The following is a 1,126,091-nucleotide window of genomic DNA, read 5'->3' on the forward strand; positions in this document are numbered from 1 at the left end:
ACAAGGTGATGAGGGATTTTTATAGCCAGCTATAAATATGTTCAGTAGTTGCCCATTATCATATTTCAGGCACAGCGGAAAAACTGCCGGAAGGCACAGATAACGTCAACCCGACAACAAGGCTGATTGTCACAAACCTAATAGCGATGATGGGATGTCAGGAGTCGGGCCAACATTGCGCGGAGGTCCCTCAGCGCCCCCTGGTGGGTAAGAGCAGGAAGAACGTGAGCATTTTCTGTACATAGATGATAAAGTATAGCAATAGACACTGCTGAAAGGGAATTTCAAACGTCTTTACCCTTCTTCAGATTTGTCCATAATCTTGGTTGCTTGGCTCACGTGATTTTTATTAATTAAGCTTAATTGCTTAACTTTAATTGCGAAAATACGTACACACAAGTGAGCACCTGCAAAATGGCGCTGCAGTCCAGTTTAATGGGTGGAATTTGAGTAAATAATTGGGGGGAAAAAAGACTCATGAGAGACCAAATACTTTCCGCCCGCATTTATTCCTCACCATGCAAGTAAGAAATAAAAAAGCAAATTCTGCAGTCGTCTTTGATTGACGCCAATCAGCACAAATATATGAGCTAGCAAGACGCCAAAATGACACGTTGGTGTAAAAAGTGCAAAGAGCAGCCAGTCACTTTGCAAATAAAGACTTTTCAATACTTATCAGACTCTTTTCCTTTTCTTATTAAGACATTTTGGACGACTTGCTGCTGTCCGTCTGCTGTTGTGCAAAACAGAAAGTTACTGTTGTAACTGGCAACAGTCCAATGCTGCCCCCGTGTGGACAAAAAGCAGCACAACAACCCCACTACTTCATTTTCATGCACTTCTTTAATATATCAGTTTCTCATATTCACAACAAATACATTAAGCTCTTTCTCCTTATGATACAGCCTTAAATAGTTTTTTTCTTGTACACGCAACCATTTTTGAAAATGTCTTTGGACATTTTAAAGTTTGTTACATGTGTAGATCTCTCCATGCTTTCCTAGCAAATTGACAAGATTTTTTATGTACATTATTTACAGATGGAGAAGAGGGGAATGAACAAAACAAGCAAACAGTTTTAAAGACATGATAGTTCTGCTGGACAAAATTAGGCGGTGTTTTTTTTAAAGGTGCAGGCAGCAAAGACAAAAGGAGGAACATTAAAAAAAAAGTACACCGACTTAGACAATGGAGGTCACTTTTAGGCAATTTATAGGCGCGCTTATCCCTAAATTAACATTATAGTGTGACTTTATGGAGTAGATTTAAGTGGTGGGGGGTGACAGAAAAAGATATCAAATGACACAGAAGCCCACTTTTCAGTCAGTGCTTTTGAAATGGGATTAAAAGAAAAATAATACATAAGTCAAGCCATAATAATAAAATTGCAGTCATGAAACAATAATGGAAATGTAGTTGACACTTTTATAATGTTTAAAGAGGATTGGTAACAAGTGACAAAGCATAAAAATAAAAAGCATGTACCTTCTGATTTTTGTTGTTTTGTGCATTTAAAAACAATAATAATACACAACTTAGCGATACATGCTTTTCATTTGAAGCCAAGTCAAATGGTTCCATTTTTGCTCTTTAATAAATGTAAAATAATTTTCGTTTCTTGCACTTGAAATTTATAGCGTGAATTTCCGTTTTAACGAATCCCCAAAAACCAGGATAAAGATCATAATTGAAACGTTCCAAATAATTATAATAATTGAAACGTTTGGCAATAACAGTTTTCAACAGAGCTGTGCAGTTTGCTTTGTCACCCCCCGTCACTTCCAAAGTTAACGTAAAACATGGACGACTATATCAGACATAAATAACTATTGTAAAAGGAGCTGCCAGGAAGTGAAAAGCAAAGCATAATCTTTCATGACCGCTTACGATGGCAACTCTACGCTTCAAATCCCAAAACAACTAAAATGGTGAGCTCAGCTCTCTTCACTTTGGGAGTGGAGACATATTCCGAACAAATAAAAAAGCAGACTGACGGCAAAATCTAAGCATCGGGTCCTGCAGATGCCAAACTCGTGAGGCCACCGACTTCGGATGTGCTTTGCCAAATTGGGACAAAAATAATGTCAATAATAACACAAAAAAAGGCAAGTCGCTCATTTGCTTCAAATCATTTCTACAAAGTGCAATGTCTAGAAGTCACAGACTTGGCAAGAAAGCTTAAAAAAAAATCCGAAAATTAGCTTGTAAAACATAAACAAATAAATACTGCTGGTCTGTACAGAAAAAAAAAAAAAATTAACAAAACTGCACATTCTGGAATGAACTCATTAGATTCATCTGAGCGTTTCATTGAGTGACACCGCAACCCGTTTAGTCAGGCTGCTTTAAGAAATGGGATTAAAGCCACGTAACGCACTAAAAAAAAAGGAACAGAAACAATGACATGCACAAAATGTGCTCAACTTCAGTACCCCCCCACCCCAAAAAAAACCTCTTCCCAAAATCTTAAGATACTCAAACAACTTCCTCGTAAACTGTTCAGTGCTTTAAAATGGAATGTAGATCCCACTTCTATCACTTGCCCCCCCCCCACAAAAAAAGTAGTCATTCCATGGGCACCAAATTTTTTTTGTTGCTTCTATCACCAAAAAGAGATGTGTTGCTTTTATGGCCCAAAAAAGTTTCGTAGCTTTCATTGCCTCCCCGAAAACATCGCTTTTGTTGGCCCCCAAAAAGTTTTGTTGTTTCTAAGGCAAAAAAAGTCTTCTACTGTCCTATCGCAAAAAAAAAATGTGTTGTCTTTAATCTTTTTACGAATAAAAATATTAAAATTCATGCTTCTGTCGCCAAAATTTGTTGCTTTTATTTAATTTTTTTTGCCATGTCAACTGTCAAATACATTTTGTTGTTTCTATCATCAATAGATGTATTATCGTTTCTATCGTCCCCAAAAATCTTTATAGCAAAATAAAGAGCTTTTATCACCCACAAAAACTCGGCAAAAAAAAGCTAATTTTGGTTGCTAACGTCTCATTAAACCTTTGTACCTGCCAAAACAGTCTTCATTTTTTTTTTTTGGGACAAGGGTAAGGTCAGGAATAGGGCGAAGGCAAAAAGCAACAAGCTTGCTGCTGGACGGAAAGTTTTCTCCAAAAAACCCAAACCTCTAGCTAGCGCTAGTTAAAGTCGTAGCATGACAAACTTTGAGCTATATATAGAAAAAGTAGCTTTCAAGTCACGGTTGGGGAAGAAGTCCTCCCGCTTCTCAGCTCATCTCAGCGAGCCCGGCAGAGGGCCGCCCCCTGCAGGCCGCCTTCCAAAGTGCAGCCGGAGCTGCTCGGCCTTTTCCTCGCCGTGTCGCATCCCGTCGCCATTTTCTTAGGCGGGCTAGTCCACCTGGGAAGTTTGCCCCGCCTCCAAATGGTTTTGGTATGGATATATCCGTGCTTGGTTTTCTTTTACGATTTTTTTGTGGTGTATTTTTCTTAAATTGGATTTTTTTTTTGCCCCCCCAATTCAATTTGCTGTCGCTTTGGCTGGTTGCCCAACGGACAGCTTTGAAGCTGGAAGGAATCTCATCATTTGTAGAGGAAGAAAACGGCACATTCGTTTAAGACTACATTTCAGTTTTGTTTTTTTTCCAGTGATGAATTAATCCACGGCAAGGACGGAAGGACTTTGGAGCAGTGACGAGGGAAGGGCTGGTGAGATGCACAGCACTTACTTGAATGCTGAAAACTCCCCTGATGAGAAAATAAATAAATAAATATAAATAAATGCTGAAATAGCAGGAGCAAAATTTTAATTGGGTTAAGAGAAATCCAAGACTTATGGGACCTACCATAGCCGCCCGCTTGGATAGGAGTTTTGGGCGAGGCGCAGGCGTATAAGCTGAAGTCCTCCGTCTGAAAGCCGGCGCGGTTTAACGAAGGCTCCGAGGCGCTGCGGTGGATTTTGGGTAACGAGCGAGCTAGCAGCTCGATGGACGCCAAGATCTGAAAACATTCCAAATTGTCCTGTCACGAATAAGTGGTTCTTAACTCATAATACTACTATAAAATAATAATATGAGTAGTAACCTGAGGGAAGAGGGGTCGCTCCTCTCTCTTCTTCTTCAAGCAGTCGGCCATTAGCCTCTTCATAGCCTTCGGGCAGTTGCTCCGCACCTTGCTGAGGTCGGGGGACAGGTAACCTCGGCCAACCATGAATATGATCTGCGCATGATTAGCGGAACACAGTTATGACATCTTTTTTTTTTTTTTTAAAGTCTTTCGAATGACATCATCTTACCTGATCTCTGTTGTTGATGTTGGAGTAGGGCAGCGCTCCTGACATGAGTTCATACAGCACAATCCCAAAGGCGTAGACGTCAGACTGGAAGCTGTAAGGATTCTTGTCCTGCAGTCGGATCACTTCCGGAGCCTTTAGGGGGCGCACAAGAGTGTTACTTCAAACGACTCGGTTGTCCGTTTGAAAGAACTCACCATCCACAGAATGGAGCCGGACAGCTGCTCAAACTGGTGGGAGCCGCTCCAGCGGGACTTGACTGTGGCCAGGCCAAAGTCGCCAATCTTCACTGTCAGATCCTCATGGAGGAAAATATCTGCGCAAGATGCGGTTAAGGAAAACCGTCACGCTGCACGTGTCATTAGATTTAGATGCCTGTTTTATTGCCGCTTCAAATCCAAGATACTGTTGCTCTTCAGATCGCGGTGGATGATGGACTTGGCGTGCAGGTAACTAAGGAAGCAAAAAAAAAAATTACAAGTCTATTGATGCAGTCAATTGTTGAATTTTGGGGTGTGCTCACTCCATCCCCTGAGCGGTCTGCCTGGCGATGTCGATGAGCTTGATCATTTCAAACTTGGTCTCGATGATGTGCAGGTGATGGTAGAGGCTGGAGCCTTCGCACCACTGCGTCACGATGGCCAGCTGAGGCTTGGTGGTGTAGCCCATGAACAGCAAGATGTTGACGTGACGCGTTTTCCTGGAACGATGAAGAATGTCGGCCATGTTCTAAGCGGGGGGGACGCTGATGAGTTTGAGGTTACCTGAGGACGCCCACTTCGTTCTTGAAGGCCTGAAGCTGCTGAGGTGTCGGAGCGGTCACGTTCAACATCTTCACCGCCACATCCCCTTAAAGGACATTTGAGTCATTTTTTTAAATTAATCGATTTTTTTTTTTTAATAGTTGGTGAGCAAGATAAGCAGAGCTGCAATCGTCCTACCATGCCACTTTCCTTTGAAGACAGTTCCAAAGGAGCCGGAGCCTATCCTCTGCCCGAGCGTGATCTGCCCCTCTGGGATTTCCCAGTCGTCACTGGAGTCCCGCCTCCCCAGCGTTTTCTGTCGAACACAACACCCGTGAGATTCTATCGATGAAGACGGGACGTCCCCGTTATCGACGGGACCCACCATCTTGTTACGGTCCTCGGACGAGGACGACGACTTGCGCTCCCTCTGCGGGCACGGCGACTTCTGGGGCACCTTGACGTTGGTCAGGGAGCCGGGGAGCGAGGCTGGCGGTGTGGCCGACAATCCGGTGGTTGACCCTGAAGGGTGGGAAGGGGGAGGGGGGGAGAAAAGAGGGAAAGACAGGTAGGTGGAAAGGTAACTAATTCCGAACGGGAGTTGGAATCTAGTATTTGTCGACATGCAGGGGAAAGGTGAGGGGGGGGCGCTTGATTGGATGGCGTTAGAGTCAAGCCCCCCTTTGGCGCCATCTGGTGGCACCTTGGTGTCAAGGAGGTATGTTGAGGTGAGATGAGGAGTTTCATTTCAGTATTTCCCGCCATGTTGTGATGCGGCAACTTAACCTCCACACTTTCGGAGTGCTTAACTTAAAGCCGATTTTAAAAGAAACTAGTTGAAATGACAATACAGTTTTAATAAATCTGGCTCGGTTAACTACTGACGGTTTGAGGAACAGTGGTGGTGAAAGATGGGGGGGGGGGTCACACAGCGAATGAGACGGACCTGGTGTTTGCGAATGCGGGGAGGCGGTGGTGGTGAAAGCAGGATGAAGGGGAAGGGGGGCACGAGAACACACAGAAGGGCCTGACTACCTCGGAACACGGGCTCGGGCTCAAAATCAAACACTATGTCATTGGGGTAGGAGTATAGGAGGGGGCTTGAGGTCCGTGTTCGGTGCTTCCTCAAGCAGCGGGCAGGGTGGGTCGGGGGGGCTGCAGGGCAAAGAGAGACAGACAGACCATCACTGCTATTCACTCACCCTGCCCCTCGCCACTCAAGCTAAGCGTGCCCACCGAACTCCAAAGCATATCACATCAAGCTTCGGTTGGGCCTTGATTAACATTTATTCGCGCGTGTATTTTTTTTTTTTTTTTAATTTAAAGAAATTAATTCAAATTTAAAAATATTGTGAATTACATTAAGGGACTCCTGTAACACATAAATCATTATTGTTTTAAAATTACTTTTAATTTTTTTCATTAATAGTAAATAATTTTATGTAAAAACACATCAGATCTTGTTTATAAACATCAACAAAAAGGTTTTTAATTTTTAAATTAATTGAAAACGTTAGTTCCAGCAACGAGGAAAAAAAAAAAAAAGCAAATGACGACTAACATGAATTACACTGTCATGTCAGGTTGTAGGAAAACGAGCACCGAATCTAAAGTTTCTAGGGTCTTCACATGCACGTATATACAAACACACACACACTCACACACACACACACACACACACACACACACAGAAGACCAGAGTGCACGCAGACACGCGGGATGGTGGGAAAAAAAAGAACAAAAATGGAGGCAGGATCCTTACCTCCATCAGACCTCACTAGTCCCTGATCTCGGATGAGGTCCTGAAAAAAGAAAAAAAAAACTTCATTATATTATTACCATTATTATGGCGGACTCTTACGCAACTGTAAAAAGTGCAAAGCGTGAAACCGAATTCATCACTCACATCAATGTTGACGGCCTCGATGGTGTTGATATGAACGTTGGGAGCTGAGGACGAGCGATCCCGCTGGCCGAACTGGTTGCGGTGCTCCTCCTCGCTGGGCCGGAAACTCGGCGGGATGGGGATGGACTTGGACGGGGACAAGGCGGCGTGGCACATGGACCTGTTGATGGGCCCGTTAGTAGGCTTGTCAGAAAGGTCAGAGTGCAAAGGAGGCTCACCCGGTGGAGTCGGACGGAGGGAGCGACGGACAGACTTCGGAGACGGGGGTGGTCCCTTCTGAGGAGACCTCCTCTTGGGTAAAAGGGTGATGCTCGAAGAACTTGGACACCAGCAGCAAACTGCGCGGCACAGAATTGCGTCATCATCAGCACGCAGCCTTGAACGTGACGGGCTACTTCTCACGTGGCACTTACTCGAGCTGGTCGTAGTTGACGCACATGAGGGGGACCTCGGTGCTGCAGCGCTGGTGGAACTTATAACCGCACGTCTGACAGCGGAAGCCCTGGAAAAGAAGCTTCCGGCAGAAGTCGCAGAAGGCCAGCGTGAAGAAGGTCTTCCTCACCTGGAGACGACAAACACGTTCCAATAAGCCACATTTTGCATTTTTGATATAACTTTTGACATATACTTACAAAGTTGTGCGTGGTGAGCGGCACATTCTCCAAGACTTCCACGTGCAACTGTTCTCCCGTGAGCCAGGAAATATCCGTATCCCAACCGATAGGCTTCTTCTCTCTGATAGAAAATAAAATCAAAAATCAAAATCAGCACAGTTCTTTTCTTTCCTAATTTTAGTGCGTTTGTATCACACTCACCCGTCTTGTATCCTGTAGACGCCGCAGCACTCCGGGATGAGTCCTCGCATCATGAGGGCCTTCTTGAGCGAGTCTCGCACGGTCATCCCACAGCGGGCGGGGACCTGAAACATCTCACCGTTAGTTTTGTTTCCTTACATGTACCATATTTTCCGGACTATAAGGCGTACCTAAAAACCTAAAATTTACTCAAAAGCCGACAGTGTGCCTTATAATCAGGTGCGCCTTATATATGGACCAAATTCCTAAATTTAAACTGGCCCGAAGCATTGTGTCATGAAATCAATCATAAGTGGCCTGCTGAAGACTATGAATCAAAAAGACTATGGATCATTATTTTGTGATTATAAAGTAATTTGTTGCGTCTGAAGTTGAAATAGAAAAGATAAAATGGAGAATGATTTGATTTGGATTAAAAATCTGACATGATGCATTAATGGTGCGCCTTATAGTTCGGTGCGCTTTACATAAGGACAAAGTTTTAAAATGGGGCATTCATTGAAGGTGCGCCTTATTGTCCGGAAAATACAGTACTGTGATGGCTCCATTTGAAATAAATAAATTGAACATAATGGCTATAAATAATGTAGGTCTCTGTCGGGGGCGTGGCCTAATGAGTGACAGGACCTAAGTCATTATTTTGAGAACGTACCACTGTTCGCTGTTTATTGGGCAGGAAGACCCGGACGATGGGCTTCTGCGGCGAGCGCGGGTTGCTGCGGCTGGCATCGATGGGTTTCTGGAGGACGGCCAGAGTGTTGGGCGCCGAGGGGAAAGCCTGAGCGCCTCCCCCGCCGCATCCCGTCTTGACCTCCACAAGCGCCGGCGTGGGACTCGGCGAGCAGAAGTCGGTGCCGTTACCGGTGGCCTCCAGAAGCTGCTGCTCCCTCTGCTGCAGGGCGTCCAGCTTGCTGGTGTACTCCTCATAGGCCTATTGCGTTGGGGGCGGAGTCTTAAATGATCGAGCTTCCATGCCGTGAAAGCAAATCACTCTCACCTCAAGATATATGGAGGGAGGATTATGTTCTCCTCCAAACTTATCCAGAAGAGCCTCTAAGTGTTCTTGTGTCAACTTGATCATCTGTTTGATGTTCCAGATCTGTTTTCGAGAAAGAAAAAAAACTTGATTCATTAAATTCTATTCAGTTTTGCCGACTTTGAAATTAGATCCTCTGTCTGGCGTGCGTCACTTTTATGAATAAAAAGCTTCTCACTGACCGACGGTAATCAGATATCAAAACCGATATCCATTCATGAGAATGACATCACTCATCTCTCCAGTCATTCACTCGAGAGAATATGACATCATGCAAGCTCATCAGTTTTCAGGCTTCCCTTTTGCCTGAATGAATTAGACCTATTTATAAGACTGAAGTAGCAGCGTACATTATTCCAGCTTCGGGAACTTCACTCCATTCCCCTTCTACAAGTTTGTACAGAATGCAAAAAGCAAAAACTCAGCGAGTAATTGAAAGGTTTGTATTTGCCTAAAGTTGCCACAAGGTGGCAGTAAAGCACTTTTCACTTTCAGGTCTAACTAAATGAAGCTCCTCCTGTTACTCTAACAAAGTTGCTTGGCACCAGAAGCAATTATTTTGGCTTGAGCTGTGTTGGACAATAATTTACTTTATATAAATTTATTTTTGTTCAAATAGCTAAACAATTTGTCTCAGCAATGCTAACTTCAACCAACACAAAGCCTTAAGTCCTCATTAAGAAACGGGGCCAGAATTTATGTAATTCAATACTGTGCATACAAATCTAAATACAGACAGCAAGTGTTAGCACATGACAATGTTTCACACTTAAAAAGGGCTGAAGGGTGAACGATGACTCAATGGGATGTTGAAAAGACGGCTATTTCCTGATATTGCTCTTATCCTCCCGACTTTCAGGAACTGTATCAGACGATGGCTATTTCCATCGCTAGGCCGTTTAAAGGAAACCTCAAAGATGAACAAACTTAAAAAAACCAATGGAGTTAAAATGTGTGTCAAACTTTGCCAATTCTGGTTATGTAGACATTTAGCTTGGCTTTTATTCTCCAATATAGGATTTTACTACTTTCAGGAGTTTAAATGATGCAGGTCCGCATGGATGTAGCTCAGATTTCAATATGAACAACTGAATAAATGTCATTAAAGGGAACAGGTAAGCAGAGCTGCACTGTGCTTCATTGGGTGTGCTGATAACTACTGGAAATAAAATATATTTAGCTGTGAATGAATGAAAACTAGGCGAATTGATGTGCAGAGGCCTGCATGGTCAAGTGTGTGCATGTTTTTTTTTTTTTTTGTACAAAAGTAACCTGTGCAGCTGCATAATACGTCAACACGACTCGAGCTAGCATCCACCATCAACCCCGAGTGGGTCTCTCCACCGCGTCCACGCAGCGGTGCACCCCTCTGGCAAAAGCGCCGCTAATTGCCCGTCTTTGTTGTGTCAACAGCGGCGTGCATTGCGTTGCGTGCCGTGGCGGCGCTGCAGTGAGAGCCGACGGAATAAACCGAGCAAGGCCCCGAGTAAACACCGACCCCTCGAATAAAAGCTCCCCGTCCAGCTGCTGCACGTTCCCGCCTAGCGGGAACCGAGGACCTAGAGATCCCCACCCGTTATACGGTTCTAGTCGTTGCCCGTTGTACCGCATCCCCCGCCGTCCGCGGAGGAGCCGGTGTCTCCTGAACATTTCCATCCAATTAGCCCCGCACGGAGCCCCGTTCCCCGTGCCCACTTTGCTCCCTCCCACCCCCTCCGCCGCCACCATCGCACCGCTGCCGTAAAGCGCCTACCTCCTCGTCTTGCGGACCTTCGGGGATCCCCGCCGGGCTTGAGGGCTCCAGCGCGGCGCCAAGCTCCTCGAGGCCCTGCTCCCCGCCCGGTTGCCGCTCTGAGGTGTCTCCGTTAAAGACGGGCGGTGGGGACTCGGCGCTGCTCAACGCCGCCATTTTAAAGTGTGAGAAAGTGAGTGGAAAATAAGAGAGACAAGCGCAGTGGCGTCGCTGCGGACCTAGGGGGCGACAAAAACAAACTTGAGCAGGCTGCAAAGCATCAGACGCACGAAACAGGCACACACGCACAACATCCACAAAGAAATGCAATATCTGTTTATTATTGTTTACTGATTTTTTTCCCCTCTGGTCATTTCTTTTTTACAAAAAAAAATACAATAAACTGAACATATACTTTTAACACAAGCGTACACACAAACAAGACACACATTACCAATACAGAGAATAAGGACTGAAAGAAATGGACAGATGGAATAGTATTTTTTTTGTCTCTCTTTAATACTTCCTAAAGTGAGCAACATTGCATCTGCAGTCAACAAAAATCTTTTCATACATCAAATTTAAATGACACAAACATAATCCAGAATTCTTGACACATCCCAAAAGAATCGTTCAAGTTGTGAACATTGCAAAGAATGTTTTGGCCGATCGATCGTTAAAGTCTCTCAATTGTCCCGGTTTTGAAGTGATGCAGCTCACTTCTTCTTGGTTGCTCTCTTCCCTTCTCCTTTCTTTGGCGGGCCTTTTCCTCTCAGCTTCCTCAAGCGACGCATCTCCTCCTTGAAATCCTCGTGCTCATCCCTGCGAACAAATATTAAAGATCAATCAAACATGCTAATTTAAAGACAGTCCAGGATGTACAAAATCATTGAAAAAAAACTTAGCTCTTGGCACGTGCCAAAAATTACCTGAAGAGTCCCATGAACCTGAGCTTCTGGGTCATGGAATAGTAGATCTTGTGCTGCGGGTACCAGTCGAACACTTCCTTCCGCTTGGCCATGGGAGGTTCCTGGAAAAGTCGCACCACCTTCATCGACTTGGAGTCCGTCGTACGTACGACATTCCCGAAGATTTGAGCGCTCAGCCTGGCCATGCGGAGTGCATAGTTGGACATGGTGGCCATAGCTGCTTAATAAGGAGGAGGAAAAGGAAATGTGTATTTTATGAGATTCATAACAGATGATAATAAAATAACAATAATAATGACAATACATTTTCATTGCATTGCAAATTTCATAAAAATATTATGCAATGTACCGATACTATTATCTTAATCTATTTTTTCATTTGATACGTCTTGGATGAAAACATTGGCGAGGTGGTCATATGCACACGCAAAATCAAGTTTATCGTCATTCTTACCTTAATCTCAAGGCCGTGTTGAAAAAAAACAACAGTGATTTAGGCTTGTAGCCGCAAATAAAGCATCATAAGAAACCTGGAAATTTCATTTTATGTAGCAAACAGGACAAAAATGTGTTGCAATTGTGTGTAACCTTCACGGAACGAGCGACGCTTCCGTATTCCGTCTGATTCTGAGCAGTGATTGGATAGTAGCTTTTACTTCCGGGTACATCATAAATTAGTTTTTTTGCATTTATGACTCCTCTAATGTTTGTTTTAATTTACATGGATACGTTATTTAATACAAAAAGGAAAGAATAATACGTTATAAGTAAAAGTGCATATACTAATATGGTAAGGAACATTTGATTAGATTTTGTGTCAAAAGGAAGTCCGTCACTTAACTTTCGACTGCATACATAATATGGGCGGACAAAAATATACAAAGTCTGTTTAAGTTTAAGCGTATAAAATGTTTGCTGGCCTCAAAGTGGTATTTTTCATTTTTTAAAGCGCGTGGATTTTGAGTCCGCTCAAAAGCATAACTGAAATGTGAATCTCATTTTGACCGCTAGAGGTCACTAAAAGACAAGCAGAAAACATCTTCAGGTAACCCGGAGCCTGTAGAGGCAAAAAACTCCCACTAATAAAAAATATTTAGTGTTATCATAATTTAGTGGACATTTTTTTCAATATGGGAATAAGCATTAGTAGTACCAATTGCGTTTTTCTAATAATCAAAGGGATACTGCAGTGTTGTTTTCGGCCACCAGGATGCAGCACAACATCAGGTGACATAAGTTAATGTGTGCATTAAAAATATATTTGTCTATCCATTACTTATATATTAAGGAATGATAATCACTTTATTAATGTTTAAGACGGATCTGAAAAGATCTGCAACTCATAAATTGATACAACTATGAGTATTTATTTATGTTCAAAGTAAATAAACAGCATGTAAGGGCTAATAAAGTATTTAGTGGTCTGTGGTATTTTTAAATGGTCGGTCCGAGCCCTGTGCAAGTAGTTAGCCAACATGCTCGTGTAGACAGATGGGCGTTGATTGGTCGGCCAGGCGGGCGTACGGGTCCGCTCTGGAGCATCTGCCGTCATCAGACGTGCTTGGGGGGGAGGACGCTTTGCTGACTCAACGGGCTGATCCCTCCACATTTCCACGGACCTATGCCCCCCCTCCCCCCGCCGCTACTCGGCCACATCAGGTCTGAGCATTTGCATTCTTCTGCACCCTTTGTCCTTAATGGGTGTTAATGACGTTTTCTAATGGTGTGAATGGTATGTTGCCGAGACAGATGCATGCTGCAGATCCTGCTGCTGCTGCTCAGATGAGATAAGCGTCTTCTTCGTGCTGCAGGAGAAAAAGGACGCAAGAGCGGAGGGTTGGAGAAGACACCGGATTTAAAGGATTATTAATTTTTGATTTTTTTTTTTTTTTGGCTGCTGCATCCCCCCGCCTTCTCATTTAAAAAAAAAAAATCGTGGATTCCGATCTTCAGAGGTGATGTGAGCCGGACCCAAGCGAGACGAGGGTGGAATCCGCAGAGGAGCTGTCCAACGGTCGTGGTGCTGATGCGGCTGTGAGGCGAGCATGGCTGCCGGGAAGTTGCTGCTCTACGCCGGGCTCGCTCTGTCTCTATGCGCCCTGGGCATGCTGGCAGTGGCGATGTGCTCCGACCACTGGTACGAGACCGACGCAAGGCGCTACAAGGAGCGCTGCCAGAGCTTCTCGAGCCGCCGCAAGGACCCGGGCTTCATCTACATCCCCAACAACAGCCTGCCTCTGCGGGCCGGTCGGAGCGCCGCGACCCGCTGGGAGGAGAAGCTGCTCCTGGCCCGTAACCGGCGGCAGCTGTTCGCCATGAGCGCCGCGGACGAGTGCAACAGGCAGTACAACTCCACCAACATGGGGCTGTGGAGGAAATGCCACCGGCTGGGGTTCGACCAGGGAATCGAAGATCTCATCCGGAAAGGTAGAAATCCCAATTGAAAGTTGCACTAATGCCGGGCTGTGTGGCCCTGTGGCAACGTGCTGACATTAATTAATGAAGGGGCGAATCAATTACCCCTGCATGCGTGCCTGATTGTTTATTTCGCTCTTTCCCAATCTTTATTGAGTGAAGCAGTGGCGGTCCGAACTTAAAAGGCGCCCTCGCCTTTCACCACCAAATAAAAACACAAATGAAAAACACAGGCATAGACATGATATTTTCCATTAAATTGTAAAAATGATAAATTCAGCCACAGCAAAAAATAATAAAGATCAATAAATATATGTAGAGGCTATGAATGCAATTGTTTACTGTCACTCCCTCAGAAATTTACAGCCATGATAAGCAAAAATAGAATTACAATGTTATGTGTCCAAAACGACCACATAGGATTGTTATAAAGTTAGCTCAATGCTAACAAACAGTGTAAAACACCATAGACAGGCTAACACTATACATTACTGGCATAGATAGTTGAACAGCTTAGTTGATAATCACCGGTTTATTCAACCAAAGGGTATATTTATTGTCTCACCATTATACAGCCTGTTTGTTGGCATGCTATTTATTTATTTTTTGCCCCCCAGCTGTCCTCCATAGCTCAAGTTGTAGTTTAAATGCTGCTCGCCCGACCTTTCAACTGCAAATAATGACATAATCACGTCAGGGTGCCTGCCAGCTCCACCACTCAGCGTTGCTGTACAAAAGCGTGGAAATGGCAGCACTTTTCTTAATGGGTCTCAATTGCTATTTTCTGGTGCAGACAATTCCACCATTAGGACATCCATGACTTGAATGCTACTCAACTTCCCGAAGGATATATATTACAAATTTCTCAAAACAGTATCATGCCACCTCATAAAAGTCCAAGGATTAAGAATTATAGCAGGTGGTTCTCAAAATATGGAGTGTGGACCACCGAGGGTCCATGAAATTATGTCAGATCGTACATACAGCAATGACATCATCACTTTGAATGTTAAGTTAAACCATTTTCCTAAAAACACACGAAAAAGTGTGTAGTAGGAAGCAGTAGTAATAATTGTCAAATATGTTGAATTTTTACGCAATTTTTTTGCAACTTTTGCAATATTTAGATGTTTTTTTTCCAAAGTTTTTCTTAACTTTACAGTGAGCAATGTTTGAATTTTAATAACAACCTTTTGATACCACTCCAAATCAAAACCTTGGCAGAGGTCCGTGCTATTCCGAATGAATCTAGTGCAGTCTGTGTTTGAAGGAATGCTAGTGAATCACGATGAGTCGCATTGATTATTCATTTACGATTCCTGTCGGTGAAGATGTTGGATTTTTTTTGGACCCTTTCCTAAAGCCGAGCCAAAACAAATGTCGAAATCTCCCTGCGGTTGCTAATGCTACAGAGGCAGCCTGTGTGTGTTGTTAAGAGGACAGGAAGCAGCTCTGTGGTTTTTTTTTCCTGCTAGATGTTGCTGGAATAAATCCAAGCGTGAAAAGAGCGCGGAGAGTCTGAATTGCGCTGCAGCTGTGCCTTTATGCCAGCACGCCTGGCTGGCCTCCGCCGCCCGCCATCTGCAGTAATGGCCAGTCAGAGTGTAAACGCAGAGATCACATGAATGCTTCTATACACCGGCGACATCAGCTTCAGAAAAAAATTGGGATAATTTGTGACAATAACTTTATTCGGAAGGGTCAACGGGCCTGAACACCTTATGTGCAGTGATGATGTAGGGCTAGCTAGCTATCGCTAAACTAGCTAGCGGTGGCATGCTAATTTTAATTAGCTAACACTCATACCTTGCTGATGTGGTATGTTGTCATTTGCACTTTAGTTTTAAGCCTGAAATGATCCTACATTTGGATTTTATGAGGCATAGTGTTAATTTTTAAGAAAATTAAAGTGTGCTTTATGGTCCGAAAAATACGGTTACCTTCCAGACACTTGTATTCGATTTCAATTTCTCGTCCCACGCTAATGAGTCACGCCCTATTTAGTTGATATCGTCACATTTTACACAATTCCATCTGCTAGCTGTCAGGTATGAATCATAACCCGGTTGCGCTTATCACATCGCTGCGTGCCAATCAATTCCGATTCGCCTCATTCTTTAACTATGTTGACGATTGGCGCGCCCATCCATTTGCCTCAACGCCTCATCTGTTTGTCTCCGGGCCGGATCGACGGCATCCATTTGTCTCCGCGCGTCTGCGGCGTCTAGGCCCGGACCTTCCGGATGCGTCGTTATGTAGATTTATGGAAGCGGCGGCGAGAGGCGGACGGTAATGGGTCAACATAAAACACTAAAACCTTGCCTTTTTTTTTTTTTTTTACAAGAGTTTTCGCAGGTCGCATTAAGAACGTAATGGCGTGTGCTGGAATGGATGGATCGAGGGTTAGCCGACATATTTCCAAAGCGGATGACCGCCGCGATTTTCCCGTCAACGACCAAATATGGGCTGATCTCAAAGAATGATGAATTGAGGCCATTACGGCAAGACGAAGTGACAACGTTCTTGCTGCGCACACAAACTGTTGCGAGTCATGGAAAGCTGCCACTTCAGAAATGAAAACATAGACGTTTGTTCTGGCTCCTGTCGGAATGACTGAGGCCTTTAAAAAAATCAAACATTCAGACACTAACCAGAATAAATTCCCATGCTGCACTAGGCCAGAATTCACCACGCCCCAAAATGTATTCCCAAAAGCCGTATTCAAATCATTGCCGCATGATTTGGATGCAAACCGTCGCTCGGCTCTTCTGACGTCAAACGTTTATTTACACGGCAGACGGTTTGTTGCCACCAGGAGTTCTCTCGTCTTCAATAATTTAGGTACACGCGCGAACACCCCCGCGCTCGTTAGCGGTCCCGCTGCGTGCCGGCGACACGCCGAGCCCGGGCCAGGCCGCCTGCCGGCTGCTTCTGCTCGACGTGTCGTCGGATGAATGAAACGCTAAGAGTCACGCAGAGAGCAACGTATATCCGTACTTTGGCCGTTATTTTTGGCATTTATGACATCAAAGTAATGTTATCAAACATGGTTTACAGGGGAGATACTTTTATGACACCCATCCGTTACCATGGCAACCCTGGATTCCATCGATAGACTCTAATAATTATATGTACTTGTCTCGAGGATAAATTAGTCACTTGTCTGGATTTTCTTACAGAGTTGATTGCAATAGAAGAACTGGAAATGTTCATTATAACGGCCTGTCAATCAAAGGTGTGTTCATATTTCTCAGGGTCAGTTAGATAACACACATAAAGTGGGAAAAAAATAATCTGGGGAATGTTCAGCTGATTTTTAGCAAATTGGCAAATTCAAAATATCAAAATTTTGTTGTATTGGGTTTTAATTGAATTTTCCTCCGATGACATCATAGACGGGTTTATGGAAAAAGCGAGCACTTTGTTTTCCATTCGTCGCACGGCGCGGACCCGCAGAAAAAAAAACGATTTGTCCGTCGTTAATAATGAATGATGTTCTCTCTCTTGACAAAACAAAGTGCTTTTTAGATGAGGCGCAGATTGATGCTGATGATTCGTTGCGGGTTCTCCTTTGAGGAGGGATGGAAAAAAGTCCAAAGATTGCTTTTTTTTTTTTTCATGACGTCTCCATGGCGACTGAAGTGTCATCAACTGCCAATTGGCGCCAGGACCCTCTTTTTCATTAAGACTCTCATCCGGACATTAAGCGGGACTTAGCATGTGACTCAAGTGGCGACAGCGTCTTCCCAAGGGTGCCGCTGGCCTCTTACTTACTTGATTGACTTGCAACACGTCCGGCGAACGTCCCGCCTCTCGCTCAATGTCAGCTGGGATTGGCGCCGGACAAATGTGACCCTGCGGAATATATATGATGTCGATAATGAATAAATGGAGTCGGGCTGATGTGTACAAGGTCAGACGGGATTTGTGGACTGAACCTTAACCAGAGCGTTGATTCTAGATTTGGGTGGTGAATGGCATAAAAATTTGGCAACGCTCCTGATATCAAACCTAAGGCCCGAGGGCCAGATACGGCCCACCACCTCATCTTATGTGGCCCGCAAAACAAATTGTTGACTTCATATGTCAATACTGGAATTACAAATTGTCTTTTAAAATATAGACATATTGCCATTCATCTTTTTAAAATATTTGAGCAGTCTTTACTAATCTGTGATTTTAAATCTAGTTTGTTATGTAGCCTATACTTTATATAGCATGAGGCATTTATTTGGGTTGACAGCCATTATGGCCCATCGAGGGAAGCCATGATGCGGCCGGCGACAAAAACGAGTTTGACACCTGAACGATTTGAGATCCAATTTGGGATCCAATTAGATTGGATGCTGCCAGCAAAGCTCACATTTAGCCACCTTCAATTCTGTGCTCGAAGCTTATTGTAGTTCAGGTCATGAATTAAAAAAAAGCTGCTTACATGCAATAATAATAGTAAGCTTCATCGGGGTCATGTGGGAGGGGGGCTTGATGAAACGTTCCCCGATACGAGCGCGCACGATACGGCCGGTCAGGTCCAAAACACACTGCGGAGGCTTGCCTGCTGGATGGAAAAACATGTTTGATTTTACATCAGTGGACATTTCCATTCTCTCTCTCTGTCTCTCGCTTTCTGGCTGCACGTCTTTCCTCTGGCCCCGTTTAATCAAAGGCTTATCAAGTCAAGAGAGCTCCGTGGGCCTCCTACAAGAGCCCGCATCAATCAGATCCTTATTCTGCCTGTCCAAAGACTTGGAGAGGAAGGAGAGCAGATGAAGGGGTCGCTCTGTGGCTCCAGCTGCCTCCCCCCTTCGTCACAAGAAAGGCCTTTTTAATGGCTCAGGACTGCGGGACAATGCAGGAATTCTGTCCAGTTGGGAGAAAAAAAAAAAAAAAAAAGCAATGCTTCTTTTGTGCGCAGAGCAGACCGCCGAGATGTCCCAGAACTTTCTGGAGCACGGGTACTAATTGTGAGCAGGAAGATAAGCCTTCATGGCCTTGTCTCTGTTGCCATGGCAACCTTCTGTGATTAGGTGACATAGCCAAAATGGATCGTCTCGGCCGTACCTCCCTCATTTCCGTTTAAATTCTTAACTTGCACCGAGTTCATAATTACAGAACGCCGAATGATGGGGAGACCGAGGTGGGATGATGAGTGCGTAGGATCTAATTTAACCGGACTACAAAGGAAGGCTGCAGATGGCTGAGGTGTCGGAATTGCTCGAATTCCATCAAACGCAGGCAATGAGTTGCGCAATTGAAACGACGTTGCGCTCTAATGATATCGTTTTGATGAATGGCATTGAGGACACCTGAGGTCAAGGAACGCGTTCACTATTTAGCAGTACGAGCAGCAAATATATTAATACGCATTAGCTTTGGCAGTTTTATGACAATTATCGGTTCGTAGGAGAACATTGAGTCGGCCGGGTTAAAAGGTAAACTTCACGGAATAACACATCGTTCCTTTCCCGCGGGAAATAAATGCGTTAGGAAATGCAAGGAAGAGCAAAATGACCTCTGGCAAAGCACACTGGTCAAACCGAAAGTGAATCACTTTTAACTTTTTTTTAAAGCCCATTTTTTGAAGTACCTCTAGAGCAAAAAAGTGTTCAAATATATTTGTAAATTTTTAGCCGATTTCTTTAAAAAAATATTTTCATCGTATGCAAAATAGTACATTTTAGTAAACTGGTGATTTCTTCTTTGTATTCATATAATTTTAGTTAAAAAAAAGCAAATCATAAAAAAAGTCAAACTTATTAATTGAGGAATCAAATTCAGGAAAAAAAATCATTTACACAAGAAAAATATTTTTCCGATAAGCTTAACGTTCCTATAAATAGCCATATGTACGAGTGCCGCTTTTACGCTGGAAGTAATTCAATTTCAAGGGGTAGTGACTTTGAAATTTCACCCAAAATATGCCCATTACGTCGGCTCATTGGCTCACAGTCCCTTCGTGAGCTTAATTCACCTCTTCACCATGTTCTATTTTTGTCTATAACGAGAGTGCGCTCAACCGGAGGAAAACGGCGCACTAATTAGGCTATAATTTTTAATCATAAGTAATTTGATGATAGCATGACGCAAACATGTTACCAAGACGCCTGGGAACCGAAAAGCATCTTCACATCGTTTGCTGCTGCCTTTCTGTCTTTCCACAATCAGGACTTTTTTTTTTGGCCTCTTTACTGTCACGATTTATGTGACAATTTATTAAGGAAGTTGGATCATAAAGTTTTCCGGGGAGATTCGGCTTTACGATCTTTTGATGGTTGCAGATGCCCGTTGCCTTGCAGGGGTGAGGTGTGTCGGATAAAAGCAGGTGCACGACGCCCGGGGAAGAATTATTTCCCTCTGAGTACGGTGGTCAAAAAGGGTGCCATTTTGACAAAGCGCAAAAAGATTTAATTGATGACAAAAATGTCGTTTAAGTCCTTCATCCCCAAAATTTTAGATCCTTGCACTGATTTGGGTTACTGACATTTTGTTTGAAGTGCTGATACACGAGTTTAAGAGATTTGGAGGTGTTTAAAGAATTATGTTCACAGTTGGAGCTGTCTGATGACTTAAGGAAACCCGAACACCGAAGAACAGAAAATAGAATTGAGTTTTTTCTGTCTTTGTCGCATAAATGACCCGGCAACGACCTCGAGATCAACACCGAGTGACGATTGCGCAACTGCATTTTATCGTTAAGTGTATTCGCGGTGTTTATTTACTTGGCGGTGCCGCTGACAGGCTGTCTGTCACAACCTCTATCGTCGACCTTTTGATGGCAGACTCACGGGAGCGTCCTCGACTGTGCCCTCATCTTAACTCCGAGACAGGTTGCTGACGGAAGACCGTGACCCGCCCGTGAACTTTCGCAACCGTTGATCGGCATCGGTAATCATCAAACGTACTTGGGATGGTTTGCACGACGCTACCTTGACTTCTAAGTTTAGACCAAGTCAGGATTCCCTTTTGAAACCAGAGAGAAAACACAGTGACTTTTTCCGCCATATTGGAATTACGCTGATTAATCGGCTGATTATCGGAAAGAATCCATTTTATCCTCGGGAAAAACAAAAGCGGTGTCCTAGATACGCCGTAAAAGGGTGTGTGAAATTATGCTGGCATCTTAATGTGCACTCTGAGATTTCTTTATTCACAGGTCTACTGATGCACTCGCAAAATGAAATGCGGCCTCGCAACTCCGCAAATAACTTTTACTATCGGGCTCTGTAGAGACACCTCAGCTCCAGCCGATCGTAGCATATTTCCGTCATAAACTAACAATCCGCCACTATGAATGCGGAGAGAATATTTCTCATCCCACGTTTGTTCCAGTGGGGGTTGGTCTTGCGCCAAGTGGTGTCGGTGTCTTGGCGTCAGGTTGGCTCGAGGGTCTTGTTACAAACACCTCAATACCCCGCGGCCATCACGGCGGCGGCTTCCTCCCGCTGCTGTGAAAACCGAAAATGCCATCTGACCCCGTCCTTCCCGCTTCACAATATTTCATAAATTGACTGCCTAAAGTTCGATTGAAAGTTCCAGACCTGATTTAATTCTCCTTTGGGTTTTTAAAACGGGTTGAGGATTTCATTTCCGAAAGTCCTGCTTCCCCTCATTACCTCGACTAACCTGCGCTGCCATTTGGTCAGCTCCGTTCTGCCTTTCCGCTCCACTAATTGAATTCCGAAACAGGATCTGGCCAGACGAAAATAATCAGGGTGAATTATCGCACCCGAATTCAACTCCGCTCGAAATGTAAATGTTATTTTGAATTTCGGACTTATCCCATTTTTTTTTCTATAATGTTCCGTAAATCTTGTTCCTGAATTCACCCCCCGCTATAGATAGACTGCACACTCCACTGCCAATTTAATCCCCCCCAGAAGGCTTAGCTAGACCCCGGTTAATTCTTGTGCGACACAAAAATGCACCACTGGAGATGGAGTGGCCACTGGCCAGTTTTCGAGATGGAGCTCAAGTCGCAGAGTTTAATCACAATTTCTAGACTTTAATTTGCCAGAAAATCAAAGAATTGGGGGCTCGAGGTTGTTCCCTGATACACGCATGAGAAGGTTTTCTCAATCAGTGTGCGGGGGGGCTTAAAATACATTTAGGCTTGTCGTACTTTTTCTTTTTAGTGTTTTTGAGCACACGCAGGCTTGTATCAGTTTTTCTCTCAAGTGATTAGTCACTTGGTATTACCTGATTTGCTCGTCACGTCGGTAATTAGAGCGGCTGACATTCACAGCCAGTCTCTACCTCGCCTTTTTTTTTTTTTTTTTGGCAGTTCCCTGCACACTAGGTGCGTGGATGGGAATTTCAAACGGCAGGCGTGGAGGGAAGCACAAAAGAGCAGCTGCAGCTCTTTGACGTCACGCGCCCGAGTGTAGCCAGGTGGCTCCGTTTGGGCTTCGGTATCACAAATGGGGATCGATAACTCAAGCTTGTCTGGCATGAGGCCCTGGGGGCGGAGTTTGACGATGGCTACTTCCTGGTATTGACGCTGGCGGATGTTGTTCGATTTCAGTCTGTTATTGTCTTAGAGATGGACGGTAATTCTTATGGAAATAATTTCGGATTAAATTCTGTGTCTACACTCATACCTGCCAAATTAATATATCGTTTACATTTAAAAAAAAATAGCATGACTACAAAGCGGCCCGCGAATAAAACGAGTTTGACCCCCTTGCCCTAACTGCACTTTACCACCGATATATTTCCACATGCATTTTTTTTTGGCGAACAAACAAGGTGATAAATGAAGATTGCAAGATCCAGCAAAGGAGCAAGAGACTATATATCACAATCTCTCTCTCTCCTTCATCGCACGCCCCGAAGGAATTGTACAGATGGAGGCACGGTAACTAGGTTATTGCCGCTGTTAATTAAATGCACTCAGTGTGTGTGTGTGTTTTGAGCCCAAACCTTGGGGAAAGAAAGTTAAGTGATAGAAGTGTGAATGAGTAAAAAAAATGGAAGATGCTATACATTGTCAGGATTGTGACGGAAGACCCTGAATTTATCCTCAACTGCCCCTTCCTTGATGAGTATATTTCCATATATTCTGTGCGAAAGGCACCGTTATTGCCATGGCAACAGCTGCCAACCTTACCAAAGCGTAACATCAGCATTATCACGCACAACTGCTGGTGCAGATGCAAATATACACAGAATGCATTTCAAGTCATCTGAGGACATTTGCCAGGTGATTGCAATCCATGGCAGTGATCCGGCGGAGTTGCTCTTTAGCCGTCAGAGTGATGTGGCTAATTGAATAGCGTCCGTCGGTCTGGGTGGCCGCGGGGAACGAGAGACTGTCTGGAGCTTTGAGATGACACGCCGGCTTATTTGTCATGAAATTCAATGAAAAGGCATGACAGCACTTGTTAGAAATGGGCTGATCTCGACCAGACGCACTGACTATTTGCCCAGCTTTTCTATTGTGCACGTGACCATAACTATTTATTTATTTATTTGCTTATTTTTTTTATATATGATTTATTTATATATATATATATATATATATATTTTTTTTTAATTTAAGTTTAATTAAGTTTTATTTGTATTTATTTATTTATTTATTTATTGTTATTTTTTTATTTATTTTGTTATTTATTTATTTATTGTTTAGAATGTTGCGTCATACCCTCATTAACTATTGTCGAATATGGTTGAATGTTGTTGGGCCGTAGCGCCAAGACCATTTTTCCGATTGGCCTAAAATTTGGGATTTACTGTCGTCCCTTCACTATCAACAATTCCACCGAGTTTCGTGAAAATCGAAATATGTTAGGTGATTTGGCATGGAAGCAATTTTGTCCATTATTCAATTTTACAATGGTGGTTTTGCACAAGGTATGTAAAGCTGCACTACACACTTTTGTTACCTTCAAAAAAATGCTTTTATTCATTCTTCCACACTTTAGGCTCCTTTTCTGGTGTATTTCTCAATCCTTGAGGAATTTCGACCAAAGCAAAGTCACTGACAATATTAAGACACCAGGGAACTATATCGTCTTCTTTCAAATCTTCTTCCATACGCATCAAACTGTGTTCACAAGTTAAACGGGGAAATGTGCAGACAAGAGAGGAATTAATGGAACACGACGCACAAGGACGGGGGGGGGGGGGGGGAGTGCCGAGCGCAGCCGGCAGCGACACGCAAGGGGGAATGTTGCCATCATTATTCTAATATCATGCTAATTTTATACGTCCATCTGATTCGGCGGTACGCTCGAAATGCAGAATCAGATGAGACGAAGGACGACGAGTTCTGGAAGTAAGCAAAAGGCGTCCGGATCTAATGCAAAGAGTGATAACGACACAGATTGGGTTTTCTCGGGGACAACATTTGGGCTGACGAATTGTCTTTTTCCCTTTGCTTCCCTCACAGAATGCTGATCCCCCCCCCCCCTGCCGAAGGGCACAATAATTGGACTTGGCCATTGAGGCTTGAAAATCAATTCCATCAATATGTGAAATAGCCCTCCCGTCGTTTCGCTGAGGTGGAGAATATCCACCGTCCTGTCGTTACTGCTCGCTATTATGCTGTCTGAATGGAAGCCCATACAACAAGCTCAATTATAGCCTTTCAAGGAAGTTTAGAAATGCGCATAATATGCCACAATAATGATAATAGTAGACCGGAATTGAAATTCAGACAATGCGTTCTGGCAATTTGGAATGGATTCTTTCCATTATTTCCCTGAAGTCAAACCATCATCATTATAAAACTCATGAAGTGTTTCAAGTTTGGAGAAGTTTTGTTTTTTCTGCTTTGTATTGTGAGTTAAAATTTTTATTATCATCCAGCTTCACTAAAGTTAAACACAAAGAAGAGCTACCGTATTTTCCGGACTATAAGGCGCACCGGACTATAAGGCGCACCATTAATGCATCGTGTCAGATTTTTAATCCAAATCAAATCATTCTCCATTTTATCTTTTTTATTTCAACTTCAGACGCAACAAATTACTTTATAATCACAAAATAATGATCCATAGTCATTTTGATTCATGAGTCATAGTCTTCAGCGGGCCACTTATGATTGATTTCATGACACAATGCTTCGGGCCAGTTTAAATTTAGGAATTTGGTCCATATATAAGGCGCACCGGACTATAAGGCACACTGTCGGCTTTTGAGAAAATTTTAGGTCTTTAGGTGCGCCTTATAGTCCAGGAAATACGGTACACACAGATTCATGAAATTCAAAATGACATCACGAGTTAGCATATCAGAAGGTAATGCTAACGATGCAGCTCTGCTTACCTTTTACTAACAAACAATTCTAATTATGAGTTTGACTGTACTGTATACCTAAAAAAAAAAAACACGGCATTCACGTAATTAAGAAGTGGCAGGTGGAAGGAAGCCATGTCGGCATTAGCGCTGGTGTGCAGGGTTACAGCCCCTCCAGATGCTCCCATTTAATTGTCCGGTACGCTAAGACTCATTCAAAGAGAACGGGATCCGATTAAGGAGACAGATTAAACTGGCCTTGACCCACTCTGTCATCCACAGCCTCGCGTGGAGGTAACACACCCAGCGAGGGTCCAAAAGGAACCCGAGGCAGTCTTGCATGTAGGCCAACATGTCGTATGATGTTAGCTCACGCCAGCTGTCGACATACAAAATTCAGGTCTGGGGGACACGTGGAAGCAGGTCTCACGCAATTTATTTGATTGCAAAAATGATCAAAAAACCATCTGCTGCCTCGTTTTTCGACAGTGCTGTGGGTTGTGCTTCTATCCCTCATTATGAATCAAGCCACGACTTGGGTTAAGCAAGCTATGAGACTGGCGTGTGTGACTTGACCACCAGGGGGCAATACGACGCAAACAGGCAGACGCAAACGAAGAAGAGTTACACAACTACAAGTAAATTTGCAACTTTTTAAAATCTTACTCTTAAAAAATATAATATAATATGGATAATAATTTATAATAAAATATATAAAAATATATACAATAAATAATATATATAAAAATATATAAATGTCATATAAAAATGCAGTCAAAATATAATATAATATGGATAATAATTTATAATAAAATATATAAAAATATATACAATAAATAATATATATAAAAATATATAAATGTCATATAAAAATGCAGTCATAAATAATGCACACAAAATATTTTGAGATGCTATTACAACAACAAAAATGCCTTTAATAGACTTTGCACATTGTGGACATTTATATCTGTTTCATGGTTGCCCAAACCGTAAAGGTTAGCCCTACCTGAGGGCTAGTGTTGACATTTCCTCTCCAAAGCTTCTGATATTCCAATAAAAAAAAAATCCAGTTGGACACAGCACCTGGCTGGATTTGTCTCCATGAATTATCTTTACCGCCGGATTATTTTTCGTGAAATTCTGCTCGGAAGAAATTCACATCATGTGTCCGATCTGTCAGATTCCTGCTAATTATTTCTGCCGGACACATGGCCTTCTGCAAAGTCGCCAGCATCTCTACTCCTCCAAATTTAATGAAACATGCTGTGTTTAATGAGTAATTTGCCTTCCCGAAAGCAGGAGACTTGCTGTCAGTTTGTAGTGATTACATGCTAAGAATAATAATTAAGGAGCTTGGATGAGAACAAAATAGTGGACAGAAAAAAAATATATTGAAAGGAACTTGTTTTGAAAGGAAGATTATTGCATAAAACCTAAAAAAAAAAAACTGGAATCAAAAGCAAGTGACATAATCATAGACTGAAGTAAAAAAGCTGATGTCAGCAATATTTATGTTTTTTTTATGACTAAGTTCTGCTGTTTCGGGAGCTCCCAAATGGCTTGTTTAAAAAAATATGAGGAAAGATTGCCAGCATTACGGTGCCATTTTTTTTTTTTTTTTTTAAGTTGTCTTCATCCTCTCAAATGATTGTGTGCTCAAGGCATTACTCGCTTATTTGGTCGATGAACACGCTTCGAAGATAAATTTACTTTCCAGGGGTTTAAACTGAGATGAAGAGGAAACGCTTTTAATTGGTGGAGACCAAAGAAGCAGGTCTGACATCACAGTGTGAAATAGAATTAACCCGGCAGAATAGTCACGACACCACGCTGTGATGGATATGTCTACCTTCTAATAAGATCATTTTAACACTTGCCAACTGCCAACACGTTTCGAATTAAGAATATTTTTTAAGCAAACACAACCATTAAGTATTGATATAATTAAACAGTGGAAATAATTTTTGCCGATTTTTTTTTTGCTTCAAAACAAAGCGACATTGCGCTGCTCCTTCTGTTGTGAACAACTCGGCCACTAGGGGGCAGTCTAACAAAGACACACAAAGAAGAGTTTCGCAACTGACTCAGTTAATTGAAGTTCGAGTTATATTATTGTTATATTGTCGATCTACATGTGTTGCGAACCGTTTGTGTTCGAATATCCCGCTATCATCTCCGAGCATTTATTTATGGAGGCCAATGTTTGTGCTTTGGGATTATAGCGAGTGGAATATTTTAAGTCATGGATCACTCGAGATTTTCCGCTATTCATGTGGGAGAGGGGCCAAGTCCCTGCCGCATGGGAGATGACAGTAGTTGGAAAAAATATGGCAGTAATATCTTACTTCAGATATCTGGAGTCATATTTAATCAGGTTCAGGGCCTCCAAAAGACATATGCTTCTAAAAATTGCTTGGCCAACTGGATTTGCGCTATTCCCTGGATGCTCACTCGAGTCACAGTACACACACACACATAAACACACAGACAGAATGTGTTAGGTTGTTTGTAAGGCTACATTAAAAGACAGCTGCTATTAGCGACTCCAGGGTGGTCCACTTTCACCCCCACCACTTTTCTCCTCCCTTCAACCGGCTAAGCCTCGGCGACGCCAAGCACCCCCCCACATCTGCCCATCCTTGGAGCAGGACGGACAGCATCCCCGGCTCGAGCTTTTCCATGCTAATCCCGCGGGCCTGGCTACAGGGTGGGCGGGGCGAGTGAGCATTGAAGTGGGTCACACCAAAATGAGGCCATGCCGAGCTTGAACTGTAGCAGCAGCGGAGGCGGCGGTGGCGGCGGCGAGCTCCCATCTGCCACGAGCGGCGATGACAAACGGAGCTGGCCTCGTGTTGCCGTTGGGCGAGGCGCTAACCCTCGAATCCATTAATATGCTTCTTTTGGAATGCTCATAAAATTTGAATAGATGTTCAACAACCCGACTAAGTGTTACTGGATCTGCGTTTCTTGACTTTTTTTTGGGCGCAGCTGTCAAAAGGTGTTCCGACACCTGCTCCACCAAATTTAGCAAGGAAAAATGACACCTCGGAGACACACTAGTCACTCGTAGTGACTACTGAAATGTCAGACATTTTGAAAAAGATCCGTATTGAATAGGGATTTTATTTGTCGTTATCTTTTTTTGGGCAGTTATGGTCAATGTTAATTCCAGAACCAAAAATTGTTCTCATAGGGAATTTTTTTTTGAAATAGCAGTGGAGGCCAGTGCGTATTGTTCCCCTCTGCACCCTTTCCACTCCTCCAGAACAGTCAGTCCACTTACGAGAATGGAAATTGTGTCTGTCTCCGAAATGTTTGCAGAAGGGCTGAAGGGCAATTTAGCTAAAATGACTGAGTTGGAAATCCATTTCAGGAGAGCGGAAGCAATATGCAGCCGCTGTCGTGACAGTGCTTCTCCGTGAAGGGGTGTAATCTTGTGTAATGTAACGTGTCTACTGGCTACAAAATGCCCCCCCCCCCCCAAAAAAAAAGACCAAATAAGCTAAAAAAAGATTAAGCTGCTGCCGTGTCCAGTAGCAATGGAGGTGAATGTCGTACTCCTAGGGAGAGACGGAAATGAAAACGTGAACGGTAAAGGCGGTGATTTACACGGCAGGATATTGAACGGATCGGGATTACATCGTTGCTGTTTCTCGTCCATTTTGGTAGAATGACAATTTTTCAAGATATGAGCCCCTCACTCTATCACTAAGGACTGGATGTCCCTGCAAATTGCCTGATCAATATGAAAATTACTTATCTGATTTCTACTCCCCAGTAATTTGCTGGTCACATATTGTATTGATAAAACCTCTTGTTAAGTCGTACGTGTTACTTGACACTCGTTAAGGGAGGGGCGGAGGGTTTTGTTGTCCCTCGAGGGAGAGAAAACCGTGATGTCACACATGGTTGGACTCGACTGGAGTGTTTTATTTAAAAAGTGGAAAGCGTCATGGGAAAAAGAAGTTTGTCACGGCTTGTCCATGAGGAACCGAAGATGCTCGGTTAATTACCGTGCTTTTTATGCCGTGCGGGTGGGATAGCAAAAAGATTTACTCGGCGCTCCGTTTGGTGTCTTGAGATGAATGTCACGGAGAATACCCAAGTGATAGAGAAATCTCCGGTCCATCTTTCAGTTTTATGCTTAGTCATCCATCATAGTGGAACGGAGAGGCTGAAGATATTTCGGGATTGTCTCTGCCATCTTGGATTCAGTGTTGCCCAAGCAACGTTGATGTCGGTTTTATTATACTGCATTATCACTTCTAATGGGATCCTTCATGTATGTATCTACAAACGGGTTCATTGGTTATTGGAGAGCTGCAAACGGTTGGGCTTTATTGGCCCATTTCAAATCCCTCCAGCACTTTGTGGTTTCCACAGCAAAATCCATTTGAGCTCCCTAACACTGCAGGCCTCTGACTTCCTAAGCTCGTCTGTCTTTTTTTTTTGTTTTTTTCTTTCCGCAACGTGACATCAGCCCAGTCGACCAAAGCTGCCTGGATCACACGGAGTCAGAGAAAATAAAATGGTTCAAACACTAGGTAGAGAAGACGGTTCCGAGGTAGCGGATGACGCGGAGTTGAAGTTGATTAATTGATTTTTTTTTTTTTTACACTGTGGACCGGTTTTGATTTTGCTCACCTTTTGTTCCTGTAGCAGATTTAGATGCATATTAATTTAAGTTATAGTATTTTATTGTATTTTATTTTATTGTATTTTATTTATTTGTTTATTTTAGGGTAGAATGGGAGCTGACTGTGGTGTTGACAGCCATGAAAGGCTAATTATCATTATCAGATATTGCGATCTTTTTGGTGTGTGCATGACTGCAGGGTGGGTTGGGCTAGATGGGGGGGGGGGGGGGGCACTGATATTCTCATGATCTCTGTTTGCGCAGTTCAAATCTCCCCGGACTCAGATAATATAGCGTTCAATAAGCTTGGCGACTTGGACCAGAGATAATTAGAGTGGACATGCTGTAATGGTGTCCACAGAAAAGTAGCAGCCATTAAATTAGAATCTGGGAATAAACATTTATTTTGGATGAGAAAGTTAATGGTGTCCAAGTTGTAAATGGACTCTTGCAAGTGGCTGCTTCTCCTGCGTGTCATCAATGGAGCTTATGCAACCGATGAGTCAGCGAAGGCGCCTATACGCGAATCCGTCCGTCTTCCCGCTTTTCGCATTGGGAATTGAGCCTATATTTCAACTCACTCTTTTTCCTTTGCAGGTTCTATTGGGAGATGCTCCTTCATCAAGTACCACTACTCCTCGGGCACAATACCCAAAAACCTCTCGTATAACATCACCAAGACAATAAGGCAGGATGAGTGGCACTCCCTCCGTAAGTATCTTCCTGTTTTTGTTCTAAAATTGTGAAAACGGGTCTGGAGAGTCCCATTGCATAAAATTGATATTGGTGATATTTTGGGTCCAGCTAGTCCTGAGGGAACCCGGTTCTTTTAGCTTTAATACCGTATTTTCCACACTATAAGGCGCACCTAAAAACCTCCCATTTTCTCAGTGCGCCTTAAATATGGACTAACTTATTAAAGTAAGCTTTACGTGTTTATTTTGTGTGTTGTGTGATGTTAACGTTTGAGCAACGTTGAGTTATTGATATATTGTTTTCACTATTTCGAGTGTTACTATATTGTGATTGGATTAACGTTTGAGCAACATTGAGTTATTTATTCTATGCGCCTTATAATCCAGTGCGCCTTATATATGGACCAAATCTTAAAATGGGCCATTCATTGAAGGTGCGCCTTATAATCCGGTGCGCCTTATAGTGCGGAAAATACGGTACACTAATGGCGACTATCAAAAAACTGTATAATGGCAGTTGAACTATCTCATAGATGCTAAAAAGACGGCGTCCACAGCCTTGGAGCCTTTTTGTGCAGCTTCTTATGTATTTCCCAATCATATGTAATATAAAATATAAAAAATACAAACCGTGCTCTAAATTGGTGCGAAAAATGAAAGACAGACAGCTGGGTCCGCCGAGGATGGCAACAAAGAGAAGTTGCTATTCTCATGCTCCGGCACCTGACAGCAAGTGACTAGTCAGACGGCAACAGTGACAGTATGAGGTCAACGCGTGTTTCCACTTGGCCTGTCGACCGGCGAGATATACACAAAAGGCCCCTGAAGGAATCAGCTGAGCATGTCAGGTGTCCTCAGAAAACTGGACTTGTACAGTATATCCCTCTGACCCAGTGCTGATATAATCCAACAAGCCCCGCCCCCTGCTGCTTTACAGGCTGATGGAATCAAAGTAATGTGATTGGGGATCACGCTGGATCAAAACGTTTGAAATGTTTACTAATTCCACAAATGAAATTTATAACGCTAACACAGTACAGATTTGATGTTTTGGAAATATGATAAATGGAAAAAGTCTCTTGGTAGGTCCTCGGTTTTGAACAAACCATCTTTTCATCTCCAGTGAAGGACACAAAGAGTCTCCTGGATTGAAGTTCAGCTGCCGATTTAAATGGAAGCAGTCACCTTACTTAATATATTTTTTTATTTTATGATGTGGCTTTTTATCCACGCGCGATCTTTTCATCTCTGCTATATCTTGGCCGGCTTCCAAAAGCAGATAACTCATATTTGCGACAAGAAGGTCACCTCTGTGCAGTCTGGAGATGTTTAATGTCCTTATTACTGCGTCGACCCACGCAGGATATCAAGGCGAGATAACTCTCCCGCTCTTGAACCGATGGTCCGTCTCTCCGGCGTGAAAGCCACAAATGTAAATAGCAAAAGGCCGAGTAAACAAATCTCCGTCCGATGACGAAGCGCTTGCGCTCGTGACTCGAATGACCCGTTGAGATTTATCGTTGAATCGATTTGGAGTCGACGCGGGGCAAATACAAGTCACGGTCAACTGTATTTATTCAAGTCGAATGTCAATAAAATCTGTGTCAAATTCTGGTCAGTCATTAACCACGTTTTGTAAAATGTCAGTTAATAGTTATTGATTCTGAGAATTTTCGTAAATTACGGTCAGACTTTGAAGCCTTCTTTGGTCAGCAGATAAATAGTTTTGTTGTTGAACTCCAGAGATGGCGTGGATCAAATCCGCCCACGCCACCCAGCCTTGTATGGATTAAGTAAGAATGACAACCTGCTCAGGCTTTTCATGAAGTGTGTGAAATTGAACTCGGGCACGCCCGACACACATTTACAGAAACAGTGGGGGGGGGTGACGACGAGGCCGCCGGCGTCGCTAGGAGATGAACATGATACTCATTTGCTTCTGTCAGTCAACAAAGAAATAAATAAAGAGTTTGGACGCGCCGCTAAATCAGGAACTAAATTTTTTTTTTCGATTACCGCAGAACATCAAAGAAACAGACACGATTGTCTGTCGCGTATGCATTTTTCCAACGCCGCATCTTAGGGATTTGGTGACTTCAAAAGAAACGTTAAAGCTCACTCCGGAACCGACGACGTATAATCCCAAAAAGGTTGCGATGGAATAGGCTGTGGCCACACCCACTCGATTTCCCTGGTGTGAAGCTGACAGGGGTTTAACTCATTGAACGGCATCGATTCTTTGTAGCTCAGGTTCTCGGCTTTCATGCCGTCAAGCTGATAAAACCCGAAGCTTTTCATTGATCGCGGGTGCTTAGTGTCTGCTTTGCGAAGGCTTTACGTGCTCTTTCACCGGCGAAACCACTTCAAGGCTACATTGCTAGCAGCTAGCATTAGCATTCAAGGATTTAAACATTTAGTCATTGTGTGAAGCTACTTTAGAAATCTAACAGGCTCCAACAAATATATCACTCTACCCAAAGACTTAAAAGCGATATTGCTAGTAGCTAGCATTAGCATTCAAGGATTAAAACATTTAGTCATTGTGTGAAGCTACTTTAGAAATCTAACAGGCTCCAACAAATATATCGCTCTACCTAAAGACTTAAAAGCGATATTGCTAGTAGCTAGCCATTAGCATTCAAGGATTTTAAACATTTAGTCATTGTGTGAAACTACTTTTGAAATTTAACAGGCGCCAACGAAAATATCGTTATACCCAAAGACTTAAAAGCGATATTGCTAGTAGCTAGCCATTAGCATTCAAGGATTTTAAACATTTAGTCATTGTGTGAAGCTACTTTTGAAATCTACCCGGCTCCAACAAAAATATTGTTCTACCCACAGGAGACTTCAAAGTGACATTGCCGGTAGCTAGCCATTAGCGTTGGAGGATTTTAAACATTTAGTCAAGCTAGTTTCGAAATCTAACAGGCTCCAACGAAAATATCGTTCTACCCAAAGGAGACTTCAAAGTGACATCGCTAGTAGCTAGCCATTAGCATTGGAGGATTTTAAACATTTAGCCATTTTGCGAAGCTACTTTTGAAATCGAACAGGCTGCAACGAAAATATCGTTCTACCCAAAGGAGTACCCACCGACTCGAGAGTATTTACATAACCATATAACAGCTTGACTTACGTCTCAACTTCACTAATGACTCACTGAGTCAGCAAAGGCCGCCGACTGTGGGTTTTCCTACGCATATCCGTGGCATGATACCACTCCATCCTACATATCTTGATATATTTTCAATGACTGCTCCGTCAGTTTTACGACCTAAAAGCTACATATTGCTTGGAAGTACTTGCAGTATATCTTTAATATATATTAAAGTAGATGTATTTATTTTTTTTGCACATTGACACTGCGGCACACTCAGGTTCAAATTACCCCGCGGCAGACTAAAAATTCATTTGGTGCTTGTATACAAACAATTAGAAAGTACATTTTTTACAATATGTCCTCTTTAAGACTGGAGAAATAATTAGAGATGTGCGCTAAGGTGCCCTGAAAGCATATTAAATGTGATATCTGGCATATTATGCTCTTGCTAAACTCCTTTCTAGAACCATAATAAGGCCATAGAGGGAAATTTGCCAGTTATGTTTGTATTTATTGCTGTTTTTTTCACTTGACTATATATCAATTGAAACAAGCCAAATCACGATTAGCTTATCAGCTCATAGCGTGCGATGCCAACAGTGAAATATTATTTTTAGACATGATGAAAGACAGTGCAACACACATGCACATGCAATCACCCGCGCAGTTCTGGAATCTTACCACTTAATAATATCTGATATGTATCTAAGTTTAGCATCTGACACCAGATCTGCCATCAAAGCAATTATGCTAACCAGCAGGCAAATATCCATCCAATAATGAAAACTGTTTCTGTAATTAGACATGGAGGAAGGATTTTTTTTGATTGAGCTTTGTCACTCACATAAATGCAGAATCCGAATTATATTTTATGTCAAATCCAAAAATGTGACAAGGGTCAAGAGTGGGTCACATCAACATACATTGATTTCCTGTAAGATCTTCGGATCATTTGCATGTGTAAAATTAGAACCCTGCTGTGCAATTGCTTTCCTGTTCCCTTCCGCCTCATCGCAGATGGGACGAGTCAAATTTACCCTACGGTTGAGTAGCTTCGTAATCCATTGATTCCATCAAAAATAACGATCTCCTTAAAGCAAATTGATGCCGAACCAGGATGGTAGCGTATGTTCAGCTCAGCCGTGATGAGACTTGCCAGGTTAGCTCACCGTGTTCACTATCGTGCCAACCTGACTCATTGTGCCGGCTCATGTCGTGTGATGAGATGCGCTTGAGCGTGAGCATCGGGACGCCCTTGGCTGAAAACGCGACACTGCCAGGTCAGGCAACTCTCCAGTGATACTCTCAAACCGACACGGAGAATCGAGCACATACTGTATTTGTTTTTAATTTTCCTGAGGATTTGGTCAACAAAATCTGGTTCGGACCAGTGGATAGAAAAATTGAGTTGGTGGTGGGTAGTATGCAAAGTTTCCTTGTCGCTGGCGGCAATCGGAGATTACGACGTCGTTAAAAAGCTAGACGGGGAGTTGGGAGAATTCATATTCATGGCGACAAAAATCACAGTTGAGAAAATGTGCACCGATGTGTGTGTACATATTGCTCCTGTGGCCTAAAGCAGGTGGATCGCGGCCCTCTAGTGGTACGTGGCGGTATTGCAGATGGTCCGGAAAATCGGAAATGGGAAATAATTGTAGCATTTTTAAAAATAAAATTGATTTATTATTTAGACTTGATTTTTTTTACAACCCCAAAAATGGGACACTAAATTTTAACGTTATACCCAAAAGTTTAGCTCCGAACATAAACTATCAAACCGTTTCTAATTTTATAGTTGCACAGAACAGCAAATTTGGAAGCGGTATAAAGTGCATGATTTTATGGAACATCCCAAAAAGTGGGACAATTAATACACACCTAAAAGTTTGGCTCCTAGCAACTCGTGTTCTTGCCATTTTATCGACGACATGAATTTTGAAGATTTTTTTAAAATTTAACACTACCTACAGGCGATCATTTTAATAACCTAGTTGAGGAAGTCCATTTGAGGTGATATGGGATACAAAAAACATTTTAAAAAAATGCCATATTTGAGGAGGCACGTTTCAAATCACTGTTCTCCTAATCTCGTCTATATTTATCCATGTCGATAATCCTTTTTTTTTGCATATGAGCCTACTGAAAATAGGGCTTCACCCCCCCCATTCCAATCCCCATTTCCATTCTTCGTGGGAGAGCCGGAAAAGAAATTGTGCCATGTCTCATGTGCGCTCAGTTGAGAGTCTGTGAGTCACAGTAGCCCCTGGATCCAGCTTCGGGTTTAACGGGATTTGTCGGCAAAAGCCATTCTTACTCGAGCTCACGTGCTTGAAAAGGTGGGAAGATCTAAAATGGTGAAGTCACTTTTGTGCTGCACTTCGGCACCGAAGTAAATTTTGTTCGTCAGGACTAAAGTATCTTGTATCTATGTCTATTCATTTGCCCCCTAGTGGCCAAGACGTGCATACCAGAAGAAGGCCTTTTGAATTCAAGCGTGAAATGATTGATTCGACTTTCTGATTCTATTATGCAGTATGTAAATGACTGACATCACTTCCTCTTTGAGCCTCTCTACGATGCGTCACTCGAGAAAGTCCCCGCAGCAGCATGTTAGTCAGACGTCGGAAACGAGGTTGCACAATTCGAGGCTTAGCGAGATAAACATTGGTTAATTATTGCGCTGAAACAGACAAAGGGAATTCGTAAGTATATGTTCTATAAATAATGCACTGTATATTGTACCTACGTATTTTTCCAGGGCCAACGATACATTTTTTCATATCTTTAATTTCACCTGAAGCTACACTCTACGACCACACATCTAAACATCTCAACTGGTTCTGAACCGTCTTTTGATAGGACCAAAAGCAAACAAAACATCCCGCGACTTCTAAGCTTTCAAAACTAACACCGCTTGACAACTGATTACGCAAATAGCGCCCTGTCCAATTACCCTTGCAAAGATTAACAGTTCATTTACATTTGGAAAGTCGATCATTGCGATCAATCTATCCTCTCTGAGCTCTAGTGCATACACAGAGACTTCATTTCAATCTGCAGTTTGGCCTGTTTGTCACAATGCGTCACTCGCTAATACACTGAAGACAGATTTATTGATAGCGTCGCTATCTGGAAATGCGTAACGTAATTCCCGCCTTTTCTGTTTCACGGTTGCCAAGAAGAAAGACTTGGAAGACCTTGGAGCGGCAGTGACTGCGAAGGCTACAATGGAGGAATGTAAAAAGTTACTTGTAATATACGTTATTGTGACCTGGCTCAAATTGAGACACCTCAAATTATTTTCAAAGACACAATAGATAGAGTAGCTAGCTAGTTTGCGATACATGTGATAAAGTAGATACAATAGCTAGCTAGCTAGCGATGGATGTGATAAAGTAGATGCAAACCTAGCTAGCTAGATAAAGTAGCTATAATAGCTAGCGAGATAGTTTAATCTCAGGTCGTCTGTAAGATTAAAATATATTTTGCAATATTCTACAAAACTAGCATTATGTTTTACTCATTAGTACTTCAGTTCTTCTTATTATGATTATGAAATCATTGTCGATCATGTCAGCGTTAGAAGTAGCCTGGACTGAATTAGTGGGGGCGACTGTAGTGCGGCAGTAGCAAATAGCTGGCGGATTTTTTCGGAAAAGGCGAGCAACATGAAAATAAAAACTAAAAAAGCTGAAGGGAAACATCGCAGCCTTGAAGTGACATTTGTGTATGATTCATATTCACTATCTGTCTGAGTCATAGCAAAAAGAGACACTTTTATGGAGTAAGTCTGTTCCTTTCCAAAAGATATTTTCTTGCACGAAATATGCCCAGTTTGGAAGATTTTTCACGACTTATTTTTTGAGCAATAAAGACATTTACTGTTTATTGCATGATTATATCGTACGCATTTTATTCTGCACTGGGTGTTTCTGTCAAACTGTTAATCCGGTTAGTAACATCACAGAGCTTCTGTGTCCACCAGCTGAGAAATCCTCCAGTTATTTTGGGCTGACTGAGGGGAAAAAAGGGGGAGACAGAGAGCTTAAGTTGACTTCGATCAACTGCCACACAGGATTTCACAGTGGACTAAGATTCCTCATGCTTACTGTGATTATTTTACCCGAGGAACCCTCATGACCTCAACCTGACTGAGAACCCGGCGCTTGCTCTTCAATTAAATCTGAAATTTATTTTGGAGTGATTTCCGTTAAGAACATAGTCCAGGAACCAATTAAACTCAAGGTACCGCAATTCTCTAGATTGACAGGTGGGCACAAGATGTTCCAATACCTCCGCTGTCACATTTCTATTTTAAGCTCCATTATTTTGCCGCTGTAATTAAGGATGATTAAAATGAGTCTACACCGGGGCTGATAAGAGACGGACGGCGGTGTGTGCGTGGGTGCACAGATGGACGCGTCACACGAGCCGGTCCCCAGCGGATACATAATCTCGACGCTGGAGAGACAATGTGTCCGGCTGTGGCGACGCGTGGAGTCAGGCTTTGTCAAGTCAACTTCCCGTCTCTTATCTTCTCCCCGCACTCGTGCGGCAGCGCCACTCTGCAGCCTTCAGACGCCAAGGTCAAAGCCAACCCTCCCGCCTTCAACTTGCTTCACTCTCGATGTTCGCCCCATGAGAATAATCCTCAGACGCCCAGGCAGACAACTTGTCTGCAGACAACAAGCGTTTTTTTCTATTTTGACGTCGCCAACTCAGAAGGCTTCTTATTTATATTCATGTCCTTGTTTAGGTTTAGGTTGTTTAGGTTTTGTTTAGGTTCCTTCACACTATTATTGCCAAGGACATCTCAATCAGAATGTTTTTAGATAACCCAAGAAAGTTTGAATTTCAGAGCAACAACTTATGGACAGATTTGACAGACAGCAGAATTCATCGTCCAGGTCCTGAAGGAGCAAAGCAGTTCCAGACGGTCGTTCGACTGAAAGCATGAAAATGATTTTTACAGCTCAACTGGGTTCCGTTGGTGTGTATTTGCCAGAGGATTGTGAAATTTCTCCTAAAAATCTTACAACATATTTGAGCTATATCACCTGCTAGCAACAACGCTAACAATCAGTCACAGCTCCATCACCAGGCTCATAACAAAAAATGACAAGTTACTGTCTCCACTTACAAGACGTTCCGCAGACACCCACCAAAATGATTTAAAAAAAAATATTCTCAGGAAGTCTGTTGAATCGTTTTCAAATGGAAACCATCCAATGAATGTCAATCACGTTTCTTCTTTTTACCGCGACTCTCCCTCCCTCTGCTTTCTGAAAAGACGACAACTTGCTCTCTTGGTAGATTTCAGAAGCAGTTGCGGCTTGACTTTGAGCTTAAATCCTCCTGACACAGAGTCTCGGATAAAACGCCGTGACTGTGGGAGGTTGGAAGCATAAATGGGGGGGGGGGGGGGAGCAGATGATATCAGCCAGCCTTGCAAATAGGTGAGATTGCGTTCTGTAATGCGTGTTTAGCGTGCATACTGTTACACAGCAATGAAATAGACTTTATGTAAATTTCTTTTTGAGGTAGAATATGAATATATTAGTGAGAATTAGCATGCGACTGAGCCCCTACCGACCCCTTCTTCTATGCATTCCAAATTACCCCGTGTGTAGAAGCGATTTGGCTAAGTGCTTATTTAGCCGTATTTGCGACGTTAAACGGAGATAACGAAAAGTGAATAAATCGTGTTCAAAGCGTCGCAGGTATGACAACGGTTAACATTCGTCACTTCGGAATGGACTTTTTTTTTTGGGCCCTGTGTCTCTTCAATTCAACACTCGCAATTTAAGGAGTCATTACTTTGACTTTTATCCCTCATGCGTCCAGCTGCCGTTTCTCGTCTCACTCCTGTTAGCGCCGTGATAAGATCACGGAAATATTCTTGTCGTCTTTCAACGAGCGGATGGCCGAGTGCAGCAGAGATGGAAGCACTTAAGCCTCGAATGGACCGACATCACTTCTATTCTGAGTAGTTCTTCGGTTTGCAGACTTCATTTAAGGTTCAAGACCATTTGGTTTATTTTCTCCCGAGAATGCCAAGACCAATTTCTCATTTGGTGTTTTACAAATCTTCCGAAAGCTCTTTTACGATCAAAAATGCTTTTACGTGCAAACCTTTCCTCAAAGATCAGAAGCTTTTCGAATCGCAAAAACGAGCAAACCTACTGCAAGTAGTGAACATCACACCCAAGCTAAAGATGACAAGTGAGAGTTTGAACATGTCGAGGCGGGGATTATAACGGAATTATATAAAGCTGCGCGGCTCTCGGCTTTGGTGAAGTGAGGGGAGTTCTGAACTAAGAGAAGATGAGCTACTTGACCATGCGAGAGTACTTTTCAAACGACGTGAGCAGCAACATGCTGGCTCAACAGACTGTGAAGAAACAACAGATGGTTGGAAAGATGACTTTTTTTTTTTTTGGGGTGTAACTGCTGCACGTAAATCAAACAGAGACTGGTTGAAGATACTAATGTAGGGGTTCGAGATGTTTTGTAGACACCATTTGACATATTTGCGAAAATTATGCGCAGTAACTACCGTATTTTCCGGACTATAAGGCGCACCGGACGATAAGGCGCACCATTAATGCATTATGTCAGATTTGTAATCCAAATCAAATCATTCTCCATTTTATCTTTTTTATTTCAACTTCAGATGCAACAAATTACTTTATAATCACAAAATAATGATCCAAAGTCTTTTTGATTCATGATTCATAGTCTTCAGCGGCACACTTATGATTGATTTCATGACACAATCCTTCGGGCCAGTTTAAATTTAGGAATTTGGTCCATATATAAGGCGCACCGGACTATAAGTCGCACTGTCGGCTTTTGAGAACATTTTAGGTTTTTCGGTGCGCCTTATTGTCCGGAAAATACGGTAAACTAAAACTCAGCAGCAGTTGCTCCGTGTGTAGGGACAACAGCACTTTGGGCAAAAAACACATGCAGCACAGATGGGGTCTAGACTAAAATCTGTGGTACGACTCTGAGGGCTACTACCAGTGGGAATGGATACTCCAAAGGGAGCCATCCAGCTGCTATAACATAAGGCTACACACTAATTCAAACTATTAGCACTATTAGCGCTACCTTGGTGTGACCAAGGTCGGTAACATTAGCTTGGAAATACTTGGGAGTCTGGAACCCGGGCACTTCATATCCCATGCATAAAGCATCTCGAGCTGCAGTTATTAGTGGCTAAGAGCTTTGAGTATCTCTCAGCTCCAGCACTCCCTTTCACGGCCTTCCCTTAGCTAATGCTTCCTGTTCTGCTTTTGAATCAGTCAAACAGCTTTTGGGAGAGGGGAGAGGAAGGAGGGGCGGTGGGTTTGGGTGGCTGGCATGCACCAGCGTCGCTCGCTCAGCAACTTGGCGTCAGCCCTGGAAAGATTAAGAAAATCCTCTCTCTCGCCCCCCCCCTCCAGAATAATAAATAAATAAATGCCACCATTAAGACAGAGCCAATGCTAAGCAATGTTGTAATAATGCTGCGCAGTGACTGGCTGTCAGAGCTTCTGCAGTTTGCATGTCCTCACTAAGCCGTACAGCAATTTCCAAAGAGCAGTAAACTGTGTGTTAGCAGAGAAATATGTCATCCTCCTTGGCAGGGAAGGGAAACTTCCAGAGGCTCCATATTGGGCAATTTTTCTTTTGCATTTGCAAGCAGGGACATGAATTAATCTTGCCGAGACGGCTGATTTTTATCCTCTTTGATTGTAGTCATTAACCTTCATTCATCATATTCATTCCCCCTGCTAATGCAATTTCTTTACAGCGGGTGAAATGATTATTTTTTTTTTTTTAGAACTTCATGATGATAAGATCCCGTAATGTTGCGAAGAATATTCATCATATGCAGTGTTTGCTGTGGAGGGCGATGGTGTTGGTCCATCTGGTGTAGCAACGGTTTCCAGGATCTAAATGGACGGGGGGGGGATTGTCAAGAATGCTTAGATTTGAGCAAATGTTTGGAATTCAAACATTCCCCAGATTGTGTCTAAAAATTACCGACTATTCTAGCACATGGGCAAAAAAATGGAATTGAACAAGTCCTTGCGTAACACTTAACGAAGTTGGCTCGAAATGACTGCAGCGGCATATATTATGTCACCGAACATATGACATTACTAAGTACCACATGACACGTGATTAATGCCATTTAATGATCTAAAAGCTTTTTTATGGACTGCTTTATGTGCTATTTAACAAGACTGGACGTTTGAACGTGTAGCCTTGGTTACACAACGTTCCTGTCTCGAAATCAATGAAGCAGAATGACTTCATTTACAAGCCATCCAGTTTCCATCAATGTTGAGTACATCCCTCCTAGATAGTGAGGACTGACAGCAGCTAGATCAAACCCAGACCTCCGGTTGGGCCCGGAGAACCCGGGTGTCACCTCGCCTCTTGTCTAAGCATCAACACTGACTGACAGTTCTGCGGGATTTCTAATAACAGCCTTCCCGTGTCATTCTTGGAAAACTCCGACAGGGATTGGTCAGCTAGGCCGAGTCCTCGATTCAACCTTTGGAGCGGGTTCATGCTGGTGCTGACATGCAATCATCCATATGGTCGTTTTGACCCAAGGGCCAATTTACGAATGGGCAAATCGCGCGACTGTTTGCGGATGTCGACAGCATCGCCTCATCCGCCATCACGCCCGCCATCTCCCTCGCCCCCCTGCTATCTTCTGTAATTTGATTTTCCCACTCTATTGTTTTGTCCCCGGTGGCAGTCGACATGGGTAATGAAATTAAGCTCTACCCCCCCCCCACCCCTAAGGAGTTGCGGATGCTGTGACAAGGCATCCGCAAACGATACCGATTTCTTTCCCCCTTCGACACCTTTGCCGGCTAACGCTCTCGACCGACTTGTACGTCGAGCGTTGAGAAGCGAGACTTAGCCTTTGGGCTCAATAGAACTAATGAAAAAAAAACCTGGAAGATCATAACAGATCCAGGACCATAACAGTAGAGACCAGACATCTTTAAGGTGTGTCAGAAAAGTTCCAAGACTAGAATCCCCAAAGATTTTTTTTTTTTCCTGGAGTTGATGTCATCTTTATCTTCAGGATAATGTTCCTTGGAGGCGGTCTCATGCTCCACCAAGTACTCTTGTTAGAGCTTTGTGGAGGATTTGGCCACTGGGGGAAGTTAACGAACGTGAATTGTGCTTCCACAACAGTTATTTTGTCACTTTTTAAGAGGGCGCCAGTTGTTGCCAAAATCGACGAGTCATTGGCTTCGATGATACGCACGGGAACGAAAACGAGCGCGGACCTCTGCCAAGGTATAAAAACCTCGCGGTCTGCATAACAACACAAACTCGGCAGTTTTGAATAAATACTCATATTGTTACAAGTATAAAAGTGTATTAATTAACAGGAGTGATGTAAAAGCCAAGTGGCAGGTTTTGAGAGGAGTTATGGATAAGCTAAAAATATTCATGCCTGCAATGAGAGCAAATAAATTCCTCTCGACACATTTTTTTTTCTTTCCCTAATAAGGACCAAAATGAAATAATGGATTCCCGCACGAGTGAATGAGAGCAGCTCTACAACTCAGCGGCTTATTGTAGAATTTTGGCAGTTTTATCTAGTACTCCTTTTGTTTTAACAGATGGCTTGCTCAGTCAGTCGTCTACAACAGTCGGACATGTTCCTTTTTTTTTATATCTAATTAAGAAAATAATACCGGCACAGCACAGATTCATTTTTTTTTAAGAATAATATTTTGTAATCTGTAATTAAATGGAAAAGCAGCAGCGGCAGGTTGAACAATGGAAGCTATTACGCAGCGGAAAAAATGACGGCGGTCTGTTGTACGCTGATATCGTAAACAATTCATATAGCGAATGTTTATCGGATTTTAAAATGTGAGACGACCTTCCGTTTCAGTCTTTCTTCACATCTTTCGCACTCGTGGAAACTCGGCTTTTACTATATATAACATTTGTTTCCATGGTTATCTACCGAATTAAACCTGACTGCAATGGCGCGTCAGAGCAGATGTGAGACGGCGGTTGGGGGAAAAGATTAGATTTTTCTTTTTGATTTTGTGTATGTCCTCAAAAAAAGGCAAGGCCTAATGTAGCGCGAATAAATGAGTCATCCCGTGTGCTCATTTGTCAGACTGACAGTGGCGAAGTCGCGGGGGCTCCGAGTCACAGTATGCGGCGCGTTAGGATGTTTGCTGAAGAGTTCATGCTACAATTACGCGTTCATATGATAGATTTGAAGTTTATTTTGAGTTTTTGTGGCGGACAAATATATCCATGCAAATTAGAACCAATTGAATCCAAGTCTTACGCTCCTACCCTCACCTATGGTCACGAGCTATGGGTCGTGACCGAAAGAACGAGATACCGGATACAAGCGGCCGAAATGAGTTTTCTCCGCAGGATGTCCGGGCTCTCCCTTAAAGATAGGGTGAGAAGCTCGGTCATCCGGGAGAGACTCGGAGTAGAGTCGCTACTCCTCCACGTTGAGAGGAGTCAGATGAGGTGGCTCGGGCATCTCATCAGGATGCCTCCTGGACGCCTCCCCGGGGAGGTGTTTCGGGTAGGAGACCCCGGGGAGGACCCAGGACACGCTGGAGAGACTATGTCTCTCAACTGGCCTGGGAACGCCTTGGGATCCTGCGGGATGAGCAGGATGAAGTGGCTGGGGAGAGGGAAGTCTGGGAGTCCCTCCTAAAGCTGCTGCCCCTGCGACCCGACCCCGGATAAGGGGAAGAAGATGGATGGATGGATGGATGGATGGATGGATGGATGGATGGATGGATGGATGGATGGATGGATGGATGGATGGATGGATGGATGGATGGGCGGATGAATCCAACCGTCATTAATCACGATCAAAGTGCGTATTATTAGGGGGCGTCCATTTTGAAATCAAAACAATGTCATATCAGGTGTCATATTTCCTAATTTCAGGTTATTTGCATTATCTTAAGGGCCTAATTCGAATCAGTTCTAAATAGTCGGCATCTTCAAATACGGCCTTGTATTTCGTTCTAGTTTGCCACTGCTCAGTAAATACGTTCCAACAATTTCTGTACTCGTTTTGTGAATCAACGAGAAACCGTGCAAGCATCTGACGCATCTCGAGCAAAGAAAAAAAAAGTTAACTAAATGAAAGCAGCGAGCGTGAACACCATCTCAGCGGGGAACGGTGAACTGGAAACGGAACGGTTATTCAGCGTGACTCACCTTATCTTCGCATTGTGCTGCGGGTTTACCTTGCAACTCTCGCACGATTCTGTCTATCTGCTTTTGCTTTATGTTTCTCGTCTGGTCTTTGCTTCAACACAGAATATTGAAGAAATGCCTTACTTCAGGCCTCCTTAGAATTCCTGAGCTGCTCTCGAGTCTGCGAAATGGACACCCCAAGGGGAACGAGAAAGTAGAATGCAACATATTTGTGCTCGCTAGCTCAAGGGTCGGTAAAATACCGCATATTTTCAGAATTTCATTCTCGCCGGGAGACGTCGAAAACGCTCTCAAAGGTCTTAATTACTTTCCGAGCGCTTGGTCCCGAGACAAGTGGGTGGCATTGATTGTGAGCGGTAACAATCGACCTGATTGCCATCACACCATGTTCTGAAAAACTTGAAATGTGCAATTTCACAACAATATATATAACTCGGGGTTTTATTCCTGCAAGGCTAGGAAATTCTAATATATTGCTTTCCCGTCCAATCAGAAGTGCTCCACCTCAGCGAAAATTAAGCTGGCACTAATCGTGTTTACCCACACGTTGCGTCCACTACTGGATTTCTTTCTCGGTGACTGACAACTCAGCCGGTGGTCCTGTCATTCTGTCCTTTTCCCCGATTTGCAATTCGGCGACTCGTCACGTCAGCAAAAGTGCTGACACGGGCGCCGGGAGACTTGTATCCCTTTTTAATCCCCGGCGTTTCATCGGCTCTGTTTATACCTGCAGCCACTCACGGGAAGATTTGCCATGGACATCACGTTCGTTGCCGCATAATGTTGCCGTCAAAGTTTTCTCACTTGCCCCTGCCTTCGGTCAAACGACATGTAAGGTTTTAATCACAAAAGGTCCGATCGGACTTTTTCGCCACCCAGAAGTAAAGGTCGCTCGGAATTGCGTGTAAATGTGATTCGGGAAGGGTTTGCTGAGTCAGCACGTTGTCAGACAGCTTCTGCCATGCTTATCTGCAGGTTCAGAGGTCACCATGGTTACAGGATATGAGTGACAGCATCTCTTGACCTAATGCAGTGGTTCTCCAAAAGTACTTAAATGCTAATGTATTGAACTTTAATTTTGCATAGCACTGAAACATCGTTGGCACAACAAACTCTTTGTCCTGACTCGCATCGAAGAAACAGCAAACGACAATTGATGTGCTGTATCGGCGCTTTTGTTCCGACCTGACAAAGAACACAAGGCTTTTCCTTTTTGCTGCCGCTTGTCAGCGAACATGCTGAGTATGATGTATTGTTCTCATCTCTGAACTACTTTTTGGGGGGGGCCGGCGTTTCTTTCCAAACTGGCAGCTTTATTGACATTTTGAAAATGAACAATCACGCAGCTCGTGGTTTGTTTTTTGAAGCTTTTGTGTCGACGGATTTGCAAACCTCACAAAAAGCGCAATGTGAAATAGATGTAAACAAATACATGAATTGCAATATGACCTTTATGGAGCTGCCAAGAAACGCTCTCAACATTATTTCATTTTATATTATATTATTTTATTTTATTTTATTATATTTTATACGAATTTGACCCAGAGGTAGCATATACAAGCTGAACAAAAAGGGCTCGAGTATTGACCCTTGAGGGATCCCCCATGTCATAACATTATTTTTTATTTTATATGATTTTATTTTATTTGATATATGAAGAATTTGACCCAGTGGTAGCATATTCAAGCTGAACAAAAAGGGCTCGAGGGTTGACCCTTGAGGGATCCCACATGTTATACACAGGGAATTATGAGCCGTGCTTTCTTGCCCAGCGTCAACACAGCATCTCTCGCTAATGAGCACCACGGCGAGAGAAAATAGATATACGGACCGTTATCTGCTGCCGCTTTTCCTTTCCCATTACTTTTCACAGCACCATGTCAATACGCAACTTCAAGTCGGTCTCACGCGGCTAATCCATCGCTGGTGGGAAGGCAGATTTTCCTCTTTTCATGCTCGCTGCAGGGTGCCATCATTTAACACATCACGCTTCTTTTACACTCTTTCCCAAGAGGCTGCTTACGCAATTATTGTCAGCGTCGGTTCTTCTTCTTCAATTGCTATACGTTTACCCCGAACCCCCTCCGCTGCTTTGTATAATGTTTCCCTTTACCGGCACGATGCGGAACTTTTCATTTTGATAAATGTCTGGCGTATGGGGACAGTTAAGGTTGCCAAATATCTTTTTTTTTTATATTTACACCAGCTGAGACGTAATATTGGTCGTCGGAGTGCGAGGGTACATAAAGTGCACGGGGGCTACGGGGTCATGAACATGGTGTAGTACACCCGGTGGAGGCGTGTCTTCCCGTGTTCTTCATTTATGCTCTCAGGGCAAATGTTTTGACCTTTTTCAGCCTTTCCTCCGACAACAACAACCCTTCCCCACCCACACACACCTCCTGGCAGACTTGCTCACCCGTGACATTCTAATCTACTTGAAGAAGGAGGGGGTAGGACGCTCCGAGCATTTTTTTTCCCTCTTCTTCGACTTCGTAGTTCAAGCCCTGTTATTACCCCCCTGGTGCGCACGCTGCTGTCCTTGTTCTTTTTTTTTGCCCTCGCCGTGTCATCGCCGCAATATGGACTACTTTTATAAACATGCTGGTGGAATGAATATTGAAGTCGTAAACTGACGACCCCTGACCTCAATCTGTAAATAAATTGCCAGGGGGTGGGATGTCAAATTAAGATCACATTCACGCAAGAAGTTGTTTGGTCTTCAAATTAATTCACCGGGGACTCAATACATGCATCAGTGCTGCTGTTTTGGTTAGCAAAAGAGTTGATAATGGGGTTTAAATCGCGTCCTATTTTTATTTACCCGACGAGTAAATGAAGAAAGTATTTTCTGTTCTTGAATTGACAATTAGAATAATTTGACACATCAAAAAGTCGGTGGGCCGTGCCTGCCTGCGCAGTTTAAGCCGATTTCCCGACTAGATTCTCCAAACTCTGAGCTCTTAATCCCTAAACTTCAGCCTCAAGCATCTTTCTCATCTTGATTTGTTTGACGGTTGATAATCTTCGATCACGCGTTACTTTCACCAACATAAATAAACACATTTCCAACCCAAAATGTTGAAATGAAAAACATACCTGGCTTTAACCGGACTCTCCGTCCGTGTGTGTGCTTAGATTTACGTCGAATGACGGCAGGGTTCATGGGAATGGCGGTGGCCATCATCTTGTTCGGTTGGATCATCGGCGTGCTGGGTTGCTGCTGGGACCGAGGACTCATGCAGTATGTGGCCGGCCTGCTGTTCCTGATGGGAGGTAAGTCAGACTTTTTAGGTCAAAAATGGTTTTTAAAAAATGCATTTTCAATATCCGTGATGTATAAAACAAATAAGGGCTCATCATGTATACATCCAACAGTTTACCACCAGGGAGCAAACGGGCTTTATTGGCGATTTTAATTGTGATTTAGGTCAATGAACGAGAACACACTTAGAAGTGCCGGAGAGCCCGGCGAGGATTAATGCGCTGCCCGACGGTCGTATATTGAACAGGCAATTAGAAGGCACAAGACAAGGCTAGGCCAGACCGCAGAGGCAGAATCCCAAAGAGGCGGCCCAGCCGTAAGGTAATGTAGCGTTCCAAATGAGGCCCAATTTAGAACCGGCTGCCTTGAATAAAAAGGCCAAAATAAAACGTTGTTGTGGCGTCTTAGTAATTAGGCTGCGCGTAACATATGAAAGATGATGGAGTGCTTTGAGAAAGATTTGTTTCATCACATTTTAGAGTTTTTACGATTTAGTTAGAGATGAGTGAATACCGATGTTGACCAGCCTTATTTTGGGGTATCGGTATTTGCAATGGCCGCCCTCTTGTGGCCGTCTTACAATCAGGAAGTAGAGAAATAGGAATTTACCATTCATTTTATGCAATTTTAAATTTCGTGTTCTGAATATAAAGATGGCTGATGTTTAGTCCAGGGGCGGCTCTATTCTAATTGGATACAGGGCCTGGCCACCCCAGTATTTTGAAAATCTATTTGTCGTATCACATTTTATGATAGAACATTTTTTTTAAATTAACTGTAATATATATAAACAAAATACTCATTTTGTTAAAAGGTTTCAAAGCGACCTTTGCATTCTTCGATTTTTCTGTTTGTAGCCTTGGGGATTTTTTTTTTTTTTTTTTTAAAAAGCTGCACGGTTGGTAACTTGGCACAGTATGAGTCAGGTTTGCTAGTGGCAGGCTTGGCTGTTCACATCATGCCCCATTTGTTTTTTTATTTTTGGCAGGTACCTTCTGCATCATCTCCCTGTGCACCTGCGTCGCCGGTATCAACTTTGAGCTCTCGCGCTACCCGCGCTACCTGTACGGCCTGCCCGACGACATCGGCCACGGCTACGGCTGGTCCATGTTCTGCGCGTGGGGAGGTCTGGGCCTCACCCTCATCGCCGGATTCTTCTGCACGCTGGCGCCCTCCGTGCAGCCCATACCGAGATCCACCTGCCCTAAATCCCGACAGGAGAACGGCACCGTGTGCTAAACGCTTCCCCCCCCCTCGACGCAGAAAAAAATAACCATTTGTCCATCCATCGACTGATCGCCGCTCTCTCCTGGTTACTGTTTGTTTGGGTTTTTTTTATTTCTGTGTTTAAAAAATGGGTGTTTGAAGATCTGCCATATTGAGAAAAAAAATCAAGATGAAAAAAAAATGACAGAAATATTATCACAAAATACCAAGTTGTGCGTGTTTAATTGTTGTGGAGCTGCTACCGCGTCTGAAAAGGACTTAAAGAAGAAGTTCCCTGAACTGTGACTATGGAGGGAATCCAATTCCCCAAAATTCAAACAAAGCGATGACTTGGACGTTTCTTCTGGGTTTGGCCTTTTGGGATCTTTTGGGACCTGATGGAATAAACAAACGAGTGGTACTCAAACTGCCGAAGTTACCTTGGGATTTATGGACCTACGCCGTTGTATCATACTGTACAGAATATGCCAGGTGACAACCAGGACGTGTCATTCCATCATCCCCCTTTAGGTGCATACGACGATAGCTACCATTTTTTACATCGATTTCCTTTTTAACAAAGCCGTGAACAAACTGAGAAAATGTGAGTTTTGTTCCCATTCTAGTCATTCGAAGTAAATGTACGTATGAAGTGTGTTTGTGTGTGTGTGATTGGGGAGGGAGTGGTGTCAAAATGATCATCAAAACAAAATGGTGTTTGGATGATGGAGAGATGCAGTATCCTGTTTAACTGATTCACGCCACGACTAAAATGTTGAGTGGAATGGTGGGAAAATTTAATTTTAAGACCTGGCGGGAAAAGTGGGAATGTCAAAAAGCACAAAAAAAAAGAAGCAAAAAAACCCCACAAAGGCCCTCGAAAATATTTGGAACCACGCGTACGCGGTTAGCATTTTAACATTAGCATTTTGGTGAAGTTATTTCGTATAACACACAAGGACATTGTACAAAAAGTGTGCCTGTCCATTTTTGAAGTATTTTTGAGACTGTTAACAAAAAACAACGCACATTGCCCTTTCAACTTCATCAGACAAAAGTCACATTTTCACAAAGCCCCGTTTAGCGGTTAGCATCCTTTAGCACGTTTTAAAAGGGCAAAAATGTCGGTCTGTTTTTTCTTGCTGTTTACTTTCAACATCATTACAATCAATCGTAAACATTTTAACGACAAAAGCAACCCTGATTAGTGTGCCACAAAAAAACGGTGAAAAAATTATCGCATTAGCCAAGACATGAACTTCCTTATTGTCAATATTGATCATATTTGGCCACACTGATTAAAACAAGTCAATATGGTTCAGTTAAGCTGGAATTTCTTATAAATCACTATGTTGGAATATTCTCAACTTTCATGCGGGATGGGGGGGGGGGGGGCGTGATTTCTTGGATCTGCGCCTGAGGCAACTGAGCATGAAATTACTTTAACCCCGAGTCGGACATCAAGGGCTCAGGCCGTTTCAAATTTTCATCGACGGTGAAAAGGGGATGGCAGTCAATAGATAAAAAAATAAATACATACATAAATAATGGTACAAGAAAAGATAAAATAAAGCACAAATTTAAGGGCCTTACAAATGCATCGTATTTACATTTATGTCACCTGTGCAGGAAAAACGTACGTAAATCAAAACTGGTCAAATGCAGACCTTGCCAAAGATAAAATCTTCACACACACATTTCGAATTGATTGAGTCATTTTTGAGAAGCACATAGTCAGTTTGTTACACAATAGAAGGCCCTGAATTTTTTTTTGTTTTTTGGACAGTGATACTGCAACTCCCATTCTGGACTGAATCAAACATGATCTATCAATCTTTAACATCAGTAACGTGTCTGTTGAGTGAACATAAAAATAAGATTTGGGCGAAAAAAAAAAAAAAAAGAGAGAAAATGTTCAACTGTGGAATGTAAAATCACAACAGAATAAATCTCATCGGTGTGTTTACTAATACTGTCGTCTGTCATCCATTTTGGTGAAAGATCAATCTGCCAAATGTAATTTCATATCCTGATTTGATTCAAAGTCATTAGCAAGCATAGCATGCCGGGGCCACAGGAGGAGGAACTTAATTCTCTCTCCTGACGCCGTCTGCAGCCTCCGCTGTAAGATCTCGACAAGTTAATTGGCTCACGCCGAAACCATTTGGGGACCGTCCTTTCAAATGCATTCGTAGGAAGTAACAGAACAGGAAATATGAATCTCCTGTGAGCTTGTTCGGCCATATGGCTCAAAAACAGCTACGTCAGTGAGCACACAAGCTAAACAAAATGTTTATTTCGGTATTGATATGATTAAATTCTTTATATTTGGAGCGGGAGAAGTAAAATCAAGCCGTTATGCTACACCCACAAGTTTCAAGACATGGCGGAGGAAGACATCCCACACTTCCTTCCAACCACCGACTACATATGAAGAATACGATTGAACAATATCCGATTCCGAACTGCTAAAATTAAATTTTTGCAAGCGCTGCATTATCCTCACATATGCTTCTGGTGTTACGCAAGACACAGTTTGGAAAGAGTTTCAGCTCGGATTCAGTTTTAATAAATAAAAAATACAATGGTTTGTTGACCAATGGCGAGACGGACTCGAAGACCCACACCACCAAATGAATCGGTTGTCTAGCTGTAATCATTATGCGCCGGGCCTAATGAGGTTCCGGCGAGAAGCCGGGCCTCACGAGGACCACAGCTTTTCCTGTTACCATGGCTCTATGAATAATAAATACCAATTGACAGCATGATTGCTGGTTGACTCACTAATCTCCACGGTCGTCAGTTCCCTATAAAAGGGCGAAGGAAAAATTGCGAGGACTGTTTTGAAATGTCATGATTGGAATCAGAGAGCCCGGCCTCGCTAGATTGCCGCTTGGAATATAAGCGAGCTTCTGAAGTGGCAAATTAAACATGACCAGAATTTTAGGATTATTACATCATCTATCGGATTCCTATCACGAAAAATATTATCTTTTTGTTCATTTCTCCACGTCACCCCCGGGGGATCATTGTCACGTTCTCCGGATGATAAGATGGAGTTGGGCTGGCTGGGAAGGGTGAGTGGGGGCTCGTATCAAGATGGAGTGGCCGCTAGACTGAGCTAGATTAAATTAGCAGCAAGTTGTGCTGAGTCGGAGAGAAAATGTAGAACTATAAATTGCATTCCAACCGCTCCTCATTGATATTAATGGTATACAAGTCTTAGAATGGTCTGAGCTAAGTTGGATCTTAGACATTCTTTTGGGTTGAAAGTGATTCTGCTGAATTCTGGACGATTTTTTTCCTAATATACAGTTTGTTGTTGTATTTATTGGCATAATTCCCTAAATTACAACCCGACGGAATTGCCATGAATGTTTTGGAGGAAAGCTAGAGTGAATATTTGCTGCCACCATGTGGTCAATAGACGAGAGAGCGAGAGAGAGCGAGAGAGAGACTTTGTTTAGATCGGTAAAAATGTCCAATAAAATCATGTCAGTGAAAACATTTAATAAAGATTTTAATGGAAGAAAAAAAGACTCAGTCATTGGACAAGGTTAACAATCATTTACAAATCATCAATTGTACAGTGGATTTATTTTGCAAAATTAAAAACAAGTCTCATCAAAATATTGTGAGGAGACGTTAAGATTTTTACACAATGGTGGTTATTTATTAAACGAACCCATTTTAGGACTCGTTAGTGAGTAATGTTGCTGTATCAGCAATATCCTGAGCAACATGTTTCATAATTACAGATTTGTCTGCCATCTGCAGCATGGATTTAAGACTCGCCCAAAACACTTGCTGCTTCCTCTCATCCTTAGGCCACTCGAGATACGTCTGCTGCCGGAGCAAACTTCTCAGTCTCAAGAACTTTTTCGGCAGACAATCTGTGGGAATGGGTTCTAACAAGATAAAAACCAAAGAATCCTCTTGGATGTTGATGGCTCGGTGTTGGGCAAAGAAGAGCTCGTAGTTACACCATTCGCTCTGGACGAAATGTTTCGAGAGGACGAAGAGTGTTTTGTAGCTGTACTCGACGCAGTTGATGATGTTGTCGATGATCCAATCGCCCGGTACGAAATCACGTTCGTGAATGCACAACGAAAACCCGGCATTCTCCAAGGACGGAACCAGGTCACCGTTCACAAAGTCGCCATCTCGGTGACTGTAGGAGATGAAGGCGTGGTATGCGAATGACACCTTTTTCAGCAAGTGCGATTGTTTCTTGCCTCTTCTCTTCACCCGAATCCACACCCATAACATTTTTGTGTACCAAACCCCATCGAGTTTATAGAAAAGCAGGCCCAAAGTTGTTGCTACAAAGAATAAGACGGAGAAAGCAACTGTCATTTGGAGCCACGTTTCGCAGGCAATCGCGGTGGTTTTGTACTCGGAAAGAGGAAGTCCTTTCGACTTTACCGGCGTGCTGCAGAGGTAATCCAAAGGCCAGTCCAAGAGGCAGGATTTGTTTAATTTTGTGAGGAACCAGTGTAGGTCACAAGAGCATATGAAGGGATTCTTGCCAGCTTTGAGGATCTGAAGTTTGGGAAGACCCTCTAAGACTTGCTGGGAAAGAGTTGTGATTGCGTTCTGGTCTATGTAGAGACTGATGAGATTTGGGGCGTAGAGTTCGTCCGGGAGGACTTGAATACTGTTGGAACTGAGCTGGAGGTGTGTCAGCTTTGGAAACTTAGACAGGACTTCTTGCGTGATGGCGGTGATTGCCGTTTTGGACAGGTAAATCCGCTCAAAATTTGGTGACAAGTTCTCGAAAACACTATTGCCCAGATTGTTATTTCCGAGATTGATTTCAATCAAGTGAGCGGGCCAGTCGCAACTTGCGTCCAAGTCGATGGAGTTGAAACTCAAATCCAGGGACTCCAGCTGTTTCATTTGGTGCGTCTGTCTCGAGATAAAGGACAAACTGGCAAACCGGTTTTTGCTCATCAACAGATGCTTGAGGCTCGGGAAGACCGAAGTGTAAGAACACGAAGGCCACCAGAAGCCGAAATCTGACAGGAGGTTGTCGGACAGGTCCAGAGTCTCCAGCACAGGCAGGTTGGAGATGATTTTACAGGGTAAAATGTTCATACCGCTTCCGGAAAACCTGACGTATTGCAAATTTACCGCATCCTCAAAGCTCATGTTAAATACGGGATATCTGTATTGATAATGTGTCACCGTATCAAAAATAATAGCACGGAGACGAATGGTATGATTGGCGGGGTGAAAGTGAAACTGGAACCCATCTGGTTTATCTTCACTGTACGTCAAGTTGACAAAAGAGAATTTCTCGATAGAAGACAGCAAAAGGGTCTTTATGAAGATCTCCAGAAACGAGCTGTTGATCCAAGTGCTTTCCACGCTGACGTTCCGTACGTACGGCATGGCTCGCAGGTTCAGGAAGGGGTCGCTGGTGACGTTGCAGTCGTCGGAAAAGGCGGTGACGAATCTCAAGGCGCTCACCCGTGATGTATTCAAATCCACTAGAAGGTTGTTGACTATATTGAAGTGTTTGCAGAAGTTAACGTGGAGGGATAATTTCTTCAGAGATAACATCGCGAGGGTGCCTGATTCGTACACTTGCCAGGGTACTCCCGCACCCAAAAACAAATGTTGCAAGGAGATGTTAGTCACAGGTTTGAAGTCATTTAAATGCACTGACACAGCATTTTTGCTTCCTAATAACAGCTCTTGCAGATTTGTTAGGTTCTGGAAACACTCCGGCAGTTGATAGCTTTCGTAGAGATTCTCCGTCAAATCCAAAAATGTCAGGCGGGGTAGTAAAATGGCGGGAATGACTTTGAATTCGTTGAAGGATATGTTGAGAATTTGGAGCGCAGGAATGCGTTGAAACACACCGGGAGAAATATTCCGGAGGTTGCAAAAAGTTGCCTGCAGGCAACACAGCAGAGGCAGTTGAGGGAAAGACTCGGTGGTGATGCTTTGGAGAGGGTTGTGAGAAATGTTCAAGTATTCCGTAGTGTTGGGTAGAAATGGAGGGAAGGATGTCAGATTTTTATAGGAGAGGTCCGCCACTCTTTTTCTCGAAGTAACGCACGTTTTGAACAGGTCTGTCCCTGCTGCCACGGAGACCAGGGAAGTAACCAACAGCACCACAACCACAGTCCTGAAAAACCACAAATCATTTTTCGAGGGTTTTATTTTTTGGTATCAGCCGCAAAATATCAGGAAAAGATGCCTGAATGATATCGTCTTACCCTTGGGACGACATAGCTTCGGGAGAACGGTAACCGTCAACGAGTCGAGTCGATGTGTTTCAATCTCTGCTCGTGCGGGCACTTCACCGCATTCTTTCTTCCTCTTTCGTTTATTATCATGGCATTTTTTTTAATTTCTGCTTTTTTGCTTCACTCGCAACAGCGCTAATGAAGGGTTTTGTAATTATGGATAACCCAGGGACGGTCGGCCTAGCGTAGGTTAGCATAGCATTTGCCCTTGTCACATTCAATAAAGAGGTTTAAAATCCATATGTGGGTACCCCTCTTTAGCTTTAGCATCAGTGCTAACAGCGCTGTTAACACTTTTGCTTGCACAAACTGACATGGCTAAGATGGCTACATGTTTTTGTCATGTCATAATATTAAAGTTTTGGAGTGGTTGGATTCAATAAGTTTCATTTCGGCAATGTTTTGGTCATGCTGAGGAAGAGAAGCTAAACAAAAACCACATGGACACAAAAACACAAATGTAACTAAGGAACAGCTAAGTTACGGGCACTCTGATATTGTGTACTAAAACTTTTTTTATTGTCAGTATTTGACATACTGAAAATTTTCTCAAACTGATACGACCACAATGTCATATTTGCGGCTGTTCAATTTGGTCACTGTTGACTTAAAACGGAACCAAGATGAAAATGGAAGTAAGGCCACATTCGTGCATTTCCAGAATTCTCAAATTTAAAGACATTAAGCTGTTGAAAAGAGAAGTGAAATTTGATTTGTAAATGAGGCAATTCACAGAAGCATAAAAGAGGATTTTCTTTTGTTTTTTGCACGCCAACTATATCCTCCCTAACTGTTTCTATTGTTGTTGAAATTATTTGTATAATTTTACAACAAAGGTGTTAATGTATGATCAGCAGCAAGTCAGAAGACATTTTAAAACCGAATCAATCTGTCAAATATGTATGCTTTATTTGTTTGAAATGCTTTAATTTTAGCAAACTTGTCATTCCTCAATCAGCTATAAACAGACAAAAAAAATCACAGTTGTGTCGTTTTCCTTATGAGAATGTTTGTTGTGCATTATAATGACATAAAAGTATAATTTTAGAATATTTCTTTTCATTTCTTTCATTGTTGCAATGACTTAAACTGTCCGACACGCGGCGCGAGACTTTCGCCTTTCGGCAAACTCCGACACGAGCCGAAGATTGCCGAAGAAGGCCGAACGAGAAGCGGCGCTGTCCGGAACATCCGGCAGCTTAAACATAAACAGCAATGGCGGAAGCAGCTGCATCGTCCACAGCGGCCCCAGCGATACCAGGAGGTTGGACCAAACACGTAACCTGCAGGTAAGATCTGAAGTACTACTCTTTGAATATCGACGAGGGAGCCATTGCGGGGCATTCCGCCTGAAAATCGGAACATTCCGCCGAGTGCCGACCGGTTGTCAAAGGCGGTTTAACGACGCGAGCGCGCTGCTGTTGTTGCCTTGCTACGCGTTAGCTGAGCTTGACAACGGCTGTTTTTGTTCGATTTGTCTTGGTCCTCCTGGCGACGACGTCGTTTTAAAGACACGGCTCTGACGACACAAAGCCCCGAGACGCGGTGGCGTCACGTATAACGGCCTTGTTTAGAGTTGAACTGATGCATATGTAAAGAACTCCCCATTTGTAAATCCGATCATTTTGGATTAATCAACGCCAAAAAGCAAGTGGTGGTTTGTCACCTTGAATAATGGTTGGATTGGAGTAAATACATAGTGGCAGAGCGGCCAAGCTTTCTATTCTAACGACGAGTGATGAACTATTAATGGCACTTTCTATTTGCAGGTATTTTTTGCACGGCTTATGCAAAGAAGGCGACAACTGCCGATATTCGCACGATCTGACCAACAGCAAGCCGGCCGGCGCCATGCTTTGCAAGTTCTACCAGAAGGGAAACTGTGCATTTGGGGACCGGTGCAGGTGAGTGCTTGGCTGTTATAAAATGGAAAAACATCAGAGCCCCGGGGTGAGTCGGGTTCTGCCGTCAGGCGATCCGAGGTGACTACACCCCCCCACTCCCCGAAAGTGACAGTGCTGGCGAGGAGTTTCAAGGACACTTGACACCTTCAACATGTCCAGTCCATGGCAGCGCAGCTGTCTTCCTGCATATGATATAATAATATGCTTTGAAGTTGCCTTCAAGTGTCAAACTGTTTGGCTTGGTGTTAATTCCACCATTTTCCCTTTTTTGTCCGAAAAACATCGTACATATCGCCGCTCGATAACACGCGTGGACTTCAAATGCGGGCTGTCTGCTTTTGAGAGGCAGATTACGCTCTCGCTTTTGAGTGTGCCCCAGACGGTGTCTGGCTCCAAGGGGAGCATCCCCATAGTTACAGAGGCAGCTTCTGGCAAAAGACCCCCCCCATCCCACCCCTCCCCTTGAAGACACTCGTCAAGATTATGATGCATTTAAGTCACATTCCTCCATCCTTGCAATGTGGGGGGGATTCCATTGGTTAAGAAAAGGCGGCCAACATGGGGGTTGCTTATGGCGCGTTTCCCCATTGTGATAGACTCAATGAACCCCCCCCCCAACCCCATTTTTTGAAGGGGGGCAGACAGAGTGCACTGCATCCTGCATAGCAATTGCATAACGCTCTCTTTCTGCTGTTGCTGGGTTCCCCAGGTTCACTCATCTGCAGTGGCCTCCTTATTTATGCAGACACCCCCTCCTCCTCCTTCCCAGCCCCCACCGTCGCGTCCTCATATCACACTGGAGTGGCTTTCTGGGAACAGACTGGTTAACACTGAGTGGACCAGGGGCCCTTTTTTTTTTTTTTTTTTATTCTTCAAATTGCCCAACGTGTTGGCTGCTATGGCATGTTAAGTCATGTTGACATTGACACGGGGTGTCAGTGTCGGAGCTTTTGAGTCCAGTAACTCGATTCTTGTGTATTAAAAAATGTTCCGGAACAGAAAATTGTTGTGGCCGTCAACAGCCAAGTGTTTCTATTTATGAAAATGCGTGTTATGCAATGACGGAAGTCAAAAAATGCAGGCTCTCCGCTTACCTGTTCTTACAAGTTGCCCCGAACGCACAGTCAATTATTGTTCAAGGACGAGTCAGTTATTTTATTTTTTTTTCTGGACTAATAGCACATTGTTTTGTAAATATTAGCAGCACAAACTTGCTTCGGGAAAGGGAGCCCTGTCACGTTGTGGCTTGACGGTAAACTAAAACAACCTGTCGGGCGACACTGCTGTGCATTTTTTCCAAATAAATATTTGTATTGCTTTGCCGCAAGTTATTATATTTGTGCGGTATAACGGGTATCTGCAGTTTGGGATTCTTTGCCATGTTCAACCCCTAATCCCTAACCCATCCCCCAGTTGTATCAACATTAAACCATAGAGAAGCTTTTGTGGAGTACTCTGCCTGCCGCGAGGCTTAAAAAAAAAAAAAGCAACAATTAAACGATTGCTACTTTGTTTTTCAAAACAGTGATGGCCAATGTCCGTTTATCTATCAAGGTTATCCAAATCTGAGCAGCTGAAACTAAAGAGGTGTTTTGTTCAAGCTTTATCTCCAAGGACAGATTTGCGGAGCCAGACATACACAGAATGAGTCTGGGAACTTGTTTTAATTTCCCAAAAACCTGTGCATGAATATTGATGGGAAAAATATTTTTGTCTTTGCTACTTTTTAATGTTGCAATTAGAGATGGAAAGTTGCTGCAATTTAATATCAGGCTTGGATCATTTTTGGAAGCTGAATGCGATTACAAACTTTCTTTTTTTTTTCTGTGTCCATCTGTTTACCAAGCTTAGAATGTTAAAAGCCTGTCCGTTCTGGGGGTGGGGAGGTGGGGGGGGGGGGTGTAGAATGTAGTGACAATCACTCTGCATGCTTTAATTCCAATGTATGAAAAACCCCTCCAGTGTCTAATATCAATCTGCTTGACTAGGTTTGAACATCTCAGTCCATCACAAGACGAGCTGTCGACGCCTGAGCCGTTGCCTTCCACCTCCCGAGCCAGCCAGCCCGATTTGGAGCTCAGTGGGCCGACACCCGGCCTAGGGGCACAAGATTGGGTCAACGCGGCCGAGTTTGTACCAGGGCAGCCATATTGTGGACGTGGTGAGTGATTCATTGTGTGACGTTGACCTCCTTTTGACTTTCGATTCAAGGACTTGGCTGATAAGATGCCGTTGCTATTCTCGTCATGTTGGGAACGGCGTTTATCTCGTTTAAAACAACAGATGGTATGTCGGGCCAACCAATGAAATGTTGGAGACCAGCCGGCTGGATAGTGCTGTCTTAACCAGAATACAGAACGGCAGTTTAAGTCTATCTCCCAAGTATTGTAGCGATAGAATCGATTTCAACAAGGGCAGCTATTAAATATTTTGATTGAATTAAGTAATTGATTGATTTTGCATCATTGAGCAACAAAATATGCACGTTCCAGCTCTGTTAAAATTAATCTATAGTTGTCAATGGCAGTGAATGTGTTAAAAAGTTAAAAAAATATATATATATGAAAATTTTAAGTGGGCGTTTTCCCTTCCAGCCGAGTCGGCCAACACGCGGAGCTCTGTCCCCCTCATCGAGGAGTTTGACAGCGACGCGGCGGGCGACAACAAAGAGCTGAGGAAGCAGCTGTGCCCGTACGCCGCCGTCGGCGAATGCCGTTACGGCCTCAACTGCGTCTACCTCCACGGCGACGTCTGCGACATGTGCGGCCTGCAGGTGCTCCACCCCACCGACAACAACCAGCGCTCAGACCACATCAAGGTAACAAATAATTAACCGGGGAATTGAGGGCCTGGCCGACGGTGCGTCATTTTTTTTTTTTCTCTTCTCGAAGGCGTGCATCGAGGCCCACGAGAAAGACATGGAGATCTCGTTCGCCATCCAACGCAGCAAGGACATGATGTGCGGCGTGTGCATGGAGGTGGTGTTTGAGAAAACCAACCCGAGCGAGCGCCGCTTCGGCATCCTCTCCAACTGCAGCCACTGCTACTGTCTAAAGTGCATCCGTAGGTGGCGAAGCGCCCGGCAGTTCGAGAGCAGAATCATCAAGTGAGTCATGCTCAGGCAGCCAAGGACAAGCTGTTGCATTTCAGCTTTGCGGACGGAGATGCGAAAAGACTAATACATTTTAAATTAGAAAAATATTCCATGGATTCAAAATAATTTCTGTAATTTCTATTAGAAGTGATTATAGTGCATTACATTTTAAAATAAGAGGAGATGAATTTGATAATCGATTAAGTTTGACATGATAATTTCACGTCACGGTTGAATTATTCTATGTTGTGTTTCTCATGTCCCTAACTTCCTTTCCTCTACAGATCTTGCCCGGAATGTCGAATCACATCCAACTTTGTCATCCCAAGCGAATTCTGGGTAGAGGATAAGGAGGAAAAGAAGAAACTCATCCAAACGTACAAGGAAGGCATGGGGTACGTGGATAGCTACTCTCTTTACAGGAGATCAAAAAAATTACGACAAGCGTGGCTGCATATTAAACCAAATCGGAACGAGGACTGGGCGTGGGATCGAGGGCTCCGTCGTCCGCTTCTCACTGTCAAGGCGACTCCGTGGGCTGGATCGCATTTTTTTTTTCTTCAACTAAATATGGGAAATGCCAAAGCGGAACATCCCTTTTGTGAATCGTGTATTTGTATACTACCAAAAAAAAAAAACATAGTATCCCCCCCCCCCCCCCTTTAAGCGATTTTAAATATGAATCCTTCCGTCTCTTCATTGTGCTCCCCAGGGGTAAACCGTGTCGATACTTCGACGAGGGCCGCGGAACGTGTCCTTTCGGCTCCAACTGCTTCTACAAACACGCTTTTCCTGACGGGCGTCTGGAGGAGGCTCAGCCTCCGCGGCGGCAGACCGGGTCCAACAGCAGAAACCGGGTACAACGTCTTATCATATTGGTCAAAAACGGTACTGCGGAAAGAGATGAGCGGTAGAGGACATAGGCGGTAATAATTCACCTAGCCTGTAGCACCATCTGCTGGTCAGGTTTACAAAAAAAAAAAAAATCCAGTGCAGAACTCGCTATTTGGGACCCAGACGAAATAAAACATAAAGGATTCTGGGTTTGCGACGCTACCGACATAAAAGCAAATTACCTTAGGCAAGGTATATTGAAATATGAATATTTTGTTTTGTCAAAAGAGTCCAATTAAAAACGGCAGGCAAGCGCAAAAAATATTGTATGTGGTATATTACATAACTGAGCCGCCTTTGTTTCGTCAGACTTCACGACACACGCGCCTCTGGGACATCCTGGACGAGCGAGAAAGTAGCGACTTGTTCGACAACGACGACGAGGAGATGGTCACGTTCGAGCTGAGCGAGATGCTCCTCATGTTGCTCGCCGCCGGCACCGACGACGAAGTGACCGACTCCGAGGACGAGTGGGACTTGTTTCACGAGGAATTGGATGATTTTTACGAAATTTACCTATAGCTGCACACCCCGATCCCCCGCCTTCCCCTACATACTCGCATATCGCCCACTCCCAAATATATATATATACACAAACACACACAAATATATATATTTAACCCTAGAATGAACTGTCTCGTGCGAGTGATGGACTGTAGCTCCGCCCCCTTTCTCCCAAACTTCTTGTATTGTGGCAGTGCCTTTAAGCAGGCCATTAATAAATGAACCTAAAAAGGAAAAAAAAAAGTGCATTTGTGCTATTAAAAAAAATTCCAAGTCCCTGTGACTAAAATTATCGGAATCTCAAGTTTCATTTGTGGCCGCTGGTTTCGCACGTTCGCCTACCCGTGTTTGTACATAGTCTGCCACTCGATGGACTTGTATTCCGATTGCGACGGCTATGTTAGATTTGACCCCTTTCACCTTTATTGAAGCTGTTAATAGCTTAAATATCGTGCTAACTATTAATCATAGCCACGTTCCTGGTGCATTCAGTATTTTACTGGCCCACCATGACTTTGTTTTGTTCCATCAACGATCAATAGGCGTGTCCGATCACAATGCTTAAAAGCCCTTCCCGATTCATTTGCACCTTAAGTCACCGAGCAGCTCACAAGCGATATGAACTTTCAAATCCCCCGACCCCACCAGACCCTTTCATTTCATTAAGTGCAATATTCTACTATCTACTGACTTTAAATGTTTGGGAAAAAATCCAGGCTACAAAGTACATCGGGGGGGATGGGATGGGAATAGGGGCCACACGTCGGCTTTATTGGCCGTATTTTTATTCTACACGTTTGAACTGTACTCGTGAAATGTTTCTCTGCTCCCCCCCCCCCACGAAAACTGGTTTCAACCTGTCCAACTCTGTTGGAGTGCAGATGTTTATACTGAAATGTGTGTTTTCTATGTTCCACGGCCATCCATCTTAACTTGAAATTAAAAGTTTATCAATACGTGCTGTGGGAGTCTCGTTTTTGTTCGGTTAGAATGTGGATGGTTGCTAATATGTGCATTGCAATTGGCTGGTAGTCACTCAAGTACACGAAAAGATTATTTCAAGTTATATTTCAAGTTGCATATTGAACAATTTTGGGATTTTTTATCACAACTATAATCTTTTATATGGAATATTTTGTTTTTTTTATTTTAAAATGTGCATATTGATATGGTTTCTAATTGAATTCATTTTTAATTTTCAAATTTACTATTTTTACATTGCTGAAATAAATTAACAGTTGTCTATTATTTATTAGGTGTTTTTACATATATTAACAAATTTAATTTTTCGGGGTATTTTCAGATATTTTAAGATTTAATTTCATCTCTATATTTTGCATATTTTATTAAGTTATTACAAATTATGATTTAAATAATGCAACCCCATTAAAATGATATATTGTTAGCTGTAGTCCATTCCACAAAATCCATGCCTTTCTTTCTAAGCAACTCTTGCCTCCACCTTAAAAAAACCAAAACAAAAAAAAAAAAACATCAAGGAGGAAGAAAACGGGGGAAAGCTGATGCGACCTCTGTCATACAATGATCGCAGAAATTCCCAAAGACAATTCCAAGGCATTCCAATCCGTCGCGACTTTGGGCTCAGATTCCCCCGTCTCCTCTTCGCCCTCCCCGGAAGCCGGCCGGCTGCTGAGCAGGAGGCGGGACACGCGCACGACCGGCGGCGGCGGCAGCAGCAGCGGCGGCGGCTGCATCCATCCGGAGGAGAGCGGTGGCAGCATCCGGCCGCTGGTGTCCGGCGGCCGCATCATGACATCGGCGGACTTCGCTCACGCCGGCGCTCCTCTGCTGGCCTCCCGTTCTACGCGGAGCCTCCTCTACAAAATCCTATGCTTCCTCCTCCTCATCTTCCAGGGTGGGGTGCTGGACTTCTACCTCATCGCATTCACCGACCTGTACTGGTGCTCGTGGATTGCCACGGACCTGGTGGTGGTCTCCGGCTGGGTGATTTTTTTTGTCAAGAACGCGCGCGGCAAGCGGGAGCGAGCCTGCGGCTTTCACCAGAAGGGCTCCGCGCACGGCGGCTGCAACCTGGGCGAGTTCACCTACGCTTACTTAGCGTGGCTCGTGCACGTCATTGCATGTACCCCCAAGGTGACGCTTATCCTGGAGACCTCCATCCTGGACCTGGTCGCTACTAAGGTGCCGTGCGGGCTCACGGGATTCAAGATCGTCACCCTGCTTTCAGCACCGCTGCTCTTCTGCCTCATCAACGCCATCATCGAGGATCTTAACGGGGCCACCCGGCACCACTCCCAGAGCTGCTTCACCTCCACCTGCTTGGATCTCATCGACAGCTTCTCCCTGGTGGAGGCGCTGCTCCGGAGCGAGATCCCCACACCGTACCTCAAGTATACAGTCATTTCGGCATACTTTGTGGCGCTGTCCGCTCCCGTCTTATGGTTGTGCGAGCTGACCGCGTCGGAGCTCCGGTTCCGATGGTTGTGGGCTCGCTTCTTCTCGGCGGGCCTGCTGGTTAACGCGCCGCTGCTTGTGGTCCGCTGCTTCCAGGTGTACGTCTACGGGGGCCCCGTATCGATATTTATGCTTAAGAACGTCTTTTTCCTGGCGTGCAAGGTGCTCGAGCTGGCCGAGCAGTGCGTGGCCGTGCGCGGCATCCGCCGGAGGCTGTCCGGGGGGAGCCACCACCAGGCCCACTTCTCGCACGGCGTGTCCGAGAATGACATGTGTCCGCACGGATACGTCAACACGCTGGCAGTCGCACAGTCCTAATCACCTGGATGTACAAACTTGCCTCCAAAATGTCATAACTACGAAGCCAATTAAGTCCAGACATTTATGGACATGTATTTAAATTGTCCATTAATTTATTAAATCCTCCCAAATATTATGAAATCAATCAGAGTATTTATTCGATAAAGCATTAAATAGGGTTACAATTCAGTTCATGAATGGACCATGAAATGGACTTTTCAAATATATTTTCACATTATTCCACATTTTAACGATCGATTTAACTGACTGTAAAGAAAACTATCACAAAAAAAAAAAAAATGCTGCCACAAAAATAAGAAATGAAGTGGGGGATAATTTCATTCAATGAATAATAGCACATGAGGATAACAATACTCAACATTTAAAATAGATCCTGGGCTACTTTTGTTACTTTCAAAACAAGATTTACACAAGCCTTTGTAATTTCTACAGTGAAACACACACATGTGCTTTATCACCAAACAAGACCCTCATGGCCTTTAGCTAACAACAGTGCTTTATTACTTTTTTCGTAGTATCGGACCAACGTTTAGAATGAGTTCACAACCAGCTCAATCACATTTTTTGTTGTTGTCAGAATTAATGGAAAATAACACAATATTTAATTGTATGACTTTATAATGTATGTAACTGGATATCCTCAATGGCAAGTATGTCTGTATCTTAAATAAGGTCGGGCTTTCTTATTTTGTTAATGTTCCGTGTAAGAATTGTATTATTACAATCGAATGCAACATGTCTTTGTGGGTTGTAAAGTGCAATTTGAAGTCCGTCCACCCCGTCCCATGCACATTTGGTGTCTTCTATGATGTCTGAGAGAATTTGCTCAATGAAAAGTCATCAAAATGTGTCCTAGCTAGTTCGCTATACAGTCCGCTAATTTAGCCATTTCACGTCAACCATTGTGACCGTTGATGTTAGCTAGTTTGATGTACATGTAGCTAAAGACAGCAAAATAGTTTAGCTAGCAGTAGCTGGATGAGTCTATTCAAGGACACGAGTTATCAGAACTGGGCAACAAATAACGAAGGATTTAGAATGTGAAAAACAGAATGTTCGGGTTGTGGCAATTTCGCGGGTTGGGATTTTAGGTGGGTTAAAATAGATTTTTTGTTCCTCCCCAACCTGCTCGGAAAACAGTCGAGGCCGAAAATGGTTAAAGCTGTTCTCCATGCAAGTGCCTGCACTTTTCCAAAAATAAGGTGGTTTGAAGATTTGTCCAGAATGTATTGGTAACAAAATGGTTAAATCGGTGTGGGACTAATCAGCCAATTCACGCTGCTTTTACTTTGCTAAGCTAGGCTAACATGCACAAAATTCATGTCGCATTGTTGTAGACAATCTTTTTTTTTTTGCTTGTACATTATTACGCTTGAGTCACTTTATTGAATGGCACAAACATTATTTTTTAGTCTCGCTCCATTGCACGGCCCTTCCTTCGTGAGGTCAAAATATATAGAGAGTATTCACACAATGGTACCTTGATTTCGGATTGAGGTATTATCGTTTGCGATCGACAGTAAATATATGCGCAGTAGTCCGCATTTAGTGCCTCTTAGCTTTGCATTCTGCACGATTGATTTGCTCCCCAAGCAGGCTGTGCCTTAGTTTATGTGCAATGTCCTGCTATCATTTTTCCCCCGATAGTGCTTAATCTCATTAGGGGGCGCCGGTGAGTTGGTTTGATCCTGGACTGGCTAGTCAAGCCCAGCGCCTTGAAACAACATGAATTAGTTTGAGTTAAAAAAAAAAAATCATGGAAGGCGGTGTTGTCTATGTGAGCTCACAGATGGAGGCAGATAGCTGTTGCCATGGGAACCAGTGCTGCCAGACCCCTTTAGCTATTTGATATCGCGTTGGCAAATGTGTGACTGACAATTGTTGTCTAGCTTGATGATGTTGTGAACCGCAGACTTCCTGTTTATCACCTAATGTATCCCCCGAAGTAGGTCACAAGACCTGACTCATAAGATTCATTTCAAACTGTGGGAAAGGCGAATCAAGCTTTATTACTCTTGCGTCACATATTCGCTCTACAACGGCTTCCCATTGGTTGCATATCATATCACACCAAAGTGTTTCTAACTGTATATTTCCGATGGCTTTCCACGATTTTTGTCATGCTAAAAAAAAAAATAAAAAAAAAAATGGCACATTGTAATTTAATGTATCCTGCATGAGCCAGCTGGCTTCCATTCAAACTACCAAAGGACACTTAAATGGACTTCAGTCTTGCTCACGGACTCAAATTGAACAATTCCAAACATCGGAAGTCGACGTTTTATATTTTACTGACTTTTTTTTTCCTCTTTCTTCCAACACGTTTACAGGGAATCTTTGCTGTTGTTTACAGATACTAGTACTACCTACACGTGGTTAAGTCATGTGCTGTATATCTGTACCACTATATCCCCAATCTACTGGATGTACTGTAGGTGTTAAAAACAAGAGTGTTGTGTGGTCAAGATCAAATAAATCATCTTTTATTGCAAAACAACCAATGACTTCTTTGAAGATCATGATTACAGATTAGAATAGTAGAAAACACAATAATTGTTTTACAATTTCGATTTTAACCATTTGACAAAAAAACTCCGTTCCAAATGGCACTCTGGCAAATTACCAAGTAGGTTTTTATCAAAGTTAGATCCATGGAATTGGTCCAAAATGTACGACTTCTCGTTGAATTTTGTCTACAGGTCATTGGGGAAGTGATGTATAGGTGTGGAATTTGTCTATGGACTAAACTCAGAGCTATCCAGATTTTGCTAAGACACTTCCTCTTGTAGCCTTTTCAGGTTTTGCTAAAACACTTCCTCTTGTAGCCTTGCCAGAGTTGCCAATGGATCCGCCCTGTAATACACTTTGGTATCCACTGTTGAACCTTCTCCAGGAAAAAAAGGTTACAAATTCATTGGACCAAAAAAAAAGAAAACCTGTGACACCACGTCTCAAAGCCTCTCGGGTCCAAAGTATCCCGAATTTGCAGGTGGAGCCACCCTAACCCAACCAGAAGCAAGATGGATAGGCTGGAGGTCACTCTCAATTTTTCTCCAGATGAAACCGTGAGCTATCCAGAGTTTGCAGACACCGTTCCTCCTGTAGCCTTGCAAAATGGTTGCTCCATAAAGAGAGGTCAAAGTGGGGAAGACATTTTGGAAATGAAGCCACTTTTCATACGCCCTCTCAAAACAGAACCAGGAGGTAAAGAGAAACCCTTGTCAGACCAGGTGGAAATCATCCACATTTCTCTACACCCCAAACTCTGAGCTATCAAGAGTTTGCAGAAAGAGTTCCTCCTGGAGCCTTGCCAGAGCCACCAGTGCATCCTCCTTGTAGGGAGTTCCTAGCGGGGAAGGTATTTTCGAGATATAGCCTTGATCAGATCCACTGTTGGAACCCTTTGCACTGGGCTCGGCCTCGTGCATTTCCACAGGTTGGCTGATTTGGTTCTGAGGTGGGTTATTCATGCTTGGAAGAGGTAAGCCTTGCGAGTTTGATCCCTGGGAGTTCAGGACTGAGGAGCCGCTGAGCCATTCTTCCTCATCCTCCTCTGGAATCTGACTTATGTGCCTCCCCTCAGCAGATGGACCGTGCATTCCAGATGAAACTGGATCACTGACAAAAACAGATCGGACAGGACTGTTTGGAGGACACAGCTGAGGCGGGACTGACTTTTGCCGGTGACTGTACACGGGGTTCACGAGTGGTACAAGTTCGGCCACTGATGAGCACTGGCTCTCGGGGTTCAGTTCAGGGGTTAAGACTTGAACGCTGCTTCCGTTCTCTCTTATGTCCGCTTCACACGAATAGACGGGAAGTCCGTCTTTGATGAGAGGAAGACACTCTAGAACCGGCGAACCCACCTGGGGGTCAACAAGAGGACCCGACTCAATCAGAAGGTCTTCCTCACTATACACGCACTCCTTCTCGAACCAGTCCGGATTTTCTATCTGGTACGCCTGGAAGGTTTTGATAGCGTTCTTCAGAGCTTGACCTGAGGGACAGTTGAAGTATTCATCCTTACCGATGCCCTCGATATGTTTGACCTGACCAGGCTGGTACTTCTCAATGTCCAGCAGGCCGAAGTAAAGCTCCTCAAAGTGCTTCATCAGCGTGTACTTCACGGAAATGTCAAAAACCGACGGCACGTCCCGCTCGCTGCTGACGTCGCTGAAGTAAGCCACCATGTACTTGCCGTGCTTGCGCGCTTGCTGCATGTCGGGCAGGAAGAGGTTGAGAAAGGGGGTGAGCATGTCATCCGTCGGCGACAGGAGGTCTTCCTTCAGTATTACGCGGCGGTGACCGCACATGGCTCGCCACTTGGCCTGAACCCCTCGCGAGCAGAGCACCAAGACCTTGTCGGTGGGATTCGTCAGCTGTCGCCGTTGCCACTCCAGCCAGCAGACGCGTCCCACCATCCCCACTGACGTAGTGTCGAGCATGTCTACCAACACCTCGGCGCCACATTTTATCCGCAGAAAGGCACAGAGCTTCAACACTATGTCCCTGTAGAGGCGGTGGTCTTGGGAGTAGATCACCAGAACTTTGGGGGCTTGTTGAATTTGCTGATGCTGTTTCGGTTTCTCGTCCCCCACCGCGACCGAGCCATCGCCGGGTTTGCCTGAAGGTATTAAAAACGAACGTGACTTTTGAACGGACGCAAAGGGGGGAATGGGGTTTGTGGGACTAACCTGGCTTCCTGCACAGGATGAACATAAAAATGGCAAAAATCCCCGCACAAAGGAGAACCACGCTCACAATGACAGGTGTGTATTGAGGAGCGTCTGGAGGATCAGTGGGCTTGGCTGTTAAGAGTCAAATTACAATTCTTTTATTAGGAGCCCTTCTGTTGATTGGGGAATGAAATAAATGAATTGAACCTATCTTGGTACATTACGATTGAAGTAGGACGGAGTTTAGTGAGGATCACCTATGCACGACGTTTGATTTTTTCCTTTCATTTTGGTCATACTCCAACAAACGTGAGAAGAACGCAATGAGGAGAAAATTCGCCGGAAATTAGACAGGACCAACGTTTCTCCAAATTTCCTTGAGACATGAAAAATTTTTGACGAATGTCTGGCGACCGTTTTAGACCTTGGACAAAACGTGGACGTGCATTCGCAAGAGTTGCAAATGTTCGCCCCCTTCAGGATAGGGGCTTTACTGGTCACATGGACTTCTTTTTACATTTACATGGCAGTTAAGAATTTCTGAAACTCACCTGCAGATTTCAAGGAAACCACATTTAAGATGTTAAGGCCACCCAAAAAACCACTTTGGGGTCATTCGTTCCTTGTGACCAATAAGAGTAGGTGATGTGGGATTTTGATTGCGGATTTTGTGTATCAGATAAGTATGAAATAAATCTAATAATACAAGCCACCATAATCCGTCAGACATTTTGGGAGCTATTTCGACACAATTGGACAGACAGAAAAATGTGATTCATAAATCCCAAAACACTTGGATTCATTCTTTTTTTTTTTCTTTCTCAAATTTGTTGTCAAAACAAGTTCTAAGTATTGCTGCAGTGGTTTGTGATCCTTTTAAATATCTCTCGACAGCATTTGACGGCAATGTTTGTGTTGTGTATTCTATTAAAAATATCGAATAAAAATCTGCCTTACCTGAACAAATGGTCAGAGTTTTCTTATGACGGGTGCAGTCTCCACCGCATTTTTGGAACATTGGTTTTATCTGAAAAGAAGATAAGAAGTCATTGACTTGTATACTTAGTCACGATGTCATCAAATAAGAACAATGGAGACGTTATCTTTACCGAGATGTCAAATTGGCAGCAGGATCTTGGCCATTTACTGAGGCCGAAGGTCACGTTCAGACGTGTGTGGTTGACCTGGAGGAACGTCATGCACATAACATTGGCCGTCACAAAGCAGGGAGGACCGAAAACCAAAAGACTTGAAAATGATTTGTGCCTTTTATCTGATCGGCATAAGCTATCATTAGCGGCAAAAACATATTCTAGAAAATAGGACATACGAGCTTACTGTTTGAAAATCTGAGTTCGAAATCTAGGCTACATGGCACAGGATGCTGTAATGAGCACCCACCTGAATATTCTAGGTCAATTTTCTCAGAAGGAAATTTGTCTGAGAGAGAGTGCTGCAAGAAATGCTGTTACAAAAAAAACACCACTGAGCTTACCTTGTGTACATGGTCGATATGTTGCACGGAGGCACAGTTCACAATGATCATGTAGTCTTGGCACAGCGGGTCAGGACTGAAGCTGACCGTCAGTGCCCGTCTTTGTTTGGCTGTCAGAGCCAGGCTGATGTTGGACTGCCAAAGACTTCCTATAATACAGTAAAAAAAAAAAGAAATAAACACCTTATTAGCTAAGGGTACACCCACTGTTTGACAAAAATAACAGTGAGTCACTCACCTCTCTCGATGCAAAACTGGGTCATGATCATCCCTGAGTCTTGACAATCTGATTCAAAACAGAATCAGAGTCAATTCAAAAGGGACAGAACATGTTATGTCAAAAATGTTAGACACAGCTTACAGTCATTATAAAACATGTTTTCCATTATGTTAGAACTCACCAGGGACGACAATATTCTTGCTGACGTCATAGTCGCTGTGGCCCAATTCTGGTTTGGGGATGTTGAAGACAGAAACTCGATACATGTGTCCCGGGTCCAACACCAGCATATTTGCCGAGAAGGACCACTAAAAAAAAAACATTGTGTTCAGAAAATAAACCTTGACAAATTGAAGACTTGTAATCACTCCAGAATATTTATTTATAGCTATTGATAACAGTTACAATATTTTTAAACAATTTATTTGAAAAGCCCACCATGTCGTCATGTGGATTCCTCATTGGGAGTTTGCCTTCAAATGAATATCTCACACAGAGTTGCTGATTGGTGGCCATCACCATGACGTGAAGCTCAGTAGCTTTCAAATAACTGATGCTGCCTGTAGAAAAACACAGCAGTCAACCTTTTCAGCACATTCGATTAAATTTGGATTGTTATATCTGTAGAGTTTTTTAGTGAAGAGAATTCGGAAAATGAAGAAAAGCATTCATTCGGACTTACCCTCATCCTTTATGGTCCAGTTAGCGAGCAGGACAGGCTGAAGATGTCCTGCCTCATCCTGAATTGTTGTTATAGACACCCGCAACCCCTGTGGACCACTTGGAGTGTACTTTTTCACTTTCAGCCATCCGCTATCGATGGGGCAGTTACCTGCGTGAACATGTAACTTTGAATGTTTTCATTCTGAAACTGCATTCAAAGTAATTTTCACAATATTTTTTTACTTACTGAAACTGACTGCGCACTTCAGGCCCTAGGTTAAAAGAAATAAAAACAAGAAACTGTTAGATATGTGTTGTGGCAAGAGTGACATTACTGTACTATTTGTTTGATATTTTATTCCTGTTAGGCAACCTTTCAGCTAATTTTAAAAGAAAACTTTTGTCAGTACAACACGCGAGGGGCCCCCCGTTACTGGGGTCAAAATAACTAGCTACGCCCCTGGTGTCGCTATTACTTGCGAGTACTTTTGTCATATTTTGACGTCAATGTTAACGATATTATCAATTAGCTGCTAAATTTCAGCGTTATATCCATAAAATGCGGATTAACATGAAACTAGAAGGGAACAAAAAGTACTTTTGTACAAAACTTACCTGTTGAGAGCAGTTCAATTGCGGGGACTTCAAAATCCTCAACGCGGACGACAGCGACACGCACAGTAACGCCAAGACACCCCCATAAAGCCTCATTTTCCAAATAATATTACCGTCACCTAAGGGAATATCTAAACTTTGCCATTAGAGGAAATGTTAGCCTCACAAAAGAAGCGTTTATCAAGCGAAAGTAACTTTTGATTAATGAAAAAAACTTCCGGCTTTGTGGTAAAATGTAACCAGCTTGCTGTTGATTATGATGCCTTCACGTAAGCTGGGAATTTACAGACATAGAATAAGGTAGACGTTCCCGTGTAATATAATAGTTTTATGGTTTTAAGAAGTCAATAATGATAATCTTTCTGTTGATACATGGTATATAAAAGGGCAAACATATTCTCACAGTGGTGGTCCATTTATATTTATGAACAAAAAATATTAATAGCTTTTCTGATAATAAATTGATAATTAGGCATTAATTATTGTGGGACAAATTTTCCATAAAATAATATTTATGGCATGGTCAGTTCATTTGTTTCACGACTCCAATTATTTTCTTAATTTGACTCACTAATACTTTTAAAATCTATTTTAATGGTTTGTAATAAAATTATTACGACATGAAGACCGATGGTGCATGATAACGGATTATGCAGCAGAGGGCGCTTTAACATTATTCTCAGTCATGTCTGTGTTCTCTCCATTTTTTTTTTGTGTAGGACCAGACTTTAACATGACATACATTATCAATAAATTGTACTTCCATCCATCAAAGCTCTTGGCCTCATTCTGTCTTCCATCCCATGATAATATAGAAGAATGAGTTTTTAGAAATAATCTATATAATAAATAAATGTTTCTCCTCTTTTGTTCAAATGGACCAAGATGCAGGGAAATTATTTGGTCTCCAAACCTCTGCTATTTTAAGGATTGAAGCCTAGGACGGTTACATAACTGTTATCTTAACATGTTTTTCAATTGAAATAACATTTAATACAAGGCACTGGAGACATGTTATCGGATTGTTTGAGTAGGCTCCTGTATAAATAAACTTGCTTCCCTGTTGGTTCAGGTTTGGATCCAAAAACCTTAGATGGTAATGCACTGTACAGAACATCTTGTTTACATTGTGCAGAACATTTTTCTATTCTCAATTTAAGAATACTTTTTTTTTTTTTTTGCAAAACACCAGTTGCATGGGTTCATGTTCAAGGTCAAACAAGTTAACTCAATCAAGCTGCTTCCCGGAAAATCCCCTTGGGGCATGAACCAATGAAATTTTAAGATAAAGGCTAAGTAGATCTTGCTGCAGCTTGAGCCTGACTAGAAACGACAAATACGAAGATGCTCCAGCCGATCATTTGTATGAAAACAAGGCAGACTGTAATAATGGCTAAAATTAATATGTGAGGGTTTCATCCCACCTGAGGACCACATGCAATGGCTGCCGCTAACAGCTGGGCCCGCCGATCACATTGAGATAACAGCGCCTTTCATAGGCTAGGTGTCCCGAGAGGCCCCCGAACAGTGTTTCTTTCTCTTTCCCGTCTTATTACCGTGGAGACACCTGTGCAGGAAAGGCATGAGAGGAATGTAGATTCTAATGGAGATATGTTCTGAATGGATGGCAGAAGGTCCACTTGTTTACAGTAACACAAATGTAGTTGTCAAATATCAGGAGGGAAGTAAGAAAGTAGAAAAAAAATGGTTAAGTAGATTTTATAGGTGTTCATATTTTATACACAAGTATTTTCCGCCTCATACTGATTTCCTCCTCTTGCCGAAAACGTTGTTGATGAGTTTGGCGACGGATTTGGAACCGCTCGGGCGTCTTCTGCGCTCCTTGGCTTTGCCGCTAGCACCCTGAACCACCTTGGAGAAGATGAGCGCCACTTCCTGGTAGTGCTCGGCCGCTGATAGCTCGTGGAATTGACAGCGGAATTCGGTCGCCAAGCGTTGGCCTTCTTCGTGGTGTACTTCTCGCATGTGGCAGAGGTCGTGTTTGTTGCCCACCAAAAATATGAGCGATTCGGCATCCCTAATTGGATACAATAAATATGTCCGCTAATTAGTTTTCCAGAATATTTTTATGAGATATACCTTTTGTTGGATCCGGAGCGATGCTCTCTGATGAACTTCACTACGCTTCTGGCGGCAAGAAAGGATGAGCGGTCACTAATGTCGTAGACCACGATGAAACCGTCGGCCCAGTGAATCTGGTCGCTAAGACTTAATTTACCCTGAAAGGACTGAAAAAGACATGATTTAGTCTTTGCAGAATTTTTTTTTTTTTTTTAATAACAATGTTCTGACCTGGGAGGATGGTTCGAACAGCTCCAGATTCATCTGCCTTCCATCCAGAGTCAGACGCTTTCGGTATCTGCATTCTGTCCAAAGAAAACGAAGTTAGCAGTTGTCACACTGTGGTCGTATTACGACTCCCTCTAGTGGTATACAAAAGAATCACAGGTCGATTACAGTTCAGTTGTATTTAACTTTAAAAAAAAAAAAAAAAATTGTGGACATTTCAATCCAAATTAATTTAGAAAGATGTGGTCCAGAAATCAGATTTTTTTTTTTAATTACCTGAAGATGATGCATATTCTCCAATGAATCGTTTGGTGAAGAAGCGGACGATGAGGGCTGAAAAAGAAAAGTTACTTCATTTTTGGGGGTTGTCAGTCCATTTGTATGCTCATAAATGTCAACTATTTTCCTCACATTAGAATCCTAAGAGTTTTTTTTCATATGAGTTATGACATCCTTGACTTGAAATCCTCTTACCTGATTTTCCAACTCCTTCACTCCCAAGCACCGCAATCTTGATGTCGCTCATGTTCTCCTCAAATAAAGCTCCAGGAATGAAAAGCATGCATGAGGAAATGAGGGATGGAAAACAAGAGGAGTTGAAGCCCGCTCGAGAGATGAGTGGACTGGACAAGGAGAGCACCGGGGGAGACGTTGGGTGGGTAGAGGAGAAAGAGAGGCGGGGCAAAGGGGGGATTCAGCTGAGCTGCTAATGGAGGGGCGGGGTCATTTGTGGTCGTTCATTTTTTAAAAACAACAGAAATCAATGCTGATATAAATAATTTAAAACCTATAGTGGAGACCATGGTTCAATTTCATCCCTGCTCACTCCACTGTTATTTATTTTCCTCCCCCTATCACCTGTTGCTAGGCAGAATTTAAATTTTAAAATCACATGCTATTTTTTATAGTAGTGCAAATGTAGTCAGGAAATGTGGCTTTACTATCAACAAATTAACTTTCAGTATACCCACTTAATAAATTAATTTGTTTTTTTTAGTTTTGTAGGCAGCTTCTATGTATCTGTACATATTAAACTAGATCTATATCCGTGGTTTTGTTTCCCTCTAGCGGACATATTTGATTACTGCAGTGTCAAAAGGGCAACAACGTCTGTTATTGGAGTTTTATTAGCAAATGATTTTCATTACTAGATGTGATTTGTAATCGTCATAACAATCGTAATCGTATTAGGATCACGACGATATGAATCAATTCATCTTAAAATCTCCCAAATTATATCAGTCATTTTCTGAATCAAACAGAAACGCATATTTGCTGATAAACGAATCGAATAGAATGCACACTTATATATATAAAATCATAAAAGGATAATATAAACACAACTGGCTTTGGGTGTAAATGTGACAATATCACACACACACAATGGAATGCAATTGACCCCATTGCTTCCTTTTAAAATCAAGTGTTAGCGTTGTAGTGAGTGACAAAAAGCAGCAACGTTAATATCACATTTTTGGTATATAGGCAGTAATAAAATAGTCTGTATTGCACAAGAAAAGGAAAAGTTGTGATGAGTCAAATAATGAAAAGAGGCCTTAGAGTGAGTATGGAAGTCTGAAGTGAAACTCTCAGACCGTCACCGGTGTTGTCACATCGGATTTTTTCTGCATTTAGAAAGAAATCTCTCAGAGGAGAACGCAGCTTGACGTGGACACTGAGCTGTTGGATGCAAAAAAAATAAAATAATAATAATACTTAAATGGAGCAACAAAAACAGTATTGAGTCATGCTGATGGCTTGCTTGGTTGAAACTATGAAAGAATGAACGGACCTTTGCTCTGCAGTGGACTGTTTCATCCGTTTGGGGGCGCTGCTCTCCCACTCAACGGCCGGTTTTGGAGCAAGCTCACCAGGCTCGTTGCTCACCTGCATAAACGGGTAGAAATCTCAGGTCCGGTCCTAAATAATTTCACAACTAAGTACATAAAATAATTTATATTTCATAGATTAATTGTTGTGTACAAGCTAGTAGCACAAAACTGCGTTAGCACAAAACAGGATGGTGCTACTATTTTATTTTTTCTGACTGTTTATTTACCACATTCCTCTTCCTATTGGCATTGCCGCTTCGTAAATTGCGTCCCTCAGCGGCCGAGCCGAGAGGTTCCTGGTTCAAATCCTCTCGCTGAAGGACAACCGTCGACTTGGATTGCAGCTTCCTGCAAATACAGTTTGTTGATTTTTATTTATTATTATTTTTTTAATGCAAACAAAATATGGAACAGGAGAGCGACCCGATGAGCGGGAAAGGGCTTATAGCTGCAAATAAAAAGGTAAGTAAGGGTTCAATGGTGTTTAGCATCCAGCACATCCCCGGCGGTCGGGCCTTAGCAGAGCTCATCCTTCATTTAGTGCCACCGGGCATTGATTTAGTCACTAATTAAGTCCCCTGTCTACTAGTTGCGGTGTGAAAAGTGTGTATTTATTAAAAAAAAAAAAAAATAGTGGTTGGATAATAAAGATGACTGTGAATGGGTAATTTTGTGATTAAAAATAATAGAGTGTGAAAAAAAAAATGTCAGTCAAGCATTGTGAAGTCTTCCGGAAATCAATAATTTAGCCATGTGTGGAAACGCACACACACCCGAAGGACCTGGTGTGAGCGCCGCTGACCTCTGCTCCTCTCGGCCTGTCCTCTTACTTGGTCCTACGCTACGGCTAATTACGCTCCCCGGAGTTTAGAACCTGTAGACCGGCTCGTCCAGCGGGTGGTCCGCTGACAGCCTCCCCTTGACACCCTCCTTGACAACAGGATAAACTAATTAGCCGGTAGGGTTGGGGGGCGGGGACCCCCTTCTTATAGTATATCTGGCCTTTGCTTGTTCCGGGGACCTTCCACCGGTGACGACGGGCCAGGTCAGTCCTAGTCTGAGATTTGACAAGTTCTGGGTGATACACCTCCTGCATGCTTGAAACATCTTTAAAAAAAATTTTTTTAAATTGTTTGAACATAAAAGTAATTCAATTAATTTATTTTCAGTTTGAAAATATTTCATAATGCAATAAAAAAATACTATTTTGATTTATCCGAGTTTAAAATAGGCTTTGCAAGTGCGATAATCAAAATTTAAAATATTTTTTAGTCTTTTTTTTTTTTTTTAATTCTGAATGAAGCTCAAACATAAACACAAGTTTACTTACCTAACTGCTGAGGACAAGCTTTGGTACCAATCATTAAAATCCTCCACGTTGTTTGATATGAGCAGGAGTTTGGCTTTGGGAAAAGTCAGCTGGAGGAGAAAACAGAACAACAAATGTTAATTTTTACTCCATCGTATACCATAAATAACAAAAACTGATGTATAGTCAACGATCATGATTTTTTCATAGCTTCATGCACTTTTCCTGAAACCTCTTTAGAGCTGTAATACCCAAATTCGAACAGTAGGAGGCAGGCCATCACAGTAAATATCTCCCCTTGTATGCTGACCATATAGTAAAACTCCATCCCAGTTCAATTATTTATCATTATTTAATATTGAGTTGATCAATGTATTGCTAAAAACAAGCACGAGAGCCAAACAAACCTTCAAGACTTTAAGCGCAAACCTTTTTCGAAAGGCTTCAAAATTAGCCCTTTGCTATATTAAATGACCTTTTACATTTAAGCTGTGGAATTTTCAGACGTAGGAACTAGTTTGTTTGGTAGTGAGATATTGATCGGGAAGGAACTTAGAAGCTCAGACGACATTTTTTTTCTATCCCTCTTATTATACATTAAATAGATAAAAAAAATAGCTCCATTCGTCAAACGTATTATCTAATTAAAGAGGCTGAATTGAGTGGTACGTGAGATGAGGCACTCGATTCACGCATAAGTAGCTTGCGCTTCTTTTCGCTGTGGCGTAATTAGGGATTTGTCAGGAAATCTGACCCTCTTAGGTAGAAATTACTTTGTATAATAAGGACGACAGAGCGCGGGCGCACATAATTTCGCTTGATTATTTATACATCAAAGTGAATCTGTCGGGGATGTGGGAAAATATTCCAGCGGCGCGGAGAGAAAAAGGAAGTTGAATGAGAAGGGGGGGGGAGGGTGAGCCAAAACAAACAACCCTGATGGAGAAAAAAAAAATACAATAAATTTTAATAAAAGTGTTTTTTTTTTGGTTTTTTTTAAGGGGGGCTCACAAACTTTGCATATAGATTGCCATGGCATTTACAGCTGTCAAATTTAATTTAGCTTTAATTCTTCATGGCACAGGATGAGGAAGGCCCCGGAGTGCTGACAGACCTTTTTTTTCTTTTTTTTTCTTGAGCTCAGGTAGTAGCCGGGATCAATAATGTGTCCTTATGAGAAATTACGGGTAATGCTATTGAGTATGCATTCGGGCCTCGGCGGGATAAGAGGCTAATGAAATGCCATTTCTGCCATTAGATAACGCGCGGGGCCGGCTGGCGGAAGGCGGCGACAAGGCTTGAGGAAGATGTATTTACTGGAGGGCCCGGAAGAGATGGATCTGGCCCCTAATCTGATCCAACAACTGAGAGATTATCTCGCAAGGCGACTGCCATCACTGCATTGCTTGGCTGTTGATGCACGCCGATGAATGCACGCGCTAATTTTTATTTATTTAACAATTTGGAAGGCGAAATGAATTTGTTTTTTTCAAATTAAAATGTTTCACCTGACTGGATAAGTCCTGATCAATAAAAAAGTTGTTTTTAAGTTAGCCACTTTTTGTGGAAATGTAGGTCGAAATCAGACACACAAATGCTTCTCCTCATTCTATGATTTAATTTTGAAAATAATTGTCTCCACTAAAATATGATTAATTCTCAAAACAGAAAACTTTAACCTGAATTTTTTTTTTTTTTTATTGTCTTGAAAATATTCAATTTAAATTTTTGGGGGGAAATTGGTTTTTTGAAAATAGTCAATTTAAATCTTTTTCTACTTCAAAAATATTTTTTCTCCCCAAAATAAAGAATTTTAAATAATTTTCTTGAAAATTTTCAATTCAAATTTTTGGGGGGGAAATTATTTTCTTGAAAATAGTCAATTAAATCTTTTTCTACTTCAAAAATAATCTTTCTTTCCAAAATAAAGAATTTTAAATTATTTTCTTGAAAATATTCCATTTAAATCTTTTTTTATTCAATTATTTTCTTGAAAATATTCCATTTAAATCTTTTTCTACTTCAAAAATATTTTTTCTCCCAAAAATAAAGAATTTTAAATTATTTTCTTGAAAATATTCCATTTAAATCTTTTTTTTATTTAATTATTTTCTTGAAAATATTCCATTTAAATCTTTTTCCACTTGAAAAATATTTTTTCTCCCCAAAATAAAGAACTCAACTTTAATTTTTGTTTTTTTTTGTTGTTTAAATTACTCTCCACTTGACTTTTTTGCCCTACTGCATGCTTGGCTCCACTGCGAATCCACATGAAAAAGAATTGAATACCGCAAGTTGCGCAATCAAAGCACGGCCAGGCTGCTTATGTATCAGAGCGCCGCACATTAGCAGCAGAACATAAAGTGCTCCCCGAGACAGCGTATCAGCCGAAATGAATATTGATACGGCGGCAGCATTGGCAGTAAACACTTGCCGCATAAACGCTTTGGTTGCTTGCTCAATGACGCGCGACTCGTTCCGTTGAATGTTTCATGACAGCGACTACATCATTTAGACGTAATTTGTCAGCCGGCAGCTGCACTGAGACCTGCGAGACGGATCAGACCAAAGCGGGAGGAACATTAAAAGTTGAACTTTTTGGGGGAGGGGGGGCTAAATGAGGAGGAAGTGAGTGACACTCAAAACGTCTGGCGAACTTCACGTCACGCCGCGACTGTCAAGGACTAAGAATCAAACACGCGACGTGCGTCAAAAACGGAATAACGTCAATAAGCAGATGTCTCGGCACCTGCTGCAACATGCTTACTCTTATATATGTACGATTCCATACAGACTGGTGAATAAAAAGCGAAGTGTGGGGAGTCTCTGTAAAGTTCATTAAATGAATTAATTGGGTGGTTATATGCGTAAGGTTCAATTGCCTTATGTGTCGGAATCATTTTGACATCGAAACTCACGCTTAGCAGGCCTCCTTTCCCCGTGTTGTCGCCGAAAATCTTTTTCACGACGCACTCTTCCAGCGGATACGCTTGCTGCCCGACAAACTTCTCACTGTCGGTGGGATGCAGGTAGCTACAGCGCTTAGCCTGCAGAAGAATGTCGGAAAACAGGAAAAACATCCTGGGTTTGACCCCTGATCCTTTGGAGGGGACCACGTTCAGCCAGCCTTCACGGATGTACCACCTTCCTGTAGAAGAAGAAATTGTTTTTCTTTATAAACTGTGATGTAATTAATGTTCTGCATGAAATGGCAACTAAATTAATTAGTCATGTAGGTCAAGCTGATGTGAAAAAAACAAAAGAGGCTGACATGAAATGTAAAGACGGCCACAGCGGGAGGTACAAGCCGATAAATGTATAGCTCCTGCTCGGCTCTTTGATTGGCAGCGCCGTGACCGCCGCTAATAAGCAACAACCTGACATTTGGATAGATAAAGATGAACATTCAAACATAGGTCCGGGGTATTTTTTTTTTGTAATTACCCCGCCTGTGATTACGACTAGGCCCGAGACTTGCCTTTCGGGCTCACCGTAGACATTTTCCGCTCGGGATGAGGTTGTTGAGATGAAGTGCAAAGGGTCAAATTGCTTTTAAAATGCCATGGGTGTCACATGGAAAAATAGTCTGGAGATAGTGGATTCTCCGTTGCCCCAACTGTTTAAAAGTATCCAACTAAATGTTACAAATGATTGAAAAAAAAAGCATGAATGAATTGAAACAAAGTATTCAACTTAATTTATGACCATAATGGTATAATTGCCAAGTTCCACATCAGTGATTTGAAAATGACTGTCGGCAGGTGCCATTTCTTCCGTAAAGTTTTTGTAATAAATCAAGTGGAGGCGTCGTAATGTAATAGCGGAACATGCCTTCGCTTCTAATTCACGCTCGAGCGGCAAAGTATGTTTGCTGAAGCGTCGGAAAGCCGCCGCTGTCCAGCGTACTGAAACGGATGCACTTCAAAGACGTCAAGTTAAATTCCGTGTATTCAAATCAACGCCGGAACATACTGTTATTTTTTTTAAATCAGCTTTATCTTGACAGAAAATGTTGACAAGGTTCTGAGAAGTTAGCAACACTGTCAAGAAGAAGAATCCAGGTACTTCTCAGACTCCCTGCCAGCATCTGACCATCCGCGGGGGCTTTGAGGCAGCAGGTTCAAAAAGCAGGAGGTGCCGAGCACTCCTCTCCACGTAAAGGTTTTTTTTTCAATGTTCCTTGTCAAAGAGCACCTCGGCTCCCACTACAAAGTCTTTTGGGCAAGGCCGTGGTGGGGGGGCTGAGGGAAGGTGGGTCAGGAAATAAAAGGTTAGATCTACAAAGGGGTCCTGTTCCTCTGTACTGTAGAGATGTGACAGAATGAGGACAGGTCAGATTTGGCTTTAACAGGGCATATATTTACCTAAGTAGGGTTAACACGTTCTTAAAAAAAAAAGTTCCCTACTACTTTTGAAGAAAATGACACTATGCTTATTTCTCCATGCGGTTACTTCGATTAAATTATCGGAATACGATTTCAAACTGAATTTTGACAGTGAATTTTAATACAACCAGTGTAAGTTGTAAGACCAGGTCAAAGGTCACCAGAGATAAAAATGTGAAATATCTTAAATTGAAGGGACCTGGAGGCAGACATAAATCAAGAGTCACCACGGGAAACGGGCTGTTTTTCTGCTTTATCGATGTCCCATTGATTCGGGGTATCTCACAGTGGCTAGCCCCGCCCCCATCTCAAATCACATCCCTACTTAATATGTTTGAGGGGCCTGAGATGGCGATGCTGGTGCGATGGGAAGCAAAATGGGTCGGGGTGAGGCCGCGTCTGCTCTGAAGTCGGCCTGGTGGGACTGGGTGGGTTTATTGCGAGGGGTCTGAGAACTTGAATGAAAGGAGCTTTTGAAACTTCCCACATCGGCATTAGAGAAATGCCGCTTCTATTGCACGCTTGCACACACAAAAAAAAAAAAAAAACACTCCGGCAATATCCAAGAAAACAAACTCACCCGCACACACACGTGGCTCGGCGCATACATGTATTACCCATATCGAGAAAACACACTTTGGCTGCCTTTTTTATCAGCGAGTCCACAAGATGAGACTGGGCTCTAATTGGTCCCGGGGGATATTGGCAGGCCGAGCGAACGCAACAAGGAGGCCGGAGTCCCCCCCCGGGACTAACAACAGGAGGCGGGAAAAGAAAAAGCCACCGCTCCACAAGTAGAGAGGGAACCACAACGGAAGAGAGGAAATAATTAAGCAAAAAAGGAAAAACACTCAAACCACATTGGAGAAAGTTGCCCTGATTATCGGCTATAAAAAGATCTACCTACTGTACACAATTCATCTTTATTTAGTGAATTTCCCTTTTTTTCCATATCTCCACTTGCATCTACTCTTAAGTCCCGCAGGACACGGCAATAGATGCGGAGAGGGGTGGTTTGAGGTGCCGCTCCAACCAGATGAAAAGAATAAGTGATCAGAGGCTCTCTAACCTGCAGCCAACACCTTCGTATTTCGCCCCTTCAGCAGTTTCCGCACTCGGCACAGCTGCAGGTGGTTCTCGTGGCGCCGGGTATTGTTCTGGATACGTTGGTGCAGCTTATCCACCGCAGACACCACCCCTGTGGCAAAAAAAACCCACATTATACGGGTGGATGACTTTACCGTATTTTTCGGACTATAAGGTGCACTTAAAATCCTTTATGTCAAAAACGAGGATGTCCAATTGAAGTTGGATAAAGTTTGACTTATTTACTGGATTGGCTTGTTACCCTTAATGTGGAGTAATGCTCCAGATAACCCGGTTCTTCATATAACCCGGTTTTCCGTATAACCCGGTTCTCCGTATAACCCGGTGCTCCATTTGAGAGTGTTGACTGAAGATCAGGCAGATCTGCGAATCTGAGACTGATAATCGGGGTTTTGCTAATTGGGCCCAATCGTTAGCATGTGTTTACGCTGCTTTACCTGTTTGATTTCTACAAATTAAATTCCTCCATGTATCAATTATTGCAAGAAACTTTTTGCAACAAACCTTAGCACCGGAAAAAAAATGAAAAAAGGACAAAGCCATGAAGATTACTGCAACGCATCCCCGATAATAGCTGTAAACATTCCCAGCTACATCATTAACACATTCGATGTCACGACGCGTGGATGAATCGTTAATTTCAAGCGCAACATTTCAACTTTGGTTTCCGAGGAATGAAAATCGAGATGAACACGAGCCTCTCGGCGACGTGTCTCTACTAAAATAATCGCCGCCTAATTAGCTCGCTTAACTCCACAACAATTACAATGTAAACCAAACAAGGCATCCGTGTAGACTTTTCCCCCTTTGTTATGCGTGCTCGGAATATTCTTACTGCCTCGGAAAAACAACAACTTCTAATTACCGCCTTCTTGACATGAGATCTGGCCGAGGCATTAATAATACATCTCGCCTATTAGACATGCTGAAGAATTCTTACAATTCTTGGACACTGTTTTTCCACTTATTTACTATTTAGACTCTTTGACAATGAAACAAAAGCCGGAAGAACTTTTACGACAAAGTCTCAGCATCATTTATCGGGTCGTACGTTGTTTTTGTGCTTGAGTTGTGTTGTACTGTAAGCAGGCAAAAAAAAAAAAAAACTCCCAAAGTGCCGCAATTATAACAATTAAATCGAGCGAGAATGCAAAGCAAGGCAGAAAACAGAAGCTTCAGGGGGAAAACGACACGGAGCAACACGAGAGAAAACAACAACAACAACAAAGTTTTTTCCCACTGTACCCGCATGAGCTCGTTTCCTTAATCAGATACGTGATTTGTCAGAAATATCTTTTCAAAATAATTCCCTTTGCAATACAATTGGGGCTGACGACGGAAAAGGCAAAAAAACACCCAACCCCCATCAAAAAAAAAAAAAAGAGTTTAAAAACAGATCGCTAATGAGAAGAGGAAGAGACGATGGTGGAGCACTTTCAGATATGTACCTTCATCTTAGAGTCACGGGCTGTTTTAATTTGTAAGCAAAGGCAGCACATCAGCAATGAGATTTTAATTGATAGCCATAAATAATTCCTTGTGTATATTCGCACTTCAGTCGACTTCGCTGTTTATTTGACGACCGAAATGAGTCATTATCGGGATTTGTGTTGATGTCGGAGGACTTTATTTATTAATATCGCGCTAGCTTAATAGCCTCTGATCCACTCCCAATTAATTATGTCAAAATCCACATCAAACCAGAACTTGCACTCGCTTTTACTTGGCTTTCATTTCTCCGCTGGCCGAAGCGCCGCTGCGACAATAACGGCAAATGGGGAATGAAAGGGAATGCTAACGCGGTCTTTGTTCGCCAAATTAAACTAATGAGGGCTTTCTTTCGGAATGACTGTCTGGTGACTGACTTTTTACAATGAAAAGTTTCCACTGAGTTTTTCTTTGTTTGACTGACGCTGGAACCAAAGTAGAGGTTGAGTCATTTAAAATTCGACAAAAATATTGGAAAGTTGTTTTGAAAAAACTACCAGGCGGATTTTTTATGCAAGTTGCATCGTGCATTCTGTCCATCGGTTTTGATGACCTGGATCAACACAAACATCTACTGAATCCTGAAATTACACGAAAACATGTCGGCGCGTCAACCACTTGAGGGGCAAGATGGAAAGTGCGGTATTCATCGGTTAACAATATAAAAAAAAAAATTTTGACCTTGACACGCAGTAGGGGGGGAAAAAAAGGATTACTGAGACGGGAGCACAATTGCGAAAGGCACTTACGTGAAAGCTGTTGGAACTCAGGGTTATCTGGAATCGTATTTGCAGTCATCTCTTGCAGTAAACGTTTATACCTAAGAAAACAGAAATTCCTTAAATAAATATAGAGATAATCTGTTATGTGGTAATGAAAAACAAAACATTTGAAAAAATTATCCGTTTAAAATTGACCGATTATATTCCTTTATTTCCCCATTGAAACGATTTAACCTTGGAAGACACTGATTGATTTTTTTTTTTTTTTTTTACACTGCCTGACTCTGTTGTGCCGTCTTTGTGTAGTCTGGCTGCCGAGACATGTTGGTGCCACTGGGTGAGGTAAAAAAAAAAAAAAACACCTGCTTAACACACCGTCAATTTGTTGCAATAAATTGATCGTGAGCAAAAAAAAAAAAAATCATTTTCTTGGGTCTTAGCGGCGAGCTATCACGCTGTGGGTGGAGGAGCGCATTGTGCATGTACTCAGTTCCTGATTAAAAATGAAATGAATGCCTAACAAGCTCTAATTAAGCCGACATCAATTAAGGGACACTTAAAAAGAAGAAAAAAAAACAGTTCCTTCTCTCCTTGTATCGTCTTGTAGTAACAAATGCATTACAGACATTATTAGCAATGGGTGCCCTCGTTTTTTCTTTTTTCCCTTCCAAGGAGTTGAGATGAAATTCTAATTACAGCGGCAGTGTAACAAAAGAACCACTCTAATGAGCATTATTATAGCTGATTTCAAATAATGTAAATGACACTCACTTATTAAGCTGCCCTGTCCCACTCATTAGCACCACAGCAAAGATAATGAGACAATAAGAGATTCCCAACAGCTTGTATATTTTCTACGGAAAGTAAGAGCTGGTGGTTTGATGCACCTACCGCCAGGAAAAACACGTTACAATTAATTTCCGAGATGTTCCAATTTGTAAACAAGAGCATCCGAACAACGCATACCTGATCTGGATTGTGTACCGTATTTTTTACAGTATAAGGCGCACTTGAAATCTTTGAATTTTCTCAAAAATAAACAGAGAGGCTTAAATATTGACGTTGGATTTAAATTGAATCATTTGACTGATTTGTTTACCTTAATATCAGTTATACGCCTTATAACCTGATTCGCCTATATTTCAAAAAATAGATTTGTTCATTGAGATTGCACCCATTGGTCCCTACATACGGGAATTTTCCAAAACAGGACTATTTTTTGAGACTGGGCATTATAACCCGGTGCGCCTTATCGTCCGAAAAATACGGTAACATAAAATATGGTAATTTTCAGCTCCCGGGCGTCAATGGCAGCTGACAGGAGCCAGATGATAAAATTCAACTTGAGACAATCCCCATCCATGATGCTTTGTGTTGATAGCAACACTAATTATCTGATCGTACCAAGCCTCAATCATCTTGAACTTTTCCTGCCATATTTTTTTTATTGGTTATAAATGGACCTACCTCAATAAAGCAATTGGTTTCATTGCCAGCCTTGCTTCAATACTGACAATGAAGCACAGGGTCAGACGGACAATATATAACAAATTACTAAGAGGGGGGGGGATAACAGCAATGTACCTGCAGACCACGTCTTTCAGAAAACATTTCAAAAGAAATTAATCAAAAGTTCGTCCTTGTCTGGAGTAGCCTTACAGTGCCAGGCTGTAGCGGATGACAGAATAAATGCCCGAGCACACAAAAGCAGCTAATTTGAAAGCCCACCTTGTCAAATGAAAGATGAATTCAAGTACGGCAGCCATGTACAACGCCCAACTCGGTGCTTCACAATGGTGAGCAGGAATGACAATGACCCAAAAGACCTTTGGGTTTTGTATGTCTTTTTTCCACAGAAGATCCTCTGAAGCAAGCTAGGTCAAAGCCTTGTTACGCTAAATTGCACTTGGTTTAGAGCACACGTAATCCAAGGCCTGCTGCCATCTTTATAAGAGCTAAAACTCCATTATTGACATAGCCGGGGTACGGGCGGAGAGGGGTTGTCGCAATCAACTTGAGACCCCCATCACTGTCATAATGGTGAACTCAGCGGTAGAAGCGACAGATGACTACTCCAAGTCGGGCTCTTGTGAAGCGCCACTTAATAAAGGCAATTATTTTAGTCGTCCCCCTAGCAGCAACATAAGTAGCCGCACCCGGGGGCTTCGCTCGCCATCCGTCATTCTTAAACGGCGATACGGGACAACAATTTTCTTGTCGTTCCCAACCGAGGTAAGTTGCTAGTCGGGTATGAGGGGGGATGATTATCTCTACGCCGCTTAAAATCATCACAAAATTAGACATATCCCTCAAGTCTCAAGGGTTTTTCGGAGAGTGACAGATGAATCGATGGTAATGACGGGAAGTGGACAAGGAAACCCCGGGCAACACGAGGTTGCACTGGAGACTGATTAGATGTCAGAGTCATGGATAATTGTATATCATAAGGACCATGACATCCAGATTTTTTTTTTTCCCCAGTATTTCATAAAACACAAACACTGTAAGGAGATTCAAATAACCAACCTAACCCTAACCCTAACCCAAACCCAATAAAACAAACTCTCATGTCAAACTCACCGGCAAGTTAGTTGGATGTAACATGTCAAAGGTTTGATTGTACGTCGGCAATGACGACGAGCGTGGAAGATACGTAATTAGGATGCAAACAAGCGGCTTGATCAACCAGTGTCACGAAACGCGACACGTTGGAAAGCACGTTTCAGATGATTTCTTTTCTTGTTCCGCTAATTAACAAGTGAGATCAGGACCGCATGAAATTACAGCGAACACAAAAGCGGTACTTAACAAACCAGATTTTGACAGTTTCCGGACGGATAGCGAGCGAGACGTGGGCACTACATCAAATAATAATAATTATATCTGTCAGCCAGACGATAGATTGTGTAATGAACGCGGCAAAAGACTCGTGAAAGGAAAACAATCAAACGGCAACTCGTGCGTGAAATCCGTGACATGTTAAGGAAGCGGCGGAATGCGACCTGAACACATTTCATTAGTTGGTAGGGAACAGATTTAAAAAAAAAAAAAATAAACAAAGACTGTGATGTTTGGAAGCATTTTGCAATGTTTGCTGTAAAAATAATATGTTAGGGATGTAGTGTTTATTCCCGGTGTATTGGGGAATAAATACCTTTGAGAAAGCACTGATGTATTTCAAATAATGTAAAAATATTTTTTTTTTTTTGCTAGTGTAAGCACAGAGGGGGAATAGGGAGGGGCTGTTGTTCCGATTTATAATAATAGTTACAATTACTGCTTATTATGCAAGTATCATTTCAGGATATTTTTTGACACCATCTGCTTTTTATCCTTTGTGGATCTTGCTTATTGTTGGGGGTTAACAGAACGGCATAATTCGGAGAGATTTATAGAATAAAACTTTTTGTTAAAGGGATTAGTTAAAAGTTTTTGTAAAATTTAAAAGGATCTTAAGAGTGCCTTATAGTTCGGTAAAAATAAAAGCAAAAATAAATAAATAAATAATAAATATAAATAAATACATTATATAAAGTGTAAAAAATATAAAATAATTAATATAGTGATTTAATTATAAAATAAATAAATAAAGTAAAAAATATGGTACTGTGACTGAATGACCACAAACGGATAATATACATAAATACGAATAATATAAATAAATACAATATATAAAGTATAAAAATATAAAATAATTAATATAGTAATTTGATTATTAAATGAAAGAAAGAAAGAAAGAAAGAAAGAAAGAAAGAAAGAAAGAAAGAAAGAAAGAAAGAAAGAAAGAAAGAAAGAAAGAAATTCAGTACTGTGACTGAATGAATGACCAAAAACACTGAGAATTTACTCAGCGGTCGGAAAACTCACTGATCAATCCGCTCGATAGGAAGTTGAAGCAAGTCCTCCAGCTTGCGTTTATTGAACTCTGGCCGACCTTCCTGAAGTTTCTTAAACCGTCTGAAGGCCTTGTTTTTCTTCAGCTGCATCTGGATCGACAAAGGGACACAATTTATCCTAAAAAAATAAAATAAATTAGACACAGCTGCAGCAAAGTGGAACCATCGCTTCCAAGGCTGCTCACTATTTGATATTGCATAACTTTTTATTCGGCTTTCCTTGAACCAAACTAGGGACACAGTAGCACATCATCTTTTCATAAAAAAAAAAAAAATCCTCCAAACAAGACATGACACGTCAAATTTGTCGTACAAACCATCTTTTGACAAGATGACTGAAAGAAACATGCACCACATATCACTTATGACAATACGTAAAGAAATTTTTATTTTCTTCCCACAAAGTCGTATTTACATTCAGCTTGCACATCCGATGATGGACATAACAATGACGACCCCTGAAAACTCATGTCATAGTCCCGCTAACAAACTGGAGAATCCCCCCATTCTTGTTACTCATTATGTCTGGGCTGCGGGGCCTGGAGAAGGTGTTGGGTTGTGGGGTGCCGGTGATGTCATTAAATATGCATCTGCACATCATGTCAGCATGAGTATGTGTCAACATTTGGGTGACATGATGCCCTAAACTTGTCACTCATGTCAAGTCATGACAATAAACCTGCCTTGGTGAGTGTAGCTAAAACTGTGATGGGAAATTGGCGTATGCTAGCAATAGCTTCGGAATAAGCAGCCGCACTTACCCAAAGCTCTTTTTGGGCGTCGTAAATGTTGTCCACGAAGATGTTGTAGTGATGCAGTTGAGTGCAAAACTCTTCAAAGCCCCTTGCAAAGTAGCCGTTTTCCAGGTGTACTAGCAAAGATCTGCAAAACACAAATATTGAAGGGTTAGCGTTAGCTCCTAAATATACAATATCAAAATGTAATCATCCCGTTTGGGCGCAAACAAATTGCCAAACACATATTGTAGTGTATTTTTAAATCTTGCTTCAAAAACATCTCCAGCGCTAATGCTAAAGTCAATGTAAAGTCCTATTGACGCGCTAACGAGGAATTAGCATAGACCAGGGGTGTCAAACTCTTTTTTTTTCACGGGCCGTATTGTAGTCATAGCTTCTTTCGGAGGGCCATTATGACTGTCAACCCAAATAAATGTATGAGCACCTCGTATTATATACAGTAAAAGCTACAAAACGAAGTGGCAAATAACTGGTTTTCAAATCAAGTAAAGACTGGTCAAATATTTAAAAAATATATATATTAATAAAAGTGAAGACAATTTGCAATTCTTGTAATGACACACAAATTTGACGCACAATTTGTCTTCGCGAGCCACATAAAATGATGTGGTGGGCCCTATCTGGCCCCCGGGCCTTGAGTTTGACACCTGTGCCCGTTCACAATTGTCCAGTCGCGTCGCTCGGTATTCGGCGGACCTTGGGTGAGCTGGAGCCTCACCCATCTAACTTTTCGAGATTCTAATTAACAATCCATCGGAATATCTTTGCAACCCTACCAAAATTCACGCCGCATATATTTGGTGTGTCAAACACCTCTGACACATTAATTTCCAAGCACTTCCTCCGGCGCACATTTAGCCTGCAGTCAGATCGCTTTGGACTTTGAGTTAGCGCCTGGGAATACACCGCCGTTCCATATCGGTGTGATCTCAAATGAGGCGCGATGGCATCTGAAGTATCGTTTCATGGCAAAAACGTTTCGAGCAACTGCGGAGGTTGAGCAAAGTTTAGGACTGTTCCTCACGCTCTGTAGTGTCGTTTGTAGACCTCGGTGTATTTACCAGGACCAGGTAGGTCTTACCTTCAGGGCACCCTGGGCCACTTTGTAGTGAGAACATGGCTGCTGAACTCTGGAGCAAAACAAGTGAATCAAGGCAAAACAGTCGTCAGCCTGTCAGGCACATTATAGCAACACGGACGCAATTGGTTGGGGGTGTTGACACTGGTGAAGGAGCTTGTTATCCAAACTTAGAGGAAGTACCACACACACACATCCATACACACATTCCCACTCTCTAATGATGTTCCCAGAGACTTCTGTTCGCGCACGCTGGAAGGAGGCAGTTGAAGTTGATTTAAATAGATTTTAATGAAGTTGCACGTCTAGGTAGCCTCTGTTCATAATCAGGAGATGCAGGAGAAGCCGAGAGAGTTCTAACGAGGGCAAAGGGCGGGAAATGTAGTGTTTCCGACCCCCCCCCCCCCCATCCCGCTTACTGCCATAGGCTATTATGATAAATATGAAATTAAAGATTACCTTTTCTTTTACTTTTTTTTTACAGCAATTAAATTATCCGGCCATTAGCGGCAGGGCGGGATTAGTATTCGGCACATGTCGAGTTAATCTGCATTAATTCCAAGCAGTTGCGACATCTGGGCTGGGTATGACCTCAACGGCAATTCCCAGCGAGTCGCCTTCATCTGGGGGTGGCATGAATATCAATTGTTCGGGCGCCATTAACATGACTAATAAATAAACATTAAGTCAATTCGCTGTTATAGCACAAACAATAGCGTGGAATTTTGTTGATCACAGCACGGGTCTTGTCTTATCTACCTTTCATGTTCTACCTATTATTATCATCATGACACCCCCCCCCCCCCCCCCCCCTCCACCAGCCTCCCATTTTTAAATCCACTGTGGCTATTCTTCATACCTGATCCGCTGACAGGCCTTTCAAGTCTTATTCCTGTTTTGGCATGTTCGAAGCTAGGGATAATTGGATGGCTGCCTTTGCTGCCGCTTCTCAATAAACAGTCTGCGGCAGAAATGAATGGCACGGCATATCAATATATATTCACATGTCTCCTTTTTTTTAATGTAGCTTTTAAGAAAAAAAAAAAATGGTGGAATTTATTAACTCTATCCACTGCACTCTGCGGGCAAGTAAACAAACACAGGGACATCAGATGAATATACATATACACTTTGCACTTGGGTGGAATTCAAATCTAACAATGACTACTCCATGGGAGCGTGTGTGTGTGTGTGTGTGTGTGGGGAGGGCATAATCATGTTTAGCAACAAGCCTCAGGGCGTTTGCACGCTTGGACACTTGAACTGTGCCGGACTCGGGTCGACTGGATTAGTTCTAAAGATCTGCTATGCCGTTAAAGGGGGTGTAACAGATTTGTGTTTTCTGACAATTTGCATTTTGTGTGGAAAGTTGGTGACAGGAACATGAGTGAAGGAACATTTTTTTTTTTATTTATTGTAATTTGCCCACAGATATTTATCATATTTATTCTTGCTAAATTATATTATAGTGACCTTTATTTACTTAAATTTTATACTGATGCCACTTTGAGATCTGACGCGAGCTAGCATTGTGCTAATTGCAAACAGGTAGCGTACTCATAATGTTTTAATCGAATTAATACTTCCAGGTATCGTGTTTAATGCTTTTATTGTGAAATTTAATTTCACAAAATTTATTTAATGGTTTTTAATGCTTTTTTTTAATGATGCATGGAAAGACTGCTAATTCTTTTGTGCGGTTATGAAAAGTTTGAGATCGTTCGATAGCCTTTGATAATCTAGAAACTTGTGACTCATCATTTCACCAAATAAACATATTGTATACCACGCACTTGGAATATTCATCACGTATGAATCCAAATGACTTTACCGGACAATTATTGCGCTGCAAAAAGTCAGAGTGGGGGAAGATAATTTGGGAAAATCTAATCTATCATTTAGCGCTGATAAATCTGTCTAATGCACTGTCTCTCAATGGAATGTTTTTAAATGGAGTACTTACTACTTGCCGTTGCTTTTAAACCACTAATTCAATAAGCGGGGCCCATAATGAAGATGTATGGGAAGTGGAGAACCATTTATCCCGTACGTCACAGTGTGTAATTCATACTTCAGTCTTCATTGTAGCACATGCCTTACGCTACCCTATTTTTTTTTCCCCTCCCCATTTCGACCTGGCAGACAAATAGATGAGCACTAGAATTAATTAATGGAAAATTGGTTCGATTGTGTGGAATTGATTGTTGGTGAATGGCGTCTTAAAGGAATGTGGCGTGCATTATTTGGCTGAAGACAGCAGAGGCACTGTTGATTCATTTTCAACTAGATTGCATTGTGCAGGAGGATAATGTGATTTAAAAATGAAGAGAAATAAATCAGTCGATTTAAAAAAAAATAATAAAATTGATTGTAATATAAATTTAAATGTATTTCTTTTTTTCCTAATTAAAGAAAATTACGCCATATTTTTATTGCACTTTAAAGTGTATGAATATTTTTTTTTTAATTTCTTCAAAGCTTCAATTACAACTCATTTTTTCCCATTATATCGATCATTTCCATTTTACGCTTTATCTTCTCAAATTATAACAATGTCCTCAAGGGGGTGTCGGCTTGAACATTTCTACCCTTACAGAGTATCGACTACGACTAATGGTGAAGATAAGGCCGATACTTTAATAAACCTGGAGTTTATCATGAGTGCATTTCTACACAGGGGAGCAACTGCTTTCCCAATCACTTTACACAGTCTCTCCTTGCCCTTAAAGCGCTGATATTCGTAAATTATGCAAAGGGATACTTACTGGTTTACTGAGTGAATGGCTTTAATTGAACTGAAGATGCTTTCTCTAATGTCCTGCCTCAGGGTTCCTTTGGCCTTCAAAATCTCCACAAAGTACTGAAAAAAAAATAAGGAACTCAGGAGTGATTGGTGAAACTTTTCACGAGTTGTTTTGTTTACGTTAGTGAAACGACAAAAAAAAAGGCATTATAGTCAGTAGGCGGATATGAATGAAGGTTGTTACGAGTATCGAAAAATGCCGTCCGACTAAAGTGGCAGCTGCGTTGGTCTCAAGTCATTTGCGGTGGAAATGGGATTAGCAAACTGAACGAGCACAAGGCTTAAAATGACTCCTAATTGGAGTATACGGGCGGAGGGAGAGTAATTGAGTAGAAATTAGGCAACACTGGTGGGTGGTAAAGTCTGTTGTCCCCGCAGGAAGTGAAGGTACAATGACTGCTACCTTCAGCGTGTTGCTTTTCACTATGCAGTAACCTTTATGTACTGTATGACGCTGAATGGAAATGACTCCCAAGGTTTTACACCGTTTGTGGAAAATAAATAAAATCTTGCTAAGGTGAAGACACCTCTTAAGAACTGACTCGAGAATTAAAAAAAATAAAGTGAATAAAATGATTTCATACTTCAATGCCTAGTGATATTAAGTTTCTTCTAGGGTGTGCATCTTGGCCAACAGGGGGCAGTGTAATACAGTCAAGTAAAATACACAAAGAAGAGTTTCACAACTAAGTGACTAAAATTACTGTGGTAATATTATGGGGGTTTTTTGTCCGTGTGTCGCTACACTGTTCAAATCAAAGCAACATTGATGCTAGTTTTGCTTTGTGTGTTAGCATTAAGCTAGCAGAGCTTTCGAAAGTTATATTTACAACTCAAACTGGATCAAAAATAAGGAGCTTGAAAAAAAAGTTTAATAATCTTTTGTGAGTCGAGGCAGTGCTGTATTTTTTCTTATTTTTTAAAATATTTAACATACAGTGGTGACTAATTCCAGCTGTTGGCAGTACCGCTGCTCCGACAGCACCAATTCTCTGGCGACCCGGCTCCGTTTCCTCTCCCATCGGTCCCTCTGCTGCTGGATGATGTTGCCAAAGAGGGCATCAGGTGGACTTGGACAGAAACTCATGGTCGTGGCGTCAAGGATTATCCTGGGCACGTACAAAAGGAGATTTATATACTGCTGCATATCCTTACACACATTTTCAAGTGGTAAATATATGAAGACGAATGAACAATACACATTTTTTAAATGGCCGTGTAATGTGCTGATTTAATGACATGCTTATCTGCACAGAAACACAATGTATAATCACAGCATCTGTTGTCAGGGAAAAAAACAATAATCAATAGAGAATATTGACATCGTTTCTTCAATGCTCATTTTCCACACTAGTATCAATACCACTTTTATCTCTTTCATGACACTTGACCGATAGTTTTCAAACATGTAAACAGAGCTACTTTTATTGGACACACTTTGCTAAGATGTTTGAATAATCATTTATGTGTAAAATGTGTTAATTTGGGCCGTATTTCTCCAATATTACAGTTTGCATTTTGTATGAGTAGATCAAAACAAACAAAGCATGACAGCACAAAAAAAACCGTTTTTTTGTAGATTGCGGGTATAGTTTAGGATTAAGAGATTTATCATGCCTCCCGAATGTTAAAACATATACATAAAATCATTATTAATTTGTATTATAAGTTATTTTACCTGGGTTAACGTCTCTACTTTAAATCCAGGCGCTCTTTTCGGGTTTGAGTTCCCTGTTCCGGTTTTGATGACGCAGCGCAATCTGATTGGTTCAGGGATGATTCCAACCTTTCAAAATCTGTAGCCCCGCCTCGTTACAGCTGGTCCTCGTTTTACGAGACATATCCAAGTTACGAACGGCGTCTTCACGCGTCACAATATAAATACGTACCTTGATCGTGTTATTCATTTTAATATAGACTATAGTTATGACTTTTACTAGTTCTTTAGCAAAGGTTAATAACATAAGCACGTTTATACGTATGTACACATTCATAGTTGCCATAGTAACAGCGTCCTGCTGAATGTCGTAACTCGAGTGCAGCGACTATAGAGCAAAGTGATTAAATTAAAATTAAAACTTTTGTGTTTAAAAAAAGCTGTTTTAAAAAAAAAATCAAACCATTCATGTATAATTAAAAAAAAATATTAGCTTATGAATGTCCATGGGCCAAAATATAACAAAATAATGTCCAAAATAGCTTAAAAAACTTGTTGCTCAAATGTTCCGTGCCATACAATACTGATTATTGTATGATTCACCTTTTCCCCACGATCCCAGCAACCCGATGAACACAGATCTTGTTACACAGACACAAGAAATTTGTCCTGAAGTTTAAACACTGTTGGGCTGGGTGGGAATATAAAAACAAGTTCAGCCAATAAAATATGAATGAAAAAAAATGTTTTTGAAAAGCTTGAGAGTGACTCACTGATTCACTTGAGCACAGCATTCATACATAAATATACAACAATAGACACATTTTAAAAATTAATTCTGGAAAATGAACATTATGGATTGAATTGGTCTTTGTATGCTTTGCAGACATCCTCTGCAATGTACAGTATATATTTTTTGTAATATGCCAATTATCCGGCAACAAGTTACAAGATATACAGTCCACAGCACTGCCGCTCGAGAAAGAAAACAGTGCTCAGCAGTTTGCGGCTCATTACGAGATAAAAGTGATGCCCTCGGTAATCGGGTCGTGACGCAGAAGGCTAAAGTGTGAAATCCGTGCAAGACGGAGTACTTTCAAGTGTGGAGTGGAGAAAAAAAATTGGATGCAATTGCAGGCGCCTTTCCCAGGCTGCTTGTTCTTCACATCACCTGCAGGTTCACAGTGCAGCGAAAACACTGACATCTAGTGTTAGTAGAAACCAAGGCCGGAACGTGCTAGTGTGATTTGTGTTGATCATATTTAAACAGGTCAACACATCAGTATCCATTGTAATGAATGTCAATCAAACAGTTATGATGGCAAGATTTAATAAACTATCACCAGTGTCTGTCTCTGTACTTTTTTTAAATTAATTTCTCAAGATGTATTAGAAATAAATAGCAGCCGTGTGCTGACTTGAGTTTGAATGTTATTTATTCATTCTGAACACACTACAACCACTACAAGAGGGTGTGCACACTTATGCAACCACCTCCCGCTCCCTTTTGAATAGATTTTTTTTTTAAATTGAGCTGTCCGGGTTAAGAGTCACAGTCATGAAGAAAGCATTTTTAAATATACAAAGATCTGGCATTTGTACAGGGGTGTGTAGACTTTTTATATTTGTCATTTCTCCTTATGGCAAACATCTAAAGAGGAAAAAGTGAAAGTACAACTTACAAACAGACATAAAATGGATCTTTAACAAGCGGAAAATCATAATGCGTGATAGCACTCTTTTTCTTTATTGTTTTCAATTTTATTGTGCTTTCCAGCACATGCGGTATTATAATAATTGGCCCCAAAACAGACCAGTGCAAATTAGGCCTCTCTTTTTTTTTCTTTTTTTACCCTAAGGCGATTGAGACACTAACAGCGCAGGAGACCACAGACAAAGGGTCCTTTTTCTTACACGGATGGAGTAAGTGTCAATAATCTACACAAGTGGAAGAAATCTCCTAAGGTTTTGGAGCCCTTCGGTGTTTTATTCATGCCAGAGGGATGATAATTGACCTCTGCACTTTGCGAAACAACACACACACACATAAAAACTTCAGGAGATGAAAGAATAAGATGTTTTGTAATTCAACTTTTTGAGCCCCCCCACACCGACCCTCAGCCAATCCGATACTATTGGATTCTGGGTCATGAATTATTCAAGGTAGGGGAGGGGGGGGGCTACCTTAGCATTAGAAGATGTTATATGAAAAAAGGTTGCCAGAGTGAAAGCAATCAAATGAGTTGCTTCTAAAAGAGAGAGAAAAAAAGTCACATTAAAATAAATAAGTGAATACAACTCTTGAATTTACCCCTGAATGACGGCACTTGTAGTGAATAAAAACTCTCAAGTGTTTATTGACACGAAATCCCCATTATCTACCTTCCGCCGAACGTTTTGTGTACGTTTGAGTGCTTCAGCTCGAGCACCTCACTTAATGTTGTAATTAAAAATGTTTTTGTCAAATGACGAGTGTTGATACTTGAAGCGAGCTCTCCGGGCAAACGCAGAAGGACATAATTGTATCAGTTAAGTTGAAGTGGAAAGAATTGTGAATGTCATGAAATTGGTAAAAATATCTGCCACCTGTATGAAAAGTCTTCAGAGGAAAAGTAGAGTGCTAATGCAAAACTTTTAAAGAAAGTCTTGAAAAAGTGAAATCAATTAATTGTGCAATTCAGAATTTAGCAGATTATTTTCTTGTAATATTGCAACTATAGTTTTGTACGATTATGATTTTTTTCAGAATATTTTACATGTTTTTTTTATACAAGTATGACACCAAAAAATCATTATATGAAAAAATTTACTCCATTTTTTTTCTTCTGAAAATGCCGAATGTTTTTGAATTTTTCCTAATATTGTAATCTAATAATATTTGGAGTTTATTCTTAAATACATATTTGTCTTGTAATATTTTTTAGATTTCTTCACATTTTTTTATATTTAAAACAAAACCTTTGTTTTACCCTCATAAGATTTCAACTTCTAAAAATTATACAGGTCAAGTTACACCGTCATACAATTGTGATTTTATTTTTGTAATATTATAACTTTTCTTATGTAAGGTTACAATTTTGTTTCACTTTCTTTCATAATCCTTTTACTTTGGATTTTAATGCATAATAATTAGCCAACTTTATTATTATGTGATTATAACTTTTTGATGTTGTTGTTGTTGTAATATTATATGTCATCCAACATCCTGTAACAGATTGCGGTCAAGTCTTTTAAGTTTTAAGACACACACTTGTTGTTCTAATTGCTCTAAAGCAGTTTCGTATAATTGCCTATTGTCCTTTAGGCCTCCAGACTTGCTTAAAACTCTCAGTTAGCCTTTCCAATCGGGCCCTCCGCACCCCTTCTGCCGCATTGCGTTTTATAGAGGTGAACTCATTAAAGTGAAATGACCATTTGGCCTTGGGAGGGAAGAAAATAAGCAAATGGAAACAAACAGCTGCAGAGAATTGAGTGACACTCGAGTGGTGAAGGACCATCAAAGGGCCACGTGTTTGGAGAACACCACGCTTTTCATGGATAATGATCAACTGTCACGGCCGCAATTACCGAAAGCACTGGATGGTGACGTTTTTTTTATTTTTAATTGGATTTATTTATATATTTATTTATTTTATGTGTGTCGATGAGGTCTGCATCTAATTGATGGCCAGGGACACTTAGCTGTCGCTAAGGCATCAAACTCCAAAATGAGCTCGAATTAAATTGCCGGGCAGTTAGCATGCTGGACAACGATCTTACGAGTTGGGGCTTTTTTTTTTTTTTTTTTTTAAATGTGTGTGTGATTCTAACTAGCAAAACAAGCAAAGTCATTAAATGCCAAGTTTGAAACTTCCAAGTTAAATACAACTGAACTGTATTTAAGCAGTGAGCCTTTCACGTAGCATAAATATTTTCCCTAAACGTAATCATGCTAATAATTCTTCGTAACACCAAACCAGACCTTACACATCATCACTTTTAACGTCTGGCACAGATGGATTTAATTTTGAAAGTGTTACCTACAGCGGAGTGTTATTTACTAATGACCAACTATGTGTGTTTAATGACTTGGGAGTGTAAATATTTTGGTCTTCTCACCTAAATGTCAACCTCCTCTCTATATATATATATATATTTCTTTTTTTTTTTACATTGAAATTACACTGACCTTGAGGTTTGATTGCTGAAGAGGAATGAACACAAGTCCCCGTATTCATCGCCACCTTATTTTTAGTGCTCTTTTTATCTCATTATAATTGGCTTATTCTCCAGAGGTATTTCTTCTTTTATTATTATTTTCAAAGACGATTCCTTTTATTTTACTCTTTTTTTTTTTCACAAAGGCTGTTCTATCTTATTTCCTTCCAAACACATTGTTAGCGCCGCTCTTGATATAGTGTACCTATTATAGTTCTCGGCCATTCGGCTCTCATCAGATGAATCTAACAACGGGCTATTTGATGCTTCAGGGGAGGATTTATTTATTTATTTTAGTTTTATGATATTCAGAACGGCCATGCGAAGGCCTTCGGGATTTATCCTGCATGCCTACAAACAGCTGGAAGCCCGCAGGTCATCTGACCCTGGCTCTATCTCGGTTTTAATAATTACACAAGACAGCTAATAATGAATATTTAAAGAGTTTGCCAAACACGAGGTGTAGATTAGATGAGGCCAGTCGGATTGAGCTATATATGTCAAACATGAATGACTTTATCAGCTAACAAGTGTGTTATGATTTGATATCCGATCACATAGGTTAATTAATCTACGTTCCTCGTTGTTGTAAATTTATGTTTCTTTCACCTTTTTTTAAACTGCTAAAGTTGAATGTTGCTCGAATTAAAAGAAAAAGTATTTTACGACACGTTAGACTAGTAATACAGGTTTTGTCTATGGGTCTAAAATGTAAATATTTTGGAGTCATCTATTATTTGTTTTAACCAAAATTGCAAAACTCAAAAATCTATTACAAAATATTTATTATTATTATCATTACTGTGAAAACTGTTTTCTTTCTAGCTTCCCTTTCCTAACCTTTAACCACATTATGTTGAGCAATAAACTCGCCACATCAAGTGCGAAGAAATCCAAAGTGTGAGAAGTTGTCAGGTCAGCACTGTCTACTTGTTTTGCATCATGAACTTGCTCTTCCTTCTCCTAATGATTTCTCAAAGAGCCCAAATACATTTCCCCAAACCTAACCCCCCCTCCACGAACGGGCACGGTGCCTTTTAAACTCAGCAGAAAATCTATTTACCCGCAAATTAAATCCGTGAACCAGCATAGCCCAGCAAACCCAGAAACTGGGCAATTACTTGGAAAGCGCAAGGTAGGGGAATAAAATCTGGAGAAGGAGGGGTGCGTCCAAAAGTTTGGGGTGGGAGATACTCCAGGGGCGGTTCGAGGAAGGGATGCGCTTGACATGTTACAAGAAAAGGGCGGGATGCACTTCCTCTGTTAAAGTGAATCAAAAGTACAGGGGGGAAATAATACTCGAAATGGAAGGGGGTGGAAAGCCTTGCGGGTTTGTTACATCATGGAAGTTGCGTGTGTGTATGCTTGAAATATTGAGCGAGCGTATCCAGGTAGGCAGAATGGGTCGCTATCCTGGGGGAATTCCTTTGTTGCCTTTGTTTGGAGTGAAAAAATGAAAAATACCATATATGCAGCATGCCACCTATTTTCAAGGAGGTCTCCGACGATCCAGATGTGCAAATGTAGATCCCGATGCGCCTCGGCTTCAGAGGAAGCGTCACCAACATGGAGTCGACAACGGGATACCGGTCGCTGAGGGATTGACAGAACCTGTTGTACTAGATGGTTAAAAGAGAAGGGCGCAGTTTTGATAATGTTGCTTTCGGTGTGTGTATGTGTGAATCTCATGGTGACACTAAAACATCACTTTTTTATTTTATTATTTTTATAAAAATATAAATTAATCACATTTGAGACACTGACAAGTTTTAGTTAAGTGATAAAAAGTTTTAGTTCCAATTTTGGGCAGACAATTATTTTACTTTCTGATTCACTAGTGTAACGCCCATGGTGTAACGCCCATATCCAAGATGGCCGCGCCCGTGACCCCGTTTGGCCCCTCCCATTTCCAAGATGTCGGCGCCCCTGAAACTCTGCTTCACCTGCAATAAACATGAATTAATCACATTTGAGACATTGAGAACTTTTAGTTAAGTGATAAAAAGTTTTAGTTCCAATTTTGGGCAGTCTATTATTGTACTTTCTAATTCGCTAATGTAACGCCCATTTCCAAGATGGTCGCGCGCGTGAACCCATTAGGCCCCTCCCGTTTCCAAGATGGCGGCGCCCGCGAAAATTGCCTCACCGGCAAAACATCGCCGAAAGGGAAGTTTAGAGATTAATAGACGACTCAAACTGTAAGTACTGTCTACATGATGGCTTAAATGAATGTTAGTTATCATCTTTATTGAAAAAATGATAGATTTGACAAACGTTTGGAGTAAAAATCATTGCCAAACAAATCACCAAAATATCTCTAGGATAGTTCTAAAACTTTAAATTACACTCACACAGGCGCCAAAATGGAGCTAGCTTGCTTCATTACTATTATCTATTACTAATAAATAGCATTTTTACACATATTGTCGATTCAGCAATGCAATTTAACAAAATAGTCTGATCTTATCCTTAACAAAAGATTGTCATTAGCTAGCTTATGTGAAAATACATTTGTGAAAATTCAGAAACAAATACTATTACGACATCTTGTCAAATTAGAAATGCAACTTTTGGGCTTCAGAATGTTTTAAGGAGCGACGTGGATCCGGTCACAAGACTTTGTTTGACCCAATTGCAATCGAAACGGAGCAATGAGGTAATATGATTGTTTGCCTTTTTCACTAACACTTCCAATTCAATCACTTTATTATTATTTATTTTTGATTATTATTAGCATGACAGTGTATTGCGTGATATTTAAATATCTATATTTTCTGTGAATTCACCTTGACTATATCATTTCTATTTGCAGAGCAAAACAAGTACAAGAAAATACTAAAAGGATCCTAATGGCTTTCGTGTTGATCTGACATGTCTTCATTCACTCCTCAGAGCAGCAAAAGGAAAGCACGGTAAATGCCTCACCCGCCTGAATTCGGTCCCACTTGCTGCTTTTGAATGGACTGAAATTGCATATCTGCTAACCTAACTGCCCCCCATTCAGACGGCTTTTGACTGTAATAAATTGCCTCCTGAATTGCGGCTTCATAAATGCCTCTTAAATGGAGATCAGACGTGAGTCTGATGATGTTTTAATTGTAACTTGCAGAATGTATTAGCAGTGACCTACAGCTTTTTGTGGCAGCTTCCATTCAATATGTATGTGCATCCAGACACCTTTGGGTTTAGAAAGGTTAATTAACCTCTGGTGGTGGACCTTTCGTCTGCACTTAACTTGGTCTATGTCCTGATAGTACCATTAACCCGTGCCCTAGCCTCTTAACCCCCCTCTATCATTACCCACATAAAACCCATTAAAACTTCCCATTGATTTTCTTTTCACCATATATCTTCGATATTTTTCTGTACGTTAAAAAAAAAAAAAAAAAATCAACATATATTAACCGGGAGAAAATGATTTAAATTCCGACTTCGTGTTCTCTTTAACTTTCCAACGGTAGAATATTGAACTGGTATGAATTCTGATATATGACATCGCCATCCTCTCTGTGTTGATCCCGCCCCTCTTTTGTTTATATGTCCTTGAACGCATCACATTCAATGCTGGAAATTGCCTGGAGTGGCGCTAAGTGCTGTATTCACGCGGTCGCTTACTGATTGTTTGCTGCGTCGCCATGGCAACATTGTTGCCTTTGAGCATTCCCGTTGATTTTCTGGCTTAAATTTAACATTTGACAATTTGAAGAAAATACTTTTCCCCAAAATGATGTTGAAAATTATATAAAAATAATGAACAGCTATACAATTTTTTTCTTACAATATATTAATTAACATATGGATTTTTTTTTTCAGAAAAATCTCCCAATTAAAATCCTGGCAGAGATGGAAGGGAAGATATGAAAATGAAAGATGTCCATGTGATGGTTGTGGGCTGGTGAATGACTTGAGGAGAAGAGGCTAATTATTTTGAAGGGTATTAAGTCATCAGATTTACTTTTATCTTGATTGCATTGTGGAAGTCGTGCATAATTAATGGGGTAGAGCTTATTAGCAAAAGATGATTAGGCAAATTACACAGGTGTCGGGTGCATTTTTCATGATGAATTTTGCCAGGACAATTCTGGATTTCCCATCTGTTCTGCTCCTATCACAATGTCACTCCAGGGGAAATTAATACGACGCGATAAAAACAAACTCTTTTCCAAAATTAGTTTTAAATTAAACCTGCGCCTCCGCAGTCGAACATAAGACATTCGGTGTTACTGCTTGTCATTAAAAGAAAGAAAAAAAATCACAAATAATTTGAATTGAATCCATTTTTTCCAGGCTCAAACCATGAAAAAGAAGCTAACCATTTGAAGTATCTCCATCCATTGGTTTTGTGATGAAGTGCTGCAACCATAAATGAAAATACCAATCTGTCCTTGTGAGGTCCTTTGCAGTTCATCGAGACACACGTAAGTAGATAATAATTAATAATTGTTTGGAAAATGTTATTTTGATGCTAGTTATTAGCCATCATGCTATTTACGTTAGCTTTCAATAGCATCTGTATATTTTTCATGCAATATCTTGAAGCATTGATCTATCTATCTATCTATCTATCTATCTATCTATCTATCTATCTATCTATCTATCTATCTATCTATCTATCTATCTATCTATCTATCTATCTATCTATCTATCTATCTATCTATCTATCTATCTATCTATCTCTCTATCTATCTATCTATCTTCAAAAATGTTTTAAGAGCCAAGTGTTTTGGACTTGGCAGCCCAAAATTACTCAAAAACCATTTGAATATCTTTGACACTTCAAAAAATGTTGTTGTTGTTGTTGACCAGTGTCTGTCTACATGTGTTGCTCCACCATGTGGGTTCAAATATCCACAATATAACACAAACACTCACTATTTGCTAGCCAATATATGGCGTTTTGCATTCTATGTTAGCATTAAGCTAAACAAACTTGCTAACTAAAGCTGCTAAGTTTCATCGAGTCACCCGTATTTCAAGGAACTATTGAATCGGTATGATAAAGATGCCCGATGTTTGTTTGAACATTTTCCCTTCAAATATTTGGTTGAAGTCCAAACAAGTTTGTGATCAAATAAACATCAGCACCACATTTTAAGTCTTACTCGTTCACTTTCTTTAAAATCCATTACTCCACCTTTAATTATGACTGACCTTTAAATGTTCCAAAAAAAGCACAGTTTTATTCACTGCCGCTGTTTATAACACTCAAGCCTTTTTAGTTCTTTTCTTTCTTTCTATTCAGCGCCATAAATGATGCTGTAACCTTCATTTTAAGCGATTCGTCTCTCGGAAAAAAGCAGCCTTAAAAGCCGCCATAAAAAAAAAAATTAATAATTGCTCTGACAAAGGTTTTCCACAACCCCTAATTATACATTGGCACATTCTGAGCTTTTTGCTATTGTCACAGACATCATTCTGACGCAATTGAGACATTTAGCGGCGCACTTCCACTTGAAGGATTACAACTGGAACCCGCCGCAATCATTGTGCTAATCAAAACCATGCAGTAATCACAGCCGCCGCGGGAAAGTGAGAAAGATTCAATCAGACCTAATTTAAAACTCTGAATGCATTTGTTTGCGGGGCGAGTCATAATTATTGGTTTCATTCGCAGTGAGCAAACCTCATCAAGCGCTTTTATCGTTTCGGGGGGTGGTGGGGGGGTGAAAAAGAACATCTTTACCGCTCAGCGCGACCGCCGTGTTTTCTCTTGGTGTGGTCCTGCATTTATTGGGGCTCCCTGCGGAGTACTTCAAGGACCCCCCTCAGATCATTAGGCTCTGTGGCGGCTGGGTTTTCACCTCTCGCACCTGTGAACCCTCCTTATAAATTCTTTCCTCGCACCCTCCAACAAGCTAATCAGTCATGCTGTTTGAAACAGACTCCTCTCAGTCTTGTTTTTTTTTTTTTTGGGTGAATTTTGGGACAGCCTGATAAAAGAACATGAATTTAATATGTGGTTTGGCAATTAAAACAATAAAGGAAATAATATGATGAAATCAAATCAGCAGTTTGGCAGATGGTGAACAAATCTTCCCCAAAAAATATTTATTGCCACTCCAAGTTTATTGTCAAACTAAAAAAATAACACACGGAATTACATGGGTGTTTAAAACAAACCACATAGCTTTAGCTTTATGCTAACAAACAATACAAAACTCAATAGGTCCGCTTATGAATAGCATCAGTGTTATGCTTTTCGAAAAAAAAAACTAATATTCAAACACAAACAGTAGAGCAAAGCCCTATTCTTTATCCTCTGCAAAGAATGACTGACAATCTCGTTACACTGCCCCCTTGTGGCCAAGTTGTGCACACCAGAAGCAGCAGCACAATGCCTATTAAACGGAAGCAAAAATAGGGAATTAAATGTCAGAAGTGTATGTATTTTGTGCCTGTGGCTAAAAAGCAAAGCGTGGAGAGTCTCTGTCAAGTTTAGTTCTTGAACATCAGCCGGTTTTCTCTTCCAAGGAGTTGGTTCTACTGCATGTGTGAGGGTCAATAGCTTGAGTATGCGCCAGGCGGTAAAACTTCCAGCATCTAACTCCGATTGCAAGTTCGCTGCAGTTCGAGTGTGCAGATTAGATTTCATTAGGATCATCAGGCATCTAGAAGGGGAAGATGACAAACTCTCAGGACTGTTTTTTTTCAAGGGGGGGACTGTCAGGTGTCTCCTTACAACCCCCCCCGTCTATTTTTTTTTTTTCTCAGAGTCACATCCGATAATGTAGCAGGGTAGATGATAATGAGCAGGGTGACAAATAGAGAGAAGTTTGAAGGATGGCTGAGTGGACAGACGTGTGACCTGGAGAGGAGAAATTGGATTTGGCTCCTGTCTCTTGGCACTTGGCAGAAGGGTGGCGACAAGCTCGGTAAACTACCTCCTCACATACACCCGCATACACATATGGCCACCTCCCCTCCATGCCATTTCCATTTCATTTCCACAAAGCATGAAATTAAAGCTATTTATAACCGGCTTGATAATTACATTATACTTATTCCATCACGATTAGGTTTCTGGTTTTTATGATACAATGTCACAGTTTTAATTAAAGCGTCTCTGCTTCACTTCATTCGCCCTCTCACAACTTAGCTTAGCTCGGACCACCTGATGACATACTTTTACCACCGCCAGCTGATTGACAGCCGCCGAACCAGCCGCGATTACACTTGTAATCGGTGTAATTTGACGTCCACATACTGCCGTTTGATTGCGGGGGCGAGGCGAGGCCTTCAGGCTCGGCGTGTGATGAAGTTTGTCGTAGCATGTCACCTTTAGGATGTCTCACTTTAACGGCTAATTACATTACCCGAGCCGCACTGGTTGAAAGTGTTGGATGTCACCTTGGAGGAAGGGATGATGGAATAATGGAGTCCCCGAGGGTGGAGTAAAAAGAAGATCTCACTTTAGAGGGAATGATGCAGGGGCCACTTGGACATTTTTCAACATTGAAAATAAAAGCTAGAAAAGCTACTTTAAAATGTGTATATATACATATGCCGTATTTTCCGGACTATAAGGCGCACCGACTATAAGGTGCACCTTCAATGAATGGCCCATTTTAAAATGTTGTCCTTATATAGGCGCACCGGACTATAAGGCGCACCATTAATGCATCATGTCAGATTTTTAATCCAAATCAAATCATTCTCCATTTTATCTTTTTTATTTCCACTTCAGACGCAACAAATTACTTTGTAATCACAAAATAATGATCCATAGTCTTTTTGATTCATGATTCATAATCTTCAGCGGGCCACTTATGATTGATTTCATGACACAATGCTTCAGGCCAGTTTAAATTTAGGAATTTGGGCCATATGTAAGGCGCACCCGACTATAAGGCGCACTGTTGGCTTTTGAGAAAAGTTTAGGTTTTTAGGTGCGCCTTATAGTCCAGAAAATACGGTACGTAAAGAATGGCGATAAGGATCACAATCATATCTCAAGACACTATTGTGTATGAAAACATTTTAATTACATATCATAAAATATCAGTGTTAAAACTGCAAAATGTTATATTTTTTTCAGGCCGCCAAAAAATGGCTAGCAGGCCACAAATGGCCCCTGCACCATATTTTGGCCCGAACCATACTTTCACTAAGACCAAGTCTAAAATTGAAAAAAAATATTGAAGAAGCTCAACAATAACTCGGCTCTAAATAAAAAACTTTTCTTGATTAAGGTGTGCACTCCCGTCTTGACGGATTTTGATGCATTTTGATTCCGATCTTTGTTTGTGCACTGGTCCTTCTTCCTTTTCAACACGTCCACTTTGTGTTAAGGCGCCACGTCTTGGCTGGAGGGCTGCTGGTAAAAAATAAAACAAACAAACAAAAAAAAAGAGCCCTAGGAATGCTTCGCCGATGGCGTTGGCTCAAGGCGCGAGACCACCCCGGATGCTCATTCATGTTTCATTGTGAAGTGTAAATGTGTCCCACTCGAGTGAATTTTGGAAAATAGTGCACACCAGTAATTAATACCTTGTGGATATTCGCCCTGCCCGTCCCCCTTATTTTTTTTATTTTTTTCCCCGCTGTTGATTGACTAAATCATGCAAAACACTCCTAATTATAAGACTCCCCACAGGATGATTTGTGTCTCGGAGCCGACTGCAAATGTCATGCATGAGTGTTTGCTGCGCCAGTATTGACTGTGCCGGAGACAGATGGGATTGAACTTTGTATGCAGCTCCTTATCCAAATGAGCCGCCTGCCGGGCCACCTAAAATGTTGTCGGGAGACATTTATCACCGCGCTGATATTGGCCTTTCAATAAAACTCATGTAATGGCCAGTTAGTGTGCCCCCCTTTTTCCTGTAATTGATATAATAGAGAATATGATTTGACTTCAATGCCGAAGTGTCGCTCTGTCACTTTTATTATTGTTGTCAATGGATCGCTTTGGTTATTTTTTCCGAGCTTGTTCCAGTGAACGATTAAATGCAGCCATCATAATAAGATAAAAATAATAAAAACAAATACATAAAAATACTGTTGTCAACGGGGTGTCCAAACTATGGTCAAGGGGGACATTTGTGGCCCGACATTCAATATTTGCCAGCCCTTTCCAATAATAATGTTTTTAAAGTCACAGGAAAAATGTCAAAATTAATTTACCCAATTTTGATGAGACAAATTCCTACTTCTCGAAGAAAATGAAATAATCACTGCACAAGTGGGGTTCAGTTGTTTTTAACTTTTACGCTCAATTTACAACTCGAGTTGATTTGACGACTAAATCTTTTTAGTACGGCATATAATAAGGTATATTTCGGTATCTTTGGCAAATGAGCTGACTCGCTGTTATTTAAACAGCACTGACGCCGCTTTGATCTAATTCTGACTTCACTTGCACCGAATTAAACATCGAATCATTAACATAAACTATTTGTTGTCTTTGTTATCGTTTGCTTTTCGCTACGTGCGCATTATATGCAAATAAGTGGCATAAATTATAAGTGCGAACACCAAACAATAAATAAATGTAGATTAGAAGGATTTGTGGAGTTTGCGTACCATAAATAACGTAGCGTAGATATTTTCAGGTGTAAACATGCTGGATACAAATTAACTATTAGTGATAGGAGAAAAATATTTCGGAAACATCCGGCAATTGCTCGTGATTCGGATCGCAAATTCGATTTATCGATTATCAACCACTAATCGATCGGCATTTAAAGATTATGTTCTGCTTTAAGTTTGCATTTCCGCTCCGATACTCGGGTGGAAATTTATTATTGTTTGCTTTAAAAATATGCCGCTCACATCTTCCACTGAGCGGGGAGCAAACTGAAGAGTAAATGTAAAGTGTAAATAGTACACATGGCCTTTAAAAATCAATGTTAAGGTGAGAGTGCTGGCGCTCCTTAAGGCCAGGACAGTAAAGGTTGCGCACCTCTCGGTTGGCAGGGCGCTGTTGGTTCTGACAGTCCCTCAAAGCACCGCTCCCCCAGTGGCGAAGCAAAACACCACCAAAGGTTTTCGCAAAGCGCTACGTCTGACCTTTTCCCGTCCACTCGTTATGTGCCTACGTTTGTGTGTATTTGTGCGGATTGATGACGTTGATTGTTGGCCGCGGGGTCACGAGTACAAGTTTTAAGAGTCAGTGTCGCTCCGAGGTGAGGCTTTGTTGCCGATGTTTTATTGTGTTGACACTGGGGGGTTAATTATCAACAACAGTTGCCTGACCTTCTTGCACGTCTCAAAAATGAAATGTTGGGGCGTTTGCAAAAACAACCTCGACGGGAGCGCAGTCCGTAAATCATGTCTCATTGCCGGCAGCTGCTATGCAACAAACTTTTTGCACCGGGATTGTTTTTGAACTTCTAGTTTCAAGGTGGCTGAAGGCAAGGCTAGCAAACCCCAACCTTGACTTCATCAGATCACAACATATTTTTCCCACATGTGTCTGGAAGATTTTCTGATGAAACCAAGGCTGTAAAAAATGAACAGTTCGGGAAGGCCAGAGAAATTGGAAATCGGGTGAATCTTGTCAAGAATATGACATCTTTAAATAGTTAATTTGTTTTTGTAGAGTTTGACTCTAGATTAAAGTGACAAAAAACATACCGGACATTTAGGTATAGTACCATATTTTCCGGACTATAAGGCCCATTTTAAAACTTTCCTTATATAAGGCGCACCATTAATGCATCATGTCAGATTTTTTAACCAAATCAAATCATTCTCCATCTTTATCTTTTTTTATTTCAACTTCAGATGCACCAAATTACTTTATAATCACAAAATAATGATCCATAGTCTTTTTGATTCATGATTCATAGTCTTCAACGGGCCACTTATGATTGATTTCATGACACAATGCTTCGGGCCAGTTTAAATTTAGGAATTTGGTCAATTATATAAGGCGCACCGGACTATAAGGCGGCTTTTGAGAAAATTTTAAGTTTTTAGGTGCGCCTTATAGTCCGGAAAATACGTAACGTTCAAAATTCAAATTCAAGAGAAAGTCTCTAAAACTTTGAAAAAGTTAAAGAATTTGAAGATAAGTGCTTAGGAAATAGATAAATGACACAAGGAGTTTCTGTTTCAAGCTCTCATAAAAATCTGACCACAGCACCAAAGTGCCATATGAGACAATCCGTGTTCAAACGTTCTCAGTTTTCCCAGCGCTCCAGAAATCCAAATCCAGCTATGGATTTAGTGTTTACTGAAATGAGACTCTTACAAGATATTAGAATATATGAGCAGACCCTTTGTCATTTTAAGGATTCCCACAAGGGGAGGTGGTCAATAGGTAGTCATTGTCCGGAGCTATACATTGAGAACATGCAATATTGACTCTGCCGGAAGAACTGTGGAGACATGAATATAATGAGAAATCAAAGCGCTCTGAGGCATTTATCGTCTTTGACACGGAGTTCAGCATAATCCTAAAATCAATAATTCCGAAGGATTGACTTTTACTCTCTAATGATATAGCTTTGACCACACCGGATTCCAATTGTTTAAATATTTATTGCGTTGTCGAATAACTGTCTTTGTTCGGACCTATTCGAACATCCGCACCTATGGACAATTTAACCTAACCTGCATTTTTTTTCCCTGCAACTTTTGATACAGAAGTGTGCAAAACAAAAGTGACAATTTTATCATGAGCATATTGTTCGACGCCCCCGATCAATCAACCAAATTGTCTGTGGTCGTAGCAATTCATCGTCTCTGACGTGGCGATAAAATTAATCAAATCCCATTAGCTTGATGCTAACATATAATGCAATTCCCAATAGACTGGCTATCAGAAATTAGCATAGATGTTGTGTTATTTTATTCTCTTAGCAGAACCACTCCTTTTACGATGCTAACACACAATAGCTAGGCTAACGATACAAAAGGACTATAATAAGATAATTATAATAATTATAAAATGATTTTAATTCAAGTCAGGGTTTACCCATAAAAAAATCCAATTGGAGGACAGACTAAAGAAGGTCACAAGGCCATCAGGGTACGTTCATAGAGCAGCTCGTATTGATAGTATGGGGAATATGATCACCTTTAGTCTGTTCATTTAGGCAATAGAAGGAGGGTCAATACAGGGATACAGAGGGTTGTGTAAGGGATCCTGACATCTCTTAGCGTCTCCCCTCTGTATCCCCCATGCAGTCTGCCGCTCTAATCGGTGAGGCAGCGACAGCCATCCTGTCTTACTGCCGCTTTGGCTGCCACTCCAGCGCCTATCGACGGGTGTTCAGGGCGGCCGAGCCAGCACTTCTTCTCCAAGCGCTGGAGTCAGGCCGTCTGTCCGGTTTTTTAATCCAAAAAAGACGAGGGGTTCGATAACCAAAAATGGATCGGGTACAGACGTCGTCAGACGCAGAAGTTATCGACCCCGAGTCTCTTGAGAATATCGAACCAGCTAATTTTGTAGAGGGTACTTATTGAAATGTTTTTATTTGATAAACAGTATATTTTTTATTTTATATTATATATTTATATTTTTACATTTATATTTTTATATTTTATTTATATTGTACAGCCTTGATCGTGACCATGTCTGTATCGCAAAGCATCTTTCCCTATTGAAATCAATACAAATGCCATGATCCGTTCCAGCGTACTCCTTAAAATTGTAAATTATTATAGTAATAAAAAAAAAATCTTATAGTATTGGAAGGCAGTATAATGCATAAATAAATATGTTCTAGACAAAGATTTTGATGAAACACAGAAGGTACTAAATACTAAAGATGCAATAATAGTAGTCATATTTTTTCTTATACAAAAAAAATCCAGTCCAGTCAACAAGAAATGATTAATTTGTGGTAACCAGGCTTGAAATCATTACCATCACAACTTTGCAGGTGCCACGGAAACCGGACTATTGTCACACCCTTTTTGCACACACTCACACATCCGCCGTCACTTTAAACATGACTGCACTAAAGCTGAGGTAATGAGTCCCAATTTGACTCAATTAGGCACTGTTTGTGTTGATGGTTATTGAGTGTGTGAGCGTGCACGAGTCGGCGTGCGTGTCGTCGGTCTCGCTTGGCCGTCCCTCAGGGACTCCCCCGAGGCCACAGTGTGGATAATTAGAGTTCATGCGAGAGGGTTAACCCACCTCAGTGGGCACGGGAGAGCAAGACAGCTCTGCTGCTGCACCTTTAGCTTTTGATGTCTGGCCGGCTATCTACCTGAATGTCAACCAATTGGGACAGTGCAAGGACTTGACATTATGTCTGCGGGTTATCATTATGGCTCTTTTTTTTTTCTTCACCTGATCGATCGGCTCTGGTTTGCCGTGGCGCTTGTGGGGCTAACTGTCACTGCTAGTTAGGGATTGACCAGTGGGTATCATTAACAACGAGAGCGCCTGCTCGGGGGAGCCTTTGTTGTGTGTAGCGAAGAAGCCGTGCCTTTCTCTTTTAGCCTCCTGGACTTAGTTGACCTTTCACTTAGGGAGCAGCTGGAGCCGAGAGATATTTAATTGAATGGAGTCTTCAGATGTATTTTGGAGAGCGAGAGACGAAGAGATACGGGCTAGCTCAAGTCTCAGCAAGACGCGGGGGGAGAGTTTGCTTGACCTTCAAAGCCTAATTGATAGGCTTTTCATAGGCCTTGTTTGAGATGTGCGTGGTCCCTGTTGTTCCGTAGACCCTTACAACTCTTGCACAAAGTACAAAGTCAACCACAGGTAGGAAGCCCCCAGTGGCCCGCCGCAATCAATAGCAGCCGGCTCGGCTAACGAGAGGTTCAGTCACTCTCCGGCTTTCGCAGGCCCCATTAGCAGGCGGCGCCCGGCCTAATTCGGCAGCTCTGACTCATTAGAGCGGAGAAATACAGGGGGAATGGCAACATTAGGAAATAGCCTGAAGAAGGACCGGGGCAAGCCCAAATTAGGAAGTAACACGGCGTGTCTACTGCAAGATTGCATCACTCGGTGGAGAACTACCTTGACTTTCAATTTAGATGTACTGTAATCCCTTTTCCAACGTTGAGGTTACATTCCCGCGAAAGAAACACCCTAAGTAAATACGCAATGGTACTGATCCGTCGGTGTTTACGAACAATCATATCAATAATAATCTCCGAAGATGTACATTATAAATTGAATTTTCACTTTCTGTGGGTGTAAAAAGCAGGATTAGATGATGAAACCAAGATGTACGATACGACGATACTTCTTAATTTTGTTCTTCTTCTTTTAAATTTACAACATCTCAAATTTGTATGCTGCCATCTAGTGGTTGGCGGTGGAAGCACTACTAATATAAACAAGTTAGACTAAAATATTTTTTAATGCACAAAAGAATAAAATGAATGAATTGGATTTAAGCATTTCCCTTTATTGTCAGAGTTCTGCCAAAATATTCGGGTTTTTTTTCTGTGACTTTTGGTGACAAACAAATGCAAATAAACAGAAAAGCACTTTCTCTCAGCGGACGTAACAAACTCATGTCAAAGCAAAAGCCACTTTCCAGCGCTTCATTCTCTGTCTCTACTTCCCGGCCTCTCCTTTTGCCGTTTATTTTCCCTCGCTCAACTGTGACAAAACATCAGGACAAGCAACACAAGAATACGCAAGGGATGAACGAAAATGTAATTTCCTTCACGGCACCAAACTGCGACGTTTAAAAAAAAATGTTGAAAAGGGTGACGGGGGAAGATTCAGACAGGCCTTATTGTCTTTGAAAAGTAATTTAATTAGAGCTTTACACACACACACAACACACACACACACGAGCCAAGAGGGACACAACTTTCCAGCTTTGGACGTGCAGCAGATTTCCAAAGGATCATGTACAGAGATCAACCGATAAGAAGCTAATTTTGTGTACTTATGGGAGCAAACGATCTCCGAGCTCCCCTCTTTTCTCCGCCTCCCCCGGAATTCCTCCAGCCGGGAGGATGAAAGCGGCGAGCGGAACCCAGATCTGAGGCTGTTTCGGCCATTAATACTGATCTCCAAAATTAAAGATTTATACCACTTGATAGAGCTCCCTCGCAACGACACGCACACAAGCGCTAATGTCGAAAGATGGGGAGGGCTGGCTTTCCCCTTGAAGGCTTTCTTTAAAGTGTTTGAATGGGAACGAGGGTTTGGTGGGAAAAACACAATCATGAAGAACCACTTTTCGGCTAATTGGAATCTCTTGAATGCGTTAACAGTGAATGATGTTTAATTTGGGGGAAACGAGTGATCTTACCAACGTTGATGGGGAATTAAAAAGAGATGGGCAGAACTCAGTCAGCCCCTAGAAAAAACGCTTCATTGTCTAGTTTAGTGCTTTTCAAGCTATTTATACTGAGGACCATCTAAAAAAATACGTAGCTCTTCAAGTATCAGCGTATTAGCATAAAGTAGCGGTCGGGCTAATTCCCAAGTCGGTTTAATTCCGAGTACGCGGCGCCGTATTGTTTTTTTTTTTTATAAAATTACTTTTCCACATTTGTCATTTTGAAAGCCCGACCAGATGTTGAGCTACTAATGAACAGGTTTCTTCAATCAATGAGAAAATTTGAAAGACAAACGTGATTACCATCTGCCATTAAGAATCATTTGTGCCTTACCCAATGAGGTTTGACTCGTTCGGGGTCGGTCACATTATCAGTCTTATCAGTTTCCCTCCGAGCATATTGAGTCGTTAGAAAATCAAGTTCATTTTTTAAAAGCTCATCCAAAGCATGCAGCTTCATGAGATGGAGAAGTTGATGGGTTCAAACGCAGAGCGAGTGAGATTTAGAGGCTAAGTAGTCACCTATGGCAAGTCTGACTCTGCTACTGCCAAATGCTGAAATTGGAAGGAATCACACTGAGCTTCTCCGTCTGCCAGAACACATTTATAATGTTAATTATGCACGATTTCTTTTCCCTTTTCTTTTTTCAAGACGGTTCATGGAATGTTTCCAGGGGAATTAAGGTTAAGTACATGGGAGCGTATCAAAAAATTCAATATGCTCGTCTTCCTTCACTACTATGTTCAGTAAAATTCCGTTTTTGTGAGAAAAAGTAATACAGTGAAAATGGACGATAACACTCTATTGAAGGCAGACCCTGTTGAAGTGATGAAAGGAGTGAGTGACAACTATGGAATCACAAAAGAATAATTAAACACCTCCAGTTTAGTGTATTTTTTATCCCTATAGAGAAATTAATCAACTCAGGATGAAATAATCAGTTTTATTTATAGAGAACTTTAAACCCAACTGTAAAAAATCAAATATATCAAAACAATTTAAAACACTTAAAAAAATAAGGGGCTCTAAACTCGCGCTGTGTGGAACGCCAAGGAATAAAACTGTTTTAAAACTAGATGACGCATCTGCTTTTCGATACTGCTAACAATTACTAAATCAAACATAAGTTGTATCGCTATAAGTTTGGTCATTTTGTTATTATTTCCACTTCATGAACACACGCCGTTAACTTTGAGGCACTTGTGTGCCCGCAGATGGAGCAGCAGCAGAATTTCCTCTCACATGACCTAATTAGAGATCACACCAGGACCGTAAGATGAATGGTTTATTCATTATCCAGAGGTACATTTAATGGGCCAAACTCATTTAAGCACTCATGATCAAACTTGGCAACGGCTCTTATTACCCCACTGTTTTGATCCTTTTGAAGGACATAAGTGTGAGTCGAGTGAAATCCAACAAAGTGGCAGAAATGGCCTTTGATTAAACATTGAAAAGATCGCCTTTCACTTAGAACACTGCCGTCTCTGTTCTGATTCTATGGGGTCCCTCGAGTCCCCTCGCACTGTTGTCCAGTTGGAAACCTCTCCCAAGGGTGGACGTCACCTTTAGTTTTTTTCCCCCGAATCTAATCACAGATTACTTCAAAAGGACATCAACAGAATTGATATTTATCTTTTTTTTTTTTTTTAGCATGGTGGCCATTGGGTTTAGTGTTAAACTTTAGCTGAATCTAAATAAAAGTATGAACGTCTCATATTGTATATATATTATAGGCTACACAACAAACTGATGAATAATTCGTTTTCAAAACAGAGACTAATAAAAACGGTTCAAATATTTAAAAATGAAATAGTAAAATTAAATATTTAAAACTAAAAATTATTTTAAAAAAAATAATGGTCATAAAAATTGCTAACGTTATCTCTATTTTTTAAAAGTGAAAATTAGAAAGTTGGAATTGACATATGAATTTGATGCACAATTTGTCTTTGCTGGCCACCGAAAATGATATGGCGGGTCGTATCTGGCCCCCAGGCCTTGACTTTGACACCAATGGCAGTAGATGAGTGTTTAATTTATTTCAAATCAGGCATTTGGAAAATAATAGGCTGAGTGATGTGGTTAGTAATTGTTAAATCACAGCCGCAAATTCACACTGGTCTTTTGACTTAATTGATAATTGCACGGAAACCTCAAAACCTCCAGTTTAACACGAGCCATTAAAAAAAAGTTCTATTCTGTATTATATGTGATGTAAGTCTGCTGTTCAGTTCCCCTTCAGACACCTTTTGTCTCCCACACAGTTTTAATGACTTGGCAAAGAAACTTTGTGGCTGCAAACAACAACTCTTCAAAATAATAAATCACAAGATTTCCGCTCACGATAATTGACATTTGACAACATCATTTGCATAATGATTCAAAACAGCCTCCAGGGAGATGTTTAAGAGGGGGGAAACATTATGGGTGCGCTAATTAGTCATCGCCAGTTCCCCAGCATTGTTGCCGTCGTTAGTCGTGGTGAACTAACTTGATCAGACAACCATAGCTTTATGACAGTAGTCATCACTATTCAATCATAATTATCGCTGCTTTTCCTGGGTGGCTGAAATTACCGGGTAATAATGTGCCTGACAAAAGTTTGCGGTGAAGTTATATTCGGAATGTATGGCCTAATTATGCGGCATACCGACAAGCATGTTTCAAAGACGTCAATGACAACCCAATTAGAAGTTAACCGCACTTAGTCAATACAACAGATGGGAATATTTGGATCTGGATTTGGTAATGCACATTTGGATTTTTGTATACCGTATTTTCCGGATTATAATGCGCACCTAAAAACCTAAAATTTTCTCAAAAGCCGCCTTAGAGTCCGGTGCGCCTTAAATATGGACCAAATTCCTAAATTTAAACTGGCCCAAAGCATTGTGTCATGAAATCAATCATAAGTGGCCCGCTGAAGACTATGAATCATGAATCGAAAAGACTATGGATCATTATTTTGTGATTATAAAGTAATTTGTTGCGTCTGAAGTTGAAATAAAAAAGATAAAATGGAGAATGATTTGGATTAAAAATCTGACATGATGCATTAATGCATTATAGTCTGGTGCGCCTTATATAAGGACAAACTTTTAAAATGGGCCATTCATTGAAGGTGCGCCTTATAGTCCGGTGCGCCTTATCGTCCGGAAAATACGGTAGTCAACATTTTGCGTGTCTGGGCAAAATACAAAATAGTGCAAATGTTAGTTGAAGTTACAATAGTTTGATACCAACACAGTCACTCACCTAGCTCACAATTAAATCTCATTTGAAGCATTGTTGGAGCACATTTTAGATCACCGGCCTCATTCCAAACAATACGAGGGTACTCGTATTTGCGTATGGCATTTAGCTACAGGAGCCTCTTTGTTGGAGGCGAGTGGCGCCGATGAAAACATTCAACCTAATTGGCCCTGACATCTCTATTTCACCTCATATTTGTGTTTATTGTTATTTTCTCTCAACCGGGAGCATCGGCGTCTTGATGCTACGAGGGCCTCCATTATGGGTTTGTTTTGTTGGTTTGTGTGCGTGTTGACTGGAGAGGTACTCGGAACACCCGGCAATCTTTATGTCAACAAAATGAAAAGGTTAAAATAAGTAAAAGGGTTCAACTCTTCATGGATGCTTTGATGAATGTTTTGAGGGGGTGGTCCTATCCTATAGAAGTGACTACTGTATTTTCCGCACTATAAGGCGCACCTAAAAATTTGATTTGGGGAATATATATCTTTTTCAATCCTGAATGGCTTTAGTTACCGATTTTATGAATCAGTATACGATCAATTGAGACCAAGTTTCTTTTATGTTGAGTGACCAGACATACCCACCTTCTAGTAATTGTTATTTACCTGTTCCAGTAACCCATAACCTATATTACATTCCCCTCCTCTTGCTTTTCTATTTGTTATGATTGTGATTTTGTCTCCATTCCATATCTGATTGCCTCCTTCCTTCCCTATAATTTCACACTGAATATTGGAGCACCAATGTACCATTTGCGCCCCATTTGGTTCCTCCCCGTTGCTCTAAATGAGAAGAGAAATTATTTGAGGAACCTATTGAGAGAGACCTCCAAACATGAATGCGCTGGGCTATTTATACTTGAGCAAAATGTGAAGGCCAAGTTATTTGTTGGGGTTAAGGAAACATTACCATTGGAAAGAGCAACTGCCAGAGAAGCTGTGAAATAATTTCCTGTCAAGGGCATAAAACGCTTCTCAATTGAGGTAAACATTTCGAGTTTCAAAAGCAATTTATTTTCTAACAACTGCTGAAAGCAGACAACATATCTTATGTTCCCTTCCCTTGAATTTTCATTTTGTGTCCCCCCCGCCTCACCCCCTCCCACCTCCTTCCTTTCTCACCTTCCCCCGTGTTTCACAAGTTAGCGGGGTCTGGAGAATGGCGGTGTTAAATTGCTTGGTTTCTGAGTGGATTTGGATTAGGGTCAATGCAATGAGTTATTTGGGGGGGAAATGCCTTCATGGCTTTCCACTGATTTTTCTTTCCTCGTTTTTCATATCAATAATGACTACGGGGTGAAATGTTGTCTGGAACGGCGTGTTTATAACCACAGTCTCCTCTTGTGTTATTGGCCATCATATATGTGACCATACTGCCATTTATTTTATGACTAATTGGATTCTTATCACAGCATCCAGTGAATTGTTAGAACTCTCAGTGGGGAGCTTGGGTTCGCTCTCCGCATGACATAAAAACATGTATGTTGTTGAAGAAAAACAAGGCATGGTTAGAAAAAAAAATCTGTCAGAAATCTGTTGGCAAATGACAAATAACCAGGGTCATTTGTAGCAAGTGACAAGTCACATTTATTTATATAACCTTTAATCGGGAAATGTCTCAAGGGGCTTCACAGGCCCACAGATCACAAATAATAATAATAAAAAAAAACATCTCAAGGTCTAGACGCCCTGGTGTAGGGAAAAACTCAGAAAGCCTATTCGAGGTTTTACGAGAATCAGTCTGTATCTTTTGGGTCTGGCCTTGTCGTGGCGAGGGACCTTCCAATGATCCGGAGATCGTTACCATTCCTGGTAGGGTCACTTTTGGCAGGCCGGAGAAACCTTTATTGTTATGTAACCCATCATGGTCATGGACCCAAGCATACCCTGACCAAAAAATAAAAATCAGTCACCAGAAGATAATCACACTGGTTAATGTCTTTGAAGCATAATTGTGATCATCTTTTTCAGTGTCCCAAACCTCGCACCCCGTTTGAGGTACATGGAACCCATCATGGTCATGCATACCCTGACCAAAAAATAAAAATCATCAGTCACCAGAAGATAATCACTCTAGATAATCTCTTTGAAATATAATTGTGATCATCTTTTTCATTGTCCCAAAACTCGCACCTCGTTTGAGGTACATGGAACCCATCATGGTCATGCATACCCTGACCAAAAAATAAAAATCATCAGTCACCAGAAGATAATCACTCTAGATAATTTCTTTGAAGGATAATTGTGATCATCTTTTTCATTGTCCCAAAACTCGCACCCCGTTTGAGGTACATGGGACCCATCATGGTCATGCATACCCTGACCAAAAAATTAAAAATCATCAGTCACCAGAAGATAATCACTCTGGATAATCTCTTTGAAGCATAATTGTGATCATCTTTTTCATTGTCCCAAAACTCGCACCCCGTTTGAGGTACATGGAACCCATCATGGTCATGCATACCCTGACCAAAAAATAAAAATCATCAGTCACCAGAAGATAATCACTCGATATAATCTCTTTGAAGCATAATTGTGATCATCTTTTTCATTGTCCCAAAACTCGAGGTACATCTCCCTCAAGCTATTCATATTTATGTTCGGATCTGTTTATTTTTCTCGGCGATGCTATATGGCTTGGATAGAGGTCAAATCTTTCCCCATTTCACCACCTCACAGTTGCTTTAAAATCCTACTTTAACACATTAGACTTCCCATTTCACCCGGATAATTGCACAATTATTCTGCTTCACTCCCCTAAAAAATCCATTCGCTGGTAATTGGTGTGTTGGGCAGGGAAGTGGGGTGGGGTGACGCTACCCAGAATCCTCTGCGATAAGGGTCCGGGGGAACAAATGCAGATAAGTCAAGCAGAAAATTTTTTTGAATCTCGCCACTTTGCGAGCATTTTAATAGGCTTCATCAGACTCCTGGCTCGTAGCTTCGCCACTAACCTGTTATCAATACGGAAAAACGTCCGTTTTTTCAATGTCGGGATGACGAGACGGTAGCTAACAGGTGCTCAGCCCGAGGTGAACGGTGGAAATGAACCCATTATTGGTTCCTCATAGAGCCGTTACATACCGCATTGTTGCGGCTCGTGACACGGCGTTGTGCGGGTAAAACGCCGGCGCTCAATTATTAGCTGCGAGAGACGCATGAGGACAAAGAGGCTTCCACTGAGCCTATGAAATAACCTTGATAAAAGTAATTGAATTTTTATTGTGATAAGATTAACCGGTGGTAATTGCGAGCGGTTGGAGTCTCGACGCGGTACAAAAGAAACATACTGTACAACACTTTGGACATTTTCTGACTGTTGGATGTAGAGAGAGGGTTTCAAAAAAAAAAAAAAAAACAAGTGATGGAATCAAGTCTGAAATCAAGATCTCTTCAGCCAGTCGCTATGCATGTCCTGATTACCATACACGCTCGTACGGTCCTTTTTAAATGTGCTGAGATGGGCTTTAAACAAGATTCAACACTTGAAACCCCAGCAGACTTAATTAAGGGTGGGATCTTCTCACACATGCAGAGATGAGCAAAAGGAGAAAGGGAGAGAAGATTGGATGGGGGGGGGGAAGAAATCCGGAGATAGCAATACGGAGATGGGGATGTTTTCGTACACAGGCCCGAAAGTACGAGGGAGTTCGATTCCTGTCGATGAGCAAGCGGCACATTGTTTACCCAGACTACCATCATTTCTGCACTGTAAGGAGCACTTAAAAACCTCCAATTTTCTCAAAAGCCGCCTTATAATCCAGTGCGCCTTATACATGGACCAATATAGATTCGTGGATGAGGACTAATTTATTAAAGTTTATTTTGTGTGTTGCGTGATATTAACATTTGACCAACGTTGAGTTATTGATATATTGTTATTGTTTTCACTATTTTGAGTGTTACTATATTGTGATTGCATTAACGTTTGAGCAGTTATTTATTCTATGCGCCTTATAAGCCGGTGCGCCTTATAGTGCGGAAAATACGGTAATCAATTTTATTTCTTCTGAAGGTTGGGTCTTCTGTTAGAGAGCCAGACACAAACTCCCAGTTAGTTCTACAAACTGCCTGAACTATCAAACAATGCACTGCTAAGGTGCTGGTGGTGCTGGGGGGGTGGGGGGTTGTACCCACACCGCATGTTTAAGCGGCCCTGTCTCATTTCCATACAGCTTTAACATGTTTCCAAAAGATATGCATAATTACAGGGTTTGTACATAATTGCCCGAACACATTGCCGAGAAAAAGCCAGGATTCTTTTTTTTTTATTGCATTGGCTGCTGGAAAAACAGACAGTTCTCCGGGTCTGAACAATTAAAACAATGCGGCTTTCTTGGAAAGGAGTTTCGCTCTCATTATCGTTGTTTCTTCCCACCTGTCAGAGCGTTTACCAAGGCCTCGGAACCTTGGAATTGAAACATATTCATATTTTGTTTGTGTTTGCCCTTCCCTGCACTCTCGCCGAAACACATCAGGTTTAGGCAAAAAGGGAATGTAAATAAGATGCGGTCTGCGGCTGTTTTTCTTTCTCCGACGCTGCGAAACGAAGCTCGCGAGGCGTCTTAAGGAATCAAAGGAAGTCGCAATGGAGGGAGTTTGACTGTGCCAAGACTCTCCTCACAGGTGCGCGTATTCATTCGCCCTGATAACAGCAGAAATAATTCAAGTTGGGAACTTAAAACAGAACTACTTATGAAGGGCTCCCTTTTATTGAAGCCACGTTTCGTCTAATCCCGTTCTCGACTATCTTTCAAGCGTTGACATGACACATATGGGCACGGTAGCAGGTATGCCTGTGCTTCAGTAAAATGTCATGTTGTTGAGTGTTGTTTTTCAGAGTGCTCCAGCTCACTAATAACCTCGGCATCGTGTATCTGTGAGCGTTGCTCCTGCCCTAATGGGCAAAAAGCCTTCATCCTTTCAATCTCTGTCACGGTAGAGAAGTGGCTATTACCCAAATGCTGGTAAATGCCGGGCTGGTAAAAGCCTTTCGTTCTTTTGAAAGCACTTCCTTGGTGGTTTTACAGGCCACCTCGTTCTCCGCCACATCCGTCAGATCATCATCACGTCAGCTAGTGCGGCAATCGGCGATCTCGTTGGGGAGATTGACGGCTTTCTAAATGGTCACTCGGAGAGACCAGCAGCGTGCTTGCAATTTCCTGGATGTCTTTCACTACAGTTTTGTTTTTTTGTTTTTTTTACCAAACATTACCAGACATTGTTGTTTTTTATGGCCATTTAATAAAAAAAGAAAAATCTCAGTCTTAATTCACTGGAGGTTCAATTTTATTGACTATAGGGATAGGACAGGACAGGACAGGACAGGACAGGACAGTACAGGATAGGATAGGATAGGATAGGATAGGATAGGACAGGATAGGATAGGATAGGATAGGATGGGTGAGGATAGGATAGGACAGGATAAGATGGGACGGGACGGGACGGGATAGGACAGGATAGGACAGGACAGGATAGAACAGGATAGGACAGGATAAGACAGGATAAGACAGGATAAGACAGGATAGGACAGGACAGGATGGGACAGGATAGGACAGGACAAGACAGGATAGGATAGGACAGGATAGGACGGGACAAGACGGGACGGGATAGGACAGGATAGGACAGGATAGGACAGGATAAGACAGGATAAGACAGGATAAGACAGGATAGGACAGGACAGGACAGGATAGGACAGGATAGGACAAGACAGGATAGGATAGGACAGGACAGGACAGGACAGGACAGGACAGGACAGGACAGGACAGGACAGGACAGGATAGGATAGGATAGGATAGGATAGGATAGGATAGGATAGGATAGGATAGGATAGGATAGGATAGGACAGGATAGGATAGGATCGGATCGGTCATTTCATATAGCAATCGTAGAACAAACTTGATGTGGACCTCTTTCACAAGGATTTGTGATTGTAAATATTATCCAGGTTTATCATTAGGGATAGTCAGGCAATATTATTTGGATAGAGTGAAACTTCACAAACTAATCAGGGAAACAAATGGCAGTGAACTAAATTGAACTGTTACACTTATTAGAAACGTAGCCTAGCTTGTTTGTCCTTCGTTTAACAAAAAAAAAGTTGTCTCGTTGTACCGCCGCCAGTTCCTCTGTAGATGTTTGATGATACTTTATTTTTAATTATTTTTCAGGCCACAGTTATTTCTCTTTGAGGGTTTACACTGGGATTAATTTTTCTGAAATGTCACGGTCAAAGTGTGCGCGGCCCAAATTGGTCTCTACTGACAATTGGCAGACAGTGATTGCGCTTGGCTGCGATGATGTATCGATGCGGCGGAAAAGACTTCTTCATCCCAGAACAATATACACCACTCGCGGGACAGGAGGGGGGCCGGAAAAAAAAAATACACCCCTTTACAAGATAAAATTACTTTTTCCTCCAGGAAGTCAGAAAAATGATCGGAATAATACACCATTCACGGTGTCAGACAGCGGGAAGTGAAGGAAGGCGGGCATGTTTTATATGCATTCTCATACTTGTATACCCCCGCTGCTGACCAGTGCAGAAAACCCAGGTATCCCAATGTTTAAAAAATAACACCATTATTGGTGCCTATTGAATCGGGTTGCAAGCAATGCAACTTGTAACAGATAAGGACCTGATGGAATCTGTCTTTGCTCTATCTGAGCCAAAATGGTCTCCGTATGAGTCAAATGGAGGCGCCGCATTGACAATTTAAATCGAACAGCGCTTTGCAGGCAATTCACCCTGTAATCTACATGCCTCTCTCACCAGCTGGCCCCGGCTAGATTGCATTTTATACACAAAAGGCGGCCCTCTTCCTTATAAGACATGTATTCACTCCCAATCTAATAAGGTGCAGAGATTTACAAGTGCATCTACAACAACCACCGAAAAAACGGCCCTAAATAAAGTTACATCATTTTGAGATTCATTTTAAAGTAGGTTTTTCCCCCATTCAATGGAAACTTTTTAATCCTTCACCGACTTCATTTCAATATATCACTTATTAGTATGACCAATTACACTGCCGGGCATGTTTTGCCTTGCAACATTAATAGATGGTTACTTTGCACTGCACAGATTTTTTTTTTCGAATGGAGCAGGTAACAAATCTAATATCCCCCGCCTGGTTGTATGTCAATATGCCCCCCGACAGTTATAAATCACTTTCACCTACAGCATGCTACATTAAACATATACAATAAATGTACAAGCAATCCGCCCTTAACACGTAATTTGTTTTTCTGGGATTGCCGCGGGGATAACACCAACTTCTGACCTCTGCAGCCTCGAGATGGTCCCTCAGTAGCCTCTCTTTCATGAATCTTTTAGACCAGGAGAGGCTGCGGTTCAAAGTTTTCTGTGAACCCGAGAAATAATAAGCTCCCTGATTAGTGTGTTTAAAAATACCCCTGGCCGAAAAAGGCTCCGGGTTGACTTTTGAGTACTCGCCGACCATTTACATGCTGGGAGGCTGCCGATGAGGACCTTCTATCGCTGGAGGCGATGAACACATTGCGCTAGACGCAATCTGCTGATGGATTGAATGTAAAAAAAAAAAAATCCTGACACCTCAGACCTCTCTGGGCACTTATTTAGGGCCGTCTGATTTTAAAGAGTCGGAAAGATGTTGCGCATCGATACCGGCTGGCATTCACAATGCTTCCATTTTCAGATATTGCATGATCCAATTAAGATCTTGGGAAGTTTCCCCTCCACATACGAGACGGAGAACAGCTGAAGTCAGTTCAAGATAGATTTCATCAGTGTTCATGAAGTCGAACTACTTAATGAAATATGCGGCGTGCCGTTCGGTCATATATTTCGGGCACGTTTATTCAAAAACAAAAACTGGTTCTTCTGGTTTGCAAGTGCCAGAATTCATCCAATTATTTTCCACACTGCCTATCCAGGAAAGGGAGATATCTCAAGGCTTTGCTAACTCTAAATTGGGTTGTTAGCTTTTTCAACGTTGCTGGATGACGGTAAAAGGTAAACAAAAAGACGTGCAACATCCCTTTCCTCGATATGACTCAAGTTTTGAGACTCCTCTGCTTCTATAAATGAACTTGAAATGACTTGATTCAAGATTTTATGAGGGAATATGTCTCAGTATGTTTTATGTATTCCGCATATTTATTCCGTTTCCTGTTAACTGAATTATAGTTCAGGAGAGTTTTTGTTTGAGAAAAACTGGCTTTTTACCATCTGTGACATTGTTCCCATGTAGCTATGAGCAGATGCTGCTGTAAATTTTTTAGCAGCCCAGGACTCAGCTGATCTTCTATCCCTGTACATGAAACATGGATGGGACTCCAAACACGTGAAAACAATATTCAGTAGGAAAACAGAAGATCTACTTATATTATCTTTGCACACCTGTCAGAGCAAACTTACAAACTACGATGTTGGATTAGCAAAATCTGTAATATTTACCGTAATTTCCGCACTATAAGGCGCACCTAGAAATCTCCAATTTTCTCAAAAGCCGACAGTGCGCCTTATAATCAGATGCGCCTTATATATGGACCAATAATGAGCTGCTACAGCAGGCGTGTCCAAAGTGCGGCCTGCGGGCCAAATGTGTATATCTTATATATAGACAAAGTTTTAAAATGGGCCATTCATTGAAGGTGTGCCTTATAATCTGGTGCGCCTTATATATGGACAAAGTTTAAAATGGGGCATTAATTGAAGGTGCGCCTTATAGTCCGGTGAGCCTTATAGTGCGGAAAATAGGATAATTATAGATTGAAAATGAATGGCAGGTTTGTGGTTTAGCATTTGCTAATTTGGGTATTTCCTTTTTTTTTATTGGGGGTGTTATATCCTCCATCGTTGGCAGTATTGTTGGATTTCTCAAAATTTAAACAGACAATGTTACAAAATTAACATTGTTTACCCTTTTGGGTTGTTTGTAATCAGAACTACTAAATTTGCCTACCGCTAGCAAGGCAGGCTAACGAATAGCATCGACAGTTGTAAGTCAACTAAATATTCTCATGCTTTTTTTGCTCACAAAAAAAAAAACTGAAACAGAATAACGACGTATTCTCTCCAAATGGAGAAAGGTGATAAAAGACGGGCGTGGTCACGGCACAGATAAACTCCCCTGTACTCTGCTGCCTGTTTACAAAAAGGAGTCTTGTTATTGTTTGGCTGATTGAGCTCTGCAAATGAATACAAATCAGGCATTCATACGGTATTTGGAGCTTGGCTGGCAATCATTAAAAACGCCGCATATCACCTGGCGCCGAAGCAGCCAGACTCGCGACGTCTCCAGTCAATCCGTCTTTTTATGTGTCATTTGAAAGTCGCATTAAAGCTGTAAACTGGGACTTTCTGGGGGGACCCTGCTGTTTGGCTTTGACCTCTCATTTTTCAACCCACCCTGTGCATCTTCAATCCGGGACAGATTAATGGGAGGAGAATTTGGACGGGCTCCCTGAAAGGGGAACGACAGCCATCTATTCGGTTGTTAGGGATTCTGTCACGGGAGGAGATATTCAGCGGGAGCTGTTTGTAGCCGCCGTACAGACAAACTTCTCTCGCTCTCTCACTCGCACACCTCCCTTATATCCTCTTATTTTATATTTAACTTCAACCTGTCAATTAAAGAGTGAGAGGGCAACTAAGAAAAAAAAAAAAGAAGAGGCGCCAGAGAAGGAGACAGCAAGAGGCACCAAACTAATTAGGCAACTGTGTAATTTTAATTAGCTGTTTTGATAATTAAACTAATTAGTTCCCCTGTGTTTCCACAACGTGCAGCCGACTGCAGATTTCTATTTATTTATTTATTTCTATCAAGGCTTCAGAGGCTCCACTCTGTTGGTTAATTAGTCACTTTTGCATCAGAAAGCTTTATTGATAGCCTTAATTTGCAGTTGAAATGAGAAATCTGCTGTCAATAATTCGGATAATTGCCCGCCGTTTGATTGCCGAGAACAAAAAAGTAAAAGCGGCCCCCGGCTCGACACATCCGGAAATCCCTAAGGGCGGCTTCCCTGAAAGCTACCGTGATCTACATATCGGCAAATATGCTCCCCGCTGCCCGCTTCTCCGTCTTGACCTCTCTAACCAGAGGAGAATCCCGGTAAATAAAACCGGGATTGACCTGCCACGCCCGAATCACATCGCCCTTCCCTCCTACAAAGCACCACCCACAGGCTTGGGCCTGTGATTCTCCGCTTAAGTGTCCTGCCTGCGTGATAATTGGAAAAGAAGGAAGAGGGTGGGGGGGTGGGGGGGGATTGAGGGAAAGTTACTGCTTGCTTTGTAGCTAATTAGTGTCCTTGGAATTAAATGAGCAGCTCGTTGTGCACCTCCAGCTCCTCGCAGCCCTGTGTTTGTGAATTGAATAATTGATTCTCTTCCACTAATCAGAGAGCAACATAATGAGCCAGTTTAATTAAATGGGGATCTAACCTGGCGAACACTGGGAAAATATTTGCTCGTTTACGGTTAATCAGGAATAACACGTGCGGGGGGAGGGCTTGGGGTACATCGGGTTGTGTGTGGGGGGCGGGGTCTTGGAGAAAAGTAGTGACATCTAGCCGGTAAGAATTTGCTAAGATATTTTATGAATGCTAATGCTAATTCACTTTAGCTTGTCTATAGGGTTTTGTGTTATATGTTAGCAATATGCTAACAGGTGGGTTGTCGGTTTTAGGTAAGATGTGCGTAAATCATAAACATAAACATCTATGCTAATGCTAATGTGTGCTAATCTTTGTTAACCCGTTTTGCATGATGTTAGCATTAAGCTAGGCTACATTTGTTAGTGTATGGCAGGGGTCACCAACACGGTGCCCGCGGGCACCAGGTAGCCCGCGAGGACCGCATGAGTCGCCCGCAGGACTGTTCTAAAATTAGCTCAAATAGCGGCACTTGTCAGTGAGCTGCATCTATTTATTTTACGGTCAAACCTCGGTTTCTGAACGTCCCGGTTCTCGAACAAGTCGGAATTTGAATAAAAAATTCGAGATTTTTTTGCTTCGGTTGTTGAACAAAATTCAGAGGTCGAACCTCACTAGATGAGCCGGGAGGACCCGAGAAAACCCGACCGCGCGGCCCGGATGCCGACTGAATCTGTGGTTATGGTATTTTCGTTACTTTGTGGATTGTATTAACCCCTAATCATGCCTCCAAAGAAAGCAAGTGGGAGCAGTAAAGCCATCCTAAAACACAAAGACGCTCTTAAAGCAATGCGACACTGAGCGCCCGGCGCGCTGCGGTTGCGCGATCGGACCAAATAAAGCTCCCCGCGCACTGAGGTCCACTTAAATTTTGGAAAGTACATCAGGACTTTAAGAATATTTTCTAAATTTCAGCGACGGCTCTGTCACAATAATGCGACCAGCGCGGTGCAGTTGCGCGGTCGGCGACGCGCTACGGTTGCGCGTTCGGCGGTGCGCTGCAGTTGCGCGATCGGGCAAAAATGCGCAAATGAAAAAAATGTTAAAAAAAAAAAAAAAAAAGAAAGGGGGGGTTTCTTTTAATCTTGGAACGGACTAAATTTTTTTCTATTGTTTGTAATGGGAAAAATAGATTTGGAATTCGACCGATTTGCTTCTCGAACCGTCTTCTGGAACAGATTGTGGTCGAAAACCGAGATTTGACTGTATTTTTGCTATTCTTGTTAAAATCACACTTACATGAGAACTGGAAATAACAATGATAAAACAAAGTGATAGCTAAATTGAGCAAATTGGCTATTTCAGAAGTGTGTGTCAAACTGGTAGCCCTTTGCCTTAATCAGTACCCAGGAAGTAGCTCTCGGTTTAAGAAAGGTTGGTGACCCCTGGTGTATGGTTTGCATTGGAGTTCATTTCTAGGTTGTTTTGAGATCTATTGGTATGTAAGTAGCAGTTTTTTGAAGGTTTCTAATCACCGTAACATCTATGCTAATTCGCAAAGGCAAATTCAGACAACACAGATTCAGGAAAATCCCTATGAAGTGATACCACCGAAACTAGCGTATGGCTGGACTTGAACAGACTGGAGTAAATCTTGTGTTGATGTCGATTCATAGACCCGGGGGAGTGAGCATTTTGTTTTGGGCCGTTAAACATCTACATCATTACACAAACAGCGTTATGATGAAATATGAAAACTAGATCAATTTAAATGCAAAAGTTTGGATGTAGTATAGTTTTTACGATTTGATGTATTCATCTCATGCTGAAATATATCTACACTACATTTTGGCAGACTTCCTGCCATTTTAATTAGTTCATTTTTCTTGTGTATTCGCTTATCGTTAGAGACGGAACATATGTTGGCTTTATTAGATTCCTTAAATCAAATCAAGTAAATTGCCTTCTGTAAAAAAAAATTGTCTGGAATTTAGGGTAAAATTTCACTCGGCACAAAGTCATAAAATAAACTCAGTATAAAAATAAAATATCAGTTCGTGGTCAACTTGAATGAGTATCGCCTGACAGACATGTTGACTCGGCATGCAGATGGCTCCAGCAGACTTGACCTTTCCTTATCACTCCGTACCCCTATCCCGAACTCCTGTTGGTGTAGCCAGTGGGTATTGAGCAGCTGATAACAAAGATGGGGCCCCCACAGCTTTGACCCCTGAAGTCAAACGCAGCTCTGGGTGGATTGAACCTGAGGTGAGGAGATGCTTGCTCCTGTTGGGGCAGCAAAGTGGATTTGATGAGTGCATCAGGATACATTAACACACATACAAGGTCATTCTGTGCTTCCTAGAACTTCAGGATCATGAAATGTTTGTGAAAGGCCAATTGCCTTTTGGCTTTTTCATGATTGGAATAGGACAGCGAGATTTAGGATCACAGGAACGGTGTTGGTCCTTATTATTCGTCTGTGTTGAGGAACATAGTGAGAAATATTTTCCATGTATGTTTTCCAAGGATGGAAGAAAAAACAAAAAATTCTCTGGGTGCTACTGCCATGTTTATCTCAATTCGCAAATGGGCAATGGAATCTTTTGAGGAGCTTACACAGAATCATAAGGGTGGGGAAAAAAAACAGCTTTTGCCGGTGAAGAGAAAAAAACAAAAAAAAATACGTAGCATTGAAATTCTGCACTAGAGGAAAGATGTAGAAAGCTTTGAACCAGTTACCTGTCAGTCTTTTTTATCCTGTGTGAGATGAGGGCTTCCTCCATGTTGTCTTTCCCCTGAGTCTGGGCCAACTCCATGCACGGGTTGGGGAAAGTTTGTGTCTCTTGACTTTGAAAGGGGATAGAGAGGCAGCTCGGTACACAGCAGTGTAAAGTGAACAAAGATTTCTCAGAATGGCGCCATCTTGGATTTTGGAATAATTACCCATGTGTTGAACCAAGGACCCCGGTTCGTTCGATTCCATTTTCCGCAGCGGCCTACTGAGGCAGCAAACTAGTTGGGCCTGAATTTATTGTGCCCTCTGCTGGTTCCTGCCAAGTAATAGCGAACAGCGATTTGATCAAGCCCATCCCTAATTTGTCAAGTGCATAAACAAAGAATCTGTACAGCCTCGACTGATTTCCCATGGTCCACTGTTCCAAAATATCCTCCAACAGGTCTGAGGGCCAGTCGGTGAGTGATTGTCACCGTTAGAGCCCTAATGACCCGCTAGACTAGTCTTATTGTTATCGCCCCTATGTAACACTGCAGCTGTCCAAACAGTGGATGTTCACTAGCAGTCCCGACTCCCTCCATTTGTCTCAACCCCTCTAAATCACTCCCCTCTGAAACATCCATAACACTGAAACACAACAGAGGGCCCAGACTGGCGCTCTGATTGTTGCTGCACCACCGCCAGTCGAGCTAGAGTGAGAAAGTCGAGGGCTAGCCAACAGAATAACAGGCAACAGCACATAACGAGCCTCATCCCGTACCTTCATTAGAGAGGAGGAGTCCCTAACCCCGAGGGGAGTGGGGCTATTCCCACAGCGACCATTGCACTTTTTAACAAGCCCCCGTTCCAGACACAGCCCACCGGAGATTAGTCCAGTGCACCTGATTTGTCGAGTCCAGCCTCCCAGCACGTTTTAGTTTAAAGAGGAACCCGCCCTAGATTATGGTGGACCCGTGGGAGCTGCTGGAGCCTCCTCTGACACTGACTACTTGTGTTTGCAAACAAGGCCAGAGTCTCGGCAGTAAACAAGGTATTAGGAGGTAAAGAGCAGCAGGCTCTTACGGAACACATCGCTCAAAATCATGAAATGATTTTAACTGCTGCCCCAGCTAGAAGACAACAAACATTTGCAGCAGTTAGTTAAAACCAAAATGTTATGACAAACACGCAGAAGAGCACAGAGACTGCGGTTTGCAGGATTCTTGGCAAAAGAACAAATCCCTTTGTTCGTAAAATGGATTCAATAAGACAAAAACAATATAAGGGCGCTCTGCCAAAGACAAATCATAACAATGTAAACGGACCACGAGTGGAAGACCGGGAATGCAAATATCCTCGATCTAGAGTCAAAATGGTGGTAGAATGTGAAACTGTACCAATTGCATCTAGGTGGGGGGGCCAAAGAAACACATTTTTGATATTGGTTTATTTAGTTGACTATCATCATCTTCAGTACGCCTTGACTCTTTGGGAAAACCTGACCGGGTCCAGTTGGTAGACTTTGGATATTCCCTCAAATCAATGTAGAGACAGTAAAAATAAATTCGGACATACAGTGATCCCTCGCTACTTTGCGTTTCGTTTATCGCGGCTTCACTACATCGCGGATTGTTTTTCCAAATTAAAAAAAAAACATTTAAAAGTCAAAATAAAACTTCTAAATTGAGAAAACATGTGTCTAACCTTTAGGACAATGTAGTGTTGCTCCAAATGTTCGTTTACATTCCTTTAGAAGTCCGTTTTCACGTGTTAGCACGATCGCGAATTAGCATCTTTCCGCTAACTCGTTAGCCTGCCCAGTACTTCTTGGCGGTGACCGTACTTCGCGGATTTCACTTTTTTGGAACCAATTATCGGCGATAAACGAGGGATTACTGTACACCTAAACCGAATTGTATGTCCATGTCCCATCACTCGAGTAGTTTTTAGCTAATTCAGCTAACAAACGGATATGAAAACAATCCCCGCCGCCTTTGCGCTTGCATGTTTTGCAGGGGTAATAACTGCCTCTCCAGATAACAAATCACCTTTATTACCACGTGTTACCGGATCACTTCATTAAGACGCTTAGATGCCCATTAATGTCACTTTATTTATTTCATCCCGGTACACGCGGCCCCGACCGCAGGCTTTCGTAAGTGAAACAACATTATCATCATGACAGTGTGCTGCAATCCATTTACCAGAGGGCTCTCTGTAATAGCTCTCCAGGTACGTTCATATTCGCAACAACTGCTTCCCCCCCTGAACAGAAGGAGGAGATGCGCACGGTAATCACTCTGTTTTTGCAGAGAAAACGGCGTTATTATTCAAACTTCACTGTGAATAATTGAGCAAGTGAATGTGCTGGGAAGGGCCCTGAAATGAGACAGTAATTCTGTACGTGTGTGCGTACCTTCTTAGCATTCGCCTGCTGCCTCCCCTTTGAGGAGCAGCCATTACTAATCGCTAAGAAATTTCCTCCCTTTCCTACCTGCGGGGCCTGTCAGGTCATAAATGAAAAGGAATTAAGTAGAAATCCATACGTTTCCGAGACTACCTCCATCCAACCCCCCCCACCTCCCGCAACCCTGACGCCGTATATCATTAGAGGAGCAAATTAAACATTAGCGCTTCGGCTGCCGCTAGTTTGGGCTAATTGCTAATCAGCAGTAAAAGTTGCCTGGCACGGAATATTGCTTACCATAAGCTAAAGGTAATTTGCTTCTCAAGGAGAGCTAGACCCGTTCGTCTGTTGTTGTCCAGAGCCCATGCCTAATTACTGCCGGAGGGTGATGACAGTCACTCAATGAAGATTAAGACGGAGGCGAAAAAATGGAAATGTGCCATAATGCTGGCATGAACTCGAAGAGCTTCTGTCTACTTTTTCTTTAATTCTCACTCGCTCTCTTTTTTTGCCTCGCAATGCTCCGAGCGATGCATTTCGGGAGGAGAAATCTAAAACGTGATGCTACAGATGCTTTCTGGAAATGATAGTGAACTTTTGTAACACTCCCACGTTGTTAAAATACATCTGTTAAAATACACAAACGCGTTAAAAGAATTTCTTAAATCCCCCCAAAAATTATATAGCATAATTTATCATATTTTCTCACTCACTTTAATTATTATTTCCAATTGACATTACTGTAAAACTGACACAAACATCAGAGCATTTTTAGCTTAAAGCTAACTTGAAACACCTTTGATAGCTTAAAGCTAATTTGAAACACCTTTGATGCGCTAGCGGACATTAGCAGTTAGCATAGATGTTAAAAACAACTGGTACTCTTGTAGAGTTTCAGGTTAATAATAGTCACGATTATATTCAGTCACCACAACACAAGGATGAGGGTAATTACCAGAGCTAGCAGTTAGCTTAGCATCTGTATTTCTGTCTTTCGTAGGAGTACAAATATTGCAACCAAGCCAACTCAATTGCCGGAGTTATTATTGCCTCTATCAAACAGTTTTGGAGAGCGGTAAGGATAATCTGTATGGTTATGGGGCATTTAGGTAAAGAACTGATTTCCATTTTTTGCTGTAAGCATAACGGAGACTCTCGTCACATGACACAAGCAAACATCCGCCGGCAAGGCATAGCAGAGATTCAATTTGAGAATCCATTACGAAAATGATCTGCCACGGCAAAAATATAGGACTCAAAACAGACACTTCCAACTCCAAACTCGATCCATCTTGATTTGTTTTCTGCATTCTGGAACGGATCCATGTTCAGAGACTCGTGAGTCAGTTGGCCGCCGCTTCCCTTGTTTCCCCCAAGCAGATGCAATGGGACACGTTTAGATTGGCCATTGGAAATACCAACTCGGAGTTGTTGAAGTCCAAGTTATGATGGATTGGGCCATTAAACTGGAAGCATTGTTGGGGGAGATAAGGAGCAGCTGCGTTGGCAGATGAAGAACAAGTGACAAGGAGAAGGGGGGAAAAATATGTGTTGGATAGGTTATGAATTGCGGCAGTCTTGAGAAAGTGAGGATGTTAGTAAGAGGAAAGAAAAAATGAACCAAATGAAAAGGATACAGAGTTACTGTTTCCAAATATATCCTTTGAAAGCATTGTCCATGAACTCAGACAGTTATGTCACACTCGGTTTTACCTGAATAGCTAGCATAAATATTACCTTCCCCGTAAATCGTCATACTTACTGAGAAATGTCATGTCTGCTTCTCGAGAACACTTCAGAGAAGGCGCTATATTATAGCGCGCCTTAATAATATTGACCCACCCAAATACCAAGGAGATTAGAAGGTCAACATCAGTCTCTTAAAATGATGGCGAGGCTGGGCATCAGACGCAAATCATTCTCGGAGCCGACAACATCAAATCATTCTCTGAAATAAGCGCCGTGAATGTATTCGCCGTTGTTTTTGTAGTTGTGGCGCTTTCTTGAAATATAACCAACAACCCTGACTTTGGGGATTCAACTGACTCCAGCTCCAAACCGTTATGTACAGTAGCTAGCTACGAAATAGTCGGTTCCAAAAAAGGATACGTATCCGTGGTGTGAAAGGCAGCCCGGTTGGATACCGCAACTCACCAATCGATACATCGTTATAGATCATAATCATGTGAAGGGTATAATCGCCTAAAACCTATCAATTATATAGCGAAAGATAGCCAGGGTCTCCAAATCCTGGCCTGCAGCCCTCTTCCTCCTTGGATTAGGATCTGAGATTGGGTCAGGATCATAGGGGCTGCGCCCGGGCTGACCAGATATCAGATTAATGACCACTCCAGGGGCACACATCTCAGCCAGTCGTTAGAGGGAGAGAGAGCAGCCAGTTACTGAAAAATAAATAATACATCATTTGGTCTGGGAGCTGACATAATTATCGCCTAAGACGCCGGCCCCGGCTCTGTGGATAGTACATGAAATATCTCAGACAGAATGATGTCAGTCTGTTTGGATAGCGCGAAGGGGGAAAAGACAGATTGCTCGTTTGCATGTTGCAATCATGCTAGCAACATAAAAGATACAAAGAAGCTGAATTGGTGAGGAAACAGGTGATTGATCTACCGCATTCATCTTGAAAAACTTCTGATGTTTTTGGGATCGAAGGAGGTTCAAATAATCCGGTTGTTTTTATCCGTTGCGGGTCCGACGATCAGGATAAACACGATGGTAACGTTTAGGAAATTTCTTCTAGTTCTAGATTCAAATCTAAGTTTTCTCGGGCTAACTCCAAAAACACATTGAAGGCTCTCAACAGGGTCTCTTCTTCTGAAAAACAAGACGACAAAACAACTTTGTGTATTTCGATCTATAATAATAAAAAAAAAACGATTCTGCTCCAGAACCGAGTCTTGAACCTGGACGGAACTGCGCCGCAGTATGCTGCCGATCATAGAGATTGCACATTTTCCCTGCCCTGCGAGGCCAAGCTGGTAAGCCACTGGCATCCCCCCCTGCTCAAACACCTTGTTGCCAACAGCAAGGCAATTAAAGTCACAGGAAGTCATTTCACATGCGTGTGTCTGCAGCCCAAATCTCCAATCAGGAACCTGCCTGTGAGGTGAGGCTCTCTTTGCTTCCCACGACTGCCATATGTGGAGCCCTCCTGCCTCCAGCTCCTCTCCAATCACCAAAAAAAAAAAAAAAAAAACACCCTGATGGTTATGAAAAATCCAACTACAGAAACAAATATGTATATTTTCAATTTATCTCACCTCCCATACCTGTCTACCCCCCCCTACAAGGGTTGGCATCTCTCCTGGCCGCCCCTCCAACTCGGTATTTAAATTCAGAATTCCTAAGCGGATTTTCTCAATTTAGCTATACTTTTAATCTTTGGCGAAATGAGTGATGACTTCTTTCAATAAAAAAAAAAAGGGGGGGGGGGGGAAACTGACAGGCTTACAGCGCACACCGGCGGATTAGTTTCCCGTGGAGATGAGGTTTTCCTTTGTGCTGCCGTGTGTCTGTTTGATGGGGTTTAACAGGAAGCGTCGGTGCTGAAATTGGATGCAGCGGGGATGGTGGGTAGATGGCCCGGGTTCGATACAGACCCCCCGCGCCGCAACTTTGCCCCGTTCCTTTGCTTTCGTTTTTTTTTTCACCCCTCCTTCCGCAACCGAGCCTTTAAAGACTCGTAAAATGATGGACGGGATATACAAACGGAAATATTACCGGCACCGACGCAGGAATGAATACGCGCTCCCTCGTCAACATTAAAGCCCACCTGCTGCTTCGTCCGCATTTTGTTATTTTGTCTGTTTACATGGTGGTGAGTGTTCAAATAATCGGTTTTGTGGCACGGCGGTTTGTAAGGTCAGAATCTGCCGATCTCAGATCCACAAAATAAAACAGCAAAAAAATGGTTGCCGGGTTTCCCCGTGAATAGTGGCAGTCGATCGGATCCATAATTGGTTATCGTTTTGTTTTTGTTTTTTTTAAAAACTTGCAGATTGGGTAAAGCCTAATTACCACTGCACTCATATATGGAAAAATTAAGAAATTAAGAAAATTAAATTAAGAAATTAATACCACTGTACTTTTATGAACAGTCGGAACATTTTGTTGGATAATTCTTTTACGTACCACTAGAGGGAGCCCATGTACCCCCAGTGAGAATCGCTGGTTTATGGAACTGACTTTAGTAGATAGACTGGATGTTTTTTTCGGGTTTTACGAAATTTACTACTTCTATTATTCCAAAACTACATTTTACACAAGATCTGTACTCGTGTGAGTACATTTCCCACCGCTGGCAACTATAAATAGCCCTACTTGAAGTAGCGAAAGCTAATAGGTTGGCGATCCAAATCCACTTTCGCTTCTTGGAAAAACCTAACGATGTCACACTTCTAACTGTGAGAATACTCGGAATGATGACGGTACTTAAAACGACGAATAGCAAGCCGTTTGCCACGAAAAGGTCAATGTCATGACAGATGGGCTCAGCTTGACTGGGCTCAGACAGTCTGAGACACTTGGCTTGATGGGACCCTGGTGCCTGGGGTTCCCCCAAAATACTCAAAGACTGGGTATCTATAGCCCGCCATTATTCCTCCCTATAACTCCTTAATCCAGTATAGAGGATTTAAGCTTCTTTGTTTGCTCATTTGACTGTGTGGGTGCCATATCCCAAAGCTGGGCATAGGATTAGTCAAGTATTGTGTCAGTGGCTTGTGATGATGCTTGCTTGGGAGTTTTGGGTGATGGTGGTGGGGGGGGGTACTGGTTGATTAAACATAGGGAAAAAAAACATTTATGGAGGCTCCCGTTGGGACACTAAAGCTCCGCGAATGCATGGGACACTTCGATAATCTGTTGACTCATTTTTTTTTTTTTTGCTTCGACATAACCTTGCGAGAGAAACATTTTAAGGAAGCTCATAGTGTAAAGAGCCATTCTCATCATTTTCTTTCTTACATAGAAATTGGGGCTGAGAAGCGTGACAAATCACTGGATGGGTTCTTCCCTGCCTGCACCTTTTTCCCGATGAGGTCGGGCGAGCAGTTGGGATGACGGTGGGCGGGTTTTTTGGCATTCCTTTTGGCGCTCGGCACTTGACCTACTTTTTAATTAATTGGGATGCAAAAAGCTGTTTAGCCTGTAATGGAAACCAGAATGGCATTTGGTAAAAACGGCAAGAGATAGAAGGGATGAATTCCAATTCATTGAGCCCCATGAGGCATCACGCTTATTGTGATAAGCTAGAAGAGCATGCAAAACACCTTTCGGAGAAATGTTTACAAGCGGTAAAGCTTTCAAAGCTTACAAGCGTGCAGTTTCCGAAGCGGGGTTAAAAAAAAAAAAACGTTTACTTTCCCTCGTGATCAAAGTCAGCGAAAGCCTGATTCTCGGATGTGTCTGAAAGATTACCCTGAGCGAAGGATGAGTCGTACCAGACAAGCAAACTGCTAGCCTCGTTTTTTCAATTTTTTTACGCGATTTACTTTGCAGATTTTTTTTTTTTTATGTTGACAAGCTTCATTTAGACAATATTTATGCTTTGACACCATCTTCTGAAAGCCAAGGAACCGTGGCGAAGTGACTTGAGGAGCTACTTTTAGACACAAGTAGTGCTTTGGCACCATTTTGCAGCATTTTTGTGCCGAGGGAATACCGTATTTTCCGGTCTGGAATTTGGTCCATATATAAAGCGCACTGGACTATAAGGCACACTGTTGGCTTTTGAGAAAATTTGAGGTTTTTAGGTGCGCCTTATAGTCCGGAAAATACGGTATGTTGAAGTTATTTGAAAAGCTTCCTTTAGACAAAAGTAGCGCATTACCGCTGCCATTTTAGCCGTATTTAAAATGTGCCAAATCTCGAGTGCTGTACTTGACAAAAGCTTGTCACAGACATATCATCAAGGCACCCGGAAACTTTGTGGCGGGAAAAAAAACCCAACCCTCATACGTCTCCTTTAATCCAAGTAGAGCAGGTGAGACAGGGTCCAGAAAGAAATAGAACAGAGAAGCAGATTATTAGAGGCAATTAGAGACTCTCATTTCCCAAGTCTACCTGACATCAGAGAGAATAATTCAGGTCCCTGCTTTTTTATTCTTTATCTGATTATTATTACCATTCTGACCTCTCAGGGTTCCCGCCATAATGTGTTTGGGCAATTAGCCTTGTTATGTCAACGCTCCTTGGAAGTTTGAGTGCATATTGTGCGCCACCATTTCTAATTATCATGTGGATATACTGTGCATGTATTATATACATCCACCGGCCACAATATTAGGTACACCTGATACGATCCACTGAGTCACATAAAGAAAATTAGATTTCAGAATTAAATACAATTTTATTTCAGTTTTACACAATTCAATGCCATGGATGGATATAGACGTGGAAAATAAAATTTCAACTGGGCTGGCGGTGAATGAGTTAATACCGATACAAAACGAACCAATCGCCGAAGGCTATTAAATTCCATTAGTCATCGTGAAGGTGTCCCTAATGAAGTGTCCACTTTAACGACTTAACCGCGGCCTCGCTTCTTCCGTCTCCCGCTTCCTTTCCACCCCGGCGCTCCCGTTGACTCTCTCTCTCTCTCTCTCTCTCTCTCTCTCATTTGCTATTTGAAGCAACTATTAGTGTTTTAACACCACAGGAAAGCGGCTTCATTGAAATGCAATGAAAACTGCGCCGAGAAGGCAAAGTTAACTAATGGGCTCAAATTTTCAAACGAATGCAAGATTAAAGTCAATTGAATCTCCCATTGGGTTTTGACTGAAACCCTTTGAAAAGAAGCCCCACAGTGGGTTTCAGAAATGAAAAATAGGGCTTGTTCTAAAATATTAATAACATTTTATACCCTCATTATAGCGAGCAATAACATTTGTTCAGAAACCATCTTTACCTTAAGGTGCCACACACGTCTTTGTTTATTTTTTTTTGGGAGTGAACCAGTTCAAATTTGATCCTTAGCCACCTTCCGCGACGCTTATTTCATTTTGAATCGTTTTTTTTCCCGGCGAGCCGTGATCCCGTTAAAATGAATGAGAGACGTCGCCTGACAATATCATCGCGTGTTGGCTGCCAAGAAAAAGGAGGGGGGGGGAAAAAAACATGTCAGGGAGTGGAAGGGTAGAATAACCAACAGAGGGATGCGAGTTGAGGGAAGAAAGACGGAAAACAAGGTGTTGTCTGATTTGAAACCTTAGAGAGAGAACCGGCGAGATTTCCTCAGAGGGCGTTTTTGCTTCTCTTTCCTGCACTATTATTTAAGAAGCACACACAGCAGATCCTGCGTCAACTCTGATGGCCTACTTTTTCAACTTTATATACCATGAATTAAATATATTGTACAACACGGGCCTACATTCGGATAAACGAAACCCGTACGAGCAACACGGGAGGAAACCGGGACTCTCATTCTTCGACAATGGATTCTTTGGCGTTTACCGACACGCATCTCTCCCGGGCGTCTTCGGAGGATTTCAAAAATGTGTCAAAAGAAAAATCGGAGCCGCGAGACAAAGAGCGCCGGGGCAGCAGGAGTGACGGGGAGGAGGATCTGAAAAGTCTCGCTTTGCATGTAATGGGCTAGAAGTCATTAAAAACATCACTGCCGGCCTAATTAAGACGGGACATCTGGTCTTTCCTCACAGAATGGATTGCGGCAGAGTACAAATAACTCCTCGATGACAAGTTGAGAGGTGTCATACATCTCAGTGATCGTCAATCAACTGGGGAGCGGCTTCATCATTAATGAGCAAATGCTTTGTTTTTGTCGTTTAAAGAAAACAGATTAGGAATATAAACCAAAAAAAAAAAGTGATTTATTTTTCTATATCTGTTTTCCAAATATCCTCTTTTATGTAGCTGCCAATTAGCGGGAATAAACTTTACACTGTCTTTGATGATTGCAGTTTTTTTGCACAGAGCAAAAAAATAAATAAATTGGCTTGAGGTTTTTTTTGCAGCACTAATATTTTCCATCACTGATTTGCCTCCAGCTGTCATGACATATTATCTAGTTGAAAAGAGCCAACTGGACTCTGCTTGGTTGTCAGGCAACAGAACTCAAATATTTTCCCCAAATTAATATTTTTGATTAAAAAAAAAATAGCACTGTATTGTGTAAAAATATTTATGAGCATCAGTTTATTCCTTTTTTTTGCGGTTCAACCCAAAAAAATTGAATTCGTCATATTGTCAGTGGAGCCTTGAATTCCGCTTGCAGTTTTGAAACGAGTTACCGTAATTTTCGGACTATAAGCCGCACCGGACTATATGCTGCACCAGCTAAAACCCGTGATTCCGGGTTCAGAATTTCCGAAAAAAAAAAGCCTCGGCTTATAGTCCGAAGTTTACGGTAATAACTTTATTTGGAATGGAGTTGCGCACACACACAAAAAAAATTTCATGCTAAGCTCGCTCGCCTCTGCAGCACTTCTGGGCTATTTCAGGATACCAGTGAGCAACAATGTTGGGCTAAGTTGTAAAAACAGCAAGGTGGTTGAACTTTAAGTGTAACATTTTTCCAGCTAGCAGATAAATAAAACGTCAAAACGCCAAAATCCAACCCATCAACCTTGCGTCCATTTCCATATACATCTCAGTTGTTCCATTACGCATCATGTGCTGTTTTCCCGCAAACACAATTGACTGGAAAACATTTTTTAAAACCATAGACACTGAAAGAGCCAATGCATGAAAATAATTGGAGCCCAAGGGGTAATATTTGTTCTCCTGAAATAATAATTATTCCTATGGTCTTTGTGTGCCAACACTGAACCACAGAGGGAGAGCAAAATCCACCATTACGTTTTCATCAATAAGCGTTTGAGGAGGTCTTTGGAGGCAGCTGTATTTCATGCGTGTCAACAGTCCGACCGTTTACACGGCCAACGCATCTCCAGCCGCGTTGCTCATTTACCTTCTGACTTTATGATGGAGCACATAATAATTCCCTTTAGTTTTATTTTTTTTGACCACCAGGGGGGGATTTGAATTCTTTTTAACACTGGTTAAAAATAGCTACAAATATATATGACTCAAGAATACTGACGGGGGAATGGATGCTACTTGTCGTTATTGATTTAGAAAATATTTCGGTGCTATAGTTTTTTTTTTTTTTTGGGCGGTGGGGTCGAACTAAATCAATCAAGTCTGCCTGTTGGACTGAAATATATTATTTTTATATATATTTATATATTATATTTTTTTTCTTGAGCGTCAACCTGTTTTTTAATGGGTAACAGCTATTCCAAATGTATCCCTATTTTTGCCCAGATAAATTTGAGACGGAAAAAATTATTTGAGCGTCATTTATACGCAGGTTTTAGCTTTTTCGATTGAAATTCAGAGACCCAAAAATGACCGTTTTGTGGTTGCTTTTCAATTTTTTTATTTATTTTTTTATTGATAAACATTGAAGCAATATTTTAGAGTCTTACCACACATTTGTACAATCTGGTAACCGGTATCTTTCAACCAAGTCCCTTAAATCGTATGTTTCACCTCGCCACTTTCTGATAAGGCCCAAAAGAGCCACAATGGTGTGTAAGGCTTATCACATAAACTCTTTCAAATCAATACCACTTCTTTTTTTTTTTTTCCCAAGCCAAGTACATCAAAGAAGCCCTTAGCAGGTTGAAAATAAGGCAATTTCTATGTAAATGGCTAATAAAGCAGAACTTTAACTAATGCATACACTTCCCCATTATTGACATGTGATAGTCCAAAATCGTTTAGTTCCTTGATCGCCGTCGTCTTATCTTCACGAGGATTTGCTTATCCTTCTCTTATAATAAATGTTTCCTGCAATATTAAGCAATTCTCTCAGGAGGTAAATATCTGCTATGCAGTTGATTATTTAGCCTAGGTAGGCTAATTTTCCTCATACTCACTGGGCCAAAGCGAAGCGGCCACGTTATATTAACTGCGAGCAAAATATCAATTTCAAATTGAACTTTGGATGCATTATTGATTGACCCGTGATATTGTTCCCTCGAGAGTAAAGTGCCAATGGGTTATTGTTTAATATGAATGATAATGCTGAGGCTGTATCTGGAAATAAGGTCCGGGTGTCCTAGCCTGGCCTCTGGAATAAGATGTGATTGCCTCAATTGATACAGTGGGATTGTCACGGAGGCAATACTGGCGGGAAGCTAAGGTTCCTTCATTATTAGATCGGCACACATAATATTTGTGGAATCAGAAGTCTGCAAAGAAGAGTCCTGAAACTAAAGACAGCCAAAGCTCCAGAAATACCGTATTGGCCCGAATATAAGACAACCCTGATTATAAGACGCCCCCCCTCTTTTTCAAGACTTAAGTTTGAAAAAAAACTTTTTGAACACCAAATTAATTTATTAACAGAAAATAATTGCAGTGCATCTGAAACAAATGATTATAACAATTTAATCAAAAGCATGTTATTTTTTCTCATTCAAATCATGCAAAAACTATCACATCTTAATATTGGAACATTTAAATATGTAAACTAAAGTGCAATCACATTTGTAAATGAATAGCTTCTGGTTTTTGAAATGTAAATAAACCTACTGTTTCTTCATTTTCTGTTATCCCTTCTCTTATTTTCTTCTCTTTTCTTTCTTACTGCTATTTTTCATTTTTCTTCTTCGTGCTACCGCTATTTTTATTTTTATTCTTTGTGACAGGGGTTCGCTTTGGCCTGGGGAGTTAAGTTCAGCATTAGTTTTAAAGATATCTGGCGCCATCTAGCGTTGTGTATGGGCATAATGTCTAGACCACGAATGTAACTCTTATTTCAATGCGAAAAACACCGTCTTATATTCAGGCCAATACGGTAGATCTCAATCAATCTTGGCAAACTGATTTTTATGTATTTCTAAAAAGACGGGTTGGATCGTGCTTAGCTGTATTTTGGAATATATTTTGTATTTTAAATGATTGGACACTTCGAGAGACTCGTTCGTTGGCCTTGTGCATTCACACCGCAAATGAATAGCGCTAACCCAAGTCACAAATTTCCCGTAATAGACTCCATATGATGTTTGTTAGCAAGGTTGAGATTTTTCTGTTAATGACACTTCATTGCTTGCTGCAAGACTGGAAAGTTTCCCTGGATCGAGACTCCGTGGTTAAGTTTAGGGCTGCCAACACATGCTACCGCACGCTGTTTGCTCATTAGCACCGGTCAGCTTAACTCTACTACCTCCAGGCTAGGTCGACTTCTCCGATGACGAGGCAAATTACAAATAATACAAAATAAACACCGATGAAGCGGGAAAAGACGTCAACTGGACCAAAACAAACCAGCACCTTGAAGCTATTAAACTAGAACTGCTATGCTACTCCAGATTTATGCAAATTATAAAAACTGATGATTGACTGCTAATATACCGAATATGAAAAGTTGTATTATTAGTTTCCAACCCACCCCAAAAAAAAAAGACAGATCTTGCCAGAATTTCCATCAACTTGTGTGATTCAACCCGACCAGGGGCTGTTTGGGTTTGATCCAGTTGTCTGTCACAAGCTCTGGCTGCTGATAAGTACATCTAGTTGTAGGGCATTGATTAATTCATGGTGTTGCTTTTAAATATGCACAATGTAGTAATCCGCCGAGACAAGCGTCGGGTCTCCAGAGGAATAGATGAGGCGACACGCTGCCAAAGGAAACAGACCTAGAGTGGTTAATTATTAAATAAGTCAAAAAATAATCAGCAACATATGCGAATAGATGGACGGAGATAGTGAATTAAATCAGCACGCTGGAATGATGGACGGGTAGACCTACCAATGATTGCATAAACATTTTTGGGTCATTCACTCAAAATAAACAATATTGTATGACACAAAATATGTATTTTCCCGTCTCGGGAAACTTTATTTTTCTCTACTGGTACTCTTCATTTGAATGACAGGACTGACTGTAAGTTTTCAGCACGGAATTAGCCAATATAGCATTTATGCTAATCGCTTGTTGACACGAAGCACAAAACAGTGATTCGAAAAAGTCAACACATTGGATTTATTCATACACTATGATTCAAACTTAGTGGAGTGGATAACGACGCAAAACAATAACTAAACCCAAACTGTGTAATTAAATGCAGTAAGTGAAAGGCACCGCTATTGGAATCCTTTGGTGCAGATTGTCCGGCATATCCTTATTACTGGGAAATTGCAATATTGACCAAATGTCAACCGAAGAGCTATGCGATGATTGAATAAAAGAGGATGCATAATCGAAGCTCGGGATTCTGGCACGGCTTGTGAACAAGTCCGGGAAATTCTCAAAATGATTAGCACACGTGGCTAACCGCTCGCGTATCAATTTCAACTATTATTGGGTGATTTAGAGATAGATATTTGGTCATCATCTTTGGGACATAATAATCAGATAGATTAGCAATCGTGGATTTTTTACAATTTGGGGATATTATAAAACAAGTTGATATTGAAGCTGTTGTTCAGTATCAACATATTGTCGGTGTAAATTGAGATAGTCGTAGTAGCCCAGGAAAGGATGGAATTCTCCTTTTAAATTGTGCCCCCCATCTGTTTCCACAAAGACCCCCAGAGCAAGCAGCGGTATCACACACTGTTTGATGAGCGCTATACTTGCCTAATGGACCTGCACGAGCTCATTTGTTTGAAGCAATTATTTCCGAGGCAACTTTGTCAGTGAAGTTTCCTCGCAGATTACTTGCACCGTGCCTTACAGAGTGACTGAAAGGCATCAGGACATTTCTTTTGAAGAGGTCTAATGAAGAAAGGAAAAAGACGAGGGGAAGCCATCTGTTGATTTTGTGCAGAGGTCGTAGAGCGGGATGCGGTTAGTAACCCAAACGGTTGAGAAATGAGTCAGCAGAAAGATTCTCTTCGGTGTTTGAAATCAAATGTTTTATAAAAGCCACCCCCCAAAAACGGCATCAGAATCATCACGTCTGCCACAAGAGCATCATTACGGATGACCTAGGGCGGTTTAAGACGTCATGACATGGGGCTCATCACTCAGATTCAACACATCCTGCTGTTTTCACATCCATTAGAGTCCAATTATCCCGGTGTCTCATAGCCTTCTCCACGATGCCGTCACAGTTAGGATGAGGACACATGCAGGAAGGAAAAAGAAAGAAGCAGTTTGTGTTGGATGGGGAATGAATCAGAAGCTCCGCCCACATCCAGGCGGTAAAATCTTTTGCTCATTTGTCTGGTTTAGAAATAAGGCTGGTTCTTCCGCGTTACCTTGGTGAGTTAGTGGTTAGCACGTCTGCCAGATTTTAAATACGCTTTATAATCGGAAAAATACGCTAGCACACATAGCTAAACGCTAATTAGCTGCATCGCTGGCAGTATCGGACATTAAGGGAAATGAATTACAGCAAATGAGTCAAACTTTGTTGTCGATTTCTGAGAAAATTCCAGATTTTAAATGCGCTTTGTTATAATCCAAAAAATTCGCTAGCATACCTGCTATGGTCGCTAACTGCTAATTAGCTGCATCGCCGGCAGTATCGGACATTAAGAGATATAAACAATTACAGCAAATGAGTCAATATTTATTGTCGATGTTTGAGAAAATTCCATATTTTTAAGTGTGCTTTATAATCCGAAAAATACGCTAGCATACCTACCTATGGTCGCTAACCGCTAATTAGCTGCATCGCTGGCAGTACAAGACATTAAGGGAAATAAACGACAACAGCAAATGAGTCAAACTTTGTCGAATTCTGAGAAAATTTCAGATTTTAAATGCTCTTTATAATCCCAAAAATATGATAGCATACCTGCTATGGTCGCTAACCGCTAATTAGCTGCATTGCCGGAAATAAACAACGACAGCAAACGTGTCAATATTTATTGTCGACGTTTGAGAAAATTCCATATTTTAAGTGTGCCTTATAATCGGTAATATAAGCTAGCATACCAGCTAAGTCCGCTAACCGCTAATTAGCTGCATCACCGGTAGTACCGCCAAAATAAATCCTCATCCCAAGACAAAGCGTTGTCGTGAGTTGACAAGCGCCACCTGACATGTAAGGGACATTAAATAGCGCATTTTCTCCTTTCATCGCTATTTTGGATTTCCGAACCTTGGCGGATTTCCATCGCTCATCCTTCCCCCCACAACTGATCAGAAGAACCTATTTGAAAACAGCCCTTAGCCTAGCTTAAAGGAGTCTAAGACGAGACAGAAGTGAAAGGGATGGGGGTGGGATCTCAAAATGGCTCCAGAAGATGACAGCACCAATGTGTTGCCAAGCCTGGATCTCCACGCTTGATCCTTTGTGATTCCCTTTTTTTTTTTTTTCCGGCAGCATATCAATCCCTTGGATGGATAAGAGTTCTTCCTGTTTCTCTCCTGTCTCCATTAGCTCCCTGGCGGATCTGCCTGATGTGAAGTGACTCCAGCTCTAATCTCTCGCTAAGTTTGTGTGTTGTACAACTTGGCACGGTTTAACTCAACTTCCCACACTTTTTTTTTCTTTTGGGTGCTAAGAAGCGCACCGCCCCTTTTTTTTTTTCTTTTTCTCGAGTGTAGCAGCGATGCAATATAGCGGCCTAACACACACCACGGCTCACACACTCAATAATGCAGTCAAAAGTGTCTTATTCCGACTCAATCCAGAAGGGAAATCATTCTTGAACCGTTTCCTTTCATAAGTACCGTTCGGGGCTTAGCTCCGCTGTGTTTATCCCAGCCCACAAATCACTTTACCGAATGGTCAGAGAACAAAATAAATGATGGCTGAGGTTTTCCCCAGATGGCGTTAGCGGTTATCAATACGATTAGATTGCCCCCCCCAAAAAAAGAAAAAAAAAAAAGATGTAATTTTGTGCCCGGCCGTGCATAAAATCCACTGGCAGCTTTTCTTGAGTAATGTTTATCCTCCTTTTCTCATAACAACCGGAATAAGTCCACTTGACATGAAGAGCAGCATCTAATACCTCAGCTCGGAGTGATTGTGAAAAGAAGCGAGGTGACTCGCCTGCTGCGGAATTTTCACTTTATAACAAGCTCGCCCTCGCGCAATGTATTCCGAGGCGCTTGTTACCGCCCGAGATGGCATCTCAAACGACATACACCATGTAATGGAACGTGATCCGGGTTTTTCGTCCGGGGTCCCTGCAAGGTTGATGATCACATGGGGATTAACGCCACCCTCAAAAAAAAAAAAAAAAACTCTGACAGAGCAGTCAATTAAAACCGGACGGACTCGTTAAAAAATAAAAAAACCAAAAAGAACACTGAAAAAGATGTAAAAAAGAGTTTTTTGTACATCAACCACGTCAGGCGTCGTTATGTCTGAGTTGACAACCCCCTCCTCCTCCCCTCCCCATCCCTGAGGGGCTTCGAACCCCAAAGGAGGTTCATCTACATCCCTAATTTACAGTTTGACGGATTCCCATCCAAAAATCTTTCACGTCTGTACATGAGAAGCCGTAAAATGTTTCGGGGGCGCAATGACACTTCTTAAATCGATTTTATCACGCGTTTCCTCGTGACTGCTGCTTTGTGTAATTTTAGATTTGGATGTTTGTCACTTTAGTTTTTTTGCAGGATGACTAAAAATAATTCAAAAGTGGAATAGAATTTGATTTGGGGTTAATCCAGAGTCACTTTAATTGGTAGGCAGGGCTGGATTGGCCATCTGGCATACAGGGCAGATGCCCGATTGGCTAATTCCCAGTTGTGTGTGTCGCCACATGACTCGATCACAATTGTTTTATTTCACTTCTGTTTTCTTAAAAAAAAATCTCTTACTATATAACACAGTTGGAGATCAGAAAAGTGCAAAAAGTTTCAAAGATTATTTCATAAATATCCTTCTAGTGCATCTTCTCAGGAGCTAACGCTGTTAGCATACATTACTTCCTCCACTTTACTTAACATTTAAAAAAAATATGTATGAATGACGTGAACATATTTGCAAAACATAAAAAAATCCAATTATACACTCAGTTATGTTTTAATTATTTGTATAATTAAAAGAATTAAAAGCCAATTTTAATGACTACTTCGTCCACCAATCAATTTCTCCTCAACTCTACTGATTTATTTTTTTAAAATCCATCTTACTTTTTTATCATTTGCCAGATACCAAACAACAGGTGCTTTCGGAAAGAAGAGTGACAGAGCCTGCAGCCTTGTGAAATGAAGTGATTAGCCATCTTAATTAGCTGTCGTCTTTGGCCCTGGCCTTCTCTGCATGATGGAAAGTTGTGCTTGGAGGATCAATATGGAGTAAAACAACAGCCACCCACAAGGCTCCTCTTAATCAACCATTGCTTGTGCTTGAAAGCTTGGAAAAAACTATTTCGGGGGCGGGACGTATAGAGAGGTCAAAGTGCACTCTAAAATTTTTTCTATCGATATTTCCTTTCTTTGTATTTACGCCTTTTGTCCTCACATCTACGCTCCTGCTTTGAGTTTGTTTTCCGTGATGACCTTTGTCTCTTTTGTCACAGTGTCTTACAGGACGGAACGGCAAATGATTATGGAAAAGACGATCCGGGAAGCAATATCCCATCTTCAGCCAGAGGAGAACAGTTCTCATAGGTATTAAATTGACTATTCATTCATGTGTGTGTCGTGGTGGCAAAGCGCAAATCCAATATAAATGTCCCGTTTCCAGCCGGCACACTTTGACTGTCAACTGACTGCAATCAGGGATTGTCGGCGAAGAGATTAAAAGATATTTTCCTCTTCAGGCGGAGTAAATTGGTTTTGGATTAAGGTTGATTGATTGCTGCTGAGGTATACGGCAGTCTGTTTGAGATGTTCGGTTTTGGGAAACACACAAGTCATTTCAGCCAGAGCTACTCAAGGAAATCGTAGCGGATGGAATCGATAGATATTATGTAGCAGTTACCAGCACGCCGCTGTTCAAGGTTATTATCATTAAAGGCTGGAGAGAAAAAATATTCAAAGGAAAATTTCAGAGATTATTTGAAACATATAAACACTTTTTTTTTTAATATTGGAAAAAGCCTAAATATTGATGAAAATGTTAAAATTCAAATAAAAAAATTATGGCGCTTTGTGTTGCTCCTTATGTTGTTTATGTGTTTCTCGGCCACCAGGGGGCAGCATGAAAAAGACAGTCACAGTGATACAAGTTGGTTTTTGCGGAGGATAAAGAATATATTCCTGTAAGTATTATGTTGTCTGTTTGTGTTCAAGTATTTTAAAGGGGCGGAGCTTAAAAAATGGTTTATATTTTTTGTTCAGTATATAAAGTAAAAACTTTAGCTACTATTAGCTCTTTGCTTATTTTTTTTTTTAACACACTCTGGATGAATCTTGCACATCGTAAAAATCTCTTGACATTCCATTCGATTTGAGCCGATGGATTTAATTGAAATAACACATCTCACGTAAGAATTTAAAGTGCCGTTTCAATCATCTTCCAGCCTCTGGATTTTATTTGCCGTTCCGAGTCAAACGGATGAATGAAACGGCCTAGAACGCCAGCGCTGACTGATGTTCTCCTGTTTTACATTCCGACTAAATGAAGAGACGTTTGAATGAAGTAATCTTCCACTAACTCTCCGAGGAGTAATAAGAAGGGTCAGTACTCTTTGGCCGGCGACTCTCTTTGGATTTGCGCAGTTCCCTCCTGACCTATTACTGAAGGAAGGTGATTCTCTGGATTCTCTGAAACTTCTGTCTAAAGACAAAATTGGCCTGCGAGGGGAGGGGCGGGGGGGGGTTGTCATTAAAATTACGGATCCCTTGACCCTCACTTCAAGGTCGTAGCAATTATTTAGCGTGTCTTTAAGGGGAGTCTTTTCTGGTCGTTAGCGGAAGACAGTCCCTTGGCTTATCTCCCGAGGGAATTGTGGGTCGCGTGTGTGCCGGTCTGAAGGACCAGGATCCGACCCTTAAGATCCTAAATGACCTAAAAAGACTCACGAGTGTGGAAAATGATTGTGGAAAGGAATATGAGAAGTATTTGATCGTAACTTAGAAGTTGAATACAAACTGCACTGGATTAATTGAGTGATTCTTCTGTGTACCACAAGAGGGCGCTCATGAAGCACAAGCGGTTTGTTTATCTCCTTTATAGACAAAGATAACCATCAAGAAACAATTACATGATATTATTCGAAGGGCATGTCTGGATTGGGCAGTGTGTTCGCCTCACATACCCAAAGTTCCGGGTTTGAATCCCTATGTGGATAATTTTAGTTTTTTTTTTTCAACATTTGAGTGCAGTGCTGTCAATTTAACCACTCACCCAACATACTAATGTGAGGAATCCCTTTGCCATTATCACTCAAAAACTTCATCACACCAAATCAACGTAATAGAAAGTGCCCTCATTTTTTTTTTTTTCTTCAAAAGTGCAACCGGATGACATGAGCATCTCCCTCGTGATTTCTTGTCTTAGCGTAGCGGCTAATTAGACGGGCGGTAGGAGTGGCACTGATTGGCATTACAAAAAAAAGCTGCGCGATCACTTTTTAGTTTTTTTTTTTTACTCTTTCGTGCGGCACCCAGATTCTCCTCTCAAAGTTGCCATCAGAGGAATTATTTAAGATAAAAGACATTATGGAAGTCTCCCTTGACAGATATTATCATTACAACCCTTTATGGGAAGGGAAGTTTTTTTTTTTTTTTTTTTTTTACTTCCTGTGTCACTCACACTGACTCCCACCGGGCAGGGGAGACAAGGGGGGGGGGGTGAGTGAGCACCGTCAGCTGGAGTTAGTCTGGCTTCACTACAAAAGGTTAGCACATCTGACTGTCAATAGTAAAGTCTTGTGGGTGGGTGGGAGGAGACATTGGAGGTGAGATGGGAGGGGGGGGGGTTCGGTTGGGGTGGAGGAGTTAGGGGGGGCGCGCTTTGAGAGAAAGAGATACTTTGATATTTCGGAATGTAAGGAGGGTGAATGTGGAGAACTGGAGGTTGGGGATCTAATTACCGGGCCATAATTGGGGGCTGGGGAATAGGGTTGCCGTCCTCTCAACTCGCTGCAGATCAATTATGTTAAGAGAACATCTGTAAGTAGAGCTTAATGAGGTCCATTAGAGCAACATGCGCTGCCTTCCCTAACGGTGCTTGTCAGCTTCTTGCATGAGCTGGAGTGTGCTGCTGACTGGGGACCTGGCGGAGGAGCTTAAATAGGAGAGCGCCGGCTTCACTTCGAGAGAAACCAGACGGTGGAAGAGATCGGAGTGAGGAGTTTTTTTTTTTTTCTTCTTCTTCTTCTCCCTGCTCAACGGAGAACTCGAGGACGCGCGCAGCCGATTGGAAGTGACAAAGTTGGACGGTGACGAGATTCGTTTTGATTTTGGACGCCGCTGTTTTCACTTCAAGGTACGCGATTAAGTCCTCGTGTGGGTTTTGTGAGTTGAACTCACGCCTTTTAGGGGGGGCGGGGGGATTTGTGCGTAAAAGGCGCACGACCGCGCGGAGAGAAATATCCAAAAGCGCGTCGTCTTTTCCCGACTGGTTCATTTTGAAACTCGCGTTTTTAGCTGCGCGTAAAATGCACGTAAACTCACCAGTTTTAAAAATTTAAAATAGTCACGCATTTCCCGAGTAAAACCTTCATCCATCTTCCGATGGGGAATAATTTGCCGAACGCGTTGAGTGAAAGGCGGGTGGGAGGGCAGCGGCTCCGCGGCAAATTGCATGATTACCAAGATAGGCCGCCTTGAAATAATTCAATCCATGACAAAACCTAATTACGGCCAGGTAATACCCCTGTCAGCTTTAATGCATCTCATCACTCATAATGGCGCACGGAGAGCGTTTTATGACCCATCTCATTATCGCCGCGTTTTGAGGCTCAAAATCCGAGTGCCATTCTGTCTCCACGTCTGGCACAATTTTCAAGACTTGGAATATGTATTAAGTTATTCTAGTGGTTTCAAAGTGAGGCTTTAAATAAAATCATGGGGAAAAATGTGTCAATGAAAACTGCCTGGATGTCTTATCAAAAGTCGACAGGATGTAAATCTCACCATGTTCAATTATAGCGAAAGCAATTTTTTGTGACACGTTTGAAGCTTAGTGAAGTTGCCAGGACGCTTAATCGAGCGTTTAAATGGGGAGGGGGGGGGGCGTTAAAGAACGTGGCAGGGTGCTCAATCGAATGCCGAAATGTATGAAAATTGCGTTTTTCTGCATCCATTTAGTTTCTCGTAACTTTGAAACCACACGTGGGGTGGAGTTGAGAAAAGGTGGGGGCTTTTGTTAAGTGATGCACATGGCCACACAAACCTCACGCACTTTGCAAAATTGCGCGGACCAGCGAGCACCTGTAACCCGACTCTGGTGCTCATGTGGGGGAATTAAGTGAAATTGCGTGGAATCAACTTGTTGGGAAAAGGTGAGTGACTTTGCGGGGGGGATTGCACGGACCGCCACGCGTGCGTCGTCGCGCGTTTTGCGCACGCAAGACGCTCCGTGGCCAGTAGGATCAGTGGCTGCGCCGCGGAGGAGAAGCATCCTTTGTCGCGCTGTCACTCGCCTTTCTCTCTCTCTCTCCACCTCTCTCTCTCTCTCCTCCCTCTCTCTCTCTCTTACACACACAGCTCCACACTCTGGTGGCAAAAACCTGCGCGCAAACACCGCGCTCGACGACCTTTGCGTTACTCCCGCGTTTTGCTGGCCGGAACCGCTTTTTTTTTTTTTTGGTGTTTTTCCCTCTCTTCTCATCGGCTGGATTGCCTCCCGTTCGTCTCTGCGTGCGTGTGTGTGTGTGTTGTGCGTGTGTGTGTGTGTATGCAACAAAGCCAGCTGCTCGACTGGACCGGGTTGCATGCTGCTGAAGCGGCTCAACAAATGCAGAAAAGGGAGAAAAGTTTCGGTAAGAAGGCTTTTTGTGGCTTCGGTGTCTGATTTGCGAATATTCCTCGTTTTCTCCTAAATAACCTCCCCGTGAGGCGTTAACGCGAGATTCGTTATCGCTCGGCTGCTATGGCAACGGTAATTAAAGTGATCGGGTGAAATGTCAGCAAATAGTGGGAGGTTTAGGTAAAGGGGGGGGGGGGGGTCGTCTCCTCCGACGTCCTCCATCCGGTGATGATGCATGTGACCGCGGGGGACGCGCAACCCCGCTATATGGAGGATACGAGCCAGCAAGCAAATAAAACAGATATCATTAAAGCTCCGAGCAGCTGTGATCCCCCACCATCCCTCTCCCCCCCCTTTATGGGAAAATGACGCTTTTGTTCAGGCACCCCCTCACCCTCCTCTTCCACCGGCAATCGGAAGAGGCAAGTGGCCGAATTCCTGCCATGCTTCTCCCCTTCTCCTTGATTGCGGAGTCGGGGAGGGGAAGGAGGGAGGGTGGGTTCGAAACCGGCTCCCCCTTTTTCTTCCTCTGGCTTTGGTAATGAGCAGCGGGGACTTTGTAGTGTTAACGAGGCTGCGGGACGGATCAGTGCGGCTGAACAGGAGCGGCCGAGAGGAACCAGGGGGCGAGCGAGCCCGCGCGCTCTCTAAATCCAGCCAATTAACAAATCAACAGCCGCAACTCGCTGGAACAAATGAGCTGAGCTCGCCGGCGCAACGCAGCCCCGGTTTGAGAGAGAACCACCCACAACAGTTTGAAAAACAGACTTTGTGCATGGTACTGAAGGGAAAAGCTGTAGGAGAAATTCATACATGTTGCCTGTCACTTTATTTAGAGCGATAGAACGCACATGTTGGAAATGTAAACAAAGTGGAACTTAGGCAAGTTTGAGCAGAATAGATCAAGTGGCCTTCCTTATTATGGCAAAAAAAACATTTGCTCTTAATGGAATATTTTGTAATTGCGTGTTGCTAGGGGGATTAGAAATTTAGAAGTTGGAATAGGATTACATTCAAGCGGCCTAATCTTTGAGGATACTGCAAATACACCTTTGTGCAAGAAACAGGAAAAAAAATGCAGAAGTTGGACTATAAATGTTGTTCAAACTTAATCCTTAACACTTTAGGTGCATGTTGGAAAGTTATTAACTCCTTCTCTAAATGCACTTTAAACTCAAATTGATCAAAACTTAAAAAAAACAGCGAGCATAATATTTTAAGTAGTAATTTTTGTAGCAATACTTTTGATTAGTTAAGCTGTTGCATTCAATGAAATCAATTTTCATATCTTTCATGACTTCTATTTTTCGAGTCAACTTGAAAACCAATAAAATGCCGACTTAGTTTTAATCTAACCGTACTTGATGTTAGTCAGAAATTGTAAACTGAAAGCATCATCAAAAGAATAACTCTCATTTTGTGATTTTGGCCCAAAAAAAAACCACTGCCCCCCGCCCAAAAAAAAAAAAAATTGCATGATTTGAAACTAAACTGAGCACTACTGCGTGTGGTGAATGTTGGACAAAGGGGAGCGGGGGTACGCCTCTCCTCAGGGAATAGTGGGAGAATACTAATTCTAGCCCGATGCCCCCCCTCCCTCCCTCACCCTTCCCCACCTCTTCTTTAAGTCCCCCAATGGACCAACAAAGGCTCTCCCCAGTCAGCTCAGACCAAACAATACAGACGGGCTGCAAAGCTTCTCATCTGTAGCCACGCCCCTTTAAATACGGAGGAGGTCAGCACATTTAAAAACAGTAGAGGAAAAAAAAGTGTCCAAAAAGTGTTCTTTGTGGCTGTGTGGGCTGTTTGTTGAGACCCCCCCCCTCCTCCGTGCCCCCTCCCACTGCTAAATATGGTCAACACGTTTTACAGGAAAACACCGATAAAATGTTACAAATTTTAAAGTTAAACCAATAAAAATCTTAATATTGACACAGCAGGATTTATAAACGCCATCTTCCAGATAAACATGGTTTTAACATTTCATTTTAGCTGCGTCGGCAATTTCTCTCGCATACAAGCAACAAAAAATTACTTTTCGATCCATGTGATTCCGTTGCTTTTTTTTTTTTTATATATAAATTTAGAAAGATGATGCACATTCCAATTTCCACATCTTTTCAAAGCGATGGAATTGTTTATTACTGGGGACGATGATCTTCGCAACAGCGTTGACGATTTTTGCTTTGGCCTTCACCAGGAAAGAAAAACACCAAGTTTAAAAAAATAATTTTGTCGTTTGTTAAGACTTGATTGAAGGGTGTGATAAATTCCCTCTGCATCTAAGAAACCACAGCGCCTAAGAAAAAACAACCAATCAGACACTGAATGGTTAACTCGTCTCTGATTGGTTGGTTTTCTCGGGCGCACTTTACATTAGAAATTGAAGATTTTATTCTATTTTATTTATTTTTATTATTTATTTTGTCACGCATACCCGTCAAGCCAAAACATTTGACGAAACCTGAACCCAACTTTGATTTTTCGTCTAAATCTTTCTTTGGTTTTGTCGCAGGTATACAAATGCTTTCCGTCCAGCCGGACACGAAGCCAAAAGGCTGTGCCGGCTGCAACCGGAAGATCAAGGACCGCTACCTCCTGAAGGCCCTCGATAAGTACTGGCACGAAGACTGTCTCAAGTGCGCCTGCTGCGACTGCAGGCTGGGCGAGGTGGGCTCCACGCTCTACACCAAAGCCAACCTCATCCTCTGCCGGAGAGATTACCTACGGTAAGAGACGTTAAACAAACACCTCCGCGTTTTTCTATTCAAATCTCACATTTTAGAGGTCAGGTTGGATGTGTCCGGATTACAAAGACGTTTTTAACACGGCTGGGAAATGGTTTTATTTGCTTTGGATCCGCCGGATGAGTCACACCTCAAAAAGTACTTCCAACATCAATGTATAAATGGTTGTAGGCGGAGCTAATAGTTTTCTGCGTAAAATTTGTTAAGTCTTCCCTTGTGGAGGTGAAATTAACCCGAAACTTTGATCACCTTACCTTAACCATAACCCTAAACCATTTAAGGTAATGTTTTTATATGTACGCAACAAGAGGTGCTAGCCACCAGCTAGCTTGCGAGCTAACGACATCAAATTCTCAAGTATTGAAAATAATAACATATTTCCTCGTCAGCCAATTTCCGGCCTTTTCCAAAATGTGTTTCGTCTCTCAAGCTCCAACATGTTATTCTTTCATCTTCAAGGTGACTGAATTGATTCAGTTCCCGCCATCACGATACCGGCGGCTAATGAGCGGGCACATCTAGCAAACGGCAGCGCTCGCCATCTGATCTGCGAAACCACACAAAAGTCAGACTCCATCACCAGGGCAATCAATGGCGACGATATTACACAAAAAAAAAAAAAATCTCCGCTATTTTACACTTTCCATCACTTGCCGAGGACATTACATTGACTCGGCCTAACCTTGCCTTAAAATTGAATGATTTACGTTATCAGGACTTGCGACAGATTCATGACCCCCACCACCATAACCCGCTCTTGTAAAAAAAAAAAAAAAAAAAGCTCTTTCTGTATATTATTTGGACTTGTGTTTATCTCGCTTGTGTCAGCCCGGGGTTAGAAGCAAGGAGAAAAAAATCATGATTTCAGACTCTGTCCATTTTTTATATTCTGACACGGGGGTGCTCCTGTTCTGTTTAGCAGCTTGGTATGTTATTAAGCCTGACATAACAAGGGTTAATAGAATCCTACAGGGGTCTAAAACCAGCAGAGAAGTAATAATCCCCCCCCGTAAAATGAAAAGAAATAAACAGTGGGAATAATAGTTAAGGATCCAGCAGTTCCCCCCGGTGCGATTGAATACAGCGGCACGGCGAGAAATGTAAAGAAAATTACAGGTATTATCTCCTAGAGCTTGATTTGTATTTTGCTCCCTATGAATATGGAGAACGCCGTGTCCATAAACGATCCCTTCGCAGGCTTTTCCGTCGGTGATTCCGGGTAATAGCGCCACTTTGTTTATGCTGATGCGCTATTTTCGACCAGGCAGGGCGCTAACAGCTAACGCGAGCATCCAAAGTGCCACAGAGGCCGGGGAAGGGAATGCAAAAAAAAAAAACTGTCGGGCATCACTTAATGGAAAACTGTAAATTCCAAGCATCCATTTTAAAAACAGCACCGGCTTTATTTATTTATCTATGTATTCATTCATTTTTTTTTTCTTTCCTCCCCCGACTTCCAATTTTCCTCTACAGTGGTTTTACTAAGATTGCAAGCAAATGCGCACACCAGTCAACACAGCTGGATTTATTCAAGTTTTTAGAAAGCTGAGTGATAACCAAATGTAGAGCATGGTTTCGAGGAATATTATTTTTATGCCTCTCCTTCAAAAAAAAATGGCTTTTTTTATATCTTACATCAAGCTTATTACGCATTTGTATGTCGGCGTCAGGCGTGACTGTGACATCACGTCAACCTTTATCGCCGCCGAGTGACAGGCAGTGAAGAGAAAAAAAAAAAAAAGCTTAGCCTGTCTCAAAGCCATCTATTCTCCTCGGAAATCTCATTTAGATACATTCGCGCTCGTGAACATGTGTCATCGCTTTAATAAGAAAAGGGATATTCCGTCGGTTGCGTTGTGTGATTACTCACAAACGTCGTTTTCCGAGTGTGCGTTTGAATTAGCGTCCAAGGCCGCGTTCTGGGATCAAAGCGGGAAATCTCGCCGCGGATTGGATAGGAAAAGTCGACACACCCTTTCACAAAACGCATGTTCAATGGGAGGGTTTAAAGTGCCCCTGATTCGTCTCGAATAAAGTTCAGATGTTCTGGTAGGCTTTTTCTGACATGTGCTGACTCACAATTAACAAGCATGTGATTGGTTAATTTTGAGTACAGCCACAACCTCGGTTATAAGGGTGTGCACACTTGTGCAACCGCATTTTTTCAACTGTTTATTATTTTTATTATTCAGATTTATGGGGGGAAATTTTTACATTAGTTATCTGGGTCTCTTTTTTTTGTAGTCCAACATTGAAATAGAAAAGATAGTGGTTTGATGTTCAAATTTTAAATTCATTCAAATTAACTTTTCAAGTGAACCTTTTATTCCAGCCCATAATCTATTACTTTTGTTTCCCCACAAAAGAAAACCTGAAAGAGAGAAAGAATGAAAGAAAGATATTTCAGAGGCTGTTGGTGATGATTTCCCGATTTACAGAGACTCTCCACACTTTGCTTTTTATTTACTGTATTGGTGGTGGCCAGCTTTGTATCGCTCCATATTTGTTGAGAAAGGTCATGTGATACAATCTGGCATTTTTGATTGGCCACGTAGCAGAACTTAAGTGTCATAAGTTGCGTGAAATAACTTTTTCCGTCATTTGTATATTCTTTCTGCCCTTTTTTTTTAGAGGCGGGGCTAACAAAGGTAGCCATCTGTGTCTTGACAAATGTGGCTCTGCGAAAGGTCACGATGCCCGCTGTGCCCATGAATGCCACCAGTATTACTTACTGCCATATTTAGATAAAACCAGCATTCCGCGTAATCAATTAGGATGTCAAGCTGCGCAAATTCCCGCCGCCCAAAAAAAAAAACAACTGACGAGACACATCCTTTCCCGGGAAACCTAAAATATTTTCTTTGCACTCGGAAAGAAAAGGCAGCCTTCAATTTGTCGAGCGCTTTGAACACGTTAGCGGTAGAATTTTTTGTCAGGGAGGCTTCATTGAGGCTCCAGATTGAATTCTATCTGGGCTGCTTGTTATTACAATGGAGCACTCAGCATGCACAAAAGGCTTCGCCTGCTCGAGCTTTTAATGGGCGACTCGGAGGTGGAGAATGCAGCACTCAGTCTGTCAGTCTCGGCACTTCAGCATCTTTAGCCTTCATCTTTTTTTTTTTGATTCCACCCCTCCCGTTCGGCACGCTCGCCCTTCATCAGAAGTCTCGGCCCTCTTGGCCGTCTTTGATGCGGCTAATCAGACTCTCCATCGCTTTAGCAAGACCGTCCATGATACCTGATTCTAATTACATGCAAGGAGGGGGAAACTTTATTTGATGTCTTTTGTGTGCATCGCAGCTTGGCTACCTTTCAAGAACCTCCCCCTACTTCGTCCTGTTCTTTCTCCGCACCCCCCCTGGAGACACCACCCCCCCCCTCCTCACGTATGAGGCTAGACATACATGCAGCGGCCTCAGCGCTACAAGGTGAACTATTCCCCGGCACGTGTTATTATTAATAACTGCCAGAGAGAGGGGTCACCGAAGACAACTCCTTGAAAAAGAACCCCGGGCCAGGCAACTAGGCCGCAGCTGGGTGTGTTGTAAAACAATACACCCCCCCCCCCTCCCCTCCCCTTTCTCGTCCCCCTGAGGAGACGCGCTGCTTAAAGTAAGAATAATGCATAGGGGAGCGCCAGGAAAGCTGTGCAGCCTCACTTTTGGGCCTGTGAAAAATGAAGATGTCACCACCTGGTGCTTTTAAACAAACCTTTCGGCAAACTTTCGGAAGTCTTTTTCTATTTGCGTTGTACTTCTCAGATGTTACTAAACACGGGGGAACATCTAGTCCAGAAGCTTTCATTTTATCGACATTAAAAAAGATATTTTTCTCATTATATTCCGATAATATTATTACTTAGACCTCATTAAAAGTGTAATGTCATGTAAACGATATAAACCTCATTATACTTTAATTTTGAGCGCCACCTTTGCATCATATGAGGAATTACAACAAATTGAAAACTTAAAAAGTAACTTAAAAGTAATAAGTAACTTATTACTCTACACAGATGTTAATATTGCAAAGTATTACTTTCAAATGGAAATAATATATTTGGGAAGTAGCTTGTTACTAATTAATTTAATCTAATTAATTGTAACTAGTCGCTAATTTTTGTATTATAATAACACTATTAGAGTAACACTATAATAACCTCGGTAAAGATTGACAAGTCGCAAAAAAAAATTGATGGCAACGATGGCAACATTCAAATGTGTTCAGAGCCAGTGGAAGCGGCACACATAAAAATGAAAGCAATGTTAATCACAGTCACATTATGGGATATCTCTTGTTAGCGCAATTCATGAGGGTTTATAACCATTTTAGCGGCGCCGCATAATTAGCTCGTCTCTTTGAGATTACACTGGAAATAATTAAGGTTGTGAAAGCATGGCCGAACTGTAAATAGTAGAATGAGAATGGCTGCTTCCACGCTGACGGCCCCGATTCGTTTCCGGTTGGATTAAATAAGAATTTTCAAGTCACGGCACACAAATACGGGAAGATATTATCGGTAATAGACGTCCATTGTTGCGATATGATAACTTTTTATTGGAGTTCCTGCGGCATTTTGTAAGGTCACTCAAGGTTTTCTGATATCTGCATGTTAAGATTAAGGACAGAATGCAGTAAAAAGGCAATTACAGCTATTAGCTTAATGTCTTAACAGCTGAGTGTAAAAGGCCTAAAAGCACTCCCCTGTTTATGTTTGGGATTTGAAGGCACCCGAGATGCTGCTGCGTGATTCCTCCCACACATCTTGAGAGGAGAATCTGGCAGTGTGGGCTGTTAAAGTGAGAGGAGCGATCTGAAAGATTGTCGAAGGGAAAAAAAAAAGTCGTGTGTAGTTTATCGGAATAATGCAGTGAAGTGAAGCCTACCTTATAATCAAATGTTGTAAGGACGGAAGTAGGGGTGTCTGCTACACACTGCTAACACAAAATTTAGCGTTAGACTAACACATAAAACAAAATCGAATCGAACATTTTGTTCCTAAACACCAAAATGTTCAACCAAACCAGTAGTGTTGTCAAACAAGAGCCCTTTAGCGCAATGCTAACGTAAAATGTAAAACTAATGGCTAATAGCAGTTAGCATAGTGCTACCTTAACTATAAACCTTCTATTCTGTACATAAACACCAAAATGTTTAATCAAACCAACAGTTTTGTCGAACAAGAGCCCACTAGCGTAATGCTAACGTAAAATGTGAAACACTGTAGATGGGTAATGGCAGTTAGCATAGATGCTACTGTAACTAAACCTTCTGAGAACAAGAAGTAGCATTCTCTTCTTCCCAATTCTGGTTTGACTGTACAATTATATAAAAATTTGCCGTCTCGAGAGTATTTTTGACTATTTTTAAAGCCATTATAGGAAGTATTGAGGTAGCAGTGTATAGATTTGCGAGACAATGACCTTCAGTTTTACTATTCGAGTGATAGTCGCGACCAGCTGCACGTCGTACCAGCTGCAAGAAATGTTAATTTGGTAGCTACTTTGCTGACTAGCATCGTGACCCGCTTATTTGTCAGAACATTGAGTAATGACATAGAGGTCAACCACCAGGGCTCTATTTTAAGCTTTGACTGTCAGCTTGGGACTCTTGTTTCAAAAAATGTTAGACATTTTCAATTATTTTTATTTCAAAGTGAAGGAATAACAATTTTACTGCTGATGAATATCGAAAAATTTTCACCTGTATGGCTCAGGGTTTCCCCCTACAGTTGCGGAGTGTAATTACATTCACTTCAATGGTCAGTTCAGTCAGCCAGCAATGAATCCATGTTCTAAACACCAACTCTCCTGTGGAGTAAAGTTGGTTGGCTACTATTTTCCCTTCCGATCCTCCTGTTGCGTATTAGACAGTGAGATGATTACTCACCGGTGAATAGACGGCTCACTCTAGCCGAACACGGTGTTTACTGTAATGGTCCGCTTGTGCCGCCTGCGCCGTTATGTGTTGTTATTGTTGCTCTATTGATTTCCCACCGTCACGTATTCTTGGTAGACTTATATAATTCTCCGAGGTTTTTTTTTTTCTCCGTTCGCATCTTTAGGTCGGGCTTTTTTTTTTTTCGCAGCGATGACACCGACTCAACATCAATCAGAACTGATCAATATTATTTTTTAGGTTAACAGGGCAGACATGGGTATCATGAGTCAGGTTCTGATTAAACAATTAAGCCAGTGAGAGCAACTCCAGGGCAGCGATAAAACAGTTATAAAGTCCGTTAAAGTTTTTATATTGGCCGATTTAAATAGTAATCATTATTTAAGGATTGTTTTTATTGAGTTTATTCCAAGCGTCCGTTAAATCTGCTTCATGTAAGATGACCGCTTTTATCGGAGCGGCCATTTTGGAAATAAGGACGGCCATCATGGAAAATATAGTCCTCAATTAACCCTACATTCATTTCTATAAACGTGGGAGGAAGACAAAGCACCAAGAGAAAACCCACACAAGATCCGACTCGACCCTCCGCAAGCTAACCGCCGCGCTCCCTTCAGTGCGATATATTTTTGATTAAATACAATCCCCAGTTATATTTGTGTTATTCCTTCTCCCCAAATTGCCATGATTAAAGTCGGCTCATATAGAAGTAGTTGTTTAAATTTGGACAGAAGTGTGCCAAATGAACATATCTAAAAAAAAAAATTTTAAAAAACGGCACCCTCAGGGTTTCTCGCTACACAGCCGCAGCTCTGTTTCATCAGCGGGCTTATCTAATTCTCTGTCCCAAACACATCAACCAGGGTAATGAAAAATTCATTGAGTCAGTTACTTTGTGCAATTGAACACATCCATCATCTTGTGTTACTTTGTAATATAGTAAATCATGCGGCCGTCCCAATCACGAACCCCCTCTGACCGAGCAGACCTCCCCGTAATGAATATTGACTCCCATTGTGTTAAATTCATTCAAGCAAATCAAGTTTTTAAACACTCAAAGCTCGCCATGTCCCACTTTGCTCTTTCAAGGTTTTTCATTAAACACGGGAGAAGTTGATTACCTGATAAGTGAATTTGAACTTTCCTCCGCCGCGGCAACCCGCCGACGATTTCTCCGCCCGTGCCGACCGCGACCATGTGATATCCTCTCTCCTTCCAGATTAACCTTTCTGGCCCTAATAAATGGTCTATATTCACATCAAAGGGATGAGAAGATGGCGGAGGGACTTGTGGGAAAGGGGGGGAACCATTGAAAGAACCAGCTCGCCTTCTCATTGAACGGTAATCTTCGCTGTCCACTCCAAAATTATGCCCCCCTTTGTCTTTTTAATTAAACTCAAGTGCAGTTTGGCGGCTATTTGACCTCTAGTGACCCCTCTTTACTGGCAGTGCCGCAGGTCATTTCCATGCATATATTAATATCCCGTTTCCTCTTGGGTAAGGCTTTACAGATTAAGTAGAGTTTTAGGTCCATTTCCCTTTTTTTTTTTTTTTTTTTTTGTTACACAGCAAATCATTTGATAAGGAGGGAAAAATGATGTTTAACTGCATTTTTTTTTTGAAACCCTGTTTAGAGGTCCAAAGCAAACTGAACTGTACCGTTTGTTGGAAATCGGGCTCACGTCTGCAATCAAGCTTTGCCGTGTACGCGGCGCCACCACATATTTGGCTCCTCCATCTGTTTTGCTAGCATGTGAGAGGATGATAACAGGCTTTGTGTTTACCTCTCACGGCGCTGCAGCATTCCCTCCCACCTCCATCCCTGCAAGTTTTGGCATACGCCGTTTTTGTTTTGTTACACGGTCGTGCGTTTTGGAACCATCGGTAAAAACCCGATGCCTCCCTTGTGTATAGACTTTCGGAAGTGTAGATCCCGGATCAGGATTTTAATCGCGCTAATATCGGCTAATATTGATCAATCGGGTATTTCCATAAAACGACGATATGCTTTCATACCCAAATGACAGATCCTTTTTTTTTTTGGCCTGTCCATTGTGACAGCCGTGTCGATGTCAGAGGTGATGTTCCACATTAGGAAGGTCACATGAACTCGTCGTCTCGTATTGTTAGCGGAAGTGTGCGAGCAGGAGTCAAGCCCCATTATGGAAGTGTGGGAGCTGGGTGGAACCTGATCCGCGAGTCAGTCACTTCAGGTTTGCCGGCAATTAGTGTGGTAATGTGCGTCGACACAGTAATGTGTGTGTGTGTGGATGTGGTAAGGCCTTGTGTGCCGCCCCCGGTTAATGAGGCCTTTATGGAGATGAAGTAGGGGTGTGGGTAGGGAAAGACACCGAGACGCGGCGATGGTTGCCCGTTGCAGCTGTTAAAACAGAGCGGGGGTGAAAGCGAGGAGACGGACGCAGAGCTGTGGAAAACAGCAAATTGCTGATTGGTCGGTGTCAGCCCCACTTACAGGCGTTATTTGAATGGTTTAGGCAGGGCTGGGAGACCTGTGCTGAACCCCTGAGCGACTTCTCAATTAGTGGGCGGCCTAGCGGAACTGCCAGACACTATTGTGCATCCCCCCCAATGCCTAACCGTCATCCCGCTACAACCTTCCAAGCCGTATGTTTGCCAGATCGAGAGATCGGTGAGTTATTGTACGTAGACTTGTTGGGTAGACACGCTTTATCGGATTGGTTTTGTTTTTCATCGCGGCGTCTTTGAGGACGCAATATGATGTTTTTTGATGTTCCCCCTTTTCTTCCACGATAACGGCACTCTCCGGATTGGAGTCGCGTGAGGCTTTGTAAAAACCCTGAATATCGTAGATAACACACTCCACAATGGGGAAGTCCGCTTTGCTTAACCGAGTCGAGCCCGGTCCCCGTTGCCGTGCTCCGCTTGTGTGAAATGAGATGTAAATGTGGCAATTTGAACAGTCTGATTTATTCATGAGGATGCCAAAAAGAAAGACAAGAATGCTAATGCTACACACTGCTTTGCCCTTGGCTAGGCCGCATTGACAAACAAGTCACTCAACAAAGGAATTAACAACTTCATTAGGTCACCTGACAACATCCGACCCTCGATAGAAGACCTATCTGATACCCCAGATGTTGCCGAATATTTATCGAGTTGATACAACACTGTCAACACCATCCGGTTTTAATCGGGAATTGTTTGCCCAAGCAAACATGATGCTGGAAATCACTCAAGTGGAAGTAATTCAAAGGCTGATTGGTGTTCAGAGATTATTGGGGTTCTTTTTAAGGGGGGGGTCATGCCTACAGTTTGTATGAGGGTTGTATTCAGGAAGAACACGCCAGAGTGGCTGCATTGATTGCACCCTATGTCAGTTTCCTCGGGTACTTTTAATCTGCGAAATGGTAAATAGGCAATCAGAAGGATGCACAGCAGTGTTCAAATGTCGGTCCTGTGATTTCTCTGCCACCCCCAGAGAAGACTTGATCAATGGGTGGGACAGACAGGACTTGTAATTCCCAGAGAGCTTTCCAAACCATCCTACCGGGTCAACACTTCTGGTGTTTGGTATCTCGCGCCCCAAAGTCAATTGCGAACCCTTTCTGGAATTTCTTTGGTAGACCCACGAAAAACTGCTCAGAAGATTGACACGGCTAACGTTGTATTAGCTCGAAGCTAACACATTTTTATTGTTGTAAAAGCAAACATGGTGAATTAGCTGTTATGCTGCATGCAAATAGAATAAGTTGTTCAAGGTCTTCAGTTTTTTTCTTGAATTCTCTTCCATATGCTCAGCAAAAGAAATGCACAAGCAAGTCATTGTCAAGCAATTCACACAAAAGCACAATTTGCCCTTCACTTCTCTGAAAGGACAAGCACTTATCCCAACGCAAACAATTAAAAGCCCGTCTACCTCAGTCCTCTCGAGAGACCCCCCCCACTCCCGGCCTTTAACGGTTTCACATATTCCGGCCAAACCTTCGAGGCTTTGTATGGTCTCATTAATTTAATTGGCATTGCAGCACGTCCATTCATTAGCAATATCGCCTTTGTTTCGCACCTTGCCTGGCTTTCACACATTGTTGCCTTATCGGAACACTAAATAATAAGCCGATTGGAAAGGTGATTTGGGTCACTTCAATTTTTTGACATTAAGAGTCACTCAAGCATATCTGTCAATGTCATCAAGTGATGACTTTAACGTTCTACTTAGTCGGATTTTTTTTTTTGGGCTTTATTTACAACAATACTTCAAAAAGAAAAAACAACCTCAAATAGGGACAATTGCATGAACATCGTAAAAACAAGCTGACCTTTTCTACAGCCCGTACTTGGATACCTCCCCCTTGAGAGTTGCTGATGGGATGATTACGAAATTGAATGAACGTTAAGAGATTGCTATGGACAGCTATGACAATCCAGTTGAAGGGAGCAGCGGGAATATTTATTCTGATGCGCGTTCACATTTCAACAAGGCGTCAATCAACCGAGATTCAGCCGAGGAGATTTTTTTTTTAAGCGCCATAACAGAGACTTGTTTATCCACTCAAATAATATTCCATTCTGTTTATATTCATCGTAAGATAAATGAAAATCTAATCCCCTATTTCTGACTCACACTTTTAATGAGATGCTTTCTAAATGTTCAACTCCGGCAAAGTACTTTTTAAATGTTGTAGCTTTACAACTTGGCTACCATTAACCCCGCCCCCTACATCGCCACTCACTTCACACGCCAAGCAATTACCTCGCCAATAATGCACCGAGCTCACAAATGTGCCAATGTGAATTTCCTGTAATTACTCCGAGCTTTTCACGTGTAATCTGAAAGTGCCGAAGGGGTCAAACCGGGCGCCGGTGATTGTGTCTGAAGGAGGGTCACACACACACACACACATTGGAGGGTCTGTTTTCACCCTGGTTTAATTGTCCCCGATGAGAGAGGGTTACATTTAGTTTAGCAGAGGTCAAGAATAGCTCTTTTGTTTGGATTCCAAAAAGCATGGAAGAAATGGCGTCTGATGGAATAAAATGACAGGCTCTCAACGGAAATATAATTTAGGGTGCGTGTGAAGTGCAGGCGTAATTAATTTGAGAGAAAAGCTCTTAGGGAACTTTTTGTTGCAAGCAATTTCTCACTCAACCAATTGTGGCTTTACAGCTAAAAATTTCAAATCAGTAATATGAACTCTTTGCATCGATGCTGTTTTTCCTCTTCAAAACTCTTTTGGTCACCTTTTGTGTTTGTGTGGGCTCCGCCGCTGATATTTCCAATTGGACTAAAATCCTTACTTGTTCAGTCCCTTGGATGCATTATTCTTTTGGATCATCCCCTCCAGTGGAGATTAGTTAAATTAGCTGTGAAGAGCAATGACTCATGGGACTGTGCATGTTTGGTGCAGATAATTGCGAGGCTTGTGTGTGCCACTATCTGGCACCCGGCGTGGTATAGCAGGTGGGCTGGCGCCGGGGAGAGTGCCTATCGAACGACACATCTGGTTGGAATCTTTCATTTAGTCGTCCTCAAAATGGACCTGGGAGGAGGCTCTGCCAAAAAAACAGCTTTGCCGTTTGATTTGAGCTTGAGTTGTTTCCCTGTTGATGAGAGAGGATTTGCAAAACAATACAGCTCAAAGTAAAACAATCACATAACTTTGCTTTAAACACACGAATGGTTATATTATTTTATTTTAACTTCTAGAACAAAAGGTGGTTCGTTTTAAATAGATTCATGTTGCTACTTGCGTCATCCTAGCTACCGGTAAGCTAGTTTGTCTCTCAAGTTCAAAAACTCTCTTTAGTTTGTTGCTAGCATAGCGTAAAATAGCTAACAGCCAAGGTGTTAGCCAGTCAAATATTTCCGTTGCTAGGGTGGTTTGTTTTAAATACATTAATGTTGCTACCAGCCTCGTCCTAGCTAGTTTGTCTCTCAAGTTCAAAAACTCTTCTTAATGTGTTGCTAGCATAGCGTAAAATAGCTAACACCCAATGTGTTAGCCAGTCAAATATTTCCGTTGTTGGACGGACTGATATGCTAGCATTAGCTAGCTAAATATTCCTGCTCAAATGTAGCTCGTACGTTGCTTTCACATTTGGGCACTCCCCACGTACATAACAAAGATATTCGGAAACGGGACGTGCCAGATCTGGCGTTTATTTCCACCAGACCGATTCACTGTTCTGAATACTTGCTGAAAGTAACAAAGAACATGACCTTGCACGTACGGCTTATCTTCTGAAAGTTGCTTAATGTAGAAAAGCAGATGTTGTTAAACCTCTCGGCAGAGGTTATACGAGAGCTAATTAGGTGGCGCTCTGCGGCGTCTCGCTGAGCTGACAGTTACTGGGAGAACGTTGCGTTGTATACTCCCGGAAAGCGGGCCATAATTCATCATTAGGATATCAGAGTCCAGGTGCAGATGAGAACTGATAGAGGCTGGCAGCCAGGCAAGTCGGGGCACTCGAGGAAGAAAATCTTATCCCACGGACAATTCCCAGGTCATGGCCACGGTAATTGAAATAATTTTGCCCCCGAAACGTTGTTTAATCACTGACAATCACACAGGCTGGGGGTATTAAATTGAAGAACGCAAGAGCCTGATTACATCTGCCACTTTTAACTGTCTCCCCCTCCCCCTTTCCTACCCGCCCGGTTGTAACTTTCTTTACTTTGCGGTTTTATGATAAAACCGGGGCAGCGTTGCATGGTGCCATTGGAATTCATTCGACAAACTCCCCCCGTAAGTAAATTCGTTGTTACGGACAGGCGGCATCAGCAAATGGACTGAGCGCAATCCCATTAAAAAAAAAAAAAAAAAAGCCCATGTTGAGATGCAACAAATCATTTGTCTGTTATTAACCCTGAGCCTGTAATTATGCAGATTACCATAGATTTTCCTTGGGTGCCTGGAAGTGAGATCCCGGGGTTGTTCTCGGCGTGGCAGGCGGACGAGAGAATGGCCATGCATTACTGAACTTGCCACATTCATCATGTTGACTGATGGCACGGAGAGTCGGTCCCCGGGTCCCAGTGGTTAATGTAGTGGGTAATTAACTGTCATTTGCCTAGTAATAGGCCGATGATCAATGGTTTGTGAGGAAACAAATTCTAATCCGGCAGCTGATGAATGCAGGCCGAGGCTGGGGCAATTCAAGTGGTGGGAGGAACGGGAAAGATGGAGATCAGGACGAACGGTGTGGCTGGAATTTTAAATGGCTACCTCATAATAATAAGTGGTCGGGTTTATTTTTTTACAAAATCATAATTAGTTTTAAATTTAATTCTTTTAGTTGTCGTAAATTTCCGTGACTTTTTTCGCAAATTTTGAACCCGGAATCACGAGTTTTAGTTGGTGCGCCTTATAGTCCAGTGCGGCTTATAGTCCAAAAAAATGACGGTACTTTTCGTTACCTCTCCTATGTTTGTCCGGGATACCTTTGCATAAAAATGGAGACTTCAGTCTTTTCACCTTGGCGGAGGTCTTTCCATCTAGTTATGTGTCAAGTCCAATGGATAAATATATTCCGTTCAAAGGTACGTCATTTACAAAACCGCGGTAATGAGCAGGGAACCTGTTCTACGTTTGACACATTTAGTTCGCCAAAGCCGAAACAATCCATTTGGCATGACACCACTTGTGCATTCGCAAACTCCGATCGGGTTTTGGGGTCCACTGGGCTAAAGCCTTGTGGAATAATTTAATTGGTATCTATTTTTTTTTTTTCCAGTCTCTCTCTACTCATCAAATAGGTACCACTGAGCCGTACCGGGCTCTAATACACAGTGAACGCCTTCTGACCGACAATACAAGGTATTGAGCACTGACTGCATCAATACCCTTTCAAATTCAGATTTGCGCAAGGCATGAATTTTAATTTTCGGGCTGTATCTTCCCGACCCCTTTAAATATACATGCTGTCTTGTCAGCCGTGGATATTAAGTGTATGTCAAGCCTGCTGTTTTACATTGTTATCCCGCAGCCCTGGAGACATAACAGGCAGCTGTTAGAATAAGAGAGAAGGCCACGAGAAAGTCCGTATTTATTTATTACCAATTATAATACGGAGCTAAACGTATTGAATGGCAGGCTTCGGGTCGCGGGGTACGCAAAGGCCTCTAAGCCGTCATCGTCTGATTGCGTGTGAGCCTTTGAATTCATTACAAGCAAAACCACGCTTAATTTGCCGTCTCCCCTGAGAGCCATTAGCGTCCGTGACATCAAACTGGCAGAGCGGCCAAAGACGAGTGGCAGGTACGCTCCATCCATCTTCCCCTCCCCACAGGGCGCGGCGGGCCTCCCCCCCTCAACTACCCCCCCCAACCACCCCACGTCCCGCCGCTTTGAAGTGCCACACCGGAGCTGCCATCGCCGTCCTAAAGATGGTCATCATGATTTCATATTGCCTCAGATTGTTGGAAGGAAGGAGGGGAAAAATATTTTTTTTGATTCGAGAAGCAAATGTATGTGTTGTCCCCGCAAGCGAATACACGCCGGAAGGCGACGTTGAATCATTTAACGCGGTGGTTAATGTAGCACATAGGTACCAAATGAATTATGCAGCAAACAAGTGGATGAGAAGCAGCCAGGAGGTCTGTTTAGGAACCTGGGGGGTCTTTGGGCTTCTCATTTTCTTTTCAATAATTTTTTTTTTTTTTTCAAGAAGCACATCCATCACAGACGCAAGAAAAATGCTGCTCCCAGGCTGGAAAACATTATCAAAGATTTAATTTCTCCGCTAGCAGAGTCGAAGCTTAGAAGGATGGCTTAAAAAAAAAAAAAATGGTGTCCTCTTGGAAACAAATTAGAACTTTAATCCATACCTCTTTTTTGTCTGAGTTTTTCCCCAAAGGAAATATGGCAATAGAAATAATAAGTTTCAGGGTCAAACTGTTGCCACGCTAAAACTTTCAGTTCATATTTGAAAATTCTTAGTGTGTAAAAATAAACACGTTATATGCTGAAATTTAATTGACTTCATCTATTATGAGAAAGAATCAAACTTTTTGAAGTGCGATATATTTATTTATAGGAACGATTAGTTTTTATACATTTACCGTATTTTTCGGCTTATATAAGGCACTTTGATAATCCTTGAATCGTCTCGAAAATCGAATCGCCTAAGGTTATGTTACATAATATTCAATCTACTTTTTAAGAATAAAACCTCCATTCTCTTTTTGCACTTTGACCCGTGTTGGTTGTTATTTTTCCAAGTGGTAATTGGTGTAAAAAGGACCACTTGACCTAGCGGCACCGTCAATTGAGGAACAGTCAGATGCGTTGGCGTTTCAGACACTTCAAACATATTACGTAATAATCATCACTAAGCAATGTTCGAATCGTTTTCTACCAATCTGACCTCCGAATAAAGTTTCCTCCGTGTTTTGTAAGGATTTAACTTCAATGAGGACGGATCCCGGCGGAAAGTAGGAGTCTTTTGTTATTGATTGCCTCGGTAGACACAACGGGGAATAGCAACAGGGCACAAGGACGTCTATCGAGAATCTTTGAGAGCAAAGCGCTGTGACAGACTTTTTAAACAGAAACGGGCCAGACGAATTTCAGGACAGACGCCCCGCAAAAATGAAACGGTGAAACAGAACACCGTTTTGATTCAATCCGACAGGCAGAAAGCTTATAACATCACTTTTTTACCCGAATACCTTCCATCATTTATAATCTGGGGAGCCTTGAGAGCACGCTATCTGAAAATGATTCGGGTTAGTGGAAGACAAGGACGTTCACCCCTGCAGAGTAAGCGGCGTCTCGCTGTGATTCTGTCGTACGGCGTAATACAGAGTGCCGCTGTTAGGCTCCAGCACACGTGCTCATTATCTCCCACTAAATCTATCATATCTAGCTCTTTCTTGTTTTTTTTTTTTTAGATCAATTACCGTTCTTTGTAAGGAGAGAAGTCATCATTTCATCCATTTCATCCCAGCGCCTTTTGGCGATACGCAGGGGGAAAAAAAAAAAGATAACAGAGACATATCTAAATTTAGAGGGCTCAAAGGAGAAGGCATAATTTTTTTAATTAAGTCAGTAATAATCCACAGAAGAGACTTTCTTTGTTTTCACCAAGCTTACCACGTTGGAAGCAATATCCTTCATTGTCTCAAGGTGTGTTGACAGTGGCCCTTAATTCTGGAGGTATTCATGAGGGCGCAATCTATCTGCTTCCTGTGCCTCTGGGAAACATACTTTCTGAAGGTTAATAAACAACCCTGCATATCCCAAGCCCCGAGATCATTTATCAGATTGCGATCTCTTACAGACTCAGAGAGTGGCATGCCGTTTTATCATTTTAACAACGATGGCTAAAAGTGCCCCAAGAAGTCTGCTTAATAGGTTATTTTGTTATATGATTTCGTTATCAGATTCCTTTCTCCCTTGTATCCCCGGTCTAGGTCGCTGTGTAGTAACAGCCCTGAATCCCTAATGAATACTCCTATTAAAGTCCCTGGAGCAGGCAGAGAAATAATAGGGTCCTCCCTGGGCAGTGGTGGAAGCCATGTCCCATCTATTTCAATGGCCCAAGCTGTGGCCCTGCATTTTTTTTTTTTTTTTATGCTTTGACCAAGACCAAGAGCTTTTTTATCCAATACCTATACTCGTCAATATCAGCAGGTCAGGTTGTTAAACTCTGGGTCAAACTTTACAAAGAAAATCAGGTTTTCAAAATAGGTGTGTTTAGCTTAACGCTAGCAGACAATTGAAAATATCATAGATAGGCTAACGATTAGCATCAGCGTGTTGGTGTTCTAATGATCGAAGATGATACAAACTTGAACTAACTTGAAACGACAAACTATCCGAAAAGATTCTCAAAGTCCACGTTTATACCGTGACCCTGCGTAGATTTGATGGAAAATTCAGTTCCCGCTCGGATGACGACCCTGAACAAAATAAGTGAGATAGAAAATGGATATAATAAAACTTTAATATATACAGCGTAGTCTATAAATGCAAAAGGTGTTCTCTTGCTTTTTTTTTTCTTCAACATTTTGATCAGTCTATAAAAATTCCCAGTCTGCCTGGAAAGTGCAGGACTCCCAAAGTTGCAGTTTTACCGACGCTAATATTAGCTGTTCGATGTGGCGCAGGTTGTTTGGCGTGACGGGGAACTGCGCAGCCTGCAGCAAGCTAATTCCAGCCTTTGAGATGGTCATGAGAGCCAAAGAGAACGTCTACCACCTGGACTGCTTCGCGTGCCAGCTCTGCAATCAGAGGTGAGTGATTGAACTGCGCTGAACTGGCGTCTCTCCGCCGCTACCTGCATCCGGCCAAATAGCTGCTAGGGGAAGAACGATTGAGTTGTACTAACCCCGCTGATAGTTGAACATCCAGAGATTTATCACTCTAACAAGTGACCGGAGAGATACCCCAGACGGACATAGAGATGATGATCTTGTACTACGACTGCGGAGTTTCAGGCTAGACAAAACTAGTGGGGCCCCTCTGTACTTATTCTTCCATCAGTTTTCATTACGGGAAGTCTACTCAAATCCTGAACCTGGCCAGAGGTGACTGCTTGAACCACAATTGTGACTTTACAAAGACAACAATGCAGACTTAATTTTTAGAAAACTGCAACTCAAGGAAACAACAATGACGTATCTCATCGAGAATATAAAATGTCAATTAAAAAATTCTACATATCAGATTTTTTGTTTTAGTTATAGACAACAATGACTTATCTAATTAGAAAATCCTCGTGATGAACGAGATCCACCTGGCATGTCCAGTATGAGAAAGCTGATTGGTGGAGCCATATGGGGGCGGGGCATACCACAGGTGAAACTGATGAAGGGGAAACAGACCTAAATTTTATGGGTCTTTTTTTTGCCTTGGTTTGGTTTAGGTTTTTTGGGGGAGACTATAGAGGCGAAGAAATAGCCTAGCTCTAATGCTAACACTAGTATATTTTGGTTAATTGATTCAGCTCCACAAAGAAGTCGAAATATTCAAAGAAATCATTTGCAGTATCAATTTTCTCGATAGTGTCAGCCATCTTTATTTGTCAAGCAAGACCCGATTGATCCCAATACTGTGGACTTGGGGTATACATTACATTTTCTCCCGTACACCGTGCCCACATATTGTAATTCAACGCGACAAAAGGTAAGCTATCTCTTCTGCGGTAGGTGACCGCCAGTGAGTTTGCATTTGCGAAGGTTACACCAAGCACAATCAGACACAAAGGACATTAGTCTCTACGTCGCCGCCGTCCGCGCTAGCCAGACACCATCGTGCATACTAAACGACAAGAGACCTGGTTACGCACAATTAGCACTTGGTTATTGTCTTGCCACTTCAGCCGGCTGCACCAGACAGCCTTTGCTAATAGAAGAAGTCAGCTAATCTTCATCAGCTAGACCCAGGCAGGCCAACTCTGCTCTCGCGCATTAAAACCCACTTAAGCGCGGGCAAATCTTTCTTTTTACATTACGGCGGCTGATGGACTGTTGAATAAAATTGACGTTTGTGTGTTTCGCACGGTCCAGCGCGGCCTTGCAGGCGCCATTTAGATGCCCATCACAATTTTTGCCGGAGTCTGGCCACGGTTTATGGTGTGGCACTAGATTTAATTGAAGCTGTTCGTCAGCTTTGACTTTTTGTTTTCCAGTTTGTTACTAGCTGCAGATCTATACTATAATGGACAAAAAAAAATATTCCATCACTTAGAGATAATGGCTTTTTAACAGCACTTTGAGAATTTGAGTTCCATTTGTTTGGATTGCTTATTTTGAATAAGTAATATGAACATGTCCTTTGTTTGTTTTTGTTTATTCCAGAAAATAATTAAGACCTTGACATGGGGTTAGTTTTTGAAGGTTTCTGAATTCAATTGATCAAAAATCTGCATCTCACAAATTGAATCTTACCATGTTCTTGTCTTTGTTGTTTGCGTTGCCTTAGAATGCCTTTGTAGCGAGTAACACGTTTCGGTAAGGTAAAATGCTCAACATTTATCGTGTGATTAATAGATTGACTTTCAGCAAATTGCTCTTAGCTCTCTCGGGATCTCGCTTTTCCTGAATAGTTTATCCGCCTTGTTTCGGAATGTCTGAAAATGGGCTCCTGCGCTTTGTCTGGCATACCGATCCTGCTACTCGCCTTGTTCACTGGCACCATCTCTGTCCCCTCTCATTTCCCGGCCTCAAACAAACACGAAAGACCGGCCCCCCCTCCTCGCCTCCCCTCCCATTGACGCGCTCCCCCGACAGGCCCTTCAATAAAGCAATCTAATCCATCTCGCAAATGGCCCAGAGATTTCTCTGTGGAACGTCGTCAGAAAATGTGAAATCTGATAAACAGAGCAGGCGATCGGCGGGTCGGCAGGGGTCAGGCGGTGTAATTATCCGTCGCTCCTCCAGGTCAGCCGCCGCGTAAATTGGCGTTTGAAGGTTGAATTGCTACAATCACGAAGGAACGTCCAGCCCACTCCCACCATAGTTTCCCATATATCAACCCGTGTCTTCCATTCCTTTGTGGGTGCATTCAAACTCCTCGGAACTCGGAAGCCGGTGATTATTCTGATTCCATCACTGTAGGACTCTAATGGTCATTGCCATGCTCTGCTATTAAAGGCCTTGGTTAAGTGATAGGCCAATTAGTGCACGGGAGCGAGTGACCATGACCTTTGTTCTTTGTCACCATCACTGTCAAATTGACAGCCATCTATGTATTGCCATGAGGGCAAAGCAATGAAGAGTGTGATAAATAGGAAAGCCTCAGTGGTTATCTTACTTGTGCATCTGCCAGATTTTTTTTTTTCCCACTCCAAGCATGACTTTGAAATGTTATCAAGCAAAGGGGAGTAACTACCCCCCTCGTCCGTGGTCCGTCAGTGAAAATATAGGATCTTACATCAGCCCCGATTCCTGGTGTCTGCACCCAATGCGGCCTCACTCCTTTAAAGCAAACATAAATCTACCGTGGTGACCTTCCCAATTGCCAGGGCCTGTTATTCTCCCTACCTGAGCGGCAGCCAGGAAGCCGAAGCCGAAAGGAACGGGCGACCGCTTCCGAAAAAGAGGTGTTGGGAATCGGGAAGGAGATATGAGCCTCCATCCAGCAAGCAGTTAGCCACAGATCAGCCGTGGGGGACAGCTAATCGATGAGGCTGTCGTCCAGCCTCATCATCTAGCCAGTGCTGGCCCAATTTCCCCCTGATGAGCTGGAGGCCACAGTCTGGGGAGGCTGGAGGAAGGTTAGAGCAGAGAGGAGCAGGATGGGTGACAGTGCAGGCGAAGGTCAGTGCTGATAAGGGGCCGGGGTGGGGGGGTCTCCATACTTGAGCCTTGGAAGGAGAGACTGACGCCAATTGGGTTCAGCGCGGCAAAGCTCAGCCACGGGTGCCTTGTGTGTCATGAGTCAGGCTTGTTAGACAGGGGCCTAATAGGCAATAAGGGACATAGTTGTCACTTTGTGTATGATTGGTGTCGAGAACTCGGAGACTGTGCGGGGTAGGCGCATTCCGGCTTCCACATCCTGATCTAGAAAATGATCACGACACATGAAAATATACAAAGGAGGACATTCCGAACTCATTTACAGATACGGTTCGATTTTTTTGCAGAATTTTCTTCGATCGTTAACTTTTTCCCAAGTCTGCTCTGGTTTTTAGATTCGGCAGTTTTGATTGAACCGTAGACCTGTTGATCATACAAATGATTAGCTAGCATAAACACCGAACAATCTTTTCTATACTTACCATTGTCTGCCTTTCTCAGAAGATCAGGTCGGGAAAAAATCCCACACCCCGCACCGCGGGATTATCAGTCGAGATATTTCCGAGGCATCCGACAATTGGGCCTTCGGGAAAACATACCCAGCTCGATTACCGCTATGTCCGTACCCTCCGAAAGTGATAGAACCACGCTACACAGTACAGATGACTAATGACCCTAAACCCAGTGCAAAAACAAATCCCCCCCCAATTGTCCTTGTGTTGTCGGAACCCCGGTCGTATTCATAAGGCCGAGTATTTGCCAACACTAACTACATGTGGCGCGGCTCACTTTTTCTCCCGTTTCCTCATTTGAGTGGAAAGCGACTACTCTAGTTAACACGTGCCTCCGGGGCATATAGCTGGCATCGCAATGCATCTTTTAAGTGTGCGCCTGTGGAAGCCATTTTTTTTCCCCCCCTTCTCTCCCCCCCCTTACAACAAGAGGTCTCTAAAGACTCATTAGTCACACTCACCTCTCGGTAAAGAAAAGGAAGAAAGGGAGAGATGAAGAAAGAGTCAGACGACGATGACTGCATGCACAGTAAGCAGCTATATGACCATAATACGAATAGAATTGTATTAATGATGTCAAGGGACTCTCATTATGGTTAGCGAATAATTCTTTAAGTATTTTATAATTTTTTAATTAGATTTTAAATAACTTGATCTTTGTCATAAATCTTGTTCAGCTTAGTATAACACTGAAAGTTCTTATAGTTGCCGTTAGCAACACTAATTGGCCGTTATTTTAAGTTGCAGAAACAGCAAGCTACTTTTCAAACCTGACCTAATAGAACCGCAGGAGTAAAAAAAAAAAAATGTCGGCTATTGTTTGTTCCAGGAACTGGAAATAGTCGGGGGCGACAAAACGTCCTTTATTAGACACGCCTGTGATGGGCCCCGGTGTAATATCCTCATCAAAATTGCCGCACAGATGTCACATATGCTGTTGACATTTCACCGAGCAGAAACAATTTGTCTGTGTGAAATAGGAGGAGAGGAAACGAGCACGGGAAGGTGAAAAGGGGGAGAAACAATTTGACTGGAGGAGAGAAGGAGTGCAAAAAAAAAAAAAAACAGGTTGACATGAGGTCATTATAAGAGTGGACACAGTGTAAGCAGAAAAATAATAGAGTTTAGAGGCGGTTATTTTCAAGTAGCAATATGTAGAAATTTGACCTACGGAGGGAAATAAATTGTTTGTTCTTACTGCTTTGGTGTACATTTGTTTGGTTTAACATTTATGATTGTTAGCCTCAATCTTTTAAAGATTCAGTCCGCTGATGTACGTGGAGGTCCAAAATACTGCCGCTCACCTCTTAACTGGAACACGTAAGAGGGAGCTGATCATTCTATTTGTTCTCAAATGGTTTGGTCCTACCTTGCGTCTCTAAAACTGTTACTTAGGCTAATAATGAAAATACAAAATGTGTCGTCATTGCCACTGAAACCCAATTTTACCTTCTTGACTGCCCCTAATGGTCTATAAGGGTGATTTCAAGTGATCTCTGAGCACAAAGCTTCAGCGAATGTTTTCCTAAGTAATTATAATCCCTTCCTCGGAGCATGCCTTTTGCCTTCTTCCCCCAAAACACATTGGTCTCACCTTTTTACGGTTTATCTGTTAATTGGTCCCAAACGGATGTAACAAATCATGCTCTCAATCTGCCCTCCGGCGCTGGATAAACACAACGAACACGTCAGGTACAGAAGCTAGCGCGTAGCTTCCAGCTATGAATTTTGTATTCTTAGTATCCGTTGAAAGTCAAACAAGAGAAACAGTCAACCCCCCCGCCCCCCAACCCGCGTACCCTCTGGTAAACACTGGCACCGGTGTTCGCCGACCTTGTCCAACCTAAAGGGAGATAAGCGACCCTCAGGACAATTCGGTGAGAGTTGCCTCTCGTCCGACGTAATCTCCACTTGGCACTGTGTTGAAATGTAAAAAAAATAACCGTGGACTCCCCCTTGTGAGGATTTGGCTTCCGGGAATGATTGTAAGGGACTAAAGAAACGCCTGTTTTCCCCAAGTTGCTAAAATTTTGCAGCTAAAGGGGTTTGGCACATCGCTAGCTCCCAAAGACAAGCTAGCGCCGCTAGCTTACCGCTCGATACTTTTCTGCCTTCTCACCGCTCTTCTCCACTCTCGCAGGTTTTGCGTGGGAGACAAGTTCTTCCTGAAGAACAACATGATCCTGTGCCAGACGGACTACGAAGAAGGCCTGATGAAAGAAGGCTACGCCCCCCAAGTCCGCTGACCCCCGTAAGAGCGGGGCGGGGGGCGAGGCCAAAAACAGGAGGAAGACACAGGAAATGGAAAAAAGACTGATGGAAAGCTTGCAATCATACAACAAATAGCACTATGGCTTCCTGTCCGGCTCCTGCTCGCCCCCTCCCCCCCACGTGTACATAACGAAGACACATCCGGAATCGAAAGGTACTCGACTGTACAGAATAGCCATAGAGATCGCGACATAGCGGTCAGGCAGCGACCCCAAAAGCGGACTCTTAAGTAAAATTTTTGTTTGTGACTGACAAGTGCTGCCTCAGAAGAACCCAAAGCAAGTTGTTGGACAGATCTTTACATGTGTCAACTTTTATGACAAGGACTGCGCGGTCCAACTACTTGAATTGAAAACACGCAGAGGTATTGTCAATCAGTGTATCTTTGGGATAAACACCTTTTTATTGGATGTTGTTAAGTGTAAACAGAGAAGATTCAGAAAAAAAAATAATTTAATACTTGCGTGGGTGTGTGTGGGGTGCGTGTGTAAATCGCTTGTCATTTTTGAAGGAATTTTTCTCATGCAATCTCAGTTTGGTCTGTGGAGTCAACATCAGGTTGATGTCATATTTTTCAATGTTTATTCTTTTTACTGACGGTACGATTGATTTTTGTGCATAAGGATTTGGCGTTGCTGTTGTAATTATCGTTTTTATAAAATTGGATAAATAGCAGAAATTTGATGTCTGGGTTGAACCGGACAACAGTTAAATATGGATGATCGTTAATGGAACAGTCCATTTTCCAGAATCGAAATAGCACAAAGCAATTTGATAATAACAAAAAGAAAAAATCGAGACTACATTTTCAAGGCAAGGTATATTCCATATCAACAAATCGCCCGAGACTTTTGCACAATAGTTTGAATTTAACAGCCAATAATAATAATGATGATGAATGGGACGAGCCATTATGGACTAGAGTAGCGCTTTGGCGCTACCGAGCCTCATACTTGGAAAATCACTGGACCAGATTTGTCTTGAGGGTTTTCTTTATTTCAATTGGAAATGTATTTATTGAACTTGAAGCTGGCGATACGCTCATGGAGGCTGGTTGTTGTTGTAGCAGTTGTACAGGTGACCTTGAAACGTTTGGTTAACGTTCAGACGATTATTTATTCAAGCAGTTCTCGTCCGGAATTTGGTTTCGCTTCAACGCGCTGATTTTCGAACGCCATCGGATGCGCGACTCCGCTCGCCAATCGCGGCCTCGTCATCTTGACCTCCTCGTCCACGAGTTAACCGTCCGCTCAGCGTTCTTTCTTCACTTCAAAAATGTCCTCTATAAAATGAAGGTGTACATAAAAAAAACAAAAAGAATATTTCCTTTTGCTTGCCTATTGTACAATTTTTTCTTTTTAATGTGTCATCCAGCATGAGATGTTTATTTTTAGGACAACGCTTGTAAATACTGTAATTGTAATAATTTTAAGCACAAATGTAATACAGTTTTATTGTGTTACACTGAGTTTGGTGTCTGGTTTTTTCTCCCCGTGTCATTTCGTAGGGGGCAAAATGAGCATTAGTTCAAGCGGTTGACGGGAGAAATTTATATCTGAAGATAGGTTTACATTTTCAAAGCCATTTCGAAGGCCATGTGTTTGCTGGAGCTGCTAAGGTTAAGTATCTAGCCCAAGGGCACAGCATTAGATGCAAACCAGCCATCGGGCAAGAAAAAAAAAAGTCAGTTTTCTCTGTCTATTACCCTAACCAACGGAGCATGTTGCAGCTTATGATATATGACTGATTTGAAGTGCAATAATTTCCTTAGTTTGTTGTCTCTGATGCTTGGGGGGGGGTGGCGAAGAAAAAAAAATCCATTTCAGCCTTGCTCAGATGGAAGGAACCCCAATGAAATCTCAAAGTGAATTTGAGGCCTTGTGATTGGTTAATTCTAAACATCTCCAGTTCTAAAAGGGTGTGTACACTTTTGCAACTATATTATTTTGTATTCCCTATCAAAATATTTATTTTTTCAATTGTGTTGACCAGGTTATAGGTCACATTAGTATCTATTTTTTAAAGTATCACAAAGTCACATCTCCAGTTCTAAAAGGGTGTGTACACTTTTGCAACTATATTATTTTGTATTCCCTTTTAAAATATTTCTTTTTCCAATTGCGTTGACCAGGTTATAGGTCACATTAGTAGATATTTTTTAAAGTATCACAAACTGAAGAAAACTATTTGCAGTTGTAAAAAACAAAGTAAAATATTTTCTATTTTGGTCTCATTGTTTTTTCAAGCGTGAAACAGAACGCTTCATTTCTACTTTGCCGTCAGCAGCCTTCAAGATGGAATCGAGTGATCTCCTCGTGCGTGGGGGGTTATTTCTACTAATTACCTGGATTTCAATTTGGAATCATCTGGAATGTTGAGGTAAAACATTTGGATTAAAGTTATTGCGCCAATTAGCAAGGTGCTTCTAAAGTGCCCTGTGTAGTTTTGGTGAAAGCGATGCTTCCATCACATTGCCGAGGATAATATCCAGCCCAATTAAGCTAATTGAATTTCCTTATCCAGAGACACGAGGAAAAAAGAAAGAACGTCTTTGATTAGGCTCAAGCTGTTGAAAGTCCTTTAGTAGATGAAAACACTCGAGTCGATGGGAGATTACAGCCGAGCGAAATTAAAAGAAAGTGTGGCAACCGCAGGGAAGATTCGTGCTAATGGCAGACATGTGTCATGTGTTATTTTGCCTCGGCTGTTCCGGAGTCAGATGTTAGTTTCCTCCTCGTGGCCTAGCGCTGATAGCCTAGCGTCATTAGCGTCGTGTTGTCTTTTGTGACAGCGGTGATACATCGCAACGTGACGGCTATTAGCGCAAATAACAGATGTGCATTTTGAATACCGTGTTGTTTTTGCTTCACCGATTGATTTCAAAATAAGATAGAACCTTGAGAAAAGTAAAGAATGTTTAAAGAACCGCGCCACGTCGCTCACAGCCAAAGTGAGTTGCTTAAGCACAAAGAAAAACCGAAATTCTCCCACGTCCAAATCGACAGTCATTAAGAGCGTTTAGAAAAAGTATTAGCTGCCAGGCTGTGTATCGTTAGCGTCTTCATCCCTGTGTTAATGCTGACCCTGGAGTTAGCGCTGCTCTCCGTTGCCAAACGGCTCCAGGGGCAAAAATAATGATCTTTACAGACATGCCAATGCTATCTGGACCAGATAACGCTGCTTTAATGACTCCTTATCCTTTGGCCCTCTCAAGGAGATGGCCGCCCTGGCAAATAAATTCCAGTTGTTGGGTCATTAGCTCTTTATTGCGGTGATAATGGATTTTGTATTTTTGGGTCTGATTTGAGTGTAAGACCCGAGCGAATTTGACTCTTTGAACAATTAGTTCCCAGGAAGAGTGCAACAGCATTATAATGATTTGTTCTGAGTTGAAATAAAAATAGAAATGTCTACCACAAGCTTGTTTTGATTTCATGCTATCGCTAATAATTTAGCTTTCTCAAGCTAGCCAGATTATTAAACCGTCTCGAACTATATACATACAAAAAAGCGGCATTAAATCCAAAGTTTTCCCGCAGAAGATAAAGAATATACAGTAATCGTGGATAATTGGTTCCAAAAACTACCCACGATAAGTGAAATCCGCGAAGTCACCAACAAGAAGTACTGGGCAGGCTAACGAGTTAGCGGAAAGATGCTAATTCGCGATCGTGCCAACACGCGACTTCTAAAGGAATGTAAACGAACATTTGGAGCAATACTACATTATCCTAAAGGTTAGACACGTGTCCTCAATTTAGAAGTTTTATTTTGACTTTTAAATGTTTTATTTAATTTGGAAAAAAAAATCCGCGATGTAGTGAAGCCGCGATAAACGAAACGCCAAGTAGCGAGGGATCACTGTATATCTGTATATGCTCAATTTCTTAATATCTTGGGCCATTTGTATCTCTCGGGGCCATTTTAGTACTAAGTCCACGTGCTGGTTGCACTTTCATCATTAACCCACTGCTTTCATTTTAAGGTAATCCTCTGTGATATTTGCATTTGTTCTATTGTTTAAACCTTTCATAATCATGCAAATACCCATGCAATAACATTGGGGATTAGTGAAGGTTAGGGCAATTAAAACCTTTAATATGGAGTCACAACCTTAGCCGGCAGAGTATTGACAATCGGGATGGAAAGAACGTCAGCGAGACACGCAATTAGCACCTCATTGATCGCATTAATGTCCCGTCGCAAATCTGACCCCGTCAAGTGATCTGCCGCATGGCCATCGGGATTCATTGCAGCGTTTAGGTCTGTGAACTCGGTTCTTTTGAAGTGGTTGGATAACTTCTACCAGATGCCCGTTTAAGACCTTCGTCTAGGAGGTCAACCGTGCAAGGAAAATCACAGCAGAGTCACCTGACCAGTAAAAGTGATTTAAAGTCTTAAAAAGAATCCAGTGCTTATGTGGTTTACTGGTCACGAATACAATTAATTAAATTGGTGAATCATGTGTTGAATCAGATGTTGAATCATCATCGACAGATTTATGGAGGCTTTTGGAGACACTGACTGACCCGGTCTGCAAATGAACGGTGATGAATGGTCATCTGGTTCTGTCTCAAGGGAATTGTAAACCTTTCAATTACCCGTATTTTTTTAAATTTATAGCCTAACAAAACTTATGCTCTGAAGGCGTGAATCTGCTGAGTCCCCCAAAATCAGATGGTTTCGAAGAACTATAAACTTGAGGTTGCTTCACACAACTCATCAGGGGATCTTGAGAGCACCTGGGTTCATCTCACACACTTGATGACAATGCGGAGGCTATAAAAGGGTTAAGTCAAGTCAAGTCAAGTTTATTTATATAGCCCTAAATCACAAACAAGTCTCAAAGGGCTTCACATATCCATAAAAATGGTTCATGTTCCTTTCAGTTCCTTGTTTGTCTTCAGAGAGTCAACACCATCATTTGGCTCTCTAAATTTGTTCGTGTTTTTACTGAACTTTTGCGCCATTGTCATAAGTGACTTATTTCAAAGACTCACTTGTTCATTCCGATATTAATTATATTGAAAAATGGGTTTAGTGATCTGAATCAAACTTCTAGCCGGGGTCATGCTGTTTTGGAAATGAAGAACGGGTGGGAGTCATTTTTTTTTCCCTCCAGTTAGTAATGAAGAGCTGTGTAATTTTGTTGGTTTTCCTCCTGGTTCCACGAACGCTGTGTAGATCTCACCCGGCTTTCCTTCATAGGCTGTTGATGGCGACCCTGCGTGTTTATGAAGCGCTGTTTCCGTATGACCTAATCTCAAACAAATTGGAAAGATGATTGTTATCTGCGGGTGGTATAGGAGCCGCCTTATTCTTCAACAACAACCTTCAGAAAACCTTTCAGGATGAAAAAGGCAGTGGAGGTTTCAGTGTAGATTATTGAAAAGGCAATTTTCCCACCCAGCTCGTTTGGTTAGATGCAATGAAACGTCTTATTTTCTTGCGGGGAAAATGGTGGAGGAAACTCAAAAGGCATTTTTTTTCTCCCTTTGCTCCACCTATCTCTCGAGAGGATGAGTATAATCAAACAGGGCAGATGGAGGATCTGAAGAACTTGCAGAAAATGCAATCGGGCAAACTTTTCCTCTCTAATTTTAATCTCACATATTGACAACTTTAGTCGTATCAGCAAATAAACGTCGTGACCGAAAATAGGGAAAAATTCATCCTCACCGAAACACGTTCTGAATATAACGCTCCTCTATGATCCGCTGATCCGTATGAACCTAGAACAATTATCAAGCTTGCAGAACACAAGGTCACGGTCTCTCTCCCAATCAACTCCCATGTAACATCACACAACAGCCATAACTCTCGTCATTAACTCGCCGCGCACGTCTCACCCTGCCAACTGCGGCCCCTGCAAGCCCTCGCTACTGACTTACGGTTATTAAGGAGGCTGTAGACTAAGGTGACGCTAACAACAACAGTGAGCTCCACAAATGTGCAGACCATGCTGTAATTGCGAACTGGAAGAGCACAGGGGTTGGCTTGATAAGGACGCCGGGCCTCCATCCTAATGGGTACTCTGGAGACTCTCAGGCAGGAGCGCCTGCTGCCAATCCCGGCACTGACCAACTGACAACACGGGGGGGGGTCTTGATGGGGCCGCGGCCTCGCTGTAATTACTGTTCACCATCCCGTTCCGGAACCTGACACTGCTAATTCTTTGCCAAACTATAGCCTTAAAGGCCAAGGAGTATCTTCTGAAAGTCATGAATATAACAAAACCCTGTCGGGGGGGAGGGGTATTAGGAGGAACACCAGAAACCACATTTGAGAATTTCTGATTAGCTCCCTGACAAGTTTCATGTCCCCATGTTTGTGTGTTTGTTTGCCGAGATATCTGCATCTGTAAAGTCACAAAAGACTTTCTTTTGGCCGCCTCCGCCGCTGAACCCTTGACCGCACTAGCACAATTTAAAAGAAGGCGCCCACGTAGAAATTTTGCCGTGGTGTAACTCACTCTGGATTGAAAGTGTGGGCAGAGCGGGAGGGGAACAATATACTGTATGAGTTCTCGCAAGCACAAGAGAGCGAGACGCTGGAGATGGGGAAGACTGCCGTGTTTGTATTTGTCTTTGAAGACGGAACGGAGCGGTTGAGCGGGGAGGGTCTCCGGGGAGCAGCTAGGCTAAAGCCATCGCCAGAGGCTCTACCCCAGGGCCTCCCAGCCGCATGAAGCACTACTGAGGCATCGGGACTTACCTGGGACCTGCCTGCAGGGACAACAAAGAAACCAAAACAGCCAGTATGAATAATACATTTTTGCACTGGGAGATACTGCTTAACAATCACCCCAATGCTACAGGGAGAGAGTTTCAACTTTAATTAATACGTTACACAGAACTGCGGGGAAGCGTTGGCGTTACTGACCACACCGTGTTCAATGCAATCGGGAAGACTTTCCTGGGTATAAATCCAGATTGTCCAGCTCAGTGACTTTAGTAAATGCAGATATTTGATGCGTGAGTGCTGGTAATTGTCTATCCGGGTGTTTCGGGCTTCGACCAGTCCTAGCTTAAAAAGTTCTGTTTTGCTTAAGCAAACATATCTGGCATAGTCGGCTACATTACTGTATTTTCCGGACTATAAGGCGCACCGGACTATAAGGCGCACCTTCAATGAATGGCCCATTTTAAAACTTTGTCCTTTTATAAGGCGCACCGGACTATAAGGCGCACCATTAATGCATCATGTCAGAGTTTTAATCCAAATCATTCTCCATTTTATCTTTTTTAGTTCAACTTCAGACGCAACTAATTACTTTATAATCACAAAATAATGATCCATAGTCTTTTTGATTTATGATTCATAGTCTTCACTTATGATTGATTTCATGACACAATGCTTCGGGCCAGTTTAAATTTAGGAATTTGGTTTATATATAAGGCGCACCGGACTATAAGGCGCACTGTCGGCCTTTGAGAACATTTTAGGTTTTTAGGTGCGCCTTATAGTCCGAAAAATACGGTAATTACAAATGATAATAAAAAAATGAATTGAAACATCTGCTAGTTTTCACCAAGAATTAAAGCCAGCTCTTGTTGGGAACGGTTTTATGTTCCTACAACGATTTATCCTTTTAGACAGCAGCCACACTGCAACCCTTAAAATATCCCAATGAAAGAGACTAGTCCGAGTCTTATTAGGGTCGGCGTAAAAAGCTATTCCTTGGATTTAATCTCCAATGGAGAGAAGAAACAAGAGGCTGTAGATAAAAGTTAGGAATGGTAATGATGCCAAAGAATGATTTCTGCTGAGGGAATTGGATATAGTGCCACAGGGAAGAGATGGAGAAGAAAAACCGCAGGGAAGGCGGAGGCATCCACATCAGCATTTCATGCAGGTGCACCCAAACTCACAAAAAAAGATTATCATAATGTAGAGGCAAAGGTGGGCTCATTGCCCTCATTTCTTGTCTGTCCCATTCACCCAAATATTCCTGATACCTTCCAAGTGAAAAAGGTCTGACTATATAATTTAATAATTCTGGTGGGGAGTGATGAAAATAGCTCCAATATGATTTGATAACATGCTGAAGGATCGAGAATGTCCAAATTTGACCAGTTAACTTTTTATTAGTGATCTTGAGCATCTGACAGTTCCCACCAGAGAGGAACTTTGCAGTGCTGGAGAAATCTTTGTGTATTTTCCTCTTTTTAAAACTCAACAGGGGGGATCCATTTTAAAAACGAAACGGAATCTTCTTCTTTTGGAACTTTCCCGACTCTCTTTGTATGCTAGCAGACATCACTGACTCTTCATTTATCCTTCAGTGTGCAAACAAGTGACCACCTGCCGCAATTTATTTCACCCGCAAATATGTTTCCATCATCACGCTCAAAGAGTGCACAGCCCGTGTAGTAGCTATTATCCTTGCTCTATTCAATTATTGATTTTGTGAGTTCCGCGGGGGTGAAAGCCGGCGCCCGGGCCAAATAAATGTGTTTGCGCCGTCACAGACTTCTTCTGTATCTTCACCACCCGCTCGCATCACAATTTTGCCGGCGGGGTCGACGGTTTCCCCAGGTGCACAATCGCAGTCCCGCCCTCGCAGCGGCATCATTGACATCTCCACGGCGCATGAGGGATGTTGCCTTGACGGATTCCTCCCCTCATCCGCCCCAATCTGATATGTCAGAGGGTTGGCAACACCGCTAACACACTGACATCATTCTGCACTCGGTCTTCGCTCACCACCGGGGGAGCAGATTTGTCTGAGCCTATTCAGCCTAGAGTCATTTTGAAATGATCACACGTAAACTGCTATCATAATATATTACGTCATCGGTGCAATGAGACGCGCCCCGAACTGTCATTATGTCATCAGTTAAATCCTAGAAGTCAAGTTTTCAGCCAGAGTTGTCTTCAGTTTTCTTGAAAAGGAATATCAAATCTATAAATCTACCAAAACACAAATTACCAAATTTACTCGTTGGACAGATAACTTCCAACGTACGGCTTACTCCAGCCAAACAAAAATCCCTTTTGGCGATCGAAATGATTTCATGCACTGCTGCTTCAAAGATGGAGACGGTTATAAATTCCACAAGCTGCCTTCATATTAACAAAACGTGTCCAAATATCTTTTCAGGCAGTTTTATCTTTTCACGCCACAATTCCCAGTAAAGATGATATCATCTATATTATTTTCATCGGAATAACTTTGGAAAGGATGTATAGTACAAGCGTGAATGTTTCTGACACAGCTCAAAGTACGCTGAATAGGTTTCGGCTCACAATCCAGGGTGAGCTCTGCAAAAGCACAGCTTAGTTTTCATGCTTGAAGTGTTCTAATACTCGGATCACCATTCTACTGCCTCGTGCTTTTGTTAATACATAAAAGCCGGGCCGGTTTCCAACAGCACTCGGCTTTAGCTAGCCGTTAGCATAAGCCATGCAAAGTGAGCCGAGGGAATACCGAGGTTGAAGGAATGTTGTCTCCTTGCTCTTAATAATATATTCGAAAATACTGCCGTCAAATAACTATTAGACAAAACCATTTTGGTTTCGAACGGGGAATATTTTTGAAGGGTAAACACTTCTTCCACCCTGAAGCAATTTTGGACCTGTCAGATGATAAGCTTGCTTTTATTTCGCTAATAAAAAAAAAACTGTCAGATTTATCTATTATTAACATGGCTACTTATAATGGCCACATTTGTTCCTCAACTAAAATGGGTCCAGATGATTAGCAGTTAATTAGCCACCCTCCAGGTTATTGATTATTCTCCCGCAGAACTCATTAACTCCGAAACGTGTGTCTGAAAGGAATGGTTGGAGTTTACATAATGCTGCCTATTGATGCTTATTTTACTGGATTTTTGAGCCGGTCATAAATTGCATGTGGTGCTTCAATTACTTTGTTTGGATGGAATTCAAGACACCATTAAAGAAAAGGTCAAGGTTTTCTTGCAGGTATTTAAAAAATATAATTAGGATTTTTTTTTTTTTATATAGTTTGACTTTTCACCTGATTTTTTTGAGGACAGTTTTAAAAAAAATGGTTGATCTAATGTTAGCATGACCCGAGTAACCGCTACTCTGACGTTCCCGGATATTGCGCAATCACTCTCCCGCCGTAATCATCACCATCATGTCAATTTGTCCGAGCCACTTCGGGGACCAGAGGGTGAAATATGGCGAATGAGCCTCACTGAAGAGGGCTAGTGAGGAGGGGGGGGGGGTACCTGACAAGCATAAATTATGTTAATAGATTTTAATAAAAATCGCTTTACTCCAAAGGTTTCAGTACTTTGAAATGTCAAGATGATCTAGTGGTCGTACCTGGAGAGAATTCGGAAGCTTAAGTTAGAGCACTAAAATATTAAAAGAAGAAATTGTGATCCCCCTCCTCCCCTATGAGGAATGGCGGGCTCTTGATGAAAAATGGAGAACGCACAAGTGTCTCTCCCAGGTGGAGTTTTCTACATTTATTAATTGATCTGACGACGGAATCTAGTCCTCCATTATGGCTGGCTATAATGAAGAAGATATGGCGTACATTCGGGAATATTTTAATGAACAAACGCCAATATCATTTTTTGTCAATTCCGCTCGGTAATTTACAATTAGGCTGTCCTTGTTATCTAAAATAAAAATTGTAATTAAGTAAGAAATTGGGCTTTTGTGTTAGCGATGGTGATTAGTAATGACAGTCTATTCACGGGAAGAATTATCAGAAAATTATTCTCATGAAAGGGAGAAAACACGGACATTCCGCGTGACCTCTGCTACCACCACCACCACGGCGAGACTGTAAATTATCCACGCCGCCTTGTTAATTGAACAGCGCCATTGTTAGCAAGCAGAGCTGCCGACCGATCGGCTTTTCTTCCGCTTCCTCGGACTTAAAAGGACGACGAAAAGACGGCACAAACGGTGAACTGGAAAAATACTTGGAAAGAGAGTTGCGTGGAGGGGGGGGGTCAGGAAACGGAGTGGAAACCGAAGACCTAGCTTTTCAATTATTGCACTCAAGAGGTTAAATCAATAAAATTTAAATTGCTTATGGTAATCACCTGCACTCCAATCACTGGGATCAGCATAAGCAATCTGCTGACCCCAGCCATGCTCAGCCACTGATTGAAACATATGAAGACGAGTCAGCTGGCCGCAACGGTCGGCGGAGATTAAACCGTGTATGTATATTTGTTGGTGTGACCTACCCCCGGCCTTTTGATATTTCTTATTAAGAGAGTTGGGACTTTTTAAAATGCAAATGCTAGGCTGAGCAATTTTGAGAGGGCTGGGATGTGGCGCTTGGAAATACACAGCAATGAGGTCAAGCACTTAAGGTTAAGGGAGGTTAGACAATTAAAGTGGATTAGGTGTTTGGTTTTTTTCACAACTTTGACGAGAGCTGATTGATTTTTATTTCTTGGTAAAAGTTAAAAAAGAGTTTGGAGTCAACGCCCACTTGAAAAAAAAAACAATCCTTTATGTTGTGTTTGTTACATTTGTCAGTATGACCTCGGTAAAATTATTTAACAAGGATTTTGACGGACTTGTAAACAATATTTTATACAAAATAGGCCTTTTGTGTATGAAGAAAAAGGAACTCAAGAGTTCCCAACTATTTTTGTACAAGTATTCAATTTATGACAAAATAGCCACTTCAAACTATTCTATGGATGTTAAAGTTTAAATATTCTTTTGATAACTGTGTATTGACAGGATTCAATATACAACAATTTTATAACGGAAAGTCAACAAGAAGTGAAATGCTGACAGTCTTTCCGTTGTATAGCCACTGTAGAAAAGTTGCAAAATGCAGACATGCAGGTCGGAGACAACGTGTCAGGTTCGTGGGCTCAATTGTTCTCCAGATGTAAATATACAACGCCTCTATTCATAGAATTTAGAAGTGGAGATGGAATGGCGGCTTTTCAAACTCGTTCATATGCATTCACTGGCAGGGTCGAGGGAAAAGTTAGGAGGTGATGCATAAGGAGGAAACGGTTATGTGGTCGTCGGTTTGAATAAAAACTGCAGCGGAAAAAAAATAAAATTGCTGTCTGGCACAATGCAAGCTGTACAATGCTTTCCCTTAAGGGTTGGTCAATTTTAAATACATTATGAATAAATAAATAAAAATACTCTTGTAACTTCAGACTTCCCTGTTGAAATACTTATTTTTTATCTTTTGTTATTATTATTATTATTATTATTTGTTTATCATTATTATCATTATTATTATTATCATTATCATTATTATTATTATTATTATTTTTCCACTCTTTGCAGAGGATAAAGAATATATACCTGCCTCAAACTCTATCTTAAACCACCACAGATGCTATTCATTAGCCTGACTATGGAGTTTCTCATTGTGTGTTAGCATTAAGCTAACAGGAGATAAGGCTAAGCTAAGAGACGAATCAAAATACATTCTTTAGAGTAAATAATTGACTACCAGACTATCTCTGTGAAACTTTTTGTGGCCTCAAAATGCCCGCCCAATGGCAACCGATTGATTCCCAATCCCATAATTCGTCCCATGCTATCTTCTCGTTGCATTTCCGGGACCTTAAGGTGCGGCTGTAAGATATAAATATCTACTTCATCTCTGTGTGGAGCGTTACTTTGAAGTTCTATCTAATTAAGCAGCGACGCGGGTTAAAAAAGCTAAACAAAAAAGATCCTGAGCGCCGCGCATGACAGTTCATGAAGCGCAGACACAAAAGAACGAGAACAGACATTGTGATGTGACGCCTTGGAATGCACGCGGCGTGTAATCAGGCTGTCATACATGAAATATAGAATTTATGACACGCATAATATCAAAAACTGGATGTGTGCTTGGGAAAAGTCTGCCTAATTAATTTTGAATTCATGTCTTGGTGTAAATGTTCCTCCCAAGCTGTACACAAAGTTTTGAGTTCCTGACGCATGTTAAACAACACATAAATATATGTTATATAACCTCAAAGGTTGACCACAATCCACTTATAAGTCATCTGGTTTTTTTCCCAAGAGGAAATAATAGTAATAAAAATAGTGTTGCTTTATTTTAGATCATAAAATTAGACTCAATTAAATAGTGTGAAGAATTCAACATAAATTAATTAATTGTATTGTGTGCCATGTTAGTTAGTTTGTGCTGCATAAATTACAAAAAAAATGATTTTTAGCACACAAATGAGTCTTTTTGTGCACAAAAAAAATGGATGCACATAAATTAGCTAATAAGTTGTGTTCGTGCACAAATTAGTAGTTTGTGCATAGTTTTGTCATGTTTGGGGCGCCATACATACACAATTTGCAGGAGGACTCCGCATTCGTGGGCGTGGCCACAATCGTTAGTTAAAAATGGTGTTGGGGTTATTACTACCCAACCCCTCTTGCTCTTCTCCCAAGCAGTGAAATGCTTGGCTTCTCTGAGGAATGAGACCCTGAAGGGCCAAGGGTCTCGAACAAATGAGCTCTCACGTATATATATATATTTTTTAACTCTACTTATACAGAAACAGGACATAATGCAGACAAGCAGCAGCCCAAAGCAGCCTTCATGGTAATTTCATCTCACTATTTGCAGTGCCCACCCATGGGTTTCACTGTTCTGGATTGACGCCAGTCACCTTCATGTGCGGCGAGGAGCATTCATCATATCAGCGGCTGACACACTGTATCATAACAAGTATGCCTTTTTTTTTTTTTTTTAGGGAGGGGTTGTTTGGTTGTATTGGGAATGTGGCTAAAAACAGTGTTCCTGTTCCTGCATGTCAATTAAGCAGTGTTAAATGTGTGACATTCAGCAGGGTGTTTTTCTTTTTTTGTTTTTTTTTCTCACTGGTGTTTGAAATGAAAGAAAAGCAGCGTTGTGGGGGTATGCGGAGGAATGTTCGCAGCAAAGCTAATGAAGTTAATTGCTTGAGCGGAGGCACTTTTATGAGCTGCACCTGGTCCATAAATGATTCCTAATGAGGAAGCAAACCGGTTGACTTTTGAAATGCTTCCCTCTAGTGGCAAGGAAAAATACTTTTAAATCAACAGACCATTTTTGTTGTAGTATATACTATATGTATATGTGTATATAAGTCTAAATATGTAAGTATACATGGTGCTAGTGTGAGTCACCTTCGAGACCTTAAATTGATAAATGACGATATATAAAAATAGTTCTCGCAACCTAATGGGAGTCTGTCTAAGTGGTTCATCATCATCTCCAGAGGATGAGTAATGTCCTCGAAAGTGACCATCCAACACCAAGTTTGGCAGAATTATGTTTAATTTTAGCAATTTGTTTTTAAACAACTTAAGAAAATAAAAAAGGTTTAGCATGCTAGTCAACAAATCACACCTGAATAACATTTCTTCCACTGCTTTTAATATTCTCCCGACTGACTTTTTTGCTTTATAAGTAGCATTAAAGTACAATCGATAGCTCCCAGGCCCCTCCTGCAGTTATAAAGTGTAATTTATTTTTAAGACACAGCGGTAAATACAGATCAACTGTGGTAAAATGTGCATTACAAAACTCAATAATCGTTTTTTTTTGGTGACTGAATTTAATATTCCTTCTATACAAACCATGAGGAAAAAATTAAATGCAAGGTGTTTTTTTTTTGGTTCCTCACACAGGCATGTAAAAAAAAAAAATCTGTCCAAAGATCAGATCGACATGATTATCTGGAAGCCTTCCACCAGTTGTGGAATGTCCCTTCATTGCTTTTGATCAAAGTAAGAACATTACGTAAGACTCGAGGTTGGACCGTATTGAAAATATCAACCTGAGTTACACGATTAATCTTTGCAGATAAGTTGGTACCCTAGTTAAACCAATACCAAAGATCTTGAATGCTCTCAAGGCTGAGCAGCATTTTTGAATGCCACCAAATTAAAAACTCGTTTTCATACCTGTTCTACCAGTTGAACAGAAATGATAATGCATTTGAAGATGTTTACTTTTCCATTCTTTTGAAGTCTCAATCTTATTTGGAAACTGGAATCTATCTTCAGAGATAGGAAAACTGACTGAGGACATTGTAAGCCATTGATACGGTGGTGGCCAAGCCCACGAGAAAGGACAGACCTCTGCAGGGTTGAGGAAAAGCCCCGACGTAGGAGATAGTGTGGAAGATCCGAGAACCGGTAAAGATGCGGAAGTGAAGTATAGCTGCTGAGAGTTGCGGTCCGCTCAGGGCGTAGATAAAACCGATGAGTACGAAGGGAACGACATTCTCCAAGTCGTTCAGGTGACACCTGGTTAACCAAAACACACATTGAAGTAAGGAACAACATTGTCGGAATACGATGTGGTGAATTGAAAAACCACAATGTTCAACCAAATTATATTCAAAAAGGTCTGCTAGCTTAATTAGCATCAATGCTGTGCTAATTCCAAACATGTTTAGCTAACCAGCTAACCAGCAGTTGTTGTTTGTGGACTCAATATTATTAAATACATTTGCCAAATAAAATTGCAGACTCAGCAGAATTTGACTCACCTACGAACACGCTCAACATCTGGGTGGGTTCTAAGCAGCTTCTTTCTCTCTTCTGCAGATTTATGAGCCACATCTTCCTCAGAAGAAAAAGACTAAAAACATCAACATAAGCGTTAAAATTATGCTTTGATAGTCGAGTTGAACTCGTGTTGACCTACCCCTCTTCTAACGCGGTAAAAAGTAGTCAAAGGTGCCATAAGCATCATCTTTAGGATAACGATAAGTGCGTAGGTGCTGAAAGCCTTGAACACCTCATCTTGCATTAGATCCAACATGGTGGCCACTTTGCAGCCGTTAGAGAAAGACGACCGACTGCAAAAGACGACTTGAAAAAAGGAAATGTGATGAGAGAGAGCGAGAGATAAGACTGGAATGTGTTACATAACACAAGTCAACCCTTAACCCAGTCCCTCTGTGGGTGGAGCTAGCTAACATTTAAAAAAAATAATGAATGTGAGCCAGATGAATAACGATTCCGTGGCTTTTGTTGATTGCGTAAGAAGGGGAAAGAGTTGTGGCAGCTTCACTGTTAATTTTCAAAAACATGCTAAACATTTTATTGTTTGTCAGGTTATAAATTAGCTTGACACAATTGTAAGCTAGCAATAACGATTCTGCGGCTTTTGTTGATTGCGTAAGAAGGGGGAAGAGTTGTGGCAGCTTCACTGTTAATTTTCAAAAACATGCTAAAGATTTTATTGTTTGTCAGGTCATAAATTAGCTTGACACAATCGCAAGCTAGCAAACCAAGTGTCAGGGAATCGAATTCTCATGAACCAAAAGTGTTATTTTCTCCACGTCTGCGTTTAGTGCCGCCTTCATCTTTCCTTCCGTCAACCCTCGCTCTCCAGACTACGGCTAGACCCGAGCTACACGCTAGTCACAATCACTTTTGTCTCAAAGTCTTGTCATTTCGCTTTAATCAAGCTAGTGTCATGACGCCGTGTTTGGGAGCCAGGTGCTTGAAACGCCACCGTGCTTGAACAAAGAGCTATGCCTTGCCAGCGTGAGACGCTTTGAAAATGGCGTGCAAAACACCTGCCAGTCACATCCCGGCAAGCACTTTGTCGGAGCCAGTTTGGGAGGGGAACCGTCGAGTGTTGTAGGACGGCACGAGCGAGCGTCAGCTGCCAAATAGAAACACAATGTTGCTAGTTTGTCAAGATGGCCTAAGGCGTGTTTTCCATGATTTTGACATGCTGATACATGTGCAAGCGTGAGACTAATAACAGGTGACACGTAAGCCATCAATGTTAGTTATTTGGCGCCTGACGTTTTCCCCGTGCTCTTTGCTTTGAACAGAAGGGGGGCTTGTGTTTGCGCAAAACAGATTAAGGCCCGCTGTGTCGGCCATTTTTTTTTTTTTGGGAGTGCTCGTCATTCATGCTAGCTCACAGGGTAGCGTATATGCTTTGTTTTGTTTTTAAAATTGTGGTGAAGCATGAACAAGGAAGTAGTCGATTTACAGATAGTCGATGGAAGCTAGCTTAAATTTTAGCTAGGCAGCTACTGTACATAAATATTTCTAGTACTGGTAACAGTAATGTTGTTTTTGTTGTTTTTCTATGTTTACATTGATTTAAAAATAATAATAATAATTAAAATTTTAATTTATTAGTTTTATCAGTCAATGGAAGCTAGCTTAAATTTTAGCTAGGCAGCTAAAATTATAGCTTTATATTTATTATATAAATATTATATATATATTATATATTATAGCTTTATATAAGCTACATATTTACATTGATTTTAAAATATATATTTTAATTTAATTTTTAATTTATTAGTCTCATCAGTCGATGGAAGCCAGCTTAAATTTTAGCTAGGCAGTGACTGTACATAAATATTTCTGGTACTGGTAACAGTTATTTTTGTTTCCTGTGTTTACATTGATTTTAAAAAATATATATTTAAATTTCATTTTGAATTGATTAGTTTTTACAATTTTCTAAAATTATGGATCATAATGATAATCATACTAAAGCTATATATATTGTTGTAATTTATTAGTACCTTGAATGAAATAGCAATAATGAATAGTGGGGAAAAAAGTACGGTTTATTTGAAGTGAGAAACTACTTAAAATACAAGAATTCTTTTTCTGCCCCGAATTCTTTTTTTCGGGTGGCTTCTTTCTTCCGAGATGACTGATCAACGCATCACCGGGCCCCAAGAAGACTTGGCGGCAAAATATTCTTCTTCTTCTTGTATTTCTTATTTATTTGCGCGCTTTGGCATGGAGCGGTCGTCCTTCCTTTTGTGCAGCGGATTCGTCGAGAAAACTAATGTCCCGTGATTTCCCACAAGGAGTGGTAATGGCTAAAAGCTGCATTGATTCCTTGCCAGCCCTGCCAGTAATTGGGATGCGAGCTGCGCTGTGTTCCCATTGATTTCTCATGGTCGCCAGGTTATGCCGCTGGTGTAGGACAACAATGACTAAATAACAGCCTGGCCAATGATCTTAATGCCACAAGCCAAGCAAAGTTATTGATTTCATTACAGAATGCCTCCTAGGTTCTAGGCACATACATTTTTTTATTGATCACAACTGGTGTCCACATTACTTTCAGGACTGTCACATGCAGCCGCCAATCAATGAAAGGCGAATTCTGCAACGGCATACTGTGTTGGGCGGGCAATAAATTTGGCGGCATATAATCAGGATTTGGAAGGTGACCCCCGACTGATCGAATTGATAAGTGCAAGCGTTTTCCCTGCAACCTGTGGGTTAAACCATAAATATTGTGTGATTAACTTGTCCAATTGGGTTTCATTTGACCCCATTCACACAGTGGTGGCCCAAGGGCGGCAAGAAAATAAGAAATCAGATTAGCAGCCAAGCAGGCTCTGATAAGACTGAACTGATGATAGGCTTTTTTATTTTGTCATTTTACCTCAACCACAAAATAGAGAAATCATATTAACTGGATGGATGGACTGACAGCTTGGTAATGGTTAAAGCCACAATACGGTTGATTTTGGTCAGTTTTTTTTTTTCTTTTGTTGGAACCTTATGAATGGACACTGATAGATCAAATGTGATCAATAAAAATAGGTGTGGTGTATTGTAAACTGAGATTACAATAGTCAGCCTCCTCGTTCCACTTGTAACTCCTCAACAGCTCGTCTACTTAAGTATGCTCCTCCACGGGTTGGCACGGCTGTACTTAACATGATCGATACGTCTTTATTGACAGGCTGTGCGCCGCAGTCCTTTAAGGTAGCTGTAATCAAACGTCTTCTTTAGAAAAGCGACTTTCTTCAAAAGGCCTTAATTATAGAGCGATTTTCTTTTTGTCTCCAAGGTTGGACAGCAAGCTGTTGCCAAGCAAATAATGTGAATGTGTTCCAGTTACTCTCTTGGAGTTTGTACATTTCGGGAATGAAGATTGTTTCATGTACTGTATTTTCCGGACTATAAGGCGCACCATTAATGCATCATGTCAGATTCTTAATCCAAATCATTCTCCATTTTATCTTTTTTATTTCAACTTCAGACGCAACAAATTACTTTATAATCACAAAATAATGAGCCATAGTCTTTTTGATTCATGATTCATAGTCTTCAGCGGGCCACTTATGATTGATTTCATGACACAATGCTTCGGGCCAGTTTAAATTTAGGAATTTGGTCCATATATAAGGCGCATCAGACTATAAGGCGCACTGTCGGCTTTAGGGAAAATTTTAGGTTTTTAAGTGCGCCTTATAGTCCGGAAAATACGGTACATGGAAAATGCAGGCATGGTATACCGCAGGGGTCCGTGCTAGAACCTGGACTGTTTAGTCTTTCCATGCTACGCTTAGGCAATATTATTTAAAAAGTCTCAAATTATTTTTAGAAACAACCAGTCAGTTATTAAATCTTCAAAAAAAATTTTGACTGATATTTATATTGGTTTAACTTTAGATTCTACGAATAATTTATTGAGAATAAATCTCCAGAAGTAAATCCGATGTTGCTTTTTAGTAGCGCTGACAACAGTGTACCACATAGTTCTGTTTTAGGCCCACTTAAATTTACAAATAATCTTATTTGTAAAATCCAGGCGATCTATATTTCACCGGCCGCATTCCACCATTTTAACATTGCATCATTATATCAGAAAATATCGATGCTATTCCAGATTATGACATTCGCCAGCGGTCTTAATAGATCCTGGCATGCTTTTTAAAATAACCGTCCAGCATTTGCAACCATTTACAAGCTTCAGCTCCAATCATTTATGATTGACAGTATCTTAATCTCAGAAGATGAGTACTATAACACACATCCAGTCGCTGGGTATATTTATAATGGTTTATCCCTATTGGTGGTAGGCTGCCCCAGCGCTTGGGGTACTAAACCTACACAACTTTCCCCTCCGAATGTATCTTAATGAAGAAGCTCATTAAGGATCAGCAGTTGCATTGCGCTCTTAATGAGAGTCACACAGCTGCTCATTAGATGCAGGCCTTTAGGCTTTGTCTTTTGCGAAAGTGGTCCCCCCCCCGCCCCCGGACCCTCATTACGTCCACCTTTTTAGTAAGCCATTGTTGAGGTGGGTGATCAAACTAGTTAGCACATCTGGTAGCATATAAAAACCTTGTCATTTGGTTGTTAAAGGCTGTTGTAACATAGAGAACGGTTGTAAAAGCCACAAGGTCCGAACATGATTAAAGACCAAAGAGAACACAATGATGCTATTTATCGACTCAGCGAAATGACATTTTGATATTTATTCATGGAGACCGCACTTCTTTGTCTTGCCAAAAATATATGAGCATATGGCGCATTCATACATATAGCAAAACCAAGTCTTTGCTAGCTAGCTAGCTAGCTAAACTACAGTATTTTCCCCACTATAAGGCGCTGCTAAATTTCTCAAAAGCCGACAGTGCGCTTTATAATCCAGTGCGCCATATATATGGACCAATATGGATTCGTGGATGAGGACTAATTTATTAAAGTAAGCTTTACGTGTTTATTTTGTGTGTTGTGTGATATTAACGTTTGAGCAATGTTGAGTTATTGATATATTATTGTTTTCACTATTTCGAGTGTTACTATATTGTGATTGCATTAACGTTTGAGCAACGTTGAATTATTTATTCAATTCGCCTTATAATCCGGTGCGCCTTATAGTGCGGAAAATACGGTAGCTAAATCTCCCAAACACGTCTGATTGGACAAAAGTGTTACTTTTTTAAAAGTATCTTCAGCTCAAAAACTACGCTGACCTTAGTAAATGTAGAGATAAGTCGGAACAGTTGGATATTAAAAAACTTTATTCACTTAATTGAATGAAATTGGTTAATTCTGAGCACAGTCTATAATAGTGGAAACTTTTGAAATGATTTATCATTGTCCTCACACGTACACATATAAGGACTTTTGCCCTCATTTTTCTTCGGCGTACGAAGCAAACGGAGCAATTACCTAATTGTGGAAGAGTTTTCGCCATGCTCGTTACCTCAACTGAGTTTGGCAGACTAAAAAGCAAAGCACTCTGGGTGATCCAGCCAGGCAAGGATCTCGCACAGCGGGAGGGGCCGCAGCGCCTCATTATGGCGCTATTTTAACAAAGCACTTTCTCTCTCGCCTCTGCAGAGTTGCATGCAACCACCGCTCAATATCCCATGCCTTTCCTTTCAGCCCTCACAAAGAGATATAAATCTTTCCGGGCAGGATAATTACCAAGATAATTTTATCCATAATGATACTTGTCAGTCAGGGGTGGTGATGAAATTGAAAAAAAAAATTTCTCTGTGAAGTTTCTAGCCCCAGATTTATCCTGAGATTTATGCTGGTGGAAAGAAGAAAAGACTAAGTGAAGTCTGAGAAACTTTTAGGTGTATAATGGGCTAACTCCATAAATCCCCGTTGTGTGAGGAGAGTGTACATTTCCCACCTGGCTTCAGGTGGGGCTCGTCTCAATTTGAAATAAAGGTTGCGATGAATGATTGATCAGTGCTGACATTATCCTGAACGGACTTTTTTTTTTCCCAAAATGTGTCAACTATTCAGTTTGTTTTGTAGATGGTATAAGCTCCGCCTTTTTGCATGGTCTGTGTATATACATATATATTAGTGAAGTGACCAAAATCGGATCTGAATATTTATTTTGATTTAATGGAATCGGATAACATTTCAAAACGTACCGTCCTATCTTACCCTGTTTTTTTTTTCGTTTTTTTTTAGACGCACAACACAAATATTTATTATTATTACTATTCAGTCCTGTATTAATATTATTGAACAATATCCAGATTTAAAAAATTACAGCAAAACCGTCCCGGCATGTGCCACCCCGAAATCTACGATTATCTACAGTAACATAAAAAAAAAAAAAAAAAAGTGCTGATGTCGGCACTTCTGTCATTCAACTTGACATTTAATTTGCTGTTCACACACATGCCTGTAAATACGTAGACAAGTTTTGCGGGCACATCTCAGCAATCCAGGACAGGCCTCTTTACAAAATAACGCACTTGATCATCGTGTGGTGCGGAAGAGAAAGCTGACGCCCTTGGGTTGGGGAAACTGCACACTTTGATCTCATTTTGAAATTCTTCCAACTTGTCTTGGGGTTTTTTATTATTATATATATATATATTTAAAAAAGGGATAGTTAAATTATTTCTGAGTTGCTGTTATGTGGCAAAGGTAAAGGCCTCCCGTGGATAAGAGGAGATAAAAGCTTTAAAAAAAGAAGGGAAAAAAACACAAAAGACATCACTGGCTGGGTGTTATAATATTTAGCATAAGCTGTGGCAAACATTTCTTCAAGGAATACACATCTTGTGCTTTCTTTTAAAAAATTAACGTGGTGGAAGCGGGACCGTGTTACCCCGTTGTATCACTCAACAAAGGCAACGGAACAATCACTTATGTCAAAGTTTGACAATGACAGAATTAGAGCAGGATTTTTCACAGCCCCCCCCCCACGGGGAACCTCGGCGCTCGCAACTCGGAAAAGTTTACTTTTCCTTGTCATTTGAAATTACGCTCATTTGCATTTTTGCGGAGGAACCGAGGCCCGGGTGCAAAAAAAATAAAACAACGATGCCAACTGAGAGGGACGTGAAGAGACGCGGCGTGCTTTTGAAATGGAACCTCGGAGTACTTGAACGGGATGAGATGATGTGGTGATCACCCCTGCAGGGCTTCAACAAATATGGAATTCAGGAGATTGAACAACTTCGCCATTAATATGATTTTCTGTCTCCCTCTGTTCCACTACTGAGAGAATGATTCCGAGCATTTGATCGTGTCCCAAATTCATTCATAGTACAGTGGGTATTAAAAAAATAAAAATAAAAGTCTACACACCCCTGTTGGCAGGTTTTAAATATACAGTATATTTTTGTAAAAATATATTTTTTTTTGAGTTAATTAAATTTATTACAAAGGAAACACTGAAATGTTTTGGAAGCATAAATACAGATTGATTTATAAAAAGTCTACACACCCCTCAGAATGCTTGGCAGGTTTTAAATATACAGTATTTTTGTAATTTTTTTGCCTTAATTAAATTTATTACAAAGTGAAGACTGAAATGTTTTGGAAGCATAAATACAGATTTATTTTTAAAAAGTCTACACACCCCTGTCAGAATGCTTGGCAGGTTTTAAATATACAGTATATTTTCGTCATTGTTTTTTGGCGTTAATTAACTTTCTTACAAAGTGAAGACTGAAATGTTTAGGAAACATAAATACAGATTTATTTTTAAAAATTAATTTAATTTTTGGGAGTTTTGTGTTTTTTGTAGATGGGGCCATACCTGATAAGACTCTTGACGTGAACTAGGGGGAAAAAAACCCTCACATTTTGAGTCCATGTAAAAACTGAAACAAATTCACCATTGTTCTCTCACAACACTCGTCTTGCATCTAAAAAAGAACTAAAATCCCACTACAGCATCTTGAGCTCCACAACTTCCTTCAATGCGTCAGTGAGAGAAGGAACATTTGGAAAGGCGAAGAAGGGAAATGAAAGGAAAATCAATGAGGGCGGATTTTCGTTTGAGCGGGCCAGTGTGAAAAATCCAGCCGAGCGTTTCACATGCCGCCGAGCCTGACGTTGACCTCCATACGGCGCGCAGATCAATGGACAGGACGGAGGCCACCGGGGTATTGATTGATTAATCAAAGCTAATGTTCTTTTGATCAGTGCGCTGCCGCCCTATAAACTGGTGTAGGCGAAGTAAAACAACGTGTTTTATTTACGCATTCATGCTATGTGATGTGCGATGATGCTAGCTTCACAAACTGACCATCTTATGAGAGGAACTTGCATTGAGAGTTTAATGTGATGGTTGAAATCCGTAAAATATAAGTGTGGCTAAACAAAAGAATTAAATTTAGCAATGTGTTCCAAACCTGTTGGATTAGTTACATTAGCATTTTTACATACCGTATTTTCCGCACTATAAGGCGCACCTAAAAACCTCCAATTTTCTCAAAAGCTGACAGTGCGCCTTATAATCAGGTGCGCCTTATATAAGGACCAATATTGAGCCACTACAGCAGGTGTGTCCAAAGTCCGGCCCGCGGGCCAAATGTATATCTTATATATGGACAAAGTTTTAAAATGGGCCATTCATTGAAGGTGCGCCTTATAATCCAATGCACCTTATATATGGACAAAGTTTTAAAATGGGCCATTCATTGAAGGTGCGCCTTATAGTCCAGTGCGCCTTATAGTGCGGAAAATACGGTAGTACAAAAAAGTGAATTGGCAAAAATAAATGAATGAAACAGTACTAAAAACAGTACATTAGTAATCTCAGCTAATGATTATTTATTTTTATCAGATATACGACACGTATAGTTCCACAAACTGTGGCGTTAGCTATTAGCATGATAGTGCTAACTAGCCAAAATCAGCACTGACAAAAGAAAATAAATCAAACTTGATTTATTGTTTCATTACAATGTTTAGTGGGCGCTTTGTGACAAGCAAAAGTTACCAATAATAATAAAATTTGTAAGGATAAAAAAATATATAATTGAAAAGTTTGGTTCAGTAGTGTTTACAAGATGGCTCGATCAACGCCGTTCTACTTTGCAAGCCCAACTCGTTTCATTTTTAATGATCTCAAGTGCAGAGATTTTCCTCCTCTTCCCACCTCAGTTTACTCTCCCAAACTTGACGCTCTTGAAATCGCTTCTCGTAATTTCGAAGGTGAGCGCTTCTCTCTTCTCCGTTTGAAAGGCCCCTCGCTCCCTCGCCGCCCTTGGGTTTCTTCAATGTCAGCGCTCACTTCAAACGCCTCCGAATGAGCTCTGAGGACTCCGTTGAGATTTCCCATTGCAAACAATTATTCTGTCCGTGCTGCTCCGACAGAGATTTCTCTAGATTTATATTACGAGGCCATGAGTCAAATTTCCGTGTCTCTACGGTATCATGCGCTTCACAGAGGTTCTCCTGTTGACCCGACACTTGAGGTGAATGTAGATGGTTCTCTAAAGAGATATCTACAAGCTAGTTAGGAGTGAGATTGGAAACCTCTACAGCTGAGTGGCCATATCAAGTTACATACTGTTCATTTGGCCACCAGGGGAGTATAAAACAGATATTCATATTAGCATATTAATCGGTTTAGCTGAGGATAAAGAATATATGCCTGCGAGTATTGTCTGTCTACAAGTGTTGCTGCACTGATTGAGTTTAAATATCGAAATGGTATAAGACAGCAACATCAATGCTAGTTTATTTAGCTCGTCTATAGTGTTTTGCATTGTGTGTTAGCATTAAGCTAACAAACAGTTGTTTGTTTTTAATAGAAGAGGGCACTAAAATTATTTTTGTTAACCATATTTAATCAACTAAAATGCTCAACTGAAAAGGAAGTTTTTGGGGAAAATTTCCAAATAATTGAAAAACAAAATTATAAATATTATGTCCCCCAAAAATATTGTAAAATTCAAACAAATCACATCTATTTTTCCCTCAACACGATACAAAGTTTATCATCACCACAGAACTTTTTAACTTAGTATTCCTGGTCCAGCCCTCTTCCTGTTCTTCCTCTGGAGGTCCTACAACCCCTCTGGCCTAGGCACCCGGTTTCTTTCAAGGTGTGTGGCTATATCATCCAAAATAGATAAGAAAGCCTCTGTTGCCACAGGAAAGCATTGTGAAGCCTCCGCCCCCGAGCAGTGGATCTCTGCAAAGGCCTCCCCCGAACAAGCTCCAGTCCACAAGTGGAACTTTAAAAGAAGCTGGAGTTGCAACATTCCCCCCCCAACCTCACCTCGCCGCGGTAACCACCCACGCTGAGGAGACACACAAGCTGCAGCCATGTCCTGGAGGGAAAACGAATCTGAGTAAACATGGCTGAATAAATAAATGCGTCAACTGTTTCTTATTCTCGGATTTTGACATTCTGGCTGGAGGACTCAGGTGAAGTTTTCAACGAGAGTCCTCCAGACTTTTTTGTTTGAATGCTAAGGTGAAGTCAATGTTGGAAATTTTATTGTCATTTCAATGAAGCAAGTTCTCAGAATTGAATATCAATACAATTTATATTTATATTAATTTTATTAAGATTATAAAGCCGTTGTTATAATGCATAATTTGAACATTAAATGAAGGCAAAAAATAAATAATAAATGGTGATTAAACCCAAATATTTTTTTAAAAAAATGAAAAAAAAATATTTAAACGTTAAATGAAAAGAAAATTACATGAAAATTGAACCCAAGTATTTTTTTTAAAAAAAGAAAAAAAAAATACTTTTAAAAGTTAAAGACAACTGAATTGCACTGATTCAAAATTGTGATTCTCTAACCAAAAATGAAATGCGCCCGATTGATTAATAACCAAAACCTAATTAGAAAGTCACCCGCCGGATTGCGTCACGAGAGCGTAACGGTTTCATCGGAATCGATGCTGATCAACTTTTCTAATTGCGGACGAGCCTCAGACAGGTGAGGCCGGCCGGCCGGCCGCATCGGTTTGATCTCTCAAACATGTATTCCATCTCTTGTACTGCCACGAGGGAGCATCCAACCAAGGTCAACGCTCAAAGGCAGCGAGCGGCGCACCATGGGAAATGAGCGCGTGCCAGCCTCCCACTTTTGCGGGATCAGCGCGGCATCAGAAGGATCGGACTGACACTAGTGAAGTCCCCCGGTATCACCTATCACAACTTGTTTCTGCCACAGAGGAAACCAAAGACCCGTTTTAATTGTATCATTAATATCATTGCAGTGGAGCGCCAATTATTCTCGCTTTGAATTTTACCTGCGCCAACCTTCAATCGGCTTCCGTGCGGATGTTTGAGTACGAACAGGCTAGAAGTCATGGAGAGTTTATTTTTGTGATCAAAGCAACATGCAACAAATGACCTTCAACTGGGAAAATGTGTTTGTACAGTAGAGTACTTGATTTATGTCCTGAGATGATTTCATTAAATAACTAAAAAAAAAAATCAATGACAAAAAGTGATACTGTTTAATGAATAACAGGAAAAATCAGTGAACATAAATTTCACTGTTTAAGTTAAAATTTTGCATTTTTTTTACCAATGTGTTTTCTTACTTACAATAAATTTATTTCATGTGCTAAATATGTAAACAATATAAGGTTAAAAATAAATCAAATAGCTCATTAAAAACTTAACGCTAAAATAAAACAAAAAATGATGCTAAACACTGAACACATTTTTTAATTTCATTCTTTGTATTTAGAATTATCTTTTATTTTTTTATCAAATTAATTGTATTGTTTTTATTTCTGAAATATTTATATTATATATTATATTATTAAATAATATTAGGTTTAAAAAACACTGTATAAAATATGAAAAAATAAAATAGAGTAGTTCATTGTTTATGCTTAATCCTACATATATGTATTAAATTTAGTATAAACTGCAAATGTATTTTTAATTAATCTTCCCTGCATTTTTCAACTAATCTCAACATATTTTCTTTTATTTCCAATTCTTCAAACCTCATTCACACAGCCACCAGAGCTATTTTTTTCCCTTTAAAACATGTACATTCATTCCTCATCCAGCGCAAACAGCATGACAAATCCAAAGTGCCGTTCATAATGGATAGTGGGGCCATTACTGACGGCGTGGGCTGCTCGGCCATTTTTTCTTCATCATAAACTACATGTGGGACGCCGGGGCCGGGGAAAGTGTCGTTTTTCACCGCCGCTGCGGGCTAAAGAAACACTGATGAATTAAACAAGGGGAAAACAATCAATCTGAGCAAGACTATTTGTCAGGCGTGAGGGACTTGATCACCGCTGGCCTGCCGGGTGTTCATCCAAACCGACCTCTTGGTGGGTGGTTGCTGGGGGCGGGGCGGGGGGTGCGATGCAAACAAAAACAAAACACTGTGTTCCCATTCTACAATTTGATTGGCTGAACCCTTCCAACGCTTTTATACTTTATCAGCAAGCACTTCTAATTCTTAACGGCAGATTAGAACAACAGCAACAGAGAAACTGATCGGACAAATATTCTTATAATTTGTAATTACCTATAGCTGCCACCAGATGGCAGCACTGCGTTTTTTACTATTAGACAAGGCAAATAAATGAAGCTCCTCACTCTTATTTCAACATAGTTCCACACACACTCAACAAAACAAATTGAACCCAATGAAGTGAAACAGCGTGGCTGTTTTGTGTGTGTGTGTAACCATGTGTGTGATAGGGATCTGAGTAGATGGCCTAGGGAATCAATCAAGCAGGTTCCAGCCTCCATCTTATCAAGTGGCAGCGTGCTGACCGATGGTTCAGATTTGAGATGATCTACATGCCTTTATGTAAGTGCGGCTAATCCATCAAGAAGCCGGCCATACGAGCTCACTCCATCATCGCCGCCGAGTCCGCACCTCACACAATGTTTTTTTTTTCCGTGTATCTGTAGTGGGATGAGGGTGGAGGAAACCAAAAGGGAAAACAATTTAAAAGTTGTCCGGTCGCATCATTTATTTCCACCAGAGATGGCATCATTCAGACTCGATAAATCACAGCGCAAGTTCGACCCGGACACGAATGAGGATAAGCGGTGTAAAAAAAAAACAACACTTGAAGCCACTCTAACGTTATTCACAGTTGAAAAAAAATACAATTGGTTTGAATGGTAAACATTTTTAGATAATGTTTGACAATTAAATTCAATTTTTTCAATGGCCTCATTCCCAGCCTTGTGCAGAAGCCAAACTGCTCCCTGGAGTTCATCCTCCCTCCATCAAATACTGAATTCTTTTTTCTCTCGCAAATACGTAATTAATTCACTCATTTACGCTTTCTTTCCTTCAAGGTCAAGTCTTTTGATATCTTCATTAAACAAAAATAACAGAGAAAGTTTTTTTAGGGTCTTCAAATGATTCCTCAGTTTTGTGAGCTGTTCAATCAAGATCTTTTAAACTCACTTAACCCCCGGCGATTAATCCCCCCCACACACACATCCTTGAGTTGTCTCTCTAATGAAATTAAGAACAAGCCTCCATAATAGATTCGGTGCACGTCACAGTTGAAGGTTGGAACACTTGACGAATAACGGAAGACTCGTGCAAGCAACTTCAGTTCATGAACGGTTACAAATAAAAAAAAATATTGATAAATTCAGTCAAACATAGAAGAAAAGGAAATTTGCATTACAAATCATTATTAATGGCGCTGTAGTATATAAAGCACTAGCGGTGCTAGAGGGGGGGCCAAGGGGTTACTGAACCCCCATATTAGATTATATATAGAATATTTGGGGTTTGTAAAGATTTTTTTTTTTTTTGCAGCCCCCTGAGATATCCTTGACTGGTAGAAAAGGAGATTGTCAGGCTTGTGTGGTGAACTTGAGGTCCTTGTTGGTCTTTTGGAGCATCTCCAGAGCTTCAGGCCATGGGAAGCTCATGGTAGGCAGCATATTGTCCGGTCACGTGATGATAAATCTGCACAAGTAATTATGATTATATTTCTAATCATTTTTTTCTCAGTTCATTTGTAGTCATTTATGTCTCCCCCACCTGTCTCTCAATGTCAGCCAAGAGGCTGCTGGCTCCCAAACGGAAGAGGTGAGGAGTAAGCCAGTCGTTGCCTAGCTCCTCTTTGATCAGCAGAAGCCACACCAAAGACTCCTTGGCTGTCCGGATGCCCCCCGCTGGCTTGAAGCCCACCTGAGGGCCCACAAGAGAAGCGCAGTTTGATTAAACCGTTGTATGAAATGTTTTCCCTCTTGGGCTCCCCCTAGAGTTCACAGCAACTATTGCACTTAAATATAACTACTGCGGTGGATTTAAAATAAATTGATTGTGCATTTTTTAATCAATTAATTCAGTGATGCTTTCGCATACCACTAGAGGGAGCCAGATTACCACTAGTGATACTCCGACCGCCCTGAAAATAAATTTGGGTTAATTTTAATTAATCGCATTTCTACTTAATACCTAATACAGGGTTTTACTAAAATATTATTTCCAGTATCTGGATATAAAAAAAAAAATCAAAAATTGACCATTTACCTTATGACCCGTACGCAGGAAGTAATCACGTATGGCCCTCACCATCACTATGGCGACAGGGTAAGTGGCGTTGACGGATTCCTTTCCCGTGGATGTTTTGATGAAGTCAGAACCTAGTGGGATTGAAGCGCAAGTCAAATTTATTCAGCAGCTCTTTGCTTGGTTTCATGAGGCTCTTTTACGTTCATATCAACATTTGTGTGTGTTTTTTTTTTGTGCGCGTTCGCTTCGCTTGAGTTCAATATGGTACGTTCGTCAAACGCGCATGCGCATGAGGTGAAATTCCTCAAAGCAGGCGGGACAAACTCATTCGAGTAAACAATTAGTGTTAATTTCGCTCTCCAAATGGCAGGGAAACTAAAATATGAAGATGAACACAGGACGTTTTTTAACAGAGTGGGAAAGTTTTTTTTTTTTTTTTTAATTGAACGTAATGGCAAGCCATTCTACCTGACATGTCAGACGTCATTAGTGCATTTTAAATCTTCAAGTCTTCAGCGCCACTTCAGCTAACATCGATAAGGACTTTCCAAAATGGACTGAATTTCGTACGCGTAAGTTGGACACTTTGAAAAGTCAGGCAGAAAATCAGGTTTAATTTTTCCCCCAAAAAATTACGAAGCACTCAGAGACTGTCACGCTTACATCGTATCAACAAACTGGCTTGGAACTTTGCAACGGAATACAAGCCGGATTTGAAGAGGATTGTTCAAGTCAAGGAATGCCAGAAGTCGGACTAAACAACATGCATAGTAAGTGAAAAAACGCTTTTGTAAATTATTATGTTTTTGTTTGTGGATTTTGTTGAACTGAGAGTTTGTGGACTTGACTTGACTTGACTTGACTTGACTTGACTTGACTTGACTTGCTTGAGACAGTGTGCTTTTAGTCTCTGACTGGTTGGCCATCCCGACTGTATGGGGAAGAATAAATTCTTTATTTGTTTTATTTTGAGTACTCTTCCCATTTGGGGACTTTGCATTTAAATCCCAACTGTTGGACACATTACGGGAAGGTGCAAAGCGGACTTTTGGATCCCGTGGTCAGACAAGAACAGATGTTGCTGCTGATGGCTAACAGAGGGCAGCTGTACGCTCATCAATAAAATCCTTCATTTTTCCTTCCTTCACAGCCAATTATCAGCTTTCCCGATAAAAATAGAAGATGAAATGACATTCTTTTAATAGATGAGCCACAAACTATAGAGTGATAATCAGCCCTTCTGTCTCCCCGGTGTATAATGACTGTTCATTACGGAACAGAACAAGATGAACATTTTCCAGTTCATTAAAACCTGCGCTATGTATTTTTCCCCAGTCAGGTCTTTTTTTTTTTTTTTTTTTTTTAGCATTTCTCCCCCTTCTCGTCGTCAAATAATCCTTAAGATTCGTCACGGGGTGTCTTAATTACCAGATAATGGATAACGGTTATTAAATACGGGTGGCGGTAATGAAGCTCCATTCATTTGTGTGCGGAGGGGAAGGAGGGGGGCACACTGGTGGAGGAAAATAGCCTGCGTCGGAGATTAATAGGTGAAATTATCATTCAATTTCAGGAATCTCATCGGCGATTCAGAGGAACAAGCGGAGATTAAGAAGGGAGAGTGGTGACAAAAACCGATGCGTTTTAATAATGATCTCGATTCACGATTCGGTTCCGTAATCGGCTTAAGATGTGACGTCTGACAGGCATTTGAGTGAGTGGGTTTTGGCCGTCATCGAGACATTTGGCTGATAGATATGAAAAAGCATTGGGCGATTATGGAAAAAAATAATCGTGATTTTTTTGTGTAATTGAAATCACGATTAATAAACACGATTACTCTCATTTCAAAACGGAGTGATTCAACTACCAAAACTCAACTTTAAATATAATGTTAAGCAAGCACAAATATTTTGGATTAGGGAATCAGTTTTAAAAGTATCGGTACTTGGTATCGGTATCAGTGACTACTCAAAAATTGACTGCTGTTTGAAATCCCTGAAGCGCTTTGAAACTGACCGGCCATCATGGCGACCAAACTGGCCTTGTAGACGTTGGTGAAGGTGCCCAGTTCGCCGATAGCCAGGATGGTCTTCATGTGAGCGTCGCCGCAGGCCTCTCGGAACTGAACGATCTCATCGTACATCGCTGTGGAAGTCACAATCGCTGTTATATTTATTTGTTTTTTACATTTATTTATTTTACATTATTTATCTCTACCTTCCCACTGTCCAGTGAGAGCGAGCGTCCTGTTGATGACGATGTCAATCTCAGTGGCGCCGTCCGCTACGGCCATACGAACTTCCATAATACGTGTCTCCAGTGGAGTCTGACCTGCCGGGAAACCGGTCGCCACTGGAAGAAAGGACATTTTGATTCAATAACACAGTTTTATTCACACATTTCTATACGGGTTTTTAACGGACTCACCCGACGCAACCGGGAGATTGGAGTTGGCGGCTTTTAGCGATTTGACCGCATCGGCCACGCGTGACGGGTACACGCACACTGCACCGGTTGTTACCCCTTTGGACACGTAATACAGAAACATTAGAGAATTACTTTAACTGGTCTTTGGCGCCCCCTGCGGTCTGCAAAGAGAACTGCTGGATGGGAACTTTTAAGAAACAGCATGACTACTTATTATATAACCCATTCAGAAAAAAACAAAGTTGGATTTAGCCAAAACATACCTTTGTCATGCATGTCAATTTCCTTGAGAAGCTCATATTGGACGGGCTGGGTGGCCTTCATGCACAGTCGGTGGACGTTGGACGGCGTATCGTCTCCGGCCAGAGTCGTCAGGTCAATACACGTGATGGCCTTCAGCAACCAGGCAGCCTTTAAAAGAGCATAAATGTATTACAATTTTTTTTTAATTTTAAGTTTTGCACCAAGTAGCAATACCTGCCACTGTTTCTTGGGGAGCTTCAGTCCTTGGATGTATTGAGCTCTCCGAAGTACAGCTTGTGTGTTCACTCTCACTTTGGAGACCCACTCCAGATCTGAAGTACAATGGGACAGAAAAAAAAGATGAAAATTAATCATATCTGATTTGGTAGGGTTTATTTTTTATTATTAAACCACAATTTTATGTATTATTACACCAGTAGGACGGGGTCATTTTTCTTTAAGATCATTAAGTTTGTGTAGTATCAAGTACTTTTTTTTTTTAGATTTTTTCCATGCAGCTACTTTGCAAATAAATTTGAAAAAAATCTAATTAATACAATGTAAGTGCATAGATGAATTGCATGCTGTACATTGAATTAAGTATGAAATAAAAAAACATGAAGGAACTATGTCTATTTCCAAAATGAATGAGTGAGGCGTGCAGAGTGATCATGAGACGTTAATTACATGTTTATGATGGCTTTCAGCCAACATTTTTTAACAACGAAGCAATAAAAAGTCCGTTTTATTGTCCCGCACCGGTTTGTACAAGTCCGTCCCTTCATTTTGCAGGTCGTTTACCTCTCAAGTGTTACTGATTAAGCAAAGAGAACAGAAAACGATCTGAAAAGCGCAAGTTTCGAATGTCGATCGGGCATTTTTGAAGCCAGGAACTATGCATTAAGTTGTCACTTACCAAGTTGCGTGCCCGGGTTTCTAGCAGACATAATGACAAACTATATTTTTAAATGCAAATATTTTTGTTGCTTTCCACCGATTCTGTCAGTGTTCACTTCCTGGATCCAGAGTGTACCGGAAGTGGAATCCCTATACAGTAAAATATACTTACGATGCGATTTGAAATTCTAATTGAAGCTTTTTGTTCGCGCTACACTAAACATAAATGTTTAACATATACATATAAAACTCAAAATTTAACAATGACATGCCAGATTAAACTTGGAGTAACTTGTAGTTGAACAGACACAGGAAGTGAAAACCTTTCGAAATAAAACAGTAATCTCAATTTACAAATTTACTTGTACTGCTCCAGTTTTGCCGCGAGAGCGCGCTGTTGAATACAGAATTAATACACTACTTTGCTTTCTAACACTTCTGCTATTGAACAGCAAAAGAAGTGCAGAAAAAGGAATGAATGAAAGAAAAAAAATGGATTCCAAGTATTTGAATGAAGGAAAATGAGTGGCAATGTTCCGGGCTGACTCAACTGCAATGGAAGTGATGGCATGTTGACTCACATAAAACTCAAACTCATAGAAATAAAATATTTTATGATGAGGAAAAAGAGTTTTATTGCAACTTCGTTCCATGTCACGTTGCCAGGTAATATTTAAAAAAGCAAACCTGGATAAAATGCTAACATGCTAGGCTCTAAAACTTGCTAATATAAAACCAGGAATTTTTCCACCAGGATTAACCACTAATCGTGCAAGTTAAAAAAAAAAAAAGTCAACAGACCTTAGTAAAAAATAATTGTGGTTAGTGTGTATTCCCAAACAAGCATTTGTGGTCATTTCCTTGTGGTAAAAAACAGTCTTGTGGTTCACCATATTTACGAAACCAAAACGGGATGTCCATTAATCACTAAATAGGGAAAATACTTTTTCAATGTTATTATTTAAAAAAATTATGATAAATAATTTACATGCTCTCAACAGGGTTAAAGTCTACCATGACTGGTCGTCACATTTTGTACATGATCACAAAAAAATCACACCCAGTTTGCCATACATTTTTTTATTATTGTGCTGAATAAAATGTAGTGAATATCTAAAGACTTTTAGCAAGCGAGTAAAAACTGTAATCCAAGAAAGGAAGTGGATAAAGAAAACAAACAAAACAGGTTAGATACTTTAGTTAGATACTGTCGAAGAAAGGAAAATAAAACAGCGGAGAGCATGGAAAAATCCAACCACGTGCCTCCCAGCTTCTACTACATAATAAAAGTTACAAGTTCAGTTGAGGTGAATCGAAAAACAGTCGTAGAAAATGTATCCCGGCAAAAAATAAACATTTCAAGATGTTCACCCAAAATGCTCTCTGGATGTCAAAACAGTATTTAGATTTGAGATTGAGGTAAAAATAGGCCCTTTGAGAGGTAGTAATGTGTATCTGATTGTACTAGAATACAAAGGTTATGACGAGTAACTTTTTTTTTTAAGACTCCCAGAGCTGAAAGTTCATCCACAGTGTAGTAAGGCAGCTTTAACATTAAAAACATTTGCTGCAAGAATAAACTGTTACTAATGAAGGTGGATTGAAAAAAATTCATGTCGCTTCTCGAAGGCTCTACCTCTAGCCTCGGGTGAAAATTTTAAGAACGCAACATCTTCTTTCAAAGTAAAAACCAATCCCCGTATACATCTGGTTTAACCATATAAGAGAAGAAAAAAAAATCACATTTGCGTACACGAGAACTCCTAATCAAGTATACCATCTATTTAAAAACAAGAAAACATGAATACAATATACAATAGTCAAATCTGAAAAGCCACTTGAGGGTGAGAAACGTACTGAGATTAGACAAAAAAAAAACTTCTGCAGTCCTGATAATACGTTGTAGATTATTAACATTGCTCATACTGAACGTAAACAGACATGACCAAAACTGGAGGTAGTGACGTGATTAGTCCGTTGTTAGCTGATACTTTGAGGTACAGTTCATTCATACTGTAGGTAGTACAATCAGGAAAACAAAAAAAAAACCAGCCCCACTCATTTAAAAACAAAACAAAAAAAACATTCAAGTTAACTATTGTCCATCCCAGTTTGAGGAAAATATGTTGCATTGTCGTGTATAGATAGAAAGTAAGATTAAAGTATATTAAAAGGGATACATAGCTGCTTTTGTGTATTAAGTATATAAAAACACACCACTGAGATTTTTTTTTCAAGAATCGCTAATAGCAAAGTAAATTTAGCAGAATTCGCCCATTCATGGATTTAAAAAAAAAAAAACTATTAGTTATTGACAACGCCATGTCGAACGCATTCACTGCTTTCTACGTCAGATCCGTTTCAACTAGGTTGGCAGTGAATGGGTGAGTATAAAAGTATTGCTTTGGCGCCATTTGTTGGCATCTCGTTATTAAGGAAATATGGCGAAGTGAGTTAAGGAGTTACATTTAGACAAAAGTAATGCTTTGCCGCTGTCATGTGGCAATTCCAAATCAATTAATGTATTTTTCAGACAATAAGGCACACTTGTAATACTCGATGGATCTCAAATTTTGTTTTCCTGGATTGGTTTTGTTTCCCTGAACGTGCCGTCATGCGCCTTATAATCCGAAAAATATGGTACTTGTACAGCACCACCCAAGAAAATCCTTTAATGTGTTCAAAACAAATAGAATTGCATTCAGCTGTATATGCAGTACATATATTTTAGAAATATTAAAAAAAAAAATCCCCACCAAGTTTCAGGATATGAGTTAAAAGACGACAGAACAACCTCGAGTTTACGTTATAACGGGCGCAAACTTGACTTGAGCTTCTTCTCCGTTAGCACCTCATCACTAGAAAATGCTAGAAGACGTCAACAAGCATGACCTCGTTTTCAATATACAGTATCATAAAATTCCGTGACATAAACGGACATTTCAAGAGCGGCTTGTGCTGAGTCGGAGGTAGTTTTGACAAAAAAAAAATAAAAACGTTGAGAAGGCGCCGCATATCAGTGACCCACTAAGGTCTGATTGAGCAGCAGATTTATTTCAAGGCCTCCTCTGCGTGTTACAGTGTGAGATGAGATGTCCGATGCCATGCTGCCACAAAAAAAAAAAAAAAAAAATCCAGGTATCGCGTGTGTTCTGAGGTAATGCGTTTTTGTTCTTTCATGAGGTTGTTTCGTGAGATTTTAAAGCTACGTTGCGCAGACGCAAACAACTTAAGCTATTCACGACTAAACGATACTGTACAGCAGTCGGATGCAAACAAGTTTGGTTTGTGGCGTAAATGACTGAACCGGAAGTTTGCGATTCCACCAAGAACAGGGTAACTAAAGCAAAATACTGAGGTTGCGGAAATAAACCGGGGTAATGTGACCTCAAGTCAAAATTAAAGCTTTAAAATATAAATTTGGGGCATTGGAATGTTCATTCTAATTATTAAAAATTATTAATATTTTAAAACCATTATTTTAGATTGAAGAAAAAATGTAGGACTGTCAAACTTATGCCCAATTTTTTTTTTCACTAATTCATCCTCACATGGTTATTTTATTTACAAAATTTCAAGCAATCACAAGTGGTTGAATTTATTTCCTTTATACCAATAAATTTAATAACACAATTTTCTAATTTCCTGAAAGATTATAATATCGGAGATGTGAGGATTACATCCAACAGAAATGGTATATTATTTTATGATATAGTAAGATTTTTATTTGTCAGATTAAAATTAACAACACCTTATGCTATTGGGTTTAGGGTTCAAATAGGTGTCAAAGGTCAACATGATTGATAATAAAACTACCCCCTGAGGAAAGTGTCCCCCTGTCCTTGATGGTAATCATTTTAGGTCAAGTTGTAGGTTGCTCTAATATTTGTATAATTCGGAGAAGAAAACCTGCAGTTTCAGTTTCAGAGATGGTTAAGAGCGAGGACATCTCCAACTGCGCCAAAGGGTGTGTCTGCATGTTGTGGAAATTGGAAGAGAAATATCTTTTGCCTGCTTGGTGACAGGTCTCTGCAGCCAACATCCAGTGACAAAGGAAAAATACTGGATATGGACTTTAAAAAAAAAAAAAATAGTAAAATAACATGTGGAAAAGGTTAAAAAAAAATAAGTGGTCAAGGTAGTCTTTTCCCTTTGAAAGACCTGACAGCTGAATGAGGTAGAGGTTTCATGGTATGGAAGCTTAATCTTCCTCCTCTTCCTCCTCCTCCTCGTCTTCTTCCTCCTCTTCTTCTTCTTCCTGCAAAGGAACGAGATCAATTGTGTCAATTCAAGGTTTTCCTCAAAATATCCATGGGCGGCTTTACAGGGTGGCCAGAGGTGGCAGCTGCCACCTTTACCAAATACTTGGTAATGAATCAATAAATATTAAATTCAAAATGTCAAAAGCATACCATAGTGGGAATAACACATCGACTCAGATGAGGTGAATTTCATTTTCCACATTTCGTTTTATAAAGTGAAGCTAACCGGTATAATTTAAAATTTTTGACTTTTCCCAGGCCACAGGAGTGAAACCCATTGAGCGTTTTTCTGAAACGTGCAGCCCTGCTTTCATTCATTAATGCTTGCAGACGGCGCGGCCTTGAAGAGCCTGCTAAATGCTACCATGTGTGACGAGGGGCAAACGAGAACAAGGGAGGGGAAAGTGGGGGGGCGGTACTACAGAAGAACCTTTAATCATATTGGCCTGCCATCCACAAACTTGACAATATTGCATGCAGGCAAGTTAAAAGTGAGAAGTGAATTGTGATCCGTTAGCTCGTCTATGGTGTTTTGCATTGTTAGTTAGCATTAAGCTAATGAGACTGTCATAAAGCATAGTTACATGTTTTGAGGCACCACACACTTACTTCAATACAAATTCCGATCCTTTACTGTAGTTGTGTATTTCCGTGACAGAGACTCTCCACGCTTCGCTTTTAGGGGGTATCGTAAAGATTTCTCAGGAGAAAAATGGAAACGAATCTACTTCGATAGTAATACTTGTACGTCTAAACATCCCACCCCTGACAGAGTTAAGTTAGCTTCTGGATTTGGATGCAACAACTTTACCCCACCCTGCACGCCGGAATGAAATGGTTTTGAGGTTTTGCGCTAGCCGGGCGTTGTTTGGGCTGAGATAAAGCAGCCTATCAAAGTGGGTGAGCTAAGCTAAACGACATTTTTATGGTTTGCAGCTCCCCGGGCCTCACAGCACCTCCCAACTACTTCAGGGCCTGTTCCCACAGAGCCACAAATCAGAGGTGAGTTATGCAAAAGTGGCCTGTACCAGCAAACACGGGGAGGTTGGTAGATTCCTGGACAGTGAGGGCATGCCGGGGTGGGGGTCCTTGTGTCATGTTTCACTCACTCTACTTCCATTCTCCCTCTAATGAATGTACTCGCAAGGGGAGCAAGGCATTACTCACAATTATTTGTTACGCCTACAAGTGTGGAAGGGAAGGAGAGAATGTTTTGCTTTAGGAATCAAAACTAATCCAGCCAACAAAACATAAATCATCCTAAATAAAGTCAAGTCAGTGTTAATATAAAAAGCTTTATAGCATAGTATGATAATGCTATCATGCTAATGCTACTAATATAATAAGCTTTATCGCATAGTTTGATAATGCTATCATGCTAATGCTACTAGTATAATAAGCTTTATAGCATAGTATGATAATGCTATCTTGCTAATACTAGTAATGAATGCTAATAATGCTAATGCTAACGAGTCCACATACATCATAATCGGGATTTCTTACCTGAGCAGGTTTTTTCTGGACGACTTGCTGTGGCTGCAAGAAAAAAAAAAGAAGTGTTAAAATTTCTTAATAGCATTCTAGCCATTGGCAAAACCAGAATGTAAAACTGAAAGTTGTACGTCAACAACACTGCTAAAAAATGGCTGCCAAAAAGTGGTTCAACCAAGTAATAGTGTCTGGGTGTCATGTTTCAACTGTGTTATAGTTCACATGAAATCTGGACAAAATTCTGAATGGATTCGTGTTGTCCCATCACAAAAACTTCAACAGGAGGTATTGTTGATTTATATCCGCCGTTGGCCAAAGTAAACTAAAAGTAATATAAACTGACCGATAATAAAAAGCCAACTGTTTTACAGGGCTAGCTTGCGTTTTATGACTGAAGGCAAAAAGCCAAAGGAAGTGGCTACCCACCACAGGGGCATTATAAGCTCCAAGGGAATGTTGGTGGATGACATCCGCGATATAGAATGCAGCTGCTCTTCACACCTCATAGACATTGAGACCTAAGCAAATTGGGACTGGCTGAATCTCTTATTCGGATTGACAGCGGTAAGCTCGATATATAATGTGTATGGATGGAACATTCCTCGGAAGTAATACGGTATAGTCTGTCACTTAAGTACAAGTCATAAAGATAACTTTGGAAAGAGGAGAGGAACAGATCCAAGTTCGGAATCTTACGTCTATGTCCAGGACAAACCAAGGTTCTAGAAAGAGAGGCAAGAGAGAAGAGAATCTTAAGTAGTTAATCTCAAGACAATGTCCAGGACAATCAGAAGTTCTAAAAAGGAGATAAAGAAGAGAAACTTAAGTCCTCGATCTCAAGACGTCCAGGTCACACAAAAGTTCTAGAAAGAAGTTCAGGAGAGAACATTAAGTTCTCAATGTCAATATCCAGGACATACCAATGTTCCAGAAAGAGATTTAAGGACAAAGAAGAGTTGATCTCAAGATCATGTCCGAGACAAACCAAAATTCCAAGAAATAAATTCAGGAGCCGAAGAAGAGAAACCTTGATCTCGAGACAACGTCCAGGACAAACAAAAGTTCTAAAAAGATATTCAGGGACAAAGAACAGAAACCTAAGTCCTCAATCTCAAGTCCTCTAGGACTCACCTCAGTATCATGAAATGTAAAATGAAACAAAATGATCTTGCCAATCATGACGGTGAATGGTTTCTTACTCAACTCTAGTTTTTGTTGAACTTTTCTATCCAGTTTCCAGGAACTGCAAATAGGCTGATGTAGTGTGAGGGATGTCCTAAGCCTTTCTAAATCTTCACAGGAAGTAGCATTAAAGCAAATGAACAGCTGAGCAGCCTGGCCGAGAACATGGAGTATCCTGTGCTTGTAATCCAGGCCAGCTGGAGTACCAGTGAGCCCCCCCTACCCCAAGATCACTTTTAGCAGCTGGTGGGTTTTGGACCAAGTCTATGCCAACACCAGATGCGAAACATAAGTAAGGTGCAAAAAAACAAAACGGTTCCAAGTTGGAAGACTTATCACCTACTGTTTCAATGCCTAAAAATAATTCAGCGTGTACAAAATGACAACTGGTCATTAAAAAAAAATCAACTCCCTGCTTTCTCTCTCCCAGTGCCCTCGCTAAGACCCCTTCGTTCCCTTTGCCCCCGCCCGACCCCCGAAAAAAAAAAAAAATCACCGCATTGTCTTTCACTTACTGTGGCGGCTTTTTGATGTCGCCCAACTCTGACACTATGAATCACTTGTAGGCCCCAGCAGCTGCTGGCTCGTACAAGTGATTCTGGAGACAGCTTGAGGCGTAGCACGAGGGCAGCCCATTCAAAGGAATGTTGGGTAAGAATGACTCAAAAGGGGAGTGCGGTTGGGACCCCTTTCTCGACTGAAACACAATCCCCCTCCCCGTCTGCTGCTCGAAGAATGCGAGCTCTCCTCGTGGGCTTCTCACCCACCCAGAAGTCCCAGCCGATCAAAGGGAAAAAGCTTTCACTCCCCAGAAAGTACATTGCACAGGCCGCCATTCATAAGAGACTCAGCTTGCTCCCCCCTTTTGTGTCGAAATGTTTTAGCCTCTACTTGACTCGCTAAGAAATGTACACGCACACACATATGGACATATCCAAGAACATTTATAGATAACGCATCCAATCAGATTTGAGCTTGTCTGTGTTGCCATGTCAATTAAATCTGCCTGGAATCAATCGGGTTACATTAGCAATTAGTCTTTAAACCAATCAAATTTCACATTTGTCCTCAGGGGGGGGGGGAGTGAGCCAATCCCCGATGAGGTCATTTTTCCGTCCTCTGATTGGTGGATCAGATCACAAGTTGTTTCAGCCAAGCCCAACTAGCAAAACATCTGTAGCATTCAGTCAAATTGTTTTTTGAGAAAACTGAATAAACTCCGCTTCCATATTTCGGTCCTAAACAAAATCGAACTAGAACTGCTTTGCTCATAAACAACCTGCAGACCGCATTCCCGCGCCGCTGTCCTTGCACAGGTTTTCATTCTCCCTTAAGGTAGAAGCTGCTGTTTGCTCTAGTTAACCGTTACTGAGCCTGCTAACCTTTGCACCTCCTTTGAAGCCGGCTGGATAATTGGAGCGACGAGGTTCAACCTCCGCAAACACACAACGGGCTTGCACGCTTGAAACGGCTGTAATGGGATACGCATCAGACCGAGCGCTATGTCGTGTAGGAGGCTGTTAAAATCTGGAATGCTTGACATTTAAATAGTTAAACTTTAACAACTGTGCCTAATAGAGCACTTTGCCTAGGTGAACATTTTACTTATATGGCAGGCTTAGGAATAAACAGTCCGTCTGGACATAGAGCAGATGAAATTCCGACCACAGCAAAAATTTTGTTGAATAAAAATATTTTTGTATTTAACAAAAACATGTACAGGTTTTATCTTTGTCCACTTGGGGTCACTACACGATCTGTAACGATCCAGTGAGTGACGTGGGCGCCATCGAATCGGCGTGTATTATTCGATTAATCGTTTCAACCCAAAACAAAGCAAGCTCTGTCCTTATCACTTGCAAATTGTATTTCCCTTTATTGTCGCCCCAAGTGTTTTAAGACCCAAACTCAAAAAAGTTGACCTGTGTCCTGGAAAGGAGTTGGGTTGGACCATATCTAAACCAGATGTAAGCCGAAAAGATAACGTTATCAGCAGCTTCCTCATTGACCAAACAAGAATATTTTAGTAAACATTGGCAATGTAAACCTCAGGTAGTCCCAGGTAAGCGCACAGCTGCAGTTCAAACAGATATTTGCCGGATTTACCACGGTCACGCAAACACGTCACGTTAACGTTAGTCGTATGAATTATAAGTACCGTATGTTTTGGTAACGATTGAACGTGCTTTGACGCCACCCACTGTCCCGACAGCCAGCGGGGGCCCCCAGTTATGAATTACACCTATCAGGGTCCGGCGATTAGGGGGAATTTGCCGAAGGGCCCTTTGTAGAGCAGAAAACTGTCTGTCGTTGTAAGGAATGTGGAAAATTCCTCACAGACAAGCAGCCTTTTGTTTGGAAGGTTTTTTTTGTGTGGGGGGGGTTGCTGTGGAAGGAAAGAAAGGCACAGACAAATTGGACTGGCTTCATTTAGGAGCCTCTGCTGTTTGATGTGAAATCTGTTCCGAGAGTATCCTGGATAAGATTTTTTTTTTACAGTAGTATATATTTTTGGGTTGGGAAACAAAATTCCACTAGTTTGTTGCACGTGTTATGAATTAACCTGTCTTGACTGAAACGGTTCATTTCCTGCCTCGTAATAGCTGCAGCGAAAATACACTAATGGCAAGAAAGTCTGTAAGGAATTTGAAGAAAACAGTGGCATTGTAAGGAGGGAGGGGGGGGGGTCTTTGGGGGGGGCATGCAGGACACCCCGGGACAGCTGCGGAGCTTCCTGTGTAAAACAAACAGTTGGCGAGCTAGGTGCCGTCTCTCTGCAAATGCACTACTTTGTGTTTATTTGTAGATTGTGTTAAACAAGGATCATTACACGAGTGAATATTTGTAGCTAATCTAAATAGTGAGGAGTCGTTGCAAATTGGTTTGGGAGATACCATGTGGATCATGGCCCCAAATTCCCCCGAGGGGAATTCCAGAGAGTTCAAACAATGTGCCAGGTTTGCAGTTGCCTACATTTCCTTAACCCACAGTGCAAAAGGAATAAGAATTCAACAATTAGCATATAAATGAAATTATTAGAGTTATCCAGAGTCAAGGAAAAGAGGTGGAAAACCGCTAATGTCCTCCGAGACCTCCTAATGCCGGGGACAAAGGTCTAGTGGCTGGAATTCAGCTCTCTGCAGCCAAAACTTGAGGAAGGTGGGGGGTTGGAGAATGTAGGGAATGAGGCAAGGTCTCTGACCACCTACTCCCCCCCCCACACACACACTCCTTTCAGTATGTGTGATCTCTGGGGTCTCTCTTTCTCGCCCTCTTACAGATACCCTGAGGGAACTAGTGTGGCCTCGCACCCATCTAAATATAACTCCCATTCATGGATTAGAGTGATATAATATATCCATAAACACGGGATTAAAGACAAACCAGAGATTCTTTCTCTAAATATAATTAATGACTGGAAATCGTGAATTGCATTCTCTGTTGCTAACCAAAACAGCAGCACTCCTACAGGTGAGGTATTATGGATTCAACTGTGGATCGTTAATTATTTTACATTTTGGCAGCTTGGGGAAATGCGGTAAACTGAACTAATTGTACTTTTCCCTTATACATAAAAAAATGCATAACGTACACGGAGACTGAATGAAGTCTTTTTAAATCGTTTCTGTGCGATGACTACTACCTCTGTAAAATGGTCATATAGAGTCTCAGTATACATTTGCAAAGACAGTACCTTCAGTTTGCTAGCTATGTCTCATTTAAAAGTAAAATCCTCTCAAGAATTGACATACTGTGCAGTCGAGACCGGCCCACTGACACACAACGTTGACGTGGAAGGAAACATTCCAGGTCGGCATGCACAAGCAATCCCTGTGCTAGCTTGCTAAAAAAAAAAAAAAAAAAGTAGACAGGGGGATGCTAGCATGTCCGGGATTTAGTATTGTGCACCAGAGTCAGAAAACCTCATGCCATTGTCGGATATGACTTGACTTAAGGCGGCTAGACTTACATGAAGCTAGCTTACATGAAATTCATCAATGAGAACCGTTACATTTCCCGCCAAGAAATGTAGACCCTTGTAAATCAGTTTCTAGAAGTTGGAGTCTATCCGAGCTGATTTAGAAGTGGGCTCCAGACTATTTCAGAAAGATTCTGGTTGAGGATCAACTGGGACTTGATAATTCGCCAGATGCGTGATAGTCAGCTTACGCTAACAAAGGTATCCATCCAATTTAGGATTGGAGGCAATATGGATTCTATCCCAGGTGAACAACCTACCAAGTGATATCCATCCATCCAGTGATTTTGTCTAGAACTTATTCAGGGTTGCATGTAAGCCGGAGCTTTTCCCAACTGACTTATCAGTCAGCTATGTAAGGCCTTACATTGCCAATGACCCAAGGAGGTATTAGTCACACCATATTTTTAGCATGATTCACTCCAAAAACAAGGCCTGACTCTTACGGTGGCCAGAAGAACGTTTAAAATAGTCCCGACTTAATTCTGACTCACTCCGGATCCAGCGCATATTTTGCCAAGAAACCACAAAGTTGATAGACAATAGAACAAGTCTGGAAAGGCTCTCCAAAGCCGCTGGTCAAATGCCAGGAAGTGCTGCTCATCACCTCGGCCTTCCTACTCGCTTCTCCAAACGCTTGGCACCGGTGTCTGACCCAAAGCCAAGAGCAGCAAAGCCATGCACTTTGGGAGTTTTGCACCCTCTCCTCTTCACACTCCATCAACCCCCCCCCCCCACCCCCCCCCCCCCCCCTCTCTCACACACACGCTCGCGCCAAAGCACTTGCGCTTCCTCTCCCATTCAACCGGTCATTTCCGCAGGGTTGCATGTGGGGCGTATTAGTCTCACAGTAGCCTCCATTGAGAGTCTGCGTGGCCATAGAAAAAAAAAAAAAAAAGGAGATGGGTACGAGCATGAGTAAGAACGTGTCCTGGGTGTGAGTAACTTCAGATGTGACTTCGGAGAATTTAATACAAAGAAGCAGCTGTGTATGGAAGGAAGCGGGATGCGGTGGAAAGGAAAGTCAGAAGAGTGATGAAGAGAAACCTTACGGCGCATGTCCGACTTGGCATGACTCGGTTGTACTCGCAGAAAAAAAAAAAACATTAGGCTGGAGGTCACGGTCCTCGGAAGAAAACGTCTGACTCATTTCCCATGTTGGAGTATGAGTCAAGGCATGATCATCCTCCAACTTTCATGTTTGTTATTGTTAGTGTAGTGAAAGTAGTCAATGGTGCCAAAGAATTAGTAAGTGAAGACAAATTTAAGGCAAATGTGTTTACTAACTACTCCGAGAAACTTCCAGAGAGATTTGGCGACATGGGCATTTTTTTTGGGGGGGGGGCACATAGCCCTCCATCAACTTTGACTAACAGAGGAAGCAGAAGCTTCCTCGGGCAATCGAACACCTGCACACAGAGGCAATAAAGAGAGGGAACGGAAAAGGAAATCGGAACTAAAACGGTTGGAGTTGAAATATGCCAAAAGTCAAATAACAATCTAGAACTCCTCTCAATACCCCCCGGAAAATTTGAGAGATTTAGTGCCAGTCTAGTTACAATGAACTCATCTTGGGGCATACCAAATAGATTTCCCAAGAACTGAAGACAAGACCAGGCAAGCACTTGTATGCAACTTATTATTTCATGACCCCACGTCACTTGTTGCATTGCATCGAAGCAAGACGTTCTCGAGTAACAACTCTCGGGAATGAATTCAGGGACCATTGTTGAATGAACAAGAAGTATCGTGGACTGATCCGTCAACCAGACTCTTTGGGTGACCCCGTCTGACTCAAACCCAGGAAATTCAGAAATTGGAGAAGATTGATATCTAGTCACAGGCACCGTTTTGATTGTGGTTATCTAAAGAGCAGACTGGAGTTGATGTCAAGGCCGGAGCGTAGGCGTTGAAGCGGAGGTGCGTGTACCTGGGACATGCAGGCACCAGCAGACACAAGTACCCGAAAAAAAAAAACAAAAAAAAAACACTGCGGCAAACTTCAACCGGTTGTTATCAGTTCAGTCCAACGGTTCAGTGGCGGCCTTGCAGCTGTGTTGAGAAACTGATTTGCTGGAGTCGTGGTTTGGTAATAAACTTCCTCATCTAAACATTTTTACTCGACGCCGAGAAAATATATGTGGAATCTCGTGAACATGCAAACAGTCCATCCCCGCACACCCTTCCTGGTGGCACCTCTGACTCCATTTCCTTGCGCTATCAATCACGCCTGTCACTTGGGTGCTGATAAACACTGAGGCCTTCAAGCTGTCAGAGGTATTATTTCAGTTTTCCTGTGGTCAGACTGGAAGGTAAACATTTTCTTTGACTGATAACAGCAACATTTAGTAGGGGGATGGGAATCTCCTTGAATGTTGAAGTATTGAGGTGACATAATCCCATTTAATGACGCTACAAGTCAAGTTGTGTTTAAAAAAACGAGGCAAACCTACTTGGGGGGGATTACGTTGGGTAAAAAAAGGCTTTTCAATGACGGGAAGTGAGTGTGTAGTCATAAAATCACTTGAAACTTTATCATCTATCCTCAACTTCACACTGCGCGACATGCTAGCACGTCATGCTAGCAGGTGTCTACATTTTCATTTGGTTTTCGTTAGAACCAATCCAATCCATAACCCCAAACTATATCATCTATCGTCAACTTCACACTGCGCGACATGCTAGCACATCATGCTAGCAGGGGTCTACGTTTTCATTTGGTTTTCATTAGAACCAATCCAATCCATAACTCCAAACTATATCCATCCTTAACTTCACAATGCATGACATGCTAGCACATCATGCTAGCAGGTGTCTACGGTTTCATTTGGTTTTCGTTAGAACCAATCCAATCCATAACCTCAAACTATAGCATTTTTCCTCAACTTCACATTGCGCGACATGCTAGCACGTCATGCTAGCAGGTGTCTACGTTTTCATTTGCTTTTCGTTAGAACCAATCCATAACCCCAAACTATATCTATCCTTAACTTCACAATGCGCGACATGCTAGCATGTCATGCTAGCAGGTCTCTACGTTTTCATTATACATGATCCACGCTTAGTAGTACCAAACAGCAACGTGAACTGAAATATAATAAAATGACTTACCCATTTCCTGGGTCGCCCCCTGCGTCTTTTCTCCCCAGTTGCCTCGGCTTTCTGCGTACACATACGGAAATAATGTAGTCTTTTGTATAACGAGGTCCCATTACAACGATTGAGCTACTTGTAGTCCAAGGTCTACCTGCTACATATTTAATGTGGACATTTGAAGGTCAAAGGGAAAGACAATCTGCTGTTTAATTAATTAGCAGTGTGTTTTATATGGCTGAGCAGAAACACAGCAAAAGATATTAACTCATTTGCTGCCATTGATGATTATTGACGTCTATTTTAACTTTAATTTAATTTAATTGGGAATATTTATCTGTCATGCGTGTAGATACAATTCAGGTGTTGGAACTCACCTTCTGTGCTGCCTTCGAAGGGCCCTTGTTCTTACTTCCTTTGGGGCGGCCCCTCGGTCGCTTTGGGACGGGCTCTCCGCTCGGCTCCTGGAGGGAAAAAGTGGGGGTATGACATTGGTGTGGAGAACAGGAAACAAAAGCGGGGAGCCCCTCCCAACCACCGCACCCCAACCCCCGGCCGCACACTATCCCCACCTCAACTCGCACACCACACACTGGGCAACCCTTCTTGTGTGGGTCCCTTTTCAAGCATGCGCTCATTTGCTGGTGGTGGTCCCCCATTTGGTCGCTGCTTTATGGGTCAAGAGCAATGCAGACAAAGGTTGCGAGCGTGTGTAACAATTGCGTGCATGTGTGGGCTGGCACTGGGAGGTGTTTTATTCCCTCTTATTCTGCGTTGTTACTTAATGACTTGCATCTTGTACATTTTGTATACAGTATACTGCATATCCTAAATTAACTTTTCATGGTTCTTGTTAAAATGACAAAATTGCAAATTGAAAAACGTCTTATTTAAAACTACAATTTATTGTATATGTTACATAACCATGCAAGACCACTTTATGGTTTTCTCTCCGAAGGAAAATATTATGACAGAAATGTTTTAACATACTTGGCCAGTAATTATAATTCAAATAATCATTTTAATTGCATTTACGGTTTGAAATAATGTTGGAAAAAGTGACTCAATGGTGAACTGTACTGTATACACATGCACATGTTCATAAATGTCCCACTTGTCATGGTGTCTGGGACTCCAGTCATGGATGTCTCTAATTAAAATTCCCAGACTGGAAATAGCTACATTCCTTTTTTTTCTTTCTTTTTCTTATATAAACATGTCAGATAGGTGAAAGAGTCTTGTTACACACTACAATCATTTACAATTGTTTTGGGGACTTAGAATGAATTAATGAGGATTAGTTTGAATGAAAAATGTATTTTTGTTGCGTTTGCAATGATAGAAGTGAGGTTATACTGACTTTTTGGAGTTTTCGCGGTCTTCCCGGTCTCCTCTTTTGGGGCTCCGCGGCCCCTGAGGGCTCCTGGGAGCTCTCGCCGGGCTCGTCCCCACGTCCACTCATGGCTCCCGGTGGCTACTCCGTTAAAAAAAAAAAAAAAAAAAAAATTAAAACAATAATTCTGTAGATTTTTGTATCCAGATGAGCCGGTTAAAATTATAAGGGGAGGGGGGAGCCTGGAAGTGAGCACCAGGGGGGTGGGGGGAGCACAGCGTGACACCCGAGTCCACAACGCCGGTCGAGAACCGACTCAGCTCCGCTTACAAGGCACCGCGGCACCGGGGTAGCCCGAGGAGCAGCGGCGAGGCGTGACAGCTCGGAACGGAGCGTCTGAGAGGCATACTAACCGCATCCACGGTCCACTCGAAAAAAGCGCTCAATGAGGATGAGGTTTAAAAAAAAAAAAAAAAAAATAGGAGGGGGGGGGAAGGACGAAATCACCTCTACCGTGGGTGGACGCGCAGGGCAGAAGGGAAGGAGGAGTTGAAAATGAGAAGGGGAGGGGCGGTTCTGGAGTGGGTCCAGAAAAAACACGCAAAACGGATTCCTGGCGATGGGCCAGATGTGGTAGACTGCGTTTATGAATTAAATTCACATTTTCACACGTTTCAATGGAATTTGACTACTGGACAGTCATTGAGAGGAAAGTTCATTTCTTCAATGGCGGTCGGATGCTATCAGCTCGGAATGGATCATTTAGTTACGCTCCGGATGTTTTACCCTCCTGGGTGGGAAGTAATAAAGTAAAAAAATACTTATGAGGTGTAGACGTGCCATGACTAGCGAGATTAATTCATCATCAGTCATAAGAAACTCAAAGCGCGCATCATTACTTCATCCATTTACATCATCCTTTATTGTGCATGTTTTGACCACCAGGGGGCAATGTAATACAGGCGCCTATATAATTTCACAAATAATTTCGTAACATGTAAACGTATTCGTTTATATATTTGTTTATAATATATAACTTTGCGTTTTTATTTTGGCTGGGTGTTTGTGTTCAAAATTTTATTTTTTAAAAGGTTATAACTAGCAAAAGATGTATGCCAGTTTTCATTGTGTTTTATCATTTATTAGGAATTTTTCAAATTTTAGAAAGGAGGCATTAAAATTTTAGATGTTGCCTCATCAGATTCAAAATTTTATACAATTTTCCTGGTTTCACTATCAGAATGTAGAGTTAAGTAATTTTGAATTGTATTTTTATTGAAGCTGAACACAATTTCACTAACAAAATGCAAGATGTCCATTTTGTGGAAAGGCCACTGGCCACTTTGAAGCTCTCCGCCTTGAACGCGCAAGCAGATCAATTACGTACCCAGGAACAAGAGAAACAAAGAATAAAGTGTCTTATGTGCACGACCTTTCCCACGATCCCACCATCTCCTCCAAATGCTTTTACAACCTGGCCGGTGCGAGTAAAAGTAGTGAAATGATCAGCCAGAGTGAGCTTAACGGAGCCACGACGTTATCAAAATATTTGGTGGTGTAACTACTCGCTCCCATGCAGACAATGACTCCACTGAGAGAGCAGGGTTCATTTGTGGCGAGTATTCATTCATAAAAACAGCCCCCCCAAAAAGAAGGGGGTTTCTGTGCAAGGCCCGCCTCTGCAGACTGAGTGGCGTCGGCATCAAACCAATACAATCAATGGGCCGCGGAGCTCCTTCAGCAACCTTCAGGGTGGTTTTTGTGCATGGCGCACATGTGCAGCCTGACCCCTTGTTGAAGCGCAATTAAACGAGAACGTAAAGATGTTATTGCGCTTTGCGAGCACTCGTGTCATCTCAGACTTTCCACCTTTCCAACCTGGAATGCTGCCCGAGCTAAATAAATACATCCGAAAGAGTCTGAGTGATGTGACGCTCACCCAGCCAAGCCAGTCAAGCATCTGCTGCGAAAGTCTGTTTTTTTCGTGTTGTACGCAGTTGGTGGGAAGTACTTCAATAGATTTTTTCAGGTGTAGTTTACTTTTCTGAAAACTTTTACTCCAAAACAAATACGGTATCTCAAATCATCTTTCCCCGTTGAGATGAATAGAAATGCCATTAATCTGTTCCAGTCCCACAAGAACAAATTTTAAAAAATTAATGTCTTCATAAAAAAAGATGGAATTTAAAGAGTTAAACAATTTGAATTAATTTCATTCATTCAATAAGCATTGTGGTGTGATCACTTTAGCCACTAGGAGGCAGTATAACACCGCTGCACATAATATACAAAGAAGAGTTTAATTAATTTAGTCACTCGGTGACATTAGTCATTCTTTGCAGACGATAAATAATATATGCTTGTAAATATTGTTATTGTCTATCTACGTGTGCATTGTTGATGCTAGTTTTGTTAGCCCGTCTATGGTGTTGTCAATTGTATGTTAGCAATACGCTAACTCTCTAAGTGAAAGTCATTTTGCTCCATTTCCTGGAAACAAGTCACGGCTGTCATCAACACATGGTGTGTGTGTGTTTAAATGTTTTGCTGCATTTTGTTGGCTACAAGGAAATGGTGGCCAACTTTTTACCCTTTAATTTTGGTATAACGCATCCGAGTGCAACTTAAGCATGATGGACAGCGTGGTTTTTGGCGCATAGCGTTTTGCATCCACTGCTAATAGCAACTGTGACTTCAACATGCACATTCTTGGCCGTGCTTTTGGCAAGGCAAGAAAAGGACCTATTCACAGCTCGGGAACAGATGAGAGTTTGACCGCCGCGCCACCCAAAGTCCATTTTAACAGTCTCGCCTCCAGACATGTCCCTCCCGGGCTCTCTCAAAGCAGCGGCACATATGTCATGCATTTACGGCGCACAGTGCTGAGAGGCCATCTGCCAAACACTTAGGATTGTTTAAGAATTCCTATTTCTATCTGCTCTCCGATTACAAGCGTTTTCGGAAAAGATTTCCGGGGGGCATTGCGCCCCCGCGTTTATTTCTTTTCAAGTCAATGAAACGGAGGAGACGGTTTCTTTCGGCTCCCGCTTTTTTACGCTTTCAAGGACAACATCTCCATGTGGAGGACGACGTCTGTGTTCTTCCCCACTGTCAGGGATGGAATGAACACATTAAATATAGACGCCGGGAGATAAAGTAAGCCATCCAGATGTCAGGCGGTCGGATAGGGTGTGCGTTGCATGTGGGATTAACCCAGAATAGCATATGGAGTGTTGAGTACAATTGCAAATACAGTATGTCAAAAAACATATGGATTATATATTGAGCAGCAGGGCCGGGGCTAGGTGGTAGCCAGGGGTGGCCATACCCACCCCCTTGGCCACCACCATGCCAAAAGGAACATTTCGATACTTTTTTTTTTTATTTCGATGAGATTCATCATGTCTTCGTAATGCTATACCGTATTTTCCGCACTATAAGGCGCACCGGTTTATAAGACGCACCTTCAATGAATGGCCCATTTTAAAACTTTTTCCATATATAAGGCACACCGGATTATAAGGCGCACCATTAATGAATGGCCCATTTTAAAACTTTGTCCATATATAAGATATATACATTCGACCCGCGGGCCGGACTTTGGACACACCTGCTGTAGTGGCTCAATATTGGTCCATATATAAGGCGCACCTGATTATAAGGCGCACCGTCGGCTTTTGAGGAAATTGGAGGTTTTTAGGTGCGCCTTATAGTGCGGGAAATACTGTAAACAGATTATTTTTTTTAGACAATATATATATATTTTTTTTATACAGTTGCCATTCCTGCTATTCCTCTGTCACCTTATGGGATAATTTTTGGGGCTTGTAAAAAAAAAAAAAATGGGAGTGGTTCGACAGACCCCCTGAGATGCCCATCAACTAAAACAGATTAGACTATCACATTAAAAACGCCACAAAACGATGGTGAACAAACCAAACAGTCAAGTTGCTGCATTCCTTGCCTTCCACCGTCAAAACTATTTTCTCCTCGTACATGGCGGGGCACTGCAGTGTGTTACATTCCACAAAAACACAGGATCCATGAAGATTAGGGACACTGGAATGTGGAAAAAAAGCAATAAAAAAAACCTGAGGAGGAAGCTTTGAAGATTTAGAGGCCTGTCCTGTCAGACGATTCGGTGATATGCTCCAACAAGCTTGAGAAGTTAAATGTTTTTAAAGGACATGAATTTGGAGGTGTGCCTATTAAACAGTCCTGGAATCAGACTACTCATTCCTAATTTAATGTGCAGCAATTTTTTTACATGGCTTAAAATCCCATTAAAACAAATGAGTGACTTTAACAGCAGTGCAGAACCTAAAGTGTGTTTTCTGTCACAAAGTGTCAGGCGCACATCCTGTGGATGAGGCACTTAGGAAGTTGATAGAGATTTTTTTTTTTGTAAGCACTGTAGATGAACTCCAATGGATTTGTGGAATCCAGACACCACGCCCCCCAGAGGTCAGAGGTCACTTTGCAACATTTAAGTACGTCTCAGGAGGACTCTGTCAGCGTGCATGTGGTAAACACCCAAATTCCTTTTTCCTAACTACTTATATTGCCATTAATTTTTTGTTCATTAAAAACTATAAACAAAAAGTATTTGAAAAAATATTTCTGTTAACATGTACGAAACCGCTTAAGCAAGTCTCACTTTCTGTAAAGCAAACAGTGACCTCTACTGGTCTTAGAACATGTTCACGTGATTTACCTCCTAACAACCGAAATTCAAAATTACTGTGATATGTTGTTTTACTTCACTAAAAATAAAAAATAAAACACAAAACATGAGTTATTGAATGGAAACTGGAATCCCAGTCACTTTAAAGTTGTCTGTTTAGGTGCCTGTTTTGTTCACATGTTCCAGGCCTGTCTGAGCGGGCGGATGTTTAAATTTTCCCTAATCCACATTTAAAGTGTGCAAGCCATTGCGATGACATCACCCCCCACTTGGTTCCAGCACACACAGACCTCCACGATGCTATTAATAGATCGTTACAGTCCACTTACATCAGGGTAATGTCATGTTGCTATGAACCTGAATAAAGCCACGGATCATAATTTTTTTTTGCCTTTGCAGTCTACTTGCATCAGTGAAAAATTTGGTGCAGCGTAAATACTGCAAATCAATACTTTTATTTAACTGATTTAAAAAAACAGGACTGTATTCAAACTCTCCACACACGGTTGCCTAGTTGGAAAATGTCTTACGTATTGTTTTGTGGAAAATTTGCCCCTCTTGAATGATTTACATGTTTTGATTCCCGCGCAAATAAACATTGCAGTTGGCAAGAGGAAGCCGAATTTCTCCAGTCAGGTACGAGCAATTCAGTCTATTTCCTCAAACCACTCGGAATCCACAGTAGCAGTAAACCGCAAAAAAGGCCTGTGAGGTTTTCCTCGACGGCCAAGTGTTTTTCCAAGAGGAGAAACATTTCCAACAAGGCCGAGACATTCCTGCCATGCTTTGCGTGAAACACGGGCCCGGTGTGTCGTAAATCAACATTCGGCGGAGAGATCTTTTGAGTTTCTCTCAGCGAATTGTTCACAACAACCTGTGGATTTGTTGTGTGAACGTCAAACTCAAGGCTCGGGGGCTAGTTGGGGTCCGCCAAGATATTTTTTTTTTCCCAGCTCTGCTTGCCAACATCACAGAAAATAGGTGTGATTGGTGGCTACAACTATGATGTCATTTTTATCAATGGCAACAAAATGGCCGCCCCCTGCGATTGATAACAGCTGCTGCTTCATATTCCATAAATGCAATATTATTCAAAATGCAGTTTTTGGAGAATAAATAAAGTTGGATTATTCGGGTTTTTTTTATCTTCAAGGGGGGAAAAAGACATTTTTCTATTATGATACATTTATATGAGTCATAATGGCCCCTTTGGGGGAAGCTATGACTGCCATGCGGCCTGCCATGAAAATGAGTTGGACACTCCCGCTGCAGCCTTTGCACTGGAAAAATACATTTTGCTGTCAACTTGACCCTCATAAAAAAAAAAAAAAATCTCTTTTTAGGCCTGTAAGCACATTGCTTTAGTCATTCAACAGGAATTTACAACTTGTGGACGTTTTTTTTATACAGTCAAACTATTAAAGATAAAATAGTCTGTTTCTTATTTCATTTTTATTTTCCTTCCCGAAGCAGTTGGACAATGCCTGTAAATATTTAAAGAATGTGATTTTTCCTTGGTAGCTCTGCAGTTCAAGCGGGAGCGAGTCGGTTCCGGAAAGCCAGAGGGATACCAGGCCGGAGCGAGTGGATTCAACTAAGACCAAAAAATACAAATGAATGAAAACAATTCGTCATAGCATTGTCTTAGAATTAAAAAGAAGGGATTTGCCGCCATTTTGTGACTCTATAGGCAACTTAATGAGTATCGACAATAGCTATGGTTCACTGCATATCAAATACCTGTTTGTCGTTGATAGAAAAACAATTATGTATGTCCTCGCCATCCGAGGAAGAGCAAGAGTCGAACATCTCGTTTCGAGTGTTTGACAACTTCTGGGCGAGGTATTCCTTATACATGGCAGCCACAGTCGCTACTGAAAATGGAGGATTTTCTTCACCGATTCTAAGAATGATCACATAAGAGGAGACAGTCAAAAGCTTTTTGCTAATTTTTCCCTCAATATAATCCTTGAATTTAAATCAGATAGGCCGTTTGACTTTGAAGACTTTTTGTTGCACTTACAACAACTGACCGATAGAGGTCAGTGCAGCTCACGATAATCAACTACCTGGAAGTGAATCACTCACCTGCAAAAAGCTTCACCAGGGTTTATCCACAGCGTGAAATCGAGGGGAAGTCGCAAGTCACAAAACTTCAGACCACTCTCATGACAAGCACGAAGGAGTTCCGGATCGTTACAATTGTATTGGTTAACTCGTATGCACCTAAGGAGACGTCAATTACTATTTGGTTGAACTTAATTGGATGTTATTGGAGTACCTGTACGCTTCTCCTTTGCTCGGGTTTTCGGGGTACCAGTGGCCCTCAAATTTCTTCTGCAAGGCAAAGCTCAAGCGCTGGATAAAGAGTTCCGTTTTTTGGAATGCCACCTCCTTGGAAACAAGCGTCTTCATTAATGGAAATATAGCATCGGTTATTTCTTGCTCCATATTTTGAAATGTGCCCAATGGATCGGGGCTTGGAAATATGCTTCCATTTTGTCGGGGTTTTTTTCTCCCGCGCCTATTGCCCCTAGCCAGTGTAAAATATTGAAAATGAAATTATGAGCATGTGGACTAGAACTAATGTGGAAGAGTTACAAGTTAAAAGTTGGCCTTTATGATGCCAGAAATGCATCATAAAGATCAAGTGTTCAACATTAAAGGTAAGTCTGCAGATTTGAGTCGTTTTGAATTCTCTGGCTCACTTTTCATGTCCTTTAGTCTCAAAACTTCTCGTGTTGCTCCACAAGAAGGTTGTAAAAAATATTTTTTTTCAGTCTTCCATGATTATATTTTATTTTTGTCAACTTGCATGCCAACAAAAAACAACAGCATCCTTGACAGAGGTACATGTACAGCCTCGGTGAGATGTATTTGACCTTTGACCCTGGTGAACTTAGGAATTGCTTTGTGTGTGTTGTATAATAAAATTTGCAGTAGCCTTTGTTGCAAATATTCCGGGGGTTTGTCAAATTTTAATTCATGCCTGGCCAATTTTTTTTTCTATTACAAACATATCTCCTTAAGCTACTCCTTTACAATTGTAAGTAAAAAATAAAAAAGTAAATTCATAAACATAACAGGTATTCAGTATTCAGTTCCTTTCTTAAGAAACTTCAAGAATCGCTTCAAAAATTAAATTTATCCGAATTTTTCTATATTGCATCATTCACAATGTTTCTTCACTGAACAGCAGAAACACATCTCCTTTTAATTTCTTATGTCTTTCAACTTCAGAAAATTTTAGCAAAAGTGGGTCCATATAATAAGTCATATTACTAATGCGTATCGGTCATTTTTTTTTTCAAAAATCATATTGTGAGTAGACTGCCAACAGGACAAATTGGGAAAAAATTAAGAAATAATTAATTATATGCAAGACTCTTATTTAAAAGGTACCTCGACTGATTTAATATCACTATTGTTTTAGAAGTGTTACCTTTTCTGTATCTCATAGCAGAGGAATTTCTTTAAAAAAAATCAAATTTATACTATGCTCTGCCTATTTATTTTAATATTGTTTTTAATATTACAATAATTTACACAAATAAAATGTAGTTATCAAATTAAATAAAAGGAGAAAAAGTCATATTATTTTGTGCTGTTTTATTCATCAATTCATCACTTCAAGCTGTGCCAAAAAATAATTTTCATTATGAAGAAATACAAAATAGTGTCCAAATCAAGCACAATCCACTTGCTCTGCCTCTGCTGCAGAACTTTAATCACGCCTTAAAATCATCAAACGTCATCAAAGGTGCACTCAAAATAGACTCTAGTGTATTAAAAAATAAGCAGTTGTCTGTGAAAACAGGACAGCAACCATCTTTGAGTACATTTTCCTATTAGTGAACATGAGTTTAATAGTTTTGGTCAGTATTATTTTAACGTATAATTTTTGTGCGTGTTGCTTTAGCTCAAAATTGCAAATTGATTCAACTATAATAAGTCTATGCAATCACTGACTCAATCACACACTATATAGGATTCTTGCCGGGTTCTTAAAGTTCTGTCCTTCCCTCAGATATCGAGTCTGCAGCGGCACCTGTGGGGGCGGAGCCAGAGGCCCCCTCCGCATCTTTGGACTGGAAAGCCAGCGAGGCCGAGTTGATGCAGTAACGTTTCCCGGTGGGCTTTGGACCGTCATCGAACAGGTGGCCGAGATGGGCTCCGCACTGCATTAGAATGAAGAGCTACTTAACTGATTTAGGAAATATTATTTGTATACACAATGCTGATTCAAAACCATAGAATAAAAATACGTTTTGGAACCTAGGTCTAGTAAATGCATTGAAAACAGCAGGGGCTCAGATATTGAACCCTGTGGAACACCATATGAGAGTGGGACAGGGGAAGAGGCAATTTAGTGTGGTTAAAAGTAAACCAAATGCTAAAGTTGGGTTATTCACACAAAACTATTTTAATCTATTGTTTTGAGATTAATCTAGCCACAAAGTGGAAAACCCTTGGCATCTCATGGGTAGTATAAAGTGCCGTTACTGTACCTTGCCACAGGTAGTCTCCACTCTGTGCATCCCATAGGAGAAATCATCTGACACCTCGATGGAATCCTGTTTCACAAGGTCAAAGAAGGAAGGCCAACCTGCATGTATGTCATGAGTGAGAAAGTCATGTTGTGGTGATATATTCAGTTTGTGGTTACATTTTTGTACGTTCAGGTTGCTCTTACCTGATCCTGAGTCAAATTTGGCTTTTGAACTGAAAAAAAAAAAATTCGCATGACAAAACATTTCTAGGCTATAAATACAAAACAAGTAACATTAGTATGGTCTTACCTGAACAATGGTGCCCCGCAGACTACACACATGTAGGTTCCATCTTCCTTGTGGTCCGTGAATTCTCCTGTGAAGGCACTGTGCAGAAAACTTGTATAAGAGGCAGAGGTGGAAAAGGTAAACATAGTACTTGACTCAATGGTACCTGCACCAAAAAAATAAAATTTCTCCATCAGTATTGGTTCCTGCCCATGCTCCGAAACAGCAACACAGATACCAGACTAACAGGTGTATCAGTGCAAAAATAAAAATATTTCATTATTACTTATAAAGAATAATTTTTATAATTGATCATTTAAAAAAATGAACAAAAGTGTTCTCGTACTGAGAAGGGGGGTGGAGTTTGATGTTCGATGGCTAGCTTGCGTCGGCTTTTATGCTAACAAAACATAACAGTAACAACTAATGGGGAAAAAAAATTCTGATTAAATGACCAATTGTGAAAAAAATAAAAACGGAAGCTGGTTAAACTTGAGTATACATACATAAGAAATGTATTGAAAAATATTGCTATAATATAGTTTGTTTCCTTTACCACAGTTGCTTCAAGAATCAACAACAATAATCGGCCTTAATTTCAGGGCCCGCACCTTTCTGTTCCTCGTTCCTGGGTCACGTGATACTGCATGGGCGTGAGACGTTTCTTCATCTCCTCCTGAGAGAAGGTCACCGGCCATGTCTTCTTGGTTCGAGCAGCTCCTACGGAAATCGTTGCAGTCGGCGATTAAGGTGTCGAGATGATTCTTTTCACTAAAACTGTTATTTTTCTGCTCATACGATCTGAAGCTTTATTTGTGTAATTATTTTTAAAAAAATCCCTTGAAAATCAAACCCACTCAATGCGTGCAAGCTGCAAGGAAGCAAAGCAGTGAACCATTTGGTTTGTATTGTTAGCGCCCAGATTCTACGCGTGAGACAACGAACAACACAAACAGCCATGAAACTAAAGCGTTAGCATACATCAGTGTTGATTTTTTTCATTTGAAAATGCTTTTTTTTAAAGTAAATTATCGACTCGTTCTTGGAGTAACCATGATTCATTACCACGACAATCAAATATGGTGTTTGTTGCTGTTTTATGGCTAGCATCTGCGCTAATAGCACTGCTCAGCTAACGATTTCTCAATCATTATTGTTTTTTTGTTTGTTGAATGGATTAATGTTTCTTAGAATTTGAGTGTATTTGAACCTCATGTGTTTTTCTTCTCTGCACCACAACCTAGTTGATCGACTCAACAGCGCCTCTGCTGGTTGCAGCCGAGCATTGCACGTCATTTTGCCTCAATTGCTTCAAAACGCCACAAATCAACAATCTAAACCACCACACAATTGACAAAAAACGATTGATTGATAATTAGGCCATACTTAATTTCTATCCCAACTATTCTTTATTTAAAAATTAATCCAAGTACCATTATCCCCAGTTTGTGACCTTGACCTTTAATACTTGAAAACTAAACAAACACTGTGCAAGATTTGGGAACCTCACTGGGACAAATTTAAGCCTCTTTACTTGAATTTAAGTTTGATCAGATCGACATGGAAACTCCCAAACATAATTTATTTTCCCAGGGAGGTTTGATCAAAATTAAGAAAACCAGTGAAAGCAGCACATTATTGTGAACACACACACACAGACTGGTACTGTTAAGACATGCTGGCACAACAGCCAAATGTTAAGGCTTTTTTTTTTTTTTTTTAGAGAGGCAGAGCACAGCAGGCACATGGCACCCAGTCAGTGGACCTGAGGGAAGACTGCAGGACCTCAGAGTCACAGGCTGACTCTTGCTTATTAGATGGAGAAGATTGAAGCCTGACATGGCTGCTGAAGAGATACTCCAACCACCACTAGAATCAAAACACCCTCCTCAGCAGAGCTTACAACAAGGCCTGGGCTGGATGAAGAGGAGCAGACACAAGGAGAGATAACACGTAAAAGGTCACGATAACTGAGCGGGGTTGTCGGGGGGGTCCCGGTTCATGCAACACATAGAAAGCGATGGTTACGACTCGGAACGAACACCTAGAAAGGAAGTAAATTGTTAGCGGACGATGGCTGGATATCTGAGATTTAAAAGAAGGAAAATGGTGAGATGACAAATGAGTTTAGGTTACAAACAAACACTGCGCAGACTCTCTTGAGTAATAAAAAGCCTTTTGTTGAGACAAAATGGCGGCAGACAAAGGCTTCGTTTACATAAACAACAAGAATCACAAGTTGAGTGTAGATATTACGTTAATAGTACAATAAAACGGTTTCTTATATTTTGTTAAGTTATGGTACCTTCTTTATGTTTTGGAACAAATGTTTTCGTCAAATTTAAAGGCTTTCGCTTCAGTTCCATCTTAGTGCAAATGAGAATGTGAATGGGTGGATAGGTGGAAAATGGCGTTTGGAAATTGGACCAACGTCATGGAATGGGGTCGGACTTCCGTGTACTACTAAAGCGCAGGAAAATTTACTCTACCTAGCAGAATGGCCGACACCGCAGGGTGGCAGACTGAGCTGCTGCCTTGCCCTGTGAGATGGGGCAAGGCCAGGAAGAGCCCACGTCTGAGCAAGGCGGCCATGAGATAGTCACACTAAAGAAAGACAAGAGAGTAGGCTGGATTATTTTAAAATATTTGGACTACTCTGACTAATTTTTGGGGGTATTAATTTGAAAAGAGCCCAACTCGAGGCGAGGACGACTTTAATATTAATAGCTCGGCACATGCTAAATGAATAGAGAGGTGTAGTGTTACACGTAAACCATCCGAGAAGCATTGTTGTTTTTTGGAAACTAAGCTATGTGAATATATGTTTACAGTATTTTTATGGGGCAGTGGAGAAGCTGTCGAGTTGTCACATTTGTTCAGGTGCCAAACATGCTCCTGCAGGACTTTATTAAAGCATTTATTAATGTCAGACCGGCACTGAATATTTTTTAATATCTGCATGGAAAATTAACAGTATGTATACTGTTCTATAAATGTAGTGGTAAAATTATAAAAACAGCTGGAGTCATCGAGAAGTCGCCATGTTGAAACGCAGAGACTTTAGTGTGTATCGGTTCAACTTCGTCCCCAAAAGCCCACCACGTCAATAATAACTTTCATATTGTCAAATGAAAAAACATTGAATCCCATTTATGTTGTACAGTAAAGAAAAGCAATCGCGCGACTCTGCGTTTATGACATTGTTATTAACGTACCTGCAGCCCCTTTTGCAGCCTGAAATGCAAAGTCATCATTTTGGAAAAGCAGTATCGGTACTGTTAACTGAACATCAGAATTATTACGTCATTAAAATATGGAGACATACCAGTAGGGAGTAATAGCAGGAATGAGAGGTAAAGAAAAAAGCGGCTGCGACAACCAAGTGACAGTCTGCCGGGGACTGGGTGAAACATGAGCCGGAGATGGGACAGACACAACCGGACAAGCTTGGTAACAAGTCCCGCGACACTTTCAGCTATGCAACAGCGCAGCTTCGGTTGCAGGACGTGTCCATTTATGGTCCCGACGTATCTGTTTTTGTTTAGAAGCTTTATTTAAAATCAGGATGTGCACAATATTTGTCAACGGAAAATAAACGTGAATATATTTGATAATAAATAGTATTTGTTTAATTTTAATGATTTGGCTTACCTGTTTAGAAAGTTTATTCGACGTGAACAATAATATAAAATATTAATATGAGTTAAAATGTATACAAAAGCTTTAAACAAAATGAATGCACTAAACAGGATAATCCTTAAAGAAAAATACAATATAATCTATCGAGCGGACTCAGTAATTAGAATTTTTCAATAAAGCTTCGTGTAAAAAAAAAAAGTTTATTTACTAAATTCGATGACGTCATCACTACGCGTCCGAGCTCCAAATCAGTCCTCAGTTTATAATCTGCCGTTTTCAGGACAACAGACATCTGGATTATATTAACGATGAGCTGTGAAAAATATCCGAGATCTTCGATTGAAGATGACTTCAACTATGGCACTAATGTCGCTACAGCCAGCGTTCAGATACGTATGGGTATGTGAAGTTACACAATTGGCGAAAATTAGCCGCTAGCTAGCGGAAATGTATGCGGAATCACCTGACAGTGTAGCTATCGGGAATATATTCCTCCAGAATATCCATATTGTTACCTCAATTGCATGGATAGTCTTTGTATTTGATTAGTTTCACTTTAAAGTCTATTTTAGCGCTGCAATTTTGCCATTCAGGTTTTGTGGGTGGGAACAAGCTATTGGAAATCATCTATTGTGTTGCTAATTGAAACTTTTTCCAGATTTCCTGCGGAAGGTGTACACCCTCCTAAGCTTGCAGATCATTCTGACAACGGGCACATCTGCCCTTTTTATGTTCTCTCAAACCATCAAGGACTTTGTTCATGCCAGGTGAGCACCTCAAATTGGACCACTAGGTAGCTGTAATACCTATTACGAGACTCCATCATTGCACAACAGCGCTGGAGACATTTTATGAACAGGACTTTGGTTTTACCTGTTCTCTTCCGCAGCCCTGCTGTTGTTTTGGTTTCCGCTTTGGGATCTTTGGTCCTGCTACTGGCCTTGGCTGTTTACAGACACAAGCATCCAGTCAACCTCTACCTGCTGTTTGTATTTGTAAGTGATAGGTTCTTCTGTATCTCCAGAGTTCTGAGTGCTTTTATTGACCCGTGTGTTGTTTGCAGACTTTGCTGGAGGCCATCTCAGTGGCCACTGCTTGTAAGTAGAACTGAATACAGTGGTAATGACACATTAATATTATAAACTCGTAAGCCTTTGGACTGTTGTGATAACGGCGCCGCTCTTTTTATACAGTGACCTTCTACGAATACTCTACCGTGCTCCAAGCCTTGTTCCTGACCTGTGCCGTGTTCGCTGGACTGACTGCTTACACCTTTCAATCCAAGAGAGATTTCACAAAACTGGGAGCAGGGTAAGTTGGCTCGAAAAAGGGAAGAAACGCACGTTGAGATTTGCAGTGTATTTGATTTGCTCTGTGTTGCAGCCTTTTTTCTTGTTTGTGGATCCTCCTGATTGCAAGCGTTATGAGGGTGAGTGGGTCGACTTGCATGGCGTCAATGTCGTAGGACCCCCTTTCTCAAAACTGACAGTTTTTTTTGGTCTGCCTCGGTGTTCTTTACAGGTGTTTTTTAACAGCGACAGCACAGAGCTGCTGTTCGCCGGAACCGGGGCGTTCATCTTCTGCGGTTTCATCATCTACGACACCCACCTGCTGATGAAGCAGCTCTCCCCCGAGGAGCATATCTTGGCCTCCATCAATCTCTACCTGGACATCGTCAACCTCTTCCTTCACATTTTGCGTATCCTAGACTCGATGAAGAAGCACTGAAAAATAGTCGGTGGCTATTTTAAAAGCTTGAATTCAATCTCGCGTCGGATTGTGTTTGGGATCTGACAACATGGCCGCCCTTGGTTTTAACATTGTGGGCAGCTGTACTGGCAATTTATTCTTTTGCTTTCGCTTTACACTCAAATCTGGTGGGTAAATTGTTATAAATTGAAAATTTCTTCTGAAGGGATCAGATTACTGTTATCCTGTTATGTGCTGTAATACAAGAAATGGAATGTCTTTGTATGTCTGTTTTGAATATGCATTTAATATAATTGCTCTAAGAACACTTTAAAATGTACTCTGTATATGTGCAATATTTAACATGTAATATTAGTGCAGGTTGGATCCAATTCCATTGTGCACTTGCACTATTAACAATGTTATTCATATTAATTATGGACATTATGTGGGTTTAATGGCAGTTCTTGTGTTCTGGCTTTGTTGAAATTTAATTTCTCTCACTATGGGGCAAATAAAAGATTCTCCAATGTCAAACCAAACAAATACTAAGTTGTCGTCTTTTGCGTGATCATAAGTGTATGTGCAATTTCAGAGTACAACTGAGGCATATTTTGAGATATTTGTTTTCACTGAAAAAATATTGTCAAGAATTAGCATTTTAAATAGTGGAGAATATCTCTTCATTGAAAAATAGCTTCAATTTATATTATTCCAGAAGATGCCTTTCCAAGATTTTTAAGTTTGGCTTGATGGATAGTTTTGTTTTCATTTACAATATTGTCGTAAACATACATCATGTGAATACAGAAAATTGAGGACATGTACTTAAACGTTATTCTTTTCAAATAACTATTTACCAGGTCATAAATGAACAAAGAAATACTGAAAGCAGTAGTTTAATTGATGAAAGAGAGTACAAATCTTTTAATCATTTTATTTCCTCTCCCCAGAGATGTAATAACTTCAAACGTCTGCCAAAGTTTTGGGTCTAATCCAATTAGATCACAGCAGCCTGTCACTTTACTACGTCACTTCCGCCCTAAAGTCCTTTGCTTGAGTTGGACTAAGATGGCGTCAACGCAGTTAACGGACGAGGAGCTTTACTCTGAATTGAAGCGCCTCGGTTTCACTCCGGGTCCGGTTACCGAAAGCACTCGGCCGGTGTATTTGAAGAAGCTCAAGAAGCTTCGCGAGGAGCACCAACGAGGAGTTCGAGTCGCCAAAACCCGCAGCGGCGCGGCCGTCAACAGCAGTGGCGGCAACACGGCGGGAGACAGGCCAGCCAGCCATAACGTCACGCACCTGAGCTCCAGCAGGAGACCGGGCCGGAAGTCCACCGTTCTCGGCTTCAGCTCGGACGAGTCTGACGTCGAAGCTCCGTTAATAAGGAAGGCTCTCAACCACGGCGGGGCGCCGCGGAGGAGCCCCGCTTTAAAAATAAAGCTCGATAAAGAGAAAAGTCGACATGGCGCGGGGAATCCACTGAACAGCAACAATTCTACGTTGGCTCCGGGGGGTAACCGACGGATCTCCTCGTGCTGGGGACCCGGCGTTAAAACGACTACCGAAGCGGATGGAGTGAATTACGATGAATCTGAGGACGAATTTGAAAGGGGCCTGGAGAAGTCCTCGCGCTCTTTAAATGGCAGTAGGGCGTCACACTTGCATACAAGTAAGCTAGCTGCTGGGAATTACTCCGACTCCGACGAAGAGGCGGCGGAAGAGGGTTGGGGCCTTGGTGGAGACCCACAGCGGGGTAGTCTGGAGCCCAGACGGGGCCACGCGAAGGCGCCGAGCCCACCCGGGAGTCTAAACATGGTGAGCAGACGGAAGGAGGGGGCTGAGAGCGACGACGCGATGAGAAGCTATCCGAGGAAGACCATCTACGTGTCGCTTAACGACAACCACAGAGGAGAAGCGGAGAACAACCACGCCGACCGCCAGGACGTCAGTCGCTTCAGCATCGGGCTGAGACCGCGATTTTCCAAGTACAGCAGCCTGGCCAATACCTACAGCGGCAACCACTCCAACCACACCACCCCCAACCACTCATACAGCCAGCCCCAGAAGGAAAAGCTTTCTTCTGCACCGGTGGATGAGCTTTTCCAGCAGTTCAAAAGGGAAGAGGTGGCCACCTCCAGCGGGTTCAGTGCCCACTACCTGTCCATGTTTCTCCTCACGGCTGCATGCCTCTTCTTCCTTGCCCTGGGCTTCATGTACCTCAGGATGAGGGGCACAGGATCATCAGAGGTGGATGGAGTCAGTAAGTAAAAATTCCCGCACTCCTGCAACTTTAAAATCGAGTGCCGCTGATAGAAAACAAAGACCACAGAAAATCATTACAAGCCAAACAGGCATTATAATAAGAGCAAGTTCCATTGCACCACAAAGTAAACAAACCCATATCTGTTGATGATGTGCGACATGTGAGTAACTCAAACACATATCACCTACAAGATTTATCTCCGTCTCAAAGCAAATTTATATCCTGATTTCTAGTTCCAGATGGTTAAACGGCCGCAATAAGGCGGCCGATGACTCACTTATTTAATGGCGTCCTCCAAAATACTCTGAAGAAAAAGCTAATTTCCTGAAACCGGTTGATTTTGTGGTCTCGCTTTAAGAATTATTATGAATGTATTCCTTCTTTTGTCGCAGTTAAGAGTCATCCTTTTGGCATCGAGTTCGACCAGACGCATGTAAGTACACTTTTTTTTTTTTGCAATATTTAAAACTGAGATTAGATTGTTTTCTATGTGAATTCTTCTCTTCAACAGAACAAGACCGTTAGGGACCTCATCTTGAACCTGCTACTAGATCTCCATGATCATCTGGCGCACATCGCTGGTGGGTATCAATGTTTAGCTTTCCAAAGCTGCTGCTAGTATTTGGTTTGATCACTGTAACATAGTGTTGTTTTTTTTTTAATCAAGAACCTCCTTGTGATCAACATGCATAAAGTCCCAAATGATTTTGTTTTTATCATACTGCGGTATTGCCAACGTTTGTAAGTTTCACATGGTGTCCCGCAGGGGTCCGTGCTCGATCCCTGTGCTCTTCAATCTATACCTGCTTCCTTTTGCTAGTATAATTTCAGAGGAAGTTGTCACAAAGCACTCATATTTTTTTACAGGCCAACATGACTGTGGAGATCAGCAATATCCCAACAGAAGTCTTTCCATAGAAGAAGCCTCTGCTTATTTGACGGTATAGTCATTAATGAATGTGGCCACTTTTCACAATGATTGAAATTTGTCGTGTCGTCTCGTGGTGAGATTCATAATTGTCAATCGCCAGACTCAAAATGCGACGTTTGAGGACTTAGTCTACACGTCGCTTGAATGGATCATCAAGACAGGCCAAGACGTTGGGATAAGGTAATGGAATGGAATTTATATTTGCACATTGATTATGGCTTCATCGGTATTGACTCTGCGCGTGCAATTTGTAGGCTGTCCGGTAAGGTCGCCGATGAAACGATGACCGACGTGTCCGAGGTCGCTTGGCTGGAATCCACGCATCCAAGGATGTCCTTCACGTGCCGCTTCCGCCGAGCTTTCCTCACCGTCATCAGCAGAGTTTTCCTCCTGGCAGCCGGTAAGACGTCAACTTTTTTCCGTAGCCTCGCCATCCATGTTCGCCTGGTGATGTCATTATAATTTAAGAGGAATTCCCCCCCCCCCCCCACACCCGAAGTGGAATGCCCGTCATGTTTCAACCTGCATGTCTGTACGCAGCGGTCGGCGGCGTGTGGGGCCTGGTGTGCTACGTTAAGTATCGCTGGAGGAGAGAGGAGGAGGAAACCAGACAGATGTATCACATGGTGGAGAGGATCATCGGTAAGAAGGAAGGACTGTGCATCATCAAAGTTCCTCAACAAATAAATAACCTTGACTGTGTGTGTTTATTGTCGTTCAGATGTTCTAAAGAGCCATAATGACGCTTGTCAAGAGAATCAAGATCTTCAGCCGTACCTGCCTATACCCCACGTCAGAGACTCCTTGGTTCAACCTCAGGACCGGTCAGTGGGGGTGGGGGGTTGGGGTGGTTTAAAAAAAATGTCAACGGGACTTGTTGTATTAGCAATGTTAGCATGAGCAACATAAGCAGCACATACGCTTGTCCCGATGAACAAGTGAGAAACACTTGTGTTGCCTTGTAGGAAGAAAATGCAGAGAATCTGGGAGCGCGCCGAGAAATTTCTGTCGGCCAACGAATCCAGAATTCGAACGGAGCGCGTGAGAATCGGGGGATCCGACTTTCTTGTTTGGAGGTGGATCCAGCCGTCTCTCAGCTGCGACAAGACCTCCAAAGTTTGGCAGGGAGAAGGTAAAGGCACTGAACAAGCGTCACGGCTCTCGTGATTCATCCCCATTGGGTGTCAAACTTTTTTGTTTTTGAATTCTCAGCTTTCACTCTCGACTGGCGGAATTCGCCACCAAACAGCCTGACGCCGTGTTTGAAGATCCGGAACATGTTTGACCCGGTCATGTGAGTGCCTCGCTCTGCCGACGTCGGTGGCGAGCGCTTCACAAATGCTTTTGTTTCCAGGGAGGTCGGGGAGAACTGGGATCTCGCCATCCACGAGGCCATCCTGGAGAAGTGCAGCGACAACAGCGGCATCGTCCACATCGCGGTGGACAAGAAGTGTCGAGAGGTATTCACACGCCGCCGCCGCCGCCACGTCCCCGACGTCGGTGATTTCACAGCCACTCTTCTCAACAGGGCTGCGTCTACGTGAAGTGCCTCTCCGCCGAGCACTCAGGGAAAGCCTTCAAGGCGCTTCATGGCTCTTGGTTTAATGGTAGGTGACACCAGCGGGTGAAAAAAAAAAAAAGTCCAGCGGTGACGGCCGGTACTTTTGCTCCGACAGGTAAGCTGGTGACGGTGAAGTACCTGCGCTTGGACCGCTACCACCAACGCTTCCCGCAGTCAAAGGCCTGCAACACACCCCTGAAGGCCTCCAGCCTCCACGCAAATGCCACGAACACTACGGCCAGCTCGCCCACGCGCGGCGCGGCCAACTCCTCAGGCTTCTCGTGAGAAGTTTTTCCCTCTGTCGGTCCTTTCGAACAGGGACCACGTAATGTTTTTGTTTTTTTTACATTTCTATATGACTTATTTTCCCAGAGTCTTTTCCAGTGTTGGTTTTCTACAAATGTCGGTATCGGAACTCTCCCGGATGTAACTATTTTCGTTTGTTTAAATGCGTGCGCAAGGACTCCAATCGCGCGTCTCTTCCACAGTCGGCGGAGTCGAGCGCGCCTCGTAGAGAATATACCGTACGGCCGCCGCATGCATGGGCCTCCGTGTCGGAACCCAGATTCCCTCCCGTTTTTTTTTTTTGTGACGAATGAGCAGATGACGAGGACATGCTGTAAATACATGGGAATGACGGCACAAGCTTTATGAAATAACCTGCATTAAGAGCAAAACACAAGCCTCTGCGCCCCCCCCGCCCCCCTCAACCCCTTTTTTTAATCGTTGATGCAGCTGTTTATTGTTACTGTTTATTCCTTCTTTCCCCTGATGCCCTCCATCTTAACTTGCAGTGCTCCTGACATCACCGAATCAGGGGAGTGTCGTCTTGTACATTTGCCCCGAAGCTTTCTTCAGTTGTAATCCAATATTATATGTTACGAGTGTTTTATTTACCTCTGTCAAGTCTGGCCCTTTTTCCCCCCCCCCGATGATTTTTTTTTTTTTTTTTTTTAACGTCTATCTCGCCCCTTTTAAAATGATGCCACCGTGACCTTTGGAGCACTCTAAATACATTGATAGTTTGTTACTTGTAATATTCCAAGCTCTATTAAGAGACATAACTGCTTTTTTTTTTTTTATACAGCACCTCTTTATCAACACTAAGATGCACCTAAATCAAGTTTCTAAATGCAGTGAGTTGAAAGTCGCATTCAGTATTTGCAGTGTACAGTTGTATGAATGATGCACATTGACAGATGTTCACAACCTGGTGCAAAACAGTTAGCAGCAAACATCCCAACCGTGCCTTAAATGTGTGTTACCTTTTTTTTTTTTTTTTTTTTTGAAAGATGGGCACTGCATCGCTGTGGGGAAATGTTGAAACTGGTTTAAGGGGGTAAGGAAAGCTGGCCCTAGATGTAGTTTTGGTAGATTTCTGAGATTTGGTATTTTGTAGCAGTTTTGTCTGATTTATTAAACCAAATGCTCCTCTATTTATTTTTTTTAAATCAGCCATGGTGATGTACTATTTGATGTCACTAGAACTGTTACATAATGTGTTAGCTTGTTTTTTTTTTTTCTTTCCATTAAGGATTGACCTTACATCCGCTGCCAGACAATTGTCAGGATGTGTAAAACAATAAAGATCACTTTCAGTAAAAAGGTAATTGTTTTTTTATTTAATTTTTGAGGGGGGGGGGGTGGGGGGGCAAATATAACTAGTGGGATTTTCAGATTTGGCAGGTGGGGGCACAAATATCTCTACCCAAACATGCAATCCAGCAGATTTGTAGCATTATACTTTTTATCAATTATTTTAATTGAGTTTTGATGATTGACCACTAGGGGTCAGTGTTTAGTATTTTTAGGAAAAAAAAGACCATGTACACAGTAAGGCATTTTTTTATGTATACGTACATAAAAATCTGCACGAATTTTATTTCTCGGAGCCATTACTGCATAATTTAAATACATATTTACTTTATATCTTTTAATCCGTGTAAATTAGGAAAAGATTAGCAAATAGAATTCCACCGAGCCCGTCACAATTGTCTTTTCTTTTTTAAATGGCGAATGTGTTAAACTGAAACCAGCCTGCTGAATTGTTGACGTCGCATTTGTTAAACCAGAAAATTCACATTTGCAGGGTGCAATTAAAAGGAAACAAACACACACACACCCGCAGTGGGCGGGCTCAAACACAGTATTTCAACTGCGCAGTTTGTGCCATTCTTACTTTCGATATCATTGCTTGCTTCGAGTGTAAGCTGCACATTTCTCGAGTTACATTTGCGACAAAAATCCGATCCATGGTCACTTCAGACATGAAGATCGCTGCAATCTTCGGCTTTCTTACAGCTGTCTACGTGGTGGACTCCAAGTTCCGTAAGTATATGATTCAATACACTTAATATTAATATAATAATACTTAATACTACTTAATAACATATACATAATTTGGCGAAATCGTTTTTCCCCTTAAATCAATAACCATAAATAAGGCTGATTCTTCTGTAAGAAATATTACAAAAAATATCGAGCACAAATTAGTGCCTGCTCCCGACGAAGTTAAGTTTCGTTTTCTCGGAAATCACCCACCAAAGTGGCTCCACCCTCATTTGAAAACAACAATAGGATACTTCGGACTCCTTACTAGGCCACAGTAGGCTAATAAAATAAGATAAGGCTAATAAAATAAGATAGAATAAAGATATTTTGCCACAACTGCTTGTTCATAGCTAAGGAATTACGTTTTCACAGTGGATATCAAAAGTCTGCACACCCCTGTTCAAAAGAATAGACTAGAACATGTCGGAAAAAGCGTACTAGAACATTTGAACTTTCATTTGAGATAAATTAAAAACACTTTGGGAATGTCGTTAGTTAATTCCGATTCTCAAGTGACTTTCTTCTTCTCTGACAGAGGCCCCGACTGTACAAGTATACAGTCACTTGCCAGCAAAGTTCGGAGAGCCGAACATGCTCATCTGCCACGTGAGCCAGTTCCATCCCCCGGACATCACCATCCAGTTGTTCAAGAATGGAGAGGAGCTCAAAAAAGCCAATGAGACCGACTTGAGCTTCGGAAAGAATTGGCATTTCCATCTCACCAAGCATGCTGAGTTCATGCCGATGAGGGATGACAAATATTTCTGCAGAGTCACTCATGCCTCAAGTCCTCCCCGCAATATTGACTGGGGTGAGTAAAATTGATCACAATGGAAAGTCCAAAGTCGAACGCTGCTACATTTTGCAAATTATTATAAACAGTTGTCCAAGAAATTGTTCTCATCCATATTTATTTTAAAGTATCAGCGTTACAATATCAAAGTAAATATTCACCATGACGTCACAAAAAATTTAACAAGAATCTTTTTTTTTTTTATCAAATGTGTATCAAAATAATTTTTAAGTGTATTTTCTGTTTTTTGTAGCCATATTTCATGTAAAATTATATTATCATAGTTATAGATTATATTTTACATTTTCTATCAATGCTATTTGATGCAAATTTGGATGCCCTTGTTGGAATAATACAATGTTTTGTTTTGTTTTCTTACAGAAGCCAATATGTGAGGATGCAAGGGCCATCGATGTCGTTCCATCACAATTCGGCCAGAATTATAAAAGTTGCCACTACTCACCCTTTTTCTGCATTTAATGTGACGCTACACTTCGGCTTCAACTAGCGATATTTTCAGAGTATTTCGAGATCGACTTTCTCAGTCATGTTCTTATCCTATTCCTAAACTCACAATTCAAGGGCAATAATCACATTAAGGAAAAAAATGACCATAATTAACCTCTTTGGTCAATGCACTATAATCCATTCCACAATGATGTGTGTTGGATGATCAATGACAATGATTATATAATTAATTGTAAATGTAAGGATCCATTCATTTCCTGTACCGCCTTTGGTCGCGGGTGCACTGTAGCCTATTCCAATGATGATTTTGTCAAATAAAAATAAAAAGACATCTGGTGTTACCTTTCCGTGTTTATAAATATTGAACAATATACAAACTTTGATACTTTAATGTTTTAATATATAACATTATTCGATGGATTGATACATAAATTCTAAAAAATATATACATAAGGCAAACGCCAAAACAAGTCAATCAAGTTATTCCAAACGGAATAAAAGAATCTGGAGTAACCGAACACCAGAAAATAAGGAGTGTCGTGTCACTACTTCCGCGTATTTATGGCTCTGGTTTCGTTAATTGCACCGAGGCATGCCAACTTGGGGGTGGAGTTTGGTTTTTGTTTTCAAACCCCCCTCGCACCGCCCGCGCGGCACAGGCGTGTATCTTATGAAGCGCTCTTTGCACCGTGCCGAATAATCTGTGCTATGTCGACAGTTGATCGCGGAGTCCAAATCCGCACTTTACTTTCGTTTACTGGTTTATTTAAAATAACCAACGAAGTCATTTTAAAATTATGAATACACACGGTTTTGCAATCGTATTTGGTGTTTTGTGCCTCTTGAAGTCTACGGCGACCAAACAATGTAAGTATAGTTTGGTATTATTTCTAAATATCCATAAGAGATTTTATTGTGGAGGACGAAACAAGCGTTTAAATTATTACTGAACTACAAATTTAAAGTTGATAGTTTCAATAGTTTTTCCTGTTAATAATTTTGAATGCATCATTGTAAGCTTATTAATAGTTATGGAGTTATTATTTTTAGTATTTTTTACTTTCTTTTCTTGTATTTCTTTAAATGTTCGAAATAAATAAACAAACAAACAAGTTCACATTGTCTCATCTTGTAATTAATTTTATTTAGCTGATTTTGTGTACGGAATACTCATAATGAACTCGGCGTGCACTTTGACCTCCAGTGTTCAATATTTCAGTCCTTTTTTGCACAAGCAGCTGAATGCCTCAATACTTTTCTGGGTGTGTCTGTGTCACCCTTCTAAAGGCTGAGTACAGAAATAGAGAGACCGGAAGAGTCACAGATAGATGAACCGATTTTTTGTGTTTATTATTTTTTTTGCAGCACCACCGATTGTTCAAGTGTACAGCCGGACGACAGGAGTGGTAAACAAACCCAACACCCTCGTCTGCTACGTTAGCAACTTCCATCCACCTATGATCACAGTGGACCTGCTGAAAAATGACGTTATGATCAAAAATGCCAATCAGACCGAGATGATCTTTGAGTTGGACTGGGACTACTACATGACCAAATATGTGTCCTTCATCCCCCAAAAGGGAGACAAGTACACCTGCCAGGTGACCCACATGGGGTTAACCAGGACATATTTTTGGGGTATGTTTGCATTTTCATGAATATAATGCACCATGAGGTATTTATTTATTAGTATGGAGTCGAATTATTAATCATTTTAGCTATGGTGAGATATCAGATCAGATTCAGCCAAAATCATGTGACTTGATTTTATGATTCGTGGTGGAATAAAAACGGTGATTATAAATCCCGGGCGAAACAGATTAGAAGCTCAAAGTCTCTGTTTACAGTCTGGTTATCTTTCTTTCTAGAACTGGATATGTAACATTCTACTGGTCCTGTGGTTTAGGTATGTACCGCCTATCCTCTCAACATTATTTAAGAATAATTATGAGCACAAATACTTTTTTTTTAATCTGTTCTCATTAAGTTTTTAACTCCTTGTTTGCCACAGGTCTGCCATAGGAGTGTCTTGAGCTGGAAAGTTGTTTACAAATACGAGTCTTCATTTTGAAGGGGAACAATGACTTCTGGCAGCGGTGAATTAAACTCTCAAAAAAAAAAAAAAAAAAAAAAAAAAGACAGGTTCCTCGACCGGTTTGAAACGATGGAATACGGAAGTGATCACGTGAAAGTAATTAATCAACTTGGCCAGTAGAGGGCAGAAGACACTATTAAAACCCAGAAAATAAGCTTGGACAAGTGAATGTTTACTGAACTACCATCATTTGCGAAATTATATAACAACAAAACGACAATAGTAGAAGAATATGGAATGCTTTTGAATTGCTGGGACTTGGCTTGGTTTCTCGTCTTGTTTAATGGTGTCAAAATTCTTACAGCATTGGAACTTTACATACTTTTTTTTCCAGCATTGTAATAAATTCAATGTTTTTCTTAATACGTGTCTTTCCTGATGATATGCTGCTGTATCAAAAGTGAATTTTTGCCTATGATTTACAGTTTATAAAGGTGATTCTTTATATTCTATTAATTTTATTTTACTCATTGTTTTTTCACTGTGCAGTGGAATTTTATTAAAATTATGATACAAAAAATGTTGGAATGAGAGTCGATCTTGCCGAAAAGAAATTGTGAATTGTTGCCATTTTTTGATTATAATTTTAAACCCAGTTTATTTTTGTGGGAAACTTTTCCTCTCCTAATAGGGGATGTGACGTCACTCATTGTTTACCACGGAAGCCCGGAGGGCGGCTTTACCGGAAATTTTACAAAACGTACCCGGAGAATGACTCCACCACTAAGGGGGAGTTTCCACACTTTCACCATACGCGAAAGTTCAGTCTTTGACACTTGTGGCTGTTCTCAGACGGTTTAAAATGGACCCAAACACGTTTCTCTACAATGTTCCTCCGTTCCTCATAGAAAGGTTTTGTGAGATTATGGACACCGGATGTAATCGCTACGGATGGCGCGAACTTGGTGAGTTTTAATTGATTTATCATTTTAGCATTCAAATTGAAATTTGGTGGTCTTCAAATTTATACTGAAATACAAATACAAATACTTCAAATTTGATGGTTGATGTTGTAATTAATTAGTTGTTATTGTAATTGTTGCACTTTGAGAAGCAGGTGAATTATACTGGTTCAAGGATAGACCCTTGTGGGACACCATGATGAGATTGTCCGCGGGTTTTAATTGTTATTTTATTGACATAGTCGATGTCTTTTAGATTTTTTTTTTTAATTTCGAAGTAATTAATGTATTTAATTTCGTGCCAGCCGCCCGTATCCTCCCGAGCTTCACAGAGGTCCGCAAGTACGAGCGCATGGAGGAAGGTGGTCGCAGTCCCACTAAGGAGCTTCTGTGGTCCTGGGCTCAGCGAAACGCGCAAGTGCAGGACTTGCTGAAAGTCCTGCAGGACATGGGCCACTCTAGGGCCATAAAACAATTTCAGGACCACTTTTATGAAGTCAATGATGTTGCATCCCAGCCGCCTCCACCTAGATTACACTTCAATCAAATAATATGCACACATGGTAAGCACGTTAAAATATTTATGTTTTTTTCATGGCGATCAAGTTTGAGAATGATTGACTTGAAATTGGAATATCTGAATCAGTGTTTTCTCCAGAAGAACCTCAGCCACAAATCAGTTTGAGGAAAATCTTAGAGGCAACTCGAGATTTTAACCACGAAATGAGAATTTCGGAAGGCTGCTTCGCCGATATTTACTTGGCACGGATGGGAGGCAGAACATTCGCCGTGAAGCTTTTCAAAAAGGTAACGACATCTTGTTATGATTGTCTCATTTGAAGTAATTTTTTTTTCAACATTACTTAACTATCTTCATCATCCTCTGCAGGTCAATAACATATCCTGGAAGAATCTGTGGGACATTTTCCAAAAAGATATGGAACTCCATCAGTTGTACGTATTATCGATCAAACCAATTTAATCGACGTTGCGGAGATTACGAACACTTGTTGTGTCGCAGGCGGAGACATCCAAACATTCTCGAGTTGTCGGGCTGCTTTTCTGACGAAACACGCTACTGTCTGGTTTCCCCTTACATGCCGAAGGGATCGCTCTTCCACAGACTCCATCGTCGGGTAGATTAAGATTATTTCTATTTTTCCCGAAAAGTTTGTACGAATTTTCTGATGCTCAACAGAACGGTGGATTACCTTTGTCCTGGCAAGAACGTTTCACCATCATAAATAAAATCGCCAAGGCTTTACATTATCTCCACGAGTCCCAACCATGCGCAGTCATCTGTGGGAATCTTTCCAGGTAATGATTGGTTTTGAATTACTTAATATCATACTTGATATAAACAAATTTCCATGATTTCTGCAGTTCTAATATACTCCTGGATGACGACACGCAACCCAAGCTGTCCGATTTCTACCTGGCCCAACTCCGTCCTCATTCGGTCAATCGTAATCATACCATCACCCTGGATGCAGGTTCCCACGGCAACCCGGAGTACCTCCCCGAGGAGTACCTCCGAAATGGCAAACTCTCAACCAGTTTGGATATTTTCAGCTTCGGAATGGTGATGTCACTAATTAACTTTCTCGTTGAATAATAACTCGGCCAAGTTAAAATAGATTTTTGACTTTTATAGGAATCAAAATGGTGAACTCTTTTCCAGTTTTACCCAGTTAATGTATCACTTCCTTTTTTTTTCCGTATCAACACAACACAATGACACGTTAACATGGTCTACTAAATTGCCAGATTTAGACTTCCTCTTTTAGTTTAATTTTAAGTGTGAAGTGTAAAAAGGAACAGTCTGAAACGAGAGGAAATGAAACAATATAGTTGTTATACAATTGGCACATTTTTAAAAGTACCAGTAAAGATGCAGAATGTTGGTACGTCCCTATCGATATTATTTTTCTATTGTCAAAACGTTCATCAATAGTACCTCACATTTCAGCAATGTATACCCTTAGGTCGTCATGGAAACGATGACAGGACGTAAAGTCGTAGAGGAGCTGCCAAAACGTGCGCAGCTGGTGAGTGACGTCTATGGCAGAAAGAGGAACATTGTGGTTTTACACTTCCTATCGCCTGCACAGCCCAATGCTCTAGAATCTAGATTTTTTTTTTTGCACAAAGAGGGGCCCTTTAATTTTTGTAGCACTAAAAATCCTAGAAATATTTTCAGGCGCCCTCTAGTGCTACTTAAAGCATTAAATATTAAAATTGTGCAGAATGTTACAGTGGGTTGATTTTTTTTTTTTCAAGCAGTTTTTTAAGTCCAATTTCAATGTTTTAATTTAATTGAATTAATGAATTTAATTAAATTAAAAATCAAAATATTGAATTAATACATTTAAATTCCATTAAAAAAACAATATTTACTATAAGTACAGTTATGTAAGTGATGTTTTTTTCAAGCAGTTTTTTAAGTCCAATTTTTTTATTGAATTGAATTAATGAATTTAAATTAAATTAAAAAATCAAATTTATATTGAATTAATACATTTAAATTCCATTAAAAAACATTATTTACTATAAGTACAGTTATGTAAGTGATATTGACGTCTATTTTCTACAGCGGGATTTGCTCACCGAAGTGGAGGACAGCGGCAGCATAGACTCTTGTCTGCAGTTTTTGGATACGTCAGCCGGTCAATGGCCAACGTCTTTGGCGCGTAGTCTTCTGGATCTTTCTTTGCGATGTGTCTCGAGTCAACATCACTGCAGACCCAGCATGGAGAACGTAAGCTCTGAATATTCAATTAGTAAGAATTTCTCATCAGGGGCCATAAAATTTGTTTTACAATAGTATGGAATTGACTTTTCGGATTGTTTTGATTTAACACTTTAGGTCTTGAGTCAGCTGCTGCCACCTCCCAGCTTATCCTCTTTGGACCACCCTCACAGCCTGGATGATGGCGCCGCTATTCACATCCAGCACAGCCCGTCACCTAGCATCCCTGTGGAACACGACGAACAGCGCAGCCTCCCTGGTTCTCCGGCGCAGGCACAACCCTGCGAATGCAGCCAATCAGAGGTGACATATATAAATGTGACTGAGACTGTGGAAACCAAAGGAGAAGGAAACCCGTCGTACAAAAGCTGGCCGGTACAGTGCAGCTGCCAAGCTGAGACTGGAGGTCTTTCCTGTGAGGACTGCAGGGCTAATGGTTTTAGCAACACTAGCCAGGAGTTGGCTGAGTAATTGGACATTTTTTATTTTTTATGATTTATGTTGAGTCCTTAACCTTTCTGTCATACACATATACACATTATAGATTTATTTAAGCTATTTTTGTTGTAGTATTTATTTTTATGTTCCTCGTATCTTCAAATAGGGGCTTTGGTTATTCACTGATATGTGAACAAATAAATGAGTGCCTTCTGCTGAGCAAATACCAGCCAATGTTTGAGATAAGGAGATATGGTGGCCAGCCCCTTTTCATAAAATTTCTTGGAAATGTGTTATATTTTGGATATGCAAAATGTACGTTTATGTAATACTCATTAACACTATGTATAAAACCAAAGCTGATATAGTATGACTACATTATGTCATGATATTGGAATATTTTATAGTTTAAAATTATTGTGATAATAAAAAAATATATTTGTCAGTTGTCTGTCCAGGTTGATAAAAATAATTGCGATTGACCAGTAATATGGAGTATAGAATATGGAATATAGCCGGGCTCCCCCAAAAAGTGAATTAACAAGCACCGAACTGTTAATAAATTAAATCGCATAAATTCCGATTTTTACACTGAACCTTAACGCTACATCCGTTGTTATAGGAACCATAATGTGCTGCTTTTCAAAATAAATCCATTAAATCCCGCAGTGAAGAATAGGAGCTTATATACACAAAATACATGCAATATAAATCAAAATATTACAAATGGGATAATTTGTTTGTGGAAAACGTGCTTTCACAACGACGAACCCATCGTTTCCTCTTGGTCCTCACGTGGTTTTATGAAAGACCTTCAAGGGAATCTTTTATTCTGAAAGGTTGCCTTGCGGAAAAAGAGTTGTTGATTAGGTAGTAAAGCTAGTTTTTGGTCAACACAGCTGTGGCCTCGTTGTCTTGCACTACCAGCTGGGCGTAGGTTGTATTTAGTCATTTTTGCATTTTTTGCACGACTCTTTATCTTTAACTGAACCTTGGTGTGACAAGAGGTTCCAAAATGGTCTTGTCAACGTCCCAGCAAGTCGCCCTGGCGTTCACGGCGGTGCTGTTCACATTTGTCGTCCTGCCAAAGATGTTCGGCGTTGGCACCGGGGCGAAGGAGTCGAGGCTCGACCCTCGTTACTCCAGAAAAGGTGACGTAAGCTATTATAAATATATAAAAATATTTCCTATTTTTTTGTATTCTTCATCTATTATAGTTTATAAATGTATTCCTTCTGTTATCATTTTAATTCCATATCACCCAGCATCATTCCAATATCTTTCAATGTCATTCAATATCAATATCACATTTTTCCCAACATATTGCATATTTTCACCAATAAAAACTGCCCACGTTATTTCAGTCATAACATACTGTTGGTTTTCATGCAAACATGATACAAACTAAACTTTCCATTGTCCCTGTGCTGGTCGTCCAATATTCATGACAGGAGGTCCTGGCCCGGGTACACTTCGAGTTCCAGCCTCCGACAAGGTCCCCCCCAACTCGCATCAGTCGGCCGAGAGCATGCTGCAGATGAAGAAGCTGATGGAGCAGGAGCTGAAGGGCGACAAATTCAAATCCAACAACAACAGCAAAGGCTACGTCTTCACGCTCATGCCCTTGTATGCCATCGGAGTCGGAGTATTCGCGGCATACAAGTTTTTGAAGGTAGGACCGAATTCGGAAGAATAAACCACTAGAATGGTTTAATAGGGCCTGACCGATTAATCGATTAAAATCGGCTGATTCAAACGTTTTCTTATAATAATCACAATCAATTATTCGTATATGTTCTTGATTTTGCCGGTTGTCCATTTAAGGGAGTTCTGACTCCTCTCAATCGAAAATACAATTTTCCTGGTGACATGTTTTCGTGCAACCGTGCACGGCCACAGAATTTTCCGCAACGCTGGTGGATTGCCGCCTTTCCAAATTTTCCTGAGCATGATATTTTGCTGTCAGCAAGAAGTGGAGACGGAGGACAGTATTTCCCAAGTGATCAAAACTTTTTGGGTGAGAGTCTCCGTTTTTATGTTTTGAGAAAAATAATTCTCTGTTTTATAATTCAACAAATAAAACAAAGTAGCGTGAAACTGTCAAATGTTCTGACAGTCATTTGAAATAATTCTATTCATTATTATTTTTAATTAATTTTCTAATTAATCGCTTATCGGAATTTTTTTATGCTAAATATCAGAATTTAGAAAATTCATATTGGTCGGCTCCTATTGTTTAATACTCCAAGCTTCCTCTCATTTTGTATTTGAGTATACAACCACTCTTGTGGAAATACAATATGAATTTTTATTTTTCCATTTGCAGATTAAGTCTTCAGATGATCAAGCACAAAAGGATACATTTGCAAAAGGGGCCAAAAAATCGGCCGAGGCAGGTGTGTTTTTTTTTCCATACATTGGATTTCTATTTGAATACCACAATATTTGTTTCCGACAAGTCATCGAAACGTGTTTGTTTTTCCGCCCACAGAGAACCAGTTGAACGAACTGGAACAAAGGCTGGCCCAAACCGAAAGGATGCTCAATTCTATTCTCACCCAACTTGACCCGCTCACAAACTGGTGAGTGCTTTGAATTTGGCTATTCATAGGTTTGACCCGCTTAGAACGGTAATTAACAATCTAACATGTACACAATCATGACCCCATGTTACATCGTGAAATCGGTCAACACAAACCAACTCCATTTGTTTCCTCTCTTCCGCCATCAGTACAAAATCTGTGGCCCAGGAGCAAAAGAACGAGATCATGACCCAACTCCAAACCATCCGCTACCTGATGAAAAAGAGAGGAATGGACTGCCCGCCTTTGAATGGTGCGTTCAAATGCCGCGTGGAGGAAAGAAAAAAGAAATTTCAACTGGTTGTTTTCATTTTCTGATAACTAAATGTCTGAAAGCAAACAGTTTTAAAAAGAAAAAAATATTAATTGTACAGTGCTTCAAAGTTAATTTTAAAAATGTATATTTTTATCTAGACTTTGTTAATATTAACGGAACTTTTTAAAAAAAATAACTATTTCACCTCAGGTTGTCATATTACAATGATAGGAACTAAAGGTTAAGTTTAGTTATTTTAAATTAAATTACAACGCATGATAGAATTCATACTACACAAAACAAATCAATTATTTTTAAAGTGGTGTGCATGCGCCCTCTAGCGGCAGTAAAAAATCACTACATTTCAGTTTTACCATTTGTGTGTTTTTAATGCGATACAGTTTTATTATATTTAACTTTCAACCACAAAACATTTACCGATAATATTTCAGAAGTGTTTGTTTAATTTTGATATAATTCCTAGAATGAACTTGAGTGAACGAAATGCAGTTTCTTATTTCCCCCCGAAATATTTCTCCCTTTCAGAGGCCTGCTTCGAGCAGAGCCTGGACAACCTCATCGAAACATTGGGCGCTGGCGAGACTCCTCCGGCCAACGCCGATAAAACCTCTGAAAAGCCACAAGACGTAGCCGAAGGCGGCGGCGTGAAGAAACCAAACTCGGAGGAGGAAGAGGTTGAAAGGAAAGATGATGATGACATGGAGGAAACGGAGGAGGCTGAAAAAGAGGAGGAGGAGGAGGAGGAGGAGGAGGAGGAGGAGGAAGGATACGAGGAGTTTGATTTCATGCCTTCGCATGACAACACAAAGTGCGAGGAAAGCGGTAAAGTGCAACAGCCGTGCGGCCTCAGGCGCCGCAATCTTCCCGAATGAACTTCTTGCAGGAAATAACGTCCTCGATGTAATTATCGTATTTATTATATGAATATTATTCACAAAAAATCGTCCAAAAAAACTTTCAATCACGAAGAACAGGGCTTCAGTAGTTGTTGCTGATATCATGTAAGTGCAGTCAGCAGCTGTTATTAAATGTGAAAATTGTTCAAAGCAAAAAAAACAAAAAAAAATTCGATGTGCCTTTTTAAAGAATTATATGGACTCAAAAAAAGAAATCCTAATCATATTGGTCCAGCTGCTCATCGTTTTTTTATTATAGACAATTTGTTTTACCACAGTGTCTTAAGAGCGACTTTTGAACGGAAGGGGGCGCCCAAGAGCTGGACGGAAAACAGAAAAACATGTGACTCATTTCGAAAGTAGATTTATATCACTGCATGTTTTTGTGATTTCCTTGCCTGCAAAATGTGACAGCATGCTATCAATGTTTTTATACATCCACTAGCTATATTTTCCCAAATCGACTTTGAAAAACTATTTTAATAATTATGACAATTTTTAGTTGGCCCTTAGCTGCATTTTAATGAAAACACAAATGTTCCTGGTATGTCATGTTTGGAGCCATTATTTATTTTTGACTTACCCTCCCCAATATCCATATATTGTGTGTCGTGGAAAAAATAAATTTCTTGTCGTGCTGCATTGACAAAAATTAGTGTATTTTTAGATTCCACAGGAAATTATTTGACCTTGCTGACATTGTTGCTAATACAGCATTGTTGATTTAATATTAATCCCCAGTGTGTCAAAATATATTTTACATAAAAAGTTGTACCAAAATAAGAGTTCCTATAGATTTAAAATTTACATTTGAAAGAAATGCAGATGTATTCTTATATAATTTGATAACTTATTTTGAACGCATGGAAATATTGCGTAAAATATTACCAATATTACCCGGAACACCTTTTCGATCATTTTGTACAGTCAGGATGACAGTTCTCATTATGTCCTGTAGAGGGTGCTGCAGTATCACAATAACAACGCATCGAGGGCAGTCGGCGAAAGACACGTTTAACCCTCACGTTGTATGTTTTTTTTTTTTATTATTTGCCCTCTCAGTTTAACTTGATAACCTTATTCAATACGCCAAGGGAATTGTGAAATATTTATCTGAGCGAGCACGCGTCATATCCTAGCATACTTCTGAAATGTGACCTAATTAGAGAAGTTCTGCTGGGTGAACTAAACCAACCGCCTTAATCATGACTCCTAATTAGATATACGGCGTTTATTAATGACTTCCTCTCATTGCGGCATAGAAACAAAGTTGTGGGATTGGTCACAAATTAGCTTCTCAATTAAGGAAGGCAACATTTAATCAGCTCAGTCTTCGTCCAGTGGGATTTGGGCCTAATTCCTTCCGAGGGTCTGCACTTGGTATATTGTGCTAGGTGATTTTGGAATGGAGGTAAAAAGCATTAACAGTTCATTGCACCAGATCATGAAATGATTCTTCCACCTGAGTGAATTTTTTTGGCTGTTCGCCCCCGAGATGTTTTAAAAGTCAGCAGGGTTGTGTTGTCGGAACTTTGAAAGTGAGGCAGAAGGATCACTCTTACTCAAATCTAAATCTTGGAGACAGTCTGGATAGGTTTAGTTCACAGGGTGAAGCATTCCCCCATCTCTGTCTGACAGGCCTTCTTGCTCTCTAGTTCCCTGACGTAAATATGTTTTAACAGGATGAATAAGCATGTGCTTGAGATGGAGTGAAATGTTTTTTTTATATGGCTGAGCAGAGAATCGTATTCAAAAATATCCTAAAGAACTTTCAAGGGATGCAGAGGGCAAATTCATTTTAAATTTTCAACTTATTTCATTTTTATTATACATATATATATATATATATGTATATATGTATGTATAATAAAAATGAAATAAGTCGAGTCATTACAAATTATATATATATATATATATAATTTGTAATGACTCGACTTATTTCATTTTTGCTTGTGTAACTTGAAACTCAGACTTGAGACTTGCCTGCCTCTGGCACCGATCGTGTCTATAGCTCACTTAGTGGAAAAACCGTATCGGCCGAGAACCTTGTCTTTCCGACCAAATGTTGTTACCCTGCAATCTTTGATAACGATCAGCTACTCGGCCGCTCTATTTTTAGAGCCAAGCTATCGCAACCGGTGTGGGAAAAAGACTCAAGTCTGGATTCTATTTTAAACAACATTACATTTGCACCCAAGGGGAATTATGATTCCAAGTACTGTAATTGACTGTAATCTTTTTTTTTTTTTTTACGGAGAGGTCACCTTGAATACATGCTATTTACCGCTTCCTGTAAGCATGAGAGCAGAAAGGGAGTATACGTATCTTGGCCTGCAAATTTCATCCTCCCTGATAAATGATCTCATTAGTAAATCACCGAACAGTCCAATTTTCCACCATCACCAAAAAGATCTGCTTGAAATGGAAGTGGGTGGTAACCCGTCACGGAAAATGAGTAATATAACTGGAATGTACGTGTCCCCCCCCCCCCCCCCCCCACCCCCTCAAAGATCTGTTGGCCTAAAATGCAGCAATTCCAAAACTATCTGAAAAGTCATCCCAGGTCAAATTTTCTGGTTAAACATAGTTGTGGAATATATCTCTCCATTTTGTGGACTTGAGGTATTTTTCCATAGACCTTTCTTTTATAGCTTGACCTTTCAAAGCAATTTTCTGTCTGGATTGTTTGATAGCGCCAACGCACTTGGTTGTGACAACAATCCATTGGACCACTCATTGTTTTGCCCTATCGGGATTTCCTGTAGACCCAAAAACCTTACAGCGTTTTTTTAAAATTATATTATGTAACTGTTTTGAATACAGTGTCCCCGCCAATCTCAAACCAAAATCTTCATTTATTCAATTCCGTCCAGATGTAATCACAAGAAGTAATGAGTAATTAGGTTACTCGGAGGTTGCTGTTTCACCAAGCGGCTGCATTGTACATTAGGGAATAATGATGCGTGTAATTAAAGGCGAGCCTCCTGCTTTGTCTTCGTTGATTGAGTTGTGCTCAAACTTAGTTAAGATTTCACTAGCTCGTCCTTGTGCAGTAGAAATTGTGCTAGAAATATTTTTAGGTTCATTGCAACAGGATATTATTATTTAGTAAATATTGATTAAAATACATTGACCTCTCGAGTTTTGGAGGTGCTTGGATTTACTTTTGGGGCGCTTCAGTACCCCCCCCCCCAAAAAAAATGGGCTAGACACGCCCATGGTGACACATAAATCATTGGCGTTGGTAGGAGAAATTTGCGCCCCCTTGTGGATACATAAGACGAATGTTGAGAAAGTATGACATCGTTGAAGATGTTGGAAAGTCGTGTTTACAGGGGTGTGTAGACTTTTTATACAGTGTAATTTGAATTTCATGGCTGTAATTTACTATGATTTGAGTTAATATTGAATTACAATAGAAATGTTATTCGGTCTGGATTACATTTGATTTTAAAATTGAGATAAATGTATACAAAGCATACAATCTAATTAGATGCTGATTTATCAAAAACGTTTAGTTTAAAATATAAGTTTTTAATGCTTAAATCGTCCTCCAATTGCAGAATGACCCCCCCGGAAAAAAATCAATTTTTTTTTTCCTTCTCCTTCACTGTGCATCCAAAAAATTCAACAGGAGAAGCGCTAACGGATGACTCATCTTTAAGAACGGATAGAGAACTAAAAATGCCAGGATTACATATTTAGATGTGCGTTCAAATTTTTTAGAAGGGGGGAGCGAGCGTGACGCGCGTCTTTGCGTCTTGGAGGAGGGCAGGGGCGGATGAGAATGAAGAGGAGGAGGAGGAGACGCGCGTAAACGCTACCGTCGTCCTGACTCAGTCCGTGCCACAACAATGGGCACCTTTGCATTTTTCCTAACTCAACACTCTCAAGGGCGTCAAGCGGATGAGCCCGGCAACCCAAACGGACCTTTTTGACCGCCCAGCATCAGGACCGTGGACCCTCGGGTGCGTGCGCACCGACTCGCTCAACTTCCACCCGCTTCTCCATCGAGTCATGTCTGATCCCGAGCGATGGGCAAGTTTGACGACAACGAGAGGATAATCCTCAACGTCGGGGGCACCAGGCACGAAACGTACAAAAGCACCCTGAAAACCCTACCGGGGACGCGCCTGGCCCTGCTCGCCTCCGACTCGGACATCGGCTCGGTGTTGGATCAGCTGCAACAAGTCCCCGGCTTCATCGAGTACAACGCGCGGACCAACGAGTACTTCTTCGACCGCCACCCGGGTGTCTTCGCCTACGTGCTCAACTACTACCGCACCGGGAAGCTCCACTGCCCGGCGGATGTTTGCGGACCGCTGTTCGAGGAGGAGCTCTCCTTTTGGGGCATCGACGAGACGGACGTGGAGCCGTGCTGCTGGATGACGTACCGGCAGCACCGCGACGCCGAGGAGGCGCTGGACGTGTTTGAGCTCAACGTGGACACCGGGGAGCAGGACGACGACGACGTGGGCAAGAGGCTCGGCATCGAGGACGTGGCGGCCGACGGGAGTGGCGGAAGCCTGTGGAGAAAGTGGCAGCCGGTGGTTTGGAACCTCTTCGAGGACCCTTACTCCTCCAGGGCTGCCAGGGTATGGACGCGCAGAGAACAGTGCTTCTTAAACTTTTTGACACCTCCCAAAAAATATTTGTGTTTATAATAACCACCATCAAAGTCTAGTAGAATAGTAGGACTAAGTGTTCACAAATCACGTGATGGTTAAAGTCCTAAAAAGTTTATATTACATTAGTGTAAGCCACTGTAATATTATGCTTAGTGCAACAAAATGAATTTTAAATTAGAAATTTTGTTCAAACATCAACCCATGCTTATGCTAGTTAATGTTTGGCTCATTAAAATTCATGTATAAATGAAAATGCGATGTTAAAAAATAATGGCAATTAAATCCTAAAGATTTCCCCAAAATGCTGATAAACATTCAATATGCGGAAAATGTGTGTGAGTAAAAAATTAAATATATAATTTTATTTTTGAATTTAAAAAATGGAAAAATCAGGGAAAAAAAACCGTGATTAACGTTGGCAGCAGAGAACCTACCTGCAGTGAACAAGATTGTGTTTGCTCTAATCTATTTTGTGAATCTGATCAATCGCCAATTTTGCATAAAATGCAAATGATCTATCGATTCCAATCCAACCGATTAGATCTGTAGAACTTCAAGCTCTCATAGCCTCCCCTAACCTGTTTTGCAGCTTTGGTCATGTGTCATTAAAACGTCTGAGTGTGAAGTTGTGACGTTCATTTCAGTCGACAGCGGAGGGTGATATTTATCAACGTGACGGCTCTCTGAGATCAATAAAAATTGACGAATGATTAAATTAAATTCTTATTCTACAAGCACACTATTAATCAGACCTCACATAAATGCACTACTGATCACAAGCAAACAAATTCTACTTTTCTACCCGAGACCGCCATTGAGATCATTTTACGATTTTGACGATGTGCCTGATTGTTGGTAAAGCAATTGTGTTAGCCATATGCCGCTAATATTTACACAAAAATTACAACCCGGACAAAAGGTGACCAGCCTCCTCTAGATATTGAGTGTTGCTAAGATACCTCTCCAGTTGGCTGTAATCGGAGCTGCGTACATTTACTTTTGGTTAAGTAATTAACTAACCTTTCTAATTCTGATTTTATACAGACACATAAGTTGCGATGACAGATGCGTTTGTGTCTCAAGGCGAGGCCGAAACCCAAAAGTACACGACTGTCCCTTTAATGAACTTGCTCGCAAGCGCCGGTGCCAGCAATCGTGTTTCCGTGGGCTCCCCACGCTGTTTCTATTGTTGTAGCCGTCCTGCTCGCGCTTCCCTCTCACACACAGCCTCTCCGATCTTCATGCAATCGCCTTCAAACTGACTACAGACTTCTGAAATCAGTAAAGTTGAAAATAGAGTTGTAATAATATGAAAATAAAGTTATTTTAGGAGGATGATTACAAGAATAAATTTGTAATATTGTACAAATTATATATATATACACACACACACATCAGTAAGGTGTGTTAATGTGTTTGTCCCTCTCATATTTCTTTAGCTGTGACGGGAACAAACTTGTGACGGTAACAAACTAAGACAAATAAACGCCACCGATATCATTTTCCATATCTGCTCGGAGGTGGGGATTTTACTGCCTGTCCCGTAGTCCCCCCCCCCCCCTCTGTGTCTTTAGCCTCATATGCCTCACCCTCACCCACGCACCCCCCCCTATGTCCGCTTCCCATCCCCGTCCGTTTATGATCTCATCCGAGACCGACGCTTGCTTTCTTCCACTTAAGAGGTTAAAGAAAATCCAACCCGTCTGGGTGCCGCCTGCCGCACGCCTGAAGAAACCAAAGCCGGGCTGCACGCTCAGCCTCCGAGTTGTCATGGCAACGTCATCACGGCGGCCTGTTTTCATTCAGAGCCGTCTGCTCTGTGAAACGGATTGATTTCAGAAACCTGCTCGACCATGAACGCCCTTATTGCTCGGTTACCCCTGACGTGCCAACTTGTTAGTTGACGCTTTGGAAATGATGCGCGTTGGCGCGTGACGCAAACCTTAGCTAAACTAAACAAAACTCAAGTAAATTGAAGTAAGGTCCTTCCGCGAAGAAGTCGAAAACAACAGTCTCTGTTTATTAACCCGACAAGAAAGGCCAAACGCATCAACGGACGCATCAGTTAAAGTAGCGCACATCCTGACCAAGCACAAAAAGCGATAGCAGGGTCAATACACAGCTGGGAATCATTCTTCTGGCGCCATAAAATTAGGACCGGTTGACATATCCGTGTGAGTCAGCTTTTTCTGACATGAATATCTTTTAATCGGAGTTCTGAACTAGACTGACAGATGAGCATTTCACCGATTCCATCTGAGTGATACACTCTTACTCACAGCTGAAACTGGAAGTGTTGATGTGTGAAAACGATCAAGATGAAGCATGTCTTGAACTCGTTCGAAATTTTAAATACAAGAATGAGGATACGAGTCCATTTTTTTTTCTGTCCAGTGAACCTGAGCTATTTAGAAACTAGCAAAACAAAGAGGCTCATAAAGCATCAACACCATGCAGCTAGCATGTTCATAATCCTGAAACTAATGTACATAGACGATTGTATTCAGTTGTTTAATTATTCAAAACAAATAACGATCCTCACCAGAGGCTCATCAATAGTATTAAGTAGCACATTTTTTAAAACATGTGATAGATGCAAAACAAGCATACTCACTTGCGCTATATAAGTTAGCAATGCTAACAAATTGCCAGCACCATTTAAGTCAAGTCAAGTCAAGTCAATTTATATAGCCCTAAATCACAAGCTGTCTCAAAAGGCTTCACATATACAAAACAAGTTGACAATTTTTCTCAAAGCATCCCCTGATCTTAAGCTTAGCTTAAGTAGCTACACTGTTTGGAAGCTTTCGGCCATTTTGAAAACCATGTCCAATCCCGTCACACATCCTCCGAGGCGGGAACAGACGCCGAGACCTCTCTACAGCAGCGGGCCCTGACGGCCAGCTAGGCCAAGCTAGCTGTCCTAGCGTAGGCGGTTATTGCACACCGCTGGGAACGTCGCCAGCCGCTGTCAGTCACGTTAATCCGCTCCGCCAATCATGGTGGCACGCCCATGCTGTTAACTGTAACAGCTGAGCAGCGGGCACGGCTGGATAAGGACTCGGCACACTGACGCTAGCGTTGTGCTATGAGTCATTGTTGATGATACTGTAATGTTTGCTTCCTCGCATTTTGATATCTGTGATTCTATTTATATGAACAAAAAAATGGACGCAGAATTCCAGGAAAACAAATTCGGATATTTCACTGACTGTATCAGGCATCTGTTTACATCCAGAAAATATTAGAGAGAGGCTTGTTGGATAGTTAATCAAAGCGACCCGTTCACTACACATGAATGGAATCGTTCCTTTGCAGTTGCCGGCTATATACGGCGTCCCTTCGAGGCTTTCGTCTGTCGTCTCTCCTCATGCTCCTCAAATGCAAAACTTGCTCACTCACTTGCAAAGGAACTTTTAAATTATTTGGCATCACAAGTCATGCGCCAGATTTGGCAGCAAGCAAGATTTATTTATTCATTCACGTGGATCGTTTGTCTCAAAGTAGCAACGTTTGGCGCTGACTCCATTGTGGTCATTTTAAAATCACGAGAAATATTTTTGGAATCAGTCAAGATTTAATTCCAGTTTTGACATATAGGGGGCACTCAACACATCTTTTTATTGGTTCCAAAAACCACCCGCGATAAGTGAAATCCGCAGAGTACGGTCACCAACAAGAAGTACTAGACAGGCTAACGAGTTAGCGGAAAGATGCTAATTCGCGATCGTGCTAACACGCGAAAACGGACTTCTAAAGGAATGTAAACGAATATTTGGAGCAATACTACATTGTCCTAAACGTTAGACACATGTTTCCTCAATTTAGAAGTTTTATTTTGACTTTTAAATTGTTTTTTAATTTGGAAAAAAAATCCGCGATGTAGTGAAGCCGCGATAAACGAAACGCGAAGTAGCGAGGGATCACTGTATTGCATTATGAATGACAAAAAATAATTTTTACTATAATTATAATTTGTCCATGGAAATTTCCGTTGGCATTTTCAGATATACAGTCGATGTGCTTTTAGTTCTATCATGCATTTATAAACGCTCGGACCACCAGCAGAGGCGGTGAAGCGACACCTCTGTGTTGAAATTCATATGAGCTATCAGCCATATGTTGAGGTGAATAATTCATACGTATTGGATTTTTTTCCGAAAGACGGAATGTTTCTCAAGGACATTCAGATGGACTGAAAGTTTTCATTTTTTCCGCACCATTTTACACAACCCGGAGGCTCGCTCCTTTCAAGGGATAATGGAAATTCTCACTGTCAGGCTCATATGCGTTTCTTGAGACTCGCATACCGCAAACATATCGTAGAAATGGAAAATTGCCTGAAACTGTTTTTTCTTTATGTAGTAGAGAAAAATATTTACATTTGAAAGTCAAGTACTGCTTCTCGCTCCACACAATTTGATAATAATAATGGAAATTCTCGCAGCAGACTTTAGTCCATCTAAAGTTTTTATTTTTTTTACGATTCAGTGATAGCCAACCAGGCAGAAGCAACCCTATTAGTAATTCTCTACTGAATTCAGACTTGCGGTGACCCTAATGACCCTCGAGACCTGCTCATCAGACTCCCAGGCAGAGGATGATGTTCATGCCTGACTCCGCTCGCTCTCTAACAAGGAGTGTCAAAGTATTACTACCGAGAGCAGAATGTCGAATGAAATTTCACTCTTACGAGTCCATTTTAATCGTCTGGCATCGAAATAGCTTCATGTCATTGAGCTCTAGTCACAGTGACATCCTAGAAGGCCTGTGGCTGAAACTCCAGGATCAAGGATGGATTTTTAGCTACAGTGAGCATAAATGTGTAATCCTTCCAAAGTCAAATTACTTGCTTCCAAATCGGTCCCGGTTCAGTATCTGGGTGAAAGTGATATCGTAGGACACGCAATGACTCGGCAGTTTTGGGGTTTCCTTCGCTTCCTGTGATTTGTCATCGTCACCTTTGATACAAATAGGTTTTCGGATATGTTCAGGTCTTGCTAGTATGCTGTGAATGCATGTTATTTGTTTTTACCGCTGTTAGCAATAGCTAATGTAGCCATTTTATCTAACACTGCTAGGATAGCTTAATTGTGCTAAAGCTAGCTTTCTCTCGGTTTAGAAAAAAACAACAGCATTTGTTTTCTGTATTTTGTACTACATTTCTTGATCTTTCGGAGTTGAATCCTATTTTTTTTTCCGAACAAGTTCCTACGTTTATGCTAGCCCATCATACCGCCATTCTGCGTCACTCCACTATTTATGCAGAACGTGTTACTTGGTAGTTGAGTCAATTTAACGATATCACATTTAAATACCGTACCATCTCTGATCACACTCGAAACACCAACACTCAAATATAATCCTCTCATCGTACGCTGGCAATTATGTTTTTGATCCGCTTCAAACCGCAACTCTTGTTCCATTAGAACCGTCTTCCAAAGACGGAAATGGCGAATCGGGATCATCGTAAGTGGTCAGTGGTGAGCAACCTAATTTGTGGCAAGGAAGAGCTTTTCGTGTATGGTAAATGAACAACATATAAGGATTTAAAAAAAAAAAACATACCTAACTCTATGCATTTGGAAATTAAGATAACCTTTTCCGTCGCTATAGTTATCACGACAATCGTTTCAGCCCGTTTTGATCTTCGTCGGCCGGACGGCGGGAGGTTAGCGATAGTGGCGCTGCCCTGCCTTGACGCCATCTGGGCAAGCTTTTGCTCTCCCACTCCCGCCGTCACACCGCAATGCTAATGCACTTCCTGTGTACGTATTGATCGCGGGATGACGTTGACAAAAATATACCGTACATGCTTAGCTACCACAAAAAGGTGTCTCTGTCCTGCTCAGGGCCAGTGGAAATGTTATTACGAGCCACTGTATACTAGCCGCGGGGGCTAATTCGCTACCGCTAATGTTCCTTCAACCTCTCTGATTCATGAAGTTCTTTATCGGTTGTGATGAATTAGGTTACGCAAGTGACTGTAAGAGACCAGCGCTGAAGCATCGAAAACCTTTCTACTTAATGTGGAAATGACGTGTGGTCGCAGTAGTGATTTTTACAATACCTTAAGTCACAAGATTATTTCCGTGACCAAATTTTATTCGGATATTAAATCAAGTCGTCTTAATCTGGGACATTTTAATTGTCCGTTCTTCCAAGTCGGAACTGTCCTCCTATTTTTGGCTTTACTCAGTCAAAATGATTGGTTTGTCTGTGTGCGAGGGACCTCAATTCACCCAAACAATAACTGTTGTTGTTTTTTTTCGAGGGGAGATGTTTGATGAAATGACTGGATATTTTCGAGAGGTCTATTTTTCATCTTTAGTGTAAAGTAGCGCAACGGGAAAGGGTAGGATGAGTCACATTACTCAATACGGAAAGAAGACCGACTTCTGCAGCTGCGCTTCTGGTCATCATCAATCTGATAAAAAAAAAACTTTGCTCTATTTTTGTTTTTTTTTCTACACTAGTAGTGGGAGTTCTATGGACAAATTAAATCTCATTGGCTTAAGGTTTCCTCAAGTGGCTTAATCGTGATAATTCTTTCCAACTAGTCTGTAACCATTCATGTTTAATGACGGAGAATACTGGCGGCAATGACAAGAAGGACTTGTAAAACTGTCATGTTAGGAATGGAAGACGCCCGAACAAGGCAAGAGTGATTAGACCCTGAGAAAAGGTCGACTTTTACGAGTTAGATAGAATAGAGGTAATTATTTTCTGAGTCATCCAGACGGACCAATTACAATTTCCAAATTTAGTTGAGTCTTAGTCTCAGTTGCAGATCATGTCTTCTTCAGGATTTAGGGTAAACCAAAAAAAACGTCATTCAATCCGATCACCGATCTATTATTGATTTACGTCTAGGGACGATCCATCGGGAGAAGTTTGGAGCTGTCGCAAAGACGGACAAAGTCACAGAGCAAAGATGATTACACATCAATTTTTATGCGGATGGGACACCCAGTGCTTCGTAATGTTCCAATAATGTATGCAGCTGGGCCAAGGCAGATACATTTGTCTGAGCCCGAGTCGCTTGGGATATCTCCCGTCTCTGTGTTAATAATTACTCAGTGAGGATGCTAATGGATTACGTTTTGGTGGAGAGAGTGTTTGGATTCAGACATTTAGGCGGGGCAGCTTTCATCTCTTAATACGTAGACATTAATCCCAAACGTTATTTACCTCGGTATCCTTGGTTTCTTAAGTTTCTGTGTTATCCTGGGAACCAAAATTTTTCCATGATCTCGGAGACCACCAAAAAAGGACATAACCACCAGATCTTTATTTTTTAAAACTGGTACTATTCTAAGTACGGGTTCCGTGGGAGCCATTGAGGCGGCACCTGTTGAGCCAGACGAGACGATCAATCAGAAATGGGCTGGGTCAAAAAAAAAACAGACTCACTAGGGATAATAAACTCAAATCTGGCCAAGTCTCTTGGCTTCCCCTCGACTGTGCCTCACTGACTTGGCCTACATTCAGGTTTTTTTGTTCCCATCAGAAGGATATTCTTAGACGGCTCTTTCAGGGTTATTCTTTAAAGGGGGCGGGGGGGAATCAAACAATCACAATTATAGGAAGGTCGAGCTTTCCCTAATTTTTGGTTTCCTTTGAAGGAAATACGTACTTGCAACATATTGGCAAATTACATCGAGAGACGTATTTGTATATAATTTTGTATGTTAATCCAGAAACCAACCTACTCGTGTTAATTGCACTACTTTGCTCACATGGCTTTTCTTTTTTTTTTTATCCCCGCCTTCCTCCAGAGAGGTGCTGCGTTTGATACAAAAAGGTTTATTTTTAGAACGTTTATGAATCGAGTTAAAGTGTAAAATGGCTGCAGCGGGAGGTCAGACTGATCATTTGTCAACAGGAGGAACTAACTGAACCTCAAGGCACAAACAGCCTTGAGATATCACGTCATCCGAACATTAAAATAAAATAATAAATAATCTATTCTAGTATAGTGCATATAAAGTGTTTTTTGTCCCCCCCGGAGTATGGGAAGCCTCTGGCAACGTACGTCCTCCTTTTTATTCAAAAACTTTTCAGTTTAATCCAGTTTACACCCATTTTGTTGCTTTTAAAATCCGCAATGTGCAATTCTTACAATTTATAACCACAATATGGCAAATGATGATTGCAAACAATTTATATCCTTGAGTTTACAAGCCGCCTCCCACTTTCTCTGTCTGTCTGACCATGGATGGCAGTGACCTTGAGTTGAGAGAATTTGGAAATCACAAACCCAGTGGAGAGTCTAGGGAGGGATTAGTGTTTGTTTTCCTTGGCATGCTTTCATGGCAGAAGGTGACACCCAGACACAATGGTGAGCCAAAATCTAAAAAAAAAAACGCTCTGAGAACCGTCCCCCCCCCCCCCCCCATTGAACTCATTTGTGCTTGTCCACAAATGTCTTCTCATATCCTCAAACGTGTTACAGTTCTCGCCTTTGGCAATTCATTTCATGCGAACCTCAATCTCGTCACTCTATCTATTGTCGCCTTGCTTATATCTTTGTCACCTTCAGGGGAAACAATGCAATGTTTTCATCATAGCTGTCTTCATTTCTTCACCTCTCCATCTTGGGAATCTTACCAGCGAATATTTTTTTTCCCCCATAGACTAAAAATTGTTGAGACTTCCAGTGCAGAATAACTGTTTAAAAAAAAAAATCTGTATTAACTCAGAGTAAAATAATACCTTGTTTATTTCGCCACAGGGTTCGCAGAGTTATTTTTAGTTTTATTATACGTCTCGAGTTCATGTAGGAAAGTGTTTTGTGTAATAATCATTGCTACGGGGCTGCGTTCTGTTTGTGTGCTCCTCTTCTAAGTCGGTTCTATTTTGCCAGGGCTCCGCTCGCTTCCTCCAGGGTAATTGGCCTTAACTCGATGCGAAACGCCAGATAAGTTCAGCCATAATGCCCGGTGTTGATAAATATCCGCTGGTGGGCTGCTCCAGTATACTCGTGAGGTTCAAATGTTAGCATGTGTGCTAAAAACTGGTATGTGGATGATGGAAGGAATTTTTTGAATTCAAAATGTTAGGCCCACTGTGTACATTAAAAGTGTTTCAAGATATGAACTGTAAGATAAAACAATAATGAGATGGGCGCCATTATACTGCCCCCTTGTGGCCAAGGCATACACAAGCACAATGTCGATTGAGTTGAAGCAAAATTTCTAAATATATATATATATTTTTTTTTTACGTTGTGTTTGATTACAGGTAAAGAAAAAAAATGGAATAACTGCCCTCGTATGACTCGTCTTTTTAAATACTTAAACATTAAAAATGCGTAACTTTTCACTGGTTGCATAGCGCTGCTACTCTGCCAGTCTGTTTGATAGTAATGGGAGCCGCTTCATGAATCATTAAAGACATTTTTCTTCCAGAACAGAGTGCAATTTGGATTAATGGACGCGGGCGATGAGAGCTTTTCCATTTTATCTGTATTATTTAAAGAGCAATAGTCGGACAATGGACGGTCAGAATCCGAGCGAGCCACAATGAGCGGCAACATTCATTATCGTCACTCGATTGTCTCGCTCTTTTCTTTCACCATGTCTGTAATCTGCTTTTGTCTTCCATTTTTCATGCCTCTCTTTTTTTTTTCTTTTTTTTTTTGAGCATGGCCAGCTCCCTTCCTTGCGCTCGGTTGCCTCTCTACTGCTGTCTCCTTGTTTCCGAGGCTTTTTATCTAATCAGCTTTCAGACAGAAATGCAATTATTGCACTAATGGTAAGTTTGATTCCAGAGAGCGTTTTGGCACTTTGTCATTGCATATTTGAATAAATGTGACTTTTCTCAGGGGTTTTGATCCAAAAGTAGAACCATCATGCTAAAACTACTGTTGTCTGTCAACAGTTCTGGTTAATTGATCAGGACAATAGACAAAATATCAGTTTAATTGGGTACCAAAATAAAATATTTTTTTTTATTAAATGTAAATTTTGATCCCCCAATGTTTTGTGGCCTTAAAACACCCCAGAATGTGAATAATTTATGTTAGCCAGTTGTTCCGCACCGGCTGTAAATTTACAAATGTGAAAAGCAGTCGCGGCTTTTGTTTCACTCCAACTCTGCAGGTGGCAGTAATGAGTAAGGTTGAAAAAAGTTCCCGATTTTTTTTGGGTTGGAAACCTTTAAAACACAAAATCGAAAGTTGTTTTTTAACTCTTTGAGTGCCGTTGACGTGAAATACTATAATGGGAATTTTAACGAGGAGTGCCAGCTACGTCAATTGCCGTCAACAAAAATTTTTTAGCCATTTTTTTGTTTTGTTTTGATTGGTATATGAACACATACAAAACATCTGAATGAATTTTCTCAATTTTGACATCATGGTGGCAAGTTTTTGCTCACATGTTGCTTTGTCAAGACACATCAAAATTCAGCTCAGCTTGAGCTCGATCGGTACGGGCTTTGTCGGATCATCTTCTGTCTTTTGTCACAACGCTCCGCAACCGCCGCTTTCCCCATTCCTCATCGTCATAGCAACAGAAGATGTCCCTACCTCATCTCTCGGCAAAGATGTTGAATAACGCTGAGCTGCTGCCATGCACTATGTCAGTGAATGGAGCAGACCAAAGTAAAAGATCTGCTATTTATTTATTTTTTTATGCAATATTTCCACATAGCATTGAGTTTTGCAGGTTTATATTTTTCTTTCTATGCTCCTTAGTCACCCAAAAACTAAGAACTATGTTAAAATCAGTTGAGGAGTTTCATTTAGACCTGTCGCTCTTTGCCGCCATCTTGTGGCATCTAATTCCGAATTTCACATATGATGGATGGGCAAGGCACTCAAGAGACTTGGGGAAAGTGTGTGTGTGCGTCCTTGAGCGTGGTCACACAATAAGGGTGATGTATCACGCTTGTGCTCGCCTTGTTTCACTTAGTACTTTCATTTCCACTCTGCGTGTAATTGCACGTTTTCCTTTTTAATGACAATAATATATTCATGTATTCAGGAAATCATGGGAGGGCTGAGCAAATGCCTGCCAACTAGGCTTTTAATCATGACAGAGAAAGACGTCCACAGACATCTCATTTCGACACACAAAGGTAAATAGCACACGTCGTTTGCTACGCCGAAGAGAAAAAAATTCTGAGTAGAAACTAAAATTAGCTTTAAAACGTCAAACCGCAGTTGTAACTTAAAAAATAGATTAGGGATGGAAAAGAATACATGTTAGTTTTATTGTTCCATCATCAAGTATCTGTCACGTCAAGGATTATAACAGATGCCGTATATGGTGTTTTGCGTTGTTTGCTAGCATTAAGCTAACTAAACGGACTCAACAGTTGTTATATGACTTGATTTAGATTCAGTTAGATGGCAGCTTTTTAATAAGTGACAAATTAATCTACATGGACTTTTTCTTATCCGTCATAGTAAATTTTACTCATTTCTTCTGATCCTGTTGTCAAAAGCGGCAACCGCTTCACGACATACCGACTCAGACATGCTGCCGGCTATTAAAATATCAAGACGAGGTCTAATGAGGCCGCACGTCTACCATCCAGGCCACGTCTTTCTGATCCCTCCCCTGTTTCAGATTATCCCGTCAGACTTTCAGATGTGTCCTCGCCTTGAAATGTGATTAATGTCAACTTTAGTCTCCCGGGATTTGGGCGCTGGGATTTAAACACATCAAATTAAACGGTTGTGTCTTTTATTGAAAATTGGGCCCGTCAGTAGGAAACTCCATCACAACTTTTTAGTGAAGACTTGGACTGGATGGGGAAGTATTACTTTCAAATCCCAAATGTAGCATTTAGAAGAAAGGAAAGATGTTTTAATGTCAAGATCAAGGCAGTTAAAAATTCTTTCATTCCTTCCACTGGCATCGTACAATATCTTAATTAGCCATCTAAAAGCTAATCTAAATTATTCTTAAAACATCTGACACAGAGCATTTTACTGTGTTAGCTTCACTGAAAATTTTGGGGTTAGCGTTAGCCACCGCAGCGCTAACCCTTAACCAGCCGCCTTCATGGCATCGACACATTTGTTGCGCATGTCGCGGAACTCTCGTATAAACATCAACCCACGCTGTCATGAATCAACGGCACGTGTCAGCTATAGGCAAGCTGCTGAAATATTAACAAGAGACGTGAACACATAAAAGAGCGCGAGTGAGACCGAGTTATATTTAGTATCGCAGTCTCCCCGGGACTGTCAAGACATTATTTTTATCTGACTTGGAGGCTGTAACGTAGCATTTATTTAGTCTCAATGGATGAATACTGTACTTTCGTTGACGCTTTGTCATATCTATTCCTTATATTCTTGTTTAATTCAACAGTGGGAATTCTGCATTATTTATGTCAACAAAGCACACAAGTTTTGTATTGCAAAGATTTGCTAGCTTAATGCTAACACACCGACGTAGCTCATAGATGAGCTAATGAATTAGCATTGATACTGTGGTGTAAGCGACGCACATTTTAACACAAATGGCTTAGCAATATGTAAACTGACAATATGTTTTGAGTTCCGAGTGTGGTCACGTAGCAATTTAAACTCATAACTCAAAGCACCACTGTATTATTACCTCCAGTCTTCAAAATTGGCCTTTCCATTGACCCTGTGTGACAGTGACAAGTCGACAAAAGCTTTTACCCCCACTTAAAACATCAGATTAAAACGAAAATGAATTAGTCAAATGAGCAGAGACATTTTTGATAGGCTATTTTTTTTAAGCTGTGGAAAACAATTGGCTGCCAAAAGCAATATGGGTTTAGCAGCGTTCCCCTAGCGAGCTGGCTGTCATGTCACGGCACGGCTGTATAATGAGGTGTGTGTGTTTGTGTGTGTTTGTGTGTTTGTGGGAGCGACAGCAGGAGACAATGATGGGAGACAACAAGGGGATCAGCAAATCCTTTTGTCCTGTGCAGTGGCTTCGAAATGTTTTCTTTGCTTCTGTTTTTTTTTTTTTGCTGCCGCTCGCCTATTGATGTCACTTCATTGTCATTCTCGTTAATGGGCAAACATTACACTGCGATGGATTCACGTTACAATCGAGGGCGAGAATATGGCAGCTCGGAGATGGAAATACAGTCGAGGCTTTTTTGTTCTGGTTGTAGCCCTTGCCCTCGGTCGTCATGGTAACGGAAGCCAGACTTGGCATTGGTGCAGAAGGAAGTTGGGGTGGGGTGGGCAAAGCTGCTCCTCAAAATTGACTCTTCTAAGTCTTAAAGTATAGGAGGAACTCTTTTGCTAACAAAAACAGCAGCACCCATTGATATAAACAGAATATAAGAAATAGCACAAAACTGTTCCCATACTGCATCGTCCAATTCACCATCTTGAGCTGTACAAAAAAAAAAAAAAAGATGAAGGTGGTGTTACCATGGCGGCAGCTGATCAAGGGAAGACGTGTGCCGCATGGTGTTTGATGAAAGGAAAATTTCCTCTGTTGGATATTCTGGGACCTTTTTCTCCCGGGCTTTATTTTCAGCTTGCTTTTGTTTCAATACAACCTTATATTATCCAGGCTGGTCTCTATAGAATGAGAAAAGATGGAAGTCAATTACGTGGTAGTTAAATTATGCAACAATGAGCTTTAATGAGCCATTCAGTGAAATGCACAACATAATATTGGTTTAACTGGTGTTTAATTTTAGAACCAGATTAAGAAAAAAAAAATAGACATCATGCCTTTTTCTCAGCGTGAGTCGTTCCCTCCTCCAGACCTGCCGCGATTACACAGCATGCCAAAGCGGATTTAATAGATTAATAGATGTAATTTAACACATTCATTTTTCCATTCATTAATTACAGAAAATATGAGATTTTTTTAAAAAAAAATTCAGAGGCAGCTTGTTTGACACTCATTTGCTGGCTCCCACGTCACTCACCAGGTCAGGCCTTTTAAAGTCAGAAACAAATATGAGGGTGGTGGGTGTTAGCCAAAATATTTTTTTTAATTTAAATTAAAATATAATTCCTTGATTAGGAAGCGAATCCTTCTACTCGTGTACAGCTGATTGACTGAATTCATTTATCAAAAGAAGTCTCCTCTCTATCAAGTCAAGAGTGACCTCAATATCTCTATTTATGTTGCGTTATTTTTATCTTTCTTCAACTTTAATCTGCAGAGTACACACGTTTAGCAGTCCGTCCTCAATGTGACTCCCGGCGAGTGTGACGGTTAAGAGCACCATGAATAAACAAAAGGACATATCAGTCACTCCCCCCCTCCCCCGTCAACTGCATCTAAAAGGGTCAAATAAATGAAAGCGATGTTGATTTGACTGTCACTTTTGGGGTAGACAATACGTAATATAATTAAGTGCTTTGTTGTGTCTTTGACGTTGATTTAGTGGCTAAGAAAAACTTAGCAGTGCATTTGAATATGACATTGACTTTGTTTACGGCAGTAAGATAACTTCTGATAAAACATTTTCATTATGATATTTACACCATCAATCATATTCTTGGCATTTGTATAAAAAAAGGAATTTCTATTCTGATCCTAGAGCGCCAAAATATTTTTATACCCAAATAAGCTACGTGACAATCATGGTGAAGAGTTTTATTTTGTATAAATAGATATTAAATATATTTATACATTTATAAATATAAATTTGATACGTATAAATATGTTTCTAGATTTATTTATTTATATATTTATTTAATAAATATTACATATTTTTTACAATATAAATATTTTATAAATATATTTTTCACGTTAGTTCCATACACTATTTCTTGAATATATTCTTAGATGAGTTTGAACGAGTTAATTTTTGGGCTCTCGTGTCTTACTCCCGGACCATACTTCCTGAGAATCACCCATTTGAAGACCCTCCTGGATAATAACAACGATGACTCACGATCGTGTGCTAAAAGTAGCAACCGAACAGGTGCTCCTTGCTGCCAACAGGAGAATTGGACATTTCCAAAAATGAGGAAAAATCCATACCCTGATTTTAACCCCGATAAAATGTTTACATGCACTTTACTTGAAAAAGTATAACAATGTTTCATCTGTATAAAAAGCCAAGCTGTATTGTCTGCAGTCTATGAATTAGTCATAGGCTTTTTGTGGTTGGTTGTATGAATATAATAATTCTCTCTAAAAGCCACGCAAACTTGTATTTTCGCTCACATGGGCTGGAAATGTTTTTTCCGCCGACTAGTCTCTCTTTGTCTATAAGAGTATTTCGTTAGCTAAAAGTTAAATTGTGTTTACCCTGAGAGCTTTCTTGTTACTTCCCAAGCGCATAATGACTCCCAGCGTCGTTGCTATTTATAATCTCACTTGATGGTGTTGGAAATTGCCAACGATGGTGCTTCAAAACAAAATCATACGTATTCCCGTAGCTCATGTCAACACGTAGCGTGGAGAAAAGTGCCTGTTTGTTTCACTTGCTAATAGATTGTATCCCTCTCTGGAGGCAATTTAAATTGAAGCAAGTTAATTAAACTTGTCTGGGTTTACTCTCTAGCTCAAGAGTTAATGATTTATCTTGATTTTTCTAAGGAGGCTTAGCCACTCTATCGGGTCAAATAAACTGAGCCTTGTGTGTTTCTCTTCTCTCCAGTTTATTGCCTTTGCATCTTTGTTCTTCATCCTGGTTTCCATCACTACCTTTTGCTTGGAGACCCATGAGGCGTTCCATACCGTCATCAACAAGACGGAGGCGATGCGGAACAGCAGCCTGCCCGATCTGGGACCTCAGTACGAGATAGAGACTGACCCCGCGCTCATATATGTGGAAGGAGTTTGCGTCATCTGGTTCACCATCGAATTTCTGGTACGGGTGACCTTCTGCCCGGTCAAGTTGGAATTTGTTAAGAGTCTGCTCAATATCATCGACTTTGTGGCTATATTGCCTTTTTACTTGGAAGTAGGCCTGAGCGGCCTTTCCTCAAAAGCTGCCAAGGATGTGTTGGGATTCCTCAGGGTGGTGCGTTTTGTTCGTATCCTGCGTATCTTCAAGCTCACCCGTCACTTTGTAGGACTTCGAGTTCTGGGTCATACGCTACGAGCTAGCACCAATGAATTCCTGCTGCTTATCATCTTCCTGGCATTGGGAGTGTTAATATTTGCCACGATGATTTATTACGCCGAACGCATTGGCGCGAAGCCCAATGATCCGACGGCGAGCCTCCACACCAAGTTCAAGAACATTCCCATCGGCTTCTGGTGGGCCGTGGTGACCATGACCACTCTGGGATATGGCGACATGTATCCAAAGACCTGGTCCGGCATGGTCGTGGGCGCATTGTGCGCTTTGGCGGGAGTGCTTACGATAGCCATGCCCGTGCCTGTTATCGTCAATAACTTTGGGATGTACTACTCCCTGGCCATGGCCAAGCAGAAGCTCCCAAAGAAGCGGAAGAAACATATTCCTCAGGCAGTACAGGGAGGATCCCCGACTTACTGCAAAACTGATCTCACCACCACCTGCAACAGCACTCAAGGCGACCTGTGCCACGTCAAAGGCGGCCGGGTACTTGAACGCAACCGCTCAGGTAAACCCAACTTCTCTCGTCGAAATGAACGGAGTCATAAACCGGTACAACAATTCTAGCGTTAACGTTGGAGTGTGTATGACATGGTCATTACCGCTCGCAGTTTTATCGGCGGACTGTAGCGGTGGCAGCGACCTGACCATGTCTCCAGAGGAGAGGGTCCCCATGCGAAGGTCGAGTACTCGGGAACAGGACCGCCGAAGTGGGGGGACATGTTTTCTACTTGCTGCTAGCGATTACAACTGTCCTGCAGATGGGAGCCTAAGAAAAACAGGTATGCATTATATATACTGCATTTTTATTTTGACCTGACTACAATCGTGTCTGGTATCCTTCATTTTTTTACCAAGTAAAGAGTAATTAGTTGCAAGGAATTTCAATAATTACTACTCGGCAAGTATCGAGAGGTTTGCTATGCCAATGCAATCCAAGATAGCTTTAAAAGCCATCTGTTGGAATTACCTATATGAATATTTAAAGCCCACCATTAGGGTGATATGAGGAGACGTTGCTGTAAGGGTAGTTATTAAACTTGTTACAAATTCACTGATGAAAATTGATGACTTGGGTCCATGGGCCAGTAGTTAAAAGACCGTTTGCTCAGAGAGGGGTTAGTTTCATACTGAAATCAGTGTAGTCGAGCAATAATTTTATCGTAGTTTAGCAAGGGAGATAAAAACGAAACTGTTAGCTTGTTTGGGTACTACAGTATTTATTTTCAGTGGGCGATTGAAAATCAAAAAGCAAGAAAATTAATTCAGTATTTTATTTGAATTATTATTTTGCTAATGTGAGTTTGGTAACATTATGTTTGCTAACATCAGCTAGCTGACACGTTTTTTTAGGCTTTGGTAACATTAATAAGATTATTTTTGCTAACCTTTGCTAGCTTATACTGTTTTTTTAGGCTAATGTGAGTTTGGTAACGTTAGTAAGATTATGTTTGCTAACACTAGCTAGCTGACACTCATTAGTTTGGTAAGATTATGTTTGCTAACATGAGTTAGCTGCCACGGTCAGTCATTCAAGACCATAAAAAAAAAAAAATCTGTGACCCCAAGAAAGTATTGATTAACTTTATTGTGGTTTATTGTGATTGTTCGGGGAAATAATCTGTGCATGCTCTCACCATACACAATGTTATAGCTGCTCTGTTTCACTCCTGTCTCCTGTCTTGCCATGGTTCACTCGGCCTGGACTTGGATGCCTGCCTGCCTGCCTGTGTGTGTTCATGTCCCGCACCACCACCACCACCACCACCCTCACTTCTTTGTCACGCCCCATCCGAAGGCTACGAGAAATCTCGAAGCTTAAACAACATAGCGGGCATGGCTGGTAGCGCCCTGAGGTTGTCTCCCGTCACCTCACCCTACGGATCACCCTGCCCGCTTCGGCGTTCCCGATCCCCTATTCCCTCCATCCTGTGAGACGTCCGGCGTCACAGCACTTTTTTTTGCATTACCCGCTCCATATCCAATCACAAAGTGAACTATATTAGATATCGCGGCTAGACCTGTAGCAAAAACTGATCAGCCTGAGTGTGCTTGGCTATCATCCTCCTGTGTCACTTGAAGTTTCCCTTTTTTTTTAGTTTCATATTGTCATATTGCAATAAAAACTGACTGATGGCTTTCGTAGTAGCAGCCATAACATTTAATAAAAGACATGTTTATAATCAGGGATATTAGATGTCGCTCTATTTCCATACCCAGAGGGAAAAGATGTGCTTCCATTGAGAAAAAAAAAAAAAAGACAGCTGTTGCTTCATTTTATTTTCATTTAATTCAGTTTTTTTTCTCTTAGCGTTTGTCACACACATTTGTCGACTTCTTCACTTGCTCATGTTTTTGCATGGACTCCACTCTGTAAATCATGGTCGTCTGCAAGCCATGTTACCAGAGGAGACCTCATCAAGCACACTGTGAAAATATCATATATATGCCGCCATGTGGAAAAGGAAGTACCGGACACCGGCTTTTAATTTGGTTTTAAGTATCGGGACCGGAGTGTAGTACTTAGCTTCAAGCTGCAGAGGCGCTGTTGAGTCAGCCTCAATAAATTCCAGAACAACTTGACATCAGAAATTTTATGATTCTGCTCATATTGGCATTAAATACAATTGGTAAAATATTACCGAGACAATTTTCATAACTTTTTAGAATTTCCAGTCCTGAAAAATCAAGAAAGACAGTTTGTCCTTCCTTTTCCACATGACTGCACATATATGGACATATGTTTCTGGTTGTTCACTCGTAGATAACTGCAAAGAGATGGTGTTTACTGGTTTCACACAAGCAGAGAGTGGCGTTCTATCTTAATGGCTTTGGGAAAAGCAGCGCCTTGGCAGAAAGGTAACCCTCTGCATGGGTCTGCGGGTTCGATGCAAAAACCCCCTCAACAGTTCTACCCCGATGTTTTTTTGGTTGTATGCACTTAAAGATGGAGGTTGTTCAATAACTTTTATTTGAATTTCAACTTTATAATCAATCCTCAGTGTGCTCCAACAGGTGTAGGCTTACAAACTTGGACCTCACCCATTCCTCCATCCAGTAGCAAAGGGTTGCCTAGCAACTGGCTTGCAGATGATGCTTTTTTGCACATAGATTGGCCAACATAAAATCAACAAAAATGAGCACTCTTTTAAATACAAAAATCCTTCTTTTGAGTAAATTATTGATCACTTCCATCTAAAACACAACAATAGTAATACACCATGTTTCATTCTTGTGCATGCATTTAAAAAAAAAAAATACAACCTGCATGACAAGATTTCTGATGCAGACAGGTTGAAAATTTTGGTTTTATGACCCCCCCTCCCCGGGGTGAGACTGTATAACAATCTGAGGACCTATTTCAGTGGGACGACCCCATTTGGAGGCATTCCAGCCACTCCTACAGGACAATAAAGGAGGAAGTCGACGTAAAAACCACTAGGAGACGGCTTCCCGCTCGGCACACGGAGGAGGAGCTTCCGTCGAGAATTCAGGAGGACTATGACAAAGCATTTAATCCTGAGCCAAAGCCAACAGGACACCTGCTCCCATAGACTTGTGTAAATAAGTCACCCATGGCATTTGGTTGCTAAGTTGCACCGTCAAGACACTCAAATCTCGCTATGGTACCCCCCCCCCTTCCCCTCCCTCTTCCCTTGCAATAAGTGTATTAGTTGAGGCACTTTGTGTTCTAAAATGGAGTGTTTTCATATTACCAACATCCAGTATATTCAGTATCGAGAGACAACTGTGCTAAGTCATCTCTGCTTTTTGGTCAATTTCAAGTCGGTTAAAACGCTCTGCTGTGTGTTTATGTACGTGCGTATCCTATTGAGAACATTTTTGAAAGGTCATTTCGGTGGACTTTTGATGTCGTCACTTTTGGGATTAGCACAGAAATGGATGAGTTGTAAGACCCCCACCACCCCCCCGCCCCCATCGTGATGCAAGCGCCATTGTAGAAGTCTCCAGCTGTGCATTGAACATGCAATGACCCTGCGTTAGTGCTGCAAATGAACCAAATGATTTTGACCAGATGACTCCTCATGACTCAGTGGTGGCTAAAATCAGTTGATTCTTCCAAATGTATCCAATGAGGAGGGGGTGGGGGGGTTCTAGATCTGGAGTAAATGTGTAGCAGAAATTTACCAATCTTAAAAAAAAATAAATAAATAAGTGGGACTTCTAGAATGGTTGCACAGTAGCAACTCCTTGAACCTAAACAATCAGAGTTTTGTAATAAAAAGGTGTATTAGGGCCACACTGAAAAGGAATTATGAGAATAAAATTTATATTGCAATTATTTTCTATATTTTTTTTAATTCATAAAAAAATTTAATCCTAAGAAATTACTCCATTGGACTTGTTTGGAATCGCCTGTAATTTCCTTATAAATGTGCCGGACTAGATCGCGGGTGTCAAACCCGAGGCCCGGGGGCTCAGATCGGGCCCACCGTATAATTTTCTGTGCCCCGCAAAAGTAAATTATGTACAAGTTTCCTGCTAAAATACCAAAAATTGCAAATGATCTTCTTTAAGATATTAGAAGTACTTTTTATTACCTTTCCCCCTTTGTTTGAATAAATGGAAGAAAACTACAGAACAAAAATGAGTTTGACATCCCTGGCGGAGTCCAAGAGTGGCCCTAATGCTCCTTGTTAGATTTGCAATAATCTGAGAACTCGAAAACGCCAATCCACACTGTGATTATAGTAGAAAATCGAGACGAATGATGAAGAGGACTGTCAGGTGGCCCACAATCCTCCTTGTGCTGCTTTACTCTTGAATTTGACAAAGGAATATCGTTCTTTGCGTATTTTTAGGATGTTGTAACTTGAAGAAAAAAAAAAAAACGGTTTATTTTTCTGAATCCAGAATCTGTATTTTTGTGTCTTACTGTTTGTTCATGGACCTATCCTGTGAAAGTCATGGTAGTCCAACGCTGTGCTTCATTCTCCACTGTGTCTTCAAACGTGTCGAGCTTTTTGATCCGAGTTCACGTTTTATATGTTTTATCGTGAGGACAAATTCTAGTTTCGAGTCTGTATTCGTGGAGCCTTCGTTGGCATTCTGAAGTGCATGCTGAAAAAAGAAAAAAAAAAAAGAACCGTTGTGTCAAAGGTTTAAAAAAATTGACATTGTATATCATGTTGAAAAGTGAAAACTATGTGAAAGATTCACATAAACTATTTATCTTTTAATGAGTGGCTTCGGTTTCTCGTTTTAATTCTCAATACGATGTGTGATGTTCGTGGAATTGTGAATTATGAAAATGTGGGCATGCTCTGACACAAATTGTTTTTTTTTATTATTTGTCAACATGGTACAGGTGAGTGTTCAATCATTTAAGTGGAGTGATTTTCATTTAATTTTATTATCATTATTATTTGATTAATTATTTGTATTATTTAATTTTATTTATTTAATATATTCCCCACAGTCCATTATTTTCCTTCGTATGTCAAAATGTATTTTTTATCCAATCAGGTAAAAATCTCTTTGTTGCTATGTCAATCTAATTTGCCCACAAAGACAATCACTGCCTTGTCTTTTTAGATATGGAAACCCAGACATTGAATTTATTTATTTATTTATTTATTTATTTATTTATTTATTTATTTATTTATTTGGGTATGTTTAATCAACAGATTTGCACACTTGGCCATTTTGCTCCTTGCCCGTTCGTGCTCACCTCTTCACTTTTCAACTCACGTCTCACATTAAGCACCGTTTGGGGCACTGGATCTCTGAGGCATTCTTTACTCGGGTTACCATGGAAACAGCCACAGACGTGCCACGGAGATGTAAACAGTCGGAGCTGGGAGTGTGTTTTATTCAAGGAAAAAGAACCCTCTGCATCCTACGTCCACCCACAACTAACTACCATGCCCGGTAAGGGGGCAGGAGGAGTTTCTTAAAACGAAACAAAAGAGCAGAAAACTCAAAATTTGAATTTTATAATAGCAAATGGGAAAAAGTCATTTTAATTTTCTCGAATATGTTCATTTGGAAGACGACCTTTATAAAAAACAAAACACACACAATATTAAATCATCATTCAGAATTAATTCCGTGTGTATAGTGACACCTCATTACATCTTTAAACTGCTTTGATAAAAACACAGCAGTGATGCCAAACCTTTGTCTTTCCTGGAGCAAAACAAGATGTGTCATACCACGACGTGACATTTAAATCCCGTTAAGTGCCGTGTAATGAGGCCGCCGTAGAGCGGAGAGTGACTCAGGTGCCGGTAAAGTGGAGGCTCCATTTATTGCCTTTATTCCGCACGTGTACTTAAAAAGCCACGGCAACACTCTAAATTACTCACACGGAGCACCTCACTGTCAACCGCGAGGGTATTATTTGGTGGGATAAGCTAGGGGACTCTGGAAATGACGGTATTAATTGAGCGGGGTTAACTAAAATTATCTTCAGGAAGTAGAAAACAAAACGGTATGAGCTGTAAAGACGCAGCGGGATGTTATGTGTGTGCCTGAACAGAAAGCTTGCCCGCTCTTCAGCTGCCCATTACAACACTTTACGCCCTCTGAGCACGTGGGATACTTATGTGTACTCCGTTTATATTTAGAATTTCTTTAGTCACAGGAAGCGGGGTGTCAAACTAATTTTTGTCACAGGCCAAATCGTTTCACAGTTAAAAATGCACAAAAATGTGTTGTTTATATCTTAAACAGGGTTGTAATTATTAAAGTAACTTGTAATCTAACTTACCGTATTTTCCGGACTATAAGGCGCACCTTCAATGAATGGCCCATTTTAAAACTTTGTCCTTATATAAGGCGCACCGGACTATAAGGCGCACCATTAATGCATCATGTCAGATTTTTAATCCAAATCATTCTCCATTTTATCTTTTTTATTTCAAATTCAGACGCAACAAAGTACTTTATAATCACAAAATAATGATCCATAGTCTTTTTGATTCAGGTTTCATAGTCTTCAGCGGGCCACTTATGATTGATTTCATGACACAATGCTTCGGGCCAGTTTAAATTTAGGAATTTGGTCCATATATAAGACCTATAAGGCGTACTGTCAGCTTTTGAGAACATTTTAGGTTTTTAGGTGCGCCTTACAGTTCGGAAAATACGGTAGTTACTTTTAATATTGAGTAATTAGTAACTAAGTGACTTTTTAAAACATGTAATCGGTACAGTAACTAAGCTCACTTTGGCAACACTACTAACAATGCCGCATGCTAACAAGGCTGCATGCTAACAAGGCCGCATTCTAACAAGGCCACATTCTAACAACGCCGCATGCTAACATGACGATATAAAGAGCGCACACTGAGTTGACGGGCGGGAAAAACACGATTAAATATTTAGTTCAGACGCTCCAATTGATCAGCAGAAGTCTCTTTTGCGGCTCATCTGCCTCCATGTCACCGAGTGGTGAGAGATCATAGACTGGTTGCACCCAACAGCGTCTTAATGAGCCAGTCAAGCAAAGGTAAGCCTGTGCGTAACGTTGCATCAGGCGTCGCGAGCGAGCGACACTCGTGTTAGCGTGCTAAATTTAGCTTGGCGGATTTGCCGTGTTGCAGAGGTATGAAAGCTTTTCATCAGTTGGCACCGAGAAGTGTTTGCACAGCTAGAGGTGGATGAAAAACTCTGTTCACTGTTAAAGAAAGCAATAATGTTTTTTTTAGGGTTATAATAGTCCAATTAAAAGTCATAACATTGCCACTTTGATTGATGATTGAGTTCATTTGGAATATAAAATTGTCTCCTGGAGGCATGGGGGATGAATTTGTCACTTGAGATGAGTCCTTCTTGTTTATGGAAGGAGATAATTGTCGAAACGACAATATCTGTTTTCTTGTTTTGTAAAAAAAATATCCCCCAAGTTCATTTTTATGCCCAATTTAATTCAGACTGTGTTGAGTTTAACAGCTCGGCAGTTGCTACGCAACATAAAATTCTCTTCTCAAATCCAGTGATGATAAAATGTTTGCTTGACCTTTGAGTTCATTTTGAATTATGACTTGGAGTAATCATAAAGCAGTTGATGTTTTATTTTATTTATTTAACAGCATTTCAAATTCTAATCTGGATTGCTTTCCAGTCTCATTCCATCTGTATTTGCCCCGCCCCTTCCTTGTGTCTCCACCAATCAGCTACTTCCTTATTCTGTCCAGGTGTGCTTGTCTTCTGTTTGTCTTTGTCCAGAGCTCCTTGTTTTTGCAGTTTCTCCATTTTGGATTTGCAATCACCCTGGCTCACCAATGCTTGATTTTTTTGTGGCTCAACCTCCAACATACCAACTATGGAAATAATCTTCAATGTCTCCAATCAAAGGTAAATCAATTGTTTTTTTTAAACTCAAAACATGCATGCAAACATGGACAGTGATTTTTTTCCCCACACAGCACATTTTGAAAATCGCTGGTTTTGGTGTTGCACCCACTAATTAATTCTAGCTCACTGTTGATTCAAGAGAGGGCTCCAATTGAAGGAAAAGTGAATTACTGCTTTCAACAACCAGGCAAGATTGCTCCAGTCAATCACAGGGCAGTCGGTGACAACTGTTAAAAATTAAGCTGGGTCGTAAATTACCGATTGAATTTAAAAAAAAAAAGGCCCTGGGCTGGATTTTATCAAGAGTTCTGCTGATTGTCAGTCTGTTCAGTACCTCCACTTCAATCAGCATGTTGAAATTCTCAAGTGCAACCATTTTACAAAGCGGAAATATTGCCAATCGCAAAACCCAGATGCCCTACAAGTGCACCGTACCAGTGGAACAACTTATTCACAACCTAATTTTCAGTGAACGACTGCAATTTATCAATTGCTTGTCCACTGTTCACAGGACGTTAGCATGTTATGCTAGCCAGCCTAGCTACTTGATGTTAGCGATATTAGCTGTCTTTTGTCATTGTATGAACAGATTAAAAAGAATGTCGGAAGTGAACAGGAGCACAGCTCCTAACCCTAAGCACAGCAAGAGCAAGCCTAACCCTAAGCCTTAGCACAGCAAAAGCGAGAGCAAGCCTAACACAAACCCTAACCCTAAGCACAGCAAGAGCAAGCCTAACCCTAAGCCTTAGCACAGCAAAAGCGAGAGCAAGCCTAACACAAACCCTAACCCTAACCCTAAGCACAGCAAGAGCAAGCCTAACCCTAAGCCTTAGCACAGCAAAAGCGAGAGCAAGCCTAACATAAACCCTAACCCTAACCCTAAGCACAGCAAGAGCAAGCCTAACCCTAAGCCTTAGCACAGCAAAAGCGAGAGCAAGCCTAACACAAACTCTAACCCTAACCCTAAGCACAGCAAGAGCAAGCCTAACCCTAAGCCTTAGCGCAGCAAAAGCGAGAGCAAGCCTAACACAAACCCTAACCCTAAGCACAGTAAGAGCAAGCCTAACCCTAAGCCTTAGCACAGCAAAAGCGAGAGCAAGCCTAACATAAACCCTAACCCTAAGCACAGCAAGAGCAAGCCTAACCCTAAGCCTGAGCACAGCAAAAGCGAGAGCAAGCCTAACACAAACCCTAACCCTAACCCTAAGCACAGCAAGAGCAAGCCTAACCCTAAGCCTTAGCACAGCAAAAGCGAGAGCAAGCCTAACACAAACCCTAACCCTAACCCTAAGCACAGAAGAGCAAGCCTAACCCTAAGCCTTAGCACAGCAAAAGCGAGAGCAAGCCAAACACAAACCCTAACCCTAACCCTAAGCACAGCAAGAGCAAGCCTAACCCTAAGCCTTAGCACAGCAAAAGCGAGAGCAAGAAAGGCTGCAGGGACGTGAAGGAAATAATCTATAAAATGAAAAGAATTGACTGTTTATTTGAACAGGGACAACATACATTGAATTTTCCCCCCCTATTGAATACATAACCAATGTCAATTTTGGATTCACCCTCAAGATAATCACGATTAATTTCCTGTCAACATTCTACCTTGACACCTAAATTGTGTTCTTGATATCCACTCAAATTACAAGAAATTATTAAAATGATTTTTCCCATTTTAATGTGTGAATAGAAACTCGCATGCCCTTCAGTAAGACTGATCTCGCAAAGTAATTTTTCTCATTAAACTCCTTTCAACCGCCCAGTTAGGATTAATAAATCTCATCGCTCTATTAATCCTCATGTAATTAAACAGGATTTCCGTCATTCTGCTTGGTGAAATATTTATCACCTGTGCTGCTAGCAAACGTGTATTAACCAATGTCTTAACATTTAGGCAATACTATTAAAAATTTGAAAACTAATCACAGAATCTTAAAATGGAGTGACGCCATCATAAGATTCATATGCTCCCTCTAATACTCCAATTTGAAAAGCATTTAGAAATCTACAGAAGGCGCCAAATGTTTATTTTAATAGCAACACGGGTCGAGCTGGAAAGTCGAATTTTTCTTCACTGTTATTTCCGAGCGGCGAAAGTATGTCAGCAGCCCCTTGGATGTTAAGAATGCCTCTCCGCGAGATTGCCGGTGTTTATCTGCTCAGACGGACTGGTGCCTGGAGGCGCTGCGGGCCTCTTTGTTTCATTAGCATCATTTGATTACCAGCGTCTGAATGTATCACTGGCATCACATTCGCAGCTGAAGGCGCCGTCTGTGTTTGAGTGGGATGATAGTGGAAGGAATGTGACTCAGAGCCAAAGACTCGGGCGTACGGCTCATCCTCACGCCTATATCGGAATGGGGGAGGGGCAACTTATTAGTTTAGCTAATTCCAAAACGGTTAAAACCAAAAGGATCATCAAACATCAACACTACGCACCTAGCATGTGCACAATTGGGAAGTCATGCTACGTAAATAACGAATCAGTCGTTAAATTAGTCAGTATAAGCAAAGAGGCTCGTTAATGCTATTAGCTAGCATGCTAGTCTTAATGAACTCAGCTTTTAACAATATTAAAAAAGCAGTCTATTCATAACTCCGGGAAGAATTACGTCACATTTTATATCTTTGCAAACCAGGCTGCCTGGTGTGATTAAGTCCGGATGATGTAAACATGTTTTTTTTTTAAAGTACAAGGCAAACAAACACAGAATCAGGCATCCGATAAAAGTGTCAGGAGTTGCTTGGCAACAGGCGCAGAGGTGAAGTGCAGAGCAAAAACATTACAAAAACAGAAAACTTTGCCAGATAATTATGAACAATTCTTATCAACTAATGATTTTCTTTGAAGTACAGTTCAGTTATATTTAACTTTGAATCCATTCAGGGGCACAGTCAGCCATTTCTGATTCAAATTTACTGTGAGGAATTATAACGCGAACGTTAACGCTTGATGTTAAAAAGGCGCTCTATTCTTTATCTGGCTGCCATGGCGACTGTGGCGCATTCAAGTCGTCAACCTTTAGTTGAAGGTGCTCGATATTTTGTTCAACCACGAAAGGCCGGCCTTGGTGGGTTCGACTGAAAAGATTTGAGCTGCAGAAAACGTATTCTTTTCAATATTAGCGGGCCAATGAAAGCAAGTCATTTAAGTCCCTCCCTTTGCCAAGGCAAGCTTTTATCAAGTCTGACAATTCGCAGTCAGAGATGAGATGACATCAAACAAACGAGCATCGTCAAATCGGCGGCAAATTTTTAACCTGACCCCATCAGTCAGCGACATCAATTCTCATTAGTCGTCGTCGGAAAAGCATTCGCAAGATTGATGACCTCATTTGTCATTTTCACAAATTCCATTCTGCTTGGCACATCAGAATCAAAAGTTTTTGATATCCAAATCTTTATTTAAATAGTGCGACACATGATCCTGTTGTTTTCCGATTTCCACGCACTGTATCAGTTTCATGAAAGTGTCCCAGTCGCCCACTCCACAAAATAATATTTTTTTTTTCCCCCCTCCGCTATCTTTTTTGTATTACTGTGTAATGAGGACTCATTCTTTCCAGTCGTTTGCTTTCATTCAAATGGTTTGTTGGGCCTTTCCCTCCATTTGCCCTTCAAACACCATTCATCCTTGCGGCGCCATGGCAACAAGGAACACTCACGACAAAGCAGCGACCGATATGAAAAAGGTTTTGTGAGATAGAATTGAAGGAAATTTGAAGCGTTTTTGATTCAAACGTGTGACTTCAATCAGGTCGCTTTATTATTTTTGTATACGTCATACAGATCAAAATTGACTCTAACTTTATATAAAGCGCAACTCATTTGATCAATTAAATTGTAATTGTAAACTGGTGAGTAAAAATGACAAAGTGAAATTAGAATTGCCCGCCACATCTCAAATTCAAAAACACAAACCCAGCTTAGACTGAATCTACAGTTAGAAACCCATAAATACTCTTAAAAAAGACTTTTTTAAAGTAAAAAAACATTTTGTTTTTATGTTATTGTAAATTTCCCCCCCCAAAATTCTTAAACATCAGTTTTAAAAATGCACTTGAAAACTAAATATCGACTAAAATGGTTATCAATTTTGTGTTAAGCGGGATTGTCAACTGCTGAATTTAACTTTAACTAATCTAAATGAGTAACTTAATGTAATCAGGACAGGAGACGTAAGCTATTATTTCCGGAGTGATTCTACTGACACCTGGCGGTAATAACAGCACACTGCAATAAAAGATGATTTATTTTCATCAGCAGCGATCAAACAAACCACCAAACATTCTGGAAAACAAACTAACAACGGACTAATCCTTGGAAATATTATCCTAATTTCTGATTTATTTTCATTTTAACAGCGGGAACAAAATGACGAAGATGAACATCTGGTTGAAAAAGAGTTTCATCATGATGACAAGCTTGATGATGGTGAGTTCCTTTTTTTTATTTTATAGTAATATATTAATAGAATTAGAAAAATGAATTAAATAATGATTCAATTAAAATGTATAGCGCACAAAATCGTTCAGTTGATGTTAAGTAGTACAGACATTAGTTTTGTAACATAACGTCTGTGATTCTTTGTCATACCGCCAGAGGGAGCCCGCATAGCACTTACTGCAGCGAAACGTCACAACTGTCAAACTATTTTTCTTAAACATGTCTGTATGGAATCGATAGGAAAGTTTATTCTTTCCTTCATATCTTTCTTTCTCTCTTTTTCTTTTTTCTTTTCTTTGTTGTCTCTCTCTCGTGGTTGGTGGCACACAGCTTCCATGTTGTGCAACTTGGCCTTCTGACAGTTTAACTGTCATCGGGCTGGTTTTTCATCTGCGCCACGAATGCTGTGGCAAATGTTTTGACACTTTAAGAGCCTCGGCAGGCACCCGCGACAATCATAACCTGTCATGTTTACCCCATCCACTTCCTCTTTCTATCCACGCTGACCTGGAGGATAATGTAAACGTTTGGAGCTTTAATACGTGACAGAAAATAGCAAGAGCCGTCTTTGTGATGGTTTGGGGAGAGGAGAAGGAAGGGGGGGCAAGCTCGCCAAGCATGTGGATATCTGGCCCCGGTTGTTTATGTAAACGTGACGTGTGAAGGAGTAAACGCAAGGTGACGTGTTGCACAGATGGTTTTCTGCTCTCAGCGTGACCCCCAGAGGTCGGCCCAGTTGAAGCTTGGAAACATGCTGGGCCTTTTTTTTTTCTTTCTCAGAAACTTTTCTTTGTGTGTCTTTGGCATGTGGAGAAATTGACAATAAAGCTGACTTTGACTTTGACTTTGACTTTGAAACAACTCACAATGTTTGAGGAATAGCCCTCAGGATTCGTTCATTTATTTTCACGTAATTCAGGAGTGGACAAGAGTTGTGTGAAAATGAACTGCAACAAATTAGCACAAGGAGCTGCTGTAGGTCACAGCTCACACTTTGACACTCACACAAATGGATTTCAGTCTTGTTTGAAGAGTCACAAAAGCAACAAAATATTAGCAAGCGGGGTCAATGATCTGTTAAAACGCTCATTTACTCTTTTTCTCTGCTTTTTGGTCAGAAACTGGTGTGTGTCCTCCTCCTTAGCTCCACCAGTGTCCAGCTATTATGTGTTTTGGGGAGGAGGGGTGTCTGGAATGGATTCATGGAATTTCCTAAATATTATTCTCGGTGATTATCGGAAGCTTATCTTGACAGCCTGCTTCCTTTTTGAGGGATGAAAGTGTAAGCAGGAATAAAATGCTCAGTTTTAGATTGTTTTTTGCAGTGCTAATCAAATGGCTAGTGTGTGTGTCGTCTGCGGGGGTGGGGGGGGGATTCTTGTCACACAAGAAGACAATGTGTGCTTTATTATGGCTGAGAGGGAACCAAGTTGCACCATGGCTTTTTTGTCCGTTCATCAGCATGTTTTTATTCCTCCTTTTAGTCTTAAAGGCACCCTGCCAAAATAATTGAAGAATTGCTTCTAAGCATTCCATAGCACGGGACACATCTGGATGAAGGCGCTGGGGAAGGAGTTTCCCCTCCTTACATTGAGAAAAAAAAAGTGCGATGGATGAACAATGTGCACATCTGTTGAGCTTTCTTCCCGAAAATCCTTGGTTTCGCCCCCTCCATCCCCACCCCCAAGTTCAGTCCCCAATGCAGTCCTAATCCCGCCCCCCCAGTTTCCTCTCCTCACTAGCAGAACAGTTCAGAAGGAGGGGGGGGGCGCGTGTAGGATTTTTTTTTTTTTTTTTTTTTGCCTTTTTGTTTTGCACATTTGTAAGCGTCACTGTTGAGAAGACGTCGTTACTCTTCTTTTTTGTTTGTTTTAACACTACAGGAGGATTGCAGGAGACAAAATGGGGAAAGTGAACATCTGGTTGAAAAGGAGTTTCATTATTGTCACAATTCTGATGGCGGTGAGTGTTTGTTTTTCTCCAATGCATATGTTTCCACTTCATTTCCAGTTTCATTATGTAGCATGATATTGAGGCTCGCCTGACAGATTTTCAGAAAAAGACAATCTATCTGTAACAAAGTCATATCGAAACTTGTAACGTGTCACGTCGTGTGCTGTCACTGATCATTTTTTTAATTATTTTTTTCATCGCAGACTGTCGGCGCGCTCATGTTGGCCGGGACCCTTTTCAGCCACGGGCACTACCATCAGGATGAGCAGGTAACGCCCCCTAACTGCCAAATCTGGTTTATCTCTCCGGGAATGTCGTGCGTCACATAAAGACGAAAAGCAGACAAAGTACTTAAATTTATTACTTTAAAAGCTTCATTGGAGGTCACGTGGATCAAAAGCTATCTATGGAAGGGACAGCGGTTTGCTAGCTTTGGTGATTTCTCTTATTTAAATTGTTTGGTGTCCCGCAAGGGTCAATGTTCAGCCCTTCATCATTTGTTATGTGCGTCATTTGTGAGGTGGAACAGAATGGTGCAGCAAAACATGTAGACAGACAATATAAATATAAAGGATACAGTATGGCGGATACTTGTGATCATAATAATGACGACTTTAACAAATCCACAGTTTGAGGATATGCTCGTGGGCATCAACACCATGTACGTTTTGTCCATCACTACTCTGATACTGCCCATCATCGGCATATATGGTGCATGCAAAGAGAAGAGATGGGGGCTCATTGTGGTGGGTGAACACACACACACACAAACGCACACTTACACACATGAGAACAGAGTTGGCAAAAAAACTCGTATTTAAAAAGCAGAATGATTCTAAAAGTGGGGTATGAAAACCACGAGTGGTGTCAGCGGCTCCCTCTAGTGGACAGGTGTCAAACTCAAGGCCCAGGGGCCAGATACGGCATCATTTGATGTGGCCCGCGAAGATAAATTGTGCATCAAATTCGTATGTCGTTACTAGAATTGCAAATTGTCTTCACTTTTGAATATTTGGCCAGTTTTTATTCGTCTGATTTGAAAACGAGTTATTTGTCAGTTTGTTTTGTAGCTTTTACTGTATATAATATGAGGTTCTCTTACATTTATTTGGGTTGACAGTCATAATGGGCCTCCGGAAGAAGCTATGACTACAATGCGGCCCGCGAAAAAAATGAGTTTGACACCACTGCTCTAGTGGTACCACTAAATTTAATCCATTGTAGAGTTCAGTTGTATTTTCTTTTCGGAACTCGGACAAGGTGGAAGGAATTATGAAAAGGAAAAAAAATACATAAAAAAAAGCTGGCATTTGAACAGGGGTGTGTAGACTTTTTATATCTCCTGTGTTTCCCTTCCGACTTTTGTGTTGTGCATCTCAGTTCACAGTTTTAAAGATCCTGGGCAGCCTGTTTCTGCTTTACATAACCATCCATGTGCTGATCGTGCACCCCATGGTAATTCCCAGACATGTTTTCTTCACGTTCTTGTCAACTCTGATGAATGACACCACAACTAATCCATGCGTGTGCTCTCATTTGCAGGTCATCAAGATCGTGTCTAAATTATACCTAGGCATGCAACCGATTAGCAACGCCACTGAGATCGATATGAAAATCCTGCAGAAGACCCAAATAGAAGTGGGTGACAACAGCTGGCGTAAATACAAAATGGAGGACTTCTTGTTCTTATGTTTACTTTCTAGATGGAATGCTGTGGAGTGGAGCAGGGCTACACGGAGTGGGGCTATAACATCTCCGAATCCTGCCTGTGCAATAACATCTGGGCCGATTGCGTGAGTATACAAAAAATAACACCGTGTTGCAAAACCCCATTTAATTTCTGCTCTCCATTTACTAATATTTAACCCCGCTTTGCTAATCTGTTACCGCAGTTTACTCACTTGTACCCTCAGTTTGCTTCTAAAAAGCAACAATTATTCCAAAAAAATGCTTCAAGATGTTTATTGACATTCCCAGTTGGGGTTTATTGTTAAATTAAAGATCAAACAAACAGTTACACTTTCTATTAAATCGCAATTTAGCTAGCTATCTTAATGCTAACATATACAAAACTAAGAAAAGCGGCATCGATAGCACTGAGTTCAATGTATTTACTGAATAATACTGCCCTCTTGTGGCCAAGGACTGCACAGCAGAATACGTTCCAACTGTAAAAGTCGTTTCTTTCTTTTTAGGTTTTTTTTTCGATTTATTTCGAACACATCCAAAACAAAAAAGAGATTAAAAAAAACACTTTAAAATTCCATATATAAGTCCATACAATAAACCAACAAACTGAGAAAAAAAAAAAATATATATATACATAAATAAATAACTCAATAAAGAATGCTCGAAAAGGAGTCGGAGGTAGCATAGCTTTTTTAGTTATGTAAATCCAAGTTTTTTTGTGTGACAGGTTGCGGTCCCCAAGAACAGCAGCCTGTTCCAGCTCGCAGAGGACAGGCTGGTCATGATTTATAAAGAGGTACAGGAAACTTTTATTGAACGCTCACTAATGTTTATATAATATTATAATGTGTGTGTGTGTTGCAGCCATGTCTACCAATTCTGATTTCACATATAAACTTGGCCATGAGCGTCGTGGTGGGCCTTTCAATGGGCCTGACTTCACTTTGGGTATGGACCTTCTGGATGTTTGACAATTCCGAGCAAGGACTTTAAATGGTCTTGTATCTCCCCAGACGTTGTCGTGCGTGCTGAGTATCGCCATCTTGTGTCAGCTAAGAGAAAAAAAGGACACGCTGGTGGTGGCGTATAGTCGAGAGGCCAAAACGGGTAACTACGCCGTCCTCGCCGAGCCGGCGGAGCTCACCTGATGGTCTGGACGCACCTCAAAAGTCACGTGTGTGAAATCAGTGCTTAACCTAACCAAACTTTGATTAGTGAATGTTGTCTCGTGTGCAATTGAATGCAATTATGGGATTTCTCGAAGGAATTCCGTGAGGATGTTTTTGCTGTGATGTTTCTACAATTGTTTGTTTTAAAATTGAATTGTGCAATAAACTGATTGCAATTTTTTTTGCCCCTGTTGGTAAAAGGAGTTCTTTTGTATGAAGGTTTTATCTGTTTATAGCTTTATTAACTAAGAACTAACAACCTAAAGCAACAATTCTTACATTTTATTTCCTCTATTTACAATCAAATATATTACATAACTGATGCCATTACATATTCATTGGACACAGTTTTGAAAAAAAAATGCATGAAGTACACACATTTTGCCCTTCAAATAAAATGGATGAAATAAATAATAATAAAAAAAAGCTTTACGACCCCATAAATGTGCTTTGATACAAACTGAGGTTTCCAGTGTATACAATGTATGTACATTCTCTGTCATTTCTGTTTTAATGCCATTCAAACCTGTCTGATTAAATAACAAACACTGTGCTCCATACATAAAGAAGTCGGTTACATACATTTCTATGATATATTAATATCTGCCTTTCCAGGTTTGTGTGGAAATGTTATTCCCCCCAGTGCATGCTGGGATAGTATGCTGGTTAACACCCACTAAGATAATCATACAGATCATAATTGTATTGGCTAAATGTTTATAGGCAAAATGCATGTGGGTTACATGTCTTGTTTACATGCATTTGAAGTAATATTCAAATGATGGCCTGATTATTAATGGTATACAGCATATTGTGTTGTACATGTGCAAATTCAAGTGGTTCGCCGCGCGATGACTAGAAGGCACCGGGGACGTATCGATTGGAATGGAGCAGGGCCATGAACTCCTGTTTGCGCTTCATCTGCACCATCAGCTTTAGACTCATCACCAGCAGAACCGCCTTTTGAAATAAAAATGTGCATGTTATTGCTTGGATAAGGGAGCAAAGTGATTGAGGTAAAAAAAAAAAAGAGACCTACCCAGAAAACCCCACTTCCAAATTTAATCCCCATGGCCAATGAAAATGCTCGCTTCAATGCCGAGACATAGATTGGAAGGCAAGCCTGTAGATTTGACACAGTCATGAATATACATTAAAACATATCTCTAAAAACGCATGGACATTCCTTATTTATTTATTCTTTTTTTTTTTTACCTTATGTAGTGTACCTAATGAAGTGTCCGAGTGACATCATAGATCAAGCAGCCAATCAGGAGGTGGGGGTGAGGGCGGGTGGGGCACTTTTGACTTTCAGTTAAGCTTTGACCATGATTTTTCCCTAATGAAGTGGCCTGTTATTAGGTACACTTGAAATTGGTGGTGTACCTAATGAAGAGTCCGAGTGACGTCACAGATCAACCAGCCAATCAGGAGGTGGGGGTGAGGGCGGGTGGGGCACTTTTCACTGAAACCAGTGTTGTCGAACTCCAGTCCTCGGGGGGCCGCGTTCCAATATGTTTTCCAAGTGACCCTCGTTAAACACACCTGCGTGAAAAGTTGAGGGCATTTTCATGCGCTCCACGAGCCCAACTTTTCACGCAGGTGCACTTAACGAGGGAATGTTTTTTTTTTTTTTATGGCGACTGTGTTTTGTTCTTGTACAAGATGAACATACAGTATAAAATAAGTGCAGCTGGAAACCACAAATAAATACATGCTGTCCTGATTGATGATAAGACTTAGAGGAAAGTGTTTTCATGAACATATTTTAACAAACTTGCCGGGGGTGTCGGACTCCAGTCCTCGGTGGGCCGCGTTCCAATATGTTTTCTAAGTGACCCTCGTTAAGCGCACCTGCGTGAAAACTTTTAGCTCATTTCATGTTCTGCAGGAGCTAAAAGTTTTCACACAGGTGCACTTAACGAGGGAATGTTTTTTTTTATGGTGACTGTGTTTTGTTCTTGTTCAAGATGAACATACAGTATAATATAAGTGCAGCTGGAAACCATATATAAATAAATACATGCTGTCCTGATTGATGATAAGACTTGAAGGAAAGTGTTTTCATGAACATATTTGAGTAAATTTGCCAGGGGTGTCAAACTCCAGTCCCCGGGGGCCACGTTCCAATATGGTTTCCAAGTTACCCTCGTTAAACACACCTGCGTGAAAAGTTGAGGGCATTTTCATGTGCTGCAGGAGCCAAACTTTACACACAGGTGCACTTAACGAGGGAAAACATGTTGGAATGCAGCCCCGAGGACCAGTGCCCTACATATATATATCACAGATATCACACACATGGCGATCTGTGACTGAATAATTAATATCTGGGGAAAGGCATTCTTTCATTTTCAATTCTTTCATTCTTTCACGGTTTCAAAGTAGGGTTAGGGTTTAAAGCCATAGTTGGGGCTTCAAACATGGGTTTAAAGCAATGGTTAGGGTTTCAAAGTATGGTTTCAAACTAGGGTTAGGGTTTCAAAGTAGGGTTTCATACCAGAGTCAGGGTTTCAAAGTAGGGTTTAAAGCTGGGGTTAGGCTTTCAAACTTGGGTTTAAAGCTAGGGTTAGGGTTTCAAACTAGGGTTTGAAACAAGGGTCAGGGCTTCAAATTAGGGTTTCATACTAGAGTCAGGGTTTAAAAGTAAGGTTTAAAGATAGGGTTAGGGTTTCAAAGTAGGGTTTCATACTAGAGTTAGGGTTCCAAACTAGGGTTTAAAGCTAGGGTTAGGGTTTTTAAGTAGGGTTTCATACCAGAGTTAGGGTTTCAAAATAGGGTTTAAAGCTGGGGTTAGGCTTTCAAACTTGGTTTAAAGCTAGGGTTAGGGTTTCAAACTAGGGTTTCAAACTAGGGTTAGGGTTTCAAAGTAGGGTTTAAAGGTGGGGTTAGGCTTTCAAACTTGGGTTTAAAGCTAGGGTTAGGGTTTCAAAGTAGGGTTTCATACAAGAGTTAAGGTTTCAAAGTAGGGTTTAAAGATAGGGTTAGGGTTTCAAAGTATGGTTTTATGCAAGAGTTAGTGTTTCAAAGTACGGTTTAAAGATAGGGTTAGGGCTTCAAAGTAGGGTTTCATACTAGAGTTAGGGTTCCAAACAAGGCTTTAAAGCTAGGGTTAGGGTTTCAAAGAAGGGTTTCATACCAGAGTTAGGGATTCAAAGTAGGGTTTAAAGCTGGGGTTAGGCTTTCAAACTTGGGTTTAAAGCTAGGGTTAGGGTTTCAAACTAGGGTTTCAAACTAGGGTTAGGGTTTCAAAGTAGGGTTTCATACAAGAGTTAAGGTTTCAAAGTAGGGTTTAAAACTAGAGTCAGGGCTTCAAATTAGGGTTTCATACTGGAGTTTGGGTTTCAAAGTAGTGTTTACAGATAGGGTTAGGGTTTCAAAGTATGGTTTCATGCAAGAGTTAGTGTTTCAAAGTACGGTTCAAAGATAGGGTTAGGGCTTCAAAGTAGGGTTTCATACTAGAGTTACGGTTCCAAACAAGGGTTTAAAGCTAGGGTTAGGGTTTCAAAGTAGGGTTTCATACCAGAGTTAGTGTTTCAAAGTAGGGTTTAAAGCTGGGGTTAGGCTTTCAAAGTAGGGTTTAAAGCTAGGGTTAGGGTTTCAAACTTGGGTTTCAAACTAGGGTTAGGGTTTCAAAGTAGGGTTTCATACAAGAGTTAAGGTTTCAAAGTAGGGTTTAAATCTAGGGTCAGGGCTTCAAATTAGGGTTTCATACTGGAGTTTGGGTTTCAAAGTAGTGTTTAAAGATAGGGTTAGGGTTTCAAAGTATGGTTTCATGCAAAAGTTAGTGTTTCAAAGTACGGTTTAAAGATAGGGTTAGGGCTTCAAAGTAGGGTTTCATACTAGAGTTAGGGTTCCAAACAAGGGTTTAAAGCTCGGGTTAGGGTTTCAAAGAAGGGTTTCATACCAGAGTTAGGGATTCAAAGTAGGGTTTAAAGCTGGGGTTAGGCTTTCAAACTTGGGTTTAAAGCTAGGGTTAGGGTTTCAAGCTAGGGTTTCAAACTAGGGTTAGGGTTTCAAAGTACGGTTTCATACAAGAGTTAAGGTTTCAAAGTAGGGTTTAAAACTAGGGTCAGGGCTTCAAATTAGGGTTTCATACTAGAGTTAGGGTTTCAGAGTAGGGTTTAAAAATCGGGTTAGGGTTTCAAAGTATGGTTTCATACAAGAGTTAGGGTTTCAAAATACGGTTTAAAGATAGGGTTAGGGCTTCAAAGTAGGGTTTCATACTAGAGTTAGGGTTCCAAACAAGGGTTTAAAGCTCGGGTTAGGGTTTCAAAGAAGGGTTTCATACCAGAGTTAGGGTTTCATAATAGGGTTTAAAGCTAGGGTTAGGCTTTCAAACTTGGGTTTAAAGCTAGGGTTAGGGTTTCAAACTTGGGTTTCAAATTAGGGTTAGGGTTTCAAACTTGGGTTTCAAACTAGGGTTAGGGTTTCAAAGTAGGGTTTCATACAAGAGTTAAAGTTTCAAAGTAGGGTTTAAAACTAGGGTCAGGGCTTCAAATTAGGGTTTCATACTGGAGTTTGGGTTTCAAAGTAGTGTTTAAAGATAGGGTTAGGGTTTCAAAGTATGGTTTTATGCAAGAGTTAGTGTTTCAAAGTACGGTTTAAAGATAGGGTTAGGGCTTCAAAGTAGGGTTTCATACTAGAGTTTGGGTTCCAAACAAGGGTTTAAAGCTAGGGTTAGGGTTTCAAAGTAGGGTTTCATACCAGAGTTAGGGTCTCAAAGTAGGGTTTAAAGCTGGGGTTAGGCTTTCAAACTTGGGTTTAAAGCTAGGGTTAGGGTTTCAAACTAGGGTTTCAAACTAGGGTTAGGGTTTCAAAGAAGGGTTTCATACAAGAGTTAAGGTTTCTAAGTAGGGTTTAAAACTAGGGTCAGGGCTTCAAATTAGGGTTTCATACTAGAGTTAGGGTTTCAAAGTAGGGTTTAAAGCTCGGGTTAGGGTTTCAAAGTATGGTTTCATACAAGAGTTAGGGTTTCAAAGTACGGTTTAAAGATAGGGTTAGGGCTTCAAAGTAGGGTTTCATACTAGAGTTAGGGTTCCAAACTAGGGTTTAAAGCTAGGGTTAGGGTTTCAAAGTAGGGTTTCATACCAGAGTTAGGGTTTCAAAGTAGGGTTTAAAGCTGGGGTTAGGCTTTCAAACTTGGGTTTAAAGCGAGGGTTAGGGTTTCAAACTTGGGTTTCAAACTAGGGTTAGGGTTTCAAAGTAGGGTTTCATAGAAGAGTTAAGATTTCAAAGTAGGGTTCAAAACTAGGGTCAGGGCTTCAAATTAGGGTTTCACACTACAGTTAGGGTTTCAAAGAAGGGTTTAAAGATAGGGTTAGGGTTTCAAAGTATGGTTTCATACAAGAGTTAGGGTTTCAAAGTACGGTTTAAAGATAGGGTCAGGGCTTCAAAGTAGTGTTTCATACTAGAGTTAGGCTTCCAAACTAGGGTTTAAAGTTAGGGTTAGGGTTTCAAAGTAGGGTTTCATACCAGAGTTAGGGTTTCAAAGTAGGGTTTAAAGCTGGGGTTAGGCTTTCAAACTTGGGTTTAAAGCTAGGGTTAGGGTTTCAAACTTGGGTTTCAAACTAGGGTTAGGGTTTCAAAGTAGGGTTTCATAGAAGAGTTAAGATTTCAAAGTAGGGTTTAAAACTAGGGTCAGGGCTTCAAATTAGGGTTTCAAACTAGGGTTAGGGTTTCAAAGTAGGGTTTCATACAAGAGTTAAGATTTCAAAGTAGGGTTTAAAACTAGGGTCAGGGCTTTAAATTTGGGTTTCATACTGGAGTTTGGGTTTCAAAGTAGTGTTTAAAGATCGGGTTAGGGTTTCAAAGTATGGTTTCATGCAAGAGTTAGTGTTTCAAAGTACGGTTTAAAATTAGGGTTAGGGCTTCAAAGTAGGGTTTCATACTAGAGTTAGGGTTCCAAACAAGGGTTTAAAGCTAGGGTTAGGGTTTCAAAGAAGGGTTTCATACCAGAGTTAGGGTTTCAAAGTAGGGTTTAAAGCTCGGGTTAGGCTTTCAAACTTGGGTTTAAAGCTAGGGTTAGGGTTTCAAACTAGGGTTTCAAACTAGGGTTAGGGTTTCAAAGTAGGGTTTCATACAAGAGTTAAGGTTTCAAAGTAGGGTTTAAAACTAGGGTCGGGGCTTCAAATTAGGGTTTCATACTGGAGTTTGGGTTTCAAAGTAGTGTTTAAAGATAGGGTTAGGGTTTCAAAGTATGGTTTCATGCAAGAGTTAGTGTTTCAAAGTACGGTTTAAAGATAGGGTTAGGGCTTCAAAGTAGGGTTTCATACTAGAGTTAGGGTTCTAAACAAGGGTTCAAAGCTAGGGTTAGGGTTTCAAAGTAGGGTTTCATACCAGAGTTAGGGTTTCAAAGTAGGGTTTAAAGCTGGGGTTAGGCTTTCAAACTTGGGTTTAAAGCTAGGGTTAGGGTTTCAAACTAGGGTTTCAAACTAGGGTTAGGGTTTCAAAGTAGGGTTTCATACAAGAGTTAAGGTTTCAAAGTAGGGTTTAAAACTAGGGTCAGGGCTTCAAATTACGGTTTCATACTAGAGTTAGGGCTTCAAAGCAGGGTTTAAAGCTCGGGTTAGGGTTTCAAAGTATGGTTTCATACAAGAGTTAGGGTTTCAAAGTACGGTTTAAAGATAGGGTTAGGGCTTCAAAGTTGGGTTTCATACTAGAGATAGGGTTCCAAACAAGGGTTTAAAGCTAGGGTTAGGGTTTCAAAGTAGGATTTCATACCAGAGTTAGGGTTTCAAAGTAGGGTCTAAAGCTGGGGTTAGGCTTTCAAACTTGGGTTTAAAGCTAGGGTTAGGGTTTCAAACTAGGGTTTCAAACTAGGGTTTCAAACTAGGGTTAGGGTTTCAAAGTAGGGTTTCATACAAGAGTTAAGGTTTCAAAGTAGGGTTTAAAGCTCGGGTTAGGGTTTCAAAGTAGGGTTTCATACTCGTGCTAGGGTTTCAAACTAGGCTTTAAAGCTAGGGTTAGGGTTTCAAAGTAGGGTTTCATACTAGTGTTAGGGTTTCAAAGTAGGGTTTCAAGCTAGGGTTAGGGTTTTAAAGTAGGGTTTCATACTAGACTACTACTATACTAGCCTCCCGTCATGGACATCACCACACATCACTGCTACAGCATACTGCCTTGAATAGTGGAGTGGTAAGTGCACTGGACCCAGTGATGTGAGTTCAAATATTAAAGGGATCTCAAAATTTTTATCCTGGAAAAAATTGCAACATAGTTGCATGGTGCTACCCAATAGAATCATTTTGGCATTAAAGTACGGTTTAAATCTAGGGTTAGGGTTTCAAGGCAGGATTTTATATTAGAGTTAGGGTTCTCCTGCACTTCCTGATTGGCTGGTCTATCTGTGACGTCACTCTGACACCTCATTAGGTACACTACCACTTTCAGGTGTACCTAATAACAGGCCACTACATTAGGGAAAAATCACGGTCAACAGTTAACTGAAAAATGCCACACCAGGCTGTTTGATTTGTGACGTCACTCATGGACACACAACACAATACATAAATATATGTATACTTTTGTTTTTTTTACCTCTTGATAGACATATTGGTTCTTTGGAGCCCCTAGAGTTGCGCTGCCTCGCAGTCGTATCTGTTAAGCAAAAAAACAAAAAATTATAACAATCCTCTCAAAAACCGACAGAGGACGCTGTTACGCAACCAAAGAAAAACAGGAACTGAAAGTTTTTTTTCTTCAATTGATTACATACTTGGTGTTTTCAATTCTAAATTATGATAGAATTGTAAAATATTCAGATGACTATCAACTAACTGACTTACTGTGTATTCTTCATAAGGCCACCTTAACATTTGCTAAATATATATATATTTTAAAGAAGTTGTAAAATATTTACTGTGTTGAAGACATTAAAAAGTATGTCATTTTCTTGAGTTAGATTAGATGATCAGATTATTTTATTGTTGTCGGCTGTATTTGATTCAATCTTTAAAAATACCTTGATCATTTATTCTTGGAAAAATTTTTTTTTTTAAATCTATAAAATAATCACCTCATCCTTTGATGACATAATTTCAATTTTATTTTATTTACAGCCCTGCAAACTATTCAATATGTAGTGTACTGTATCTTAAAGTGATACTCACGCATTTTCCTGGCGACTGACAATGACAGGAAGCAGGGATGGCTGTGCCCCAGTCTTTGTAGCCTTCAATGACCCCACAGCATTTAAACTAGTGAGCACACACATACACACACAATACGATCAATCTATTAATAGAAATGGAAATCTACTGCATTATTAATAAATGGGCTTACATGTGCTTGAATACTATGAAGTAAGGTCCTGTTGACTTTGCTGGTGGTACTCAGAGGCATCATGGACAGCAACTTGGACTCCTCTCTCGCTACCCCTTTCTAAAAAGAGCCTCTTAAGGTCGATTGAAAACAAAACAGTGCGTGCATAGTCTACCTCGTAAATGTCCTGGTAGCTTAACGCTGTTTTGACGATGATCGTTTGACTGGCTGCTGCCATCCCGGCTGCAAACTGGAAATGTCACACAATTGGAATAAAAAGTCTACACACCCGTTTGATGATGTTATACAGAATATTTGAATTACCAGAATCAAACACCACCTCCTCCCTGTGCAGGCTCCGAATACGCCGAGCACGGACAGCAGCAGGCAGGCAATCTCCAGGATGTATAAAATCACCACGGACACGTTGGACACCAGCTTAGAAGACAAAAAATGTCGAGATTTATATACGTACTCGGGTATCACGAATACTAGCGACATCAACAAATTGAAAATGATATAAAAACGTGAGTTGAGTGGTGGTTAATCAACGCTGTAAAAATGGGGAGGGTGGGGTGAAAGGTCAGGGTCACATGTACAGGGTGTGATGATAATTTATTGTCTCGCTCAAGGACATCCCAGCGGAAAAGAGATGCTCGCCACAACGGTAACACTTTAGGAGTCCCACCTGACCCGCTTGCAGGAGGTCCCGGTGGCCCACCGCCGTCATGATCAGCATGAAGAAGCACAGAGCCTTGGAGGAGGTAAACGACATGGTCTGCTTGGTTCAGGGTTATTTTTTTTTAAAGGCTTCAATAATTCATCCAGTCAACAACATTCTATTCATCAGTTATTCAAATCAATTTAGAGACTTTAATGAACCGAACATAAGTGTTTTTTTTTTTTTATTATATCACAAAACTGTTTTCATTTTTCAGTGATTCTCAAAGTGAGGGCTCCCTCTATTGGTAAGTGGTAGATCACTGCCTCTGGTAACTTCAGCAGCATTAAACTTTTTCTCCATGCATCTGCATTTAAGATTTGGAAAATATTTTTTTTTAACTTGTGTTATTTAGGTAAATTTTTATTTATTAGTTCACAATATATTTCAACGTTTTAATATATAACATGTTCAGGTTTCAAATAAATGGTTTCAAAGCTGTATTGTTTTAATCTACAATTTCAAATGCCTAATTTTGGCCAACCCTGCATGGGCCAAAACAATAAAACTTTCTGAAATTATGTATAAATATGTATTATATCAATTCTCACTTTGAAATATCAAACACGATTGGATGTCGTTTTGGCCTCCACAACATTCACCTTAAAAAACGTGCATTCTGATGGATGGCTTCCACGTGACGTCATCTGCCATTTATTCAAGTCGAAACCGCAAATGTCAAAAATCCCCTCAAAATTATAGCAGGACTATGCACAAGGCCTCTTTTTTTTTCTTCTTTTTTTTTTAGCACAAGTTGCCTCAATTCAACCGGGCGGCGATGCACCTACCATGTTGACAGCGCAGGCGAATATGAACGGCCTCTTCAGGCTCGTTTTATCCGCCACCACGACCACCGCGTTCCGCTGCATGTCACCGCCGCAGACCCCCAGCTTTGACAACGCCCTGAAAGCACACGGGAGAAGGAGAACGGGAAAAGAGGCGTGCTGGTGATGTTTAGAACGTAACGGCATCCGAAAGCGTGCGGGGACGTCACTGGGGCGATGCGCTGGATGTTGCTGCGTTCAGGGACACTAGTAATTCTTAGAATCGTTGGGATTACGTTACATGTGACGTAACCGAGACGTGCAGTGCCAGTCATAACTTGAATTTGAATTATAAGAAGAAAAAACGGCAACGGTAATCATTAGGCACCAAACAGATTTTACAAAAGCAAATTTTGTATTGCATTAAAAAAATGAATGCTAAGCTAATATTATAATTTAGGCATTTTTTTCCCTATAATAATAATAATTATTTCAGGATTGTTCTTTTTCTCTTAGTACTATTGGCAATAATGCAATACTTTATTGCTCATAGTGTTTAAAACCTGGAGCAATTCAAATAAGGTGAACTTCATTTCCCACAATGCAGCATTCTTAAAGAGACAGGACACTGTTTTATCTAGAACAGGTAGGGTGGGATTCTATTGTTTCTACAGGTGTGAGGTAGAGAGCTAGAGAGAAGGGGGAGGAACTGAAGTCGTTACGAGAGGACTGATGGTACTAAAACGGCCAGAAAGGACAAGACAAAAGGAAGAACAGGTTGATAAGACAGAAAAAGGACTTTTTTTTGTGTGTGTTGTTTCTGAATGTAAAGAGAATTCAGTCGAGTGGATCATCTTTCGAAGATCGTGGAACTGAGGGATGTGTTTTCACTGCAGTTGCCCTTGAAGAGGGTCACCGCCTGAGGGCAGAGATACTCCAAAACAAAGGATAGCTAGCTTGGAAATTCCAAGGAAAATGTCAAGAACTTTTTAACCTTTAAACAAAACTATCTAACAAAGAGTCTTCAGGAACTGGTCGGACGGGATTAATGTGGACACATTCGTTCCAATTTACCCTGCGGTGAGACATATTTGCTTGTGCAAATTGATTTTGCCCAAAACATCACCCGGCATCCCCACGGCCTAAAAAGTGGGCCAGACACCCCCACCGACCCTTCTAAACATCCTCCAGGATGCAAACTCCAGGGCTGGAACATGACGACTCCTTCGATTATTTATTCAAGATCATCCTAATCGGGGACTCCAATGTAGGGAAAACCTGCGTGGTCCAGAACTTCAAGTCAGGAGTTTTTTCGGAGAAGCAACAGAACACCATTGGAGTGGATTTTACTGTACGTACTTTGGATATTGAAGGCAAGAAAGTTAAGGTCAGTAACATATTGATTTGCTGTTACCAGCTTTCAGGGAGGTTTGATATCTAATCCATTGAAGACAAAGTCTGACAAAAAGTCCAAGCATGTGACAGTTGATACAAAACATAAGGAAGCACTCAAATTACTTCCTTGTTTTTGCAGTTATGTTTTTTGTGGAATCATCTGATTACAACGCTAACATGCCTGAACTCAAACTGGTCTCTAAAAAGACTATTAATGTCATCAAGCGTAAGTTTTCTGGGTTTTAATTACAAAGGGAGCTTTTAGTATCCAAAACAAGTCCGTCCGGTCTCTGGAAACGAGAACCGGTTCACCAGGTTCCTCTGCGTGACGTCTTGGCGAAAGAACCACTGACAAGTAGATAAGCTGCATAATGATTGGTTCTGCCAAAGTCGATATCGTGTTAAAATCATGGCAGTAAGCCAGAATTACGACAAAGTTTAAAATGACTTGGGCAATTATGTCATTTGGCTGTTTGTTTGCTTTGGCTTGCTAGCAAACATTTTGTAGCATTGGCATTCAATTCAACTCACTACACAACAAGCATCAGTTTGGCATAGTAAACAAACAAAAAAACACGTTTGATGCTACATAACGTCTGCTAGCTTTATGCTAGCACATAATAAGGACCATAAACAAGCTAACAAATAGCATCTATTTATATAGTGTCCAGCTAGCTAACTATGAATCTTTGTGTAAATGTCACAGGGCCCTCAGGTGACTTCACAAAAACTTGTTCCCCTTTCTTTTTTGTACTTGCTACAGTAAACAAGTGCGGATGAGCGTTGCTATGACACCTGTTGCCATACTAACATAACTAGTCACATGCTACCACGTGTGTTTTTGATAAACATTAATGCTACCAAGCTATATTAATTAACCTTGCAATCTTTTAAAATAGAATACTTCAGTACAGGAATCAGTTTTACTACTTATGTAGGTATTGAACGTGAGTATTTTACCAATTAATACCTTCTTTAATAGATGCAAGTGTGGGACACAGCAGGACAGGAACGTTTCCGGACCATCACTCAGAGCTACTACCGTAGCGCTCACGGCGCCATGATCACCTATGACATCACGCGGCGTGGCACCTTTGAGTCGGTGAGCGACTGGATACAGGAAGTGGAGCTTTACGGGGCGGCCAACGTGGTGTTGGTACTTATCGGTGAGTGTACGCTTTGCCATCGGTATATGAATGGTTGTTGTTTGAATGTCTGTCTTTAACTCAGGTAACAAAAGTGACTTGGAGGAGGAGCGTGAGGTTCTGTTCGAGGAGGCCTGCTGCCTGGCAAATGAAAGGGGCGCACTTGCTGCTTTGGAAACATCTGCTAAGGTAAAATAAATAAATAAAGTCAATCTGCTGGTGCTGACATAAGTGTGGCTTTCCAAATCAGGAGGGTCAGAATGTGGAGGAGAGCTTCATAATGATGGCGAAGGAGCTCCTCGCTCGTAACGGCATGCAGGTTCACCAGGACGAGCTGGAAAGCTTCAGCAGACCCCGACTTCTCCTCAGGACTAATTCTCGTCCAGTGAACGGCACAGTGGGCGCTTTCACATCTGCAGACAAAAAGTCGTGTTGTTGAGGATGACACACGTGACAATGAATGAGGAACCAATCAAGAGACATTACCTAATTTTGCATTTTCTTAAGATCAGAAGTTTTCATGGAATGATGTCGTTCTCAGTGTTGGACGCTTTTCCCTGTTTGAGAACAGGTGACAGTGGACATAAAATGGCTCACAAAATGAAAGTTAATTTTTCTGTTGTGATCATAACGATACTTTGAATTGTATTAAATGTGAAACAAAATGTCTGCCGTGAAACTCATTGTAATGAAAGTTAATATTAGCCTAAATTAAATAATGACGTTTAACAAAAAAATATATTATTAAGCTTAGGTACCGCGCTGTTCTAAAATGTGAAACAGTGACACCAAGCGGAGAGTCTAAGAACTTCACCACAATCTCATTGGCGTTGTAATTTGGTTAACCGCCTTTCCGCGAGGTGGCGCTATATGATCGTGTTGACAAAGTTTACCTTGGAAAAAAAAAAGAGCAGTTTTGTCTATTGACAAAAAAATCCCAGAAAAAAAGACATTTTTATTTTCAATGGTCATATCCAAAGTACCATTCATTCATTCACCAGCAGTACAAAAAGAAAAGTAATTTTGAAATGAAGCACCTTTAGTTCGTCGTTTTGAGCAGCTGGGGGCGGTGTTTGGAAATACAACCCGGTTGGGGAAAAAATTCCGCATAAACTAAAAATGACTAAGCACAGCAATATGACAACTAAGAATTCAGATGTCCCTTAAAAGACTTCGCCTACTTATTTACATGAATTGCAAAAACAAAAACATACCCTTGTCTCCTTTCCAAACATGAAATCACTGAGTCATAATTCTTCAGCCTGATCCCCGACTAAATCCTCCTGCACACAAACCATAAACCCAGAATCCGGATTAACTCAACCGGATGATCTCAAACTTTTTCACCCTCCGATCTTTCAGAGGCCTCAGCCGGAACCCTTCCTCGACCTCGCCCACCAACTCCTGCGCCTCATTCTCCGTCCCCCCTTGTCCCCCATTGACCCCCCCTGTCTGTACATCCTTGGGACACTCCCCGTTGTAGGTCTTGACGTAGTCGGCCACCCGCCAGCCCCGGAACTCCTCCGGCTCGGCGCAGATGAGTCCCGTGTGGGCGACGCCGGGGTGAAGCTTGAGCCAGTAGATCAAGTAGTGGATGTTGTAGTCGCAGATCCACGGGTTGTTGCCAAGAGACAGCTTACGCAAGAAGTAGAGGTCCTCCAGGACGCCATACTGGAAGTAGTGAAGGCTGTTGTTGGAAAGATCCAGCTCACGAAGGTAAAGCAGCCCTGCAAACGCACCTGGCAGGAGAATAAATGACTTGGTAAAACAGTTTGGCCCATACAGACTTCTTCCGCTAACAATCCTGGATGAATTTAGCTCCGCCCCCAAGCTTATCACTTTAACAACTTGATGTAAGGGTTTGCAGGTAGAAGCATGAAGTTGATACTTGATGCGCTTCTTTTTAGGGACTGTGCCAATTTTTTTCTGATTTTTTTTCTAATGGAGATGAAGTGGCGTTTACTGTACTTGTTTTTATCAAATAGAGCTTTGGCGCCATCCTGTGGTATCTTAGGAAAGTTTAAAAAGAGCAAAAAAATGGAAATTTTTTTGGCATCGTTATCAAATATCAAATAGAGGTTTGGCGCCGTCTTGTGGTATCTTAGGAAAGTTTAAAAAGAGCAAAAAAAAAATGGAAATAATTTTTTGGGCACCGTTATCAAATATCAAATAGAGCTTTGGTGCCAACTTGTGATATCTTAGGAAAGTTTAGAAAGAGTAAAAAATATGTAACACATTTTTTTTGCGCTGTTATTAAATATCAAATAGAGCTTTGGCGCCATCTTGTGGTATCTTAGGAAAGTTTAGAAAGAGTAAAAAATGTGTAATTTTTTTACGCTGTTATCAAATATCAAATAGAGCTTTGGCGCCATCTTGCGGTATCTTAGGTAAGTTTAGAAAGAGCAAAAAAAAAAGTACTTTTTTTTTAAACAGTTGGGCACCATGTCCCCTGCCGTCCCTCACAGGAAATGAACGCGAGTGTCTCGTACGCTGACGAGAAATAAGCGAGCTAATGGTATAAGACATTTCCGAGCGTTTCCTTTGCCCTCGAGCTTCGCTTTGATCGCAACGACGAAGGGGAGGCATGCAGGAAGAAGGGGGTAACCATAGTTTTAAAAACAATTGGACATATAAAGAAAGAATGGAAGAGGATGAGGGAGACATCCTATTTTATCTCTGGCTTGCTTGACCGTGACCTTCCAAAACTGTCTCGGGCATTTCCCTGAATACTTAAATAGAATCTCAAGACGTCGTTGGATTATTTAAAGGAAATATCTTGTTTCACCTCATGTCGACAGTATCTATGAACTTTCAAAATGACTCCTTAAAGGGGATATATGATATGACTTTTTAATTTTTTTTTTAATTCAAACAAATTTTCTCAAAGGATCCAATTATGCTTGAATGAAAATGTAACTCGTACCTGTGTCTATTTGATTCAGGCTGGTGCTGCTGAGGTTGAGCATCTTGAGGTCTTTGGAATGCAGGAACTGCTTGGGCCTGAGATGTTTGATGTTGTTGCCGGATAGATCCATTTTCACGATGTCGGAAGGCAGGTCGGTTGGGACGTTGCTCATACCTGTCAGGAAAAAAATGGAGTCGTCATCACATCACTTATCGCAGTAATTTGGCCGTAAATCGTGGATGATTTTTGTGTTTTGGTGTTATGGCGAGATCGACAGGTGATATTATTTTGACCAAAAAAATGCAGCAGAAATCCTCATGTACATATGTCAAAAATTCTCCGGACCTTACCACTAACAATCCAGGCTAAACTAAACCGTGCATACAAAATAATTTTAGCTGAGCTGTATTTGTCAACATACAGTGGTACATTCAATTTTAAAATTTCATTTCTTCAAAACGCTTGGAACTCAAAACAATTCAAATCCTTTCTATTTAAATCTAAAAAAATGCTATTAATCACTCTAGCCACCCAGAAAACCATCATAAGAAACACTTCTGATGTGCGACCACAAGGGGGCGTTATACAACACACACGACAGCAATATAAGGCTTTCCTCACAGAGGATAAAGAATATATGCAGTTGAAAATTGATAAATCGTCTATCTACATGTGTTGCGGCACCATTTTTGTTCAAATATCCTTCGCTAGTTTGTTGTTATGAACACTTGAGCGTGTTTCACATCGACTTCTTTGCATCTGTTTTGTTCATCTTGTCTTAGAAATTCGCAAGTTCCCACAGGTCACTTCGGAGTCAACGGGAGCCCCCAAAGCTCTGATTTGTCCAAGTCTAGCTATTTTCAAGATGTTGCGTAGGTTGTGAGCAACATTTTCCCTTTTTTTTTTTTATTTCTTTCAACAACAAACATAAGTGTCTGAATGCGTTTCCAAGGTGCACATTTGCACATTTGCCGTTCTGATTGGCTTTTAATGCACGAACCAGGTGAATCCCACACGCCGGCCATCATGGCGGGAATATTCTACCCCTGTTGTAATGTTTGTTGTCAAGACTTTTTTTTTTTTTCAAACGGAACCAGAAGTCTGGCCCGCTTTCAGTTGTCAGATCCAAAAAAATATTTTCATAAGCTGGCCTCTTCGGTGTTTTGCGGCATCAAATTAAACATGGCTGATTGTCTTAGTCGTAAACCAGTTGCAGGTGAGCGGATGTAATCATATTCGTATGCATTCTACGTTTCATCTTTGCCGTCGCGTCGTTTCCTGCACGGACGTTGTAATTTAGTCGCCGACGGTTTTTACAGTGCAGATGTTGCGGGTTTTATAGGCGCATTTAGCCGACCCAGATGTTCTAAGCTGTTATCATGTTTGCCGTAAAAGTTAAACGTGAATACGGAAAAACATCTCCAAGATTCGGAGAAGACTTTTAAGGTAACATTTTCATGCTCCTCCACGGACTTGCAATCGAAAAGGGAATCCCACTTTTTTCCTCCCCAAGTTTGTGTCTGTAGCTTTTTTGGAGTTTATTTGCAGAAGACAGCTGGAAAGTGTTTGGCACATCTCATTGCGAAATGACTCTGGGACTGGCTGTGTGTCATTCGGACCAAACACACAAATTCTCTCTATCCAAGAAGCTGTGGTCGAGGAAAGATATAATTTCCTACGTTGGATACTTTGAAAATAGATTGACGATAAAAGTTTTGCTTTTAAAATTGATCACGACGATATGTCAACTCGAAATTTCAAGTCAGCGAATTTATCTGTCTTTGAATTTTCTAGTTCAAGTCAGGATAGCAATTTTCACAGAGCCAAAATGTGAAACCCCAGCATTTGAAGGGAAGCCAAATAATCGTTGATTTATTTCAACTGGCTGACATTAATCCACGTAGCATGATTTCCATAAGTTATTATTGCACATGGTTTATATTGTTTAGACTACGCGATGTTTTTTTTTGGGCATGTTGGATTCAGGCCCAACTTTTGGGAAATTATAGTTTTTTCAGCCGAGGTATTTTGCTTTTAGCGTTAAAGTCAGCAGGAAACCCGAAGCGCCTGCAGTCAAACATTTGTTTCATAACTTTGGCACACGGTCCAGTACTGAACAGGACCTCCTGCAGGAAATGTCTCATTACCTGGCAGAAAGTGCCGACTCAGCAGAATCCTGTATTTTGATGTTTTGAGTCATAGCGTGAATTAAAAAGTTGCTTTTAAGCATTTGTTGTCTCTGCACTCATCTGTCTCAGTTCGGAGAATGACGTGGCGCCTGAAATTCGCTGTGGTTCACCTCAGAAAAGCAGCTCTCAGACCACAGGGGCGGCGCCATTTAGACACAAAGAAGGAAAATGTGGACGGAGAGAAATAAAAAAAAAAAAGTCTTCAGTTTAATTTCTCCAGTCTTGTTTCCAAATTGTTCCTGTCTAAATTTAATGTAGGCTTGGTTCTCATGCCTGCTATTTTCTTTGGACCAGTACTACTTATCACAAAAGCCAAATTTAACTTGAACGTGTCAATATTCCTCTAAGAGATTAACAGTCTTGTTGTTTAACCCGTTCACTACCATTGACGGATATGGACGTCAAGGTTTCATTTTTATAAATAGTTTATATTTGTTGTTTTGGATCAATTAGCTCCAATCATCTTGCGCGGATTGCTTCGGGTCGTACGAAAAAGTCAAGGTAAGCTAGTTAGCATGATCCAGTTTTACGAGAGCTTAACAGATGAAACCAATCCATATGTTTATTCTACTCAAGCACACTATTGCGCAACATTTTAAATAGCAAAACTCAGGTTGCATCGTAAACCGGATGAAGTGGAACGGCTGGGAATCAATGTCAGGAGTCAGATAGAGACCCCATTCAACAGTCCCAGTGTAGAACTACTCGGAAAATATGCTAAACGTTCTCCCTCGACCATTTGCCCGACACAGATGGGCTTTGTGGGATTCTGACTCAGTGAAAGATGATTCGAAAGATTTTTTTTTGTATCTGAATCAGGCTCAAAGACTGAAAGAATCTTTGTTGAGGTCGTGGGAGCTAACTGTGCATTGTTTGGAAGCTTGAAGATGAGATGAGAAAGCAATATTGAGGGATAATCGGGGTCGTTGAATCTAATTCAGGTGTGATCATCTTCTTTGGGGACAAACAAGATTGAAAATTGGAAACAGAACCAGATGACAACTGGACCTCCTTCGATCTTTGAGTCTCTTCAGTCTTTGGTCGCCCATTCCGATAGCCAAGCCACATTTAAATACAAAACTTGATGATGTCAGCTATTTTCTGTCCTCTGATTCGTTGATCATTGCCAATTGGCAGCTCGATTCGAATCACCACCGTGATTATTTTGGGTCGCTCTTTGACCATGCTCACCTTTATAGCTGCAGTCCAGCAGAGGTTTGGGAAACATGTAGGTATGGCACATGGATGTAGCCATTGGTTTTTTGATCGGTGGCTTTAGTTGAGTCTCATCCACCTGGTTGTCACCTGCACACAACGAGTCCACGTTCAGCTTCCTCAGCTTCTGGCCCCTCAGCGAAAGAGGTTCCGCGCACTTGGCGTAATTGCCCAGGTTGCGGTTACTAGGCACCTGCAGCGTCCTAAGTAGACTATCCAATGGGCAGTGACAGCTCCAGGGGTTGTCGTAGAGACGGAGGTAGGTAAGGCGGGGCATGGGGAGGAGGACCTCCTCGGAGGCTGTTTTCAAGCTGTTATGTTGCAGTAGCAGCGTCCTGAGTTTGGAAAGTCCATTAAACGCTCGGTCTTCCACCATGGAAATGTCATTTTGTTGAAGGTCCAGGCTCTTGAGTTGACTGAACTGGGAGAACATGTTGTCCCTCAGAACCTAAACAACGAGATGTGGGAGTTGTTGTCATTTAAAAAAGTACTGACAATCACTCCTGGGAATGATAACAATCCCAGAGTTTCATTAATGCAGAGTTAGAGGTTTGTTTTGTAATTAGCAAAAACGTAAACAAGTCTGGGTTTACTCTTCTGACATTTTAACAGCAACCGTTAAGCTAAAATAAATTGATAATATTCTCTAAACTGTCGAAACAGAAAAACGAGGTTGAATGAACCAGATTTCCGTTTGATCCCAGTGTCCCCCCCCACTGTGATGGTGCACAGATGTTCATGGCGTCAACAAACTGGCTGTAATTTATTTGGGTCATGGTGAGAGGTCAGATCCACCAACTGGATGGAAATGAATCCAGAGAGCTTAATTGGAGACATAAAAGACAGTCTGGACAAGCTGTGGCTTGGACTGCAGCAGGTGTTACGTGTCTTATATCCCGAGAGCTGCTTGTACTTGCCTGGATTTTATTCCTGGCCAGTAGCAGGTGGTGGATATCTTTGGGCCAGTCTTGCATCACGGTGGTCAACTGTCTATCTTGGCAATCCAGGTACTTCTCTCCCGCTTCTATGTACTCCTTGCATTCCTGAGTTTGGCGCCTCACGACGCCAGCCCTTCCTTTACCCCGAATCCACTCGTCGGTTCCTGTTTCCATGGCGCTGGACCTTGGGCCTCTGCGGGGCTCGGAGGACCGGAGGAGCAGCAAGAGGCACAGTACGGCCAGAAGATGCATAATGCCGAAGGACGGTAGTCAGGTCGAAAAAAGGCGTGATGGGTTTTTCACAGCTAGAAAAACAAACAGGAAGTGGATTTAGATTAGCATATATTCAATTCCAAAATTGGATTACGCATAAGTAAGAGTCGAAACCTCTTCCAATCATCACACAGACACAAGTCTCCCCAATGAGTCAGTTCCAACTGTACCAAACCGCAACCCTCCCCTTGATGGTCTCGGTGTGTCTTGCACATTGGAACAAGCCCGTCACCGCAGAATGATACTTTTGCGTGAATAATCAACCGGCAACGGACAGAAACAGCTGCGAACGTATATGCAGATTCATTTTCTTCATCCCGCCGAGTCCTCGTATCCAACCACGACAACCTTATCCTGCCTTAGAACTGACTGCACGTTGTCCAGGTTAAATTTACACCTTTTATCTGCACTAAACAATAATCCTACTAATCCCCCGATGTTTGTTAGTCACTCTCTCCATTTGTCACCCAGCGTATCATCTTTCCCAGCAGTTGAAACATTATCGCTCTTTAAAACTTCCGTTTATAGCCCGGTCAAGCTTTTTTTTTTCCAAGCCGTCGGAAGCGGCTCAGGTCATTTTGCCATTCACAGCTGTTAAGCAGCAACTCATCTGCGATGCAATACATTCCCCAGTAAATCCAATGTGGTTCGCCTCATACCCACAGCAGCCTGAATTAGTCATCGCAAGCTACCATTATTGTCCCAACCATGTCGCTTATAAAACTTCTGTGCGTCAATATTTTTGCACAGAGCTGTGGTCGGGTCCATTTCCAGGGATGTGGCTTAAAATCTCCAGACTTATTGTCTGCCAGTAAAAAAAAAAAAGACATTTTTACACGACACAAGGTGATTTTTGTCCAAAATCTGGCTTCTCTATGGGCACCACTCGCCAGTTATGTAACATGTTTACTATTCCATGCTAATCTTTTCTGCCAAGTACCAAACTGGATTCCCGCCAGGAGACTTAATCCTTCTTCTCCCTTTCTTTCCTAATTCCATATTAGGCTGTCAATACAACATGTCAGCATGTTTCAGGGTGTTTGTGTTAACTGCTTATATTAGGTGCGAATTAAACCGACATTTATTTTTAGGTTTTTTTTTGTGGCAATCATTTCCAGTCTGGGGGAAAAGCATGCCAGCTCGGGGAAGACAGCCAACATATACTCTTTAACGACGGGGAGGATGGTCATGATTGCTAAACCATTGTTTCTGAAAATGGAAGAATTCAATTGGTCATAAATTGTATTTATGGATTTTCCCAAAGCAATACAATTTACAGATGTGTCTTGAAAATAAAAGTTACAGAACAGATGTGTGGCCATTTATAGATGTGTAGCTTTGGACACTTGAATTCATATACAACTGGTTATTTAAGGAAAAGGGGTCCATAGACTTTGGCTAGGTCATTTGACGTCAACCGACCGAAGAACAGACCACCTACAGGAGGAAAAACTGGATCAGGGAAACACAGATGGATGGATCTTACATCTATCCTCAAGTCTGACTTCAACCAGTCCAGAGTCCTTCGACAGAACGTCTGCGAGGATCTTGGCATTCATATGACAGAACTAAAAATTGGCACCGACTGAAAAGCTTTTGAACGCATCGCCACTTCCGAAAAAAACTTCAAACATGGATCTCCGCAGGGAAACCCTTTTCTGACACAAGGGCCACTTTGTTGCACAAAGAAAGAAAGTAGAACCAGAAGGACAGAGAGAACAAGGACCCCATTTTTTTTCTCAAAGCAAAGGGACGGTATGCTTGGATTAATCACGACAAATAACCAAATGGGTTTTTGATCTCTGCCTGAAGCTCAAAATCCAATAAGAGGGAATTCAAGACCTTACAGTAGAGTCTGTATGCCGACTCGGCGAGCGTTAGAAAAGATCCCTAAGTGCTTAATTGAAGACAGATTTGTTTGTTTCTACAAGGCGCGACAGAAAACCTGTTTTTGAAATTGAGTTTCTGAAACTTCCAATTTTTTTCTTCCGACTCCCCAAGAGAACAAACTGTTCCATGTTTTTCCTTTGTGTTGGGATTTTCAATGTATAGTACATTGCTGGTTTCAGCGTCACCCCCTCAACACCTCCCACAAAACCCCCTCCCGCGTCTTGGCCCTGACGCAGATCCACTAAAAACCCTTCTGACATCTGGATTTTGTCTTTGGTGGGAAATCGGTACGGTCGGCGTTCATTCAAGTCGTTCATCAATGACTCAGCTCGTCGTCATGGGTACTCGGAAAGTGATGAAAAGCCGACACCTGGCCCGACCTTGATACTCTTCATAGTCTGCGTTTTAAGAAAACCTTAGACTGTCTCCATTGGGGTCCTCTGTAATGTAGCTGTGAGAAACTTGGAAGTCTATGAGCCTAACTAATCAGCACATGCAAGTTAAGCCTTTTCCCTCCCCTTCCCTTCTCTAAAATTCCAAGCTGAAACCACATGTGGCTGGAATTTTACTCACACGGGGGGCATGTCTCCTCTTGCCCCCCCTCCGTCTGTCGATTTGCATTAAGCTGCATGTCAAGAACAGCTGAGCCCAAATTCCTCTTTAAAATGTATATACAAGATTCAGTCATTAAACGGCCATAATTACCCAGACTACTTTAAAAACATTAACCCCGCCTGCTCAGGAATAAGCCATCCTTATCTGGACCGGTGGCTCGTCACAAGGGACAGACTAGTAAATCATGGAAGTTCCTTGGGGCCACCATGAAATGTTTTCTTCTTCCCCCCACAGAAGAGATCTTGGCCTTGTCGGAAGAGGACATGCATCAGCAAAACTGTATTTTTGGCAAATCGGGTCAGTCATCAAAAAGGACTGTTCACATTTGAATCCATTGTCTTATAGAATTTTATGCAAAAAGTATGAATGAGTGTTGTAGCCAGCCCCACACACACACACACTCGAGTCAATTCTTGAGGGATTGTAATCACAAACATGTGGCAGGATGTATATCAGACGGAAACGGAATGCAACGGTGTCATGACAATCCTACCTGACCAGGGAGCGAATCTGGCTGGGGTCGCTCAATTAGGACCTGCAGATCACCGGTGTGTCCCGCGTCCCCGGCTCCTAATCCTGACATGAGCGCGGCGTCCAAGCCAAGAACGTCTGCCTCTCAACTTAAAGCAGGGAGTGAAGAACAACTGGCTGCTCCTCCACTCTCTCTCTCTCTCTCGCTCTCTCTCTCTCTCGGGAGGGAAGATGCAAGCTAATTGTGGGGACCGTGTGTTTGGTTTAATGTTACATGTCACACTCGCAGAAAAGGGTCTGCACTGGTTTCAACAGTTTTGTTGTTGAATTTACTCGATACATTTTAAGTAGTCTATTTAAAAAAGGACCTGGATCCAAATGATTTTATTTCTAACCCTAACCCTAACCTTAACCCTAACCCAAACACCCGTCCTTTGTGGATTTAAATCTGTGATGTAATCCAAGTCGACAACAATGTAAATATTTTTTTGCGTTCCAGATCGGCGGAGAGGAAGAGCGTATTGCTCTCCATCAAATCAAACTCACTTGTCGGGTGATACAAAGCAGCTCCCACGTGGTTTAATCGGGCGGGCTATTTGATAATAATGGACCTGTGTCACTTGTTATTCTTCTTCTCTCCAGTGGATCAACAGTGGGTGAAACGGCACCATATTAGGATGGCTATTATGCTCGCTCTGAAATGGATTGTTTATTGCCAAACTCTTCCATTGGCTCCAGGGCACTTAGAACGGCACAGGTTGAAGTAAATAGGAGCATTGGGGAGGACCTACGCTACCAACCGTTAAAGTGTGTGTGGAAATTTGGAGCAGTGGCGGGATAAACAGTAGCTTGTGCGTGGTCGCATCACATGACGCAATAGAATAATTAAAGGCTAAATTTTATTGAGCAAAGATGGATTTTACTTTCATTCGCTGCCAGTCGAGTTAAAATAGAACTTTGACGTCTATAGGCGTCAATGGTAGTGAATTAGTTAAAAAAATAAATCCTCCAAAAAAGATTAGCAAACAAAAGTGGATCAAAGAGGCAACAAAAAGTGAACTTTGTAGCCCCGAAATTTGTGGAATTTATCAAAATATTATAGAAAGCTACAAAAGGGAGGTAATGGACTAGAAAGATGGATTTTACTTTCATTCACTGCCAGTTGAGTTAAAATAGAACGTTGACGTCTATAGGCGTCAATGGTAGTGAATGAGTTAAAAAAAAAAATCCTCAAAAAAGTCATTTCTTACAAGATTAGCAAACAAAAGTGGATCAAAGAAGCAACATGAACTTTGTAGCCCTGATATTTGTGGAATGTATTAAAATATTATAGAAAGCTGCAAAAGGGAGGTAATGGACTTATCCAACAAAATGTCGCAATGATTCATTGCAATCATGCTATTTGTAGCAAGTTTGGCAGCGATGTAAACACAAAACACACCCGGCCTCTAATTAGCTTCAAGCTTCCTTGCCTCCTTACTCATCTGTATGTTGTCATTGATGTTAGCAATACTTTCCTTTATCTCGTATAGAAGCAAAAAAGAGAAGTCCTAATTAAATAAAAACACATTTAATCATTTTCACAAGATGTCATGCTGCTGCCTTTTCCTTTCCGGGATCTTTTTTGTCTGTCTTTTGTTGTCTCTCAGTTCTTTTGTTCCTCTACTGTACCTGGCCGCCGTCCATCCCATAATGGAAAAAAACACATCCGTGCAGATGCTACAATTTAGGTCGACTAAACGATTCCATATCGGTATTCTACGACTTCCCTTTTTTTATATCGTCCTATCCGCCCGTAAAAAGACAAGTCAGCATGAATCACCATTGAGATCAAGGATGGTGTGTTTTCGTAGACGTTTCAATCTTCCTCACATAGATTATCATGGTGTTGTGATTCAAAATTGTCTGGAATGCATCTAAGGACAGCCAACGGAAAGATGAGCGAAGTTTTTAAAATATGTCGACAACACCTCTCAAGTTATCCTTGAATTATCATCAGTTAATTACATCACTTTGGGTGTTAGCGTCTTGCTAACCTTGCTAGCATGCCAAATGGCCTGACGCAAATAACCTCCTGCTTTGCAGATTTTGGATGAGCACGGAGGGAGGGCAGCTCGGGGTCACCAAGACCGGATATTTCCGCCTTCCCAAACAAACTCTGGTGTCTATTTTATATGATTGAGATGTTTTCGATCTTTTTTCACCCCCCAGGCGAAAATAACTGTGTTTAAAAACGGTTTCATTTTCAAACACAGACAGGATTAAGTCATTTTAAAATCTTAAATTACGGCTTTTTCTTCCCACGACGTCTTTTGTCAGGTCGTGACAGACCGTAAGAATCGATTTAGCAATACCATGTCGCCATACTATCGGATCATATTCCCGCATGCTCTAGCGTGATGATGACATTCCTTCTTGGTGGTAACTAGTTCACAGAATTCTGCCGGGGGGGGGGATTAGGGTTAGGGGGGAGGCAAATTTTTCAAACTATGTTGTTGGGTAGCGCATATAGACTGGACACAAAAACACTCCCAGCTGGACGAGTAATTATTTACATATGTATCTGTCTTTTATCAAAGTTACAAAAGAATCTGCGGTTTTTTTCCAGACAATGTTTTCGCATAGCAGCATTGAACAACTTGGATGGGATTCAAGTTATTTATTAGATTGTGTTTGATATATGGGTATGAATTGATTGACAATTAATCGTGTCTGTGATCGAGTCAAATCGGTTACTCGGTATGCATTTCTGCAAGACATTACCTAATACTGCTGACTATGAGGGGGTCATAGGTCATTCAAGATAATACCCCCCCGAAGCTACATAGCGTCATTGACCGATCACTCATCCTTTGCTCCTTCAAAATTAAAAACATATGTTCGGGCTTGTCGGCATACTCATTAGCTGTCTGTTTTTTGGAACCGCTAAGTTACCCGCCGCTTCCATCCGTGTGGTCAAGTTGCGGTTGTGCCCGTGTTCTACAGTACCGTCATTACTTCGACACGCTGTACGGGGAAAGTGCTTATTAGATGGTCATAAAAAAAAAAAAAAGTTATATGGTTTATGGTTCAGTAAGGTAGCGGTTATGCTAGCAGCTAGCGAATACGGATTTGGTAAGCTTAGGTGAACGTTACAGAATTCTAGCTCCGCCCCTTTCGGTACCGTTCAATACCAATTTGTTGTTTTTGGTGCACGGGGAAAGTGCTTATGAGATGGTCATAAAAAAAAAAAAAAAGTGAAGTTATATGGTTCAGTATGGTTGCGGTTATGCTAGCAGCTAGCGAATACGGATTTGGTAAGCTTAGGCGGACATAACAGAATTCTAGCTCCGCCCCTTTTGGTACCGTTCAATACCAATTTGTTGTTTTTGGTGCACAAATAGGAGTCAATATTTTTTTTATGCCGTTACGGTTCACTTTTTCGACTTTAATTTGCTATTATAGACATCCATCACCCTCTCTGTCATTATGCCGTTGGATCCGAAGACTGCTCCTTCCATATACTCCTCAGAAAGGTTTCCAGCGTTTTTTTTTTTTTTTTTATTCTCACCACAGACTGAAAAATGAAAAATGGGAATATCATGCAAGGAAATGGAAAACTGTGTTCTTCGAGATGCCACCGCCATCACGGAAAATTACATGTCTGTCTCTCTCGCTGTGGTTTGAGTGAAATAGAAAATGAAAGGAAAGAAACCAGTTTGGTGGACACAGGTTTTTTGGATTGGGATATATTTTGGCAGTTGATTTGATTTTTCAAATATGTTGATGTTTTTTAATGATCATAACCCCAAATGGGTGGATGAATTTGGCAGTGGTTGGGATATAAAGGGAGCACTGGAGCACTCCATAATAAACATACCTATACACACACGAAGCAAAAATCTATGAAAATGAAAGTGAACAGCTGAAATTAATTGCTCCCATCCAGCTCGCTATTTTTTTCTTTTTTCTTTACTGTAGCTTCAGTGAAAACGAGAAAGTGCTGCTATTCTCCCTTGACAGTTGTTTGGTGTCCTCCGATGGATACCCGCCGAAAAGGTCACGTCTGGATTCAATTTACTTGCCACAAATTCCGCCACTTGCCCACTTATTTGAACCTTCAGCAAAACGTTTTTGTTTTTTTAAAAACTTAAATGCATCGCTTTGTAGCGAGTATTTACTTAGCTGCTTTTTTAGCAGTGAAGGTTTACAAGTTCAGGATCTGTCTAACAAAGATGGTGAGTCAGCGGGTGCCAGTAAGCTGGGGGGGGGGGGGGGGGGCATTTACCGTGAGGGTCATTAAGTGATCCTAAGTGTGTAGTCTTTGGTACAGACATTTAAAACTAAGCCTGTTTTGTTTCCAGGTGTTGCCACTGTTGCAACACCCCCCTCAAAAAAAAAACAGTCCAAAACAAACTCTGACGTGATTTAATTTAGTTGTGTTATTGCAGTTTTAAATCTAAGCGTAATGAAACAATGACAGCTGTTGGCCAACCCTTTTGACCAATGTCTTTTTTTTTTTATATAACTTTTCTCGTTGCCGAACAACAAAATAGGTCAGAGGAGGATTGCACGTCGTCATGGCAACGCTAAAAACATGAAGTCAATTTTATTTGCATCACGCCGGTTCAGGACAGAAGTTATTTCGAGGCGCTTAACACATTTAGCGGGGCAAGAACCAACCACCCAGATGGAAAGATGGACAGAGACAGACAGAATTAAATTATTTGAACGAATTAATGGTGTTCCAATTCATTTCAATGGGAAAGGATGATTTGAGGTGTTTTTTTTTAATTTATTTAAGGGCGTGGTCATTAAATAAATGAAACCCTTACCTCAAGATTTATTTGTTTATCAGCGAGCGACAGGAAATTCCGATTTTTAAGTTGCGAAACCGTTACGTAAATTTACGGCTTCAACCGCAATCCATTGTATTCTCCGAATTTTAGTCATGATCAAAACACTTTGATGACTAAAAGACTTTTTAACAGCACATCTTTTTGGCAACAGAGCTGTATCGAAATTTCTCAACCCTCAATAGGTAATGAAGTGTGTACTCTTCATTTCAACCCCTTTTTAGCTTTTACTCTTCCTTGTGAATAAAGTCGGATGTGTCAAGGACAGAGCAATTACTTTTTAAAAGTGTGCAAATGATTCTGTTGAAAGCCACCATAAAAGCTGCTGTCTGGCTTTTTTAAAGGCACTTCAAACATCTGTTTATGAAGTGTCTCCAGACACTCAAGGACAAAATGAGAGAAAGTGTTCACAGTATATGTAGTATGGAAAAACACCAATAAATATGATTAAAAATAGCAGAACATGCATAAAAACAGGGAATCTTAGTTGTAATTGTTGTGACCCCGCCCCTAGTGCTCATAAAAACCATGTCAAAACACTTCTGGCCAATTTCTGACACACACACTACATCATCGGTATCAATGCCACTGTCACACTGATGGCGTTTTCACATTTTTCGAAGGTGCTGGAAACCGCTGACGCTGCACTATTAGCCTCCAATTCAAACATCGACTTTTTTGCAGCTGTGTTAGGAAGAAGCCATGCAAAATCCCTATAGAGGGAAAATAAAAGCTGCCAACATTACTACTGAACATACTCAGTAATCCCACTCTTCAGTCATGCTTAGCAAAAGCTCCTCTTGCGTCATTTTCATCTGTTGTCCATTATGGAGCATCAGTGATAAACTGGTGTTGGAAAAAAATCTGGTGACTTTTATCCGGGTTTTGTGAGTGGAGCAGGGCGGCCAAATGAAGTTTGGATTGGTTTATTGAAGGGAGGTGGATGAGTAAAGACACAAGAGGGACAGACTCACGGACAGCAGACAGGAAACAGAAGTCCACCCGGAACAGATTCGGACCGGGGGGGATATGGACGAGCAGGAAGACTAGACGACGAGAGCAACAGTATACACTAACAGGAAGAAACACACGGGCAGGGTTTAAATACATGAGGGAGCAGGTGACAGTCATTACGGTAATGAAGGGGCGTGGCTAAGGGAAATTGCCGGCCGAGCGTCCTCTGGCACGGATGATGGGGAAGTGTGTTTATAATAATAAAATGGGTTTATGTAACAAAACATGGGGGAGGGTAAATAAAAAATATATGATGAACCCCAGAACTCGACTTGTCTGTATTGTTGGGCAGAATTGTTGATGAATTTAAATATCTGTCGATTTAATGAGTGTCGGTACAAATAAATATAAAGTTGCGTTGTAAAATGTCCTCATTAGTGTCATAGGCAAGTTGATGCCGATTCCTTATGATTTACTGTGTAGCTCATATTTAAAAATATGAAACATATAAAAGTACATACAAGGAAAAAATGTTTTTTTAGTCATAAACGGGGATAAATAGTCATTTAAAACGGCTGCTTAGTTTTCCAAACAATGTTACGCTCAATTGTAATAAATTACTATATTCTGGCCCCTGCTGGACAATTCAGGAAACAAATGTATTTATCTATTTATTATTTAGTAAGTTATATGTATAGCCGAGGGGATGATAAAGCGAGCAATTGCTTGGGAAACGGTTTCTTTATAATTGAAATTGTAAATTTGATACTTTTTACGGTGTTGTTAAGGGCGTACCGCCTCGTTGCTATGACAACGAAAGTTCCCAGCACGCACTGAGTGAAAACCGTGATTAGATTCTGTTTTCCAAACATTTCCAGTGTTTTGACAGTTGCGTTTAAGGGTTATTTTTGTTTTGTGTATTTGCGTACGGCTTGTTGAAGGTTAACAAGGTAGGTCAACTTCGTTGAACTTCGTTTAAAACACTTTACAACGACGCTGCAAGCTTAGCTTGAGCTAATAATGCAAGTCGTCTTAAGTGACGTCAGAACGGAAAAGTTTGGTTTGTCGTTTTGCAAGAAAAATCAATTGTAAACTTTTTTCTTAATTAATTGAAGCAAAAGGTTGAAAACTGAAAATAGAAACAAATCCACTGGACACAACAGAAGGACCATAAAAAAATAATATTTAATATATAATTTTTAATATGTATATGATAACATGTTTATAATTATCTGTGGCTGAATATTACTCCAGGAAACGGATTTTTGGGGTTCAAATATCTATAAATTGATTTTTATTCATAAACGCTATAATTTAATTTTGTCCAAGCTTACAGAAATGCAGAATAAAGTTGAGGAGGAGGAGGACGCCCCTCTTGTTGCCATAGCAACTGATGCTTCACTTTTAGAGACGCCTTCTGCTCGGTCTACTTTTCAACTTCTGGATCAGGTATGAATTTAAAACATGATATATATTATCAGCCTTTATTCACGTGTGTCGGTGCCGTTCATTTTTTTATTTCAAAAAGTCACAACACACAGTATAGCCATTGAAATGGAAGTTTATTATTTTTTTTAAATATCAAAAGTGCATATCCTTTGGGATGACAATGACTATGAATGATAGAAAATATATTGTACACATACGCAAAGCTTCACACACTCATTATAGTACGAATGGCCACAACAATGTCTTCTTCATTGCTGAAATATTAACATCATCATTATTATCAGACCTTACTTTTTGTATGACTCCCGGACATTATAAAGTCTATCAAATTTCACAAAATAAAAATAAATACTGTACACGTCCTTAATTCTGCATTCTGCTCATTCACAGTGTGTTAGAAGGAATAAAATGATGCAATACAGTGATCTGGCGTTAGGTGGCAGTATTGTACAAGTAGTGAGACTTTTCTTTTTTTTTTTACTTTTTCTGCACTCCAGTAATTATGATCTGAAAAACAATATGGTTATGTTTCTTCCTGCTGAGTCCTACTTATTTCAACCATGTCAAGTACAATGCAGGAATCATTAATTAAACAAATATGCTTTATATTGTATCAGATGATGGAATATGGGCAGAGTGACTTTAATTAAAAAATCAAGGGAGGCTATTACTTGTATACTGCTGCCCGTCACCGCTTCGACCCTCTCAAAAAAAACGAGACTTTTTCCAGTTCTGGTATAACTCACTTGAATGGCTGTTGTTAATTATGAAAGCGTTTGGAGTGGAGAAAATGATAGCTCATTAGTTTTACTACCTCTGTGCATTGAGCCGAGTCTAAGCTGGTTTAATAGAAAGATGCAGCAGGACAGGAAGTGGATTATTGACAGAGAACCGGTGGAAAAAATGGTAACACCCCGTTTAATATGATGGCCCCTGCAGGAGGCTAGCTTTTACACAGCTCGTGCGATATTTCTATTAGTCGGTCATTGTTCACAGTCCATTTTCCTTTATTGTCATTTTAATTCAACATTTAGAAGGCTATATACGCCACAGTGGAGAACTAAAAGGACTGATGTTTTTGTTTGGTCTAGGGATGCACCGGTAGCATTTTTTTTTTTCCAAACGGAGTACAAATGCTAAATTACACTTGTGTACTTACGGTATTAATATCGGTGCATCTCGTTTTTGGACTGTGGCCAACTGTTCTACGATCGTGATTGTTGTGTATCGTATTTTCTGGACTATAAGTTGCACTTTAATTTACTCTTAAAATCGATAGTATGGAGTGAAATTCAATTTGAATAAAATTTCTTTCGATTTCTTGCGATGTAAAAATATCCAAAAAGTGGACCTGTTCATTGAGACTGCGCCTTATAGTCTGAAAAATACGGTAATGTATAACGTGAGTCTACAGTCTGTCCAACTTCTGTCTGTCCATATTTACTCATATTCCTTCACCGGCTCCTCTTACGGAGCGTAATGCTTAGGCCGTATCATCATCTTGACCGTCTTGAAGGCCTGCCTGTAGTTGGTCGGGTAGTACTCCGTCGACATGTTATGCCAAGTCCCCCAGAAGATCCCGTTCCTGACCCCCTTGTACCTCTTGTGGTAGTACTTGCCGTTGAGGTTGGCTGACATGCAGGCGTCAAACCACCAGCCGGAGCTATAGTAGGCGCCGCAATTTCCCGACGGGTACATGTCGTTATCTCGATCCGGGGTGGAGAAGAACTTTTGATCGTGGTTGAAGTGCTTGTTGAAGGTGATGGCGTTCCCGGCTGTCCCACTGTAACGACACGTCGGTGTTTTATCACCTTGCACTTTTATTTTTATTGTCTTGATTTTGCGCTACCTGTATCCACTGATGGACAGTCGGTATCGGAGGAAATCGTTGGCTACGTAGAACTGGTCATACTTGGCGTACTCCCGTACACCCTCGAAATCCTCCAGCTCGATCCGTAGCGTCATGTCTTTAGCTTTTGTCAGAAGATGGATGTGGTCATTGCCTAGCCAGAACTCGCCTCTACGATAAAGGGCAAAAGAGATAACGATAAATTATGTCAAGTTGTTCACGAGAGGACACTGTTAGTCATACTGAATTTACTTTACGACCGCAAAGGGGACAAGTTGCAAGGGGAGAGTCCGGTGACGGTAAACGAAGGACAAGACGGAACATAATTCTACCTGAGGTTCCCGAAGCCCTTCTTGTATTCATTCCAGGTCCGGTTGAAGCTGACAGAACCGTCGAGTCGCTGCTGGATAACCGTCCAGCCGCCGCCAAAAGACTCCATGTCACAATAGGCTTCGAAGGTTCCATTGCGGGGGTCGGGGGTGATACGATAGACCCCGTTCTTCCGTGTCTCCAGCACATTGTAGTCGGAACAGTCTCGAGGAGCTAAAATGACTGTGAAAGTGAATCGAAGCGAGGTTATTTGCGAGGGGAATGTGACTGGATGATATTCAATCTTTCCTCTCAGTTTTTTTTTTCCAGCCCTGCCAAGAGTACCGTAATAGAAATGGCCCCGGAGGCTGAAGAAAGTAATTCAATTTTTAATCATAATGAAAGTTTTCAGCGCTGAATTAAATCCTAAGGCACTGTATTTCAACGCAAAACGGTTCGCCAACTCCCCCCCCCGACTTTATAAAAAATGTCCTAGCATCTCAACCTGACCCAGAAGCAGAACCCCGACCAAAAAGAATGTCACGGACCAAGGCGACATTTAGGGAGATAAAAACCATTGACCTACACCCCAGGAAATCCAAATCTTTTCAAAACACATAAACCTGCCTCATTCCATCTTTGAACACTTGTTCCCCTGTGGTTGCTCTGCATGCTGGGCGAAAAGACTGCTCAGACTTGTCAAAAAATGTGGGAAAGTGTGTCACTGGATTAAAGTGGTTCGTCCCATGGGGCCTCCATCTTGCTGACTGGAGCAGACTGCATGTGGACTCTTTTTGATACATTTTCTGTAGATTAGGGAGGCGGAGCTGAGACGTAATGGGGTATCCAGTAGTGTTTTCGCAAAGTGGAAGGAAAAATATGCACCCCCCTACTATGGTACGGCCCGGTACCATTACTCCAAACAGACACTTATCTTGCCTGAGTGAGGAAGACACATTGCGCAATGCGCTGGTCAAGTTTTCCAAACCCTAAGCTTGAGTTCTTTTGGATGCCCCTCTCGCCAGCCTTTTTGTTTTACAAGATTCTCAGCACGCCGTTTAGATTCCTTAATGGCTTTCCGGCTCGCTTGACAAGTCACGTGACTGACAGTTACCGCGTGAATTATCGTCGCATCCCGTTTTGACTGCGGTGAGATAAGTGACTAGCAACAAAATGCAACATGACAGCCGGCCGTCGTGTACGATCAGTCCTTCATCCGGAATACAAATGTGTTTCCTCTTGACTTTCCGATGGACCTTTTTTTTTTTTTTTTTTATAACCCAAGTAAAATTCAAGTACCTTGCTGGAACATGCATTGAATTCACCGTGCCAGTTCTCACTGTTTGAGTGAGTTAATGTTGCTGAACATGAACATTAATTCCTGTCACTTCACCTCAAGGCCCTTAATTCATCCCGGTGGGAGTGGAAAAAGGAAGATTACCGCTAGTGGCAGGGACTGGCAAAATAAGTTGGGGATAAATACATCCCCAGAAGTTGCCTTTTGCCTCGTACTGCATGACTGATGCTCTGAGATGACTTTTTAAAGCCCATTCAAAGTGCTGCGGCAGTGCGCTCGCTCGCTAAGTCCTCCCGCACGTGATCCATTTAAAAATTTGTTGGTGCAATTCTCCTCTGAGCTTTACTGCTTCTGCACATTTTAAATAGCACATCCAAACATTTCCACGCTGCAGCCGCTTCTTAAGTAAATCGAGCCTTGCAGATTTTTTTTTTTCACCCCCCCCTCCAAGCACTTTTGACTTTTGTTTATCTCCGCGAATTCATTTAACATCTGGGACGAATCGTGAGAAACAAGTGGAATGGTGTGACACGTCGAAAAAAGATTCCGTCATTAGATTGTCGCTCGTCTCTAAGGCAACAGATGTTTCTTTTTTCTGCATTTGGATTCGCTTCAGATAGTCCGAGCACGACTCGTGTCAGAACCATTAGTCGCTTCTTGAGGCAAATATTGCAAGAAGGCAAAGATGAACGTCCCCCCCATCCCAACTCACCAACCACCCGTGTCTAATGTCAGAAAAGCCGCCTACATTGCTCCTTGTGTTGTTGGCGAGAGATAATGAGAAGGAGTTGTTTCACGCAGGACTGAGCACACAAGAGCATGACCTCCAAAACGGGCGAGGCAGACAGGAAAGAAGGATTAGATGGTGAATGAGGAAAAAAAGAAATCTTAAGTCAAGAGGAAATAAAAAAACTTAAAGAGCAGAAATTGAATAAATGATGGAGGACACGTCCGGGTTAAACATTCGGCGTCAAAGTGGAGTTTCAAAGGAGGAAAAAAAAGCAAGTTGAATGCTGTGATTCGCTTCACAACATAATCTTCTTAGAAATAAGCTCAAACATTCTCCCACACAAAAAAAAAAAAAATCTGAATATAGCTTCACATTCTCTTTCACCCGTGTACAAAAAAAAAAATGGAGTGCTTTTTTGCTAGCATGTTTGTTTTTCAAGTCCTTGTTTCTCCCTCTCCCCATTTTTGGAGAACATAAAAAAAAAATGTGATGGAATTTCAGGGCACTTAAGCGCCGCCGTCTTACATAAGAAGTCAATTGTAAGTATTTCTCATGAGGACATCCTGAAACTATTCACTCCCCTTTTTCAAGGTGACCACCAAGACTTTGTTGTTTTTCTAGAGATTATTATTAGCTACTTATTTAACGTCATTTGGCAGGAATTCGGCCCGGGAGAACCGTACGAACTATTGAACCCATTTTCAAAATGGACGCTTTGAGGATTGGTGATGTCACACGACAAGTCAGGGGAAAAAAAAATGCTTACATTGTGGCGTGTTTTGTACGGCACACTGCGCCGTGCAGGTGGTGCTCAGTTTGTTGACCACCCCGGTGATGTTTTCCACTCGTCTGTCCACCATGGATTGTACGTTGTCCATGTTGAGGAGGTTGAGGCCTTCCATGCGACCTTGCAGGGCGGAGATTTGGTTCCTGGCGTTGCGAAGGCTCACTGACATCCTGTTCAGCTTCACCTGGATGAACGCGGTGATTCGAAAGCTTTAGTGACTCAGCTTGTGCGCTCGGTCGAGCGGCCGATTGGAATTTTCGAGAATAGAGATCGTGTGGTTGTTGGATGGTGGCCAAAAATGGATGTGTGGAGGTGAAAAGCTTAGCAGGCAAAACAAAAATTTACCGTCATTCAGATTTAAGCTGTCATTATTGAATATTTTTTAGAATCGATTATTTAATCGATTAATCGAATAACCGGATATAATTTGATTTGCGCAAAGCAAAAATTTACCGTCATTCAGATTTAAGATGTCATTATTGAATATTTGTAGAATCGATTGTTTAATCGATCAATCAAATAATCGTGAACAATTTGATTTGCGTTGGTCTATCAATTTTTTTTTCCAGATTGCTTTTTTTTCAGCAATTACTTTTATTTGGTATTATTTAGTGATTAATAAAACAAATGATAGTAAAGTTAAGCAGCATCACACAAGAAGAATTGATGGCCATTGTTTTCCAAAGTAAAAGCAGATGTTTGCAAATCTTATTTGGATTCAACACAAAGGATAAATCAGTTTCCTTTCATGAATGATGAAAGAAATCTGAGAATGATTCATTTGCAGCACCTACAATTCGAAAATATGAACAATCATTTGGTACAAACAGCTCTTAACGATTACTATGAAAAAAATGATGATTAATTTGATAATCAATTTTGTCGATTAAACGAATGATTTTCACCTCTCTCATTCAGATGCATATTTCTAACACTGTTTATAGAACATGGAATGTTCCCTCATGCTGTCATGATGCCAGATGAGAACTTCTTACCTAATCAACATTCCGCTCATTCCAATTGGCAGATTATATTTAGCAAGGGTTATTTCATTTGAGGATATCTCCATCAATAATTAAAATTAAAATAAAATATGCCTCTTACCTGCATCTCCTGCATATTGCTCGGACCAGGTGTGATTTTCCCAAAATGATGTCCCAGTCCAGCACCTTCCACGTTACCTCCGGACACCATCCCATTGTCCCTTTCTTCTTGACTGGACCCGCTTTGAACATCCTGTCTACTTGGGTCCACATCTTTCGTCTGTCCCTGGTCTGCCTGCTGGTGCCCGTAGACTCCGCTCCCTCGAGAACCACTGCACTCCTGGCAGCTGCTCTTCAGCTTGTTCACCACCTCCTTGAGGTTCTGCAGCTCCTTCATGGTCTTCTCGAGTAATCTGAACTGCTTGGGGAGCTGGATGGTGAGAGGAGGTAGGGTCACCTGGTAGGGGCACTCTTCACCTTCTTCCCCGGAACCCCCGCATTGGCCTGAAGGTCTCAGCTTGATGGCACAGGAGGTGGCAGAGTCTCCTCTCGAGTCCCACTTCTGGTGCGAACTACCGGGGAAGTCCACCACCGCATGGCAGGTGGCCGTGAGCAGGAGAACGGTCCAAACTAGGAGAGTCCTCATTTTTGTTGAGTCGCGAAAAAAAAGTGATCTGGAAAAAAAGTCAAGATCGGTTTGAGTGTGTGTGAGTGCAACCTGCAAGGATGAGAGAGTGCAGGGGAACTGGCGCTGCTTGCGATGCTGTGTCATTAATATGAGGACGGGCGAGCGAGGGAGGGAGGGAGGGAGGGAGGGAGGGAGGGAGGGAGGGAGGGAAGGAGGGAGGAGAGAGGAAGGGAGGGTTCCGACTTGAAGAGGATGGGAGGGGCAGCGCTATTACGTAATGGCGTTTGACATATTGGTAGCATTGCGAAAACTTGAGCCGTGCCGCAACATCTTTTTTTTTTTTTTTTTTTTAAAAAGCAAATTGTATGTCCTTGGGCTGCCGCCATCGTTTGGTGACACTCGGAAGTCAGCCCGTCTCCCCGAGGATGAAAACAACTTTACTTACTTAAGGGCGATGCATTTTTTTTTTCTACTGACTTGACCCTTTTTGTGAGGCAGCATAAAAGAGCATTATCGAACATTTTTTGAATCGATTAATTGAATAATCGGTTTCAAAATGAATTACTGACATTAGAAAAATCATAAGGCAAAGAAATAGCTCTAAAACAATTAATGTGATTATAAAAATCGGTTGCTGATCATTTCGATAATCCATTCCTTGCCGATTAATCGATTAATCCCGGCAGCTCTACTTCAGTACTAACAAGCTTTTTCAAACCTCTGGGACAGGCTGGCTACTTGAGATTCAGCAAATTAATTTGGGTTTAGCATTCATTAGAGACTTACAAATGAGTGTTATTGCTTTTCTGTCCTGTATTAATTTTTAATGTTATTTCCCCTCCCTTATCACAAGGGAACGAGGGAAAGCATAAAAAGAAATTTGTACTAATGTTCTTTGGTGTTTTGTACAAGAAGGTGATGTCAGTCTCGACCAGCGGCTGCCCGCAGTTGCTGGATGGAAATTAAAACGTAAAGTTAAGTGGATCCCGCGGACTTGCTTTTGTGGATGTCATTAAGACTTCTGTGGATGTCCTCGATTCATTTGCACTGCTTAAGGATTCTCTGTGTGCTTGGAGTAACTTCCAGTTTTTTTTTTTTAACATTGCATCAGATGTTAATTAATTTTTAGGTTTTTTTACTTATATTAAAGCTTCATCTTACGTCCATTTCTTGCCTGCAGTTATTGTTTACCAGGATGCTAACAGAATATTTTTCGTTCTATAACGTAGACGGAAGAAGTCGACGGGAAATATTAGAACTGAAGGTCCCATACCTTTTCGGCGCAATTCAGTCGGCCTCGGAGCTCAATTTCAAATCAAAAAGTCAATATCGGATGATGACAGGAAGGATTGCGAGAGAGATGATGATTCCCTCCACAGTGATGGGCATTATTATTATTATTTTTTTCTCCTTGTGGTTCCAATACACAATGTTCTCACTGACCAGACTATTATTTTTTTATTTGTTTTATTTTGACCTGCACAATTTTTTCACCGACTATTTATTTATTTATTTTTATTTGTTCATTGTTCTATTGTTGTATTGTCTTATTGTTTTATTTTTTTGTTTTATTATTTAATTATTTAATTTTTAAATTTGTTTAATTTTTACATTTTTATTTTTTATTTTTTTTACCTGCACAATCTAATGAGATCAATACAGAACATTTCAGTCGTGCTCTGTTTTGATTCAGACTGTCACACAAACATTTATCACAACTCCATCATACAGATTTAGCTTTAAAATTTATATTTTTCTTTTTAAGCGCGCTCCTGCCTGCTTTATTCAATTATTTCCACGTGCATGTCCAAATCCAGACCGCCTGCTGTCTTCGGGCATAAATCGAATTGAGCAACCGTCTCACTTCAAAGATGGCCGACCACATGTTACACCTTACGCGCTCACCCCTGTAAAAATCTTCCAATTCTCTTTAACGGTCTCATCACCGGAAAAGGGGCGAGGCCTGACCTCAAAAATGCTCGGGGGCTGTTTCGGATAAAGCAACGGCGGCCGCGTCATCTGTGACGGTCGAAATCACAACACCGGGTGACTCATCGGATGCTTCTAAATCCGTTCGATTGTTCTCATTCCTTTTGGATGAGCTGCACCATAATAAAATTTGATCCCGGAGTCTGTGATCAATTTCATGACTAAACAATAAACATGCAGGCATGTATGACCCACTTACAAGATAAAAGATTGTGATTTTTTTTTAAATGAATCGTAAACAACATCATTAACTATATTTAAAAGTCGATACGGTTGTTTTTAGATGACTTGGAGAACATTCAAGGTTACCCACCTCATTATGCCCTCATCCCGACCCGCCTGGCTCCGAAGATAAGAGCCGAGCACCTGTCCGCCTTTTCCATCATTGTGACACGCTAAAGTACCACGCCACGGGGGGAAATTTACCCACAGCAACTCTTTCAACGAGCAGATAATCAGACCACCATGTTTTTTCCCTGCATACCTTTTTAAGATGGAAAATTTCCGCTATTTGTTTTTTTTTATCTTTGGAATTAGAGATTAGCTTTTCAGTGAGGTCAGGAAATTGCGATGCTTCGATCGGTGTCGATAAAGGTTTTATTTCCGATTTTCTGATTAACGGGAAGAATTACTACGCATATTTTTTTTTATATGTGTCCATTTTATTGACTTTTTTATTGTCTTTCAGATGCTATCACAAGGCAAAATGAGTCAAAACAAAGTGGACAAGTTGAAATCGATCTACAGGGAACTCAGTGAAGAAATCAAGAGGTATGCTGGGTAGTTTTTAGTGGAAACAAACGATTTTTTTGTTGTTGATACACGGGAGCCAAAGTAAAGCTCAAGTTGAGACGAAAGGGTGGAGACGCTAGAACTGTATGCCAAAACTAATGCGGCCATTTTGGATCTGAATGTAGTTGAATTCCAAAATAAAGAGCAAAGTAGAAAACTGACTGATCAGAATTTTTAACCTATTGATTGCCGATAAAATGTCATTTTTGTCGTAAAGACTGTTCAAATAGTTTCAAAAGATAATAAAAATTGCTAGCAATATCTCTATGTTTAAAAAAGACAATTTGTAATTTTAGTAATGACACAAAGTCATTGCGAAATTTATCTTCATAAAATGATGTGGTGGGCCGTATCTGGTCCCCGGGCCTGGAGTTTGACATCATAATATTTTGCAGCTCACTGAATATTTCCTTCCAACAGTGCCCAGGATTCCGAGGGCCGACTTTTGGAAGAGGCCAAGAGACTTCGCGCCGAGCTAAGGCGGCTTCAAGCCGACACGGAGAGAAACGAGTCGAGCTTTTCCGAGGAGCCCACGAGTGAGACGGGTAAGCTAAGGCAGGAGCTCCTACGGGCATTCGCCGAGCTGAAAGCGGCCGAGGATCGAGACTACGTGACGCAGCAGAAGCTCAAGTGGTGAGAACCCGATAAGCAACTTTTTCGTTTTAGAACAGGGAGGGGGAGGGGGGAGTAAAACAACAAAGTGTTTTTAAGCTTTATCTCAACAATTGTTGAGCCAGTCACCAGCGGAATTTAATGTTTCCTCCCTGGGATGTGTTTACATGTCCGAGTGCTCTACACAGGTTAGAGTCTTGACGTCAGTGCCGGAGTTATTTCTGTTCTGCCCCATCTCTGGCGAGCCATTTTTCCTCACTTGTGCCACAGGCTTCGCTTTTTTCCTTCCTCTAAATCCCTCAACGCCACTATCGGTGCGTCCAAAGGGGTCGGATGCACCCAGAGAAATGGAAAAGAACACTTCAGTGCTCCCCCCCTCCCCCCTGTGGAGGTCAGCGGGAGGTCACTGGAACATTACTAGGCAACGTGATAACATGCGCCGGCGATTCCCGAACATTCAGTCCAATGACCTCTCGGTTTAAAAAAAAACAATAACTCAAATCTACTTTATGCATCCCTTGTCACATTTTTTTTTTTTTTTTAATATTCCATTCACCTTACTTTCCCTTTGGTGCAGGCTCCGGGAAGAGAAGCGATGTCTGCTGAAGGAGAGCAACATCGCGTCGAAACTCGACGTAAGTTTACAAACGAATTGTTGACGATTCCCGAGTTGATAAATAATCAGTCGCTGTTACAGATTCCGCAGGAACTCGAAAGCACCACGGTGACCCTGCAAGACAAATATGAGAAATTAAAAAAGGAAGTGGCCCAGAGGCAGATGGAGATCAGGTAAAAAAAAAAAAAATCTGTTCGACATGACTTGTGCATGAAATTTCTACTCAACCAGAAATCTCAAGGAAGACATGGAGACCTACCAAATCCAAACACTGAAAGAAGAGAAGGATCTGGAAGAAGTGAAAAAAATCATACAAATCAAAGAGGTGTGTGTGTCGGATTCCATCTCGCCGTCGATAAAATAACAAATCTACTTTCTGCCTCCCTTGTGTGTTTGTGTGCTGCAAGGCCGAGAAAAGTCGACTCCTCGCCGCACCTGAGCAGATTTTAAAGGAGACTGGAGAGAACCGTACCAAGAGGGAGTGAGTCCCTTAGACACGTTTAACAATCTGTGTCCAATAAGTGGAGGAAATGTTCCAAATGCTCGGGGTATAAACTCCAAATGAGCTGCTTAGATGCCTTCGGTTGAGTCAGCACGAGAAAACAGAAATGGCTCAATTCGCCACCTGATGTTTTTCCTCTCCTTCTGTCAGTGCACTCAAATCACTAAATTACAATCTGCATTAGATTGAATTGGGTTTAAAAAAAAACCATAATGTTGCAAGTTTGCCTAATAAATCTTCATTGCGCTTTTAAATCAAGAGCTAAAAGCTGTTTGTTGCCACTTTTGGAACCTGAAGGTGTCAAGATGTAATGAGTGTGAAACCAAATTGGCCCTTTAGAGCTGCGGTAAAGACGTTGGGAGCGATGGACGCCCAGTTGGCCCAAATTAAACAGCAAATGAAGGAAGTGGAGGAACAAAATGACCTCCTAAGGGTACAAAAGAAGGAGCTGGCTAAGGAGATGGAAGGTCTTCAGGCACGAGTGGAGGCCATGCAGAGGAAATGTAGTGACATGCAGAAGGAACATGAGGTCATCAGGGAGGAGGAAACTGAGCTGATCGGACGCAGGTACATTCTTTAATTTATTCTAAAATATCAATCTAGGTTCGAATGGATGGAACCTGAAAAGACGTCTAAATCCGTCTTTGGGAGTGAATGTAATTTGTAAAATTATACAGAATTTTTTTTTTTATGCGTTTGTTTTTTGTTTTGTTTTTTATTACCAGAGGGATCCTGGAAATGAAGTTGCAAAGTATCACGTGTGAGCACAAGCTGCTTTGCGAGACTCGGTCTGTGCAGCTCAAAGAGAAAAAAAGGTGAACAAACCACAAAAAAAAAAAAAAAAATGCTTGTATGTAATAAAATTTAACAACACACTGTATGGAAAATTTGCCGATTTCCCGATTATCATAATAATAATAATAATAATAATAATAATAATAATAATAATAATAATAATAATAATACATTTTATTTAAAAGCGCCTTTCAAGTCACTCAAGGTCACTTTACAAAGAGTTAAAATAATTTAAAACAAATTAAAACAATAGCATTCAGTCAAAAAATGTAAAAACATGTTAAGAAACAATAACAATAAAGCAACTAGAGATGAAATCTGAGCTTTTACACGCTAATATACGCTAACAATTGATTTGATGATGGTGGTGATGAATATTTCAAAGCTGTGTGTCTCCTCAGGCAGATGCAAGATCTCAAGAGAATGGAGCGAGCGCTGGCCACGGCCACTGAGCAGCTCAAACACACGCAATCTACCTGCGTTGACATGCAAGCACAGGTGAGTTATTGCGTAACGTATTTAAATTAGTAAAAAGGTCTTTTGCGATAATTCTGCTATCGCTTTTACGACCACAGTTAACACTGCAGGTGTTTGGGAACGTTTTTCGACTGGCTGTTCCTGTTATCAGGAACATTCATATCCATCAGGAACGTATTCTGTATTTTTTTTCCAAATCTGTCAGCTTCCTGTAATTTAGCCGCTGTGAACAGTTTGTGAAGCGAAAGAAAGACGAGAAGGGGAATCTAGGGAATTGGTGTCAGCATATCTCATGCATACATAAAAGGAAAGATGGATGACACACACGGGATTTCACATATTTAGGAAATGTCGCAAACAGTGTTTCTGCAAATCAATGCTTTTTACCGCCAACTTAGGTAGGGTGTGTTTTTTCTTACATCCTTTTTTGTATTCAAATCGCAATGTTTGCTAGGGCTGTCACCATCGAATATATTTAAATCTCAATTAGTTGTTGATTAATCGATTAATTTTGACATGCTAAAATTCTAGCAATTGAAATGCTATAATAATAATATATAGTAACAAAATAAGAAAATTTAAAAAACTAAAAATATAATATGTAAATATATCCTGATTAGTTGTCAATTAATCGATTAATTTTGACATCACTAAAATTCTAGCAATTGAAATGCTATGATAATATATAAGAAAAAATAAGAAAAAATTTTAAAAAATATATGATATATAAATATATCCTGATTAGTTGTGGATTAATCAATTAATTTTGACATCGCTAAAATTCTAGCAATTGAAATGCTATAATAATAATATGTAAGAAAAAAGAAGAAAAAAGATATATAAATATATCTCGATTAGTTGTCGATTAATCAATTAATTTTGACATCGCTAAAATTCTAGCAATTGAAATGCTATAATAATATAAGAAAAAAAATGAGAAAAATAAAAAATATGATATATTAAATATATCCCGATTTGTTGTCGATTAATCAATTAATTTTGACATCGCTAAAATTCTAGCAATTGAAATGCTATAATAATAATATATAAGAAAAAAAATGAGAAAAAAATATGACATATAAATATAAATATAAAATATATCCCGATTTGTTGTCGATTAATCCTTTAATTTTGACATTGCTAAAATTCTAGCAATTGAAATGCTATGATAATAATATATAATAAAATGAAAAATATAATAAAAAAATGCTAGCAATTTGGAATACGCCTATTGAACTTCTCCACTATGTCTTCACGTTCCAGTTGGAGGCTCTTCGGAAAAGAGGGCCCAATGTCGCGCAGAGGACAACGCTTCAGAAGGAAGTGGATGCTCTCAAAGTGAGCGTTGCAAAACAGGTGAGGATGGATGCGCTACATGTGGGCGGGCGCCATGCTGTTAGCGACTGCCACCTCATTAGTCTCACACGCGGACAAAGGTAGCGTTGTTTTGTCGTTTTTTTCTCAAACGCCCCCATATTTAACAAATAGCAACGCTATCCAAAAAGCAAGTCTTGTTTTTCAGCTGAAAACAATGCAAAGTATTCTACCCCACCTGCTCCCTTGCCAGTTATCAAGAGCCGACAAGACGAGCCAGAAGCAGCAGCAGTCTGGGATCATTCAAGCGCTGCTGAGAGAATCGGACAGCTTGAGAGAAGAACTGCATCACCTCCGATGTTTGACATACATCAAAGCTGAAGAGAGGGGCCAGAAGCACCGTGAGATGCTCCGAGCTCAGGTGCTACTCGCGCACACGTAATCACTTGCAATACGTTCCATGTGGTTGAAGCAGACACAAATATTTTATTGACTGAGAAGTTTTATGTCTCGGGCTGAAACGATTCATCGGAAAACTTGTGTGATTTGATTACAAAAAATGGTGAAGCAGATTTTGTCTTAAAGCTTCACAGTGATCATTATTATTCGGTTTATTTCATTTTGATTTAGTTTTAATTAGTTTTTAAAGCAAAGTACTTCATTTTCCTTTAAATTATATTTGTTTTCCCATTTATTTTATTTTTTAATATATGGAGTACTTTTTCGAGTCGAAGTACATTTTTGCAGTAATTAATTGTAGTTTTTTTTTTATAAACGTAAGATGTAGTTTCAATTAATTTTCGTTTATTTTTTGTTTTTCATGTATTTTGTCCTTGAATTTTTTTTTTCAACTTGAGAGGATTTGGTTAAGTATAAAAAAAATTCCTGACACCCATGTCACTCACCAGCCCAAACTCATCAAACCTCGTTAATCAACGCTCAACCAATTTTCCCGATTAATCGGTCGAATGATCGATTCTAGAAATATTCAATCGTCGCAGCCCTACTGAAATTGACTTTTTTTTTTTTACTCGAGAGGATTTGGTTAACTATAAAAACCTCGTTCCACAGTCTCATTTCCTGACACCCATGTCACTCACCAGCCCAAACTCATCAAACCTCGTTAATCAACGCTCAACCAATTTTCCCGATTAATCGGTCGAATGATCGATTCTAGAACTATTAAATCGCCGCAGCCCTACTCATGTTTTTTCCCCGCCGCTAGTAACACCATAAAATGCTCCACCTGTGTGATTGAATCCACTCGCAGCAAATGAAGCAGCACATCCAAGAGGAACTACGAGAGAAGGAGCTCATCGTGATGCAGTACAGCAAGCTGAGCGCCATGCTGCAACGCAGGTGTCGCTTTTTTTGTGGTTGTTGTCATTCCGCTTTGCAGACCCCCCCCCCCCCGATTATTGCATTGCATTTAATATTTGCGAGAGTGCATGATCTACATGCAGCACATTGTGACCACTTTAAAAAAAAAAAAGCTCATTTGACAGCAACTGGAAGCTCTCTTTTAAAAGGCATCTGTTGTCGGAGCGCACTCATTTCAAGCCCGACTGAGCTGCTAATGAATTGTTTCCTTATTCCTCAGAGTGCTACAGTATGGCGAACTTTACGACGTGATCACAGAGGAGAAAAATAAGTATGTCAAGCTCAAGGAGATCGCCTCGCAGACTATCGCCGAGTTGACGGAACAGGCAATGGTGCTGGAAAATGAGCTGGAGATCCAGAAGAATATCGTCATGGAGAAGGACAGGTTGAGACATGACACTTGATGGTGTCTTGTTTGATTCATAAGCATTACAGGAATTTTCATTTATTTATTTATTTTTATTTTATTATTCTTATTTGTATTTTTTTAATTTCTGTTTTTATTTCTTATTTATTTATTTATTTATTTTTATTTATTTTTATTTTTGTTTTTATTTTTATTTTTATTTTTATTTTTATTTTTCACAGTTTGCTTTCCAAAGCTCAAAAGAAGGTCTCCAATTGCTGCAAAATGCGAGAGAAGCTACGCAACAATATCAACAAGGTATCCTGTTAAATTTCTTTCAGCGTTGGATATTTAATATGTTTATTTTCCTTATTTATCGAACATCCCATAGGTTGCTTGGCAAAGACGTCAGGTCAACCAGGAGTTCGAAGACAACGAAGCAGAGTTACACAGACTCAGGGAAGTGATCAGTCTCCAGGAGCAAGCTCTAATCGACCTCGGCAAGAACCAGGAAGGAGCCGTTCAGCGCCGCAATTTTCTGTGCGTTCAGCATTTGAATCTACCGACGCATTTGTGATTCGAATAGCGTGCCGCATATCTTGTCCCTTCCACCTCGCAGCGGTATTCAGCTGCTGGAGCACGAGGAGGTGTTGTTCGACTACCAAGAGAAGGTCAACTCGCAGGAGGCGGCCATCGCCGAGGGCAACGAGGCAATGGAAATCTTGGAGAAGGAAGCGAGAGAGTTGAAGGTGGCCATCGGCGAGGCGAAGAGACAGATTGGCTTTAAGAAGAAGGAAATGCTGGTTCAGAAGAAGATGGAGGAGGAGCTCATTATGCTGCAGCTCGAGGTAATCATAATGGGAATGCATTACATGAGGTTGGACCTTCCTGCCAGTAAATGAGTTACCATGCAGTGCGTCAACCTGTAGCTTCAAGCGTAATAGCGTCTTTCGATTCCAGGTTGGGCGTGAGTTATTATGGCTACAGGATTGCTCAACTTGATGTGTATGTTAAACAACCAGCTCAGCTTGAAACTCAACCAGATGAACATCCAAAACTGGACCTCCTTAAAATTAATGAGCAAAAATAGTTATGTTTTAAATGGATAGATGAGGACCACTTATTGGTTAAAAATCACCATTGTAAATGAGAAAGTGTTCTCAATTGGCTTACCTGGTAAACTATTGAATAGATAGATAGATAGATAGATAGATAGATAGATAGATAGATAGATAGATAGATAGATAGATAGATAGATAGATAGATAGATAGATAGATAGATAGATAGATAGATAAAAACTTGGGCCCTGAATGGATTAATTACATTTCCATTCATTTCAATGGGAAACCTTACCTTGGTTTATGAACACAGTGCCTCTTTCCATTGGCAGATCGGGCGTTGTCACTCAAAATCATGCTGCCCCGCTTGACTTACTGATGCATCCCATCGTTGGATGTGACTTTACCCCATGTTGCCAAAAACCAGACAATCCCCCGGACCTTTCCCCCCTCCCATCTGCTATAGCCACAGTGTCTCCCACCAGCTTTTACTTGAAAAAGCTAAAATTTATAGCGACATTTTCTGGTGGACGATTGTTCTCGCGTAATGGAATCAATACAATGACTCAAGACGACGAGATGGATTGCCTTGACACCCAGAGAATAGCATTTGGACTCGTTTCTCGGGGTTGATTGTCAGTGTTTAATATCACGAGCCTGACTTCCAGTGTGATACCTTCTGTCGGTTCATCTGGCCAACCCCCCCCCTCCCCTTCCTGTGTAAAACGGATCATCTTCCATTCCGCACAAATGTAATCTACCCTCGGAGTCTTGCCAGTTCAATTCATTCACCGAGCGAATTCAATCCCCATGCAGGTTGTTTAGTCAACCATTTTTCCTACATTTGTATTCATCTGTGACCGTTTTATCCGCACGCCTCCCCCCCCCTCCCCCCTCCCTTGCCCGCCACTTTTGATGGCAAATTTAGACAAAGATGGATTAGGCCATCTGCGAGACTATTGTAGTTCAATACGGCGGCGGCGGCTGTCGTTTGCTTGGAATTTTAATCGTAGCAAAATAAACACAGACTGCTGTCGGATGTTGTTGATGAGCTGCTGGCATTTCTCTGCGCCATAACTCCTCTTGTAACACTTCAAAACAGCCCCCCCTCCCTCATTTTATTCTTCCAGGGTGGGGCGGATGACATGCCGCACACTCCCAATGGTGGTGAGTCATTTTGTGTCCGTCCCTAAATTTTCATCCAACCTGTCTGGAAAGGCAGCGTGGGGAAATCCACAGTCGAAACACGTGTCCACCACATATGCTCAGTCTACAAATATTCCACGTTTTTATTCCAAGCATAACTTTATTTTTCTACCTCCTACAATATAAAGACTTTTAATTTCATGCATGGCCTGGACCCTACTTATCATTCTTTTAATGTGTTCTGAGACTTGCCCAAGCCTGAGGTCTTGTACTCTCTCTCTCTCTTTCTATCTTTTCCCGACAATCATAAAAGAGGCGGGTGGTTTAGGGGGTGGGAGGGGGTGGGGGGGCTTAATCATTATCAAGTAATTTGCCGGAGATAATCAAACTTTAGCGTGGAAGCTCCTCCCATTTATTCTATATTTTTAATCCAATTTCTCTTATCGGGTATTGTTTGAAAAAAGCGACATTTTGCTTTCAAAATCTAGTAATTAGCTCGGCTGTTGTTGCCATGGAAACCCTAGATGATTTTTTTTAGTGGATTGTATACCGTAGAGTAAGTTTTTTTTTCTCTCTCATGCATTAAGTGTCGCACCGATGATATTACGATAATTTTCCTTGTCGAACGTGATATCATCTGTGTCTTATTATGGGAAACGAGATAACGCGCATCACTCTGTCAAACCCAATTTTTATTTTCCTCACTTCGTCTTTCATTCTCAGCCGTTTTGATTTCACATCCCTTATCTGCCGCCGTTTGATACGACTTTATCTCGCTTCCTCTATCGCCGGTTTCACGTGACGCCCGTACGATCTGTATTTAAAGGTTCCGAGACGTCGCTTTGAATCAAACCCGCCCCGTTCACACTCGGAAGGCTTCATTAATCTCGTGGTAGTCAGAGGAAATGGGAATCATCATCTTGGTTTCACGCTGGCTTTCTTCCCACCGCTTCACACACGTGACCATACAGGCGTGCAAACAGGCCTAATCCGCGCGGGTTTCATAAGACGGGTCACGCCGGGTCACGACCCCCCGTGTCGCGCTTTTTGTTTTCACACCCTGTTGTTCTCCCCCCTCCCCTCCCCACCTCGGTCTTTCCAGTTGCTTCCTCGAGGTTTTCAACTTGATCCCCGACGGCGTCTATAAATATTTTCTGATGTTGCTTCTTGTTGTTTTGGATGGATGTCTGGGATTTTTTTTTCGTTCTATTTTGTGCATACATATTTTTATGACTCCATAGCCGTGTTAGATAGAAAGTGACTTGAGCTACGTGGCCGTCTCCTCGCTGTGACCTTTTTCCTGGATTTCTGCAACCTTGCAACACTTAACAGTTGAAATCAGTGGAGTTAATTGGTGCCGTGACTCGGCTATAATTCAAATTTTATTTTATCTAGTAGTTACTGTCTGCACATTATTATGAGCATTAATGTTATAATGATTGGTAGAAGTTGGAACCAGAACTTTTTGATTGGTGCTGTGACCCAGATATAATTCCAACTTTATTTTAAAGACCAGTGTGCAGCTTTACAGAGGAGATAATAAAATATTTTTTTATAATCCAATAATTTTTGGATTTTTCCCCTTTCTCTCTATAATTATTCAGATGTTAGAAGTCCGGGACAAGACGCTGGACAATCTGACAAAAACAGCCGATTACAAAACTCTTAAAGGCACCGATGCTTCGTCTCCTGAACTGGTCAAGAAGATTGAGAAGGTACGCCGCAACTTTTTTTTTTTTTGCTCAAGTGGAATTTTTAAAACTGTTATGTGTCTCCCGTTGCAGTTAGAGGTCAGCCTTGCCGAAAGGGACAGGCAACTTTTGGAGAAAGAGCTCCTTGTGGAGCAAGTGACGCGTCTCTCGGACGATCTCCGAGAACAGACTGCCAACTGCAAACACGACAAACTGTCGCTATCCAAGAAGGTAAAACTCAAAAAGACAAAATTACGCTAACACATGCCGGCTAATCTTGTCGTGATCTAGCTGAACGAACTACGAAGCCGCATCATCGAAACCAGCCGCCGCTTGATGGCCACGTCTGCAGAAGTCTCCATGAAGCAGGCCGCCGTTTTATGCCTCCAGCAGGAAGTCAAAGAGAAAGAGCTTCAGGTCAGGATGGAATCATCACCCCACAATGTCCTAATTCTTTCGAGGTCAGCCGGAGTCAATTTACTACATGTTGTTTTATTGGCTTCTAGATGGACAGATGCCAGAGGCGCTTGGAGCAAGGCCTGCCGCCTTGCCCCGAGATGGAAGAAGAATGGAGGAAGATGCTCCGGGACAAAAAGAGGAGACAGAGAGACAAAGAGGAGCGAGATCGGGTAAAGAAATACACTCGGAAAGATCATTGGTCAAGACTTGATTAATGCGCCTGAGGCAGAGGAGGAAGGGGGAAGGGAGAAGAGAAGAATGAAGACGAGAATCGAGGCAGGAATTGATTAAAGCTGTAAGGCTCGGGAAGTGTTGCTTTATACCTGCGTCGTGTGTGTGCGTGATGATACCGAGAGGTTTAACACACAAACACGTTTTTTCCCCCTCATCGGCTTTATTCCCGATTCCAGCCTCGAAAAGACACCGAATGCAAATGAGATCTTCCTCGTGAACTTCCCAGTTCATTGTGTTTCCTGTCTGTTAGCCATCCGTGCATCCTCCCCCCCCACCCCCCCCCCCCCTTCCTGGTTTAAAGCTAATGTTTCTCGTGCCGGGCAATAATCCATTCATATGCTTTGAAGTCTGTTCGGGGATTTCAGCTCACCTCATTTTCAGGCTGCATGACTGTAAGGTCAAAGGGGGCAGGGTTGCTTTTTTTTCTTTGAGTAGAACTTTGACCCATTTGTAATACGCCATACTGGATGTATGGAATGCGCGACATTATTCTATGTTAAGTAAATTCCCGAGCCTGTTCGCGCTACGTAGCTTGCGCGACATTATTCTATGTTAAGTAAAATCCCGAGCCTGTTAGCATGCAAGCTAGCTAGCTAGCTCCTCTTGGTTGTACGAGATTTATTCCAGCCAGCAAAAAATGTAAGATACCGTATTTTCCGGACTATAAGGCGCATAGGACTATAAGGCGCACCTTCAATGAATGGCCCATTTTAAAACGTTGTCCTTATATAAGGTGCACCAGACTATAAGGCGTACCATTAATGCATCATGTCAGATTTTAAATCCAAATCAAATTATTCTCCATTTTATCTTTTTTATTTCAACTTCAGATGCAACAAATTACTTTATAATCAGCAAATAATGATCCATAGTCTTTTTGATTCATGATTAATAGTCTTCAGCGGGCCACTTATGATTGAGTTCATGACATAATGCTTCGAGCCGGTTTAGATTTAGGAATTTGGTCCATATATAAGGCGCACCATACTATAAGGCGCACTGTCGGCGTTTGAGAACATTTTAGGTTTTTAGGTGCGCCTTATAGTCTGGAAAATACGGTAATCGATTTTTGCCTGCTTTGAAAAATCCATAAAAATGAGTCGCGACGCTAACAAACTCTCCAGACCCATTTGCAGAAAGTGCCTCCAAATTCTTGTGGTGAAAAGTGCATCTGGGTCAGAGCTTGGCCAAATGGCTTTAATGAGCCAGAAGATGGAAAGCACGGCACCTTAATCGCAGCGCCGCTGTGTTGTTCACTCTCGACAGAAAATGTGCTCTTGAGAGAATAACAACGTCTTGTTACCCCTCGGAGTGATATGTTTTTATCATTCCGGGCACTTGCGTTTGTTTTGACATATCACAAATATTGAATTTATTATTCCATTTTCGTGATTATACTCGGGCAAAATTGAATTTCGCCTCGACACTCCAAGGTCATACGCGTCGATATCAAAACTGGCTTGCTTGCATATGTGTAGCTGGCAGACGGCGACGAGTGGAAGCGTTTGCCCAACGGACAGTCCACCACGGCGGAGAACCGACCCGATGCCTACATCCCCCACGCCGATGCTCTACCTCTACCCAAACCTTACGGCGCTCAAGCCCCATTCAAGCCCTCCCAACCAGGTGCCAACATGAGACACATACGCAAACCCAAACCCTTAGAAGAAGAAAATACAAAATAACCCCCGAGCCATCTAAATTCTGTCTAAGTAAACTCTTCCCTTTTAGCATACCTCCTCTAATTACTTCATGGCTGCATCTGGTTGTCATATTTTTTGCTGCATTTACAGACAATAGCTTGTTTACAGACGCGGAAGTGTGAATTTGGGGGTATTTTAACATTTTTTTTTTGGGACTTGTAATGTTCTATGAATGCATTGCGGAGGTTTTAAGCTGAGAGCTTAAAGCCTGAAAGGAGAAATGTAAATACAAAGAGGATGATCACACAGTGGAAGAGGGAAAAAAAGGAGGAATTCAAGGTGGTGCCAAAATGAATAAGAAGACTGCAAATATTCACTTTGTAACGTGAAGAGGAAAAAATGGCATAGTTGTTGTGCATCAAACTTTAGTTTTGTTCTTAAGACAGTTGCCAGGGGCGGAGTAGGTCTACGATTTATTGAGAAAAAGTATTTGGATCGAATAATAGATGATGTTTGGTTAATAAAGTAAAACGCTAAAGGCATGTGTTGCTGGAAACTGACATATCAACCTGATAGAAAATTTTCGGGAATTATAATAATGGAAAGCTAAAAATGTAGCTAACGATTAGCTAAGCAACCTAAAGGTTTTTTATAATTATCTTTTCTTTCAAATTAGTATTTATTCCAGTTTATGAAAGCTTGAAGAGAGCTGTGACAAGATATTGACCTAATGCGTTACATTAGCTATTAAGGCGAGTTAGCATGTTTAGCCGAGTGCTAAAAGATAGATGCTAACTGTTAAATTCGTTTGAAGGTTTTTGAGTGTAAAACAGATAATAATGACACCAACTTCTGCTTATCTCCAATTCCGTATCGTAGAAATTTAAGTAAAATAATGACGACCAAACTCGTAAGTTTCTGAAAAATACTGGATCGACTGAAAAAGCTAGTAGCTAATAATTCTTGGGGTAAAGTTACTTGTAATCAAAAACTTGAATTGATGTAGTGGTTGGAATTTTCTGCTAACAGGATTTTTATCTCAATGTATGAAAATGATGAACATGTATGACTGGTTTGTTACGATATAAATACTCATTTCTAAAGATAAGAACAAACTTGCGCTACTAGCTAACGTGTTAGCATCTCATAGGTAAAAGAAAAGACAGGTCAATAGTTAATTTAGTAAGATATTGTGTTCAGGAGTAATGGTGTGTGTGATCATCCATTGCTGGCAGCTGCTGAGAGCTGTCGGATTAATTTAGCGCCAAACAGTTTAGGCTTCATTAGGCCATTACATAACACCGAGCGGGCGAGGGCAACGACAGCGGAAGCATAAATTCCCGCACAAAGAACAAAAATTCCGGAAAAATCTATTTTTGTGGAAGCAGACTGCGAGGTGTTTGCTGAACTTGACTCAGCTTGTGAGATCATTTCCCGACTGCTGATTGAAATGATTTTAAGACGTGTAAAGTTCCAATTGTATCCGGAGGCGTTTTATGATGCAATAAGATTTAATTGGAATCATATTCACATGAAAAAAAACCTCAATGGAGAAAAAACATATTATCCCTTTTATTCCTAACCTATAGAATGTTTGGTATTTCGCCCTCAAAAATCAAAACATACCACACACATACATTTTCATGAGACTGTACAAGAAAAAAAAATCAACCATGATTGATCACGCACGGGCACATGATTCAAAACAGACCATCACATGTTTTTTTTTATCTCCTTTTAGTTCCAAATGTTAGACGCTGTGCTCGACATATTTCTGCAACATGTTGTGCAAATAAATGTCTAATCGCTTTGTATGCAAATATTGAAACAATGTGTGACAAACGATTACAGGAAATCGTCCAACATGGTGTCGAATATTCATGATGGTGAAATAGGTCACTCCGAAGTTTTCCAACCAAATAAGGATAAAGGATGTTTTTATATCCTATGACTGAATGTTTTTTTTTTTTTTTTAAAACACATCCAACTTTGTCAGAGGACGTTTTTACTGTCCTGTGATAATAACAATGAAGAAAAAAAACAGACCCCGACTGATTTCCCACATCATTGACCTAATACTAGTCACTAAATTTTCAAAAAATAATAGCTTAATCTTCCATCTGTGAAGTTCCCTCAAGTGTGTCCCGCCGCGCTTCGCATTATCTTCTCATTTAGATTTGCTCTGAAGTAATAATCGCATCGCGTTTGAAAACGTCCATTTGTCCTACGTTGACGGCTAACGCTGAACTAACTGCTCGTGGATGGAGCCTTGACATACAAGTTTTTCCCATGCTTTGACATGTGAGCAAAAATTTGAGGTATGTCAAACTGAACACAAAACGGACGTTTTGTGTATTAAAAAAAAAATCCCTTTAAATCTAATTAGCTTAATGCTAATAAAGGTTAAACATGCGTATATTCTTTATCCTCTGCCAAGAATGACTGAATTATACTGCCCCCAGTTGGCCAACTACAATATTTTTCGATTTCAAAAATACATTGGACACATTTTTGGTATCTAGTCATTCCTCACGATGATGTATTGTAGTAGAACGTGCAAAGATTTTGCTTTCTTGCTGATGTATCGATTTAACGCAAAAGCCTTCCTGACTTGAATTCAAGTGTAAACAAATGTTCAAAGTTTCCTCCCTTTCCTCTCTAATCCTGCCAACATCTCAGCATCTTCCCATTCATCTCCTTCATCGCTCTCGTTATTCTCCCATCTGTCCTTTTTTAAAAAAAATTATTTTCCCTCAAAGCCCAGCAGAACGAGTGTCTGTTTCAGAGCCGTCTCCTCCACAAACGTGGCATCCACGTTCCCCTCCTCCTCGAAGGGATTCAGAGCTGGAGAGCAGAAAAGCTTCTTATAGAGGATTTCAACGTGAGAAGCATCCACGCATACACATTACCTTGCTCCTCGATATTAGAAAGCACTTTGGCCAGGTATGCCAGAGGCAGGAACTCTGCTCCGAAGCTCGCGTTGTCTTTGCCGGTGAAAGCAAATCCCTGCACAAAAACAAAAATGCTATTGACTGTTTTGGCTTAAAAAAACAATCGAGAAATAATCAGAAAAAAGGCCAAAGGTGTGTCTGTCAAGTGTTTTGTTTTGGCATAGCAAATGTGTGTGTGTGTGTGTGTGTGTGTGTGTGTGTGTGTGTGTGTCCCCGACCTTGGTTTTGTTGTGTCTCCCAAACAGATTCTTAACGTAATCTCTGGAGATGGAAGCTGAAGTGACAGGATGATCCCACATATGGTAGAATCTGTTTTCCTACACACACGTAAAGGTGACACTTTTGAGGTCTACCAAAAATGTATTTAGATTTATGAAATAATATACACATTGCTTAATATTTAATAAGAAAAGCAACAACTATGCTCCATCAGTCACGTTGATACAGAACTGCTTTCCGCTTCTATTTAACCGCAGCCACAAGCTCACGCGAGAGCCCATTAATCAATGTTTAATTATTATTCCCCCCCCCACCCCCACCCCCCCCAGAGATGAATATTTTAAGCCCAGAATTGTGAAACTTTGCCACTAAATTATTTACGACGGTATCTCGGTGTGACCGGCTCGGTTTGACGCGGCTGCAAATTACAACCCTTCCGGAATGGCATGCAAAATAAATCGAACGGAACGCGATAAAAAACCTCGGTGGCCGCTGCCAAGATTTGTTGCGCTTCGTTTTCACTACTGTAGGGGTTCCTAATAAATTGACCATTGCGAGAGGAATTTTCTGTGATAGATAAAATGAGATACATGTTACTTAGCACGTGGACGTTACATAACACATACACACACATCTGTTACTCAAGTGCTTTGTGATTGAGCTATTTTAAGATGATAAGACTTCCTGGCAACTTGAAAACGGGATTGTGCATTGTTTTAAAATATGACAGGTGGAAATAAACAACATACCCCGGGAAGTCGTTTTAATACACTGGACTTGAGTTTCTCATTGGCCGCGCTGTTGTCCAAATCTGTGCAGAGGAGAAATAAAAATAGAATTGATTAAATTCCAATATTGATACGGATTGGGGCACGTACTGTAAATATTCAATAGTTGTATTTTAGGCTCTGCCTATAGTGAATTTACCTTGCCAAAATGGCTGCCATTGCCATCGGTGTAATTGGCAGCTGCTCTCATAATAAAAAATTATCTCCACATTTTTAATCCAATTGTTCGCATGGTTTTAAATTTTGGTTGGCTTGTTTTTTGGGGGGGAAATGAAAAAAATTGAATAATATTTGTATATTTGTTAATAAATTAGAGAATGAAAAAATGACAATAAGAAAATCTGACAACGTTGCAACAATGCATAACATTCTAAATTATTATTATTAAATTAATAATAATAATAATGATTATTATTTCTGTATTTCTTTTTATTATTTTTTATGTACTTTTAATTATTATTGGATTAATAATAATAATAGTAATGATTATTATTAGGGTTTTTTTTAATGTACTTTTTACGCATGTGCACCTGTCATGAGTCGAGACATGAAGGTTTCCGTCAGCTGCAGGAAGCGGTGGTCGACGTACTGTAGGAAAGTGTGACGAGGGAGGCAACGCAAAGCCAACGCCGCTAGTAGAGTGTGAAAGCCTGACAAAAAGCAACACAATTACACAACACGACTGACTAACAACTGAGTCACACGATTGCGCGACTCTAAAGATGCTGATGTTGAATCTGCTGTGATTTTATTTTTCCAATGAATTGCTTTTGTGTGTGTTGGCCATACCAGGTGGGAGGGGCATGCAGAGACCCCGAGTGGCTTCCAGGATCCGAAGCATGAAGTGAAAGACGGCCCAATCGCCTGGACCACCCCGCTGTGTTCTGGAACCATGTAAAATTTGGACGCATTGAAGTAAGAGTTCTGTTATGTTAAAATATGACTTCAGTAAAAAGTCATTTGAAATAAGTGCTGCTCCGCCGCAAAGGGAGTGGATACTCACAAACACAGAACATGAGGCCCCAGCTTGTGCTTCTGCCAGACTGACTCCAGCATGTGTCTGATCAACTCCAGCTACACACACACATATTTAGTTGTTGAGAAAAGATGTTCAATTAGATTCTAATGAAAGCTTGAGGCATAGGCGGGAATTTGAGCTAGCATCATGAAGCCAGAAAACAAAAGCAGCTTAGCGCATCTTTTTTACATCTGTGACTTTTTTGGGCATCTCAACTTGGCTTGTATCCTCACTTCCCTTTTTTTGGAAGCCACGCTTCCCATTTTCATTTCCACACAGCTCGACTGGCGTGTGAACCCGCGGAACGACACATCCGGTCGCTAAACGTATGTCAGCATGCAGGATTGTTCGACTGCGATTAAAAAAAAATAAAAAATGACACGTGATAGCTCACTGGAACATAACAGGAAGACAATCCACTTCTAGTTTCCACACTATTTCCAATCCGTCAAACTAATAATCTTCGGAATGCAACATGTGTGTCAATATTGGCATTGCTAATGTTAGCTAAAACTCCAGATTGATATTTTTGGAGATTAGTTTTGATTATTCAAAAAACAAAGTTACGGCTCCTTTGTTCCGATAATATTGGTCTTTCTGGCTGCTTCTACGGTTATACAAATTAAGATTGAATTTTTTCGCAGGTGTTCAATCAGGTGCTAAGTGAAAGTACAAAAAAAAACCTTTGTCGGAATTTCTAAAAGCAGCCGTTCTTCACAACAAACCTCTTTTCTAATGAAGAGAAAAGTAACAACCTTCATCATCCAGAAGGGTGTTTCTCTCTTGCATAATTAAAACCTCCCCCTAGTTTATTTCAAAACACAATTTTCAATATGTATTCAGTTGACTCCTCACTTGCTCTTTACACCGCATAATAAAAAGCAATGTATCGCCGTTGCCCATAGCAACCGGGCCACGGGGAATAAATAACTATGACAATAATGTAGTGGCGAATCGCAATCTATCACGGCAGAACTTCCCGGCTCTTTAAAAGCTGTAATCTATTTCAACACACACACACAGAGTACCACCAACTTGTGTCAATGTAGCCATTAGTCTCAATAAGTACCAAGGGGGAGGGGGGGGGCTTTTGTTCGGAGAGTGGACATTTGGCCGGAGTTGTGTGTGTTGTGTGTAACAGCTCATTTTTCCTCCTTGTCGCTTCCAATTGCGCCAAGGTTAAGTTTTCATCGGCATTTTTTTTGTTTGTCAGCGAGATAAGAAAAAAAATACATTTCCATAAAAGTTTTTTTAGGGGGCGGAGCCAAGGAATCAATCTTAATGACAAATAGGGAGCCAATCAGATTTTTCCACCTTGACCCGAAAGGTCGACAACAAGCTCGCTGCAATTCAAACTTGTTTTGATAAATGTCACATTGTCTACGCGGGGAAGGTTTTGTAGCTGAGTTTTACCTCCCAGGAATATTAAACACATCGTCTCAGAATTTTTCTTTCAGCCAGAAATCACAATATGGAAATAATCTCCTCAAATGGAATGTTAGCAATCCCCAGGAGTGTTTTGAAAAAAAAAAAAGTTATGGATGAAAAATACTGACCAGTTTGGCTACATAGTTAATAACCAGAGAATCGATCTTCTTCTTGCCAAGGCGAGGCAGGTGTGTGTTCAGATGCCCTCGCAGCTTCTCCACCGTCTACAACACCCCAAAAAAAAACATGTAGATGAAAGCGGAGCGGCGGGAAAAGATGGAGGCGGGCGACTGGACGACCGGGTCATTCTAAGAATAGTTTGAGCGGCGCGCTAACATCTCGTCTGAACTCTTAAACTGAAGCGATCTGCAATTTTGGAATCGAGCTGAGCGCAGGCAAAAAACCGCAGGGTGAGGAATTGCTCATCAAATTGTTTCAAAAGAGAAATAAAGGGTGGGGGGGAAATTGTGGCTTATCTGAATATGTGAGAAAAACCAGATAACAGGAGAGAAATAATTGCCTTTTTACGTTTGTCAGCTTCCATTCAAGTAAAAACTATTTTTTAAACTTTTCGTAATTTTCTCCAAACTCAATCGGCAGTGGTATGATTTTTACATTTGTCAAAATATTAGTTTTTCTATTGTCAAAATACAAAGTGAGGAAAACCTGACAGAGACTCTCCACGCTTCGCTTTTTAGCTACATTTGAAATTATATTCCTCATGCATCATTGGTTGCTTGCCAGTATTTTTTTTAAATTTTATTTCTTCTTCTCACCAGGCCTATGAGCAACCTCTGGTGGTGGTCCTCCTCTTGGAAAAGTGGCACCAGCTTCCTGCCTGGAAAAAAAAAAAAGAACTGAATCTCAGGTGGGCCTGTGCAATTCACCTTGCTAACCTGGTTGCTATTAGCTGTGAAAATTAAAAAAAAGAAGAAGCCTTAAGGAGAAGAGGAGGATTGTGGGTAATCTAAGACATTAATGGATTCTTTTTGGGGTGTGTTTTGACTTTGAAAGAAAAAACATCACAAAGCTTGAGGGGGAGTTGTGAGACTGCTTTCCCCTGCTGTGAGCAGATGAATAATTGCAGACTTTCATATATAATCTTTATTTAATCACGCACATGCAAGAGTCTGACTTTTTTTTGATGTGTCATATGTAACAACTTGCAGCGTGCGAGCACATTTATATGCGCATGGATTATTTCCAAACACACAGGTAATCGTTCTCATTAGCAGAAGCATTAGCATTAGCCGCTTATTTACATATCGACTCCCCCGTAATTCACCTTGGGGCAAAAACGGCAAATATTTGCCAGCTTCCACACTGAGCTATGTAAATGTTTTAATAGCATCGCTTTCATTTTTGTACGATGACTTTGGCGTTTCTTTCTTTGACTTTTTTTTTTTTTTTTTGCTAAAAAGCCTCCGGTTTAATGAATAATGAAAGAATGAATGATGGAGTCGATCAGATGATAATCAAATTTTCCACATTAGTTCGGAAGACACGTGGATGAATAACATGAGTTTAAGAGCGTTAGCCACGGATAACTAGAGTGGGCTGAATCAATTTTTGTCTTTTTTTTACACGAGAGTGATTTAATATTTTATGGCAGCGGTAAACTCTAGGGAGGTTATGCAGTATCTTGGTGATTTATTGGGCAAGAATTGTTCCTCTCTGTGCTTATTTTTGCAGAAATGGTGGCATTTGTTTTTGTAAATGTGTTTTTAGTTGCGATTAAAAAAACGGCATTTAAAATCATTCAATTAGATATCTGCCTTGGCGCCTAAGCGCTATTTATTTATGAGCAATCCCTGAACCTCACTTCCTGAGATGCACATGTCAAAACTTTTAGAAACGATTATTCTGTTGATTATTCATTTATATTTTACATGAAAATGTATTACAATATGTCAAATATGAGTATCATATGTCACAATTAAAACTTACTCTGTCACTATCAAAATTTTTAGAATCGATTATTCTGTTGATTATTCCTTCGATTAATCAGATACATTTTTATTTTATGTGAAAATGTATTACAATATGTCAAATATGAGTGCAATATGTCAAAAATAAAACTCATGCTGTTACTATCAAAATTTTTAGAGTCGATTTTTATCGATTATTCCATCGATTAATCGGACGCATTTTTATTTTGCGTGAAAATGTATTACAATATGTCAAATATGAGTGCAATATGTCAAAATTAAAACTCACGCTGTCACTATCAAAATTTTTAGAATCGATTATTCCATTGATTATTCCATCGAATAATCGGGTAAATTTTTATTTCACATGAAAATGTATGACAAAAAAACTTTACTTAAAATGATGCTAGCCCACTGAAGTTCTCAGTAGCCCCATTTTTTTTCCTCCCAAAATACCCAAACAACATGGAACATGTTAGAAATCTGTGTTCCATCATCACTTCTGGGCCGCATGTTATGACTTTACGCCAGTCGGTATGCACCATGAGATCACAGATAAAGTCTCAATAAATCAAATGACATGAAGAAAGTGAAGCTTTTGGCTTGATGCTCAACAGCTGCGCAGGAGGCCCAATAACAGGAGCCATGTTATAACATCTGGGCATTCTTCACCTCACCCCATTCTCTGTTACTTCATTTTTCATCACTCTATTTTTTTTTTAGTAAACCACAAGAGCGTGGTGCGGTTAGAACAAAGAATGTGACCAAACACATTCTTGGTACTGACTTACCAACATCCCAAGTGTCCACCATGGCAAGGACCCTAAAAAAAAAAAAATTGTGAGGACTAATAAAATAATAAATATTACTGCATTTATTCTACCTACTTCTTAGTGTTCTCCAACACATGAGTCATGTGACTAGATGCTTCCTCAGCCATCTACAAGAAAACAACACAAGAATGAGCGTGGCTCCGCCCCCTAAAATATTTTCACGGTGTTTAACTGTTTTCATTTACAAGTTTGCTCCAGTATGCTTCAATATAAGACGTTTTGTATCTGGGGTTGGGATCCACTTCGAAATATGTTGTTCTTTCTGTGTTCCACTGCAGCTCGGACCAGAAGCCCTGGAGACTCTTGGCCTGCAGCAAAAAAAAAAAAAAAAAACAGCACAGAACTGTGTGTACCGTAACCCAGGTAAGAAAATAAATAAATAAATTAATTAATTAATTAATTAATTAAAAATAAATAAATACATAAGAAATATATATATATAAATAAATAAATAAATATATATATATATTTTTTTTTAAAAAACACAGAACTGTGTGTACTGTAACCCAGGTAAGAAAATAGATGAATAAATTAATTCATTAATTAGAAAATAAATAAATAGATAAAAAATTATAAATAAATAAACAAATAAATAAATAAATAAAATCACATTGAGAGAATCACTGTTATGAGCAAACTAGAAATTCACGGTCAAATACAACCAAGGTGTATCTTTTGTCATGCATTCCAAGAGAGTGACTTGTGAAAGAAATTTCACGCGTGTCATTACCTGGCCTTTAAAAACCGACTCGATATGCAATCGAGTAGTGCACAGCACGCCGGGGATCGTCACCAGACACGCCGGTACCTCCTGCAAAACCGAAAGTGTGAACCAGGTGTTTTGTGGGGACGGCGGGTGTGGAGGCGACCTTCATGTCAAACACCGAGGAGCAAGGCAGAAGTTTATCCAGGCTGAGTGACCTCTGGTAGCTTGTTTTGTATAAAGATGCTGTTAAAAAAAAAAAAAAAAAAAGGAATCATCGCACCCTTACTCAATTTATTCTTCTTTTTTTTTTTTTTTAAACACTCACCTAGAATGAACTCCTGAATCTGGTTGAAAGAGTCTACAACGTTTAAATTGTCACACAGCCACTCAATTATCTGCAGGCAAAAAAAAAAAAAATTAACATAAAAGCTTGTTTAGTGTAATGTGTAGAGGACACGCCAGGGTGCTTAAATGCCAGCCTCTCCGCTTCAGCGCTAACCTCCAGCTCCACATTTGGGTCATCTCCGCTGTGAAGAAGCAGGCAGTGAAGGGCGGCCAGGCGTTGAGCGTCGGCCATGTTGTTGGCTCTCCTTGAATAATAGATGGAGGACACAAGAAGAAAATCTAGGTTTGACCGTCTACTTCCGTGTCCTTCCAGTAGGTGGTGCTCACCCAGATGGTGAATGGAGGATCTGCAGAAGGCGGGCAGAGCTGAGTTGGACATCGTGGATAGTCCCGCCTACCGGATCCAACATGGCCGTGCTTGACGACTCCTCTTTGTGCAGTACGGTGAACCTTCCGGACTTTGACGGTAGGCCCAAGTCGGCGTCGTCTCCTAAACATCCAATGCAAACATCATTATTAAATATTTTTAGAATCGATTTTTTTTCCCATCAATTAATCGGATACAATTTTATTCGCATTCAAGCGTATTAAAAAAAAATTGTAAAATGATTTATCAAATTCGACACCCACGTCACTCACCAAATACTTAAAAATATTGCGAGAAATATTTAGTCGAGTATTTTTTATCGATTTGCGCGACAATAAATTCAAACTAATCTGGGCGCTTATGCTAGAAAGCTAACAATTTGTTTTCATTTAAGAAGGAAATACAAGTCACCCGCTAGCTAGCACACAAAACCAATGTAGCACAGCGGGATAAGACTTAATGAGAAAAAGAGTGCGCAACACTTTATCTTACCAGACAGGAAGAGCGAGTGGCACAGCATCTCCTGCTGCCTGCTGTTGATGCAATGCAGGAAGCGCTTATGCAGATACACCACCACGTAGTAACCTACATATGGAAATAACAACCCCCCGCTATTTCGACATTAATTAAGCCAAATCATACATATTTAGGAATTCTTTTGTGTGTTTTTCTATATGTGTGTGTCTTTGACCTATAGGGATGAAAAGCGGCTGGAGCTGCAGGGCGTCCCGGGCGGGCTGACCCAAAGTGACCCGGAAAGTCTTGCTGCAGTCTGAAAAAAAAAAAAAAAGGATGAAAAGGAAAATGAGTTGATATGCGGGAGACTGCAGGTAACACGCACCTTTGTGAATAAGAACCACGGAATAGATGAGCTCGGCTTTGTCGCGAGAGGGTCGGCTGTAGCACACGCACATGCTTCCTGGGATGAAATAGATAAATGTTACGATTGTTATTCGGTTTGTGTAGGAGTGAATTGATTGCGGTGGATTCAAATCAGGATATCCCAATTAAAAACGCATCAATCAGACAGGCCACGTGAAAGTAGATTCAAGCGGCTTTTAATTAAATGGTGAAAATCCAATCATTGTTTCATTTTGTCAGGTGGGGAGGGGAGACTTACGTTCTTGTTTTCCAAATGAGGAAAAAACAAAATAAGATGTCAGTTAGTGGCGTTTTTGTGTTTCGTTACCTGAGAAATAAGTGTTACCTAATCGGTTTGTGAATACTTCCATCTTGACTCGCTCGGGCTTCTCCGCGTAATGGTGGTCGAAACCGAGGTTCACAAACCTGTTACACACACACACACACACTTTTATGTTCACTAATTGGTAGGATTAAGCTAATGTTGCAAAAGATCATTTTTGCCTTACTTGACGGCGTTGAAAGCATTAGCCGGCATCTCCAATGGGAGCTCCAACTGTGGGATAGCAACACAAAGGAAAGCTAAAATTTGTGAGTTGCTCATTGATGCCACAAGAGGGCGCCAAAGCAATTCACACCAAGACGCTCATCAAGCATCAACGCCGTACACCTAGCATGTACGAAATCGTGAACCCACGGTGCATAAACGACCGTTTGTCTAAATTAATAAATTAATATTTATTTGATTTATTTATCATTTATTTACAATAATTAATTAATATTTTATTACTAAATAAATAAATAATTAAACAAATAAAAAATAGAGTAAAATAATAATGATAATAAATAATAAAATAATAATAATAAAGTTTTTTTTTAATTAATATCTACATTTTCCGGTGAGTGGGTGGTGCGTTTGTAGTTACCACAGTTTTGCAATTGCGGTTGTCGTAAAACTGCACACATCGCAGCAGGAACTTATCCTATCAAAAAAAAAGGTTTGAAATTCAAATCATGTTTTTACAACTTACATCAGTGTCACATTTACCGCCTGGGTGAGATAGTAAAGCCTCTGCGTGTGCACGTCCCATTGGACCCAGCAAAAATCCTCCACCACCCGCTCGGCCATCTTGGATAAACGCTCGGGATTGGCCAGCACCTGGGATCCCCCGAAAAACACGTAGCAAATTGCAGTTTATAATTTCAGTCACTCCGCGTAATTGCAACAACGAACCGTATTACCGGTTTGTCTGAGGTGAAATTGAAGCAATTAAAAAGACACATTTTTGATTTGTAACGGCGCCGGGAGAATTAATTACAACAAAAGTCGAGCGTGTTTCAGAATTAAACATTCCGATTCACGCTTGGAATGTTAAGCACTCATGGGGGAGCCTGTTATCACTGCGAAGACGTGCCGAGTTCATCTTACCACTTTGTAACCGTCGTGTCTGGTAAGCAGGACGTGATACTGATCCACATCTGAAGCACACACACAAAACCCAAGTCAAGATCTTCTCCACCCGGGACCTTTTTATTTTTGTGATACTCACATCCGTCCTCAGTTAAAAGCAACAAGTGGCTCTCGTGCACTGACCCACGCTCGCTTTCAGGATAGAGGAACTGAACCCCCCCCCCCAAAAAAAATATTTGAAGATGCTCGTTTTATGATCCACATCTCTTCACTTCTACCTGAACTTTGACCCTGCAGTCGACCGCCTTTAAGACCTTGGTGTTGTTGATTGGATGGATCTCAATCAGGAGCGTCAAGCACTTAGACACTTCGTAAAGAAAAAAGAAAAGACGTAAAAAATGACGCACGGAAAACAAAGAAATACGTCTTACTTGGTTTCAGGTGCTCCTCTCCATGGGTGTTTTGCGCTAAGCTAACAGCTAAGAGATGAGGAAAAATTATCATGCATCCCTTTAATTTGTCATCATTTTAAATTTTATACGGTACGATAAAGCGAAATTTGCTAATGAGCTCACCTAATAACGTCTCCTCCTTGTTTAGTGAGCAGCTGCTGACATAAACCTGCTTGTCAAAAGTGTAAAGGAGCTGTTGGCAGGAAAATGTGTAGTTTTATATATATATACAAATATGTATATATATAACAGTGACATGAACTCTGACCTTATTCTGCTTCGTGCTCGAATCATATTTCCCGACTCTGGTGGTCCCTGTTGATCCCTACGAGGAGATAGGAAATTATTATTGCAGCGCCTCATTAATTCAAGTGCTGTAGATCCAATACTAAAAAGCAGCAACTTAAAAAAAAAAAAAAAAAATTTGCAGGGCATTCTTTGACCTCCAAAATCTGTTTAGCGGGTGTGTTATTAAAAATGTATGCCGCGACGAGCGGTTTCAGAAGATAACTTTATTCACGGAGGGTTTAAAAGTTTCCTCAATCTTACATATAGTTTATATGAAGCGGGATCATCAGGAGGGAACGTGCGCTTTATGTGGTTTGATTTTTGAGTCCATTTGATGCGTGGCACACGCACACAATGATAACCAACTCGGCGAGCTTTTTCCTCCATCTTATTATAAATATGATATAGAACTCCATGGAGGATATGCTACACACAAAAAAAATGATTTGGATGAAGCCTCGCCACAATTAGCGCAAATCTGCGAGTAGTTGAAGGTTAATTTAGCATGGATGCTACAAGATGGCGGCAAAAGACTACTTTTGTTCAAATGAAACTCAACTCACTTCAAGCTAGTTCCTCAGGCATCAAGATATCACTAAGAGACGCCAAAGTAATATTTAAATTGCTTTGGAGTATGAAAACAGCAAACACGACAGGTATGAAAAGTCTACACACCCCTGTTCAAATGCAAGGTGTTTGTGATTTAAAAGAACTAGACCAAGTTAAATGCTTTTTAAACGTGTTCCACTATTAATAGTGACCTATAACCTGTAAAATAAAAAAATAAAAAACGGGGAATCAAACTGAGATGATGTTGCACAAGTGTGCACACCCCTGTCTGTGTTTGGAGTCAACCAATCACGTTCAAGGCTTTCTCGCCCAGAATTTTAACCTTGGTTTCATCAGACCATAACACATTTATATTCTTATGGGACAATGAAATAAAAAAAATTGCACAACGATAATAACCTTCCAGGAGTAAAGGATGCACCCATCTCTCTCAGTGTTGAGGATCAAAATTTCCACCGCTCCTGAGTAGTCTGCAGACACAGCATCATTAGGTAAATAACACCAGTGTGCCCTGACAAACATTTGAATTATGCTTATTATATTCCAACAGTATACATTGCAAACGTCTACTTGTCAAAAAGAGCACTACGCTTCTGAAAAACAACTGACATACACACATGAGCTATTTCTTTCCAAGCTTTAAATATTGCACCATTAAAGGTTCCTGACATCGTCAATCATTTCCATTTGCCCCAGTGCTGCAACATCATTTTAGCACAGTACGTACTCTCACTTGAAGCGTTGTGGGCTTCAGGGACACCTGGGGATCAATAACACTAAGTGTAAATGCAGATTTCACCCATCGTTTTAGGAAATAAATCATAAATGTAACTATTATGGGGAAGTGGCTCTTTTGTGTGTATAGAAAGATATGATAGTTTTGAGAAAAAGCAGCAAATCAAAACTTTATGCTACAAATTGTGGATTTCCATTTAACCGATAGCACGTGAACGCCTCACCTTTCACCCTGCACACCGCCGCCTCCTTCCTCCGAATATCAGCCTCCACATCTCTGCGCAGGTCAAACTTCGGCTGCAGTTTTAACATAAGAACACAGCCCAAACTTGGTGTAAAAGAATATCGGATCCAAGAACTTCACAGTGCGTCGCTTCCGTGCAGACTATGCAGTTTTTCCGGGCGGGGCATCACATGACCGAAAGTCTTGTTTTTTTTTTCTTTCTTGTAAAAGTTAGGACAACTGAGCGTTAAGGTTGCAGAAATCTTCCACAAAGCAGCAACTCCTGGAATCTGGCTGGAATCTCTGACCACCACCCCACGATAGACCACGCAGGCAGCTCACAATAGTGTGTCACATTCATTTGTTACGCATACACGCACTGGGCACGATAATATGGTGCACTTCACACAATGGAATGCATTTGAAATATGCCTTTTAAAGTCTGTTTTGTGCTAAAATTAATTGAAATGACACACAGCCCGTAATCCAACAGATTCTTTTAATAAAACATTCTGTTTTGTTAGCATTTCCTGTATTTTATTTATACGGCAGATTGTTTTAAATGTAGACAACACTGCCCTCTTGCGTGCACTTTAAGTACTTGCATGGTGTCTTTAGTGAAGAAGAATCTATCGCGGGTTTTATTTATTTATTTTGTAAGTGTTATTAAATACATTTCGTAATGTCGCCATTTGCCTGTAATTTGTGGCGTGGTTTTGGCTTTTAAAATTAAAAATACCGTGCGTTCTAATTCAGCCAACCAAAGATCGCTATCGTTTTGTCTGCTGCTGATTGGCGGTTGTGTTCTGACTGTCGGCCATATTGTGTTGCCACTCATCAAGCGCCTAACATGAATAATAATGAATATTGTTCATTGATTCCTCCTTGGCGTTTGAAATCCGCAAATAGCTGGGATCCACCGAACCTCGAGTATGCGGGGGTCCGATGTTTATGATCTGATTTTGCCCTGCTTCTCTTGCAGAACGAACCATCTGTCCGCAACTTTACGATCTTCGGCGACTGCACGCTTCCTGGTTGGCTCGCGTCGTGACGTTGCCGGGCAGAACCGAGTGGAGCCGAACCGGTTCGAAATTTTCAGAGCGACACCCCCCGCCCCTGTTCTCCGGTCCTGCGTCTCCTCCCCCTTTTTACCCAGCTACGTTATTAGCCTGGAGTCCCCAGCAGCGGCACGGCAGCAACCCACTGACAGCTGTGTCTGACTCACAAGCGAAGAGGGTGGCAAAGATGGAGCACCGGGACGCCGATTTCAACATCCTGCTCGCCACCGATTCCTACAAGGTACCGTCCCTGGGATGATGTCGTTCTTAGACGGGATGGAGAGGGAAGACGGTGGGGGGGCGTGTGGGGTTCACGGATGGATGAATACATGGATGAATGGAAACGCATTCAGTCAAGGTGGCTCAACCATCAGTCCCAAGGCCACCGTACAGAGGTGGTCGACACCAGGCCGAGTCGCGCTGAGGATGCGGGTGGGGGGTGGGAGCAACTGAAACAAAGCATCGCCTTGTCGGCTTTCAATTCCTCCCCCTGCCGCACCGGTCGGTGCTCGGCTAGCTTTGCTCTCATAATCGAAATGAGCTAACGTGCTAAGTTACGTGCAAAGCAATGGGGAAACTGGGGAAACTAGCTATTATCAAGCTAACATTAGTTAGCATCGAGCTAGCAAGCGCTCCGTGGGTAGTCCGCTGTGCTCCTCCGTGGGAAATATCTAAATCGGGAGGGGGTGTTATTACAATGTTATTAGACCAAATAGACAAGTGGACATTTAAACTTGAGGGGGAAAATCAATGTGGAAATGGAAAGGACCTTCGCCCCGTAGCTACTTTGTCTGCGTACCAAATAGCGTTATTAAGTTTGAATATTTTTTTATCTTTGTAATACATACATTGTATTAAACAAAATCGCGGACTATTCATAAAAGAAAAGGAAAAATTGATTCGACTCAATGCTGAGCGCTTGGACAGTTGTTAGGCTTGTTGCCATGTGGTCACGTGATTCTATAGCTCTCGTCATCGTTATGTCATTACGTGTATTATTATCCAATACAAATAAAATTCTTCCATCAAAGCAGCATCAGAGAAGTTCTAATACTGGTGTTGCAAAAGGTTAATTTCAAACCCAAACTTAAGTTTTTCCCTTCAATTCGAGTGAAACATTCTCCAGAAAGTTAATTGTGGGTGAGAAGAGGTTGTAAATTACACAATATCCGGAGCATCTGACAGTTCCTGGCTCATTTTAGGCAATTATGAATCAACATTTATGGTTGAAAATGACTGGTGCCTCACCACACACACCTATTGTTTGGAAACATGCACCATGAAAAGTGTAGACACAGGGAGGGGGGTTGTTTGCTGCAACTCATTTTGCAAGCACGTACAGTCCGAACGAGCCCTGAAGTAACCTTAATCTTATTATTTTTATTTAGTTTGGCTCGATCACATTACCTTCCGAGAGCTGCATTTTAAGTCGGTGCGCTTTGGTTTTTAGAATAGCCCAGAATAAAGCTGGATCGTAGGAATAGAGAGTGTGTGTGTGTGTGTGTGTGTGTGTGTGTGTGTGTGTGTCCTAGTGCACGTCTTGAGTCTATTTTAAGTTCTTGGAAGGGCACCGGCAGGGGTCAAATAAACTGAGTTGGTCGTTGACATTTCTCTTTACCTCTTGCCCAACACACACACACACACACACACACACACACCCTTCCTGGCCGCTTATCTCAATCGTAGGCCACACAAAACCAACAGAAAACAAGTTTGGCTTAATCATAATGAATAGATAAAATCTCGTAACGGTAAATGGAGGACCAATGCGGGATTGTTTTTTTTGTTGTTGTTTTTTTTTCCTCTCCTTTTTGGGAATATGCCCAGACATGTCTCTGCTGGACAAAGTCTGACCCGGTTACATTGTAGTCATATTTCTTAACACTTGAATAGTTTTGCCATTGACTCTCACTAGATAAAACACACTTCACTAGATTAGTCAGACATTGAACTGTGTGTCAAGGTTGAAGGTCAGATAAAGTTTTGTTCAAATGTTTATTGACTATCTATTGTGGCCTTGTGATAAGTTTGGTTTCTGTACGTGCAGGTAACGCATTACAAACAATACCCCCCCAACACCAGCAAAGTTTATTCCTATTTTGAGTGCCGCGAGAAGAGGACGGATGCCACCAAAAGCAGAAAGGTCAAATATGACAAAACGGTCTTCTATGGTCTTCAGTACATCCTTCACAAATACCTCAAAGGTAAGTCCCGTTGTATTTTTTGAGTTTCTTCAACTTCTTGGGAAATAATCACAATTTAGCCTATACACGTGAAAAAGGATTTAAGTGTTTCACCATTTAAGAAAAAAAAAAAAAATTCCACGGCCTCCTAAGAGGATTTCATGGTGTGGCGCGGCAGAGGTGGGACACAAAAGCGCAGCTGTCCTTTCAGCCAATGAGAGTGGAGACCGCCGCCGCCTCATCCCCCTCCTCCTGAGCAGGCTCAATGATTAACCTTTCCATTTGCATCGTTGATCCCACAAATATTTCGACTTAAGTGCGCCTAAGGATTCTGAAATCCACTCGTAGCGTTAGCCTATTAGCATAGTTGCCTAAATCAATTTTTGGGATAATCACCGGGATGACTGAAAATCCACACAGACATGAAAAAACAGTTAGTTAGCATGTTGATGTATATATTTTTTTATATTGTGATATTTGGAGTCTACCAGCCACAACACTCCCAGAATTTTGGTTTTTATAATAGTGACTTCTCCCAAACGTAAAATAGCAGTCAATGTATCTTTTTGCTCTTGAGCGGAGTTGAAGCGAGAAATTAGAAAATATCAAGAAGTGAGTGTGAGGACAAAGAAGCCCTGTAGGATGCTTCTAATTGGATTACAAGCATGGACAGTAAAATGGCATTCCTCTTCCTTGAGTTTCTTTTTTTTTTCTCACTTCATACTCCCTCTTGTGTCCAGGAAAAGTAGTCACTCCGGAGAAGATCCAGGAAGCCAAGGAGGTTTACCGAGAACACTTCCAGGATGACGTTTTTAACGAGAAAGGCTGGACGTACATCCTGGAGGTGAGCCAGTTTTGAGTTTCAGCATCTCAGAGAGAGCTTTGACGCCTTTGTTTGTCCGTTTCTAGAAATACAACGGCCACCTGCCCATTGAAATTAAGGCCGTCCCGGAAGGGAGCGTCATCCCCCGGGGCAACGTCTTGTTCACGGTGGAGAGCACCGATCCAGAATGCTACTGGCTCACCAACTGGGTGGAGGTAAGTCCATGAAGGAAGAGATTTAAAAATTATTTTTATTCCGTACAAAATATGTATTTTAAGAACAAATTGGGGGGAGGGGGGAGTAGAGCTGTTCGTCGGACCCACTCACGGGCCTACTCCAATTCCCATCGATGCTATAATTAGACGCAACATTCTTCTTTGTTACCTACTTAACAGCATTTAACAGCACACCTCGTTTAGCGATAACGCCGTGACCGCTATTTATATTCCGCTATCCCGCCAACAGACAAACAATGGCCGACTATTCAAAACAACACGTGGGCACGCTTTTGTTTTTTTGCTGTCGGCCTGGAATGCGTTTGGCAAGATCAAGGAATGCGTTAGCCATTATTTGGAATGTCACTTTAAGGTTCACGTGACTCCCTCCTTCTTTTTCTTAGACCATCCTAGTGCAGATCTGGTACCCCATCACCGTGGCGACCAACTCCAGGGAGCAGAAGAAGATTCTCGCCAGGTATCTCCTGGACACATCCGGGAACTTGGAAGGACTCGAGTACAAACTACACGACTTTGGCTACCGGGGTGTTTCCTCGCAAGAGGTACTGAGGAAATTTTAGCAGATGGTGGAGTCACATGGGGTCATTTTTTTTATAATATATAATCTTCTGCTCTTTTCTTCAGACTGCCGGCATTGGAGCTTCTGCTCACTTGGTCAACTTTAAGGGCACGGACACAGTCGCCGGCATCGGTGTGATTAAGAAGTACTATGGCACCAAGGACCCAGTCCCGGGGTTCTCTGTACCTGCTGCAGAACACAGGTACACACACACACTGTGGTCCAAAAAAAAATAATAATTCAGTCCGCAGTGCTCCCTTGCGTGATTTTAGTTTACACCCATCACACCTATGCTAATTTCCATTAGCCCATCTATGATGTTTTGCATTATATGCTAGCATGAAGCTATTGGACTGTTCAACTCTGTAGGGATTAAAAAAAACAAAAATGATGAAGAGATCAAATATTGTCACGACTACCAATTTTCACGATAGCAAAGCCGCTTGCTGTTTGGTAGAATTTTTCAGCCTTAGGTCAGAATCCACCTGGAGACATCTGTTGTGTGTCAAGGGACACGTTTGGCTCCCCGTGCTGTGATTGGCTGGAAACTGGAAGATTGTGATTAGTCGTGGCACTGTGTACACATGCTTTTGTTTCACGGCACTGGGCCATTTATGCCGTGCACACACAGGGGCTTCCTTCTCACCAGTTATTCCCGCTTCGATTCATCCTGCAATGTAGGACGGTTGCATTGTTGCCATAGCAACCGCTATAGAATGACACGTTCATCTGTTTACCTTAGCAAAGGGACCCATTGCACCGTAAAGAATCATCATGGTTGGAACGTTTTGGGGTATGCAGTGTTTGAATAGCAGCTAGGCTTGTTTTGAAATAGTTTTTATTATAAACTCAAGTAAAAATGGTTTTGTCTCTCAGCACCATCACAGCGTGGGGCAAGGACCACGAGAAGGACGCTTTTGAGCACATCATCAAGCAGTTCCCCAACGTGCCCGTCTCTATCGTCAGCGACAGCTACGACATCTACAACGCCTGCGAGAAGATTTGGGGAGAAGACCTGCGCGGGCTCATCGAGTCGCGCAGCGCCGACGCGCCGCTCGTCGTGCGGCCCGACTCGGGGAACCCCCTCGATACGGTGTTGAAGGTGCGGTGATTTTATCGCTAGTTTCTTTGAAAATAATATTTCTGACTTACTAAAAAAAACTTCACGGATGATCTCGTGTCAGGTTTTGGAGATCCTGGGTAAGAAGTTCCCCCCAGAGGAGAATTCCAAAGGATTCAAGGTTCTGCCTCCGTACATCCGAGTTATTCAAGGAGATGGCGTGGACATTAACACACTACAGGAGGTACAAACAAGCTCACTGTGGATGTGTGAATCCTCCTTGATGCATTTTTTTTTTTCTTCCTCGCAGATAGTGGAGGGGATGAAGCAGCACCGTTGGTCCATTGAGAACGTTTCCTTCGGCTCCGGCGGCGCGCTGCTGCAGAAATTGACCAGAGATCTGCTCAACTGCTCCTTCAAATGTAGCTACGTGGTCACAAATGGACTCGGGGTATGATTGGAATGACTTTTCTTCCATTTTGGGTATGAGGTCAAGCTGGAGTAAGCGTTTTGCTCGCCTCTTGCCAGGTGAACGTGTTCAAGGACCCCGTGGCGGACCCCAACAAGAGGTCAAAGAAAGGTCGCCTGTCTCTGCACCGGACTCAGAGTGGGGAGTTTGTCACTCTCGAGGAGGGCAAAGGTGACCTGGAGGAGTACGGAGTGGTGAGTTGATTAGAAAATGAGTCACTAGCAATGATTGTTGCTCCTCATCACGTTTTTCTTCTCCTTTCCTTCCAGGACCTGTTGCACACTGTCTTCCAGAACGGCAAGATTGTGCAGACGTACACATTTGACCAAGTCAGAGACAATGCCAAGCTCAAGGAGAGTGAGCTTGACTAGCTGCCCCCCCCCCCGTCAGTCAGCCAGTCATTAACCCCCCCCTCCAAGCCCCTCCCCTTTTTCCTCGGCCTCTGACATCACCCCCCTCCCCACTGAAAATAAAACGAGGCCTTGCGCACTGATAATACATCCTGCCCTGAATTCCTCGATAAACTGTGACTTCCGTTAAAAAAAAAAAAAAAAAATCACTGGAATTCCACCGAGCTCGCTCATTCTGATGACAAACGTTATTTAAAAAAAAAAAATGAAGAAACGTAGAAGTGCGGCAACCCGGGGGAAGGATGAGCGATCTCCAAGCTGCTGCCCCGCCCACCTAGCAAACCCATGTGATGCTTTGTTTCCATGACAACCACTCACCCGCCCTCTATGATCTTACCTTGGCTTTGTCTTTGCTGCGAAGGGTTTTTAAATATCAGTTCACTTCCAGCCAAAATGTAAACAACAACAAAAAAAAAAAAGCCAAAAATTGCTATCGTCTCCCTCAACGAGCATTCCCATCATCAAGCGGCCATCTTATCTCCCCTCTTCGTTTGTGAAGTTGTTAAAAAAAAAAAAAAATGAGGCATTTCCCTGAAACACAGCAGCTCCAGCGTTCCTGTTGTTTGGCACTGACCAAGCGTCGAAGTCAATACATCGCACAAAACGTCTTCACCGGAATGAAGAGGATCGGACATGAATGACTTCCTGTCTATCTGTGTGTGTGTGTTAAGTGTCGCTTCCCATGCGTTGTCCATCTTCCTTTATGCAAATTCTAATTATGGGATTTTTTTTCCCCTTTTTTTCTTTCCTCACTAGCAAGGTATTTATTGTGAAGGGGAAGCTCCAGTTGAAAATGTCCTCCACAACAGTGTCAGTTTCACTGCCTTAACGTGGTGCGTCTCCTCGGATCAGCCAAGTTGAGGGAACGACGAGATGGTGACCTCACAGGTATCAAACTGAGTAGCTAGAACTGCCACGATTCATATCGAAAGCTGTTTTTCGATCCATTTTCCATTGCTGCTTTCCACTCCTGTATGGCATTTGTGTATATTTGGTATATCAACAGGATAACAGTGTTACTAGTGTGGCAAAACCCATGTTATTGTCAAAACAATGGCCTAGCATTAGCATTAGCGTGGCTGGAGACCTGTGATGTCACTCACTCGGAACCCCTCACGCCATCACGCTGCAAAAAACTTTATTTCTTTCTCACTTTTGTTTGATTTTACAACTGCTGTTTGACAAAATCAAGTTTGTTTCTTTGTATAACTTGGCGGCGCGTTTTGAATACTTAATGTTGGTTTTTCAACGCTGTTCTTACCGCAGACGATTATTATTTTGTATTTTTCGGTAAATATTCTTATTTACGGACGGCACGGCCATTGACTGCCTTTCTCAACTGTACATACGGCAACTAGTTTGACTGAGGGTAGACTGTGTGGGGGAGTGGAGGCGAGTCCGAGAGACCACCACACGAGATAATTTTGTTCAGAACACTTTTTTTGTACCAACACAAATATCCATACTGTCCAAGCGATCGTGTGTGTGTGTTGTATTACGGATGATCAAGTGTTTGTGAATTATCTCTTTCCTAATGTTGTTGACTTCCATTGTGTGTGTGTGTGGGTGCGTGTGTGTGTTCACGTCGGTTGTCCCGGAACCTCACCGACACTTTAAAACAAACCCACATCGCTATCTTTGTTGACGACACAACAATTAAACAAGCCACCTGTCAGTTTGACCATCGTTGATTCTTTTTTTCCTGGGATTTAAATTATTGAATTATTCACTGTCCACCATAAGGATAAATTAAATTTCATTTTAGAGGACAGGTTGTGCCGTTAAACTTGTTTATCTAGGTTCAATTAAATATTATGGTCCAATTGTTATTTTTCATACTTGTGCGTTTGCTGTATTGACGTGGATACTACACTTCCCATAATGCATTGCGGTCCTAATTATATTTTCTCGCTTCTACAGTTTCACAACATGTTTAACCAAGAAAGAAAATAACCAAACTTAATTTTGAAGCAAATTAGAGCGATACATTTTGAAAATAATTTAGTTGTTGGTATAGTTTTAAATTTAAAGGGTGCGGCCGTTGAAACGTCATAGCAACTTAATTTGATGCTCGTGCATGTTGACGTTCAATGTGTTTTGTGCATCATAACACTTTCAAGTTTTAAAGATTACGTATTTCCAATTTTTTTATGACTAATTTTGAAGAATACTCGCCTTTTGTTCTAGCTGTCATATGACCCGCTGTGTCGAGGACGCGCACGCGTACACTTGAGCCGTAATAAAAATGCAGACGGTACGAAATTAAAACTTTTATTGTTGTTATTTGTAATGTAAAACTTTTCCTGTAGTTACGGTAACGAATCAACAAAAACTATCGACTACTTTTTCTTCTTTCGTCACTTTTTTTTTCATTTTTTTGCAGCGTTAGCCAGCAGAACACGTCACGCTGTCAAATCACTCCCACTTTTTCTTTTTTTTTTTTTTTTGCCTCCGTGTTGCGGGACCAACATCACCGATTCTTACACAGTTCGAGGTTCGGCATCGTCAAAAAGTTTTGGATCCAAGTCATGATGACCGGATTTCGGCTCAACTTCTCGCCTCTGAAGGAACCGCTTGGCTTCGTCAAAATAGTGGAATGGGTGAGTCTAAAAAAAAAAAACTTTGTGTGCGTGTGTGGTCAAGTAACTGGGTCAGAACCAGAGGACAGGGAGGTGCGGTTTTTTCTTTCCTTCCTCATGTAAACTCATTAAGTAACATTTTGTTACTGCAATTTGATTGTAATCATCTTTCCTTTAAAAAAAAAAGTCCATATTTAGTATATAAAAATACACTCTGTAATCAAGCTTTGTTAAATAATCTGTGCATTATGATAAAATACAACATGGCCATAAGGGGGCGATGTAGTACAGTGCCAAAGTAGTGACTCAGCAAACTAATTTAACTGGTGGGTTTTTTTTCTGAGGATAAAGAATATATGCATTTCAGTGTTGTTTGTATTGGCTGTACATGTTGATGTATCGTTTATCAGTTTGAATTGTGTGTTAGCATTAAGCTAGCAGAAGGCAAAAGCGAAACGGTGTCCAATTTCACCGGCTTCCAAATGACACGGTTACAGATTAAAGCTAGGCTCGATAATAATTCACCTCGTGGAATAACAGTCTGGCGGGAATAGTATTTACATGTACCGCGTATTTCGACATATAGTGAAGAAAGTGAGTCGCCTTATTTTCTCCGAATGGGTTACACGGTAGTTGTGAAATTATGTCATATGATGACCTACGGGAAAAACACCCAGGAAGTCGATGATGTCATTTCTCAGCGAGAATAAATAGACTTAAACGCCCGTGCTTCCGTTTGGTTCAAATGTAAACAGGAAGTCTCGAATGCATGGAAGCGAGGAGGATGTTGACCCAGATGTTGGGGGGGGGAATGACCTGCGAGCTTCCTTGCCGCCATGTTGTCGTCTCATATGTGCTCCATATGGCTTTCACGTTTTAATAATGTACGGGGGGGGTAATTTAGCGGTTTAGCAGGAAGCGCTGGGGGCCGGTGACATACGGAGAAACATCTGTTTAGAGGCCTCGAGGCGTGTGTCTTTAAAGTGCACATGTGGTTCTTGAGGGCCCAAGCTAAAATGCTAACGCTTGCGCCTGGAGTCAGCACTTTTTAAAACGAACACACCCTTACATACTGCTCGGAACCAATTTGACCCATTTTGTATATGTACAGGAAACGATAAAAGTCTTTTTTTTCCCCCCACACATCCCTTACATAAATGTTTTTTCATGTCGTCTTAAGAATGCCGTGTGCGCGTGAGCGTTAGCATCACATGGTCTCCTCCATGCTAAATCAAATCCTGCCCCCATTCTTTCTTGGAATTCCACTGTGGAATAATTTCCTTGTTGACACTTTAGTTCTCGACATGCATTCTAGGGCATCAAAGATAACACGAGATTGTGACATCATCTGTTTTCGTGAACATTATTTCAAATTAGCTTTTGACGCATCTTGTTCCAAACAGCTCACGGCCATATTTGCTTTCGGAAGCTGCGGCGGCTTCGCGGCCAAGAACATTGTGTCCATCTTCTGCGGCGATGGCAGGAATGAAACTCTCAACGTCAACTTCCACTACCCCTTCAGGTGAGAATCCTCCTTTCAGGAGAAAATATTGGCATTTAATCGGTAAAACTGTTTTTTGTGTCAGGATAAGCCAGGTGCCGCTCATCGAGGGCAACTCCACGATATGTAACCACTCCGTCAGCACCACCTACCTGATGGGAGACTCGTCCTCGGCCGCTGAGTTCTTCGTGGGCGTCGCCGTCTTCTGCTTCCTCTACAGCATGGCCGCCCTTTTGGTTTATTTGGGCTACATGCACGTTTATAAAAACTCTGATTTCGGACCTATTTTGGTGAGAATTTTGTTATGTTAAAAGTAGCAAACTGGTCACATTGAGAGTGATTAAGGAACGTGTCGACCGCTTTTAGGACTTTGTGATCACGGCGATCATCGTTTTCCTGTGGTTGGTGTGCTCGTCGGCGTGGGCTAAGGGTCTTCAGAACGTCAAGGACGCCACGAACACGGAAGGTTTCGAAGCCACCATGGCGGTCTGCAAGGGGAACAACATCACCTGCGAGGTCACCGAGTACGCCAACCTGCGGACGCTCAACATCTCCGTGGTGAGTGTGGTTGTAATATCATTTTTTGTAACAGCGCCATCTATTGGTTTTTATGCTCCAGTGTTACTGGGCACTTTTTTCAAGCACATGCATCCTGACTCAGACAATCATGAGACACTGAACAACAACTTTCATCACCCCGCCCTTCCCTCCTCACGATTTATGCAACACATTCAAGCCAGGAAATCCTCACACATTATTGAACTATCTTTAGTAATTTTTTGTTTTTTTAAATCCTCCCTGCTTTCAGGTGTTTGGCTACCTCAACATGTTCGTGTGGGCTGGCAACGCCTGGTTCGTGTACAAGGAGACTCGCTGGCACTCGCAAAAAATTTCAACCCAACCGGGACCGGGGAGGCAGCAGGTTCCGGCAGCTATCTAATACACACGCCGGAAACCAACACTTCAATTGACAAATTATTTTCTGGTGCAGCAGCATTTTTAGAATATCAAATTCTTACTTTCTTACAGCTTTTTATGTTCATTTAGTAGCTTGACCAAAGAAGTTCTGGGTCCTCATTAGGGTACTTGGCAGGTACTCGTTATGACGCTTAAAAACTCAATTCCTTATTTTTTACGTGCATGCTGAATTTTTTTTATGCATTAGGATTTTTTTTTAATACATCGTCGCCTCGGTTGTCAAGGAAATATCTCTGATGTTATTTCCGTCCCATTAGTTATGGATGAGGTGACAGCGGCAGACTGTCGAAAAAGAAATGTTGGGTAATTACCATCCCCGTTTTCACCTCATTAAACATTTCCATGTCATTGGTTTTTTTTTTCTCTTTTTGTACTGTTGCATGCCTGATTTGTTTGCATTGATGGCTGTTCAATGTATTTTGATATCTGTTGCAATTTGCTTAGAATGTAAGTAAATATGGATGTGGAATAAAAGTGGGGAGGGTATACCGGTGATGCCCCCGCCACATGCTGTGTCCCAAATAGCTCATATTGTGTTTCAATTATTTTACCATTTCAATTATATTTATTTAAAATATTAAAAATGTCGTTATATATCTATGTTTTAATAATATATTTTGTGTTAATATCTAGCGTACTGTATATAGTGAGAACAATGAGCTCGTTTCTCTAATGAAGTGCAGTTACTTAATTTGGACACAAGAGGTCAGCGCAGTAGAGTACAGCACATGGAACCCTGGCTCCTGGTTAATGATACTATTTGTTTTATGAAATTGTATGATTTTTTTTTAAATCCAATCAGATTCCAGCCCCTGCATTTTGCTGTATTAATCTAATCTGCCCAGGACATCCAGAATCAATTCTGGCAGATGTAACTAAAACGATATAAGCAATTTGATGGGTTTGTTAATCTGCTTTCTAACTCATCCTTACAAGGAAAGAGCATTCGCCCTTGATGACGTCAGCATTTTATGTGCTCCGATTGTTTTGCCTGAGAAAAAATGTTTCAGGCAAATTCAACCAGCAAAAATCACCTCAGCATCTCTGGTGAGTATGATTCATTTTTTTCAATTATTTTTTTTATTGATCCAGGAAAACAACCTTGTTGAGATGTGAGGAAGGTGACCAGGTGAGAATATCCAGACCATATTAAATCGTTTATTATTTATAAACAACAAAACAAAAACCCAACACAAGCCATTCATGCCATCATTTCTTCTCCACGCTGAACTTCTGACCTCACAGAGTTGTGACCCTCGCTTGTCACTCCATCCTTCCCGACAAGAACCGACTTCTTCCGAACGGTGCCGGAGATGACGTCACTAGCTCGTTCCCCTCGCCTGCTGCGTGCGAAGGAGCGAGAGAGGAAGGACGGCTCGCGGCAAAGCAACAAGGAGGAAGAGCAATGGCGACACTGGCTCGCCTCATACCGAGTCCGGATAGCTTCCTCAGCGAGCCTTGGTCTTCATTCGTCGGTGCGGCTCAACTGCGTCTCATTGACGGTAAGTTCCGAAGGTGCGCGGTCGTTGACGCTTGTCTTTTTCTTTTTTTTTTTACGGGCAAAGTGTCAGGAAGTGTTGCTGCTGTTCAACAAAATCAAGTTTGTTTCTTTGTATAACTTGGCAGCGTGTTTTGAATACTTAATGTTGACTTTTTTCAACTCTGTTCTCACCGCAGACGATTATTATTTTGTATCTTTCGGTAAAGATTCTTATTTACGGACAGCACGGCCTGTTGTATTACGGATGATCAAGTGTTTGTGAATGATCTCGTTCCTAATGTTGTTGACTTCCATTGTGTGTGTGTGTGGGTGCGTGTGTGTGTTCACGTCGGTTGTCCCGGAACCTCACCGACACTTTAAAACAAACTCACATCGCTATCTTTGTTGACGACACAACAATTAAACAAGCCACCTGTCAGTTTGACCATCTTTGATTCTTTTTTTCCTGGGATTTAAATTATTGAACTATTCACTGTCCACCATAAGGATAAATTAAATTTCATTTTAGAGGACAGGTTGTTACGTTAAACTTGTTTATCTAGGTTCAATTAAATATTGTTGTCCAATTGTTATTTTTCATACTAGTGCGTTTGCTGTATTGACGTGGATACTACACTTCCCATAATGCATTGCGGTCCTATTTATATTTTCTCGCTTCTACAGTTTCACAACATGTTTAACCTCGAAAGAAAATAACCACACTTAATTTTGAAGCAAATCAGAGCGACACATTTTGAATTTAGTTGTTGGTATTGTTAGATAAATTGTATATATATGTTATCATGCGTTCCCTAATGAGTACTTATTAATAAAATGATTGCACAGAATGCTTGCTGTTTCGCCTTGCAGACGTCCACCAGTCCACAACAAGTCAAACGATGCTGTCTGGAGCTTCCTGACCTTCTACACCTCAGGGAATCCAAGAAAGTTGTTGATAGCTCAATCTATTTTGTTGATGTCTGCACATAGCATTTTGTCCTTGCACTGTTTTTGTTTCTCATGGCATCCTGGCTGCGACTTCCTGTTTCACTTTGAATCTCGTTTCTTCTCTCATGAGACAAAGACCACGCTTCCCCCCACCTATCAGGGGCTAGTCTCACATTGTGGGTAGGGCATTCCAAATAAAGAGTGAGGAGTGAAAACAGATTTTTAGTGTAGTCGGATTGCTGTAAGTCTGAATGCACTCCTCACGAGAAAAGACTCAATATTCTGCCTCACTGGTTTTGTCTGCTGATCCTTTTGCTGATTTTGAACCTGACAGGTATAGTTTTAAATTTAATGGGTGCGGCCGTTGAAACGTCATAGTAACTTAATTTTGATGCTCGTGCATGTTGACGTTGAATGTGTTTTGTTCATCATAACACTTACAGGTTTTAAAGATTACGTATTTCAATTTTTTTTATGACTAATTTTGAAGAATACTCGCCTTTTGTTCTAGCTGTCATGTGACCCACTGTGTCGAGGACGCGCACGCGTAAACTTGAGCCGTAACAAAAATGCAGACGGTACGAAATTAAAACTTTTTTTGTTATTATTTGTAATGTAAAACGTTTCCTGTAGTTACGGTAATGAATCAACAAAAACTATCGACTACCTTTTTCTTCTCTCGTCACTTTTTTTCCTATCTTTTTGCAGCGTTAGCCAGCAGAACACGTCGCGCTGTCAAATCACTCCCACTTTTTCGTTTTTTTTTTTTTTTTTTGCCTCCGTGTTGCGGGACCAACATCACCGATTCTTACACAGTTCGAGGTTCGGCATCGTCAAAACGTTTTGGATCCAAGTCATGATGACCGGATTTCGGCTCAACTTCTCGCCTCTGAAGGAACCGCTTGGCTGCGTCAAAATAGTGGAGTGGGTGAGTCTAAAAAAAAAAAAAAACTGTGTCCGTGCGTGTGTGGTCAAGTAACTGGGTCAGAACCAGAGGACAGGGAGGTGCGGTTTTTTCTTTCCTTCCTCATGTAAACTCATTAAGTAACATTTTTGTTGGTGCAATTTGATTGTAATCATCTTTCCGTTAAAAAAAACTCCATATTCAGTATATAAAAATACACTCTGTAATCAAGCTTTGTTAAATAATCTGTGCATTATGATAAAATATAACATGGCCATAAGGGGGCGATGTAGTACAGTGCCAAAGTAGTGACTCAGCAAACTAATTTAACTGGTGTTTTTTTTTCTGAGGATAAAGAATATATGCATTTCAGTGTTGTTTGTATTGGCTGTACATGTTGATGTATTGTTTATCGGTTCGAATTGTGTGTTAGCATTAAGCTAGCAGAAGGCAATAGCGAAACGGTGTCCAATTTCACCGGCTTCCAAATGACACAGTTACAGATTAAAGCTAGGCTCGATAATAATTCACCTCGTGGAATAACAGTCTGGCGGGAATAGTATTTACATGTACCGTAGGGTGAGTCTAAAAAAAAAAACTTTGTGTGCGTGTGTGGTCAAGTAACTGGGTCAGAACCAGAGGACAGGGAGGTGCGGTTTTTTCTTTCCTTCCTCATGTAAACTCATTAAGTAACATTTTTGTTGGTGCAATTTGATTGTAATCATCTTTCCGTTTCACGTTGAGAGGAGCCAGATGAGGTGGCTCGGGCATCTTATCAGGATGCCTCCTGGACGCCTCCCTGGGGAGGTGTTCCGAGCATGTCCCACCGGTAGGAGACCCCGGGGACGACCCAGGATGCGCTGGAGAGACCATGTCTCTCAGCTGGCCTGGGAACGCCTTGGGATCCCCCGGGATGAGCTGGATAAAGTGGCTGGGGAGAGGGAAGTCTGGGAGTCCCTCCTAAACCTGCTGCCCCCGTGACCCGACCCCAGATAAGCGGAAGAAGATGGATGGATGGATGGATGGATGGATCATCTTTCCGTAAAAAAAAAGTCCATATTCAGTATACAAAAATACACTCTGTAATCAAGCTAATTTCAAATTTCAGTGTTGTTTGTATTGGCTGTACATGTTGATGTATCGTTTTTCGGTTTGAATTGTGTGTTAGCATTAAGCTAGCAGAAGGCAAAAGCGAAACGGTGTCCAATTTCATCATCTGTTTCGAGGCCTCGAGGCGTGTGTCTTTAAAGTGCACATGTGGTTCTTGAGGGCTCAAGCTAAAATGCTAACGCTTGCGCCTGGAGTAAGCACTTTTCAAACCGAACACACCATTAACCCTTACATACCGCTCGGAACAAATTTGACCCATTTTTGTATATGTACAGGAAGCGATAAAAGTCAGTTTTTCCCCCCCCACACATGGTGAGACTTTAGTCTTCGACATGCATTCTAGGGCATCAAACATAACACGAGATTGTGACATCATCTGTTTACGTGACCATTATTTCAAATTAGCTTTTGACGCATTTTGTTGTTCCAAACAGCTCACAGCCATATTTGCTCTTGGAAGCTGCGGCGGCTTCGCCGCCAAGAACATTGTGTCCATCTTCTGCGGCGATGGCAGGAATGAAACTCTCAACGTCAACTTCCACTACCCCTTCAGGTGAGAATCCTTCTTTCAGGAGAAAATACTGGCATTTAATCGGCAAAACTGTTTTTTGTGTCAGGATAAGCCAGGTGCCGCTCATCGAGGGCAACTCCACGATATGTAACCACTCCGTCAGCACCACCTACCTGATGGGAGACTCGTCCTCGGCCGCTGAGTTCTTCGTGGGCGTCGCCGTCTTCTGCTTCCTCTACAGCATGGCCGCCCTTTTGTTTTATTTGGGCTACATGCATGTTTACAAAAAGTCTGATTTCGGACCCATTTTGGTGAGAATTTTGCGTATGTTGTGTTAAAAGTAGCAAACTGGTCACATTGAGCGTGATTAAGGAACGTGTCGACCACTTTTAGGACGCTGTGATCGCGGCAATCATCGGTATCCTGTGGATGGTGTGCTCGTCGGCGTGGGCTAAGGGTCTTCAGAACATCAAGAACGCCACGAACACGGAAGGCATCGACGCCACCCTGGCGGTCTGCAAGGGGAACAACATCACCTGCGAGGTCACGGAGTACGCCAACCTGCGGACGCTCAACATCTCCGTGGTGAGTGTGGTTATAATATCATTTTTTGTAACAGCGCCATCTATTGGTTTTTATGCTTCAGTGTTACTGGCCACTTTTTTCAAGCGCATGCATCCTGACTCGGACAATCATGAGACACTGAACAACTTTCATCACCCCGCCCTTCCCTCCTCACATTTTATGTAACACATTCAAGCCAGGAAATCCTCACATATTATTGAACTATGTTTAGTAATTTTTTTTTTTTTAAATCCTCCCTGCTTTCAGGTGTTTGGCTACATCAACATGATTGTGTGGGCTGTCAACGCAAGTAGACTCACTGGCACTTGCATAAAATTTTCTCACAACTTTTTATTTTCATTTATTAGCTTGATCGCAGAAGTTTAGGGTCCTCAATAGGGTACTTGGCAGGTACTCGTTATGACGCTTAAAAATTCAATTCCTTATTTTTCACGTGCATGCTGAATTTTTTTATGCATTAGCAATTTTTTTTAGATACATCATCAACTCAGTTGTCAAGGAAATATCTCTGATGTTATTTCCGTCCCATTACTTATGGATGAGGTGACAGCGGCAGACTGTCGAAAAAGAAATGTTGGGTAATTACCATCCCCGTTTTCACCTCATTAAACATTTCCATGTCACAGTTTTTTTTTCTCTTTTTGTACTGTTGCATGCCTGATTTGTTTGCATTGATGGCTGTTCAATGTATTTTGATATCTGTTGCAATTTGCTTAGAATGTAAGTAAATATGGATGTGGAATAAAAGTGGGGAGGGTATACCGGTGATGCCCCCGCCACATGCTGTGTCCCAAATAGCTCATATTGTTTTTCAATTATTTTACCATTTCAATTATATCTATTTAAAATATTGAAAATGTTGTTATATATCTATGTTTTAATATATTTTGTGTTAATATCTTCCTATATTATAGCGTACTATATAGTGAGAACAATGAGCTCGCTTCTCTAATGAAATGCAGTTGCTTAATTTGGCCACAAGAGGTCAGCGCAGTAGAGTACAGCACATGGAAACCTTTTAATAGAACTGGCTCCTGGTTAATGTAAGAGGTAGGTGACCGGAATTTTACTATTAGTTTTATGAAATTGTATGATTTTTTAAAAATCCAATCAGATTCCAGCCCCTGCATTTTGCTGTATTAATCTAATCTGCCCAGGACATCCAGAATCAATTCTGGCAGATGTAACTAAAACGATATAAGCAATTTGATGGGTTTGTTAATCTGCTTTCTAACCCATCCTTACAAGGAAAGAGCATTCGCCCTCGATGACGTCAGCATTTTATGTGCCCCGATTGTTTTGCCTGAGAAAAAATGTTTCAGGCAAATTCAACCAGCAAAAAACGCCTCAGCATCTCTGGTGAGTATGATTCATTTTTTTCAATTATTTTTTTTATTGATCCAGGAAAACAACCTTGTTGAGATGTGAGGAAGGTGACCAGGTGAGAATATCCAGACCATATTAAATCGTTTATTATTTATAAACAACAAAACAAAAACCCAACACAAGCCGTTCATTCCATCATTTCTTCTCCACGCTGAACTTCTGACCTCACAGAGTTGTGACCCTCGCTTGTCACTCCATCCTTCCCGACAAGAACCGACTTCTTCCGAACGGTGCCGGAGATGACGTCACTAGCTCGTTCCCCTCGCCTGCTGCGTGCGAAGGAGCGAGAGAGGAAGGACGGCTCGCGGCAAAGCAACAAGGAGGAAGAGCAATGGCGACACTGGCTCGCCTCATACCGAGTCCGGATAGCTTCCTCAGCGAGCCTTGGTCTTCATTCGTCGGTGCGGCTCAACTGCGTCTCATTGACGGTAAGTTCCGAAGGTGCGCGGTCGTTGACGCTTGTCTTTTTCTTTTTTTTTTTTACGGGCAAAGTGTCAGGAAGTGCCCCCCCCCCCCCTCACCCTCACTTCCACCCGCCAAGTGTTCTGTGATTGACTCGCCTCCTCCACTAACACGCAGCGTCTGTCAAAAGCAGCCAAGTAACTGTCAAAAAAAAAAAAAAAAAGACGAGCACCAAATGGCCAATGGAGAGCCCGACGTGTGGGCCACGCACTACCGAGGCAGCGAGGCGAACATTGACGCTGCGTGTTTTCGGCCCACTTGACTCCTCCAGTGCACCGAAACTATGTTGGAACTATCCACTACTCGGAACTTTGGTAGCTGCTTTTTTTGACAGCGACAACAAGGGGGGCGGGGGAGCGAGCTAACAAGCTAATGCTAACTACTGTGTATACGTGCCCCCCCCTCCTACCTCCCCAGGCCGCAAAGTTTTGAATGCGTCTTTATTTTGGAGTTTATTTTGTTTCCACGCAGACTCGCTTTTGGAGAAGTGCCACGAAGAGCTTTGTGCTGTCAATGAAGAAGGTGAGCGGGAGAACTTGGAGCTGTCGAGTAAGCCGCGTGTTGCAGCACACTCGGCTTACTGGATTGTCAACAAGTCGACCAAAATCGATTGCAGTTCATAGAACACTCGTGTTTTTTCAAAAATATAAAATCCACTTTGTACTTTTAAGTTAATGTGAACAAGAATAATGCAGGTAAAATAAAATTGTGTTTACATGTAGGTAGAAAGAAAAAAAATGTTTACATTTTATCAATATGTTGAATGACATTTTTAAAGAGGACAAAAATCGGGCAAAATGTCTTTCAAACTCAAAACAATAGATTATTCGTATATTTTTATGACTTTATTCAAATTATATGTTCATAATGTACCGGCAGTTTACTTTACCTTTGACATACAGCAACACAACAACAAGGAATGACACCGTTGTTGTCGAGAAAAAAAAAAAAAAAGCTTGGGCTTTTATTTTACTTGATTCCCTTTTTATCACAGAAATTATGAAGTCGTTACAAATACGGGAAACAAAACAAGCACTCGCACGATGAGAAAAATTGTCTTTTTATTACTTTCACATCATCGCCACACTTTTTCGGCAGCTAACTTCGCTTTACGACAGCGTAGAAGTAGGACAAGCTAATGGAGAACCTTTTTGTGACCACCCAATAAATATGTCGTTAAATCAATCACTTGATTATTTCATATCTCGTATGGTCCGAGTGCTGCACGTTGGGAGTTTCGAAGGAGTTCCTTCACACCTTGTTGGTATAAATACTTCCAGGCGCAGAACGTCACTCTGTTGAATCACCGCAGAGCCGCAGCCCTCGTGTACACACAAATAAACACGCGGCTAGGGAAAGTCTTCACACGGGCTGGTCAAATACCACCCCCGCTTCCCCCCCTCCACGACCACACATGCTTAATCTCCAGTCAGAGCCAGAGTGGAGCTTTTCCCCTCGCTGAGTCTTCACTTGACGCTAATAAATGAAGACTTGATATCTAAATGATTTTTTTTCCAGTGGTCAAAAGTATGTCTTCAATTTATATGGTGTGTTTCCGTGTAGAGTCGTGAGGAAATCATTGATTGGCCGATTTGTGTGCTTCTCGCTGCCGTCCTCAGGGATGCTCCACCGCCGTCTGTTTCCAGTGCTGGAGGACTTTCATCTCGTTGTCTGCCATGTCTGCAATCAGGTGGTCACTCCTCGGGGCTTCCTCACACACTACGGTAAGATTTACTGTCTTGAGTATTTTTGCCAACTTTTTTTCGCCGGCTCAATCCAAGTCGCAGAATGATCTCAGCGCCTTAATAATGCAACATTTTTATTCGATGGCGTAATCGGTAGACTAATTGATTCTAAAAATATTGGATTCAATGAGCTGTTGACCACTGCCGCATTTTGTTTGCTCTCCCGAAAAGCCGAGCACTCCAATTAAATCGTACGTACACTCTCATCGGCGCTTGCCGATTGCGACTCGGCTCGCTCTCATCAGCTTGCGAGCTGCTGCTGCTCCCGGCACGTGCTTCAACCTCAACGTCTGTTTGAGGTCGAGGGCTCACACACACACACATACACACACACACACACACACACACACACACACTCGCACACACAACTGATTCCTGAGAGAGACGAGCGACACCGGCATAATTGCATGCGCACGCATTCTTACTTTGAGTTTCTCAGCGGAAAGAGGTCAGTGGTATTGTGAGGGCGCACACGCACACACACAGACGCACGGTCCTGGCAGCCGCTGTTGTTTTGTCCCCGCTTCGACAGCCCAGCCCCCTTCCATGCCTTGTTTGCAGCGGTTCCGCTTGCTGACACGCACACAATCGGGTAGGGTGGGGGAACAACAGGTTTAAAACACACTCGTTATACATGCACACAACACCATGTCGTAACAAGTTTAGTTTGGGTTGGAGACATTGCTTGATTACCTTTTTAAAAGTATTGATCAGCGCTTAGACCCCCTCCCCCCTCCTCTGCCGGCTGTGTAAACGACCCAGCTGGGCGTCCTCACCACGCACCCGGTCCAAGCCAATCGGCAGCCGGCGAGGTCGACGGCATCGCCATAACGACGGTCGCCGGCGTGCCCTTGCAGTCGAGTGGCTTAGCGACCTTGCCCGGGCAGCCGTCCATTTATTGTAAATCGGTACACCGAGTTCCCGAGCAGCGCCGGATGAGCCTCTGATGTTCCTACGCTCGCCGAGTGTGAAATAATCTGACTCGACGCTAGCTTGCATACCTGCGAAGGCGACCGTGGACTTTGATCTCTCTGAACACAGCTGCCTCTAAACCTCGGCTTCCAGTTTTGTTTACTCACCTGCCGTCCGCACACGCGTGAAATTAATCATGCCGACAGATAAGCACGCAGCTCATCATGACTCGTGTGTATACGCTTGTGTTTATTTTTTTCTCCCCCCCCCCTCACTCTTCCTCCCCGTTTCCTCTGTGTCCATTCATTCAGGTAGTTGGGGTTTAGTTTCCCAGTGAGAGCAAGAATCCTGGACCGCACCCCCCCCCTTCCATCCCCTCCCCACTCTACTCCCACAAAGACATGCATAGCAAGAACCGTAAGTGTGAGCTCCTCTTCTCTTGATTTATTCCCCTGCCCGCTTCTGGCTCGTCCGCATCCGCTCGTGCGCACTGATCAGCTCAGGCTCCAAAATGTATTTATAATTGATGGCCGTGGTGAGTTTGCAGTCGCAGCTCGACCGGGGGTTTCGCAAGGACACTTTTCGACGTCGTTGTGTAAACGCTTTGTATGTCTGGTTTCAGAGAAGCGCCACAGCTCTCCCGTCCCTTCGAGGAACCCGCTGGTTCTCATGAAGGCCAAAGCCCCCGCCGGGGCTGGCGGTCCCGGGGACGGCCTCCCCTTCCGGATCCCCAAAGACTACCCTCACTCGCGCTTCAGCAAAGCACCACTCGCCGTCTATCCTCCAAAGGGAATTCGGAACAAACCATGGTTAGCACCTATTATTACTTTATTGAAATGAAAAGAGCAACTTTATCAATTCTCTGTCCGGAAGTCTTTCAGCGTCGTCGCCTCGATATTTTATTTTTAACAAAAATATTTGAAAGGTACATTTAAGGAGGCCCATTTTTTTGTTTTTAAATTGTATTGTTATTTTTAGTTTGAAGTCTGCTTTGTTGCAGAAGGAAGCTCGGAAGGTCAGTTGACGATCGGATAAATTTCTGATAATTTGCCAAGTCGGCTCGTTTGCTTTTATTGCATCACCTCTGGCCTTTGAAATAAAGTTTCGGGAGATGATGCAATCATAGCCGTTAGCTTTCTTTTTCCGCACAACTGCTGGCTTGTCCAAATGAAATGACGCCCGGCCTCTTCTTCCCTCCAGCGTCTCTCTTCCGGTCGTGAGCTTGGAGAAGATGCCGTGCCTCAGCCGAGCAAACTCCACCTCCCAAGTCCGCCTCGCCGCCCCCTCGTCCTCGCCTTCTTCGTCCCCCCTCAAACACCCGCTGCCCTCTCCCACCGCATTCCCTAACGAGAAGATGCGCAACGGCGGGCCGTCCACGCCGCGCTCCTCGCCGTCGCCTCTAGACGGGCGCCCCGGCCCGGCGCGCTCCCCTCTCGACCGCCGGCCGGCCTCCTCGTCATGCCCCTCCCCCTCTCCCGCTCACAGGCCGCCGGCTCAGCTGTCATCGCCGTCACCTTCAGAGAAGAAGAATCAAAATGGCACCAAGGCTTTTTCTTCCAGACTCTCAGGTCAGCAGTTGTGCCGTGTTTGTGCCTTCACGCTGCAGTGAATTTGTCTCCACGAGCAACTTTGCAGAGGAATTCCTCCGCTTGTGTACGCATGCGCGTCATCAGTTCACACACTCACTCATTCTTATCTCAGCAACGTTTGGAGAGCATCCAAGCTTGAATTTTTGGCTGCAGACAAGATGGCCAGAGGGAGACTTTCCCTCCTCTTTTCACACATTCGCACTCTCCCCTGCCCCCCCTTGCCAGATTTCCAATCTGTTAACTACTTTTCTTAGAACTATACTCAAAATGTCTGACTTTTAAAAAAATCTGTCCCCCCCCTCCCTCTTCAGCTATATTTCTCTTCTCACGTCCATATTGTGCTCATCTTTCAGCCTTCCCTCAGTTCTTGAGTCATGATTTGATATTTTTAATAATTTATTTTCTCTTTGCTGTTGGCACAGGAAAAGCACAGAGGCTTCCCTAGTGTGTTTTTTTTTAATCTTTTTTTTGGGGGGGGCGCTTTCAGTCCTCACTTGTTGACACACGGGATGTCATGAAACTTACCGACCAATTTGGAGTTTAAATCAAAGTGGTTTATTGTCAAATTAGTTTGTTCTTTTCTCATATGAGTTGCAGCAACTAAACCAGATGCAGATGGAGAAATCGTAAATGCGCTCATTGTGACAGTCGTTTATTTTTTCCCAGGAAGAGTATTTGACCCGAATAAGCACTGTGGCGTCCAGGACCCTGAGACCAAACAGCCGTGCACCCGTTCCCTCACCTGCAAGGTATTTTAAATAACAGATGTCAATGTGTCTAAATGAATCACCTTTAAATTTTCCTTCTTCTTTCAGACTCACTCCCTAACCCACCGCCGAGCCGTTCCCGGCAGGAGGAAACATTTCGATGTCCTCCTGGCCGAACACAGAGGCAGAACGAAGGAGAAGGAGAAGGACAAGAACGGCTGCAGCCCAAGTGTCACCTCGCAAGACGTCGCTTCTCCCAGCAAGCCGCACTGCCCGAACGGACGCCCTCTGTCCACGCTGAAATTAAAACTGGCAAACGCGCACATCCCCAGGTAAGAAGAGGGGGAGTCTTGCTGTTCACGGTGTCCCCACCAGGGGGTGCTGTAAACGAAATGTATTTTTTAATTTTTTTTTACACTTGCAGATAAAATATATTTTTTTACGTGACCAAACTCAAACCAGTTATAGCTGAAATTATCATTAATATAATAATTATGTTTTGTAACTACTCCAGGGTTCCAGGCACCGCCACTTCCATGCCTCAGCCTCCACCGCCAGCAACCTTTCCTGCCCCAGCACCCGTCCCACCCTCCCACCCGGAGCTTTCACCTCAGCCTTGGACGACCACATCCAGCGGGGATGGTGATCGACTCTCCAGCGACGAAGGCGACGCACCGACTCCCGAGGATGCGCACGGACCCGCCATTCACTTCTCGAACCACCATCCTCAACCGTCCGGGGTGAATACTGATTTATTTTGAAGTTGCTGACATTTTAGCTGTCAATGAGATTTAATATCAATCTGTAATTTCTCATATTTTCTTTCCCGCCTTTTCTGGACGCAGGTTTGCATATTCAGCAGCAGGCTGATGGGACGAGGCCACTACGTGTTTGACCGGCGGTGGGACAGGATGAGGGTGGCGCTCCAAAATATGGTGGAGAAGCACCTCAATGCACAAATGTGGAGGTCGGTGTGTATTCTCCTATCTCTTTGTACAGTAGATAATTTCTTAAATCTTTAATTGTACAAAGCTCCTTCAATTAAAAGTATGAAATAGTTAATTAAGATGGTGACCAGGAAGACAAAGGTTAAAAGAGAATTCAAACAATATAGCCAAATTAATTGACTAGAGATGCTTGAAAGGGTAATTTTATTCTGAAATGTCAAAAATACTTGTAGAAAGGAGCAGAAATATTTTTTTTATTCTAATCCTTAATCAATTCTAATCTTTATCATTCCAATTTTGTATCCATGTAAATATGCCAGCCTTTTTAAATAGGCAACTTTTTATTTTTTGATGACATTTTAGGACTGTTTTTATTATGTGTGGTTATATTCAGAACCACGAGTTGGTTCTTGGAAAAAGTGTCTTTGGTCTTCTAAAAATTTTGAAAGCCCTTCCTTTAAAGAGACCTTGTGCATCTTGTTCCAGAAAGGTTCCTCCAGCTGCTGAGAGCCTGCCCACCCTTTCGCCCTCTGGCACATCCCAACAAGCGCCCCCTCCCTCTCCCGCGTCGGACACTTCCTCCCTTTTTACCGCTCCGTCCGGTCTCTCCTTCCCTCATGCCGCGTCATCACCCGGAGCTTTGACTTTCAGAGATGCCCCTCAGCCTCATGCCACTCTGGGCGCACCCCGCCACAGCGCGCACAGGGCCAGCCGCCCCACCAAAGAGAGAGAGGACTCTATAGCGGAAGCGAGGAGGAAAAACTCTTCCTTCGCCTGCTCCTATCGGAACGGGACCAGCGCTCACGGACTATCGGCGGGGCCGGGTGCTAAAAAGGGACACGGTCGGGCGGGGAACGGACTTTGGGGCTACAGCGGCCACTGGCTAACGAAAGCTGACGGCACTCAAGGCCAGAACTCAAATAACAGGTAGGTGGAGGTCCGCAGCGTTTTGTACGTCAGGATCCAGTTGGAGCTCACTAAATGTCATCAAGTGCAAATTCCCCTCGTTTGCTCCCCAGTGATCTTGGCAGCACCAATATATCCTACTCATCCAGCAGGGAGCTGGCAGCCGCTCCCTCCCCCGGAGCCTTGAATTACGGGCAAAAAGCAGAGGGGAGGAAGAGGAAGAGTGCCGGCGCTTACGAAGGGAAGACCGGCAACAAGATGAACCGGCTGGGAGCTGCCGACGGCTTCTTTGGGAACCGGAACGACAGCGAGTCCCAAAGACAGGTAGGCTATCTTTTCATTGGAAAAATGAAATGCAGCAAACCCACAGTTTAAAATAAAAAAATAGCAACAAAGGTTATTGTTAAACACAAAACAGAAGAAAATCAAACGTATATTTAAAACGACCAAAAGTTCAGCGAAACCAACCACAAGCACATTAGCTTAATGCTAATGTATAATGTGAAACACCATAGACGGGCTGACCGAAATTAGCATCAATGGTTAGCAACATGAACAACAGGAGCTTCGATTTTATATCCTTGCTCTTATATCAGATTTTACAACTAGTTGCATATATTTTATATCAAAAGCTTAACAAATGGAGGTTGATGAGAAAATTGCCACTTGTTTCAGTGTTACAAAAAAAAAAAAAAACTTGCTGTGGATGAAAAGTCTTCTTTCTCCCCACAGGCCAAGTTGCATCACTGACACCTGTTTGGTAGAATGTCGGGTAATGACCCTCACCACTCATACCCCCTCGCCCTCTCACCCCCTCCCCTCACTGACAGACCCTATGGGAGCGACGTCTCCCCTTTTAGTTCCGTACCGAGCCCCACGTTCTGGTCTGCTTTTCACTCTCCGGTCCCGACTTTGGAGGACGTAGACAGGAAAAACGGAGATGGCGGAGTCCAAATGTTCATGAGGAATTATTTTTTTTCTTCCATTTTTCTAGTCTGGTCAGCTAACAAGGAACTCCTATAGGACTGGCACGTCAGCTTCGACAATTTTTTTTTCTTGCTGTGATGTTTGCTTGACTGCAAACTTTTTCGGTTGGGTTCTAACCAGCTTTCTTGGCCCTCCCTCCCTCCTTTTTTTTTTTTTTTTTTTTACTCCCCATTTTATATCAAGCCGCTTTTTACGCGGACTCTCCTCGCGGTCTTTTGTCCCGTGTGCATTGTGTACACCCAGCATGGCTGTGTTTAAAGTGCTCTTACTGCCCTCGTCCTCCCTCGCAGCAGCTTCTTCCAGCAGTGCCACCCTAGGGCCCCCTTCACATTTAAAAAAAACATCTATATTTACATGAAAAAAAAAATTTAACCATTGATGCCGTTCAATGCATCGTATTTCAATATAGGAGGACGTGTGAACTGGAGTTGTTAATAATTTTTTTTTTTGGGTGCCACCTACATTTAAGGTTGGAGCAAAAGGAATAATTGACATTTTGGAAAAAATGTTGAAAATGTGTCTATCTGTTTATTATTTTACTCTTTGGTATTTATTACGTTCCCCTTTTGTATTGAGCTGCAGGATTGAAACTATAATTTGAATGCCAATAGCCTGGTATTGCCTCCCCTCTCCTGAATTTTATAATTTTATTTCCTAATCTGTGCTCCACTCTAAATAACAGGTCAAGTGCGTCAATTGACCCTTTTAGCAACACGCGTCTTCATACATGCACTGTTTCAACTCAATTTACTGAAAGATAAAAAACGGGGGGGAAATGTTTCATCGCCATTCCCTGCTGCGCTTCCTTTTCACTCGCTCACCGCATTGCTCATCGTAAGCGGAATAAGTGAGAATACACTATGAATGATTTTGTGGAGAACACGTGATGCGTGTTTTGTCATCACGTGACCCGCCTGTCATACAACAGGTGCTTTTCAAGCAACACTTTAGAGAGTCTGAATATCTCTTGACACCTTGGACAAGTGTCTTTATCAGTATTTCTTTTCTTGTTTCCATTACATCTGTTCTCCCCTTTCAACCCTATTAAAGTTTATATTCAGTGGATAGAAAAAGTCTACACACCCCTCTCGGTTGAATGCCAGGCTTTTGTGGGGGAAAACAAAGATGAATCCACTATTAGTAAGAGGGTGTGCACAATTTTGCAACCACTTTTTTGTTGTTAGCCTAATTTTTTCCCGTTTTACAGGTTGTCACATAAATGTTAGCTTTTGAACATGTGGGGTGTGTAGACTTTAAATAGCTCATGGGGAAAACCAGGCGTTCTATTCCCAAAAAAAAAATGTCACATTCCTGATTTTGTCACTGGTCTTCCCATTTTTACCCCACAAAAAGACGGGATTACAATTCTTATTTTTGGGGGGAAAGAGGAAAAGCTACTGGGCTGGAGTGGTGGCGACTATTTTGGTCATGTTAATAATCTGGGAGCTTCTCAACTACTTCATAGGAAGCCCGACGTGAGGGCGACATTGCAACAATGACAAAGTTCACCGATTTTTGTACGTCATTTTCTCCGCTTGTTGTTAACGCTTCCCCTTCCTCAGTGTTTGCACTTTGTAACAAAATCTTTAACCAAGTTGTATTTATATATATATTTGACACGTTCAAAGTTTATATTTGTACGTCTCTGGCAGTAAATAAGAAGGCCGCGTTTGAAAACGAAACCTCTTGATACCAGCGCACTGTTCTTTTCTTTCAGGATTGCAAACTGTGCTGAAAGTTGAATGTCTGCAAACTCGCCTTGGTATTTTATTTCACTGCCGTTCGACCGGAAGTTGTTTCGAAACACTTGTTTGAAAAGGAAAAGCTTTTTTTTAATTAAATAACTAAAGTGTGAACTAGTTGGAGAATCATTTCACCTTGTGCCTCCGACTTTGGATCTGGAATTATATATGTGGAAGTTTTTTATGTCCGTACAGTTTTCTACTGAAGTCGCGGTTGACCTCTGGAAGGTAAGTCTGCTCGTAATGGATGCACACTTGACTTTTTTTTTTAATTATAAAAGCTCAATAATAATATTTTGGCTTATTTTTAACATTTTGAAATACTCCAAGCAGCACCGACGCCCGGCCCCCCCGACACAAAACCTTCAGCCCACTCATCCTCAATACAAACAGCATTCTTATGATAATGGATTAATGCCGGTGCTTAAATTAATTGTGTTACCCTTTTGTAGCTTTACTTTCATCCTCCTCTAGGAAACACCCAAAAGATAGTTGGAACACTCGTACAACATGTTTTTGTTGTTGTTGTTGTTAGTTACCACCCCATTTGTAAAAGTCTTTCTCAGTATTGTTTGCAGATTCCCTCTAGTGGTACGTGAAAGAATCGCTGCCTTCGGAGAGTTCAGTTGTTGAACTTGTAAGTATAATACACAAGGTTTCTAAAATATTTTTTTAATTGAACGTTTTAATAGTAACAAGCTCGTAAATTATTTTTTGGTCATTAATTTTCTGTAGTCCCTAAAAAAATATATCCAAGTTTTTTGGCGCACTTGGATGAAGCCAGTTTTATTAGCATCACCTGATTTTACAAGTGCTACTCTTGCTAAACATGTCTACTTTATATCAACCTTTGACTAAAACGAGTCTAATTTCAGGAAGCATATAAGGTAAGTTCGTATTTTAGTATTATTAGCAGCATTATAGTAACTCAAGTCGAGTTGTGTTACTCGGTCAAAGTTTTGGAAGTTAGCATAACAAGCTAAAGCTCTGTGATACTAGCTTGAGCTAAGCTAACAAAGGTTAGCATTGCGGTCATGGTAACTTGCTAAAATGAGTCAGTTTAAGACAGTAGCACTGAAATTGGATATCAAAAAAAGTTTTCTAATTGTGTATTTTCAGTTCACAACTTTTGTGTGCCCTGTTTGTTTCTATTGTGCCAAGTTCTCAAAATGTGAATTGTATTTTTAACCTCTATTTCAACCTTGTCCATCACAATGAAAATACTTTAAGTAGATAAATTCAAATGATGTATTGTCATAGCTTTTGGTCTTCCTCCAGGAATGAAATTAAAATAAGGCCGGTAAAAAAATGAAATAAATGATAGTTCCATGGAAAATTGTCAGTTTGACGGACCAGCATATAGACATGAATCAAAACCACAGATTATTGTTTTTTGTAAATAGATTGGTAAATGAGATGCTAAAAACCTTATTGTTTAGTTCATAGGATTCTCAATTAAACTTCAAATCAGAGAAATGACATTGACTAGTGGATTAGTCGTTCAACCTGTTTGAAATTTGATTTTTTATTACTTAAATCCAGGTTGGAATCAGTACTTAAAGTACTTTTGTCAGCTCTGACAAATCACTTAAAAGGGGAGATGCCACAAGCACGATTAATCGACTTCAAGTAACATCGATGCACAGTAGTAAAGTTGACTAGACGGTTAATCAGCTCAATCTGTTACATTTAACCTACTTAAAAGTGTGGAAATTCTATTTGAGAATTGTTTTTTGGGGTTGCTTGAGCTGTAAATTAAGTTGATATATTAAAAAATAACACTTGTTGTGCTATACTTTATTTTAGTTGAATCATAACTTCTGATCTTACCAATGTTTTTCAGTCACCTCTGACAAATTGTCAGTAAAATCAATAATTTTTTTTTAATTATTATTATTCTTGACTAATCTTTTGTGTCGTGCCACAACTTTGCGCATATAAATACGTTTAGTTTGATTTTGACGTACAGCTTAAAGCGTCCCGTTGGAGAGTTCGTGTTGTCAAAGGTTCGCTTGCGCGTTTTGGGGGCGACACAAATTTGGCGCTAGACGTGTGTGGCCTTTGGATGAAAGCTGCAAAGAAATCAAATGGGATCGTAACGACGACGCGTCGTTGTTCTTTCATGTGTTTTCTTTTTCTCTTTATCAATTCTCATCTGTTGTCACCCTTGATCGTCTGGTAGCCCGAGCGGGACGGGGGGAAGAGGGTGCACCTTTGCGCAGAGGCAGCCTCGGCGCCCGAGAGGCTCCTCTGGGTGCACAAAGGCAGCGGCACGCAGTGCAACTTCGCACGGCACGGACGAACCAGCCACGCCGAATACGCTCCGGATCGGCCGAATCGCCTCGCGTAGCCTCCTCGACACAACACCCGGCAGGAGATACACGGTAAGCACTCGTTTTGATGCGGTTTGGCGATGCACGGAAGGCTCTCGGCGCCTCCGCTTCGGGCTTCCCGAGCCTGCTTGTTTTTGCAGAAAATGGCGTCATCGCCCTCGTTTCTACCCGGCCGCGGCGAGCACGCTTCCATGGGCTTCGGGCAGCCCGAACACTCCGCGCTAAGCCCCGCGGGTTGTGCACACAGCCTCGATGGCGTGTTTTAAGCGAGATCGGCGCCCGTAGCAGAGGCTAACCGACGCTTTCGTGCGGTGGAAGGACGCGCAAAGATGGAAGGGTCACCGGTTCTGTGCGCCAGGCTGCTGCCTCTTGGAAAAGGTGCTGGAGCTTTTGGCGCATATTAGCACCGCCGTCGTGGGGCTAAGCCAGCCCGGGCGGCCTGGGGCGCTTCCGTGGCGTTAACACCGAGGTGGATGTCGTGTTTATTCGGTGTCTGTGCGTGCTTTTATCCGGTTCAACTCGTCTTTACGCCGCACTTCCCAGCCATGCTGCAGTCGCTACGAAGGGGGGCCTCCACCACGATGGCGCGGAAGGTGCGTTTCGAGCCAAGCTAACACGCTTTTTGTCGCTTCTAAACGCCATTTTAGCGACTAAAAGGGGATTTTGAGCACGTTTGGTGACGGGGGGAAAGGCGGGCCGTTACGGGAGAGGAAACAACCCCGCGCGCTGACTCGCTTTACGCAAAAATACGAGTGGGGAGAGTTTGCACAAAAAGTGGGGAAGTCCGACCGCTGCGCAAGCACCTCGGTGGCGCTGCTGCTTTTTGCGCAGCTGGCCCAACCGCCAACCGTGCACCGGCCAACCTTTTGTAAATAGTTGGGACTCTTGGTCACAAAAAAAGGGAGCACAATAGTCACCGCGCCAGCCCCCTTTATGGCCCGTCAATGCGCTCCTAAGTCCCACTCGGGCTGTCCCCCCACCGCCCCCCCCACCCCTGCCGGATCAGGCAGTGCATGCGTCCTAGCGGCCACCACGGCGAGGCCACTCGACTCACTTTGCATGTTTCCACTAGACAAGCACACGATCTATCGCGACATTTTCGCATCACTTGATATACGCCTTGAGTTTAATAAAAAAAAAAAAAAAGTAATGCATCCAAAGCGTGCGTGATCTGATCATCCGGGTCTACGCGCGACCACAACACGGGATGTGTCATTTCTAAATCGCCCGGTTGTATTTGCGTCACGGCCCTCCCGTTTATGCAGCCGGGCTGGAGCGGCTTTGCACAATGCGCCCGACCGGCAACACCCTCCAGTACTCCGGTATCGTAAGTATCATCAAGCCGGAAAAGAGAGCTCGAAAGCCGGCCACGGCTCTATACCTCCTCGCCCTGTATCGAAGGCGAGTTCCAGTTATCTCAAGTGAGCAGGCCGGCCAGAGCTGAACGGTCCACCCTTTCTTTTTCTTCCTCCTCCTCCCCTCGACCATTCGCGTCGTGGGTAGATCACGCGTGGATCGTTAGTCCCCGTAAACGCGCTGGGTAAGGGGAAGTCACGCGTGGGGTTGTTTGCTTCCACCACCGTGACGCGCCGCGCGTTACCGCTTGTGTTTTTAAACGCCACCAGCGTTTGCATTACTTGACTTACTCTCTTAAGTAAAGCACCCTGAACTTCGTAACCATCTCGTGAGAAGTGCATTTTTTTTCTGGAAGCATCGATGTAAAAGTCTACACACCCCTATTAAAATGCCCGTTGTTTTTGTAATACTGAAACATGGGATGGAGAAAGTGGAGAAAATATGGCAGGTCAGGAAAAGCCTACTAGAAGAGTAGCGATTTGTTTGGGGCTAATCAGAGGCACTTAACACACAGCTTCATCTCAGTTATTAGAGGGTGTGCACACTTGTGCAACCATATTGTCTTGTTTAATTTTGCTTCCCCTCCTAATGATTGCTTTCATATGCCAATAACGGCGGAGAAGAGATTTTGAACAGGGGTGTGTGGACTTTGTAGATTTTGTGAACACCCCAGGAAGACTTGAAACGTGATGCAAATACGGGTATTTACTATTTTATCTCCTCCCTCCCTTGTTTTTATCTCAATCGTCATTGCTTTTAATGAAAATGAGCTGCTTGTCTGTCGGTTATCAGACACTGTTGACAGGTTGTATATATATCAAGCGTTGTCGCCGGAGTAAACGTAAACAGATGGAAGATAGACCGAGTACGTTCGAGCAGTAGACGTCCGATTGCATCTTTTGTTTGGAGATTTTAAGCTGTGTCAGTAAACTGTTTTTTTTTTCCCCTTTGTAAACTGAAGATAAATTCAATATTGGCTTTTGGAGCCCATTTGGAGGTTATTTTTAATATTAAATTGAGAGATTATGGTCCTTCAAACATTGGGTGAAATAATTATTCCATGTAAATCTGTATAAAAAAAATTCTGTTCTTTAATATCACAAAGGAAGTTTTTTATTACTATTTCATGCATTACAGCATTTTTAAAATGAATCGGGTGATTAATCGTTTAAACAAAATGGATGTATTGGTTCGAGAGTGTGGCACCGCTCCTTCGGGAAGAAGTCCTGTCTGGATTTTTTCTCCATGGCCACCGGGACGCACCGACTGCTTCCTTCTCGAGTCCCTGACCGTTTGCACGTCGTCTCTCGGGGTTTGCGTCTCGCCTCGCCGGCTTAAACCGCGCCGTGGATTATCACTGAGGATGCAGCATCACGTATTTGCTCATAAATTATGTAACTGGCAAGACTTAGAGATGGATTTGGGAGACACATTTCAACATGATCTGGCAATCAAACCATCCATTTGCTAAGACTGGAGACGGACGGTCGAATGGGTCGCAAGCGTTTGTTGAGGTTAGGTTTTTAGGGTCGTGTGTTGGTCGGTTAGCGGGATAAAGAATATTCAAGATTTCCGCAGAAATTTGGAGATAAATGGGTTCCTTTGTGTTCAATGCGAGAGTGCCTCAAGCACTCAAATGAACCCACTTAGTGTCAGTTTGAGTTACACATTAAAATACTCCTGACTTACTTCATTGATGTCATCCTTTGTTTGAGCTATTTTTGAAAGAAAAGAGAAAAAACTGTTGCATACTTTCTCAGTATCCTCTTTTCTGTCTTTCCGAGTAACAGGTGTCTTCCCTGTTGGAGTCGGAACGAAACAACTCAACTTTTTACATTTTAGGGGGGAACAACAACATTTTAGTAGCAGCTTTGTCTCCCTCTGTTGGACTTTTTTGTGAACTACAACGATAAACATGTACCGACTACTGTTTATTTAAGCTGATTATGTTTTTTCCGTTTATTTCTACTATTTACATAAACAGTTTGCTGATCTTTTAGCGTCACGAGGTAAATAATCATAAAACTACACCGTAATCACACAGGTGTTAGCGATCTTTGTCTTGCCAATTCATCACTTTTAATGTTATAATTAAAAGTGACGCGCAGACACAGATGGTGGATGAAACAGGAAGGGGGGGGTAGCTGGACTGGTTTACTAGTTTTGATGGTAGTAGAGACACAATGAAGGCTATTTAATTGGTAAAACAATGTGAGCAAAGTAAATCTATGTTCTATATTTGGTATAAGTTATTTATTTTACATTGACGGGCATGAGTGCATTGTACGTCCACTAGAGGGAGACATCAGTCCAAATTCACATTCAGGGTTGTTTATGAAAAAGCTCAATATGAAAATCTTAACCTGGGACAGTTTTATTTAATTTTCTGATGATGAAGTATATTTAAAAAAAAAAAAAAATCCACTAAATTTTCCAATTCTGTTGTCGTATGTTACAGGTGAAGTCAGCGTGTCGGCACCATGGTGAAGACCAAGTCAGCCGGGAGGAAGAGCGCTCACACTGTCCGCCAACAGGTACAGGGGTCTAAAGCTGCACCAGAAACCTTTGTTTCTCCATACATTTATATGCCAAAACATAAGTTATTTGCTGAATCCGCCAGTTCCGAGTCCAGTTGGCCCACTTTGCGCCGTACTGATGTTCAGCAAGGCGCCACAGTGTGGGAGTTGTTTATCCCCTTTCAAGGGCAGCAGGGACGTGCTGCGTGAGAGAGACAGACGAGGGGGGCAGTGAGTAAGATGATGAGGATAAATTGGTGGGTGGAGGTGGAGAAAAGATCAGCGGGTGCAGCCGATTTGGTACACACCAACGCACGCTCGTGTCACTAATCTACTGAGGTGTGTGTGGATGTCATGAGGTTAACTTTCACCCCCTGGATGCGAAGGATTGATGACATTACGTGCACGCAATTCATTCTAGGTCAGACTAGTCAATTTAGTTCAGTGGAGCGGAATGCAGCCAATGAAATGTGTTTGTCACTCCTAGTTAAAGTTAGCCGTTGCATAAAAAAAAAAAAGTGCACTAACAACCAACTGCTAGCTTAATGCTAACATGTAATCCAAAACACCATAACGAGGCTACCAAGATTAGCATAAGCGTTTTGTGATTATAACCCTCCTCACTTGGTTTTATTTCCCTTGTTGGTTTAGTCCCCCCAACCAGATGCGGAAGAAATTCCACACAGTTCGAACACGGAACCAACTCTGCCGCCGGAGTGCGTCTCTGACAACCTCAGCACTCCCCCTCCTACCGAGGCAGCGGCTAAAAGTCCTCCAGAAACCCCAGCGGACATCCTGGCAAAGGGTGATTGCTCTGCCCTGGCCAAGCCGCTGTGGAAGCCCATCCCCCCTCTGCTCCCAGAGCCCGACAAGGGACCCGCCCCCGACACCCGGGACCAGAGCTGTCAGACCGAGGACTGGCTGAAGCAGACCACCCCTGGCTCTCACAACGCAGGTAACAATCGCCCAACTTTCTGAAATGATGAATGGCCCCACTTAGAAGTAACAAAGCGTCTCATTGTTTTGTCTTTTTCAAGGTCACTGCGTCGAACCCGGAGATCCTCCTGTGCTCCAGCAGCCCCTGCACACCTCCAAATCTGGAATCCATCAGATTATTGAATGCTTTCGTTCAGGTTTGGAACACACATTCACACTTGACCAAATAGTCATATACTGAATATGGAACGAGTGGAATCGTTGGCTTGTTTTCCTATTCGCTCTAAAGTACTTCATTTAATAAAATGTAAAGGCCGTCACAAGTTACTCCTCTCTAAGCCGTGATAGTGTTGGTTGCTCTTTGCAGAGGATAAAGAATATATGATACGAATGCTAATATCTAAAGTCTTAAGTCATTTGTAAGGCTGAACGATTTTGTCTCTGTATTTGAATAATATCACTTTCATCTTTTCTGCTTCATAAACTGATTTTCACTACTTCAGCACAGAACTTATCGAGGGGAACCGTTTGATTTTTTTTTTTTCTTAGTTTTTCCAGCCTAATTGCTTCCTTGCAATTTTTAAATTGCATTCTGCTACACTGGGCTGTCGCTTTGAATTTGATTAATTGTTCAGCTCTAATCTCAAGGCACCAATTTTTACACGGTGCACGATATAGTTCGCTCATCAATTACAAAATGGCCGACACGCTGTATCGGTGCTCTAATTCCCGACATCGTTTTTTGTGCGTGCAGGCACCAGCCAACTGAGGCACATGCTGCTGAGGGAGGTGGACACCATCTTTGAGTGTAAAGTGTGTCGAAGTCTCTTCCGAGGCCTGCCCAACCTCATCACACACAAAGACTACTACTGCCTGTCACGGCTGCCGGAACACGACGGTGAGCCTGACAGTGTCAACGTTATTTAGATGTAGCGTACCTAATGTTTTGTCTCTCAACTTTAACCAACTTTCGACTTGTGTGCCCTTAGGCGATGACCGGCAAAGCGTGGCCCTTCAGGATTTGACAGATATCATCTACCACAGAGCCGACCGACCGGACTACGTGGTACGACTGGAGCCCATCCAGAGCACCAGCAAGGCCGTGTACCAGTACCTCACCACCGAAGAGGAACTGGCTCGGTATCCGTCGCGAGCGCCCAGGTACTGTTGGTGGCGCCAGAAGTGACCTGTCGTTTCCTCACCATCACTGACATGTGGCATTCTCAGTGCCAGGGAGAGTCCAGTCGCGTGGGAAGGAGAAACTGGGGAGGCTGACAACAACCAGACCGGCCAGCCCCGTGGTCCAGAGAGCCCAGCGCACAGCCAGGGTAGGAAGAGGTGGGAGGCGGAAGAGGAGGAGGCGAAAGAAGCGGCACCACAGCCTGAGGACGAGGGATCCACTAGTGGGGTAGGTGTTGCAAATCACACGTCAAGGTGAGGTTATTATAATCACATCATCAAGTCAGACCTAATGCCAGTTGTCCGTCCAGGTGGAGGACGTTACGATCTCGTGCTGTCTGTGCGGTCAAGACTTCAACTCGCGCCGCAGCATCCGACGCCACTGCCGCAAAATGCACAAGACCAAACTGGAGGAGCTCCGCAAGTTCACCGAGACGCGGACGGTCCCGACGAGCCTGCTCTCGATGGTGAAAGGTTAGTCCCACTTGTCTTCCGTTAGTGTTTTTTGAGATAACTAAAATGTGTTCTTATTGTGAAGGTCGGCCACAGTCACTGAGCACACCGCCGGGAAAGTCGTGCCCCGTGTGCCTCAAAGTGTTCGCCACCAAAACCAACGTGCGGCGCCATTTTGACGAGGTGCACCGCGGTCTGCGACGGGACACTATCACCCCCGCCATCGCCTCGCGGCCCGGCCAGCCACTCTCTCTGGAGGCCACCCCTCCCAAGAAGGGTAACAGCGCCTCGCCGCCGCGAAGCAGCAGTTCCAAGTCGGGCCCTGTCAACGCCAAAGCAGCGCCTCTGAACCAGAACCGCGCAAAGCCTCAGAGTCAACCTCAGACGACATCTCAGAGCCAACTGCCGAGCCGCTGCACGCTGTGCAAGAGGAATTACAGCTCACAGGTCAGTCTTGGTTGCCCTATCGTACGGTGTTCCACAGGGTTCAATTTTGGGGACCCTGCTGTTTTCACTGTATCCATTTTTAAAAATCTTTAAGGCTACTTTTGGAACCCTGTAAATCTGTTGTCGATCTAATGCAAAGTGTTTGTCTCTTAGCTGATGTTGAAAAGACACATGCGCATCGTCCACAAGATATACAGCGTCAAAAGTAACCGATCAGTGACCACGTCAACTGCTACAACGCCAACTCCACCTGCGACCAACACCACCAGTAGCAGCAGCAGCAGCAGCAAAGTGCTGCCTAGCAACAGTATCCAAGTCAAACAAGAAGCGGTTGAACCCTTAGAAGACGAGCAAGATGAGGAAATGGACCAAAGTCCACCCGCGTCTCCCACTCATAGCACCGGATCGTCAAAAAGTGCCGCCGGGCTCTCGGCCACCCTGAAAGTCAAGGAGGAGGAGACGGCGTGGAGCCCCAAGGCGGCAGCCAGCACGTCGACCGGTAGTCCGGCGGCCAAAAACAAACTGTCGGTGGGCTTCGACTTCAAGCAGCTCTTCTGCAAGCTGTGCAAACGCCAGTTCAGCTCCCGTCAGAACCTGTCCAAGCACATCGAGCTGCACATGGACGGCAACGAAATCTTCATCAAGTTCTACCGCTGCCCGCTTTGCCGCTACGAGTCGCGCCGCAAGCGGGACGTCCTGCGTCACGTGACAGTGGTGCACAAGAAGTCGTCGCCTTATCTGGCCAAGATCATGCCCAAACTGGAGAGCCGGGCGGTGAAGAGGCTGGCCGAGGCCGTCCTCAGCAACACCAACCCCAAGAAGGCTGGCAGCAGCAGCAAGGGGGAAGTCAACGGGCGCCACGCCTCCACTACGTCCTCCCCTTGCCCGTCGCCTCCCGTCACCCGCAAGCAAGACGCGGCGCCGCCTTCCACTTCCGCCCGGAAAACCCCGGAGCTGCCGTCCCCATCTCCCGCCCCCTCGCCGCCCGTTACGCGGAAACAAGAGCGTCAACAAGCCCAACCTCGGCCCATCAGCCCCCCGATGACTCGCCGCAGCGACAAGCACTCGCATCACCGCAATCCATCCTCCGCCTTGCCGACAAACACCCGCCGCCACGACGCGCCGTCCGAGAGCGGCGGCACTTCCGGATCAACCTCCACCGAAGTCCGAGTCACCAAGAACTTCTCCTTGCACGCCTGCGACCAATGTGGACGTGCCTTTGCAAAGAAGGTACTCTCACATTTCTCACTTTTCTTTTTGTCCTGACTTGAATCAGAATTAAAACAATTTGATGAATTGACATCACAAATGCCATCACACTGCAGCGCCTCAGGAACACCTTTCATCCATCACATTTCATTTTTTTATTATGTCACAAAAAGATCTTTAAAAGAAATACTTTAAACATTCTTCAATCTCCACATACCATCTTAGATGAAATGCAAATGTATTTCTGGGTTAAATAAATCAAATTGTGCTCAACAACTGTACTGGGCTAGATTACAAAACAAAGTTTAAGCCACTGTTTGAATATTTAATTTGGCGATTTCTTTTACTTACCACAAGAGGGAGCCTGTGAACCAAAATCACATTTTCTATGTTTAAGCCACGAAACAAATGAGTCCTATTTTGACAATATTATTATTTTGTCTGTTTTCAGTTGTACCTGGAGTCTCACAAGCGAAGTCACCGCAACGCAGCAACGGCAGCGGGCAGCAGGAGGAAAGGAGTTAGCACACGTTCCAAATCGCTAGTGTGGTAAAGAAGAAATGCACCGTAAGAAACCTTTTGGCGCACTTTGCCTGCAGTTCTCTGCTCCTCCCAAATGTTTCCTTTCTTTCCCATCGCGCCCCCTTCGCCTGTCCCCCCCGGGCCAAAACATTCACCACACAAAAAACATGAGTGCGTACTTGAGCTAGTGGCTTAAGAGGTGCGTTTGTACCCCTTTATTTATTCCCCCCAGAATGTAGAATACGGGTCCCGTGAAGAGCTGAGTCAAAACGTTTCCCAGCTGTTTCCTTTTTGTGAAATGGAGTTCTTTGTCTCGTGCCTCCTTTTTCCTCCGGCCCTGTTTCCTCCCACCTTCCGTCTCCTGCCTGCTTGGCTGGCACAATGCTCGCCTCGGGAAGTCGATTGAAAATGCGGACCACGAAAGAAACAAACAAGAACAGGGACAAACTTCCACCTATTTTTTTTTTCCTCAAGAGAAATACATTTTTAATATTTTTTTTCTCTAAAAGAGGAACTCCAGTAGAAAGCAGCGTGTAGTGCAAAAAGTGTCCAGAAGGTGGTGCTGCTACCCATGAAAACTTTATATTCTGAAAGAACCATTGATGGATGAAGATGAACAGCTCCCCCCACCTCTCTTTTTTTGGGGTGAAAGCGCACCCATTCAAAACGTCAATTCGTAAATTATATAAAGAGCATATGTGTATATATATATAGGTTATTTACTTACATTTAAATAGTGAGATAATCTGTAGCATTTAGAAGTCTAAAGATCTGAAGGTTGGATTACAAAATGCGACCAATGTATTGAGTTCTTGCCACACTCCTTACATTTCTACTTTTGCCCCTTCTGTATTACTTATTTAGTTAAATCAATTTAGGTGGTCAGGTAGTCTGCAAAACACTGGAGAGATGAAGACCAAATGTAAATAAAGTTCAAAAAGAAAGAAGCCAGGAATGAAACAAAGGTTGGAAACTATTTTTACACAATAGACGTGCGAGTCAACAAGTTTGATATGAGAAGGGTGGAAATATAGGAATTATTCTTCCTCGTTGGATATGTTAATATTAATTGAAATAGATACAGTAGTTCATATTCTATGTCTGACAGGTGGAGCATTTTTTTTTTTTTTTTTTTCGAGCGTGCTATGAGAATTAAAAACTCAGAAGTTTAGCCAGGGAATAGTTTCTTTTACATGTTGTCATTTTAAGGTATCTTTCAAATGTTCCTAGAATGTACAAACCACACACAAATAAACGTTCAAACTTTTAAGTGGGACTTTCGTCTGACTTTCTTTTGTCGCTCTCAGGTATGAATAATAAAGCCACATCCATCATATTTGTTTATCTCTTTCACAGACAGACTTCATTTACCGTGACTGCGATTGCTTTTGCCCACATTTCCATTTTCTCGTTTGCCTGTCATTTCCTATTCGTCGATATAGCTTTGATTTATTTTTGTGTGTCGTGAAGTCATTCTTCTGAGGTTGTCAAGCATGATGCGAGGAATTTGTTTTGGATAAAATTTGAATATTCCTCCATTGTGTATACATTGCAAGGCAAAGTGTGGATTTGAATGGAATTTAAAAAAATAAATGGATGGACAAGGACACGATATGTTAGAGGTGAAAATGTAAATATTTTGATTTTGAATTTAACTCATAAGGCAAAATGGTATAAATATTTTTTAATTTCAATACGTAATGACATATATTGATTAAAACGAAATTTTTAAGCCTAATTTCATTAAACGCTAAATTAAGGCGACGAGACTTGTTGCAATGGCATCTTTTGGCCTCAAGATAACGCTAGTGTTACATATTTCTTTCCTATAGGCACAGCGGAGTCCCAACCATCAAATTGAACATGTTGCACTCCGCCCCCCCTCACCTCCCCCTCGCCCTCCAATCAACACACAAGCGAACCCCCGTGGGGCTCCTCCAATCGCGTTCCTCGCGGCTGATCAAATTGTTATTACAACGCAGATGAGATGCGCTTCATTTATTTTAATTCCACTCCCACACCAAGATCCATGACGCTCCTGTGTTTCTCGTGGTGGGCGGTGCTTATGACAATCAATGGGCGTAATCGAAAAAAATTGACTCAAGTTGAGGCAATCAATAGGGCGGATTTGACATATTGACGCGCTCGTGTAAAATTATAACATATTCTCCCCGTTAACTGTCTAACCTATCAACACGGATCGATCAACTTGATTGACGTTCGTGCGGCTCAATTGAGATCCCAGCTGTTGACGTAACGCGTGAAACGAATGCAGGTGTTTTCTGATTATTGACGTGTCGTGACGTAGGTCTGACTTTCTCTCTCCATGTCGCGCGCACGCACTCCCTCTACCTTCTCGTGGCCGCGCGCACGTTTTGGGGGGAGCGCTTGATTGAGGCAGCTGCGCTCGTCCCACGGACGGTATTTCGTTCGATATTTACCTGTAAACACAAGCAAGGAGCACTTCTAGCAACATTTGGGCGTCTTCACTTACGTTTTTTTTTTTTTTTAAACTGTCGTGGATAAGGATATCACACTCAAGGAGGACTGCTTTATTTTTTTTTTCTTCTCTTGGAGGGACCCCCGCACGGGAGAAGACTGGAAGTCCACTCGGGGAGGATACTCCTCATCTTCCACACTCTGAAGACTTTAAGGTATTTCCTTTCTCCATTCACATTCCACCAGTGACTCCAACATTTCCATTCTTTGCGTCGTGCGTGGGTAACAGAAGCCCACCTTAGAGCTTTCCCCCTCAAAGGGAATATTGCAGTGGTGTTTCCTCATCTTTCACAGAGGATGGCACTGTCTCATTTAATGAGACTGCATGCAGAGCTTTATGGGACCCTATATGAGCTGCATAATCAGATTATGGGCGAGTATTTTCCATTTCTTTTATCATATTAACTGTTTCCAATGCTGATAACTTATATTGTAACTGTCGAAGCTTCCTTGTGTAATATATGAGGGTGGAGTGTTGGTAATTATTCAAGCAGTGGGACCCGTATTGTTTATCAATAAAAATAAATCAGTGAATTTGTTCCAATTGAATCAACTGGGTTAAATCATTTTATGGAATAAGTGAATCACACCAACGCTTTTAGTGTTAAATTACATTAATCAACATATTGTGCTTCATCTCAACTGCATCCTCTTCAGCTGGCACTGACAGCAGTGCTACTAGTAGCGTCTGGATCTGACTGTTGTCAATTAGGCACATCGTCTTCGTAAATATGATGTAAGACATTTTCCTTGGGATAATTTGATTTAAAATGGTTTCCTCTTACTTTCTTCATTTTGTGTCAACAAGTTTTGTTAATTGTTGTGTCGTGTTTGTACATGTGGGACAGGAAGCAACTCTGTAAATAATTTTTTTACGCATTGAGTTATTGCTGGGTGGGGGGGGTCGTATCTTGCTCTCCCACCAGATCATACGTCACAGATGCTAGAAAAAGCAGCGCGGATAAAACAGCAATGAATGGTGGCGAAAAGATGAGAATCCGATCCGCAGCAGTGACACCTGCTGTGATTTGGAGGGAGGGTGGGGTTGTTTCTAGGGGGGGGGGGGGGGTGCACCGGTGGGGTTTGGAGGACTGTCACTTGCTGAAAAGAGCAGCGAGCTCCCCGGAGACGAGTGGAGGCCTGCGCAAGAGTGATGGAGCGATGATGGAGAAGAGGAGGCGGAGGCAGGGACGCGGGGGGTGTAAATAAGACAAGGGACGATGGGCGGGGGGGATGCTGGAGTCTTGCGGAGGGAGACGGTGGCGGGAATAAAAGAGGACAAGGTAGAGTGAAGCGACAAGTGAGCCAAACTCACCGCTGCCAGTCCGATGAAGAGGGACGATGAGTCAGTCACGCACTTGTCTGTTTGTTTTTTTGTTGGATTTCAACATGAAAATGAAATTTGGATCAGGAGTAGAATTCTCTGATGAAAGTTAAGCCAATCAAATTGTATCCATTGGAATTTCCAGATTTTTTTGTTGTTTAATACATAAATCAAATTTAATCACATTTTTTTCAATGAATATTCATGTTAAATCTTTATATTTTTGTTGTTTTGCAGTAATTTGGTTGTTGGCAGTTCCACATGTTTGTGTATTCTGACACAATAGGATTATCTTATCGTGACATTTGATCCACCCTGGAAAAAAAAGTGTTGAATAAACAAAATCGTGCCCGGGCTCTAAAATTGCACCGTGCTAGCAGATCTGGCCAACCTACATAAAAGCGGCTTCTTCATCATCGCAGTTCGTTTGCCTCGTATGTCGTGTCGTGGTTTTGACCTCATTCCATTCACAGGCGAGGAAGTGATGAATTAATTGGGACACAATTGAATTAGAGCTGGATCCGCAAAACGAGCGCCAGAGTGGAAGATATTCAGGCTGCGACTGGAGTCTTAAACCTATTAGGAGCCCTCAAGATGAAATTGGGCACGGGTACTTTTTCTTGAGATGCCAAGTCGTTGAACTCCCATGCTGGATTAGCCTGAAGATGTGATGAAGAAGTCCTGAAAAGTTTCAAGTCCCTCATCGGTGATCTGACCCAAAGCAAAAATTCTCAGTTATCGTCATTTATTTCAAGGATTTCCAATCGGTGAGCTGTGAAAAATCTGGTTCGCCCTGGGAAATTATCCAGTTCCATTTAATTGGTTTGAAAAGTTTTTATTTGCTGCAAATAGTGTATCGCAGAAAATCACTGAGTAATTAACGTTCACGCTAAAACGATTTGTAATTTAGTAAAACTGCCAGAAAATGGTGGCAGTTTTTTTTTTTTTTTTTGGGCTGAATGAAGCTCCTCAAGTCCAATTTGTTTCCGTGACGTCAACATGCCACAAGGTGGCACCAAAGCAAAAAAGAGCTTTGTCTTTTTTCGATACCACTTTGTTTTACCGATACTGATACCCAGCACCGATACATTTGTACTTTTAAAATTTCCCCAAAAAATAATGAGTTAATTTTTGAAAACATTGGAGAATTAATTTTCAATGTTAACTAGCTTGAAACGCTAACGGGAAAGACCCAAAAATAAACATTCATTTTCACTAGTGCTTTTTTTTTTTTTTGCATTTTTAGGACGTGTGCAATTGCTATTTTCAAATACTCAAGATGGAACTTTTGGCTCAAGCAAAGACATGTTTAATTTTTGATTTGTTTGCCTTTTTCCCTGTCCATTGCCCATTAACGCTATTTCACTGTGAGAAAATGGCAGACCCGTTCCTTCATTTCTTTGGCTCCAAGGGTAGCGCTGCGCTCCTAATTAAACCACAGAAAGCGGCTAATTAGCTTAGCATTGGCAGCCTGCGGGGCTTGGAGGGGCGATCCAAAAGCCATTTATCATTCATTCACTCTCTGCGGGCAGTAAAGGCAAAACAAGCACAGTTATTTCTTTGACTTGCAAGACTCTTTTGCAACCGGGCCATTTGTACCGCAGCTACAAAAATAATTAATTGGCAAATCAGCACTTTTTAGGACGCCCATAAATAAAAGATGTCCAGTGGCCATCACCCAACGAAAAAAGACAATCCTTTAAAAATCCGCCATTTGACCCATGAACCCCAATATAGCATATCTTCCTGTAATATAGTGAATTCAAAACTTAAAACTGCATCAGTGCAATAAATAAAATAAGTGACTGTGGGTTAGGCCCACCCAAAAAAAAAAAGAATAACTCCCGAGGGCCCGGGCTCATGAAAGCATATTAGCACTCGTGTCATGTAGGAGCCAGTCGCTTTGTCACAAGCAATTTCCAGCGCCAGCGACGGCGGGGTGATGCCAGATATTATGACTTCCTCGCAAGGACGGAGGTGCGAGCTCCTTTTCGTGAACCGCAGCTGCCAATGGAAACACGGTGCCGCGTTAAATCGATGTGTTTGATTGAACAGGTGCAAGAGCGTCTGTTGGAATCCTCAACGTCACGAACGCTCATCGGGCTTTTTGGCGGGTTCTTAATGATGCAAGCAGACGCGGCTCATTGCAGCCAAAGTGAGGGGAGGGAAATTATTTCAGTCGGTATTTTTCACGGAACCGCGGCGCTGCCAATGTCGTGTAAACATTTGACTAGCAAATACGGTCGGCCTTACTTTGGCGCCATCTTGTGGCGAAGAGAGATATACGCCGCAATATTATGCAGTCTCGAAGTAACCTTTTTAGGGGTGGGGGGGGGTTCAATTTCTCTTGGAATTTTACTATTCGCCTAAAGGGTCTGTCTCAATCCCACTGCAATTTTGTGCCAAAAGTTTCAGGTTCATATTTCTCAGCAGAATTAAGACCCTCTTCTTCTGTTTCCCCCACCAGGCTCGACTGAACATGTGACCAGTGGACAAACGCCCGAAAAAGATTATTATCCTCTAGATGCGTCTCGTTTGGAATATGACTCACTCCTGGGGCTCAGCTAGCTTCACCCCTTGGCTCCTCCCCCACACCCTTGTCAACCAGTAGAACCCCCCCCCCCGCCCTTACTTTTGGAATCCTTAACCCTTCCGAGATCACCTCCAATCATGGAGCCTCAATCGAACCGTCAGCCGCAGTCCAACCCCGTCGTCTTCGTCCCGCTGGTCCTCTTGTCCGTTTGTCTCCTTCCCGTCGCCCGGCCACAGCGACTCCCCATCGACCCCCAGGCCGCGCCGGAGTACGCCCACTCCATCCGGTTGGACGGCGACATCATCCTGGGCGGATTGTTCCCGGTGCACTCGCGGGGCGACCGCGGCACACCTTGCGGGGACCTCAAGAAGGAGAAGGGCATCCACCGCCTGGAGGCCATGATGTTCGCCATCGACTTGATCAACAAGGACCCCGAGTTGTTGCCCAACATCACGCTGGGGGCGCGGATCTTGGATACCTGCTCCAGGGACACGTACGCTCTGGAGCAGTCGCTGACCTTCGTGCAGGCCCTGATCGAGAGGGACGGCTCGGACGTGCGCTGTGCCAACGGCGACCCGCCCATCTTCACCAAGCCGGATAAAATTGTCGGCGTGATCGGAGCGGCGGCGAGCTCCGTGTCCATCATGGTGGCCAACATACTGCGCCTCTTCAAGGTAAGACCAAAATTTCATATTTTTTTTAATCTGTGTGACAGTTTAGAGATTGATTGAAAGCTCTCAGTCAGCCGTCAGCAACATGTCGTCTACCCGTGAGTCGTTGACAAGTTCAAATGTAGTTGTGGTTTGTGGGAGCTCTGTTATTGTGACAAGCAAGTCCAGTCTACTCTGCAATTTACTTTTCCACCCTGACATTGCAGAAATTACTTCTTGGCAATGTTGGGCTGTTGGTTATGGAAGCAAGATGTTCAGTATTTTTCTAAATCTGTACTTGTCCCGTCAAAGAGTGAAAGTGATCATGTCAAACAAGTGTGTCTGGATGTTCTCGGCCAGGAACTGTCAGATGCTCAAGATATTCTCCTGGTTGTTCTGCTGCAATTTTCCTCATTGAGAAGAAGCGAACGCAGCAGGAGGTCTTAGTAGATGTGCCTGTTAATTTTCGGGTGCTCACTGAGGGGGGGTAAATCTCGCTGTCCTGGAATTTTTCTGACACACCTGACTGAAACTCGCAACCTCTGCTGCGTTATATAGTCCATAGATATGAAATGTCAATACTTGTTTTTGGATTATTTTTGTCTAGAATCATCTCAGGTAGCCTTGGACGCCCTTAAGTGAGATGTTCATGTGCTAAATACTCCCCCCCCCCCCCCCCCCGAATCAAAATGTCAGCCACTCAATTAGGGCTGAAACGTGTCAACAGCCTCTTGACGCTTTGCGAGAACGTGGGCTTCTATCTGTGTGTGACGAGTGGGCCTAATTGAGTTTCCCCTTGGGAGCGTCGCTTTTGTTTGTTTGTCGGGCATTTGCCGGAGAGCTTTTTTGCAAGGCCATGATGGAGGTCAAGCGAGAGTTAGTTGGGTAAGTGTGATGCGGTTGAGATAATTTTGTTTTTTTGGTGAGTTCATCCCATCCGGCATTTGACGCGCCTGCCATCCTTCCGCCCAATCTCGCGCTTTTGCGGGCGCCGAGATTTGCATATTAAAACGCAGCCCCGTTTTTAAGCCCGCATCTGTCACAATAAGCGAACGGAGCCGACTCACCGCCCGGCGCTCATTTGCCTAATGCGATTTACAGATTTTTTTTTTCGCGAGCATATGTACACGCGTGTATGTTGCATTGTTTGATGAGAAAACCTCCGTGTGTGTCCGCGAGCGTGTTCGCGTGGGCACCCCGAGTCCTTCGGCGATTGTATCAAAAGGACTGAAAACATATCTAGGACATGGCAACGATGCCGTCTAACATATGTGGTTTTATTTTCCAATCCGACAGCGGCAGTCACAGCTTGACGCCCACTCAACCCGAGGGGCTGGCTCACAAAAACGCAGCAGTGCGCTAGTGCGCTTTTGAGAAGGGAAGAAAAAGAAAAAAAAGATTCGAACAACAGATTGTCTTCCAAATCCTTAAGTAAATAACACACTTGCAATTGCTTGATGTCGCCGTGCGGGGAAACGAACGTCGTCTCGAAAGCGCGAGTGATCACAGCTTGAAAACACCACCAAAATGTCTTTTGGCACCACGAGAAGCTCGTTTGATAGCATCTGTGTTTGCTATCAGCATCTGCATGCGTCTTATTTATCTCCTGGTGAGATTTATTTGCCAAGAACTTCCAATGTCGTCGTGGTTCGGTCGGCGGACGCAAAGTTGGATTAGCTTGCAACTATCTGGGTTCCTTGAGAACGCTATCTAGGATGTTTTTTTTTGTTTCCTCTTGTGGAGATTATCCTTATCAGCTGGTGTTGGGCGGTAAGCATGTGGTGTTAAATCAGTGGCGATGACACAAGATGTACTGGGATGGAATTTAATAATCCTCACAAAGAGAGCAGCGAGTGTCTTGACTTTTGGAAGTCGTTCACGTAAGGCATCGGAACGTGTCAGATGGTGATGTAACGAGAGCACAGAAATCCGAGGATTAGGTTGCATATAAATCTGAGCCTGATCATATTTAATGGGATTCTCTGTGATATGTTTAAATAGCTAAAGATGTTTTGATATCGAAGCGTTTGGTTTACATTTTTGTGTATTTGCGAGAACAAACTTGCAAAATATTATTCATTTTTTTTCGCTTTGTCATGCTAGCTAAAATTTGAGGTATGTCTGGATAGCCGAAAGCTAGCAAAAACAATTTTATGCTATTTTTTGGGGTGTTTTTTGGGAGGCTGGAACGGATTAACGGCATTTCTATTTATCTTAATGGGCAATGCTTCTTTTTGGCGGGGGACGGAGAAGAAAGGCTAAAATTGTTTCCTTGTCATCCTGCGAGCAGACAGCCATGATGACTTAACAAAATGGACGCCATCCGCCCTTTCAGCGATCCCTTTCGTGTTGCGTCGGCTTCTTAATGTGCGTTGCTGTTTGTTTATCAAGCATTCCGAGGCGGAGGTCAGTCACAAGTGGGAAGTCTTTCCCACGGTCTTCCCCGCAACCCCGCTCGCGGCCCCCCCGCGCCGCCGTTCCTTTGCTTCTCATCTCAGCGCGACGAACACACGAGCGGCTGTCTTGCTGATCGCTTCCTTGAGTCAGCCTTCTGCTCACCTCGCCGTCTGTCGAGGGAGTTGAGCGCCGCCGCTCTCCGAGGATTTCAATCTGCGTCTGTACTCTTTCCCACGTGACTTTTTCCCGGCTATATTCTCTCTTGTAACTTTAAGAGATTGATATTCGTTCTAAAGCAATCACCCATGTCCCTATTTATTAGGGTGCGCACACTTTTGCAATCACAATAACCGTAACCCCACTAACAATGATTTTTCTAAATTATGGGTCACAAGGAAGCAAAAGAATGAGCAAGTCTGGAATCCTTCAGAGTCTAGCGATCGTGGTTGATTTGTTTGTCAAGACGCTGTGCATTAAGCTGATAATGATGATGATGATGGTGATGAAGACGCAGCAGCGAGTTGGAAAACTCATTAGGGCCTCCTGCTTTGTGTGGACTCCCATAGCGATCAAACCTCCTTTAACAATGGCGACCTAATGAGACGGTGTGCTTTGACGCCACACCTAATCGTCCTAGAAGAATGTATTCATGCTTTTTTTTTGGAGGCCCTGGCTGTAAAAATCTTTTTTTCCGCTCAATAATACTAATACTGACGAAGCGCTTGCTGCAGGAGATAAGAATGTTCGTAGTGGGTGAAACTCGGTCCTCTATTTGGTTGTAAAAGCGCCCAAAAAAACAAGCAGGGCAGCAGTGAAGTCAGCAGACCTGTTAGCAGTCCATTACGCTCTTGCACACACACTAAATGAAAGTTTAATCAAGTTCTCTGATGAGAACCAGGAGATCATTACATTTACGCGCAAGCAAACTGCTGACTGTGCGAGCGTTAATGTGTACAATTACCTGATCGTGCCGCGCCCAAATGAGAGCGAGACGGGGCTGTCCCCGGCGGATTTAATTGAATTGTTGTGTTTACGATACAGATAGGACAAGAAGCGCTTTTAATCGCGTTAGCGCCAAGCGCAAACGACCAACATAAACTTCATTCAGAGCGCAGCCTTTGACCTTTTTGAAACGCAAAAGTATTGGAGTCATTTTCCCGACCGCTAAAACGCCGCTAACGGGTGTGACATGTGGCGCGAGACTGACACTTGCTATAGAAAGCTTTGCAATAAGAAAACGGCGCCACTGTTGAATGTGACACTCGCAGCCTAGACGAGGGTTGGGCGGAATGGCCGGAAAGTCGTTTCTACTCGTAAGGCAGCAGCAACACGCGAACTTGTTTATGTCTAAAGTTAGCTAGCTGCATGCTAACAGTGATATAGCTAACATACGGTGGGCTAGCAAAGCTAGTATCAATATTGCGGTAGCTATCACTCTTAACACAAAGTAATGTTGACAAAATAATAGTGATGTATGACGTCATTTAACGTCGTTCTCATTTTTGCAGAAAATTTAGAGCCAATCTCCAGATTCAAACCCAATCGAGTATTTTACCTGCTCGCAGCCGTCTGATCTTTCAGTCTTACCGAATTATAGTTGCGGCAGATTGTTTGGGACCACAGGTGACAGAATGAACGCGTCGGTGAGAAGTTTAACACGGAGCCGTGGGGGCCACATTGGAGAGGATGACGCCCCCCTCTCACGTCCAAATCGTCACTCAGTGAGGTTTGATACCTTTTTAAAAGCACGGATCTAAAATGGATCAAAGGTACACCGGCTCATGGATTATTTCTGACTGGGATGCTGGCAGAAAATGTGTGCGAGAGAGAGAGAGAGGGATGGAGGTCAAAAAAAAAGGAAAAAAAGAGTATTTAAATGCATTTTTAATATCCGGGATGGCGAAGAGCGCTCGCGAAAGCGTGCCTTCTCTTTCAAGCAACATTTGCGATGACAAGGATGCATATACTCGGGGAACTTGAAACGGGAACACCCCAAATAGTTCAAAGAATCAAAAATGTACTTTGAGGCTTTTGTTTTGTATTGCTTTCTTTAAAAAAAAAAAAAAAAAAAGTAGGCCAGATAAGAAGAGAGGATGGAGCTTTGGGATGGCGTCTCAGTAGAGGGCAGGCTTCTTTCCAAAATAAGACCAACAATAAAATAAATATCAAGTGAGGAATATTATACGTTATTTCCCCACGTTTATTTAAATTTTAAAATTAATCTGAACATGTGACCTTGACTACAAAGAGTGTCATTGGCAGTCAATGAAAAAAAAATGCATCGCTAATATGCTAACATCGAATTAACACTTTGACGATGAAGTTCAACTCAAACTTTTCTCCAGTGCCACGGAAAAAGTCTTCAAAGCATACTGCCGCCAACGCAAAAATATACATATAAAAACTTTTTTTTTTTTTTGCTTATGGCCTTGCGCTTATTAATCGGTTGATTTCCCTACATCTGTACATCGTGACCAAAAATACCATCATTTGCCCACAAGGTATCCCACGCTAATACTGCGCCATACCGCTATTTTGTCCGACCCGTGACCCCCAGCTATGAATATGCCTTAGCGTTTGCTAATGAGCATCTGCCGCCATCCGTAAAAAAGCACACATCTGCGCTCGCGCTCCTTGCTAGCAATTCTTGGGGAACCGGCGCGGTGGCGCTTCGAATGGGAATGAAGAGAAGCGGAGGGGAAAGGTGATAAAATATCAGGGAGGGAAGGAGGCCGGGAACCGAGGTGAGAGGTTTGGCTGTGATTACACACTCCTCTTCTCTCATCCCGCCATCACGGCCGTTCCCTCACTTTTGTCTCACTCACGGTCGCTGCATTATTCAAGGCGTGGCGGGCGTGGCCATTAAATATACATGGCGGGAGCAGAGGCAAAAAAGTCACGAGTTGAGGAGAGTATGAGTCTGCTTTTTGATTTTATTTTTTATTTTAACATGTTCATCGGGACGCCAAGAGTGACAGAAGATGGGCGATTTGATATCACATTAAATTTAATGATGTGTGTTGGAAACTATCTGGACAAAAATTGAATTCAAGAGGTTTTTAAAATGTAAAAAAAAATAATAATAAAATCGTCCTATTTTAGCACGAGTCGATCGATTAATCGATGTTGTCTATAACGGCTGCTCGGGACCGGAAAGACCATATCCAGTTTTCTTCTATTTTCAGACATGATTCCTGTCAACGCGCGGGACATTTTTATAGATTTTCAAAACCTTCTGCTGAGGTTATTTATTTATTTACGTAATTTGGCGCCCAGCGTTTCATATGCCGCAGGACAGCAACAGAAGAAGACGGATAGACGCAGAGATGCCAAGAGCAGCCGAGCGGTGGCGCGGAGACGCCAAACACTTAACCTTGTTTCCTTTTTTTTTCGTTTTTTTTCCCTCCCACCTCGCCTGTCTGATCTAATGCAACATGGAGGCGAGATGTAACAACACCTTTTGCAGGCCGCGCTCGTCCCTAGAGTTGCGTGCTCTTAGTCGAACTGCTCGCGCTCGAATGAACAGCAAAAATCCCCCCCGGGATTGGTAATTGCCTTTGGCTGCCACAAGATGGCGGTGAAACACTCAGAAGTGAGAGAATGATAAAATGCCATCTATACAATTGTTTCCCGAATGTTAGCATTTAACATTTTTCAGAATTACATTTTGAATTACGACACGACCGAGTGGGCAATTTTTCACCAATGGTGAAGTTTGCGCAATCATTTTCAAATCCAACAACCATATTTTTGATTGGTCAGCCTCAGCGGAGGTTGCGCTCTACTAGCTAGCATTCTATTTTTCTTTTATTGTTATTTATTCGTCCTTATGCCGGACGGTTCCGGGGGGAGCTGGCCCGTGTAATGTGCTTCGGCCACAGTGCAGGGTTTTATTAATACTACATTGTGTTATACGGCCGAGAGTTGTGTTATTGCCATACTTGACTCTACTGCGTTTTATGTGTCCGTATATATATAGTCCAATACATATATACCGGTATATTGTCGCACAGCCGAGCACGGAATTGGTTTTGACGGCGCTTTATCAATTTGCGTGAAATTAAAAACGAGACAAATGGAAGCTTTCAGCGACTCCCGGGTCCAAGTAATTATTTATCGCAACGAGGCGCCAAGGAAGCAACGGCACTTAAATGTCAGCAAAGTTGACGTTGGCGCATTACCGCCGCCTGCCAGTCGTCAAGTCAGTCGCGCTGACTCACGTCGGTTGCCTCATTTCCTGTTAGCGCCGCTCCAGTTTAGAAGTTTGGCTCGGAGAGATGACTCACTCGAGCGCTTAAGTGACGAAAGAAACCTCGAGGCGTGCGGATTTTTAGCGTTTTGGTATTTGTGTCTTTGATTGATAATGATGCTGACATTTAGGGCGGCTTTGATGTAGCGCCGATGAAAGTTTACGCTTGATGGGATTTGCGCTTTGATATGGCTAAATTGTCCCCTTGTCTTTTTGACAGGTTGCCACGGTAACCCATTATTTGGTCCTTTGTTTTGCACAAAGGTCAAAACCTTGTCATGTATAAAAGAAGCACTTTGGCGCAGCTCTCGGTTAACTTTTATAGGCGTGAGTGAATCACTAGCGCCTCTGCTGGCGGGAGTAAAGTAGTGCGCTTTGAAGAAACTCACAATTGTTCATTTCTATGTAAAATTGTCGCCGGTAGTCCCTCCACCCGCCCTCAGCTATTTCTGCTTTCAGACAATTTAATAATAATAAAAAAAAATATTAGACATAGAAAAACTATGCCAAACCATTCTGTAGAACGTTACGAAAATAGAGCCATCGGCTGCTATTAAAATTGTTCTATTAATCGCCGCAACACTTGAGGTGCTCCCGTTGAGCCAATTCTGAGCATTTGCATAATTGCATTACAAGCGTACATCATTTCGAGGCGACGCTTCATTTGCATTTGTAGCAACGTGAGATATCAACTTTGATATCAAGACTGTTGAGGAGCAGTCGGCAGATTGTCAGAGCCCGTGCGCGATAGTACCTGTTGGCAAAGAGACTGTCAAAAAAAAAAAAAAAATTAAAACGGAAGCTTGGTAACAAGTCGTATGTAAATCTCACGTTTCGCTCGCCGTCTCAGCGGGGATTTAACAGCTAAGACGAGACAAGTCCTTCCCTCCTTTCACTGAGCGCCGTCCAAGTGGAAGCTGGACCCGAGCCAGACGTTTGCGCCCTCTGAAAACCGCTTTGGTTTATATCAAGATCGAGATCATGTCGTCTTTGCTGATTGAGTTTTAAATATCGGCTGACTAAAAAGACATTTGGACACTTCTGTTTAACAAATAAAGTTTTTGAAATTTTGGTGGACTCCACATGACCTCCATCGTTGGGTAAAAAAATATTTGGTGCCAGCATTATAAGCCAGTAGAGCTGTTGATTATTTTGTCGATTAATCAATTAATCGTATGTGTCAGTTAATCTTTACTCCTGTCCAAGCCAGTTGAGCGTCATTCTAAAGATGAGACGCTTCTGCATTTTTGTTTTAACGACGGAATTGGATGCAATGGTTTCGATTATTGGCATCGTTTTCTTCATTGCCCCGACAAATGAAATCATCTTGTGCTTTAGAACTGTTGGCATTCCGTTTGCAAAAACATCTTAATTTTTTTTTTTTTTTTGTTTCCCCCTGGCAAATCGAGAATGGTCTCCGTCAGCCAAGTGTTTCATGTTCACCTCCCTCTCAGCCAACTCTTGTGTGACAATTTCCAAACTTCATTTTTCTTTTTTTTCCCAGTATATTCTTAGCGGCTTAGCTAAATGCATTAAAACAAGCTTTGACATGCATTCAACTTAAGATGTGACGGAAATAAACGCTGCTCTGGGGTATTTAAAGGTGCTGCTTAATGTCAGCTTAAGGCTGAGAAGAGGAAGAAAAAATGACAGCGCAGACGGGAAGACGCTTCACATGACACTCAACAATAACAACAAACCCGATTCTCTCGCCTTAGTTCTGAATAGGCACTTGTTAGCATCTCCATTAGCGTCTGCGTTAGCATCAGAACAATCCATGCTACTATCAGTCCAATTTTTTTTACAAGCTGTTAGTCAAAAGGCTTGGTAAATGTGCCGAACGGCATCTTTTTGTATACATCTTCAACTCCAAAAGCCCATTAAGTGTACTTGCCCAAGACAAGGGTCGCTTTTAATAGCTTGAATCCGCACGCAACCGCGCCAACAACATCACGCCGCTATCGGGAAGTCAGCGGTGAATAATGTCTGCCATTAGGGCGAGCGGCGGAAGCCGGCGAATAAAAATGTCCGTGTCAGCGGGATCGTCTTTGTGTAGGTTAGAGTACACGAGCCCAAGAGGATGTTTAGAAGTCTGATAAGTTTGCGTTGGATATGCCAGCTGGGCGTCACTCAAGGCCAGACACAAGGATTCTCAAAGTTTTTTTTTTTTTTTTTTGCATTAAGTATCCTTGGCTGGTATCGGCAGCTTTAAAATAAGGCCAGTATCGACCCAATACCACCGGGCCAATAGGCATGTATTCTTTATCCTCTGCAAAAATGAATTGCACTGCCCCGTGGTGGTCAATCACACACACACCAGGAAGAGTGCAACAATTCATTTTAACGGGAAGATATAAAGTTCTGAGCGTGGTCATGGAACAAATTAAACTTGTTGCCACTGCACTTTTCGCTCGCCACAGTTTTGTCATTTCCATCCCATTAACCTCACACTCACAAATGTGATGCGCATTGGCTGTTGTTTGTGATTTACAGAATATCTATCACCTTCTTTCTGTTTTTCCCTGCGAGGTGTTATGTGGGTTATTTCGAAGCCAAGCTTCTGGAATATTTATATGTGCATGTGTGTGTGTGTGTGTGTGTGCCCGAGAGCCCCGGTCAAGAAGCCTGGAGGGATCCTGATTAATTTATCCCTCAATTGGCCATAAACAGGCCCGCCTTGAGGTATGAAACGCACCCAAGAGTGTTTCTCGGCACATGCCTTTTTTTTTTTTTTCTTTTTTCTGAAGACTAGGATACTAAACAAACGCACATCGTCGGCACACGTTTTGAGATTCAGCGGATGGCAAGAAGGGAAAAGGAAAACGCAATCAAAGAGCAGCGTCAAGTTGAACCCTTGTCACATTCCTGCTGCCGTAGCATCTTTTTGACACTTGTGTTGTGTGTTGATTTTGTGTGTGTGTGTGTGTGGACAGTGCATCAGCCTGTATTTGCTGTCATCCAAGCCTCATCTGTATTATACCTGAGATTATTTTGCCGCCATTGTAAAATTAGTACAGTGGCGCCTTGAGATATGAACTTAATTTGTTCCATGACCACGCTTGTAATAAAACCTCACCATCGCCACATGGGGCAGTATAACGCGGATGTACAGCTTCTCTGTAAGCCGCAATCGTGTTACCGATCTTCGCAGAGGATAAAGAATATATCCTTCTTAGTACTGTTTACATGTTTTGAGTATCGGTTGCTAGCATGAGTTGCTAGCATTGGTTGCTAGCCTCGAGCTGCTACTGTGTGAAATACAAAACGGGCAATTTAATTGTCAAAATATGATCATATAATTTATTAAAGGAACTGCACATGCATTACTTATTTTATTCTTAGAAATGAAAAGCCATTCCTGAACTTGTAACTGCCTGGGGTGTCGGGGGTGGTGGTCATGTGACAGTAGAAATGTCGCTCCCCATCCAAGCAAACAGGATGATGTGGATTATGTTTTGTTTTTTTTCTCCCCAGTCCCTCCCTCTCGCCTGTCACCCTTCCAAGAGGAATTTTTGGGCTTCTTCCATTTTGGAAGTCTCTCCATTTGGCTGCGGCTCTGTTTGCGTTTTTTAAGCCGCGTAATGGCCACTAAACGCAAATGTTACCATCAAACAAGGGACTGTTCCAATGTGTTGATTTCAAGTTGAGCTTGAATTGAGCTTTTTGTCGGGGATTTATGATGAGAGCGGCTCAATTACTTGAATTGACGTGTCCTGGCCAGGGCATAAAAACCCCCGCCATATTAATACCATGAAATATGTAGTCCAATTATTACTATTATTATTTTTTTAAGTGTTTTCCTGGCAGTGATTATGCATGTCTAATTGGGACCAGAGAGAAATTCATGTGTGTCTGAATTTAAATATGTATGCATGAGGGCTTCCTCAGCGCTTCACGTGAATACAAAGTAAAAGCCGCAGTAAAGGTGAGCGGCGAATCAAACGTCGACATAAACTGGGAGATCTTGTTCGTGATAGAAGTCTCGAGTATTTTTGAAGGTGTCCCAATGTGCTTTACTCTCGCTATGATTTGAATATACAGATTTTTACACCCGGTAGGTATTATTGAACCGGCTGTGCACCGCCTGGCGCTATTTATAGCGAGCGGAAAGATGCGAAGCGAGTACAGTTGAAAAATTAATCAGTGGTCCCGGAGTACAGGTGGCCTAGGGGAGGGTGAGGACTTGTGGGAAAATGGAGAAGCTCGACTTGCTCCGCCCACTGTGCACGTCGGGTTTAGGTTGGGACGTTAACCCCGGGAAAATTTTTGCGGTCTGACCAGCGTGAATTTTTTTGGTCGCTCAAGTATCTTGTTTTCTTGAGGTCAAAAAAAGCGACTTGTGAGGTTTTGGTTTTGCACCAAACCCCCAAATTCATGTGGTGGTTGCAGAGATTTTTTTCCCACTCCTATACTATGCCCCTCCCTTGTAGGAGAAATATTTCTTTATGTTCTTATACAGACTAACTAATCATTTTGTAAACAGTGGTTCAAGATAGCTTAGATTTTGATGAGCTCATTTCTACCCTCGTATCAGCGTCGCACCAAAACCGGCCGTCTGTGACACTTGTTTGCCGAGAAGGTCGTACGCAAGCACGAGAAGGTCCCCGCTGCCCTGCGGCTTTTTAATTCTCTCCTCCCGTCATGGCCGACTGAAACCTCCGAGGCCGGAACAAACACCGAGTTATTTCTTTTTGTGTCTCGTGCAGATAAACCGGCATGTCGCTTTACGACACCTGCGTGCGCTCCACGCAAATCAGTCGGCGGTCATTCTCGCGCGTTAGCTCCCGGCTAACGGCTCCTATCAGCACTCTTGTGTTTTCATTCTATTTTTATTGTCGCCCCGGACGTCGAAGTAAATTTTTAGAGAGGCGCCGAGATTGAGTTGTAAACTTCAATTCTCTTTGTTCGAACGCATTCAAAGTCGGCTAAGTGCTTTTATGAGGCGATGCCCGGAGATGAGGTCGCAATGATGTTTGGCGGATTTTAAGGAGGTCCAAACGGCCCCTTCCCTCCGTCGTTTTAATCACCCTCTCCGTCTATAACTTGTCGACTTTTCCGCTCCAATATGTGTCGCCTCCATTCTCTCTCTCATTATCTTCTAATCCATTATTTTCCCCGTTGGCAGGCAGGAAGGCGGGCGGTCTGCGGCCCCCCCTCTCCTCGCTAAGGCTGTTTTTTAATCGAGGGACCGTTCGCCCGTGAACATCACAACATCACCCAAAGCAGATGAGCCTTGAAATCCATTCTTGGAAGAATAAGAAATCCAAAAGAAAAGTTTGGATTTTTTCCCCCTCCCTCATCCCTCCATCCAGCTCATTTGCGCCTCGTCGTCTAGCACAGCTCCTGCTTTAGCATCTTCAACCCCCCCCACCCATCATATATATTTCTTGTTTTTGGCAAATGAGATCGCCGGCTCCCAGCAGCATCTATTTTTTTTCCCATTGAGTGCACTCGTGAATGACAGCCGCTTTGTTTTGTGTTCCCTCCGTTTGTCATAGCTAATAAATTCCAAATGGAGGAAGACGTGAGAATGTGATGCGGGAGGACATGAGGGAATGATGGGAACTGAAGGGGAGGATGGCAGCGGGGAATTGAAGGGCACTCTTAACCCTCACATGGGTTTTGCTTTAGGGGACTCCATTTTGTTTTTTAACCCTGATTACCATATTATGCGCACAACTCGCTAAGTCGACTTTGTTGGCAGGGGAGCTGCGAGTTGGTCTCGGAAATTTGCAGCTTCCTTCTCCACGGGGCGCTGACGACAAAAATACGCACGGAACCGCGCGGCAGCGCTAACACGTTGACCCGCCAGCCATGCATGTGTTGATTACCCAAGTGTTGATTAGCATTCCAAGTTGAAACGTCAAAATGGAATGCTAAATTCAAACTTAGTTTGAATTCACATACTCAAAGACACATTGGAATGTTTCATCCCTTAATAAGGTTTCTACCGCTCGCTTTTCTCGATCGATAAAATCATTTTGAGTCCCCTCACCCGATGCCGTCCAATATTTGGCTTTTCTGCTCACATTACAGCAGCGAAATGATTCGGTCACGCTTGAGCCTTCCTCCGACTCCATCGGCGGGGTCGTTCCGCACCAGTGTATCAACACCTATAAGGCGACCTTTTTTTAAATGTCACGCTGCGAGACATATTGGATTTGTGTATCTTTTTCACACCTGTATTTTACAGGCTTTTACACGCTTTAATGCCACGCCGGTAAACGCGACGATCGTCGATATCGGAGACGCTCGGGTGTAACGAAAAAAAAACGGGATTTACATTGAAATGGAGAGTGCGAGACTCTGAGGTGGAACTTTAGAGTAATTAAAAGTGGAGGGGAAGAAAATGGAGAAGCAATTAAAAGCGAGGGAATAGAAAAGCGATACCTGAGCTGTCAAGATCGCAAAGTAAAGCCCACCGGGCGTCAACCGCTACCGCTAATAACACGGGATTAATCACGGGCACACGCACTTGACAGCGATGGTTATCTACCCGCACGTTTGAAGAGATCTGCCGGCTTATCGGCCGTCTCCAGTTGATTTGTGTTTGCCGGGGTGACAATTGAACACCCTACGTAATTCCAAACGTATTGATGGACGCCAGAAGGAGAACCTTGGTTTTTTTTTTAATGACCGATATCCGACCCAATGCATCTAGGTCAGTATGTGTGTAAGACTCTGATTTTCCCTCCAACAATAGACTTGTGTTGAATTGAGCCTCGGCCACTCGCTCATACTCGCCGGCATTGTACGTCAATGCGTCGTCCTCTTTTCTTCTCCGCTTTCATCTTTGGCCCTTTAACATTCTGGCTGTCGCCTGCGCTATCTCTTTCATTGTTATGCCCCAGCCTCCCAGTATGTGTTACGCTGTATAAAAAAAACTAAAAAAAAAAACTAATTGGCCTGGATGCAGCCTGCATATTCATGCATATTTCTTATTTTAGAGAAATGCTATTTTTTTCCATATTTTAGGGGGCGACGTGAGCGGTTTAAGTCGGGCTGTCGTGTTGCATTAAATTCCTCAGAGGAGATCAAGGTCCTTGTGTGTGTGTGTGTGTTGGTGATGGATTGTGACAGTGTGTTGTAAAAACAAGGATCTGTTAGCTGTCAGCTTCTGATGTCTACCTGGACGTTAATTGGCATTTCTGACAAAACCTTTCCGCTCTGGGTTGAACTTGCTGTCCATCACCATTTCTTCCTCTATTCTTAACGTGTGAAGAAAAAATTGCTGAGGGCCAATTTTCACCATTAGACCAGTTTGCTGACGTACATTTTACCTATAATAACTATTGGCTATTTTAAGCAGCTGTAATTTCCCATTTTTATGAGTCACAATTAGTCTGTTAGCTCATTTGCTGCACTAGGTGGGAATTAGCGATAGCACTCTAGAGTGGCTTGGATCCCTGGCAGAACTTCTTGTGTTAGTTTTGTTTGCTCCGGTGTTCCTCAGGGTTCAACTTTAAGCCCCCTGCTGTTCATATTTGCAACACAGGGCTGTGTTGCAAATATGCTTATCAAGAAAAACTGTCCTCAAAGACGTTTTTGGTTACACCAGTCGTATCGAAGCAAGCTTATAAAAGCTCGGGGTCTGATGTCTCCTCGAGAGCACCTATCAAGTAGCACCTCAACACACAAAATCCACCCCCCGCCCCTGAAAAGCCCATTCACGTGGGACCGGCTAATTGAAGAGCACTCATTGATTGGCAGGTTATTTGAGATTGCAAGTGCTTGGAAATCCATACAGCCTGTGGCCCCCAGGTGTGTGTGTCCATGTGTGTGTGTGTGAGACAGGCAGACAGATTTCACCGATTGTACACACTGACAGAGAGCGAGAGGCTGGTGTGTCTCCATTACTGCAGATTCGTTTCAGGAGTATCATGCAACTAAAAGCGACTTTTGGGCTTTTTGACTGTCTGGTGAAACTGTGTATGAAAAATGCTGATTTCATGCACAAGGCAATGGAAAGTGTGTGTAGAAAATAATAATGTTAAGCCTACTGGCTGAAAAAATGGAAATTGGGACCCTCCTCTAATTTAAATGTAGAAATCCGCCGTCCAAAAAAAAAAAAAAAACATTCAAATGAGTCGACCCTCCCGAATATAATTGAGGATATTAGCATGTGGGGGTGCAGAGACATTTCCGTATTAATTGTGCTTGTTTGGATTCCTGCGGCGACCCATTTAGGGAGCAAATGAGCCTGAATTAATGGACCTCTGGCCTTTTGCTCCCATGCAGAGCTAAGACGATTATTCGAATAACTCAACTACAAAACTATTCAATTGGATGGCGCCCATGTCACTCACCAGCCACAATGAGTGTACGGTGACCCCAAGTGGAGAAAAATTCAATATACGCGAATCGAGTTCTAAAAAAAATCGATTCAACTCTACTACATAATATTTTATACCAACTATGCAACATAATCGTATCCATACAAACGTCAATCATTTCCCACTCGTCGGAGCAACGTCTCCATCTGGGCAATCCCTAATTCATGATGAAATTATTAGCGGCTCAAAGACCTGCCCACCGCTATCAGCTCCAGTGGCCAATCATGAAAAGATGGATTATGTGCAATATAGTCCTCTAGTGTGACATTACGGAATTGCATTAACGTGCGGCAAAAGTAGCAGGCTCCCTCCTCGGGGTAAAATATAGTTAACTTGCCCCTGCGATTCACGGTGGCCACATTATATAGCGGGGCTACATTTAATCGGATCTTTAATGCCGGGTTCCTTCCCGTCGGATTTTATAAGGACTATTTTTTTTGCTTTCTTGCTTTAATGCACTTTTTAAGTGAAAGCCACCCATCTATAGTTTTGTTTTCCAAGATGGGAGCCGCTGGAGGGAACTTCCGTCTTCCTGTTGGGTGACACAGTGAAAACATTCACAGCGGGGCAAGCACACACACACACACACACAGTCACTCAGCTACCATTGCCCCCCAGGAGCTCGGAGAGACAGATAAAAGAGCATCTCTGTCTAAGTAGCCGGAAGTGTGCGTGTGTGTGCGCGAGGGAGTGGGTGGCGAGCCCCGCTGATGCGAACGGGGGATGTGAACAAATGAGTCGAGGGCTTGCAGAGAGCAGATTGTTTCCCTGACTTCAAAAACAAAAGGAAGACCAGTCACAGACTTTTTGTAGGTCGCCTACATCCATGTGTTGCTAAACTAGCATATTCAAATGACTCCAACCTAACACACGTGCTAGCTTAACGGTGGGAAACACTATATCGACGGATAGCATCGGCGCCAAAATAGCTGTGGTCAGATATTCAGTTCCTCACGAGTATATATTCTTTATCCTCTGCGTAGATTAATTTATTCTACGTCTGTATACAGTACGGTGTTGTATGTTGCCTCGCTAACGATTGGGGAAACGGCGGCGTAATCCAAATCTGCCAAGCGGGACCGTGAACCCGCTTATCTCGATTACAGCTCGGCTTCACACGAGAAGCCCCCCCACTAGGTTTAGCATGCAGGAAGTGCTTCTTCGCACAAATCCATGCGAGGACCTGCCTGTGTAGATTTGTGATTATTTTCTCAATTACATACAAACACGGGAGTTCATTAGCTGCAGACGGATGCTTTCACGGTGGGCTCAATGGCTTTGATTATTTTCTCTTATGTGGTCCTTATCTGCTCGCCCATGATACATGACCGTGGCCTCTTAGCAGGGCACGAATCAGTGTGTGTTTTTTAGACCCTCAGGGTTCCTGTCAATTATAAGACATCAAAAGCCTCCATAGGCACGGAAGGAATCGTCAGATTGATGATAGGAATTAGCATCCGAGTCAACATCTAGCTGCTTAGCGCACCCCGGGTGCTTAATACTCGCGAGCCGCAGCTCTCTTTGTTCTCGGGAGATTTGTCCGTCACAAGTTGTAAAGTGAAATCTTCAATATTCTTCTTTGTGCGCTCGTGTTGCTTTTATCTAGATAACACGGAGGTGTTTTGCCAATAGAAGCCCTTGAGCTCTTTGGAAATTCGCTCCTTTGAAAGGTGAAGAGAACGGAAAGTTTACCGTCGGAATGTTTCCAGCAAAAAATATTTTATGCTTTTTTTTTTTTGGCCTTCAATACTGCAATTCTCGTGTAATACTTTAACAACCTAAAGCAATAAATGTTCCGATTAATAAATGACTGATTTGCTCAGTTGGCTTTGAATGCGAGGAGGCTCACCTTTGAGCCGCCGCCAACAAACGGGAAAAGTCCAGTGAGCAAAGCACCAAATGAAGTCTTCAATTTGCTCGCCTTCACTATTTCTGAAGCTGTCCACTTAAATAACTCTCAGGACCTTTTTTGGCGTTGTTTTCATCCCCTGTTGCAGCTTGCCGAGATGTAGTCCTCTCGCTTCTTTTCATTCATATTTCACCAGCCCGCATCAAATATGAATGTGGCCGCACCGGCGTAACCTCGGTGTTAGAGGTTATTTAGCTTTCACGCTAATGAAATGGAGTTAGCGCAGGAGAGTTGGGAGAGTCCGGGGTTTTTTTGCTAACAGTTTCATTAGCTTCTTGTTTAAACACTGAAGGAGCTGCAGGAATTTGTGGCAAGTACTGGCTAACAATCTACCATCAGCCTTATCTTGCAAAGAAAAAAAAAAAATCCAACCCAGCTCCATTTGGCTAAAACACATTTGAAAGCTCTCCAAAGACATGCGAGAAAATCGAACGCCCTCCCCGCTTCGCTAACAGCATGATTAGCTCCTTGCGCGGAACATAACTTGGTGTTATGAAGTAAACAATTAGCGACGCGGCTTTACAGTCTTCCACGTCGATCGCTGGCACCTGAGTGTCTGTTGCGTGCCAGATGAGCCGCGCCAGCTCTTTTGTGTCTCGGCGGAGACGTAAAAGAAATTGTTGTTATGATTTTACTGAAAACAATATGAGCCTGTCGGAGTGGAATGCGCTGCAATTAAACGGGACTGCAAAATGTACACTGTTTGATTCGAGAAAACATTTTGTAATGTGTGTGAAGGACAAAGTGTTTTATAAAACAGTCAAATGTTCTACCTGTGATTAAGAAAATTGTTGCAAGCGTTAAGGAACCATTTTAGTCGATATAAAAATAATCGGTCATGGAAATTTTATTTTGCCAAATATCAGAATCGGCCGAAAAAAAAATCTTTACTGGTCAAGCCGTCGTTATAACATGCTAGTTTTGTTAGCCATTTTATGGTGTTTTGCATTATGTGTTAGCATTAGGCTAGTAGACCTTCACATTTGATTCTTTTTAAGTCAAAGCAAAAAATTCAGCAATGCTGCCCCCGCTTTTTTTTTTTTTTTTTGGGAGTATCATGGCGCACCAACTGTCTGCTTTCCTCAGTGCTCCCAGTTTCAGCCATGTGTGTTTGTTTCACGCTGAGGGCAGTGTGCCAAAGGGATATCCGGCTCACTGACCAAGTCAGTTATTGGTCATTCACCACAGGGTTGTCCCTCGACTTGTTGGGCAAACACACACACGCACACCATGCTGTGAAAAGTCAGAGGGTGTTCAACACACACTTACTCCATTGCCACATGAACACGGATATTTAGAACTCACTTTTTCCCTCTCATGTTTGGCCACACACATTTGTCATTTACGGTTTAGAGGTTTTTGTATAATATCCACCTTAGCTTAATGCAAACATAAAATGCAAAACACCATAGACAGGCTAACGAATTTAGCATCGGTGTTGTCGTAATCGCAATAATAGATGCTTGAACACAAACGGTGCTGCAACACATGTAGACAGACAAAATAATTTTCCCTTTGCGGAAAAACGACCGAGTCAGTTGTGAAATCGTCTTAGTGTGTCAATTTATACACTGCCCACTAAATAGCACGAGCACAATCTAAGACTGGAATGGATTAGCGGCTTGAATACTCTAAAATGAGCTGGGATGCCGCACATAAAGACATTATTTTCCCATTGTTATTCCTCTGCCTGGCTGGGTTGTTCTCCACACTGCATATCGTGACGGAATTACTTCCACGTAACCACGTTACCTCCGTGTGGAGCCAGTCCAACCCGGCGCTCTAATGTGACCCCGCCTCCGGCAATTTCCCCGAGTATGGATATTGTCTCCGACGCTATAAAGATAAATGCAAAACGCAGGCGCTCAGTCACTCATTCAGTCTGTCAGGGCTAAAAGTCGGCAAAGGAAATGAAATTTGATGATGAAAATACCCTTGAAGACAACACCTCCTAAATTTCATTTGACAAGTGACAAAAAAAACATGTTTTTTTTAAACCCCCCCTCCCTTCTTCCTCACGCGGAGGTACGCTTGAGTGATGGAGCAACGGAAATTGTTGTTAGGCAGGAGAAGATGCTAATAGAAGCGGCGTTGAAGACGCTAACAGATAACAGATGCGGGAGGGGGGGGGGTCCTCGAGGAGGACACCTTGGAGGTCAAGAAGAAAATGGGGACTCCTTTACCTCAGTAGAAGAGTAATGAAAGATGTGTGAGATAACAGATGGTAACATACGTGTGCCTCCGCAGCCGACTATTCGTGATAAAAACAATATTTTTTCTCTCCGACGTTAGCCACTCGCTACGTGCCACGCCGCACCAATAACCGCTCTGGAGTTTTAGATGTCCCCCTCGTGGCCTGCATTGTGTTTCGACTCCACTGCCAGAGTACGTTAGGAACAGCTTTATAAAATGCTAAGACAGCAATTTTTTTGGTGTGAATTCGACCTCCCCGCAGACTCCAGAGTTGAGATAAAACCTCGGAATAAATATACCCGCTGAGGTTCCCGGTGTCATATTATTGTTATATATTTCCCCACACGTAGAAAAGGGCAAGAGGTTTTATTTTATTTCGTGGTTCGTTATCCAGCTAAGTACTGCAGACTTTGTGAATGGATGAGATTGGAGTTGGTGGTATGCCCGGGTGAGCAAGATATGATGTCACCAACCTCTAAGAGTGATGGTCTGGATTTCTTCGCGAGTCGGACAAAAGCATCAGGATTGGATTGATTACCCCGATTGATTAAGTGTCCCATAACTTTAGCCGATGGTAGTCGCCGTGTCTTCTGTGATCAATGGCGCCCTTAAGGCAATCGCAGATGCAAAAAAAGAAAGCGGATGGAAAACAGTGGTCGCGCCCGAGGGGACGGGAGATGTTATTTTCTCGTCCATCATCACACCGTGCGTCCTCGCTGCCGGCCTGGCCGCCGACTCATCTGTTTGTCTTCCGCCCGTGTCCCTTCAGCCCTTGTTCCCGTCACTCCCGGCTCGCCGGAATCCGTCTTAACTCACTTTTCTTCCTTCCCCTCCTCGCAACGCCATCCATCTTTTTCACCTCCATCTATAAATCAAGTATTGATACTTGTTTATTGTACGCTAGATAAACCCGCATGTCTCCCAATGATCACGCCGTTGTGTTTAAGCGTCGGAATCAATGCGGAGTAATGGCTTCCACCCGACGTGACCTCCAATAAAAGCACCCGTTGTCTTATAAAAAGCCAGGACGAGACGCAGCTGTTGGCATTTGGCTCCGTGACATGTTTGCTTTAGCTCCTGCAATTATGAACGTCACATTCAATTAGCTGAGGCAACTCATGTATTGATCAACCCCCCCCCGCTGAGATCTTTCCTGAGAGACATCCTCCACCTCGTCGGAGGTCATCTGACGCCTCCTCAATTTGAAACTCAGTTTTTCCCCGACGCTCCAAATGCGGAATGAAAGAAAATAGCGTTAGCTAGCCGCAACGGTGTTTGCATGCTAATGAGCGTGAAACAAGCTAGCTTACGTCCGGCGCGATGAGGTCTTCCAGCTCTCTCCCCCTGCCTGGTGGGGAGGCTGAAGCTTGAAGTGGGGGGTTCCTGCAGGTCTGGAAATGACCAGCCAAGCTGAAGAAATGGCCCCTGACAGGGTGGAAAGAGGCTGAGAGCGCTTGAGTCAGGGGCAGCGGATGCCCCCCCACCCCGCGGGAGAAGCCAGATCAGGCCGGCGGAAAGAAAAGCGGGCTCGTTTAGTCGCACAAGTGTTTTTGCTTTGTGTGCGCTAACACGGCTGCCGAGTGAATGTTATTGAAATTCCCAGAGTGATTTTGCATTTTTGTGCCGGAGACCAAACCAAGAACCAGTCTGTGCTTTTCACTCGACTTCACCTGATTTTTTTTTTTTTTTTTGGTTTGTCGTAAGTCATGGCACAGTTCTTTAAGCGAGTCCAATCTTGGCACCTTCAGAAAGCTCTTTCATAGGTGCCGTTCAAAATGTCTGCTTATCTGGACTCGGTTCAAAGCTCTTCTTTTTTTAAATCCGTCCTACTCCTTTTATTCTGACCATCTGTCGCTTGACCAACATCGCCTCAAATCCCTCATGGTTCTTCTTCTTTTGTGAAGGACTTAATACTTGAACAACAGCGTAAATTGTCCAGTCGGTGGACATATGCTTACATGAGTGTGTCTTCTACGTGCAGGTGTGTTTGAACGAGGCGGATGCTCGAGACACCGTTGCGGTTTTCATGTCACCTTGTAAACATTCTTTTGCCTCCCTTCGGCCATCTCGCCATCTGCTCGCCATGACATTCAACGCAAGCGATATTTACAGTAGGTCCTCGAAGGCGGCGCTCGTGCTATCTCGAGGACGTTGTCAAGGAAACGATTCTTCCTTGGCTCAAGCGATATTTTTCAATGTTGCTTTTCGCACTTTTAACCGGGAAATCTATTTGCGGGAATGTTAATGCGTCAGCAACAGGTGGCGTCGAGCAGAAGGTGCAATAACAACAGTGGCAAATTGAAGGAATGTCAAGTTTTGATTACTTGTAAAACGGGCGCAACAGCAACACACCTGCAAGCGAGTACGTTCAACAATGAAAGTTTCCTCGCTCTGTTGACTCCTTCATGAATATTGATAGTAAAAGAAAGCAGGAGGGACAATTCCCGACTCCTCAGCGGGGAGGCTAAAGATCCCCACGATGAAGCCGCTGCGTGCCGGTAGCCGACTTTGCTGAGTCGGCCCAATATTCTAATTAGTATCTTTGATTTTGCTTATCATAAATATTCATTCTCAAATCCGACCAGGTGCTCGAGAAGAGACATCAGAAGTTTTGTCAGTCCCCGCTGGTTCCGACCTGCCCGGCGATATTACGTTGTGATACGCACTCAAAGGGTGTGCATTCATTCATCATTCATGCACAGGCAGATAGAAATTGTTGGAGTTTTTTTTTTTTTTTTCTCTCTTTTCATGCCCGCCCTTGACCTTCACTCGCCTGTCCACAATGAGATGCACATGTGCAGTGCGACAATTGTGGAGAAGCAACAACTGTGTGTGTGTCAGCGGCCGTGTGTGTTAAAGGTCTGTCGCAAAAGTGACTCATCTCCGCTTATTACCATTCCGCACGCCGCCTCGACAAGCAATCCCCAAACGTCCGCCCTCATCCAGGCAGAGACGTATAAATCATATCACGGCACAACGGCGAGGTCCGATTAAAACACAAATCAACGCTCAGAAAGTCTCTTTTACTCGACTATTTGTTGTCTGGAAATCAATGGAAGGTCGCTCCCATCTAACGACATTGGAAGTCGGGCTTGCGGTAAAAAATGGCTGTGAAAATATTCAATCATTATTAATGCGGGCTTAGTTCGCTTTATTGGATCGAAATGAGGAATCATTTTCTTGTCATCTGTTTATAATGATGATTTGCCGTCAAACGGCGCCGGGTGATTCATCTTGAGATGGCGCTCGGAGCTCTCCGTCATGCTGAAGGGCCTCGTTTGCAACAATGACCCGAACAATGAACACAGACGTAAATGGAGTTTTCGCGGAACGGTAATTGTAACCGATGGAGTTTTTTTTTTTTTTTTTTAAATTCCGACTTTCGTCCCGACAGCTGCGAGGGATTAACTCGAGCCAGTGTGGTCTGGCACAGTGGTCGCCACGGTCCTTCCAAAGAGCATCGGCATCAAAGAATGCTTTATAACGGGCGCTTGCGCTGCCAACGCACTGATGTGATTACAGGCCCCCGACACAGTGACAACGCGGTAATATCGAATTGCACCGCCCGTGAATTTGCCAACTCGCATTGTTTGAGGTGAATAACGGAATTCTCGCGGAGAACTGATGCTGCTCGATTATTGGAAGAAATATATTAATCACGATTATTTTGGTAGTAATTGATTTATTGAAACAATCATTTCTAAATAAATATAAAATAAATATCAAAAATAATTTATTTTTATTATGTAAACCTAGCAACATTTTTTAAAAATATCATTTTAATGTAATAAAAAAAAGGCAAATTTATGGTTTCCTTGTATCAATTTATAAAATATAATATATAAAATATAATATAAAAAAATAATTTATTTTTGTTATGTAAACCTAGCAACATTTTTTAAAAATATCATTTTAATGTAGAAAAAAAAGGCAAATTTATGGTTTCCTCGTATCAATTTTTTTTCCCGATTGTGCCAATTTTTCGATGGTGGAGTGTACGAATCGTAATTGAATTTTGATTGCTCGCACAAGCCCCTATACTTTTCTTGCTTTAAACCTGAGCACATAAACAGCAAATAGATTTCCAGTAGATAGCTACAAATCTTATGTATGATTGCGTGTTTGGAGAGCAACCCAACATTATTTTCAAACTGGCCCCAGGATTGGATTTTGATTGACGTCTTTTACCGTCGATCCACATCTGACTTGAAGAGATCCTCATCGCATTCCCAGCATGAATTCCCTTTCCCTTCCGTCATCGCCGTGTAATACTCAACCTGAATTAAACATGTGCGATTCAATATTCATTTCAAGTGGTATTTTGGAGCACCAGTTGCGTATGCGATCGTATCCCACACGGGACTCTCTCGCGATCACACCCAACATGTTCCCGCTGGCTCGGCTATCAGCGGGCCTTGAATTATTCGTGGCGATCTCGTGTAACGACAATGGCGGCAGATGTTCAAACCACACCGCCGTTCCCTTCGGGGTCGGCGTAATCCGTGTTGTCGAGAAAAGTTTGAGGAGGTCATCATTAGAATACCGATGTGCAAAAACGTCGTTTTTTAGTTGTAGTTTTTTTTTTTTTGGGTGTATTTGCTTTAGGGCAAAGCAAGGCTGAGGATTCATCTGCATGACACAATTCGATGAGGTTCATCGATTGGCCCTGCATGGCCCCGGGCCGAGTGAGGTTAGACCAAGGATACCTGCGGCTTTATATCCTGCCTGACTCGTTGTGCGTTTTAGGCAGCAGCGACACGGATGATAAAGCCTCAGCTGTCCACTCATAACGATAGTTCGGAGTGGATATTATAGCTATGCAGCATTTTATTGTATATTTTCTTAAAGTTTGAGATATTTAAATATATGTGGGGCCATTAGTGGTTTTTGAGACACTTGAATGGACATTCATACTCACCCACCTTGTTATTTTTTTAATTACTTTATTATGTTTCTGAACACCGTATATGCAAATAGTACTGTATGGTATCAGTGGCGAATATTTGGGGATTTCAATAAGGCACCTGGGACAACGACAGGGGTCCTCAGTACCCGGAAGTAGTTGACAGCGAGCGGGAGTTTCGCCGGGTCGTGACTGTAACTGCCGCTGTTGGTTGTGTTTCAGGTGAGTAAATGTTTTGAAAAGATACTGCTAGTAGTCTGAGCTAATTATTGATTGATAATATGATACATACGGTTACGGTTGTACAATGTATAATTTTGCGTATAACATGGACAGTGTGTGATGTTTGTAACGTATTCTCAGTACCCGGAAGTAGTTGACAGTGAGCGGGAGTTTCGCCGGGTCGTGACTGTATTTTGTAAATGTATTATTTTAACAACAAACTCTGCATGCGTGGAGTGATTCGCGTTCATGCGTGCGACATATAGATATATATTGTACTCTTAACATAATGCAGCTTAATCTAATATTTATACTGCAGTCCCCCATGTTGAATCGATGCGCTAAAGGGTCAGGTGACGACCAATCACGGCTCAGCTTGTCAACGTCACATGAGCCGTGATTGGCTGTTACCATTTTCAGTAGACGGCAGGTAGTGAAATGCTTTTTTTAAAGGTCAATTAATCAAACTTTTGTTGCCGGAACAGGTTCAATAAAGTAGCCCTTTAATGTTCTGTGAATGATAGAGAGCCCGGCTAATTCCTGGAAATGTATCACTTGAATGTTTTCTTGTGTGAGACCAGACCTTTGACCGAATCATTCGCGCCTATGTTGTTTCCAGCCGAGTCTTCCACTCCAATTTTGATTAATCAGTTCCGCACTATCGAAAAAATTCAGCTACTGCTGTGCAGTTTTTTTTCTTCTTCTCACTGCTTGAAAAGTTGAGAGTTGAAATTGGCAAAAGCCTCCTATCATAAGTCACAGTTCCAGCTGAAATGACCACGAGGTGCTCCAGTAATCTTTCATTTTCCTTTTGATAGAGGGGAGGGGAAAAAAAAGTCCAAGCCTTAATCAAATCTAGTTGTGAAATCCAATTTGGGATGCGAGCTTTCCCAGCACGCCACATATTACAGGTGACAAACCGTATAAAACTCCCCACTTAGCACGGTATCGCGAGGTGTCAACGCCGCCGAGCGCGCCGTAAATTTGCGGATGCGCACAAATGCAAAAACGAGCACGCTCGTCAATCTGCCGCGCGGCGCGACATATGCAGCCGTCACATCGCATCAACATGCAACCTAAAGCGTTGCATTTGTGCATCAGTCACTCGCACCACAATGGCATCGTATCCCTGACTCGGAACCTCTTTGGGAAAAAATCACTCGGCGCGGCCGCAAAGCAATTCTAAACACATTTCCGCAACACGTTCCGCCACGCTGCAAACTGTTACATCCATCACGCCGGCCAAATAAGATGTATTGGCCCAACACGTACAGTGAGGGGTGTGTTCGTGCGCTCGTGCATCTTTTGCCTCCTCCATATTTCAGCTCATCCCATGTCGAACGGATCCGTGCCTCAATGCCCAGATATATTTTTAATGACATAAGGCCATGAATTAAACATCTCCTCTCATTCCTTCCCTGTCTCTTTGGGAGAGCTTGAGGTTGTGGATCATAGCAAAAGATCGTGTCACTTGGAGACTCAGCACATCGTCGTAAAAGGGCGAAAAGTGGTTGCATGCATGTGAAAGCAACATAAATGTCAATTAGGACATGAAAGCGTGTTTAAACGAAACATGGTGCTAGCTTAATGCTAACATGCCATGTTAAAGGTGGGCTGGCAAGCAACTTAACATAATTAGCATATTTTATATTTTTTGGAAATTATTAGCTTTAAAATATACATAATAAATTAAAGATTTTTACTCAATTTATATGTGTACAGTGTCAGCGTTGGACGTCTTCCAAATAAGTTAGCTTCTACGCTTCATATTGATATACACTACCCGCCAAAGCGACACTAATGTATTCTCACTGACGGCCAAAGTCCTACGAGCACATTTGAGTCGTCTTCGCCAACAAAAGCGAGATTGACCGACAGACCGCTCCCATGACAGACATCATCTTATTATCCCCATCGCAAGACTGACAGATGGACTGAGAGTGACTGACAGAAATCACCGAAAAGTCAGAAAGTCATCTGTCTTAAGGCCAGACGAGGCGAGATGGGGAGGGATGATGACACAGCGGCGGAGGCTTACGGGATGCTTCGGGAGATTTTGGTTTGTTTTTTTTCGTTGTTTGTCTTCCTTGAATTTTAAAGGCTCTCTGTGTTGTTTAAAAAGTTGCGCCCCAAGCTTCGCTTCTTCCGCAGGCGTTTGTCAGAGTGATGTGCGATTGGAAATTGCTGAAATATTACTCGTCATTCAACGTGATTTTTTTATTCTTCTAATTTATCTCGACAGACTCCTCAAACAAAACCGTTTCAGTCCGAAAAAATGCCCTCAGTTTTATGCTCCCTCATTGAGCATCAGATTGGCACTCGCCAGACGATTAGCTCGTTAGCTATAACTTCTTGCGCAACCCTATCTGACCGATTGACTTCCAAATTTGCTGACGTGTCAGACTTGAGCCACTTAACAGCACTCATTAAAAGCTGACTCATGAGTCTTTTTTAACAAAGATTTGAAAGCCCTAAAGTGAACTCATCCGACTGACAAGATGACATAGGAGCGAACTCTCTTGCTGTTGAAGGCCACAACATTAGGTGCACCTTCACAGTCCTAACTGCTGTGCTTAAACTATTTTAAATGCAATTTTCAAACGCCGTAGATAGGCTACCAAAATTAGTATTGATGCTAATAAGGCGAACTCTAAACTTAGCGTCCTAGCATAGTCCTACTTTAACGTATTCTGAAAACAAAGGAAATAAATAAAAATAATTCTGCTTTTCCACGCTGACTTCCATCAAATGTTCCTTCAGGCGATCACCCGCCCGTTTGATAAGGTGTCACTCGAAGGTCGACAGCTAACAAGTAGTTGAGAGAATTGTTAGCGACGCCGCGGGTGGGGAACACCCGACAATGCATGTTTTTACCCTTCTTAAGTTAAAACATTTTGCTGGTTCTGTGATCTTTTTTTTTCTAAGCGCCACATGAAACATGAGCGTTAAGAAAGCAGCGCCACGCTCCAAATGTGTGACGGGGAAAGAAGGTTGTTAGGAAGATGCGAATGGAAGAGAGGAGGTGAGAATTGGTGTGAATGACATATAGCGAGAGCGGGAACAACACTGTTAGCATGTTGAGCGGAGGCCTCGTTCGAAATATTGTCGACATGACTTTTATTCGGATTCACTTGTCAACTTGTCTTTCAAAAGTTTTGCTCAAAGCAACCAATCAGAGGGCAGAAGACAGCTCCGATTTTTAAATTTGACTTTGAAAAATCCCGTCTGTTCCTAATTTAATGGAAGTTACACCATATACTTTGGGATATTTTGGACATATTGCGAAACATTTTGCCTGTAAATTATATTTTTAAGAGATTCATTGTATTCATTATACAATCGATTCATCGGTTATTAATCAGAATCGACGTGTCGCTACTCCATTTGCAAAGCCAATCAACACCTCCCACACAAATACTTGCAACCAATTTATCACATTAGTTCTCTCTCCGAAATGCACGGCGGCTGGCGAGGGCTCTGAGGACAGAATGACACAAGACACCCGCGGGGGACAGAGGTGTAAATAAGCCGGGCGACGAATAAAAGCAGGACGTGATGGCGGGGGAACAAGCGAGTGAAGATGAAAAAGCCGGGAGGGAGGGGTCGGTGGCGTTGAGGTCACGTTTGATGCGCAGGATGTTTTTAGATTAGCGGCGAGCAAATATCTTCCCGCCATACTACATCAGATGACTTTTTAATTAGCAATATGAAGCGATTCATGTGCGCCGCGGCTTTATAGCTACAACGGCGGATAAACTGAGCACAATGGGAAAAGGTCGTCTGGTTCCGAAAAGCCAGCTGGCTACAGGTTGACTCTCCATCTTTCCCTGAATGACACCGAAATAATAATTGGCAAAAGTGGCATTCATGTGTTGTGAGGGAAAATGTCAGCGGTTATTAATTAAACACTCGTACGGAGACGCACAAATGAGCTAGGAATTTGCCCCGGAATAAATTCAGCAATAATATTCCCCCTCAAAAACAAGCTCATATATAGTTTTTTTTTTTTTTTTTTTTTGCTCAACTGAGTGTCATCCCATTTGTCACATCGCCCAACGCCATTTGCACGTCTTTTTCTCACCTCATCTGTCTTCATTTTTTTTTTTGACTTCTGCATATTTCATTCAAGTATCCTCGCTGACATTTATCCCCCTGTATGTCCTCTGTCAAGCTCTCTCAATTACTGCTTAGCTTCCACATCCCACCTTTTCTTTTGTCAAATCTTTCATCTCCCCTTCACTGAACCCTGAGAAAAAAAGCCCCGCCCCCTCCTGACTAACTACCACCACTTCCACCTCACGATCTCAAGCTCTCCCCACTTTGCTTTCATTTCCGTCGCCCTCTAGTGGTCGTTTTATTTGCTCTTGGACGGGTTGCGACTGTTAAGTGACTTGTGTTGCTTTGTATTCCGTTCCACTCGCTTGTTTAATATTCGGCCTTGGCAGAGGTCTGGCGTGCTTCTCGCTAATGACTCAAAAATGGCCTCAACGTACATAAATGTAATTACTTTGTTATTTTTCAGCAGTCTATAAAGCTTCACGCACAATAAAATTTGTAAGCCACCTGAGCGGTTTTATCTGCCGACTAAAATGGAATTGACGCCTTTGTGTGCCACGGGATGAACGTGAAATAATCCTTCGATGAACTGTGATGATTTAAAAAAAAAAAAACGTAGCTTGTCATCATGTAGTGCGCAAGGGGCTGCGTCAATTGTTGCATTGGGCAAAAAAAATGGCTTCCCCGGTGCATGCCTGCCTAAAAATAAAATGATAGCCTCGAGAGAACCCGGAGCACACAACGAGGCCCGTCCTCCCACAGCCTTGACGGCGTTCTCCCCAGCGGCTCGGGCGAAGCGTCCATATTGCCACCGTCGCTCGCTTTAATGAAGCCCAGCTGCTGTTGCGAAACGCCACACGCCCGCAACACTTTTGCCCTCTTTAAAGGCACGGCGAGAAAAGTTCGGTACGCAACGGCAATCGATGGAGCGGCCGCCGACGTCCTAATTTTAATCATGACCTTGATAGATTCCCACTTTTTACATTTCAGCTCAGTAGCACGATTTGCTTTCAAGGCTTGGTTTTATCAAGGCCTTTTTGGAAGCCGGGGAGGGCAAACAGCGAGCGAGCAATCGCGCTCCGTGCTAACGCTCAAATTGGCGGGTTTAAAGCTCCAGCTGTGTACGTGTCCTTTCGGGGATGAAGGGCAGCCCTCAACTGCGGCCGTGGAAAGCTGCAAAATGTTGAATCAAAGTCGACTTTTTTGGAGGGGGGGCTTGCTTTTGATGCAGATTTACGCAACATCTTAACAAGTGAAAACATCTGATGAAGTAAATAAATAGCCGCTGTTGTTGGCTAGTAAACGCAGTGGCGGTGCTAGAATTTTTTTTTCCTGACCGGGTGGCCAAGGATATCTCGGGGGGGTTAAAAAAATGTTTTTAAACATAAAATCGTCAAAATTTCTTTTTAAACCCCTCATTATACATTCCTATGGTGGAAATGTGGTGAAAAAATCTTGTAAAGATTTTAAAAAATACCCCAAAATCTGGCCTGGCACCTGGGGCAGTGCCCCCCCTCGCTCAGCCAGTGAGCACACAAATTTCAATGACGATTCTTTCACGATTTGTCTTTATAGATTCTAATATTACGTCAAATCAAGTTATTTTTAGAGCACTTTTTAAAAATTGCGGTTTTCAGCTGGATGCTCCCTTTACAATGGAGTTTTATTCCGTTTACAAACTGGGCTTCTTCAACTAAAATATGTCCAAATCCATCTTGTATCGGTCCCGTTTTGTGATAAATGAGGCTCCATAACAATCTGACTCTGAGCACCGATGAATAATTCTCCTGACACTTACTTGTGTGTATAATCTATTTTCCATCAGCAAAGCGGCACTGCAAGTCTTTCGGTTCCTTTACGAATTCATGACATTTGCGGCGGCGGTCGCACACCAGGGCACCAGACAGATGCGGCAGCGCCGTCGCGCATGGATGGCGGCAGGTGTCAAGTGCTCACGTCCATGCCCCGCCTCCACACACATGAACGCACGCATGTCTTGGCGCGCACACACTTTTAGAGCGATGCATAAAGTGACAATGGAGTGGTGTCAGAAAGCACTTTTGTTTCACGGCGGGGAAAAACAAAAGTAAAATGTGAAGCCGCAGGTGGGCGCCTTGGATCGAGAATCGAGCGTGGTCACAGTCGGAATGATGTGCGATTGTTTGCTCTACATATGATTCACTTCATCTCCCTCTCGTGACCTTTTTTTTTGCTCAGCAGCAGGTGGAGATTCATCACCTCGGTCATAAATTGCTTGCAGATAAGAGCAGTTTTTAATAAGGTTCCTCTTGAAATTCAAATTGACCCAAGCGATGAGTTGCTATCACAGCTCCGCGCAACGCCTAGCATGTAGCCCCCCCTCGCCCCCACGGCTGCATGACGCCTTCAATTTTAGCCGGTGCCTCGCCACCCGTGTGCTGACATCGAGGAGAATGTCACACGATTTGTGCTATTTATTTATACACGCAGCGCGGTGCCCGATACCCTCGGCTAATTGGCAGTTAATTGAGGGGAATGCTATCCAGTAAAAATGTGATTAAGATTACGAAACTTAAATTAAATTAGAGTATCCAGGCAAATTTGAATTTAGAGTTGTGTGCCATAACATGCAGAGCGTCGTAAGAAATGCAGCGTGATTATAAGCCGAGAAAAGCGGTTTATAATTACCGCGGCATGTACAAGTATGCTAATTTCCAGAAGGCCATCTGTGGCATTTCGGAGCAAATGTTAACATTACGATAGCAGGATTTAATATTTCAAACTTTATTTTGTCGAACTCCGCGCTGTTTAAAGTTTCAATGTCAAATTCCGTACGTACATAAACGTATTTTTATCGTTTTAATAGATAGCCGCTCTGCTAGCAGTGCCATGAATAAAACTAACCACAGATGCGTCCCAAAATGTCATGTACGTGGTATAAAAAGTAAATTTCATACATTTTCAGAGTTTAAAAAATGGGTAATAATAAAAACCTGTTGACCAGTGTAAAAGCCATTGTGAGAAAACCAGTGTTGCAAAACTAGCAGTGGCTAGCTACCATTTAAGCTAGTAGCATAACATCTAACACAACACTAGTATCAAGAATACATTAAGAGATATTAAATAAATAAATGTATTAGTTTTAAAGAAAATATGAATAATTATATCAACCAAGAAACCATTTTATTTGATGTAGTGAGAAGTTGAGTGTTGCCAAGCTAGCAACGCTAATAGCAGACCCCAAAGTGAGTATTAGTAGTCGTCATGATGGTTAATTAATAGTCAGCTTGGTGCTTTTAATACGGAGATTTGAAAAAGAATTTGTAATCCGGTTCATATGAAGGGCGCCTCCAGTAACATTGGAGGTGAACCCGAGCACTGGTGTGCATTTCAAAAGCGACTTTGTCTCAGCATTGCTTCATGCTTTTTCCCTCTCATCACTGTCACTTGTGTTGATTTTCACGCTGGTTGCATCCTCCCGTCCCGATCTTTGATTGCATTTCGGCATTGGCAATAATTACACCTGTAAATCCGTCCGTCACTCGCTCTTCTTTTCTTGTTTCCTTTTTGGCTCTTATTAAAAAGCTGTCCTTTTGTTATTGTCTTCTGTTGTTTGTCTTTCCTCTCCAGGTAGCCCCCCCCCCACCTTACCCAATTTTCATCCTTCATCCTTGCGTATTTGCTTGTCAACATTTTTTTTTTTTTTCTTTTAAACTCAACGCTTCCTGTGATGTTAGGTGCAACGGCGGGGCACGCCAATGTTGTTTTGCGGCAAATAAAAGCAGCGGAGAAAATGAGCGAGTGCAAAGTCAATGCCGTGCGTTCTCAGCTCGCAATCAATATGTTATATCGTCGCATTATTTAATTTGACCTGTCTTTGGATAAAAGCCTGCCGCTGTAAACAACGCTTAACAAGCTTTTGAAATACTGTAAGGTTGCGGTCATAAATAAGGAGTAATGGGAACGACTTGTGTGTGGTATTGATCAATATCGGCCGTCTATTAGCTTGATTTAGCTTGCAAATTTACCGCGGTTTAAAACGACCATCTGATTTTTTTTTTTTTTTTGCTTTCATCAGTCAGTAGATTTTTCTGTCGAGACAGAAAAAAGAATTCAAGATCCAAAAGTGGAGATAAAATTGTCGTCTCGTGCGACACGTGGGGACTTTTGTGCCCCCGCAGTGTGTGGAGGTCCCCCTCTTCCCAATTAGACCCTGAACCCCGACTTGGCCTGTCCAATGCCCGCGTCACATTCGCGGCAATTAAAAGCAACAGCAGGTGAGCCCGTCCGCCATCTTGGAACTCGGCGTGCCAATTAAAATTTAAAAAGACGGATGCTTGACTCCTGGCTGTCAAATTTGTAAATTCAGCCAATGTTTCCCTTTTTTTGCTACAGTATTGATTTGTAAGCTGTAGCTGAAAGTCCTGACCCGGCTGCCAAATACATCAAATTTACCGTCGGCAAATAATAAATTCCGAATGTAAATCATCGTGATGAGCCAGCTGGCACTTTCACATGACACTGGGTGTGTTTTAATGTAAAGCGAGTCTGAGATTCGGTCGGGTTAATTAGTTCCCGACCCGGGTGATCAATCAGGGTCTCGCTCGCGCGATGGGCACGACAGCTCCATTACCGCAAGACACACATGTATTGTGCACACGTGCGCACCGTGATCATACGTAATTATTATCATATAAATCACTGCCCTTCTTTCTTTCCAAAGAGCAAATTCGGACCTCAAATTTTTTCGGTATCACCGGACCCTGGCAAAAAGGGATTTGAAAAAGGTCGCTGAAGAAAGGAGACAGAATGCAGTGTGCTGACATTTCTCACTATGGTACCGCAACACCACTAGAGACAAACTTTTTTTTTTTTTTTTTTGGATGAATTGAACTCGAGGAAATCAGACTAGTGTGACCATGTTGTACAAAACTTGCCCTTTCAGCCAGCACTGAGCTTTTTTTTTTTTCTTCAAGGTATATAAATGCAAAGGAGTGACTCCAGCGCTAATTGAAACTCCCTTTTAAGCAGTGCATCCTTTTTCACGCTGTATCATACACACACACACACATTCATTAGAGCAAATGGAATTATAGGAGGATTGGAAGTGTAATCTCCTTCCCCGGCGGTGTGGGTGAACCAAGCCATTAATTTCCTCGCCGCTAATTCCCAACGCCTCTCATTTTGGAGGCGAAACTTACATCTCGCGCCACATTGGCGACCCAGGATTCGAAATTCAGCTGTGCTGTAATTGCGCTGTAAAGTGACTTGTTGGCGAATTGGAGTGTTTTTCTGACAAATTTGATTTTTTCAGTGCAGCCAGAAGCGGCGCTAGAGGGGGGGCCACAGGGGCATAGGCCTCCTCAAAATATACTTGGACCCCCTTCAGTCGACTTTTTCATGGTTTTTTTTATTTTTCCCTTTTCTACATTTCCATCTGTAGGGAAAATACATCAAATATTATTATTTTTTTAAAGAATTTCCTCGCTCCACCAGTGAGTGCGTGGTTTGCATGATTATGAAATGTCTAACAGGTGCATGAAAATAAAGCACGGCCGATTTGCATACTTCTCCATTCTCTGCACATTTGTAGAATCTAAAATAAACAAAAGATCAAAGTGGAGAGTTTGCACAGGTCAGTCGGTCGCGTTTGCCCCGCTCTCGTAAACAGATAAATATCGCATTTCCTCGCCGCCGTGCCTTTTTATTTCCTCTTTGAAATGGAGATGTGTCTATTTGCAACGAGAGCGAGAGGATAAGCGAAAATGCTCATTAACTTACATGAGCGCGCACGCGTTGTTTCGCCAATTGTTTTGAGTTTTGGGTTATTTGCCATCTGTGGCCTCCATGAATTATGCATAGGCTGTCACTGCAACGATATCGCGCTTAAAAAAAAAAAAAAATTCATACAGAGAAAATAACCACAAAAATTATCGTCATTTGTGTTGGAACAGGAAGAAGCAGAAAGCACGCTGGACGTGTCACAAAAAAAAAAAGTCACACGAGGTATTGGCGACCTTTAAAAAATGCCAACGTGCAGATGCAAAGTGGCAGCCGCTTCACATAAAAGGGAATCAAGGCATTTGAAAATCAAACACGCACACACACACACACACACACACGTCCATGTTTAATTGCTTACCGTCATCCTGATCCCGATTCGGCTGCGCTCAGCACTTCTGATGTGCGTTTGACAGACAGCTGACACTTTAATGTATGTTTGCCGAAACTTTGTAACGAATGCTAATGAGACGTCTATTTAGCGTGCGTGGCGGCCAGCACAGCCCTTGATGGTGGGAAAATCAATCTACCTGTCAGCCTCTCACACATACCTATGTGTGAGAGTCCATCAGCTCTAAAGACGTGTTCTGGTTCAACCCGGTACTCATTTTTTCTCCTGCTCTCTCTCTCTCGCCACCGTCTTTAGATCCCCCAGATCAGCTACGCCTCCACGGCCCCCGAGCTGAGCGACAACACCCGCTACGACTTCTTCTCCCGCGTGGTCCCGCCGGACTCCTACCAGGCACAGGCCATGATGGACATTGTGACAGCCATGGAGTGGAACTATGTGTCCACGTTGGCCTCTGAGGGAAACTACGGCGAAAGCGGCGTGGAGGCCTTCGTCCAGATCTCACGGGAAACCGGTAAGGAACCAGATTATTTTTTATTGAATTTTTGGGAATAGATTTTGGGCTGTGGTAAGGCGCACTTTTTTTGATTGAAACCAGAATTGTTGGAAAGTTTAGCTTCGAAGATCACCTCAGATGCGTTGGGTGGTTTTCTACATTTCAAGTCTTAACCAAAGCCTCCTTTGATGTCGAACCGGTAGCACTTGAAAAAAAAAAAAATTTGATATCAAATGCGTATTTATCTGTGATGTTGCGTCTCAAAGGTGAGTAAAAAGGAAGGGAAATGCCAACATGTGGTTTTATTCTCCGTCTCTTTTCATCTCCGAGCCTCCCAACCTGAAATAGACGCGGAAGTAAACAAATACAATCTAGGCCACTTGCATTTGTATCGAAGTGCCCCCCCCCCCCTCCCTCCCCCAAGCGGTGTCTGTGCATTCGGCTCTTTCATATTTGCTCACAGATTTATTTAAAAGCATCTTAGCAATGAATGGCTACAACGAAGTGTGCGGCGTTAAGAGTCAATTCACAATCACGCCCGGATTAAGCGAGAGAGCAAGTGGTGAGGCGAGAGAGCAAGCTAAATGCATGAGAGTAAACGAGACCGGAATCTGTCGAGACGCCGCCTCGCATCAACTCGCGAAACGCGCCGAGTGATATTGACGGATGCGAAATGGGCCCCGGCTTCCTTGTCTTATTGCGAAACATCACTTTGGGCAAATATTTACTGACTGACGGGCCTGAAAACCATCTCGCTCCCCCCCCCAACCTTTTTTCGAGCGTCCATTTCCGACTCTTCTGTGTGCATGTTTGGAGCCGGCTCGCCTCGGGGCTGCGAGCTGCGGCAGTCAGCACATCGATGTTTACCGCGGTGTCACATCACCGTGTGTGTGTTGGAGACGAGTCAGCAGATAGTGCGCTCGCTCTCTTGCCCTCCGAGTGTGTGTGTGTGTGTGTGTGGGTGCGCGGCATGCTGTGACAGCAGTCGCTTGTGTACACATGTGAGCACGTAAGACGATGTCAGGGCCCGAACAGCTAACAATGGCCAGGTGGTGATTGAAACAAAATTCAGGCGCTAAGTAGAGGCGGAGTTTCGTGGACCGCTTGTCATTTTTTGGGTGAACCGCCGGGAATTTCTCTGTGATTATTTTGTGATTGCGGCGCGATGATTACAGCTCCGCATGCTAATGGCGAGGATTCATTTTAATTGGCGCACCATTGTTTACTCTCCTCCGTGAGCGTTTTTTGCATGCTAATGTCGTTAGCAGGCCGCGAACGAGCGGGGCCTAAAGGTGGCCGAGGCGGTGGTTTATCGTCGTCATGACGATCGGAAGGATGCCGCTGCGTCCCGAGCGGGATATGTCCTACTTCCGTGTGCCGCCGCCGCCGCCGAGCTCGGCTCCCCGGAGGAGAGAAAAAGTTTGCCGCAGCTAATTTTTCAGTCCACATGACAGTCAGCAAAAAAAATTTTTGCGTTTAAAAATGACTGCTGTAGGCGCAAACTAAAAATAGCTTTTTTTTTTTTTCTTGATGTTGGAGCATCCTGGATCCTCATGTTGAAGCTGAATTCGTTCCTGATGAATGTAATCTGGATCGGATCCAGTTTCTAGAAGAGGAATAGATTCTGGAACAGGATGTAACTCGACCCGCGTTTTAGCTATGGAGATGTATCACGGCCGTCGACGGAGTCGGCAGTTGACAAACGCGCAAGCCTTGGCAGAGGTCTGAACTCTCCCGCCGCTTTTGCAATTTAAGGTCTTCGGAAAGCTTTACAACATTGCAGCCAAACTTCTGTCACCTGCGTAGATTAGATGCTTTTGCCTCCCTTTCCTCCCCACTCAAGACCTAATAAAACTCCACGCCAAACCATGAAAAACGGACTTTGTTTCTTTCCGAAGCGCTCGTATATATCCAAGGTGGCGCTTTTGCGTCCCGTTTCCGTCAACGGTGTCGCTTTGCACTTCAAAGCGGTGATAATTCACTTCCCCATCTGTGATATGCGGTCGGATTTCTTGAACGGTACAGGAGGGCTTATCTCTGGCGGGGGGAGAAGGCCAGCGAGTTTCAATCCGCAGTGGAGCGGAGCTTTTCCGCTGTGTTGCCGTCTGATTTTATTGCTCAGCAAAAGATGCAGGTGTTCTCGCTCCGAGGGGGAGCCCCTCCCCCTCCTGCTGAGGGAATTGCTAAATACGCCACACGGAAAGCTAAAACGCGCTTCAAATAACAGAAATGCTTTCAAACGAGCCGTGACCTACTCTTGCCTCTATGACCCACATAGACAAAGTAAAGGCCAGCCGTCGACGACGAAAGCAAGAAAATGAGAGTGTAATTAATCATTTATGTCCCGATTCGTTTAATTAGTTCTCAGGCTCTGAACTGATGTGCCGCCTTTTCCACCACGCTTTGCAGGAGCTTCTGGTCTTTAGTTTCGGGCCAGTTTCACTCTATAATCAAATCTGAGAGATAAAACAAATAATACATATAAACATAAGTACATTAAAAAAAAAACAAAAAAAAATTACAAATATTATTTTAAAAAGTATGTATCGTATATAAATAAGATATATAATAAGTGTAAATGATAAAAAATAAGAAAAGAAATTAAAACCATTATTTACATTTTTTAAAAATTATTATATATATATATATATATAGTTTTGATTTATTTGTTTTTCTTTCTTTTTTATCGTTTCTTGTAATTGGGAAAAAAATGAAAAAATTACAAATATTATTTAAAAAAATATGTACAGTATATAAATAATATATATGATAAATATAAATGATAAAAAATAAGAAAAAAAATTTAAAAACACTATTTACTGTTTTTAAAATTATTATATATATAGTTTTTATTTATTTATCTGTTTTTCTTTTTTTTCTATCGTTTCTTGTAATTGAAAGTCACCAAGGACAAAGGTTCTTGGTACTGCAGGGAATGCCTTTCGCCCCCTAATGCGACTAATGGCCCTAGCGCGGAGATGTCACCTTAACCTCGAGGTCTGTGAATCAGTTTGTCCAGCCTGTGTCTGGAGATTTCTTTTTAAATGGCTGCTGGAGAAACACACCTGCGCACCAGCTGCCCAAACTCAAGTCTTGGCACTTTTGTCTATTTACCCATCTTGTTGTCTCGGCCGTTTTAACCATTTTTCAGCCAATCCGCTAGTGATGCTAACGATACTCAATTGTGCACATTTTGACGCTTAGATCACGATGCTTTTGATAAAAAAACGTTCCCTTGATTCTCAAGGATGCGCAACTTTGTCCCTCGGGTCAATTTAGCTCCCCGCTTCATGTCCTTCATTAGACTCATTAGAAACGTTCGACTTTTCATCGAGGCCCGCATCGCTGAGTCACGCGCGCCCGAAGACGCTCGGAGGGGGTTTGAGCGAGTGGGTGTCGTACAAGCGTCAAGCCATCCATGTGTAACTAATTAAAGCGGCCTTGGTATTCATCTCAAGGTGAAGCTGTCTTTGGAGAACGCTCATGTGAGCCAAGGCCCACGCGCTCCGTCGAGCTCTTTGCTAGCTCATCCTTGGCATCTTGCAAAAGATTTTTGGTCCGACCTCCCTTTTTTGCAATTCCTTTCAATCCAAATCATGCTCCAAAGGTCATTAACAGACGATTGTATTAAGATAGAGGTGATGCCAGCCTTATGGTCGCCGTCTCCCAGCTGGGTGAAAGCGACATTATCCATTAGGAGTTAACAACCCTTTGTGGAATCGCATTGCCGTCTCCACAGGACATTAAAAGACGCCGATTATTACCCTCGCCACTTTTATCTCATCTCGCCCAAATTGCCAATTTCTATCACTTGGCTCAGATATGATGACCAATAGGAATTCCCCTCCGTACTGCTTTTCCTGAATTGATTTGTTCCCAGCTCAGTGAGCTTTGGTTACTGTGGTTTCATTGGCCGGACACGAAACGCTTCGGCTAAGCATTCAACTCATCGAATAAATCAATTCCTACATTGAAAACCAATAGTTGTCCAACACTGTGCGTTTTTTAAATTTTTAATCTGATTAAATATCCCCGTACCCTCGCGTGACACTCCATTTGTAGATCCTTACTCCCGGTCTTGCTGCTAATAAATCAAACGAGGCGTGCACACATCTCGTCGTTTCTCTCCAAAGATTGCAAACGCACACTCGTCCTCCGACAGGCCCCGGCTGATGGATGGCGGGCCGGCACGAGGCTGATTAGCCCGAGTGACTGGACCAGAATTACAACTCTGTCGGCACGGCGATTGCATTGTTACGTTAGCAACAAGCCGTGTCGGAAAGTCGGAACGCCGGGATGTGCGACGGGGGGATCGATGCTCTCCATCCATCTCGTCTGACTGCTCGTTTCTCTCCATCGTCATTTCCTCTCCGTCAATTCTCCGGGAGGGGAAAAAAGTTCTGAAATTAAACAGAACCGGACAAAACTGTGGCCATCACGTTCGATCCAACGCAGTCAGTTATTGACTCGGAGCTTTAAGAGTCAGCGCGAGGAACCAAAGCCGATTAATCGACTCATTGGTTTAACGACTAATTGGATCGATCTCAATCGAGCTAGATGTCAAATCAAATCTCGCAAACTAATCTGTTTATCATTAAGAAAATGTCAAGAATTCAAGATCTGCTCTTTCCCTTCCATCGGCTGCCGTTATATTTACATCGAAATGGATGTATGGGCCAATTACGCCGCTCTGCAATCCAACCTGACAAATGACGGCCGGAACATTCCGCCGCCACTTCTTCCCCCCCCCAAACTTTGACAGAGGCGCCGCTGAACCCACTAATTTGAAAGTTCGCCTATCTTTCCACGGCCAGTATGTTATTATTCAAAGCGGGAAAGTGTAATTTACACAGCATCGTACGTGGCTCCGTCGCTTGCATTTTCCCCTGGCTTCTCTTAACGCTGTTTTCAGGGCTTCTTATTAGATTTGCAGCCTCGTTAATCTCCCATTGTCTCGACTGGATTCTCATTTTTTTGACAAATGCGTCATCCTCCACCCCTCGTTCTCAGCCAGGACCTCGGCGGTATTATCCAAGGTCTTAATCTGCCGCTGCCAGCCACTCGTTTCAAGCACACACGTCAAAGTTTCTTAAATGGAAAATTTTCGGAACTAAATTCGGGCTGCCGGGCTGTCTTTATTCAGCTGACAGATGCCCGACCAAAGTGAGTAAATTTAGATGGACGTTCAATAAAACGTTGACATTACACATGCATTGATTTTTATTTATTTTTTAATACCTCACCCCATCACACATAATGTATTTAGTCATTACTTTGACCGTGTTGCCATGGCAGCGCAGGCAGAGCGGGGAGGGGAAGAAGAAAGTTTCCACCAGTAGTTGGACTTGTTCTGTTTATTCTTTGTTGCGTCTGAGCGACTTTCTTCTCCTCTTCCCACCCACGCTGCGGTCAGATGCCACCAGAGACGCCGGAACCCCCCCTAAAAAACAAAAAAAAAAAAACCCAAAAACACAACACTTTATATGCCGTCAAGCATCGGAGATTAATTTGTAACACGGAGCTTTATCGCTCACAGCAGGGCCTCGAGGGGGGGCCTCGACTCATTTGGGTCATTTCTCGAGTTTAAAGTAATTAGAGAAAAACAAGATAAGGGTAGAAAATAAGAGGAAGGGATCCGCTAGAGGCTCGACCCTATTCCAAATTCATGAGGTAGAAAATCCAAGGAAACGCAGCACCAGCAGCAACTGGCAATATGCGATTCTCGCTCGACAAGCCGTGTTCCGCCGCTTACGCGTCCGAGTTGGCGTGTGCGCCGAGCGTCTATTGGCCGTGGAGCGGCGGTCTCGAGCGCTCTCGTGCCCGCGCACGCCCGCGGCTGTTCTTCCAGCATTGCAGCATGCAGAGAACCTCTAATGAAAGAGAAAAATAGATGGCTTTTGTCTCACTCTGCACTTTTCTTGTTTGTCTCACCCTCGCTGGCTTCTGGAAGTTTTTACCGCCAAGAGCAATACTTTTTTATTTTTTTATTTCTTATTTTCAATCCATGCGGTTTAGGATTCAGCCGTAAATTTGAACGGCATTTATTGAATATTGCTCATTACCGCAACCGGGAAATGCATTTAGTGGAGTTTTAATGATATATTTTTTAGCGAGCGTGTGCGTCGTGGAAAATGCAAAACCCCCGCAGCGGAATGCGGGAATGAGTAACAGGCAGCTGATCATCGAAGCAGAAGGAATTTAATACCTGGGAACAGCCGGAGTTGGAGATCAGGCTCTTTTCTGACTCACAACGCCTGGTAGAAAAAAAAAAAAAAAGAAAACATTTAACTGCCGGAATTATGAAGCGAATGATGAAGTCGCAGATATAATTCTTTTATTTATTTTTTTTACTAGTCAGTTCTTTCTTTAGCAGAAAATCAATGCCAGGCTCATTATTTCGTAGATTACATCTGGAATATGTCCCGTTTCAACCTCGAGGCGGGTATACAAAATGGCCGCCCCAGTGGATTTTTATAGACCGAATTCCAGCTGTGAGGAATGAAAAAAAAAAAACGAACCGATCCATACTTGGTTTTGACAAGTTGTCAGTCGGTTATTTCCCGCCGAGCGATACCAACAAAGAAGAACGAGATCCTATTCTGCGGCTATTCATTGACTCTTAGCGGGATGGCGCCGAGGCAGCCTGTTAAATTGAAGAAGTCAACTGTGATTTTTATTTCTTTACATAGCTTCTTATCAGAACTTTTGGAAGTTCCCTTAAAATCTCTCATTGATCTGACTTCTCTGGGCTTATATATATATATTTATATATTGCGCTGGGAACGTCAGGATCGGTTTGACTCGTCTTTGCTCACAAGAAGCCTCCCGCTAGTGAGATGAATGCACTGGAAGGCGTTTTTCTGCACAGGCAAGATTTTAAAGTTCAGCTGCGACTGAAACTTTAACATTTCTTCTTTCTGGAAATATACGCTGCAGTATTAGCTTTCGTTATTTTTGTTGTGTTATTTTCTGCAAGCCCTGTTTTGATGTCAAATCAACTTCTGAGCCGGTAATCGCGTTATGAACCTTTGCGAAATGACGTGCCCGCCCGTCACGGCAACCGCGGATGCTTTACTTTTTTAAAGCTCGGCTCCACCAAAGATAAAAATACAAAGTCGACGCGATTTACGGCGCCGTGTGGTTGTGCGAACGTCCTGATTAGCACTGTTTATAATTAGATCATTTTAAACTGTTTAAAGTCCCCGAGATGCTGTCAGGCACACTTGTATGCAAATCGTCTTGTGTCCTAGCCGTCGACTTGGAGACTCGGCAAAGAAGAGGATGAAGATTTGGAGGAGGGCCAGTTATGAATCTCTATGAACGTACGCTTTAGCGGAGTTTGAGTGCTGACTTTGAAATTTTTTGAACTGTCATCTTTACACAAAATCCCTCTCACCGTTGATTGTAGAACTTTCAGCAAAGCATCTTTGTGTTTGATTATTACGGCCATATGTTTTATAATCGTAAATAAGCGCATTAAGTTTGAGGGTAAAAAAAAAAAAAATCTCCAGTTTGGTCAAATTGAATGCTAGACTTGAAGACATCTGTTTTAAAAACTACTACATAACTTTGCTTCTGAAAAGTTTGCTTAGCTTAATGCTAAGGAGCAATGTAAAACGCCATAGCCAGGCTAACGAATAGCATCACTGTATGAAATTCCAACGGTCAAAACTGTTTGAGTGTTAAAACTATATATTTAGGGAGATAAATCCACTTATGTTATTAGATTTGACCTCATGGGCTCGAAACGGACTCCGAATGTACTCGAATTCCTGGCAGTGTAGTCAAGTCCAGAACAAACACGTGCAATTCTCCGAGTGCTTGTTTGCCTGTTTGTTTCCTCTGGCTCCAGCATGCTTGTTCAGGTATTTGCAAATTCAAAAGTCAACACTCGCATGTGCCAAGGTGCATACGCCGGCGACAAATCCCAACATCGTGATGATTAAGCCCCTTGTTCCCTGTCGAATTACACAGTTAAACCTTTATTTTCTTTCTAATTTAAATCGAAGCATGCTTGTATACATGCAGTCAATAAATGATTGAGCAGAAAAATATCGAGTGCAATGTAGTCATAAGTAATTAAAATTGGCGCCTTTTGAATGTGTTTAATTGGTAGTGTAGCTGGTTGTCCAAATGTGTGGCGCAGACAACGAGATAATCTCTCCAGAACTAGCAGCCATGGCCATGTAAAGTAGAAGATCTTTATTCCTCTCCAAGAAGCATCACTGTGCCTGGCGCTATTTATTTATTTGTTTGTTTGCCTTTGTCGTGGATGACTATAAAAATATGATTTGCTGTCTGGGTGGCAAATGCATTAGCATGAAGGCAAGGATTTTTTGGCATTAGTCAAGTTTGCCCTTCATTTGAGAGTCATTTCTGCAATCGAGAGCTCTGAAATTTGGTTACCCTCCAGGCAATTGTAGGATAGGTAAAATATGAAGAGGACCTCACTTGGGTCTAATTTTATTCACATTTTAATAATATTCACTCGAGCAAGATACTTTGGTTTTTCAACTTAACGATTTGGTCGCCTCGTTTTGGTCTGAATTTATTCACATTTTGATGATATTCACTCAAGCGAGATATTTTGTTTTTTCAACTTATCGATTTCAGAACTATTTTTGTAGTGCATACTCCGAATCAACAGGAGGCAGTCAATTTGTGATGTAAGAATTAGTTTTCCATCCAAGTAAACATAAAACAAAGACTATTAAATGTTGCATATTTAAAATAAATCCCTTGGGAACACCCTTGCTAGCTTAATGCTAACATATAATGGAGAACCCCATAGACAGGCTAGTTTGTAAGGCTCCATTCAAGCAGCAAGCTGCAAATGATCACGGTATCTCCAAACTTGCCTTTCCCCGACAACAAAAGCGAGTCGAACGTGCACTGCAGCAGTCGTGCGGCTCGCACCGCCAGCCCAATTAATCACCGACGCAGCCCCGGCATACAAAATGGCGCCTGTCTGCTCTATTATCGGCACGCTTTCCGGCGTTTGGTGTCTGATGCTGTGTGTTTTGCACTCCCGCTGTGTTTTTTTCTCCCCTCATTCAAACAAATTGAGATTGAGAAATGGAGGGAGAGCCCGGAGCAGAATGGGAAGGAGGACAGCGGGGTGGAAAGATGAGCGATGCACGCGGTAAAGAGAAATCTCATAAGCGTCTCCGCTCGCTCACTTCCTCTCGCTGTTTACCATCAGTGGAGACAGACGAGCCCCGCAGTCAATTACAGGTGCTTGTTAGACTATAAATGGAGCAAAGAAGTCATGTTGCCCTTCCGGGAGAATACAAATGTAATTTGTCGGAACACGTCGCAAACGACAACGCACTTGACTCTCGGCTCAGCTAGCCTAGCTTTCAAGTGCTTCAATTCATGTTTGTTTGGGTAAAGTTGAGTCAAAGTTGACATTTACCGTTCGTTAGTTAGCATAAGACATTAGCATTCTGTTTTTTTTTTTGTTTTTTTTATAAGCCTAGACCAAAAAAGAACCCGGAACGCATTGAACTACTTGAACATTTGCTTCAGAGCAGACCAGATAAAAAGCCCGACATCCCTTTTGATCCGTTTATGGCATTCATAATTCCTCGGAGATTTGATGCAATTCAAAAGATTCCCCACGGGGTATGTCGCAATACCTTTTTATGAGTTAAGTGCAGAGCATCCATTCAACTGCACCGCCTTTACATCTCCGGCTCGAGAGTCGGATCGGAATCAAACGGCATTACCTTTGCCTCACTTAGGCGCCATCAAAACGAGCCGAGCGATCGACTTGACTTTTTTGTTTAAATTACACCTTCAGTCTGGACTGAAGCCCAAACGAGCTTTCGTGTTCTCCTTGATTGACAGCCAGATTAGCGTCACTCCATTGATCCATCAAAACCGTTTCCCACTGTCTGACCTTGCGAACGGCTGAAAATGAAGCCACGCCAAAACTTCTTTTGATCGCTTCGGTCCGGCGTTCAACTCACATTCCGAGTCGTTTTTATGTATATGCCGCTAATTCACCGAGTTCCCCGACAAAAAAGCTTGATCAATTCAATTCTGTTCAATCAGTCCAAAGCAGATGTCGAGCGATTTAAGAGCGGCGTTGGCGCGGAATCTCATCATATTCTTCCCGAGAAGAGCGGAATGACTCACGCTTGGCGCTCTCCCGCCGCTAACACCAGGTGTGACCCAGCCTATAAATGGCACCGCCACTGGTTCCCAGCCGTAATGATTGAAAGAGACATCGAAAAGTGAAAGCAACACCTGCTCCTTTTTTTTTTTTTTCGCCTCAGCACCTCGCTTTGCCATCCTCATCACGAACGCTTCCTTTTTTTTTTTTAACCTCACAGCCGACTGTTGTTAATTCTCCGGTTCGTCGCGTGGCGAACCCCGCCCGCCCCACCCCTTCTCCAAAACACCCCCCCGCCAGGAGTGCTCGAGTCAAGTGTCCCGTGTCCTTTGCTTTATTGAAATGCCAGCGTGTCTCATGAGGTCAGCACATACGCCACACGGCGTGTACTCATCACACGGGACCCGGAGCATTCGTTTTGATGGGGTCAACAAACGTCTTCTCAACGATAAAACCTTTTGGGATACGTTCCTCCATGTGACATCATGAAGATGATTTCATTGGATCGGGAGGAAATAGGAATGGCGGTCATTATGATTTTTTCTGCTCTCAGGTACCGAGAGCCTGGTTAAAAATGAAATAAATAAATACATACACATCCCCTATGGCCATAAATAAAGGGTGATAAATAAATCATATGGTGCGGGAGAAGTGCTTACCAGGAGAAAATGGAGAAGGCGGCTCCCCTCACCGTGGCGCCGAACGCGGGGTCGACACAAAGGTCTTCATCGTCCGACAATTTGGCAGCAGGACGGGCTATGTAAACATGTTTTATTAACTCGACGGAATGCTTTTTATTCTTACACACGCGTCGATTGTTCTGAGTGCAAACTGGGAGCGCTTTGCGCCAACGGAGATAAAATCCAATTGGCCGTATTCATGGCGGCATTATTAATGTTTGGCGATGAAGGCGCCGTGCGTTAAATCATTCATACGGCACGAGCTTGGGGATTGCATCTTTTGATGATTACAAAATCAGATTAAGCTCCTAATTGGTTTCAATATATCATCAAGGCTTCAAAAACAACTGTAATTTTTTTTGTTTTTTTTAAAAATAGGCCTTGGGTCGTCGTGCTTCTTTTTTGCTAGGAGTTGTAAGCATTCTTGGTTAAAATAAAAATTTAATCAGAAATTCACCTTACTGCAGACTTTTTAAAGGTTATCATGCGCCCTGACAGTCTAAAAGCAAGCGAGTCGGTTTAATTGGACCCCTCCCTCGCTCGCTCGCTAGCGACATGTTAGCGCTGTGCACACAGACGCCTTTTCATGCTTCATCTTGTCAGACCTCGCCTGTTAATAATCATTTAATTGCCAGCAACCGCCCATCAGCTTCTTAATTGGCTTGCGCGTGTGCGCGTGTGAAGATCCAATGAATGATCCGAGCCCCGCGTCGGAAATTCCACTAAAAAGAATTGCGTTGGTCTGAATGGCGGCTAATCCGTCGACGCTACAGTTTTAACTAGCGTGGCGTGTTTCCGCGCGTGCCTGCCTTTTATCGGAGTGAAATGTTTTGTTCGGGCGTGTGTACTCATTAATAAGCATGTGCGCGTGTTGTTAGTTGGAAGCCCACTGCGACGTGCGTCTGGCCAGCCTGATTCGTTTTCAGCCAATAGCAGCTTATGTTGTCCTTTCATGGCCTTAATTACCAGCCAACAAACGTGTGTGTGTGTGTGTTATTAAATACGCGTACAGTTAATGTTCCCAGCTCTTTTCAGCTTTTGTTCGAGAGACGACGAAAAAAAAAAAAACACGACAAGCTGGCACGGAATTTGAGCGAGCTTTAGCGCATTGTTCCATGCAGATGTTTCGCACATGAGCAGCAGGTGCTCGGTTAATTATTTGATTTCCTTCATCCGTAATAATCCTCGCCCCCTCCCCTCTGTGTTCTCTGCCTCCCGCCATACAATGCCAAGCGGTTAATAATATTGATGTAAATGTCAGAGTGATGCAGCGAGGGGAAGCAAGTTACATCGGAGAGATAAATAACACTTCAACTTAAAATGACAGCGACTGTGGGAAAGGGCCCAAGAACCCGCATTCCTCCGAGCTGAGTCCGTCTTCGGCGTCATTATCGCTTCCTCCCTGGAATTTCTCGAAACCATCAGCGAAAATTGTTCTCGTGGCGACGCAAGGACAAAGCGTGTTTACTCAAACGTACGGAAATGTTTAACAGAGACAGATTTGGAGGGATGACATAAAGAGCGAAGTTGATGGTCTGTGAAGAGAAGGTTGGACGACTTTAGGGGATATTAAGCCAATCTTGGCGGACTAAACTCGAAATACCCAACGAGGGTTTTGATGCCGTCCGTCGGAAAAACAAACTGAGCCTTTAAGTAAAAAGTGAAAAGGTGGCTGACACATGACTGATGGAATTAATTTATCAAAGTATCAAAAGATAAGCTGCAACCTTTACTTGATGTCTGGGCAAGCCGTCTCTGTTATAAAGGTCACATTCCTGTCATGATTTTGTAGAAACTTGCTATGATTTTTATAAATGAGCGCAGGCCTTGGTATTTAAAGCATCACCTCACGGTCGAGATCATCTTTTCTTCGGATGCTAGCTCCAGCTTTGTTAGCCGAGATCTTGTTTACAGTTACGGATTGATTAAGACGTGTTCTTGGGTTGGCGTGGATACTTTTGATTCGGCGACTAGGGACAAAAGTTAATCTCAATCAGACTCACGAGAGCTCGGTCAATGGAGAGCCGGTCAATACCCGGAGCCGCCTCGCAATCACAACATCCAGATTTGTCGATTTTCATCCGACGAAGGGTTCGTTTGGGCTGCACCTGTTGCGCGGCTTTGCATCTCCTCCAGAGCTTTTCAACAAGCTTATGTTGCATTTTGTGCTTCGGTCCCACTTGACTGAATTGCAAAGGTAGATGGAGAGACTGAAAGACAGAAGGGCGCAGGGGTTGCGAAAAGGAGGGCGAGCAAAGCGGGCGAGAGGCTTTTTGATGCTCTGCCAATAACGCTCGGCTGCGGCGCCGCCATTGAAATTGAAATTGCGAGAGAAGAAGCGGCGGATCACACACTCCAGAGGGAGCAAAAATCCCGCCGGTGTCAAAGCCGAGACCTCTCTGCATTTCTGTCATGGCCGAGGGGAGGGATGACACGGGAGGCTCGTGAAGGAAAGAGGCACTTTAATGCAAAGGGTTGCAGAGAAGCGGTTGTTATCGTGGAGTAACCCCGCCCCCTCCCATCACCACTAAAACCCGTTTTTCATAGAAGCCCCCCCTTTGTATTCGTCCCACACGACCAGTTCCCATTCTGTTCCTTTCCTTTTGGGGCCGAGTTAAGCACCTGGCTGTTATTCTATCCTTGACACTTGAAAGGCAAAGAGGAGGGGGAAAAAAAAGACTCGGCGGGCGAAGTGTGGAGAAGATGGGGGGCGTGTCCCTTTCCGAGCAAACGTTTCGGTTAAAGTGCTGTAAATATTGTTTAGCCCATTTGCGTCTCCTTTATGGGCTCTTTGTGCCTGCTCGCTTCAGCAGCTGGTGAGTCAGGCTGTGCAAAGCCGAGCCCCTTTTTTTTTTTTTTTTTTTTTTTTTTTGCGAGGCATTGGGTTCGCAACAATCCTGATACGCACTTTTTGATCCGCTCCCACTCGACGAATTGTATGGCGTCTACTATCAAACGTTTGCAGAATCGATTATTCTATTATTAATCGAATAATCGGATACGATTTTATTTGTTAAAAATATTTTCCCCCGATTAGCAAATCAATTGTTTGTAGAATCGATTATTCAATTATTATATTATTATTATATTGTTATTATTATTAATCGAATAATCGGATGCAATTTTATTTAAAAATATTTTCCCCTGATTACTATTTATTAACCAATTATTTTTGTTTTTAGTATAATTATTTGAACACTCTTTAGCCATTAAAAAAATTGCTCCTAACAATGACACGATTGTTAAAATGACCTAGCTTAAGGCTAACGCTAACATAGGCAGCCATTAACATTTACGTGCCTGCGTTTAAAACAAGCAAGGAGTCCGGGAAGGAAACTAAGTGTCAAAGTAAGATGCTTTGTCATTTCTACTGCTCTCAGGTGGCGAGGAACCACTTTAGCTTGTCGTTTGGTGAATCAGCCAAGACACTAACTTGCTCCCGCTGCCCCGTTCACAGGAAAACACGAAAAAGCTAAGCCAATTACTCCGCAGCTCCATTTTCATTGGCTAACGTCTTTGAGCTTTGACTCCAGACTGCCGTTTCGTCGCCATTAAGCGGCGGCGGGCTTAACTACTAAATAGCGCTTCCAAATCCTGAACTAAACCTTCCCAGACTTTGCGGCTCAGGTTTATTTGCAATCACATAAATGAAATTGCCGCCATTGGGGGAAGAACGCCGCAATGAAAAAGATTGCAAGCCGGGGTCCCTAAATGCATAGTCGAGGCGATGTGTTCATAAATCTCCCTCGCCTGCCCCGGTGGGCGTGTTGCGCCGGGCTAATCAGCTCGCTAGCACGTGCGCCTGTCTTCCCCTTGTTAGCTTTGATAGCTGTTATGGATCTGCCTCATAATCTTTTACTGGAGCCGGCCTCATCGGCGAGTCGGCCCGCCAAGCGATCGGGAGGAACCGATTGCTATTCCCGACGCCCTGGGGAGGTGGGGCGGAGGAAATATGGAGGAGTAGTAGCAGCAGCCGCGGGGAGGCCGGGGCGGCGAGACGCGCCGGCCTCTCGTGTGGGGATTGAGCGGCGCGTCGTAATAAAGGCAATGCGGCGGGGGAGATAAAAAAAAAAAAGCCAAAGAAGGGCGGATTACACGCGAGTGACAGGTGGAGTTAAAGTGTCACAAATATAGATGCAGTGATTGAAAAAAAAAAAATGGAGATGAAGCCTGTAAAACGATTGGAAGGGGCACGCCGAATTTCATCACATCTCCCCCGCAGGCTGCAATGGAGACAAATACAAGGACATTTCTAATCGTATCTCTATCTCATTAAAGCAAATTATCCTCCAAGATAGCAATCCTCTGCCTGGGATTCTTCCACCGCCATTCATAACGCTTAAGAAGCGCAGTTATCTCCCATTGTCCTATCTCCCTTAGTGATGAATCAATAAGTCATTAAAATAAATGAGCAAAGGATGAGTTCTGCCTTTGCCGGAGTTTCTTTTGTCATTGTGCGTTGGATGTCTTGGAGGAGATTTAAAGAGGCTCGAGAAGCAACCCGCGAGTCTTGATTAAGACGTTGACACGTTCAAGTGGGATGTGGGTGGGGAGAGAGACAACTCAGCTGGGTTGAAGATTGTGTTTAAAAGAATCGAGTCGTGGGAAAAAAAAGTAGCTTAGCTGAATGCTAATAAACAATCCAAAATGCAGACAGGCTAATAATGAATATCCGTTGCCAGATATTTGAACACAAATGGTGCATCAATACATGTTGACAGACAATATCACCATTCACATAAGGCATCTATTCTTTATCCTCTGCAACGAGCAACTCATCTGGCTTACTCAATCCATTTCCATTCATTTTAATAATTCCAGATGAAATTTAAGGAGTTTGAATTTGTCAGGATTATTTTTGTGTGAAATCCGATGAAATGCATTTGAAACCACCCAACACACACACACACTAGCACAGACACACAAGAGCCTTGTAAATGTTCATGTCCTCTGCTCCAAGTGCTAGAAAGGAAATAGCCACACAGTACGTGAGGATGTTATGAAGAGGTATATTGTGCGCATGTGTGTGTGTGTATGTGTGTGTCTGGGGGGCGGCTGTTGGGGGATCCAGTGTCATCCAGCTGGCTTTTAATGGCACGCCAAGAGTCGGTCTTTCCCTCCAGCAGCGCTGCCACTTTGTCCCTTCAGTTGTTTTGTGGCGTCTTTTGCTCTCCTCTTCATTGTCACTCGCCCCGCCCCTCCCTCCACGGGCGTCTCTCGCCCCCTCCTGCATTTTGCAAAATCACCGTATTCATCTCCTCGCCGATGCCATCATCCTTACTCCCCCCATTTAAATCCCTACCTGTTTCTATTCCTCCCCCACATTATTTGCTTCCCCCCCCCCACACCTCCCAAAAACCCTGCCCGCCATTTCTCCGCCTCTCTTTCCATCTTTAATCCCCGCGCACTCTTTTACCGCCAGCCTGCAGGGCTCTCCAGTGCACAATGTGAATGTTTAATGAATCCTCGTGTCTTTTACAATATCTGTCAAATCTACCTCACTCTTCCACCTGTCCTCCTCCATTTCACAGCCCCCCCCCCTCCCCTCCTTTCCTCACCCCTGACTTTATTTACTGCCCTACAGCTACCCAGCTGGTTACAAGCAATAAGAGCCGCCAGAGGGACACCTGAAGACAAAAAAAAAAGAGGGGGAAACAGTTTCCCTTTTTTTATGGGGGAATAACTCGGGAGCGAGTGGAAAGTGCAGAAATCTTGCCGCTTGATTGGGTAAATGGTAAATGTATTGAAAATATGTCAACAGAAATATGGGAACAGTCGGGCACCTGCAGCAGCAGCAGTGGCGTCCGTTCTTCTGGGAAGACAGACATTGATCCACTGTGGAAGGACTCAGGCTGCCAATAAGACTCGGAATGACTTTCTGATCAGCTTATTGATTCCGTAGGGTGCAGAATCAGCCCACTGAAATGCTGGACCCTCGCCTAATGAGCTATGGAGGGAGCCAATGTTGCCACTCTGCTGCTCTGGGTGCCGAATATTTTTTGTGTTGGACTATAATTGATTTGTAAAGTCGATTTGGAGATTTACTTTTACATTTATTATACATAGATTAAAGTTGGGCTAGTATCAATACTCGGTATTGGCCTTGTTTCAAGGTATCGGTATTTGCGGCAGCCATTTTACAATCGAACTAGAAATTGTCATTAATTGTATGCAATTTTAAGGAAAAATATTTATTTATTGTTTCAAAATACTACTGATGTTTGATGTTGAAGATTAAAAAAAAAAGTTCAAGTCGAACTTGACAGTTGGCGGGTGAAGCGCACTGGCGTGACGGCGCTAGAGCGCCTCGTTGTCACGGTGAAGCATTTCTATTCTCGTGTCAACACTTGTGGTCTGTTGACAATTCTTGTTTGTGATGTGTTAAAAAAAATTGATATTTATTTTCACTGTTAAATGGACTTTAAAGCCATCAAATGATATGTATGCCGTTGCTATGGAGCTCGCAATGTGTTGCTAGGGAGCTGAAAAGTCAGCTAATTTGCAATATTCAACTGCACCATTTCTTCTTGGGCTGATTTATTTATCTATTTATTTTCCCTTGGATGGATATTCACTTGAACATCAAATTCAAGGTTACAAAAGCAGTTTGATGTTGCCCTCATTTGCAACCTCAAAATCCCACAGAGATGAACCAGACCCTTTTTTTCTTTTTAGGTTTAGACCAGAGAGGACTTTTAATGGTTTCACTTCGGCTATTACCTTTCGAACTTGCTCTGGTGATTTTCTACCGTTATCTGACATCAGGCTGCACTTCCATATAGTATATCTCTTGCGTCAGAATAGTCTGAGCTGATTACTTTAGCGAGAATTTAAGTCGTTAGGAAAGGATCTGGAAACGAGCGCTCGGTCGTAAATTGTCTCGGAAAATTGCTCGGGTTTGTTTTTGCATCTAAATTGGATTCTTACCTCCATATAATGACAAATGCGAAATTGTTCTTTGTCTACTACGCTGATGCTCTGTTACTAAATTCACAAAAGGGCTTCGTAGAGCTCGTGTTGCGTTTCGGTAATAAGGACTCAAAATCATCGATTGTTTCTGCCCTACTGTCATTTTTTTTTTTCTTTTCTGATGGATTCAAACCGATCAGTTGCGGACACGCTGTCAAACATTTCTTCCTTTTCTTGAATGGGCCAGACGGCTTCGCCCGCGGACGTTCTGTCATCATCGTAATTGAAAGGGAAACACTTGATAGCGCCAGCCGTGTCGAGCTGTCATACGCCGGCCTCGCTCTTAATGTAATGTTAATAGAACATTAGCCTCCAGAGGAAACGCCCTCGAGGGTTGCCCCGCTGATGGAAAGTGACTCAAGTCCCTTTCTCGCGTCTTATGTGTCTATATGCTTCATTTTGATAATAAACAGTTGAGGTTTAAGAATAATTAACTCCATCTTGAAAATGTCAGCTAGCTTAATGCTAGCGTGTTAGCGAGAAACACTTTAGCCTTGCAAAGTACCTTCAAACAAATTTTGATATCAGTAGTTGAGGTTTACTATAAGAATGATTAACTTCATCATAAAATTGTCAGCTAGCTTAATGCTAGCATGTTAGCGGGAAACACTTAAGCCTCGCAAACTTTACCCCCCCCCCCGTTACTGCTTGTATTTCTCCCCGCGTAGCTCCCTGTCTGACACTTTTAATCAACACGAAATGGCTGGCTGCCGTTTCATTGGCTGCGAGGGCCTTCCTGAACCTGATAGATGGACAGCGCTCGGAGGGAGGGATGAGCGCGCGAGAAGGTGCCGATACCGAGAGGAAAGACAAGTAACGGAGAGCAGGATTAAAAAAGCCGGGGCAAAATCGATGGCTGCCGACAGACACCCTTTCAAATAATGGCGTTTTGTGGCCACTTGATTGGCCCCGAGCCACACGGGGGGGTCGCCGAGGAGCAGATTAGCGCCATACTTCCTGGATTACCAGGTCAAAGAGCATCCGGGAGAGAGACAAATCACACCTGATGTTCTTTAATGGAGCCGACGGGGAAGAAGAGACTTCACACAACTTTAAAGTGCTTGAGGTGCGCTGCCGCAAGAGTTTGAAGCTACAATTTGGGAAAAACACATCCAGTAAGGACATAAAAAATATTAAACAGATTGTGTCGCACACAATATGAAACGGGTTCTAAAAAAAAAAAATGAAGGGCCTCTTCCGTGCAGTGTGCCCGACGTCGGTCAGCTCCATATCACCATCATGCCACATCCACTTACTGTAGCGGTATCATTTCCCCGTGACATAACCCGACTTGAGTGCTCCTCCAGCTCTGAGTGCGGTCAGGGCAGCAGCGAAACGCAAACGGTTGCGGCGGAGACGGCAACCTTTGTGTGTCATTTGGCGAGTGCCGTCAGTCTGCAGAAACGCCTCGTAGCTCTCGGCTGAAGAAATACGGGGTGACGGCAAGAACCGAAGCCTCGGGCTAACCAAGTCAATACCTGAAGAATACTTCATGCGCAAAGCGTATCGATCGGCTAAATCTATGCGCTACCTTTGCCAAGGCCTTCTTCATATTGACGCTGAAGAAAACTGCTTATTGTATGAGACCTTTGCCACAGGAATGTGTCAACACAGATGTCACCAAAGTCCCTCGCAAAGTGAAAATAAATGACTTGTAAATTTGACACATCGCAGAGACAAGAATCACAACAGCGGTAAATTTGAATGATTAAATTTGGCGCTTTCGAAATCCACTTTTTCAAAGCAGCTAACTCGAGCAGCCTTATCTGTATATTCTGCGATACAGAGCAGTTACCGAAATGGAAATAGGTCATAAGAAGTTCCAAATTTCTCGTATGAGTATTTCAAAACGCCCACTCCCCAATATGTATTATGAAAAAAAAAAGGCTCTATATTAGCATAGCCCATAATAGCCTCCATTTGTATCACATAATATATTCTCATCCATTCAAGCGTACTGTTTGCCCACACAGATGCTATCAACAACAATAAATCCAGTTTGGTCATTGCTATTCACGAGACATAATGTCACACAGATATTCTGTTCATGAGAAAATTCAAATTACCGACTGAATATTGTATGGCGGCTGATTGGCCAGCTGCGAGCGCACCGTGTCGACTTACCGGCGAGGGGTCTTGTGAATATTTAATCCCAATGCGCCGAGTGTCTTATTTGTAAAATGGCGTAATTGTCACGTACGGGCGGCGACATCAACTTGTGCAATTGTCAGGCCGCCGTTGGCTCTTTGTGTGTTTCCCCGGGTTACTGATTTGAGGCAGATAAACGATGATAAACGGTTAACTGTGTTTGCCAGACGTATCAATTTTGACGGAGGCGCAACAGCTGTGTGTGATTGCCGCTCTGCATACTTGTCATAAAAATTGGATTCAGCACAAGATTCGGTCAACTTGATAAGAATGTTAGCTTGAATAAATCCCGACGTGTTAGCCCAAGGGTGTCCAAGCTTTTTTCAATGAGGGCCATATACGGTCTATAGCCTTAAGTGTATTAAAGTTACAAAAATCAATTAAAAGTGGACAAATAAGTTTTATTGTTGAATATAATTATGTTAAAATAAAAAAATGCAATACAGTCAGGCAAAAGTTGAAGTGCGTGCCAAATATTTATAAAATTTATCGCAGACCAATTAAAAATGGATGGCGGGCCTCAATTGGCCCGTAGGCCTTAGTTTGGACACCGCCCGTGTTTGCCAACCAAAGCTACATAGATCTTTCATGTCTCTCGAGTTTCGTCTTTTTTTGAAGAGTTCCACTTGAGTGCTTCCATCCAGCAGATAAGACCAGCTGGGGTTTAGCAGGGGGTCCCTGCCTGCGGGGACCCAAGAAAGCTATTCTGACGCACTGCCGGCCGACTGCTGTTTCCCCCAAAGTGCTTCAACACGTATATAGCTGTACATACTCATCCCGCCACATGGCCTCGGCAGTAATTGGACCTCTGATTACTGCCAGATAGTCGGCGCGAGTGTGAGGAGACGAATTGCCCGGAAAGGAGAGAGAAATCTTCTCGGAGGGGAAGAGAGGCATGCGCGGTGTCGGCGGTGAGAGGACATGTTCTCTCTTTGTGATCTCCCAGCTTAACGTTGACCTTGTGCTTCTTATCTGTGCTCTGACATCCAATCATCCCTTGCTTATCTCCTCCTCCCTCACCTCCCACCTTATAGTTTTCATCTTCTCCTGTTGCCTCTTCTCCCTTCACTCCAAGCCCCCCCCACCCCAACCAATCGCGCCACAATATCGTCTTACGTCGGGTACGGACGAGCCCGACCGAGCCCGTCGTCCGACTAAAGGAAAGCCGGTGGGATTCTGGCTGTTGATTGGATTGCAAGAATGGCATCGGTGTCGTGCGGAAAGGTGCGAGCCGGTCAGACGACTCAGTCTGTCACCATCGCATGACTGAATTTCTCGACTCAATTCGGGTTTCATCTTGTTTGCATGATGGCTCTCGAGAGTCCCTAGGGGAAGAGGCTAAAACCGCTTCCATATCACACTGTGGGCATTAAAAGTCTGTGCCCACCCGTCTCGCCTCAGACCTCAAGAAGTGCTGACTCGTGCGCTAGACTGTTTGACTCCTGTGGTGAAGGCAGTCCGGCCTGCGCACACACATTGAGTATTAGACTCACTCAAAGAACCGCAACAAGCGGAATGTACGCTAGCTGGCTAACACGCGGATTCCCAGTCACATGAGTCTTTGTTGCTTATGCCCACGCAGCAGCGCCCCTAGCAACGGACAAAGCCTCAAGAAGCAGCGCATTTTTGAATTGTAAAGCAGCGGCAGCGAGGAGAGACTTTCATAATAGCCGAGTTTCTATTGACTTGTGGGCGGGTTCATCAAAAGGCGACTAGCTAAACTCCCGAATGCCGCTCATTGTCTCGGCGTCGTGGGCTAAGTCACATACTTTCTACAAAATCTTTTTAATAAAGGCCCATTGATTCCAACGACTGCTTTTACTCACTCCCACAAATGATGGATCATATTCAGCGGCCTCAACGTTTTGCAATTTTACACATTGAGTACCTGACGATTATCATCCATCGGAAGTTGGACAAAGCTCGCACGCCACTCGTGGATTAATTAGCACTCGTTTTAGTTTGTGAATTGTTTTGAGTGAGTGGAATGTGGGCAGATTGATAATTAGCAGCCTTTCAAATTGCAAAACAATGGCGTTCCAAACACAATGGAGTTAATTACAGTCGGAGAGCTTACTTGTTTTAGTCCGGAGGGGTCGATGTATAAATTTGAGCAAACAGCTTGATAGTGACACGTGCCAAAGAATCAGCACGCTAACAGACACAATGCGTCTAAATTACAATTTAGTCACAATACATTCCCTCAGTAATCAGGTTATTAGAGATAAACGAAGAGCTTGTGGTTCTCAGCGGAAGCCGAGCTCAAATTATACAATGCTAAACGTGACCGTTACCGTACGTGCTAACAAAATGGCTGCTACTGGAACCATCCGCCATTTGTAAATTTTGTTATCAAGGCCTGTTTCTTGGAACAATAGCAGCAAAGTTTGAGAAAGCATAAATTTTCAACACTAACTCGGCACGTCCAAACAATTTGTTGTCGCGTTCCTGCAAATGATTGTGATTGGCACGCCTCACCGCAAAGACATTAACATCAACGCAATTTGCTCAGAAAACAAAACAGTTATCATCAACGTAAGCTGTGCGGGGAAATCAGCTCTTTCCGTTTGTGATTTGGTTGGTTGGCTAATACTTTCAAATCGTGTTAGCTCGAGGCAGATTGTTCAGTTCCTGAATTCAAAACTTTTTGGAAGCAGTCGGAAATAAACAGTTTTTGTCTGCACCGTTGAATAACAACTATGATGACATTTTCATTTGAAGGTTGGGTTACTTATTGTCCAAGGCCCCTTTTTTATTTCCCATCCGACATATTCGAAATACAGTCGATTTCTCTCCAATAACTTCACGACAACGATGACGAACGCTCAAGGATGGATGTTGTCGGATTTGGCGCTGGGGTTTTGCTCGCGACTTAATTTGATAAGTCTACTTTGCATGCAGACAGTTACTGATGATACGAGTCAAACAAACTGTGGCTTAATCACTTCTAAACCGCTCCAAGGACAACGCGGTGAGAACGCACCAACGCTCCCGTGTGTGTGTCTGTCTCTGTAACATTTTATTTTTTTGGCTACACAAGCCCATGAATACCAAAGTGCACGTCAAGTAGCCGATTATCCTTGGGGAAGTATTTGGAGGAAGTATTGCTCTCGGTATTCCGTCATTGGCGCCCGCACACAAAATCGTCATTTGGAATGATCCCGGGAGGCTTTCAGTTGGAGGCTAATGAATATTTGCGTGCACGCGAGCCCGCTCGAGTACGAGGCTTGTGATTAAGAGGAGCGGCACGACGACAGACTGTACACACGCGACAACAAATGGTCTCATTCGCTGGCGCAAACAAATAAGACGCGGGGAGACTTCCATATTGTGCTGCCGGTTGAGGATCTGGCAGGCTTAATGTGCCACAAAGACGTAATCCTACACAAACACACACCTTCACACCTTGAGCTCGACTAATGATACAATAAAGGGAAACTAATAAAACAGCTTAAATGGGACGCGTCTGCTAATGTCTTTGTGTCTTATTGTTGTCATCGCGGACAATGGGGAATAACAAAATGGCCGCCGCTGCCGTTAATGTTAGCTGTTGAAGCATTGCAACCTTTTGGTTTCCAGGTGGTGTTTGTATCGCGCAATCCTTGAAGATCCCAAGAGAGCCAAAGCCGGGGGAGTTTGACAAGATCATTAGACGTCTGTTGGAGACCTCCAACGCCAGGGCCATCATTATGTTCGCTAATGAGGACGACATACGGTAAAACGCCGACTTCCAACAAGTGTCCCGCTGTCTCCACACCCACTCAAATCTTGTTAGCAATTTTGTTGACGCACCGTTTTGTCGGCAGGCGCGTTTTGGATGCAGCAAAGCGGAACAACCAAACGGGCCACTTTTTATGGGTGGGCTCCGATAGTTGGGGGTCCAAGATCTCCCCCGTGATTGGGCAGGAAAGAGTGGCGGAGGGAGCCATCACTATTCTTCCCAAGCGTGCATCTGTTGACGGTAAGTGTTGGAAAGAAACAGGCTGAACATTTCTTAAGAGTTGTTAAAAAGTCATCTGCAGCTCCCAGAGATTTTTCTATTAGAGCGCTGACGCTCGGAGGGACACAAAAGCAACAAGGTAGAAAATGAAAACAAGGAAGACAGATGAAGAAATCTGTTTATTGGGCTCTTAGAGGAGAAATCCAATCAAGGTGCCATGGCCCAGAGCACTTTGAGGATTTAAAAGCGCTTTTTCCAGGACCGTGGCCCAAACTCGGGTCACCTCTGGCTCTCTTCCGATCCCTCGGCCAGGTTCTGAGCTAGATAAGTCAAGCAGTGTCTTCAACTTGTCAAAATTCCAAAGCTTTGTAAATGCACAGCTTGGGTATTTTAGTTCCTTACTGATCCCCAGTAAGGCCCGTCGATCCTTCCGGGCCAAGTTCCCGAGAAGCTCCGGAGGTGCGTTACCCTGACAGCCGAGGAGATTAATGAAGGCAGCTCCTGTCAGCGGTTACCACAAGTCAAGCACAGCATGTCTGACGTCAGTTTGGTACACTCCAGGGATCCCCCCTCCCGCGCCCGCTACAGTTGGTTTCACTCACACGCCGATGGCGTCCCAGCGGAGTGAGCTGTCAATGGATTTTTGCTGTTTTTGCAAAAATGTCTGGCGGCACGCAATGGAGTCTGCTCACACCGTGCGGGACGTACTACAGAGCTCATCAAAAATCTTCATTGGCACGGTGAAACCTAAAAAGCCGATAACCTCAATGACTCATCATCTTTGATGCCCTTCACAGCCTTCGACCGCTACTTCCGGAGCCGCTCGCTGTCCAATAACAGGAGGAACGTTTGGTTTGCCGAGTTTTGGGAGGAGAACTTCAACTGTAAGCTGGGCATGCACGGCAAACGACTGGGCATCCTGAAGAAGTGCACAGGTGAGAAAACAGAAATGTCAAATAACACGACACGTGTTATTCATCATATTGGCCGACCAGTTAGCCATTCAAAATGTTCAGCTGTCGGCAGTTTCTGCTTTTGAAATATGCTTACGGTCACTTGGTTGTGTTGGCTCGCACCTGCGTTCGTCCATATTTTCTGCTGTCGTGTCAAAACGCTCGCAGCTTGTTATTTAAGACAAAGCCAAGCAGCGGAACTGAGATGTTAACCCATGTGATGTGTGTTTACAAGCCGTAGGTGTGTGTGTGTTTGTCCACGTGTGTCATTATATGAGTATAGCTTCAAGTGACTTAAAGCCGAGTCAGCAGTGCCATTCAATATGTCTTTATGGTTCAGTGTAATATGAAGCGTAAATCCTTTTCAGTAGTTGTCTCGGTGTGTGTTTGTGTGCGTCACAGCGGGTATCCCCCTGCCTGACGGCCGCCATTAGTTCCCATAATTAGGTTTGCCAGGGCTGCGACTCCCATTGACCATCTATTACTCGCCGTGGCATTTGTGCAAGCGGGCGTGCGCGTGTCGAGGGCCCCGATGTCGGACAGCGGATTCCATTAATTCCGAGTGGCGCAGTTTGCGACCTCCGAATCATCGACGCACGAACGCCGCTCGGCGAGCGCCTTCTGGTCAAGGTCAACGCGGCGACACACCTGATGGCGAGCATATGGAAATGAGCGTGATTATTACGGCCTGCGGGAGGAAGCAAATAGAAAATCAAGAGTGTCATTTTGGGGGAAGTGAAGAGGTGCTGTTAATTTCAGTCAAAATGAAATGTGTGAAAACCCCCCAAAAAAGTAAGATTACATTGAACACCTTGACCTACAAGTAATTTATCAGCAGTCCCAGATAAAGGTGACTGCATAGCATAAAAAGAATTGCACGTTGAATGATATAACTGGTGTAAGTCAGCTAGCTTAATGCTAATAACAATGCAAAATACCATAGGCTGGCTAACAGCACTAGCATTGAACCTAAATGAGTGTTGCTGAGCAGGCTGTGAGAGTTATTTTTTGTCACGATACATTTGAATACGCCAAAACTCTGGCAGACAGAGGGCGCTATTAGTGTTGATTCCCAACCCACAACAGTGTCAGTCCGGTGTTAGCTCGCTTGTTAGCGCGTTTACCGTGAGTGAGTGCTTTTAAAAGGCAATTTGTTGAGCTGCTAGCTGTGGCACTTACAATGTTGCGTGTCTCCGTAATGTATAGAGGAAAATGTGTTTAAGTGTTGCCTGCTGGGTCAGTGGAACCAATAACTCCTCACTTAGGTCATCTAGCAGCACTTAATGGAGGTGAGAAGGAGGGGGGGGGGTTGAGAATTATACAACATCAAACCTGCTTTTTTTGATTGGATTGGTCCTATGATATCAACCCAATTCTTCCAACTTTTTGATGCGTCCAACTTCTTTTTTTTGTTAAGAAGCGCTGTGCTTTTGAAGATACAAAGCCCCCCGTTGCTACCAGTGCCTCTGCGGTGTGCGTGCGGCACACTCTGAAGAAGCTGCAAATCAAGCGTATGCTAACAAGGTGGATTGGGGGGTGGGGGAGAGCCGTTGCAGGCTTATCGGGCTGTGAAAGCCTGAAAGTGAAGCACGGAGACAGATGGTCGTCTCGATACACAACGGTGGCCACGCACGCAAAGACGTTGCATTTGTCGTCACCCCCCACTAGCTCAAGCGCCGTTTAGACACCGCCAAATTATCTTTTGTCTCGGTCCCGTCGAGGACGTGCACGGAATGCTCGCCTTCACGCGTGACTAATGGACGCCCCGCCCGGATGGGGCACGGGTGTGCGCACACCGTTTGCTTTATGCTTTGTAGTCCGACGCATCCCCGTTGAAACATCCATCGATCACAACGGTCGTAAACACGCGGACGCGCCGCGATGTCTTAGGAGTGCTTTCGGGAGACAAGGAAAGGATGTACACTGGGTTTATAGATTTATAGATGTAAAAAGTCTACACACCCTTGTTCAAATGGCAGAATTTTGTGATTTTTTTGAAAAATAATTACCGTATTTGCCGGTGTATTAGTCGATCTTTTTCGATCCAATATTGACCGAAAAAAATCGACCTCGACTTATACACAGAGTCATAAAATTTAACTTCGTATTCATCGCTTCAAATGTGATAGTAACCAAGGCCGTTTCTCATGCATCTCATTGTGCGTGGGTGTGCGTCCGTCAGGCTCATCAAACAGCGAGAAACCGAATCATTATAAAGCGTTCGTCGCATTAACACACATCCTCAGCAACAATTTCAAATATTCTCACCTCAATAACGGACATCGAAAGCCAGGCAGCGACGATGACTGCTAGGGGGAAGTACTGGGTGTTGAGCGAATGTGCGAGTCATCGCGCGTCAAGCAACGACAATAACTACCGGTACGTAAACATTCAATCGCCATGTCTAAATGAATGACGTTGGCACTTAGAAAATATTCGCCAAACTTGGCCAGACTTCCAGGGGAAGAGGCCGAATTTTCACTTGTGGTGGCCGACATGGGGAACCAGCCGAGGCGGACACTTTACGGCGGTTGAGTCGTTGGCACTTAGAAAATATTCACCAAACTTGGCCGGACTTCCAGGGGAAGAGGCCGAATTTCACTTGTGGTGGCCGACACGGGGAACCGGCCGAGGCGGGCACTTTATGGCGCAAGAGCCGTTGGCACTTAGAAAATATTCGCCAAACGCTCTCGATGGGACAGAAGACGACCTTATCTGGGAAGAGGAGGAGGAAACTGAGGATAGAGAAGACCAAGAAGATGCCCTTTATGACGACAAACTAAACGAAAACGAATGGAACGAGCTTTTCGGAAATAGCGACGATGAAGACGAATTTTGAACTCTATGTACCGGCAATCACTTTATAATTATAATTTGTTGTTTTTTAACTAAAAATAAACCAGTTTCTAAGAGTGTTCATTGTTGTTAGTCTCTCTCGGCGCGTAATATCACAGGGTTGTGAAGTAAATAATATTTAAAATGGCGTATAGATCGCTCGCTACAAACTCGCGAATTTGAACACATTTCGTCGATAAATTTCGCATATTTCTGATTGAATTTTGAAGTTTAATATAATGCAACAATTGAGCTCGACTTATACAAAGGATATATCATAAAATCGTAAATTTCCGTCGAATTTTAGGGGGTCGACTTATACACCGAGTCGACTTATACACCGGCAAATACGGTAGGTTGCACAAGTGCGCACACCCTCATGTAACTGGGGGATGTAACGGAGTTCTTTCATGCTGAGTCAGCACACTTGTGCCACCATTCAAAGCATGTCTGATTAAACTTCAGATGTTCTGGGAGGCTATTTTTGTCGTCACTATGAGTCTATAGAGAGCGTCCCCCGTAGAGGGATCTCACTGGGGAGTACTCTGTGTGCCCAGGAGAAGAGCACAAAATAATTTCCAAGGGATTCAACATACCTTTGGAGCACAAGTGGAGGGAAAAAAAAAGGGCCTGGCTGAACCTCGCTTCAAAATTGATGAAAAGGAAGGAGGCCGAGGGCAATATCGAAGGCGCTGCAGGAATTGCTGGCTGTTAAGTACACGTGACAACAATCTCCCCATGTCGGAAAAAAAAAAGACAAAACCTGAGCAGGGGTGTGTAGACTTTTTATACCCACTGTCGAGAGTGTTGCATCGCTTTTATTGTGGCGCTTCTTCAGTCCCGCAGTCGAGACACAACGAATGGCTTTAATCCCACTAAAACGCTCAACGTTGACTCGAAGTGAACTTTCTGCTTAAGTGATCATTAGAATGTATTTATTGTAATTTTCCCTTCTCCTCCTCGTGTCCCTAGGCTACGCTTCTGTCACTGCGCCACTGTGTTTCTTTCCCTAAAAAGCCCCTTGACACACTAGCACGCACTCCGTAGTGCGGCAAGCTGCTATTCAGCTAATGCGATTTCTCTTGAATATGTTTTCACTCTTGTTTTGTTTATTTGCCTCGTCCTCCTCGTCTGCCTCCACCTGTCTCGTTGCGATATTCGCTACCGAGTTGGTGTTGCGCCACTCCCTATTTTTTAATTTATTTATTTGCTCTCATGTTTGGCATCAAACAGGCGATCCCTCAGCGTGACGTTCCTGTTAGCTAGTCGCGTCGCAGCTAGCGAGATCTAACGGGGAATCAAGTGAAACGGAAGGCACGCTGAGAAAAGCAACACAGTCGAGCTCGGCACGGTGATGCAGCATAATAGGAATAATGACTCATGAATATTTTATTGAAGCTCTTTGTATCCGCCGTAATATATACGCACAATAACAAAGTCATGTAATATATATTAAATGCTTATGTCAGCAGCGTGGCATTCGTCAGAGAAAGTGGTGCAGTGGATTGTCTTTTAGCGGACACTTCCTGTTTATTTTGACAATTTTGTGTTTATTCTTGGAGGAATTAAAACCTTACTCGTTTTTTAGGACTACATTTCTACTTTAATTTTCTTCATCATAATAATGACTGAAAAAAATGGTCAAAGTTTCTGTCTCGGATTGTGCGCGGCGGGCACACTTTCTCTGCGGAAAAGTTAATCAATGTAAATGTATTCATGACCATTCCAAATGATCGTGTGCTTTATTCGGAAGATTGCTCACTTTAGCTCCCCTCTGTATTTATTCCTAATGGATCCGATAAACAAAACACTGGCATATATATTTTCTGTTGAGGGAGGGGGGGGGAGGCTTCCTTAATGGGCCAAAATGGAGAAGGTGCGGATTGAATTTGCGCTGCTAATTGATGTTTAATTAAGGAGCTGGTTGAAATCATTAGTCAGGCCGTCAAGCGCGAAGCCATCAATCATGCGCGGCAAACGTAAATACCGCTTTGCACGCTGGGCCGTGAAGGCATCCATCAAGGCGCCGGCGCGACTCAGGGTTTTTGAGCGAGCTTACCTAACCAAACCTCATTTAACAACGGCACAACAGTATTAAAAAAAAATTAAATTGATTTTTCAAGGTAGTGTTTAGAATATCAACGCTTTGGCTTGTTTCAGTGGAACATTTTGGCTAGTCATTCTTTGCAGAGGATAAAGAATACATGCTTGTAATATATTGTCGACATGTGTTGCTTCACCGTTTGTGTTCAAATATGTTAAATGCTCTCCGCTAACCCGTCTAATGATATTTTTCATTCTTTGTTAGTATGAAGCTACCCAACACTTTCCAGAATCAAACGAGGTGTGTAGCCATATAATCTACTGGATAAAGAGCATGTCTTAAAATAAGACAAATATGTAGTCACAAAAAAAAAAAGAGAAATGGATGAGATTATTTCTTTGTCCCTTCATGCTGACTCCAGTTCCCCGGTGCTTATTGTGCATCTTCATTGAGAGTGAAAAGAAACTTGTGGCATAATTGAACAGACAAAGAAGATAAATATTATGTAAGCTGCCATCATCTTTTATCACAGCCCTGCCGTTCCCGACAAAAATGTGCTAATAGTCCGTATAATGTGTGATTCGACAAATCGGCAAAATCCAGCCTTGGCCTGGCTCTCTATCTCGAGAAGCACCTTGAAATGGATATTGTTTGAATATGACACGAGATTTCATCTGCGGAGGTCACAATGCGATGAAGTCGATAGTAGCTGGACTCTCATAAATATCAACTTGGATTTGATTTTAATCTGACACTCAAGGTCAGAAATAGCACGAGGCACTTTGTACAGTTACGAAGTTCATTTTTGGACGGATGTGTAGTTTAATTTTACTGTCCACCGCGGGGCGAGCGCTGCGCTAAAGCACGCACACCTGATGCAATCCATAGAAACGGCGGCGGCGCTCATAAGGACGACCATTTAGCCGTCTCGAGGCACGGTTGCGTTTTCTTGCAAAATGCTGATAAATGACGCACTCTGTCCTCGCGGCACAGAAATGCTCGTTATTGGGTGACATTGCGGCGCTCGGAGCGCGACGTCGGCAACGCGCACGCCACGCCGGAACTGTTGTGCTAATGAATGGCTACAATTTGTTACTTTAGCAGTTCAGGGGCGAAAGGTCAGGAAAGATAATTTTGACAATATTTCATGGGAGCAAAACCGCATCTGAATATCTGTCTCTGGAGGTCGGATTAATTAGACTTGTCAAGGCAATTTTATTTGTATGGAGCCAATTCACTACAGAAAATATCCCAAGGCCCTTTACACATAGAACGGGTCAAGGGTCACACTTCTCAAACTTTTTTCATTTTACACCTGCATTTAAAGCAACATTGCCTTTAAGTTTGCTAGCTTCATGCTAACACATAATGGGAAACTCCATAGGCGAGCTAACGAATAACATCAGAGTGTAGCAATGGATTTTTTAGCATCAAATGTAGAAATACTCACTGGCATCTATTCTTTATCCTCGTCGAAGAATGACTAATGAATAGCTAAAAAGCTCTTGGCCATGCTAACCTTGCAACTGCTACTTTAGAAGACGTCTATTTTCTATAATATTCTCTAAATTGCTGCTGACCATTTTCAGTATTCTGTGATGATTTTGGAAAAGCAAACATTATTCTAGCAGGTGGGCGAGCAAGCGTTGCTCAGGAGATGGAGAGCCGGGCTATCCCGATAATGCCGGCCTCGTGTTTTGAGCAGCTAAGTCACCGTATGAATACCTTGTTTGGCGTTATTTATAACCCGTTAGGGTAATTAGCTTTGCGATTTGCGCCACGTCACCCGACAGCCGGCTCGAGGGCCTTTTGTTGATTTGTCGATCGGTGTTCTGGAATGTTTTCTTTTCAGACCCAATTACAGTTCCGCCGTCTGTTTCCCGGGACGCAAAAAAGGGCCACGGCTGTGAGGCGAGCAGTTGGGTGTGAAAAGTTAAAATGGGCCGCATTGGCCGAGGATGACACTTAAAGGCCAACTGTAGTGAATGTATGTTTTTAATTGCTTCTTGTTGTGCTTAATTATTCACCGCAGTCCTAAAATAGTGATGCAATTTAAGACGCATTCCTCCATACGGCTGAAGCAACCATGTAAATGTTTTAGCGCCTTATATGGTGTACATTATGCACCGCGGTCAGATAACAACGTGACACAAATGGTCGGGTTCAAAACGCGGCCACACATTTATCGTGTCGTGAACTTGTCGTCATACACGAAAACGCCATTATGAGGGCATCTCCACGTGCAACCGGGGCGCGAATGGACTACAGGGAGTGCTTTTTCCATCCAAGGACTTGCCATATTCATAATTCAACACAGATTATTTGCCCTTTGTTTTGTAGTACGTTCCGCCATGTTTATGCGGAATGCAAAATGTTTCCGACAGGTTTGGAGAAAGTGGGCCGCGACTCCAGCTACGAGCAAGAGGGCAAGGTGCAGTTTGTGATGGACGCCGTGTACGCCATGGCCCACGCGCTACACCACATGCACCGCAAGCTATGCTACGGCTACCCGGGTTTGTGCCCGCGCATGGCTAGCAGCATCGACGGGAAGGAGCTGCTTGGCCATATCCGCGCCGTCAACTTCAACGGTGAGTTGGGATACATAAATATAATGTCATTGACACGAAATAGCGTTCCGTCAGCCGTGCAGAAAGTCATCACAGCACCCAAATTGAGTTCAAAGCGATGCTAATGTTTTGGTTGTGCCGGTTCCATGACGGCCATCATTTTTTAAGCGAAACAATTAAAGGCTGAATTCTAATCCAACATTTATATCGGCCGATGTGGCACGTGAATCTATTATGAAATAATTAGAATCCATTCATCGCGGTACAATATTATAAAACATTTCTCCGGCCCTCTTCCTCGCCGCCTGGTTGATTGAAATAAATGAAGGCGCCGTAATGCAATTAGAAATATAACAGGATTGCCGGCAGTTCATTTGTTTGACTGCAGCCTCTTCATAATTGCGCCAAGAGTGTCATTTCAGACGGCCGACACAATCTCGTGTATTATAGTTAGCAGAATGCGGGGATATAATTAATAGAAATCTATAATTATACGTCCAAGGTCTGGGCATGTAATGAGGAGTAAATGAGTTGTCACAAGTGCACTCGTCCCAAGTTGTCACTTGAAAAGTTTTTTTTTTTTAAATAAACAGCAGATTTGGCCCCAACGCAGGTGCTGAATTAAATCTTTCATCCCCCCTTTGTGATTTGCCCCTCCCCCTCCAGACAATTTTAATTGGACTCCCTCATTTCCTCCTAAATAATATCAGACGCCTTATAGTATTATTTTTAGCAATGTTTTCTTCGGCTTGCTATTCCCACCCCGATGTCGTTGCCAACTTTTCATTTCCGGGGGTCCCCGAAGCATTGTGCGATGTAGATGGCCTCCGTTTAGTTAACAAGACACGCAGGGAGGAATTCATATGATGAGAACCCTCCAAAAAAAAAAAGCGTTTCCTGGAAACAAAAGAGTGGATTTGGATTCTGCCGCTGTCTGCCGACAGGGACTTGATGGGCGTTTTTCAGTTATTGGCGGCTTAGCGAGCGCCAGATCCTCCCTTAACCCCTTTGAGTGACTTCGGTTAGCACAGCACACCGCGCCCGCCCGCCCGCCCGTTCCCGGCAGCGTGTTGAGGCGGTAGAATGAAAATCAATGGTGTATCGCAGCCGCCGTCTGGTGAGTGAGCCGCGGTGTCACGCTGCTCCAATCACAGAGGCCGCCATGTTTTGATGGCGCCGTAAGATGTATAATTCACACTAATGTCGTCAAAGTGTAAATAAGTCATTGCGCACTTCCCGACGCCGTTTCCTGCGGCTTAGAAGTGAAAGGATGCCTGTCGAGATGAATTTTCACTTGATAGATATCTGTCAACAGCGAAACGTCATTGGAGCATTTATTTCGTACGACAATTAATCGAATTCCAGTGTCATTTTCAAATCGCTCCTTTTTTTAAATTAGTTCGTTTTGGAATTTTAGATATATTTTATGTATTTGTTGGTGTGGCGTCTAAATAAGTTAACAGGGAAAAAAATGCTGAGTCAGCTTTGAAAAATAATCGTGTTTTAAATCGCAATAATAATAAAAAAAATCTATTCCCTGATGTGGCGGCTTCAGTTAACCGCAGTGCACAAAGACCTTGGTTACTCTCCTGCCTGTCATAACACGGCACACGTGCCCCCTCCCCTCCTTGTTACCATGACGACGGCTCGTCCGTGCCATCGTCTGATGCCGACGTTGCCAGTGTTAGTTAGCCTCCGTAAAAGTGTGACAACAAAGAGAATACAGGAGTGAAGCCAAATGAAACAGAAGCGCATAATGTGATTCTCCTTGAAAAGGCCGGCATGATAATTCAATCGGCTGGCGGGACACTGAAAATCAACTTCTGCGCGGATATGAAAGAATTCCACGCAGGCCAAATCGTGCTTTGGAGACGAAACTTGCCTCCTCGTAATGACCTGAGGGAGGTCGTGCGGTAGTCCGTAATAGCGGAATTTACTTGCTTGAACCGGACGGGAACTTAATGATCTCGAAGAGGAAGAACAAGCTAAAGTGATCGTAGTGACCTGACCTCGCGAAGAAATAAAGCCAATGGACGTAATGAGGTGACGGACAGCTTGTTCGACAAATGGCGTCCGTAACAACTTGATGGGGAAAGATCACGGAAAATGTTCGACCCGTTTAGCGCCATTGGCAACGAGACGACTTGGTGTGACATATGACTTGAGGACTTAATGAGCACTTTGCCGGGGCACCTTGACTTTTAAGAAGCAAAGTTTAAGACATAATAAGAGAGAGACGTATGAAATTTCATCAAGTATCGTAGTTGATATCGACAGCCTCCACGAGTACCCGATACCGTCAAATAAATCTTATTCTGTACCTGATATTGAAATTGCGGCAAAAAATTAAATAAATAAACAGACAAATAAATCATTAAAGACATTCTCAAATAAATGAATAAATAAATAAATAAATAAATGCAGTGCTAGTGAGAATATTGCCTTCTCGCGTGTCTCTCTTCTTATGGAACTTGCATTCAGCTAGCATATCCTTGCCTGGAGCTCTGCGTAAATATCCTTCTTCATGGCATGTCAAGTTATTTCTGTCCAAAACTGTCTGAAATGTTGCTACACAGTACGCAAATCTTTGTTTCTGTCGTTCAAAGTATCGAAAGCGCCATTTTCACATCCCCCCGTTCGGTTGCAACCACGTTTGTCGGAATTATTTTTAACGTTTGTAGAAATATTATAAACTAGTATGGCGTCATTAGATTGTGCACCTGATTCAGTTGCCACTGAGTGCATGTCATTTTTTATTAATAACTCCTCTGACTGACATTTAATCCACTTCTTATTGCCTGCTGCTCTTGTACAAGCAGCAGGTAATAACTAAGTAGGGATTATTGACATCATGTTTGCACACTCTGCCTCACCTATCACTGAAGCGGTGACTACATCACTGGGCTGCATTTTCAAGGTTTTTACCTTTTTTTTTCTTTTTTTTCTCCGCCGCTTCCAGAGGTGAAGGCAAATAGCATTTGGAAGGCCTTGAGAAATTGCCGATGCGGAGCTGTTGCCAGTTTGCGCCTTGAGAGCGATTGGAGGCAGGCCAGCGAAAAACTTGCTCAGCATCTGGCGGCGTTGTCGTCACGACGCCAAATCGATCCCACTACAGTAAAAACTTTTGAGAGGAGCTTAATTCGCCTCTCATGTTCTTTGGGCCAGATTAGCAGCCAAGACAAATAACGACAACAGCGGGGAAACTGCTTAAACGGTCAAAAGCTCGCAAAGATAAGAGCAGTAATTAAAAGAAGTTGTTTTAGAAGTTGTTTTAAGTGAGGATAAAGAATATATGCCCAGCAGTATTTTTCAATTAGCTGTGCATTTGTTGCTGCTGTTTGATTTTAAAAAAAAATAATCAAAGTTTTTACCACGGTGTTGACGCTAGCATTGTTAGCTTGCCTATGGTGTTTCTCATTATGAGTTAGCATTAAGCTACATGTGTTGATGCACCGTTTGTGTATACAACACCTTGCATTGTTTATTATTATTATTATTATTAGGCTCAGTGGACAAAGTTATTCTATTTTGTGTGTACATTGTTGGACATGGGAAGGTAAAAACGGTTTTCTTGTTGTCCTATAATGAACTCTGGTTGTCCTCCAAACTGGCCTTTATTTAAGCCCACACAAGCTTTATAATACCACTGAGGCTGAAGGCTTGAAAAGGGGTTTGAGAATGTTGGCTGTGGGGAGGAACAGAGCAAAGCAAGCGAGACAATGGGCATGTTTTTTCCATTCTGTCTTTTTTTTTCTTTTTTTTTTGCAGAAGGGGAACGACGCGATGAAGCAAGACAAAAAAGTTAAGGCGAGACAGACTGGAGGAATAGAAAGGCGAGAATATGAGAAGGCAGAAGCAGCTGCTGTGCCAGGCAGTAGTGGCTTTGAAACCGCCAAACAGACTTGCTAAAAATGTCCATTTGTAAATGGCAAAATTCCGAAAAGCTGCAGTTGTCTCGATGTTTGGCTTTCCACCTCGGCTGGAGACAAAATAGCTGAAAGTCGTCTCATTGGTTTCCTTTCCCGTCCTGTTGAATAAAGCAAATGACAGCCGGAGAGCGAAATCGAAACGAGAAATGATGCGAGCTTGTCAACGGGCATGCTTTCCCGACATAATGGCCGCCGGCCGCCGTGTCAATTTGCACAAATTGCCGCAGCTTTTAAAAGCACACCGTTATTTACCTTGCCAAAAATGAACGCTCAAGATTGAATTATTGTCTTCGGCTCAAGGTAAACACAGCAGGCGGGGCTCGAATAATTCTCGCTTATAAAAAAAGATGTCAAATATCAGGCAAGAAAAGAATATCATATCTTTTAAATGTACTTTGCAAGGTTGCTGTGGTGAATCATTTCTCATCTGACAATTTTTTTCACTTGCACTGACGTCAACGGCCAGCGCCGAACCAAAGAGCCTCCAAAGCGAGCGCGGCCAAGCTTCAACTTCTTTCAACGCCTCTCCAATTGTTTTCCGATTTAAGTATCCTCAGCCGCATCCCACCATATCAATGACTTATAGTCGCCGGCTTTTATTTCCATAATGCGGCGCTTCCTCCGCATGTACGCCGTAATTGGATTTCCTCTTGCGCTCCGTCCGTGTCCGCCATCCGATTGGCCCGCGCCGCCATAAAAAGAAAAAGGGACAGCCCAAACGGAACAAAAAGAGAAATAAAGGTTATTGGCGCCGAGCTAAGCAAAGCCATAAATGGACTCATGCGTGTATTTATTCACACATGAGCACGTATGCCATTTCCGTTGTAAGCCGAGCGAAGCCGAGAGTTGGCGGAACACGTAATATATCGCTTACCTGCATATGGAAAAAGCACTTTCGTGAAAATCGCATAAAAATATTATCACGAGGCTCCCGGCGTCCCTCAAATGTGCAATATAGCATGCTAGCCATTAAAACACAAAATTTGGGAGTGCGGCCTACTCAAGTGACTGCGGCGGGCTAATTATGACCGTATACTAAACTCCGCCCCCTCCCTTTCAGGAAGTGCCGGCACGCCTGTGGTTTTCAACGAGAACGGAGACGCGCCGGGGAGATACGATATCTTCCAGTACCAGATCACCAACAGGTCCACGGCCGAGTACAGAGTCATCGGCTCCTGGACCAATAAACTGCACCTCAAGGTGAGAGTTTTGCACTACTTTTGTAAGTATAAAACTCACTAAAATCCACTCAGGAATTAATTAATTAAAAAAAAAAAATAGACAGATGAGAAGACTAATGGGCAATAAATGCTTTCTGCATGATGGGTGCCTAGCTGAGTGTGATAGAACATATGGTTTGTTATTGTGCATAAATCTGGCAGGTGTGATATCAAGTCATTAACAGGATAGCTCGTTGGATATAAAAAGTCTGCACACCCCTGGTGAAACACCAGGTTTTTGTGGTGTTAAGAAAATGAAACCAAGATAAATCATTGAAATGTTTTTTCCGGAAGGGAATTAATAAAAAACACTGGCAGAGCTAGGGGGGGCTGCAGGGGCACTGACTCCCCCCTCCCTCGAAATACACTTGTTTCATGTTTCATTTTTATATCCAATGATATAGCAACTGACGTGACCATTTAGCTGGGTATAAACAACACATCCAATCTGTACATTTTAAAGCAAAACAAAAGCAAAACTAAACACTCTAAAAATCCTTTTAGTTACTCTTATCTGCCCAAAAATTGGCAAGTCAATGAATAAGGGATGAATCAGATAAGGGGAATGTAGTCTGTCAGAAGCGATCATGCGGCGCGAGATGTTTCCAAAAAGTTTCCAAAGCACTCTCATTTGCACTCCTGCACACGCGCCGACACATGAGGACGTGAAGTAATTATTTTCCTTGACAGTTATATTTGCATCCCCAGAGCAAACTGCCAAGCGAGGGATGAGAAACACTCTTGAATTCTCATTTTAGCGTCGCCACTTGTAAATTCAGTTCAAAGATGTCATTTGGACGCAGATTTATTTTCTTTTCTCCATTCTCTCCTGTGATGTTTTTTTTTTTAAACTGGTTGATAGCATTTCTGACGGCTCTTCTATCACCCTCCTCGCAGGTTGAGGCCATGCGCTGGAAAAGGGGTGACCCATCGCTGCCGGCTTCCGTGTGCAGCCTCCCGTGCCGTGCCGGGGAAAGGAAGAAGGTGGTGAAGGGGGTACCCTGTTGCTGGCACTGCGAACGATGCGAGGGGTACCACTACCAGGTACGTGGATGACGAAATAACCAGTCAACAAACACGAGCGCAAGTCCAACGTCGATGTGTCAAAGGAAAATTCCAAGCATAACAGCAACTTGACGATTGTCAGCATGGGGGGAAGATCGATACTCATTTTGCTGACACGACCAGCAGCAAGCAGATCAATAATGCGCTGACACATTTACTGTAGATTTGGGACTTGAGTGGAATTAGGTATGGCGCCATGACAAAACACAAGCGCGCCACAATAAAGCAGGCAGAGAAAAATAATGTGCCACATGCGCGGCCCCATAGAAGTCACTTGACGGGAGCAGATAATGACCTTTGGTGCGTTGTTGCACTGCATACATGGCAGACCCCAAAAGAAATGGCTGGCATTATATATTGCTTGATAATTAGACTGACAAGAAAAGTTCTGGCTAACCTGAAAAAAAGGAGACACGTACAAGCAAGGTGTATTTATTTCTGTTGTTGTCGTTAGCTAATTTAGCTTTTGTTTTTGTCTGTTTCCATCCTTAGCTAAGGTGTTGTTTTGAGAAAGGTCACGGTAATGCTAGCTAGCTAGCTTGAGCGCTGTACACATCAAGAGTGGATTGTCAGTTACACTAATGACTAATAGCACAAATTCTAACAAAAATTCTGTCCAATCTGAAAGAAACTACAAATAAGCAAGGTGTGTTTATTTTTATAGTTGTTGTTAGCTAATTTAGCATATTTTGTTAGTCTCTTCCCAGTGTTAGCTAAACAATAGCTTCACACACCAACGCTAGCTAGCTTGTTGCGCCACACACCGAGCGATGAGATTGAAACTATATTTTATGAGGCAGAGTCTTGGTTTCATACTTTGACAGTTGAATTAATACTTTGAATCCTAGATTGTTGTTTGACATATGTATCTGGACTTCCGTAGGCCTCCGAGTTCATGTGCGAGCTTTGTCCGTACGAAATGCGACCCGACGCCAACCGCACGGGCTGCGTCCCCATCCCCATCATCAAGCTGGAGTGGCACTCAGCGTGGGCCGTGGTCCCCGTCTTCCTCTCCATGCTGGGCATCATCGCCACGTCGTTTGTCATCGTCACCTTCGTCCGCTACAACGACACGCCCATCGTGCGGGCCTCGGGCCGGGAGATGAGCTACGTGCTGCTCACGGGTATCTTCCTGTGCTACGCCATCACCTTCCTGATGATAGCCGCTCCGGACGTCGGCGTGTGCTCCTTGCGGAGGATCTTCCTAGGCTTGGGCATGTGCTTCAGCTACGCGGCGCTCCTCACCAAGACCAACAGGATCCACCGCATCTTTGAGCAGGGCAAGAAGTCGGTCACGGCGCCCAGGTGAAGATCGCCGCTCACTCTTCACCTCAGTCTGTCCGGGCTTGCCGTCATTATTCATCATTATGTTTTAGTCATACATTATGTATCAGGCGTGAACTCGGGATCACCGTTTGCGCTCGGTGGGAGACTCTCCTGGCAGGCGGCGTCAACGCAGCGGCTGAAATGTTAATGTCGGCTTTAATGGACGTCAGGTTCAAGTGTCTACCAGCAGGAGACCAGCAGTTTCCTCGCCAGGGTTAAAATTGACCTGACTGTTGCACAACCATGCGAGTCTTAGGCTACAATGCTCCGTTCCAGATTAACACAACATGAGCCTGAAAAATTCCAGGGATGGTGTCACATAAATCTTTCATTCCGCTTCCTGTTTATTCTGGGTGTAATTTCACCGTCGACCACTAGAGGGCGGCATATTATTTCCTAGTTTCTTATTGCCTAATTTTTGCTGACGACATGCTCATTCCTGTCCATCCTGCTTTTTAAACCCACAAAAAGTAACATCTGTATTTCTCTCTCCCCATCCCAGGTTCATCTCCCCAGCCTCGCAGCTGGTCATCACCTTCTCCCTCATCTCGGTCCAGCTCCTGGGTGTGTTCTTATGGTTCGCCGTGGACCCGCCGCACACTGTGGTGGACTACGGCGAGCAGCGGACCCAGGACCCCAGGTCGGCACGCGGGGTCCTCAAGTGCGACATCTCGGATCTGTCGCTCATCTGCTCCTTGGGCTACTCCATCCTGCTGATGGTCACCTGCACGGTGTACGCCATCAAGACACGCGGCGTGCCCGAGACCTTCAATGAGGCCAAGCCCATCGGCTTCACCATGTACACCACCTGTATCATCTGGCTTGCCTTCATCCCCATCTTCTTTGGAACGTCGCAGTCTGCGGAGAGGGTAAGCATCTGCGTGTCCCAATACTTTTGTGCCTATCTTATCAACAAGTCAGCGACAGGTTAGTGGTCACGATGCGTTTACGGGCTTCCCGTGGGTACGGCTAAAGTCTCCTCTGCGTATTTTACAACGTTATTACATTTCATTTTACAGTTATGGATTTTCGCCCGTCACCGGTGCGGAACGAATGCGTTCTCTCTCCCTCGCCGAAACCGGTTTTGGAAATCAAATATGCCGCTTTAGGCGATTCTGTTGTGGCCGTTGTCGCTCCGCTAATATGTTAAGTGTAGCCGGCTGAGCTTAAGCGCGTGTAGTTTTTGCATTTGCACGTGAATCAAGGCATCTAACAATGGTGTGTTTTAAAATAAAACTTCAAAAAAGCCAAAGGGTTCTTTTGGTTGGAGCCGTGCACTCAAAAATGTCACCAGTCCGCCCCATTTTGTCATCTTCCTCTTGAAAACTAGCCCGCTCCCGTCGAGTCCGCTGAAGCTTCGCGACTTGCCTCCCACTCCTACCGAGGAAGAGCCGGCGGGTAAAATGTTTCCCTACTTCGGAGTGTCACTCAAGCCTTTATTACATCGATATATTTTTTTATTATTCATCCCTTTTTTTGCCCCATTTTTCTCCGGAGGCTGGCGCTGACAGAGAAACAATGTCTAAGCGCTCATACGGGATAGCGAGCGCTCTGTAACCGTGGCAACTTAGGAGCCGGCATCTTTCACGCTGTCGCTAACTTCAGCTAAGGGAGTTTTGATACTCGATGAATCCGCCCGGACACGCCTCCTCATGAATATTCAAAGCTTCTCTTCCTGCTGATCCACACCTAATGAGGTCACGACCTCGCATACATTTTGCCACCTGGGTGTCATTTAGGCAACACACCTAATATCTCCCGGCGTATTCTCACATCGGCTCTCTTGACGTTTACTCACCTAATTAGACGACTTTGTGTGTTTTTGTGCGCCGGCGTGCCGTGTGTAATTGGGATATCCACCAAGTGGACGCTTTTATGTGTCCCTTCTAATTGGAATACGGTGTCCAATGTGAGGCGTTTGGCTGCTTGAGAGGGGAAGACGAAGGGAATAAACAGGTAATGATGTGATTCGTTGACGGGGGGGGGCTTTTAATGAGTCGAGTTACGCTCAGGTGGGCTCACATTATGATCAACGTTCAAATGGCACTGTCGTCATCACCTACCGTTTCCCGCCCGAGCTTGTCGTAACGCCAATGACAGAAATAATCTGTGCTCGATTACTCATATTTACTGCGGAATTAGACGCCCGTGGAGCAATTTGACACGTCACGCCGAGCTCACCGGAAACGAAGACAAACGATGCCACTGTAAGCTTTTTAATGCCACTCCCGGTTCAAGTTTGCTGTCAAACTAAATATTAAACAAAAGAGGATTACATGTTTAATCCCAATTTAGTGACACAAATGCCTTATAGGGTTAGCTTATTGCTATCACATAGCCATGCTAACACAACTTGCAATGATAGTTTTGAGGCATAAATTCTTTATCCTCTGCAAAAAATTTTACCTACGCATTATTGCGCAACTGTGACCATGATTTCATTTTTTCTTTTTTAATAATGTTGCCTTAGTTCTACTTGAATCTTGATCCATGCCCAAGTACTTGTTTCCACTTTAATTTTGGATAATTTACGCTTGAAGAATGATTAAGAATTTGGGCGCGTAGCTTTTGTGCATAGAAGGCTGGCTGGTGATTAATGCCAAGTCATTTGCATGTTATTTCCCCGACTGCTGGAAGTAATATCTGGAAATGAGGAAGGCAAGCACAAGCGTGATGAGGAATACACAAAAAGAATTGGAGAAAATAAGAAAGTTTCTCAATCTTTCCCTTTGACCCATTTCCGAACAATACTTGCCTTGACACCTTTCCCTCTCCCATCTCGCTTTGTTTTTCATCGCTCTCGTAGTCAGTGACTCAGAGCCGCGTCGAGCATTCCGAGTGGGTCCGGACGAGTGCCGCGGGGAGGGAGGGATGAGAGCGGCGAGAAGAGCCGGAGTGTCGTAATAGCAAGGTGGGATGGGAGGAATGAGGCGAGGTTGAAGGGACTCGACAAATTACACAGGGGAGAAGAGGTGAAGTGTGTAGCGTGAGTCAAGCGCACATTTCACTCTTTTTTTTTTTTTTTTTTTTTCCCCAGCTATAGGCAGCGCGATTAGTACGGACACGCACGTAATCAGGATCTTCCCCTTTTTTGAGCAGGGAACAGCAAACGGATGCCGTCCAATCTCTCTGAGGCTCCACACAAATCCATCAGATAGATTTATGGCGGCGGCTGCGGTCCTTCTAGAGAGCGAATGACCAAACCGATCCCCTAAGCAGGGCTCGCCAAAGTAATCAATCCAAAAGTCGTGTGAAGTGCTAAAGGAGAAGCAGACAGGGTGGTGAAATCAACTCGGGGAAACTAAACTAAGTGTACAAGAGGCAGGAAAAAAAAAAGTGCCATTGAATTATTTATTTGTAGCAGTCGTTTAAGCAGTGGCGTGCAAAGCGGGGGCGCTGGGCCTCCTCACATCTTGTGTCCAGTAAGAGCACAAAGATGTCTTTTTTTTTTTTTTTTTTTAACATAAAGAAGCCTTTACGGAAATCTCTAAGTAGTCTTTTGTAGAAGATAATGAAGCCGTCGTGGACAGAAGCGGCCACGCCGGGGCCCAATTAAGCGATGCCCTGACATAACGTAGAGTTATTAGGCCTGTGTTTTTTCTTTTTAATATCACCGTGTCATATTGAAGGGGAAAAAATGTCAACTGGGTGATGGGAGGCTTTTAGTTTGTCAGTGTAATCATCACTGAGTCCGAAACAAAAGCAGGGATGAAACTTTAATGTCACCCTCAAACTATATAGAAAATAGTAATACATAGAAAGAATGTTTTATCGTTTTGGTTATTGCTTAACAATTTTAACCAACATCAGTTGCTTAGCTTAGATGCTAACATACAGTAGCAACTGTTAGTTTACATGCTAACAAACGTACAGTAGCAGAAGTTTCAACCAAACAGGAAAGGAAAAGAATGAAGTGGTCTCTTCTGTTTCTTCATAATTGTCTGACCTTTACTAAACCGCTTTCCCAATCAGCCTGTTGTGCTTTACCCTAAAAGGCAATGAGCTCAGTAAAGCGCCTGCTATTAATGACGGTAAAGGTTAACGAAGTGGACAAATAGACAACACGGAATTCAAATGGCAGCTTCTAGAAGATAAATCAAATCAAAATGGCTCCCATCATGACTTGCCTCGTTCTACAAAATGAATTCCAAGTCAAATCTCCCGAGCCTCCCATTAAAATGATGAGTGGTCCCATTGCGGGCGGTGGGAGACGGATACTCGCTGTCAATTAAATCCACAAAGCGGCTCGGTCCCGCTCCGTGAATGAAAATGGCCGTACAGTTCCCCCGCAGGGCCCGGAGGCGTCCCATACTGTCGCGGGGACAGGCACCTGCCAAGGACACCTAAACGGATTAGCTCCATGCTAAATGATGCAAAGAGTGAAATGGGAGCGAAAGAAGGTTGATGCAAGCGAATCGTGGGAGTTTTCTTCTCCGACTTTTTTCAGGTGTTCCCAACCTGTCTCGGTTGACTTTGGCTCACGTGCAGGCAGCTGTTGCATCACGGCTTTGTCTTCCCCTCCCGGTATTTGCTCAGCCAGTGAATTTTAGCAGCCTCCGACAGAAGGTAATTCACGGGGGGGGAGGAGAGGCGTGATGACAGTTTTAAAAGGATCTCGCATATTCAAGCAAGCTGGCGTGTATTTGATAGCCACATTTTTTCTGCTTCATTTCAATGGAAACTGTGGTGCTTTTTCAGCCTTGGCCACCAGGGGGTAGTATGATATATGGCTAATGTTACAGAATCCTCAACGGCCTAAAACTCATCAAATGTAGCATGTGTAAAAATTAGTTTGTGAAATATTTGTATCAAATTGGAAATGGAGGCGAGTCTCAAATGCTTAGTCAGTTGCAGTCATATTAGTTGCTCTTTGCAGAGGATAAAGAATAGAACCCTGCTAGCATTGTTATATTGTCTGTCTACATGTGTTGCTGCTATTTGTTATATCTGTCGCTCAAAGCTAAAGCTACCACAGTGCAGCAAGCGTTATTAATCGCGTGTTAGCATTAAGCTAAGTGACTTGGTAAAAAATCATTCTCACCACTTTACATTTCGTTTGACAACAAAGTTTAACAGGGAGTGGCAAAAAAAAAAGCTTGAAGTCTTGTTCGGGAGAATTGTTCGCTATCTGCCAAAGTATTTTATTTTTTAAATTATGCAAATGATAGTGTGCTCCCGCTTATCTCAAGGCACCACTTTTGCAGATGATGCGGCCGTTTCGGTATCCTGACATCATCCGACGTCATCTCGACGACTCTGCACGTTTTCACGGGAATTAGATTTTATCCGAATCAAGCGCCCTAACTTTAATACGCTTCGGAACGCAGCGCAGATATGTCGCCACGGTAACGCAATTGCTGTAAAGCGAGAGTAAGGATTAAGCAAGACGACTTTTTTTATAGCTCTTATCCCGTTCGTAGTCGCGGGCACATTAGATTGTCTGAAATCCAATATAGTACGAGGACAAAACATAACAACGCTTCCTTTTTTCTCTTTTAGGACACGCGTTTACCGTTTAAGGGCCTCTGAACGAGCAGCACAACTATCATGTTCTGTCATGATTGTGCGGAGCATTGTAATAAAGTCTGCTTAGAGGCTTCACTCGGAGCGCTAATTAAAAAATAACAAGGTTAAATCATCCCGAGCACTTTTTTATCATTGACACCAAAGACGGCGGCTCCTCTCGAGATGGCAATTAAAACGCTCCCGTGTAATCAAGTCGGTGGTGGCAATATGAATAGAATTTGGGCTTGCTGAGAATTTATGCTTCCCTGCTCGTCTAAACACGACGTTTTGAGTAATTGTGAGTCTGCCGGTTATGACTCCACCAGTTTTTTTAAATGCATCGCAGGAGGCGGCCATTTTGCCTTGTGGAACCACTTGCTGTCACCTGAAAATGGGAAGCTAATAAACCTTAAAAGCGTGTGCTTGTTTAGCCCAAGCAAAATAAACACAGCGAGGAATGTGTTTGCGCCCGTTGCATACTTTTATGTGCCTATAAATGAGAAAGTGAAGTGTATTTATCGTTAACCCCTTCCTATTCCTGTTTTTTGTTCTTGCGCCTGTCTGATTGAAGTTCTTCCAGATATGATTGTCCCTTAAAACATTGGACACTCATCAAATCTTCACGAACTTTTTTTTAACATTGTATCACATGGCCAAGTGGCCACAAGGTGGCGCAAATTCCTCTGTAAATTCTAAACAAAGCAGCTGTTCCATTGAAAAGTTTGCAGGAGATTTGCGCCACCTTGTGGTTACATGTGATACGTCGTTAAAAAAACTTCTTGGAAATGGGAATAATGCCCAACATTTTAAGATACAATCGTATCTGCAGGCTCAGGGGGCTTTTAAAATTTCAAATTTTTTGATCATTTATTTACATTTCAGTATTCCAATCAGGATCACTGTGGTAAGCGGCCATTGTGGCTTTTTCTTTGCAGATGTACATCCAAACCACCACCCTGACCGTCTCGCTCAGTCTGTCGGCCTCTGTTTCTCTGGGGATGCTCTACATGCCCAAAGTCTACATCATCCTCTTCCACCCCGAGCAGAACGTGCCCAAACGGAAGCGCAGTTTCAAGGTAAAAAAATAAAAATAAAATCTGCGCCCGGCGCTTTTTCAGAGCCTCACTTGAATTTATTGCCAAATCCTAACGGCGCAGGCCATTGTGACCGCCGCCGCCATGTCGGGGAAGCTGTCGCAGAAGGGAGATCGGCCCAATGGAGAAGTGAAGACTGAGCTGTGTGAGAGCATGGAGACCAACAGTAAGGCTTCTTCTTACTGCTGCTAATTCCCGTAGCAAATGTTCCTATTTCGGCAGGATTCCCAAAAGGTTGCAAACAGTTGCAAACAATTTTTCCAGTTGTTCAGCGAGACGCGGCCTTTAAAAAGTTACTTGTTTTGTCCCGCAGCTTCATCTACGAAGACGACATATGTCAGCTACAGCAATCACGCTACCTGAAACCAGACAAGATGACGAGCTTAGCGGACCAATGGACCAACAGGCAGAATCCAAGCATGAGACATTTTGTAACATTTCACTTAAATGGGGAGGGGGGGTGTTCTTGCCATTCGCTGGTCCAACCGTAAGTTTAAAAGTTTATGTTTAAAAAAAAAATTAAGGACAATGTGACATAAGCCTTGACTGGACTACAAAAAAAAATACAGAAACATTGTATGCATAAGGGCCAGAAATAGTTATTTAAAAAGAGAAATCTATGAGACTAAACATGTTTGTTGTTCTTCTCTAATTGTTAGTATTTTTGTGGTCGTGAGAAGTTTTTCCATTCTTGTCTCACCGTTGTCGATGAATCGTCCTTGCATACTGAGATGAGTGTTCCCTCCCACTGTCTTGGCTAACCGGGTTGTGAACCTGTAACACAACATGGGTGACGCATGCCGCTTTTGATACCAAAAGGAGATTTATTTATAATAAAGGAATGTTTTTGCAAATACCTGGATTGCTCTACTTTCACCTTTCGCTATTAAAGCTCCACAAATTCAAAAGCGCCTATGTCCGAGTTGCCTGGGAACAAATCGACAACTTGATCCTAGTAAAAAAAAAAATTAAAAAAAAAAGGCAATAATGTATTCTAGCTGTTGTCATGAGAAGGCAAATTTAGTGTCGGCCTGCGCAATTCTGAGATTAGGCCAAACTAATGGGGAGGAAAAACACAAACAAAACATTACAAAGAGTAAATGAAAGCAGTGTCCCACTTAATTAAAATGAATCGGAGATAAAACTGGGGGGAACGCGACATAATATCCCCTAAATTGTATGTGTGCATGTGATTAGTGTATCTGCGGGCAGGCAGCTTGTTTTGTTTGGCCACATTTTGCTATTGTCTACTCCAGCTCAAAAGTTCCGAGCCAAATGTCGTATTTTGTCACCGATATGCTCTCTGATTCATTGGCTAATAAAACTAGCTAACTAAAGATGTGTAACCACAGTTGTGTACATATTTTTAGCACACTATGGGTAATTTTGTTTTGTTTTGTAATAATTGACCTCCGCTTCAACCCGAGCGCTATGACCCCTCCCCTGCGGAGCAGCTTGGATGCAATTTCCGATATAAATGGGACCGTGTCCATACACGACGTGTCAGAAATGTCATTAGCCGTGAAGATATGGTAAGACTGAGAAAGGTTACCAAGCTCTGGATGTGAATGCTAATTACTTCGAAACTTCCTATTCCAGTGTATTGTGTCCACTATATGGATTATAATACAACCGTGAAAATATTTTTTTCCAAACGCCATTATACAGTAACTTCTAAGAAACGAATCAACAAAAACATAACACAACACGGTATGCATAGTGATTCTTTGAAAAGCATTAACATTACATTCTATGTCGCCTCAGGCGCCACGCCGTGATGTTAATAGTTTGACAGGCCCCGCTGCTCATCTCGCATCCCGCCTCCCCGCGGCGCCGCCACTCTCGCCGTTTCTATCCTCTCAGCTGCTCAGGTCGTGGCCGTCACAAGGCGTGCAAAAGAAACAACGGTCTCCAAGTGTTTCTCGATTTTTCTCTGCTAAATGTCATTTTTCTAAAAGTTCTGTTCTTCAGTGAGACTTTGTGTGCCGTAAGATGGAAAGGACAACAATGAGGGGTCATGTCAGGATGGCTCAACCTTAGTCATCAATCATCTTATTAGCTGCAGCAACACGCAGCCAGCCACCAGCCAGAATTTAACCTGACCGCAAGTTGCCACGACCTATTTTTAGTTTCTGTTTCAGACGCGTACCTTCATTTCAAATGCTGTTCATGACACGTAAACAGGCATTCATTCCAGAGGAAAAGCAAAGAAGAAAATTGAGGAGAGGTCAAGAAAAATAAGCCAAGATGTTTTCAAAACGCCTCATATAGTATGTTGTACGCCTTAACATGATCAATGTCTTAAGAAGCCTTACTGTGCATGGTTACTTGTTAAAACTATACATGATCGATTTTTCTTTTTTTTTTTTTATACTCAAAAAAAGCCTTACTTTATGATTTTTTTTAGAGCCTTACTTTACATGATCATTTTAAAAAATGCAATTTGTTGTTTATTTTTTATTGTTTGTATTCTTTAAATCATGTTTGAAATAAAGGTTTATTCATTCATTCAGTCTATTATTCATTCATTCATTCATTAAAAAAAAGCCTTACTATACATGGTCATTTTTTGTACTAATTAATAACTCAATAAAAATGCCTTACTAGGTCATTTTTTCCACAAATATTTTTTTTTTACAATAATGGCCTGACTATATTTTTATATATATTTTATATGTTTTTTTTGTTTGTTTTTACAAAAAAAGGCTTACTATAAATGGTCAAAATTTTATTAAAAAAAAAAAAAAAAACATTCTATTTCAAAATGCCTTGCTCTACATAACAGGCCACTTCATTAGGGAAAAATCATGGGCCAAGCTGAACTGAAAGTGAAATGTGCCACACCCGCCCTCACCCCCACTTTCTGATTGGGTATTTGATCTGTGATGTCACTTGGACACTCTATTAGGTACACCGCCATTTTCAAGTGTACCTAATGACAGGCCACTTTATTAGGGAAATATCGGTCAAAGGTCACAGGTGTCAAGCTCTAGTCCCCGGGGCCGCATTCCAACATGTTTTCCAAGATTCCCTCGTTAAGTGCACCTGCGTGAAAAGTTTTTGGTCATTTTCATGTTCTGCAGGAGCTAAAACTTTTCACGCAGGTGCACTTAACGAGGGAATCACACGGACACTCCATTAGGTACACCGCCATTTTCAAGTGTACCTAATAACAGGCCACTTCATTAGGGAAATATCATGGTCAAAGGTCACAGGTGTCAAGCTCTAGTCCTCGGGGCCGCATCCCAACATGTTTTCCAAGATTCCCTCGTTAAGTGCACCTGCGTGAAAAGTTGGGCTCCTGCAGCACGTGAAAATGCCCTCAACTTTTCACGCAGGTGCACTTAACGAGGGAATCACACAGACACTCCATTAGGTACACCGCCATTTTCAAGTGTACCTAATAACAGGCCACTTTATGAGGGAACTATCATGGTCAAAGGTCACAGGTGTCAAGGTCTAGTCCTCGGGGCCGCATTCCAACATGTTTTCCAAGATTCCCTCGTTAAGTGCACCTGCGTGAAAAGTTGGGCTCCTGCAGCACGTGAAAATGCCCTCAACTTTTCACGCAGGTGCACTTAACGAGGGAATCACACAGACACTCCATTAGGTACACCGCCATTTTCAAGTGTACCTAATAACAGGCCACTTTATGAGGGAACTATCATGGTCAAAGGTCACAGGTGTCAAGCTCTAGTCCTCAGGGCCGCATTCCAACATGTTTTCCAAGATTCCCTCGTTAAGTGCACCTGCGTGAAAAGTTGGGCTCCTGCAGCACGTGAAAATGCCCTCAACTTTTCACTCAGGTGTGTTTAACGAGGGTAACTTGGAAAACATATTGGAACGCGGCCCCTTGAGGACTGGAGGTCAACATCCCTGGTTTAAGTGAAAAGTGCCACACCCTCCCTCACCCCCACTTTCTGATTGGCTGGTTGATCTGTGACATCACTCAGACACTCCATTCGGTACACCGCCATTTTTAGGTGGCCCTAATAACAGGCCAGTTCATTAGGGAAAAATCATGGCCAAAGCTTAACTGAAAGTGAAAAGTGCCACACCCGCCCTCACCCCCACTTTCTGATTGGCTGTTTGATCTGTGACGTCACATGGACACTCCTTTAGGTACGCCGCCATTTTCAGGTGTACCTAATAACAGGCCACTTCATTAGGGAAAAATAATGGCCAAAGCTTAACTGAAAGTAAAAAGTGCCACACCCGCCCTCACCCCCACCTCCTGATTGGCTGGTTGATCTGTGACGTCACACGGACGCTCCATTAGGTACACCACCATTTTCAGGTGTACCTAATAACTTTATGCATTTTTTGTACGTGTCAAGAATGTGTATTTGACTGCTTGCTCTTTATTTTGGGGGACACCAACACATATTACACAACGTAAAACATATATACATATTGTCATATAAAGCAGTTAACCAAATGTCAGATTTTTGTTTTCATGCCCAATAAAATAAAAACAAGGAATAAAACACCAGACACGTTTTAACAGGTTTTAATGTTTATTAAAATAATAATAAAAGTAAATTTCAAACCAGCAATCTAATGTGAAATTGCAGTAGATATATTGGATAACAATATTTAGGCGTATATATGCATACACGTTATTTTAAGTGTTATAAAATCAAGATTACCCAAAGAGAAACATAATCTCGCCGTTGTTGCGTAACGGCGCATCCCTTCATGCAATAAAGTTAGCCGTTAGCTTGGTGAAAACGTGCATTAAAGAAGTGGTGTTTAAGTGAGTGGTACTTTCTTTTCTTGGCAAATCGTAAATCTACATTCCGGCTTACATAGTTCACGCCAGGAGACGCAACACATTCATTGACTGATCCGTTGATGCACGGGAAGGAAGGCAGTTCACCCATTGACTCGTTCGCGAACGGGAAAGTCAGGATTCGTTGCCTCACTGATCCGTTCTCGCGATGAACTGGAAATGCAAATCACTCACTGACTCGTTCACTCACAGAAATGGAATTCACGACTCGTTCGTGACCAGGAAGTTACGTCATTTTCTTCTTCGTTTTGTTTTACGGTGAGGTGGCACCAGCTTCAATACGCGTTACTGACACCTACTGGTTGAAGTCATATCAACTGGACTCGCAGATAGTGCCTCCTGTGAGTGTGGGGACCCAGTCCAGACAGAAGAGCACATCATCAGCAGTTGCCCCAAACACCGGCCACCGAATGGCGAACAAGGCCTGATTGATCTGTACACGTTGACCTGGCTCGCCTCAACAGAGCTGCATGTCTGAAGTCATACGACAGAAGAAGAAGAAGTTACGCCCGCTGCATTGCACCCTGGACGATCACGATGTGCTACGAGCAAACTATCTGATCCTAAATGAGGAGCTGTGTTTGAGATTATATTTTAATTGGGTGCCACAGCGCCCCTTTGGACAGATCATAAATCAACTAAAGATTTCTGTTAATGTTATTAAGAATTCAATTATTATTAATTCTAAAGTATGTTTAATATGCTGGTACTTTTACTCATTTTCATTATTCACCAACTTTGTCAACGAGATGGATGAAGAATAAGAGTTTAATCAACCGATTTCGAGGGGAAAAAAAGTGAAACTTTTTTGTTATACATAGAAATTGTTTATTTTAATGAATATTTTATTAATTATTTTATTATTCATTTATCATTTATTTTTAGTAATTTTAGTTTATAAATTCAAGGCAAATTAATGCAACAAAACAAAATTTTACAGGAAAAAATGTCAAACTTTTTTGTTAAACATGTCAAACTGTTTATTTTATTAATTATTATTATTATTTATTATTATTATTTTTAAATAATTTTAGCATAAATTCAAGCCAAATGAATGCAACAAAAAAATGACAGGACACTATCACTATTCAGTTGTACCGTATTGGCCCGAATATAAGATGACCCCGATTATAAGAGGACCCCCTCTTTTTCAAGACTCAAGTTTGAAAAAAGACTTTTGAAATGTAAATAAATCAATCTACTGTGCTAAAACAACAAAATTGCAATAACTGCATTAACCATCAAAGTGAAGTCTAACTGTAGTCTTGAAACAAATCTGAATAAGGAAAAACATTACAATAAAATCATGCAAACTGCTACCGCTATTGTTGGGGAGCCTGAGGACTGTATAAGGGGTTGGCTCGGATGGTTATGCTCTTTTCACCCCCGGGTGTCGGTCAGAACACAGGAGGGAAGACGTGGTTCAGTTTTGATAGCTTTATTGGCAAGAAAAATAATAATAAATAACCATAAATGAAATACTCTCAAAGACGCACACGATCACAGCAACATACTCAGTCGATACCAGCAACCTTGAATTTACCGCTGCGCACAAGTGAAAATCGGTATAATGTCTCGACCCCGAATATAAGACGACCCCCACTTTTTCAGTCTTATTTCAATGCAAAAAACATTGTCTTATATTCAGGCCAAAACGGTATTTACCTTTTTGGGTTCAATAGAATTGGATCTAATATTGTGTCCTGCAAGGTGTATTTTGGCTAGTTAGCGGAGAAAACCAGAGCACGTCTCTATGGAAACGGTGCACTTTTAATAGAGGGAGGAGGAGGACGAGGAAGGAGCCTCAGCTTAATCTTATTTGGTGGTCGTGCATAACGTGACATCGTTTCCAGGAAAACATCAGACTTCTGAAGAGGCTGGACTTCATCAAAGCAACCTATGCTCACAAAAACGACATTTAGCAATGATGGCGACAACGACCATATTGGTGAAGCGTGACAGACACTCGGGCCAGATGATAAAAACACTTGCTCGAGACCATGGAGATTTATTTAAATGCGAAATGCTCATCCGTAAAGAGCAAGAAAATTGCTTTTTTTCTTCCCTGCATGTTTATTTACAAACACTTTGACAGGTCAGCAACTGTTGTTAAAAAAAATTCTTTTGAGGCACAGCCACAATAGCTTGCAGGCAGGCCCCAAAAAAAAAAATGAACATGAGTTTACTGTTCCCGCCAGAACAGTTCACCTTATCTACACGTTGCATGAGCAAGATAAGCGTGAATGTTGTGATGATAGCATATTGAAGAAACACTGAATCATAATTAAGTGTATCGTCGTTTCCTCCCCAGCAACGACTATCTGATGGCGTATAAATGTAGAACTTGACTAGAGTCGTGCCAAACTTAATTAGACACTTTTATCTCAAATCATCCGTCGTCATTGAAATGAATGGAAATGCTATTAATTCGTTCCAGTGAACGCAAAAAGCTAATTGTTCAGTTTAAAAAAAAAAAAAAATAGCTCTCTTCAGTAACAATAAACATATTTTTTGTATCGTATTGTAATTAAATAGAATGTTATAGGCGAGATACAACCAAGACTTTCCTTCCATTGTCAAGACGGAAGAGAGCAACGGGAGTCGCATTTAAATCAACGACTCATTAAAATCAAGCATTAAAACCTGCTTAATGGAGATGAAGCAGATGAATCATTTTAACTAGTGGAATGAACGCGATCGTAAAGTCTTACTGTGCAACTGCAGCCGAGCTTGGATTTGTTCTGGAGTGCGGCTTCGCCATCAGACGGATGCCGGTCAGTAATTGGATCTTCGTGTCGAAAGCGGTGGCACGTGGAGAACAATCAGCCCAAACATATGTGACGGAAACTGCCTGAAAGGAAGGGGAGAGAAATGGAGTAGTTGTAGTCACATTAAAAATAAAGTGAGGAAATCCATTTCCTAGTACTCAAAACATCCATACTGACCGCAAAGTAAGATGGCGGAGTTTTAAAACACTTTTTAGACCGATTCAAATTCGGGCTAGCCAACACTTTATATTATTATGTATTTAACTTGTAGGCATTTATTATTGCATCTTTAGAGGTCAATGACTTTTTATGTTTTGCTTTGGGCCTTGGAAAAAGGCACGCAAAATTGTCCTGGAATTTCATAACTAGTCTTAAGGGAAACATTGCCTCCCGCATTTTAAGCGCGAATAAACTTTTCTAGTCTCTTCTCCCAATTATATCGCTTCACAACCTTGGATTGGTAAAAAACATCATCAGGGTTAAAATGACACTAAGATTGATTTTTTTTTTTGGGAGAAAGACGCCAAGGTTCTCCAAAATCAATAATACATTAAAAGAAGTGAGAACGACTTTTAACTGATTTCATTTCCTTGAGCTGTGACCATCAATGAAATTGTATAAAGAGACAACAAATCTCTGATTAGTGTGAAAATCGTGCATTAAATAAAATGTTAGTTTTTTTTATCATTTTGACCGCAAACCCAAAATGGACACTTAGTCAACGGCGGCCACCGACAGCGTCCAGCAGCTCCAGCGCCAACTTTCCTTTGAAACCCCGAGTCTAATCTCATCCCTGGCTATCAAGCTAGCAATTGAAATCGCTAGCATTTCAAATCGCAAACAATGACGCGGGGATGCTCGCAGGGTTCTCGGCGCCACCCCTGCAGCGAAAAGCCCTCGCCTTTGCAAATATTTGTAAATGTCACTGGCAAAGAGGTTGGAAAAACACCATTACCACGTCGCTAGTGACATTTGTGTGTGCCATTAGAAAGCAAAACTGTTTACACTGGGAGTCAACTGGCTCCAGTCAAAGACCTTCACAGTTCCTTTTCAAAAGACCGAGTTTGGGTTTGAGAAGGTGCCGTTGTCCCGCTGGCTGAGGCAGGAATTATATTGGACCTTAACAAGAGGTTGCCGTGGACATATTAAAAAACTATCAATCTCCCACTTTATGGCTTCCCGCCACTGGGGCTCAAGGCCGCCTGACTCATTACCTCAACCCGGCTCACCGCACATCCTTCATACCTCCAACCGACACCAGATGCCACAAAATAATTCAGTTAATCGTCAATTTAGCCGCCGATTATGCCATCGTGTCACTTTTCAGGGTGAGCACATGGGAAGGGAACCCGAGGTAATCGGAGGTTGCGTAAAATCCTAGGTGACTCTACTAAAATGTGCCCGGAAGTTCCAATTCAATATTTTATGAGGTAGCGCCATTGCACTACTTTTAACAGTCAGGATCATCCGTCAGAGTTTAAGCTAGCCGTCCATTACCGGAGGAAAACATGTCAGCGTGTAGGAAAAACTGCAACTCCCCGAGCAATAAAAAAAAGGGAAACACTATAATGTGATGATAGTGAGTTGGGATTTGACAGCCGCAATTGAAGTGTGTATAAAAGCGCTGCCGTGCGAGGTTATAAATTCTGAAAATGGATGGTAGTCGAAACATGCGTACAGAAACAGCGTCATTGATTGCCGATACTGTCGCTCATAAATTACTCAAGCGAATTCGGAGAGTGTTTTTCTACATTACACCATTGCCTGAAACTTGAAATGTTAAACACACATTTGCACATTTTTAATTAGTGATCACTATTGAAATTTTTAATATTTGCCCAACATAAACAGCAGCAATTTTAGCTAGTGAGCCCCAGTTGCATTATTTGAATAAAGCTTATATGACACTTATGAGTATATTCAAACGTTGCTCTTTATAGGCCAACAGTTTTATCAGTAGCATCCTGAAGCAATATTCAATTGATTAGCACAAGTCATTTGATATTTTTATGTAACCATTTCCAAGTTGGTCCCATTGGTATTCTCTCCTGTTTTGTTCTCCTTCAACACGGAAGAGGAGGATGCTCGACACAGTGTGGGATCTGAAGAGCCTGATGAATAATAAGCCAAAATCCTTCTTTAAATCTCCCCACAAAGTGTAACTTGGCACTTTCTGGCAGTCATCTCAAATTGTTTTCTTGCCTTGCCCACCGGGGGCAGTATAATACAATAACGGAGGCATAAGCAAAGAAGAGTTTCACAACTACTATGATGCAGTAATATTTGGCGGAAAAAAAAAATTCAAGGTGTACTTTCATCATTTTCGTCTTGACTCACTTTGGAACAAGTATCAAGGAAACAATTTAGAATATAACTATATATTTGTGATATCAATCAGCCCGCCGGGTCGTCTTATTTAAATGTCAAAAACAGAGAAAAGCACAGTTGGAATGACGTTAATTACCACATGGTGACACTTCCGGGCTGCTGAGGTGAACGCTAAATGTGGCAATCAAATGGAAGTCAAGTACTTTTGCGTCACATGGAGCTTGGACAAAACATCCGCGAGTAGAACAGCACAAATTGATTGAGAAAAAATCCAGAAAAATAATATAATAGGGAGGTTAATTATGCGCCTGAGCTGAAGAACAATTACGATTTGGCTAGCTTTTGAAATTCCTGCCGTCGATATCCGCTAAATTCGGCTGCGACAAAGAAAGGAGCTCCAAAAAGATAATTAGTAGTTGCAAATAGTGCAGAGAGACAGGTTTGTGTGGAGCTGCCTACAGGCATAAAAAGGCGCGTGAGCCAGCGAGCGACCTCCACTCCGATGATTCCCCGGCCGCCTCCACACTTAAACCGCAGCGTCGGAAGCTGTCTCCTCTGTCTGCCGACACACCAGCAAATGTTTTTTTTTTTCTCCTATCCCGAGGCCCGCCTAAGTGGAGCGGTCCACTGTAGCCTAGCCCCAGTAATTAACTGTCACAACGTTTCAAAACTAACAAATGGACTCGGTGTCAAGGAGGGCCCATTAATTTACTGGCCCTCGCTCCTCCATCCTGCGCCTATTATGTCCATTACGGCTGACTTTCATGTTCGGGGCGTCCGTCGCTCTCGGCTCGGCCCCCCGTTTCAAGTTTCAACACAAGGCTAAACGAGTCTGGGGAAAAAAAAAAATCTATTTGCCATTTGGTTTCTTTCAAGACCACGATTATTTATTTGAATGCAAATGCGGTCCGGTTGCCTCGTTTTGATGGTTGTATGACAACAAGGAGGGAGATGTTGCCTTTTCAGTTTGTGCATGATTGCACAAGCGTGGGCGCACGAGAGCAATTCAGGCATTATATCCTGACGAGACACATAAGCACTGTTGCGCGATAATGATGCCCGCATGCATAATGAATGAAGAAATGTGTTTGGGTGAAAGTGAGACTAAATTAGTCAGACTGGACGATATGGATGCGGAAAAAAATGTGCTTGTGAGCCTGTTCTAAAAATAGTGATAGACAATTGTGATTTCCTAGGAATAGTGTGTTCATCTGAATGAGGCTTGTAGAGAGTTATAGAAACTGGAATTGATGCGTTTGTCCAAATTAATTGAGTAATCGTTTATCAAATTAATCGAGAATCATTTGAATAATCGATTTGCAACCATTTTTTTATTTTACAAATTGTCCAAATCCTTCCCAAGACTCATTTATTTTGTACTCTTTCATGCGAAACATAAAATGTATCAGACGAAACAATCGTTATAATAACATTCAATCGTAACAGCCCTCGTGTTTTTCTTCATCTGTTTGAATGTACTGTACGTTCTTTGTGAATCCTTTTCCAAACAAAGGCGGCAACACAAACACAGAAAATCAAACAACACTGGGCCCACTTGAAAATGTGAACGAAGCACGCGGCGGCGGATTCTTTTCGGAAGGCTGCCCCGCTGAGCAACATGCTGTTTGCGTGTGTGTGTGTTCCTAGCACAAGCCCTCCACTGCGCCCGGCTTTGCTCCTTTTGTTGCGGGCTCGACGTCCGACTGCTGTCCTCACTTTTTCCTTCTCTGGCTCTCCGGAATAGCGACGGAGCGGCGCAATCTGTCTGGCGACACATACGCGAGAGCGATGTGAGGCCCACCCACGCAATTACAGAGTGTTGCGCATACTGTAAAAAATGCACAATGACTGAGCACTTAATAAACTGCAGTTTGGTTAACGACAGAAAATATCAGTCAGCATCTCGACTAAAACTTAAAAACATACTCAGCCGCCGTCACGTCGCTCCTCGAGAACGCCAAAGTGACCGCGGGGCTCGGTTAGCATTTTGTCGAGGAACAGCCATTAAATGTCACCCAGCTGGTGACTGATAAAAGGTTGGAAAGAAGTGCGTCACTAAATCCACTCACGATTAGGTACAGAGCAATACAAAAAAAAAAAATTCCACCATTTATTTAACAAACATGCGAAAATTCTGGAAAAGGCCAAATCACAAGCACACGACGTTTTTTGGTCAAAACTTAATCACAACTTTTTTTTTTTAACTAAACGAGAAGTTACTTTTAAATTTCATTTTAACTGACTTTTTTTTATTTCTTTACCTGAATTTCATGTATGAAATGCACAATTCCACAACTTTAAGCCAACTTGCTCGCCTCATACTCGAGCATGTTCAGGCCGTGTTACCATAGCAACAGCAGTGGCAGGCGAGCAAAAAGAATGAACGGAATGAGAGAAAGAGCACGACACACAAAAAAAAAACGAGTGAAGAGCGACGACGACACTGCTGTTTGAGTAAGGAAGAATCAAAGAGTCGCTATAAGGTCGAGTCGTTCAAACCCGATGACTCACAATTCCCCAACCGATGCCCACGGAGACGCTACTTATCATTTACACTCTAGCGGAACATTTGTGGCTTGTTAAATGACACGTTGTCGTCTCAAAAAGTTCTGACTCGGCGATGTGAAGATTGCTCTTTGACGCCTTTCCCGTTAGACAACACGACAACACGCGTCTGCTTCGGGCGTCCGTGCTCTCCTTTTGACAAACTAGGGCATGAAAATAAGCCTTGCGAGTGCCAGGAGAATTCTAAACGCAGGGCCGCTTTTCTTTGGCCTCGCCTCCTTAATCAGCCTTGCTCTTATCTCCGCCTCGCATCCTGGCGCTGGAGGGGAAGTCAAGTCGGCGCACACGCCGCCAGGATCGTCTCTCCTCCGGCCGTGGCCGCCGGTTCACCCCGGGAACAAAAGTAATGGGACACCTGCTCTTCAGATCTTTCTCCACGTAGAAATGAATGGTTTGCTATGACTGATTGGTGTCAAACTCAAGGCCAGATACGGCCCGCCAGATCATTTTATGTCAACTTCCTGTGTCAATACTAAACTCGCTAATTGTTTTTACTTTTAAAAAATTGATTTTGCTATCTTTTTTTAATATCCGAACAGCTTTTTTCAAAACAATCATAATGTCCCTTCGAAGGAAACTTCGACTACAATGCGGCCCGTGACACAAATTAGTTTGACACCCCTGGATTACTGCATTGATTAATGTCTTCCAGTATTTTCCATATTTTATAACACATCATTAAATCCACAGGTATGGATTGGAGTCGCATTAAAAGAAAATGATGTATAGCGTCTTCAATTTCAGCCTCCGATCAATGTCGGATGTTGCCTTGTAAACACTTTGTGAAGTTTAAAGTTTGCCCGGCTACTTTCACAGCAGCCGGCGTATAAAGTTATCGACGAGGGGGGTTGCCACGGCAACAAGGCTCCGCGGAAAGCCCTTCGGAGAGCCCGCAGGCAAACGCAGAGGCGGCAAAGTGGATTAAAACAAAACAGGTAAGGCTTAAACGCTTAGGACTAATTTGACGAGTGTGTCATTATTTTTGGACGGATTACGGCGTGACAAGGCGGACTAACGGCGCCCGTAAACAATGCTAGCTTTGCGAGCCCGCTGTGGCTGTGAGAGAGGATCGTTTGGGCTTTAAAGCGCAGTCGAGTGCATGACTTGCAATCAGTCATAATGAAAGAAAGACGCTAAGGGACGCTTTGCCATTTCTGGGGTACTGGAAGTCACTCAACAGATGAAAACAAGGATTTGTGGGTTTACAGACCTTGGAAAAAAATGGGAATATCGTAACGACATTCTCCCATATTGTTCCTCTCTGGTATGCGGTGTGATTTATTACAAGGCGATGCATTATGACAGCGTTACATAATCTCAGTATAAAAAAAATAAATAAAAAAATCATTTTAGCTCTCTAGGCTTTCCATTTTCAAGTATTACTCGAAATGACAACTTGATGCGCTCGCTTTTTGGGATTTTTTTTTTTTTTTGTTCAACGCTCCGTCACTTTTCCCCGCGTTCCCGAAGCCGGACTGTCAAATGTAGCGTTAAATTGCTCCCTTTTTTACTTGTGTCGTGCTAGAAATGACTGCTGGGAATTTGTGTTAATATTTGATATGTTAATATTTGTCTCGCTGTCAGCCAATGAATAATGCAAAGGAAGGGAAAGTGCAATGGGCCCGCCCTGTTCTTTTCATAATGGCTGTGACGTGGCCTTTGGCTTGTTCTTTCCAATTTTTTTATTTATTTATTTTTTCAACTCGACCGAGCAGCACTTGTAGGAACAATACGAGGGTGATTGCAATCCCTCCCACAATTTTTCCGCGGCAATTAACGCTAACAATCGCGACTAATGTGAGCACAATAATTGTGCCATCACCTCAAAACACCGTCACCGGTTTTTAATTACATTTCGCAGCCTTGTAAAGAACTCAAAAACTTCCATGTTTGATTTCCCGAAGTAAAACGACGACTCTGACGCGCGACCGTTTGAATATCAATAACTTTGCGTGTTTGCCAAAGATACGTGAGTAGTAAACTTACTTTTAATCACCCCTGCTGAAATATAATTAGCATTTTGATTTGTATTCGTATGGAAGTGGGCTATAGCCGAGCGGCTCATTAAGCAAATCAAACTCTGACTTGTTTGCTGTTCTCGCCTCGATTTCACAAGATGGGTAAAAGAGAAGAAGAAAGCGAGGAGAGGAGGAAAGATGAAGGATGCAAATAATAAACTGCCCTAAATAGATGTAAAAATACAGTTATGCATAACTGAGAAAAAAAAAGTCATATCGAATGAGACCATGTGGAGGAAGATATAAATAAAAAGTTAACACAGCCATCACAAATGTGATTTTAAGTCTCTCTCAGAATTGATTGATGGTCTTGTTAAAAATAAAAAGACAAAAAAAAAAAAAAATCAGAGAAGATGGCTGTAATTCAGAGACACCTCCCATGTCAGTCTCCCCCGCCAAGGCAATTCTTTTTTTGGGGGGGAAGTTTGCAGGCACTGCTTAGTCAGCTAAATTCTGGACACCCGCCTGGAGAATATTCAAGTAAAATATATTGTCTTGGAATGATTAGAATGGACAGCCCATAAAAAGCTGGTGGCACAGGTTATAAAACAGTCAGGAGATGGCATAGCAATTTTCAATAGGATAAAAAAAAAAAAAATTACAGCGTTGGTTCAAGGAACGGAGGTGTGGAGTCTCTAAATATTGAATCTCTGCGTAAATAAATACATGTATGTGTGCATATATATATAAAATATAAAATACATATATATATATGTATAAAATACAAAATAATATATATAATATTGTGCACCTTTTTCCAGTGAACAGTGTTCCTTTTCCATCGAATGGGTGTGAATATTTCATCATGAAGGATGGCTACGAAGCGACTGTCACTTTATCACATGAAAACTCAGTGGGAACTTCGGCCCCCTGACAGCGTTGGTTGCATTTTTGTGTGTTTGCGCAGGGTGTGTGTGGGTGATGATTGACAGCTCGGTGCTGGTGGGTTCGTCCACTACTGAGAGCGAATCCCTGGAGAGGCGGCGAACGGCGGCGGGGAAGCAGCCCCAAATGCGCTCACACAATGACGTCTGTGTGACTTTTTGTCTGTTTATCTTACTTTTTATTCCCGCTGCTTGCATGGATAGAGTAACGTGTGCGTGGCCAGGCGATGAGGTCAATTGTGTATTAAAGCAACGATGAAACACTAATTCAACTGTTTCCTCTTCAACATTTAAAAGCACTCGACCGGCCCGCCTGCAATTAGCTGAAGCGCTGACTCGTTTTAATGATGAGTGCTTTTTGGCCCCGGACAAAGCGAGCTAACAATCAAGCGAGATTTCATTCACGTCATTTGGATGCTTGTGTATTTGGAATTGATGTTTGCCCCGAGGAAATAATGGAGAAGATATGATTAATTAAATTACTGCATGCGGTAGAGGATTTTTTATGTCGCGCTACAAAGGTCTAATTGTGACAAATAAACATTTTTAAAAAATAATAATAAATTCCACAAAACGCTAATGAGTATACTGTGTATTTTATGGTGGGGGAGGCAGTGCCCACATGCCCCCCCCCCCTTTTAGCTCCGCCAGTGTTTTGCACTCAAGCTATCATTTTGGGATTTTTTTTTTCATTTGATGTGAATGTGGTTTTAGCATACAAAATCAAGGATCTTTTTTTTTTACGTTTCCTATTTATATTTCAGCAATTACAACACGCTCTGTAAAAGAAGCAATGTAGAATATGAAATGTGATGACATTAAATTGAACTCGACGACACCTTAGATGTGTAATAAAAGGATTTTTTCTTTTTTTTTTTTACCCCAAAGCCAGAAACACAAGCTAGCAGACACGCTGCTGTCAGCGTAGCCTCGCAGTGTTTCCCTTACTTTGGCAAAAATATTGCGATTTCTTGCCAAATGTTGCATGCTCACCTCCATCCATACAGCTGCTCTGTATCAAATTTTTAATTCCGCTCTTCACACTCGGGCGCCCTTTGTACTAACAAGTTAAAAATGCTCATCTCTTATCACGGCTAAGATAATTAGCATTCCAAGAGGCTCAGGCGCTGTAATTGCATGCTCGTGTATGCGAGTTAATCTACAATTCAAGTCAGATTTATTTAGAGTGCATCATCAGCCAGCCGAGGTCCCAGAGCACATAATAAAACACGCACGCGGATAATAAACAACAAAACCTACGTGACACTAATCCTCCATGCCTTGTGTATTCAAAACAAGTGTGCCCAGACCCTGTGTGTACGATTATGATATTGATGCCGCTATTGCCTCCAAACAAAGATAATTAAAGATCCTTGTGTGGCACTTAGTCACTTTCGATCACTGCTTCTTAATCCTACACAAAAGTAAATATGACAATGGGGTTTATTACGCTCATAACTTTCTTGTTAGGCCTGAACTCTCGCTGGAAGTGGACATCACTGCGAACAACATTAAAAAAAAAAAGAAAAAACGTATTAGAATATGTCTCACGGTGTCTAACGATACTTTATTTGTATTTGTTCTCACTAGATTGTACAAGTGTACCTAATATTGTGGCATTGAAGAGCAACAAACAAGTTTATGAAATTCTGTGATAAGAGCAGCAAAATGTATGCACGTCACTAATGGAAAGTAGACAGCAACGCGTCTCGCCTGGGCCACCCACTGTCTGGCTACCATGGTCACAGTCCGCCCCCAAAATGAAACTTCAACAATATACCGCATGAAAAAGCTTTAAGTGGAGCATCAATATTTGGATGGCAGCTCCACTAACATTTTATTATAAATGGCCTGTCTGCCTGCCATCGGTGCCCCAGAAACACACGTCTTCAATGTACAACCTACATATTCACATCAAAATTGTTGTTCAAACTTTGCGGCAAACAGCGAAAAGTTAATTTAATTTGAATACAAAGAACATTTTGCCACCCTCGCTGTCCTCATATTTAATCTTCGGTGGAAAAGTTTTGTGTTTGGTGATGATTTGAACTCTATTGTTAGCTAGACAGCTAGCTATAGCTGTTGCCCAAGCTAGCTAGCTAGCTTGCTAGTTGCCAGCTAACCTAATATGTTATTTTCATGAAGGCCTCCGTCATGGAACTTGTTTGGTCGGGACTAACTTGTTTATAAATTGTAAGACATAACAGTGTTTTTTTTTTTTTTTTTTTGCTGATTCAGGCTGCTCTCCCGTCTCTGTTTTTGCTTCTCACTTAAGTTGACGACTAAAACTGCAGGTCACTTCAAGTGGCGCGCCTGGTATCATTTCGCCGACCATCGTGAGATCTTTGTGTGGTTTTTAAAGTTATAAAAGGAGCAAGTTCTCAATTGATTTCCCCAGCCACATCACGACAACGCTTGACAGAAAGACACAAAGTGATGCTCCGTGAAGCAGGATGTTAACAGGAGGCTCTGCAGGGGGGGTTATATTACCACGAGAACATTCGTAAGCACCCCGCAGTTCTGTCGCTCATTTGTTTAGACAACATTGCTGTGGGACTTTGCATGTCTAACTTTGCCGCTAAATTATTTGTATGGCCCGAGGCTTTAACATCAAGGCCAGTGGCGTCCTAGCTTAAAAAGTGGCTCCTTTCCTGGAAAACAATGCATTAGCCTCGAGCCTCGCTTTACTTTTCAATATGGCAATGGTTGTATTTAATTGTTGTCTTGATGCTCAAGTGGAGAATCCAAAAAAAACCGAATAGACATTTCATGTAAAACTAAAATAAACTGATAGACTGGTTCTACCGAATCCAACACGTGTACAATGAAAGGATACCACAGAGGGAACCAACATATAAATAATGGATAAGAACAGTGTGACCTGAGAACTGAACGAAGCGATCCAAGGAAAAGAGGATGCTTATTTTTCGCCAAGAAATTCTATAGTGCCTGTTTTTGCCATTTACATAATTGTATGCATTGTCGCATATTGTGTCCAGGCGCAACATCTCATCGACGACGTGCTCTACTCAAAGGCCAACATGAGCAGATGGTAAGAACCTCTGATGGTGGGTGTATGCCAGAGATAAACATTGCAGCCTCCATTAGCGTTAAAATTTGATTGACTGATTTACCGATCCTAAAAAAGTTGATGAGTGACTTCTTCTAAATTACAGAAGAAGAGAGTAGACAGGTAAATGTGTTTTTTCTTTGGGGAGGGAACAGATCACAGACGAATTTAAAGTGTCCAAAGAGAATGCTGGGATGAATAAACACCTCAGACAGACAATTTGAATTGCAGATATATCCGAGAAAGAGGCCAACGTGTTTTGTTGTGGTCAGGCGTGTGTTTGCATACAGAGAAGGTTCCCGTCTGATGAGTCGGAACTTCCTTTTGATGCCCCCTTCTGGGCGAGTACGACCCACCTCGCACCGAGGAGCCCGAATCATTGACGGCGCCTTTGCAGCGTGTTGGCGGGAAGACGAGTAAAAAGAGCGGCGTGGCATCAGGTCGGCCATATGGCTATGTGATCCTTTCAGCTTGGAGCAATATGCCAAACCCGTGGGAGCTTGGCCTCGTTCTCCGCGAGCTCAAATGCTTCTGATAGCAGTTGCAGGGCTCGAGTGGAAGATTTATACCAAAGAGCTACGGCCACCATTTCTCAGTAAAAGTCAAACAAGCTAGAGATTTGTGACAAGACATAACATACGACTTGGCCGAGGTCGAAGAAGTATTACAAGTTTTAGGGGAGTCTGCTTCACAAGGACACTGGTCTCGTTTCAGAATCAGTTCTCAGGGGCTCCAGGATGCGATATTATCAGCTAGCAAGAAGTGCTGAGACAAAAACACCCAACTCTTTGTGATCAAAAGATACTGAAGAACCACAAGGGAGAAAGAAATGGCTGAATAAAACCCCCCAGAGACTGGCTGCCAGAATTCCCTGAGCATCTGACAGTTCCTGGACAAAATGAATTACCTGACTATTGACAAGAGGTTGAGATGTTCCAAAAAGCAACTACTGAGCACTTTGAGAAGTTTGTATTGGTGGCAAGAGGTCATTGAACAAGGTCTGCCCAGACAACCCAATCAATCAATTGATGAATCATTTTTAAAGCACAGTGGATTTAATCTGAAGGATTTAACTTTGTAAGAAAGAACTTTGCAACCTTGTCTCTGGGCAATTATGTCTTCTTGCAAAGTGCTTACTTGCAGTTAGTCAAATTAATAAAAAGAGCTCTTTCAAAGTTTCTTTTGGTGTCATTAAAAGACGAATCGGAACCAGAAGATTCCTGGTACCTGAATACTTTCTGCTTCTGTGAATAACATCCATCAGTGAAAATTCCTTTGGTTCACTGCGACTCTGGAGATTTTTTTCCTCCTGATTAACTCGGGTATGTTTGCACAAATTGCCGTCGTGGCAGTTGGCGACCCGTTCATTAGTAGGCAAATTATGCTTTAGTTCTCCTTACGGAAACGTTCTGTAGAGTGAAGAGGAAGAAATGTTGCTTGGTGTAAAAAAAAAAAATGGAGATAAGATCCCGTGTAATGTTGTAAGTCAGAAGACAAAATTCCGACCGTAAATGTTTTCATTTTTGTCAATGACTCGCGTTCCTTTCTCAAACTTCATCTTTGTCTCATTCCTTCTGTCCTTGACAACCTTGGCGGCACGAACATGAGTCATTACTCTTCCATTTTCCTCCGATTAGACTCTCGCTCTTGAGTTAATAAGAGACGAGCCGATACAAAGAAAACCGTTTTTTGCGGAATCTACCGCTTGGTTTCGTTTAAACGCATGCATACATTGACTTTCCAGCGTTGAGCCATAAAAAAAAATAAAAACTCGTGCCGGTGTCACATTTTATGGTTTTTACACTTTAATGATGTGAGAGTCGCCGGGTGATGGATGACCGCAGGAACAAGCGCGGACGTTCGGGATGAGCACAGTCTGTTCTGTTTTCCACTATTGCCAAAAAGAAACGGGCCCCGCTCCTTCGGCGGGTGTCTTAATCCCAGAAACAGGTGGGCCTCGTTTACTATGGGCTCTACTTTCAAGAGAGATTAATAGTAATAAATTGATTGCGACGATCACAGTTGGCATATCCCAATTAATGTTCATCAACACACCGCAGCGAATGGCTCAATGAAGTCGTCGGTTACCCCTTTTTAGCCAGACGAGATTTTCTCAGTGTTCAACACGAGCGCAATAATGGGAACGCTGTTTAATCGCCGCTTACAAGCGTGACAATTTTAGTCGGAGCTAAACACACAGAGGATCGGGCTCGTAAAGTTTTAGAGATCATGTCATTGTTAGGGGGTCTTTAAAGATACGTGATGTATTCTTGTTACAAGTCTGGCTCCAAAAAGCCACCCAAGAAAAAGTTGCACGGTCGGTTTATCTAAATGGATCTGTCGCTCTCATCTAAATAGGCCAGAACTCACAGATGCATGTTTATTTGCGATAAAAACAAAGCGCTGGATCGGAACGTTGTTCATTCACACCGTGACATTGGCGAAGCTCAGGGCTTCTCTACTTTGTCCTAGCTGACCTGTTTTCCTTTTTCCATTTTACCACCTCGCCTAATAGACCGCAGGGCAATCGTTGTGTTTCAAGACTTGATGAAGTGGAGCCTATTGTGGAGAACAAAGGCTTACTCCATCTTGGTTGGCTCTGGCTGACACTGTCGGTCCCTCGGGGGAGTTTGAGGCTCTGTGCCAGTTGCTCAGTCTTCTGCCTCGTCGTTCCGTTCAATGGTTACAAAATCGGGATCTGCGGGACCCGTTGGAGACTGGGACAATGACGGATGATTACGTGAAAGATCATTTCGGCTGAATCGTTATTCAACGCTATTTTCATATCAACTTGTGTATTGTATGAGTTTTAGTATCGGTGTCACCAAAGACATCTTTCAAACTTCTCGACTTGGAATGCCAGACGATCGACCAAAGAGGTCCTAGCTTAACCTGGTACAGTCTGATTTTGTTTTCCAAGCTCAAGGTTTCATCCCAAGATGAAGACAAGGAAAAAAAAATCTGAGATGAAGTGGCACAGAGGGCTAGAAACTTTCCTGGAACTTTTCTGACTCTATCGGACAAGTCTCCAAAACAACTCCACTGAAAAGCAGTTTGCTTTTCCTCAACAGGTGGATCTGCGACTATCGATCGTGTCGGTTGGAGAAGCAACGCTAAGACGCTCATTTCATCTTGAAAACCTCGCTTACGGCAGATGGTACGTGAGTGACAAGACATCATGTGTGAAATGGAGGAAGGAAGTTCCTCTGGGAACAACTCCTCTGTCACGGCGTAGTGCTTGCCTGTCACATCTTTTGCCATGTTCCACTTGGTCTCTTTTGTTTGTGTCAGATTCGTTTCTCTCAGGAGCCTCACGGTGACGAGATGATGAGGGAGCGAAATAAGGTAAAAATCTTCTACTTACTAATAATTTCCAAACTAAAGAAGCTTAAACCACTGGAGGGTTGCTGATGATTGGATTCTCTATCATGTTTCTTTCAGGGTCTATTCTGGTTTATGCTGACACTTAAGCTTTTCTTCCCTCTTGTTTCATCTGCTTCTTTAGCGTCGTCTTCTCTCTTGTGCCAAGCACCTCTGGCAGCTTTTCAATTCCTGCCTCCGTATTTCTTGTTCCCACTGCTGGGAACCACAACTTGGCCTCCCTCGGGGATAAACACACACAGACAGAAAAAATAAAAACGCCTATAATCGCCTTTGGGGAACACAAACATACTGTCCGGTCACACGTTATGCTTGCTGCTGATGCTCCGAAACAAAAATGTCAGTAGGCTCATTGGTCATTTATGAACGTTAGCTTAGCATGACTAAGCTTCAAGGTCAGCTAACTTTGTCCGACAGATATTCAAATTTTTCGGGTCAATAGTCCAAATTACAGCTACAGGTGCCCGCCCGTCGTGGTTCAAGCGGCCACAATTTCGAAAAACCCAGAGGAGCTTAATGGTCTGAAAAGCTCTTTAGCAGCTGTTATTTACATGAGAGCGCAGCTCAGGTGGAGCCCTAATTCAATGACATCAGCTCCTGTCACCGGTGACAAATGGCAGAGGGGGTGACGAACTAATGTGCGGCAGGATGTGCCTCACACTTTTATAAAGTGGCTGACTGGAGCCTATCGGAAGGAAATATAGAGTCCATTAATGTCGCCGCATGGGCCGGCTGAGTCAGGGGAAAATTGGTAGGGGAGGTAGTTTGAGAACTAGTTGTTTTTGTTTTACAAGACAGCAAAAAAGTGTGTAAAGTTGACTTTTATGGACGCTGTCTATGCTAGATTGCGATATGGTAAAGGGTCAAATGCTATCGCTAGCCATACTTAGCGTCATGTCACCTGACATGTCCACAATCCCATTATTAGTGACTAATTTCTTAACGGGCTTTCAATTTGTCTGTTGATGTGTTCACAGCTGTTGGGGACTCATTAGCGACTTGATGTAATTGTTTTTTAGCCCGAACATGATTGAGCACGCTCGGCCCAGTAATTGTTCTAATCCATTTGGCTTTTGCAGTTCTTGCACAAGGAGGCTTTTATGCATCGTGTCAATGTGACTCTCCCCCCGCCACCATCTGCGTCACTTCATTAATGACGGGATTTCGTAATGAATTCAAGATTGGCTTAATGTCTCCTAAGACACTGTTTGGGGAAGGAGACAAGCTTTGTCAGATTAATCCAAAAGCATATGGCTTCAATGACATGTAAACAATAAAAACATTTGCGCTTGTGGACATTCGGAATTCAGACAGCCCTGAGCATGCATAGCCAACACTTTTTAACACCCATGTGGCTTCTCAGGCATACACATTCTCACACACACACACACAAAACGGCATTCTCATTAGTGCGCGCTAATGAACGTAAATCCAATATTCGCTATTAATGAACAAAGAAAGTAAATAAAGCAATCGGCCCTCAGTTTCAAGCTATGCGCTTCTGGACTTTAATTAAAATCCTCATATTACAGTTACTGTGAACAAATGACCTCGACAATACGCTGCATAAATTTATTTATCAGTGTAGCAGAGGCACATCCTCAAACGCGTTAAGACTAATATTTCACCGTTGCCAAATAAGCTTGGAAAAAGTCAATCAGAAGTCATTTCATGACGTACAACTGAGTTAGGTTTGGTGGCTGTGACAGTTTCTAATTAAATTCCAAGTTGGAACTTTAGAGAAAACAGAAAAAGTCTGGAAATTACTATAAGATAATTTGACATCGGAACTCGCTTCAGTTGGCTAGCTAGCACAGCTAAATTGTGTCTTCTCACTCCATGGCAGCTACAATTGTGACAAGTGTTATATAACTGGTGCTAACTGCTACGCTAACATAAAATGTAAAGTAGTGAAACACCAGAGTGAGTGCCATGGTGTAACAATAAAACTTTAAAAAGATGTTTCCATATCTTCTATTGTATTGAACGAATCCTGAGATGATGAAAGTCAAGCTTAACCGATTGGATTCGGTAAGGACCCAAACAAATCTGTTTGTTTACAAGAAGCGGAGGTCCGATTCAACTGGCACCGCCACAAACAGGGATGACTCTCTCTGCATATAAAATAGCATCATCATGTCTGGCTCAACAACAGAATGTAATTTGGTGGCAATACAAAAGGGATTTTGAACGCGGGCCCGTGGAAAACCGGTTGACCCGTGTCATCCAGCTGAGATGTGGGGGGGGGGGGGGGGGGGGGGGGGGGGGGGGGCATGAGGGGGACAGTCCGCTTCCTCTGGACTTTTACGGAGTAATGAGAGCCGGTCGAAAGCGGTCCGCTCGGCCTCCCCGGATCGTTAACTTCTCACAACATGAAGCGCAACTGGCACAAAGGTCTCGCAAAATGAGCTATGGAAGTCCCAATGGTCCCATTAGTCAACTGCAGGATTTAGCCAAGCGGCGGAATAGTACTCAGCGTGCGACTGTATTTGGCAGCTTCTTAATACTCAGAAGGAACAAAAAAGGTTATTATAGACATAGGTCACTTGTAAGAAGCATAACGAGAGTCATTATACCCCCAATCAACCGTCATCAAAAAGCAGTCAAGCTTTCATCTCTGCTGACATGTATGAATGGAAATACTACATAATTCCTCAGTGAATGCAAAATCCATATAGGTCAGCGATTCCTCTGAGATGAAACACTGAGATGGGTTATTAAAGAACCCTAGCCCTACCTATAGCCAACCACCTGCTGTCTTAAGGTCACTCAAGAATTTATAAAGAAAGGAACTGCAGGCTAATTGTTTCCTCTCTTGCTGTGTTCACTTCCGTAATATGATCCTCTCATTGGTCAGGATGATAAATGCGAAAAAAAAAACGAAAAAATCCAGGAAATTGAAGTGGCCCTAATATTGAGCCTTGGGGTACACCACACATTGACTGTACTGAAAGACACTATAATAATTTGACAGTAAACTAGCTTGGAGAATCTTTTGGTGTTGGTTGTGATATGAGAATCTGTCACTTTGGGTTAACGACTGACTCAATGTCACAGATCGTTTAGAGTAATTTGATGACACCGAAGTAGTAAAGATTTTCGCGTAAGGAGACAGCAAGACCCGGTAATGGGAGCTACTGCCACGAAGAGCCTCCATAACACTATGAAGTTCATAAAGTGTCGATTTATGCCTCTTGCATCGTTCCGCTATTACACAACATTGGATTTATACTGGGCTAGTAAATTGCTGGGGGTAAACTCCTCCTGACATGAAAACACTATGTTTGCATTTTCCATCTTTAGGTTGAGTTAGAACAGCTTGTAAGTCTTGCGGGCAGAACCTCTCACTGCTCAAATTGGATTCACTTGTAAACATCCAACACTATGTGTATATATGATATAAATTGCCTCGATATGTCTGTGGGATGAACAACTGGTGACTGAGTGGCAATAATAACTTTGGTTACAAAAAAAATTTGGAAGCATGACAAAATGGGAGTTGAAGGATGAAGATTTCTACATGGCTGCCTTCCTCATTCCTTGATGCCGCTATTTTGCCAATTGTTCCATCTTCCCTCCGTGTCACCATCCGGCAGACGGTTACTTTGATTTCCCTTTTTACTCGCCTGTTTCAAACGCTGCGATAAAGAATTAATTTAAATGTATATCGAAGTCATAAAATAAAATCCACCTGCATATTCATCATACATTTTTCTTGTACTTTGCACTTTCCAGAAATCTTAAAGCCTTTTTTCCCCTCTCATTGGATTATTACAAAGTATGCTTCTGATGAATTAATTGGTAGCACTGCTAGTGATTTTGTTCCAGCTGAATCAGCAATAATGGAAATGGAATTTAGCTAGCTTAGCTTGCGGTGGAATGGTTAGAATCCAATCAGATATAATCGGTGAGATTTGCCTGCCTTTGTACCATCAAAGATGCGGTATTTGGAATTCAAATTGCAGTTTTAGCTGGAAAAAAGCTCAGAGCAAACCAAGGCTCACTGTTTTGATGCTTTATCTTAATTCCGTGGATATTGGAAATAAGCTCCGACAAGGAAGAAAGACAAATAAATGGAAATCAAAGTGCAGAAATAAAAACTGGATTAAAAGTCTGGGAATTGCCTAGGTAACTTTTATTACTATTACAAAAGTCTTTTTGTCCATTTTTTTTTTCCAAAAGTCATAATGACATAAAAATTTGGTTCATTCAAGCTGAAGCAAGTGCGTAAATGCTAATCGTCTAATTATCCCCTTGTTGACTCAAGCCGTCACTCACTCACACAAAAGCCCAGACGTACACTCACGGGAATTTGAAGATATTGTTTGTTTGCGCTAGAAAGCCCGTCGCACCCTGATCGACAGCATCCCTCCGGTTTAATCTGGAATTCATTAGGAGCTGCTTTGTTTTGGCAAAGTTGACTAAAGTCAATGCAAGTTTTCTCAAAGCTGCCTAAATAAAAACTACATAAGCAAAACGGGTTTGAATTACGATGACGGTTTCTCTGTTATGTGGAAGATGTTGAATTAGGCAATCGTTTCAAAAATTCCACAAAGTCTAATGTGTGTGGCGACCTAACGTTTTTCAGCTTCAGGGGTGTAATCGCCTATCATTCACAACCAGATAGGCAAAGAGTAATAAGCATATGTAAAAGAATATTGTGTGCTTTTTGCTTGCCGTTTTTCAGTATATTTATAGAATACGGGACACGGCTCACATTTTCCGGGAAGCTATTCAGCTCTAGTTTACAGTATTTAAATCTTCTATTCATGTTTGCAAAATGTGTACGCTTTCACATGCCAACGGGCACGACAGAATTTCTAACTGTGCAGAATTGCTGCAATAGCACACAAAAAAAGAAAAAGAAAACAAACATGGTTTGCCTTTGTTTCGTGGTTGGATATTGGGTCAATGTTATACTTTTATCGCCTCCACCGAGGTGGTTCTGTTTTAAATTGTTTGTCTTGTAATTAGCCGGATTATACATGAACTAAACTAACCCTGAACAGTATTTTTTTAGCCTCACACCTACACTTTTTTTTCTTCAAGGTCTGTAAAATTATTTTATCATGACTTAAATACAGTGTACCCGATTCCTCAATGTGTTTATAGTAATCAAATTAAATTGACAAAAAATGTGCATTTTAAAATTAACCTATAGTCCTCGCTTTCTGTAGGCGTAAAAACCAGGATGGCAGCAAAACTAGGCTGTGCTCAAGTACACAACTTACTGTTTTGTTCTTCTTCTTTCAAACTTCTACAGAGTGGATAAATGTGCTGCCATCTAGTGGTTAATAATGGAATCACATGAGATTTAAACAACAGACAAAACTGTACAAAAAAAAATAGTGAAATGTGTGATGAAGGAGGGCTTTACACGATATAACATTTTTTTATTTTCCATTACAAGGGTAATCTATTCCGAATTCTCTCCAGCTCTGCTCACAAATTCCATTACAACCTCGGCCCGGGGACCAGAGCGTCCTGCACCCTGGCAGGACGTCTGACAGCCTGCCATGCCAGGAAGGCCTGCAGGACTGGCAGGAAGGCATGGTGAAGCAAAGCATCTAATAGTAGTGCATTCAGATCCAAAGAACCATGTCCCAGCCCATTTTAGTCTTCCCCTTAATGAGGTGACACCACATTGGAATTATTGAGATTTTTATAAAATTGACGATGATCTTTAGTTCAGTAGTGTGGAATTACTAATATGATTTTTTTTTTTTTTAGCTCCATCAGTGAACATTATATTTAGCTCTTATATTACAAAACAACACAAGCATTTGTTTGAGTTGACTTTTAAACACCAAAACTCCATTTTGGCTGACTTGTTTTCAAGAATTAATATTTGGAGTAGGCCGGGAGTTGAGTAGCGCTGACAGGAAGTCGGGTTCTATCGGGCAACCAAGTGGTACATTGCTCTTGTGGGCTTGCTTTAAAAAAAAAAAAAAAAAAAAAATGTTGAATATTATGCTAATCCTACAACTGCTTCTCACATTTAAAATCAGTTTTGCACGTTGCACATGAAACAAAAAAAAAACTTCAGAAAGTATGCACATATATTAAATAACTTCACAGACAATACAAATTGTGGCATTCAACTGTATGTCCTGGAAAAAAAGAAAAAGCCGCGGGGGGGGCGAATGAGGCCATAGCGGGGTGAAGATGTGAAAACATTGCTAAACATTTTTGCTCGACATGCCGGGCTCATTTTCTACTCCAGTGCTAAAGTAGAGAAGCGGTGTAAAAGCCTTAATACATAATTCACCGCCATCTGTCCACAGCACATGTTGTGTAATAAAAGCTGTCTTGTCTCCGTCTCTCGCACTCTCGCTGCCATGTAGGAATAACTTCCACTTATTCTTGTCCCTCCCTGCACATTTTACTTGGCTACCTCTCACATGTTTGCTCTCATTGGCAGCTCCGTTTTACCGATCGCTTTAATTAGCATTCCTCGTGACTTGTCTGATCTATTGTCTGGCGCGTCACGTGTCTGCCCGGTGGGTGTTTGCGTGCTCTCGCCCTCTCTCCGGGTCGGCCGCGGAGGGTGACGAGGCAATAACGGCGTGAAGCCAAAGTGAGGGCGGAGCGGTGGTCGCCCGGTGATTAGTCTCCGCCAATAAACAGACGCAAAGTGTGGAAGGCATAAGGCAACTAAATTAGACGTTAGTTTTTACATGCGGGCCACACGCCATCGAGCTCCTGAACAAATCTGTCAAGCATGCTGTGCAAGAATACTTCGATAATACGGCATGTTCTAACTTTATTTATCTATTAAGTTTATTTATTTATTTATCTATTTGCCCATCATCACTGCAAAACTCAAACAGTACTTTTTTTTCCCAATTAATTGTTTTTAAATGGTACCTCAGCAGTGTTTTTCCTTCAGTATTATTTAATCATTATTTAAAATTGCTTTTTTTTTTTTAACAAAATTAGTTATTCTTTATACAAGTTAGAATTTCAGTTTCAGAATTGATTAATCTACCGATTATCCAATCAGTTAATTGGGTAAAAATGTGCATTGCATTATTAAACGACAAAATGTTTTTGTTCACTTAATATTCTGACTTTTGAGTGTGTGTGGCTTTAAAAGGGGCTCGGGTCTGACTCGGTGAGTGACGTGGGAGTCAGAAAATGTATGTGAGGAGTTGGCAATTGTGAGCTCAGGTTAGCAGCTAGGTGTTAACTGGTCAACTGTCGAAATCATTGCACTTTACGTTCTTGATTTTTTTTTCAATCAATCGTTTCAGCCCTAAATGGAACAAAACAGTACAGATCAGCAATATATATATATCTTTTAAATCATCACATTCAAATGCTTTGCTTTCAAAACCTGATGCTTATTTTCTCTAGCGTGGCCAACTTCCCTTCTAAATGACTCTTTGATTGCACACATTTGCGAGCTGCTATCTCCTGATTGCCGTCTTATTTGGCTCCACTTCCCCGGCTTTTAAGTCATTTGTTTTTCATGGAAGCCATTTACATCATTGACAATGTATTTGCTTTTCCCTACCATCTTCCTCCATTTTGCGGGTCCACCCCAATTATTTAGCGCTGAGGAGGTCAGCGAAAGGTCCGCTCGCTTGGCGAATTGGAACCATAGATCACCGCCACATATTTCCCATTCTTCTTCAGGCCAATCGCGAGGAGGTGTGTCTGTTTTAGTAAAGTACCGCTCTTATAAATCCTTCGAGGCTGGTGCCCGGGCAAAGAGTGACACAGAGGAATCGTTGCATTGTTCTAGACCGACGAACCCTAAAGGTAGTCTACGAAAAGGGCTGGAGCCGCATACATATTTAAGAGAGAGAAACGAAGCTCCAGTTGAACATTTATTTTTTCTTCAATTTTGTTTTCTAAGCAGTTATGTCTGAGGCTGTCAAATGCAGGTTTTTTTCCGCAAAATGTTTTGGAAAAGTGTCTTCACCTCAAAAGGTGAAAAATGCTAATTTGCTGTTGACACACTCATTTTTCCCCTTTGAAATGACACTGCTGCAGCATGAGCTGCTCAAATAGTAGAATTGGAGCGGTCGTTTGTTGAATAGCAATAGGAAAGTTTAAAATGGCATTATTTCAATCCTCCAGGTCACAGAGTTACGACTAAGTGATGGACGGTTGAGCCAACCTGATTTTCCCACTTTCCCTCAAACTTTCTCAGCTTGTTTTACTTTCTCACCAAGTCATTTTCAGCGACCTCCTCCCTTAACTTTTCAAAAAAGTCTAAATGTCCTCCTTTATTGCAAAACAAGCAACTACGATGCAGCCAAGGCGAATATTGACTGCCGCTGGCAAAAGGGAATCCGACAACATCCTCTTATGCCAAAGCTCGCTGCACTGAAATGACTCTGATCCTCCGGGTACAAGCAGCAGAAGCTCAAAGCAAAACAGTTATAGATATGTTCCTGAAAAGTGCAAAAAGTCACAGATACGAAAAGCAGAATCTGCCAGAACACGTATATGTCATTACTGTCCGATATTACGACCCAGGCAGCATTTTAAAATGTGCGAAACACACCTCAATTATGTGGCCTTTTAGAAATGACATTTCAAAATTGAATTAAAAAAAAGGAGCCCATTTTCATACGGACTAATTCAAAATGCTTTGTCTGGCTACACTTTTCTTTAACCCGTCATTCTTTTTGCCGTTTGTCACTCTCCACTAAAAGTACTTAATGTGGCAGCTCTAATGGTTGCTTGTATCTTTCTTGTTTTTTTTTTTTTTTTTTGTGTTGTTCCATTTCTACTTCCTGCACTGGGTGGAAAGCAAACACAAAGTGAAGCACTCCGGTAATGTAGGGGGCGGGTACCCCCTGAAAAGTTTAAGAGCACTCCAGCAACTGGGAGGTCAGTCACGACGCACCTAACTTGGTGTGCAAACACAAAGCGCTCTCGTTAAGTTGTGACTCTACAAACCTCCACGGGACACGCAATACGTAGGCAGGATCACACTAGAGTGCCTGATACCGAGTATACTGAATATTATGGGGTGGTGTCTGGTTTATGGATACTTTTAACAGTTTGTGATCAGAAAAAAAATCATGCTAGCAACATAGCATCTGTAACTAACATCGCCTTGCTAATGCTAGCTTAGTTATGCTAGGTTAGGCTACGTTGAAGGTGTTTTAAACTGCAAAGTCTCCGTTTAACACTTAATCCGATTTCGAATGAATGTTTAGAACTCCTGTGGCTAACGTTGGCTTGTTTCCACTGCTAATGCTAACTTAGTATTAGGCACGATTGTATTCTTGGGAGGGATTACTGGAGTGAGGCTCAAATTTTGCTGTAGTATTTCCACACTTGCACGTGCCCTTTCAACACTCAGTCAATTCTATTTGGAATAAGTGTTCAGAACTACCCGTTTTAATAAGCAGAATAATGCCACCCAGCGATACAGCTCGTGTGAGATGTCCCTGACTTTGACACCACCGCATGAAATTCATTAAAAGTAGTCTCATGGAACATTATCCCATAGCTGGTGAGAGGCAAACAATTCAACAGTCTGAAACATTTGAATGTACTTTCAGTTCATGCAAAAAAAAATTATTGAAAGTCGAGTGGGGGATTGAGGGTGGGTCGGGGTGGGGGGTGTTTCCAATTTTCTCCATGGAGAAGAGAGAGGTGATTTGGGGAAAGATTTCCGACTGAAAGGTAAGATTGCTTGCGAAATCAAACGCGGATGATGCATACGCGAGAAAATGACTCGGCGCCAGACATGTGTGCGAAGTTAGTCTATTGGTACTGGGGGAAAATTGAAAAATGAAAGGGGTGGAGGGAAGAAAGAATTAAGCCAATACTGAGCAGAGACACACAACTCTGATAAAGGTAGCCCTCTTCTCGATAGCATTGTTTGGAACGAAAGTAGCCAAACCAACCAACCTGGAAACTTTACAGGCACACAACACAGACCTATTTTGAATGAATACAATTTAACATCAATTGCAGTCTTTGTGTTGGTCACACATTCTATGCATGTTTTTTTTTTTTTATTCTCACCCCCTCGCCCCTTATCTTGTCCACTATTGTGATGAAAAATGCAGTGAGGCCAAATGCAGCACTGCCAAACTGGGCTAAATTTGTATATTGACGCAGCCTCTGAAGGGATTTATGAATAAATCATTAAAGGCATGTAAGGAGCTAAAATGTCGCCTTGAAACCACAGAAACAGAATGTTTTTGTTTGTTGGTGTTAAGTAAGTCTGCCCTGTTGCCTCTTGCTTTCTGGTCCACTTATGGGATGAAATGTGACACGATGAAAAATGGATTCCTATTTCTCACTTTAGTGCATTTACCAACTGTACAGTCATCGGTTTGTTGAGCTTCATCATTTGTGACTCCACTATATCCAAAATTCTGTCTTGAAAACACAATTTTCAACTATTGAGAGAACGTAAGGAATACCCAAAATGTTTGTAATGATCAAAAACAAATTTGCACTCGATCATGTACTGTTAGTAAACAGCATGGGACCTAAGATTGAACCCTGTGGGACTACAAGTATCTCACGAATGGTAGAAGAGTCGTGCCCAGTTAAATTTATACCATGACCACAAATGTAACTAAAAACATAAAATTTTAGTCTATTTAAGCCTCCTCAAGAACTGCACCCTTCAATATTGTACTTTAATATAAAGACACACAGAAAGGCTCTACTAAGACAAACTTATGTGGTTAAAAGTTTTCGAATAAAACATTTCACACTTGAATAAAATAACAAGCAGCAAGTCTTGATGTGTCACTACACCGATCTATGAAAACTATTCCCACAACGCAACAGTAACACAAATTCAAGGCCGCTCGGTCAATGGAGCTTAATTGAAAAACACAAGGATGTGTGTCAATAATGGAGCTAAAAAGTAAGATGGCACCTTTCGGAAAGTTTTGTTTACTTTCGCTCAGCGCGTTTGCTCGCTCCGAGCGTGAATAATTGTGTGTGTCGGGTAATGATGGCGGAAATAGGCTGGCAGTGTGCTGGACTCACAGTGTGAGTCTAACTGATACGCTGACAAATAGAAAGCGTATTAGAAAAGACAGTTTTTCACCTCTGGGTGACCTGAAGAAAATCTCTTCATAGCGTCCCGCTTGTAATGCTTAACTTTTTTTTTTTTTTGGCTCCGAAATGTCATCTTTGTGAGTTACTTTCCTGACCACATGGGCTTGGTTTGATATTTACAATCAAGTTAGTGACTAATTTGCTAGGAAACATCTTTAATCGATGTTAAATGTCAGGATGAAAAATATGGAAAGCTCCTGTTGGCGATTTGTGCAAGTTGTGACAGCCGCCATTGTGTCTCTTGATATAGCGGCAGAATGGCGGAGTTCAATCAGTCATATGTGTCACTGTCTTGCCAAGCTTGTTTACATATTCTGCCAGGGACAATGAAGTCACACACACAACACTTGTTTGACAGTTTTCGGTGTTGTTTTCCGAAATATTTATGTTATTAAGTATGGTCCAGTGTTGTTGGAAAATAAATAAGAAAATAACAATTCTGACCGGCATATATTCTTTATCATCTGCAAAGGCCATATATTACTGCAGCATACTGAGGAGCTCCATGTCTGTATTGTAATGCCCCCTGTTGGCCAGTAGGCATAGTTTGATTATTATTATTTTTTTAATCCTATTTATATTGCATGCTTCCAATGTTTTAGCAGCTGCACATCAGTGATTACCATTTGAGATTTGCATTCATGCCTTGACTTCCCTTACCTGATTAGATTCTTTTTCTTCAGCAAACAACATATTGTTCGATTTTCATTTTTGGTATTTCGCGTCCAGTTTCTGCAATATTGCCCGAGTCTACATGACAACTTGATTGTTACATGCGGAGATAATAGCTGTCAGAAATAAAGCATGTTGCAGGGATGCCTGGAATATTGTGATGTATATTGAATAACCGCGTTGTCGAGTCGATGAACCAGCAAAAAATAAAATCAACAATAAGGAAAATGGAGGCAACTGGAGTGAAGGTGCTATCGAGGGAGGAAGTAATCGAGCATGCCAGTGCGAGATCAAACAACATAGATGACAACAAGCGGGAAGAGAAATGCGAGGAAACAACACGTCTTGACAGCTGGAATAACAAAAATAAATAAATAAAAATGCCTCAATAAATCAATCAATCTATCTCAAGACAAGAATAAAAAGGCAAAGTGACGTTGGCTTTTTTTTTTGGGGGGGGGGGGGGGGAATTTAAATAAAATAAGGAATTAAGACCACCGCTGGCTTTTTGAATAAGATCCGCATACTTGGATATTGCAATTCTAATTAAAAAAAAAAAAAAAAGGATCTGTGGGGGTGGTGGGTGAGAAAGTTGCTTATTATGTGGTGGACGCCTGCACGTCACGCTTGGCTGCCGAGCGCTATTGATGCAGTGCGCCGTGCAGAGGGGAGGGGACACAATCTTGTCATGTGCCAACATATTGCGCGTTGGCGCCGAAGCACACCGACTGCTAATGCCATCCTTTGCTTCGGGAATGAATATTATCAGGGAGGGGAGGGGGGTGACGGGCAGTAGGAGCAAATAAGAGAAAGGTTGTGATAAGAAAAGAAGGCGAGGCAAATGAGAAAAACGCTCGTTGGCCAGGAGAAGAAGCGCTCGGAGGAAGAAGTGCGGCGCAGGTGAGCGGGAAGAGGACGGAGAGTGCAAAGGGGAAGGCGGGAAGTGCGCGTTGAATCATAAATGCAAGCGGCGCAGGGTTTCGTGCGCTCGCCTACGGCGTGGGCGTCTGCATTGATGGGATCTGGCACGCGGGGAGCACGCATGGCGGATTAACCTCACAAAACGAGTGACGCAACCTCAACGTAACATTCAAGCGTTTGGGAGATTTTCTTATGGGTTCAAAACGCACACGCTTGGGTAGCGATGCTTAAATTGGCGCTAGCTCGTGTAGCGTGTGGAAAGCAGCTGGGTAAAACTAAAGGGAACTCCGTTTTCGGCGTTAAACGAGAACATTTTGGCGGAATTTGACGCTAGCGTGATGAGTCGACGTCGATTAATCGATGATATTATTGATATTTTTAGCATGATACAGCGGTCCAAGCACTTTGTGGTATTTTATATTATTTTATAATTACTCTAACTAGTCAACTAGACTGATCTATATATTGACAAAGTTAATTAATCACTGTTCTAGACTGACTCAGCTATTTGCTGTACTTGACTTGTCGACGAGTCGACTAATCGGTTCAACACCTACGGTAGTCGACTGGCGTGTTAACTTCCAAAGTTAACTTGAAAGAAAGTTAAAAGCAAATAAGAAATGCTACAACAAGGAGGGAGAAGAAAAAAAAACAGATGAAATGAAAAACTATTGGATGTTGAAAGGCTGGGAATGAAAGAGAGACAATCAAGAGTGGGTAAAGACAGACACAATATGAGCTGACCGACAAAGGGAACAATTGTAACAAAGCTGAAAGGATGCCAAACGCTCCGGGATGATGAAAGTCAGGCCGAGGAGTAAGTGGAGTGAAAATGAAAGTCGGAAAGACATAAAAGTGCGAGAAAACTGATGAAGGCTTAACCAGGAGAGAGAGGCAAAGCACAGAGTTGCGCAAGAAAGGTCAACGGAAGAAGAAGTCGGGGGCGCCGGATGGTTGATTTGACCTTGCGGCCGAGTTGCGGGGCGGAAAGTGGGAGGGGAAAAAGTTTGGAGCTGCCTTTTAATGCCAACTTACAGTGTGGCCGTAATGTTCTTTTGAGTTGTTGGAGAGCATACAAGCAGACTTACGTATCGCAACGGCGCCAACGAGGTAGGAAGATGCAGTATGGCTGGTTTTCTGGTCTTGCTTCTGGTCAGGCTTTTCACTGGCGGCCGGAATGCGTCACACGAGACACATCTTGACTACAGCTGTGACACTTCCTGGGGGAAAAAAAAAAAAATAAACTAGTTTTTAAACTAGTCAATAGCCATTGACGGCTATAGACGTCAAAGATCCATACGATAATAAATGAGTAAATGCACATAAACACAAATATATTAGTATATATTATTTCATAGCCTACGTTCGTATATAATTTGTACATATATGTATATTGACAAAATAAGTATGTAGCGAAGATGCTAGTTTAGCCTGGGTTGTTAGCAGATACCTCATGTATCCATACATGCACACTTTTTCCAAATAAAATCATTTTTAAAGCTAATGGCAAGTTTTATGGGATTACTGTTTGCTTCAAAATATGATCAAACATTTCATAGAAATATTTGAATTGTGGCGGAATGCTGTGAGCGCTATTCAAAACATTATCTTTTATGAGCAGGTAGACATAATATTCTGTTGCTCCAGAGACAAAGACGCAATTTTCCTCACATGCAAGACATTTTTTTTTTTTCATCAAACATATCAGCTCACTAAATCAAATATCCTGTGACCTCCTTTGAGAGGAATGAAACAAGATCGCAAATGTTTCCAGTTCTTTCATATTGCAATAAGACGCTTTTGAAGCACTATCTTTCCATTATGAGCGAGCGAGACGTGAAGCGAACCGAATCTTCCCTGAGCGCTTTAGCGCGCTAACATTTTTGGTCTCGGTGAACTGCGAGCGGCGGTTCGGCGTTAGCGCTCCTGCAAACGTCTCCTTAATGATCCCATGTTTGTTCTTAGCCGGGGAAGTCCGTGAACGAGCATGAATAATGGCGCCCCCAAGCCGGCAGCTCGCTTGAATGGAACGTGGCCTCGCTGTGAAAAGGGTCACCTAACACGCTTGCAAATTGTCTACTCACATACAATTTATTTTGTACCTGACGTGATTCATGGCCATGTAGTCGAGAAAGAGTACGATTGCAAAAGCATGTGTAGTATGTTGCCTTTTTACGAGGGATTGCTTTAGAAAGTTCGAGAACGTTATTTGGAAAGTTTATAATGAGATACAATGGAGAGCAAGTTCTCTTTTCATTGAAGCAGAACGAGAAGGGAACCCGCTCCCAGTAATTCAATTTCTCGGAATGGTTTGTTACCTTTATTCTCAAAAAAAAAAAAAAAAGGAGTAGCATTTTGACCGCCACATTTGCTTAAAGTACCTCGTTTTCAAGTGCGATCCGGCGAAAGCAGGTAGCGAGGAAAACAAAAAAATGTTCAACTGCTAAAATTGTCCAAAAACTTTATTTTATATATTTATTTTATATATATATATATATTTTTTTAAAAATATTTTTATATTTAAAAATAAAAAAAAGGTATTTTAAATGTTTTTATATTTAAAAATAAATAAAAACAAAATATACATTTAAATATACAAAATTTGTAACAGTACAATGTAGGGCCGTCACTATCGAACATTTTTAGAATCGATTATTCTAGCCATTATCTATCGATGAATCGAATACATTTTTATGTCACTCTTTTTTCAAAGTAAAATCAGTTGTTTGCAGAAATATCTTACAGGGTCAAATGCTTGACTGAATAACCACTCGACTTAACACAACAATATGATTCTTCCCGCTGCATCATTTTTGCTCTCATTTTTTTTTTTCTCAGTGTGTTTTCCCACTCGAGGCTTTGGAGATGAACACTCGTGATTGGCCCCACGATCGTGCCCAGTCCGGGCGTAATTGCTCCATCCTCCGAGCTGCCGACTGCACGCGCGGCTAAGCCTGTCTAGGATCATCATTTCAATTTGCTCGTAGCAAGGTTGTCAACACTCCAGTGTTCCTGGGGGGGCGCGCTTCGCTTCTGACCCGCCGACTAGTTGCTAATCCCGTTACGCCACCGGAGATAACGTAACAAAAGGTTGATACGGTGAAGGAAAACAAGATGAAGCTCAGCTCCCCTGCTAACATCATCACAGTGTGAGATGTATTCGGAAAAACATTTGAAATCTTTTAAATCAACAGTGGAGGTGCCAGTTTAGTTTATACTGGCCAAATATATACATTACACTAAACAAGGATATAAACAACAAAACTGTCGAGATCAATCGATTAATCGAAAAGTAATCGATTATCAAATGAATCAACCATTTGAATCGAGTAATCATGTCGAGCTATTTTTTATTTTAGATTCGCCAAAATCTGCTAATATCAACCTCTCAACAGTAATCAATCGCTGATTTTTGCGGTTCGTAAAATGTTTCGATTTTTCCGCAATGATTTGGATCCACTTTGAAAGCAAAGCGCTGACAGCCACTGGACTTATGTTTATATTGTCATGCAGCAGAAGCTGGAGAAGATCCTTATGCCCTCCATCAGTTGTATGTTATACGCTGTGACAGATTTCCGCGTATGCGTGCCTTTGTTTGTGTCTTTCTGCGAGCGTGCTAGCAGTCCGTAATGGGGTTGGACAGATTATGCTGTAGCCATTGTTGTCATGTCCCTGTTTTACTAATGCCTCTCCCCGGGACATATGAAGAATGAGAAAATGCAGCAGTGACAGCCAATCCCTCATCTTTATCACTTGTCATTTTTTTGGTGGAGGAATCTGAGGATTTTTAACAAGAATATTAGTGTTTGCACTCCCACGGTCATCTCCTACTTTGTGACCAACAAAAGAATTATCCACATTGGCTGCCAAGCGACCGTGAAGAAAGCACTTGAACGATGCACGTGTGCGTTGTTAAAGCGTCAATAAAGACCTTGACACGAAACAAACACAAAAAAACAAAATGGTGCCCGCTCATACAGAAGATCCAATCGATCCAGTGCTTCCTTCACTATGTGGAGAAGTAATGAAAAACAAGCGTTACAGCAGAACACTGATAATAGCGCATCTGTTTTACACCTTCACTCAATAATCCGCTCATTTTCTTCCGATTATCCCAGTTAGGGAACTTGGGCAGCGAGAGAGATTTATGATGTATTGTGAGGCTCAGACATCAGCGAGGTGGAAGTTATTACGCTATGTAAATATGATTGCGGAATGTAAATATGACTTGTAATAGTTGCTTTGCATAATGCATTACTGCCACCTACAGGATTGGAGGGATTTTTTTTTTACTATACTGTAATCTTTTAATTTATTTAAACAGAATGTTTTTGAGTCAGAGAAATTAATTCTAATGTTCACTATTATACTTACAATACAGTACATAAAAATAAATCCACATTTTAAACCTTGAGGTTGTGGCGAATTTGTCAGATCGCATGTTTGTCGTAACGCGTGGTAGCGCTTCGCGGCGCGTAACGAGTGAAACCGCCCGCGTCGTTACGCATCTGATCGCGTCGGTTTACATAATGTCTGCTTTGCATATCTGGTGCATCCCCCTCGTCATGTTCGTCTGCTCGTTATCGCATTATGCCATCAGTCAGTCAGTCGTCACTCAGCATCTGTTTCCCTCACACACGCACACATTCACAAGTCGGCGAGTCAACACCATTAGATGGCAAGTCCGTCACTGGCTTGCCGCCTGACACTTGTCCGATTCATCCTTGCCAGTCGTAATCAATCAGCGTAATCCGGCGATTGTTCACGATGCAATGTGGCATGTTTTGGAGGGGGAGGGGGGGGCTAATGTGGCCCAAGGAGCATAAAAAGGCGTCACCGACATACTGACTTAACACAAACATGGATAACGACGTTACACACTCCCGGTTCTCATTAACGGGATGGCGTCAAAGCAGGTCATTAAATGGAGTAGAAAAAACAAACATGGCTGCCTTGTGTATGTTTTTGTTGCTGTATGTATGTCAAGCTGCCGCAGACTGTAAACTCACCAACAAATTTAATAAACACCTGAACAATCTAACGATGCATCAAAAAGTCAGCTTTAACAAATAACGGTTGTGTATTTACTACACACCAATGTCTGCTATCTTAATGCTAGTCAATGATTAATCGTGTAGCGTGATTATTTTTTTACACAATCGCTTGAACACAAATAGTGCAGCAACACACCACTATCACAATACTCACGGGCATAGATTCTTTATCCTCCGTGATAAATGAGTGCATGTACGTTTGTACTATACTGCCCCCTGGTGGAGAAGGATTATTCAACTCATCCAGTTGCTCCTTCACAACCTGCTGATGACACTCAAAGCTGTGTGTGTGCTTTCCATCAATGACAGCGCGTGTGGTCTCAGGAGGCAGGTCGGCATCGACGTGTTTGCCATCATGTCACGGACCAGCGATCCGCCGTCTGTGTCATCAAAATCGAAACTACGACGGGCCCCTCTCCTCCGATTGTTTCCTCTCAGCTGAGCCGTCAATCAAGCTGTCATCGTTCCGTCTCACCCGAGTTAATATGTAAAAGTCTCACAACAAGACCACAGTGAATATTCCCGCATTTTTTTTTGTTTTCCTTTCTATTTCTTGTCTTCTTCCCATTCCGAGCTACGGACCTCAATACGTGTCAGAAAGAATAAAAGCAAGAATCAGTTTGGCGGAGGCGGGCTGATAAAAATGAGACGAGAAGAGATGCCACGAGACACATTGTCACCGATGCGGGTTCCCCCCCCTTCACAAGGCCCCATTTGCAATAAAATGCAATATGGCAGCCTATTACAAATACAAGGCTGCATATTGCACAGGAATAATTTATGAGGCTTGAAAGCTTATACTGGGCATAAAATGTGAATTAAATATCCACATTATGACTCATTATTGGCCTATGTTAAAGAAACTTAACACCGCCGCTGCATGCTGGGGGATGTGTCGTTATTACGTGAAAAGAGCAACGAATTAACTACATAGAAGGTAAATGACCAACCGCTAATTACGCCCAAATATGCACTTATCGTTTTTCATCAAGTTATATGATTGCAATTTGTGGCATACTAATGCTTTCTTAGCCTACAATTTTTTTTTTTAAGTCATGGGGGCATTTTCTGCCTAGCAACAGATGACCACAACTTGTTTTTTTTTTTTTGCTCCATCGATTAAATACATTTATTGCATATAATTGGAGTCTGCTGTTTGTCATCTTAAAAGCACTTTTTACTTAGCCATACTGCCGTTAGCCGCCGATGCTAACGTGCAATTAATAAACAGTGGGTTGTTAACAAGCTTCATTTGCGCAGTTTCTTCCCTGTGATTATGAGAATGCAGCACAGTCCTCGTGTTATTTGTTGCCTGGGAACCAAACAAAGGCAATGGAGAAAGATGTAAAAAAAAAATATATATATATATATATAAAGGTTTTTCTTCAACAGCTCAGCTTCGACAGCTGATGAAAACGGTGGCTTTTGACGACTTTATTTGTCAAGAAGAGAAAGGAGGAGCGACTTATGTATGTGTGGTTGTTAGGTGACGGATGACGCATGTATCTAACCTCACGCTGCATTTTGCTGAAGGTGAATTTCGACTGGAAAGATCCAAAGCAAGGCATTGTACGTTTTTTTTTTCGAAGCGCACAGAGGAACGTAAATGTCAATGTAACAACTTTTAGTAGTGAGACACTTTACAACTATGTCAATGACAATTAATGATCGTATTACTTTCCGAGGAACTTTTAGTATTCTCCAATCTTGTTTTCTGACCAATTTACCACCCCTACAAAATCCTGTTAAATTTCCAACTCCGTCAGCATTGACAAATTCACGATATGGCCAAAGTTCTTTTTTTAACTTTGCAAATAGGCTTTTAAGCCCACTCAGCATCATTCTTTATTTGTTTATCTCCGTCTCCACAGAAGGCAGGCTGACGCGGATCCAGACCTCCTAAAAAAAAAAAAAAAAAAATAGAGCTGCTCTCATCCCACTCTGATTACACACGTCGGTGGCGGGTGCCAAAAGGATCTCTGGGAGGAATATTTTACGTGAATATTATGTACAGCCGGTAAAAAAATAAAGATGCAAATTTGTGAAAGTCAACCTTCTTACAGTTCACATATTTGTGACTTTGAGTGTGTGCAGCTTGAAAAAAACGAAATGGTGAGTGACGTGGACACCGGCGTATAAATTTGCAATTTGCATTCATCCAGTTAGTCGATTAATCGTTTCTTGATTAAGTGTGAAATAAAACGCCTTAATCATTTAGGCCATTATTTTGTATATAAACAAGCCCCAGTCATTATTCGTCCCGCATGAGGTCAACTGGGGTCAAAATGCAGCCATTAGGGGACTTTATGTACTCTGGCAGATGTGAGAAATTGCGTTTGCCTCTTGGCTTGTTTAATGCTCACATCATCGTGTATATGGGTCACACATCCAGTGGACATAAGCGTAGTGACCTCATCATTATTTTATTATGATTTTAATGCTGACTTTGTGCTCCGGGCAATATAGGCCCATACGCAATCTTTATAATGTTCTCTGCCAATGATTGGAAAAATGTTTGTGATAAAAAAATCTCATACAAATTTCAGGGATTACTATTTAACCACAGAATTATAATAATCTTTTTTGCGGAAAAATAACAGAGCAGAGCGGCACCACAGATCTCATCAATCCCATTCAGGCTTTCGGAGTTGAATCCATTATTAAACGGCGTGAAGTCAGATTTGTGTATAATTTACAATCTTGCCTCAGAGCGAGCATTTAGCTCAGCGGTCGGTCGAGTTCACTTTCGCGTGGCGCTAATGAATGGAAAATTCACAAAATGTCCGTGTGTATGACGCTTTGAATGTGCTTCCAGATAAGTTGAGCAACGTGAGCACGTTGGATGTGATTTGTACATGCAAAGTGACACATAAAGCTTATTATGCAGCCGTAGTCACACACTCTGAGTCACACACACACACACATGAGACTCGTGTGGTGTACCATCTGCGTTTTGAACAAGGAGTCTTTGCGTTACGACCCCCCCACAGCCCCTTCCCGAGGGTTCTCGTCCCTGTTATGTTCGACACCTTCTTCTTCTTCTTCTTTGGTGACGACATGAGAGCTACTCAGACGCGTCCTCCGTGCCCCTGAAGTGTCTTTGTGCGGTCCCGCGTGTGTGTGGAGATCACATCTTCTACCTGTGCCAAGCGTGTTTCCGCAGCGCCTATGAAAGTGAAGTATGGGGGGGGGTTGAATAAATATTCAGCCTCGCCTTAGATGTCATGTCGTCCGTGAGGATCAATTTAAAGCCGGGTAAACATGACGCGAACGAGGGAGGACTCGTAATTGGGAAACTTTTTTTTTCAGCAACCTAACCGGATTTAATTGACAATTTTTGCCGCAGCCATGTTGGCGAGTTGACGCAAGTTTACCGCCAGTGTGTCTGCTGCCATTAGTCACGTTGCACTGAGGTGGGCGAGGACATGAGATGGCAGCCACATTTTTGGCAGGCCGTTCAGGTGGATTGATAACACGCGAGACTCCTCGGGCTGCTATAAATATGCAAAGTAACGATGAAAACTAATCAAATGTCATTTGAGACGAGCTGCGGTCGCGGCTGTCTGTTAGCGAGAGACGAGACGTGGCGGCGCTGTCGGAAAGCGTGAACTGGACTGACCCCCTCGCTTGTAACATCACATCCATTTAAGATGAAAACTAGGATGAAATTAAAACTCTCTCGACTCATCTCGCTTCTTGTTTGATGGCTTACAGAGATGTTGCGGTCACGCGGGTCATGCAAAGGGCAGTCAAGGTGCTATGGTGCGATGAGTTGAGCAGCTTCATTTCAACAAAAGTAATGCTTTTGCGCCAAAATGCGGCATCCAGGTAACAAAGATCTTAGTTGAGTAGCTTAATTTAGACAAAAGTAGAGCTTTGAGGCCTAACCCTATATTAAAAAAAAAACGCTGAGTAGATTCATTTAGACAAACATAGTGTTTTGCTGCCAACATGCGGCATTTTTATCTACGTTGCTGCGAGTGGAGCGGCTGCATTTCGACAAAAGGAGTGTCTTGCCGCAATATTCAACTTGAGCTTCTGTTGGACCAAATCTTCATGCCACAAATGTTGATGAGTTTAGAAGCTTCATTTGGACAAAACTTTGCTGTACCTAATATTGTGAACAATCCTTGTTTTCCCCCACAGTCTGCTCACTTTTCCAGGACCGTATTCAAAATTACCCCCCCCCTCCCGAGAGCTGTCACAAAGACGAATGGCTAAACGACATCCATCGATGGCGCATTCATATATATATATATATATTTTTTTTTATACCAGCCATACTGCAAGAAGTCTAAAGGCATCCCGGGCAGGAAATAGTAGTCTGCTAATCTTTAATGCCTCTCAGCCACTCCGGACACCATCCCCAGACAATAGTTTACCTGTTTTTTTTTTCCTTCCAAGCACACCACCGGTGAATTCTGCTGAATCTCCAGAGGAGTGTAGACTGACATTATCCCACATGGAGAATTGCTGGCTCCCGCTGAGGGCCACTGTTGTACCCACCCGAGCTCTGACATTCCTTCAATCTGCAAAAAAAAAAAAAGAATCACTCACGACTTGGAGATGGATGAACGGTTAGGATTAACATTTAGTACTTTAGATCTTGTGAATTATGGTCCATAAAGGACCGCCTTTCGATTAAAGTCCGACAATCGCATGGGGTAGATTGCAGGACTGGAATTTTGGACACTGTCATGAGTATTGAGAACAGAAAGGTGGTGATATTCAAAATGGACAAGGAACATCTGGTACGCACTCTGACTCCCAATGATGAGTAGTCAAGCTTTTCAGGATCTATGACGCTAAGTCCTCTTGGCTCTTTTTCAACAGTCTGGGAGGGATTTACTGCATCACACGGCGGAGTGGAGCACGAGGAGCGGCCCACTCGCCAGCACCGTCACGATGACAAATGTGTCGTGGTCGTGGACATGTGATTCATTACACACAAAAAAATCTCGCCTGTGTACTTTCGGATTTTTTTTGCAGGGGGAGATTTCAATAAAATTATTTATCTTGTGTTAAAAAAAAAATTGAGAAAATTTGTCCTAAAAAATAGCAAATCGGTCTGGCCTCAAACTCAATATTGCTGACACCCACGTCACTCACCTCACTTTTCAATTCTAAAAAAATTTGACAGCTGCAGCCCGATAAAATCCTTTGTAATGGGCACCATGGATTGGGAGCATGTATGGTGTTTTTTCCTCCATTTTTTACAAACTACATCAAGCTGCTTTAATAAAATCCCTATCATTTATTTATGCCATACATATCCCATATTAAAAATTGAGAAAATATGTGAATGGGGGGGGGGGGAGGAAAATTTGACAAATGCAGAACGGGAAAAAGCAGGTGGGGGAAGCCTACATTACGTAATCCGATGGTGTCGGTGCTTTGAAATGGAAATGGATGTGCATAGCATGTCTGCAGTATGCACTGGTACAGCAACTTACTGACAATAATGCTCCCACAGCGCCATCTGTTGGTTGCTAGGGGGAAAAATATATTGTGTTTTACAAGTCGTGAATTTAGGTGCTTACATTATGACACTTATGTATAATTCGGAGACAGCTAATGGAAGATTTTACCCGGTGTGCATTCCAAGCAAGAAGAAAGTCAATTACTAGAAATGTGACATTTGTTTCAAACTGGAGTGTTATGTTTTACTCGGGCATTTTCAGTTTCTACTCATTCGCTTCTGGCGCAAAAAAAAAAAAGCACTCACGAATCGATAAGCACCCATTGATCAAGGGGCCATTAAACGCTGGAGATTAGATGGAAACGTTCCTGAAATTATCGACCGGACCAAAGAAGCGGCTAAAACAAAAAAAAAATGAAAAACGCTGAAAGAAATCAATGTTTATGTCACCCGATGGACGGAAGGTACAAAAGCTTGTGAAGAAAGAAGATCCATTTGTCATAATATATTATTGAGTCGTTTTACCAACTGCTGCTCTGCGCACTCACAACAATCTGAAATAAATTACAATATCGTGACCATCAAAGTCCGCCGTTCGTCATTTTCTTTTTTGTAGCAATAAGAGTCAAATCTTTTTGTCTTTGCCTTTTTTTTTTTTTTTGGAAACCCAAATGAAAAGTGCTATTTTGGCTGCCTGACAACTAAGCGACAACTTTAACAATCCCATTTGCCAATCTTGCTTCATTAGCGTTTCATTGTTTTTAATTTAACTCATGAGCAGTATTTAAAAAAATATTTTAGATGTACCGATATCTCTACATTCTTTGTGATATAAACAATTCACCAGTATGTCAATAGTTGCAAAGAAGAACGTCAGATATTTTTGGAGTATCGGTGACTGGTATCGGAAGCCTCCGTGAGTACCCGATACCAAACCGATAGCGATACCTGGTAGCAGTCATCGCCCATCCCCAAAGTAAATATCGCAAATGCACTTTATTTGCTCGCTTTAAAACTGATCCACGGACCAACGAGGATTCGCCAGAAGGTCCAGATAACCACTTCGGGCCTATCTGAACGAATGTGGTGACATCACTGCTGCGATCATCTTTTGTCTGCCATTGAAAAAGAAAAGCTCCAAACATGCGCTCAGCATCTTGTGATTTACAACCATGAATCAGTGACCCCGTTCACAACATAACAAGAATTAGCATAAAGTTACACAGCACACATGTATCTCCCGTGAGAAAACGTCACATTCAGCTCTTACAAGAAAGCTCGTTCCCAAGGGAGACACGAGCTCCCTTATAATTGGCGACAGCCTTCAAATCTAGACTCCAATTGAATTTCGATTCCTCCCCTTATTAAAATGGCGAAGGGAAAGCCGCTCGGATGTCCGCAGCCAGCCACCCGCTTTGATCGACTTTGCCCCTAATAGGAGCTCCACTCGCGCTACTTCTCTTTTTTTTTTCCCCCGTTCCTTTATACACTCCAACACTCCAAATGACAGGAATTACGATTTGAAAGACATCTAGAATGAGGCAGGAGTCAGAGAAAATGACCAAAAATTGTCCTTTTGAAAGTGGCACCAATAACCTAGCATCAAAAAGAAAGGACCTGGCCACTACATTAGGTAAACCTCCATTCATTTGGGTCAGACAAAAAAAGTTTAAGAAAATGAAAGTGATTATTATTTTTCTTTTTTTTTTTTTTAAATCAAAACGAGAAATCCAAATCTCTTACAATGGTGGCTGCTTAGCAGCAAGATGCCACAAGATGGCAACAAAGGCAAAAAAAAAAGACAGGGCTTTACTTTGAGCACAAAAATAGAGAAGTTATATTCCTTAGAAAGCCGATTATTCACCGAGGTTATAGAACACGGTAATCTGTCCCGTGGATTGTACTAGTGTGCCTAACAAAGCGGTTGCTACAAATGTAAACAAAACAGAATAAAACCACACGAAGCCGCTCGGATTTGAAGAGGATGCACAACCTTCATCCATTTCCAAGCACTCGAGCGGCACTTAAATCCACAGACGGCATTGTTATTAAGTAAGTCTGCCACAGCGCAAATGACAACAAATGCTCCGCACGCTCACTGCAAATAAAGTATAATGGCGCATATTAGCCATCTTGCCAGGAACGATTTCATTGCGGCGCAATAAAACAGCTCACAATTAGAGAGCAAAGAACAGTCTTGACTGTTAACACCGACGGAACGTTTACGCAAAGTGATTATTAAAAGCCCGGGAGAGGGCAAAGACGATTGCGAGACACGGTAATAATATATATAACATGGATGTATGCTCATTTCCATTAGCCTGTCTATGGAGTTTCACACAGATGTTAGCATTAAGCTAGCAGACATACGTTGTATAAAATGTCCAAACTCATTTGCTGATTCCTTAATCATTTACCATGCCCCAATTTCAATTAGTAGTCAGTTGTAGCTAAGATAAAAATATAGTGTATAGTTTATAATATAAAGTATAGTGTTCATACTTCACCATTGTTTATGCTAGTTTTGTTAGCCCGTTTGTGGCATTTTACACACTTAGCAATAAGTTGGTGAAAAAGTTATGCAATTGCTGTGAATAAATTTGCATCATTGGTTTTACAATTAGTTTGAGAATAGATTATAACTGTGATTAGCCTATTGTTGATTGATTTACTTGCTATTTGCCAAAAAAACTACTCTACCACCATCAAAATTTTTGTTTGGAACTCAAGACAAAATACACGCTGAGTACCACTGTATTGTTTCTACTAAACTTTTTTTTTTTTTTTTTAATGGGACTATGCAAAAGATGTTCTACAAAAAAATCTAATTTTTGTACAGGATTTATGCCCAAAAGAAAAGAATAAATACATTAAGCAAGAAACATGGACACGCTTCATTAGCTCGAGTAGACCACATAAAATTATGTGCAAAATAAGTCCTATCTACTTTTTAAAGTGCCCTAATGTCTTCTGTTATGGTTGTATTTTAAAAATGTTTTCTGACTAAACATTGCCCTCTCAAACAGGACCATTAATATAACAGAGAGAAAATGGATGGATGAATACAAAATCGATAGAAAGTCATTTTTACCTTTACAGTCTTCATTGTTGCTTCCAGCTATATTTTTCATGAGCGTCACACCTCAAAAAACAAACATAAAAACATCAATTGCACTGTTGGAAACACGAGACGCAGAAAAAGAATGGATTAACAGTTTCTCTTCAACAAAATGTCAAAAAAAAAGATGTGCTCTTACCCATGAGGTCATCTGCTGTCAATTAATTATTGACATTCGGATTAAGAGCAACCAAACTAGCAGCCCCAGAAGGGCACATTACATCATTTGGTTGATTTCTGACACGAATTTAATGTAAAATTGATGATATTGTCATTTAAAATTGATATAGGCGAAGAAACACACGACGTTGGCACTAAACACAAATATGGGATTGATTGGACGACATCAGTCAGCTGGGACAGACCGAAGAAGTGACCACAGCTGACGCGAGTGTAGCGCCTCTAGCTGGAGAAGTTTAGAACTGCATCCTGGCGCCATAAAATTCATGTTCACAATCGTCATAAAATCTTTTGATTTTATTCACGCAGCAAAGCACTAGCATTAGTAATGAAAAGAATAATCGTCATTTGGACCACAAAACAACATTCTAATGTTTAGAAATTAAAATCAAAGTGTAAATAATGAATATTTGTGCGTCATTATCGATTGATCTGCTGTGACGACTCCTGACGACGAGCAGGTGAAATATTATTATTATTATTATTATTATTATTACTATTATTATTACTATTATTATTACTATTATTATTATTATTATTATTATTATTCGGAAAAAAATATAGGGGCAAATTAGGAATCAGTGCAAATTCTGAAAAAGGTTCACTTGCATCTCACCACTATAAAAAAAGGAATATAGCACAGTTATGGTTTTTTCTGGGTAATAGTTCGTCATCATGATCTCTCTCCTCTGCTCCAAATCAAAGACAGCTCTCAGCATCCCTCGTACTCCATCACCCGCTCCTCCCATCAGTGTGCATTTCTCCCTATTTTGATCATCACTTCCATCTACCTTCTCTTCCTCCTCCTCCTCCTCCTCAATCAGTTTGCAGGTTTGAGAAGGTCAGCGGAAGATAAGTGCAATTCGTATCCGTCTGGCATCTTGCTCGCCGCAGATTGCTTCTGCTCGCCGTCACACCGGTGGACAATTCACCTTTCACCTTCACTTTTGTCTTCAATCTGCCTTTCAAAAAAGGTCGACTTGAATCCCCATGTGAATGTAACCAAACTACAGTGAAATCAAATGAACCTTTGCTGATGTTAGGGAAACATTCAAATGTTGCACCATGTTTTGCAATCTTAAAAATGATGCATGCAAAATAAACCTTAAGTAATTCTTACGTGTACCACTAGAGGGAGCCCAAATAGTACCATTGTTAACGGGTGTTTTCAGAACCTGTGGGCCCTAATACAGAGCCTCAACGCACATCATATTATTTCCATAGCAACCTTGTGTCCGTACATATGCAATACACCAAGATGAGTCAACGGTTCCAAACACTTTGCTGCCACCTGCTGTTTCAATGGTGTCATTCCCCCAAATAAATGGCATACTTAGCCTTCGCCTCATTTGCCGCACGGTAAGCCATCGCATATTACACAAATAAGCGTCCCCCCCTCTTGAATTGCACCTAACAAATGAGTTTAAATAAGGCCGTTTAGGTGTAAGTGCGGTACTTCATCACTTCCAAGCGCAATCATTACCGGGGCCCGACGCACAAGTGGCCGGCTCGCTGAATTATGCATGTTTGTTTGTTGCTTTCATTACGCCAGCAGGCGTCTGAGGCAGAATAATAGAGGGTTTCCCAACGTTATTATGTGGTGCTTCCTCATACTTTCTGCTTGGAGGGATGATGAGCACTTTGGGGGCCGCATCGTGCGTCATGGCTGAAACGTTTTCTCGTTTCTTATTTCTGCCCCGCGAGTCGTCACTTGTACTTATTTGCCATTTGGGATCTAGCTGCAGTGAACAAGCAGTATTATTTTATTTGTTAAAAAATGACATGATACGTTCAAGAAGCTAAGGCTCACGTATACTGTGTGCGCCAAAAATAACATTTATCTCATGCAAATGGAAGTCTCACCCCCAAAGAAATTCCATGCATGACAAGGAGAGAACAAAAGAGAGATTTTGTTGTGAGAGATTTTTTTTTTTTGCAAGTTTTGTGTGGGAGTTTTTAACAGCCAGCACAGTTGAAATGGACGTCTATAGTTGTCAATGGCAGTGAATGAGTTAACCGAAAGCTTTTTTTGCTCTCGTATTGAATGTCTTTTGATTATGCAAGGGGTGTGTTTTCAAAAGTCGTCTTTGCGGCTTGATGAGCAAAATCGCTCCATTCTGATAGACGTGCGTGGCTCGGTGCTTTCCGGCTTGTCAAGCAGTCGGTAAAATTCCCAGGAGGACTCCAGAGGCAGTGCCTCACCTGCCTCCTATGAGTGCACATGCCTGCCCTCCATCGATGGTTCTTTCTCTTCAGCCCGTGTCAGTCGTAACACCATTTCTCGGAACTACTATCTTCCCTCGCTCACTTCCATTTCATTCCCTAACTTGGTGTTTGCCTGTTTAAAATGAAATGGAGGAATTGTTGGCATTTGAAATTTCAATGCTGCTGTGGATGAGTCCAGAGTCGTGAGGGAGGCCTCGTGTACGACTCTGAGCTAGAATCTAAACAACGGCGCCACTTAGTGGATTTATCTGGTACTACAAGGTGAATCTCAACCAAGATTGATCAGTGTCAAACTGGTTGGACGACTTTGCGATGAATGAACGCATAAATACGTCAAGTCGTGTGAAAACATTTTCATTTCATTTTTTTATACTGAGTTGCCTGACCGGTTCGTTTTTTGTTCGAGTAGTGCCAAACAGCTGCGGAGTATTCCTCCTCCCCCGCTGACCGACCCAAATCTCTTGTGATGGAGATAAACTCTTCCGACGTCCATAAAGACAAAAAGAAAAAAATTAAGCAAACATATGGGGAGACGACTGTTTGTGCTTGCCTTCAACAATTACTATGCAGACACAGGGCATAGATATAGACCCGGAAAGCAATTTATTTGACGATGTAACTAGCAATTGTTGTTATTACACGGAAAATCAATTCAAGGAGAAAACCAACTTAGAGCAAGATATATCAATAATACACTTCAACAGTAGGAGTTTATACGCAAACTTTGATAAGATGACAAACTATTTACAGCACTACAACATGCAACTCATTATAATTATGTGAGCTACCGAGCAGAAGGTCGCCTCCTTTTCATGCGGGGACTATAATACGGACAGACTTCTTGGTAAATCCACGTAAACCACCTGCAATGGAAGATTTGATGGATTCAATGTATAGTGAAGGCTTCTATCCAAATCATTCAACGACTACAAATAACATGACCAAACAAGCAAACCAAGCGGAATTACCACCCGCTCAGCATCAGTAATAGACAATATTCGTACGGATGAGATGACAGGTAAATTGGAAAGTGGATTATTAAGAAACGATACCGCTGATCATCTGCCGGTGTTTGTTATCCATGAATGTAAACGTAAGAACGTAGACAACAGCAAAGTCAACAGACACGGAGGAGATGAAGAAGAAATGGCGCATTTGGAAAGGATCCGATAGCTCAAGACTGGAGGAATGTTGACGACAAAGAAGATGCTGATGCAGCCGTTAGTTTATTTCGGAATATAATTTTTTGACCCTATAGAATAAAAACGGTCCAATTCAGCGACCAAAGAAAACGTCAAAACGACCAGATAAACCGTGGTCTGTTGACTGCCTGCAAAAAAGAAAAAAAAGAAGAATGAATTATATGAAGATTTTAGCCAGCACAGAACTGAGGAGAAAGACACTAGATACAAAAGAGATCAAAATAAACTCACAGAAATTCTTCGAACATGTATGAAAGATGATTACAGTAAACTGTTGGAAACAAATCAAACAAACTCGTCGAAAGAGCACGTGGAATATTTTGATACACTGAATGATAAGAAGACGAAAAATAAGTACCAGATTCACAAATGAATTCTTTGGAAATGGTAAGGTCATTAAAAATAGTGATGAAGTGGCGGCAGGATTCAACAAATTCCTTGTGAATGTAGGGCCAGGTTGGCAGATGAGATCATCCCTCCACAAAGGGGAGGTGTGTATCACAATTTTGGGGGGAACGAAACCCGGCTAGCATCTTTCTGAGAAATGCAGATGCGACTGAAACCATTGGTATCGTTAAACAATTTCAGAGCAAAACATCAAGGGACTGTGAGGACATTGGTCGATACTTAATTAAATATGTAATAGTAGCTATAGCAGATCCCATCGCACATATCTGCAACCTCTCGCTGAAACTGGGCTCCTTTCCCACACAAATGAAAGTAGCCAAAGTCGTTCCCATCTATAAGGCCGGTGAGAAGAATCTTTACACCGACGACAGGCCAGTCTCATCGCTTGCCCAATTTCGCAAAATATCGGAGAAGCTATTTGCTGACAGATTGATTGATTGATTGATTGATTGATTGATTGATTGATTGATTGATTGGTTGGTTGGTTGGTTGATTGATAAGTGTGGGATATTGACTGATAGTCAATATGGTTTTAGGCCAAAACGATCTGCATCTTGAGCTTCGATTGACCTCGTGGAAGAACTGTCAACAAGCAGTGACGACAAGAAGTTTGCCGTAGGAGTTTTGGCCTTAGATGCAATTAATCATGACCTTTTGCTTCAAAAATTGGAAAGGTATGGGATTAGGGGAAAGGGTTCCGTTGGATAAAAAGCGACTTAGAACAGAGGCAACAGTTTGTGCAGATGGGAGAGAAAAATGCTTTCAAATATAACCTGCGGTGTTCGGCAAGGGTCAATATTGGGACCAAAATTATTCCCATGATGTATTCATGATATAATGAACACCTCTAAGGTTTTGAATTTTGTCATATTTGCTGATGACACAAATATCTTTTGTGAAGCAGAGAACCTACGACAACGAATGGAGACTGTATCCGATGAGCTTGCCGAGCCAAGCTGAAACTGTGGTTTGACTCCAATAAATGATCTCTTCACATAAAGAAACCCGATCTTATGATCTATCCCAAGAGACATATGTACCTATTGAAGTATTGCGTGATAAAACCAGATTAGATAGAGTTGACAACAAGTCCTTTCTGGGAGTAAGAATTGACCACCGTCTCAGCTGGAAACCGCAAGTCAAAGGCATCAGTTCAAAACTGGCAAAGACCGTGGGTATACTTTGTAAAGTCAGACGCTTACCGAACCGGAAAACAATGTACACGATGTATACTGCTCGCTGCTTCTTCCTTGCATGTCCTATGGTGTTGAGGTATGGGGCCTTACCTACAAAACCACCCTAAAGACAATGCAGAAAAAGGCAATGGGAATGATCAACAATGTTGGCTCTTGTGAACATACAAACAATTTATTTATTAAATGACAAACACTAACATTTATGGATTTGGTAGCTTTCAAGATGGCACAAATTATTTAGGAAGCGGAAAAAAAAAAAAAAATTGCTCCCTAATAATATACAAAAAAGGTTCGTAGGAAGTGTCGACAGTATCGGAAGGAGAGGGAATTTTTTACACCCTAAGGTGCGCACCGCACCGCACCCTCAAAAGCATGTGCATATCGGTCAATGGGGTGAAGCTATGGAATAAATGACCTGCAACGATCAAAGAAAGTAAAAACGTTGGCCAATTCGAAGAACACTTGAAACATTTTGCAATAGAAAATTACAGGAATTGAAATCCACTGCCTGTCTGTTTTCACTCATATCGTCCATATCTTATTTATTCATTCGTTCATTTATTTATTTATTCTTCTTTACAGAATAGTACTGTATACGCTGCTTTTCATTCTAAAATGATCTTCCTCTGATCAATCAGGTTTTCTCTGTACTTTGAAATAAATAAATAAATAAATAAATAAATAAATAAATAAAAGAATTAACCGCCATGTTGAGATTTATGGTGTATAAAAGGGGTAGGAAAAAACAAGCAATAGCTTCTTCCTCCAAGTTGATGTATGTGCCTTATTGGCATCACATGAAATTATGTGAAAAAAATGATTTTTGTGTTTGGTCGATCGATCTCATGTTCAAAACTAGATGTCACTTCATTCATTCATATTAAAAACCCCAACCAAAACGTACTGCAAAATACAGTTGCGTATGGAATGAAGATTTAACGAATTAACGATCCTCACGTAATGGAATTTGACAATAAAGCATAAAAATGCTCTATTGACACTAGGCGCACTGGTTAGCACGTCCAATTCAACCCGTCCCAACTTTGCTTACCATAGTCCAAGTGTCATCCATCTTGCCAGAAGTGCCCCAAATAAAGCGGAAGTGCCCTAAATGGAATTGGAAGAGCCCCGGAGAAACCGGAAATCACCTCAAATAAACCGGAAGTGCCTTCACCGGATGTGAACCGAAAAAAACCCCAAAAAACAACAACAACAACCACCCACCCGTCTTAACTAAAAATTCTGCTCATTCTCGATGGGGCATCTGCTCAAAGCGCACATTTTCCCAATTCAGCCCGTTTCCAATTCATGATTCCAAAAGATAGGTTACTACCTGTAGTTTTTGTTTTGCTCCTGTGTTGGGGGGGGGCGACGTTCACTCCCACTCATTCGCTAGGCCTGGCATTCAACATTTGCATCCGTTTCAACTTTGCTGTCATTTGTAGCATTCCCCAAGAACCTGTTGCGCTTTGTTGGATTCTGTCCACAATTTAGGGAGCGCGTTATCTGCGCCTCCCGGCAAAAGCCTTTGCCGATCACCTGTTATCCAATTTACTCACTGCGTGCTCGTTTGAGTTCTTCAGATTTAGGAAAATGCAAAGACACTGAAGCAGAAATTAGACTTAGACAGATTGGTTGAGTTCAATCACAATTCTTGTTCAAAAAGCTCCGTTTTCAGGAAAGTACAATAGAGCGCTGGGCCCTTCAAGAGCGGAAAGTCTCCATTCAGAAAAGGCAAAGTCCAAGGTTGTTAGATCAGTTTTATATTCAGTAGCACATTGTGGGCCGGGATTGATGGGCGATGAGTCTTCGGGGTGGGGCAAGTTCGAAGGAGAGTCTGCTTCCATGGGAGTGGTGCTGGTTAAGGGCGATTCGGTGTGTTGGTGGGGGGCTGTTGGTGTGCGTGTGGAGGGGGCTGTTGTCTTCCATGGGAGTGGTGCTGGTTATGGGCGATTCGGTGTGTTGGTGGGGGGCTGTTGGTGTGTGTGTGTGTGTGTGTGCGTGCGTGCGTGCGTGTGTGTGTGTGTGTGTGGAGGGGGCTGTTGTCTCCCATCCCGTCTCTCGGCCTTGGCGATCATCTTTGGCCGAGTTCTCGGGTGGCTCCTTCTGGCACCTGCTGGTTTTATCTCCACGTGACCTTCCTGTAAACATTCTTCTCCAATCTTGGACATACACTGTCGTACCTCATTCAACCGTATCTTTTGTTTGTTAGGCAAACTATTTCCCTCTGTGCAGAGCGTTCAGTAGTAATCAAAAACTGGCGTCTAGCATTCGTCAAAACATAAGATACAATCAAGTACTGAACGGTCAAGACGACTCTGGCCGTGTCCATGATTCAGAGAAAAAACATCAGGCGTGCATTCCACAGTTCCTCTAAGGGTCATGAAGCTATTTAGGCAATATGTCAAAAGTCATTTGTTATTTCAAAGTCCTCAGAAATATATCAGAACATAAAGTTATAGAAACCTTTCTCATCACCACTTCTCAAAAATGTCTAGTGATGTCTTCTTTATTGATTTGGTGTGTAGGTATAATTATATGCTTAAAATGTTTCTTTTATTTATTTAATATGTGAATATACTTGTCTGCTTACGTACTTTATTCAATGAGGTTTGAGCATATCTGTTTTTGTAGCTAGGCAGGACTTTTTGTATTTTGACCTCATTCCTTCAGCTTCTTTGCCCTCACACGCAATTTGCACAGCAGTTGTAAACTCGTGCGCCGATTGGCCAAATGTTAACGTAGATTGTGCGCTGACTGGTCAAACGTCAGCCGATGCCTTGGTCCTTCATAGCCTTCAAAGGTTCTCTTGCACGCGCGCGCACGCCCGCCCGCCCGCCCGCCCGCTACAGACAAAAGAAAGCAGAGGCGGGTGCAATTTTCATCGCTTTTATTGAACCGAAATCACAACTTCAGACAATTATACATACACGAGCTGCTGGCGGCCCAATCCCCCTCCCTTCCTCCACACTCGCGCGTCATTTCCTGCCCAAGCCCCCCCATCGCCCTCACCTCACCTCACACTTCCCATCATGCGCCATAAGAAACTCTCAGGTGCCAGCAGTACACATGGATGATCATTTTTACGACAAGATAACAACTTACTCCTCTATGAATAAATGAATCAATCAATGAATAAATAATTAGCAGACGGCGGCGTCTTTGTGAGCGCGGGGCGCCCATCATTTCAACTCATGTAAGAACAAGAGAGAGCTTACGATTGGATTCGGTCGACGGAATCGATAAATGCGTCGTTTCAAGTAAGTCGGCCGTGCTACCCGCCGCCTCGAATCCCAAATAAGAACAAAAGATAGCTTACTCGTGTTATTGAAAAGATCTCTGACGAAATAGGTTGAATAATTAACAGATCCAATCAAGTGTTTGTGAGCGCCCCTATCATTTCAAATCGTGTAAGGACAAGCGAGAGCTTACTATGAATGATTCAAAGGACTGACTCAATAATCACTGTTCAAATAAACAGCCAGCCTGTTAACTCCAAATAAGCGCAAAAGATAGACTACTATTAACGATTGAATCGATAGGGGATAAATTACAGCTCCAATGAATATATAGTAATGTATCATTTCAAATCACGTAAGGTAGCTTTACTTTTGGTAAACGATTCAACCGATTGAATCAATCAATGAAGAACGAACCGATCGAATCGAGCGTGAGCGCTCCTATGGTTTCGAATAAGAACAAGAGATAAGCGTGCTCTGATTCAACGCCTTGAATAAATGATCAAATAAACAGTGTTACGAGCGCGCGTCTGATTCCATAAGGAGTAACAAAAGATATGATTCACTAAATGATGAATGAATCATCAAAGGCAAAAAGATAAATCATGAATGATAAGTGAATGGTGAAATAACCACGATTATATATATATATATATATATATATATATATAAAGGATGAATGAATCGTGAACGATGAAATGATCATCATCGTGCGCATATTCAATATAGGAGTAATAGATCCAAGAATTCCTCCAGACTGGTTAACAAAAGGTAGCTTACCATGACCAAATGATGGACTCGATCAAAGCATTCAACAGTGCTACACTGACAATAATTGAGCGAGACGATACCAACACGGATAAGAGCTTACTCTCAATAATAGATCAAATGGACAACTGAAAACAAAGTCAACATTGTTAATGAACCGAGATCCCACTAAGATGGATAGATAACAAAAGGTATTATGAATAATACATGCCTAATTGGATCAAAGAAATGGATCTCATGACCTATTTTAGAGGCGAGTTGCTTATTCTGCTTCATTCTCAGAATGCTACGTTGAGACGTTTTTTTCCTTCTTCACAATCAAATTGGGAGTCAGTCCGAATTGTTGGCTTGTCCTTTCGGGTCGTTTGCGCTGACGCGAATGAACGAGGACGGCTGGGCCAATTTGCACGTGATCGATCTCAAGTGGAAAGGTAATATTTGAAGTCTTCCGCCGCGACGGGGGAGCACTTACCTACAGCAAGCGTGCCGTGCCGTGCCGTGCCGTGCCGTGCCGTGCCCCCCCCCTTTATTTCCAGTGCCAATTCAAACAACAAAGACGACGACAACTAAGCGGCTGAAAATGCAAAGGTGAGCCTGGATCGCTTACTTTTTGACGACACCGATGACGCATTTGCAATCCAAAACATTCGCTCGCAAAACTAAGTCATAATCGTACGTCCATTTGGATCGTGTGGCCGATTCAATGATTGGGAAGATTCAAATGCTGGAGTGAAATCAACGGAACAAGGAAAAAAAAAACAACAAAAAAAGGCTTTGCCTGCCGCTCGCTCCACTCTGGCCGCTCGCTCCGCTCTGGCCTCTCGCTCCACTCTGGCCGCTCGCTCCTCCCGCTCCAAAAAGGCAAAGTCAGTCCCCCCCCCTTCGCACTTCCATCCGACTGAGGAAAAGCAGACAGCCGCCGGTTGGCAATCGCAGAGGAGGAGGAGGAGGAGGAACAACAAAGGAGCGTAAAAAGGAGCAAGGTGCCGGCCGGCAACTCACCCGGCAGCCGCCGTGTCTAAAGCATCCAGCAGAGATGAAGGAGGCTGGTCATCAGCAGCAGAGCGACGGAGCAGGACGCGGCCCAGGCGGCCCCATGGTTCCCTTCGAGAGCAAAGGTGACGACAATCATTGGCCTGGGCGAGGCAGGGCGGGCAGTGACATGGAAGTACTCACCGTTTCCGTCAGTCCTGATGATGGGGGGGTTCACGGCGATGGTGCCGTTTTGTTCTCCGACGCAGTCGTCGGCCGCTGTCGAAAACAGGGAGTGAGTGACACATTCGCAAACAGGGCTGACGTCAACCCGAGAAATGGCGGCGTACTCACGGCTAACGCTGAGAGTAAAGGCGGGGCTATCGGCCGGTCGACCGCCAAGGTAGCTTACGGCGCGGCAAGTGTATTGAGCGGCGTCCGCCGGTTGAGCCACGCTGATGGTCAACTTCTTGTCAGCGACGTTAACAGTGGTGGGAGATTCGTTCTTCTTCCAAGTGACTGTTTTGGCATCACCGGTGACCTTGCACTCTAAGGTGACGCTGCCGCCTGCACAGGCAGAAGCTTTGCCCTCGATTTTGACACGGGTGATGGGAGCTGTTGGGAAGAGGAAGTGAGGCGGCAAAGTTTTGAGCAAGGGTGCATCGGCTGAATTCCTTTCGTGGCAACAATCCCGCGGCGTGAGAGCTACCTTGGACGGAGACCGGAAATGTTTTAGTGGTTTGGCCCTCCGTGGCCTTGTAGGTCCCCGCGTCGACTGGCGCCACGTTGAAGAGGCCCATCTCTTTCTTCTTGTCGTTAATGAACTTGATGTTGTCAGTGATCGCTGTCTCCGGCCCGTCAGATGACTTCTGATGACTCCAGGTGACAGCAGTGTTGTCAGGAGCTCCGGAGTCCATCTTGATGGAGCTCCCCTTCACAACTCCGCATGGTTGGCCTGCGTGGCAGTCGACTGAAAAACCCCAAAAGAGTGCTACGTTCACCTCAGTGGTCAAGTCCGAGTGCAGGCGTTAAAAAGCAGCAGACGGTGGGACGCGCCGCCGAGGGCGCGCGCTACCCGATTTTGCTCTGCGCTCCGACAAATGTAGCCCACTACGGCGGCGGCGGCCGCCATGCTATCGGCAAAGGATTTCAGCCGAGGGTAAGAAAAGGAGTTGCCCCGATTTCTTCTGAGAGCAACGTTTGCTTTTCTCCCAGATGGCAAAGTGGCAGGCACGTTTGAATTTCATTCCAAATTGGAACCATTTAAGCCGCCCGCTTTGCACGTGGTGTCTTTCACAAAACGCAACGGTCGCTCAGCGATACGAGCCGATTGTCGTGCAACTTACCGGCTCCGACGAGGATTGAGAACTTGGCGGTGGTGGTGCTGGGGGGGGAACCGTAGGTGGCAGTGTACGTGCCGCTGTCCGCAGCGGTCAGGCCGGTCAATTTCAGGGTTGCCGGATCTTCATATGTAACGCGAGATGGTAAGTCGGCGGTCTTTCCCGCAAAGGCCCATCCGACAGTGACACCCGCATCGGCTCCTGAAACTAGTTTGAGATCGAGGCCAGCATTGCAGAATTTCACATGGCCAGCCGTGCCCTCGCAGTCTGGACAAGCAAGGAACAAAAGAATAATATGAGCGACAGATTTTACAATGGATCGTTTGCTTTTTTGCACTCATTGCCGTGGCAGAACATTCCTTTCAAACGATTCTCACGGCTACTTGGTAGCCGGCGTACGCCATCAATGGACACAAACCACGTGCGACGCATCAGACGGGGGAAGTACAAACAGCCAAGCCAATCACGTTGATGATGTTGATGATGATGTTTTGCACAGCGACAAAAGCCCAGAAGCAAGCGGCCGACTCCTCGTTTGAGACCTTGCCAATGGCTATGATTCAGTCGAAATGACGTCGTCGCATGGACGACATCTCTCGATGCGGGGAGGAGAGAGCGACTGATTTTGTTTTGGAGGCTCACGAATTGCAATCTATCAATGGAGCCTGTTTTGCCTGTTTGAAACGAATGCAATTCTTCGTCGTCGTCGTCATCATCATCATCATCACAGACTTGACTTGATTCAAGCAATAAATGCAACACGTACTACGTAACTTACTACCCAGCAGGCGGCCTTGTTATTCCATAGAAAGCACTTAGCCGCTTGCTGGCTCTCAAATCACCTCATCTGTACACGGTATCCAGTCAATACTAATGAAGGGACGGACGACAAGTAGCAACAGTTACTCGCACTTTTGTGGGAGCCCTCAAAGCAAGACAATCTTTTCAAGGGAATCCCATCGACGAGCTTGTCTCACTCAACGAGCGCGACGAGTGACTTGGCACCATATCTGCGTGGTGGCTCAATGAAGTTTCAATCGGTCAATCAATCACTCAATCAATCAACAAGTGCCATTTTATGCCGAGAAGAGGACACTCAAATAAAGGCAATTCACTTCAAAGTGATCAGCGACATTAACTCAGGAGCACATGATAGAAAACGACAAAAACTGGCTCAAACTGGTGGTGGTGCAGAAAGAAAGAAAGAAAGAAAGAAAGAAAGAAAGAAAGAAAGAAAGAAAGAAAGAAAGAAAGAAAGAAAGAAAGAAAGAAAGAAAGAAACGTGAGAGACGGCGACTGCATCGTACACTCCTCTCTCGTTGGCGACATAAAAACAATGAAGGCTGCTTTGACAATTGACAAAAGTGTCGTGTGAGGAAGCTTTTACCCTCTGACTCGGCCACCCTGGTCAGGGAGAGCAGTAGAAACCACACAAGTGCGGGGCGCAGCCTCATGATGAGCAGTTCGCGGCGGCCGCGGCGGTAGAAACTTCGGCGGACCATCCTCGGGCGCCTTGGGTGATCAACGACTTCGGCTGCGAGACTCTCAGACAGCGAGGCAGGCTGGCAGGCAGGCAGGCAGGCAGGCAGGCAGGCAGGCAGGCAGGCAGGCAGGCAGGCAGGCAGGCAGACAGGAACGGCGGCTCCAACTCGTCAAGTGTGACTGACCCACGGACGCGACTAAAGTGTGCCTGCCCTAGCCCGCACCGCACCGCACCGCACCGCACCGCGCGTGACGTCCCGCTGCTTTGACACGTTCAGCCTTCGTCGTCTCAAAGCTTCTGCCCAAGTTGAAGGCTTGCTTGCAAGTTGCCGACCAATCAACTTTATTTCCCTCACCATGCAGTCAAACAAAAAGGAGCAAAGGAATAGGTCAAATGGCCAACATGACGTATGGCGCTGCTGCTTGCTTGAATTGACGCCGTTTCGCTTCTATGTGGAATGGAAAAGTTACCAAGCTGTGTGTCTGTGCTCCGATGGAGCAACTATGTTTGTAGAAATAAATACGATTAATATCATGTTAATAATATAGAAATAATATTTACACATTGCTGTTGCGCCCTCTTCAGTTGAATCGCTGCCCACGACACCACCCGTCACGGAAAGGCAAGCAACTTTGAAGTCACGCGGCATTTGCAATGGAAACCTTTGACTCTCAAGTCATCCTAAAGACACAACGTTCTTTTCCCTCCATCGCTCCCTCCCTCCCTCCGCGTTGAGCAACCTTCTCCAGACCTTTCACACCGCAGCCGCTTTGCAGGGCAAAGGCAAAGCTGACCCGGCCGAACCAACCAAAGCCCGAAAGCACTTAGCGGCTTGATCTCAAATCAAGCATGAGATCCCACAAGCCCGCCCGAACCCCACAAGCCTTCCGTTTGCATGACGAGGTCACATGCAACACGCGGTGTGACCTCGGGCTGCAGTTCTCCATGGCAAAGTTGCTTCAAACAAACATGTCACACCCAGTTGGTTCTTTATCGGCCAGATTGTCTTTTCTCGGCCATTGGGTTTACACCCCGGGTGTCAAACTCGAGGCCCGGCCGCGGGCCAGGCCCGCCGTGTCATTTTATGTGGCCCGCAAAGACAAATTGTGCATCAAATTTGTGTCATGACTAGAATTGCAAATTGTCGTCGCTTTTAACAATACGAGTTATTTGTCAGTCTATTTTGTAGCTTTTACTGAGGTGCTCCTAGATTTATTTCAAGATTCAAGAGTTTTTTATTCGCCATGTTTGAGCGTGCCAAACAAGGAATTTGACTTTGGTAAATCACAGCCTCTGTTCAACATTTAGGTGACTAACAACAACACTCAGGACATGTGAAAAATGAAAGATATTCTCAAACATCCCCTGATCTTAAACTCCCAAGAGGGCAAGGAAACACTCCAAACTCCAGCTCGGAGAAACCTTGAGAAGAGACCACAGATGGGACGGTCCCTCTTCTAGGATGACCAGGCTGCAATGGATGCAGAGAGGACACATAGTACAAAGAGTGTAGACAAAAAAGGTGTGGAAAGCGGGATGTCATTGCACAGTAATGACTCTGAGACTCTAAGAGTGGTGTGAGTTCATCAGAGCGACAGCCTGGGGGAAGAAGCTGTCTCTGTGTCTGCTGGTCTTAGTGTACAGAGCTCTATAACGGCGTCCGGAGGGGAGTAGTTCAAACAGGCTGCAACCTGGGTGCGAAGGGTCTGTTGAGATGTTACTTGCACGTTTCCTGGTCCTGGACAGGTACAAGTCTTGGATAGATGGGAGGTTGATGAACCATGATCTTTTCTGCAGTCCTTATTGTCCGTTGCAGTCTGTGCTTGTCTTGTTTGGAGGCCGATCCAAACCAGACAGTGATGGAGGTGCAGAGGACAGACTTGGATGATGGCAGTGTAGAAGGTCTTCAGCGGCTCCCGCGGCAGGTTGAACTTCTTGAGCTGTCTCAGGAAGTACAGCCTCTGCTGGGCCTTCTTCCGGACAGAGTCCATGTGGCCGGTCCATTTCAGGTCCCGAGAGACTGTGGTTCCCAGGAACTTGAAGGTGTCTGATGAGAGAATAGTATTACTGCGGATAGTGAGGGGTGAAAGTGGTGAAGGGCCTCGCCTGAAGTCCACTGTCATCTCCACGGTCTTGAGCGGGTTCAGGTCCAGGTGGTTTTGGCTGCACCAGTGGACCAGCCGCTCCACCTCCTGTCTGTACGCAGTCTCATCACCCTTCTGGATCAGTCCGATGAGAGTGGTGTCGTCTGCATACTTCGGGAGCTTCGCAGAAGAGTCACTTGCGGAGAAATCGTTGGTGTAGAGGGAGAAGAGCAGTGGGGAGAGGACGCACCCCTGAGGGGCTCCAGTGTTGGTGGTCAGATGTGATGCTCCCCAGCCTCACACGCTGTCTCCTGTTGGTCAGGAAGCTGGTGATCCACTGCACTGACAGGTGGGGGCAGCCACCGCGAGCTGGATGAGCAAGCTCATCAGTTGGAGGATGTCAGGAGCGATGGTGTTGAACGCCGAGCTGAAGTCCGCAAACAGGATCCTGGCGTACTTTCCTGGGGTGTCCAGGTGTTGCAGGATGTAGTGCAGTCCCATGTTGACCGCATCATCCACCGCGCCCTGTTTGCCCGGTAGGCAAACTGGAGGGGGTCCAGCAGGGGGCCCGTGACATCCTTCAGGTGGTTCAGCACTCCTAACCTCTCGAAAGATTTCACGAGCACAGAGGTCAGTGCAACAGGTCTATAGTCATTCAGACCTGTGATGGCGGGCTTCTTGGCTGGCCACTGGAACGTTGGTGGAGCTCTTGAAGCACGAGGGCACCTCACGCAGCTCCAGGGAACGGTTGAAGATCCGTGTCAAAGGTGGGCGCCAGCTGCTCAGCGCAGACTTTCAAGCAGGAAGGTGACACGCCGTCTGGGCCCGGTGGGTGCCTTCCTGATCTTTTGTCTCCGGAACATCTGGCGCACTTCCTCCTCGCGGATCTGGAGTGCGGGCGCGGCCTCTGCAAGAGAGAGAGAGTCGGTGACCACGGTGATGGAGGTGTGGACAGAGCAGTTGTGGGGGGAGGGGAGTATGTAGATTGTGCTGCAGGAGGTCCCGTTGTGTGGGAGGACCGATCAAACCTGCAGTCGAACCTGTTGAGCTGGTTAGCGAGCCTTGGGCTCTCCACAGGACGGGGGGTTCGTTTCTTGAAGCCCGTGATGCTCTGCAGGCCTTTCCACACTGTGGAGGGATCAGGATTGGCAGAGAGGTGTCTCTCCAGGCTCTCCCCGTAACACCTCCTGGCTGACTTTCCTGACCTCTCGGTTCAGTGTGTTTGTGGTCTGCTTGAACAGGTCCCGGTCGCCGCTCCTGTAGGCCTCCTCCTTGACTTTGCGCAGCCTCCTAAGGTTCGGTGTAAACCAAGGTTTGTCGTTGTTGTACGTGCAGAAGGTTTGGGTCGAGAGTCATGATGGCCCTCCGAAAGAAGCTGTGACTCCAATGCGCCCCGCCAAAAAAACGGGTTTGACAACACTGGTTTACACGTTGAGGTCAACGTCCGTCCGTCCGTCCGTCCGTCCGTCCGTCCGTCCGTCCTGCTCGCAAAAAGAAGTGGGGTGCAGTACAAGATGTCTCCACCAGAAGGCACCGCCAACCCTCCGTAGGTTCGCTCACTTGACTCAATGTTCGTCGTCATTCATTCTCGCCGCCAAGGAAACAAACAGTTGATCAAGCAAAAAAATCAACACGGCGCACACGAGAGATGATTTCTTTTCTTTTGTTTTGTTTTGTTTTGTCTTTTGAACATCATTCAGCGTTAAAGGTTTCAATCACCGGAAACATTTCAACAAACCCAAGTTCAAATTCTTCAAATTCAAACAAGAAAACATCTGAAACGATCTTGAAATATAGCAACTGATAATGAAGAAGAGAAAAGGCCCAAAATTGGACTCACACTTGGATCATGGTTATTTCCCAAATGAATCATGGTTTCCCGTTGGAATGCTCACTGTTTTTTGGGCCACCGTCAAAAGGAAGCAAATAATCATTGACAATGACTGTGGTCAAAGTTGTGCAATGTTTTAAACAGAAACAAAGGAGTACGTACATTCGCCAAATCACGAGTGGGGTCAGGGGAAGCCGTTAGAGGAAGGAGCAAACTGGAGTAGCTTGACTTTGAGCCCCTGGAGCCTGGTCAGGATTGCCAGTGACTCTTGAAGGCATGTGCAAAAAGCAGCCGTTTCTTGCTCAATCTTCAACTGTTGTTCACTAAATGGAAGGGCAAGAAGAGAAAAGAAAAGCTAAATCACAACAAGATCACTAGTATGACCGACCGACCGAAAGACCGACCGAAAGACCGACCGAAAGACCGACCGAAAGACCGACCGAAAGACCGACCGAAAGACCGACCGAAAGACCGACCGACCGACCGACCGAATTCCACGGTTGTGTCGAAGCTGCCCAACAGATTGCAAGGGCTCGGCCTGATTTGGAAGATACGCCTCTGCCAGATGGTCATGTGGTTTTTGTTGATGGGTCTTCTAAGAAAAATGAATCCGGTGTGACACTTACTGGCTATGCGATTGTCGCCGCCGACGAGGTTTTGGAGGCTGCTCAACTGCCATCCTATATGTCAGCACAGGCCGCTGAGCTCATTGCTTTGACTGGGGCCTGCAAATTGTTTGCAAACAAGTCCGTCGCTATCTGGACTGATAGTCAGTCTGCTTTTGCTACAGTCCACGTTTTTGCTCAGCAGTGGAGCAACCGTGGCATGATAACTTCTACAAGGGAAGCCCGTCTCCCGTTCCGCAATACTAACTCAACTTTTGGATGCTGTCCAGCTAGCTACCTTGAAAGGTAGCGGTTTGCAAGTGTGCTGCTCACACTGCGAGCTCTGATCCCGTTTCTCTCTCGGTAATGCTTTTGCTGACAAATCCGCTAAGGCCGCTGCGGAAGGCCTGCTTCATGTCCTCTCGTCTCTCACGGCTCATGATTCGATGTCACGCATCTCCCCTGATGTCTTGCTTGACATGCAGTCTCAGAGCCCCTCCCAGGAACGACTCTCTTGGGAAAAGCGGGGTGCAACTAAAAACACCGATGGTCTTTTTGTGTGACCTTTGGGCAAACCTGTCTTGCCTCGTAACTTGTTCAAATGAGCTGCTATTTGGAGTCATGGGGTCACCCATGTCTCGGCGGGGGGTATGGTGAAACAAGTCGAGGCTATTTATACATCATACGGCTTTGCCGCTTTCTCACAACGATTTTGCAGAGCGTGTTTGATCTGTGCTAAACATAAGCCACAAGGCAATTTAAGACCTCAGAGAGGGAAATTCCCGACTCCATTGTACCCGTTTCAGACAATACATATGGATTATATCCAATTACATAAAAGTGAAGGGAAAGAATATTGTTTGGTCATAATAGACGCATTTTCTAAATGGGTAGAAACATTTCCTACCAAACATGCTGATGCACTCACAGTGGCAAAAGCCTTATGCAAAGACATCATTCCAAGATACGGTATTCCAGAAAAAATTTACAGCGACAATGGTCCACATTTTGTAAATCAAATAGTGCATAACATTGGGAGAATGTTCCACATAAATCTAAAGAACCAACCAAGAAATCTAAAGAAGAAATGTACATAAATCTTACCAGTACAACAGGGCGAACTCCCTATGAAGCTATGTTTGGAAGACCTTACAGGCTTCCTCAGTTCAACAACACATGGGAGATCCCCGAGGAAGCCACGTTAGCTGATTACATGAGAAAAATGTTGGAACGTCAAAAGAATCTAACCAATAACACTGACGATTGTTAGGGTTTTCTGGTTAGTTTGATCCTATGATTATGTTGGAATGTAACCTGTAATAATTAAACTCGCTTGTCCTGTCTTAACAAAAGTGGTAGAACAAAGTGCTAAGATCTTTTCAACTGATTGACTAGCTGCAGAGGAAGCAACCAAAGTGTTTTGTTCACACAACATCGTGAAGGACCCCCTGCTGTGCTTTGATCAGTCAGGGGCTTCGACCATTTGTCTACTCTGTCCCCCACTCTGTGCTTTGATCAGCCAGGGGCTTCGGCCATTTGCCCACTCTCAACCCCCACTCCGTTTCTCTTAATAAATATCCCCTCGCAGGAACAAGGGTTCAGACTTCATTCTGGAGTGAGTGAACTCTCCACCTGCAGGTGTCAAAAAGGACTTACTTGTCTCCGTGTGGTTCTTGCAAAATAAGTTGGAGTGAGCAAATCTCTAACATTTTGGTGCCGAAACCCGGGACCCTCATACCCATCATCTGGCTGACGGAGGACGACGCGCTGCACACCGTCGACGGGCCAGCGTCCATTAGCCGGACCTGGTAAAGAAAGACCTGGGAAGGAAATTCTTCGCTGGGCCAGCATCTTAGGTCTGCCTTCGTCTGACAGAGGTGGATTGACGGGACCCGGCAGTGCAACGAACCAGGTGACAAGTAAGTTAAAGGCCTGAAGTTGTGTTGTGTTGTTAAACGCGTAACACATAGAGGTGCACGAGAGCCAGCTTGGGTTCAAGTCCCAGTGGAATGAACAGGCTAAGAAAAGCAGAGCTTCTTTTTCGTTCATCGAAGAAGTGTGTAGACTCTTCTTTGTCTGTTTTTCCGAGCTGAGGGATCTGGCTTGGGTTAGAGTCCCAGTGGAAGGAACGTGCTAAGAAACACGGAGCTTCTTTTTTGTTAATCAAAGAAGGGCGTAGATTTTTCTTGGTATGTTTTTCCAAGCCAAAGAATAGCTTGGGTTCAAGTCCCAGTGGAAGAAACGGGCTAAGGAAAACAGAGCTTCTTTTTCTTAATTGAAGAAGGGCGTAGATTTTTTCTTTTGTCCGTTTTTCCAAAGCTGTTTGGGAGGGTTTTACACTCATCCCTGGATAGGCCTAAAAAGCGCTGGAGTTTGTGTGATTGAGAGTGTGACTGGTAGGATAAATTGACTAAATAGCAGTTCTAGCATTGATCCACGGCAATAATACAGGCTAGTAATTTGTTGAAAGGTCAATTTAAACCTGCATTGAGGATCCTCAAATAAATAAATAAATAATAATAATAATAATATTTTTGAGAAAAAAAAAATTGTAAAACCTTAAACTACTAAAATTAAGATGGGAAATAAGAATGGTAAATCTCTTGCTCTGCTCTTCTTTGAGATGAGAAGTTCATGGCAAGGAGATTTCTTAATTGTATGTAATATATGCCGAAGTGGAAGAAAAAGTATGGAGTAGAAGGGAAATTGAAAGTTGAAGTGTGGAAGATAGTAGTTGATGTTTTAGAAGAGAGTGTGGAAAGAAAGAAAAATGGACTGAAAAAGAAAAGAAAAGAGAGAGAATTGGATTGTGCTAAAATGTGGTTGAAAGCTTCACAAGAAAGAAGAGAACAAATCCAAAAGACAAAAGATGGAAAGTTGAAAAGTGATGAAGCCGCCATTCAATTGAGATTTGAAAAAGAATTCTGGGTACATAGTGGCATCCCATTCAATGATGCAGATGAGAGTGCTTATCAGCAACATCTTAAAATTCCGCTCCTCACTGGTTTCCCCCCTGACTTGGGCAGTTGGGTGAGAAAACACTTGGTGGAAGCGGACACTGCTTGGTTTACAAAAAACATGCAGTGGCCCAGAGACGCTGACAAAGGGATTGAGAAAGGCAGAAGTTTTGATGTATTTCATCTAGATGATGATAATGATCTAAATGAAGATACAACAATCTTCTACCAAAGTTCCCAAAGGGGCAGAGGAAGAGTTAGATACCAACAACGTCGCAAGCCACCATTCAAATCAAAACCCCCATCAGATTCAGACAACTGTTGGAACTGTGGGAGACGAGGACACTTTGCACGAGAGTGTCGTTCTGCAAAGCAATATCAATCAAAGGGTGCAGGAAGGGGCAGAGGAAAAGCCAAATTTTTAGCATGACAAGCTTCCTCCTCTTTGACCGCTTATGCTCATACAGAGAAAGAAAGAATAGATGCCCATATGACAGCAAAACATGTAATTGTCAGATTATTAGAATTTTTTTAGATTATTAGAAGTCTTGTCCATCCAAGAAGTATGACAATGCTGTTTGTATGCCCAAATTACAAATGACTAGAGCTCAATTTGTGTTACACTAAAGTTAAAATATGCAAATCAAGTGGTAAAGAAATGCAACTTGCTTCTAGAAGATAAATAAATAAAATTAGAATGTGCTGTCCTCGTGTGCATGGGAGGGACCAGCTCATGATCGACCACAGGAAATGGCCAGCCTGTGACGAATCATTGTTGCTGAGACCTACCTTCTGCACGCGAGAGCTGTGCATGTGTGTGCGTATGTGTTAAAGTTAAAGTTAGAGTCCCAAATTGATGAAGATTGGCTAAACTTTTAATATAAAGAAATTTGCTAGACTGTTGTCTATTCAATTTACACCGCAGAACAGAAACAATTTTGACAGATAAAAATGAGAGGAAAAGAGAGAAATCTGTTTGCGAGCAGAAACTAATCCACACTAGTGTATGTTAAGTGTCGAGCTCACATGAGAAATTCGATGAGAAAAAAAAAAAAAAAAAAAAAACGACAGAACATGCTTTCAGGAATTGGAAGGAGCTAAATTGTGAATTTAAGATTTTGCAATGCTACATTTAATAGGAATAATTGATTGGTTGTGTTATAAGATTATACAAAATTCTAAATGCAAGCTAAATCTGAGAGATTGAGTTCTTCAAATTTAAAAACAAAGAAAAATTCAGATTAATTTGCCAGTTGTTTGTTTTAGTTAAGTTTTTTTTGAATTGGTGGATTGTTCTACCAGGAAACCTGAGTTGAAAATGTTATATGAATGTTGTGTGGTGAGCTTGGATGAATTGGGACCAATGTGATAGTATGACTCCTTTTTGGAGACTGTGTGAGATGCATATGATGAGCATTGATGAATGATTGCCTGAATGAAAGGTTGAATGGTTGAAGTCGTTGGCGACTACTATAGAAAATTAGTAGAGCGACTTTGATGAAAGAGTGATTTTGAGCAGGTTGAATGTTAGAAAGAAACACGTAGCTTTTGGATTGATAATTAACTAGGAAATAAAAAAAAAAAAAACTGGAGAACCGGTAACACGTGTAGAAGATGTGTGAACTGAGAAATTGAGAAGCGTTTTGGAAAGAAAGTCAAATTAAATGATGATGGAATCATATGTAGTACAGAACGCATTATCCCAAACAGTTTGTCAAGGTGTGAGGCATGGGCGTTGCCAAGCCTCAAAAGGAGGGAGTGAGTAGGGCAGATAGTGGAAGATAGTAAGAATACAACACTTTATGACAATGAATTTTCGAATACATTTGGTGTGGTAAATTTTTTTTTTGTTCTGGTGTAGATAGATTAGCAACACGAGAGATTTAGAGGTTCAAAAGAAAGACAGTTAAAAGAAAACATTTTTGATTTGGACAATTGCAGGCTAACAGGAATATGAGAACGATAAGAACTACGAGGTGGGATCCAATTTCATTGGGGAGATTGAGAATTCACAGCACCATACTCGAAGTCACATTTTTGAGCAAGCATGACAATAACATGTGAGAGGTCAAGACATACAGATCAGGGCTTGATGTGGAAAGCAGACTTCGATGAGTTGATTTTCAATAATGATACTGAAGACAACATACTGTCCGATTAAATTGGAACTATAGATAAAATGTAGCTCAAAAATAGGATGAGTTGCAGGATTTACGATATAATAACGAGACCGCTGTTATTAGAAGAATTTGAAGTTTGGTAAACAAACGTTACCAGCAAATTGATGGAAGCAGCTACATTTGGAGATAGTCTTACAAGTTTGATGTCCCAGCCTGTCATTCTCAGTGTCAGGGTCCCTGAAACCCAATCCGAGACTTCACCTGCAGCCGTGAACAACTACAAAATGGTGCCTGGCTCTGAAGCACCTTTGACCTTTGGCAAAGGACAAGAAAAGACTACTGTTGTGCTTGGAGGGGGACAAGTACACTCCGGGGGACAGACAACATCCTCGGGGACGAGAAAAGACAGTGAAAAGCGGAGGAACTCACAATGATGAAAATTGACTCATTTGAAAAATGGACTCATTCAAGAGTGATGGATAGGGTCGCTCTGAAGCAACAACAAAAGAACACCAACTTGAGAGGGTGACGTGCGGCAAAAAGATATGGACTTGGAGTGTCCGACAACCAAATCGCACTCCTTGCTACGGCGTTACCAAATTTGGTGAAGCTTGGTTCAAAGTGGAAGGGAGGTTCGTTGTGCACTGAGTTTGACAGAACTGAGGAGATTTGATAAATAAATAAATAAAAATTTGAAAAATACGTAGGGCTACAGAGAAAAGCATTATAATCAGAGATTGAACGGATTTGGATAAAACAAATAGGCTAAAACGGTAGGAAACAAGAGCAAGATCTGATATTTTGGCTCATCAAGCTTAAAACGTAGAGGTCGAGTTATATAAATTTTAGAACAGGACATTTGGCAGTCAGGAGGGAGCTAGGTTGCTCAATGTACCTACTCAATACAACAGTAAGGTTTTTTGTACCACAGTGGAGGTCTGATGGTCAGAAAGTTAGGTACGTTCGATTTTTGACATTCACACAATCATGCATAGGAGTCACACGGCGACAATTAACAAGACAATGACTGCAATAGGGGCCACATACGACTGCACCGACAGGAAAAAGTAGAAGCGAGAGAGCAGAGTATGGGATTATATGCTCAAACGTCTGCCATACAGTTACCGATAGGAGATTCTATCAAAAGAAGCTACACGAGAGATGTGTGTGTGTGTGTGTGTGTGTGTGTGTGTGTGTGTGTGTGTGTGTGTGTGTGTGTGTGTGTGTGTGTGTGTTCACACCCTGTGTGGGTGCGAGCGTGTGAAGAGAAAGAAGGCATGGGTAAGACAATCTCTTTTAAACCAGGAGGCAATAAATGGGAACGCCCCTGTCATAAATAGTTTTTGGTTAAAGGGAATCATTAGGAGGTGTTCAAACTCTTCCCGCAAACACTCCTATTTACCAGTTAAATGGGCACTACAATTGACTACGAGAGTTGCAAGCAACAGATAAAGAGCAGTCCTTGGCAGATTATATGATCAGGACGCTCAAACTGTGTCAAAGACAAATTTACTGCCGCTTGATCTTTCCTCCTCACAGGTCGACAACCCCATCAATCCAGGAGACTGGGTCTACATCAAAGTCATCAAAAGAAGGAACTGGGCCAGCCACGACAGGAGGGACCATTCTAAGTCTTGCTGACTACACATCCAAGGTTGCAGGACCCACAAATGCATTGACGACGACTGCTCTCCAGGAGGAAACTGGATGGGAGCTTTGGACATCGCCGCTGTGTGCCAGGATGAGAGAGCCGTTTTCAAGGTGTAAGGGCTCTACAACCAACATGGCTACACCATCGAACGGAACATACTTCATACAGAATGGCTGGTGGCTTTGTGGTCACAAGGTTTATCCGATGCTGCCCGCCAACTGGACACGAGCGTGTGCGCCAGTGTGTGTGACAGACCTCACCTACAGACTAGAACATCATCAGCTGACGAAAACACAAGCACATATACAACTTCTTAGACGTGACAGATATGATGATGATAATGAGACGTGGATTGCGTAGAGGCTGTTCTGTTGAGCATGTTTTACGGAAACTTGTTGATTTGACCATCAAATATGCTTCGCAAGTAATGGATATGCTGATGTACTGTTTCTTTGTTTTTATTTTTTTTTATTATTGATAGCATTCTGGTCGCCTAGGCCAAAGGGACCGTGTAAGAATTTTCCTGCTAATAACATCTGGCCAGCAGGTTTTTCGCTTACACATTAAGTTTGATTTGGGGTATTGAGGTAATGCCTCATCTTCACTGGAAGGTGTTGCTATCATTGTTTCTTGTTTTTATTTTTACCATTCTGCCTTCTTCATTATACGTATATATGTTTTCTTGCTTGTCTTTGTTGTTTGGGGTGACATAATCATATGATAAATCAGGAGGGAGATGTTAGGGTTTTCTGGTTAGTTTGATCCTATGATTATGTTGGAATGTAACCTGTAATAATTAAACTCGCTTGTCCTGTCTTAACAAAAGTAGTAGAACAAAGTGCTAAGATCTTTTCAACTGATTGACTAGCTGCAGAGGAAGCAACCAAAGTGTTTTGTTCACACAACATCGTGAAGGACCCCCTGCTGTGCTTTGATCAGTCAGGGGCTTCGACCATTTGTCTACTCTGTCCCCCACTCTGTGCTTTGATCAGCCAGGGGCTTCGGCCATTTGCCCACTCTCAACCCCCACTCCGTTTCTCTTAATAAATATCCCCTCGCAGGAACAAGGGTTCAGACTTCATTCTGGAGTGAGTGAACTCTCCACCTGCAGGTGTCAAAAAGGACTTACTTGTCTCCGTGTGGTTCTTGCAAAATAAGTTGGAGTGAGCAAATCTCTAACAACGATGAACCCATTTCTCCGCAGGAAGACCCCAAAGTGGTACCGGGAGACTGGGTTTTGATCAAGAGTATCAAGAGTAAGAATTGGCATTCACCCAAGTGGGCAGGTCCCTTTTTGGTGCTACTCACGACACCTAATGCTTTGAAAATAGCCGAACGCAACACGTGGATTCATTTATCTCATTGTAAAAAGGTGATCTCCGCGGACCCAACCTAAGTACGGAAGGTGAGCAAAGTCTGGTAATAGTGCCTGACCCTGGTGCCAAGATCCAGGGTTGACACGAAAGCTCGCAGAAGCCAATTTCCAAGACACCAACCCGAAGCTCAGGGTGTTGACTCTGAGGAGATCCGGAAACATGAGCATTAGAGGGTCATTTGGTGAGTACTTTAACCGGGCTGTAGCCTGCGCAAAGTCGACCATGTGTTTTTGGTTGCTTTTGCTGGTTTGTGTTACCATTATATTTTTTTTCGGGGGTGATTTTATTTGTATGGATAGAGTACCATGAGCCTCGAATAGTCTTCTCTCAGGCAAATACCAACGCTAATTCTAATCAATATGGCTCGTGGGGAAAAATTGCTAGACATAAGCGCGACACTCAATCCCCTTTTGATCAGGTTGTTTGTATTCCAGAAACCGTCCGCGTTCCAACTTGCGTACCATGGCTTTTGTCTTGGACTCACAATAACTAATAATTGATGTTTACTGTGGCTCCTAATACATCTTCTTCTATTATTGTACCTATGAAAAGTTTGAAAGGTTTTCTTAATGGTCACCCCACTACTGGGGATAAATGGCTGGGATATTGGTGGTATTTAACTGGCCACCCGGTTAGCACCGACTGGGGCACCCTTGTCACCACACAAATGCGAGAGTATTGGCCCTCTGGTTCCGGTGAAGAGGCTGTGTTCTTTGCTAAACGAATAACTTTGAAGAATCAGGGCACAAGCCTCCTTTTACTCCCTGATGGTCAAATTCGTCCTCCAAATGCCACTTTGGTTAACACTTCTTGTTGGCGTTTTCAACTGTGGGCCTGGTCCTCCGGAATCGATCCTCACTTTCCTATTGCTATTTGCATTAATAAAACAATGTCGATCGCAGACCGTCCCGTTACAAATAATTACCCTGTCAGCAGGAGCAAAAATCACAAGTATGCTCCTCACTGATGCGGACAGCTATTTTGTAGCCTCTACAGGACTAAGCGGTCAAACCGACAACTGGCTTCTTATGGCTGAGCAAGCCGCAGAGATGGCTGACACCTGGCCTGGCCTGGCCTGGCCTGGCCTGGCCTGGCCTGGCCTGGCTTGGCTTTCGGTCGGTCGGTCGGTCGGTCTTTCGGTCGGTCTTTCGGTCGGTCTTTCGGTCGGTCTTTCGGTCGGTCTTTCGGTCGGTCTTTCGGTCGGTCTTTCGGTCGGTCTTTCGGTCGGTCGGTCATACTAGTGATCTTGTTGTGATTTAGCTTTTCTTTTCTCTTCTTGCCCTTCCATTTAGTGAACAACAGTTGAAGATTGAGCAAGAAACGGCTGCTTTTTGCACATGCCTTCAAGAGTCACTGGCAATCCTGACCAGGCTCCAGGGGCTCAAAGTCAAGCTACTCCAGTTTGCTCCTTCCTCTAACGGCTTCCCCTGACCCCACTCGTGATTTGGCGAATGTACGTACTCCTTTGTTTCTGTTTAAAACATTGCACAACTTTGACCACAGTCATTGTCAATGATTATTTGCTTCCTTTTGACGGTGGCCCAAAAAACAGTGAGCATTCCAACGGGAAACCATGATTCATTTGGGAAATAACCATGATCCAAGTGTGAGTCCAATTTTGGGCCTTTTCTCTTCTTCATTATCAGTTGCTATATTTCAAGATCGTTTCAGATGTTTTCTTGTTTGAATTTGAAGAATTTGAACTTGGGTTTGTTGAAATGTTTCCGGTGATTGAAACCTTTAACGCTGAATGATGTTCAAAAGACAAAACAAAACAAAACAAAAGAAAAGAAATCATCTCTCGTGTGCGCCGTGTTGATTTTTTTGCTTGATCAACTGTTTGTTTCCTTGGCGGCGAGAATGAATGACGACGAACATTGAGTCAAGTGAGCGAACCTACGGAGGGTTGGCGGTGCCTTCTGGTGGAGACATCTTGTACTGCACCCCACTTCTTTTTGCGAGCAGGACGGACGGACGGACGGACGGACGGACGGACGGACGTTGACCTCAACGTGTAAACCAGTGTTGTCAAACCCGTTTTTTTGGCGGGGCGCATTGGAGTCACAGCTTCTTTCGGAGGGCCATCATGACTCTCGACCCAAACCTTCTGCACGTACAACAACGACAAACCTTGGTTTACACCGAACCTTAGGAGGCTGCGCAAAGTCAAGGAGGAGGCCTACAGGAGCGGCGACCGGGACCTGTTCAAGCAGACCACAAACACACTGAACCGAGAGGTCAGGAAAGTCAGCCAGGAGGTGTTACGGGGAGAGCCTGGAGAGACACCTCTCTGCCAATCCTGATCCCTCCACAGTGTGGAAAGGCCTGCAGAGCATCACGGGCTTCAAGAAACGAACCCCCCGTCCTGTGGAGAGCCCAAGGCTCGCTAACCAGCTCAACAGGTTCGACTGCAGGTTTGATCGGTCCTCCCACACAACGGGACCTCCTGCAGCACAATCTACATACTCCCCTCCCCCCACAACTGCTCTGTCCACACCTCCATCACCGTGGTCACCGACTCTCTCTCTCTTGCAGAGGCCGCGCCCGCACTCCAGATCCGCGAGGAGGAAGTGCGCCAGATGTTCCGGAGACAAAAGATCAGGAAGGCACCCACCGGGCCCAGACGGCGTGTCACCTTCCTGCTTGAAAGTCTGCGCTGAGCAGCTGGCGCCCACCTTTGACACGGATCTTCAACCGTTCCCTGGAGCTGCGTGAGGTGCCCTCGTGCTTCAAGAGCTCCACCAACGTTCCAGTGGCCAGCCAAGAAGCCCGCCATCACAGGTCTGAATGACTATAGACCTGTTGCACTGACCTCTGTGCTCGTGAAATCTTTCGAGAGGTTAGGAGTGCTGAACCACCTGAAGGATGTCACGGGCCCCCTGCTGGACCCCCTCCAGTTTGCCTACCGGGCAAACAGGGCGCGGTGGATGATGCGGTCAACATGGGACTGCACTACATCCTGCAACACCTGGACACCCCAGGAAAGTACGCCAGGATCCTGTTTGCGGACTTCAGCTCGGCGTTCAACACCATCGCTCCTGACATCCTCCAACTGATGAGCTTGCTCATCCAGCTCGCGGTGGCTGCCCCCACCTGTCAGTGCAGTGGATCACCAGCTTCCTGACCAACAGGAGACAGCGTGTGAGGCTGGGGAGCATCACATCTGACCACCAACACTGGAGCCCCTCAGGGGTGCGTCCTCTCCCCACTGCTCTTCTCCCTCTACACCAACGATTTCTCCGCAAGTGACTCTTCTGCGAAGCTCCCGAAGTATGCAGACGACACCACTCTCATCGGACTGATCCAGAAGGGTGATGAGACTGCGTACAGACAGGAGGTGGAGCGGCTGGTCCACTGGTGCAGCCAAAACCACCTGGACCTGAACCCGCTCAAGACCGTGGAGATGACAGTGGACTTCAGGCGAGGCCCTTCACCACTTTCACCCCTCACTATCCGCAGTAATACTATTCTCTCATCAGACACCTTCAAGTTCCTGGGAACCACAGTCTCTCGGGACCTGAAATGGACCGGCCACATGGACTCTGTCCGGAAGAAGGCCCAGCAGAGGCTGTACTTCCTGAGACAGCTCAAGAAGTTCAACCTGCCGCGGGAGCCGCTGAAGACCTTCTACACTGCCATCATCCAAGTCTGTCCTCTGCACCTCCATCACTGTCTGTTGGGTTGACAACATTTATCAGAAATCAATCTCAGAGACGGTAGGTCTTTCTTGGCTTAGCGTTTTCTCCCGCGCAGAAGGACGGATCACAGACACACAGCAAGTGTGGCAGTGATTCGCACTTTGCGCTGAGTTTGGCCGAGCCTTTATTGAGAGAGAAACAAAGGGGCAAGTGTACATGATCGAATAGGTTTCCAAACAGGAAGGACATTCCATAGTTATATCCCATTCCCACAGAACAAAGGGGATACTCTTATGGACGGGGCAGTATGGACGTCTCATGACCATTAGCTTAACAAAGACGTAGGGAATACATCGCTAGGGAATACATCGCTGTGCCGTACTCATGACTTCATCTTAAATAAGACCTTTGTCTGCTTCAGCCATCCCATGACAATCTCATGATCTGTACATGTCTAGCTAACTGTGGGGCTTATTGTATAGCGCGGCTAATGACTCCAGTCATTAGCCGGCCATATGCCCCCAAGTCATTTTCACGAGGCCGGATGGTCACATACTGCGGAGAATCTTGCACACAAAAGTTACATAGAATCCAATGATAAAAAGTATATCATTTCCAACATTCCCTCCTGTTTTTAACATTGGAATTCATGGGAAAACAAAATATCAACTAATAACTACATATGTGTATAAATGAGTATATGCTTACACAATATAGTATAGTACCATCAAAAACATGAAAGTTTACATTCCAGAGTTTATCAGAACTACAGCTCTCCATTCGGCTTTGGCTGAGTTCGTCATAATGGAATGTTTTTTCCCTTTTTTTCTTTTGGATCATCAATAGGAAGAAAAATAGACAGGTAGGTGATTTACGCAAGGTGGTCCCACTCATCTTGTTCACGCTGGACCAACATGATATTCTGGACAGCAAACGCTGATGTCAACATTTTAGTCATCATGTGACGAATACAAGGTATGATGCACGATGTAAAAATACAGAGAAATAACAGTATGGCAACTAAAACAATTGCAACCTTCAAGAGAAGTTGCCTCCAATCACCGTAAAACAGCCACCAAAAGGGATGGGCATCCTTGGCTGGAGCTTCATCTTGGGACATAGCCTTACGGAGGTTCCGAAGTCCTTGTAGCGCATATTCGATGTGGGTGTCGTTTTCTCCTGGGATGTAGGTACAGCAGGAAGTACCAACTATTTCACACACACCTCCTTTTTCGGCAGTCAGGAGGTCCAAAACCATTCGTGACTGTAGTGCCATTATTTTCAGGGCCTGCAGCTCTGTCTGGTAACCTGTAAGGGCTTCAAGAGTAAAATTGGCAAAGCTCTTCAACCTGTAGTCCATGGTTTCTATTCTGAGAATAGTTTTAGCCACACCCGCCTGTGGAAAGAGTGTGAGCGCCACCTTTTGTCCTGTGCTCCAAAGCTTGTATTCATCTGGTACGTCTGAGCCCCAGACGCTGTCGTAGGGACGGAAGGTGGGAGCCACAGCTGCACGGGTCTTTCGTTGATGATGTTCCTGAAAATGTGTCAGACTGAGGAACACAGTGTGATCTGACACATATACGGGGGCACACGTGCCATCCCATCGTCCGGGAAGGACTGCGTAGCCTCGGCGACCACAGAGCCACCATCCCCCTTCGATGATAGAATGGGGATTTTCGCCTCCTGCTAGGATTTGTCTGATTGCTACTGTGGTATTCATCGAGGTCTCGCCGGTACCTTCTAGAAGTGCGGTGGTGATGCAGCGCTTTGTATCTCCCACCTTTATTCCATCAACACGTCTTCGTCGGAAGCACAAGGGATGTGAGATGGCTCTACTCACTTCGAGAGTCACTGGAGCGGGTGTGACAACAGAACTTTTTGCCACTATTGTGAATGGCCTGGAGATGTTGTGACAGGGATGGGTGGCCAGTTGTGCATCGGTAATTCCTGACCGTTTCAGTCCTTCGAGGGGATCAAACCCAAAAGCCCTTAGTAATGCGAAACACCATCCATTTTTCTCTGGCATCGGTCGGGCATGTAGGACGGGCTGTTGACTTGATCGTGGCATTATGGAACATACGTAACATTCAGTTTGGTTGGATGCTTTGGCCAACATTGACACATACTGGTACCACATGTTGTCTGCATGTGGTATATCTGGGTTTATCGTTATATACTTTGTCAACAGTTCGGTCGTCATTCTCTTGATTCGGGTGGGAGTTCCCCTTTCCCCTTGGGGACCCTGGACACTCCATGTCATCGGCAAGCATGCTACAGCCACAGCACAGACAAGCACTCCTCTGAGTGCCATTTTCTGTTCAGTTCCACAGAGCCACCTGAACCCCCAGGGAGCTAAATGGTCAGGATTCTTAGATCTTCACCGGTTTGAGACTGATGCCAAACTATAATTGACACCCCCTTTGTAGCCAGACTTCGTCCTGACCGGGGCCTAGGGGTCAAGCACTCTCTGCAGCTTACAGTGGCTGAGATGTATCCAGGTGGGTCTTTCTGCAATCTTGACAGCGGTGGGTGTGGCAAGTAGGACTTGGAATGGTCCCTCCCACCGGGGTGAAGACCACGTCTTTCTCTTGATTACTTTGATGAAGACCCAGTCGCCTGGTTTCGCTGAGTCATCCTGTGGGGATAAAGGAGTGGAGGGCAGTAAATTTGCATTTGAGACTTCTTTCATTTGCATGGTTTTGATCATGTAGTCAGCTAAAGTTAGCTCTTCTGTGGCTATGTCTAGATCATGTGAGAACAGAGGGAGCCTGTATGCTCTGCCATGAATGATCTCATAAGGGGTTAAACCCTTGCTACAGGGCGTAATCCTCATATAGAGTTTTACCAAATCTAGACATTCGGGCCATGGTCTTCCTGTTTCTGCCATGCATTTGGTTAGTCTATTTTTAATTGTTCCATTTGCCCTTTCAACAAGGCCAGCGCTCGATGGATGATAGGAACAATGATTTTTTAATGTAATCTGCAAATGTTCAGCCATTTTGTTAATGACTGAATTGACAAAATGTGGCCCATTGTCGCTGTAAATGGTCTCTGGGATGCCATAGTTGGGAATGATGGTTTTGCAGATAGCCTTTGCTACTGTTATAGCATCTGCATTTTTTGCTGGGACTATTTCTGTCCACCTAGAAAAGGAATCGATTAGGACTAAACAGTATTTGTACAGTCCACACCTGTTTAGTTCTATGAAGTCCATATGCAACATTTGAAACGGGTATGTTGGTTCTGGGAATTTTCCTCTTTTAGGCCTTACGTTCCCTTGTGGATTATTTCTTATGCATACTTCACATGCTCTACAAAAAAGTTTTGAGTACAAATTGAAACCATATGTTGTAAAGTGTTGTGATATTAGCTCCTGCATCCCCCCTGTCGACACATGAGTACTCCCATGTGTCGAAATCGCAGCCGCTTTAAAAAGGGATTTAGGGAGAACAGGCTTATCATTTACAACGTATATGTCTTTGTCTGTCAGTTGTGCACCTTTAGCTATCCACATTTTCTGTTCCTGTTTAGGGGCCAAATGTTGCATATCATGCAGAATCTGTGTATTTATTAGTTCCTCCTTATCTGACGGCAAGCTCAGAAATAGATCTGAGGTTCCATATTTGCCTGTAGCAGCTTCCTTTGCTATTTTATCTGCTAGGGCATTGCCCAGTGATACCAAGTCTTTCCTCCGTGTGTGTGCCTCGCATTTGCAAATTGCAAGCTTTGTGGGCAACATTACTGCCTGGAGGAGCTGGATTAGAAGTTGTGCATGTGTTATTTGTTTTCCTGTTGAAGTTATCATTCCACGCCTTTCCCATTGTTTTGCAAAATAAAAAACTGTTGAAAATGCATACTGGCTGTCTGTATATACAGTCAGGTCTTGTCCATCTGCTAGAGTGCATGCTCTGGTCAGTGCGATGATTTCAGCTGCTTGGGCTGAGAAATGCGAAGGAAGCGTTGCCGCTTCTATCACTGTATCTGGGTTTTCCACTACAGCATAACCTGTCTGCGTTTTTCCTATTGGTGTTCTTGAGCAAGATCCATCTACAAACCACGTTTTACCTGAGGTGAGTGGTGTGTCTGACAGATCTGCTCTGGGTAGCTGCAGTTGTTCAGTTTCCTCTACACAATTATGAGGTATACCATCATTTGGTGTAGGGAGTAAAGTAGCTGGATTTAATATAGTGCAGCGTTTAATGGTTATGTGTGGCTGTGACAGCAACAGAGCTGTGTAGGACAAATGCCTGGCTGGAGACAGCATATTCATTTTACTTTGAAGTAGCAATACATCAACAGCATGTGGTACAAACAGGTCTGTGGGATGGAACAAGATAACATCTGCTGATGATTCTACTGCCATTGCGGCGGCACATATAGCCTGAACACATGGTGGCAAAGCTCTAGCTACAGGGTCAAGTCTTTTGGAATAGAAAGCTATTGGTAGCCATTTCATACCGTGTTGTTGAGTCAGCACTGATGTCATAAACCCATCTTTACAGTCCACTGTTTGCATAAACCTTTTGTTATAATCAGGTAGGATCAAATTTGTTGTTTGAACCAATGCCATTTTCAATTTTGTGAATGCTTCTTCTGCTTCTGGTGTCCATGTGATTTTATCTTTGAGTGCTAACAGCTGTCCATGAGCTACCTCTATCAGTGGTTGAGCTATTTCAGCATAGAATGGAACCCATGCTCTGCAGTAATTACATAGTCCTAAGAAAGACATAAGTTGTTTCTTTGTGACAGGTCGTGGTGTGTCTAATATAGCTTGTTTCCTGCCCTGTTGTACCGCTCTTCCCTTTGCTGAGAGTGTATGACCAAGATAATTTACTTCTGGTTTTACCCATTGTAACTTCTGTTTGCTGACTTTATTTCCTGTCTGGCCTAGGTGTTGCAGAAGGCGGAGGGAATCCTGTCTGCATGCTTCCTTTGTTTCTGAAGCAATTAAAATATCATCAACGTAGACCAGTACTTGGCTCTCAGATGAAGGTGTGAAACCAGCCATACAGTTCATGATAGCTTGTGTGAAAATGGTTGGGCTATCGGTAAAACCTTGTGGTAATCTGGTATAGGTGTACCCCTGACCCTTATAGGTGAATGCGAACCAATATTGAGAATCATCAGCAACAGGAATAGAGAAAAATGCATTACTTAAATCAATCACTGTAAAATGAGTCCTATTTGGCTGTAATGAATTTAGTAATGTGTGCGGATCAGGAACATTTGGTGCTCTGGTCTGCACTGCATTATTTACAGCTCTCAAATCCTGGATCATTCTCCACTTTGATGCCTCTGCTTTTTGAACTGGGAATATAGGTGTATTACATGGAGAGTCATTACATTTCCTAATTATTCCTGCTTTTAATAGGTCTTTAATGACTGGTTCAATGCCTATAGAAGCTTCAGGCTTCAGAGGATACTGTTTTACTCTGGGTCTGTAAGAAGATATCGGTTTAATTTCCACAGGTGGAATGGCTGTAATCAGACCAACATCTGTCGGGCCCGTGGCCCACACAACAGGATCTACATTCTTCAAATCTTTTTCATCCTCTTCTGAAAATGCAATTGTTGCTGTCTGTCATTCTAGGGCATGGATTTTTGGGGTAGCTGTAAATAACATGCAAAATTTATGTCTGTACATGTCACAGCTTGGGCTGTATTCGCAAATTGGAGCTTCCCATCCCATTTCACAAGGCTTATAATCAGTTGCTGTGACAGCTATTTTTAGCTTCGGACCAGTGTCTTTCCACTGAATATGTTCTGGTTTCAAAAGTGACACGTGGGGCATTGACCCTCCTCTATACATGTTTTTTAGATTTGTAGGTAAGATTACTGTGGCACCTGCAAATGATCTGTGATCAGAATATATATAGTCAATGGACACTGGAACGGAGGGCTGGTTTAGGAACTCCTCACTATATTCACTATCTGCACATGGTGAAACTTTCATTGTGACATGTAATTTGGTGTACTGCATTTCATCTTGTAAATCAGAAATAGTGGATTTTGCAAATTTGATCAGATCTGCAGTTTCTCGGTCACAGAGGGAGTGTGGGAAATCAAGTGAATAGTAAACGGCTTCATCATCCTCTGTGAGTAAGAGGTGTGGCACTCTGGCTGCTGTCATCCCATCTTTTAGTGGGAGCACAGCTATGCCCAGGGCTGACATTAAATCCCTTCCCAGGAGATTTACAGGACAGTGTGGTGAATAGACAACTGGTGCTGAAATCACGCTGCCTGTTTCTGGATCTTTAACCTTTAGTGGTAGGGTCATGTGTTCCAAGTATGTCTGACCATTAGCTGTTTTGACCCAAATTGACTGTTTTCCAGTGGTCAGGCCCTTAACTTTGTGTCTTAAAACTGATGTACAGGCGCCAGAATCACACAAAAAGGTTACTTTTTGTTCATTAACAATTAAATCTATTAATGGTTTTTCTTTTAAGTGACTCAATGATTCGACTGCTGTAAAAACATCCAAGAGATCATGCCTGTCTTCAACATTTAGTCATGCGCTCTGTTCTGGCCTCGGTCCTTTTTTCTTTTTAGGACATTCTTTGGCCCAGTGGCCTTTTTCTCCACAATACCAGCAGGCATTGGGGTCGCCAGACCAGCGGGGGGGATTCTTGGAAGCTGATCCTCTACCTCTCCCCCTGAAATTTCCTCTGCGTCCACCTCGGCCTCGATAGGGCAGGTGGTTTTGATAGAAGAATTCTGATTCTTCCACGCAGTCCGAGTCTGCCCAAAAAACTCCAGCTGACCCTGTTGGAGTTTTAGGTTTCTTTACAATTTTAGCAGCATGTCTAGCCCATTGCATTACAGTGGAAACACTAGCTGTGTCTACCTCTACATTGTGTTTCCGAATCCATTCACTGATTTTGGATTCCATTCCATTTAAAAGGGCATTTTTTAATTGTTGTTGGTAGGGGCCTGCGTCTTGGTCGTCTGCGGGAATTCCACTGTGAACTCTAAATTCTTTTTCAAATCTCACCCTAAAGTCATCAACATCCTCACCCAATTTTTGTTTTATCCCTGCCAAACGTCCATAATCAGCTCTTCTCCTAAATGTTGTTCTACATCGGTCCCATAAAGCGTTTAGTTGAGCCAAATATGGACCTCTTAATTGTCCATCATTTGGGTATTGGAAAACTTCCCCTTGATTAGTTCTACCTGTGTAATCTCCCCTCACTCTTCCCCATAAACGAGGGATGGAGCACTGGAAAGCTTCTCCTGCCTCCCTACCATTTAATCTATATGAGTGTATTACTCCTTCCATGTCTCTGATCCAGGATTCTACATCCTCTTGTGGATCAGGGATTCCCTCAACAGCTTCTCTGCACTCTCTGTTTGACCAAGGTCGAAACACGTACATGTGTTGATTATTTGGTCCGTCAGCATTTGGATTAGGGACCTGAATCATGGGATAATTGCCCATTATCGGGTCATCACCTTCCTCGTCTGAGTATTTGTCGCGTGTTAGTTCAGTCATTTTGTCTGGGACAGCCTGCGGCTGGACTGTCATTCGTCTTGTCTTTTGTCTAGTGTGCTGAGAGACCGGAGAATAGGGTGGGGGCACGCTGGCTTCAGCTCTAGCTGCGGCCTGTAATTCCCTCGTGGGATATAGACTGGAATGCTCAAGTTGTGCTTGAACTGCTTCTCCATTCACTCCGTCAAGTCCTTGTGGTGCCACGTCATTTTGTCTCTGTCTTTGTCGTCCTTGTCCTTCATTGTCCTCTGGTTTGACAAAACAAATTGTACCAGTCATTTTATTTTGCTGTGCTTTTCGGTCCTCTCTAGCTTTTAGTCCAGCTATGCGTCGTTTTTCAGCCTCTTTTAACCATAACTTCGCACATCCCAATTCTTTTTCCTTTTCTTCTTTTTTCTTTCCTTTTTTCATAATCACACTAGCCTCAAGTTTGGCAACTACATTTTTCCACTGATCTACTTTAAGGTGACCAGTCACACCATACTTTTTGTTCCATTTTGTCAACCATTCGATACTGTCTGGAAAGTTATTTAACATATACTTTTCATCTCCTGATACCTTGTCAGTAACACTTTGACGGCCCCCCATTTTAATCAATTTGGTCCAACTGTCAAATCCTAGGGATTTCTAAAGTTGGAATGTTTCTTTAGTGGGATAACGACTTTCTGTGGTAATTCCTGCTTCGACCAGTTTACTGGTGAGGAATTCTTGCCTGTGCTTCCACAGAAATTCGTTATTTCTTCCCACTATGTTACATGCAGCACAACACCGAGTGATACGTGCTACCATTCACACCACGGAATTTTCTTAACACAACGAGGTGTATTTACGTCTACAAGTACATCTGTAGACCGAATTCCTATTATTTGGAATTCACAACAAGGGCTCCGCCGCCCTTACCCGGGTACCCTTTTTCTGGGGACTGAAATACCCCAACCACGCGGCCAAAGAAGAGGTCTCACCGAGTCTCTGAGAGATTCCTCTTGAAGATTCCGTCAATCGTCACCGCCGAGAGGTGCTGAACTGGACTTCGCCGGCCTGGTGGATGAACGTCGCTCCCCAGGACTTTCTTCAGGCGTCCTTTGACCCCTGCCGTGCACGGATTCGGCGTCTTCAACACTCCTCGGATCAGCGAGCAGATTTTCAGGAAATCCCGGACGAGCCCCCAAAAATGTTGGGTTGACAACATTTATCAGAAATCAATCTCAGAGACGGTAGGTCTTTCTTGGCTTAGCGTTTTCTCCCGCGCAGAAGGACGGATCACAGACACACAGCAAGTGTGGCAGTGATTCGCACTTTGCGCTGAGTTTGGCCGAGCCTTTATTGAGAGAGAAACAAAGGGGCAAGTGTACATGATCGAATAGGTTTCCAAACAGGAAGGACATTCCATAGTTATATCCCATTCCCACAGAACAAAGGGGATACTCTTATGGACGGGGCAGTATGGACGTCTCATGACCATTAGCTTAACAAAGACGTAGGGAATACATCGCTAGGGAATACATCGCTGTGCCGTACTCATGACTTCATCTTAAATAAGACCTTTGTCTGCTTCAGCCATCCCATGACAATCTCATGATCTGTACATGTCTAGCTAACTGTGGGGCTTATTGTATAGCGCGGCTAATGACTCCAGTCATTAGCCGGCCATATGCCCCCAAGTCATTTTCACGAGGCCGGATGGTCACATACTGCGGAGAATCTTGCACACAAAAGTTACATAGAATCCAATGATAAAAAGTATATCATTTCCAACACTGTCTGGTTTGGATCGGCCTCCAAACAAGACAAGCACAGACTGCAACGGACAATAAGGACTGCAGAAAAGATCATGGTTCATCAACCTCCCATCTATCCAAGACTTGTACCTGTCCAGGACCAGGAAACGTGCAAGTAACATCTCAACAGACCCTTCGCACCCAGGTTGCAGCCTGTTTGAACTACTCCCCTCCGGACGCCGTTATAGAGCTCTGTACACTAAGACCAGCAGACACAGAGACAGCTTCTTCCCCCAGGCTGTCGCTCTGATGAACTCACACCACTCTTAGAGTCTCAGAGTCATTACTGTGCAATGACATCCCGCTTTCCACACCTTTTTTGTCTACACTCTTTGTACTATGTGTCCTCTCTGCATCCATTGCAGCCTGGTCATCCTAGAAGAGGGACCGTCCCATCTGTGGTCTCTTCTCAAGGTTTCTCCGAGCTGGAGTTTGGAGTGTTTCCTTGCCCTCTTGGGAGTTTAAGATCAGGGGATGTTTGAGAATATCTTTCATTTTTCACATGTCCTGAGTGTTGTTGTTAGTCACCTAAATGTTGAACAGAGGCTGTGATTTACCAAAGTCAAATTCCTTGTTTGGCACGCTCAAACATGGCGAATAAAAAACTCTTGAATCTTGAAATAAATCTAGGAGCACCTCAGTAAAAGCTACAAAATAGACTGACAAATAACTCGTATTGTTAAAAGCGACGACAATTTGCAATTCTAGTCATGACACAAATTTGATGCACAATTTGTCTTTGCGGGCCACATAAAATGACACGGCGGGCCTGGCCCGCGGCCGGGCCTCGAGTTTGACACCCGGGGTGTAAACCCAATGGCCGAGAAAAGACAATCTGGCCGATAAAGAACCAACTGGGTGTGACATGTTTGTTTGAAGCAACTTTGCCATGGAGAACTGCAGCCCGAGGTCACACCGCGTGTTGCATGTGACCTCGTCATGCAAACGGAAGGCTTGTGGGGTTCGGGCGGGCTTGTGGGATCTCATGCTTGATTTGAGATCAAGCCGCTAAGTGCTTTCGGGCTTTGGTTGGTTCGGCCGGGTCAGCTTTGCCTTTGCCCTGCAAAGCGGCTGCGGTGTGAAAGGTCTGGAGAAGGTTGCTCAACGCGGAGGGAGGGAGGGAGCGATGGAGGGAAAAGAACGTTGTGTCTTTAGGATGACTTGAGAGTCAAAGGTTTCCATTGCAAATGCCGCGTGACTTCAAAGTTGCTTGCCTTTCCGTGACGGGTGGTGTCGTGGGCAGCGATTCAACTGAAGAGGGCGCAACAGCAATGTGTAAATATTATTTCTATATTATTAACATGATATTAATCGTATTTATTTCTACAAACATAGTTGCTCCATCGGAGCACAGACACACAGCTTGGTAACTTTTCCATTCCACATAGAAGCGAAACGGCGTCAATTCAAGCAAGCAGCAGCGCCATACGTCATGTTGGCCATTTGACCTATTCCTTTGCTCCTTTTTGTTTGACTGCATGGTGAGGGAAATAAAGTTGATTGGTCGGCAACTTGCAAGCAAGCCTTCAACTTGGGCAGAAGCTTTGAGACGACGAAGGCTGAACGTGTCAAAGCAGCGGGACGTCACGCGCGGTGCGGTGCGGTGCGGTGCGGTGCGGGCTAGGGCAGGCACACTTTAGTCGCGTCCGTGGGTCAGTCACACTTGACGAGTTGGAGCCGCCGTTCCTGTCTGCCTGCCTGCCTGCCTGCCTGCCTGCCTGCCTGCCTGCCTGCCTGCCTGCCTGCCTGCCAGCCTGCCTCGCTGTCTGAGAGTCTCGCAGCCGAAGTCGTTGATCACCCAAGGCGCCCGAGGATGGTCCGCCGAAGTTTCTACCGCCGCGGCCGCCGCGAACTGCTCATCATGAGGCTGCGCCCCGCACTTGTGTGGTTTCTACTGCTCTCCCTGACCAGGGTGGCCGAGTCAGAGGGTAAAAGCTTCCTCACACGACACTTTTGTCAATTGTCAAAGCAGCCTTCATTGTTTTTATGTCGCCAACGAGAGAGGAGTGTACGATGCAGTCGCCGTCTCTCACGTTTCTTTCTTTCTTTCTTTCTTTCTTTCTTTCTTTCTTTCTTTCTTTCTTTCTTTCTTTCTTTCTTTCTTTCTTTCTTTCTTTCTTTCTGCACCACCACCAGTTTGAGCCAGTTTTTGTCGTTTTCTATCATGTGCTCCTGAGTTAATGTCGCTGATCACTTTGAAGTGAATTGCCTTTATTTGAGTGTCCTCTTCTCGGCATAAAATGGCACTTGTTGATTGATTGAGTGATTGATTGACCGATTGAAACTTCATTGAGCCACCACGCAGATATGGTGCCAAGTCACTCGTCGCGCTCGTTGAGTGAGACAAGCTCGTCGATGGGATTCCCTTGAAAAGATTGTCTTGCTTTGAGGGCTCCCACAAAAGTGCGAGTAACTGTTGCTACTTGTCGTCCGTCCCTTCATTAGTATTGACTGGATACCGTGTACAGATGAGGTGATTTGAGAGCCAGCAAGCGGCTAAGTGCTTTCTATGGAATAACAAGGCCGCCTGCTGGGTAGTAAGTTACGTAGTACGTGTTGCATTTATTGCTTGAATCAAGTCAAGTCTGTGATGATGATGATGATGACGACGACGACGAAGAATTGCATTCGTTTCAAACAGGCAAAACAGGCTCCATTGATAGATTGCAATTCGTGAGCCTCCAAAACAAAATCAGTCGCTCTCTCCTCCCCGCATCGAGAGATGTCGTCCATGCGACGACGTCATTTCGACTGAATCATAGCCATTGGCAAGGTCTCAAACGAGGAGTCGGCCGCTTGCTTCTGGGCTTTTGTCGCTGTGCAAAACATCATCATCAACATCATCAACGTGATTGGCTTGGCTGTTTGTACTTCCCCCGTCTGATGCGTCGCACGTGGTTTGTGTCCATTGATGGCGTACGCCGGCTACCAAGTAGCCGTGAGAATCGTTTGAAAGGAATGTTCTGCCACGGCAATGAGTGCAAAAAAGCAAACGATCCATTGTAAAATCTGTCGCTCATATTATTCTTTTGTTCCTTGCTTGTCCAGACTGCGAGGGCACGGCTGGCCATGTGAAATTCTGCAATGCTGGCCTCGATCTCAAACTGGTTTCAGGAGCCGATGCGGGTGTCACTGTCGGATGGGCCTTTGCGGGAAAGACCGCCGACTTACCATCTCGCGTTACATATGAAGATCCGGCAACCCTGAAATTGACCGGCCTGACCGCTGCGGACAGCGGCACGTACACTGCCACCTACGGTTCCCCCCCCAGCACCACCACCGCCAAGTTCTCAATCCTCGTCGGAGCCGGTAAGTTGCACGACAATCGGCTCGTATCGCTGAGCGACCGTTGCGTTTTGTGAAAGACACCACGTGCAAAGCGGGCGGCTTAAATGGTTCCAATTTGGAATGAAATTCAAACGTGCCTGCCACTTTGCCATCTGGGAGAAAAGCAAACGTTGCTCTCAGAAGAAATCGGGGCAACTCCTTTTCTTACCCTCGGCTGAAATCCTTTGCCGATAGCATGGCGGCCGCCGCCGCCGTAGTGGGCTACATTTGTCGGAGCGCAGAGCAAAATCGGGTAGCGCGCGCCCTCGGCGGCGCGTCCCACCGTCTGCTGCTTTTTAACGCCTGCACTCGGACTTGACCACTGAGGTGAACGTAGCACTCTTTTGGGGTTTTTCAGTCGACTGCCACGCAGGCCAACCATGCGGAGTTGTGAAGGGGAGCTCCATCAAGATGGACTCCGGAGCTCCTGACAACACTGCTGTCACCTGGAGTCATCAGAAGTCATCTGACGGGCCGGAGACAGCGATCACTGACAACATCAAGTTCATTAACGACAAGAAGAAAGAGATGGGCCTCTTCAACGTGGCGCCAGTCGACGCGGGGACCTACAAGGCCACGGAGGGCCAAACCACTAAAACATTTCCGGTCTCCGTCCAAGGTAGCTCTCACGCCGCGGGATTGTTGCCACGAAAGGAATTCAGCCGATGCACCCTTGCTCAAAACTTTGCCGCCTCACTTCCTCTTCCCAACAGCTCCCATCACCCGTGTCAAAATCGAGGGCAAAGCTTCTGCCTGTGCAGGCGGCAGCGTCACCTTAGAGTGCAAGGTCACCGGTGATGCCAAAACAGTCACTTGGAAGAAGAACGAATCTCCCACCACTGTTAACGTCGCTGACAAGAAGTTGACCATCAGCGTGGCTCAACCGGCGGACGCCGCTCAATACACTTGCCGCGCCGTAAGCTACCTTGGCGGTCGACCGGCCGATAGCCCCGCCTTTACTCTCAGCGTTAGCCGTGAGTACGCCGCCATTTCTCGGGTTGACGTCAGCCCTGTTTGCGAATGTGTCACTCACTCCCTGTTTTCGACAGCGGCCGACGACTGCGTCGGAGAACAAAACGGCACCATCGCCGTGAACCCCCCCATCATCAGGACTGACGGAAACGGTGAGTACTTCCATGTCACTGCCCGCCCTGCCTCGCCCAGGCCAATGATTGTCGTCACCTTTGCTCTCGAAGGGAACCATGGGGCCGCCTGGGCCGCGTCCTGCTCCGTCGCTCTGCTGCTGATGACCAGCCTCCTTCATCTCTGCTGGATGCTTTAGACACGGCGGCTGCCGGGTGAGTTGCCGGCCGGCACCTTGCTCCTTTTTACGCTCCTTTGTTGTTCCTCCTCCTCCTCCTCCTCTGCGATTGCCAACCGGCGGCTGTCTGCTTTTCCTCAGTCGGATGGAAGTGCGAAGGGGGGGGGACTGACTTTGCCTTTTTGGAGCGGGAGGAGCGAGCGGCCAGAGTGGAGCGAGAGGCCAGAGCGGAGCGAGCGGCCAGAGTGGAGCGAGCGGCAGGCAAAGCCTTTTTTTGTTGTTTTTTTTTTCCTTGTTCCGTTGATTTCACTCCAGCATTTGAATCTTCCCAATCATTGAATCGGCCACACGATCCAAATGGACGTACGATTATGACTTAGTTTTGCGAGCGAATGTTTTGGATTGCAAATGCGTCATCGGTGTCGTCAAAAAGTAAGCGATCCAGGCTCACCTTTGCATTTTCAGCCGCTTAGTTGTCGTCGTCTTTGTTGTTTGAATTGGCACTGGAAATAAAGGGGGGGGGCACGGCACGGCACGGCACGGCACGGCACGGCACGCTTGCTGTAGGTAAGTGCTCCCCCGTCGCGGCGGAAGACTTCAAATATTACCTTTCCACTTGAGATCGATCACGTGCAAATTGGCCCAGCCGTCCTCGTTCATTCGCGTCAGCGCAAACGACCCGAAAGGACAAGCCAACAATTCGGACTGACTCCCAATTTGATTGTGAAGAAGGAAAAAAACGCCTCAACGTAGCATTCTGAGAATGAAGCAGAATAAGCAACTCGCCTCTAAAATAGGTCATGAGATCCATTTCTTTGATCCAATTAGGCATGTATTATTCATAATACCTTTTGTTATCTATCCATCTTAGTGGGATCTCGGTTCATTAACAATGTTGACTTTGTTTTCAGTTGTCCATTTGATCTATTATTGAGAGTAAGCTCTTATCCGTGTTGGTATCGTCTCGCTCAATTATTGTCAGTGTAGCACTGTTGAATGCTTTGATCGAGTCCATCATTTGGTCATGGTAAGCTACCTTTTGTTAACCAGTCTGGAGGAATTCTTGGATCTATTACTCCTATATTGAATATGCGCACGATGATGATCATTTCATCGTTCACGATTCATTCATCCTTTATATATATATATATATATATATATTATCGTGGTTATTTCACCATTCACTTATCATTCATGATTTATCTTTTTGCCTTTGATGATTCATTCATCATTTAGTGAATCATATCTTTTGTTACTCCTTATGGAATCAGACGCGCGCTCGTAACACTGTTTATTTGATCATTTATTCAAGGCGTTGAATCAGAGCACGCTTATCTCTTGTTCTTATTCGAAACCATAGGAGCGCTCACGCTCGATTCGATCGGTCCGTTCTTCATTGATTGATTCAATCGGTTGAATCGTTTACCAAAAGTAAAGCTACCTTACGTGATTTGAAATGATACATTACTATATATTCATTGGAGCTGTAATTTATCCCCTATCGATTCAATCGTTAATAGTAGTCTATCTTTTGCGCTTATTTGGAGTTAACAGGCTGGCTGTTTATTTGAACAGTGATTATTGAGTCAGTCCTTTGAATCATTCATAGTAAGCTCTCGCTTGTCCTTACACGATTTGAAATGATAGGGGCGCTCACAAACACTTGATTGGATCTGTTAATTATTCAACCTATTTCGTCAGAGATCTTTTCAATAACACGAGTAAGCTATCTTTTGTTCTTATTTGGGATTCGAGGCGGCGGGTAGCACGGCCGACTTACTTGAATTGACGCATTTATCGATTCCGTCGACCGAATCCAATCGTAAGCTCTCTCTTGTTCTTACATGAGTTGAAATGATGGGCGCCCCGCGCTCACAAAGACGCCGCCGTCTGCTAATTATTTATTCATTGATTGATTCATTTATTCATAGAGGAGTAAGTTGTTATCTTGTCGTAAAAATGATCATCCATGTGTACTGCTGGCACCTGAGAGTTTCTTATGGCGCATGATGGGAAGTGTGAGGTGAGGTGAGGGCGATGGGGGGGCTTGGGCAGGAAATGACGCGCGAGTGTGGAGGAAGGGAGGGGGATTGGGCCGCCAGCAGCTCGTGTATGTATAATTGTCTGAAGTTGTGATTTCGGTTCAATAAAAGCGATGAAAATTGCACCCGCCTCTGCTTTCTTTTGTCTGTAGCGGGCGGGCGGGCGGGCGGGCGTGCGCGCGCGTGCAAGAGAACCTTTGAAGGCTATGAAGGACCAAGGCATCGGCTGACGTTTGACCAGTCAGCGCACAATCTACGTTAACATTTGGCCAATCGGCGCACGAGTTTACAACTGCTGTGCAAATTGCGTGTGAGGGCAAAGAAGCTGAAGGAATGAGGTCAAAATACAAAAAGTCCTGCCTAGCTACAAAAACAGATATGCTCAAACCTCATTGAATAAAGTACGTAAGCAGACAAGTATATTCACATATTAAATAAATAAAAGAAACATTTTAAGCATATAATTATACCTACACACCAAATCAATAAAGAAGACATCACTAGACATTTTTGAGAAGTGGTGATGAGAAAGGTTTCTATAACTTTATGTTCTGATATATTTCTGAGGACTTTGAAATAACAAATGACTTTTGACATATTGCCTAAATAGCTTCATGACCCTTAGAGGAACTGTGGAATGCACGCCTGATGTTTTTTCTCTGAATCATGGACACGGCCAGAGTCGTCTTGACCGTTCAGTACTTGATTGTATCTTATGTTTTGACGAATGCTAGACGCCAATTTTTGATTACTACTGAACGCTCTGCACAGAGGGAACTAGTTTGCCTAACAAACAAAAGATACGGTTGAATGAGGTACGACAGTGTATGTCCAAGATTGGAGAAGAATGTTTACAGGAAGGTCACGTGGAGATAAAACCAGCAGGTGCCAGAAGGAGCCACCCGAGAACTCGGCCAAAGATGATCGCCAAGGCCGAGAGACGGGATGGGAGACAACAGCCCCCTCCACACACACACACACACACACCAACAGCCCCCCACCAACACACCGAATCGCCCATAACCAGCACCACTCCCATGGAAGACAACAGCCCCCTCCACACGCACACCAACAGCCCCCCACCAACACACCGAATCGCCCTTAACCAGCACCACTCCCATGGAAGCAGACTCTCCTTCGAACTTGCCCCACCCCGAAGACTCATCGCCCATCAATCCCGGCCCACAATGTGCTACTGAATATAAAACTGATCTAACAACCTTGGACTTTGCCTTTTCTGAATGGAGACTTTCCGCTCTTGAAGGGCCCAGCGCTCTATTGTACTTTCCTGAAAACGGAGCTTTTTGAACAAGAATTGTGATTGAACTCAACCAATCTGTCTAAGTCTAATTTCTGCTTCAGTGTCTTTGCATTTTCCTAAATCTGAAGAAATCAAACGAGCACGCAGTGAGTAAATTGGATCACAGGTGATCGGCAAAGGCTTTTGCCGGGAGGCGAAGATAACGCGCTCCCTAAATTGTGGACAGAATCCAACAAAGCGCAACAGGTTCTTGGGGAATGCTACAAATGACAGCAAAGTTGAAACGGATGCAAATGTTGAATGCCAGGCCTAGCGAATGAGTGGGAGTGAACGTCGCCCCCCCCCCCCAACACAGGAGCAAAACGAAAACCACAGGTAGTAACCTATCTTTTGGAATCATGAATTGGAAACGGGCTGAATTGGGAAAATGTGCGCTTTGAGCAGATGCCCCATCGAGAATGAGCAGAATATTTAGTTAAGACGGGTGGGTGGTTGTTGTTGTTGTTGTTTTTGTTTTTTTTTCGGTTCACATCCGGTGAAGGCACTTCCGGTTTATTTGAGATGATTTCCGGTTTCTCACAATAAATGCTTGCGAGGAAAAAATTCCACATCGGGCCAAGTTTACAATTCAGGATATGAAGGTAACTTGTTGATATTGGAGAACACACAGTCCTGCAGTTGTTCAGATTTCCTGGCTACGTGCGTGATCTTGAAGGCAGGAGTTGAGCCAATTGGAACTCGAGACTTTTTGTGACCTTGATTGGAGCGCTACGTTGGGCCGAACTAGTGTTTAGAAAGCGCCGAAAAAACAATCGGGCCTTTTGATCACGCCTCATGCTCTCTTTGCTGACGTTGTCGTAAATAAGCTCCTCCAAGAGGATTATTTGAGCACTTAAAACAGCACGCCGCCGTGGAGTATCGATGCGATGAGCCAGACAATTTGCTGCGATTGTGTCTCGTTAGGCCTAATCTGCAGAGCTGATAGTGCCGGGCCTTTAACTAATGATCTCTGCAAACAATAGATGTCCTGCAGAGAAGATGCTGTGAGATGGAAGGATGTCTGCTGCCGCACTGCGTTTGCAGCGTTTCACTTGGGAGAGCTGGCAAGCTCATTGTTAGCCATATAGAGCGATAAAATTCCCGCTTTTCTTTTTGCCCTATTAGAATGTGATTTTTTTTCCCCTTGATTGCATCTATTAAATAATAGTTATTTTAATTTAGCGATCATACCAAAAGTTCTGCAGAACTTTTTTATTGGTGCCATGACCGGGAGGACCCCCCCCCCCCCCCCCCCCCACACACACACACACACCGGCATCTCACACGCATTGCGCCCCTGATCCCTTAAAAAAAAAAAAAAAAAAAGGTCACTTACATACTTACATTAAAAAAACAGCAGATGGCAGCATCTACATGTTACCTGGGAGGCCTTTCTACGTACAGAATATGAATCTGAACATAATAAAAATTACAACAATAAAATAATAAAAAATAAATATACAATCGAAAATATAATTAAAATATTTTTTTATTTGATAGTATTTACATATTGATTTATTTACAGTTATTTTTCTATATTTGTATTTTACGTTTAATATTTCAATTATATTTTTTTATGATTTAATGTATATTTTCTATAATTATTAGTTTTATTATTGATTTCGTAATGTTTTGGTCATCCTTACCAGACGTGCTGTCAAGTTTTAAAGGACAAATTTGTTCAAAGATTAAAGCTTCGTGTGGGCGCATAAATTCGATAAAGCCATGCAATTTCACTTCTATTTATGCATATCACTGTCTTCTATTATTACGTTGACTGTACGTTAACGGGCACCCATGCGTATAATTACAATCAAACAAACGCATTAAATGAAACCGCCACAGTCTCTGCGCTCCTTTTTTATTTTTTTCCCGCTGACAACACGCCCTAGTAAACTCCAAATTCCTCTCCGCGTTAATCCCGCTGTGCGTGCACTCATTCCTGATTTTTGCCTGTGTGTGTGTGCGTGCGCGACCTTGACGACCCCCTCTGTGTTTGCGTGCTTTTTTATGCATGAGCACATCAATGGGAGAGGCTCTCCCCCTTCTATCTGCACCCGGACACACGTCAACAAGCGGGATTTCTGTGGCTCACACAACAGGCATGATAATTACATGTGAGATGTTGCCCTGTTGCACCTTCACTTTACTCTGGACGTATTTCAAGGTCGAATGGAGGCTTTTATTTCCAGGATTTACCTACACGGGGTGAATAAATGCTAGACGGGACATGGGCACCAGAGGGAAGGCTTTTATGTCCTCTTACGAGATGTGATTTTGACATCTAGTAATTTAAATCCACTGGTTACACTAACTGGATGGTCAATTTAAGATATTGGCTGAAGGGAGTGAAAATTATGTGAAAGTTAGCTGAGCACACAGCCCCCCCACCCCAATGGCTTCTTTGGATTTGGCCATGATGGCTTATTTGAGGGAGGTCACCTGTCCGTGGGTGTCCGGTTTTCTCAGCACTCCTTTTGGGATCATCATCACTACCGAATGTATGCGGGATTATTAATGGGAAGTTTGCGGTCACAAGCTCAACGCGAGTCGATGACTTTGAGTACGTCAAACGTCATGTGGCCGTTTCATTTGGTCTTGAAAGTCTCTTGAATTATTGATTAAGTCAAAGCAGAATGGTTGCTTGGAAAAAAATGGAGTCAGTCATCTTTATTTGAGGACTAGAAAAAATTATTGAGAGGCTTGTGAGAATTTAAATTGACCACTTAAGTGAATGGAATATTGAATGGAAAAAAACAACGCGCAGTGATGTTAGCCGTTCTGCGCAGAGGATAAAGAATATATGCATTATTTTGTATACATTGTGTACATATCTACTGTATGTCTCAATACATGCTGCATACAGTGATGTAAAACACAACGATGTTATTCATTAACGTAATTATGTGAGGTTTACATTGTTAGCTTTAAGCTAGCATACGATGTGTCAATTATATTTCAAATTGCGCGGGTGGGGGTTGTACTGTGTTAAGGCAATAAACTTTTTTTTTTAATTGTCCCAAAAAAAAAAAATCAATAAATGTCTTCTGTTGGAATTTTGGTTTAGGTTCTTCAGATATACCTAATAATTCCTTCACTTTATAGCTAACACAGCGCCTCCTATGCGTGATTTTTTTTCATGCATCAACACGGGCGTGGCTACTACGTTTGCCTGAAGCATCGACAGAATGAGGGTAGGGGGGGTCTGCAGCCGTGGTCTGCCCGGGGGTCTTGTGGATGCTCTAGTGATGAATGAAGAGTGACAGATCGGGGTTATCCGCCAGGGGAGTCCATTTTCTTTGCAGTGCACGCTGAGATATAGCAAGAAGAGAGCGAGGCGTGAAGAGAACCCCTCCCCTCTTCTACCTCTCTCTCGTTCGCTCTCTCTCTCTCTCTCGTTCGCTCGCCACTCCGATGCATCAGTGAGCTTCAGGCGGCTCCACGCCGCATTGCCGCTGCTCCATCTCACTCAAGTCACACACAGGGACTCAAACAGTGGACGCCGGATTTCAGGGATCTTCTAGAAGACAGATATGCAACACATTCCTTCCTTTTTCTTCGTTTGCCATCCCCAGGCGAGGCTGATTCTAGATGCGGCACGGCCACATATTTGGATGTAACCCACAAGTTTGCGCCTCATGAATGCAGCAAATTGTTTGTATTTTTCTTGAGTGAAACGGCAATTCGTCGGAGCTGTCTCCATCATGGCTGTTGACTGAATGGAAGAGCAGAAGAGTACATGAAGGTGCACTTTCCGGAAGTCCGCAATCCCCCCGCACGATGCAGATCCTCTCACCCGGGATGCTATTGGTGTTACTCCTCGTCAATGCACAAGTGTGTTTGTCCGTGACAAACAATGAGGGCGGAAAAGAGGTCCTGATCCCGCACCCCGTCGGGACTTCCAGCGGCTCACCCCGGGATATTCGGCAAAGCAAAACCAGAGACCGCGCCACAGGTGAGACCCCGGTGGCAATCATCCGAGGGACCTTTAACTCCACGCGACCATGGAAACGAGGGGTCGCGGGAGAAGTGAGGCGCTTTGCACACAACAAGCACGACTTGAATAGGACGCTGACACCCGTGGAGGATGCGGTCTCCCATTGGGAAACGACGCACCGCCGTAGTAAGAGGATAAAGTTGAATGGCGGGGTGAGTGGTGCGGGCACCCCGGCAGGTGGACACCACAATACGCTTAAGACCTCCTCAATGGGTGGAGGGGGGCCCACGGAGGGAGATCGACACAGGAGGGGGACAAAAGAGGAGAAAGCTTGGAAGAGGGGGAGAACCCGCTTGAATAAAAGCTCAGCTCTGGCTCAGCCTCACGCGTCGTCATGGGAACCCGTCCCCAAGCCGGTGGCCCTCACGGCCACCGACGCGCCCTTCGAACTCTTCACCAGGAAGCCCGAGCTCTTCACCTTCCGGGAGGAGAACCCTTGGGACGCCACGCCGATCACGCCGCCTGGCTCGCAGGACTTTGGCGACGAGATCAAGAACCCGTTCTACCCGGTGACCAGCGAGACGTACGGCGCCTACGCCATCACCTGTGTCTCCGGGGTGATCTTCCTGGTGGGCATCGCGGGCAACGTCGCCATCTTGTGCATCGTGTGCCAAAACTACTACATGAAGAGCATTTCCAACTCGTTGCTGGCTAACTTGGCTGTGTGGGATTTTGTGCTCATCTTGTTCTGCCTCCCCATGGTGGTCTTCCATGAGTTAACCAAGTCCTGGCTGCTGGGGGAGGTCACCTGCAGAGTTGTGCCATATATGGAGGTAACATTTTAAGTTGTAGTAACACATTTCACCACTAGTTGGCAGACTTTGTATCCATTAGAGAAGAGGAACGAAACAAAGTCCACAAACAGCAGAACTCCAAGAGTAGAGGTTCCAGTTTTGAACCTCCGACCTTCCCTGGCTTCCTTCCACATTTCCAAAAACAAGCTAGTTTTAGTTTACTATGAAACTATGACGTTTTTTACTTTTAAAACAACCTCATAACTTTGCCTCAAAATACATTAGCTTGATGCTAACACCGAATCAAAAACACTATAGAGTGGCTAACAAATAGCATCTATTAAATTACACGGCGTTATACATTTCAAAACACTAGCGAGGATGTATTATTTTTCACTCTGTACTTGAAAGGGCTGTCCTGTATTTGGATATTGGACTTTGTGGTGTCAAGTTTCTTTACCTGTCATAAAAACAACATAGTAACAAGCTTAGGATGTTAGCCAATCAAAAAGGACTTTACGTTTTTGCTAGTTTTTGGAGCACAACTCCCACCCGCAAGTAGACCTACAGACGACCTTTTCGCACAAACATCGTCAATCTGGGACTCCCTCGCCGCCATCTGTCATTTGCTCACACAGGTTGTTTACACCATGTTGATTCCTTCCCATTTGTACGCTCATCACAATTCCATCAGAATCACCAGACAGGAGATGATTCCCTTTTGTGTTTGAAGCTGATGTTTTCAATGCAGCTGCTTTCATTTTTGGAAGGGTCATTGTCATAAAATACCTCAGGGTGGAAAGCAAATGAAGTTGGGCTTTTGTTAGAAAATGACGGGAAAATGATTTGCTCAAGGGAGCAGAACGCAAATTAGGATTCATATGCCATCTTTACAAATGCATTCATGTAATCTGAAATCGGATTTGCTAGCTGTATAATACAATGCAACAGGTGGCGCTATAACCCCTGACAGTAAGACGAGAAGAAAGCCATTGATGAAAAAGGTACAATATGGCCATTTGGATAATAACTTGGCCAGAAGAGAGATCAAACAGCCCCCGAAAATAACAAACAAGGCAGGAAGCATTTTGATAGCCACGGGGGACGGCGATTGTTTTGGCCCACTTAGAGCTACGTTGACAAAATAAGGTCGAGGAAACATAATAGCTACTAAAGTCGAAATTTGTGCTTGCCACACTTGAAGGACACGTCGACAAATATTTACCATTCAAAAGCATGACAGGATTATAATTGGCGTAATCGCCTCTTATTGCCTTATAATGTCACACGTGGTCGTGGATTTTTTTTTAAGCAATTCCCTTTGGATGACTGTGGGCGGAGCAACACACATATTTCTTTCCATCTGGCTTAACGCTAATTGTCTCTAATCATCATCTCGGAACACAAATCTAACAATTCCCCCGAGGCGTGTGAAATTTGAGGTGAATCTTTTGGCAGTTGGTAAGATTGACAGCAGCAGTCTCACTACATAATCAATATGTCGTTATGTCAATGACAGCGTCATAAACATACACTAGAGTGATATATCATATGGATTTTCACATTATGAGTCCCAACACAATAACACTGGATATATAGCAATACATTGTAGTATGTATGTACGTAATTTACAATTGTATTGATAAAATGTAGGTAAAAAAAAATACTCACTTAGCATTATTTGAAAAAATGATACATTTTTAGCAAGTAATTTCAAATGTATTTGCAGATATGGTTAAATATATTTTCAAGTACCGTGTTTTCCGGACTATAAGGCGCACCTTCAATAAACGGCCCATTTCAAAACTTTGTCCATATATAAGGCGCACTGGACTATAAGGCGCACCATTAATGCAATCAAAATATAATAACTTGAAATAGTGAAGCCAAATAACAATAAATCAATAATGTTAATATCACACAACACACAAAAGAAACATGTAAAGCTTATTTTAATAAGTACAAAACAAAACAGTCAGGTAGATCAGTAAACCTTAAAAGTTAAAGATTAAAATAATAACAAAATTAACAATTTTATGAAAGTTGAATAAATTTTTTATTAGATGTATTAAGTTTGTTTTATTGTTGTTATTGTTGTATGAATAAGAAGGATGATATTGATGTTTGTGACTGCAGTAAACAGGCCAGGTTGCATCATGTCGGATTTTTAATCCAAATCAAATCCTTCTCCATTTTATCTTTTTTATTTCAACTTCAGACGCAACAAATTACTGTATAATCACAAAATAATGATCCATAGTCTTTTTGATTCATGAGTCATAGTCTTCAGCGGGTCACTTATGATTGATTTTATGACACAATGCTTCGGGCCAGTTTAAATTTCCGCGGGCCGGAATTTGGTCCATATATAAGGCGCACCTGACTATAAGGCGCACTGTCGGCTTTTGTGAAAATTTGAGGTTTTTAGTCCGGAAAATACGGTACGTTCAAACGTATCATTTTTGTTTTGCCAGTTTTGGAATAACCTTGCAGCCGCGTCGTGTTGTTTACACGACATAACCGCCGTCGTCGGCAGGATTTGGGGACATTCACTGGCTAAGTACCGATCAGTTGTGTTTTGACAAGTGATTGACAGGTGTGGGCGTGGTTTACGTCCCTACCTCAGGCCGCCTCTGCTACGGTGAACCTCAACGGGGAGGTGACAGGCAGACCGATGCCACGCCACAAAAAAGACAGTGACATTTATCAAAAATGATCGCCGGGAGTGAAGACCCACCGAAACTCGGGCACTCATCAGCTTGACACGTTCCAATTGCTCTGCGTTGTATAACAGTCGGGCAAATTTGAGTTTTCTCATATGTACGAGCAGCCATCTTGTGTGCGCACACGCATGCAAAGTTTAGTGGGGCATGCTTATCCAGCAGATGGGCCGAATGGCCTTCCTCGCACCGATCGCTGCCCGCAGCTATTCTCCCTGCATCAGCTATCTGTGATTAGACAAAAGCCTCAGGGGGACACACACATTCTCGCTCGTCGCTCGTGTTGTTAACGCATATGGCCGCACCTTCTTCATTTTATGCGACACACTGATGTCGTGACCTCGCTACCATTACAGTTGTTAATTAGATAGTATTTAAATAATTTAGCTTAGCACTCAATCGTGGTTTTAAATAAGGAAACAAGCCGGCTGTTGAAGGCCAAATTGATCATTGAGAGAGTGCGACTGAAATATTCATTAGGTGATTTGCTCAGTTGTGGACAGGAAATGAGAATCAAGTTGGAAAGCACATCTGTCCGCTGCGACACCTTCCAGACAACCTCAGATGACCCGGAAAAGTGACTTTAGCGGTAGCTAGGCAAATATATATATATTTTTTTTCATATCAGAGGGAAATATGCCCCAGACCATGATGTAATTTAATGGAGATGGAATTTATTGTCCAGAAGAAAGTGCCTGGGAGATGCAATAAAACACAGGGAGCGGCATCACTAAATGGGGCTTTTGATATTTGATCTCAGAAGAGGCTCTACTTAGGCTAATTATTGTATTTCACTTTGTTGCACACTGCTAGAAGCCTCTAAGTAATTCATATAAAACATTATTAGAGCGATAATAAAATCTTTAGCAGCTTTCTCCACAAGTGCTTGCTGGTGTGTGGTAGACAAGTACGACCATACGTTTGTTTTAAGACTAGCTAAGATTGGAATCGTTTAAGCTAGCGATGCTAACCGCTATTCATAACCACAACTATCTTATTTTGGTAGACAAGACGTAAAAACACGTAATTAGTACTAACTCAAAGCTTCAAACATCAATGCGGAGTAAAGTCTAGTTGACTAATCAATTCAATCCCGAGTGTATACTTTGTTTTTATGTCTGATGTTTACTTTGTGTACAGTATGCAGCATATTGAGTAACATTTTATTTGGCATTGCAGGATCAAAACTACCCAAATAAAAAATAAAAATGTAAACGTGAACATAAAAACAAATCTAAAAATACGTACATCATTGAAATATTAAATTTAAAAAAATATATGGCCATAAAAACAACATAATATATAATACAAAATAAATGTAGAAATATGTAAGTATAAAAAAATATAATAACAAAATATATAAGAGAATAAATTTGTAAATACAACTAAATATCAATTTATATTTTAATTTATGTTTTCAATGAGATATCTTTCTTTTCAGCTCCACTTTTATTTATTTTTGATTTTGGCAGTTTTGGTTATGTTATATTAGGACAGTGAGTGAAGGTCCCTCGAAACTAAAAAGTTTTAGAGTACTCCTATATAACAACCACTATGAATTATAAAAAAAAAAAAAAATTACATACCATTTTATTGAGAGTCCGCAGTCAAAAGAGGTCATTTGAGTTGACCCATTTGAAGCAGCCTATTGTCAGACACACCCTGGCTGGCAGATGGATGATGGTTGAGTTGGGCTCTGTGGTGACACACACACACACACACACACAAAGATGACTTTATGTATATTGCGTGCACACTATCCCCATTCATCACCTGATAACTCCCATTACGACTGACATTGACAGCGGTCACATGGTCAAGCAGGCTCCACCAGTGCTCATTAGGAGCCAATAAATAACATGCAGCCTTTGTGGCACCGTTAATCGGCAAGTTAATGACCTTTTATTAAATAAACACACAGAGGGGACACTGGCTGTCGGCAACACCTGCTTCTCATATCAATGATCGCGACAAAAAACACAGTGGCTGCCATATTCTGAACTTCAGGCTAATTCGATATATGAATTGAAAATAAGGCGAGGGTTTGGGCTCTTTTTCGACTGCCTGGCTGAGTTATACCTGACTAAAAATAGCCATTCCAACGAATAAATTATACACGAAATGTTCTCGCTCCTCCATGAAGAAGACACTCGTCCAGTCATGAAATTTTTACAGTGGATTTGCATGAAGCCACAAGGTGGCTTCAGGTTGAGGGTAGGAATAAAAATGGACGTCTGATTTAAAGGCAATGTGGGGACCGGCCTTGTCGTTGAGGCAACAGAGCTCTCGTGCGTATCTGTCCAGGAAGTTAGTATTTCGAGAAGCAAAGCCGAGGCTCAGTGGGGCCATCTGGGATGCTGGCTGTCGTAATTAAATTTGATATGACGGGAGGGACTGTTGGGGGGGGGGGGATGTTGGGTTGAGAGGAAGGGATGTTTAATTCGGAACAAGAGGGTGAGGAAGTAGTAAAAGTCATTGGGAGAAAAGCCAGAGACGGAATGACTGGAGTGTGTGGAGGCCGCTTCATGAGATGCTTGCTGCAAGGACACACAAAAATTCTATACACACTCCAGCTGCTATTGAGGAATACTTTGCATGGTGTTAATCCAACCGACATCTTGAAGAGTCTTTCTCAGTGATTCTGTTGTCTCTGCTCCCTTCAGGTGGCCTCCCTGGGCGTGACAACCTTCACGCTATGCGCGCTGTGCATCGACCGCTTCCGGGCGGCCACCAATGTCCAGATGTACTACGAGATGATCGAAAACTGCACGTCCACCACCGCCAAGCTGGCCGTCATCTGGATCGGAGCGCTCCTCCTAGCGCTGCCCGAGCTGCTCATCCGACAATTGGTGACAGAAGAGGCCGAAATCCCGGACGAGCCTCCCGTGGAGCGCTGCGTGATCCGGATCTCCACCGCCCTCCCCGATATGCTCTACGTGCTGGGTTTGACGTACGAGGGCGCCCGGCTGTGGTGGTGCTTCGGTTGCTATTTCTGTCTGCCCACCCTCTTCACTATCGGGTGCTCGCTGGTGACGGCGCGGAAGATCCGGCGGGCCGAGCAAGCCAGCGTGCGTAGCAACAAGAAGCAGATCCGTCTGGAGAGTCAGATGAACTGCACGGTGGTGGCGCTGGCCATCGTCTACGGCGCTTGCGTGGTGCCCGAGAACATCTGCAACATCGTGTCCGTGTACATGGCGGCTGGCGTTCCCGAGAACACCATGTCCGTGCTCCACCTGCTCTCTCAGTTGCTGCTCTTCTGCCGGGCGGCGGTCACACCCGTGTTGCTGCTCCTGCTGTGTCGCCCGCTGGGCAGGGCCTTTTTGGACTGCTGCTGTTGCTGCTGCTGCAGCCGCACGCCTTCATCCACCACGGCCAGCGACGATAACGAACACGAGTGCACCACCGAACTGGAGCTGTCGCCGTTCAGCACCATTCGCCGCGAGCTGAGCAACTACACGCCGGCCGGATCTCACTGCTAAGGTCTGTTTGGTTTCCCGGCGCATGATGAAAAACGATTTGCCAAATAGAAAAGCATTACGGCGTTCCCCCGCTTTATCAACGTTCAGCATTCGGAAGCTAAAAAATAGCAACAGTCCGCTGAAACACAACAAGCACGAAGATGCTTCTTTATTAACGATGCCGTTAATGGGCAACCAGAGTTGTACTGAAAAAATTTGTGATATTTACTTGAAAAAAATGATCATAATAACTAAGACAATTGTAATGAAGAGAGTAAAATTCAACAATATATTAAATATATAGATATTATATGAATATATTAGAAAATTTACTTAGAATTTCGGAGGAAACCTGAACAAGATTTTGTCAAGTAAACATCAAATTTTTTTAGGCGTGGAGTCAAACTTGTGACATCACTCATCAGGCCACACCCATTCAAGAAACCCTACACACGAATACTGCAGTGTGTGTGCGTGTTTTAGAATGTTGTGCCACTATTGGAATGGGTGGTGGAGAATGCGTGAGTGTGCGTATATAACTTTTTTTTTTTTAATGACTCTTCTTGAAACCACTCTTAACACTCATTTATTTGTTTAAATGTATATTCTTTTCAATTTCTGATTTTAAAATCCAGTGCTATTTGTACTTGTACAAAATTATCGTGGGTTAATTTAGAGGCTGGAACGGATTAATGGCATTTTGATTCGTTTCAATGGGGAAATTTGATTTGATACGCAAACTTGGTCAAGGCAAATCACCCGGACCAGGCCCCGCCTATGGACAAATCCTTCTCACACTAATAAAACATCCAGTATTTTCTCTATATTTTATGCTTGCATTTTTTTGTATTCACATACATTTACAATGTTTTAAAAAAGCTTTTTTTTTTTTTTTTTTTGCCTTGGCAGAGGTCTAAGCACTGATTTGCATGTGAAAATTCACAAAATTGGAATCAAAACAACTCCTCCGCCACTCAGTTAATGCCATCCGGTAAAAGTTGACACTGCCTGACAGTACCACTCTGTTTACATATAAAATCTACTGTATTTGTTGTTACAAGGTGACGGCAGATTGTTGTGGTTTCTAGCTTGCACGTTGTGTTGAAATCCAAAACTGTGTCCAAAAAAAATTGCAAAATATTCAATACAGATCTCATTTAGGACGTCGGTACAGTAGATTGTGCAAGTGTACTTAATGAAGTGTCTACACTGTACATATTAAATAAACACTTTACCGTGACATTACTGGGCTGGTCTCAGAGAAGCGTAAACAAATGAAAAGGTTCTCAACGGACTCATGAAATGGATCGCGATGGAATATGAAACAGCGTGGACGTCACTGACTGCACTGTTGTATCATATTACGCCTTGCACTTGGGGGGGTTGTATATATTAAAAAAAAACAAAAAAAAACTGTACACACTTTGGTGCTCTTATGATGAATGCGCTGTAAACTAGAATTCAATCAGTACCATTAGAATCGATTCATTTCTGGTATTAATTGTGTGGACTGTACACAAAAAGAGTCGAGTGCTACCACAAGCATGTGAAACAGCGCCAAAGCGGCGACTTTTAAAAAGTGTAAAAATGACGAATCAATTTGTGTATTGTACTATAAATGTTTTTTTTTTTTTTTTTTTTTTTTACGCCCTGAAAGATAAATTTGAAAATATTGTCGCTCATTACAATCAAGTCAAGTGAGGGGGGAAAACAGCCAAAAATATGTTTACATTTATACTTACGGTCGCCCAATAAAATAACATAATTAAGATTTTTTATGAATTAAAATTTATCTTCATCAAATTGTATGTGTCAAGTTCAATTTTAAGTCACATAAGCGTTGAATGTGGAGTAAAAATGTTTGACTAGCACATACTCGCAAATATGCTCGAATGTACTTATTAGCTAAATGCTACAAAGATTTAGCATTTAGTTTACAAGTACATTTGGATATTTTTGTGTCTACGTTCAAACTTATTTGCCAATGAAAAGTTTTTACTGCACATCGACAGTTCCACAAATTTGGAATATATCCCCGAGAAACAAGATAAGGCTAAATCATAGCTAACTGCTAAATCAAGCTAAATGCTACAAAGTTTAGCATTTAGCTTTCGAGTACATTTAGACATTTTTTGTGTCTCCATTCAAACTTATTTTCCGGTGAGAAGTTTTTACTGCACGCTGGCAGTTCCTCAGATCCGTAATATCTCCCTCGAGATACAAGAGAAAGCTAAATTACAATTTTTCCTCTGTCAGCACTTTTTCACACTTTGTTATTATCACGCCATGTCCAAGCAAGAACCGTATTGATTATGGATAATGCAAGATTTTACAAAGGTCTGACTGGTGCAAGATTTTTTTTTTCCCCCTCACTGCTAATTAGCAATTGCCTCTTCTTAGACTGACCAAAAGGAATAAAAACAGGCCTTATGATATTATCCTCTGTGTATCACAATCAATTGATTACTTCACTGCCAAACTTTCTAACCGCCTTGTGGTAGCAACCGTTTCTAGCACTCACATACGAGGTCAGTTTGTCCAAAGTCGACAATCCCAAAGGTTGACCAACCTACCCTGGTGCTATGTTCAAACCTGATCACAAATCACACTCATTATTTCAATTCAAGTCCGGATTTTGTGACTGAAGTCAAACTGACCTTTTTCGGGGACATTTTACGCAAGGGGTTGGGCGGATTCTAAGTGGTTCGGTGTGTAGTTTTGTGCGGTTTAAGGTGTTGATGAAGTGGTTCTTGTGGCATACGATATGTATTCCCAAACTGTGTGAGTGTCCTCTGTCCATAATTGGTGTCTGCCAATGTAAGCACATGCACTGTTGTCTTCAACCCCGCTCGCTGGTTTCTAAATAGCTTTTTATATAGCCAAAAACTGTCACTTTGTCTATCAAAGAATGGAAAACTGTACATTAAAACCCTTAAATCAGACTTACGTTTCTTGTTATCACTACAAATGAGTGTTTGTTTGTATCAGTTTGTTACAAAAAATAATTGAAGTAGAATACTGTGTTTGCAAAAGTGAAGACACCCGCTTAAAATGGGGAAATGGCTGTGCTCAGAATTTACCAATCGCAGATAGACTAATACTAAATGCTCACGCTTCTCTAATTACTTTTTCCCCGACAAATTGAACAAAACCTTAATCTGTGCTTGAAAATAAAAAAAAAGGACAAGAAAAACCTACGAAAGTTTATTTGGGGTTAATCAGTTGCACTTCACATAGTGCGCTGAGTGCTTTTCAACAAGTGTATGAATGCGATAGGGCCAGTCTGAATAGTCAGGCTAATTAAAAGAGGGTGTGCACACTTATGCAACAACACTTGTTAACCTCCAGGTTAAAAAAAAGATTTAAAAAATGTTTCAGTTAAATACTAGGGTTATAAGGCCGCATTAGTGTTGAAAAAAAATTGAAATAATTTGTCTTAAAAAAAATGCTACGTTAGCTAATGCTAACTAGAAAAACACACCTTGCACTCTTTTTGCGACAAGTTGTCAGTCCGCTGTGGCAACTCCTGAGGTCTTTATTCATTCTATTTAAAGCAAAGCAATAATCCATGCCGGTAGGGCTGTTGCTATGGCGACACGTTCCTGTTACAGATACCATATCGATACTGCTAAGCTATCGAGGTAAATAAATTTACGATAAAAGTTGGTCGTGTCCTATAGAATTCGGATAAATCTTTGCAACACTAAGCTGGTATAAGGAATGGAAAGACTTTCTAGGTCACCGGGAAAAGTAAACGCTTGACTGAAGCATATTCATTGATGGATCTTAAGTGTGTGTATGTGTGTGTGTAGGTTGCATAAGACCTTCAACACATATACACACACCACTGCAAGTTCCATAAATGCCCTTTTTCATACCAAGGAGCAACTAATGAGTTTTTGTTACTTCAATATTCTTTTTTTTTTTTTCAATCTAAACAGCTTACCGGCAATCGGGTAATGATACGTTGGCGAATACAAAGAAACGAAAGAATGCAAATTGCAAATGACCCCAATTAAATGATGCAAATTGCTTTCACGCAAGTTAAGGTAAAAATTATTTTACTGACTCATCCTCACTTGAAATTTGAATTTTACCATGTTGCAATAATAATGTGTCAGTTACGCAAACATGCAAGGTCTTTATTATCAGGAGAACTACAGATGGACACCTGCTGCTGATGACTTGATGGGCGCTCGTTATTGCCATGGTAACCGGCAGACTGATCATTAGAGAGTAGTGATCCTTCTCCTCAGTGGCCTTCTGTGCACATCCCCTTCCTCCATCTTGGAAGATCTCTCCCCACTTCTTATCTTTTGACTTTTAATCGACAACATCTGTACTTTTACTCCCTTCTGTGTTAATCTATGTTCGCCTTTCCTCCGCTTCCCCATCTCATCAATAATCACCATTGCTAGTTTTAATTACAGGAAGACTAATTGAAATCTCAATTCATGCCCTCCAACTTGTTAGAGGGAACCGCCACGCTGCTTGAAAATCCGATTTTCATCAAGGGGCTAATTTTACGGAGTGATTACTTGCTAGGGTGGTCAATTTAAACTGCAGATGAGTTGGGAAAATATACATCGGTTTTCATAGCTGGAGGATTTTTTTTTTTTTTTAGTTTTAACGGAATATATTTACATATTGGGATTGATGAGCGATGGATGTCATCATAATGCAACACTGGATGTCATAGAAGGTGACATCGTCATATTATGGGATGGAATTGCCTTTAATTTATGATGTAAGCTGGTAGTTTTGAAATATACATTTTTATGAGGCCAAAACAGTTTTTTTTTTTTAGATAGACGGCTTTGTCGTTTTTATCTTGCAGTTTGTGAAGCTTCAACGGATGCTTCAGATAGTGATGAAGCTTTGAGTTCAGATAATTCTCCTACAAAAATATGTACACAAAGTGTAAATTTCCAGAAAAAATTAAAATATACACTCTAGCCACTTTTTGGAGGCATCCAGTAGCACAAAATCACATCAATGCTCCTATGCCCACCACAGGGGGTTCCTTTTCTTCTCCTGGACTTCCTGAAAGCCCTTTTTACATCATTCAAACCTACACTGAAAAGAAACCAAGGTCTAGAAATGCATTGATGACCTCAGCATACCCCCGCTGGGCATCTTCTAGATTTGCTCATGCGTACCAAAACGCAAGCACACACAAAAAACATGATCAGGATTTAAATGACGGTTTCAGTAACCGACAGAAGTGATCCTAGTAAGGCCGCCGGGCACTAGAAAACAAAAATGGCCTTAAATAGCAGGATCCAAGCCGTTACCTCAAACAATGCCACTTTAAAATCCTCAAGCTTGCATGAAAAAGGCAGTGTGACATCTCGACGGATTGGGCGGGGCCTATTCTGTTGGTGAGGTGTGACTGCATGATTATTGCACTCAAGCCACAAGCAGCGCCAGACACTTCTCCTGGGGAGGTGGCAGTCGATGTCTAAGTGCAGTGGATGCACTAGAAGACCAATTAGGGAAGAAAAAAAATGTCTCTTCTCTTTGTGTCTTCAGTTCATTCATAAGCATACCATAAAAGATCTTACAATTAACTTAAATTAGAATGTACATTACCCACAAAGCCATACGTACAGGTTTTCATTCAACGATATTTATCTGGATAATTGACGCCTATAGCCGTGAATGAGTTAATAACCCGACTAATAAGTTATAAAATGTACTACCCGTGGCGACATCATGCAACGATCGCAGCTCTCCGATTGCTGACGGCCGGAGGAACGTTGTCGATGATGTCATCGTACGACATATTAGAGCTGTGAGCGTCCCGCGTCGCTGTGATCGAAAGAAGTCGGTTGTGGCTGTCCAGCCTTTAGCTTTGTCAGTTACACCGTTTTACAAGCTTCTGGACCGCCGCTTTATCATGAACCGTGAGTACGGGCCACCGCCAATCCCCGTCGCTGCGTATGGCAGACTCACCTTCAAACACTCCGTGACCTGAATCCACAATTGATTCGGCTCAATTAACCGAGAAAATCTGTTCATTTGTAAATGGAATGGATACATGTACAAAGACCATGCGCAAAAGAAATTAAGTTTCAAGAACAGCCTAACTCGATAGATGACATGTCAATATTATTCCACTATGCAGCATGGAGTGATGAAACAAGTTCATCTGAAAGTGTTTTCGGTGAGGAATTAGATCTGGAAGTCGGAAGTTTAATATGTTCCCCGTCTGCAGAATTCATGGTGGAGAGTATTTTGGGATGCGGGTCGTTCGGAAAGGTCGTCCACTGCAGGAAGCTGCCCACTAACGAATCGGTGGCTCTAAAAATCATCATGGAGAAAGAATTCAACTGCGATGCTCAGAAAGAGGTGGAAACCCTGGAGGTGCTGAAAAATTTCAATTTGGAAAAATATAACATCGTTAAATGGTACAGCTCCTTTGTCCACGAGGGCCATTATTGTCATGAGTTTGAGAAGCTAGACATGAGTCTTTACCAATACCAGGTCACAGAGAAAGAAGCTTTGGAGCTCAAGGAGATTCGTCCTATTCTGCAGCAGGTTCGATTCCGTCGTCGGATGTCGGATTATCAAATTGACGTTTTGAAATGACCGTTATTCCTCATCCTTTCAGGTTGCTTTATCCCTGCAACTCCTTAAAAGCTTAGGGATCGCCCATACCGACCTCAAACCAGATAACATTATGCTAGTTGATCACATCCATCAGCCACTGAGAGTTAAAATCATCGATTTTGGTACAGCCATTTTGATTTCAGAGAGATGCAAGGGCTCGGAACTTCAGACGCTCTGGTTCAGGTGAGTGACGACCACGACGGATGATAACTAGTGAGCAGGAAACGGTACTAAAAATGTCAATGTTGTAAAGATCTCCAGAGATTCTTCTGGGTGCTCCCTTCAATGAGGCTATTGATATCTGGTCTCTAGGCTGTATTGCGGCAGAACTGCTCATGGGCAAGGCATTGTTCCCCAGCAGCGATGAGTTTGACATGGTGAGTCCAGTAAGACCTGATCTTGACCTAGTCAAGAGAGACATCTGTAAATGTAGATGTATCATTTCACTAGATGAGACACATACTTCGAGTTATAGGAAAGCCACCAAAACATCTGCTGAATTCTGGAGTGTACACAAAACAATTTTTCCAACATTATTATGCAAGATCTGAAAAACGGAGACCAAGACTTTGGATGTTTAAGGTATGGATGGATTTTTGTATTTGGTACAGCTTTTTAAGAAGTCTAAAATGTATTTGGTTTTAGGCCAAGCTGTACAGTTCCTCTTGCATACCTTGCACCCTTAACAGTCTATACCAACTTCTGGAGGTAAGATACCAAAAAAATCTTCCCATTAGCAAATAAGAACGAGCCATACCTGACATTTCTATCTTCGTGAGGGATGCGATGGACTGACCGGAGAAGATGCGAGAGCTGACAACCTTGATAGGAGGAGCTTCGTTGACTTGTTGGTAAAGATGCTGCACTTGGATCCCAATGAAAGGATCAGACCCAACCAGATTCTACAACATCCCTTTATCACCATGAGCCACCTTGATGGAGATTTCAATGACTGCCAATAGTAAGAAACCGTCTTGGATTGCCGGAGAAGTGATGTACGTACTCACTTGTGATTGTTTTTTTAGTGTTAAATCCTGCTTGGACCTGCTGAGCGGGCATTTGACTGAGACCTCGTTGAACCAAGGAGACTTTCAAACTTCCAGCGCAGTGTGACGACACTCTTGGACCATCAAGACTTTTGAAACGGAAATACCCTCGGATGACCTTCGGATCCTCCCGTAGATTTTTAATTGGATTCAGTTTTGGGTTGTGGTGACTGACTTCATGATGTACGACAAATAAATACAAAGAGGTCTGAGAGTATAATCGATAAAAAAAATATATTCAGCTGCTTTTTACGAGGGATGAAGCGGCATCGTGAATTTAGTTTTATGAATTTGGGTATGGGTCACATTCAAGTGCTGCCGTTCAGAAAATCGACTTTTTAATCGAGGTAAGTTGTTGAGAGAGACTTTGCGCCTTACCTATAGGAGCGCTCATAATTGAGTGTCACGCATCACCGGATGTCAAATTTAATTCAGATGAGTGCTTTGTAATCCCTTTTCAAACACTCTTATTTATCTCAGTGCCACAGAGTCATTCGCAATACCGAAGAGTTTTCTACCAATTCGGGACAGTTTGACGTGACTCGGGAATAAGGCGGCATCTGCGGATCTAAAGGACACACGCAGGCCTGACACAAATGTCAGACGGAATCGTTGCATTGTCTTCGCCCTAAATGCCAGCGCATCTCCGCCCACGTCACCTTGTCAGCATGTGGGAGTACAGCTAACATTTTCCACCCTAGTAAAGAGTTCTGATTTAAAATTCTGGCTTCCTCTAAAACGCAACCCACAATAGTGAAGCCCTGAGCAATTGTTCCATCGTGCCATTGTGATTTTGTTGCCATCTCTGACCTCAATGAGTCAGCTTTTTTGCTTATTTGCCTACACGCTCTGTTAAAGCCAGTGACATAGCCTGTACGCTAACGGTAGGCTAATCAGAGCTAACACAAATAGGCCATGAGTCCCTCTCGCTAATGCTGTTTGCTCAGACCCCAAGGCGACATATTTATTTAACGTACAGTTTTACTCAAAATATCCTCGGGGTTGAGATGGCCACTCCAAAAAAAAAGTTACCTTAAAATCATACTGATTCTGAGTCTTGGTAATCGGAAAAGGTGGAATCGACGAAAATGGGCTTTTCTCGATTTTCAAAATGATTTGGAAAACTGCTTTTAAAGTAAGATGCATATTAGGATTATTCGTTTATAAAATGTACCAGACTAGTATGACCGCCATCTTTATTCTTATTCTTCACCGAACGATTACACCTTCCACCTCACCGTTTGAACAGATTAGTCAACACACACATTCACACACACACAGAATTCTAATCTGTTTATAGCTGCCAGTGATTCAAGCAAAATGGATCAGGGAATCGGGGACCACGGCCAATGAAACGGAAGCTGCCTCATAGCAACACACAGATAGACGATGCTTCTCCATTTTTAATGTGGTACAGACGGCTTGACCTAGTATTCCGATGTTTTCATTGTTCATGTAAATGTTAATGTATTTGGATGGCACTCCACCCTCCCACGATGACTCCAAAAAAAAAAAAAAGTCATGTCGTATCAACATTTTATGCAGGGTGCTTATGCTAGTCGGCCTACCGGAATATAATTTTACAAATCTAATCATACGAAAACACATCAGCTGCCCTGTGACCGATTTTTGACCTCCCTCAGGGCCTCACTTTTGCAGTGGCCCACATCTACGCCAGCTGCTCTTGCAGCTTCCAACTTTAAAACACAATGTTTTGGCAAAGCGTACTCCGGTTGCCAAGTCAACGTCGCGTAGTGGAAAAAAGGGTTGAAATAAACGCTCTCAGCACAAAGAGGGCAGCTCGTTAAAATAACGTTGAGCGGGAAGCTATTAGCTAAAACTAGACGGCTTTTTTTTTTTTTTTTTTTTTTTTTTTTTTTTACCCAGATGCAGAATATTCGAAACTAATGAGATCTCATAGAAGCTCGACAACTGACTATTTGATCTGATAAGATTTGACAGAGATAGAAGCGGCCGAGCATGCTAAATGGGATTTTCCATGTTATTTTAAATTGCTGCCTAATCTTGATCAAATATGAATGAAATTTTAAATGGCAGTCCAGAGAACCTCTGACTTTTTAAACGCAAGATTATTTTTCATATATTGCGATATTTGTCATAGCTTTCCTGTCTTTTACTGGCATAAAAATACATCAACAAATAACAGTCTTGTCATATCCATCTAGAAATTGCATTTGTATTATGCCTTAGAGTCCAAGGTTATTTGGCTGCTAAGCCTTGCAAGGTATGCACATAAAAATAGAATTATTTGCATGTCTTTCATGTGTGAGTCACAGGAAAAATGGCTGACTGTTATCATGGGCAGTTTGAGAGACTTAATGCAGTCTAGATTCAAATTCAACATTTTTGCAATACCTGAAGAAATGATTGCTGTACAGAACACAAACTTTCCTTGTACGAGTTGAGTTGTGCGAGTCTACGTTCTCCCTCGGGAGCTCGTTGCCTGGGGTAGCCTATAGGAGGAAGCGTAAAACAAAACCGAGCAGAACGAGCTGTCATTGTACGGATCTTGTTATTGTGTAGCAGGTTGGTGTTGAGCTGTGTTAAAAAAGAAAAAAAAAAATGATGCATGGGGGATGTTACTGTTTACACCAGGAAGGAAGAGATCGTGTTTCATCGCTTTACTACGGGTTTCACATGCTGCAAAACGGAGACCCTCATCAATTATGATCTCTCGCACGCTTATCTGTATTGTGTCAAACTGATCCGATACTATGACACCCGATACTCTTAACCAGCCTGTAATATACTATGCTATTATGTCCTCCTTCGGTGTGAGGTGTGCAATTTGGTTGACATTAAATATTTAAATAAAATAAAATTAAATTAAATTCTAAGTATAATTCTAATTACAAAATTGTTAATTTTCCAAGTATAGTATATAGATAAAATAAAATAAAAACTGTTAATTTTCCAAGTATAGTATAAAGTATATAGTCGTATAAATATATTATGCAAAACACGGCAAAAATTAAAAATTATAGCTTTGTCCAATAGTTAGCTTAATGCTAACACATAAAGGATAATGCCATAGACGGGCTGCCATGAATATTATAGAATAAACTTTTCAATATATTTGTTTCTACAAGTTTTGAATAATGTTTGTGTGTAAAAGAAGTGTTGCAACGTTTTAAACAATAGTTAATTAAAATAAACATAATGAAGATTGCAAACCATAAAGGTACTGTCAAGTGTTGCTACTCGAAACTGCCGAGAATTCAAATGGCACTATACGTCAAAAGGGTCAAACTGGAACAATATTCGTTTGTGTGTCTACATTTGTGTGTGTCCGTGTTTGTGTTGGGCTGTGTGGGAGTGATCCAAACGGACCGGTCAGTTCCCTGTCACCACACACGCACGTCTTGCCCAGGCAGGCCCACTCGCACGAATATGTAGATTTTGTCGATACGCACACACACCGAGTGTACAGTCTAGTGACAAAGGGAGGCAAGTGTGCAATTTGTGAGTCAAAGCCACTCTTGTTCGCACAACACAAACACACACTTGGACAAAGACGAAGAAAAACAGGAAGGGAAGCTGTAACTTTCCACTGAAGCTTGGCCACTACCCGAGTTTTCTTTCTCTTCTGTGGTCATGGCAGCCTTTGTAGTAGGTGTGTGTGTGTGTGTGTTACTTTGTATCCTGTGTAAAAGAATAAATGCAAGAGCCTCATTGCAAAATAACATAATAAACATAATATGTTCAAATTACAAGTCACTTTTCCGAGCTCTTCAAATGATCCAATATTTATCTCAGGTAGTATTACACAAAGATGTGCTCCACACGGCTATCGCCATAGTAACCGCAAAAAAAAAAAAATCTTTTGAATATCATTCCTTGGAAGATTTCGCGCAGTGGAAGCCGTCAGTAGATATGCTCGGAGATCAATGAGAGAGCGGCAGTGGGAGCATGTAAATCCGCTCCCAGTGTTCCCAGCTGCAGCGTGAGATGGGAGGGGGGGAGGAAGGGGGGGCTGTTGCTAGGTGGAGTCGGAGTGGCAGCTTAAGCCGGGTTAACTACACTTGAAAAGCAAACGTGGGTGGACCTGGATCTAATATAGACGAGTATGGAACTGACAGAAGAAGGATGGAGAGGAGGTGGTGAGAAAAGAGGTGGGAAGAAAATATGGGAAGGGAGGGGCGATCATATATATTTAGGTAGAAAATTAAGGAACAACTGAATAAGATAGTGGTCACCGTATTGCTTTCCGTGAAGATAGAGTATTAAAAAAATAAATATGTATTTTTGGATGAGACAAAAAAACATTAACATCATCTGGCATAGCAAGCTGGTGGGCCCGATCCTGTGCTATTTAATTATTATTTTCCCACAAGAATCCGTCCCACAAATTTGATAAGAATTGAATTACCGCCAGATGGAAATCGATAACAACTCCGATTGGCTAGGAAAGCAAGTAAATTCAGCTGGAGAGCTGTCGCTAATATTTAGCCGCTCGCTCAGATGACAACGAGCAACTCTCATTATCGAAAAGCTCACTCTCGATTACAAAAGGCAGATTGGGGCTTCTCCACAAAATAATGTTTTTATAGCCATTCCGCCCGTCGGATTCAAACAAGGGTTTTCTTTTGCGTGGAGTGATTGTTCATTGATTGTGTAGCGGATTAGGTTGTGTGTTTTCCTTCATCTGCATCTGTGGGTTGGTCAACAATGCGATCGAGAGGCTTTTAAGACCTCACGGTAAGCCAAATGAGGGTGTTCAAAACAATAGTTGAGGGCGCTAAGCAGGGAAAATCCATTTATTTTTTTAAGCAGCAAATCTCCTCTCCAAATTGCTTTTAACACGGCACCTAAACAACAACTCTGAGCACAAAACATTCGCTTAGTGCAGGGGTATCAAACTACCGTAATTTCCGGACTATAAGCCGCACTGGACTATAAACCGCACCTGCTAAAATTCAGGGATATTTTAGTTTTTTCTTACATAAGCCGCACTGGACTATAAGCCACACGTGCACATGAGTTTTTTACAAAGAAAGACACAGAAAGCCGTAAAAATCCATAAATACGCCGCGCCGCCATTTACGCCTCAGGGTTCAAAGTAACCTTCTGAATAAAATGTATTAAAAGTTCACATTCATTACAACTTGTTTTTGGTGAGCAAAATGTCAGAAGAATTGAATTTAAATGCTGATTGATTGGGTTTTAATACAATGCAAATGGTCCAAACAGCGCCACTGCTTTGTGTAATCTCTGAGTCACATGGCAGAGTAAGAGAAAGGGTTTAGAGCCCTTTGACGCAGGTCACCTAGCGTGCATTCCTACTAAGGCTCATAATAGTCACAAGCAACACAGCCAGAATAAGCAGCAGCCATAGTAGTGTTTCAAAATAGTATTTTTGTTGTTGTTTCTTTTCTTCAAGATACCGCAAAACAGTGGTCCACAGGCTTTTTACGAGTGTATAAAAGTGATCAAGTCATCACAAAAATCACGAAAAAAATCTTATATAAGCCGCACCTGACTATAAGCCGCAGGGTTCCAAATTTTGGAAAAAAGTCATGGCTTATAGTCCGGAAATTACGGTAAATTTTTTGCGCGGGCTGCATGGTAGTCATAGCTTCTTTCGGAGGGCCATTATGACTGTCAACCCCAAAAAACGTATGAGCACCTCATATTATATCCAGTCAAAGCTACAAACTGACAAATAGCTCGTTTTCAAATCAGACGAGTAAAAACTGGTCTAAAATTAAAAAAAAAAAAAATGGAGACAATTTGCAATTCTAGTAATGACACACGAATTTGATGCACAATTTGTCTTTGCGGGCCACATAAAATGATGTGGCGGGCCGTATCTGGCCCCCGTACCTCAGGTTTGACACCTTTGGCTTAGTGGCTGACAAATCTAAATTTGAACACACCTAGGCGCTGGCCTAATGGACTTCACCATGGCAACAACAGAGGCTGACACAGGTGGTCCGATATATGTGGCTGCACCTCCTCATATACGCACGCACGAGTCGTTTCCCAAATAAGGTGTGCGCACACTGAAAGGGAAATTAGGAGAATCTGTAAGTATTAGACAAACGTCCTTGGTCCAATGGAGTTTCCGTCGCCTTAATGCTAACAGACGAGGGGAGATAAAAGGATGTGATGATGTGGCAAAGCCATTAGAAGCCAACAAAGAAGCCGGCCGGGGGTAGGCAGCCAATTGGGGAGAGAATGGGGTCACGGGCTAATTGGACGGGAAATACATCAGTGTGATTTGTGCACAAGCACGTGTGAGCAAATGATCCCACCTGAGCACAAGGATAAACACGGACGATGCACTGATGGATGGAGATCTTTTTTTTTTCCACTGAATACTCAAGCAAAAGAAAAAAATGTAATTTTGCGAGGTTTTAGAAATATTTGGGTCCATCCATGTTATGAGTTTCATTCTGCCTTCTAACAAATGGAGTCCCACAGGGGTCAATCTTAGGGCCTCTGCTCTTTTCATTCTATCTACGGCCATTTTAAGAAAACCTGGGAATTTTCTTATGCTTATTTGCGGGACCATTTTTTACTTTTACTCAAGTCCTATTATTCTTATATGTCCCCGTTGATATATCAAATGTATTGCAGTCACTGGATTACATATACAGTATGTAGGATGTACTATATAGGGGACTTAGTGGAAATACATACTAGCAAGAAAAATATTTTTGCCTTGTCACGCAACAAGAATCTAGCACGTCCACACAGACACATACTTTGTACTGAGGCCTGGATGTATTTCAAGACCACTTTGATCCAGCAGATTTCTGAGGGGTGTTTTAAGATTAGAGGGATATTTGGAGGCAGATATGGTGAACACTCCTCCCTCTCGCTCTCGTTATCTGCTGTTGTCTCTCTTGTTCTCCATTCCTGTCTGTCTCGCTCGTGATGATTCAATTCAGAATATTATTCCTGCGTTATGGGAGAAAAAGTCAATACAAAGGAAAAGTGGAATCAGGCAAGACTTATGAATGATTAATCAAGCTCAGTGCTACTTCGTAACCGTCTTTTAGCACCTGAGCTGGAAATAACGCTATGACTTTTTTTTATGCACACTACTTGATTATGCTCTTTCAAAGATGTGAGAAGAAGCAAGTTATTTATGCATGAAAGAGAGACAAGGAGGCCAAGGTGACATGGGGGGAAAAATAGCAAGAAAAATGAGAATGTGAACGGAAGCAGATGGGGGGGTCAGCGGGGAATGATGGATTAAAGAAGAGATTGATGTATGATTTATGGATCTTTTTGCTTGCTGTACAAAAGAAATGAGCAGCTGGGGCAGCAAAGCCCAAGGTTGAATTATTCAAAGAAGTCGTAAGGTAAATACCCAAGTCGACACGCTCAGGTCCGAGCGTGTCGACTCCGTGGCAGACAGATGGAACAGGAAATGTGTCAGTGGGTCAAAGGCAGACGTCGGCGCCACGGCGCCGACTGTCACCTCAATTAACCCCGGGGGGGAAATTGGCTGCTATATTTAAAGGCTACTAGTGTGTGTCGGATTCCCCCGATTCCGGCTGGAGTGACTTAGAATCAAAAATAGGAGAGAAATTCCATCTTATAAACACATTATTATTTTTTAACAACCTGATAGCTTCAACCTTCATTCAATTTAAAATATTTGCAAAACTGTCGGACCCTGGTTAGCACGATACACCATCCGAATTGATATCAGGATTATGCTATGCTAATGGAACTGTGGATTTTCATTTTCTGATTGACAGCAGGCTGGTACTCATGGACAAACACAATAATTTCTGCACTTAGTGTGTAAGGAGGGCGGCCATGTGGTGGCCAAGGAGGTCCTGCTGTCCATGTGCATGAGACGAATGATAATTTGCTCATTAAAGATCTTAGATTACATTCAGACAAGATTAGACACCTAGATAGCTAAACGACGTGGATTAGATTGATTAGATAAATTGGCTGAATTCGATAGATGGGTAGATGGACAGTTAGCTACGTACTGTAGATACGCTAGCTAGCTAATTAAACTAGCTAGCTTGCTACAAGGACAGAGCTAATTAGCATTATTTTTTAAATGTAAATTGTACTGGTCACCGTTTTATTGCAACATACTTTTTCATTTTAGCTTGAATGTTTTTGTCAAGGTAAAATTATACACTGAGCTACACACGCAATATTTTTAGTTGTAAACAGCTAAATGTTGCTAGCCACACATTTGACACGGCACTCCAATAAAGCAATTAGTAACACCACTGGATTATCACCTCTAAGTACCAACTTGTCACTAATGTGACATTTCACTGTTACAAGAAAGAGCCGGTGCTGCTAAGTGTGTGTTTGTACACTCAACAGACGAGCAGACAGCAGCATGCGTGGGTGAAGTGATGAAGAAGTGTGTGAAAGATGGCGGCGGCGCCTGGATGGCAATAAGGAGGAAAAGAAATAAAAGAGCAGAAGTGAGTCGCAAACATGGTGGACAGATGGAGGGAGTCAAATGGAGCCACTGCTGTTCCCATTTCAACGACTTTGACCTCATTGGGAAAGACGCAAATGTCATCTAAATGTCGGCGAGAAGAAGAAAAGATTGGGATGAAATTTGTTGCAGTTTTTTTTCTAAACATGAAAATTACAGGGCTCTACCTCCTCATTTTTCTTGTTTTTCTTTCATCCATTGCCGCTCCTCCTCCAACATCCTTCAGTGACGCACTGGATCATATTCTGTCTTTCGGGAGTATGATGTAACTTAAGATTACTCACCAATATGCAAATGTTTTTATTTTTTTATTTTGTGGAGGATCTGAGACATTTTGACACCACACTTAAAGATGGCGTCTCATCTCCATTCCACCGTGGATATTTATTAAAAGACACACTAAAAATAGACTTTGTAGAGCACAAGTCACATTCAATCAGCGTGAATGTTTTGTGTCTGAGGCCTCTGATAATATTATTTTGGTTAATTTTTTACACACTTGGAGCAAAAAAAAAATTTCCCTTAACAGCCAGCAAACTAATTAAACATTCTTTGACACCCATGTCACTCACCAGCCAATTAAAAGCCATACACACTCAAAGTCATAGATACCACAATCGAACATTAAGATGATGACCACAAATGGAAAAATTATTATTGTTAAAGTTTTGTTTTTTTTTGCCAATTCCTCGATTAATCAATTGGAGAGTCTGTAATTATTATCAACTTCTAATAAATGCTATTATGTCAATTTCCTTGCTCAACTCAAAAGTCATCTGAAGGTCATATTGCTGTCCTCCCGGCGCCGCACTTGATAGTCAACTTCCCACGCTCTGCCTCGTCGTCTGTCTGGACGCGGAGGAGTAGCGAGAGAGCGCAACAACAACATCAGCAAGTGTCCATATGACTAAATGCCCGAGTCGACGTCGGGCTCGACCAATCGGAGTGGGGTCTCCGGTAACCCATGGCTACAATCTCCCACAAGCCCCCTCGGGGGGAACCGAAGAGGACTGTGAACAGGATGTTGAAAAGGATGCACAAAAGGCTGGCAGTATACAGTTTCAAGTTGACAATAAAAGCAGAAATAGCCCCGCCCCCAAGCAGACACCTTTCAGCTAAATTGAATCATACTCGGAGCAATCATGCGCTAGAACCTGGAGGCTGTCTGGCGGTAGCTAGCAGACAGTGGAGCGTGTCGCTGATTGAACAAAGAGGGGGCGTACGCCGGCGTCGAGTATGACAGGTACCAGGAAAGGTCAACAAGGTGGAACAAAAGACTTGTAAATGTCGGTCGCTTTAAAGTTGCCATTGACAACCGGGGAGGAGGTCATAGGAATACTGAAAAATAATCCTAATTAGGTTTTATTCTCAGTAAAGTGGCTCCTCTGACTTTTTAAATAATAATTTCCTGGTTGTTGATTAACATTCTTTTTTTTTCCCGTAAATTTCAATGGCATTTATATATCAAGCTAGCTAAGATTGAACAATAGCGTTTATGCTCTTAAGTATAAACACAAACAATCCAGGCAGAAAATCTGATCGAGCTGTCACTATGGAGTATTTTTGGAGTCGATTATCTTTTCGATTATTCATTGATTTATCGAATAATAGATTACCATTTTGTTTTGCATTAAAGTCTATTACAAAAACCTTTGCCCCAATTATTTTGGCTTATTTAGAGAAAAAAACTGGTCATCGATTCATTTGATAATGATTAATCGTCGAATAATCAATTAATTTTGACACCTCTAAAATCTGACCTACGGCGACCTTGTCAGGCAATATAACACAACAATAGCGCAATCAAGGTTGTATTTAATGAATAAAATCAAGCCACTAAAGTTGGAGAAGTTCATGAATTCAAAATGGAGGAAAAGGGATAAGATCGCCGCAAGGGACATAAAGACAAGTTGATTACAATATCATCTTAAAAAGAAGAAGGGGGAGAGAAGAGAAGCGGGTGTTTTGCTTCTTTGTGACAGGGCGCACCCTCCTCGGTCCGAGGGGGTCGCTTTGAATCCCTAATGAGGGAACTGTTGAACGCCTCCCGGGAATAATGCAAAGCTCCTTTTGGGAGGAATGTCTTTATCCCTCCCTTCATCCTTCCCTCCAAGGACGAGGAACAAATCTTCAAGCGGCTTTAAAATCTCTCCGGTGAAGAAAACAAGACAATAAAGAATGTAAACAATGCAAAACTACAAACACATTTGTATTATGAAGGCCACACAATAGCACAAGGCCATCTGGCCATTCATTATTGGTAAAAATTGGAGGAAATGGGTTCTGAAATTACATTTTCTGGGCTCTTCAGTCTAAGTGCACGGCCGCAGACACACATTAATTTCCGGAGGGACTATAAATCAAGCGTCAGATGAAGACAGCTTCATCTTCAAGCCATTGGCCGGCTGAAATGAACCTAATGGAACGGATTTGATGAGAAAATGTTATCGTCACGCTTTTGGCAGGCGGGCAGGCACCTTAATGGGATGTAGATGTGACTGGAGGATTTGGCATACTGCTCTTGACAAGGTGGAAAATATTATTAACTGTTTCATAAAGCATCAAGCATCACTGACACATGTGAGCAGCCATTTTGCTCATGTTTCTGTGAATGAACAAGATTTTAGGCGAGGAAGGGGTCCGCCCAAGCTAGTTATTTAAAAACCTTGCAATGCTGCCATCTACTGTTTAACTTTAGTACTTAAGGATAATGCGGTATTTCTTCCTGTCAAACGTGTCCGACTGCGTTTGCTATAAATTTACATCGCACGGGTGGGTAGTTGGGTATATTAAACTCTCGTTGTACATAAAATTTGTACGTTTGTGGCAAAACCTCAACTTCATCGAAGTTATAAGAAAGAGACAGGGAAGTCGCCAAAATATTTTTTCTCCGAGAGGTACCTGAACGCACCAGTAAGTCAGTGGTTGCTCGCTGCGGTTACTGCAGAGGCAATTGGAAAACAATGTTGCGGAACGGGGAACCAGCTACATCTCGATGACTAAATAATGGTCCGTCGTTCCAGAGACAGTCTTCGGATCAGAACCGGTGAGTCCGGCGGTTCTGATGAGGCTGAAGAGACCGCAAGGTGGCTGCCGCCATGGATGCGGCTGTACTTCTACGGAATGCATGGTGTCACCCTGGATGTACTGCTTTCCTCGGTCCGAGGGGTTCTATCCGACCGGGACCCTAAGTTAGTGGGCTTTTCTTCTCCGTATCTATGCGTGGTGCATTCACTGACCCACTTTGCACTGGAGAAGGTCTACTCGAAGAAAAGGTGCTTTCAAGGAAGGCCTGTGGTTTTTCATCTGCTGATTTATCCGTCTGTTTACATCGGGCTGCAGGTTCTGATCGAGAACATCAGCAACGCACTCACTACGCAAGTGAAGGTCCTACCAGGGACGCACTTGGTCCTCCATTACATCCTGGCTCTTTATTATAGTCAGGTGTTCCACAAGGGGGTGTCTAGGCTGCAGTATCATCCCACCAGGGGAGTCCGTCCTCTCCAAAGCCTCCCCGGGTATATCCGGTTCATATTTTTTGGAATGCAGGGCTTTCTGGATGAGGTGATGTTCACCTCGGCGTTCAACCTGGTGGAGAAGCGAAGCCTGACAGGTCACACGTCCTTGTGGTCCTTCCTCATGTATGGCAGCTGCAGCTTTGTGGTGGAGAAACTCTACCTGCACCTGCACTTTAAAAGAGGTTGGGGGACTTGGCGGAGGCTCCCCATCTACATCTGCTTCATCTACACCTGGGAGCTGTGCTGGGGTTTGGTTCTGAGGCAGTTTGACGCATGCTCATGGGACTACTCGCACTATTCGCACAACTTCATGGGACTCATCACACTCCTCTACCTGCCCGGGTGGGCCTGCCTGAGTCTCTATCAAGATGTGCTGTCCAACATTTTGCTCGGCATCAGCTCCACCGGAGAAACTTGGCGATGGAGCGTGAGCGGCGGGGAAGTCAATGGACGGCCTCAATCTCGGAAAAAAAGACTTTAAATTTGACGATTTAGTGTAGTTGTGTATGGTTCTCGAGGAATAAAAAGGGAGACTTAATAATCACGTGATAGTCCACCATAAGTTGCTTTTAGCGGAACATTTTAGTGAGCATGTTGTGCTCGGATCATGCGTATACTATTAAACCATACCAAAAAAAAAAAAAAAACCTTTCACTGTGATGATCAAAGCAAATGTCGGTAAATCCAGTTGAACTAGTTGTCATTGCAGCTACAGGCCATGAATGAAGCCACTGAGTAACTAACATTTTCTTTCATAAAGCTTCTCATCATGACAAACGTAGCATCAAGTTGTAACACGAGAAACTTGTTTGGAAAGCCACGTGAAAAAGACCGGTTTCGATGTGATGACATCGACTTGCACTGTGGCGAAAAGAAAAAAAAAAGTGAAATAAATCAAATGGTAAATGTTCTTGTGTCTGACTTTGTATTTTTACATTAAAACATTCGAATGACAACATGATCAGGATTTACAATACGTCTAACACTTGTCAAAAAATATAATCTGAACCTCTAGATAGTTATTGTGATTATTGAAATTGAAGGTCTATGTAAAAAAAAAAATCTAAGTGTGATCTGTTTTTAATTCAACAATTGCTCTCTCTAGTGTTTACAACAATCTGCAGTGCAGTACGTATTTATCAGTCGTTTTTAAAAAACCTACTGTATTTAAACGTTGGTCAGTACGTGGGGATCTGATTTTTTTAGGTGTAAAAAATCCTTTTATGTATATTTATTTGTAAGGATTCACAAATTTACCACCGCTGCAAGCAAACAAGAAAACTACATACAATTAATATTTGAGTAAAATTTCTTGATTAGAGCCTCAAGAAATAATATGTAAAATTACAATTTTATCCATATTATCATTAAATACTGTATGTTTGACAAATAAATCTTAAAATTCTCTCAAAACTACTAAAGCGGTGCGATTGTAGTGAAATGCTGCTCTCTTGTGGTCAAAAAGTTGTATGACTGAAGTTTTATTTTTACAAAACTGTATACAATTTTTTTAGTATTCTTTGACATGGCCTTTTTTATTACACGTCATGTTGCCTGTTGAGAAAAATATCCATCTTCCCATACTGACAAATTATATGAATGCCAAAAACATGTTTAAATATGTATGTGAAAGCCTGCTGGGCACGTTTTCCTCCCCGACCCAAAATATAATATTCATGTTGTCCTCTGCCCTCCTTCTGTTTGTGTAGCTCTGACAAATATTTAATTAGGGTAAACCCCTTCTACTAAATGTCGGAACATACACAACATGACCAAATGACATTAGCTATCACTGAAATAGTTTCAATTGCTCCTTTCAATTGCGTAATTTACCTTCGAGGGATTTGGTGATGAAAGCCAACACAAGCAGAGCACGAGATGTTTCAGAATTCCCATCAAAAGGGAAGTGAAGACAGTTGTGTTCTCTCTGTGTGGCTATCTCAAAAATCAAACCAGGTAGAGCAATGCAGCATTTCCGGCGTTTTTTTTTTTTTTTTTTTTTTCCACTTGTCAGTCAGGTTTTTCAAGTTGGTCAAGCAGTGCAATGTAGTGAAATTGGGTTGACCAAAGACCACGAGGAAGAATACCGGCACATTTTTTGTTAACGCTGTTAAAGTGAATCAGAAATAAAAGATTAACGGTAGGTGAGAAAAGTCTACACACCCCTGTTCACATGGGTGTGCACACTTATGCAACTACATGATTTCAGTTGTTTCTTTTTATTTATCTGCTCTCAAGGTTGTATAGACGTTTATAGAGGATTTTTTTTTATTTTCACTACAGCGCCATTAAGCGTAGCACCTCATTGATGAACCTGACTGAGCATGTTGCAAGAAATATCCTCAGGCTTGCCATTGAAATAAGCATGAGTCATGCAAGCAAGTAGTCACAAATGGCTATTAGGCAATTTCATTTTGAGGGGAAATAATAACTCATTTTAAAAAGGGGAAGATGATGCAAATATATAATATCTTGGAGATGACGTGGGAACATTAGACTAAATATATATGCCTCAACCCCCTGAAGGTGCCTACAGTAACTAGAGCAGACTTAATTTGACTTAAATGTATTATATACTATATTTAGTGCATTGTGATGAATCATCCTAGCAGCTTTCAGAAAATTAAGACTCAAATCCAGAGGGAATGAATCCTTACAGTGCTCTTTTCTGAGTGCATTAAGCAGCACAATCTTATCTCATGATTAAAATTTTAATCGGGTGCTTTAAAGGTGCTTTTAGATTTGCATTAATTTGAGTTTCTGAAGTAGCTCACACTCTTATTATGCTGGCAACGTGCACCTTGTGTCTTACCTCCTCCCATTCTGAACTGCACACATTCCTGTTATAAAAGCCAGGGGCGGACGGGACCGTACCACACCTGAGGACGATACACCGAGAGATGTTATTTACGGTATAATCATAAAGATATCAAAATACAAGCATTTTATAATCATATTTAATTGTGGTAATTATTACGTTAAAGTGTTTTTTGTGTCTTACCGGTTTATTTTGAAGTGCGTGGGACGCAGCTGTAGGAAGCCGTAACCCCCATTCCACAAGAATGGACTCGTCCTAACACTGCCATGTTGGATGGAACTGACTGCGGGCGCTAAGGCAGCCGGACTTCCCAGGAAACTTTTTACCGTTTTCCGCTGTATTTCGGGCCCATTTTAGCACAAAAACAGAATCTGGCGTCTTCTTCAACACTTGTGGCATCACAGTCGTGCGACTATCGAGTGAAAGCGACTTCTGTCTGACTCGCGCAAGAGAGGGGGGATCGGACGGAGGAAGGCCACGGATGACCCGGGAATTGTTTATGGATCTTTCCGGACTCCGTTTACCTTCTTAGAGTAAACGTTTGATTAACAATGAGTGGACTTCACCCACAACGACAATCAAATGTCAGTTCCTTACTACTGACACCTCAAGAGAACGACTACCTTTTTTCCCACCTTGGCAGGAAATGCATCGTAAGTTTTCATCAGCCAACTTGCCTTAATCGTGTTACGCTTCCTGTTTAACGACGCTCGTTCCAAGTTAGCTTTTCCCTTTCTTTGCCTATTAGAGGAGGGGGGGGGGGCGTTTGTTTTGACAACCGGGTCGGCTAGTCGGGTTAGAGGCGACGTACGGTCTCGTTTGGGACCCTCGCAGTCGATCTAAATTGAGTTGTAATATTTTTTTTTAGTAGGCCTCGACGCCTTTAAATTGACACATGACACACCTGAAGTCACCCAGGAAATGTTGCTGTCCGTCTTTTAACTCCGCCACTACGCCGCAACTGAGCTGTCGTGGCGTAGGTGTCGTAAGCACCTTAGTTAGTTAGCTGGTAAATTAATATCCAGCTTTTTTTGTGTGCCGGTATTACATAACGTTAGCCGAACCTGGGTTGTTTTCGGGAAGTGTGTCCACTGAAGGAATGTGCCGACAAGACTTGGCAGGGGACAGCGCTGACGAGTGAGAACTCATCGGGGCTTTCTCTCCCACCCCCATCCCCCCGTTTCTTCAGTCCCAAAAGTCCTGCTTTTCCAGTCTGACTGCAGTCAAATATCACCATTAAAATTAGAATAAAACTAATCAGAGTTATTTTGTTATTATTGATGATCAGTCCGATGAGTTGTGCCTGATCTAAAAAAAAATATTGCTTTGTGCCTAGTGTTAGGTAAATTTGTTTACAGAACTGAACAGCTGATTGCAGGTTGTTACCTCAAGGTATTCATTGATTCCTGAAAGTGAAGTGCACAGTAACTGGGGAAGGGTTTTTTTTTGGGGGGGGGTCATTGTCACTCACCTGACAGTAGCAAGCTACCTGTACTCCATTTCCTGCCTCGTGACATTTGACAGACGTGTATGCGTTTACCTCACACTGCTCGTTTTGTCTTGTTCCCTTTCCACATGAGCACACAAGTTTTCTGGGGCGTGCCGTAAGTTGACGTAGGCCTGCTCAGAAACACGGCGACAGCATTCCTCCGACGCATTTTGACGATCGTGTCACTCGGAATGAGACGAGGAGAATTGGGAGCATTCCTCCCAATTGTACTAAATCTTTGCATTGCAGGGGAGAGGATTGTCAAATTAAAATGGCCGCCGGTGATTTATTTAATGGCTGTTTGAATGTTTCCTCGATTGTATTCCTGGTTGACTTTGCAAAATGGGTCAAGTGTGTTTTTATTGCTTAGTCAGCGGAAAAATAAGAGGAACATGATTTTATGACTGCTTTGACTCACAGAGATGCTCATTGGTATTCCCTCACTTTTCACCATCAGCAGGAAAAAAGTGGCAGGGGTCCAATCCATGCTGTGTGTGTGTGTGTTTGTGTGTGTGTGTGTGTGCACAGACTGCCTGATCAGCAATCACCATCCTACAGGAAGTCCCGTGGTCAGAACCCCTTTGGCGATTTGTGCTGGAGAAGTGGAACATGATTCCACTCAATATCACTCCATCTACTTCCTGCCTCCATAAAAAAAAAACACTAAATTTAACTGCAGCTATTATCTATTTCTACCTCCCGCACAAATGAGGTCAAACTCATTTGGTCCCCTTGTACAAGAGGAGGACAGAGATGAAAAATTGCCCAAGTAGCAAGCGAGCGGGTATAGCTTCACTTCCTGTCGTCTTTTTGACCCTGTCAAGAACTATCAGCAGTCCATGGGCAGATGAAACCTCGGGCTCTTCAACCCTGACGTCATTAAAAATCCCTTAAAATAGCCTTCCTCTTTTACGCTCTTCAACTCACTACTGCCAAGAGAATCTGATTTATGAATGTCGTGTACAGACATTGCTCAAGAAGTGGCGTAACGGAAGATGTAGCATTAGCAAAGCAATGCTAACGCTGATGTCTTCGTTTGCAGTCATACCAGGACTCACATTCAATTTGGTTTAAAAATATGATGTCATGAACAAGTACATGTCAATTCTGTCAATATTTGACCAAAAACAGGAATCAATGTTTGTGTTCCTCTTGAGTTTCAGAGTCACAAGATGAAACGCCACCCAGTCTCGACCTGTTTTCCCGCAATTTGAAAATTACACATGTTGCGAATTACAACAAAAAACAGGTCGTGAGCTCACATCTGGGGGGCGCTTTCATCTGCGCGTTAATTGCTGGGGAACACAACCCCAAATGGCACGGGAACCCCTGCGGCAACCCGTAAAGCCAACATGGAGCCTGATCGCATGTCTGAAAGTCCGCGCTGTTCATTTGCGCTTTGATTGCGTGACTTTACGAACTTTAAAGAAGCAGGAAGGATTTCTTTAATAATGTCGACGATGAGGGGGGGAGTGTCACTTTTATTAATGCCTTTAAAGTTTTATGGCTTTTGAGCAGCTTCCTGATTTAAGCGCTAATCCGATCTTGTGTGCGCCATAGTAGCACTCGAACTTTTTAGTACCACCAAAAATTTACACTCCTGTACTATAATTCACAATTTGAACATTAATTGATGTTAGAAAGGTAATTTTAAAAAAAGTCACATTTGATTGTAACAAAATTTGTGACATTTATTAGTCCAAAAATACAACAACTGGTACATTAATTAGTCCAAAAATACAACAACTGGTTCATGAAGCTAATTTGAAGCTTCATTTTCCCATCACTACCAAGCATTAACATTCCTAGAAAATCACAATGCTGTGTCAGCGCTTTTTGGCTAACTTTGTCGCCGTGTTCCGTCCTAGACATTGTCCACGGCAGTGGTCCAGGTGTTCATCGCCGAGCGGAACGCCACCTGGACCAAAAGATGCTGCGGCGTGGCCTGTCTGGTCAAGGACAACCCGCAGCGCTCCTACTTCATCCGAGTCTTTGACATTAAGGTACGTGACACGTGACGTTTGGACCGCATCCCAAAACTAACTTTTTTTTTTTTCTCAGGATGGTAAGGTGCTCTTCGAGCAGGAGCTGTACAACAACATCACCATCAACCCTTCCCGGACTTACTTCATTACATTTGCTGGGGATGTGAGTTAACTTTTTTTTTGTGTCCTTCCTCATCACATTGTGGATGTATTTTAAATCATAATGACAAAAACACACACCCTCCTGATTAATGTAAAACCAGTTTTTAATTTCTTAACCGTTGTGTGCCTCTTATATAAATGGAGCGAAAGTGCAGCGATGAGAAAGTCATCGTCAAAATTGTTGTAGTAGAAAGAAATTGAAATGAGAAGCAATCACAATTTTTTTTCTGTTCTTTCTAATGTAATTTTTTTTTTTCTTCTTCAACTGTAGTCGAGCCAAGTGGGCCTGAACTTTGCTAATGAGGAGGAGGCCAAACGGTTCAGAGGTCATCTGGCAGAGCTCTTGGGCAAAAGGCAAAGGAAATCTGGTAGGGACTTCCTTATTGCGCCTCGCCCGCCAAAATACCTTCAAGGATCTAAGCGTGTCATTGTGCAAGAGCACCAAAACACTTTCATCGCCATCTTCAATTGTCTATTTTTACATAAAATGATAAAGCTGATGTAATGTGTCCCCTGTCCTAAGGGGAGCGCTGTAGACAAACGCAACAACAAGTCATGAATTGAAAATGGTGATTCATCTTTTGAAACCACACTGACAATAACAAAAACATCTTTCATGAACCATGATGTGTCTTTTCGTCTTCTAAACCTTCCAATGGATCCTCCACTTCCCTCTTCAAGCTTTCTGTCTTTGCTCACAAGGCTCCTTTCCACTCCTTCTCTGGAGAACGTGCTTCTTTTCATCCACTTTGATTCTCCTGGACTTTTTTTGCACACTTTCCGTGGCTGTGATTAAAAACACTTTACGCCAAGCCTTGGTTGTAATCATGTCCATTTGTCTCTGTTCACAGAGAAGAGACGCGATCCTCTAAACGGTACGTTGTCCAACGTTTTCCCGTCTTCCTTGACGTCCCTTTGACCTCCCGTGTTTCCATCAGCAGAGTTTTAATCTGAGATTAGGCATGCAAGAAGAGTTACATAAAAAAAAAAAAAAATCCAGCGCTAAATCCTCAAATAATAGGCCGGGATTAGAGCCCAGAGTGTGTGCGGTTTGACAGAAAAGAGAGAAGCTAGCAAAAGTGGGCGGAGCCATGAGGGCGAGGAGCCAATCAGAGCGTGATTTTTTTTTGCGGGGATGCAAAGTCGCTCGGGAAAGGCGTTCAAATGAGCGTCAATAACAGCTGCCCTGAAGTGTTGGCAGGCTGTCCACTCTTCCAGATGTCTGATGACGGAGGCTAAATCCAAGCTGGCTTCCGACGCTAACATCATTTGGCTTCTTTTTTTCCCGGAAACCTTTTTTTAGACCAGGCAAAACCACCGTGTTGACTTGTGGATTTTCTTTCGATTCACCTGGATATGATGCGCCCACCAGAAACCGGTCCTCATTTCTATCTTGAGTAAATCTCTCTGGAGCTTCTGCGTTTTTTTTTTTTTTGATTATGTTCTGCACCACGTTTCTGTCGGCTCCCTCGGAAGACCTCCCTCGCGATAGCGGCGGCGGCTCGGCCAGCTGCTTGTCCACCTTGCACTGTTTGGTCCTGCCTCAGGACGAACTCTACCCGAATCTGGCGGAGACGTCCTCCGGTCAAGTACGAGCTCGCGGCTTTGTCAGCGACACGACGCTAGACGCCAGGGCGGGCGCGTGCCGCGATAGAGACAGCGGGGGGATTTGGGAAAGGGTGAGGAGGAGACGCAGTCGCTCGGCTTCACCCTTACCGAGCAAAACGCCCAAAAGTCCTTGTAGTGACGGCGCCAAAGGTTTGTGTCAAACTAGCAAAAAAAAAAATCTAAAAACTTAACGCTGCTTCTCAATGTCATCTTCCAGGTCCGGCACTCCCCATGGCCACCGTGGACATCAAAAACCCCGAAATCAGTACGGGGCACCGTTTCCATAGCAACTCTCAGGTGAACAACATCATGCACTCCACCTTCGCCAAGAGGGAGAAGAAGGGCAAAGGCAAGAAGAAGAGGCTGACAAAGGCTGACATCGGCACGCCGAGCAACTTCCAGTGAGTCACCTGATTTATTTTTTTTACACCTGCAGACGTGTCGCCTTTGATTGTGTTAACTCACGCCTCGTTGCTTTGGCGCAGGCACATCGGGCACGTTGGATGGGATCCAAACACAGGCTTTGACGTAAGTAAAGGCTTAAAATAAGAACCGCAACAACAATGTAACTTTTAACTCGTATGAATCATCGCGATGAGTTCGTGACACTCCCCATGCTTTTAAATCGAGCCCCGGCCGTTTATAAATGTTGGAAATTAAACCATGGGCTTCCAAATATTCATCTTCGCCGCCCGGCCATGTGGTCAGCTCGATTACGCAAGGAGATTTTCGGAGGGAAGCCAACCTGCGTTTACGTAATCCTTGGACTCGTTCCCCAAAAGCATCCCCGGTATGAGATTACGCTGATGATTTCATTTCATAGGTCAATGCTTTCAAGGCCTTAAAATTGATTGGAATGGATGTTGTCATTCAAATAAATTCTCCCCTTCTTGCCTTTGTTTGCTATGTAAGATGTGAGGATGAGCACTAGGTGGCAGCAGCGAACTTCACAATAAGCAGCAGAGAGTAGGAAGGAAAAAAGAACCCACTTGTTTGCTTTGAACTGTTAGCTTAATGCTAACATACGTGCAAAATGTCATAGACAAGCTTAAAAAACTAGCATTATAAACAATAAAAAAAAAACAATTAACTTTTTTTTTTATGTGTCATCCACACAGTTAAATAACTTGGACCCTGACTTGAAGAACCTCTTCGACATGTGCGGCATCTCCGAGGCGCAGCTCAAGGACAAAGAAACCTCCAAGGTCATCTACGACTTCATCGAGAAGAAGGGAGGCGTGGAAGCCGTCAAAAACGAGCTGCGGCGACAAGGTGGGCCACACGAGTAGTGTCGTCTTCCGGCGCTGAAAAACATAGCTGACACTGCCGTTCACTTTTAAGACGGCGACGTAAGCGGTCTGCTGGGTTTATCCTTAGGGTCTCCTGGGTGTGTTGGTACGTTTCTATGCATGGTCTGCTGTGCCACACCACGCATGATAAATAATATCAGCGGAGGACATCACACATGTTTTGATTTAATTAATCTGGTTAAGATAATTTGAAGACATCTTTCCAAGAAATTTCTTGTCATTTCACTGCAAAACCAGACAACATGAAGATAACAAATTAGTTCCAGAACACATTTTCCCATGACTATGAAATAACAAAAAAAACGAGTGAGTGCTATGCTTTGTGAAGTGGTTGTTGGTTCCTATCATAATTTTTTTTTAAAATTAAAAAAAAAAAAAAACAGGAAAGATGGCTAACAAAATCTGAGTGCTTCCTTAGGGTAACTGCATGATATGTTTATGAAGCTATAGCAAAAAAAAAAAAAGATTGCTGTTGGTGTGCTGTATAGCCGACCAAGGGAAAGCGGGAAAAAAAAAAGGCATTAAAACAAGCCAAAATTCAAATGTCGGGGCGAGTGAATACCTGGAAAGAACCAAGATGTATTTATTTTTCCTCCAGCTCCCCCGCCGCCTCCATCCAGAGGTGGCCCACCTCCCCCTCCCCCCCACCATGGTTCAGCCCCACCGCCGCCACCTCCCGCCCGTGGGCGTGGCGCCCCACCGCCCCCTCCGCCCTCCCGAGCCCCCGTCTCGGCACCTCCGCCCCCACCACCATCCCGGCCGGGCATGAACGCCCCCCCGCCGCCCCCTCCCAACCGAGGCTACCTGCCCCCGCCACCACCGCCAGCCCACGCCTCGGCAGGCGGGCCGCCACCACCTCCGCCGCCCCCCACATCCTCCATCCCTTCATTCGGGGGACCGCCACCCCCACCTCCCCCGCCGCCTCCCGGACCCCCGCAGTCATATGACGCCAACGGCATTGTGGACGGCGGCATGCCGCTCCCCGGAGGCAAGACGGCCTTGCTGAGTCAGATCCGCGAAGGCGCCCAACTGAAGAAAGTGGAGCAGAAGGAGCGCCCCGCCTCCAACACCGGGCGAGACGCACTTCTGGACCAAATCCGACAAGGAATCCAACTCAAACCTGTGAGTTCTTTCCCATCACAAATACTATCCGACTGCTTGATTTCTGACCTCTGCTTTGTCGCCATCAGAGGGACGAAACAAATGAAACAAATGACTCGCCTCCTTCCTCCCTGTGCCCCTCGGACGGCATCGTGGGGGCGCTGATGGATGTCATTCGGAAAAGGGGCAAAGCCATTCATTCTTCAGGTACGACTAAATTCCGCCGTTTTGCCAAATTCTCATCTTGACCGCCTCACTCAAGTCTGCTTCTCTTCTCCAGATGACGACGATGACGACGAAGATGAGGAAGACTTTGAAGATGAGGATGAATGGGATGACTAGTGATGGTTTTTCTTCCTCCTCCCGAAAGTGTGGGATGATTAAGACGCAAAAAATGTTCCTTTCTTACCTAAAAAAAATCTTTAATTTCAAATCACAAAAATGTAAATTTTCTATCAATTTGCTGTAAATGTTTTGTTGCCTTTTTTTTTTTTTTTTGGCTTTTTTTATTAATCTGTGCAATACCTCATTTAATCTGTCAGACATTCTCATATCTGTCGTTTTTGTTTCCAGACGTCCGATGTCTCTTTTCTTTTTTTTTTTTTTTAACTGTCTTCTGCTTGTTTTCATCTCTCGCCAGACCACCTGTCACTTTGCGCACATTCCCTGCGTCCTGTCACTCTCGTCCTCCTCGTCTTCCCAAAATAACGTGCAATTCTGACATCAAGCTGTCATTGATCTTCCGGCAAGTTATCAGAAGCAAGAGTTCCTCCCTTTGTGTTTTTAGTTCCCAGGGAGAAAAAAAAAAAGAATTATTTTCATATGCAAATTATTTTTGCCTAGCCTAATAATTCTAGTTTAGCACTCATATTTTGTTCCGGGGAAAAAAAAAAATTCTATATAGCTTGAGCTGCTGTCCTCTGTAAATGTGCTCCAGATGCGAGTCTTGATATATAAATATATATTTTTTTTTGCACAGAAAAGAGGAGTCGCTGCATGACAACAGGGACACGTTCAGGTCTGTATCACAAAGCGCACACGCAGCGCTTTGTGAAATGAGGGAAAATGGGAGTGCAGCGATTGTATTGACGATTATCGTGCTGCGAATATTTGCTTTCTAACGCAGTATCGATAACAGACACTGATACATAAACTGACACTTGTAATTGAAAAAAATATATATTTTAACAATTGATATTTTGTGACAGTCATGCCATGATTATCTCATTGGACAGAGTATTTTTTTTTTTACCTTTTATCACGTAACACTACAAGTGGATTTCAGTCACTACAAAATATTTTTTTTCCGCCCCTATCCTTTTCTACATTACAATATAAAGCAGAGTTTTGTCTATTTGTTGGAATTGGGTTGTTGATCTTGTAAAATTTGAGAAATAAAGACGTTTTTAGTTTTACACCTCGTGATGCTTTTACATTTATTAGACACAAAGTGAACATGCTTTCAAAATTTGACTAAATCAGGATTTGGAAGTGTCGGGTAATGTGAGAAGCAAAACGCTAGCAATGCTGACGTAAATAATTGAACAAGCTTTATTTTGAAAAAAAAAAAATCTTGTTAATTGATTTCCTTTTTATATTTAGTAAATCAGACTGATGGTACTGAATAAGTGTTTTTATCTAATGCTAACAAACGCTAGCAATTATGTTTGCTTGGATTTATGCTAAGTGTTAAATTAGCATGATAATATACTAAGCATTTGCTTCCAGTTATTACCTTTAACCTGTCTTTAAAAAAAGAGTTTACATAAGATAAAGTGGACTTGAATGTAGCAACTGTAGCATGGAATTAGCCATGAGGCTAAATTGGCTAAAATGCTAATTGTTGTGAATATACTGTTATAAGTATATACAGTATGATTTTTTTTTCATGATTTAAATGTACAACTACATATTTGGAGCTAATTCATCATAATCATATGCAAGCGCCTCCAATAAAGTGATATTGATGACATTTGGGGCGTTTATTTGCCTGTTTTAACTATGATCGGAAATGTACGTTAATATTGTGAAGGCTTAAGTCACACCACAGTATGAAAGGAACCTATTGTTCTTTTTTTATGGGCCTGCCATTGTTTACTCAAGAGTGTCAATAACAACAGCATAAATTTTGTGTGCCATTTTATTTTTAGCTAATGGCCCCTGTATCACATCTCAGCTGTGGACCTTCTGAGAGGGATTAGAGCAAGGTATGTCACTTTCCGCTCCCTCTGTGCATCCATGGTGATAGCATGCATCTACAACCACATGTCAAGTGAAGTATGCAAAGGTTAAAGGTCAACTTAGTAGCTTCGGAGGAAATGTACTTGACATATATTGCGCTGTTAAACGTCTCATTGTATCTTGGTGATGTTTTTTAATTCCTCCATACAGCACAAATGCATCTTTGAATTTTACATGAGGGTCACTGACCACATTTACAAGCAGGAAGTATCCACATTTTACATCTCACTGAAAGGGTTTCCCTTATTGGCACTTGGATGGATTGTTATGACAAAGTGTTCCGCTTCCTGCGGTGACGGTTTATTCTTAGGAACACTTAGGCCGTGGAATGCATGCACACTGAAGGGCAGAGTCTTAGAAGTATCAAAACATGCAGCCACCTAAAGATATCTCATGATAATAATCCTCTCTTTTATATCAATCATTGGGCGGGTGTCAAATTGTTATTATCGGGTTGTCACTCGTCAGCCATTTTGAATGGCGAGATGTGCGAACGGATGATTTGAATCACTATAAAATGACTCACAGCCGTTTGAAAATACTGTGATCCTTCGTGTTTCGTTTATCGCGGCTTCACTACATCGCAGATTTTTTCTCCAAATTAGCAAAATATTTAAAAGTAAAAATAAAACTAAATTGAGGAAACGTGTCTAACCTTTAGGACAATACTCCAAATGTTCGTTTACATTCCTTTAGAAGTCCGTTTTCGAGTGTTAGCATGATGGCGAATTACCATCTTTCCGCTAACTCGTTAGCCTGCCCAATATTTCTTGTTGGTGACCGTACTTCGCGGATTTCACTTATCGCGGGTGGTTTTTGGAACAAATTATCCACGATAAACGAGGGATTACCACATAGAATAAAAATGAAAATTGGATAGGATTCTTCATAGTAATTTGACAAACAAATGACAAACAAAAACAATCTGTATTTAGAAATGAAACACATCATAGCACATCATATTTACAAGTTTACAAGAAAAAAAGGGAGAATAATCAGAAGACAAAATTACAAAAAAATCATGTAGCAGTGCAAAAAAATCCAACTTTTTTTTTTTTAATCACTGTTGCTCCTCCTGTATCCCAGCCAGTTACCATGGCAACCTCCTTTATATTATCTTAGGTGTAATGGGAGTTCAACCTGTAAATGAAAAAAACATTTCTGAAATAAACTTTTGTATTACGTGTCAATTGACAGTGTTTGTATTGTTGCTACGTCTGCCTTTATCAAACCTCCGCTGAACACTTGCTATGAATAGGCAGCATTAAGTGGTAGGAATTTGGCGGCTGGGGGCAGAGCGGACTTTTTTCCACAGTAACAAACCACGAGGTAGCAAAACACTTCCATTGAAAAGCATGATAAGTATTTTAGTGGTAAACATTCATTTAACATGGGGACAGAATGTGATGCATTTGGGAAGACATCTGTGGCGAAAAAGGTTAGTTTCTCATATCTTATTTAATCATTATTATTTAATTACAGGCTTAAGTGGAAGCTCGAGTGACAAAAATTTAATTTGGGGGAGTTATGAGCATTAACTGTTGGCAGCGGACTTGAACATAGAGATAACATAACTTATGAAATGCTGCTAGCTTAATGCTTAAACTAGCATTGACGTTGCGGTGATTATAAATGTTATTTAAATATTTTAAAAGAATAGAAAAAAAACAGATCAAATAATAATACTCTCAGGCATATATTCTTTATCCTCTGTGAAACTCGATTTATATTATTCCACCTTGATAATCTTTTGTTTTGTCATAATATCTACCTGTCGTGTGACTGTATGTATTATACTGCCCCCTTGTGGCCAGGGTAACACGTTAAAATTAAATTACTGATATTGTGTGTTCTATTTTTACAGTATATATTTTTTTAATGTGAAAAATGTGCCTTGGCCTCATGATAAGATTTTCCTCACCTTTCTCAGGCCCCGGATGCTGCTGTTCCGGATGGAGTCCATCAGCTGGTCGTGGGCCGACCTCATTGGCGTGGATGGCCTGCTGCTGTCGTCCCCCCGCCTCTCCACCGCTACAGGTCTCAGCGCGTTCTTCAGCTCCTTGAGGATGGAGGTGGTCTCGTCCTTGACCTTGCCCTTCTTGCCCTTCTTCCCTTTGGTCTTGGTCTTCTTGCTGCTGGCCTCATGGGATTTGATCACCTCGGCGATGGTCCGGGTGGGTTTATTCTTCTCTTGCCGAGAGGGCAGTAGGAGTGCAGGAGGGGGAGGTGGTGGTGGAGGGGGAGGTGGTGGAGGAGGTGGTGGTGGTGGTGGTGGTGGTGCAGGAGGTGTTTGCTTTTTAGCCAGGTTGATCCGCTGGACTTTGGGGGAGGACCAAGGAGAGGATCGAGGTGAGCTGCAGGGTGTTCCTCTCTAGGAGCAAGAAGGACAAAACTGTTGTCAATTTTGGAACCAATATGCTAAAAAACAATATGCCAATAAGATGGCGCCAAACTACTACTTTTACATCAAACAGCGCTTTGGTGTCATCTATTAGGCAAGATTTTCAACTAACCATCTTGTGCCAAAGAACTCTGTTGAACTAAATGGAGGAGCTTCCATTGTGCCCAAATAACAACTAATACAAAAGGTGTGCTTTGGCGCCATTTTCCGGCAGCGACAGACAATCATAAACATTATGTGGGGAGTGCAAAATACTCGTGGATTCGTAATAATCATAGAGAACTAAAACACTTTCTAATAGAGAAGTAGTGCTTTGGCACCATCGTCTGGAATTGACAGGCTATTATGCAAATTAGTTACAAGCAGATCAGAACTAAGCAGGATCTGTTCGCCAAAATTATTTTTTTTGTTAGCGTAGTAGCATAATGGCAATAATCAATGTCCTTGTTTAATATTTTTTTTGTCATGTTACCAGCGCTGTGGTTCGTGGATTAGCAGCTCCTTCCGGCGCCCCCTGCTGCTGCAGTTGCCTCTGCTCCTGCAGTCGTTTCTGCCTCTGACGGTCTTGGTTCCTGGTGAGGATGCCCGTCATGCTCATCCTGGGACCAGGTAGGTTAAATTGGTAGCCCAGCTTGATCAAGGTATGGTTTTCCCTTAGTATCTTCACCATCTCCATCTCTACCTGAAGTCAAGCACGCCATTTTGTGATGTCAAAGGTCATTCAGTGGAGCATCAATGCTAGCTACCCACCTGTCCTCCACAGATGTGTCTCTGGTTGTGGAATCGAAGTTCGGTCAGGGTGTTGTTCCCGGGGAGGGCTTGAACCAAAGCCATGACGCCCTTCCCGCTCACATAGTTGGACTCGATGTTGAGGCTCACGATAGATGAGTTCTCCCGTAGCATCTTAGCGACGGCGATAGCTACCGGGTCGTCGGCGTGGGTGTTGGCGAGGCTGAAGACGCGCACGTGCGTGTTGGACCTCAGAGCTTCGGCGAATCGGATTAGGGTCTCCTGTAAAAACGACGACCCCATTTTCAAAGGCAGTCATATAAAAAATAATTTCGGAAGACCGATTATTTTTGTACCTGCGAGATGTCGTCGATGTTATTCAAGTTGACTTCTGTGAGCTCGGGGTCGTCACGAAGCGCTTGCTGCAGGGCCTCGTCCACGACGGTGGGGTTCCCGCTGGCGTTGGGGTCCACGGGCGGAGGGGGAGGAGTCAGTCTAATTGGCTCCGCCCTCTGTGGCTTCAGCAGCTGCGGTACGACGAGCGGCGGCGGCGGCGGCGGCGTTACAGGCTTAAAGTTAGCGTCTTCATCGTCCTCTTCTGTTTCGACCTCCTCCTCACTTTCCTCCTCACTTTCCTCCTCACTTTCCTCTTCTTCCTCCTCTTCCTCTTCCTCATCTTCCTCCTCTATTTCCTTTTTCTGCTCTTTCTCGCTTTCGTCGTCCTTTTCATCTTCGGATTCGCTGTTTCTGTCTGTCACGCGCTCGTCTTCATCATCCTACGTCGAGACGGATTTAATAATGTTACTTTTACAATTTGTATCTTCAATCAACTTCAAATGTAATGGTGGGCAAGAGCTGTGGTGTAAAACAGGCCAAAATACTTTTTTTATTATTAGCCATGGGGCAGTTGCGATCGTGCCCTTTACATTCTGCCTAGCAACAACAACACAGCCATATTCTAAACTGTGAGTTTCATACGGAAAATCTCAGAACCACCAACTCAATGTGCGACACACACAAGATCCTAATTTTAGCCAATTAAAATGATTTTTGCAAAGGATTGTGAAAAATTCACCAGCTTTGCCATTATTGTACTTCGTTGGACTTCATCCACGTGTCCATTGGAATGCAAGAGGAAAATCCACAGGGAGTCTTGTGGTATATGTTACATAGTCCTGTAATAGATTTTTTTCCACTCAACTCTTGAATTGTATCTGAAGGTTAGATTCCGAGAAGCTCGAAGTAAGACAAAAGAACACATTTGCGTCATTCTCACCACTGACCGTTTTAGCGCTCGCTCCGGCAATTTCATTTTCCAGGATTTTCTGTGTCTCAGCTTCCCAATATTTCATAAGCGCCTCTCTACTGAAAGTCCCAGTCGGGGTCTTGTCGGTCTGGTCCCTCTGTCGTAGCCCGATAGGCACGTTGGCGTCGGGGTCGATGTCCACCAGTTCCTTCTCCAACTCGGCCAGCTCTTCTGGGCTGAGCGATGCCAGGAGCTCATCCTCGTCCACATCTTCGTACTTACTCAACTCCCGGCGGTATCCGAAACAACTCATAGCTAAAGCGAACGGTCACATAGACTAATTGTAAAAGTAGAGGAGAACTCAAAAAGGGTCTCCAGTCCGAACCGGGTCTCTGCTAATATGTCACTGAGTCGACTAATCTTCCCCCAGCTGCCGCTCCGGCCTTAAGAGAGGGATCAGAGGTGTGCGTAGCAAAAGTGGCGGCCCCCTATGATGCGGCGTCTTTTTTAGGAGGCAGAGCCATGAAAAGCATGTGAGCTCAGAGGCTGCGGCCTGTCATCATTGCGGCGTGTCACCGATGCCTGAGTGGCTTTGTTCATAGCCAAGAACAGAACACGCAACAACACACAAATGTAGACATGGCATCACAAGTGTTGTCCATCAACAAACTTCGGCGTACTCTCCGAGTTATCCCTCTTGCAAACACTAGTGGGCATATTTAAAAAAAAAAAAATATATATATATATATATATATATATATATATATATATATATATATATATATATATATATTTAAAATATATTTTTTGTTACAGATATATATATTTTTTACAGATATCTATATATTTTTTGCATATACATTTACTTTTACATATATGTATATATAAAAAAAAAATATATATATATATATATATATATATATATATATATATATATATATGTGTGTATATATATACATTTTTTACAGACATATATAGATTTTACAGACATATATATTTTACAGACATACATATGTTTTTGCATATATATGTATGTGTATTAAAAAAAAATTGTTACAGATATATATACTATATATATTTTTTTACAGCTATATATATTTTTTTGCATATACATATGTATATATTTTTTTACATATATATATTTTACAGGTATATATATATTTTTTTACATATTTTACATATATATATATATATATATATATACTATATATATTATATTATATTATATTATATTATATTATATTATATTATATTATATTATATTATATTATATTATATTATATGTGTGTGTACTCGGTAGGGTCATACCAAGGCAATACTGACAAGTGACCAAGTTTGATAAACAAATTCAAGTCATTAAATTAATAGGATGCTGGTGACCCCCAAAAATAGTCTGGAAGCCCCTCAAAGAGCAGATAAGAAAACAATACTGGATTCCTAAAAATATAATGAGAAGCATGCTTGTGTGCAAGTCCAATATGAAATTAATATATTCTATTGTCTTCAAAAAAAAAAAAGAAAAAGAATGCTCTGTTTTGAGCGTGAGAAATTTGAAATATGCGCAGTAGATGTTGCTGATAGCTCGTACTCACTTTGGCGCAAAATTCTCAAAACATCTCGTTATTATGTTTTATTAATATCACGTTTTCAGAGAATTTGTTAGCATAGTCTTACTATTTTTATGAGCTTGATGATTGGAAGATGACTTAATTTGTGTATGCTTTCAATAACAAGAAAAGCCTGGTTGAATATCAAAGCCACACATTTCCTCCAACCTGCATTCATTTACATTCAAAAAATCTCTCGGGAATAACCCGGGTGAAATACACCCCCCGCTAGCGCGTATGCAGCGCCCACGCTCTGGTGACGACTTGATTGATCCGTGGGAGAAGTCTCAGACGTGGTCAGCGTGTGACACGGTGACTCAGCCTGTAGGCGGCCTCTCCAGCCTTTCAAAAAGCCTTCGCCAGTCTGTGTGGAGGCAGGCAGACGGCTGCTGGCCCATCCTCAAGTTTCAATGCTTGAACCTCGCACACACACACACACACGGGCTCACAGTTATCTCCAGCTTTGGATTATAAAGACGCACTTCCATGCAGCGGATCAGGCATTTGTGCTCCATATGAGGGAGAAAGTAAGTCTATTTATTTTTATTCCGTATTGGGAAAGACTGAGGAGTTTGTGAAAGCTGACATTTGGTTTTACTCGTCATGTTGACAAAGGCAGATGAGCTTGTGTTAACCCTGCAGTGAAACAATATTGACATTATTCCATATTTTGTGCCAGGAAACAGCTAATAAATTTTTCTCACAGATCTTCAAGGCACCTTGTGTCCTCCTGAGTCTGTTTACAAGTTTGAATCTATGCTGTGGAAAATTTGGAACCCCGATAACTGATGATGTGAGCAAGCTGTCGCTACTGGTGAGTTTCTTCGCCTTTTATTTTTTTGTTCTGTTTGATTTTTGCATTTAATTTTTGCCTCTCATTTAGAAACAGAACATCCCTTCCGATTATGAGATTCCTCTTCATTACATTCCCAGAGAAGTGGTATGTATGCAAAAAAAAATCATCTTACCGTATTTTACGGACTATAAGGCGCATTTAAATTCTCAAAAACGTTCTTATTATTCATTGTCAATGTTTTTTTTCTTAGGCTGGTGCATGTTGGGTGGTATTAAACGTTTACCCATTGGAGCAAAGTCTTCGCAATTTGGCCAACATGTTTGGCGCCGTCTCTTCCAACAAGGAAAATATCCTGGTTTTCATCGCCATGCTGAAAAGTTTGCGTTTTACGTTTGACCATCAGGAACTGGTAAGCCGTCACGTATTTGATCGTTCCGGACGGGGAAGTCATTAAACGTTCTCCGTCCAGGAAACAGCAATGCAAGTCTTCCAGTGTCACTACCAGGAGGGGAGATTTAAGAATGAGCTTTATTTCGACTACATCGAGGAGCTCCTCCACGTTGCGGGTCATGAAGCCTCCAGCTTCTCCTGCAAGCCGCCGCCTTGTCTCAATTCGGCAAATGCACCAGGTAAATTTGCAATAGATGTGTCCAAAATTTGAACGTGGATTATACAAATCTATTAATGTATATTAACAAAGTCGTTCATACCTGTAATATTTCACACACTTTTTGTCATTTATGATTGAGCCTTAAGAATTTTCTTAGCAACAATCAGACAGGCTAATTCCATATTGTTGCGTATGCTAACTAGCTAAAATTGTATTTCAGTACTATAAATATTAGTCACCTTTTTTTTTCAATTGAATATATTTATTACCATTATAAATTTATGCTCAAACCAGTTCAATATTTAATAGTAATATTGATCTTTGGCGATTTTATCCGTCAATGAGAATTGATTACATATATTGTCCTTCTTACAGGGGGTCAAAAGGAAGGTCGGGATTACAGATGGTGGAAAAGAACGCCGTTGCTTCTGGTTTTTATTCCTATAACGGCTTGCGTCATTCTCATCATATGGCGGGTAAATAATTGTGACTTATTTAATCACCTGAGCGCCATGTAAACACCTCACAGCAAGATTTGTACGATTCTTTTTCCGGTAGCTTCTTTCCAGAGTGGATTGGAACACATTAACACTATGCAAACAAGATTATTACCTTGCAAACATTTTTAAAAGGTAAAACTAGTTTTTGTGACGTACTTAATATTTCTTGCGGTGTGTTCGACACGAGACAATTTCCTGTTTTTCAGACTGCCAGACGCCATTTTGCGTATGACGGCGTTTTTAATATAATTGAATTCATACTAGAGCTTAATTTAATTATTACCAATACATCTTGGAGCTAAATAGAATATTATTATAGCTATTTGTAATGAAGTCCAAGCCACACCATTCTAGAAAAAAAAAAAAAATCCCATTATATGGAATCTCCAAGGGCCACTCCAATAAAGCCCGAATGATGATGTACTCGTTTTAGCGAGCACTTCCTGAAAGGAAATTCCTGTTAACAAGCGCTCATTAAATATTGAGCAGTGCTTTGAGGCTCCCCTATTAGCTCACCTAATGATGTCCGCCTTGTGATTAAACAAATTTTCTTCAGATCGCATCTACGAGACATTTACCGGCACGCCCAGCTGAGGAGATCGAAATGGCACCTCGTGGCATCGTTCCAAGCGTGTCCGTCGTCTCCATCCCGCTTCAAAAGCTCGCCCACGACACCGCTGATGCTCTCCCGGAGGAGGACGTGGTCGCCGGGCATGAAATGAGATGAAGAATAAAAATAAGGATGAGAAGGTTCCGTATGGGAGAAGCTCAGACGGCTCACTCTGACGTGAACTGAGGCCAGAGCGTCATGTGGATTAAGCCTTAAATCCCAAATGAATTCTGGAGCATTGAAAAATGAAATCTGGAGAAGGCCTGGACTGGATCCTCTTCTGGACGAATGGATCTCCAGATTAGCTGAATGGCGACTCGAGTCATTGTGACATGGACTTGAGTCACCGCTCTGATGGCTTGTGACTTGACTCAAGAGTTGACTCGAGTCACTCACAAAATTGGCTCGCAATAGCCAATCATGACCTTATTCGTCTTCTCGCGTTATGAAGACCAGATACTGAAACAATAAGGTGACTTGAGATTAAGTCGATTTGACGTTCCCAAACGATGAGTCCACTAGTCAACTACGTAAAGTCGACAAATAGCTAAATCTTCGTACAACACCTGCTTCGGACTTGCTTAATGAGGTCACCCATTAATTGACTACGACTCAATTTTTAGCATGTTATAATCAACTGCTAACTATTTGAAGTCTTTCAACCCTTACTTAGGAGATATTCTAGATATTAATCCTGACAATCGGGTTCGAATCGACTTTGGACTAAACATCTTAAATCGTTCGACCCCTACGTAGGACTTGCTTTCGATATCAATGATCAATAATCAACTTTCAGCATATAGGTGTCCCGATACCCCCTCCCCGCATATAGCCACTAGATTATGATTACGCATGTCCAGTTATTTATCTTAATGCCTTCTCAGCGTATGAACACGTAGAAAGCGATTCATCCGAGCCACTCGTGCACTTGTTGTTGACATTGCGATGATCGGTCGCAGATGGCAAAGCCGCCGGTCGCAAACAACACTCCGCTTGCGGTTCAACAAGGGTCCTACTTTGTGTATCAAAGCTTGCAGCAGATGGCAAAGATAGCCACGGCCAGACTGGCCTGTGAATCCCTCCATTGTGTGTTCCGCTCCAGCCGTGATGTATCGCTTCTTCTTCTTCTCGGTCGCAGCGAAGAGCGCTGAACTTTCTAATGCCTCATTCACTGAGTCAAACCCAATCATGAGGATGTGTGGGGAGAGGATTCGTCATCGACACACAGAAAGGGAAGACAGGAGCGTCGAGGAGATACGGACGGACGGACGGATGAGCTCAGTGAGGAGCATAAGAGGGACGCTTGTTCTCGGTCCACAAAAGACGTGGCCGTAGGCTGGAGGAAATGCCACTTACCAACACGACTGAGCGCGATGAATCAACGCGCCAGGAATCTCGGTGGACCGCACGCAACTGCTGATGATGATTAATATTCCAATAACAGTTTTACAGTATTCCAATGATTGCTTTCCAAGGAACCACTTCATTAAAATACACCAAAGTGTAAATAGACAAGTTGGACATGTCTCACAAAAAGAAACATTTAGACTATAAGTGGAATTTACTGAATTTAAAATGTGTTTAACGGTGAACTTGATTTGACCTAATGTTGTTCTAAAATTTGACCCCAATATGCCAAACTAGTAAACATTCTAACGCGTGTTCCTTGGAAGTTACAATGTTTACTGAATCGCCCAGGGAATTATTTTTTGTGTAAATGTGTGAAAATGTGTGTCATTCAGCAACAAAATACTGTGAGCGCATTTCTTCTTTCTATATGTGTGTCTTGAAGGGTAACATTTGCCATGTACAGTGAAAAGCTGGAAAGCCTGTCATCAAATCACATCCTGCTTAAATCTAATATTCCGATTGCATTATTTAGCCACAATGTGATAAGTTAAAGTCCCAATGATCATCGTCACACACACATCTGGGAAAGTATAAGAAACAGATCATTTTGATGCAGTGCCATTCTACACCACTGCCAAAATATTTGCATTCACTGGATTTCACAGCAAGAAAAACAATTTAACACTATTAACATTATGCATGAAAAAGAACTATTTTATGGTTGTGACGTTTATACTGTGTGTTAATTGAATTTTTTGCAATTTTTACAAGGGAAGAACACAGCAACACCGAACAATTATTGAATGCATTCTTCTTTTTGTTATTTGAGAAACTGGTGTTACTAATGTGGAGAGAATTGGAGGGAAAACAATTAAATGAGACTTTATTTATTACATACCAGGGTTTAGCGACAGAGCTATGGTAAGCATTTTATACATGTTACAAGTCTATAAACAATTTGTTTGTCATGGATTTCCCGTCTTGAAATAAACAATAAACGTATTTTTCACAAGTTGATGCTGTACCGTCATGGACACTCCAGTTTCCGATGTAACTAAACACATCATTTCGTCTCAAATATGCTATACCTTTATTTTGTAGATTCACTTCCGCCGGAAACTGTTTAGCTTTTGTTTTGGAAAGCTACGAGCCACGGTCGCCATTATTCTTCCTGGCTTGACGTTCGAGAAATAATACATTTCTTTTACTTTTCTTTTATTTTTAGGCAAACAAAACACTTTCATTTTTTTCCAGTAAGTCGTTTATTTCCACTGTGAGTTTGCAACACTGGCCGGCGGCCACAGAATGGAGAGGCGGTCCGAAGGTAAGTTGCTAAGCTAACATTGGCGGGCTAACAGCTACCGCCAAGAACTATTGAATAAAATATGACGCCATCAATCTGTCGCTCTACGTAAGATGGATATTGACACAGCCAAGGATGACCGCAACTGTTGCTCAAACTCTTTAATTTTGGCAGCATCGCCAAGTAAAATCCCTCACGACTCCCTGCACGCGCTTGATTAAAATTAAACATAGTTGCCCGGATGTCCTGATCGCATTCTGCATGGTTGTTTTTTTCTGCGTTCAATAATGTTGCATGCAATATCAAGAAAAATTAAAAATCAGATGCATGTGGGTGCTAATTTCGTGCATGGTTCTGCTTATGTGCGGAGGGTTTATGCTTCCGGTTTAATTGCACAAGCATCGTCTGCGCACCTTATGTGCGTTAACATCACTCCAGGTGTAATTGACTTGTGCAGTGACCATAATCTCGCATTCATGACGTAAAAATAATTTGTGGGTTTTGAAGGCATTGCTAGCTGCTTAGTATGTGTTAGTGATCCCAAACTGCTCTGCGGTGACCAAAGATTCTCACCTCCCTAATGAGGAAAAATAATAATGAAAATTTCCCTGCCAGCTAACTTTATTGTGTGACCCGCCCCCAGGTGCCGGAGGGGCTCTCCCACTGGCCTCCCTTCGACTGATGGTGTCCCCGTTGCAGTTGGCGTATTCGTTCATGTGGCAAGTGATCCGCCAGAGAAACGTCACGCAGTACAAGAAGGTGGAGGAGTTTGTCACCATGGTGACGCAGACGGTTCCGGAGCTCATGAGTTTCAAGCAGACGGCTCAGCTCGTCTTGGGCTTGCGGGCGAGGGTAAGCGGTGGCGTATATGAAGTTGGCTTGTAAATAAAATTTGTGTCGGAAGGCAAAAAAAAATAAAAAATCTGCAAACCGGTCAGTCGATTAATGGGTCAAATAATCGTTCTACTAATTTCTTCTTTTAGATCATTTTGGATTTGCTCCAGGGAGAAGGCCAACCAGACTCCCGTGCTATTCAAACACTAATAAATAAACTGAAGATCCCTGCATCTACACGGGTAAGTATGCCTAAACTCTCCTTCCGTGGTGTTAATTAAATATTGAATTGTTTCTGTTACAAAAGGATTCGGAAGTGGAGAACTGTCAAACCAACTTCATGGTGCTGGTCCAGAATCTGCTCAAAAGCCCCACAGAGAGGAAGATCTTCTTTAAGGTACTCTTTGCTGGAACAATACTTTGTTGGGCTGGGGTCCACGTTGTCATGGATACGATGGATTCATGGGGTGTGTATAATAATAATAACAAAAGCTGTCTCCATGGTAACCGTGTCGCATTGCTTAGTATTCCTAGATTTCATCGGGTTTTTCTCCACAGGAGGTGTTCCCGGTTCAGTATGGCACAAAGTTTGACACGGCGCTGCAGACTCTGCTCGCCGGCCTGGTGTGCAAGTTGGAGCAGCTACTTCCTGTTCCCAATCTCTCCCAGGTACGCATTCGAACCCAGGATGTCTCCATTATGAAGCAGACCATGAGTCACCAATGATGCCTCCACCTAACATTCCACACCAAAATGGATCAAACTTGGTCTTAGTCATCTTTTTCCATTTCAGCTCAGTTCCATGATTTCACAACCCACCACGCTGGAGGCATGTGGGGGCGTCATTCCCGAGGGGGGCGACCTCAAGTCTCTCCTGCTGTACCAGCAATCCAAAGGACTGCTGTCTGGTAAAGGTATGAAGAAGCTAGAAAAACCAATTCTGAAAAAGAAAACCTAGGTTTGAGACGATTAATCGAATCACTTGTGCACTGGCTAACAGTTAGCGCACGCTAACCCGCGCGTATTAATTTCCTGGCGCCCACGTCACTCACCGGACCAGGCTCCGCCTTCTAAGCCACACCCACTCAAAGTCACAAATATTGAAGTGTGGAATGGTATTGAATCGTCTTCCATTTGTTTTCCACATGTCCAGCAACCATCTCGTCTTCAGTGGGCGACTGCGTGCTCTCGTCCCTCGCCTTCCGACCCAAACCCGTCCAAGCTCCTCCTCCGCAGCCGCCGCCGCCTCCCCCTCCTCCTCCCCCGCCGCAGCCCGTGCTAAGCCCTCCGGTCACGAGCCCGCTCCCACTCGGCGACATGTCAGAAGACTCGGACGACGCTGAGGTCCTCGTCACCGCCTCGCATGTTACCATGGCAGCCAGCAGTGAAGCCGTTCCAAAAACGCCAGTTTCCGAGGCGGGGCAAAGTAAAGAAACTGAGCAGGCAGCGCCGGCAGACAAGTCGGAAGCGCCGCCGGCGCCCTTGAAATCCATCCCCTTCAAAGTGGTGCCCTTGAAAACGGCGTCGCCAAGTCCCACCGTGACGAAGGACGGCCAAAAGCTCCAAACGCAACGCGTCACCCTGCACCAGTGGGTGTCGCAGATCGCCACCAACACCATCTCCCTCCCGGCCTTGCCGCCGTTGCCCCTCGATAGATTCGCCGAGGAAGACTACTCTCAGCCGAGCATCCGCCGGAAGAAGCAAATCCGCCCGCCGGCCGACCGTTTCAACTGCAGCATGTGCGACAAGAGCTTCCCTTACCAGTCCAAGCTGATGGACCACGAGCGCATCCACACGGGCGAGAAACCCTTCGCGTGCACCTCGTGCAGCAAAAGCTTCCGCACTCAGGCTTTCCTCAACAACCACTTGAAGACCCACAGCACGGCACGACCCTACGCCTGCGGCCAGTGCGGCAAGTGCTTCGCCAAGCTGCAGAGCTTGACCAAGCACATGCTGGCCCACAGCGGCCAGAAGCCCTTCTACTGCGATATCTGCAACAAGGGCTTCACCCAGTCCACCTATTTCAAGAGGCACATGGAGTGCCACACTAGTCAGATGACCTTCCCGTGCAAGCACTGCAACAAAAGCTTCCCCACCGCCTTCAAGCTTGCCAACCACGAGCGCTGGCACACCCGGGACCGCCCCCACATGTGCGAGCGCTGCGGCAAACGCTTCCTCGTGCCCAGCCTGCTGAAACGGCACATGGGGTACCACATCGGCGACCGCCAGTACCTCTGCTCCCAGTGCGGCAAGACTTTCGTCTACTTGTCGGACCTGAAGCGACACCAGCAGGACCACATCCCCAAAGCTAAGATCCCTTGCCCCGTGTGCCAGAAGAAGTTCTCCAGCAAGTACTGCCTCAGGGTCCACCTGAGGATCCACACCCGGGAGCGCCCCTACCGCTGCTCCCTCTGCGAGAAGAGCTTCACCCAAGTGGGCAACCTCAAGGTTCATATTCGGCTGCACACCAACGAACGGCCATTCAGCTGCGACGTGTGCGGGAAGACGTACAAGCTGGCGTCGCACCTCAACGTCCACAAGCGGACTCACTCCTGCAAGAAGCCTTGGACGTGCGACACCTGCGGCAAAGGCTTCACCGTGCCGGGCCTGCTCAAGAACCACGAGCTGGTGCACCTGCGTGAGGCCGATCCGGACTTCGCCGCCAAGCGGAAGAACAGGGGCAAGCAGAAGAAAAACACACTCAAGAGGAAGTTTGACGAGGAGGAGGAGGAAGGCATCGATGAGTTTTAAAGAAATACAACGGTGCCTTCAGATACCAGCCGTCAACCGTGTATTGAAGACATTTTGTCCAGTTAGAACTTTGTTTTAGTCTAAAAACAGTATCCTCGTGAATTAATCAGAAAAGTCCTCCTGCATTTTTCTCTCTCCAAGGGCGGCCATTTTGTTACTGACACTTGCCGTCGACTAAAGATGACATCACTGTGCCAACCATCACGGCTAAGCTGTTGTCTATGTTCGGTCATGTGACTTTTGCTAGCTGAGCCCTTCGGCACTGTGATGTCATTTTCAGTCGACCGCAAGGAGAAGTAAAAAACAAAATGGCCGCCCCCGGATGGATAAAAACAGATGGATTTTTCTGTTTAACCCATCATCCACGCACCTACTATTAATTTTAATACTGTGTTTAAGCTAGTGGGAGGGGGGGGGGGAACATAGTAACATTGTAAAGATATTCATTGAATTTCCTTTTGATGCTAACGCTAAATACCTTTTATTTTGCGGTGCTTTGAGCGGACACAAAGATTGCAGCACTTGCGTCTCCTCTATTAAAATATACTTTAAAGATTTATTTTGTTGGAAAATGGCATTTTCATTTATTTCAATAGGAATAGATTGATTTAAGTTACGAGTGTCTAAGAACAAATTCAAATTGTATGACAACACCGCTGTATTTTATATAAATCCAGCTGAGGACATTAAAAGCTTTTCCAAACATGTCAGCCAGCATACTAACATTTGTTTTTACTTTGCTCATAAATAGTTTTCCTCTTCTATCAACAGTATTTTTGTACGCAAATATTAATCCCAAAGGCAAGTGTGGCTATTAATCATTTTCATTGATTTAAAAAAAAAAAAGTGGGCTCAAAATATTTTGGTGTTGTTGTATTCCACGGCATGCCACTGTGACATTTGTTGTATTCTTAACATTTGCATTGATTTTTTTGTTTTTTGAAACGTAGTTTGCTTTCTATTAAACGGGAGTGCGTTATTGATTACAAGTGTACCCTAACTCTAGTTGTTATAGTATTATTTTTTGTTTTTAATGCAAATGTGGTGAAATTGTCACATATGTTTGTAAACCTCAGTTAGAGCATTAAAAGCTATAGCGAAGGATTACATCAGTGTCGTCATTTCACTTATGCATTCATCTTCATATACAGTGAAGACGTCAGTCATTAATCCTCCACCTGAGGCAATCACACTCTTAACACTTAAAATGTTTTGTCCTAATGACTTTTTAATAGTGTCCTTCATATTTGTCCCCCTCTTAACTCCTTTGGGGTTTCAGAACAAGCCAGCCTCCCATTTATATTTTATTGATGATCCCTTGCATCTGTTAGCCACAATTAAAACCGGCCTTTGCAATAATAACAATAATCATGAAATGACTTTTAAGATTTGTAGGATCTTTAAAGTCGGACACGCTTAACGAGAATCCGATGGCATTGGAACGAGTGGTTTGGATTAATGCTTTGTTTAATGTGTGCTACGCTGTGATGTGGGCCAGGCTGGGCCATTTTTTAAAGTAAGTGGACAGTCAACAAGAAGTGACTCACTTCCTTTATTTCCCCAGGAGACCTTCCTCAGCCATTATGGCCAGCCAGCAGTGTGAGGCCACATAGTACATACATTAGTATCTAACTTAATCATCAGACTGGACTGTCTGTTGCCAAGGCGACACATTGACATCTGACATCCAAGAAAACAATGCAGCCGCTGTGGGTATTTATCATCAATGGTATGGGCACATTTTGTTCTTAAATGTTCAACAGAGAGTGTCTTTTTTTAATTACATACAAAATTACAAATTAAAGAAGTAGGCTAAAAAAAAACTAAAAATCGATTATATTATTAGATTCATATCACGTATTTGCCAATAATTGTGCATTCTTTAATGACTTGTGAATTTATAAAAAATATATATATTTTTTTTTTTACACAAATATTTCTTCTGATAGGAACCTTTGAACACAGAATCTTTGTTCCTCTCCGGGGGAGGTAGTTAGTGACGGACTACCGCCGGCCTTATTTCCGCTAATAACAATCCTAGCTAATCTGCTCACAGGGTTGTTTTGTGCTACGATACATTTCGGAAACCATCATGGATGAGTGTGATAAAATAAACACATTTAATTAATTATAAGTATTCATTAGTCGTTGGTAATAAAAGTGAAGCAGAAAAAATACTAAAAAGCTCCGACCGGCCACAACGTACTGATAACTCGAGCGATAGCCATATTAGCATGTAGCCTGCCTATAATTTGTCGTCGGTTATTCCTAATTTATCTTTCTTATAATCTGGGATTTCCTCACTTTATTTTCAGATACATAAATGTAAAATCTTGATCTCAAAGGAAAGCGCAATCATGTTTCAAACGACCGTTTCCTGACCGGAAAGCTTTTGAGAAGATTTCCACTTGTGAGTAATGAATATTGACAGGTCCTTTTCGATATCTTTCATTTGATTTTTGTTTGTATTTGTTTCTCCATTGTTGTTGCAGTTTAGCATTCACTTTAAGCTTGCAAGATGAAGATGTTCTCAGTGTCCCACAAGACTGTCTTTGTGGTGGATCACTGTCCCTACATGGCCGAGTCCAGTCGTCAGCAGGTGGAATGTGATGTCCTGACCAAGAGCCGAGGCCAGGGAGTCATCCCTTTGGCCCCCGTGTCCAAATCCCTGTGGACATGTGCTGTGGAGTGCTCGATGGAATACTGCCGCATCCTTTATGACATTTACCCGCTGGACAAATTGGTTAGTGAGTTGTTCTGGTTTGTTCATGCAAGGGTAGGCCAGATGCTTTCAAGTAAAATCTATTTCTTTATAGATTAACTACATTGTGAGTGACTCGGAGTTCCACCTCTTAAATAGCTGGAAACGTGATTGCCAGAGCACTCATGAGGTTTGTATGTCCCCTTAAACTAGTTTTTCCCGAATGTATTCAGAAAAAGTATTCAAACTATTCCATTTTCCTCGCCTGACAGCTCATGTCGTCTCTGGCTGCGGTGGGGCCCCCGAATCCGCGCGAGGACCCCGAGTGCTGCAGCATCCTGCACGGGCTGGTGGCGGCGGTGGAGTCGCTGTGCAAGATCACCGAGCTGCAGCACGAGAAGCGTATCGCTCTGATGGACGTGGCTGAGCGGGTAGCCAACCGGGGTCGTATTATCTGTCTGACGAATGCTAAAAGGTAGACGACGCTGTGATGGAGACGTGTTATCAATTAGAAATGAAAAGTAGTGCTTAGGTGTCATAGTTCGTTAATTTCTTCTTTTTTTCTTAGTGACACTCATGTGCGCATGTTGGAAGACTGCATTCAGGAAACCATTATGGAGCAAAACAAGTTGGCAGCAGGGTCAGACAGGTCAGTTATTGTGGTGTGACAGTGGGTATAAAAAGTCTACACACCCCTGTCCCAATGTTATTTTTTGTCATATACAACAATGACACCAAGATAAATCATTTTAAAAAAAGAGTTCCAGCATTAATATGGTCTGCAACCTGCTCAATTGAGATCCTGTGGTTGCACAAGTGTCCACACCCTTTTACAAAAGGAATGTGGCATTTGAATAGGGGTGTGTAGACTTTGTATATGTATTGCACATACCATAGCATCTTTTTGGTTGTTTCAGGTTGATGGGCATCCAACAGTGTGAGCTGGTCCTTATTCACATCTACCCCCAGGGCGACGACACGCTCGTGTCGGACCGGCCCAAAAAAGAGGTAGGTGCTTCGAAAGCGTCCTTATTCCTATTTCCATCCGAAACATTTCTTCTTGAACGTCGGTTTCGCTCAGGTGTCGCCTCTGCTGACAAGTGAGGTGCACAGTGTGCGTGCAGGGAGGCACTTGGCCAGCAAGCTGAACATTCTGGTGCAGCAGCACTTTGACTTGGCCTCCACCACCATCACCAACATTCCCATGAAGGTGAGTGACCTTTGGCCCCGACTCCCACTAGGATCCATACTCACATTCCAAAAAAAAAAAAATCACTTGATGTCTAGCTTTGTAAAAAAAAAAAAATGTTCTCATAAGCTGCACGCATTGCTCCACTCACGTCTGCTTTGAGTTCTCACTTTTTTTTTTCCCCACTTGCCGGCTCTCCCTCCTTGTTTCCGACGTCTCACTCTCACGCTGTTTATTTTTATTTTTTTTCGTACATCTCACCTGCACGTGGACGCGACTGAACCCTGCTGCTGGTTTCATGCTGTATTTTCTGTTTTGCTAGCCCACATTAAATGTTTGCGAACAGGTTAGTACTCGAGTCGCACGCACACACGCACGTGAGGAGGAAGGAGCAGAGTCCGAGTCATGTGTCGTGTTTTTTTTTTTTTCTCATGTGTGTCTCTTTGGTTGCCAACATTTATTTGTATGACGTGTGAGATGTTTAAAGTAAGCCAACGCTGGTCTCAAAACAATTTTCCAACTCGTAAATCACGGGTGGACTCGTTCAACTCAAACGAGGTCTATCTAGAAATTCGAATCCCCCCAAATTATTTTGACCAGCTTTGTCTTTCCGCCCTTCAATCTGTTCACTGTCCGTCTGTTCCTCCTCCACTTTCCACTTACAGTCACCCGCTGTGTTATCCAGAACGACATCACACCTTTAGCTTTTAGCATATAGCTTCCTCCTTTTCCCCCTTAATAAAAGCCACCACCCATAACCGCAACATGAAATCAGCAGTGCGTGACAATTGGCGGGCTCTGATTCGACGTGGCGCTGACATGTTGCGTTTGTGTGTTTTCCGCGGACGGACAGGAAGAGCAGCACGCCAACACGTCGGCCAATTACGACGTGGAGCTGCTGCATCACAAGGACGCCCACATGGAGTTCTTTAAAAGTGGTGGGTTAGGACTGCTCGATTATTAAAAAAATAATAATAATCAGTTATTTTGAACAGTCCATTTGATATTAATGCATATTGCTATTTTTTTTAATGATTATTTGTAATCATGCAGTGTGATAATCATAATTAAATTTTGATTAATTGCACAGCCCCTCGAGAGTAAATTTCTGTTCATACTCTTTTTTTTATTTTTATTTTTTATTTTTTTTTCCTCGCACAGGAGACTTGCACATGGCCGGCACCAGCACGCGGGAGAACGGACTCAAAGAAACGGTCACTCTGAAATGGTGCACGCCACGAACCATCTCCGTAGGTGCGTTCAAGCCAAACGAGCGCTGGATTTATTTTGAATGACATCCTGACGCATTTCCCCTTCGTTTAGAGCTGCATTACTGCACAGGAGCTTATCGCATCTCCCCCACTGACGTCAACAGTCGTCCTTCGTCCTGCTTGACCAACTTTCTCCTCAACGGTGAGGCGCTTTCGGAAACTCCTCAAATCTCCCTCAGCAGCGTCGCTAACATGACTTTTATTTTCATTTTGAATCGAATCGTCTCCCAGGTCGATCGGTGCTACTGGAGCAGCCCAGGAAATCCGGATCCAAGATTATCAGCCACATGCTGAGCTCCCACGGCGGCGAGATCTTCCTGCACGTGCTCAACAGCAATCGCTCCACGCTGGAGGACCCGCCTTCCATCAGCGAAGGCTGCGGCGGGCGTGTGACCGACTATCGTATCACCGTATGTAACAATTTCCCGTGTTTTTTTTTTTTTTTTCTGATTCTTTTGGTCTCTTTTAGGATTTCGGCGAGTTCATGAAGGAGAACCGCCTTACACCCGTCTGCGAGGCCTCTCATCATCCTGCGGCGAAGCTTCCGGCAGACCGCGCCAAAGCTCAGCTTGAACGCCACACACGTTACTGGCCCATGATCATTTCGCAGACCACCATTTTCAACATGCAGGCAGTGAGCACATCTTCCTTTGCCGTTCTTACCCGACTCAATTTGATATTCTTCAGCGTGTCTTTCTTGACCCCCCTCCCTTTTCCACATCTAATAAGGTGGTTCCTCTGGCTAATTTGATCGTGAAAGAGACTCTGACCGACGAGGACGTTTTAACCTGCCAAAAGACCGTCTACAACTTGGTGGACATGGAGAGGAAGAACGACCCGCTTCCCATCTCCACTGTGGGTTCCAGAGGCAAAGGCCCCAAGAGGTTGGCTTGTGAATAACTTCCTGTCACTCCTCATAACCAGTTAAAGAAAGAAATCGATGTACATGATACGACATGGTGATTACAATTACAGAAATTCAACTTACTTCCTGATGACAGTAAATAAATCCAATGAAATTATGAGGTGTCAAAATGAATCGACAACAAATCAATTATAAAAATGGCCTCGTATTTTAATAATCAATTAATTGTATAGAGCCATTGCTTATTCTAAAATTGTAATTTCATCCATAATTTGTTAGCATGAAAATCTGGTTCAATAATAAAAAAAATCATTATGGCCAATATGACACATTTTAATGTATCTATGGAAGAATTTAAGTCAGTTCAAATGTTTTTTTGTTCCCTGTAGAGACGAGCAATACCGTATAATGTGGAACGAGCTGGAGACTTTGGTGAAAACCCACGCCGGGGCCACCGACAGGCACCAGAGGGTCCTGGACTGCATCGTCGCCTGCCGCAGCAAACCTCCCGAAGAAGAAGAGAGGAAGAAGCGGGGTAGGAAGAGGGAAGACAGGGAAGACCGGGCAGACAAAAACGGAGGCAAGGATGTGGAGGACAAAAGCTGGAAGGACTCGGAAAGGTGAGTTACTTTCATAAGTGTTCATCAAAAACTCAAGGTAATGCCGTCACTTGACCGTGCTTTGTTTTTAGGGCAAAAAGTGCGCCGGATAAGGACAATCAAGAGTTGGAAGTTATCAAGGATTCACCGGACTCCCCAGAGCCCTTGGTCAAGAAACCCCGTCTGGCCACTGACGAGGTTGAGTCACCAGAGGGCGCCAAAGGTACTTGAATCCCGATTGAGTTTTCTTACATTTATTAAACAAATTAATACAATTGTCAAAATGGCCTATTTTTGTGTTGCCATAGGACCCGTCTCGCTACTCTCTCTGTGGACCAATCGGATCACAGCCAAGTCCAGAAAGCGCCGGGAGTTTATGGGCAGAGCGCGCTCAGTCAACAGCAAGTTTGAGCTGTACCAGCACCTCAAAGATGAAAACGGGTGCAGTTGAAATCATCTCGCATATTCTCAGTTGTTAAATGAAAATAATAAATTACATTTTGTCTGTTTACAGGATGGATGTTCATGAAAATGGCAAGGCTTCCAGATGATGCTTTTCCGCCAAGCAGCTGTTCTTCTGTGTATTTTAAACATGGGGGTCAGTCATTCCCGAAAAGCACGACTTGCCAGTGAAATGATGAAAGTCTAATTTTTTAACCGTTTTTTGTAAATATGCCATTCTTGTATTGTACATTGCAATAAAAGCGAACGCTGGATTGTATTACATTGACGCTCTCTTAATATGCGCCTTACTTATCACTAATTTACACAATTGCCCAGTTTAGAGAAAAACAGTACCACTATGTTGGCTTAGATTGATAATGCAACGACAAAAGATATTTCAGTACGTGAACATTCTGTTCAAATTATGAAAGAAGTGACTGGGAAGTGACTCATTGCAAACGATCAAAGTTGATAATTGCCTGAGTGAATAGAGCCAACCAAAAAGAGCTATTGTAAAAATCACATTTAATTATTTTCATAAAAAGGAATTGAGACAGTTAACATGAGTTCACAGAGGTGGCTGTCTCGATCTACCAACTTGCTGTGATTAAACTCCAAATGCATATTTATGTGGTCAAAAGTTAGGAAATTATGGTGTAGTTTCGAATATAGTTTTAAATGTTAAAGAACGTTTTTAGCCCTTGAGGCTGTCATGGTTTTCCAAACTGCTTTTTTGTGGGGAAATAGTTGAATTTTTTTTTGTATATAACTAATAAAGTTAGAAATAATACATTCATAAATGTGTTTATGAATCACAATAACAAAAAAGTGCTCTCAAGGAGGCTGCCATCTTGGTTTCCTCACCGCCTGTGTCGTCATCATATTCAACCAAATATGGACTTCCGCTTGAGAAATGGAACGTAAGCCCCTGCCGTCCTCCTCCTCCTTCGACCCCACCCATTTCGTTTCGTGCTGCTTCTTTAGTCTCAACTTAGTCCAAAGTTGACCGCTCGCTAAGTTAGTGTTCCAAACTTACCAAAAGAATGTACGCGGGACGCCGCCGTTAAGCTGCTGTGATATCCAAACAAGTAACGGAAGGGGCTCGGCGGGGAGCGAAAACTTTCGTGTCAAAAAATGGAGAACGACATCCTGGAGATGGAGTCCCTCTCTGATGCCGAGGAACTCGGGGGAGATGCCCGTTTGGAAATGATAGAAGAAGACGTCGGTAAGGCAAACTAACTTGAGCTGCTTTTATACTTTATCGCATTTTTTCTCTCGAAACATTTAGAAAATCGGCCCTCCGGGCACACATGGGAAGGAAGTCAATTCCATGCTCCATGAGTCATAACTTGGCGAAAGTGTGTTGAAATCTGTGCTTGTTGCCATTTACATTGGTTTAATTTGTGCTGGGACTTGCTAGCAACAAAAAATTATGTTTTGCTCCAGGGGGGGCGTGTCTCCATGCCCAAATATGAAAAAAACCCAAAAACTTTCATGTCCCAAGGGGTATCACATGGGCCCTCTGACATTTTTTTACATGATGTGGTTCTGCCTAGCAACCGTTGCTTTGTTATTGCTTCCATTGCTAAAATGGAACTATGCTGCAGAAGTGGGACAGAATGAAGTCCAACCTGTTTTTAAAGGGGGCAAACTTGCTGTTTATTTTGCTTGAATGTTATCCATATATTTTCTCTAGTGCAAACACTTACATTTACAACAATGGACAATATTTTGCAGAAAAATATGCAAACTTATTTGCATTTAATCAAAAGGAGTTTTGAAGAACTGCCCTCAGAGTTCGTCTTCGACATTGGAATGCATACAAAAATCCAGATGATGTCATAAATTGCACTCCTCTACCCACATGCATGATTTGAATTTTTCCCCTACACAGATCTTGAGATAGATTTTTCTCAGAGTTGATATTATTGATCTCCCTGCTACCCCCTCAAACATCAGACATCAGTTAGTGCACTTTGCTTTAATGGCTCATCAATTATTCACACTCACACGCTTTGGTAGCATTATTAAGACTGAAAAAATGGCGATACAAAGGCTGGCGTTGTTGCTTTAGTATGATCTTGAACTGAAATCACACATGGAAAAATAGAAATGTGTGTGAGCACAGACAGGAAGTCGTACTCATAATGGGGAGGGCATCAAACAGGTCTGAACAGGCAGCCTGCGCTAAAATAAATAACACTCAAAGAATGCATATGTTGCACAGTTGTTATGGGTGTGAGAGGAAGTGGTGAGGCAGCATGCCTCTCAAGATAATCATATTCCTAAAATTGCAGATGTTTGATGACAGGGCTTCCCTATCTGATTTCAATCAATCCGCCATTTTTATCTTTCTCCAGTTTACCCCGAGGAGTTTCTGCCAACGTATCACGGAATCACGGAAGGCTCAACGGTTGTTAAAGTGCAACTGGTGAGTGTCATTATAGTTTACAGATTCATTAAACACATAAGAAAAGATTTTCCATTACTGATCCATTATGCTTACTTAAAGGGTAAATCAAATAAAAAAAAATCTTGATATAAAATATATTCTACGTGGCCCCCATTTGTCTAAACACATCTTTCTGATTGTATTTGTGAAATTTGAATTAAACTGCAAAATGGGCCCATTTCTATCCATCTCAGCGGGCGACCATTTTGCTGTTGACTAAAAATTACATCAAGGTTGCTCTGGGCTCACTCAGATAACAACCAATGACAGCTCAGCTTATGAATGTCACATGACCAATCGCAGAAAACAGCTAAACTGTGATTGGTCGTTACCCGAGTAAACGGACAGCAACTATACAAATATATATAATCCAGTTTGAGAATGAGTTTTCTAGAACATCTTGTATAAATTTAATATATTGAATCATAACACTGAGGAAAAAATGCAATTTGCTAATATTACAGTTTTACATCACTGTAAGAACTGCAGTGTTGAAAGTAGCTACACATGCCAAATCTTTTTTTAACATATGAGTGGAGACTGTCAATGTTTGCCCGTCCCACATCGCCTTCATAAACCGCGACGACATTTAAAACCGTCATTGGCGTCCTCCCCTCTCAGACATGCTCGCCATCGAGGAGGAACCCGAGTACGAGTTCCAACCCAACAATTTACCTGACCAGCTGTGCTTTCGTCCGCAGGCCGACTTCAACGAGAAGCCCGATTCGCTGTTCTTCAACGACGGCGTCCGCCGCATCGACTTCATTTTGGTCTACGAGGATGAGGACAGGAAGGACTTTGAGAAGAGACACACAGTCGCACGGCGAAAGGTACACAGCCATTTGTATTTTATACCAATTTGCTTTTTTATAATTTTGTTATATTATTATATTTTATGTCATATTTATATAAATCTCTACCAGGAGGGAAATGAACAGGATCATCGCTTGTGTGCTCTTTAGCTGTATTTTACAATACGTGAGCTATTGTAAGAATGCGAGTGAGTTCTTAATCTGCCCAAGCTGCTTATTTACCTGCACAAGTATGCTATTCGGAATTTCTTCAGTCACTCTTTACTTTTGCCACATCTACAAGAGCTTCTTCTTAAAGGGCTGGCTGCAGAGCAGTTTAGCCAAAATAAACATTGCTGGTATTTTGTGTTTATTGGTGAGTGACAATAAGGCGTTTTCCTCTTCTGCAGAGACGGCGGGAATACTTTGAGGCCAGCCTAATGAAAATGGGAATGGAGTTGGAGGCCACGCGATCTGTAAGTGGCTTCTTTTAGGTTTGCTGGTTTGGTTGTGGGATTTTCTGTTAACTGGTTTCGGGACAAGTCAGGCAAAGGTGGATTTTGTGCTGAAGGCCCTGGCCACTTTTAGAACTTGAATTTTGGAAAGATCAAAAAAGAAAAAAAAAAGAAAACGCTAAACTCTGAATGTAAATTAAATAAAAAATAAATATAAAGAATAAAAATATGTAGAATAAAATTGTAGATTTTTTTCATTCCAATTATTTCAGAAAAATATTTTTTATTCGACTACCAAATTGAGTGTTCATAAAGAACTGATCAAGCAAATATCTCCGATGCAGGTGTCGGACGACAACCTTGTGTTCGTCAAAGTGCACATGCCGTGGGACACGTTGTGCACGTACGCCGAGGTGCTACACATCAAGATGCCCATCCAGCCCAACGACCTCTCGTCACAGCGCTCGCCGTGGTGGCAGTGGCTGTCGACGATCACCAAGCCCTTCTACCCGAACGAGAACCTCATCAGCAAGGAAGCCGAGTTCTTCACCGCCCCCTTCGAGAAAGACCGTCTGGAGTACTTCTACGTCAAGGACAAAGATGTTTTCTTCACCTCGTCCATGCGGAGCCGGATGGTGAGCTGGCGCCTCAAAATGGCGGTCGGTAGCATCGCGATAAACAACACTGCTCACTTCCAGGCTTATTACATCTTGAGTCGAGCCCCCTATGAGATACGAGGCAACGTGAAGAAGTTTGGCATCCGGAAATTATTAGACAGCGGTGTCTACAAAGCTGCTTATCCTCTCCATGATGTAAGTGGCGACCGACCGATTGTTCCCCTGGCTGGAGGTTCACCCCGTGTTGTGTGTTGATCCAGTGTAGGTTTAATGTGAAGTCACAAGAAGAAGGCTGCCCCAACGAGAGGTTCCTCCTCTACAGTGAATGGGCTCACCCGAGAAGCTTCTACAAGATGCAGCCGCTCAACCTCATAAGGTAACTCAATATTTTTTTAAAAATAATTTCATTATTTATGTTATTAATTATTATTTTATTATTTATGTTATTATTTATTTATTTATTATTTTATTATTTATTTGTTTGTTTGAGATTCTGTTCATTTTTGTTCAGTATAAGCTTGGCTCCCACGTCACTCACCAGGCCAGGCTCCGCCTTTTAAAGCCACGCCCACTCAAATGGACATTTTATTGTTGTTGAGTCATTTAAAGTGAGACTCTCATGTGCAGTAAATTTTTTTTTTTGGTTACAGGAAGTACTACGGCGAGAAAATTGGAATTTATTTTGCCTGGTTGGGCTTCTACACCATCATGCTGGCTCTTGCTGCTGTTGTGGGTCTCAGTTGTTTCATATACGGATACAAAACGCAAGAAACCAGCACGTGGAGGTATTCATCCCACATATTTCGTTTTTGTCTCCCCTGTGGGTTCATTATTGTTCGTCCTCGGAAAATCGCTGGATTTGAGATTTCTGCTGTCTTGTATGTTTACAGCAAAGAGGTGTGCGACCCGGCGATCGGAGGCAAAATAGTGATGTGCCCGCAGTGCGACCAGGAATGCAAATACTGGCTCTTAAACAGCACCTGTGAAGCCTCAAAGGTCAGGACAGCAGAAATTAATTCATGTCCCGTATTAGAAGTATGAAAGTGGATTTAACGGAATGCTTTTGTTTTGTAGAAACTGTGCATATTTGACAATTTTGGCACGCTGGTGTTTGCGGTTTTCATGGCAATCTGGGGTAAGGCACTTTAGCTTAAATGTTTTTTTTCATGATTGAGATGTGCCCCTAATCAGCACATTTGTCTGTCTTCACCTCCTCACTGCAGTGACACTCTTCCTGGAATTTTGGAAGCGCTACCAGGCCGAGCTGGAATACCAGTGGGACACGGTGGAGTTCCTGGAACAAGAGCAGCCGCCCCGGGCTGAATACGAGGCCAAGTGTATATACGAGAGGAAAAACCCGATCACGGGGGTGAATTGCATTTTTGGTGTCATTTCAGTTTGGCGGCAATGTGTCAAAGGTTATAGTAGCTTTTTGTGTGGGTGTTTTAGGTGAAGGAAAAAGTGCCATACACAGCCTGTGGACGATGCATTCGAGTGTCAATAGGAATCGGGACAGTTTTGTTCTGGGTAAGATAATTTTGTAGTATTCTACACCACTACATTTATTTTTTTAATTATATTTGTATTTTTTGACACACTTCTAGTCTTCCGTCTTCCTGCACCACTTAAAAATTTTCCACATAGCAAAAAATTAACTTTTCACAATATTTTTTATGCCAAAAATTACACAAATTCACCTATTCAACATTATTCTTTTTTTTTTTCTCTAGTTCTTCCATTATTGTTCCTTCAAGTCCGATTCCCATCATGATGGAAATTTGCATATTTGCGTCACAGATCCTGCTTATCCTGGCCTCCATCGTGGCCATCACCGTGTACCGCTTGGCTGCCTTCTTCGCCTTCTCGGCAAGGCTGCGAACGCAGGACCTGAAGGAACTGGAGCCTCTCAAGGAATACGTGACACCGCAGATGGCCACGTCGGTCACGGCTTCACTCATCAGCTTCGTGGTCATCATGATTCTCAACATGCTATACGAGCGGGTCGCTATCTGGATCACTAACTTTGGTGGGTCGCTGAGATGACAACAAAAATCATTAAACATATATTCTTTATCCTCTGTGAAGAATGGCTAATGTTACAGAAACCATCTCCATGTATATTCATGTATTTGTATTATCCTGCCCCCCAGTGGCCAAATTACATTAATTTGAAATGCATTCCCTCGCCAAACAGAGCTGCCAAGGACCAAGACCGACTACGAAAACAGCTTGACGCTCAAGATGTTCCTCTTCCAATTCGTCAACTACTACTCGTCTTGTTTCTACATCGCCTTCGCTAAAGGGAAGGCCGTCGGGTATCCCGGACGACCCGTCTACCTCTTGGGAAAATACCGTAATGAGGAGGTAAGATTTGTCATTGTCTTGTGTCATCTCTGAGCCTGTTTGGATTTGTCTGGGTTTTTTTTTTTCCTATCCTCAGTGTGATCCCGGTGGTTGTCTGATCGAACTGACCACTCAGCTGTCAATCATCATGGGCGGTAAAGCCATCTGGAACAACATCCAAGAGGTCTTATTACCGTAAGAAAACAAAAATAACACGATAAGCCGGTATTGCAGTAGCAGCTCAGCTGAACTCTGACCTCGCCCGTGCGTCTCGCAGGTGGGTGAAAAACGTGATCTTCCGCTACTGCACGCATGCGCCATCACCAAAGGTGATCCCTCGCTGGGAGCAGGACTACCAGCTTCAATCCATGCCCAAATTGGGGCTCTTCTATGAGTACCTGGAAATGGGTAAGGAGGAGAGTTTTGTTGTCTGCACTTTCAATTTGAAATAATATTTTTCAATAATGGAATGGAACTGTATTTTAATATATCTGAATATACTGTAGTCATTCAGTTTGGCTTCGTCACCCTCTTCGTGGCCTCCTTCCCCCTGGCTCCGGTCTTGGCGCTGGTCAACAACCTGTTTGAAATCCGCGTGGACGCCTGGAAAATCACCACGCAGTTCCGCCGCATCGTTCCGGAGAAGGCCCAGGATATCGGCGCCTGGCAGCCTATCCTACAAGCCGTCGCCATCCTGGCCGTCGCCACCAACGTGAGTTTCCTCCGGCCGGTTTGACGTCTTCGATCGTACGACGTCACCAATTGTGGATTTCCCGTTGTTGTGCCCAGGCGATGATCATCGCTTTCACATCCGACATGATCCCGCGGCTGGTCTATTACTGGTCTTTCTCCGTGTACCCGTACGGGGAGCATGATTCTCAAACCATGCAGGGCTACATCGAAAGATCTCTGTCCATCTTCAACGTTAACGACTTCTCCAACTACAGCAGGCCGCTAAGCGCGCCGGACAACATCACCATCTGCAGGTAAAAAGTGGACATTGCAGTAAAAAAAAATCATGCCTGAAAAATCTACATTGTGGCATCTCACCAATGTCACTAACCCAATTTTTTTTCTTCCAGGTATCGAGATTTCCGCTACCCACCCGGGCACCCTAAGGAGTACGAGTACAACATCTACTATTGGCATGTGATCGCTGCCAAAATGGCGTTTATTATAGTTGTCGAGGTAAGGAAGACAAACGAAACAAAAATAGTTTTGAGTTACTAAACAAATGTCTGTTGACAGCACATCGTATACCTGACCAAGTTCATCCTGTCTTACGTCATCCCCGACGTGCCGTACGCCGTCAAAGAGCAAATGAAACGGGAGAAGTACCTGACCCAGGTGATCCTGCACGAGACCAACCTCAAGCTGGTCACCAAGCGCCTTAAGCCCATCCACGACGTTTTGCACAAGAATTCCGACGGAAAACCGGAAATTGCGTTGGATTTGGATATTTGAAAAAAGGAACGGCTCGCGAATGACTGAAAATGAACAAAACTGACGAGTTGGACAATAAGGAGAAACATTGCTTATGTGTCTGAATGCAGGGAGAAAATTAGGTCAAGTTACTTTTAGACAGCTCGTGATAAGCTTTATTGTTCTTAAATTCGGACATATTTCAGTATTATTGAAAGCCATAGATTATGCTTTATTTTTACGTCACAATCATTTCTCAATGTATACTTACAGACGGAATCCATGAGAGAAAAAATAGATTTTTATTATTTTAGCAGCAAAACAGTATGTGTGAAATCTGTCAAAATGTTTACAGGAAGTCCATCAGTCACTTTGTCAAAGTCTGATTAAGTTCCTGTCAAAAATAAGGAAAATAGTAAAACACTCCATTTATTATGGTGCACTTTTTTAATGGAAATCTGAAGCGGGTCGGATAATGGATGTTCCGATTATGTGACCACTGCATTGCACATTTTTGACTGCATGTTTATATCTGCAATACCTCTGCTGTATTATTGCCACGCTCTATGATGGTACTATAACCACTACAAAGGGCAATTGTCTTTTATACAGAGCTATTAAATTGTTTTCATTAAAAAGGTGCGTGCCGTTTGTCGTTTTTGTCATGGAGGTGAGGTGATTACGTTTTTTATTTTCTTGACTATAATTGTTCTTTCAGCGTAATCAAATTCATTTGACGGCTGAAATTGAGATTTTACATAACACAAGACTTTAGTAAAATAAATAATAGTGTGTTTTTGCCACTTTGTTCATTTACAAGCAGACGGATGGGGCTTTGCTGATGTGTGACGTCATCAATGTGCGCAAAAACCACGTTGGCTTGTAGGAAGATAGTTCTGCGTGCGATATTTACAACTTTTATTTCTATAGATTAGTGAATCTTAGATTTTACCTTTTTTTTGTGAATTATGAGTTCTCAAATCACTTGTGTCGGATGGGTGAAGCGAGGTGCTGCCAAGGAAACACCGGACAAAGTAAGTAAACGAACGATTTTCTCGCTAGCATTAGCTCTCTTATGCTAATGTCAACAAGACTGTTTCCTTCTGTTTTATAAACACAATCCTGAAGGAGTTATCTATGAATTATGTTCATGAAGTGAATTATTCTTTTTATAGGTTGAGTTGACCCAGGAGGAGCTCCAACGCATTATCGCTGAGGCAAGAGATGAGCTGGGGTGCGTTTACATGCAGTCTTTTTAATCATAATGTGCTTGCATTTCAAAAAAAAAATATTTTTTTTCAATCAGGGAACAAGCACAAGATGAAGAAGAGGAGGATGACGGCATTGTAGCAGACAATGATGCTGGGGATGTTGCTGTGGAGGTTGTTGAAGTGGAAAATAAAGAAAAGGATGATGAGGACGATGAACTCATAGAATACGGCTTGGATACCTATGATGAAGAAAATACAGGTAAGAGCTTTTGACAATTAGTCACTTGAGTAAATAAGAAGCAAGTATACTTATAAGAATATACTTTATTCTTTTTTTATTTTTCTAAATAGCGAGGGCCAACGTCGGAGACAGTCTGGCAGGTCTCGCCGTGTTCGCCTCTAATGAAGAAGACCCGTACATCACAATCAAAGATACTGTGAGTTGAATGTTTGGTGAACATGAATCATTTGGAATATAACATTTCATTATTTTTCGCCATTTTTTAGGACCAATACGAGCGAGACGACTTCCAAATCAAGCCCAACGACAACCTCATTCTGGCTGGCAAGGCTGACAAGGACTGCTGCAACCTGGAAATCTACGGTAAACATCAAACCAAAAAGAATAATAGAATTTAAACGATTAATCAGATTCACTATGCCAATTTGAATTTGATGAATTGTTCAACTAAATACAAAGCCACAGATTCCACAATAGATTGCAAGGATGGTGATCCAAAGTGGACATACTACCCATGCTTAGAATATTGTTCAATAATGCAAAATTTTTTTCCGATGACGTAATGACTGAAACCTTAATCAATTTCTTCCCAGTGTACAATGCCGAGGAGGAATCTCTGTACGTGCACCATGACATTCTACTGCCAGCATATCCGCTAAGCATCGAGTGGCTAAGCTTTGATCCGAACCCTGAGGAATCCCGATGTAAAATAAAACCTTATTTGTCATATTTTAGTATTGTGGAGTTGGAGGAGATGTTTAATTTTACTTCTGCTATGTCCAGCCAACTACGCCGCGGTGGGCAATATGACATCGCAGATCGATATTTGGGACCTGGACGTGGTGGACTGCCTGGAGCCTGTTTTCTCACTGGGCAGCAAAAATGTGAAAAAAAAGAAGAAAAAGACCAAGAGGGTAATTGTTTTTTATTGTACGTATGTTTTTATGTGTATGAATCCGTAAACTGTCATGTCATTCTTCTTTGGGTGAATTTTAGGGTGCGTCGGCGGATCCTGAGGATGGACATACTGATGCGGTGTTGGATTTGTCCTGGAACAAACTGGTTAGGTAAAGATGTTTTGTCATAAATATAGTGCAGCATAACAGCTAAATGCTGATGCGCCATGTTTGCGTTAAACTCTGGGCTCCAGCTCCTAGAGTTATTTAAACACACTATTGAATATTTTTAGAATCACTTAGATGTACGTCACCAGTTAGCAAATGCAAATTTTCCATTTTTTTTCTCAGGAATGTCTTGGCCAGCGGCTCAGCAGATGCGACCGTCATCTTGTGGGATTTAGCTCGCGGCAAACCCGCCACTACACTGTGCAGACATACTGATGAAGTATGACGCAGATTAGTATTTTTTTTTTTCTGAATCAACACCGCCGACCTAACTCCCACGCTTGTTTTTCTTTTTTAGGTTCAGACGTTGGCTTTCCACCCATTTGAGGCACAGACTCTCCTGTCGGGATCCTACGACAAGTACGTCACATGTCAAGGTTGTTGAAGAGTTATATTTGTAACCTGCCCTTTTTTTTTTTTTTGCAGGACTGCTCTCCTGAGCGACTGCCGCAGCCCGGACGGCTACCGCACGTGGCGATTCAGCGGTCAGGTGGAACGCTTGGTTTGGAACCACTTTTCACCGTTTAACTTCCTGGTAGGTTATTTCAGGTCCAAATATTCAGAACCGGTTTATTGATCTGTGACTGTGTTTCAGGCCAGCACGGAGGACGGCTTCGTGTACTGTCTGGACGCTCGTTCCAATAAGCCGGTTTTCACGCTGAAGGCGCACGGCGAAGAAGTCTCAGGTATGCGAAAAAAGTGTGAAGTAGTTCTTTATTACTTCCACTTACACAACTTTTTTTTTAGGTTTGGACCTGAGTAGCCAGATTAAAGGCTGCATGGTGACAGCGTCGGCAGACAAATACGTTAAGATCTGGGACATTTTGGGCGACAAACCCAAACTGGTGCATTCGAGGGACATGAAAATGGTAGGACTTTTTGCAAAATGATTCAAATGAGGCAAATGGAGAAGGAGCTTGATGTTTGTGTCCGCAGGGTGTGATGTTCTGCGCGTCGTGTTGTCCCGATCGACCCTTCACTTATGCTTTCGGGGGACAGAAAGACGGCTTGCGGGTTTGGGATATCAGCGATGTCACAGATGGTAGGATCAAAAATCCCTCAGATTGAGTCGCAAACGAGCTTTCTGTTGAAATCCTCTTGAATTGTTTTTTACGTTTACTTCTAGTGGCGACAGTGTTCGGCAATCGGGAGCGCTTGGTGGTGAACAATGAATCTGAAACATCCGGCGCTGCAGCCATGGGAGGAGTGATGGACACCTCGTAGTGGGACAACACCTATCCTGATATGACATACACAATTACTGGTTAAAAAAAAATGTATAAACAGTTTTGGAATATGCTAATATAATATGATTTGTTGGTATTTCATTCATCACCACACTTGCTGCAGTAGTAGAAGCTTAGAGGGGGGTAAATGTTACAACATAAAAGTCCATGAAATACTATAATTTGATACAGTCATGATTTTAAGTGCATATTATATAGAAACATCGCTTTAGAAAATGAAAACATTCATTTTTTTGGTGTAAAATGCCTATATTTCTTGTTTAAATTATGATTCATCCTGTCATTAAATGTAATGTATTGTTTTATAAAAGGAGATATCACATTGCTACTAGTTTATTTAGTTTATCCATCTTTTTAGGATGCAAGTTAGTATTTTTTAATCATTGAAAAATGTGCGTCCGCTATTTTTAAGCTAAGCGAATTTATTCCCCTCAACAATACAACTTGTACTCATCTTGTAAAATAAGAACGTAGTAAACAATAGCAATAAAACATTTGAATTATTTACAAGGGTGAACTAATGTAATGCGGAACCAATGTAAAATCTCCGCGAGGCGAGTTTACCCGGAAACAAATGGTGAAGCACACAAGAAAACAGCAGCATGGCGTCGGGTCACCTGAGCAAAATAAACAGACTATTAACGACAGTTATTAACTCTTACAGATCGCCACATGTCCCAGGTAATTATATTATTTTCTGTTTCTATTTTAAAATATATGCCTTATGCAGCTGGCCTCCTTAATTTGCGAGTGAAACTAACGGTAACTCACTAACCTTGACGTTGATAAAAATGCTTGAAATGCTGATTCGTTGAAAACATTACATTTTAAATGCAAATTTGATAATAGTGACCCACCGTAAACCTCAATAAATCATTTTTTGCAGCTTTGTGGGTTCCACTTCGAGATGCGTCCAATATCCGTGGTCCTTCCATCGATGACTGCAGGTTTGTTTCTTATATTGCGTACCTGTAATACACTGTAATTTATTGATTTTATTTTGTCATTAGTGATGTGGAGGTCGGTTTGACGTCAGACGGGAACACCGTTGTTTGCTACCATCCAACCGTGGATATTCCGTATGAGCTCACCCAGGTAGGAGTGCTGTATAGTACAGTATAGGAGACACAACTCACATTTCAGTCATTGCATTCTTATCAGATGTACCTTCTCTTTGCTCCGCTGCAGGCGATCGAGAGGCCCGACCTGCTGAGCAACCCGGCCGAGACACACGAGCAGGTTCTGAAGGCCCACCTCAGCAAGGAGGTGCTTAGGGACAAACAGGGTCCCACCATAGAAGAGCTTAGCAAGATGTTTTTCACCACCAAGCATCGCTGGTATCCAATTGGACAGTAAGTCAAAGCACAATGCACACTTAATGGAAATTTAAATATTTTAAAATCTACTTACGCTTGATTTTTTCTTTATAGGTACCACATGAGACGGATAAAGAGGAAAACGCCAAAGGACAGATAATTGTGTATATATTATGACTATGTTTCTGTATAATAAACTATAAATAAATACACATCTTTTTGCTCAACAGAAACCTGTTTGGGAGTAAAATAGGTTTTTAAAAAGTAAGAAATAGAATAAAAATGACTTATTTTAATACTTCCTCAAATTAAGTAGGTATTAAAATTGATACAAGGCCAGAGCGATATATCTCAAAATATATAAATGTATATTTTATTTACATGTATATTTGTTTTGAGGAAGAAATTTATCAGAACAAAAGAAAATAGACAGTAGAGAACATATACAGGAGCAAGGTAGTTATAGGAGCGTGTCTCTGAATTTGTTTTTTTTGTTATTTTTTTGTTTTTGAAAACTCGAAAAGCAGACTGTCCTGACCGACTGCATTTTTCTCTGTGACGTCACTCGAAACCGGAAGCGGGCGTGGTGGGACCCGCCCCGGCAGCTCAGTCCATCCAGCCTAAGAAGAAGGCGACTTGCACGGCTAAAAATATATATATTGGAAGAAAAAAGAAACTAAAAAAGCCACACAAAATGGCTGGTTTGCCTCGCAGGATTGTCAAGGTACAAACCAACATCACGCCGTTGAACGTGGGTGGTGCACCGCGGTGTTAATTTCAACGCGAAAAGGCATTTTTGCTACATTCGGATACGCGGATCCTGACGTTAGCATGTTAGCTCTGCGGCTAACTGTCTCGTGTGTTTTGATTGCCACTTCTGCTCCTTCACCTCTCATCATCCACGTCTAATTGCATTTTTTTTTTCATTTTATAAATTTGCGATCGTGTCGTGGGAACATGGATATAATGTCACGTTTCAAGTGGAGCTATGAATGAGATTCTCCAGGCTAGCAACTATGGTGCTAGCTTCATATTATATCTGCAGAAATCCACATAGCGAAGCTCAGTTTAAGTCACTTATTAAGGCCCACCCAGGGTCGTTTTTTGAGCCGGTCTGGCTCAGATTACCACATCACCAAAACTGCTTTTAATCAAGTTTAGCAGGATTTCACGGGGATTAGCATAACAAAGCTAACTGACGGCTATAACTACTTCCTTGTTGCTCTGAATGCACCCATTCAGACATCACATTGAAAGCGTCGAAGTCATCTTTTGCTAATTGAAAGGTTTTATTAACTTCAAAATATGTTTAATATACTTTTTAATAGAGAAAATCCAACGTGATCATGGCCATAAAAGCAAAGTCTTTTTTTGTAATGAATTTTATCCAATTTGTTTAAAAGTTCTGCTTAAATTTAACTCTCAGAGTAGGCCTGAAAATCTGAAAATATTAACTGGCTTTTTGCATAGCTACAATCTTAATTGAAATATGTTTGAATGCATTTCAAAATTACAATTTTGTCAATTACTTAAGTTATTCGCTACCACAAGTGTCACATGAACCATGACGTGCGATAATCCCGACTCGTTTTCAGGAGACGCAACGGTTGATGCAAGAACCCGTACCCGGCATCACGGCGACGCCCGACGAAGGCAACGCTCGCTACTTCCACGTGTACATCGGCGGACCCAAAGACTCACCTTTCGAAGGTGGCACTTTTAAACTTGAACTGTTTCTCCCAGAGGAGTACCCAATGGCAGCCCCCAAAGTGCGATTCATGACCAAAATCTACCACCCGAATGTTGACCGACTGGGGAGAATTTGTTTAGACATTTTGAAAGGTAAGCTTATTTTTTTGGCCCTATCTTGGTTCTTACTAGACGTTTTTAAATGGTCTCCCCTTCCTCATTTAGAGAAGTGGTCTCCGGCTCTGCAAATCCGCACGGTGTTGCTTTCCATCCAGGCTTTATTAAGTGCCCCCAACCCCGACGACCCTCTAGCAAACGACGTCGCCGAGCAGTGGAAGAAAAGCGAAACCACCGCCATCGAGACAGGTTTGTCACCCTCCAAATCATCTTCCGTTCCTCACCACTCATGATTTATTTTTTTGCCCTTCCCTCGCAGCCCGAGCATGGACCAAGATGTACGCAAACTGCAGCAACGACCGTCACAGTAGCAGCACCGGCGTCTGAATGTGATCAACGATGCGTACTTCTGTCAATGTTTGAAATTGACGGACAAAATAAGATTATAAATCCACATCTATTTGAAAGAAATCTACTGTTGCAGACCTTGGGGGTGACTTTTTTTTTTTTTTCCTTTATAAGATGCGTTTAATGTGTGTTTGCACCCCTCCCTCCTTCCACCCTTCGTCTTCCCTTGTGTTGCTATTTAAATGCATGGACAGAATGACACCCGCCTCACTACAGTCTTAAGATGAATAATGTGTGTTGAGTATCATGGAAATGCCAGGCGCACACTGGTACGAAATCATCATGCATTAAAGCTGTCCTACTTTTAATACATGCATCGTTTGTCAATTTTTTTTTATGGCCTAAACACTCAAAATGGATTTTTTTTACGCCATGTTTTGTTTTGTGATCCCTTTTGAAAACAAACTATTTCATTGAAGGAAGATGAAATGTTTTGAAAGCCTGCAAATGCAGAGTAGTGCACAATTTTGCCCGCCAGGTGGCGCTATGGCATTTTAACAGCTTGACCACAAATAGAATGGACCGGTTGCGTGAAAACTGACCCAAAGCGTTATGAAAGTAAGTGAAACAGAAAATTACGATTTATCTTTGGTTGCGGCTACGTTAATAATGAAAAAAAAAATATATATTGCTGTGTTCCACAGACTTCCACAAGAGGGCGCCACAAGCAACACCTAATGTTATTAATACTCCAAACTGTCTCCTTCTAAGGTACAGCACGAATAATCTAGGTTAAATCGTGTGATTCCGTAAAATCGGGTTACCCTGGCAACACCAAGTAATTGTTTGGGTTTGCAGGAAACGACGCGAAAATAAGTAACTCATCAAGACCGGACTTGATGTCACGCGTGACCTTTATTGCTTGGACGACCTTGCTCGTGATATGGTATTACGACTCACCCAATGACGTCACGGGACCACGGGCAAGCATCCTTTACATAGTTGAGCTAGATCGAGTCTCGCTGGCCCACTAAAGGGAAAAAACATTTTGGGCTGACAGGTGATGACAAGCGTCCATTCAAGGGTCCATTCAGCATTTATTGAACACCCGATACTTTGTTCAGCGATGCTCTCATAAGGTACGCGCCACAAAAAAAGTTAGGCGCAAATTTATTGACTTAAAGTACAATTTACTTCTACTTTAGTGCAACAAAACTGCCCGAATCCAATGTAAAACTCAATTTTGGGTCAAAGTAACCCAATCTGCTTGCGCCATTCTTAGAGCAATTGCACCACCTCCGGGAGAAGTTGGTGAATTGCAGTTTTTGCATCTTTTTTCCCAAAACAGCCCAAACATGAAGGATTTTTTTTTTCTAGGATATTTTTTCTTTGCAGGGGAGGACGGTAGCTCAGCATGTCCTCAAAACAAAATTCTCAAAACAATTTTTAATCCTACTGATAGTTTCATTGCATTTTCTTTGGTGGACGAGTAGAAAAAAATTATTGGAGAAATCAGATATTACCCAAAAGTCGATTATGTGGCATATCTCGTGGTTGGGGGGGGGTGATCAAACACCTTTACCCCATGTTGACGTCACAAGTTTACTTAAAATGTCAGCCCAAATCATGAATAGCGTCAAGGCGTTGTCACTATGCAGCAAAGCACCGCAATAAAAATCGGATCCCTTTGAACATATCACTGGAATTCCAGACCCATTTTCAAGTCCCTCCTCGCCTCCATCCATGCATCGCCTGTATTCAAGTCGTTTTATCCCCCCTTCGCCTTACATAACAGCTCATTCATAAATCAGCACCACACCTCAGGGAGGGATGAGGCTGAGACAAAATGTCTTCACAGGGAGCTTTTTTGCTGCAGCGTGTGAATACTGATGTGAGGTCAAGTTATGTCACGGGCAAAACGTACTGAAAATAGCGCAAACATCACAGTTCACGTCCGCTGCTACATTCTGCATCTCAATGTGACATTCAGTCAGCAGTTTGGTGGACATGATGGAAATCGTTCTTGTGCAGGAGCAACGTTGAGCAGGTGTCGTTATTATCGCCGCAGGTAGGCCTCCCTTTCGAGGTCACCGAGTTCATAGAGACGCGGCGGCCCGGCTAATCAGCCGAGGATTTCCCTGCGTAATCCGAGTAGATCATCGCGGCTAAATGAGATTAAAACTGATGTGCGAAAGTGACAATGATGCGCCAGTTGTTAGCGATTGCCGACTTGTGACGCGAGCGTGGCCAGAGGACGTCCTGCCCCCCCCTCCCCTTCCCACTTGGGCTAAAAGGAGACTTGAAAATTGCTTTCCATTGCTGTGCCGGAAGATAACAAACACTTCCCGTAATGATGAGACAATTTATTGTCCATCTGATTTATTACCCATTCACTGTATTTAGTATATAAAAATAGATTTACCTAATTCCACCAATTCACATTTAGTAATTGTATTCAAGATCCAAATATGCATCATGTTTAGTGGTAAATACATAATTGACTAACAGAGCCACCATTTTGTTTTCAATACAGAGTACACTGCATTACATTTAGGCAATACAAAAAAAAGTAAATACAATAGTGTTTCAGACATCACCAATATTCAAATCAATAAGGTCAGTCTGGTCAGTTTAGTGTGTCTATACTTATCGACAGTGACTGTAAAAGTCTACACACCCCTGTGTAAATGCTACATTAAAAAAAAAAAAGGAGTCCAAAATAAATGATTTCAATAAATTTTCCACTGGTGATCTGCCCAATATCCCGTTCAATCTAACTGGGGGAAAAAAACTTTTTGAGTTACTGAGATAATGTAGTTGCATAAATATACCCCCCCCCCTCAAAAGTGATGATGTAATCATGATTAAGATTACCCAATCACATTCAAACTCATGTTGAAAAAGAGTCAACACCAATATAATGTTTATTGAGTTTTTTACGGAAGTGCATAAGTGTTGTTTTGATAACGGTTGGAAAAAAACACAGTTCCCTGTTGGAACAAGCAAGAACACATTAGGGCAAGACAAAAAATGTCAACAAGACATACTCCGCGGGGGCGTACGGGCGATTTTAAGGGGATTAGAAAACCACAATTGATCGGATCATAGATGACGGGAAGTGTGCCTACAATCCTGACAAGTTCTTTTCATAACAACAACAGAGGCCCTTTGCAGCCTCTGGCATATTTCCTGCAACTTCACAAACAAGTCCCACTTTTGATCAATGTTGTCTCCCTCAGGGCCGTCTGCCTTTTCATCTTCTGTTATCTCAACTTTTATGATGTGGATCCTCCTCGGACAACAGGTGAAAGGTTAACTCGTGTTTCGGGTCGACAGGATTTCGACGTTTCATTCAGCTTATGTGTTTGTTATCGTGAGAGTGAAGTTAATGAGTGCGGCGAATGCATTGTTCAATCATCCGCTATCACATGGCTTCTGCCTGACACTGAGTGTAACGTGGGAGTGTTGTGACATGTGCGACATATTTAACTTGAACGCGTTTAGTCAGCGGGAGTAGTTTTTAGGAGTGGTGCCTGTTTACTTGCGTCATTCGCAAATAAGAGTCGCTGATCTCATCAGCATCAGTTTGATAGAAACCAAATTTCGGCCTTTCTTATAAATGTATTTTTTTGTCTGTCAGTATATGTCAAAGGATTGCTTCTTTTAAATAAATAATTGTTTGGACCAATTATCATCAGTGAAAGTGAATAATCTACTCTTGCGAGTGAGCTCACAATAATCAGTAGCTGAACCACATCCGGAATACAAATATTGATCAGGAATAGACATTTAAAGTTTTCTAGTGAAACATTTAGACTCACCCAACATGATTTAAGTGCTACAATTGTCACATTTGACTGACAAATGTGTTTTACTTGTGTCATTTTCTTGACCTTTGCACACAACCTAAGGCTAAGGCTTATTATTTGAAAAGTAAAAGTTGTCTGTTTGTGATGATATCTATTTCTGTGTATCCTTCCTTTTTTTTTTTTTGTATCAATTAAACTGATTGTGTAACTAAGCTGCAATGATGTCATGGAATTGCCCAAAGATCAGAGGATGTATTATTTTGTGTTTTTAAATTTACGATATTACTGAATGAATAGTCATTACATGTAAGTGCATTTAAATCTTTTGATTGCTTTTGCGTTTTTTTATTGTCAAATATTTGATCGGGGATTTCTATGGTTGCCCTCCATTGATATCTTTTGGGGCATTTTGCCAGTGGAATGCCGGGACACCAGCGGTGACAAAGCATCCAATCAGATATCGATTACTTGACGTAAAGCCCCGCCCATTAGCAATAATTCATCCAATGAGATCGCATTATCTCAATCGGGGCGTGTCTTATAGATGTCAAACTCCACTTGGATGTGTATTGAGTCAGCGGCCATGCGCAAATGGACCCAGAGGAGGGCCGTCTACATAAAATCCCTGCCGGGGGCGGGGGTCTCCATTCACTGCTTACCAGACAACTTAAACCAGCAGCTGGAGATACGACATACCAATAACCAACCGAGGAACAGTTAAAAAAACCGCCAAGTCCTCTTCTCATCTCATGACTCTACGGATTTAGACAGCAGCGGCGGCGGTGATGCGGCGGCTGTGTTGCTAACATTTTTTTTTTGGTATTCATTTCCTAATTGTCGCCGGTTCTGAATCGGGTGAGGAGTTCATTAAGGATGAAGCTGAAACCCAACCAGACCCGGACGTACGACGGCGAGGGTTTCAAGAAGCGAGCGGCGTGCCTGTGCTTCAGGAACGAGCGTGAAGACGAGGTAAGGGGAAGCCGCTTGGCAGTGCGCTGCCCTCCGCTACGAACATAAACCACGCACGGCTCTACTTTTGGGGCCTTCTGGGTCCCTAACGTGCCGTTTATCACACACAAACTGGGGTCGTGACTTCAAATCACGTCATTTGTTTGAGCAATTCCTACGTGAAGTGTGATTGTCACCAAATGCGTCACAGCGTATGGAAATGTAGGTTCGAATTTCATTCATTTTCAGGTGTTTTTGTCTTCATTTTCCACTGATGCGCCTTGGATCATCCAGTTTGGGCTAGTTTGAGGAGTCGAGGAAAAAAAAAACCCAGCGTCGTCATTGGGGTTTCCAAAATAGTAGCACCTTTCTCCCTGTTTTGGGTCTTCGGACTTTCAAAATAATGCACTTCCCGTGATTTATCATATCAGAACAATGACTCGCTGTGACTTACGCTTTTATTTTGAATATTGTCTCTTTGATTTCCGCCAAGGATTTCGCGCGCTTGTGAGGGGGCGAGGCGCTTTTTGCACGTCCACCGGGTTTTCGCATCTATTCATGTGTATTTAGCGTTTAATATCAGAGTTGAATTAATAATTTATATCAAGTGTCACCCAGTATTGATAATAAAACTATCCAAGCGTGTAGTGATTAGAAGACATTCATGTATTTTACTGCATCTCAACCCGCCAGTTTGGCGCATAGCGTTGGTGCGTATGATGATTTAAAGGGGCCGTAGCATGTAAATAACGAACATGAGCTGATCGGCTTGACTTGTGGCTTCAAAACTCTCCCCTTGCTTCGATATTCTTATCTGTGACCTATAGTTACCGCTGGGGAACGCTAACTCGCATTAAAATGTCACAATACCCTTAAATCAAGCATTTTCGCCCTAAATGTCTCCCAGCAAGATTTCACAATAAGAAGCAAATGGGCAAACCATAAAAATAATGACTCACCATAATAATATGAAGCAGTAGGAAATAACAATGTTGTCTGATTCAAGTAACACCTCTTGGCTAACCTGCATGAGTTATACCATATGAATAATTATGACGCAGGTCTGGATTAAAGTTTTAATCCCCAATCTATTGGCCAACAGTTCATCACGTTTGTAAATTGGCAGAAGAAACTTGTGCAGCCTCAGGACAAAAAGTGAAGTCACAGACAAACTAGAATTACTGCTTTGCCCATTTACCATCTGCAATATTTTGTTTTGCCAATGCTACCAAAAATAAAAAGTCTTCCAATAATCAAAGAGGACAGTTATGTCATATTATTGGCTGTGGGACAATAAGTATTTTAAGGAAGCTCAACAAAGAGCTCATTTTTAGGACCAAAGCTGCCGTAGATGTTGAACTTTGCCCCATCAATGCCCCGCCACCTGGACACACAAGAGGCTTGTTGTGAAAGAAGAGCCACGTTGACTCCTGCAACTCTCCAGGATGGGAATCAAATGCAGTTCTCATGATTTGTCAATTATTAGAATTGACTTGTTAGTCGTGGATACCAGGTAAAAGTGCGATCGCTATTCCATCTGCTGTGTGACATTTAGGAGTCCATTTTTTTTTTTTTATTTGATAGCTACAGACGTTCCTCATCGGGTTGGATGAGGTGTTTATGGTATCCAGAATATCCTGCTCAGAAGTTTTGTTGTCGCTTTGTCGCTGGGGGTCCAATACCAAGTACCGATACCTCTCGTACTTAACATTTATAAAATGTCATTAAACGAAATGACAATAATAGACATTTATCAAATTGTGTGCTGAATTCTACGAAGATCTTCAGACCTTTGCCGAGCGTATTGTCACCTCCACTAGTGTAAACGACGTGCATGTAGCTAATTTTATAGCAACATTTACCAGCTCTCCATTGAGGAGATTTACTGGAAGTGGCTGTTGGACTGAGCCAGGGCGGCCTTCTCCAAGTAAGTAAGCGCCACTCTGGGAACTGGTGTCAATTGCTCAACAGGCAGGGAAACACTTTCTGGGGTTTCGATTTTTTTTTTTTTTACCCCCCCATGCTGACCCTCTTTCCAAATTCAACCTGGGTATCAGTCCAGCTGTCACTTGCCTTCTGACCTATCTATCATGACAGTGTGAGTTATTTTGTTTTTGTCGTGAGTGTTTCGACACTTTCGACTAGGGTTGAACAATTAATCGAACTGACATCGTCGTTAATATTAGCGCATAATGACGCTTACTTTTTATTATTTCCATTTTCCATGATCATAATTGGCTTCTAATGTGCATCTTGGTAATGTTGCGTATCAGCAAGTCTTAATTAAACACACTTGTAGTATGTAGATTAGCTTCGCGACATTCCTCTAGCCAAACTAAATGGAGTCCCAGTGTTGTCCCCTGTGCGCCTGGCAACCGTTGGCGGACTTTTGTGTTTTGTCCCGGCCATGCCAGCTTTTGTTTTGTACTTGCATCTCGCCTCTTTTTCGACGCTAAGCATCCGCAGATCAAATCTCCAAGAAAAAAAAAATCTTGAGGTGCCTAATACGGCTTTTTGTTCTCACCTTGCAGGTCACGTTCTTCTGTTGTGCACCTTTCCAATACTGTACACTCCACCTGTTGTACACCGTAAACACTTGTATGTGTTACTGTTGTGGCATTTTGCGCCATCTGGATGGGGTTCTAAAATTTTTTGATTCCAGGGAGAGAAATATTTCCGTGAACCCCCCCCCCTCTCCAAATAATCCTAACACATTAAATATAACTACCATGTAAACAAATAAATGCCAAAGGACAGTGGTGCACCGGCTCCCTCTAGTGGCTTGTGAAATAATTGCTGTTCGAATACAACTCAGTTGTATTTAACTTTTTCAGATTTTATATCTCTATTACTTTTTGATATATAAAATTTCATTGTATATAATGACATTGATTAATTGATTGATTGATTATCTGTGTCTAGTATCAGCAGTCTGCAAAACTCTCCCAATAATAAATTATTTTGCTGACCCCAGTTTGAGGTCCACCGCACTAGTATGCAAAAGAAAAAAAAAACTAAAGGGGTACAATACAGACATTTTCCCGAAAATGTTCGCACGTGTCCGAGAGGAAGCACCAGTCACCGTGACCCTCCCGAGTCCTCTCGCTCGTCGCCCAAATCCCATTAAGGTCGCCAACTCTTCCAATTACGTGCGATCACATGCAGGTTCCATCTGTTGCACAAGCTGCTTTTTATTGGAATATTTTGGGGTACTATTTTACAGTGGATTTGTCACTACATATCTCTGGCAAACCTTAAGTCAGCAGTTTGTAATAACAAGCCTGCAAGTGTACGTCCTTGAGCTATTTTTAGCTCCTCATGACCCATCTGGTGTTGTGTAGACACTCACTGGTCAATGTATATCTGTGCCATAAAAGCAACTGGATACAAAATCGTTGCCTTCTAAAAGTTTAGCTGAACGTAAATATTCTGTTATGAACGTGGAAAAAGCTGCTAAATGGAGGCTTAAATGCTTGTTAGCATATACATAGTTTTTTTTAAAAAAAAAAATAGTACCTGCGTCAAAAGTGTGCTAATGTTTACAGCAGCTGTGTTGTCTCGACGATGTCACCGAGGCATCCTGAAACCGATCCACGTGTATCGGCCCACACTGCAGCTAGTGTAATTCAAACCCCCGCCTTCCCGCCCCTGCTTGTTGCTGATCAACTTGTAGAAACTGCCTATTCTAGGTTTTGTTGACATGACATAGAAAGAAAATAAATTGCATTATTTGGTTTATTTTGTTGCACAGGTGTTGTTGGTCAGCAGCAGTCGGCACCCGGATCAGTGGATCGTCCCCGGGGGAGGGATGGAGCCCGAGGAGGAGCCTTGTGGAGCGGCTGTACGGGAAGTTTTTGAGGAGGTAAGGAAAAAAATATATATATAAGCAAACAGGTCACCTCCACAGCCCATTTGAGCAGGCTGAGGTCAGGATATGCGTCTGAGGATATTTGCGGCCGAGGTGTCGCTTGCCGGGACCCTTGTCTTCTCAGGCATGACGGCGGTCTAAACTTGGATCCTCGCAGGATTCCCGAGCGATCGCGGGGCCCGCTTGGCAAAAAGCCCGGGTAGAACAGCAGGTCTTGATTTCTCCAAAGTGCACGAGTGAATAAACTCGTGTCAGGCGTTCCGAGAGGGATTTTAATGGCATTTTTTAAAATGGGATTTGGGCCAAGGAAACAGGAATATCATTTAAAAGCATGAATCGACACAGAACAAACAAAGCATTAAAAGCTTTCTATTTGTTTTTCCTCAGGCTGGTGTCAAGGGCAAGCTAGGACGTCTGCTTGGTGTGTTTGAGGTGAGAATTAATGCTGCTGTGTGATCCATGAAAAGGTTTCGCAACCTTTTAGTATCTCAAGAACGTAATTTTGCTAGAATTTATTTTGTCAATTTTTTTGCAACAACATATTCAAACAAAATGGCTGTCCGAGGTGTTTATTTTTTTTTTTTAATTTTTCAACGATTGTTTTTGTTGTCCCTCTCATTCCCAAAAGCAAAACCAAGATCGGAAGCACCGGACATATGTGTACGTGCTGACCGTCACTGAGACGCTGGAGGCCTGGGAGGACTCGGTCAACATAGGTGCATTTTTCATTTAATTCCCACAATCTCATGTTTTTATTTTTGTGAAACATATCGTCACTATTGTTCTGAAAAATTCACCTGAAAAAGGAAATACTGTTCCCTTGTATTGGTTTGGGACAGCAAAATAGTGCAAATCCACGAGTACTAATTGAGGAGATGGCGGCAAAGCACTACTTTTATATCATCCAGTGCTATGGGCTGTAAACAAACTCACTTCAACATAGTTCTTTGGCATCCAGATGCCACAAAATAGCCCCAGTACTTTCAATACTGAAGAGAAGCTAAATTTAGTCTGGGTTGTTAGTGGAAAGTTGGCAACCCTGTACATAGATTTTTCAAAAATTCAAATCAGGCTAAACATTTTGGGATTGTCTGCGGCATTTTTATTTTTAGGAGGGGCATTCATTCGTTACGGTTTTTCGACCTTGGCGGCTCTCTTTCAGTATGCTAACCCGCCAAGGAGTTTGTTTACCCCTTGCAATATATAGCACGTGTGGGTCAACACAAATCCGAACCACTAAGCTCAAGTGCAGCGACGTCTGAGCTGTCAGCAACGTGGCTGTACGCTTCTCAACACCCGTCCTCTGTCTCCCCCCGCAGGCCGCAAGCGCGAGTGGTTCACGGTGGAGGAGGCCATCAAAGTGCTGCAGAGCCACAAGCCCGTGCACGCCGAGTACCTGCGGCGACTGCAGCAGCTCCAGCTCAGCTGCTCGCCCACCAACGGCAACTCCATCCTGGCCGTCCCGCCGTCCAACGACAACTACCCGCATTACAGCGCCACGGCAACCACGCCCTCCACGGGCAGCATGCTGGCTTCCTCTCGCAGATAGGAACCACTCCCGACGATGTTTTTGTACAGCTTCGCATGGAACCTGGACTCTTCGACAAAGTGTGTAAATAGTCTTAACTGCTGGACGGACCAAAGCCATTGTCAGAACTTGAGAAGGACTCACGAGACGGAGCGCTAAGATGGCAACGCTCATGCGGCCGACTCGCACGTTTTTTTCCCTCAGCGTGATGAGCAGGAGGACGCCGCGGACTCTGCTGGCATGCCTTACAGTACTTTGTATGAATGTTTCTGTTCTCTTTTGGCACAACACGCACACTCTGTGGTCAAGAAACACAAAGCATGACCATGCCGAGAATGTTTTCAGACACAACGATGGTTTTGACATCATCCGTATAGAAGGCGCTCGTTTTCCTTAGTTTTCATTCAGTAGAAACTATTTAAAAGTCAACGCGAGTCGCCGTTGAATACGGGACGTTAGTGCCGTAATTTAAAAAAGGTCAATAAGATGAAAATTGTTTAAATAATTCGACCCTTATTAGAAAGGTTTTTCGCTTTAGGCAACAAACCTTGATAAAATTTTAATTTACAAAATATTAAATAAGTTTTGATGAAATATTTTCAACAATGAAATTAGTTTACGGAAGTAATGGTCCTTTTAATTATCCTCAACTTAAAAATATGAAAAACAACTCAGAAAATTGTTTTGGCAAATTGCTTACTTTGTTTCAAAAAATGTAAATAATTTATATTTTAAAATTGTTCCAACTGAAATTACTTTTAGCCCCCACAAATAAAATTTACAGTGTGGTTCATAACAAAAAAATTGAAATACTTCAAATTAGTAAATAACTGAAAATGTGTCCGTTAAAAATCTGACTTTACACAACTCAAATTTATTTGTAGCGCACTTACGAACAAAGGGCTGTACATAAGTCGGACATAAAACATTAAGAATAATAACATAATAATCAATAAATAGAATGGTATTTTCTAATTAACTCATTTGTTGCTATTGACGGCTAAATAAGTCAAAGGTCCATTGTTTTCCTGAGCTGGCATTGAATGATGAAAATTCACAAACTTTCTGCAGCGCCTCCTCTTTTCGGCTGACTTAACCTGTGTTGACTGTTTATTAAGTTCTAAAACTGTTTTATGATTATTTCTGGGCCGTTGGTGGGCCAGTTCAAAGGTCATACGAGGCTTTCTGTGAATCGCTACCTCAGTCCAAGTAAACAAGCGGATGAGTCGGAAATGCTGTCTTGCTAACAGCGACACCGTCGTGCTTATCGTTACACTTTAGCCCAAGCGTCCGCCGATGATGATGATGATGATGTCATGCGAGAAAAAGCCGCCTGGTTCCCACCTTTCAAACCATTTGAAGTTCTTCGCAGTATCAAATGTCCCTCACAGGCTGCTTCCTGCTTCACCTTTATCGATGGCCTGTGTTTTAACATTTAAACTCACTATAGCTGCTCTTGTTTTTATCATATGGTGTTGCCCAGGAGGCCTTGATGAGGTGCTTGAGGCTTGTCAGGCGCTTGATACTTTCTGCCAAAAAAAAAAAAATCAAAAAGACAGAAGCCACTTCTGTCGACGGCTGAATAACGACGCTCGAATTAGCCTTGGGAAACGTATTGGGATTGTGTTTTTAACTTGAATGAATCTGTACTTAATGTTTTGTATCTTTTTAACTATGTACAAATAACTGGACCCCCACCCCCCCAACAGCACCCCCCCCCCCTCCTCGTGTTCTTTCTACAGTCCTGAAAATGGTTTGAATGTGTTACATTGAAATTCACTGAAGCCGTTAACGGAATAACAATAGCCTTGAATCCAAACTCTGATTTGGTAGAATTGGAGGAAATTATTTCATTTGGCATAATATCCAAATATTACTAAAATACTTGTGTGAAAATGTTATGGATGTGAATCGTGCCAAATTTCAACATTTCATGTAGACATATAAAATAATATACCTTTAAGATTTTAATTATGTGGAAGAAAAGTGTGGTGTCGACTGTTTTGTTGAACTAATGTGACTTATAAATGACTTCTAACGCATAATACATTTGAGTTAAATCCCCTAATGTAACTTTGGAGGCAATTCTTGAACCTTCAGTCACCCGAAATTTAATGTATTTAATGCAAATGAATGTAAAACTGGTGCAAGCCTTGTTGTTTCTGTCACATTGGGCAACTTTGAATGTTAAATCAAAGCAAACCAGGAGACATGTTATTGATTCTTATGATAAATGACTGACTTTAAACTGGAAATATTGTGTTGGAGATCTGAAAAAAAAAACATTAAATGGGGGGAAATTCTTACTGTAAATGCTTATGGTGTTTTTCTTTTTTTCTTCAGGTGACAAGCTTTAGCAATATTCCCCTGTTAAATCAATCACCAATGAGCATTATACCAATAATTTATTAGACTTATGTAAAAATGCATGTTTACAAAATTATTAATTACGTTCAACGTAATCTCGCGATATGATAGAAGAAGCGGCAAAGTAAATCTGGCGGAGACAAAAAGTAGATCCATCCTTTTGGCCCTGTCAGTACAGTCATTGCTTGGTATAATTCCTTTCAATTGTTACGGACAAATAAAAGTTTTAAGTAAACTTTGCGGGGCCTTTTTTCCCGTTGGGACTGGGCGTGTCTCATGGACCAAAACAAAAGCCTCGATGTAACCCCACAATGGCGTCACTTGACACCACAGGTAAATTTAACTCCGCCTGGTATGACGTCACAATTCACCGGATGGATTGTTTTTCAGGAGGACAAAACAGAATCAAATCATGGAATGGCGTCGCTTTGTTCATGTTAACAATGTTAGCGAGGCGATGAAGAGGTGAAAAATGGACGAATTGTTCTTCAAGTCGGCCCTACCGACGCTCGCCCACCACCGACTGGACACCGACACCACCTTGGCCTTGCCAGCCGAGCCGAGCGCTTGGTCCTCGGCTTGTCCTCCGTCCAGTGACCGCAGCCTGCGGGTCCAGCAGCAGGTTCAGCTCACCCTGTCACGGAAGTCGAGGAGAAGTGTTTCCAATGGTAATCCCCACTTTCTCCTATTATTTCGCATTATGACAAATTTAACACACCATACTGTAAATATTATCACAACCCACGCTCTTGGGGTTTGTTTTTCCATAAACTCCACCTCCGCTAATCCCAACTTAATTATCATAACTAAACAAAAACAAAATCGAGTAAATCACGTAATATTGAACACAGATTTACTTTTTTTTAAGAGCCACCCCCTCAGGAGAACTTCGTGATAAGTAAATAATACTAAAAGTGTGTTTTCGAAAGGCAATCACTTTCTATTGAGGCCTTTCATGGACTCCAAACTTTTACAATGGAATGCACGACAGATAGTATTATGCTGGTCCAACAGGTTCCTGCAGGTTCATCCATTCGCCCAAAAGCAACATGGAGCCATCTCATTGGCTTAAAGAGTATCAAATGTTTAACTTTTATCGATTATGCAAACAGACTTTGGACCCGAGTCACTTTATGACTTATTGTTTCATCCTGTTTGACCAATGAGAGCTCAGATTTGAATGACATTATTACAGGTATTATTTTAATACTGGTAATTATTGCGGTTATACTACATGACCTACTTTTGGATCTCATTAGATGTCATGCATGGTCGTAATTCCATCCAAGTCTCATGCAAACGAGCGCATGCATGTGGTAGTTTATTTACTCGTACAGTCGGTTTCCCAGGAAGTTGAGATGCCAACGGGTGATTACAGTAGTGTGTAACTAAACACTTTCCACTCAACCACCTCGACTTGTTTCAGGCGGCGTTCACTTACAGAGAAGCTTTGCCAAGAGTTTTGACGCTGCGGATGGATTGCGGCCTCACGCTATGGTATGGTTTGTAATTGTATTTTTAATAATTAAATCATGTCAAAGAAACAGGAAAATACTGAAGTTCACGTAGTTAAATTCACTATATTTATTTGACAAACTGTTAAATATTTATTGCATTTTAATTATAGTTTATGATGTAATATTTACATTATTCTTTTGACTATTTTGTTTAGACTAAACCATTTGTGGGATGGAGAAAAAGGTTTAAACTGTACTCTAAATGCCTATAGAGTCCCCAAGATGGTGTCAAAGGCTTACTTTTGTCTAAATAAAACTCGATTAGATAACCAAACGGCATAAAAATAGCAAATAAGGGAACTTTTCAAGCGGTCACATGAATTAGATTCTAATATTCAGCTGAATATGTTTACGGTACATTCTGAATTGTAATTATTCAATTTAAAAATCTTAAATAGTTTTACAGGTGTGTTTTACTCCACAGGTAAATGGCTTCGGTTGCTCTCTGTCAACCAGCGAGTGTGTGCGGAGGCCGTCTAGAAGAGTCGAAATGTCCCCTCCTAGGACGCCCGACAAGGCTCAGCACCATTTCAATTTCCGCCATTTGAGCACGTCCACCATGCCCGTCCGTAGTCTATCCCACAGGAACTGCTCTCAACTCGGCCGCTCGCCGGCCTCGCGTCAGCGCTACGCGCTCTCCGAGGCCCCGCGGTGGGCGGCCATCAACCCCTCCTCGCCCGCCAACGGGAGCTTCCGCATTTGGTCGGACGCGTCATTTCGCCCGCGCGGGTTCGAGTCCAGCTGGAACGAGTCGGCTTTCCAGCAGAACGAGGGGATGGTGGTCACCCCCCACTTACGTGATGGGTTACCGTGGATGTCGAAAAGTCAAAGGCTTCTCAGACTGAACACGTACCCGCCCTCAGGGAACAGCATGGAGGTGGACATGGGGGGACGAGCGGGGGCGGAGCTTCAGCAAGTCCAAACAAACAATCTCTCACCTCTGTAAGTCCTCTTTTTTTTTATGGATACCAATGTATGGAGATTCTGATTTCTTGTCTCGGCCAGAAGGTCCGAGAAGCCCCCTGAGATGACGCTAGAGAAGGCCGTCAGTCAGCTTACTCAGCAGAACGAAGACGTGCTGATCAGCGCCGCCGCTCACATCCAATCGCAGTGTTTCAAAAGCGCAGACGCCAGGAAGATGGTTTGGGCCTCTCGCGTTCTAATACAGTAGTGAAATGAGTTGGTGTTACATTCAAAGTCGTCTTCCAGGTATATTTCATGCGTGGCATCAAAAAACTGCTGCAGCTGCTTCACAACGACGAGGAAGAGGTGCAGCGTGCCGCCGCCGCCGCCTTGCGCAACGTGGTGTACCAGAACAACGACAACAAGATGGAGGTGAAGGACCACGCCGGCATAGCCACCATTTTGCGTGTGCTGAAGAACAGCCGCGATACAGAAACCAGAAGACAACTTGCCGGTCCGTTCTCGACTTGCATTGTAGCATCAAGGGCGTGGCTTCTCATTTGATAACCTCTTAGGCCTCCTGTGGAACCTCTCCTCTCACGACCTCCTGAAGGAAAACCTCTCCCGAGAGGCTTTGCCGGTTCTTACGCAGGCCGTCCTGGTGCCGAGCTCGGGCATTTCCGAAGGGGAGAACCCTAAAGATGAGCTGCTTGCGGACGATCAGGTTTTCCACAATGCTACCGGCTGCCTCAGGTACGTCACATGGGTGAAGTATTGACGGTTGCATACAAACGTGTCTTCTGTATTATTACTAAGAATATAATTGCTTCGCCTAGTTAAAAGAAGGTTAAAAAAATGCATTGAATAGAAATTCAACGTTCCACCAAATATTTTCCAATGTGTTTTTTTTTTTTTTAAATTGTCAATTTGTTTTTGCTTCCATTCAATGACTGCTCCTTCTGGTTTATGCTTAATTTGGCCACTAGGGGGCATTATAATCCAGACAAAAATTGACTGATAAGGTGCTGTAATGTTAGTTTTTTTCTCGCAAAGTATGGTGTCTACTTTTAGTGGCATTTTGTTGGGTAGGGTGGATTCCTAGTGTAAAAAATAAATGTCTTAGACCACCTGTCATGGAGAGACTATGTAGCATTACAAAGCCATAAAAATGGTGTAATAAACCTTACATATGGTAGTGGCATGACTGTTGTTTGAAAAGACTGAAGGACTGAATTATTCATCACGTCCTCTCTTTCAAGTTCTCCTTATTTCAAGTTTGCAAGCTGGTATTCTTCTGTCTTTGAACTGTTTTACAAAGAGGCTCTTGTGAAAAGTTAGACTGCCATCTGCCGCTTATCCTGAAGTTTTTGGGTCTAGAAACCTGAGCTCCTCCGGTCCAGATGGAAGGAAAGCCATGAGGGAATGCGAGAACCTCATCGACTCTCTCGTCTACTACATCCGACGGACCGTGTCTGACTACAAGGCCGATGACAAGGTTGTCGTCAAACGTTCCTTTTCTGACACTCGTGTCCGATATTAAAATATCATCTTTTCCAAAAGTCCACAGAGAACTGTGTGTGCATCCTGCACAACTTGTCCTATCAAATCGAATCCGCGTTGCCCGACAAGTACACCACCCAACTCCAGCACACGCAAGAAGAAGCGGTGCCCAAGCCCAAAGCGGTCGGATGTTTTGCACAACGCAGCGCTAAGACCAAAGAAGTAAATATCTTTCATCAGAGGAAATCTAATTAAGTACAGCTACTGGATCTCAAAGGTCATCCATCATGTATTGCATATGTGGCCAGCAGCAGCAGCAGCATCATTGCACGCTGTTGAAGGAGAAGGCCAACCCCCGCGGCATGGAATGGCTGTGGAGCTCCATCATCATCCGCATGTACCTGTCGCTCATCGCCCGCAGCGGGCGCCACCACACGCAGGAGGCGGCCATCGGAGCTCTGCAGAACATCACGGCTGGCAATGGAGAGGTGAGAGTTGACCTGACCTCATATTGCTGTTAATTTGAAAAAGAAAGTTTTGGCTCCCTCTTGTGGAAAAATGAGTTATTTTTTTTATTTCCTAACATTTTTTTTTTCCCAGGTGACTGAAGCTATTGCCTACACAATCGTCCACAAGGAGAACGGCCTCCAGCACGTGAGAAAAATGTTGCAGGAGGGCGAGCGTGACGTGAAGAGGACAGCTGTGTCGCTCATCAGAAATCTGTCTCGCTTCTCGGAGCTGCACCCTGATATTGGTTTGTTATCACTCTAATCACCTTTCCCATCAGAAGCGTTTTATAACAAAATACGCCAAATGTCTACTTGTAGTTACGCAGGTGTTGCCAGAGGTGGTGGAGCTCCTGCCCAATAACGACACGGGAAGAGACCTGCCCTCGGATGTGACGGCGTCTCTGTGTTATATTCTCATTAACTTGAGCCAGAGCGGCGTGCACAACATCCGAGCCATGTTGAGCCAGGACGTCCTCCCAAAGATCTGCAACATCAGCAAAAAAGACAACGGGTGAGTCAGCAGCTCCTGTGTATTTTCCATGTGTGTGTGTTTGGCTTTCCATTTGAAGATATGAGTTACTATTAAAAACACTGAAGGTCAAACATATCATTTGACCTTTGTAAAAATGAGTGGATTTTAAACGCTTCCCTGAGGAATGCCAATCACAGTTGTTCCTTTCGAAAATGAACATACACAATATTTTTCTTTTTAGTTCTTTTTGTCATTATTTCATCACTTCTTTTTGTAGTTACGGTCCAAGTAGAGCAGGTGTCGCTGCATGTCTCCTACTACACTCTATGTGGAAGCACAGTGACCTTCATGACACCTACAAGAAGGTGAGCATTCCTGGAGGCCTTCTTTTACCTCAACTTAAAATGGATCTCTTTGTATTCAACAGTACGGCTTCAGGAAATCGGATTTCATCAATGCAAGGACCACAAAGGCCGTAAACTCCATCTTGAACTAAAGCAAATGTCGTTTTTATGGAACCTCTGGACACTTATTCTATGTCCATAACTTCACAGAAGTGAATTTACATTTTTTCCAGTAGTTGGACATTAGTAGTTTTTTTTAATATCCTTTCTTATTACACTTCATAAAACATGACTGGCACTTGTTTTTTTTAACTCAGAGCAACCACATTTAAACAGTAACGTAAAGATTATATCATGCAACTAAAATCAAGCCGGCATCTCTTTTGAGATTTACACCAAAACACTCGAGCTCTTAATGTCATTGTTAAATGCCAAAGCACCGAATTATGTAAGTGACAGTGAATGTCAATTGTGTTCTTTCAATAAATCATATTGAATAACAATAGGGAAAAGGTCAGATCTTTAACTAGAAAACACATTTATATAGATTACACTCGTCTTTGTATTCAAAAGAAATTATTTGAAAGGTGAATACAATATTTATTTATTTTCAATTCAAGGGCATGTCATTGGTTTTGGATCCTCTAGAGAGCAGTATTGCACCGTTTTTAATTAAGTTAAATTTTTGCGTCCTTCAATTTGTCCCCAAGCGGCCTTAAACTTGTGATGCATAAATTCCCCTGAATCCCATATGCTTGAAGTGCTTTAACACTCTGATTAAACTTTCAGCCTTTCTATTTGCGGAACTCGCTCCAGTCAACTTTTAATCATCTCTTAATTCGCTTTTTGTGTGTTTCAGAGCTATTTCAGTGCAGCGTGTGCAATTTTTAGTGCAAGGCGATGGAAAAGCTGCGTACGGTCCAAAATCCATTTGAACAATAGGCCTCGTTGTCTTTAGTACGGCTTACATGGTCGCTGCAAGGGAGAGGCTCATCCTCAGCTAATGAAGTCTAGACACTAGGGGGAAAAAAAACGGAAATGTGGGGGAGAAATGGGAGCAAAATATCCAAGGAATTGTGTCTTTTGAACCCACTTGATCCCTCAAGAATTTGGGGAATGAAGAACAACCCTGTTAATGTCAAGACAGGCCCTATTGGAGGCTAATGTCTCGTTAGCTTAGTAAGCTAGACTGGCTAACCGTAACAATTTTGCATGGAAATTGTGAAAAGGGAGGATAAAAAAACAAACCACATTCCATGTTAAAGTTTCAAAACAAGTTGACCGGTTCTTTTAATAGTTAATTTGCCTGTTATCCTTCTGTTAATGTCCAAATGCTAAAATGGCTAATTGTTGTGAAAATTAGCTACCTGGTTAGTTAGCCACAGTGGCTAAAAGTGAATCATTTGTCAAAATGGGAGTCAACTATTCCTTTGAATTGGAATAAAATTAGTTATTTTCAAGTATCCCAAGAGGAAAACATACGTGGGAATAAAATCAAGATAAATATAATCATTTAATGGATAGCAACATATTGAGTGCATGTTTTCTAGTTTTTAGATTTATGTTTTACAACCTTTCTCCATCATGTGGAAACAACTGGGATATGATGGTGTCCATCAAAAGGTAAGTTTATAAACATTTTACCAGTGTGTTTTGTTTTTTTAATGTAACAAGCTTTTATTTCCACCACAGCGCCATCTGCTGGGTCTAATGGGGCTGCTGTTAACTTGCCCCAAATGCATAACCACCATTGAAAGACGACTGAGGGGGACGTCTGCTGTTTGGCAGGGGTCAACCAGTCCAAAGACCACAAAGTGAGTACTTTTTCAACTTTTTAATACTTTGGTCTGAGATTACTGAAAGGAACTCGTGACCAGATTCTCTTCAAAGAACGTTGATGTGGGAAGCTTAGAGGAAAGCATGTCATGAAAATTGAATTGGAAGTGAAATTAAAGCTACGGTATATAGAATGAAAGTCACTCCGGAAAATTAGCAATAAATAAAAAATGGGTTTTATTTTAGAACATGATTTAAAGTTTTCTCCTCGTTCCCTGTAGATATAAATAAAACATGTTTTCAGCACATCATCCTGATAAACACATCGCTCACGTCCACAGAAAGTTTTTAAATGTTAGAGATCCCCGAGCTGTAAATTACACGCAGAGAGGCAAATTATTTTGGAGATGTGCATAATATGAGTCTTCAATATTTATGCAGTGCTGCGGCGATGGAAGTTTGACTTAAAGCTGCAATGTAAGGGGAGTTATCTTTTTTTTATGCCGCATAATCAAAATCACAGAATTTTTTGCATACTTTCGAACAGGTTCACCTGGAGAACAGGCAAACTTTTTTATTCATACCAAGTCAGTTAAACAAGTCCTTTCCAAGTACCCCTAATAAATGATAATGTAACAATATATATATATATTTTAATTAATTATTTTTTAATTATTAGTAAAAATCGAAAGCCATTGTGGTAAATTAAAAAAAAGCTATTTTCAAGACATTATATTGGTTAGCAATGTGTAAATATAATGTAGCGAACATTTGTGAAAATTAGAAAATATCCCTTCTCTGTATTAAATATAAACGAGGAAAAATGCAAAAGGGCGCCATCTATCGCCACTGCATTCAGTCGAAAAGGTCCCGGCCAGTGCGGCGGCGGTCGCTGTAGCTTTAACAGGTCCGTCATGCCTTGCAGTGCCCCAGTTCTGTTCCCACGTAATTTACAAGCCCCCCTCTCCCTTCCATCCCACAGCCGCCCACCCCAACGTGCACCAGCAGAGAGAGAGAGAAAGATAGAGCAAGAGCTGCGGCTGCTGAACGCTCCGTGTCGGATGTCCGGTGAGTGGAGCGAGCGAGCCGTGTTTACATGCACATGCGGCGGCAGCGTGACGCGCATCGGCCCGCAGCAGACGACACCCCCCCTTTCCGCCCCCACCTCTTATCTATCCCCTCTTTCCCCGCAAAGTAGCCTTTCCTGAGCAAGGGGACCGTTTTTTTTTTTTTTTTTTTTTTGCAAACCATAGGAAAATAAACTGCATGGAGGGGAACATGCGTGAGCGTAACGGGATGCTGTGAGAAGGTATGTTCTGTTTTGGTGGGCCCGAGCTAACCTAAGGTGACTAATTAGCTAATACCTACCTATTCTATGCTAATAGTAATCATCTGAATACTTTTGACTTTGCATGCCCCTAGCGTGACAGCAGAGTGCTTGTGCAGAGATTGCAACAGCAGCAAGCTTTTGTTGTGCTGCTATAGACCCCAAAAGTCAAATTACAGGGCTTGTTTTTCTTTTTTAAAATAAAATGTCATCTGTCCTTGGTTGAGGACATGCATCCGAATGATTCCTCAAATACGTCTGTTGTCATTTAAAAAAGATAGTCAAGGAAGCTTTTTTTTTTTAACCAATCGTTAACTCAACTTTAAGATTCAGCGTAGTGCTGTTGAGTAACTAATTCCATTGGCGTGTCTTTTTGCAGACACCTCCCCCCCCCACTCCTTCCCACTGAGTTAAGCTTCAAGCCTTACGGGCTTATTGTCTCCACCAAGCTGATTAGTTTGAACTTACAAGACCGCGTGGTGTCGTTTAGTGTCAACACGGTCAAAATACTGTCTAGGTAGAAAGCGATGCGCCAATACAACTTTTTTTTTTTACGATAGTGTCAAAAGTACTTACATTTAAACTCTCATATAGTGTCTAATTCTGACCACTAGGGGCGCTGTGTAACAAGAGTAGATGCCAAAGAGACAAAGAAGAACATGACAGCGTGAAATAAACCTGTGTGCCAACTTAAAATGACAAGGTCACCAACGTATTACTTCACCGGCGGCCTGAGTGCCTCCATCAAATTAATTGATATCTTGTCCGGGGGAGGGGGGACACGGGTCAATCTAATCTAATTTACTTTTTTTATATTGAAGCAACTGCTGACATGAACATTCCCAATGTTGCCGTCTTCCGCCACTGCTAGCGTGGCCAAAACGCACCCCCCCCTCCCCCTCCCCTTCATCTGAGGTCAAGTGTTGTGTGATCTTATTTTACTGACAATATGGCAATCTGATTAGATCCTTTCATGTGTGTCTAAAAATATATGCAAACGACGCAATGTGCCATCACAGCCACGAAAGAACAAAGAATTAAGATTTCAGGAAGCTTGCTTGTGATTCAGTCACTCTCCAAACTGCATAGATTCAGGTATGTGTCTTTTTAGTCTCTCGGCAATTTTATCTTTACTCTGCTTTAACCACGTTTTTTTGATAGCATTGCTTTAACTTACTTTTTGAGGGGAAAGTTTTTAAACCATGCAGATTACAGTTTAAAAATGCTGCTGTGTGAAGAAAACTAAACCTCATACCAGAGCAAATTACCTTTTTATTTAATTTTCTGTTGCTCATTTGCATTGAGGAGCAGGAAAACACTGGTTACTTCCTAATTGTTTTTGGTCAACTTTTCCCCAATCAATGCAGTCATCTGTGCTGTACTAGCGAGGCCGGGAACAAAAGGCTTAGGGGCAGTGTCGCCATGACGACGGATTGTTTGCATTCAGTCACGCCGCCAGCTAGCCATGCGGACACACACACCGCAGTGGACTCTTTTGTTTGCACGTAGCTTATTTTGAGTGAAGCCGTCCTTAAAAAGAGAGGATGTGTGACATCATCGGTTTTTGACTGTGCCCATGTTAATCAGCCTAAAAATTTTGTAATATGGTTTTAATGAGGATGAATTATTCCTGGTTAGCTTGATAATGAAGGGGCAGAATAATGCCTGTTTATTTTTTTTAGATGAATATATGCCCGTTATTATTGTTGCTATTCATTAGCCTGTCTATGGTGTTTCCCCTTATGTGTTAGCATTAAGCTAGTCTTTGATCTCTTTGATTTACAGTCATAAGTTACATTCTTAAATGTTACCCTTAAGCCCAAAGCACACATTTGCTTGTGTATATATTTGGTAGATGCTGATTTTCACTGTCAGTTAAATATTCCAATATGTGATTTAAAGGGAATTTCTCATTTTTACGGGTTTCTCATATGAGCATTTGCAGCGTAACCTAACCACACGCTGTTTCCTCCCTCGCTCTGCCTTCCTGTGGCATCCCGGGAATGACGCTCGAAGAGACTGAAGTTACAGCTAAGTTTAACTCCGTCCACCGCGTAGCCAGCGCACGTGTCCAAGTACTTGATTTTGTGTCCAGCTGTCTATTTTGTAGCGTCTTTTTTTTGTCTGCGTTGCAGTTTGCGCTCATTCCATTGTGTCCAAAACGCTGGCCGCTCTTGCTGACCTGGCAGTCATAAATGTCACAAGTTAGTATGGCTGACATTATTATAGAAGGGGGAAAAAAAGCTTGTGGAAATGTCACCTCATAAAGTAGACACTGTGTAGACTTTATTTATATTGCTTTGAAAAGGGCCAACAGTGCAAGTTAAGGCTGTTTTTCTTCATAATGACTGCAGACGGGGGTTGTATTTTGAAGTAGGCGTACTTAATGATATGACCAGTCTTCATGAGAGACTTAACCCACCTGTTTTGTTGCAGGTCAAGTTGACTTATTTTAAAATGATATCTGAATTTGAAGGACTAAAATAACCAAATGTACAGTGAGTCAGATTGACACGTGGATGTTTTTAACGTACCAAAATTGACCTAATTTAAAAGTGTGTATTTTGTATGTAATTATATTTATGTGGCCTTTTTTACAAGCATATTTTTTTTAAAAATGATAAATATACAGAGGGACACATCGAAAATGATTTTTCTTTTTGTGAAGATTTTTGAAAAATATTGGCTTCACTTTATTCATTTCCTCTTTATATTGAATACTTTTTATTTATTTATGTTTTATTATTTTATTTATTTTTTTATTTTTGAAAATTACTGTGTGTAACATTTTTTGTGTATTGGAATTGACCCTTTTTTAACATTTAAAAAATAGATTCGGATAGAACTTTTTTATAGTAAGAAAATTGACACATTAATTTTAAAAATTCCTTTATAGTTTAGAAAATGACTACTGGTAAACATCACATTGACCCATGAACATTTTTGGTATACCACCAAAGACGCAAACATTTTTAAGCCAGCTAGTGAGTACATCCTTCAATCGTCTTTTTTATTTTCTTTGAGGACCGCTGGAAGCTTTTGAGGTTACAAAACATATATCCGCGTCTCAATGTGTTTACAAGCAAGCTGCACCAAAATAGAAACATACGCACACACACGCTGCAGCATGCTCGCCGGTGTTTACTCACTACCACGTCTCATGTGATTTATTTATCCGTCGGCTGCCATTGGCCGCCATCAAAGTGGCTTTAAGGGCGCGGGCGTAGCTATTCACAAGTGGAGAAAATCGAAGGTCGTTTCCGCAAGGGAGCACACTGGAGTGCTCGTGATGTCGCGCAGCAAATTTGATTAGGGACTCTTAAGTTAGTGCTGTCTTTTCCATTTAGTTGCTATAAAAGTGCCTTTTCATCAAAAAAAAAAAAAAAAAAAACAGCAGCTGCCTCTCAACAACAGCTGCCTTCTCCCTATGAGCCTTGCTCGTACGTTTCATGAAAGCAAATGCTGATAAACTACTCGGCGAAAATTGCCAAGAATTCAACTTGAATCAGACTTTACAACTTATAAATAACATTTGGCTCATTTGCTTCAATAATAATCACATTTAAATGACTACAGATGAAGAAAACGTTTCCCAAGTTGTTCATACATTAAAGCCACATACCTTCAAAGTCATAGATAATAAAAAATAAAGTTGGCGCCCCCAATGGACAAAAATAATACTTAGACCTTGTGTAGGAATAGGACTTTATTTATATACTATGCATATTTTTTTCTTGGTTTTAAAAACGTAGCATCAAATCTTAGCAGATAAATTGAATTTGCTAGCATAATTGTTTTGAAAAACGTCTTTGGACGTATGATTTGTCACCAGTGTGTATGTACATATTATAAATGTGTGAAAGACGTGTCATCATGTCGTTCCTCTTCAACAGACCCACGTTGTGATGTGTAAATGCGTTCCCCACCGAATAAACACCCGGCTCCGACATTTCGATGGCTCTCGTGAAAATGCGACACATCATCACAACGTGTGCTAATGCTCTCCCACCAGATGCCTAATGTGCCTATTGTAACACTCTCCTTTCCCCCCCCCTGTCATGTCAATGGAGAGATCCACATCGGTTAGGTTTGCACACAAAAAAAAGACCCGAGCGTTAAGCACCGTGCGGCCGCTTCGGCTCACCGCTGCGTGTGGCCCCTGCCAGGTTGATAATGAGTCCGCCGAGATGCATGTGTCAGCAGTTTGAAATAGCTTTCCAGCTGCGTGCATGCAACTGCTGTTAGCTTTACCGCATGGAAATCACACCAGAAGGGAGAGAGGCCTTTACTATGGGAGGCCATTACAGTATTAGCTTAAATAAATGTGAAGATAAAAATAAAACATAAAATAACAATTGTATTTTTTTCCCCAAAATCATTCCAGTTGTATGTACAGTATGTCAAAAATTGTCATATAATACAAGTGAGACTATTCATTCTCTCTGTTAGGACAGCCGCTTACCCTTTAGCACCCTCTTGTGGTGTGGAGGAATGAAGGCTGGGAAGATAAAAATAAAACATAAAATAACAATTGTATTTTTTTTTCCAAAATCATTCCAGTTGTATGTACAGTATGTCAAAAATTGTCATATAATACAAGTGAGACTATTCATTCTCTCTGTTAGGACAGCTGCATACTCTATAGCACCCTCTTGTGGTGTGGAGGAATGAAGGCGTCTTGATGAAGGCCATGGAGCTGAAAGTGTGGGTGGACGGCGTGCAGCGTATCGTGTGTGGTGTCACCGAGTTCACCACGTGTCAGGAAGTGGTCATCGCGCTCGCTCAAGCCATCGGTAAGCCCGAGGATTCAACCCGTTTAAATAAACACTTGTTGCTAGCCAGATAAACACTTGTTGCTAGGCAGAATTCGTATCACACTAATGAAGTCACTCCAAAAATGCCGGATTGTAAACCTCAAACACAAGTCCACAAGTCTTAAGTCCACGAATATGTAAGGCATTTCTTTTCAGCACACCGCCATCTGCTGGACTGGATGGCAAACTGCCTTTAATTTAAAATTAGCTTTTATTAGCTTTTATTTATATCATTTATTAGTCTATAAATCGTTGCAATTGTACATCCTAAAATGCCCCAAGAGTGGGCCCTTTGAATATCTTTGTTTCAAACGCCCCCCCCACTCAAGATAGTGTTTTCCTGGTGGTCTCCAATGGTGACAATGGTGCAGGAGTTATGGCGCTCACTGTTCATTGTGCAGCTTTCGCCTTTTTGTCCACAGCACGGCACTTTGTGCACGTCTGTTGTGATGAATGTGCCTCTTTTGCTCACACCCACGCTCCATCTGCACACACACACACACGGATACACACAGAGAATTCACAGAGCTGTGAACCATTGAACTCAGTTCCCAGTACCCACCTTTTGTTGAGGTGGAATTTCCCCGCTATAAAATCCTTTCTTTGGTGTTTACTGTAAGGTGGTTTTTTTTTTTCCTTAAGCTGCAGCAGCAGTAGGGGAGTGGGAGAAGAATCGCTTTGAAATACAGACCACCTTCTTACACCTTAAAGTAGTGGGAACATTAGAGCTGAAGAGTTCTCAACAGTGCACTTATTATAGCTGTGAATGGAAAAAGAAATGACAGGGTTGAACAACGCAAAAGGTCGCCATTAGATGGGGCGTTTCGACCATTTATTGTCAAGGCTCAAGTATGAGAAGCGAAACGAAAAGAGCCAGTAGCTATCTGTCATCTGATTTATATCTTTTAATAATAACAAAGATGATTTTAATTTTAAACATATGATATATTGAATAGTCCTCTATATATACAACAATAAAATATACAAATATTTTTTTAATTTTGTTAAATATTACATAAAAATATTTTAATTACAAGCAGAATGTGTAATTGTTTTATAATACTTTAGTAGGAAATTTTATAAGGGAGAGGTGATTTGGTCCGACCCAAATCTCAACGCACCATTATTTCTATTTTGACGATGATCTTGGTCTTCAACACATGCTTCTTCTTCATGTCCCAGGCCGCACAGGCAGGTACACCCTGATTGAAAAATGGAGGGACACGGAGCGCCACCTGGCACCCCTCGAGAACCCCGTGGTTTCTCTCAACAAGTGGGGCCAGTACGCCAGCGACGTGCAGCTCATCCTCCAGCGGACCGGCCCGTCCGTCAGCGATCGGTCCCCCTCGGATGGGCTAGCCCGCGGGTCAGAGCACGCCTATTACCGCCAGAGCCTGCCCCCGCAGGCCAAGCTACACCCGTCGGCGGCGAATCGCTCGCTCAAGCGCAGGGAGCCCAAACGCAAGTCTCTGACTCTTAGCGCAGGAGCGAGAGGTCTGCGGGAGATTTTTGGAAAAAGCCGAGACACGGAAGGTAGCTAACACACAAATATGTTGTATTGTCTGTTCATATTACAATCCACATTTATGTGTGTTTACGCAGCCAAGCACTCCCATCAGCGCGGCGTGAGTTTAAATCTAAAGCGAGTCGGAGGTGGCAGCGGGAGCTCCTCGATCCCGGGTAGTCCGGCCCGAGAGCTGAGCAGACTGGTGCGGTTGCAGAGAGACAAACTGCAGGTTCTGGAAAGCCGCTTGCTGGGCTGCGAGGCCGAGTTGCGGGAATGGGAGGAGGCCAGCGAGGTGAGGTTGGGGGTTCATTAGCAACCTGTGTTGCCTGGCAACCAACTCAACCGCGGGTGTCTTTAATAGTATTACCATCGTTTTATTTTGAGTTGAATTAATTTTCCACCCACCAGGAAGGAAGCCTGGAAGAGGAGCTGCTGCTTTTGGAGCAGCAGGTGAGGAGGAACGACGCCGAGATGGACGAGGAGGAATTCTGGCAGAACGAGTTGCGTATCGAGCAGGAGAGCGAGCGGCAACTCCGGCAACAGCTGGCCGAGCTGCAGGCCCGCGTTCGTGACTGCGAGGCCGATCTTTCGGAATACTTAGCACGCATTCAGGTTCTTTTATGGAGTGCCTGTGGTGGAAAATATGCTACTTTCATTTTTTTTAAAGTTAAAAAAAAACTTTTCCGTGTCGTTTGTGTTTTTAGAGCATGGAGAGCAGCCTGGAGCAAGAACGGCTGTTGCAGGACGACGAACTGAGTCACATGATCGATGAGGAAGAGGTAAAATAAGTTCATCCATGCAAAAAAACTTGAAAATGGCTGAACCATTTTGAAAAATAATCTTTTTTTTTTTTTTTTTTTTAGAATATTGTGATTGCAGTCTAATATGCAAATATTTTGTCATGGTCTTCTCTTTCCCTGTATTTTTTTATTAAAAAAACTAAGTGAATCTAACACAATAATCAATTATTGCTAAAACAAAGTCAAATTAATATGAAATACAATAATTCATAATCCGAACTGTTTATCCTCCCGAGGTTCAACTGTTTTTATTTTTTGCTGATTATCATAAAACTGAGAAACAAGGAGGAACTATGACTTTTTCTAGTGAATAATTCATGAGTGTTAATAACTCAATCCATTCATATGCAGGGAGGACTGTGTTCAATTCCGTAGTTACCCAAATGTTTTTTTTTTTTTTGTTGCTTTTCTTGGCCCACACAATTGCTCCCTTTCAGGTGGAGGCCGAACTGGATACGTTGACAACGGAGCTGGACGTGCAGAGCCAACACACGGCTCGCCTGGAGAACGGCTGCAGGGCGTTGGAACGCTCCCTGGGCCAGTCCGGCAAGAGACTCCAGGTCTGCGGCCCAAACTGTGAAGCGCTTTCACATCTGGCACAAAGACAAAGTTTGAGGAAGATGCTCGAGGGGGGGCGGAAATCCCCATCCTCCCATGCCGGAGTGGAACCGTGCAAATCTAAGCTCATTAGGTCGCGGACAGGGAAGGCAAGTTCAATCTCCGCTTTGCAGGAAGCCTCTGACGGATTCTTCGCCGCACTTGATTCAAAGCGTTCGATGTACACGAGGTCCCGCTGGGTGTGAGGTCATAATGAGAGAAGGGAAGGAGGGAGGTGTGTGGGGGATGCTTCGGCATTCTTTGCCTTATTAGAGGCTGAGACAAATCTGCAATCCCTTGCCTGCACTTGCACAACTAACTTTGAAACTAGGTTATGGACTCTGTGACATCACTGACGTGTAGGTTTTGTTCTTCTAGGAGAAGGAGCAGGAGCTGGAGCAGCTGACTAAAGAGCTTCGCCAGGTCAATCTCCAGCAGTTCATTCAGCAGACAGGCACGAAGGTCACCGTACTGCCGGCTCAGCAACCTACAGGAGACGAGGACAACAACAACGGCATGTAAACACAAATGAAAGTGAAACGAGTAACAAAAATTTATTTATAACAAAAGGGACAATGACTTGCACTATTACACAATTAAAAACAATTTCACAGCACAGGCGGAGCTAAGATTTTTTTTCTTTGGGCGTTCTGGCATATTTTAGGGGGGGTAGTGCCGCTTGGTTATTATAATGCTACTTAAAGAGCTAAGTGTTTTTTAAGTGGATATTTTTTTAGGTGGTAATCAAGTGAATCACTGCTATAAAAATGTTCTCGCTAAAATGGAGATAACCCTCCATGTGTGCACAGTGCCACCCTGTGGACATATGCAGTATTACAAGGTAGATTATAATTGTGTGGCAAGTCTGGTGCTTTGTGTGAATGCTAACATCCCAAAGAAATTACACACCACCAACTTTAATCGGGTGATTATTGAAATACGGCAATTTTAAATTTTTTTTTTTTACTTTTGCAGAGGAAGATTGCGGCTCTTTGAGACGTCTCCTACCCAGCGACCTACGCTCCCTGCAGAGCACCACCACCTCCGGATTCAACCCCGAAGGCATCTACGTTTGAAAACCGGTAACACATAGACATTACTGATGTCACTCAAGTGGAACTCTACTTCATCTTTTCTGGGCTACCTTTAGGACTTCCAAGTGATGTCAATACAGTGCATTTGCATATTTTCATATCTAATCTATTCAACTACTGTATATATATAAAAAAAAGAGACATACAAGTAAGGCCAGCAGATGTATTTTTGTTGACTACAGGAATGTTTTATTTTCTATCGGAATGCTAAAAACCATCATTAGAGATTCTTATCAGGATGTCAATGCATATACGCACGCGCATGCACAACCATTGTCATATATTTGATTGCCTTATTGTGATGTGTCGAAAGCGCACATCAAGTGAACTCGAGGTAGCTAGAGTCACATGGTTTTGGAAAAAAAAAGTTTTCACACCAATTCAGGGGAATTCTTAACCGTCAAGTTTTATTTTGTATTGATTTGAAGCTTGAAGAAAAATGGAGGCAACCAGGAAAATGATTGGTTCTGTTGTGCATCAAAGATTTCGTTTCACTCCAGTTAGGTTTGCAAAGCCTAAAATCCATTAATCTCTGTTGTTGTTTTTTTTTCTCCCTCTCCCCTCAATCTTAACACTTCATCCTCGAGTTCAGAAACGAGAGTGATTGATGATAACTAAAGGCATTTTTACCCTGTAGGCGTGAACATCCCAGATTGGCCACTAGGTGGTAGCAAAGTCAAGATTATACAGACTAAACTTTTTGAACGCTTTTAAAAAAATGTATGCAGCAAATTGCATCCCGTGTCTCTCGCGATGACTCATGCAGGGACAATGTAGTGTTTTTACTCTAACAAAAGATGTCGACTATGAACCAAAGCTAGTGTGATAAAATATAAAATAAAAGGTTAGAAGAATGTATTTTTTTATACACCAGGGAAAGCATCCAGTATTGTATCGTAGTCATAGTAGTGACTGACTGGGGACACTGTAATTTACTAATAAGAGAATAACGGCATGCCTTACTGCGAGGAAAGTCGAAAACACATTCAGTGAATAGATTTCATCATATGCAAAAAAATACAAAATATTTTGCTTTGGAAGATGTTTAAAAAAAAATCAAGCCGCAGCGAAGCTGTTTTTTCCACATGTATATGTTGGTTTCTGTTGTGCCATCGACATTAATTTTTAATAAAATTTGCAAATACCATACCAAGATTGATTTGATATTGCCTGAGCTCGACAAGATGTAGTTATATCGGGGGGTATAGTCGTCTCAACAGGAAAGTTTTTGTGGGTCTTGAAGTGTCTAGACACGATCTAACCTTTTTGTTGACCGGACCAGATGAGGCGAAAACAGCAATCTGGTGGACAATGGATGAAAACAACTTAATTTTTAATGGCATCTCCGTGCGAACAACAGTTCTCGGTCAAGAACGTAAACAAAAGCTGGCTCCATTCGCGACTTGTGCAACAAAACTTTACCCATCACACTTAGCTGTCCAGGTTTCATACTTTTATGAAGAGGTCATAGGTCCTCGGATTGCATCTGTGACCGTGTCACCTCAACAAACTCTTGATTTGTGGCACAAAAAGGAAAAAAGCTACGACATGTTTTTCTATATATATCACGCAATTGAGATATGGGAACTTTGATGTCCTCGTAAGTGTGATGAATGTGGAGCCAAATAGGTTCTCGGATGTCAATACATAGAAACCCATCAAATCAATTAGTAATTTCTGACTTGCGGGGCAAATATTGCTTCATTAGATGGATTGCATTACCGTGTTTACAATGAAGATGGATAACGCTGTGGTGTGTGTGTATGGCCTGGCTGACACTGTCATTAAATAGCCCCTCGGCCCCCTCTCCTGAATATGTTTATCCCGTACCGGGCAGGCGAGGAAGTGGCAAACAGATGGGCATCCATGAATTATGGAAATGACGGGCTTTGATTAACCAGCACGCTTTTTTTTTTGCTGGATAAAAGTAACTCAGGAGATGCCAAGTTGCGCGCATGAGCCGCGCCGTCACTCAAGCGAGCACGGGATTGACAGCGAAAAACTTTGCGTTGGCAGGGGAGCAAGAAAAAGAGCTTCGGGAAGGGATTCTTGAAGAATTTAAAGGAGAAGCCATGTCGAAATGATATGCTTGTCTTAACATGTGGAGGATGAATTGACCAGCAAAATCCACCCATTTTTATCCGTCTCAGAAGGCGGCCATTTTGTTATTTGCTGTCGACTGATTATGACATCACTTGGAGTTCAGATTGCAGCCAATCATGTCTCAGCTTGCGAACATCACATGACCAAACTCAGAAAACAATGAGGTTCATAAAACTGGTGGTGAGCAGAGATTGAAGAATCGAGTTTAGTACAATCGTTTTAATCTAAATCTAGAATGTTTTGCGACTTGGTGAAGGTGAAAGTATTTTTTTTAAGATTCTGCCTATTGTCGAATCGATTGCCAATCAAGTCACCTCCTTTAAGACAACACAGTGTTTTGCAACTTGATGATCATTAATTATGCATCTCGTCCCAATCACTGTTTAATTTTTTAATTACTGCCATCAAATAGAGTTGGCTCTCCAAAAGTGTTTCATCAAAGCTCTTTTATAAAGTGTTTGATTTGGTTTGGACGGGCTACCAATTATCTTTGCATTGGCAGCGCAATTTGGCAGCGCCTCCATTTAGTCGATGAACCCCACACACACACACACCTCCCCGCCGCCAACACACATACACACCGTGCCCCCGTCCCCTCATGCTCATAAATGAAGAGAGACAGCCTTATTCGGCGACCAGCACGGCAAAGCAATTAAAAGGGAATTAAGGGTGCACGGGGAGAAATTGGATATGATACCCGAAGCCTATTTTAAATGTCAACGTTATTACAGTGTTGTTGTTTGCCGTCCCTTCGGCCGCCTCGCCCCTTTGCCAGGAGTGACAGCCCATAGTGTGCTGCCGCTTAATGAAGCCGTCTCACCATCGTCGGGGTGATCTTTTTTAGGGGGGTGCGCCATTTCCGCCTCTCATTAAGATCCCGATAGAGAGGACACCTTGCTCTTCACTGTTGACACCCTTGGCCTAATGACAACATAGGAAATAGCTAGCGCGCTATACATTTATCACTTTTCTGAAGCTCGTTTCTCACTTACGGGCGAGCTGTGACAGCAGCTAATAGGCATCTTGATTGCGCCGGTGTAATACAAACACGGCAGAACGTCCACCGTGATGCCCCTCGTCGGCGTAGTAAAGAAAAACGGGGCACGCTGAGGGATCTGATGGGCTTTGTAACGAGGGCTGCGGATTTCCTGTGATGCACGGCCATCCATCTTTGTCCACAATATTAATTTTATCTTTTACTAATTTGTGTCTCCCTTCTGGATTAGACGCCCAGCCTCCATTTATCCTTATAAATTATAACTGCTGCTTATTACTACGAGATCATCTGCTACCCGATCCCCAGCGAAAAACGACCGTAACCTAGTTTTGAAAGTCTTCTGTGTTATGAATGGCTATATTTTACTGACCCCTGGTGGCCAAGGCGTTTAAACACCAGGAGCAGCACAATGTCAATGGGCATTGAGACATGCAATCATATTGAATCCCTCTATAGGTAAATATTATGAATATTGTTTATATCAAATTAAACTGTTAAGATGGTTGGAGAGGAAAATAAATGTTTTATAAATTCATCTCATAAATTTTTAAAAAAGGAAAATAGCAGATGTTTTATAACATCTCTTAAATGTTTGACTAGGAAAATAGCAAGCTTTTTTTTCTTTAAAGGAAAAACAAAATGCTTTTCTTCTAAATAATACTTGATATTCCATATTTTCAGTGCTACATAAAATACTAAAAAGCACCCTTTAAGCAAAACAACATTACTGTTATGGACTCCTATTATGACCGGCTGGTAAAATGCACTTAGAAAGCTTTTCAACACTATTTTTACATGTGTTACATACAATGCTGTTTTGATGCGCTCAAAATGTATTTGGAAAGATTTTTGAATTTCGACAGCTGATGTGGGATAAGCACAGTTTTGTCAAAATCCAGTTTCATCCATGCTCTTCTACTTTGCCAAGGAATGGTGTAGCTTTGATTTCAGTGAATTGCAAGTCCCCCCCCCCCCCCCCCCCCCCACCCCCCAACCCTGCACTGCACACAGACTGGATTTAGATTTCTTCTTAAAAAAAAAATCCTCAGAGGGGTTTTCCTGGCATCTCTTTATAGGCTGCGGACATATTCTCTGAGCTCAGCCACAGTCTGCTGCTGTTGGCCAGCGAGCAGCAGGCAGCTCCACTGGAACCATTTGAAGTCCTTGAAGGCACCGCGACAGATGTGCTTGCTCTTTTTTTTTTTTTTTTTTTTTTTAATTCAGGGTTGTTTTTTTTTATTATAACTGAACACCCTTTGTATCCTCCAATTGTTCATTTTCACGAGTTCAAGGAACAACTGCGGTTCTTTCTTTATCGTTTTCTGTTGTCAGGATCATTCCAACCACAGAATTTGTGTGTGTGTGTGTCTGTGTGTGTGTGTTGGTGAATCCTTGTCCTTTGTTCTCAACACAATCTGCCTTGTGTGTCACACTTCATCCTGCCAGATAATGGAAGAAGGTGACGGCAGCATCTGAAGTCGAGAGATGAAAGACATCATTTGGAAGAAGACACACACACACACACACGCGCATGTGCACATACATAATGCAAAAGTGGCAATAAATAGGCGAATATCCTTGGCTACAAAGTATACTGTATATTGACCCAAATACAGCGTTATTACTGTAAATGGAAATCATTAGCTTGCGTAAAAATGCACTGCTAACAGAATTGGACCCATTTCTGTGAGTTCTGAAGTGTATTGTGCAATCTAAAATGTGCATTTATTAAAATTCAAGAGTCAGGAATGGTATAAAATGATGTGGATAATGAGACGCTGATTATTTGTAGCTATTTTTAGCATTTCTGGCTAACGTTACCATTTTATGGCTAATGTTAGCGCACCAAAACCTTTATTACCTACAGTTAATATACATTTTTAGTTGAAGCTGACGAATGCATTTCTAATCTATATAATCAAACAGATTTAAATATAAAATATTTTTTTTACTGAAATGGGGAAGTTTCAAAGGCATCTTCTGATGATAGCATTTCCAAAAGGAGAACATTAGATAGTCGTACGATGATGATAATGTCAAGTATTTCGCTTGATAGGCTTAATTAATTTAGTCTGTTTGTATTTATGGCCTGATAACAAAAAGCTCCCAAAAAACGCTGACCGTGCTATCTGGCAATTCCCTCCCCGCCTCTTCCTTTGTTGGTTTATTCCCTTCTCAACACTGACGACTTTTTCCACCCAATTATGTCGGAACATAACCTGCCCATGCTGATGGAGTTCCTGTAATCTCTTCCCTCCCGCATCCCTCGCGCCAACACACCGGGGCCGAGGGTACAAGCAACCCCGGCGCGCCTCGTCTCCGTGCCCTTGAGCGGTAATTGGTCCAATCCCTCCACGATCTGACTGGAGGGCACCGGAATCCGCAGCTCCCCAATCAGCCGACTGTCAGTCACTCCGCCAGCTAAACTAAAGCCGGGGGATGGCTAACAGGCTGAGATTGGGATTTGGAGTTGGACAGAAATAAATCTGAGAGACAAGTTTGTACTCGGCCAGGTAGTCGGGCTATTACTTGGAGTGGATGACAGCCATGTTGCCTGTTCAGGGGGAAGCCCGGCATCCAATTGTGCCTGTCGCGAGAAGACGAGTTTGGGCAATTTTCTTGCAAATATACATAAGTGACAACATCCCTGCCTAAATGGATGTTTACCTCGGATCAATCTAAACACTTTTTTTTCCAATTCTTCGACAAATACTCAATATATGTTTCAGTAAACTAAAAGGAATGCTAAAACTCATCTCAAATTAAGCGTTGTTTTAAAAATAAATAAATCAAACAACCAAGAAAAAAACAATTGAAACTAACTGACAAAAAAACAAAACCTTGCTTGTAATTCATTGCTAATCTAATATTCTAATGGCGGTTTTCATCTTCAGCATATTTTGTTTTGTTTCCAGGTGTCTATGCTACCACTTGTTATGCAAATCCAAATGTGTGTGTGCCCAAAGGTAGTGGAAAATGCTAATTATGTTTAATGGAGAAGAATAATTTCCCCATTAATATCTCCTCCAAGGAGGTGGTGTTTTCTTCACCAGTTTGTTTGGGCATCTGGATAAAAAAAAAGGTGTGGCTGTAGGAATTATTTTGCCCACTTTTTTGTGAATAATGCATCATTGTACTGATTGAAAATCCTGCTTTTGTTCAAGGGTGCATGATTTGATTATCATCTGCAGTTATTTTGCTGGCCCACTTTGGGCCATGAATGCTTTAATAGCACATCAACGTGTGCCAAATGTCCTTCCCTGCTAGTAAAGACACTGATGGCCGGTCAAGGTTACGATCGAAAGACACGTTTCATAGGAAACTCCGGCATCCCCGTGCACATGTATTAATATCCCTGGCATCCACGCTGCACAAATTCCATTTTAATCGTTGCTCTCAATCTACACCTGCAGGCCCAGGCGTGCCCACGCTGACCTTGCTGGCGGGGCCCGTGTATGCACACACGAAAGCGGACGCAACTATCGATCGACAGTGAAAAAGTTCACGCGCGGCATCGTTAATCACGCCGGAAAAGCCGGTGCCTGACGATAATCCCTTCCAACGGTGATTAATTCGGCGAAATAATGATCTGCGCCGACACAATCATTCCCTTTCCTCCCGGAGACACATTTAAAAGGGGAACAGTGGTAGCTAAAGTAGATGAATGGCCTCCTGCGGTGGTAAATAATGGAGCCTTTAGCAAGACGGGAGCTTTGACCTATACTGGATGGTCAACGTTAGTGCTAATGCTAATGCTAGTGTAAGCGACTGCAACGCAAACATAAATCTACATAAATTTGTTTGTCCAGGATACTATTAATTAAGCAACACATATCCTCAAACAACCTAAATAAATGAATTATATAAATAAATACATTGTTTATTTTCGTATTTTATATTCATTTAGTTTTCTTCTACTATCTTCTATTATTGTAGGGTACTTCGTTTCTCTGCTCTCTAGCGCCACCCTCCCGCCTGAAGGCAGTCAATTCAGTCACACGTTCTAAAACGACAAAAACTACAATGATGAAAAAGGTAAGTTGCATTTTATAGCAGCGTTAAACACGTGTATATTTAATATTCGCTCAAAACGAGTAAATGTGTTTAATTGTAGCTTTAAACACTTGTTTGTTCAAAACGAGTTACGCTAATGTGCAATTCGTTCTTAATGGCGTGCTAACTAGCCTGTTAGGCTAATAGCATGTTTGCCAAATGCTACGTTATGTTAATTTCCCTTCCAGATGATTTAGTATCATTGTTTTTGACCATCTCGTCTTTGTTGAGCTTACATAAACACCTCTACTGTAATAGTTCAAATGGTAAATTAGCACTTAATACACCAAAGTGTGGCAAAAGCTGATGGTGATATGCTATTAGTTGGACTCAAATTTCTGATACTACTCCAAATTTAACTTAAGTGCGTCTGAATCAATTTTGCTTTTAGCCCATCATATGAATGCTGATATTTTAGTGAACCTTTTTTTTTTATGGTGATGGCCATGGTGATGGAAGTCGTGAGCTCACACAAAGTCATTGGGTTTTATCGTCTAAAAACTGTGAATGTCAAAGCCCATTTTCAATTCAATCCATCCAGGAGCTGTAGAAAAAAATAATGAGGAGTCATAAGGGGTTCTCCTCCTGGGGACCATGAGTGACTTAACCATATTTTGTCCCTTGGAATGGCGCTGCGGAATCATATTCTGCCTGCATGTAGTGCATGATTTTATTCCACCACTGGAGGAGGTTTCCAGCGTCTCCACCTGGCGCCGAGCGAGCATGCTGAGCAGCGTTTGCATTAATATTCAGATTGATCACATCCTATGATTTATCTCCTCACTGGTGGGAGCATTGACACCGCGCACAAGTGGCCGCCCTGTTGTTTGATGAGCGTGATAATTATCTCAGCCATATGCCGCTCTTTCTCAAGCACCTGATCTGAACCCAACACGAGACGGAAGTCGAAAGCAAAACCGTCGTTTGCCGCAGACAAACCATCACTGACATTCTCTGTGTTCATTATTTGCTGCTGTTTGCCCCCCATTTTCTCCCCCTCATCTTCCTCATCTTTGCCATTCCTTCAGCTCCCCGCTCCTGGTTCCCCCACTCTTGTCTGCAACCCCCCACCCTGGCTCACTTGATTATGTGGAGCCAGAGTCGGGGAAAGTGTCACTATGGAAACAGGGGCAGAGGCAGCGGAGGGCTCTCGATGGGAGAGAAGGAGCGCAGAAACCAAGAGATGGGCTATGGAATTCACCAGCGGTCATTTGGACTGAAAATTTGGGAGGTAACAACTGAATTTTATTCACCACTGAGGCACAGCTGTGAGGTTTATTTTTATCCAAAGCACTTTGCTGAACCTTAAGTGCCTCACTCCTTTTTTTTTTTTTTTAATCAAAGCACCATTTCTCAGCCCTTTAGACAGATTCTAACATCCTTTGCACTTTATTTGCAATTCCCCTGCCAAATTATTCCCAATATATCTAGCAGCAAGCATATTTTAATATGATAAGAATTACAAATTAAATAAGACTTTTCCCATTTAATATAACAACATATATTCAGTCATAATGATACAAACCTGGACCGTCAAATATTATGTTTATAAATGAATAACATTGATCTGTATTATGATGAGAACAATGCAATGCAACAAAGCTGCTGAAACTAGTTTTCGAGTTTGAGGAGCAGGGCGGTGTCGGAAGAAGGAGAGAAAGGGGGGTGCGCGGGTAAGCAAGGGGAGGAGTAAAAAAAAAAAAAGTGGGGGGAGTGTTGGTGTAGGGGGAGTCGAATCGGAGGGAGGTTTGATAGTGAGACGCCAGCCGAGGCAGCGGCAAAGAGGAGGCGACGACGAAGGAGCAACATCTTCCCCAAGCTGACAAGTTCGCCGCATCTCGACTTGCAGTAAAGACGTCCGCTCTGAGGTATGTATGACCTTCTTCTATTAATATCATAATATTACCAAGCATTACTGTAGCTAGTCTTTTTACGAGTTTGATTTATGCAAATGTCAGCCGTTAACCTTTGAAGACTGATATAGCATTTTATGACAGCAATACATTCCCAGCGGAAAACTTTGCATTGTGCCTTGAAACTTAACAATACTGCAGTCATGACTAAGACCTGTTTCTTATTTGCATGCGCTAATATTACTCAAAGTGATTGAATATACGTCATGCTTTTATTTGTTATCCTTCAATATGTACCTCCTTGGTTCAAATGAGAGAATCTTTGTGCAACCAACAGACCTTCTGTGCGGTCTCACGATCTCGCCACCACTCTCTTCATTAAAGTCACCCTAATGTTATCAGCCGTATCGATTCGCCGACCCGGTTTTGCAGGGAGGCAATCACCTTTATTTCTTTATTGTGCTCATGCTATTCCACAGATTGCGATGCAATTGTTGAGTGGGCTAGCGCCGATGTCACCATTTCATCGGACGACACACTCTTTCATGGCTTGAGAGTAGTGAAATTTACTTAATATACTTTATTGAAGATAGTTTTTCTATCTTGCCTTTACGTATTAATATCAGACATTAAGGGTGTGAGATATGCGCGGGAAACATCTGCATGATTAATGTAGCTAATTTGACGTGTTATCCCGCAAATGATTGCCATGATTGACACGAGGTGGGAATATACGCCGGCAGCTGTTGCGGCGGTCCCGGCACGCGACGTTAACCGACCCGCGTATATTTGTCACCTGCGGGCAGCATCTGCGTGCGAGTGGACCGGGGCGCGCAAAGAAAGTGGATGGAGATCAATGCGAGCAGCTGCTCGGCACACTTCAAACGCTGCTGTGTTGTCGGCGCTGACGGGCCCTCGCGCCAGGGAATCAAAGGCTAATGAGACAGTCATCGCACAAACGCACCCGGCAGACCGATGAATATTGATACGCGCCAAGAGTGGGATGGGAGTTAGGGAGTGTTTGCGCGCCGTGGGTGTGGGTTGGGTTTCGAAAATACGTTGCAAGGACTCACTGATCAGGTCCTTCGGGGCCTTATGCATACGTTTTAGTTAGCGACTTAATCTGTCAATTTGACCCTGAGAAAGAGATTCAGTAGTTGATACCTGATTGGTAAAGTCAGACTGGTCAGTTGCTTGATCAATGTACTCCTCAAGATGTCTTCTGTCAGGCAATCCTTAAGACTCTCCGATTTAAACGGTTTGACCAACAGAACTAAAAGAATCTGCTAAGGAATAATGATAGTCCAGAATCTGGACTGTGACTATTTAAGATATCGGATAATCCTTAAGAGTCTGAGGGTTATAAAGATTGAATCAGCAGGATTATCAGAATCTGCTAAGAAGCGACAACAGTCCAGAGTCGTGACAGTCAGTCGCTTGATTTCCAAAGTCGCCTTCAATCAGGCAACCCGAAATTCATTCACTCTGTTAAAATTAATCTTTGACGTCAATAGCTATCAATGAGTTAAGGTTGAACCTCCATGACTGTCGGAATCTGGCAAGACGTGACCATTCGGGACTGTCAGTTGCTTGACAAATGTACTTGCAAAGATGTCTTCGATCAGGAAATCCTTAAGAGTCCTAAGATTAAAACGCTTCGACTACAGTTCAGTAACTCCACTCGTTTTTATTTTCGTCATCCTCTTGTGCTTTCTGGCAGTCTTCGATTAGCCGGTAGCCAGAGGCGGATCTGCTTCATAGGTTTCATTTCCTTGTGAATGAACACAAGGCCAACGACGAGGTTGCGACTATCGATCTAAAAGTAATGTCGACTATCTCATCTCAGCCTACAGCCGTTGTCAGCAGCCAGAAAAACGAAACGACGTAAGGAGGACGGGTACAACGGAGGGGAAGACTGATGAGGCAGGAAGACGGTCCACCGTACGTGGGCGACTGTGCCTCCATTTTGATTCTGGCTCGTAAATCAAGCCTCCCTCCCCTCCGGGGCCTATCTTCCATTCGCAGACCTTGGCGGCGGCGTGTTCGCCGGCCCGTGACGAGAAGGCGCGTCGTCCCGGCAGCTATCGATCGCGCGGGATGAGTTTGTCAGGGCGGGCGTTTCACCCGTCTGAGCGCGGTCACTGGAGTGTCCCGCCGTGTCCCCGCCGCTGTGTCTGTCTTTGGGCTACGTGTTCTGTCTTAATGTCAAGTCAGTACAGCTGTCAACCCCGGCGCACATCGTGTCAGGTCAAAATAAGATCTTTGCCCACTGAAATAAATCAAGTGCCGGGCGGCTTGTATGCTTTCGATTCACCCGTTAGCTTAGCATTACGATGCGGAACAGCTAGCATGTTTATTACATAAATCTTGTTCTGCAGTCTTTTGTAAACCAAGCAAAAAAAAATAACTCTTTGTATTTCTTTCCAACAGCGGGTGCCACTTCCTCCATGAGCGTCGGTGAATGTATGACTCTGGTAAGTCCCGATAATAAGTTGCGGTGCGCTATCGCAGTTTTTCAGGCATTTGCGGGGCCTATTTGTGAGGTCACAAGTGCAGAAATGTGTTAATAAATCTGCGTTTTTATGCAGATTAACGGTCCAGAAGCACCTGTTAGTCACAGTCCATTACCTTCCCTCTGTAGCTGCCGGTTATGGCGGCGAAGGCTGATATTTAAATCAAATGCAATTCCGTGTAATTTTTTAAAAGCAGTTGTAAAAGTTAAAACTAGCGCAGTAATGGATTTACAGTCATATTCAAATACTAAAGGCCAGCTCGCGGTAGGGAAAAAAAGGTATCAGACTCCTTTAAAATGAAGTAGTTGAATTATTCACCGGCGCGGCGTCCTTTTAAAAGCCAATTGCGCAAATGTTTCTGGGTGGGGGGGGGGGAGGCTAACAGGGCGACGGTTGATACGCCGCTGTCATGCTGACTTCAAGGCGGAATAAATTCCAAATTCTTGACAGCTCGAAAATTAAGGGCCCCCTTGAATCTGATATTCCTGTCAGGTGAATTGGTGACAAGCTCAGACTCACAAATATTGCTTGCACACGCCTTCCTGCAATTTATTTTCCCGCACTACCACTGATGAATGACAGTGATTACGAGGAATATGCAATATATTGCAGAGGGCATCAGACAATCACCGCACACGTTCTCTTTTGGGAAAGTAATATTAACTTCAAGTTCTAAAGAGGAGTGGGGGGGGGGTGGGCAATCAATTTCCCAGACATCCCGGAGAGGCGCAAATCAAATGGATCAACGTCGATGGCAGCGCTAACGTTGCGCCACGCCGTCCGTCGCCAGTGCCGGCACACACTCTTTGTCCTCGGGCGCTTTCACGGCCTTTCTTCATCTTGTTTCCCGAGCCCAGTTTGCGAAACTCAAGCTGCAACCTCCCGGCCTGCTGAGAGCACTTGAAAGCAATTTTCTTTTAATCAAGTTCACTATAAAGGCCCTTTTGACGCCAGCCGCAGCAACACGACCTTTTTTTTTTTTTTTTTTTTTCTCCCCCGCTCACACCAGCCACTGCACAGTATTGATTTCCAGATGAGCGTTTTATATAAAATACTGTGTACCGACATAATGAGAATTCTCTTGAGCTTATTGCCCTCGCAGACCGATATGAAAATGAAGGCGTCTTGTATGAAAAGCAGACCGTCTTTTTCGGAAATTGGATTTTACGAGACCTCATTTTTTCACATTTACAGGAAGCCCTGTTGCTGCAGTGATACCCGTCCTAACTCTTCAGTTTTCCATCTGAACCAGTTAAGTACCATTTATTGTTAAAATGTCATCGCTCAAAATTCACTTTGATATACAATAGAAGTCACAACCTTGGAAATTTCTATGACGTCCAATAAACGGGTGCTTCAATAACATCGCCATTTTGTTCATCAGGTCCAGACGTTGCTACGAAGCGCAAATAAAGACGCGGAAACCTCTTAGAAGACTCCCCGAACACACAGGTGGGCCTGAACTGTCCTTAAAGGCTCCTTAGAAAAAAATAAAAGCATCCCGAAAGGATGCAAAATGATCGATGGTAGTTTCGATGAGCCATTATAGAGTGTGAGCAGCATTTGACGTCTCGGTTGTGACAAGACAAACGATCCTTTACGGAATTTATTACGGTTTATAGCAAGAGTCTCTCGCTTCGGTATTCATTACGTCGTAAATCCCGGACTTCCGTTCAATACCGGTACGGGTGGGAAAACATGCATTTATTATTTATTTAGGTTCGATGTGCACAGTATACCAAAAGGTCATACTGGGGGGGGGGGAACTGCAACCAACACCCAGGACTTGGGGGGACATATTTTCCATGAATTTTAAAGTGGTACAAACTCAAACATCCAAGAATCTTTACTTTTCATTTCACTGGTGACCCCCCTCCAACTCTGCCGCTGCTGCTTGGGATCCCCAAGTGGGAAAGCTGCAGGGTAAATGCAAAAACTGAAAACATGTAAACAAATTTATGCCAAGAGAGCTTTAGGAAAGAGACTCCACTGAGCTCATGGGTGTGAAAGACAAAACTAATATTTATTTTAAAAAGTAACTCTTCATTGGGGAGGGAAAAAAAACAACAATACAGAGCTAATATCCACAAAAGTGCTTTGCAACCAAATGAAAGATGATAGAGAATAAATATCCCATCGCCGTGTAATATTCTTTAAGCTAATCGAAGTTGAAGCAGCAAAAGTGAAAATGTAATCCTCCGCACTTTTCCCCTCTTAATGAAATCCACCCAAGGAAACACAAAGCACTTAAGGCAGGCAAATAAAGGGAGGGAATAAAGAGCCAGAATATCTTTTAAATTGAGTATCACACTGCCTGTGAAGCAATCCTTGGGAAAACGTAAATCTATTCCACAGTTGCTGAAAGCTCAGTCAAAGTCAATAAAAACGGAATATTTGTTCGCTTGGCGCCTTGATGCTACATTTCCTCCACTTTGCCGATTTCCATCTGCTATTTGTAATCTTTCTGCTCCCTGTGGCTCAAACTATTTTCTTGCAGTTACTGGCATGAGTAATACTGGCTGACTGAGGTGACTCATTTGTCCACACGTTGCCCCAAGGATTTAATTAAAAAGAAACATAATACAAGACCCCCTTCGTTCTCTATTTTAAGACATTTTGTATTATATTGAATTTTTAGTGAGATGATTCTGCTTCTGAGCTCAATACTTTGATGCCACGATCTCAGGGCAAACCTTACCAGAAGAGTTCCTGTTCCTGCTCAAGAGCTACTTCAGTACATTTTCATTCCCTGTCGAGTATACGCAGCGCTATAGATCGCTAGTCCAGCGTGAAGCCAGACATATCCTCAGGTAGTTTACCCGAGGTTGTAATATTTGAAGGAAATAGTGCATTACGGATCACAGCCCAGAATCCTGCGTTTTGACAGCGGCTTAATGACTGCACCCGAGTTGAGCTCAGGTTGCATCATTGACTGCTGACCCTCGGCGGGCTGCTTACCGGGGACACCTTTCTGTCGGTGTTAATGAGATGACTCTGCTCCGTCTACGGGTCACGGTGATATTTACAGAAAGCGTTGTAGCGGCAAAGATCCGAGCCTCCCCCCCCCACACTCCGCCTCATTTGCATAGCTTTCAGACTTCCTTTTCGCCGCGCTCCCTCCCGCGTGATCGACAGGCTCTTCGCACTTCTCTTGGGTTTGTGTCGCACATGTTAATTAAAGCCTCTAATTAGCTTTCTACCCACTAAAAGGCTGCATTAAATCGGAGATGGAATGGCAAATGATTCCTGGCATTAGCATAATTGTGTTTTTGAGGTGTAAAGATTTGGGCATTAGGGATGCTAGCTCGCTATTTTCTTTCAATGGTTTTGTTGTGTTTAGGACTCCAAATCCAAGGGGGGGTGGTTGGTTTGCTAGGCAGGTTGCAGGGCTGCGGGACCCTACAGGGGCCAGAAAACGCTAATGAGACCCGGTCCCCTCTGGTGGAAGAGACACAGGAAAAACAAACGAGCGACTCGGTTCCCCCTCAGGTGTTCCTGCGCCTGCCGAAGCGGAACTGAATGATGGTGCCGTGAGTGACTTTTGCAATCAAGAATAGTCAGAGGAGGAAAAAGGAGGAAGTTACTCGTGATTACGTGTACCCTTTGCTCGGTGCGTGCTGGGATTTAGTTCAACTAGTCAAAAGGAATGCTTTCTAGAATGCCAGTGAACTTTTTTACTTGATCGTAGAGGACACTTAGGCTCTCACTCAGTCAGCAGTCTGATGTTATGATGCTGATATGTGGATCAGTGGGATACAAAGTACAAAGGAAGGTGTTTTTTTTTTTTTCTTTCCCTCTTCTCCACCTGCTTGCCTTCAGCGCCTCATCAAACATCTTACTGGGGCCTCTCCTTATTCCGTTTCCTCACGGAATATATCAAACTCATCCATCGTTGGATACCGCCTGTTGTGTTTTGCTGAGTTACTTTTTTAACTGATGATTGAGAAAATGGGATGTCACCGCGCATGGATTTCCTTGCCGCTCATCTGCGGCGTCATATATTTGGATTCATCATCGTCCACCTGGTCCGGCCATCAAATATGACCAAAAAGTGTCACCATCCGGTTGGACCATCTCTTCAAACTAGCTCTCTGCGGGTGAATTATTCAGGGGGAACTTGTCTTCCCGACGGCTCCCTAGGGTGACCGTTTGGAGTATGGATGATAACTGAGAGTGTTGTCATATAAGTTATTATGGAGACAGACAGATATACCATAATGCTGAAGATTCCTCGCTCTGGCCCTGAAAGTGCTCCAGGCATGAAAATCCATTAAGAGGCAGCAGAGGAAGGAAAGGGGAGAAATGATGTAAAGAGGAAGAGTGAAATTATCACCCGGTCCGCGCTAGGACTCTTTTAATTTGATAAATCTCATTCCATTTCAGTCAAATCATTTCAATTTTTATAGACCATAGCTTGGGCGCATAAGCACACGCCATCATATTCCGCAGGCCACAGATGAAATTATATGAAATGATTTTCTAGTGGCACACAAAAATATCTTTTTTCATGCTTTTAAGTGGGAGAGTAACCGAGCTGGAGAGCACAAAGAAAATGGAACAAGCAGAAGAAGAAAAAAAAAAAAAGGGCTCGGAAGAAGCGGACAACAGAGCCAGAGGAGTCGAAGAGATATTGAGGCTGCAGGCGGCAAACGACTCTGCTTGGATGTCAAACATTCATTATGTCTGTTTGACTGGCGCTTGTAGGCAGCCGAAAGACGGAGAGCTCAGCTCAGCCAGATGAAGAATCAAGGCTATCACCAAGGGTTTTATTTAGACAACAAAAAGCCTTTCACCCATTGTGACCTAGATGTTTGGCAAAGTTTTGCCAAGTTTATTTCGCATGTCTGAAAATATTGATGCACTCGGAGTGGGTGTCAATGCGGCTGACTGCAATTTTCCTTCAATATCTAGTCTCGTGTTTACTTCTAGGCTTTTCAGCTTTTTTAAAAAAAACTACCTTTTGGAAATGTGTTGTTCATAAGACAGGAGAACCAGTTTTGGAACAATTTGAAATACTAGTCTTATTCATAAAAACACTGTCGCTGTCGAAAAGAAACCTCGCCATTGATATTGAAGTCCCCTACGTGATCTTTGATTAACCAATCCAAAGTGTAAATAGATTAAGAGTAAATCAATTAACTCTACTAGACACTTCAAGTGCCTGAGAAGTGTCTTATTACTTCACCTCTTCTGAATAAAGGTAAGTTAGCATGCTAATCAATTTCCGCTTACTACCCCGTCAGTGAGGTCATCGAGTATGACTACGTAATAAACTTTGTCGTGAATTTTTGGGAGGTGTTAGATTGGTGCTAAAGAGTATAAATTAGCAGTATATGAGTTTTTTGTACAAGTATACAAATATGAGGATTCGGCCCGACAGCGACATAATAAATTGAAATTACCTTTGACTATTAGTCTGAGTGCGGTTTTTATATTTCTCAATATAATCTGCATTTATTTTATTTTTTTTTACGGTTGTCATATCTGTCAACACGTTCCACGACTCATTCCACAAGTGAATCGAATAGCATCTCCAACAGGTACGAGCTTTACCCTAGATGCGTGATGTATTTTTAGAGAAGCTAAGAGGTGCTGATGGGCTTTCAAGGAAGAAAATGACTCCATGTGATTGCTGCCTTTACTCGCACATTTATTTTTGCCTCCACTGTAAAGGCAATAACAGGCGCGTGTGATCGGCAGACCTCCCATAATTACAGCCATGATCATTTCTCACCTTCCTCTTCTGTTTCCTCAAATTAAATGAGATGTTAACATATCAAACAGTAGATATGCCGCAGCCCCTCTATTGTTAATCGAACTAACGAATCGCCCTCATTTCCATAAACAGATTGGTCAATCGGGTGCGTGCAATCGAGACAACAGCAGATATATATATATATTTTTTAAGTATCCACCGGCCTCGTTAAAGGTAGGCGCCCCTTAATATCACCACACAAATATGACAGGTACACACCGAGCGACGCACACACAAACCGCGCGGCCTTGATTGAGTGTAAGTGTCTGCGTTGGCGGTCAAGGTCAGCTGATAATGGGAGAGATTGAGGACAGGGTGAGGCAGCGGCGGGGGGTTCGCCAGCCGTCTCAGGTAATGAGATTTACGACCCTGAGCTCTCACCGCACCCCCCCCTCCTTTCCATCCACCGGCTAACATGATTTATAGATCTAATAGACGTCACAGCTCCCGCCTAAGATAGAGGCTTCACGTTATCACGGAGGCAAAGTCATCTGTTCAACAGGGTAAAAATATACGACAACTTTACCAAGATGTCGGCGTGTGTGTGGGCGTGTGTGTTTGCACTTTAAAGAGCGTGTTAGCGTTGTTGTCAGCTTCATTTCTATTCATTGGGGGGAAAAAGAAAAGAGCTTTCCCAATGATAGCTTCAAAGTAAAACAGGTGCGGCTGTCGGAGGAACTCGCTCGGTTAAAAATAGAGACATGACATTCATAACTACGATACGTTCTATCTCGCGGTTGTCTCTTAAGATCAATTGCAGGGTCTTCATTAGTTCATCTACCTCCGATTGTGTTTCAACACACAGAAACCTCGAAGGAATACTCTTTGTTTGATAGATGAAAAAGATGTATGACCTAAGGGAAGGGAGAAAAAGTGTAATTAAAAACAGTCCAGGGAAAGTTAAAAAAAAAAAAAAACAACACTAAAATAAAACGCGATTAGCTGCCACACAAGAATAATGAGATTACCCCGCCAGGCCGCCCTCCACGGCACTAACGCTCTAAATAAAATGGCATTCAATAGAAAACAACGCACAAACGCTATTGTTCCGGGGGAGCCGTGCAAGAAGCCAGACGTGCGGCAAAAAAAAAAATGGAAACCATTGAACTGACTGCTGATTTACCAAAACAACAGAGCCAATGCTTGCTGTCTGCTCAGCTCTTGTTTGCTTCTGCAAAAACAACAACAATATGGCGACGGCCAGATTGCCTCCCAATAGATGCAGTGTTAATATTTGCACTCGGCCTTCTGTACGTGTTGAAAAATATGGTAGATTGGATTTTGAGCACACGCTTACACACATAAACGCTTCCAATCCCCTCAGTTGTTTGCTCTTACGCAGCCTCCCATCTTTGCTTATTTTGAGAATTAAACCAATAAACCCCCCCACCCGCTAAGCTACAGCCTAGCGGTTATTGATGTGCCAGCCTTCTTATTGTCTGGAGTTTGTTCTGCTCATATTCACTGTGTCTGCCTTTGGGCCAGCATATAGTCACATTCAACAATGTGGCATTGGAGGGCTCAGAGCCACACAAGCAGCTGTGGGATTCCAAGCAAGAACATGCTGCGGAAATCATATTCATGCCCTGATATGCGTTTCGCCTGCGAGTATTTTCATGAATTCTTCAGCTGCTTGGAAACTGCGGTGGTTATTTGTTTAATTTTGAGAGAATACAAAAGAGAAAATGCTTCAGGGGACAAGGACATTGCTGATTAGAACGAGTCGGCTTAAGCTTCAAAATGTGAGACACAAAAGACGTTTACAATAAATGTGTTGCTCACCAGTTCGGTTTAGAACGATGACATTGTACTGTATTGTACTGCATTGTATGGACTGTAGCAATCCGTCACAGATTATTCAGTAAAGCCCAATTCATATGATTTTTTTGTGGAGAAACCCCGATTACAGATTAATCGGCTGATCAATTCTAAGAACACATACCAAATATATTAGTTCTTTCGTCACTTTCAACCCATACAGAAATTAAAGTTAGCATTTGACTGTTTTACAATACAGTAATCCCTCGTTTATCGTGGATAATTGGTTCCAAAAACCACCCGCGATAAATGAAATCCGTGGTGTACGGTCACCAACAAGAAGTACTAACGAATTAGCGGAAAGATGCTAATTCGCGATCGTGCTAACACGCGAAAACAGATTTCTAAAGGAATGTAAACGAACATTTGGAGCAATACTACATTGTCCTAAAGGTTAGACACATGTTTCATCAATTTAGAAGTTTTATTTTGACTTTTAAATTGTTTTTTTAATTTGGAAAAAAAAATCCACGATGTAGTGAAGCCGCGATAAACGAAACGCGAAGTAGCGAGGGATCACTGTACTTCAGTATTTGTTTACTTTTTGAACGTAGAGAAATTTGAAGAAAGATTATTGTACCGGTGCTGCTTCTGCTACTTTTGCTCTTGCTCGACATTTTGTACTAATACGTGACAGTCGTGAGAAGGTAAAATCGGAACCAGCTGAGCACAGGCAAGACTGACGTGACTGGCAGGTCGATGATTTAAAAGATGAGTAAATCCGAGGATCTGGCATTCCAAATGTTTCACTCTTTTAGAAGTTTGTCCTTCCATAGCAAATACCCGAAACCGATCACGCAATCACGTTTTATCCCCTCTCGTATTTTATCTCATCTCGCATGTTGTCTCCTTGTGGGTGTTGCTCGCCGCATCTAGTGAGTTTGTCACTTTGATGGCAGGTGGGAGGAGAGGCGGGGTTGCAGGGCAAACCACGAAGCCCGCTTTGTCTTCGAAGGTGTAGATAGTGAAAACTACTCAAGGTGATAATCGTCCTTGTGTCGCCGCGAGTTAGATTTGATAGCTTCTTCCATCTGCAAGGAAGACACTAAATCGTGCCTGATTTCCCGGCCACGTAAAAGATTTCGAGGAGATCAATACAGAGTCACTCCCTCGTTCAATTCGAGCGCAGTGTCCTAAAACATCCCCCGTTTTGTTCCGGCACGGAGGAGAGCGAGTGTTGCCAGAGGGAGCTTAAAATGGCTGCTGAAAGTCAAAAACACTGGATCTGAACCAAACTCAGCAGACGGTGGACAAGCGTGCGGTTGGATGGCTATGTTCGAAGGCGGCAGCTTGTTAGGGCGGAAATGGATTAGCGAGCGGCACAATGGGAGTCTTAGGCGTGTCTGCGGTGTTGTGTTAAAGCCCTGCCTGTGTTGCGCTGGCTGCTAGACTCATTTATGCCCAGCGGTGCATGCGGCAAACCGGCACTCTCACACTGGGCTTTTCTAATTGCCACGGCTTTCTCCCGTCCTTTACCGCATCCATCAAAGAACCGAATTAACCTGCGGCGCCGGGCAATTGTTGAGTTTGTCACATGCCGCCGGTAGTGGAATTATTTTAGCGTACTTATTGAAGCCTTGAGACAAATACTTTTTTTTTTTAAGACAGTAAGCAGGTTCTGTGACCCCCTGCGGGTTCCGACTTGACATTCATAAGTCGCGGAAATAGCTGGAGCAAAGCTTTATCTCAAGGTCGCGTAAGCCAGCAGCTTTCTACTGTGTGTTCTTTTAATGTCGCTGCAGTAGAATGGCACACTTGGAGATTTCGATTAGCCAATTGTACACCCTTCATACATGGATGGTTGGCGCTCAGGAAGTATGGTCCGGCTCAATCGTTAGCTCAGTTTGACAATTCAATATTTTTTCTCTTTACAATCAATCCTCTGCTTAGAAAACGGCGGGGATAAAATAAACAAGCTCACTGAGATTTGCCCTTAAAATCAAATCCCGTTAATCCAGATAAACTAGCGGAATGTCATTGCAACAATTTACGTATACTTGGTCGATTTTTCAACAAAATGTTGTTTAAAGGTAGTGAAGCTGTTCAAGTCTGGAAAAAAAAAACATTAAAATATCTTTTGACTTGACCATACTTTCTGAGAACCACCCACATAATTGTGAAAATTAGCAATACTGCTCAAAAAAGCTAATTTGTCTCACCAAAAATTCTTATATCGTATTAGCCTCGGATAAGTCACTTCAGGGAAAGGATAACCGGGAAGAATGATGGCTAGCTTTGCTTTTGAAGAAGACACGGACTTACCTCTATCCATCCCTTCTTTATCTACAACCTGTTCTGTGCAGGGACAGCGCACGGGGGTTCACCTTGGACCGGCCGCCACGCTGTCACAGGGCTGCGGTGTGCAGATAAGCAGCCACGGGGCTTCTATCTTTCAGACTTTTGACACGTCGCAGTTGGAAAAACACAAGTCTAAAAAAGCAAATTAACGATGTTTGAATCCCATTAAGCGGCTTAGACTCAGGCGCTTTGCATTGTACATTCCGGCTCAATGTCACACCGCCGTGGCTTAGCCGGGGACACTTGAATGCGGCCTAATCGTATTATTAACACCTTTTGCTCTTCCTGCTATGACGGCTTAAAGCGTCCGCCGTGACAAAAGCCTTATCGCGCACACTCATTCACACAGTCTGCAGGTAAACTGCGAGTATTTGAAGCGCTTCCTTTCTGCAATACCCTCTTTAGCTTTCGGGAATGTGCCAGGAGACGAAAGGAAAAAAAAACATTTGAATGACGTCTGAGACAGAAAAAAAAATCTATTAATACCCGCTAACTATGTTTATACGTCTGGATGAATCGCAAACTAGCGTATTCAAAATTTTTCTCTCAGGTGATTTTTACGCACCAGTTGTGTGTGAGCCTGGATAAATGAAGATTGACGTGCCCCCTAATGCCCTCTGCTGCGAACAAATAGATAATCAAGAATCCCGTTCTGACCCGCGCAGCTCCCCCCCGATGCCGTCCGAGCACTCCGATGTCACTGACGGAGATTGATTTTGTGAGTGTTTGCGAGGGGATGACAGAAAAATGAATTTATTCTGCGGCTGTCACAGTATCAGCCACACTGTTTAAATATTCATTTCTCATGTTATAATGCAGTGGTACTGATATTATTCTGCCATCGCCTACTTCTGCATATCCTGCTTTGCATTTTCCGGGCTTTTCACGACTTGTCACGCATGTGTCACGAAGAATTGCAATCCCCCCCCCTTTTTAAAATCCCTCATATATTGTCTCCCTTCTATCGCGCCCGTCACGTTTAAGTTGCTATCGCAAACCGCTGACAAAAAGATTTAGCAGTTTGAAGCAGATTTAATAAAAGAGGTGTCTCGACTAAAATCGAGAAAATCGTGTTTACCGTCTGCTAGCTGAGATTGAGGGCGATGGTGAGGCGTAATGAAATAAAAGCCCGGGCGGGGAGATGGACTATTGGGGCAGGTCACGTCCGTCTGCGACGCACTTATCAGGTGGGGATTTTCTGGAAGTGTCACTCGCTGTAGGAAGCCTTCAAGGCCCCTCGGGGAAAAGGCTACGCTGGGCCGGTGACAGGGCTATCTGCCTCTGACAGCTCAAAGACCTAAAGCCGGATGGCTGGGACAGATAAGGCGGCATCAACACTGGACACACAAACACACACGAGCATCGCCGCACCAACAAACTGGCATTCACTTTGCATTAACAAATTGCCTCGCCGCTCGCTGATTGGTTTGGCCGGTTGCGGCGCGTGCGTGAGCGCAATCACACGCGTTCACACTCGCCGGGTCCCTGTCTGGCAGCCGGTGAGGCTTCCCATTAGTTGTGGTGCAGTGTGCAAAGTGAGGAGCGCTGGGGCGAGAGACATCAATTTGCTTCCTCTAATGCGCTCGCTGCCCCCACAAGACATATTGATTATTTCTTCCCCGCAAAGCGACAAATAGCAATTTCGGGGGTATAATGGAGATAGATGGTTGGTTTATAAGAAGCCCCCCCAAAGAAAAGTTGTAAGGGGAATCTATGATTCCACCACCCACTTTTTGTCCCCACCTGCTTTTTTTTTTTTTCATATCACACAAAGTGAAGAAATGTGAGCAAATAAATGAGGCAGCGCAGTGGTCAATACAAATCAAGAGAAGCGAGCAGAGGACAGATGTTGGCAAACTTATTTTTTTCCGGGGGTGCGCAGATGTCGAGGCGGTCCGGCAATGCTACATTTGATGCGAGCCCCCTCCAACGGGTGTCACCTCCTCCAGGCTTAATGGTGCTGCCGCAGAGAGCAGCTGGTGCCGCAGTGTTTGCTCTGCCTCAGCCTCTGCTTGATGCATCTACTTCATATCCCCCCATGTTAGCGTCAGCGTGAATGAGCCGCATTGCCTGCCGCCTTATGGTGCAACATTCAATATTCTATTTTCAGGGGGAAAGCAAACCCTGAATTTGAATTTAAAAAGGATACGCTGTGTAAGAGATGGACAGATTTTCTCAGAACACAAATACAAAGGTATTGGGGACTCGAAAAGGATGCCGATACTAGACAGTAATACATTGATTTAGTCTCCCTTGCCAGTAGTTGGTGCTTTTCTGCTGCCATTTGACGCACCTGTGAATATTTCTTTTCACAATTATCTGTGTTAATTGAAAGTTTATGTATCATAAGTACTAGTGGTATCGGTATGGTTGAGTATTTGAGTGAAAACTCATACTCGTAATAGTCAAATTTAAGAAAATCCATAATTGAATTCATTTTTGGATTTTTCTTGTGTACACAACTTGGCCACCGGGGGTCAGTATAACAAAGTCATGCAGATTATAAATGAAGAAGACTTTCATTTCTGTAACTCAAAACGCTACAGTGATATTAATGGTTTGGCGCAGAGGATAAAGAATATGTGCCAGTGATCATTGTAATATTATAATTACGTTTAAATATCTATTGCGCAATTAAACTGGTATAACCAAGCCACATAGATTCTACGTTTCCCATTATTTGTCAGCACAAAACTGGGTCGCTTAAATCTGTGTTCTATAATAGTCTCCTCTACCGAGAGATGGGATGTCAAACCTATTGTAAGGAATATCCATTTCGCACGTGCAAAATGTCCACCCAAGATCAAAAATACAATTTGTAACCCGCTACTGGCGCGTTACCTTGGACAATCATCCATTGGCAGTGAATGAAGTCAGCCATGCCTATCCCCATCCACTGCAATTTAAAGTGTTCAGTGTCACGTTCAAAAGAGTGTCTCTGGAGGAGCCGGGGGGATCGAACAAGCAATCTTCCAATAACAAGATGGCCACTCTGCCACCTGAGCCATGGAGTGAAGCCCTTCACTGGAAGGGGAGGGGGGAGGGGGGTGACTCACTATCACCTTGACTGGTACGAAGTGAATATGAAATGGAAAACATGTTTTTTTCCCGCGATGTCTTTTCGGAAAGTTGGAGTCGGTTTACCTGCTGTCATTTATATTCCCAAAATGTTCTGGTAGTTTATCAGATTTTTTTTTTTTTCTATCCCATTGCAGACAGCCCACGCTGCGACAGCGTGAAGACTGATTTGTCGTCGCCTGCGGGCTATAAGAGCCCAGCGTGGCCCTCCCAACCTCCATGAGGTAAACGAGGTAACGCACCGCTCATCACGCCAAAGACCGACGGGGAATTGGTTTTGTCGCTTATCCGGCTTTTTCCTGCCCCCCTTTTCGAAAAATGATGTCTGCAAGTGATAACTAATAATGGACTTTCAGCCTCCTCAAACTTGCAACTCAGGGATTCCAATATGGCGGCGGTTTTTGTTGAGGTACAGCTTCAACCTCGTTTCATCGTTGCTTCCGTGAATATTTCATGCACGCACACGCCGCCCCCCTCCTTTCCCTTTTTTTTTTTCCAATTTTCATCTCCAAAGCCACTATCATTGTTTAGTCACCAGCAAATGTTGCAAATCACAGATGGAATTGTTGTTTAGAGCGTAACTATTAATAATTCAGTATTTTTTAGTACTGGTTTTACCGAGCGAAGGGTTGAAGCTGACGCCTCGCCTGCTGCGTGTCATACTTGCACACAACAAACACTTTTATGTTTTTGTGTTTGCACACAATGCCGCTTTGCCAAGGGAAAAAAAATGAGTTGGAAAAAAAAAAATATGGAAGTTTTGCGGCTTTTAAAAGTTACTTCAAAGTTCTTGCTGATAACAATGCATATGATTTGAGTGTACAAATAGGCATTAATTTTCTCCCTTGTGACCATTTTGTCTAGCAACGATATGGGCTGTTGGTTTCAAATATTTTTCAGCCTCATATAAGTGAATAAAGTGGGTATGACAGGCCTATTTGGGATTTTTTCTTAGCTGTAATGGATTACCGCTTTAATTGCATGCAACAAGCCTGCAGCGGGCCATTAAACATAGTAAATTATTTCCAAAGCTAGTTTGAAAAATGGCAAAAACTTTCACCATTCTACCGACGTTGATACCCCGCCTCCTCCGGCTGCCGTAGTTTGTCAAATGAAGGCAGCCATTACGAAGCGGAACAGCGGCGCTAACTTGTTTTAGCGTAAGTGTAAACCGACACGCTTAATGAAATGGAATTCTTAAACACCCCGGCGGAGTAATAACGCGTCCCTCCCCAGAGATGGAGCTTAAATTATAGGAAGCAGCCCCGACAGAGAAAAGTGACATAGAAGCACATGCGGAATGAGCTTATTATCCATGTTACTGTCAACACAGCACAGCCCGGCTGTCAGTGATCACAACAGACGTGTTATATACGACAACACCGTTAGAGGCACCGGAGCCTGATAAGAGGAATGATCCATACTGGTGATGAAACCAGACAGGTGAGATGGAGAGGAAAAAGAAAAGGGAGGGGTCGAGGAGCAGCTGTTTGCGGGAGAATGTAGACAAATGGAAGGATGGAAGGGTGATGCAAGACTGACACGTCAGGTGGAAACAAAAGGGGGGGATGCAGAAGTAAGCAAGAATAATGTTGTGGTGCTTTGGATGGAAGAGAAACGGGGGGGAGGGAGGTGAGACGGCGGGATGAAGGGGCGCTGGGTATTATCCGCCATCGATTTACTCCAGTCAGGGTTGGCCGGACGGCTAATGAAGTGTGGGATCTTGGGGCTGCCGTGTGCGCTTGTCTGTGCCTTATAGCGTTTTGGTGGCATGATGCGGTACCTGTGTGGAGGTGTATCACGTGTGTGTGTGTCTGACAAGCAGATGCAAACCACCACAATTGGTGTATGTATTAGAATAAATAATAGATTAGAATAATAATTTTAATAATTTGAGTGTAAGGAATTAAGCCACAAGGGGGCAGTATGATACAACTGTGTCACAAAGACACAAATGAAGAAGACTTTCACAATCTACACTGCATTAATATTAGTTATTCTTTACAGAGGATAAATAATACGTCCGTGATGGCGTTTTAAATGGTGGGTTAGCAAAAGGCACATTTTAGCAAATTTGTATTTCAAACATTTAAATCAACACCTTTTTAATGACAGGGCCAAAGTTTGACTGGCTATGCAAATTCTCGAGTAATCAAGTCCAAAACAATTAACCCTCATCCACCACAGCATTTTCTTAATTTGCCACCAAATTAGAACAGCATCCCTCTTGAGAGCCACAAATTCCCAATTACCCGAAAGTCCCAAGTAACAAACAAAAGGTAGAGAAGGGAAATCCCCCCCCCAAACATCTCGCTTCCATCCCAACGTAGCTCCTCCATTCCTCATGTTGCCTCTCATCTCACATCCCCTTTTCCCTGGCCTCCACCCACTTCTCTCTCGGTCTAATCCTGTGCTCGACATGCTCCCTCTTTGTTCTGCGACCCTGACAAGCCATCTCATTCCCCTGCTCCGAGGACAGTCCCGGTGTGCTCGGGATAATGGAATGAAATGCTGGTGTGATAAAGCCCCAAGGATCTGGGGAGAAAACACGGGAGTGTGTCAAGCAGGGTGATAACACTCTATTCTCCCGCGCGTCTATCCGAGAAGCAGGGATTACAATTTTACAAGCGGGCTTTTGCTTATTTGCCGCCCCTTGTGCCAGGTTTACACAGGGAGGTGTCACAACTATGGCAGAATACTCTCGTATCTGTCTCGGGCTAAGACCTTTATTAATTTTGACGCCGGCTGCCTCGTGTTGGTGGACAGGCAATTTAAAGTCGCCGTAGCGAAAGCTAACTGCTCCCAATGGAGGCGAGAACTCTGGAGGTGGTGGAGCTGGATAGTCTCTGTCATGTATTGTGTGGTAGATATCAAAATCCATAGCTCTGCTCGCTTGTGCTGTCACATTGGCTACAACTAGTGATCTTATGATTAAATCGTCAGCATATTTCTGGCACACCCATGAGACCAATTACTGCAGTTCTGGTCCTATAGATTAATATTGGAAATGCACCAACCCGACTTTTTGGAGCACAATTACATACATTTAAGTCCCGATATTTGGTAATGGCATATGTCTTGAAGTTTTGATGATTATCAAGCTTGTACTGAATATGTCTTAAGTCTCACTCGACTATTGCGCTTAGTTTACTCTTGTTAAAAAAAAAAGGTTAAATTTATTTTTCAATTTGTTATTATTTAACAACATTGATAAATTGAATTTAATTTGCTATTTTGGATAAAGCAACAAGCATTAAACCAATAAACAAGCTTTTCCTTCATGAGCTACGTAAGATGATGTGATGGCCTTGAGTTTGACACCATTAGCCTATAGCACTTTTGCTTATGTGCTAGCATTACGTTTTGCTGCTCCAAGATATGTGTTGGCTAAAATATATTTGCAATTGTTATTTTTCTAAGGGATTTTAGATAATTTTTTTCCGACCAATACCAGTGTGAGTACTTATAGCTCCTGAGTAGTCATTGATACCGATACCAAGTACCGACACCACTCATACTCTTGATCCATGCATCCCTGTAAGATTCAATATTATTAAACAGATTAGCCAGTAACTTGGACTGAACCGAGTGTAGTGCCCAATTCGGCTCAAAAAGCCTCCCCAATAATAATTTGTCCAAACTGTGAGCTGGACTTTCTGTCTTTGTAACCAGGATCAATAGAAATGATTGTTGTCACCTCCAAACAATTTTAAACTCAAGAGAAAAGTTGACCAAAGGTCCAAGTTGAAGGTTTTATAGCTCACACGGTTTTGTGCTATCACACGGCCGGCCATCCACCTACTCTTGACCTCAATCTGTTAGCCATCCACACGGACAGAAAAGGCGGAGGGATTCCCGCTTTCAATCTCAGCTGCCACTTGGCCTCGCGACTTCACCTCCGCCCATCAAACCAAAACATTCAACGAGCTGACCTTGGCCACAAAAAGAGGATAACTAGAGGAGAAAGGTGTGGGCTACCTCGCGGGAGAACCTCCCACCCTATAAATAGAAAAGGTGGCAATTAAGTGCCAATGTAATCGTCCCCGCGGTAAACCAGCCCTGAAAAAGAATCCACCCTCATATCTCCGAGACTTTATTCACCCGACTTCCTCATCATCGCTGGCTATTGGCTTAATTACGCCTCCACCATCCCAGATAAGAGAGTGATAGCCTTATCACCACGGCTCATTTCCAGATCCATGAAATTAATAAAGTCCACCTCCCATCTCAGTTATGGGGGCAAACTTATATGAGCTGTCAATTCTGAAGTAGTACTTGCAAAGAAACACAAAGGGAAATTCTTCCCTGGTCCATTTCAGACATCTTTCGGAAAAATTACATCGGGGGTATAATTTTAGGTGAGGCTTTTTTTTTTTTTGTGGCTCATTTGTCAGGCGCTCAGCAGTTATTAATTTCATTTCAGTAACTACTTCATTTTCCTTAATATGCACCTAGGGAGAACTGCTAATTTGCAGTCCTGGACTTTGTCGAAATTCTTTGTAAAATATGAAATATTGTGACAAAGCCCAGCCCGGGTTGTAAACTCCCAACTCCTGAACTGACTCCTCACCTAATCAAACAAAAGTGGACACTGAGCTGCTTTCCAGCCAAATCCACCACCAGCACCCCCACTCAAGTCCTCCAATTCTCCATGTTGGCTCCTGTAATCAGCGGGGAGACAGCTGGTTTCACCACGCTGTTCCACCTGCCGGCTCCTCTGAGTAAACGGCTGTGCTCCACCGACCAAATCCACTCCAAACCTCTCTCGGAGTCACACTCCAGCACACAGTTCTCTCGCACATCGATTTCGGGGGGGGGAAAGGCTGGATGACGGGCGGGCACCCGTCACTGTAACGATGTTGGCAGAGGAATGAGACGAGCTCCCGTGAGCTTTGGGCCTGTCATTTATTTCTAAATGACGGCAGATGGTGGGCTTGGCGCTTGCACCATTCTCTCCGTGTCCCACGATGCACTTCTTTGATGGATGTGGTGAGCGGGAACGCCGTTGAGGAGACTGAGGCACATCTGCGCCGGTTGATAACGGGGGGCAAAGTGTGTCTGGGCTTTCTGGCCGTACACATAATGTTCATTCCCACTGACCGCTTGAGGACTCCATTCTAGTTTATTTGCTTCTGGAGCTTTGTTATGCAGACCTGCATTGACATGAACATCCAGGCCTGATGTTGCTCCCTCTTTTGTTTCCATGGCAGGACTGCTCAGAAAATCTGAATCACCTAAAAATATCCACATTGAATGACGCAAATACGTACCTTTAAAGGTATTTGCCAATTTTTGACTCCACAATGGCAGTTCCACGCTTGCGTACTGTTTGTACCAAGTCCTCGGACTCATCCATCCTTCACTGAAAAAATAAACTGACACAATAGGCTTCACACCTTCAGGTCCAAAGGCACATTAAATTGAGCAATCACTGCCAAACAACACCCTTGCAAAGGTCATGTCAGCGTCATCATCCTAATCGTCGGCCACCGTCACTTTGGGTGATTTAGGGTCGCAGTAAAAAGCATCACGAAGCGCCCAAGCGCATCCGTGCCCATAAACGTAACCGAGGCAACAGGGGTTGTCGGGGGCCGCCGTTGCATCTTTGGGATTCTCCGCGTGGCGCTGCACGGTGTCAAGTCAGGCGTTAAGAGTCGATTTAGCTGCGGCATTGGGGAGGTTCACACATTAGCGGCAAGGAAATAGGAGCCAGCGAATACTTAGTGGATGATTGGCTCCGCAATAACACAACACCCCCCCCCTTTTGGCAGCCCGTCAAGCGGATGCCGTTACAAACAGGCGGCCATTAGCAGGCGGGGCAGCTTGGCGAAGCATGTCGCTGTTTCACGCCTTTACGCCATGGGGATGTTTTATGTCATCCATGATCATTTTTGGGGACGGCACACAATCAGGTGACAAAGTTAAAGATAAGTCTGAGCAAGGCCGCTTTGATTTTACTACGAAGATAATTGCATTGGGCATGTCCGTTTTGTCGTTACATCTCCTCAGCGGTGCTTATAATTAAACAGTAAACATATCTTGAATACATCATAAAATATATTTGCTCCAATTTCTTCTTCTTGTCAAATCCAACTAAGCTCAACGACTAAAAAAATACCAGCAGTGATTTTGTAACCACATACGTTTCATATTTTGACTTTATCAATTAACATTGGCCGTTCTTGATTTGATTTGTTAGCGTTGATGATACATCTGACTTTGCGCATCCCTGCGCAGCCACTCTCAACCCACCGTGGCACAGAGGTGAAATTTCCAATGCTGTCAGGTGGAAATTGCATTTACCTAATGCTAATTTGTTTTCCCAATTATGTCTGTGGAGAATTGTAATTACTTCCTGGATTGCGTACCCTGGGAATGTGTTCCGCCATGTTGCGAGTGTTGCTTTCATGCGTAGGACTTCAGTGTTGTGATTTGCTTTCTGGGCATAAGTAATCGAGTACGAAAATTATTTTTGCTCATGTGCGAAGCCAGAACGTTAGAAAGCTACTGCTGTGAGTAATTAATACAATATATTATAATTTATAAGTTATATTCCAGTACTTAGCCCAACAAACCGTGTCACCGGTTGCGCGTGTGTTGTAATTGTCTCATTCTAATAGGAATGGCTTTGCATTGCTTTAATTGATGGCCCTCCATGTTGAATACAAGGAGCTTTGTATGTTGATATCAGAAGCCGCGGCGTGTGACAAAGTGTTGGTAATCAACAATCTGAGGTGAGTACGTGTCGGATGGAGCACGTGAGTCTTTTCTGTACAGCCCATGAAATGATGCAAAAACCCCTGAGGAGCTTTTATAACTTTAACACACATCGTGCCCCCCCCCCCCCCTTATGACTGGCACGTCATTAGCAGAACGCCACGCTCGTGCATCGCTTGCCGGACAGGCCACGCCACAGGCTGCATGCTAATTGTAGAGGCGTAGCCGGCGTGCGATGACCTTGTATGGTAAAAGGAAGGAGGCAGATAAGTGGTTTTGTTTAGCGTCTGGTGGGCAGGGGGGCCTCTTTGCGCTCAAACCGCCTTTGTCTTGACCTTGGGCGGCAAAGTCGGCGCACTCGAGATCATAAAGCCGGCGCCTCATTAAAAAATATGAAGCAATGTAGTGTGTATAATGGCTAATAGACACATCACATCACATTATATAATGCCCATGTAATGAGCAGAGCATCGGCGCGGCTATCACAACATATCTTTTTTTGCCGCACGCCATTAGGTCCGAGTCATATAACGCCAAATTTATACATTCACCTTTCAAAGCAATAATTTACCTCACGGCTGCTGTATAATAGATGTGAGGTCATCTTCTCAAAGGGCACGCAATTTCCACTAAACAGGAAAAGCCGCTTCATAATCCAGATAAAGCGGCAGGGTACCATTTTTAGACCCGCGGTGCACAATCTCGACTCTTTGACGCGACGAGCGTGTCGGGCTTTATCTGTAATTTTATCAGAACCTCTCCAGTCCCCAATAGCACGACCTTTTTGGCAGCACGCTCGCTCTTTATGCTCGCCTCTGACAGGTTTTCCTCGCGCAGCTAAACCGTAAAATCCTCAGATTAACGTCCAATCAATGACAAAGCACGTACGGATGTGAGAAAGACGAGGCAGATGCAGAAGTCTTCGATAAAAGGTCAAACGTAGCTACAGTTGAGTGACGGGTGGCGGTACGCCTCGAATTACATTTTCGCAATGGTTGACAGGTAAAATATAGCGTGCCACCGCTTAAACAAACAAAATAAAGTCCGCGCGTTTAGAGAGCAAGGGCAAGCTGATAAACTGTCGCTTTTTTGCGCCATTAGTTCTTCACTGACACGCGTTGATAAAAATACCTCGTCTCCATCTGTCCTCATTAAAAAGTCGTCATATTAAAAACAATCATTTCAGACCTGAGCTGATGAGCATTTTATTGCCTTCGGGAAAATGTTGGAGTCAATACGAGAGAGACGGTGTGAGAGAGATAAAAAAAAAAACTGATAATGAAAGAAGCTTTTTCTATTGATTTTTTTGTAGACTGAGATATTTTTGGGGTAATTTAGCCACCTTACAGAAACATGATTATATTTAGTCAATATGGCTGTTGAACAAAGCTAGCATTAGCAGTAGCCACAATAGCTTTGTTGAACAGAGCTAGCATTAGCTGTAGCCACAATTTTGCTCACTGTGGTCTAATGACCATCACTGGAAAAACTAGACACAGTTGGAATGGGCTTGCTGATTTTTTTTTTTTTTATCTTCAATCAGCTGTATCTCGATTGTAGTCAGAAGGTTTCTGGCATTTTAAATTCAACACAAATTTGCGGCATAGATATTGTGATTTTCTGTTACAATCCATATTTACTTCATGTTTTGTCATCATAAACTACCTCAAGCACGTGATGTTTTCTCTTGCAAAGTTTCCGAGACTTGGTAGTAAGTCAGTCCGCCCTGCGGGCTTGAAAGTTTTAATCTGCATGCAAAAGAGTCTGATTCACTTTTGACTTGTTGACATGCTGCTCCCTCAAATGCCAGGAGGAAGGTTTGCCTCTATGTGGGAGGTGAATCAATCCATCAATGCGATAAAAGTTGCTTCTTCAACAACTCCAGTGTAGACAAAAGTTACGATCTTAAATCAAATGTGTTCCAGAAGATTCTGCCTGGTGTTCAGGTTGCTGATTGGCCATTCATTTGTTAATCCTTCACTGGTGCTTCCGCCAAAATAAAAGTCCTTATAATGTCAAGGGCACAAGGTTTTTAGTTTAAATGGACGCCCATTGATTCACAATAAACGACGCTATTAGCTAAGGTAGCACTTATGTTCGGGATTTCGAAAACCAGATGCCGTACGCAGGCATGTTGAGCCTTTTTAAAAGCCCTTCGCTTTAAGTGCAAATGCTTTTGTTGCACATGATGCCATAATGCTACTTTAATGCCGCCATATGCCGCTGTTTGCAGGCTCCGACTCTGATTAAATCACTCGCCTGTATCGTGATGGAGGGGGTAAAAAGTCGAGCTGATTAATTAATTGCATTTTCCGCCCAAGTGGAGTAAAACTAAAAATAACAGCGTAGCTAATCCGTGAATAGAAGCAAGAGTGCGGCACAATCGCTAATCTATGAAGGCGGGAAAAGCTTGAATAATGAGAGGAAATGAAGCCAATTTCACATGTGCAAAGCGACACACAAACAGCCGCCTCACGGGAATACGCCGAGACACCTGATTGGCCCCGGGGGACTCGATATCTCCGATTCAATTTCAGATAGCGAGTAAGCATATCCCGTTACAAGCCATTACAAGGGTTTAATGCTAGCTTCTGTTTATATCAACGTACGTCTTGGGAGAAATGACATATTTTTTGAGTATAAGGTGCATCTTTTAATATTCTCAAAAATTGAGGAAAGTTGTCCGAAAAATACGGTAATTAAGATTTTTGCTATTTAGGGTCCACATATAAGAGAGAAAGAATATGGAAAAGTCCCTTTGTTGGCTGAGTTCTATTTTGGCTTTGATATTTAAGCACAAAACTTCCCACTGTGACAAATGAACAGCGGCGTCCTACACTGTGGGCTGCTTGCAATCCACATCCAAAAACCGCCGCTATTGATCATTCCACAACCTGCTGGGAGGAAATGGGGAACGCAAAAATGCACCAGTCAAAACAGGAACTATTAAACGTTGCCGAAGCACGAGGGGGCGGGGAAAGCGGGTAGCTTTAGGAGAAAATGATATTGCCGTAATACAGGTTGAAAATGTACATTCGGTGGGTGGAAGAATGCTCATTTGCAACTTTTCATACGCTGGCCACTTGGAACAGTTCTTGAGGTGTAATATAGGCCTGCCAAATCAGCAGTAGCCCCATTACTCATCCCCCTCTGTGCTGTCTCCTGACTGGGGGGGGGGCTCCAGCGCTAATGCAGATTACAGCGATATATGAGGGCTATTTTGTTCGCCGCAGGGTGGAAACCATCCCAGGCAACCCCATCCTTCTCTTGATGCGCCACCTTACATCTGTTCAACCCACCCACCTATTCCAACTAAGCCCATGTGGAGATCCATCATAGCCTACTTCCTATCAGATCTAAATGCGTGTATTGTCCATCAATTATGCATCATGTGTATTAAAAATTGGGTCGACTTGTCAACTCGCTCGCTCCCTCAACTGCGGATACAACCACTGGGACTGTAACGAAATGTGACTCCGCCGCCTAGCATCTTTTAGGACCTCTACTGTGGTGCAAATCCACCATTTTGAGGTCTTTCAAGGTGTCTTCTGTCTCGATCCAGGTTTGTCCTCATCTGACGACTAAATAGCTCATTCATCATGTGATTGGGCTTTTACATCTTGACTTTTGAGCGATCTGCCTCTCAAACAGCCGCTCGGTCCGGCAGAGCAATCCATCATCCTTCAATGGGGATGTCACAGCTCATTGTGTGAGGTGTTCAAAGGCGCTAGCTTGGCTCGCCCCGTATTTTTTCGAGATGATAACGTCAAAGCTAAACTTGCACCCGACCGAGGTATTCTTTGAGTTGTCACTGATTTCAAACGTTGGCGAGGGTTTCCAGCGGAGTCGGTACAACAAGTAGTTGCTGCTTAACAAGGGATATAATTAGTCGGCGGGTAATGGCGGTTTTGAAACTGTTAGCCGTGGGTTTATCTCTGAAGTCGCAGTTTGAGCTCTGCGCCAAAAAGGCGTTACAGAGTTGTCTCACATTCACAGCTTGTCTTGAACACTAAGAAGGTCTTAACTGTTGTGTTTCTTTTTGTCGTTGTCACAGGATCCACCAGGATGGGACTTTGCCTGCCTCACATGAAGCTTGAACGTGGTCCTCTTGAGTTCTTTTAGTCTTTTTAGTCAGATCATCTTGACCAGAAACCAAAATAGTTTGATAAATCCAAATCACTTTCCAGCGCACTTCTTCCCTCCCGTCTTCTGAGGGCCTCGCCGTGGCCGCTCTCCCGCGTGCCGACCCCCACCGCCGCCTCTCCCAACCCCCTGCACAGCGCAGTCGCATTATTAAACTTGTATAAGGTCATTAGCATACAAAGCAGGGAACCTACAGCGTCGCAGTCATACATATTTATCCGGACGTGCCTAGCTCGCTCGGGCGCCGTAACCCCAAAAGCGTGTCCGGCTATCTGTCGCCGGCGACGGCACATTTCGGCCACTCGCGAAGTGGATATTAGTTGAAGCATGCCCCAGTTTGAAGGGGGAGATATTTATCGGGAGGATATGCGCATTTGGGTTCATCGCCGCGCTTTGTTTCAAGCATAGCAAATGTAATTTCCACGCCAGCGTCTGATAATAAAATACATATTCATCTGCCGGCGCACATAATCAAGCAGGGACTTTGATACTACAAGTGTCACCTGTGGGTTAGCCACGCACGAGTGGGAAAGCGGCTGCGCCTCGGCAAAATCCACTTTGCGCGCAACCACGCCATCATTGTCTTCTTCCTCTCCTGGGTAGTACCCAACCCCTTTGTTTTCCCGCTTTTTTCCATCCCCAACCTCTTTTTCAACCTGATTGCGCAACCCCCTCCTTGTTTGTTGAATTCTCTTGCTAATAAGCCAAATCACAAAGAATATGCTTCATTTTAGCAACCTTGACTATATAGAGCTTCGGAATATTTTCTTTGCATTCTTTATCTTGTTGCTAGGCAGAGTCAATGGGGCTCGTTTATAGCTGCCCCAACAGCCAATGACAGCACAGGAAACAAATCAAGGGACCAGGAACAATATATTAGAATTCTGGATATTAACACAAGCTACTGGTGGCAACTGCTTCTTCCTCCCCTCCGCCCTCTCTCTTCTTTTCCTTCCTGTGAGATTGCTGTTGTGTCTTATGGCTTTTTATTCCTACGTGATGGTCGATGGGTTCATGTAGGAGCAGAAGCCACTAAACACGCGGTGACCGCTCAACGCGACGACCGATGATTTTTTTTTTTGTACGTGCATAAGCCACAGAGAAGAGATGCCTCGTTGTTTTTATGTAAAATGGTCCGGAAAAAAGCTCACTCATGTCCAATAAGAAAAAACTTTCCACTCAATTTCCATTTCTTACATAGTTTCAATACTTTCACCCCCCTAACTTATCCAACAGTGGCATTTATTCCCTTAAAGCTCCCCTTGAGCTGAGTTCACTTCCAAGCAATTAAGCGTAAAATTCAAATGACCTCCATCCCTGTTGGGTCTGCTTTGGCGCGTTGGGATTGAGTTTAAATGTCAACTGTCTATTCCCCCCCCCCTCCCCCTCCGGACAATTTGGAGAAAGCCTAAACGTGCTGTTGTCGCAAGACAAAAAAAGCCTGAATTATGAATCCATGTATATTACACCGGTTTGACACATGCTTCCAATTGTGTGACATTACTTCTGCACCGACGCAAGTTTGGATTAATATTCAAGAAGACATTGCAATAGCTACGCTCTGCCGGGGTTTAATGATTTATTCAGCGCAGCGAGTTGTTGTGATCTAATATTCTGTGGGCGGGATGGGAAGTTTCTTTCTCTTGCATTATCGGTTTAATTTATTTTTCAGGATTCCGCTCCTACGCATTTTTTTTTTCTATTTTATACACGCGGGGGTCTGAGAGAATTCCACAGCAGAGGCGAAAAGAGGGGGGGGGGTCTCCTGGAAGGGAAAGGTGGGAACGCTAACATGTCTCGGGAAGTAAAAGGCGAGCGTGTTATTTGAAAACAGCACAAAAAAGGAGATTGACTGCAGATGTCCTCGTGCTTCGCCCGCGGCCGCGCGCGCCTTCTGATCTAACGTTGAAAATGTCAAAAACAATCTGCGATATAAGACAAGCGCATTTCCACACACATACTTTTCGAAAGCTTGATCAAGTCGCGCGAGGTCACGCGACCCTCAACTTGAAACGACCGGCGACGACGTTGGAATGGAATTTTCATGTGACAAATGCAAAAGCGTGTGATGTGTTTTGTGTACAGTATCAACACCCCCGCAGGCTCCACTTTGATTTGCTTGTAATAAATAATGCTCTTTTGTGTTCTCTGCTTCATTTGTTCCCCGTTTGTAATGTCAGCGCCGTTCAATAAAACATGAACAATGCCTTTTCAACCTGCTGCATATCTCCTGTTTCATTTGTCACTCAAAACTTGGCCGTTCTGGCTTTTGTTTTTTCCTCCCCCTTCCGCAGGAACGCGTGTATACGCTTCGCTGGCTGTCTGCATTCAGCAGCTTTTTCTTTTTTTTTTTTTTTATGAGAAGCACGCACAAGAAGTTTCCACGCTATTAAGACTGCATTTCAATCCGCCTGTCAACGCCATGATAGGTGCACTAAATCGACTTCAACTCGTGCCTCATTAAACAATAAAGAAGCCTTTAATCAGCACTACACGAATAGCCTGCAAAGTTGAAGCCGTGAGCCTTGAGAGGATTGTTTGAGCGCCTACACACCAGATGGACGTTTTCAGAATCGCCCTCGCCATTTTTTTTTTTTTTTCTGATGAAATCAGAGGAAATCCGCAAGCGGACCACAAATTCCTCTGTTGAATAATTCTCAGTGATAGGCTTCTCCTTTGAGTGCTGGCTCCTCATTCCAATTACTGAAAGGCAAAGAGACCCTCGTGTTTGTCGGCACGCAAGTGATAATTGGATAATCCCTGAAATTTGGGCCATGGCACAGAATCGGTAATTAAAACGCAAAGACGGTCAAATATTGACAGGGATGAAATCCCCGTCGACGTCATGGGTGACTCACACGAGCTGTTGGTGACGCACCCCGAGATCACCAATGTTCATATTAGTTTATCATTTGATATTGAACGCCATTTATATTGTCTATTCTCATCCGTATACCTTAGCAAAAATGTTTAGCAGTCATTCCAAACACTAGTCTCAAAATTCTATTTATGCCGACAACATATAGTGACAAGCAGAACAATTTAACGTGCCTCCACTAGATGGCAGACTATACATAACGGTGGGAAAGAGTTTGGGAAAAAAAATCTGATTTAAGCTAAAATTGTCATGCAAAATTGGAGTCATTGTTTTTAGCATGTCAATTTTTTTTCACAACAGCTAAGTGGCAACTCACAATTGAAAACCGTACCAAAAATCCACCCCAAAATGTTCCACAAAACAGCCATATTTTTATTAGACAAGAGAAAATAATTGCCTCGCTACATAAAAAGTAGATTTGACATTGCTGCATCAATCCTTATTAAAACAACACCAGTTATTAAAATATTGATATTTTGCGGCACTGCCATTATATCAACGACAATACAGAATCTAATGATAACAAATACTCGTTTCCCTTTCCCGAAAGAAACCCACTAACCATGAAAACGAATCGGCCTTAGTAATGACTCTCGGCCTGGAGCGCAACCATTGTGCCGGCTCTCTCCGCAGGCGTCCCGGTGTGACAGCCGCGTGCTGAGTCGCGCACATTTGTTCCACAGCTCACTTAAGAAAAGCTGCCACCGCCACACCACGCCGTGTCCACTTAATGAGACTGAAGCGTCAGCGTTCTGCCTGCAATTACAGTGCTTAGGACTCTTTAATGATATGTTAATGGCTTGGCTGTATTACCTCTCAGCTGCCCAAACAACATTAAATACCCCGTGGTTGATTAATCCGGTATCCACAAAAACATCCAATTAGAGGGAAAATGTTTGACTCCGCTCTTGCCAAACAACATGCAGCCAGGAATGATGGGCACTAAATTAAATGCGATGCGATGTTGGAGTGAAAACACAGTATGGAAGATGAGTAGGGTTTCGGGTTTTTGTTGTCATTATACAATAAAAGTATTACAAAACCTGGCAAGGAGAATTAGAGGGAATTATAGGAAAACAAATCAAGGAAGGACAAAAAGTAAAAATCAGCTTAACGTTGAGATTTTGACTCGACCAATCGTGACAATGTTTCACGATGATGTCATCAAAAAAGGCTTCACCTTTGACCCTTACAAATGAAGTGTCCCAAGACTTTTGGCCCGTCACATGAACTTCCAAAGAGTTACTCTTCTGAAGGGTACGCAGCAAAATGCGCAGCTGTTACCAACCGCCACGGGTCACCGCGGTCAGAGCCGTGACCTCGCCGTTGCGCAACAGTCTGTCGTCCCAGCAGGCCGCTGTGTGTGTACCGCTTCAAAGTTAGACGGATGGCAAAACTACCTCGATTAGTCCACCCCTCCTCCTCCTACTCTTCTTCTTCAACGTTAATTACCAGAGAAGAACTCCAAGCGTCTTCGCCACCTTTCAAAGCACTTCAAAACAAAAGCGTTTTTTCTCTCACCTCAACGATGCGTCAACTGCAATTAACGTGCAATGCACCCCCCCAATGATTGCAGTCGAGCTCACGGAGTGATCCTGATTATTTATATGAAAACACCTGAAGGACCGATTCATCTTCCAGGAAGCTCCTCTAGAGAGAAGATCTTTTATATTTCACTAAGGAAGCCAATAAAAATATATAAGTATACATATGTACAAATATACTTAGAAAAATGTTTTGTCAACCATGCTTTTCATTTATTTCTAATTGTAAAGCAGCCAGAAGAGGGCGCCAGTGACTATTATCGGTGACTGGTATCGGCAGTCTTTGTAAGTACTCGATACCTTGAAATATCGGTGTTACGCCATTTCTATGAATATTCATAATAGTGTGAAAGGTGTCAATAGCAAATGTAGCTTGTGCCTCCAAATAATCAATTTCTGTATTTCCACATCACACATTTCTCTAATAATAAACTACTGTGACAAATAACTGTAATTAAAGTCCAATCCTGCGCAAAACATTTCACAATATTGCTCGAACATGAAACGTGACTGTATTTCATAATTGTGCATTGGCCTGGATAAAAGTGAAAAGTTGAAATGCAATCACATCTCAGACTAAACAATACAACATGTCGGCTTGATTGCGCGTGTAATAGCGGTCCGCTCATCAATCTTCACCATAAAAGCCCCTTCGGAGCAGCGGGCTTTTAGCTCCATCTCGTCTCTTATCAGCTCTCATCAACAGGCCAGGAGAAAGAGGTTGCAAGGGCTCCTGCTCATTTGAGGCAAAAGGAAAAAAAAGGTATGGGGGGAGGAAGGTAGCCGGAGCATCCTTATCAAAGACCCCCGCGGCTTGGGCTAAAAATAGAAAGCAAAGGAGATTGGCATCGATTTGTGCTGCCGTTGACGGTCCGATTGACAGCGGCGCGGCGGCGGCTAGCTGTTGAGCCATCGAGGGAATCCGCCAGAGCGGCTATGATGAGATGAGATGGGCAGATAACTTCTGACAAGCTCCTCCACCCGCCACCCGGCTCTAATCACACACACACAAATACACAAAGTGAAAAAGTAATTACCACACACACTCACGCACACACTTGAGCAAGTTAAGGGACGTTGGCTGGCTGAGCATCCCACCTGTCCACTGTCTCGTGCCAAGTCCGAACTCGTGTGCTCCCATACATACCAACGAGCTGCGGATGTCCCCGCGCGGCATCCAGTCTCGCTATCCTCCGGGCTCGGCTTGCCAGTAAACACCAAGCCGTCCTTGGAGGCCCTGTCGATGTCGCTGACCTTTGTTTTAGTGCTGTAAATGAACTCCTGGAGGTGATTAGTGTTATTACACTGTCTACTTTACTGCACCGCCATGTCACTCATGTCCCCGCTGGATTAACTTACTACTCGAGCGTGGAAGCAAATGATGTGCTAGCTCCACGACAGCATTGTTCAAGGTAGCCTGGCACCCTGGGAAATTCGTTCATTAGTGTATAGGTCGGGAAAGAGTTGGTATGATGGTCGGAAATGGATTAAACAATGAATGGATTTCAACAAAAATCCGAGTGACAATTTGGGTAATGATAATGATGCTGATAACAAGCATCAACTCTAATTTTTGCAATAAAATGTTCTTTGTAGCACTACTAGTCTAAATAATATTCAGATTGTGAAATATGGATTGAGCAGCAAAGTCCATCTTTGTTTTTATTCATTTCAAGGGGTGGCCATTTTGCTTCTTCCCGTTGACAAAAAATGACTTTGGTTGCTCATGTAAGATCCAATCACAAATGCAAATGTCACATGACCAAACTTAGAAAACTCCTGCGATCGGCCAAAATGGCTGTATTTTGCTGATTAATTCATATTCCACTAAAAAAATTTATCAGATACTATATTATTATTTAGACGAGCGGGACTTCATTAAACATATTAAATTTTTTAGTAGACTTCTACATCTACCAAGAGGAGAACCGTCAACCCTCCAAACGTGGGAAAATATTTTCTGCTTTAATTCCAGTCCTCCTCCCCAAACATGACTTTCTCATCTGCTGCAAAAGAGGTACATCTAAACTTAATTATTTATCGAGGTAATGTAGATTTCAGCACGCTGGGCATTTAATTGAGGCTGAACAGAACATTTGATCTGCAGTAATCCTCTCTAACACTCTCACCCATCCTTCCTCCTTTGCTATAATTACACAACAAAGGCCAAATAACTATCATTCAAAAGCTGCCATTTTTGTGTGTGTGTGTGTGTGTGTCTTAATTAGGTGATTTTCCGCAATCTGTTACAAGGGCTCAGGCAATCTGTCGGTGGAAACAGTCATTCTGCTCCTGCTAATGAGAAAACCAATGAAATACTCGAGTGCCTGTTCAGACTTGTGCGTTTCATGGGAGTATTGTCAGTCCACTACAAGTCACACTATTTCTGAGTTTGAGTCATGTCTTAAATGTTTAGAAACGGTGTTTGTCTCCCTCTAGTGGTAAAAAGGAGGAAATGTTTTTTTTCATTGAAAATTAATATACATATTACAATATTGTCAATGAACAAACACGTAATCAATATATACAGTTATACAAACAACTCAACAATTGTATTTCAATATTGGGGTATTGGACAATTTAATACAAATTAAATCTATGGATTCTGGTCAACTCAATTTTCTCTCCCTTTCACCATCCTTTTGTGTTTTTATGGGGTTTTTTGGTGGTTTTTTATGTTTTGTGAATATGTTGTGTACATCACAGTACAGTTTGTGGTATTATTTCTACCTTGTTATTCTCTGGTTTCTTCATCAAGGTCGGGTTTGAATCATATTGCCACCCAGCATCATAAAGCATTGCTTTATATTCTTTGTTTTATCACTACTTTATCACTTCAAGTCGTAGGTGAATATATTCGTCATGGTAAACTTGTATTACTATTAACTAATAATAACAACTAATAACTATTGAAATCAACCACTTTCAGGAACAAAGTCTACATAAATTTAAACTAATAAAAAAATGAAATTGAGAAACGAGGGGCTCAAAGTTAATAACTGCAGTCTTGAAAAATTATTAACAAACTGTAAATCACATAAAAAACACAGAGGGGAAATAATGAAACAATTTGTCTGAATTGTAACGGTCTTTGAAAAATTACATTTGTGAATATAAAACTAAGACATATAAGATTACTTAAATGATATTCTTTTTCAAGCGACGAGTCATAACTGTGAATATAAAACTTTGTAAGACATTATGAGATAACTTAAATTATATTCTTTTTCAAGCGACGAGTCATAATTTTAAAAAACTACATTCTGTAAAATATTTTTTTCTGAAACCGAGGCCTGAATGACGTTGCCATAACCCGGAAGTGAATGCAAAAAAGGTTTCGCCACCTAACGTTATGAAGTATTTATACAAGAACGAAAATAAAATCAAAACTTTACAAATATACCGTTCTGTTGTTTTTTTTATAATTGACAAAATGTAAAACACAAAGATCAAATTCTGTTCAATTGTTTTAATCTGCTGAGGTCAAGTGTGACGTCAGCACAAACCAGAAGTGAATGTAAATACATTTTCATCAACCTGCGTCATATAGCAGTTATTTTGAATAATAAAAAAAATCAAATGTGCATGAATGTAATATTCTGCTCAGTGTTACGTTTTACTTTTTTTTAAAACCCTTTCCCCCATATCCGCTTGAAGTCAGTTTCAACGTCAGTCACACCGGAAGTGGTTGTAAAAGCGATATTGCCATCTAGCGTCACAAAGCCGCTATTACTGGTTCGTCCCGGTCTTCGTCAGCCAACCAGGAAAGGGGGTTTGCTGTGATCTGGACTGAGGCGGATGAGACCAGCAACCATTGTTCCGTTCTTCCTCTCCTCCCCCTTTTTTGCCAGGCTAAAAACAAGAGCCCGAAGCGGCTACCCGCTACCAAACGGAGCTAACGGCGCGAGCTGGCAGAGTTTGTCGGTTATTGTCACGCTTTTTGTGCCCCCACTCGACGTACTCCCAGCCCGAGTGGTGGGGTCCGCTCGGGTTTTGTCAGTCAGCTGCTAAATGGAAATAAAACGAGGAGCTGAAAATGGCAGCAGTCGAGGTGCGTCTTCTTTCATGTTACACAAAAACAGAAAAGGGTTCATTAACTAGCTTTGTTGCGAGTTTGCGGGTAACTAGGTGACGAGGCGTTCAAGTTCCGGCTAGTGCATGTGTTTGCTAGTACCCAGCACGAATTAACATATGAAGTGTGGCTCTTAAGCGTCATGCTCCTATTCTTGGGGCTACTACTATCGGCCTAATCAGGTGACCCTTGTCCTGTGGACGACATATTATGGGATGGATGCTGTTGCCATGTGAACCAATACGCGAAGGGCCTGCGGGTGAGGCGGGTGTGGACGAATCAGATGGCTCGCCACGATGGCTGGGATGCTACAGCTGTATGATATTCATGATAATCATATTTCCATTCAAATCTATTGCCACTAAAAGTGGAAAAGTTTTTAAAAAAACAAGCAGTTCAAGATTTAATGCGAAGGAATCGCACTTAAAGGTCAATACAACTCAGTGTGTCTTTGAAGTTGTTTTTTGGACCTATTCAAAAAATTGATCAAGGTCCAAAACCGAATTACTAACCGTTGTTTTTGTTGTCTTTTCCAGCTAACGATCTCCCCGTGCATTACCTCCGCCTCCTGGCTCCACCCTTGCAGCTGCTTTCGGCTGCGATGTGGCGCGTGGTGCAACAGGGACTGGTGGACCACTACGGCATGCTGGAGGAGTTTGTTACCATGGTGACAGAGCTGGTCCCCGAGCTCATGACATACAGCCAGAGGGCTCAGCTCACTCTGGGACTCAGGGCCAGGGTCGGTAATAAAACGTCTCCCGGCACTTTATTTTTGCAACGGGGCGAATTGAAAATGGTTGGATGGGTTTTGTGTGTGCGCGTGGGTTCAGCTGGTTTTAGAATTGTGCCGAGGTGAGCAGCCGGTAGATATGCGCACCATGCAGCCTCATCTGGACCGAATCAAAGCTCCTGTCAGCACAGCCAAGGATCACCATGTGAGTAAAGCATCATCATTAAAAAAATGTTTTAACTTTGCCTCAATGGGATTAGTCTTGTGTGTTGACAGAGCACCATCGACCTGGTGGAGGAGTCGGAGGTGAACTTTGTGGAGCTGGTGCACTCCTTACTGGAGGATCCGGTAGAGAGGAAGTACTTTTTTGAGGTGAGACCACGCATCAACCATCTTCTTGAAGATATTCCAACACGGAAGCCATGTTCTCTTTCTCCTAGGAAATCTTTCCTGTGTACTTTGGGCCAAAGTATGACGCGGCGCTGGAGATGCTGGTGTGGGAGTTTATATCCCGACTGGAGGAGCTGCTCCCAGTCCCTGACTTCACACAGGTGCCTTTTTTCTTAGCATCAAAACCTTGCACATGGTTTAGTGGTTTTCTATCGGAGCTCCTTGTTATTATTTTGAAGGCACTGATTGTACCCTCTCTCCTCAGCTGGCAACTTTACTCGGAGACGCTCCGTCCTTCCTTAGCGACTGTTTACAATCCTTTTTCCCACCGGCGGACATGAAGGCTCTACTTGAACACCACAGAAACCTTGGGCATTTTGAGGAGAAAGGTGTTGTGGTGGTTTTGGTCACTATATAGTCTAGAAATTTAAAAAGAGGCTCTTGATGACTTTATATTCTTGTGTAGATCCGAGGTTTTTACCTATGGACGACTGCATCCTCACCTCCATGTCCCTTCCGCCCGGGACCAAAGCTGCCACGGATGCTACCTCCTACTTGCCCGCTCACAGAGACCCGAGGCCCTCTGAGCAGCACGCGCGGCCCGACGCGCCTGTCAACACAAGCACCCCGGAGACTGCGAGCAGGAGGCTTCGCGACTTAGCTCAGGAGGCCAGGAAGCAGAATTCCTGCGACGAAACCATCGACCTTACCACGTGCAACGACCCCGAGCCGGAGCCCGAGGTGCTGGCGGCCGGCGAGCTCAGCCAAAGCTTCAGAGGCGGGCGGGCTCTCCGAAAGAGGAGGTTGAGCGGTGGAAGCGTGGAGACGCCAGCAAAGCAGAGGATGGAGTTGTCATCGTTCTTGTAAGGGAAACAATAGTTGTGAGTGTTGCATGTCATTGAAGAGAATAAAATAAGATGACAATTTTATTTTGCAGAGAGTCTTCAAAGGATGATGAAAATTCTGGTGAATCTCCCCTCATCTCCATATGGGGAGATTACACAGGTTTGTACAGTGGTTATGAACTTAATTATCTATTTTATTGAGTGCTTCAAAAGTAAGGACATTTCCAAGTGACCCACAACTTTTGAATTTTCCCTTGTAAAGACGCTCATGAAGGTCAAGCGAGCGAGGCAAAGCTTCCCTGGACGGAGGAGGAGACGCTCCACCTGCTGGACATTTGGGGAAATGACTCTGTGCAGCGGGCCTTGAAGGGCTGCCTGAAGAACCGCCACATTTACGTCCAGATCGCCCAGAAGATGGCCGAGAGGGGCTTCAAGAGGACGGTGGAGCAGTGCCAGACGCGCATCAAGCGGCTGAAGAAAGGCTTCCGCCAAAATAAGTAAGTTGTCAGTTCTTCTCGCTGGCTCCTTGTTGCCATTCAACTAAAACGCCATCTTCTTCAGAGGCACCTCCAGAGTGGAGCATTCGTTTTACGAGCACATGAAGCGGGTGCTGGGCTCGCCGGCCACCGCCGCTGCCGCCGCGCCCGATACGGCATACGACATCGACGAGGGCATCGACGATGAAGAGTCTCAGGACGGCGATGAGGACTTGCAGATCGTGGGACAGACCAGTCAGGAAATGGGTACGGTCCCCCCATTTTGTCACAAAGAAAAACTGGAGACTAAGATGAAATGTCCTTCTACTGAAAGGAACGAGGAATGTCCCGTGGACGGAGCAGGAGACGCTTGCCCTCATCAACACTTGGGGCCAAGAGAAGATGCAGCAGGAGATGAGAGGGACCAACAGAACCATGCACATGTTCCCCATCATCTCCACCAAGATGGCCGCCCAGGGCTTCTCCAGGACACCCGAGCAGTGCCAAACCAGGCTGAAAAGGCTCAAGTCCAGTTTCAGGCAGTGCTACGAAAACAAGTAACTAGGCCTAAAAAATATTTCTTTTTCATTGTATTCGAGCTCCTTGAACCTGACACGTTTTTGTCTTCCGCAGCATGAAAGGCCTGGAGCAAGTTCAGTGCAAGTTTTACAACGAGCTAGCGAGGTTTTTATTGAAAGAGAACCCATCGACACCGCAGCCGAACGAGACCGAGACCGACGACAACGATTCGCCCTCCTGCTCCGTTCAGGATGCCGGTACGAATAAAGACTCTCCACCAAAACATTTGGAATCCCACACATATTTTTTTGTTTTGTACTTCTAAGTTAAATACAAATTGTACTTGAATTGTCTCACTTAACTTTACGCTGCCTAAACTTTTCATTCTGTGATTCAACCGTTTACCACTAGAGGGAGCCCTTGTACCACAAGTCACGTTTTCCCGCTTTATTTGTGCCCCCAGTGTCTTTTGTCAGCCTCCAGGATGACAGGAAGAAAGTCCCCTGGGCTGACAAAGAGACCGTCATCCTTCTGGAGCTCTGGCGAGAATCACAGGTAAGCTTTTCAAAACAATTTCACATTGTTATTTATGTTTTACCTCTCATTTGTCCTTAGATCCAGCAGAACACCAAAGGCTTCCCGCCCAACGTTCACATTTTCAACGAAATATCAGAGAAGCTGTCTGTCCACGGCTTCACCCGCACCTCCGAGCAGTGCCATACCAGAATCAAACGGCTCAAGACCAACTACTGGCATTGTCGGGACAACATGAGGTGAAAAAAACAAACACAAAAAGACTTTTCAGCTCCTTCAAATATATCAAAGTCCGTCTTTGTTTTGGTGTTCGCAGCACACCTGGGAACGATAAGGTCAATTTCAAGTTCTTTGATTTGATGGAGCAAATCCTGGACAAGCGTCCGTCCACATCCACCGCCGGCATCACAGATCCCATCGAAATTTCGGAAGACTCCAACGGCGAATCTGTGACCGAAACAGGTAAAGAGGAGCAGCCGGGTTCGACAGCGTCAACTCGAAAACCTAAAATGTTTCACCGCGTCCGTCAGAGGGAGAAGCGGGACTGTCCGTCAGCTCGTGGTCGGACGAGGAGACATCGGCGCTGATCGATATCTGGGGAGAAGAGGAAGTGCAGCGTTCGCTGACCGGTTTCGTCGCCAACGGGCACGTGTACGCCGAAATATCCCGGCGGCTGCACGACCTCGGCTACACCAAAACGCCGGAGCAGTGCCACGAGAAAGTCAAGACGCTGAAGAGTAACTTCCTCAAGGCTTACGAGGGGAAAAAGTTAGTGGCGTTGTTGCGTGTAGGCGGACCAAATTCATCGTCCGCTGAGTGAAGAGTTGTTGGTTTTAGATTCGGGAGGCGAGTAGACGACAAGTTCTACAACCAGATGGAGCAAGTGTTCGGCGCGGAGGTGGTACCGCCGCCGGACGAGTTGGACGAAAGCGAGCAGGACGCGGTGGCGCTGGACTCGCTGAATGTGCCGTGGGGCGAGCGGGAGACGGAGGCCCTGGTGGAGGTGTGGGCGGCCGACGACGTGCAGCACAGCCTGAAGACGTGCATCCGCAACGGCCACATCTTCGTGGACATCGCCGAGAGGCTGGCCGCCGCCGGCTACGCCCGCAGCGCTGAGCAGTGCCAGGCCAGGATCAAGCGGCTGAAGAAGACCTACAGGCGCTACTGCAACAGCCGCAGGTAAGCGACAATAAAGAAAGAAAGACTTGACAAGTGTGTGTTATTGTTTTTCATTTTGAGTTTTATTTATTTCTTTTTCAGGAATGGTCGATCCGGAGCCTTTCGTTACTTCAACCTCCTCGCTCCGGTGCTGGGTGACAACTCCCTTTTCAACGACGCGGACACATCCTCGTCTTCCACATCTGTTTTCTTGAAACCCCTCGAAGAAACCTACGCAGACGTCTGTAGGTCCACTCGCCATGGAATCCATTTTGAGTCTGAACGTCTGCCAGGCTCTTCAGGTTCCCTCCATTTCAGACGAGCAGCCGTCCACCAGCCACCTGGTGCCCGACGCGAACAGGAAGACGCCGTGGTCGGACAAGGAGACGCGTACGCTGCTGGAGATCTGGGGGGAGGACAACGTGCAGATGACGCTGAGGGTCTGCCTAAAGAACCGCCACGTCTTCGAGTTCATCTCGGAGCGGATGAGCAATCGAGGCTACTCCAGAACCACCGAGCAGTGCTACACCCGCATCAAGCGCCTTAAATATGGTTTCCTCCATGAAAAGTCAGTTTGGTGCTTTTTAGTGGAATATAAATTTTGAGTCTTGAATTTCTACAACATGCAGGTAGTGAAAATTCCAATTGGGTCTATTGTTTACAGGCAGGACTTCAAGTTCTTCCGAGAAATGGAAGAAATCTTCAGTCGGGATTTAAAGTCGGACTCCTCGGTCGTGGGCATCCCGGCGCCAGACGAGCCCGACGACGGCACGTATGAGCCCATCAGAGGTGATGCCCCCAAAAAATCTGTCAAAATTTGAAAAAAAGACCGTAAGGTTTTATACGTCCAATGTGTCCCATCCAGATTTTGTGGTTTCCCCGGGCAACCAGTGGCTGTCGGACAACTCCAAGCACCCGTGGAGCGATGGCGAGACGGAGGTTCTGCTGAGCGTCTGGGGGAGCGAGGACGTCCAGGAGAACCTGAAGAGCTGCACCAAGAACAAGCACATCTTCATGCAGATCTCAGAGGCCCTGGCCAACCAGGGCTACCAGCGCACACCCGAGCAGTGCCAGACCCGAATCAAGCGGCTCAAGTACAGCTTCCGGCAGTTCCTTGACGGCAGGAAGTAAGCATCGGATGCACGCGAGGTACTTCCTGGTTGGTATACGCCAGGCTCTGATGCGGTTTCGTGTTTGCAGAGGAGACAAGCAGGAGTGCAAGTATTTTGACCAGCTGGTCAAGATATTTGGCGACAAGTACCTTGTAGCCGACCAGCAGCCCGACGATGCGGCTGAGGTCATAGGTAAGTCATTTTGGAGACCGAGAAGATGTGTCGTGTGGTGACACAGTTCTGTTGTATTTAACATTTAATCCGGAGCTGTTTTATGTAGTAAAGCTTTGTATTTATGAGCACTTTTTCTCTTACATGATCACCCCCCCACCTAAAAAAAGATTTAAAAACTTCTTTTGCTGTGCTGCAGAGTCGTAAAATAACAGCGTGCTTTGCCGCCGTGCCAAAACCTGGAGCCACAAGGAGGTCGAAGAGGAAGAATGTTCAAGCAGGACATTCACACTGAAGAAACTGTGACGTCATAGTCTGCGCTAATGCCATATTCGGGCATGTCCCGGACACTCCCCCCAAGCAAAGACGCTCCGAAAGGACGTGGACATGTGAGCGCGTCCTCACGTAATGCTGGTCTTCCTTCCGGAACCACTGACGTTTTTTCCAGACAAACGTCCACAATTTTTTTTTTGTACTTGACAACACTTTACTTGTCCAATCTATTACATTTCTACTTTACTTTCTACAGTTTTGTTGTACGTATACAATTTCAAGTGCTAAAGAGTGAGATGCATTCTCGTTTCTTAATCCCCTCAGACGTCTTAAGCAGAGTTCTATTTATTTAAAACATTGCTGTGTGTGATCCAAAGTTTTGTACCTAATTTATTTGATCTTGCTTTTTTTTTTTTTTTTTTTTTTACCATCTTGAGTTTTTCTTGCTCGTGCGTATTATAATTTTTACCATTGGTGAAAAGCTTGTCTGATTCAGGATGTATTGCTGTAATTTGCCATCTTGGAATTTCACACTTTGTACAGCGGGATCATTTTAAATAAAGCACCCTAAAGGGAAACAAAACCTCATGACAGTGCCTTACAAAAAACGAATGGATGGGAAAGACGCCGTCTTGTGGCGAATTGGAACATTACACCTGGAAGTGGTGGTGTACCGAATGGAGTGTCCGAGTGACGTCACAGATCAACCAGCCACTTCATTAGGGAATAATCATGGTCAAACCTTAACGGAAAGTAAAAAGTGCCACTCCTGCCCTCACCCCCACTTTTTGATTGGCTGATTGATCTGTGACGTCACACAGACACTCCATTAGGTACACCGCCATTTTCAAGTGTACCTAATAACAGGCCACTTTATTAGGGAAATGTCATGGTCAAAGGTCACAGGTGTCAAGCTCTAGTCCTCGGACATCCAACATGTTTTCCAAGATTCCCTCGTTAAGTGCACCTGCGTGAAAAGTTTTGGTCATTTTCACGTTCTCCAGGAGCTAAAACTTTTCACGCAGGTGCACTTAACAAGGGAATCACACGGACACTGCATTAGGTACACCGCCATTTTCAAGTGTACCTAATAACAGGCCACTTTATTAGGGAAATATCATGGTCAAAGGTGTCAAGCTCTAGTCCTCGGGGCCGCATTCCAACATGTTTTCCAAGGTTCCCTCGTTAAGTGCACCTGCGTGAAAAGTTTTGGTCATTTTCACGTTCTCCAGGAGCTAAAACTTTTCACGCAGGTGCACTTAACGAGGGAATCACACGGACACTCCATTAGGTACACTGCCATTTTCAAGTGTACCTAATAACAGGCCACTTTATTTGGAAAATATCATGGTCAAAGGTGTCAAGCTCTAGTCCTCGGGGCCGCATTCCAACATGTTTTCCAAAGTTCCCTCGTTAAGTGCACATGCGTGAAAAGTTTTGGTCATTTTCACGTTCTCCAGGAGCTAAAACTTTTCACGCAGGTGCACTTAACGAGGGAATCACACGGACACTCCATTAGGTACACCGCCATTTTCAAGTGTACCTAATAACAGGCCACTTTATTAGGGAAATATCATGGTCAAAGGTCACAGGTGTCAAGCTCTAGTCCTCGGGGACGCATTCCAACATGTTTTCCAAGGTTCCCTCGTTAAGTGCACCTGCGTGAAAAGTTTTGGTCATTTTCACGTTCTCCAGGAGCTAAAACTTTTCACGCAGGTGCACTTAACGAGGGAATCACACGGACACTCCATTAGGTACACCGCCATTTTCAAGTGTACCTAATAACAGGCCACTTTATTAGGGAAATATCATGGTCAAAGGTCACAGGTGTCAAGCTCTAGTCCTCGGGGCCGCATTCCAAATGTTTTCCAAGGTTCCCTCGTTAAGTGCACCTGCGTGAAAAGTTTTGGTCATTTTCACGTTCTCCAGGAGCTAAAACTTTTCACGCAGGTGCACTTAACGAGGGAATCACACGGACACTCCATTAGGTACACCGCCATTTTCAAGTGTACCTAATAACAGGCCACTTTATTAGGGAAATATCATGGTCAAAGGTCACAGGTGTCAAGCTCTAGTCCTCGGGGCCGCATTCCAACATGTTTTCCAAGGTTCCCTCGTTAAGTGCACCTGCGTGAAAAGTTTTGGTCATTTTCACGTTCTCCAGGGGCTAAAACTTTTCACGCAGGTGCACTTAACGAGGGAATCACACGGACACTCCATTAGGTACACCGCCATTTTCAAGTGTACCTAATAACAGGCCACTTTATTAGGGAAATATCATGGTCAAAGGTCACAGGTGTCAAACTCTAGTCCTCGGGGCCGCATTCCAACATGTTTTCCAAGATTCCCTCGTTAAGTGCACCTGCGTGAAAAGTTGGGCTCCAGCAGCACGTGAAAATGCCCTCAACTTTTCACTCAGGTGTGTTTAACGAGGGTAAATTGGAAAACATATTGGAACGCAGCCCCTCGAGGACTGGAGGTCGACACCCCTGGTTTAAGTGAAAAGTGCCACACCCGCCCTCACCCCCACTTTCTGATTGGCTGGTTGATCTGTGACATCACTCGGACACTCCATTAGGTACACCGCCATTTTTAGGTGTACCTAATAACAGGCCAGTTCATTAGGCCACTTCATGTACGCATCCATACAATCAGTGACTTATTTCATTTGCAAATGCGATGTCAAAATTGAAAGCTTTGACCCAGCCAGTTGACACAAGGATGCAGTTTCGCCACGTAGCCAGAAGACGGCGACATTGAATCGTAATCTTGTATTGAGACGCGACTGTCCTTTAACGTTCCCATTCTAAGATTAAAACACAAAGTAGGAGAGCAAAAAATAAACACTTTGTAACAGATGTTTATTTAGACAATCAAATGCATGCCAAAAATTGTGTTATCAGCAGCCATACAGTCACATTCAGCATTCAAACATAAATTTGAATTAGGATACACCAAAGGTCTTTTAATTTCTTTTTTTTTTTTGGAGGGGGGGGGGCTTGTCCAGCTCATCAACATCATTTGAAGGTAAGTGTCACATAAAAAAAAATAATTAAAAGACAACAAATAAATAGAAAAGTACAGAAGTAAGAACATGCACATACTGTGTGCAACATTTACATTCAATATTTTATCTGTGACTAACTGGCATTTTTCTGCTGCATTTGTTAGAAATTCACAGCTCGAACACATTTTTATAGTTTGTGTGTGTGCGTGTGTGCGTGTGTGTGTCAGACATGTTATTAAATGTTGCATGTTGATAACAAATTTTTCATACATTCATTCAGCCTTACTATTCTATTTATCCTTATTTTCTTGCCTTATAACACATTTTGTACTTTTGTCCTGAAAATGAAGTTGGTCATACATGGGCTCCGCCGCCACCCAAGCCGTCAGCCTCATCTGAAGAAAGTGAAAAAGTGTTGTTTTTTTTCCCACACACAGATCTTGATGCTTAAGGTCCAAGCACTTGGAAAGTGGTTCTCAGTTCCTGATGTCCTCCAGTCTAGTAGTACTATTAAGACACAAACGTGCAACATTTTACAACATGCTTCACGGTAAAGGGAAATGTGCTTTCGGGAGTTTGCAAACATATTTTTTAAGGTTGTGTTAAACTTATAATCATATTAATATCTAGTATTGGAGTGCTCGTGTGGATTGGTGGGTGGCGAAGAATGTGCAGGCAAACTGCATGAACTTGTTTTCTTCGAAGTGTTGTGGAATAGGCCCGGATAGGGAGTACCGGACGAGAACACCTCAAGGTCGGTGAGGAACGAGAACAACAGCACGTCTATGTGGCCGGGCTTCGAGGGGAAAACCCAACCGCCTGACCTCAGCAACACCTGGACGGGGAGGAGATGGCCATCGACCAATCATCTCACAATATTTTGCATGCTTTAATATTCATATTGTGTTTCTTTAAAACTGGGCAACCCGGAAGAATGTGTCATCTTTTGGTGGTCACAAAAACGCACGAGTTTTAGTGTGAGGGACCCGGGACCCAGGCCTGTATTAGTGCGCTTTGTCAGGAATAAACAATTGGTAAATTTGGTCTGATTGATCTACTGGTCTTCTCTCTGACAGAAAGAACTCGCAAAATTGTTAGGTGCGCCAGTGTGTGGATTAGGACATAGCAATTTATGTGTTAAGTGTTGATCGCAATTTGGAGTCAGATCAATAACTAGAATCCGTAACCTAACAACGGTCATTTATTTCAAACATGCTTTTTTTTTTTTTTTTAATGACAATTCACCAAATGACTCAATGTTAAGAATTACTTAACGTCACACTATCATGATAAAACAACCAACAAAACAGGAGTGCGTCACTTATGGATCCAAGCAACTTTTGGTCTTCAATTTTGTTTGTGAAAACACGGAACACACCAAAAATATTCTCACTAATACCATGAATAAATTGTGAACCATTATTACCTTTGATTGCTGACTTCGTGCTCGTCCACAAAAAAACAAACCAAAGTTGTTTAGTTGAGTTGTTCAGACTCAATTGTTGAAATACAAACAAGCTAGCGTTAATTTATTTCCAAGAAGTCGGCTAAAGTTGGCATAATTTTGTGGTAACTTTTTAACAAAATTTCCCCGTGTTTAGCGGTCGCTAAAAATTGACGTCATCGTGTACAATCCGGAACTCTGCCGTCGCATGAGTGACGCATTAAGAAAGAGGGCGTGGTCTGCTCCTTTTTTGAAACGGTGTCTTCCGGGACAATCGGAAATATTCCAGCCAATAAGAAAACGTGGTGCCCCCTGGCGCTCTATTGCGTCAATTCAGGCGTTTTTCCTAAAACTTTAAAAAGTAGCAATAATATCAAAAGCAACAAATATGTTCAATGTTTAATACTGATACTATGTAATATAAATAAAATGTGCAAAAATGTTCATTTTTATCACAACGGTCCATCTCATTAAAATTGTTAGATTTTTTTTAAATCACTTTTTTAAACAGTTGAAAACTATGCATTCAAAGATTTTTATTTTCTTAGATTAACTAAATCAACCACGAATACAATACACTACAATTGAAATACGAATGGATTGTTTTTATTTTTTTAAACAAATGGGCTGACCTATGTCCTTTTCAAAAATGAAAATTGAATTTAATTTGAGGAAAAAAGTTTGCCCACCCCAGCAATAAAAGCCAGGACTATTTTGAAAGTTTAGGGATAATGTTAAAAAAAAAATAGAACATAGAATAGTAACTTGATAGTAGTGGCATTTTGCAGCAGCAGATGATTAAATTTTTTTTTTAAATCGCATTATAAAATAATCAATTTTAACAGCCCCCTACAGTCTAATTATTCAAACTACTCATTGCAAATTAATACGATGTAGGGTTGGCTAAATGACGTAATGAATCTCAACCTAACATTTGCCATGTATTTTCATTATTTATTGTGTGGTCTGCATCGCGGGTGGGGGCAGCACTTGAATGCATCACCAGTGCCACTCACTCACACACGACTGCCGCCACTGCTGTTGAGAGCGTGTGCGTGTTGTGTCTATGTGTGTGTATGTGTGTGTACTGTGTGTGTCGTCCATTGTTGCTCGGCTCCATCCCAGCTGTACGGCGCAGGCCCGAAGTAGCGCAGCCGCTCTGAGGTAAGTACCCTACCGCGCAATCTCCATCTATTTCAACCCCGGCGCAGCCGCATCGCGAACCCGGCAGCATTGAGGGCGACCGATGTTCTCGTCGGGATGTTGACAGCCGCTGTGACCGTGCAAGCTGCGCGGATCGTTTTTTCACTGTTTTATCATCGGAAGGGGGGAAAAAATATCAAAGACGAGAAGAGCTGTTGTTAGGCGGCAGGCAGGCCGCTGCTAGCTTGTAGCTGCGGTTTTAGGCAATGTTATTGCGCGGGATGGATGCTAAACTCGCTCTCGTGCTACGACGGCCTTCGTTGCGTTCCCACCGATCACACATGTGGTCGTGCTTGTGGAATAACAGTGTTATTACGACGCGCGGTGTTTGCATTTCTTTACATGTGCAAAAGTGTGCAACGCCAAGTGGTTAGCACGCTAGCCGGCAAGCTAAATGTAGGACAGTGCTAGCGTGCTTAGCTTAGCACGACGGAGGAGTGATTTTAACCGGCAAATCGACGTGACCGATTGTTAGTTGCATTCAGTGCACTAATTCAGTATTTTTTATGAAAGCCAACGTTAGCCTGCTATGTGTTAAGTTTGTTTTAAATCTTAATTTAGCCTGCTTGGCTCCAATAATGCAAGACCAAAACATTAGGGACACCTCATGAGAAAAGCTATAACAGTGTAAAAAGTCTTATGATGAGCTACTCATCTTCTCGTGTTGTAAAATCAGTTTCTAATAATCGACCCTATTCAGAAGCATGCCAAGGGCAATGTTGTGCACTCCATGTTGTAATTGTAAGCTTAAATTTGTTTTCACTGTTCAATGTAATAAATGTTCACAATGATTTCATGCACCTTGAAGTGTGTCAATAAATATCCAGTACTGGTGTCATGTGCATGGTGACATGTGGGAGAAAGAATCCTCACATCTCGAAAAACATCCCTTTCTAGGAAAACAACAACACTTGTTTGATGACCCAATAGCTTTGTCAAAGTGCAAGCTATTTTTTGAACACTGCTAAATAACAAACACAATGACCGACCCATAGTATCAATTTGGCACATGCAAATCTCTGGAATATAAAATGCCTTTAGTTTAAGGCTGTAAAAGTGCTTCTCAAAAAATTACTATCTGCTCTTCTCCATTTTGTAAAGTAACCATAGCGAGTGACGCTAACTGCCGAAGCTGGTTGCAAACGTTTATTTCAAGACAGCATTCAAGTAATATATCATCTTTACCTTGAATTTGTGATTGGTGATCCTCTTGTATACATGGTTTCATACTGGAAGTGTCGAGTCCAATGTAGAAGATGTTACTTGTTGGTTCATCTATTAACCTTGCCCTTTCCATCATCAGCCATTGTAACCTGGACCCACCTGTGTAGACGAAGGCGTCAGTCATGGAGGATCACTCCGTTCACCCGCCGGAACAGATGACCACCATCGAGGCCAGCGCCGTCAGTCAGCAGGTTTTCCACTTGAAAAAGAAAGACCAAGAAGTCGGACAGGTTCAATATCTCGAGTTGGATGTACGACAGGTGCACGTGACCACCTTCACCGACGCGTCCATGATGAGCGCCGACGAGGATTCCACCTCCTCGCCGGACGACGATCCCTATGACGACACGGACATCCTCAACTCGGCCGGCAACGATGAGGTCACCGCCCATCTGGCCGCCGCAGGTTGTAATCGGGATTCGAGAAAAAAATTCCAATTCAAAGATTGAAGAGTTTATCAGCGAGAAAGTGATGACTGGTCCACCTAAAATGAACACTACCAGAAACTGATGTAATGTTTAAAAGTGACCAGCAGGTAGAGCTATTGCATTATCCAATGTCGGCAAACCACTGTTGCGATTTTCTTCCATTCCTCCACTTTCTGTAACTTTCAAACTGTATTTGCGCTTACATTCTTCTCCGCCATTTCCTCCCAGGTCCCGTCGGCATGGCCGCAGCTGCCGCCGTGGCGACGGGAAAGAAAAGGAAGAGGCCCCACATCTTTGAATCCAATCCATCTATCCGTAAAAGGCAGCAGACGCGTCTCCTCAGGTTAGCTGTTAAAAATATAAAGAGTGACATGAGTGTTGAGGAACTAAGTGTGAGATTTGCTAACAGGAAGCTGAGGGCCACCTTAGACGAGTACACCACACGTGTAGGCCAGCAGGCCATCGTGCTCTGCATGTCCCCCAACAAACCCAACCCGGTCTTCAAAGTCTTTGGTGCTGCTCCGTTAGAGAATGTGGTGAGTGCACAATTCATCTCGCGCCCCAAAAACAGTTGGCTTGCCTTGCGTGATCACGACGTCTGTTTTCGGTGTCGTCCAGGTGAGGAAATACAAGGGCATGATGCTGGAAGACCTGGAGAGTGCCCTGGCCGAACACGCCCCCGCTGGAGGGGAGCTGGCGTCGGAGCTGCCCCCCCTCACCATTGACGGCATCCCCGTCTCTGTAGACAAGATGACCCAGGTGGGGCGCCGCTCGCGTATGACCCGGTCATGCCACGTGTATAGAACACGAATCTAAAAAGACAGACCAAAACATAAAAGAAGCTCCAATGGAATGAGTGCATATGGCATGGTGGGCAAATCCGTGATTAGCAAAAATCTGCAGCATATAATTGACACGTATTGATATGCACAATTCTTTTAAAATTAATTTATTTTATATAAAAATCAACAAAATTCTTCAAAACCACTCATGGTATAAATAATCTAAATGTATATTTATATATATTCATTTATATTTTAAAAATACTCAAAAATCTGCAATAGATTCCAGCACGAGCCTGCAGAGGGCGCTATTTGGCAACATCACAGACCTCCATTCCAATTCCATTTGTTTTTTTTAGCCAGCCCTTTTCTCAAAGTATCATTACTCGTTGTTAAACACCTTTATGAGCACGAGCTAGGTTCAGCCAGGTGAACAGTCACCTACTGCGTTAATTTCAACCACCCTCTCGTGGGAGCCCGTCTTGTTTACGCGCCACTCCCAGGGCAGCTGATGTTTCCTCCGATCCGTTGCCAGTGCGGCGCCCCCTCCGGGACCGTCTTGGTGTGTTTTTCTGTCAGAAGGATGAGATTAGCTGCACTAGCCTTAAAGGTTTTAGTGGCACATTTTGTAGCAGGTGAGGCTGAACCTTTAATTACACCCCCAAATGGACTCTGTAGCGTTTGTAGAAGGTTTCAGAAATGAGGAGGATTAACATGACACCGGGCCACTTAACTCAGTCGCCACTGCAATCAGGCCATCTTGACACTTGCTGCTATCAAGCCACCAACAAAATGGAGGAAAAGAAAGAGTCGGTTGATAACGCTTGGGGGATTTAATACGGACGCGACCAAATTTAGCCGGTGATGTCACGGCAAGCAGACGCTGCAGCGATATAATCTCCCAGCGGTGATGCTCCCATATTACCAGGACGCCGAGGACGTTGGCACTAAACCGCATCCCGCCCCCACCCCGACCTGCCAAGCTAGGGAAGTGATGACGTGACGACGGATGGCTTAGCGGCGCCAACAAGCGCATTCGTAGGCTCAACAATGCAATCTGGACATGAAGGATGACTTTCTGTAAGACGTCCTCCGTGAGCCTAAGATTCATGAGCAAAATCTGGATCTACGTCTCTATTCGGTCCTCGTTAGAATACTCCGATACTACAACACCCGATACATTCAACCAGGCCTTCATATTAATCATTCTGTTGTCACTAAGTGTCCAAATGAAATAAATTTAGCAAAGACTTAACAGTAATTGGCTACTTGGCAAAATTAACGTTCACAGCCTTCAACTGGATTCTATTTTAGTAGTCACCAAGGTCTGACTGACACATCAGCCTGGTGCCACATTCATAGATTAGTCTGTGGCTCGTTCCCCTTTTGAGAGAGCGTGTTGCTATTTTCAAGCCGTAACCACGCCGGTATGTTTCTGATCAATACTCGCCTCACTTTTTGTTTTTGCTCTTCAAGGGCGCGTCCGTGTCGCCCTCACTCATCCCGTTCTTCTCCTGTGCTGCAGGCCCAGCTACGAGCCTTCATCCCGGAGATGCTGAAGTATTCGACGGGCCGAGGCAAGCCCGGCTGGGGTAAGGAGAGCTGCAAGCCCGTGTGGTGGCCCGAAGACATCCCCTGGGCCAACGTTCGCAGCGATGTCCGCTCTGAGGACCAGAAACAGAGGGTGAGAAAGGTCGTCGTCATGCGACAAAGTGATTCCGATGAATAATCATATTGAATTCACGATTATTCACTGATTAGACAATTAAATTTTAATTGATTGACCAGTACTGGAGTCTAAACTTTAGGTTTTTGTTTCCCCTGAAGGTGTCCTGGACGCAGGCACTACGAACCATCGTAAAAAATTGCTATAAGCAGCACGGCCGAGAGGATCTTCTGTACGCCTTTGAGGAACAGCAGATCACCACCACCACGACGCAGCACCACCTGGCGGCCGCGCAGAGCATCGCCCACCTGGTGCCCTCGCAGACGGTGGTGCAGACCATCAACAACCCCGACGGCACCGTGTCGCTCATCCAAGTGGGAACGGGACACACGGTGGCCACGTTGGCCGACGCATCGGAACTACCCGGCGTGACAGTGGCGCAGGTTAACTATTCCACGGTGGCGGACGGCGAGGTAAGCGAAACCGCCCCGGGCCGAATTTGACACGCCGACAAATTCTAATGAAAACGACCGGCTAGGTGGAGCAAAACTGGGCAACCCTCCAGAGCGGCGAGATGACAATACAAACCACGCAGGCGTCGGAGGCTACGCAAGCGGTGGCGTCGCTAGCGGAAGCCGCCGTCGCCGCCAGTCACGAGATGCAGCAGGGAGCCACCGTCACCATGGCGATCAACAGGTAAAAAAAGTGACCAGTTAAGATGTGTTTTACTGCCCCCAGGTGGCCAAGGTACACACACCACATGGAGCAGCACAATGTCTATTGAATTGAAACAAAAACATGGCTAACATTTCTTTACTTTCTATTTAATTATGTCATTACAACATGTAAATCATTTCAGAGATTTTTTGTGTTTGGGTACGTCGTTAACCTAAGATGCTGGCATGTCAGCAGGTTTCCTGGTGTCAAGGTGACAATGTCACAAGTGGCTTTGTCCCGGTGGGGCTTGTTACCTGCACCCACCTGAGTCTTCGCACCCACCCCATCTACCTACTCTATCCTGCGGAACATTTTGTTTTCATACTTTAATTTTTCCCAGCGCGCAAAACGTCTTCATCAGTTCATAACCTCAACCGGCTCGTACCAATTTTGCCCGGCCGTGATCTGGTTAATGAAACAGCTTTGTTAGACGCCGCTGCACCTGCCACCTTTGGAGAGCTGTGACAGATTCTCCCTAAGTCCAGACTGACAAAGCCTCTTAGACTCCTGCCCCCACCCCCATTCCCCCTTATACACACACACACACATACACATTTGCCAAATAACCCCCACCAGACAGCATGTACCTCCAATTCTGCACATGTAAGCCTTATGTGTGCTTATTCCACATTGACTGATTAAAATCCTACAGCAATTTTTAACACACTCGTTGTGTGTTTTTGTGTGTAGCGAGGCGGCGGCCCACGCCGTGGCGACGCTGGCGGAAGCCACGCTTCAAGGCGGGGGCCAGATCGTACTGGCCGAGACGGCGGCCGCTGTTGGGGCGCTAGCAGGCGTGCAGGACGCAACAGGTATTTTTGTTTTTCAAGTTCACTCATTCATTTTTAGCTGGTTTTGCTTGGGTGTGGGACAGCACACCTCCACACCAATAGGTGGTGGTCATCGAGAAAAAAAAACACCGATATACAATAGATACATTCCAGACCCAAATCCCTCCACACACACTTTAAACAAGTCAAGTTAGCTTAATGCTAACATGTGATGCAAAACCACATAGACAGGCTAAAAAAAAAGTAGCATAGATTCCGGTGATTACAAACAAACTTCAAACATACATAAAGAGCATACAACAATACTTAGAGGTGCTTAAAATAAATTTTAATATTAAGTGGTAATGCATTAATTTATTAAAATTTCAGCCCCGCTCTTACGTGGCAGCCAATTAGCGTGGCAAAGATTTAAGCTTCCTTCCGCGGGTTCCTCCGAGGCTAATCTACTCCGTGCCGATGTGACAGATGGTGCCTGTTGGGCACACAACTTGTTGCGTTCCTCAATGTCTTTTTTTTAATGCTGCGTGACATCTATCAGTGCAGTGGGAGTTCACCAGTACAAATTTGTCATAACAGTAAAATTGCCGCGATTTTTTGTTGTTTTTGTAGTTTTAGTACTGATACACCTCTATATAAATTAAACGAGGCTTCTAAAGCATAAAGAATATACCATAACTATTTTTAACAGGCAAAAATATTTCTGAAGCTGGACTGGGGTTTTTCTAGCCGCAACCACGAGGCGCTCTAAAGTTTCAACCATGCTCGAAAAATCAGGAATATTGAAATGTTAAAAAAAACTGTTTAAAATGTAAAGCACATTTAGAAACACAATGTATTCATCTCGCTGGGTGTTTAAGTAATATAATAGATTTTTATATTTCAATGGCCAATTAATCAATATGACAAATGAGCTTTCAATGCTTAAGTCAGTCAATCAAAGTAAAGTTCCCTCGAGGGCTGGTCCGACCCGCCCCCCCCCTCGATCCCTTCTAAAGAGCTTTGATCCACTCCATTACGAGTCCATGTCTTATCACGAGGACCAGCTGTCAATCCGCACTTACATGTAAACTTTAGTGTTTATTTTGAAGCTCGTCTACGACTCGCCGTCTGATTTGAGAGAATAAGTCACTTTTCGTTTCAAAGAGATTGCTTGCTAATAGAGCCGCACCGGTCGCTGCTTCTGCCCGCTATTGACCTTAGCGAGCTAATCACTGGAGTGGAGGACGCCGTTTGAAGTGCGCCGCTCGCTGATTGGGGCACGCACCCACGCGCTCGTGCGGCCTTTTTAACGTCTTAGCGACCACGTCGTGGAGTGGGCTCGACAACGGGCCGAGTTGAACACCATAAGCCCTTCTCCACTCTGTCACCGGCGAGTGGGCTTAGCCAGAGTGGGTCCGACAATTAGCCCTCGGGATTTGAGCTTTTTTAACTTGGGGGAAAAACAATTGCGGACGACGGTGCGCGCGGGTTTTGGCTTGATGACACCGACAGATTGGAGGGTGGAGCGAGAGGCCACGTGACTGCGGCGGTAATCCCTGCGGGGGCTCACAGCTGTGTTGGGGGAGAACGTCAATCGCGCCATTGTTCCGAATAAATTCTGGAATATTTTCCCTGCTTCTAGGTCTGGTCCAGATTCCAGTCAGCATGTACCAGACGGTGGTGACCAGCCTGGCGCAAGGCAACAGGCCCGTGCAGGTGGCCATGGCGCCGGTAGCCACACGCATAGACAGCACCATGACACTGGACGGACAGGCGGTAGAGGTGGTGACGCTGGAGCAATGATCCACCCGGAAGAGAAGCCCTACAATTATCAATTCTGTACAAATCTGTGTCTAAATTCACGTTTGGACGCAAGGGGAGTTTCACGTGACGCATCCTTGTTGTTTACTTTGTAAAGTGTGTTTTTGTTTTGCTTAGGTAATTTATATGCTATTTCAAAAATGCCTGGAAATGAACCAAAAAGGCATCACCGATACCTGCACTCCTTTTTATCAACTCCACTTGACAATGATATATTACTTAAATCACATCACTGTACTCAGGAAGTACATCAGCTATTTTAATTTTTTTTTTTTTTTTTTAAAGGAAGGCTGTAAGGGTTTTCCTAAGCAGACTACTTTCTCACCCCCCCCCCCAGAACTGTGCCATCCTTAATTTCCATCGTCATGTTGTCAAAAAACATTTTGTTGACTATCCGTGTGTAAATTGGCTTTGTCAGGATAGACATTGTAGTATGTTGTACAGATTGCGTAATGACTCTTCACAGGAGGGATTTGTGTTTATGAACAAGGTGAATAAAAGTGACTTGACTTTTGCCATATTTATTGAACCTTCTATAATTTATCACATGCATACCGACAACTATAAAAATTTGTGCGGTTACAGTACGAGTAATTTGCATGGGAAAATGAATGCTAATAGTTCATTTATATGGACTCAATTAATGAAATGTTTAAAATTTAATCTGTCTAAATATACAGCCAGTAGTCATAGAAAGAAAATTATTTAGAAAATAAATTGAAACCACATAATTTTGTGTAAAACCAGCTCTAAATTTTTTGCATTGTTCTTACAAAAAATATTTTTTGAGCAAATAATTGCTGTAATCAGACCTACCACCTCTATCAATAATTTGGTCAGGTGGATCGCAAGCCTTTTGAGTGCACACTAATTTAAGAACTTTTATTCTGTTGCCCTTCTCCTTCCCGTAAAAGCGTTCTAACCTCCACGTTCTCCTATCCCAGCAGCCTCCCTGCCGTGACAGACAGGGCCGTGATTACATCATAAGCCGCCCCAACCTCCTCGGCTTTAAAGCCTGGGATTTGCTCGGACGAGGCCTTCTGTTGCTCACACACACAAGGAGAGAGACGGAGGGGGAGAGAGAGCGAGGTGCACGGGCCTTAATCTATCAGGCATCATCCTACATCCCTCGTCCTCCAGATTAAAACCGTAGGCCGGGTCGCGCTGATGAAACCCGTTTTCCTGCCTCGCTGCTCGTACAAGAGTTTGAGACGCCTTACTGGGCGTGTGTTTTCTTGGAAAAGGCCTCACACCTCCTGGGGCTTCTCCTGCCACTTAGCTAAGTGCAGGAAATCTTTCGACCATCCCGACTTGAATGTCTTTCATTTGTAGCGTTTCTCGTCACTGCAGGTACACTTATGGATAAAAGTGTTCCGGCTTTTGACTCGGGCCTGGATGTCATTTCTAAAAACAAATGCATCCAATATGTGCAGTGAAGGTGCTGCGTGAGGGATTAGCACATCCAAAGGGAAGAAGCTATTGATTGCCGGGGCTGGACGGGTCCTTGTAGTCGGGGAGCTGCGCACGTGGGTGCACTCCAGAGCGGAGCTTTAATCTTCACTAATCGTTTCTTAATACGTGCATCCCAGGCCCTGCACGCAGGCAAGAACACAAGCTGGTGGCCAGACAAGGCTAGGAGAGGAGACATCATCTCCTGCAGCTTCCATATTCTTATGCAATTTACTTCATTTTGGAACAACCAAATTATTTTACGGCAATTCATAATGTTTTTGTGCGTCGAGGTGGACCTGCAAAAGTATTGGGACAAATTACATTGCAGGGTAAAATCCAAAGATATCTATTGTAAAAAAAAAAATATTAACTTGTTTTATAAATAACTTGTGTAGAACAAAAATGGTCTAAAATGATGGAAACCACAAGTCCTTAGTTTTTGTCTTCTGCTGCATTTGTATCATGTCTGAGTGATTCTACTTCAGTGTAGCTCCTTTTGATTCTCATTAGTAATCCATTTTATCTACCTGGAATCATGAGCAGGTGTGTCCCAATACTTTTGTCTGCAGAACAGACTTGGCTGTCCAGACAGTGCGTAACCATAATCTCATTGCACTAATGCCGGTAACGTAGGCGGCACACTGTCTCACCGCCTAGCCTGTGTGGATAAATGTGAGATATGGAGGAAGGAGGAGGGCAAGGGTGGGGCGGGGCGGGGTGGGATTTTGTAGGGGGTGAAAAATGCGGCTGTAACTCGAGCCGCGCGGCCCATCTGGAGTAATAGCCCACAATGCACTTGGATGCAGCGAGGGATACAATGAATCAGTCTTTTTTTTTTTTCTTTTGCAAGTGTTTATTGTACACAATACAATCATCACTGCGTTGCCAACAATCCAAATAATATTAGCCGAATGGGAAGTGGAGCCTATAAAGCTTGGGATTTATACACAGGCAGATAAAGAAGGTTTAATCCGCACATCCCGCAGTCACCTACATTAACAGAGCCTGACCCAGATATATGCGTGTACTATAGGTCCTTCAACTGTTCATGGCGCTGACCACCGTGACAGCTTTGAGAAAGCCACTCTTTTCTTTGGAAAGGAGGCGGAGGGGGTTGAGGAGGGCGGGGAAGGCCGCAATGAAAGGGGAAGGGTAAGATGACACCGTACCCTTGGCCGATTATGCCACAGAGCTAACAGAGGCAAGAAGCAGGGGACCACGCTGCTGTTTGATCACGTTGTACTCGCATGTACTCATTAAAAAGGTTCAATTTCCCATCCTTCGCCTATCTCGTGTAACCATGGAAACCATACGTATGTCACACACTTAGGTGTGTTGCATTGGAGCAGAATTTTGCAGACAAATTGCGTATTTCTCTGACATGAACAAAATATTACAAATTGAAAAATATTGACAATTTCTGTTTTAAAACTCTATATTTTCTAATTCTGATAGTGGTGCCTTCAGACACAATTTGTAACCACCCATGTTCTTAACCCAAAACATGTTTCCCCATTGAAATGATTGGAGGTGTCCTTAATCTGTTCCAATGCCCTCAAAAAACCCAACCCAAATTCTTGTATCATGTTTTACAATTAAAAAATGTACTTTAAAATATTATGCTTTATGAAACATACAGTAATAACAAATAGAATACGAATTAAACAGTTAGTACAACAAAATTCATTGTGAATCATTCAAGCGGGCTTAACTCGGCCACTGGGGGCAGTAAATTACAGTCACAAATACACAAATGAAGACTTTCACCACGACACTAAGTGACTCAGCAAGCTGCAGTAAAGAGTAATTCTACACAGAGGATAAAGAAAATATGCTTAAGAATTAATAATTTGTTCAAATATCTGTTGTTTAAAGGGTTACAATACAATATGCGATTTATATAAACATTTTTTATTTCAAATTGTTTTAAATCCCACCCTAATTGTCAGATTTTTCCTTACATTATTTTGTCAGAGCACACTGAATGTTTTTCGGTACTGTTCCAACTATAATGACAAAATAATGACTTCATTTAACCATCTCAGAGATTCTACTTGAAAAACAAAGTTGTTTTTTACCTTCACTGCTCTTGTGTTGCGCGTTGTGTTCACTGTCCTCCTGGAAAGCGGGGGGCTATGAGGCTGTGGTGTGCAGGGGAAGAACCCAGCGTCACCTCGCCCTTCACCACCAACAGCCACTCACTCATTTGACAGGGACTGGAGGGAGCAACAGCAGGAAGGTTATGGGGGGTGGTCTTGGTTTTCTCTCTTGCAGGTGGAGCTCTCGAGCAATAGTTGGCAAGTCTAGAACCACCGGATCCTTCTAGCTCACCAGTGTGAGTTCTACCATTGCCAAACACCACCAGAAAGCTGCCTGAAGAGGGAATCAGCCTTGTGAGTCCATCAAAATACGTCAAAAGTGTGGCATATCTGTCTTTTCCCATATTGGCACTACACATAATTGCTCAAAGCATATATACAGAAGCAAAAATGTGCTAGTGCCAAAACGGGCACAAGAAGGAAGAGGAGAGATTGGTGCTGTTGTCATGGAGACGCCTTGAGAAGAGATGCCCACCTGAGTACACGGCCAGCCAAAGTGGTTCTTTCTCTGCTCTGTTTATGGCCCTATGGTAATTCACTGATAGTCAGCTCTCACAGTGAATTCTACCAGTGCCATACACAGAACAGGAGTCAATGTCAAGACCGCTGGGAGGAGGCCTGGACTGCCGCAAACCTGGAGAGAAGAGAGGAACACATGATGGGCAGAATCAGCAAAGTCAGAGGGCACCATTTTGGACTAGCAGATGACAGAAGGCCTTCACATTTGATTTCATAAACAGTATTGTTAAATCTTTTCAAATCTTAATATTTAGCTAAACTGAGTACAGTATTTTAATGAAAATTATTTGAAAGAGCATATCTTGAATGACACTGATCAAATCGTTAGCCGAATAGCTAGCGGATGCTTTCGGAAAATGAGAAATTCAAGTTTTAGCAAGCACATTGGTAGTTTTAAGTTTAACAGGGATTTGGGTAATTCTGCTACGGAGCTGACAAATTGTTAAAAATAAAAAGGTAAAAAAGATCAAGAACAAGTCCCCTAGTGGTTACGAGATGTATAGGGACCACGAGCTACGCCCTTCCAGCAACGTTTTTCGTAAAACATTTTATTCGATTGCGTTCCATCGGTCGAATTACCTTCAAGCAATTAAAACGTCATCTACCGACCGAGCCCAGAAAATGGCCACCCTCGCGGTCAACCGAGGACACTGCGGCAAGTCCATGGCAAAAAAAAAATGGCGAATGCGCATTGGACTAGGGTTGCCATTTTCTGCTACGCAAGACCTGCAAGTGATGTTGCTCTCCTGACTTGAGGATGCCGTTGCCGGGGTCCCAGACGCCCTAGACGCCCCACCCTTTTGCGCGGCGGCCATTATCTGGCTCACCCTGGGCCCACTCCATTGATCCCGGGCCATCCAAACTGCGTGCTAAGTGATTCCTCAGACGCCCCAAATGGCTCCCATCGCCATTTCCTGGACTCAATCAATAGCACTAAAAAGGAGACACAGAGAAGAACCACTGGTCCTGTTTGGCTATTTCTTAATGATCTTTAAATTTGTTTGGGATGGGGTATATATTGCAAAAAAATCGAGTTGGCATATTTCTATGACGTAATCTCCAAAGGTTGGTTGCCTTTAATTTAATTAGAAATATAAAACCCATTTTCAAATATTTGTTTTTCCTACATGACAAACTGAACAAGTTAATACACAAATGGTATCTCTCACTCGTTAATTTGCCACTTTTTTTTTTTTTTTCGTGTCAACCTTAATTGAAGGTGCTCCAAAGCCCCTTCTTCGCTTAATCGCATTTGTCCCCCAGAACACACCAATGCTTATTTCTGGAGGATTTATAGCTCGTGTCATGCAACATTTGTCTTAAAGTAGAAACTTGGAAGAAAACACAAAGGGTGGGGCTTTAAATCGTTCTTTCTTTCTTATTTCCGACGCATTCAAGTTTACTTTGCGACGAAATAGATGCCATTGATTAAATGATTTTTAAATGAACTAACCATTTATATTGTGCATACGTACAAACGACATGAGCGTTAATGGCAGTGCTCCGGTGCAGGTGCAAAAACAGGTGCAACGCAATTGATTTTAATTTTTCGTTTTGTCAAAGATAAGAAATAGCGACAAAATAACAACAAAGCATCCACAATTTGATTTATAACTACATCATTGCGATGACAACCATTTTTGTCAACTTTTAAGACTCTTTAAAATTTTGTATTTCAAGAAATTCAACGTCGTATTTTTTTTTTTTTTAAATTTTCGGCCTTTTTTACAGATATACAAATAAATGTAATAATAAAAAACAGACAACACCGGTGAAATTAAGATAAATACAAAATATAGTTCATACCTTATTGCGACTCCATAACGTGGTGCGTCATCAGGTGGCCGCCAATTCGAGTGGTTTTAATCTGGTATTAGTGTACTTTTCGTTTAATTAATTTTAAAAAATGGATGAGTGTCTGCCGTGCGTGTTCGCTAGCGGTAGCGCACAATTCCAATGAGACAAAAGAAGAATCCGAGCGGCGTCGTCAACTTCCTGAGTATCAAATGTCAATTGGAGTCTCACTCCAGCTCCCCTCTCTCTCTTTCTCTCCCTCCGCCTCGCGACCTCCTCCTTCTTCTCCACCCGCCCCTCTACCTGTCGTGCACCTTTTTTTAAAATGCGCCTGCGCACAAAACGGAGCTAACCACTGTTGTTTAACCCCCACATTGAAAGTGATGAATATTTGTTTAGCGGAACGCGTTTGACACCATTTAGCCAGCCCCTCCTGCTTTGAGGATTAAACGGATATCGTGGCATTTTCTTATTTAGAACACCCCCATTAATTTATTCGATTGGTTTGTCCCAACTACAGATTTACGGCACCTCACCTATTTCGTTAATATACATTTTTGTAATTTTAGGATTTGTTCGGCCCAATTACACCGATTAAAGGCCACTTTATTACGGACATATTCTAATGGTATTCAATACAAGAGCTATGTCAAAAATTAAAGTGTATTATAAGTCATTTTTTTTATGAGTAAGATAATTTTTTTAGCACCGTTTGATATCACAGACTCTAATTAGATTCTATAAAATGAATACAAACTACCTGTTTAAAATTGCTGCTTCCTCAAGAAAAAAAAAATAAACATACAACACAGTATGTAATATCAGCGGTCACTAAGTGCATGACTCCCTTATTTAGGATATTGTGAGCCTGTTCTAAAAAAAATAATAAAAGCTCACCAGTGAGCTCCATCTATTTTTGTGTGTGTTGATATTTTTTTTTAATCACACTAGTATTTCTGTAAATTTGCAAAAGACAGTATATATAGTTTAAAAAAGTCAAATATTTCTTCAAGGTTGCATGGCCAAAGCATCGTGGAGCTCAATGCTGATCAGAGGCCTTAAAGGAGGCCTGTAGGCCCTTTGAGTAGCATGCAAGGCCTCCATGCAGTCACTAAGCAAAAATGTTCTAAAAACACGACGCACAATAATAAGCACCCCCTCTCTTGCGTACTCTCTTGATGATTAAACAAACAATTAGGCGAACAGCAGCACATTTGCTACAACAAACTCCACCCTAGTGCCCCTCCTCCCTCAGGTCAGGCTTCGATGCTGCTGAGGCTTCTCGGCCCTGAGATGCTGCAGGATCGAATGACGTCCAGATGGCTAACGGCAGTGTAAAAATGGAAAGATGAAGGAAAGCATACAACCTGGTTGATACGCAGCCTCCTCTTGTTTGCTTCTCCTCCAGTGGAATGGCTCCGATGCAGTGAGGATGCCTCATATATGGAGATGCTCCTCCTCTTCCTCTTCTTCCTCATCCTCCACTTACCTGCTGCTCTTAATTAGTCAGATACCTGCACAGAAGGAAGCAGCGGGAGTTAATGTAATATTCAAAAGATGGTGGAAGCAGGGTTTGGGTTACTGGCGTGGCTGAATAGCGACGCTGACATCCATGCAGGGAGGCAGACACCTGAGCCTCGGATCACCTGTTGGAGGTGGATGAATATTTAACATGCTAGTGTGTGGAACAGGTGATCAGATGATGGAGACACATGACTCCATCATTAAATAATCATGCTAAGCTATCTAATATGATCAAACACAGATAGGCCTCAAGACCCAAAAGAATCCAAAAGATTACATGGAAATGTAGTAGTATATAAAGTTAAATACAACTGAACTGTACGTAATAAATGTACTGTACAAAAAAAAAGGGTGACTAGAGTTTTTATGTTCTATGTATAGTACACATGCTTTGTCAGACAAAATAAATACACAGACAGTAGCAGGCAAAAGTTCGGAAACACCTCAAATTCAAATGCATTAAGAGGTCAGAAAATTCAGGCTTTTTACTCTCGATAATACACAGCTGCCATTCCTGGTCATAAAGCAGCATTCACATCATAGAGCTAACTGAGAAAATACCAAGTTGTGTTATTTGACCAAAAACTGCTTACTTTGAAGAATATAAATTATAAAGCATTTTGTTCTGATTAATATTATTTTATTCAGGAACGATTCAACAAGAAAAAAAAAACTCAATTAATATATATCATCCAATCCACAACAAAGTGGATTCGTGACACATTTTTAATTATTTAATAGTTCATTTTATTAAAAAAAACCTTTTCAAGTAATCACTATTCCAAGTTACCGTTAATACACGACATGATGACTTACACACCAAATTTGATATATTGTACTCAGTCAACGGTTCATCTATTAGTAAAGACTATCTTTGAGCTGATTTGAGGCTGCTAGTAAACTGAGCCCTGATCAAGCCACTGAAGTGACTCAGCACTATTAAAAATGACTCATCAACCAACAAAGCTCGCATCAAACTTGACCCTCTCTCTATTTTAACAATGCGCACATGATCCATTAAAAACGCTTCTGATTGATTCCAACCTGCTGTTGTTGCTGCTGTGGCGCCTGAGGGCATGGCTCATACCTTAAAAGGCCGCTGCCGCCGCTGCAGCAGTAGCATCAGCAGCCAAATGGGTCACATGACCACCACCATGGCGAGGAGGACCAATGGGACGGGTCGGAGCGAGGCTTTAGCATTACGTCATGGCTTTGTCCTGCACTGCGGCGAAAACGCCGAGCTTTAAATATTTCATTGAGCGGGTCAGGTTGCTGCACCTCTGGAGGTCAGAGCATCTCCCTCCTCTTCTTCTCCATGGTTGAGGCAGCCATTTCTGAAAAAATTACGATTCCCGTTTAACATACAAAATGTATGCCCAAGTTTGAAGGAAACATTTCAAAAAGAGTCTGACTGGCATTACCGAATGACTTTTCCTCTAACACTGTTGACTGAGCAGCTAACAAAAAAAAAAAAAATTGAAGCTCTGTGTGACTTGCAGTGCACTTCAAAACACAACTGTAAACATTGCTAAATTCTATTATATCAAAGTTAAGTGTTGGCTTTTAAGTGTTGGTTGGATTTAAAAAAAAAGATTATAGCACAAAGAACTTACTGTGATGATTCAGTGAGTCTGTGTCCCTTGTTTGGGGAATCATACTGTAGTTAGTCTATTTGTACATGCTAAGCGCATTCAGTGAAAAATTAGCAAAAAAAAGCTTGAAATGCTGTGGAATAATTGAGGGAGCATTCAAAGTAGAATGTCTTTATTCATTTCTACTGGATTTCTTTTCAAGGGAAAGGGAAATTAACAATTTGGGGAATAAGGTAAAACATCACTAATATATCCTAAATAAGGTGAATATTATCAAATATAATATCCTACAATATCAACATATCAATTCTATGTAGCTCTTATGTTAGCTAAATTCATGACAAATCAGATTCGACAAAAAAAAAAAAAAACGAGCACAGGAAAAGCAGCAGTAGTAAAGTTATGTTGCCTACCAGAAATGGAGCAGATTGATGCGTGACAGAATACATTTTTTTTTTAGCTTAGAAGGGATTAAAGTGCCTTATGTCACCACATTTCTCCTCCTCCACCCAAACCATTAGTGCTAGTCATTAAGCGCGGCCATGTTGGAGCGTAAAGGACACCAGGAGCCACCTTCTGGCGATGAAGCAAAGTTTAAAATAAAAATACGTGCAACAAAAATACCAGCTATAGAAAATACACAAAGTGTCTGTAAATATTAATTGAATATAGTTACAATGAAAATGATTAGCAAACCTCATTTTCAGGCATTTTAATGGATGCTGCTGATGGATAGTGATTGTCAAGGTCTCACGAAGAAGAGCTTGGTTTGATAGAGCGATGCCGCCACCTTGTGGCCTTGTCTGGTACTTCAGCATCTTTCTAAAGTTCCTGTGAAAATACTATAAAGTGCCTCTTAAAAACGATATAAAAAATGTACAAACAATAAAAATGCTAAATTTGCATAACATATCGTTAACTTAGAAAATACCAACCCCTTTTCAGTCAAGTTTAAAACTACAAATAGGTCAAGAGTCAATGAAAATATTTAAAAAACAACATTAAAGTCAGTGATGCAATTGAAAACAAATATCTTTCAGGTCAAGTGGCTACTGAATATAATGCAACTAAAATGAAATATTAAAGTAAGTAAATGAATATTTTTAGTCAAATAAATAGAACGCAGATTAAAAAATTAAAGATATAAACATCAATAATCATTACAAGAAATTATTTTGGTTCTAAGTATAACCAGTAAAAATATTACAAATAAGTCAGTTTTTTGTACACATTGAATGTTTTATTAAAAAAGAGAAGTTATAACAGTATACTTTTTACACGACTATTTATGAGGTTATAAGCCTATTCATGGAGAGCATTTGTCCTTATCTTTTTTGACAAGCATGCCCACTTCACAATGTCAAAAAAAAATAAAAATATAAAAAGGGGTAACAGAGGTGGGGGGCAAGTGAGAGTGGTGCTGTGAGTAAGACCGAGGACGCACGTTTTGGGTAAATAAAAATTAAACACACTAGGTAGCAAAGAGTACATGCTGTGTGTATGTGTGGGTGTTGACGTGTCCAAAACTTGGAAGAACGGGAATGGGAGGTGTGCATGCAAGTGCACAATAGGTAGACACGGTGGGCGAGCACGCTGTGCTGAAATACAACAGAGGCTCCTTGAATGCAACACAAGTCAACTCTTTGTCATGTTTCGAGATACACCAGGGACACTAGAGACATTTTGCTCATTTGGTTAAAATGTTAATTTAGTTTGGAAATGAAGACTCCTCGAGCCAAATCCATTTGCAATGCAAAGGCAGTTTTGAGTTGACTTTTTGTCCACACCAACAGCAGGCTGAGGGTGAGTATATGATCACTTTATTACCCAGCAGATGCAAAATGCTTCTTAAAAAGCAAAAGTATGACTTCAACATAAAGAGAGCTGTTTGTTTTTTTTCCCAAAAGGTTACAATTCGAGGGGCTTTTTTTTTTTTTAATGTTTCTCTTATTCAACAATCTAAAAAGCAAGAATTCCAATCTGGATTACTTTTAAAACAAAAAACTCTCTTCAAGCTCACAACATTGCTGTTTGGTGGTTAGGATTAAGAATGAAAGAAAAAAAAACAGAGAGGGGGAGTAAGAACGCTTGTCTGCTTCCAGAGAAATTTCTAAAGCTGAATACGAATCTGAATAAGACCTTTTTAGGTTATCCTGAGTGGGCTCTGATCCAAAATCATCTTAGGAGAAAAAAAAGAAAACAACCTGCATCCCGCTACACTCTTTAAATGTACCGCGGATGCAATGCAAACCAAGGACGCGGTGCCAGCTTTCCATGTGCCTCTTGTTTTGGATGGACTACGCTAGGAAACATCTGTACAAATGAAGCATCTTATACCTATCATCACACGACAGACGCCAGCTAACTAAAAAAAAAAAAAAATCAGACTAAAGCCATATGAATGCTATCTATTTGGAGGACTTGCAACTCCGAACTAGCTATGTGTTAGCATCCATCGAAGTGGAGATTGTCCAAAGAGGAAGAGGAGTACCAAATGTGCTTTTTTTCTCTCCTTTATCCCCTTCCTTTTTTTCTTTTTTTTTTAAAAACTGTTGTTGACGAGGCACGAAGGAAGGGAGTTGAGCTGGGATCCACACTACTGCATTCTCGGAAGGGGGAATACATTGCGAGGTCCTCTCCGAGCACTTGGACTGCCATGTTTGGTACTGTAGACACACAAATGTGAAAAGAAAAAGAAAAAAAAAAAAATCCAAACATCTCGTCTCCTTCCTTCCTGCATCGGGGTAAAACTGAGGCGAAATGAAAACGGGGTGAAAACGGACCCCGGGTGAATCCAAAGCGTGCTCAGAGCAGCGACGTCATGCTTGATGACGTCGTTTGTTCTGGTGACCCTCCCCCGCAAAAAAAAGTGAGTAACTGCCAAGCCGGCATCCAAAAAACGGGGTCGCATCCGTCCGTGAGCATAGCGACATACCCTGTGCGTGATTGTTCGTCTTTGTTCAAATACTGTCTTTGCGTTGGGCGCCACAACCCCTTTGACACACACACACAAGAAAAAAAAAAAAAAGGTGGGGGTGAGGAAGCGATGCCGAAAGGGGAGGGGAGGAGGAATCTAGATATTCGTAAAAATCCTTGTTTAGTAACAATAATAATAATAAAAAAATCAAGGTGTTTAAATATGAATATTATAAGTCTGCTTTGTCATGGGGTTAGGAAATCAAATATAGTCTCTGTGGGGTGGGGGGGGCAGGGCTTGGGGGTTGCAGGGGGAGGACGACGTCCGCTACTACAACTCCATATCCTGGGCCTCGTCCTCGGAGAAGTCGGACATGGAGCTTTCGGATGAAGAGTCGCCCGCCCCCTCCTCTTGCTCCTTTAGTGCCTCCTCTGTTGCATATTTCTGGATGTACTCTGCACGCACAAGCACAACAATACGTCACAAAACGCATCACCGGAACATGTTTTTTTTTTTTCTTTCTCATCTTCTGCAAACCTTTGATTTTCTGCTTGTACTCCTCTGGCCTGTGCAGGTACATGGCGGCCGCGTCTCCGTTCAAAGGGTCAATGGGGTTGGGGTAGGCCAGCAGCTGCGGCAGGAACGACTCAAAGATGTTGGTCAGGTCTGGCGAGCGTGGAGGAAACAAAAAGACAAGTCAATACAAGGTCGTGCCACAATTCGCTTCTCCGAATGAGAGAAGTTAAGAAAAACTCAAATCACTCACCCTGTTTGTTGCTTCTCGGCTCAGTTTCCTGCTCGTCATATGCTAAATGCATGTTAGCAGTTGTCCTCGCTAATCTAATTGCATGGCTAATATTTTTCAAGGTCTCATTCCATTTACATTTTTTTAGACCATTTAAGACTTTGTTCACATTTTCTGACCAAAATGGGATCAAGTTTTGACTCCTGTGGTTTAAACTGAATTTTCTTCAAGTCATCAGGACCGCAATGCTAACACTGCTAAGCTAACATTAAATGTCAAGGCCCTTGTTTGTGAGCTCCTGCGGTTCTGCTCTCATCTGCTAGGTGTCGCCACTGAGGCCCTGAGAGACTTGAGTCATAAACATGCACTTCCCCAGTAAAGCTTTTTGTGCTGTGGTCTAGCAACAGCTGCACACAACCAGAATCATAAAAAAAAAATAAAAATAAAAAAGGTCACCGGTAGAAGAGCCTCGCAATTGACCGTCATTAAATCATCTGTCACAAAGAAGCTCTGACCTTTCTTGGCGCTGGTGTTACCTGGTTAGTAATCATTCACCTCCCCCATCAGTAAGGACACATACACACACGTAGCCATGGACCCACTCACCGTAAAGGGCTGTCCACGTCTGGTTGATGACATCTAAACACACCGTTCCTGACCTTGATTGGACAAGCAGAAGACATGTTAGACAGTGTTATTTTTGACAAAGTGGATTTGAAATTTTTTTTTTTTGGTTTCAATGTGGTCAACCAAGTTTTGCTATTTGCGTCATTCATTGCGGTAATTGCCGGCCGTACGTGTACTTACGCTTCGTCGATGTTGGGATGAAAGATTTTGTTCATGAATCCTGAAAGATAACCCAAGAGATGATCTTTAAAAACAGATTAATTCTGACAACGAAGGGTGGGAGGGTGATCTTTACCTATTGATGGCGATTTGAAGGGGTATTTATCGGGCAGATCCACTCGCACTTTCCACACGCCGCCCTCGTACGGCGCTGAAATACAACAGGAGACGTTTGTTATTTTTATGAAGACACATTAATTCGAAATAAAAAGAGATGCAAACTTACTTCCCTGTGGTCCGTAAAACTTTACTACAAATTCGTTGAGTCCACTGAGGATGGTGACTTCATGTTTGCTTTCGATGCTGATTGTCTGTCAAGGACTTGAATTCACAATTTTTTCTTTTTTTTTTTTTTTTTTAAGTATCGAGTCTCTTTAACTGCAAAGATAGTAGCAGCTGGCTTGTCAGTCCTACTGGAGTGTGTATCCTATTAGCTTTAAGCAGTGACCCCCCCCTCTCACCCCTCCCCAAGGGGTCAAATCAAACCGAAGGGTTATTTTAAGCTCAGGCGAAAGCGAGCGGAATCCCTGACCTGAGCCAGCTAAACGTGTCACCGCTTGGCCTGGGTCGAGACGCCGGGCGGTGACTTTCGAAGGACGTCCAAGAGATTGGGAGGTGTTAGCGTGCTGACGTCGTGCGACTCGAGGCCCTGAAATTGGACCTCTGGAAAAAAAATTTCAACAGTGCATTTTTTTTTCTCTTTACTGTTTCAAATGGCTTCTTTTAACAAAGTTCGATTCATTATCGTTTGGAAGCGACGCCAGGTTCTACGCCGAGCTACACCCCCACTCTCCCTTACCTTGGATTAGTATAGATAAGTCATAATCTGTGGTTTGCACCGGTTGTCATTATCTTTTTAACCACACACACACACAGCCAGCCCTAAACAGAATCAATCCCTTATCAAAACTTACTTTGCAGAAGCACCTGAAAAACATGTGGAGCACGAGCTATAAACAAGCCTGACAAACTACTTTCTCTACTACAATTAAGCATTTATCCTTCGCTGACCACAGTTTAACTTTTCAAAGTGGTTCAAGGGTAGAAATATGCTGCAAATGGTGCTTGTGGTGTAGACATGTCTTATTTTCATTCCTTAAAAATATCCCGTCCTGACCAACATCTTTCCAAGTATGGAAAACAAACAAGGCAGGGAACTTACTTTTTTTTTTTTTAAACTGCCTCCCATCACGTCCAATTTGTTTTAAAATGAGGAAGACAAATTGCATCATTGTCACATTTCAAGTACACAACCTCCCCATAAATATCTATCACCACATAATCTAATAATAATAGCAACTCATAAAACAGCATCTACTACTGACCACCAGCTGACGTGGAATGGAAGCCATAACCGAGCTTCTCTGGCAAATGAAAGGTTGACGTCCCTCGAGCAACTTAAGAACACGTGACTGCCGAAAGCTCAACAACGGCATTGCTCATTATGCGCTGCTGCCCGACCGTATGCACTTTAGCTGAAATCAAAGATGAAGCTAATAGACTGCAGTCCTCCGACAGCAACGTGAGGCTAGAATAAGGTCAGCCAACAAAGCGGCGAGCTGCGAACATGGGGGAATGAAGAGAAGGTGAAAGAGCGATGGCAAAAGCTAGTGAGAGACATCTTTCGCTTGAAGGCTAAATGACATCATCGCTTTGCAATGCGACCTATGGATGACAAGTCAAACATTTCAACACAAGTCAAACACGAAAATGAGTTGCCACTGCAGTGTTACAATGTAACGACAGATTTAGAAGCTATCCAGTAATTCGCAGAAGAGTTCCAAAACAAAAGTGGGCTCGTATAAAAGCCTTGTGGTACACAATTATACACACAGCAGTGAACCCCATACCGAATATTGTTGTTCCTGAAATTGTTCGGCGGCAGTGTTCCAATGTGTGACGGCACGTGCTATTTTTAGAAACACCAAACTGAACCCTGACAGCTCTACAACAAGTCCAAACAAAAGAAGTGGTGGTAATCAAGTAACTCCACTTACAACAGCCCACTTACAACAGCTGTCAACTACTCACAAAAAATGTCTATTATTGGGCACAAATATTGATTTAAGAATATTAATATGTCAGCTAAATGCTTGAGCTTGTAGCACGGTTTGCGGGTAAGGGCCTTGAAGATAAAACGCAGGAAGTATTGCAGCCGTCCAACCGGCGTGGGAGCTTCCTCTTCCGAAAAAAGACAGCAGCGACGTGACGACAGACATGAAAAGTGTAAGTTACAAGTTACAACCAAACCATACAACAAAAAACAGGATATTAATGTTAACATAGCGCTATATAGAAATATTAAAACCCCCAAAAGTGGTTAAGGATAGACAGTTCAAAAATAATAATAATAAACACAAAAGGACATTCATTAGCAACGGCGGTGGCTAACAATTAGCCAGTTACCAGCCAGATGCTAATCTGAGCTCTCTAGTCTCTGATGCCCATGTCACTCACTCACTTTTAGTTGCAAATATAGTACATAACATGAGGAAAAGTGACCCAAAACAATTATTTAATAAATCTAAATGATTTTTCAGCTTCTTTCCTACTACCATGGAAACTAAAACAACAGTCAAAGCAAATACAACTGGAGTGATTCCGCCGCCATCCAGTCAAAATTGACTATGCTCAGCCGCACCCCCTGAGGAGAATTCAATTTGCTCACATGCAAACGCATGCGGCGCATCTTTGGAATGCTGCACAGAGCGAGATGCGCATATGACTGGTGAAGAATGGCGAGCGGGGCTGGCGCTGCTGTGGGAGTGACGCTGGCTTTGCTAAGAACCGTCTTGAATTGGTGGAAAGGGGGGCTCAACTGTCAAAACCCAAGGCCATCTGCTCAGCCACCTAAGCTTGGAGGGTCTGCTCGAAGGACGCCGTGATATCCGTTGCCGCGATGAGAAACAAAATGTGCCGTTTGGTATCGGCATGTGTGGTCCGAGAAAAAAAGAACCTCGTGGTGGATTTTACATATCAATGGCGATAGAGATCCGAGGGCTGGCCGCTGTATGCTGAAATCACATTTCTACTTTTAAGGGGGAAATAATCCACTGCCGACTGTACTTCTGGAAAAAAAAAATGCTTTGGGCTCAGTGCTTGCCTATTTTAATAGCATTGCCATGCAAATTCAGGCTCTACTAGAACAGGCCCGGGCTGATCCTTCCCTGTATGCGAGTCTTTTGTCTCGTTGGTTTAGAAAACGAAAGCCCACCCACCGCAATCAAAAGCGACTCCCTGCGACGCTCCTCCTCTCGGACCGAATCAACGGCCTATTTACGTCAAAAGGGGACCCTGTCGAGCAAAAACAAACAAACAATAGCATGGTTAATTATCGCAACTAAGGAGAACTTCCAGTTTGGGATTCGTGGCGACTATTTAATGAGCTTACGGGCTAACGCACAAGATGCGATTTCAAAACTGACGTGTTGATGAAAAGTGCTGACGAGGCGAAATTCTAGAAAGACTGGGTTGATTTGATCACATACCGATAAGGGAGACAAAGGTTCATGAGGTCATCGGACACACATGATGCAACAACATTGACTTGACAATCATGGAATTAATGAACCGGCCTGCTTATTTATCTTGGATCAATGGAAATGAAGGAGCCGTGGTTGGGAGTGACTGGCTGGGAAAAAACAAACAACTTGATTGAGTCCATCTGTTTTGTTTTTTTCAGATCTCAGCCATGCATACAAGCAACATGCTGCAATAAATAACCTGGAACCACAAAAACATGGCGTGATTGTCACCGTTCACCGTCTGTTCTCAAGACAATTTCTCACACCCCAATCAAATCAATCCATCAGTCAGTCTGACAACACCTTTTGGACCAGTGCAGCTTCAGCGGCTTGGATTTCTCCGGTCGCGGGAGGCCGAGGTCACAAAAAAAAAAAGACAACAAAAGAACTCGAGGCCGCTGATGCTATCCGGATGTCGTGGTTTAGTAGCTCAACAATGGGGGAGGCTGAATGACCAAGTGGAGAGTGGATAAAGCACCGATTTGGCATTCAGCCTCAGGAGGGAGGTGAGCGAGCGAGCTGTGTGGAAATGAGAGGGGGGGGGCCTCAATTTTTTTTTTTTTTTTTTAAACTAACCCCTGACTGTGAATAAATCAGTCGCTTGAGGGCAAAACGCTGCGTCGACACTCGGGCCTCGTCGCACTCACCTGGAGGGATACAAAAATAGCCGACAAAAGACCCCAAACGCGTCACGGTACAGACCAGGGGGGGCTAAGCGCTGAGGCATGGACCTCAACTCCCCACCGTGCTGAATATAAATCGTGAGTCGCCATGCTTCACAGAACTACTACACAATCATTTACAAGACCTTTCAGCAGTGACTGAAAGGTAGAATACGACGTCTATGCAGCCGCCGGAAGGTAACGACATTTCAAAAGGGAACCATTTCCCTAAGAACACACCAGAAAAATGCAGTTAAGAGACAGCGAAATACAAATCATTGATGCGTGTCAGCTTTATACATTGTTACGATCTCAACCCGTTTACAACACATTTCCACGAATATTAACTTTATATGAAGCGTTTCTGTTCCGCCCTGTTCCCTAGCGCCAAATTCCACCATCCAGATGCCACAAGAGCTCGCATTCACCATGGGCTTAAGTCCTTTGTGGTCAACCTGTGCTCGAATTCCAGCGGCTCGCTGCTAGAAAGCGCGGGCAAAGCAAGCAGGCGATGGTAAGTGCAAATAATAGCAAGGCAGAAACAAAATGAGGGAAGAAAAAAAATCCTGTCGCTAATGCGATTTCATGTCGCAAAAGAGATGCCGTTATCATCTCATTAAAATAGTACCACGCAGTCATGTGACTGGAATGCCATCACACATGAAGGCCGGTCGCAACATCATCAACCGGACAAATCTCAGCACGACGACACACCGATTTTCATTTTCAGGTATTCCCTCACGCTCCTCTCGCTCTAGATTCCGAAGCTCTCGGGTGGCTCGCCCACTTTCTGGTTTTGGTTTACGGCAGTTAAAGGGGGGTGCTGTAAGGACAAGGATCAGCAAATGAGTCCCGCAGTGGCGAAAAACTCTTCCTGAACATTGCCGGAACGGTTACACAAACATGCATTGTCATGCAACGTGAAAATGACCCTACTTGATTCAATGCAGACAGTTCCAGGACAACTTCCCCTTATTAGGAGCAACCCAGTGGGGAAGGCACACATCTGACTAAAGCTTTACTGCCACCCCATCAGCTGTTCTAAGCACCTCCCTCATGTGTTTTCTGTCTAGTAACAGCCCACCCAATGATTAGGCTTCACTGGGCTGGGACAAAAACAAAAAATTTACTGTCCTTCTAGAACAGGAGTATTAAAAAAAAAAAAAAAAAAAAGCAGCTCCAGCTGTCAGCATACATTTCAAAGACAAAAACACGACGACTTGATAATAAACAAGACGTGTGAAAAGTTGGCCTGGCAACACCTGCAGTGCACCTTCACCTGCCCGCCACGGAGTCACCTATTTTCAACGAATATTTCAATAAATGAGAAAAAAAAAAAAAAGCACACGTCGGGCTTGTGTTGCGTTTGCCAGGCAGCTCCACAAGTACAGTACGGTGAGCCTCGGGGAGATCAGGTGGCCATTTTGATGTTGAAAAAAAAAAAAACCCAACCAACAAGACTTGTCGTTAGCTCGCTAAGCTAACACACAAGCTAGCCGTTCAAGTGACAGCTGCGCGAGTGCTCTTGGAAAAGCGACACATTTTCCGACACATTCTGCGAGATCTCATTTGATCGCACAACAGGGCAGGCGCTTTAGCGAACAAGAGTTGGAACAAAAGACAAAAACAGGCAGCGTTCTCAGTTGACGTCCGCTGTGCATTATGTAAACAAGCTGGTGTGCCAACGTGTAAAAGGAGGCGAAATTTGACACAAATCCTCTTGACAGCAGGCAGGGCAAAACCAGAACAGTTCGGGTGTTTTATTAAAGCCGTGCTACATTCTAAAGTGTCCCCCCACAAAATGAAAGACATTCCTGTAAAGGGCTGAGCAACGTTAGCCTCTGCTCGAGGTGCTGCAGTTATTTTTGAACACGAGACGAGCAAGCTAAACAATAAATCCCAATGTTACGTTAGTTTAGAGGTACAAAAAAGACAAGCTAGACGTTGTTAGCTCGTTGAATTGAATCGTCAACTTAATGGCACACGGGTTGCGAATAGCCCAGGCTTTGATAACAAAATGTTGTTTACACAAACACTAGTCAGTGACAATGGAGGCTCTATGTATGTTAAGACAACAGGACAAACGTCAATAGAAGGTTAGCTCGTATCATAACCCTACATACAAAAGGATGAAAAGTGGCCCAAGACGCAAATGAGGCTTGTTTATGTTGTTTTCAAAAAAGGATACAGTTTCACCACGTCGGTGTCCATTCGCCTTTTGCCCGGACTTGGAGACGACATTTTTGCGATTTCCACCGCAGAACACAGGCAGGTCAACGGAAAGCTAGCCCCCGACACGCCAGAGAGACCAGCAAACGTCACTATCCGAAAGTTAACATTGGCTTGGGGGAAATGTTGGCCACAAACACTTCTTCTCGGCTTGAGCGTCTCCGTACTACTCTGCGGCCGAACTAACGTTCGACAGACGACTGGCGTTCACTGCCTCTCAGCGCTCTGGCCATGGTTCTGACAAGCTGGGATCCCTCCGCGCATACGTCATAAATGCGCGACCCGACGTCATTGTCGACGGACATTTTTGTAGTTTTTAATGTAGAGCAAAAAAGCGAACGTGGTAACAGTCTGATGAAACGCGTTTCTTTGTTGCAATCGCTCAAAAGACATCATAAATTCAATTATATGACCCTTCAGGATGAAAACGAAAGCGTTGAAAATAGCAAGCTAAAAAATTGGTCTGCTAACATGTAATACGGCTTTAAATGTCAATAAATCAACACAATTTGGGACATGTAAAACAGTGAAGTATTTCATGTTAATTCCATTAAGAGCAATCTTATTCCAATCAATTTATTAAAGGTTTATAATAAATCTGAACATTACACAACATTTAAGAGGACAATTTTATTAACCAACACATGCATGATAGTGAAGACTAGATAAGCAATGTGATGTGTGTGTCACAAGAAGGCAAATAAAAGGTCAAGGCAGCTAAGTTCCAACATGATCAATGTTCATGGCACACAAGTCATACAAAATTGCAATCATTAGGAGTGACTTACTCATCCTAGTCATCCCATTTATGAATTGACGTGATATTCTAACACTGTCTCAACACACGCTGAAAGTAAACATTGCCTATCCAGTGTCGAGCGTTTCTAGCTCCTTCTCATCGCCAGGGATTTCCTGTATTGGACAGATTTTTTACACACAATTCACAGATTACTATCAAACATGGCGTGCTTGTATCCCAAAATTCAGTAAACACTCGTTCGTCTTCCTCCAAAGAGCGATGGGATATGATATAATTGCTCATTTCATCAGTTCAGTGGTGAGATGTTTTAGTGATGGTTCCTACTGAGATGGAGCAGATACCTGCCACTGATGGAAAATAGCAAACACTTTTTTGGATCGATCAGGTGGGCCCTGGGAAGACAAGACAAAAGAAGAGAATGTGAGATAATGCACCAAGTCATATTGGGACAAAGTACACCAGCCTAACGTGCCTGTCCTGGACTTCCAGCCGCTGTGGTTGTGCTCTTTTGCGGCAGGAGGAGGTCAAGGACAGCCTTCCAGCCTTCCTGATGAGGTGCTGGCAGGGAATCTGAAAGGGGCATGGCCTGTGGATCCACATTCTCCTTTCCAACGGCCACCCAGGGACACCAGTCTCTGTGCTGAGCCAGCGGGTCGAACGAATTCTTGTGTATGACCTCGTCCTAAAAGTGCGGGCGAATCATTTAATTCAGTTTGGGGACTTTGAGGCTGAGGGGAGGGGGGGGAGTAGAGGCACTTACAGCTAATGAGAGGCACAGGCGTTTGGAAGGATGGGACAGACAGTCTCCTTGCCCACGGCTCCGTGTAGCAGGCCTTTTGCCCTTTATCAAGGGATTCAGCGGCTCTTCGACGGGACTTGGTGAATCTCGACTTCGAGCTCGCAAAGTGCCCTCACCCTGCGGAACGGGTTACAAAGTTTTGATAGCCTGCAGGGCGCATCACTCATGAAACTTTAATGAAAGCTTGCCTGCTCAGTGCGGCAAGAGTCCTGGCTCCTCAGTTTCATACGACTCGGAGTGGACGGAGTTGTGGGCAAGGGAGGGGTGGTCCGTTCCCCCTGGCTCTCCTGAGCGGGAGTTGAGGTGGCCGGAGCGGCTGTAGTGTCCGTCCCGGCATCGCCGTCACCACTCATGCCTTCCATTTGGTAGAAATTCCACAGGCCCACTTTGCGCATACAGTAGGAGCAGTTGAGGATCGGCAGCGTGGTGATGTCCACGCCTGGGCTGAGGAAACAAGAGACAATGTGACACTTAATCCACAATGGCAGTGAGGTGGGAGGGAAGAGGGAAGGGAGCAAAAACAAAAAGAACCATTGTATTGAAATTAAAGGCCAAGTTTAAATATACAAATGTTGACATTCTTCTTCGCTTTTAAATCTTCTTAGTCAGAGTGTGTCATAACCATAACCTGGTCCAACTCACTGTGCAGCCCAGCCACAGAGAGAAACGATGCACGCTGCCACTTGGACTGCAAATGTTTCCGAGCATGTAGTTCCCTTTCTTTTTTGTTCCTCCTCTATGAGCTGCAGGATGGCACTAATGACATCCTCAGTCAGTGACTACAAAAAAAAAAACAAGACAATTGTAACATCGGACATCTCCAGATGATTCTTTTTATCCGAGTCCATGCTTCCTCACCATTAATTTCAGCTGCTCAGGCTTCATTGATGGAAGCTGTTGTCCAAGCATACAAGCGCTCTGATAACGTTCTATAAGGGCGGTCAAAAGTTCTGCGGGCTCTCCTGCTGTCACAATCCATAACCGTTCTGAAATACAAAACATTCGGCGAGTCAACAAATGTGCGGTTAAAATGGCTCGTTTGACGTTTGAATAGAAGTCAAACGTTCTAACCTGGACAAGGAAAGTCAGGCCAAGGACAAAATTTCTCATGTTTCGTCTGGAGCTGCCTGGACAGTTCTGCGATGCGGGATTCATCTAGTTGAAAGGAGAAAAGTGTCATACGAGCCCTGGATTAAAGCCCGGGTCATTCATTCGTCTTACATTTCTCGAAGTCTAACGTGAGTTGTAGCGATGCGCAGAGGAAGGCCTGGCAGCTGGAGCACTTAAGCATGTCATGGGCGACGTTGATCCACCCGTAGCGGGCGCACATGAGAGGAGAGAGCGCCCGGGGTTTCCCAGCCCATTTCAAACAGTGCTGTGCTAAGGAATTCTTATTAAAATAATTTATACAATTTTAATTTTAAGGACAACAAAAGGATATAGAGTATGATTGCACTCGACTGAAAAAGGCCTCTTTGTTGGTTGCTTCACAAGGTGATGGAGTGTTGCTATTGACTTCAGAGTCTTTTGAATCACTTTGTCCACTGCAATTCCAAAAAGACACAATGTGTAAAATTAAAGTTTCATAATTTACAAATTTTTTGAATAGTGAATGCATGCTTGTAACATGAATAGGCCGAAGAGAGACACTTCTAATATTAGCCTGAACATCATTGCCAGCATTCATGAGTCTCCACCCTCTTACCAAATGGCCAAGGGAGATAAAATTTTGCATCACATGCTTTACACAAGTAGTAGAGATATTGCATGCAAAAAAAAAAGGGCAAGACAGATGACAATCTGCAAGCTCTCATATGGGAGAAACGCCTATTTTCGTGCTTTTTATTGTGTTATATAGCTACCATGCTTCCAAGTTAGCCAGAGGATTAGCCAAAATGTTGCACAACGAAGTCGTAAAGATCGGATTAAAGTTGCTTTTTTTAAACCCACCATTGGGTAGCGGTGCCAGCTGCAGAGACCCCCTCATCGAGAAGCTCTCGGATTTTCTCCGGGGATGCAAGGGGAGATTTGTTTTGATTAGAGTTGCCGAGGCGATCCCCACGACTGTTGCCGAGAGCTGCCATGTTGGGCTTTTTCTTCTTCTGTTTTTCAATGGCGAAGGGGAAATAGATTTTAGGTCCATTAGCGCCACCTAGTAACATTGCACGACCGTCGTGGAAAAGTATGAGGGGTCAAACTTAAATTATGATAGATCAGTCGATGCTTCTCAATCCTTTTAAATGAAATAACAGCTGAAACAACATTAGCGTTCCAAGTACCACCATAATGAACAACACTGAAAAAAATAGCCTCGGAGGGCTAAGTAAAAATCGAGATGGATGTTTTTATTCCTAAAAGCTGTATTTATTATTATTGCAGGCCGCTGTAACATCATGCACAGTTCAACATCAGCACCAGGCTTACAAAAGGAAAACTAATTTGAGAAAAATGACCTCCCTAACACAAACAAAACGTAATAAGGCAAAAACACGAAATTAATAAAATATTTTTTAAACCACTACAAGTGCACAATTTATAAATTGGCTAAAAGTGGAATTTCCAGCAGGAAAATAAAACATCCCGAATAAGATTATAGAGAACAAAGGCTTTTTTAAGTTGGGCAAGAACTTGTTTTGTAGGCCATTGACCCCGCCTACCTGCAATGACGCAGCCTTCCAAGAACGCGTCCTCTGATTGGCCAAGGCTGTCGCGTAAGATGAGTGTATGGCTTCAAACCTTCTGAAGCTGCACTAGACCGCTGGTATCATTTACCATCATGTCTCAGGGGGAACTTTAGGAGCAGCTGTTTTTCCTTGGTGTGATGTTGTGAGAGAGGCCACGCTAAAACTGAGTCAAGATGACGGACGCCCAAGGCGATCACTGTCCGGACCAGTTGAATAAATTCGAGAAGCTGACAGGCAGGCCGCTACACGGTGAGCAGACGCTAGCGGATCGATCAACAACAATATTAGCACACATGCTAATGATGGCTACCTCACTGCTGTCATCGGTTGGGTGACAAAGACACACACCCATACAGGTCACCTCAGTCCCCAGTCAGATTTCAGCGAGTGCTAAAGCTAAGCTAGCATCTCCATGACAACCGGCGTGTTTATTTTTACTTGGTGAAAACACGTTTTAATTTAAGTGCAATGACTTCATCTCTGCTGTTGTCAGGTAAGGTCGTTAACGTAAATTATTCTTGAGCAAAATGGTAATTACAAATTTACAGGTGGACAGTTAAATAGGTACATCTGATCATCCCCCCCTGCCATTGTCAATCAAAGTACAACATCTATGGAAAATTGCAATGCAATGAAAGTCACTTCCTATGTGACCTTTTTGCTCCTCAGGTCGTCGTACTCCCCCTGCCCGCAGTGGCCACCGCTGTGTAGCAGACAACACTAACCTCTATGTATTCGGGGGGTACAACCCGGACTACGACGAGTCGGGCGGCTCAGAGAATGAGGACTACCCGCTGTTCCGAGAGCTGTGGAGGTACCACTTCGCCACAGGCCTATGGCATCAGATTCAAACGGAGGGCTACGTGCCCACAGAGCTAGCCTCCATGTCAGGTGAAACATTGGATGAATTCCAAAACGGAGTCAATTCTCAGACAAAATAAAAATGCTAAGATACTACTACATCGATACCTCTGTTTCCTCATTGCAGCCGTATTGCACGGAAACAATCTCCTGGTGTTTGGCGGAACCGGAATCCCCTTTGGGGAGAACAATGGCAATGATGTTCACGTTTGCAATGTCAAGTACAAGCGGTGGTCCCTGCTCAACTGTCGTGGGAAGAAGCCCAACAGAATCTATGGACAGGTAATGTTTACTATTCCACATCGGAGACTAACAGATCAAGATTAAGCTGTTTTTCATCCCTTATCCAGGCGATGGTTATCATAAACGGCTTTCTCTACGTGTTTGGGGGCACGACCGGGTACATATACAGCACAGACTTGCACAGGCTGGACCTGACTACCAGGGAGTGGAGCCACCTCAAGCCCAACAACCCTCCAGATGACCTACCCAAAGAACGGTATGCTCTCACATTTTCGCTCTAACAACCAACCGAGTCAGCGTTATGCAACACGCCGTTACAGGTACAGACATGAAATAGCACAGGACGGACAGAGGATCTACATTTTGGGAGGAGGGACCTCGTGGACGTCTTACCCTCTAGATAAGGTATCTGGGAAATATTCAGTAGCGCTATTGAGATATTATATATTTTTTAATGTATTATTCTGTGTGAAACAGATTCACGCGTATAATCTGGAGACAAATTCATGGGAGGAGATTGGAACAAAACCTCATGACAAAATAGGTTTGTGTTCTATTCGAACATTATTTCACTACAGATGTTTTGTATTTTAACATGCATGGTTCTGATAGGGTTTCCCGCTCCTAGAAGATGTCACAGTTGTGTCCAAATAAAAAACGGTAAGCACTTTTCAATAAATTATCGCAATCATTTTGGACTGTCAAATGTGACTATTTTACTTACTCTCTTTTTTTAAAGATGTATTTATTTGTGGCGGCTACAACGGCGAGTTTATTTTGGCTGACCTGTGGAAGATCAACCTGCACACGTTCCAGTGGAGCAGGCTGCCCGCCGTGATGCCCGAACCGGCTTACTTTCACTGCGCTGCCGTTACGCCGGTGGGTACGAGCCATCAAAACATAGAGGAAAAAAAAATGAGAGAAAAGATAAACAGAAGTAGTAGTCACTTGTTGCTAGGCAGAATTTCTGAATGGCACTTTAAATAATCACATTAGACTTACTTTTTTTTTTGTCCTTCTGGAAAGTCGGGCTGTATGTACATCCATGGCGGCGTGGTGAACATCCATGAGAACAAGAGGACCGCATCTCTTTTCAAGATCTGGCTGGCCGTGCCAAGCTTGCTGGAACGATGCTGGGAGAGCCTCCTCCAAGCTTTCCCCCACCTCGCCAACCTACCCGCCAGGCAGTTGCTCAATCTAGGCCTCACACAGGAACTCATCGAGCGCTTGAAATAACAGACTTGGACGTGAAAGGAGACTTTCCTCCTGTGCCATAAATTTAAAGATGCCTTCATTTGTGTTCATGCTGAAAGTTTGCCATCCTGGAACGGACAAGATGCCTTTTTTTTTTTTTGCTCCTCACCCTGTCATCAGCAGTCGGAGATACTTTACTTTGCCAAATTATGACTTGTTTCTCAAAGTCAACTCAATACTTGTAATATTTTAAAAAATTCTACACAAAGGATGGCCCATGTATATTTATTGAAAGGACTACTCTGAACATACGATCCTGATTTTTTAATTTTTAAAGCCTTTGTTTTGCTTGACAGCTTAATTGTTTACTGTCACATTACATGAACCTATCATCTTAAAAAAGGAACTTTAAAACCTTATGTAATTATTAAAAGAAGTCCATTTTAGTTTTTTCCCCTCATAATCATGTCCCAGAGAGGGTCAATAAAAATGCATTGGAGATGAATCACTATATAGAATTTGCAACTTCTACTTACAACGTTTTTAAGTCACGTCACTAAATTTGGTGCTCAGTCTTTTTAAATGCTTTTTTTGCAAATAAAGTTTAACGCCCTCGCCGACTTTTGAAATTGTTGACTTTGCACAGGCAGTGCCTTGACATATTAAAACAGTTGACATACTAAAACAGTTAAACTGAACACACAAATTACAATTGTTCCCCACATTGTCTGGTGATATTAGTTTTATTCTGACCACACAACTGTACTTGCATCTGATTTAATTTGTTGTAATTATGTACACAAAAAGGTTCATCTGACTATACTGTTGAGTTGTCAATAAAGTTGAGTTGAAAACTCATACTTGTCTCAGATAAATTGTATTTATTAAACTTATTTAACAAAGAACAGCAGGTATAAACAGCAAATATCGACTTAGAAATATAAAGGCAAGACCTATAACACTAAACATTTTCTTAACATTAGAAATTCTTCAGTTCATGCATGCTTACCAAAAATACTGGATTGGATTTTCTTTTTTAGTGACTATATTAACAAGCGCGTGGGGATGGAGCAAAGAAATAAAGAGCCAAAAGGATGAGGTAAACCACCACCAGAGCAGTGCCTACAAATAAAAAAAACATTTAAATTTAAATATTCCTCCACAAAAAAAGGATTAAAAAATATGTCACAGACTTACCCTGAAAGTAGTCACATTTTCCATCCATGAGGATATAGTTGACCAAAATGACGCTGAAGATACTTGCCCAGAGATGGATGTCACTGAACAGCAGCACAAATCCCACGTCCTGTCAACAAATATAAAACGGAAACCTCAGCCACAATAACAAATAGATATGGACAGCCTTAAAGAGTGAATTTACTTACGTAGAATGCGTTGAAGAGGATAAGTAGCGGGATCTGAATCATGCACACTTGCACGGCAATGCAGCTCCCAACTTCCAGACTGGGACAAAATAATATAAAGCATGTTTATGCCACTGGCTGAGCTAGAAGGGGGGGGCTGCGGGGGCAGTGTACCCCCCTAAAACATAATCAGACCCCTCCCCGGTGCCAAACCAGATTTGTTTTAATCTTCTGAGATATCCTCAACCACCCCATGGACCCCCAAGGGGAAAATCCTAGGTCCGCCTCTGGTTTATCCATGAATACCTCAAACTGATGTTGTTCTGCAGCGCAAACTGGATCCCGTTGACAATTTCGGGAAGCTCGGGCACCATCGCCAACAAGGTCACACCAATGAAGTACTGTAGAAGGCAGCAGGGATGTTAAATAAAAAGACAGGAGATTACTATTTTTCTTTTTTTTTTTTTTAGCACCTGGGAGATGGAAGAACTGAAAAGCATGGGTTTGATGTTGTCCGTGCTGAGATCGGCGCAGCAGGCCATCAGCAGCGTGGACACGATGAGCATGGCGAGTGCCCTCCAACGGGACCAGTGGACCACGTGATGACCTGACGAATGGATGTCACAGCCTCTATATTTAGCATCAACCCGTATTCCACTTCACGTGACCCACATGCTACCTGTAGCAACGAGGCTCGGCGGGACAATGCTGGCATTAATGCACGAGTTGACGGCGAGGAGCGGGCCAGTGGCGCCCTCGCCAACACGGGCGGCGGCTGTGCCCTCGTCAACGGCGTGGCTGCCTTGGCCGTCGCTGATGTGGATGTCGTAGATGTGAGAGTGGGTTTTTAGCGTGAAGATCAGGCCAATGAGGTAGGCGGCGGGCAGCAGGAGGGAAATGGTGTACACCAGAGGCCTGAAAAAGAAATTAAAATCTTTGGAATTATCTGAACGTCTAAATGGTTCTCTTGACTTACTCTATGTGCATCATAATCAACTGGGGGTCTGTTTTACTCTGCAACATAAAGACAACAAGTAAGACAATTCTCCAGAAGCATTCAGTTTAGGAATCGCCGGCAGCCGACCGTGTCGTAGTGGCAGTCTTTGCACACGAAAGGCACGCTGGCGTTGCCGGAAATGTTGTAGCAGCCCTCGCACACCAGGCTGCCAAAGGTTTTACAGAAGAGGGTGGGAGCAAAAACACCTAAGCCCAAAAAAAAAAAAAAAAAAAAGAGAATTGATTATGTTCTTTAGAGAAACAAAACGTAAAACTGCATTTCAAACATACCTCCAACGGATATAAAGAGCAAAGCTGAGCTCACGCCGGCCGAGCGGCTGTTAAATCGCTGCTCCTGGTGTTTAATGCCGCCGATAATCATACAGATACCCTGTGGGGAGGGGGAGGAGTTGTAATGCATTCATCCACACAACTGAGACCAGTCTTGTCAGGAGGCTTACGGGTATAAAAAGGATGCAGCCCAGCAGTGTGCCAGTGAGGGCGGCCTTGACGACCTCCTCGTAGCACTTGGAGGCGGTGCGGTGACCCTGCAGGAGCGCCGTGATGTAGAAGGTCATCTCGGTGATGGAGCCGAATGTGGCGTTCACCACCGCGCCCACCGCAAAGTTGCTCTGAGCCGAAATGCTACGAGAAAAAAAAATGAATTAACTGAATCATAACTTGAATTTGAAAGAAAGTCCTATTTTCAAATAGAGATAGAAATTAAAATATTTTTCAAGTTACCTGGCGATGCCCATGCCGATGTAGTATGACAACGGGATTATGGACGTGATAGCCGCGGCAAACTTGGTCTCGGAACTTAAGTATTGGTGGTTCTGGTCACTATAGCCTATTAGCAACGTGATAATTACGAAAGGAAGGAGATCTGCGAGGAAACATGGATGTAAGGAGAATAAAAAGCAACAGGCTAAATTTACTCAGACTTCAAAAGGATACTTAGTGCAAAAATGTTGATCCCTTGCACGGTGTACTTGTAGTAATAAATGTTGACGGCGCGGTAGCAGCACAGGATGACTCTCGCCTCGCACCGATTCATCTTCAAAAAGTAAATTACAGAGGAGTATTGACGTCTCGTGATGACGGAGGAAATTCCTGGTTACCTTTTCCAGAGTGTGGATGTGAACGTCCTCGGGCGCCATGAGGAGGATGACGGCCATCGTGCGGGCGTTCATTTTGGAGATGGGGATAGTAAACACCAGCAGCCAGGATATGACGCAGGCCACCGCGTGCACCACCACTAGAACGGGATAGCCCAGGAGAAGCCACACGTAGGTGCTCACGCGACACTACAAATAAAAAATAATCAAAAGGTATTAATTAACAACAGCAAAAAAAAAAAAAAAGTCAATGTGAGGTGCAGATGTGATTTTTTCCACTAGGGGGAGCTATAGTTACATTTGCCATTGTAGTATCTGTGACTTTGAATGTGTGTGGCTTTAAAAGGCCATCCAGACAATTTTTTTTCCTTTTTCTATTTTTTTAATAAATGGCCACGTTGATCCATGACGTTGCAGATCTGAATAAATTAGAAATTGTTTATCTAGCTCCTCACCCAGTGTTTAGACCTGGTCCGAACATCTCCTTCTGGCAACGGTAACTCAATGGGTAAAGGGGTGGACATCAGAAGAGGCCCAGAGTCCTTGGTGTCCTCGGAAACGCTCTCTTCAGGAATGACCTCACACCTCGGTGGCTTCATTGTGGATCTTTTTGCCAAGTCAGCAGCCTGAGGTTAGGAAACAAACTGAATCTGGGTCATGCACATCAACACACTGGGAAATTTAGGGGAAACTTCAGAGCATCTTACCTTTTCCACAGATTTCCCAAAAGGCCAAATAAAATACAAGGCCAACTTAAAGCACAGTTTTCCTTTATGAAAAAAAAAAATCAGATGCTGAAATTTACTACAAGCCATCTTCAGGAAACAATACCAACCATAGGGGGCGCCGATGATAGTCAGGAACATCACAAGGCAAATGAGGAGGTAGGTTAAAGACATCCACCAGCCGAATAAAATCACATAAATGATATTCCCAAAGGTCACTACGGAGCCTGGAATACAACAAAATGTATGTTTTTAGTGATTTTTTTTTTAAACAACATAAAAGTGCATTTTTTGTGCTGAATGAATTCAAAGGACCTTCTTGGGGCTTGACGATGCTGAGATCCGAGTAGAGCTCTTTAACCACATCTGATTGGTCTTCGATGGGCCTCTTGGTGACATTGCCTTTCCATTTTCGGAAGCCAAACTACAAAAAACTTTCAATTAGAAATGCTACCTTTAAAAAAGTGATATTAAGGTCTGTTTACCTTATAGTTGTTGGCTTCCTTGTGTGCCTCCACCTCATTCTCAGCTCTGATGGTGGTCTTGGAGGTGCTTTCATGCCAACCTTCCTCACCATAGCGCGACGGCGTGGAGCGCACCGAATTGCCGTGTGCTCCCGTGCAAGCTGCATTAAAAATATTTACATCAACATTTGTCATTAAATGTCAAGTGAGAGTGCGCCCTTTGTCACCTCTGTGCACAGTTAATAAACATTTAGGAGTGTAGTGGCAGAAATGGATGGAAGACGGGTCAGGAGAGGGCGTCTCGGCGGCGTTGACGACGAGCTCCGGGTGCTGCAACCCGATGGAAAGAGCCGTTTGGGATAGTTTCCGTGGAAACGGGCGATTCGGCTCTGGGTCGTAATTCTCTGTGGAGGAAGAAACACGGAAGGACAAATGGTCAGAAAGGGGCGTGGCTATCCCACACAAATGGGTGTGACTAACAACAACCTCCTGACTTGGGTACGACTGATCACATTATTAATGCATTGCTGACACACATACAATAAAAAATTGCTAACGATACGATGTGACAAAGAAAGGAGAATATTTTGACACATTTTTCCCCCCCCCAAACAAAAATTAAATTGAATTCAATTAAAACCAACTCGACCAGCTGTTAATTATGTTCAATTTTGAGGGCTTTGTATCTGGATTTAACCACACTAAATTACTGCTTGTGGTCACATTTAAATATAAGTAAGTAAGACATTGAAAGTCAATTTTAAACACTTTCAATTCAATGCCAAGCTTATATTCCAGTCCAGGTTTTTTTTCCACAGGTGACTTCGATTACGCGCTAAAAAAAAACACGGGTGTCAACACTCGAAAAAAAAAGTTAATAATGAATTTGCTTACAATGATTACATACTGAATTTGTTGCTAATGCTAAGAGGTAACTAAATGTATTTAAAAAAAATAATAATAATAAAACGCACCTGTGGCGTCTACAGTGGATCTCCTCCTCAAATTCTCCTGGTCGCCTGCGGTTGCTATAGTCAAAAGCGTGGACTTTGTGAGGGACATGTCCACCTCCAGCTATCTGTCATCCGTTTTTATGGCTTCTTTTTCTTCTCTTGCTTTCTTTCTACTTGTTGCTTGCTTGACCACACCACTAGTGTTGGCTCGTGAGTGAACGATTCGTTCAAAAGAACAAATGTTTTCAGTGAACGAGAGTGAACGAATCACTTCTGGGGTTTTTTTTCAGTTCATATGACTTCAACCAGTAGGTGTCGGTAATGCGCATTGAAGCTGGTGCCACCTCGCCGTAAAACAAAACGAAGAAGAAAATGACGTAACTTCCCGTTCACAAACGAGTCGTGAATTGCGTTTGCCGTTCACCATTTGAACGGATCTGTGAGTGAACGAGTCAGTGAGTGATTTGCTTTTCCAGTTCATCGCGAGAACGGATCAGTGAGGGAACGAATCCTGACTTTACCGTTCGTGAACGAGTCAATGGGTGAACTACCTTCCCGTGCATCTACGGATCAGTCAGTGAAGGTGTTGCGTCTCCTGGCGTGAACTATGTAAACCAGAATGTAGATTTACGATTTGCCAAGGAAATAAAGAACCACTCACTGAAACACCACTCCTTCTATGCACGTTTTCTCCAAGCTAATGGCTAACTTTCGTGCTTGAAGGGATGCGCCGTTATGCACCAACGGGGAGATTATGCTTCTCTTTGGGTAATCTTGATTTTATAACACTTAGAGTAGTTTTTAGTGTATGCATGATATTTCCCTAATAAAGTGGCCTGTTATTAGGTACACTTGAAAATGGCGGCGTACCTAATGGAGTGTCCGTGTGAGTCCCTCATTAAGTGCACCTGCGTGAAAGGTTTTAGCTCCTGCAGAACGTGAAAATGACCAAAAACTTTTCACGCAGGTGCACTTAATGAGGGAATCTTGGAAAACATGTTGGAATGCGGCCCGAGGACTAGAGCTTGACACCTGTGACCTTTGACCATGATATTTCCCTAATGGAGTGGCCTGTTATTAGGGACACCTCATGGACACTTCAATAGGTACACTACACAAGGTAAAAAAAATAAATGAATAAATAATAATAATAGATCGGTTGAATAATGGCCAAGGGTAGGATTACATTTATTTACACGTAAAAATGAGTACATAATAAAAGTGACATTTTCTTTAAACTGTCGTGAGGCAACATGGACAAAAGCGACAAACTAACACCTGTTAAGCCTTTTCAAATCACACAAAAACATAACTTGATACTTTAAAGAGCCAGAAAATAGCAATAAAATTATTAGGGGACTGACCTAACATCAAATTGAGAAACCAGCAGAGCTACAAATATAAATACTTTTGTAAACATCTCACAAGAATAGCTAATAAATTCATATTGTGTGGAAAAAAAGGCGGAACTATGACTTCAGCATGATTTACCTACAGTAATGTGAATAAAAACATTTTGGTTACAGCGTACAATGACAGCATTGTCTTTGCTCATGCCCCCTTTTTTTTGTTTATAAAATCAAACTTATATATAAATCTGTACAAATAATACCCTTGTGTGACATCCACTATGTGACAACTTTCATGCTCACAAATACTGAAAAGGGAATGCAGTACATGGATTTTTGTGTCGATATTTAAGTAACGGTTAGAAAAATTGAGGGATTGCTATGTGCTTCATGTGATTAAAAAAATAATGTTGCTAATTAAAAGAAAAAAAAATTAAACCAGCCTTAAAGATGGTATAATGCTGCTTGTTTTTTCATAATCTACACAGTATATTCTTTCAAGCCATTTTATAGCTGCCTCATTTGTGTTCCATCATAAAGTTGCCAAGGAAGCTGTATCGGACTTAGCAGTACAAAAATATGTTTTCTTTTCTCCTGTCATCCCTTTCCTTAAAAATACAAAAAAAAAAGATTTGTAAAAAATAAACATAGGTGCACTTTAAGTTTTGAAAGTATCCAGCACTTTTTTTTTTAGCTGTCAGTGCAAATTTAAAAGTCTGATTCGGCGTCCATAAGCTCCGCCTCCATCAAGTTCGTCCGCGAGTGGATGGGGCCGTAGCCGACCCGCCGTCCAGCGGGTACCCTCGCCACGTGCGCCATTCTCTCTGACAGCCCCTCCTGGATGCAAGAGGATGTGCTGGGCGGGCAGCGCGGGCCTAAGCCGAGGTCCTCCGGGCGGTCCGAGAACCCGCCGCGGGCGTAGCTGCTCCGAGCGCTCTGATAGGGTGGTAAGCGGCAAAAGCGCTCTTCACCGGGCAAAGGCGGAAAATCCGGATAGGATCCTGGCAGGACGTCGTCCTCCAGCATCTGCTGTCGCCTCTGCTGCTCCCGCAGGTTGGCCACCAGGCTGGGGTGGGAGGGCAGCTTCGGGAGGCGGGGCACCGAACTGCGACCAAACTCCCGCTGGGGATACACTTGGTGGTCCGCCGTCGTAGCCTCTTCTGCTGCTGCATTCACCTCCTTCCTTCTTTTCTTCTTCTTCTTCTTCCGCTTTATCATCTCTGGGGAGATTTCGGCCTCCACCATCCACAACCTGTTCCTCTCCTCTGGGGGCGGAACTACAGAAGAAACCCAAAATACATCAGTAAAGACAATTGAGTACAAATACTTAAAAACCGTGCAAAGTGACTTCAGAGATTGGTTTTTAAATACAAGATAGATGTTTGAAAGTAAATGCAGGATCTACAGTTTTTCATCGTTTTGTTTTTTCTGCTTAGTGGGCGTGGCTAAAACGGTTTGAGTTGCCCCTCCCCTATTACATGAGCTTTAGTGTTTACATCAGTGAGATGCAGTTAGCTAGCTAGCTAAAACTACATCCAGAAAATGTCTCAATGTGTACTTTACTTTTGTAATTAAATTACTGAATCTGTAATTTTTTACTTTTACAATAAAAAGGAGTTGACTCTGTACTTCTACTTTTACCAGAATATTTTAGGTATCCATAGTAAAGCAGATAACGAACAATCAAATGGTAGCTTAAATTCTCACCCGGTGTTCCTGTGGGAGTGACTGAAATGTCCTGAGGCAAAATGGCGCCTCGCCGGGCCACCATCTTGGTCACGTGCTGCGCCCAAGCCGACGACATGTCGTTAGACGGCTCGTTGATCTCGAAGTTGATTCCGGCTAGAGAAATAACAAAGCGTGAGAAATACGTTATCTATCATTAGGTGATACTTTACACCAAGATTAGATGTCTGTAAATTTTCTCAGTAGGATAATTAGCTGATTACCAACAGGTCCGTCATGTGACAAGGTGTGCATGCTAAACGAGAGCTCCTTCTCGGGGTCTTTGTGCAGCTCCTTCCGCATGGCGAAGGCCTTGGCGATCATCTTGCTCTTCTTGAGCCTCTTAGGTTCGTTGTCACCGCGCCCGATGATCCTGAGGGCGGGAACAATCGTGATCACATACTAAAATAGAAACGTGAGATTTTTACGTCAAGTGCTTACTTGCACCAGGTGCGCTTCCAGATGAGAATGGTGGCCTTGGTCCACACCCACGTGCTCATAGCGATGCCGGTGCCAAACATGGAGAACAGGTTGATTTTTTCCACCATCAAACTGGGTCGGTTTTTAATGGTACACTCCGGGATTGGCTTGTTAGTCTGGGAGGCGATGGTGACGTTAGCCTCGCACCTGTCGGAAGAATCAAAGCACCTATTGTCATTTATGACAGAATGGAATATAGGAACAAAGTATTTTTTAAGGTGATAAAAAAAAAACATACAACACATATTCCCTGAAGCTCCTCTCCCATTCAGCTTGGTTGAAGAAATCGTAGAAGTGGCAACCAAAGGTGATGAAAACAAACCCGAAAGCTAAGAAGCCAAATATGCCTGCCGAGAATAAAAACACAAAATTTTGTTTATATTACCACACAATGATTAAAAACTCATTAGGAACTTGAAAAAGAAACATACCAAGTCTCAGCATTGTCTCATTGATTTTGCTAGCTGCTTTTTCGCTCAATAGTCCCGGGTGGTTACTTTTGATGGAAAACAAGGTCATGACACCTACAAGGACAAAAATATGCTCAGCGGACTAGATGAGTGAGGCGGGACTCGACGGGACTGACCTCGAATGAGAAAATAGCCGCCGACCACAAGCACCACGCCGATGGGCGCCAGCACGAAGCCGGCGCGGTATCTGTAGTTCTTGTAGCCGACAAAGCAGATCCCGCTCACTGAATCGCCATCCACCTAAGGGGAAGAAATAAATAAGAAATAAATACATTGTAAATCAGAAGATAAAAATTAATTGCATTTAATTATGACCTCTAAAGTTAAATACAACTGAACTGAAATGGACAAATAACAGAAATCCTACGAAGAATGTTCTCGACGTACCTCAGCGATGGCCAAGATTGCAACAGTGAGGACGAATGGGATGGACCACGTAACCATGTGGAAGTAAGACGTGCGCCCGGTGAGCGGCTGCTGGGTGGTCCCGAGTGCCTTGAAGGACGTGTGCCAGGCGTACGTCAGCATCACGAACCAAATCACTCCCGACATGAGCGAGTAGTACACGATGATGAAGATAGTCACACAGGATAAAGTCTCGGAGGAACTGCAGTGAGGGACACACAAATATTTAATTCCGGCACGTTCTCATCAGGCGATCCGAGGTGAACTTACGAGGGCTCCCCGAGTCTCATGGTGTTGTCGCTCTTGCACACGATTTCATCACGGGCGCCGTCCAGGAACTGCGCCAGCCAACCGATGCTGCCCACGAAGAAGCAGGCGTTGATGTAGAAGAGGATGACAGCCGGGTAGCGGTTTGAGTTCTTCCAGTCGGCTAGAAACGTGGCCTGACGACAAACACTTGTCAGAACCATCTTGGACAATAACAAATTTGGGAGTGACTTACCAGGGTGAAGAAGGTGCAGAGGAGGGTGATGGTGCCAAAGTAGGCGATGTAGGCATGCATATCGTCATGCTCCTCCTCGGTGAACAACGGGTTGTCACATTGGATACCGCATCCCTCCACGTCTTTGTACCAACTCGACTGGATGTCTGTCTTCACCAGCGGCGCCTCGCACTGACCCGACGTGTTAAACTTCAGCTTCTGCACCTCGTTCTGCCACACAAACACAATCAGTGGTCCCGATGGGAAAACCGAGTCCGTCATCTGGTGGCTTACCGAGCATCCCACTGGGAATTTTTCACATTTGAGAAAGTTGGGCCAGCCGCGCTCCTGGTCCACGATACTGCAAGGGCGACGGGTGGCCAAACACAAACTCTGACTTGGCAGCTCCACTCGGCCATTTTCACACTTAGGCATGTAGACGGCGCACAACAGTGGCTGGATGACGGACCAGCAGCGTGGAGCGTTCCGCAGACCTGGCAGATGACATCACAACATCTCGTAATGTACTTGAAAACATTCAGTGATTCTTCCACGACCACTAGAGGGAGCCATCACACCACAAGTGATCACACACTGAGAATCACATGTGCGTAAACATGTTTCAACGTTAACAATATTTTGGCATTGCTGGAATATTTTAACACGCCAAGGCCCCACATCCAATCATATTGATGTTATCCCTTATTCTGACACCAACCACTAGAGGGCGTACGTGCATCACAATTGCAATGTAGTGGGATTTCTACCGTATCTCTTTATAAATCACATCAAAATATATTTATTGACGATGAATGGCTTGTAGTTGCAACTCACCAGACCACATGGTCAGCTTCTCAAAAGCTTCCTCCTGGGAGCTGGAGTCTTCTGCCAGTACCAGGGACGTGTGCGTGTACGGCAGAGGTGAGCCCAGGCATGTATTGTACTTGAGTGCCTCGCACGTCGTCGTTGCCTTGCATTTGTCCTCAAATATGGTCCCGTTGGGAGACAGCTGCACGGCGACGGTACAGCAAAGCATCCCGTACAAGCCAACAAAGGCGCTCCAAACTTGGGAGGACATCTTGGGAGCAAGAGGGGGTGGGGGGGCACGGAAAAGGAGGAATCGTGCAAAAATGACGATAAAGTGGAATCGGGCTGCTTTAATAGTGCGATTGTCTTCGAGGCTCAACAGGCATGTTTCTTCTAGTTCCGCTTATTTGCTGAAAAGTGCAAAAAGATAAGCGCAAGGACGATCCAACAAAGTTTTTCCTCCACGAAACTCTCCGTGCTTTTTTCCCTTTGGCTCCTCTTCAAATTCCATCGTTAGGAGTTCGGGAAAAATCTTCAAACCAGTTCAAAATGATCAAAGTCGACAATGTGACCACACAAAAAGTTGGTGATTGGGTTTATTTAGTGGGAAAAATGTTGAGAAAGTTGAGGATTCGCCCTCCCCCCACATCCCCAAAATCTGAAAAAGTGTAACTGGAGCTACAAGTGGCAATGCGCATGCGCCATCCACTACGTTTCCACCACGGTAACCCCCCCATTCTCCTCTTCCTCATCTCTTTTTTTTTTAAGATGCAGTAAAAAAACGAGCATTGCAAATAATATGTTCTCTTTTGCCTTCCCTAAAGATAAAAGATAAAAACAAATTAAAAAAGTACACAATGCATTTATATAAACATTCAATCCACTGCAAAAATATTTCAAACTTTGACATACTTTCAGGTCGCTAAATATGATGACCAAAATATTTAACAATTATAGTTGTGTTCACCCTAAACTACAACAACAATAAAGAAAATGTTTAATTGTATGCCAATCTTTTCTTTTCTTTGGATATTTTATTCTATGTAAGATGACAAACTGTATATTTTATATTATGTTAGTTATACATATGTAGTGGTTTTCATAATATTATGGTAAGCCACTTTAACACTATACAGTTTGAACATTAACATTACAAGATATTAAGATAAGATATTCAATTAAACTGTATTACACTTAACAGTTGAATGAAAATTGTGTTTAAATGAACAAAAAGTAAATTACAACTGAACGGTTCTTTTTCAACACTTCTGGATGGGAATAATGAGACACTTGAATAGAACAACTGTGGTTGTGTTATTGTGTCATTCATTTGGACAGGAATGGTTGCACACCATTTTGTTTCCATACTCATGAGTGTGAGCGTGAGTGTGTGTGTGTGTGTGTGTGTCTGGGCCTCCTTACAACCTCCACCTCCTGCTTGAGTCAGACGCAGAAGAAAAAAAAAAACAGGACCACACACAAAGTGAAAACTGGGCCAACTCTCTCTTGCGCGCGCACACACACACATGCGCACACAATCCTTGACAGTGGCAATTGAGTATTTTGCAAAACATGAAATCGTCATGTTTAGATAGCGTTGCAAATGTTTTGATTGGCTCTCTGGAGTGTTTGAGGGCGTTTTGTGTTGTTTTTCTCTCTTTTGCGTCACTTCAGCTCTCATACCCAACATTTACATGTTTCAAATGAGCCAGCATGACGTCGGTACTCTGAAACAAGTTTATTCAGTCAAGAACGTTCCAGGATTTTTTAGTGACTTTCCGTCACTGCAGAAGGCATTTTTGTTGTCATGGAGCACAGTAAACACTGAATTCTTGCAGTTTTGTAACACATGGGTAACTTTTAAACACAGTCAAACTTTAAAAAAGTTTTAAAACACTCATGTAACGTGAAAAGATTATTTCTATTAAAATAAAGTCTACAAAAATAACTTGAGGTCCCTTTTGGAGCATCATGGACGCCAACATAACACACAATGTGCACATGCTTGCCACTCTAAACTTGCTAAATACCAACAAAATAAATTCACAGAAACATGCACACATATGCAGAAAAATTTGGTTGCTCTATAAGTTTGCATCATGAGCCAAATGAAAGTAGAGAAAATAATTTGCGATGGTGCGAACAGCAGCGGAATATATGTGTAAGTGGCGCAAGATCCAGCAGATGGCGCTGTGGTTTGTCGTTGGGTAAATTGTTTTAGCTTCCAAAACAAAAGTGTTTTTTTTTTTTAACAGTGTACATTTACAGTGACAAGTTAGTAAGAGGTCAAAAGGTCAAGAATGGTCATCTCCACGGATCGGCGCTGTGTTTGAGGTTGTAGTTCTGCAGTTCAATCTGGTCTTTAATTTGGCTGATGAGCATCTGAGACAGCAGGATGCCCACCAGCTGCAAGAGGCGGCTGTTAGCCCACTCTTTGTGTGCGCATGTGTGTGTGTGTGTGTGTGTGTGTAGTCCCACCTGAGGGATGGCCAGCCCCAGTGCGATGCCTCCCAACAGAAAGAGGTTACTATGGATCCAGTCCACCACTTTATCGATACATCCGTTGGTGTAGATGATGTTGCCGGCTTTAAGGTATTCTACCATCTGAATGCCTTGCCCGCACATTGTGTTTATCACCTGTACACACACACGTTAGTTGGAGAACATTCTCAAAAATGGAGGAAGGATAGATGAAACCTTGTCTTTGGTGGTGATGCAACAGGAGAAAGGGACCGAGCAGCGTTCCCGACTTGGGTTCATGTCAGTGCAGTTGAAGTACATGTTGTTGGACCAATCGGTGTAGGTCACAGCTCCACAGCAGCCAAACTAAAATATATGTATTTTTTAATAACTTGAAAAAACATATTTTATGATGAGGTGTGAGGTCATCACCGACTTCTTTCTGGCCAAAGTCGATGAGGTTCTGCAGGTCGATGTCGTCTCTGTAGTGCACGATGGCGTTGTTGACAATTTCGGTCACTTTGTTACGGGCCTAGTGAAAAAAACAAAACTTTATTAGTTGGTTGGAAAGAAAATGTAAAATATAACAAAAGAAATGCAGAAATTGGTAGGAAACAAAAAAGTGCCGGTGTATGTGGCATGACCACTAGAGGGCAGTATAATACAGATATGTGCAGATATGTGCAGTACATAATCCTTCCTTCAATAATATATAATTAAAACAAAAATTAATATATTTTTTTACCTTATCGGAGAAGACAAATCCCAGAACCCCAGCAGCCAACTGAAGCAGAAAGATGACCGTCAGACTGATGCAGAACTGTCAAAGAAAAAAAATAAGTGAACCGCTCTATTTCACATAATGACCATCCACAAATTGGCAACCTACAAACTCCAACAGGCAAATATTCTCCCGGAGCGAGCCCACGCAACCGCAGAAAGTGATGATAAACATGAGGACGCCGATCACCAGCAGCATCACGGCCGGGTCCACTGCCAAACACGCCAACGCCGTCTCTAAGGGACAAGTCAATGAGTTGAATTGATTTGACCGGTTTGGTTGATGAATTTAATTACCTGCATGCTTGACGACACGGGCGTACACCCCGATAGCTATCATGGTCATGGCGATGAGCTATAAGAAAAAAAGATGAAGGGGAATCACAATGGTGCATTTTACAAATTCACTGAGCAAACAAACGTGAGGAGGAGCACATGTTCATACTTGTCCTGGGAGTGTTGCCATTGTCGAAAATACTCAAGAAGAACAACAGATTTTGATTTACTGCAGCAGCCGATGCTCATCTCGCCCCTTATTTATTTGAATTCAGTATGAATGTCCACTTTGAATAAAGTGGATCCAGTTACTGTACTAATGCATTGTGACTCACTGGTGCTCTTTGTGTGAAGAAACTGAACACTCTGTTTTGTTACTGCTGAGACTGAGAGGCAAACATTTTGCTCAGGGGAGGTGGCGATGTGAAAAATATGTTTAAAAATTTAGAAACAATTGTTTCTATCGTGTAGTTGCCAAGCGAATCAATTCTTTGGTGTTTGAATGAGGGAAGTTTTCGTTAGTGTTTGTATGAGGGTATTTTGTGTCACCCTGTAATTTGTATTTTTCTAATATCACAATTTCTTGAATTCTATTCTTTGGTGTTGCCGTACATATTTATATTTTAAATACATATTTAAATGCTTCATTTTAGTTTAGACTAGTTTGTATTAGTTTTAGTATGATTGTTTTTTACAATTCCCAAATAAGGTGTCAACCTTCTTTTCTACGGCTATAAAAAACACAAAACATTTAAAATAAACTCGAAAGCTCATGCATGATATTAACAGACATAAATGAAAACAAAATAAATATTTACAATAATTCTAGTTCGTTTTATAAACAAAATACAGATTTTTTTTCAAAAGCACTTTTGGTGTGTACTTTTAATTGTACCAAACTACAATGGCTAGCTATTTCTATATGCCAATTTCCGTGTAGTGCCGGGGGCAAATGTCACAACATCTGCACATTCCACCAGGATTTGCTTCAAGTTTTTACGCATTCTCATCTTGCCCATGCACGACCTGCAGCCGCACACTAATACAGGGCGTTAAATGAATTTTAATCTTGTGACTGTGTTCCTTTTGTGTGCACCTTCCCGTTTAATCTGTCATTCAAATCTTAAAGTGAACAAACATGGACTTTGGTGTTTCACGTAAAACACGTGTATTTACTTTTAGCTGCTGCACATTTGTGAACGTGTTGAGTTGGACGACTTTGTCAAAGTTTGACTCACTAAATTGTATGGTGAACCGCAAGGTAAAAAAAAAAAAAAATCCGTAAACAATGTAAATATGCAGCAGACTCACCCAGAAAATGAAATTAAAAAAGAAGAGCAGATATTTGACCACGGGGTTGACAAAGGAGAAGTCTTCATCATAACGTCCAGGTGAGTTTCTTCCACGGCTCCCACACATGTTGCCAGGCAAACATTAGCTTTTTTGGGGTGCCAATGCTTCTATGAAGGTTTGCGCAGCGTTTTTTTTTTTTTTTTGCTTCCTGGTGGGACACACACTCTTTCTCTGTCACACACACACATCTGCTGGGAAAATCACAACCTCTGACACCGAGGGGGCGGGTCTCCAGAGTCTTGTGTATCCCGCCTCTCACGGGGGATCATCTTCTAATTTTATTTTATATTTTATAGTACTTTATTATATCGTATATTTTTCCTATTTGAACTCTGCTCTGTTTATGTGACACGTGACAAAGAGTCAAATGTTATTTTGCTTTATTGGCAATCATGAATAAAATAAAATAAAATACACACGCGTGTCTTCTTGTATGATTAACTCAGAAATAAAATATTTAAAAACACAAAAACACACAATTCAAGATCCGACGGGTTAGTGATTAGTAACTTGCAACATACAAACACTGAGACAAGGTCAAGAGACGAAACCTAAACGCCGACTCCAGGTGGACTTCACGCTTTGAAAAATGTCGCCATCTCCTGGTCCGTATGAGAAATGCTGCCAGTGATAACTTTCGGGAATCCAAAACAAATATTTATTCATTCAACTTCCGAATACTTTTCCTCAAATTACGAGCCGATTTTTGATGTGTCTCGTGCCATATTCTGTTTTTGTTTTAGAAATAAAAAGTGAAAATCGAACAATTATTTCTCTTTAACTGACTCTTTCCAGACAACAAATAAGAAAATCAGGCTATACATTATTTTTAGCATTTCTATATTAGAATTAAAATCAAATACAATATATAATATAAAGATGAAAGATGAAGAAGACGATTGTAGGAAATGCAATTTATTTGCAATTTTTTAATAACATCATTCCTCAGATAAAAATGCAATGTTACAGGAATATACATCAGATATTAATTTAAAACTTGCTTTCAAGGGACCATACAGTCTAAATATACTTTTTCCTTTTTATATTTTTTATTTACTGGTAGCGTGCGTTATAAGCAAGACAGACTCTGTCACCAATGACAGACTGACGACTTACAGATACAAACTGTACACGACTTATTTACAAATCCACTTTTTTTTCTTGTTTTTTTTTCAGTGTCACTTTTTTTTGGAAAATAGGAGTAGAAAAGTGATTGAATTAATATTCTGATTTAATTTGTATATTATTTCCCTTTTCTAGAGTCTAAAATGAAATGAAAGAAACAACTTAGAAAAAGAAGAAAGAGTGTTAGACCATGCAGCCGTAACCAAGGCGACCAAGTGATGGGGCCAATAAAAAGCCCTCACGCAACCGAAGGGGTGTGGCTTGTCATCCCTACACTGCCATCCGTTAAACACTCATTTTGACAGTAAAATATAGTGATGTCATCCAAACACTACAATTGGTCTTTGAACGCCTCTCGGCATAATTCCCAGCTGTGAAGAAGACAAAAACAACCAACCCTGCGAGAGAGTTTTTCGACTCATTTCTGTCAGCAAAAAAAAAAAAGGCTCATTAAAGCTGCACACACAAGCACACACCCGTATACAGACATGCTCGCGTGAATCTTTGTGAGCTAAAAAGTTGACTCGCATGTGTCTTGAATCAAATTTCCCACGCCAGGTATTTCATTTTCATTAACAGCAAATAAATAAGACGAATAAAGCCTCAGTTGCTTCAACTTCGTAACCACTGTTACTATTCACCTGGGTTGAATTTTGAATATCAATCCTTTTGCTTTGGTCACTTCAGTTTTTGCACATGCACTTTCAAGACTCGCTGTGAGAAAGGAAACTTATCAGGGTATAACAACTCAAAGCCTGCGAACTATCCATTGCACTGTCCATCTCCGTCATCTCTTGTCATCCACGCATAAAGTATTTCTCCATTTGATATCTAAAATAGAATAAAGTCGCTATGTAAACTAGCATTCTAGAATATACTTTCCCATAAAATATCTGTACACCTGCTCTTCATTCTGGGTTGAAATTGATTAGAGGCCATGCAAAAAAAAAAAAAAAAGGCTTTTTGGGCTTTTCTCTTGCCCTTCTCTTCTTGAAATGAAACAAATATATTTCAGTGAGAAAAATTTCCGTAATATATCTCAAGTGGGATGGTCCGATAAATTCATGCTGACGCTACAGTCAGTAGGCCATAAATACATTCTTGACCTCTACTTCCATAACATTCTCTTGATTATATATTTGTAGAAAAATATACAATCGTCCGCCTATGGTGAGGCAATATGAATTTTAAACCCCTCTATAACATTGGTATGCCTTGAGATACAAACTCCATTTGCTGTCAAGCCACTCTTATCTCAAGGCACCACTGTTGACTGTGAAATTGATTGGTTACATTTGTCTAGCTATCTTCTAAACCTTAAAACATCTTTTTTTTTTTTTTTTGCCCACCTATGAGCTTTCCTTAATCTCAAAGATGCCTCTGGGAAACATCCAAATTAATAAATGAGCTACTTTTCTTTATGAATAATCTCAAAGGATCACTTTTTAATATATGCCGGGGTCAGAGGGGGCTTTAAATGAGCTCGACATTGAATTGGGAGCAGCCCTTCTTCGGAGAATAAAACAAAAAAACCCTGCTGTCCTCTTCAAGATATGCAAAAATTATCCGTTCTTTTAATATCATTTACTGCATGTACAAGCAGTCGGGTTGAACGATTAATCGAATTAAAATCGGCATTGCAATGACAATTACGTTAATTTACGCGACCAAAACATTTGTATAACAAATCTAATACTGTTTACTGTAATCCGGATTAATTAACTGCTGGTAAAATAAAACATGGAATTGAAAAAAATAATCGCTTAATCGTTTTGGGATTTTTCAAAATCGTTCATCACCTACGCTGATGTTGTCATGGCGACACCTGCCAATCACTCGCATCGACCAGAGAAATTAATCAACCGTTCATCAGGCTCCCAGACTGCAAGAACAACAACAAAAAAAGAGCAAAAAACTAATTTCAGGTCAATAAACACGTCAAGAATACTACACTGCATCTCACCTGATTTCAAGTATGTTAGGTTTCTCTGGCATGGGGGGGGGAGGGGGGTACAAAACATGCCGGGGGGGGGGGGGGGGAAGCGTACAGACAAAGTTATTGCATATCTTGCTGTTACCAGACAGGGTTACTCAGGGTCACATCTGAGGAATTCTCAATGGGGCCTTTAGTCAAATCGCTCAAGATAACAAATCTTTTAAATATCCAATCGTGCATTCAAACAAAACTGCAAATAAGCGCAAGTAAGCAACGGAATCCAAAATAGCCGACGGCTTTCCAGCCACGTGACATCACATTCACATTAAGTTTGCATAATTCTCACAAGAGTGGTGGTGAATACTGCATCCATTCTCTGCCAAGAGCTGCTATGAGAGGGACACATGGCAGTGTTGTCTTGGGAGAAATGTGGCAAATACGATCTTTGTCTCCAGGTTTGAGTGGTTTTCTCCTCCAGAGGCAACAGGGAGTAACAGCACACGCACATGGAAAAGGGCCACAGTGCATCATTGCCCTCATATCAAATTTATAAAACAAGCTGTCCCAAAAGTCACTCTACACTTTTTCCCCATGTAAATTTGGAAAAGATAATTTTACAAAACACAATTTTGGGGCTTGTTTTGTAGATTATTCATTTGACCCTACTTTAGGGGTTAAATAATCCGAATTATTTATAATTTATAATTATTTTTAATTATTTTATTATTATTATTTTTTATCATTATTTTTTTTTACTTTATGACCCACACTTGGATTATCTTTTAGTCTTAAAACTGCCTAGTTAAAAGTAACCCAAATTGGATTAAATAGAAAATGAAAAATACACTCCAAGTCAGAAATAATCATATTTTGGTCAAACATCGGACTGAACCATTTTTTTGGATATATTTCAGCCAACGTTTTGATTTGACCGAAATTTGGGTTGTTTTCATTAAAAAAAAAAAACATCTCAAAGTTGTGTCAAATTCTGCCAAATAGCATGTTGGTCTAATTTCTGACCAAAATTGTCTTATTTTTCATCAAGAAAGTATTTACAAAATAAATAAAGGAAGACCCATAGAGTGACATTTGGGACAGTTGTCCTCTTACTAAGTCAGAGGACTAGCTACAACTTTTGTTGAAACTATAATTAGCAATTCAAAATATTTCTCCACATTTCCAAATCCGTCAGTGCCTTCTTGCTACAAACTCGGACTTGTGATGGACAAAATCCGCATGGCCCACATAAAAACCACCTACAAAAAAACCAAAGGGAAACATGTTTTTCCTCGAAGATGGATTTTAAAATTCTTGCAGCATCTTTAAACTCAGCCCTAAGAGTTCATTTGAAAAGAAAAACAACTTGTATCAATGATAACAGTGTGTTACGGCCCTTTCACTGCATTCATGACTTTTTTTTTTCAGCACATAAATAAAAAAAAAAATTCTATCTCAGAACAGAAAACCCCCAAAACCCGTGACGATTAAAATGTGAAAAGTCCGAACCTTGAAACACTTTGGAAGCATGCCTGTCTGTGGTAACCCTGTCTCACACACACATACACACATACACACACACACCCTTGTAATGCTACCTTAAATTACTGTTTAGGCTTAAAAATCTTTTTCATTGAAGCGTACATATGTAGCCACTCAAAAAACGCGCACACACTCACATCTTTTTTTTCTTTCTTTTGGGAAAAAAATAAATAAATAAATAGATACAATCTGTAAAAGGTGCATACTGATTGAGAGAAAGAACACTTGTCTTTACACGCACGTACACACGCGATCGTACGAACGCAGACACGCACCCTTCAAAATAAAAAGGCCTACGCCCTGCTTCGTTACTTAAAACCGCTTAAAATTCTCCTAAAAGTACATTTAGAAAGACCAGCACCCCGATTGTGCAAACAAATCAAGGATAAATTAGACAGCATGAGGAGGAAAACAAAATGGCGGGCAACACAGAGTTGAGGCCGGAGTCCTGTCCAACTCCTCGCCGAAAGAAAATGGCGGGATGGCGAAAGGAGGGAAGGATGGTGAGGTATGAGGTGAAACAAAAAAAAAAAAAGGCTGCTCACGTCTCTGCTCGTCACGTTTTCTGTTTGGGAGCAGGAAGTGACGAAAAAAGAAAGGAAGCCAGTCTGTCGGCCATTTTGGTGACTGTTGGTCCATCCCCCGGTGTGAGGGGGGGGGCGTTCCTTTGGAAGAGGAGGACGCTTTTGAAATGATGATTATTATTTTTGACAATACAGCGCTTCATCCCGAGTGAACCGAGGAGGAGGAGGAGCTCCGTTGACGGATCTTTGCCTTCCCCTGGCCGTCTTTGCTCGTCACTTTGAGGACGTGAGAAAACTGTGAGGCACTTTAGAGACACGCACTCTCACACGCATGTGCGTACAAAGAGGGGGGAAAAACACGCGCACACAAGCGCACACTCTGATAATATAGAGTATAGTGTGATATACTTTACTACAAACATTCAGACGTACAAAGCATTTGTGACGCGTCTTGGCCGACATTGTTCCGAGCCGCTTCCTCTGGCGCAATAGAGGTGTGTGTGTGTGAAGGGGGCGGGGACTAACATAGCCACCAATTGTGAGACGTCCGGCGGAGCCCCTACAAACTTGTCACACACTCCATGTCCTCATCCTCCAGCAGCACGCTGGTCCTCGACATCACCGAGGAGCTTCGGTGGGGTCCTTCCTCCCTCCCCTCGTCCTCCTCCTCCTCTTCCTGTTCCCGCTCTTCCGCCAAGAGCTCTTGTCGCTCTTCTACAGATGACGGCCCGTGGACGGAGCCTCGGTTCCCGCCGGCCTCTCCGCCGTCCTCCCCTCCGTGGTCCCTGTCCCTGAGGAAGGGCAGGAGGTTGCCGTTGGGGCTGTGCTGGGAGGCGGCGGGCGTGGCGGCGGCGTCCGAGGCAGTGGCGGCGACGGAGGTGTTGCCGTTGAGGATGTTGCTGGCCGCGTGCTCCATCTCCTCGATGGTCATGTCGCAGGCGTCGGCCAGCTCGGCCTTTGTGGCCTCGATGAAGGAAGGGTCCTGCGCGAACTGGCCCAAGCCTTCTGATATTAGCACCTGCAAAGGTCAAGTCAGGGGTCAATAAATTGGCAGGGGGCTGCACTTAAACACACACTTACCGCCTCCACCAGACTTCCGGCGCTGCCGTGCGACAGCGAGCTAGATTCGTGCCTCGATAACGAGGGCACTGTGAGCGACACCGGCCGCGGTGCTCTCTGATTGGTCGCCGGCATACCGGAGGCGGGGCTAGGTACCCGACTGTTCCCATTACTGTCGCTATACCTGCAAAAGACAAACAACTCCTGTTTTCACAACAATGAAGTCACTCTGCTGAGTGCACGTCTTGTGTAGTCCACCCCGACGGCTTTTTCGGTCGCTTTGATTGTTTGGTCTTACCAGGGCCCGCAGTTGACCGAGGGCAAGCTGGTGTTGAGCTTTTCGTGGGAGTTGGAGCCCTCTAACCTTAGCGAGGGTACCCACTGATGCGAGGCATCCCTGCCTTGTCCTGCGGAAGGAGAAAAAGAACACTCAGCTCTGTCTGATGGATCAGGTCGACGAGGAGGACTACCTGGGGGACTGGCCGGAGGCGTGGAGCACAACCGGCTGAAGAGGGTAGGCGAGTGGCTCCTCCTTATCAACGGACTCAGCCCGGCCACCGCTAGCGCCTTGAGGGAGGAGCGAGTTAGCAAATCGACAACAAGCTCCCGAGCGAATAAAACGACTTCTACCTGATGATGGACGAGGTGCAGCGGTACGGCCGTCTTCTGAGAGACGTCCGGCCTCGACTGTCTCCTCAGACACTCTAAATGGAAAGAAGATCTCCGCCCTGAAGAAAACACTTGGAGGTAAAAAAAAAAAAAAAAAAAAAGCAACAGAGATAAAATGAGTGAATGGTGTTGTACCTAAAGAAGTGGGACAGAGAAAAACTCTTCTGGGAGATTGCCAGCCTCCACCTCCTCTTCTCTCCTCCACGTCTTCTCCTTCCTCCATGGGAGTCAGCTGCTTGCAGGTGTCATCGCGGTATATCAGCCTGAGGCCCAAAAAATTGCCGTTAACGACGTTGCGCCCCATCACGCTTCTGAATTTGGAGTCGTACATGTCGGAGGAAAGCGAGTGGTCGTCCTCGTGGAATTCCCTCTCGTCGGCGTAGCTCTCGTCGTACGTCTCCTCCGTGGAGCCTTCGCCCCTACGGATGATTGGCAGGCGGCTGTCGCTCGAATCGGAGCTGCGGGCCGAGACGCGGAATGAACACAAACATACCGACGAGCAGAATTTAGTTTTGAAGCGGGTCGAAGCACAGGCCAAAAAAAAAAATTGGAGGAGCAGCGAGGCTTAGCGTTCAAGCTAATATTGAGAATAAAAACTTCAATGTCCCGCCAATTGTTACAAAACTGGTTTGAGGGCACCAAAGCAAACGTGTGGTTAGTCCACCAGAAGCACGACTGACAAATCATAAAAGAGCAGCGCCAAAAGCCTTGGATAGGGAAGGTTTGGTGCACCAAACACTCCATCCCCCAGCTTTGCTTGAGCAACGCAAGCAGTGCATAGCAACCGTCGTCGCTATGGCACTTTCTCATCCGCGCCTTTTCAGATGAGACCGGGCAAAGGCACACTGGGCGACGTACCGAATGAGGTTGTCAAAAAAACACGTCCTGCTTGCCAATGCGCACAAGGAGAAGAAGAAAGGAATGAAAAGTTTCCGAGCAGAGATTATTGTCGTCCTTCGAGGTTTGACGGATGACTGACCTCTTGGGAGGGAAGCACCAAGCCGATCTGGGCAGCAGGATGGGCGTGAGCGGTTGTCCCGTGTGGCCGTCCACCGTGCTGATGGACGGGCCGGGGAAGCGGGCCACGCCTTGCGGGGCCACGCCCACCATGCCGGTGTTGTTGGCGTTGTTGATGTTGGCGTTGGAGCCCGACGACGAGTACGAGGACGGCGTGAAGGTGGTGGAGTCCATGAGTTTCTCGTGGGACGGGCTCTCGACGTCGCAGGGTGAGCCCTTCTGGCTGATGTGCAAGGGACGTTGGGTGGTGAACGACTGCGGGAAGGAGGCACGCCCGTCGCTCTGGTTGTAGTAGTTGACGTGGTTGCCGAACAAGCCGCCTGAACGCTGGAGAGCAGAAAGGCATTTAGAAATGGAAAAAATAGTGGGGTGCGCTATAAATACAAATATGAATAGGAACATTCATTCTAGCCAGGTTGTAACTTACAAAATGCAGCAATTCAAGTTACGACAATTTGAGATATTTTGTTCCTTTTTGTGAACTACAATAACCTAATCATATAATTTTTTTCAATATTTGGGGGTAAAACTACTCCCAACAAATTAGCATGGCGGCTTATGTGGAAATGATTAGGGCCCAACTGATATGGATTTATTGAGGCCGATGCAAACTCCAATATTTGGCAGAATAAAATTCTGATAAGCGATTAATTAATTAATTAATTAATTAATTAATTAATTGAGCAATTAATTTAAAAAAAACTATATTGAATATTTTAACTTATTTTTTGCTCCCTTAATACTCGGCAATGATCGCCAAAAATCATTACAAAAATTGATTAATTTAAAAACCTATATTGAATATTTCAACTTCCTTTTTGCTCCCTTAATACATAGGAAAGAAAAATCGGCAAAAATGATTAATTAAAAAAACAAAACAATTAATTAAACAATTATATTGAATATTTTAAATTATTTTTTGCTCCCTTAATACTTAAGAAAAATTGACAAAAACTATTTATTAAAGAAATATTAATTTAAAAAAATTATATTGAATATTCTAATACTTAATACTTAGGAAAGAAAAATCGGCAAAAAATCAGCCAGTTTTAAAATATCAATCGGGCCCTGGAAATGATGACACCAATGGGTGGCTGCTTGAATGGAAACTTACCAAATGTGAATTGATGTACTTGAGCACATGCATGAATATTATTCATATCTACATGGAGAGCTTCAAGCTGGAGGCCAAGCATCGTTCTCTTGCTTGCTCGCTTTCTATGAGTACGTGAAAGTGTGTGTAGCCGACCTTTACCCTGAAGATATCGTCCTCGGATGCAGCCGACACGGGCTCCTTGGGGCCTTTGTCTACCTCCTCCTCCACCGTGAGGTCTCCAGAGATGGCCCTCCTGATCTCCGGACCGATGTCATGCAACGTCCGCAGGCCCGCCTAAACATATCGAGAAATGTTTGTGATGCAGAAATGCAAATTAGAAGTTTGTGCACTTACCTGCAGAGAGAGGGCAGTTTTGGGCGGCACTTTGGCCACCAGACCTTGTTCTTTCCTCTTCTTGAACTTGCGGAAGTATTCCTGAATGAGGAAGGTGGCGTAGAACTTTCCGACGGTCACCTCGTCGTCTGAGTCGCCCAAAAAATTTTGAACGTTACATTCCTGCTCGTAAATCAGGGATTTTCCAAAATGCAATACTACACACCGCCAGCAGGGGGCACTACTTGATCCAGAAGTTTCATGCTGGTTCGCTTCCAGATCTTCTTTACGATGGCCCTCAGTTCCTCATTGGCTTGCTCCAGATTCCCTAAAAACACGCACAGAACGTAAAAAACATGGATGCATGAAAATACAACTAGAGTGAGTCTAATTATGTGCGCTGTACCTTCTGTCTTGATCCTCAGTGCGGTTCTGACAAGTGCAAACAGCGTCGCGTTGAACATGACGGTTCCGTCGCTGTTTAGAGGCATGTTCATGGATACCAGACGCTACATACAAACATAAACACAATGCTAGATGTTCTTCTGGGATTAGCTAAAGTACAAACCGGCGTGCAAACCTTGCAAGCGACCCGATGAGGACAGAGCTTCCCGAAGCCGAGGGGTGGCTGGATTCTTCGGAGGAGAGTCACCACATCCAGGTGCTTGATCCTCCCCCTGAAAAAAAACAAAAAAAACACGTGAATGATTTTTGCACACCGCTCGTTATCCGTTTACGGCGTCGCTACGCTAACTCACTTAGCTTCCGGGTCGTACTCAGCCCAGATCCTCTTGAACTCGTCGAGATGATGCGGCCCCAGGATGGACCAATCCCGTGTCAGGTAGTCAAAGTTATCCATGATGACAGCCACGAAGAGATTAATGATCTACAGAAAAGATTCTGTCTAAATTCTTTCAAATCACCAAATTTAATTTGGGGGCGAGTTTGGACTTGGTGCTCACCAGAAAGGCACAGAGCATGTAGAAGCTGACAAAGTAGATGATAGCAAACTGGCTCCCGCAGTCCTCCGGAATGGTGATGTTCTCATTGGAGGATCCTTTCTCGCATGGGCGGTAGGGCGAGCACGCCAGCATGATCTCTTGCCACGCTTCGCCTGTCGCACATCTGCCCGACATGCTTTGTTTTCACTTCTTTTTCCAACCAATGTTCCAGCACAGCTGGAGCTTCAAATTGCTACACGCTACCATGTGCAACACACTTTTAAAGTGCCTTTTTTGACATTAGTCTATATTTTAATTAACCCGAAAAAAGAAAATCCACGCGTAAAGCTTATTTTAGGAAAAAGAAGCTCCGAGAGGGCGCCGAGCGTGTCGAAGGAGACGATAAGGAGCGTTGAAATCTCCCTCACCTGAAGAGCAGCAGCACTGCCTGGGGGAACGTCTGGAAATTGTTGTTCCTGTTGATCTGCGTGTGGTCCTGCAGCGCTATCTTGCCAAACATCTGCACGAGAAGCGGCGGGGGAGGAAAACACGCGAGTCTCTTTGGTCAATTAGGAAAGGCCAATTAAATCCAACAGGGAGACGAGGCAGGAGGCGGTTTTACCTGCATGCCGATGACGGCGTAAATGAAAAACAGCATTACGATCAGCAGGGCGACGTAAGGTAGAGCCTGGAGAAGAGAAACGGATCACATTTACTGTTACATTCCATTTTGGTGTTCCACAGGGGTCAACTATGGGGCCCCTGCTGTTTTGGCTTCAACTTTTTCATTCAGGTTATTTGTGTCCTGTCTGGAGGAAATCATTTCCTGAATTTCTTTAATTGGATCGAGCCTTTGAGTTGAGTCACCTGGAAGGACTTGATGAATGTCCACAGCAAGGTCCGTATCCCTTCCCCACGGGAGAGCAGTTTCACCAGACGCATCACACGGAAGAGCCGGAAGAAGGTGATGGAGATCCGAGCGTTCTCTTCCGAGTTTTGCAGGCCCTTTTTGACGTTATTGACATTATTCGCACACACATGCACACATGCCCAAGTTAGTATGGAAAACTTTCAGAGGACAAAAATTAAGGTTTCGTCTGAGGAATTCACGAGGCAACAAACAGAATCTCACGTCTACTAGATTTTGGTTGTCATTATTTTGCCTGAAAAACATCATGGCCACGCCATTGTATGTGTTTTAAAAGATGTCCGTAGAGATTATTATTAAAACTAGCAGGTCCATAAATCGCCCCGGAACAATTCGAAAGCGTCAGAAATCTCTGCCTGCAGGGAGGTTCAAATAAATCACTCCTGGTGTGCGGGAACAACTGGGGAGCTTCACGTAGATTAAGATATTATATCTCCTGGTATAAATTCCCATCATCACGCTTGGCAAATCTCATTCTCACCCCTTTCTAGTGGTTTGCTTTTACTGACAAAACCTCATATGACTGACCCTCGCGAGTTATTTTTAGACTTTTTTGCTCAGGGTGGAAATTTGGCAGTTGAGGAGGTTTTTTTAGCAGCGGCTTTCTTTTGTATGCCAGCAGTCAATGATAAAAAATTCAAAATATTCATCGTGTTGAGTGCTATTCTAATACGCATTTATTTATTTATGGTACTGTTTCTTCTTAGCGACGAAAGAACAAAAGCAACATGAACATGTGATGTAACATCTGGACACATCTGTTTGTTGCCACTCGTATATCAAAACGACATCATCAATACTGTGGTGTGCAAAAGTTTTGGAACAGATTTGGCTCAGTTCTCTGCCGCACAGTGTACCCCCCCCCAAAAAAACAGCCCATTGAATCAAGGAGAGCGTGGGGCAGGAAGCTGAGGTGACATCAAGTGTAGAAAGACAAAAGGAGACTCGGGCACATCAAATAGTGTGACAGCGTGATGGTTTGCACTGATGACGAAGCACCGGGGGGGAGGCAGCGAGCGCCATGGCAACAACAACCACGCCACTTGCAAAAGTCACGCAACTCCAGCGCATTGGACCCACACACAACGATGGAATATCAGCAGTGTGGCGGCGGTGGGGGTCATGCGGAGGACGGCGGGACGGATCGACGCCGGAGGTTACCGTCGGAGCGTACCGTTGGTCTTACCACAGGGGGGTGAGAGGAGGAAGAGGAGGAAGACGAAGAGGAGGAGGACGAGGAGGAGTCAGCTGGCTTTAAGGAAAGGCAACAAAGATCAGCAACAGAGCGGCGGCGGCGCCTTGTGAGTCGTCCACTTGTCTTCAAATATTTATAGGTAATACAATTTTTTGGGGGACAAAAAAGTCCCGTCTCCCTACAATTTTTTTTTTTTTTTACGTCCATTCTTACTAAAAAAAATAATCTCAGCTGCTCATGAGCTAGATGTCATACTTGAGGAGTTTTACTTGCCGTCCCAAGCAGGAAGTGGATGGATTATTATTAAAAAAAAAAAAAAAAAAAGCATATTTTCATCTGGGCCAGGAGGGACAATTCAGAAGATATTACAGCGTATAGATGGGTGGCATCAGGCTAGCTTGAACCATGTTGGGACTGTAGGATATTGGAAAAGTCTGTTTAACGCTTCGGGGCTGAAATAATGAATAATGGCCCGGGCCAGCATGGAGAGAAAGGCGAAGGAGCTGATGATGTGTCTGCAACATTTATGTGCAGGTGCCCGTGGCTTTATGTGCACGGTGATGGATGGAAGGCTGCCTCCGGAACTATCTGTTTATCTTGCTGCCAGCTGGAGCTACGATGCAATAGCAGAAGATGTCGCTACGGAACGTTCAAGCTGTGTTTACCGTATGGGCAGACAATTGGAAAACACCCGATGTGCTATTCGAGGCCTCATTTGAGCTCCAAACAATCCTTTCGAGTCAAATAGGCGCCCCAATCTCACATTCACATTTAGGCACAAAGATGTAAGCCCCGCCCTCTGGTAAGAGACATTTTAAACAAGCTCGGAGCGATGGATCGAGCGATCTTGCGCAACGTTACCCTCCAAAAGCTTCTCCTGGAAGAAAGGTGACGCATTGTAACCGGGCCACCTCTTTTCAAAATTGTAGGATTATACCATCTGCCGGTAAGAGGGGTGTGTGTCGTGTTTGATGGTGTGCAAGGTTGAATGACACAAAACAAAATACAGAATGGATATTGAGAGAAAGAAGGACAGAGGGAAGGAAGGAAAGAAGGAAGGAAGGGATTTATTCTAAATTGAAATTGTTTTTGTGTTAAACGGCCTTTTGCTGGAGCGCAAGTAGCAGCAACAGGCTTTTTTTTACAAATAATAATAAAAATAATAAGTAATAATAAAATAATTGAATCAGCAAGGTTACAATAAATATATACTTACACTTTATGGCACATTTATTCGTTACAACATAAAACAAAGTGTGGAAAAACAAAATTTTGCTATAATTATAGTTAGTTCATTTTTGTTTTTAATTGTTGTTAATTAATTGTTTTGATTTTAATTGTTTGTTTTTAAAATTGTAATTCGAAAGATGCAATTAGAGTCTTAAAAGAATTCTGTTTTGTTTTTATTTTGTTAACAAAAATGTTATTTTGTTATTACATTTCGTTACTGAGTGGGAAAAAAAAAAGATCATGACAAGAAGTGAAAAAAAAAAACCCACCCACTTAAGTAGTAAATGAGGAAAATCAGCCAGGAAAAAGATGACAGATGACAACGATGCATATCTGGGTCATTTTCAAACTGTCCAATCAAAATGTCTAAAAAGTACTGCAGCGAGTGTTGTTCATAGAAAGCCCAGTCTGGATTCCCTTTCTGGACTTGAAGCCGGCCGGGATTGTCCAGGTCATAAAAAGCGGCACTTTTCAAGATGAATTTTTAACGTGACATTCATCTATTTGACCAGGCCTGCAAGCGACATCATTGTACAACATGATTTGCTTCCCTAGAAATTGAGTCCTGCCAGCAGAATTTATTCTATGACTAAATGATGTGGAGTTCTGTCGGGTCCTACTCGGCTTTTGCATACTAAAAAGCTTTTCTCCTTTTTTTTTTTTTAAACGACGGCAAGCAACCCTGAAGTCTAAACACAATGGACACTCGACATTTGACTTGTGTTGGGCTTGTGCATTGTTATGCCACTCCATTGTGCCTCCACGTGGAGAATAAATGAATCCATGAATACATTTACATACATCTAGCAGGCTCTGAGTGAACCCATTTGGGGATTAAATTGTACCCCGTGCGAGATTCTGCTTCATGTATCTTTTCATTCTAATCCAGACCTTGCTGTCACAAAATATTTTAGAAAGAGATGACACCAAACCAATGCATCTTGTCATTTGTCATGCCAAAGGAAATGTGGGAGCACGAAAAAAAATTGACACCAATCTGTCACAAATTCAAATGATAGAAACAGTGCAGCCATTTTTTTTTTTGTAAAACAATAACAGGTTAAAATTGAGTGAGAAGCACTGGCAAAGTACTTTTCATGTGTTTCAAATTAATGCTACTTTGGGTTCACTTGACCCAATTGGGCCATCGTGGGATCAAATGTGGTGCAGCTGAGGCTTGCTAATCATTTGAAGGCATGCGAGATGGGTATCGCTCGCCTTGCGTGTTTGAGCGTTTGGGGATGGCGCAAGCGTGTTGGCAACGTGGAGGGAGCTACTTACGTTAACCTCAGTGATGGCTATGTCAACAATGCTACCCACAACTATCAAGGCGTCAAATGCGTTCCATGCATCAACAAAATAATGCTGCGTGGCGATGGAAAGAGCAGAAAGATGACAGAAAGAAAAAGGAGAGGAAAAAAAAGAAGCTTTTTAAACATGACGAGAAGAGAAAACAGAACATTTGATTGGTTGATGACGCTCATCCCAAAAAATATAATGATGGAGGAAATCAGCATGCACGACTGGTGTGAGGCAGTTCAATCCGATTAATCGTCAATAAAAAACCTGACTACGTTAGTGCCTGCCTTACTTGTCTTTATGGAAGTCGGTATCCAATGAGTGGTCTTTTCGGACTCAAGGAAGGAAGGAAGGAAGAAAGGAGAGGGAAAGAGGAGAAAATGGAGAGAAGACAGGTGGAGAGAGAGAGAGAGAGGGAGAGGCGAGTACTTACGTTGATTTCACTGAGAATGACGTCTATTATGCTGCCAATTACGATGAGGAAATCAAACACATTCCAGGGATCACTAAAGTACCCCTACACAGGAGGATGAGGAGGAGGAAGGGAGGGAGGGACCAAGGTTAGAAGGGAAACACCATCTGCCGCCACCTCGTAGCACGGATCAGATATGTCACATTTTGGAAATAGTAACGCCTTGATGCCACAGTGGCGCCTTGAGATACGAGTAGCTTGACTTTTTTCCTTCAAGCTTTTTATTAAAGTTTATGGTCAAACTCAAACCGAGAGAATTATGCATGTGTTTAAATCAAAACGACCGCATAGCTTAGCCTCTAATGTTAACACATAATGGGAAACGAGGCTAACCGGGCTAACGAGTAGCATCGATGTGCCTTTGTTTTATTAGCCCTTAAAGCGACGGCGATCTGAACACAAACGGTGAAGCAGCAAATGTAGACAGACAAATATATGGTTTTTTTCAGGCTGGAATATATTTTTTCAATGGGAAAGAAGACTTGAAGAGTTTTTGAAGTTACGAGTGCGGTCAAGTTAAACTCAAGGCGCCACTGTATTTAATATCAAAACACAGAGGCTTAGGTTTGTCAAAGGAGGCAAAGATGAGGGGGAAAATAGGGAGGGAGGGTGGATGGGTTCACTCATTTGGATCATTAGGTGTTAATGCGTTCCTTTATAAAATATGCAAGTCTGCTCCAATTTACATCAAAGCGGGCCTCACCCTGGGCTTGAAGGCGATCAATTTGAGGATCATCTCCACAGTGAAGAGCCCAGTGAAGAGCATATTGAGGATGTTCATGGCGTCGTTGAAGTTCTTCGTTTGGCCGTGATGCTGCCAAGGGCAAATGGACACATGCAATTGACGCACAACGAGATGAAAATAGGCGTGTGTGTCTGCGTGGCTCACCTGCATGGCCAGGCAGATCGTGTTGAGAAGGATGAGTGTGAACATCAGGTACTCAAAGTAGGAGGAGTTGACCACGTACCACACTTTGTACTGATACGGGTTCTTGGGGATGTAGCGGCGCAGGGGGCGGGCCTTCAGGGCATATTCAACACACTGACGCTGCGATAAACACACAAAAGATACAAAAGGTAACGCACTGGACCAGGGGTCAGCGACCTTTTTGACATTGAGAATTACGTGCTGATGACGTGAAGTTTCATACAAATTTCTGAAATGTGTTAAAATTAAAATCACTACCCATATGCTGGCTACTAATCACTGATCATGTTAATAATTATTCTGAATTACCAGTATTGGAAGTTTTATGAATCCAAACTACTAGTGGTATCGGTACTTGGTATCGGTGACCACTCAAGAATTCAGTATTTAATTAGTATCGCTCTTAAAAAAGTGGGATTGAACATCCCAATAAATAAATATTTTTGAAATAAATAAATAAATAAATGAATAAATAAATTCAGCCAAATATTGGAAGCTCAAAAAAAATCCAAACTGGTTGACCCCGCTACAAATGTTTCTTTTTCTGATCTATTTTTATAACAGACCATATCCTTACCTGATTTTTATCAAGCTCACAGTTCTTATACTCCTGCTCGCCTTGCTCCTGGAAGGTGACGATGACGAAACCGACGAAGATGTTCATCATGAAGAAGGCAATGATAATAATATAGATGATGAAGAAGATGGAGATGACCACACGGTAGTTGTAGATGGGACCCACATCTTCAGTGTGAGAGTCAATGGCCCGGTACAGGAGCCTGCGGGGGAGGGGGGGAGGCAGTTGATGAGCCGAAACGAACAACAAACCGTTGTGTGTGTTTGTGTGTGTGATTTTGCATTCATGCACACACCCCGGCCAGCCCTCAAAGGTGGACACCGCAAACAGAGCCATCATGCCTTGCAGCACATCGTCAAAGTTAAATTCGCTGTTCTCCCACTGTCTCAGGGCTCGTTCTGGCTTGGCCACATCACCGTCCTTATACTTTATATACGAGCCTCTGTCAAGAAGCACAACACGATGACACAACGGCTTTGAGATAATTGCAATTGGTCAAGATGGCCGCCACGTACCTGCACTCCGCCTTTGTCTGTTTTGAGTTGTCCGTGCAGAAGAAGAATTTCCCCTGGAAACCAAAACATTTTTGTAAATGACTTCTTCCTAAAGTAGAAAATAATTTTGCCTTTTTTTACCTTGAAAAGCTGCACCCCGATGCAGGCGAACATAAACTGGAGCAACGTGGTGACGATGACGATGTTGCCGATGGTCCTGATGGCCACAAAGACGCACTGCACCACATGCTGAAGGGAGGGGAAACGGTCACAGTCAGCATTTTTTTGGGGGGGATTTCAACACGTGATCGAATACTCACCTTCAGGCCCTTGGCTCTGTTGATGGCCCGCAAAGGTCGGAGCACTCGGAGAACTCGCAGGATCTTCACCACGTTGATGGCGCTGGACCTGGAACGCCAATGTAATTTAGCCGTAGAGCAGCTAAAATGCATTTTTCAAATAAGATATTTATAGAAAGTGGATGTCGCAACTATAACGTCAATTCTCATCATATAGTTTCTAAAAAACTCATAAATTGAGTTAGAATTTTTGTGCATCATCCATCTTCTACACAGCCAAAGCACTTGTCCCACGACGTTGTGCGCTTAGGAATTTTAAACACAAATTGTGACATGAATCCTTTCAGCCTGCTTAGAAAAGGTGAAAACACACAAAACAAACAACAGTGAAGACACACTCAGAATCCTTACAGAGGGTTCAACATAAGGGACCGTTTTGGTTTTTTTCTTTTTTTTTTTTTTGCTTTGACTTGTGTGCATTCAAGTACTCACAAAATTCTACCAAACAAGTGTAGCATAAAAATAATTACGTCATAAAGCAGATCAGATATGTAAACATGTGGCCTGCGCACTGGCAGAGCTAGAGGGGGGGCTGCGAGGGCTCTAACCCCCCAAAAAAATATACTTGGACCCCACCAGGTTCCAAAACAGACTTTTTTGTGTACTCTGATTTTATCAGATTTTTTTTTTTTCAATCCTCCTACATAGGGAACTAATAATGAATATTCATCAGCGGTTTCTGAAGAGTTTTTTGGGTTTTTAAAAAAAATAATTTTGCTTTGCTGAGCAAAAATAAAAATATATAGCTCTACTAGTGATTAATTACTGACTATCTCGAAACGATAATTTGTAAATTTGTATTCAACTATAACGCCAAAGAGACACACAGTACTGTAAACACACTTCTACTTGTCTTGCTAGGGCAATTCACAAGACTGTTAATTGTGTTTTGGAGCAACACAACAAGTGCTTGTATCACACAATGAATCAACTACACACATTTTAGGAACACATCCAGACAAACAAGGTCAAGCAAAGTGTGCTGTAAGGAAAGTGTCAGTTCAAAGGTTGTGCTCAAAACAAAAGCTCTTAAAGTCAAAATGAATGCGTTGACATTTTGATTTTTTTTTTTTTTTTTACATAAATGTGTGAGAAAAAGTTTGACCTTTCACAAAAAAAAAAAAACTTTTTCTATACACTAACCAAAATGTCAGCGCATCATCCTAGGGGTGTCAAACTCTGGCCCGCGTGCCAAATTTGGCCCGCAGTGTAATTATATTTGACCCGGAAAGACAAATTATACATTGACTTTGTGTCAATACTAAAATTGCAAATTGTTTGTTGAAAAAATAGAGATGTTTCAAGCAATTACTATTACCCACGACAAAATTGAGTTTGACACTCCCGTTCTACGGGATGAACTGTGGAAAGCGAGAAGTGTGTGACGCCTTCTAACCGGAAGTGGAAAAGTGTTAAAAGGTGGGATGAAGCCGCTGACGTGTCACAGTCAAAGTAGCCGTAAGGACTTGGCGTGCTGCCACCATTCGGCAAATAAAGACACCTTTTAGATGCTATAAAATCTACGCTCGGCCGACCCAGATGGGAGGGGTCGGGGGAAGTGCGTGTCGCCATTAAGCGTCTGGCCGATGACAGGAAGTGCTCCCGCAAGGCACACTTTCGGCAATATTTCCTTGACTTAATTAAATAAATGAGACGTTCATTTATTTTATGAATGCTACACGCAGATTCACGTTATTGGACTGACGTTGACTGTGACCGGCCACCAACATCCCGCAAAAAAAAACCCACTTAACATTAGGCTGCCATTTCTATTGCTCAGGAGAGTTCTCTTGATTGACTAATTAATTGTCATTTTAATATTATTATTAAAAGAAGCTATTTTGGCGAAACTCTCCCAAACTCTAGAAACCAAGGGAGTGACAGTTTTCACACATTTAAGGTGTTTAGGGAGTCATATTAACAAGCACTAATATGGACTTACGTCGAGAAGTCTAGTCTATTAAAGAGTTTGAAACAGAAAGTGTAGCATAGCATATTAAACATGAGAAATAGCACAGTGTACCAATGAGTTATTTACTAGAAGAAGCAAAGGACATCTTTATTAATAACAAACAGCATGAAAGGGGTGAGGGAGGGGGCGAGCAATGGAGTGTAAAGTTGTTGAGAAGAGTGAGGCCGCGTGAAGGCAATTTACCAAGCAAAACATTTGCCTACTTAGCTACTCGACAAGTTGATTTGTGTCGCCGTAGGGCTCGACTAAACGGCCCGTGAAGGCAAAAAGACGGGGCGGGTGAGGACTCGGTGACGTCCGAGGATAATTGGCAAAGGTGTCAGGGCGATCAATTTTTTGGCGACAATAGAATATTGGACTCACTGTATCCCGGAGGAAATGAGGGAAACGCTGACGACCACCAGGTCCAGAATGTTGAAATAGTTCCTGCAGAAAGAGCCTTTATGGAGGAAGGCTCCGTAAGCTGTCATCTGTGGTGGAGATATTGAAAGACATGTTCAGATTTTGAAATATAATATAAATTTGAAATAAATAATAAATTTGACGTAATTTGGATGGTTAAATGATTCACAAAATTAGCTGAAAAAATTAAATCTAAATAATAAATCAATTTTGTTTTCAAAAATGTTACAATTATTTTCCATTACCAATTTCGCGGACCATTTGCGGTACCGCCAAGGACCACTAAAGGCCCGCGGACCACCGGTTGAAAATCCCTGTCGTACTCAATTTTTGACAACCAGAACGTTTGTATGACTTACAATAAATTTTTTACTGTACCTCAAATATTTTGTTTTCTGCAATGGACCATTTGGACTATAAAAACGGATTAGCGCTACTCTGATGTATTTTGGCTCAGTCACGCCCACCAATTAAAACGCACAGCAGAGTCTCGATACCTTGAGAATAATCTCGATGGTGAAAAGCCCCGTGAAGACGTGATCCGCATAGCCCAGGATCTGCGAAAGGAAACCACTAGTGTCAAAATTTAGCACTGACTGGAAGCAAATGCTTTAAAAGGGACCTCGTTTCGGAAGGAGTCGTTCTTGACTGGATCTTCGGCTGCCAGACTGATGCTGCTGAGCAGGATGAAGAAGAGGATGAGGTTGGTGAAGATGTTGTGGTTGACGATCTTATGGCATAGAACCCTGAATCTAAAAAAAAAAAAGGGCAAAGAGAGAGAAACTCGAGTTGTTCTGTGGAAAAAAAAAAGGAAAGATAAAATGAGGATGGATTACTTGTTGGTGTGGCTGAAGACGAAAAAGGCGCGGGCCTTGGGCATGGGAACGGCTTTCTCCTTAAGCTGGATGTCGGAGAGCGGCCGAGGCCTCGGACCGACCGGCACATCCGGTTCCTCGTCGTCTTCGTCACCTGGCGGAAACATAACGACTGAATCGTAGAACGACTTAATTTCACGATAAAATATTTTACCGATGTAATCGTTTGCAGGATATGGATTCTTCTCTTCGCTTTCATCGCCGCAGTAATCGTCCATGTTGATCTGCGGGAGAAATTAAACAAATGATGTAAAACTAATACAAAGGATAGATTTGGGAAATGATTGTGTGTACTTTTGTGGCAGTGTTGCTCTCGCCATCCGAAGTGATGGACTTCAGCTCAATCTTCTCTCGCTTCTCTTCCTCCAGTGGAGGCTTCTCGTTGTTGTGCCTCTTGTCCGGAGTGCCCAGTCTAGAAAAAAAAATGGACATCAACCCCTTGAAGCTTTCTCTTTGAGCCCATGAGTGTACCTGGCTAGTTTCTTCCTCTCCTTCTCCTCCTCTTCCTCCTTTTGAGCAGACGTCAGGCTCTCGGCATCAGCTAGGTTGTCCACAGCGATGGCCAAGAAGACGTTGAGTAGGATATCTGGTCACGGGAGTGAAATTAAGGATGTTGCTGAATCATCGTGCATGTGATTTGCCATCGCCCGAGCCACTAGCTCAAAAAAAAACATCATATGACGAGTTATCAACATTACACCCCATGAAGAAACATCTCAGCGCTATTCATCAGGATACAGTTTCCGCAGATGAAGAGGATGATGAAGTAGATGCAGACCAGCATGCCGGGGAAGGAAGGCCCGCCATACGCCATGATCCCGTCGTACATCACCGAGTTCCAGTCTTCACCGGTTAAGATCTGATGAAGAACCAAGGAACTTTGTTTTGACGGAAAATAGAACTTAACGGGACCGTTTTGATCGGGGGGCTTACCTGGAAGACGGTCAACAGCGACTGGGGGAAGTTGTCAAAGGTGCTTCGCCGGGTGTCCTCAAAGTTGAACTTGCCGCCAAAGAGCTGCATGCCCAGCAGGGAGAAGATGATGATGAAGAGGAAGAGCAGGAGCAGCAGGGAAGCGATGGAGCGCACTGAGTTCAGCAAGGAGGCCACCAAGTTGGACAGCGAGTTCCAGTATCTGGACGCCGCAAACACATTCAGTCACTTGAGCATTAGCAGTAGATAAATAAATAAATACATTTATAAATGAAAAAAGAAAAATTTTTTTTTTTTAAAAAATATATTTTTTTTAAATAATAATTAAATAAGTAAATAATATATACATTAAAAAACTAAATAATTCAAAAAATTTTAAAAAACATTAAAAAATATATAAAACAAAAAAAATTATAATAATAAAATAAATAAAAAATAAATAAATGAATCAACCTGGTTATTTTGAAGATCCGCAACAAGCGCACGCAACGCAGCACGGAGATGCCGAGAGGCGACATGATCTTGGTTTCCACCAGGATGGTCTCCAGAATCCCGCCACATACGACAAAACTGTCAAAGCGGTTGAAGAGCGAGACGAAGTATGCCTTGAAAAAAAAAGAGGGGGTGGGAGTCCAATTTCAAATCATTTTTTGCGAATTTTCGTTTAAATACAATTTACGCATACCTGAAGGCCCAGGCTGTACATCTTCAAGAGCATCTCACCAGTGAAGAGTGCGAGTAAAACTTTGTTAGCTATGTCTGAAGTGGGAGAAAAAATAATTAGCAACTAAAATATAATGTCATCAACCCCAACAAAAACTTTTTCCACCTTGCACATCCGTTAACCACTGCGGCTGCTGGTGATGTTCCGAGGCGATGGTGAGAGTGTTGAGGAAAACCAGAAAGATAACCAGCCAATAGAAAACCTGCGATTTGACAGCCGCCCGACACTTGCGCCTGCACAGCCTGTTCCACCTGCGTGAGTAGCGACTGAAGAGGACAAAAGGCAGAAACGAGACAACAAGAGTGAATAAGAGCGTTGATGGCGTTCCCCTCTCGCCCGTTGTTCGGCAGCAGAACTGTGTGGGGGAAAAAAATTATTTCGATTTTTACCCGACAGATGATTTGAATATAAAAATATTATTATTTGCCTCTAGTGACCACCAAAAACAAAATAATAAATTGAATGCCCTGTTTGGAAAGACACTGTTTAAATTAACGAGAGGCGCCAAATCACCACATTTGTCTAAAAAGCTCAAATAAACCACAAGTCCTATTCGCTAACACTGACAACGGGCACCGTTTTTTTTTTTTTTTTTCACTCCATCCATCATTTGTGTTTGACCTTCTTCCCCTGGCTCTGAGGCGTCTTTTTAATAACACGCAAAACTTGGAAAAAGTATCACGCGGGACACAAATTCCACAAGGCAACAGAAGCCGACATGCGCTTTGCACCATGACGTGCCATATTTGTTTACCTACCATCACATTTCTTTTTTTTTTTTTTTTTGGTCAAATATACACACACATTAGTTGGGAGCAGGTGAGCGGAGCGAAGACGATGGCAAACAACATGTACTAACCTGAACTTGGATTTGGAGATCCTATTTCTGGAACACAGAGAACAGAATGGATTATACACACAGACGCACAAACACAGATATCGACACAACATGAAGGGTGATTTGAGACCAATTAGGTGCGGCGACCTCATTTGAGTTTTGGTCAAATCACCCTGTGAGAACATGTAAAAAGTGGCAACCACTCAATTAAATCCCTTTTTTTTTTTTTTTTTTTTTTAATGAACACCAAATGTGAATTTTTTTTGGGGTCGAATACGTTTTGATTGTTTGCCACGGGAACAACAACATAAACAAAGGACTGAGGACAAAGAGAAAGAAGAGAACCAAACTCCAGAGTGGACAGTAAATATGTTCGCATACTCCAAAGTATCAAAAAAAAAAAAGAAGTACGTGCTGGATTTACTCGATTTTATTTCATCAAGTGGGCATGGAAAATAAAATGATCTGAATCCAGATACATTTATTTCATGTAATCACTTGACAAAATTAAATGAAGGAAATTCATCATAATCTTTTTTTCCTACATTGTATAAAGAAAAAAAAGTTAAAAAAAATCCAGACAACAAACTCATGTTGCTGCAAAACAAATTTTGTTCCTAGCACGGTTTATGACATCATCCCATTTTTTTTTTCCCTCATCATTTTTTGGCTCAGACAAAAAACCCACAAACAGCCAAACAAAGACAAAGTAACAGATGGACAGCGAGAGGAGAATGAATAAACAACAGCGTGCCGGAGCGAGCCAGCCGGGGTCGAAGCGAGAAAGCGCCATTTCGGATCTCGTCGTGAACGAACGGCCAGCGAGTGAGTCAGCTGTTGGTGAGGAGGGTCCAAACAAAAGACGGGCGATCAGAACCAGAGGGGGGGGAGTGAGCAATAAAGGCTCTTTTACTACACGATAAGATGATTGATGCTTTGCTAATTTACGGTTTGGCACACCTGGAATGAGAAACGTTGTCCTTGGTCGCTGTGAGATTAATGTTCTTTTGACACTTTGTTGGGAAAGATCCAGGTCCGGGAAGGGGGTGAGTACTTACGCTAGCCGGGTACAGCAGGTCTCTCCTTCTACATCGCCTCCGGGTGCGTTGTCGGTGTTGACCGATTCATTCTCACTGGCCGGCATGCTCACTAAGAGACGCAAGGGAAAACAAAGTTTTACATTCTGATATTTGGCAGGATAAAATTCCGATAACCGATTAATCGGGTTATTACTGTAAATATAAAATAAGGATAAAATGACAATTATGAAATGTTATTGTTTTTATAATATCGTACTTGGTCCTTTAGAATTTGTTTAACATTAAAACAGAGACAGAAATTGAAAAAAACAATTTTTGGTCAATATTTTGTGGCTCATTTGATCAATTTTGTCCTACTTTGAAATTTGTGTAAAAAAACAAAAATGCGAAAATATGACTGCCCTAACCCCCCAATTTAACTTATAATTGTCTGATTAATCGATTGAGCACTAGTGAATATTTTAATAATCTTGTTATGAAAAATGAAACATTTTATCATGTAAAACTTGTTTCAGTGTGCATTTGCAGTTTGACTACTGAATCGCAACAATTCGCCAGATTTTTTTTTCAGATTAACACTCAATTTTCTAATGAAACTCAAGCCACTCATAATTGGGACTCAATACAAGGAACAATTTTTGTTGTGAGTTACAATTTCAAGACAATTTCCACAACATCGAAACAAAATATTTTGTTGTACTGCCCAACTTAAAACTAGTTCAAAGTCTGCCGCCTCGCCATTTCGAATTCCCTTAGCGTATTTTTTCATTTGATTTTTTAACAGTCTAATTGATATTGCCAAGCCAACCTGTTCGACAACATAAAAACAAATCATCCAAAGATTTTAACAACCTTCAACACACATCCCCGACGTGTACAATGGCTGCCTAAAGTAATCACATCTTACAATGTTGACATACTTGTGCTACGTATTTCCCGCTGCGGAGCTTTGGGAGCCACGCGAGCCACGCAACAGCTAATAGGGTTGGATTTCTAAGCCGACTCGAAGCCTCTTTTGTGATTTCACAGCTCTCAGGGATATTAAAAGCTGCAAATTGCAGTCTTTCATGTGCAAACATTGCAGGTATATTGTCTCATAGCGACAGCTGTTGCGTTTTTACGTCTCTTGTCTTAACAAACAAATTTGTCTGTTTGTTACAAGCTGACAAAAAACAAAAAAGCAACACCGATTGGTCATTTAGTGTTGGAGAAAGGAAATATCCTCTGCCAAAAGGAACTCGAGTGCCGAGAATGGGGCGGCAGCCAACTGGAAATGGTTGGGGAAAGAAAAAAAAAAAAAGATCGAGGGATACTTGAGTGGCATTGGAGAAAGTGAAGGACGCTTCCATGGAGGCGGCATTGATGGAGACGAGAAGGTGGGTGGGGGACTGTTATCAAGTGATACATTGCTTTTTATTGCTTCTGTCAGTCTTTGGCTGCCGGCAGCTCCCCTCACTGTCATCTCAAATGCTTATTGTAAAACCCTCTGGAGTCAGACGCTGCATGTGAATGACAAAAAAATAAAATAAAGAACTACCGCCAAGCTCTTGGAATCAAACTGGACTCCTGTCAACAAAGTCCCTTTTAATAATAAACACAGAGTTGCCTTGATTAGCCAGCGACGCTGTGATGAGGAAACGTTCCACAACTGCTCAAGCACTCGGAGAACCTGCGGCGTCTCCCGGGGGCTAAAAGCTTTTCAAATCCGCTGCCTCCAACCTCAGCGGTGCTCTGAACTAGTTTAATACCTATTGTTGGACTAAGCCCCAAAGACTTGAGCCACAAGGAGGATGGACGGACGAGGACTCACAGTTTCTGGGTTTATCGTCATCCAGACCCTCCTCTTCATTCTCTGGGTCGATGTCTTCAGCCTGAGTGATCCAGTCTAAGTAGCCCTGCGTTCACAAAAAAACACATTTAGCATATAATTAGCATTTTGAGATTTTTATCCAGACAGCCTACCTTGAGATCCTCCTCCAGCTGCTGTTTTTCTCGGAGTTTCTGGAAGTCGCCTCGTGCCTTGGCCTTCTCCCTTTCCTTGGAAAACTCTCTGGAAGCGAGCGAGGAGGGTGCCAGGATTCACATCCAGGATTCATAGCGGGAGAGAGACAGCAAAACAAATCCAGGGTGAAAGTCTTGCTCAAAGAAATACGCATTTTGGATGATGTGGAGGTGGAAGGAGGGAAAACCTGTCAAGAGAAAGAGCTATAGAGTGTTAGTGTATACACGGGAGACAAATCACTTATTTTTTCACATCCTAAATAAACTAACCACACATTTCGCAGTCCTCACGTAGCATTTAGGTGACTCAATTCACAGGGAACACTACTAAACAGTGTCTGCACTCTCAGAAGAAGGCGCTATATTTGGCTTGTCACTGGGGGGAGTACCTCAAGGGTCTATACGAGCCCCCCTGGAATTTGTACAAAGGGTATTGTTTTGATCAGGGATTGGCGACATTCTAAAAATTCTTCCCCTAGCCTTACCTGATTAGTTTGAATAACACGAGTTGGCTAATTAGCACTTAACGCCAAAGGTTCATCTTCATCTTCACATAACACTTTGTCCATGTAAACAAACAGGCTACAGGAATGGTCTTGTTGACAGTTTGGACCTTTCCTGGTTAGCTATAAATTATCACGCCAGTCTCCCTTCTTTCCTCGAACACACTGCGAATGAAGTAGTTGGGAAAAGGTCAGGCTGTGTAGTGCGTTAACGGCATCATTAGTCACGAGTCAGACAAAGAGTCCGACAGACAGCCGAGCCACCTCGAGTTATTTGCGCCAAACAGATTTTGCCCCCACCGAACAGTGCTGCCCGCTAACCGTGTCATGCCATTCCAAAAAAGTCAGCAAAGGAACATGGCCGTCGGAGAGTTAATATCCGTAAAGTTGTCGGGGTTGCTCGATTCGAAGAGCCAGATGCTTAAGTACGATTTCACCGCAGTTGGCTGCGAGGATAATGATTCAAACATACATGCTCAAGCAGGGACTTTGGATTCAACATCACCAGATGGGAGCATCTCGATAAAACAAGCCTTGAAGTCTCCGGGAAAGTTGGGCTGAATGATTTACAATGTGCTTTCGAATTCAACTGAAGGCGTGAAAAGAAGAGATTAGTCTGAAGTGATCTCGGACCCTAACCCTTACCCGCTCAAAACCCCCAGAACCAAGTTAAGCACAAAGAAGGATCCAATGATGATTAAGGTGACAAAATACACCCACGGCCACTTGTACCCTACTGCATCATTCACCTGGTGGAGAGACAACAACAATAGAAAAATGGAAAGGGGAGAGGGTGAGGGGGGGGGGGGGGGTTAAGGGAAAGGGTTAGATCCTTGGTAATTGCTCGAGATGTGTCACTCGTGTAGGATCCTCGGCGTTTGGCCAGCGGCACTTCATGAATTCATGAATACACAAGACGGCTCATTTTAGAACGCCGGCTCGCAACGGGAGCAGGTGTCCTTCTTGAAAGGGAGCTGGAGGTTCAACCTCAAATCAGCTAATTGCCTGCTTAATTAATTACTCAAGAGAGGAGGCATTATAGTCACAAAATGTGCAGCGAGACTCCCCTGGACCTGTAGTCCTCAATACATCACTTGATCTCCTTTCTCAAATTTTTTTTAAGAAATCATCTTCCCAAATGAATTTGTTACGATAATGTCATTAAATATACATTTTTTGACTCAATTCAATAGATGTGCTGCTCCTTCTATTAATCACAATTTGGCCACTAGGGGGCAGTGTAATACAAACATAAGGCTGAACAAGTCATTCTTCGCAGAGGATAAATAATTCTGTGATTCGTTAGCCTGTCCATGGTGTTTCCCATGATCCGTTAGCATTAAGCTAACACACAGGGTGTAATTCTCCTTGTTTGTTACCCTTCAACTGGACGCTAAAAAAAGTGAATCCCTACATTTTTTTTTATCCCTCCTGTTGTGTTTCTGTGTTCCACCTCCACAGCCGACCCAGGGGGTGAATTATTTAAACCCCGGCGTGTCCCGACAGGCCGGGTGGTGCTTGTACTCGACAAAGCAACCCAGGTCGCCTGCCGGACGAGCACTTATTTAAAACACGTTTTTGGCTTTTTTATTCTCGCGGGGCGGGTACGACGTCGACTTAACCTGACGTGAACCGTACAGCGCTGACTCGGATGTGGAATAGAATACACACACACAGTTTGGATGCCTGTTTGTCCATCTTCAATCGGTTGTGACGGCCTCTCGCGCTTAAATGACAAGAACATAACAGATGGCTACGCTACTGCTAGTTTCGCACCTGAGTGTGTGCAACGTGTGTGTGTGCTGCTCCATAAGTAATAAAGTTGCTCGCCTTAGAATATCCATCAATTGTTTCGGTCCGCGCCACGTCGCTTTATGATGGATGGTGACAATTACACTTGTTTGGCTTTCACCGCAAACGAGACGACGCTCGCTTTGACGTGTTATTTGGGAGGATTTATGGTAAAACGCGCAAAGTAAATGGACAGAAGTATTGGGACGTGACACCTGCAACAAGCGGGAAGAGTTTTACATTCACGTAATACGTTCCCACTTCAATAAAGGAGATGAGGAGGCGGTGCTCTTAAAATGTTTGGTGGTGGGAGTCTGGCTGCACACTTCTTCATCTACACACACACACAAGACAACAAAGCAGAAGCGCTTACCCACTCAACACCCCCAGAACGAGATTGAGGACGAAAAAGGAGCCGAAGATGACGAGAGAGACAAAATAGACCCACGGCAGCTCATAGCCCATAGCATCCTGCATCTGAGAGACGGACAGATGGACAGACAGAGGGGGAGGAAGAAGGAAGAGGACGGGGGCGGTTAATAGAAATGTCTGCCGTGTTAAGGTGAGCGTGGACGATCAAATGGCAAAGAGGTGTCGGCATTCGGAAATTGATGCATTCAAAAGGTGCTTGTTAGTATATTTGTGAGATATACATTTTTCAAGATGGAGGAAAACAGTGTGCTAGCGGCAGGGGGTGTAGATTGGAAGCTTCCCATGGCATGTAAATACCAACACCTGAAGTGTAAATCAAAGCACCCATATCCATGCTGGTGCCCGGCTCACCCAGTACAGCACGTCGGTCCAGCCCTCCATGGTGATGCATTGGAACACGGTCAACATGGCGAAGGCGAAGTTGTCAAAGTTGGTGATGCCGTCGTTAGGGCCTTCCCAGCCCATCTTGCAATCTGTCCCGTTTTGGTCACAGTGTCGCCCGTACGCCAACCTGGGCGCGCACGGCGCCGGTTTTTCCTCCGCTATGGTGCCTGAAGGGGAGCATCACATTTCACGTTTGATGTGATTTAACTTGAGGGAAATAAAATGACCCTTCAAGTAAGAAAATGACAAAAATGTATTTTGTAACACAACCAAAAAAATAAGACAGCTTTAAGAGTCAAATATAGAATCGATCAATAGCAATATCAGTAAAATAAAAAATTGCGAAACGCTGCTGCGCTAATTTGACAAAGCTCTCTACAGGGGGTTGATGTATATGGCAGCACTTACCCAGCAGAGCGCTAAAGCCTCCCAGGGGACCTCTAACATCACCATCATACCACTCAAGTCAATTTACACCTGGGGGGCCTTTATTGAAAATTGCTTCAATCATCACTGCTAGCAATTATTGCTAAAATCCTTCATACTCGCCACCATATTAAATATTTAATGAATATGATAGCTTGAAGCGTGTGTGTTGTGTACCTGTGTGGTCATGATAGCAGGTCTTGTGCATCTTGCCCATGAAGAGCTCCAAGCCGATGATGGCGTAGATGATGATTACGAAGAGGACCAGGAGGGCGATGTGGAGCAGGGGGACCATGGCTTTGATGATGGAATTCAAAACTACCTGTAAACCTGGGGAGCACACACACGAGACAACCGGGAATGTCATAAAGAAGCAAGATGTAGATCATAATGTATAATCTCAATGTTTAGAAGGACAAATTAGAAGGCATTGCCACAAAAAAAATGTGTTTGAATTTTCGAATTGGATGATGTGCTGCTAACTTTTGCAAAAATATTGGCCAATACTGCAATTTTAAAGATGGATATTTTGTAATGAGAAAAATAAAGTAAGAAAAACTGCAGTTCATAATGTTGACAACATTGTTTAAAATTTTAATTTTTTCAGTGGCAGTGCTAGAGGGGGGCAGCAGGGGCACAGGACACCCCTTGAAATCTTTGAACCTCCGCAAGAGCCAGGCCAGATTGACTTTTGGGTATTTTCCAATTTTTTTCTGGACAGGAAGTGTAAACTTTTTTAACCTTAGCCAATTTTTGTTTTTTTTTTCTCTTAAAAATATGTTTAAGCAATAGAGGTGAAAATTTTTTCCATAACACCTACACACACATTTTTTACAAGGCAAAGCGGCTGTCCATGGACAAAATTCTCAAAAACACGGTCACCATGACACCAATTTATTGGCAAGTGGAAAGGGTCACGGTTGTGGTGCAGCATGGGAACAATGCACACGCCCACCACACACGAACACACACACACATGAACACACACACGTTACAAGCGGCAGATAAGTTGTCTGTCAGCCCATCTGCGTTAGTGGCCAAAGAAATCAATAATCCAACAGGAGAGCAAACAGGAGGAGATCAGATAAAGCGCAGGTAGACAAAAGTGTGTTTGTTTATTGTGTGTTATTGCGGCTAGCGTCAATACCGGCTCAGTGCTTCATTTCATCCCCATCTTCAGCCGCACCTGATCCCCAGACGCTTCGATTGTGTAGTTTTGTCCTTCCTCTACCACTCTGTGTACTTACTGGGTACTCCTGAGACCAATCGGAGGGGTCGGAGTACTCGGAATGCCCTCAGAGCCTTGACGTCGAAACCCGCCGCCTTGCCTCCGATCGGAGCGGCCCCGTCACCCTTGGTGGCCTGCTCCAAGATGGCGCTGAACAACCTAAAAAAACAAAACAAATGGAAATAATTCTAAAAATAGAATTATAATATTGATATCCTACTCCAAATAAACAAACGTTTATTGGTGTTGTGATGCGTATTTGGCACGAGATTGAACGCACACAGTGAAATCTGACTATTTATGAGCAAATAAACAACTGTAAGAGTTTGAATAGGAAATAAACAAAAGTGCAGGTCTCATTTGACCCGCTTTTAACTTTAATTTCAACTCCAGGCCCTGCAAAATTGAATTCACCAACCCATCCATTAGTTTATTAATAATTTAAATGGACTAAACTGAGACATTAACCGAGCGTGGAAACTTTATGTATTTTTCTAAATGGCTGGAGATATCATTTAAAGTGCTTCTCAGAGGAATACCAGCAGCGAGATAGAATATAAACACGATCATTATTTTGTCCTTCCGCCATGACGATAATAATATTTTTTTCATCTGCTGCCATAACACTTGGCTTGAAATCTTGCAAAGTTAAAAGTGAATTTATTAAGGCTGTGAACTCTGTGATACGGTGCTCGTTTGTTGCTAGCAAAGCTAGCTGCGCGTGTTGTACACTGGTGGGCACTAGCTAAAGTTAAAAAAAAAAATCTAACGTTAGCTAGCTAGTCATTTTTAATCTTCCAATGAAAATTAAGGCTTTAGTGTTGAAATAAATTAAAATAAAAAATAATAAATTAAGCAGAGCTAATGTACACAACGTGACACAGCTAACGTATATCGCTCGCATGGCTAATCCACGTGATGCTAACTGGCGGGAACGAGCTGCCGTGAATCAAAATAAGAGCAAAATTAAGGCTAGATAGCTAGTAATTACTAATCCCCGATGAAAATTAAGACTTTAGGATTGAAAGCATGTACATTAAGCAGAGCTAATTACCTCACCTCTCACCACTCCAAAATTACCATACAATACCATTTTTTTCCCCATCTGCGGCTGCCTCAAAGGCCACTCAGTGCACATTAGTCATGGACAATTATCAATTAGCACACATGAAATGACCACTTGAAAAGAGCACTTAAAAAGCATCTCCGTGTCACTCAACCTGCCTCTCAATTAGACTCCCGCCTGCCTTTGACACTGTCTGTAAAAAGCGCGTCAAGGATCCCGCTGATTTGCATTTTTGCTCCGACGTGGCATTAAAAGACAATTACAGCTTTTGTCTGCGTGTCTTCAAGCTTTGGCACCGGGACAAACTCTTTCACCCGTATGCTGACCATTCCAGAGGGGCGCATACACTGTCATTTTTCATTTCCACACTTACACACACACACTCACGGGTTGGCTGGCATTAAGACGACACACTCATACGCAGCGAGATGAACATACCCTGGATATGCGCAGTGTGAGACATGAAGAGGGGGATGTGTATTTATGCGTCACTGTTTTGACTAATATTTTTTTTATTCCGTTCCATATATAATTTCTTATGTCTGTACAATCATTTTGAACTGATTAAAGGCAATCTGGGAATGTTACTACAGTGATCCCTCGCTACTTGGCGTTTCGTTTATCGTGGCTTCACTACATCGCGGATTTTTTTTCCAAATTACAAAAACATTTAAAAGTCAAAATAAAACTTCTAAATTGAGTAAACATGTGTCTAACCTTTAGGACGATGTAGTATTGCTCCAAATGTTCGTTTACATTCCTTTAGAAGTCTGTTTTCGCGTGTTAGCATGATCACGAATTAACATCTTTCCGCTAACTCGTTAGCCTGCTCAGTACTTCTTCTTGGTGACCGTAGTTCGCGGATTTCACTTATCACGGGTGGTTTTTGGAAAAGATTATCCGCGATAAACGAGGGATTACTGTACTCCATGTTGAATCTGCAAATATCCAAGCAACAAATAGCGGTTAGCTTGATTAGCTTAGGCTAATATTCGCTGCACCGTGCTGAAAATTTGTCATTAATTCATCGGCTTTGACTCGACTTTAATCCCATGATAGTCAACCGAAAAAAATCTTTCGTCGTCCATCGTAGCACTTAATATCGAGTCCATTAAGTGCTCAGTGTCACTTTCAAGGAACAATCTGCCGGTAGGAAGCTAATTGGTGTTATTGATGTTTACCAGGGGCTAATTGGGGGAGACCCGCTCTGTTGTTAAAAGGTGACATTCCTAAAACACAGACTGACAATATTCTTTGATCCACACTCAGCCAAGGTCAGAGAAAGAACTCATCACTCGTACAGTAGAACACGAGCGCCGTGGCGGCTTCTTTTGTAAGCATAAAAGCCTCTGTCCAGACGTAGACAGTAAAAGCTTCAGACAAGCAAACAGAAAGGCGAGATAACCGTCTAAGGGTGGTACAGGTTGTGTTTATGCCAGAGGCGCTAGCACCGTGATGCTAGCCAACACACACATTCATAGTCAAAGACACGCATGCAGAAGCTTAGCAGCCATAGTTGCTGAGTGGCAGATAAAGAAAAACAGCGCAGCTCTTGCTATCAGCATCTAACAAGCTAATCAGTTTAAAGCTCACCAATCCACTGGAGGCCAAGGTTTAGTGCGGCTTTAAAACTTGATTCACTGTGAAAGATTACTTTACGGTTATGGGAAACGGGGGCCTTTGTGACTCACTCACGCTGCCATTGCAAAGCTGTCACAGAGAGAAAGAAACTGCTCCATTGTCGGAGCGGTCATGAGGTCACTGAGGAATTCTGTTAAGAAATGAGTTAAAAAAAAAAAAAAAAAGAAGGGGCGGGGGGGAGAAGAACAATCGCCGCTGACTCACCCGACCACTACGATGATGAAGTCGAGCAGATTCCAGCCGTTCCTCAGATAGGCATTAGGGTGGAAGAGCAGGCCGTAGGCTATCACCTTTAGGAACGCCTCCACGGTGAAGATGATGAGGAATAAATACTCCACGCGCTCCTGCAGGGGAGCACACAACACGTGTTTATTTTCCTACATTACATAAAACACCTCCATCCATCCATCCATCCATCCATCCATCCATCCATCCATCCATCCATCCATCCATCCATCCATCCATCCATCCATCCATCCATCCATCCATCCATCCATCCATCCATCCATCCATCCATCCATCCATCCATCCATCCATCCATCCATCCATCCATCCATCCATCCATCCATCCATCCATCCATCCATCTTTGGAGAACAAAGTTTTTTGCGTCATTAACACAGCATCTTGATTATTTAAACAAGGATTCACACATCTTTCCGCAACTGCACACAAACACACACACGCGCACACGCACAAACACCCACACACACACCAAAAGTTTTTCTGCAGACATTGTTATTGTAGCCGTGACCCCTGACAGAGAGGGGGGTCCTGGGAAACGGCCCAAAACGGCCTTAACAGAATTTAGGGGGCGGGATTACATAATATTACAAGCGTCGTCACAACAAGGACTTTTCTTCTCCACCTCATCATCTGTCACGTTATATAAATAATTTCATAAGGCAACCATGCGGAACTAAGATACCAAATCAACAAGGAGCTGCTTGCACCCGCTCGCTCCCTGATTCATTTTTGAAAACACAAAAATATCTGCTTTCATCCATCACTCTGTCTAAACTGCCCCTTGAGTGTGTCCTGGTGCTTTCCCATGGTCGCACGCTCGCGCCTGGCTCGGGCTCCCGGGGTCAAACGGATCTCAGCAGACTGCTGTGGGAGGAACCAGAGGAACCTGACGCTGAAGCTACAAGTCGGCTAAACGGTGACCTTAAGCATTTTGTGTCAGACATCACACAAAGTGTGCAAATATGTGCTTTGACGTCAGAATAACAAACTTTTTGGCGAGTGTACATCGAGACGTGTTCTGTTCTTACAGTTTATAGTAAAAGTCTACACACCCCTATTTGAATGGCACATGGTGCTTTGTGACCTCTCCAATGCAATTAAAATCTTGTTGTGAGGGTGTGCACACTTATGCAACCAAATTATTTCTTCTTTTTTTTTTTACTTTCCCTTTAAAAAGTTAAATTTTATTGTTAACATTTTTTAAATGACTTATCAGTCTCTATGACAAAAAAAATTGAACAGGGGTGTGTAGACCTTTTATATAGATCAATCGAATCGATCAAATTTGAAATATTTATCATCGACACTGTACACAATCTATTTTGCTCAGAGAAATGACAAAAAGTCAATTGAAGGTAGCAAATGAGACCAAATCAATAGTCTACTTGCGTCGTCATGGTAATTCAAGTAATTTAATTAGCACAGATTATGTGATGATGATTATGAAGTGTTTGAAAGACAACATCCTTGAAAGGCAATTAAAAAATTTCAGCTTCAGTGGAGCTGGTCCGTCTTATTTGCGTCGCAAGGTGAGAGACTTTACATTTAACACCTTTATTATATTTATTCCTTTTTTTTTTTTTAAGTGTCACGAGCAGAAGGGGCTCAACAATTGTTTTTATATTCATCACTTTCCGACACACAGCGAGCAGTCTAATTATGAATCTGCTAGTGACAGGCCTGCGTGATGCTCTGATGTCTAATAAAACAGAAGAACATGTGGTCGGGGCATCTGAGCACGTGCGGGAGTATAACACACACACACACACACACACACACACACACACACACACACACACACACACACACACACACACACACACACACACACACACACACACACACACACACACGCACAGGCAACACACACGTCTTCCGTTCATGCGGCCTTGCAAAGGGCAAAATCGATAAAGGGGAGGGGCAACTAATTTGGTTAAGAATGAAAGGGTGAAAGAAGAGAGGATGGGCAGATGAATGGATGGATGAAAGCAGGCAGAGCGGAAAGGTGAACGCGTCGCTGCAATAATTCGGTTAAGTGTAATAGGTCAACTCAGCCGCCAATCCATCAGCGCAGCCAATCGGATTACAGCATTGACATTCTATCGCACGGTGGCCCTCGTTCCCTTTCGCCTTGACCTTCTGCTTGCTTGCGTGTTCGCCAGGATTAACCATTTTGAAGCCGGACGTGCGAGAGTAACTTTTTTTTTTCTCCATCAATGCAGTTGCCAAAGTTTTCTTATTATTCCTCACACATGAAGACTTTTTTGTGCACTGTTCTTGTTTTCCTTTGGTCATCATTCATTTTTTTGCCCCCCAGTGTTCCCACCTCATCTCTTTCTTTCTTTCTTGTTTTCACACCCACTCTCTTGCTCAATCTTTCTTCCTGGGTGCCAACCACAAGTTACCATAGAGACCAAGATGGGTTCCCAAGTTACCATGGAAACTGCGGGCTGCGGCCGCAGCGGCAGTTGCGCTTACCCGCACGCAGATGACACTGATCAGCGCTGTACCGAGAATACCCGCATCACATCGTCCTAATTGCTACATTTGTGTCACGGTCTGCTTCTGCTATTGTGTGCAATTGTTTGTGTGTGTAAGTGTGTGTGTGTGTGTGTACAGCATTCCTCAGATATGAGCAGAATAATAAGCACAAAATGGAAGTTTTTCTAAAAAGTAAAAAAAAAACTTTAATTAAGTTAGGAATGAAGAAATAAATATGAAGAAGTAAATAATAAAAATACAAAACAATATTCCAAAATAAACTAAAATAGAAATTAAGAACTAATTTAAATAATATAATATAAAATTTCCTTCAATAAATCTTTCGGAGTTTATAGTATCAATTTACCTTTTAAACCAATTAGGTAAAAAATGAAAGTAAAAAAAAAAAAAAAGATTCTATAGTGTTAATTGACCAAAAATACAAATAAAAATATATATTTTAAAATGATTTAATAAATGAAAAAAAAATCTGTCTAATTGTAAAAATACTCATTCAAAATTGTAACTAAAATCAATTAAATTCAAATGGAACATCATTAAAAATATTCTTGAAAGGTGTGTAGCGAAACACGCTAGCATTGCACACTTGCCACCATTTCAATTAACAGACTTAAGCTCTGGAAGGGATTATCTCGTTCAAGATGAGAATTTCCGAGCTCGTGTATAGCGATGACCTTTGACCCTTGCTAGATCACCATGCACTGATTGGAAAGAGGCCGTTAAAGCTGACACCACGACCGAAACCTAATTTCAACGGAACGTATAGCTAACATAAATCTTGCTTCTCTATTTTTATGCAAACAAAAATGTTCATCACCTCAGAGCGACACATCAAAGTTTCTTCATTTATTAATCACGTCACTTTCGAACAAATCAGGCGCGGCGGCTCCGCCTCTGCGCCGAGCAAACAGACGGGAAATGCATTACCATTAAGCTTTTATTGTCTGGGATTAATTATTCATTAATTCACTGTCTTCATGTGCATTTCTTTCCTCTGCTTCGGGTTAGGGCGCCCGGAGCGCCGACAAGGCCAAATACGGTCCCCACATCCAAGCGAAGTGAGTTTTATTCAACCTGACCTGCTCGCTTTTAGAGCAAGAGGGAGGGGAGGGGGCGTGGGTAAAATCAACATCATAAAAGTGCCTGTAAATACAGGCAAAGGTGTCAAAAAAGGGAGGACGATATTTAGAAGCGAGCAGAGAAAGAAGGAGAAAGCGTGAAACGGAGTAATTGGTCTAAAAATAAAAGAACACAGAAGCATAAATCATCTCCTACAGACAGCCCGCATGTGTGCACGGGCGAGCGAGAAAGAGAGAGAGAACCTTGCGAGACAAGAACAGGAGATGAAGGCGGTAAAAGAAAGCTTGGAAGATAATGAAACAGTGAAGGTGAACGACTTGAAGCTCTTTTTCTTTCCGGGAGGTACGAGCGCCGAGGTGCAAATGAAGACAAAGCAAAAGCGGCGCGGCGACGCAGCCGTCGCGCGTCGAGATGCTGCTCGCTAAACTGACAGCCGAAGATAGATTACGAGATCGTCGTGCATGACTTCAGGCGTGCGCATGTGTGAGCCATGTTGCTCCGTTAGGGACTATAAATAAAAGACAGGAAGCAAATTGAAAGAAATAATGCTTAAAACATGATGGAGACAATTTGCCACATGATTCAATCGAATGAAAAGCAATGGAATGAAATGAGCCATTCATTTCAATGACCATTTGAGATACAAATACAGTAATCCCTCGTTTTTCGCGGATAATTGGTTCCAAAAACCATCTGCGATAAGTGAAATCCGCGAAATACGGGCACCAACAAGAAGTAGTGGGCAGGCTAACGAGTTAGCGGAAAGATGCTGATTGGCGATCGTGCTAACACGTGAAAACGGACTTCTAAAGGAATGTAAATGAACATTTGGAGCAATACTACATTGTCCTAAAGGTTAGACACGTTTCCTCAATTTAGAAGTTTTATTTTGACCTGCTTTTTTAATTTGGGAAAAAAATCCGCGATGTAATGAAGCCACGATAAACGCAAAGTAGCGAGGGATCACTGTATTTCAAATTAAAGAATTAAACTTGGAACTCGAGGCGCCACTCTAACTATGCACCAAATGGATCTCAACTAAGAATAAATTGTTCTGTTTTCGAGCTTCTGTTCAAATAAAAAAAAAAAAAAAGGCTCACACAATGTTCTGTGAAACCAAAGAAATCCTCCTTTTCTCTCACGACACGGCGAATTTGTTGTTTGGTCGCTATCGCGGCCGAACATACCCCTCAATCTCCTCCGAGAGCCCCGGAAAAGCCCCGCGAATGTGTGTGCGAGTGTGTGTGTGTCTTATGTGGCTCCATCATTCCTTCCTAGTTGACACCCGGTCGAGCGGAACCAAACCAATGCGGTGAAAATAGAGAAACAGAACGAGAAACAACTCGGTGTATTTCTTCGAGCCGTGTTACTGATATTATCGCCGTCTCCGGTATCGAGCAATTAATCGTCCCGTGTGCTTCATTTGCATGAGACGCATTGATGAAATAACATTGAAGAGCATGAGCGCGGTTCCCCTAGCGATGGCACCATGACACCCGAACAGGATTAACTGCAAACACCCACTCCCCTTCCGTTGCCATAGTAGCGCTGTTGAAAAACGACGACCCACGCGCTATAAAAAGACAATCCCAACTTCCAGAAAGCTACAAGTTCATCTTATATGATGGGGAAAGGAAATATTAGGAAACCCCATTGCGGGGTTTTTATTATTAAACACATGAAGGACACGGCGAGTAGGCAAAATGGCGACTTCGGGACTCGCTGGTCGTTAGGACGTTGTTAGCTAAACCTGCATAGCATAATGAGATCTAATACGTTAGCTTCATCAGGTCAATTATCTGTCATAGTTTATCTCGCATGACTTTGGAGTCAGCCAGTCCTTCCTCAAACATCTCAAGTTGGCCCTTTTCGCACTACACTCCCTAACGATAAGACGACAACATTCCCGGTTGCTAGCGTGCCCTTATATGGAAGTGCTGACTACCAGGAAGTAAAAAGGCATCAAGAAGTCGTCCGCATTTCAACCGTAACCCAAAACGCATCACCGTATAAAATCTTTGGTATGTCCCGAAGCTCGGAACACTGAGACACATTCGTTGACGGTATACTAAGTGCAGTGCGAAAAGGCCTCTCAGATCAATCTTGTCCTTGTGTTTCCACCAATGTCCTCCAAATCCTGTCCTGTTATACTAATTAAATCTATCCCCCTTCACCTGTGCCCCCCCCACCTGTGTCCGGAGCCCCGCCCCCTGCAGTGCGAGGCCAGTTAAGTTGTAATCACTGCCCTTGCGTCTCTTCGCCGTGCCGCCAAAGTCGGCCTCCTGCTGTTTGGCCAATCATTTCCTTCTGCCTCGCATCTGTCTTGTCAGCACATCACCGCTCCCAATCATTTCCTCGGCCTCTCCCTCGCGTGCTACTCGACAGTTTGTAGTCCACCTGTTTCTCGCCTTTTAAAAAGCCTTCGCTTTTACCCTCTTGGAAGTCCGTCCACCTGGCTTTTAGCACCCTCACTCCACTGAATGTGACTGAACGTTAGTTTCGATGAAGGATGAGGCGAGGAGAGAGACTCGGTGTGAAGAACCCTCGTATTCTCGCAAAATGATACGCTGAGAGTTATGATCATAATGTGACGCATAGTGTGTGAAAAACTTAGTCGATGAATGGCACTTGTGGACAGATAAGAAAGATGTGTGTGCGGAATCAGTGAGGGTTTCTCACAAAGACCCTTCTTATGGTTTTTGGTCGATATCACTATAGAGTGCTTTGGCGTCGTGGTCAGAATTACTCAGTCATTATGACAGAAGCAGAATAATAAAATGATGAGGTCTTATCATAAGTAGGCCTATATTTGAACAGTAAGTCTCTTAAAATGTATTTTCTGAATTTTAATTAATTTTTCAACACCCCACACAATAAATTTAATTAAATAAATAATAATAATAATGAAATAATAATATAAATAAATAAAATAATAATAATAATAATAATAAATAAATAATAAATAGTAAGAATAAATAATAATAAATAGTAACAGTTGATGAATGGCGCTTGCGGACAGATTGATTGATTTGATTGATTGATTTGATGATATCTTTATTTCGAACATCCAAAACAAAGCAAAACAAAACAGATAAGAAAGATGTGTGCGCGGAATCAATGAGGGTTTCTCACCGAGCCCCTTCTTATGGTTTTTGGTCGATATCACTATAGAGTGCTTTGGCGTCGTGGTCAGAATTACTCAGTCATTATGACACAAGCAGAATAATAAAATGATGAGGTCTTATCATAAGTAGACATATTTGAACAGTACTAGGCCAGTAAGTCTCTTAAAATGTATTTTATGAATTTTAATTAATTTTTCAACACCCCACACAATAAATTTAATTAAATAAATACTGATAATGAAATAATAATAAAAATAAATAAAATAATAATAAATAAATAAATAATAGTAAGAATAAACAATTTTTTTCAATTAAATTTTCTTTGTTTTAAATAGTACAATTTTTTAAATAAAATCTTCATTTTTTTTAAGATATAGCATATATATATACATATATATATATATATATATATATATATATATATATATATATATGTATATATATATATATATATACAAATCTCTCAGAAATTGCTAACTGTTTCATGTTGCTAAATGGATTTTCACCATGGTAACATTAGCTGAAAATGTCCACCCTGTCATCGAGCCTTTAACGACAATAAATCTCAGCCTGTCAACACACAGTCGAGTCAGACGGCAGCAGATGACAATGTGGCTGCAAGGACGTGTTGCATTTCTCCATTTCTCACACTCCCTTAATTGGTTTGTGTATAGTACCGCTAACTTTAGTTGTTATTGTGATCATTACAGTTTTTCTTTGCTAACTTTTCCGTGTGTTAAAGTCGAAGCTTGCGTCTTGTGTGTCTCTGCGTTTACATGTGTACTTCTGAGTTAGCCTCTCATTAACTTCCCACCCAGCGCTGTGATGTGAGCCCCCCGCTGAGTCTGGCATGCTAGCCATCCTCGCGGCTACATCCCTCCCGTCATTATCTCGCTTTTGTTCGCCCGCCGTTTATCTGTTGTCCGTCTAATAATCACAAGGTCTCTTTCTTTTCTCAACTTGACCCTTCGGTTACAAAACGCACACGGCAGACATTTGCATTTTAACCACAGAAGAAAAAGACGCCAAGCAGTCGTTTAAGTCCGTGGGGAGCACAGATGTGTGCTAATGGCTTGTTTCGTAAGAGAGGACAAACTGTACTCGGCGTCACGGCGCGCACACCCGCAGAAAAAAGGACACGATCAAACATGACAAACGGGAAATACAGATTCGGTATCATGGCCGTCCTTCACGAGAGGACGCGCCAGTGACGGCGACAAATAACTCCAAGACGGCTGAAATTAATTAGAGAATGTATGGAAGGACACAAGGGAGAAAGGATGAACAGGATCTACAATGCCTCCAGATGCTCAATCTATTAATCGGGCCTTAAACGTGAGCATATTGTAAGCTCCACAAGTGCGCGCGCTCCCTTGCTAGCTCGCCGTCTTGCTTCCCTCCGGAGCGTCCCCATTAGTTCTGCTTGTTCGGCCTTCGATGGAGCCTGTCCCCCCACGCCGGTCCCATCGGAGACGCAGTTGGAGCCTCATCAATCTCCCGGCAGAGAAAACTGACCCCGAGGTGAGATCCCTGCCCACAACTAAAATGGCTGACATGGGGGCAGGAGAAGAAGAAGATTCGGATGGTTTCGAGAGGGTCGTCTTTGTGGGGTCCCCGAGTGTCGAGCGACGGCAGTTTAGCGAAATGGAGATTTCACGCTAGGGCGCAGTAAAGGGCAGTGAGGGTAATAAGCATTCAAGATTTAGAGGACAACATTTAATCCAGATGCCAAAACACAAAGAGCTAAACATGCACAAGAAGAATGATGCCTCATAGTACATAACCCTTAATATCAATTTGCATTGTTGCCGGGTAGACAATTTGCTGAGTTGTTTTTAAGTCGGGGGGACAATACAGTTAGCATGAAAATACAGGAATTTCAGGTTAGCAAAACTTAGCAAAAATATTTGACAGAATTTCCCAACATGCAATTTGGCTACCTACTCTGCCTGAATTGTAAACAGCCAACAAGTTCTTTTTAATCACAGCACTGTGACAGGGCACTGACCCACTTTAGTACTTCATTCATCACCTGACAAGCAACATTTTTTGCTTCTCCAGCTTCTCTCTGCCCCAACCTTGACTTCCCTCCATAAAAGATTTTTTTTCCCCTTCAGTCCTTTCCTTGAGGTAACATTCCATTAAAAAACTGCTACCTTTGAATAGCGTGGTGAAAAATCGACATGTTATGGCTTAACGTTGCTGTTTTTTAATATGAGCGAGAGCGCTACAAGTAGCAGCAGCTAACCCTCCTAGCTTAGTTAGCTTAGCTCTAGCTAGCTTGTACGACAGAACCGCTTGTGTGAGCGTTCGTGTTCTGTGACAGCCTGCTCGGCGTGCGACAAAAGGCCTCAGGCGCTGTCGCAGGTGTGATCAATGAACACCATGACGTCAATTAATCATCCTTGAGGGGGTAATGGAGCCCATCGTAACAAACATCTATCTCCATGTTTAGCTTTGTGTACTGCGATTGTCGTAGCACGTGTACAACTTTGCTTCTTATCGAGACTTACGAAGGCGGAAGAATTGTTACGCAATGAAAAAGACGCGTTACGCTAGCTCTCTTTGTAAGTATATACAATGGGTGTGCCTAATAAAGTGGCCACGTGACTTCACCAGTTATTCCAATTATCTGTTAGGCACATAGACATTTTTTTACTTCGTTGTGTAACTAAAGTTGTCCTAACTTTCAGGAAGGTTCTATTAATAGACAGCGGCTAGCGTGGTGTATCCATCTATGCACTTGCGTATCTAAACAATGGAGGTCTGTGATTTGTTTAAAGCAAAGCGGCGTGTACCTTAGAATAGACTCCGTGGACGTGCGCGGTGCTCGTGGGTGTTTGAGCACTTACAGAGACGAAGCTTTGCCCTTTTGTGTTTGCTTATCCACTCAATACGCCGCCTGTATGTCAGATAACTCAACAGATAAGTCATTCTGAGCATTTCGTTAATTGCGTGTTTTGCACACAGATGGCACCTCAAATCTTTCTCCGACAGGCGACGAGCAGTAGCCTGGGGAGTCATTATGAAAAATTTGAAATGTCGTTCTGTTCCCTCTTCCAGTTCCCACAGGGGAGAAGAAACACCCCAGTTAGCGGCGCGGCGCAGCCCGGCCCGAGACGCGGATGCTAGCCAACTTAAAAGTTAGCGTTTGCGTCACACGCTACTTGTTTGGCTGCACATTTCGTAGCTACGCCACATTGGACTAATCCCCAACTGCCGTGAGGCTCCGACGGAACTCAATATGAACCCCCGCAACAAATAAAAATACAACTCTGCAACTTCTATTTTTAACCGCACAGCGTCTCCGCTATTAACTCACAACACTTTGTCTTAAAATGACTTTTTTGACGTGACATTTGTACGCCGTGGAGGTTTTCCTCCACTGCTAATAAAAGATAAGAGTATAAATGATTGCAGCTGTGCTAGCACATTCATTAGCCAGCCTGCTTCCTCTTCCGTCTCCTCCTCTTCCTCCTCCATTGCTGGATAGTCATTAGTGGACTAATATATATATATATATATATATATATATATATATATATATATATAGTAATTGATTAAACCACTTTATTAGGTACACCAAGTTTCAAGTAAGTTTTGTAAGCTTCCATTTGAGAGTTAACTTGGTAAAGGCGAGACACACGCATACTGCCAAGTGAGGAGGGATATAGAGAGGGATATTTTTAATAAAGTTATCTAAAACTGTCCCACCTCTGCCTCACATCGACCCACATTCCAGCTCCCACAGAGCACACGGAGGAGAAAGGAGGAGGTTGAGAAGAGCAGCACCTCGATTCCATTTCGGTTTTAATGTCACTATATGGTTTTACTTCGTAAAAATATTTTGTCGTCGCTCACTTCTACATCCCTCCAGCGCAAAGCGTGACGACAATGTGATGCAAAGTCATGGTGCTGAACCATCCGCTGACATTTTACCATCTGCTCACTTGTGTCACCGTGCGTGTGTGTTTTATGACTGAATGTTCAAGCGGTGGCGACATGTGACGGAATAAAACTGTGATGTAGAGCCTGAATGCATCTTTTTAATTAGATAAAGTAATGAAGTAGACCCGGTGAAGGCCCATATTCCTATATTGATCCCCCTCATTAAATCCATAGCCTCCTCAAAGGAGCGTAGATAAGAGGTTCCTCCGAAAGGATTTGAAAGCTTTGAGATAATTGAGATGCGAATTGTGTAAAATGGCCAACGGTGCTCAATTTTTCCTCTCTCTAATGAATTCACCGTTTAGGCCTACTTGACATCGAGTTTTTAATTCCTGTGATGATTCACGCGTGGTTGCGATAGTGAACGGTGGGAGGAAGAATGGTCAGGATCAATAAAGGTTCCTGCTCTTAATGTGAGCCCACACGTGGAAATGCGCAGAGAAAAGCTATGAAATCTTGCAGATGAAGCTGTGATGCGTTCAGGGACGCTCAAATATTGGACACTTGGACCGGGACTGCTGTTGTTCACCATTTTTAAGTGTTTTTTTTTTTTTTTAAATGTATCAAATATTCATACTGAGAAGTGTTCCTAATATTTTGGAACTTTTCCATAACAAAACCCCGCAATGGCCAAAGAAACAGCTTGCTGTCATTTCCCGTCCTGATACTTTTGTAGGACATCCATCAGGTGTGTGTGCGTGCGTGAGTCCGCACGTGTGTGCCTCAGCGACCTCCCTCCCCTGCACCCCTGCACTCTCCCGCTCCTGGGAGGTGACCCAATTTCCCATCATCCAATGCGGCTGCTGCTGCCTTCTTGCCTACCGCGACTGGCGCCGCTGTGTCGTTGCCGTAGCGATATCGCCAGGGCCTTTAATGCCGACTGTGACTGCGCCATGAATAATGGATGGGGAGAGTGACAAAGTATTCGGCGGAGGGGAGGAAGGAAGGAGAGGATGAGTGAAGGAGGACAGATGACGGGATGAGGGTGTCAAGGTGGAGATTTATATTGTTCAAAATATGTGAATGAGACGAAACATTAATTTTGGAAATTTGAAGGTTGGTTGCGAGCTTGTTGGCTTTTCTTTATGAACAAGAAATTGATTTTGCTCAGGAATATGGAAGAAATGTCATATAAGAGGGTGTGCACACTTGTGCAAACACATTATTTGACAAGACAGATTTGACAGGACAAAATTCATGAAAACCTATTTGAACAGGGGTGTGTAGACTTTTTATACCAACTGAATGAATATCTACTAATAAATTTAGACGACTGTAAGCGAAAGAGTCCCAGTGTTGATTCAGCTTTTTCCTTTGCAGACATGACAAGCTCCGCCTCTTGGGTAACGCGGTTTGACGTAATCGGAGTTGAAGGACAGACGGGACGAGTCCTACAGGTCACTCAACATCTAACACGAGGCTTTCGGGACACCGCTCAACTGTGTGTGAGTGGTTTTGCGTGGCCGGCGGCTAATCTATGCTGACTGCAGCACACACCTGTTGAAAAGCACTTAAACGGCACACGTGTGTCCCGAGTGCCACCCGCCTAAATTCCCATCGCAATCAAAGCCGTAAATCAACTCAACAATTTACATCATCAAGCGAGACCCCGCGGCGTGGCCGTAGCGACGCGCACGCGCGCAAAAAGTGCTAACTCATTGGCTCGGCGTGAATAAAATATTTCCCTCCGTGTAAAAGGCTCAAAAGTGCCTACAGAGCTTTTTTTTTTTACTTGCACATTTGCGGCAAATCAAATCAAAGATGAAGTACAGCAAGCAGCCTGCAGGGATGTTGTGGGAGATGTTTGTTATGTAAAATGATGCTACATGCTAGCTATTAGCAATTATGACATTTATTTGGATTGATTTTAGTCTAATACAGATTATCGTTGCTACTAATCGTATAACAAATCGCAAAATTGAATGGGAAGGAAGTAAAACAACCGATTATTTTTCAAAACCGTTCTTAGCCCGCCCCCTGATCGTTTCTGTCCACAGTGAGACGCTTGTCTGCCACTAATGATGCCAATGCATAAGGATGCAAGATAAAAACAGAAGCATCTTTGAAGTGTGTGCAGACTGTGTGTGTCTGTTTTTAATGAGCTGCTTTCTGAAGCGGCGCGTGTGCGTGCGTCTTCTGTCCGACTTGACCGCAGTTATAAAACCATGCGGAGGCGCGCTATGAGGTTGCCAGGACATTCCGGCGACACCTGCGACCATATTTGGATTTTTCATACCCTCCGCCCATTCTTCCCGTAAACGCTCCTTTTTCTTACAGTATATCAAACAAATTGATGTGTGTATGTGTGCGTGAGTGTGTGTGTGTATATAATAACGGAAAATACTGACAAGCTGGTGCCTGCTTTTACTGTTTTTGGACCAAATACCACCTGCCACTAATCCAAGTTTGGGCCAAAACTATCAAGTGAAGTTGTTTTAAAGCCACAGATGAACACAAAATGGTGTATTTGGGAATTCTGTCCCTAAATACTTCTGTCTCGCCACTTTCCATAGTGGAATGCCTTTTGGATATCTTGTTTCCTGGCAATGTGAGGTATTATTACTGCATGAATTTTTGTAAACGCGGAATCTTGTGCTAACAGGCTAGCTTGCGCGGGTCCTTTTTTATTTTTTTACTCCTAATGTAATTTCTCTCCTCGCTCGTTCCTTCATTTAATTAGAATGCCATCTTCAATTTACTTGTGATCTAATCCAACACACACACCATCCCTCCTGCTCTGCTGCAGTGTAAACACGCTGTGTCATATTAAAAAGTCACAATCTGCCGTGTCATGATTGGGATGCTCAGTCGCCGTGAGAATCGGAATTACTCCAAGGAGGCCTTGATTGCCTCCCGGGAATTCTTCCGCGAGGTTTATTCTCCGGGTTCTCCAAAATGGAGGTGTCTGACGATGATGCAGTGTTAAAAAGTCTCCCAAATGGCGCGGAAGGATACGCGAGGGCTCGTCGGAGAGCGAATGAAGGCTGACAGCGCAGATCGGCCCGTTTGTGACGTAACCTCATCCGCACGTGGGCGAACGAGCGTCGTAATCTTCAATCAAGTCCAATTTAATGAAACACGCAGACGCGCGAGAAGGGATCGGGGGGAGGGGGCGGCGAATCACTTATCAGTCCATTCACAGACAGATTGAGTTGTGTCATCATCTTACAAGGTTGTTCACTGCAGCATGCCAGCTTAACACCAGTGCGCTGCGACTCTCACAAAGCTTTTCATTTGGGGATTTAATGGAGTTGAAATGACGCTGTGAGTTGGAAAATGTCGATTCATAATGTGACGGGATTGTTGCCTTTGCATTTTTCGGACTATACGGCAGATTTGAATTGCTTTGATTTGCTCAAAATGTATCAGTGCGCTTTATAATCAGGTGGATTTTTGAATTGAAGTTGAATAAAGTTTGACATATTTTGGTTTGTTTCATTTAATGTGGAGTAATGTGTCAAATAGTCTGAAAAATACGGTAGCAGGAAACATCCTACTTAGTACAATTTCAAATAGTGATTTTGAATTTAAATTATTATTAAAACATTTTTAAAAATTACAAATTTAAGTAATTTTAAATAACCTATTTTCCGGACTATAAGGCGCACCTAAAAATTGTTCTCAAAAGCCGACAGTGCGCCTTATAGTCTGGTGCACTTTATATATGGACCAAATTCCTAAATTTAAACTGGTCCGAAGCATTGTGTCATGAAATCAATCATAAGTGGCCCGCTGAAGACTATGAATTATGAATCAAAAAGACTATGGATAATTATTTTGTGATTATAAAGTAACTTGTTGTGTCTTAATTTGAAATAAAAAAGATAAAATGGAGAATGATTTGATTTGGATTAAAAATCAGACATGATGCATTAATGGTGCGCCTTATAGTCCAGTGCCCCTTATATAAGGACAAAGTTTTAAAATGGGCCATCCATTGAAAGTGCGCCTTATAGTCCGGAAAATACGGTAGTAATTTTAAATAGACAACCAAAAATCAGGCCTCCCGCCATTACTACAAAACTTTCAATTGATCCACATACTACAACTGCCATTTTTTTTCTAAGAACTTCCTCTGCTAGCAATGTGCTAAGCTTAGCTCCTCCCCCATAATGCATAAAACTTCAAACAATAATTCCACATCTTGCTTGTCATGTATTGCAACTCGACTGACACTCCTAAAATTGTTACACACACGTGAAAGACAGAACGAAGGCTGAATGATAGACACGGTCTGTCACGTCTGTCTGATTTGATCTTTCTCATCTTACTAATTCTTCGTACTCTCCATCTCTCGCTCAGTTGCTACCTGGCAACAAGCTGGTTGCCTTGGTGACTGAGCTTAACAGCTTCACATTTAATGTCATGGATGGTGTGGTGTTGTGTTTGTGTTGGGTGGGGGGGGCATGCTTGTAATTGAAGATGCATTTTTTTTTTTTAATTCAGTGTTAAAGGTCACCCTTTAAATTGGGATAAAGGCCTGCGGCTTGGTTTTACAGTAGAGTCCAATCTTTTAACTGGCACTTGATGAAATAAAAAGTCTTCTTTTAGATGATGTACTTGGAGTTTTAGTGTCTTGTAAAGACTACTTAGTGTTCTCTGGGGATCTGTTTGCACCTTTCCATGGCTAAAAATGTACAGGAATGGTTGTATCAAGTGACACGGCCATTATATTAATGTCTCGATTGATCACCTTAGTGCCTTTTGTCAACCTTCAGTGGATCCGCCAGCCAAAAACGCATGCTGGAGTGGTGCGCCGCGACATTTATAAGTGGTTAGTCAGCGCGTAAACGAGCCAAGATAACTGATCTCCCGCTGAGAGTTTCACACTCCAGTTCTGGAGCGGCGACAGAAGACAGCTTTTGGTTACATTGTGTCCGCAGAGCAAGAGCGGGACAGAGATGTTTATCACGCGCTGAGCCGTTGACCATGTTTGGTGAAAAGAAGGTAAGCGAGGACGGCGGCGGCAACATGTTCGGTGTTGTCTTGACGTTTTAATGGCGAGGAGGACGGGAAGACAGTGAACACGACGTTAAAAATCCAGGCGACATATTTGTACTCGGTCCAGACTATTCGGTATTACAAAGACAAGCAGCTTTTGGCACGGGTGAGCTGCTTGGCTCTCTGTGGTTATATGTGATATACAGCTAAATAGATAGTGCTAATTTTGCATTATAAGGCTATAGAATGCAAGCTAGCTGGCTAACAGCCATTAGCAGTTTGGTCGTTACTTTATGTGGTTGTTTCTATATCAGGCTTCTTCTTCTTCACCTTTACACATACTCAAAGTTGGCCACGGACCACGTTAGTCCGATATTATGAGCTAAAACTGAATCCAAATGTGCGCTAGCTAGCTAGCTATTGTTGATTGACTATGTGGCTAGCATTTAATTTCCGGTTTTTTAACTAACTCGACCAAAAGAGGTACTAAAAAAAAAAATCAAAACATTTATCAACTCCGACCCTTTAATATGAATGAAAGAGTAATTATAGAAAGTATTAGCGCTCATGCTAATGCCATATTCTACTGGGTAATGATGATTACTTGGATTGTTTGAGTGGTGAGTGGAGTGAGGTTTGCGTGGGGGTTCCGAGTGGTCTCATCTTGTACCTCGGGCCCCTTCAATGGTCCTCGTGTTACATTCAGCTTAATTGGAGAGGAATTAGCGCAACGAGTCTTAACGACATGCTAGCTACACATACAAGGGTTCTTTCCTCGCTGCAATCATCGGCCATTGACATTGATATTTGGAAGCAAGACTGACAAGACCGCTCGCCTCCCTGCGGTGTGTTGCACGTGCGTGTTTCGCCTGTCGTGTCCTCTGGGCTACGTTATCGCCCTATCCTGGCGTCGGGCTCCATCTGTCTGGGCCGCCATCCAAACGACTCACTCTGCGTGGTCTCTCGCGCCGCCGCCATGATGGCTGTTCAATATGTCTGATAGCGAGGTTAAAGCCCTCTGGTGGCAAACCCACCTGTTAATTGAAACCAGCCCACTTGAGTGAGGTTATTCTCTTGTCGATGATGCGTTTATTGCGAACATTTATCCACTCAACTCGGACGAAACGACGTGCGACTGCATATCAAGCTGCCGAGGCTCATCTTTGCCGTTATGTGCGCGTGACTGACGGACATGTAGACAACCCAATGATTCACGAATGACTGAAAAGTCAGCCAATAGTGGAATAATACATGCCTACTGAGATAATGATAGTACTCATGACTGACATGCAGACCACCCAATGAATCCGAGAACAGACTGAAAAAGATGCCGATGGCGGTTTCGTCAGATAGAAACACAAACCGCATCTTGGTGGAAGAACACATAGCGACCGACGAGATCCGCACTAATTTACAACACACTACACCACAGGTGTCAAACTGAAGGCCCGGGGGCCAGATACGGCCCGCCACATCATTTTATGTGGCTCGCGAAGACAAATTGTGCATCAAATTCGTGTCATTACTAGAATTGCAAATTGTCTTCACTTTTAATATCTTTTTTTTTTTTTTTTTAATATTAGACCAGTTTTTACTCGTCTGATTTGAAAATGAGTTATTTATCAGTTTGTTCTGTAGCTTTTATTGCATCTAATATGAGGTGCTCATACATTTATTTGGGTTGACAATCATAACGGCCCTCTGAAAGAAGCTATGACTACAATGCGGCCCGCGAAAAAAATGTTTGACTCCCCTGCACTACACTATAACCCCAACATTATCTTTATATTGTACTGATTCGAATGACCTAAACTGACGACCCTCTATCTAATAGTACCATAAAGTCAATAAAAAAAATATAATCATTTCACACACACTCTAGTGCACCTGTCAGGTAGCTTGATGGACATCCTATATAGATTGAGTGCTTGACTCAGTGCGACAGCTTGCCACTTGTCTGCGTCTCTCGGATGTGCATTGACCTGTGCGTTTAGTTTTTGTGTGTGTGTGTCTGTGTGAGACCAGTTGCTCCATCGCCTTCTATTTACTGTCAGTCCTCTTGACGTATCTCTACTTCAGCCTGGGGTCATAAATATCAGACGGGACTTTACTTTATGTCCCACTTACTTTGTGCCACTTGTCACACGGACACATACAAACGCACTCCGACACACATTTTCTGTCAAGCTGCAAACCTGCGCCGCCATTTTTTTGATTCTCACTGAAAAGACAAAGCGAGCGAGAACATTTGTACCCGAGTGAAACAAGTGATTGTAGATGAGTCATAAGTGGAAACCCACAATGCATTTTCATTGCCAGTAATTTTTTTTGCCGTGTGGGTGTTTTTTTTTAAGCTTGTTAAAAAAAGGTGCACTCGAGTTCATTTCGCTGATAGAGTTCACTTAAAGGTGCACAAACTGATTAATTGTTTTTTTTAAAGGAATTTCTGCTTTTTGAGTCTTGTCGTGCTAGATACTCTCAAGCTGGATCCGCATGTGGAATTTACAGCTGCACAAGAGCGTTTACGGTTTGAATCTCAGCAGCCATCGTTTCTCATCTAAAGATCCGCCTCGATTCTCCCCGATGTGCTGCGTCCAGTCGCTGCGTTCAACAAGTTGCACATGTTGCGAGGTGACTGAAGTTCCGCCTTCCTGCCGACAGCGGCTTGTTAATGTTTCATAGCGCCGAGTGCGGGCGGCGCGGATGAAAAGAACGCTGAAGGTTAGCGGTCGGGTCTTTTCAGTTTTGATTTGTCGAAAAATACTCCACGCGGGAAGATGAAACAGTAAGAAATGTGTTAGTTTAACAACAGGAAAAAAGCGGAACGCCGAAGGCTCAGAGCTTAACGTTAAAAGTTGAACTGAACAACTTTAACCAGTCACTCCAACTTTTACGGTTTCTGTGAAGAAATATAACATATGTGGAAAAGCGCTAACTTTGCTGATTGGTTGACTTCCGTGAGGTGCTAGCAATCAGCTAGCTTGCATGCTAACGGGATTTCAGGTTTCCTCTGGGCCTCAGATGGGGCGTGGGCTTTTTTTTTGCGCCATCAATATGTATAATGACACCAAACTGTTCTGTCAGTTGCGGCAACCAGGGAATTTCAGGGTGTAAGCATAGCTAGCTAGCTAACCGCTAGCTAAGAGAACTAGAAATAGTAACAAACTCACGTTGATGCTAACAAAGGCCCTTAAGTTCAACTCACAAAAAACAGATTAAGAAACAAATTTATTTAGAAACTAATCTTTGAATCCCGACTTCCCATTTCGATTCCTCACGGTAGCCTGTTTAGGCACATTTTTTATCCATGCTCAATTTTTCGGATTTACTCACGCACTCTCTCACCTGCCCTAAATTATTTAGTCGCTTTGAGTCAGAGCAGTGTGTGAACAGGAAGTTCAGCATGCTAAAATATGGCTGCCGGCTCCTGCGTGCCTCTTTTGGTGGGGAGGTGCACTCCTTCGTGTCCGCGTGGGACAGGGTGACGCACCATGCGGCATTGGTCTGAATATTTTAACAGGAAACATTAGTGACGCGCTTCCTTTTCTGCTCTTTCATCATTCTGCCGCTACTTCCACTAAGACGAAGCAAAGGGACTTTAATTACTGGGACAATGTGCAGGAAACATAGAGTGAACAGTTCTGAAATTCCAGCCCAAAAATAGAACTTGTATCGTTTTTGCAGATGTGAAAGTAGAAACTGTCCCCTGTTCTCATCTCGCACCCCCGTTGCAGGAACGCATTAGTGATTATTCAGCATGATAGCACGGAGCATCCTGCCGTGTCCAAGCCACTTGTAGGCCAGATAAATCAAACTATATATTTTCTACGTGCTATATTGGGTGAGAGCCAAAGACGGAGAAAACTGCACAGTCAGACGAAGATAATGTAGTATCTCAGGTTTGGAGTGTGCTACGTCTCATTCTTTACTCTGGGTCAATATACAGCACTGATAAAAGCTCCAACATTAAGTGCAGTTGTAGAATGTAATGAGATTCAATACAAGCGCAGTCGTAAAGATTTAAAAAAAAATGGATTACCTTTTGAATTATTAGAACCAGCTCCCAGTATGACACAGACGACAATATTAAACATAGCGTTATGTTTATAGAAGCGTAATCGTGTATGAGAAGTCACTGAACGATAAAATGGTGTACATAATCGGAAGTGAACCGATTAGTGAAACAGTTGACTAATTACTTCTATTGACAATTAAGGCTAGTTGTTTATTTTGGTCCATGACAATGCCCGCAACTCAAAACCATTGTGTCTCAAATCGTCTTTCCCCATTAGAATGAATGGAAATGACATTAATCCGTTCCAGTCTTCTCACACAAAACACATATTTGCTTATAATTTTTTAAATAAGGCTAAAAAGCGCTCTATAATTAATATTGTACTTATGAGAATAGCATGAGTCAGGTGAGTCAGTCAGATGCTGTAATGCTAGTTGGGTGAATACGGCACAGGTGTCAAACTCAAGGCCCGGGGGCCAGATACGGCCCGCCACATCATTTTATGTGGCCCGTGAAGACAAATTGTGCATCAAATTTGTGTGTCATTACTAGAATTGCAAATTGTCTTCACTTTTAATATGTTTTTAAAAATATTTGACCAGTTTTTACTCGTCTGCTAGCTATGACTACAAGCGGCCCGCGAAAAAAATGAGTTTGACACCCCTGGAATACGGATTGCTAACCGTTAGCATGCTATCATGTTCGGGGACTATTCTTAAGGCTGCTGGCTTTTTACAGCTGGTTTGATTAAGCAGGACTTGACCTGTGTTTATGTGTGTTTTCCTAGACATGCAAATGAGGGGCTTCCTGCACAGAAGCCACAGAGCGGAAAAGCTCAAAAACTCCTGTTTTCGATACTGTCCTCATCAAATCACACCCACGCATGCAAGCTGTCTCCAATTGGTGGTTACATTCCTTGTTTTTTTTTACATATATACAGAGGAGTTCCTGTTTGTACATCACATGCTTGACCTACCTCTAAAAAGATTTGATAAATAGTTAGAGAGGAAAGTGTCATCGAACTTGTCGCCTTGGAAACAGCGAGGCGAGGTTTTGCGCCAGCTTGTTAACACAATGCAATGGCAACCATGCGCGGTGGGATGGTGGGTCTGTTTCTCCCCACGTGCTGCCTCGCCGCCAAGACGCTGATGCCTTCAAGATGCAAACGAGCGAGGGCGAAAAAACGGTGGAAAACAACACGGCGACATCTTGTCCCTAACGTGAATATTCGCAAATGACCGACATTAAAATTCACTTCGGCAAGGAGATCATTGGCGCGATGTGGTTTTTATTATCGTTGCTGTTTAGTCACTAAATACAGGAACCTCTCATGACTCAGGGGTTCCAGCACATTTAGATTCAATTATAATGGGCTACATGATCTCATGTCGCAAAATTGGGATTGTTGACATGCTCAAACAGAACCAAAAGCAGCTTTTGACTCCATTTCTGGCCTGGCTTAACATTGCTTCAAAATGATACACTCTTAAAAAACTGAATAATGTTGTGTTGTGTATTGTATTGTATTATTTATGTGTGTGTGTGTTTCTGTCCTTCGTAATTCATCAATGCAGGATGACCTAGTCGTGGGAATACTTATGCTCCGCCCCCTTCGCCCTTCTGTCACCCCATCGTGCAAAAAGTAATGCATCTATGCGTGCGTGTTTTGCTAATGCCGACAAATAAATACTTTGCCGGCCGTAAAAGCTTTACAGCCGCATATTATATCACTCGATTAAAGTTTACAATTTAACAAGCGACACGTTTGTTTGCCGATGCATGGATTCAGTCGCGATTTATCAACGAATACCGGTGGGGCTAACGTTAACGTCTCGGCGGGCCAATAAAGTTTTAATTAAAACAATAACAGCCGCCAAAAGCGCACAAGCGGGAAAGACTTTTGCGCATTTTCAGACTCCTCCGTCTCTGTGAAGCCAGGAGATGCAAGGAGATGTGAGGAGCATCGCTACGGTTACCATATCCATGACAACCTCCCTCTCCTAGCGCTGCTATTATTGGCCGCGTCGTCAAGGAGACGGGGCGGCTCATTATGGGATGCGTGACGGAAATAGAAAACGGGCACGATACGACGGCTATGAGGAGTTACATAAGTATTGTAAACTGTGTGTGTGTGTGTGTTTTCAGTCGCTGTGTCAGCTTATCTAATAAGATTACAGTACACCAAATGATAAGCAAAAGTATTGAAAATAGTTCATATTGGTTCTTTGTGTATCACTTCAAAAAAAAAAAAAAAGAGGAAAATTGGACAAAACACTAAATGGAGCCTTTGGCCTTTTTCTCGCAAAAAAAAATAAAAAGAATACAAACTAGCATAACAGCAGGCGTGTTTGTGGTAATTGTACTATGATTAAAGCGTCCATTCAGTTCACATTAATTATGCAAACTGCCGAGCGAGCGGCTCTCAAAGTGAGTCACGCAGGTGCATACTGATGGCAAGGTGGTTTTAATAGACTATATATTCTTCTGGAATAAAACACACGGAAAGAATTTTAAGACCTCGCTCGGTCGAATCGTAATGTGACTAGCGAGGTGTCGGATGAATCGGAAATAGTGAGCGCGCTTCTAACGTAGCATGTGCGTATTGTAACGAGGGGGAGGTGGGTAACAGCTGTGCTGCCCGTATTTACTTTTCCACCGACTCGCACGGTCTGTCCGTTCCTAACACCAAGAATCATCATTCATTTATTCAAATGGCATCAATAATATGCCCAGCGGTATTATTCTGCGGCAATGTCAAAATATTCTAGATTTTTTAAATTCAGACTGACATAATTTGGAAGTTTTTTTTGTTTTAGGCTGATATCGATATCGGGTATCAATAATGGATCGAGGATAATCATCAGTAAATGATTTGAGTTGACCAAACGGTTTGTTTTGGCACTGATTTTCACGAGTACAAAATGTATCAGTCCCAATGTGACAACCGCATTCTTCGAAAGAATGAAGGAAAGGACAGTGTGACAGATGTTACGCGGCCTCGCAGGGATTAGCGGCTTCGCGAACACACTCGCAAGCAATGACGCACACGCGGCGCTCCAGTCAAGCGCTAGCGAGCGCTCGGGTTTTGCCAAATGGAAAATCGACTGTTATACAAGATATTTTCAGGACGTCATCAGAGCACACGGCATTCCGCTGAGTGCCGAAGCAATTCCCAAACCAAACACGCTAAGTAACCAAACAGCCGGCTGGGAATTCATCTGGGGAAGCGTTCTTTGACTTTGATCTCAATGACATATTACAAACAAGTTGAGTCAAATTGACTGAGCTAAATCCAGAGCGAGAAATAAAGCCAGTTCACAGGAAATGTAGTAGCATTTTCCAATTAAAATCGTCAACGTATTCCAATATTTTGATTAAACACACTGGCGGAGCTACAGGGGGGGCCGAAAGGGCACTCCCTCCAAAAAATATGCCAGGCCAGATAATGAATTGACTTTTGGGTATTTTTTTTTTTAATTGTTTTCCCTGTCCACCATAGAGAACCGATAATGAATCTTCATTTTGATTTTTTTCCAAAAGATTTTTGCATTTGTAAAATGTGTTCTCCGCCGGTGTTCAAAACCTTAGCGCTACTCACCAGATTGGAGTTAGTGGCGTTGGAGTCGTCCTCTGGGAAGGGGATGTAGACGGCTAAGGCCACACAGTTAGCGAAAATGGTCATCAGGATGATGATCTCGAAGGGTCTGAGAGGAGGAGGCGGATTAAGGAATACACAACAATACGGGCGCAATACACAAGCCTGGGCGACTCCATTCGTCTTACTTAGATTGCCATCGATTTCCGGGGCGATTCGCTCTTGAACGCGAGCATCCCTGTTTAGTAACAGGTGGAATTTGTCACTCTGATAAATGCTTCAATCTTAACAGTGAAAACATCATTTTGTGCACGCAAGGAACAACATTAAAGCCACTCGTGATAAGATATATAGGCTCACTTTTGTGTGTGTTGTTCGAGAGTGAGCCCGCATGACCAAATATGGGTGCTGTCGCGTGGAAGACAGGATGTGGCTGGAGGAAAGAAGGAAAGACCCCCTATTTTTTTTTTTGGAGGTCCTTGAGAGACAAGTGACCTCATTATTTTGGGCCGGGCGAGTGAGCGAAAGCCAGCGAGAGAACGTGAAGGAGAGCCAGAGGAGGTCTGCTTTTCATCAGCGCAATTATCCCTTCTACCCCTCCACCTCTCCCGATTTCCTTTCATCCCTTCGTTCTCCCTCGGCTAGCTATCGCATGCGTGTACACCTAGCATAAAATGATGGTGGGCTATTTTCTGGGTTAATTCTGGTTATGTTTTCTTGTATGTATTTGGAAAAAAGAAAAAAAAAAAAGAGAAAAAAAACAGATTTTGTTGTTTTTTTTACAGTGATGGATTATGTTGTTGTTACTGTAGCCGTCAAAACAGCCTTAATGGTTTGAAAACTCAAAAATGGATGAACTGCTGACAGAATAAATTTTAGAGAGTTTTCGGAGTAGCCGGCAGACAGAGACGGATATGTTTGCTCCGGTTTTGTGTTTATGTTTGGATTAAGGCTTGACCTCAAGCCACAAGAGCGAGTAAAATGTATCAAACTTAATCACTTAATCAGAACATGCAAACGGGCCTGGTGACTCAGAGGCTCTCGGATCCTGACCCATAATAATAATAAAAAAAAAAACAGCTTCTATCAACGCAATGATAAATCTGCTAGCTGCTGTAATGTTTAGGAAGGAGGGGGGAAAAAAAAAAAGAAAATTGAATCGTTTTATCTGACTCCTGGTTTAAATAGCAAGCCGGGAAAAGAATACTGTCAATAAGGACTTTCCGCTAATCTCGACGGAACTCATTCTACTGTATCGCACATTTGGGGATTTAATAGGAATTTTCAGAGTGATAACCGGCTTGCACACTATAATTGCGCCGCATATTCAGTTTTGTGGACACCCTACAATGCTCACAATAGCGCTATGAAATTTTTATTTGAGCTCAGTATTGTAGTGCATACTCACAGGACAGTTCATTAGGTACATCTTGGTTTGGACTTTTGTGTCTTAATTTTGGCCTCATTTTTACACCCATTTTTATTTATTTATTTATGTATTTTTATTTATTTATATACAAAGAATGATTTTAAAATTGCCACGTGAGCACAATGCTCAGACAGTCCCCATAGACCTGTTGAGAGAAGTATTGGTTGTCATGGTAACAGTCACCGAGGGGGAATTTGGGGGATCGGCCGCCTCTTGAAGCAAGTTATGAAGGGCGTCCAATTCAAATTGACCTCCAAATTGAGTGTAATTTGGAGATTTATTGCTTCTCGCATGCTATTTGTTCAACTCCTTCTCCTTCAGAGTTGTTTGCATGATTAATGCTGGGAATTGTGGGTAATCATCTGCGAACTCATCGGCGCCTGCTGTTTGCTGCAATCGACTATAACTGCTTAGCTATGAGGAAAAAAAAAAAAAAAAAGCACAAAAATATGTATATTAGCTACGTCAATCCTGAGAGGCCTGGATTTTCCCGACTGGGATGGCAAAGAATTACGTTAATTTAAATACACGATAACCTTGAAGCGACGTAAAGCTCGCGGGACTTGATTCCGTCGCCCCCGCTTTCTTTTTCTCTTCCCTCAAGTTTACCTTTCCCAACCACTAATCCGGAAAGGGAGAAAAACTAGGAGACAATGGATCTTAAAAAAAAAAAAGGAGGAGGTGAAGAGCATGAAGAAGAAAGGCTATTGTACAGTCAGAGGGATACTAAATTGGGGGGGGGGGCAGGAGCGTAGGAGGCAGGACCCTCGGGATGGAGAATGAACGCAGTGAGAGAGAAGTGTGACGGAGAAACGAAACGGCTTTTTAATCCGCATGTGAGTAAACAAAAAAGGATGAAAGGGAGAGGAAGCAAAAAGGACGAAGAGGGGGCTCACATGTGTTTGAAAGCCGGAGGGCACGCGGATTGATTAAGCCAGCGAGCCGGTCGATGGCAAGGAGGAGAAAAGAGGCACTTGGGAGTTATTCTTCCATATATTTAGTCTTTTTTTCTCCTCTCACTGCCAAAAAAAAACAAAAAAACAATGAAATTATTTATTCCTTCCACTAAGGTGTTTTGATGTTTGCGTTCTGTCAGGACTGCGTGAGAAATAATGAAGTGATTTAGATGCGGAGGAATAATACATGATGTTTCAAAATTTGGATGATTATGCAATAAAAAAAAAAAAAAATTTCCATCAGCTTTCTTTGTGGAAGAAGTGTATCGATTTTTGGGGAGGGAATTAAATATTTTTTGCAGTCGATGATAAAGTAATAAGTCGAAGTTGTCTGTGAATTGGCTTTTTTTTCGCCCAAAAACTCGTGATTTGTTTGTTTCGAAGTAAGCAACAGTTTCTCGACATGCAAGCTATCGCCATGGCAACAGCTATGTCACAAAAGGATACTTCCACTCGACGATGCTGATGCAGGCCCGGCGAATGGGGTTCTTGAGAGTGAGGCAGAGCAGCGCTCTCGGGGGCCGCGTGGCCGTGGTGGTGGTGGGCTTCTTGGGCTTGGAGCTGTAGTGTTGCCGCTTGCGCTGCGTGGAGCTGGCCGTGGAGATGGGCCCGCCCCCTCCCGCCGCCAGCCCCGCCGTGCCGCCCGAGGCCGCGTTGCCCATCATCTTAGCCTGGCGGGCGGCGTCGATGGCGGCTTGCCAGCTCAGGGCGGCGCCCGGCGTGGCGATGTGCTCCGGTGCCAGGCCCACCACTCCCGCCACGCCGTGGTTGACCCCGCCCCCGCCTCCATCGCGGTCACCACCGCCCGGGTGCTCGTTGGTCAAGCCGGGCGCAGCGGGGCGAGGGAGGGTGGGAGGGGGCGAGTAGTCGGAGCCTGGAATGGAGAAACCAAAAGAAATGAAAATTGAGATTGCTAAAATTGAAAAAAAGTTTCGATTTCAAATTTCGATTTCAAACTCTCGACAGGTAACCGAGCGTGGTCCGTAGCGACTCTCCAACAAGAGGTGTCAAATCGCAAAATGCTCGCCGGAGAGTAACCGCCGGCATTACAATAATCTCCAGCAGATTACACTCCCGGTGAATAAAAACCAGAGCGGATCCTTCGAGCTGCCTACTTAGCCAGATTAAAGACACGTATAATATCCCCGCTCTCCACCCACATATGACACCCCAATGAGAATCAACCAAAGTGTTCACCCTGCAGCAGATTATACACACATTTAAAAAACAAAAAGACAGAAAATACTTTTCCTTTCCACGTTTTGATTCGTACCAAGATGTTCAAACTAGATATGAAAATGCCACATTTTAAGTCGTTCCGGTGGAAGTGGATAAGAAGTCCACAGTGGAAGTGAAGCCAACAAAGAGAGGAAAAAAAATAAAGTCAGTGGAGCTGTTATCTATTTAATGATAAAGACTGCAGACAGATGCTATCACTTCACTGCTCTCAAATGACACACACACGCTCAAAAATATACAAAGCTGATTGGGGCAAAACTTTCTCGAGGGGTGCCAAGAAAGAACACATTCACCGCTCGCCATTTCCAATTCGGCGAGGAAGCAGCCAGTTTCAAGTGCAAATAAAATACAATAACGATAATGATAAGCTTGAAGGGGCATAATAGACTTCTTTCAGCATTTGGGCAAGGAAAGTGTGATTGTCATTTCCTCTATGCTTGGCATGACATGCCGTCATTATCACTGTCAGCGTGAACGTCGCTTTAAAAGCCGACACTATTTTTATCCAATTCATGTGCCATCTCCCGAGAGTACAAAGAAAAGCGACTGTTCCCGATCTGTTTGCCGCTGATTAATCTCCGTCGACGTCTGACAAAACCTACACGAGCGGCCACGACGACTCTTTAGATGGGATATTCGCAGCTCACATTGTCCGGATTTTTGCTCTGTTACATATGTAGATTGAGTTTTGTGAAAGATTTTTTGAGTGGCCACCGGGGGCAGTATCACACAGTTGTGAATACACAAAGAAGAGGTGTAATATGAATCATTCTTTGCAGGGGATAAAGAATATATGCCTGCGAGAATAGTCACATTATCTGTTTTTTTTCAGTTTTCAGTTATATTCATTGCTTAATAACACCGCTAGCTAGTTAGCATATCAAATTATGTGTTAGCATTACGCTAGAAGGCTATAAAATTGTTGTGTATAGTTTTGCTGTATTTTTCCACGTCACGTGGAGTTCCCTCGCTATTTCAGAGGACTGCAAACGTTCTCCAAAGAGATCTTCATAAATCTTAGTGGAGAGGTATATTATGGGACAAGGAAACGACTTTTGCTACTTTTAGATTCATTCTAGTGAATGTAAACCCAGCAGAATGCTCTGGTGTGCACATAAATAAGCATCTATATGCTCAGCGGGCCCATTTTCTGGCCCACAGAAGTCACCTGAGCCCCTTGGAACATTCACACAAACACACTCAATGAAAAACACACAATGCGCACATGCCGCATGAGCGCCATTTAAACAAACATCAGCGGATGCTAATGGACAAAATAACAGTTTATTGTCAATTTCCGGCTCACGCTCAACAAATAGTCTTGCCGTCTATGACACACAATGGAGGTCCAAACGTTCCATTTTGCCCCGTCAACAAAGGGAGGCGCATTAAGCGCCGGCTGTGAGCGAGGTTAACAGCAAAACTGACGGCGTGCCACTCGACGCGGCTCGCCTGTGAACGCCACGTGGATTTATTCATAAAATATGTGGCACATGCATGAGTGGCGCACTGTCAAGTGCTGAAAGTGTGTGTGTGTTTTTTATTTTACATCACCAAAATCTGGCATATGAACAGGGGTGTGTAGACTTTTTATACCCACTTTGGTGACCCTAATGTGCGTTTTAAAAAATGGAAACAAAATATTACAAGACAATTTTTAGAGGCTGAATTTGCCTTAATTCATGTTATTTTATTTTAATGTATTGCTTGCATCAAATTAATTTTAGAGGCTGAATTTGCCTTAATTCATGTTATTTTATTTGCATCAAAATAATTTTACGGAGTTATTTCTAATTCAATAAAAAGGGGGAAAAAAATCATAATTAAAATGTAATTAGTTTTTACAGCATGAAAAATATGGTACAGAATACACAAATGTCCTAAAATTATTTCTAATTCAGTAAAAAGGGGGAAAAAAATCATGATTAAAATGTAATTTTTTTTTACAGCGTGAAAAATACAGTACAGAATACACAAATATGAAACAAACTTTTTGACTCGTGTTAGACGATCAGGCGGGATCGAGAACACGAAGGAAGCGTAGAACCACAAAGTAGTCACGAGCAAGTCAAAACTGAAAGAAGAGGAGGCGATGGAGGTGGTAGGCTTGTTCACGCTGCCGACCTCCCGCACACATGAAGCCGCCACGCGCTTCGCAGGCAGCAGATATTAATAACTCCTTATTAATATTCATCTGCAGTGAAGAGATGGGAGGCCGGAGTAACCCAGATAGCATTCGTTGCTCTACCTGTCTCTCATTTCGTGTGATTCAGGACTTCTTCACTCAACTTGACCAAGGAGCCAAAATGTCCTAAACGCAAATGTAAAACTTCCCCGCCATTTCGTCCCTCTTGACGCATGTAAAGGACGAGGAGCGCTTATGATTGGATACCATTCATACGTCGCTCTCTTCCTCCTCCGCTAAAGTAATTGCGCACATCCTAGAATGGAAGACACGACCTTGTCGAGGTCGTTAGCGTGCGAGCGGCACTGAGGCAGACTTAGGTATCCTGCTGCTTACACTGTTACTGTTTCTTTACCCGGGCCGCCATCTTGCCTCGATTCATTTTCTGTTAGCAATGTAATTAATAAATGTTTATTTTGGTCTCATTATCTTCATAAAGCAGTGGAAAGTATGTGTGTACAAACAAGTGGTGGGCTATAGCAAATTAGCTAACGATATTGCTAACGATGCCTTTTATTGGTCCGAAGCTTCGAGGCAGAAATTGTTTCAGCACTAATTAGAAACAAAAGTTATTCCTTGACCTACTCACAACCAAAACAGTTTTGTGGAAAATAGGTCATTTATGTTGGCATAATATTGTTTTTTATTCACTATACTGTGTCAACGATCGCAGATGCCCACAATTAAATATTACCTCCTTGGCAGTCAACATCTTTCATTCCATCTTTTGGTCTATAGGGACTAGAATAGGATTTTCCAAAGTTTATTTTAGCCAGGATTGAAGGGGTGAAAAAAAAAAACCGAAATAAAACAAATCCATGTGTCGAATGTCAAAGAGGATTTCAGATGGAGTAGCTTGGCTCTGACTTGCGTCTCTGTCAGACTAGCTTGCAACTGGGCCCGAGCCAGGAGGGAATGACTCGGGTTGCGTTCAAGTCAAGCCGTGGCTGACTTTCCTCGCGCTCCAAAGAGGAAACAGATGTAAATTTGGGGTTGCCGGCAAATGAGAAGAACAGTACACTCAACCAAAACACAGCACTCAGAAGAGTCACCAAAAAAATGACAGCTTTCAAAGACTATCAGTAAAACCAGAAGCCAAAGCGACGCCATTTCAAAACCGGTGATCACAAGAGGAGCCCATATGCGGAATCACAACAACCCACAGGGGAGCTATCCAACATCCACATCTCGGCGCGTACGCAAACGTGGAGGGTCGGCGAAAAAAAGGTTCACGCGTACAACGTAAGGTTGTGATTAAGCGATGAGTCTGCAAGGCCATAAAGCGCTAATGAATGCGCTCTCATAGCTTCGCAGCAGAGGCTCGGGCTCGGAGGGAGCGTTTGGTTTATGACTCCACACGTCCCCCTGATGATCAGGGGCTGCTTGGGACCGGCTGCAGAGCACTTTTAATCTGTCATATAGCATATATGAAAAAAGACGCTTTAAGCAATCTAATAAAATGACATTTAAGTGCTGGTTTGAAAATTCTGCTATCGCCAAGATAATAAGGTTCATCTTTGATTGACACGATAATATTACTTGTTCCTCACAGAGGATAAAGAATAAAAGCTAATGAGTGTTGTTAAATTATCTGCCTGTGTTGCTCCACCATTTGTGTTCAAATTCTTTTTCGCCATTCACGTCACTAAAACAAGAACCGCCAGCTATTACCGGCAGCTTTTTTTGTATTGGAATGTGCTGGGAAACATTTTTTGCTCTGATTAAAATAATTTAAAATTAAAAAAAATCTATGGCTGGCCGATAGCAATACTAATGCTACTTTTTAGCTCATCTATGGAATTTTGCATTGTTAGTTAGCATTAAGCTAAACCGACTAATGCTCTGTGATTGTTTGAAACACACAACGGCTAACTTTCTTGGTTTTGACTGTTAACTTCAACTGTAAGACTTTTTTAACTGCTGCCAATAATCTCAAATCATATCTCAAATTCCTGCTCGCAAGTGAAGCAAAAAAAAATGGTTAGGGCATTGCGTTGGAATCTTTTTAATGGTAAACCTTTTTGATGTTGATGTCTAATGGCCTGAGTGGATGTTTTATGTTTAATGCGCTAAATGAGACCGAACCATTTAATCATATAAATGACTAATATAAATAAATAACGCTGAGCAAAGAGAATTTGCATTGGAGCCACTTCAGTTCACACATGACTCTAATTAGTCAAACAAGGGCGTAAATTCAGTGGCGCATGTTTTTGAATTCCCGCAATGAGCAAGGTTATAAAAATTTCAAGACCTTCAAGCTTTGTATCATCATTTAAAGACGACATTCTCGAAGACCGAATTGCGGTTCAAGTTCATTTGTCGGCGGAAGCGTCTCCGTTGGGTTGTAATGGAGGAAGTAAACATGGAAAAAGATAGAAGGGAGAAAAAAAATGGAGATGGGATATTGGGAGTGCGACTGAGGAGAAGATGATGCTACAGGAGGATGACTCATCACACGCAGAGTCGTGAAGCTCAGTCGTTCTTCACACACACACACACAAACACACACAGTCATCAACCATGCGTTTGTCTGATCTTGATTCCCAAAAACGCATCTCAGCCGCTTGTTCCTAATGAGCCAAAATGGCCGCCGTCGCATCGCCGTTTCCAGGCCAGCAAAGACGACGGCCCCAGGGGCGGAGAAACTGGGCGAGAGGAAGGCTCACGAGAGGCCGGATTTAAATGGAGCTCATTAGCTGCTGGTGGCCGGGAGATGTCCCAGCACGCTGAGGCAACACACACACGCGTGAACACACAATGTGATACGTACAATTGGACGCCTGGCTGGGCGGCATGTGCTACAGATGGCGTTTGCGATTTTGGACATTGGTACCCCCCGTTGAACTGCCCTCTCTGCTTGTCCACCCACTCAACATATGTCCCAGTTATGCTCTACCGCTACGCTGGTGTCACTTTCGGGTCGCGTCAACGAGTCCTGATGACATCCCGACGCCTAAAACCAAAACACGTCGCACTGCCTTTTTTGCACTGTGCAGCCAAAGTCTCATCAGAGGGTGTTTCATTGCTGTTGCCCAGACCACACATATCCCAGGCAGAACAGGCTTAAAAAAAAGAGGGAGGGGCTGTGCTGTGAATCCAAAATCCTCAGAAGTCTCAACATGTTTGGAGCAGATTTATTTGACATGTGTCTGATCAGTTTTTCAAGATACAACATCCACTTGGTGTTTTTAAAACAATCAAATAGCTTTAGCTTTGGCAGACAAATAGCATCTGGCGCTAAATATTTCAACACAAATGGTAGAGCAACACTTGTAAACAGAAACTGATGGGCATATATTCTTTATCCTCTGCAAAGTCAAATCCGTACATACACCTGATTATAAGGCAGGCTGTCATTTTTTGAGAAAATTAAAAATTACGCCTTACAGTCCCAAAAATTTTTATTAATACTGAATCTCATTAGATTGGGCAGCTGTACCAAACATTGTGGCCGATGAGTAACAAACAACTGACGTGTCATCGACCGCTCTTGTGTGAGCGTTGACTGTAACACACACACACACACGCACACACACACACACACAGGGAACAATTGTTCTGGCAGGATCTCCAAGTCATAAATAGGCCGGCCGTGCATTCCAGCAAAGGTTCCTGGTGTAAACATTTAGACTGAAGAAATCTCAGCTTATTTGTTGTAGCTCTGCGTTCACCACCACCGTCGGAATGATAAAAAGCACACACACAGGTGGAAGCGTTTATGCAAAGAATTGCCAAACAAACGAGACAAAAGTGCGAGACTGGAATTTGACGTGTAGCGTAAAAGACTGGAATACTGCGAGACCACGTGGCAATTTTCCTCCCTCCCCCTACAGCCGGAGAAAATGGGAGCCATCCTATCTTAAAACCGCAACGACTACTACAGCGGGAGAGGAGAGATCAAGTCAACAGAAGTAAAAGAGGGAGAGCGTGGAGTGATTCACGATTGCGTTGAGGAACGTAAAGATTGAAAAGGTTCCAAAATAAACGGCTTCCTAAGTCTTTTTATGGCATAATGGTCCCTCCATTTTTTTTTTTTTTTTTTTACACTCAAGACAATGTGCCAACTTGGATTCCCCGGTGGCATTTTGTCCGCACGCAACGCTTACTGTTCCAGCACAGGAGAGCTAACATGTAGAGCCGATATAAAAAGTTTACACACCCTTGTTCGAATGCAAGCTTTTTGTCACTCATCAAAAACTTTTTATATTAATTACCATTGTTTAACCTGTGCAACATAATTTAAAAAAAAATTCCAAGTGGGGAATTGAAAATAAGAGAAAAATGGGGTTGCACATGTGTACACACCCTCTTATGTGTGTTTGTGCTGAACACACAGCCCAGTTATTAAAGGGTGTGCACACTTGTGCAACCACATAATCTTGATTCCTTTTTACTTCCAGTCTTGGAAAAGATTATATCCAAAATGGTCAATTGAGACTCATTGTTGTCACGGGAGCTTTTTGTATACTGGAAATAATTAAACCAAAGGGACAGATTGGAGCACATCTTTAAAAAAAAAAAAGATGACAACTAATAGAATACAGAAACAGCACATAAAAAAGATGAGATGAAGAACAAGCAGAAGAGCGATGGAGAGAAGAAAAAAAGGAGTCCAAGTTTAGCTCTCCCCTGAGGACTCCTCTTCTCCTCTGCTCTTTTCATCGTCCTCCTCGTCTCCATCCATCACAAAATAATTAACTTGCTATAAGTGAAATTAATTCCACTAATTGGTTTAAAAGGTATTTTTGGACAATGATGGCAGGAGAGGGAAGAAAAAAAAAAGCAAAAGATGTGACCTCACCAGGCAGGAAGTGAACTCAGTGGATTTCTGGGCGAGTTTGATGAGGGGAGATGTGAACTTCTTGTGACCTCACAAATGCTTGCCTATTCCTTTTCTTACACTTACATTTCCCCTTTGGACTCATTTAATACAACATATGCTAGCACACGTGGACACTAATTACACAAAAAGGGGAAAAAAAGGGGGAGGAGAAAAAAAAAACCGGAGAGTGTGTCTAGACCAGTCAGGGAGGCTGTGAAAAGGTCCTCCAGGTGAATTATTCATCTGCAGCCATGACACCCGAGGGCGATCGACCTCCATGTAACAGAGAGCGAGAGAGAGAGTGAGAGAGAGAGAGCGAGAGAGCGAGAGAGCGAGAGAGCGAAAGCGAGAGAGTGTTGCTCCACCTGTGTCTACATCAGGACACCAAGCGCAACCTGCTGCTGTCACTCACAAACACACACGATGACGGATAGTGTTGCTATGGAAACCACAACCTTGGGCAGTCACTTAAAGTCACTTGTGGGAATCAAACCTGTGGCCTTTTGGTCACGGGCCTCATTCTTAGGGCACTCATGCTTACTCATTAGTCCTCCGTAGCGATGCAAATTAATTATTACATTTGATCGATTTACTCGAGGACAGCCTCGTGAGATGGAACTTTTCGAGCGAGGGTCATTCCACCCAAAATATTGATTCATATTTTTAACTAATAATGTACATTCTAAAATAGAGTAATAAAATAATTATTATAAATAGAACATAACACATTAAACAGTTTGTGCATCCTGTTTTAATGCTTCAATTAAATTCTTGGTGCGGCTCCTGATGGTGTGCCTGTTTTAGCCACCGGGGGCAGCATAATCTATTTTCAACTTTACTTTTTGTGACTCAATAAGCTTCAACAGAAGAGTTTGTGTTCAGAAATCTTAACAACGATTTTCAATGCTAATCATTAAGACGTAATGTTAGCATTAAGCTTGCAAGCAAAATTGTTCGGTTTTAAAAGTAATTCTGTCTGTTTTGGATTTAATTTCACAATGATTTTTTGGTGGAGGTGTTCTACTTGAATACCAACGATGTGTATACACCAAATCCTACTTTGTTTTTTTTCAATGCTCACAAACGACACAATCCTTCCATTAGCTGTTATTAAATTAATAACCGCCATCATCCTCCTTTGCCGCTAATACGCTATAATCGGCTGTCTCCACTCTGCGGCCTCTCAAAGCTCGCACTCAGCATTAGCAGGCCCGCCCGGTGACGGTTGAATTATTTAACACACACTTTCCTCACCACCCAAAAAGTTTGGTGCGGATGAGCATCACACACAGGGAGAGAAATCAATGCCGGATGGAAGGGAGCAAAACTGTTGGCGCGCCATCTAAAAGGTTTAATTAAAGTAAATCTAAGTGATTGATTCATGTGCTTAGCTTGAGGCTCCCGCCACTTAGCTAGGCTACATGCTCGGAAAAACTGCATTAAACTGCACGGACAACCACTTGATCCATTTAGAATTTGCAAAACTTTTTCGTGGTTGTAAAAAAGTCTCTCGAGATGCTTGTTGCTAGGCAAAATAGTGTTATTTCTAAATATATCTTAGGTTGCTCTGTTATACCATGACAAAAAATCTCAAACCTTTATTTACCATACAAAACGTGTGATCAATCCAACCATTTAACTTCAAACACCTTTAAAAGTCATTTTTACAAACGTCGGACGGAAACAGCATAAAAGCGTTTGCGACGTCTCCTGACATTCTTTGCGCTCGTTCCACTTTGCTTTGGCACGTCGCTTGACTTCCTGCTGAAATTAACCAGGCGGTCCCAAAAATAACACCTAGCGAGAGAGGCTGGGGAGAGGGAGGCGGGAGATGATGCGAAGCACGAAAAGACGCGATATAAAAAATAAAATAAAAAAACTAGGGGACGGGTGGGATCGTGTATTTTGGATATCCGGACGGAGAAAACTTTGGTAACTGCATTTTTAAACAACCAATAAAAAGCAGGCAGATGGTGCAGGTGTTCCTATTATTCTGGCTATCATAGAAATAGATTTAATTCGACGCTGCGCGTGATAGGTCGCAAAGATAAACTACCATAGCAACTAACGACCTAATGGGGACTAGAAAGTGGTATAATTACACACACACTGCGAGGCTACACGTTACCCCCGTACGTAAACACTCAATCAGACATGATGTATTTTTTCTACTCTGGTTCCCTCCATCATACGTGTTAATCAGCGCCGTGTGGCGCCACTCCACGTTCATTACTTCTTGATGAAGCCATCCATTAGGAGGGAACTCTGATTGTCACCAAACAACAGCATTGTGTGTTTGCCAGCGCGTCAAGTTGTACATCACGGGGCCTCGACACGCATTCATCTTATTCCGCGTGTGCGCGCACGTGCGCGGTGAATACATTATGAATCCAGAGCGGATGTAATTTGCGGTGGGCTAATAGAGGGTGGTCATGCGGGCAGACCTAGTCGTGCATCACAAATCACGGCAGCTGGGCCGCGCCTCACTCAAGGTGACCTTCAGAAAGCTTACCGGACAAAGGTGGCCACTTTAAGTTGATATTCTTTGTGGATGGACACAGCTTTGAATGATTATTTCTAAAACGATCCTAGGAAATCACAATGTCCCGTTGCCGGTGAGCTATTTTTAGAAGTGATAGCTAGGTAGATAGCATTACGCGAGCATAACGCTAGATAAGCATTAAGCTAGTGAGCTAGCGAGCTAAGCATGAATTATCAAGAGCTAGCTAGCTCACTAGCAAAATAGATAAATATTAACATCTTCATAATAACCTTGATCTTTTATACCGTATGTTAAGTCAAGGATCGAAATGAGTCGGGTTAAACTCAACGACTCATTAAATCTATTTCGCCACTGTTTGCTCCAGGCCGCCTTACCTTAGTGCACGCCCGCTTTAATTTGATGATCTGGCTATAAATAAACCTTATCTCATGTCCCTCTTTGCACTGGACATATGTGCGATAAGACGCTTTTTCAATTACCCCGTCCGCAAGCTGACAAGGCGAAGACCACCGCCCTAGCTATTTTTTAGTGCGATTTGAAACTAAAGTGTTTGGTTATTGAACAAACTGTTAAACCTGGTTGCTATGGAGACAGGCAGCATCTGTCACTGATGTCACAGTTGGAGACCCTCACTTGACATTCATTATTGCTTTGTGGAAGGCTGAGGCCGAGATTGCGTTGCTTTGAAATTAGTTGAGACGCTTCTACAAAAAACAAAAAGGCAAACTAGCCTCAATTAGCGAGTGAAAAGGTGCCGATAACGAACGCTAGCTTGCCCGCCGACCTTGCCTCCTTGATGGTAAACAAGTTGGACGGAGTGCAGCTGGCGGCGCCGGGTGCTATAATCCCTCTCGCGGCGAGAACAAAGTCACGGTTGAGAGGTGCTGATCGATACTGGAAATTGTGAGTGCTAACTAAGCTGACAGTCCAATGAGAAGTTTGATTTGAAACAAAGCCAGACACCAGCTAATGATGAAACACCGAAATGGAAAAATATGAACCGGCTGTAAATTAATAAGTCGGTGGAGGGCAGTGCCCCTCCAGATACAACAGGGGGCACTCTTTTACAAAGTTTTTAAAAATCCGGAACAGATTAATGGCATTGGAATAGGGAGAGTGTTTTAGTTCAAAGTGTATCTAAAGACACCACTGAATATGATTTACGCCCCTCTGATTGAGCACTATGAAATCCGCCTAGCAACAAGAGACTGACAAAAAAAAAGAAAAAGAATTGCTTGTCCTTGATGCTAGCTAAAATTTATATAGTTACAGCTGAAAGAACTGAGAAACACGCCTGGCAACTAGCGCATTTTATTACCCTCATCATCATCATGAGGAGCGGAGGGTGCAAAGACCATAGAAGGCAAGGTGGTGTTACAAAGAGAAGCGCAAGAGCTGATTTATCATTTCCAGGGCCTGACCGGTCCTCGCTGACAGCGGCGAGCTGCCTTGACTCAGCCCTGCAAATTACCGCCCTACCTCATAGGCCCAGCGTGACCTGGGCCTATAGATATACACTACCATGCAGGCCATAAAAGCAGCATAAGCTTTTGATTTCCTCCCTGCCGGCGGCGTTTAACACCGTTGCTGTTCGCGTCACATTTGAATGGAACAGCCGCGTCCTTATCTGTCTATTCTTGAGAGCCTCGATGTGTGATGGGCCCATTTCACACATTGTGAGACCGTCACAAGTCTCCTTTTCTCCGCTGCCTCGCTTATTCTTTTCATGTAGTCTTCTTCTGTACCGAATGAAATGCTAGTTGAGATTATGTATACATGAATTGCAGGTACGCGTGACAGATTATGTCAAATGCGGTTCATTTAAAATTCATTCTAACAGCACAACTGTCAAAAGTGTCAATACGTACTCCATTATAAGTTAGCATTAAGCTAGCAGAGGCATGTTTGGTTATTTTAAATACAAACTGTTTTTGTTTTGTATATATTTCTACAGTCAACCTGAGATGTGAGTGACATTAAAAGCCCAAAGTCTCTTTTACTGGATTCACTTTTTGCCAAATTCTTAAATCGGGTCAGTTGTACACAGGCAGTTAAAAGAAGCCTTGGTGATTAAGTCTGATGGCCACCAGATGCCCGACAGACACACACACAAAAACGCGCACAAGAACAACCACAAAGACAGCGACTAAATGAACCCAAGAGCAGAAAAAGGTCCAAGAGCTCATATACCACATGTGTCTTTATGCTTAGCGTAGCGCAAATATGCATACGTGCTTGCTGTGATCTTGGAAGCTTCCAATCAAGCGGCCAATCAGATTGCAGCAAATGAGCCTTCTCAGACGCAAGGAGGCGCTGCCAAAAAACAAAAATCAGCCATGAACTCATATATAATAACCTCAAAGATGTGGCGATATATTTATCTGAGTTGCAACTAGCATGCTAAAGGCTAATACAGCAGGAATGCACCTCAATCATATTTAGTTGCCATTAGTGTAAACTGGGAGCCATCGAATCTACTTTGAGTGCAAGACCTTGTCCAACTAGTCCAAGAAATACAAGCAATTAAGACAAATATGAGTAAAATCAACAAGCCATCTACAAATTGATCATATCCACATCCCACAGGGATGACGTTTAGCTAAATGAAGAAACATTGGGAAAGATAATTAAGTGATTTCCCCTTTTTTTTTCTTCCTTTTAATGAAGCATTCCGCGAAGTTGCTCGACATCTGCGCTCCAATCAGCCCTGATGCGACGCGATTTGACGTCCTGCATCGTTAACGCTTGTTGAGCCATTAGCCAAAATTAGCGCTGGCGCAAGTTAAAAAAATGCATTAGCACGATGATATGAATACATAAAAAAAAGGTGTCCAACGGAGAAGCATGAAGACATCTCAGTTTCTTTTTTTTAAATACCACAGTGAGAGATGGAAAAGTCTCCGGGGACCGCTGCCATGTGCGAAGAGGAAGATATCGGCAAATTCATCAGCGGCTTCTTACGCGGGCTGAAATTGGTACATCAACCAAAATGGAACTTTTGTAGGAGAAGTGAAGGGGAAGGAAAAGGATGAAACCACAGTGGGTTTGTAACATGCGCCACCAAGCCAAGGACATTGAATCAGTCAGCATTTAAGTGGCCGCAGAACAGCAACAGATTGACAGCAACCACAGAACTGGGTCATTAGAGAAGTTGGAGAGAATTCTGAGTTGTTTCAAATAGTGGTCACAAAACTTTCAGGCTTTTACTAGAAAGCCCAAAAAAGGTCAGCAAAAGCCTACTAGAACAAGTTAAGGTTCTTTGGGGTAGTTCAGAGGCCTTTTTCGATTGTCCTAGGAGTGGACTAATTTCTAATTAGTCATTTGAATGCCAGTGATCAATTCTGAAACCCACCAAATTCCAATTATGAGGGTGTGCGCACTTGTGCAATCTGATTATTTCAGTTATTCAAAATAAAAATAGTTGAGTAACTTCAACATAGTTGCTTGGCTTTAAGAGGCCACCAAAGCCACAGCACTTTTTTTCCGGGGTATCGGTATCAACGGTATCGGTCGCGCTGGTATCGAAATATCGATATTTCAGCATCGTCCAATTGGATCCTGTCTGTGATGTGATTAAGCATCAGTAAGGCAGATAGCTATTTGGGTAGAAAGACGCACCACCTTCCATTTGCTCCCTCTCTTTGTTCACCCTCTCCCCTGTTTCCTCTCGTCGGAACAAGGTGTTTATTTGATGTGGCGTATCCACGGTAACGCCGCCCGCCATGCTGAGGTAACGTCGTTAATCATCAACTTTATCACACTGCGGGTAGAAGACGAAAAAGAAGAAGGCAAAAAGTCCTCTCGCATCCTTTCCTATTTCCTTTGCTCTCTTTTCAGTTGACATGACAACAGACGACCAATTGTTGCGCCGTCGCCACTGCTGATGACATCACCGTAGGCGCCGGGCCAATACTATCCCGAAAGGAGGGGGTGAAAAAAAATAAATTAAAATAACATGTCCTCCTGTGTGTCATATATTGTTGTGGAATACAAATAACACACACTCGGGGGGACAAGAGACACATGGACAAGAGAGGAAAGCCACGCCCACACTGTCCTTTCTCCCAAACTCATTTCCATACTGGGTGACTTTGGTATAACACACACACTCACAATCAATTTTATTGCAAGGAGAACATTTTGTATTCCACAAGTGTCCAAGAAGGACATTACTGGTATTTGCTGCCCTCGTGAATGGTTTAAACATCCCTTTCGATATGGCTCTGTGCAAACACACACACACACACATACACACACACGCTGCAAAAGGAGTCCGGTAACAAGCCTGTTTTAGCCATTATGACTCCAGAGTGTGAAAGTGAGTCTGGTCTTTTGGGAAGTGGACCGCTATGCACACACACGCACACACGTATGTACAGTGTGGTCTGCTGGGAAATGGTCTGCGCACACATCAAGACTGGCCTAGATAGATGGGCTGGCATAGGACACACACACACATACACACACACATACTCGTCTTTATACACATTCAAGGACACTGTTCCGGCCTACATAGTGGGGTCATTGCGAAGCGGAACGCCTCGCCTGGAGTAGAAGATAAAACCAAGAAACGAGTAAAGAGGAAACACACTCAAGGAAATGAAGCAATTTAGCCGTCCTTTTGTTTAACCTTAGCCTTCTCCCGCCTCCTCTCCATCCCAGCAGCCCCGGTCGCCACGGCAACGGGCAGATCGGGACAGGATGCCATAAAAGTGCTGTCGCAGCAGAGCGGACGGCGAGCGACGGGTCGACAGGCAGAAAGAGGCCGGTAAAAATTGCGCACAGCTCGTTAAGCCGGACGGTGTTCAAAAGAGAGCGGCCGGGCGGAGACGCCTAATGGCTTTTTGTCGCCATGGCGACCATTCCGCGCGATAGCCAAAGCGGGCCCTAATCGTGTTAATGATAAGTCAGACCACTCTGTGACATTTGCTCATGCGGTTGGAGCGCAGTTAAGGTTCCAAATGCTCAACTTTGGCAATTTCTTTGACTTCTAGTTGTTATAATAACTTATAATAAAAATGCTAATTGTTTACATTATCGGACACTAGATGCACCTTTTAATCTATATAAAACAACAAAAAAGTTAGTTTTGGAACATTTTCACGAGGTTCAGCAGTGCTTAAATATTGGTTGCTAAAAGGGTTATAACACCACCAATGCTATTCCTTAGCCTGCCTATGGCGTTTTGCATTGTTTGTTAGCATTAAGCTAACTCAACTTTGGTCGACCAAAGTTGTGTGGGTGTTTAAAATACACATGTAATTCCTTTTTTAAGATGCACAGCAGATTTTATTTTTATTTTATTTATTCATTTTTATTTATTTATTTACTTTTATAAGTTATTTCTCGAAAATGACAAAACAATTGGACACTTAAAACAGATTTGGTAAACTACGATCTAAAAGACAAAAATAGCTTTCCAGATCATTTCGTGGCAAATCTCAATGTTTTCACAAGCTACTATGGTGACAAAAATATACTTCTATTAATACCACAAATATGTGACTTATTTCCATCTAAAAGGCTTTTTTTTATTGGCTAAAAAGCCCTATCTCAAGGGTTCAGCTTCCCTTAACCTCTCCCTGTGACTGAAGAAAGTGACAGCGAATGTTAGAAGCCGCAGGCCAAAGAGCGGACTTTTGTTAGCTGTGATTCTTTGCCCCCGAGAAGCCATCCAGCAATGGCGGCGGCGGCAGACTTGCAACGGCAAGAAGATGCCCGCAAATTGAGCATCCGAACGCAGCCGGGGGCAAGAAAACACACACGCAGTCAAACACTTCAGGTTTAATCTGTCTTGCCTTGGAACTGTCCCCCTGCAGGGTGTCACTCACTGAACATAGTGTGTGTGTGTTTTTTTCACCACCTTGGAATTCTGAGGCCTAAAAATGCGACTACAGGGTGTCGAATACTGAATCGCATTTGTATTGGCTGTTAGCGACACGAAAATGCAATGGTAAATACAATAAATTAAAAAAAAAAGGTAGGTTAGTCGTAATTGATAATTTGTCATAATATTATTTAAGGATTGTATATTTAAGGGGGGGGGGGGGGGTCAGTGCCCCGGTAACGCCCCACTTTAGCTCCGCCAGTGTATGGCCAGTAACTGTAAACCACAAATAACCAGATTTGATTAAAGTTAATTTGTTTATGTGTCAAAGTCAAATTAAGATGGACTACTGGAAGATAACTTGCAAATTTCTATTTCGCGTTTCCCCTCCTAAAGCACTGTGACGGATCCTTTTCACAAGAAGAAAAAAAACAAAACAAAACAGCCATCGAACCAACCGGTAAACTCAGAGTGAACCGCCTCAGATTAAAGATGGAAACCACCCCGCCCCGCTCCAAAAAAACAAAAAAAAAAACAATGGATGGGTCGAGTTAAAGACTCTTTGTGAGATGAGAGAAGAAGGGTGACCAGGGCACCGATGAGATGGAGGCAAAGAAGTGAAAAGCTCGGCTGGCTATGAATAATACAGACAGCTGCCTTCCCTCATCGCTCATCCCTCAGCCACACGTGGAACTTGGGGAAACAAACGCACGCAAAACGAGTCGCACTCACGCTCTCTCGGTAATGAAATGTGGCGGCAAAGAAGGGGGCGCATCGCATACTGCGGCAATTCTGGAGCCTTACACACACGACGACGACAGCATGGAGCAAGACTGAATTTGACTATTCAGAAATGTTCCCTTTTGGTCTATGATTTTAGATTATCGCAAGACAAACCGAGATGTGTGGTTAGGATGTTTGTGGGGGCTGCCAATACCAGGCACCGATACTTTAGACAAAAAATGACCAAGTCCTCCTTGGCAGTAGTTGGTGCTATACTGCAAATGTTTGACACATCTGTGTCACAATGAAAAGTAATTTCAGCTCATTATGTAATTAATTCATGATATTTTATATATCAGAAGTACTTGAGGTATCGATACTTCAAGTCAAAACATTAGGAACAGCTATCAGTCCGATGCAATAGAATATCATTAGACATGTACCTAATAATATGTCCACTGTCATTCAAAGCTTATTTATTTATTTATTTATTTATTTATCTATTTATGTCGAGTCGGAATAAAAGGCAGCTATGTGTCTCATCTGTCTGTTTGCGGGTTCACTCCAGGTGATCAAGCATGAGTGTGCACCCTAAAAAAAATAATAAATAACAGTGTATGAGATAGCAAGTCATTATTTCCTGTGGCGGCTTCAGGCGGATCAATATAGGAGGGTGAGCACATGTGTGTGTGTTTGTGTGTAAAAGATAAGCAAGGAACAAAGATTAGGCCGCACAAATCAAAAGAGGCGTGCACATACAAAGAGGCCGTAATAGCACAACATGAGGAATGAAGACGGAGGCCATGATAGCGCCAAAGAGCAGAGGACAGCCTCGGGATGGATTTCCGATACCACGCCGGCGGCTTAAGCGAGTCACAGTCACGGATAATCCTTCTCTTTCTTCCACCCTACTCCGCCTTTCCATCCATCCATTCACGTTCGGGCTCCCTTCTCATCTTTTGGTTGCTTCCCCCCCGCCCGAGCGTCACCTGGGCCCGAGCGAATGTGCGTCGTATATTAAGAGCAGCTGTTGTTGAGGCGCGCGTTTAAGTTGAAGCCGTGACGACCCTCCGAGGCACTACAAATATCTTTAACGCGGATTGGCCTTTAATCACTCATTACATCCGCCAGTAGAGCTGCTTGAACCTCTCGCTCTGACAAAAAGGCTCATACACACACACACACACACACACAAAACTGGCAATATTACAATATTTTATATTAATATTACACTATATATATATATTAGGGTTGTGCAGCTCTTCATAAAAGACAGATGCAGAATGATTCCAGGACGGTTCGATTTGAAAGTGGTACGACTCGATTCGGCTCGACTCTTCAAACGAGAGCGTGTATCTTCCGAATGAATCGCCAAGAAGGTCCGGGCAGTGACACGGCAGCATGGGGTGCCACAGAACTGTCAATAGAGCAATAATAATGAATGAACTGTCCGTGGTGCTGAAAACACCTCCCCCGGACAAACTCCAAATTCCTCAGCCACTGGTTCTAAAAGGTGACGAGAGCTGGAAGGCAGCCCGTGATGAGTCAGTCTATTGAATTGGACACGAGGATTGATGGGATGACCCAGAGGGCCACTTTTAAGAAGCGGGACCTCATTTTGATCAAACAGGACCAGTATGAATATTAAAATCTGATAAGAGAATAGCGCTTAAAATTTGTTAATAATGCTGCTAAACCATGATGATGGAGTCAAACTCAAGTGTCTGCATAAGTGTAAGATTGTGGAATAGAGTTTAATCTCCGTCAATCACCGCATTCCCAAACAATTTCCTGTGAATTACGTCCACCTGGGAGGATTACGTGGGGATTATAGTATTTGTACATTCCAGGGGCAAAAGCTCCACGCCTACACAAATCGCAACAGTTTGTCACTGGTGTTGTAAAATAAATGGGATTATTTACTGGCGATGGTACTGTATTTATTAATGTTATTGACCGTCATTAAGTTTATACCACAACTATATTCACAACAATCTGTACACTAAAAGAGGACGTAAAGTCGATTTTTTTATTAATGCAATACATTATATGCATCCACATTAGTCTAAACTCACTTCCATCCCAGTTAAAAAGGAAATTTGATGTCTATTGCCGTCAATGGGCAAGAAAAGGCCAACTGGTTTTAGGAGCGGCCATTTTGTCTTTTACTGCTACTCGGGGTCGACCGAAAATGACATCACTGTCGACCGAAAATGACATCACAGTGTCGTCAGGTAACGACAGCTCACCTGTTGACAGCCGGTTTCTTCGTACACAAAATATTTCTAATATTGTTCAGAAATTTTACTTCAAAATATACAACATTTTAAATTGTAACACTGAATTGTTTGGTACCGATATATGACTAAAAATTAAATTGTCCTTTATATTTTCATTCAGTGTGATTACTTGTTCCAATAAAGTACCAGCCAGTATTTCAGTCATCCCGCCACCAGAAAAAAAAAAAAAAAAAAAAAAAAAGTTTGCGCTGTCTTACTCTAGAAACATGTTGAGTCAACTCTGAAAAGTCAACTGGGGTCACCTTTGAAACTGCATTATGACACACGCCTGGCATCCGTGCCGCCCGCGTGTAAAAATTAACAGGATGGCTCATGTATGATGAGCCGTTGCGTGTCTCACTGCGACACGGATGCAAACACACACACACACGCACACACTCGCCGCCGCTCTCCTCATCTCCCTGTTGCTATGGAACCTGTCGCCATGCAAGGCGGGGAAGGTAGGCTGAACTGATGGAAGCAGACACCGGAGAGGATGACGACGATGAGGCGCGTGAAGAAGAAAGACGATGGCGTTAAGAACCCGTCGGAAGGATGGAAAAGGGGGGCAGCTTTTTTTTTTTTTTTTTTGCACACCGCAACGTGGGTGGAAGGAGGCGCCGCGTTCACACTGCGCAATGCAAACAGACCCTTTCCTCGCCGGCCATCGGCGAAATCCCGATCCACCATGTGGACGAGCGAGAAACTCTGCAATACTTGTTGGGAATAATGTTGTTGCCCCCCCCGCCCCCCCCCGTCACTTCTGCAACAGCCTGTTGACTGACCCGTACGCCCACCCATGACGCCACATGTGTGCGAGAGGCCTCGTTCCGAACTTCCCGGCTGCCCTCCTCCCCCTCCCCTCCATCATCAACACTCACAAGACAGTTTCGGGGGTGGGGGGGGGCCGTAAAAATAAGATCACATACCTTGATGGTTCTCAAGGGTGTCCTCCGGGATGTACATGTTTTTGCTTTCATTTACCATAAATGTAGTCCAGGGTTCTCCCTATGCGTGAATGGATTGAAAAGAGGGGGGGGAATAGCCCCCCTCCAAAAAAAAAAAAAAAGAAATAAAAGGGGGGGTGAGTCTGACAGCTTGTGGATATTCCCGTCGCTCGGCAGGGGAGGGGTGTCTTCGGATGGAGTGAATATTACCTAATCCCCATGATGGAGGTGAAGGCGAGAAAAAAGAGGGATCTGTCGGCGGAACCGGTCGGCAAAACGCACCGGCGCATCCCTCGGTACATCCGGGCCCTAGGCGACGAGCATGAAAGCAGCACCGCGTTCAATCTTCACTCTCCTCTCCTCTGCTTTTCTTTCCTCTTCTTTTTTATTTTTTTTTAGGTGGGGTGGTTTATTTATTCTTTCCTCAAAGCTTTAAAAGAGCTCGCAAAGCACGGGCGCTGTCAGTGGAAGTGCGCAAAAGACGCATCGCTGCTTGGCATCCTCGCTGCTGGTGCTGCTGGAGGAAGAGGAGGAGGAGCAGGAGGAGGTGGAGGAAGATTGGAAAATGACAAGAGTGCAAATATTCCATCGCGGGGGTTAAATCTCCCAATAGGTTAAATCCACACTGAGAGCCTGGCAGGAATCCACAAAGGCGCGCAAAGCAGGCTGTCCTATCCTGTCCTTTCCTATCCTCATCCGCGCTCCTCTCGCGTCCCGATCCAGTCCATGGTGGTCTCCTCTCTTGTCGCTTGCTCGCTCTCTCGCTCGCTCGCTCTATGCGTGTGTGTGTGTGTGTGTGTTTATGTGTGGAAGTGGACCGGAGTTTGGGCTCTCTCGTCTGCCTCTGCTGCTCCTGCAGCTCTGCAGTCAAACACACTGAGAAAGAGAGAGAGAGCAAGCGAGAGAGCGAGAGAGAGTGAGAGACCCCTCCTCCTCCTCCGTCCGAGTGCTTGCACACACTGACTGCTTCCAGATGTGTGTGTGTGTTTAATTTTTTTCTTTTTTTTTTAAATACACTGGTCAGAAAAGACATTGTTTGGGATTGTATGCGTGGCAGGGATTTGTCATATTTAAAAAAAAATAAAGAAAACGTGTATTGGTTTACACGTTTACATGTGCGGTCCACTCGTCTCAATTAGCAGAGGAAGGAACAGAGGTCAAAGTTCGGACACATGTGGCGTGCTTTTCCTTTTTTTGGCCCGTGCTAACGTCTTTAACTCTGCTCTTCACGGCGCACAAAAAATGATGAAAGCTTTTTTTTCCCCCCAAGCCTGGCCGAAGTAGAAATTAGTGGTCAGTGCAGTGTGTGTTTGCGTGTGTGTGTGTGTGTGTGTATGTGTGTTTTTATATATATATATATATATATATATATATATATATATATATATATATATATATATATATATATATATATATATATATATATATACACATACATATATACACACATACATATATACATACACACACACACACAGACACACACACACACACACAGACACACACACATATATCCCCATGCAGAGTGGACAAAAGCTTGCTGATTACACTGACAATTTAATTACATGATTTTTTTTTTTTTCCCCCAAAAAAGACCTTCAGGACTGTCCAGAGTTTCGTCATCTTTGTCAACGTGTCCTGCCCCCACCCCAAGGCGCCCAAAGTAATTTTCTGGTGACATGGCTCCATATTTGCGCTAATATATTAATGAAATGAAGTCATCAGCTCTTAACTGAATCAAATCTCGCTTGTGTCAAATCCACTCAAATCAAATCTTTTTTTTTTAAGGCTTTCAAGCACCTGCGAGAAGAAAAGACAAGGATGGAAGTAAAAGCAAGAAAGCTCTGTGTAGCACATTAAGATGTGCAGGGCAACATTGCCAAGTTCAAATTGTAATTATAATGCCAGCCACAGCATAATATCATTATTATTGCCTTTGACATTGAATTTGCCTTTCCAGTATAAAAGCGGCATGATGTCAATCTCGCTGCGGGCGATGCTGTGATCCGGGGGGTGAAGCTAAGCGCTACGCTCGCCATGTATTCATTTATCTCAGGGTCATAGTGCACACTACGCGCCCACTGTGCCGTAATGGGATAAAGATTTTCGATGACTCATCGATATATGTAAAAAAAAATACACATACGGTGCATTGACTGATAAACATGAGTCACTTTTAACCACTCAAAGTCTGACGAGCGACTAAAACAGAGTAAGCAAAACCATGCTCGAGCTACAATGGATATAAAAAGTCTACACACCCCCTGGTCAAATAGATTTGCGATAAGAAAAAAATGAACTGTCAAAACTTCCTCCATCTTTTTGATGCGGAAAGTACAAATAAATAACTGAATATTTGGGGGGAATTTTGATACAAAAACAATTACATTATTTGAAAGAAAAACCAATATAACTCAACATAGCAAAATTAGAATCTGATACCTCAAAATAACGTGAGCATCGGCGCCGATACAAAGTATCGGTACATGCCCATCCCGAGGCGAGAAATAATGGTGTTGTGTAAGTGTGCACACCCTCAATAAAAGAATTTCAGTTCTAGTAGTTTTTTTTTTTTTTTTTGTTTGCATAAAGCTAAGAGCGAATGCTAGTTTGAACCGCTCATATTTCCCTCCACCGTAATGGTCACATTAATAGTTGAAACAGTTTACAAATGATTTATCTTTTTACATCCCTAAAACCTGGCAACTGACCAGGGGCATGCAGACTTTTTATCCACTTTATGTTCGGGAGGGCCAAGAGGAGGAAAGGACCACGGATGGAGGGCAGGTCGTGGGAACAGACACGCGCACCCGGGGGACTCACACACACACACACACACACACATACACACAAGCATCCTCTATAATCCGGCCTGCGCATCGAATGGCTGTTCTATATTTGTACGTCCCGGCCCCCTTTGGTAAAAATTGGCCGCTCTCTGGGAAGAACGATGCAGACAAACAGTGAAATGCCACAATCCCATGCAGGGGCGAGCCAACAATATGCCGTTCGGTCAAAGGTGAAGGCCTTTGGAAACGAGGCAATATCTCCATTAGGCGTCGTGTATCTTTTAATTACGTCGGTTCATTACCTCCACGACCGCGACCGTCCCGTTTGCAAATTGCATCCACCTGCACGGCGGCGCACTATTTGTATTAAACGCACGTCTTCCCGCCGACTCTCGCCTGTCTCTAAATAGAATAAATGAATTCTAGAATAGTCTCCATCGATCAAGTGCTATCAGGAGACGTCCCCTATTAATGTGATACAGTGTGTCTGTGTCCAAAGTGTCATGTCACTACTTTTATTGCAGAGAACACATTACACGCCCTCGAGTCTGGCTTCTTTCACTGCCCTCTCATTGCCATCGTTACTTGGAGCCAATCACAGCGTATTGATAATATTGAGTGGCTGACGGATGCCTCATTAGGCTCGTCATTGGAAAACATGCACACTGACAAATACATGTTTACATTAAAACAAACCCCTGGCGGATGACACAGGCAATTATTTTCAAGCTAATTATGAGGCACACAACATGTGCTAGCATACAAGTGATATTTTTTTGTATCTAGGCTCTGTAGTATGATTTCAAAATGTCCACATGCTGCATCCATGCTGTACAAATTCTTAGACGCACACACAACACGGCTGGAAAACTTAGTGTTACACGTCCCATAACGCCCCCTAGTGCATTTCATGGGAAATGCAAACGTGTACCGTACCGTGCCATATTTTGTTTTGGAAAAGAATACATCTGCTTGAATCGTATTTTAAACAGTTAACTAATTGTGTTATTGTATAACAACTCGACTGTTTAAGAGAATTTTACTTCTAGACACTGCAAAGCATCTTAAACAGGTACATATACACTACATGTACGCAACTCAGTTTTATTTCTAGAGCAAGGACCACAGCTGAAACATCGACTATTAGACAAAACATTAAAAGAGTAACAGAATTAAAAACGAATTACAGACTAAACAAGTAAACCATAAAAGATATGCATTTAAAAAATTGTTCTTACACATATTACAATATGTACTATAAACTCAATCACTATTCATTAAGGTTAAATGTGCATTCGATATTTAAATAAAATATTGTAATATGCTAAAATGTGATGTTACATTATGACAACCAAATATCACAAATACTATTTTTTTTTCGTAAACACTACCGACGTCGTTATTTTCCACGCAATTATTGGGCAGTTTTGAGGTGTGAAAAATCAAATTTTCAAAAGCGCTTTTCAATCGATGTTTCCGGTTTGATTGCTCAGCCTGTGAAAACTCGAGCGCTGCAGTTCGATTACTCACGCCTGCTTGTTTACAATTTCTCTGTTGACATTAAAGCGAATCGATCGTGGCACTTGTAGCTGGAAAGCTCCGATTTTTTAGAGTTAATTTAGCATTCAATTAACGGGCTAAGCATTTCCACGCAACGCATCTGTTTTGATTTCGCCTTCTTTCAATTTAGCCGTCTATGCTAACTAGCTAGCTAAGATCTCCATAGGGAACAATGACAGCGACTTGCGCAGACAGCGGCGGAGGTCTGACCGCTAAAGGACTGGACATCAGCCTGGCCGCTTTGCAAAGACACGATCCCTACATTAACAACATCGTGGACGTGGCCAGCCAGGTGGCCCTGTACACGTACAACAACAGAACCAATGAGTGGGTAAGCTCAGCTGCAACTTCAGTGCGACGGACGATGCTAACGGAGCTTAGCATGCTGCAACCGCGCTTAGGAACTCGCACGAAGATTTAAGTTTTGTTGTTGTGCCCATTGTCCTTTTTGTTTTGATTTCACGTGTTGCATGTGGACAATAATTATTTCCTATCCACTAATTATTATTGAAGAAATCATCATTCACCATTATTAATTACAACGATTAAAGATATAATGTGCAAATTTGTTATTTCAGAAGTGCATATCAAACGTTGCCTCTAACTCGTGCACTTTATATATGATTAAAAAAATTAAAAATAGTTTAGAGCTGCTGATTTTTCTGCAAAGGTTACAAATCGTAATAATGTTTGTTTTTCAGGAAAAGACTGAAGTGGAAGGCACTCTGTTCATCTACACGAGGTAAATTGCACCTACAAATACAACTTCATTTCTTCACTTGTCCTTGTAAGGTTCGACAGTAGCACAACAGTTTGTGAAAAAAAAAGAAATAAGGGAAAATGAGGCCATGACAACGACATTACATTCACAGACCAGCAAGCAATAAAATAATTTAAAAAGCATATTTGAAATTAATAAGCGATTTTGCTCTCTACCAGGAAAACGGAAAACCAACAATTGTGTTGTTCTGTCTACAAAATTTCCTCAAACTAAAAAAGTATTCAAACTGTTTTTTTTTTTTTTTTTTTAGGCTGGCCTCGCCCACACATGGCTTCACCATCATGAACAGACTCAGCATGGAGAACCTGACGGAGCCCATCACCAAAGACCTGGACTTCCAGCTGCAGGACCCCTTCCTGCTCTACCGCAACGCACGGCGTAAGAGTTACCACCGAATAAGAAAAAACGTCAAGTAAACATGACCGACATCCTGCGTACTATTCCTGGATGTTGCATCAAAATGGAGGCCGTAAAATAGCTAGAAACAGACAGCTAGGGATGAACCGCGCCTCCATTTAAGGAGTTGTTCTTTATCGGCGGCCAGACGAGAGCCTGTCAGCACTCCCGTGGCGGTCGGTGGAGATTAGATGGCAGCAGGCGCTGATAATGCAAACACGTGCGCACACTTTCTTCCTGCCTCTGTTTTAAAATAAATTCCACATCATCCCACAATAACAAAAACCAATAATCGTCACGTTAGGTGATGCTACAGTATGCAAATAGCATGACCTTGCGTGCTTGCCGCTAATGGTGTGTCGCTAATGCTAGCAGGCTAACGTGGCTAACTGTCACAACACTATTCAAACTAGCTGCAGGATACAAGCACAGGAATGGAATGTCTACAACAACGCCAGACAATTATGGAAATTTAAAATCACAGGATTGTGTATCTCTCTGTCATGATTATTTTTTGCTAGCAAACTAAAATCCGCCAATTTAGGGCCCAGTAACCCTGCCCGCCGCGTGCCACGACCTCCGCGCGGACGAGGCCGTGGAATCTTATCATTAAGCAAACACGTCGCACTCGGCAATGCCGTAACGTCCGGGAATGGCGGTTGGCGCTAAGTGGCAGCCTGGGCTAAAAATAGACAGCAGAGATACCGACTCCGGGATGGGACGCGTACATCCAGCTAGTCATTATCCCTGCCTGACAACCGGCCATTTGACAGGAAGCTTGTTAATTATTGTGGGGTTTGAGTTTTGATTCTAATTGGGATGCGCAGTTACCACTTCTTCCTGAGTATTTTGAGCTGTGGACGATACGCCTTTACGACTTGTAAAAGAAGTCCAACTATAACACGTTATCTGGTAACAACTTGGAAACTGTGATCCAAATGTGGACTATTAACACTCCAAAGACCCTATATATGAAATAATCATTCAAACTTGCTTAACTTGCTACATCATGAATACGATACAATAACCGATTAATCGTACAATACAATTTATGACGTAGAATATTGGCAACAATATCGGTGGGTTTGATTTCCTCGAGAAGGTTTTACCTCCAGGTCGCACGTAGGTGTAGCCCAGGTCGGTCTCCGACACTAGCTGGCCTTTAAATCGTACTTCGGGCTCTTCCTGCAGTCTTTCATGTTTGGGTTTCCTGGTGAAAAATCTTCTCAGCATGGCTACAAGTGCCTCTCAGCAGGTCAGCCTGGATTTGTACTAGTTGAAACGCATTGGACGTCTTGGTCCCATTAACGCAGGAGTGCTGACAAGGTCCTTAACGGCGTCCCGTCAGGGGAGCAGCGTCCTACAGCGACCCCGGCTCCTTCAAAATGCTCGTAAAATTCCAAGTTTGATCGGAGTCATGCGGTCGCTTCCTTCCAGTTCGCTTCAGTTAGGGAAGTGATTTGAAGCCCCTCTATCTCCGGCTGGTGGGCCACCCTCACTCTTTCACACGCTCCCCTCTCTTGGTCTTTTTCCTTTCCGTTACACCGACATCTTCTCACTTGTCCCCAGCTCCTTGTCGTTGATCCTCGGTCCAGCCCGTGAAGTGTTTGTGACTCGGCGGGGCAGTCTCCCACTGTAGTTACTTATTTGGTCCTGGGCTGACTTTTTCCCAGGCTCAACTGGGGCGACCTCAGTGGCAGGTCCAGCCTCGCTGGTCTCGTGTGTAAACATGCGCATCGCGTGGTGGGCTACGATGTTGTGGTAAAAGTTTACGAGCTCAAAATTAGCCTAGCTGTGGGTTTGTTATTATTCGGTCGACTTCGAGTTGAATTGACGATTCAAAGTCAACTGTAGTGCACCACTTTTTCTTTTTTTAATCTTTTTATTTAATTTATTTTATTTATATATTTTTTTTATTTATCATTCTTATTTATTTTCAACCTTATTGCACCACTTTTGTTTTCTTTTTTTTCCCCCCCTATTTAATAGCTCGCCTGGAAAGTGAGCCACGTTCATTGGATTGCGAGGCCGCGCGGTACGCCGGCAATCTCATTCCGTCGTCTGCTGACCTTCGTCTCGGTATCGGGCGGCCACTTTTGGTTATTACGAGGACCTAACTTGATTTTTGCAGACCTTTTGTTGCTATTTATGACGCTGATTGAAAAACGGGCCTCTCCCTCTCCCCAGTGGTCATCCATGGCATTTGGTTCTACGACAAGGCTGACTGCCAGCGCATCGCCATGAGGATGAAAATGTAAGCGCTTGCGTAATTCTTGGCTCCGATACAAACACTTAAAATGTAATTGAATTACAGAAGATGAATACACTACGTTTACCGGGAAATGTGTGTGTGTGTAGACTGACCCAGCAGAAGCAAGTGGTGGTGCAAGGTGGTTGGCTGCCCCCTAGTGGAAGTGCAGGTGGTGTGCAGGATGAAGAGCAGGTGGTGGACATCATCCAGATGCTGACTAAAGCTCACAGCCAGTATGACAAGGTAACATCTGCAAAAAAAAAAGGGATGCAAGTCAAACGGATTTAATTAATTGATTTATGTGGCGGAACAGGAGAAATCGACTTGCGAGCCAAAGGAAATTGGCGGCAGCGGTGTTCTGTTCGGGAAGCCCAACCTCATCAAACCCATCCCCGTCAAGCCAACCACTCCGGTACAGCACCGATCACCACTTTGCCATTTGCACCTCCTCCCTGATTCCACTCTTGCTTTCCTGTCTTCAGGACAACAATGCGAGCGAGTCCAAGTCGCTCTCTCTGGCTACCTTATTTGGCTCTCAGCCTCAACGCTCGCCCAAACTTGACTCCGCCTCTCCATCCGCCGCACCGGTAACCACAAAAGCCTCTCGCCCTCCCGTCGCACGCACCCTCACCTACGAAACTTCGGCGGCCAAGGATGTCACCAGGGAGGAAAACGCCCCATCCCATCATCCCAATCAGCACTGCCCGGCCATTTTGAAGCTCATGCAGGGGCAGAGGGAAGCTCCCAGCGGGGTCCTTCAGACGCTGTCTGAGTCGCCCGAAAACCGGCTGTGCGACAACGGCGTTCCGCTGGATCGCCATCAGCACCAGCACGTTTGCCACCATCAGATGCACCATCACCACCAACCCGATCCAATCAAGAGACTCTTCCAAAACGCCGCTGCCCCTTGTTGTGCAGCGCCGTGTTCGCACACAGGTGGGACCTTTTTTTTGTGCTTGACAAACGCTAGGGACTAAAAAAACAATTGTGACCTTCCCAGGTGGTCCTCCGCACATCCCGGGTGCACTTTCCCCCCATGAGCTGGTCCACAAGTTACAGCTGGTCCAGCAGCAGCAAAACCAGGCCCCGCCGGAAGCGCCGCGCCTCGGCCCCATGCTGGCCCCTCGCTTCCAGGGGCCTTCCAGCGTGGCCACGGTGGCCCCGAAGTTGCAGTTTCAGGTTGGTAAAAAAAATCTCAGTTAGTCCCCACGATTTGATAAAAAAACCTCAGTATTTTCTATGTATCTTAAATTACCTGTGTTGTGTTCAGGGGCCTTCTCCGCAGAGAATCCCAGCCACCGTGGCCCCGACGTTGCTCCTCTCCCCCAGCGTCTTCTCTCAGGTGAAATCGGATGTGGCGTCACCAGCCGCTGCCACCGCACAAGACCCCTACCCATCCGCCTCCTCCAGTTACACGCCTCAGAAGGAAACCAGAGTTCTGTCTAGAAACCAGCTCCAGGCAGTCTTATTGCACCTGATCCAGGTAGGATAAAAAAACATTAAATTGCGCACTTATATGTGTGACAACATTTGATTTTTTGCAGACTGACAACTCCTTCCTGGACACCATCTACGAGGCCTACGTTGGGAATTTTTGCTAACGGCCATGACGCTTTTTGGGACTTGATCTGGATACCACCAAAAATTCAAACAATGATGGCTCTTTTTTTTTTTTTTTAATAAAGCACACAAAGGATGGGGGTGAAATATAAAAAAAAATTAAAGTTGACCCTCTGAAGAAGGAAAGATGCCTAAAGTTGATTTGATGTAGCATTTTATTGTTTGGAATATTACACTGAAATTGTACAATTGGCACATAAGAAAATTCTAATTTTCTGTAGGAATATTTGCTTATTCCATCTACACGTGTTTCATAGTAATATGTCATTACAATTGTTTATTTTTTGTACTGGAAGTTTCATAAGATATCTCGACAAAACTGCACTACCTCGCAGAGAGCCATGTTTCCTTTGAATTTAGTTTAAATTTGAATATTACTTCTGTTATGACGGAATTGCACAGAAATAAGCAATAACTTGACAGCATCGCAAGATGCATCCATTTACAGTAATTATAATTTAAAAGAGAGGAAAAAAAACGTATTTTTATACTTGCAGTTAACCAGCATGCACCATTAAATTGGGAGAGGCATTTAAACGCAACCTTTAAAACGTTCTTTTTTGCAGTTGAATGTTTAGTCATTGGTAATAACATCTGGCAGTTGAATGTTCATTTTCGTTTGTTTTTTTTCACATGGTTTGTCGGGTATGTTGGTTTGTAGCGGGAGTATATTGGATATTAAATTTAAATTTTCTTAAAAATGTTTAGTGTTGTCAATTTTGCCAGAGGATGCGTTTTCATTCCGCTATTACTAGAGGGCGCAAGAGAGTCTAATTAAGTTACTGGTGTGTCTTATTAGAACTACAAATACACGTTTTTTGTGTTTGTAGCTTAAAAAAACATTTGAAAGTTGCCCTCAACACACTTAATTCAAGGTGCAAAACAATTTATATATTTATTTATGATACATACATATACATTTAAATAACCATTTTAAATAATAAGCAAACAATTTAGTGTCGAACGGATTAGAAAACTCACCTTCGTTGACTCGTTCTTGGCAACGACGTCTCAAGTTGAAGCCTTAGTTGAGTCACACAAAGCTGAACTTTTCTTTAAGACAACGACTTTGCAAGTTTTTTAGAATTATTTGGTTGTTGTTTGGAATTGACACCTTTCCCGGCGTATGCTCACTAGAAGTAGAAACTCGAGGCTAACTTCCGGTTGCCATGCCGCATTCTAGGTCTGTGGGAACTTTGTAACTCTCTGCAACGTTAATTACGCCAATATAGATGGGATTTTAGTGTCAAAAGTTCAAAACAAAAAGGTGAGATATACAATTTAGTCTCTTCATGTATTGTTTGAGTATTAATATGTACATTTCTTAAGATTACACCCATTTCTATTGTGTTGCCCAGGGGACAAACTCGGAGAAAATAACTTCTAATGTCACAAGGCTAAATAAAACACATTCATGAAGAAATTTATTTATGAAAAAGCAAAAGTTATCCAAAATAGAAAGTTGATCATAGTTAAAAAAAAGAAATAAAATGCAAGTTTGGCAATCAGAAAGCCGTCAGTTTTTTCATGGTGCTGCACAGTTCATATTTGCAGTATGTTCACTTCATGTATGTTTTTTTTTTAACTGAATCTGGCTACGCCTGCGTGCGACGTACATTCTCACAGCGAACTGGCCACTGGCTAAAATCAGTTTTTGTCATGTGTGATGACCAGTCAGTGCTCCTTGTGGTCTCCATCTTCCTCCAGTTTCCTGATCTCCATCTTGAGGTGGTTGATGTTCTCCCTGCTGGCCTTCAACTTGTCTTTCAGCTCCGTGATCTCCTGACTGGTTCTCTTCTTAGCCGCCTCCATTTTCTCCTTGGTCCTCTGCTCCAGCTCGCTGACTGAGACACAAATAATAATTGTTCATAATTAACACAATGTTGAATTAAGATAATGTGTGTGTGTCCTTACACTCTGTCTCGTGCTTGTAAGCACCCAGTGTGAGTTGCCTTGACGTGGTCAGGAGCTGCTGCATCATGGCAGTTGGATCCTGAAAGATCTGATTAAAAGATAGGAAAAAATAATTATATTTTTACTCCATTATTTAAGTATTTATTTTAACACGTTTGTGCTCTGTGGAATTTAAAACTATTAATTTGATGCAAATTTGTAGATACCAAATGACAGTTGAACAGAGGGAAGGGCTTCAATTAGGCCATATCCTTGTCTAATAGAAACGTTTTGCTGCCCTCTTGTGGCATTTATAGACAATAAACCTTTTCAGGTGGGCTTTTTGGATTTTCTTTGAGACTTACCATTTCATCGTAGAATTCTGACACGACTGTTTTCTTGGGCATGGCGCTGGAGTCAGACTGGAAAAGCTTCAACAGATGGTAAAGAGTCACCTGGGGGGCGGGGGGTAGTATTTTAGAACCTTAACTTCTGTAGCATTTCTGTGTGTGTGATTTGAAGGCCCTCACAGATCTCTCGTTGGGGTCAATGAATACAATTTTGATGGTAATCTCAAACTCCCCCCAGCCCGTCTCTGTGATCTCGTAGGGGGGCTTGGTCACCACTGATAGGAAGACAGTTAAAGAAACAAAACATGTCTCAAACGTGACCCAAATGTCAATTTTAAAAACATCAACATACCTCGAAGGGGGTTACCATAGCTCTCATGCAATTTAAATTGGATCTTCTTCACATAGGCTGACATATCCTAATGAAATTCAGAATAAAATGATTATTGATGACCATCAAATGGAAAATATATGAGCAGTAAGTACTGGAATGTTATCGTGCCTCATTTCTGTATGGTTTGACATAGACGGACCACTGATGAGTGTGTCCATCTTCCTCTCGTTTCTTCCCAAAGTAGCGAGCGACGTTCCCAAACACAATAGGTTTCACGATAGTAACTCCCTGCACACAGAATGATAAAATAAAATCCGATCGGCATGAATGAATGAAAAGGCACAAAAGGATGTTTACCTTAACCCGCCCACCGGAATCTGGACCGAATTCTGTCATCTTTTTAAACATATTACACAGGAAGGGACTTTTTGTTTAACGAAGTTTAGATTGTTGTATTCGTTCTACGAAGCCGGTGGGCATCGATTAAGTTTGCCATTTATTCAGTTTTTGTTTGCAGCCCAGCGAGCAGCCACCGGAAGTGCAAGTCGTTATCATGCCCGGCGTTTGCTAGAAACGCGCGGACAACTGTTCCGCCTTTATTAATTTTACTTGTTCAGAAAATAACTTAAATTTCTACATATGTTCATTTGAAATGCTAGCAAATGAGAACATATGGTATGATATTACTATATTTACTAAAATATTAAATTTCCAGAAGAAACAAAAAGTGCATCCGGTTTAGGTGTCTGTAGTCCGTGAGGAAACAAAAGTGAAAACGTTCCGTACTTATTTTAATATTAATAATTGTTTTCTGTACTTATTTACTCTAATATTTAAACTTCTCATCTCTTTAAAAAAAGAAAAACAGAAATCCAATCTGTTTGCGTGGTCTGTGCACGCAAGGAACCAATGTAGCAACAATGCTGTTCGCATTGCATAAAAATTTGTTTTTTTTTTTAAATCAAAATTTCAGATTACACACGAAAAAATGGTTCCACTTAGTAAAGTCAGTGCAAACTCCTAATAGTGATGGAAACGCTTTAAAAACTACACATTTCATAACACCAAATAGGCTCACTAAAAGAAAGCAGCAATACTCACACAAAAAAGCCACAAATTACAAATTAATATTTAAGTTTTATTGTTGGATAAACTGGGTCTTACCACAAAAGCAGCGTCACAGGTCATTTATTGGCGGTTAAAAATATCTCCTGCATCTTATTAAATACAAGTGCAGTCATGTCATTGAATATGATTGGATCAAATAGTCTTACATTAATCCCTCTCCGTGATTACATAAAAATACATTTAATATTATTGCCTTGCAAATGTTACATTCAACTGTCCACTCTACAAGTACGATTAAAAAAAATGACATCAGGACCTGTCTGCTTCTCTTCTCAATCTTCTTGTTTAACCTGCAAACACTTACCTTGTGCACTGTTGGGGGGGGGGGAAGGTCATAACAAAAGTTTATACAAATACCTCGACACAACTTGAAAACACAAATGAGGATGTGGAGAGGTGGAACAGGACCCTGATTTAAGCAATAGTAATTGTTTTGCTAGTGTTTACAGTTACTACACGTGATCAGCATGTGAACATGAAACACAGGCAGGACAATATAATACAGGAAGAGGATATCCAGTATTTGGAATATTTGCTTACAATTAAAAGAACTACAGCAGTGGTCCCCTGATTACAATGTCTCGGGATGACATTCTACGCAGAAAGTGGAAATATTTGAGGATGACGTTAAGGGTAGGATTTGAGCTACATGCATGTTGGAATCAAAAAACAAAAATGAATTCGACAAACCCCAACAAAAAAGGCACATGGGAAAAAATGACAACAAAGGAGTCTTACATTTGAACAATACAGGGAGGGCAAGTGGACAAACAGAAGGGGGGTGAGGGGATTTGCTTTGTTTTTCACTATTTTTTTTTGTTACATTTAGAAAAATTGACACATTACTTAGTTTACACCCAACATTTGGATTTCAAGATTAAAAGTCGTCAGACTACGGCGTAAAATATACAACACTGAACCAGAGTTGACTCAATACCAGCTTGAGTCAATGTGCATAATTTGATGCAAGTTATGAAAAATAAAACAGAATTTGCAATGGACCTAGTAGTGCCTCCAATTTCACACCAAAACATCAAAAAACAACAAAATGATGCATTGTTTGGAATCTGCTTGAAATGACCATGTCGATGCAATTTTACATACTTGCCATTACACAAAAAATGGATACATTCAATCTTACCTTGTAAATACAGGCATCCATTATCTACCCTCTACAACAGTTTATACGATAAACACAGTACAGCGCATTTAATATAAATGAGCCACTTCCAACAGTGTATACCTCAGTAAACATGTTTTATTACAACACCATCTAGTTTTAATCAAAAGCAGAGACATGTACAAACGTTCTAAGCATGAGAAGAAATAAGAATAAACGAGGGGTAAGGAGAGAAAGGGGGTGGGGGGCAAATGTGTCCTATATTAAAACTGCTAAATTAAGTGTTCACAGTACAGTGCGTGGAAAACAAACCAAAAGATGGACCGCTCACGTCGTCTTATTAAAAAGGACCGATGGACCAATTAATTGCTTGTTGCGAGATAGACGCAGAGAAAAACAATGGGGAATAAAATAAAACACCATCAACGTAAGAGTGGAAAGATTTCCAATTACCATGAGTAGATGTTTGAATAGCCGAGGGGCGGAGGAGTGGGTGGGGGCTCCTCCATCCACTCTGCACAGTTGATGAATAGACAGAAAGAGGGACGGGCAGAGATGGGAGGATGATGGCGGGGGATGACGACGAGGAGGCGCTGTGTGTCCACTCATGCAGGTGGCGGGCTGAAGTTCATCCTCCTTTTGTCCATCCGTCCGCCCGTTGGGGTTAGTGAGCTGAAAGGTGTCAAAATGGAGGGTGGAGTTTGGTTTCGAGGTAGCGCAACAGTCAACACTCTCTCCCCTCACCATACCGATCCAATATTTCATTGTATACATATTTGTTATGTACATTTTTTTTTTAAACCAGAGGTGGGCATGTTTGTAAATTTTGCTGGTCCGTGATTCGTCTGACTTGGGCACCCGTCTGTCATTATTTCAAGCCAAACCAAAATGTTATGGTTATTATTTTTAAACAGCGCTTCAGTCAGTTTTACACACACACATATACATAATAGGGCTGTCACTATCGAATATTTTTGGAATCATTTAGTCCATCGATTAATCGAATAAAATTTTATTTTGCATAAACGTGTATTACAAAACCATTTCTTGTGGTTTATTTTTGTATTGTTAAAAAAAAGTAATAATTAAACAATAGCGATTAATGTTGCACTCACCAAACCTTTTGAAACTGATTCATGTTATCGTTTCCTGTAGTAAAAGCTGAGGTTAGCAAATATCTTGTTTTGATTCAACACAAAAGATAATGTTTCTTTTCATGGATGAATCCAAAAATCAATGAAATGATTGCGGTTGAAAGGCTGAGAATTGACAATTAATCGATTAATTTTGACAGCTCTAATACATATACATACATTGACAACTAGACACACATTTACTAGATACACACACACACACATATATACATGCATATGTATATACGAAAAATACAGTCTTATAAATGAAATAAAAATTGTACATTTAATACCCCTAACATATTTAATGGAAGAAAAATACGGACAAAAAGCATTTAAAAATTAACTATGAAAAGATTTACATCTACTTCATGAATTGAACCAACCCATTGCTGGCGCCAGCGAAATGGTAGTCCGTCATTACTGAACATTTAAACCTTCGTCAGTGCTTCGTCTCCATTTATTTAAAGTTTCCCGTCTTCTGTCAAGGCGTGTCAGTGACGGCCTTACGGAACGCCCACCTCTGTTTTTATTTATTTATTTATTTTTTCCACACAGGAGGCCAACACCAGGGCTGAGCACAAAATCCAACTGACTAAACAACAAATCATTGAAAAAAGTCAATGTGTCAAATTATTAATTAAAAAAAAAAAAAAAAAGTGGATTGTGATGTGCTCAGCGCTGACATGGGCATACTTCCATCACGCAAACAACATCATTCAAAGCCTGTTTCAAGTCAGGAACTAATGGTCATCATAGCAAATACTGTACATTCTTCTACTGGAGTTTTTGAAGAACCACTTACACAATTAATGTCAGCAAAATTGTCCATTTACAAGGATGATAAGCTCCATTTTGAGAGGTATGAACTGTTTTTCAGCGTGACAGTAGGCTAATAAAATTGAGGGCCTGACCCGATTTGTCCACGCTGCCACGAATATTGAGTTGCTCAAGCTCGACTGCAACTCCAAGACGAATTATTCACATATGGTTTAGTTAAAACCTCCCTGACCGTGTCAATGGCTCATTATCATCCTTGTGAAGGGAGATGTTACGTCATGTTCAGTTGTGTACATTTCGGGCCTTCCGAGTATAGTCGCTCATTCGCATATAACGCAACATTTTTTACTCACTCAGCATTTTCAGCAACGACGTGAAATGTGACTGGTTTCAACCTGATTTGAACTTATGCAAATTCAGCAAGGATTCCTTTCAAAACGGACACACGGAGCCCCCCTCCAATTTCAGTCACAAGCATTTTGACTTGACACAAAATCACCGCTTTGCTATACGATGGCAAACGTACAGCGCCACTGAATTACTTTTACACAAATCTGGACCAAAGCGTCATTTAAACAACCACAACAACAACAACAAAACACGACCTAACCTGAGATGCGAATAGCGTCTAACTTCAACTTCTTGTGACATCACAGAACTACCAAAGTGTTAAAATGCCGCATCCATACAATTATCGTAGTCCATGTGAAGCAACTTGCTCGGAAATTCCACTAAAAGTTTTAGAACAAGGCGCTGGACTCTTTTTGACCTTGCTTACCTGATGTAAAAAAAAAAAATAACTAATAATAACTGTGCTTTTGACCAGGTATTGCCAATCACTATTAAAGTAATTGCGTCACAGGGACTACGTTGCAGAACAGCATCAAAACTGCACATGAGGATCGCTGGCGACCCTATGAACAAAGACAGCACTAAATTTGGTCATCAATAAACAATTCACAATTAATATTTATGATTATTTTGGACCCTTTGTAAAGTTGCGGAAGGAACGTCGACATGAATTCGCTACTTTCCCCGACATACATGATCAAAACTATGTGCATGACCTCGTGTCCACTGGGGATCTCGTCAACATCGTAGTTGATCAATCGAGTTTTTATTCCCAGACTGATTGTAAATAATCCAAACACTACAGCTCCTTTCTGAATTGATTTTTTTTTTGGCAAGAGGTTCTCAGTGGACACGCAGGCAAAATCGACGGGCAGTTTTTAGATTAATTAATGAAGCCAATGTCACATGTCTACATTCTTGTGACATTCAACTGGCTCCAGTTAGGCAACTCCAAATATATATATTTTAAAAAAGTCATATTCAACATGGGGCATGAATATACATACAAATATTGTTGGGCAGATAGCTACAAAAATGGATAGTTCAACATTACAAAACAAGACAATCCTTCACGAGAGCACACAAATTGAGTAGTGTGAGCCGATCCTAAATAATTGATGACAAAAAAAGCAGCACGTTCAAGTGTGTCGTTGTGGGTCAGTTACGGTTCACCACATTCAGGTTACATTGGGAGGAGAATTCAAACAGTAGCAATACAGAAGACCACCTCAGAAGGGAATAATGAGGAGCATTCCGTTGTGTTAACTTTACTCCCAGTTGACAGATTAGCGACCTTTTAAGGGCCTCGCTTTAGGGGACTTAACAAAAAAAATGCTATCATAATAACTTACAGCTGGGATGCAATAACTTCATAATAAATTGCACATAAATAACACAGATGCAAACGAGGACAAAATAAAAAAGGACAAGCAATTGTATATTGTCATGTAAAAATAAAAACTGTAGCATGTCGCTTCTTTCCACAATACAACCACACGGGCGGAAGTGTATTCAATCGAGCGTTACCAAACACAATTGTCAGGAACTTCAGTGAATAACTTATTTGGTCCACTGGCATTACCTGCAGTTCAAATCTATACTTTCAGTTAGGATTACTTTAATAATCGATTAATCGGACAGAAAAATGTTTCAATTCCAGGACATTATTTCAAATTGATAGTGCAGAGAACCAAATCAAATTCTGATTCAGTTAAGCCTTCCATAAGAAAATTAGGCAAAAAATGCCGATCACTGTTTTCCAAAGTAAAAGCAAATGTTACATTTTAATTCAACAAACATAATTCATGGAAGATGACAGTGATCAGAGAATATTTGCAATTGACAGCCTCAAATTCTGTGGATTTTGACAATTCTGAATTAAAAAATGATAGCTAAATGATTAATTGATAAAAAAAATATTATTTTAATAATCGATTCGTTGTCGATTAATTGTTGCACCTCTACTTTCAGCTATTATAACACTCAATATGATCTACATGTATTGATTGCAGTGAAATGCCTGTGGCCCAAAAGCAACAACAAAAAAGAAAAAAACAATTGCATAGATGCAAAAATATTTCTTTTTGAAAAGCAGTTAGATCACATTTATCACATCATGACACTTGTGTGTGACAATTCAAAGTGGCTCCATTTCAAAAGGACACTTACCTTGCACTTACCTTTTCAAGTCAAGGCTTCTTTCTTCATTGTCCCAAAGTTAAAAATGCATTTAATGAAGTAATTACACCCCTTCCCTTTTTTATTTTTTTCCGAACAGAGATAGAGGTTGCACCCACCTCACTTGTCCATTAGCGGTGTCGATATTCCCGCTCCCTCTCCCTCTCACGATCCCGGTCGCGATCCCTCTCGCGGTGGCGGTCCCGCTCGCGGCTGCGTTCGCGGTAGTAGTCCTCGTGGCGCTCGCGACTGCGAGACTTGTGGCGTCTGCTTTTTTCCCTCGAGCGGCTGTGGTCTCGCTCTCTGGAACGCTCACGCCTGCAGGGGAGGGAACAAAAAAAAACCAATCAAAATAACATTGGGAAGAAATAACACTCGAGTAAAAACATCACACGAAATGTGATCTGGACCTGGTGGAGCCGTAACTTTTGGACTCGATTCCGTGGAGGCAATCCTGGAGGGAGCTTATGAGGACCTTGCAGCGGTCGTCGGCCGACACTTTGGACTGTTTAATCAGACTGATGGCAGTGACCAACGTCTCGATGGCGCTGCCGTAGTCCGCTAAAGACGAGAGGTGGCGACGTTAGTCTGACGGTCAAAGCGAGTCGGCTTCCTGTGTGGAATCATGCTTGGTACCTGCACTGGCGTCAGACACTGCTCTGGAAATGGCGCTGGAGGAGATAGCCCGGTTTCTGTTCATGATCTCTTCAAACTCGGCCTCACTCAGAGGGGTCCGAGATGACTCCATGTCCCTGGGGGTGCACAGCCACAAAAACAACATAAATCAGAGGTGACCGATTTTGAAAACCATTTTGACAACCACAAGCAGTAATCTATAGCGTTGTTTTTTTAAGTATCGGGTACTCGTGGAGGCTGCTGATATCAATCACTGATACTTGGGAAAAGAAAAAAAAATCTGCCAGCCCAAAGCAAGAGCATCTTTTTACTCACCGGCCTCCAGGACCGTAGTCTCCTCTCTCATATGGTGGTGGGCGTCCATATGGATCATTTGGTCCAGGGGGGCCCCTGCTGTCATTGGGGGGCATGTTGTTGCCACCAGGCGGGGGGAAGAAAGCGGGATTGACATGGGGAGCGGGCGGCGGACCGCCAGGTGGAGGGCCTCCCAAGTGAGGAGGTGGAGCCAAAGCCAAGGGGGGTCCGATTGGGCCAGGGGGGCGCGGCGGGAAGGGTCCCGGTGGCGGGGGGCCTTGCTGGGGCGGCGGCGGTCCAGGAGGTGGGCCGTAACCAGGGGGTGGTGGGCCTGGAGGTAGGGGTCCTAAAGGTGGCTGGCCAAACTGACCTGGGAAGAGAACGGGGGGAGGAGGCCTGTCCCCACGATTTGGAGGACCAAGAGGAAGGGGTAGGCCCTGACCCGGAGGTGGTCCTGGTGGGCCAGGGGGACCGGGAGGAGGACGTGGGGGCCCTGGCAGCCCACCTAAAAACAATACAGGGCATAGAGCAAAATAAACATGTTATGTTATGATGAACACGCACAGCCTTTCATTAATTCTGCTCCCTGTAAAAAAAAAAATAATAATAATAATAACGCGTCTTACGCATGATGGCAGTTTGAAAGACAGATTGTAAATAGAAAAACATTGAGGCTTTAACGCATGGCTCGACTTTGAGGTGAGGCAAAATGAATGAAATCAGGTCAAATCAAAGCGAGGTGGCGTTTCACCTCTGTCACGCCAACTCCCGGGATTGAAAGCAATATCCAGGTGGCCATCTTGGTGCCTAATCAGATCAGGTCTCAGTGCGGCGCCTAACGCGGAGGAGAAAATAAATCAATCACCCAGCTTTCAGCCAGGCATAATGAGGTGCTGGCCACTTGGGGGCAGAAGAGAAGCGAGTTCCGTCCTACTGGAAGCATGCGGGTAAGCAGATATGATTGGAGAAGAGTTGCAAGAGCAGTGAAGAGGTGAAAAACAAAGCACTCATATGACTAACTAACCAGGGAAGTGCGGCGGCGGCCCACCGGGCCCGACAGAGCCGGGGAAACGGTCTAATGCAGGGCCGCCGGGGGGTCCAGGAAACCTGCCTCGACTTCCTCGACTGCCCATAGGAAAGCCGGCGCGGCCTCCGCCAGGCGGACCAGCTTTCCCTTCACCTGACATCTGGCCTGACTGGTTACCTGTGCGAGGCAAAATTATATATATTCTTTAAAGTGAGATTCCCGTTCTGTGTATGATGGCTAATGAATTGGACTTACTGTGCTTACTTTTACGGGACTGCATCTCAAACTGGCTGAGAGACTGCTTGTTGCACGGCGCCACAATGGGATTCTGACCGTGCAACTCTCTTTTGGACAAAAGCTCCGTTAGCTTCCTGGATGAGCCCTCGGAGCCCACGCATACAAGAGCAAACCTGGCAGGACAAACAAAAGGCACATTCCATACATTGTAGCAAAGTCAGGAGTGAAGTCAGTTAGTGAAGGGAAAAAGCTTCAAATTTGCTTCATGAACCAGTTGCATTTTTTTACTCCTCTAGGTGGCACTGTTGGACTAAATAAAGACGTTTAATAAATATTAAAAACTGTGCTTTCACCCTCTCTACAGGAATAAAAAAAATATAACTGGTTCATGAAGCAAAATTGAAGCCTCATTTTCCCATCCATACCAGCTATTGACAATTTGAAGACCAGAAGACTTACCCTTTGGATTGCCCATTGGATCGGTTTTCAAAGAACTTGATTTCCAACACATCTGTGATCCCTATTGATCGGATTGCTTCTGTGAGGTCCTCATCTGTTGTCCACTGTAAAAAATAAATTAAAAAAATGATGATTTAAACTAAGGCTGAAAAGATCAAAACATTTATTTATCCCCACTCACCCATGTGAGGTTTCCGATGTACAGTGCGATCCTTTTCCCCGAATAGGTGTACACCACATTGGGCGGGGCAGATTTGCCTCCATCGGAGCCCCCCTGCGTAGGCAGTGCGTCCAAGTAGTCGCGGTCCTCTGGCGCGTCGCCATTATTGGCCGACGGGGAGATCACATCGTCGTACAGGTCAATCTGTTCATGAACAGGGTAGTCTGCTTCCTGAAAAACAAGGATGGTTTGGTAAAAGTTGATTATTTGTTTAATCTCAGTGCTTGTGAGTCTTCACAATCCAAAGAACAATCAATTAATTTATTTTCAGTCTATATGAATGCAGGGTGTAAGCCATTATGCATTGCAAACAGTATTTCAAGCTTCATGACTGCATTTTGTCATTTGTATTGACAATTTTATGCACATACAAATAAGTATGAGATACAAAATAACTTAACAAATGTTACCCATATGTGTATGCTAATAAAAAGTATTTGCATATATGCATAATGTCTCTAATCGAAATTAACAAGATTCAAAAGCAACCTGACTTTTAGAAATAATTCATTTGCCATAAACAACTTACATAATTATTACAGGGTTTTGAATCAACAAATAACGTCAAACTTTATAATTTTGGCTGAATTTGGTGATTGTTATAGTGAAACATGATACTACGCAGCTAATAAACGCGATTGTGTTTGGCTTTGTTAGCCAACCATTAGCGGCCATGCTGAGGCCGCAACTATAAAATCAATGAAACGACGACGGCTGGTTTTGTTGAAAAAGTAACCAAGATGAAAAAGTAACCGTGCATTGGGAATTAATCGACTCACTAAGCAGAATTAAATGAATTCACGTTTTCCCAGCCATTAACGAAGCACGTAACCTCGGACTTGTAGTTTATTAGCACTGCGAATGACGGCCCTCGCGCGAGGGAAAAAAAAATCAAGGTTAAGGAGCAAAACAAGACCTTCTTCGGTCGCAAAAAGGAACGTGGACGCTAAATAAATGCTTATGAACATTGTTTGGTGATGCAAAAGGGTGAAGATTGCGACGAAATACCTGGCTGAACTCCTCCTCTACGTCGGCGTAGATATCGATGTGATCCACACCGTCCGCCATTTTCCTCTGGCGCCTTGCTAGACTTGCTCAACAGAGAAGGCAGCAACAATGAGGGCGGACAACAGCGCCTTTTCTGGCCATTATAGAAATTGCAACAAACAATCGCTAATTCACTGTTTTTATTATTTTACAGCAGAGGCAAAATATAAACACAATGCAAAAGCAGTACAAAAACATAATAGACACTTTAAAAAATGTGGCTTTCTTCACAAACGTGCAATGAGGGTTAATGTGAATTAAGACGGAAAAATTGGATAAATTTATGTTTTCTGGACGACCGTTACAAATACACAAAAACACACAATGAATAAGTTTAAAAGGTAGTCAATCTGGCAATTTCTCATAAACACATGCTTTTAGAAAAGCTAGTAGCGTACAAAAATATGATGACAGATTTACACCAATATACAGGAGGCAGCAATGTATATATTGTTTTTTACTTGTTTAAATGAAATGACGTGCTACCCAGGACTCAACCTTAAATGATACATTTTGAAATAGTTAAAGGGTATTAATTTAATGTATGAACCTGACCAGGCGGATATAATAAGTTAGACCTTTGTATTTTGAAGCCCTTCCTATGCTACATGATGTGATTTGCATGACCATACGCAAATCGGCGTGAAGCTAAATCAGAAATTCATTACTTCCCTACGGGCTCCATTACATTCACTCATATGATTCATAATTCATCCGCGTGAGTCACGGCAACCACCTGCTTCTGTTTAGTCCCCCCCTTTCATTTGGAGATACAAGGTGGTGGAAGAGAATAAAACTAATGGAGTGGTATCCATGGCAACACCTGCCAATTTTCTGCACTTTCACCAACAAAGGGAACAGTTCTTCGGTTTGTCAGGACCAACAAAAATAGTTGTGTTTTATATAAAAAAGAAAATCCACTTGTGGCAAAATCAGGGTCACCATTGGTAGAGGAATGAGGCAATGGATGGACAAACGAGGAAGAGCAAGGTAGAGAGGGATGCGGCGGACGCTCCTCCGCAGTCGTTTGCATTCTCCTGAAAGGGAAATTGTCTCATTATGACCTTGAACATCCACATGATATATCTTTTACCTGAGGGTGGTAAGCATGGCACGACTCGGGACGTCTGCGGATCTTCTGGGAACGCATCCGGTCGCATTTCACTGAGGAGTTATGTTCAGTGGATGTCAAGGATACATAGCTAATCCATGAAAACTTGCAATGAGAGCCAAAAATATTTGTAATGTATTGTTTTGATAAAGAAAATACAGAATGCAACTTTGTAAAAGTTAAATAAAATGTGAAGAATTAAAGCATTAAGTCATTGCTGCTCCATGTGGTGTGCACACCTTGACCACCAGGGGCAGTATAATACAGACACAAACAAAGAAGAGTTCCACAACTAATTAAAGTGACTCTGAAAACTGTAAAAATATTACTTGCTTTTTTTTTTTTATCAGAGGTTAAAAATGTCTGAGTATTGGAATGCTTTAAAGCATTATAACACCGCTAACATAGATGCTATTTGTTAGCCAGTTTATTATCAATTAGCATTAAGCTAGCAGATTTCAAGCTAAATTGTAGTAAGTGTCTTTGATTTGACAGTAAAATTCAATTTTGAGAGTAAATTCCATCCACCTGGCTCATTCTACTACCAACCAAGCACATTTCAGTTATTTTTGAAGTCGAGGATATATTTGACTTCTTTGGGCTCCATAGTAATAGGCGAGTATTGTCTGGAGCAGTCGCAGTCGGCCTGGACAACCAACATCAGCAGGTTGCTCTGCGGAATCTGTTGCACCACAAACATCCTGTAGCACAAATGTTTGTTTATACAATATGAATATCCAGCAGCAAACAGGAATGTTATTGTCATGCCACAGCCATCCTCAAGAGGGTGCTCACCACACTCCATTCCTCACCTCTTCAACTTCTCCCCTTGTTTTGACTCCCCTGTTCTATTTACCTTTTTTTTTTTAAATACTTTCTTCACCACTCACCATGTGATTTGTATAATCTAATGCACCCTCATTTAATCCTGTTTCTGCCCACTTATTTCCATCCTTGCGGTTATATAAATACAGGCAGAAGCATGAAGAATGGATTATGCATGTGTGCTTACTTCTGGCAGCGTCCGCACTTGATGATACTGTTGGTCTCTTTGACTGACGGCTCGTAGACAAAACTGGGGTACTCTGTATCACACGGTTGCAGGAGGTCCCCCTTTTTCTTGTGAGCAGACGCTGCAGGAGAATTTAGAAAAGTTGCCTCATCCTAAGGGAGTGTTTTGATTTTACAGCCTCGGTCAGGCTGAGCTATATTTACAATGTTTGTGTGTTGTATCATGAAAGTTCCATATTGGTGTTTTATAAAAAAAAAAAAAAAATTCTCTGCCCTTGTGTGAACTTACCATCTGCAAAGTGCTCCGTGTGCCAGAAACCACAAACGTTAAACTCAAGGAGAAACCTTGTGAAGTGGAGAAAAAAAGGCGAGTGGGGGGAATCAATTAGCAACTCCATCATTACAGTCTCGCTGGCAGATTGCTTTCAATTTTCTTCAAACTGGGCCCTGACCCAAAGTTCTGTCAGCAGGAGAGCACTTTATTGGCCACAGTGCTTTACATCCACGATAATATGCAATGATGGATTGAGTACAAATAAAAGACAATCCGTTGATCGACTTGGGAATACGCTTGCTTGCCAATTGCTAGTAGCAACACTTACAGTAAGAAGTTGGAAAGGAACCACTTGAGAGTGGATGCCAAAGCGTAGAATGACTAGAAGGGGAAAAAAAAATGATAAATTGAATTAATCACTGCCAGTTCCGTTAAAAGAATCTTCGACGTCTTTATTCGTCAATGGTAGTGAATGTGCTAATCTAAGACTAGATGATGTAAATACACACATTAAGAAGTGGCCGGGCCCTGCTGACGGAGTGCGTGTTCATTTTACACATCGCCTGGTAGTCAAACAGAGAAACCCTGAGGAAATAGAAAAATGGATGTAATATAATAAAAATTCAGGATTGGGTTGGCCACCATCTTGGAATTGACCTTACCTCTTGAACATGCCCATTCGGATCAACGTGGACATAACGGCGCCGTCCACCTCGCCGAAGAATGTCCCGGCCTGTCGTCAAAGACGCAAAAGGCGGTATTACGATTTTCCGAAACTCACACCTCAGCGTAAAATTACTCTTGCGTGAGTGAACTGACGTCAGCGCGTTGTTTGGAAATGAGGACAAAGCCATTATTGTCAATCACGTAGCACTCCATATCCTGCCGCGGGAGACAGAGACGAGATAGAAAAGGCAATTGCGATCGGCGTAATGAGCTCAAATTATACACAACAGAGAAATAAGCTCGTTCGACATCCAACTGTCATGCCACGGGAGCTTGAGATCTTTCTGAGACGATGGAGGAGGTAAGTGTGGGGGGGGGGGGTGCACTCACAAAGCTGTCGCAACGAAGAGGACAAATTCCTTCCACGTCGGAGCACTGCGGGGCAAATGAACGAAAGAAAAAAAACTGATGAAATTGTTTCATAACAGTCAAAGGTGAGGTGCAAAACACAAGTCTTCACTCCGGGGCCTCTTTTTTGTTCTGTTTGAAGTGTGTGAGGAGGATTTGACGGCGCTCAGGACGTGCAGAAGATGTTAAAATTAGGTTCGCCGGTACAATCGGAGTGATAAAATCACTTACATCAGTGTCGTTTGGCTGCGAAGACACAAACAGAGGAGAGAAATAAACATCACTTAATTAATAATGACAATAGAAGCGAGGCAGATGTTATGAAATACAACACAGAATTATTTTAGGGTTGTTTAGTGTCTTATATAACCCAAAAAGTTGTGTCTGTCCCTTTTTGACCCGAATTTTATTTTTATTTTAGTTATTTTTCACCTGTTTTGACTAATAGGAAATAAAGAAAACAAAGAAATATAAACAAGAAATACCGGCCACAACATTAGGTACACCTGCAACCAATCCAATATGCGAACAATTAAAATTAACTACCGTATTTGCCGGTGTATTGGTCGACCTTTTTCGATCCAAAATCGACCGAAAAAAATCGACCTCGACTTATACACCGAGTCATAAAATTTAACTTCGTATTCATCGCTTCAAATGTGATGGTAACCAAGGCCGTTTCTCATGCATCTCATTGTGCGTTGCACTTAGAAAATTTGAACCGGGCGGCGTGCGCGAGTGCGCGGCCCGCTGGAAGTCGAATGAGGCGCCGCCACCACCTCCGCGGTGCTTATAAACAGCCGATCCGTTCGGCGGGGGCTATTTTCGGCCACTTGGCTCGTGCGCACGGCCTCCCGGATGTGCCGGGCGGGTGCGCGAGCTCGCCGGCCGCTGGAAGTCGAATGAGGCGCCGCCACCACCTCCGCGGTGCTTATAAACAGCCGATCCGCTCGGCGGGGGCTATTTTCGGCCACTTGGCTCGTGCGCACGGCCTCCCGGATGTGCCGGGCGGGTGCGCGAGCTCGCCGGCCGCTGGAAGTCGAATGAGACGCCGCGACCACCTCAGCGGTGCTTATAAACAGCCGATCCGCTCGGCGGGGGCTATTTTCGGCCACTTGGCTCGTGCGCACGGCCTCCCGGATGTGCCGGGCGGGTGCGCGAGCTCGCCGGCCGCTGGAAGTCCAATGAGGCGCCGCGATCTCCTCCGCGGTGCTTATAAAGTGCCGATCCGCTCGGCTTGGAGCTATTTCCGGCCTCCCGTTGGTGCCGGGTGGCGTGCGCGAGCTCGCCGGCCGCGATTTCCTCCGCGGTGCTTATAAACAGCCGCATGCGCACGGCCTCCCGGAATTTGAACACATTTCGTCAATAAATTTCGCATATTGAATTTTGAAGTTTAATATAATGTAACAATTGAGCTCGACTTATACAAAGGATATATCATAAAATCGTAAATTTCCGTCGAATTTTAGGGGGTCGACTTATACACCGAGTCGACCTGTACACCGGCAAATACGGTAATTCAATCAAATTTTTTTTCAAATTAATTAAACAGGTTACAATTAAAATTACAATTAAAATTAATTATATATTTTTTAAATTAATAAAAATATTACATTAGCAAATTAGTAAATAAATCCGTAAGTAAGTGTAAGTAAGAAAACACGCACCACTGGATCATGCTGTGAGTGACAAAAAAAAAAATCACGTGTGACAACCACATTATGTAAGACAGAGGGGCCATTTACTTCTTTGGAATCCGGAGTTTATTTGCGAATATGCCCCGAGACATAACGGTAAATTATTCATACGCGAGGCAGAATTGCTTCTAAAAATCACACTAACAAGCTCCTCGATGATGAATTTGGACACTTTAGCGATGATGGCTCTCCATATGTCGCTCATCCACGCGGGACATACGTAAGTACTTATAGACGCATCTACTAAAGTCCCCACAAGGGAGTGTCACACGTACACACACTTTGCTGGTTGCTTTTGCCTTCCATTATTTAACGGCCAGCCACTGTTTTTATTTTTTTATTTTTTTTAAATCGCTATCTTTGCCACTATGGGGGAGTCGAGGTGGTGGAGCTGTCCAACACCTGCCACATATAAAAAAAAAAAAAAAATGCTGCCTTAGAGGTGTGGAAGGGACACCTTGTATCAGTCTTTCACAAGCAGCCTAAACACTCTTTTATTGCCGGTTGGGTGGTGAAACAAGTGCTAATTTAGATCTACTACATTTAATTTCCCATTAAGAGAGAGCTTAAGAGAGGCTTTTGGTCACAGGCTGTGAATAAGACAGCAGCCATGTTCTGAGAGTCATTATTATTCCAAGCATGGCATGATGTTACATTTTTGTTGTTGTTGATATAAACCTGTGATGCGATGGCCCAAAATCTGGATTCCATCACCTCCAGAGTCATCTGGACACCAATGGCTGTAAAACAGAAAGAGAAAAATCTCAAGCTAGATTTTATTCCATCAAATCATCTTTCTCCGTTGAAATGAATGGAAAACCCAATAATTTGTTCCAGTAACATTTTGTAATAAGAAAAATAGCACGGTAGTCATAATATAATTAAACATCTTGATTTCATAACGATTGAGCCTTCTTATGATCTGCACTTTTTGACCTCTGGGAGGCAGTATAATACATGTCTATATATAGATTTAATGACGAAACACAGAAAAAGATGGTTAAGTTGCACTAATCGTGGTCGTTTTTTGCACAGGATAAAGAATATATACCAGTGATTATGTTCAGTTTGTGTTTCTTCACTTTATATTAAAATCACATTTTTTGTTTAAAGGTTTAGTACTACTGCAAAACAGATGCTAGTTTTGTTAGCCCACCGAGGAGGATTTGCATTGTATGTTAGCATTCAGTTCGTGGTAATTCGGTGTTTGGTTAAATCCACAAAATGTATTTTTTTTACAGTTTTTTTACAGTTAACAGTTCAGTTTTTTTTATTTTTTATTCAGTTAATTAGTTTGTTTTTTTTACAGTTTTTTTTATTTTCCAGTTAACTTCGACTAGGAGAGGCAGTTAACAGCTTGAGCTTGAATTTGAAGCCTCTTGATTGCATTCGCATAATAATTGCCCTTTTAACAACAGTAGCACTGTGCTGCTATTCTTAGATGCCGCGACCTACAACACTTCATCAAAAGCCAGTGTGTGTTTTGATACACGTGTGAATGTGAGGTGGCAGATTCACGACTTAGGTGTGCTTTTTAATCTCAAACGGCATTCCGGTGAATAAAAAAACTAATAAATTCTCTGAGCAACATATGCACACATTCTGAATACACCCACGCACACACACACACACACACACGCTCACACAGCAGTGCGAGGGAGGATGACACTTCATATTAGCATCATAGACTCAGCACTTTTCTCCCCTCTTCTTCATCCCAGCATGCTTTGCTCAAGTACTCTGGGGGAAGCCTCTGCTATTCTCATCCAATGACCAAAAAAAAAAAAAAAAAAAAAAATCACTAGTTCAAGTGTGTTTTACTCATCACTATGGAAGCCATTAGGGATATATTGCTAATAGTTTACAAATTATATAATAACTAATGTGGTATCGGTGATGTCGTATCGGGGCTTTTTTTTCCGATTATGTTTACCGACGTACAGTATCAGCACATATACCAATAAGAGAGTTTTTTTTTAATCAGATTTTGTAGTTTATGCCAGAAAACTTAAAAAACAATATAAAAAAAAAATTAAGCAATCGTAATCTTCTGCGATTAACAAAACGATGCAACACCGCGCAGTGTAAACAAGGATGTGTGGCAGCGAGCGGGGTGATTTGTAATCACTGCAAGCTGTCAATCAAGGGGCGGCGAACTTGCAACAGGAAATGAACTAGTGAAGAGGAATAAATAAGGAATGATGGAGTTAATTGCTCATTACTGTGATTAGATGCAGGAAGGGAAAGTCGATCTTTTTATTTATTTCAGGAATATTGCGACTTTAGTTCTTCTAATTTTCCTTCCTTGTCTGTCCTTGTTGAACATTGTGTACTCAACTCATTCAATGCCATTGACGGCTTTAGACGTCAAAGATCCATTTTAACTGTGCTGCCAGTGAATGAGTTCACACCACTAAATGGCGAGGTGTCAGGTGGCCATGAAAAACAACAGCCAGGCCATGTGTAAGAGGATCCATTCTATCCGCACTATTTATCCAATCTGCGAAAAAAAAAACTGTTTCGTGCCTTCGCACACTTTCCCCCCATTAAGCTTACCAACGTGTCAATGTGTGAGTGTGTGTTATTGTGTAAGGCGCGGATGGTCAGCGTGTGCTAAAAGGCCGTGTTGATGGTTCCCCGGAGTGGAGGCTAAAAACGGAAAGACACACGTTGGTGCTTCTATTTCAGAGAGGGCATTCTTCAGACACATAAAACATAATGGGTTGTTTTCCTACTGCCTTAAAATAGTTAAACTGTTGGGCAAAAAAAAAAAAAATCAAAACAGTTATTTGCACTGTGTATAAATAACTCTGCATTAGTCTGTGTTAGCTATTTAGCTATAGCTAATAGCAAAATCGGCGCAAGATATATTGCTATGAATTTGGGTTATTTTTGACCAATTTTGCCAATAACCTTGATTTTGCGAACAGGCTACATGGACATCGTGCTTATTCTTCCAAGCAGTGTGAAAATAATGTCAACAAGACGTGCGAGGCATAGCTAATGGAAGTCACACAGAGAGGTCTGCGACGGTGTAATCAAAGGAGAAGATTAATTGATATAACTAGGTCGGATGACACAGGCGGCGGACAGGAAGTGAAGAACGCCAAAGCGCGAAGGCAGATTAATTGATTTTTAATAACGTTATGAGCTGGAAAGCCCTTTTCATTTCAAGCCGAGCGTGGCTATTCATAATGGAGCTAGCGGCGTGTGCGTGTTTCTTTCACATATATGTGTTTGTGTGTGCAAGAGATGCGACTTGAGGTGGGAACTGTGTGTGAACATGCTCTCACTTAATTTATATTTCACACCAGACAGTCTTGCTGAATGCTGTACTCGATAACACACTTTTGCTTCACAGACTTTGGTTAAAAGGAGCAAAGTAAGATTAGCACAGGATATATGACAATTCAGGCTCCACTTTCTTATCTTTTTAGTCTTTTGGGGAGAGAAAGTAAAAAAAAAACCCTGAAATGATGTTGTTGCGTTAGTGTGCACACCCTTTTAAGCGCTGCCAAAATTAATCGATTAATCGAGAAGTAATCGATCGTCAGTTTAATCGAAAACTATTTTAAGAATCAAGTAATCTTTTAGAGACATTTTTAACTTAGAATTGCCCACATTTTCTAATGTCAACCTCTCAACAGCAATTATTATTTTTTGTTGTCGTTCGTGAAAACACTGATTGTGTTTATTCCAGCGATAGTTGAATCATTTTCAAAAAGGCTGGTGAGTTTTTAATTTAATGTTATCCAATTATTCTATTAATCGGCATAATCGGTAGAATAATCGATTATAAAAATATTGGTGAATGCGTAAAAATACATTTGTAATATACTTTCATGTAAAATTAAATTTCATCAAATTATTTGATTAATCGGCATCAGTGGTAGAATAATCGATTATAGAAATATTCAGTAGTGACAGCCTTGCTGAGAATGTGCCTATGTTTGGAATTATTTTATGTGTACAAGATATATCTTCTAAAAAACTGACAAGTCAAGATTCCTAATCAACGAAAACCTGCAACCAAGACGTGTACCCAAAAATAGTCGCGTTGTTCAAGCACAGCCTTGGCTGACTTGTTCAATAAACTGATGTTGCCAGGCAACCCACACCAACCACTGGAAGCAGTTGTGGCAAACCAATACTCCGACTTTCAAACCCCTCTCGGGATGATGCATTGTTTTTATTCCGTGCTGTCGTTGCTCCCTCATTGACCCCTTCTCCAACTTCATTTTGTCACGAGCAGCCGGCTCAAGGCCGCCCGCCGTCACGCTAAAGGAAATCCCTCCCTGCCTTATGACGAACACGCAGCTTTTTTCGCAGCAGATCAACTGTGACCAAATTAATGAAAGTCTCCGAGTGGTAGAGTGAAAGAGGGATTTTGTGCATTTGAAATACATGATAATCCAGTAAATTCCGCCGCTTAATTCATCCGGCAGTGACAGCTCGTATGGCTGAGGCAGAATCTTAAACCAGTGGGTTTTTTTTCCATCATCATCAGGGTCACAATATGTTCAACGCCACCCTCCCCCCCCCCAAAAAAAAAAAAATAGTGCAGTAAGCATCGTAGATCATCACGCTATCTGACAGACTAAGCCATATAAAATGAGGGTTAAAAAAATTTGAATTGCAGCAAGTGCACTTAATCAGGGAACCATTTCTTATTTCACTGCACTATAAAAAACAACAACTTGGATTTGTGGGGCTAAAATATAAAACTAACTATTAATGACATTTATGGCAAAGTAAGCACATTTGCTGAGTTGTTTTTCCTTATATTTTTAAGTTTAGGGGATAATTCAAGGGACAACAGTTCTGAACATAAAACTATTTAGTCAATTTTTTTCAAATTGAATGAAATTTTGAGTGCACCAAACCTTTTTTATACATGGCCCGGAAATATGAATACTAGATTGTATTTTAATGTATTTTCATTATATGTTCGTGATCCTTTTGTAGAATTGCAATGCATTATACCGAGAGATGCTTTGATTTTTTTTTTCGGTAGGATTGAGAAAAACCTGTTCCGCGTCATGATTTAAGAATCCATTGATTCAAAGCGAAACCTGCGACGTCCATATTGACCCTAGGCCCATAAAAGTGACTTATCAGCCGACTTCACAGATGATCGTAAAAAAAAGCAGATGGAGGAAAGACCTTTCAAAGTCTTACCAAAAATCATTGTCGTCCCAATACTTTTGTCCATATGCATGACGATAATGTCTCATCTAGGCTATGCAAATCTTCCTTTGGCACCTTCTGTGTATGCCTCCTCCTTGCCAGACAAATAAAAGCAGCCAGGAAATATGGACGCATCCCACTTCTTCCCCGCGGAAGGCCAAATTAATCAAGCTCACCTCGTGTTATCATCCGGTGTTAGAAATCTTTCCCCTGTCGTCTTAATCAGGCAACAAAATATCGGACAAAACGCCCGGAGGCGGTCGGTTGAGCTTGCCAGATGCCGATATTTATGGAATTCATCTAACGTTTATCATCTTCGCCTGCCGTTATTTCCGTTTATGTGCTGTGTTTTATCGCTCAGGCAACTCGTCTTTTTCGGACTATAAGGCTCGTTTAAAATCTTGACATTTCTCAAAAATCAAGAGGACACTTCATATTTAAGTGTCCAATTAAATTATTGAATTAAATTTGTTTAAAAATTTATTGATTTAATTGCTGTACCTGCAATGTGCCGTAATGCAACTTATAACGTGTTAACGATGTTTCTTTGCTGTTATACTCTTCTTTTAATTGTGTATGCTATTTTATGTCTGTACGGTGACCTTGAGTGCCTCGAAAGGTGCCTTATAAATAAAATGTATAAATTATTATTATTATTATTATTATTATTAAAACCTGGTGTGCCTTATCACCATGTGCTCCCTTATAACTCGATGCACCTTATTTATGGAAATTTCCCAAAATAGACCTGTTTACTGAGACTCGTCATATATTTCGGTCCGCCTTATAATTTGAAAAATACGATAATCCAAGCGTGCCTCTAACAAAACATAATTGGGTCATTTCCTAAAGGTCTGGGGGCATTAATTGATTACCGAATCGATAGCTTTTAGTATTTATCTACTTCCCAAAATGTTGGAATGGTAGCTTGTCTAGAGTTTTTCCCCAATAGAAGCTTTGAGGCAAATTACAAGCGATATGCTTTCCGAAATAAAGACTTTGGCATTGACCTCTTCGATTAGATAAGGTCAGTGAGATAGCCGCCTATAAATAGAGGGTGGCTCAAAGAGCCGTGTAGTCACGGCTTGTGACACCTGCGGGTGATTGGGTGCCGCAGTCACGACGGCGTGACAAAGTAAAGCGATCTCAATAGTCCTCGGCCCAGACGCCGAGTGGATAATAGCGAGCAGGTGAAAATCCGATCCAATTTTGAAAGGATGGATGTTGGGCGGAGGGGGCGGTGTGTTGGCAAAGCAGCCTAGCGGAGGGCACACAATGGAATACAACACATCCTATTTCGCCGCGGTTAAAATAGACGGAGGTTTTCCAAGAATACACGCTTGACCGATGACATTGGTGCCAACGCCCACACTTCATGTTCCGCTTGTTTGTTTATGTGTGTGCTGGCCCGATGACCAATGTGGTGTTTTCATGAGGCGTTGGCGCTGGAAACTGCTCGGGCGGATGGTTGCAAATAGAAACCAGGATAAAATTATGTAATCTTAATGTATGACTGTGAAATCGCCTCCTGATAAAATATTGTGACTTCTAAATTCTTTGCTTGGACTGAATTTGTCTTTATCTATGGAGAAAAACGCAATAGAGTATGTAAATTTTATTATTTAATAGGGTGTGAACACTTGTGCAACCACATTTTCTCATTTTTTTTAAAAAAGAAACATTTTTTGAACGTGACTGGTTAATTCAAACAGCCTCATCCTCACTTATAATAGGGTGTACACACTTGTGCAAGCACATTATCTCAATTGTTTGTTTTGAAAATATTTTTTTACTTGAAATGATTTCTCAACTTTTGTCATTTCCAAAACTTAAGTATTTGAACAGGGTTGTGCAGACTCTTTACCGGTTTGTCCCAGTTAAAAGAGGGTGTGCACACTTCTGCAAACACATTATTTCCACTATCATTTCTAAAAAAAAAAAAAATTGTTATAAGTCACATTGGAACGACAATATTAGTTGATTTTTTTTGTATCACAACAACAAAAAAATGACAACAGAAACTGGCAACTTAATGTGCATCACAAGTGTGCCGTCACACAGCGAGTCAAGTGATATGAAATTATTGACTTTTCCCCGCTCCAAGGCGACGCGCCATTACTCCAGCCCTTTAAAGATTGTCACGCCGCTCGTTCCGGGAAGGCCGTGTGTTACGGTGGCGCTTTAATAACGCTCGCCGCCTTGAAGCTGCCAGCCAGTGATGAACTACTCAAGGTCGCACCGGCTGCGGTAGCACGCTCACGCCTTTGCTGGCCGTCTCATCCGAACAAACAAACTAGCGGCGCTGTTAAGGACGCGTCTTCTTTACCTTTGCTGTGATTTAAGCACCGCCGAGAGTGCCAAATGATTCTCATGCTCATTAGAGGAATAATAAATGTGCCTCGTGTAAATCGGGAAAGAAGCAGCCAAGTGATTATATGCTGCGGGAGATACGATGTTTCCCTTTACAGCCTTGATTTTCTACCGTGAAGCAGGAAATACCATATTGGCAATCAAAAAATTAAGGGGATGATATAATGAGATATCACAAATTTCCTCAAATAGTAATCCTTAAACGCTCTGAGTGCCAAAGTTTTATATTTTATATTGGTGGAGAAGAGTATAAGCCAACTCAGGGAAAGTTAAAAAAAACAAATTATTATCAGCAAATGGCAGCACTGGGTTTTGTTTCGGTGAAATAAAAAAAAAATGCTTGAAAACGTGACGGACCTCTGAAAATGTGCAACCTGGGATTGATCGAAGTGTTTAAATCTACCCCAAAGAAATAAAAAATGACAGAAATTATTTAAATTTCCAAGTAGACGTGACATAATGTACACACAAAGCACGCACACTACTAAATAGCAAAAATTGTCAGAAAAATCTTTTTTTTTTTTACATTTTTGCTCCAAAATAGGCGATTTTTGTATTGGATCTTGCTGCGCATCCGAACATCTTGCAAATACCAAAACAAATGTTGGTTCCTATCCTCAGCCCCCATCACACACACATACACACACACACAGTAGAAGTCAGTATTACGCCAGCTGCCGGAGGCAATAGAAGAAAAATAATGGGAGACGTGAGCAAGGGAAAAAAAAAAAAGAAAAGAAAAGCCCATGTGGCCGAGAGGGAGATTCTCATCTTCACTTGAATCAGCTGATGAGCCCCCCCCCCCTCCCCCAACCCCCCTCCTTGTGTCTCCCCTTCCGCTTTGGCTTTACGTTTCAACCCTCTTTCTCCACGTCCAAGCCATCTGACTCACTCATCCTCTCTTGTGTCACCGTGGGAGAGCTGAGGGGCAGACAGAAGCGGCGTGTACACTTGCTATATTTGACAACACACACACACACACTCCTGACACACGCACGACTGCACAGGCATACGGAGACGAAGGGCGGAGGGAGGAAAAACAGCACACACACAATGTGTGTTGAGCGCAGGAATCAAAAACATAGCGGCACACGGGAGGGTGAGCGTGACGCCAGCACATTCTCGTTCAGTCTGTGACACACACACATGCGGGCGAGCACGCCGTTCACTCTTCTCCAGCTCACACACACCTCAGATCCTCACGAGCCAGCAAGGAGGACGCCACCGGACGTGTCATTCAAACAAGGACTGGATGTGAAGACGAGGATTAAGCATCTCCATCCGCTCTTGCCTCCACAATATAAGACCCCCCCCCCTCCCTCCACCAAGCGTTTTTGATACAAGCAGGGGATTGTCTCGAAACGTAAAGAAGGATTATTATTCTTTTTATCCTCATCGGGATTATCAACGTATGGATTTATGTTTCTTATAGCTTCTTCCATTTTGGATTTGTTTAAAATAAAAATAATAGGGAAGGAGGGATGCGTGAAAGAGGAGATCAGTGACACTGGTGCGCGTTGAAATATTTAGTCGGAAGGTGAGTCTTTGCATGTTCATAAATAATGTCTTTAAAGATATTCTTTTAACACTGTTGCTAAAAAATTAAATAAAGTTTGCAAGGCATGTGATTGAGGGATTATTACCATGGCAACGTAAAAATAATTTAATAATGCTCACTTTTGTTTATTATTGCGGTGGCAATTTTGCAATATGAAAGGAACAAAATCGAATACCGCTGAAGTTAAATGCGATGACTTTTTATAGATTTTTTATCGCCCTCCTTCGCAAGAGCTTCACACAAGTCTCTTAATTTAATCCTCATGTCATAAACCTAACACCTTCCTGGCAAAGAATCCAAATGTCATGTGAGTAGCAGGTGCATACTAGCAATACAGTCTTTAATTTATCACCATAAAACTAATAAGTGTGAAATTGTCAAATTCAACACTTTGCCCCCCAAAAAGTTGTTGTAACGTGTCGGGACTTTGTTATGATACGCTGTGACGCAATTGCATACTTTTGACCTCTATTCATCAAGATTGGGTTCAGTTTGACCTTCGCTTTTTGTCACCATCAACGTGTGTGTGATCTGATCCCAACGCTATGCATGTATGTGTGTGTACGTTATGTGTGCGTTGAGACACGTGTGCATATTTTGCTTTGGCGCACTTGTCAACGCGCGCATGTCTGCATGTGTCAAGCTTATCGTCATGTATTTAGGCATCTGTTCATGTATGTGTGTGTGTGTGTGTCGTCTCCTGGGTAGAAAAAGGCATTAAAAATTGATTTAGCGACGGTTGGCTGCACAGCTCTGCTTTAGAGTTGCATGGGGAGAAAAACAAATTGGACTAAAATTTATATTATGGTGTAAATCACATCTCTTTACAATATTGTGAATGAAATAAACATAAGATTAATTTAGAATGAGATTATTTCTTTGTTTCCTGTTTTTTTTCCTGTGTAGTTGTTGCTTTATTTTGTTTTGATATATTTATTTCATTCAATTTGTCACACGAGTAGACCAATGAAGGAGCTCTTGTTAAAAATATACTTTGTCGACGTGTGGTTAAATCATTGGTTAAAGTAACTTGTGATTTAACTTAGTCACTTTCAAAAGCAAGTAATTAGTAGTAACGTTTCACTTTTCAAATCAAGTGTAGCGTATTTAATCGCTTCTTAGGGCTTCTTTCGGCTAAGTCACAGGTGTCAAACTGAAGGCCCGGGGGCCAGATACGGCCCGCCACATCATTTTATGTGGCCCGCGAAGACAAATCATGCATCAAATTCGTGTCATTACTAGAATTGCAAATTGTTTTCACTTTTAAAAAAATATGTATATATTTTTAAATTTGACCAGTTTGTACGAGTCTGATTTGAAAACGAGTTATTTGTCGGTTTGTTTTGTAGCTTATACTGTATATAATATAAGGTGCTCATACATTTATTTGGGTTGACAGTCACAATGGCCCTCCGAAAGAAACTATGACTACAATGCGGCCCGCGAAAAAAATGACACCCCTGGTCTAAGTTTTACATTAGCTTAGCAATTATCATAGCGTCATCTTCTCTTTGTCAGAATTATATTATTTGCCTCTAGGTAGTTGTGAATAAGAGACTTGAAGGTGCAAGCTAGCAACAGCTTATTGGTTAGCAAGCTAGCTTAGCGCCTATATCAATAGTTCACGAGCAGCCATGAAAACAGAGAGGATGAGTGACGGGCAGGATGTCCAGCTCTATTGCAAATTTTACAATAAAGCAGGTATAATCAAAAATCCTCGTAGCTGGTCTTATCCTAAAATAGTTTACCGACAAAATCTGTCAAGCGCCATTGTTAGTCAAAGTCGCACCTGCCAATGCCCTGATGACCAGGCGGAATATAATTTGCTGGCAAATGGGGCGGAAACCGCACTGGCGATATAAAACGATTAGTCACGCACGTCATGTTGGCCTGTAGTGAAAAGATGAAGTACCTTTGGAAACGTAATCAATTTGGCAAGAGAGGGCAAAGATGGGCTAATATTTACCGTTTCCTTCAAGCCACACAATCTATTTTTCTCTTAAAAAAAACACATAAAGGCAGCACATGGTGCTATAAATCCAAGAGTGGACAGGAAGTGGCATGAACGGCATGTGCAGAGGAGTAGCAAGGAAAGACGAGAGGACATAAGACCAGTTAGGGGTCGGGATGAGGCGTCATTTGATTCCCCGCCTCGACGGCGACCGCTCAGCCTGGCAGTGTGTGGGAGCGACATGGGCTGCAGATCAATTTGATGTATATAAAAAAAAAAAAAAAAATCTTTCTGAGAATAGCTTAATGCGATGCCATAACATTTAAGGGACCTCAGCTTTTTAGATTGCATCCTAGCTAAGATGCTAAATAGCAACAATTTAATGAGAAACAGAATTGATCCAAATATCAATACCCACCTTGGCATTGATCGATATTAGTGACATAGTTTAATTTCTTTGCTGTGGTTCATCAATACAGGTGATCATCTGTTAAATTGTTATTATTGTTATTTACATTTCGGTAATTGCATTTATACTGCGATTCAAAAAGTCAGATTTCCCAGAGGAGGATGTCGGCTAATTTGACTTTTTAGATCACATTCAGGTGAGGAGTCGACAATAACGTCTGTCAACCACATCAGGATCCGCCTCGTCCGTTAAATCCGTGTGCATCTGATCATTTGCCTGGGCTACTTAAAATGCAAATTCCCATAATCACTCGACACGGATCCTCACGCAGACCTCAATTCGTGCCACCGAGTGAACGAGAGAGAGAAAGAGGGGGTGAAAAAAACCACGTCTAATTATTGCACTACAGCCTAATCTGATGAGTGCCGTTATTTCACACGCAGCTAATTGGCTTCGGATGACACTCTGGTGAAAAGGGGCCGTCTCGTAGCATCGCGCCAACGTCGCCCAAAACGATTCCCATGTGCTACTCAAGTAGCAAGAAAGTTATTTTCGATCACTTGGGTATAACTCGATACCTGTTTTTTTTAATAAATGTCATTTGTGCTCTTCTATCGCCTAGTCACTGTTTTGGTTCATATTCTTCGTCCATTTTAGCCATTCGTTCATTTTATTTACCGTTCACACTTTGTGGCAGACGAACATGGTGGGAATCGAATCCCAGTGATATTTTAGCTGCCTCCAAATATAACTTAATCAGATGAACAGATGACTTGGGGGTTGTTTGACACCATCATCTGTGATTTGGCTTTAAAAGACGGGTATGGTGAATGACATGGGTGAGTTTGCTGTTGTCAGTTCAGGTTAGCGGCAGGCTATTAACTGGCTAACCAGACATGTTAAGTACAAGTATATTTTGTCACCATCTCATCAATAAAATGATTGAAAGTGACGTTAATGTCTTTTTTTCAGGTGATTGAACTATTTGCAGTCGCCGCCCCTGTGGAGGCTGCAAGCATGGCCGCTTGACGCCTCCCGCTGCCATCGCCACCGGGGAAGTCGCACGTCATGCCCCCCCACAGCTACTCCCCAGGGGGCGTAGGCCTGCCCCCGTCAGGATTTGGTCAGTGTAAGAAACTCTGTTCTCGTTCTGATTGATCCCATCTATTATACTCCCAATGATACATGTGGTACAGTCTGTTTTGACAGCTGCTAATGTTAGCATGCTCGGCATACTTGCACGCGCACATGCACACGGATAGACAAAGGATAAGGGCATTGAATATGCTGTGGCCGTGAGCGCAATCCTTTCATGAAATGCCACTCCACAGTGTGTAAGTCTCTAGACGCCAAACAGCAAGGAGAAAATGGCCGAAAGGTTGTTTCTTCTTTTGGTATCATTCTCCACTATTTCGATGACAAAACATTTGTAGGACAATTTTTAGCTAGCCTGTTTTTACAAGAATTTAGTGAGAAACAAAAGCTAAGGTGTTGTATTAAGTAGGAAACACTTTTTGGACGAGTGCCTCTACCATGCAATTAAGTCGCTGGCAAGACTGTAACACTGAGATTATTGCCTTGCCAAAACTCACTCTCGCTCAATTCAATATCCTTTATTGGCGGGTGTGGGTTCGGAGCTTGTCTACTTTTGACTCTCTTAGGATCATGCTTTTTATGTAAGTCAAAGCTTTAAGTGAAAACTGACATTAGGAGAATGTGAAAGTTCAAGTAGGGAAGGATAATCATCCAAATCCAATATCAACAAACCAGTTAGCATCTCAATCTAGCTATCATCCAGCTAGCAAGTTAGCTTGAATCTGAAACTACCCGAGGACGCTCCAGGCTAGTTACTATCGTTGAGCTAACACGCTAGTTAGCATCTTAAACTACCAGTCAGATATCACCCAGTTGACAAGCTAGTTAGCATCTGAAACTAGCTGAGGGAGCTAAGGAGTTAGCCAACACCCAGCTAAAAGCTAAAGTGGGCTGAGATGTGACAAAATAAAATATTGTCGGAAACGGACATTTTTATGATGCAGTTTTACTTATGAATTGGTGTGCTAAACAAGACTGCCTCATCTCGACTGAAGAGTCAAGAGGCATGTAACGCAACATGGCACCATTTGAAAGTCAGGAAGAAGAGGAATAATTAATAAAAGAGGATTTGAGAGCAATCCTAATCCATTCCCCTCTCATCCCAGTGTCAGCAAGTGCAGCCTAAACCTCCACACCTTGTTTAGCCTTATCTGTGTTGTTTGTATTTGTGTGATGCTATGACACGTGTGTGAGTAAGCCATGATTCCAGAGCTCTGGCAAAGAGATGATGCGGGTTAAACGGTGGTGCTCTTGACGTGAGCTGCAAACTTGTCTCACGGCGCCTTTCTCACTTGTCCTAAGCATCAGTTGACGGTACCTCGGTTGCTACGGCAACACGGCGTTACCTTGTCAGAGTTGAAATAATGTGGTGAAGCAGCTGTGGGGGCCTAATAGTATTTCATTTGCATGCGCGTGCCGCTTCGTGTTTCATACCTTTCAAGCTAAGGGTGTAAAAAAAAAAAAGAAGAAATACACAAACACACTAGCTGGCTGTTGTCCATATGTTGAATAAATGATGCTTCTGTTTACAGAGCGGATCAGACAGCCCTTGACAAATTACACAGGCACAGCAGCTTGAGAATGAAGCGGAAAAATAGTGCGCTATGAAAATATTTTCCTGGATGTCACCACATTTCATCAGCGAACCATCATTGATGAAAATGGCTGCCGCTTGATGTTCCGTTTGAATACATAGAGTTGCCAGAAGCTCAGCCGTAAATTTCGGCTTGTAAAAACGTCAACGCAGCTAAAATCTCGGGTGTTTGATTACCATTCCATAGGGTTAAATTAAACCAATCAAAACCGCATTTGACAAGTTGCTGGGCATTTATGATGACAGACAGACTGCTAGTTAATTAAGGACTTCAGATAAGAGACAGCTGGTGGAGCTCCTTATCGGAAAACAGCTCGGCCTCCGGGTAACGTCCGACCGGATGACATCATCGACGGGTCCGGTGTCCCCTAGGGCCCACCCGCGGGATATTACATGTCAGACAGCTGCGTTGTCAAGGTGATGCGGACAAACATTCTTGTGTTGACATCACAACTGGATAGCAGAAAGTAGCAAATCAAACATCGGTTCAGGGAGACTCCTTATCCTAACTCATGGTATCCATGATGGACGATTGGGGGACTGAAAGGCCCGTGGCTTAAAACGAGGATGCCGGGAAAGGCCCTTTATAAGCAAAGCAGAGGATTTGCAGCAGCTAAAATAAGACAAAACAACCACCACCACCTCCTCCTCTTCCTCCTCCATGCGAGCAGCTCAAACCTCTCATAAATGTTGAAAGTTAGGGAGGGAGAGTGGGAGGGAGCAACACGAGGAGAAGAAGCCAGGGAGGGAGGAATAGTTGGATGGCGTGGAAAAATATCCTCGCGAAGACACGATTTGCGCGTGATTTGACGTGCATCCCAAACAGAACCGTCTCCTCCGCCTCTTCGTTACATAACGGCGCTCATATACCTCTGTCATCTTAAATCTCCTGCAACGGTTCTAACCTGCAACGGCAAATTCAAAGCTACTGCGCGGCAGAAATCCTCCTAAGACCCCCCCCCCCCCCCCCCTCAAGAATATCAGCAAAACTGTTAATCTCTCTTGTCATTCATTTGTGAAGTCAAGCGATCTTTGGAAAATTGGATTCACATTCTGTACAGTTCATGGTCAGGTTGTGTCTGGTGTCTGAGGAACCGATGGTATCTCCAGATATGTGACGATACAGAACTTTATCCGTATAATGTACGAACAAATGACTAGCGCCCCTGAGAAATAAATGCTAACTCTACTAATGAATTCTGCTGTCGGGCAGTTTAAAAAGTGCAACGTCTGTGTCTGGAGTCGCTCTCTTGAGATCACACTTTGTCAGCACTCGACATTCACGCGTCGGGCATATGGACCCAAATCGACAAAAACATTGGCAAAAGGCGTAAACAGAAAGGATCGCCCTCACATTCTGGGTTTTCTTGATTCTTCCCTCCAGTCTTCCTCTGCCTGCTGGTGGTGCTGCTCCGACCAGCTTGTTCCTGCCCTCCGCCATGTCTCTGCTCCTCAGATGGCCTGCTGGTGGACTGCGGGGGCCGAGGACTCTCCACCCCGCCTCCCGTGCACCTCCTCCCCGCGGGGAGTCGCTCGCTCCTGCTGGCTAACAACAAGCTAGCCTCGCTGGGAGCGTCGGCATTCGCTAACCTCTCCTCTCTGGAGGTTTGTGCAGTTCACCGTTGTGAGATCATTTCAAGGCACATCTGACATTGTTGTGTCACATTACAGGAGGTGGATCTCTCAAACAACTACCTTGACAATTTACCGGCCGGATTATTCAGGGACATGAGCAATCTGACCAAACTGAGCCTGCACAACAACTCTCTAACAGGAATGGACAGAGATCTCTTTCAGGTACGAACGACACACCTCACACAATATACAAATTGACCATATAAGGAAATCCATCCAAGTTTTGGCATCAGCCCAGGCACTAATTTCCAGAATCTACCAGTATAGCCGAGCATGACTTTACTTAGGACAGACAAAGCTATCATCAATCACCCGTTGACATTTGGCATTCCCGAAGCGACAATCATTGATCCGAAACTGGACTGCCAAAGTAAATCTGCTGGTCCTGCTGTTCTTACAGGGTTTGGGGGGTCTCCAGAGTCTCGATCTTTCACTCAATGGCCTGGCATCAATTCCTCTGGGGCTCTTGGATGAGGTACAAGGTCTCAGGTAAACAAACATCCGGGCGAAGACACGGTTGTCAGTTCCTGTTTATTGATTTCGAAATATTCCTGGTGTAGATGGTTGTCCTTGGCTGGTAACAGACTTCGCGGCTTGGAGAGGGCAGCATTTGAGCCACTCGCCCACCTCCAACACCTGGAACTAGGACACAACCCTTGGGAATGTGATTGCAACCTGCGGGAGTTCAAACACTGGATGGAGTGGTTATTATATCGAGGTGAGCGTCTGATTGATGTCATAGCCGTTCCGAGCAGGGTGTTTGTGATTGGCAATGATGAGGTGCAAGGAAATCATCCCCGTGCGGATGCACATTTTATTCCCGCCTCCCGTGTGCTGTGTCGATGCATCAAGGGAAGCGCAGCTGATCCCGTGGTCTCTCCTCATGTGTGAAAATCTGCATTCACCTCAGTGCCTCAGGCCTCGGCTGCTTCACTAATGAAGCAACATCTCCATTATTCTCGCTCCAGTCCGCTCTGCTCTGGCTCAGTCTGGCCATATTGCAGCGTTTGGCAAAGAGACATCTTGAGATTGACAGAGCACATTGCCGTTGCCAATAAATTCAACCTGTTGGCATGTTTTCAGAAAGAGGGTCCTTTCTAGGAGTGTCATCTCCGCAAGTCCATGGCCTCCTGGATTAGACTCAATCGTGTTGGACCATACCCTGGAGGTCCAGTATCCCTTATCTATTAGATGTTTCCCTCCTCTAAAACATTTCAAATGATCAGGATCATTTTCCAGCTCCCGCACAGCTTACTGATCATTGGAACGAGGTGAGTTGGAGGAGGGGAACATCTAAAACATGCAGGATACCAGACCTCGAGAATCAGAGTTTGACACCTGTGCCCTAAATTTGCAGCTTGCCTAGGAAATGAGTCACACCAAGTTTTTTCTTCCGCGTACAAGAGAGAGCTAAACAGGACATGCCATCTCGTGAATTATACAGTGGAAGGCCTCAGTTGGGTCTATCTCCAAGTTAGTGTCGAGGGCGCGTGTGTGATGTATGACTCATTCCGGTGTCGGTATACCACCCCCCATTTGTCTTCGCTTGCTGTCTTGTCCTCTTACTCTCAATTAACCGGCTTCACAGGCACGAGGTATTTCCTTAATGACCCTCCTCTTGTCCCCCTGTCGTTTTCTCTCCTTCAGGCGGAAAGGTGGATGCGATGGAGTGCACGCTACCCAAAGACCTGCGGGGGCGAGACATCCGCGGCGTTCCAGTAGAAATGTTCAACTACTGCCTCCAGCTCGAGGACGAGAACGGAGGCGGTGACGGATCCCGAGGAGGTCCGCCCTGCAGCAGGGGGGTTCTTAACCCCAGCGGGGCACCGTCAATTTCTGGCGGTGATGACACCTCTTCAAACACAGGAGGAGGAGCCGGGGGCGGTGGAGAGGCCCCGGCAGATTGCGTACGAGCTCGCTACCGCCCCGTGAGCGTGCGTCGCGCCATCGGCACGGTGGTGATCGCCGGGGTGGTGTGCGGGATCGTTTGCATTATGATGGTGGCGGCGGCCGCGTACGGGTGCATCTACGCCTCGCTGATGGCCAAATACCAGAGAGAGCTGAAGAAGAGGCAGCCGCTCATGGGAGACGGTGAGGCGGACGCGGACGATCGAGAAGAGAAACAAATCTCCTCTGTGGCGTAGGGGAGCCACGGACAAGAGGTTTCGTTAGGCTAAGGGCTCAAAGAGGAGAACGGGTTTGAAAGAGAAAACAATGATCACCACCTTCAACTCTCCAAACATCACCAACTTTACTTCTTTCAAAGCCTTCCTCCTCGCCTTTATTTTTTTATCCTTTCATCTCGCCTACGACCCACCTACTGATGCTGTTGGGCTTCTGAACTTAGCACCAGAGAGAACAAGAAGGTTTCATCTAATGTGCATCTATCAAGTCACCGAAGAGCAGATCTTATAATTTTCAGGGACTCTTGAGTGTGCTTATGATCCGACCAATGTTCACATACAAGACAATACTATGGGCTATATATCTGCTCTTTCAAGACTCGAAAACCTGGTCCAGACAAGTCCTCACAGAGGGGGTAATCTAGTTAGCCAATACTTGTAATGCAATGTCTCAGAACTAAACACCAGGACCAGATTTCAGTTTCTTTCTGGTCCGTCTCAGGTGTCCATATTGTTGGCCGTTTATCCCGGGAAGCCTCAAATGTTCTTAATATTTCTCAAACCACGCATCTCATAATCCCGACAAGCTCCATCGACAGACTTCAGAACTTTCCAGCACTTTATCGCCCTAATCTGTTACCCGCAATGGTTTCCCTTTCCTTGCCTTTTTTTATAAAACCATCCTACCCGGAGGGATTAGCGCTAACAAGGGATTAAACTAAAAGATGCTGCTATTCCCCCCCCCACACACACACACTCTCCCCCAAGCCTTTATCTCTCCAACCATCTTTCCATCCAGTTGCTATAAATGGAAAGTCCTCCTGAAAGATTTCCATATGGTTTCTTTCCTCACAATTATCCGTAATATGCGATGAAGGCTTGCATCAGCCTGATTTGAACACGCCACTGCCAAAGAAAATTTGATTTGCATTCCGGCTGAGTAAAAATAAACTTTCATTGCATATTCCTCTATTAAAAACAATCCCCTCCTTGTGTAAATTGGCCTGAAAGAAACCTATAATTAAAGTGTGTATGACGCAGATAAATATTATAATCGTCCAGCACTAGCTAGGCTAATATAGCTAGCTATATCTATAGCTATATCTAGCTAGCTAGAATTAGCCAGTATGGTGTCCCAGCCTGAATTGTGACCCTTCCAAAAAGATTCCAAATCCACAATGTTTGTTTTTTTGTTGTGCTTATAACGCTTGTATGTTTTGTTTGGAGTATCACTGTAATGTTTGTTCATTAGTCGTCATTTTATCGGGCTGTGTCGAGTTCCTACAAAAGACAAGAGTTCGCCATACATGTAAAATAGTGTAAATGTCATGTTGGCGATCTTTTCAAAACTATGGCGAAACGCTGTCTGCCAAAGTCGGAACTTTACACTTCCCGGCCTGCAGGTGTCGTGCTGTTAGTAGCTAAGTATCTTAGCTAGCTGAATCCTGTTCTTATAACCCGTGTGTGTGTACAGAATAATAAAATATAGTTTGCTACTAACAACATAATGACTGAAGGGCCTCCGAAGTATACTGGCCAGAATTTGGTGGTGTGTTGTGTGTGTTATGACGATGATTGTGTTTTAGGCAATGGCGATAACGAAGAATTTCCCAGTACATATGCATTGACGGAAATAAAAACATATCACACTCTATTCCAAGGCGTGACTAAACCACCATTGTGTCTATTTATGCTCAATTTGAGCACACACGCACTATTTCCAGCAAAGGGTCAAATCATCTAATCAAATAAAATGGAGTAAACATACACACAGGGTCAAAGCAGGGAATGAATCAGCGGCGATGGCGGCTCCTCTGTGTGCGTACTAATCCTTATCTTGTTCTTTACGCCTCAATCCCTTCCAACACTTTTTTCCTTTCTCATCAACTCTGTCCTTCTCGTCTCCTCTCGCGCTTATCTCGTGTCCATTTATCTTCCTGACACATCTTTTCTCATCATTTGGAGTGTTTTTCACCTTGCTTTTCCTTCCCACCTCGGTCCACCCTTTTTTGTCTGCTCCCCTTTTTGTCCTCCCTTCCTAGTCTATCTATTTAAAAGGACTAACCTTTATTCTTTTTTTTTTAACTGCCTTCTTCCTTTTCCAGGCGGTATAGTGTCAGTTATGGTAAATAAACTTGAATAAATAAATACTCTAATACACGAGGTACAGTAAGTATGAAAGTGAACGACCTGGTAAATTTATGTACGCATGAATCATAATTTGTCTTTTGCATAAAGATAAACATTGCCCTCTAGAGGTTTCAAATGCTATTGCAATTATTCATTTCAAGAGATGATGTCCTACCTCCAGCAATGGCGGTCTTCTTGCCCACAGTCACAGTGATGGCAGTGGTTGAGATCACGATCCTCCCAGCTGGAATATGAACAGCACACAATGAGCGAGTGATCAATCGTCATTATATTAGGAACACAATCCAATCCAACGTACCAATGCAAAACAAATCAGCAACTACAAAGTTGTGTTGTGTTGCTTGTGTACCTAATATTGTGGCTTTGCAAACATGCACACATGCAGGTCTTTTTTTATTTGAGGTTTTCATTCAAAAATGTGTCAACGACTAAAATTAATAACTGAAATTTGGGAAACATAGAAAGGATGTCGGGGAATGGTTTGAGGACACCCAAGCGGCAGCATGCCAAGTAACAGTTTTCCTCTACCCTCCTCCTCCCCCTGTACTCCCCCTCCCTCCTCCGATTGCTGTGCCGTCTCCTCCACGCTCAAGGTGGCGCTATAGTCCGCCTCATAGTCCCTGAATACGTCTAAACACAACAAACGACATGTCGGGACACTTTGGTCGAAAAAAAACCCCTCCTGCATCTACGGAGTTGAGTGTTAGTATGATCTGCTCATGACCTTTATGCAGTTTACAAGAACTTAGCAAAGCAACAGAAGATCTACCTCTGGTGTCTTGTCGTGGCATGTAGTACAGAAACTGTCCAGCAGGGTACTCGGCTGCCCTGCGGAACCACAATGGAAAATGGTCCAAAGTAAACATGTTCTCCTTATCCGTGGCTGTCAGGAAGGACCTGGAAGCCAAATGGCGCTGCTCTTACTGACCACCAGAGGGCAACCTTGCACATGTTGTATTACAACTCACATGCCAACTCGCTTTTCGATTCCAGCGTAACGCTGGAATCTCATCAGGCCGGACCGTGTGCCCAGGAAAGCTGTTTCAATGCCATCATCCATACTATAAATTGAAAAGATAAAAAGGTCAATTTAAATGGATAGTTTTAAAGATGCGCGATTAAGTGATTAGTCACCCGGTTGGGTTGAGCATGAGGGCAGTCCAGTAAGCTTCCATCGGAGCAGTCACCACAGCGTCGAACAGGGTTTGCTGCATCAGCTGCACGTCACCTGGAGAAAAACAAGGATGCAATGTGATTTATTCCCATATCGCATGTGGAGCAACAAAATCCACACTCACACTCAAGATCCGGTTCTTTCCCCGTCAGGTATCGAACTACCGCTTGCAACTGGCTCAATTTACGATGCGCTGGGTCGATGTCGGTCTCGCAGTAGGTCCTGCAAAGTCGTGGATGGTGTTACCACAATGAGCAAATGATTACCAAAATAACCACTATCACTCACCATTCGCTAGCGATGGTCAAATCAGGAGCCAGTAAATCATGAAGACCTGGGAAATATTTTTTCGTTTTAATTTTTAATGTGAAATTGTGTAAAAACAGAATAAGTACAGAAAAAAAAAAAAAAAAAAAAACAGCCCCTACCTTCTTCAACAGAGACATTCCCAACAAATATATACTGCCCATATCCTCTTGTCAACACGATACCAAGACTGATAAACAGCAAGAAAAAATATTCATGAGCGCTAAACAAATAAAACAATATTTGGACTATTGAATGCAATCAAACCTGAAAGGAGTCTCATTGATGCTGGTGTAGAGGTAATCATTCTTGAGGAACATCACTCGTTTCTGTTGAGAGGCCAACAAAAAAAAAACATACTTATGTTTTCCGCAAAACACAATTAACTGTGACATAGTGGCACTGGCGGAGCTGGAAGGGGGGGGGGGGGGGGCGGCGTGGGAGCACTATCCCCCCCAATATTTTGAGAAACAGAATTTTCAAAACAAGTTTTTGTGTTTGTACAAAATTATTTTTGTTTTGCAGTCCCTTAAGAAAAAAAAATATTGGCGCCGCCAATGACTAGTGGCATTTTTGGTAAATTGCAGCTTTGTTTCACTTACTCCCTTATCCACTGAAGTCCTCACATCCAAGGACAAGGTCCCGGTTTCTCCTTTGACCATGGCCGTCCTGAGCTGGAGCATGATGACAATTATGACATAAACTGATAAGGAGAAGAAGACTTCATAAATGTTTGAATGTGTGTAGCTCACTTTCTCTTCTGTGTCTTCCCATTCCACCTCGGACAAGTCGACACTGTTATAGTTGGGTTTGGGCTTCAGCTTCTTCCCTTCCTTGTACTGTCAAACGCATCGTTCCGTTGATTAGTTTCAGAAATAACTTAAGGTTTGGTTTGTTGAAAACGTTTTTTACCAAAGGCCGGAGGTCAGGATGAGACAAGATGTAGCCATTGTTTGTGATGAGGTAGGCATAACCGTGGACACCCAGCTAATGAGACAAAACTTATTTAATTTTGTAAATAAAAGAAAAAACGTGTAAAATCTGAGAGGTTTAACCTTGTATCTCGGAGCTAATCTCATCAGTTCTTTCAGGGCCACGTCAGTTCCGACAACTCCAAGCAAAATTCCATGAGACAACTACATAACACGTAAAGAAAAGTACACACATTTTTTTTTTTCCAATAATGCTGAGATGTTGAAATAGAAATCTGAATCTTTACCGTCTCCTTTTTCTTGCTGAAAACAGGCATTGCAACCGAAGTCATCAGAAGCAAACTCTGGGCTTGACTGTCGAATAGCTGTGAAAGTTAAAAACATTAGCTGATACTTGCTAAGAATTGCTAAAAAAAAAAAATCCTTCAAGATTGACCTGAGAAAATAAAATGTAAAAGCAGTGTCTTGTTTTGTTGTTTTTACTAAGATGAAATCAGTTAAGACTAAACTAAAAACGAGCTAGGTTGATATTCACTAGCTAACAAAAGGATGGGTACTATTAGCCAAAATGCTAGGCTAAGCTAAAATGCTGGTTTACATGTTTGATTACCTCTTTAGTGGTGGGCAACTGGTATGAAAAGAAAATCACAAATGTGAGAAACATTGCATTAAACAGCTAATAGCAATGCTAACCTTAAGGTATGTACTGCGTATTCTTTTGAACTAATTGATATTAATACAGCTCAAGTCTTTTTATTGATTACTTTTTTTTTAATTAACCCCAAATATTCATTGAAAAATATCGATAATAATTTCATGTTCTTTATGAGGGACCAGTGGAAATGTGGAAACAAAATCCCAGAAAAATCAGAAAATGGTGAAAAGTCCATTATCTAGTATAATTTTTTTTTCAGCACCTCCTCTAGCGCCGCCAATGCATGGTTATTTGATATGGCAAAAACCTACCACACTGTCCATGTAGGCCTCCGTCCAGATGATGTCATGGTCATGGTTGATGACCATGGGCCGGCTGAGAACGTGCAGGTACTCCATGACGTTTTCCTGGACGTCAGCTAGCGTCGAAATGTGCGTGTAATAACCTGCGACGCACACAAGTATTTACATTCAAGTATCAAGTTTTTGTATCCAGTCCTGTTTTGTCATCCAATTAGATGTGCCGAATGCACTGATCGGACATCGGAAACAATCCCAAAAAGCTGAGCTGTTCTTGTCTTTTTTTTGGTGAAACACAATGACAGCAATGGAATACCTTTTTGGTTTTTTTTAAAATCCTAGACACAATTGAGAGCTAAACCTAAATTCGAATAGATGCTTTCATGAAGGCAACAGAAGGGAGCACATCTGTTAGCCTGTGCTGGCCCGCTCGAGTGTTTACAGTATAAGTGTTCTGATCATCTGCTATTTAATCAGAGATTTTTCATGTACTGCCAGCCGGGAATAAAGTGATTATCTTCCACTGCATAATCCCGTGTCATTTGCGAGAGGGCGGCACAAGTTTTATCATTCACCTCTGGAATTACTCATTTATTTTCCTTACCCTTATTATTGCAGGCAATCCATTTGACATTTTCAGCAAATGTCATTTCCCGTCCTATGAGATAAGTGAATACTCGAACCTGGGGTGACAGCAAATCACAGATACTAGTTCAACGATATGATTTTATTTCGTGTGCTCATACGTGCGTCATCACCCGTCGTTCTGGCCAGTTGAACTCTTGAAAAACCTCCTGGAAGTCTTCCATAGCGCCGTCTGTTATCAGCATGATGGCCTGGTTGCACAGGCTGCCCTGGCCCAGTGCCGCAGCCTTGATAACACGCGCGCACACACATTTTCATCTTCAATTCAGCGTCTCCGTTTTTGCATTCAACGCCAACCTCATTGAGGATCCTGAACGACTCCTTCATGGCATTTTTCACTTTGCCTTCTCCTTTGACGTGCAGCTCGCTGGTCAGTAACTTGAAGTGCTGCGCAGAGAACACAAAACATTGTTTTGGGAGTTGTAAGAAAAAAAAAAAGAAAAACATGTCGGGGAAGCGGTGACTGGAGATGCAAAGCATGTTTCTGCGCGACGGTGAAAAGGGCACAGGAGCGATTAGCGTGGCTCCCTGGCACGTTGACTAATTACAACACGGCCACTACAACAGATAATCTGGATTAAACACACTGTAAAACCCAAAATACAAGAGATATACAAATAACAATGTTTAGTACCTACAATGATGATTCAGATCATTTTTCAATACTTAAAATTATATGATATTATATTATTTGTTTTCCATCTTAATTGTGTGTGTGATGAAATCATGTCAAAATATGTGCTCCACACGTTACAATGCATCCAGCCAATCACACGTCTGCCTGGCTGGTCATGTGACGTGTTTAAAATTGTCAGCAGCTCCTCGACCTCACCTGATCTCTTATGTTGTGTATATTGGTGCTAGAAAGTAGGGCATGCATCCAGCGCCTAACACACACACACACACACACACACAAATGGTCACTCACACATGGTCGGGCTTTGCGGAATAATAAGAACAGGAGAGCAGATGAGAGGAAACAACAACGTAATGTAGGACAAGTAGAAAACAAAGAGGATCATGCCAGACAGGAACTTGTTCTAACCCTTACCATGAACGCTAAATTCATTAATTACTTTATTCCTTCTTACCTCTCTGTTATCTAGATCGGCTTGGACCAGAATTCCCTTGAAGCACGGTTCCAAGTATCGAACGTAGTCGCTATACTGTAGCAGGAACGACTATTAAAATTGTACAAACCGTATTTTACGGGCAAAAAAAAAATCTTACAGCTATGATGTTGACAAAATCATTCTCTCCCAGTGTGTCCAATAATGTGTTGATGGTGTGCTTAGCTATAGTGAGCCTGAGCCCCTTCATGCTGCCGCTCACATCCACCACAATGACCACATCTTTCGGGGAAGTGGCCGCCTGGATATACCTGAAAAACAAACAGGATGCCAAACACGTATTAAAAAAATAATAAGCGCCGAAATGCAAACATGCAGACAAAGTTCACCCACTCATTTCCGCCCCTTATCTCTTTATTGTCATCCGGTTTAATTACAAGGTCATGTACATGAAGGAGATTTGTCCCCCGGGGCAGCTGCTACTTTCCAGATCCATAATCTGTTTGTTTGATTTACGACTTCCTGAAGGTTCAGTCCGAGGAACCGGACGACGTAGACAGTGTTTCACCTCGACGAAATCAGATTTCCAGATAATGGATTTGTTGATACAATATTTTGGTCTTCTATCACTAAGAACATTTTTCATTATTGTGGGTTGTTAGGGTTAGTTGTTGTTGTTGTTGTTTTTTTAATGCAACTTAAAACTAATCAAATGTGCTTATCCTACCACTTAATTTTTGTTTTAAATATTTTTTTTTCATGTTGGTGGCAGTAATCGTATAATTTTCTTTTCAAATTATGAGAAAATTAATTGGAACGCGAAACAACTTGACAAGTCTAGCATACATTTAGCTGTAGTAGCACTGTAGCAACCTAGTCGTTGCTAAGTGCTAACTAGCAGCCTACCAATGACCTGCGGAAACCATCTCAATCGGAAGATCACCTCACCAGTTTCTGTTTCTGCAATCAAAAGTGACCACCCCATTCTCGTCCGGGATCCACTGGATCCCTGGAGATCGAAAAAAGGGCAAAGCTGTCACCAAACCCCAGGAAATTTGCTACGAGGTCAGACAATGGCCGGAAATGTGTGGTACCCGGGTAGAGCCTGAAGAAGCCTGAGGAGCTTCCAAAGTACTGCCAAGTGAGGGTGGGATCCTTCTGGAAGTTGTCTATGAATACGTCATTGAGAGCCTCGGACATGTAGGCGCCGTTTAAAATATCTGTATCTAGAGTAATAAACGATAGTGACCCTCCGGATTTGTGTCATTTTTGCATTCAGGCTCGCATGTACCTCTGTTGTAGACATTAGTGGGCACTTGAATGTTACTTTGCTGCGTGTTGACTGGCAGTTTGCTGAAGTGTTCGTTCTTTTCCAGCGGGAACTCTCCTCCCAGGGGCAGCGGGTTGCCGTCCTCGTCCGCCATGTTGATCAGCATGGAGTTGTAGTATTCAAACTGGGGGAAAAAAAACAACAACAAAAGGGAATGTGCACTCAACAACCAGGTCATAAGGAAGTATCACCGTATTTTTCAGACTATAAAGTGCACTTAAATAAAACACAGTTTACAATAGAATGATAATCAGGTCCACTTTAACGAATTAATTAATTCATCAGTTACTTACTTCAAGCGTGTCATTGTACTCGTGGTAGAGATCAGCCTCCTCGGCTGCTTCTGCCAACCTCTGTAATAAATTGTAAAAATAAATATTGTCGCATTGTAACACTTGGCATCATTTCATTCAAATATATTTTTCTAAAAGCACATTATGACGTTTGGTGCATTTGACTTGTCAATACCTTAACAGATTTCATTTTCCTCCCGAGCATCTGCTCCATCTCCTCCGCAAACTTTTTGACCAGCTCCCCTCCGTCCACCTCCTCAATCTTCAACACGCCCTCCACGTCCTTATATTTCTTTCAACACACAGATTACAAACAATAAATGGACGAAAAACAGGACGAGATGAGTCGAGACAGATGGCGAGCGCCCGGCCTGCCAGGGCTTCTGACAAGAGCCTAATTACGGACCAACGCACATGTGGACCTAAACGTAAACCAAGTGATGATTTTCTCGACCTCTGGAGTAAATTGGTACAAAAAATAACAAGTATGTGTTTCTGTTGTCTTACTTTTTGTAGCAGTTCAGCTCCAGAGTATTTGGTGGAGAGGGATGCGATCTCTTTCCCGAATGACTCCGCCCACTTCTGCACGCTGAACATAAAATAAACACAATTTGAATGCATTATTTTTGTGGCTATTTGATCTGAAAAGACACAGCATTAAAGGTCATGGCCTCTCGTGTGTGAGGTCACGCTTCACTGACAGAGTAAAAGAGATTCCCGTCAAAGGTGACAGTCAACAGTCAGGTCGCCAAGTTATTTACTGCTCAATCATGTTTTTTGTTTGTTTTTGTAATTCCGCTTTACAAATCCTGCGTGTGATGACCGGACAGGATGCGACAGATGGTTGGGCCAATGGGGAGTCGCCCCCGCACGCTGGTTTTGTTCTAAAAATAAGATTCATTCATGCACATGGATTCATCTGAAATGAGTAGACCAGTTGAAGTCAATAAAGAGAGCACAAGTTGATTTTAGAGTAAAAAAAGAAAAAAAGTGAGTCGGAGTCAGCCCGTTGAACTGCAAGTGCACTCTACTCACGTCTCCGGTGAGATCTTCATCTGGCCATCCGCTGCCAGCCACAGCGAGCTGCACAGGATAATCCACGGGAGCATCGTCGGCCTCGTTCGCCGCGATCCATTTCTCTGCCACTGTACAGCATCGCCCGCGTTTGCGTCCATTTCTTGTGGATTTCAAAGCGGATTACAAAATAGTCATTCAAACTGGGTAAACTTCTTCTTAGCATAAGCGAGTGAAGAAGTGTTCAAGTTGTCAATTTACCTTCTTTGAGAAGTCTCAAAACAACCAGGATCCAAAACATCAGTTGAGCTCAAGTCCAGAGAGCAACAACAGGCACAAAAGTATCCACAATGTGACACGGGGAGGACCGCCAGAGGTCCCAAACCTGGACGGGAGCAGCAAAAGAGCCATCCATCACATCACCGCTCCGAAAAAATGTTCCTATTCACGAAAACAAAATTCCACAATACACTCGGTGAGGTCACATCCAACCACGAGCAGTCGCAGTGGTCCATCTTTCCGGAAATTTTGTGCTCACATCTGGAGAGGTAAAAATCAATCAATCAATCAATCAATCAATCAATCAATCAATCAATCAATCAATCAATCAGTCAATCAGTCAATCACTAAGCAGAGAGATGAAAACAGTCCGGAATGGAGTCTGGGATGGATAGACTGTTGGGACTACCTCACTCGCTTGCTCCTCACAACCAATTTATACGATAATCCAGGCAGGATTAAATCCCTCCCCCCTCCATCCATGCTTCTTTTTCTTCACCCTGTGTCACTCGTAACACCATTTCTCGGAACTACTGTCTTCCCTCGCTCACTTCCATTTCATTCCCTAACTTGGTGATTGGCTGTTTAAAATGAAAACAGGGGAAATATAGACATTTTAAATTTCAATGCTGCTGTGGATGAGTTCAGAGTCGTGAGGCATCATGTACGACTCTGAGGTTTGATACTGTACAACCAAACCAACTGTTTAACCAAACAGCGACGCTTAACGGATTTATCCAGTACTACAATGTGAATCTCACGCGCACACAAGATTGATCGGTGTCAAAGTGGTTTGACGACTTTGAGATGAATTCACACATGAAGACATCGTGTTAAAACATTTTCATTTATTTTGTTGTCCTGGTGCGTTTGACTGGTTAGTTGTTTTTTAACTTTTTTGTTTTTTGTAAGGAAAATTCCAACAAACCAAGTAGACTTTGAGTTTGAGGTGCATCATGAATTCATTTTAGAGTGGAGTACACGCGTCTAACATCTGCATTAATGCAGGAGATAGTGCAGAGGTTGGATTAACAACATTTAAGAGACTGTGCGCCCACACACACGCGCGGAAACATACACACGAGTAGTGTCGAACAGCTGTGGAGTGAGTATTCCTCCTCCCCCACTGACCGACCCAAATCTGTCATGATGGAGATGGAAATAAACTCTTCCGACGTTTATAAAGACAAAAAGATTTAGCAATCATATTAATAACCAAAACCAAAACGTATCCCACCCAAAAAATACAGTTCTGTATGGAATGAAGACTTAACGAATGAATGATCCTCACGTAGCTGAATTTTACAATAAAGCATCAAAATGCTCAATTGACGCTAGGTTGACTTTTTTTCATTTTGACATTTCAAAAAGCAGCGGCTTGGTGGCGCACTGGTTAGCACGTCCAATTCAACCCGTCCCAACTTTGCTTACCAAAGTGTCATCCATCTTGCCAGAAGTGCCCCAAATGAAGCGGAAGTGCCCTAAATGGAATTGGAAGGGCCCCGGAGAAACCGGAAATCACCTCAAATAAACCGGAAGTGCCTTCACCGGATGTCAACCGAAAAAAAAAAAAAAAAAAAAAACCACCACCACCACCATCTTAACTAAAAATTCTGCTCATTCTCGATGGGGCATCTGCTCAAAGTGCACATTTTCCCAATTCAGCCCGTTTCCAATTCATGATTCCAAAAGATAGGTTACTCCCACTCATTCGTTAGGCCTGGCATTCAACATTTGCATCCGTTTCAACTTGGCTGTCAGTTGTAGCATTCCCCAAGAACCTGTTGCGCTTCTTTGCCCTCACACGCAATTTGTACAGCAGTTGTAAACTCGTGCGCCGATTGGCCAAATGTTAACCCAGATTGTGCGCTGACTGGTCAAACGTCAGACGATGCCTTGGTCCTTCATAGCCTTCAAAGGTTCTCTTGCACGCGCGCGCACGCACGCCCGCCCGCTACAGACAAAAGAAACCAGAGGCGGGTGCAATTTTCATCGCTTTTATTGAACCGAAATCACAACTTCAGACAATTATACATACACGAGCTGCTGGCGGCCCAATCCCCCTCCCTTCCTCCACACTCGCGCGTCATTTCCTGCCCAAGCCCCCCCCATCGCCCTCACCTCACCTCACACTTCCTTCCCATCATGCGCCATAAGAAACTCTCAGGTGCCAGCAGTACACATGGATGATCATTTTTACTACAAGATAACAACTTACTACTCTATGAAGAAATGAATCAATCAATGAATAAATAATTAGCAGACGGCGGCGTCTTTGTGAGCGCGGGGCGCCCATCATTTCAACTCATGTAAGAACAAGAGAGAGCTTACGATTGGATTCGGTCGACGGAATCGATAAATGTGTCAATTCAAGTAAGTCGGCCGTGCTACCCGCCGCCTAGAATCCCAAATAAGAACAAAAGATAGCTTACTCTTGTTATTGAAAAGATCTCTGACGAAATAGGTTGAATAATTAACAGATCCAATCAAGTGTTTGCGAGCGCCCCTATCATTTCAAATCGTGTAAGGACAAGAGAGAGCTTACTATGAATGATTCAAAGGACTGACTCAATAATCATTGTTCAAATAAACAGCCAGCCTGTTAACTCCAAATAAGCGCAAAAGATAGACTACTATTAACGATTGAATCGATAGGGAATAAATTACAGCTCCAATGAATATATAATAATGTATCATTTCAAATCACGTAAGGTAGCTTTACTTTTGGTAAACGATTCAACCGATTGAATCAATCAATGAAGAACGGACCGATGGAATCGAGCGTGAGCGCTCCTATCGTTTCGAATAAGAACAAGAGATAAGCGTGCTCTGATTCAACGCCTTGAATAAATGATCAAATAAACAGTGTTACGAGCGCGCGTCTGATTCCATAAGGAGTAACAAAAGATATGATTCACTAAATGATGAATGAATCATCAAAGGCAAAAAGATAAATCATGAATGATAAGTGAATGGTGAAATAACCACGATATATAAACGATGAATGAATCGTGAACGATGAAATGATCATCATCGTGCGCATATTCAATATAGGAGTAATAGATCCAAGAATTCCTCCAGACTGGTTAACAAAAGGTAGCTTACCATGACCAAATGATGGACTCGATCAAAGCATTCAACAGTGCTACACTGACAATAATTGAGCGAGACGATACCAACACGGATAAGAGCTTACTCTCAATAATAGATCAAATGGACAACTGAAAACAGTCAACATTGTTAATGAACCGAGATCCCACTAAGATGGATAGATAACAAAAGGTATTATGAATAATACATGCCTAATTGGATCAAAGAAATGGATCTCATGACCTATTTTAGAGGCGAGTTGCTTATTCTGCTTCATTCTCAGAATGCTACGTTGAGACGTTTTTTTCCTTCTTCACAATCAAATTGGGAGTCAGTCCGAATTGTTGGCTTGTCCTTTCGGGTCGTTTGCGCTGACGCGAATGAACGAGGACGGCTGGGCCAATTTGCACGTGATCGATCTCAAGTGGAAAGGTAATATTTGAAGTCTTCCGCCGCGACGGGGGAGCACTTACCTACAGCAAGCGTGCCGTGCCGTGCCGTGCCGTGCCCCCCCCCTTTATTTCCAGTGCCAATTCAAACAACAAAGACGACGACAACTAAGCGGCTGAAAATGCAAAGGTGAGCCTGGATCGCTTACTTTTTGACGACACCGATGACGCATTTGCAATCCAAAACATTCGCTCGCAAAACTAAGTCATAATCGTACGTCCATTTGGATCGTGTGGCCGATTCAATGATTGGGAAGATTCAAATGCTGGAGTGAAATCAACGGAACAAGGAAAAAAACAAAAACAAACAAAAAAAGGCTTTGCCTGCCGCTCGCTCCACTCTGGCCGCTCGCTCCGCTCTGGCCTCTCGCTCCACTCTGGCCGCTCGCTCCAAAAAGGCAAAGTCAGTCCCCCCCCGTCGCACTTCCATCCGACTGAGGAAAAGCAGACAGCCGCCGGTTGGCAATCGCAGAGGAGGAGGAGGAGGAGGAGGAGGAACAACAAAGGAGCGTAAAAAGGAGCAAGGTGCCGGCCGGCAACTCACCCGGCAGCCGCCGTGTCTAAAGCATCCAGCAGAGATGAAGGAGGCTGGTCATCAGCAGCAGAGCGACGGAGCAGGACGCGGCCCGGGCGGCCCCAGGGGCCCCTTCGAGAGCAAAGGTGACGACAATCATTGGCCTGGGCGAGGCAGGGCGGGCAGTGACATGGAAGTACTCACTTTCTCCGTCAGTCCTGATGATGAGGGGGGTCACGGCGATGGTGCCGTTTTGTTCTGCCGCGCAGTCGCCGACCGCTGTCGGAAACAGGGAGTGAGTGACACATTCGCAAACAGGGCTGACGTCAACCCGAGAAATGGCGGCGTACTCACTGCTAACGCTGAGAGTAATGGCGGGGCTATCCTTCGGTACACCGCCAGGGTAGCTTTCGGCGTGGCAAATGTATTGAGCGGCGTCCGCCGGTTTAGCCACGCTGATGGTCAACTTCTTGTCAGCGACGTTAGCAGTGGTGGAAACGTCGTCCTTCTTCCAAGTGACTGTTTTGGCATCACCGGTGACCTTGCACTCTAAGGTGACGCTGCCGCCTGCACAGGCAGAAGCTTTGCCCTCGATTTGGACACCGGTGATGGGAGCTGTTGGGAAGAGGAAGTGAGGCGGCAAAGTTTTGAGCAAGGGTGCATCGGCTGAATTCCTTTCGTGGCAACAATCCCGCGGCGTGAGAGCTACCTTGGACGGAGACCGGAAATGTTTTAGTGGTTTGGCCCTCCGTGGCCTCGTAGGTCCCCGCGTTGTCTGGCCCCACGTTGAAGAGGCCCATCTCTTTCTTGTCGTTGTTAATGAACTTGATGGCGTCAGTGATCGCTGTCTTCGTCCCGTCAGGTAACTTCTGATGCTTCCAGGTGACAGCGCCGGAAGGAACTCCGGAGTCCATCTTGATGGAGCTCCCCTTCACCACTCGGCATGGTTGGTTTGCGTTGCAGTCGACTGAAAAACCCCAAAAGAGTGCTACATTCACCTCAGTGGTCAAGTCCGAGTGCAGGCGTTAAAAAGCAGCAGACGGTGGGACGCGCCGCCGAGGGCGCGCGCTACCCGATTTTGCTCTGCGCTCCGACAAATGTAGCCCACTAGGCGGCGGCGGCGGCCGCCATGCTATTGGCAAAGGATTTCAGCCGAGGGTAAGAAAAGGAGTTGCCCCGATTTCTTCTGAGAGCAACGTTTGCTTTTCTCCCAGATGGCAAAGTGGCAGGCACGTTTGAATTTCATTCCAAATTGGAACCATTTAAGCCGCCCGCTTTGCACGTGGTGTCTTTCACAAAACGCAACGGTCGCTCAGCGATACGAGCCGATTGTCGTGCAACTTACCGGCCTCGACGAGGATTGAGAACTTGGCGGTGGTGGTGCTGGGGGGGGTACCGTAGGTGGCAGTGTACGTGCCGCTGTCCGCAGCGCTCAGGTCGGGCAATCTCAGGATTTTCTTTTTGTCTTGCGGAACTTCATATGTAACGCGAGATGGTAAGTTGGTGGTCTTTCCCGCAAAGGTCCATTCGACAGAATCAGTCGCACTGGCTTTTGAATCCAGTTTGAGATTGCGGCCAGCAATGCAGAATTTCACATGGCCATCCGTGCCATCGCAGTCTGGACAAGCAAGGAACAAAAGAATAATATGAGCGACAGATTTTACAATGGATCGTTTGCTTTTTTGCACTCATTGCCGTGGCAGAACTTTCCTTTCAAACGATTCTCACGGCTACTTGGTAGCCGGCGTACGCCATCAATGGACACAAACCACGTGCGACGCATCAGACGGGGGAAGTACAAACAGCCAAGCCAATCACGTTGATGATGTTGATGATGATGTTTTGCACAGCGACAAAAGCCCAGAAGCAAGCGGCCGACTCCTCGTTTGAGACCTTGCCAATGTCTATGATTCAGTCGAAATGACGTCGTCGCATGGACGACATCTCTCGATGCGGGGAGGAGAGAGCGACTGATTTTGTTTTGGAGGCTCACGAATTGCAATCTATCAATGGAGCCTGTTTTGCCTGTTTGAAACGAATGCAATTCTTCGTCGTCGTCGTCATCACCATCATCATCACAGACTTGACTTGATTCAAGCAATAAATGCAACACGTACTACGTAACTTACTACCCAGCAGGCGGCCTTGTTATTCCATAGAAAGCACTTAGCCGCTTGCTCGCTCTCAAATCACCTCATCTGTACACGGTATCCAGTCAATACTAATGAAGGGACGGACGACAAGTAGCAACAGTTACTCGCACTTTTGTGGGAGCCCTCAAAGCAAGACAATCTTTTCAAGGGAATCCCATCGACGAGCATGTCTCACTCAACGAGCGCGAGTGACTTGGCACCATATCTGCGTGGTGGCTCAATGAAGTTTCAATCGGTCAATCAATCACTCAATCAATCAACAAGTGCCATTTTATGCCGAGAAGAGGACACTCAAATAAAGGCAATTCACTTCAAAGTGATCAGCGACATTAACTCAGGAGCACATGATAGAAAACGACAAAAACTGGCTCAAACTGGTGGTGGTGCAGAAAGAAAGAAAGAAAGAAAGAAAGAAAGAAAGAAAGAAAGAAAGAAAGAAAGAAAGAAAGAAACGTGAGAGACGGCGACTGCATCGTACACTCCTCTCTCGTTGGCGACATAAAAACAATGAAGGCTGCTTTGACAATTGACAAAAGTGTCGTGTGAGGAAGCTTTTACCCTCTGACTCGGCCACCCTGGTCAGGGAGAGCAGTAGAAACCACACAAGTGCGGGGCGCAGCCTCATGATGAGCAGTTCGCGGCGGCCGCGGCGGTAGAAACTTCGGCGGACCATCCTCGGGCGCCTTGGGTGATCAACGACTTCGGCTGCGAGACTCTCAGACAGCGAGGCAGGCTGGCAGGCAGGCAGGCAGGCAGGCAGGCAGGCAGGCAGGCAGGCAGGCAGACAGGAACGGCGGCTCCAACTCGTCAAGTGTGACTGACCCACGGACGCGACTAAAGTGTGCCTGCCCTAGCCCGCACCGCACCGCACCGCACCGCACCGCGCGTGACGTCCCGCTGCTTTGACACGTTCAGCCTTCGTCGTCTCAAAGCTTCTGCCCAAGTTGAAGGCTTGCTTGCAAGTTGCCGACCAATCAACTTTATTTCCCTCACCATGCAGTCAAACAAAAAGGAGCAAAGGAATAGGTCAAATGGCCAACATGACGTATGGCGCTGCTGCTTGCTTGAATTGACGCCGTTTCGCTTCTATGTGGAATGGAAAAGTTACCAAGCTGTGTGTCTGTGCTCCGATGGAGCAACTATGTTTGTAGAAATAAATACGATTAATATCATGTTAATAATATAGAAATAATATTTACACATTGCTGTTGCGCCCTCTTCAGTTGAATCGCTGCCCACGACACCACCCGTCACGGAAAGGCAAGCAACTTTGAAGTCACGCGGCATTTGCAATGGAAACCTTTGACTCTCAAGTCATCCTAAAGACACAACGTTCTTTTCCCTCCATCGCTCCCTCCCTCCCTCCCTCCCTCCGCGTTGAGCAACCTTCTCCAGACCTTTCACGCCGCAGCCGCTTTGCAGGACAAAGGCAAAGGCAAAGCTGACCCGGCCGAACCAACCAAAGCCCGAAAGCACTTAGCGGCTTGATCTCAAATCAAGCATGAGATCCCACAAGCCCGCCCGAACCCCACAAGCCTTCCGTTTGCATGACGAGGTCACATGCAACACGCGGTGTGACCTCGGGCTGCAGTTCTCCATGGCAAAGTTGCTTCAAACAAACATGTCACACCCAGTTGGTTCTTTATCGGCCAGATTGTCTTTTCTCGGCCATTGGGTTTACACCCCGGGTGTCAAACTCGAGGCCAGGCCCGCCGCGTCATTTTATGTGGCCCGCAAAGACAAATTGTGCATCAAATTTGTGTCATGACTAGAATTGCAAATTGTCGTCGCTTTTAACAATACGAGTTATTTGTCAGTCTATTTTGTAGCTTTTACTGAGGTGCTCCTAGATTTATTTCAAGATTCAAGAGTTTTTTATTCGCCATGTTTGAGCGTGCCAAACAAGGAATTTGACTTTGGTAAATCACAGCCTCTGTTCAACATTTAGGTGACTAACAACAACACTCAGGACATGTGAAAAATGAACGATATTCTCAAACATCCCCTGATCTTAAACTCCCAAGAGGGCAAGGAAACACTCCAAACTCCAGCTCGGAGAAACCTTGAGAAGAGACCACAGATGGGACGGTCCCTCTTCTAGGATGACCAGGCTGCAATGGATGCAGAGAGGACACATAGTACAAAGAGTGTAGACAAAAAAGGTGTGGAAAGCGGGATGTCATTGCACAGTAATGACTCTGAGACTCTAAGAGTGGTGTGAGTTCATCAGAGCGACAGCCTGGGGGAAGAAGCTGTCTCTGTGTCTGCTGGTCTTAGTGTACAGAGCTCTATAACGGCGTCCGGAGGGGAGTAGTTCAAACAGGCTGCAACCTGGGTGCGAAGGGTCTGTTGAGATGTTACTTGCACGTTTCCTGGTCCTGGACAGGCACAAGTCTTGGATAGATGGGAGGTTGATGAACCATGATCTTTTCTGCAGTCCTTATTGTCCGTTGCAGTCTGTGCTTGTCTTGTTTGGAGGCCGATCCAAACCAGACAGTGATGGAGGTGCAGAGGACAGACTTGGATGATGGCAGTGTAGAAGGTCTTCAGCGGCTCCCGCGGCAGGTTGAACTTCTTGAGCTGTCTCAGGAAGTACAGCCTCTGCTGGGCCTTCTTCCGGACAGAGTCCATGTGGCCGGTCCATTTCAGGTCCCGAGAGATTGTGGTTCCCAGGAACTTGAAGGTGTCTGATGAGAGAATAGTATTACTGCGGATAGTGAGGGGTGAAAGTGGTGAAGGGCCTCGCCTGAAGTCCACTGTCATCTCCACGGTCTTGAGCGGGTTCAGGTCCAGGTGGTTTTGGCTGCACCAGTGGACCAGCCGCTCCACCTCCTGTCTGTACGCAGTCTCATCACCCTTCTGGATCAGTCCGATGAGAGTGGTGTCGTCTGCATACTTCGGGAGCTTCGCAGAAGAGTCACTTGCGGAGAAATCGTTGGTGTAGAGGGAGAAGAGCAGTGGGGAGAGGACGCACCCCTGAGGGGCTCCAGTGTTGGTGGTCAGATGTGATGCTCCCCAGCCTCACACGCTGTCTCCTGTTGGTCAGGAAGCTGGTGATCCACTGCACTGACAGGTGGGGGCAGCCACCGCGAGCTGGATGAGCAAGCTCATCAGTTGGAGGATGTCAGGAGCGATGGTGTTGAACGCCGAGCTGAAGTCCGCAAACAGGATCCTGGCGTACTTTCCTGGGGTGTCCAGGTGTTGCAGGATGTAGTGCAGTCCCATGTTGACCGCATCATCCACCGCGCCCTGTTTGCCCGGTAGGCAAACTGGAGGGGGTCCAGCAGGGGGCCCGTGACATCCTTCAGGTGGTTCAGCACTCCTAACCTCTCGAAAGATTTCACGAGCACAGAGGTCAGTGCAACAGGTCTATAGTCATTCAGACCTGTGATGGCGGGCTTCTTGGCTGGCCACTGGAACGTTGGTGGAGCTCTTGAAGCACGAGGGCACCTCACGCAGCTCCAGGGAACGGTTGAAGATCCGTGTCAAAGGTGGGCGCCAGCTGCTCAGCGCAGACTTTCAAGCAGGAAGGTGACACGCCGTCTGGGCCCGGTGGGTGCCTTCCTGATCTTTTGTCTCCGGAACATCTGGCGCACTTCCTCCTCGCGGATCTGGAGTGCGGGCGCGGCCTCTGCAAGAGAGAGAGAGTCGGTGACCACGGTGATGGAGGTGTGGACAGAGCAGTTGTGGGGGGAGGGGAGTATGTAGATTGTGCTGCAGGAGGTCCCGTTGTGTGGGAGGACCGATCAAACCTGCAGTCGAACCTGTTGAGCTGGTTAGCGAGCCTTGGGCTCTCCACAGGACGGGGGGTTCGTTTCTTGAAGCCCGTGATGCTCTGCAGGCCTTTCCACACTGTGGAGGGATCAGGATTGGCAGAGAGGTGTCTCTCCAGGCTCTCCCCGTAACACCTCCTGGCTGACTTTCCTGACCTCTCGGTTCAGTGTGTTTGTGGTCTGCTTGAACAGGTCCCGGTCGCCGCTCCTGTAGGCCTCCTCCTTGACTTTGCGCAGCCTCCTAAGGTTCGGTGTAAACCAAGGTTTGTCGTTGTTGTACGTGCAGAAGGTTTGGGTCGAGAGTCATGATGGCCCTCCGAAAGAAGCTGTGACTCCAATGCGCCCCGCCAAAAAAACGGGTTTGACAACACTGGTTTACACGTTGAGGTCAACGTCCGTCCGTCCGTCCGTCCGTCCGTCCGTCCGTCCGTCCGTCCGTCCTGCTCGCAAAAAGAAGTGGGGTGCAGTACAAGATGTCTCCACCAGAAGGCACCGCCAACCCTCCGTAGGTTCGCTCACTTGACTCAATGTTCGTCGTCATTCATTCTCGCCGCCAAGGAAACAAACAGTTGATCAAGCAAAAAAATCAACACGGCGCACACGAGAGATGATTTCTTTTCTTTTGTTTTGTTTTGTTTTGTCTTTTGAACATCATTCAGCGTTAAAGGTTTCAATCACCGGAAACATTTCAACAAACCCAAGTTCAAATTCTTCAAATTCAAACAAGAAAACATCTGAAACGATCTTGAAATATAGCAACTGATAATGAAGAAGAGAAAAGGCCCAAAATTGGACTCACACTTGGATCATGGTTATTTCCCAAATGAATCATGGTTTCCCGTTGGAATGCTCACTGTTTTTTGGGCCACCGTCAAAAGGAAGCAAATAATCATTGACAATGACTGTGGTCAAAGTTGTGCAATGTTTTAAACAGAAACAAAGGAGTACGTACATTCGCCAAATCACGAGTGGGGTCAGGGGAAGCCGTTAGAGGAAGGAGCAAACTGGAGTAGCTTGACTTTGAGCCCCTGGAGCCTGGTCAGGATTGCCAGTGACTCTTGAAGGCATGTGCAAAAAGCAGCCGTTTCTTGCTCAATCTTCAACTGTTGTTCACTAAATGGAAGGGCAAGAAGAGAAAAGAAAAGCTAAATCACAACAAGATCACTAGTATGACCGACCGACCGAAAGACCGACCGAAAGACCGACCGAAAGACCGACCGAAAGACCGACCGAAAGACCGACCGAAAGACCGACCGAAAGACCGACCGACCGACCGACCGAAAGCCAAGCCAGGCCAGGCCAGGCCAGGCCAGGCCAGGCCAGGCCAGGCCAGGTGTCAGCCATCTCTGCGGCTTGCTCAGCCATAAGAAGCCAGTTGTCGGTTTGACCGCTTAGTCCTGTAGAGGCTACAAAATAGCTGTCCGCATCAGTGAGGAGCATACTTGTGATTTTTGCTCCTGCTGACAGGGTAATTATTTGTAACGGGACGGTCTGCGATCGACATTGTTTTATTAATGCAAATAGCAATAGGAAAGTGAGGATCGATTCCGGAGGACCAGGCCCACAGTTGAAAACGCCAACAAGAAGTGTTAACCAAAGTGGCATTTGGAGGACGAATTTGACCATCAGGGAGTAAAAGGAGGCTTGTGCCCTGATTCTTCAAAGTTATTCGTTTAGCAAAGAACACAGCCTCTTCACCGGAACCAGAGGGCCAATACTCTCGCATTTGTGTGGTGACAAGGGTGCCCCAGTCGGTGCTAACCGGGTGGCCAGTTAAATACCACCAATATCCCAGCCATTTATCCCCAGTAGTGGGGTGACCATTAAGAAAACCTTTCAAACTTTTCATAGGTACAATAATAGAAGAAGATGTATTAGGAGCCACAGTAAACATCAATTATTAGTTATTGTGAGTCCAAGACAAAAGCCATGGTACGCAAGTTGGAACGCGGACGGTTTCTGGAATACAAACAACCTGATCAAAAGGGGATTGAGTGTCGCGCTTATGTCTAGCAATTTTTCCCCACGAGCCATATTGATTAGAATTAGCGTTGGTATTTGCCTGAGAGAAGACTATTCGAGGCTCATGGTACTCTATCCATACAAATAAAATCACCCCCGAAAAAAAATATAATGGTAACACAAACCAGCAAAAGCAACCAAAAACACATGGTCGACTTTGCGCAGGCTACAGCCCGGTTAAAGTACTCACCAAATGACCCTCTAATGCTCATGTTTCCGGATCTCCTCAGAGTCAACACCCTGAGCTTCGGGTTGGTGTCTTGGAAATTGGCTTCTGCGAGCTTTCGTGTCAACCCTGGATCTTGGCACCAGGGTCAGGCACTATTACCAGACTTTGCTCACCTTCCGTACTTAGGTTGGGTCCGCGGAGATCACCTTTTTACAATGAGATAAATGAATCCACGTGTTGCGTTCGGCTATTTTCAAAGCATTAGGTGTCGTGAGTAGCACCAAAAAGGGACCTGCCCACTTGGGTGAATGCCAATTCTTCCTCTTGATACTCTTGATCAAAACCCAGTCTCCCGGTACCACTTTGGGGTCTTCCTGCGGAGAAATGGGTTCATCGTCAGTGTTATTGGTTAGATTCTTTTGACGTTCCAACATTTTTCTCATGTAATCAGCTAACGTGGCTTCCTCGGGGATCTCCCATGTGTTGTTGAACTGAGGAAGCCTGTAAGGCAGGGGTCACCAACACGTTGCCCGCGGGCACCAGGTCGCCCGTGAGGACCGCACGAGTCGCCCGCAGGACTGTTCTAAAATTAGCTCAAATAGCGGCACTTGTCACTGAGCTGCATCTATTTATTTTGCAGTCAAACCTCGGTTTTTGAACGTCCCTGTTCTCGAAATAATCGGAATTCGAACAAAAAATTCGAGATTTTTTTGCTTCGGTTGTAGAACAAAATTCGGAGGTCGAACCTCGCGAGATGAGCCGGGAGGACCCGAGAAAACCCGACCGCGCGGCCCGGATGCCGACTGACTCCGTTGTTATTGTATTTTCGTTACTTTGAGGATTGTATTAACCCCTAATCATGCCTCCAAAGACAGCAAGTGGGAGCAGTAAAGAAATTCTGAAACACAAAGACGCTCTTAAAGCAATGTGACAGTGAGCGCCCGGCGCGCTGCGGATGCGTGATCGGACAAAATTAAGATTCCTGCGCACTGAGGTCCACTTAAATTTTGGAAAGTACATCAAAACTTTTAAAATATTTTCCAAATTTTAGCGACGGCTCTGTCACAGTAACGCGCCCAGCGCGGTGTAGTTGCGGGGTGGGCGACGTTGCGCGTTTGGCGGTGCGCTGCGGTTAAGCGATCGGACCAAATTAAGCTCCCTGCGCACTGAGGTCCACTTAGATTTTTTAAAGTACATCAGGACTTTAAAAATATTTTCTAAATTTTGGCGACCGCTCTGTCACAATAATGCGACCAGCACGGTGCAGTTGCGCGGTCGGCGACGCGCTACGGTTGCGTGTTCGGCGGTGCGCTGCTGTTGCGCGATCGGACAAAATTAAGCTCCCTGCGCACTTAGGTCCACTTAAATTTTGGAAAGTACCTCAGGACTTTAGAAATATTTTCTAAATTTCAGCGACGGCTCTGTGACAATAATGCGACCGGCGCGGTGCAGTTGCGCGGTGGGCGACGCGCTACGGTTTACGCGTTCGGCGGTGCGCTGATGTTGCGCGATCGGACAAATATGCGCAAATGAAAAAATGCTTAAGAAAGGCGGGGTTTTTTGTCTTGAAACGGATTATATTTTTTCCCATTATTTGTAAAAATAGATTCGGAATTCGACCGATTTGCTTCTCGAACCGCCTTCTGGAACGGATTGTGGTCAAAAACCAAGGTTTGACTGTATTTTTGCTATTCTTGTTAAAATCACACTTACATGTGAACTGGAAATGACAATAATAACACATAGTGAAAGCCAAATTGAGCAAATTGACTATTTCAGAAGTATGTGTCAAACTGGTAGCCCTTTGCTTTAATCAGTACCCAGGAAGTAGCTCTCCGTTTAAGAAAGGTTGGTGACCCCTGCTGTAAGGTCTTCCAAACATAGCTTCATAGGGAGTTCGCCCTGTTGTACTGGTAAGATTTATGTACATTTCTTCTTTAGATTTCTTGGTTGGTTCTTTAGATTTATGTGGAACATTCTCCCAATGTTATGCACTATTTGATTTACAAAATGTGGACCATTGTCGCTGTAAATTTTTTCTGGAATACCGTATCTTGGAATGATGTCTTTGCATAAGGCTTTTGCCACTGTGAGTGCATCAGCATGTTTGGTAGGAAATGTTTCTACCCATTTAGAAAATGCGTCTATTATGACCAAACAATATTCTTTCCCTTCACTTTTATGTAATTGGATATAATCCATATGTATTGTCTGAAACGGGTACAATGGAGTCGGGAATTTCCCTCTCTGAGGTCTTAAATTGCCTTGTGGCTTATGTTTAGCACAGATCAAACACGCTCTGCAAAATCGTTGTGAGAAAGCGGCAAAGCCGTATGATGTATAAATAGCCTCGACTTGTTTCACCATACCCCCCGCCGAGACATGGGTGACCCCATGACTCCAAATAGCAGCTCATTTGAACAAGTTACGAGGCAAGACAGGTTTGCCCAAAGGTCACACAAAAAGACCATCGGTGTTTTTAGTTGCACCCCGCTTTTCCCAAGAGAGTCGTTCCTGGGAGGGGCTCTGAGACTGCATGTCAAGCAAGACATCAGGGGAGATGCGTGACATCGAATCATGAGCCGTGAGAGACGAGAGGACATGAAGCAGGCCTTCCGCAGCGGCCTTAGCGGATTTGTCAGCAAAAGCATTACCGAGAGAGAAACGGGATCAGAGCTCGCAGTGTGAGCAGCACACTTGCAAACCGCTACCTTTCAAGGTAGCTAGCTGGACAGCATCCAAAAGTTGAGTTAGTATTGCGGAACGGGAGACGGGCTTCCCTTGTAGAAGTTATCATGCCACGGTTGCTCCACTGCTGAGCAAAAACGTGGACTGTAGCAAAAGCAGACTGACTATCAGTCCAGATAGCGACGGACTTGTTTGCAAACAATTTGCAGGCCCCAGTCAAAGCAATGAGCTCAGCGGCCTGTGCTGACATATAGGATGGCAGTTGAGCAGCCTCCAAAACCTCGTCGGCGGCGACAATCGCATAGCCAGTAAGTGTCACACCGGATTCATTTTTCTTAGAAGACCCATCAACAAAAACCACATGACCATCTGGCAGAGGCGTATCTTCCAAATCAGGCCGAGCCCTTGCAATCTGTTGGGCAGCTTCGACACAACCGTGGAATTCGCCGCCGTCGTCGGGGAATGAGAGTGGCAGGACTGAGTGTCGTGCATCTTTCAACGGTCAGATGCGGCTGAGACAGCAACGTAGCCATGCAAGAAAGATGACGCGCAGGCGACAGAAAAGTCATATCGTCTGTAGCAGAAGAGCCGAGACAGCATGAGGAACTTTCAATGTTAAAGGATGAAACAACACAACACCAGCACTGCTCTCCACAGCCATGGAGGCCGCCACCACGGCCCTCACGCATGGTGGGAGAGCACATGCAACACTGTCCAGTTTAGAGGAATACAAAGCAATAGGTCGCAGTTTTGAGCCATGTGATTGGAGCAAAACGGAGGTCATGTCATGACCTTTGCAGTCAACAGTTTGGACAAATGCTTTATCATAGTTGGGTAAGGCTCGAGTGGAGCTGGAGACCAAAGTCTGTTTGATCAAAACAAAAGCATCCTCGGCCTCAGGAGTCCATTTTAAGTGAGTGGACATTGAGATATCTTCCACATACATCAATTTGGACCGAGGAGCAACAATTTGGGCATAGTCAAGGATCCAGCTTCTACAATAACCCGTGAGACCCAAAAAAGACATCATCTGCTTCCTTGTTAGTGGCTTAGGAGCTTGTAAAATAGAGGCTTTTCTGCTTTCAACTATGGATCGACCTTGGGAACTTAGATTGTGGCCTAAAGACTTCATTTCAGCGGACCACACACAGTTGAAGCTTGTTCTTGCTGACCTTGTGGCCTTCGCTTGCCAAGTGATGCAGCACTGCAAGCGTGTCTTTCTGGCAAGAGGCAAAATCAGGAGATGCTATTAAAATGTCATCAACATAGAGCAAGATTTGACTTCCCGTCGGCGGGACAAATTTAGCCATGCTGGCTGCCATCACCTGTGAGTAAATTGTCGGGCTTTCACAGTACCCTTGTGGTAACCTTGTAAAGGTGTACCTTGAGCCAGCATATGTAAATGCCAACCAAAACCGACTCTCTTTTGCAATAGGGGCAGAGAAAAAGCATTGCTAATGTCAATCACTGTGAAGATTTTCGCATCAGGTGTCAATGAATCCAACAAGGTATGCGGGTCAGGGACACAAGGTGCCCTCTGAATAACAGCATTGTTTACAGTGTTTACAGCTTGCAAGTCTTGCACCATTCTCCACCTCGCTCGCTCGCTCACTCACTCACTCACCCAACCAATCAATCAATCAATCAATCAATCAATCAATCAATCAATCAATCTGACAGGTGTTAACTAATTTGTAATTATAGTGCAATTCCTAATCCTACTTGTAGAGCATTTTTAAGTTGTTGATCATAGACATCAGTTGAACACTCTTTCCAGTCTGCGTCTAAAGTCTCGTCTTATCTTATTTTCGTTTAGTTCGGCCAATGTCTGTGTAATTTGCTCTACGTTGGAATTTGATTTTTATCCTGCCCAATAGTTGGTCAATTTGTATTTGTAATGGCACCCCGTTATATTCCAATGGACGGCCCTGGAGATCAAAAGGACTCCAGGTGCCTTTAACGCTTGCCCAATGTTTGGTTAAGGATGCCATGAAAACCTGTTGTACTTCATCACCTCTCAAATTATAGGAAGCAATGAGTTGTTTAATATGGGGTACAAAGACGGAAAGGATGGTTGGCTTTGCCGTGCCACAACATCTGCCTTCGTAATTTGATCATTTTTTTTCGTCCTCATTCGTCGCATTGTCAGCTTCGGCCTTCAAGCGAGCCCGCGCTGACACTGTCTCATCATCTCCCTGCCTGTGCAACAGCAAGTTCTTTTTGTATCTTTTCTTCGTCTTCCTTATCTGTCAATTTTCCTCTCATCTGGGAAAATGAGAATGTAATTTTGCTTTTTAATTTTTTAAGTCTTGCAAAATTGCTACATCCTGACTGCACCGAGACATAAACTGTTAAATATATCTTTCAAAACAAACAAAAACAATCTATGCTCCTGCAGAGACTCTTCAAAATGGGACCCAAATGTCAGATTACAAATCCACCCTCCTCCTTCACTCTCACATTTTTCGATAGAACAGTCTACTTAGCTGGACACGGTCATATCATACTAAATAATGGCCTGCAAATTAAATATAATGTTGTTGCTGTGGTCCCTCAAAACATGTGACTGGAATTTGGACAACTACTAGCCCCCATCAATTGAGGAATTATCTCCTCACTGAAGTCCTAGTCTGTGAACCCATCTGCATCAAGAAGACATTTGCAATGCAGGGGATAAGAGAATAATGATAACACCATTGATTTCTAATCATTAACCTCATTTTATCCAGTTCTACAATGTATGTTTGCTCTTACTCTCACATTTTTATGAGGCTTGGGCACTCTCCTCGTCGGACGAGTTTCTGCCCACAACTCTCATATTATTCCATGATTTCTAATGTTTACATTTAACAATGCAAATCTGATAAATCATTGTCTATCACACCGTTTTCGTGCACCAACTTCACGCAATTCCAACCTGTATAACGAACTGATACACAAAGACAAACATACACAGAAACAAACGCACACACATAGACACACACAGACATGACAATCTTCCCAGCTGCTAACAAGGGTGGGGGGAGCAACTGAAGTGCGGAGAGCCTCGTCACCACCACATCGCATAATACAACCCCCCACCTCTGTCCAAAATACGCATTTGTCAAGAGATTTTATATTTTCGGTGTCGACCCCTTCCATTCATTTCCAATCCTTGCGTTTTAATTCATGTCGGGGTAGCGACTTTTGTTTGCTATTTTGATTTTCCCATGGTTTATTTTTTTAGTTTTCGGAGTTGGCAATTTGAATGGCACCTAGTGTCCTAAAGCCAATTTAATTCACAGGACAGTGGTAAAATATTCAATGAGTGGTAAGTCTCCTTTCCTCTGCTCTCACAAAACCACTGTTTACACAAAGGAGAGCTCAAATGAGATCACTCTCAGTCAAACCATACGCACACACACGCACACACGCGCACACACGCGCACACACGCACGCGCACGCACGCGCACGCACACGCACGCACACGCACGCACACACACACGCACACACACACACACACACACACACACACACACACACACACACACAAAATGCGCATTCGTATCGTCTCACAGGCAAGCAGGGGAGCCCGCCCTCCCGTGGATTTTAACAAACTCTTTAACCTTCCTATTGTGTAAGGAAAACTTATTTTTGCCTTTTTCTCAAGGTAGATATAAATCCTATCTTTTCATGGATAAAGAAGCCAAACCAGCTAAACAAGAGTTAAGAAAAACACCACAGATGGCAGCAGAAAGCTAACACATTAGGAAGGTTAATTAGGAGGCCCCACGACACCTCAGCGGGATTTAACCTCTCCAAAATACCTGTACTTCTTTACAAAACAGAGGAGTCCGCCCTCCCGTGGAATTTAACTGACGTTTACGTCAGGGGACCCCACCATCCCATGCAGAATTTAACTGTTTCTAATTGCACTTGATAGAAACTAGAATTGTCAAGGTTTCAAGTGACTTCTTGCCACTACACTTTCATTCCTTTTACCAGAATCAATATTCATACTCACAGTCTGCTGGGCCTTTCCCCGGATGTTCTCGTCAACCACTCCGGCGTCCAACCGACTGATCGAGACAGCCCCGTGAAAACGGTTTCTCTATCCATATGCCTTGGCCAAGGACTTCTCCTGCGCCGAAAAGTCAGCTGGAGCCCCGAAATAGTCCTATTGAGATTCCGGAACGAGCCCCCAAAAATCTGTCAGGTTCAAAATCAGCAAAAGGATCAGGATCAGACAAAACCAGTGAGGCAGAATATTGAGTCTTTTCTCGCGAGGAGTGCATCCAGACTTACAGCAATCCGAATACACTAAAGGTCTGTTTACACCCCCCACTCTTTTTATTTAGGAATGCCCTCCCTACCCACAATGTGAGACTAGCCCCTAAGGTGGGGGAAAGCGCGGGCTTTGTCTCATGAGAGAAGAAACAAGATTCTATGTGAAAAAGAAGTTGCAGACAGGATGCCATGAGAAATAAAAAGAGTGCAAGGACAAACTGCTATGTGAAATAAGAAGTCACAGACATCAACAAAATAGTTTGGGCTATCAACAGCTTTCTTGGATTCCCAGAGATGTAGAAGGTCAGGAAGCTCCAGCCAGCATCGTATGACTTGTTGTGGACTGGTGGACGTCTGCAAGGCGAAACAGCAAGCATACTGTGCGATAATTTTATTAATAAGTACTCATTAGGGAACGCATGATAACACACACACACACACACACACACATATATATATATATATATATATAGAGAGAGAGAGAGAGAGAGAGAGAGAGAGAGAGAGAGACAGAGAGAGAGAGAGAGAGAGAGAGAGAGAGAGAGAGAGAGAGAGAGAGAGAGAGAGAGAGAGAGAGAGAGAGATACACAATTTATCTAACCCTGCCCTCTACAGGTTTCAAATGCTATTGCAATTATTCATTTCAAGAGATGATGTCCTACCTCCAGCAATGGCGGTCTTCTTGCCCACAGTCACAGTGATGGCAGTGGTTGAGATCACGATCCTCCCAGCTGGAATATGAACAGCACACAATGAGCGAGTGATCAATCGTCATTATATTAGGAACACAATCCAATCCAACGTACCAATGCAAAACAAATCAGCAACTACAAAGTTGTGTTGTGTTGCTTGTGTACCTAATATTGTGGCTTTGCAAACATGCACACATGCAGGTCTTTTTTTATTTGAGGTTTTCATTCAAAAATGTGTCAACGACTAAAATTAATAACGAAAATTTGGGAAACATAGAAAGGATGTCGGGGAATGGTTTGAGGACACCCAAGCGGCAGCATGCCAAGTCACAGTTTTTCTCTACCATCCTCCTCCCCCTGTACTCCCCCTCCCTCCTCCGATTGCTGTGCCGTCTCCTCCACGCTCAAGGTGGCGCTATAGTCCGCCTCAAAGTCCCTGAATACGTCTAAACACAACAAACGACATGTCGGGACACTTTGGTCGAAAAAAATTTGAGACAAAACTTATTTAATTTTGTAAATAAAAGAAAAAACGTGTAAAATCTGAGAGGTTTAACCTTGTATCTCGGAGCTAATCTCATCAGTTCTTTCAGGGCCACGTCAGTTCCGACAACTCCAAGCAAAATTCCATGAGACAACTACATAACACGTAAAGAAAAGTACACACTTTTTTTTTTTTTCCAATAATGCTGAGATGTTGAAATAGAAATCTGAATCTTTACCGTCTCCTTTTTCTTGCTGAAAACAGGCATTGCAACCGAAGTCATCAGAAGCAAACTCTGGGCTTGACTGTCGAATAGCTGTGAAAGTTAAAACCATTAGCTGATACTTGCTAAGAATTGCTAAAAAAAAAAAAAAAAAAATCCTTCAAGATTGACCTGAGAAAATAAAATGTAAAAGCAGTGTCTTGTTTTGTTGTTTTTACTAAGATGAAATCAGTTAAGACTAAACTAAAAACGAGCTAGGTTGATATTCACTAGCTAACAAACGGATGGGTACGATTAGCCAAAATGCTAGGCTAAGCTAAAATGCTGGTTTACATGTTTGATTACCTCTTTAGTGGTGGGCAACTGGTATGAAAAGAAAATCACAAATGTGAGAAACATTGCATTAAACAGCTAATAGCGATGCTAACCTTAAGGTATGTACTGCGTATTCTTTTGAACTAATTGATATTATTACAGCTCAAGTCTTTTTATTGATTACTTTTTTTTAAATTAACCCCAAATATTCATTGAAAAATATCGATAATAATTTCATGTTCTTTATGAGGGACCAGTGGAAATGTGGAAACAAAATCCCAGAAAAATCAGAAAATGGTGAAAAGTCCATTATCTAGTATCATTTTTTGGGGGGGTTCAGCACCTCCTCTAGCGCCGCCAATGCATGGTTATTTGATATGGCAAAAACCTACCACACTGTCCATGTAGGCCTCCGTCCAGATGATGTCATGGTCATGGTTGATGACCATGGGCCGGCTGAGAACGTGCAGGTACTCCATGACGTTTTCCTGGACGTCAGCTAGCGTCGAAATGTGCGTGTAATAACCTGCGACGCACACGAGGATTTACATTCAAGTATCAAGTTTTTGTATCCAGTCCTGTTTTGTCATCCAATTAGATGTGCCGAATGCACTGATCGGACATCGGAAACAATCCCAAAAAGCTGAGCTGTTCTTGTCTTTTTTTTTGGTGAAACACAATGACAGCAATGGAATACCTTTTTGTCTTTTTTTTAAGATCCTAGACACAATTGAGAGCTAAACCTAAATTCGAATAGATGCTTTCATGAAGGCAACAGAAGGGAGCACATCTGTTAGCCTGTGCTGGCCCGCTCGAGTGTTTACAGTCTAAGTGTTCTGATCATCTGCTATTTAACCAGAGATTTTTCATGTACTGCCAGCCGGGAATAAAGTGATTATCTTCCACTGCATAATCCCGTGTCATTTGCGAGAGGGCGGCACAAGTTTTATCATTCACCTCTGGAATTACTCATTTATTTTCCTTACCCTTATTATTGCAGGCAATCCATTTGACATTTTCAGCAAATGTCATTTCCCGTCCTATGAGATAAGTGAATACTCGAACCTGGGGTGACAGCAAATCACAGATACAAGTTCAACGATATGATTTTATTTCGTGTGCTCATACGTGCGTCATCACCCGTCGTTCTGGCCAGTTGAACTCTTGAAAAACCTCCTGGAAGTCTTCCATAGCGCCGTCTGTTATCAGCATGATGGCCTGGTTGCACAGGCTGCCCTGGCCCAGTGCCGCAGCCTTGATAACACGCGCGCACACACATTTTCATCTTCAATTCAGCGTCTCCGTTTTTGCATTCAACGCCAACCTCATTGAGGATCCTGAACGACTCCTTCATGGCATTTTTCACTTTGCCTTCTCCTTTGACGTGCAGCTCGCTGGTCAGTAACTTGAAGTGCTGCGCAGAGAACACAAAACATTGTTTTGGGAGTTGTAAGAAAAAAAAAAAGAAAAAAATGTTGGGGAAGCGGTGACTGGAGATGCAAAGCATGTTTCTGCGCGACGGTGAAAAGGGCACAGGAGGGATTAGCGTGGCTCCCTGGCACGTTGACTAATTACAACACGGCCACTACAACAGATAATCTGGATTAAACACACTGTAAAACCCAAAATACAAGAAATAACAATGTTTAGTACCTACAATGATGATTCAGATTATTTTTTAATACTTAAAATCATATGATATTATATTATTTGTTTTCCATCTTAATTGTGTGTGTGATGAAATCATGTCAAAATATGTGCTCCACACGTTACAATGCATCCAGCCAATCACACGTCTGCCTGGCTGCTCATGTGACGTGTTTAAAATTGTCAGCAGCTCCTCGACCTCACCTGATCTCTTATGTTGTGTATATTGGTGCTAGAAAGTAGGGCATGCATCCAGCGCCTAACACACACACACACACACAAATGGTCACTCACACATGGTCGGGCTTTGCGGAATAATAAGAACAGGAGAGCAGATGAGAGGAAACAACAACGTAATGTAGGACAAGTAGAAAACAAAGAGGATCATGCCAGACAGGAACTTGTTCTAACCCTTACCATGAACGCTAAATTCATTAATTACTTTATTCCTTCTTACCTCTCTGTTATCTAGATCGGCTTGGACCAGAATTCCCTTGAAGCACGGTTCCAAGTATCGAACGTAGTCGCTATACTGTAGCAGGAACGACTATTAAAATTGTACAAACCGTATTTTACGGGCAAAAAAAAAAATCTTACAGCTATGATGTTGACAAAATCATTCTCTCCCAGTGTGTCCAACAATGTGTTGATGGTGTGCTTAGCTATAGTGAGCCTGAGCCCCTTCATGCTGCCGCTCACATCCACCACAATGACCACATCTTTCGGGGAAGTGGCCGCCTGGATATACCTGAAAAACAAACAGGATGCCAAACACGTATTAAAAAAATAATAAGCGCCGAAATGCAAACATGCAGACAAAGTTCACCCACTCATTTCCGCCCCTTATCTCTTTATTGTCATCCGGTTTAATTACAAGGTCATGTACATGAAGGAGATTTGTCCCCCGGGGCAGCTGCTACTTTCCAGATCCATAATCTGTTTGTTTGATTTACGACTTCCTGAAGGTTCAGTCCGAGGAACCGGACGACGTAGACAGTGTTTCACCTCGACGAAATCAGATTTCCAGATAATGGATTTGTTGATACAATATTTTGGTCTTCTATCACTAAGAACATTTATCATTATTGTGGGTTGTTAGGGTTAGTTGTTGTTTTTTTTTTTTTAATGCAACTTAAAACTAATCAAATGTGCTTATCCTACCACTTAATTTTTGTTTTAAATATTTTTTTTTCATGTTGGTGGCAGTAATCGTATAATTTTCTTTTCAAATTATGAGAAAATTAATTGGAACGCGAAACAACTTGACAAGTCTAGCATACATTTAGCTGTAGTCGCACTGTAGCAACCTAGTCGTTGCTAAGTGCTAACTAGCAGCCTACCAATGACCTGCGGAAACCATCTCAATCGGAAGATCACCTCACCAGTTTCTGTTTCTGCAATCAAAAGTGACCACCCCATTCTCGTCCGGGATCCACTGGATCCCTGGAGATCGAAAAAAGGGCAAAGCTGTCACCAAACCCCAGGAAATTTGCTACGAGGTCAGACAATGGCCGGAAATGTGTGGTACCCGGGTAGAGCCTGAAGAAGCCTGAGGAGCTTCCAAAGTACTGCCAAGTGAGGGTGGGATCCTTCTGGAAGTTGTCTATGAATACGTCATTGAGAGCCTCGGACATGTAGGCGCCGTTTAAAATATCTGTATCTAGAGTAATAAACGATAGTGACCCTCCGGATTTGTGTCATTTTTGCATTCAGGCTCGCATGTACCTCTGTTGTAGACATTAGTGGGCACTTGAATGTTACTTTGCTGCGTGTTGACTGGCAGTTTGCTGAAGTGTTCGTTCTTTTCCAGCGGGAACTCTCCTCCCAGGGGCAGCGGGTTGCCGTCCTCGTCCGCCATGTTGATCAGCATGGAGTTGTAGTATTCAAACTGGGGGAAAAAAAACAACAACAAAAGGGAATGTGCACTCAACAACCAGGTCATAAGGAAGTATCACCGTATTTTTCAGACTATAAAGTCAGTGAGGACCTCTCCTGGTCCGCGAACACCTGGTCACTGGCAAAGAAAGCTCAGCGCCGCCTGTATTTCCTGCGGAAGCTCAGGCGTGCATGTGCTCCTCAGGCAGTCCTGTCTACATTCTACCGTGGCACCATTGAGAGCGTCCTCACCAGTTGCATCGCTGTCTGGGGTGGTAACTGCACTGAACAGAACTTGAAGGCCCTGCAGCGCATAGTGAATACGGCTGGTAAGATTATTGGTGCTTCGCTCCCCTCCCTGAAGGACATTTACACCTCCCATCTCGCCCGCAAGGCAACCTCGATTGCCAGAGATGTGAGTCACCCGGCTCACTCTTTGTTTGACCTTCTGCCGTCTGGGAAGAGGCACAGGAGCCTGCGCTCCCGCACCACCAGACTCGCCAACAGCTTCTTTCTCCAGGCTGTTAAGGCCCTGAACTCGCTACCCCCTTCTGCGTCGCGTGCGGCACTGTTGCGCTATTTTCGGGAATGTCTGCTGTACGCGCACTTGCTCTTTTTTGTTTTTTTCTTTTTGTGCTCCTCTTAATTATTTATTTATTTATTTATTTATTTATTGTTGTGTTATTTATTCATTATTTATTCAGCACGCTTTTGTTATACTTGTTTACTGTTTGTCTGTTGTGAGCCATGTCTTGTCACCGTGAGATAGGGGGGAACGAAATTTCGGTTTCTTTGTGTGTCTTTGGCATGTGGAGAAATTGACAATAAAGCTGACTTTGACTTTTGACACTTAAATAAAACACAGTTTACAATAGAATGATAATCAGGTCCACTTTAACGAATTAATTAATTCACCAGTTACTTACTTCAAGCGTGTCATTGTACTCGTGGTAGAGATCAGCCTCCTCGGCTGCTTCTGCCAACCTCTGTAATAAATTGTAAAAATAAATATTGCCGCATTGTAACACTTGGCATCATTTCATTCAAATATATTTTTCTAAAAGCACATTATGACGTTTGGTGCATTTGACTTGTCAATACCTTAACAGATTTCATTTTCCTCCCGAGCATCTGCTCCATCTCCTCCGCAAACTTTTTGACCAGCTCCCCTCCGTCCACCTCCTCAATCTTCAACACGCCCTCCACGTCCTTATATTTCTTTCAACACACAGATTACAAACAATAAATGGACGAAAAACAGGACGAGATGAGTCGAGAGTGGCAGACAGATGGCGAGCGCCCGGCCTGCCAGGGCTTCTGACAAGAGCCTAATTACGGACCAACGCACACGTGGACCTAAACGTAAACCAAGTGATGATTTTCTCGACCTCTGGAGTAAATTGGTACAAAAAATAACAAGTATGTTGTTCTGTTGTCTTACTTTTTGTAGCAGTTCAGCTCCAGAGTATTTGGTGGAGAGGGATGCGATCTCTTTCCCGAATGACTCCGCCCACTTCTGCACGCTGAACATAAAATAAACACAATTTGAATGCATTATTTTTGTGGCTATTTGATCTGAAAAGACACAGCATTAAAGGTCATGGCCTCTCGTGTGTGAGGTCACGCTTCACTGACAGAGTAAAAGAGATTCCCGTCAAAGGTGACAGTCAACAGTCAGGTCGCCAAGTTATTTACTGCTCAATCATGTTTTTTGTTTGTTTTTGTAATTCCGCTTTACAAATCCTGCGTGTGATGACCGGACAGGATGCGACAGATGGTTGGGCCAATGGGGAGTCTCCCCCGCACGCTGGTTTTGTTCTAAAAATAAGATTCATTCATGCACATGGATTCATCTGAAATGAGTAGACCAGTTGAAGTCAATAAAGAGAGCACAAGTTGATTTTAGAGTAAAAAAAGAAAAAAAGTGAGTCGGAGTCAGCCCGTTGAACTGCAAGTGCACTCTACTCACGTCTCCGGTGAGATCTTCATCTGGCCATCCGCTGCCAGCCACAGCGAGCTGCACAGGATAATCCACGGGAGCATCGTCGGCCTCGTTCGCCGCGGTCCATTTCTCTGCCACTGTACAGCATCGCCCGCGTTTGCGTCCATTTCTTGTGGATTTCAAAGCGGATTACAAAATAGTCATTCAAACTGGGTAAACTTCTTCTTAGCATAAGCGAGTGAAGAAGTGTTCAAGTTGTCAATTTACCTTCTTTGAGAAGTCTCAAAACAACCAGGATCCAAAACATCAGTTGAGCTCAAGTCCAGAGAGCAACAACAGGCACAAAAGTATCCACAATGTGACACGGGGAGGACCGCCAGAGGTCCCAAACCTGGACGGGAGCAGCAAAAGAGCCATCCATCACATCACCGCTCCGAAAAAATGTTCCTATTAACGAAAACAAAATTCCACAATACACTCGGTGAGGTCACATCCAACCACGAGCAGTCGCAGCGGTCCATCTTTCCGGAAATTTTGTGCTCACATCTGGAGAGGTAAAAATCAATCAATCAATCAATCAATCAATCAATCAATCAATCAATCAATCAATCAATCAATCAATCAATCAATCAATCAGTCAATCACTAAGCAGAGAGATGAAAACAGTCCGGAATGGAGTCTGGGATGGATAGACTGTTGGGACTACCTCACTCGCTTGCTCCTCACAACCAATTTATACGATAATCCAGGCAGGATTAAATCCCTCCCCCCTCCATCCATGCTTCTTTTTCTTCACCCTGTGTCACTCGTAACACCATTTCTCGGAACTACTGTCTTCCCTCGCTCACTTCCATTTCATTCCCTAACTTGGTGATTGGCTGTTTAAAATGAAAACAGGGGAAATGTAGACATTTTAAATTTCAATGCTGCTGTGGATGAGTTCAGAGTCGTGAGGCATCATGTACGACTCTGAGGTTTGATACTGTACAACCAAACCAACTGTTTAACCAAACAGCGACGCTTAACGGATTTATCCAGTACTACAATGTGAATCTCACGCGCACACAAGATTGATCGGTGTCAAAGTGGTTTGACGACTTTGAGATGAATTCACACATGAAGACATCGTGTTAAAACATTTTCATTTATTTTGTTGTCCTGGTGCGTTTGACTGGTTAGTTGTTTTTTAACTTTTTTGTTTTTTGTAAGGAAAATTCCAACAAACCAAGTAGACTTTGAGTTTGAGGTGCATCATGAATTCATTTTAGAGTGGAGTACACGCGTCTAACATCTGCATTAATGCAGGAGATAGTGCAGAGGTTGGATTAACAACATTTAAGAGACTGTGCGCCCACACACACGCGCGGAAACATACACACGAGTAGTGTCGAACAGCTGTGGAGTGAGTATTCCTCCTCCCCCACTGACCGACCCAAATCTGTCATGATGGAGATGGAAATAAACTCTTCCGACGTTTATAAAGACAAAAAGATTTAGCAATCATATTAATAACCAAAACCAAAACGTATCCCACCCAAAAAATACAGTTCTGTATGGAATGAAGACTTAACGAATGAATGATCCTCACGTAGCTGAATTTTACAATAAAGCATCAAAATGCTCAATTGACGCTAGGTTGACTTTTTTTCATTTTGACATTTCAAAAAGCAGCGGCTTGGTGGCGCACTGGTTAGCACGTCCAATTCAACCCGTCCCAACTTTGCTTACCAAAGTGTCATCCATCTTGCCAGAAGTGCCCCAAATGAAGCGGAAGTGCCCTAAATGGAATTGGAAGGGCCCCGGAGAAACCGGAAATCACCTCAAATAAACCGGAAGTGCCTTCACCGGATGTCAACCGAAAAAAAAAAAAAAAAAAAAACACCACCACCACCACCACCATCTTAACTAAAAATTCTGCTCATTCTCGATGGGGCATCTGCTCAAAGTGCACATTTTCCCAATTCAGCCCGTTTCCAATTCATGATTCCAAAAGATAGGTTACTCCCACTCATTCGTTAGGCCTGGCATTCAACATTTGCATCCGTTTCAACTTGGCTGTCAGTTGTAGCATTCCCCAAGAACCTGTTGCGCTTCTTTGCCCTCACACGCAATTTGTACAGCAGTTGTAAACTCGTGCGCCGATTGGCCAAATGTTAACCCAGATTGTGCGCTGACTGGTCAAACGTCAGCCGATGCCTTGGTCCTTCATAGCCTTCAAAGGTTCTCTTGCACGCGCGCGCACGCACGCACGCACGCATGCCCGCCCGCCACAGACAAAAGAAACCAGAGGCGGGTGCAATTTTCATCGCTTTTATTGAACCGAAATCACAACTTCAGACAATTATACATACACGAGCTGCTGGCGGCCCAATCCCCCTCCCTTCCTCCACACTCGCGCGTCATTTCCTGCCCAAGCCCCCCCATCGCCCTCACCTCACCTCACACTTCCTTCCCATCATGCGCCATAAGAAACTCTCAGGTGCCAGCAGTACACATGGATGATCATTTTTACTACAAGATAACAACTTACTACTCTATGAAGAAATGAATCAATCAATGAATAAATAATTAGCAGACGGCGGCGTCTTTGTGAGCGCGGGGCGCCCATCATTTCAACTCATGTAAGAACAAGAGAGAGCTTACGATTGGATTCGGTCGACGGAATCGATAAATGTGTCAATTCAAGTAAGTCGGCCGTGCTACCCGCCGCCTCGAATCCCAAATAAGAACAAAAGATAGCTTACTCTTGTTATTGAAAAGATCTCTGACGATATAGGTTGAATAATTAACAGATCCAATCAAGTGTTTGCGAGCGCCCCTATCATTTCAAATCGTGTAAGGACAAGAGAGAGCTTACTATGAATGATTCAAAGGACTGACTCAATAATCACTGTTCAAATAAACAGCCAGCCTGTTAACTCCAAATAAGCGCAAAAGATAGACTACTATTAACGATTGAATCGATAGGGAATAAATTACAGCTCCAATGAATATATAATAATGTATCATTTCAAATGACGTAAGGTAGCTTTACTTTTGGTAAACGATTCAACCGATTGAATCAATCAATGAAGAACGGACCGATGGAATCGAGCGTGAGCGCTCCTATCGTTTCGAATAAGAACAAGAGATAAGCGTGCTCTGATTCAACGCCTTGAATAAATGATCAAATAAACAGTGTTACGAGCGCGCGTCTGATTCCATAAGGAGTAACAAAAGATATGATTCACTAAATGATGAATGAATCATCAAAGGCAAAAAGATAAATCATGAATGATAAGTCAATGGTGAAATAACCACGATATATAAAGGATGAATGAATCGTGAACGATGAAATGATCATCATCGTGCGCATATTCAATATAGGAGGAGTAATAGATCCAAGAATTCCTCCAGACTGGTTAACAAAAGGTAGCTTACCATGACCAAATGATGGACTCGATCAAAGCATTCAACAGTGCTACACTGACAATAATTGAGCGAGACGATACCAACACGGATAAGAGCTTACTCTCAATAATAGATCAAATGGACAACTGAAAACAAAGTCAACATTGTTAATGAACCGAGATCCCACTAAGATGGATAGATAACAAAAGGTATTATGAATAATACATGCCTAATTGGATCAAAGAAATGGATCTCATGACCTATTTTAGAGGCGAGTTGCTTATTCTGCTTCATTCTCAGAATGCTACGTTGAGACGTTTTTTTCCTTCTTCACAATCAAATTGGGAGTCAGTCCGAATTGTTGGCTTGTCCTTTCGGGTCGTTTGCGCTGACGCGAATGAACGAGGACGGCTGGGCCAATTTGCACGTGATCGATCTCAAGTGGAAAGGTAATATTTGAAGTCTTCCGCCGCGACGGGGGAGCACTTACCTACAGCAAGCGTGCCGTGCCGTGCCGTGCCGTGCCGTGCCCCCCCCCTTTATTTCCAGTGCCAATTCAAACAACAAAGACGACGACAACTAAGCGGCTGAAAATGCAAAGGTGAGCCTGGATCGCTTACTTTTTGACGACACCGATGACGCATTTGCAATCCAAAACATTCGCTCGCAAAACTAAGTCATAATCGTACGTCCATTTGGATCGTGTGGCCGATTCAATGATTGGGAAGATTCAAATGCTGGAGTGAAATCAACGGAACAAGGAAAAAAAAAACAACAAAAAAAGGCTTTGCCTGCCGCTCGCTCCACTCTGGCCGCTCGCTCCGCTCTGGCCTCTCGCTCCACTCTGGCCGCTCGCTCCTCCCGCTCCAAAAAGGCAAAGTCAGTCCCGCCCCCTTCGCACTTCCATCCGACTGAGGAAAAGCAGACAGCCGCCGGTTGGCAATCGCAGAGGAGGAGGAGGAGGAGGAACAACAAAGGAGCGTAAAAAGGAGCAAGGTGCCGGCCGGCAACTCACCCGGCAGCCGCCGTGTCTAAAGCATCCAGCAGAGATGAAGGAGGCTGGTCATCAGCAGCAGAGCGACGGAGCAGGACGCGGCCCGGGCGGCCCCAGGGGTCCCTTCGAGAGCAAAGGTGACGACAATCATTGGCCTGGGCGAGGCAGGGCGGGCAGTGACATGGAAGTACTCACTTTTTCCGTCAGTCCTGATGATGAGGGGGGTCACGGCGATGGTGCCGTTTTGTTCTGCCGCGCAGTCGCCGACCGCTGTCGGAAACAGGGAGTGAGTGACACATTCGCAAACAGGGCTGACGTCAACCCGAGAAATGGCGGCGTACTCACCGCTAACGCTGAGAGTAAAGGCGGGGCTATCGGCCGGTCGACCGCCAAGGTAGCTTACGGCGCGGCAAGTGTATTGAGCGGCGTCCGCCGGTTGAGCCACGCTGATGGTCAACTTCTTGTCAGCGACGTTAACAGTGGTGGGAGATTCGTTCTTCTTCCAAGTGACTGTTTTGGCATCACCGGTGACCTTGCACTCTAAGGTGACGCTGCCGCCTGCACAGGCAGAAGCTTTGCCCTCGATTTTGACACGGGTGATGCGAGCTGTTGGGAAGAGGAAGTGAGGCGGCAAAGTTTTGAGCAAGGGTGCATCGGCTGAATTCCTTTCGTGGCAACAATCCCGCGGCGTGAGAGCTACCTTGGACGGAGACCGGAAATGTTTTAGTGGTTTGGCCCTCCGTGGCCTCGTAGGTCCCCGCGTTGTCTGGCCCCACGTTGAAGAGGCCCATCTCTTTCTTGTCGTTGTTAATGAACTTGATGGCGTCAGTGATCGCTGTCTTCGTCCCGTCAGGTAACTTCTGATGCTTCCAGGTGACAGCGCCGGAAGGAACTCCGGAGTCCATCTTGATGGAGCTCCCCTTCACCACTCGGCATGGTTGGTTTGCGTTGCAGTCGACTGAAAAACCCCAAAAGAGTGCTACATTCACCTCAGTGGTCAAGTCCGAGTGCAGGCGTTAAAAAGCAGCAGACGGTGGGACGCGCCGCCGAGGGCGCGCGCTACCCGATTTTGCTCTGCGCTCCGACAAATGTAGCCCACTAGGCGGCGGCGGCGGCCGCCATGCTATTGGCAAAGGATTTCAGCCGAGGGTAAGAAAAGGAGTTGCCCCGATTTCTTCTGAGAGCAACGTTTGCTTTTCTCCCAGATGGCAAAGTGGCAGGCACGTTTGAATTTCATTCCAAATTGGAACCATTTAAGCCGCCCGCTTTGCACGTGGTGTCTTTCACAAAACGCAACGGTCGCTCAGCGATACGAGCCGATTGTCGTGCAACTTACCGGCCTCGACGAGGATTGAGAACTTGGCGGTGGTGGTGCTGGGGGGGTACCGTAGGTGGCAGTGTACGTGCCGCTGTCCGCAGCGCTCAGGTCGGGCAATCTCAGGATTTTCTTTTTGTCTTGCGGAACTTCATATGTAACGCGAGATGGTAAGTTGGTGGTCTTTCCCGCAAAGGTCCATTCGACAGAATCAGTCGCACTGGCTTTTGAATCCAGTTTGAGATTGCGGCCAGCAATGCAGAATTTCACATGGCCATCCGTGCCATCGCAGTCTGGACAAGCAAGGAACAAAAGAATAATATGAGCGACAGATTTTACAATGGATCGTTTGCTTTTTTGCACTCATTGCCGTGGCAGAACTTTCCTTTCAAACGATTCTCACGGCTACTTGGTAGCCGGCGTACGCCATCAATGGACACAAACCACGTGCGACGCATCAGACGGGGGAAGTACAAACAGCCAAGCCAATCACGTTGATGATGTTGATGATGATGTTTTGCACAGCGACAAAAGCCCAGAAGCAAGCGGCCGACTCCTCGTTTGAGACCTTGCCAATGTCTATGATTCAGTCGAAATGACGTCGTCGCATGGACGACATCTCTCGATGCGGGGAGGAGAGAGCGACTGATTTTGTTTTGGAGGCTCACGAATTGCAATCTATCAATGGAGCCTGTTTTGCCTGTTTGAAACGAATGCAATTCTTCGTCGTCGTCGTCATCATCACAGACTTGACTTGATTCAAGCAATAAATGCAACACGTACTACGTAACTTACTACCCAGCAGGCGGCCTTGTTATTCCATAGAAAGCACTTAGCCGCTTGCTCGCTCTCAAATCACCTCATCTGTACACGGTATCCAGTCAATACTAATGAAGGGACGGACGACAAGTAGCAACAGTTACTCGCACTTTTGTGGGAGCCCTCAAAGCAAGACAATCTTTTCAAGGGAATCCCATCGACGAGCTTGTCTCACTCAACGAGCGCGAGTGACTTGGCACCATATCTGCGTGGTGGCTCAATGAAGTTTCAATCGGTCAATCAATCACTCAATCAATCAACAAGTGCCATTTTATGCCGAGAAGAGGACACTCAAATAAAGGCAATTCACTTCAAAGTGATCAGCGACATTAACTCAGGAGCACATGATAGAAAACGACAAAAACTGGCTCAAACTGGTGGTGGTGCAGAAAGAAAGAAAGAAAGAAAGAAAGAAAGAAAGAAAGAAAGAAAGAAAGAAAGAAAGAAAGAAAGAAAGAAAGAAAGAAAGAAAGAAAGAAACGTGAGAGACGGCGACTGCATCGTACACTCCTCTCTCGTTGGCGACATAAAAACAATGAAGGCTGCTTTGACAATTGACAAAAGTGTCGTGTGAGGAAGCTTTTACCCTCTGACTCGGCCACCCTGGTCAGGGAGAGCAGTAGAAACCACACAAGTGCGGGGCGCAGCCTCATGATGAGCAGTTCGCGGCGGCCGCGGCGGTAGAAACTTCGGCGGACCATCCTCGGGCGCCTTGGGTGATCAACGACTTCGGCTGCGAGACTCTCAGACAGCGAGGCAGGCTGGCAGGCAGGCAGGCAGGCAGGCAGGCAGGCAGGCAGACAGGAACGGCGGCTCCAACTCGTCAAGTGTGACTGACCCACGGACGCGACTAAAGTGTGCCTGCCCTAGCCCGCACCGCACCGCACCGCACCGCACCGCGCGTGACGTCCCGCTGCTTTGACACGTTCAGCCTTCGTCGTCTCAAAGCTTCTGCCCAAGTTGAAGGCTTGCTTGCAAGTTGCCGACCAATCAACTTTATTTCCCTCACCATGCAGTCAAACAAAAAGGAGCAAAGGAATAGGTCAAATGGCCAACATGACGTATGGCGCTGCTGCTTGCTTGAATTGACGCCGTTTCGCTTCTATGTGGAATGGAAAAGTTACCAAGCTGTGTGTCTGTGCTCCGATGGAGCAACTATGTTTGTAGAAATAAATACGATTAATATCATGTTAATAATATAGAAATAATATTTACACATTGCTGTTGCGCCCTCTTCAGTTGAATCGCTGCCCACGACACCACCCGTCACGGAAAGGCAAGCAACTTTGAAGTCACGCGGCATTTGCAATGGAAACCTTTGACTCTCAAGTCATCCTAAAGACACAACGTTCTTTTCCCTCCATCGCTCCCTCCCTCCCTCCCTCCGCGTTGAGCAACCTTCTCCAGACCTTTCACGCCGCAGCCGCTTTGCAGGACAAAGGCAAAGGCAAAGCTGACCCGGCCGAACCAACCAAAGCCCGAAAGCACTTAGCGGCTTGATCTCAAATCAAGCATGAGATCCCACAAGCCCGCCCGAACCCCACAAGCCTTCCGTTTGCATGACGAGGTCACATGCAACACGCGGTGTGACCTCGGGCTGCAGTTCTCCATGGCAAAGTTGCTTCAAACAAACATGTCACACCCAGTTGGTTCTTTATCGGCCAGATTGTCTTTTCTCGGCCATTGGGTTTACACCCCGGGTGTCAAACTCGAGGCCAGGCCCGCCGCGTCATTTTATGTGGCCCGCAAAGACAAATTGTGCATCAAATTTGTGTCATGACTAGAATTGCAAATTGTCGTCGCTTTTAACAATACGAGTTATTTGTCAGTCTATTTTGTAGCTTTTACTGAGGTGCTCGTAGATTTATTTCAAGATTCAAGAGTTTTTTATTCGCCATGTTTGAGCGTGCCAAACAAGGAATTTGACTTTGGTAAATCACAGCCTCTGTTCAACATTTAGGTGACTAACAACAACACTCAGGACATGTGAAAAATGAACGATATTCTCAAACATCCCCTGATCTTAAACTCCCAAGAGGGCAAGGAAACACTCCAAACTCCAGCTCGGAGAAACCTTGAGAAGAGACCACAGATGGGACGGTCCCTCTTCTAGGATGACCAGGCTGCAATGGATGCAGAGAGGACACATAGTACAAAGAGTGTAGACAAAAAAGGTGTGGAAAGCGGGATGTCATTGCACAGTAATGACTCTGAGACTCTAAGAGTGGTGTGAGTTCATCAGAGCGACAGCCTGGGGGAAGAAGCTGTCTCTGTGTCTGCTGGTCTTAGTGTACAGAGCTCTATAACGGCGTCCGGAGGGGAGTAGTTCAAACAGGCTGCAACCTGGGTGCGAAGGGTCTGTTGAGATGTTACTTGCACGTTTCCTGGTCCTGGACAGGTACAAGTCTTGGATAGATGGGAGGTTGATGAACCATGATCTTTTCTGCAGTCCTTATTGTCCGTTGCAGTCTGTGCTTGTCTTGTTTGGAGGCCGATCCAAACCAGACAGTGATGGAGGTGCAGAGGACAGACTTGGATGATGGCAGTGTAGAAGGTCTTCAGCGGCTCCCGCGGCAGGTTGAACTTCTTGAGCTGTCTCAGGAAGTACAGCCTCTGCTGGGCCTTCTTCCGGACAGAGTCCATGTGGCCGGTCCATTCCAGGTCCCGAGAGATTGTGGTTCCCAGGAACTTGAAGGTGTCTGATGAGAGAATAGTATTACTGCGGATAGTGAGGGGTGAAAGTGGTGAAGGGCCTCGCCTGAAGTCCACTGTCATCTCCACGGTCTTGAGCGGGTTCAGGTCCAGGTGGTTTTGGCTGCACCAGTGGACCAGCCGCTCCACCTCCTGTCTGTACGCAGTCTCATCACCCTTCTGGATCAGTCCGATGAGAGTGGTGTCGTCTGCATACTTCGGGAGCTTCGCAGAAGAGTCACTTGCGGAGAAATCGTTGGTGTAGAGGGAGAAGAGCAGTGGGGAGAGGACGCACCCCTGAGGGGCTCCAGTGTTGGTGGTCAGATGTGATGCTCCCCAGCCTCACACGCTGTCTCCTGTTGGTCAGGAAGCTGGTGATCCACTGCACTGACAGGTGGGGGCAGCCACCGCGAGCTGGATGAGCAAGCTCATCAGTTGGAGGATGTCAGGAGCGATGGTGTTGAACGCCGAGCTGAAGTCCGCAAACAGGATCCTGGCGTACTTTCCTGGGGTGTCCAGGTGTTGCAGGATGTAGTGCAGTCCCATGTTGACCGCATCATCCACCGCGCCCTGTTTGCCCGGTAGGCAAACTGGAGGGGGTCCAGCAGGGGGCCCGTGACATCCTTCAGGTGGTTCAGCACTCCTAACCTCTCGAAAGATTTCACGAGCACAGAGGTCAGTGCAACAGGTCTATAGTCATTCAGACCTGTGATGGCGGGCTTCTTGGCTGGCCACTGGAACGTTGGTGGAGCTCTTGAAGCACGAGGGCACCTCACGCAGCTCCAGGGAACGGTTGAAGATCCGTGTCAAAGGTGGGCGCCAGCTGCTCAGCGCAGACTTTCAAGCAGGAAGGTGACACGCCGTCTGGGCCCGGTGGGTGCCTTCCTGATCTTTTGTCTCCGGAACATCTGGCGCACTTCCTCCTCGCGGATCTGGAGTGCGGGCGCGGCCTCTGCAAGAGAGAGAGAGTCGGTGACCACGGTGATGGAGGTGTGGACAGAGCAGTTGTGGGGGGAGGGGAGTATGTAGATTGTGCTGCAGGAGGTCCCGTTGTGTGGGAGGACCGATCAAACCTGCAGTCGAACCTGTTGAGCTGGCTAGCGAGCCTTGGGCTCTCCACAGGACGGGGGGTTCGTTTCTTGAAGCCCGTGATGCTCTGCAGGCCTTTCCACACTGTGGAGGGATCAGGATTGGCAGAGAGGTGTCTCTCCAGGCTCTCCCCGTAACACCTCCTGGCTGACTTTCCTGACCTCTCGGTTCAGTGTGTTTGTGGTCTGCTTGAACAGGTCCCGGTCGCCGCTCCTGTAGGCCTCCTCCTTGACTTTGCGCAGCCTCCTAAGGTTCGGTGTAAACCAAGGTTTGTCGTTGTTGTACGTGCAGAAGGTTTGGGTCGAGAGTCATGATGGCCCTCCGAAAGAAGCTGTGACTCCAATGCGCCCCGCCAAAAAAACGGGTTTGACAACACTGGTTTACACGTTGAGGTCAACGTCCGTCCGTCCGTCCGTCCGTCCGTCCGTCCGTCCTGCTCGCAAAAAGAAGTGGGGTGCAGTACAAGATGTCTCCACCAGAAGGCACCGCCAACCCTCCGTAGGTTCGCTCACTTGACTCAATGTTCGTCGTCATTCATTCTCGCCGCCAAGGAAACAAACAGTTGATCAAGCAAAAAAATCAACACGGCGCACACGAGAGATGATTTGTTTTCTTTTGTTTTGTTTTGTTTTGTCTTTTGAACATCATTCAGCGTTAAAGGTTTCAATCACCGGAAACATTTCAACAAACCCAAGTTCAAATTCTTCAAATTCAAACAAGAAAACATCTGAAACGATCTTGAAATATAGCAACTGATAATGAAGAAGAGAAAAGGCCCAAAATTGGACTCACACTTGGATCATGGTTATTTCCCAAATGAATCATGGTTTCCCGTTGGAATGCTCACTGTTTTTTGGGCCACCGTCAAAAGGAAGCAAATAATCATTGACAATGACTGTGGTCAAAGTTGTGCAATGTTTTAAACAGAAACAAAGGAGTACGTACATTCGCCAAATCACGAGTGGGGTCAGGGGAAGCCGTTAGAGGAAGGAGCAAACTGGAGTAGCTTGACTTTGAGCCCCTGGAGCCTGGTCAGGATTGCCAGTGACTCTTGAAGGCATGTGCAAAAAGCAGCCGTTTCTTGCTCAATCTTCAACTGTTGTTCACTAAATGGAAGGGCAAGAAGAGAAAAGAAAAGCTAAATCACAACAAGATCACTAGTATGACCGACCGACCGACCGAAAGACCGACCGAAAGACCGACCGAAAGCCAAGCCAGGCCAGGCCAGGCCAGATCACTGGCAAGACAGTTGGCGATGACTGCTGATGTTTTGCTTTAAATCCATGAGAATGTGCAAAAAGTGTGCGCAAATGGAGCTCGTGCGCCGCCCATTGGCCAAAAGGAATCAAAGGGTGTGCTTATTACTCCCAAAGCCAATGGCCTTCACGCGAATCAAATTGACTCGCCCTGTATCGTCGCGTCCAGGCCTACGGCGGCTGATGGCTAGGACGTATGCCTTTGCGCTTCACATGCGTCAATAAGCAGGCGGCGGAGAGTTCTGTCGCTGCTGATGCTACCAATGAGAAGATACTACTTGCAGCTTTGTTTGATTTCCTCGACACTGTGAAGTACTCTGAACGCGACTCGAAGCTTTCTGGCATTTAGGCACACTCCATTTCTTTTGAGCTTGCAGCCAGATTGCACACCTTTATTCCAACTCTCTCTGACCAATACATGTCGACTTCTTCTTAGCACAAGCGAGTGAAGGACTGTTCAAGTTGTCAACTTGTTTACCTTCTTTGAGAAGTCTCAAAACAACCGGGACCCAAAACATCAGTTGAGCTCAAGTCCGGAGAGCCACCATAGCCACAAAAGAAGCCACGCTGTGGCACGGAGAGGACCGCCAGTGGTCCCAAACCTGGACAGGAGCAGCAAAAGAGCCATCCATCACATCACCGCTCCAAAACAAATGTTCCTATGAACGAAAACAAAATTCCATAATACATTCGGTGAGGTCACATCCGACCACGAATAGTCGCAGTAGTCCATCTTTCCAGGACTTTTGTGCTCACATCTAGAGGGGTCAAAAATAAAAATCACTGAACAGAGAGATGAAAACGGTCCAGAATGGAGTCTGGGATGGATGGGCTGTTGAGATTTCCTCACTCGCTTGCTCCTCACGAGCAATTGATACGATAATCCAGACGGGATTAAATCCCTCCCCCTCTCCATCCATGCTTCTTTCTCTTCACCCCGTGTCACTCGTAACACAATTTCTCGGAACTACTGTCTTCCCTCGCTCACTTGTATTTCATTTCCTAATTTGGTGTTTACCTGTTTAAAATTAAAATAAATTGAGGAATTTTTGGCATTTTACAATTCAAGGCAGCTGTGGATGAGTCCAGAGTCGTGAGGGAGCTACAATTTAAACAACAGCGACACTTGGATTTATTCAGTACTACAAGATGAATCTCAACCAACATTGATCAGTGTCAATCTGGTTTGACGACTTTGCGATTAATGAACGCATAAATACGTCAAGTCGTGTGAAAACATTTTCATTTCATTTTTTATACTGAGTTGCCTGACTGGTTCGTTTTTTTTTTGTCAGGAAAACAGTGCATTCCAAACAAACCAAATCGAGTTTGCATTTGAGGTGCATCATTATTTTTTTTTTTAGAGAGAACAATTATGGATCATAAAAATGCTATATAAGTGCTGAACAAGTTTGATTTTTGATTTTTATATTTCAAAAAGCGTATAACAATCTAGTGATAGTTTGCCGGTTTGCTGAGTTGTCATGTGACTCAGTGACGTTCAGGTGACGTCACCAATCCGCTCTATAGACCAATGCCTTTCAGGCTTATTGCCTTCCGCCTTCACTCTACTCAAATCAAGACTTTCCCGTTGAGCGACATCTTTGACGGTATTTCCTTTCTTACCTTACAAAAAACAACTCTTAAACCTTTGCAATTTGCACTATAAACCCTGCATTCTGCATTTTAGATCGTAGTCGTACGGTTGTTTGGCTAACATGTTAGCTCGCTAACTGTTGCGTTCACAGTTCAGGTAAATTGTACGACACCTGCGTTTCTGTCGTGATCTATCGAAAGGAATGCTGCTTGAGTTCATTCCTGAATTGGTTTTTTAAGGCTTGTGCTACAAGCTGGAAATGTCGTATTTTTTAAAATAAAACGTTTGATTTGGTAATGCACCACGCGAATATATATATATATTTCTATTTATAAACTTCACATTAACACGTTAGCGGGTGCACAGAATGACACCATGTGATTGAGCTTATAAATAAACTCAAATTGTTTTGTTTATTGCCGAGTGTGGCAGGTCTACGCGTTTGCTTTTATTGTGGCTTTATTAAGACAGAATACAGGCTATACACACATTTGTTTTGGTTCTCAACCACAGGCCTCCATTGTTGTCGCAGCGTCTGCGGGAGACACACAAATATACACGGGCTAGTGAACGCACCAGCAGTAAAAGAGGATGCCCCGCATCAAATTGAATGGACCTTCTATCCTCTCGGTCAATGTTGGAAAACATTTAAGACATCTTTACGTCCAATTATCCTTGAAGTAAACATTGACATGGATTGGCATGCACATCCTGCTGTGCTAACATCCTGCTTATCTTTCACTTTCATTCGTTTGAATACGCTGCACTTCACGATGATTATATCTCGCATGCAAACTACTCAACCTTCCCCTGCAGTTTAATAGGTGGAAAACTTTTAAACTACCTTGAAGTTTATCAAAGAAACAGTGTAAAAAAAAAAAAAAAGTGATTTTGTGCCCTTGCCAGATGTGGAGGTGAGTCCATGGAAAATCCATCATCTTCAGAGAGAGGAGCCCCGGAGGAGGGAGAAGGCTCACAGGAGGTAAGAAGAAACCAACCACAATGTCAAACACGAGGACAATGTTGTTTGTCTTCATTGGCAGGATCGTGTCCGCCTGAGAGGGGCCGAGGGCGGAGGGGTGGGTCCTCATCCCGCAGCTTCGAGGGGGAGCAGCTCGTCTCGTAAAAGTTTCCGGCTAGACTACCGCCTGGAGGTCATCAATAGTTCACATTACCAAAAGCACCCAGCAAATAAAATAAATGGGTTCTTTTTTTGTTATAGGAGGAGGTGACAAGTTCCTGTCGAGACAAACATGGCCGCTTTACTAACCCGTGGTCGACCTGGCGGTTCCCCTCCTACACCATGCTGTTCCGCTTCTTGTTGCTCGACCAGGACCACAGCAACGTCCCGACTAATAAAGAGGTACGGGATGCCGAGTAAGCGCTTCCTGTTGGAGATTAAAAAAAAAAAAAAAAAAAAAAAAAATCCTTCCTAGTTGATGTTGCAGTCATCTTCCCAGGCCCTTGACAGTGAGCTGCCAGTATTGGAGCCGTATTTTGTCTGCAACCCGGACCTCTCTCCATACGGTCCGGGACTGAGGGTCACTTGGCTTGGGCATGCCTCAGTTCTGGTGGAAATGGATGGGTTGAACATTCTGACGGATCCCATTTTCAGCCAGAGGGCGTCACCGTTCCAGTTTGTGGGTCCAAAACGATACAGAGGGCCTCCGTGTAGCGTGCAACAGGTGTGTCATCTTGAAAGGTTAAGCCCAAAATGCCGCAGTGAGTTTCTTTTCAACTGGGCTTGATTCTGCAGTTGCCCCGGATTGACGCTGTGGTCATCAGTCATTCCCACTACGATCACCTAGATGCCGGAACGGTGGCCAGCCTCAACGCGCGCTTCGGGGCAGAGTTACGCTGGTATGTGCGCTGTGTTTTTTTTTTTTTTTTTTTTAAACCGTACCTAATTTGGTCACATCTCGCAGGTTCGTGCCCTTGGGCTTGATGGACTGGCTGACCAAGGCGGGCTGCGAGAACGTGATCGAGCTGGACTGGTGGGAGGAGAATTGCGTCCCGAGTCACGACGATGTTATCTTCGTGTGCACGCCAGCTCAGCACTGGAGCAAACGCACCGCAGTGGACAACAACAAGGTGCTTCGCCCCCCCCTCCCTTACTTCTTTTGACTTGACATGACCATCCTCCATTTTCAGTCATTATGGTCCAGCTGGACTGTTCTAGGTCCAGACCACCGCTTCTTCTTCGCCGGCGATACGGGCTACTGCTCAGTTTTTAGGGAGATAGGGCGACGTTTTGGACCTTTTGACCTGGCGGCGATCCCCATAGGAGCGTACCTGCCGAGGTCATCCCATCTCTTTTCTCACCTCAAGCGTGTTCCGACTTGTTAAATTCACATGTACCTTTGCAGGGATGTGATGAAAGGCCAGCACGTTGACCCAAAGGAGGCGGTTCAGATCCATATGGACCTTGGAGCCAAACACTCGCTGGCTATCCACTGGGGAACTTTTGCTCTGGCTTACGAGGTAATCTAAAATGGTGGTTTCAGTGTGTTAAAAGGTTGAAGCATCATTACTAAGCAAAAGGGTCTTTGAACCAAACCTGGTCTGAAGCTACTTGTGTCCACTCAGCCCTATTTGGATCCGCCGCGCCTTCTCCAGGAATCTCTGAAGGAGAACTCCCTGGAACCGGAATCCTTCTTCACCTTGAAGCACGGAGAGTCTCGTCTCCTGACATCGCGCGGCCGAGACGTCTTCAGTTGATCCCCGACTGGCCTGTAGCAGTATCGAAAATAGCAAAAGCATACTTTCTGTATGAAGAAAATATATTGTTGTAGCCTGGAAATGACTTCCTATGAAAAGCTCAGCTGGGTTCAGCTTCACATGAATGTTTTTGTCATTCCTACTTTTTCCACTTTCTCCCATCTTAGAATAAACGAGGGTGTGGCATTAATATTTACAATTTTAGTATTATGTGTTTGTAATTACACTTGAATGTTATTTTTATGCTTTAGAGGCGTATGTAAAATAAAACTGCTTTAACGGTTCCTCGGTTGAGTCCGTCGTCTGAATGGAGAGCTGTGAGATATAAACATGGCCACGAGATGGCAGTGGATTACAACTTTTAACTAGAAAAAAGATCACAATGTAAAAAATAATTATAATTTTAATTGAACCAAAACAGCCATGTGTTGTCCTTCAAAATGCTAGATGATGGGCTACGTACAGATCGAATTAAATTAGTTTCAGTGAGGTTCGTCTGTAATTCCTAAAATAAGTAGCTACCCAACACAATATTCTAAATGTATAATGGTGTCTGCGGACTAAAATCATGCTATTTAAAACTTTCCACGGTTAATTATAGCCATGTATTTGATTATATATTCCCTTGTGCACAATAACAATATGCTTTCTTTTGAAATAGGACTTATTTTCGTGGCTATTTTTCAAAATCCGAAAGTTAAGACGCCTAAGATGCATTCAATGACGGCTCACAAAGTAGGACACCACAAAAGTACAAAAAAATGCGCCAAACAGCAGTGACTAGTACTTGAGCATACTGCAGGTTGTATGTTAAGGACGCCACGTCGGGTTTTTTTTGGTGAGGAATTCACATTTTAACATGGCTAAAAGCTAAAAACTGTTGATTTAGCATTATTTGTCTCTTTTTCTTAAGCCACCTGTCAGGCCACACTCTGTCTGTTCCCGCTGCATGTTCCATCTCCAGAATGAGCTCGTGACAAGTCCAGAAAAATGCCCTCGGGGTCGGAGTCCAGAGATTCCGGAACGCAATCCGCGCTCATCTCCGGACTGGACAATGAGCTGGGATCAGAGATCATGCCCTGTGCAAGAATTCCGGGGGAGTTGGACAATGGGGACCTCGAGACTTTGGTTTCCTGGTTTGAGGTACCTGTTCACAGGAATGGATTTGGACCAATTTGTGTAACCAATATTGCAAAGGTGTCATCCTACCTGAGTGGTCCATGCTGGACCCCACCACAGATGTGCTCTCCTCCACGCAGGACGTCATCTCAGACACAGAGTGGCGCCGGATACCTACACCACCTCCCACCGACGAATCCGCGTCATACTCCGCCACGGGGCTCAAGATGGGAACGTTGTAGCTCTTAGAACGTACCACTGGATTCTTAACCGCGGGGGGGTTGCCTGATTTGGACGACCCGGGACGTTTCTCTGATGAGGAAAAAGAAATTGGCTTAAAGGAGTTTTTTTTGTTTGTTTCTTTTTACTTAGATTTCGCTAATGTCAACCACACACCTAACAGACAAAAAGAACAGTTCTGATTGGACGAACCATTTTGGGAATATAATCCATGGGTCCCGAGGTAAGGGGAGACCACCTTCTGGATGAGACACTCCAAACGCAAATAGTCGTTTGTGACACCTTTGGACTCGTGGACACCCTGCATGGAACACACAAAATATTAGCGTGCGTTTTTTTCAAACACCAATTTCCCCCAATTTCAATATCGACTTGAATTTGATTACAGTAATTGTTCAGTGAACAGTTCTGCACATTAAAATGTTGTGTTTGCTCAGGCTGACTCCTAGGTCATGGGAAGACGGCCGCGTTCACACTGAGATGACTTCCTGTGAGACCGTTCTTACGCCACAGATTGTGTTTGGCGAGTGCGTGTGTATGTTGACCTGAAGAATGAGAAGCATCTGTATGATGGAGGGCGGCACTCTAGCTCGAGGCCGCGATAGAGCTTCGTCCAGCTTCAGGTTGAGGGTGATGATATTCCGGAAGTGCAGCAGGGCCATCTGACGCACTGACGGCTCCTTTCCCTAAGAACACACAAAAACAATTGGTATAAAAAGTGTGCACACCCCTATTCAAAAGCCCGGCTTTATTATGGCAAGTGCTACTAGGAAAGCTAAAAAAAAAAGGAACATCTGAACTTTATCAAGGGTTAATCACAGGTACCAGGGTGTGCACACTTATGCAAACACATTTTATTTCATTTTTAGAGTTTATAGGACACATTATGATGCAAAAAGTCATTTTATTTCTCTAAAAACCTACACAGGGGTGTGTAGACAATGTTTAGATTGAACAAGAAGTGTTCTTATTCTGTTGTTGTGTTTTCCAACCTGCACAGGAAAGAAAATGGCCTGCAGCATGGACAGGACATCGCAAAAGAAGAAGTCCCAGGTGTCAGCCAGAGAGTCCAACAGTTTCTGACCTGTGGCGACCAATGAAAATGAAAAAAGTGCTTCAAAGAAAGTTCACACATTTGCATTAACTTGAGATCAGCCAATTTAGTCAATTATTACGCTGAGGTAAAAAGTCCGACTGCTCCTCCGTGTTTATAGTGTTTGGCAATAAAGCAAGTTAATCAAAAACTAAGGTTAATTACTTACTTTGGAAGTGTACTGAAGGAAATGGGGGAGTTCATGTCTTACCTTCATAAAAGCGAATCTTGTCTCGCAGTATGACCATGCCTTTGGTTAGCAGCTGATTCTGAAGGTACTCTGTGAAGAAGGAGCCCAGCTCGGTCTTCAGAAGCTGCCTTGAAAAGTGTACGAACATACACACACACAAAATATTATGGGCATTTTCACTAGTGTGTGTGTCTGTACGTGTCTGTGTACATTAAGTTAATCGGTACTAAGAAAGGCTGCGCTGTTTGAACAGCAGCAGCAGGAGGTTCAGGAAATGACAAGCTCAAAAGTCACAGTAACGACTAAGTGCTCATCACCGACGACACTGTGGTGGGGTGAAACAGTGTGTACACACACACACACACACGCACACACACACACACACACACACACACACACACACACACACACACACACACACACACACACACACACACACACACACACACACACACACACACACACACACACACACACACACACACACACACAAAACAAAGATATACAGCACACCTGACGCCTTCGTTCAGAGTGAAGAGCTCATTTTCACCTAAGTCCTTCTTCTGGAATACTGAGATGACTGCGTTGTGGATACTGAGGAGACAAAATGGACCATATGAGCTAGTTTATCTCAAGGGGACCGTGAAGCAATCCTTTATTTGTAATAAACCCCAGAATTTCAGCAAAAAATGCTGAAGATGTTCCTGATGGAAGATGAGTGGGAATGCGGAAGGATATTCCCAGGAAAAAAAAAATAAACAGAAAATACTCAGAAGAAGAAAATTCTCTGGCTGGTACCTAGGGGGAGCAGTGCCCCTTTGGCCAGTGGTAGTCGACTATCTTAAGTCATAAATGCTGGTATAAAAAGAGAAAATGGAGTGACGATGAAAAGACCCAGAGGAGAAGAAGAGTGGACAGATTCTGTGCTTCTTTTCATATCCTGAACAATGGCGGCTCACAAAACAGCTTTTTCCTTGCGATGTGCTCCAGGCAAGCGAGGCAAAATTATAAAAAGTGTTCAGAGCAGAGCGCCACTGCTGACCTATTCCAGGTGGCATTGGCTCCCGCTCTCCTCTGCTGGGTCCCTTTATCCCTGCTTCCTTCATCCACCGGCTTGGCCTGTGAGAGGTCTGTCAAGCTGGAGGACGAACCGCTGGCCAGCTTCAACCTGTTGTGGAGACTCCTCGAAATCCAGAAAGGTGGAAAAATACACACAAAAAAGATAGGTATGGCCAAGTATTTAAAACAAGACACTTTTCTCTGTGCACTCAGGGTACAACAACAAGGCGCTCTAAAGTAGCCAGATTAGCAAAATGCAATTTATATGGTGCTCATGTTTTTGTGTAAAGTAAGGGGCTCCTCCAAAAAAAAAAAAAACAAAAAAAAAAAAAAAAAAAAAAATCAGGAAAACTAAAATGTCCACATGCAAAAAAAAAATCTCCTGCTTTACTTTTTAAAATATTAACGCATGCCGAAGAGCACTACACTTTCCCTTTAACAGATGGTCGCGGTCAGCGGCCATGTGAGCTTTTGTGCGGAGCCCGACAAAGGAAGCCTTTGAGGTTCAAGTGCAGCCAAGATGCAGGGAAGAATTTCAAAATAACACACAAGTCCTCTTTCCACCGTTCTGTCCGTGCGGTGTTGAATAATAACACGCAAACCCAGATTGTGAAAGTTCAAACAAATTTGCAACGTGAGCTCCAACTTGTTGGAACCCTGATTCAATTGAGGGGATTTGTTTGGTCTAATTAGCAAACAAAGAAGGATGATGGGGGATTTTTGTCATGAATGAAAGCTCCAATGAGGTCATTCAGGAATGCGTGTGTACAAACAAAGACAAAGCAAGAAGGTCCAACTGGAATCGAGCGTGAGAATTTGATATGGTTTGATCAGTTTAGCTCGAAACAATGAAACCATGAAAAATGCAATTTTCTGTTCAAATTGCACACGAAGGCTGGAATTCTGTTTGTTTGATTGTTGAAATGTAGAATATCAGATGTGGAATGGTTGTAATTGTCAAGAAATATCAGTCAATGACAAATAGACAATTTCCCGGGCAGGTGATGTTAAGACCTGCGCAAAAAAAACTTCAACATAGTTCTTACCTTCTTAACGAGCCCTCACGTTCCATGTTTGAATTTGTTGCGTCTCAGAGACGACACGGATGACCAGGCAGCATCTAAAAACACAAATCCAAATTACGTGAGTAAACAGCAAAATGTGTTGATTGGTCGGAACTTAAAATGGCCGCCACAGGTAAAATGACACATGCAAATGGTCAATTAATTAGGTACACAATGATGAGTCAAAAAGTCATGAAATAATTGATATATTTTTGTAGTTTACCTATAGAGAACTCATTAAATGCGTTGCGTGATTACCAGGGGTTAAAAAACACCACAATGAGAATTCAAGTTTAAAAAAATCATTTTACGTGGCAAAGTAATCAAACAATTAAATGCCAAATTAATAAAGTCATGCCAATAAGTGCATTCACAAACGCTAAGTATTCACAACATCACCTGCTCGTTGAATTAAATGGAATTTTCACGAGCTATGGAACATTCTTTAAACTGATTCTCGTACGTTATCAACACACTTACTTTTCCAGAAGTCTCCACTTGTTATTATTTTTTTAAGCTCCACAAATCATGTTGAATTGCTTAAAAAGCTACAGGCATCGCGAGAAGGTTCCTTCCATCAAAAAAGTACACTAGTCAACGTGAGCGCGTGCGTAACACAGAGGAGGGCGGGGCTAGTGTGCGCGTCCACGCGTGGGAGGAAGCCGGAAGACAGAGTGGTTGCCGTGGAAACGTTTTGTGGGCGCGACTTCGCTTGAATGGGTGAGATCAATGATGCTTTAAAATAGTTAAAATAAGTAAATTAAAGCAGAATGTAAGTGTGGAATGCAAATATATGATAACTGAGTGCGCAATCCAGTAGCAGCAAAGTCTGCCATTCAAGGCTAATTTGAGAGTCTAAAGTGCACGGAATCATAAAACAACCGCACCCGCATGGTTTCAGTGGTTTCCCCCATGATATGGCTTGTATGTGCTTAAGTAGTCGTAAAAAAGCGGAGCTGAACACAAACACTGCAAATGTACGCAAAACAATCACTTGAGAGCATGCGGGTCACTGAAGGACACTCACCAGTCGTTGTGTCCACTTCACGGACTCCTAAAAATTGCACGACCCTCACTTAAAGCTTGTCACAAACGTCTGAATAAATCAAATTTATTGAATTGTATATGTTGGAATGGCTTGGTTGGGGTATTAACTGATATACAACCTGAAAAGAAAGTTACAATACAAGGCTTTGTTTGAAATTTTGGTTGTTTTAAATTTGTAACTGAGGTCATAACATTCTCATCCCTTTTCGATGGATTTCGTCGATATATAAACATCTTATTTCTCTATTTTGAGGCCCACTAAAGTAAATAATAGGGATTACTGTTTAGCTGCTCTCGTATGGACAAGATAGGTACTGCAACCACGACAGCGAATTAGACCAGTGTCCTGCTCTCGTGTGGATAATAAAAGTACTGCAACTAGGACGATGAATTAAACCAGTGTCGCTGGTACAATAGTTCAAAGTCACGTCATTTGCAGTAAATAAATAATTAAGTGAAATTTTAAATTACTGATTTAGCTCGGGGGAAATGAAACCAAAGCATACTGCTGTTTTTTTAATGTGTTCTGCTGATCCATCCACCAAGAGGAAAACCCAGTGGCTGGCATTTCAACAACTTTTATTTATTAAGTCTTTACAAATAAAGTAACAAATGTCATTGTATTTGTTTTAATACGAAGCTTGAACACTCTCTAATTAGTGCAAAACATACCGTTAAAGGCTGCTGATGACTCCCCGTGTGTTAAATTTCCACATCCAACCTTTTTTTTTTCCCGTCAAATAGAGAGAAAAGAAACCACTGAGTTAGGTGCTGCTACACACAATAAAACAGCAGATAAAACAAGTGAGGATTGTTTTTTGTTTTTGTTTGTTTTAAGTCAACATCAGACATTGGGAATATAATAATTCTGTGCTCGAGACTAAACAGAAACAGCTGGAGAAAAGGAATTGATCACTTCTACGGCAAAAAAAGTCAGTCCTGCAATGGCGCAGCAATAGAATCTGCTATCTAAATATGAGCTAAAAGCTAATGCTACACCTCTGATGAAAACCGATTCACCCCACTTAAATGCAGGAACATTCACAATACGAACCGGCCTTTCACAGTAAAAGTCATCCAGTACAACTTCACAGTAAAGTCAACCTGTTGCTATTCAACACTGCAGATTCAGCTTGGGGGGGGGGGGTTTAAAAGTAGGATGAAAATGGTCTTCGGGGGCCGACAGTGCGTGCAAAAAGTCTACACACCCTTTTTGGAGTGTCTGATTTTTGTTGGATAAAATGATGGGTCAAGATAAATCACAAAATCCTGTATGAGAGAGGAAGTGGAAATATGTGGTTGCAAAATTGTGCACACCCTCTTAAAAGAGAGATGTGGCTGTGTAAGGAAAAATGAATAGTTCAAAAGTCTAAAAAGTTTGTAACAATAAAAAAATCAAGACCAGGCAACTAAAAAGATGCAACTTATTTTTGGTTAACAAAGGCAGGTGAGTTTGAGGTTGATTCTAAACACAGCCACGTCCCTGTTGCATGAGGGTGTGCACACTTGTGCAACTACGTTTTTTTTCATTTCTTACTTCTAAATTGAGTATTACACATTAATAACAAACTATTTTTAAATGTTTACTTGATCTTGGTATATCTTTTTAATACCACAAAAATAGTAGCATCAGAGCAGGGTTGCGTAGACTTTTTATAACCACTGTAAGTTGCCCTTGCCCAAAAATTAAGGGGTTAAATAAAAAACAGGGCATCACGTTTTGTATTACTGACTGCCTGGTTGTCGAAATGTTGCATTCATTCATTCATAATTTGTCATTTGGTGATTTTGAATTAAAGGCAACATCTACTCAAGTGGCGTGACGTCCTTCCTAAACTCGGCCAAATGGCGGCACTCTCACGTGGTCCTTGTGAAGCTCTCCAGTGTTTGGAGCGGGGAGGGGGCGAGCAAGGCACTGGAAAACAAATTCAGTTTCTTTTGTACATTCACATTCATCTAATAGGGCAATTGGAGAGAGTTTAAAGTGTCGTATATAACTACTGTGGAAGAAACAAAAAAATGTAGCTATCCATATTTGAAAACATTTGCAGGTCAAAATGGCGGCTGAATTGTTGTCGGTTAAGGCATTTTTTTTTAAGTTGAGAAAAATGGACACTTCCCCAATTTGTTCTGACTCCTAACAAACAATAACAATCACAGTGTTGTTTTTACACATCACATGAAAATGTGTGCGTAGAACAGGTCCGCCCAACAGAGGCATATTTGTATTTTTTTTAAATAGAACAATAACTATTAACAACGACATTCAAGAGGAGAAATAATCATCTCGAAAAAAGCCAACGGCGAGGCGTAGCCACGCAACACAAAATCCACCAGAATGGAATCTTGACAAAAAAAAAAAATACTATACAAATGTTGTTCTGAAGGTCACTTTTTTTTTGTCAGCCAACGTTTCTCGTTTCCAACGTTTCTCGTTTTATTGCTTTGATTCGAGAGGGGGGTGGGGCTACCAACTGTGTTCCTATTTGCATCCTAGTGAATGCTAAGACGGCCTCCTCCACTTTATACACACATTGCACGTGTTAGCATGTTAGCTAGACCAGCTACAAGCAAAGACTATGGAGCAAAATGGAGGCGCTCTTCAGTGTTGTTGTGCTCTCTCAAGTTTCACCCAAGTGCACCCGCTCAAACCTCTTTGGCAAACTTCCTCGTTTTCAGTCATGGAGTCCGGTCTGGTCGCCGTTCTGACGAGCCCTCTACTAACCACTACGTGGTCCTCATGTTGGGCCCTCCAGGGTTGCTGACCGACTTGTGCATGAACGTGTGCATGGGACCCTGACTGATCTGGCCGCCAGTCGAGGCGGCGTAAGGGCCAAGCGGCTGAGAGACGCTGACCAGCCGGGGTCCGCCGTGGGCGGGCCCGGACCACTGCGCGGCGTAGGCCGGGGCGGGCACGAACGGGATGAAGTGCGGTGGCGGGTGAGAGTGGGGCGGCGTCGGGGAGGTAGGGGGCTGGCACAGCGAGCCCTTGCGGGAGGCTGGAGAGGTAGTCGGGTTGGACGGGAGGTGGGCGGAAGTGGCGGTGCTGCTCGGGCACAGGTGGCTCGGGGCGGAAAACTTCCTGCCTAAATTAGCGGACTGGATCACCTAAAGACGAGGAGATCATCAAATATAATTATGTCTAAGTATCGGTACTCATAACAACGCTATATTAGCTTTAATGGTTATAATACTGCGACTGTGATGCTATTTGCTAGCACGTCTATGGTGTTTTGCATTAAGTGTTAGCATTAAGCTAGCAGGAAATTCTATTATTATTCTATTATTTGTTAGAAAACAAACTGAGATTTAAACTATTTTTTGTCACAAGGGCTCAAGTGTGGCCTACCTCGTAGCTGTGTCCTTGTGGTGGTGCCTGCTGCAGTTTGCTGCTCTTCTTCCCCTGGAATATAAAATAAAATCATGGCTTAAAATGCATTATAACACCATTCTATGCTTTCTTGGGAGAGTCAACAAAAAATGACCTGTGAGAGGTCTCTGGCCCAATTGTCCACCAATTTATGAAGATCATCAGTGAACGTCCCTTTGCGCTGGTGAGGGGCTGACATATTGAGACACTGGGAGCCCCCCTGGCTTTGAGACAGGGGGCCGGAACCACTCACTGCATTGGTGCTATTGGTCCCTGTGACCCCCCCCCCAAAAAAAAGTAGTGAGATGTCACAATGATAGACTATCTTTAAAAACTAAATTACACAAAATGAAAAACGCAGCATGGAATTCTGGGTAATGTATTCTAAACGGCAAGAGAATGAGGCCACATTTAAGGTTAACTCACGGGTACATGCATGTATGACGTCAATTCAAGCACTTTAGTCAAGCTAACCATCAGTTGCGACGCTCACGCCGGCTGACATGACGGAAAATAAAGCAAGCGCGAGGATGGATGGAAAGCGAAAGGGAAGAGCAGGAAAAGAAACAAGAAGAGAGATAGTTACTGCAAAGCTGGTTGCAGGGGCAGACTTTTTTCACCATCTTCCCTGCACGGCACCCAGAAAGCAAGAATGGGAGGATTGGAAGAGAGTTTACAATTAAAATCCCCAAATGAATCAAAGACATGATTATTCTTTTGTTGACAGAAAAACTCTTACTGAGAAAGATAATGGTCAGTAAACTACATTTTTTTGAACACAACTTTCGGTTCAGGTGATGAGAAAATGAAGCTTCAAAATTGCTTCATGAACCAGTTGTATTTTTGCCTCCTCTAGATGGCACTGTTGCCTTAAAAGGAATTAAATCAATGGCAAGTCAGTATGCTCTCCACTCAATGTAAGACCAAAACTACAACTGGTTCATGAAGCAAATTTGAAGCCTCCCTACAAAAAAAAAAGAAAAAAAACCTCCAGTCCGGACTGTCAAATGCATTCCAAAATGATGCTATAACCGAGCGAAACTGTCACGTCAATTTGTGTCGTCGCAAAAATCGACACACAAGGTGATTTTTCGAACGTGATGATTGTACATGAAGGCAAAATAGAGGAGAGACATGTAGGAAGGCAGAGAAATGAAAGCGGTACACACAAAGAGCCAAGCAGGGCGTACTCAGAAAGCGCGTCCTCCTGCCGCCAGGCTTCAAGGCCAAACGCTCGGAACCCCAGTTGAACTTTACGCAGCCTGAGTGAGGAGATGAAGACGGGCCGGGTGAGGGACGGGGGGGGGGGGGGGGAGAAAGAGTGCAACAAAAAGAGAGATGGGACAGAGAAGACATTGGAGTTATTGCAAAGAGAGAGAACTCACAGGAAAGGAAAGGTGAGCGGCGTGTTCGAGTGAGTCGCGACACACAAGCGTGCTGTTTGTTTGCGAGGCCAAGATGGCGACCGCAGACGTTCTTCCCCTTGAGCCTACCTGGGGTGGCAGCGCACAAACTGGGCATCGAGGGCGCCGCCGAGCTGGTGTAGGCCGAACACAGGATGTCGCTGGAGGGAGCCGCTTTGAGTTGCCGCTCGCTGCTAAAGTCGCCGCCGCCGGGCTCCGCTAAACCTCCCGCCGCTAACTGAGCTAGCTGGGCGGGGCATGACGCCGGGACGCTCTGGTCCGCCAGAGTGCTGCCTGGAAACGACGGAGGGCGGCGGGGAGGCAGGGTGAGCGGCACGGGGGAGGGGGGGGGTTGTGCGCACACACAGACAGCAGGTGTCCAAAACACACACGCAGACACACACGCAGGAAAACAGACAGGGGGAGGCAGTCAGAAATGTTCAAGCTTGGAGCCTGGAGGCAGCAGCGCCCACCCGCGCGCACGTGGAAACGAAGCGGACACACGTAAACACATAACGGTACATCACGTTAAAAGCTTGCAATGACTGAAAATACACTGGCAAAAAAAAATTACAGTGGATATAAAAAGTCTACACACCCCTGTTTAACAAATGAAGAATATATTCCAAAAGCATTCCTGAACAGCTGAACTTTAAATGACATTTAACATAAAATGTGAATCCTTCAGCAGGACCGCAGCCATATTCAGTCTATGAGAGGGTGTGCACACTTACGCAACTACAAAAAAAGTGTTGAAATTATTGAGCTTGTCATTTGCACAAGGGCGTGTGGATTTTTCATACCCACTCTGAACTGAGTCTTTAATAGTAGTGAGGCCCACCTGGCTGAAGTGGACTTTTGCTGCCGTGCGAGGAACTGGTCCTGGACGATTTTGTGGATTTGCTCTTGGTGGGTCGCCTCCGCCTACCGGCCAAGGCGATGACCGGAGGAAGAACGGTGGGTGGAGGAACCTACGCCCAAGACATCGCTTGGTCTAGAAACTTTTTGCTAATCTACGAAATTCACTTGTGTCACTTACTTTTCCAAGCCTGGTGAACAAACCGTCAATCTCTTCCTTCTGCCGCGAGTGGAGGGCCTGAATCTCGCTCAAGTGTCTGGTGGAATTTAAAAAAAAAAAAAAAAAAAAATGAAAACATGAGTTATCAGTCTCCACAAGAACCGTATTGCCGCCGCCTCACTTTTCTCGGAGACGATTGATTTCCTTCTTAAAGTCCTCGTCCTCGTCTTCCGAGTCGTTGTCGCTACTCATGTAGGAGTTGTTGAAGGAGTTGCCGCTGTTCAGACTTGCTATGGAAACTTTGCGGGCAGTGTCTGGACTTGGGAGGCGGTTGGGCTTGGCTGGTCCGTTCGCCGCCGCCGCCTGGACAGCGGGTGGTGGACTTGGCCCGGGCTCGGTGCTCTGCTCTTGGGCTCGACTGACGGCAAATCTGCCTACTTTAGCCTCAGAATTGGTGGTGACCTGTATTAAAATACAGACATGTACGTTTTTAAGTTAGATGTATGTTGAGGTCATTTTTCTGCCCCTAGGTGGCATTAGTGTTTCACGAGGAACTCGTACATTCCTAGCCGGGCATACATCCTCCCCACTCTCAAAGGAGTGTCCTGTAGCAAGCTAGCGGTAGCAACCTAATGCTAACTAGCGGCCTACTATTGCTGTTTTGATTGAATTCATTCTTCTCTATATCATATGACATTTAATGCATTTGAATGACACGCAGGAACCCAGAAGAAAGTTTTCTACCTGGAAGCGTCCGATGGTTGTGGGAGGCGAGAGGCACGGGGAGGCCAGAGGGGAAGGGCGTTGGGACTCGCCTATCATTTTTCTGGGAAGTCCATCGACCACATCTCCTGATGCTCCTCTCACTTTGAGCGAGGAGCCCTTGTGCAGCGTGTTCTCCGGGCTGGAGAGATTAGAAGAGGACGATGACGAGGGAGTGCTGGAGGAGGATGAAGAAGAAGTGGTGGAGGAGGATTCCGTGCAGGTTGGGCACTGCTTTGGAGGCTCTTCAGTGGACAGCGACACCTTCGCAAAGATGGGGAAAATGAAAAAATAAGAGCGTGGAACCAGGAACTGGGATAAATGATTTCTTGGAGCTCTTCAAACCTGAAATCTACCGAGTTTGATTCCACTTTGAGGAGCAGCAGCGGAGGCGTCTTCCTCTGGAGATAAAGAAGCTAAAAGTTAAACAACACGTAAAATAATGAAATAGCAATCATGTAATAGATCGCAAGTTGCTATACATACTTGGTTGTCCCACCAGAGGAGCAACCTGGGAAGCCTGAAATAAACATGGAGGAGACAAATGATTAAAAGTGTGTGTATAAAATGTGGAACACGTGTGTGTACCTGAGTGGGTGTACTAATAGGGACATTTTCGGGGCTAAGGGCTCGTCTCAGCTGAGCATCCAGATCCTCCAGAGGCTGCTGGGACTGCAGAAACACAATTAGAGAATTTGTTTTGCTTGTAGACGACTATTTTGAATTCAATCGAACGTCTATATAAATTTAAGAGTGAGATTTTTTCTTAACTCATTCACTGCCATTGACGGCTGAGTTATTCGCATGACTTGTACATCTAAGATAAACTCAATTTTTCCTCCAGACATAAATCATTCAAAGCGCAGTAAAATTTAACTGCAGTCAAGTCATTTTAATCCAAGCAGACACGTTTCGCCCGCGGGAGTTTCGTAAGAGGCAGCGAGTGAATGTCAGCGACTCCCACATTTTTATTGAGCGCGCTTCTGGCGCTTGAAGGGAAAATTATTTTTAGACAGACATCGGCCGTCACAGACACAACAAAACAGTCTGGGGGATAAAAGTCTATTGTGTCTCAGGTAGTTTGTCAGCGAGTGCTTCTTTTGCACTAAATCTGTCAGTTTGAAACGACGTCATTGCTCTTTCCAGCCTCACTGATTATTGCTCAGCATCCTCCATGCAGCAATCCTCATAAAACATTCAACGTTAGTAAAAGCACTAAGACATGATGGAGATGAATGGTACTTTTAAATAGCAGCAAAAAAACAACAACACCTGAGTGAGATATGGTCCAGGGAGGAACGGCGGGAGTTCTGAAGAAGGAGAACTGGTCTAATCCCGGAGTGGGAGAGATGAGGGGGGAGGGGGGGGGGGGGGGAGTCAGTGAACTTGCATGCACAAGGAGTTGTGAGGAAACGTGTTAATACATGGTGAGCATTTCCTTTAAATGTTAATTGGCAGGGTTACCGACAGTTTTAGTCAGATTCAAGAAAAACTCAGTGGTGGAGGTTTGGTGTCAAACTTATCATAAAATAAAGACAACTAAATGTGTAATAAAAACAACCAAAAGGCTTCCGCTAACAAGGTCATTTAGCTTAATGCTAACATACAATGCAAAACGCTATAGAGTGGCTAATGAATAGCATTGTGCGACGATTTTATACCGACGATATATTTACTCACGCAAACACATGCCATAAAATAATACTGGCATGCATATATTCTTCATCCTCGGTGAAGAACGATTATTTTGAAAATTTGAACGCAGTTCAAAGGTACTCACCGGTACCCTAGACAAGGGTGTTTTGGATGGAGTGGTCTGGCCAAAGGTGGCGGCAGAGTTTGCTGGAGGAAATAGTAAAAATGATATCAGTGAATGAGAAATTTGAGGACGGCCATCAAAAAGCTGTACCTGCAGGTGCAGGTGCAGGAGTGGAGCTAGGTGTGCTGGGCCCCTGAACGGGGCTGGGCGAGCCCAGCGCCAGGGTGGTGGGAGGCTGAGGAGTATTGGCCGTCTGGCCGGAGCCAATAGAAGTGGCGGGAGTGCCCAACGGGGAGGAGGTCCCGCCTGCTGAGTTGGCGTCGGCCTGCGGTGAGTCCCCCTGAGGGGAAACCGCCCCTCCGCCGAGATCCATGAAGAGCGAGCGCAGCTTCTTCTCTAGAGCTTGAATGTCGTCCGGCTTGCTTTGACACTCCATGGAGGCGTCACACCTAGGAGGGGAATATCACCAAAATTCAACCCAATTGACTTTCGGATCGCCGATAAAACTCACCTTGAGTCGCATTCCCCACAGTGAGTGTGCGTCTGCCCGGGCTGGGCGGTTATTTGTGGCTGCGAGTGCACCATGGTGGGTTGCACTGAAGAAACGCTGGAGGAGGAGGACGACGACGGCGGCGGCGGTGCGGGGAGGACGCAGGAAGAGCTGGATGAAGCCAACGAAGTGGGGGAGAGCGAGCGATGGTCGAGGGGGGGTTCGCTGGCCGGAAGGCTGGAGGAGGGCGAGGTCACCACGGAGGGGGGAGGGGATGCGAGCATTGTCGAGAGGATGTTGGAGACACCGGTGAGGGGTAAAGTGGCCGAGACCGAAGCGGAAATGGACGCCTGGGAGTGATTCACCACAGCAGAAGAAGAAATAGGAGACGCATCGGAGGGCTCCTGGTTTGAAGTCGGAGCGGCAACGCCATCTGAAGCCTCGCCCGCCGGAGTGGACACTGGAGGGTGGGCGGAGTGGATGGAGGCGGGGGCGGTGCTTGGTCCTGGATCCAACTGATTTTTGTTCTGTCGTAACTCTGAGAAGGCTTGCTGTAAACTGACAGCTCCCGCCGATTTTGACAACTCCAAACCTTGAGTTGAACCTCCAAAAAAAAACAAAAAAAAACAAACAAACTGTGACTTATGGCTGGTTGAAAAATAATAGCTTCATCAATCAAATCGATAAAATGCTCACCTAATTCAACAGAAGCTGCACGGGAAGGTAAGGGAGAGGTCGGAAAGCTCAGTTCCTTGATTCTGGCCTCGGGTACGGGGCTGACAATGAATTTGCGCCCGGCTGAGTGGACCACTTGTCCTGTTGCGCTGGGTGGCGTGTCTAAAAAAAAAAAAAAAAATTGTTTGTGCATCTCCAAGTAACAAAGCTTTGTTTCCGATTAATGATGATCACCTGGCATGGGGATTGATATCGTCAGATTCTGCTGGGCCGTGTCACCGCTCATCTGGAAGCCAATCCAATACGATTAATCGCGATCGACTGCATAACGACGCGCCATTGGACTCACCTGCCCGCTTGTGTCCCTCTCCAGGCCTTTTTTATCGGCGTTCTCGATTACCTCCCGGACCTGCTCGATGAATGACTCCCTCTCGCTCTCCAGGATGAACTCGCTCTGGACCTGGAGACCATGACGGCGATTTTTAGGTCCCCCGGCACAGGTTGTTAGGAAGTGTTGATGAGTCATACCATGATCTGGGCGATCTCCTCCGGGTTGTCTCCGTCCAGGTCGAACCTGAAGGTGACCATCTTCCTGTTGTGAGTCTCCAGCTGGCATTCCGCTACTCTGTCGCCACGGTTGGATATCTTCACATGGACACAAAAACATGAAGAACCTGGCACAAAGGAGTGTTTCGAATCTTATTACATTTAAAACGTTGAGTTTGGCCTTGGAGAACTTCTCGTGCCGCGACCGGCTTCTCACGGAACGTCTCTGGTGTCGTTTGGTGGAGCGGCCTTCGTGACGACCACCGCCTCCTCCCTCGTTGCCGTCGCTGAGGCCAGAAGCCTCAGAGTAGCCGCTGAAATGGGTCAGAGAACTAATAAAAATATGCACGGGTACGTAATCGTGCTCAGGATAATAAAGCGTCTATTATTACCTCTCTATGGATGCTTGGGTTAAGGGCGCCAGCAGCTGGAAGTGGGAAAGGTCCGAGGGTTGGGACACAGACTGAAATGCAAGCGTTCGAGTCAAAAATATAAAAAATATATACATCATCATCACACTGAGGCTGGACGATTCATCAAAATTTCAACCTGGGTTTTGATTTTGGAAGAAAAAAAAAAACGATTGAACATGCAGAACTACGCAGAGTTTCCAAGGTTTGAATTTGATTTCAATCTCAACAAAAATAATCTTAAACAATAAAAAATATTAATAGATAAAAAATAAAATAATATAATAATAGTAAATAAATAAAAAATAGAATAATATATGTTAATATATTATTATATTAACATTACTATCATAAAAATCTTTCTTTTTCTTAATCGTCCAGTCGTTACATCATACACACACATTTGGGGGAGTCAACAATTCACAGCTAAAGGTTTGGGTTCTATTCGGAACCTCAGGGAGCAGGTCCATTTTCGCCTTGTACCTGGGGAGGGGCTTCTGTGGCAGGGGCGGGGACTATACTGATGATTGGCACCGTGGTGGCCAACAGCTGGGACGGGGGCGCGGGGAGAGAGGGGACAGGAAGCGGCAGCGGGCAGGGAGGGGAGGCCACGGCCGCTGTCGGCACGGTGACGGGAGGGGGCGGCGAAGGAGCGCGGCTCGACGTGGTTGCGGGGGCACTCGCACCGGGCTGAGGTGAGGAGGAGCCGGGAAAAGGAGGAAGAGGAGACAGAAAAGGAAAGATAAGTCAGGAAGAGGGTGGACTGAAGGAACATGTAGGAAACGGAGGAGCACACACACAGCGCCACCGAGGTTACCTGAACCAACGCTCGGGGAGTTTGGTAGAGAAAAAAAATGCGTTTGATACTTGGGGATGGGCTGAGGTCACATGACTGAACACACGAGATAATGACACAAACCCGACACGGGTGGCATGCCGAGGAATGCAGAAGAAAAAAAAAGCTCATGTGAGTGATGTCATTAAAGTCAATATGCTGGATGAGGAACACGTGCGAGTGTACCTGCGCCTGCGCCTGCAGCAAGGAAATATGGGCGGGGCTCTGGGCTGATGATGTCACCGATGACTGGATAGAAACACCCACCTGTCGAGAGCAATTCTTTGAAGCCTTCAGAAGATAAAGGAGATTTAGTTTGCATACCTGCTGGGTGGTCCCGGGCTGGGAAGCCGCCGGGGCTAACAGCGGGGATCCCGGGGTGGGCTGGGCGCTCGAAACCTAACATTTGCCAAATTAAAAAGAGAAGCAAAAAAAAAAAAAAAAAAACCAGGAATTAGTATTTGTGGATGGCTTCCCGATGGGAAAATACATGAGTGCAAACGCAAGGCACTTCTATTAGTCTACATTCCGTTCTTGTGTATGCACACATGAAATGGTCCGAGATAATCAAACTACGCGGCGTTCGCAAAACTCGGGGGTTAGGCTCGTTAGGCGGGGATACGTCTTCATGCAGTTGGCAAATTAATGGCAATAATATTAAGCGTGGGTTACGCTCACACGAAAAACAACCAAAATGCTATTTTCCTTTTTTCTTACCCTTTGTACTCAAACGTCACATGAGTAACATGCCAGTCATATTCAAATTGGAATTATCAAAGCAAAAAAAAAAAAAAAAAATACCCTTAGAAGGCTGCGTACAACGTTATACTTGTCAAGACGGGAGCTTAAACAAGTATAGTTGCGGCACGTTGACTAACCGGACAAGAAAGGATACAACTGACAAAAAAAATAAAAAATCGCACAACAGAAACAGAAATGAAAACAACGATAAATACGACACAGATCCTATCAGCTTTCTAAGGGTTTGACGAGTTGCAGCTGTGACCTTTGAACCCTGCAAAAGACAGTAATAACCAAATGGGAAAGCTGCAAATAAAATAAACTGAATTGAAGCAGTATGACACAAAGCTGGAAAAAAAATTGAAGACGGTAATAACAAACAAGGAAAGCTGCAAAACAAAAACAAAAACAAATGAATCGAAGTGGTACAAAAAAAATAAATCACAAAAAAATTCACTATTGAACCTAAGCCTCCGTCAATTTGTTGTATGTTTTAGTGTGTTTGTCCGCACAAATCGACAAAGTCTTGCAGCTTAATGACCATTAAAACACAGCCATTTAATTTTACTTAACACATCTCATGAAGCGGTAAATAAATTGTATTAAAGCAAACGACTTTGGATTTGTACGCGCGTAATTTTCAAGTATACCAAATGAATGGGATACCCGTACAAACAACACACGTTGTCTTCATATATGGACATATATGAACATACAGACAAAATACTACTTACTTCATATAAGACACAAAAAAAGGAGGCTTAGGTTGTTTACAAAGCTGGTGCACAACAGAGCAAATCTCAAGCGAACATGAATGTCCCAACTGATTGTTGTAAATTTTCGGGAGACATTCACAACGTACATCTGAAATGTGCTCTGTAGCATCTGAGCGACTGGAGGGGGGGGGGGGGGGGTTAAATTGACAACCTTTACTACATGATCGGAGGGTTTTGGAGGGTACCGGTACAACAAGAATTGCTCATGGGTCAAATTACCGTATCAGTTACTTGTATACGAGATTTAGTCTATTTTGAAAAGTTGGAATTTGGAATAGCGTTGCACGGTGTACCGGTCGTAAAAAAAAAGTATTTTTCGGAATATAAGACGCGCTTAAAATCCTTCAATTTTGGCCAAAAATAAATGGTGCACTTATAACCCGGTATACCATGCGCCTTATATGGACAATTCCAAAAATAGATCTGTGGGCTTTAGAATTTTGATATAATATAATTGGACCCATGGCTTTAGACTTGAACGTTGAAAATGTGAACTCAGTACCAGTGCGGGGTTATTGGCCTGCAAGGCCAGCAATGACTCATGGTACGTCATGTCGGGCTGGGAGGGGACCACCCCTCCGTGGCGGGCCCACGCACTTGGAATGAGTGACTCCGGCTGGGCCGCTGATGCGCCGAGGTCGGAAGCCGGGGTGGGAGGGAGAAAACTCTGCATGGACGGCGGATGCGCTTGGGTTTCTGTGGAATCGCAGAATACAGCCGAAGACGGGTGCGGGATGGATCGAGCGGCCGAGGAATCGAAATGGCAGGACGAAGGAGGAGGCGATTGGAATTCTCCGGCATCGGAGGATGGAAGGGAGTCACTGGAAGGTTCTGGGCTTCGGTCTTTTACGTTTAGGCCCGCGTGATGGAGGAAGAGACTTCCCGGAGGTAAAGGAAGTTCTGGACTGACGTAGGAACACATCTCCTCCGTTACCGGCTGGAGTCGGAGGTACGAACCCGAGCCGCCGGACCCTGTTGGGGTGTTTTCCTCCAGCGGGAGATCCATGGAGCTTCTCCGGGCTCGGTACAGTCTGGACGCCAGAAGACTTGGGTCACTGGCGGCGGCGGCAGCCGCGGCTGCTAAATGGTAGTCAAAGACACTACCAGTAGATGGCGCCGCATCGGGCATGATTGGCGGAGCCGACATCGGGTAGGCGGAAGATGACGCGTGGTGCTGCGTGTCGGTGGATGAACAGGAAACAGGGCAACCGGCGGATTGACTCATGGAAGGCCCCGGCGGGGGTACCGGACTGTGCGCGCTTAGTCTTTGCATGACGTGAGGGTGCAAGAAGCCCGGCTGAGGACCGGAATCATAAGCTAAACTGGCAGCTGCGGCAGCCGCTTGCCTCTGCTGGTGGAAACTCAAAAGGCCGAGCTGGTGCGCGGTCATCGGGTAGCCGCCGTACGCCATAGCTTCGTAATGGTCCAGTAAGGCCGCTTGGTTCAAACTCAGCCTTCTCACCACTTCCTCGTGTTCTGCCCTCATGTCCTTGTAGCCGTAGAACGTCGGTTCCGAGTGCCCCGCCAGATGCAAATGCTCTCCGACTCCGAGTCTCTGAGCGGTTGTGGCGAAACTGGGATTGACCATGTAGAGAGAGGGCGGGGGCGGGTCCACACCCTCCATGCCAGCAAAGGGGTGCAGGCTGCTCCCGTATCGGGGGTACGCTGGCTGAAAGTGGCGGGTGTGAGCTTCGAGGATCGACGTGCTCTTGCGTCTCTGCGTGTTATAGGCCTTGGGGGGGCCGGTGGGAGGAGGCGAGAAGGAAACGGGGCGTTCGGGGATGGAAGGGAAGAAAATAGTCGGTGGGTCTGGCAGTGTCGGGAGAGCGGCGCTCCCCCCTGTTCCTCCTCCTGCGCTCGCGCCGCCACTGTAGGGGTGCGCCATTGAATGCTGCTGCGACAATGAGATACAGCGGGTTTAGGAATGACAGAAAAAGAAACAACAAAGAGTATTGTCTCTGAACAACAGAGCCCCCGGAAGCCAAATGATGTGGTTAGCATAGAAGAAAATATTACAAAGGACAAAAAAAGAGAATAAGCGACGGACGAGCATCAAATATATAAAAAATATGAGGACAGGAAGGAGTGATGCTAGGAGGTGAAAAATTCACTCAAAATTAATCAGCTGATGTATCTTGAAAATTTGGGCTAGGCTTATACCGACTGAAAGTTTCGGTATCGCTACCCAAAACAGCCTTATTTCAAGGTATCGGTACTTGCTGTACCGGTATCGTCTGCCCTCTAGTGGTTGCTTTACTACTAGGAAGTAGAAATTAGGATAGAGAAGTGCCATTAATGACATATAATTGTAAAGAAAAATTATATGTTGGGAAATATTGTCTTCCTTTAAAATTATCTGGCATTTTTCATCTTATGAAGTACTAGTAGTATCGGTACTTGGTATCGACTCAAAAGTCGAGTGCTCGTACTGGCTAGTCAATCTGAAGTTAACACAATCCAGAAGAAGAGAGGCAACAAAAGGAGACGTGGCACATGATGCCTCGTTATCTCTTTCGAGCAAACTCTCTGCTTCTCGCCACCAAGACGTGGCGGAACGGGACCAAAGAGCTTTGAACCTACGGGGCTGGAGAAGAGGGTGGGCAGGCTGGCCCTGCGTTGCCTTGCCCGGGGTAGCGAGGGGGCGGAGTGAAGAGGAAGCACCGTCTCTAAGGCTTTGGAGAGGCGCACGGCGAACGTGTCTCTCTCGGTCGAGCGAGGGGAGGCGCCGGCGAGGGAGGGCGAGGAGGAGAGGTCTGGCGGAGGGGTGGAGGGCCGCTTGGGGCGCGGCGCCGTGGGGGCGGGGGTGAGGGAGTAGGAGGAGGGGGGGACGCAAACGGACATGCTACGGCATCGACGGCGGCGGGACGCAGGCTGCGGGACGGCAGGGGAGGGGGTGAGGACGAAAAGGGGGAAGAAACACAAGACGCAAAGACAACAGCAACAAAATGTCAACATAAATGACAAGAAATTAAAGAAAACTCAGCTGGAATTTAAACTTAAAAAAGGCTACAAAATGAAATGTAGATAAATAAACAACAAAATGAGCGTAAAGTACATCAAATTATTGTCGGGTGGAAACCAACACTTTGTTTTGTAATTCCTCAAAAGCTGCGAGTATTCTGCCCGACAACAATGGGCATTTTTTGGGAAAGGGAAGAAAATAGTCGGTGGGTCTGGCAGTGTCAACAAAAACAACAGTTTTGTGAATGAAAACGAATGAAAAAAAAAATAAACAACATGATAAATGTGACATTAAAGTAGTAAAAATAAAAGATGAAATCACATTGGACTACAAAATCAGCCGATAATATAAAACAAGGAGGCTGGATGAAGGAAAGAAGAGATAAAATGCGTGGCGACCAGGAGTTTGAAACCTTCTGCTCGTCCTTTTGTGACTGATAAAATTAAAAAAAAAAAAAAAAAAACATGCTCAGCTTCAAACCGCAATCCCACTCACAAGCACTTCAATCGTGATCCCACTCCAAACATAGCACGCGACAACGCATGAGGTAAGCTAGCCAAACGTTACTCACCATTGGTTGCGCTGGCTGAGTGTAAGCCGGGTGCTGCTGTTGAGCGGCGCCACCTCCAGGTGCTGTGGAGTAGGGACTCTGCGACTGAGGCTGACTTGCCGGCGGGCCGCTATAGGACATGGTCAGCTGACCCAGCTGGGGGCAGTCGCTGGAGAAAATTGACGAACCCTGACCGCTGTCGGCGGCTCCTTCGGCTGCGATAAATGCAAATTGAATATAATGTCCGAGTATCACGCGTCGTCAAATTAGCGTCGTGTGTGTGTGTCTTACTTGCGTGCAAAATTCCCAGCTGCTGATAGTGATGCGGTTGTTCCGCCTCGGTCTCCTCAACCTCCGCCTGGCAAAAAAAAACAAAACAAAAAAAACCACTGGAATTAATGTGTTTATAGCCATTTGAAATGTCTTGTTAGGAAAATTTAAATGAATATATGAATATTTTATATATATGTATTTATACATATTTTTAATATATAATATATAGTTTATGTTTTTTGTATTTATTTTCATTTTCTTTTATATAATTATACACATATATACATGTATATATATTTTTTTCTCTCTCCATATTTATTATTTTTTACTACCCACCTGTGTATGTGATACTTTGAGTGCCTCTTGCTGTTGTTCCGCTTCGAGTTTCCTCCTCGCTTGCTCTTCCCGCACCAGCTGCCTCTGCTCTCGCTTCCTCCGGATCAGCGAGACGCGGTCCTTGATAGCTTTGGCCATGGTCTTGTGGTCGCCCTCGGCCACATAGCCAGACTCGACCTAAACGCATCAGCGACATTTGTAATTCCCTCTTACTGGGACCCCAAAGCCGCTTGAGCTGATACCATTTCCTGAGCCACATCTTCGGGAACGTCCTTGTTGAGATCGAAAGAGAACTCGATGGCTTCGTTGTCTTTGTATTTTCCTGGAAATACGACGACGAGTAGCTTAGCGGCTATCAAATATATTTCATATCAAATTTTCTCATTTGAATAAATCTTACCTTTGAGCTTCTTGACATCTTCTATCCTAAGCCAGAGTTTGATGGCGATCATTTCCCCGTCATCCTCCTCTGCTAGCTCAACCCTGACTCCGGTGTCCTCTTGGAAGAACGCGTGGTTTAACAGGATCTTGATAGCATATCTTGAAGGGGAGGGGAGGGAGGGGGGTGTAAGAGACTATTAGGTTATTCTGAAAGATCCTTCCAAACAAATGCAGCAGAGGAAAAAGCACACTGGCATTCACAACATTATCAATCCTTGAAGAAAAAAAAAAAATCACCTCTCATCTTTGTTCGTCCTGATGCAGCCATCGATAATTTCCTTCACTTCAGGAATGGCCACTTTATCAAAACTACCTGGCTTCACTCCCTGCGTGACAATACAAATAAACTCAATCAAAAAATTTGAAGTTAGCGATGCTATCATGTCCCATACAGCGCCATAGATAAAAACAAAAGTGAATTAATTCTCCTGATGTTTACTTGCAAAGTCATGCGAGACTTATATAAGTCTCATCAGGTGAACGTGAATGCGGGCCTTGTTATTTAAATTAATGGCAGAGTCAAGCGGTTTGTTAGGACTGTTGAAATTTTTGACAAATTGATGAATGAGACCAAATCAGGAAATATATATTAAAAAAATAATATTGATTCAAGATTCAAGAGTCAAGAGTTTTTTTCGAGTGACTTACCTTGAGTGTACCAAGAGACGCTTTAGCTTTTACTCAAAAAGTGTCTTAAGTGTTTACCGGCAAATGAAATGGCCACCTCCCTATCTTTCCTCTCATTGGCTGTTTTTGATTTTTTTTTTTTCCACTCCCCACTTTTTCCACTCCCTTTCACAGTCACCCATAAACACACGGCAAGATTCCAGGGCCAAACAACATTAGGACTGATGGGAGGTCAGGTGGGGGAGGGGAGGGGAGGGGAGGGGGGGGGAGTAATGCTATTAGGTATGACAGATGAGAAGGGGGAGAAAGCGGGCTTTTATGAGGCTGATTGGAGGTAAGGAATGCTCAGAGGGAAGGGGAAGCGACTTTTCGGTTAGGATTAGAGGACGAGGCAATGACGTAAAATTCAGAAAGTAACAGTGGCTTTCATTTTTGGATTAACAATCGAGATTAATTTTGAAAATGAGGCCCGTGGTGATTTCGGTTAGGCCGATGCATTTTTTTTTTCAAAAACAAAATGGCGCTGGTGCTAGGTTATAAAGTGGATAACATCATTACTTCCTGCCAAATTGAATTCTTTTTTTTTGGGTCGCTTCTTTTTTAGTGATGACGTAAGAGGTTAATCGGGGTGACACGTCTGGTCAGGACAAGCGGGGTTGTGTGTGTGTCAATTAGCGGGTGAGACGAGAGCGGCACCCCCGGGGTGTGTTGGAAAAATAACACAACTGGTTGTTTTGCCAAAAAATGTCACGCCGGCTATCATTAGGAAGGAAGAACGGGGGCGATTGTTAAGACCTGACTATATTGCGATTTTTAATATGGCTAAATGACATTAGGCAGGTGTGTTTGGGGAGAACGATGTGATTAGATTCGTATTTAAATTAAAACCAAATTGTATTTTGTATTGAATTTGTCTTACTTGTTTTTTTTTTTTGGAATCAGACATGAATCCAAACACTCACGCTAGTGACTCGTCTGTAGATCTGGGCGGCGTTCTGGCATTCCGAGTAGGGGTACTCCGAGGTGGCCATCTCCAGCATGCACATCCCGAAAGCGTAGACGTCCACAGATTCGTCGTACTTCTCCTCGTACATCTCTGGCGCCATAAACTCTGGAGTACCTGACCACAGCAGATGAGAAAATACAATTTTTCTGCGGGGATCAGCGAGTCTAATTTGTTGCCACTAGGGGGCGTTAGCGTTTCACGCTAGACTTTAGTGAGAGGAAGAGTATAGTTTTCTTTTCAAATTCAGAGAACATTATTAGTGAATCAACTGACAAGTCTTGGCTGTCCAAGGGGTCTGGGGTCAAGGGGTCATCAGATCCTACCTATGACGCTCTTGGCAAACGAAGCCCTTTTCAGCGTGGCTAAGCCCAGGTCGCCGATTTTGACCGAGCCAGTGGGCCCGGTGATGAAGATGTTGTCGCACTTGAGGTCACGGTGAATGATGGGCGGCGCTCTGGTGTGCAGGAAGTGGAGGCCTTTGAGAATTTGCCGGCACCACGAACGCAGAACCTTGATCTTCATCACCTTGAAGCGCTTAAGGTAGCTGCGGAATAAATGGAAAGCTCTGTAAAAAATCTGACATCAGCGATAAGGATCAGCAGAAAAAGTCCCAACCTGAATGTCTATTAGGTTTGCTGGATTTTCAGGTTGGTTTTGAAGTCTAGTTGGATACAAAGGGATTTATTTGGACACTCTAGATTAGATATAATGCAGGTAAAGGATCTTTCATTTGAAATTGTCACGCGGCAGAATAATCAAATTTTTCCCTTATGCAATCCAAGAGCCAAAACTTTGATCTTGTTAATTCAGAATTGGATAAAGGTTCCGACTCTCATGAGAGCCAGTCTAAGTGCTGCTTCAAAATCCCCCATGTACTCGTGTGGTACACACAAAGCTGCCTTGACGCAAACCACTCAAAGAATCTTTCTCCATTGAAATAAATGGAAATGCTGTTAATCCGTTCCAGCCTCGTCAATTTTCTTAATCTATATATTATCATAACAATTACCATAGAATCTAAAGAACTACACAGTTTTTGCTACATTTTTGCTTCACTTCAGTGTATATTGTGCTACTTACTCCAGATAAGTAGTCAAATACAAATAAATCGATTTACATAAATTATGGATTGTCCTCCTGCTTGCTGTTATCACTAATATTTCAAGGCACCACTGCATAACATCGTCAAAACACACACGGTCACACACATAGATAAGGGCTCTCATGTAGAAGTCAATATTCCCATGCTCCTTATCAGTCATCATTCCCAACACTTTTGCACAAGAGGGTCCCCTTCTTTAAGAGCGTTCCATTTGGATTCCAGCCAACAAAATGTAGTGTACAACCACTCCACATTTACATTCTTCTCTGGGTCCTGCACAATGTTAAAGTAATCCAAGTGTCCAGACATATTTGCATTCTTTGCTTCATGATAACCTATGGCTGTGGGGTTTTTAAGATGCTTCCATACCGGTGGTATCAAACATTTGGCCCATGGGCCAAATTTGGCCAGCAGTTTAAATATATTTGCCCTGCAAAGACAAATTGTACATCCACTTTATGTGTCAAAATTAAAATAGCAACTTTTTTTCACTAGCGATGTTGCTAGCAATTTTTATTGCCATTCATCTTTTGGAAAAGTTCAACAGTTTCTTTACTTTTAGTGCTTTGTAGGATGAATGGAAAACCTCCAGTGTACAGTAGAGGGCACTATCGCCCTTGTACGTTTTGTCATGCTTGTCACTGTAATCACAGGTGGCTCATTTTTCGTGTCAGTGACACTTACAAGTTGACTATAACCGCTTCCCTATCGTAAAATGATGTTTTCATGCCTCTTTAGATTGTTCCGCTCTTGCACCCTGGCTGAACTGTAACTGTCACCGTGCTCATCCACGCGTCACGTCGTCACGTTGTCCCCCTCGGCACGCTTCGTTTGCTCCCTGCCTCTGTCTGTCTATCTATCCGGTTGATAGGAATGAGAGGAATCTGCAGCAGAAGCAGCATCTGGCAGGTGGGACCGTGTCCCACCATGCACCACGGCGCTTGCCCAACCCGCCCGCCCCTCATTTTGCCTTTGATTGTGAAATCGCATTGAATGGCCTCCCGTGCTTCTGTAGACCTATCACGTGTTCGACGCGTGGACAATGACGACCACAAACACGTCGATTTTTTTTTTTTGCAGCCAAACAGATGCAACAGTTTTATGCCTAACATTGTGCATTTTTTTTTTGTGAGCGGTACAATGAAGCAATGCATTCACAGATTACTAATGAACCCAAATGTGCTAGCAGGTATTAGTTAGCCTCAAGGTCTATTCTAAAAAATACTCTGTCCCTATCACCGTACTCACGTTTTGAGCGTGCCCGAAGTCATGAGCTCTGTCACCAGCACGATGCACTTCTTGCCCTTGCATGGCCCTTCCCACGAGTCGTAGAAGCGGACAATGTTGGGATGCTGGAGGCCCTTCAGCATCCCGGCTTCCTCCTTGAAGCGCTGCCGTTCGGATTTGGACAGTTTCCGGTCCTGGAAACAAGAGTGTGAGGACAACAGGAATTATGATAGCAGGATGGAGTGGACGGATGTGATAAGTGGATGCGAGGAGAGAAGTGGTCATCGAAATGTGATGATGATGACGGTGTCACGCTACAAAAACACACTGAAAGGCAGCTGCTCACTCTCGAGGACTTTCAAGTCGGAATCAAAGGCAGCGCAGCAATCAAATATATTTTGATCTTGTCTGCTTTTATCAGAAATAGACTCCAACGGTATCTTGAGCAACTTATAAAACATATTAATGCATATTTAGGGGAGATAAATAAGTCAAACTTTATGCAACGTCCATAGGCATATTGTCAATTTATGAGAAAATTAAAGGGTTTTAAGTGCGCCTCATAGTCCGGAAAATACGGTAATTACAGCTCATGTCCAGGATCCTGAGTTGTCTATCGGCGAACACATTTAAACGAGCATTCCAGCTTCTCCCAAATGACCTCATAAAATGCAAAATGCCTCGAAGGACGCGTGTTCGTTGATGCACGAATGTGCGTCAAAGAATGTGTTTACTTATTGATGAGCTGGACCGCTAGTCATTTCGCGTTTGCTGACACCCACGTCACTCACCAGATAAATTACGGTTTAATGTCGTTAGAAAACAAGACAATATACCAATTAAATTAAAAAATATATATCTTACCAAGTATAACAATGAGATAAAATGGTTATGTTTTGATAATAATTATAATAATAAATAAATAATAATAAATGATAATACGTAAATAAAAAAAATAAATACATAAAATAAATAATCATAATAATTAATTAAAACATATATACTATTTATCACACACTTTACACATGACATCAAATCTCTAAGTGCTTATTACCGCGAATGTTTTCTCCATATTTTGATCAAGCAGTGCATGAGAACATTGTGGTTTCTACCTGCAGTGTGCACCATGCATTTCACTGATGTCTATTCGCAACTGACAAACAAACTTCCATCTCCTGACCCAGTGATCACATGACAAGTGCTGCGAGGTCACCTGACTGCCTGGAAGTTAACATTCCATTTTCCCAGCAGCACTTTAAAAAAAAAAAAAAAAAAAAAAAGAGCCGCCTGACCATGCATATTACTGTATGACGCCTCCCTCGGGATACTGGAAGATTGCTTCTCTCGCTCTCTCACGGGTGTGAGCATGTGCAGAGCAGAAGAGCCTTTATAATCGATTAATCGGCGGTGGCGTTTTCTACACAAAGCGAATAATGTTCAGGTTAAGACATGATATCATCCTGTGAGAATTTTTTTATTTATTTACTAATTCAATTTCCAGAACACTAGCAGTGTTGTTGGGTGTTTAGTTGTTTTGCCGTCTCTTCTGCTCAGAGCTTCAAAACATCATGAGACTCGAGTTTGTCAGTTTCAAAAATACCCTCTCGCTCTTTCTCCTCGTCACAGGCGTACCGACATGAACCTCCACGTGGCGGGCCCGCACGTTCACATCTGTACTTTCTTATCTGCCACTCACACAACACTCCTCCGCAGAGCTCTATGTTCTCCGGGCGTCACGTCCGAGTCGGCCGACCTATTTGTACATGAGGGAGCGCAGAAACGGGCGCCCACGCGGGAAAAGGCCGCCGGCCGCCCAGTCCAGTCACCAGCGTGTCGGTAAAGCCGAAAATTCCTACATGGCGCTTCGGACTCAATATGTAGGTCGCAAAATAGTATCAATAAACCGGAATTCCCATCCGAGCTAATGCTATTAGCAAGCTTATTAACCTAATACTATTATTGGGCCTCAAGTGAAGTTTTTTTTTTTTTTTTTAGCGTTCAATGATTTAACAGTCATATAACATGGGACTCATGATTGTTTACAGGAGTTGATACTTTATGATCCGCCTCTTATCATGGTGCTAACCTGAGAACAGGCCACTTTTCTACACACGGTGGTTAACAGTTCATTTATGAGGCGAGCGAGTGTTTTTCTGGAAGCAAACAGAGGGTGCATCATATTAACGTTTCAAATCAGTGCCATGGTAACTTGACTCACCGCAAAACAACTCATTGAGCAGCAATGATGCAATTCGTGTATAACATCCAAATCTGCTCAGCTAAAATGCAACCCAATTTGATTTTCCCTCCTCGACCTGCATGCATTCCGATCCGAATTTCAAGCTGTTATGGTTTAGGCCCCCCATGAGTGTGTCAAAGGGGGGGGGCATCTGTTGTGAATAAGAGTGATTGAAAGGGGGGATGAATGACTTCCAGTAAGTGTGAAGGGGCGGGGGGGGAGGCGGGGCTTAGACTGGGCTTTCATAATATGCACAGTGAGGACCTTCAAAAACATTTTAGGTGCGGGTGCTAAAGCCCAAAGGCAAACATAGCGATTTGAGTTGACTTGTTGGCGGCCTGCTGCTATATTCCAAATGTGTTTGCTCCATCTTTTTGTCCACTCTCTCTTCCCCTTTGTGTTTCTCTTTCCACTCTCCTGCAATGCCACCCCCCCCCTCCTCTATCATTCCTTCCTCCGACTTAGGTGGTTTTTGGTTTCCCTTCAGTCACCACTCTACATATTGCAGTAACCAGGGCCATGTGTCCGACTCGCAGAGTTGAAATCTGACCTAGTTGCGGCCGAATAAGGAGTCTCGCCCGTTGAAAATGTGGCCAGGCGAGAAGCGTTTCCGAGCTTCATTGCGTTTCGTGTGGCACCTCCTCTTCCTTAAAATGTGACCCAAAAAAAATTTAAATGAGGGCCAAAAATAAGCTGCAACAATATGTCAGGATGGGTTCAGTTTCAATAACGACGTTTATGTTCTCAACAATAGGTGCCATTGCGGCCTGACACTCATTGTTTCCTTGGCCTTCGTTTGGCTGTAGAATACAAACAAGGATAAAAAAATATGGCAGCAACCCAAAAATTTGTTGTAATCCAGAAATTGTTGGCATTAGGTGCAGCATTATCCCAATCCAAGGAGCAATAATCCTCAACTGGCAAACTGCTTAAATATCCAAACAAAGTGCTAATTCTGGGCTTTTAAAAAAAATAAAATAAAATTAGCAACCAACAAGGAGCTCCTTTGTTCGACATGCAGGAAGCAGCCATCCAATTAAATCATCTAAAGGAAACGGGTAGTTAAGTCGGCATGTCTAGAAATAGGATCGAATTTAGTGATCATTTTTAATCTGTCATTAAACACGCTATTCAATCGAACCAATTTACACTATAGTGCTGAAACGATTAATTGAATTTCCCAAATAATCGGATCATCAAAAAGGTACCGACACCCATGTCCCTCACCCGACCCGCTAAAGCCAAATGTAAGTAAATCTTTATAATTCAAATTCAATTTATAACTGAACATAATAATAATTTGTGCAACAGCACACATTTATTTCCCACAGTAAACTCCCCCAAGCTTGCCTTGATGGACCTTTGTAGCCCACAGGGTGGAAAAAGTTTGCCGTCTAAGTATAGCGCGAGATGGCCCGGCCGCCGTGTTCGCACGTCATAAAGCAGCGAGCCGCGCGGCTACACATGATCCATTCAGCGCTCGTCTTCCGTCGGCGTTTCCAAAAACGGCGAGGGCCAGAAATGCCAGGGCCGCTCGAGTAGATCCGACAACAAGACCTTCATAAACAAGAAATATCTGACATCCTGTGTGACCTTGAACCCCTCGGCGTGTAACTTCAATCTCTCGCTTACACTAACGGATGATCTAACACGAGGGTTAGGAGAAAATAAGCGAGCGGACCGTTCCAGATAAAACCATTACATAATCTGGCAGGAGGATCCTTTTGCACGCCGTTAAACATGGTGGGCCCTGCGCTTTTGACGCCCAGGTTGAACTTTAGCGCGTCTCCAGTTTCGCTTTCATCAGCTCGAACGATAATAATAGCAGAGCTCACCTTTTATTCACGTTTATTATCGGCGGCCATGTTTACGGATAGAGTGGAGATAAGTGGAAGAGGATGACAGAGTTTTATTGGAATGGGAAGTGTCATAAAATAAAATTGAGGAACTGTGCTGACCTCCACCAAGGCTTCCAGTTTTTGTGTAACGTTCACAACAAACCATTATTACGTAAGCTACTTTCCACGGCGATACTATATCACCTTGACCTTGTCTCTCATTAGATATCCGCATGCCCGTTTCCTCCCTTGCAGAGGGGGGGGGGGCGTTGGTGCGGCGACTGATTAGCGGCAAGGAGAGGAACCGATTCAGGCGAAAGCCGAGACGTTAAACAGATACGAGCTATTGATACGGACGAGCGCTGCAAAGTGAAGTCACTCTCTTTTTCATGACTCTACGGGTTGATTATAGGTTAACGTGATCCGGATGAATAGCTCTTTGAGCAAATGCTATGACGTTAGGGCGGTTGCAGCAAATGGTGTTGAAAACCACGCGAAGGCGGACGGACGGATGTGAAATTGCGGGGTGAGGAAATGGGCAAAACATGCCCTGGGTCGTCTTTCCTGCTCGGATGACACGCGGGGCGAATGTTCCACATAGTGCTTCTCGATTATGGAAAAAAATATGAATTGTGATTTTTTTTTTTTTTTTTCACGATAATCGAAATCACGATGAGTCAAATGACTGTTTATTTTTTGGTACAAAACAAAAAATATATATAATATAATAAAATATAAATAAGTATTAAGAAAAATTTATTTGAAAAAAAATAGGAATCTGGATTTTTTTCGCCGATAATTGAAATCACGATTAGTCAAACGATTGTTTATTTTTTGGTTCAAAACAATTTTTTTTTATAATATAATGTAAAAATATAAAATATAAATAAATATTAAGACAAATTTATTTGAAAAACAATAATTATGCAAGCTCCTTAATGGACCAAACATTTTTATAACAATGCAAAATTACTGTATAAATTCAAGAATAGCTTACTTGTATCAACAAATATTATCCATTGGATATGAATATATATTAACAATCGTTTTTATTCCTCGATTATGCCAATTTGGTAATCGTGGAATGTAATGATGGTAACTGTAATTGAATTTTTATTAATCGCACAACTCGTGAGGTTACAACTTACTGCGTTAAGGGTGGCAAAACATATACGGTGGAGTGATGCAATAACCCACAGAGACACACACAGAGTGGGTCGGGTTGCTGCGGCGGAGAGACAAAGATGTCAATGTCACAATGAGTCAGTGTCAAACTTACGTCACCTCAAAATAAAGAAAAGCAAACAGAGCCTTTGTTGCGCAAAATGGTTGTTATGCAGAAATCCTAAGGGGTAACAAAAATGTATTTTTTTTAGGGAGTAAATCCTCTTCACTACAATTTGATTGGCTTTGGAATCTTTGAAAAATAAAAGTGATTCAAGCCTGAAACTTTTTTGCTTTTTCAGCTGCCTGACTTTGATTTAATCGTTAGCAGACTTTCGGTGGATAATTACAATAACTGTCGCCTCAAAAGAGACAAGCTCTAATTAATCCCAAAGTACACCTACATAGCTTTACAAAGACGGGCACAATAGTCGAGCGCCATGTGGGCATCCGAACCACAGGAGCGGCCCACAGGTTTCTCTTTTGCGCAAGGACAGAAGGCGAAGAAGCGAACAATAGCGTTTTGTATTAATAGCCGCTTACAATATCCTTACAATGAAGAATGGGCGATTATGTCAGGGAAGGAAGACTGGAGCAGCTTTATTATTCTTATCTCCTCATCCAGCCTGACGTAAAAATAGGGAATAATAATTATGTATGCGTATAGTCGTTGCTAATGGTGCACGTCGACTATTGACAGCTAAGTCGGATTTATTCAGGTGCAAAATTGCCTGCGAGGGAAGAAAATAAGGATCAGGGGCGCACCTGTCTACACGCGGGATCGTGCCAACACACACACACGGCAGCATCAGTGAGTATAAACACTTATGTTTGGAATTCCACTTTGAGCCCTTCTTTTGTTTGAGCAAAATAACTCACACAATCGCCCGTGCTTTTTCTCGGACTTATTACGCGATATCAAACGTGAAAATGATGTAGCACAGGAATTGCTGTGCCAAAACAGAACGGCATACTCTATGATTTGACCTTGGATGACCTTGTCAGTCACTGGACTCCCAAAAATTTGAACGCAAAATGAGACATTTCAAAATAACTTAAATTTTACAAAAGGGGCCCCAGATCACTTGATTTGTAAACGCATATGTCCAAAATCTAAATTCAAACCAAAAGCTGAAAATATGAATCATGTGACACTCTTGCTACCGCTTACACCTTCAGCCCACGAGATGGCTATTTTTAGATGTACAAAGAAAAGAATGAACCTCAGAAGAGCAAAGAGAGCTGCGAGCAGAATAACAACAGAGACACAAAAAAATTTCCCATCGAGTGTTGCTAACAATTGCTAGCATGTAGGGTTGCTAGTAAACAAAATCACTTTCGCGAACAGGGCTATGTTGTTGCATTTGTAAAAATGCTGTTCGGTTTATGCAAAATAATTTCTTTTAAGTGACTTATTTTTGTTGTTGAAATTAGCTGAACTTCTTTAGAAGCGCATAAGATATGCTAGCGTTAGCCACAAAGCTAGCACTCACTTAAGGCCCCAAACCAAATTCCACTTTTGGCTCTTGTTCAATATTCACATTCATGGCGATTTATGGTAGTTCTCAAGCACGGCCTCTTTTTTTTTTCTTTTTAATCATCCCTTTCATCCGATCCAAGCTAGTGAGCTGAAACGCTGCTAATGTTTGGGCTAATTAAGGACATTGCCCTCTACAGCAGAGCAAGCTGGATTTCGAGAAAAAAAAAAAAAAACCTTCTCACATTTAAGCTTCAATCCTGTAAAGAAATGTCAGCAGTTCTGAGCTGCTGTTGGCTCGCCGTTCTTTGTTGAGGACATGCCACCTTAATAATACCCCACACTTCTGCCAGCTATTTCGTGGAATCCCCCCCCCCCCCAATAAAAAACAAGACAGCTGCCAAAAATCCACAAAAATAAATACATTGCATAGCTTTCGACTCCAGTCGGTCCAGTTTGTTACGAGAGATTTCATCACGCCACGAGGACCCATTGTGACTGACGACGTTTATTAAATTATCTTCTGCATTTGCGTGATGTGCTGACAGGCTAATAGCCGGGCGGGCTTACAAAATGGCGGTGTTGTATGACACAAAATGCAAAGGCGTTGTTTCTACAAAATGATACCTGCTTTACATTTGCGTGTGCTTACATGTCAGGTACTCGACAAAGACTTTCCCTAAATAATTACTTTGGATATCTGGGCGGAATAAGCGGAGGTGTACTTCCTGTAGCTACAACGACCCAATACTTTTGCTCATGATATGGAGATTGTCGCTCTTCTATGCAACGTACAGTGACGTAATCACAAAAAAAATGTTTTCGGATCCGTGATATCCTTGGCCCCGTGGCCCCCCCTAAGAAAAAAAAATCCTAGCGCCGCCTGTGTGTATATAGGGACTTTTATATAGAATGAAACAAGCAGAAATTGCTGTGCCATTCAAAACTACAATGGAAGAATATGTGAGCTGTCTTGTGCAACATTCCCCCCCAAGGGTGTTGGACAGCATCTGGAAATGGAGCACAAAAAGAGGAGGGGGGAAGAGGGGGGTTAGACAGTTCCTAAAGTGCTCAGGTTGTTGAATGGGCCAAGCTTCAGACCACAGGGGATCTAAAGTCCATTAGTTCCTCACGCTGCCATTAAGCGTGCACCTCCTCGTCTAAGCTCCAGCTCCATTGCATCTCACTCATGTCATTTGTTTTTTTTAACTCAGATGCAAATGGTGAACTAATTCCAAAATAGATTCTATTTCTCATGTCTTTTTTTTTTTTTTTTTTAAATAAATACACAACCAATGTGCTTGACTGTGTAATTTTACTATCTGGAATCTGCACGTGCAAACTCAGCATGGGAAGTATTCCCGATCAAATATTCATGCGGTTGGAATGGAAGCAGGCTTTCAAATAAGCACGCAAATGCTCATAAAAAGCCACAGACACGATTCATGTCTGACTTTAATGTCTATTTTATTTCCACACTTGCTCCTCCCGCTGTTTTAGTCCCTGCACATTTGGCGCTGCCTTGCCCCCCCCCCCTTCCCTTCGGAGCGGGTCAACGACAGGGCGACGGGGTTGAGCCGTTCATCACCCGGCGACAGAATGAACAGACGTGGCGATTGCTGCCCACGTGCCTTCGTGCACAAAAAGGATGAAGAGTGGTAAACAAACACGAGCGAGCCTTTTGGTCAACACTGTTTTGTTATAATGCTGGGTGTACTGAAAGAGCAAAAAAAAAAATGGACAAAATGGCTGCAGGATTATTTGGATTGACATTTTAGGCCAGAATTAAGAATAGAAAAACATGTCGACAACAAGAGGTCAATTTCCACAAAGTAGAAATAATTTTTTTTTTTTAACTCGTTCACTGCTGTTGACAACAATAGACGTCAAAGATTCGCTTCAACAGAACTAGCCGACAAGCTACACGTATGACGCAAATGTTGCGTTGAGCAGAAATAAATTACCTTTTCTAATATTTACAATCGAGATTGGAACCGGTTTATTGTGAGATAAGCCCTGTTGGCACTTCCCGTCTTATCATCGAGGAACGCTAATTTCTCTGATAAATCCACCGCCAAAGCGGTAAGGCCCGTTATCGGACACGGGGCGCTTGAAATCCAAAGAAAAGCCGACCGATGAGGTTGATTGTGACGATCGAGGCTGCAAATCACGCAGCTGTTCTGTCGCATCGAAGAAAACAGACGGGACTTTCCACCCTGTCGCCTCCCGTCGTTCAAGTTCAAAAACGACACCGGGCGTCGCGCACGCGTCGCCCCCCTTGTGACCTCACGCACTGCCGATTACGTCACGCTTTCTGAGGGATTGACTCCTACTAATCTGTCCCGGGAACTTCCCATTTCACAGAGTGAGTGGTTTTACACAGATTCATAAATTTGCAATTTTTTTAAGTGCTACATATCGGTTAGTGTCATTGTGTGCGCTTAACTTTAACCCATTGGCTTAGGTAACATCTCAGCAGATGCCATTCCACCGCTGTGATGCTATTTTTAGGACAGACGCGAGGAAGCTGTCTCAGAAACAAAGCGGAGGCTGGCGACACAATGAGCCGATGCGCAACACAATATTTGATCTATTTTCGGCCCACCTAATAAACTCCTGTAATTTACTCTGCTATCCCGTTATAAATAGCGAAGGCTGACGCGAACAATGGCAGCTGTCGACCGCAATGCACGGTGTTGTTCCTCTAAGGGGGCGCTTGTGAGTCCAAATTGATTTCCATTCATTTCCTCAAGCGCCGATGCCCGCAAAATAATGGTGGACACAATAGTATGTGACCCCGCCCCCTAGCTCTTCAATGACATCTTATCAGAGGAATGTGGGGAATCTGGGAGGGTCAACCCAAATTCCTCAAACACACAAGAATGGGACAAAAGTGGCAAAGACAAAATAGGAACACTCGAAGCAAGCAGCTTCGGATGTGCACCTACTCGTGTCATTTTATGCCGATTCGGCAGTTTATTTTTAGACTGGCGCAGCTCGATTACAGATGCAGCCATCTTTTTACATAGAGAAGTCGTCTCCACCACAAAATAAGTGTCTTCTTTTCATGTAATCCGCCAGAGCGGCTGATTTAGAGCGCCTTGTTGTTGCGTCGTGGAAAACTACAGCTACATTTTTGCTGGTTGGAAGATGCTGTTATTTTTTTTGATTTGTCAAAGGAAGACGTTGGGGGTGCACGGCGGATTAAAATGGCGCGACAAGCAGATGAGTAAAAGGGAAATAATGAGATGAGCAGAACTAAATGACAAATCTGATTGGAAAGAGCAAAGCTTACGCGGGGAGGGAGGGGGGGGAGCTTGAGCCTTGTCATCATGTTTCACTGTACAAGCCATCTAACATCTGCCTGATGCATTCGCTGCCCTGGTTTCACCTCGTAAAACACACACACCATGGCCCGCGTCAACCATAAGCACACGTTTCCTATCCGGGAACTCGGCAACACAACCTCATTTCAAATGATCATCATTATAAAACGCATTAGCCAAGTTGGCTAACTCGAGCTCACAAATACATTTTTATCTCTCAACTTGAATACTGAAATTGACACATTCTTCATGGCGGAATGGCCTGACCTCGCCACGGTGCACTACAGGAAGAACACAGAAGCTGGTTTGCATATGAGGAAGCATCAGCTGCAGTGCCTTCCTTTTGTTACTCACAGCCGGTTGCGATAGAAAGTCACAGAAGATGATGGCGAAACGCCGGAAACCCAAACTTATCTCCAGTGTGAGAACAAATGACCAAATCATTCCGAGCCGAAAGTTGTATCCGGACAGCCAATTAATGCTTAAGGAATGCTTTCGTTCTTTGAGGCAAGAATAACAAAGAGTTCCTGGCTGAGTCTTTTTTTTTTGGTGAGGTCTTGCATATCAGCGTGGTTGGCTGCGGAACGCCGCTCGTAAATCCAGCAGGTATCACAGTAACACATGTTGCCGTCTGTGTTTTTATGCGGAGGTGATCAATCTGTTGGAATGTGGTTTAAGGAGCTATTAAGGGATTGCTGCACGCTGAGTGTTAACCTGAAAAACTCATCATTGCGCCGCTTTTACCGTAATCCCTGAAATAGACGCTCCCCCCACACTCTGTCATACTTAGTCATAGAGTAGACAAAATAAAAAGGAGGAATTCAAAATCTATTTGCTAACTGAATCACGTTGCTAATGTCTCAATGTTGCCCTTATATGTCCATCCTGACATTGTCCACCTAGTCAAGCATTTTTTTTTAACTGGGCTATAAATATCAAGTTCAATTCAATACAATTTCTATAATATAAAATACAGAATTAATTTTTGTTTTCAAATAAAACTATATGATTTATAGCCAACATTGAAATCCACTTGAAAAAATAAAGTTCAAGTGTACATATAGGTGCTTTATGTCATAAGATGTCTACATCAATCAATCAAACCCGCTTGCTGTTTTGTCAAGGAAATCCGAACCTTCAGCCCGAGCGCCCCCCCCCCCCCCCAAGGAGCCCGCACTTATTTATCTTTCACCGAGGTGTACAACGCCACAATTACGCTCCTTTATGCGCCCTATAGTTCATCCCTCCAGACGTTATAGATTGCAGACAGACTGGCTGCTTTTTATGCCAATAGCATGAATTTTATGAGTTATTTTTCAAATGGGGGGGGGGGGGGGGGGGGGGTTAAAAGTGATCAACATGATACAGATACTAGCTTGTACGGGCGCAACAGAGAATCCATTGTGTGTGAATAGAGGACATGACATTATTAAATCTTGACTAAAATCTCCAAAGCGCCACAAGCTACTTTCAGCCTTCATACGTGATCCTTCTTTCATTATGTAACAGAGTTTTATTAGGAAAAAAATATGTAAAGTAAAAATAAGTCTTCTGTGACACACCGCGGAGAACTTTAACAACCCTCCCAAATTTGAGTGATTAAGAAAATGACGTGAGAAATAAGGCTTCAAAAAAAAAAAATTCAAGCTGCACGCAACGAGGCGCTCTAAAACCGACACGCACGCTTGCAGTTGGACTTAAAAATAATTTTGACTCACTCTTCCAGCTGTCTTGGTGTGTCGTGCGCACACTCGAGGCTGACAACGGGGCGCTCTAAAGCGGCGAACCTTCCAGAGAGTCAAAAAACAACTTTTCCCTAAAAGATGACTTCACGGCAGTGATTGAGTGACCGTTATTGCAGAGTCAAAGAGACTCGTACCCCCCCCCCCTTCTGTATCCCCCAAACTGTGGAAGTAATAGTAGTCTCTCTGTGTGTGGCAGAGGAGGAGGGGGACTAATCCGCCTTGTGTTGCTGTTGAGGCAACTTTCAAGGTCTCCGAGTGCCTAAAGGTCACACATATGCAGACATAGGTCCCCCCCACTCAGCCTTTTGGTCCTCAGTTTCTTCTCTCCCCCCATTGCTTTCTTTGTTTTCACCTTCCTCCTTACCATTCTCCCTCAAACGTCCCTCCCTCCAAACAAACCTTTACTCTACCCAGTTTCTTTTTTTTTTTTTTTTAAATTGGAGCTCAACCCCCTCCGAACGGCGTCAAAAGGCTCGACATGCTTCGTGTGATCGCCAGTGACACCATTGGGCCCACCGCTAGCGCAGACGCCCCCCGCCCCCTCGTCGGGCCTGCTTTTTATCTACCACTTTCAAAATTCCTTTGCCTTTTTTTTTGCATACAAATGCTGCTTCCCTTTTTTATCCTGCATGAAGATAAGATAGTGGGGTCTTTCAGCGCTCCACCTATCTGTTGGGCAATCTTCCTCACGTAGGATTATGCAAACTATCCCGCTCCATCTCCAGCCATCTATGGATTACTCCGGCGGCCAGAATAGCACACTGTCACCATATTGAGCACAGTCATGATTTAAAGTGAGTAACACGATAAAGGTTATCAATACTATCATGGCGTTCCGTATCGATTTGCTAAAAATTGCAGTTGTTCAACCTAATTATCAAAAAATATTCCCCAAAAAATTAACAAAATATTTGACAGAAATATAACACATTGAAAAAAAGAGAACCAGAAGAACAGAATAGAAAATGAGAAAAAAAAAAAGTAAAATTAAAAAGAAAGAAATAAAATTGTAAAATAAAACAAAACATATTAGAGCATGAAAATATATTTGAGGGAAAAAAAACTGGACGAAATGGAAAATATATGAATAAATATAGGGTAAATTAGTAAATATTAGAAAAAAGCATCAGCCCTAAAATTTGACAATAATAATGTATGTATGAAAAGATTTGGGGTAAAAAAATATTAATAAAAAGCATTATTCAACCTTATCTAAATACATGTTTTGACCCTTATCCAAATGTATTCAAGGAACTCCCACACATCTCCAGTTGCCCTGCGTGAACATACATGTGTGTCGACACGTCTGTAACTTTACTCCGGCCACATGTCAGCAGTTGCTCAGCATCGCGGATTGTAGCGAGAATCTGTAGGGACCGACTTGCCTCTGCAGGCATCTCCGCGGGGGGGGTGGGGGGGGCTTGCACTCTTACATAACCCGCCATAGATCATCTTTAAATGGAGCGTTTTCGCGCCGCTAATCCAGGATATACTGGATACAATTGAAGCATCTTTAAATCGAGTTGATAACCACCTGCCCGGCGCGGCGGCGGCACATGAGGCGGGCGACTGGGGACCCAATGTTTGTTTCCTGGTAAACAAAGCGGCGTTTCCAAGGCGCACGATGGCGGAGGCGCATCAGGCGAAGCTGATTTTAGTTGCTGGGACTGCGGGAGCCGCGAGCAGCATCTTATGACACAATGAATGGGAGGATGGGGGAGGGGGGTCTCACCTGATCTTTGGTGAACTTTCAGCACCACAACAAAGTTTTAGTTCATTTCCTTAGCATGACTCCACATTCAACAAGTCATCTGACGACATCTTGCAAAGTGTTTTTAATTGCGGGTGTACGTTTAGTTCTTTGGCAGCGCTTGAACCAATGAGCCATACGTCATTTGACCAGCTGGGACTGGTGAATTACAAATTTCTCTTTACGCCAGAGTTCATCCAGGAAATGGGTTCGCTCGCCTGCCGCCTGACACATCTTCCATATTGCATCAGTACGCAACAATGCGGCAAGAGCATCCTGTGGCGGCTCATGTGCCACCACGTCCTGTTTTGCACTGCACTTAACGCTAAATAAGCCTGGCAGTCAGTCATCAAACGCTCACAAGATGGTGGAAAACAAAGATCTTTCTAAAACCTAAGATAAGACGTAATAAGAGTGAGGTCATACCTGCAGCTCGCACCACGCCACTTCCACCGTCGTCTCCGTATCGAGTCCCTTGTACACCGTCTTGAAGGAGCCTCTTCCGATCTCGATGTCGAATTTCAGGAAGCGTCCGTCCGGCGACGTCCCGACCGCTTTGGTCTCCGCCTCTTCGATATCCTCCTGCACTCGCTTCTCGGCCTCCCGTTGCTCGGCGCGCGCTTTAGCTAGCTCGGTTTCCCGCTCCTTCTCCTCGGAAGGACTGCTGACCTTTGTGTCTTTTGCGACTTCCTGCGTGGCGTCGTCGTGTTGGTCTCCAGTTTTGTTGTTGACGTCCGATGCTGTCGAGCTGGGGTCTTTAACCCGTTCTGTACTATGTTCAATACCGCTAATATTAGGACTAGCATGTGCTACGCTGTCCTTGTTTACATTTTGAATCAGACCCTCTCCAGATCCTCTGCTAAGCGTTAACGCAGACTGAGGGGTGGCGCCTTCTTGAGACGGTTCCTGGAGAGGCGCCCCGGCATCTATCTCTGTGGGTCCAGGCCTCGAGGGCTGAGGAGCAAACAAGGTCGGCGACATGAGGATAGCGGCCCCCTTACTGGGCAGGTCCAAGGCGGTCGCGTTGGAGTCGCAAATGACACTCCGGCGGAAGAACCGGTGCTCGGCCGTTTTGGAGTCTCGCTCCATGGTGTGCCGCCGCTGCCGCCGTTGGACTTCCGGGTGGCCCTCCAGATGCCCCTCCAGCTTCTCCACCACATGCGTGTCCGAACTGGCCGATCCGTTCACATTCTTGCGGGGGTTCTGAAGCGACGGCGATGGTGGGGCCGGGGCGACGAACGTCACCGCTTTGTTGTTGCTTTCGGACATTCTTCCCCTCGGTTTGACAGGAGGAACTTTGTTCTGGTTTCAAACCCCTCAACCTCCAATAAAAAAGTCAACTAAGCAGGAACAGCAATGGAACATCCTCCAAATAACATTCTGTGTTGTGACCTGGTTCAAAAAGACAACCTGCAGTTCCTGGAAGTCCCTTCTGATGGCTCAAGGAAGCCCCGAAAGATGACAGGGGGCTTTCCTTTGAAGACCAGGGGGGTCAACGGGCAATTAAAGGAAGGGGGGTGCAAGCACTGCAAGGAGGTAACGCTTGTGGGATCAACACCCAAATCCATCCTGCTGCCAACATCCAGTGAGGATCCACCAAGACATGGACAGGCAAATTAAGTTCTCAAGAGAAAAAGACGTTGGGAATCCAAGATCCAGATCCAGGGGGGCTTGGCCTCTGGATTTGATTGCTGATTAGCAAGGCCGAGCCTGGCCTAAGCTGACCCGGCGTTGTCCGATTCTGTCCTCGTCACTGGAAGTAGAAGAAATAAGCATTGAGATATTGTTTGGATTAGTCTGGAACAATTTTCCAGCCTCCGACAAGAATATCAACAAACATGTGACTCTTTGTTTCCGTGTTGTCCGTCTGCTAAGACGTGTTCCGTGTCATTGATCAATAAGACGACCGAGTTGTCCCCTGGCTGCAACGGCGGTAAGTAAACATAGCAGAAGGAGAAGATGGATGCAGCAGCGAAGTGGAACAATGAAACAAGAGGAAATGTTTGTTAAGAAGTGGCAACAATGCCCGTGACTCTTTGATGATTCGTCCAGGGAACGCCAAGACAGTGAGAAAAACATTTTTCACATTTCGAGTAGCCGTAAATAGTAGGACTGTATAATTTAGCTAACGTGATGGATGGAAACGGAAAGTGTAAGACAAGCCAGAACTTCCCAAAAAAATTGAATGTCAGCTCGTGTCAACTCTGCCCTGATCACTGGCGCATAAAAACTCCACTGAATTGCTCCATGTGTCAGTTTTAATACGCGATGTACAAGCACGAGCCTTTAATTGCTCGGCGCTCCCGATTTATCCTAAAGTAACCGCAGCCTGGCTAACCTCAAGGTTAGTCTGCTTGCTGGCCAGTTAGGAGCTTTGGGAAGAGGTCGCCTGAGTCTGGAAACCACGTGAACTATGTTTATCAGGTTAGTAAATTTGCTTAGTGCGCAAAAGGAAAACTTTTTTGGATACATTTTTACATTTGAAACTGATGTTTCAAGAACGACAGAAAGGAATATAAGGATTTGAAATGCTAACAGAAGTCGGTCAAGGAGGATTTGATTAAAAAGTATGTATTGCGGAGGTTAGTGGAAGGTAATTGTTGCAATTATGAGAAGAAAAAAAAGCAGTTTATGGTATGAATGATGAACAAAAGGCAAAAAAAGTCATTGAGTCTTGTTTCTGTTGTTTTGAGGTGTCACAATAGCAAAAAAAACATAAACCTATATGATGGAAAAATGGAGCTTCAAAATTGCTTCATGAACCACTTCTTTATTCCTCTAGGTGGCACTCTGTTCAACATTGCCATTTTCCCATTATTCCAAACGATTTCAACTGTCATTTCATCTAGACTTTTTTTTCAATTTACAAACTGGCTTGTCTTCCCCAATAAATTGATTTTATTTGATCTGCAAATAGATAAGCAACCACTTTTTTTTCTACACAAAGACTTGAGTGTTGTCAAATTGTCATCTCGGCACAAACTCACTCAAGAAAATTCAACCTCACAGCCTTTTGGAGGAATATAAACAAGTGCTGTAACCACCTCATAAACCGCTGCAATTAACTGTATGATGGACACCCCACCCCCTTTTAATTCGTATAATGGACCCTTCAGCTACTGCTTGCAGAAGCAGACGGATGCCCTGCAGGTTTTGGAGAAAGTCACAGCCATGTTCCAGCCTGCCGTCCAGGTGCCAACAGCTTCAGTCATGCGTGAGACAATCGGTGATGTCAAGTAATGACGAGGACTCCGCACAGCTGTTTATCTCATCTCTGGCCAAAAGGCATTTTTCTGCGATGTGAAGCTAATGCATGCCACATTCTCTCGAATATATGTGGACTGTAAGCAGAATTTTGGATTAGATGTTGGGCTGGGTCAAATTGAAGTAATGACTCTATATGGGAGGATGACACGCAACTGTCATAGGAAATGAGCCACGAGGTGTGCTCCAATTTCCTAACAGCTATGAGTGACACAGGCGAGAAGTCAAGAAAAGTTCAGTTTTATCTCGCAGCGGTTAACTGCGTTGACCAATCACAAATGAGTATTTTATGCAAAAGTCATTACCGTACTTCTTTTTTTGTTGTTGCCGTCTATGGGAACTTTCAAATGAGGTCAAAGTGACAAACTCTACTGTTAACAGGAAGGAAGAAAACAATTAGGATGTGTGCTATTAAAAAATAATCTAATAAAATGAAGGAAATTGCGATTTTATTCAATTTGGAATATTTCATCTATTTATATGAACTTTTTCCAAACTCTCACTTTATCAGCATGAGATGAAACATGAGATAATCAGATCCCATGTCCTGATGGGAATCTAGCAATTAATTTGAATGGCTTTATAAATATCCTGCAGCATGGGGAAAAAAAATCTGTTTCGTGCATTTCATAATTGAATGTACGAGAATGTCTTTTACCTGTTACATCAGTTTTTGCAGCCACAAGCGTGATGAAGAACCTCCGTCCTCTTCTCCTTCTGGGGGGTCCGCTGCAAAACCGGCGCACACAGCGGTCGGTGGTCACGACATTAAGCCCTGACGAAAACCCCAGAGAGACGAATACAAAGCCTATTCGCCATAACTTCGAATCTCCTTGTCGAGTGATGAGAGCTCAGAGAAGCGCCGCACTTAGCGGTACGCGCACGCAGCTGCAAGCCGCCAGACAGACACCTCCCACCGGGGGAGAGAAGCCAAGTTCGCCCGCTGGTGTCGCGGAGGCTCTGGTACTTTCTCTCTGTCTGGTCTCTATCAAAAGTCGCGAGCTATTTCTTAATATGCATCCACAACTTGACCATTGAGTGCCGTGTTAAGTGAATAAAATCCTACTGAATTCCCAGTTTGATATCTCCGGGTTGGAGTCTCGTTATGTTCTGAGCTGCTCAACTGCGATGACTCGACAAGCCAACCGTTGTTAAGCCCTACGACATTACCCCGGAATATCCACGGAAATGAGCGCGAGTGACTTTCAAAATAAAACACCAAATTGGTCACTTGTGTCGACGGTTACCGCTCACTCTGTAACGCAAGAAGCTATTTCACTCACACACTGCTACTACGTGTAAAACACACAAGCTAGCTAATTCATATATTCATCACGATGTAAGATTTCACACACATTCGACAAATTTATTTTATTTTGTGAGATCTTACCGGGAACATTTTGTTTTTTACTGGCGTTTCACAATAATTGCATGCAACACGTTTTGATTATAGTTAAACGTACATGCATTGTTTTTGTCAGTTTTGAGAGGAAGGGAAGGATGCAAATGATTTTTATAGACACTTGTAAATACCTACAGTGATGATTTATTCATGAATAAATTTGCTTTTCGTTCATTAGGCAAAATGTGTATAATATTAAAGATGTCAGGTGATGTCATTTCATAAGGAGAAGGGCATGAATTTACATTTGCATTTACACCAAAGGACAATTGAAGGTGAATCTTAAAGTGACAAGTCCTCAGCATTCCACCTAGTACACTCACCGCTTCCATCATTGAACAGCCCCTCACTTTGAATTACGTACTTTGTCAGTATCCATGATTTATTCTATTCTCTTTCATCGCTCTGACAAGTAGCAATGTTTTCACTGCAGGGCACAAGAGCAACACATTCTAAAGATGTGGATTATGCGACATGCAGCAGTTTCTTCAGGGATTGTTTTCAACCAGAGAAAGAGAAGCAAATTCTTCCACAACTTAAAAAGATGGAATTCGAACAATCCCTTTTGAAATGTTCTAATTTCAATAATGAACAGAAAAGCTTGTGTTTGCTTATCACTTGGCCATCTAGTATTTGAAAGGTTGATCAAAGTGGAGCACTTTTAACACACTAACAAGCAAAACAGGAATCTACATATGATAAGACATACTCTTTTTAACTGCAGATGATAGTAAACCGGAATGTCAAAGTGCAACTCGTGAGGCTTCGGAGCCCGAAGGCCACAACGCTGATTGACAGGTCGATGTCAGATGTTACGCCAAAACCGCTTATTTTGCATGTCACCTGATCAAATGCTCAATCAGTCCCGCGGCTATCAGTGTGCGCCGGCTGGAGGAGGCGTGACCCCAAGTCATTGAGGTTGCCGGTAATCGGGCCCGACGGGTTGCGACAGGTCATAAACTTCGACCAAATCGAGCGACTTTCACTCTTGCTTTGAGTACATTCTCATCACTTCTTCCCCCGTCTGATTCCTCTTTCTCATGAGCGAAATACGTGATTAGCAATTTAGCAATTGTCAGTCGACCTCAAGCAATGATAAAGTCTACGAGTCGATTAATTGACTAATCGTATTTGCAAATTTTATTAGACTATGTCGGAATTTTTGGGGAACTCTGCTTTTCTTATCTTTTATTTAGCCACGTCTAATGTTATTTGCATTTTTTTGTAATTTTTTAAAAAAATCTTTTTTCTTTATTATTTTTATTTTTGCTTCTCAGTTTAATAATATTTATCACTCATGGTGGTAGTTACACTGTAAAAAAAGTTGGGCGAACTAAAAATGTCAAGGCAACAAACTGATGAAAAAAATACATTGGGCAATTGAAATAATTATTTGAGATTTTGATAAAAATTGGATTTTAGTATTATGTTGTATTATCAACCCAACTTAATGACGAGTAAAAAAAAACTCAGCAACTTGCTTGCTAACTAACATTGTTTCCATAAATAACAATATTTCATATTTTAAAGTTGTTACATTTCAATTACTGTTTAACCCCCCAAAATACAAGTTTTTTTTTACAGTTCAACAGTGTAGACGTTTCCTGCTGTTTTTTTTCAATTGTTTCGATACATAAAACGAGTCTAAATATAACTACGACTCATTCTGCAGTGAAAATTCAAAACCACATTTTTTCTTATCATAATCAGACAAAAATAATTGCGCCTGCTGTATATCCTTCCACCAGAGGGTGTCACTACAGAGCCCGATCTTAATTTCCCTATCAAAATGTCTTTTTCAATCTCTTCCCACACTTGAGCAATCCCATTCTACTCCTCAACTACAAATGTTCTCAATCCCCTTGGTAACTGTCCAATTTGGAGGCCATTAAAATAAACCGGTTCTCTTCCCCCCCACAGGGCTTGGGGAGAAGTTTGAATATGATGTTGTGGTTTGTTTGTGAAGTGTAATTGTGCGTTGGGAATTCCTCAGCAGGGTGGATGGGAATGGGAGAATCTGCATTCACCTCAGCGATTATCGTCCTCCTTTATAGGCTTGTTAGGTGTCTTGCAAAATAGTGTGGGGGGGGGGGCGATTTTGTGGTAACACAAAAGCTACAGTTTATGTCTTCTTGATCTTTGCGGACAAAGTCTACTGTCTCAAAGACGATAACAATTGTAGGAACCCGGCAGCCTGTCTGCACCAATTTATCCTTAAATAGCCACATAATAAGCACTATAATTGCTAAATTGGGAAACGTGGGCCTCTTCTTAAATTTTTGGAACACATAATTGGAGGCAAAACAGACAGTAAATCGGTTGCTTTTTTAGTCAATATTAAAAATATGCAATTTGGTGATCTAGTTGGGTTCAGAGCACCAAAGCACATTTTGAATATTTTTAAATCGCAAATATCAACACTGACCTATTTTGTGGGCACAATTGAGTATCTTTTAAGCAGCATTATCTTTAATAACATAATATATATATTAGGGTTCTGAATTCCTGCGTAAGGATGAAAAATGCATTTATTTCTCTGACCATTTTTCTTTAAAGGATGACATGATTTGTCTAATACATTTGGCATATTTTACAAATCTGCTTTCAGTGTATTTAAATGACGTATTCCTGAAAGGCTTCGTTACCGAGAGCGAAGTGAAGCGACTGGCACTGCCTGGTTAGTGTGTCTTTTTGTGTGTTTGTGTGTGATAGACAGCAAGAGAGACCAGCAGAGCCTGGCACTGAAAAATGAGAATGAAGACAAAGAGTGTTAAGATAACAATGAAACAGACTGCCAAACACAAAGGCAGAGTTTGTGCTTGTGCACAAAGTATCACATGCCACCACAGCTCATCTTGGGTCATTGGAAATTCAAAATGGTTGAATCTTCTATTTAGATACGAAAATTGTCATGACAAGATGTGTCGAGTGTGTGAAGATGCCAAAATGCTATTTTTCGTGACTAATGAATTCCGATGCCCGCTGGCACACCACCGCCAATATCACAACGGAGAGCCGTGCCAAAAATAACTTGTAGGCACTAATAAAAGCATTTCCTAGTCACGCTAACGAAGGATTCCGTGAATGAAAGGAGCCCGTGTGGCAGGTTGCGCCAGTGTTTCGCAACTGTTGACATATGTGCAACATTGCTACACCTTGTGCTGAACTGACTCAACCCTCCCGAACCGGGGAAAAAACCAAAACACAAGTCTTAGAGTCCATTTGGAGTCCTTTGAAAAATGTGGGAAAGTCAAAAAAACATCTATCTTTAAATCCCTGCAGTATTGTCGAGATGTTTTCCTTTAACTATTATCGACTTATTTCTTTCAAAGAATGATGATAAAGTGGAGCGAGAAGTAACTTGCAGAACGGAGCAAACAATAAAGCAGAGTGGCTCAACTTTTTAAGTTTCTAGGAATGATTATGCTGGGCAGGCTGGCTTGTTATAACAGCCTCTCATTTAGGGATTATCTTGGAATCCGCTGCTATAATAGGCCGCAAAACAATCCCGGGTGAAATACTTCATTGTGTGCTGACAGGACAGACAACAGAAGTATAAGCCTGGAAAATCATGAAATGGAATTTGTGGAACAGCCCGATTAAAAGCTGAATGGAATGATTCTAAATATTGCAAAACATCTAGAAACATGTTTGTTGAATAATCGTGGGATTGTATTTTTTTTTTGCCATAAAACACATTATATTCCTGCCTGGTGTACCGCAGGGTTCCATCTTAGGTACCTTTGTATTTACTGCTGATTAAATTAAGATAGACTTAAGATGCACGCGACAAGTGTGTAAAGACAGAGGGAAGGGGGGGGGGGGCAAGGGGGGGGAGACTGTGACGTGGTGAATAAGCTAATTGTCTCTGCCACTGTGTCCTCTCCAGCTTGGCACAATTTCCTCTCATAAGCCATCGTTGTATCTTCAGTGTGCGTTCTTGCCCGCAACAGGCCTGATTATGCAGGGACTCGGTAAGACAGACCGCGGAGACCAAGTTCGAGACATGGACCTGACGTCGCAAAGATCCACCATGCCGGTCGGCGGTCCCCTGCAGGTTAGTGACTCGCCCGTGATGTGACCGATATGCTGAGGCTTTGCCGCCGAGTCGCGGTATGTCCGGCCTACGTGAGAGTTGAGGATCACAGGGACTGTGGCTCTCGGGGACTACACGTACTATTTTTAACAAAAGCCACACCAGCGGCATCAATCAAATATCAATTAGGACTCAGGTGCCAAGGCTAATAATGCACGCTAATGTAGCGACAGGTCAACACAACAGCTACTCATGAAAAAGGGTCAAGGTGGGGTCCGCTGTCTTGAGATAAGGCTTTTGGACATTTGTTAAACTTTGCCGGGAATAGTTTGTGGAAGGTTCCAGGACACAAATCCAAATATTTTAATTGATTTTTGCAACGGTAACTTGTAGATGAAGTCCCACCTTCGCCCCAATACTCTTGTATTGATCTTACACATTTGCACGCACCTCATTCCTATCAAGGTCCATTTTCTGTATCAGCATTGCTTACTCCCATCATGCAACTGGGGCCTATCAGTTACTCGTATATTTAGCCACGCAGTGAACAAAGTGCTCTTACTCAACAGTTCTATGTGTGTGTGTGTGAGTGAGGGTCGATGAGTGGGTGAGAAAAGTCACAGATGGGATGAGAGAGAGTAGAGTCTGAGTAATTAATAAAAAGTTTTAACGTATACACGCAAAACTATTGGGACATTTGGTCACCATGCCTACAAGTGAAGGGATGAAACGGGTTGCGTATATAAGTACCGTCATATATGTACGGAATTAACTGAATATGTCGCAATCATGAGAAAAGATTCACTGAATGAGCGTTTTAAAATATCACGGAAAACACAAATATTACCAATAAGCTAAAAATTTGCCTCCAGGCTCAATATGACTCTTAACGTAGCGTTTATGGACTCCACATGAGAGCGGGAATTTTATCTATCAGCTGGATGGCAGATGTAGTTGTAGCTTGTGAATTGAGAAGGTTCATCACTTCAACCTCCATTTAGCGGCCATGAATGCTGGTGCTGTTCATTCATCCCACTTTTTTTTTTCTATACTTGAATTATTGCACCCTTGGTCTCATACAGTCCACACATACCTGGTAATGTACGTAAAAAGGTAAAAATACTGGTTATGTACATAAAAAGGTCAAATATGTATTTTTGCTAGCTGGGCAACTATAAGGCAATTAAAACCACACAACGCAAATTCAAGGGATCTTCTTAATTTGCGGTTTTCATGGTAGCATATCTGTGTGACCGATCTATTTTTCAAGGTGTGAGGACTTTGCACCTCTTGCTCATTTTCTATGTATAGTGCGACACAGTAGGGTGTCATGTACTGACACAGAATTAGTAAGACTTATTTCCGAGCATGACAGCTAAGTTTCAAAGAGGCGTTACACGGGAGGACTGGTTACTTTGTTACACAAGCTGTTGCAATCCAATACAGGAGCTGCATTGAAAATATGTCCTTTAAACTGATAATAATCAGTATGGTTTCAAAGGTTTGTATGTGAAAAATTTTCCACTCATTCACTCCCAAAGACGTATTTATTCAGAGTCCACACATTCAGTCCCAGGTACTTTTTTTTCACGTCAGAGTTGATAGAAATTCAATAGCAAAACTGAATTTTTCAAACTGCAGACTGGCCCTAAATTAAATTACTGAATTAATTTTATTAATCTCGCCTTTTCCATCTTCCCCTTCCCACTTGTCTCACCTCGCAGAATACATAGCTTCATCTTTTTTTTTTTTTTTTTTAATTGAACTTCAATGACATACACAACCAAGTTTCGACAGGAACACAAAACAACACAATACACATAACAATACACCAGACAAAAAAAAACAATCAAGTAAACACACGGTAATGTCAGCAACGACAACTCACACATTTTTTTCTATATTACAACATCCCGTGGAAACAACCCATATACACCAAACAATACAACTACCCCCCCCAAATAAAATTAAAAAAAAGTTATATATAATAATATAGCTTCCTCGGCCAACCATCACATTCTGTGCGTGAGTGTGAGGAACCAGAAAGAGTGTGTGTGTGTGTCCATCACGAACTATTGCGGCCCACTTAGCGTACTATTTGATGCCCCCCCCCCAAGAGTGGTTAAACTCCTCACATGTTTCAAAGGGTGTGACTGTTATGTAAAAGACGTGTGTTATATGGCCGCTCAGTCATTTATAAATGGTGACATAACTGTTGCCATGGCGACAAGCCTGTTGACATAGTTGTAAAATATCCTCATCCTGCTGCTGTGTTGTTATTTAAATGTCATATCAAAGTAACTCCTAGATGTTATGTGAATACGCCCCCAAGTGGCTTTAGACTATTTTAATAACCTGTTTTCACTTTAATAACAGACAGACAATAATGGGCCAGATTATGTAACGCACACGCAGCGCTAACGACGAACACTTAATCCACTTGTTGACATTTGTGCTAGCTTCCTCCTCCGCGGCTACGGCAAATAGGCCATAAATTTCCAAAACGTTCCCATTTTGTGTCTTGACGCTTTCACCGCACTGTTGTGACAGCGCGTTATCGTAAATCTGAATTTGTGCAATGTGTACCCAATAAAGTGTCCGGCGAGTCATTGCTTTATTTTAAAGCCTGAAATAATTGTAGTTACATTTTTTTTTTTTTTTTTTTTTTTTGCTAACTCCATCCTGCCTTTCTTCTGCTTCATCCCTCTTCTGAGTGTTTTCTTTTCATTTCTGGAGGGGAAATGACAGCAGATTCATGTTGAATCTCAAAAAGCTTAATGGGAAAAGAGTCCAGCTGGCTTCCCTTGGTGTGTTGGAGAGAAAAAAAAAAAAAAAAAAGTACAGCCGCAAGCACACTGTTCCCAATTGACGCCCAATACAAACACCAGATTTTTAAATCCAATCATCGTACTTCTCTTTTCACACAACTCATAAAACCACATAGCAGATATGGACATGTTTATCATATTACTGCTGCTTTGTCAGACAAATAAAAATGTCCATAAAAATTTCCCAAGTTATGAGCCAACTCTGCAAACATATACATATTTATAACATAACATATTTAGAAGCCCCGCGAGAGCGGGTCAGTCATTCAGAACGTTCCATGTGTGTCCTTTGACCTCCTCAACCCCAAAAAAACAAACACGGGCTCATAAAGAAAAACATCAAGAGGTGATGTATTTAGCGTAATGTATGTATGCGCTGTGCGCGCTAGCCAAACTACGCGTCATTCCTGGAATCTGAGGAGAAATTAGTCGAAAGCACACTGCGGGGTTTATTTGAGCCAAAAGCAAACAGGCGGTGCTGACAACAGAGTCTGCGATGGATCATGCGCTCTATGATGGATTCAATTTGCAAGCCGGGATGATCTAATTGTGTTCAGGGATATTTTAAGTCCGTGATTACAGATATCGTCAATCGAACTTGGACTGAGATTCGTTAGCGCTACGACCAACTTGAGCCGGGAAGTTATATTTTTTTATTTCTTTTATTTGCTTGCCTTGGATTTTTTGTAACAGACATACAGATATCTGCTAATATTTATTTTGGATGATTAAAAACTATACCTTGATTATATTTTTTCCTACTTTTAGTCGGGATTCTCACATTATACCTTTTACTTTTGAGTGTGTACGGCTTTAAAAGGCGGAGCCTGTCCTGGTGAGTGACATGGGAGCCAATTAACAAACAAGTTTTTCAGTAAAGATTTTTTTTAACCAGATCATTTGAGTTGTACGCTGCAGCCTAAAGACAAAATACTCAAAATTCCTTTCAGTTTGATTTCAAGCATTGATACGTATAATTTCTCCTTTTCATTGGATCTTGTTGGATTACACTGTAATGAAACAGTCTTGTCTTTGTGTCGTGCAGCAAAGCATTGTGTCACCAGGTCACCTGCTCCGTAATGACAAATGTGTGCGCGCAAATGTTTGTTTAGTCAAAACACCACCTTGCACAAATGAACATGATGCCAAGGGTTTCAGATACGTGGTCACCTGTGTTTGGTCTCATCATAAACTAAAGGACAACACCAGTTAAGAAAAAAAAATCAATGGGGATGCACAATACCAAATCGAGTACCAGTAGTACTTAGATTCGAGTACTCTGATACCAAATTGAGATACTTGGACTACAATTCAACATTAAATGCTGAATCACCATGTTTACTTTGAACGCTGGACTCCATTAATTGACCCGAGTCTGCAGACCTTTTAAAATCTGCAGCTGTTTGATGCTCTTTTGAGTAAGCCCAGTCATTTGAGAACAATAATAGACATACAGTCGCTAAACATAGCCATGACAGTCAACAACGACATTCTAGGTAGCATATACGGGCTGAACAAAAGAGGTCCAAAGATTGACCCCTGAGGGACCCCACACGTCAAGGCCAATCAATCATAATCAGTTTAGTTTCATTTAATCCTACTAAAGTTTCCAACCTGGTCAAATAGTACAGTTACCGAGTAGTATAGTCCCGTCACTGATACTTGTATCGATATCGGTGTATCTCCAGTAAAAATGCATTCTCCTTCTACACACGAACAGAGGAAGGAAGCATGTATAGCGGCCATTAAGGAAGGCCCAAGTCATGAAAAGCAGGAAGGGTGATGTCACACCTTGGAGGCTTATGCTTTACACGCACCTTATTTTTTTGTGCAGGGCAAAAACACCCCAGAAGGGAAAGTTACACAAAAGCTGGAGATGTGCGTTTACTACAAGAGAACACACCACACCTCCACCTTTAGGGCACTAAAGAGTATGCGGTGTACTGCTAATTTGCGTCCCTCCCATTGGAGCTGTTATGTTCGGTCTTGTTTGCTTTGGATACGTACTCGAACTAACTGGGATCAAAACTTCCCCGCAATTAGATCTAATTCACGATCTTTAAAGTTGTTAAAGAAGTAAAAGGACAATTATATTTTACGGTAAAAGGACTCAATGACTCAAATGAGGAATTGATTTTTAAATTGATTTCTACTTTTTACTTTTAATATTTTAATAATTGTGACAACTTCACAAACTTCACTCACCTCACTTTTGATTTTCTATCTGTAACACAACATAACAGTTTCACAATCGTTGTACTCTTCAATACAATTTATTCCTCTAGAAAATTCTTATGTAAATGTCACTATTAGAATTATATTGCCCAATTTGTGGTTCAACAACTGTATTTGTTAAGTTTATTAGCAGCCCAAAGAAGCATGAGGAATTCCAGCTATTGAGGCGTGCTTGAAATCTGTCCATCTACTCTCCAAACATGCCTCGGCCCCAATAAAAACTTCCAGCAAACGCTCAACAATGACTAGTAAATTTTTTTACAGAGCTGCAAATCATGCTGCAGGGGACGTGAGGCTTTCTGTCGAACACGCCATTGTGGCGAGAACATGTGTAGTTCCTCTGATAAGCATACTCCATGATTTGACATCATATGTAAGTTTGGATGTAATAAAGCTATATTTAGACTCATTAAATAGAAGATGCGCAGGAATCCGAAACTAAATACGTACTTTTTACTATAGCTCACTAAATATATTGAATTACAATCTTAGCGCCATGTAAAACTATACATGCATGAATAAATAGATACTGTAGATGGGGAAGTAAATGTGAAGAGCAGCAAAAATAGTCAACCGTATTTTATGTATCATAAATTTAATATTAACTATCAGCAATGATCAATGAATAAAAATTTATTCATCTACTATTACTTACGAGATAATTACTTTGATTGGTCAAGTCTGAGCAAATAAATGTAATGTGGGGTTCCGCAAGGGTCAATTCTTTGACCACTGTTATTTAAAGGTTATAGCCATTTAGGGCCACAAATATTACTGTAATATTTTTTAAAGTATAAAGTTTGCTATATAAATAAATTTGCTCGACACGTGAGGGTCAAAATAGCATAAACAGACGTCAGTATGATGAAGTAGCGCAGTTCAACAGCACTGTACAAAAGTTGTGCTCCTACATGAGCTGCTGTGGGTTGATCGTCCCCGTGTACCTAATAATATGCCCCACAGGAATTCTCGTTAAATCCTGTCAACGAGTTCAAAACAAGCGCCGTGCATACTTGTCATTTTGTACACCTCATTGCTTCTCCTGTTGGGACATTTTTCTTGAACCTGTATGAGTTTCAAATGTTGCCATGACACTATTTACTGTATGGATGGATGCATTTTGGCTCCGCCCATTTGGCACGCACCGGCACACTTCCATCCACACATATGCAGCACACATGTCCAGAGACATCAGGCAGGCATGCCGGATGATGCTATCGCGGCCTGGAGCTGACGTCAACTACTTACGCAACACACTTGACATCCTGTCAGTCGAGGAAAACCAGGAGTTTGGTGTCTGGACACGCACACACACATGCTATAAAATACACTACAATTAATCTTTCTTGAAACTAATGATCCACTATCAGGTATCGAGTCGGTAGTATCGGAGCTTTTTTTTTTAATTTTTTTAAAAACAAACAGGAAACGCTACAAGTATTTTTTTTTTTACAAATATTTTATCACATAAGACAGTTTATTAGGTACACCTGCACAATCACATGATACCTAATCCAATATTATTGCCCCCAAACACAAAAATTTTTGATTAATTTGGCATTTATGTGTGATGGAATTTGGTCCAGTGTAACAAAATGATTTTATTAGTCCGGCTGCTTGGACAAATAAAAAGATTCCCATAGCTAGCATACATAAGCACTATTAATTGCAGCTTCCTTGGGGGTCCGCATACTCAAACAGAATCTGAATGGAATTTTATCTATGTAAAGCCTCCCATCAACTTGGGTCAGCTCCACTGAACATAGTGCAGGAAGCAATTACGGCTTCCTTCCAAACTTGTATAACAATAGCGGTGGATGGTATGTAATATGAGTGAAATGTTTTTTCCCCCTCCCGCATGTGTTTTCTGCTAATTAGACAGCAGGGTGACAGTTAGCTTCGAGGGGAAGAACAAAGGTCACCCACATGCGTCGAACATGGGGCATATGCAGACTTGTCAGGTTCTATAAAAACGAAAGAAAGAAAAACATTGCGGATGGAGTGATGGAAGAACAAACACATTCAAACAAAGTTACTCCACTCCTTGCTGGAGGCCCCCCACTATTGGCTATTAAAGAACCAATCAGAGTGCAGAGGAGGAGCACTTCCTGTGAGGTAAATGGGAAGGGGAGCTCCCATGTGGTTTCATATGTGTATGTTTATATGTGTGTGTTGCAATTTAAAGTGTAAAAGCTGGCACGAACAGTGTCCGATGTCCTTGTGCAAGTAATAGGTCAGGTATGTTGTTTTTCACGAGCGCTGTTTATACAGGCCCGTGTTTTTTTTTTTGCAGATTGCTGCTTTTTAGGGAAGTGCAGCATTTTTTTACGAGGACTCTGGATTTCTAGGAAAAATTCCGCGAATAAACACACGCACACTCGGCTCAGTAGTGAAGCTATTTTCCAGTCCAAGGCGACGCCAGCCCTTTGCAGCTGCTATAGTGGCAAACCATCTGCGGATATTAAGTGGGGGATCAAATGACGGATTGTGAATCAGTGGATGACAATCTTTAGATTGTATAAGATGTTGTTGCAAAATTGTGTGACCTTTTTATGTTGTGATAGATTATAAACTAATCCAACGATCTGTTTGCAAAAATACATTCAAGTAACGATTATTTGAGTAGTCGATTACTGTGACGATTATTCAATAAATCCGATAAGAATATAATAAAATAAAACTTTTTCATTTTCATGCTTTTATTAAAAAACAGGACATTAATTCAGATGGTGAGTGCTATCACATAAATCAACAAAGATTCAGTTACTAGGTTGATCTGTCTGGGGGAAAAAATAATTTCCGAAGTAAAAGCAAATGTTAGTAAAGTTTTATTTTGATTAAACAAAAAAAATAATACTTGCTGAGACTCTTGAATGTAAAGGACGTAGACAATTTTAAATTAAATTAGTCTCAAAACGATTAATCGATTTTGAAAATGTGTCATCAATTAGTCTGAAAATCGATTATTTGTTAGATTTATTTGTTTACATTCAATCTTACATTGCCTTACTTTATGTTGACCTTGGGCTAACACTTGCCACAGCTGTAAATAAACATCTGTGAGACCAACTGTACCTGCCAGGCCAAATTCAGGGTAAACACATTGAGTTATTACCGTATCGGCCCGAATATAAGACGAGTTTTTTTGCATTGAAATAAAACTGAAAAAGGGGGGGGGGGGGGGGGTCGTCTTATATTCGGGGTCTAGACAAAGTCGTTTTCCAAACTCGAGTCTTGAAAAAGAGGGGGTCGTCTTACAATCGGGGTCATCTTATATTCGGGCCAATACGGTACATTGAAGTTGTTGAGTGAACGCATATGTCCGAGTAGACTATATGCAGCCATTGTAGTACATTCCAATGTCCCGGTTATGCGTGTGTGTGTTGGCGGTCTGTCCAAAGCTGATGTTGATGGAGTGAGACCACAAGACTCCTAAGAGGGGGGGTGATGGACACAGGCCAGCACATATACATTCTATACAAACTTTTCATCCTGCTTCTTTCGGCTAACATTCTTCATTTTTTATCCATCTAAAAATAAAACATCGTAAAAAAGGGGCTTACTGGGCTATGTGGCTTCTAATTCCAGTAATAGTTAGATTCTTTTAAACAATTGTATTGGACTTGAGACATTTTCCTAGAAAATATTAAACTGTCCTGTCTTGAAGGAAATGCGTCAGCTGTATTTAGGTGCAAAAAGGAAGTTAGTGTGGGCTTAGTTTTCAGTCTTGATTCCTGGCAGCACTTTCAGTATTAGTGCATAAAAAAACTTTACTGTTTATTTACAAAAATAAAACTATAAATAATATTATGTTTACTATTTTGTGCCATTGTGTGGTTTCAGCTCATCAATCTCTCTTTGTGTTCACAGTAAATCAAACTGTGCTACAAAATTACAGCGTCGCATAAAAACAGCGAAGGGATAAAAATAAAAAACAACAGTGGCGTTACGTGCCATTTACTGTATAAGTCGTCTTAAACACATCGCTATTTGCAGAAATAGCCCGAGTAAAACGATCCATTTGTGGACAGAATGTTTGCGTCTGTAGCCAAAATGTTGAGTAGTTCAGTATGTGCATCAGCGGATAAAACTACTAAAGGAGAAAAACGGGCCCCATCGGTCATTGTTATGTGCGGTTACGTAATAATATGTCATATGTTTTTATTGAAAATCATGCACAATCTGATCCTCGCCTCGTATTCCCGTTTTTACACTTAAAATATGCACATTCAAAAATAGTCAATGGTTGCATTTGTTTTCATAACCATGAGAATTTGGTTCATAAATACAAACTTTTCTTAAAACATGCAATTTCAAATGTCCTGTTGTTATGCATGCATTGGTCAATGCTGCCCTCTTGTGGTTATTTTTATAATACATAAACATGTTCATTTCTTGATCACTGTGTAGCTTGAGCAATGCTGCTCTCACCAGACGGCTTTTATAATATTCGGGTCAAGAACTGCATCTTTATCTTCATAGTTTACTGCCGTTTTGCGGCATTTATTATTCAATACAGGTCAATATTTGCATATTGTAAAGATTGTGTAATCAAGTGTGATTACTTTTTAGCGGCATTTTACAGTCTTTGAATTTATGGGACACAAACCACTTCATATGAAATGTAACTCAATGTGCTTCACATAATTATTAATTATTAAGTTACATTTCATGGGAAAATGAGGCTTCAAATTTGCTTCATGAACCAAAAATACAGCCACTGGTTCATGAAGCAAATTTGAAGCTTCATTTTAATCATTCATTTTAATTATTAATTAAACATAAATTGATAAATAATCAATAAATTAAAATTGAAAATTAAATTAAATAAATTAATTTTCATGATCTATATGGTGTTTTTTTTTTAACCACAGGGTGGCTCGTCCTCTAACCTGAACATGAATCTGTACGCCACCAAGAAGACTGCAGCTGAGGGCATGCTGGACATTGCTCTCTTCCTAGCGAACATCACACACATGAAGACAGTCATCGAGCAAGGGGCGGGATACAGGTGAGGAAATTCAATCACAAGTAAATTTGGCAAATTTTGTCTTTAGGTGTGAATGTGAATGTCTGCATGAATGGATAGGTGTTCCTAATAAAGTGGTCGGTGTACATACAAATATGTCTTTGGCTTACCTTCTCAGGTACTACGCAGCCGTGCTGACTCTCATCTCCTTCTCACTGGGTCTTCAGATAGTCGCCGGGATCCTGATCATAATCATAGGTGGGGCATTGTCATAAATTAAATCCAAGTAATCTGTCATATTAACATCCTAAAACACTGACACCTGTAACACATCCTGCAGGAAATACACACAAAAAAAGAAACTAATCAAAACTGCTGGTGATGCTATTTAGAGATCTCTAAATCTTGCTGTAGCCCGGCGAGACCTCAACGACGAGGCCAACCACAAGCGCCTGGACAGCCTCAACAACAGCGCCACCGTCGTCATCTTCCTTGTCTTCGTTACCAACATCTTCATTTCTGTTTTTGGGATGGAGCGCACAGGCCTCTTTGCAAGGATGCATTTTTAAGATACAGGGATACACATTTTAGTAGCAAATCTAATCCACTCATGACTAATAATGCTTTGCTGTCGTTTTTGTTTTGTATAACAGGATAGATTGGTTTGTGTGTGGCAGGCTGGCTCCCTCTAGTGGTGGACAAAGAATCAATGAAATATTGTGACAGTCTGGCTTCAAATTTTCACTAAATTTGTGATGTAAACTTAAAAATAATTTTTACGAAAAGAATCTCTGCCTTTTTATGAGCACGTAGGGCGACTAACTAATTTACATTAATGGTCATTATTAATGATGGGGAAAATGAAGCTTCAAAATTGTTTCATGAACCAGTTGTGTTTTTTGACTCCTCTTTATGGCACTGTTGGTTTAAATAAAGCGGTTTAATATCAATGTTGAACAGAGAGTGCCATCTAGAGGAATCCAAAAATACAACTGGTTCATGAAGCAAATTTGAAGCTTTATTTTCCCATCATTATTTCATGATCCTTTAAAAACTTAGCATTTTATGAGTTGAAAGTTACTGTAAAAAAGTTTGTAAACCCCTGCAATGGACCAACCATGCATGTGTGTGTGTGTTCGCGTGTGTGTGTTTGTGTGTCCAGCTCGTGTCGAGCTGACCCTGCTCCCCTCATACCAGCGGCTATTAAACTTCCTCAACAATCTGACCACGGGCATCATCTTCCTCACCTTGCTCGTCAACATCATCAAGTCCGCTTTCGGCACGCAACGCAGCTGCCTGCTGCGATGGATGTTTCAGCGTTTTGTATTGTGAATCGGGTTTAAAAAAAAAAGGGCTTGTGGCCTTTTGCAGTATTATAGCTGCCACTAGAGGGTGCCACAGCACTAAATTTAAAATTCCAAAAAGTCAAGTTATGACATACAAAGGACATATCTATGTTGCCGCTTCATTCTAACCCAACATTGGGCTGTGTATGCATACAATACATGAATGCGTGTGAGACGTCTGAACCACATGCGCTTGTGTGTGTGTGTGTGTGTTCTTGAATTTGCGTATCGCAGCACGAAGGGACCTGAACGTGGTGTCCAATCAGAAACGGTTGGACTACCTGAACAACGTAGCCACTGGCGTCATCTTCGTCACCACGGTGATCAACTTCTTCATCAGCTTCTTCGGCTCCAAGAGGACGGGCTTCTTCCGTTGGCTGCTCGCTCGGCTTCACTTCTGAAAAAAAAAAACCACATAATTTATGAATGAAAAAATAATCATAATATTTTAATAGCTTACATGCTTGAGTGTAATCATATTAATTTATTTAACCAACTGATTGTAACCATGCATTTCCACTACTAATTAAATGTGACTGGTGTATTTTGGACTCTTTGCAAATGTTTTTTTCATTTTATCTGGTGATAAATAAATATCTGGATAAAACAGACGTGTGTTTTTGTCTTGTACGTGTGTGACAGGGCGCCGGGACGTGAATAACTCCACCCTTCAAAAACGCCTGGACTACTTGAACAATGTAACCACCGTCATAGTGTTCATCACCACGGTGCTCAACTTATTCATCAGCACTTTTGGTATGCAGCGCACGGGACACTTCCCGTGGCTGATGATACGCATTCACTGACATTCCCAACCCAGGAAACGAGATACGCTAACAAAGTTGTATATCAAGTTAAAAATATTAATCGTGGAGGGATTTGATGTTTTCTTGAATTGTCAGACTTAAGCAATAAAAATGATTATTAATTTGGATTTGTTGATGTTAGTGCTTAAAAAAAAAAAGTAGGTCAAAGATGCATTGCAGTGGAGAGGCGAGCTCCGGGTGAAAATCTTTTTGTGTGTGGCGAACTTTAGCCAGCAGACTATATATACTGCAGCTGTCTGACTGACTGGCGCCCAGGGAACTGGGACACTGTGTATGTGTGTTTGGGAGTGTGTCTAAGGTCAGTGGGTCTCAAAGTTGGGAGGATTTGTTTTTTGAGTGACGTGGATGTGTCTGGAAAAGAAACGAGTGAGCAGCTGATAGTAGCGCATTACAAAAATGAAGTATTTGTTGTGTTTGGAAATAGTGAAGTACAAATATTTTGTTTTATGACTTTTTACATTTGAAATTTATTCCTTGTTAAAATAGTATGTTTCAATTTTTAACAACCGTGGGTTGAGTAAAAATAAACAGATATATAAATATATTTTTATTGATTTATTGACTTTTTTATGACAGAAAAAAATATTCAAGAAGCAAATATTTTTCACCCTAAAAAAACAGAAGAAAAATTGTTTTGTGTCAAAAAAAATAGAAAAATAACAGAAAAATCAAGAAAGCCCAAGATTTTTTTTTTGGGTGAATGCAATACACTTCCAAACTGCCTCTACTCAAGTATAGAGTGTGAATGTTTTTACCACCTCTGCTTTGGAACACTTAAATTAAAATAAACAGAAAATGACAGAAAAACTACCACAATACATCCATTTGTGACAATAAAAATCTAACGGTGGTGTTACATTACCTTATTTGCATGCAGGATCAAAATAATATCGTATGTACTTATGGCGACGCTCAATGAGAAGTCCAATTAATAAAAAAAATAAAACAATGGTAAACAAAACAAGCTAGCAAAGAAAAGCTACTTGTTCTCTCACTACGGTAGCTGACGAGAGGGGCGGGGCTACGTCTCGGGAACGCGCTCCTACGTACTGACGTCACGAGAGCGTCCGCGGCGCGCAGTGGGGAAGCCGCCTCGCCGCCTGTGGAGGAGCTGGCAGTGTTGGGGGGGCGAGAAGCGAGGGGTGGCCCTGGAATACGCCTTAAGACGGGTGCTAGCGAGCGGAAAGAGGGCGCAGGACGGTCTGATCACGTCGTCCAACATCCACGGGAGCTCCGAGAGCCACGCGATAATCTTGGAGCGCCTCTACGACTGTCCATCTTGGAGCTTATTTCGCAATCGTGAGTAGTGGAAGTTAGCTGTCAGTCTGAGCCCCCGAGCGTGGATGTTGTTATTTGGCGAATTTGTGCTTTTGTTCAATTCCATTTATGGATGTAGTTGTTAAAACGTGAACAGTGTGCGCACTGATCGCGCGTGTGCGTGCGCGCTACCCTTAACGGGCAGGAACATCAGCAATAACATAATTAAAATTTGATGGCTAGTGAGCCAAAGCACTTTCAGCTTGAGCAAGCGTGTTTGGGGACACTTTGGGGTTAACTTGCAGCCTTGTGACTTAGCCTAGCATGCACATTCTCATAATTTAACGGTCTATTAATTACAATCATACATACTGTGATATTTACAATGCAGTCCTCCTCTCAGTCCGCCCTGTGTTGTTCTTTAAAAAGTGATCCGATACTGCAACACCGATACCACTTTACCAGCCTGACACAACTTGGTGACGTACGAGTCTTTTCTGACTTAAGCAAAAAAAAAGATTGATTAACTGTGCTCAGAAATAATATTTGACAGATGGTATCAGTAGTCTACAAATATAAGTATTTATACTTTATTTAAAAAAAAGTTGTTTCCTAACAACCGCCAACAACTTAATTGTCATTCGCTGCCTCCCACGTCTCTCACCAGGCCAATTCACACGTTCAAAATTACAAAAACAATTTAAGGTTTTATTATTTTTAGTTTCTTTTTATCGATGTTCAATACCACCTATTCACTCTTTAAGTACTCATTGATACCAAATACCAGTACCGCTAGTATTTTTGAGATGTAAAATTTCATTTTACATTGTGAACTAAACCTTTCTGGCATTGATAACTTGTGACACTGCCGTATTATAGCGCCATCTACAGCCTAGGAGGACTTACTTGATCTCAGATTGTCTTGAAAAATGATTCCTGATATATATACTCGCCCACCCCTTCTTCTACCAATTATGAACTGTCGAAATTGATCGAAATGCCCTAAAAACAGCGCCACCTATCTGCGTATCTCCACAAAGCCACACCAGAGCAAACACTGGATCTCTGTGTCCAGATAATGACACATTTGCAAACCAAATGGACTGTGAATCAGATACGGCCGCGTTGATGCAGGCTGGGGAAGTGAAATCTGCTGTCCGGTGTTGTTGTGCAACGCTCAGTGGGAGAGAAGGCGAGAATGAGAGGAAAAGGACGCTGTGATTTCCTCCTACAGCTCCATGTCTTTGCTCCTCCTACAGGAACACTGAACCAGAGAACCTGCTTCCTCCCGCAGATTACTGTAAACACTCTCTGCTGTCCTCTGCTTGAATGATTGAACTGGAGAAAGGCTATTCTTTTTTTTTTTTTTTTTTAAACCTCCATTCTCCTTAGCGGCCCTTGACAAATGGAGTCTCGGCGCTCAGTTTTAACCTCCACGCTCACCTTTCTTGCACCTTGTTTGGTATTTATCACACACTTTGATTGCTTTGCCAGGCAGGGTGGGGGGGGGGCAGCGGGATTTATTGGTGTCCAGACCGTGTTTCATCTCACCTTTATTTAGCCTGGCAACTTCTCACTGCACTTCACTTTTAAGCCTGTGGGAAAGTAAAGGTCCCATTTTATGTTAATTGACTGTTCATCTTTTCATTTAATGTGTTTTTTCTACATAGCCTCCATTAATTAATTTATCTCTGGTTGGTGTTTGGTGAGATTAGCAGAAAATGTCATCGGGAAAACAGAGTGGAATTGGACTTTGTGTGTTTGCGTATTGTGTCGCGTGATTGACGGAGGCGTGTTTGCCATATAAATAGAAACGTGCTCAACACCTCGGGAATGCTGGGGGGAAGACAGGAAGGGAATGCAGAGAAAGTGGAAGCATCGGGGAGACGACATCATCCTCGCACTTGGCATTCAACCCCCTGAGACTCCTCATGGGCCAGTTTGATGTTCTAAGAGTTTGAGGTCTGCAGAGGAAAGCATAGCAGCAGATTTAATTGGGATTAAATAGGTTTATTAAGAAAATATCCTTTCTTAGGTTAGTGCTAGTTTTAAATCCTCGCATTGTTTTGACACACATGATTAATCCGTTTTACGCCATTTTAATTTAAAAATATTTCCAAAATTCATGACATGGGCGCTAGTATTTTTGTCATTCCAAATATTCACGGGTTTCCCCAAATTGAAATAAAAAACATCATTTAATTAATATAATATAATATAATAAAAATAGTAAATTATTGAAATTATTTACACTCCATAATATAATATAATATAATATAATATAATATAATATAATATAATATAATATAATATAATATAATATAATATAATATAATTAATATAATAAAAATGAACAAATTTAAATTATTTTCACCCCATAATTCCCCCATTCGTTACGCATTCACGTTTTTCCTATTTGAATTTCAAAGCATTCAGCTCATTCAAATCAAAAGGCAAAAAATGTCCAAGAACAAAAATACCAAACTCTTGCCAAGTGACAGCCAGAAAAGCGGATTCCAGACTTTTGATTTCCTCATGCTGTTTAAGTGTTGAGTCACCGAGTAAAGTTGAGCAAGACCCTGATATATCTGTTCGCCTCTATTTCGGACTCTTGGCTTTCAAGAATGCCACTGCAGGCTCCTTCGCCGCAAAGCTACTGCAGCGACTGGAAAATAGAATTAAAGCGTGTCGTTTTTTGCCCACGACTACATGCATTTCAACGTGTTACGTTTCAATTGCATGTGCATGAAGAAAATCCCGACATTGCACATTTGAAAGAATTTAGTCAGTCTGGGAGTGTTTTGCAGATGTTTCACTTGGCAGCGGCGCGTTGGTTCCTCACATGATTGCCTCGCCTGGAGCAGATGTGTCTCGGGCATTTTGCTCAATCTTATGATGCATCACAGGTTTTGTGGTGCTGATACTTCTCCTTTGTCTCAGAAATTATGTCTGATGTGTTTGTTATTCCTAACATGACCACTGAGCTGTTCACGTATGTACATCTGTCAACTTGATACCTTCGTCTGAGTGCTTTCGCTCGATTGGTCGAGTACATGACTGTGTGTGTACGCCAGGTGTGTGTTGGCAGCCCCGAGGGGGGATGCGGCGCAGATGGTTTTCCTCGTTTCTGCGGACTGACGGGCTGCGAGTTTGCACGGCGTCGGCCAAAGATCAGTGCGGTTGGAAGTATGCGTTGCTCACACTGCTGCAGGGCTGTGGAATTTGACATAGAGGCCAAGTCATGGCTGACAACGTGGAGTGAAGATGAAATCCATCCAATCAGCCAACTAAGCATTATTGTGTTTAGAAAAACATGGTTGTTATAAATAAGGAAAACTAACAAAATAAGGAATAATATTTATTATATTTTTTTTATCTTATTTATTTTATTTTTTATATTTATTTAATTTATGTAAGCTATTGGAATTTTAAGGTTGCGACGATTCATCGGCGCTAGCTCAATTTTCATTGGCCGGCACCGATTTTTAAAAATTTTATTTATTCAATTTTTCATATTTACTTATTTATTTATTCATTTTAAGTTATGTAAGCTATTGGAATTTTAAGGTTGCGACGATTCATCGGCGCCAGCTTGATTTTCATTGGCCGGCACACACGGCACTCACCGGGAAGTCGTAGAGACAACAGAAAACGATGTGGTCAAAACTGCCTGCGCTTCACAAGCATTTAATATATTTTAATCATTATTTGATATTTTTAATCCTCACTCAGATCTTCTCCGCCTCCTCCTCTAGGTGACTCAGTGATTGCCGCCTTTGTGGTGTACGCTGCCTCCGTGTGGATTACACTGATCACAGGGTTCTCAGCTCTGCATCACGAGGTCACCAAGAACTCCAGCGGAAGATAACAAACAGGAATCGATTTGTTCTGTTTGTCCATTATTTTTTTTTGGGACATTGCAAATGTTTCCGTGACTAATGTTTTCATCAGGACACAAGTTGCCTCCTTGGGTTATTATTTCGTTCCTATCTGGCACTCTCAGTCTTTAATTTAGACGCCGCTCAGATTTCCTCATCATGTATGGAAGTTCTCGGTCCGTCTCCAAGCTGGATGCGGTAGGATCCAATGGGTCAGGTAGTCCCGGCCGCTCCCCCCGTCTACCCCGCTCCCCTCGTTTGGCTCACCGGCGAAATGGCAGCAGCAGCAGCAGCTCCACCGGCGGACTCACCGGTTCCGGAAAAACCTTATCCATGGAGAATATCCAGTCGCTCAATGCCGCCTACGCCACAGGAGGGCCGATGTATTTCACAGACGGGACCGAAGACCCGGTGGGACTCGGGAGCCTGGGGAGTGGGCTGAACCCCTCCCTGCCTAAAAGTACCATGACGCTTGGTAGGGCCGGGGCGAGGGTACCCTATGGAGTTCGGACCGCCTTTGTGGGGAGCAGCCCTAATATCAACGCTGGAGGAGCTGGTGGGGTCATGTCCAGTGACTCCATAGCCTTTGGCGGGGACGTGCCAAGTCAACCCACGCAGGCGTCCACTGTGCCCCACTCCATGAGACAGGTCGGGCTTTTCCTCTCTACCTTCTCCACAAATTGGGGAGTCGTGTGCAAAACTCTAAGCTGTGCTTTTGTAGGTGCGGGAGGGGGCCATGACAGACCTGCAGAGCCAACTGAGAGAAGTGCTGAGAGAAAATGAACTTCTGCGTAGAGATGTAAGGCCATTTGTTGACACATGTACACAAAATGTCAAAAAACTGCATCAGATTTTTTATTCTAGTTCATTTTTATTTTGTATTGACTTTTGGATATTACATTGAAAAATGTAAAAAGACTTGTTTGACATTCTATGCAACACATCTTCTTGTATTTTAGTTGGATGCGAAGGAGTCCAAATTGAGCTCATCCATGAACTCCATCAAGACTTTCTGGAGTCCTGAGCTGAAGAAAGAGCGTGCGCTGAGGAAGGACGAAGCTACCAAGATGACGGTGTGGAAGGAGCAATACAGGGTGGTGCAGGAGGAAACCCAGGTACCAATAAATATTTTAATTTGAGTAATGTCTACTGCTGTAGTCTCAGGCAGCTCACAGTGACATTTAAGATTTTTTTTTTTCTCGATAAAAGTAAAGACTAACTTTTTGACTGACAATTTAATTTAATTTTTAAAAATATATATTTTTATTAGATTTTACTAAATCTACTATAAATTAGTTTTTGGTTTATACACGCATATATCTTTATATATATTATATATACAGTCTTTTTAATAATAGTATGCCGAAACACTTTGTTGTTTTTGGCAGGCTGAAACGGATTAATCCCATTCCCATTCATTTCAATGGGGAAAGATGATTTGAGATGTGAATTTTTTCAGTCAAAAGCATTGTTACAGAACAAATGAAAATGACATCTTAAGCCGTAAAAGGGAAGCGATGAGTCGTTGAGGGTTGAACGAGTACAAAGCAGCAGCTGATTAGTTGCTGTCAAAGGAGCACACGCCTTCCTAATAGATATTGTATTTGGGGAATACACGTTACGACACGAAAGCGTCTTCTACTTTTCACTTTCATTCTTCCCCTCACACCCGTTTAACCCCTGAGCTACCTTTTCATTATTATATCATCTTGGATCTTCCTCCTTCATCCCTCCATCCCCCTCAGCCTTCTATTTCAGTCATCCCACGGTGAGTCAGCTCAGCTTCCCTCGCTTTCCTCGCCGCCCGATCGCCCCGTTAGAAATTAAGTGGCATGAGTAATTTATGGCTATATGTTCCCCTGTGACAGACGCGCGTTCTCAGGCATGCCGAGCCACGCCCCCTCCCCCCCCACACACCATTTAGGAATGTTCACCTCAGCTCCACCCTCCCATGCTTCCTTCCTTCCTACCTCCATCGCGTCCTCTTCTCTTGCCTGCAAACCAAAATAGGCCAACAGTCATTCTTATCCACGGTGACAAGGATGCTGTGTAAACAACAGTGTCGCCATGGCGACCGGCTCTCGCTTTACACAACAAGTATATATTTATGGAGTTTCTAACCACTAAGAAGCTATAAACATTTTTTTTTTCATCTCAGGGTTCAATTTTTCCACTCACTGCCTTACTGTTCCAGTCGTGTGATTAGTTTTGATCGCTGCAGGAGGAAAAAAAAAAAGGGAAGCGCAGGGAAGAAAAAAAAGGAATGCATGGAATGCTGGCTTCTTTCTCTCTTTTTAATTTAATTCTCCGCCTGTGAGTTCTCCCCGCAGCTCACGCTCCTATGCTAGCTATCATTTTTCCTTGCACCAGTCGTGAACCAAACAATAACTGCACTGTCCGCGGGGCTGCTAAACACTACCGGCTGTACTCGGAGGGCCGTGACGTCAAAGTCGGAGTGTGTGCCAGTGGAGACGGAAAAAAAACAAGGGGTCTCACGCATGTTGTTTTGCATGCTATTTTTTTGTATCTTTCTGCTGTCTTTTGTTTATAAGAGTGTGTGTGCCCGCTGTGTTTATTTGTGTGTCTGTGTCACTCTGTGTTAGCTCGCGTGGTTCTGTAAACCACAATTGTGCTTCTTGTGTAGAATCTGGAGAGATACAGAAGGATGAATCATTCTTGAAATCAGAATTCACATTTAATACCTAAATACAAAATTCATCGATTAATCGACGACTAGTTCATTATCAATTTAATCGAGTAATCGTTTTGAGACATTGTTTAACCTAAAATGGTCCAAATTTAAGGCTGGCAACTATTTATTCTCGGATTTTTACTTTTTTTGGGAGTCCTTCATGAAAGTTGGCAGATTTTTTTTTTTTTTTATCATTTTGAAAAAATGTCTTTTGTAATTGTATCCAATTATTCGATGGAATAATCGATTCTAAAACTATTCAATAGTGACAGCCCTACTGGATACTTTGAATATATGACGGATTAAGACTTGTATAAAAGAGACAAAACAGAGGGAAAGTGTTTTTTGAACGCACCACGGCAGAGACCACTTGGCTTGCTGACTCATTAAAGGTTTATAATCTCCTGCTCAGCACTTAATGTTATTACATTTGGCTTTAAATCGAGTATTTTCTAATTCCATTAACGCAAAGCCAGTGTCGAGACGCTACTTCCCACAGAATTCGGCCACTGGACAAATTAAATGTTCTGTGCCAATAAAAAAAAAAGGTGGTGAGGAATGGAAAACGGGGGTGGTGAGATGGATGCATTAGAAATAAAAAGTGACCTGAGGGCAGTGTTGTGCAAAGAAAGAGTGAGAAATGGATGAGGAGGGCAATGAAGAAATAATTGACGAGAGTGTAAATGTTATGCATTAAAAATGAATGCTGGGCATGCACCAAAAAAAGATCTCATTGATGTTAGGTCAATGTTTTCTTTATGACCCATGCGATGTAGCCAAAAATATACTCAAGTAAATCTACTGTTACATTATGATTCAAGTGAAGGTAAAAAATAGTCTTCAAAATAATCCCATGAGTATCAGTAACAATTCACTAATAGTAAGGTTTAGTCTGTTCAAAAATATCAAGTAGGAAGATGGAAATTTTACTCTTCAGGGTTTTTTTTGTTTTTTTTTATGATAAAAGCATTAATTTCTAAAAAAATATATAATTTTAACGAATTTGTAAAATTTTTCAAAAAATGAATTAATTTAACAATCACTATTATAAATTTCAAATTAATGAGCCAAAGAGCATACAGTAAAATAAATAAAGGTATTAGGTACTGATGTACACCTAAGAGTGCAAATAATACACAAAAAAATAAATAATAAATCCGAAGTATGAATAATAATTTTATTAGTTACCATGCATGCTGCAAGTGTAACGGCGTGCTGACTCAGCACCTCTTCAAAAGTCCTTTCTTCGAGGCACGTCTGCCTTTGAGCCCCATGGCAAGTTCTCAAAACAAAAAAAATCGGCGACGATCATCAGTTTGTCATCACTCACTCGGCTTGGCCTCTGTGCACCACGCTGTTTTTGTCAACCTATGACTCATTATTCCCAGATTTTTTTTTTTTTAGTTTTTGACAAGTCCTTAAAACGGAGCGTGTCGACTGTGTGTGTTTTTCACACATGAACGCTCATACCTAACAGATGGTCCTCAAACCCGCATGTTTATTTAGGAAGGATGGAGAGAGCGAGGGAGGTAAATAGGTAGAGGGATGGGCAGGGGAGAAGAGAGCAGATGGGAAGATGGAACAATCGCAGGGGGAAAAAAAAAACGCAGCGCTTGAGTCTTTTTCAACTTTTCCAACAGCAACTCTGTTTTCCTACTCCTCCTCTCACTTTCTCCTCGCGAGGTTGCTGTGTTTGCATGTCGAGGGCCTCGCGGTCGTCACGGTTCTCCTTATAAGGAGCGACTCTGGACAGGAATGAAGCCGGTGCGAAGGCATTCCCACTTTTTATTTTTTCTTCCCCTCACACTGCATCTTGGCGTGATTTGAAAGTGCTCATGTTAAATCCATGTGACAGCTGGCTGCACTCCGAACACTTTTCCTTGCCCGTGATGCCGCCACTGACCCTCATGCTGCATCTCAATGTGACTGATTAGGGTCAACATTGCACCGTAGGCGCACTTTGGATGTTTTGGATTCACTATTTAGTTGTTTTGACTCTCATCCATACATATTCATCGTCACGCGGATTTGCCACGCACGCAAAAACGGAGAATATAGTACTTAAAAGGAGGGATTATCTTGTCATTTGTCCATCTTTAGATCCTCTTAGAGCGTGCGAGTGGGCGATCTCGTTGAACCGCTCACGGCTATTTTGCACACCACCACACTTACGTGCGGGTTCAAGCGAGTGTTCATATATGTTTGCGAGGGAGGGGCGGGGTCGGGGGAGCATGACTCAGCCGGTGAGCGAGGGATGAGACGGAGGAGGAACAGCGAAGAGATGTTGAAGGACAGATGAGCAGTAGCTGGAGGGTACGAAGAGGCGGGTTGGGATGAAATGTCACACAGTTTTCGCGCCTCTCGTGTTTTTTTTTTTTTTGTCCTAAATTCCTTCATTCCATTAGAATGTGAGATTTAAAAAATTAACATCTGCTATTTACAAGATTTTTTTATTACTATTGTTGAAAAGATATTTCACCACAACAAAAATAGTTTTGCAATAGTATGTTCAACATTGTTTTTCTGAAATTTAAACTGTGAAAGGGTTAGAAATATTAGTAAGTCAGATTTTGGCCAATGAGAGCAAAGTGACGTCAGAACCACCATTTTGCCGGCTAAATCAAAACGTGAGTTAGCCTGGTTTGTTAAATATTTCTCAATATGAAGTGCAAGTGTGTCAGTGTGTCGCTGTAAAAGTGTGCGGAGTCATTTCCTCCAGTTAAACTACTTTTGAATATAATTTCGTTTGATTCTGCCCACGTATAGGCCATACGTGGGCACTCACTTAGCCGCTAGCTGCTAGCCGCTGGCTGCTAGCCGCTAGTTGCTAATGCTGTCGAACAGCTGACTTCTATGTGGAATCAGGAGATGTTTGATGGGTTCAAAGTTTACTAAAGATGACTCAGCAGAAGAAAAATTTGTTTTCTGACCCTTGCTCTTTTTTTCTCTATAATTGAAAACACACTGCACTCTTCACATCCAATCTGTTGTATTCCCATTAGTGTTTTTAAATGCTTCCTAATGGATGCCTCAATTATTTCCCTCTCCTGCGTCTCCTCCTCTCTCTCAAGTGGTCTGGCATTTCTCAACCGCACATTCCAGCTGCGTATCCCGGTGGGAGATCCGGTCTGGCACAAACGTGTGGACTGTGTGTGCGTTCTCATCATCCGAGTCCCTCGTATGAATCCATCTGAAGTTGGCACCAAACTTGGCGACATATTCTGCATTCGTGCAGGGACTGTTTGTTTACCCCGTGCTACTCCGATGCGTTTTTTTATGCTTGACGGGAGCGATCGTGCGGTCGTCCGTGCCTGTGCCGTTAATTTATTCTGGAATCGTGCGGCATCTTTACTGAGTGTATATTTCGTCCAACAAATATGAACGTGCGTGCCGCTGAATGCAAGCAAAAGTGTTTCTTTTCGTAATTATGGTTTTGTTGGTTATTGATCCTTGTGGAACAACCACTGATTCCATCTCATGCATTATTTAGCTGTTCAATGCATTGCCAATGACAGTGATGAATTGCACTTACCTTTGATAAATTAGTTTTTTGGGGGGCATTGAAAACCCAAATGTTAATTTGGTATCGTATTTTTTGGACGATAAGGCGCACTGTCGAAAGGCTAAAAAAGTATGGTAGCCATCTTTATAATTTATTACATGGCGGTACCTAGTCATGAATGCAGTTTTTAAAACCAAATTACATAACATTCTCTTTTCTGTGTCTACCAGCATCTCCAATGCACCATCCAGGCCTTGCAAGACGAGCTCCGAATCCAGCGCGATCTCAACCAGCTGTTCCAGTCCGATTACTCCGATACGGGCCGTCTGGGATGTCAGGCCATCTCTCCGCAAGAAATGACGGAGGAGAACTTCCTGCGTCTCCACGGCGAATACGAGCGTCAGGTCAAGGAGCTTTTCCTCTTGAGGAAGACCGTGGAAGAGATGGAGCTGAGGATCGACACTCAGAAGCACACTTTAAACGCCAGGTAGGATTAACGAGATACTTGGGATGTTTGATACCAAGTCTAAGTCAATTCTCTTTGGCCACAGGGACGAGTCCATCAAGAAGCTTCTGGAAATGTTGCAGAGCAAAGGCCTGTCGTCCCGCGCCACCGAGGAGGACCACGAGCGGACGAGGCGACTGGCTGACGCGGAGATGACTATTCACCAACTGGAGGGCTTCCTGGAACAGAAGGACAAGGAGATGCTGCTACTTCGAGAGGTGCGTGTGCTTAGTCGCCATTTAGCAGTGGAGGAATTTTTTTAGTGCGTTATTGGCATCATATTAAAACGTCAAGCGGTTTGTTTAATGCAACAACTCCCCCTAGTGGCGAACTATTATTAGTGACAGTCAAAGCTATATAGTACTTAAAGCAGTCTCAATCGACCGTGACCTACATTTTATATTTCCCTGTGTGTGTGTGCACTTTGCCCCGAGTCATGTCAGCTTCCATTGCATTCACATGTGTGTGTTTGTCATGTTGATAGCGTGCCCTTGAGTGTATTTTCTCCCAAAGAGAAGCAGTGATGCGGATATTCCTCCTCACTCCTTTTGTGCCCTCCCGCTCTGGTTTTCTTTCCTCTTTTCTTCTTTTTGTGCCTCGGCATGCCAACCCCTCAAATCGCACTTCATTTTGCCTTACGAGATTGGATGAGGTAACAGCTGGAAAGGGAGCAGGGAAAATAATTCTGCGTTTCGGTAGAGCGCCTCGTGGTTTAAATCTGCCAAGAGTTCAATTTATGGTTGATTTTTTAAAGTTTTGCCGATGTGGGATGATCGGATCGACCCGTGGAGGCTCAGAGCCAGCGCCTCGGCGAGGGGGAAACTCGGATACTCCTCGGCCCCCATCACTCCCTCATTTCCCGCCTCCCCCTCCATCCCGCCTCCCTTTCATGTGTCTCCCCCCTTCCAGCCGTCACACTCTTTCCCCGTCCCTACCTTGCCTCATCTCCGTTCCTCTCCCTCCTTCCCCGTGCCTTCCCCACCTTCTCGTCGCCACTATCCCGTCATCCTCGCCTCTTCCTGCCCTCCTCGTCACCTCCGACCTTCCCCTCCCTCGCCCCGTCTCTCGCTCCACCCCCGTTCGCCATCGTCCCCTGACACCCGCGTCCTTTTTGTCCCTCAGGAGCTGCACAGGAGGTACGAAGCAGCTCCTGAATCCACCAAGACCAAGGCCCTGCAGACTGTCATCGAAATGAAGGTAAATCTAAAAAAAAAAGGCCCACCCCTACTTCATCAACACATTCTTTTGCCGCCAGGATGCCAAAATCAGCTCGCTGGAGCGTGCCATGAGGGAGCTGGAGGAGGAGGTGAACATGCTCAAGTCCAACGGAGCGCTCAGCAGCGAAGAGCGAGAGGAGGAGATCAAGCAGATGGAGGTGTACCGATCCCACTCCAAGTTTATGAAGAATAAGGTAACTCATTTCAAGAACTAACGCACCAAAGTGACGTCACATAAACAAACGCGAGAAGGTCGCTCCCTCGGGGTGTCTCGGGGTGCCACAGTCTACTTTCCCCCCCCTCCCCTCGCCAGGTTGATCAGCTGAAGGAAGAGTTAGGTCACAGCCAATCAGAGAAGGAGGAGCTAAAGGAGCGGGCCAATGAGCTGCAGCGCGAGGCGTCCGCAGTAAGAGACGCACCTCCGTCTGATGGCTGTTGCTCGTTCGCTTTCCTCTCGCGCCGCTTTTGCCACTTCATTCGTAGAGCCATCACGAGTGTGACTGATTTGTCTAAATCTAACCTGCATGACATTTCTTTCGAGCTTAGTTAGGCTTGATGAAATGCTTACTAATTCTGCAGATAATAGTTACTCTATGTGTGCTAGTTAGTTTTAGTTTCTATAGCTGGTTTGTTAGTTTTTAGTCGGGATGTTTGATACCACGATTTTTTCAGACGGATGCCATTACATTATTTTGATGTATGAAATACTATTGAACGCAACAACAAAAAAAATTGGAAAAAATAATTTTCTGAAGTAGATGTGTACTATAGCGCCACCTACTGCTGAGGAGGACCTATTCGATGGCTGGTATTGACAGACTCCACAAATACCTTGGTATCGGTACCGATACCTGGTATCGATACTCGCCCATCTGTAGTTTTTATTTTTACTTGAGTTTATATTAGTTTTAGTGTAAGTTTTATTGTTAATAAAGTAAACGACATTTCTGAAATGACTGTTTTACCCTCCTTGGTTATAATCTTTCCAAAAGTTTATCTTTTAACCCTTTTTGTCTTGTTGTTTTTTTTTTTTTGCACAGATGGATCAGGTCAAGCAGGACCTGAATCGTAAGGACAGCGAACTGTTGGCTCTCCGTACCAAGCTGGACACTCTGAACAACCAGTTTTCTGACAGCAAGCAACACGTGGATGTCCTCAAGGAGTCACTCACCGCCAAGGAGCAGAGGGCTGCTATATTACAAACTGAGGTATAGATGATCTCCTATATATAAAAAAACAGCAATATAAGATCAATTAAATGTGATTAAGTTGACGTTCGCAATGTGACGTTTGCAGGTGGACGCCCTGCGCATTCGCCTGGAGGAGAAAGAGTCACTTCTGTCTAAAAAGAGTCAGCAGATATCAGAGATCTCGGACGAGAAGAGCACGCAGAACGGAGAAATAAGTGACCTGAAAGACATGCTGGATGTCAAGGAGCGCAAGGTCGTCGTGCTGCAGAAGAAGGTTGGCGGCCGTTGTTGGCATCATTTTGGGTTTATTAAATTGGTAATTTTGTTGTCAATTACTAAATTTAAGTAATTTTGATGTAAATGACTAAAATTAATTGCTCAAATTATTCATTTTAGTAATTTGTCAATTTTAGTCATTTAATAATTTATCATTTAACAACGCTAAAGTTAGAAACAAGTAATTTAATAATGAATCACAAATTCTCAAATCTCTTTTCGGTCATATTGCAAGTCTCGAATTATTGAGCTTTTTCATGAAGTATGAATTTTTGCCCTAAACATTAGTTGTATTTTAACTACAAATCATTTAATTTTGGAAAAAATGCATCATCAATAATACATGTTGCCAACGTAAAACAATAGATTGATATTTTTTTAAATTCTAATTTACTGTGGGATTAATTCAATTCATTTGACTGTAATTTTGAATCACAACCAGTAGATGGCGCTGTGATACAAGATATTGCAAAAGCTGCAACGCTCCCAGGTCACAAGATTAAAAGTGCTTTCTGGCAAGAAATAGCTGTCTGACTAAATTGACGAGCTCCATACGTGCCGAAAAACAATATGCAACCATTTAATTTATTAAAAGGTACGTACATCATTTGTAATTGTCAACATTAATAGCGTAGCCTAATGGTCATTGTTTTCAAGTCTCCCATAGACAGATGGAAGGACATAATTACCAATCAAGCAGACAGCTCTGAAGCAAGACAGAGGCGAGGAAAGAGAGAGAGAGAGAGCAAGCGAGAGTGCGTTTGAAATCTAGATGAATACTAATCAGCTGCCCTCGTTCAATAAAAGATGACCTCCGTCGTCTTCAAATGGAATACAGTCAAACGTCTGAGTGGTCGCGTCTTTCACAGCTTGTTTTGGCAATTTGCGAAGGCCCAAATAGATTCGTAGGCTTCTTATTGCGGCGAAGGATAAAATGGGGTACCCCGTCGACAATTTTGTCTGCTGTTACCCATCCAGCGCTTGTCAGTCTCAAGAAGTGCTGAGGGGATCAAAGACTTGCGGCTTTTCAGTGTCAAGCGTGTGTGTGTGTGTGTGTGTGTGTGTGTGTGTGTGAGGAGAGCTAGCTGTCAGTCAAGCTGTCAAGTGAACAGTTGATTAATGAGGTGCTGGAGATGTTTTACTGCACGCACGAATCCGCACTATGAACGTGGGAGTTTTTTTTCAATAATATGACATTAATTTTCATGATTCAAAAGGATCTTAAAGAAAAAGAAAGCAGAGGGAATGTGGTTTTATTTCAATTTTTAACATTACATATTTGCTGTCTTCCATTAGTTTGTTTTCTTGTCTTGTCTTCCGCCGCATTTTGTTTCATCAATTTTTAGAAGGGGTTTAACAACAAAAATGATCATGCAGTTGATTCAAATGTGATAAAAGCATTGGTGAAATTGATTAGGGCTGGTCAAATCTGGAAAAAAAAATAATCACGGTTGTTTGGGTAATGATTAAAATCATAATTATTAAAATAATCATTTTTTTGGAGCAACATCTGGAATTTTAATAATCGTTTTTTTACCATTGTCAATTTTGAGCATTGTACTAATCGTATATAGATTTTAATTTTGATTAATTGCACATTAATTACTTGTCAGTTATATTTACACAACCTTTATTTGCGCCTCGGATTGGGTTCACATTATTCCACGCAACTCACCATTTTCACAAAATATATTTTTGTTGTTCAACCAACCCGCAAGTTTCATTTTGTATTCCGCTCACACCTCATTTCTGGTCATGCCGGTATGAACATATTAAAACTAGCGACGATCAGACGAGCCAAAGCTAGCGAGGCTAACCGCTATTTTCATCCCCCAAGTTATAAAGTCCATTTTGTATTGCTGACCCCTTCGTTGGCCTCGAAGAGACATTTTGGGGCGAGCATGTTTCCAACTTTATTGGAACATTTTGGGAAAGCCCCAGGTGTTTGGATGAATTTGGCGTGGAATCGTTTCAGTCGTCAAACACATTTGGGACCGAGACCCCGCGAGCCAAAAAACACCACATTTTCACTTCCAGTAGACGTGATGGCTACTTTCCCAATCTTTTCGGAAATCTGAATAATGTATGTAATTCTTCTCACGTTTAGATCGAGAACCTCCAGGATCAGCTGAAGGACAAGGAAAAGCAGCTAAGCGGCCTCAAAGGCCGAGTCAAGTCCTTACAGACGGACACGTCCAATACCGACACGGCTCTGGGAACGCTTGAGGAGGCGCTATCCGAAAAGGTATTCGACATCGTTCGCTCAGGAAATAAGCCGATTAATTGTTTTGTCGCTAATACTGAAGCCGATGTGTGTATTGGCAAGTGACTGTCGTCTCCGACTTTCCCAAGCTCCTCGTTTTTATTGCATTTTTTTTTTTTGCTTTCTTTAACATTCTATCTTCCTGCTTATGTCACACAAACACGGCACTCTTGTTGTGTCTTCAATTTGAACTCGACGACGGCTGCCAGCGTCGATAGTCATTTGGTTGATATAAAACGCGCTGCCAGAACGTATTATGTGTCTAAAATCACGCTTGGCTGTTTATCCCCGCCGGAGCTGCCATGCATATTAAGTTTAATACAACTGTTATGAGTGTGGAAATTCAATCTGGATTCAAGGTGCACGACTTTTTTTTTTTTTTCCTTTGTTTCCATCTGTCACCTCCCCCCTCCCTTTTACTGTGTCCAGGAACGTATCATTGAGCGATTGAAAGAGCAGCGGGAGAAAGACGAACGAGAAAAGGGAGACGAGGTGGAGTCTACCAAGAAGGAACTGAAGGAGCTACGGGAGAAAGTTTCCCAGATGCAGGCTGACCTTGCGGACCGGGAGGTACCGACACACACACGCATACATCAATATGTGCACTGCGAGCCAGACGCGCACACATTCTCCTTCCCTGTCAAGGAGAACCTGACTGATCTATCTCCGTAGAACAGATCCCCCCCCCCCATCCTACCAAGGTCCTTGTGCTGAAGGACCGCAATGATAAAACAGTCACGTCCCCTTGACAACATAATATAAGACCCACAGCCGGTGGAAAGCACACCTTACCGTGACCTTTATGCAAAGCGCACATCTGTGTGGGGAGTGACCAGGCAACTTTAAGTTACCACTCGCCGATAATGTCTAGAAGGAAACTTTTAATGAGAGAAGAACATCTTACAGCTAGCTCTGTTAAAACGAAACTTTTATGTATATAGTCGTCACTGGCAGTGAATGAGTTAAAATTCTCCACACTGCAACAGCGAGGCACTCTAAAGCAGTCATGCCACTGAGAAACCCCATAAGGGAATATGTATTTTTAGCTAGGTAACTGCTAAGCTAACTAAGGCATTTTTTTAAGTCATGACAAAACATTGGATTAGAATATAGGTCTCAAACCTAAGGCCTGGGGGCCAGATACGGCCCACCACACCATTTTATGTGTCCCGCAAAGACAAATTGTGCATAGACTTTGTGTCAATACTAAAACTGCAAATTGTACTTTTAAGAACGACAGATATTGCTAGCAATTTTTTATTACATTAATCTTTTTCAAATATTTGAACAGTTTTTTTATTTTATTTTAAAGCTAGTTCTTCATCATTTTGTTGTACAGCCTATACTGTATATAATAAAAAGCCTTGACAGTCATAACGGCACTCCGAAGGAAAAAATGAGTTTGACACGCCTGAATTAGAGGGCGTTTCCAAAATTTTTTTACTCCCGTAGTTCTCCACAATTATCCTCAAACATTCCTAAAAACAAATCTCTGTATTCACTTTACAGCGTCTTTAATATATCTCCAAAACACATGCTGCCCTTTAAACCACCCGTCAAAAGACGTGTTGAGTAGTTACTATAATCAAAACCTTTTAAAAGACGAACTCCACCCAAACACTGCACGAAAATACGTACGTTATTGTTTCAAAATAAATAAATAAATAAAAGGCCAGGGTGGTTAATTTCACCTTCTCTGACTTGCGTTACAGTCTGTGGTTTCTTTTAGTATGTTGTGGGCTCATAAAAACCCGTTAATGTCTAGTTGTATAATTTCCAGATATACACGGGAGAAAATAAGCATTCCTAAACGCCCGTGTGGGGTTTGCCTGACAACAGCAACATATACACACACATACCTAAAGACTGGATAATGAGAGTAAAGCGGCAAAAAGTATTCTCTGACCAAACACGATCATCTGCAGTCTGGCTTCTAGCGAAATCGCTCGAGTGTAAAATTATACGTTTCGGTGCCTCCCCCTCCCGTGCGATGGACGCGTCTCTATCACTGCTGCAAAGACCGAAAAGGAAAAAAGGAGATGGACTTCACGCATGGAAAGATCCAGTGGGAAGAATGAGGTGGGGAGGGAGTCAGGTCATGGGAAAAAAAGTTTTGAAAGTAGGGTGATGATGAGTCACAATCTTGACTTGAGACGAATACCTCAAAGGATAAAAATACACGTTTATTTTGATTGGGGTTTTTATTTCCTCTCACAGTTATGACTAAGATGCAAGGAGCACGTTCTTGCGGAAAGGAAGGAAGACTAAGTGGTTGAAAGGTCACGCTCTGGTATATTATGATGGAAATGTCTTTTTCCCTTCTGAAAATGAAGATCATCTGCAGCTGTAATGATTTGACTCAGGTTATCGTTACCATATTTTTCGGACGATAAACACTTAAAATCGATTAATCTTAATCAGTAATTTATGGATGTTGAATAAATGTTGATTTATTTGCTGCGCTGGTTTGCCTTCTAACCTGGTGCACCTTAAAGTAAAAAAAAAAAAGATCTGAAACTATTTGGTCATTTCCCTCCTTTTTTTTAAGGCGCACTTAAAATCGATTAATCGGTTAATCGCCTTTAATCAGCTTATGTATTGATGTTTAATAAATGTTTACTTATTTGCTATGCTTGTTTACTTTCTAACCTGATGCACCTTATAGTAAAAAAAAAACAATATCTGAAACTATTTGGTCATTTCCCTCAATTTTTTTCAAGGTGCACGTAAAATCGATTAATTGATTAATCGCCTTTTTATCAGCCATTGTTTTTTGACGTTTTCAGTCTGATTTACCTTCTAATCCAATGCATCTAATAATCCAAAAAACACAATATCTAAAAGTATTTAGTCATTTCCTGCCATTTATTTATTTTTTTTGCATCCCTAGGCGTCAGTTTTGGACCTAAAAGAGAAAGCCTCCTCTCTGGCCTCTTCGGCTCTGAAGAAGGACAACCGGCTGAAGAGCATGGAGATCTCTTTGGAGCAAAAGAAAGAGGAATGCATCAAATTGGAGAATCAACTCAAAAAGGTCGGTGGTCAAATGTGTGTTTTGTTCAAGTTTGTCGCTTTGTGTTGTCGAGAACATAAGGCAGACTTGTGTAGAGTTTTTTGATTGACACGCTCCTCTTTTATTTGTCTTCTCTTGGGCACACATCTGCCCATTATATTGTCAGACTCCCAAACATTTACTCTCCACATAAAAAAAAAAAAAAATGTGTAAAATCACTTGTGCTCTTCCAAAACTAATAAGGTTTCTAATTTGTGGGCACACATACACACACTCGCGTGTATATACATACACAAAAATGTGTCCCAAGAGCAACATTTGCTTCAGGGAAACTCTCGCAGCTGTTATAACTTTTGGTTTGAACTTGCGGTTATTTTTTCTTTGTGTGTCTTCTTTTTGGGAAAGTTAGCGGTGCGGAAAAACAATGCCACTACTGTAACGGCAAATATTCCATGTCAGTACTGTGAATTTTGAGATTTATTCTAAATAGCTCTTTTTTTCGGGAGGGGGCGTGGCTAAAATAGAGTGCCTTTATTTTCATTTTTTTCTGAACTTTAAGGATTTCTTTTTTTGATGAGATTTCCTGGAGTATCTTTTGTTGTCCATAACGGTGTGAAGAATCGTTATTCAATGAATCGTTTTTGTATTCATCGCCCTCGCAAATTGTGTTTTCTGCCTCGTTAAACTCGTGTACAAGTCGTTCTCGACACAAATGTTGTTCTTGGCTCATTCCCCTTCGGTCTAAACTCATTGAACTTCTCGTTTCCATAGTTGCCGCTCACCTCCTCCCGTTTATTTGGTGTAATTATTTCCGGTCGCAGGCTCAGAGCGCGGCGGCGGAGTCGGCGGCCAGCGCCGAACTCTCGCAACGTATCTCCGACCTGGAGCAGGAAGTGAGCCGTCACAAAGAGGACGCCGGGAAGGCTCAAGCCGAGGTGGAGCGGCTCCTCGAGATCCTCAGGGAGATGGAGAACGAGAAGAACGACAAGGAGAAAAAGATACACGAGCTGGAGAGGTGAGCGGGAAGTAAAACGTAAATCACTGAGGAAAGGCTTCATAAAATCGGATCGATAAATCAAATACCAGTCTTTTCCGGTTTAAATCATTAGTTGATATCAGAAACGACCCAATTTTGTTTTCCTCCACTTTCTGCCTACGCTGAAGTCAATAACGTCCTTATCCTGCAAATTCATTCAATTATGCTTCTTCTCCTCTTCTTCCTTCCCCTATAATTTTATTACATCTGTCATCGCCCGTCTCTTTTTTTTTTTTTTTTTTTTTAATCACGTGCGAATATACATTTGTGCACACGACCATCTCACGCACACCAGAAAGCCCTCCGCTTCCCATCTGTGGCATTCTCAGCAGCCGCCAAAACAGGCCCCGCCCCCAGCTGCCTCTCAGCAGCCAATGGGGGGGCTGGTGTGGGACTACCTGGGCACGTGAGTGGATGGAGGCCCTGTCAATCATTTTGGGGAAGTTGCACGAAACCCAAATAAAACACTTTTGCTTGTCAGAGGTCGGGATATGCCAGCGTTCCCTCCCATTTGGAAAAAGTTGACTCCCATCCTTCCTGTATGGACAACAACATTAATTGAAGTTGTCATGTATTTGAAAAACTGTATTTTCCATATTATAAGGCGCAGTCTTCAATGAACAGGTCTATTTTGGGAAATTTCCATCTTAAGGGGGCACATTAAGGGGAATAAACCGGAACAGCAAATGAGTTAAATTAAATAAACAAAAATAAAAATGACTACTGTGTTTTTCGGACTATAAGGCGCACTTAAAATTCTTTCATATTCTCAAATAATGACAAGCACGTCTTCTGTATGGATATTGAAAGTTGAAAAATAACTAATTATGGAACTTTACAAAAATAGACCTATTCTTTGAGGCTTTATAATCGGTGCGCCTTATCGTCTGAAAAATACGATAAATTAATTATAATAATTTGAGAATAATAAAAATAATTAAAAAATAATAATTGTAATAATTTTGGAGAAAATTAAAGTATTTTTAGTTCGCCTTCCGAAAATACAGAAATAAAAGTAAAAAAGAAAAATGGCTGCCTTTTTCCTTATGGGACGCAGCTGAATTCACTAATGACCTCCATTAGAGTTGCAGTATCGCACACTAGCGAGCCAAGTTTTCTTGAAATCTAAATATTGTGACTGTTCTCCCGAGAAGAAACTTTCTCGCGCCACATGTGGGCCGTCAACACGAGTTGTTGCCTGACACCCCAAAAAAAAAAGTCTCGATCTGTGCAGCCTGCCACTCTTTGTTCTCACCCAGTCACTGATGCAACTCTTTGATTTTAGCTCTGGATGCTTGACTTGCAACTAACTACAGATGATTTTTTTTTTCCTAACAATCACTTCAGTGTGACTTTGTTTTGTCCAGTTTTCTAACACTGTACCCACTTGCGTATCTCTGTGTTGTGTACACTGACAGGCTCTATTTGGAACGGCTTCAAAAAACGTCACGCAGGAATAGAAAAAAGTGTTGATCCAAAGGCCAGACGTCTTTTTCATCATCCGTGTCCACTTACTCGTTAGGTCCCACTGCAACCTCTCCTCTCTTTCCATGTCCTTTTTGAAAGCAGTAAAACTAATGACTCTTAATGATTCCGGGGACATTCGTTTCAAAGTGTCCACGTCTGGCCGACCGGAAAAAAAAAAAAAAAATTGGCTATTTATAATTCAGCAGCCGCCGACGTCCAATTAGTGGGGGGTTTAGCTGTGTATGTTTAAAGATTTATTTCGTCTGAGCGTCGCGGTGAACGCAAACAGGACTGGTTCTGGGAACGTAGAACTCTGCCAAGGTACCTTTCAAAAGTATTGGAACAGCAAGGTCAATTCCCTTTTGGTCGTAACCCCAAATATCATCTTATACTGTCCCAATACTTTTGCAAGGGACGGTCCGTGTGGCTTTGGCCATTAAAAAGTGTAGAACATTGTTGGAAAACCTTTGTTCTGGGTCCAAATAAATGTCTCTAGATTATAATACGTGATTGAACATTTCCTGCTCACGATCGTAATCGATGATCGCCGATTGTTTTCCGATGTACAGTAAAAAATTTGCCCAGGTGGAACACTTCCACTCGTCCGCTGTATGACTTGGCAGCGTCGAATGCCGATGATGAAAAGTTCGCACGCGGGTTCAACAAGGCCAGCAATCATCGACCTTCCCGCGTGTGTAAATCCAGCTGTATAATACAATGCCGGGCTATTTATTTCAGTAACTAGGATGGTAATTGGAGCAGACTGAGTGACTTCACACTGGGGGGAAATGGAGCTGAAAAATCTGCCATGATGGCCAAAATAAAGGATTTGGACAGCGGAGTGGAAAACAAAGCGAGACAAGCGACGACCAAGAGGAAGGAAAGACGAGCGTGAGGATGGAGACGATTTAAAAGAATCGGGAAAAAAAAAATCAAAGAAGTTTGTCAGCGGAGGCACTTTGAGCAAGTCAAAACACTAAATGAGACTCTTAAAATTGCTTAAAATATTCTAAAAAAAAATTTACCGTACATTAGCAGTTAGCTAACTTGGGTGAAATAGCTAAAAGTGGAAAAACCGAACTTTGTTCGTTTGCCTGCCTCGCCGTTCCGCCTTCCGTCCTGCCTGCAAAATGTCTGTGCGATGATGTCTGTGCACCTGTCTCACTTTCACTTTCTGTCTTTGTGTGATCAACCTCATGCTCACTTCCCGTCTCACCTTTCCTCTTTGGCTTTCTTTCATCTTCTCCACGCAACGCCTCGCCGCCAAGTCTTGCCTCGAGGTTAGTATACGGCATGCCTTCTTTTTTTCCCCGTTCTCGTCATCCTAGCTCTTGTCCTCGCTCTTGTCGTAAACTCTGCTTTTTAATCATTCCCGTCATGTCTCGCTGGCTTCGCGAGGCTTTTGACTTTGACGGCTTCTCACTTTGTCGCATCACTTTCTCCCTCGAGGAGGAAAGTCTCGTACTGTTCTACCATCCTGCTCATGCTAAAACTTTAATAGAATTATCATCATGTTTGTGGATGAATACTTGCAACAAATTATTGCTACCAAAAGATCAAGTTTTAGAAGATTTAAGGATATTGAGGGCGCCTTATGTCAATATTAATCAATTAATCGACAAATTAATTATCAAAACTTGTATTTTAATAATCTAGTAATCATTTAGAGATATTTTCTAAGTAAAGGTTATCCAAATCTTCTAATTTCAGGCTCTCAAAAGTAATAAATCTTCAGTTTCTCTAGTGTTTCTAGCAGACTGATATATTTTTTGTGTTTAGTCAAAACGTTTACTTTGGGATACAATCGTTCTTGTGTGATAAATATTGTTGTTTAGTTGTTATTAATCACTAAATAAAAAACAAAATTAACAAAAATTATTGGCTTATAAGTAGTATTAGTGGTCAAAATATTTTTATGCACTTTAAAGCAAGTAAAATTGTCTCTGATTCATCAAATAATTGATGGAATAATCGGAGTCACTCACAGCGTGTATATCTGAAAATTATAATTTTGTTTTTGTTGGATAGTAGAAGTTAAAAAAAATCACAGAAAATGAGCATAACAGTAGAAAGGTTTTGTTTTCAGCATTATTGCAAATGCTTTTATGTTCCTCAGCAGTCACACAATTAATACGAGAAGTACAAGAGCGAGCAAGCGTGTGCTACAATCAGCCGATAGCCCGCAAATCCTCCGGGCGGCACGTCTGCGTTAAGTACGAGTCACACAAGGACCTCAAAGCAACCGCAGGAACAAAGAAACAAAACAATTCTTTTTTGGAGCCGCAGAAACATTGATGTCAGACGTTTGGCGGAGGATGAGGAGTTCCTCACATCAAAACAGGAGGCTCGTCGCGCACCCAAAAAATAAAAAAACAACAACAAAAATGAACTCTTCAGTCGCTTACCCAGCAAAGCAACTTTTTTTTTGAATTCCCTTTAGAGTTGAAGTTGAATCACCAAAACAAGACGGCCAGGGAACAGTGGCGCTAAGAAGTTCAAACCTTTTTACAGCACAATAGAAAATACTCCGAGTAGATCTCGGAGAAACAAGGGGAAGTCGGGAAAATTCAATATGACCTTTATGCCTCTAAGAAACAACTAAATTCTGGAAATTAAATACCTGCGCATGAAAGCAAACGGCTGTTATCGCAATTTAGCGCAAAGCTCATCTGGACTTGTCCAACAGCAACAAAACCCCTTGAACAAAGTGTTCAAAGCTACTAAACGCATTTTATCTCATCTATTTAAGCCCCACAAAAACGCACCACTAATTTCACGCTCAGGAGCTGGAACTCAAACAATATGAGATTTTGAGTTTTTTTTTTTATTTTTGTTAAACATCGGAATGAGCTAGTCTAGCAGTGCTGTGTACGATTTGTCCTGAAGCGACCTTCAGAGTTAGTGTTACAAACTGCTGATGTCGTCATATTTATCAATTAAATTCATATTGGCCTGGTTGGGCCACCGTCTAAGCATTTCGTATGGCCCGACAAAGTTACGTCATTGTTAATGTCCTAAGACGTATCGACATTTAAGACGGAAACAAAAATCGCAAAATGATTATTTTTCTCAATTCATTCATTCCAAATAATTAAAAGCTTACTGCCTCCTAGTGGACAAAATATGAACAGTAAAATCTGTCAACAAATGTGCGGTAGGAATACCTGGTAGTTGTATGGGGGCGCCCTCTAGTGGTACATACAAGAATCACTGAATCAAATGTTGAAACTTATTATTGTTTCTTTAGCAGTTTGCCTTTTTTTTTTCTTTGTTACCTTTTTACCCTGCTGCATTACATCCATGGCCATAAAAAAAGCGGGCAAATATAAGCTTTTAACTTTCAGATATTTTCTTTCACTGTAACCAAACCAACACCATCAGTGTTGTTGTTTTTTTTTTTTGTAAAAGAAAAAGTGAAATTCCAAGTCGTTAAAAGGAAATCCTTGATGTTAATTTTGTGTGAACTGTGCGGAGTAAACATACATGAGTCCTCTGAGTATTTCTGATCAAATATTTATACGGGACTCTAAATGCAATATTAATATTACCTTCACGCGGGCCCCCTGAATATCAGCCGCATGCTAATGAAGGAGGTAGAAAAGTTCTAATGTTGGTGAGTTTAGGGAAGTTTTTGGACACGCTTGTAGCGTTGCGAGTAATGTATCTGGGATTTTTGTGGTTCAATCAAGTTCAAAGTGCTGTCAACTAGCTTATGCTCGTGTTTACATTAACACCTCGCATAGACTGTTTGCCACACGGGCCACCATGTTTACGTGAGCGTAGATGCGCATAAATGAACACGTGTAACTGAAATATGTGTGGTCTGAGGCTTGATGCCATACAAAGCGGCCAGTGTTTGGACTCAATATCACTTAAGGCGGATTTTAAGACTACATTCCTTGCATTCTGAAACTTGTAATGAAAGAGTAACATTAGATAAATATGTAGGATTGGCTCCAATGTTCGGGGTGTGTTTTATAGTCCTGTGGGAGTCAAATTATCAAGTTTTAAAAGCCTGGCAGAGGGCATTTTGGTGAAAAATGTGGCAATTGTTTGACGGTTGCTGTGGTCGCTAAGTGGATGGTGAAAGAACCAAAAAGCTTCAGTGGGTGCGGGCAGTGGAGTCGTCATCTAAGGCCTTGAGCCTTGTGATCTACAAGCAGCAAACTAGATGCAAGCAAAACAAGTGATTAGCAGGATAAAAAAAAATCAAGATGAAACTAGAGTGTTGGGTCAATAGGGAACATTGCCCGACTGAAAAAAATCAAGTCCACATGCGCACCCTCGCATACGTGCAGTAAATGTTGCGTGAAAGAAGGGGGGGTCGGAGAAGTTGGATGGATGCTCGACGCTTCCTGGACATTCTCCAATAGGAACATTCCTGCCTGTTTATGACCTGTTACGCACACACACGGCTTGGAAAGATATTCCCAAATATACTGAAAACATGCGTGCATCCATGCGTGGAAAGGTGGTGCGGATCAGATTTAGCATGTGTCTTTTAGTTTTCTTTTTTTGGGTCTTTCGGTGACAGGCGAGAGTGAGTTAAAAACGATCCGGGTCATGCCACCAATTGAAAACAAAAACCGTCCCCCCCATTATAGCATTATATCTTGAATGCTAACAATAGTATGCTAACTGCTGCTAATCTAAGAATGAGTATTTGTTGAATAGAAAAACCGTCCCCCAGTTCTTATATCTTGAATGCTAACAATAGCATGCTAACGCTAACTGCTGCTAATCTAACAATGAGTATTTGTTGGAGTCCCATCACTGGAGGTCTTCTGGTGAGAAATCTGTTATTCTACAATCCGCTAAGAAGTTATGCTAACATTTACATGGTGCAAGCTGAGCTACCTTACACATCATTTCACAAACAGCACTTCTCGACACAAAAAGTTGAGTCGACGCCCGCCTCTGTGTGGTCGCTCGCAGACCTTTTGTGTTTCTTATCATTCATCCCGAGCCGTGATTCCGTGTAAGCTGTTAAAGCTTCCTGGCATTAGAGCCAAGCTGGCTGCAAGTATGTGTGCACGCGTATTAAAGGTCTCGATCAAGACAAGCCGGTTGCGATAGCCGATAGGCTTGCGACAGAGGCTTCCAGGCGGCTTACTCGGGGGGGGGGGATTAAACCCTTTCGCCATCCACTGGGCCTGCTGATTCCATGACAAAGTTCCCTCCGGTCTTTTTTTTTTTTACCTTCTTGTCTCGTCAGATCATTCTGTAGGTCGGACGTACAAAAGTTGACTTTTCATACTGTTGAGGACAAAAAAGATATTATTGGGCGAGAGTAGCAGCTGTTGTGTAGACGGAGCAGGTGTCTACTTATGTGAAAGGTGACGTCAAAGGGTTAAAAAAAACATTTATCATGAAGAGGGTTGGATTTAGGTTTTGAAAAAAAAAAACAGGTTTGCATCCGTTGAATTTATTATTCTGACACCCATGTCACTCACAAGTCACCACCTTGTAAGTAATTTTAGTTTTAAATTTTTTAAGTGTTTTTTTTTTTTCCTAAAGACACTTTTCAATTTTGGTTTCATTTTTTTCTTTTCGTAACAGTATCCTTGCTCTATAGTTTCATTCATTGATACCCAAGTCACGCACCACCCTTTGAAACCATACACACTCAAAGTCACAGCTATAATAATAAATATGCTCATCAATCAATCCAATAGATGATTCTAAAAATATTCAGTTGGCATCAGCCCGAACTGACTTTGTGTGTTTTGTACATGCAGGCAGATGAAGGATCAATCCAAGAAGGTGGCCAACCTGAAGCACAAGGAGCAACTTGAGAAGAGCAAGAACGCCCAGCTGATGGAGGAGGCCAAGAAACTGGAGGACAATTTGAACGAGAGCTCCCAGCAGATAAAGGTACGAAAGGGGGGGAGGGGAGAACCGGAAAAAAGTTTAAGGGAGGGAGAAAAAGTTTCTCCTCCTATCCACTTTCCGGCCCTATACCTTGAAAATGTCGGAGCTATCACAACAATGGCAACGTGTCAAAATGTGACAGGGAGCCGCCTTGGGCAATGTCAAACAGGCAACGCAATCGTGGACACGAACACACTGGATGCAGCTCGGGGAGTATGCGCGAGCGGGTATCCGCAGAGGATGATTGACACGGAACGAGGTGACAAGAGAAGCAAAGGACCGATGCACACACTCGCCCACGCCGAGCTATGCAGCCAATGTTGCGGGTTTTAAAACGGGCCTTCCTGCACAGCCGCAGCATCTCGGCATTGAAGTGGAGTTCTGCAAGTGTCCTTCACTTTCTTCTGACTTGTCCCCTTGAACTTTCCTAGTCACCCCCCCCCCCCCTTACTCTTCCCGGAATTGTTAGCGGCCTCCCATGATTAGAGGCAGATGACAATTCTCACTTGTGTGACTCCAAGCATCGGGACTCAGGAAATAACCGTAACTGATGTTTCATTTCGGAATCGTCGCGAGTCAGACGGCGAGTGAAATCTGAGTAAATTTGATTCAGCACAATAAGAAACGATTAATCGAATTAGGTCCAACTCATTCTGCATTGTTAGACTCCGAGTCATGTTACATCTGGACCTGGACTCTGAAGATATTCAAGTCCAAAATGCCGCATCATCATTTTTTGTTTTAAAAACCCTTCAGGCGTAATTTTGAATTCCAAAGACTCAGGGGGAGGAGATTATCGGTTTAATCGGATTTAAGCGCAAACTGATGTGTCTTAGTGAAACTTTTTGCCTGTCAGTTAACGTGAAAAGCTGTCATGTTTTGCACTTTAAACTTTAGCAAGTTGATTTTAAAGTCACCACATTGGGGTTTTCAGAACAAAATGTTTGGAGGGTTTGCCAGGTGGTTTGTGTGGTTTCATTTATTTTTTTTTTCACTCGAATTTAAAATCGTATTTTTCCGACTATTAAGACGCACTTCGAATTACAATCGTATTTAACAAAAAAAAAATGGTTGGAGCATAATTTTTGGGGCAAGCACATTATACACAGTGTGTGATTTTTACAGTATTTTTGTTTTATTACTCCATTGGTGCAGTTTGAAGAAAAAATTCAACTTACAAATGCAGCGTCCCCGCCAAAGTCAAGTCCAAGCTTTCCACGGATGAAAATACATCGATCACTCTGCTGGCACTGCATGTGACATTTTAAAAAATTTCGTCCACGTGTGTTGCAGGACTCCATACGCTCCAAGGAGGAGCGCATCGAGGAGCTCGAGGAGGCCCTTAGGGAAAGCGTTCAGATCACGACCGAGAGGGAGCTGGTGCTCGCTCAGGAGGAGCACGCCCGCACACACGCCGAGAAACAGGTACTAGCTATCTCCGTGTCACTGAATTATTTTTTTTTCTTGGCTGTCATATTCAAAATGGCCGTGCCAAATGTGGCTAACGGCGGCGCAGATGTGCCAACTGAGCTCATTCAGGTGCGGCCTCGTGTTTGCCCAGTCACTCCTCGTTTAGTAAACATCCCTATTTCAAGAACAACTTCCATTTTGTCCTCCCCGGCAGCACACAAACAGCTTTGTGCCAATCGGATCGCCTGTGCGTTATCCTTGTTTATCTCCGGCGAGGAGCCAGAAAAGCTGCTAATGCTGCTCAGGGATGCTCAGGAGGAAGCGTTTAGGAGATGTAACCGCAGAGTAGTCGAAGTCCGCTCATCGTTCGGCGAGTGACTTAACAAGGCCTTGGAGATGTAAAATGTTCCTCAAAAGGCTGCGCGAGTTTTGACAAGTGTTGGGAAAAAAAAAAAAAAGAGCAAAATACTGAATACTGCCCTGAGAAAACACGGCGCCGTGTAGCTGTTGGCAAAAACGTTCGCACTCCATTGTTATTACTGCCTCGAAATGTTGGCCGTCCCGTAGACAGACTTTAAAGCAAACACCAGAGAGTCGTTTTGCTTTTGCCGCATTTCGCTGACACGCTTCGTCACGGTAAATACGGATTATTTGGACAATTATATTCAGCGGCGGATCGGAGTCCAAACTCGCAATCAAAGTCGGTAATGATACGGCCGTGTTTGTTGCTTTTTGATACACGTAAGCCTCATCGAGTGGACATTAAGGCCTCTTGCGCAAGAGCTGGAATACAAAGGTTGGGAAATGTTAAGCTTGATTTTGATAGACACTGACAAATACTGTCCGTTCACATGACCTCAAAAAGAATCGCGCTACTAACCAATTATTTATGTGTGTTTAGTGACGAAAACAAATAAACAGATAAGCAATAGCACACAAGAAGGATTGGGCAGAATTGCATGGAAAAAAACGTGTTCATCTCTGAGTTTGTTTCCAATGTATTGCCATGACACCAAAAAAAAAAAAAGAAGTGGCCTCTTTAATTGAGGTAGGACGCGGTGTCCTGGATTTTGAACGCCTCAGCGAAGAAGCACGGAGGAGAAATGACAAGTGGTGGCTGAAGACGGCCAAACGCAAACATGGCCCAACGTCAACAGCAATTCGGCCATTTTGCACAAACCGGCAATGTACAGAACAGCGTTCAATGTACACGACATACATTCCTTCCAACGCACATAAACACGACTGAAAAAGTGTTAGCTGCTCTTTAAACAGCATCGCATTCAGTGGCAGCCAGACGGACTCTTGGATTCTTTGCATAGACACGGGAAAATAAATATTTTTATGTTCCTCTCTTTTTCTTTTTTTGTTTTTACGAGTGTGTCACCGCAATTAGGCCTTCCCGCTATGATTTATAAAATCACGGCAGAGACAGAGACAATAATGAGTCGGTCAAAAGGGGCCTTGCAAAAGCAAAGCGTTCAATGGAGCGTGGTTGTTTTTGCGAATGTAGCCGAAGCAGAAAAACGAAAGGAAAAATAATCGAATTTGATTTTTTATGTTCCTTAAAATTTAACGCGATTATTTTGCCAACATCCTCTTATATATTTTTAACCACCGCAAACAATATAAGCAAGAAGGACTCATTGCATACATTTTTCACAATATTTAACTCACTCAAAATTTGAATATTATTGAAGAACTGTGCTATGTTTGCCCTGCATGTCATTCTGAACCCGCAAAAAAATATTACGGCTCTTAATGTTGGAGTATTGGGCAGTAAAGACCCACTGTAAGTGAAACAAAGACATCTGCCATCTAATGGTGATTGGTGATATTACAACTTATACATATGTCGTTCGGCACTTTTGGATTTTGCTGATTTTTCAGTATTTTTTTTCTTATTTTGGCATTTTTTTCCGCATATTGGACATATATTAGACAGCATATATTTAATTTTTATTAATTACAATTTTTAATGGATGGATGAAAACTCACGTATTCATAGATTTTTTTCCATTTCTCCAATATTTTCTCAGATTTTTTATTTTCCTCCATTTATTGTACGTATATTTTACATGATATACTTTGAATATTTATCAGCATTTTTTTTTTTTATGAATGGGGGAGGTGTAAAAAAATACAAAAAAATTAAATCCCGAGGCCTTCTGCCATACATTGAGTGGCATGTTTGTGTGTCAGGGAACCGACCCAGCTCAAGCGGTTGACCGCACCAAAATCCAGGCGACATTTTGAGCGAGACATTCGTCATTAATGGTCAGTGGAGGCTTTGTGGCAAGCCCCTGACACACCCCACCTGTCAGATTTTGTCATTTTTCTCTGCAGTTCCTTCTTTTTCCACTCAGGATTCCTCTCTCCATCCCTCAGGGTTCACCCCTCCCACCTGTGCTTGGAATTCACAATGGAGCTTGTGTGTTTCATTACTTTTTGCTGCATTCAATGACTTGACTGAAGCATCTCTATCTTCTCTCTCTCCTCCTTACCGCTTTTCCTTCCTTTCTTTTTATTGTTTTAACTTGTGGGCTGTCACGTTTTCCTCCACTTCTTCCGTCTGTTCGTCCCTTTTCTTTCCCCTCTTTGCACGCAGCTCTCTAATAGTGAACTCACCACGACTGGCTTTAGGTGGTCAAAGGTAACAAGAGCTGCCGACATTACTGTTTTTTTTTTCCATTTTTTGGAAGAAAAAGGGGCATGATGTCTGTTTTTGTGATTTTTTTTTTTCCCGATGCAAAACGAGAAATAAGATCCACATATTAACTTTTATTATTTTATTTTATTAATATTAACGTGAATTGCCATCTGATTTTTGGCGCCCCCTAGAAATCACACTGCCCAAAGCCTTTTTCGGCTAATGCATGTAAAAACATTCCTGAAAACGCCTGCAGTTATATACACGGACACACCAGGAGAGGCTATATTATAGACTGACATCCAAAAATAATTTCTGCGCAAAAACTCGACGACCAAGCCATGTCTATGTGTATGCATCAGGTGGAGGACCTGCTGGTTGCCATGGAAAAGGTGAAACAAGAGCTGGAAGTGATGAAAGCCAAGCTGTCATCCACTCAGCTGTCACTAGCCGAGAAGGAAGGTCACCTGACTGCCCTGCGGGCCGAACGGCGAAAGCACCTGGAAGAGGTCCTGGAGATGAAGTAAGAATTTGAATTTCGGCTTTGAATTCAGAATTCGCGCCTCTGTTTTTCGTGGGGTTTCTCACCTAACCTCCATCTTATCTCCTCTCTGCCCCTTAAAGCCGCAGAGTTAAGTAGACGATTAATGCAGTAAGCATGTAGCACTTGAGAGCTCTTCATATGATTGATTGCATACGCAGACGTCCACCCGGGCTTACTTTTAATGCAACATTAATGGACGGTCTTGCATAAGCCAAGAGGAGTCCAGCGGTCTTACACCGCTGAGGATTTACATGGACTGGAACAATACTTGAGCTAGAAGCACAAAGCCAGAGTTTTTGTGGCATCATGGGAAGACACAGTCACATAAATGAGCATGCGCTTTGACAGTCCATTGCACGATTAATCGATGAATTGACACCAAATTGATTTTTTAAAAATAAAATCTTGTTTTTAATTTAAAATTGTCCAAATGTTAACATTTTTAGCTTCTCGGTGTGAAATATTATTTAATTTATGAACTCCGTAGAAGTGGACAACAAGGCCCAAAAAAATCTAGAAAACTCTATTTTTTTTTTTTATATTTTTTTATTATAATTGAATATAATCAATACTCGCAGCCTTAATACATTTTTAACCTAATTATTTTTGCTTCAATTCTGTGGACATTGTGCTACTCTCTCTGGTGTATATACCTTGGCCACTCGGGGCAGTATAACACAAACACGCACATGGAGATGAGCTGCATTAATAGTAGTCTCTCTTTGCAGAGGATAAAGAATACATGCCAGTGACTTTTTTTTATATTTTTCGATTATAATTGAATATAATCAATACTCGCAGCCTTAATACAGTTTTAACCTAATTATTTTTGCTTCAATTCTGTGGACATTGTGCTGCTCTCTCTGGTGTATATACCTTGGCCACTCGGGGCAGTATAACACAAACACGCACATGGAGATGAGCTGCATTAATAGTAGTCTCTCTTTGCAGAGGATAAAGAATACATGCCAGTGACTATTGTAACTTTATGTCTCTGTGTTGCTCCACCGCAATGGATTATAGTTTTTTTAATTCAATCACTCGCTTCACTTCTCTAGCTGTCTTCCATTGACTTATATGATGCGTACGACGCCACTGGCCTTCTCCGATTCGTGCCTGCGTCGCCCCATGTTCATCTCTGAAAAAAAAAGTGCGCCCACAGGCGACCATAACTCTTTGAGGTTTGATGTCTGATTTGTTGCCCGATTTAACACTGGTGTAAAGTTTAATGTTTCTGTTAGACATGATATATGATACCCGAGCTTTCAGCGGGTTCTAGGACAGGCTTAGAATATATTAGCGCGCACACACACACATACACACACACATGCTCAGGCAGTGCATCTGTGACATTCTGTCTCACTTTTCTTCCAAACTGTACACGTCCAAGATGTCATCAGCGAGCGAGTTGTAGCTTTGCTCGCGAGGGGGAAGTGGGAAGGAGGATAGTCAAATGAACGAAAATGAGCATCGAAGTGTTTCTTGGCAGCGGGAAAACGAGCGAAAGCAAAGAGGGAGAAAGACAGCTGTCCAAAGATAACCGAGTCCGGCCAACAAAAGCGTGCGCTTGAAATTATATTACCCCCATCGCTGTCTCCCCAGCTCCTTCTGTTCATCCATCATTCTTTAAGACTGAATTATATATGTATTCAACTTCTAAGCACTTCATGATGTTTCACGCGTGCAATGAGGTTTTAACAGCCCGTGCGCGGGATTTTAATTTATGGGTCATTGTTTTTGCCATCACAGAAAGGCGCGCGTAGTATTTTTTACGAGCGCTAATATCAGAAATTGTTCGCCGGGGCAAATGTTCCGAGACGTAAAAGCAGCGAGATGTCGATTTGTGTTTATTTGCGCAAGGTTGTTCTGGAGATTGTAATGTTAAAAAAGACAATTTATCACCATGGAGAGTGTTGGGAAAATGAAACAACGGGTGCGCTTGATGATTTTTTTGGGCAGTGTGGCTTCCAGGGTTGTTGTTAGTGGTGAGGCAAAATGTTCTTGTATGCTTTCGCGGGCAAATAAAATGGCATAATTAGGTCGTTTTCAGACAAAAGTTGTGCGCTATTTTATAAAAAGGACTTGACACTACAAATTAGACTAGAAAAATTCTGCCACCTTGGAAATGATTTTTTTTTGCCAAGGCACTACGTTTACATATCCTGGTAGAATTCCGTTAGCCTAATAGCATCGTTGTCATTCGTGATATGAAGGTTTTCCAAAAACAGGAAGATATTTTTTGAGTAACTACATAAGAAATCTTGTTTTGATTTGCTAGCAGGATGTTAAAAATGAAAAAAAAATCTGCAAAAATCAACCGATTTTTTTTTTTTGGGCCGATTTTTTTTCTTTCCCTCAATTGTTTTCTTTTCTCTGTTGTAAAGTTAAATACTAAAATAGACAGACAAAAAAAATAGCAATATGTCATAAATGTTGCCAAGTTAACTTTTAAGCACAATCGTAACACTTTTGAGTCTAACAAGTGCAATTAAACTCCAACCTATCCTGATGCTCAAGTTTCCCCCGATTTCCCACTCGACTAGTGATGTTGATGCCTCAAGGCTAATGCTGTAAATGTAATTTATCGCTCCTCCGACGCTCCTTCTCAGCTTCCACTGTCCTCCGTCCCTTCCCTCATCCCGTCTTCCTCTCCATCACTCTCCGAGGCTTTCCTTCAGTCCGCCCCCGCGCGCTTCTCACGTCCCTCTCCCGCCTTCCTTTACGTCTTTTTTGTCCGTGGCTATAGCTTCTTGCGCGACGGCCTGTATATGTCGTTAGCGCCCGTCTGTATTTCCGTCGCTATTGTCACCCCATGCTGTGCGAAATCAATAGCACGTGTTTTTGCTATTCACCACATACACGTTTCCCTTTTCTTTTTTTCGTGTATGTGCGCAGATTCATACCAGCTTTACGTTATGCTAACAACGTGTCAAAGCGTGTCACCCGTGTAAATAAGACCGGCGGCCAGACCGAATGGTGCGCATAAACAGACAAGAAAGCGTGACTGCTTGGAAGACACACACATGCATGTATGTACATATTATAGAAGCGAGACAAGCGCTTTGATCCCTTCAGACAGCAATGAGATTATAACCGAGTGCCAAATGGAGGCAACGCGCGTTGTGTTTGTTGCGGGCTTGTCGGGAGCTTAGTGCGACTAAAAGGGGCCGCGCCGTTTGACACTCGGTCTTACTAGCTCAAAGCGTGGTTGGCGTCTTCCCCCCCTTCTCGCGTACGCTTGGCGTTTTTTTTTTTTTGCTTATTCTGTGCTTTTTGATGATTTGTGTGTCTTCCACTCAGAGGAGATGGAGGGGAAATGGAGTGGCGAAAGGCCAGAGGATCCGAATCTGAAGCTTTTGTAGATACTGTACTTGAATTTTTCGTGGATTATTTATAGGACGTAAGGAAAGCAATCGAGTAATCGGAATAAAATGCAATAATAATTATTGCCGAAACGATTCCAATTTCAATATTTGTCAGAATAAGTTTTATTGACCAATCAATTTCTTAACTCTGTAATGTTTGTAACAACTATTGTTGTATGTTTGACTATTTTACAAAAAATTATCGAATAGAATCGACAAATTTTGGTGCGGCTGGGCGTAGCGAAGGTTGAATTGTCTTTGTTTTATGTTGGAATTTGTGATTGTATATATAAATTTGTTATTATTATATTATTTGGAATTTGTTATCGGTTACCATGCTGTTCGGCCATTCGTAAAAATCTCGCCAACCTCCCAAAATCCAAGATGGCCACCGTGTCTCCCTTTACTGCAGTTAAACTCACTGGCGGATTCTGCCATATTTTGCCACTTTGCTGACATTTTTTTTTTTCTTCATTGGTTCGCTTCCTCAAAGCCTTTCGGGTGTGCATTTGCACGTGTGGTCCCATCAAAAGTGCAAACTCCAGCAGACCCCTGCTAATGCATTTTACACCTTTCCTATTAGTCACAGTATGCGTCTTCGTGTGTGCGTTAAAAAAAAAAAAAAAAAAAGTACGCCTGGGCGAGAGGGAAGACAGAATCGTGAACAAAGGGAGAAGGGATGGGAGGGGGCGAGGAGTGAGATGAAAATGGGGGGAAATGTGTCAAGATCAGATCCTCATTCTGTCACGCAGCAGTCCCACCTGCCCTCTTCTCTTGTCTCGCTCTCTCTCACCAAACACGCTAGCATTGTCTCTCCACCACGCTTCCCTACTGCGCCGCTTCCCCGGCTCGCCGTCTCTCTCTCTCTCTCCCCCTTCATGTCTCTTTGATTTGTTTTCTCTCCAAATCCTCCAGGCAGTTTATTCCCTCCCCTGTCAGTGTGTGTGTGTGTGTGTGTGTGCCGTCTTTTCTTTAAGCCTCTGTGATGTACAACAGCTCTTTGAGGGAGCTTTCCCTTCTTAACGCTCGCACACTTTTAATTCCACTCGCTCACCTTTGCCAAAAGTCTCCGACGGTCTCACAGTCGTCTGTCACTGACCGGTATGCGACGCAAAAAAATATTTCCTTCGATTGAATGGAAAAGCCCACAAGTCGACGTGGGCGCTCCTCATGTACATTTTGAGCTTTTAATAAGTACAATTAAACACATTGGCAGGGTAAATATTAGCCTGTGGGGGCATTTAGAACGATAATTCCAGACATCCCACGTTTTTTTTATATGTAAAACGATCCCCTCGGCTGACTTTTAAAATGGACCTCCAATGGGAATTTAAAGGGTTTTTTATTTTTTTTTTGAAAGCACAGCTGCGGTAGGAGTTGATCAGTTTTCCCGATAACAGCATTAAGCGGTTCAAAAAGAGAGAGGAGAGAAGTAGTAAATGTTTTTTTTTTTTTTTTTTTATTGACTGCTTTGGCTTTGATGCCGCACATATGGCCAAACGGACAAATGTTTCACGAGAGTCGCTCTGACGTGTCATGTGGGTTTGTTCTTTAGGAATGTCTGGCCTGTGTTTGCGGATATAAAAAGTCTACACACCCCTTTTCAAATCGTTTGGGTGATATACAAAAAAATAATCTGTTAATGTGACATATGACTTGCAAATGAAAAACAAAATTTCTGAGAGACCAAGTAAAAATAAACTGAGATCATGTAGTTGCACAAGTGTGCACACCCTCCCATAATTGGAAATGTGGCTGTGTTAACTAATCACATTCAATGTTAAATTATATCCTCTGTATTTACATTTGGTGGCTTTAATGATGCCTGGGAGAAATTATTGAAAGGGATTAATTTGAATCCTTGCACACAAAGTAGATCATGGCTCAGGTGTGCGTATGGATTTGAGCTTGTGGGTCCTGCATCTAATTACCCTCGCTTCTTTCTTTCCCCCCCCCCGTTCCATCCTCCATATTTCTGCCCTCCCGCTGACACCACAGTGCTTCTAAAGTTGTGTTTTATTAGCTGTGTATGAAAAGCACACATCTTTGTGGTCGTCACCTGCGCCCCCCCCCACCCCCTCCCATCCACGTCAAAGTTAGAGACGCTTCTGCCCGCCGCTTTCATTTTTCCACCATCTGCCGCCACCGCCGCTCTGACCTCAGCTTGCGTTCAGGTGGTCGCATCCCTCAGCGCCACACAGCTGCGCTTCATCAAAAAGTCTATATTTTATATATTTTTAAAATTCAATAAACCTCACAGCACACCACTTAATTTTTTTTCAAAAGAGTATATACAGTTTCATAAAACAATGAAGTTCTTGTCCCTCAATTTAATCTCACATTTACTATGGACACGATATTTATTTTTGATATTTGTTATTGTACAACGATACATAAAAGGTAAATAAATAATTTTCTGACCAATTAAAGGCCCTGTGAAATGAAAACACATAATGTACATGTTTAAGATAATTGCTAAGAGACTGAGAACTATGAAGCTTTTATTTTTTAACTATTTACGATTATCCAATTTTTTTAGGTGTGGCTAAAACGAGTCCTAGAAACCCAATTTGGAGTCCAGTCGTGCGTCCCTCGCTATTAAGAACTTGACCGCTTTCATTCGCTTCAATGATTATCTTCCGCGACATGCATTATCTAGCTAGCTAAGCTAGCTAGGCCGACAACCCAAAAATGCATTTTTCCTTGTCCCAAGCATATGCTAGACAAAATAGCATCCATCGTCCAAGTTGTTAATCGTATTTGATTGGCAATTGACAGCTGAGTGGCACATTTTCACGCTCAGTCCTTTTATTAATATTCTTTTGAACTATTTCAATTCGGCACGGTTGTTTACAACTCTCTCATCTGCTGTGTGTCAAATTCACGGGCCCACTTGAAACCGATATTCTCATTCCACAATAGTGCTTATAAAATATCTCCACATGGCCATATGGATGTAAACCTCCCCTTTCCCAAAATGAGCTTGTAACCCAACAATTCCATCAGGGGCTTTTTCCAGTGTAAAACGGGGCTATATAGTCACAGAGCGAGAGGGGATTATTTTTAACAGAGCCTCGTGTTTGTCTTACGCAGAGACTGGCCAATCTCACAGCGCATGGACTCGCACAAATATAAAGTAACCCACGAAGGGAGCCACGCTATCATAACTGCAGACATTGAACTCTCACTTGATTAGACACTCGTGCACACGCTCGCCGTTGCTGCAATGTGACAGCATCGGAGGAGATAAGACAGCACACGCTAAGGTTTGGGATCTAACGTCGGCCATTAGCCGTCCCCGATACAGTGAGAGGCTTTAAGTGGCGTTAGGATGGAGAAGGGCCCGCATGTGTGCGTGCGTGTGCGTGGGGAGCGGAGGTCAGGTGCCTGGTTGCGCTTGTGCGCGTCTGTTTACTATCTGCCTTGTCGCCGCCGCGATGACATCATGGCGCACGAGCGCCAAAACGACGGAAAGAATGCCGCTTGTCTCCATTGCTAGCGGAGGGGGTGAGCGATAGAGCGAGTGATGGAGGATCGGTGAAGGTGAAAGAGATGGGGAAAAAAATTGGGGTGTGTTGTACGGAGATAGAGAGAGAGAGGCCCACCATGAAGACATCTGGAATAAATATTGTTTTTATCACCTTGGTTTATAAGTGTTGTGAGCAGGCGGGTAAATCTCAGATTTAGTTGAAAATGAGATATCCTGTTGTGTGTTGAGACAGTGTTGTTGCATGAGTTTTGAGATTTTAGCATTACATCGTCAAAGATGGTGCATCGGGAAAATATCCACAGCCTTTTTCCACATTTTACATAACGACCTCATCCTAAAATAGAATCAATTATTTTTGCCTGGTTTCCCTCTAAACATGACGCCTGGCATTCACGTCAAAACGTTTTTGTGGTGGAGTGCTGCAGAAATGGTTGTCCTTCTAGATGGTTCTCGTCTCTTCAGTGTAGCGCTGTCACCATTGAATATTTTAATTAATCGAATAATCGGAATTTTTTTTATTCTATCGATTAATCGAATAATCTGCTATAATTTTATTTGCATTTAAATTAAAGTGTAATAAAAACCTTTTTCCCCGGTTACTGTTTTTAACCAATTATTTTTGTTCTTTTAGTGATTAAAAAACAACTAAACAATTAAGCAATACAAAAAACATTGTTTTCCAAAGTAAAAGCAGATTTTTGCAAATCTCTTCTTTTGACTAAACACACAAAAGTCAGTCTGCATTCAGAAATTTGAGCCTGAAATCAGAAGAGTTGGACAATCTTGTTTAAAAAAAACAATGTCTCTATGACTAGATTATTAAAATACAAGGCGATTAATTAGATAATCGGTTTGTTGTCGATTAGTCGGTCTAAAGTAATAACTGGTAGAGTTTGCAAACTGCATAAACAAATTCAAGAGCCATTCCCATTCATTCCCTTTTAATCATTTCATAAAGCAAACTAATCATCAGGAGGATTGATCCATCAATCGTGGCTTAAGCGTGTCCAGCTCCTGTCTAGCTAATGAGCGCCGCAGCACAGATGCATGATGGGACACTGACAGCGCGGTCAGCGAGGTTGACCGAAGAATCCGCGGGCCCTCACCCAGGCGAAACGTGTAATCTGTCTTCATTTAGACACTCTCATCGCCGCATTCCGTCGCTGCCGCAGCGACGCACGCACAAGCGCGTGTTCCAAATTGAAACAAAAAAAAAATATTGGAAGGAATAAACGCATGACTTTGCAGCAAAAGGGGAGTCGTGGGCGGATTCGTATAATTGCACGTCTGCTCTTTGAGGCTTTTGTCTTTATACATACAAATCTGTATGATTTATATGTCGCGGGGGTCACAAATGAAAAAGGAAACCGAGCTTTGTGATCACCAAACCGAAGCTTTGTTTGCTTTTCTTGTTGACAGCACATGTTTTGGTTGTTGACAGTTGACGCTAACGGCCCTTTCTATTTATGCTATATATGATTTATAAGTTTGGGCACAAAAAACATCCCGAGTTTGCACTTTTTGAATCTTTGGAACAAACATTGGTCAAGTTCAATTTGGCTGACCTCCTTCAATGAGTTCCTCCTTCCTTACGACCCCTCGAGATGTTCTTAACCTCCGTGTTTTTGTGTGCAGACAAGAGGCGCTGCTAGCTGCTATTAGCGAGAAGGACGCCAACATCGCCCTGCTGGAGCTCTCCTCATCCAAGAAGAAGAAAACCCAAGAAGAAGTGGCCGCCCTGAAGAGGGAGAAGGACGGGTTGGTTCATGAGCTCAAACAGCAGGTAGGATTCCTTCACGTGTCGGCACGCTTCCGACCACCGAGGGTAAATTTAGGATTAAACAAATCTCACGACACTTTCATACCAGCCGGTGTTGATTTATCGTCACGCCTCCCCGAGAATACGCCCCCGTCACTCTGCCCGGTGGATGTTTACAAAGTTAAACACACACACAGGCAATAAAACGAGGGAATAAACATGACAAAATGCCTTTGTGGCTTCTCGCACACACAAATACGGAGAATTTGGATCCTCCAGTGGTCGAGTGGATTAACTGGAGGAGGAAGCGACTAGGCTACTTCTCAATCAATATTTGCTGGGCAAAAATATAATGCAGGAATTTACTTAAAATGATTACTTAAAATTCTGAGTTTATCAGAGGGCTACCTGGTCCTATGTCCCTTTTTGAGTCTTTATGACCCGACGGGTTCTCTGAGTTGGCGATACAGAGACTCAACTGTCTTTCTTCAAATGTGTGCGCCGTGATGGGTGTGAGCATTTTTTTTCCCCTCCTGGTCCGTCTCGCTGCCTGTCTTTCCCTCTGTGGTATCATAATTTTCGGTCCCTCAATGATGGATCACAGCTGAGACTTCCTCAGTATTCCCGTCTGTGTATGTTTGTGTGAGCGCCGGTCGGCGGAGCGAAGGCTGGCAGCGTATTTTTAGCTCCCACCTATTCACTCTGTCCCTCCCTTGTGTGTGTGTGTGTGTGAGATTGTGTGTGTAACTGTCACACACGGATAAAGCGCCTGGACAGTTGTAAAACAGGACAAGTGAGTAAAGTAAAATCAATGAAGCCCAAAGAAAAGTTTGCATCACTCTCCTGTAGAATATGCACCAAATAATGGACTATATATTTGACTCTAGAATATGCACCAAAAAATAAAGCATTCATTTGAATACTGGCTTAATCGACAAGTAATCGATTATCAGATTAATCGACATCTATTTTAATAATCAAGTAATCGTTCAGAGCCATTTTGAGCTGTCAAAATTAATCGACAAATAATCGATTGCCAAATTAATGAACATCTATTTTAAAAATGGAGTAATTGTTTAGAGACATTTTCTTAATTTAAGAATGGTCCAAATCCTCCAATATTAGCGTCTTAATAGTGATTATTCATTATTTTTTATTATTCATGAAAATAAACAGATTATCTTTTTTGTTTAATCAAAATAAGACATTTGCAAACATCTGCTTTTACTTTGGAAAACAATAACCGCACTCATAACTAAATCGGTTTGGCGAGTTTATTAGACCCTCATGTGTGATATTATTAATTTGGTTATTGAGTTGTTTTTAGTACTAAACAGTACATAATTATCAACAATAAATGAGGGAAATTACTTTGTAATGCACTTTCATGCATCCGATTATTCGATTAATGGATGGAATAGTCAATAGGATGATGGATTTATAAAAATATTCCATCATGGCAGTGCATAAAGCAATGATCATCATTTTTCCAAGCAATATGTAGCGAGCTGATAAGGGTTTCTGGTCTTGTTGCGAAAGATTAAAAAGTTAAATCTCTGCAAAAGAAGACATTGTGGTTATCATCATAAAACCAGGCCACATTTTACAGCGCAAGAAACACATGTGGTTGAGATTTGCAGCTTGTGCATGGCCTTCATGGTTGTTCCGCACCTTTGTGGTCAAGGCCGGGCTGCGATATTGTTACATTATCCGTGTTATTTGCATGGGAAATGTCTAAAAGAAGATGATTTGTTGTCTTTCAAAAAATAATATTTGTCTTCAATTGACTGTTTGTATCCTTGGTGACCTCTCGTCTTGCTAACCAAAGCGGAAAAATAGAGCTGTAATCAATTTTATTATCGTCCGCGGTGACTACGCCAATCACAATGACGCATTTTCTCACAATGCCAAGCAGAAATTGAGGTTAATCTTTTTTTTTTTTCTTTTCATCTTATCTAAGCATGACTCAGCATTTTTGATAATTGTGTAGATTATCAAGCGGGCGATGATACAATAATCAAATCTGTGATTCCCCCCCGGAGCTTCAATCTAGTGGAATAATTTTTTTTTTTGTACCTTGTACCAGAATCATGACTCAGCATTTTTTCCTTACCTCGCTTCATTTGTTTCCCGCCGTTGTCATGGGTGGTAGGAGAAAGGGAAACAGGAGATTGTAGGAATGAAATAATGGCGTGATGATTAGATTTTGTTTGAATGAGCGGGAGAGCTGAGGTCAGCTTTGCTGCTAATTAAAAAGAAGCTGAAGCTATAAGGGGGGAGGGGCTTGATCATTTCATTGCTCCCTTATCTTTTATTGTATGGCGTCACATGTATATTTCTTCTTCTTTGATAGAGTCTGCAGTCCTGACAATTAAATGGAGAGAATAAGATGTGGAAATGAAGACGTGTCGGGAAGCAGGATTAACGACGGCCAGTGAATTAGTCACAGATACAAAATAAAACGTGAAAAGACGAAGAAATGCAATATCAGAGTTGGATGCCGGGTTGTTCAACTGGAATTGCAAAGCGCTCATGCCAGTCATGTGACCCGGCGAGAGCTCGAGACACTTAAAACTCGGGGTCACGGGGGTCAAACAACACGTTGGCTGCTACTTTGTTGTCGATCGGAAGAATGATTGTGCGTTCACACGAGGAGAAGCGCTGTTCAATCTTTAATGCGGGCCATTCATTATTAACGCAGTCACTGCAGTAGATGTTTTTCAAGAGGTTTTTTTTTTTTTTTTTTAAATGGGTTGCCGCGAAAGAGGGACTCGTTTATCCACCGGTAGATTTTTGTCAAAGGCGGCTTTGCGTCGCTTTGGATTTGAGATCGGCATGGATCTTGACTAATCGGAAAAATGATTATGTCATTCAAAGAGTCGATGACAGATGAAGAGTAGGCATGTTCGATACCGATACTGAGTACCGATACTAGTATTGGTATATAAAATTTCACACAATGACAAAAATTTCCGAAGAATTTTCTTTCCAATGCAGATAATAATCCATCATATTTCCAGGTCGTGTGCTTCTATTGTGGGTTTTAAAATATTATATTCCAAACGCCCAGTCGACAATATGGGAAACTCGGCGAATGAGATAATTTATTCCCATACTCATACATACCAGCGACATGTATTTCCATGTAGTTCCTGTTGCCTCCCTTCCTCCCTCACTCCAAGGTCCGCTGTAAGGCTGGATTTACAACTATAATTTAGGAAACAGAGCAGCAGAGGCCAAGGGATTGGGATTGAGGTCGGAGGGGGGCTGAAAAAGGATACGGGGCAGCGGAGGGTCGCTCCGGGAGTGGATGTGATGAGAGGAACGCAGGAAAGAAGAGAGGAAGTGGAAAAGACAGTGACTCTTAAAGCTTTCCGAGCTGCCGTATCACTTTGAAAAGGTCGTATTTAACGTTTTGTGTGGGTGTGTGTGTGTCCAGACTCAAAACAGGATGAAGCTGATGGCGGATAACTACGAGGACGAGCATCCGAAGGTGGCGTCTCCCAACTCGGAGCTGCCTAATAACCACAAGCCCTCCCCGGATCAGGTGACTCATTCATTTAATAAGCTAGCGTCTCATTGCTAGCTACTTTAAGCTAACCGCCTTCGCTGCTCTTTCTGGACTCACGCTGCCTCAGGACGATGAGGAGGGCATTTGGGCCTAGCTGGTCCTACGCGTCCTCCTCTTTTGTCTTTCTCTCACCGTTTTGTACAGAAGGGTGAGCATTTTCTACGCCGGTGTCCGGTCGTCATTGTGGCGTTGCTCATCTGTCGCTTTTTGTTTCCTAGCATGCCATTGAATGCATTTTTTTTTGCCCCATTTTTATGAAATGTGCTCCATTTACATTTCTTTTCAATTCACTTTTTATCATCTGTTCAGTCTTGAATCATCCCATCAATTCACTTCCAATGTCAATATGTGTCTAAATGCCAAATATCGGCGCCGATAATCGGCCCGGCCAATAATCAGGGATTACCTTGCAATACAGTTTCTGCACAACATATTTTTTATGAATTACTTATGAATGCGTAAAATGTGTTTTTGAGGTTTATGGTGATTTAGTATCGTGCGTAGAGTATCGGAGAATTATTACCGCGCCGTTGCTATTAATTAGCTCCCCCAATGCAGAAAGAAGGAGGAGGCCACGCCCCATCTCTTCTGTACAGTTGCTGCACACGCACTCTGCGGGTAATTTGCCATAGCACATTACATCCAAACACGAGTGCCTGTGTTGGCGTCCGTATGCCGGTAGCATATTTGTCGAGGAGATTTTTTTATGGCTTTTTGCATTTTTAATGGTCCTTGCTAGTACTTGATGCGTCGCTGAAGAAAGACAAGCATGGAAATGTAAGACCTGATGTGTGTTTTTTTTTTTTTTAAACTAAATAACTGCCATCTGAGCTCAATAGTTTTAATACTCACTAATGTAGTTCAAAACATGTCTTTGTAGTTTTCTGTGTGCGGAGAGTTGAAACAAACAAACACATTTTATTTATTTTTTTACCATAAATAATAAAAAGTCAATAAATAATGTGACCCAAGGTCTTCGTATCCAGGCAGAATGTCTCTCTTTGGAGTTGTTTGACGACGTGGTCGGGGTGCCGGTAGGCCTTCATGGGAGGCTAATAAAAAGCAACACGCACACACACACACACTCCTGACACCCGCGCACGGCGGCGTGGAATTATTTTTCCTCGGAGATGCTTTCATAGCGTGGTAATGCGCTCGTTTGATAGCGCGGCGGGCTCGTTAAACCGCCGCTGTTTGTAATAGCAAGCGGTGTAATACAAGCAAAACACTTGTACTGTATAGATATATATCCTATAGCGTTGAATAAAAACAAAACATTTCGACAAAATGAGCACCTGCGTTAAAACATAGACTCGATAATGTCCAATTTCCTCCGGTTCTTTCTGTCTGTTTCTCGTTTGTTAGGAATGATTTGATCTGCAGCAGACCTGGAAAGTGTCAACAGACATTTTTAAAGCTTTTTTTTTTTTTTTTTAGCAACAAAGTGTGAGAACAGCTGTTGTGCATAAGAAGAGATTCAGTTATATGACAAACTTTTAGCTACGGTCACGCCCGGGTTGTTCTTTCTCGCTCCCTTTGAGGGGAAACATGCAGCCTTTATTTCCTAATGGACTTTAATTGGCTTTAGGGGTGCCATTCATAGCCTTTATAATGACGCTGACAATTGTATTTTCTGTCTCTGCATGCTTCATTATGCACCTACCGAAATTGTACACGGGGTGAAGGTGGCTTACGAACCAAAAATCCCACTTGAGCCGTAGCGCGCATGCATTCGGTGTCATTCGCTAACGAATACATAGCGGAATAGGAAGTGACAGCAACTTTGATTTCCCGTCAGGTTCCATTTGGAGATGCGGAAATAAGATTCCCTGTTTCTTGAGGGAAAAAAAATCAAGCACGTATCCTATTATATAGTATGTCGATTCACTCGGTGATAAATAGTAGTGGGTATTTTTTTAAGGGCTTTAGTTTTAAAGTTGCTGAATGGACTTTTATTTGGCCTTACATTACAATTTGAATGTTATAAATGTGAGTTTTAGTGGATGTCGCTTCAAAAGGTGAACTGGTGAGTGACGTGGGTGTCCGCGAACGAATATGCTAACCGTTGTGAGCTCGGGTTAGCGGTTGTGAGCTAGCTAAGCATTAGTCAATCCGCATGAATGAGCTAATTAGAATAATTAATATTTTGTTGCCGTTTGTTCCGGCGGGAAATCAAATTTTTGACATTTGGACTGTCTTTTGCGCACATTTTTTCCCCTGACTCATTGCCACGGTGCTAACTTATTTATATACAAAATTGTTTGAATTTTAATTGAATCGTTCAAGTTATTCAATTAATCGTTGCAGCCTGGTAGTTTTGCCCGCCCAGCCATGACCACAACTGAGAAATCTTAAACCTTTTATAGGACACAATAACGCAAGCTCAAGGATGTGAGTGTTATTCTTGCTTTTACTGACACTTTTTAAATCTGTAAAACTGTCTTGTAAACATTTTACTCTAATAGGTAGACACTGCAAGAAGAAGTAAACGATTTGGACATAATCGGGATTGTTTTCCCCTCAATTTTACGATGTTCGATTCTTTTGCCAAAGTCCTCTTCCCATGTAGTTTTTATTGAACAAGCAATAAATTCATTTGGTAATACAAGAAACAATATTAGAATTGTATTCAACTACATTGTGATGCTGATTTAAATTCGATTAATCGTTTGTCTTTCCACAGATTCTCTCTCCTCTCCTGGATCTGGACCAGAACCGCAGCAAGTTGAAGCTGTACATCAGTCACCTGACCTCGCTGTGTCAGGAACGAGACCCCGTCATATTGCAAGACTTCGCCCCGCCGCCCGCCTATCACCGCGCCGACTCCGCCGACTCCTGGTGCGCTAAACTGCACGGCATGACGCAAGAACAGGTGGGAGATCAAATTCATGCGCGGAAAGTACCAAAAGATCACTTAACGTCCATTTCCATTCCGTGACACTTTAAATACGTCTTCAAATATCGTAAAGTGCTCGTTTGTACATTCGTTAGCGACTCCGCGCAAGACAGATTTATATTTTGAGTGCATTTTCGCCAATGATTTCATTTTGTGAGCGCAGAAATACACTTAGTAGACGCATAGTAAAATTCACAACTCACATTCACGAGCTCATTTGAGTAGTTTAAAGTGAACCCAAAAACCACATGCTGCTTTAAAAAAAATGTATATTACTGCACTGTAAAATCCTTGCTGCAAATACCATCTGTGTACGTGTGTGGGCGAGCGAAGGGCACACCCTGGCATGCTCTTGGCGCCTCCTTTGACTTTATTGAAAAGATTTATTCCGCCGGGTCACCTGGCGACAAGCGGCTGGCTGCAGAACAATCCCGCGTTCACATCGTTTCATTTAGCGCGGGGTGAGCGTTCCTTTTTTTGGTTTTTCGAAAAGATTGTTGGCAGCAGGATGGCGGCAAGGAGGGGTCGTGCATTTATTCGACTGCTGAAAAGTTGTCATCGGGGAGAGGCAGGGGAGAAAATGACATAAAAATGAGGACAGGGAAAGAAATTGTTAGCTCACTGTCACGGTAAGTGCTTGCGTGAATATATTTTGCCGTGGCTTGTGGGCCTCTTCATGCTGAAAACATATCAAGGTGTTACATGATCACTCCATTTTGTATGCATTAAAGCACACGACTCGTTTCCCTACCATCCTCATGAATACACGGTTGTGTCCGCTCGAGTGGCGAGACAAGTCCTGAAGGTGTTTTTCATCTGCAACCAAAAATAGAAGACGTCCCCTGTGGTCCACAGACTAAAGGTGCAAAAAGAAAAGAAAAAACGCCCTTTCAATTAAAATTGATTTGTGGGCTTCTGAGAAAGGGCGTTACGTTCTTATTATAGTCAGCTTTCCACTAGTTGGCTGGAGTTAAATATTTAGCTTTGTAATTGTGAGATTTCATCATGCTGGATGGAGAAAAGGGAAAACAAAATCAAACACAGATTGGTGAGTGGTTCTAATCATAATATAAAAGATAACAATAATTAAAGAGTATACTTAATTATTGCAATTTATTTTGTTGTTTTCTATAATTCGACCAACTGGAAGCGTGTAGATGTTAAACTGAAGAGGCCCCAGGATAGAGCCTTGAGGTACTCCAAATGTAATGCTCTCAGATTGAAAAGTGACTTATTGAGACAAAATTAGTCCAGTTCTTTAAGTAAGATGAAAATTCGTCGTGAACTATCCCACCTTCACACCGTTTAAATGACACACATGTACATCATTCACTTGAACGTTTCAAAAGTGACACTTATTTTAAAGTCGATTTTCAATGGTGGCCCCAAAAAATTCATGCGGAAACATCTTTGACAAACCCAAGCATTTGTTTAGCATCGAGCAAGAAAAAAAAAATGTCCCACCCGTCTCTGGAATATAACTCATTTCCACACAATAGCCACAGCCATGTGTCAGTCGGCGGCTTTTTCTTTTTTTTTTTTTTTTTTTTTTTTTTTTTTTTTTTTTTACAAACATGGCGCCTTTGTAATCACAACGCATTGCGTCGTCAAGGCCGCTTCCCGCTGGCGTTTTGTAGCGTTTACATGCAATTATCGCCAGGCAGCGAACACGCATCCATCCCAAAGAAAATGCGGTCCAAAACTCCGAGCTATTTCTCTGCCAATAATAATAATAATAAGCGTCATGGCTGAACGGCGTCTCTAATGAGCACAACGGAGACTCCGACCTCCGCTCCTGGCCTAGGTGAAAGTATGCAGGTCGCTTGACTGACCGTGTTTTGTTGTTGCTGGAAAAACCTAATGAAGTGTTTTATTGTCTTTTATGAATCCCGAGTGCCTCGTCGTCTAATTTTGTCTATCCCCGGAAAAAACGTCAAATTTCGGCTCCTCCTATTTACAATCGGACAAGCCGTGGTAATGACGCAAAATAGAAGACAATTACAGAGTGCGCATGTCATTGTCACGCTGCCGTCCAAAAGCAACAAGAACTTCTTTTGCATGCATACTTGTTGGCTTATATATCCTGAAAGGACAGACAAAAAAAGGTTTTCAAAGGATGTCAAATATAACAAACCAAAATAAAACACCGCAAGTCTGCTGTGCAAAAGCTGCAGCCTTTTTTTAAAAAAGATAATAAACCTCCAGTTTGCTTGTAGAGGTATTAATTTAACAATATGTTTATTATCGTGGTGGTAGGGAAATCACACTTTTCACTGTCTCGGAGCCACGCCATGTTTGTTTTCTCAACGTCGCGGCCCCCCGAGCGCAGACTAGCAGACGACAACGTGTTTGTGCACCGAATGTCGCGGTCACCGAATGATGAGCGTTACAAAAACAGGACAGGGCGTCGTCGATGGAACCTTTTTTCAACATGATAATGCAGGATGGAACATTTGCAGGTTTCCCTCCGATATAAAGACGGCAACCGTTTGTTTATGTCTCCCTTTAATTATTCATGGAATATTACTGTATTTGCCTAATCTCATTTCCTGCTCTCTTGAGCCTCCTTCCGTGGAGATATGATATTAAAACAGCAATTATCACATTAAGTTGAATCACCCTCAACACAAACAAACAAACTGGCTTTGTCTTAAGCTTTTACGGCCGAAAGCAGACCAGCTTTTTTAACCCCCCCCCCCTCCGCCTCCCCAAAGGAGCACTTTCTTTACACTTTTATTCCCTTTGTAGCCTGTTAACTGGACTACTGTACACAGACTCAATACACATAGTTAGTTATGTGCTTTGTGGGCTTCCCGCAGCTTCATAGCTAGGAGCATCAAGACTTTGAATTTATCACATTTTTCTAGCTGAAATTAAAATCTTGCAATCACAAGCAGTAATATATATATATATATATATATATATATATATATATATATATATATATATATATATATATATATATATATATATATATATATATACGTATATTTATTTATTTATTTTTATTTGTTTGTTTTTTCTGAAATTAAAATCTCGCAATCACAACAAGCACTAATATATATATATATATATATATATATATATATATATATATATATATATATATATATATATATGTTTATGATTTTATATATATATATGTTTATGATTTTATATATATATATGTTTATGATTTTATATATATATATATATATATATATATATATATATATATATGTTTATAATGTTTATATATATATTCACACGCACAACTTTTATGTTCCACCTTGTTGACATTCAAGGTCTGCGATATGAGTCAAGGTACACACACACACACACACACACACACACATGCAGAGACACACATTTCTCGCCTCATCCCTACGCTGATAACCGGCGTGTCGGAGCGCATATATATCGCGCGTGTGTGCAGTTGATAATCCATCACGATAATGGAGCTTTAATGGCTGTTGTAAAAATCATCTTCTACAACCTAACACACTCTCACACACATATCTCAGCTCTTTATCTCTGCTTTTCAATGGCGCTTGCTTGCCACTATAGCCCACATACACAGTCACCTTCATTATTATCGGGACACAAAAAGGAAATTTAAGGGTTGATTTTCTTTTCTATGTTCTCAGGGTACATTGTGGGATGAAGTCCATATATATACATGATAGATGTGCTTTGTTGGACAAGTCTCATTACGTCCACGCAATTTCTAGATATCATATGAAGTGTCAGCGAGGTCAAGGTTGCGAGAAGCAGAAGGAGATTGGCGACACCTCCGTTCTTTATCTGCGCCCTATCTTATCTTTACGGTTGTGTTTTTTCTGGGGGATTGCAGCTAAAGCCGATGAGAGCCCTTTAAAAATTGGGAAATGTTTTGTTAGTTTATTAGTGCAACACAGCACCATGTGACCAATGGCAATTGTCGCCATTTTGAATTATATTTAGGTCATGTTATATGTAGCAATGCTTTACAATTTTTGTCCTGCTGTTGTGTGGTTGGTATTATTATTATTATTATTATTATTATTTTAATAGCATTTAGAGTAGTTGTGACGCTCTTCTTCATTTGTGTTTGTATGATACTGCCCCCGGTGGCCAAGTTGAGCGTGGCAATTAATCAATCTACACAAACTGTTTGAATTGTGACATTCTGTTTATATTGTGTTGTATGTGTTTTTAGGTGCAATATCATAGAATAAGACTAAAGAATTTAGGGAATATGAAATTATTTTAATACAAATTAATTAGTTCATCAGTTAGATTGTATTTTAAAACAGTTTGGTCTTACTATATAGTGTCATTTTCCTAATTAAAAAAGGTTTTTGGCGAGGCTGGAACGGATTAATGAAATTTCTATTCATTTCAATGGGGAAGGATCATTTGAGATTTCTGAGTTACAAGTGTGGTTTCAGAACAAATTCAACTTCTGTCACCACTGTATTACAAACAAACAAGCAAAAAACAGTGCAATATTTGGATGGAGAATATTTTTTCGTGTGATTTTTCATGACTCATTAACATCGTCATTACAACCAGATGTTCCACACATGAGTATTAATGTGCCGTTGAGATTGCTGGCTAATAGATGAGAGCGCTGAAAGGAGTTAAGATTTAACCTTTGAAATGTTTGGCAATGTTTAAGCCCTGTTTGCACACTCACGCACACACATATACACACGCACACACACACACACACAGTGGCTAATGTTAGCTCCTTGAGCAGCACTCGTATTGATACAGATGTATTGGTCGTTAAGGCAGTCAGGTTAGACACGGCGGCCTGAGTTGCTGCCAAAGCAAACAGGACCGGCGCTTTCTCACAGAAATGTTCCGCTCGCCACGGGGCAGGCGGAACCTCATTTCTTTTTTTTTTTTTTTTTTTTTTTGTCGACATCGTCTGATATGCACCATTGTGTGTGTTAAACATGATCACACAGCTTCCTGTGAGAAAAGATGGACATGGTCCTATAGGATTTAAAAAAAAAAAAATCCATTGTTTATTTTGGATTTCATTTGTACAGATTTTGTTTTAGTTCATTTATTTATTCATTTTATATGACAATTGTGATTCCTTAGCTAGCTCAATAAGGCTTAAATAAAGGACTTAAATTTAATAGCTGACTTTTTTAAAATGTTATTTTATTAAATATGGATCAACTGCCAGTGTGGAGTCGAGATTTTTGACTCATACATTTTAACGTACTTTCAAGCTAAATGCTAGAATGTAGCATTTTTTTCTTTTGTTTGCGACTACATTATCCCATTATTATAAATAAGTAAACATTGTTTGTTTATAGACATATTCCCAGATCATTATTATGAATATTAAATTCATATTCATATTTGCAGTTGGAGGCGGAGTTGATGCTGTGCGAGCGGGAGGGGGCGGAGCTGCAGGAGTACGCCAACCAGGTGCTGCAACAGATCGCCGACCGCTGCCCCGACATTTTGGAGCAGGTCGTCAATGCCCTGGAGGACAGCAGCTGACACCGTTGTTAACGAGTCGAGCGAAACTTTCCGTCATCATCGTCCTTAAATGACTTCACGTGTTATTTTTTTCATCGGTGTATAAGTGAGTGCACACTGTTCCTCGAGTCCGCCATTTTGCTGCTATCTTTTACGCCGTTTTCTTCTTCTACGGTTTCCGTCAGCCTTTCTTTGTGCCAGGAACACACGCAATAATCCCTTTACTATCAATTTACGCGGACGATAACATGAGGAGGAATCGGTTTTGTTTTTCTTTCTGGGCGGGGAGGGAGAGAATATAAATATTTTGCTTTTGCTAATATATATCTATATATAAATGTTAAACACTAATGTTTTAATTCCAGTTGTATGTCCTTTGTTGTCACCAGCAGGAAATTTTGCAGGTTTGAATTGTTTACTAAAATGGAATTCTCGGGATTGTGGATGGAAGAATTAAAATGAAATAAAATGCCGATCTATCTTTTTTTTTTTAATTGTGAATTTTTTTTTTTAGCCAAATTCACATTTTTGTCAACATTTACTAACACACCTAATTATGTTTTAGGAAAGTCACTTCAAAGACAAATTTCCCCAAACGGATCCTCCAACATTCCCGCTATCCCGTTATCGGCTCTTTTCGGGTCCGTCGTCTTATCTTGACCTCGCCGCCGCTTTATTTTCCTCTCCTCCCACTGTAATGACACGATTCCAGAGCTCGCTCTCCGCTATCTATCCTTTGCAACGGCCTCTTCCTGTTGCACTTAACATTCTTTCCACCTTAGGATGTATAAAAGCCACGTTTACCTGTCCTTCACATATCATTCTGCTTTCTCCATCTACCATCGTAAAAAAATAAAGACAGCGAATGGAAGAAACCCTCGTGTATTCAAATACTACCCAATTTTTAATCTGACTTTTACTACAGTCTAACCCCCTTTGCTTGGTGTTTTTTTTTAATCATTTGAGCTCTTTGACTTCTATATTGAAGTGCAGGCCTCGGGTTCTTGCATATAGTGGTGCATTCAAGGGGGGGAAACATCCAGCACGGCCAACGAGGCGCTCCAAAGTAAACCGCTCGTGGGATCTGCACTAAATCACGCACATTAATGGGTCTTATCACAGTAAATAAATATGCCACACAAATATTTAACCTCACATGCATGCAAATGATGATAAATGCGGCCCCTGTTTTATTACTGGGGATTAATTTGGGAGCAGACGCACAGTTATGCTGCATTTTCATTCAATCCAATACGAGATGGGTATCGGAAAGTAGTGCCTTAAATGCAACAAACGTTACCCGGTGTTGTGAACTCCTGATAAGAATCGATGATATCGGTGATCCCCCTCGCACAGAGATGTCCTTGAGATAATGCGTTCATGAGAGCATTTAGAAGAAGTAAGAGAGGGGAGGAGGTTGAATTAAATGTGAGAAGGACATTGGGAGTACAAATCCAAACAATGGGCTGCTAAAATAAGCTGTTAGCCACCGACACTCCAAACATCCAGAAGACTCTTCACCTTCAAACTGAAGACGAGGCTTTGAGCTGTGACCTTGGCTGCAACAGCAATCCTTTGGTATGTCAGGATTGCTGTGCGGTCCCGGATTCAAGGATTCACCTCCCACCATCATAATCTGGGAATTTAGGTCTCGAAAGGAAGCGTTGTGTTCAAGTCACACTCATGTATCTTCACTGTGAATAAAAAAAGAATACAGATGTTGCCTGATGTATAGCTAATAAAATGGCTGGAATTCAATTTTTTATTAATATGTATTGTTTGGCTTTCAAAAATGGAAATTTTGTAAAATCATTAAATTGTTCAGGTCTTACACAAGTCAGGATGGCCGAGCGATGTAAGACGCCAGATTCAAGATTCAGTTCTTTTCGCACTACGAAAGTGGGATTTTGGTCTCCAGGTGGAGGCGTGAGTTCAAATCCCACTCCTGACAGGTTTCTTTTAGGCTTTCACACTCAGCTACATGAAATTGTTTTTAAGTGGATTCTCGTGACACAAAAATGGCTCGTTGGCTAACTTTTATTTCTGGACACAGAATGGCAGCTGCATTAATGTCTTTTTAATTACAGTACGGTTTTGACACGAAATGGCTGCTAAAGAACAGAACAGCGATAAATTATCATGTATGTTTCCTATCTTTGAACCAAAACTCGATGGAAATTTAAAAAGAAAATGAATGAGGGGTTATATTTTAATGGCCACGGTTGCGTCAGCATGGCCGAGCGGTATGGCTTACATTCATTTGTCCCACAGTCTTTGACATGTCAGGATGGCCGAGCGGTCTAAGGCGCCAGACTCAAGGTTAACACCTTCCTTCAACTGGAAACAGGGAATTCTGGTCTCCGAATGGAGGCGTGGGTTCAAATCCCACTCCTGACATCTTTTTTTTTTTTATCTTTCACACTCAGAAACGTGAAATTGTATTCTTCCCACACAAATTTTGCTTGTTTGCGAACTTTTATTTTTGGACACAGAATGGCCGCTGCATGAATGTATTTTGAATTACAGTATGGTTTTGACACTGAATGGCTGGTATGTTTTAAAAAGTACAGAGGTAAATTAGCACGTATGTTTCCGATCTATGAACAATAAATAACGCGATGGGAATTTATATAAATACAACAACGGGGTATGGGTTGTATTTCATTTCTCCCGCTTCTTGAACATGTCAGGATGGCCGAGCGGTCTAAGGCGCCAGACTCAAGGTTAAACACCTTCCTTCAACTGGAAGTCGGGAATTCTGGTCTCCGAATGGAGGCGTGGGTTCAAATCCCACTCCTGACACATTTTCTCCCCCCGCTCCAAATTTTGTCCACTTTGATAGACACACCTTCTTCACTTTAGAAACACCCACTCTGTCCTCTCCCTCCACATTTTGACACACTGCGCGGAGAAGCAGATTCGGTAGTCGGAACCACAACTTTTGGGGTCACGACAACTTTTAAAAAATAAATAAATATCGATCTCGTTCGATTGTTTAGAAAAGCAACTTCTTGCTTTTCTGCATATTCCAGTTCTTTTCCTGTGTTGGAGGACTTTTTTGTTTGTTTTTTATAATTGAGTTTGTTTGATTAGTGACACCTGTTGATCATAACTAGCTAGAATTCGTCTTTATGTTGGACTTTTAAGGATTTTTCACGAACGGAGACTCATTTTTTTATCACTTCTACCGGTCATAAATGGACAGTGTGACCCGAAAAAAGTGGACTATACGGTGATATCTGTCAAGATAAAGACACTGCAAGAAGTGGGTTTCTGGGTCGCACTTTCAACACTGGACAAATTTCTTGGACTTCAGCAAAGGGATTCAGATTCATAAGGTAAGAGAAAAAAACTCAATTCAGTTATTTCTGATATTTATGTGTATTATTTTTTATCATGTCACAATGTAATAGTAACTGGGTGCTTAGAATATGTTTTATGGCCATGTTAAGTTGCTGTGTAAAGTCCCCCGTTTCTAAGTTTAGTCTATAAGTGGAGAAAAGTGCCTATATGTCAAGTGTGTGACAGTGGTGAAGTGCAATGTGTGTGTTTTTAGCCTCAATGAAGGCTGCCCTCTCACTATGCGGTGCAGCTTGCCTTCTATTTTAGGTCAAAATGATGCACAAATGTTTCTCTCAGAGTGGAAAGATATGTTTTTATGCAACTATGCATCGTTCGGGGATTTCTGTTGGGAGATGTGTAATGTAAACTTGTGAAAGTAGTTAGACACAAATGAGAAGGCTTGCTTGTATTTTATGGTGCCCTCTGACCTCTGGGTGCATTATACAAAAAGAAATGTTTTCTGCATGAAAAAGTTCTAATGTAACTTTTAAAAGCACATTTCAAAAGTGCTCCACAATTATACATAATTGTAAAGTTATGCTTAAGGAGTGAATGAGATTTCTTTTCCTTTGTGTGTGGATCCCAATGGGAGCCTCAATGGTGCACAAACACACACACACATAAAGGTGCATATGAACATCACAAAGTTTCTTTGAATGATGATCCCTGATTGGTTGATGTGCATCCTGGGAATTCATCTCCATTTGGGAATGAGCTTGACCCCTCCTGTGTGTGTCAGCATGAGGCAAGCCAGGTCCCGTGAGCCTTTGGGAACCAATCACTCAAGGATGTTAACACGCTTAAACTGTGAATGTCGCTATTTCTTTGACAAACGACGAGCTTCAGATGCTGCGGTTGATGTCATCACGTTAGCTACCGGGGGGGCGAGGCCTGGGCATATTTTGGATGAAGTCCTGACCGATGTATGCGTGTGTGTGGTACGTGTGTGGGGATTTTACACGGGCAGTACTATCCACATAATTGTAGACATTGTCTGTATAAAAGGCGCTGGCTGGCGGCCTGCGTTTTTGTTACCGCTGCCACACGACCAATTTAACCTTCTCTAACCTTCAAAGTTGCATTTTAATTGAAGTGGAGAAGTTTAGTCTTTGTGTATTTTGTCATGTCAGCATACTTTGAGGGTGGAGATATGCAGTAAAAAAAAGGCATTTGTGTATGTTTATGAGCAGTGTTTCCATGCAACGTATTCTTTTGGCTTTCATACAAACACAGGTCACTTTATTAGGTACACCTGATGAACTCCAGTACAAGTACATTAGCCCCTCCCAAGAAAGTTAATTATGCTTAGCTTTCATTGACCCTCTCAGAACAATTAGCCTTTAGTCAAAATTAATATAACAGTGAGCAAATGTTTTTTTTTTTTATTATAAAAGTTAGATGAAAAGAAACACTGACGTCTACTGGTGGCTTCTTGTAACTACAACACCCCCAAAAACGTCCCACACCGAACTTTAACTTTAATCGTTTAAAAACAAACCAAAAAAAAAAAAGTAGTTCATAAATATATTTAGCACACTCGGTCACAGCTTGGCAGCTGCTGTCTAGTTGTATGAGGGTTAAATACAATAAAAAGGGTTGCAAATACAATAAAAGGGTTGCAAATAGGCTTTTGGATGATAGTCTCAAACTTTGCAGTTTGTTGTAGTTAAAGAGTTCGCAGACAGATGGCGCTGCCTCACTGAAACTTCACTACAATAGTGGACATAAAGAGCAAGGGGACACATGAGAGGAAGTTTGTTACCTATTTGCAGGAAGTCATTAATATGTGTTATGTGGTGAGAAAAGTATATAGAAAGCTCTGGAAAAAATGTGTACTTGTGACCATTTTTATTTTATTTTCTGCTTGGGTTAAAATTCAGTGGTAAATTGACTTCTGAGTTCAATTTGTTCTGTGACCACGTTTGCAATTCAAAACACTCCCAAATCAGCTTTCCCTATTGAAATGAATGGAAATTGTATTAATCTGTTTCATTACAATCATATAAAAAATATCAATGTACTGTACTTTGAAACAAATACAGAATGCAAATAGTTTGCGAATGATGATTAATGCATTAATTGAATGGGCATTGTGTATCTGGTGTGTGTCTTGGCCACCAGGGGGCAGTATAACATATTATTAAGTAAATACGACGAAATAGATTTGATGAAGAAAGACAAGACATCACAAGCAGCAACAATTAATCACGTTTTGCAGAGGATAAAGAATATATGCTAGTGGCTATGTTGTCTATGTTGGTAAAGGTTAGCATGATGTCAATGCTAGTTTGTTAGCCTTTCCATGCTATTAGCTATCCTAATGTTTAGGTTTATTACACAAGGTTTATGATTGGTTTGACAAACTTAATAACCATTAATAATTGAATGTATTTTTTTATATCTGGAACTTGGGAGTTATTTTATAGTTTATAGAAAATAAGCAAAATATTGTTACATTTACTCAAACCGCAAACCAGGCAAACTGGTCTCTTCATTTTTTCAGAGCTATTTTTGTGGAAATGCTAGGCAGTGATATTTTCGAGCAAAATTGAAAACATGTTTTAGTTTTAAGTCTTAACAAGTATGACTCAACAAAAATATGCTCCATTCTGTCAACACTCATACCCCCACCCCCCCCCCCCCCCCCACCCCCACACTGCATCCTACCCACCCTCTGTGGGCACCATGCCCAGAGAGAAGCAGCCTAAGCTGGCTGCCCAGCCCCAGCAGCCTTCCTCTGCCACAGCAGCAGCAGCAAAGAAGAAAGCAGGAAAGAAAAATAGGAGGGGGTTAAAACAGGAGATAAGTGCGTGGATGACAGCCGAGAGGATGAAGAGATAAGAGGATGCGCGCAATACGTGCAACAGAGGAAGAGGGGCGGGTGAAAGAAGCGGTGGGGGGGTGCATAGGAGAGGCGAGACAAAAGGAGATTAGAAAAATAGATAGATCAATAGATGGAGTGATAGAGCCAACAAAGACCAAAGATACAAAGGAGAAGGAGAGAAGGAAAGAAAAAGAACTGGGCAGACTGCCAGAGAGAGAGAGAGGGAGAGAGAGAGGTCAGAGCAATGGGACACATCTCTGGAGATTGTGTGTGTGCGTGTGTGTGCATGTGTGTGTGTGGGGTGGGTTAAAGGGAGGATGAGAGAAGAAGGCAAAGGAGGAGAGCAGCAGAGCATGGAGGCAGGACGACTTCGCATAAGCTTGAGACCTGCGACCTTGGAAATATATATACGTCTCCCCGACATGGGTATAACCTGCTATTAGGTGTGCCTAATAAAGTGGCCAGCCAGCCTCCGGTGAAGGTCGGAAAAAAAAAGAATGTCATCTCACTCATGCTAAACGAGATATGAGACGTGACACGGTGTCAGAAAATGATGATAATCCATCACTCTTGTTTACTGTACACGCGCCATACTTCAAATAAATGGCGCATAACAATAACCGTCATTTTGCGCCCGAATCACTGACTCTGCATGTTAGCACTCCATTAAATGACCATCATCACCATCATCATAATGGAGTATAATCAGCGATGCACCCACCAGTGAGCCCGAGGGGTAATATCTTTTTTTTTTTTTTCTTCCATAAATCACCATACACTCACGGGACACTTTATTAGGTACACCTGCATGCTATACTGATCAAAATCTGACCTGATAAATGTAATCACATTTTTTATTGTACACAAAAAGGCCTATTTTGCTCAAATACGGTTCACAAAGATGGTGAAGTCTATTTTGGCTGCCCAAAATATAAAAGTCCTCTCTAAAATGTGCAGCTGGTGTCAGAAAACGAGTCAGTATCAAGTGTGACCATCATTTTTCTCGCATAGTACGACATATTTATTGCAGAAGGGGGTTCCTTGGGCTGCCTGCTATAAAAGGTCACTAAAACATCCAGTTTTAAAGAATTGGGAGAAGTCATGGGACTCCTCAGGGCTCCTACGTCAGTCATGGAACTTTTAGCAGAAACCAGTTTTTGTCAGTGTGAGACATCCATAATTACACTTCCAGTGCCTAATATGAAAACAAAAAATCAGTGAATATCATTTGCGTGCTGTCAACACTTATACACACTCCAGCACAAAGCTAAAATCTTGGGGTGCCTCAGGGTTCCTACTTGAGTCATGCAACTTTTACCAGAAAGAGCTTGTGTATAGCCAATCAATAAGAGTAATCCATAATTACCTCTCACGTGCCTAAATTGTAATATTTCCTACTTCAATGTCCACACTGCGCAAAGCTTCATTAAATTGTGGCGTTCCTCAGGGCTCCTGTGTCAGTCCTCCAACTTTTAGCTTTTAGAAGAGCCATTCTTGTCACTATAACACGTTTTTGGTGCCTCAAATGTGAAAACTATCTCGATTAATCAGTGCAGTATTCACATTTGCCAACTGCATTTTCTCGAGCTCCCTTCGGACTCTTTGTGTTTGTGTGTTTTTGTGTAGATGTGCTCGTTGCCATCCCTCAGTCTACGTTGGTGTATGCGTGTGTGTTCGCCAATAGCCCCACCAGCGAAATGCAGCCAGCATGACGGAGAATGACAGGTTGATTTATGGCAAGGCTATAAGTAGAATGACTACTGCTCTGGAGTGTGTGTGTAGATGTGTGTGTGTGTGACATAGAGAAGGGAGGCAGGAGTGGAAACATGGTCGAGAAATGGAGTGTGATGACGATGGAGTGAATGATGCGGAAGGAGGGATCGGCTAGAATTTGGGGGATTAATTTGCCAATTTTAGTATATTTCCAAGCAAAACTTGACACCAGCTCAATGTGAGGGAAGACGTATTGTTCAAATTGCAATCCGTTGGTGTATTTTTTAGTATGCACAGTGCAAATGTATAGATTGATAATTGAATCGAATAATCGTGTTTGCATTTGAAATTTCTATGTGGATGCCGGCGAAGTTCCAGGCGTAAACAAACCAAAAAAAAGTCTAACTACTCGACCTTGTCAAATTTTATTATCAGCTCTATTTCAGCAACACACGCACAGGTCAGTCCAGCTCTCGGGCTTTGTTGATTATTTCTGCCGGGATGATCAAAGTCCACCAGAGACCCCTCCCTCCCCCGCCACCCTCCCAACCATCCATTCTTTACCTGTCTGCCATCTTTCCATTGATCCATCTGAGTACAGTAGTGAATACATTTGAAAAATCATCTTAATTATGACTTGCTCCCCTTTAATATTGCAATTTGATTTTCATGATTAATGCAATGCAATCATTTTCAAGGCCCATGTTCCAAATGTAATAAATTAGCCCCGCCTACCCCAAAGAATAATAATCAGATCTATTCTCTTGCTCTCTTCTATTGTCGTTTTTGTCGTGTCCGATGATTGTATTGTCTGTTTATTTATGTATTCAACTGCTGGCAACTAAATTTTCCCCCGGGAATCAATAAAGTATCTCTCTATCGCTCTACCTCTCTTTCTCTCTCTATCTATCTATCTATCTATCTATCTATCTATCTATCTATCTATCTATCTATCTATCTATCTATCTATCTATCTATCTATCTATCTATCTATCTATCTATCTATCTATCTATCTATCTATCTATCTATCTATCTATCTATCTATCTATCTATCTATCTATCTATCTATCTATCTATCTATCTATCTATCTATCTATCTATCTCGCGCTCTCGCTCGCTCGCTCTCTCTCTCGCTCTCTCTCGCTCTCTCGCTCTCTATCACAAGAGCAGCTGACAGTGAGTAAAGCTGATAGTAATACCAGTGACGTTATTTTTTTTAAAAAAAAATTATTCCAAGCAAATGTCCGCCTGTGGTTTAAAATCCCGTTTTAATGTTAGGGTGAATGGAGTTTGGGGGGGAAAAAAAAAAAAAAAAGTAAGTTGCATTGGCCGGGAATCGAACCCGGGCCTCCCGCGTGGCAGGCGAGAATTCTACCACTGAACCACCAATGCAAGTGATATTCCGTAGTGGTAAAATATCCTTGTAAAACCTCGCATGTGCTCTTGCTGTAAAATTTGCGTTCCATCTATGTGATCTACTAAAAAAAAACAAAAAACAATGTCCACCCCCCCCTTTTTTTTTTTTTTAGGATTTCTTTTTTTTACTCTTCATTTCCCCTGCATGCGGGCTGGCGCAGTAAGCCTGGCTGCTTATGAATTCCCTCTCTGTCTCAGAGCTCAGGAGCCTGAAGGTCTAACCTCCATTTGAACTCCTGCATGGGTGTGCGCGCTCGCATGTGTGTACCCCTTCGGTACCCCTCATGTAGCGAGGCCGTACTGTATGTTTGTTGACATTTTGGGGTGACAAATGAATCCAACCATAACCCCAACCTCAACCCCTTCCATCGTTGTGACTACCATTTGCCTTTCTCCTCTTTCTCTAAGGCTTCAGCGCCTAAGGCCACATTTAAGGGTCATTAAAAGAGCGCTTGTGTGTGTGTGCGTATGTGTGTGTGTGTGTGTACACTCCAGGGCAATGGCCCTTCCTCCCATGTCCAGAAAGGAAATACCAAATTACTGAGGCCCCCGCCATTTCTCTCATTCTTTCCCTCCCTCACTCCCTCGCTCGCTCTTTCTCCCACTTTCCCCATGGGATACGTTTCTATTTTTTGACCGCCTATTATCTGTTTGGCAGCTTTGTCGCCGTATCCTATTTTTATTGCAAAATATATTTGGCGTTTCTGGACTTGTATTACATGTAGCAGACGGAAAGCCAGTCTATATGTGTGTGTACGTGTGTGTGGGTGTGTGTGTGTACTGGAGGTGTTCCAGGCCGCCCGCCATGCCAGCCAGGCTGAGCTGCAGCCACCCCGCTGGGGGTGGAGGTCTCAAGCCGGCGCCCCGCCACCACTGGCATGCTGGGTAAAAGCAGGGGGGCGGGGTTAGCCATGGGAGGGGGGGGGGAAACGCTGGAAGCAGTCATGACCTCCAAACGGTGGACACCAGAGGAAGAGGAGGAGGAGGTGGGGATGGAAGAGGAATGCTGGGAATTTTTGGCGAGGGAAAGAGTCTAGGAGAAGATGACAATAAAATAGAATATTGTGGATAATCAACATAATGTTATTTTGATTGCATTAGGTGGAAAAAGGTGGAGGGAATTATGAACAGTTCGAAATAACGAGGTCATAGGTCACATTAATGGTGCAGAAATGTTTGAAATGATTCATCTTGGTCTTTTTAATCACAAAAACCTTGCATTTGAACAGGGGTGTGTAGACTTTAAAAAAAAAAAAAGACTGAATTCACTCAATAACCAAAGCGGGAGTGCCGATTGGAATTGTTTTGCCGACTTGGACAGGTCCAGATGTTTATCTTCTCAAAGCAACGACGCATCTGGAGCGCATCGGCGAGCCGGCGGGCTCGCAACCTTGAACGGTTCGCACGAGGGGATCGAAAATTTTCTGTTGGGTGGGGGAGGATAGGCGGGGGGGGGGGGTATATTATTCTATCCAGTGGGTGGAGGAGGATGAGTTGTGTGTGTGTGTGTATGTGGGAGGGGGTGATAAGATGGAGGATTATCAAGGGAGGCGAGCGGTGTTTCTAATGAGGAGGGGAGGGGCCTGCGGGGGGGGGGGGGGGGGGAGACAAGTGTCAAGTGTGGCATTTACACATGTATAAGGGGTGAGGAAGGGGGGGGTCACGCCGACTGGCACGGTATGCGGTGACAGGACAGCCTTAGTGCACAAAATCAATGAGGCTGTCTGCGTGTGCGTGCTTCTTTTTTTTTTTTTTTTTTTTCTCCTCCCTTGAGTCACATGACTGCAAAGCGCAGGTGAAGTCGGCCAGCTATTCCTCCTTTCTTCGGAATAAAAACATCTTTTGTCGCCATCGCTTGTTTGGTCGTTACCGGATCAAATATTTATGACAGAGCTCTTTTCAGTGAGTCGATGGAACCATGCACCGAGGACACCAAACATAAAATACCCGCAAGTACCAGGGAGACGGATGACTTATATTGCTTGCGTGTGTGTGTGTATGTGTGTGTGTGTGTATGTGTGTGTACTTGTCTTACTGTGTTCGTGTGGACATTTAGCTGTACCAAAATATTCTTGGATATTTAGGAATATTTTTTAGAATGGAAATGAAACGAACAATTATTAATCTTTTTTTTTTGTTCTTCTCCCCTCATTGTGTCAACTCTACACATTCATACACTCAAACTAAGTGCACTCACACACATACACACACACATACATACATCACATTCCCTCTTCTTACCACCCACACAGAAAGGAGGACAGATACAGGCCACAAAACACACACACACACGTACACACACACACACACTAGTTCTCACCATGCTGAGCAAGATCAGATGTCAGCTCCACTGACACAACACACACACACACACACACACACCACACCACAGCACACACATACACAGGGGGCTGTATTTTTCTATTCACCATGCTCTGTATCCCTCCCTCTTATAGAATATATACATTTTTAAAACCCTTCTTACATGCGGTCCACACATACACACACACACACACACACACACACACACACACACACACACACACACACACAAGCACTATTGGGAAAAGTGCATCCAGTGGAGAGTGCACACAATTTTAAAGACTGCTAAAATGTTTTCTTAAAGCTGTTAGAAAAAAATAAGCATGAGATGGAGAAGAAAAAAAAGAGGGTCAATCACCTCACCCTGCAATGAATGTAAGTAAAGTGTATTCATAAGAGTGTACATGGACACATACAAATGGCTCAACACACACACACGCTCACATGAATAAATGATGCTTCGAGAAAAACAGCGTGAACCAAGACGTCCTCCATGCACATAAAAAAAGTAATAATCAAAATGCTCAGAAAGACACTTTTGATTTAATTACACCCTATTTGTCGTGTACAAAAAGAAATTAGTGGTAAATGGGTCTACTGTGGATTTTAAAAGTCTACACATCCTTGTACAAATGCCAGATTTGGGGATATAAAAATGAGACTAAGATAAAATTGGAAAAACTTGTGATTGTAACCTATACTCTGTTGATGAATATAAAATATATCTTTTGGAAAGGGGATGTTGCATAAGTGCGCACACCCTCAAAGTGTCGATGTTCTCCTGGACTTTTCCTGACGTTATTATTTTGTTTCATGCAGAAGCTGAAAGGTTTTGCACCTGCCGTTGTTTTGAATCGAGGCCTTGGAAAATTAAAGAGAATTATGAACCGTTCACGATAGCAACATTAGCAAAAAATGCTAAGTGCAAATAAAGTTCAGCTGTTCTCATAAGCTTTTCCTGATGTTCTGTTTGATTTCTCTTTGGAGCCTGAAGTTTTGTTCTAACTGACTACGATTTAGAACTGTTCATAATTCCAAAGCTCATCAATGTTGCGATAAAATTGCCAAAACGACAACTCTGGTTTTATCCCTTGACAGAAATGAATCCATATGCACATATTTGTCAAAAAAGTCGAAGCAGTTGTTTTTTTTTGTTTACATTTGCATGTAAACAGCATGTTGAATAGCACGCACGTCGGTGTAAACACGAGCGTGCCGCATTCATCCCTTCCTTCCGTAGGAGCCCCATTTGTATGTAAATGCTCATTCCGGTTGAAGGCAAAGGACAGCGAGAGCGCGTTGAGGAGGCAGAATGTAGATGCAAAGACGACACAAATGTGGAGGAGACGCACAACTAAAGTGCAGGCGTGGGGGGAGAGAAATAGAGAGAAGGAAGGGGGAGACAGAAAGACGAGCTCAGCAAGAGAGGAGGAGGTGGAAGAGGTAGGGGGGGGGTGATTTTGACAGCTCGCAGCCATGACAGCAGCAGAAGGTGGGCTGTGTGTGCGTGTCTACACTCACACAAAAGACCAAAGTTTCTCATTCCAAGGGGATTTTTAAACCTGAAAAAAAAAAATCAAAAGCATTTCTACCAGGGGTCTTCTGATCCTGCATTCCGATACAAAACAACATATAGCTCTCTATCTCAATTTTTATGAAAATATTATGTACCTAATGAAGTGGCGCCAGTCACATGTGTGTGTGTGTGTTTGCGTTAACAATCTTCCCTCCCGTGCCCATAGCGTCAAAGCCCAGTCAAATCAAGTGCAGTGTGTGTGAGTGTTTGTGTGTGTGTGCGTGTGAGCGCGCGTGTGTGTCGAGGCTTATGTGCCAAACCAGATCAATATGAGCTGATCAATAAGAGAAGACAGCTAGAAGGACCATAGGGACAACATACACACACACACACACACACACACACATACACACGCACCTCTTTGTATTCCAGCCTCACTCCAGCCTCTTCTCTCCACCTCCTATGTCTCTTTCATATCTCTTTCTTGCCAAACACGTTATTATTTCTTCACATTTTCCTGTTGGCCTCTCCAATTTCCATTTGTGTGATCAGTGAGTTTTTATCTTTAAAAAAGTGATTTAAAATACAAGGAACACGTCGTTAGAGTTAATTGCACAGCTGCGTTTCAAGTCGTCTTTTTTTTTTTGTACAGTTACCGATGCGCAATGCTAAAGGCGCTCTTTGTTCAGCACTTCCTGTCAAAATGTGCCACAAAAAAAAAAAAAGTCCGTTTCTCTTTCAGCCTGTCTCCCCTGCGTTCTGGGAAACAATGTGACACATTTTAAGCAGCAAAAAGCACGAAAGTTTCTCTTTGTCAATGCGTGAATGACACGCCGGGGCCGCCACTCGACGACGAAAACATCACACCATAGCTTCTCAGCTGACTGGAACGGCGGCATTTTTTTTTTCCTCCACCCCCCCACCAATCAAATATTCAGCAGCGAGGCCCGTTGTGTGATTGGAAAATGAAGGCCTTATAGTTTTGAAATGAAAGATTTATTCCGCCGCGCTCGTGTCCAATTCCGCCGAAGACGCCTTCGGCGTTCAAAGTAGAACGTTAGGTACGACTAATGAGATCCAATACAAGAGGAGTACAAATATCATTATTTTTGTTAAACACTTGACTTGAAAACTTGCAAAGATCCAATAGCATCATGCTAACATACAATGGAGAAAACCATCGACAGGCTAGAAAAAACTAGCGTCAACATCACTCGTTCATTCCCAGCCCTGGTTAAAGTCGATCTTTGACGTCTATAGGCGTCAATGGCAATGAATGAGTTGAAACTACGTCATCTTATCGTTATTATACTGCCCTCCGGTGGCCAAGGCACACATATCAGAATCAGCATCCATCATGACTTGTTGTAATAAATGATCTCGGTGTTCAATCATGCATTCCGGATGATGTCACTTTAGAATCAGGATGATGTCATTGTTGCTTCTCTGCATCAATGTTTAATGCTTGAAATGGGAATAAAAAATATACATTTTTTAAATCTCCTTCATAGGTCTCCAGTGAAGAAATGCAGCTCATTACCTTGCTCAGGAATGTGCGGGAAAGGTGTGTGTGACTCTGTGTGTGTTGAAAATAATTAGCTGGTCTGCTGGGCAGCTTGCTACGTGAGAGAAGCAGCAGGATTTTTTTTTTGCATAAAGTTTTAATATGAACGCGTGTGCTTTGCCAAACTTTACTGGATTCGAGGCGTATCTTGGAGCAGTTTTCTGCCCATGTGTGTGTGTGTGTGTCGTGGGTGTGTGGTGTGTGTCAGTGGCCTTATGGTATTTTAACATGGCTAGCCGATTTCTAGCAGCTCACAGTCAAAGTGACTCAGACATTCCTCTCTCTCTCTTCATCTCACATGTTCCTCTTTCTTGCTCACCGCCTACTTAATATACATAAAAATGGTTTCTTTTGGGAAATCCTACTCGGTTTGATTTCACGTGACCTCTGACACGAGCTTAAGCTTTATTTGAATAGAATGTCAAGAAAAACCAAACAGTTCGTGTATCGTGATTTAATGCTGTCATTCAAGTCATTGTGCTGGTCCTTCTGATATGTTTGCTTTGGCCACCAGGAGGCAGTATAATAGAATCGTGCAAACACAAAGAAGAATAGCACTTCTAGTACTGAAAATAAAAATAAAAAAATAAATAACAAAATATTACAATTTCAAAAATAATAATAAAATAAATAATAATAAAATAATAAAAATAGAATAATAAATAAAATAATAAAATAAAATTATAACAAAATAAAGAAAGAAAGAAAATAAAATGAATGATGTGAAATTTAGAAATCTCTCAACGCACACTAGACACTCCCCCTCTTTTGCACCCGCCACTATCCCGAGGGGGTGGAAGGGGCAATGGGGAGGGGGGACTTCAAAGCTCCGTCTACTGTACCCCGGCGACACCTCAGCACCAGGTGCCGGCTTGAAGGAGGAAGAGGGGGAGCAAAAAAGCAAAAGGACACAAAAGAATAAAAAAATGACCAAAAACGAAAAGAGGCTAAAAGTGGAGCAGGGAGAGAGAGCCACAGGCAGACAGAACACTGGAGCCACAAACAAGAGAGTTTTAGGTGGGGGGAGGGGGGAGTGAAGGGTCAGTCGCATCAGGCTGCTAATGCCCCCCCCTCTTCTCCTCAAAGCTTTGTTATCAAGAGCGCCAATTCACCCTTCTCTTTTTTTAAAAATGGTGAACTGCTACTTTAATGACGAGCAATAAAAGTCCTCGCTTGCCTGACAGGAAGTTTTGACGCAGCTAGCGACGCGATCACGCACCCTGCAAAGTTCAAACGGCACACTATGAACAAGTTTTTATTGGATGACTTTTGCTCCGCGACCTAAATGCAGAAAAACTCAAGCAGGCCCCCTTTTTGTCTAATTTGGGGTCTTTGCAATGAACCTCTTAGAAAATCCATCACTCATTCAGATATAAATAAATAGAGGCACGCTGTGAGCGAGATGACGTTCCGTTAGCGTAAATCTCTTCTGCCGCGCGCTTTTGATCGCAACGGCAGCGGCACAATTTTTTCCCCGGAAACGACTGCAAACTGGGTGATAAAAGAAATAGATAGGAAATCATAAATTGGAGGTTATTTATGTGCTTAAAGGACTCAAAGGCAGAATGTTAACATGTAGCGAGGTTGGATTTGACTCTTTTGCTGACTCGCTGTTTTTAGCAATTAAAATTAAATGCTCAATCGGATTTAGGTCAGATGATCGGTTTGGCTGTGGCATGACTGGCTGTATGCGTCTGGTTATTGTCCATTAGCACTGTGAAGCACCGGCCAATGAGTTCTGAAGATATTTCGGTAATCGGTTGTGATTTCATAATTTGCCGATTTGTCGATAAATGACGTCACTGTTACACATTGAGATTTGTTTCAATATTTATTGTAAGGAATCATTAACATGTCCTTCACTTAGTTATTATTTCAGAAGTGAGTATGAAACTGGTAGCGTTCATACATTAGCTTATCTCCTCTTTTACGGATAGCGTGACCTTTTAAAGTCACGAAATATGAAGCCAGCGCCCTCAGGTGGTTGGGGGGGAGGGAGGGGCTGATTAATTTATCTTGCTACTGAAGCCAGAAGCGAGACGGATGCTTAAAAATCCTCAAATGATCACTTGTTTTCTTTAAATGGAGCAAAACAAAATGGAATTTTTGTATTTTTGGTACTTAGTGGTCACATTATTAGGCACGGCTAATAACGCCAAATTTTGAGTGACGGTCATGATAAAAAGCATCTGGAGGCAAGTTATTACATTCCAGTTGATTTTTACAGCCATGCATATTAAAAGAAGTTATTTCCTCATTAAAATAGTGCAAAATGCTCACTTTATTTATGTGATTTATCGAGCCGGCGTAAGCGACGGGCGACCACCCGGCCGTCGCCTGTTTTATTTGCACTTGTAATCAAACATAATAGTTGACGAGGAGCCGTAAAAGGAGGCGGTGTTAAAGCTGTCATTGCCGTTATTAGCTCGCAGAGTTACACGTTCTGGCTTCCGGGATGTCACTGGAATCGATGGCTAAAATAACGGTATGGAAAATATAGGCATGGATTTTTTTTTGGGGGGGGGGGTTGGACATTTTGTTCCTTTGGTCAAAATCCCTACGGAGATGGCATCAGAGGGACAGAAGGGAATGCCTAAATGCTTTCAATGATGGTGTGGAATGTTAAAAAGAAGTGGGGGGGGGGGGGGTAAAAGGCGAGTGGGGGGTCTCCTGGTTGGCCTAAGATCTGGTATGCGTGACTGAACAAGAGGAGAGAGGGAAAAATCCCCACCACCACCACCACCACTCAGCCCCCCCCCCCCTTATTTTTGCCAAAACCTGCCTTTTTAACTTCAAAACACACACACAATGGCGAGTGAACTCACACACTGTACACAGCTGTCACCCCGATAAATAATATGCTAATAATAGCGTTTCGTTTAAAAAAAAAAAAAAAAGGGCATCCGATAATATATAACGGTGCGGCGCCTCGTGTTCATTAATTACAAAGGCAATGCGGCTAAATCAAGGCATCCATTTTGAGTGTGCTCATAAATAATAAAACAACACAACAGATTTTTCCTCTCCTCAGCTCCTCGGAATGAAAGGCAGGCATGATGATGATGATGACGAAGGTGGGGGGGAGTGGACGCCAGAATAAATATGCTAATCCTCACCAATGTGGAGTCACTAAAATCAACACAAAAGGCGCTTTTGATTCATTATATAAATATCTTTAATTGTTTTTTTTTTGCTTGTAAGAATATAAAACAATTTAAGTTTGGAATTCTGCGTGTTTCTTTTTTTTGATCTTTTGAACATTTTTACAAACATAATATACAGAACATCTTTTTTTTTTAATCTTCAGCTGTTTCAGCAGGACGCACATCCGTATTTATCAAGCAGGTCGTTTGCGTTACACCAAAATAAACGCGCGCACACGTTGCCAGTGCGTGTGTGGGGGAAATAAAAAACAAACAAAACAACAGAAAGAAAGATGTGGTCCGAGCTTGTAACCCGAGAAGCCAAGGACGCAAGAAAAATAAATCGATTGCTTCTTATTCCAAGCATGACTCTGAATGGGCTCGGGGTATTTTTATCCGAGGGGAGGGATGGAGAGAGCAAGGAGAAAAGAAAAACGAGAGAAAAAAACTCTTCTCTTTAAAAAAAAAAAAAAATGGAACCCTGATTCGTTTCAATCAATAAAAGGGTAAAGAGATAATCTAAATCACTTCAATTTGAAGCAACATTTGTCCCCAGCAGCTTTAACCGCCCCCCCTCCCCCTTCCACCGAACTACCTGAACTTCACGCGTGTCAACTTTTTTTGTGTGTGTATGAACGTACATGATCGAGACGCATTTTTGATTCGAATAGAACAAAATCGCATATGTGAAACGGGTTTGCATAACGGTCAGATGATTGCGAATTGTCTCTTGAAATAGTGAGGGAGGGAGGAAGGGGGGGGAGACACAGACAGTCCCTCTAGGCACATTTTCTCCTATTTTCTGGTTTTCCTTCCTTCTTGTGGAAAAACAAGCTCTTACGAGGTAGCCGAATGTTTTTTCTGTGGCGGGATCGCAAAATAAGAAAAAGTTGACGCCGTGCTCCAAATGGCTTTTTTGGGGGGGAGGGGGTTAATGCATCATCATAATTGCATCAAACTCAATATGAGATTCGTTAACACTTCCCGACCAGCGCGTGGTCCTGGCCATCACCTGACTTTCTCGCTTTCTGTCATCTGCCAGAGTCCCAAGTTGAGCACTTTAAGGCAGGGCAGCTGCGTGATCCGCTCCAGCCCCCTCTTGGTGATCTTGGTACATCCATACAGGTCGATGCCCGCCAGCTGGGTCAGGTGGTCGGCGATGAGCTCCAGCCCTTTGTCGGTGATGCGCACGCATTGGCCGATGTTGAGCGTCCGCAGTTCGTGCATCTGCCGCACCATGCGGTTGATGCCGTCGTCGGAGATGTGGCACGAGCACAGCGATAGCGACTTGAGCTGGTACAGCCCCTGGGCGATGTAGGCCAGCGTTTGGTCGCCGATCTTGTCGCAGAAGGAGACGTCCAAGCCCGAGAGGCGCAGCGTGCCCATGGCCAGGTGCATGGCGCCTGTGTCGCTGATGTTGTCGCACGAGCGCAGATTGAGGCTCCACAGGGAGCTCATGTGCGAGAGGTGGATCATGCCGGCGTCCGAGATGCCGCCGCAGAAGCTCAGGTTGAGCACCCGCAGCTTGGCCAGCCCCTTGGAGATGTGCTTGAGGGACAGGTCAGTCAGTTTCTGGCAGTCCTGCAGAGTGAGGTACTCCAGGCTCAGGCAGCCCTCGGCGGCGCTGCGGGTCATGCCGGCCAGGTGGCCGATGCCCACGTCCGAGACGTGGCGGCAGGACCTCAGGTTGAGGCTCTTGAGGTGCTTGAGGCCCCAAGCGATGAGCAGTAGCCCTGTGTTGGTGATGTTGCTGCAGCCGCCCAGCTCCAGGACCTCCAGGTTCTTCAGGAACTGGGCGATGCGACCCAAACTGGAGTCGGTGATCTGCTTGCAGAGGCTCAGGTTCAACACCCTCAGCGAGGGGATCTCCTGCACAAACGCGTGACCCAGCCCGTTGTCTGTGAGGTTGTAGCAGCCCGAGAGGTTGAGCGACTCGATGTTGGGCATCCCCTGGATCACGTAGCTCAGGCTGCGGCGCAGTGACAGGATCTGGACCCTCCGGATGCCCCTGGCCTGGAGGCTGGGGAACAGCGAGGGGTTGGCCCGCCGGAGGTGCAGCTTGGCCTCCACCCCCCGCCACACCGACTTGTGGTACGACGCGTCCCTCCAAGCAAGGCACACTTGGGCCACCCTGCCTTTGTCCCTCACGTCCAGATAGCTGAAAATCATGGCCAAAATTTCCGGGAAGAGGCACGAAATGTGCGTCTCCATTGTTTTTCAAAACCCAGGCATATAAGAATTAATACTCCACACCGCCACGGCTGAGAAAAGGAAAAAACCCTCTTTCAGTTACAAAAAGTAGCAACAGTCCCCCCTCCCTCCCTCTCACAAAAACCTGACTTTTCTTTTCTGCTCTTCCAAAGTGTGCGCAATCGAGCCAACTCTTGAGCGCAACGTGAGCCGGTTGTGCTGGCGCAGTCACATCGAAAAGAAGCGAGGCAAAACAGCCCAAAAAGCGTATATTCCTGCCTCCGCCAAAAAAGAGGAGAGGGGGCGAAAGGAAGGAGAAGGAGGCGGAGGAAAGGAGGAAACAGCGTCAAACCTTCCCCCTCCTCTCTCGCTCTCTCTCGCGCTCTCTCTCTCCTCTCTCCTTCCCTCCCTCACACGAAGCTTCCTTCTTGGATTCTCGCCGCAAAAAGGCGTCCACTCTCAGCCCAGCGCGGATCCAGACGGTCGTGCATTTCAGAGGCGGAAAGTAAGAGCGACCCCAACGACTCCGAGTACTTGTTCCATGGCGGGCGGAGCGACGAAGAAAGACTCCGGAGGATGATTGAGCGAGAGAGGCGAGGGGCGTCCTGCACTCTAAGCCTTTGTCTGCTCTTTTCAAACCGACTTGGCAGGGACCCCCGCACTCTACTCGCTCGGGAGGGGTGAATGTACATGACAATATTAATCAAACATGTTTAAAACTTCACTTTTCACAACTTGTAAAAATGTTACAAAATGCATCTGCCATACTTATTGATAAAGCATAACAACTTGACGTGTTCTAACGAAACAGGAAGCGTAATTAGCAATCTTGCAAGATTGTTTTCTCCCCCTCCGTGTCAAGCAGTTGGTTCATTCCGCCTCAGCTGGAACGGTGCGAACAGTTTCCCTTGGAAACCAACTTCTTACAATTCAGTTCACTCTGGGCTTTAACCCTTTAAGCGGACCACACAGGAAACAGGAAAGTCAACTAGAGAAGTCTATTCACTTTTCTTACTTGGCTGACACCTTTTGTGTTTCGGTTTAAGTCTTTCTTTTTGCTGCAATGAGGGGAAATCCTCCTCCAAAACGAGAAGAGAATACAGCTAAGTCCTATGGGGGCATACAGTGAATAGCTGACAAAAATGTATTGGACACCATCACACAGCTGAAATAAACTGAAATAGCAACCAATACATTTCAGTCATTCTTAAATGGCGGATTGTTTCAGGTTTGTGGCCAATAAGTATTTTTTAGACAAATGTTTACTGTCATCATAGGTGTTTCTAAGCCATTTTTCAGCACATTTCTCAAGCACCCTTAAATTGATGTCCCTTTTAAACAAGCAAGAATTGACTGTACTTTGTTCGAATGTGATATTTTAACAGAAAAATTAAACCTTTCCCCCCTCCCTGTCTCAAAATGGTTTGTACCACCCACCTGGGCTCCAGAGATACGTATAAAGAGACGTAAATCACCAATTGTCAATTAATGGTCCGTGGATCTCTAGTGGTCCGTAACGGTATTGCAGTTGGTCCGCGTAATTGGAAATGGAAAATATTAGTAACATTTTTGAAAATAAAACGGATTTATTATTTAGACTTGATTTATTTTCCAACTAAATTTGTGAACAATCAACTGACTTTTTCTGTGTCATCCTGGAGGTGTTTTCACCAAGTGTCAATCTTGAAGGTGGTGCGTTCAACCCTCAAGTCAGTTTAGACTACATTTATTTTCCAGCTAATTTTGTGAATCATTTACCCATCCAAATTATGTCAAATGTAGCTGAGATTCCCAAAGTAGACATACAGATGCAAATAAATAGCCTGTATAGGTCTATCTTCCTTATGTGGAATATTTCTTACTTTAGCAACTTTCTATTATAATTTTCAACTCATGATTGCCGAATTTCATTGTAGCTCACTGTGTTTGTCGTTAGGTGGGAGTTTTGTAACTCTTTTTTTTTCAAAGTTTCAGTTATTCAGGGGACAGCACCACTTTCCTCTGTTTGAATTGTAACGGGAAGAAACTTTGGTTCCTTTTCTGCACAAATGAAACCAAGCTTGTCTAAACTGCGTTGAAAAAAATCTGAGTTTGACTAAGAATTGCAGCGGTGTCCTTAAATGACTTACTGAGGCGATAAATTAACCCCCATAGTGTTAAAAAAAATCCTCATGTGTGTTTTATTAAGGCCCAATGTAATCACTTTGAAGCTGTTTGTCATTTCGCATCTGGCTTTGCTTAAATTATGACATTCATCATTAATTCAGTAAAAAAAAAAAGTGTGTGTTGCTGGAGAGGTTTTTCAAGCTTGGGCGTCCAACTTGCTTCCCCTGCAATGGGCCTCTTTTTCCCACCAGTCTAACCTTGGACTCTGTGTGTGTTATCTCCACGTGTGTGCGTGTGCATAGCCTCTTCATTCAATGGAACATATGTCTGTGCCTATGCTTGCATCTGCCCCACCGAGTGTGTGTGTGTGTGTGTGTGTATATGTGTGTGTATGTGTGTGAGAGAGATAATATGACAGGGGAGCCGTTTGCTGAAGCCAGTGGAGTGTGGCCGAGTGCTTGAAGAGAGCAGGCGAGGGGGAGGAAGAGTTGATGGGGAAACGTAGAAGTAGAGTGAAATAGAGAACAGGGATCAGGTGAGGATTAAACTGGGTGAAACAAAATCAGCAATTTAGGAGTGTTTTTTTTTGGGGTGGTATGGCATTCATTTATATTTGTGGACGCAATAAGTGCAATGTTTTGATTATAAATGTATTGTATAATCCAAAATATGAACCTAGCATTGTTTTTTTAGCATTGATGTTATGCTAGCAACCCTGGCTAATCTAATGAGTTTAAATGGAATTGTGTGTCTCTGAAGATAATTATTCGTCAGTATAATCAAGCAAGTGTGACTAATATGAAGGTGCTTCAACCTTTTATCCAGCGTGCGTCATCAAGGGCGAAACAAAGCAGTCCCCGGCGGCGGCCGACTCCTACAGCACGTCCTTGCTACACCTGGACACGCCATCCGCTGTATGTGTCATGCATTTTCAAGGCGAACGGTCGTGATGTGAATACTAAGTGTAGTGGCCAGTACAAACACTTTTGATTGACAGCGTGCGTGCCACTAGGTTAGCGTGCTAAGTTTTCAGAGTTTCCGTGGCAGAGACCAAAACGGGTTTGCCGGCGTGGTCATAAACTATGATGGGATTAGCCTCACCCTCGGGGCTAGTCTCAATTAGAAAGCGAGACTGATCATTTCCTGTGCAGGCTCCGTGGACTCAAATGTGATATTTGTGAGGCTCAAAAGGGAATAGAAAAGCAGTCGCCTGAGGGCTTGAGTGTGATTCGGTGGCAGGGAAAATGTTTGTCTTCTGTAAATTAAAAATATGAACAGATTTTTGCAATGTTTGATGTATAATCTGGATTTGATTCGGATTGAATTTGGTTTGGTATTACGGTGTTTCAGCAGAATCCTCAGGAAATTAATAAATCGGGCAAATTTAGCTTGCCGGCGCTCTTCCCAAACTCTGAGCGGAGTCGTAGAGGATAAAAAAAAATCATGCTAATGCACCTTCATGGTTTAGCCAAACGAATGTAACTCTTAAATTTGAGGCGACATAAATCTGCACGGCTCCCGCAGAGATACAGAAGCTTTTTCCTCCAGCTATTTTCAACACATAGAATTTTGGACCAATAGTATTGATTTGTAAAAAAAATATGACAACAACCGTATTTGGACTCATAAGTTTTCCTTGGTGGAGATAAGGAGGAGAGAAGAGCAAAGAGGTGAAAACACAGAGGGAGGCGGGACAAAAAGCCACAGGCTCAGTGTTGAGCAGCAAGCGCTGAGCCTCTGCATGACCTGCTGCCTGCCTACCCGTGTGTGTGTGTGTGTGCATATGTGTGTGTGTGTTCCCTGCATGTGTGTCTGTGTGTTGCCTGCTGAGCCCATGCTCGCACTCACACTGTGCGAGAGAGAGCGGGGAAATAAGCAGTGATGGGAGGAAGAGGAGTATTTTTAGTGAAGATGAGGAGGGGGAAGCAGTCACATGATGTTTCTGGAGATGGTGTGTGTGTGTTTTTGTATGTGTGTGTGTGTGGCACCTCCCCAAAGTCTGACAAGTCATGTCATGCGAGCGTGTAAAGTGCTGATGTATGCACGGCCCGCTACATGTGCGATCCGACGTGTTGATGAATCAGGGGGAGGGTCGTCAGCGGATAATTGTTGCTGGTTGCCAAGGCGACACAAGCGTGTGTCAACTTGATAACCCCCCCTTACCTCCTCCCCCCTACCCCCCACCCTGAAAGCTGACACCTACCAGTGTGGCTTCTCCCATGTCGGAGCTACACACACACACATGCATGCACACAGCAGCAGGGTTGATATGAAAGTGAAAGCAGACAGTGACATTGATGCGGCGAAAGTTTGTGTGTGTGTGTGTCTGTGTATATGTGTGTGTGTGTGATATAAATCTTTTATGTTGCTTTGAGGTGTTTCCTACCTCCACCTGCACAGCGCTTGCACGTATGGAAGTCAGCAGTATGGCTGCTTTCAAAGAGCCTCACACTCATTATTCTCACCTCCTGTTTTGGGCTTTTATTTTTCAACCCCCTAGCCCCCGCCCATGTCCGACGTCTCGTGGCGAAAACGCACTAAAGGTGTTTCAAGAGGCGCATGCAGCACCTGTGTCGAGGCCACAAAGATAAAACGTGCTTTCTTCCTTTATGATCCTCCATGCCAGCAGGTAGCAGTAGTGTTAGCAATGAGCAATCTATCAATTACAATCCTGCGTCGTCATTCAAAATAGAGATAAATTTCGCCTCATTTGCATTAATAACATAATTCGACAGATAGTAGAGAATTAAACAATACGTGCGTCATGATTTGTGTGTTCACCTTGGCCACCAGGGGGCGGTAAAATGCAAGCACACGTAATATTCAAAGAAGAGTTTGACATTTAAGTCACTAGTAAGCTGCAGTAATATTTGTCAGAAGGCCTATTTGTTTCAGAAAAAACACATATGCTTTGTAATTCTCATTTGTTGATGTTTAAACTTCGCCTTTGATTGAAAATTTGTAGCTCGCTGCCAATATTTAGTGCTTGTACTCAACATTTTGTCTTCAAGTTAAATAAAAATAAAAAAACATCAGCCAAGCGACCACTCGCGTCTTGAAAAATTCACGAATTGGATCTTTTGTACATCGAGATACCACTGTGTTAAATTAGTCGTCTTTTGACCACTCGCTAGCTTGACAGCTAACAAGCTAGCCACCTTGCAAACAATATTTTTCAAAGTAAATTCAACATATCCTTAAATACCATTTGTTATATGGTTTCAGTGATAAAAAGTGCTGCATAAAATTGACTATAACCTACAAAACCTTGTTTTCACACTAGATATCTCCTTTCAACCCATCACAACAAAGTCAAATTCACGCTTATGGCTCGCCTCCGCCGTGTTTTGATGCGATATTTCCCAGCAGTCTGCAGCGCGGCATCAATAAGAGGCGAGATGAGACGCTGGCTGACACTTACTTAATCATAAAGTTCATTTGCTCTCAGTGCAGCACGGCAACAGCTCCCCCCTTCAAGTGCTTTTCCACTTCTTCATAGCATCTCATCATACGGCAACCTTTTGTTTTTGACATGACTTAAGTATATTAACATATTTGGACTTCCCACCGCCGATGAACACCGGCGGCCATCATGAGGTCGTTCCCCCGTCTTTTTGTCAGAATGCTTTTCTTCCTGTCTTTCCACGCGCTTCCACTTTCTTCGCCCGCCCTGACAGCTCGTCTCGCTACGTCGCCTCGCAGACTTTGTGTGTGTGTGTTTCTACACATGCCTTGACAACATGCAGGCCTCCTAGGTGTGTGTGTGTGTGTGTGTGTGTGTGTGTGCGTTTGTGTGTGTCCTCAACAATGCCTTTGGTTTCTGCCAGCTCTGCAGTCTGACATCGGAGATTTTTCAGCCGCACGCTCGCTCTCACCCTCGGTAGTCAGCATTTTGGCATTTTTTCAATGCACTCTGTCATCTGTTGGCATGAAAAGACTGCGTGTTGGTGTGTGTAGGTGTGTGTGTGTACTGTGATAGTGGAAAAATATCTGGTTTCCACCTTCTACCATTTGTGCAAAGTGGATTTTTTTTTCTATCTCCCCCTGCAGGTGTACCTAATAAAGTGGCCGGCAAGTGTAAAATGGTCATACACAGTCATTTTATACAATCACATAAAAGTACACAATTTTAGAATAAATGTGACATTTTTGTAAATCATTTGGGGAATAATCAGATGGATTTCATCTGTTGTAGGCCTGCTGGGCTGAAATACGACTTATTCTGCATAGCTAACATGAGAATAATTGCTCTTTTAGGAAATACATGGCGTGCAACCCAATAAAAAAAAAACAGTTAGTGGCGGGAGAAACAAAGAAAATGAGAACTCACGACTTGGCAGGTTCTTCGTAGTATTTGTGTTGTTGTCGCCATTTAGGGACAAATATCTGACTGAAGAACTTGCTAATTGGGAACGGCTTATTCAATTTAGGAGAAAAAAAGCAGCGTCAAAGCGGGCGTAAAAGCTCAAATTCAAGGCTAGCTAAGTTACGCTTCAGTGTGGTTCAGAGGTAATCCCGCAGGAAATGAATGCAACTCAATATGATTCCCTGTGAAGTGATGGAAATGGTGTGTGTTCGTGTGTGTTATTAATTTCTCCGGAGAGGGGCTCACGAGGCCGGCTGTAGTTTGACCGCCAGAGCTCCAGGGCACCGGGGGGAAATCAGGCAATCTGGCCCAGCCTCGGTGGCCCTGCCGGGGCTTCCTGCTTGGGGGATTCGGCTTCTCCCGTGGCTCCTGTCAGGTGGCAAACGAGGCCTGGCATATTGCTAACGCCGCCGACGTGCCAAAGTGGGCCGGCTTGATTGCGAACGGTTGGCAGGAACCCGGGTTCACATGATTTCAATTATATTCATTGTTGTCTCCATCAAGCATTGGACAGTTCATTAGGTACACTGTCTTGTACAGTCTTGCAACGACTGATGAAAAGAAATGCTTTGTGGTGGCTCCAACATCGAGTGAGGGGAATTATAGCGCCACCTAGTGGGGTGTTCGTGAATTACAGTTACAGTCACCATTGAAATGAATGGAAATGCCATCAATCGGTTCTAGCCCTGCCAATGAAAATCATCAAAAATGTTTTGCTTTGCATTTTTCTTTGTGTGTTAGCATTCAATGCTCTTTGTTTTATATAATGGTCAGATTCTTAGGTGTAAATTTCCCTGATTTTTATTTATTTTTTTCTTCTGATTCAGCTCCTGTGTAGGACAAGCGGGTGGTCTTGTTTTACATTTTCCCACAGTTAAGGCGAGGGAGGGGCGAACACACAGCTTGCACATGTGG

General features: G+C 42.7%; 79 protein-coding genes, 11 long non-coding RNA genes and 3 other non-coding genes across 208 annotated transcripts in view; 51 read left to right on the forward strand and 42 right to left on the reverse strand.

The window, feature by feature from the left end:
• Window positions 1–824: 824 nt before the first annotated feature.
• On the reverse strand, window positions 825–10,685 carry braf (B-Raf proto-oncogene, serine/threonine kinase). 3 transcript variants are annotated; one of them, XM_088366919.1, is made up of 20 exons: window positions 10,502–10,685; window positions 8,710–8,811; window positions 8,365–8,643; window positions 7,713–7,816; window positions 7,530–7,632; window positions 7,311–7,459; window positions 7,116–7,235; window positions 6,898–7,057; window positions 6,754–6,793; window positions 6,027–6,146; window positions 5,377–5,513; window positions 5,190–5,307; window positions 5,013–5,097; window positions 4,772–4,948; window positions 4,655–4,701; window positions 4,446–4,564; window positions 4,252–4,383; window positions 4,041–4,175; window positions 3,803–3,956; window positions 825–3,704 (listed from the first exon to the last, which is right to left on the reverse strand). In XM_088366919.1, exons 1-20 carry the CDS (start codon window positions 10,655–10,657, stop codon window positions 3,682–3,684), a joined length of 2,460 nt encoding a protein of 819 aa, XP_088223045.1. In that variant the 5' UTR covers window positions 10,658–10,685; the 3' UTR covers window positions 825–3,681. The 3 variants fall into 3 exon arrangements, with proteins under 3 accessions (XP_088223045.1, XP_088223046.1, XP_088223044.1); XM_088366920.1 differs by lacking the exon at window positions 6,027–6,146; XM_088366918.1 differs by having other exon boundaries at window positions 5,190–5,513.
• Window positions 10,686–10,975: 290 nt separating this feature from the next.
• Window positions 10,976–12,034, reverse strand: mrps33 (mitochondrial ribosomal protein S33). Of its 2 annotated transcripts, none has more exons than XM_088366833.1 (3): window positions 11,864–12,034; window positions 11,410–11,626; window positions 10,976–11,302 (listed from the first exon to the last, which is right to left on the reverse strand). In XM_088366833.1, exons 2-3 carry the CDS (start codon window positions 11,622–11,624, stop codon window positions 11,197–11,199), a joined length of 321 nt encoding a protein of 106 aa, XP_088222959.1. In that variant the 5' UTR covers window positions 11,625–11,626; window positions 11,864–12,034; the 3' UTR covers window positions 10,976–11,196. The 2 variants fall into 2 exon arrangements, with proteins under 2 accessions (XP_088222959.1, XP_088222960.1); XM_088366834.1 differs by having other exon boundaries at window positions 11,410–11,629; window positions 11,864–12,028.
• A 722-nt stretch (window positions 12,035–12,756) lies between these two features.
• On the reverse strand, window positions 12,757–33,652 carry LOC148379346 (uncharacterized). Its single transcript, XR_015855283.1, has 3 exons — window positions 33,530–33,652; window positions 18,260–18,379; window positions 12,757–17,679 (listed from the first exon to the last, which is right to left on the reverse strand). It is a non-coding gene; the product is annotated as an uncharacterized LOC148379346 (long non-coding RNA).
• Window positions 12,899–51,166, forward strand: tmem178bb (transmembrane protein 178Bb). The gene is made up of 5 exons (XM_088366275.1): window positions 12,899–13,068; window positions 13,159–13,836; window positions 30,293–30,406; window positions 47,864–48,001; window positions 48,979–51,166. Exons 2-5 carry the CDS (start codon window positions 13,455–13,457, stop codon window positions 49,227–49,229), a joined length of 885 nt encoding a protein of 294 aa, XP_088222401.1. The 5' UTR covers window positions 12,899–13,068; window positions 13,159–13,454; the 3' UTR covers window positions 49,230–51,166.
• Window positions 51,167–52,699: 1,533 nt separating this feature from the next.
• On the reverse strand, window positions 52,700–55,644 carry LOC148379348 (toll-like receptor 1). The gene is made up of 2 exons (XM_088366830.1): window positions 55,424–55,644; window positions 52,700–55,332 (listed from the first exon to the last, which is right to left on the reverse strand). Exons 1-2 carry the CDS (start codon window positions 55,435–55,437, stop codon window positions 52,887–52,889), a joined length of 2,460 nt encoding a protein of 819 aa, XP_088222956.1. The 5' UTR covers window positions 55,438–55,644; the 3' UTR covers window positions 52,700–52,886.
• Window positions 55,645–56,594: 950 nt separating this feature from the next.
• On the forward strand, window positions 56,595–62,805 carry mkrn1 (makorin, ring finger protein, 1). Of its 2 annotated transcripts, none has more exons than XM_088366831.1 (8): window positions 56,595–56,742; window positions 57,223–57,357; window positions 59,346–59,518; window positions 59,952–60,175; window positions 60,249–60,463; window positions 60,736–60,846; window positions 61,164–61,308; window positions 61,655–62,805. In XM_088366831.1, the coding sequence occupies exons 1-8, from the start codon at window positions 56,669–56,671 to the stop codon at window positions 61,865–61,867; spliced, it is 1,290 nt and encodes a 429-aa protein (XP_088222957.1). In that variant the 5' UTR covers window positions 56,595–56,668; the 3' UTR covers window positions 61,868–62,805. The 2 variants fall into 2 exon arrangements, with proteins under 2 accessions (XP_088222957.1, XP_088222958.1); XM_088366832.1 differs by lacking the exon at window positions 56,595–56,742 and adding an exon at window positions 56,779–57,100.
• A 535-nt stretch (window positions 62,806–63,340) lies between these two features.
• On the forward strand, window positions 63,341–67,103 carry tmem121b (transmembrane protein 121B). The gene has a single exon (XM_088366274.1). The coding sequence runs from the start codon at window positions 63,392–63,394 to the stop codon at window positions 64,601–64,603; it is 1,212 nt and encodes a 403-aa protein (XP_088222400.1). The 5' UTR covers window positions 63,341–63,391; the 3' UTR covers window positions 64,604–67,103.
• On the reverse strand, window positions 67,074–72,555 carry il17ra1a (interleukin 17 receptor A1a). Its single transcript, XM_088366271.1, has 11 exons — window positions 72,276–72,555; window positions 71,908–71,932; window positions 71,680–71,829; window positions 71,436–71,557; window positions 71,179–71,305; window positions 71,016–71,063; window positions 70,778–70,926; window positions 70,392–70,466; window positions 70,240–70,309; window positions 69,301–69,414; window positions 67,074–69,230 (listed from the first exon to the last, which is right to left on the reverse strand). Exons 1-11 carry the CDS (start codon window positions 72,369–72,371, stop codon window positions 67,858–67,860), a joined length of 2,349 nt encoding a protein of 782 aa, XP_088222397.1. The 5' UTR covers window positions 72,372–72,555; the 3' UTR covers window positions 67,074–67,857.
• A 1,314-nt stretch (window positions 72,556–73,869) lies between these two features.
• Window positions 73,870–75,568, reverse strand: rergla (RERG/RAS-like a). Of its 2 annotated transcripts, none has more exons than XM_088366276.1 (5): window positions 75,060–75,568; window positions 74,862–74,918; window positions 74,589–74,662; window positions 74,376–74,515; window positions 73,870–74,313 (listed from the first exon to the last, which is right to left on the reverse strand). In XM_088366276.1, exons 1-5 carry the CDS (start codon window positions 75,145–75,147, stop codon window positions 74,034–74,036), a joined length of 639 nt encoding a protein of 212 aa, XP_088222402.1. In that variant the 5' UTR covers window positions 75,148–75,568; the 3' UTR covers window positions 73,870–74,033. The 2 variants fall into 2 exon arrangements, with proteins under 2 accessions (XP_088222402.1, XP_088222403.1); XM_088366277.1 differs by having other exon boundaries at window positions 74,376–74,524; window positions 75,060–75,126.
• Window positions 75,569–75,694: 126 nt separating this feature from the next.
• On the reverse strand, window positions 75,695–95,748 carry arhgef39 (Rho guanine nucleotide exchange factor 39). Of its 2 annotated transcripts, XM_088366272.1 has the most exons (12): window positions 95,642–95,748; window positions 94,901–95,072; window positions 93,926–94,020; window positions 90,086–90,206; window positions 89,296–89,414; window positions 85,456–85,526; window positions 83,181–83,309; window positions 80,645–80,874; window positions 77,748–77,836; window positions 76,645–76,765; window positions 76,378–76,472; window positions 75,695–76,265 (listed from the first exon to the last, which is right to left on the reverse strand). In XM_088366272.1, the coding sequence occupies exons 2-12, from the start codon at window positions 95,048–95,050 to the stop codon at window positions 76,232–76,234; spliced, it is 1,254 nt and encodes a 417-aa protein (XP_088222398.1). In that variant the 5' UTR covers window positions 95,051–95,072; window positions 95,642–95,748; the 3' UTR covers window positions 75,695–76,231. The 2 variants fall into 2 exon arrangements, with proteins under 2 accessions (XP_088222398.1, XP_088222399.1); XM_088366273.1 differs by lacking the exons at window positions 75,695–76,265; window positions 76,378–76,472 and having other exon boundaries at window positions 76,645–76,761; window positions 77,744–77,836; window positions 94,901–95,074; window positions 95,643–95,746.
• Window positions 95,749–101,912: 6,164 nt separating this feature from the next.
• Window positions 101,913–181,699, forward strand: lmo3 (LIM domain only 3). 13 transcript variants are annotated; one of them, XM_088367115.1, is made up of 12 exons: window positions 101,933–102,015; window positions 102,399–102,473; window positions 102,630–102,729; window positions 103,631–103,751; window positions 104,105–104,235; window positions 149,875–149,936; window positions 150,246–150,336; window positions 150,861–150,929; window positions 152,850–153,100; window positions 157,101–157,314; window positions 174,317–174,442; window positions 180,101–181,699. In XM_088367115.1, exons 10-12 carry the CDS (start codon window positions 157,109–157,111, stop codon window positions 180,204–180,206), a joined length of 438 nt encoding a protein of 145 aa, XP_088223241.1. In that variant the 5' UTR covers window positions 101,933–102,015; window positions 102,399–102,473; window positions 102,630–102,729; window positions 103,631–103,751; window positions 104,105–104,235; window positions 149,875–149,936; window positions 150,246–150,336; window positions 150,861–150,929; window positions 152,850–153,100; window positions 157,101–157,108; the 3' UTR covers window positions 180,207–181,699. The 13 variants fall into 13 exon arrangements, with proteins under 13 accessions (XP_088223244.1, XP_088223248.1, XP_088223241.1 ...); XM_088367114.1 differs by lacking the exon at window positions 149,875–149,936; XM_088367116.1 differs by lacking the exon at window positions 149,875–149,936 and having other exon boundaries at window positions 101,948–102,015; window positions 102,377–102,473.
• An 11,839-nt stretch (window positions 181,700–193,538) lies between these two features.
• On the forward strand, window positions 193,539–206,039 carry LOC148379355 (uncharacterized). The gene is made up of 2 exons (XR_015855312.1): window positions 193,539–193,879; window positions 205,805–206,039. It is a non-coding gene; the product is annotated as an uncharacterized LOC148379355 (long non-coding RNA).
• Window positions 194,453–196,052, reverse strand: LOC148379356 (microsomal glutathione S-transferase 1-like). The gene is made up of 3 exons (XM_088367556.1): window positions 195,848–196,052; window positions 195,690–195,781; window positions 194,453–195,444 (listed from the first exon to the last, which is right to left on the reverse strand). The coding sequence occupies exons 1-3, from the start codon at window positions 195,962–195,964 to the stop codon at window positions 195,198–195,200; spliced, it is 456 nt and encodes a 151-aa protein (XP_088223682.1). The 5' UTR covers window positions 195,965–196,052; the 3' UTR covers window positions 194,453–195,197.
• Window positions 206,040–208,600: 2,561 nt separating the features above from the next.
• Window positions 208,601–213,868, reverse strand: dera (deoxyribose-phosphate aldolase (putative)). Its single transcript, XM_088366463.1, has 9 exons — window positions 213,730–213,868; window positions 213,048–213,145; window positions 212,834–212,981; window positions 212,571–212,666; window positions 212,361–212,495; window positions 212,160–212,288; window positions 210,159–210,271; window positions 209,664–209,813; window positions 208,601–209,588 (listed from the first exon to the last, which is right to left on the reverse strand). The coding sequence occupies exons 1-9, from the start codon at window positions 213,758–213,760 to the stop codon at window positions 209,532–209,534; spliced, it is 957 nt and encodes a 318-aa protein (XP_088222589.1). The 5' UTR covers window positions 213,761–213,868; the 3' UTR covers window positions 208,601–209,531.
• LOC148379358 (uncharacterized) lies at window positions 210,371–233,673 on the forward strand. 2 transcript variants are annotated; one of them, XR_015855313.1, is made up of 3 exons: window positions 210,371–210,910; window positions 218,909–218,974; window positions 233,460–233,673. It is a non-coding gene; the product is annotated as an uncharacterized LOC148379358 (long non-coding RNA). The 2 variants fall into 2 exon arrangements; XR_015855314.1 differs by lacking the exon at window positions 233,460–233,673 and adding an exon at window positions 219,681–219,806.
• hmga2 (high mobility group AT-hook 2) lies at window positions 215,572–229,834 on the reverse strand. 2 transcript variants are annotated; one of them, XM_088366473.1, is made up of 6 exons: window positions 229,558–229,834; window positions 229,078–229,191; window positions 228,095–228,181; window positions 227,736–227,786; window positions 219,476–219,508; window positions 215,572–217,968 (listed from the first exon to the last, which is right to left on the reverse strand). In XM_088366473.1, exons 2-6 carry the CDS (start codon window positions 229,177–229,179, stop codon window positions 217,912–217,914), a joined length of 330 nt encoding a protein of 109 aa, XP_088222599.1. In that variant the 5' UTR covers window positions 229,180–229,191; window positions 229,558–229,834; the 3' UTR covers window positions 215,572–217,911. The 2 variants fall into 2 exon arrangements, with proteins under 2 accessions (XP_088222599.1, XP_088222598.1); XM_088366472.1 differs by having other exon boundaries at window positions 229,464–229,833.
• Window positions 233,674–235,167: 1,494 nt separating the features above from the next.
• Window positions 235,168–236,339, reverse strand: LOC148379360 (protein BTG4-like). The gene is made up of 4 exons (XM_088366471.1): window positions 236,016–236,339; window positions 235,823–235,960; window positions 235,475–235,637; window positions 235,168–235,328 (listed from the first exon to the last, which is right to left on the reverse strand). The coding sequence occupies exons 1-4, from the start codon at window positions 236,183–236,185 to the stop codon at window positions 235,176–235,178; spliced, it is 624 nt and encodes a 207-aa protein (XP_088222597.1). The 5' UTR covers window positions 236,186–236,339; the 3' UTR covers window positions 235,168–235,175.
• Window positions 236,340–237,328: 989 nt separating this feature from the next.
• On the reverse strand, window positions 237,329–242,006 carry msrb3 (methionine sulfoxide reductase B3). 5 transcript variants are annotated; one of them, XM_088366468.1, is made up of 7 exons: window positions 241,838–242,006; window positions 240,278–240,428; window positions 239,124–239,232; window positions 238,534–238,611; window positions 238,428–238,456; window positions 238,243–238,340; window positions 237,329–237,912 (listed from the first exon to the last, which is right to left on the reverse strand). In XM_088366468.1, the coding sequence occupies exons 2-7, from the start codon at window positions 240,351–240,353 to the stop codon at window positions 237,739–237,741; spliced, it is 564 nt and encodes a 187-aa protein (XP_088222594.1). In that variant the 5' UTR covers window positions 240,354–240,428; window positions 241,838–242,006; the 3' UTR covers window positions 237,329–237,738. The 5 variants fall into 5 exon arrangements, with proteins under 5 accessions (XP_088222594.1, XP_088222592.1, XP_088222596.1 ...); XM_088366466.1 differs by lacking the exon at window positions 240,278–240,428 and adding an exon at window positions 241,002–241,116; XM_088366470.1 differs by lacking the exon at window positions 241,838–242,006 and adding an exon at window positions 241,728–241,826.
• A 352-nt stretch (window positions 242,007–242,358) lies between these two features.
• On the forward strand, window positions 242,359–244,386 carry tmbim4 (transmembrane BAX inhibitor motif containing 4). The gene is made up of 7 exons (XM_088366464.1): window positions 242,359–242,550; window positions 242,810–242,918; window positions 243,041–243,146; window positions 243,215–243,248; window positions 243,345–243,462; window positions 243,535–243,580; window positions 243,673–244,386. Exons 1-7 carry the CDS (start codon window positions 242,460–242,462, stop codon window positions 243,877–243,879), a joined length of 711 nt encoding a protein of 236 aa, XP_088222590.1. The 5' UTR covers window positions 242,359–242,459; the 3' UTR covers window positions 243,880–244,386.
• A 497-nt stretch (window positions 244,387–244,883) lies between these two features.
• On the forward strand, window positions 244,884–250,211 carry lemd3 (LEM domain containing 3). The gene is made up of 13 exons (XM_088367511.1): window positions 244,884–246,106; window positions 246,502–246,542; window positions 246,621–246,690; window positions 246,977–247,050; window positions 247,141–247,220; window positions 247,295–247,440; window positions 247,581–247,682; window positions 247,762–247,864; window positions 248,006–248,172; window positions 248,253–248,334; window positions 248,395–248,500; window positions 248,569–248,647; window positions 248,717–250,211. Exons 1-13 carry the CDS (start codon window positions 244,912–244,914, stop codon window positions 248,884–248,886), a joined length of 2,415 nt encoding a protein of 804 aa, XP_088223637.1. The 5' UTR covers window positions 244,884–244,911; the 3' UTR covers window positions 248,887–250,211.
• A 548-nt stretch (window positions 250,212–250,759) lies between these two features.
• LOC148379364 (beta-2-microglobulin-like) lies at window positions 250,760–252,534 on the forward strand. The gene is made up of 3 exons (XM_088366561.1): window positions 250,760–250,929; window positions 251,468–251,743; window positions 252,107–252,534. The coding sequence occupies exons 1-3, from the start codon at window positions 250,854–250,856 to the stop codon at window positions 252,118–252,120; spliced, it is 366 nt and encodes a 121-aa protein (XP_088222687.1). The 5' UTR covers window positions 250,760–250,853; the 3' UTR covers window positions 252,121–252,534.
• Window positions 252,535–252,692: 158 nt separating this feature from the next.
• LOC148379365 (beta-2-microglobulin-like) lies at window positions 252,693–254,651 on the forward strand. The gene is made up of 4 exons (XM_088366562.1): window positions 252,693–253,060; window positions 253,559–253,831; window positions 254,062–254,099; window positions 254,205–254,651. Exons 1-3 carry the CDS (start codon window positions 252,991–252,993, stop codon window positions 254,073–254,075), a joined length of 357 nt encoding a protein of 118 aa, XP_088222688.1. The 5' UTR covers window positions 252,693–252,990; the 3' UTR covers window positions 254,076–254,099; window positions 254,205–254,651.
• Window positions 254,652–254,926: 275 nt separating this feature from the next.
• irak3 (interleukin-1 receptor-associated kinase 3) lies at window positions 254,927–258,822 on the forward strand. Of its 3 annotated transcripts, none has more exons than XM_088366559.1 (10): window positions 254,927–255,193; window positions 255,496–255,753; window positions 255,849–255,997; window positions 256,080–256,144; window positions 256,212–256,326; window positions 256,389–256,507; window positions 256,574–256,772; window positions 257,176–257,238; window positions 257,784–257,948; window positions 258,057–258,822. In XM_088366559.1, the coding sequence occupies exons 1-10, from the start codon at window positions 255,091–255,093 to the stop codon at window positions 258,408–258,410; spliced, it is 1,590 nt and encodes a 529-aa protein (XP_088222685.1). In that variant the 5' UTR covers window positions 254,927–255,090; the 3' UTR covers window positions 258,411–258,822. The 3 variants fall into 3 exon arrangements, with proteins under 3 accessions (XP_088222685.1, XP_088222686.1, XP_088222682.1); XM_088366560.1 differs by having other exon boundaries at window positions 255,852–255,997; XM_088366556.1 differs by having other exon boundaries at window positions 254,928–255,193; window positions 255,837–255,997.
• Window positions 258,823–259,231: 409 nt separating this feature from the next.
• LOC148379367 (uncharacterized) lies at window positions 259,232–262,784 on the forward strand. Its single transcript, XM_088366846.1, has 6 exons — window positions 259,232–259,528; window positions 259,829–260,049; window positions 260,704–260,773; window positions 260,869–260,959; window positions 261,109–261,212; window positions 261,762–262,784. The coding sequence occupies exons 1-6, from the start codon at window positions 259,393–259,395 to the stop codon at window positions 262,106–262,108; spliced, it is 969 nt and encodes a 322-aa protein (XP_088222972.1). The 5' UTR covers window positions 259,232–259,392; the 3' UTR covers window positions 262,109–262,784.
• A 3,091-nt stretch (window positions 262,785–265,875) lies between these two features.
• Window positions 265,876–287,961, forward strand: kcnc2 (potassium voltage-gated channel, Shaw-related subfamily, member 2). 4 transcript variants are annotated; one of them, XM_088366845.1, is made up of 5 exons: window positions 265,876–266,727; window positions 282,331–283,264; window positions 283,368–283,538; window positions 285,521–285,615; window positions 286,122–287,961. In XM_088366845.1, exons 1-4 carry the CDS (start codon window positions 266,167–266,169, stop codon window positions 285,580–285,582), a joined length of 1,728 nt encoding a protein of 575 aa, XP_088222971.1. In that variant the 5' UTR covers window positions 265,876–266,166; the 3' UTR covers window positions 285,583–285,615; window positions 286,122–287,961. The 4 variants fall into 4 exon arrangements, 3 of the variants coding, with proteins under 3 accessions (XP_088222971.1, XP_088222970.1, XP_088222969.1); XR_015855361.1 differs by having other exon boundaries at window positions 265,877–266,727; window positions 284,555–285,615; window positions 286,122–286,184; XM_088366844.1 differs by lacking the exon at window positions 285,521–285,615.
• A 2,965-nt stretch (window positions 287,962–290,926) lies between these two features.
• Window positions 290,927–300,512, forward strand: LOC148379369 (tetraspanin-8-like). The gene is made up of 11 exons (XM_088366942.1): window positions 290,927–291,078; window positions 295,437–295,506; window positions 297,402–297,480; window positions 297,675–297,740; window positions 298,101–298,217; window positions 298,852–298,926; window positions 299,014–299,109; window positions 299,175–299,264; window positions 299,888–299,956; window positions 300,025–300,108; window positions 300,174–300,512. Exons 3-11 carry the CDS (start codon window positions 297,421–297,423, stop codon window positions 300,306–300,308), a joined length of 792 nt encoding a protein of 263 aa, XP_088223068.1. The 5' UTR covers window positions 290,927–291,078; window positions 295,437–295,506; window positions 297,402–297,420; the 3' UTR covers window positions 300,309–300,512.
• Window positions 300,513–300,590: 78 nt separating this feature from the next.
• LOC148379370 (tetraspanin-8-like) lies at window positions 300,591–310,348 on the reverse strand. 2 transcript variants are annotated; one of them, XM_088366940.1, is made up of 9 exons: window positions 310,101–310,347; window positions 309,280–309,345; window positions 308,916–309,029; window positions 308,767–308,841; window positions 308,613–308,711; window positions 308,441–308,527; window positions 307,869–307,928; window positions 301,369–301,452; window positions 300,591–301,289 (listed from the first exon to the last, which is right to left on the reverse strand). In XM_088366940.1, the coding sequence occupies exons 1-9, from the start codon at window positions 310,281–310,283 to the stop codon at window positions 301,185–301,187; spliced, it is 873 nt and encodes a 290-aa protein (XP_088223066.1). In that variant the 5' UTR covers window positions 310,284–310,347; the 3' UTR covers window positions 300,591–301,184. The 2 variants fall into 2 exon arrangements, with proteins under 2 accessions (XP_088223066.1, XP_088223067.1); XM_088366941.1 differs by lacking the exon at window positions 309,280–309,345 and having other exon boundaries at window positions 310,101–310,348.
• Window positions 310,349–310,553: 205 nt separating this feature from the next.
• Window positions 310,554–313,281, forward strand: LOC148379371 (ras-related protein Rab-19-like). The gene is made up of 4 exons (XM_088366944.1): window positions 310,554–311,463; window positions 312,454–312,637; window positions 312,702–312,805; window positions 312,867–313,281. The coding sequence occupies exons 1-4, from the start codon at window positions 311,269–311,271 to the stop codon at window positions 313,053–313,055; spliced, it is 672 nt and encodes a 223-aa protein (XP_088223070.1). The 5' UTR covers window positions 310,554–311,268; the 3' UTR covers window positions 313,056–313,281.
• Window positions 313,282–313,551: 270 nt separating this feature from the next.
• lrrc17 (leucine rich repeat containing 17) lies at window positions 313,552–329,012 on the reverse strand. Of its 3 annotated transcripts, none has more exons than XM_088366936.1 (5): window positions 328,922–329,012; window positions 319,843–320,168; window positions 318,902–319,373; window positions 315,540–315,695; window positions 313,552–314,355 (listed from the first exon to the last, which is right to left on the reverse strand). In XM_088366936.1, exons 2-5 carry the CDS (start codon window positions 320,113–320,115, stop codon window positions 313,931–313,933), a joined length of 1,326 nt encoding a protein of 441 aa, XP_088223062.1. In that variant the 5' UTR covers window positions 320,116–320,168; window positions 328,922–329,012; the 3' UTR covers window positions 313,552–313,930. The 3 variants fall into 3 exon arrangements, with proteins under 3 accessions (XP_088223062.1, XP_088223064.1, XP_088223063.1); XM_088366938.1 differs by lacking the exon at window positions 328,922–329,012 and adding an exon at window positions 328,706–328,912; XM_088366937.1 differs by lacking the exon at window positions 328,922–329,012 and adding an exon at window positions 323,135–323,274.
• A 1,227-nt stretch (window positions 329,013–330,239) lies between these two features.
• On the forward strand, window positions 330,240–353,959 carry ccdc146 (coiled-coil domain containing 146). Its single transcript, XM_088366934.1, has 22 exons — window positions 330,240–330,350; window positions 339,611–339,693; window positions 340,135–340,347; window positions 340,904–340,961; window positions 341,024–341,115; window positions 341,174–341,267; window positions 341,350–341,423; window positions 341,784–342,011; window positions 342,170–342,259; window positions 342,641–342,737; window positions 343,980–344,072; window positions 344,284–344,451; window positions 345,301–345,389; window positions 345,631–345,795; window positions 345,999–346,074; window positions 346,148–346,296; window positions 346,376–346,604; window positions 349,566–349,676; window positions 349,746–349,883; window positions 349,944–350,069; window positions 350,159–350,281; window positions 351,824–353,959. The coding sequence occupies exons 1-22, from the start codon at window positions 330,240–330,242 to the stop codon at window positions 352,028–352,030; spliced, it is 2,814 nt and encodes a 937-aa protein (XP_088223060.1). The 3' UTR covers window positions 352,031–353,959.
• On the reverse strand, window positions 330,447–337,064 carry fgl2a (fibrinogen-like 2a). Its single transcript, XM_088367498.1, has 5 exons — window positions 336,427–337,064; window positions 335,302–335,506; window positions 332,532–332,751; window positions 332,200–332,370; window positions 330,447–332,133 (listed from the first exon to the last, which is right to left on the reverse strand). The coding sequence occupies exons 1-5, from the start codon at window positions 336,949–336,951 to the stop codon at window positions 331,818–331,820; spliced, it is 1,437 nt and encodes a 478-aa protein (XP_088223624.1). The 5' UTR covers window positions 336,952–337,064; the 3' UTR covers window positions 330,447–331,817.
• On the reverse strand, window positions 353,541–367,480 carry gsap (gamma-secretase activating protein). Its single transcript, XM_088366945.1, has 32 exons — window positions 367,113–367,480; window positions 366,553–366,623; window positions 365,564–365,620; window positions 365,419–365,488; window positions 365,275–365,322; window positions 365,122–365,210; window positions 364,983–365,052; window positions 364,862–364,911; window positions 364,481–364,591; window positions 364,359–364,415; window positions 363,942–363,988; window positions 363,779–363,858; window positions 363,413–363,490; window positions 363,263–363,343; window positions 363,064–363,156; window positions 362,532–362,694; window positions 362,359–362,449; window positions 362,185–362,254; window positions 362,023–362,102; window positions 361,884–361,964; window positions 361,339–361,461; window positions 361,208–361,260; window positions 361,112–361,143; window positions 359,169–359,230; window positions 358,521–358,616; window positions 356,950–357,020; window positions 356,736–356,830; window positions 356,477–356,596; window positions 355,908–355,969; window positions 355,158–355,256; window positions 354,898–354,994; window positions 353,541–354,832 (listed from the first exon to the last, which is right to left on the reverse strand). The coding sequence occupies exons 1-32, from the start codon at window positions 367,198–367,200 to the stop codon at window positions 354,732–354,734; spliced, it is 2,586 nt and encodes an 861-aa protein (XP_088223071.1). The 5' UTR covers window positions 367,201–367,480; the 3' UTR covers window positions 353,541–354,731.
• A 669-nt stretch (window positions 367,481–368,149) lies between these two features.
• On the forward strand, window positions 368,150–375,590 carry nampt1 (nicotinamide phosphoribosyltransferase 1). Of its 2 annotated transcripts, XR_015855408.1 has the most exons (12): window positions 368,150–368,410; window positions 370,217–370,373; window positions 371,093–371,196; window positions 371,262–371,390; window positions 371,795–371,953; window positions 372,036–372,172; window positions 372,847–373,072; window positions 373,155–373,274; window positions 373,341–373,481; window positions 373,559–373,693; window positions 373,769–374,566; window positions 374,666–375,590. XR_015855408.1 is itself a non-coding variant. In XM_088366935.1 (11 exons), the coding sequence occupies exons 1-11, from the start codon at window positions 368,357–368,359 to the stop codon at window positions 373,868–373,870; spliced, it is 1,464 nt and encodes a 487-aa protein (XP_088223061.1). In that variant the 5' UTR covers window positions 368,160–368,356; the 3' UTR covers window positions 373,871–375,590. The 2 variants fall into 2 exon arrangements, 1 of the variants encoding a protein (XP_088223061.1); XM_088366935.1 differs by having other exon boundaries at window positions 368,160–368,410; window positions 373,769–375,590.
• Window positions 375,591–376,093: 503 nt separating this feature from the next.
• Window positions 376,094–379,489, forward strand: sypl1 (synaptophysin-like 1). The gene is made up of 5 exons (XM_088366943.1): window positions 376,094–376,509; window positions 377,892–378,010; window positions 378,075–378,279; window positions 378,356–378,547; window positions 378,798–379,489. The coding sequence occupies exons 1-5, from the start codon at window positions 376,438–376,440 to the stop codon at window positions 378,927–378,929; spliced, it is 720 nt and encodes a 239-aa protein (XP_088223069.1). The 5' UTR covers window positions 376,094–376,437; the 3' UTR covers window positions 378,930–379,489.
• Window positions 379,490–379,787: 298 nt separating this feature from the next.
• LOC148379378 (synaptophysin-like protein 1) lies at window positions 379,788–385,300 on the forward strand. 10 transcript variants are annotated; one of them, XM_088366962.1, is made up of 8 exons: window positions 379,788–380,469; window positions 381,318–381,729; window positions 381,907–381,973; window positions 382,212–382,323; window positions 383,844–383,962; window positions 384,027–384,231; window positions 384,314–384,505; window positions 384,752–385,300. In XM_088366962.1, the coding sequence occupies exons 4-8, from the start codon at window positions 382,252–382,254 to the stop codon at window positions 384,869–384,871; spliced, it is 708 nt and encodes a 235-aa protein (XP_088223088.1). In that variant the 5' UTR covers window positions 379,788–380,469; window positions 381,318–381,729; window positions 381,907–381,973; window positions 382,212–382,251; the 3' UTR covers window positions 384,872–385,300. The 10 variants fall into 10 exon arrangements, with proteins under 10 accessions (XP_088223088.1, XP_088223082.1, XP_088223081.1 ...); XM_088366956.1 differs by lacking the exon at window positions 381,907–381,973 and having other exon boundaries at window positions 379,788–380,482; window positions 381,294–381,729; XM_088366955.1 differs by lacking the exon at window positions 381,907–381,973 and having other exon boundaries at window positions 379,788–380,482.
• A 146-nt stretch (window positions 385,301–385,446) lies between these two features.
• atxn7l1 (ataxin 7 like 1) lies at window positions 385,447–396,002 on the forward strand. Of its 3 annotated transcripts, XM_088366950.1 has the most exons (12): window positions 385,447–386,319; window positions 386,825–386,875; window positions 387,973–388,077; window positions 389,633–389,819; window positions 390,211–390,578; window positions 391,266–391,348; window positions 391,415–391,638; window positions 391,821–392,046; window positions 392,152–392,273; window positions 392,740–393,180; window positions 393,273–393,483; window positions 393,892–396,002. In XM_088366950.1, exons 1-12 carry the CDS (start codon window positions 386,223–386,225, stop codon window positions 393,907–393,909), a joined length of 2,133 nt encoding a protein of 710 aa, XP_088223076.1. In that variant the 5' UTR covers window positions 385,447–386,222; the 3' UTR covers window positions 393,910–396,002. The 3 variants fall into 3 exon arrangements, with proteins under 3 accessions (XP_088223076.1, XP_088223074.1, XP_088223075.1); XM_088366948.1 differs by lacking the exons at window positions 385,447–386,319; window positions 386,825–386,875 and adding an exon at window positions 389,322–389,427; XM_088366949.1 differs by lacking the exons at window positions 385,447–386,319; window positions 386,825–386,875 and adding an exon at window positions 389,326–389,427 and having other exon boundaries at window positions 387,986–388,077.
• On the reverse strand, window positions 387,186–389,191 carry LOC148379380 (uncharacterized). 2 transcript variants are annotated; one of them, XR_015855410.1, is made up of 3 exons: window positions 388,792–389,191; window positions 388,524–388,671; window positions 387,186–388,072 (listed from the first exon to the last, which is right to left on the reverse strand). It is a non-coding gene; the product is annotated as an uncharacterized LOC148379380 (long non-coding RNA). The 2 variants fall into 2 exon arrangements; XR_015855409.1 differs by lacking the exon at window positions 388,792–389,191 and having other exon boundaries at window positions 388,524–388,777.
• Window positions 396,003–396,443: 441 nt separating the features above from the next.
• Window positions 396,444–408,115, forward strand: znf800b (zinc finger protein 800b). 2 transcript variants are annotated; one of them, XM_088366947.1, is made up of 12 exons: window positions 396,444–396,525; window positions 398,071–398,272; window positions 402,036–402,111; window positions 402,745–403,048; window positions 403,131–403,226; window positions 403,784–403,927; window positions 404,019–404,190; window positions 404,257–404,437; window positions 404,520–404,682; window positions 404,747–405,108; window positions 405,262–406,338; window positions 406,769–408,115. In XM_088366947.1, the coding sequence occupies exons 3-12, from the start codon at window positions 402,058–402,060 to the stop codon at window positions 406,868–406,870; spliced, it is 2,655 nt and encodes an 884-aa protein (XP_088223073.1). In that variant the 5' UTR covers window positions 396,444–396,525; window positions 398,071–398,272; window positions 402,036–402,057; the 3' UTR covers window positions 406,871–408,115. The 2 variants fall into 2 exon arrangements, with proteins under 2 accessions (XP_088223073.1, XP_088223072.1); XM_088366946.1 differs by lacking the exon at window positions 396,444–396,525 and adding an exon at window positions 396,628–396,775.
• Window positions 408,116–409,133: 1,018 nt separating this feature from the next.
• grm8a (glutamate receptor, metabotropic 8a) lies at window positions 409,134–495,960 on the forward strand. Of its 2 annotated transcripts, none has more exons than XM_088366731.1 (14): window positions 409,134–409,493; window positions 413,130–413,869; window positions 448,514–448,730; window positions 472,206–472,341; window positions 472,433–472,587; window positions 473,364–473,501; window positions 480,783–480,986; window positions 485,955–486,094; window positions 487,012–487,158; window positions 488,063–488,484; window positions 489,008–489,374; window positions 494,946–495,086; window positions 495,168–495,338; window positions 495,418–495,960. In XM_088366731.1, the coding sequence occupies exons 2-13, from the start codon at window positions 413,333–413,335 to the stop codon at window positions 495,294–495,296; spliced, it is 2,733 nt and encodes a 910-aa protein (XP_088222857.1). In that variant the 5' UTR covers window positions 409,134–409,493; window positions 413,130–413,332; the 3' UTR covers window positions 495,297–495,338; window positions 495,418–495,960. The 2 variants fall into 2 exon arrangements, with proteins under 2 accessions (XP_088222857.1, XP_088222856.1); XM_088366730.1 differs by having other exon boundaries at window positions 409,141–409,493; window positions 495,168–495,270.
• A 3,651-nt stretch (window positions 495,961–499,611) lies between these two features.
• On the reverse strand, window positions 499,612–543,606 carry LOC148379383 (uncharacterized). 7 transcript variants are annotated; one of them, XR_015855510.1, is made up of 6 exons: window positions 543,283–543,606; window positions 543,117–543,167; window positions 538,989–539,135; window positions 530,641–530,772; window positions 502,608–502,747; window positions 499,612–500,370 (listed from the first exon to the last, which is right to left on the reverse strand). It is a non-coding gene; the product is annotated as an uncharacterized LOC148379383 (long non-coding RNA). The 7 variants fall into 7 exon arrangements; XR_015855511.1 differs by lacking the exon at window positions 499,612–500,370 and adding an exon at window positions 501,319–501,793; XR_015855512.1 differs by lacking the exon at window positions 499,612–500,370 and having other exon boundaries at window positions 501,319–502,743; window positions 543,283–543,602.
• LOC148379384 (uncharacterized) lies at window positions 512,754–514,377 on the forward strand. The gene is made up of 3 exons (XR_015855294.1): window positions 512,754–512,962; window positions 513,459–513,511; window positions 514,244–514,377. It is a non-coding gene; the product is annotated as an uncharacterized LOC148379384 (long non-coding RNA).
• Window positions 543,607–544,865: 1,259 nt separating the features above from the next.
• On the reverse strand, window positions 544,866–624,129 carry LOC148379385 (uncharacterized). 3 transcript variants are annotated; one of them, XR_015855348.1, is made up of 6 exons: window positions 623,149–624,129; window positions 622,960–623,026; window positions 598,651–598,760; window positions 548,362–548,458; window positions 545,936–546,028; window positions 544,866–545,661 (listed from the first exon to the last, which is right to left on the reverse strand). It is a non-coding gene; the product is annotated as an uncharacterized LOC148379385 (long non-coding RNA). The 3 variants fall into 3 exon arrangements; XR_015855349.1 differs by lacking the exons at window positions 544,866–545,661; window positions 545,936–546,028 and adding an exon at window positions 546,056–546,412; XR_015855347.1 differs by lacking the exons at window positions 544,866–545,661; window positions 545,936–546,028 and adding an exon at window positions 546,422–546,879.
• LOC148379386 (basement membrane-specific heparan sulfate proteoglycan core protein-like) lies at window positions 551,231–556,812 on the reverse strand. Of its 2 annotated transcripts, none has more exons than XM_088366476.1 (8): window positions 556,272–556,812; window positions 556,062–556,239; window positions 554,681–554,941; window positions 554,044–554,304; window positions 553,689–553,949; window positions 553,539–553,613; window positions 553,365–553,466; window positions 551,231–553,260 (listed from the first exon to the last, which is right to left on the reverse strand). In XM_088366476.1, the coding sequence occupies exons 2-7, from the start codon at window positions 556,174–556,176 to the stop codon at window positions 553,381–553,383; spliced, it is 1,059 nt and encodes a 352-aa protein (XP_088222602.1). In that variant the 5' UTR covers window positions 556,177–556,239; window positions 556,272–556,812; the 3' UTR covers window positions 551,231–553,260; window positions 553,365–553,380. The 2 variants fall into 2 exon arrangements, with proteins under 2 accessions (XP_088222602.1, XP_088222601.1); XM_088366475.1 differs by having other exon boundaries at window positions 556,062–556,267; window positions 556,308–556,811.
• LOC148379387 (uncharacterized) lies at window positions 560,355–572,450 on the forward strand. 6 transcript variants are annotated; one of them, XM_088366477.1, is made up of 4 exons: window positions 560,355–570,387; window positions 570,934–571,018; window positions 571,096–571,183; window positions 571,317–572,450. In XM_088366477.1, exons 1-4 carry the CDS (start codon window positions 570,377–570,379, stop codon window positions 571,439–571,441), a joined length of 309 nt encoding a protein of 102 aa, XP_088222603.1. In that variant the 5' UTR covers window positions 560,355–570,376; the 3' UTR covers window positions 571,442–572,450. The 6 variants fall into 6 exon arrangements, 1 of the variants encoding a protein (XP_088222603.1); XR_015855319.1 differs by having other exon boundaries at window positions 560,555–570,234; window positions 570,334–570,387; window positions 570,934–571,183; XR_015855317.1 differs by having other exon boundaries at window positions 560,357–570,234; window positions 570,334–571,183.
• LOC148379388 (uncharacterized) lies at window positions 572,536–578,322 on the reverse strand. Its single transcript, XM_088366478.1, has one exon. It carries the CDS (start codon window positions 574,728–574,730, stop codon window positions 573,291–573,293), a length of 1,440 nt encoding a protein of 479 aa, XP_088222604.1. The 5' UTR covers window positions 574,731–578,322; the 3' UTR covers window positions 572,536–573,290.
• LOC148379389 (basement membrane-specific heparan sulfate proteoglycan core protein-like) lies at window positions 582,879–588,436 on the forward strand. Of its 2 annotated transcripts, XM_088366880.1 has the most exons (8): window positions 582,879–583,369; window positions 583,406–583,611; window positions 584,732–584,992; window positions 585,369–585,629; window positions 585,724–585,984; window positions 586,060–586,134; window positions 586,207–586,308; window positions 586,413–588,436. In XM_088366880.1, exons 2-7 carry the CDS (start codon window positions 583,497–583,499, stop codon window positions 586,290–586,292), a joined length of 1,059 nt encoding a protein of 352 aa, XP_088223006.1. In that variant the 5' UTR covers window positions 582,879–583,369; window positions 583,406–583,496; the 3' UTR covers window positions 586,293–586,308; window positions 586,413–588,436. The 2 variants fall into 2 exon arrangements, with proteins under 2 accessions (XP_088223006.1, XP_088223005.1); XM_088366879.1 differs by having other exon boundaries at window positions 582,879–583,611.
• gpr37b (G protein-coupled receptor 37b) lies at window positions 592,878–603,464 on the forward strand. The gene is made up of 2 exons (XM_088366660.1): window positions 592,878–594,383; window positions 599,728–603,464. The coding sequence occupies exons 1-2, from the start codon at window positions 593,394–593,396 to the stop codon at window positions 600,541–600,543; spliced, it is 1,806 nt and encodes a 601-aa protein (XP_088222786.1). The 5' UTR covers window positions 592,878–593,393; the 3' UTR covers window positions 600,544–603,464.
• LOC148379391 (homeodomain-interacting protein kinase 1-like) lies at window positions 606,397–608,400 on the forward strand. Its single transcript, XM_088367576.1, has 7 exons — window positions 606,397–607,062; window positions 607,136–607,317; window positions 607,388–607,511; window positions 607,585–607,716; window positions 607,780–607,842; window positions 607,914–608,095; window positions 608,160–608,400. Exons 1-7 carry the CDS (start codon window positions 606,550–606,552, stop codon window positions 608,245–608,247), a joined length of 1,284 nt encoding a protein of 427 aa, XP_088223702.1. The 5' UTR covers window positions 606,397–606,549; the 3' UTR covers window positions 608,248–608,400.
• tmem229a (transmembrane protein 229A) lies at window positions 619,484–621,057 on the forward strand. Its single transcript, XM_088366662.1, has one exon. The coding sequence runs from the start codon at window positions 619,636–619,638 to the stop codon at window positions 620,626–620,628; it is 993 nt and encodes a 330-aa protein (XP_088222788.1). The 5' UTR covers window positions 619,484–619,635; the 3' UTR covers window positions 620,629–621,057.
• Window positions 623,048–632,035, forward strand: LOC148379393 (actin nucleation-promoting factor WASL-like). The gene is made up of 11 exons (XM_088366661.1): window positions 623,048–623,618; window positions 626,323–626,457; window positions 626,516–626,602; window positions 626,873–626,969; window positions 627,453–627,476; window positions 628,427–628,610; window positions 628,695–628,737; window positions 629,328–629,481; window positions 630,118–630,641; window positions 630,710–630,827; window positions 630,901–632,035. The coding sequence occupies exons 1-11, from the start codon at window positions 623,517–623,519 to the stop codon at window positions 630,960–630,962; spliced, it is 1,530 nt and encodes a 509-aa protein (XP_088222787.1). The 5' UTR covers window positions 623,048–623,516; the 3' UTR covers window positions 630,963–632,035.
• Window positions 632,036–632,786: 751 nt separating this feature from the next.
• lmod2b (leiomodin 2 (cardiac) b) lies at window positions 632,787–637,665 on the reverse strand. Its single transcript, XM_088367442.1, has 6 exons — window positions 637,275–637,665; window positions 636,348–636,767; window positions 636,013–636,273; window positions 635,735–635,944; window positions 634,783–635,232; window positions 632,787–634,001 (listed from the first exon to the last, which is right to left on the reverse strand). The coding sequence occupies exons 1-6, from the start codon at window positions 637,548–637,550 to the stop codon at window positions 633,975–633,977; spliced, it is 1,644 nt and encodes a 547-aa protein (XP_088223568.1). The 5' UTR covers window positions 637,551–637,665; the 3' UTR covers window positions 632,787–633,974.
• A 1,665-nt stretch (window positions 637,666–639,330) lies between these two features.
• Window positions 639,331–643,725, forward strand: LOC148379395 (kit ligand-like). The gene is made up of 7 exons (XM_088367443.1): window positions 639,331–639,371; window positions 639,551–639,658; window positions 639,728–639,784; window positions 639,891–640,049; window positions 640,110–640,269; window positions 640,626–640,726; window positions 641,307–643,725. The coding sequence occupies exons 1-7, from the start codon at window positions 639,360–639,362 to the stop codon at window positions 641,475–641,477; spliced, it is 768 nt and encodes a 255-aa protein (XP_088223569.1). The 5' UTR covers window positions 639,331–639,359; the 3' UTR covers window positions 641,478–643,725.
• Window positions 643,726–643,831: 106 nt separating this feature from the next.
• Window positions 643,832–648,705, forward strand: LOC148379396 (uncharacterized). The gene is made up of 7 exons (XM_088367560.1): window positions 643,832–644,034; window positions 644,657–644,865; window positions 644,997–645,089; window positions 645,155–645,244; window positions 645,406–645,516; window positions 645,641–645,761; window positions 646,001–648,705. The coding sequence occupies exons 1-7, from the start codon at window positions 644,016–644,018 to the stop codon at window positions 647,596–647,598; spliced, it is 2,241 nt and encodes a 746-aa protein (XP_088223686.1). The 5' UTR covers window positions 643,832–644,015; the 3' UTR covers window positions 647,599–648,705.
• An 877-nt stretch (window positions 648,706–649,582) lies between these two features.
• On the forward strand, window positions 649,583–654,944 carry ints13 (integrator complex subunit 13). Its single transcript, XM_088367553.1, has 17 exons — window positions 649,583–650,008; window positions 650,091–650,341; window positions 650,415–650,489; window positions 650,572–650,774; window positions 650,868–650,948; window positions 651,217–651,307; window positions 651,381–651,509; window positions 652,342–652,426; window positions 652,650–652,742; window positions 652,812–652,901; window positions 652,991–653,169; window positions 653,229–653,393; window positions 653,489–653,643; window positions 654,014–654,244; window positions 654,316–654,446; window positions 654,532–654,664; window positions 654,738–654,944. Exons 2-17 carry the CDS (start codon window positions 650,117–650,119, stop codon window positions 654,772–654,774), a joined length of 2,103 nt encoding a protein of 700 aa, XP_088223679.1. The 5' UTR covers window positions 649,583–650,008; window positions 650,091–650,116; the 3' UTR covers window positions 654,775–654,944.
• A 657-nt stretch (window positions 654,945–655,601) lies between these two features.
• ano6 (anoctamin 6) lies at window positions 655,602–663,385 on the forward strand. The gene is made up of 20 exons (XM_088366639.1): window positions 655,602–655,892; window positions 657,028–657,098; window positions 657,821–657,949; window positions 658,321–658,386; window positions 658,710–659,000; window positions 659,064–659,177; window positions 659,243–659,358; window positions 659,633–659,767; window positions 659,873–659,978; window positions 660,057–660,117; window positions 660,206–660,351; window positions 660,432–660,509; window positions 660,780–661,008; window positions 661,177–661,346; window positions 661,423–661,520; window positions 661,603–661,733; window positions 661,832–662,037; window positions 662,115–662,311; window positions 662,408–662,513; window positions 662,574–663,385. Exons 1-20 carry the CDS (start codon window positions 655,802–655,804, stop codon window positions 662,787–662,789), a joined length of 2,757 nt encoding a protein of 918 aa, XP_088222765.1. The 5' UTR covers window positions 655,602–655,801; the 3' UTR covers window positions 662,790–663,385.
• Window positions 663,386–663,501: 116 nt separating this feature from the next.
• Window positions 663,502–666,880, forward strand: pwp1 (PWP1 homolog, endonuclein). The gene is made up of 15 exons (XM_088366640.1): window positions 663,502–663,781; window positions 663,923–663,981; window positions 664,054–664,217; window positions 664,310–664,395; window positions 664,466–664,562; window positions 664,793–664,903; window positions 664,983–665,113; window positions 665,196–665,266; window positions 665,447–665,543; window positions 665,622–665,683; window positions 665,750–665,858; window positions 665,919–666,009; window positions 666,071–666,192; window positions 666,260–666,365; window positions 666,450–666,880. Exons 1-15 carry the CDS (start codon window positions 663,716–663,718, stop codon window positions 666,545–666,547), a joined length of 1,470 nt encoding a protein of 489 aa, XP_088222766.1. The 5' UTR covers window positions 663,502–663,715; the 3' UTR covers window positions 666,548–666,880.
• Window positions 666,881–667,099: 219 nt separating this feature from the next.
• mrpl42 (mitochondrial ribosomal protein L42) lies at window positions 667,100–668,119 on the forward strand. Its single transcript, XM_088366643.1, has 5 exons — window positions 667,100–667,251; window positions 667,457–667,517; window positions 667,581–667,665; window positions 667,759–667,922; window positions 668,001–668,119. Exons 1-5 carry the CDS (start codon window positions 667,173–667,175, stop codon window positions 668,044–668,046), a joined length of 435 nt encoding a protein of 144 aa, XP_088222769.1. The 5' UTR covers window positions 667,100–667,172; the 3' UTR covers window positions 668,047–668,119.
• A 325-nt stretch (window positions 668,120–668,444) lies between these two features.
• ube2nb (ubiquitin-conjugating enzyme E2Nb) lies at window positions 668,445–670,408 on the forward strand. Its single transcript, XM_088366641.1, has 4 exons — window positions 668,445–668,610; window positions 669,482–669,728; window positions 669,801–669,941; window positions 670,012–670,408. Exons 1-4 carry the CDS (start codon window positions 668,581–668,583, stop codon window positions 670,077–670,079), a joined length of 486 nt encoding a protein of 161 aa, XP_088222767.1. The 5' UTR covers window positions 668,445–668,580; the 3' UTR covers window positions 670,080–670,408.
• Window positions 670,409–674,418: 4,010 nt separating this feature from the next.
• On the forward strand, window positions 674,419–682,795 carry nudt4b (nudix (nucleoside diphosphate linked moiety X)-type motif 4b). The gene is made up of 5 exons (XM_088366679.1): window positions 674,419–674,818; window positions 678,549–678,659; window positions 679,053–679,097; window positions 679,294–679,381; window positions 679,985–682,795. The coding sequence occupies exons 1-5, from the start codon at window positions 674,723–674,725 to the stop codon at window positions 680,212–680,214; spliced, it is 570 nt and encodes a 189-aa protein (XP_088222805.1). The 5' UTR covers window positions 674,419–674,722; the 3' UTR covers window positions 680,215–682,795.
• Window positions 682,796–682,905: 110 nt separating this feature from the next.
• Window positions 682,906–688,308, forward strand: pkp2 (plakophilin 2). Of its 6 annotated transcripts, none has more exons than XM_088366668.1 (13): window positions 682,906–683,228; window positions 683,987–684,057; window positions 684,502–685,019; window positions 685,083–685,218; window positions 685,287–685,494; window positions 685,556–685,733; window positions 686,358–686,475; window positions 686,541–686,702; window positions 686,786–686,968; window positions 687,081–687,234; window positions 687,308–687,500; window positions 687,739–687,826; window positions 687,889–688,308. In XM_088366668.1, exons 1-13 carry the CDS (start codon window positions 683,033–683,035, stop codon window positions 687,955–687,957), a joined length of 2,274 nt encoding a protein of 757 aa, XP_088222794.1. In that variant the 5' UTR covers window positions 682,906–683,032; the 3' UTR covers window positions 687,958–688,308. The 6 variants fall into 6 exon arrangements, with proteins under 6 accessions (XP_088222794.1, XP_088222796.1, XP_088222797.1 ...); XM_088366670.1 differs by having other exon boundaries at window positions 686,789–686,968; XM_088366671.1 differs by having other exon boundaries at window positions 686,792–686,968.
• Window positions 688,309–688,463: 155 nt separating this feature from the next.
• On the forward strand, window positions 688,464–700,869 carry rassf8b (Ras association domain family member 8b). 4 transcript variants are annotated; one of them, XM_088366674.1, is made up of 10 exons: window positions 688,464–689,619; window positions 690,564–690,649; window positions 695,534–695,701; window positions 696,905–697,255; window positions 697,325–697,521; window positions 697,638–697,841; window positions 697,934–698,008; window positions 698,467–698,736; window positions 699,005–699,140; window positions 699,602–700,869. In XM_088366674.1, the coding sequence occupies exons 3-10, from the start codon at window positions 695,590–695,592 to the stop codon at window positions 699,700–699,702; spliced, it is 1,446 nt and encodes a 481-aa protein (XP_088222800.1). In that variant the 5' UTR covers window positions 688,464–689,619; window positions 690,564–690,649; window positions 695,534–695,589; the 3' UTR covers window positions 699,703–700,869. The 4 variants fall into 4 exon arrangements, with proteins under 4 accessions (XP_088222800.1, XP_088222804.1, XP_088222801.1 ...); XM_088366678.1 differs by having other exon boundaries at window positions 698,467–698,589; XM_088366675.1 differs by lacking the exons at window positions 688,464–689,619; window positions 690,564–690,649 and adding an exon at window positions 690,684–690,890.
• A 5,497-nt stretch (window positions 700,870–706,366) lies between these two features.
• Window positions 706,367–750,338, forward strand: LOC148379405 (uncharacterized). Of its 2 annotated transcripts, XM_088366821.1 has the most exons (25): window positions 706,367–706,384; window positions 706,757–706,855; window positions 707,902–708,104; window positions 744,079–744,281; window positions 744,373–744,477; window positions 744,549–744,644; window positions 744,713–744,823; window positions 744,928–745,051; window positions 745,129–745,525; window positions 745,600–745,667; window positions 745,770–746,004; window positions 746,069–746,250; window positions 746,318–746,540; window positions 746,617–746,759; window positions 746,966–747,057; window positions 747,118–747,275; window positions 747,353–747,498; window positions 747,567–747,804; window positions 747,874–748,215; window positions 748,297–748,439; window positions 748,513–748,762; window positions 748,859–748,983; window positions 749,060–749,321; window positions 749,395–749,498; window positions 749,677–750,338. In XM_088366821.1, exons 4-25 carry the CDS (start codon window positions 744,144–744,146, stop codon window positions 749,682–749,684), a joined length of 3,690 nt encoding a protein of 1,229 aa, XP_088222947.1. In that variant the 5' UTR covers window positions 706,367–706,384; window positions 706,757–706,855; window positions 707,902–708,104; window positions 744,079–744,143; the 3' UTR covers window positions 749,685–750,338. The 2 variants fall into 2 exon arrangements, with proteins under 2 accessions (XP_088222947.1, XP_088222946.1); XM_088366820.1 differs by lacking the exons at window positions 706,367–706,384; window positions 706,757–706,855; window positions 707,902–708,104 and adding an exon at window positions 743,201–743,521.
• A 2,254-nt stretch (window positions 750,339–752,592) lies between these two features.
• Window positions 752,593–772,540, reverse strand: LOC148379406 (uncharacterized). Its single transcript, XR_015855360.1, has 13 exons — window positions 772,489–772,540; window positions 772,206–772,368; window positions 771,288–771,534; window positions 768,689–770,190; window positions 766,839–766,997; window positions 766,343–766,480; window positions 759,294–759,502; window positions 758,280–758,611; window positions 757,637–757,868; window positions 757,260–757,404; window positions 756,903–757,020; window positions 754,184–756,827; window positions 752,593–753,592 (listed from the first exon to the last, which is right to left on the reverse strand). It is a non-coding gene; the product is annotated as an uncharacterized LOC148379406 (long non-coding RNA).
• On the forward strand, window positions 755,176–763,332 carry nrf1 (nuclear respiratory factor 1). Of its 3 annotated transcripts, XM_088366841.1 has the most exons (11): window positions 755,176–755,365; window positions 756,708–756,807; window positions 756,889–757,033; window positions 757,285–757,399; window positions 757,466–757,592; window positions 757,675–757,815; window positions 759,364–759,522; window positions 759,666–759,977; window positions 760,043–760,200; window positions 760,912–761,033; window positions 762,634–763,332. In XM_088366841.1, exons 2-11 carry the CDS (start codon window positions 756,751–756,753, stop codon window positions 762,792–762,794), a joined length of 1,497 nt encoding a protein of 498 aa, XP_088222967.1. In that variant the 5' UTR covers window positions 755,176–755,365; window positions 756,708–756,750; the 3' UTR covers window positions 762,795–763,332. The 3 variants fall into 3 exon arrangements, with proteins under 3 accessions (XP_088222967.1, XP_088222968.1, XP_088222966.1); XM_088366842.1 differs by lacking the exon at window positions 755,176–755,365 and having other exon boundaries at window positions 755,374–756,807; XM_088366840.1 differs by lacking the exon at window positions 755,176–755,365 and having other exon boundaries at window positions 756,736–756,819.
• A 470-nt stretch (window positions 772,541–773,010) lies between the features above and the next one.
• On the reverse strand, window positions 773,011–782,974 carry ube2h (ubiquitin-conjugating enzyme E2H (UBC8 homolog, yeast)). The gene is made up of 7 exons (XM_088366883.1): window positions 782,675–782,974; window positions 776,527–776,603; window positions 776,377–776,451; window positions 776,262–776,301; window positions 776,061–776,113; window positions 775,247–775,375; window positions 773,011–775,164 (listed from the first exon to the last, which is right to left on the reverse strand). The coding sequence occupies exons 1-7, from the start codon at window positions 782,725–782,727 to the stop codon at window positions 775,040–775,042; spliced, it is 552 nt and encodes a 183-aa protein (XP_088223009.1). The 5' UTR covers window positions 782,728–782,974; the 3' UTR covers window positions 773,011–775,039.
• On the reverse strand, window positions 779,519–782,659 carry LOC148379409 (uncharacterized). Its single transcript, XR_015855379.1, has 2 exons — window positions 781,201–782,659; window positions 779,519–779,594 (listed from the first exon to the last, which is right to left on the reverse strand). It is a non-coding gene; the product is annotated as an uncharacterized LOC148379409 (long non-coding RNA).
• A 356-nt stretch (window positions 782,975–783,330) lies between the features above and the next one.
• Window positions 783,331–786,376, reverse strand: zc3hc1 (zinc finger, C3HC-type containing 1). Its single transcript, XM_088367022.1, has 10 exons — window positions 786,225–786,376; window positions 785,716–785,818; window positions 785,496–785,646; window positions 785,346–785,429; window positions 785,133–785,260; window positions 784,917–785,053; window positions 784,463–784,718; window positions 784,236–784,391; window positions 783,948–784,157; window positions 783,331–783,867 (listed from the first exon to the last, which is right to left on the reverse strand). Exons 1-10 carry the CDS (start codon window positions 786,356–786,358, stop codon window positions 783,796–783,798), a joined length of 1,431 nt encoding a protein of 476 aa, XP_088223148.1. The 5' UTR covers window positions 786,359–786,376; the 3' UTR covers window positions 783,331–783,795.
• A 592-nt stretch (window positions 786,377–786,968) lies between these two features.
• Window positions 786,969–790,114, forward strand: klhdc10 (kelch domain containing 10). Its single transcript, XM_088367021.1, has 9 exons — window positions 786,969–787,207; window positions 787,628–787,849; window positions 787,947–788,101; window positions 788,170–788,318; window positions 788,383–788,467; window positions 788,540–788,606; window positions 788,675–788,722; window positions 788,802–788,941; window positions 789,089–790,114. Exons 1-9 carry the CDS (start codon window positions 787,132–787,134, stop codon window positions 789,296–789,298), a joined length of 1,152 nt encoding a protein of 383 aa, XP_088223147.1. The 5' UTR covers window positions 786,969–787,131; the 3' UTR covers window positions 789,299–790,114.
• Window positions 790,115–790,117: 3 nt separating this feature from the next.
• Window positions 790,118–795,101, reverse strand: cax1 (cation/H+ exchanger protein 1). Its single transcript, XM_088367020.1, has 20 exons — window positions 794,898–795,101; window positions 794,151–794,327; window positions 793,945–794,084; window positions 793,775–793,883; window positions 793,570–793,686; window positions 793,442–793,503; window positions 793,190–793,360; window positions 792,738–792,923; window positions 792,574–792,673; window positions 792,361–792,502; window positions 792,078–792,261; window positions 791,908–792,007; window positions 791,705–791,823; window positions 791,597–791,634; window positions 791,300–791,535; window positions 791,094–791,227; window positions 790,927–791,021; window positions 790,642–790,720; window positions 790,454–790,562; window positions 790,118–790,378 (listed from the first exon to the last, which is right to left on the reverse strand). Exons 1-20 carry the CDS (start codon window positions 794,983–794,985, stop codon window positions 790,305–790,307), a joined length of 2,460 nt encoding a protein of 819 aa, XP_088223146.1. The 5' UTR covers window positions 794,986–795,101; the 3' UTR covers window positions 790,118–790,304.
• Window positions 795,102–796,040: 939 nt separating this feature from the next.
• smo (smoothened, frizzled class receptor) lies at window positions 796,041–801,276 on the reverse strand. The gene is made up of 12 exons (XM_088367555.1): window positions 800,621–801,276; window positions 800,081–800,280; window positions 799,808–800,017; window positions 799,576–799,748; window positions 799,288–799,507; window positions 799,017–799,140; window positions 798,862–798,954; window positions 798,669–798,777; window positions 798,392–798,577; window positions 798,175–798,323; window positions 797,933–798,067; window positions 796,041–797,502 (listed from the first exon to the last, which is right to left on the reverse strand). Exons 1-12 carry the CDS (start codon window positions 800,862–800,864, stop codon window positions 796,934–796,936), a joined length of 2,412 nt encoding a protein of 803 aa, XP_088223681.1. The 5' UTR covers window positions 800,865–801,276; the 3' UTR covers window positions 796,041–796,933.
• Window positions 801,277–802,316: 1,040 nt separating this feature from the next.
• Window positions 802,317–805,664, reverse strand: tspan33a (tetraspanin 33a). The gene is made up of 8 exons (XM_088367577.1): window positions 805,421–805,664; window positions 804,131–804,188; window positions 803,943–804,070; window positions 803,799–803,873; window positions 803,490–803,585; window positions 803,291–803,419; window positions 803,072–803,230; window positions 802,317–802,999 (listed from the first exon to the last, which is right to left on the reverse strand). Exons 1-8 carry the CDS (start codon window positions 805,526–805,528, stop codon window positions 802,898–802,900), a joined length of 855 nt encoding a protein of 284 aa, XP_088223703.1. The 5' UTR covers window positions 805,529–805,664; the 3' UTR covers window positions 802,317–802,897.
• A 697-nt stretch (window positions 805,665–806,361) lies between these two features.
• Window positions 806,362–886,658, reverse strand: cacna1c (calcium voltage-gated channel subunit alpha1 C). Of its 6 annotated transcripts, XM_088367565.1 has the most exons (51): window positions 885,785–886,658; window positions 865,722–866,148; window positions 862,893–862,998; window positions 839,644–839,783; window positions 836,752–836,891; window positions 835,682–835,834; window positions 835,046–835,245; window positions 833,117–833,220; window positions 831,930–832,017; window positions 831,778–831,862; window positions 829,986–830,076; window positions 828,949–828,975; window positions 828,195–828,355; window positions 828,051–828,124; window positions 827,819–827,970; window positions 827,366–827,567; window positions 827,171–827,291; window positions 826,904–827,018; window positions 826,727–826,844; window positions 826,587–826,656; window positions 826,394–826,526; window positions 826,180–826,309; window positions 826,055–826,114; window positions 825,519–825,625; window positions 823,145–823,232; window positions 822,966–823,073; window positions 822,846–822,898; window positions 822,626–822,772; window positions 822,331–822,532; window positions 821,715–821,873; window positions 821,529–821,639; window positions 820,787–820,870; window positions 817,804–817,881; window positions 816,569–816,706; window positions 816,324–816,389; window positions 816,130–816,221; window positions 815,723–815,885; window positions 815,519–815,646; window positions 815,341–815,437; window positions 815,167–815,269; window positions 814,987–815,088; window positions 814,782–814,909; window positions 814,587–814,721; window positions 813,294–813,658; window positions 812,644–812,772; window positions 812,450–812,577; window positions 812,276–812,373; window positions 812,116–812,212; window positions 811,944–812,052; window positions 811,667–811,829; window positions 806,362–811,604 (listed from the first exon to the last, which is right to left on the reverse strand). In XM_088367565.1, exons 1-51 carry the CDS (start codon window positions 885,840–885,842, stop codon window positions 811,146–811,148), a joined length of 6,792 nt encoding a protein of 2,263 aa, XP_088223691.1. In that variant the 5' UTR covers window positions 885,843–886,658; the 3' UTR covers window positions 806,362–811,145. The 6 variants fall into 6 exon arrangements, with proteins under 6 accessions (XP_088223691.1, XP_088223688.1, XP_088223690.1 ...); XM_088367562.1 differs by lacking the exon at window positions 833,117–833,220 and adding an exon at window positions 834,636–834,739 and having other exon boundaries at window positions 814,581–814,721; window positions 814,987–815,269; XM_088367564.1 differs by lacking the exon at window positions 833,117–833,220 and adding an exon at window positions 834,636–834,739 and having other exon boundaries at window positions 826,394–826,656.
• LOC148379416 (uncharacterized) lies at window positions 875,793–879,949 on the forward strand. The gene is made up of 3 exons (XR_015855488.1): window positions 875,793–876,044; window positions 878,909–879,001; window positions 879,864–879,949. It is a non-coding gene; the product is annotated as an uncharacterized LOC148379416 (long non-coding RNA).
• A 3,444-nt stretch (window positions 886,659–890,102) lies between the features above and the next one.
• Window positions 890,103–895,900, forward strand: dcp1b (decapping mRNA 1B). Its single transcript, XM_088367572.1, has 10 exons — window positions 890,103–890,482; window positions 890,853–890,893; window positions 891,183–891,310; window positions 893,516–893,582; window positions 893,687–893,822; window positions 893,893–893,991; window positions 894,062–894,515; window positions 894,580–894,758; window positions 894,850–895,062; window positions 895,124–895,900. The coding sequence occupies exons 1-10, from the start codon at window positions 890,324–890,326 to the stop codon at window positions 895,178–895,180; spliced, it is 1,533 nt and encodes a 510-aa protein (XP_088223698.1). The 5' UTR covers window positions 890,103–890,323; the 3' UTR covers window positions 895,181–895,900.
• A 701-nt stretch (window positions 895,901–896,601) lies between these two features.
• Window positions 896,602–898,353, reverse strand: yeats4 (YEATS domain containing 4). The gene is made up of 7 exons (XM_088367573.1): window positions 898,134–898,353; window positions 897,945–898,064; window positions 897,795–897,861; window positions 897,623–897,717; window positions 897,458–897,547; window positions 897,114–897,201; window positions 896,602–897,043 (listed from the first exon to the last, which is right to left on the reverse strand). Exons 1-7 carry the CDS (start codon window positions 898,182–898,184, stop codon window positions 896,874–896,876), a joined length of 681 nt encoding a protein of 226 aa, XP_088223699.1. The 5' UTR covers window positions 898,185–898,353; the 3' UTR covers window positions 896,602–896,873.
• Window positions 898,354–900,144: 1,791 nt separating this feature from the next.
• On the reverse strand, window positions 900,145–908,483 carry cpsf6 (cleavage and polyadenylation specific factor 6). 4 transcript variants are annotated; one of them, XM_088367569.1, is made up of 11 exons: window positions 908,348–908,483; window positions 907,301–907,510; window positions 907,120–907,223; window positions 906,688–906,833; window positions 906,421–906,600; window positions 906,148–906,231; window positions 905,418–905,901; window positions 905,103–905,218; window positions 904,877–905,027; window positions 904,586–904,784; window positions 900,145–900,696 (listed from the first exon to the last, which is right to left on the reverse strand). In XM_088367569.1, the coding sequence occupies exons 1-10, from the start codon at window positions 908,405–908,407 to the stop codon at window positions 904,598–904,600; spliced, it is 1,722 nt and encodes a 573-aa protein (XP_088223695.1). In that variant the 5' UTR covers window positions 908,408–908,483; the 3' UTR covers window positions 900,145–900,696; window positions 904,586–904,597. The 4 variants fall into 4 exon arrangements, with proteins under 4 accessions (XP_088223695.1, XP_088223693.1, XP_088223694.1 ...); XM_088367567.1 differs by having other exon boundaries at window positions 906,679–906,833; XM_088367568.1 differs by having other exon boundaries at window positions 900,145–904,490; window positions 906,679–906,833.
• A 26-nt stretch (window positions 908,484–908,509) lies between these two features.
• Window positions 908,510–942,021, reverse strand: LOC148379420 (voltage-dependent calcium channel subunit alpha-2/delta-4-like). 2 transcript variants are annotated; one of them, XM_088366884.1, is made up of 41 exons: window positions 941,815–942,021; window positions 941,606–941,729; window positions 941,366–941,507; window positions 940,838–940,919; window positions 940,506–940,622; window positions 940,331–940,390; window positions 939,999–940,161; window positions 939,802–939,933; window positions 939,656–939,716; window positions 938,868–939,018; window positions 938,729–938,803; window positions 937,935–938,024; window positions 937,751–937,864; window positions 937,597–937,675; window positions 937,005–937,138; window positions 936,649–936,666; window positions 936,326–936,403; window positions 936,162–936,242; window positions 936,019–936,093; window positions 935,859–935,945; window positions 935,709–935,780; window positions 935,374–935,435; window positions 935,229–935,296; window positions 935,089–935,134; window positions 934,925–935,022; window positions 934,761–934,854; window positions 934,595–934,687; window positions 934,396–934,523; window positions 933,781–933,849; window positions 914,232–914,293; window positions 912,088–912,102; window positions 911,839–911,883; window positions 911,602–911,664; window positions 911,445–911,515; window positions 911,292–911,367; window positions 911,111–911,163; window positions 910,798–910,853; window positions 910,510–910,630; window positions 910,078–910,198; window positions 909,480–909,557; window positions 908,510–909,423 (listed from the first exon to the last, which is right to left on the reverse strand). In XM_088366884.1, exons 2-41 carry the CDS (start codon window positions 941,643–941,645, stop codon window positions 909,325–909,327), a joined length of 3,369 nt encoding a protein of 1,122 aa, XP_088223010.1. In that variant the 5' UTR covers window positions 941,646–941,729; window positions 941,815–942,021; the 3' UTR covers window positions 908,510–909,324. The 2 variants fall into 2 exon arrangements, with proteins under 2 accessions (XP_088223010.1, XP_088223011.1); XM_088366885.1 differs by lacking the exon at window positions 936,649–936,666.
• lrtm2a (leucine rich repeat transmembrane protein 2a) lies at window positions 922,032–933,129 on the forward strand. 2 transcript variants are annotated; one of them, XM_088366897.1, is made up of 7 exons: window positions 922,032–922,647; window positions 926,001–926,157; window positions 929,102–929,322; window positions 929,389–929,514; window positions 929,753–929,841; window positions 929,913–930,070; window positions 931,000–933,129. In XM_088366897.1, exons 2-7 carry the CDS (start codon window positions 926,097–926,099, stop codon window positions 931,494–931,496), a joined length of 1,152 nt encoding a protein of 383 aa, XP_088223023.1. In that variant the 5' UTR covers window positions 922,032–922,647; window positions 926,001–926,096; the 3' UTR covers window positions 931,497–933,129. The 2 variants fall into 2 exon arrangements, with proteins under 2 accessions (XP_088223023.1, XP_088223024.1); XM_088366898.1 differs by having other exon boundaries at window positions 922,033–922,647; window positions 926,001–926,151.
• A 1,585-nt stretch (window positions 942,022–943,606) lies between the features above and the next one.
• On the reverse strand, window positions 943,607–949,088 carry LOC148379422 (hemicentin-1-like). Its single transcript, XM_088366899.1, has 7 exons — window positions 948,388–949,088; window positions 947,022–947,294; window positions 946,386–946,643; window positions 946,031–946,291; window positions 945,881–945,955; window positions 945,707–945,808; window positions 943,607–945,596 (listed from the first exon to the last, which is right to left on the reverse strand). The coding sequence occupies exons 1-6, from the start codon at window positions 948,500–948,502 to the stop codon at window positions 945,723–945,725; spliced, it is 1,068 nt and encodes a 355-aa protein (XP_088223025.1). The 5' UTR covers window positions 948,503–949,088; the 3' UTR covers window positions 943,607–945,596; window positions 945,707–945,722.
• An 11,640-nt stretch (window positions 949,089–960,728) lies between these two features.
• Window positions 960,729–969,785, reverse strand: LOC148379423 (voltage-dependent calcium channel subunit alpha-2/delta-4-like). 2 transcript variants are annotated; one of them, XM_088366886.1, is made up of 20 exons: window positions 969,654–969,785; window positions 968,402–968,471; window positions 968,193–968,316; window positions 967,953–968,094; window positions 967,425–967,506; window positions 967,085–967,201; window positions 966,910–966,969; window positions 965,834–965,996; window positions 965,637–965,768; window positions 965,491–965,551; window positions 964,706–964,856; window positions 964,566–964,640; window positions 963,786–963,875; window positions 963,602–963,715; window positions 963,448–963,526; window positions 962,854–962,987; window positions 962,492–962,509; window positions 962,162–962,239; window positions 961,997–962,077; window positions 960,729–961,478 (listed from the first exon to the last, which is right to left on the reverse strand). In XM_088366886.1, exons 3-20 carry the CDS (start codon window positions 968,230–968,232, stop codon window positions 961,464–961,466), a joined length of 1,632 nt encoding a protein of 543 aa, XP_088223012.1. In that variant the 5' UTR covers window positions 968,233–968,316; window positions 968,402–968,471; window positions 969,654–969,785; the 3' UTR covers window positions 960,729–961,463. The 2 variants fall into 2 exon arrangements, with proteins under 2 accessions (XP_088223012.1, XP_088223013.1); XM_088366887.1 differs by lacking the exons at window positions 961,997–962,077; window positions 962,492–962,509 and having other exon boundaries at window positions 969,654–969,778.
• A 436-nt stretch (window positions 969,786–970,221) lies between these two features.
• Window positions 970,222–975,787, reverse strand: LOC148379424 (hemicentin-2-like). Its single transcript, XM_088366901.1, has 7 exons — window positions 975,030–975,787; window positions 973,646–973,917; window positions 973,010–973,267; window positions 972,655–972,915; window positions 972,505–972,579; window positions 972,331–972,432; window positions 970,222–972,226 (listed from the first exon to the last, which is right to left on the reverse strand). Exons 3-6 carry the CDS (start codon window positions 973,212–973,214, stop codon window positions 972,347–972,349), a joined length of 627 nt encoding a protein of 208 aa, XP_088223027.1. The 5' UTR covers window positions 973,215–973,267; window positions 973,646–973,917; window positions 975,030–975,787; the 3' UTR covers window positions 970,222–972,226; window positions 972,331–972,346.
• A 49-nt stretch (window positions 975,788–975,836) lies between these two features.
• On the reverse strand, window positions 975,837–980,765 carry LOC148379425 (uncharacterized). Of its 4 annotated transcripts, XM_088366903.1 has the most exons (6): window positions 979,958–980,765; window positions 979,169–979,329; window positions 979,016–979,069; window positions 978,385–978,469; window positions 978,220–978,307; window positions 975,837–978,086 (listed from the first exon to the last, which is right to left on the reverse strand). In XM_088366903.1, exons 3-6 carry the CDS (start codon window positions 979,024–979,026, stop codon window positions 977,962–977,964), a joined length of 309 nt encoding a protein of 102 aa, XP_088223029.1. In that variant the 5' UTR covers window positions 979,027–979,069; window positions 979,169–979,329; window positions 979,958–980,765; the 3' UTR covers window positions 975,837–977,961. The 4 variants fall into 4 exon arrangements, 3 of the variants coding, with proteins under 3 accessions (XP_088223029.1, XP_088223028.1, XP_088223030.1); XM_088366902.1 differs by having other exon boundaries at window positions 979,016–979,329; XM_088366904.1 differs by lacking the exon at window positions 979,016–979,069 and having other exon boundaries at window positions 979,958–980,763.
• Window positions 980,766–980,948: 183 nt separating this feature from the next.
• napepld (N-acyl phosphatidylethanolamine phospholipase D) lies at window positions 980,949–984,078 on the forward strand. Of its 5 annotated transcripts, XM_088366889.1 has the most exons (11): window positions 980,992–981,089; window positions 981,590–981,756; window positions 981,983–982,058; window positions 982,120–982,230; window positions 982,299–982,439; window positions 982,525–982,761; window positions 982,833–982,936; window positions 983,002–983,167; window positions 983,228–983,376; window positions 983,443–983,557; window positions 983,663–984,078. In XM_088366889.1, the coding sequence occupies exons 2-11, from the start codon at window positions 981,668–981,670 to the stop codon at window positions 983,792–983,794; spliced, it is 1,320 nt and encodes a 439-aa protein (XP_088223015.1). In that variant the 5' UTR covers window positions 980,992–981,089; window positions 981,590–981,667; the 3' UTR covers window positions 983,795–984,078. The 5 variants fall into 5 exon arrangements, with proteins under 5 accessions (XP_088223016.1, XP_088223015.1, XP_088223014.1 ...); XM_088366890.1 differs by lacking the exon at window positions 981,590–981,756 and having other exon boundaries at window positions 980,949–981,089; XM_088366888.1 differs by lacking the exon at window positions 980,992–981,089 and having other exon boundaries at window positions 981,653–981,756; window positions 982,537–982,761.
• Window positions 984,079–984,179: 101 nt separating this feature from the next.
• On the reverse strand, window positions 984,180–989,206 carry prr5b (proline rich 5b (renal)). 3 transcript variants are annotated; one of them, XM_088366896.1, is made up of 10 exons: window positions 989,040–989,206; window positions 988,542–988,615; window positions 987,479–987,616; window positions 986,950–987,030; window positions 986,458–986,564; window positions 986,146–986,237; window positions 985,699–985,839; window positions 985,346–985,454; window positions 985,004–985,225; window positions 984,180–984,941 (listed from the first exon to the last, which is right to left on the reverse strand). In XM_088366896.1, exons 2-10 carry the CDS (start codon window positions 988,565–988,567, stop codon window positions 984,715–984,717), a joined length of 1,143 nt encoding a protein of 380 aa, XP_088223022.1. In that variant the 5' UTR covers window positions 988,568–988,615; window positions 989,040–989,206; the 3' UTR covers window positions 984,180–984,714. The 3 variants fall into 3 exon arrangements, with proteins under 3 accessions (XP_088223022.1, XP_088223021.1, XP_088223020.1); XM_088366895.1 differs by having other exon boundaries at window positions 987,479–987,619; XM_088366894.1 differs by having other exon boundaries at window positions 987,479–987,627; window positions 988,541–988,615.
• A 962-nt stretch (window positions 989,207–990,168) lies between these two features.
• Window positions 990,169–1,028,883, reverse strand: wnk1b (WNK lysine deficient protein kinase 1b). Of its 10 annotated transcripts, none has more exons than XM_088366615.1 (38): window positions 1,028,377–1,028,882; window positions 1,024,881–1,026,207; window positions 1,010,937–1,011,109; window positions 1,008,910–1,009,130; window positions 1,008,543–1,008,700; window positions 1,007,191–1,007,279; window positions 1,006,913–1,007,052; window positions 1,006,755–1,006,834; window positions 1,006,513–1,006,689; window positions 1,006,195–1,006,261; window positions 1,005,925–1,006,118; window positions 1,002,894–1,004,282; window positions 1,001,199–1,001,273; window positions 1,001,061–1,001,141; window positions 1,000,523–1,000,729; window positions 1,000,022–1,000,092; window positions 999,790–999,943; window positions 999,612–999,728; window positions 999,433–999,543; window positions 999,318–999,369; window positions 999,105–999,245; window positions 998,430–999,012; window positions 998,069–998,367; window positions 997,940–998,001; window positions 997,432–997,488; window positions 996,748–996,831; window positions 996,646–996,679; window positions 996,505–996,560; window positions 996,142–996,423; window positions 995,579–995,859; window positions 995,419–995,494; window positions 995,221–995,350; window positions 994,470–994,673; window positions 994,146–994,238; window positions 993,563–993,604; window positions 993,092–993,249; window positions 992,956–993,009; window positions 990,169–992,714 (listed from the first exon to the last, which is right to left on the reverse strand). In XM_088366615.1, the coding sequence occupies exons 2-38, from the start codon at window positions 1,025,721–1,025,723 to the stop codon at window positions 992,334–992,336; spliced, it is 7,416 nt and encodes a 2,471-aa protein (XP_088222741.1). In that variant the 5' UTR covers window positions 1,025,724–1,026,207; window positions 1,028,377–1,028,882; the 3' UTR covers window positions 990,169–992,333. The 10 variants fall into 10 exon arrangements, with proteins under 10 accessions (XP_088222741.1, XP_088222742.1, XP_088222740.1 ...); XM_088366616.1 differs by having other exon boundaries at window positions 994,167–994,238; window positions 996,505–996,575; XM_088366614.1 differs by having other exon boundaries at window positions 996,505–996,575.
• Window positions 1,028,884–1,033,020: 4,137 nt separating this feature from the next.
• Window positions 1,033,021–1,045,466, forward strand: LOC148379429 (ninjurin-1-like). The gene is made up of 6 exons (XM_088366573.1): window positions 1,033,021–1,033,177; window positions 1,043,094–1,043,230; window positions 1,043,367–1,043,446; window positions 1,044,351–1,044,516; window positions 1,044,769–1,044,854; window positions 1,045,177–1,045,466. Exons 1-6 carry the CDS (start codon window positions 1,033,082–1,033,084, stop codon window positions 1,045,338–1,045,340), a joined length of 729 nt encoding a protein of 242 aa, XP_088222699.1. The 5' UTR covers window positions 1,033,021–1,033,081; the 3' UTR covers window positions 1,045,341–1,045,466.
• Window positions 1,041,756–1,046,401, reverse strand: LOC148379430 (uncharacterized). The gene is made up of 4 exons (XR_015855332.1): window positions 1,046,224–1,046,401; window positions 1,044,816–1,044,931; window positions 1,043,359–1,043,430; window positions 1,041,756–1,043,177 (listed from the first exon to the last, which is right to left on the reverse strand). It is a non-coding gene; the product is annotated as an uncharacterized LOC148379430 (long non-coding RNA).
• An 8-nt stretch (window positions 1,046,402–1,046,409) lies between these two features.
• Window positions 1,046,410–1,099,165, forward strand: LOC148379431 (ELKS/Rab6-interacting/CAST family member 1-like). Of its 13 annotated transcripts, none has more exons than XR_015855329.1 (25): window positions 1,046,410–1,046,660; window positions 1,050,374–1,051,144; window positions 1,051,218–1,051,295; window positions 1,051,456–1,051,611; window positions 1,056,921–1,057,177; window positions 1,057,242–1,057,413; window positions 1,058,318–1,058,392; window positions 1,058,451–1,058,606; window positions 1,058,726–1,058,818; window positions 1,059,453–1,059,620; window positions 1,059,709–1,059,876; window positions 1,061,986–1,062,123; window positions 1,062,571–1,062,711; window positions 1,065,032–1,065,172; window positions 1,065,973–1,066,166; window positions 1,066,483–1,066,593; window positions 1,068,923–1,068,934; window positions 1,073,393–1,073,528; window positions 1,074,819–1,074,950; window positions 1,077,544–1,077,588; window positions 1,077,948–1,078,108; window positions 1,086,620–1,086,767; window positions 1,090,183–1,090,290; window positions 1,090,382–1,090,462; window positions 1,092,998–1,093,146. XR_015855329.1 is itself a non-coding variant. In XM_088366563.1 (25 exons), the coding sequence occupies exons 2-25, from the start codon at window positions 1,050,656–1,050,658 to the stop codon at window positions 1,098,692–1,098,694; spliced, it is 3,606 nt and encodes a 1,201-aa protein (XP_088222689.1). In that variant the 5' UTR covers window positions 1,046,411–1,046,660; window positions 1,050,374–1,050,655; the 3' UTR covers window positions 1,098,695–1,099,165. The 13 variants fall into 13 exon arrangements, 10 of the variants coding, with proteins under 10 accessions (XP_088222689.1, XP_088222690.1, XP_088222692.1 ...); XM_088366563.1 differs by lacking the exon at window positions 1,090,382–1,090,462 and adding an exon at window positions 1,098,557–1,099,165 and having other exon boundaries at window positions 1,046,411–1,046,660; window positions 1,092,998–1,093,186; XR_015855330.1 differs by lacking the exon at window positions 1,077,544–1,077,588 and having other exon boundaries at window positions 1,046,411–1,046,660.
• Window positions 1,099,166–1,100,954: 1,789 nt separating this feature from the next.
• Window positions 1,100,955–1,101,070, forward strand: trnal-caa (transfer RNA leucine (anticodon CAA)). Its single transcript has 2 exons — window positions 1,100,955–1,100,992; window positions 1,101,025–1,101,070. It is a non-coding gene; the product is annotated as a tRNA-Leu (tRNA).
• Window positions 1,101,071–1,101,358: 288 nt separating this feature from the next.
• Window positions 1,101,359–1,101,475, forward strand: trnal-caa (transfer RNA leucine (anticodon CAA)). Its single transcript has 2 exons — window positions 1,101,359–1,101,396; window positions 1,101,430–1,101,475. It is a non-coding gene; the product is annotated as a tRNA-Leu (tRNA).
• wnt5b (wingless-type MMTV integration site family, member 5b) overlaps window positions 1,101,420–1,126,091 on the forward strand; it is a 35,531-nt gene continuing 10,859 nt past the window's right edge. Inside the window, exon 1 of one of the 2 annotated variants that reach the window (XM_088366626.1) lies at window positions 1,101,420–1,102,011. The gene's annotated coding sequence lies outside the window, so the exon portion shown is untranslated. The remainder of the gene's footprint in view (window positions 1,102,012–1,126,091) is intronic. The other variant, XM_088366625.1, reaches the window with a different exon arrangement.
• trnag-gcc (transfer RNA glycine (anticodon GCC)) lies at window positions 1,107,875–1,107,945 on the reverse strand. The gene has a single exon. It is a non-coding gene; the product is annotated as a tRNA-Gly (tRNA).
• On the reverse strand, window positions 1,117,149–1,119,336 carry fbxl14b (F-box and leucine-rich repeat protein 14b). Its single transcript, XM_088367514.1, has one exon. The coding sequence runs from the start codon at window positions 1,118,723–1,118,725 to the stop codon at window positions 1,117,523–1,117,525; it is 1,203 nt and encodes a 400-aa protein (XP_088223640.1). The 5' UTR covers window positions 1,118,726–1,119,336; the 3' UTR covers window positions 1,117,149–1,117,522.

Source organism: Syngnathus floridae, chromosome 22 (assembly GCF_059516105.1).
Source record: "Syngnathus floridae isolate MCC-2025c chromosome 22, RoL_Sflo_1.0, whole genome shotgun sequence".
Classification (NCBI taxonomy): domain Eukaryota; kingdom Metazoa; phylum Chordata; class Actinopteri; order Syngnathiformes; family Syngnathidae; genus Syngnathus; species Syngnathus floridae.

Excerpts from the sequence above, each read along its gene's own strand:
- LOC148379378 (XM_088366956.1), top strand. The coding sequence starts at position 381,647 with ATGCACTCCTCACGAGAAAAGACTCAATATTCTGCCTCACTGGTTTTG. Across the intron at positions 383,963-384,026 it reads AACTTCCACTACCCCTTCAG|GATAAGCCAGGTGCCGCTCA; the intron begins GTGAGAATCCTT and ends TTTTTGTGTCAG. Across the intron at positions 384,506-384,751 it reads GGACGCTCAACATCTCCGTG|GTGTTTGGCTACATCAACAT; the intron begins GTGAGTGTGGTT and ends CCCTGCTTTCAG.
- mrpl42 (XM_088366643.1), top strand. The coding sequence starts at position 667,173 with ATGGCGTCGGGTCACCTGAGCAAAATAAACAGACTATTAACGACAGTT. Across the intron at positions 667,666-667,758 it reads TTCCGTATGAGCTCACCCAG|GCGATCGAGAGGCCCGACCT; the intron begins GTAGGAGTGCTG and ends GCTCCGCTGCAG. Across the intron at positions 667,923-668,000 it reads CGCTGGTATCCAATTGGACA|GTACCACATGAGACGGATAA; the intron begins GTAAGTCAAAGC and ends TTTTCTTTATAG.
- LOC148379424 (XM_088366901.1), bottom strand. The coding sequence starts at position 973,214 with ATGGACTCCGGAGTTCCTTCCGGCGCTGTCACCTGGAAGCATCAGAAG. Across the intron at positions 972,916-973,009 it reads ATTTCCGGTCTCCGTCCAAG|CTCGCATCACCCGTGTCAAA; the intron begins GTAGCTCTCACG and ends TCTTCCCAACAG. Across the intron at positions 972,433-972,504 it reads CATCAGGACTGACGGAAAAA|GGACCCCTGGGGCCGCCCGG; the intron begins GTGAGTACTTCC and ends TTGCTCTCGAAG.
- LOC148379405 (XM_088366820.1), top strand. The coding sequence starts at position 743,482 with ATGGAAATAAAACGAGGAGCTGAAAATGGCAGCAGTCGAG. Across the intron at positions 747,058-747,117 it reads AGCTCTGGCGAGAATCACAG|ATCCAGCAGAACACCAAAGG; the intron begins GTAAGCTTTTCA and ends ATTTGTCCTTAG. Across the intron at positions 747,276-747,352 it reads CATTGTCGGGACAACATGAG|CACACCTGGGAACGATAAGG; the intron begins GTGAAAAAAACA and ends TGGTGTTCGCAG.
- LOC148379425 (XM_088366903.1), bottom strand. Across the intron at positions 978,308-978,384 it reads CAAACACACTGAACCGAGAG|TGTGGAAAGGCCTGCAGAGC; the intron begins GTCAGGAAAGTC and ends ATCCCTCCACAG. Across the intron at positions 978,087-978,219 it reads CTCGCTAGCCAGCTCAACAG|AGGCCGCGCCCGCACTCCAG; the intron begins GTTCGACTGCAG and ends TCTCTCTTGCAG.
- nrf1 (XM_088366840.1), top strand. The coding sequence starts at position 756,751 with ATGGAGGATCACTCCGTTCACCCGCCGGAACAGATGACCACCATCGAG. Across the intron at positions 757,400-757,465 it reads CAGCAGACGCGTCTCCTCAG|GAAGCTGAGGGCCACCTTAG; the intron begins GTTAGCTGTTAA and ends ATTTGCTAACAG. Across the intron at positions 757,593-757,674 it reads CTGCTCCGTTAGAGAATGTG|GTGAGGAAATACAAGGGCAT; the intron begins GTGAGTGCACAA and ends GGTGTCGTCCAG.
- LOC148379429 (XM_088366573.1), top strand. The coding sequence starts at position 1,033,082 with ATGCAGGGACTCGGTAAGACAGACCGCGGAGACCAAGTTCGAGACATG. Across the intron at positions 1,033,178-1,043,093 it reads CGGTCGGCGGTCCCCTGCAG|GGTGGCTCGTCCTCTAACCT; the intron begins GTTAGTGACTCG and ends TTTTAACCACAG. Across the intron at positions 1,043,447-1,044,350 it reads GATCCTGATCATAATCATAG|CTCGTGTCGAGCTGACCCTG; the intron begins GTGGGGCATTGT and ends TTGTGTGTCCAG.
- ube2nb (XM_088366641.1), top strand. The coding sequence starts at position 668,581 with ATGGCTGGTTTGCCTCGCAGGATTGTCAAG. Across the intron at positions 668,611-669,481 it reads TGCCTCGCAGGATTGTCAAG|GAGACGCAACGGTTGATGCA; the intron begins GTACAAACCAAC and ends ACTCGTTTTCAG. Across the intron at positions 669,729-669,800 it reads TTGTTTAGACATTTTGAAAG|AGAAGTGGTCTCCGGCTCTG; the intron begins GTAAGCTTATTT and ends TTCCTCATTTAG.
- nudt4b (XM_088366679.1), top strand. The coding sequence starts at position 674,723 with ATGAAGCTGAAACCCAACCAGACCCGGACGTACGACGGCGAGGGTTTC. Across the intron at positions 674,819-678,548 it reads GGAACGAGCGTGAAGACGAG|GTGTTGTTGGTCAGCAGCAG; the intron begins GTAAGGGGAAGC and ends TTTGTTGCACAG. Across the intron at positions 679,382-679,984 it reads GGAGGACTCGGTCAACATAG|GCCGCAAGCGCGAGTGGTTC; the intron begins GTGCATTTTTCA and ends CTCCCCCCGCAG.
- hmga2 (XM_088366473.1), bottom strand. The coding sequence starts at position 229,179 with ATGAGTGGACGTGGGGACGAGCCCGGCGAGAGCTCCCAGGAGCCCTCA. Across the intron at positions 228,182-229,077 it reads GACCGCGAAAACTCCAAAAA|GAGCCGAGCGGAGAGCCCGT; the intron begins GTCAGTATAACC and ends TTTTCCCTCCAG. Across the intron at positions 217,969-219,475 it reads TCCAGAAAAAACCTGCTCAG|GAAGAAGAAGAAGAGGAGGA; the intron begins GTAAGAAATCCC and ends GTTCCTTTGCAG.
- LOC148379386 (XM_088366476.1), bottom strand. The coding sequence starts at position 556,176 with ATGGTCCGCCGAAGTTTCTACCGCCGCGGCCGCCGCGAACTGCTCATC. Across the intron at positions 554,305-554,680 it reads CTCAATCCTCGTCGGAGCCG|TCGACTGCCACGCAGGCCAA; the intron begins GTAAGTTGCACG and ends GGGGTTTTTCAG. Across the intron at positions 553,614-553,688 it reads CTTTACTCTCAGCGTTAGCC|CGGCCGACGACTGCGTCGGA; the intron begins GTGAGTACGCCG and ends TGTTTTCGACAG.
- LOC148379371 (XM_088366944.1), top strand. The coding sequence starts at position 311,269 with ATGCAAACTCCAGGGCTGGAACATGACGACTCCTTCGATTATTTATTC. Across the intron at positions 311,464-312,453 it reads TTGAAGGCAAGAAAGTTAAG|ATGCAAGTGTGGGACACAGC; the intron begins GTCAGTAACATA and ends CTTCTTTAATAG. Across the intron at positions 312,806-312,866 it reads CTTTGGAAACATCTGCTAAG|GAGGGTCAGAATGTGGAGGA; the intron begins GTAAAATAAATA and ends TTTCCAAATCAG.
- lrtm2a (XM_088366897.1), top strand. The coding sequence starts at position 926,097 with ATGCCCCCCCACAGCTACTCCCCAGGGGGCGTAGGCCTGCCCCCGTCA. Across the intron at positions 926,158-929,101 it reads CCCGTCAGGATTTGGTCAGT|TCTTCCTCTGCCTGCTGGTG; the intron begins GTAAGAAACTCT and ends TCTTCCCTCCAG. Across the intron at positions 930,071-930,999 it reads GGAGTGGTTATTATATCGAG|GCGGAAAGGTGGATGCGATG; the intron begins GTGAGCGTCTGA and ends TCTCTCCTTCAG.
- ccdc146 (XM_088366934.1), top strand. The coding sequence starts at position 330,240 with ATGCAGAATAAAGTTGAGGAGGAGGAGGACGCCCCTCTTGTTGCCATA. Across the intron at positions 340,348-340,903 it reads ACGCAGCAGAAGCTCAAGTG|GCTCCGGGAAGAGAAGCGAT; the intron begins GTGAGAACCCGA and ends CCTTTGGTGCAG. Across the intron at positions 346,605-349,565 it reads TCATTATGCTGCAGCTCGAG|ATGTTAGAAGTCCGGGACAA; the intron begins GTAATCATAATG and ends ATAATTATTCAG.
- ints13 (XM_088367553.1), top strand. The coding sequence starts at position 650,117 with ATGAAGATGTTCTCAGTGTCCCACAAGACTGTCTTTGTGGTGGATCAC. Across the intron at positions 653,644-654,013 it reads AGAGGCAAAGGCCCCAAGAG|AGACGAGCAATACCGTATAA; the intron begins GTTGGCTTGTGA and ends TGTTCCCTGTAG. Across the intron at positions 654,665-654,737 it reads CACCTCAAAGATGAAAACGG|GATGGATGTTCATGAAAATG; the intron begins GTGCAGTTGAAA and ends GTCTGTTTACAG.
- LOC148379420 (XM_088366884.1), bottom strand. The coding sequence starts at position 941,645 with ATGTTTTGGATCCTGGTTGTTTTGAGACTTCTCAAAGAAG. Across the intron at positions 910,199-910,509 it reads AAGTGCGGACGCTGCCAGAA|GATGTTTGTGGTGCAACAGA; the intron begins GTAAGCACACAT and ends TTTGTGCTACAG. Across the intron at positions 909,424-909,479 it reads GCCATGCTTACCACCCTCAG|GAGAATGCAAACGACTGCGG; the intron begins GTAAAAGATATA and ends TTTCCCTTTCAG.
- pwp1 (XM_088366640.1), top strand. The coding sequence starts at position 663,716 with ATGAGTTCTCAAATCACTTGTGTCGGATGGGTGAAGCGAGGTGCTGCC. Across the intron at positions 663,982-664,053 it reads GAGGCAAGAGATGAGCTGGG|GGAACAAGCACAAGATGAAG; the intron begins GTGCGTTTACAT and ends TTTTTCAATCAG. Across the intron at positions 665,267-665,446 it reads TCCTGGAACAAACTGGTTAG|GAATGTCTTGGCCAGCGGCT; the intron begins GTAAAGATGTTT and ends TTTTTTTCTCAG.
- LOC148379431 (XM_088366563.1), top strand. The coding sequence starts at position 1,050,656 with ATGTATGGAAGTTCTCGGTCCGTCTCCAAGCTGGATGCGGTAGGATCC. Across the intron at positions 1,051,296-1,051,455 it reads ATGAACTTCTGCGTAGAGAT|TTGGATGCGAAGGAGTCCAA; the intron begins GTAAGGCCATTT and ends CTTGTATTTTAG. Across the intron at positions 1,058,607-1,058,725 it reads CCAAGTTTATGAAGAATAAG|GTTGATCAGCTGAAGGAAGA; the intron begins GTAACTCATTTC and ends TCCCCTCGCCAG.
- braf (XM_088366918.1), bottom strand. The coding sequence starts at position 10,657 with ATGGCGGCGTTGAGCAGCGCCGAGTCCCCACCGCCCGTCTTTAACGGA. Across the intron at positions 5,098-5,189 it reads CTTCAAAGGAAAGTGGCATG|GGGATGTGGCGGTGAAGATG; the intron begins GTAGGACGATTG and ends ATGTCCTTTAAG. Across the intron at positions 4,176-4,251 it reads ACATCAACAACAGAGATCAG|ATCATATTCATGGTTGGCCG; the intron begins GTAAGATGATGT and ends AATCATGCGCAG.
- lmod2b (XM_088367442.1), bottom strand. The coding sequence starts at position 637,550 with ATGAGTTGTTTCGGATACCGCCGGGAGTTGAGTAAGTACGAAGATGTG. Across the intron at positions 636,768-637,274 it reads CCGGAGCGAGCGCTAAAACG|GATGATGAAGACGAGCGCGT; the intron begins GTCAGTGGTGAG and ends GTCTCGACGTAG. Across the intron at positions 635,945-636,012 it reads GACACATCTGTGGAGGACAG|GTAGAGATGGAGATGGTGAA; the intron begins GTGGGTAGCTAG and ends GCTTGACTTCAG.
- LOC148379393 (XM_088366661.1), top strand. The coding sequence starts at position 623,517 with ATGAGTGGACTTCACCCACAACGACAATCAAATGTCAGTTCCTTACTA. Across the intron at positions 623,619-626,322 it reads ACCTTGGCAGGAAATGCATC|ACATTGTCCACGGCAGTGGT; the intron begins GTAAGTTTTCAT and ends GTTCCGTCCTAG. Across the intron at positions 626,970-627,452 it reads CAAAAGGCAAAGGAAATCTG|AGAAGAGACGCGATCCTCTA; the intron begins GTAGGGACTTCC and ends CTCTGTTCACAG.
- LOC148379369 (XM_088366942.1), top strand. The coding sequence starts at position 297,421 with ATGGGGAAAGTGAACATCTGGTTGAAAAGGAGTTTCATTATTGTCACA. Across the intron at positions 299,110-299,174 it reads TGCAGAAGACCCAAATAGAA|ATGGAATGCTGTGGAGTGGA; the intron begins GTGGGTGACAAC and ends TTTACTTTCTAG. Across the intron at positions 300,109-300,173 it reads TGGGCCTGACTTCACTTTGG|ACGTTGTCGTGCGTGCTGAG; the intron begins GTATGGACCTTC and ends GTATCTCCCCAG.
- mkrn1 (XM_088366831.1), top strand. The coding sequence starts at position 56,669 with ATGGCGGAAGCAGCTGCATCGTCCACAGCGGCCCCAGCGATACCAGGA. Across the intron at positions 60,176-60,248 it reads AGCGCTCAGACCACATCAAG|GCGTGCATCGAGGCCCACGA; the intron begins GTAACAAATAAT and ends CTCTTCTCGAAG. Across the intron at positions 60,847-61,163 it reads ACGTACAAGGAAGGCATGGG|GGGTAAACCGTGTCGATACT; the intron begins GTACGTGGATAG and ends TGTGCTCCCCAG.
- fgl2a (XM_088367498.1), bottom strand. The coding sequence starts at position 336,951 with ATGAGGACTCTCCTAGTTTGGACCGTTCTCCTGCTCACGGCCACCTGC. Across the intron at positions 332,752-335,301 it reads CGTACAAAACACGCCACAAT|TCATTTTAGCTCCTCGAGAC; the intron begins GTAAGCATTTTT and ends TCACTTTCACAG. Across the intron at positions 332,134-332,199 it reads CTGTCCATCAGTGGATACAG|TGGGACAGCCGGGAACGCCA; the intron begins GTAGCGCAAAAT and ends GTGTCGTTACAG.
- cpsf6 (XM_088367567.1), bottom strand. The coding sequence starts at position 908,407 with ATGGCGGACGGTGTGGATCACATCGATATCTACGCCGACGTAGAGGAG. Across the intron at positions 906,834-907,119 it reads TCCAATGGGCAATCCAAAGG|GTTTGCTCTTGTATGCGTGG; the intron begins GTAAGTCTTCTG and ends TTGTCCTGCCAG. Across the intron at positions 905,219-905,417 it reads GACTACGGTCCTGGAGGCCG|GGACATGGAGTCATCTCGGA; the intron begins GTGAGTAAAAAG and ends GTGCACCCCCAG.
- tmbim4 (XM_088366464.1), top strand. The coding sequence starts at position 242,460 with ATGAGCTGTGAAAAATATCCGAGATCTTCGATTGAAGATGACTTCAAC. Across the intron at positions 243,147-243,214 it reads TCTACCTGCTGTTTGTATTT|ACTTTGCTGGAGGCCATCTC; the intron begins GTAAGTGATAGG and ends TGTTGTTTGCAG. Across the intron at positions 243,581-243,672 it reads TGATTGCAAGCGTTATGAGG|GTGTTTTTTAACAGCGACAG; the intron begins GTGAGTGGGTCG and ends TGTTCTTTACAG.
- prr5b (XM_088366894.1), bottom strand. The coding sequence starts at position 988,567 with ATGGAACGTGAGGGCTCGTTAAGAAGG. Across the intron at positions 987,628-988,540 it reads GTGAGGGCTCGTTAAGAAGG|ATTTCGAGGAGTCTCCACAA; the intron begins TAAGAACTATGT and ends CCACCTTTCTGG. Across the intron at positions 984,942-985,003 it reads GTCCAGCATGGACCACTCAG|GTACCTCAAACCAGGAAACC; the intron begins GTAGGATGACAC and ends TCCTGTGAACAG.
- znf800b (XM_088366947.1), top strand. The coding sequence starts at position 402,058 with ATGGTGAAGACCAAGTCAGCCGGGAGGAAGAGCGCTCACACTGTCCGC. Across the intron at positions 403,227-403,783 it reads TATTGAATGCTTTCGTTCAG|GCACCAGCCAACTGAGGCAC; the intron begins GTTTGGAACACA and ends TTGTGCGTGCAG. Across the intron at positions 406,339-406,768 it reads GACGTGCCTTTGCAAAGAAG|TTGTACCTGGAGTCTCACAA; the intron begins GTACTCTCACAT and ends GTCTGTTTTCAG.
- lrrc17 (XM_088366936.1), bottom strand. The coding sequence starts at position 320,115 with ATGCATCTTCTGGCCGTACTGTGCCTCTTGCTGCTCCTCCGGTCCTCC. Across the intron at positions 319,374-319,842 it reads TGGCCAGGAATAAAATCCAG|GTTCTGAGGGACAACATGTT; the intron begins GCAAGTACAAGC and ends CTCGTTGTTTAG. Across the intron at positions 315,696-318,901 it reads GCTGGACTGCAGCTATAAAG|GTATGAGCAACGTCCCAACC; the intron begins GTGAGCATGGTC and ends TTTTCCTGACAG.
- sypl1 (XM_088366943.1), top strand. The coding sequence starts at position 376,438 with ATGATGACCGGATTTCGGCTCAACTTCTCGCCTCTGAAGGAACCGCTT. Across the intron at positions 376,510-377,891 it reads TCGTCAAAATAGTGGAATGG|CTCACGGCCATATTTGCTTT; the intron begins GTGAGTCTAAAA and ends TGTTCCAAACAG. Across the intron at positions 378,011-378,074 it reads AACTTCCACTACCCCTTCAG|GATAAGCCAGGTGCCGCTCA; the intron begins GTGAGAATCCTC and ends TTTTTGTGTCAG.
- atxn7l1 (XM_088366950.1), top strand. The coding sequence starts at position 386,223 with ATGGCGACACTGGCTCGCCTCATACCGAGTCCGGATAGCTTCCTCAGC. Across the intron at positions 390,579-391,265 it reads TTTTTCTTCCAGACTCTCAG|GAAGAGTATTTGACCCGAAT; the intron begins GTCAGCAGTTGT and ends ATTTTTTCCCAG. Across the intron at positions 392,047-392,151 it reads ACCATCCTCAACCGTCCGGG|GTTTGCATATTCAGCAGCAG; the intron begins GTGAATACTGAT and ends TTCTGGACGCAG.
- LOC148379364 (XM_088366561.1), top strand. The coding sequence starts at position 250,854 with ATGGTCACTTCAGACATGAAGATCGCTGCAATCTTCGGCTTTCTTACA. Across the intron at positions 250,930-251,467 it reads CGTGGTGGACTCCAAGTTCC|AGGCCCCGACTGTACAAGTA; the intron begins GTAAGTATATGA and ends CTTCTCTGACAG.
- cax1 (XM_088367020.1), bottom strand. The coding sequence starts at position 794,985 with ATGTCCCTCACAAAGTCCACGCTTTTGACTATAGCAACCGCAGGCGAC. Across the intron at positions 793,504-793,569 it reads TATCATCGGCGCCCCCTATG|GAAAACTGTGCTTTAAGTTG; the intron begins GTTGGTATTGTT and ends TTTTTCATAAAG. Across the intron at positions 791,536-791,596 it reads TTGATTATGATGCACATAGA|GCCTCTGGTGTACACCATTT; the intron begins GTAAGTCAAGAG and ends TTTCTTTTTCAG.
- LOC148379370 (XM_088366940.1), bottom strand. The coding sequence starts at position 310,283 with ATGCCGTTACGTTCTAAACATCACCAGCACGCCTCTTTTCCCGTTCTC. Across the intron at positions 309,030-309,279 it reads ACCTCCTGCAAGCGGGTCAG|CTGGTGTCCAACGTGTCCGT; the intron begins GTGGGACTCCTA and ends TTGTCTTCTAAG. Across the intron at positions 308,712-308,766 it reads GCTACCAGGACATTTACGAG|AAAGGGGTAGCGAGAGAGGA; the intron begins GTAGACTATGCA and ends GGCTCTTTTTAG.
- dera (XM_088366463.1), bottom strand. The coding sequence starts at position 213,760 with ATGTCTGCTAGAAACCCGGGCACGCAACTTG. Across the intron at positions 212,667-212,833 it reads AATTGACATGCATGACAAAG|GGGTAACAACCGGTGCAGTG; the intron begins GTATGTTTTGGC and ends ACGTGTCCAAAG. Across the intron at positions 212,289-212,360 it reads TCTCACTGGACAGTGGGAAG|CGATGTACGATGAGATCGTT; the intron begins GTAGAGATAAAT and ends TGACTTCCACAG.
- msrb3 (XM_088366466.1), bottom strand. The coding sequence starts at position 241,104 with ATGGCCGCCTTGCTCAGACGTGGGCTCTTCCTGGCCTTGCCCCATCTC. Across the intron at positions 238,341-238,427 it reads CAAATTTGACTCAGGATCAG|GTTGGCCTTCCTTCTTTGAC; the intron begins GTAAGAGCAACC and ends ACATACATGCAG. Across the intron at positions 237,913-238,242 it reads TGGAGACTACCTGTGGCAAG|TGCGGAGCCCATCTCGGCCA; the intron begins GTACAGTAACGG and ends ATTCTAATGCAG.
- LOC148379423 (XM_088366886.1), bottom strand. The coding sequence starts at position 968,232 with ATGTTTTGGATCCTGGTTGTTTTGAGACTTCTCAAAGAAG. Across the intron at positions 965,769-965,833 it reads CACTAATGTCTACAACAGAG|ATACAGATATTTTAAACGGC; the intron begins GTACATGCGAGC and ends TTATTACTCTAG. Across the intron at positions 964,641-964,705 it reads ATTTTGTCAACATCATAGCT|TATAGCGACTACGTTCGATA; the intron begins GTAAGATTTTTT and ends TTCCTGCTACAG.
- kcnc2 (XM_088366843.1), top strand. The coding sequence starts at position 266,167 with ATGGGCAAGTTTGACGACAACGAGAGGATAATCCTCAACGTCGGGGGC. Across the intron at positions 283,265-283,367 it reads ACTTGAACGCAACCGCTCAG|TTTTATCGGCGGACTGTAGC; the intron begins GTAAACCCAACT and ends TACCGCTCGCAG. Across the intron at positions 283,539-284,554 it reads TGGGAGCCTAAGAAAAACAG|GCTACGAGAAATCTCGAAGC; the intron begins GTATGCATTATA and ends CCCCATCCGAAG.
- fbxl14b (XM_088367514.1), bottom strand. The coding sequence starts at position 1,118,725 with ATGGAGACGCACATTTCGTGCCTCTTCCCGGAAATTTTGGCCATGATT.
- LOC148379365 (XM_088366562.1), top strand. The coding sequence starts at position 252,991 with ATGAATACACACGGTTTTGCAATCGTATTTGGTGTTTTGTGCCTCTTG. Across the intron at positions 253,061-253,558 it reads GTCTACGGCGACCAAACAAT|CACCACCGATTGTTCAAGTG; the intron begins GTAAGTATAGTT and ends TTTTTTTTGCAG.
- irak3 (XM_088366556.1), top strand. The coding sequence starts at position 255,091 with ATGGACCCAAACACGTTTCTCTACAATGTTCCTCCGTTCCTCATAGAA. Across the intron at positions 255,998-256,079 it reads CCGTGAAGCTTTTCAAAAAG|GTCAATAACATATCCTGGAA; the intron begins GTAACGACATCT and ends CATCCTCTGCAG. Across the intron at positions 256,327-256,388 it reads TCCACAGACTCCATCGTCGG|AACGGTGGATTACCTTTGTC; the intron begins GTAGATTAAGAT and ends GATGCTCAACAG.
- klhdc10 (XM_088367021.1), top strand. The coding sequence starts at position 787,132 with ATGACGGACGCCCAAGGCGATCACTGTCCGGACCAGTTGAATAAATTC. Across the intron at positions 788,319-788,382 it reads GATGACCTACCCAAAGAACG|GTACAGACATGAAATAGCAC; the intron begins GTATGCTCTCAC and ends ACGCCGTTACAG. Across the intron at positions 788,723-788,801 it reads TTGTGTCCAAATAAAAAACG|ATGTATTTATTTGTGGCGGC; the intron begins GTAAGCACTTTT and ends CTTTTTTTAAAG.
- LOC148379396 (XM_088367560.1), top strand. Across the intron at positions 645,090-645,154 it reads AGATCCCTGCATCTACACGG|GATTCGGAAGTGGAGAACTG; the intron begins GTAAGTATGCCT and ends CTGTTACAAAAG. Across the intron at positions 645,762-646,000 it reads AGGACTGCTGTCTGGTAAAG|CAACCATCTCGTCTTCAGTG; the intron begins GTATGAAGAAGC and ends CCACATGTCCAG.
- LOC148379391 (XM_088367576.1), top strand. The coding sequence starts at position 606,550 with ATGGAATGGATACATGTACAAAGACCATGCGCAAAAGAAATTAAGTTT. Across the intron at positions 607,318-607,387 it reads CTTCAGACGCTCTGGTTCAG|ATCTCCAGAGATTCTTCTGG; the intron begins GTGAGTGACGAC and ends AATGTTGTAAAG. Across the intron at positions 608,096-608,159 it reads GATTTCAATGACTGCCAATA|TGTTAAATCCTGCTTGGACC; the intron begins GTAAGAAACCGT and ends TTGTTTTTTTAG.
- tmem229a (XM_088366662.1), top strand. The coding sequence starts at position 619,636 with ATGGTCCGTCGTTCCAGAGACAGTCTTCGGATCAGAACCGGTGAGTCC.
- gpr37b (XM_088366660.1), top strand. The coding sequence starts at position 593,394 with ATGCAGATCCTCTCACCCGGGATGCTATTGGTGTTACTCCTCGTCAAT. Across the intron at positions 594,384-599,727 it reads GAGTTGTGCCATATATGGAG|GTGGCCTCCCTGGGCGTGAC; the intron begins GTAACATTTTAA and ends TGCTCCCTTCAG.
- yeats4 (XM_088367573.1), bottom strand. The coding sequence starts at position 898,184 with ATGTTTAAAAAGATGACAGAATTCGGTCCAGATTCCGGTGGGCGGGTT. Across the intron at positions 897,202-897,457 it reads CAGAATTCTACGATGAAATG|ATCTTTCAGGATCCAACTGC; the intron begins GTAAGTCTCAAA and ends TCTTTTAATCAG. Across the intron at positions 897,044-897,113 it reads TTACAAGCACGAGACAGAGT|TCAGCGAGCTGGAGCAGAGG; the intron begins GTAAGGACACAC and ends TTTGTGTCTCAG.
- arhgef39 (XM_088366272.1), bottom strand. The coding sequence starts at position 95,050 with ATGAGTTTCTGTCCAAGTCCACCTGATGCCCTCTTTGGCAACATCATC. Across the intron at positions 85,527-89,295 it reads CCTATCGAGCGGATTGATCA|GTATAAACGTTTACTGCAAG; the intron begins GTGAGTTTTCCG and ends CTGTTTTCTTAG. Across the intron at positions 76,766-77,747 it reads AGCTTGTCCTCAGCAGTTAG|GAAGCTGCAATCCAAGTCGA; the intron begins GTAAGTAAACTT and ends CTGTATTTGCAG.
- zc3hc1 (XM_088367022.1), bottom strand. The coding sequence starts at position 786,358 with ATGGCAGCTCTCGGCAACAGTCGTGGGGATCGCCTCGGCAACTCTAAT. Across the intron at positions 785,430-785,495 it reads CACGTTAGACTTCGAGAAAT|ATGAATCCCGCATCGCAGAA; the intron begins GTAAGACGAATG and ends CCTTTCAACTAG. Across the intron at positions 784,392-784,462 it reads ACTCTTGCCGCACTGAGCAG|GGTGAGGGCACTTTGCGAGC; the intron begins GCAAGCTTTCAT and ends CCCGTTCCGCAG.
- LOC148379422 (XM_088366899.1), bottom strand. The coding sequence starts at position 948,502 with ATGGTCCGCCGAAGTTTCTACCGCCGCGGCCGCCGCGAACTGCTCATC. Across the intron at positions 946,644-947,021 it reads CTCAATCCTCGTCGAGGCCG|TCGACTGCAACGCAAACCAA; the intron begins GTAAGTTGCACG and ends GGGGTTTTTCAG. Across the intron at positions 945,809-945,880 it reads CATCAGGACTGACGGAGAAA|GGGCCCCTGGGGCCGCCCGG; the intron begins GTGAGTACTTCC and ends TTGCTCTCGAAG.
- LOC148379389 (XM_088366879.1), top strand. The coding sequence starts at position 583,497 with ATGGTCCGCCGAAGTTTCTACCGCCGCGGCCGCCGCGAACTGCTCATC. Across the intron at positions 585,630-585,723 it reads ATTTCCGGTCTCCGTCCAAG|CTCCCATCACCCGTGTCAAA; the intron begins GTAGCTCTCACG and ends TCTTCCCAACAG. Across the intron at positions 585,985-586,059 it reads CTTTACTCTCAGCGTTAGCC|CGGCCGACGACTGCGTCGGA; the intron begins GTGAGTACGCCG and ends TGTTTTCGACAG.
- ube2h (XM_088366883.1), bottom strand. The coding sequence starts at position 782,727 with ATGTCGTCTCCAAGTCCGGGCAAAAGGCGAATGGACACCGACGTGGTG. Across the intron at positions 776,452-776,526 it reads GTTTTACGGACCACAGGGAA|CGCCGTACGAGGGCGGCGTG; the intron begins GTAAGTTTGCAT and ends GTTGTATTTCAG. Across the intron at positions 775,376-776,060 it reads GACGTGGACAGCCCTTTACG|ACCTGACCAACATCTTTGAG; the intron begins GTGAGTGGGTCC and ends CACGCTCGCCAG.
- LOC148379367 (XM_088366846.1), top strand. The coding sequence starts at position 259,393 with ATGGTCTTGTCAACGTCCCAGCAAGTCGCCCTGGCGTTCACGGCGGTG. Across the intron at positions 260,050-260,703 it reads CGGCATACAAGTTTTTGAAG|ATTAAGTCTTCAGATGATCA; the intron begins GTAGGACCGAAT and ends TTCCATTTGCAG. Across the intron at positions 260,960-261,108 it reads CTTGACCCGCTCACAAACTG|TACAAAATCTGTGGCCCAGG; the intron begins GTGAGTGCTTTG and ends TTCCGCCATCAG.
- smo (XM_088367555.1), bottom strand. The coding sequence starts at position 800,864 with ATGTCCTCCCAAGTTTGGAGCGCCTTTGTTGGCTTGTACGGGATGCTT. Across the intron at positions 800,281-800,620 it reads GAAGCTGACCATGTGGTCTG|GTCTGCGGAACGCTCCACGC; the intron begins GTGAGTTGCAAC and ends GTCATCTGCCAG. Across the intron at positions 798,955-799,016 it reads CGGCTATTTTCTCATTCGAG|GTGTCATGACCTTGTTTTCC; the intron begins GTCAGTCCCGTC and ends TTGTCCTTGTAG.
- mrps33 (XM_088366833.1), bottom strand. The coding sequence starts at position 11,624 with ATGGCCACCATGTCCAACTATGCACTCCGCATGGCCAGGCTGAGCGCT. Across the intron at positions 11,303-11,409 it reads AGGTTCATGGGACTCTTCAG|GGATGAGCACGAGGATTTCA; the intron begins GTAATTTTTGGC and ends ATTTGTTCGCAG.
- pkp2 (XM_088366668.1), top strand. The coding sequence starts at position 683,033 with ATGGACGAATTGTTCTTCAAGTCGGCCCTACCGACGCTCGCCCACCAC. Across the intron at positions 685,020-685,082 it reads ACAAACAATCTCTCACCTCT|AAGGTCCGAGAAGCCCCCTG; the intron begins GTAAGTCCTCTT and ends TGTCTCGGCCAG. Across the intron at positions 687,501-687,738 it reads ATCAGCAAAAAAGACAACGG|TTACGGTCCAAGTAGAGCAG; the intron begins GTGAGTCAGCAG and ends TTCTTTTTGTAG.
- tmem178bb (XM_088366275.1), top strand. The coding sequence starts at position 13,455 with ATGGCTGCCGGGAAGTTGCTGCTCTACGCCGGGCTCGCTCTGTCTCTA. Across the intron at positions 13,837-30,292 it reads CGAAGATCTCATCCGGAAAG|GTTCTATTGGGAGATGCTCC; the intron begins GTAGAAATCCCA and ends TTTCCTTTGCAG. Across the intron at positions 30,407-47,863 it reads GGATGAGTGGCACTCCCTCC|ATTTACGTCGAATGACGGCA; the intron begins GTAAGTATCTTC and ends GTGTGTGCTTAG.
- wnk1b (XM_088366614.1), bottom strand. The coding sequence starts at position 1,025,723 with ATGTCCGAAAGCAACAACAAAGCGGTGACGTTCGTCGCCCCGGCCCCA. Across the intron at positions 999,370-999,432 it reads AGAGGGACACAAGCGGGCAG|ATGAGCGGTGACACGGCCCA; the intron begins GTGAGTCCAATG and ends ATTGGCTTCCAG. Across the intron at positions 994,674-995,220 it reads CAAAAGTCCACTTCAGCCAG|GCAGCACTCTGGCGGACCAG; the intron begins GTGGGCCTCACT and ends CGTCGTTTCCAG.
- cacna1c (XM_088367561.1), bottom strand. The coding sequence starts at position 885,842 with ATGGTAAATGAAAGCAAAAACATGTACATCCCGGAGGACACCCTTGAG. Across the intron at positions 822,773-822,845 it reads CAGACAAAGGCGGAGTGCAG|AGGCTCGTATATAAAGTATA; the intron begins GTACGTGGCGGC and ends GCTTCTTGACAG. Across the intron at positions 820,871-821,528 it reads TGATCGCCTTCAAGCCCAGG|GGGTACTTTAGTGATCCCTG; the intron begins GTGAGGCCCGCT and ends CCTCCTGTGTAG.
- nampt1 (XM_088366935.1), top strand. The coding sequence starts at position 368,357 with ATGGAGCACCGGGACGCCGATTTCAACATCCTGCTCGCCACCGATTCC. Across the intron at positions 371,954-372,035 it reads GGGGTGTTTCCTCGCAAGAG|ACTGCCGGCATTGGAGCTTC; the intron begins GTACTGAGGAAA and ends TCTTTTCTTCAG. Across the intron at positions 373,073-373,154 it reads CCCTCGATACGGTGTTGAAG|GTTTTGGAGATCCTGGGTAA; the intron begins GTGCGGTGATTT and ends ATCTCGTGTCAG.
- lmo3 (XM_088367113.1), top strand. The coding sequence starts at position 154,514 with ATGCAACAAAGCCAGCTGCTCGACTGGACCGGGTTGCATGCTGCTGAA. Across the intron at positions 154,599-157,100 it reads GAAAAGGGAGAAAAGTTTCG|GTATACAAATGCTTTCCGTC; the intron begins GTAAGAAGGCTT and ends GTTTTGTCGCAG. Across the intron at positions 157,315-174,316 it reads TGCCGGAGAGATTACCTACG|GTTGTTTGGCGTGACGGGGA; the intron begins GTAAGAGACGTT and ends GATGTGGCGCAG.
- dcp1b (XM_088367572.1), top strand. The coding sequence starts at position 890,324 with ATGACAGCGACTTGCGCAGACAGCGGCGGAGGTCTGACCGCTAAAGGA. Across the intron at positions 893,992-894,061 it reads CCGTCAAGCCAACCACTCCG|GACAACAATGCGAGCGAGTC; the intron begins GTACAGCACCGA and ends TCCTGTCTTCAG. Across the intron at positions 894,516-894,579 it reads AGCGCCGTGTTCGCACACAG|GTGGTCCTCCGCACATCCCG; the intron begins GTGGGACCTTTT and ends TGACCTTCCCAG.
- il17ra1a (XM_088366271.1), bottom strand. The coding sequence starts at position 72,371 with ATGAGGCTTTATGGGGGTGTCTTGGCGTTACTGTGCGTGTCGCTGTCG. Across the intron at positions 70,467-70,777 it reads ATATCGACCATGTACACAAG|GTCAACCACACACGTCTGAA; the intron begins GTAAGCTCAGTG and ends ACGTTCCTCCAG. Across the intron at positions 69,415-70,239 it reads AACTCTGACCATTTGTTCAG|CCAAGCCCACTGATCCTCCA; the intron begins GTAAGGCAGATT and ends GACTCTTAACAG.
- rergla (XM_088366276.1), bottom strand. The coding sequence starts at position 75,147 with ATGCTTTTCATTCCTGGAGCTTTATTTGAGGAGAACATGAGCGACATC. Across the intron at positions 74,663-74,861 it reads AGAATATGCATCATCTTCAG|AATGCAGATACCGAAAGCGT; the intron begins GTAATTAAAAAA and ends TTCTTTGGACAG. Across the intron at positions 74,516-74,588 it reads TGTTCGAACCATCCTCCCAG|GGTAAATTAAGTCTTAGCGA; the intron begins GTCAGAACATTG and ends CAGTCCTTTCAG.
- gsap (XM_088366945.1), bottom strand. The coding sequence starts at position 367,200 with ATGTTAAAACTGCAGCCGAAGTTTGACCTGCGCAGAGATGTGGAGGCT. Across the intron at positions 364,912-364,982 it reads GCTTTTAACTGAGGACGGAT|ATGTGGATCAGTATCACGTC; the intron begins GTGAGTATCACA and ends TGTGTGCTTCAG. Across the intron at positions 362,450-362,531 it reads ATCCTCCATTCACCATCTGG|GAGAGCCAACAACATGGCCG; the intron begins GTGAGCACCACC and ends CTATTATTCAAG.
- tmem121b (XM_088366274.1), top strand. The coding sequence starts at position 63,392 with ATGATCGCAGAAATTCCCAAAGACAATTCCAAGGCATTCCAATCCGTC.
- LOC148379395 (XM_088367443.1), top strand. Across the intron at positions 639,785-639,890 it reads ATTACATTCCCAGAGAAGTG|GCTGGTGCATGTTGGGTGGT; the intron begins GTATGTATGCAA and ends TTTTTTTCTTAG. Across the intron at positions 640,050-640,109 it reads CGTTTGACCATCAGGAACTG|GAAACAGCAATGCAAGTCTT; the intron begins GTAAGCCGTCAC and ends TTCTCCGTCCAG.
- LOC148379388 (XM_088366478.1), bottom strand. The coding sequence starts at position 574,730 with ATGGCACTCAGAGGAGTGCTTGTCTGTGCTGTGGCTGTAGCATGCTTG.
- grm8a (XM_088366730.1), top strand. The coding sequence starts at position 413,333 with ATGGAGCCTCAATCGAACCGTCAGCCGCAGTCCAACCCCGTCGTCTTC. Across the intron at positions 487,159-488,062 it reads GCGAGGGGTACCACTACCAG|GCCTCCGAGTTCATGTGCGA; the intron begins GTACGTGGATGA and ends GGACTTCCGTAG. Across the intron at positions 489,375-494,945 it reads CGTCGCAGTCTGCGGAGAGG|ATGTACATCCAAACCACCAC; the intron begins GTAAGCATCTGC and ends TTTTCTTTGCAG.
- LOC148379356 (XM_088367556.1), bottom strand. The coding sequence starts at position 195,964 with ATGTTGGATCTAATGCAAGATGAGGTGTTCAAGGCTTTCAGCACCTAC. Across the intron at positions 195,782-195,847 it reads TTTACCGCGTTAGAAGAGGG|TCTTTTTCTTCTGAGGAAGA; the intron begins GTAGGTCAACAC and ends TGATGTTTTTAG. Across the intron at positions 195,445-195,689 it reads GATGTTGAGCGTGTTCGTAG|GTGTCACCTGAACGACTTGG; the intron begins GTGAGTCAAATT and ends TTGGTTAACCAG.
- LOC148379387 (XM_088366477.1), top strand. Across the intron at positions 571,019-571,095 it reads CAAACACACTGAACCGAGAG|TGTGGAAAGGCCTGCAGAGC; the intron begins GTCAGGAAAGTC and ends ATCCCTCCACAG. Across the intron at positions 571,184-571,316 it reads CTCGCTAACCAGCTCAACAG|AGGCCGCGCCCGCACTCCAG; the intron begins GTTCGACTGCAG and ends TCTCTCTTGCAG.
- tspan33a (XM_088367577.1), bottom strand. The coding sequence starts at position 805,528 with ATGTGTGGGAGCCGTGGAAGAAACTCACCTGGACGTTATGATGAAGAC. Across the intron at positions 804,189-805,420 it reads TTTTTAATTTCATTTTCTGG|CTCATCGCCATGACCATGAT; the intron begins GTGAGTCTGCTG and ends TTTTTCTTATAG. Across the intron at positions 804,071-804,130 it reads CCGTGTCGTCAAGCATGCAG|AGACGGCGTTGGCGTGTTTG; the intron begins GTAATTAAATTC and ends CTTGTCCCTTAG.
- LOC148379360 (XM_088366471.1), bottom strand. The coding sequence starts at position 236,185 with ATGGAGCAAGAAATAACCGATGCTATATTTCCATTAATGAAGACGCTT. Across the intron at positions 235,638-235,822 it reads CCTGGTGAAGCTTTTTGCAG|AATCGGTGAAGAAAATCCTC; the intron begins GTGAGTGATTCA and ends GATCATTCTTAG. Across the intron at positions 235,329-235,474 it reads TTTCTATCAACGACAAACAG|TTGAATCCACTCGCTCCGGC; the intron begins GTATTTGATATG and ends TTTTGGTCTTAG.
- rassf8b (XM_088366674.1), top strand. The coding sequence starts at position 695,590 with ATGAAGGCCATGGAGCTGAAAGTGTGGGTGGACGGCGTGCAGCGTATC. Across the intron at positions 697,842-697,933 it reads AATACTTAGCACGCATTCAG|AGCATGGAGAGCAGCCTGGA; the intron begins GTTCTTTTATGG and ends TTGTGTTTTTAG. Across the intron at positions 699,141-699,601 it reads AGACGAGGACAACAACAACG|AGGAAGATTGCGGCTCTTTG; the intron begins GCATGTAAACAC and ends TTACTTTTGCAG.
- lemd3 (XM_088367511.1), top strand. The coding sequence starts at position 244,912 with ATGGCGTCAACGCAGTTAACGGACGAGGAGCTTTACTCTGAATTGAAG. Across the intron at positions 247,865-248,005 it reads TTGGTTCAACCTCAGGACCG|GAAGAAAATGCAGAGAATCT; the intron begins GTCAGTGGGGGT and ends GTTGCCTTGTAG. Across the intron at positions 248,501-248,568 it reads TGGACAAGAAGTGTCGAGAG|GGCTGCGTCTACGTGAAGTG; the intron begins GTATTCACACGC and ends TCTTCTCAACAG.
- napepld (XM_088366889.1), top strand. The coding sequence starts at position 981,668 with ATGCCCCGCATCAAATTGAATGGACCTTCTATCCTCTCGGTCAATGTT. Across the intron at positions 982,440-982,524 it reads ACGTCCCGACTAATAAAGAG|TCATCTTCCCAGGCCCTTGA; the intron begins GTACGGGATGCC and ends TTGATGTTGCAG. Across the intron at positions 982,937-983,001 it reads TTCGGGGCAGAGTTACGCTG|GTTCGTGCCCTTGGGCTTGA; the intron begins GTATGTGCGCTG and ends CACATCTCGCAG.
- ano6 (XM_088366639.1), top strand. The coding sequence starts at position 655,802 with ATGGAGAACGACATCCTGGAGATGGAGTCCCTCTCTGATGCCGAGGAA. Across the intron at positions 659,178-659,242 it reads CTGCTTATCCTCTCCATGAT|TGTAGGTTTAATGTGAAGTC; the intron begins GTAAGTGGCGAC and ends GTGTTGATCCAG. Across the intron at positions 662,038-662,114 it reads TCCTGGCCGTCGCCACCAAC|GCGATGATCATCGCTTTCAC; the intron begins GTGAGTTTCCTC and ends TGTTGTGCCCAG.